This window comes from Lissotriton vulgaris, chromosome 3_1 (assembly GCF_964263255.1).
Source record: "Lissotriton vulgaris chromosome 3_1, aLisVul1.2, whole genome shotgun sequence".
In the NCBI taxonomy this organism is placed as follows: domain Eukaryota; kingdom Metazoa; phylum Chordata; class Amphibia; order Caudata; family Salamandridae; genus Lissotriton; species Lissotriton vulgaris.
In genome coordinates this window covers 493,534,277-494,687,709 of record NC_141689.1, presented here as the reverse complement: position 1 = coordinate 494,687,709, position 1,153,433 = coordinate 493,534,277, and the positions used below count along the sequence as shown (strand labels likewise).

Below are 1,153,433 nucleotides of genomic sequence, written 5' to 3'. Positions count from 1 at the left end.
GACTTTAAGCCGGATCCCAGAATGGTGCTACTGGGGTGGGATCTCTCAGTAGGCAAGACAGTGTGTCCATTGGTGGCAATAGGACTTCTCTTGGCTAAGCACCTGGTGGCATTGTGACGGATGGGCGGCCCACTGCCACTGATTATAGAATGCAATGCTGACATACTGTATTGTAACACGCACCCCCCCCCGCCAACTACGTTCTTCCAGCCAAGCCCTCGCCACTGTACCTCGCATCAACAAGACCACCATGGGAGGCAGATCCTTTTCATACCTGGCTGCTAAAACATGGAACTCACTCCCCGCTTCCTTCGCCTTACCCAGAACCACCTAGCATTCAGAAAGCAACTTAAAACATGGATATTTGACAAGTAATCCCCCTCCCCTTCCTAAGCGCCTTGAAACCCTATGGGTATGTAGTGCGCTATACAAATTCCATGACTTGACTTGACTTGACTAGGCTGATATATATATATATAACGAGTTGCTCCCTCCCAGAAGCCATTCTAGGAATTATTGGGGACCATACCAAACTAACCTCTTAAATAAAGCTGCGGATGCAAGCTCAGACCCACAGACTTTTACCATTGGGGCATCATCACAGGAGACGTAGGTATAGAAAAATCAGGAGTCCAGGGATAATTACACAATATTTTAGTCTGGACTAAGAAATAGGAAATGGGCCTTATGTAAGACACTGGCCAGTAGAGCAACAAAGGTAACCTGCGGTGGTTGGGACTATTCTTCATAGATGTTGTATAAACGGAATTTCTGAAGTGCCTGATTTATGCTTTTGAACATGTAATTCGGATATCTTATTTGTTGTAACTGTTTGTTTAATTGTATGTGTTATGTTTTATGACGAAACTAAGAAAAAAAGAAGAAAAATAAAGTTGTCAATACATCCAAACACTTCAACTTCCCTGCATCTGTCAAAGTCATTTGACGAGGTGAGGGAGTATCAGCACTCCGGCCTTGTGAGTCGACAGGTCGGATCTGGTCTGCTCTGCTCTTCCCCGATTTTCCCAGAATGACCCCCGCCCAAAGCAAAGAATTTAATGAGACCATGCACCTCATCTTTAGGTAGTGTAGCCCCTCTTGAGCGCCTTCGGGCCGAATGGGCATGGGAAGGGCCCATACTTGAACCACGCCAGTGCGTTCACCCTCCACGCCACTGGGGTCCAAAGGATCCCTCGCTGGATCCAGAGCCCTACAGCTGGTGAGACCAAGAACATCCTTGGTACCTGCTCCAGTGCTGATGCCTCTAGGCAGCGATATCCCCATCTTGATTCCCAACTTAGACACAGAACCTTGTGCGCATCGTCAGGACAGAAGTCACGCCCAGCGCCAACCAAAGACATCCTTCCCTGAGCTGACCCAGTGCCTTACCTGGTGGATAGGCCTGGTGAAGGAGATGTTTGGGAGGGGTCCATGGACCTTATGGAGAAGATCCAGTTAAGGAGGACAACTGGTGTGACAAACTGGGGAGGCCAGTGGGTTGGACACCTCACCTGACACTGGCCTGATTTCCTTGCCTACTGTGGCTACAGAGGAGGAAGCCTCTTTTTCTCTGGCAATAATGTGATAAATAAGTGATGTTCTATATACTTATGAAAGGGGTTATAGCGCCAGTTCTTCACGGAGCAGCCCAATATTCTATTTGGTAGGGGTGTCCTCTGTGATCGTGGATCTAATGGTAATGTCCTGTTATCTGAATCAGGATTCTTCCTATATACTGGTGGCGTATCTCTTTAATTACAGCGATTGTTATCTTTGCTCCCAATGATCAGCCTGTAAGAACGATTCTCAGTTCTTGTAAATAGGATATGGACTCTTGACTTCAGGATTGGAGCGATTCCATTCTTCAGTCGGCCCATCATCATTGGGAGCAAAGATAACGATCGCTGCTCCGTGAAGAACTGGCGCTCTAACCCCTTTCATAACCCCCGTCCTGAAGAAGACCCGCTAGTGACCCACAAATAAGGTGTCCACAAGGGTCGAAACGTCGACAGAACTATTGAAGGACCAGCTTACCATGCCCAACAATAATTAGCTAATATAGCATATTGTGCTTGAGTATCAATTAAATAAGAATTGGCCCTTTGTAAATCTATTTTTTCCTCAATGTTTGTTTCATTCACATGTATATAGAACATCACTTATTTATCACATTGTCACATTATTGTCACATTATGTCACCTTCACAGTGAGTTGAATTATTGCGCCGCATCTTGTATTTTGTAATGAGTTTTTAATGCATATATCAGAAGTGTCAGTTGAAAAGTCAATGAAAAATGAAAAATGATTGAATAATTAAATCAATCCTGACCCTGTTCCTTGTTTGGTTTTTGCACTTAATTAATTTTGCATAATAAGTAATGAGGTTATGCCCACGCTAATAATGAATCTGAAAGAGACACGTTAGTGATAGATTCCTTACCTTAGAATATCCCCAGGCGTCAGACTGGATCCGGAAATTTTTGCGTAGCAATACCCCTGCGCGCTGGTAGGCGTCGCCTGCGGCTCCGCGTCCGTCGTCGGCGTCGTGAGCGCCGGGATGACGTCATCGGAGTATATAGACGGCGCCCATGCGCGCTGACGTCAGTTCTTCTTTTTTCCGCGCCAGCTAGCGCAGATCCGGAAGAAGCTCTACCCCCAGTCACTTTTTGACTGAAAACTTTTTTGATCTTTTTGATCCTCTAGTTAGTCGATTCTCGACTATCGGTGCCAGGGATGCCCGGGTTCAAGCCTTGCTCGAAGTGCGGCCGACTCATGTCGGTCACGGACCCCCATCGCCGGTGCCTGAAGTGCTTAGGCCTCGACCACGACGATCGAACCTGCTCCGACTGCCGGGCCCTGACGTCGAAGGCTAGGCGGGAGCGGTCCCGCAAGCGTCTCGAGCTGAGGCAGTCGGCCCCGCGCCGCTCCAGGTCCCGGTCCCGGTCCCACGGGAGGTCGAGGGACAGGTCGCGAGGTCGGAGTCATCGACGTTCCGGGAGTGGACACCGATCGTCTGGTTCCAAGTCCTCAGGTAAGAGGCATGAGAGGTCGGAGCGACACCATCGGTCCTCCGACCCGCCCCGTCGCTCGCTCGATGCGACCGGGGATTCGGGCGACACCGCCCACGCGGCTCCGCGGGAGTCGCAAGCGTCGCCGCCTGCCCCACACCTTCGGGTCCCTGGGCACGGCGCGTCGCAGGAGGAGCTCGAGAGGTACCTCATGGCCATGAGGGCCCTCCCTCCTCAGTCGGTTCCCGTGGCGCCTTCGGGCCGATCGGCTCCGTCTGGAGGTCCTTCCGGGTCGGGCGCTTCGGCCCCGACGACGTCGGGTGCTTCGGCCCCGGCGCCGCTGGCGACTTCGGTCCCGGCGCCGCGCGACCTCGCTGGATCCGGCTCCGGATCCGGGACCTCGCCGGTCGACCTTACGACCTCGCCGGCGACGTCCCTTCAGGTGTCGTCCCCGGCAGCCGACGTGGTTGCCGACCCCAATGCTTCCTACGGTCCTGCTCAGGTGTCGGAGGGGCGCCGCTGGGCGCCGATTCCGTCGGCCTTCGGAGAGTTCTATCTCCACGAGGAGGCCCTGGCTGTTAATCCTGGTCTCCAGGAGCCGGGTGACGAGGAGCAATGGGAGGGGTCCGAGGACCCTCTGGCACGTGATTGCCAGTCTCATCAGGACTGGACATATGAGCTTGGGGAGGCCAGTGGTATTGACACCTCGCCAGACACTGGATTTACGTCGCCCCCGACTGTGGCTTCGGAGGCGGGTTCTGCTTACAGTGTAGTGTTGACGAAGGCAGCTAAGGCCCTAAACCTTGAGCTCCCCGTCGCGGCCGTGAGGACTAATCTCCTCACTGAGGTACTCAAACAGCAGTCCGGCTCCGCGGAGCCCCTTCTGCCGTTCAATGAGGCCTTGTGTGACGTTCTGCTGGGCACTTGGTCCAAGCCCGCCACAGGTCCCCCTGTGGATAGGAACGTGGCCAGACGCTACCGCCCGGCACCGGGCGACCCTTGCTTTTTGTCCACCCACCCCACCCCCGAGAGCCTGGTCATCCAGGCCTCCAACTCCCAGACCGCATTCCCGTCGGCCCCGCCCGACAGGGAATCCAAGAGATATGAGCAGTTCGGGAAGAAGGTCTTCTCGTCTGTGAGCCTTGGGCTCCGGTCAGTGAACACCAACTGTCTCTTGGGCCGCTACACCCACACTCTGTGGGACACGGTTGCGGAGGTGCTGCCACAATGCCCTGAGGAGGTCAGGGCTAAACTCAGCCAAACCCTTGCGGACGGCCGAGATGCGGCACGCTTTTCCATCCGGTGTGGGCTGGATACCACGGACTCACTGGGCAGGGCGATGGCAACGACGGTGGCGGTTCGACGCCACGCCTGGTTGAGGTCCGCCAATTTCTCGGCCGATGTCCAGGCCACTCTCCTGGACATGCCGTTTGATGGCCGTCGCCTCTTCGGCGACAAGGCAGACCATGCGCTGGAACGTTTTAAGGACTCCAGGGCCACGGCCAAGTCCTTGGGCCTTGCGGCCCCACGCCAGCAATCGGGTGCCTTTCGCTCCTTTCGTGGCCACGGAAGGGGCGCCCCACCACGGACCGTCAGCCACGCGCCGCAGAATGTTCAGCAACGCGGTGGCGGCCGTGGGAACCGCCGTGGCGGTGGTCGGGGCCAGCGGCGAGGCCAGTCCACACCTCCCTCAGCAGCCCCCGCCTCAAAACCTTCCTAGTCCGAGCTTTCAGGCCCATGTGACGCCTGTGGGAGGCAGGGTTCGCCATCACCTCTCCCACTGGCATACAGTCACTTCGGACAGGTGGGTGCTGCAAATTGTCCGAAGGGGTTTCTCCCTCCCCTTCGAGTCTTCCCCTCCATCCATGCCACCTCAATACCACCGTGTGTCGGGGGATCACTTGCAACTTCTGCAAGAGGAGGTTTCGGCCCTCTTGGCCAAGAGGGCCATCGAGCGCGTTCCTGGGCCAGAAGTAGGACGTGGCTGTTATTCCCACTACTTTCTGGTACCCAAGAAGGGCAAAGGGGGCCTACGCCCTATCTTGGATCTACGGAACGTCAACGGCTTCCTCCGGACGGAGAAGTTCAAGATGCTCACTTTGGCTCAGGTCCTGGCTGCCCTGGACCCAGGAGACTGGATGGTAGCGTTGGACTTGCAGGACGCCTATTTCCACATCCCCGTCCTGCCGGCCCACCGGCGTTACCTGCGGTTCACGGTAGGCCAAGAGCACTTTCAGTTTACCGTGCTCCCCTTCGGCCTTACCAGCGCCCCACTGGTGTTCACGAAGGTGATGGCGGTGGTCGCAGCCCATCTGCGCAGGCAAGGGGTATCAGTCTTCCCCTACCTCGACGACTGGTTGTTGAAGGCGGGCTCGCCCCAGACAGTCGTCAGCCACCTCCAGACTACGGCCGACCTCCTGCACTTGCTGGGGTTCTCCATCAATGTGCCGAAGTCACACCTGTGTCCCTCTCAGAAGCTCCTCTTCATCGGAGCGGTTCTCGACTCGGCGCAGTTTCGGGTTTACCCACCCGAGCAGCGGGTTCGGGATATTCAGGCTCTGATTCCTATCTTCGGGCCGTTATCCCGGGTCTCGGTCAGGTTGACGCTGCGGCTTCTGGGACTGATGGCCTCCTGCATCCTTCTGGTGCGTCACGCCAGGTGGCGGATGCGGGCTCTGCAGTGGGACCTGAAGTTTCAGTGGGCCCAGCATCAGGGCAACCTGTCCGATCATGTCCTGATCTCGGAGGGCACTGCGAAGCAACTGCAGTGGTGGCTCACGGACCGCGACTGGGTCAGTGGCAGACCCCTCTCTCTACCCCAGCCGGAGCACGTAGTTGTGACGGACGCGTCCCTCCAGGGCTGGGGAGGCCACATGGGAGAGGCGGAGATCAGAGGCCTCTGGTCTCCGGCGGAGTCCCGGCTCCACATCAACCTTCTGGAGCTGCGGGCGATTCGTCTTGCACTAAAGGCATTCCTCCCCTCTGTCAGGGGGAGCGTGGTGCAAGTGTTCACCGACAACACCACCGCCATGTGGTACTGCAACAAACAGGGCGGTGTGGGGTCGTGGACCCTTTGCCAGGAGGCTCTGCGCCTCTGGCAGTGGCTGGAACATCAGGGCGTGACTCTGGTGGTTCAACACCTGGCAGGTTCTCTGAATGCCAGGGCGGACGAACTCAGCCGCCGGTGCATGATGGATCACGAATGGCGTCTGAACTCGGACGTGGCGCAAGGTCTCTTTCGACAGTGGGGAGAGCCTTGGTTAGATCTATTCGCCACAGAAGAGAACGCGCAATGTCAGCAATTCTGCGCGTTGGAGTTTCCAAGGCGGCACTCGCTCGGAGACGCTTTTCGTCGCGAGTGGAGCTGCGGCCTGTTGTACGCCTTTCCGCCTATACCACTTCTGCCCAGAGTGCTGAAGAAGATCAGGCGCGACCGGGCCCAAGTTATCCTTGTGGCTCCGGACTGGGCTCGAAGATACTGGTATCCCGAGCTACTCAGCATGTCAGTCGATCCCCCGATTCGTCTGCCTCTTCGGGAGGACCTTCTGTCGCAGCAGCAGGGGACGGTCCTGCACCCGAACCTGTCCAGTCTCCACCTACAAGCTTGTAGATTGAGCGGCGGCAGTTGAGGCCATTTGACTTGCCTCCCGAAGTCTGTGACATCATTCTGGCAGCCAGGCGTCCCTCCACAAAGTCGGTATACGCCTGCCGGTGGAATAGATTTGTGGCATGGTGCGCAGCAAAGGCTGTGGATCCCCTCTCTGCACCCCTTTCGGAAGTGCTGCTCTTTCTTCTCTCCCTTGCCCAGCAGGGCTCTGCTCTGGGCACTCTTAAAGGGTACCTTTCTGCTCTTTCAGCCTTCTTGAGGCTACCAGATCAGCCTTCTTTGTTCAAGTCCCCTATAGTGAGTAGATTTCTGAAGGGCATCACGCACATGTTCCCTCCTGTTCCCTTCGTGATGCCCCAGTGGGACTTGAATCTTGTTCTCACCTATCTGATGTGTGCTCCCTTTGAGCCACTTCATAACTGTCCTCTTCGTCTCCTTACGCTGAAGACGGCCTTCCTGGTTGCCATCACCTCTGCCAGGAGGGTGAGTGAGCTCCAGGCTCTTTCTTCTTCTCCGCCTTTCCTGTCTGTTCATCCTGATAAGGTGGTGTTGCGTACACGACCTTCCTTTCTGCCCAAGGTTGTCACGGCCTTCCACATCGGGCAGTCCATCACCTTACCCACCTTCTTTCCGCCTCCGCATCCCTCGAAAGAGGAGGAGAGGCTCCACCGTCTGGATCCAAAACGTGCGCTCTCCTACTACCTAGACCGCACTCGCCAATTCCGGGTGGATGACCAACTCTTCGTTGGTTACGTGGGCGCGAAGAAGGGAAAGGCTGTACACAAGAGGACCATCTCCAGGTGGATCATCTTGTGCATCCAAGCATGCTACTCCATGGCGAGGAAGGAGCCCCCGGCTGGATTGCGGGCTCACTCCACTCGGGCCACGGCAACGACAACTGCCCTGGGCCGCGGTGTCCCCCTGCAGGACATCTGTCAGGCAGCCACGTGGGCCTCGCTGCACACGTTCGCAAGACACTACTGCCTGGACAGTCAAGTCCGGAGGGATGGCTTCTTTGGCCGTTCCGTCCTCCAGGACTTTCTGGTGTGATATTGGTTCGCAGACCCACCGCCGGGGTTGGTATTGCTGGGGTATCTATTCTAAGGTAAGGAATCTATCACTAACGTGTCTCTTTCAGATGCACAAGTTACTACTTGTGTAACGATATATCTGTAAGAGACATTAGTTAGTGATAGATTCCTTACCGCCCTCCCATCCTCCCCGTTCTGCGAACCGATATTTAGGGTTAAGGTCATCCCCTTTCAGGGCCCTAGTTTCAATGGCACCAGTGTTAGTTCTATCATGGCTCTGCGTATCTGGCGCGGAAAAGCTGTGTTATCAGAACTGACGTCAGCGCGCATGGGCGCCGTCTATATACTCCGATGACGTCATCCCGGCGCTCACGACGCCGACGACGGACGCGGAGCCGCAGACGACGCCTACCAGCGCGCAGGGGTATTGCTACGCAAAAATTTCCGGATCCAGTCTGACGCCTGGGGATATTCTAAGGTAAGGAATCTATCACTAACTAATGTCTCTTACAGATATATCGTTACACAAGTAGTAACTTGTGCTTTAAAGCAATTTGTCTTTACCCGAAAGACTGGTTAGAGGCGGCAGACCCGAAAGCAGAGGACGGCCTGGGACCAGGGTTCAATCCCCGACGCGGCAGGGTCGTGAACAAGGGTCAGCGGACTCGATAATTCTCGCCTCGGTGCCTACTCTAACCAGGGATCACACTCGGCAACTCTGGGCATTAGCTTGCCTCATCTCCGCAACGGCCCCCCACAAACGCCGGGGATGCCTGGTTTCACCTTGGAGATACCCAGGAGGGAACATCTCACAGGGAAAGCCAGGACGGGTTCCCCAGCGGTCTATCGCGCCAGGACGCCTCAGGGTATCAGTGCGCTTTGCAAGACACACACATTTACATTTACAACACCACCTCCATGTGGTACTGCAACAAACAGGGTGGTGTGGAGTAATGGACCCTTTTGTCAAGAGGTTCTGCTGTTCTGAACATGGTTGGAACATCAGAGCATTTCCCTGGTGGTGCAGCATCTTGCGGGCTCTCCAGAACAGACAAACTCAGCCAAAGATGCCTAGCATATCACAAATGCTATCTCTAGCTGGAGGTGATGCAGGGTCTCTTTCAGCAGAGGGGAGAGCCTTGGTTAGATCTGTTCACCTCCGCTGAGAATGTACAATGTAAGCATTTCTGTGCACTGGAGTTTCCAAGGCAACTCTAACTTGAATGGAGCTTAGGCCTCCTTTCCACCAGTACTACTCCTGCCCAGAGTTCTCAAGATGATCAGGAACAGCCTGGCTTAAGTCATTCTTGAGACTCTGGATTGGGCACAGAGAGTCTGGCATCCTGAGCTGTTGAGCATGACCATAGCTCCTCGAGTCAGGCTGCCTCTTCTGGAGGATCTTCTATCACATCAACATGGCAGGGTTCTGCACCCGAATCTGTCACCATTCACTTGCATGTGTGGCGATTAAGTGACTACAGTTGACAGTTTCTGACCTCCCTCCTGAAGTATGTGATGTTATGCTTCAAACAGAACAGTGCAAGAGGAAACGGAGTTTGGGCTGACCTCTTCAACTTTCCTTGCGGGTCCTTGTTGCTGTAGACGCCACTGCTTGCCGCACCCGCTTCGCAGCTCCAGGTGGGGGCTGTCATCCAATCCTACCTGTGGACCGAGCACGAGTCGGGGAACCAACAGCCAACAGCAGCTACAGGGGTGGTGCGTGGCAGGGACTCTCTTGACCAGGAGTCCCTGCACTGCCTCAGTCTTCTCGGCCGCGCCCCCTCGTAGCCACGCCACCTGCTTGTGACGCTATCCCATATTAACGGCCAGTAGAACGCTCAGCGGGACGCCGGACGAAACCCGGACAAAGGGCGGACAGTCTGAGACAGTCCGAGACTGACTGTGACTGGACTGGGCTAGGATCCTTATCTGTTGTCGTCGTGGTCCATTTGTGGCATCCTCATCGTAAGATTTATTGTTGCCAATACTTTTGAGGATTGTTTGTGCTGCGTTCTATCGTCATTTGCTAATCTCTGTTTTCCCTTGAGCTTCCAGTGTAAGTGTGCTATCATCCCACTGTGTGCAATATGTCCAAACAAAAGTCTTCTTCCGTTTCTAACACTATGGACAACTACCTAGTGCAGGTAGTGAGCAAAATCAACAGCACGAGAAGGATATCATTGGGCTTGAGTTCTACACCCATTATCCCCACACAGAGCTCTCGGCCAGAACCTAACCTGGTAGAAGTCCTGATACAGGTTCATTGTAGTGATACCCCAGATATTGTGTTTCCTCCTGATGACAACCTCGACCAAACCATTCCTACTGTCGTTAATCTAGACAATGACTCCTTAGATCAGTCAAACATGATTGTAGATAATTCCCCCCCCCCCTTACCATGCCAGTAACTAGAGCAATGAGAGCATGTAGAAAGGGCCAGAGTAAACGTGGTGGGTTACGCTCTAGTAGGAAAAGGACTGCCTCTCCACCAAAAATTATGGCCACAAAAGAGGCAATAGGGGAGTATGGTGGGAAGGTGACACTGGAGGACGATCAAATTAAAAAACTAGTGAGCATGATTGACTCAAAGATCAAATGCATTATTAAACCGTTGGTAGCCAAAATTGACCAGCTAACAGCAGAGGTAAACAGGCTAGGGGAACTCATAAATAAGTCTGTGGAGGAAGTGGGCAATACACCAATTCCAGTTTCAAATAGAGCTGAACCTACAGTGAATATCCCAGGGGCCGGGATTGAGGGTAGGGATAAAGTGGTATCAAATCCTTCACCGACCCAGCACCCAGTACGCAACGACGATCAGGTAATAGTTAATGAAGTCCCCCCACTAAAATTCACTGGGATGGGCATTGAGAAAGGCCCGGTCCAACTCATTGTAGAGGCCTCCCCCTAGTCTTGTTCCCGGCCAATGTGCCTCCCTTTAAGCCGGGTCAAGTGGAATCTACATCTTCCCTGATCAGTAAAGCATTTCATTGGTTATCCAATAACATGATGATATCCCCTTGGGGTAAACAGCAGCTAGCTGAGGAAATTACTATGGCAAGAAGGGTGGATTGGATAGGGAATGGTGTGAAAAAATTTAAGAAGGGGATTGGTCTCACAGATGTTATTCCCTTGATCCCAGAGAAAAGGCTAGATGATGTAATTATTCTAAGTAATAGAAATGAGAACAAACACTCCGAGCCACAGTCGGTTTCCTCTATGTTAGTACCACGTCTTGCTCCTGGTCCAGTTGCATCTTCACCCGAACTTTCAGGTTACCATCATACTAATTCAGAACCAGAAACAGGGTTGGAGGATGAAACCCAAGGTATATTTATATCTCAGGCTCCGCTAGGCTTAGTAGTAGATGAAGCAGTTGAGACAGGGTTGTCCTTTCTTTCCTGGAATATCGCTGGAATCACTAACAAGTTGTTATCACCAGAATGGTGTAAATTTATAGACCAATTTGATATTCTACTGTTCCAGGAAACATGGTTAGTGACCCCTATACATCATCTAGGGTACTTTAATTTCCAAATCTCAGCTACAAAAAATCCTAAGGGTCGTCCATCAGGGGGCCTGATAATCTGGGTCCGCCAAACATTATGCTGTAGAATCCAGCAAAGGAGTTCCCCACTAGATGACATCTTGTCAGTTAACCTTACTTGGGCAAATGGACAGGGGGTGGCCATATTTAACATCTATGCCAAGGGAGTAGCAGGTGGTCAAACATCAGAAGTAATCACCGCTCTTGACCTTGAGCTCGAAGCTCTCCCAACACAGCTGTCTTTTATTGTTGGGGGTGATGTTAACACCACATTCGAACCGCTTGGCCAAGAAGACCAAACCCTAACAGAAGAGGAGGACAGCAAGTGGGGTGTCCCCCAGCTAGAACTACCCGTAGTTAGGTGGACAGCGGTGGCCATCCAACTGAAGGCCTTATGTCTAGCAAGAGGACTCAGAGCAGCTAATGGACGTACCCCTTCAGATCGACAGGGGAACAAAACATTTGATAATGGTAGGTTCTCCAGTCGAATAGACTACTTCCTAGTGGATATTAGAGAATGGCATAGGCTGATAGACATGGCTGTTAAAAACCGGATGAAGAGTGACCACAACCCTCTTTGTATGGTTTTCAAAGCAAATATGGGGTTAAGAGAATTAAATCACGGGGGTGGCAAAATCACTTTAGATATTGTAGCCTCGAACAACCAGCGCCATATAAAATGGGGTAGATTAACTGAGAGGTTGGAGGAGCTTAAAAAAGTGGTTGTCGAAGAAGTGGGTAAGATAAATTCATATGTTACAAATCAAAATTTCCCTGAAATCATGCTTGATGCTCATATGAATTTTTTTACCAAGCTCCAGGAGTTTTTCAAGAAGCCGACGAAACTAGAAAACGTCCACAAAAAATTACCCAAAATGGGATGGTATGATAAGTCCTGTAGAATAGCCCACCAGAACCTCAGCACTGAACTTAGAAATAAGAATATTTTAGGTGTGAGAAAAGCGAGGGATATTTATAGGAAGGTACAAAAAGAGGCCAGGAAAAAGTGGGACGAGGCTCATTGGCGTGATCTTAAATCCGCCTGTGATGCAAAGAATCAAAGCCAATTCTTGTGGTTCTGAAATTTTGGACCCTGCTGTAATATGGTACCGAGGCCCAACACTCGTGTCACAAAATATCATCGTACCATGACGAATTTGGTATCGGCAGACCGGTAATGATTAGGACATTATCCCTATGCATTTGAGTCGTGATAGAGCGATGCTAACTCCCTTAAATCATGGTTTCCATCTTATGGCTTGCCCTCATATAAGTCAATCGATTAAGGCCGAGTTTGATCTGAAAGGACACGTCCACCTTAGCTGACTTCCCCATGACCTGGCCAAACTGACTCCCCTGCCTCCAGCCAAACCTGTTTGGGCAGCTCCTCGCCCAGTGGCCGAATAAGATAGCATCAATGCATAACATGCCATAAACCATTCACTACATACAGACCATGTTTTCTACACACATACACCTGTCCATGTTCCTTGTTTATGGCCAGTTTTACAACGAGGAGGTGCCCGATTTTATTGGGGTTTCATCGATATCTGATGGGAGTTCTGGGCCTGGATGGGTAATCCATCACAAACTGGACATCTAAAATATGGGTTGGCCGACATGACTGTGCTTTTCGCTTTATTATGAAAATATGTATATGACCGTATTGTAAACAGACGGGGGCGTGGCTTGGACGCCGATAGGGATGGCGGCGTGAGCTTGCAGCTCCGCGCAGGGTCCCGCTAATTCTCCTGAAATCAGCACCCGGAGCGACCCCTGGTCGGTCTAACTGGCCTACGAAGAAGTGGGGAGCCACTGGGGAGTTGCGAAAAGCACTTTTGGGGTTCGCTGGCCCCGTGGAGACATCGTAAGACGACGGCCGAGGTGTTGCCCGGAGTGTGAATAAAATGGCGGCGGCACGGACCGCTGGCCTCGGAAACCGAAACTGAACGGAATTGGCTTCGACTGGCGGGGTGGCCCGCTTCTACGAGATCGGAGTTGTGGGAGCTGAAGATGCGGTCCTGAAGGCGGGGAGTTTGGTGCTCTGCATTTGTTCGGGGCAACTGGGGGCGACCACTCGTCTCTACTCCTTCTCCCCCTCCCCCACCCACCGGACCTGGCGGCAGTGAGGTGAGCGGTGCCGGTCCTCCAGCTCCCTGGAGTTGCGTGCATTGTGGTGGCACTCTGTCGAGATCATTGCTGAGACGCACGTCCCAGTGGACGGAGGTAGTGGGGACTTGGCGAGGCCCTCTGCCCGGGCAGAAACAACGGAGCAACCTAAGATGGCGGCTGCTGGGGGAGCGACTACCAAAGAGCAGGGCCAGGAGGAGATGGCCGCACTAACCCAGGTCGGCGAGGGCCCCCCGCCAATGTTGGAGCAGGAGCAGAGGCTGCACCGACGCTTGGATGCTATACTGGATGCTATCACCTCGACCAAGGAGGCATTGCAGCAGGACATTGCGCAGGTCGCTACGGGACTGGGGCTCCTGCGAGCGGATCACGCCAAGTTGGCGGATAAGGTGAAGGACCATGAACAGCTCTTATTGGACCTGAAACCGGCGGTGGTGACTGCGGAACATAAGATAACAGATATCCTGACCCGGCTGGACATGCTGGAACGACGGGCGGAGGATGCCGAAAGCCGCAACAGACGGAACAACGTGCGGGTCGTAGGCCTGCCGGAACGGATTGAGGGGGAGGATGCGGTGGCCTACATGGAGGAATGGTTCCGGACTGTGGTGGCGCCGGAGGGTCTTACTTCCTTCTTTACATTGGAACGAGCTCACAGGGTGCCGGCTCGCCCGCCAGCGCTTGGCCGCCCCCCCCGACCGATGGTGGTGAGGCTCCTTCATTATAAGGACCGGGACCTCCTGATCCAGAGAGCTCGGGCTTCGGGCCCATATGACGTGGAAAACAGCAGGGTCACGATCTTTCCGGACTACACTCAGGCGGTCCAGAAGAATAGGGCATCATTTCTGGCAGTGAAAAAGGAACTGAGGGAGGAGGGCATTCAGTACTCCTTGCTCTTCCCGGCCAAGCTGCGGATAATCCTGGATGGGGCCACGCACTTTTTTCAGACTCCGGATGAAGCATGGCTGTGGTTGGAATCATACAGAGCAGGCACGGACAGGAGTCACAAAAGTCGGCGAGATCAGCCTAAACCGCCTCGGGTCCGGCAGTCCCAAAGGATCCGCTCCCGCAATAGGCGCCAGCGAGAGAAGCGGGAGGCCCAAATGGCTGCAGACAAGAGAGAAGCGCTGGCAGCGACGGCGGCCATTACAAGATCGCAGCCGGAGAGTGAGCTGGCAGCGACGGACTCTGGCGACGACGGCAGCAGGACCGGTGAGGAACTTTCGGAGGCGGAAAGCTTGAAGGGGCCGGTGGTCACCCCCCAGACATCTGATGGGATTTTTCATGGCTGATTTTTTATTGGGACTTGGACATGATTTTTGGGAGGGTGGTAATCCTGTTGGATCTGGGTGGGTTGCAGGCAGGGTGCTGCGTGGGCATGGCGGGATGGAGAGCGCGGGGCGCGGGCTCCGCTAGCCGGGGTCGGCGATAACTCACCCCCCCTGGGCCCTTAAGGCCTTCTGTGGTGGCGACCACAGGTTAGTCAGATGTGTGTTTGGTTTCAGGTTTGGATCGGGGCTTACACCGGGTTTGTGGGCTCTGTCCTGGGGAGTGGGGTTCGGGGAGTTTTCTTTTCAATAGTTTGTTCTGGGGGGGGGGGGGCAACTGCTATGGTGTGGACATTGACCGGCTGCATTTGAACTGGATCGCTCTATGCTGGTATGGGGACGTTACCTAATTTGAAATGCCTGACGTGGAATGTCCGAGGGCTGCGAACTATGATCAAACGCCGCAAAGTGCATGCGTATTTGGTGAGGAGGGGGGTACAGGTTGCCATGCTGCAGGAGACTCATTTAACGAAACAGGAATGCACCGCACTACAGAAGAGATGGCGGGGTCAGGTTTTTGGCACCACTTACTCAGCGTTCGCTAGAGGGGTACTGATCTGGGTGAGGGCGGAGATACCGTTTCAGGTGCTGAATCAAGTGGTGGATCCCGAGGGCAGATATGTGGCAGTGGAGGGGAGGTTATATGGTCGGGATGTGGTTCTCAGCTGTGTATATGCTCCAAATGTTGATCAGGCCCGCTTTTTCGATGGTTTGTCCGGGTCCATGGCCTCCTTCCTAGCGGGCCCTGTGATATTGGGGGGGGACTTTAATTCGGTCACGGATGTGGCCTTAGATAGATCTCACCCTCCCTTGGTTGACTCCCCGGTACGCAAGCTAGCCATGCATAGGAAGGACTGGCAGGATAGGTGGGGGCTGTTGGATGTGTGGCGGGAACAACACAGGGATGTTAGGGACTACTCCTTTTTCTCAGCACTCCATGCTCTACATGTTAGAATTGATTCGAGGTTGTGTAGCGGGTCCTTAGCCCCATTGGTCTCTCATACGGAGTATCTGTCCAGGACCATTTCGGACCATAATCCTCTGCTGGTGCATGTACAATGGCAGCGGGAGCGCTCTGCGATCCCAACATGGCGGCTCAGGCCCGACACGCTGGAGGACTCGGTGTTCAGTGACGCAGTCCAACAGGGCGTTGATCAGTATTTCAGCGAGAATGAGGGCACAGCTACATGCAGGTCCACTGAATGGGATGCGATGAAAGTGGTGGTGAGAGGTGTATGCTTGGGTAGGTTTTCAAATGCTCGATTGTCGGTGCTGAATGCGCTTGCCAGTGCGGAAGAGAAACTGAGGGAACTGGAGCGGCGAAGGCCGTCCCGACCGGAATTGCAGGCCCGGTTGATGGAGGCGAAGGAGGTGGTAGCCACCGAAACGGAACGGCTCCAGAGCTATGACTACAGGCAATATGCCATTAGGGCACATGATGAGAGGGATAAGGTGGGTACGCTCCTGGCCAGACTTGCTAATCCCGAACTCAGAGGCTGCCCGGTCCTAAGCATCAAAAATGCGCAGGGGGAAACGGTGTATTCCCAATCGGCGGTGCTGGAGTGCTTTCGGGCCTATTATGCGGAGCTGTACGAGAGTCAGCTGGGAGTAGAGGCCCACGAAATCGCGGCATATCTGGAGCCAGGGCAGCTTCCGGTCCTGGACGATGACGATGCAAAAAACTTAGGTGTGCCTATCACGCTGACCGAGATCAGGGCGGCCATTAAGCACATGGCGCGGAATAAAACGCCTGGTGTGGATGGCCTACCTATAGAGTTCTATCAGAAGTACGTTGATAGTTTGGCGCCCAGACTGTTGGTGGTGTACGCGGAGGCTTACAGGTTGGGGGGTCTGCCCAGGTCAATGAGGGACGCACTGATAGTGCCGTTGCTGAAGCCCGGCAGGGAAGCGACTGATGTGAGGTCCTACAGGCCATTGTCCATGCTGACGGTGGACTACAAGATATTGAGCCGGATCTTAGCCACCAGGTTGGCCCCACACATGACTGGCCTGGTGCACAGGGACCAGGCGGGGTTTATCCCCACGAGAAGCACAGCGTTAAATATTCGTCGCCTGGTCGGGATATTGGATGATACAGTGGACACGGATGGTGCCCGGGCGGTGTTGTCTGTAGACATTGAGAAGGCTTTCGATAGTTTGGAATGGGTCTATCTGGATGAAGTGCTAGTGAGGTTTGGTATGGGTGAAGGGTTCCGCAGGTGGACGGAGGTGCTGTATTCCTCGGCAACGGCGCGAGTACGCCTGGGCAATTTGGTGTCCGCGTCTTATCCAGTAGGTAGGGGTACGCGACAGGGGTGCTCCCTTTCCCCTCTTTTGTTCGCACTGGCGATGGAACCCTTGGCGGTGCGTGCCAGGTCGGGAGATAGGTATGCAGGGATTGCAAGCGGTGGGCGGCTGCACCACATTTCGCTGTACGCGGATGACCTGCTGCTATATCTGGAAGACACGGAACGGGCTCTGGAAGGGGCGATGGGAATGCTGTCTGAGTTTGGCCGGTTGTCGGGCCTCAGGGTTAACTGGGCGAAGACCTGTGTCTTTCCGCTCCGAGCAGACACACCTTGCCCCGCGCGTGACTTGGGGGTGGTCTGGGAGCCATCTTGCTTTACTTATTTGGGAGTCCGTATCTATCACGAGGCCGCGGACCTATTAGAGGGCAATATTGGACGGTGCATACGGGCGCTGAGAGGTTGTATGTCCTTTTGGACATCCCTCCCCCTGACGGTGTTAAGTAGGATTGCTCTGTTGAAAATGGTAGCGCTCCCACGACTCCTGTATTATTTTCGAACGCTGCCCGTTTGGATTCCTCAGAGGATCTTTCGGGACTTGCGGACGATGGTTATTGACTTCCTTTGGGGGCATGGCCGCCGTAGAGTGGCACTTAACACATTGCTTCGCCCCAAGATTGAGGGATGAATGGCCGTCCCCGATTTTGAGTTGTATTACCTGGCGGCGCAGCTTCAGGTTCTAACACAGCACGTGGCTAGGGTGTTCAGAGGGCCGGAGTGCGACCGAGAGTTGGGGATACAACGCCATGTCCTGGCCTATATCGTTATGCAGCAGAAATTGGAGCTGCGAGGCCTCACTATGGAGGAGCGGACACTCAGGTCGTGCTGGCAGAGGAGTCTGAGGAGGGCGAAGGCGGCCCGACCGTATGCACCGGAGATACCGATAGGCATGTTGACTGCACTGCCGCATGGGGGCGATTGGTCCCCACTGTCGGAATGGGAAGAGTTGGGACTGCAAGTGGTGGGGGACCTGTATGTAGACGGGACCTTGGTGCCCTTCGGGGTATTGCAGGAACAGTTTGGGTTGCCGGAGGGGAGCTTCCTCTTGCATGCGGCGGTGGTGGCGGCCATTCAGAAGCACTGGAAAGGGGGGCTCATTGAACCAGAAACGACTATGACATGCCAGTACGTAGTGATGGCCGCTGGCACCTTTAAGGCGGTGACCTGCCTACATAATAGGATGCTGCATGAGGGGCTGGAACCGCTCCTGGGGCTGAAAGCGAAATGGGAGGCGAGCGTAGGTAGGCCCATTCCGGACACGGTGTGGAGCCATATTCTTAGGCGCACGTGGAAGGGCACGAGGAACGCGCGCTTCCAGCAGGTGCACTTCTTTGTATTACATAGGGCCTACTTGACTCCGGAGAAGATCAAACGGTACTTCCAGGTGCAGGAAGCGCGGTGTCCGAGGTGTTTGGCGTCGGAGGCAGATATGGATCACCTGCTCTGGAGCTGCCCGAACCTAGAAGCTTACTGGGCGGAGGTAGGGGAACTTCTCAATGCAGTGACCGATAGGGAGGTGGAGTGTGATATGGCGGCGTGTTTGTTGCTCTGGTTCCCACACACCAAACACACTAAGGTGACAAGCAAGTTTATTGACCTAGGGCTAATACTGGCGCAGCGAGAGATTACTTGGCACTGGAAGTCCAGGGAGGGCCCGTCTGTGAGGAGGTGGACGAATGACTTGTTGAGGTGGTCCGAGTGCGAGAGTGTGCTCCGAATGAGGCAGGCTGTCAAGCTTGATAATGAAAAGACCTTAGAATCGGCGCGTGCATGGGAATTGATAGTGCAGGCCTTGCGTGATTCATTGGTGGAGGATGAGGACTGAATGGATAGGACGCAAGGACACCGCGAGGCTTACGGGTACGGAGGTATCAGCGGTTCTGTAGCGAGACCCAGGCAATAGTCAGGAACATGGCACACACCATTAGAGGTTGCAGGCGGGGGGGGGGGCTAGGGGTTGTTTAGGGGTTGTTGAGGGGTGGGCTAGGAGCCGGGAGGCAGATTGGATACGGCAACGATTCTGGATTGGGACTGCTCACTGGGTCTGTGGAGAGTGGGTGGATAGCGGGGGGCGGCAGGGGAGCATGAGACGGACATGACGAGGCCCTTGTAGGGAACGGGGAACGGGACTGCAGCGGATCCGTAGCACTGAACTGGTGGACTAGGATGGCTGATGTTGGGGATAGGTTAGGGGTTGGGGGGGTAAAATGCAGATACGTGAAGCGACCATTGTCCCTCAGGGACGCTCACCATGCTGTCTTGCTACTATCTGTGACGCTGTGCCGCCCGGCCTCCGGGATGCGGGCTGAATGGCTGTGTATGATCTAAGCTCTAATGATTGATGTGGGGAGGCACCATGGGTGTACTGGTTGAGCAATTGTATGCAATGGTTTCTAATTCTGCAATAAAAACATATTTAAAAAAAAAAAAAAAATGACCGTATTGTAAACTAAAGAATTCTTGCCTGCAGCTGTTATTTTTGTATAAAAGGAGAAGGCTGGTTCTGTAAAAACGAACAGTCTCCTGAGAACTTACGACCCGTGCTGTTGTCATTCTAGGACGCTTGTTACTTGGTTGCAGCCAATAAAACTCGATCTCTGACTTCACCTAGAAGACTCATGCTTTCTGTGGTCCGGAACAGGGAGAACTCAGAGGTCTTCGGGTGTTATCCCCTGGCACCACCGGGTTCCTAAAAACCCGGCACCTCAGTTGGCGCCCATCAAGCGGTAACGGTCCAAGCCAGATGTTCGTGAGGAGCTTCGTGTGAAAATTCCAGAGGACGGCCAGCCACTTCAGCGACCCCTGTATGTCGACGTGGTTCCGAAGGTCTTTGCTGCGAGGTTCCCCGCGTCCCGACGGCTACGATGGACTGCTGCCCTGACTATCGCCCTATTTTGGACCCAGTGATCCTTGGTAGAGCGAAACAATAGACGAGTCTTCTAGTGACGTCATCGATCTTCAATACTTCAGTTAAGTATAAGTGGAGCGTCTCCCAGTCCTTAGTTTGATTCTTAGTTTTGGTTTCCTTGAGATACACCTTGTTTGGAACTTGCAAGCGCCAAAACCGAGGGATTCGTGTATTCACGAAAATATCGTACTCGATAATCCCTTGAAGTTTGAAGCTAGACTAGTGAGCAAAGATGCCTGGTCTTAGCAGACTTGGAAACTTGTTTTGTCTTGGTTGTAGTAAGGACTTCCGTGTCCGGTTCCTCCGATTGGAACTCCAACATATGAGCTCTATATTAAGCACGGAGTAGGCCCTATCACATATAATGAGGTATGGATAAAATACACCAGAAAAGATGGTGTTTTAAAATGGCCCCAATATGGTAGTTTTGACGCAGAAATTTTAGATAACCTCGAGGTCAAACTCTTCTAGAAGAAAGCCCGGCCGGCGATGTTTGACTCTTTTTGCTTATGGCGCAAAGAAGCCAAACAGAAAGAAATGAAATTAGCTAAGAAAAATAGAAGAGGTATGTCAATGGTGCAAGCTGCCATTGCATACAGGGATAATGAGGAAGAGCAGGAAAGTGAACAAATGCTCAGAAGCAAGAAGTTAGCAGTAGATAAATGCTACCCGATATTGCCCCATGAAGGACAAGATTCAAAGGGAACATCCGAGAAAGATCCACTAATGTCCCATTTATTGAACTCACCACCCCCATATACATCGAGTATTGTTGGACCCCCAAAGCGTTTTGTTATACCGCTCCCCGGCGCACGAAATGCAGCTCTTGCACAAGCACCAGCTACTCTTCAGCTGGTTCTTACTTCTCCGGCGCTGCCCTCTCAAGGGCCGCCGCCTTTGCTACATACTCCATCTACTTCTTCTACAACTTTGCCTACTGCTCCAACTGTTTTTCATGATGTGCTACTTCTGCCACTGCCTCGACTTCCTCTGCTATTGCCTCGACTTCCTCTTTGCATCAGCCTGTCTTTTCTGGCGCATCTGCCTCTCCGCAAGCTTCTCCTTCTGTTCGACAGAGAGTGGCAAGTACTGTCACTGGTCTGTTCTCACCTTTCTTTGGGTCGCCTAAAACGACCCCTAAAACAGGACGTAGACAGTTGCGTAGTCAACTGCCTGATTATGAGGAAAGAGAAGTGCTGAATGAGTTAGCACGCAAATGGGTTACTGATACTGTTAGATACGATGTTCAGTCTGTTATGGAAGTCTTCCGACAATGGGATGCACCCACTCAGAGATATGTATTCGAAGAGATGTGTGTATATCTTTGTGAAGATTTGGAGACAAATGATCCAAAACGAAAAATGAAGGAATTATTCCGTATGCGATTCAAATTCTATGAAGGCATGATTGTAGGTGCCGATGTTGAAAAAGCAATAGACTTGTTATCTTATAGGAGTAAAGGAAACGTGTCTAGATCACTATTTGAGGATGACATGTCATGTAGGAAAAAGGCGCGACAGTACCCTATGAGAGAAGTTCCTCCAGTTTGGAGGGAAGGTGATGCGAATGCAAATCCAACCGTTCTACCGCATTTCCAGCGTGTATGGGTACATGTCCCCTGGAAAAGATCTGAAGTTTTAGCTCTCAAGCAGACATTACCTGATCCCCGTAAAAATCCTGCAGGGTATTATAAGGAGTTATCACAGACTGCCAGCTCATGTATAATGAATTTAGCGGATGTAGACATGTTGTTTGGGAATGTTGTTCCACAGCCCTTGTGGAGTAAGATTCGTCATGCAAATCATGATCAAGAACTAGGTGACACATGGGCTAATATTACTGCTGCTGATGCTAGACAAGTTGGTGGCTCTAAGCCTGAGCCTTTGGTAGCTGAACTTCCTGGTAGAATTATCACATATATGAAGACTTTAATGCCTGAATTGAGTGTAAATTGGGACAAGTTGTCTGCGTGCAAGCAGAAGAAAGATGAGAATGTGTCTGACTTTTTCACAAGATTTGAAGAAACTTTTGTCGACCACAGTGGTCAGGATATGGCTACCGAGGGTGGCCAAAGATTGTTTGTAGACAAATTCGTACATAATCTGCTTCCTGAACTATGTAACAAATTGAAAGATTCAGAGAGTGCTTGGGCTGTTTCCACGTCAGCGCAGATTTTAGCCACAGCCCAGTACTACGAAAATAGGCGCAAAGATGAGCTAGATAAGGCAGACAAAAAGACTAAAGATTTAAAAACTAAAGTCCTTCTCCAGCAAGCCTATCCGCCTCGCACTCCTAGTCAGCCCAATTATCAACAACCACAGCAGTATTCGAGAAACCCGCAAGGAAACGAGTTTTCTCATCAGCGTTTGCCGTATGGTCCGAATCAGTGTGCCTATTGCAAAGAAGAGGGTCATTTCAAAAATAATTGTCCAGCTCTGGCGCGACGTCTAAATGGTGTTTCTGGTGCAAGAGGTAGAGGTGTTCAACAGGCTCCTAGGGGTAGGGGCCGTGGAAATTTCCCCCAGAATACCACTTCTTTTCCACCTCAGAATTCTATGAATAGCTTTGATCAACAGAATAACGCGTCTTCTAGGTCAGCTCAGTACTATGCTGATGACTACTACGCAGAGAACGAGAATGAGGGTAATAATTGCTAGGACAGCCATGGACAAAGAGAGGGAGTTGTTTCAGTTCCAGTAGATCAGAATGGACCTTATGTTGAGGTGATTACATCAGGAGTGTCAGAACCTTTTCTGCTGGATACTGGTGCTACAAAAAGTTCGATTATGCACTCAAAACTTCCTGGCGCACCTTTGTCTGGCGAAATGAATGTTTCAGTAGGTTTTTCTGGCGCCCCGGTTAGAAACCCGATCTCTAGTCCTATGCCCCTTTCTGTTGGGCCATGTGAATTAGAAGCACCCCTCATTCTTACAACAGGTTGTGGCGAAAACTTGTTAGGTTTGGATTTGTTAAAGAGATTATATGCGACTTTGTACTGTTCTCCTTCGAGAGTACAACTCACCCTAGGTAAGAAAGTTATTTCCCCAATGTATTTGTCAAATGAAAATATTCCAACTGAATTGTCATCTCTTCCAGATATACTTTGGGCTACTGGTTCTAATGATGTAGGTCGTTTGGAGATAGCACCGTATGTCATAACATTGAAAGCCAATGTTAGGTTGCCACGTATTCCCCAATACAAGATCTCTAGCGAATGTGAAAAGGCGTTGTTAACGATTATTTACGATCTGATCGAGAAAGATGTCATTGAAGAGACAACAGGCAACATTTGTAGTTGTCCTATTTTGCCAGTCTTAAAGCGTACTGATCCTTCACATCCCCCTGTGTACAGATTTGTGATTGATCTCAGAGAAGTGAATACGATTGTTGTGCCACAGTTTCCAGTTGTCCCCGACATTACTGCCTTATTGACAATGGTTCCAGCTTCAGCCACTTGGTTTTCGGTGATTGACCTAAAGAACGCCTTCTTCAGCATCCCGATCGCTGAGGAGAGCAGAGATATTTTTGGCTTCAATTTAGGAGGACGTAGCTTCTGCTTCAAACGCGCTCCTCAGGGCTATTGTGAAAGTCCATCGATATTTAGTCAGGCTCTGAAAACACAACTTGACACGATTGTTCTACCTGATGGTGCGTCTCTGATTCAGTATGTAGACGATCTACTGATCGCTGCAGATACTGAAGAGATTTGCAAGCAAGCCACATTGTCGTCGTTGCGTCATTTATGTGATATGAAGCACAAAGTCTCTCTTTCGAAATTGCAATTTTGTCGAGAAGAAGTGACCTACTTAGGTCACATCTTATCGAAGGAGGGAAGGAGACTGACCCCAGAAAGAATACAGGCAATTGCAAGATTGAGTGTCCCAAGGACACAAAGAGAAGTGCGTGCTTTCTTGGGCATTAAATCGTACTGTAGACAATGGATACCGAATTTTTCACTATTGTCTAAACCTTTGCTGGCACTAATCTGTAAAGACACACCCGATCCTATGCCTTGGTCTGAAGATTGTCAGACAAGTTTCCATGAGTTGCGTGATGCATTGTGTTCGGCTCCTGTATTGGGCAACCCCGACTACAGTAAGCCTTTTACATTATATGTCCATGAGAAGGAAGTCGACTGTCCAGTTATGAGCTGACACTATTAGCGAGTCACATACACATAAAGAGGTGTGATACACTCAACCCCGCTACGTTATTGCCTATTCCGGCAGAGACAGATGAGGTCGAAAGACACGATTGCTGCTTTAGGACAGAAGAAGAGACAAAAGGGAGAGTAGACTTGCAGGACACTCCCCTTCCTGAATGTAATGATATCTTATGGGTTGATGGTTCATGCTTCAAGTTGCCAAATGGTGATACGACTGCAGCATATGCTGTAACAACATTGCACACAATTGTAGAGACTGCACGTATACCGCACAATTCTGCGCAAGCGGCAGAGTTGATTGCACTTACAAGAGCGTGTGTGTTGGCAAAAGGAAAGCGATTGAATGTGTATACTGATAGCCAATACGCCTTCGGTGTGGCTCACAGTTTTGGAAGATTGTGGCGTGAACGTGGATTCCTGACGTCACATGGTGCAAGAATCCAACATGGCCAGTTAGTTAACGAGCTTCTCGAGTCACTGACCTTGCCACTACAAGTTGCGATCGTGAAATGCAGTGCACACAGAAAGATTCAAGATGATGTTGGTCGTGGGAATGCATTTGCAGATGAAGTTGCGAAAGAGACTGCAAGGAACGCGATGAGTCGAATGTATGTTGTAGGTCCTGCGAGATGGATTGCTGATGTGGGTATGTGTGAGGACCCTATTGAAAGTGTGAAGTCTATGCAATCTGATGCCACTGAAAAAGAGGTGAATGAATGGAGAGAAAGCAAGGGTAGATTGGATGCGAATGGTTGTTGGGTCGAATTGTCAGAGCATCAACGATGGTTGTTACCCGATGCATATGTGCTTGCATTGGTGACAATGGCCCATGGAATGGCTCACATTAGTGCGAAAGGAATATGTAAGTTGTTGGCCCCAGTATGGCAGAATAGTGGTATCCCAAAATGCGCAGAGATTTTGGTCAGGAACTGTATGGTGTGTTTGAAGTACAATCCCGGTAGGGGAACCCCAACTCCAGCTGGTCATTTTGCGCCTCCAACGTATCCGTTCGAGGTTTTGCAGCTCGATTTCATCCACATGGAAAGATGCAACAATCTGAAATACGTGCTTGTTGTTGTTTGCGCCTTATCCAGGTGGGTGGAAGCGTATCCCCTTAAGGACAACACCGCCTTGTCAACTGCCAAAGCCCTGGTCAAAGAATTCTTCCCTAGATTTGGTATGCCTAGAATGGTTTGGAGTGATAATGGAAGTGAATTCGTGGGACGAGTGATGAAGAGAGTGTGTGAGTGTCTAGGCATACACCAGAAGTTTCACGCTGCAAATCACCCCCAATCAGCTGGTTTAGTAGAATGCTACAACGGCACCCTAAAACTCAAACTAGCCAAGATCCAAGCCAGCACAGGTCTTAAATGGCCTGATGCCCTGCCTTTAGCACTCCTGTCCACCAGAATGACTGTCCATTCCAGACTAGGACTTAGCCCTCACGAGATCGTGTTTGGCCGCCCAGCCAACATCTGGGGTGTGCCAAGGCCCAAGAAACTAAGCGAAATAGAGCACCCTGTACTGCTTGACTATTTGCACGAATTGACAACTAAATTGCATGTTTTACACCAACAGGTCCACAGCTCCTCTCCACCGGCGTCTGACGATCCAGGCCACGCCATTGAACCTGGCTCCTGGGTCCTAGTCCGGAACTTCAGGCGAACCAAGAACGAGGAGCCTCGCTGGACCGGACCTTTCCAGGTCCTGCTAACTACCCGCTCTGCAGTACGTGTCCACGGGAAAAAACATTGGGTGCACGGCGCCCACTGTAAACATGTCCCGCTGCCCCTTCCATATGACCGGTGGGTCCAGGAGGGAATTGCTGACTCTGAGACCGAGTCCGTACCACGCTTTGCACTCTTCAGCGATGCACGATTGAAAGGAACTGGTACCGAAAAGGAGAGTGATCGTATTTTGCAAGGATTTGTGCCACCGTCAATGCAGTTGGACACTACAGAACCTGAAACATTGTTTGAAGACCACACCGTACCTGGGAAACAACGGTATAATCTAAGGTCAAGACAATACGAACTAGTGAAAACAAACTAATAAGACCTTTCCCCCCAAGAACTATTTTTGATTTTAACAGCTCTCTCGCCCAGGGAACTTGCTCATTTTTGATTTTCGAACCGCCATCCGGTTCTGCTGCTTGGGTCGCGGTTGACAGTCTGGGGAGTGCAGCTGGGGACGTTTAGGTCAACGGTTCTCGTTGGTCTGAGGGAATTACCCCGGGCTGAACAGAAAGCACTCTTTGGCAGAATCAATCTCCCACCGCGGGCAGCAACTAGAGAATGGAGTTTCCTAGGGTAGAGAGACCTGCTAGACCCACGAACTTTAAAAAGAAAATACGCACTGTGATGGCCAGAAAAAGATTTTTGATAATATGTATTTTACTGTTGTGTAGCATAATGATGTTCTTGATTGGCTATACTTTATTCACATTTCAAGTTACCTTTGTAAATAACACTCAGCCCACACCTCCTCCTACCGTTCCTCCACACTCCTTTCACCCTCTACCTGAACACGAGTCTACCAGAAGACTAGAATTTGTAAATAACTCATTTATCCAACTCCTACACCAGCACCAGTCTATAATGAACACATCGAACTGTTGGATATGTGGACTTATGCCACACACGACCGATAAGGGCATCCCTTACTTCGTCCTGCCATTCAGTTACTATGGTTCTCTGTGGGCTTTCCAGACGATGTTCCTGTTTGCCATAGAACCATATCCCCCGCGTCCCACAGGGAGCAATTCCAGCAACAAGGCACTAGTGGCAGGAATAAGGAATATGAGCAGGGATATCGACACGTATCGAACGATTCCCAAAGATGTGTTTACCCCGTACAGTAGATGGAACATCACTAAGTATGAGTTCCTTGAGTGAGAGCCAGAAAACAAAGAAATCCTCCCCGGTTTGGATAGTGCCCCACCGAGGTCACCTATGTCTGCAAGGTATTGGCAGGGATCCCAAAGCACAGTTGGGGAAGAGCGTATGCACGGAAACGTATGTGTTTGCCTCCCGAACTTCCCCTCCATTCTTAGCGGCTAAGGGTACATACTTCATCTGCCATGACAAAGCATACTCATGGTTGCCCCCTGACTTCTCGGGCACATGTTTTATCTCGTTTCTGCTGCCACCCACCTACACGGCCGGGGCAGATTACCATCGGACAAGGACAGATAGGGGTGTTGTGAGTCAAGACGACACTGCGGGTCAAGAGTTTGGGGACTTCGCAAAGGGTTTTCTGCCGTTTTGGGGGCCTATGGTGAACAGCAGGAACATTCGCCAGTTAACGAGGGTAGTCGAATCCGCCGTGACCGAAACGGCCGGTGCCCTTAGTAACTTGACAGCTGAGCTTCAGTCGGACCGACTTATGACTCTTCAGAACAGGGTCGCCCTAGATGTCATACTTGCGGACCGTGGTGGTGTATGTAGGGTGATCCAATCCAGTTGCTGCATTTTCATCCCTGATAATGCTCCGACAGTGTACCAGGCCATCTCCAAACTGCACAAAATCTCTGATTCCCTTCACGTGGAAAAAGGGGATTGGTCCCTGCTAGGGTGGTTCTGGGAACTGATCTCTGCCTGGGGATGGAAAACTCTGATCTTCATTGGGATGATCTTAGCCATTCTGTTTATGTTCTGCCTGTTTGCGCAGTGCGCTCCTGCAATATGTGGCCTCTGTGCTACTTCATGTGTAAGGAAGCCTGTGTCGAGGGACAAATTGAGCAACAGAATGATGCTACAGCAGCATCTCCATGAATTCATTAATACAGATTTAGACTCAGATTAGTATGAGTTATTGCCTAATATGAGGGCAAAAGGAGGGTCTGTGGTTCTGAAATTTTGGACCCTGCTGTAATATGGTACCGAGGCCCAACACTCGTGTCACCAAATATCATCGTACCATGACGAATTTGGTATCGGCAGACCGTTAATGATTAGGACATTATCCCTATGCATTTGCGTCGTGATAGAGCGATGCTAACTCCCTTAAATCATGGTTTCTGTCCTGAACCCTCGGACTCCATTTTGTGAACGGCATCCATCTTATGGCTTGCCCTCATATAAGTCAATCGATTAAGGCCGAGTTTGATCTGAAAGGACAGGTCCACCTTAGCTGACTTCCCCATGACCTGGCCAAACTGACTCCCCTGCCTCCAGCCAAACCTGTTTGGGCAGCTCCTCGCCCAGTGGCCGAATAAGATAGCATCAATGCATAACATGCCATAAACCATTCACTACATACAGACCATGTTTTCTACACACATACACCTGTCCATGTTCCTTGTTTATGGCCAGTTTTACAACGAGGAGGTGCCCGATTTTATTGGGGTTTCATCGATATCTGATGGGAGTTCTGGGCCTGGCTGGGTAATCCATCACAAACTGGACATCTAAAATATGGGTTGGCCGACATGACTGTGCTTTTCGCTTTATTATGAAAATATTCATATGACCGTATTGTAAACTAAAGAATTCTTGCCTGCAGCTGTTATTTTTGTAAGAAAGGAGAAGGCTGGTTCTGTAAAAACGAACAGTCTCCTGAGAACTTACGACCCGTGCTGTTGTAATTCTAGGACGCTTGTTACTTGGTTGCAGCCAATAAAACTCGATCTCTGACTTCACCTAGAAGACTCATGGTTTCTGTGGTCCGGAACAGGGAGAACTCAGAGGTCGTCGGGTGTTATCCCCTGGCACCACCGGGTTCCTAAAAACCCGGCACCTCAGTCTGGACCTTGGTCAAGTGGGATAGAGGAGGGGTGGCACAACCCCCGCAAAATAACGTAGCTAAAAACCAATGGGTTGACTTCTTTAAACCACAATACGCTTGTGATCTAGCTGAAGGAGAGTGTACTTTACCTCCCACTGTTTTTTATCAATGTCAGTTATTCACCATAAAAGATGTCAGTATATCGCTAGATTGCGTGATAGGGGGTCGTGCCCCAGAAATGGATGCCATACCTGCTGATGTGTTCTTAAGCGATCGCCCATCCTGGTGTCAGTACTTTGAGTGGCTAGCCAATTCTGTGGCCAGGGGTGCACCAATACCGACCTCATGGAAGGGTGCAGAAATAATTCCAGTTTTTAAAAAGGGAAATAAATCATTACCTAGTAATTACAGAGCTATCAGTCTTATAGACTCTGCTCAAAAGTTAATAGGTCGATTAGTGCAAAACAAACTGCAAACTTGGATTGAAGAAAAAGATATTTTATCCCCTTATCCAGCTGGGTTTCGTCCTTGTACAAGTTCAGTTGACCAGGTATTTTTCTTCATAGCTCTCTACTGGAGGAACGTGAAGCTAACCAATGGGACTCTCTACTCTGTTTTTGTAGATTTTAAATCCGCTTTTGATTTAGTTCTCCGTTCTAAGCTCTGAAGGGTGCTTGCCGAAGCTGGGATGGCCCCGGAACTATTGACGCTACTCGTCCGCTTACATGAGAACAATTACGCTAGAATCAGGTGGGGGGCCCAGGGTGAGGTGACAGACACATTCCCCGTCGAACGTGGGGTTCGGCAGGGGTGTGTTCTGGCACCAACACTGTTTTCTATTTACATCAATGGCATTGTAGACCATCTAGGCCGTTCCCCCACCGATGCACCTGTTTTAGCTGGGGCACGCGTGCCTGTTCTCATGTTTGCAGACGACACGCTCATAGTTTCTCGCACACCGAGTGGGCTCCAGAAGGCAGTTAACGCTTTCGGTGAGTTCTGCTAAGCACGTGGACTTGAGATAAATACATCCAAAACCAAGTTCATGTGCCTGAACCAGCGGAATACTTTCAAGGGCTCAATTAATTTCAACGGTATTCCTCTAGAACAGGTTGAGGCTTTCACATATCTAGGTATAAACCTTCAGTGCAATATGAGCTGGAAAAACCATATCGACATGGCTGTCTTAAAATTCCACCAGTTGGCGGGTGTAGTGGCCCACAAACATAAAGCCTCATTGACTAAGCCTATTACCCCTGCCCTAGAAATTTATAATATGAAGGTGATCAGTGCCTCTCTATACGGTTCAGAACTTTGGGGTTTCTCCAATCTGAAACAACTAACGTTGGCGGAAAATAGGTTTTTTCGCCGTCTGATTGGGGCTCCCCAAAGTACTCCAACCGTAGCACTGGCATATGACCTTGGCAGGAAAAACATTGAGGACTTGGCACGGCTGCGACCCTTATTATACTGGAGACGCATCATGACTACTCCTGAACTTGTGCATTATGCCACCGCCCTAAAGGACATCATTAGGGCAGATCGCTTTCATTCGATCCCGTGGTTAAAGGAAATAAGAGGGTTGCTCACTAAGCTGGAACTAGACCACCTATGGAACTCTCCCAATGTTGAAAGCTTTCCACCAAAGGCAACACTAAAAAGTATGTATTGGGAAATGGTATGGTCGTCCGCTTATAGCACTGGTTCTGACTTAAATCTAACAGGACGTTTTTTGGATATCAAACCCGTACCCTTTTGTGAGCCATACTGGGACATTATTGAAAGGCCATTTGATAGAAAATTGTATTTCCAATTCAGAATCGGGATGCTTCCTACAAAGGCGTTTACCCGCAAATGGTCAGTAATTCAGGACGATAAATGTCCCCATTGTAAAGACTTGATAGAGAACATTGCTCATATACTGTTTGTTTGTCCCTGTGGCGCCTCGGGGTCGCCCTGACTGACTGGCATAGGTGTGAGCGAGGTTACAGTTCACCTCGAATAGACTTACAGACACCGGTATTCTGGGTAACGCAGGTTTTATTGATTTAAAGGTTCGTTTTCGTTGTATGGTTTTCCTGTAGTAGGGCAGTGGGGTTTCTGTATCTTCCGATAGTCTTTGTTGGCGTTTCTCAGTCGCTTTCCGCCGCTCATCCCGGTGTCTTCTGGGACTGGTGGTCCGTGCCTCTTCCTCCACGATGTCGTGGCGTCTCGTCCGTGCAGGGAAGAAAGACAAAGGCGTTTTAGATACTGTCCTGCCCAACAGCACAGGGGAGGGAGTGAGGGAACACACGTGCACAAGTATTCGACTAGGGTCCACAGTGCTGGGGTAGTGAGGGAGGGGAAGTGTACTGGATGCGAGTCAGGAACTTTTATGGGGGTTTAACCCACTTAAAACCCGCCCAGCCCGAAAGCCTTGATCGTACCTCTGGTAGCCACACTTCCCTTGATGAAGTGTGGCTGGGCGAAGCGCCTTCCTGTTGGCCTCCTGGCTTGTTGGATTCTGCTCCCCTGGACCCACGTTCAGCGCTCCTCTCTCCTTCCTCGTCTCTGACCGTCGCCTCGGTTCCCCGCAGTTCTCTCTCCTCCGGTCTCGTCTCCGCCTCCGTCCTCTGATGTTCTCTCTCCTCCGGTCTCGTCTCCGCCTCCGTCCTCCGATGTTCTCTCTCCTACGGTCTCGTCTCTGCCTCCGTCCTCCGTTGTTCTCTCTCCTCCGCCTCCTGACTCTGCTCCACTCCGCTCCGCCTTCGTCTTCTCTCCTCAGCTCCCGCCTCTCCTCCGCCTCCGTTCTCCAACTCCGCTCTCCTCTGCACTCGTCCTCCTCTTCACCTCGCCTGCCGTCTCTCTCACCTCCGTCGCCTCCGAGTGTAAAACACACCTGTGATGAGTCCTGGGAGGCCTTTACCTGGGACGAGGAGGTGTGCCCTGTGACGTTGTCCCGTTCCAACTCCGCCCACTTAAAGAAGCAGGGCTCGCCACTTTCTTCCGGATCCGTGTCGTCCAGGACATCTGTGTCTCTCCAGGCCCCTGTATGCTGGTTAAAGAGAGGTGAGACAGGTAAGTCTGGCAGACCCGAGTCCTCCCCGTTACAGTCCCCTTTATGTTAGCTAACGACGAAAATGGATAAAACCAGTGTGCCTAAATCTAGGTACGCGCAGGTGTATAGAGGCGCTAAGAAGGCTGGAATCTGACTGTACACCCTCCCTGGCGATTGCTGTCGCAAAATTTTTAGGTTGGTCATGGACTATACGCACCCGCACTTTACAACAGCTAGAAACTGCTCGAAGAATTAACTGACACCGTTTACTATAGATTAGTTTTAATAACACAGGTTTTATTGAACCATTTTATTCATTATGTATAAATTGTTTCTAAAATTGTAATATGACAGCACCATGTTTAATGAGTTTTAAAAAAATAATGATTTTAATATTGTTGTAGTATTTATTGTGTAGTGTAGGATGTAAAAATTGCTTTTATGACTTGCTGTCGAATAAAGCTTTGAAATTTGATTTGATGTTATTCTGACAGCCAGGTGTCCCTCTACTAAGTCAGTATACGCCTGCCAGTGGAGACATTTGTGTCATGGTGTGCTTCCCACAATGTTGACCCCCTATCTAAACCTCTCACAAGTTCTCTTGTTTGCATTGTCTTTGCGCCAGAAGGGATTTTCCTCGCCACTGTCCCTCCCTTCATCCACCTACAGAGGAAGTGACATCACTTAATTTACAATCATCCATCTGGACAGGAAATGACTACTGTTTTTCCCCACCAAAACCGCCTTTAGAAGAAGAAGCCAAGCAAGAGGACTTTATTTCACATCACCACAGGAAATAACATCACGGCTCCCTGGACTCATCCACCCTCCACGGACCTACTTAATAACAGCTGTCACCACCCAGGAATACTCTGCAGCACTCCTTAGGTCGCTAGACGCCAGATGCCATTGCCCCAACTGCTGCCAAGCTGCACCTCACTTAATGTAGGAGCTTTCACCTGTACCTATTGATGGTTCTGCAGCAATCACCCACCACCCACACCCCCACACAAATACTAACAGCCTCAACACCCCCTCCCAACACACACACACCACACAAGCACCAACGATGCCCACATTACTACTCGACACCACATGCCACAGCAAACCTGCTCGTCGACACCCACTCACATGTATGCTTCTCAATAATCGATCACTCTGCAAACACAACAGAAATATGAGACCTTATGAGCAGCGAAGCACCCACCATCCTCTTCATCACAGAGACCTGGCTGAACCCTCATCGACTCCTGGGATCGCTACGGCAATCCCAGAGGCCTACAAGCTAACTCAACAGGGTCGCTTTCACAAGCCAGGAGAAGTACTCTATCTTCTACATGAAAGCCATCAAATGCACATCTACAGAGACCGCCGCTTTATTCATGGAACACCTGCACTTCAAGAGGCAAACATTTGAAAAATTCACCCTTAACTGAACCCTTTCTTCCTGACCACCGGGAACCACGAGCCACCTTCACCAACCTCATCACAGACTTTTACACTCCGCTCATTATTGACTCCAAACCCTACATTCTCCTCTGTAACGTAAACTTTCACCTGGAAGACCGAAACGACCCATGTTGACCCATGTCGCGCACAAAACATTACTGCCTGTACAGTCCAGTCCTTCAGGACAGGCACTTTGATCATTCAGTCCTGCAGGACTATTTGGTGTAGTCCTGTTCGTAGACCCACCACCTCCAGGGAGGTATTGCTTGGGTTTCTATTCAAAGGTAAGGAGTCTGCAGCTAGAAGTCTATATCAGATGAAGAAGCTACTTCCCTTCAGTAAGCCTTATCTGGTAGACACTATCCAGCCACAGATTCCTTACCGACCCTCCCATCCTCCCCGCGCTGCCAAACGGTTTAGGTTGAAGGGACACACTTTTCAGGTGCCTCAGTCTTTTCCACACCAGTGGTCAGTTCTCATTGTGGCTCTGCACTCCTGCGTTGAAAGTCATAAAAGTAATGGCCTTCAGCGCACTGAGGTGGCGCCTATATTGGTACAGTGCTCATCACTTTTGGAGCAGACGATGCAGAACCGAATGACTCAACCTACCGGCAAGCAGGGCTACTGCTCGAAAATCTTCCGGATGCAGTCTGATGCCTGGAGATATTAAAAGATAAGGAATCTGCGACTAGATAGTGTCTACCAGATAAGGCATTAACGAAGGTTAGTAACTTGTTCTTTAAGCTGGTTGGCAGCATTACTTGTGCATGCATTCTCTCCAGACGGGATCTCACATGATGTACTGTAGCTCAGCATCTTAATGACAATATCTCTGAACATGGCATGTTTATCAGTAGTCCCCTTTGGCAAGGGGACAGGTTATACTAGGAGTTAATCCCGGCGCCTGATGCCAAGAGATACATTTATCAATTCTGCTTGAATATCTTCATTCTTTTATCATTGTGCTTCAGCTTCTTGATCAAATGATGCTGGTGTCTGCTCACTAATCCTGTTCATAGCTCTCGCTAGCTGCTTTCATCAGTTTTGTGTTGCAGACCAATGCAATTGTGAATCCACTGACTTGTTCAGAAGGACTTCTCTTCATATACCAGGCCAGAAACAGCACATCTGCTAGGCCTGTCTCTGAATTGCAACAACTGAGCCTAGAGGTTATATTTATACTATGATTTTAAAATCTCACTGCACAATTCAAAAATCACGTTGCACAGATGTCCCTGTTTGCATGCTAAAATTGGTTGTGGGTAGACTGTATTTTCAAGTTTGTTTTATCTACACATGCGCTGCCAGGCTTTGGACATTCAGGAGCTGACAGGACTACAAAATGTTAGATGAAAACCTGCTACTTGGGCTTTAGATTTTATTTAAAGTATCCGAAAAGTTCCTTACAAAGTTCTTGAAACACCACTAGTAAAGCAAGATTCTACTGCCAACATGATGTCTTCACAATGAAAGACAAGACAAACTATGGAATTGTCTTTTAAGGTGGTACTCCATTAATAGGTTACGGTTTGTATACTAAGCATTACTGATGAAATTATAGAAATCAACATCATTGGGTTTCCAGGCCTACCCAAAACATTTCAATCAGTTCAACCGCATGCTCAGACTAATGTAAACAAGGTAACAGCCATGTTAGGTCAGAGGCTCTTGCATAGGTCTGGAAAACCTCTACGTTCATAACCTTAGTTCAAACTACGACAGGAGCTGCTACTATAGCCGTCATTGGAGCGTACTGTCTGTAAGCAACCTTGGTGCTAGGTAACTCTTCCTCTACATTACTACATTTTCAGACTACTGTAGAGCCATATAACTCAATTTAGCACCACATTTCATATACAGATACTTGGCACTAATGTGTCTAATTGTTCAGATAACGTCCATATCCTTTGCAGTTCACCTGCTGCCTTATTGACCCACATGCACCCAAGACTCTGCTTACTATTTGTCCTCCGATTGATTTCACCTGAGAGGGCAGATGAAAAGTTAGTGTAATTTTGTGTGCAGTACCACCAATACCACGCCTTGAGAAATCTACTTGCCCACTCGCTATACCGAGTCAGATTTGATCAGAGCAAGACAACTTTAGGGCCTACTGGCCCGGTCTGGTAAGAGTGCTGAAACTGGCAAAGAACAGGTGCTCTGCTCATTCAGAAAGCGGATGAGCAATAAACATGCATTTCAATCTTGTGTTGATCTTGTCACATTTGCTGTGTGTAAGGAATTAGGTTACTGGCTAAGGGGAGTGAAACCCAACTCGGGTAGTAACCACAATCCTTGTCAGGGTGAAGTCAAATGCAAACCCCAGATTAACCTGTGCTCAGCCCTCTGTAAGCTTGGCACAGAGCAGTCAGGCTTAAATTAGAGGTAAATCAAATCAAATTGACTTTATTTCGGATATATTGCAATCCATAAAAGTACAATACATTATACATTTCATTTAAAAACATCACAAAATTACAAAATCAATATAAAATAAATACATAAGACATATAAGTTTCTTAACAGAGTGAGTAGACAAGATCAGTACAGATAAAGTGCAAGTTTGAGCCCATGTACAGAAAAAGTGCAGAAAGTGCTACGAGCTAAAAATCACAGTTATTTATCTAGGCATTTTCTTATTCTCACAGATAGTTTTAAGTATTCTAACACCTGGAGAACACAATCAGAATGCAATAGCTGTTAATATACAAGGGCGGGTCTGATTTGTTTAAAATGTAATTTCCTTAAAAGAGTGACAAGATACCGCCTACGAGGGTACTCATAAAATGTACATAAAAATATAAAATGCAGCATATCCTGTGGAGACTTCCCGTCGCAGCCACAGGGTGCTGCAGGTTTTTTAAAAATGCCCAACTTTTGTCTAATTAAAATATGATGAAAGATGTTGAACCTGAATCGTGTCAGCAGAAATTTATCATGAGAGGTAAAGGAGCATGTTAGGTACATTTCCATAGTGTAATATAAGTCACCCAATTTACATCACACATTTTCGCCGCAAGACCGGCAATATTCCAAGAAACAACATGATATCCTAGGTTAGTAGCCAGCGGGTTATCTGAATTAATGTTTGTAAGTTCACCTGTAGCCACAGTGTCCTGAGCCGCAGGTGCCATCCGTCAGTCGCACATCTCAAGCCCAGATAATGCTTCATACCTGTTCTGTGTAATTAGATCCGTACCATAACGATAATGGCCAACACTAGTACTCCTATTATAAACATCATTGGGTCCGCCTGACCTACAAGGATTTGTGATGTTATAAAAGAATTGGGTATCTTGAACAGGAGTATAAGGTTCGAACACCTGCCTGGTTAAACTCTGTTGTGGTGTAGGTTTACAGAGGTGCGCATAGAAATAACCCAAGGGGCGTACACAAATACTATTTTCATTATAGACCAGTGAAGAAGCTCTCAAGAGAACAGTTGCCACATGCTGAGGGTGTTTGAAATTGATGACTATACAATCTCCAGAGCCGGATTTTTTAGAAGGTCCCACCCAATTTACGCGTCTAACTGCCATTATCTGGTCAGAATATGCGATGGGAAAACCACAATTTTTGTTAAGCCACGCCACAGTCTTGTTTTTCAGGGAAATGTGGGATTCGTCATAGGGAGATGCAGGATGTGTGCCACAAGGAGGAACATTAGTCAGTACTGCCACAAATGGAGCACAATCAGGTAGTAAATTTAGATAACGGTTGTGCCTTGGGGGTCTCAGAGTTCTACTGTTTTGGGGTGTTACAGATGGTTGTGACTGCGGGGCAGATACCACTGGGGCATCCAGTATATTAGGTCTATCGGGCCCTGCTGGTGCCGCTACAACAGTATTCCCCCTACCCTTGTTCCGTGTGTCATTAACTTCAACAGTTTCTTTCCCTTTCACCCCACAGTGAACTGTACCACCAGATGTTGCAGTCTTATGTGATGATAACAGACCTCCCAACCTTGTAACTTCCTTTGCAAAGTTATCAATCTTATTGGTTAAGGGTTTAATAAGTTCTTCTATTTTTGTTGTTAAAGAAACTTCAAGGTTTTTTATGAATGAGGCAAGTAGATCAGAGTTTAGATTACCTCCATTACCATTAGTGCCTGTAAAGACAAAAGGGGTTATTGAAGCAGGGCCACTAGTCGTTTTACCATCCTTTTTTTTAGCCTTAGAGTTATGATGTTTACCATTATCCTTTTGGGATACTGTTCTACAGGGTCTCAGGGGCCTAGTTTCCGGTTGGGTCTCATTCAATACACCGGTATCATCAATTAACTGCACCAGTGGGTCAGAATAGACCTCAACACTCACTGAAATGGGCACTGGAGGGTCAATAGAAATGACATCATTGGTATTAGCATCAGAAACTGTGGGCGGAGTAATATCAGGGGGTGTTTCTAGTAAGTCCCCTGTCATAGAAGCCTTCCCCAGAGATGCACGTCTATCATTATTAATCTGGTTTACTTTCCTAACCAGGAAATTATCCATAGACGCAGGGCCTACCATCACCTTATCAGTTTTGGGTTTAGACATCATAAGCAATGAGGCTATCAACTTACACACAGATACTCTCTAGTCTACACACTCACAATCGGGTATTAATACAGAAATACTAACAATTTTAAAAGTAAAGTCTTACGTGCACACAGCACAGTAACAGTCAGGATGAGGCGATGCAGGGTCCCTGGCCCAGTCCAGTCTCCTCAGGCCTCTGAGGGCCACAGAGGGCCCGCCCTTTGCCCGAGCTTAGCCCCGGGCGCTCCCGTGCGCGTCCCGCGGGACGAGGAGGCGTGTTCTCCTTTATGTGCCTCCCGGCGCTTCCTTTTTGCGTGTGCGGCGTCCTGTAGCGCTGAGGCAGCTGGGGGTTGAAGTCAAAGCGTCCCCGGCGGAGCCAAGCCCGGCCGAGAACACCACGTTGCAGGGAAATAATGGCGGAGCCAAGCCCAGCCAGGAACACCACGGCGGAGCAAAGCCCGGCCGAGTGCAACAGCTGATGACAGAATTTCGCCTCCCAATGCTCTCAAAGGCGTGCTCTCCTTTATGCGCCTCCCGGCGCTTCCCTTTTGCGTGTGCGGCGTCCTGTAGCGCTGAGGCAGCTGGGGGTAGAAGTCAAAGCGTTCCCGGCGGAGCCAAGCCCGGCCGAGAACACCTCGTTGCAGGGAAATAATGGCGGAGCCAAGCCCGGCCAGGAACACCACGGCGGAGCAAAGCCCGGCCGAGTGCAACAGCTGATGACAGAATTTCGCCTCCCAATGCTCTCAAAGGCGTGCTCTCCTTTATGCGCCTCCCGGCGCTTCCCTTTTGCGTGTGCAGCGTCCTGTAGCGCTGAGGCAGCTGGGGGTTGAAGTCAAAGCGTCCCCCGGCAGAGCCAAGCCCGGCCGAGAACACCACGTTGCAGGGAAATAATGGCGGAGCCAAGCCCGGCCAGGAACACCACGGCGGTGCAAAGCCCGGCCGTGTGCAACAGCTGATGACAGAATTTCGCCTCCCAATGCTCTCAAAGGCGTGCTCTCCTTTATGCGCCTCCCGGCGCTTCCCTTTTGAGTGTGCGGCGTCCTGTAGCGCTGAGGCAGCTGGGGGTTGAAGTCAAAGCGTCCCCGGCGGAGCCAAGCCCGGCCGAGAACACCACGTTGCAGGGAAATAATGGCGGAGCCAAGCCCGGCCAGGAACACCACGGCGGAGCAAAGCCCGGCCGAGTGCAACAGCTGATGACAGAATTTCGCCTCCCAATGCTCACAAAGGCGTGCTCTCCTTTATGCGCCTCCCGGCGCTTCCCTTTTGCGTGTGCGGCGTCCTGTAGCGCTGAGGCAGCTGGGGGTTGAAGTCAAAGCGTCCCCCGGCAGAGCCAAGCCCGGCCGAGAACACCACGTTGCAGGGAAATAATGGCGGAGCCAAGCCCGGCCAGGAACACCACGGCGGTGCAAAGCCCGGCCGAGTGCAACAGCTGATGACAGAATTTTGCCTCCCAATGCTCTCAAAGGCGTGCTCTCCTTTATGCGCCTCCCGGCGCTTCCCTTTTGCGTGTGCGGCGTCCTGTAGCGCTGAGGCAGCTGGGGGTTGAAGTCAAAGCGTCCCCGGCGGAGCCAAGCCCGGCCGAGAACACCACGTTGCAGGGAAATAATGGCGGAGCCAAGCCCGGCCAGGAACACCACGGCGGAGCAAAGCCCGGCCGAGTGCAACAGCTGATGACAGAATTTCGCCTCCCAATGCTCTCAAAGGCGTGCTCTCCTTTATGCGCCTCCCGGCGCTTCCCTTTTGAGTGTGCAGCGTCCTGTAGCGCTGAGGCAGCTGGGGGTTGAAGTCAAAGCGTCCCCGGCGGAGCCAAGCCCGGCCGAGAACACCACGTTGCAGGGAAATAATGGCGGAGCCAAGCCCGGCCAGGAACACCACGGCGGAGCAAAGCCCGGCCGAGTGCAACAGCTGATGACAGAATTTCGCCTCCCAATGCTCACAAAGGCGTGCTCTCCTTTATGCGCCTCCCGGCGCTTCCCTTTTGCGTGTGCGGCGTCCTGTAGCGCTGAGGCAGCTGGGGGTTGAAGTCAAAGCGTCCCCCGGCAGAGCCAAGCCCGGCCGAGAACACCACGTTGCAGGGAAATAATGGCGGAGCCAAGCCCGGCCAGGAACACTGTGGTAAATATTTGATTTACCGTCCTAATTTCTATGCAGGTAAGTACTTAAACAAAAATAACTCAATCGGAAAGAAAGACGCAGAGTCCGTGGTGTTAGAGTTCTTAGGGGTTTTATTCCTTAAAAAGGAATGGTTCTGGTACCGAATATCGTGTTCCTGACACCACTGGGGTGCAGGAAGGGATAGAGCCTACTTTATTGACAAGACATAACTTTTATACTTAAACCATATAGTGAATACCAATACAGTAGGCGTAACAGCTGAGAGAAACAAGATAACAGCATACACGTGTTAGCAATACGTAATCAGAAGGCGTGAACTGGGCGTGAACATAGAGGTGTGCACTAGAAACGTCACATGTAAGCGTCACAGGTAGGTGGGTACATAGCAGAATCTTGCAATGTCAGAAGAAATCTGAGGCCTGGATGCGCGCGCAGCTGCATGACGTGCGATTGACGTGGAGCTGGAGGGTGCAGGGGACTTGACATTTACACTAGCGGAAAGAGACAGAAGTCTGGCATGTCAGATCAACTCGTACCTATATCATATCTGGTATCTGATGTTTGGGAACCATATTATCTAGAGGGAAAGGTCTCTTGGGCAGAGGCTATTCTATACTGACTGTGAATGCGTGTATAGGCGTCTACGTGTCTGCATGAGATGCGAGGGGGCATGGGCCTACCATGGTAACAGAAGCTATGAATTACTTGCACGGAGACAGTGAGGCCGGGCCCTTTGCTCTGCAGCTGGAAGGATGTTTACTTGAACTAGTAGGCAGGAATGTATGTTTGAGGAGCGGAGCAGATAATTCGAAGGTTGAATACAGTCTTGGCAGGCAGCAGGCTGAGCTAAGCGCCGTTAGCCGCACAGGGAGTAAGGCAGAGGTCACGGGTACAGAGGCAGCCCAGGCTGAGGCGTTCAGAGTCAGAAGGCAGGAAAAGGCTCGATGGCAGAATTCAGGGCCTACTTCGCCAGGGCTGAAAAACGTGTAAAGTACACTACAAAAAGACGTTGGCATGGCATACTTAGGAACGGAATATTCAACCCGTTCAGGGTGGATCTGAAAGAGGACATGTTAACGTTGGACGCAAATGTATTTGCGTCTTCATAGCTGGCACAGGAGGGAAGTTACATGCACTTTAAGCTTGTACATGGAGACGGTGGGGTACACGTTAGGGAACATTTCTTGACCATAAAATTTATATTTCCTCATTCCCTCCTTGTTCCCTACGGACCCTTCATGATATATCGATCCTCATAAATCGATCAGTCTGTTCTTGTAACATCATTTGCTCTTCTTTCTTCTTTTCGCGTTTTGAGTGAAAACTGGAATGTGGAATACATGAAGTGGCGCACAGACCACAAATCGCTGGCCCACACTGTAGGCACAGGCAGCAACTGAATACTATGACAAGGGCAATGCCTAGGAAGGATAGGATCTTCCATCCCCAAGCGGTCAACGTTGTCCAGAACCAACCGGACCAAGTCCAGGTGCCTGGATTCTGATGTATCAAACTTGCAATTTTATGAAGACGTGTGATAGCTTTATATACTGTTGGCGCGTTTTCTGGAATGAAAACACAGCAACTTGACCCGATGACCTTACAAGCTCCGCCCCTATCTGCTAGGATGACGTCAATAACAAGACGATTCTGGAGAACAACAACCCGCATGGCAGATTGCTCCTCTGTTAAGTTGCCTAGAGCGGAGGTAGTTTCATTCACTACTGCTTCGAGGGTTCTAGTTAATCTTCGTATCAGTTTACTATTAAAGACGGTACCTAAGTAGGGGAAGAAACCTTTATTGAAGTCTGTGTATTGCTCCCATGCCGTTTCAGTATAGTCGACAATCGGGAGATCTCTTCGGAGTCTATTCTTTACTAGATTTGTATTTCTATGGTAATCAGGAGGGGCTAGGAAAACAGGTGGCAGAAGGAATGCAATGTAACAGGTACCATCCCAATCTGGAGGTAAACGTATGTATGCGGTATGGCCACAAACAAAGTAGGAATGACGAGTAGCCCTAAAGGAAGACTTGCCTTGATCACTGAATTCGACCACAGTAGTACATTTACTATGACCTAAGTGTACTGAACCCTTCTTTCTGACACATAAGTCACCTGTGACTGGTAGTACTGACATAGCAGGGAGAACTGGTGCAGCTTCAGATTCAACAGTAAGAATCATAAGGTTAATTGTATAATTACCTAATCCATATACTTCATTTTCTAGATCAGTTCCTATTCTAGTGGGAAGTCCCTTCTTGTCAGGATAACAGGCGTTAAGCAGAACTAAGTTCAGGTTTCCCCAAACCCAATTTCCTTCGAAAACAGCAATATCAGGATCTAAGGAATTAATTATTCTAAACCATGCTCCACATGAGCCATTGTGAGTGAACGGGTACGGAAAGAGGGGCAGAACTCCCTTGTATTTCTGATAGGGAGGGAGTCGGCCACATATCCAACAGTTTGTAGCATTATTAGTCTGATGGGAGTGATGTAACATACTAATGAATGTGTTGTTGCGCAGCGCAAGTCTGTAAGATAATTCATGAGGGGGTAATTCGCTAAAAGAATGCTCGGCAGTGACATTGTAAGCAGATTGTTCACGCTTGAAGATAGGGTAGTATATAGGCAGCAATATACTTGCAACAATAATCAAAAGACTTAGGAAAAACATAACCAATAATGTCACTATACAGTGACTACGGAGTGATTTACAATATGCATGTTTCTTGAATTTTCTCTCTCTCTCTCTATCTCGGTCTAGGGGATACATGTCAGAAACTAATTTAACCGATTCACCTAGGGGAGGACTTAAACAATTAAACTGTCTGACTTGCTAGACCGTAGCTTCTTTTTGTACTCCTCTTGGGAAGTATTCTCTCTCTTGGGAACTTTAAAGTCACTAATAGCGAGGCAGTCCTTTGAGGGGGTGGACGAGTCAGTCTCTGGCAACAGTTCATTACATTTTTTAATATGACTCGTGTGGATCCACCCTTTTCGGCCTTCAACTTTAATTGCCGTCCTCGTGGTCAGAAGGACGATCTTCGGCTCTTTCCAGCGGGGCTCCAGCGGGCTTTTCCTGTCGAAGTTGCGAATCAGCACAGTATCCCCGGGGCGGACATCGTGTGGCTTTACATCAGTGTTGTCGGGAAAGGCTGCGGCAACCTGTGAACGACATGATTGGAGTGCAGACATCAAGGAGGCAAGGTAATCTGTCAGCATATTACAATCAACATCGGTTATTTTCTTAGGCATGGGTGTCCCCCACATATTTGTGGTCTGCCAAAGACCACCTCATACGGTGATAGTCCTGATCTCGAATGGGGGACCATTCTCATATAGAACAGTGCAACTGGCAGGGCGACTATCCAGTCGACCCCTTTTTCTTTACAGATTTTGGCTAGGCGTGTTTTCAGTGTCTGGTTATGCCTTTCTACAAGGCCAGCTGCCTCGGGATGTCGGACACAATGGAATTTCCACTGATATCCTAGCAGAAGTGAAACCTGCTTCATGAGCTCGGATGAGAATGGCTGTCCGTTATCTGAGTACACGATACGAGGCAAGCCGTACCGTGGGAAGAATTCTCGAACCAGCTGTCTGGCAGTGGTCGGGGCAGTGTAATCTGGGACTGGATATGCTTCGGTCCAACGGGAAAGTGCACAAACAACTACGAGGACATACTTGAATCCTCGACAGCGGTCCATCTGGATATAATCCATCTGGAGGACTTCAAAAGGGTGATCAGGAGGATGAAATCCACCTTGCTCTACAGGGACGCTTTTACCTGGATTGAACTGACAACAGATCATGCAAGTACGCACTTTCTGTTTTGCGGCTGCTCGTAAATGTTTGTTGTACCATAGATTCTGTAAACTGTCTAACATAGCTTTTTCTCCTAGCTGTGCTGGACTATGTGCTGTATTTATTATGACTTGAACCATAGAGTCGGGGAGAAACCATGTAGATTTTCCCTTCGTCATCCATCCTTAATCTGTCTGGATCCCTCCTAGTTCAGTCCATTTCTTGATTTCGTCTGGAGTAGCATGTGTCTGAATATCGATTACATCTAGTGTGGGATCCCTAACTGTCATATAATGTGTCGGCACTATTGTCTTTGTCACATCAGTTGTCTGGGTGTGAGTCAATGCTGTATGTTTTGCTGTTTGGTCTGCCAGGTCGTTACCCTGGGAAATGGAATCTGTAACTTTAGTATGTGCTTTACACTTCATGATGGATATGCCTGAAGGCAGATGTATTGCTTCTAATAGTGCTTGAATGAGGGGACCGTGTTGAATCTTGGCACCGTGAGAGGTCAGGAAACCTCGTTCTTGCCATAAAACTCCGAAGTCGTGTACGACTCCGAAAGCATAACGTGAATCTGTGTATATGTTAACATTTCTGTTCTTGGCTAGTATACAGGCTCGGGTCAGAGCGATGAGCTCTGCTGCTTGAGCGGACAGTGTATCACTACGATATGTTTCTTTGACTTCAGTTTCAGTGGTCACTGCATACGCGGCCACTAATTCTCCTGTGTTTGTTCTCATACATGAACCATCCACGTAAAGTGTCAGGTCTGGATTTGTCAGTGGAACATCTGTTAAGTCTCGTCGGGGTTTTGTTACTGCATTAATGATCTCTATACAATCATGCGGGGCTGAATTTGTCATAATTGAAGGTAACAATGTTGCAGGATTCAGAATGTTACAGCGTCTGATTTCTATGTGTGGCTGGAATAGCGTCAATTCATAACCTGTCAGTCGTGCTATAGTCAAGTGTTGAGTCTGGGTTCGGTTTAAAAGAACCTCTACAGAATGTGGAACTTGTACTGTTAATGGATGTCCTAATACAATTGAGTCGCTCTGTCTGATTGCTAAGGCTGTCGCTGCAACTGACTTTAAGCACGCAGGGAGCGCCTGGGCTACTGAATCCAATGTACTTGAAAAATAAGCACAAGGCTTATGTGAACCTGCTTGATCTTGAGTGAGGACAGACAACGCTGTACCATCACGTTCTGTAACAAAAAGTGTAAAAGGTTTGCTGTAACATGGTGTCGCTAAAACTGGTGCTCGACATAAAGCTTTCTTTAATTCCTCAAAGGCCTGTGTGTGTTCCTGAGTCCAAGGGAGGACAGTCGAAGTCGCTGCCTCCTGTGTTGTCAACTGAATGAGTGCTTTAGCTAGAAATGCATATTGAGGAATCCATTGTCTGCAGTACGAGGTGAGGCCTATAAAGGCCCGCACTTCCTTTTGTGTCTGGGGTTGTGGCATATTTATGATTAACTGGATGCGGTCAGGTGTGAGCTGTCTCCCCACTTTGGACAGCAAGTGACCCAAGTACACAACTTGCTGAACACAGAATTGTAGCTTCGAAGGAGACACCTTGTGTCCCTTGTCGGCCAGAAAATGTAAAACAGTTAGTGATGCTTGTTCACATTCGGGTTCACTTCGTGCGGTGATCAGCAGATCATTGACGTATTGTAGTAAGGCAGTGTTAACTGGCATTTGGATACAATCAAGTTGTCTTTTCAGTGCTTGACTATAGATGCTGGGGCTTTCTGTGAATCCTTGAGGTGCGCGTGAAAATTTGAAACTTCGTCCATTTAAACTGAATCCGAAGAGGTATTGGCTCTCTGGATCAATGGGTACACTGAAGGAGGCGTTCTTGAGGTCAATTACAGTAAAGAACGTTGCTTCTGAATCAATAGCAGTCAATAGGGATGAGATGTCGGGAACCACAGGGTACTGTGGAACAATGCATTTATTCAGTTCTCGTAAATCAATCACCAGTCGATATACTGGTGGTGCATTGGGATCAGTACGTTTAAGAATCGGAATGATAGGGGAATTACAGATATTGGAGTCGGTTTCTACGACCACTCCTTGGGCAATGAGCTCTTCAATGATTTCCAGTAAAGCCACTACAGCATCGGGTGGTAACTTGTATTGTCTGATTCGTGGCAAAACAACTCCTGGTCTGAGTGTAACACGGTATGGTGTAATGTGCATGCAACCTACATCAGTTGGGCCTTGTGCCCACAGGTGTTTCGGTACATTTTTCAATCTGACATCAAACTCTCGTAATACATAGTGACCCTTAAAGTCACGCAGAAAAAGTCTAACTCCTTCCGGAGAACAACATATCACAGCTCCTAGAGCCTTCAATGTTTTGATACCTAACAAGTTTTCTGGACATGATTTCGTGAGTAACAAGTCTGTAACGCGTGATAATGGACCCACAGCTAGGGGGACTGGTTTCGATACCTCATTTACAATAGGCTGTCCTGAAAAGCCAAGGGAAACATTCTGTGAGCCTGAGAGGGGTGCCCCTGGGACTTCATTATGGCTGATTGTTGTGCGGCTTGCCCCTGTGTCAATTAAAAACTTTCTGTCTTTTCCCAATACTTGACTGTGTACATAAGGACCCTCTTGATCTACAGGAATCTCAATAAGAGGCAAGCCAACCTCCCTCTCTAGGCTGTTTCATGTGTATCGCTGATAATCGGGATAATCAGATTGGGCATACTGGTTCATCTGTCGTGAAACTTGCTGTGTCGCGGCAATGGGCTGCGGCTGTGGCTGTGATACCGCTGCGGTCTGTGCTGTATGTGGTGGAGCATGCATAGGTTGGGAGTTCTGTGAAGTCTGTGGCTGACCCTGGTCTTGTCTAGGCGGATGCGGTCTTTCTTTAGTTTTACCTGTTGCTATATTGTGTTTCAGGACTGGACATTCATGTACGTAGTGACCTGGCTGCTTGCAATAGTTGCATGTCCCTTTAACGGGAGCTGCTGAATTACCTGTCTGGGTCGTACCCTTTCTCTGGCCGTCGGCTGGAACCGACTGGGCCACTAACATTTTCATTTTCGTGTCTTTCATACGTCTCTGTTCGTGATCCTGTTCTTCTCTAATTCTGTTCTGGTGGTATTGTAACATTTGTAACATCTGGGATGGCGTATTTGCTTGCCATGTACTTTCAACTTTATATACACGGTTCTTAACTGATGTCAAGGAATTCTCGACTAATTTTGTTACAAAAAGATGCGGGTACGACTCGCTACCTGGTTTTAGGCCACTATTAATAATGAAACATCTCTCGAATCTTGAATAGAAGTCACTGGTATCTTCATCGTGTTTCTGTTTGCAGGCTCAGATTGCCTCCCAGTCTTCCTTTTTAGTTGTCAATAATCTTGGCAAGACCTGTACTATTAAACCTGGTAATGCTTTAGCTTTGTCCCCAAGGCCTACCCCTGGGGTACGACCTTTTTCCTCGTCTTCTATTTCAGCCCATGTAATCTTTTTATCTCCCACCTCCCATTCCTTTTCCTTGAGTTTCTCGTAGATGCCAGTGGGCAGCAGTACTTTTAACAATTTCATAATATCCGTATACGTGTAATCTCCCATGAGTAACATGTCTTTAAGTTCTCTGTGAAAACCTGCAGGGTCTTTATCGTGACAGGGTACTAGTTTCTTCATTTCTAACAATTCTAACTTTGTTAAAGGTGTGTACACAAACACACGTTCCAAGGTGTTATTAGCACCCATGACTGGGTGTACTTCTCGTAAGGGATTCTGTCTGTCGAAATGCTCAAAGTGACACATTTTTCTTTCTGGAGGCGGAGCTGAAACATATTGTGGGCCTAAGAAAGCGTTCTATTTCCGTCGTTGTTCTAGAATTATTTGAATTAATCTGGTACTTAGGCCTCTCCATCTATTCATAAGTAGTACTTCTAATGTATCAGGTAAGGGACCTGGATCAGAATGTTGTTGTCTGTATAACGTGATGAGATGCTGAATCGTGTATATACCAGCTAATTTCTGCTCGTCTGGGGAAAGGTTCAGAAATGTCTGTGCTACTGTATCATCATTGTACGTGTTAGGATTGTCAGCCCATAGTACTGCTGACCGGGCTAGTTCTTGTTCATCCATAGAATTGAGTACATGGTACCCCATTTGTTCTTGAAGCATTTTATCGGTAACCTGAAACAGATGTTCGGGGGAACTTGGTTTTGATATGCCAGAGAGAAAAACTCTCTTGCTTTCCGGACGAATGCCTTTCCTAAGGTAACTTCCCTTACCTACATACGCTATCCTGTCTGTAGTCGTTTCTGGTTCTTCAGGTCCTTCCTCCTCGGAGGAGTCATTCCTGTCACTTTCTTTTTCTTTTTCGTGTATTTCTATTACTGTCTTTCTGATTTTCTTGTACATGCTTGTTATACAATTCAGTTTATCATGCTTTCCGTCGGCTATATTTTGACCCCACTTGTTTAGTGCTTCCATCTCTCCCTGGTCTGCCCCAGGCCTGTCTCGGTCTCTTATTAAGCAATTTATGAAAAAACGTAATACATATGCTTGAGTGTCAACTTTCTGGTGTGCCAGGGCCTCCTTAATACTTTCGGGATTTTCCCCAGTCTGGACAAAATGATATATTCTATCTAGGTCAGTCAGTCCCTGGGAATAACACTAGGTAATCTGTAGCTTGTCGCAAGCGTAGTGATGCTATCAACATTCTATCCTCTTTACCGGGTACTGGATCGTATCTGCAAATTGGAAGGGGTTCTTTGAGTATGTCGAGACGGGGTGATTGGGGTGTATGTTGCTTCAGTAGGTCCCTAAGGTGTAATCTGTGTGTTGCTGGCGGGGTCTGGAGACCCCCTGTCGCACCTCCTAAACCAGAGGCTTGAGCATTATTTCTCTGTGGAGTCTGTATGTGTACCTGAACTTGTCTCTTACTGGGATCAGGCACAATCGGATTCGGTATGTTAATCTTAGGTGCGGGAAGTGGTGGAGGTGGAGGAACAGGTGGAGCAGGCTGTCGAACGGGGGAACCTTGTTGCGGCAATGGCGGGATATTGTCTGGAGGCGGGTTGCCACCTCCGTCCCCGTCACCGTCAGTAGGCGGGACGCGGGCACGTGGATTGGTGTAAGCGGGTGCTACATCGTCTAGATAGGAGGCAAGGAATATGTCTTTGGTGGTCCTGTGATTTACTTTAGTAGGAACCAATGGTGGCGTCAGGTTTTTCGGTATTTCTGAAGTGGCTTCAGGCGAACCCTCGGCCACTAAGTACATGCCATTTACAAGATTATTTCGCATACGGTCTACTTGTTCTGCTTTTACTCGGATCCCTTCATTAACTAATTCGTTTTCTCGGACTCTATCCGACTCTTCTCTATGTCTGTCTTCTTTACGGAGTGCTCTTTCAGCACGTTTATGTGATTCTTTACGCCAAAATTTTATGGCGTCTTTCTGAGATTGTCTGGCTTTCTTTTTCCATAGCGCTTCTTCTACCTTTACGATGCACTCGGCATCCCATGTTCCTGTAACGGGCCATCTGTGTCTCTCGTCTAGGTGCTTGGTATAATCGGCCCATAAATCTAGATACAATATGGCATCTAAGCCATGCTTATGGTACATGAAATTTCCAGGAGTGTCCCTAGGGGGGATAGGAATTTCTTCCTCTAGCATCCCTTTCCTAGTTCCTATCTGTCTTAATTTATTGAAAAACGGCATCTTGTTACTTAGTACTGGATACTCGATACTGGTTACTTACTCTGAACACAGCTAGTTACACAAAAACACAATAATGTACATCAAACAGTCACTCATACCACGACATTAATCACATTAAAACATTTTGAACATATATCACTACCCTTGATACTAGATGTACTGCTAAACAGCACAGATACACTGTCGAGGACAGTGCAAGAACTTGTATGCTTGATATACTGCTAAACAGTACAGATACACTGTCTAAAACAGTGCAGACCGCGTTTGTGTACCCAAACACGTCTTTACCGGATACATAATAATGCACCCGTCTAGATACGTCCCAGCAATGGTACTCACCGGGAAGCACGGAACAGAAGGCCTCGGAAAACTCGACTGGACTGGACCGGACTGGACCGGACTGGACTCGACTCGACTCGACACGTGGATACTTCGGAAACTGGTGGGCCTCTTGACACCTCGGACCTTGCTTCTTTCGGCTAGGCTCTGGTCGGGATCCTCCGCACTCCTCACCGCCTCGTCTGGGTGCTGATCGCAGTCTCCGTCACCTCCGTGGGCCAGAGGGAGATACAGGAAATCCTGCGGGTACGCGTAATTGTCCGTCTTGACTTATGGCAGGGGGCAAAGGTTGCAACGCACCAACCGGCGCGTAAGGTGGGGGAGGGAGCCCTATTCGGGCGCCAAAATAATGTGATAAATATTTGATTTACCGTCCTAATTTCTATGCAGGTAAGTACTTAAACAAAAATAACTCAATCGGAAAGAAAGACGCAGAGTCCGTGGTGTTAGAGTTCTTAGGGGTTTTATTCCTTAAAAAGGAATGGTTCTGGTACCGGATATCGTGTTCCTGACACCACTGGGGTGCAGGAAGGGATAGAGCCTACTTTATTGACAAGACATAACTTTTATACTTAAACCATATAGTGAATACCAATACAGTAGGCGTAACAGCTGAGAGAAACAAGATAACAGCATACACGTGTTAGCAATACGTAATCAGAAGGCGTGAACTGGGCGTGAACATAGAGGTGTGCACTAGAAACGTCACATGTAAGCGTCACAGGTAGGTGGGTACATAGCAGAATCTTGCAATGTCAGCAGAAATCTGAGGCCTGGATGCGCGCGCAGCTGCATGACGTGCGATTGACGTGGAGCTGGAGGGTGCAGGGGACTTGACATTTACACTGGCGGAAAGAGACAGAAGTCTGGCATGTCAGATCAACTCGTACCTATATCATATCTGGTATCTGATGTTTGGGAACCATATTATCTAGAGGGAAAGGTCTCTTGGGCAGAAGCTATTCTATACTGACTGTGAATGCGTGTATAGGCGTCTACGTGTCTGCATGAGATGCGAGGGGGCATTGGCCTACCATGGTAACAGAAGCTATGAATTACTTGCACGGAGACAGTGAGGCCGGGCCCTTTGCTCTGCAGCTGGAAGGATGTTTACTTGAACTAGTAGGCAGGAATGTATGTTTGAGGAGCGGAGCAGATAATTTGAAGGTTGAATACAGTCTTGGCAGGCAGCAGGCTGAGCTAAGCGCCGTTAGCCGCACAGGGAGTAAGGCAGAGGTCACGGGTACAGAGGCAGCCCAGGCTGAGGCGTTCAGAGTCAGAAGGCAGGAAAAGGCTCGATGGCAGAATTCAGGGCCTACTTCGCCAGGGCTGAAAAACGTGTAAAGTACACTACAAAAAGACGTTGGCATGGCATACTTAGGAACGGAATATTCAACCCGTTCAGGGTGGATCTGAAAGAGGACATGTTAACGTTGGACGCAAATGTATTTGCGTCTTCATAGCTGGCACAGGAGGGAAGTTACATGCACTTTAAGCTTGTACATGGAGACGGTGGGGTACACGTTAGGGAACATTTCTTGACCATAAAATGTATATTTCCTCAACACCACGGCGGTGCAAACCCCGGCCGAGTGCAACAGCTGATGACAGAATTTCGCCTCCCAATGCTCTCAAAGGCGTGCTCTCCTTTATGCGCCTCCCGGCGCTTCCCTTTTGCGTGTGCGGCGTCCTGTAGCGCTGAGGCAGCTGGGGGTTGAAGTCAAAGCGTCCCCGGCGGAGCCAAGCCCGGCCGAGAACACCACGTTGCAGGGAAATAATGGCAGAGCCAAGCCCGGCCAGGAACACCACGGCGGAGCAAAGCCCGGCCGAGTGCAACAGCTGATGACAGAATTTCGCCTCCCAATGCTCACAAAGGCGTGCTCTCCTTTATGCGCCTCCCGGCGCTTCCCTTTTGCGTGTGCGGCGTCCTGTAGCGCTGAGGCAGCTGGGGGTTGAAGTCAAAGCGTCCCCGGCAGAGCCAAGCCCGGCCGAGAACACCACGTTGCAGGGAAATAATGGCAGAGCCAAGCCCGGCCAGGAACACCACGGCGGAGCAAAGCCCGGCCGAGTGCAACAGCTGATGACAGAATTTCGCCTCCCAATGCTCTCAAAGGCGTGCTCTCCTTTATGCGCCTCCCGGCGCTTCCCTTTTGCGTGTGCGGCGTCCTGTAGCGCTGAGGCAGCTGGGGGTTGAAGTCAAAGCGTCCCCGGCGGAGCCAAGCCCGGCCGAGAACACCACGTTGCAGGGAAATAATGGCGGAGCCAAGCCCGGCCAGGAACACCACGGCGGAGCAAAGCCCGGCCGAGTGCAACAGCTGATGACAGAATTTCGCCTCCCAATGCTCTCAAAGGCGTGCTCTCCTTTATGCGCCTCCCGGCGCTTCCCTTTTGCGTGTGCGGCGTCCTGTAGCGCTGAGGCAGCTGGGGGTTGAAGTCAAAGCGTCCCCGGCAGAGCCAAGCCCGGCCGAGAACACCACGTTGCAGGGAAATAATGGCAGAGCCAAGCCCGGCCAGGAACACCACGGCGGAGCAAAGCCCGGCCGAGTGCAACAGCTGATGACAGAATTTCGCCTCCCAATGCTCTCAAAGGCGTGCTCTCCTTTATGCGCGTCTTGGCGCTTCCCTTTTGCGTGTGCGGCGTCCTGTAGCGCTGAGGCAGCTGGGGGTTGAAGTCAAAGCGTCCCCGGCAGAGCCAAGCCCGGCCGAGAACACATCGTTGCAGGGAAATAATGGCGGAGCCAAGCCCGGCCAAGAACACCAGGGTAGAGCAAAGCCCGGCCGAGTGCAACAGCTGATGACAGAATTTCGCCTCCCAATGCTCTCAAAGGCGTGCTCTCCTTTATGTGCCTCCTGGCGCTTCCCTTTTGCGTGTGCGGCGTCCTGTAGCGCTGAGGCAGCTGGGGGTTGAAGTCAAAGCGTCCCCGGTGGAGCCAAGCCCAGCCGAGAACACCACGTTGCAGGGAAATAATGGCGGAGCCAAGCCCGGCCAGGAACACCACGGCGGAGCAAAGCCCGGCCGAGTGCAACAGCTGATGACAGAATTTCGCCTCCCCCTTAGAGGTAATTTGTAAAGTATTTATGCAGCACTTTAAACAGTAATAAAAGGAAAACACAGCACAAAAAAACTCCCACACTTACTTAGAAAAATAGAGTAGAATTTAAATAAATAATTTATCATAAAAATGAAAAGAATCCATTCAGTACAGCCGGAGATTATGGTAATTTTAAGATTTAAGTAAAAACAGTACCATAAAGAACAAAGAGCTACTCTTGGCCATCTGGTAGTATGAAACAGGGGGAAAGTGACAGGTTCAGACCGACTGCGATGGAATGTCAGCCAGATAGAGGGACCAGGTTAGTCCTGCTGAAAGACTTACCTTCAAAGTCCAGTGCTAAAAATTCTGTTCACGGTAAGGGGCTGTAAGGAGCAGGGAGAGTGTCGTGGATGATTGCCTGTGTAGCCCGATGAGCAAGCTGGGCTTCGCAGATGGTTGTCACTGTAGCTCTGAAGTTCCTGTCTAATTTGCAGACAGTCCTTGCTGGAGCTTTGCTTTGGTGGTTCCCTGTGACCGGTTGATGCTGTAGAGCCAAGTGCTGATCTTGACCTGCTGGGCGTCGTTGGATGTCACTGTAGTACAAAGAGTCACGTTTGTCAGAACTTCGCATTGGCCGGCAGCAAGATATTGGTGCAAATGGGCCGATTTGCATTTGCGAAGTACCCAAAAACTTCAATGGAGCTCCACTGAGGCCACACCAAGGGTCTAGGACCTGAGGGGCATCACTTCGGGGTCAGGAACTCACTCCAGCTGAAGCCAGCAGGGCCCAGGCAGGTCTAGCCAGCAGGTGAGCTGGGCAGTTGCAGGGAGCCTCTGGTCCCCCTTATGTCCTTGTAGCTCAGAACAGTTAGTCAGCTGGCTGACCCTTGGAGCCACTTCTGCTTGGGATGAAGGTTGAATCTTTTTTCTCAGCAAGTAGGGCAGCAGAGTCAGCAGTCCTCCTTCTGTAGTATCTACAGGTCCAGAGGTGTACTGAAGAGTTGGTGTCTGAGGTCCAATATTTATAACGGGTGACCTCTTTGAGGTGGGAGAAACTTCTGGATTCCCTTTCAAGTGCTTATGTGTCCTGCCTCCCTTGTCCTGGCTCCAGACTAACTACATGGGGTATGCAAACATTTGAGTGTAGGCAGGACTCAGCCTATTCAGGTGTAAGTGGAGCTGTGCCTAACTCTGCTCTCCCATCCTACCAGTGATGATCCATCCAGTCACACATATAACCTCTCTATTGTGTGTGGCCGTCTAGGTGGACACAAAGACCAACTACCAAATACACTCAGTGATGTGACACAGACAGGATGCAAGCACTAAATGGCTAGGGCAAGAAAATGGCAACTTCTGAATAGTAATATTTTCAACAGTTTCTGAATATAAGAGAAAATGGTGTTCTGTAGTAGGGATCTCTGTGTATAGTCATAATCATGTGAATAGTCCCGCCCATGTGCGTGGACCGCGGAGCAATCGAAATAGTCTCTTAAGTTGTCCTCTTCTGCAATCCTGCATAGACACTTAGGAGAAAATCAAAGACAAATAATGCAGCCTGAAAGTAACAAGGCTACGCTGGCCAGTCATTCATCCTGAAGTGAAAAAGATAGCGAAATAACACTGCAATTTAACCATTTTGCTAAGTTTCACTCATAGAGAAACTCCCCTTTACAAAGATCCTTTTTCATGATAGAGAGGCTGGCCAGACAAGCCCCATAGGCTGCCATTATGTGTCTGTAAATGGATACCGTGCCTTTAAGGAACCCTCCAGAGACCCTCTGTATCCCATGATGCACAGCCAAAGCCTAGTTACTTTAAGTAACTAGCAGGACCTTGAGCATTGAGCTCTACCTTTAGTGGTATGTCTTCAAATCTTTGAGCTTTTTTGATAGTTTGAGTGTTTCGCTCAACGTCTGAGGCCTTTACCTTCCTTTTGCTGTCTTTTTGGGGCAGTTAAGCCACTTTTTCCTTGTCAAAATGCCATCTTTATTTGACAAGTGCCCAGAATGTGGCAGGAAGAAGGCCAAGTCGGATTCTCACAGGATCTGTATACTCTGTCTTTCTTCATCTCATGTTCCTGCCTCCTGTGTCATCTGCAAGTCATTCTCCAGGAGGACCCTGTGTGACAGGGAGAAGATTTGTCTTCAAGGTCTGGAGCAGAGAAGATAACAGGCTGCAGGTGGGACATCTGGGCATGGAGAAAGCCTTCCCGCTTCCACAAGCCATGCGTCGGCCTCTGGGGGGCCCCCCAGTCGACAGAAGACAGAAGACACCGGTCGAAGGCGACGACGTTGACATCAAAACCAGGTATGACGACGATATGCTCCCTGTCGACCCAGGGCTCTAGGTCTAAACGACGTTGAAGATCAATGTCATGGGGAAGGATGTCGAGACCTCAGACGAGGTCGATGTCGAGGACATCACAGACGACGTCGACACACCATCGCCCTCGATCTGAGTCCAGGAGACATCGGTGCTCGCCGTCGAGGCGACACGCCGTTCACCATCGACACGCAGGTCGCCATCGACGAGAAGATCGATTCCGTCAAGAAGAAACTCGACGTCGAGAAGAAAGTTGACGTCGAGAAGCCATCGGAGATCGTCGTCGTCGAGAAGCCTGTCACCATCTGTGGTCAGCATCTCCACGTCTGAGAGTTCCAGGTCACGACGGCATCAACGTTCACCGTCAAGGGGCACTGCTTCCAGAGCTTCCTCTTCGAGGTCTGCCCGGAAGCGGAGGAGGCTGATTAATACCTTGGACTCGGAGTATTCTAGGACCTATATGACTCCTCCTCCTCCTCCTCCTCCTCCACGCCTACCAATGCCTCCATCTTCGCCACCACCGCCTCCTCCACCTCAGCAGCTTCCTCGGCCGCCGGTGGCTCCACCTGTGCCGTTGATCCCGGCGGTGCCAGGAAGGCCAAGATCTCGATCCACACAGAGACATCGCTCTGGCAGCAGGGACCGGTCGTCTACCAGATCTCGCCAGGAGGAAGATACTCGCCGACTCTGTTGGATTCCCCACCTCCAAGGGTGTCGCCTGTCGATGACATTACCATGTTTCAGGAGGTTCTGGTAAGGGGAGCGGCGAAACTGGGCATTGCACTGTCTGTGCCTGCTCCTAGGGGGGCTCACGATCGTGCACACTGCCTCGGGAGGCGCAGACGATCTGGAACTGGCTGCTGGCCAGGGACCTGATGATCACGGCGACTCATCTGTCAGGTGTGCAGCATGCTCAGGCAGACTCGCTCAGCAGGCTCGTTCAAGAAAATCACGGATGGGTCTTAAACGACAAGGTGTTACGAGACATCTTCGCAAGGTGGGGCACTCCAGAAATTGATCTGTTTGCCACTGCAGAAAACAGCAAATGCCGAGACTTCGCCTCCAGGTTTTACCAACCGGGGACGCTGGGGAATGCACTGTGGATCAACTGGTCGAACAGCTTTCTCTACTCATTTCCACCCATTCCCCTGACTCCGACAGTGTTGATCAAGCTGTCCCAGTCCCGGGCCAGGATGATCCTCATTGCTCCGGAATGGCCTCTGCAGTGGTGGTTCACCAACCTCGTACACTAGTCTCTCCTGCTGCATCTTCGACTTACGTGTCGGCCGGACCTTCTCACGAAGTTCGGAGGGCAGATGGTGCATCCCAACCTCTCATCGTTGAATTTGGCAGCATGGCTCCTGAGCTAGTGAAGTATGGACATTTAAATCTTCCTCAGAACTGCATGGAGATATTAAAAGAGGCAAAAAGACAGTCTACAAGGACTTCCTACGCATACAAATGGAAGAGATTTTGTATTTGGTGCGCTTCTAAGGATGCAGATCCTACATCCTTCAAGGGGGATGTCATTTTCTCCTGTACTTACTGCATTTGTCTCAATCTGGCCTTAATTTTCATTCCATTAAGATTCACCTAGCAGCTTTAACTGCTTATAGGAAATGCCTTGCACAAGCTTCCTTTTTCCAAATCCCAGTCATCAAAGATTTTCTGGAAGGTTTGAAGAAGGTGTTTTCTCCCATTAGGCGTCCTTCGCCTCTGTGGGAGCTTAATGTTGTGCTGTTCCGACTAATGAAGGAGCCTTTTGAGCCTATTCATAAGGCTTCTTTACAGCATCTATCCTGGAAGGCAGCTTTCCTTGTAGCTATAACATCGGCTCGCAGGGTGAGTGAGATCCAGGCTCTCTGTTCCCGAGAGCTCTATACTGTGTTTCATGCATCTAAGGTTGTTATGAGAACTCACCCAAAGTTTCTTCCTAAGGTGGTGTCAGATTTCCATGTGAATCAAACAATCACTTTGCCCACGTTTTTTCAGCAACCTTCCTCTCCGGCGGAGAAGTCTCTTCATTCCCTTGATGTGCGAAGGGTGTTGAAATTCTACTTAGATAAAACTAAGGAGATTCGTAGAACTGATCAATTATTTGTTAATTATGGGTCGGTCAGGACTGGTCTTGCTACCTCTAAGCAGTCCATATAGAGGTGGATTGTGTCCTGTATTCAACTGTGTTACCAGAAAGCTAACAAGACTCCAGGTGGGAAGCCTAAAGCTCACTCTACCAGAGGTAAAGCTGCTATAAGTGATGTTCCCATTGCTGACATCTGTAGGGCTGCCACTTGGAAGTCAGTCGATACCTTTCCTAAGCACTACTGCCTGGACTCTGATGCCAGGACAGATGCTCAGGCTGGGCAGGCTTCGCTGAGAAATGTATTTGCGCAGTAGTGGATCTGTCTGTTTCTTCCACCGCTGGGTTTGATTTGCTTGGGATGGGATTGCCATTCTATTCACATGATCATGACTATACACAGAGATCCCCTACTACAGAAGGAGTAGTTTCTTACCTGTAACGCCAGTTCTGTAGTAGGGGTATCTCCATTATAGTCATAAGCAATCCGCCCTCCTCCGTGGTGGATGAAACGATAATATCCTGAATGCACCAGGCCTGGCTATATTCACCTTCAAAAAGAACTAGGCTTTGGCTGTGCATCATGGAATACCGAGGGCCTCTGGAGGGTTCCTTAAAGGCTCGGTATCCATTTACAGACACATAATGGCAGCCTATGGGGCTTGTCTGTCCAACCCTTCCTCTATCATGAAAAATGATCTTTGTGAAGGGAAGTTTCTCTATGTGTGAAACTTAGCAAAATGGTTAAATTGCAGTGTTATTTGGCTATCTTTTTCACTTCAGGATAAAGTACTGGCCAGTGTAGCCTTGTTAATTTCAGGCTGCATTATTTGTCTTTGATTTTCTCTTAAGTGTCTATGCAGGATTGCAGAAGAGGACCACTTAAGAGACTATTCCGATTGCTCCGGGTCCACGCACATGGGCGGGACTATTCACATGATTATGACTATAACAGAGATACCCATTCTACAGAACTGGGGAGACAGGTAAGAAACTACTCCATCAACGTCATTTATATGTAATAACAAGTATTAGCAGTGTCAATTGGTCTGGCTTTAAATGAATGTCATATTGTAATGTGAAGCATTACAAGTAGATAGCATAGGAATAAATATGCATTTGTGTGGAAGCAAAGAACTGTAGAGTATTATTAGTGTCGGTTAAAAGGTCAGGCGAGAGGGGCGACAATTTGGGTCCGACACGGGACATCCTTTGTAGAGATAGGGAGGAAGGTAGATGATCAGGGGAGGTACATTATGGTGAAAGGCACACTGGATGGTACATTACTAGTTATCGGCAGTATATACGCCCGAATTTTGACCAAGATACATTTCTTTGTTAGGTGGGTCGGGCATTGTTGGACTGGGCGGATATCCCCTGGATCTTGGGCGGTGACTGGAACATGGTATTAGACATGGGCCTGGATAGATCGCATCCCCCTCTCCAGATGGCTGGGGTAACAAAATTGACTGAGATGTTTACGGCTTGGGCTGCAGGCTGGGGACTGGTTGATGCCTGGCGAGAGTTAAACTCGACTCACAAAGAGTATTCCTATTATTCCCCAGTACATAACCTACACACACGGATTGACAGATTTCTGTGTTCTAGATCCTTAGTGCCAAAGATTAGTAGCTCGGATTATTTAGCCAAAACTTTCTCCGATCATAGACCTCTGACACTTGACCTTGTCTGGAGCAGAGTGCCGTCCAGGGGCCCACCTGGAGACTTAACCCACTACTTTTGGAAGATGGCCCCTTTCGTACATCCCTGTCTGATACTTTAAATAATTACTTTCTCGAAAACTGGGACTCCGCAACATCCAACCTGGTGGTATGGGATGCCATGAAGGTGGTAATACGGGGTGCTGCCATTGGTCAGTTAGTTCATAAGAGACTCTGCAAAGTAGAGAACCAACTGAAATTACTGGAGAGGGAGGCAGGTATAGACCCAGAGAGGAAGGGTGAACTGCAGGCAGGGAACATTGACCATCAGAAATATTAGAAACACTGAGGACCATTGACCATAAAGAATATTTACACCCACCGTCAACATGCCAAAGCCGACAGATCAGGCACTTTACTGGCCCGCCTGGTGCAAGATCGTCCGGACCCCCCGGTGTTCACCCGGATCAGTGACAGGTCGGGCGGTATAGTCCACACGCAGTCCAAGATTAACAGAGCCCACTTGCGAGCGTTATATGCTCCTTTCCCCATAGAAGACCCAGGCCATTTGGCGGAGTTCCTCCATGATCTGCCTTTTCCGGTCCTGTCAAATGACATACAGAAGGAGGTTGGTGGCCCCATAACACAACAGGAAATTTGTGCTGCCATCCGATCCCTCAATCGAAATAAGACACCGGGCATGGACGGGCTCCCAGTAGAGTTTTACCAGACATACTCCGAAATCCTGGTGCCCATCCTAGAAAAGGTATATAAGGCGGCATTTGAGGAGGGTCACCTGCCCACATCAATGATGCAAGCCCTGGTCACACCCATACCCAAGCCGGGAAGGGATACGCTCAAACTGACTAATTATAGGCCCCTATCAATGCTCTCAACGGAGTACAAGATCCTCAGAAAGGCTATTGCTTTACGGATACAACCTCATCTTCCCGCTCTGGTACACCCGGACCAATGCGGTTTTCTCCCGGGAAGGAGTACATCCCAGAACATGCGGAGACTCCATGCCCTTATGACTGCCACACCACAGGAATACTCCCAGGCAGGCTGTATAGCACTGGCCCTCAAACCAGCGTTCAACTCTTTGTCATGGACGTTTATGTTTAAACCTTGAGGCGTTTTGGCTTTCCGGATTCCTTACTGAAATGGGTAAGACTACTCTACACGGATCCCTCGGCCCGAGCAAGTACAGGCCCGTACATTTCAGACAGCTACCCAGTATACAGAGGCCCCCGGCAGGGTTGCCCTCTATCGCCAATTTTGTTTGTAATAGCACTGGAGCCCCTAGCCATAACCCTTCGGGCTCATGGGGAACGGATGGGTATTTTGATTGGGGGAACACGCAACCTGATATCCATATACGCAGACAATATCTTATTGTACTTTCGTGACCTAGAAGAGGATCACTCGACTATATCTGACGTTTTTAGCCGGTTTGTAGAGGTGTCCGGCCTAGCCATTAACCCTGGAAAGTCAACTGTTTTTTTATTTTAGAGAATCGCCACACCCCCCTCTCCTCCAATTTGTGAGATACCAGATCCCGATAGCCCAGACTACGTTCAGATATCTGGGTATACAAGTATATAGACTGCCTGAGGACCAGATTGAGGGCATTGTCAGAAGAGCCGTTACTAGCCTCCGCAGCAGTGTGGGGTTATACACTTTCCTACCCCTATCCGTCATGGGTAGAATCTCCATTTCGAAGATGGTCATACTCCCCCGCATGCTATATTATTTTGTTAATTTGCCAGTCATTCTCCCACAACAGATATTTAATACATTGAATACGATCTTGATAAATCTCATCTGGGGTTCCGGACGGAGACGTCTTAGTCTCCGAAAACTTCAACTAGGGACTAGGTTAGGAGGCCTAGGGGTGCCTGGCCTTCGTGGGTATTACTATGCCAGTCAACTCCAGTGGCTTGCAGGATGGGTAGCGGGCAGGAATCTACACAAGATTGATTTCACGGCAGACCAGCTGGCACGGGGAGAACTGCACTCCCTGTTATTGTCCAGAAGCAAGCTCCCTCCGGATTGCCATCCTCTCCTGCTTATGGCCCTGATGTGTTGGAAGAAGGCACTAGCATATACATCAGCGACAGTGCCCTTCGCGGAGAACGTCCCCCTGTTAGACATTCCAACACCGCAGGGTAGACTCACACAGCGCAGACTATGGCCCTGGGCAGAATCTGGGGTGGAAGATGTGGGCACCTTTTTTGGGGAAGACACTTTGATGGATCATGACTCTTTTCTGCAGGTCACGGGTGCTCCCCAGAGGTTGTACCTGCTGCACGCTACAGTGTCCCACTATATAAGACATACCTGGGCTCCACAGAGACTTAAACCTACGCAACATGAATTGGTCCATTTGCTCTATTATATGGGAGAGGGCGGCCATTTGGTACGGTGGCTTTACACGGGGATCAGAGGACATGCAGCTATTCCACTCACTACACTTAGAGACATCTGGGTACAGGACACAGGAGAGGTACTGTCTGATAAGGCTTGGCAGATTGTTCTTGAGCATCCCAAGAAGGTGTTGAGGAACGTCAAATTTAAATTCATACAGGTTATGGTGCTCCATAGGGCGTACCTTACCCCCCAGAGGCTGAACAGAATGTTCCCAGACTCCCCCCCACTGTTGCCCACGTTGTAAAGAGGATGAGGCTGGCTTTCTCCACATGCTATGGGCATGTCCGCGACTGCGAAGTTATTGGGCAGGGATTTGCCAGATACTGCGTACAGATACTGCCCTGCCGGTGCCAGAGGACGCTCTGTATTGTTTAGTGGGGTCCCGTAAACGTTCTAAAAAACAAAAATCTAAATTGAAGTTCCTAGACTTGGCCCTGGTATTAGCAGTCAGGGCTTTAACGATGAGATGGAAGTCCCCCAGAACACCCAGAATATCTTTGTAGCAGTCTGACTTGATGAGGTGGGGCAGGGCGAAGGGTGCGGTGTTAAGACGGGAAGAGGAGAGAGGACAAAGAAAGCATCCCATAGCACAAGACTGGGAAATTATGATGTTAGAATTGGAAGAGATGGAATTGACACCATCGCAGGCGGATGGGATGTAAACTGAAGAAGAATGCATGGTGTGTCAGGGTGTGTAGTCTAGGAGAACAAGAGCCCACAAACGCACAGGTTTAGTTTTCTGTAACCCTTACAATGTATTTAGTTATCTCGACAACACCGTTAAGGAGTGCCACATTCTGGATTTTTTTATGACAAGGAGACGTACGGAGCAGGGGTGGGCGTTGTGGGGAGGGAGGGAAGGGTCGGGGTTTGATTTTTTTCTATTTTCGTTGGTTTTTGGGCTTGTTAATAACATGCTGTACTGAATAATGATGCTCATGCAAGTGCTATTATAGAATAGCATATCAAAAAAGTGTATGGTATATTATACATTCCTGTTTTCTTTTAGATACGGTACATACCATGATGTTACTGCAAATGGCCACATGTTTTGTTGGGGAGAAAAAGAGAAAATTAATGTACTGCATATTAAGTGAAAATGATATGATGTATTTACTATTGTGCAGTCGAGAATAAAGAGTTTAAAAAAAAAAAGTCAGGCGAAAATTGCAAGGTCAAGCAAGACCCAAAAATTAATTTAGGTTAATGATTGCCCCCCTTCCATCCGTACTGCTACCAGAGAAAAACACCATAAATGATCTAGTTATAGCAGCTGGATAAATAAGCAATTGTGTGACAGGCAAGCACTTTTTGGCGCACCTAGCTTCCACCCAATCAAAATATGTAATCCTGGCTCCCAATATGTGGGTGGAGCCAAAGCCCCTCTCTGGTGATGCTCGCGTAATTGTCTGATGACACAGGTGTGCTGTCAAGCCAGACCATAGAAACGAAAAGGGAACCAGAATACACCCTTGGCATTTAGATCTAATTTGTTAGGTACACTGGCCCTATGGACCGTAAAGGACATTAACAGAAGTTCCACAATGCAGACATCTTATCAAAGTGAGCAGTTCTTTCTCTACCTCCCTATGGGCCTAAAGTTTGAAGCAGTTGACCAGGTCAAAGGCACAGGAGTGGTCTATAGAAGCTAAATGTAAGGGACCTCCCCTGGCCTTGGCATATTTCCCGGCTAGAAATCAAAATACTGCTCCGATTCCAGGGTGGAAGTCATATTGTACTTCAGATATAATGTTCCTTTCTTCAGCTCATGTTTCTAGTCTTGATAGAAGAGCTCAGCCCACATTTTTTGGCCGTGGAGTCTAGTAAGGATATGGGGCAACAACAACTAGGGGAGCTCCTTTCTTCTTTCTTAAAAAATGGACACTATGGTTGCTATTCTCAATTAATCTGGTAGTTGGCCTGTCACCACAGCTCTCAAAACATTGTATTAATGGAGCCCATATTGGGGTGTTTGCTTTACAAATATCTCAGGGGCCTTTGTATTGCTGTGGACACTTCCTGAACTTCATTGGTGTTATAAAAAGCATATAGTTAATTAATGGGACATCGATATCTGGATGATAATAATTGAACATTTTGCAAAATGGTCCACCCACAACTCAGATGCTATTAGACATTTGACCTTTGGGGATATAAACTCTGTAAAAAAAAAAAATGTCAAACACACAAAAAAACGATTGATTTACTATTTGCCAGAATCTTGTGCTATCCTTAACGTTCCCTGACTCAATTATATCCTTCCTTGCCTTATGCCTAATCTGTTCTTTCCGTTGCTCATGGATGATTTTATATATCTGCTGCACATTTATCACTCATTGGGGGCATCTGGGGTGGTATTCAAGTGCTGCTTTCAATTGTTTATGTGCGGCTGAACAAGCTGCATTGAACCATTTACAAGGTTTCGCCTTAGAAAGTGTTGTTGAGAATGAACATACTTGAAATAGAAGAACATAGTATTTGGAACTTTTTTTTCAATAGAAAAACTATCAGCCTAGTAGGATAAGCAGGATAGGACGGCAGCCTCGTTTGTAGGTATTACTTTATGAATAAAGGAGTCTGGGTCTATCCTATCACATTTTTTCTCAAGCCCTCATTCATCGTAAACCTACCCCTGCTTGCCTTTCTTGATGGATCGTCTTTCTTCATGTCCAGGAGGCAACAATAGGATTGTGATCACTGATACAATGACTTATAACCTCACATTTGTTTACCAAGGAAAAGGGTTCTGTAGAAACCAGCATAAACTCATTAGCACTTCCATTTGATTGTCCATTAAAGGCAGGGATATGATTACCCTTCTTGGTGTCCAAATCGCTTGCAAAAACTAGTGAGTATGTCAAAATTATCTGGTTTAGTGTCCCTGCAGAGGTTGTGTGTCTAAAATGGATCGAAAACAAAAACTATCTGCGGTCTAGCGATCTATGTGATTCAGAAGTACAGTCTACGAACATGCACTTCTATGACCACTATCTACTATATGACAAGAAAGTGAAAAGGAAACACAATGATGCAGAAAACGAAAGTCGAAAGAAAAAAAGTGAACCGAAGCCACCTCTGGATATTTGGTATCCCATCATTGCACATATATGTGTGCCCAGTGTCATCATCTTGGTATTACCAAACAACTGTCTCTAGTTCTCCCTTGAACATTAGGGAAAAGAAGGAAGTTCATTTGTATCCTCTTGTGGATTCTCACAAGGAAAAAGTGCAAGAAAAGGAAATTTTATTTATTTTCCAAAATAATTATATTAAGAAAGGCAGTGCAAAAAGTGAAAATTGTGAAATAAAATTGGATAAACCCCAGAGATATACAGTACAACCATTCCTTTTTTTGTTTAATATGTTCATTGTTCCACAGTTGATGCATATGAGAAAGAGCGACATCATCTTTTTAAGTGGGAGGAAGGAAGAAAAGATTACAAAGCAAGAAAAATAAGAAACAAAATACAAATACTTCAAACATCAAAGCACCGTCTCCATATGCTCATGAATAGACCCCTAAATAAGCATACCCATTTTACGCTTTCTTGCCCCTTTAACAGAATAAAGACTCCATTCCAATTTGAACAAATTATACATTTTGGCCCGCCGAAATTCAAATGCTGGAGGCTCCGGTTGAAACCAGTCTGTTGCGATAGTTAGTGGAGAAGTGTGGCTCACTGGTTAGAGGAGGCAGACCTGGAAGCAGAGGTCAGCCCGGGACCAGGGTTCAATTCCCGGCTCGGCGGGGTCTTGAGTCCTAAAATGTCCATGGACTCGACAATTCTCGCTCCGGTGCCTACTTGATTCACGGGTTCAGACTCTGCGACTCTGGGCAATAGCTTGCTTAATCTCCACAACGGCCCCTCGCGGCGGGATGCCTGGCTTTCACCTTGCGGATACCCTGCCAGGGTTATCTCACAGTGGAATACCAGGACGGGTTCCCTAAGCAAGCGCTTAGAGACCGGTTGGTGATTTGCGCTATATAAATTCCTGTACTTATACACAAACGTGCGGCAGTCATTGCATCAGATAAAAAATCCCTATATTTATATAGGGGAGTCCCCTTTTTGACAGCTTGCCCAATCCCCAATAACATGAGGGCAGGAAAAATTCTAAGCGTAGTCCGTAATTTTCCTGATAAAAAGTTTTCAATACCACACAAAAAATGGGACAATTTGACTCAGCTGTAAAATATATGCAGACTATCTGCATTGTCGCTACCACATCGAAAGCATTTGCCGTCATATCGGGTTCCCCACTCAAGCATACGATCCGGAGTATAGTATAACCTGAATACAGTTTTAAAAAACTGGTCTTTTAAATTGGCCGAAAGAAAGACTTCTCTTGAGGTGGTAATAGCATTCTCTATTGACAGAACCAATATATATTATGTTTCTCAACGTCGTCTGGTATGAATGATAGTATTCTTTTATATAATCCACCAATTTTCTACTGACATCGAATCGCCTCAACCAGATCATTTGGTTCAAGGGTAATACGTTTTCGTTTCAGGAAGTCGTGAATCTGGAGATATTTAAAGAACTGGGTGTTGGGTAAATCATATTTCCTCACCATATATTCATAAGTCAAAATCAAACCCCCCGCTTCATAAAAATCCCTGATTTGCACAATACCCTTGTGCAACCAATCTCTAGCTGCCCTATCCCAAAATATGGAGGGAAGCAGTTAACTAGCGTTCATGGGTGTATGATATGCGAATCTCTTCAAGGCCATTATTTTACGTACCCTCCTCCACACTTTAAATGCTGCTTCCAAAACTTTAAACCGGGTTCTTTTATAATAGTTACCTTCAAGCTCTCTAAATAGACATCTGTTAGCCTGCGTCCCTAGGACTAACTGAAATATTGATGGGGCTTCCGCAATATTATCTATTGGTTCCCCAGACAATATTAAACGCATTCTCTGCAAAAAATAAACATAATAATACAGAATAAAATCTGGTATGGCTCGACCCCCTCTTTCAATAGGAAGTGTCATGAGTCTCATAGCCCGACGCGGTTTACTCGGAGTCCAGAGGAATTTTGAGCATAAAGATTGCAGCTGTTGCAGATACGTTAAGGGTATCTCCAGATCGATAGATCTAAATAAGTATAGTACTTTTGATAGAATACTCATCTTTATAATATTCCCTCTTCCTATTATTGTGAGCTGCAAACGTCCCTATCTATCAAAAGATTGTGGACGACCAGTTAACTTCTACTATGTCTGTCATTGACGTTTTAATTTTGATACCCAAATATGTAACTTCTGACACTGCTCTGGGATCCGAAATTAAAATATTATCTGTACAAAGAGCTTGTGTTTTTGAGACATTCAATTAATACCCAGAAACCTGACCGAACTCAGATGCCAGCCGCTCAATCTCCAAGAGGGCCGCCACTGGATCAACGAGATCACCGCTATATCATATGCATATGCAAAAACTGAATATGGAATGTTTTGAACAGAAAACGGTTTTATTAACTGACTGTTAGATAGCTTTTCTATAAAAGAATTTATATACAGTACTAAGAGTAGCGGAGAGCAAAGACATCCTTGCCTTGTTCCGCTTGTTAGTTTAATCATCTCAGATTTCATCCCCATGGCAGCAATTCTAGCATTTGGTAAGGCATACAGCACCTGAATTGCCTTCATGAAACCTTTCCCGAAACCTACCCGGTTCATAACTTCCCAAAGATAATGCCATTCCACACGATCAAACGCTTTCTCAGCGTCTAATACAATTAACCCAAGTTTCCGTTTATCTACTTGAGCGATGTCAAAAAGAGTAATAACTTTATTTATATGTGTAACAGTTCCTCTGTCAGGAATAAATCAGTGTTGATTTATTGAGACTAATGAAGTTATAACTTTTGAAATGCAATTGGCCAAAATTTTTGAATACATTTTACTGTCACAATTAAGTAGGGAAATCGGGCGATATGAACCGGGTAGCTCTGGAGGTTTACCCTTTTTGTTGAAAACCACAATAGTGGCTTCATCCCATGATTTGGGTGCGCCCCCAAGCTGCGCCGCCCTAAATGTTTCAAGCAATACATGTTTCAGCTGACCAAAGAAAAGTTTATAAACTTCTCCAGGAATAGGGTCGGGACCGGCCGCATCCCTGATGCTAAGCTTTTTACTGCATTTTCTAATTCTTCCATAGTGAGAGGACTGTCCAACCCCTCCTTCTCACTAGGGTCCAATTGATTAAAGCTCCCCGTGTAATATTGAATCAGCTGGCTCATCCCTCCTTTCCTGTGTGTATAACTCTGTGTAAAACTGATGCAAAATAGCAAAAATTTTCTCTGAGGCCTGGCAGAGTTCTCCGTTAGAATCTATTAGACCCACAATACGTCTAGAGGTTTCCTGCATCCGTAATCTTAAAGCAAGGCACCTCCTTGTTGCTTCCCCATACTTGTGACATTGCTTCTTATATGCCAAATATTTCCTTGCAGTCTTAATATTCCTAACCCCAGTAATGTTAGCACGACAGCGGGCAACTACATCCTCAAAGTCCGAGATATTCCCTTGGTTTGTTGTTTTTTGAATTTCTTTAGTTAACCTCTCCTCTGCTACTCTTAATGCCGTATAAAGAGCTCGCATTTCTGTCTTAAGTTTCTTTTGGAGAGAGATCCCATAGCTCAGGACTTTGCCTGTAAAACAAACCTTGAATGATTCCCATACAACATCAATGCGGGCAGAGTGTACATTAAAATAAAAAAATTCTGTTATCCACTTTGACATATGACTTTTAAATTGATCATCAGCACATAGTTTCCGATCAAAGGTGAAGCCTCTCCGTATATACTCAATCCTTAAAGCGGGTATTTCTAATACGACAGGTCCGTGATCAGAAGATATCCTATGGAATAGTTGCATACTCGTCCCGGTTAACAGAAATTATGGCATAAAGATGTAGCCCAATCGTGCCATTTTTTTGTGAGGGAAAGAATACAAAGTATAACCTGGGTTTGTGGGATATAAACTACTCCATACATCTACTAAGCCGAGATCTTCTAGGAGATTATGAAGAGCCTTAAAGACCCGTGGTTTGCTTCCTGTGTAATTTATGGGTCTCCCTAAAATCTCTTGAAGGGTTAGATTGATATTAATGATGCCAATTCTAAGTTCAAACCCTGTAAGGTCTCTGCCTCATCCAAATTGGACCCATTAATAGAACATAATGTAATTTGAGAGCCACCTATCCTTACTTCCGTTATAGCCCACCGCCCCCATTTATCTGTTAAACTTCAACCGGCTAAGCAAGCGTTTGATTTAATTAATATCATGACTCCTTGGGTCAACGATGTCTGTTGTGAGGCTGAAATTAAAGAATATCCTAAATCAGTCAGTAGATGTCTATTACTCCAAGACAGATGTGTCTCCTGGAGACATAAGACATCTGGTTGAATGTGTTGAAGTTCCACCGCTACCATCTTCCTTTTATTGACATTATTGAGACCCAAGACATTTAGAGAACATATTGTAATTCCCCGGAGCACCATAATAAATCATAATTAACATAGACAGTTGCAAATTGATTGACCTTTTACCATTGCCTTTCTGATAGTTTGGAAGCGTTTTATACATTTTGTCCATATTAACACTCTTTTCTTTGACTCCAACTGTGGTTTTTAACCCCTTTTCACCCCACCTCAGTGCCCCTACCCCCACCCCTGAACCCCCCTGATTCCCCCCCTTCCCCACTCTTTATCGAGGCTTTAGGACTTATGGTCCTATAGATGTAAAGCTTCCCATAGTCCCCTACCTTCCCTCACAAGAGTGCTAATTAAAAAAAAAAAATTATAAGATTGCAGCTAACAGATTCAAGAGAAGCATAAAGACTCTAAACAATACCCTCTAGCCATTCCATTGTAGCATAGTAAGCCTAAATTGAATGCAGAAACTCCTTCGCGGATACATCATTTGTAAAGAACCGAGTGCGATCCTGAAAAATGACTTTCAGCTTGGCAGGATTCATTAAATACGCTTGAGCCCGCTTGATCTGAAATTGAGCAATCATCTGACGGAGTTGCCAGCGGCTCTCCATTGTATTACGACAAAAATCAGGCGTAGCAAAAAACTCAAAACCCTCCCCTGCCCTTTTCTTATTTGGCCGTGCCATCAAAAAAATATCCTCCCTAGCTAAAAAACTATTGAAGGAAATCAAGAAAGGTCTAGGCTTAGCCTCCGCTTGCCCTGCTCGGAGGCGGATATTAAAAGGAAATCTATGCGCTCTTTCAATTTCCCTGTCCCAGTCCCATTTTGAAAGTTCAGGAAAGGCATTTTTGAATAGTTCTACAATAAATTTACGAGGATCCTGTCCCTCTTTCCCTTCTGGAATCTGCATCAGTCTCAAATTGTTGCGTCGGGCGCGATTTTCAAATTGTATATCTTCTTTATTATTACTTAGTGACTCCGTCACTACCTTCTGTTGCGCCAATTCATCTTCTAAGTTTGAAATCCTCGTCTCTGCCTCAGTAAACCTTGCAGCAAAATCTGCCTGGGATTTTACCATTCGTCGCACCGAGTTTTGCAGTTTGCAACATGAGTTCTGCACTCTTTGGCTCTCCTCTCGTGTTTCATCCCGATGGGACATAATAGACTGATAAATCATCGATAAAGTAATATTCTCATCAGTATACTCTTTTGACCCTTTATTAAAGGAGTGTAATTGATCCATTCTCCAAGACTGACTCGCCTTTTTTCCGCACTGGTAGAGGACTAACATCGATAAAATCACCAGAGTCCTCCAAATCAATGCTGCTGTGAGAACTATCACCTGCCATATTCATTTGCTTAGAGTACTGCAGCGCTAAATCTTCACAAGAAACGGAGTGTTCTGAGACAGAGTAAAAGTCCCCAGATTCACCATCAAATATGTGCGCCTGTGTTTGTACCTGTGCTTGCCCTTCCTTTTGCTGCGCCTGCACAGTTTGAAGATTAACATCTTGTGTCACTATATTTGTATTAATACCCTCAGCGTCGTTGTTCAAACACACACCATTCTCTGAACCCAGGGCAGCCACTGATACAGTTTCCTCAACAGATACAATAGTGTCTTTCCGCAATAACTCACTGCCTCCAATAGCATCCACTCCCTCCACATCTAAGCCTTCAGCCTCTACAGTACTGACACTCACTCCTGTTTGTTTAGCTTCCAGGGCTGCAAATATCTTTTTCCCCTTCCGTTTTTCTTTAGAAGCCGAAAAGATTGCGGTAATGGTTCTATTGTCCCCCACATTTGATTTACCTTTAGCCGTCTCGTCGGGGTTTTTCAAAGGGGGACTTGGGGGGGGCGGCCGACCACCGAGAGGCTCCCCCCCCCCCCGGGCTGTTTGGGAAGGGCGGGAGGGGAGGAGCTAGGGACCCCGACGGCCATTTTAAATTTGGGCTGCTTTCTGGCATAGCCCAAAAGCAGCCCAGCGCTTAAATGCGCTGGGCGCCTCTCCCGGCCACCATTTTGTCATTGGTGACCTGGTGGCCGGGAGCATAGTGAAGTAGTTCTTTGTCGTTTTGGCGGTTAGTTAGGCCGTCGGTCGGTTAGTTAGTTTTTGTAGGTCAGGGTAGGTTGTTGTGTCCCACAGGGTGTTTTTGTGCAGGTTTCCGCGTGTGTTACAGGGATGTCGGAGGACGACGTGAGGGTACTGGAGGCGATTCGCCTGCTCAGCGAGGCAGGCAGGCTTGACTTGGTGCTGGGGGACTTGCCCGGGCCATCGCGCCCGGCTCGGCTGGCATCGGCCGGAGTAGCCGCGGCAGTGGCGGCTTGCCTGTCGCCCAAACGTCCGAAGCTGGTGGCGGCTGTAGAGCGGGGCTGCCCGCGGGGCCGGAAGACGGCCCCCATACGGTGTAGTGCGGCGAGTCGTGGTGCGGCGTTCCCACCGCTTGAGTTCGTTGAGGTGAGTCGGGGGGAAAAGGGTTGGGGGTGCTGGAAGGGGGGGCGGGTGGTGGATGGATGCGGCGGATTTCGCTCCAGGCGAGAGGCGGGTGGACTCCGGGCTCGGGAGCAGAGGGCTGTGTCAGTGCCGGGGGAGGTGGGGAAGGCGGGCGGGGCCCGGGGAGGGAAGCGGCCAGCCCCGGCGGCGCGTACATCGTCTGCTATTTTTCCGGGTGGGGAAGGGGCGGGAGGGCCTTGCTGGCTGTCAGGGGCCCCAAAGTGCGAGGCGGGGGGCTGGCAGGGGCGGCAGGCGGAGGAGAGGCTTCATACAGTGGCGGGCCTGGGGCAGGGCGAAGCGCAGGGGGGGCCCGTTTTGTCGGCAGAGGCCCCAGCCTTGGAGGGTGTGGTTTGGCGGGGGGGAGGGGCCGGGGGCCGTGATCTCGGAGGAGGACTTGGAAGCGATTCGGCGGGTGGGCAGGAGAGAGAGTGGTGCCCTGGATGCTCCGGATGTGGTAGTGGTAGAGGGGGGGGCGGGGGATGGTGGTGCGTTCCAGGAGGGGGGGGAAAGGCCGCTGGAGCAGGAGGAAGAGGTGAGAGGGAACAGGCTGGTGGGGGAGGCGTTGGAGGGGAGGGGGGGGCCGGTGACCCCCCCGTTGTTTTCTTCTCCATCCCTGCATAGGCAACAGTGGGGGTCCTTGGGGGCAGTTCTCTGGGGGAAGGGGAGTGGGCCCAGATAGGGTAGAGGGGGGGGTTTCAGTCCCCAGTCAGGGCACAGGGGCAGGGTGTGTGCGTTTTGCCTGAGGGGGAGCTGGATCCAGCGGGGGGTGTGCAGGCATGGGAGGGTTTGGATGTGTTCCCAGCCTGGGCGGAGGGAGTGCGGGCAGTGGGGGGGAGGGAGCAGGGAGTGCAGACAGGGGGTGCGTGGGGCCCGGCCCGAGCTGCTGGGATGGGGGTGGGTGTGGTCGCGGGAGGGGGGCCTGGAAAAAAGTGGTGTGCGGGGGAGGTTGGAGGGGGGCGGTTGGCGGTCCTGTTAGGGCAGGTTGGGCAGGGGGGCGTGGGAATGGCAGGGGAGGGGTCCCCCTCCCCCCATTCCCAGCGCCGGGGCATGTGGTGTGCTTCGGGGGGGTAGATGAGGCCCCGGGGGCGGGGAGGGGGTGGGGTGCGAGGTGTTAGGGGCAGCAGGTCAGCTAGCGGTGGTCGGGGGTAAGGGACCTCAGGGGGCTGGGCCCAAAGGCTCCTACGCCGGTTAACCTGGCATCCTTGAGGGCTGCTTTGCGGGAATATGACGATCTGGGGGCAAAGCAGGTATTGTTGGAGGTGTTTGCAGAAGGTTTCCATCTGGGCTATGAGGGGCCTAGGGAGAGGAGGTCGGCCAAGAATTTGAAGTCAGCATTTGAACACAAGACAGTGGTTCAGGACAAATTGGATAAGGAAGTTCGTGAAGGCAGGATGGCGGGCCCATTTCAGGATTGGCCGTTGCAGGACTTGATTATCTCGCCAATTGGGGTGGTGCCCAAGAAGGAGGTCGGTCAGTACAGGCTCATTCAGCACCTATCGTGGCCGGAGGGGTTTTCTGTCAATGATTTCATTGATGGGGAAGCAGCCTCTGTGTCGTATTCCTCAGTTGACGTTGCAATGTCGCTAGTGGTGACTGCGGGCGCAACTGCAGAGATGGCGAAATGCGACATTAAATCCGCATTTCGCTTGCTTCCCGTACATCCGGACGACTGGTGTCTGTTGGGCATACAGTTTGAAGGCCGATGGTACGTGGATAAGGCTCTGCCGATGGGATGTTCAATGTCTTGTGCGTTGTTTGAGTGTTTCAGTACCTTTCTACAGTGGCATTTTACACATCAGACTGGTTTGGGGCTGATTACACACTACTTGGACGATTTCTTTTTTGTGGGTTCACCGGGCACGGTGGAATGTCAAGGGGCCTTGGCCAAATTTCAGGCGTTGATGCAGGAGTTGGGGGTGCCTTTAGCTCCGGAGAAGACGATGGGGCCTTGTACTACAATGTCATTTCTGGGCATTGAGCTGGATTCTGTCAGTATGCAGGCACGCTTGCCGCCGGACAAGAAAGAGGCCATGCTGCTGTTGTTGGGGGCTATGCTGGCTAAGGACAAAGTGACGGTGAGGGACATCCAGGTCTTGCTAGGACATCTTAATTTTGCTTGCCGGGTGGTTAGAGCAGGGAGGACTTTCTGCAGACGTCTGGGGAGGGCGCTGTCTGGGCACCGGTTGCCTCACCACCATGTACGTTTGTCGGTGGGTGTGAAGGAGGACTTGAGAATGTGGAGCACTTTCTTGCGCTCGTTCAATGGAATTCCGCTGGTCAGGGAGGAGGAGTTGCCATGGGACGTTCAGATTTTTTCAGATGCGGCAGGCAGCGATGGTTTTGGAGTCTACTGGCAGGGGAAGTGGTGCGCACAGAGCTAGCCGGTGCAGTGGAAGAATGGTGGCGGGAGCATCGCCTTTTTGGAGTTGTTTCCGGTTTTGGTGGCTTTGACTTTGTGGGGCAGGGAGCTGGCGCACAAGAGAGTGTTGTTTCGGATTGATAACATGGCGGTGGTGCAGATCATCAACAGGCAGTCGGCCAGGGACGAACAAGTGCTGAAGTTGCTGCGGGTGTTTGTGCTTGGTTGTTTGAGGCATGATGTGACTTTCAAGGCCCTGCATATTCCTGGTGTCGACAATGACATTGCGTATGCTTTGTCTCGTTCGCAGTGGGAGAGATTCCATGGGCTGGCCAAGGAGGCGGACAAGGCTTTGGCTTGGGGGGACTTTTTGGCGTCTGGCGCGCGCTGGAGGGTGGAGGGGTGGAGACGCTCGGAGGATGTGGTGCAGTTTTTGTTGGCATTGATGGACAAGGGCCTTTCGAAAGTGACGATTGCGGGAAAGTTGGCGGGTATCGCATTCATGGGCAAGTTGTTGTGGGGTTATGCCCCATCGGCGGGTGAACTGGGCAGAAGGATGTTGGAAGGTTGGGACAGTGAGCGGAGCAAGTTGGCTCTGGTGCACAGACCAGTGTCTTGGCAGTTGTTGGCGCGGTTGCTGGCGGTTCTCCCGGCGGTGGACAGGGACGGTTTTGAGGTTTGCCTGTTTTCCACACTTATGGTTTGGATGTTTTTTGGGGCGTTCAGGGTGTCGGAGCTGTTGGGTTCCAGGGCCAAGGAGGGTTTGCTGTGGCAGGATGTTTTCTTAGCGGAGCAAGGGGTTCACATTTGGCTGACAGGCGCAAAAAACGATCAGAGGGGTAGGAGCAAGGGGATTTGGTTGGAGGCACTTTCTGCGGGTTGCACGTGCCCCCTGTGGTGGGCCAGGCGCTGGAAGAGTGTGTCTGGAGGTATGGCAAGCGCCCGGGTGTTTTTGCACGCGGATGGGAGCGGGGTGACGGATTACCAGCTTCGGATGGTGTTGCGAAAAGCACTAGGGGAGTTGGGTTTGGATGGGGGTCAGTTTGGGACTCATTCTTTCCGGATTGGGGCGGCGACGGAAGCATGCAACCGCGGGTGGTCCAGGGGTGAGATTATGCGGCTGGGGCGATGGTCGTCAAACTGTTTCCAGCGCTACGTTCGGAGCAATGCAGATGACGCGCTTGCGACACCCTCCTCTCCATGATGGTCATAGTGTTTTTCTTGTTACAGGTTCGGTTGCAGGCCCCATTTCCCCGGCTCTGAACATATGGATTGTTGGGCATTCCTTTGTGAAGTGGGCTCAGGTGCAGGCTCGGGAGGGCCATTTCGGACAGATGTTAGGTTTCAATGCTCACTTTTTTAACATTGTGTGGAAGGGAAGGGGGGCATGTTGTGGAGGGACTTGGTGCAGTCATTGAATTCCTGGTTGGTTGGGGGGCAATGTCCGGATGTCTTGCTATTACACCTAGGCGAGAATGACTTATGTGGGGTAAAGGGGGTGGTGTTGCTGAGGGCCATGAAGAGGGACCTGGCTATGTTGAAGGAGCAGTGGGCGGGCTGCCACGTCTTGTGGACCAAGTTGGTCCCCCGGAGGGTTTGGAGGGGGGCGCGCAATCCTAGAGCGATTGATCGTGCGCGCAGGAAGGTCAACTTGGAGGTTTCTCGCTGTTGCAGGGAGCTGGGTTTTGGTAGGGTGTGTCACAGAGACATCAAATTTGAGGCGGTGGAATTCTTCAGGGGTGATGGGGTGCATCTGTCACGTTTGGGGATGGAGCTTTACTTGCTCGAGTTGAGAGAGGTGCTGTCATGGTGCTTGGTGGTGCGGGATCACAACAGAGTGGCCTGAGGTGTCCGGTTCCGGGTTTCCCTCTTTTGAGAGGCTACGGTTGTTGCTGTTTGGGGGCAGAAAGAGGGGGTTAGTTGCCTCCCCCCCGTCTTTCTGGGTGGCGGAGTTTGCGGAAGTTTGGCCAGGGTTGGCAGAGTTTTTTGATGGGATGGTTGTCAGGGGGTCTTTGACAGGGAGTTTTGAGCTGTTTTATGGTTGGGGCATTTACAGTGTTTGGGGGGGGTAGGAAATGATGAAAAGGCAGGCAGGGGTGTTTGCGTTAATTAAGAGGTTGGTTTTATAAGCAAATGTATTGTGTTGAATATGATATTGTATGTTGTAATGCGGGGGCCGGGCTAAAAAGACCAGTTAGGGGCGGGTGAGGGGGGGCGGGGTTAGTACGTTAAAGTTAGTGAGGCTTAGTTTTGTAAGGCATTTGCCAAGGTCTGTTTATTGTAATGTGCACCTGTACCAAATAAAGCGGTCTTTTTCACACTCAGAAGTCGTCGGTGGTCTTCTTCCCCCCACACCCCTCCCTCCCAAGGCGGGCTTGGGGGGGGGCGGGTGACCACCAGGAGGCTCCCCCCCCTGGCTGTTTGGGAGGGGTGGGGGGGAGGAGGTAGGGACCCCGACGGCCATTTTAAATTCAGGCTGCTTTCTGGCATAGCCCAAAAGCAGCCCAAAAGCAGCCTAGCGCTTAAATGCGCTGGGCGCCTCTCCCGGCCACCATTTTGTCATTGGTGACCTGGTGACCGGGAGTATAGTGAATTAGTTCTTTGTCCCCCCCCCTCCCTCCCCCTTTCTCCCCCCCCCTTTTTGGGGGTGTTTCCCCCCCCCCCTTTTCCTGTGGGCGGGGAGCTGCCACGGGTTGGTTATTAGGTGGGGGGGTTGGGGTCAGGGATGTTAGCTTTCTATTGCCCTCTTTTTCTTATGGGCTGTTTTGGTTAGTTCTGGTGCACAAGGGGCTTTTTATGTACTGTCGCTTGGAGCAGGTGCTTCGTTGTGGGTTATGCAGAGTTTGCGGAAGTTTGGCCAGGGTTGGCAGAGTTTTTTGATGGGATGGTTGTCAGGGGGTCTTTGACAGGGAGTTTTGAGCTGTTTTATGGTTGGGGCATTTACAGTGTTTGGGGGGGTAGGAAATGATGAAAAGGCAGGCAGGGGTGTTTGCGTTAATAAAGAGGTTGTTTTTATAAGCATATGTATTGTGTTGAATATGATATTGTATGTTGTTAATGTTGTAATGCTGGGGCGGGGGCGGGGCTAAAAAGACCACTTAGGGGCGGGGGAGGGGAGGGCAGGGTTAGTACGTTAAAGTTAGTGAAGCTTAGTTTTGTAAGGCATTTGCCAAGGTCTGTTTATTGTAATGTGCACCTGTTCCAAATAAAGCGGCCTTTTCACACTCAGAAGTCGTCGGTGGTCTTCTTCCCCCCACACCCCTCCCTCCCAAGTGCTGGCAGTGCTGACAGAGCCCTTTACAACTCTTTTAGTCTCTGTTTTGCCGTTCTCTGCCTCCTGACCGCGCGGTCTGCCTCGGGTTCCCTTAGGGGGCATAGCTGCTTTGACGCTCTTCTCCGCAGAGTAAACCCAGGTGGAGGCACTAGCGGGTTTCCACAATCGATCAACAGCAGCGGTCCCCGCCCACCAAGTGTGCCGGCACCTGGTGAATCCAAATACGAACGACGAGAATACCTCCAGCATCAGCCGCTGTTTTCCCTCCGTGAACAGAGAAGCTGCCTTCAGCACAGAGGGCGCTAGCCAGCTACTTTGAAAACGTCAGTGCTTTATCCGAAATATTTCAAATGTGATGTCTGGCAAGGTTCAATTTCCCTTTGAAGCAGTTTTGGCAATTTTAGCAGTGTAGCGTTCTTTGCCCATAAAAAAGCAGTCACAGACTGCACACCAATTTGCTCCATGTTTCAAAAAACTTTCATATTTTGCTCTGTTTAGCGTGCCAGCCCGGGACCGTGGACTGCCCAGCCACATTGTCACGTATCATTGTTCTGTCCACCCAACGAGTTGCACCCATGGATTAAGGGGTATCAACCATTAAAATGATTACGTCACATGCTGGACTATTTTTACATTCTGCTTCGATAGCGATCAGCACAGACTACTTTTTTAGAGCAAACAGTGGATGAATATTAGCTGGACTTATGGTTACATTTGAGCTATGAGATGTTTCTTTTTGTATATGCAACACAACTTATTTAGTGAAGATTTAATGCTTGGAGTGATCAACGATTGATGATGACATCAGCGGGAGGGCGGGGAATTTATATTTAAATGTCCAAGATTGTGTTTGAAACACATACGCTGTTTATGCCTTTCAGGAGCGGGGATATATCATACAAATGTAACAGGTGTTGATGGTTAATATACACAGACGTGACAATCTTGAAAAATATTAGGGTCCACATGAGGCTTTTTCAGAATAGCAACAGGGCAGTATGGGCTTTGTAGTTTCAGTAGTGAGTGGGCGGGAACTGAATGGACACGAGCAGGCGGGAGCACAAGACAGGTATCTGAAAGAGACACGTTAGTGATAGATTCCTTACCTTAGAATATCCCCAGGCGTCAGACTGGATCCGGAAACTTTTGCGTAGCAATACCCCTGCGGGCCGGTAGGCGTCGTCTGCGGCTCCGCGTCCGTCGTCGGCGTCGTGAGCGCCGGGATGACGTCGTCGGAGTACTTAGACGGCGCCCATGCGCGCTGACGTCAGTTCTTCTTTTTTCCGCGCCAGCAAGCGCAGAGCCGGAAGAAGCTCTACCCCCAGTCAATTTTTGACTGAAAATTTTTGATCCTTTTGATCTCGCTCTCTTTGTCGAATTCTCGACTATCGGTGCCAGGGATGCCCGGGTTCAAGCCTTGCTCGAAGTGCGGCCGTCTCATGTCGGTCACGGACCCCCATCGCCGGTGCCTGAAGTGCTTAGGCCTCGACCATGACGATCGATCCTGCTCCGACTGCCGGGCCCTGACGTCGAAGGCTAGGCGGGAGCGGTCCCGCAAGCGTCTCGAGCTGAGGCAGTCGGCCCAGCGCCGCTCCAGGTCCCGGTCCCGGTCCCACGGGAGGTCGAGGGACAGGTCGCGAGGTCGGAGTCATCGACGCTCCGGAAGTGGACACCGATCGTCTGGTTCCAAGTCCTCAGGTAAGAGGCATGAGAGGTCGGAGCGACGTCATTGATCCTCCGACCCGCCCCGACGCTCGCACGATGCGGACGGGGACTCGGGCGACACCGCCCACGCGGCTCCGCGGGAGTCGCAAGCGTCGCCGCCTGCCCCACACCTTCGGGTCCCTGGGCACGGCGCGACGCCGGAGGAGGTCGAGAGGTACCTCATGGCCATGAGGGCCCTCCCTCCTCAGTCGGTTCCCGTGGCGCCTTCGGGCCGATCGGTTCCGTCTGGAGGTCCTTCCGGGTCGGGCGCTTCGGCCCCGACGACGTCGGGTGCTTCGGCCCCGGCGCCGCTGGCGACTTCGGTCTCGGCGCCGCAAGACCTCGCTGGATCCGGCTCCGGATTCGGGACCTCGCCGGTCGACCTTACGACCTCGCCGGCGCCGTCCCTTCAGGTGTCGTCCCCGGCAGCCGATGTGGTTGCCGCCCCCAAATGCTTCCCACGGTCCTGCTGAGGCGTCGGGAGGTCACCGCTGGGCGCCGATTCCGTCGGCTTTTGGAGAATTTTATCTCCACGAGGAGGCCCTGGCTGCTAATCCTGGTCTCCAGGACACAGGTGACGAGGAGCATTGGGAGGGGTCCGAGGACCCTCTGGCACATGATTGCCAGTCACAGCAGGACTGGACATATGAGCTTGGGGAGGCCAGTGGTATTGACACCTCGCCAGACACTGGATTTACATCGCCCCCGACTGTGGCTTCGGAGGCGGGTTCTGCTTACAGCGTAGTGTTGACGAAGGCAGCTAAGGCCTTAAACCTTCAGCTCCCCGTCGCGGCCGTGAGGACTAATCTCCTCACTGAGGTCCTCAAACCGCAGTCAGGCTCCGCGGAGCCCCTCCTGCCGTTCAATGAGGCCTTGTGTGACGTTCTTCTGGGCACTTGGTCCAAGCCCGCCACAGGCCCCCCTGTGGATAGGAACGTGGCCAGATGCTACCGCCCGGCACCGGGCGACCCATGCTTTTTGTCCACCCATCCCACCCCCGAGAGTCTGGTCATCCAGGCCTCAAACTCCCAAACCGCATTCCCGTCTGCCCCGCCCGACAGGGAATCCAAGAGATATGAACAGTTCGGGAAGAAGGTTTTCTCGTCTGTAAGCTTAGGGCTGCGGTCTGTGAACACCGCCTGTCTCTTGGACCGCTACACCCACACCCTGTGGGACACGGTTGCAGAGGTGCTGCCTAGATGCCCGGAGGAGGTCCAGGCTAAACTCAGCCAAGCCCTTGCGGACGGCCGAGATGCAGCACGCTTTTCTATCCGGTGTGGGCTGGATACAACGGACTCACTGGGCAGGGCGATGGCAACGACGGTGGCGGTTCGACGCCACGCCTGGTTGAGGTCCGCCAACTTCTCGGCCGATGTCCAGGCCACCCTCCTGGACATGCCGTTTGATGGCCGTCGCCTCTTCGGCGACAAGGCAGACCATGCGCTGGAACGTTTCAAGGACTCCAGGGCTACGGCCAAGTCCTTGGGCCTTACGGCCCCACGCCAGCAAACGGGTGCCTTTCGCTCCTTTCGTGGCCACCCCACGTACCGCCAGCCACACGCCGCAAAATGTCCAGCAGCGAGGTGGCGGACGTGGGAACCGCCGTGGCGGTGGTCGGGGCCCGCGGCGAGGCCAGTCCACACCTCCCTCAGCAGCCCCAGCCTCAAAACCTTCCTAGTCCGAGTTTTCAGGCCCATGTGACGCCTGTGGGGGGCAGGGTTCGCCATCACCTCTCCCACTGGCATACAGTCACTTCGGACAGGTGGGTGCTGCAGATTGTCCGAAGGGGCTTCTCCCTCCCCTTCGAGGCATCCCCTCCATCCATGCCACCTCAATGCCACCGTGTGTCGGGGGATCACTTGCAACTTCTGCAAGAGGAGGTTTCGGCCCTCTTGGCCAAGAGGGCCATCGAGCGTGTTCCTGGGCCAGAAGTAGGACGTGGTTGTTACTCCCACTACTTTCTGGTGCCCAAGAAGGGCAAAGGGGGCCTACGCCCTATCTTGGACTTGCGGAACGTCAACGGCTTCCTCCGGACGGAGAAGTTCAAGATGCTCACTTTGGCCCAGGTCCTGGCTGCCCTGGACCCAGGAGACTGGATGGTAGCGTTGGACTTGCAGGACGCCTATTTCCACATCCCCGTCCTGCCGGCCCACCGGCGTTACCTGCGGTTCACGGTAGGCCAAGAGCACTTTCAGTTTACCGTGCTCCCCTTCGGCCTTACCAGCGCCCCACGGGTGTTCACGAAGGTGATGGCGGTGGTCGCAGCCCATCTGCGCAGGCAGGGGGTATCAGTCTTCCCCTACCTCGACGACTGGTTGTTGAAGGCGCGCTCGCCCCAGACAGTCGTCAGCCACCTCCAGACTACGGCCGACCTCCTGCACCTGCTGGGGTTCTCCATCAATGTGCCGAAGTCACACCTGTGTCCCTCTCAAAAGCTCCTCTTCATCGGAGCGGTTCTCGACTCGGCGCAGTTTCGGGTTTACCCACCCGAGCAGCGGGTTCGGGATATTCAGGCTCTGGTTCCCATCTTCCAGCCGTTATCCCGAGTCTCGGTCAGGTTGACGCTACGGCTTCTGGGACTGATGGCCTCCTGCATCCTTCTGGTGCGTCACGCCAGGTGGCGGATGCGGGCTCTGCAGTGGGACCTGAAGTTTCAGTGGGCCCAGCATCAGGGCAACCTGTCCGATCATGTCCTGATCTCAGAGGGCACTGCGAGACAACTGCAGTGGTGGCTCACGGACCGCGACTGGGTCAGTGGCAGACCCCTCTCCCTTCCCCAACCGGAGCACTTAGTTGTGACGGACGCGTCCCTCCAGGGCTGGGGGGGCCACATGGGAGAGGCGGAGATCAGAGGCCTCTGGTCTCCGGCGGAGTCCCAGCTCCATATCAACTTGCTGGAGCTGCGGGCGATTCGTCTAGCACTGAAAGCATTCCTCCCCTCTGTCCGGGGATGTGTAGTGCAAGTGTTCACCGACAACACCACCGCCATGTGATACTGCAACAAACAAGGCTGGGTGGGGTCGTGGACCCTCTGCCAGGAGGCTCTGCGCCTATGGCAATGGCTGGAACATCAGGGCGTGACCCTGGTGGTTCAACACCTGGCAGGCTCTCTGAATGCCAGGGCGGACGAACTCAGCCGTCGGTGCATGATGGATCACGAATGGCGTCTGAACTCGGACGTGGCGCAAGGTCTCTTTCAGTAGTGGGGAGAGCCTTGGTTAGATCTATTCGCCACAGAAGAGAACGCGCAATGTCATCAGTTCTGCGCGTTGGAATTTCCAAGGCGGCACTCGCTCGGAGACGCTTTTCGTCGCGAGTGGAGCTGCGGTCTGTTGTACGCCTTTCCGCCTATACCACTTCTGCCCAGAGTGCTGAAGAAGATCAGGCGCGACCGGGCCCAGGTTATCCTTGTGGCTCCGGACTGGGCACGAAGATACTGGTATCCCGAGCTACTCAGCATGTCAGTCGATCCCCCGATTCGTCTGCCTCTTCGGGAGGACCTTCTGTCGCAGCAGCAGGGGACGGTCCTGCACCCGAACCTGTCCAGTCTCCACCTACAAGCTTGGAGATTGAGCGGCGGCAGTTGAGGCCATTTGACTTGCCTCCCGAAGTCTGTGATATCATTCTGGCAGCCAGGCGTCCCTCCACAAAGTCGGTATACGCCTGCCGGTGGAACAGATTTGTGGCATGGTGCACAGCAAAGGCTGTGGATCCTCTCTCTGCACCCCTTTCGGAAGTGCTGCTCTTTCTTCTTTCCCTTGCCCAGCAGGGCTCTGCTCTGGGCACTCTTAAAGGGTACCTCTCTGCTCTATCTGCCTTCTTGAGGCTACCAGACCAGCCTTCTTTATTCAAGTCCCCTATTGTAAGTAGATTCCTGAAGGGCATCACTCACATGTTCCCTCCTGTTCCCTTCGTGATGCCCCAGTGGGACTTGAATCTTGTTCTCACCTATCTGATGTGTGCTCCCTTTGAGCCACTTCATAACTGTCCTCTTCGTCTCCTTACTCTAAAGACGGCATTCCTGGTTGCCATCACCTCTGCCAGGAGAATGAGTGAGCTCCAGGCTCTTTCTTCTTCTCCACCTTTCCTGTCTGTTCATCCTGACAAGGTGGTGTTACGTACATGACCTTCCTTTCTGCCCAAGGTTGTCACGGCCTTCCACATCGGGCAGTCCATCACTTTGCCCACCTTCGTTCCGCCTCCGCATCCCTCGAAAGAGGAGGAGAGGCTCCACCGTCTGGATCCAAAACGTGCTCTCTCCTACTACCTAGATCGCACACGCCAATTCCGGGTGGATGACCAACTCTTCGTTGGTTACGTGGGCGCGAAGAAGGGAAAGGCTGTGCACAAGAGGACCATCTCTAGGTGGATCATCTTGTGTATCCAAGCATGTTATTCCATGGCGAAGAAGGAGCCCCCAGCTGGATTGCGGGCTCACTCCACTCGGGCCACGGCAACGACAACTGCCCTGGGCCGAGGTGTCCCCCTGCAGGACATTTGCCAGGCAGCTACGTGGGCCTCGCTGCACACGTTCGCAAGACACTACTGCCTGGACAGTCAAGTCCGGAGGGATGGCTTCTTTGGCCGTTCCGTCCTCCAGGACTTTCTGGTGTGATATTGGTTCGCAGACCCACCACCGGGGTTGGTATTGCTGGGGTATCTATTCTAAGGTAAGGAATCTATCACTAACGTGTCTCTTTCAGATGCACAAGTTACTACTTGTGTAACGATATATCTGTAAGAGACATTAGTTAGTGATAGATTCCTTACCGACCCACCCATCCTCCCCGTTCTGCGAACCGATATCTAGGGTTAAGGTCATCCCCTTTCAGGGCCCTAGTTTCATGGCACCAGTGTTAGTTCTATCATGGCTCTGCGTATCTGGCGCGGAAAAGCTGTGTGTCAGAACTGACGTCAGCGCGCATGGGCGCCGTCTAAGTACTCCGACGACGTCATCCCGGCGCTAACGACGCCGACGACGGACGCGGAGCCGCAGACGACGCCTACCGGCGCGCAGGGGTATTGCTACTCAAAAGTTTCCGGATCCAGTCTGACGCCTGGGGATATTCTAAGGTAAGGAATCTATCACTAACTAATGTCTCTTACAGATATATTGTTACACAAGTAGTAACTTGTGCATTTATAATTGAAGGAGTGAGTGCGGCATTTACTATGTGTTTGAAAACGAGAGGAGGCAGGCATTGGAACACTCGAGGTACGGGCTTGTTTAATTGATTTTGAAGGGAGTGATCGTAGAGAAAGATAAGGTTGATTTCTCATTGAAAATGCATTTGATTAGTGGGAAAATAAGGGGGCAAGGGAGAAGGGGACATTTAACAAACAAAATTTATTATGCATGAATTCTGTGGGCGAAACGTTGATGACGGGGTGAGCTCAGTCTTAAGCATGTTTATTTGATATGGTGTATATTGGTTGCATAACTCAGTAGACACAAGTAGTCTCAAGTCATAACCTAATTGTTCTGTTTTAAATTTGTAGAGAACCCCTGACGAAGTGCCAGGAAAGGCACGAAATGCATTGGGTAATGGAAAGGATCGAATTGAGGAATATCTATGTTACATTCCGTGCTATAGAATAAGGCTCGTAAAGGCATGTCTACAGCTTTAAGGACTACATGTGAACATAGTGTGTCCACCTTGTGACTGAGTAAACTATGAAAAAACGCAATACATGGAATGGGTAAAAATGAAATAAACATTTGTGATGAATTTGATCATTTTTTGGCATCTTTGTCATGCATCAATATCGCAGTGCGTCTGGGGTGGGGTGAAATTTCGCCCCACTATTTTCAGTGATTTCACAATTACGTGGCTGGGCAGTCCACGATCCCGGGCTGGCACGCTAAACAGAGCAAAATATGAACGTTTTTTGAAACCTGGAGCAAATTGGTGTACACTCTGTCACTGCTTTTTTGTGATTTATCACAATTCCCATAATCCACCTAGGTAGATAGATTTGTTGCATTTGTGGCTTTGGCTCCTTACATCTATAACCTTTTTGGCTTTTTTTTCATTTGTTTTTCGCTGTTGAGGAAGTCGATCAGTGAGGCCTGTCTTCGAATTTCTCATATCAGGGGGGGAAGAGGAAGATTCCCCTGCTCGAGCTGCAGGTGTGGATCTCACAGTGGCTGAAGGTGGGAGATGGCATCACACATGCTGATATTGTAAACATGAAAGGCTTATTTCAGAGTGAAATAAATGCCTATAAACCCCTTTAGGTGAACCTCTCTGAATGTCTGGATTCCTAACTTTTCCATTAAGTCACAAGTATTTTTGCTTTTGCTTCAGGCCTAACAAGATGGTCTAGCATTGTCACTGCAGATGTGGTTATTGACTGTAAACTCAAAATGTTAACTCTCTTAATGGTTCTCTGTCCAGTTCCACACAAGCTCAGACGATAACCAGAGGGGCAGCTGTTTGCATTGTCGTGGGCTCTAAAGACACAAGCAAAGAGGGCTGAATGGTTTGTATTCGTGTATCAAACCTAGCTTTTGGTTGACCTTATTTCTGTTTCTGAATACAGTGACCAAAGGGAACTGTCTGTTGCTCACTCTTTCCAATTCTGGCCTCATTGAGAAGGGCCTATTGGTGGGAACTTTAACACCCCTGTTGACCGCACAATTGACTGCTCAGCATCCTAGAGTGGCAGTGAGGGGATCGGCCCCCTGCTGGAGTGGAGCAGTGGCGGGCCTTACATTAAGGATTGAGAGATTTCACCTTTTATTTGACTTCCCATGAGATACAGAGAATTGGTCTGGTACTGCTAAAAAGAAGTGCAAAGGGTCAAGTTGTTTAGGATAGACTCTCAGATCTTGTCCTACCATGCTCCGTCACCATCGAATTGGATTGCATTCACAAGATCCCACCTTGGTTTAGCTCACAGATGCCGCACAAAGTGGTGTACCGAGACCGGGAGTGAGACTAGAGCTGGAAGATACTGATCTCTATTTTGATGTGAATCCTGAGGGAGAGGTTTCTTTGGACATGTTATGAGATGTGGTGAAAGCTGTCATCCGAGGGCACATTCAAAACAGTTCACTGGTGTTTGTGTCAGCAGAGGGAAGATCTAGAGAAGAAGGTTATAGACCTTGAGATGAACATAAAAGAAACTGTTTACCGAGAATGTATTGGGTGCCCTGAGTGGTGAGGGGAGATCCCCAAGGTCTCAATGAAAGATGAAGCCCATACATTTCTTCTGTCAAGTATCAGTACTATTATGAAAACGGTGGTAAAGGTAAACACCTAACCTATAAACTTAAGAATATCTGTCACATACGATGACCTGAGGGTGACTTATTTGTCTATCAATAGCTCTCAGGGGGTTGAACCCCTGGCACAGGAGACATATTTGTCCAGGGTACCCTTCCCCAGCTTGGACCTCATTGAAATAGAATCCATTGAAGAGCAGATTAGTTGGCATGATAAGTGCATCACCTGGGAGCAAGAGACGAGCTCTGAATGTCTTTCTGCCCTCTTGTTTTTACAAGGCGACTAGATCTTTGTTGGCAATGTACTTTTAAAAGTCTTTAACTACTTCCTCATGTTTGGGGCATTCATTGCCTCTATGGTGTAGTCGATCGTGATGCTTATTTTGGAACTTAGCAAAGACCCAACTGAGTGTGTGTCTCATAGGCCCATAGACATCGTTAACTGTAACCACAGAGTCAAGTTCTTTGCTAAGAACTCGGGGTCCAGTATTATTATACTTTCATGCAACCCATCACAGTAAGATACCTTGCTGCGGTGGATGAAAGGGAGAGGCAGGACGGTGCCATATTTAACCATATATGGTTCAGTCCTGTCCTCTCCCTGGACTGACGCGCAATGCAGGCACCCTTGAGACATGGTGCAAGAGTGCTTGCGTTGTAGGTAGGAATGTTTTTGTGCAAGAATGGGCACTTTCCTGCACAATAACAATCCTTAGAGGCATTTTCCTCTTTTTAAGTGTGCTGAAGAATGCAAGACACATAGAAAGCAGAAATAACAAGGAGAAATACAGATATGTCCTCTCCTTGGAAGGCATAAGTTTAAGTTTAAGTTTAAAATATTTATTGAGCGCAACATACACCTGAACGGTTTCTTGGCGCTAAAGTAGAGGACAGCCCACTGAGCGGGGACAGTCACTGAGACAGGGCTGAAAAATAAACGATAGACTAGGGAAGAGCCTGAGGGAATAAAAAGGTCTTCAAAGCTTTGCGGAAGGCGGAATAATCAGTGAGGGACCTAAGATAAAAAGGGAGAGAATTCCAAAACATGGGGGCAAGAATGGAAAATTTTGAGCCACCCTGTTTTTTTTTCCGGTAACGGGGCACATCTAGGAGGAGTTGGGCCGAGGAACGGAGGTTTCTGCCAGGGACATAAGCCTTGATGGCCGATGATATAAATAGGGGGGCCAGGCCAGTCCTGGCCTGGAACACCATGCAGCCTAGTTTAAACAGGGCACGCTCCCGCACCGGGAGCCAATGAAGAGTTTTCAGGAGGGGGGAGGAGTGGTGGAATTTAGGGAGACCAAAGGCAAGACGAGCAGCCTGGTTTTGCACTAATTGCAATTTACGGAGGCTATACTGAGGGATGCCATTATACAGAATGTTCCCGTAGTCCAGGCGGGACAGGACCAGTGCGGACATAATTAGCTTGAGTGCAGGGAAGGAAAAGAAACGGGAGATAGAGCGAATAGTGCGAAGAGTAAGAAAGCAAGAAGAAACCACAGAGCCAATCTGGGAGTGCATAGTGAGTTGATTGTTGAGCTTAATACCAAGAGTCTTAACAGAGGAGACCGGAGTAGGAGGAGAACCAAAAGAGGGGGGCCAGAAAAGAGAATTCCAGGGACTGGAACAACCACCCGTCACCAAAAGTTCCGTTTTATCGGGATTGAGTTTCAGGTGGTTGAGGTTCATCCAGTCCCTGATGAAAGATAAAGTAGATTGGAAATTAGAGATAGAGTCAGGAGTAGAAGAAAGATTAAAGATGAGCTGGAGGTCATCGGCATAGTTAAATACCGAGACCTCCAGGTGCTGTAGAGAAAAGATGAGCGGAGCGATGTAAAGATTAAAGAGTAAAGGAGAGAGAGAAGAACCCTGAGGAACACCGCACTGGACCTGGCAGGGGGTAGCTGAAAACTCCCCAAGATGAACCGCCTGGGTCCGGTCCCTCAGAAAGGACGAGAGCCAAATGAGGGCTGATCCTCCTATGCCCGCCGCCTTGACACGGGAAAGCAAGATGGAATGATCCACCGTGTCAAAGGCGGCGGACAAGTCGAGAAGGACCAGCGCCTGAGATCTACCGGCGTCCATACCCTCTCTGAGGGTATCTGATACTGACACCACCACTGACTCAGTTGAATGCCTTGGCCGAAATCCCGCCTGACAAGGGGCCAACCTCCCGTTCTCCTCGGCGAAGGCGCTGAGTGCAGATGTCACATGCCGCTCCAGCACCTTCGCCAAAAAAGGGAGGAGGGAGATGGGGCGATAGTTAGCCATCACAGAAGGGTCGGCTCCCGGCTTCTTCAAAATGGGAACGATGGAAGCGGCTTTTAGCGATGGGGTAACAACCTAACAACCCCTCGGGCTAGTGAATCGTTAAGGAAGCCCAGAGGGGGCGACGAGCAGACAGTGTAAATCTGCCGTAGAATATGAGCCGGGCATATATCAGATGGAGAACCGGACTTGATTTTAGGGAGAAGGGACACAAAAAGTTCTTCCGAAAGTGGAGGAAAGGAATTAAAAGTAGCTGGGGACAGGTGAGGGACGGGGTCAACAAAAGAGGGAGAAGGGGGAGGGATGTTGGATTTAATTGTCGTGATTTTATCGACAAAATAAAAGTTCAATGAATCGCAAAGTTTCTGGGAGGGGGGGGGCTTAAGTGTGGTCCGGTCCGAGAACGCCAGATCATGGGTGATGGCAAAGATCTCCTTTGGTTGATTCTCGGCCGATAGGATTTTCGCCGAGAAATATGCTTTCTTGGCCTCAATGATTTTCTGCTTATAGGTCCCCAGGAGGTGAACGTAGCGGGTCCTGGTACTCGAGGAGTAATCCAGTCTCCACTTGCGTTCAGCCCTTCGAACAGTGAGCTTCAATTCCTTCAGCTCGGTGTTAAACCACCGATTGGCGTCTTTAGGGCGCCTAATCGAGGTACGTCGGAGAGGAGCTAAACGGTCGCTTCCCTCCGTGAGCCATGAATCAATGGCTGTGGCTTGGGCTGCGGAATCTAGTCCCGATAGGGGGGGGAGGGAGGCCAGGAGTGCGGTCGAGAGATCAGGCAGGTTAACCTTACCCCAGTTGCGGGCCCAGGAGTTTTTGATGTACATAGGGGTCTTAGCCACTAAGAGACTAAGGGAAAACGAAATAATAAAATGATCGGACCAGGTGCAGGGGGCGACAACCAGCGTGGAGAGGGTACAGTTAAGAGACCAGACCTGGTCAAGGATGTGCCCGTGAATATGAGTAGGGGAGTGGACAAAAGAAACAAAATTGAGGGAAAGAAGGGTTTCTGAAAATTCCTTAGATGACACACACTCCTTAGGGTCCGAAGGCCAATAATTAAAGTCCCCGAGGACTAAAGCCGAGGCATAATTGACCGACAGGGTGCCAAGTAGGTCTTGAAAGGCCGGGAGAAAAGAAGGAGTTAGTTGAGGAGGGCGATAAACGAGCACTATGGCTAGATGAGGGGAAAGGGAGGAAGAGCGGACCACCAAATAGTCGATTCCGACCAGGGAGGGAGAAGGGAGGACTTGAAACTGGAGATCAGAGCGGGCGATGAGAGCTACGCCTCCGCCCGTTTTCCCGCCAAGGCGGTCGGCGCGGATGGCATAATAAGTCGAGGGAAGGGTAGCCAGGAGGGAAGGGAGGGAGGCTTCAGTAAACCAAGTTTCTGTAAGCAGTAGAAGGTCGGGTTTGTCAGTATCTAAGAGAGTAAAAAGTTCATGGTGATGTTTAACAGCAGATCTAGTGTTGAGTAATATGATAGATAATGGGGGGGGATGTGAGTCACCGGTGATAAGTGGGGTGGGGGACGGAGATGGTGCGTGAGAGGGCGGGCAACCAGATGGACAGGCGTGACAGGGGGAGTTACAGCCCAGCAGTGCAATCCGATGGATAAGACAAGGATCCAGGGACCAATGGCCCCGCAATCGGAGCAAAGCCGCGGGTGAATATTGAATGCGAGAGCCAGGGGTGATGGCCCCTAGCCCCGGTCTGCCGCGGACGGGCGCAGACGAGCTTAACTCTGGCGCAACTCCGGCGCGCCTACGTCGCGTCCGCTGCGCTCGTCCGCTGCGCTGACGCATAAGGGGCGTCAATATAGGCAATGACGCGATGGGGGAGGAGTCAGGGGTCAGGGTGGGGTGAAGTTAAAAAAAGATTAAACACAAGATCGCCGTTCGCCGCTCCTAATCAGCGGGACGGTGAGGGGATAGCCAGGCAAGCTGCTAGCAGTCAGCAGAGTGAAAGTCTTAAAATAAAAGCCCAAGGGAAAATCCTGCGCTCGGCGCGATGCCTCCACCCTCTGCCACAGGGCTTAGACAACGCGCGGGGGGAGTGGGCGGAGCCTAAATAGGCAATGACGCGATGGGGGAGGAGTCAGGGGTCAGGGTGGGGTGAAGTTAAAAAAAGATTAAACACAAGATCGCCGTTCGCCGCTCCTAATCAGCGGGACGGTGAGGGGATAGCCAGGCAAGCTGCTAGCAGTCAGCAGAGTGAAAGTCTTAAAATAAAAGCCCAAGGGAAAATCCTGCGCTCGGCGCGATGCCTCCACCCTCTGCCACAGGGCTTAGACAACGCGCGGGGGGAGTGGGCGGAGCCTAAATAGGCAATGACGCGATGGGGGAGGAGTCAGGGGTCAGGGTGGGGTGAAGTTAAAAAAAGATTAAACACAAGCATAGCATTTTGACTCATTCCCAGGTTTTCCTGTCTTAGTAAATCTGGGAACGCGCCTGAATCCATGGATGGATGCATGGGAACACGCATGCTACACCCATAGATCGCCTTCCCAGGGCAGAGTAAGTAACTCGAGGCAGTGACTTGCACTGCCTTGCGTTACTCCAGATTTACCAAGCCTTGCAGAGCAATTCACGGTGGCCTTGCATGGCTTGATAAATCTCATTCTAGGTTTTGTGTCGCACTGCGTCACCTTGTGTGGCACGAGGGCAACACAAAACCTTGATTAATTTGGCCCATGGTGTTCAGATTACATTGGTGTTGGCTGTACCTAATATCACCATATCAATTGGGTTAATTAAAGATAGGAACACATAGGATAATGTCTGGTGTGCTGTTGCTTTACTTGATATTGCTGAGGATAATAATCTCCCAGGGGTGATCTTCTCTCATGATGCCGAAAAGACTTTTAAAATGGCAGAATGGAGATACCTGCTCCGAGTTCTGGATAGAACTGCACTGGGTCCAAATTTGTAAATCTGCATCAAATTGAATATTGTAAATCCCTAAACGAAGATTAAGGTCAGTCGTAAACTATCCCCAACTATGATACTAACTCCGACACTAGACAAAGATGCCCAGTGGCCCATTACTTTTTGGCCTGTCTTTAGAACCACTAATGCAAAAGATGAATGCTTCTGGTGAGACAGCTAAAACCTCCATATGTATGATACACACATGTAAGAAATTATGCTACTGGTTGAGGGGTGAAACCCTACTCAAGCAGAAACCACAATCCATCTCAGGGTGAAGATACAAGCAAACCCCAAATTAAACTGTGCTCAACACTCTGGTAGCTTGACACAGAGCAGGCAGCCTTAACTTAGAGGCAATGCGTAAAATATTTGCGTAGCACTATGAACAGTAATAAAGTGAAAACACAGCACAAGAAGAATTCCACACTAGAATAGAATAATAGAGTACTGTTTAATAATTAAAACAAGACCAAAACACAAAAAATCCAATCATTTGAAAAGGAGATGTGCAATTTTAAAGATTTAAGTGAAAATAGCGCCAAAAAGCACAAAGTGCCAACTATGGTTATCTGCTCATTCCAGACTGGGCCAAGTCACCAATTCAAGCTAACCTTGATGGAGCATGTGCCGGCTACAGGGACCCAGTTACACCTGCTGAACAAGAGTATCTTAAATCGTGGTTGCGGAGCATTGAGAGGTCCCGCCTTGAGGATGCGTGCCACAGCTGTGGGGATGCAAGGTCCAGGCCGGACATGCATTGCTCAGTGTCTGCGCCAAGGAGCATCGAGGCTGTGATGCTCCTTGGTCCTGCATCATCGTCGAGGAGGCCATGGACGAGGGGACTTGTGATAAGTACTCCTGTGTCGAGGATGTATCATGCACCGTCTAGTCCCGAAAAAGCTGCAGAGCTTGCGATGCGATATCCTGCATCACCGTTGAGGCTGCCATCGATGAGGAGCTTGCGATGTGAGGACCTGCATTGAAGATCTGCCGTACAGCGGCGGGTCTGATGAGGCTGTGGGCTGCTATGGAAATTCCTAGTGCCAGAAAGTTGACGTAGCAAAGACGATGCATCAGTTCTGCTGCTTCTACAGATGGGGTAGCAGAGCACCTTCAGCCCCACTTCCAAGGGTCCTGGACTAGGGCGGACCCACTTGGCAGGGTAGGTCTCATGGTTGCAGAGTGCAGGTGCTGGTTACAAGATACTAGGACTTGGAGTCACTCTGGTCGTCCTGCGTAGTGGTTGCAGGTCCAGTCCTTCTCACCAAGGCAGCAGGTTAGCACAGCAGTCAGCAGTGCTTCGGGGCAGCAGTCCAGTAGGGTGGTAGTCCTTTCAGCAGCACAACAGTCTTTCTTCCTGGTAGAGTCTTCCATAGGTTAAGAAGTGTACTGAGGAGTTAGTGTCTGAGGTCCAATATTTATACCAGGTGCCTTATTTGATAATTTTCTAGAGGATTCCCTTTGAAGTGCTTATGTTTCCTGCCTCCCCTGACTGGGTTGCAGAGTAACTGCAAGGGGTATGTAATCCTTTGTATGAAAGAAGGACACAGCATATTCAGGGATAAGGGGGGCTATGCCTAACGCCGCCTTTTCATCCTGCCAGTGAAGGCTCATCCAGGCATACCTGATGATCTCTAATGTGTGTGGCTGTTTGGGAAAAAACACACAAGGACCCACCGCCAAATGCACCTAGTCATGTGACCCAGAGACCGGTGCAAGCACTAAATGTCTAAGACAGGAAAATGCCAACTTTTTAAGTGTTTTTTAACAATTTTAATTTAAAATCTAATTTTACCATCAAAGAGGATTTTTCATTATAATTCAAAAATCACTAAACATGAGGTGTTTACCTTTTCCCAATTGGAAAATATCCTTATTAAATATAATAAGATAACTCCAATGTTATCCTATGGGAGAGGTAGTCCTTGCAATAGTGAAAAACGAATGTAATAATTTTCCACTATCAGGGCAAGTAAAACTTGAGGACATGCCCTACATTTTATATACATTGCACCCTGCCCTGTAGACCGTCTAGGGCCTACCTTATGGGTGACATATATGTATTAAAAAGGAAGGTTTAGGCCTGGAAAAATATTTATTTTACCAGGTCGAAATGGCAGTTTAAAACTTCACACACATGTTGCATTGGCAAGCCTGAGACAGGATTGCAAACCTACTTTAGTGGGTGGCACAACAAATTCAGCTGGTCCACTAGTACCATTTAATTTACAGGACCTGGGTACATGTAGTACCACTTTGCTAGGGACTTATGGGTAATTTAAATATGCCAATTGGGGATTATCTAACATCACCATGTTTTAAGGAGTGAGCACAAACACTTCAGCACTGGTTAGTAGTCCTAAGATCAACCAAAACAAGATCAGAAAAATATGGAGGAGTAACGCAAAACGTTTGGGTGAGGACCAACCCAAGGCTGACAGGTCTAACAACAAAGAAAACACTTCTATGTTTATCATGCATTGATATAATATTGAGGGTGATGAATGGTGGATCGGATGACTTTTGGAGGTGTGATGGACACAAAGGAATTATTGCATTATAATGCACATTTGTCCTCTGGTTCAGCCAATCTGGAGTTCAGATATTGTCATCACCAGTGAGATAACTCAATTGTCTATACCACTTGACTCCTTGATTTTACTGTTGGGATACACTGGAGACCCCAGGTACCTCCTGTTGTCACCATTGAGCCTTGGAGTGACATTTATATGTATCTAGGTGTGATGCTCACAACAACTGCCGAAGTCTCTGGATACTCCCTATATGTCCCTATGTCCAAGATGTGGCATATTAATACCATGGTGTAGTGTAGTTCCTATATCCCTGATAAGCTCTGCGCATTGGAATAATATACACTATAGTTTTGACATAGGACTACGGTCAGTATGTCTCTATCGAGTACATTAAACTTAATTACTTGTGTGTGCCAACTAACTCAGAGGTCACTAGAAACTTCTCGAATAAACAAGAAGGGATTAGTTTCTGACAACTGCATAAACATGTCAACTTTGTTTCCCTTTAGAATCAGAACACTCTCAGAATCGTGGAAACAACAGATAACAGTTTCACTCAGTCAATCGTGCATGCTTCATTTCTACAGAGGTTACACAGAAATAGATAGACGGGCGTTTCAATAAAAAGGGTTTTTTGAACAGTCTTATTTCTCGTGCAAGATGTATGAACTGCTACAATCGTAAGACAGAATGCGATGTACAATACGTACAGCGTTAGCAGTAAGATAAAATAATACTGCAATAGCATGGCTTATAGCTATGACATATATTCATAAAAATAAATACATAAATAACACAGGCTAAAATATACTCAACTGGTGCTTCTAGCTAGTTCTACCCCAGTGTACCTAACCTAAGTGTAGAAGAGGTGAGAAGTAGGTACTGTTTAGCTATAGTCTAGATTGGCTATAGTTTAGATTGGTGTTGCCAAGATTTGCCAAAAGCCCCTCTAGGTTCTAGTCCGTTTAATACCTTAGAATGAGCGAGGTTGGAATCTCTTTCCGGGTCTCGATCCCTAACACCCCGCAAGGGGAGTCAAACACTGGAGCTGGATTCTCGGCGAGGAGGATGACAGCGTCTGGTCAGTGCGTCAGGCGGGGACTCGATCTCCTTCCGAACCTATCGTGGCGAACCATGTCGTGAAAGTATGCAGCTGGACAGTACCGTACACCGTAGTTTGCCAGGGTAAGTGAAGGTATATTTATACCTTGAATGTGTTTTAGGAATGCCAGTATTGACGTAACAGTCGGGCATAGGAACTTCATGAATAAACCCCTAAGGAATAGATGTTCATGCATAATAAATAAACTCTTGGAGAAATCAATAATCCAAGCAACGGGAAGTCCTAAAGACTTAAGCGTCTGGTTTTCCAAGAACTCGTTTTGTCGTAGTTGGACGGATGTAGGCGACCATGCCTGTATTTGGTTCGCATGGATAATGCCTAAATAAGGGTTGGATTGCTATGCCTAAATAAGGGCAATGGGAATTGTGCCTATATAAGGACATTTACAGCGAATGCTAAATGAAGGAACATATATATATATATTGCACGCCGGGAGTGCGCACCCAGGTCACCTCGTGAAAAGTATCCCCTATGGGGAATTCCTACGTATCCGTAGGATATGCAGTTCTGAGGTTGACTTGGTTAAATGCCAAACTGAAGCGTTTCAAAGATTTGTTGCTGGAGGCTATCAAACCACTGCTCTTAGAGAGGCTTTAAATAAAGCAAATGAGCTGAACCGGGTTGAATATTTAAATTCTACTAAAGCCATCAGGATAAGACAAGAATCAAAGTCTGAAGTCCCTGAGAGAATAAACATGATCACTACCTTCAACAGTGAGGAAAGGAAATTGAGAGGCATTCTCAGAAAACACTGGCCCTTGTTAAAAACAGATATCAGTGTAGCCCCTTTACTACCTGAGGAACCAACTATAACCTTTAGAAGGGCACCCTCTATGCGGGATGCCCTGGTCAGATCTAGCCCTGAGGTTATTCCCAAGAAGGATTGGTTATCGGAGAAGCCAGGTTTTTATAAATGCATCTCGTGTAGAGCTTGTAAATTTGGTGTTTCCACCAAGGAATACAAATCTGCATTTGATCCATTTTTCATCTCGATAAAGGGGCATTACACTTGCCGGTCAGATTTTGTAGTTTATGTGCTCCAATGTACTTGCGGGCTCAAGTACGTTGGTAGCACTAAACTACAAGTCTTCAACCGCATCCTCCAGCATCTCAGGGCCATTGTCAACTCCGATGAAAAGTACCCGGTTGCGCGACATTTTGGCTTGGTCCATCAGAGGAATGTGAACGATTTAAGCTATTTTATTATTGACGGAGTCCCCAAAAGTATCAGAGGTGGTAATAGGGAAAAATCCCTCAGACAGTTGGAGAGCAAGTATATCTTGCTACTAGATACAAGGATCCCTAATGGGTTAAATACGGGAGAGGACCTTCATTGTTTCCTATAAAATCTATTCATTAAGTCTGGCCAGACAATTTTATGGGCCAGCCTTTCATCTGTAACTGATGTACAATCCTCTCCGAGCCTAGCTTCAATCCTGGTATAACCTTATGGAGGACTATCTAGTAACTCTGTAAATAGAGTGTTGGATTATTCTCCTGGGATCTTTTTCTGTGTTGAGTTATTTGCTTTACACGACCTCTGTCTGCATTCCATTTCCCATGTCTTGAGATCACCTACTGTCCTACACTAATAGGTATAGATTAATTCATAGTGAGGGTGTGATGGATCCGCTCTGGGTGTATCGTTCAGTTCAAATTTAGTATCCGAATTGGGTGATTATCAGGGCACTATGTCCTAATGTTGGTTCCCACATACACATTTGATTCGCAATATGAATCTAGGATACTTGTGTGTAAACCATTGTTTTTATAGTGTGTATATAGGGTTATAGGTAGTCGTCAATAATGGTTCCATAACATGTAAACCTCCTTAATGGTGTAACATGGTTGGGCTTGAGCTTTCCCCCTAACTTTCCCGTTTTCCTTTTTTTAATATTTCGGCCAGCCACATATGAGGTACTAGAGGGTCAGGTCCCTGACTCTCACTCTGGCTGAAATTGCACTTGGCACTTTAAATTTTGCACTAGGGTTTTTGCACTTTAGGGGCAAAATCAGTTAACACTAGCACTTTAGAGGGCGACATTGATGGTATAAGCTAATTTGCACTGTCATCCTGCAGACCAGGGATTCAAATATCGAATCACAAATGTATATTTGCTGTTTGTATAATAGTTATGAATTTTGCGGATTTGAAGCTTGTATATAGTGTACAGATGGGTTACTGAAATCATTAAGAAGTTGTAAATAATTTCGGTAATGTATTGCATTTATGCTTTGGTTATTTTCAAACTGCACACAACAATTTTTGCTTTGGTTATTTTTAAATTGTACAAAACAATTTTTAACCTTTGTAAATATGAGTCTGTTTTCTACCATGGATGAATTACAATTTATGTGTTTCTTCAGTTTCCATTAATGTGTACGCCCTGCTACTGTGTTAATTAGTCACCCTATAAATGCACTCTTATTGGTTCTATCTGGCATGTGATCAAGGTCACCGTGTAGTGACCAAAACGCGTCATGCTGGCGATTGCGTGTGAATAAACCACCTTGAATTCACCTTTTGCGCTGTGGAGTGGTCTGTACCTGTGGGTTCCGTTGGTGAGGATTGGATTTCTGTCCATTTTCTGAAGGAGCGGAGCAGGATTGTGAATCGTATATATATATATATATATATATATATATATATATATATATATATATATATATGTATATATATATGATGAAATGGCTCGTAAATTCAGAAGAAAAAGGGCCGAAATAGTTCTACTATAAGCAGATTACTGTGCCAAAAATGAAAAATACAAATTTGGAGAAAAAAAAATAATCATAGGAAAAATATTCAAAAGTTAGAAAAAAAAATGAAGGTCAAATTCATAGTATCTCAAAATACTGTGTGCCAAATCAAAAGTCAGTGTATGGGGATGGAGAAAACATGAAATCTTCTAATCCTGTAGACAAAAAGTTTTCTACTGTTGTAGGTGAAAGTTGGATTACCTCGTTTAGAAGACTAACCGCACATAGATGAGAAGCATTGCCTTCAGCACTGGTTGCATCAGCAATGTTCGTATCGGATGTTACCTGTGTGTCTGTTGTTTCCTCTTGCACCTCAACAGTAGCAATTTGCGTCTGTGAGATCTCAATGAATGCCGTCATCAGAATTGGTAGCCGCTGGGGACAACACAGAGCATGGGCCGTTACAGGGTCCAGCAGAGTATCAACATCCGTAGGCATGACTGATGGGAGTTTTAGACAGATGTCTAGCATGCATTCTTCACTGCAAGCGTAGAACAGGTAAGATGCGATCTTGCCAGATTGGTCTGAATGACAGAAACCATGTGGTATTGAATTCTCGTAGACGAGGTAAACCCAAAATTTGGACGATGCGCTCACAACACTTCATCTCCAGTAGAGCTCTCTCCACTGTGAATTGGGTGTCGCTGGTGATTTGGCTTGCCATATCGTAGCAGTAGGAATAAAAACAGGATCCCTGCAACAAGTGCTAAAAGGAGCGGCAGTCAGCTAAACACAGAGTGCACGAAGTTTGGAAAAAGTCAGAGGACTGCTTAAAAAGGTGCTAACAGTCCTGAATACACATTCTTAAATACATGTACAATACCGCTCGTACCGGACTGTTTAAAATACGTTTCAACATTTCTGAGAAATGTATAGGGCAGTTTGTATTCAAAAGGGCATGTATCTCAGCAGAAGACCTTGCGACTTGTAGATCATAGGTTTCTTTGGACGAGGTTAGTGGCACTGTTTGTTGCACAAGAATGGCTTTCTGTTTAACCTTCACTCACCAGAAGTCCAGGTCATTCAACTTGAGAGACGTGAAGAGAAATGTCAGCTCCCTTTTAGAACTTACTCCTGGTCCAACTGAATTTGTAAAGACAGTTGAACAGAAGCAAAATCCCAAGGTAAGGGGAAATAGGGACAAAATAATAAACAGAAAGAAACACTCTGAATTCTTGCTTCAGTAACAGGTGTTCTGGAGTACACGGGCTATGTAATAATCATAAAACAGAAATAAGAAAATATAAGCTTATGACTTAAACCTTGTATTTCTGTTACCTTTAAAGCATAACACCAATAAGAAATTCTGGACTTGTCTTCGCCAGAATATTATTCAACATGTTATAGCAGCTTTAATGCAATTACTTTCTGTAAAGAAATAAACACACTTGAAATACTATTAGCTACCACTTATTAACTAAAAAAATTCACAAAGGTTTCTTATTATAAACTTACTGGCTAAAAATTGCTTTGTTTAGTTCAAGGGAGTCTGTAAATTAATTATAATGTCTTTCTTTTGTTTTACAGGTTCATCTAGTTGTAAAACATCCACAAGAGGACTTCTTATGCAAGGTAAGTACCAAATGTCTGATTTGAGTGGTATTAATCCTAAATGTTTTATAAATCACCAACTCCTAGTAAAGTACAAGCAAGCAGGGTTTCACTTATAATCTGGAAATAAACTGTCCCTATGTTCCCAGAAAAAACGAGGTGTCAAGTAGTCTTTGCGCATTAATTCCTCATATAACTTTGCAATCAAACTGTCTTTCTTTTTTCCAAAATAACATGTGCCAAAAACATCTTATATATGTAGGAACTTACTTGTTCTCTGCGCGCGCATTTAAAAGACCTTACTTTCTTTCTATTGCAGGGCTCAAGATTCCTTTAAAGTTGGCCCGGAAAAAACCCCAAGCAGAGGTTTCCTTGAAGATGAGAGAAGAATTCTGCAGGCGGACCGGAAAGCAGATTGGAGTGTTAGTTTTATGGATACCGCTCTGCAACACAACGAAGCCTCGTCGAAGAATGCTGGATCCAGGAGAGGAAGGTTTGTAAATGAGCATAAGCGCTTATTTCTGCTCGTTCGGGACTTAAATAGGTACCGGGAGGGTGGGGTTTCTTGATTGTTTGGCAGAAACGTGCTGAAAACGGGCTGCTCATGTTTTGCAACTGCCTTTGACACCACGTGCATGCTTACAATTGAATTCTGGTGCACATGCTGCATCTGTCTTTGAGACATGTTTTAATAATGCAAGGAGCACAGGCATTAGTCAATCCTACAAATAAGAATTGGCAAAGGTACATACCTGGCCCTGAAAGCAAACAAACATTGACTAAATACAAAAAGAAACAAACAAGCATTGACAGGGAACAAAAGATATTTCTATTTAACCCAGGTCAGGGAATTACATGAAACTAGATGTTCCTGATTCAAAATGAGGTTGGGCATAGTTCTTTGCACAAATCCAAACACTTTCATTCTGCTTAGAGTATCATTTTGCATAGAAAAGATGTTCAGTGAAGGCCATAGATGCGACTCCCTGACTGTCTGTATTTGTGGAAACAAGACTTGCATACAGCAAGTGACCCTGGATGTAACTGTTACTAAATATGGGATACCTGGCTACATGTCACAGCAGCTGTGATCATTCAACATGAGGTAACTTCCATTCAAAAGTTGTCCAAAAATTGGATTAATCACTGAAGCCTCGCAGGTTAAAGGATAAGTTTGTAGTGGAACCATCACATGCCCCATGTAAGTTAATACCCTGACAAAGGAGAGAACCGCTTAGTGCGTTTTCACAGTTAGTACCGCTAAGTAACACTTCACGCCCCCCACTCCAACATGGGTGTGTGTAAGGTAAATCCCAGGATGTCTTGATGTATTCTTTACCCAACCTTTCATATTTTACAGGAAACAGAACAGAGGGCAGAGGCTGATAGAATCCGCACCCAACACGTGAATAGTGCCTTCTTGTTTAATTATAAGTGCACGAAACCAGGGAGTACTTCCCTCTATACTCCCCACAATATAGGAGCTAGTCCTACCCCCTTAATACTTCAACAACGGTTTCAGCACTCTATACACAATTAACAATGTTTCTTGTCACAATCCATAGTCAATACATTTCACTGATTTTGCACATAAGGAAAAAAGTATCCAAATTCAGCAGATGTTTTTCTTGTTCCAATGTTCTCTTTATTTATCGCTAACAGATTCTTCTTTCACAAATTGATTCATCATAGCCAACGCGTTTCGTCTCTTTGAGAGAGTTTTTCAGGGCTATTGAAAAAATATATAAATACATATTTAAAAAGATGGAGACTGACCCCTTTAACACACATTTGTATACAAAAGATCAAAAGTATATACAAAATCACATGAACAAAAACTCAAAACAATACACAATTAAGTATAAAAACTGTTAAAAGGATCAAAAATACATATCCAGACAACTTCCTATTATTATGAAGATTCAACATTTAACATTTGACTAACATTGGTGCATAAACATAAAAGGTGATGGCACTCAAGCCCTAAACATATGTACATGAAACCCAACACATCTATATAAACATCACAATAAAAACCATACCTGGCAGTGTATGGCATATAGTATATTCTTCAAGCAAAACACAGTATTTCAGAGGCAGTATGAATCAAGTACTCTGTGCAGTGTTCAAACAATCTAAAATAATAAATAAAAGAAAATTTCTTATTGTCCTTTATATAGGTTCCTAAGATGCAGAGATCGAGTTTTTCAATGCTCAGCACCATATAGTCTGCTCCCCTTTGTGCCAGTTTGATCTGTTTATCAGTGAGATTGAATTCTGAAAACAGTGACATAGTGTTGATTAAACGCCAAGGCACATAGTCTGAACGCAAGTTTTGTAGCTTCCAGCCTAATAGCATGATAGAATGTAGCTGAGAATGACCATGTTGCAACATGACCAAGTCTTGTTCCATGATGTCTATGGCAGAAGACACAATTCTGTCCAATGACTATATACTGGACGAAAGAGTCGTTAACCCATTGTCTACTACAGAGAGAGATTTCTCAAATTTAATATGATCAATTTCTCATATTCATTCAGCAATCTCTGCTTGGGTAATCTTCCATATTTCGTTATAAGCAGCGTAGATACACGCATATATGAAACATTTTTGATGTAATTTTCTTGATCTACGCCTTCTTTAAGTAAAGATAAGTGTTGTTTTACATCCTGTAGTTTAACTTTTTGTAGCCAATCAAGGCAAAGTTATCCTACACTGTATGTTGTTACTACCCCCGGATGCTGTCTTTGAACATATCTTGGGTCTGGCCTATTGATTTTGAAACCTTGTGTTTTGTTCAGGAATCGATCTTGATAGTTGTTTGTGTCTGTGGGCCAAAGCAACCATTTGTTCCAATCTGGATCTGATCTGTTGGGATGCAAAATAGTATGTACGTCGACCTCCTCCTGTGCAGTGTTATTACTTGCAGGTGCAGGTATGGATGGAGTGTTCATGTCTTTGATCTTGGCTAACCCAAGGCAAGACGTTTGTTGGACAGTGTCATTCAAAAACATAATTTGCTCAGGGGTGATACAGGCTCTAAACAAAGCTTCTACTCCCTGCACTTGCCAATGTTTTTACCCCAGACAGATTTTGTCTCAATGTTGTCTTTCCAAAAGTTGAAACCCTGTCTAGACAGTTGGGCAATAAAGGCTGCAGAATAAATCTGTTTTGTAATGGTCAACATATTTTTCGTTCCTGTTTTGTTCAGAAATTTTGAAATAAAATGTTTCTGGATTTGACAAGCTGAACCCTGAAAAATATGGAAACTTCATTGCAAAAGTTTTTCAGCAACCCTTTGGAGGTGTAGGACAATGTTCCCATTGGTTATACATAAATACATTTCTAGGTGTTGCAGTATATGCAAGAAATGATGACCTTAATGGTTAAGTCAATACATTTGTTCGTAGTATGATGAACCCTCTAAATATTCATGATTTGTGAATACTGCAGACATTTCTAGATCAGGCATCATATTATTAGCAGTCTCGAAGTCCCAATCATCAGAAAAGGTACTAAAGGTAATAAAGTCACTTAATGAAATAAGTGTGGAATCTTCAAAAGTTCGGACAGCCCAAAAATGTCATATTCAGTTCTGTCCCAAACTATACGATCTGGTATAGGAACGGCTGTGATGTTCACTGCTGATAAGTCTCTTGCTTCACGATGGGATGATTTGTGTGGTTGGAGAAGTAAGTTCAAACTTTTACTTGCTGTGCCCATTTGAATATATTTTCCATTTATTAGCATACCTACAGGTATTACCAGAGCTAACCAAAGTAGAAAGAAAAATATTCTCAAAACGATCCATAGTTCAATCCATGGTGAAACCAGATAAGTCTTTTTCAGGTGATGAAAAAAGTCTGTTGCTTGTTCTTTGAAAGTTCTTAGTGCTGGTGTCGTTTCAGGTTCGCCGGGATCCTCAGAAAACGTATCAAAGTTAATGAAATAGCTAGAGGCAGTTCTGTCAATGGTTGAAATTGCATCAGGATTTGTTGAAATCGCTGGAACCAGTTGATCACTTGTTACTTCATTGTAGACAGGTGTATCAGGACGAACTGTTATTTGGGTCTCAAGAGGTACGAGTTCCATAGCTTTGTTGCTTAGTCCTTCATTTCTCACTGTAGAATCTTTAAAGGTGATGAGTCTCTCAGTTTGAACCTCTTGGATTGTAGCTAGAGGAGTGTGTCTGCTACATTGTCAGAGTCCACTTGGCCTACTGCTTTGTATCAGCCACATAGTGTGTTTTGATCAGGTCGATGGACACAAATCTTTTCTCCTTTTTACCTGCAAAGGGCCGCAAAAGTACTGTTCTTGATCCGTGGATTGCTAGGACAGGTACTGGTTGTCTGTAGGAAGGCCCAAATTCCTTCTTGTCCGCGATCTTTTCTCTGACTAGATCCCCAAGCTTTGGGATCCAGTCAGGCCTTGCTGGGATGGCCGGATTTTCCCCAGTGGTGGTTGGCTTCGATCTTAGTTCATTTAAGTCCTGTAAAACAGCCAAACGATATTTGATATCAAATTTGTTATTTTCCACCACTGTCTCATGACAAACCAGGTCCGGTACCACATTCTAGTCCCAAATAGGACCTGATATGGAGTGACACTCCCTAGAGAACTTCTTGACAAATTGTTTAATGCATGTTGGACCCCATAAAGATGTTTGACCTACCCGTCACCCAAACCTAATACCCTAGCTGTTATTGACTACTTTATGTTCCGTTTTTTTCTTTCCACAACAGAATTTCCCTCAGGGTGGAATGGAGAAGAATACTGCAGTGTTACGCCCAAACTGGCCATGGCTTCTTTGTAAGCTCAAGAGCTAAACGCAGGACCTTGAGCAGAGTGTAGTGTGCCTATTGCATATGTGCCAATAAAGACTTGCAAATCCTTTATAACAGTTCGAGCGTCAGCGGAGCACTGAGGCCACATCGATAAGAACCTTGACTTAGTGCTTGTGGGACTGCCTTCGTCCATAGGGACTCCGGCAGGTAGATAGTCTAATGCTGTCAAACAATAGAGTCTGTACTGGGCTGGCTACCCTGTAGTCAGGTGTCTGGTGGCGTTCTGTACTGCGATCTCTATTGCAGTTTATGCAGTTAATGACGAAGATGTGAATATGTGCATTCATCCCTGGCCACCAGTACATCTCTTTTAATGTTAATATTGTTTAAGAGATCCCCTGATGTATCAGACCCTCTCCCAGATATGCTTCGTAAATCAAAGCTGTCCTACGTTCCATGTTTGGAATTACCCTATCCCCCACTCCAGGAATTCAAGCAAACAGAACGCTGTTCGCATCAATGATATATGGGTATTTGAGTGGAAATTGTTTAGGTAACACTGCACCGCTGCCATTGCTCGAAGCATTGACAGACAGTATTATTTCACTGTCTATTTTTGTTTTTGAACGAGTGATTGCAGCTGCGGAAGCCATTTGCACAGCCCTTTTCGTGGCTTCATCAGCCAATTAATTCCCTTCAACGTGAACGCCATCACGCTGATGACTCAGTGTGTGTATCACGTGAGTGTTTTGTAGTCCGTTTCGCAACTGAACTACTTGTTCCCAAAGCGTTTTATGCTTGATTGTGCCACCTTTTGCATCTGTGAAACCGTTTTGAAGCCAATTCTGTAAATATTCATCATTGAACACAGTAAAAAGAACCACACACTATGACTGTGGGGAATTTGCGATCCATATTTTCAAGTGCCATGATGAATGCTTGTAGTTCAGCTCAGTGAGCTGTACAATCTCCTAGAGATTGAGTTTTTGTGACCATAGGTCTGAATTTGCCATCGCGCATATGACCTTTAACGATCACGCATGCTGCACTATAAGCTTGTTTACCCACCCGGAGCGGGTTGTGCAGATCCGTCAGTATGAATTATAAATTCATACTGGTCAAGAGGGAGAATTTCAGTAAGCAGAGGACATTCATGTTTGTATTGCAGGAATGCTTATGTTTTCAAGTAAGGATCAAAAACATATTCAACATCAGTTGCAGCAAGAGAATTACCCATTGTATCCATCTCGGATGTAAAGCTTTTGCATTTGGAAAGCTCGCTTTTGTAACTTCCTCTTTGGCCGGTACAGGTATCACAACTATAATTCGTTTCCCCTGTGCTAGGGCTCTTTCTTTTGCTACAGTGGTTTGAACTGCTGTCAGAATTATTCTGTTGATGTAAATCTAATTTCTGCTTGTGTGAACAAATGTGATTTGTATGCAATTGGTACTTTTTCACCTTCGTTAAAAGTTAAGTAGGTGAATTAACATCTTAGATAACACCCAACATGGCTTCCACACAAACCATTCTACAGAAACAGCTCTGCTTATGGCAGTAGAAGAAACACGTAAGGTCATGGATTCGGGGGGGGAAGGCCTATTCTGGTCCTGCTAGACTTAACAGCAGCCTTTGATACTGTGAATCATCTGGTGTTAATCCAAAGGCTTCAGGACATTGTCATTTTGGGCACAGCTCTAGCCCTACTGTCCTTGTTTCTGTCATCCAGAAAACAAATTATCCATTGGGAAGGACTTCAGTCGGAGGAATTCTTGCTACCGGGAGGCGTCCTTCAGGGCTCTGCATTATCCCCCACTCTTTTCAACATCTATGTTGCCCCACAGGCAAAATTAATAAAGAGTCTTGGCTTCTCGCTGGTGTCATACGCCGATGACACCCTGCTGATAGTATCGGTACCCCATGCAGAGGATGTCATGGCAGTGAAATTCTCAAACTGCATCTTGGCTTTGATGACCTGGATGAACGCTAACTTTCTAAAATTGTACACCAAGAAAACTGAAGTCTTAGAGTTTAGTCATAAAGCCGTCATTTGGGGTCAGCACTGGTGGCCATCTTCAGCAGGGGCTTGCCCAGTGCCAGTAAACAAAGCCAGAAATCTTGGCTTTATGTTTGATAAAGAACTGGACTGGGCTGCCCAGATCAACCAATTACCATCAGCCTGCTTTTTTATGCTTAAACGTCTGAAAAAGATCCTTCCGTTTATTCCTCTTGTTTTGAGTAAAACTGTGATAATTGCCACAATTCTTTCGAGAATTGACTATGACAATGCTTTGTATTTGGGAGCTGGTGTAAGACAACTGGCCAAACTGCAATCTATTCAAAATGCGGCAGCCAGAGTTCTACTTAATTTACCCAAACATCATCCTACCTCACTCCCCTTAAAACAACTTCACTGGCTCCCTGTACGACAGCACATTGAGTTTAAATCACTCTGCCTGGCTCATAAAGCCCTGTTTGGCTGTGGAGCAGAGGATGTGCAGTCCTTGTTCTCCCGGTACACACCTATGCGTGATTTAAGAACGGCCACGCTTGGGTTTGTCAAACTCCCCAAGATAAAGAAAGCAAGATGGGGAGAAAAACGTTTTTCCCTTCTCGCGTCTAGATTATGGAATTCAATTCCTGGTCATTTGAGAAAAGAAGCGAATAGCATGCTGTTCCGGAAGGCAATTAAAACCTGGCTTTTTACTCAACAATAATCCCTTGATTACATTGTGGTCTGTTCATTTTCTCTAGCGCCAAGACGCCTCTGCAGTAGTGCGCTCTATAAATATTTTCATTCATTCATTCATTCATTCAATCCGCATTGACCCGGAATGATTCGGATCACTAAGTTGCGTATGTTTACGCATGTTTGTAAGTGATTTGTTGCTAACATGTCAGCTTGAATTGAATGCAAGATCTCTGTGTGTTCTTGCTTCGTAAACAAAACCCTCGGAGTGCCCCGGGATGCCTGTGGCATAATCTGAAGCAGTCATGGTGGCCTCTGTCCCGCGCCCTCCACCCGAACGGACCGAGGAAGGGAGCGACGTGGGGCACGAGAAAATGGTGTCTGTGCGGCGAGCGGCCTGAGCGCTCTGTTTTAGTGAGGCCTCCTGCTTGGCTGCGGTGCCGAGTCTGCATCAGAGAGTTTTGGCGGACTGCGGCTGTCGGCCCTGGTGTCGGTGCCGGTTCATCGCTGCGGATTGGTGGAAGGTAGCGGTCCGGCTGAAGTGGTGGGCCCGGTCGGGAGTGGAGTACGGCCTCACCCCGCTGGAGATCTACGGCCTGCGCTGCTGTGCGTGAGACCGATCGACTGCGTCCGAAGAAGAGTGGCTGCCCTGTTAAAGCTACCGATTGCTGTGGACAGATGGAACGACGACGAGCCCTGCATCGGAGGCGCTGGTGCGGTGAGTGAAGCGCCGGGGAAGGTCGGGCCTAGCGGGCCGGGTGGCACGGGCCTCACGGGGTGTCCCGCACTCCGGTGGGGCGGCGCCTTTACGGAGTCTGCGCTGCGGGGTTGTGTGGGCCGCAACTAGAGCGATGCTGCTCATGGTGGACTAGCTGGGTGCCGTGCTGTCTCTTGAGGCCGGGGGGGTCGCTAACTGCTGGCCACCTTGACTCGCTGTCGGGCCGATTAGGCTCCGAGTGGCTGAGGGGCTCCGGGGGGGACCCTGAGGTAGTACGGGGCAGTGGCGGTGCCTGAGCTGGTCTGCGGTTTGCCTGTCCTGAGAGCCCCACGGCTGGAGGAACAGTCGTCTGAGACCTAGCTGTGTGGAGCGGTGGTGCTAAGTAGAGAGACGCTTAAGGGGTGCAGGTGAAGGACTAGGCCTACGCGAGAATGCCGCGCGACGGGGCCTGGCTACCGGTGTAACAGGACTCTATTGCTACCTCTTTCCCAGCTGGCTTGCTGGCTGTGTAGAGGACTGTCATGGGCAAGTTGGAGCCTAAGCAAGTGAAGCTGACCTTTGAAAACAAGCGATCGACGCGCACGACCGACGGCCTGAGTGAGCAAGGGGATTCGCGAGGTGCCTCGGGTCTGTCGGATGACACAGAAGATGACACTAGGACCATACTGCTACATGCAGGGATTAAATCCATGGACAGCAAAATCGATGCCTTGGCGACATGATTGGACGTTGTTAAAAAGAAGGTAGACAAGCATAAACACCACTTGGATGACATTGAAAATCGGGTGTCTGACGGTCATGATGAACGGGCTAAGGCACGCACACAGATCCTACAAATGGAAAAGATTCTTGAGGTGATCAGTGCAAAGAATGAGGACTTAGAAGCACGTTCCAGGCGCAATAACATATGCATTTTCGGTCTATTGGAAACCACGCCCATATCCAAAATGGAGCCCTTCATCGATGGTATGTTGCGGGAACTTTTCGGGCCTGTCCTCTCTGTCATGATAGTGGAAAGAGCGCACAGATCACTGGGGCCGAGGCCTAAGCCGGGGACGGCTCCGCACCCGATAATTGCACGCCTACTTAACTATGCAGACAGAGACGCTATCCTGAGGGAGGCACAGGCAAAGGAACCGGTGGTGTTTAAGGGCGACCCACTATCCTTCTTTCCAGACTACACCCCGGCTGTGCAGTCTGCACAACGAGAGTTTGTGCCGGTGAAGAAGTTGTTGAGGGAGGAGGCTGTGCCCTACGCCATGTTATATCCGGCGAAGCTGAAGATAACCCGCGAAGAGCAGTCCCACTTCTTCACAGATGCGAAATCTGCGTTAAAGTTCACGAAACATATTTGTAAGACAAAGCCTCAGCGGAAACAGTTGGAAGATGAGCAGACTGTGTCGGGACTTGATGATGCGGACTAATAACTTGGTACTATGTGGCCCACTGGGTACTTATTCTGAAGTTGCCTCTGCTGATCTAGCGTAAGATGTCAGGTCCTATGTTGGGTGCTCCTGGGGGGGGCGCGGGGGTCCTCGATCTACTGGGTGTTCTCTCGGGTGCCTCAGGGGGGTGCTACAATATATTAATCCTTCTACTCTTTGTTCGCTGCATGGCGGGTACAGTATTGTTATGGCTCCGGCGGCTGCACTTTGGTGCATGTATACATTGCCGAGCCTCTTCCCCAAGAGGGTATCACCCACATGGCTGTTATTTTGAGGGAGGTAGGGGGGGACTGGTCTCGACCTGATTGGGTGGTTGGAGTGGGAGGTGGGGAGGGGAGGTGTGGGGTTGTGAAGTTTTTGTAGGTTTTTTTTTTCTGTATCGTAATCAGTCAATTGTGTGAGCTGCGTTGTGATGTTACAGAAGTGCTGGTATTGTGTAGTAGCTGCTTATGCCGTGCCCCTCTTGGTCCTCTGTTACAGCCTCTAGCCAGTAAGATCTTTGTTGATTGATGGCGGATAAATGTAAGATGTTAACCTGGAATGTCCGGGGCTTTAATTCCCCTAAGAAAGTGAGGCAAGTGCTTGCATATCTAAATAGACATGAGATACAACTAGCGTTGTTGCAGGAAACGCATCTGACCCCGTCGACAGCGCGCAGAGTTATGGGTAGGTGGGCTGGCTTCCGATTGGCCGCTTCGTATTCTTCATATGCGAGAGGTGTGATGATATTGTTTAAGAAAGGTGTGGATTTCCAGGCGTTACACTCATATACGGGAGGTGTGCAATGGTGTGTGGGAAATTGAGAGGCGCACTGGTCATAATTATAAATATGTCTAGGCCAATAGCAGATGACCCGGTATGTTTTGATCGCATCTGTGGAAAGTTGAGAGAGTGGCCGACTGCCCAAGGTTATCTGGGGTGGGGAACTGAACCCCTACTTAAATGTGCAACTAGACAAGTCAAGCCCTGTGTCGCACCGCACCCCTAGAGTTGCAGAGAGAGTGTTACGTGCTATGGAAGAATTTGGGTTGTGTGATGTCTGGAGAGTTTGGAACCCGCAGAGACGTGAGGGCATGCATGCGACTCCTATGCATGGAAGTTGGTCCAGGCTTGATTATTAGTTGATTGGTGATGAGCTGATGGAATGGATTGAGGAGGTGGAGCCGCTTGCTCGCACGTTGTCTGATCACAATCCGGTGAGACTGGTTCTCTGGAATCCGAAGGGGGTGCACCGTCCGTTCACATGGAGGTTCCGCTCAGAGGCGCTCCTCATCCCTGTATATGAAAAGGCAATACATGAGGCTATGGTCCAATACTTCGCATTGAATAAGGGAACGGTTGATCAAGTAGCGACACTTTAGGAGGCCTTCAAGGTCACTATTAGAGGTGTGTGCATCGGAACTGCTGCGGGCATTCTCCGCGATATCCCGACACAGCTCCAGAGGATTGAAACCGAATTGCGAGGTTTGGAACGGGACTACGCGAGCAATCCTGACTTGGCCAAGCTGGCTCGGATACAGGAATTGTTAGGGGAAACTGAGATTAAGTATTTATCCCGCAGACATACAGCTAGACGATATGGTGAGGCGGGTAGGCCGGGCCGCACGCTGGCATTCAAGATTAGGGACCGTCTTGAGCAGCAACGCGCGGACAGGATAGTCGATGATGCGGGTGTCGAGCATTACACCTCGGAGGCAATCACGGAGCAGTTCCGCGACTTCTACGCGGACTTGTACAGCACGAGGGGCACGCCACTGACTGCAGATTTTGATAGATACTTGGAGGGTATAGCCTGCGCCTGGCTCTCTGACGTGCAGCGTAAATATCTCTGTCTGCCCATTGATAAACAGGACATCAAGATTGCAATAGCGGCGCTGCCTAATGGTAAGGCACCCGGCCTGGATGGGCTCACGGCAGAGTTTTATAAGAAATACGCAGACCTGCTTGCGCTGCATCTCCTGGAAGTAAATGCGGAAGCGCATGATGTCGGTATACTGCCCCCGTCGCTGCGTGAGGCACTGATCGTCACTTTGCTTAACCAAGACAAACCGGCGGACCGCTGCGAATCATATCGCCCGCTATCACTGATCAATATAGACGCCAAGATCTTAGCGAAGATCCTTGCCACCAAACTACAGCCTCTGCTACAAGGCCTGATATTGCCTGATCAGTCGGGGTTTGTGCCGGAGAGATCCACCTCACATAACCTCCGGACACTCTTCTCTATGTTCCATGTCTAAGAACCTACACTGGAGGCAGCAGCGGTGTTACTAGATGCCGCCAAGGCGTTTGACTCGGTTGAATGGCCTTATATGTATCAGGCGCTGCGGCGTATGGGGTTTCCACCAATGTTTATCCAATGGATAACAGTACTCTACACGGCTCCATCGGCAAGAATACGAGTGGGGGGGCTGACATCAGATTCGTTTTGTATTCAAAGGGGCACTCGGCAGGGCTGCTCTCTCTCGCCATTGCTGTTTGCAATTCTTTTGGAGCCTCTGGCTTGTGTCATCCGTCAGCGTCACAGGGAAACTGCACTAAATTTCAGCTATAGGCCGGTGTCGCTATTGCTGTACGCTGACGACATGGTGCTTTTCGTGCGTGAGCCGTCCAGGTATCTGTCCGGCTATTACAAGAGTACGTTAGATTTGAACTCCTTTCCGGCCTCCACATCAACTGGGAGAAATCATACATTATCCCGCTAACAGCTGGAACTACGCAGCCAGGTCTGGAATTCCTGCTGGTGTGGTCTGCGGACCCAGTTAAATATCTTGCAGTCTGGGTGCAGCGTGATCCCTCAGTGGTGATCAAGGAAAACTGCGGCAGGGCCTACGCGAAACTAGACCTATGGTTGATACCTGGCTTTTACTACCACTATCACTGGCGGACCGCATCGCCCTTATCAAAATGGTTGTCCTTCCCAGATTTCTTTATCTGTTTGTTAATGTGCCGATTGGACTCAACATAGAGTTTTTTAAGACTCTCCGTAGTCAACTGCTTAGACTGGTGTGGGGGGGTAAAACCGCGGGCTTGCAGTGTTCGGTCCTCACCAAAGGATATGAGAAAGGGGGTTTCGCAGTGCCGGATTTTTATGCATATTATCTCAGTGCGCAGGCTCAATATTTATATTATTGGTATAGACCCCATGCCTTCACGCCGCACGTTGCTGTGGAAGAGGGAGACGCGGCACCCATTCCCCTGCACAGCGTGGTTACTCACCACGCGCGGGGCACGCTGAAATCGGGGATTAATGTGATAGATGCCACGGTCTCGGCCTGGCGGAGGATCGGGCAACTGGCACAGAAATTGACGCTGTACGCCCCAGATATGCGCCTCGAGTACCATGCATGCCTGTCGGTTACTCGAGAGGCTCCATCTATGAGGGTGCTGAGGGAGGCCGGCATCACTCATATGCGTGATATTTATCCAACCAGCACGTTTGCCACGCAAGAGCACTTACAACATGTTACTAACCAGACGCTTCTCTTTCAATTTGCGATACACAGGTTGAGGCATGCGACCCGGGCACATTACGCCACATTTCCGGCTGAGCCTCCTGCTCTGCTGTCACTTCAATTCGCTCTTACTACACCCACTAACAGGAGGCTGATCTCTAAATTATATAAGCTTATACAGGATGAAACGGTGGATGCGGTTGACAAGAGCTGGATCAAATGGAATGAATGCCTGCCTGAAGCTATCTCGGAAAATGATTGGAAGCATGTGTGTGGTCTAACCGGGAAACTATGTATGAAGGGTAATTTTAAGATTATCCATTTTAAATACATACACTAAGTGTATCAAACCCCGGCTCGTTTGTATAGATATGGGTTGCGCGAGTCTGCATGTTGTGACAGGTGTGGACGGGATGCTGCTGACTTTATGCATCTGGCGTGGAATTGTGAGAAAGTGGCAGAATTTTGGATTGCGGTGGTGGCTTGCTTGAAAGATATGCTGGATGTGGACCTCCCATTTACTCCTCTGGTGTCCCTCCTGAGCTGTGTGCCGCATGCGAGAGGGATGACGGGCACTTTCGCACGTCTGGCGTTATTGATGGCAGCGCGAAGGGTGGCTATCACGTGGGGAACGAAGCGCCGGCCGGTAGTTAAGGCGTGGCTGACTGATCTGGTGTATTGCTGAGACAACCTTACCACTTATGCAGAGGAACTGCCCATAAGCTCAAGACCCAGGGACATCTGGGAGCCGTTACGAGTATACCTGATCAACAAAGCCGAGTGAGAAACAGAACAGCGTGGAGCATGGGGGGGGGCGCGGTGTGCGTTGAAAGTGACTGCGGGGATTCTACGAATGGAAGGGAAAGAACAACAGCATTGTCGGCTCACACGATGACGGTGCTTTGTAGTTGGCATTGAATAATGATGGTCAATGTATTTTCTTTTTCTTGATTTTATTTAGTATTCCGTCTTTTGGGTCTTTGTTTGTGGATTGATTTGGTTGATTTCTTTATTGTTTGAAAGAATCTCGCCGTGGATTATGTTGTTGCTGTACAACCTATGCGAAGGAAGTAGATGATGTTATTCCCATTATTGTATCATATACATGTATTAGCAACAATGCGGATGATGACGTCTTTTTGTTGTTTTGTGAAAATGAATACAAAAAAAAGATCTGTGTTCTTGTGTCCAATGTATGATTTTAAAATCAGGTTTGAATAATTCGTAGAGAGGTTTAACCCTTTCTACGTAGTTTAAAATGTATGTTCTTCCAAAATTCAGGAAACCTAGTATCAACTGTAAGTTTTTCAGCGTTTTTGGAGGTTTGAGCAGCGCACACTTTTCTAAGAAGCTGGCTGTCAGGCTTTTGCCTTCACTTGATAGCTCATGTCCTAGAAAAAAGGACGTTGAGATGGGCAATTTTTTATTTTTTTAAATTGAATTTATAACCCTCAGAGGCAAAGCCCAGTATAATGGTTTTCACCCTGTTCAAGTACCTGTCCAGGTCATTGTCTGTCAGATAGACCCTTGCTGAGAATAGCCCTGGGCTATTTTTGAATCCCTGTGGGAGTCGACAAAATTGACGCTGGGTCCCCATTACTGAGAAAGCTGTCAAACACCTACTTTCAGGTGCAATGTTTTGACAAAAGAAACAGTTAGAAATATCTAATGTGGTTTTATATTTTTTACGCACAATGTTATTCATTAATGCTGTACTATGTGCATTTTGCACTGCAAATGTTTTACAACAAGTGTTTAGGTGTCGGTAATCCAAAACTAGACAATATGTATTCAAGTTGATCTAAGATCTCCCTGACCTGTTTTTTTAGCTTCCTGCTTAATTGGATACTGCCTTTGTGCAGTTGGTTGATTTTTTAAATGGATCTTGTGGTGAGGTGAGTCCTCATCCAAATCTACACAATTGTTATATGATACTGGAGCTTGGGCAACTGCCTATTTCCTGCCATAAGTATATTTTGAATGTACTGGAATATGGTTGAAGAAGGCTGGCATAATGATGTCTTCACCATGTGCACACTCTCTGACAAATTCTGGTGGCCAGTCCTGTTCTGCTAGAAGTATATCATAACCCTTTGAAAGTCGCTCCCACTGCTTTCACTTTTCTCTGTATGTCTCCCTCCATCTGGAGTGTCATTACATATAACCTATGTGGCAGTGGCGGCTCCTCTATAGGGGCGTTTGGGTGCTGTCCCCCTGCTTTTTCGCTGTGCGAGAAGGCAGAAACATAAATGGTAATAACTACCATTTGTTTCTGCCTTCTCGCACGGCGAGAAAGCAGAAGTTCCTGATTGGGGTGGGTGGTCCTGCTCGAGGGCAGGGGGAAGTGGCTTGCCCACTGTTGTTCATACTGACTGTTTGGACAGCCTGAGACCACCCAAACACTCAGTATGAACAACAGTGGGCAAGCCACTCCCCACTGCCCTCGAGCAAAACCGCCGACTCTCCCTGTTCTCTATGTATGCTGCAGCATACATAGAGAAAATGACCCGGGTGGGGCGCGGCCTCACCAATCACAACGCTACCATTGCAGCGTTGTGATTGGTGGAGGGGAGAGAGGCTGCTTTCCTGATGACGAGCACTGCAGCCAGGAATTCAAAACGCAGGACGGCGGGAGACGGGAGTCTCGGGACGGTAAGTGTTACTTTTTTTTAATATATTTTTTTCCATTAAACCCCTTCCGCCACCCCATCCCATCCGCGGCGCAATGACCCCATTTCCACCCCCACACCCGCCCATAATGCCGGCCGCGACTGCTATGTGGAGAGCTAACCCTGGTGTCTGCAGTCTCAACTTGAATGTCTTTATTCAAGTCCACTGTCTCCAGAAGTCCCTTCAGGTTCTGGCGAGCTATTGTTACTTCTTCTACACTGTCCATCATTGTCTGAGCCCATTCTCCATTCTTGAGTTGTGTTCTCAGAATCCTCTGCATATCTGATCTTCATACCTGCTACCTCCTTTTTTGTGAATTGAGGTTTTGGTTTGCTTTTCTGAATATGCTGATAGTCTTTGGACTTCACGTGTTCTTCCTTGTGGTCTGACTGTCCTCTTCTTTCAGATGTCTGTGACGATATCTGAAAGGTACGAGAGGAACGTGTATCTTGATACCTGTCAGGTTTTCTCAAATTATCCCTATTCCTTAGTGTTGATTCTAAATGCAAATAAAAAATAAAAGCATTTAAAAAAAATTATCCCTATTCCTGAGGTTGTACCTCCTTTCTGAGGGCTCCTTTTGAGGTGACTTACCTCGGGATTGAGAATGTTTCTCTTTTGAATGTTGTTTGTTATTATTTTCTCACTTCTTTTTAGAAGAGGTAGGGTTGTGTTTAATAGAGTCCTTCTCAGGACTTCCAGACAGTTGTGGTTTAACAGGTTTCCCACCCAAACTGTCTCTGAGTAATTCTTCATAGGATTTTTCAATAATTCTGGCTAGTGCTTGTTGTTGTTTTGTTGCATCAAATTCCCTTAATTTCTGGTGGATCGCCACTGATGCTGCTTCTCCTTTAATATTAGATAATAATATTGCTGAGACCTGGTCGAAATCTTTCAGTAACTTCATACCTAAATTTAGAGCAGGCTCTGCCCCGTATTCATTTTGAATCTGTTTCAGGACATCAGGTATTACCGCCATAGATGTAACACCATGTGTTTTAGTGTAGATTGCAGCAAAGACTGTACCCCAAGTGGTGCAATCTTCCAGATGTGGTGTGATCCCCATTGTTAAACAGATCGTTAGGATTCTGTGTTCCTCATACGGGCTAGTATCAGGAAATACTGCTTCGATTTGAGTAATTTTTTGAGCTACCCAGAATGGAATCTGTTCAAGTTTTGCTGGCAATTTACCCATGACTGTGTGTAAAGTCTGTGGCGTGATTTTTAGTGTATTCCCCTGGTGAGAGATTTGTTTTGGAATAACTATTGGAGTTCGGACTCTGAAAGTCCTCATAACATATTAGACCAATTGTCTATAGATTTTGATTAACTCTTTGAGTTGAGCAAGTAATTCTACGGCTGTCATGTCATCAATTTCAGGATGAGGTGTGTAACCTGCTAAAACCGGCCATGTTGCTCCTGGTCTACCTAGTGGACCAAGCCTGGTAATGTGATTTAAATGTTTTAGGCCGCCTTTAAACCAGAGCTCATGCTCCTGGTATGTGAGTGGAATTTCAATATCCTTGAACGGAATATATTCCACAGGTGGATCTTCTTCTTTGTAGAAGTGAAACATTTTAGTTACTGGATTTGATTCAGGGAACACTTTCCACGAGTAGAACACCTCTGTCTGGTTGAGATTCATGTGCCTCTATTACAAAAACTGCTCTACCACCTCTTGGTGTTGGACGTTGTCTTATTAGTTTTAGAGTGATGGCTCTCCTTAAATTTTGAGGAATGATTATAGCATTCTCATCAGTTTCATTAAAACCTGTGTAGTTTAAAGCTGCTTCGTCTAGATCAGCCGCAGCTTCACCGGTTTCGTTGTTCTTGTCGTTATTCGACATTGTGAAATGAAAAACGCAGAGCAAGTTTCAAGGGAACAAAGATAAGGTGCACAATATTTTGGAACACTGTATCCATCAACGTTGAACAAACAAAAAGCTAATACATAGGATTTTCTTCCTACTCAGCTATGGCGGATATTATCTCTACCCACTCTAGACATCCTATGGAGTGTTATGAGTAGAGGGTTTCTGAGAAAAGCACGACTGAGTTACTTGAGTATCTAGCGTTAAATCAGTGCCTTACCAAATCGTTCAGCACCATGTAGTGTAGTTCCTATATCCCTGATAGGCGTTGCGCATTGGAATAATATACACTATAGTTTTGACATAGGACTACGGTCAGTATGTCTCTACCGAGTACATTAAACTTAATTACTTTTGTGTGCCAGCTAACTCAGAGGTCACTAGAAAGTTCTCCAATATTTAATAAGGGATTTGTTTCTGACAACCGCATAAACATGACAACTTTGTTTCCCTTTAAAACCGGAACAGTCTCAGAATCGTGGAGACAATAGATAACAGTTTCAGTCAATCGTGCATGCTTAGTTTCTACAGAGGTTACACAGAAATAGATAGACGGGTGTTTCAATAAAAAGGGTTTATTGAAAAGTCTTATTTCTCGTGCAAGAGATATGAATGCAAAGAGTAATACGTACAGCACTAGCAGTATGATAGAATAATACTGCAATAGCATGGCTTGCAGCTATAACCTATATCCATAAAAATACATACATAAATAACACAGGCTAAAATATAAATACTCAACTGGTGCTTCTAGATAGTTCTACCCCAGTGTACTTAACCTAAGTGTAGTACGAGGTGAGAAGTAGGTGCTGTTTAGCTATAGTCTAGATTGGCTATAGTTTAGATTGGTGTTGCCAAGATTTGCCAAAAGTCCCTCTAGGTTCTAGTCCGATCCATACCTTAGAATGAAAGAGGTTGGAATCTCTTTCATGGTCTCGATCCCTAACACCCCGCAAGGGGAGTCAGAAACACTGGAACTGGATTCTCTGCGAGGAGGATGACAGCGTCTGTCAGTGCGTCAGGCGGGGACTCGAACTCCTTCAAAACTTGCTGTGGCGAACCGCATCATGCAAGTATGCAGCTGAACCGTACCGTGCATCGTACTTTGCCAGGGCAAGTGAAGGTATATTTATACCTTGAAGGTGTTTTAGGAATGCCAGTATTGACGTAAAAGTCGGGCATAGGAACGTCATGAATGAACCCCTAAGGAATAGATGCTCATGCATAATAAATGAGTTCTTGGAGAAATCAATAATTCAAGCAAGGGGAAGTCCTAAAGGCTTAAGAGTCTGGTTTTCCAAGAACTCATGACGTAGTTGGACGGATGTAGGTGACCATGCCTGTATTTGGTTCGCATGAATAATGCCTAAAAAAGGGATGGATTGCTATGCCTAAATAAGGGCAATGGGAATTGTGTCTATATAACGACATACATCGGGAAACCTATATACAGTATCTAAATCCACACACAACAATGGGAGAGCTGTCAAAATTAGTTCATGATGTATCTTAATATGATCAGATATGATCCCGATGTAGGGCTTACACACATCACAGCTATCAACAGGCCCACCCTTTTCAGCTAGATGTGATGAGAAAGGCAAGATAATACAGATCTGTTTCCTTAGGTGACTTCACCTGGTCCTCACTTTTGTTTCTAGCTGCTTACTATGCTCTGCATGCTCTGCATGACTGGTTACACTGACTCCGTCCTTCCCTGGGTTTTCCCCACCAGATTCATTGAAATATGTATCTTGTCCTTTGTGTGCTTATATGCTATTGACTAGTATTTTCCATATGCTGTATGTTGGAAAATAAGGCAGTAGCTGTGAAGCCTGCACAAATAACATGTCACATTTGTCCTTCACTGGGAACCAAACACCCTATTATAGCGTCTGACTCTCAGAGGGTAGCGTTGCAGAGCAGTCTAAGGCTTACTCAAGGGAGGTGGTGTAGGCTAGTAATCGCCATTTACCAGTACGCAGAAATAACACATAATAATTGATTGTCCAGTCTGTACTTTACTTTATAAAAGAAAGAGTACATTTATTAAACATACACAACACTCAATACTATGCAACAATTTACAAATATACACAAGCAGTTGGAATAACTTTGTGACATTGCATACCATCTCCACCCCTCCCACGGGGGGGTCAAGTACCACCACTCCCATGTATGCACATCATCTTGCCCCCTAATGCAGTGGGTTGACACAACCTGGAGCGAGGGCATTGCCAACTGGCACCATCACTGTGACCCACCCCATCATCTCAACAAGCATTAAAATTAGGTACAGCTGCCCTTGGGACACATAACCCTCACTGAGCATCTTGTATTGACCATACAGTATACACCTCTACATCTTAGTGGCTAGCAGTCTAGGTTGTTCTTCACCTAACGCAGTAGCAAGAATACATGTTTGGGCATCACTTTAAATGAGGTCATCAAAATATGCTTTATTCGGTATGCTGTGCAAAACCATATAAGCAGTTACAATTAAAAAACATTTAAAAATCATCCCAGATCCGGTTGCGTTACTAACATTAAAAAGTGAAATTTGCTGACGAATTACAAAAATAACGGGTTGTTCCTGATGGAAAATGATTTGTGCAGATTACGCGTTAAAGTGCAATTCTTCACTACAATTCACAATGTGCAAATTACGCTAATGATCAACTTCGGAAAGAGGTTATGAACTTTCCGGGTTGTACAAGAACAAACGGGAATGGCAGACTTTACAGGGGTTGTTTGCTGAGGAGTGCAAGAGTTACTCTAGAATATCAAAGTGTACAGTTAATTGCATACCTACTCAAGAGGTCGATAAAGTACAAAATAGAGCGTCCCCTCCGGAAAATTGACCGATGATAATATGACAGTAAAATGGTAATCGTCACAAACCAGGATACATTGCTAACATTAGTAAAGTAGAATTAGCTGGCAAATTTCAGAAATAACAGATTGTTCTTGTTGAAAAACATCTTGTGCAAATTACGCATTTAAAGTGCAATGTTTCTTTAAATTTTACAGTATGAAGATTATGCTAATAGTCACCTAGGAAAAGAGGTTTAATAGAGTAGGACTTTTTTTAACAGGACACTGCGGGCATTGCAGGACCTACTTGGGGGATATTTGTTTCACGCTGTTGGTTGCCCTGTGGTCTCCCCCTGCCACCGCAGCGCTTCAACACCTGAGCGCGGCCACAGCGAGGGAAAGGACTACGAACCCCAAGTGCCCTCGTGGCAGGAAGCCGCCACCGCGAATCCCGCGCCAGGAGGCGCTTTAAATCACGATCAACCCCCGCGTCACGTGACGCGCGCGGGTGTGCGCCGGGCTAAGCCCGGGCAAAGGTCGGGCCATCTGTGGCCATCAGGGGCCAGAAGAGGCAGGGCCGGGCGACCCCCCTACCATTTGTAAGGACAATCGCGAAGAGTGGAAAATTACGTAAAGGTACTGTTATCCGGAACTACCACTCATTGCCACCTTTCCACTCTATCCCCCTTGCTATTATCGAGAGGGAGCATTGGGTATACAAGGATTAGCCCCCCCCCGCCACTGTGAAAATGATGAGCGATAAGGGCAAAAACCAAAAGTCTGTTGCTACTCGCCCCTTGACTAGGCATCAAGCTGCGATAACACAACCACTTCCCAGCCTAACGGCTATTGACAAGATGCTCCAGAAAACTATTGGGGTAGTGGCAACGGCAATAGAAAACACAGACAGGAGATTATCAATTACTCCTGCTGTCCCTCCGCTACAGCAAGTGGGGGACTACTCAATAGTTACTATTAACCCCCCTGACTCCAGTTCCTTTCTTATATCATCTTTTGCTGAGTTGCCCTGTGCCCAGGTCCCTATAGATGTAAATGTTAGTCTCCATGCTTCTAGATCTCCCCCTCGCTCCAGAACCAAGAAAACTAAATTCCCAAAAAAATTAGTTAAAAGGACCACGTCCAAATCTGATTCTGTACTAGTCACTACTGGCCCTCCTTAGTCTTCTGTGGGCGCACCAGTTTGGGCTACCAACCTTGTTGCCGATTTCCAGGCTCTTATCGAACAGGCTATTGGGACATATATTAAACCCATGGTATCCAGGCTCGACAGACTAGTTTCTACCCTTAATAATATGGGCCTAGGGAGAACACAGTCTACCAGTCCATCGGGAGGGCATGCTTCTAGAGAGGCTGGTGGTATTCTAAAGCCTACTTCCCGTGGCAGGACCACTCTCCCCAACAATAGTGCTACTGGGAACCCAGGCACGCGATTAGTCCCGAGCACTACAGTCTATTTCTGACTCGGTTAGTCTCCCATCTAGCAAGAATATTCCTCCTGAAATCCCTCAGATAACTAGTAATCCTACCCCTATATCTACCAATACACAATCTATGTTTAGGGATGGAAAAATGGGAACTGAAAACAACAAAATGGGGAGGGGAGTCCCTGACTCGGCGAGAAGCCACTCTGTCCAACCAAATCTAACTAGTGGAACTGCACCACTTAAGGGTTCCCCATTGGAGTTGCCGTCCATCGATCTCCCCCCAGAATCTCTACCTTATGTTGTAGTGTTAGCGGGGGTACCTCCACTGAGTCAGGGAAAAAGCGAAGATCACACTGACCTAAAAAGTAAATGCATACAGTGGCTTAATGCCAACAGGCCTTCACCCCCAAATGCGTATGTGGAAATACTTTCTGTTAGAAGAATAGAATGGATCGGGAGGGGACCCAAAACCATCACAGGAAACTGTGTAGTAATAAACTTTAGGCATACTAGCGCAGTAGAACACATCTGTAGTACATCTTCGACCTGCTCAAACACTCAAATTCTTCCCCTCCATTTGTCATACTTCTACCCTACCCCTCATTTGAAGTCTGGTCTAAGTAAAAGTGTCCATTACGGTGGGGGCAATAGTAGCCATTTATCTAGAATCCAGCAGGGGATAACTACTTGGGAGGACCCTCACTTTTATATTCCTCCACTTTCACTGTTTCCTCAAAGAAATAGGTTTAGTGTGCTGGAACAGGTAGATTGACGCCTTGAGAATGAGAACTCCCTACCAAACACTGCCAGTGGATTAGCCACAGTAGTAATGGCACCAGAGGGAAATGACATATCCACTACCCCCTGAAATGTAAAAGTTCACCGACTCCTGTCTGGGGAGGGTAGGAGAGAAAAGGGGGAAAAGGTGCATCAGTTGGGAGCTTCTACCCCCATTGTGGTAGTAAATTGGAAGGGAAAACCCAGCTAGGGACCATCACCAGCGATAGTGGCCCCGCTATAGGAAAAGGGAAATTAATAGCCAAAGCTGGGGCAGTCAATGGAAGTATAAAAATCCTCTCTTGGAACGTAGCCGGGTTAAAAAATAAATTGCTTACGCCTGAGTGGGGTTCCTTCATGGCATTACATGATATCTGCCTGATGCAGGAAACTTGGGCACTAGGAGGAGAGTTCAACTCTAGGCTATGCAACCTTTGACATCTTGGCAACAACTAGGGGTAGAGGAAGACCATCGGTGGCTTATCGATCTGGGTGGGTATGCATCTGGGCGTTCAGGCAGTCCAAATACCGACTAACTCCCCAGATGTTCAATGTGTGTTATTGACCCCCCAAATCACGCCCCAAGTAGCCATAATAAATGTTTATTCCGGGCCAGCTAGGAACGGGCAGGAATCGGACACAATTAATGCATTACATCATTTCATCCAGGCACTCAACCCCTCGATCGTTATAGTCCTTGGTGGTGACTTCAACTGTCAGTTCGAGCCACCTGTTAGTCCAGAGTCGGGTAAACAGGATGATGAGGACCTGTTTTGGCGTATCCCCGATCCTAACATCCCCTCTGTCAGGGCATGGACTCCGTTGGTGTTGCAAATTAAATCACTCTCCCTTGCAACATCTTTGCAGGCGTTCAATGGGAGGATGGATACGGATCGACCGAGGTCTGCCACGTTTAATAGGGCAGAGCAAACTTCCATCATTGATTATATAATGATGGAAGCAAAACACTGGGATAGATTGATGGAATTTAGGGTCCTACCGAGGCAAGATAGTGACCACAATGCCCTTGTTTTAACACTCAAGCCAGGGAGCTTCGGGTTGACAAACCCTGATCTGGAACCTAACGCAGATCTTTTGCCCCTCATGGCAGCCAATAATAGGCGTAGGGTTAAATGGCCTCATTTTCAGGACTCCCCTAGTAGGCTCGCTGAAATATACCAGATTGCTGTACCTCTGATTATTGAGATGGGAGATTTGGGCACCCTTGGTCAAGCCGTGGAAATCCATAGGCAGTTGGCTCTCGCACTGGGGGATGTGTTTTGTCCGAAAGGTGGGAAAAAACGCATCGGGCTAAGACACACCCCTGGTATGATGATACCTGCAGGAACGCAAAAAAGACCTTCTCTTGGCAATTAAAACTAAAGACAGTGTAGGAATTAGGTTATCCCGACTGCTCTATAAAAAGGCACTTGTCAGGAGAAAGAGGGATTGGGAGGAAATGAGGTGGGAGGACTTAAGATCTGCGCTTCTTTGTAAGAATGCTAAGTCATTTTGGGCCATTGTTAGCGCAGGTGTGAATGGGGAAGGTGAGGCCGTTGCCCCGAATATTGCGCATACAGTGTGGGAGGCACACTTTGCAGCGTTATACACAAACCCGGACCGAGGCGATTTGTCCCGCCTCGGTTCCAAATCCTCCTCAGAGCATAGTATGCCAGGGATGATGGATCTGTCCCTGGATGGAGCTGTGGTGCCCATTACGTCCACTGACCCAGACCCCCGCCATGAGTATCGACTGGTGAGGGTCTCAGCCGTGGAAAGCGGGTTGGATCATCGGGTTGCTCTGCATGAGTGTCATTCTGCAGTATTAGAGACTGTTACTCTGAGGGAGATAGAGTCAGCCAGAGTTGGGGTGACGGAGTCAGCCAGAGTTGGGGTGACAGATTTGTCACCGGGTGAGGCAATGGTGTACCCTCTGCTGACCGCCCCAAGCCCCCACCATGAGTATCGATTGGTGGGGGCTTTGGGCGTTGGACGATGCTTGGACCACCGGGGTGTGCCGGACGGGGGCCACTCTGTAATTCCGGAGGCAACGGCGCCTCCTCCCCCCGCGGGCCGTGACCCCCGCCATGAGCTTCGATTGGTGGGGGCCTCGGGTGCGGGGTGTTGGTGGGACCATCAGGATGCTCGGGATGGGTATCTTTTAGTAATGACAGAGACCATTACCCTGAAGGAGGTAGAGTCTGCCATTGCAAGGCTCCTCGCAAATAAAGCCCCAGGCCTTGATAAATTGCCTGGGGACTTATTTCGTTCCCAACCTAAAATATGGGTACCATATCTGGTTATCCTGTTTAATGCGGTCCTTAAGGGGTTTGATCCACCAGACACCTGGTTTGGAGCTGAGATCGTCCCCATTTATAAGAAGGGCTGTCCTTTAACCCGATCAAACTATAGTCCCATTAGTCTTATAGACACGACGCAAAAACTAATGGGTAGGATCATACTAGACAGGATCAAAGGGTGGATGGAGGAACACGCAATTTTGACTACACTTCAGGCCGGGTTTAGGTCAGGCATCTCTACCCTGGATCAAATATTTCGGCTCCAGGTCCTATTCTGGAAAACGGCAAGAGTGGAGGGTGGCAGTCACTACATTGTCTTTGTAAATGTAGAAGTGGACCTATGGGCCGCTTTCGATCTTGTCCCCAGGGGAAAATTGTGGGAAGTATTGGCAGAGCTGGGTCTCCTGCCCTACCTATTGAACATCTTGACTAGATTGCATGTGGGCAATTATGCTCAAGTTAGGTGTGGGAGACATGGGGATCTCTCAGCTCGCTTCCCTGTCTCCAAGGGTGTGCGACAGGGGTGCGTCCTGGCCCCCACGTTATTTTGCCTTTATATCAATGGCCTTGTGGATGCCCTAAATGGTGTAAAAGGCAATGATGCTCCTTGGTTGGCCACTGGGCGGGTGCCCGCTCTGATGTTTGCGGATGACACTCTGTTGTTATCCCAAACATCATCGGGCATCCAGCGTACTTTGGACAGGTTTGCAACATTTTGTGCCTCGCGTGGATTGGAGATCAACTTGGACAAAACCAAGTATATGATCTTTAATCCCTCGAGGCAGACCCGCTCAAATCCCGTCCTGAATAGTATTCCCCTGGAACGGGTCAAAACGTTTGTCTATCTTGGTATCACCTTGACGGAAGATTTTGACTGGGGCCACCAAATTACTAAATCTGCTCTTAGACTATCGCAAATAGTAGGGAGTATTAGCAAGCTCCATAGAACATCAGATTTTAAACAGGCTGCTCCGGTTCTTGAACTCTATGGACTCCAGGCAAGGACAGCCGCGGTGTATGGCGCTGAGCTCTGGGGACACAAGAACACATCCACCCTCCTGAGGGTCGAACAGTCCTTTATGAGAAATTTGGTGGGCTTACCCCAGAGCACACCACTCATCCCCTTGCGACTGGATCTGGGCTGGAGTCCATAGAGGAACTGGTAGCAGTTCGACCCTTGCTCTATTGGAAGAGGTTCTGGTCAGTACCGGAGCGGGCCCCCTATAGAGCAGAATTTTTGGAGGTTTGGGGACAAATAAAAAACAAAAATAATATCCCTTGGTTATCTTACATCAAGGCCCTCACCAACCACATAGGCTTGCCCCAGTTATGGGAGACCCCTGAGTTGAGTTGTCCGAGGATGCCCAGGTATGAGTTGCTAACCCTGGTGAGGCGACAAAACTTACTTGCCCTACAGCAATCAACAACCCAGGGCAGGCTGTCTGCAGAGTTCCTCGTAGTAAAATCTGAACTATGATTAGAGGAATTACTAGATGTGATTTAACCCCTTCTTGCGAGGAAATTATATACACAACTGAGGCATGGTGGCCTGCCACTTAGGGCATTTACTTCGAAATGGGCTAAAACAGAAAACGGAACCTGCCAGGCATGTAATCATATGCGAGAAGACATTACACATGTTATGTTCTTCTGCCCAGCGTATGTAACAATAAGAAAATGCTAGTTGATTCCGTTATGTAGGAACTTGGACTTCAGACATTGCATGCAGGCGTGTAGAGTTTTAATGTATGATACCTCGCCTCCCATTGTCTTTGCTGTATCTCATTTCCTGCATGGTATGTGGCGCAGAAGGAAAGCCTATGTTTAATACTAATGTTAATACCTCTGATCAATTTTCTAATCCTTACGCTCATGATAACTTCCCAGTTTGATCTATTTTTACCACTAAAATCTGCTGTTAATTATTTATTGTTTTAATCAACTGTGCTCTGTATGTATTTTACCTACACTTTTATGGTCTCTGACCGAAATAAAGTTATCATTGACTTGAGTAGGACTTTATGCAATTTATATACAGGAGAGTAAAAAAGCCCGCCAAAGAGAACAAAGTACACAGTTCATTGCATGCCTTCTGAAGTAGTCAGTAAAATGCAAAGTGGATTGTCCCCTTTTTGGGACTGTTAAAATTACATGTAGACCTGATCTACAAGTTCGTTCTATGCTTAATACAAAATTTTAAGAACCTCACAATGTTAATAGCAATGCCGTTTGATTCCAGAAGCTGGAGGGTCATAAGAGCAGGGCGACACTGACGAAGGCCCAGGAATTTTAAGATCGGAATCAGCCATAGCTTTCTGGGTTCTGTGTAGAATTTGCAGAAGAAGGTCACGTGGAGAAGTGATTGTAAAGAGGAATCATCACACGGACAGCGGATTAACTGCTTAGACCAATCATTTTGTGTTGGAAAAGTTACAAGTCGGTGAAAGATGTTAAGTCTAAATCGGGTCAACAGGAAAGTGTCAAAACTTGTTAACTTAAGAGTTAGATAATGCTGGATCGAATAGGTGGTCTGGACTAGTAGTGAGTGCTGAACCGAAGTTTTATTTGCATCAGCTGTCAAACGGAGATCGGCTAGATGCGCTAAACATAGATTCTTTAGAAACTTTCTTGAAATCCTAGTCAGATCGTGGGGATTATGAAAGTAACTCTCCATTTCCACATCTCTGAAAAACTTCCTGACAAATTCCAGCCATCGGATCTTAGTGACCTGGTCTGATTTAAGACAATCTGTCACAATGGCTTGGGTTAAAGTTAGTTTGTTAGACCTCCAGAGACGATGCCATAGCAGGACTGTTTGCACCCGGATGATGTCTGAGATGTAGGGTACGCCCAGTTCTAAATGACAACTAAATGTTGAGGTACTTGAGGGTACAGCTAGTAGGAATCTAAGGAAGTTGTTTTCTACCTTTTGAATGGAATCTGCGTGGACATGTCCCCAGACCCCTGCACCGTATATAGCTGTGCTAACGCATTTAGCATGATCGATATGTAACATCTCTTGGGCAGGTCTTTTCCCGAGCCTCTGGTTGAATTCTACTAAAGCCATGGTAGCTTTTAAGAACTGGAGTTTTCTGATCTCAACTGCCCTTTTCCATGTACCCTTCTCATCTATTACTACACCCAGATAGGGATAGGTGGGAGTATGGTCAATCCTGGAATTATTTAAGAAAATACTGTTTCCCTTACTCAGTTTCTTGCCAGATGTCATGATGAAAGTCTTTTGTACATTGATTTTTAGGTCCAAGTTTGACATGAAGTCATTGTAACGGGTTAGGGAGCGCTGCAGTTCCTGAGGAGTGCGGGCAATAATGACCGCATCATCCGCGTATAATAGTGCGGGAATGGGGCGATTTTTGACGAAGGGTAGGTCCTGGCTCCCTTCCAACATCGCCAGTTCGAGGCCATTGCTGTATAGTGTGAAAAGTAAAGGAGCCAGGACACAGCCCTGTCTGACTCCCCACTCCACCTTAAAAGATGCAGATAGCTGGCCCCCCTGTCCGTATCTCACTCTAGCTTTTGCATTTGAGCAGATTTCTCGTAGGTAATTGACAAGACGGGGGTCAATCCCCATTTGCATCAAGATGTCCCATAGTTTTACGTGGCTCACACAGTCAAACGCCGCTGATAAATCTACATTTGCCATGTGTAGTCTACCACCCTTCATGTCAACGTATTTACCTCTGAGTAGAGAGAGATTTAGGACCTGCTCGACTGTACCAAAACCATCTCTGAAACCGTACTGAAGATCGGATATGACTTTGGGTTCCTCCGTCCAACACTGCAAGCGATCAAGCAAGATTCGGCCCACCACCTTTCCCAGTGAATCTAGCAGGGAGATGGGACGATAGCATGTTGGACTGTTGCGGTCTTCCTTTTTAAAGGTCGGGACCAAAATAGATTCCGACCAAGAGTCCAGGAGACCCACCTTGCCAGTAGCTTCCAGTTCCCTCAGTAACACCGGGGCCCAGAGATCAATGTTGAATTTATAGAAATCCACAGGCACCCCGTCCGGGCCTGGCACCTTTCCTCCTTTGCTTGCAAGCAGAGCTAGGGCTACTTCGGCCAAAGTAAAATCCAGAGCTTTGGGGTTGCAGTTGAAATTCCAGGTCCGGATATACCTGGGTTTCTAGTTGTATCCACTGTTAGAGCAAACATCTGCGAGAAGTAGTTTATCCAGTCGGTTTCAGTGATTGCAACTTCAATTTAACTGCACTCTCTGGGACCCGACAGGAATGTAGAATTAATAACTTCCCAAAAAGCAGTGCTGTTTTTGGTTTCGCAAGCACTGTGTAAAGCGGCCCAGTGTTCCGCCCTTAAGTCGTTCTTCCTTTGTCGGAGCGATGAATTATAGATTTTCCTTAATTGGGAAACCTCAGCCCTATCTCTAGGATCTCTTTTTAAGGGCTGTTTTCAGGGCAGAGTACGCTTTAGAGCAGGAAGAGTTAAACCAACCAGACTTGAGGTTCTTTTTGGCTTTGAGGGAAATGGTCAAGGCCTCTTTTACACAATTAGTTATTGTTTTAAAATTGTCTACGATCTCCTGCGGAGATTAATTTTCCGCCAAACAAATGTTAATTGCTGTCAAAGAGGTACTGACTACCTTCTTGGTTACTTTTTCGGGGTCAGAGCGGGCCCAATTTATTACATAGCCATTTGGTCTGTTCATTCTGAGATGACAATCCTGGTACAGAGTCATTGGCTTTTGGATGCCTTCTACCAGTTGCATCGAGATGGAATTCGGAAAATGGTTGCTAAATGCACAATCGTGCGTTAAGAAGTTAGTAATCCAGTTAGAAGCGCCAAGAGCCATAAAAATAAAATCAATGCACCTAGAGGCTCCTCTACCATTGTATGTTGAGCTAAAATTGACAGGAGGGACTAGTAGTTTGTTTGCAAAAGCCAGTTGGAGAAGGGGAATTATCTCTTTCATGCATTCCCCTTTGGTGGTATGAGAAAAATGAGTGATGTTATTTTCTAGGATCACTGAAATATTATCGACGGTCACATTATCGACTTGCTAAAATATCGTTGAAAAATTATCGACGACAAAAATATCGACTTTCTATACTTATTACACCAACTACAAAAATATCGAGTCAAAAATATCGACTATTTAGAATATCGAGTACATAAATATCGCCTTAATAAATATCGACTACAAATATATCGTTTATCATGAAATTACCCCTAACACTACAAAAATATCGACTACGAAAATATAGAGTACTAAAATATCGTTTCCAAAAAAATATCGAGTTCATTTTTGTACCCTTTCATGTCTAAAATACCATATTAATCGTCAATAAAAGTCATTGCTCTATACAAAATACATTTTACATATAATACCTGTTACTTTTATAACATTCCTATTTATCTACATTTGCTATACATTCTATTAAATGCGTTCTATCATTTTAAAAATATTCTTTACATTTAACTAACATTTTCATTTTTTTTTTTAACTTACACATCTATTTTATTTAACAACTAACCTGCTTTAATGCGGAAATCACCACATACCACCATTCTCGCATCAACAAACACTACAATTACCCCAAAAAAATTCAAACTAGCCTATACAATGCTTCATTTCATCCTACAACCAATCAAATCAAAGCACACAAAATACAGATACTATAAAAGGGATACATGCATTCTACCATTTGTTGCTGCTAACTCTATAGAAAGAAGATGCCAACACTCTGAAGATTTTGTTCCTGAACAAACATCTTTAAAGATCCAGCTCACTAGCTAATTATTCTAGTAAGTTATAGTGCATTATTTAGAAATCTAAATTAGTAGTCTACTATTTTACTTATATCTCCTAACTCTTGCACTTATTTATTTTTTATCTCCTCCTACATTTCTGATAGAAACTACTCCAAATAAATTCCTAATACATGCTCCTATTTCTTCACCTGGAAAATCAGATAGTAAGTATATATTAATGCTCTGTTATACACCAACTGCTGCTTTGAAACACTATTTCACAAGATTCATTCTTTACTTTAAACCTTTTATTCACAGATATTCTGAGAATTTCCTATTTCAACACTACAAATGTATAAAACTACACTAATTAAACATGTAAGTATATATGTTTTTGTTATTAAACACCCAATATTAAAAATGCTATTTTCTAAACAACATATCTTGCATATTACATCTTCCCTACAGATCCAATAAAAAAATCCAACATCAACTATACCAAAAGACAAGACTACCCTTGTAAAAAATGTAAGTATACTTGTAATTTGTCTAAAACTTCCGAAAAAAACGAAAACTATGTTCTTAACACCGTGTTATATATTTTATATTTCCTCTACAGATATTCTGAATACATCATACATCTATTCTACCTAAAGCAAACAAAACTACTTATTTAGAAGTTAGTATACTTTTAAATATTTCCCATTTCCCAACGGTTCCAAATATTATTTATAATAATTTAAATTTATTTATTCTATCTTCTCTACAGATCTGAACTTTACTACCTTGATGTACTCCACCAAATACTACAACTCAACTATTTAAACAAGTAAGTATATATAATGTGTACATCAAATGTACTACTAAGCAAAATAGAAAACTGCATTTTCCTAGGAAAAACGTTTGTTATGTGTAAACATTAACTTAGCATTTCTATATTTTCATACCAACAGTAAATAAAGAAATACATACAAGAAAATCCTTCAAAATACAGTTCTGCATTTGTGATTACTACTTTTAGTAACTGTAAGTATAAATAAATCATTAATTATGTTTGCACCACAAAGGAAATATATGTTTTTTGATTTTGTTTCTTTCTACTCTTTCCTAGAACAAGTAAAACAAAATGACAGAAGGTGCAGAATTTGTTATGTCCCAGAAAAATAAATTACTGTTATGTTATATGGGTTATGTCTATAATCAGGAAAGACAAAGTGGTAGAAAAGTTTTCAGGAAATGTACCAAATATTACTCCTACAAATGTTATGGGAGGGCTACTACTGAGGAAACTAATGTGTTATTTACCAGGGAACACAATCATCCCCCCAATGTCACAGAAATTGAAATTAGAGATGCTTTAGAAAGTATAAAAACTGCTAGCACACAAAGTGATAAACCAACAACACAAATACTTAAAGAAGAACTGTTAAAAGTCCCAGCCCATGCTTCAGGTCAACTACCCTCTATTAACTCCCTTAAACGCACAATTGCACGCACTAAAAGACTCACTACCACAACCCAACCCTACTACTTTTGAGGAAATTATTATTTCACCAGAAATGTGCATCACACACAATAAAGACAAATTTATCCTTTTTGACAATGAAAGCAGTACAAACAGAATCATAATGTTTGCAACTGCAAGTAATTTAAGAAAAATCCAACAGTGTCCCCAATGGATGATGGATGGAACATTTAAACCATGCCCAAAACCTTTTTTTCAACTATATTCCATCCACGGTTTATACCATAACTATAACATCCCTTTCATTTACTGTTTGCTACCAAACAAACAGCAAAACACTCATACAGAAATATTAAATGTTCTCAAAAATGAAATCAATAATTATTTTCCACAAAAAATAATTATTGATTTCGAATTAGCTATGATTAATAGCATTTTGAAAACATTTCCCCACACAGCAATCCAGGGTTGCTACTACCATTTCAATCAGAGCATATGGAGACATCTCCAGAAATCAACTTTAAGTATTCTATACTCAAAAGATCTTGGAGACTCACGTCACCCGCTGCCTGAGCTCTTTTATAGAGAAATCGTCCTTCTTAGACCCTCAACAAGCGGGATTCAGACCCCTCCACTCCACCGAGGCGGTCATTGTAGCAGTCATGGACAGCCTTAGGAAGGGCGCTGACAAAAACATCCCTCAAGCCCTCGTCCTACTGGATCTCTCGGCGGCGTTCGACACGGTCGATCATACCATCTTGATCGACCGTGTCCATAACGCCGGCATTCAGGGATTAGCCCTTGACTGGCTCAGATCTTTCCTTCACCAGCGCTCGCAGTCCGTTCACCTTTCCACCTTCTCCGCACCCTTCACCTCCCTCCCCTGTGGTGTACCTCAGGGCTCTGCACTCTCCCCTCTTCTTTTTAATTTGTACCTTCAACCCTTGTTAGCCTCCCTTCACAATTCCCCAGTCAAGATTTTCAACTATGCGGATGATCTCCAGTTAATCTTTCCTATCGACTCCCTCCCTTCCTCCCGTCTGAATTTCCAGTCCACCATGCTGACCATCGCGGAGTGGATGTACCACAGCCACTTAAAGCTGAACCCTACCAAAACTGAGCTCGTCTTGGTAGGAGGCCCCAATCATCCGTGGAACTCCACCTTCTGGCCGACATCCCTGGGGACAGCACCCACTCCCGTGAGATCAGTCAAAAGCCTGGGGGTGATCATTTCAGAAGATCTATCCATGAGACCGCAAATCAACGCGGTCACCTCGGCCTGTTTTTTCCATCTCAGGCGGATCCGCAAGATCAGCAGGTTTCTCACCAAAGAAGCCCTGATCCAAGTTGTTATTGCGCTGATCACCTCTAGGCTCGACTATGCCAACACTCTGTATGCAGGAATCCCTGCATGTCACCTCCACCGACTACAGCTGGTGCAAAATCAGGCCGCCCGCCTGATCTTCCGCCAGCCTAAACACCAGCACGTCACTCCTCTCCTCCGTAGTCTACATTGGCTCCCTGTCTCTAAACGCTGCACCTTCAAATTGGCATGCACTACCTATAAGGCCCTCTCGGATGCAGCCCCTGCGTTTATCTCTTCGGTCCTATCCCGTCACCTCCCTTCTAGAGCCCTTCGCTCAGCTTCCCAAAATCTCCTCGTCGTTCCTAAATTTAAAAGGAAAAAGCATGGTGGCCTGAGTTTCTCTGTTCTGGCTCCTACCACCTGGAACTCAATACCACTCTCCCTCCGTCTCTGCCAAAATTATGACTGTTTCCGCAGATTGTTGAAAACTCTGCTCTTTCAATCCGCATATGAATAAACCCTCTCACTCTGGATCACGCTATTTGTCATTGAGCGCCAAGAAACCTACGGTGATAGTGCGCGTTACAAATATTTTTAACGTAACGTAACGTAACGTAACGTAACGTAACGTAACAACAGATAGCACCTTTGCCTGTCAAATTAAAAAATTGATCGCACTGGCCTACGTTCCTGTTACCGATGTAGCGGAACACTACAATTTATTAATTGACAGCACATATTACAAGAGGAATGAAGATAAACTAACCCCATTACTGGACTATTTCGAAGATACTTGGGTGGGAAGGTTGCACAGATCTGGACATCGACGCCAACCCAAATTCCAAATCCCTTGGTGGAATGTCTATCTTAGTACTTTAAACCAAGAGGCTAAAACAAACAACAGTGTAGAAGGGTGGCATAATGCTTTCCAAGCTACCACAAGCAGAGCCAAACCCACATTCCATAACCTACTAAAAGCTTTGAAAAAAGAACAAAGCTATCAAGAACTAAGAATGGAACAATCTGTGACCCAAATTGGTCCAAAACTAACTAAACAAACTAAACAAATGTTCCGACTACTGCAAAGTCAAGTCACACTATATCCTACAACTAGAGGATTAGAATACCTGTCAATAATAGCTAAAAGCCTACTATAAAAATGTCTACAAAATATACTAATGTCTTCTTACAATAATGGTAAATATAAAAATCATAAACATTTCTAAACAATTATAAATAATACATATTTGTTTAACAAACTTATCAAAATTTGGGACATTATTTCTGAACAAATATGCAATATTTAAAATTACATCACACATACACATTACATAAAGATCGACATTTCCCACCCAATAAAAAAAGTACTTTAAATACTTAAAATTTTTGTAGATGAAAAAGACGTAATCAAGCAAAATACAATCCATACAATCCATTCCAATGTAGGACAATTCCAATATGGGAAACCGTCAAAAACCCGAAAATTAAGTAAAAATGCAATAAACGCTCCAGGAAAACCCGAAAACAGTAGTGTGGACACTTTAGTATTTAAAGTGATATACACACAACTTTTAAAAAACGGTCACGCATATCAATGTATCAATCCAAGACGAAACCCTCAAAAAACCCAAAAAATGTTTAAAATGTTTTAAATCCGCTCCTGGCAAACAGGAAAAATAGGAGATACATGTCAAAATATAACCATAATAAGTCATATATTAGTTTCTCCGGAAAAAAACACGCTTCCTTCCATGTAGTTTTCATGCGAGGAACCGGAATCTGTAAAAAAACATACATAACGAAACCCACCCACAAATAGCCCATAACATTTGTAAATACACTCACAATTAACATTAACCATGTAAGAAGACATTTCCTAACACTTAAAATAACACTAGAACTAAAACATACACGACGCATCTATAACGACGACATTTCACCTAAACGCTACATAAACAATTCATACCTACACACAAAAACACTACACAGTTCGAATATACCCTCAAACATTACCACTCAGTTATAAATAGTATGTAAAATTAACCTTACCTCTCTCCACGCGAAGCAACTCCCAACCGCGAGCTTCTCCAGTCCTGAATGAAGCGCAATAACCTTACGCGGTAAAGTAGTCCCCTTAAACCATTTTTGAAAAGGTATCATAGAAAATACAATGTTATAGTAAAAAAATAGAATACATACACATTGTTATTTTAACAAATTATTACACTAGACTCATTATAATTTAAACTGTTTAACAAATATAAATATATTTAATATTAATTAATATATAGTAATTATTATATATTAATAATATTAAAAAATGATGTAACACTTGAAATAATATATGTAAATAATTTCTTATTGTGTACATTTATTGGAATAACTTTGTGTTTGTTTTTAACTAAACATTATAATTGTTTATGGTAATAATTAATAATAATAAATAATATAACTTATTTATTGTTATTGATATAAAAATTATAACCATTTAATATATAAAAAATGCCCTGAAATAATGTATTTTCATTTGTCTGAATGTATGTTTTTCTGAAAATAAGAGATAAATGATTATGTTTATTAATTAATAATAATAATAATAAATATATTATTATTTTTATTAATTATTACAAAATGTTTTATAATAATGTCTAAGTATTATAAAAGTATATAATTGCATAAATAATCTTTTGCACTACCAGATATTATTATTAAACATATTCTTCCCCTATACTGTTATAAAGTTTACAACATAATATATTTATATGTTTCATTTAAAAACAACATTGTCTGAAATATGTACCAAAAAATGTCTTATTTTGTATTTCCATATCTTGAGCAAATATAATAATTGTCATGTTACTTTATAAAAATGTAAATTTAAAAAATATCTATTTAATAATATTAATATATAATATTAACATTATTAAATATAAATGGAAGAAGCTGAAAAAAACTGTTTTTTATTTAATTCAATATAAATACTTGTTACTCAAAGTTAATGATGAAAAAAAATTTTATTCACAGAAGAAATGTTGTTAAATAATTTTGTGTGATAATTTACAACATGTACATAAATGATAATGTGTTATTCTGCGAATACTACATTTCAAAATAATGTTATGTTATTTTTGATTGTGATTGTATTGTAGTACACATAAAAAAATAAAAAATGTTTCATAAAGTTTTGTGAAAACATCCATTTTGCATTATTTTGTGATATAATAACACAGTAATGTACAATTATATGCAAATGTGCTGGACACTGACCAATTAATATTTACTATTGCTACTCCAGTCAAGCTAATATCATGGAAGGTGCTGGACACTGACCAATAATTATTTACTATTCCTACTCCAGTCAAGCTAATATCAGGGAAGATGCTGGACACTGACCAATGATTAATTACTTTTCCAACTCCAGTCTAGCTAATATCAGGGAAGGTGCTGGACACTAACCAATTAATAATTACTATTCCAACTCCAGTCTAGCAAAAAAAAACCTGAAAACTGACCCTGAACCCAAAAAATACCCCTTTACCCAAAAACTGAAAACTGACCTTGAACCCTAAAAATACCCCTTTACCCAAAAACTGAAAACTGACCCTGAGCCCTAAAAATACCCCTTTACCCAAAAACTGAAAACTGACCCAGAACCCTAAAAATACCCCTTTACCCAAAAACTGAAAACTGACCCTGAACCCTAAAAATACCCCTTTACCCAAAAACTGAAAACTGACCCTGAACCCTAAAAATACCCCTTTATCCAAAAACTGAAAACTGACCCTAAACCCTAAAAATACCCCTTGACCCAAAAACTGAAAACTGACCCTGAACCCTAAAAATACCCCTTTACCCAAAAACTGAAAACTGACCCTGAACCCTAAAAATACCCCTTTACCCAAGAACTGAAAACTGACCCAGAACCCTAAAAATACCTTTACCCAAAAACTGAAAACTGACCCTGAACCCATAAAAATACCCCTTTACCCAAAAACTGAAAACTGACCCTGAACCCTAAAAATACCCCTTTACCCAAGAACTGAAAACTGACCCTGAACCCTAAAAATACCCCTTTACCCAAAAACCCCAAACTGACCCTGAACTCTAAAAATACTCCTTTACCCAAAATTAATTAATATTATTTAATTACCAATTAATTATTAATTAACAATAACAATAAAGTAAATATATTAGCACATTAGCTGTAATTAATTTTATTTAATAATTAATAATATTTTTCCCAATTAATTAACAATATCAAAAAATTATATATATTAAAAAATTACTCTAATTAATGTAATTAACTAATTAATATTAATTAATTACCAATTAATTACTAATAAAAAATATGTACAAAATTATATTATTTCTTTAACTAATGAATATTAATTAATTACCAATTAATTACTAATTAAAAATATTTACAAACATATATTAATTAATTAATTATTATTAAATTACTCCCCACCCTTATCCCCTATAAACCCAACATCCCGCTCCTAAACATTAACTACAATTTATATTACTAATAATAATATATTTATTTTTTACCTTTTTTCTACATATTATCGATATTTTTTACTTTGACTATTTATCGATATTTTGTCTTGTCGATTTTTTTGAGTCGATATTTTTGTACTCGATATTTTTTTATCATTATTTTATTCGATATTTTGACCAACGATATTTTTTTTATCGATATTTTATTATTGTCGATTTTTTTAACTCGATATTTTGTCCATTCGATATTGTGGAGTCGATATTATGTCTAGTTACCTATTTTCTTGTGTGCCACACGTAATGGTGTTATTTCTCTCGCACAATGCGAGGTTAAAGTCGCCACCCCAAATAATTATGGGTTTTTTCTCGCGGGTTTTGTTTTTGTATTCCGAAAGGAAGTCCAGTATTTCCTTTAAGGTCTCCACTATTTTAGAACCCTGTAAGTTATTGTAGAAATTAACGATCACTATGGGCTCGATTCCGATCCGGTAAAAAAAATCCCCCGTACGATTCGTATCCGGACCCGTTTCCGTACGAATCGTAAACACACCGTACGACCCGGCGAGTACGATCCGGACCGGGTGATCAGGACGCTATTCGTACGGTTCGCGTCAGGTAAGGGCGATCAGTACGGAAAAGCGCTCAATCACATACACACCGTACGCCGCGTACCCCACATGATCGCCGGGGTACGCGCCGTACCCCTGCGATCATGTGGGGTACGCGCCGTACACCCAGCGTACATGGGGTGCGCACCGTACACCCACCGTACATGGGGTACGGTGCGTACCCCATGTACGCTGGGTGTACGGCGCGTACCCCACATGATCGCAGGGATACGCGCCGTACCCCGGCGATCATGTGGGGTACGCGGCCTCCCCGGGGGGGGCGTTCTGTACTTGTTTCAGCGCGAACTATGCGTTTACGGCTGTTTCCAGCTCCCGTAAAAAAAAGGCTTGTACGTTGCGTACCCAACACGAATCGTACTTGCTGGGTCGTAAAAACCTGCCGCGACCCGTAGCGATGTCACGTACAGCGGGTTCCGAGTGAGACTCGTACGGATATTTTAGTCGTACGGAGTCCTGTACGACTCGTACGGTCTTTGGCTCCTGGTATGGATCGTACTTCGTCGTACGTACGGGGACGTGTACGGGTACGATTCGTACGGGGAAAATTGCTCCGTACGACGATTCGGAGCGTATTTTACCGGATCGGAATCGAGCCCCATGTGTTTTGGTTTATTCAAAGTGACTGAAAGGATCTGATAGTTTTCCCGTTTTTTTAGGGACATTAATTATTTGCCCTTCATTATTTTTGAAATATAAATTTTCAAACCACGTTTTTCTCGCCCCGAAGGTGAAGTAAGTGCCGGGGAAAAAAAGTCTTATATCCATTTAAATGGTTTGGTGATAACGCCCATGTCTCCTGGAAACACAGGATGTCATGACACCGCACAAATGTCAGCCATCCCTTGTGATTGATCTTAGAGCGGAGACCGGCGATATTCCAAAACATTATGCTAGTCGATGCCCCTCTTTTGTTGTCAACAGCAAGGAGAGGTGAGTTTGAAGATCCTCTTTCTCTGTTTATGCTGCTAGCTGTAGTAGAAACCTTAGTTAGCTCTATGGGGTTTGTTATTTTAGATTTTGATTGAACACTCCTCTGATCGTAGTTTGGTGGAACAATTTCCTGGACCTGTTCTTCATTGGTCAAGGCAAGATTGTAAGACTGAGTCAGTGGTTTTGCTAGAAGTGAAGGATCTAAAGAAGAATGACAGCCTAGGGTCCGGTAGTCAGTAGCTCTTTCACACTTCAGGTTGGTAGGTCTTATCAGCAAGATTGATTGTCAGTCTACCTCCTCTAGTACTGACAGAAGGTCAAATCCGTTTTGCGTTAGAATGGAACCATGTGGTTTCAAAATAGAATTGGAAGCCGGCCTATAAAAGAAGCCAAGTGGAACAGACTGGATTGCTGTAGGGATTCGGGCGGTTTCCTCCTTGTAGACTAATAATGAGCGAACCAATTTCGGAGAGTTAAAATTGATGATGATACAATCACCCTGAGTGGTTTTTTGTGATGTGCCTTCCCAGCCTACTCTACGCACCATAAGAATTTGGTTTGTGTTCCTGGGATGGAAATGTTTGTATTTTGCTAACCAGTCCACCACTTTGTTCCTAAGGGACAGCCAGGACTCTGTCACTCCTTGCTTTAGCGGTGGAACGCCTATTAAGGCCAGGACATAGGGACAGGATGCGGGCGGCAAGTTTAGACAATCAGTGTTTGGTTGGGACGTACTACTAACCGGAGTGGGGTTCGCCATTTTTTGCCCATGGTTACTCATGTTCTCCCTGCTACCGATTGCCTTCAGTGGGATGTCTTCTTTTGTGAGCGATTGATTCACTTGATGGGGTACCTTAGGGATCGCAGACTGGACCTCTTTTCTCGGATGGTTGGGGTAGTTCCTGGCCAATGTTTCGATGTTAGTGCCACTGGGGCTCATATTGGGAGTTTCTATTCGAGCTCTAATTGCATCGACATCCCTTTCATTAGTGTCAGCTTATTCTCTATAAAGGTAACTTTTTCTTCGAAGAGGGAAGATAGGAGGGTAGTCATCTCACCAATTTTTTGTTCTAAGATTTTTTTTATGAGGCCTTCCATTTGTTTCTCCAGATTTTGTGAGATTACTCCAGGCTTCTCATTAGGAGCGCCTACCTGGGCTACAGAATTAGATTGAGTTTCTGCTAATTGGGTTCCTGTTGTTCTTTTCCCAGCCCTGGTCGTCACTTTTCCCTCTTTGGCCAGCTTGCCTCCCTTCTGCTTTGTACCCACTTCGTGGCCTTTCGTTTTATTGGTTTGCCCTCGGGTCTGGGGGCCTTTCAAACATGCATTGGTGATAGAAGCCTCCCTGCCGCGTAGATCGGGTGATTTTAGTAGGGTATCTGTATCCGGTGAGGAGAATATTAAGGAGGGTGTGTTGTGCAGTTGTGAGGGACTATTAAAATCCTCATTTCTAGACGGAGAGGGTTGCGATGGGTCAAGAGAAAATCTGCGCTCTGCTAGGTGGATTTCTTGATTAATTAGGGATTCAGCTCTTAACAGGTAGGCATCTAAAGTACCCGTGGTACTCTTACGTTTATCCATTACTGACAATTCACTATACACAATTTGTTGAACAATACTCGTTAAGGTAAAAATTATGGATTAAAATATGGATATTAAGCCAATTGCAATACAATACAACAGAAAGTATTTATTAAAAAGAGTCTTTACATAACTCAAAGAATTTGGGAGACCGCTTTTGAGTCCACCTCAGGTTGTGTTCTTACCGCGGTTCTTAGGAACGCCGCTAGTAGGAAACCGCCAGGGATCCGGGCCCTGCCCTACCTTGGCTTGCCCCGGACGGCCACAGACAGCCCGCCCTTTGCCCGGGCTTAGCCCGGCGCCTGCCCGCTCTCGTCCCGCGCCGGGGGAGGTGGCAGGTGCTTAAGTGCTTCCGCTATGAAGGGGTTCAAAGGCTCCGCAACACAGGGGGAAGGGCGAGGTGTCAAGCGCTGCCCCCACTAGCTCCTGGACAGTGTAGTCCGCTTGTTTGCCCCCAGAGACCGGCAACAGTACCGGTGACGTGTCTCCCGCGAAGCGGGAGGCGCAAAAGGTCTTTAAGGCTCCGCAACACAGGGGGGGGGCAAGGTGTCAAGCGCTGGCTCCTGTACGGTGTAGTCCGCTCGTTTGCCCCCAGAGATCGGCAACCGCATCGTGCCGCGTCTCCCACGAAGCGGGAGGCGTGAGAGGTCTTTAAGGCTCCACAACACAGGGGGAGGGGCGAGGTGTCAAGCGCTGCCCCCACTAGCTCGTGGACGGTGTAGTCCGCTCGTTTGCCCCCAGAGACCGGCAACAGCACCGGTGATGCGTCTCCCGCGAAGCGGGAGGCGCGAGGTCTTTAAGGCTCCGCAACACAGGGGGAGGGGTGAGGTGTCAAGCGCTGCCCCAATGGCTCCTGGACGGTGTAGTCCGCTCGTTTGCCTCCAGAGACCGGCAACAGCACCGGTGACGCTTCTCCTGTGAAGCTGTAGGCGCAATAGGTCTTTACGGCTCCGCAACACAGGGGGAGAGGCGAGGTGTCAAGCGCTGCCCCCCCCCTGGCTCCTGGACGGTGTAGTCCGCTCGTTTGCCCCCAGAGAAGGGCAACAGCACCGGCGACAAGTCTCCCACGAAGCGGGAGGCGCAAGAGGTCTTTAAGGCTCCGCAACACAGGAGGAGAGGCGAGGTGTCAAGAATTGCCCCCACTGGCTGCTGGACGGTGTAGTCTGCTCGTTTGCCCCCAGAGACCGGCAACAGCCCCGGCGAAGCGTCTTCCACGAAGTGGGAGGCGCAAGAGGTCTTTAAGGCTCCGCAACACAGGGGGGGGGGCAAGGTGTCAAGCGCTGGCTCCTGTACGGTGTAGTCCGCTCGTTTGCCCCCAGAGATCGGCAACAGCATCGTGCCGCGTCTCCCGCGAAGCGGGAGGCGCGAGAGGTCTTTAAGGCTCCGCAACACAGGGGGAGGGGCGAGGTGTCAAGCGCTGCCCCCACTAGCTCCTGGACGGTGTAGTCCGCTCGTTTGCCCCCAGAGACCGGCAACAGCACCGGTGACGCGTCTCCCGCGAAGCGGGAGGCGCGAGAGGTCTTTAAGGCTCCGCAACACAGGGGGAGGGGTGAGGTGTCAAACGCTGCCCCCACTGGCTCCTGGACGGTGTAGTCCACTCGTTTGCCCCCAGAGACCGGCAACAGCACCGGTGATGCTTCTCCCGTGAAGCTGTAGGCGCAATAGGTCTTTAAGGCTCCGCAACAAAGGGGGAGGGGCAAGGTGTCAAGCGCTGCCCCCCCCTGGCTCCTGGACGGTGTAGTCCGCTCGATTGCCCCCAGAGACGGGCAACAGCACCGGCGACAAGTCTCCCACGAAGCGGGAGGCGCGAGAGGTCTTTAAGGCTCCGCAACACAGGAGGAGAGGCCAGGTGTCAAGAATTGCCCCCACTGGCTGCTGGACGGTGTAGTCCGCTCGTTTGCCCCCAGAGACCGGCAACAGCACCGGCGAAGCGTCTCCCGCGAAGCGGGAGGACCGAGAAGTTTTTAAGGCTCCGCAACACAGGGGGAGGGGCGAGGTGTCAAGTGCTGCCCCCCACTGGCTCCTTGACGGTGTAGTCCACTCGTTTGCCCCCAGAGACCGGCAACAGCACCGGTGACGCATCTTAAATGAGGTACTCAGCATAGCTGATAACAGTTGTAATGCATTTGAAATTAAAGCCCCTAAAAGGCATCACAGTTAAAATCACAGGATTAATCATATACAGCCAGACACCCTAGCAGGAATATCTGGCAACATAACCCCACTTGGCTCATGGTAGAAAGGAACTTTATTTGATTAAAAATATAATCATAACAGCAGAACATACATACCATACGTATACAAAACTGAGAATTTAAAATGACCAAAATATGATAGAACTGCGTATTTTAAAACCACATGGCAGCAGACTATCATTAAAAACAATTAATAAAAGAAAAAGAAACTGAATGTTGCTGCTAAACATTAGAAGTAAGACACTGAGTTGCATAGAGACCCAAATGATAAGAACAGTTCAGTGAAGCAGCTATCAGTTGTCTAGAGTCAGTATCAAGTCGTCTGGATCACATTCCATAGTGTTGCAGGGGCAGAGAACACAGGTTTTATACAAAGTCACCTGTGCACTTCCTCAAGATTGTTACTGGTCCTGCAAGTTGCTGGTAAAATTTGCGATATGCACAGTGAATATTAATTGTGATGCTTATATTTAAAGCAGTGTTCTCTGGGTTCAATGCCGCAATAATTGCCTGCCTATAGGACTGTACTCCCAATCTGTTCCACTCTGGCCTCAGTTTTAGTCTGCGCTGGGCAAACTATGCAGTTCAGAGGCATACAACATGCTCCAAGGACTCCACCAAATCCCCTCAATCCTTGGACTGTTGCTCATCTGATATGCGACGCCAAAGAGGTAAATGTTTCAAAAAATGTCACACCCCCAATCAAAGTGCCATAAACCCAATTTTAAGTATATGGGATATGTGCAGGGAGGGTATGATGGAAGAGAAGCCAGCTGGTAAGAGTTAATTACTGCCCATGCATGCTTGCGTTTGGCAAAAAGAACTTTGTTGGTATTATGAGACCACATATGGATACGCTTCTTAATACTTGTTTTAAAGACTATCAGCCACATGCATCATTGTAGGAATTTGCGATTCCTAAATTGCGAAAATTAAGGAATGGCAATTTAGGAATCGTAAATTCCTATGCATCAAGAAATCGCAAAAGTTTTAGTGATTTCTTAATGTTCCTTATTTGCAATTCCTTAATTGCGAATCGCAAATAAGGAAACGCTTTACATTGATTCCTATGGGCCTAGAGGCCCATAGGAATCAATGGGAAGGCATTCTCATTTTGCGAATTCGCAATTAAGGAATCGCAAAATGAGAATGCAATTGCAAGGGTGCAGGGGGGGGGGGTCCTCTGGACCCCCCCTGCACCCCTGGAATGTCATGTAAGTACATTTTACTCACACACATGTCCCAAGGGCATGTGTGTGTGTAACATGTAAGTTTCAAAAATGCATTTATTTGAATTTTTGAAACTTTTCGGAAATTAACCTGCAGGTTTACTACATGGTAATTTTTCCATTCAAAATTACGAATTCACAAATTTAAATTAATCATGCATAGCATTTAAGGAATCGCAAAATTTGCGATTCCTTAAATGCTATCGCAATTTGAGAAATCGCAAAAAATTGCGAATTCTTAAATTGCGATACATGAGAAATAAATGATGCATCCCAAAAAGGGATTTTGGAATCGCAAACGGCCGAATTTTGCAATTCGCACCGGTTGCGAATCCAAAATTGCTTGATGCATGTGCCTGTACGTTACTAGGGTTAAGATTCCAGAGCTCACTTGCAGATAATTGCTGTACACATTCATGGAAGAACTGACTATAGGACCCACCTGGGTTATTAAGGGTAATTCTGACCACAACAATGACTCCAGGGACTCAGCTCCAGCCTGCCTTAACTTATGGCACAATTTTAAATAAGCACGGCCCTTATGATTTCGTAATTTAAAAGGCCCAGTTCTATTCGTATCTGTGCAGCAGAAGCCGATTTTGGCATGTGAAAGACTCTTTTATGGATCTTAGTTACGTGTTGATTCAATATTGCGCTCAGTTTGTCCCGGGAAATTTCAATGCCATATGACAACATGGGGCCAATTTTGGCTTTCATTACTTCCAACATTGGAGATAGGCTCAGCCCTGTCAGCTTTTTTGAGAGTTTGGCTTATGGTATCACCTTACACAGGTACATTCAGTCCCACCTCTTCACCTCCAGGGGATGCCATTCTCCATACATCCCCAGCACAGCCCTCCTTACTTTGAAGCAGTCCTTAATGCACCCCAATCTGTAGACCAAAGTTACAGCCCCAGGATGCTCTGACTGTGGGCTGAGCACTGGATGAGTTATTCCTTTGAAGTCCCCAGAGACTGAGGGGGGTGTGGGGGGACTTTACCTTGTTATGCTGGGGGAGACTGTGTTTCTCCTGCAGCTCCCCCTGCACCTTGGCATATATCTGGTGGTGACTCCGTACTCCTGGGGCCACCACACGTCGAGGACTATCCGCTTTTCCTTGTAGGCCGGTCCAGCCCTGCAAGGCATTATGGGGCGATTTGCTTTTCCTTGCATATTATAGCAGCGACTCCCCCACTGCTTCGGGGAGAGCCGCGCTGCTCCGCTGCCGGCCTCGCGTCGCATCATTTCTCGGTGGGGGACCCAGTCCCACCTGGACCCCTAGGTGAGTTATGCAGCTCGAGGAGCCCGCCCCCGGCTGCTCCGTCTTCTATTCGGGGTCCAGGTCCCACCCAGGCCCCTCACAACTCCTCCTTTCCCAAGCGTTGGATAGCCACCTTGGGAGCCCACCCCCGGTGTCTCCTGCCGGCTCCCCACTCCCTGACGGAGATCCATTTCAGAGTCCAGCTCCGGCAGGCAGACATGGAGGCGGCCTCCTTCCTTGCGGGTCTTCAGAGGAGTGCAACAGCACTCTCTCGTTGCCACATGGGAATGCAATAGCACTCACCCCTCCTCCTTGCTCACGTCGGGGCCTGGAGATGGGGTCCCGGGCCCCTGGGCCACTTCACGGGGAGCGCAACCGTGCTCCTCTGCTTGACTTTCTCAGCCCTCATGTCGGGCCCGGGGATGGGGTCCGGGCCCCTGGGCCCTCTTCACAGGGAGCGCAATGGCACTGCCTGACTTAGCTTCGGTGGCGCGGGGCCAGGAGTTGGGATCCCGGGCCCCAGGAAATCTTTGTGGGGGCCGCAACAGCGCTCCTCAGCTCCCAGTGTTGACGGGGGCAAGGTTGAGCTCCTGGCCCTACTGTGGGGCCTCTTCACGGGGAGTGCAACGGCTCTCCCCGACTTTACTTCTTCTCGGGGCAGCCCCAGGGACCTGACCCACCCCGGGGGAGCATCTAAGACTGGCGGCAGAGCCCCACGTGCTTCATCATCGCTCCCAGTGGAGGTTAAAGCTCACCTACCTTCTGGGGAGCATATCTCTGCCCCCAGGGTACCGATCTGCACCACTTTGCCTCTTCTTGCCTCTGGTGGCACTCCCCAGCCACTGGGACCACTTTCCTTCACCCTCTTGGTCTCCAGGAGGGTGAATTCAGCAGGGAGCGGTCTTCACTGGCTCCTTGCGCCAACCTTTCTCTTCCTGGACCTCTCATCTCCTTGCCCAGAGGCCCAGTCATCCGCTCCCTGGTCCTGGTCTTCCCTTGTGGTGGAAGTCAGGGTCCTTGGCCAGTCTGGAGATTCTTCCTTCGAACTGCCCATGGTGCCAGGCTCCATGGGTGCCAGTCTCGTTCTCAGCAGACCACACCCCAGAGAGATCTCCTCTTCCTGTGCAAACTCTTTTTAAAAAATTCGGATGAGACTGGCAGAAAGTCTGTTTGCCCTATCAAACAGCGACACATCACCTCTCTGCCCCTGCTCCCTCCTTCCGGCCCAGGCCTTTGGGTTTGTACAAAATGGTGCCGTTCAGGGGTCTCATGCCACAAGGTGTCTGAAAAGCCCCTTCCCCCCTTTCTTGCCTTCTCTCCAGAGCAGCTTGGTGCCTGGCACCAGGTGACAGTTGCTGATGGATTAACCTGTAGCTCCACCCATCTTCTCTTCTTGGAGAGGAGGCCTTTGCCCTTGGAATGCTTGTCATAAAGGGCTAGGCCTCTGATGCTACACCTTGGGGAGGAAGGTCATTAGTCCAGCCTGGCAGGGTCAGCCCTGCCAGGCTCTCTTTTTTTTTATGAGCTGACTCAGAGGACTATGACATTTCTGGATGACCCAAAAGCAGTACAGATATGACTTTGGACTCTGCAGAATATTTCTTCTAACTTAAGTTACAGTGGACTATATTGCATGTCTGGAATTTGTAGGCCCTAGGGAAGCGAAACCATCCCAAATGGTCCCCATCTTCATAAGGGAATAATGACGTGGTCTTTCAGTGCAAACAGTAAAGCACACTGACTTTCCCTTACATGTTTCTTCCCATTGTATAAAGCCTATTAGAACATTGGAATATTGGGAGCTCCATTGAAGACAATGGAGTGCTCCCTGCTTCTACGGGCCAGTAAAGCGTTCGGCTCGGGCCATAACACGGGAGCGGGCCATTAATAGCCGGTATAGCCCGCTACATTCAATGTCACCACACAGCTCTGCATAATTCCTGCCACACCATTCAATTTGTAACTGCTCCGAGCTCCGCAAGCCAGGAAGCCCTTACACTTGTGCACATGCATGTACACATGTGTCTGCATGCAACCAGCCCAGTGCCCCTTACAGCACAGTTCAGTGGCCTAGTCTCACCAGTGGGACACCGGTAAAATCCACTTGCAGTCTCTTTCATCCTGAGTTCACTGTGGGTGAGTCCCAACTAATGAGTCTTTCCCTTAGTAAAAGCTCAACAATTAGGTGTTCAAAAAGCGAAAACTCCGGGTAGCTCAGATGGTCAGAATCACCTTCTAACACAGTACTTTCAAAATAGGCTATTGTAGAACCTTTTGCCTATCACAGCAACATTGATACAATAGATGAATTCTTCACACACTTCTTCATTCTCCACTTACCTTGCTGCAACTGCCTTCACCACCTATCTTCCTCTTATAATCTGTATGTATGGCATGCTTTTGTAACAAGCAAGTATCTTTATGGTTTTACAAGCCAGTTTGTGCTGTTTACAATTATTGTAACTAGCACCTGTTTGTAACTTTGTATCTCTTATAATAAAGCCAGTTCTATTGTAAATAGCTTTAACACGTTTGGGTAATGTCTGTGCTATAAATTAAACCACTTAATTAAATACTCATACGACATGCAACTGATTTTCCAACTTTAAGTTGGTCCCTGCTCGCCAATTCAGTCAGCTTTACATTATACAATATACAGGTACAATATATAGGTACAGTATACCTATAAAAAGATCTAATCTTCAATGAAAGTTTTTAGGCTCAGTTTAATCAAAGTAAAACTGAGTATCTTTGTGTGCCAAGCCACACAAATGATCAACTAAATAAAAGTGGTATTCATCAATCTTGGTTCATCAAACTTCCATACAAACCGCAGCAAAGGTGAAAAATGTAGACATTTAGGGGAAGATTTACAAGAATCTGATGCATCTTTAGAGATGCGTCAGTATTCCTGCGCCAGCCTGTGATACTCTCACGCCACCATGGGTGCGCCTTATTTACAATACAACGCACCATGGCGCAAGGATTAACAGATGCATCGGAAATTCTGCAGCATCTGTTCGCTCAAACGTCACGCATTGCTGGAGTTGTGTCGCAAGCACCACGCAACTACAGCAATTCATGTTGAGGCCCATACTTATTGTATTGTGTCACTCCTTGTATCCGCTTTAAATAGGCGTAAGGTTTTGACGCAGTGGCATCCTAGAAATGGAGCAATGAAATCTTGTAGATTTCACTGCATCATTTCTACAAGGCTTTCCTGCGTGGGAACGCCCACCCAGCATACATTATACCTGACGCAGGTATAATGTGAAGCAGGGCTTACAACGTAACACATATCCCTAGATGCGTCACATTGTATATTGGCTGGTAACTAGTTATAATATCGAATAAAAAATATCGAATGGACAAAATATCGAGTTTTTAATATCGAGTGGACAGGATATCGACTTGCAAAAATATAGTGGTTAAGAATATCGACCTGCAGGTAAGAAATATCGATTTTAACAATATTGAAGTTAGTAATATCGATTGTCAAAATATTGTTGTTAATAATATCGATTTTGTTTGTGTGTTTTGTATGTTAGTATTTGTGTTAAAAGTATGTATATATTTTGTAATGTGTGTTTGAATTTTTTTAAAGTATGAATTTTATGTTAATTAATCTTTCGTAATTTAATTCTGTAGCGGGTTGTGGGTTTATAGGGAAATAGTGTGGGAAGTAATTTAATTATAATATATTTCTTAAGAATTATTTAGAATTAATTAGTAATATGTTAATTTGTTTTTGCGTAATTTAATTCTGTAGCGTGTTGTGGGTTTATAGGGGAATAGGGTGGGAAGTACTTAAATTGAAATTAATTAATTAATGATTTTAATCATTAATAATTTAGTATTTAATAATGTATATTGTTAATTAAGTTAATTAATGTATTTATTAATTATAATTTGGTCAATAACAATTAGTAATTAATTGGTAATTATGTTAATTGTGTTAAGGTATTTTATTAATTATTAAATAATTAGATATTAGTAATTAATAATTAAGGCGTGAATATATTCATTGTGTACTTTTTTATGAGTGGGTTGAGGGTTGATAGGGGAGTAGGGTGGGAAGTAAGTTAAATGTTAATGGAACTGTATTATTTTTATGTAATATTTATTAAAAGTCATTTTATGTGTTAATTGTGTGAATTAATAAAATGTGATGATTATTAATTTTATTAATTGTTATTAGTTAATTAATTGTTAATTAAATATGTTTATTAATATTTTATAAAATTGTAGGTGACGTTCATGCGGAAAATGGTGGGAGGTAAATTAATTTTTCCTACTGTTGCATTTGCTGGAGTGGGAATAGTAGTTTTACCCTCCCGCTATCCAACACTTTCCCTACTGTTGCACTCACTGGAGTGGGAATAGTAATTTTTACCCACCCGCTATCCAACACTTTCCCTATGTTGCACTCACTGGAGTAGGAATAATAATTTGTATCCTTCTGCTATCCAACACATTCCCTACTGTTGCACTCACTGGAGTGGGAATAGTAATTTTTACCCACCCGCTATCCAACACTTTCCCTACTGTTGCACTCACTAGAGTGGGAATAGTAATTTTTACCCTCTTGCTATCCAACACTTTCCCTACTGTTGCACTCCCTGGAGTGGAAATAGTAATTTTTATCCACCGGATATCCAACACTTTCCCTACTGTTGCACTTCCTGGAGTGGGAATAGTAATTTTGACCCACCCGTTATCCAACACTTTCCCTACTGTTGCACTTGCTGGAGTGGGGATAGTAATTTTTAACCACCCGCTATCCAACACTTTCCCTACTGTTGCACTCACTAGAGTGGGAATAGTAATTTTTACCCTTTTGCTATCCAACACTTTCCCTACTGTTGCATTTCCTGGAGTGGAAATAGTAATTTTTATCCACCGGATATCCAACACTTTCCCTACTGTTGCACGTCCTGGAGTGGGAATAGTAATTTTTAACCTCCTGCTATTCAACACTTTCCCTACTGTTGCACTCGCTGGAGTGGGAATAGTAATTTTTACCCACCCGCTATCCAACACTTTCCCTACTGTACCACTAGCTGGAGTGGGAATAGTAATTTTATCCCCTACGCTATGCAACGTTTTCAGTATTGTTATATTTAATGTAGTGTAAATTAATGTTTTTTTAAAACATTTATTTTAATGTTTTAACTTATAATATATAATTTATTTTTTTATTTATAGTATAGGCTTATTTATATATATATGTAATTATATTGTAAATTATTTTTTATATTTTATAATTAAAAAGACTGATTATTTTGTAATATTATTAAGTTAATATTGATACAAAAATTAAATATACATTTTTTCATTACATTTATTATTTATTAATTTGCATCTTTTTAATTATTTTTAAGTATGTTTTACTCAATTATATTTATTATTGCATTAATTTTATATTACTTTTAAGATATTTAAAAAAGTAAATATTTCAGCAAACTATATTATTAACAACAATATTTAGGATTCAAAATTGTTGTACTTACCTAGATGTAGATAGGAAGCCGATATTCTGTCACTCGATATTTTTTCCTAGAAATTGTGGCAGGTCCATATTCTTCTCCTTGATATTATGTCAGTGATCCATATTGGCTGCATTATTTACGTAATGGTAAATCCACCTGAAAATATCTGTCTTTAAAGCATAAAGTCAGGTTTTGAGTGCTTTCCTGAAAGGCAGCAACTGAGGGATAGCCTCCGGGCCCTGGAAGCTGAGCACCAAATACATCTGTTAGCACTTGACTGCCCGATAAGCGGTGTGAGTAGCCCAAGGCTTACTCCGGGAGGTTGTGTAAGGCGCGAAACTCAAAACTCCCTAGCTCAGAAAATAGCCTAATACAGCGATTGTTCAAATGAAACTGCTTAGTAGGTGGTTCTATAGGGTGTTGGTGCTCCTAAGCAATATGCAGGTAAGTACTTTAGTACTGAGTGAGGCTTGCGGTGTATAAGGTTAGGGAGAGCCACCCTCCTCCCCAGCGTGTGGATATCCACTGGTAAAACAGAACAACAGCCCTTTGCACACACTAACAGTATATTAATGATATCAATAACTGTGTGCCAAAAGCTTGAGTCTTTGCTGGAACATGCGCTTCAGTTTATTCACAACAGCCTTACCCAACACGTGTTTCATCGCGCTTACGGTTGTGCGCAGCAACTTCTTCAGGGCTAAGAAACAAACAATAGTACAGATTTGGGAACTAAAGGTGTGCAACAATAGCATCCAATGTCAGTTTCCCATTGTGACAGGCTAACCTTGAAGGATCGGCTCATGTTCCCTACTCAAGCCTGTGGAAACCCATGCTGTCTTAAATGTGCCACCTCCGTTGTTTAGTGACAAACTAGTGTATTTTAAGAAAAATTATAATGACACTCCTAGATAAAATAAACTGGTCCGGGGTTAAGGCATGCTTGTTCCTCGTGAGTCTCGTTGTGACATATGAACCTAAACAGTCAACAGTGACTTTGCTAAAGTGAATTTAACAAAATGACACCCTCTTAATGTTGACTGGTACCCGAAGGTATGACATAAAAAACAAAATACCTATACTCCATATGTGAAGATCCTAGGGGAAAAGAGACAGGTAGAAAATAAAGTAAAATAATGCTGTATACAGGCCCTATAAGAGCAAGTTTATTGTGCTAAGGTCACCAATTCTGACCTGGAAACCAACCTTAAATCCGGTTGTATTTCCGTCCCTAATGGGATTCAATAGGGTCCTAAGTTAGACACACAGTTAAAACTGCACATATATTGTGTCCAGAAATAGTCCCACGTATTCACAGTATATGTATCCATGTATCCAGGATGTATTTCCCAATGAGGAGTCCATAAGGATGGGTACATAAAGGAACATGACCTAATTATATAAGAATACACCCAAGGGATAAATGGCAGGGGCATATTCTATATGTTATGTTATGTTAATTTGACTTGATATAGCGCACAAATCACCCTAGGGCATCTCGGCGCTGTTGCAGAGCAAAAACAAGAGTCGATGAGGGTGATTAAAATAAGTGGGCTTTAAGTTGTTTCCTAAATTTACAGTATTTTGGACATGAACGAACATGAAGAGGAAGCTTGTTCCAGTAAACGGGCGAGATAGGAACAAGCCTTTCCACCGCTGCGCATTAAACAAATGTGGGGGACCCACAACAGGGCTTTTGAGCCAGATCTTAGATTGCGGCAGGGATCATACTCTTTTATTCTATTCTGAATGTGAAGTTGGCCTTTGCCCTTCAAGGCATTATATGTGAGACAGCAGATTATAAAATAAGAGCGTTTCTTCAGGAGAAACTAGAGTAGTTCTTTCAGCAAAGGCACAGAGGAAGTGCCAGAAGGGCAGTTAAGCACAAGCCTGGCTGCCGTATTTTCAACAACCTGAAGTTTAGAGATCAGCGGTTCACTGACGTATGCCGGCAGGGCGTTGCCATAATCCAGTCTGCTTATTACGATGGTCTGAACCAAAGTTCTCCGGGCAGAAATAGGGAGGTAAGGGAAAATTCTGTGCAGTTAACATAGGTTGTGGTAACATGAGCTAGTGGTGGCCAGAATGTGTTCTCTCATAGTTAAGGCCTAGTCCAGTTTTATCCCAAGATTCTTTACTGCTTGATTGGGCACAGGAGTGGCACCCAGTTGATGAGGCTTTACCAAACTGCATGATCTCGGTCTTATCTACATTCAGCAGGAGATAGTTCTCATTCATCCAGTCTGAAATGGCTAACATGCCTGAGAAGAAATTTTCTTTTTCCGCCACCCGATCATGACCCGGCATAAACATAAACTGGGTATCGTCTGCGTATGAGATTATATCAAAGCCCAAGTGCTCTTCGATCCCAGCCAAAGGAGCCATGTAGATATTAAACAAGGTGGGGCTCAGACATGAGCCCTGCGGCACACCCTTATCTAAGATTATTTTACGTGAAGTTTAGGGACCCAAGATGACAGTTTGATGTCTGTCAGTCAGAAAATGTTTGAGCCATTTTCGTGCCAAGCCCTGAATGCCAATTTTTTGTAGCCTTTCCATCAGCCTCATGGGGGAAATGGTATTAAAGGCTGAGGAGAGGTATAATAATATAAGTATCACTGGATTTCCTGCATCCACTGCCAGGCGCAGAGAATCACTTACTGCCAAGAGCGCCTTCTCTGTGCTATGACCTGGGTGGAAGCCAAATTGTGGGGGTCAAGGACATGAATAAAGTCAAGATAAGAACTGAGTTGCTTATTAATAAGACCTTCAAGCTGTTTACCCAAAAGGGGCAATATGGATATAGGGCGATAGTTACTTAACGATTTTTGGTCAAATGTAGGTTTCTTTAGAATATAATCGTACTCAGGCCGTCTTCCACTCTGGCGGAATAGTACCCATTTTGATTGAACAGTTAAAAATCTCTAATATTCCTGGGGCACAAAGAGTGGCCAACAGAGACATTGTTTTGGGTGGACAGGTATCCAACGGGGACCAGACTTCACTGATACCAAAGAGCTATGAATTTCTTGCACTATAAAAGGATCAAAACTATTGAGAGTGTGAGAAGTAGTTGTTGACTGCTGAGGCTGAAAGGTAGAGATCCCTGAATCTTGATGGGGAACAATGTGAAATTTTGAATAAATATGGGAAATTCTATCCTGAACGAAATTGGCCAACGAATTGCAGAAATTCTGGGAGTCAGAAAAAGACTGGGAGCATGCCAGAGAAGTAATAAAGTCATGGACTATAATAAAAAGAGCTTTAGATGAGTTACCTGCCCGGGCAATTTGATTGATAATAAAACTACGCCTGGCTGTTTTAATGTTACGGTGGTAGCAGGACAACGCTTGTTTGTACAAATCCTTATCTTGGGGTCCTTTGCTTTTACGCCAGCGCCGCTCTAGATTCTTGCATATTGATTTTTCTGTTTTTAACTCTGGTGAGAACCAGAGGGCTGAGGGTCTGTGATGGGTAGAACAGTAGTTTTTATGGGGGACAGTTAAATCCATTGCTGCAGTTAGAGCAGAGTTAAAAGACTCCAACAGCTCAGAGACCTTTTGATTATTTTGGGCAAACTCAGAGGAAAGCTTCCTGAAAGGCTTCAACAGTGAGTTTATGCCATGGTCTGTAGGTATCACCTGACAGTCTGCTATTCCTAGTTTTAGACAGGGGATAAGAGGACTGAACATCAAAAGGGATTAGATTAGACCTAAGCCATATCGTATATTTGTATCGTCTGCATTATGGTACAGCATACTCCCATTCGCCACCGGACCCCCGGGTTATCGGCTAAACGGCTGTGTTATCCTGATAATACTACCAAGACTGAATTGCTATTGCGGCCGGCCCAGGAGGTTGTAGGCCCTATATTGTGTCATACTGAAAATGTACAATAAAGGTCTTTAAAAAAAAGGGATTAGATGATGATCTGTCCATGTGAGAGCTAGTAGAGTCTTACAATCCAAACAATCAATGTTGGTGAATAACAGATCAAGTGAGTGGCCAGCTATATGTGTGGTACCTGTAATTCTATATACTATATACTTTAAGAATGTGGTAATGTGGTCCTACATACCTTAAATGAGGATTTAGTAGTAGTGCAAGTTATTTCAGGCATGAATAAATAAAATCCATGGTGCATTGCACTCACTCGATGCAGGTTGTGTTAAACAAAATAACCGGCAGCCATATGCTTGCTGGTGTTCGTACAAGACCTTGCCTAATAAAAAGGAACAAAGGAAAGTGCGTCAGAACAAGTGGGTAGTCAGACACAGCGGTGAGTATTTAAAAAGATGCCCCCAGACGCATATGCTCGAATCTAGCGTAATTGGCACTGTATCGCCAAATGCAGGAGAGCATTCAGTTAGTTATGGGCGCTTACCTCTGTGATGAACAGAGCTCCCTCCGGCGTGTACGCTGGATACCTAATGTCCTGCAGGAGAACACACAGGGTAAAAGTGGGTAATTCATTAGCCCCAAGTTGTGTTGATGTAGAGCTCAAGGGTCGTGGGGTATTGAACAGCATTATGCTTGATGGGCTAATGCATAGAGGTAAAACAAATACCGTTGGCCATCTTGGAGTATCTAATCTCCACCCGGCTTATCAACGGAGATAGTGATGAGCATATAAGCGGCCCGAGAAGGAGTAAAGAACATGTCAAATTAAAACGATTGTAGCGGTGTGCATGCAATAAGGATCTGAAAATGTAATTTGGATTATCGCTGTGTGCATACAAAAAAAAGGTTTGTTTAAGGTAAACCATGCTGATGCCCCCATGTAATGGTGTGTCCACAGCAAGTTTAGGAATGTAAAGAAGAAATATTTAATAAACGGAACGTGGGTGACAATTCCTAGGGTAATGAATCCATCTGGCTATAAGTTACCTGAAACAATATGTTTTTTTTATTTGGATCCAATAAAAAGGGGGTCTCTAGTAGTAGAATCCTAAACCAACATTAAAGGAGAGTCAAGGGAAAGAGATTCCAGAGTTCAGTGGGTGCTGCAATCGTCTAAGTAGAACGGTACAGAATAGTAGTTATCATAAATCTAAATAACACATATTGTGTGCCCACGGGATCTACATACACAATCCTGTGGGTCACGTTAAAATAGTTAAACATACACAGTAAGTACATTGGTGCCAGAGTAAGCATACCGGTTCCAGAGTAAAGAAAAGAGGTTGTGACTGTGGATCCCTAAATTCTAAGGGATAGGAGAACAGGTATACGGATCATGATAGAGTGTTAATGAACAAATGAGCTCCTCAGATGACCGCTTATTCGGCTGAGGAAATCAAAAACATGTTAGGACGTGTAGTCCTAGGTAAGCTTGCACGTAAGTGTATGGAAGCAGGCCCCAAAACTTCAGTTCAAACTGAACAGTAGTAGTAAGATAGAGATCACATCACAAACAAGTCAGAAGACCACATGGAGAATTGTGATAAGGAGTAAATAGATACTGTTTCAACTTGGTAACGTTACGCCTCATGTGGGGACCGTGAAACGCTAGTCCCCTAAAAAGTAGTGTAATTCGTGGTCTGTGTTTAGGCTCATTTCCACACTTCATCGCATGATCCAAGTCGCCTCCCTTCTCATCGTTAGTTCCCTATTGCCACCTCTCACGTCTCTGGGTATGGTGTCAAAGCCGTAAAAGGAGAACGTTTTGTGGCTACCATGAGCAGGACATTCCAATATGTGCATGGCTATGGGCTACCTGGTGTCAGCCTGTTTAACCGCCCTGGTGTTTTCTAAGATGCGGTCTTTCAGAGATCTGATTGTGCTGCCAATGTAGCTACGTTAATAAGTGAACGAACACGCACAAATATTTTTTGCCAAAAGATTGTTTCAATATTTCAGTTTGTAGCGTGCTGAAAAAGGGTCTCACTCTCTGATCAAAGAGTGTATTCATAAACTAAAATGTTGCTTCCGCTGATCCCCTCTAGCATGGGGCCAAGCAGTGCTAGAGGGGATGGACCCTACCAGGGGATGCAACATTTTAATGCAGCTACGTTGACGTTTGCATACAACTGCGTAGACACATAGTTGGTCTGACAGTTGATGTTAGTATTTATTTTGTAAGACTGTCCATTCGGCCAGAAAATTCTTTCTTTTTGTCAGTAGCCCATCTGCACGCACTGCACCATCCACATTTGAAAAAACCAAGGGGCATATGTACAAGCCCCTATCGCCACAGGAACCTCACTTTTTGTGACGTTAGCGTGGCGATAGGGGTCTTGAGTTAAGTACAAGGCAGCGTTAAGCCACTTAACGTGGCTTAACGCAGCCTTGTACATAAGGCACCCTTTCACGCTATGTTTAGCGTGAAAGGGGTGTGCAGTTGTTGTTGTGGTGGGCGTTCCACCGCAACACCCATTGTATTTGACGCTGCCTCCTATGTACAAGGGTGGCCTACATAGGAGGCAGCGGCAAAATTAAGTTGGCGAAATGAGGAGAAATGCATTATTTCTCCTCGTTTTTGCTTTTTTCATGTGTGCTTCCTTCAGCACACATGCATAAAGCATAATGCCATGATTTGTTTATGTACAAAAAGGTGTCCCTTCCTGTACATAAACAAACCTTTTAAAAAAATTCAATTTGGTAACTTTCATGTTCATGAAGCAGTACACATGAAAGTTACACAGTGGTATTTGAGGATTGTTTATGTGCAGGAAGGGACACCTTCCTACTCATATACAATCCTCCCCAGCACGCCGGCACACTTGCACTCAGGTGCACGGGTGCCTGCGTTGTCGCTAAGTTGTTAAACTTAGCACCATCGTAGGGGGAAACGCAAGGCTCCACCTCATTCTTGTAAATATGGTGCAGCCTTGCGTTTCCGAAGTGGCTGAGCATGTCGTTAAGCCCAGGAGGGTAACGACACGCTCCGCCATTTCATTGTACATACACCGCCAAGTATGTGACTCGAGAAAGAATGTACCTGATTGCCCATCCTAGAATAACTAGTTCTAAGTAAGTTTTTAAGGCTCTTCCCCTTGCAGAAAGTATTTTCTGGTCTGGAAGAAATGAAAGGTTTCAACGTCTTATCAGCACGTAGCACAAATTACTTCTTGTGTAACTATATATCTGTAAGAGACATTAGTTAGTGATAGATTCCTTACCTTAGAATATCCCCAGGCGTCAGACTGGATCTGGAAATTTTTGCGTAGCAGTACCCTTGCGCGTCGGTAGGCGCCGTCTGCGGCTCCGCGTCCGTCATCGGCGTCGTTGGCGCCGTGATGACGTCGTCGGAGTACTTAGACGCTGCCTCCGCGTGCTGACGTCAGTTCTTAGACACAGCTTTTCCGCGCCAAAAAATGCAGAGCCATGTCAAAAACCAACACTGGTGCCAATCGAAACTAGGGCCCTGAAAGAGGATGACCTTAACCCTAGATATCGGTTCGCAGACTGGGAGGATGGGTGGGTCGGTAAGGAATCTATCACTAACTAATGTCTCTTACAGATATATCGTTACACAAGTAGTAACTTGTGCATCTGTAAGAGACACGTTAGTGATAGATTCCTTACCTTAGAATAGATACCCCAGCAATACCAACCCCGGTGGTGGGTCTTCGAACCAATAATCACACCAGAAAGTCCTGGAGGACGGAACGGCCAAAGAAGCCATCCCTCCGGACTTGGCTGCCCAGGCAGTAGTGACTTGCAAACGTGTTCAGCGGGGCCCACGTAGCTGCCTGACAAATGTCCTGCAAGGAGACTCCTCGGCCCAGGGCAGTAGTAGTCGCCGTGGTCCGAGTGGAATGGGCCCTCAGCCCAGCAGGACGTTCCTTTTTAGCCATAGAGTAGCACGCTTGGATGCACAACACGATCCACCGAGAGATGATCCGTTTGTGCACCGCCCGTCCTTTCTTAGCGCCCACGTCACCAACAAAGAGTTGGTCATCCACACGGAACTAGCGTGTGCGATCCAGATAGTATGAGAGCGCACGTTTTGGGTCCAGACGGTGGAGCCTCTCTTCCTCTTTCGAGGGATGCGAGGCGGAAAGAAGGTGGGCAAGGTGATGGACTGCCTGATGTGGAAGGCTGTGACTACCTTGGGCAGGAAACAGGGTTTTGTCTGCAACACAACCTTGTCCGGATGGACAGAAAGGAAAGGAGGTTTAGAGGATAGAGCCTGGAGCTCACTCACCCTTCTGGCAGAGGTGATGGCAACCAGGAAAGCAGTCTTCACAGTAAGAAGGCGGATAGGACAGTTGTGAAGTGGCTCGAAGAGAGCGCACATCAGAAAAGTAAGAACCAGGTTCAAGTCCCACTGAGGCATCACAAAGGGAACAGGTGGAAACGTGTGTGTGATGCCCTTCAGAAAACGATTTACAATAGGGGACTTGAACAAAGATGGTTGATCAGGCAGCCTTAGAAAGGCTGAAAGGGCAGAAAGGTAGCCCTTGGTAGTGCCCAGAGCACTGCCCTGCTGGGCAAGAGAAAGAAGGAAGAGAAGAACCTCAGAAAGAGGGGCAGAGAGAGGATCCACAGCCTTTGCTGTGCACCATGCCACAAATCTGTTCCACCTGCAGTCGTATACCGACTTAGTGGAGGGCCGCCTGGCCGCCAGAATGATATTACAGACTTCAGGAGGCAAGTTAAATGGCCTCAACTGTCGCCGCTCAATCTCCAAGCATGGAGGTGGAGACTGGACAGGTTCGGGTGGAGGACCGTCCCCTACTGCTGCGACAGAAGGTCCTCCTGAAGAGGCAGACGAACCGGGGGATCGACTGACATACTGAGTAGCTCGGGATACCAGTACATTTGTGCCCAGTCCGGAGCCACAAGGATAACTTGGGCCTGGTCGCTTTTGATCTTCTTCAACACTCTGGGCAAAAGTGGTATAGGCGGAAGGCGTACAACAGACCGCAACTCCACTCGCGACATAAAGCGTCTCCGAGCGAGTGACGCCTTGGAAATTCCAACGCGCAGAACTGATGACATTGCGCATTCTCTTCTGTGGCAAATAGATCTAACCAAGGCTCTCCCCACTGCTGAAAGAGGCCTTGCGCCACGTCCGAGTTCAGACGCCATTCGTGATCCATCATGCACCGACGGCTAAGTTCGCCCGCCCTGGCGTTCAGAGAACCTGCTAGGTGTTGAACCACCAGGGTCACACCCTGATGTCCCAGCCATTGCTAGAGGTGCAGAGCCTCCTGGCATAGGGTCCACGACCCCACCTCGCCCTGTTTGTTGCAGTATCACATGGCGGTGGTGTTGTCCGTGAACACTTGCACTACACTCCCTCGGACAGAGGGGAGGAATGCCTTAAGTGCAAGACGAATCGCCCGCAGCTCCAAAAGGTTGATATGGAGCCGGGACTTCGCCGGAGACCAGAGGCCTCTTCTCTCCGCCTCTCCCATGTGGCCTCCCCAGCCCTGGAGGGACGCGTCCGTCACAACTACATGCTCCGCTTGTGGAAGAGAGAGGGATCTGCCGCTGACCCAATCACGGTCCGTGAGCCACCACTGCAGCTGTCTCGCAGTGCCCTCCGAGATCCGGACATGGTCGGACAGGTTGCCCTGATGCTGGGCCCACTAAAACTTCAGGTCCCACTGCAGAGCCCGCATCCGCCAACGGGCGTGATGCACCAGAAGGATGCAGGAAGCCATCAGCCCCAGAAGCCGCAACGTCAAACTGACCGAGACTCGAGATAAAGGCTGAAAGATCGTAATCAGAGCCTGAATATCCCGAACCCGCTGCTCGGGGGGATAAACCCGAAACTGCGCCAAGTCGAGAACCGCTCCGATGAAGAGGAGCTTTTGAGAAGGAAACAGGTGTGACTTCGGCACGTTGATGGAGAACCCCAGCAGGTGCAGGAGATCCGCCGTCGTCTGGAGGTGGCTGACGACTGTCTGGGGCGAGCCCGCTTCCAACAACCAGTCGTCGAGGTAGGGGAAGACTGAAACTCCTAACCTGCACAGATGAGCTGCGACCACCGCCATCACCTTCGTGAACACCCGTGGGGTGCTGGTAAGGGCGAAGGGGAGCACAGTAAACTGAAAGTGCTCGTGGCCTACCGTGAACCGCAGGTAGCGCCGGTGGGCCGGCAGGACGGGGATGTGGAAATAAGCGTCCTGCAAGTCCAACATACCATCCAGTCTCCTGGGTCCAGGGCAGCTAAGACTTGAGCCAGTGTCAGCATTTTGAAGTTCTCCTTCCGGAGGAAGCCGTTGACGTTCCGTAGATCCAAGATAGGGCGTAGGCCCCCTGTGCCCTTCTTGGGTACCAGAAAGTAGTGGGAGTAGCAACCACACCCTACTTCTGGCCCAGGAATGCGCTTGATGGCCCTCTTGGCCAAGAGGGCCGTAACTTCCTCCTGCAGAAGCCGCAAATGATCCCCCGATATGCTGTGGTATTGCGGTGGCATGGCTTGAGGGGTCATCTCGAAGGGGAGGGAGTAGCCCCTTCGGACGATTTGCAGCACCCACCTGTCCGATGTGACAGTGCACCAGTGGGAGTGGTGATGGCGAACCCTGCCCCCCCCCCCACTGGCTTCACATGGGCCTGAAAGCATGGACTAGGAGGGTTTGAGGCAGATGCTGCGGGGGAAGGTGTAGACTGACCTTGCCGTTGTCCCCGACCGCCTCCACGGCGATTTCCACAGCCGCCACGGCGTTGTATGTTAGTCTTCGGTGCATGGCTGGAAGCATGTGTGGGGGCGCCCCTTCCTTGGCCACGAAAGGAGCGAAAGGCACCCGTTTGCTGGCGCGGGCCGAAAGGCCCAAGGACTTGACCGTAGCACTGGAGTCCTTAAAGCGCTTAAGCGCATGGTCTGCCTTGTCGCCAAAGAGGTGACGGCCATCAAACGGCATGTCCATCAGTGTATTCTGGACATCCGCTGAAAAGTTGGCGGACCTCAACCAGGCGTGGTGACAAATCGCCACCGTTGTTGCCATCGCTCTGCCCAGTGAGTCGGTGGTATCAAGCCCACACTGGATGGAGAAACATGGCGCATCTCGACCCTACGCAAGGGCTTGGGCGAGTTTAGCCTTAACCTCCGCCGGGCATTGTGGCAGCACAGGGAGTGGGTGTAACGGCCCAAGAGGCATGCAGTGTTGAAAGAGCGCAGTCCCAAACTTAGGGAGGAGAATATTTTCTTTCCATAATTCTCATACCTCTTGGATTCCCGATCAGGCGGAGCCAACGGTAATGCGGTCTGGGAATTAGAGGCCTGGATGACCAGGCTCTCAGGGGTGGGGTGGGTGCACAGGAAACAAGGGTCGCCCAGAGCCGGGCGGTGGCGTCTGGCCACGTTCCTATCTACAGGCTGACCTGTAGCGGGCCAGGACCAAGTGACCAAAAGAACGTCACTTAAGGCCTCATTAAATGGCAGCAGAGGCTCGGTTGAGCTTGACTGCGGTTTAAGGACCTCAGTGAGGAGATTAGTCCTCACAGCCGCGACGGGGAGCTCAAGGTCCAAGGCCTTGGCTGCCTGCGTCAACACCACACTGAAGGTTGCCCCCTCCTCCGTAGCCACGCTAGGAGGCGAGACAAAACCAGTGTCTGGCGAGGTGTCCAGACCACTGGCATCCCCAAGTCCACCTGTCCTGTTCTCCTGAGACTGACACTCACGTGTCAGAGGGTCCTCAGACCCCTCCCAATACTCCTCCTTATCACCCATCTCCTGGTACTCAGGGTTGACAAATGATGGGGCAGGTTTATTGAAGTAGAACTTCCCAAGCGGCGTCGAGAGCGGTGCCCAGCGGCGCCGCTCCGGCGCCAAAACAGGGTGGAACCGGCGCCGGTGAGGTCGTCAGGTCGACCAGCGACGATCCGGATCCTGAAGCGGATCCAGTGGGGCACTGCAGCGCCGGGCCCGAAGGCACCTGCGCCGTCAGGGCCGAGGCTCCCGCCAGCGTCGGGGCCAAAGCACCCGACCTGCTAGGCCCCCAGATGGGTCCGCTGGGCCCGAAGGCGCCGCGGAACCCACTGGAGGAGTGAGGGACCTCATGGCCACGAGGAAGCCCTCGATCTCCTCCGGCGTTGCTTGCTGCCCAGGGATCGAAGGGTCTGAGGCAGGTTGCGACGCCCGCAACTCCGAAGGAGCCGCGTGGGCGGTGTCACCCGAACCCTCGGCAGCATCGCGTGAGCTTTGGGGGGAGTCGGAAGAGCGATGACGCCTCTTCGACTTCTTGTGCTTACCTGACGACGACTTAGAACCTGAGGAGTGATGTCGACTCACGGAGCTGAGATGGCTCCGCCCCCGCGACCGGTCCCTCGACCTCTGTCCGGACCGGGACCTCTCACGGCGCGGGGCCGACTGCCGGAGCTCGAGCCGCTTGCGGGACCGCTCCCGCCTAGCCTTCAAGGTTAAGGCCCGACAGTCGGAGCAGGCCTTGTCGTCGTGATCGACGCCGAGACAGTGGAGGCACCGATGGTGAGGGTCGGTGACCGACATCAGTCGGTCGCAGTTCCCACAAGGCTTGAAACCTGGCATCAATCGCACCAATCGGAGTCGAAGACTCTGAGAATGATCAAAAAGATCTCAAAAAAGTTTAGTCAAAAAGTGACTAGGGTACCACTTTTTCCGGATCTGCGCTGCTGGCGCGGGAAAAAGAAGAACTGACGTCAGCACGTGGAGACGGCGTCTAAGTACTCCGACGACGTCATCACGACGCCGACGACGGACGCGGAGCCGCAGACGACGCCTACCGACGCGCAAGGGTACTGCTACGCAAAATTTCCGGATCCAGTCTGACGCCTGGGGATATTCTAAGGTAAGGAATCTATCACTAACGTGTCTCTTTCAGATGTAAGTGCCAATGTTTCCTCATACTTATTGTGAGTGCCATCAATATCTCTGTTAATAAGCCGGATACGGAGATTAGACACTCCAAGATGGCCGACGGTATTTGTTTTACTACTATGCATTTGCCCATCTAGCATATTGCTGATCAATACCCCACGACCCTTGAGCTCTACATCAACACACCTCGGGGCTGATGAATTACCCACTTTTAACCTCTATTGATATGCGGGGTACTGAATTAACTGTTCCAAGATGGCAGACGTCTATGGAGCGGGTACAGTCCTACAACTGTTACAGCTCCCAGGCCTATATGAAAGGGTGTTCTCCTGCGAGTCATTAGGTTTCCAGCGTACACACCGGAAGGAGCTCTGTTCATCACATTGGTAAGCGCCCATAACTAACTAAATGTTCTGCAATTAGCGGTACAGTGCCAATTACGCTAGATACAAGCATCCACATTTGGGGGCATCTTTTAAATACTCACTGCGGTGTCTGTCTACCCGCTTGGTCTGACACACTTTCCTTTGATCCTTTTTATTAGGGCAAAGGTCTCGTATTAATACCGGCAAGGATATGGCTGCCAGAGTTTTTTTTTTAACACAACCTGCATCGAGTGTGTGCAATGCACCATGGATTTTATTTATTCGTGCCTTAATAAACTTGCACTACTACTAAATCCTCATTTAAGGATTGTGGGACTGCCATATCACATTCTTAAAGTATATGGAATATGTCCCAGCCATTTTTCCCTTGGGTGTCTTATTATATATAATTAGGTCATTTTCCTTTATTTACCCATCTTCTGGGACTCCTCATTGGGAGCACATCCTAGATACATATACTGTGAATAGGAGGTACGTTGTAAAAGGAAGATCCATAGACCAAGTGTACAAACAAGGTTACTTTATTCAAGTTTGGTTCAGGTAGAAGAGTAGGAGAAGATGAGTAGATAAAGCTTAGCTCCACCAGGAGCAGCCTCCCTGCTGCTGGTTAGGCTTCAAGCCTCCTGCATAGTTTCCTGGAGTCCTAAGGAGAATTGAAGGGCTTGCTTTATAGTAAATGCACACTTATGAGCAAGTCCCTAACCACTCTAACAGAGTTGGAGTTTATCTACAATCCCTTCTTTTAAATAGTCTGACGCGCCGAAGAGCCGTGCTTGGCTTTCGGTTTCCTGAAACTGACTCCACGCCCTCTTCCTTCCGGATCCAGCGTTTGTTTCTCCTAGCTGCTTGTGATACCGGTATTCCCTGTATTTTGCCACTGACATCAGGCTGCTGAAATCACTTTAGTGTAGACATTACCTGTTTTTGCACACTTTATCCTTGACTCGCGACCGCGTCCTTTAACTCTCTGTGTGTGGTTGTGTGGTTGCTTTCTGAAATCTCGCTGGCTGGTCTTCCCTTCTAGTGCCCGCCGCCGCGCCCTTTTCCCAAACTCAGAAGTGGCCGCGTTTATCTTTAATGTGACACTTGTGAGATACTTTGAATCCTTTCTTTTACGCTTAGTGAGTTTGTTGGCATGTTTTGTACACGCGCGGTGCACGTTTAACTTTCCTTTTACACTGGTTTTAAGCCGTGTGGTGAATGCGGAAAAATGATGTCCATCACAGATCCGCATGACGAGTGTTTATGGTGCCTGAGGTCAGATCACGACGTCCAAGGTTGTCGATCCTGTTTGAAAATGAATCCGAAGGCTCTTTGTGAACGTGAGGCAAAACTCCTGGTTGCCAAATTAAAAGGTAAAGGGGCCAGGAAGAGTTCAAGATCGAGGCGCTCGAAGTCGAGGTCGAGGTCCCGGTCGAGGTCGGCTTCGAAGTCGACTTCGGGACATGCTTCCAGGTCATCGAAGAAAAAACATAAGAAGAGGAAGCATGGATCAAGGGTACCATTCGGGAAAGAAGAGGAATTCGAGGGCGAAGTAGTCTGGTTGAAGACATCGTAAGGACATGGTATCTCCTTCTCCAGAGCAGAATCCGGAAGGTGAGGCTTTACCGTTGGAGTCACCGGAGCATTCACCGGCTCCGGTATCGAATCCTTCTCTGGCTCCATCTCAGTCTTCAGAACATGAAGAGGAAGAGGTTCCTGTTCTTAAGGGCTCGTCGACTCCGGTTCACCAACCCGAGGAACAAGAGGAACAAGAGGAGTCAATTCCGGTGCAGCCTCCCCAGGAGCAGCCGGTGGGTTCGTATTCTCCTTTTCTGGGTCCAGGACAGGATCCTTCGCATTTTTCAAACACCATGTACAGTGTTTATGCGAGAGCCATGTACCCCTCTGGAGCACCGGCTGGTCCCATGGGTCCGTTGGCATACAATTTGGGAGTTCCCCAAGCTTATGCTCCGGCACCTTTCATGCCGTTCATGCCGGTGCCGGCTCCACCTTGGCATCTCTCGGCGTCGCCGAGGTCATCGACGCCATTTACGGCTTCACCGGCTCCGGACTGACCTCGAGATCTTCCAACTCGAAGTTCGACGCCGGTTCAGGCTCTGCGTTCGCCGCCGGCTCCGGCCCCTTCGGAGTCGATTCCGGATCCGACGACGTTGTTTCGGAAGGAGAGGTCGAGGTGTGAAGCCCAGCGCCTTTTCGAGGAGCGGAGTCATAGGGAAGCTGAGTTTGAAGAGGGTGAGCTTTAGGAACCGGAGGATTATTTCGATGATTTAAGAGAGGCAATTGGTCTTGAACTGTCCCCTGATTGGGAGTTAGCCTCGGTGTCGGATGCACCGTCTAAAGATGTTGCACCCTATCATGTTGTTATTAAAAAGGCAGCAGGTTTTCTCAATTTGACTTTGCCCACTGCTGAGTATAAATCGAACATTCTGACTGAAGTCCTCCATTCACCTTCATCTGTTGTTGAGCCTATACTTCCATTTACTGATGCTCTGACTGATCCTATCCTAGAGGTGTGGAGTAGACCTCTTAATGCTCCTGCAGTTTCTAAGGCTGTTGCAAGGCTTTAGAGTGCCTCCTTGTGACCCTGACTTTTTGTCCACTCATCCCTTGCCGGAGAGTTTGGTTGTGCAAGCTGCCTGCTCTAAAAAATCTGCAGGTGCTTTTCCCCAGGTACCTGGTGATAAGGATTCCAAAAAGCAGGAACAATCTGCAAAAAAAGTATTTTCTTCAGGTAGCATGGCCCTTAAATCTACAAACACTTGCTCACTGGGTCGTTATAGCCATGCGTTGATGGATACTGTTAAGCAATTGTCTCCTAAACTTCCTGAAGAGGATAGAAAGAATTTTAATGAGGTGGTTGCTGACACGCAGGCTGCTGTTCGGCAGGTCATACAAAGCGGTATGGACACAGCGGATTCAGTGGCTAGGGTCATAGGGTCTTCAATTGCCACCAGAAGTGCTGCCTAGCTGAAGACTTCTGAGTTCTCAATGGATGTTCAGGCTGCTTTAATGGATTTGCCCTTTGACGGCACAGGCCTTTTAGGAAAGAAAGCTGATGCTGCATTGGAAAGGTTCAAAGTCAGCAGGGCAACAGCCAGGTCTTTGGGATTGCAAATTAGAGGTTCTGTGAACAGAAGGTACAGGGGCTTCGGAAGATCTTCTTTTTGTCCATATAAGCAGACACAGCAGCAACAGCAGCAGAAAACCCCATTGTATAAATCATACAGGCGCAGACAAAGAGCTCGTCCTCGTGGACGTCAGGCCTCCTCCTCCTCCTCTTCCTCTTCTTCTACCCACCATGGGCTCCATCCACAGGAACAAAGAGAATTTCCACACACTCCTAAAGCCTGTCTATGGATGAGAGCATTCAAGACACTCACACCTTCCAGACTGACTATTGGAGTTGTGGGGATCAGAAGCCAGGACAATATACTTCTAATCCCCCAGCCGATTTCTGCAGGTTGATCTGAGAACAGGAGAGGTGAAACCTATAGGGGAACAATAAATAAACAATGAGAAATGTCCTCCCCTCCCGTTGACAATAATAATAATATTAGTGCTTGCTTTACAGAAAACACCCAGTCCCTTACCGGCTGGACATCTCCAGAGATAAAAGGAAAATTCTCAGCATTCAGCAGTGCAGGTAAAACGTCTTCTTATGTCCTCAATAGGCAGAAGAAATGTCCTTAATCAGGGTAATCAATAATGTCAGTGTTCAGACAACAACACAAAGAATGACAGCAAAAGTTCTGTCAATGAACTTCAACCGAAGTTCTCAATAAAGCGCAATACCCAAAACCAGCAGGAAAAAACAATGAACGGCAAGCGCACCATAGGACAAGTATAGTCGATAAATGCCTCACTGGTTCGGTTAAAGTTAATTGACAGAACTTTTGCTGTCATTCTTTGTGTTGTTGTCTGAACACTGCCACTGTCAGTATTTTGACAACAGCACCTCCAGATGGACAAGTGGGCAGCTCGTGGTCAAAGACTAACACTGCACCTCTAAAGAGATAGCCTTCCGTCCTCCCAGACTGCCTGGCAACCTGTTGGAGTTGACACCTGAAGCAAACAAAAGAGCAGGCCTGGACCTGAAACAAACAAAACGGCTGGCCTGGACCTGCAGCAAACTAATCGGCAGGCCTGGACCTGCAGCAAACTAATCGGCAGGCCTGGACCTGCAGCAAACTGATCGGCAGGCCTGGACCTGCAGCAAACTGATCGGCGGGCCTGGACCTGCAGCAAACTGATCGGCAGGCCTGGACCTGCAGCAAACTAATCAGCAGGCCTGGACCTGATGCAAACAAAACAGCAGGCCTGGACTTGATGAAAACAAAACAGCAGGTCCTGGACCTGAAGCAAACAAAAGAGCAGGCCTGAACCTGAAGCAAACAAAAGAGCAGGCCTAGACCTGAAGCAAACAAAAGAGCAGGCCTGGACCTGAAGCAAACAAAAGAACAGGCCTGGACCTGAAGCAAACAAAAGAGCAGGTCCTGGACCTGAAGCAAACAAAAGAGCAGGCCTGAACCTGAAGCAAACAAAACAGCGGGCCTGGACCTGATGCAAAGAAAAGAGCAGGTCCTGGACCTGATGCAAACAAAAGAGCAGGTCCTGGACCTAAAGCAAACAAAAGAGCAGGCCTGAACCTGAAGCAAACAAAACAGCAGGCCTGGACCTGATGCAAACAAAAGAGCAGGTCCTGGACCTGAAGCAAACAAAAGAGCAGGCCTGAACCTGAAGCAAACAAAAGAGCAGGCCTGGACCTGAAGCAAACAAAAGAGCACAAAAGAGCAGGCCTGGACCTGAAGCAAACAAAAGAGCAGGCTTGGACCTGAAGCAAACAAAAGAGCAGGCCTGGACCTGAAGGAAACAAAAGAACAGGCCTGGACCTGAAGCAAACAAAATGGCTGGCCTGGACCTGCAGCAAACAAAACAGCAGGCCTGGACATGAAGCAAACAAAACAGTAGGCCTTGCAAAATGCCACCTTTGGGCCTCTAAAGATACCAGGAGCTCCAGTTATTCCAAACACTGTAGTCGGGAGACCCCATATACACTTCATGAATGTCAGCAATGAACAGCGCTTGTCTGGAAGGCTGCCTTTAACCTCCATTCTGTACTCCATACTTCACTGTTATGTTATGTTATGTTAGTAGTTTTTATAAGGCGCGCAGCTGCCCCAGCCAAGGGGTGTCCCGGCGCCTGATCAGGTACCACAACACAACAAATCGATGCTGGGAAGGAGAAGAAGGAATCAGTCAGCGATTGGGAACAAAAAAGTTTTTATGGCGCGCCTAAAGGAAGTAAGGCTATTCAAGGCTCGAATATGGACAGGGAGAGAATTCCATAATCCTGCCGCTAATACTCGAAAGGAGCGACCTCCCATCCTACTCAGTCTAAACCGTGTATTGACCGCCAGATGGAGAAATTCCGATCTAAGAGACCGCGTAGGAACATAGGAGGAAACAAGCTTAGCGAGGGCTGGAGGAGAGGAAAGCTTCAAGATTTTAAATGTCAGGCAGAGAGCCTTAAATGTAATTCTCTGTCCGACCGGCAGCCAGTGGAGAGAGGTCAAAACTGCAGAGACAGAGCACTGTCTAGGAAGGCCAACGATGGCTCGCGCCGCGGCATTCTGAACCCTTTGCAATCTAGTAGCCTCCGCCTGATTCACTCTGAGCAGCAGCGCACTCCCATAGTCCAGCCGAGAAAGAATGGAGGCTTGGACCACCAGTTGCCGAGTAGGGGGGTCGAAGAATTTGAGGACCGGTCTCAGCCCTCGCAGAATACCATAACAGGTAGCTGCAACCTTCTTCGTGTGGCTGGTGAAGGAGAGTGTAGGATCCAGCCAGACCCCCAAGTTCTTAACTTCGGCAGCTGGGATGGGAGTCACCCCCAATTCTGGAGGCCACCACTGGTCTCCCCAGAGCTCCGCCTGCTTTCCTAAGATCAGGACCTCAGTTTTTTTGGCATTTAACTGCAGACAGTTAGTTCGCATCCAATTTGCCACGGCTATGAGTCCTGCACGGAATCTGGGAGCGTTCACCTCGGGATCACCGCTGAGTGTCACCGCCAGCTGCGTGTCGTCGGCATACGATGTCATGGTTAGGCCACATTGTCTGACGACTGCAGCCAGCGGTTTCACATATAGGTTGAACAAAGTGGGGCTCAACGCAGAGCCCTGCCGAACCCCCAGCCCCAGTGGATGGAAAGAGGACTGACAAGGTGGAATAGCCACTTTAAAAAACCGGTCCGAGAGGAAAGAGCGAAACCATTGGAGAGCAGTCCCCTCAATTCCTAGGATCTGGAATGCACTCCCGCCAGAAATCAGGCTTATCCCGTCCACTATACTCTTCAAGAAAGAGGTGAAGGCCATCCTTATGGCTAAATACACCTGAACACTATTGATATTGGAACAATGACAGTATTTGGCTCCCTTATTATCAGCGGTCTGAATACTTACCTTTGTACACTAGGACTTGAGTGCCTCAACATCCTGCAACGCACCCACTACTGACTATTGCTTTACTGTCAACATTGTGCGTACTCACCCTCTGGGGGGCTATAATCTTATCCGTATAGACATTGTATTGCTTCCATATTATTATTTCTTGATTGTTATTACTCTGTATACTCTTGTATGATTGATACCCTATTCTTGCAACGCACTGTCTACGGAATCTCATATTGATGTAAGAGTCTCGCTTATCCGACCTACTGTTTCTGTAAAGCGCTCTGATATCTGCAAAGATCTTGTTCGCGCTATATAAAACTTTAAAAATAAATAAATAAAATAAATTCCCACTCCCTCCAAGCGCCGGATCAGAATGTCGTGAGACACCGTGTCAAACGCGGCACTCAAATCTAACAGGAGGAGCGCCGCTGTCTGCCCAGCATCCAGCACCGTTCGCAAGTGCTCGGTCATAAAGAGCAGTGCAGTTTCGGTGCTGTGTTGTGCACGAAAACCATTCTGGCTCTGGTCTAGAATGTTATTTCGAGAAAGGTGGGCGGACAAGATGGAGTTCACGTGTGCCTCAGTGACCTTGGCGGTCCAGGGCAGGAGGGAGATGGGACGGTAGTTTTCTGGTAGTAGGGGTCAAGGTTAGGCTTCTTTAAAATTGGGCTGACCACTGCCTGCTTCCAGGAAGAAGGGACCACACCCGATGTGAGCGATAGATTGATCAGATCCAGTATAGGCTCACGACATAGGGGAGGGAGAAGTCTGAATAACTCTGGCTTCAGCGGATCTAATGGAGAACCGGATTTAATTTTGAGGCTCAGAGTATCGAAGACCTCGTCAGACATTACTGGCAGGGAGGACAGAGTTTCATGAACCGTAGCTATCACACCAGTTTGCTCAGCATCGGGCACAGATGACGTAAATCCTCGGTAGATCGCCTGCACTTTCTCCACGAAAAAGGATGCCAGACTTTCACAGTGAGAGTCCGTGCAGATTTCCACCGAGGTGGCCCGTTTCCCCATAAGGTCTTTGAGAACCTTAAAGATTAATTTAGACGGATTGGGGCTATTCTGAAACTCGAAAGCATAGTGTGCGGCCCGGGTTTGACAGATTGCCCTGTGATAGATCTTAAGCTGGGCAAAATACAAAGATTTCAAGGTGGGATCAAAGGATTTCCTCCACGCCCTCTCAGCTTGCCGGCACGTTCTCTTAAGCTCGGCAAGAGTATCATTATACCATGGGCTGGGAACTTTAGCATGGCATTTCGACCAGCGCATCGGTATAAGAGAGTCAAGGGCGGCTAGGACCCAGTTACGAAACTGCTCGTATCCTTGTTCCACATTCAGCAGATTGCCCAGGGGCTGCGCCTCCAAGATCTTATAAAACTCCTCCAGTTTGAGCTTATGCCAATTTCTTTTAAGGATCAGTCTGTCCACAGGTTTAAATTGTGGGTCATCTATAGGACATGAAACTTTAACCAGCAGATGATCAGTCCAGCCTACCACCATCGGGTCAGAGACCCTAGCCCGCTCCAGTGTGGTAAAGAAGGGGTCAAGGATATGACCTCCTGTGTGGGTAGAGGAGGTAACTAGTTGGACCATTTGCATGGCTTCAAGGTCCGCTAGCAAGGTATTAATAGGTGCTAATGACCCCTGATCAAAATGGGTATTGAGATCGCCTACGATGTTAAAATTAGCACATCTCGGAGCTAAAGAGCTGACCATGTCAGCAAGAGCGACCTTGAAGACAGTGTCGTTCCCTGGCGGGCGGTAGATAAGCATACCGCTAAGTGTAAACTGATGACTGAAGGCTACCTTAAAAGAGGCGCTCTCACATGCTGGTAAGTCGAGATCTTTCCATTCAGCCGGGAAGCAGGATTTTATCACCATAGCTATGCCACCCCCTCTAGAAGTGCGGTTAAGAGTGAACACTGTGTAGTTGGAAGGGAATGCCAGATTGATTATTGCAGTGTCCGCATCCTGAAGCCAAGTCTCAGTGAGGAAGATGAGGTCAGGAGATTCCTTTTAGATCATGTCACGTAAGGACTGATGGTGCTTGACCAATGATCTCACGTTCAGACTCCAGATGCTAAGTACACGCTCAGAGATATTAGTACGTGTATTAGGGGCATTCCTTTCCACAGAGCGCACCCCAGACGGGGTATCAAGTGACAAACTGCCACAGGCACAGTCATAAGGACCCGACAACGGGTGCACAGGATCATGAACACACACCGTGAGCCTCTCTCTAATAGAAAGCAGAGCGGCGCGATTGTACCTGAGCGTCAAGGTATTCTGCATGATGGTATGATGACTAAATGCCAGAGTCCAGGCCCGCTCACGCTTCCTCGACGCGGACGAGCGCAGACGGGCAGGACTCTGGCACGACTCCGGCTAAGCGACGGCGTCCCACTGCGCGGTCCTGCTGCGCGGGAGAGGACGACTTTAAGTAGGCGTCGCAATGAAGAGCTCGAGCGTTGGGACGCTCCAAGATGGCGCCCGCCTAAATTTCCACTAACCCAAGCCAAGATGGCGCCCACAAGAGTCCAACCCCGGGACCCGGACCCGCCAAACGGCGGTGCGCTTTCCAGAAATTAAGTGCAGGTAAGGGGACGAGTACCCAGGCAGAATAGTAGTAAAAACAAGGGAGATCCACGCAAAATAACGAAAATACAAAACTGGTATTTTTAAAAACACAGCGCACTGGCAGCGCGACCTGCGCTAATGCAGCACCTAATCTGAGTGAAAGACAAGCGAGTCCGCCTTAAGTAGGCGTCGCAATGAAGAGCTCGAGCGTCGGGACGCTCCAAGATGGCGCCCGCCTAAATTTCCACTAACCCAAGCCAAGATGGCGCCCACAAGAGTCCAACCCCGGGACCCGGACCCGCCAAACGGCGGTGCGCTTTCCAGAAATTAAGTGCAGGTAAGGGGACGAGTACCCAGGCAGAATAGTAGTAAAAACAAGGGAGAATCCACGCAAAATAACGAAAATACAAAACTGGTATTTTTAAAAACACAGCGCACTGGCAGCGTGACCTGCGCTAATGCAGCACCTAATCTGAGTGAAAGACAAGCGAGTCCGCCTTAAGTAGGCGTCGCAATGAAGAGCCCGAGCGTCGGGACGCTCCAAGATGGCACCCGCCTAAATTTCCACTAACCCAAGCCAAGATGGCGCCCACAAGAGTCCAACCCCGGGACCCGGACCCGCCAAACGGCGGTGCGCTTTCCAGAAATTAAGTGCAGGTAAGGGGACGAGTACCCAGGCAGAATAGTAGTAAAAACAAGGGAGATCCACGCAAAATAACGAAAATACAAAACTGGTATTTTTAAAAACACGGCGCACTGGCAGCGCGACCTGCGCTAATGCAGCACCTAATCTGAGTAAAAGACAAGCGAGTCCGCCTTAAGTAGGCGTCGCAATGAAGAGCTCAAGCGTCGGGACGCTCCAAGATGGCGCCCGCCTAAATTTCCACTAACCCAAGCCAAGATGGCGCCCACAAGGGTCCAACCCCGGGACCCGGACCCGCCAAACGGCGGTGCGCTTTCCAGAAATTAAGTGCAGGTAAGGGGACGAGTACCCAGGCAGAATAGTAGTAAAAACAAGGGAGAATCCACGCAAAATAACGAAAATACAAAACTGGAAATCTGAATTCGAATGGGAAGAGCAATCTTGTTTGTAATGATTTCTCTGCTGAATTTCCTATATGTTTTGTACATTTATGAAAGGCTGAAGCCATTTAACTCACTTTGTTTTGAGGACCCAACTCCCGAAGGATATTTATGATTAAGGTATGTTTATCAGTATATTGAGGGCATTACCTTTCCATATCTGGGAGGTCACTATTGGGCAGTGCTTTTGGCTTACTGCCCTTGGGCAGAATTATCTGTTCTCTTTGACAGATTACCTATGAGAAAAACTGAACTGTATTTCCTAAATTTAACCAGGGGTACTTAGCCACAGGTGACAGATGCTAGGGCATGGTTGATGGCTTTGAAAGCAGTTAGTTCTCTTTGGTAACGCCTTACCTGGTAGACTATCTTTCCACTGATTCCTTACCTTAGAATATTCCCCAGGTATCAGATTTGATCTAGAAAACCTTGAGCAGTACCTCTGTGCGCCAGTAGGTGTGAAGTGGCAGATGTGACCTACGCAGTGCCTATATAGGTGCCACCCTAAAGCACTGACTATAGTTTCTATGTGACTGTTTCTGTGCCAGGAGTACAGAGCTATACCACGGTGTTGTGACTAATGTACCAGATCTTTGGGCCAACAAGGACTTTTGAAGACAGGGAAGTTCATAGAACATGGAGAATGGGAGAGTCAGTAATAAATCCGGGGCTAGCTAGAGTCTCTACCAGATAAGGCGTTACTGAAGGTGAGTAACTTGTTCATCTCATAGAGACTTCTAGCCAGAAATCAGGGAAGCAAGATGGCGGCCGCCTAGGAGGCCGGTAGCAGCACTGGTGACATACTGGCTGAATCGGCATAAGAAACCCCTAGGGTTCATGGAAATAAACATCGTTTAAAGACCTGTTGAAAGACCAGCCAATGAAGAGAGCCCAGAGCTGTTGCTGAAGTGCCTGGGCTATAACATAAAATAGCATGCGCAGATAGAAGCGTGTTTGCAGGCAGACTTGAGATGGGACCAAAAGCGGCAGCGAGTACCGGAGCCCCCAGAGCAGGAGGAAATAGCAGACGCGAGGAGAAAACACTGCGGAGCATGACTCACCGAGCCAGTCGGACCAGGCAGCTGGACACGGGCGGCGCTTGCAGGCGCAGACCTCCAGCAGTGAGCTCCCAGCAGAGAAGAACGGAAGGGGCGGGGGAGCAGGGAAACCACGTCTTGCTGGCCCCTCCATGGCTGAGCTGTTCCAGCGAACGAGGGAGGCTGAGCCAGGAGCAAGTAGCGGGGAAAAATGCAAACAAGCACTGTAGGAGAACCGGAGTGAGAGTCTGGTCGTCCTCCCGGTGCAGCTAGCAGGTACTGTTTTACCCAAGGCGCTTAATGTTGATAAGCACCCTCAAACCTCAGGAAGTGACACCTCCTTATTAGCTGGGGTTGGCAGTAATAAAATAAAACTTGGGGAGTTTCTGGAGCAAGGTGAAGAATTGGGAAGAGAAGGTGAACTATCAGAACTACTAGAATCTCAAGGTATTGGGAATTCTAATCCAGAGCACTGTGATTCCCAACTTAATTAAACAGATTTATGTCTGGAGGTACGGGAGTGCGCCGAGGATGTGACTCACAAGAATGGCACCAGGGTGCCTGAACCTCGGTATAACCTAGTAGTTGGTTTGGGAAAGGGGGATAAGAACAACAAGGGGGAGAAGGGCAGAGAGCCAAGTGACTGCTTTTTCTCAGTCTCGGATGGAGCTGAATGGTCTGAAGATGGCTTCAGTACATCATCTGAGGCAAGCAATATGGACTCAGATCCCGAAAAAAGTGAGAAAGCTCAGCTCCTAACAGCAAAAAAAACAAGTCAACGCTTAAGTGTTCAACGCCGGGATAGAAAAGATCTTAAATGGGATTACACATCCGCAACTCAGCTGGCTGGCTCCTCAACCGGGGCGATCCCCACTGATGCCAGGTTGATCCCTCCAACAATGGAATGTTTTTACCAGGCAATATTGTTGCACAGGGAGGAGATTCGCCAGGAAATTAGGAAAGCCCAGTCAGCAATGCGAAAAATGCAAGGGTTTGTTAGAAAACTGTCTAAATCCTGTGTCAATATAGGGGAAAGAATGACAGACCTTGAGGCAATAATCATCATCATAGAGGCAGATGTGTCGGGTGCAGCAATTTTGACCGAAGAGCACGGATCACAAATCAAAGACCTCCAGTGGAAGCTGGAGGACTTTGAAAACCAACAGAGGAGAAATAATCTGAGGGTACTGGGGATACCAGAGGGGGTGGAAAGATCCGACCCCAGGGCATACATAGTTGGGCTGCTAAAGTCCTCGTTCCCAGAACTATCGGGATGGAACTGGGCAGTGGAAGTACAAAGAGCCCATTGCACTCCCTTCAAACCTAGACAAAAGAAGGAGGTAAGCCACGTCCAATCCTTGTGTATTTTGGCAACTTTTTGCTGCGCCAAATAATCTCGGAGAAGGCAAGACTCGAATCCAGAAGATCAAGCGTAGAGGTGTTGTTTTTTGTCCACCCGGATTTTGTCACACCACTGTGGAAAGACAGTGGAGACTAAGGCAGATGATAAAGCCCTTTCAGGACAAAAACATTCAAATGTATCCGATTAATCCAGCACAGCTCAAGGTGATCCATGATGGCCAGATGCGCTACTTCACGTCAGAAATCAAAGCAAAGGAATTTCTTGATGGCATGGATAAAAAAAGATAAAATTAGTCTGATTCAATGTACACGTTGACATAGGATATGTCAAAGAAAGAAAATTATCTAAATGGGGAATCAGGAATAGTTAAACAGGCACGTAACACTGTTGCAAGGAAACAAAGTTTAGACATGTTTAGCTCCTTGAAGAAGTAACAGGGCCTCACGGGGAAACCGTCCCTAATGATAGGAACAATATCAGCTTTTTCATATTAGCTGCGCACAACCTATGCTTATACCTAGTTCCGAGCGCTTCACCGGGGTGATGGTGGGGGAGGACAGTTGGGAGGGGGGAGGGGTTGTTGGGAGGGAGAGGGGCAGGGAAGGGGGAGAAGGTGGGTGGAAGGGGGTCACAGGGAGAAAATTAATACTCTGAACCATTAAAGAAGTCAGGAAAAATGTTTGCAAATAGGATCACTAAAATGCTATAGTGGAAGCAGAGGCAACAAGGAAACTAAACAAAATGGGGAAATTTAATATATGTACAATAAATGTAGGGGGTTTGAATGATTGGAAGAAAAGGCAGCGGCTGGGGGAATTTGTAAGGATGAACCATTTTCATCTGGTATGTTTACAAGAGATGCATATTCCATGGGGAAAAGAAACCTCCTAAACTTGAGAGGGTTTGATCTGCTGGCATGCTCATCCCAAACCTCCACCATTCGGGGTGTGGCGATTTTTGGGAAATCGGCACATGGTGGGGTTAATCGCAAAATAATAGATGTCTTAGGCCGGTGGTGGAACTAGGAATTGGGTTTACTATATATACAATATATGGCTCAAATCAAGACGATCCCAAATTTTTTTAACACTTGGAAGCTGAACTCGCAACATGGCCTAGTCCGTTGATTGTATGCGGCGATTTTAATATAGCAGCTGATTTATGTAATAAGAATAGTTATATGGGGCGGAAGCCCAAAGTATACCAAGCCCTGATCTCCCTTATCGCTAGCCATGGGCTGGTGGACGTTTGGGGAAACAAGGAGCCAAACAAGGCAGGCTATACGTACTTCTCCTGCCCACACACAAAATATACACAACTTGATTATTTTTTAACATCAGCTACATTGATTAGTAAAGTGGGGGTTGACAAACTTCCAAAAGTGATCTCTGACCATAATCCATTAGTATTACATATTGAGGTTGATACTCCCAAAAAGATTTACTCTAAATGGACTTTTGATAGGAAGATACTGGTCAATAAGGCATATATAGAGCACTTAAAGAAATGGCCCCAGGGTTTTTTTAGATATCAACCGATATAGTGCCAGCCGAAACTCAATATGGGATGCATTCAAAGCCACCCTTAGAGGGGAAATGATTAGCTTTATTGCTAGGCTAAGGAAAGAGGCCCGGATAGAAAATTACAGGTTATTAAGGGAATTAATAAATGCAGAAGAACAGCCTACAACAGCTATATCTCAGGGGGAGGAGATGGTAGAAGCACCGCATAGGATCTTGGCCATAAAATCTGAGCTAAATAAATGGTTAGCACAAAAAGCAGCAGATGAATACCAAGCACAACGGGGTAAATACTATGAAATGGGGGAGCAAGCCGGGAAACCTTTAGTGCTCTGAATCAGGCAGGAAAGTGTCAGAAACCTGATTACAGATATCCGGCAGAACGATTAAGTATATACAGAGTCCAATGATATACTCAGGGTTTTCAAGGAATATTATCAGCTGCTATATCAAGAAGAGTATTACTCAGAACCGCCCAGGCTGGAGGAGGAGGGATTAGGCCCCCAGTTAGATAGCCAGGAAAAATAGGAACTTGAGAGGGATTTCTCACTAGAGGAAGTAATCGAAGCTTTACAGGAACTACTACCAGGGAAGGCAGCGGGCCCTGACAGTATCCCTGTGGAAGTTTATAGGTGTATTCAAACCGTAATTGCCCCAATATTGTTAGATTTATTTACTGGAATACAACAGAATGGTATAATACCAGAAACCTGGACAGGAACTAACATCATAGTGTTCCATAAAAAAGGCAAACCAACAGATAACCCTGCATCTTACAGACCAATATCCATTATAAATACGGATACCAAATTATATTTAAAATTGTTAACTAAGAGGGTCATTGGCGGTCTTGTCTCACCGTGGCAGCATGGGTTTATCCCAGGTCGCGGGACGACCGAACATATAAGACGGACCATAACGCTGTTCGATATACAGGCTTCCACAGGGGCTGGATGGCCATGATCCTCCTCGACGTGGAAAAAGTATTTGATCGTGTGGGATGGATATATTTACTGGAGATATTGTAGTTAAAAGGGTTTGGGCCCAGAATTATCAGGGCAATAAAATCAATGTACTCAGACCCAAGGGCACAAATACAACTGATGGGGGGTAGTTTGGATAATATCCATATTTCCAAAGGGACGAGACAAGGCTGTCCTTGCTCACCAATAGTGTTTGCCCTATATATAGATCTTGTGATAGAAAGACTGCTGGGGTGTCAAGACATCAAGCCTATCAATACCAATGGCTTTGAGACTAAATTGCTAGCCTATGCAGATGATCTGGCTATCTTAACTACAGACCCGATTAGCGCTATCAGCGCAGCAACATTGATTGCCAGGGAATTTGGGCAGAAATCAGGATATCTCCAGAATGAAAGTAAGACTTTAATAGTATGCACAGATAACATCAATATGAACGACCCTAGGTACCGTCTTTCTTGGGGTGTGTATTAGTTCAGTAGTGAATACAATAGTAAAGCTTAATTTTGACCCTGTGGTGAAGACAATCTCCTCAGATCTCAAAAGGATTGATGGTGTGCATCTATCTATTATTGGGAGGGGAAATGTTCTAAAAAATGACCATGCTGCCTAAAATGTTGTATTTATTTCGGTCTATCCCTCTCTTGATTGATGAATATACTATGAAAACAATAAAGGCCACATTTACAAATTTCCTATGGCAGTATAGGAAAGTAAGGCGTTCTTTGAAGTATCTGTCTCTCCCTCAGGCAAGGGGAGGGCTGGCGCTTCTGAATATTAAGATTTTATCAATGGGCATGCCTACTGTGCCAGATGGCGGTATTACCTGTCCCGGTTAGTAGGGAAGCTGACAAGGAGGTAGGTTTTGACACCCTCCCGTCGATCTTTGAGCTTATGTTGGGTAGAGAGGCAAGAGGGTTGCTGCTACGAAAAAATAGATGGGTGCTACTATAAAAAGGTGCGATTGAAGGTAATGTTTGGTGCCTGGGAGGTATGGAAGAAAGTACAAAAAGCTATGCTAATTCCGAAAAAAAACTATTATACACCACTGTGGAGTTCACATGCTTTACCACATGCATTCTACGATATGATGGGTAGGATAGGCGACATATTTGAAGATCGGATACTCCCACTTGGCTCTATACAACAGAAGAATGGGATTCCAGCTGGTCATGGTTTTAAATATGTACAAAATCCAGAAGAATCTAGCAGGTCGTAGGCCATTGGTTCACCCCAGGGGTAAAATTAATCTGTTAGAGAAAATTTCAGGGAGTGGCAGAAGGATCAAGAACATCTATGGTACCCTGTTACAAAGCATGCAGGATGATTTGGAGAAAACTGAATCCGTATGGGAATTAAAATTAAATAATCCAGATGCTGATGTGTATAAGGCGCTGCAACTAGCAGACAACATTTTTCGTCCCACCAACCTAAAAGCACAACATTATAAAACCTTATTTAACGTCTATTTTACTATGCCAAATTGTTCAAGTGGGGTAAAAGAGAGGATGATAAGTGCCAAAGGTGCGGCGAAGGTCCAGCCACCCTGATTCACATGTTCTATGACTGAGAGAGGTTACGATCAATTAAAAAAGAGATGGCAGTGTTATGGGATGGGCTGCTAGGGCACAAGATCCCCTACCCTGATGATACTGGGTCACAATAATTGTTTGGGTTTAGGAAAGGAGGAAGAATATTTTGTATTCTTATGTGTAGCAGTCCTCAGGATACTCTTAACATTGGGGTGAATGATGCCGTACCTCCCACTTTCCAAATGTGGCTAGCCCGCCTCCTAGGGGTTCATTACCATGAGTCTACACTCTACATGAGTTGAGGAAGGGAGGCGAGGAAGCTTGGGCTGACAATCTGGACACCCTTAGCTTGGCATTCAGCCACCAGCGGGAGGGAGGGAGTGGGATAGATGCTTAGGTGGAACTGGTATAGGATCTGAAATTTGCTATGTATTGGAGTCCACAATATTCGGCAGCATCCCCGAATTGACAACCTGTTGTATATACCTTTTCCCTGTAAAATGTTGATATCTTTTTTGTATTTTGCCTTTTTATGGATCTTAAGGTTGTATGAATTTCCACAAATGTTTAGTGATTCCATCACATTCAGATAACTGCACTATATTATGTATTCGTAAGGTCTTATAAGGTGCAATCTATATTTTTTATGGAATGTAATGAATTGAATTATGAAATGTGAAGTATTATTGAATATCGGTTCCTGGGTATTTAAAATAATAAATATATTTTTTTTTTAAATAGACTTCTAGCCACAGATTCCTTACCTTAGATAGATACCAATGCAATCCCTCCCCAGATGTGGGTCTGTGAACTGACTTGGACCAGTGCATAGCAGATTTTAATACAGAGCCCAATTCATCTGGAGATGGTCCACTTCAGTACTGCTTTCCCTTTCTTTGTAGCAGTGAACCCCACATAGAGCATATCGTCTACCCAAAGTTCTTAAGCAGAATCGCAATAGTACAACTATCTTTTCAGGTCCAGATAGTGGATTCTCTCCTACTCCTTGAGGAACTGTGGTTGAACAAAGAATGGCTGCAGTGTGACGCTTTGGCCGACAACAAAAGGTGGCACCACCTTTGGAAAGAAAGATGGCAAAGGTACGGAGAACCAGTTTATCTGGGAAGAAGCTGGTGTATGGATGTTGAGCAGAGAGAACCTGCAACTCACTAGTCCTACTACCTGATGTGATGGCGACCAAGAAAACTGTCTTGAATGTCAGAAGTGGGTGAGGGCAACTATGCATGGGAGAACACATCAGGTAGGTCAAAACCATATTAAGGTCCCACTGGGGCCTAATTAAAGGCTTGGGAGGGAACATGTATTGAAGACCTTTCATGAAGTGTGCCACAACAGGTGACTTGAACAGGGAGGATTGATTCGGCAACAGCAAAAAAGCAGATATGGCTGAAAAGTAGCCCAAAACTGTGCCCAGAGCAATGCCTTGCGCATACTATGGATTTCTGGATACCATATTCCCCTTGCCCATTCCAGAGCCACCAGTTTCACTTGGGCCAAGTCAGTTCAGATCTTCTTGAGAACTCGGTGTAGGAGAGGTATCGACGGAAAGACATATAGGAGTCCCATACTCCAGTTTCGTGGGAATGCACCTCCAAGCGAGACCCACTTTGGAAAATCCAATACACAGAAGTGCTGACACTGCTCATTCTTGGTGGTGGCAAATGGATATAGCCAAGATTCTCCCCAGTCTAGGAAGAGACATAAAGCCATCTCCAGAAGCAGCCACAATTTGTTGCCACAAGGCATCGCCAGCTGGGTCTATCCGCACTGGTGTTTTGAGAATCCTCCTGGTGCTTCAGAACAAGGAAAATATCCCGATGGTTTGGCCATGTCCAGAGGCACAGAGCCTACTGGCACAGCAGCCACAATCCAACTCTGCCCTGCTTGTTGCAGTACCACATGGCAGTAGTGTTTGTGAACACCTGGACCAAATTCCCTTTTGTTAAAGGGCAGGAAAACTTTCAATGCCAAGTAAATCGCCCTCAGCTCCAGAAGATTGCAATGCCCTCTGATCTCCGCCTCTGAGCTCCCTGTCTCCCAGATGGCGGCCCCAGCCAAGAAGCAATGCATCGGTCACCACTGTCAGCTCTGGGTGGGAAGGGGAGAGAGGTCTGCTGTTGACCCAATTGTGGTCCTGTAACCACCACTGTAGATCTTTTGTAGTCTTCCCTCGAAATCTGGACCAAGTTAGAGAGATTACTCTGATGCTAGGCCCACTAGAACTTCAGATCACACAGCAGAGCCTGTATATGCAATCCACCCTACTTCACCAGCAGAATTTGGGAGGTCAAACATCCAGCAGACTCAGAGTCAGTCACACCAACATCCAGTACTGTTGTTTAAACATCCGGATCATAGGCCGAATGTCTTGGACTCTTCGCTCTAGAGAGGAGGTACATAACTGTACTGTGTCCAGAATGGCTCCAATGAAAGAGAGAATCTGAGAAGGAGTCAGGTGTGACTTCTGCATGTTGATAGTGAACCCCAGTGAATGCACAAGGTCCACCCTAGTCTAGAGATAGGTGACGACTGCCTAGGCTGAACCCTCGTTCAGCAGCCAGTCGTCGAAGTAGGGGAAGACTGGGACCCCTGACCTTTGCAGATGTGCTGTAACTACAGCCATCACCTTGGTGGAACACTGAGGGGCACTGGGGAGACCAAAGGGCAGCACAGAGAATTGGAAAAGCTGCTGGCCCACCATGGACCCCAGGCAGCGCCAATGGACCTGCAGGACGGGGATGAAAAAGTAGGTGTCTACCGGTCCAGCTCTACCAACCAGGCTCCAGGGTTGAGCGCAAAGAGGAGCTGAGCAAGCGTAAGCATCTTAAATTTTTCTTTCCTCAGGAAGGCATTGAGAGGGCGCAGATCAGGATAGAGTAGACGCCTCCAGCCTTCTTGGGCACCACAGCAACCACAGCTTACTTCTGATGGAGGCACCCTCTCAGTAGCTCCTCAGGCCAAAAGAGCCTGCATTTCTTGGCACAATAGGGCGAGGTGATCATCCTTCAACGGATCCGATGACCGTGGCAGGGACGGTGAGGTTTCCATAAATGGGAGGGTGAAACTCCACAAAACAACCGGAAGAACCCACTTGCCCTTAGTTATGACATGCCATTGTGGGAGGTGGTGCCTGACCCTGCCGCCAACAGGGTGCCCATGTTGGTGTGAGGCCATACAAAAGAGGTTGGGAAGCAGAGGTTGCTGGGGAGAAGATGGTGGACTGGACAAAACTCTAGCTCTGAATCCTTCAGGATTTGTGTGTGCCGCTTCCATGGCCACTAAAAAGGCTGGGAAGCCTGCTGGCCATAGTGGCTGGGTTGCCCCTTCCTTCGCCACGGAAAAAGCAAAAAGAAGAGTGCGGCTGGCATAGTGGGCTCCAAAAATCTACTCTCCTTATAGTGCCTGAACGCCAAATCGGCCTTGTTGCTAAAAGGCGAGTATCATCAAAGGGCATGACCATATGGATGGCTGGACATGCCCTGAGAAGCCAGTTGATCTGAACCAGGAATGGTGGCATCTCTTGGCACACCTACCCACGGATACCCTATATATTCATTTTGATTGCTCTTGTCATTCATTTGTTGCTACGGTATCTTGAACATGTAAATAGTGGTTTTATCTCACTTGCTGTTGCGCCCATCACTCTCACTGTTTATACCATGTCACGTGTCACTTGTGCCGTCACTACACTTCACGAGCACTTGTGCACTGTATTTTGTTGGTTACATGCCATTGAATGTAACGCAGTGCAACTGACCCATGTGCTTGAACATATGAAGTGAATATGTCCAACATGTCTACTATATGAAATACAGTTAGCATTTACATGACTTGTTTTCCCTGTTTTTTCTTTTCCGTGTTGCGATTAAATCCCTTTTAAGTAGTTGTGTCATTAAACATATATGTATAATTGCCCCTTGAAACGATACCCTTGCGAAATTGTTTGATAAAGAAGTATGGTTAGACCTACACAAATAACACAGCGGAGAGTACAAGGCCAGTAGAGGAAACGGAACAAGATATAAGGAAAGTGAAGAAAAAAACATTGAAGGTGAAGGAACTAACATTAGAATTATATAACCAAGAAAGTTGTGCTAAAACATTGTTCAGGTACGGACACTGTTCATGCTGCCCCAGAAAGGCTGCCCTTATGGTCTTGCTGTCTGACTGGCCTGACTTTCCCTCGGCCCTCAAAACCCTCCTTCTACTCAGCCCATTCTGCCAGAGACCGGTTCTCACTTTTTCCAGGTCCTTTGCTGCCTTTGAGCAAGCCTTAACATTGCGAGATGTTTATTCCAACCCTCAGAGCTTTGGTTGTTGAATCCTGACACCGAATGAGCTATGCGGGTTAATCGATCGAAAACGTTTCCCAGAAAGATTGAAAAATGGATGTAAAGTCACACTCTCCCTGAGAGAGAGATTCTTAAGTACACCATTGTTTAAATGCTCCCAAATGTTAAGTATATGATTCCAGTGTATGAATATATGATTTGTTAGGGGGGGGGGGTCTTTTTATTAAACCCGCTCATTAGAGTATATGATTTTTTAACAGCTTCAAGTAATAGCAATTTACTAGACTTGTAAAGCGCCTGATAACTTTGATCCCAGCACTAGGGTCCTGTCCGGAGAAGCACTAGCAGATACAGAAGTAGATGTAGATAAGCCAGGCTTTATGATGTTGTCTGAAGATTTCTCTAGTAGACCTCCTTTGAAGGTGGATGCTCAGGTTGTTCCAGATTGTGGGGGCTAAATATCTGAAGGGGCGCCAGCTCTGTATGGCTTTGCTGTTTCGAGGAACCATGTCCAGCAGAGAGTCAAATAAACGAAGAGTTTTTGCAGGAATGTCGGGTATGATCAAAATCGGACGAAAAAGCCCCGTAGGCAAATAACAAGGCCTTACATTGGACTCCCATGCCAATTGGCAGGCAGTGCATATCTCTGAGACAGGCCATAATAGGAACGTGCCTGGGAATGTTCAAAAGTAGACAGGCTGCAGAGTTTGGGCTTTTCTGCAAGCGTCTTAGAAGCTCTGGAAGAGACCTAGATAAAGAACATCGCTAGAGACCAGGTGAGAGGTGAAAATAGCCTGGACCACAGTTTTCTAAGCAGAAGGGTTAGGAATCCGAGACCGTTCTTCAGCATCGGAAAATCCTGAAGCATAAAAATAACAGCGTCTTAAGTGTCAAAAGTAAGGTTTGGCTTAGCCAGACACCTATTTCCCCCACCTAGCCTTTGGAGAGGGAAAAAGAGTGCCGGGAATCAGGCCATCCGGCAGTGGACCGGGCGTTTGATTGATTCCCCAGTCTTTTCTCCACTGAGCTTGAGGCAATAAAGGCTCATCCACATCCACACAGCGACCGAAAACAGGCAGCCTTGCAGCTGAGAAGCACGAGTCTTGGGAGAGGGATAACCAGCTGCCTGGCATCGGCATATGAATGATTCTATCACATCTGCTAGTGTCTTGGCTGGTGTGACCCGAGGACGGTACTGTCATGGGAGCCTGAGGTGTGGTTACTGGGGAGTGAGTCTAGGGTAAGCAAGTAGGAATGAAGAGGCTCCAGATTTTCTTTGGTCTGGCATGGTGGGGCTGTCAAGTGGAGGAGACCTCGCTTGTTAAGTTGCAATATGTAATGCTTCGCAGCTAGGCCTTGATGGTATGACGTACAGCATTGCGCTAGTGAATTGCAATCTCTCTTTTCTTTTCGCTAACAATAAAGCAATGGCGGTAAATCTGCAATATGTTATGGGGATGGGTGAAACATTGCTCAGCAGTGCTAATGAAGGTAAGGGGTCGAAGGTTAGGGAGTTCATTTGAGAGAGGGTACTGAATACTACTTCAGTCCAGTATGTGGCAATTGCTGGACCAGTCCAAGTTAAGTGTGGGAAGTCCGCCCCAGGGAAAAAACACTTAGAGCATAGGGATGACCAGGAGGGGTTAATCTTGGCTAGTCAAACAGGAGTGGTGTTGAATCTAAGTAAGAAACGAAAATGTAGAAATTTGTGGCAGTGGTTGGAATATACTAGTTTAATTTGAGCACAAAAGAAGGCCCAATCTTTGTCGGTTATGGGGCGACCCAGGTCCTCCGCCCAGCATTGACGCACCCCCTCCGTCCCCCTCATCGTAAGTGTGTTTTAAAGCCATGCAAGCACGGTAGAGCTTGGTGACTAGGTGTGACCCATCTGGGTCTACTATCAAAAGAGTGAGTGGGGGGAAAGCGTCCGGGGCAGGGGGATAGGAAAGCACGTGGGATCGTAGAGCAGGGTGTAATCTATTAAAGAATTATCTATTCATGAATGCAATGACAGTATGTGTGTCATCAGCGGTGTGCGATATCATCTGGGAACAGATCCCCAAAGGCATGAAGGTTGGCCTAGTCAAGGTTCGTCTTACTAGCTTTTCAGCTGTTAGTGATAGCCAGGGATCGAAGAGAGGGGCAGTTTGGGAGAATATTAAAAGTTGAAGCCCAGTGTACCACTAACCTTTCGCCATATGTAGCAGGTGGTAGATAAAGTCTGTGGGGGCAGATTTACAAGAAACAAACACGGCACTGTGCAGGAAGTAATTTTGCTGCACCGCCCTGCGTTAGTTTCGAAGCACAGGGATGCAACATATTTACAATAATATGTTGCATCTCTGTGCTTCCCCGTGCGCTGGTGGACAAACTGCTGCCATGCGCCCGGCGCTGGCACCCTACCACCATGGGGTAAGGATGCCTGCATCGTGGGGAGGTTGTTTTTGTGCAGGAAGGGGAACCCTCCTGCACAAAAACAATACTTTGAGGTGATTTCCTCTTCAAATGTGTGCTGCCGAATGCAGGGGTACCCTCACACTTATAACCATGCACTCTGCCCTCAGGACTGAAGAGCCTGCCATAGGGGTGACTTATAGGCTTTAAGTGCAGTGACCTCAGATATAAGGAAACTTATATAAGTCATGAGAGGTGCAAGCACAAACTCACACAGGCTGCGATGGCAGGCATGTAATCACAGTTTAAGTGGACTCTCATGGGTGGCACAATACATGCTGCAGCTCATGGGAAGCCCCAGGGGTCCCTATACCCTGGGTTCCTTAGTACCATAAACAAGGGTACACCAGTAGCAAATTGTGGATGTACAAATATACTTACCATGGTCAATTTAGCAGAGAAAGCACAGGGATATGGCAAAAGACTCCAAAATGGAGCCATTGATATGGATACGAGCTGTAGGATTTGAATACAGTAATGAAATGAGAGCAGTGATTCCGTCAGGAATGCCAAGTTTTCGTAATGTCATGTGGAGGAAAGGCCATTCTAGAGAGTCACATGCCTTCTCTGCATCCAAAAGGGCGATCACCGCAAGAATGTTCGGACATATCCTACTCATAACGGAGAAGACGGCACGAAGGTTAATTGAGGTGGATCTGTGGGTATGAATCCCGCCAGCACAAGAGATATCAGCTGTTCAAGCAACAACGATAATCTGATAGCAATTGCTTTGGCGAGGATTTTATTGTCGAAGTTGAGTAATGAGAGTGGTCTGTAAGATGAACAGTGAGTAGGGTCTTTTCCTGGTTTGAGTAGCAGGGAGATCGCTGCCTCTCGCACGGTAGAGGGAGGGGGGGCGGGGGGCAGTACCCCGTTTGAGGTTCTTCAGCATAGACCTTCGGCAAGTGAGGGATCAAATGTTTTTATACGTTTTTTTTAAAGCACCAGTAAGGCCATCACTGCCAGGGTCCTTCCTTCCATCCAAGGAATCAATTGCCTGTGCAGTTTCCTCAGCAGAAACATGCTCACTCAGGAACTGGGATTGGCCATTAGTAAGCCAGACCACCTTTAGATAGGACTGATGCACGCAGACTCAGACTACAGGCGAGAAGTATACGAAGATTTGCAGTATGAGACTATTTAGAGGATTATACCCTCATTGGTGAAAAATCAGGTGCCATTGTCATAGGCAAGTTCCGCACTGGCACAAATGTTAACGTCTGGGGGAGGAGGTGGTGCAGGTTGAGGAGGTGCTGCCAGGGCCCAGCCGTTTGCAGGCAGCATCGACATTGGCCAGGGTGTCGAAAAAACTTGGTTTACCTTCTATCACCATTCGGAATCTAGCTGTGTATAGCATGCCGTATTTTAACCCATGCTTCCTGAGCTGTGCTTTTGCATCAGTGAATTTCCACCTCACCTCCTGCACAGCAAGGGTGAAGTCTGGATAAATCGAAATTGTGTCTTCCTAGTACAGTGAAGGAGACCTCTTTCGGGCCAGTCGAAGTACAGTATATCGATCTCTGTAATTCAAGAGGTATGCCACAATGGGACGAAGAGGTGCCCTTGGTGGTGGATGTGGGCCCAAGGATCTGCGGGCTCTCTCTACTATGAAAGTGGAGGAGAAGTGCTGGACGCCAAATAATTTAGTAAGCAGAGTTTCTACAGATTGTTCAAGGCATCCTATATTGGTCACTTCAGCCAGGCCAACAATGAGTATATTGTTCTGGCGACAGCGTGCCTCCAAATCTTCATTTTTTATGGCTATGGACTTCAAGAGGTGCTCCCTCTTCTCCAGCTTACTAGTCAATAAAGCTGCAGTGTTCTCCAGGGTGGAGACACTCTCCTCCACACAGTCAAGCCGGGACGTGAGGGTGTCAAAGCGTGCATCGATGGCACAGAAGTCGGCCCGCAGCTCCACCAGGTTTAATGCCCTACCCTGGGCATGGAGATGGTGCTTGACCAGCTGAGTTATGGTCGTCATCGACATCCGACGAGGGGCAGCATCAGTAATTGAGCAGGCAGGGTAAGGCTGTCACCACTGGCAGCGGATTATGGAAGTTTTGTGGAGCAGCAGGGTACTGGCAATGAGAGCGGTCCACACCCTTGGGCAGTACGGGACGAGCAGCAGGAAACAAATTTGGATGCGGGCAGGGGAAGCAGTGGAAGTAAGTACTCCCTGACGGCAGTAGTGGGGTGACCAGGTGTTCCAGCCATAGGCCTCCGGCATTGGTGCTTTAGGAGGGTAGCAAGGCAGTGCAGGCCTGCACATGGTAATTAGCCTTTCACTGTGCATCAGGCCTCCCATGCAGGGAGATGTCGGCCGTGGCAGGCAAGGACATAGACTGAGCCCTGCCCCTGCGATCGAGTGTGTGGACGAGTTTTGTCAGGCTCCCGCAGGTCCCAGAAGCTGTCGGCATTGTAGGTCAGAAAGCAGACCACGGCGGATCAGGTGAGGAGAGTGCAGGCAGGTCTGCGAAAGCCTACGGCCCAGCAGGGGAGCTCAGCAGGATGCTGCTGACTCCGCCTCAGGTGGACCCGCGACCCCTGTTGCTGCGGGGCCTCCAAGGTGGGTTGGGATAGGCCCCCCTCAAGCTGAGCCGCTGCAGTCTGTGTTGCCGGCCTGAAGGTGTTGTAGGATGGTGGGGAGGGGCCTAGCGAGGCTTTGCAGCCCCGGCCTCAGGCACGCCCTTTGCCCCCGTCACAGCAGGGCCTCCTAGGTGGGCTGTGCCACGCTCCCACTGCAGCAAAATTAGGTGGCTGGAGAGGGCATTGTTCTTTGAAGAAAGGATCACTGCATTCCCTGGGCTGTGTCGGCTCAAAGTATTCCCAATATTAGTTGTTTGAAGCTAGGATGGAAGCTGTAACCCTTAGGATAAGGGCTGTTGGTTCAAAAGCTTCATTGTCATGCGGCCATGACATTCAACAGCTCGGCCACACCCCAGCATTAAATATTTTTTTGTACTATAGCACATCACCGTCTCAAGCACTGTGCGGTGATGTCTCACCCCCCCTCCTGTGATATATTCTGTTTTTGAATACAGATTTATTCTCTACTTGAAAATTGGCGTGCTCTTTTCTTTTTTCCTTATTTGGGTACAAAGAATACCATTTCTGGCCTCTTTTCCAGTAATAATTCACTGTACAGAATAACTTCCCAGCAGGATCAATGCACAAGTTACTTACTTACTTACTTGTGTAACGATATATCCGCAAGAGACATTAGGTAATGATAGATTCCTTACCTTAGAATATCCCCAGGCGTCAGGCTGGAACCGGAAATAAAATTCTGCTTAGCAGTACCTCTGTGCGCCAGTAGGTGGCGTCCTGCGGCTCCACGTCGGTCACTGGCATCGTAGGCGCCGAGATGAGGTCACGGAGAGTACTTAGTACCCATGCGCGCTGACGTCGGTTCTGTACACAACTATTCCGCGCCGAAACACAGAGCCATGCAAGAGACTGACAATTGGTGCATAAAACTAGGGCCCTAAAAGGGGGATGACCTTAACCCTATTAACTAGTTCGCAGAACGGGGAGGATGAGCGGGCGGTAAGGAATCTATCACTAACTAATGTCTCTCACAGATATATCGTTGCACAAGTAAGTAACTTGTGCATCTGAAAGAGACACATTAGTGATAGATTCCTTACCTTAGAATAGATACCCCAGCAATACCAACACGGGTGGTGGGTCTGCGAACAGGATTAGACCAGAAAGTCACAGAGCACATAACTGCTAAAGAAGTAGTCTCGCCGGACCGGACTGTCAAGGCAGTAGTGCTTGGTAAAAGCGTGTACAGCAAGGCACACATAGCTGCCGACAAATATCCTGCAGGGGGACACCACGTCCCAAGGCAGTAGTGGCTGCTGTTGCCCTGGTCGAATGGGCAGGCAGCCCCATAGGAGGCTCCTTTTTGGCCAAGGAGTAACATGCTTTGATGCACAGACGACCCACCGGGAGAGAGTCCGTTTGTGCACCGCCCAACCTTTTTTGGCGCCCACATAGCCAACAAAGAGTTGATCATCCACCCCGAATTGCTGTGTACCCTGCAGATAGAATGCGAGTGCACGTTTTGGGTCCAGACGGTGGAGCCTCTACTCTTCCCTTGAAGGATGCGGAGGCGAAAAGAAGGTGGGCAATGTGATCTGCCCGATGTGGAAGGGCGTGACAACCTTTGGAAAGAAAGAAGGAATGGTCCCTAGGTAGGTGAAAGTCTCCACCTGCTCTAGGGGTGTGTTCAGAAAAATTCTACCACCTTGTCCGGATGAACAGAAAGGAAAGGAGGTATGGAAGAAAGAGCCTGAAGCTCACTCACTCTCCTGGCAGAGGTGATAGCTACCAAGAAAGCCGTCTTGAGAGTAAGAAGATGTAAGGGACCGTTATGAAGGGGCTTAAAGGGAGCGCACATCAGAAAGGTCAAGACAGGATTCAAGTCCCACGGAGGCATTATGAAGGGTACTGGTGGAAACGTATGTGTAATGCCTTTAAGAAAACGGTTAACAACCGGGGACTTACAAAGAGATGGCTGATCTGGATGCCGTAGAAAGGCAGAGCTGGCCGAAAGATAACCTTTGATGGTGCCCAGAGCAGAGCAATGCTGGGCCAAAGAGAAGGAACAGAAGAACCTCAGAAAGCGGGGCAGAAAGGGGATACACAGCCTTGGCTGTGCACCATGCCACAAATCTGTTCCACCTGCAGGCGTACTCCTTTTTAGTGGAGGGAACGCCTGGCTGCCAGAATGACATCACAAGTTCGGGAGGAAGATCAAAAGGTGTAAACTGTCGCCTCTCAATCTCCAAGCATGGAGGTGGAGGCTGGACAGGTTCGGGTGGAGGACCGTTCCCTGCTGCTGCAACAGAAGTTCCTTCCGAAGAGGCAGACGGATCAGGGGGGTCGATGCTCATACTGAGTAGCTCTGGATACCAAACTCTTCGAGCCCAGTCCGGAGCCACAAGAATGACTTGGGCCCGGTTGCACCTGATCTTCTTCAGCACTCTGGGCAGAAGTGATATAGGCAGAAACGCGTACAATAGACCGCAGATCCACTAGCAGCAAAAAGCGTCGCCGAGCGAGTGCCGCCTTGGAAATTCCAACATGCAGAACCGGTGACATTGCGCGTTCTCTTCAGTGGCGAATAGATCTAACCAAGGCTCTCCCCACTGCAGAAAGAGACCTTGCGCCACTTCCGAGTTCGTCCGCCATGGTGTTCAGAGAACCTGCCAGGTGTTGAACCACCAAGGTAAGCCTTGATGTTCCAGCCATGTCCAGAGGCGCAGAGCCTCCTGACGTAGGGTCCACGACCCCACCCGCCCTGTTTGTTGCAATACCACATGGGGTGGTGGTGTCCGTGAACAACTGCACTACACTTCCCTGGACAGAGGGAAGGAATGCTTTCAGTGCAAGCCGGATCGCCCGCAGCTCTAAAAGGGTGATATGGAGTCGGGACTCCGCCAGAGACCAAAAGCCTCTGATCTCTGCCTCTTCCATGTGGCCTCCCCATTCCAGGAGGGACGCATCCGTCACCACCGTGTGCTCCGGTTGGGGAAGGGAGAGGGATCTGCCACTGACCCAATCGCGATTTGTGAGCCACCACTGCAACTGATGTGCAGTGCCCTCCGAGATCTAGACGTGATCTGACAGGTTGCCTTGAGGCTGTGCCCACTGGAACTTCAGGTCCCACTGCAGAGCCCGCATATGCCACCTTGCATGTGCCACCAGCAAGATGCAAGAGACCATCAAGCCCAGAAGCCGAAGGGTCATCCTGACTGAAACCCGGGATAGAGGCTGAAAGAGGGGAATCATAGCCTGAATATCCCGAACTCGCTGCTCGGGAGTATAGACCCGAAACAGTGTTGAATCCAGTACTGCTCCAATGAAGGGGAGCTTCTGAGAGGGACTCAGGTGCAACTTCGGCACATTGATGGAGAACCCCAGCAAGTGCAGGATGTCTGCCGTAGTCTGGAGGTGGGTGATGACTGCCTGAGGCGAGCCCGCCTTCAACAGCCAGTCGTCGAGGTAGGGGAAGACTGACTCCCCTGACATGCGCAGATGAGCTGCGACCACCGCCATCACCTCCGTGAACTCCTGAGGGGCACTGGTAAGGCAGAAGGGGAGCACGGTGAACTGCAGGTGGCGCAGGTGGGTCGGCAGGAAAGGGATGTGGAAATAGGTGTCCTGCAAGTTCAACGCCACCATCCAGTCTCCAGGGTCAAGGGCAGCCAGGACCTGAGCCAGAGTTAGCATCTTGAACTTCTCCTTCAGGAGGAAGCGATTGACGTCCTGGAGGTCCAAGATGGGACATATGCCCCCCTTGGGGACCAGGAAGTAGTGGGAATAACAACCACTCCCTACTTCCTGACCGGGAACGCGTTCGATGACCCCCTTGGCCAAGAGGGCTGTGACTTCCTGATGGAGAAGAGCCAAATTATCCCCCGACATGCGGTAGTACCGAGGTGGCATGGCCGGAGGGGAGGACAGAAAGGGGAGCGAGTAACCTTGACAGATTATCTGCAGCACCCATTTGTCCGAGGTAATTTTGCACCAGTGGTGGAGGTGTTGACCGACCTACCCTGCCACCCACCGGCGTGGGGTGCTCCCTGAAGCTCGGATTAGGAAGGCTTAGAGGCGGAAGCAGCGGGGATTCTAGGTGGACTGAGCTCTCGCTGGTTATCAGACCTTCCCTGCGGAAGCCACGGCCACGCTGGGGCTGGTGCTGCACAGGCTTAGTGGAGGAGCGTGCTTGGGTTCCCTTACCCTGGCCACGAAAGGAACGAAACCCAGACGTGGCAGGGGCCTTCGTGGAAAGCCCAAAGACTTGGCCATGGAGCGCAAGTCTTTAATTTCAAAAAAGCTTTATTCGATAGTGTGTCATAAAAGCATGCACAGTACATATATCACAAGACAGAATAAATAGTATATAACCATACAAAAAATAAAAAGTTATTCAATTCCAATGATTACTGTCGATTAAAAATGAAGGTAAAATTCATATACAATCCAATAAAAATTATTCATAATAAAAAAACAGCATTAATAGCATCATTCATCGTGCTAGCAAGCGGCGGGTGGCAGTAAGGAACGAGTACAAATAATCCAGGCCCTCCTTAAAAATTTGGCTACAGCAACAACTATGCAAGGGGTACAGTCCGACTAATATCCTTAAGGCTTCTATATGCCTCCGAGTGCCCAGGTTTAAGCAAGTGGGTTTCAGCCATTTACGTCAAGAGCCAACATACAGGGGGCATACAAAGAATATGCGGGCTGTTGTCTCAACCATGTCTAAACACTTTTGTCATCAGGGGGATGAGCCCATTTGTAGGTGAAAGCTTTAACTGGAAGTGATCCTACCCTAAACTGAAAAAACAGTTTACGATCTAGCAGACTCTCAATAATATCCCAATAAGCTTCACAAAAAGGCAGTGATTTATAGTTTAGAAAGCGGCCAGTTAGGTTAGTGTTCATGCACGCTCTATGGGATGAAGTCAGGGCCATTTCCCAATATATGACTTCAATAGTTTTTTTGAGGGGAAGGTTGATGTGTCCGGATCATCCCATTAACGGGTTAGATCTAACTTTATCAAAAGCTTCCTGAGCTCTTTGAGCCAGTGGATTTTGTGATAACGATCTACCGAGATCACATCCTTCAAGGCCTGGGCATAATGTGTGAGTTCGGGGGTGGTCCATATTTGCCTCCAGTATAAAAATGGGCGTAACCTCGCTATATCTACAACATTTTTCCTGTCTAAGTCAAGTAAAAGCGGAACGGTAGGGGTGCTTTGAGGAACACCGACTAAACTACGTAAAGTTTTATTCTCTGCTTTTGCTAGTAGACTCAGGTTGGTTAAACCCCATAACTCTGATCCATACAGGGTAGCACTTAACACTTTTATGTTGTATATCTCCAAAGCTGGTGTGATTGGCTTTGTGAGAGAGGATTTGTGTTTAGACAGTAGGGCACCTGCAAGCTGGTGGAATTTTAAAGTGGCCATGTCCGTGTGACGTTTCCAATGCATGTTACTCTGGAGTAGGATACCTAGGTAGGTGAAAGTCTCCACCTGCTCTAGGGGTGTGTTCAGAAAAATTCTACCTTTAAAAGATTTGTGCTGGTTGAGGGACATGAACTTGGTTTTTGTTGTATTAATCTCAAGTCTACGCAGTTGGCAAAAGTCCCCGAAGGCGTTGACAACCTTCTGCAGCCCGCTCGGAGTCTGTGAGATAATCAACGTGTCGTCCGCGAACATGAGGACAGGAACGTGAACCCCAGCTATTACAGGGGCATCGGTGGGGGAGCTACAAAGATGGTCAACTATTCTGTTAATGTATAACTAAAACAGGGTGGGGGCCAAGACACAACCGTGCCGAACACCACGCAAGTCTTTAAAGCGCTCCAGGGCACTGTCCGCCTTGTCGCCAAAGAGACGGGAGCCATCCAATGGCATGTCCATGAGCGAGTCTGGACATCGGGTGAGAACCCAGTGGAACGCAACCAGGCGTGGCACCGCAACGCCGTCGGGGAAATCGCCCTGCCCAATGAATCAGCGGTGTCCAAACCACACCTGATTGCAAACTTTGCCGCATCCTTGCCCTCCGCAATCGCTTGGGAAAGGGCAGCGTGGACCTCCTCAGAGCCCACCGAATCCCACACTGCGTGAGAGTAACGGCCCAATAAGCAGGCAGTATTCACCGACCGCAACCCCAAACTGGCAGAGGAGAACAACCTCTTGCCATATTGGTCCAGACTCTTAGAGTCCTTATCCGGCGGAGCCGATGATGTAGACGCAGTCTGGAGCACCTCCGTAAGGAGGTTGGTCTAAAGGGCCACCGTAGGGATGTCGAGATGGAGAGCCTCCGCGGCTCGACACAGCACCATAGTATAGGAAGCGCCTTCCTCCATAGTAGACGGAGGTGAGGCAAATCCGGGTCAGAAGACACATCAAGTTCACCCGCATCTTGAAGGTAATCCACCCAATCCTGCTCTGAGTCACACTGCCGCGCAAGTGGGTCCTTGGAGCCGTCCCAGTCCTTGTCCGGCTCTGGGGTGGAAGGCGGCCGCGGCGGCAGGCCGGAGCCGGAGAGGGGGTCAGTGGCACCGGAAGAGGCGCCGGCAGCGGCAACAGTCGGGGCCGTGCTGGAGCTGCATCCCAGCGTGGATCCCAGGCCGGAACAAAATGGTCTGGGGGCAGGGGTGGAATAAACGGCACCCAGAGCGGGTCCTGTGGCGGCGCTGGGGCCAGAGCCAAGGGTGGTGCCGGGGCCAGAGCCAAGGGTGGTGCCAGGGCCAGAGCCAGCGGTGCTGCACCTTGTGGCACCAGAGCACAGGGCGCTTGATCCAGTGGCTCCGGGGCTAGCGCCAGCGGCGGTGCAGCGGGCCAAAAGGATGTGGACACGGGACTGCGGGGCCCGCAGGTGCGCCGGCGGAAGCCCGAGGCCTAAACAGGTGGTCCATGGCAGCAAGAAACTCTTGCACCTGTTCGGGAGTTGCCGGTAGCGGGTATAGCGGGTAGGCTGCGGGACTCCCAGGTTCCGGAGGAGCTGTAGGGGCAGAGCCCCTGTCCCCCACGTCTACCTACGGGGAGCGATGGGGGGACGTCAGAGAGCGAACACGCTTCTTTGACTTCTTTTTATGGCGTCGCTTACCGGAATCTGAAGATGAAGACTTAGAGCCCGAGGAGCGACGGCTCCGGTCCCGCGAACGGCCCCATAACCCACAGCGGCAGTGAGAGGAGTGCGGGACCTCCAGCAACTTCCGGCGCCGCTCCCGTAATGTCTTCTGGGCCATAGCACAGCAGTCCCAACAATCCCGGGAGTCATGGTCATGCTCCAGGCAGTAGAAGCAGACATCATGGCGGTGCCACCGACATATTACGGTGGCACGACCCACAAGGAGACAAGAATAGGAGACAAAAAGTCTAAAAAAAGTGGTCAAAAAATGACCGAGGTACGTGCTCAATCCGGATCTGCGCTTTCGGCGTGGAAAAAATAACTGACGTCAGCGCGCACGGGTAGCGCCTAAGTACTCTCTGTGACGTCATCTTGGCCCCTACGATGCCAGTGACGGACGTGGAGCCACAGGACACCACCTACTGGCACGCAGAGGTACTGCTGAGCAGAAAAACTTTTCCGGATCCAACCTGACGCCTGGGGATATTCTAAGGTAAGGAATCTATCACTAACGTGTCTCTTTCAGATATAAGGAATAACATTTAACCTTGGAGTAGGAGAACAGGGACTGGGATCCTGACCCACTGTTCATTTGGCAAGGGAAAAATAGCACTCTCCCATAGATTGAGGCACTGCATGAGTGAGCAAGGGAAATCGTCTCAGTATAAAAAACACACAAAAGGTGAAGGTAGGAATGCTTGCAATAAGTCTAACCACTGGAAATCGCGCAGGGTAGCATTCCAGCACCTCATTCTTTTGCCCACCGAAAACGGCCCTAAGTTGCCAAGGATATACAAAATCTTTTACAACGCAGGGCTTTACAATGCAATCCATTACAACGCATTGTCCATGACAACGCAATTTACTATTCCGACTCCACCGGGGCATTGTAATGGGGAATGCGTTGTAATGGTTTGCGGTGTAAAGCCCTGCGTTATAAAAGATTTAGCGGAGTAAAAAATGTGGGGTAACAGCAGGGGTTGTAACGCAGTCATTGTAAAGGATGTTTACCATATAGCCACCCTCGTCTTACATTTTTGGAGGACTTGATTAGTACCGGACAAAAAAGTATATCAGTCAAATTGGATTTAAAGTATGTTATCTTTAATGCCTAGATCCAAGGTATGGACTCTCAGCCAGTCACATACTGTGCATAGTAATGTTCTCTGCAATACCTTCTGTGAAGTTAAGTTAGGTTCCTAACTCCAGCCATCAATAAGAATCCTGGAAATATTTATGAGGACGAAGATTAATAAAGGTGGTGTTCTCATCCTATTTGGGAATAGCATAACTAACCATTTGCACTGGTCAAGTGCAAACTCTGCATATTGGTGCACTTTTTTTGAGAAGCATTAAGAATTTCCTAGCAATCAATTTCTTAACTGAGCACCTTTTGGCTGTTTGTCACATTACTGTGGGTCCAATATATTTAATTAAGTGCTGCTCCATTTTATTATTTTTTGGCAACACAGTAGATGTTTGACAGCCCCCTCTAATGGACTTAAAGTGAGGTTAATTTTTTATCATTTGAAGATCTCTACATTTTCTTATTTTGTTAGAGCTTGGTGTATCCTTCAGAGTTAAGGCTTTCATCCATAAAATGTTGACCTAAATCTTTCGAGATCTTAGTATGCTTGTCTACATGTAAGAATGTCATTGGTGTAAAGTAGGTCAGAAAAAGTGTTATGCATCACTTACGGTCAAGCTATATTATTCCCTGTAGAGTTACATCAGTAGATTTTCACAATTATCAGATTTACTAACTGAATTGACTCTAGCAAATTGTCTAGATGTTTTAACATCTGGGAGAATGGCTCAGTGAACCAAACGTTCGCCCCTGAAAAATACAGTGTTCTGGAAATCATGAATTTAAATTCTGGCATGGTAGGCTCCGCCTTCCTTCCTTCTTATGTCAGTATTACAAAGCTTATGGTACGCAATTTACTAATACCTGCTGATTAGTAGTATCATATGAAGAACTATATAAAAAGAAGTTATTATTATGAAAAGAAAAAATCTGTTTCTACTTTTAAATGTAGTGCTCAAACCTTAATGTCGAAGATTTGGGAGATAGAAACTTTAGATCAAAAGTTTGCAGAACGGCCACCAAAGAACCTTCAAGATGAACCATAGCATTGCACTGGAATTTAAATACTCCTAAAGCCACTGGACCTTGCCGGACTTATCTATATATAGATAAGACTGGGTAACAAATATTAAGGCTTTGATTCTGGTACCAACAGTCAACCTCGAAGAAAGCACATGTTGATGATTCAGAATGAACCTCCGCAAAGAGTGAGTACAGATTCAAACACTTCGGTACCAAAACAGTTTGCAACAATTTGCACTAAGGCTCTTCATGGGTGGAGGAGTCATGCCGGCTGCTCTCTAGGTGGTCGCTAGTACGCCGAGACGCTCGCCACCGTGCTGACCATGAATTGATTGCCGCAAAACTTGAAGAGCTATGACCTCCCTACTCTTACCGTCGCACTTCTGCAGGAGATGTGCCTGGCTCGCACCGTGCCAGACTCAGTGCTTCAGGGGCAGCTCCAGCACGTAATAACGCTAGAGCAGATACACAGATGATACTTGGAGCTAGCGGACCTGGGAGAAGGTACCGGAGGTAGGCTGGGATAGCAGGGACAGAACAAGCCTTCTGGTCGGGGACAAAACAAGTCATCACCAGTGGGATAATAAACAATAGTGTGGGGGGGGGGTAAGACTTAGGCTCCCTTTTTCTCTCAATGGTCCTTACAGGAACTTGAGGGGGCAAACCCCCAAGCACCTTATAGAGAAAAGTGAAAGGACGATCTATCAGAGCGGTTAAGGGGAAAAAGAACGTTGAAGACTGTAAATTAAGAATTACCCCTCACTAAGGTAATTCTTCTAGGTGCAGCTCATTGTGGTTGATATTAGACAGCAGGCAGAGGAGCTAACAAAGCGGACATCTGGCAAGTCGACAACTAAACAAATGGTTGTGGAAGGGGTTTTACCCTTATTAGAGCCCGTGAGCAGCCAGGAGCAGGCTCAAATAAACCTGAATGGAGAGCAGGTTGCGCTAGAGGTTAGAGCAACAACTTCTTGGGGGGATAAAACTCTGAATTTGAATCAGACTGAGCCGAGAGCATTTACCAAGGAAAAGGATGTCACTCCTGAAAATCCACCTGGGTCTTTGGATAGAGGAAAATAAGAAAGGGTTTGCAGTCTCAGAAGCAAACCAGGGTGAGATAAGGAGCTTTTGTGAATCTCTGGAGAACAAAAAAGACCTCTTGAATGTTAGGACACAGACTTTAGAAATTTCGGTAAGGGAGCTGAAAGAAAAACTGAGCAGTACGAAAGCAGATATCTTGGCCTTAAAATGTGAGGAGCAGGATGTTATAGAAAAATTGGAGCAGCTGGAAAATAATTCAATGAAGAATAATGTAGGCTCTGTGAAGGGTTTGTGGGGGAGCAGGACAGTGGCGCTCAAGCAGGTAATTGAAAATAATGTGGTGGTAGGTTGAAGAACAAACTTGTTTAGGGTGCTGCCAGAGCAGGGGAGGACCCTGAACCCATGTGTGAGTTAAGGGCAAAAACCCCTAACACTGCAAAACATACAGGTACTGGGCACACGCATTGACTAAACAGTTCAGATACAGCGATGTTGTTTTTAAGAAAGTCGACACCGGTAGTTCAATGAAAGTTGTTTTATGTAGATGATATTTCTTAGAAGGAAAACAACGCCAGCAGACATGTGTTTCGTCATGAGGTTCCGTGACGATTTGAACCCGTGTTTTCGACATCGTCGTAAACCCATAATTTCGGTACCAGTGAACCGCAAATGATCCATTTAGTATATCCTGGTGTTTTCGCGATGCTACGAGCAAGAGCACTCTTGTTATAAACACATTTCCGATACACCGATGGCATCCATTTTGTATTATGGCATCCATCTTGTATTCTTGCCCTCACATAGTCAATGGACACACAGTGACCTCTGATACTTAAGGACACGTAGGCTTTAGCCGGCGATTCACCTTGCTAGTGACACGTGCACCTTAGGACAGAAACGCTGTGGCCGCATGACTCGGCAAAAGCTGCCTCCTCTGCCTGAGGCCAGTCCTGCTATACTGGTTCTCGGGCTCGTTGGCCTGATCATGATTAGGCGGCTGAAGCTGGTAGCCTTGCCCATTTACGACCCACAAACATCTCTTATCCTGTTTTTCTATCTTCTGCACCTGGCTCTACTCCTTTCCTTCTGGGCCTTTATTAGGGGGAGGTAACGAAATTTACGATGAGGCGGTCCGGCTCTTGAATGAAAAGTTAACATGGGATTATGATCGAACAGTGGGAACCTCTTATTCGTAATGTTTTGACATCAGAAATTGTTGACGATTCCTGTTTAACGCCAAATATTTATTGTTCAGGACATAAAGTTTAAGAAACGCACTAGTATGTGAAGAATGTTGCCCCCAGCTAAAAAACTTGTATTTAAGGAGCAACCAACTTAGTGCAAATCGAACAGGCTCCTAGAATCTGCCCGTGTGTAGTTTCTGTGACTTCTGTGTCCCTGCAGTAATAAACCTTTGGTCTTTGACGCCACCATCGAGAAGCCCGTGTTTCTGTTTATTTGTGCACCGAGACAGGTAGAACTCAGGGGTCTTCGGGTGTTGTCCCTGACACCTCTGGACCTTAATTAAAAGTCCAGAACTCCAGTCACTAGGTCATTACCTGTGACTCTTCAGGGCTGCAAAATAGATGCCGCGGTGGGGCAGTCTTGATGAAGTCGAAATGACACGGGCCGGTGCACCGGTTTCATGTAGGGCCTCGAGTTGCAGTGTCCTGTCAGTGCTCGTCTCGCCTCGGAGAATGAGAGCAATTCCTCCCACACACCAGCCCAGCCCGTGTCAGTTCGACTTCAAGACTGCCCCACCCATGGCATCTATTTTACCGGTACACAGGGTCGAAATTATTACCGGTGCATTGATATAACACACTCCGCCATGGCAGCCCTGAAGAGTCACAGGTAATGACCTGGTGACGAAACACGTGTCGGCTGGCGTTGTTTTCCTTCTAAGAAATATCATCTACATAAAACAACTTTCATTGAACTACCGGCGCAACTTTCTTAAAAACAACATTGCTGTATCTGACCTGTTTAGTCTATATGTGTGCCCAGTATTTGTTGAATGAAGAATAATATTTGTATCTTGAACGTCCCGGAGGATAAAGAAGGAGAGGATTTAAGAGCTTTTATTGTCACACTGTTAAAGGAAGGGGTACAGAGTGACAAAGAGTAAAGCAAGGATATCCAAAGGGTGCATAGAGACCCCTTTAAAAGGAACCCAAATAAGGTTAAGCCTTGCAAGATTCTGATAAATGTTCACACTTATGCACTAAAATAATTTTTTTTGACCAAAACCATGAAATTGAAGTCGCCAAGAGTGAAAGATTTTTCATTTGAAGTTAGATCTGACCTTTTCCGAGCAACTCTGGACAGGCGATGCGAGCTGGGGAAACGATTAGATGAATTCAAAAAGTTGGAGGTCGTAGCACAGCTCAAATTCCTGGCTTCTTTAAGAGTGAAGGACAGTAATAAAATGCACAATATAAGATGGAGGAGTGAGGTGGACGACCTGCTGGAGAGTATAAACAAGCAGTGGCATAGCCAATAGGCCTCGCCTTTGGGACCTTATGTGTTTAGCCATGCAACAGTTGATGTTGTTGCACCAAGGATATTGTGATGGATAACTAAACACTTATAAGGTCCCAAAAGCGAGACCTATTGGCTATGCCAATGCTTGTTATACTATGTCAAATTAACCTGTGATCTGTATTTATATAACAGTATACTATATATCTGACAGAATTATACAAAAAAAAATTGTCCTCAGGTGTTAAAGGGGATTAAAACAAGAAATCAATCTAGTCAATGTCCTATATGCACTACATCTAACCATGAAACTGGAGTCCATATCCCAGCTTTCCTGCATGACTAAACTGTGTGATCTAAGTCAAATCAATTTACTTCGTGTGTTGATTTGCTTGATAGTGACACACACTTGACAGCACTTTTAAGTAATTCAGTTCAACATGGGTCCTGTACAAAATCCTCACTTGTTAATGCTTTAATGGCCTCTGATGTTCCACGTTCCATAACAATAATATTGGCCATGAAGCAAGAGACACCAGATAATTGCTTGGCTTTTTTTTTTTACTCATGGCGTTGGAAGGAGGGTGGTTAATAAATATTTTAAAGTTCGTATTTAGAAACTTTTACTTCAAATGATTAGCTATGCAATGCTGATATATAATGTACTAAATTGAAACACTTCCACGTATTAAAGAATAACTTTCCACATTTTAAAGAGTTTATCATATTTATAACATTGTGTTTGTTGTGCAATTTGCGTCCCATATATTGTGAGGTTTATCCATGCTTCTCAGCACTTGGGGATAAGCCAGATCATTGCGTCTACCATGGCTCGACTGCCAAGCCACTTAAATGAATGGACAGAGTGTTTATGGCCCAGGGCACAGCCTTTCAAGGGGCGAAGCCCCTGCTCACCTTCCACAAGCATGCCCAAGGACCATTTACCAGCAGAGTGCTGCTGTTCAACCAGTTAACAGTACCCATATTGTTTCTGGCCTCTCTGCTGAGACTACTCTCCCGGCATGTAATACATTAAATACTCATGCTGGGCCCATCTTTTATGATTTTAGGAATTGTCTCGCTTCGTGCTACTCTTGCTTCCTACTATGGACCCTCTGATTCAGTTGCTGCGGATTTCCAAGCTGATCCCAACCTCATCCCGCTTATTAATTCGGTGTGTCTGGTGGTTCGGGCTCCTAGTTCTGAGATCAATGTAGAGTCCATGACGCACACTCTAATGTCAGGGGTGCTGTGAGACCACAGACTAGTTGTAGGTACCTTGGATCCTAATATCAGGTGTGAGACTGCCGCCCACATTACTTTTGCCTCATTAATCATTTTAGGCTTGACATCTAGTGGAATGTGAGGTGAGCCAGATGTTTTTTTTTCAACGTGTTTAAATTAGCAGAAGGTGAAAAAGACATGTGCCGTAATGTTTCTCCAACTCTCAGCAATGGGTCTTAAAATCTTTAGAAACAAACAAAATGTTGCTGTTTATTTCTCTCAAATAAAAATTTGGTAGATGTGGTGCTCAAGTGCAAGAATTTACTTTTAATCAAGGACAACACGAAGCTGAATGTTGCATACCTATAGGCATTCACATGAAAAGCACACTGAATAAATGGAGCACTAGAAAAAAACCTGTAAATAAATGTGTTGATAAAGTAGTGAGGTACGGCCTCTCCTTGAATGTGTCGTTAAATGTGATACTCTGTCCTGAATTTTGACCCTTTGTCCTGATTTTTTTTCAGCCCTGCACTGAATTTGCCTCCATGCTGCGTGGCCACCATACAGCCGCTTGACCCCAGAGAGACTCTGAGGTGGCCCGCCTGCTCTGTCATTCTCCTTGCCCCCCCACACCACCCACCAGCCCACTTGAAACTGGATATCCACCTTACAGGAAACAGCACAGCCCCATGAACTCACCTAATGTCTGATCACCATAAGGGCCAAGAAGAGTCATAGATGTCAATAGGGCAGCAGGTGCAGTTGCACCGGGGCACAGGGAATACATCTGAGTTTTAAAGGATTTACATGAGCTATGTGGTTATCTGGTGCTCCGATATGACCACTGGGGTATGCATTGCAGTATAAAACCTTGAAATGTGCACATAAACTGCATGGTAAAATGCAAAAGACCCTTTTTTTCTCTAATTCCAAGAGCTGACACGACTCACCCTGACCTACACCGCTTCAAACGGGCTACAGAGTCACGTGTAGACACACCTGTTGGCACCTACACCTGACCCTACCTAACTGGACATCATTATAACCAAAGACAACACTTGTCTTGAAACAAAAACATATCACAAACCTACTGCCAAAAATAACCTGTTGCGATTTGAAAGCTTAAGGAAAAATATCCCTTACGGCCAATACTTGAGACTCCGCCGCAACTGCAGCAAGACCACAGACTATCACAGACAAGCAGCTGAACTGACTGAGAAACTTGCTGCGAGAGGCTATCCTAACAAGATAATCAAAAAATTGCAAAAAAGAGCTAGAAACCAGCACAGAGAAGCACTTTTGGAAGAGAAAGTGACTACGAACAACAACATACCGTTGACATTTGTCACAACTTTCAATGCAATATCCAATCAAGTGAGTAAGTCTGTGAATAAATTTAGGTCAATACTGAACACAGGTAACTTGCATTGGGAAAAACCCTTGTTCTCTTTTAAGAAATCTCGTAGCTTAAAAGATACTCTGGTGAACACCAGACCTAAGATCGCCGACCATAACGGGGAACATTCAATCACCAGAGTCTGGGGACTTCCAGAGATCAGTGGGCACTTTCGCTGCAGCAATTGCAGTGTATGCCACTTGACTAATAATACGAAAACACTAGATATGGAGGAGGGGAACATTTGGAAACAACTGTCCCACACCAATTGCTACAGCACTAATGTGGTTTACCTAATCAAATGTACATGCGACAAATCATACATCGGAATGACAACAAGAAAAGTCAAATACCGGATCTGTGAACATCGAAGTACCATCCGATGCAGAAAAAGTGCTACAAGACTGACAGATCACTTCTTGGAAGCTAACCACACTCCAAATGACATGAAGTGGTCCGTGATTAAGCAGGTCAAGGCTGGGCCCAATTTACAAAAATGCCTGTTTGAAAAGGAACAGCGATGGATCTACAGATTATCCACGCATATATCAGCATTGAACGATAACATCCCTTGGGGCTCTGTGCTTCAGAAGTAACCCTGTTACTTTCTGTATATCTCTGACAAAGTGATTCATTTTATTTGATTGTCCTACTTGACTATCATCCCAATTTTGAATTTATGCTCTCACCTCCTTTAATTGAGTTTCTAGGACTGATGTGAGCTCCACCAGTCAACTAATGACAATCTGCCCCTTTTTTCCGTAGCCCCCACTGTCTACCTTATATTAAGACCAGTCACCTCTGTTAGACATTGCTTCCTTGCTTATTCTAAGTTTTAATATCTGTTTCTCACACATTGTTACTTTAACGATGTTCATACATTAAGCTGGTCTACTTGGCTGCTCTTTTAGACATTGTTTCCATGCTTATTCTAAGTTCCAATAACTGTTTCCCACACATTGTTACTTTAACGATGTTCATACATTGAGCGGGTCTACCTGCCTGCTCTTTTCCACTTTCTTAAGCGCATTCCCATTTACGGAGACATTTTGGCAACGTCGGACCACCATACCTATGTTCCGAACGGTTGCCAAGCGACGCAGGCAGCGCGAGCCTGACGCAGCCCCGCCCACACCCGAAAGCCACAGCTAGATAGTCTCCATGCCGGCGGCCTCACAATGCTGCGGGGACACCAGAGAGACGCGTAGGTACTCTGACCACGAAGTTCATCGAAACTGTAAGTTTTCCTTTAACCTCTGATGACGCTTACCGTCCTGCTCATAGACTGATACAATTTCGCCGGCAATGAGCATTACCGCATCGGTTACATCACCGACACGCTCGTATTGAGCCTCTTATGTGTGTGTGTGTGTGTGCTTTTCATTCATGCCCAAGATGTGATCTCTGACCTATCTGTTCATACACTACAGAATAGGTTTCTTCTAAAACAAGCCTTCCCTCTGCCCCCATGAAGCAATCGAGACCCACAACAGGAGTAAGATTTCTCCCCTTGACAGCGGTCTTATTATTTTGGATACAATTATATATGCATGCATTTATGTACAACTCACTCAAATCTGTGTGAGTTTTGATAGTCACCTTACCAAAAAAACTTTTTGTGTGTGAGTGACGCCATTTAATAATATTTTAAAGCCACCACTTACACTATTATTGATCAGTGTGACTGAGTGAGCTCGTGTTGATGACTATAATATAGCACCACTTGACAACGATATACGGCCAGCTAGCACTGTTCAGCCAGATACAAGCATGTGTTCACGCTAGTACTCACGTCACTGGCACGATATTTGTCTTCAATTCATTCTGAATGGGATTCGCATGAAGCATGCACATATCTGAGAACCTACACTACGTTACAGGCACGTATAGTGTTTGTTTGTGACTGTCTTTATTTTCCTCCAACAGGTTTCTCTTTTTCTCTCGCCTATTTTAGGTTTTTGAGGTTGCCTACTGTAGATTTTTGCAGTACGGTCTTAGGAATCTAGGACTGGATACACTTTAGAGTGTGTAGACCACCCATTTTCCTTTTCTGGTCCTGACGAAAACCTGGGATTTACCACTTACTGGTTGAAACATGTAGACCCTTTTAAATAAAAATCACATAGATACTCATGGTCATTATAACCTATTAGTATCCGCACTCTGTTTTTAATATTGTCCAGTAGCTTATGAATAAAGTTTTTTCAACAAGTTATATCAGGACAATTTTTAACATCACTTTTTTTGCACTTCACATACACACACAAAAAAACAACAAAAAAAACAGCTCCACTGTAGTCAGGTGTCGCAGCACACCCGGATGGCACTCGGCCAGGTGAAGGACCCCGATGATGAAGCATGTCACCAACCAGGATGGTGAGTGAGGGGTTTCTAAACAAAAGGGAATTATCCTTTTGTTTTCTTTTCTGACATCCCATTTAGAACCTTTGCTAGGTCCTTTTGGTGATACTCCTTTTTTTGTTACTCCTACCTAACCAGGTCCATCACAGGCTGCCTACCCTCACTGGACCACTTATCCTCGAATACTCCTGCTCACCCCACCGCACACCATGTGATTGTAGGCATGGACCTCAGTGCGGTGAAGTGAAGAGCTTGCACAGCACTGCCTTTCACACGAAGGGCCGCCCTGGCACAACACATCGCTAACTCTGAAACAAGACTCTGTGTCCTCTGCGAGGACCGCCACGTAGAGCTGGGCTCCCAGCCCAGGGCCACAAGGCCCTGTCGCCGACTCACGTCCCACTCAACCAACACTTCACAGGCAAGCGACGGTCTTGATTTTCAAATATGTAATCCAAAACTAGAGAGGGGTGGAAGACAACCCTAATTCAAAGTAAAAAACAAATAAACATGCCCCGTCTGCATTAAAGACATGCACGCTCTGCTTAGTGCAGTCTGCTGTGGTGAACACACACTAATGCCTAGCATGTCTCTGAACGGCTGGCCTGGCTTGATTGTCTCTGCCCCGGCCCCACCACCCCGACGGGACATGCGACTAGGTGCCCTAGCTGACCGTCTGACATGTAAAGGAGTCTGCCGGAGTCTGTCAGAAGGCGCCGGAAGTGACTATCTCCGCCCCGCCGCGCTGACGGGGCATCAGTCCATAATGTTTATGGGGGGATCTGAGCACCTAGCATGGTAACTGGTGCTCGTGGAAAGCACAACGAAAATTAAACAAAAATTATGCACAGTGAGATGCTGCTCCTGTGTGGATGTAGGCAAACAAAGGGAGACTCCAACACGGTTTCCCAGAGCGAGAGAAGATGGCGCAGCAGTTACCGCTACGGACTTTGGAGCTGGGAATCGGTGTTCGAGCCCCGGATCAACAAAAGATAAAATAAACTTCCTCTTGGACCGGCTACCAATTGATAACATGGAGCGAGCTGCTCACTCCCGCGATCCAATCGCTAAACATGCACACGTTGCCTTTGAAGGCAATGGAACGTGTGCATGTTATTGTGCGAAAAAGTTAACCCATAGCTATAGATCTCATTCCTACCCAGCTCATGCGCGCTGAGTAGGTCGAGACCTAAAAAGGGAACTGCTAGCCCCACATCTGCAGTAGCAGAACAGGATTGCATGTATAAATGCAATTTTCTCTTTTTATTTCCTTTTTGTGATGTATCACAATGGGTGAAAGGGGTAGAGGGGGTGATCTGTGAAGTAAGCCAAAAAGTCCATGCGGCTTTAGATACTCTGTGATAGATCGGAAACAGTGGTGGGTTGCCTCGAGGCATAGTAATCAGGACTAACATCAAGTCCAGGGAGATGTTGTAGTGGGTTCTCCAGGGTGGTGGGCAGTGCAGGGGCATGAGGGGGGGGGGGGGGGGGTACACAGGGTGGAGAGCATAAGGGGAAAAAAGAAACAAAATCCACCTCAGTTAGATCGGTTATGACAGATAAGGATACAGAGGTCCAGACAGTGTGCCGCAAGTATGAGGGATAAGATGACTATTCAGATTTTTACTTGGAATGCTAAAGGTCTACGTATAAAAGGAAGTAGGGCAAAAATCCTGCAATATCTTAGGAACTCTCCGGCGCAAATAATCGTTCCACAAGAGACCCACTTGGTAAAGAGCGAGTGTATGTTGATTTTCAAAAATTTAAAGTGGGTTAAACAAATGGTTTGCACTGACCAAAGTGCTAATATAAGAGGAGCCGCTATACTAATTCAAAGGCAAGCGAAGGCACATACAATTGATTCTGTAGTGGATAAGTCTGGTAGGTGGATCATTGCTAAAACTAAACTGCTAGATAATTTAGGAACTTTGGTGGGTTATTATGGTCCACTTGCAATGATCCAGAGCCACTGAAAACAGTCTTCACCAATTTGCTGGATTTTCCAGTTCCTATAATTATGGCTGGTGATTTTAATATAGTACAGGGTCTAAAACTGGATAAATCTAAAAACAGTAGAGCAGGGGCATCCACCAAAGCACGTATTTATTTTCAGATGATGACGCATACCAGGCTCTGTGATGTCTGGAGAGATAGGTCAAGCCTTTTGCCAGGCGCTTCTTATCACAATAAGAAGTATGAGCATAGATCTAGAATTTATTATTTATTGGTCAGCTTAAGCTTGAGAGAGGTAATACGGTATACTGATTATCTGACTGCCCACCTGTCTGATCACTCGGGGGTCACTATGAAACTGGAATTAAAAAGTAAGCAGTCTAGAAGTAGGACGCTAGACCGGACTTTACTCTCTGATACAGATGAAATTAACTATCTGTGCAAGGAGAAAGAATAATTCCTGATTTACAACATTGGGTCTGCCTCCACTTGGGTATATCAAAGCCGACCTAAGAGGGAAAATCACAAGCAGACTTTGTTTTAGAAACAGGCGATATAGAGAGGAGGTGAGCCGGCTAGAAACCAAAATGAAGGCTTTGGAAGCAGGCATAATTGGTAATAGGGATGAGACTAAGCGTAGGGATGTGGAAAAGTTAGGGATCCTGAAAGAGCAGTTAAACACTATTCTGCAGACAGGGATTTTAAAATGGTGGGTGGGCAGTAAGTTGGTGAATTTTGAATATGGGGAAGGAGCTGGAAGGTAAAAGCAGATAAAAACCAAAACCTTATAAAGTAAATAGGAGGATGGACTAAATAAGGCTACACTAACCACTGAATCAGAAATAGAGGGAGCGTTCTATTAGTATTTCCAGAAGTTGTACACTGAAGAGAGGGTAATCACGGAGGAGGAAATAGTGAAGTGGTTGGGCTCGGCTAGAACGAAATCACTTAATGCAATACAACAGAAACTTTTAGATCAGGAAATTACTCAGCAGGAGGTCAAGAAAGTCTTGAAGTCAAGTAAAAGTGGGAATTTGGGTGAAGCATTGATCCCTTTCATGACTCGGTTGTTCAATGAGATCTTAAACACCGCTTCACAACTGCCTGGGTACTGGGGCGAGGCGACTATCACACTGATACTAAAACCAGGGAAAAAACCCGGCTAGTTGTGAGTCGTATAGGCCAATATCATTGATAAACACAGACTATAAGATCTTTGCAAAAGTCTTAGCAGACAGGTTGTACAAAGAAGCAGGAGTTATGTTACACAGTGACCAGAAGGGTTTTGTAAAGGGCAGGTATTTACATGAACTTACATATTGCCTTATAGGCGCGATTGACCTGGCCTCGGCGCACTCACTCCCCCTAGCAGTCACGATTCTAGATGTCACTAAAGCATTTGATAGAGTTAATTGGATGTACCTGGAGGTTATTTTGGAAAAGTACAACTTGGGGAAGAACCTCCGTAAGGTTATCCAGTTAATATATCAGGATCCAACAGCCAAAATGTTAGTAAACGGCAATCTGACTAAGTCATTCAAAATATCCAGAAGCACTAGACAGGGCTGCCCTTTGTCTCCTCTCCTTTTTAACCTCTATATGGAGCATTTTGCACAGAAACTTAGAGACTCCAAGAATATTCCATGTTTTGGGTATGAGGGGTGGGACAGAAAGGTAGCACCCTATGCAAAGATTTAATGGTGTTCTCATCGGACCTCGCCACCGTCCTGCCAGTCGCTTTTCATCAGGCAGTTGAGTTTGGAAAGATGTCAGGGTATAAAGTGAACACAGAGAAGACATAAATAATGACATGGAATTTAGAAGAGGGAAACTCCGATTAAAAAGAAAGGAGATATCTGGGGTTGAAGATTGTACTGGAATTGGACAATATTCCAGATGTTAAACTAAATAATGTTATAGGGGAATGTACTCGGCTAATGTCCCTCCGTCAATCTTTGGGAGGGTGAATCTGGTTAAAATGATCATACTGCCAAAAATCACCTTTCTGTTCAATACAATGCCTTTACAATTTTAAAAGTCATCTATTGATAAACTTCAGCAGGCCATCAATTCATATATATGGGCCTACAAAGGCATTAGAATTTCCTGGAAAATGCTGCGGTGCAAAAGGAAGAAACGGGGTCTATCCCTCCCGGATTTTCAATACTACGCATGGGCTTTTCAACTGTCTCATTCCAGAATGCTGTTAAAATCTCCATACTGCTCCGATGTGGGATCCATGTTCTCAGCAATGCTGAAGGGGGCCAACTTACAAACAGATCGTTTCATATTCAAGTTTGGGGACTCTAAATATTTCAAAAAGATTAGACTAAAGGTCCTACAAGCAATGGCTAAAACTTGGGCCAGTGTTAGACAGTTGAGTGGTTTAGGCTACTACTCTAACTTGGCTCCTATAGGCAGCCAGGAACACCTGACTGCCTAAAAGACAAACTGGCTATCCCATTAAGGAAAGCGGGACTATGGTGCTGGGGAGACCTTGTCTAGGATGGCAATCTCTTATCATGGGCAGAGTTAAGTAGCAATCAGGAGGGGAACATTTAAAAATTCAAGTACATTCAATTAAGAAGTTGGGCACAGAATCAGAGGTCCCCGATCGGTATCGGTAATTATCTAGAAGAGCAACTGGTGATGAAACCTCCTGGAAGGAAGGAAGTATCAACATGGTACTGAGCGATTCAAGAAGCCATAGATGGAGGTTTCATGTTGGCAGAAGAGCTATGGGGAGAGTGCTTACCGGGTGAGCTGTGGCAGCATATTTGGCAAGTATCGATGAGCACTTTATTTTTAATTGTTAAGCCTGCTTGGTTAAGGAGGACCCATCTTTTTTCTCTCCATAGGGCCTACTTAACTACACAAAAGCTGTCAAAAATGACAAAAGGAAGTCCTGCCAAATGTATGAAATGCGGGTTGGAGAAAGCATCAGACAATTATATGTTCTAACAATGTCTGGCTAGTCTCATATTCTGGGAGGAAGTGAGTAAGATCATTTCAAGTATACTGAGGCTGCAAGTTAAGCTAAGCCTTTCATTAACTATTTTTGGAGTTACAGTTAACATTACAGGCCTGGGCAGATATTTCTTATTTTAAGCTATACTTCCAGCGAGAAGGCAAATATGTCGTAAGTGGGTAGGAGGATCCTCCTCTCAAACACTCGGAATGGCTGGAATCCTTATGTTACACATCTAAGTTAGATTTAAGGGGAGACCATCCAATAGGAAGAAGGCTTTTTGGAACTTCCTATTAAGATGGCCTGGAGAAAGGGTAGGGGTTGATTGTTAGGAGATGAATCAACACAACTCTCTCCTATATGATTACACCTTTTGAAAAGGGGGGCCCTCAGCCCGCCCGCATGGCGGTGCGGCGATCCCCTCTCCCCTTGCCTCCCGGTGGTGGGGGGGCGTGACCTCCCGGCGTCCAATGATTACGCGGGCGGTGTGCGCCGCACCACCGGTTGGCTGGCGCCCGATCCCTGACCCGGAAGGCGTTGTGCCGACTTCCGGGTCAGAGGGGCGGGCGGCTGGGGGCGGAGGGAGGGGGCGTGCCGCCCCCTCCCCGCGCCCCCGGGAATAAAGGAGGGGGGGAGTGCTCAGGTGGCCCTTCTTGTCGCCTGGACGCTCCCCCACACTGGTCGTGCCCCGCGCTCGGGGCCTCCTAATTTTCTGTTCTTATTTTTCAGGTCAAGGACTGCCGCTGGTGTGTCTGGGAGCGCGACATTGGGAAGCAGACAGCGTGGACCGTACATTCCGGAACATTCAGCTGACAATCCGGCAATCCGGCAATCAGTGAACGCTAAGTGGGTGATTGGAGTATGGGACGTTGAACACGCAGGACGTCGACGGTAAGAGGAGAGCGGGGGGCTCGCATTTCATTGCTTCTAGTGGCCGCCGGGTGGGTCTACGTTAGAGTTTGGTCACCCCTAACATTCGGACAAGCCGGTGTGTTGCGGTCGCTGTTGCGTGGTGCTCACAGCCCGCTGCGTATCCTCTGTCTGTTGAAGGTACAAGTGTGCACGGGTTGCGAATCCGGGCAGTAAGAGTGTTGGACAGTGGGCAGCAAAAATGCCAGGAGCTAAAGGGGCTAAGGGGACGAAAATGGAGATGATGATGCAAGCCATGATGCGTAGAATGAATGTCATTGATAAGAGATTGGGTAAGGTTGATGGTCTAGAGGCTCGCATGATGGGAGAGGATTGATGATATTACGGGCCCACAAGGTAGGCCCAAACGGCAGATCACAGCGCCTTTGCCAAAGGGGGATTCCGACACCTCACCTAAAAGGAGCAAGGCCAAGAGATCTAGGCGCAGCGCACCCGCTCCTGCACCTACGGCTGTTCCCACTACCCCCGAGCCAGTAGTCCTGGCTCCCACGGCACCGGCTCCTGCTTTGCCATCGGGGCCCCTCCTGTGGGGCCTGCCCCTGTTGGGCCGCTTCCGACGGCCCCCGTGCCAGCTCCCATTGCCCCCCCCCTGCCACCGGCCGCCCCTTTACCTAGTCCAGCAGCGCCGTCGGGCGTACCTCCGGGGGGGCCGGTGGTGCCGGCAATAGTGCTGGATTCTGAAGCTCCAATCCCGCCCGAACTAACAGCTCAGATAGCGGCTATACTGCCTTGGCTGCAGAAGGGGGGTGTGTTGCCCTCAACTTTGGATCATACAGCAGAAGCGGCTAGGATGGTTGAAAAAATTAGGGCAGCCACAGCTGCTGGTAGTGCTGCGGGCCCTCTTGATGGTGGCATTGATGGTCTGGCCGACGCACCTATGCAATCAATCTGTGGTGTTCTGGTCGGATAACATGAGCGTGGTGGAATGCATTAACCAGCAGGCGGCACGGTGTCCATTCATACTGCGCTTGGTAAAGGAGATTGTGCTACAATGCTTGAAATGGAATGTAGTTTTCAGAGCCAAACATGTGCCAGGCGTCCTCAATAATGCAGCTGATGCCCTTTCTCGCTTTAAAATGCAGGTATTCAGGGAACAGCTTCCTGCAGCAGATTCCTCGCCAGCACCTTTCCCGGCTGCTCTCTGGCAGATTGGTGCCCCAGACTACCACACCTCGTGGCATCTAGCTTAGCCCCCAGGACCAAGACAGCATACGAAGGAGCGTTCTTGTCTTACTGTACTTTCTTGGGGCACGGGTGGGAGGTTAGCTGGGCGCAAGAGGGCAGCTTTGTAGCGTATTTAGAAATGATTCACAAGGAAGGGCGCTCAGTGGCAGCTGCAAATAGGCACAGGGCGGCGGTTTCCTTCTTCGCACAGGCCAAAGGCATGAGGGATCCTACGAACATTTTTGTGGTGCACAAGCCTTTGAGGGGTTGGCGCCGCATACAGGGACACTCGACCGATACGAGAAAGCCGATCGGTCTGGTAAGGCTCACAGCCCTATTGTCGGCACTTCATGGTGTCTGTAGCTCAACATGGGAGGTGCTGCTGTTCAAAGCTGCGTTCGCACTAGCGTTCTATGGAGCTCTAAGGATAGGCGAGTTGGTAGCGACGTCAAAAGGTGATAAACAGGGCGGCCTTCAAGTGGCCTACGTTGTGATCAGAGAAGATACAATGTGGATGACAATTCAAAGATCAAAAACCGACCAGGAGGGACGGGGGGATACCATAGTGCTCCACCGGGCTCGGACCAACCCTTGCTGCCCGGTCTCGCATGTAGAGGCTTTTAGAAGGCAGCGGGAGGGTACGGCAGGGGGGCACTATTGTGTCACACTGACGGTACACCACTGACCAGGTATCAGTTTAGGAGAGTCCTGGAGTTGGCTGTCGCAATAGCAGGCTTGGATCCCACAGAATTTGGTACCCATTCTTTCAGAATTGTGCCAGCAACTGAGGCAGTTGTAAGGGGACTCTCAGTAGAAAAGGTTAAGAGGATTGGAAGATGGTCGTCTGAATGTTACAAACTATATGTACGGATTGACATGTTATAACATGGCAAGGTGACTCACGCTTGATATTTTTCTGGTTTTGCAGTTTCTCAAACCTGTCACGCGGCGGCAAGGAACGACAGCAGCTCAACACAAGCAACAAGAAGATCAACGGACATTGGTGACTTGGATTGTGGGCCACTCTTATGTGCAGCGCGCTAAACCTGTGTTTCTTTCAGGTGAAAGGAAGAGAAGGGCGGAGGAAAAGGGGTTTTCTGTTTCCTTCTTTGGGAGGGGAGGCTTATGCATCAGACAGTTCAGAGATTACTTTCAGGAACTCCTATCTCAGCAACCCGCCCCCCGTCAGTGGTGATACTTCACCTGGGGGAGAACGATTTGGCCAAACTGGGGAGGCGCATCCTTATAGAAGAAATCATCTCCACTGCAGGGTGGGTGTCCAGGACATGCCCGGGTTGCACGGTAGTTTGGTCGCAACTTATTCCTCGGTGGCAGTGGCGGGGGGGAGGGGGGGCTGGTGGTGGAGGGGGGAGGAGGGGAGACTCGGTCAAGGCGTTGAATCTCGGTAAAGAGGATCAACACACAGTTGGACAAATTATTTCGAGCCCCCCCGGTTGCAGACGATTCCCCATGGGTGTATTTGGGGGGAGCATTTCTACCTGCGGGACGGGGTACACTTGACTGAGGCCGGGAACGTCCTGTGGTCAAATAACATATTGGCATGGCTAGAGGGATTTGTGAGGTGAGTATGACCTTTCTTAGGAGTAGGAAGAGGGGAGGCCAGATCGTCGGGTAACAATGCTGGCCTGTGGCGGTAAGGTCATGACCGGTGAGCAGCTATTTTAAGGTCTGAGGGGGCGGCATCATCCTTTGGAGGTGTCCGCCCAGGGGGAGGAGGTGTCACTGGCCCCTCCTAGAACTTCAGGGGCAGGTATAACTGGTGCTGCAAAGAGGCGCGGGTAGGGGAGTCACGCTGTCCTTAGGCTGGTAGCCACCCCGCGCGTACTCATGACGTCAGCGTATGACCGAGTAAGGGCACTCCTTCGGTGGTTAAATGGAGTTCACAGGGTGGACCGAGTAATTACCGGGCTCGGCTGCACGGGTGGACCGAGTAATTAACGGGCTCGGCTGCACGGGTGGACCGAGTAATTAACGGGCTCGGCTGCGCATGCGCACCTGCGGTAAGGGCGCAGCTTGTAAGACCTGACACCGGTTAGCGACCTTGCCATATGGCCATAAATGTTAGTATGCAAACAATTTTCAGATGAGGATGTTAGATTTGGTTAGGAAACAAGCTGTATTAGAATCTTGTTAAGGTTAGCCGATCATACTTGTCGATATGATTGTATCTAATGTTCCTGAATATTTTTGCATAAAAATTGTATATTTTGTTTAACAATTTTATTATTTTGTATCTTAATAAATACGGCCGGGGGGTCTTGCGATCCCCCGCCTTCCGAAGACAAATCATGTTCCGTGTCAATGTGTTCTGGGTTGATGTGGGTACACAGGGAGGGGGGCGGTAGCCGTCACTGACCATGTAATATCTCCCAAGGCTTCGATGGACCCCCCATGCCCCCCACTTCTACATGCAGCAGCCAGTTTTCCAGATCAAGTTTGAGAGAGTCTTTACCACTTGGGACAGTGCCCTTCCGTGCACATGAATACCCACAGTTGGGTTGTTCTTCCACCTGTTTTCATGGTTCCAGGGTACGGGCAACTGGAGTGGATATTGTGGTCAGAGGTGAATGAGGGAACAAAAAGAATTAAAAAAAACACTTTGCACTTAGACTGCTACGCATGTCGGCTTTGTGTCATTCTTGAATGAGTTGAAGCACATTTTGTGCTAGTCCAATAATTTCCTGTGGCATTCAGAGACACATCAATCTAGAAAAGAGCATTTGAAGTAATCAAACCACCAGGTCTTAGGACACAAACCAACCTAAGTATGTGGGAGTGAGAAGCTTCCCCACACAAATCAAACACAGAAGAAACGAACATTTGCAAGAAAAGTGCTGACAAATTAGGTCTTTGTCTCTAGAAACAGAAAAAGAACAGGAAGTGAGATATTTACGGCTGAGGGGGTCAGAGGGACTCCTAAGGTGGTGTGCTCTAGAGTTGAGAGCGATGTGCATTCAAAAGGCGCATGTTCAGATTCAAAGTCACAGCATCTTTTCTGAAAGAGCACAGTCTGTCGTTGCTTTTCTGTGCATTAGATCTCTGAACATGTCGAAATCCATCCATTGCTTTTTTTTAACAAATGTTCTGTCATACACCACTGGCCCTAACTTTAGAACAACTACCATAACAGCAAAGCTCTCCCAAATCATAAAACCTTAACAGAGAAAAGTTATTTCCTCTCAGGTACAAGTGTTAGTAGTTCGCTCCAAATGGAGCAAGAATTACTATGCAGGTTAGGAACCAAATCTTATATAAATGTTTCTTCAATATGCAAGAATTAGTTGTAGGTCTATATTGAGAAATGTACACTTGAAAATAAAGTGGATGTAACCGTTCAAAACTAGGCACTTTTTCGTAACTCTATATGTAATATAAATACTAACTATACATGTTTAAAGTTATTATAAAACATTTGGCTATTGCCAAACACTATTTTTTTTTAAGAACCCCCCACCCACCCCATAACATTTAGATTATATCGCAAGACTAAGCATGCATTCTTATTTCATTCAGGAGGAAAGAGACATATGACACTTGGCTTACCGTTTAAAGATTTTTCTTAAAATAAATATATTATATAAACAAATGTATGTTTGCCAAAATTCTGTTAAAATTACATCAAAAGAACTTTAAAATCTGGTCATAGAAGTTAGTAACTGACTCAGTTCAAATCAGTTTTGTTAACACAGTTCTGAATATTGCCTGATGTGGTTTTTGACAATGGTGTGATGTACAGAATTATCCAAGAGAAAGCAAAATTGACATTACTATGAGATCACGTAGTTCCCAGAAACAGTCCTCTTGAGTTGCAAGTTTCAGTGTAACACCTACTAAATAGCTCTATATTTGTTGTGTTGATAAAAACAGATTTTACTATCCTTCCCTACACACACACTGTAATGCAGTGATCAATCGGAAATCATTTCTTCGAACAATTCTAGCATTCGTTTTCAAAACATAATTGTATGAAGTTAAATTAACAATAACATATAATAAATAATTGCCTTTTGAGCCTATCTTTGTACATCAAACTGTAAATGCAATGATCAGTCCTTTATTTTAGGAACTCAGCTGCCTTCAAAGGTCGACTCTAAAATGGGTAATAAAAGGAGACAATATCTCAATATTATAAATAAATAGAATTAATTTGGAAAAGGTAAACCATACACTGGACAATATTATAGAACACCAGAGTGAACTTCATACAGAAATATCTTCCAGTGTAAAAAAGGAAGAACTCTATACAAGCATAAAGATTACCTATGATTCAATTAAAGATGCATTCCCTCTCACATCTGGCAAGAATTACTTGGTAATGGCACCGTTTCAACAGTGCAAAAATATCCTGAGAAAATATTAAGATTACAACAAAAAGCACAGGGTTATCATCACTTAGTTTCTGCACAAAACACAGCAAATAGAGTTTTAAATTAATGTAAAAAGCAGGTAAAACTACACATTTTGTCTAACACAAAAAGGAAATGTAACTCAGAACACTGCTAGTTGTCTCCAGTTGCAAATAATCAGAAAAGGATTGCATCAAATTACTGTTTATATATTTCAAGTTAACTATGGCCAATATTATACAAGGAGGTAATTTGTAGTTCAAGTTTTTTCATATTTTTCAGCTAGCTACACTGAAATCTACATGTTACACTAAACTATCCTACTTAAATTTGCAAATAGGCCCTCCAAAAGGAGCATTTTCTAAAGTTTGTGCAACTTTGATGCAGAGCCCAACATAGTCCCATATGAAGAGAGACATTGCATCTTTAAGATGATTGGCACTGAGATCTCATTTTGTTTAGCTGCATTCGATCAACTTGGACAGGTTGTCTCGCAATTCTGTGAGTTCAAAGATTTTCCCATCAAGAATTTCTAAAAGTGTCTTCAAGTTATTGCGAAAGGCTTCTTGTTCGTTCTGACTTTTCTCCAGTCGCTGCTCCAGATCAGTAAGTTGCCCTTCCAAGTCTTTGTTCCGAGTTTCTACCTCCTTGAAAAAACAAACATAACAACAAATTAACCATTTATAGAGTTGTATTTTTTTGCATAGGTGTGTGATGTATGGTTGATCATGGTGCCAATAAGTACCCGCTGAATACATTTTCCTTAAGTACCTCTCTGTTGGGAAATATGTAACAGTTTTTCAGCAGTGATCATAGGGCCTGATTTACAAAGAAAAAAAATCAGATTTCAGACTGACCAAAACTGTATCTTGGCGGTTAGCCAAAGGCTAAAACAATGTAGGTAATTCATGAGTCTCACTTCCGACTAAATTTGGCACTAAGCCATACACCCTCAAGATTGCAGAAAACTTCCTTCACATCCTTGACAATGGTAAGGCCTGATTCTTGTCCTAGCAGCCTTAGACACAGCAGTTCAGACAACTCCTCATTACACACTGACACATCACATGTATAGATAGCACTCTTTATACTAAGCCACTGAGTTCAATATTTGGTAACATTCATCAACAGCAGACAATATTTAATTTCATACTAGGAGAAGGAGGTGTATTTATATGACTGTATTTCTTTAATTGCATACTCCCAGAAACAATCCACATCCAAAGGGAAGCTTTATGATGTTACTGCAACCCCTGCTCTTCTACCTCAGTTTTTACTATATGTGAGCCTTACACTCCCGATTTGGCATCTTGCTTGCTCCAGTGTAAGCCCTGCTAAAGTGCACATGACTCAAGTGTCTTGGAAATGTTTCCTAAGTTCCACATTCGGTACCCTGTTTGTTCCCCACTGGGCTAATATTGCTTGTTTAGCTTCACATAGTAGCAGGGCTATTATCCTTTCTCTTGGAGATTTTAGAGGATAGGAGAGTATCAGTTATGCCAATGATTATACATGGTACACATTAAGCCTATATCCTCCAAAAGGTCACACCTATATCTTTAGGGTTTGGGACAAAGCCTTAGCAAGTGTAGGAGCTTTATCCCAAGTATATACTTGTAAGTGTAGTACCAATAGGTTATTTTTCTCAGTGCATCTTTGTTAACTGCACTAGACTCAGTCACCCCCGCTCTACAGTGCACATCTCCACTGTTTGGTGGCTAGTGGCCTACGTATTTCTGTTTCTTCCCTTTTCTGGCCTGCAGTCTTAACAGGACATACGGTGAAGGGCAGGAATATATATATATATATATATATATATATATATATATATATATATATATATACATATATACATCAGATATTATTCCTGCATCATCTGATTTTGTGATCTGCAGTTTCTCATGTATGGTGTTAGTGATCTGCTTACCAGTAGTCCAATCTAGTTATATGTAATCCAATGCCTAATTTGAAGATATCTTATCATCTAGGATTCTGACACTCCATAAACTAATTTGTTCAAAGGATTTCAGGGCTGCATGTTTGTAGAATCACCAATCCTTTAGCCACTGGCCTCCGCCAGACTACAACTTCATTTTCACTAATGCCGATGTTAACTCAGGATTACTGATAAAAGGTGCGATTGGAGATGGTGCAGTAGAGAGCCCCTTTGCCATCATCACTGCGTCCCATAATTTAGCCTCTGTCACTTTGGCAGAGTAAAAGCCCCATGATCTCTGTTTCTTTAGCAACCACAGTACTTTCCATATGTGCTCCCCTACTAAGGTTTGCTATCAAAGCACCAATATTTTTCCCTTTCGGTATTCCAAGATTCAAATCGCAAAATAATTTTCATCCTGGACATCTTTGTCAACATTTTCTCTCAAGTAAATGGCTCAGTTCGCCAGTCATTACCTGTGCAAGTCGCTTGTCACACCTATAATATTTCCACTAACATTTTAATGCCCTAGGACCATATTGGAGGAAAGAAACTGGGCCCCCATAGGTGGATACCAACCTGGTCTTCTCCTTGCTTCGTTAAGGCCAAGAGCATCAACCACACCCTCAAATGCTGCCATGATCATGCCCCTGATGTGGCCGGCCATCAAGACAGGTTAGATATGTTTGACCATGGGGTTTGCTTTTTTGAGGGGTTGACCTCACTACCCTCCGAGAATGGAAGCCAATCTCACCCCAGTACTGCATCTAGAAAATCTATCCTTATGTGATTCAACCCTATTTAATGACATGGGCAATGATCCACACTATTACTTTCATATTTGGTGATTCTTTCACTTCTTCCCTAGTGACGTAGAGTGTTAAGCTTGCCAATCCTTGATAACATGTTGTTTATATAATTTTGTTGCAAGTGTTTCTACTTCCGGTTATACTTTGCCAGCTAGGTCTACTGATGTTGGTTACGTGCTGGACGACAGCAGAAGTGAAAGAGTGGGTGCCTGCAAAATCCATGGTAGGGGATCAGTCACCCCTCGTCAATTCCTCTGGGCAACCAGTGCATTAGTCAGGGGGCTCGTGGTCAGTGACTCAAGGGGCTATTGCAAGTATTTGCAGCTCCGTCAGTTGCCTTTTCCTAGGTTGAATATCCTTTAAGTTATTGGTGATCAGCAAGCAAAGACTTCACTAGTGAACACTATGGTTCAGGAACAGCATTAGGATTTCACTTTGTCCAGCGGGGCTCTCAACAACTCCAATAAGTGGTCAGAGGCTCAGTGGACACTGCTCCCCTGTTAAGCTGTCTGAACCACCACAGCCATCTACGCAACCAACTCTGTCACACACTGCATCCAATGAAGGAAAATAATTAAGACACAAGACCAAATAAAGTTAAAGAGAGCCATATTGGAGATAGTTTGATAAAACATCATCATGCTCACTAAAATGAGTGGAATGTGAGCGTTGGACTTGAGTTTGTTCCCCAACATGAGCATTTACCTTCTGGGGTAGACTATGCCACAGCAACATGTTCAGTGTTTGCTGCAGATTATAAAGATTAAAGTTGTTTTTTAAAGTCGTTACAATTTAGCTGTCTGGGTTTCATGATGTATTTTCACTTTGCAGAGAATTTGCAGGGAACAGAGATGATTTGGTGGGGATTGTTTTGGAATAGCTCTGTAGTCTTTACAACAATATTTTTTATAAGTAGCCCTTTGGGTGCTACAAGGATTCACTTCAAGTTGATCTTTCCCACTAGTACTGATGCTTCCTCTCCCTGGATATCTAAAAAAGCGATGTTCTAGATCTGACCTATTGCTTGAATCAAGGCATGACACCCAGAACTGTTTATATTACATGCAATTATGTGCTCATCGCCTCACAGCATGATGCAATTTTCCTTGATCATTAGTAGGCATGCACTTTGCAAGCACTACTTCCTTGCACCCTCACTATGTTTAAACATACTACACAGTATATGATGACACTCGCCACAGGTGAAGCATACTGTGATGGAGAATATCTCCAGAGTACTCAGAACCTCAGGGTTCAGGCACTCTTCTCTTTATCAACATCAATTTGCTTGATTCGTTTGATGTCTGTGGCAGCCATATCCTTCCTCAACGTCTTGGCTCTTTACAGCTACAGGAGCCTTGGTACTTCTCATAAATGCATCCTTTCTCTAGATCTCCCTCTCCAGGAGTCCCTTGAGGTGGTGAAGTGGCCCCTCTGCAGCCCTTTCAGATATTCTTGAAGCAATGTCTTGACACCTTTGCTAGTCCTCTTGGAGGGGCTGTGCATCCAGATCTTTGAAAGGTTCATTCTTTGGGCAAATGAGAATCCCAAAACCAAACTATGCAGACATCGTGGTGGTTTGTTTTTGCTAAAACAAGGCCACTTTAGGCACTCGACAATAGGCTCCAATCTTGATTTATTGCTGTAATAACATGAAAAGATGTGTGCCTCCCCTACATGATTCGGTCTTTTGACCTTGATCACGTGTACAATTGGCAGTCCTTCATCTCTGTTTAGAGGGTAACAGGGAGTTTGCCATTTAGCACATATTGGCCCTCAAGTGACCCTCCCCTTTGGGAACAATGTTTGAGGCATTCTGGTCCCAGCAGTCAGTAGTTGAATTCCCTTTAACCCTCCAGTGGGTGTGGGACAATCATACTGCATTCCATAATTAGAACGCATATTTCCCGTATTCAGCCCTACTTTCAAAGGCTAGATGAGCCCCCCAAATGCAGGGAGTCTGTAATGCAGTCTACAATTCCTCACAGGAGGTACAGCGCTCTTTTGACACGGTAGTACAGTCTTATGTTAAATATGTCACAACTTCTTTTACCTAGAAAGAAAGGAGATCCACTCGACAATAGGCTCCAATCTTTATTATTGCTCTCCAACCTACCCACCAGCATTCCCTGCTCCTCTGCGCTCCCCCTATGTTGGTCGGACCATTTTATCACCAAGCTCAATCTGGTACCCCTGACAACTCTGTATTCACTACTCCAACCTTAAGGACATTAACAAGAGACTGGAAAAAACTTTAGACTTGACTGTCCTAAACATAATCTTGTGCTCTAACATGCCCATCACCAAACATAGGGTGAATCTGCTTTCTGTGCAAAAATGACACCTCGATGCCATAGACACCCGTTTTCCTCTGTCTAAAAAAGGGTCAACAAGCATCGCCCCCCCAGCGCCCTGGTTTACTGACACTCTTAAAAATAGAGAAAGCCAAATGTAAAGCGCTGGAACACAGATGGAGAAGGAATTATGCTCCAAAGTCTAAAACTATTTATAAAAAGGCCAAAAAAGTTTACCACAATCTCTGAAACGCAGCCTGTGCTGAGTTTGCTTCAACAACTATCTCTGATGCCCTGAACTGCTCAAAAACACTTTTTGGTATGGTAAAGGAGCTCGCTGGTATTGCCATCCTAGCGGGGCTCCCCCCCACCCCCCACTCAATATACGACAATGTGAGGATCTAGCATCCTTCTTCGTCCAGAAAGTCGAAAAAAAATACTTGGATATTGCAAGCACATGGTGCGACAACCCCCTCCTTTGCAACCTTCTAGCTTCCCACAAACCGCATCTGCACTACCCGTAGCGGACTCTTCTCATCATGACCAGGACGGGGTGTCTTGCGCCCACTTAAACAACCTGGACACTTGGCCCCTACTAAATGCAGCCTCCTTTAAAAGACTCCTAGATAGTGTCAAATCTGGATCACCCAAGGACCCCCTACCTACCTCTGTGCTCAAGCAGCTTGAGTCACCATCTCTACTTGCCATTATGAACCTTTTAAATGCCTCCCTACAGGAAGCCACAGTTCCACCAGAGTGGAAGTACACAATGGTGATCCCTCTCCTAAAAAAGGCCAACGCCGACCCTGATGTACCCTCCAATTATTGGCCTATCTCCTTACTACCAGCTTTTTCTAAACTCTTGGAGAAACACATCCACTCTCAGCTCTCGAATTTTGTTGAAGCCAATAAGCTCCTTCACCCATCACAATCTGGCTTTAGAGCTGGTTTCTCTACAGAAACAACTTTACTGGGGGTAATGGGAAGGCTGCAGCGTCATCTGGTCGCTGGTGATACGGTCGCCCTCAATTTATTAGACCTGAGCGTGCCATTCGACACGGTATCCCACGCCATACTAGTAAAAACGTTAAGATCTCTAGGCATTAGCGCCTTAGCCTTTCTCACCAACCGTACTTTTCAAATCTTTTCCCAAACATCCATCTCCAACATCCATCCCTCACCCTACGGGGTACCTCAGGGCTCCATCCTTAGCCCTCTACTCTTCAACCTATACGTGAGACCCTTAGCAGACGACGCGGAAGAGGCAGACCTGTCCCTGTTTTCCTATGCAGACTATTCCCAGATAATTTTTTCTCTCTCCATGGAGAGTGCGGCCGGGCCATCCCCCTTCAGCTTGGGAAAAAACAAAGATCTCTGGGGCCCACAACACTGGCCCAGTGAAATAGGAGCACCTGAGCAATCCATTGTATTGCATGCTGGGAATTATAGTTATTGTCAGAGCCAAACAATATTCCCTAATTGGAGAATGGATTGCACTATGCACACACCCTCTGAACAAAGATATTAGAGTGAAGCAATGTGCTCTATTTTTCAGCTGCATCCTTCATGAAATAAAAAGTAAATACCTCCGTGTGTGGGCTTCCCTACATCAGGTAAACTCGTTGGTTTGGATGTAAAGTGACCCGCCTGAGCCGCAGGAGATGCCCCCCTGCACTCACGTGTAGCCCTGCGCAGCGTCAACCGACGAGGTGGTATATGGACATGGATGCTAGCAAAGCGATAAACGAAAGCGGCCAAACAGTCCCCATATGCATCACAACCCACAGGGGTAAAACTGATCTGGAATAAACTGAAGACGGCACGGAACCCACTGCGGTAAGAGTGAAGCACCACACGTTCCAAGATGCCGTGCTAGCCATGCCCATTGAGGCGGGGAATGAACACTGAATGGTAGCTTCAAAAAAGTGATGTGCCGTTTTTTCAGGTAATGACTGTGGCCCATGAGGAAGTGCTCATCAACTCATCAAGTCTGAAATGCGTCGGGCTGAACAAAGATATTAGAGTGAAGCAATGTGCTCGGTTTTTCCGCTGCATCCTTTGTGAAATAAAAAGCAAATACTTACTCCGTGTGCGTGCTTCCGTGCTTCCCTACAACAGGCAATATATATATATATCCATCAGATTGTCGGCCACGCTTGAAGACACACTCCGCAACTGTTCGTTCAACTGAATTTTATATGGCAAGCCAGCATTACGTCCCCAGATGATAAAAATGCCTAACGGGTACCGCCTCTGACTGATGGCGCCCTTGGCTTCGTGAGCGACCCGTGCAACACGCCTGGCGAGTCTGACTACAGCCCGCGGTGAACGCGATCGCCCCCGCCTCGTTTCTGATTAAACTCCTGCCGCCGATTGTTGCTGCTCTTGGATCTTTAAGCGGCCCGCACTAACATCTTGGCGTGACTCACTGAAGCCCGCGGTGAATATTCCCGCTTTTGATCCGTTTTTGAAATCAAACCTGGGCCGCATGCAACCCTTCCTTTGTGACAGAAATTCCAACAATTACGATGCACATCAGTTAAAACTCGAACGAGCACCACAAGTCTTCCTGGACCCACGCCTGCATTTATAGCGCATGCAGACTTCCTCTACTGTCTGCATTGCAATTATCCTCACACTCAGATTTGACGATCTGGTCCGGATGAGAATCGGACACAGGGTCCGATTCGAAACGCGTCGACCTTATCATTTTTGTATCTTATGTTTGCTCTTGGGTCTAAATAATTGCATTTTTGGTATAATTGTTTGATATTCAGTATCTGTAACAATACTTGTGTTTTTAACATTGTGATTGGTTCTGCACTTTGCTATTGACCCACCTTCTATTTCTTTGGTTGTTGTCTTGTACCATATGTTTTTTCGTTTTATGGAGTTGAAGGAGTGTGAATGTGTATGAAGAACGGTTGTGTCTTGATTGAAATGTGTTCATTTTTTGTCTAATGTCTAAAAATGGTGTTTGGTTTCTTGTAAATTTCTTTCTGTCACACATGTATATATAAAACAAGGTTTGTAAATGGTTTGTTGTGTTTCCTAAAAATAATTTTCTACCAAAACTAAAATAAATAATGATGGATTAATTCCAGTCATCGGCTGATAATTCAATATTTATTGGCTTTGGATACAATTGTAATTTTGTAATAAGACTCAGTACTAGCACTTTTTTTGTTCATTCTAACGGGTTTCAGAGCTGCCTCGCTCCTTCACAGGCTGAGCGTGCACATTGCAGGAAAGGGAAAATATTTTTTTCATCCTTCAATTTATTGCCCTCCAGTGGGCTTTTCAGGTAAGTTCACTCCTAATGCAGGCTGGTCCCTGTAGTTTCCCTTTTCAATTATTGCCCTCCAGTGGGTTATGCTACGTGCTGTGATTGTTCTCTTCAATCACCCATCAGTGGGTTTCTGGAATACTTGTGCCGGTTTATTAAAAGGGAACAGTTACCCCGCAATCAGAGGCAGCGGAAGTCCTGAGCCTCTGCGGTCTCCTCAGCTTTCGGAGTTGTGCAATCTTCGCGACTCGGACCAGCTGGTAGAAATCCATCAGATCGTTGCCCACGCTTGAAGACGCACTCCGCAACTGTTTATTCAACTGAATTTTATTTGGCAAACCAGCATTTCGTCCCCAGATGATAAAAATGGCTAATGCATTTTGGAGCTGCCTCACATGTGTGGGCGACAATCTGATGGGTGGCATGCAACGGTTTATGTTACTGCAGCAATATTGATGAGTGCGTCTTGTTTCTCTCTGGGTAAAAGCATAAGTTGTGACTGTGTGTGTGTATATATATATATATATATATATATATATATATATATATATATATATATATATATATATATATATATATATATATATATATATATATATATATATTCACTGAAAAAACCATAGGTTTCACACCAGTTATAGTTAGGAATTAGCATTTTAAAAACCTTTGAAATTCACTGAAAAAAACATAGGTTTCACACCAGTTATAGTTAGGAATTAGCAGTTAAAAAACCTATTAAATTCACTGAAAAAACCATAGGTTTGACACCAGTTCTAGTTAGCTCGAAATTTTACTGACATAAAACCATTGAAATTCCCACATTATAGTTAGTCGGACTCACTATAACTTGCACGCCTGCAATGCACTGCTGATGACGTCACATATTACATCACTCATGACATGGTCAGTGACATCATTCATGACATCACTGATGACATCATCCTTGTGACAGAGTGACAGACCTCCTTTCAGTGTAATGTAACCCTTGAAACACATATTCAAAAATAGAAACTAACATTTTCAAAAAAATGAATATACCCATACCAGTTACAGCAACCAATTCAGTAATTCCACCATCTAACTATAACGTGGGAATTTAAATGGTTTTATGTCAGTAACATTTCCAGCTAACTATAACTGGTGTCAAACCTATGGTTTTTTCAGTGAATTTAATAGGTTTTTTAAATGCTAATTCCTAACTATAACTGGTGTGAAACCTATGTTTTTTCAGTGAATTTCAAAGGTTTTTAAAATGCTAATTCCTAACTATAACTGGTGTGAAACCTATGGTTTTTTCAGTGAATTTTATAGGTTTTTTAAATGCTAATTCCTAACCATATATAGGGCCTCCAACCTCTGAAATGTAATATTTTTTATAATGAATCCTATATTATATATATATATATATTTTTTAAATATTTTTTTTTGCCCTGGAGCGCTCCCGGTGCACGCCCCGGTGTGCACACCTGAAAGCGTAGTTTTACGTCGCGCCCCGGGGCGCGCACCGGTGAGCGTCCCGTTCACGCTATTTCCGCGAACGAAAACATCATCGTGACGTATCCCGTAGCCGCGTCCGCGTGATACGCACGGCGTAAGCGCACCCGGAAGCACTCGAGCGAATACGATCGCGGAACGTAAACATCCGAAGCGCTTACGCGACGCGACCCGGGGCGCGACCCCGGGTGCGCCCGGGGGCGCGTCGCGTAAGCGCGTCGGGTCAGGTGACCTGAAAATAACACTTTTTATTGGTTCAGGATAGTTTTGGTTTCCAAATGATGAAAGCCCGGGTCATGTGACCTGAAAATAACACTTTTCATTGGTTCAGGACAGGTTTTTTTTCCAAATGATGAAAGACCCCATCTTTTTTCATTATTATGACTTTGTCCTTTGACTGAGGAAGACCTAATGTAATAAGGGGCGTGGTCTCTTTACACATCTCTGCAAGGCGGCCCCCTGGCGCATACTGGAGGTTCCTGGTGGGCTAGCTGGCCTCCAAGGACCCCCAGTATTCAAGGGGAATTAGTTCCCCCACTGCAAACGTGCCAGGGGGTGCGTTTGCAGAGTTGTGCAATCCGTCACCTCAAGCCCTGCCCCCTCCCTGCACCACTCTGCAAACGCGCCCCCTGGCGCATTTGCAGAGGGGGAAGTAATTTCCCTTGAAAACTGCGGGTCCCTGGGGGCCAACTAGCTCACCAGGTACCTCCAGTAAGTGCCACTGAGCAGATTGCAGAGTGTTGTAAAAAGGGGCGTGGCCTCATTACATCTCTCTGCAATGCAGCACCCTGGCGCAAACTGGAGGTTTGTGGTGGGCTAGTTGGTCCCCAGGGACCCCCAATATGCAAGGGGAATTAGTTCCCCCTCTGTAAATGCGACAGGGGTCTGCGATGCAGAGTGGTGTAAAAAGGGGCGTGGCCTCAGAACACCTCTCTGCAACGCAGCCCCTTGGCGCATACTGGAGGTTCCTGCTGGGCTAGTTGACCCCCAGGGTCCACCAGTATGCAAGGGGAATTAGTTCCCCCTCTTCAAACGTGGCAGGGGGCTTCGTTGCAGAGAGGTGTAAAAAGGGGCGTGGCCTCAGAACACCGCTCTGCAACGCAGCCCCCTGGCGCATACCGGAGGTTCCTGGTAGTCTAGTTGGAACCCAGGGACCATCAGTATGCAAGGAGAATAAGTTCCCCCTCTGCAAACGCGCCAGGGGGCTGCGTTGTAGAGAGGTGTAAAAAGGGGCGGGCCTCATTACACCTCTCTGCAACGCAGCCCCCTGGCGCATACTGGAGGTTCCTGGTGGGCTAGTTGGCCCCCAGGGACCCCCAGTATGCAAGGGGAACTAGTTCCCCCTCTGCAAACACGCCAGGGGGCTGCCTTGCAGAGAGGTGTAAAAAGGGGCGGGCCTGATTACACCTCTGTGCAACACAGCCCCCTGGCGCATACTGGAGGTTCCTGATGGGCTAGTTGGCCCCCAGGGACCCCCAGTATGCAAGGGGAATTAGTTACCCCTCTGCAAACGCGCCAGAGGGCTGCGTTGCAGAGAGGTGTAATGAGACCACGCCCCTTTTTACACCTCTCTGCAACGCAGCCCCCTGGCAAATACTGGAGGTTCCTGGTGGGCTAGTTGGCCTCCAGGGACCCCCGGTATGCAAGGGGACTTAATCCCCCAACTTAGAACGCGCTACGGGGTGCGTTTGCACAATGGTAAAGGTAGGGGGCGGGGCTTAAGGTGATATGTGTGCAAACATGCCTTGTGGTGCGTTTTAAGTTGGGGAATTAATTCCTCTTCAATCCAGAGGTCTCCTTGGGACTAACTAGTCTAACGTGTACATCCATTAAGCGCCACGGAGCTGATTTGCAGAGTGTTGTAAAAAGGGGGCGTGCCCTCTGAACACCTCTCTGCAACACAGCTCCCTGGCGCATACTGAAGGTACCTGGTGGGCTAGTTGGCTCACAGGGGACCTCACGATTGAAGAGGAATTAATTCCCCAATCTAAAACGCGCCACAGGGCGTGTTTGCACACATGTCACCTCAGGCCCGTCCCTTCCTTCACTATTGAGCACAATATCCCTCTAAAATCAGCGGTACTACGAATTCAGATTTACTCACCTGTTATCACGAGAGACTTCAGTGCTGCATCTTTGAGCCCAGTACGGACCCTGAAAAGTAAATCTAAGCGTACTTACCAGTAACTTGTATTTCCTTCCATAGGAATCTATTGTGTGGTTTTCACCAGAAAAGTTTCTAAGTGTCTATTTTTTTTTTTTTAAAACCTTTATTGCAGCATTCAAGAAAATAAAAGCATGAGCACTAGATACAAGCATACAATAAAAGTCCGAATAAGTCGTAGCTATACTGATCCTTAAGAAAGAAAGAGAAGGAAAAGAAAGGCCATAGAAAATAAAAAAGGCAAAATAAAAAAAAACCCGTCCAGCCCCCCACCCTGCACCCCTGCAGATGGCTACAGCCTAACCCCACTAGCAGCGTGCCTGTCGCCCCTAATAACTAAAACCCTAAAAGAAGGAAAAAAGAATGTAGGAGGGCATAGACATTCGGGCTCCCAGCCCCTTTAGACCCCCCGCCAAATACAGTCACCCCCTATCAATAAAAGAACACTTATGACAACACTATAGAAGAAAGTAGAGGGTACCAGAAAACACCACCCAGCCTCTTAGAGCAAGCAGTTACAGGTCGAACACTTGTGAAATCCACTCCAACCCTTCCCGACCTAGTCAATCCTAACCTTGGCCTTTCCAAACAAGAACACGGGCCCCTCCCATCGAGACCCAAAGGCACACAAAGAGATAATAAAGGAAAAAAGAGTCATCAAAAATCAATCCATGGCGACTCGCAGACAGTAGGTCAACTGGAACTTTAGACGCTGAAGACCTCTCCCTCCTGGATGAACAGTCCCAATGTATCCTGCACGGGAGTCGTAAAGTCACCAAGAAAGGAGAAGACGACCACAAAGGGAAAGGAAAGTCACAAACAAAAGTCTCCGGGAGGGGAACGCCTTTTGATATCTCCAGAGCCGGTAGTGGCGGAAGGTTCGGTGATACCATGACATCCTCGGGAAACCTGTCTCCCAGGGCACCATCCGATGGTTCCAATGCTTGTTTCCTCACGGGGCTCTCGCACGAGGTCAAAATGGCCACGGTTTGAATGGCTGCAGATTACTGTTTCGACCGTAAGGCCAAGTCCGGGTCTACCAGGAGCATCTCAGATAGGCGCGAGTACAATTTGCTCAATAAGTTATCCACCTGTGATCAAAACACCCAGATTTCCGCCAGTACTGACCTCAGCGATGGCTCATGCATCGTTCGATCCACGGTCTCATGCCCGATATCAATCCCAATTACCTCCCCGGGTGAATCCGCCATCCTCGGGGGGGGGGGGGGGGGGGGGGGACAAACAGGATCGCAAACGTGCAGATGCGGAGGGTGACCAGTCTTTGTTCGCAGCCACGGTCCACACCGTTAAGGCCGCAGGCCAGAGGTCCCAACCACGAACCCCGGCGTCCCCGATACCGGGTCCGCGGGACGGGAACCCCCACTCACAGCAAGCAATAAGCAGAATCACTCCTCCATCGATAATGAGCAATAGAAACGATCATCGCCAAATTTGGGCTTAAACAAAGCCTCCACTCCGGTTGACCGGACCCAACCTGGTTCTTCTGGCCGGTGTTGTTGCACTGCAGCCCGGCTGTAAAAGTACTCGAGGCCCCGGCTTCACCGCTGGAGCAGGCCGCAAACTTCAACACAACAGAACTTCTTCCAACAAGCCGATAAAAGTTTACGGATTTCACCATCGGAGTGCGGAACAGTTCATGCACACAGAGACCAGGCGTAAAGTCAGGATAATGTACAGGATATCGCGGCGGGTTACGGAGGTCGGCGGAGCCGGGAGCCTAAGCAGCCATCTTGTTTGGTGACGTAGCTCCTCCCCGCCCGGGCTAAGTGTCTATTTTTGAAACGTACAAATATTCCTCTAAAATCAGCCGAACTACGAATTCCGATTTGCTCACCTGTTATCAGAAGAGACCTTAGTGCTGCATCTTTCAGCCCACTACTTATCCTGAAAAGTAATTCTAACCATACTTACAGTAACTTGAATTTCCTTCCATAGGCTAACATTGACTGATTTCACTTGGAAATTTTTCTAAGTGTGCAGTTTTGGAACTTTAAAAAATTCCTCAAAAATCAGCCGAACTACGAATTCCAATTTACTCACCTGTTATCAGGAGAGACCTCAGTGCTGCATCTTTCAGCCCACTACTGATCCTGAAAAGTAACTCTAATCGTAGTTACAGTAACTTGAATTTCCTTCCATAGGTTAACATTGACTGGTTTCACTTGGAAATTCTTCTAAGTGTGGTGTTTTGGAACTTAAAAAAATTCCTCTAAGATCAGCCGAACTACGAATCCCGATTTACTCACCTGTTATCAGGAGAGACCTCAGTACTGCATCTTTCAGCCCACTACTGATCCTGAAAAGTAAATCTAACCATACTCACAGTAACTCTAACCCTCTGGCTCCTTCCCATCTCAAACAAGACCTCATTAACAATTCCAACTGGATGAACAATAACCAGCTAAAACTAAACGGTGAAAAGACCGAGGTTCTCATCTTGGGTAAACAGAAAGACCTTTGGAAGCTCTCCCACTGGCCTACTCAAATGGGTAATCTCCCTGAACCTACCAGCCACGTTCTGAACCTGGGCGTCATTGTGGACAACACATTGCCCATGCATCAACAAACCGTCAAGGTAGCTGCACTATGTTTCACCATTCTAAAATGGCTCAAGAAAATCCTATGGATGTTGCCTGTTTCCACCCAAAAGACCGTTGTCCACGCCCTTATTACATCAAGACTGGACTACGGCATCATTCTTTATCTTGGGTCAAACAAACCTGTGGTCCGTAGACTGCAGCTAATCCAGAATTCTGCTGCCAGGTTGCTTTGTAGGATTTTAAAGACCTGTAGCATTTCAGGATATCTACGTGACATACATTGGCTCAGGGTGGAGAACCGCATTAAGTTCAAAGCCCTGATCTATATGTATAGGATAAAAGCAGGTACAGCTCCCCAATATCTCCAAGCACTAGTACGCCCTTACGTGCCTTCCCGCCATTTAAGATATGAAACCTTGGGCAACTTTTGTGTGCCCAGGGTTAAACTTTCCAGAATGGGAGGGAGATCATTCTCCTATCTGGGCCCCTCCATCTGGAATACTCTTCCCATTTTCATCCGTAAAGAAACTAATTACATGCGTTTTCGAAAAAACCTTAAAACCTGGTTGTTTGATCAGTAATGTCTACTGAAGGACCCGCTTGCTGCCTATGTCTGTCCTGGCGCCGGGAAACCCTTTTTGGGTAGCTGAGCCCCTTACAAATTCAACAAATAAATAAAATAAATAAACTTGAATTTCCTTCCATAGGCTAACATTGACTGGTTTCATTTGGAAATTCTTCGAAGTGTGGAGTTTTGGAACTTTAAAAATTCCTCTAAAAGCAGCCGAACTACGAATTCTGATTTACTCACCTGTTATCAGGAGAGACCTGAGTGCTGCATCTTTGAGCCCAGTACTGATCCTGAAAAGTAATTCCAACCATACTTACCAGTAACTTGAATTTCCTCCCATAGGAATCCATTGTCTGGTTTTCACCAGAAAAGTTTGTGTCTATTTTCACAAACTAAAAATATTCCTAAAAAATCACCTGTATGACTTAAACACATTCTTTCAACTGTTTACAGGAGATGCACCAGTGCTGGAACCAGGATCCACCACTGAGTAAGAAAAAGTAATGATAACACTACTTACCTGCTAAGTGAATTTCCTCCCATAGGATAACATTGGTGATTCTATGTGAAAACATTTCTAAGTGTCAACTTTTAAAATACAATAATATTCCTTAAAAATCACAACTGTAACTAAAACACTTTTAGTCCATCATTTACAGGAGATGTCCAAGGACTGAATCTAGGATCCAATCCTGTGGTTAGAAAAGTAATCAATAAAGTAACCTACTGCATTGAGCTAGAAAAACACATTGAGGTCAATGTTGCATTGTGTTTGAAATTGTGTTGCCCATTGCAACAACTGTAACTACTGTACTTAAAAGTCTATTGCCTATTTGCAAAGTATTTAAACTAAAGTAATTAATTCCGAGAAAGTATATTTTGTAATGTAATGTATAATGTAATTACTATGTAATTTAAAAAATAAAATATCTAAAAATAAATAGTTTAAAAAATGTAGTAAATCGGTATAAAAAAATATAACAATTAATACATTTAAAAATTGTCATTTACAAAACCTTTGAAATTCACTGAAAAAACCAAAGGTTTCAGGCCTGATATAGTTAGGAATTAGCATTTAAAAAACCTTTGAAATTCACTGAAAAAAACATAGGTTTCAGGCCTGATATAGTTAGGAATTAGCATTTAAAAAATATTTGAAATTCACTAAAAAAACATAGGTTTCAGGCCTGATATAGTTAGGAATTAGCATTTAAAAAACCTTAGAAATTCACTTGAAAAACTGTAGGTTTTAGGGGTGTTCTAGTTATCTGGACATTTCACTCGTACAAAACCATTGAAATTCCTCCAATATAGTTGTACTAACTATATCTTGCGCGTCCACAATCCACTGCTGATGATGTCACATATTACATCATTCATGACATGATCAGTGACATCACTGATGACATCCCAAATGACATCACTGATGACATCATCCACGTGATGATACACCTCATCATACACTAGTATAACCTTTCATCACTCACAGTAAAATACAGAGTACCATATTTGAATCCATAGACACACCAATACAAGTTTCTAAAAACCCACTCAGTGATTCCTAGATCTATACACACATCTAATCACTTACCTACAGATTCACTCATACATGCAGTCAATGATCAATAGAACACTATCAAATGTACTTATACACCTATATCGACATTACACACCAGCACACATCCTATTCACTTATAAAGTCATCTTATTCACTTATGCAAACAATGGATCATACTTACATTTACTTAGCTATACACTTATACAAACACCCCAAATTATACTTAGGGTGTTATAAAATCACTATTACAAGTATACAGTTATCCATACAGTCACGCATACAATCACTGAGTCTTATGTATACTTATTTATAAACAACAACTGACACATACATTGCCTTTCATTTTTCTACTTTGTTGGACATGTACCATTAAGAGAGATATTTGCTCATCACCACGCCCTTAAAGATATTCACTCACCCAAACAACTGTTATAACATGATGTCTTAACGTCATATACCTACTAAATCAACTATTCACACATCTTTGGGCAGTCACACACCTCCCACAGAACCACATACACATTCACTCTCCCATACAAATACTCAGTTAATTAATCAATAACTAATATAGACTTTCAAATAGCTAGTAACCAACTGGAGAAGTAGTTTTTACAACAACTGACAAACTGATACAGATGTTCACACAGTTTAGTCACTATCCAATATATTTAGAGAGACACTTTAAATTAGTCAAGTAAACAGTCAATCACACTGCTACTAAATCCTCCATCCAGATATTTATATTTATATATCTACTCATTATTCAATGCAAATTGCTATATATATATATATAATACATATTTAAATAACGAAGCAAACCACATTCACTGGATGATGTCATCAGTGATGTCATCTGTGATGTCATTTGAGATGTCATCAGTGATTGTCACTGACCATGTAATGAATGATGTAATATGTGACATCATCAGCAGTGGATTGCGGGCGCGCAAGATATAGTTGGTACAACTAACTATATTGGAGGAATTTCAATGGTTTTGTACGAGTGAAATGTCTAGCTAACTATAACACGCCTAAAACCCAGTTTTTTCAGTGAATTTCTAAGGTTTTTTAAATGCTACTTCTTAACTATATCAGGCCTGAAACCTATGTTTTTTTCAGTGAATTTCAAAGGTTTTTTAAATGCTAATCCCTAACTATATCAGGCCTGAAACCTATGTTTTTTCAGTAAATATATATTGCTGCTGAGAAATTCTGTATGCCTGCCTTTACGTGCCGGTGCCAGCGGTGGCGGTAGAAGCCTCCCAATATAATCACAAAGAATCCAGTCCAAAACGACAAGGAAAGCGGCACATCAAATCCATCCATAAGTGTTTATTTGTTCAAAACAACGTGTTTGGCCGGAATGGCCTTTGTCAAGTTTGGCCGAAATGTGTTGTTTTGCACAAATGGGTAGAATTTGTGTGCCACTTTCCTTGTCGTTTTGACGGAATTCTTTGTGAATAAATATATTATATATATATATATATATATCTATATCTATCTATATATATATATTACCTACTGGCGGTCGCCAGTAGGTATATATAGTTAGGACCTAGTTACCATAGGAAATCCCCAACTTTCTATTGGGAATAACTTTGGCGCCGATTGAGGAATCTGCGTGCAATTTTCCTTAAATTTGCTCATCTACACTGCGCTCCTTCCCTGAAAGTTTCTGGGGGATTCGTCAAGCGGGGGCCGAGAAAAAAGGGGGGGTCCCAAAACGTGTTTTCCCCATGTTAATTTCCATAGGGACCTTTAGACATGGCTACAGCCCGAACGGCTTAATGGAATTACACAAAACTTGGCAAAATGGTAGGGCCTGGTATGCACATGTGCCTTTGCTATGTTTGGTGAAAATCCTTCCAGTAGTTCTTGAGAAAATTGAATTTGAAATTTTTCAAATGGCATTTTCTATGTGACCTTTAGACATGGCTACAGCCTAAATGGTTGAACGGAATTACACCAAACTTGGCAAAATGGTAGGGACAGGTATGCAGTAGTGCCTTTTCTATATTTGGTGAAAATCCCTCCAGTAGTTGTTGAGAAAATTGAATTTGAGCAAATTATATATCTATATGCTCTCACCGTACGCGCACCGTACGCGTACGTGCGCGTACCCTTAAGTGCACGAGCGAGTTTCTGATTGGCTGGCAGTCGACTGTCAACATTCCAAACTGTCCAAACCAGGAAGTGTTGGCCACCATCTTGTTTTTCAGGAGAACTGAGGCACAAGAGAGCCCAAAACAAGAGTGGAAAACACGAAAAGGGGGCAGGGTAGAGACCCCGCAACTCTCTAGCCCTTCTCAGGGAGTCCCAGAAGGACCCCCAAGGGTAAAAATCGAGGGGTACGCACACGATTCTGGGACCCCCTGAGAAGGGCTAGGGGGTCAGGGGTCTCTACCCTGCCCCCTTTTCGCGTTTTCCACTCTTGTTTTGTACTCACTTGTGCCTCACTTCTCCTGAGAAACAAGATGGCTGCTCAGGTGGTCCCAGAAGGATAATAACATATATAAACGTTATCCGCTAATAGAATTAGCATTTACAAAAGCTTTGAAATTTATTGAAAAAAAATATAGGTTTCACGCCAGATATAGTTAGGAATTAGCATTTAAAAAACCTTGCAAATTCACTGAAAAAAACATAGGTTTCAGGCCTTATATAGATAGGAATTAGCATTTTAAAAACCTTGCAAATTCACTTAAAAAACCATAGGTTTCAGGCCTTATATAGTTAGGAATTAGCATTTAAAAAACCACTGAAATTGCTCCTATATAGTTAGGTGTACTAACTATATTTCGCGCACCCGCAATCCACTGCTGATGATGTCACACATTACATCATTCATGACATGGTCAGTGACATCACTGATGACATCACTGATGACATCAAAAATGACATCACTGATGACGTCACTGATGACATCTCATTTGATATCACTGATCACATCACTGATGATATCATTCATGTGATAATACGATGCACCTCCTCACACTCTAATATAACCTTTGATACACCCAGTGTTAAATTACAGACTACCATTCTTGAAACCACTGACACACCAATACCGGTTACCTCATACGCACTCACTGATTCCTAGGTCTACACACACATTCACTCTTTCACCCATAGAATCACTCATACATACAGTCACTCATCAATACAACACTATCATATGCACTCATACACCTATACAGACACTCGCACACTGCCACTCATCCATGGAGTTACTCACACACCTAGTCAGGCATGCAAAGAATCAATCACACTTCCATTTCCTCAACTATACAGTTATACACACAACACCTTACTTATTCAAACATATACTAACACATACTTACTCTCTTATACAATCACTGATACAAGTACACAATGATCCATACAGCCACTCGCACATTCACTGGCTCTCATGTATAGTCATTTATATATGCCAACTCTCACATGCACTGTGTTTTACATATGTACTTACTTGGACATGTAGCACTGAGATATTCATTCACTCACCAACACACCCATGCACACAGTCAACCGCCCATATAGCTGTTTCCACATGCACTCTTGAACTCATACACCTAGTGAATCAACTGCTCACACATCAATGCACAGAGTCACACACCTCCCAGCCACCCACACACACACACACTCAGTCTCCCATTCAAATACTTGGGCAACCAATCAATAACCCATATAGCCACTCATATAGCTACTGATCAACACATGCAGCAGCTTACACAACAACAGACATACTGATGCACACATTCAGACAGTTTAGTCACTAACCCATGCATTTAGTAAGACACATTTAATCACTCACTCATACAGTCAGTCACGCACCTACTAAATCCTTCATCCAGACACTTATACATCCACTCATTCTTCAATATGTAAAACATATTTAAACTTTACAGAAACACACAGTCACTGGATGATGTCATCAGTGATGTCATCAGTGATGTCAAATGAGATGTCATTTGAGATGTCATCAGTGATGTCATCAGTGATGTCACTGACCATGTCATGAATGATGTAATATGTGACATCATCAGCAGTGGATTGCGGGTGCGCGAAATATAGTTAGTACAACTAACTATATAGGAGCAATTTCATTTCAAAAGTTTTTATTGGACGTTTCAGGGTTATATATCATACAAATCATAAATTGCAATGTACATACAATAGATACTTGTAATTACACATCATTAAGCATAGAAATGCATTATGACCCATGGTGGTGATCATTCGGGATGATCTTGAAGACAATGTAGAAAACCACCATGCAACCTTCCTGGGCTGGGTTCCTGAGGGGATACAAACAAATGAATTGGAGATGGAAAGGAAAGGAACGAAGTAGATAAGAGGAAGAGGGAGAAAATGGAAATAGAGAATAAAGGTTAGAGGTGAGATGTAAGAGGTAAGAAGCTAGATGTAAGATGTAAGAAGTTGGATGTTAGATGTCCACCACGATGCGGCTTAGCAGTCCAGGTTACGAGTGACTGGTTATTTAAGCTGTGCGTAAGTATAAGCGGCCCCCCTGGAGCTGTAGGAAAAAAAGGGGAGCATGAAGATTCACGGTGGTTTGTGGGTTTTGAAGTAGATATCTAGTGAGTTCCAAAGTTTCCTTTGTGAAGTTCGCCCCGGTGTGTTTTGTAAAGTGATATTATCAGCTCCTCGGAGGTTAATCACCCAGTTTAGCCAGCAGGCATAGCTTGCCTTTTTGGTGTCTTTCCAATTGTTTAAAACGACTTTCACAGCTGCCGTAAAGAGGAGGTCAAGGAGTGCCCTGTCTATTTCTGGGAGTTGGGTCTCTTTAGTAAATCCGAAAATAAGATAGGGGAGTTCCTTGGCAGGTGAGATATTAAATACTTTGTGTACGAAGTCAAATACCCTGTCCCAAAACAGTGAAACACACAGTCGCATTGGAGTATAAGGTGTTCTAGATCTCCTTCTGCACGCTTGCAGTTCCAGCAGAATGCGTCAGGGCTGAGTTTATGTGCATATAGGCGAGCCGGCGTCCAGAAGACTTTATGCATGAGCCAGAACTTGGCTTGTGATAATGTAGGGCTTATTTTATGGCTTGTGCAAGATCTCCACGCCGTGGACCACTCCAGCTCTGAGATGGAGAAGGAGGCGACTAACGACCAGTACTGCATTGTTTTGGTATTCAATGTTGATGATTGCGGGCTCAATAATTTGTATAACCTTGAGACCTAGTGGCCTATTTTATTTAGGGAGGAGAGGAGTGAGGGAAGAGCTGGGTGTTTGGATGTCAGTCCCGCTTTTGTAATGGCAGTTTTAACGTTGAGGAATATGTAGAAGTTGGAACTATCAATCCCAAAGTTCGATAGGATTTTCGTAAAGTGTAGAGGGTAGCCATTGTCATAGAGTTGGTGGGGGAAGAAGATTCCCTTCTTGATCCAGGTTGGTTGAATAGTGGTTTACCTTTGTAGGTGATTGAGGAGTTTTTCCAGATTGCTTCCCACCTAGATTTTCTTATCGTTGAGTCTAACAGTTTATCTACTCTGAGTAGGGCTATTTTGGTGTTGGTAAATATGGGTTTAGAACATGGGATCTGATTCGCTTTCATTGAAAGGATCGAGATGGGAGGCATGCCTTCCAGAAGCGCTTTTTCGACATCCAACCACTCCGGCGAGTAGTCCATTGTGGGGGGGGGGGGGGGGGGGGGGGGGGGGGAAGACGGGGGGGGGACAGCCAATAGGATCCTTGTTTCGCTAAAAAGGCAATTTGATATCTTTTAAAGTCAGGGAGGTTGACTCCGCCCATGGATTTATCTAGTTTCAATTTTTGCAGGCTGATACGTGCTTTTTTCCCTTTCCAGATGAAATTGTTAATAGTTTTATCTAATTTATTATGAAATTCTTGGGACAGCATTAAGGGGAGCATGGTAATTAGGTAGTTTACTAGCGGTGTAATCATCATCTTGATGGTCTCCAGCCTACCCCACCAAGTGATGAAGCGGGGTGACCATCCGTCTAGTTGAGTTTTTATTTTTTCGAGATTGAGTTTCTCATTATGTAGTAGGGTTTCTATGATGGAGCTTCCAAATTCTATACCCAGGTATTTGATGTAGTTGTTTTGCCAGACTAGACCTGATAAACCTAAAGATTCTTTATTAGTGAATATGTTGAGGGGTTTAACTTCAGATTTATCCCGATTCAGTTTGTAGCCTGAATGTTTAGAGTATGATTCTATAGAATCCATCAGTGCGGCTATAGAGGTATCAGGGTTTTCAGTGACTATCAGAATATCGTCTGCGTAAGCAGCAAGTTTTACAGTCTTATCCCCGAAGTTGATGCCACTAACATCTGCGTTCTGTTGTATGTCGCGGAGGAGAGGTTCCATTGCCAGAAGGAATAGAGAGGGAGATAATGGGCAACCCTGTCTAGTTCCTTGTTCGAGAAGGAATGGTTCTGATAACAAACTGTTGATGGCAATTCTAACCGAAGGGGAGGCGTACAATGACATGACCATATTAATAAAAGTCTCACCCATGTTGAGTATGTGCATGCATTGGCGGAGGAAGAGCCACGACACTCTATCAAACGCCTTCTCCGCGTTCAGGGTGATTGCTACAGCGGGGGCATTCGAGATTTTCGATTTCTCCAGTACATGACATAGGAGTCTCGTATTGTCGTTAGAAAGGCGATGTTTCAGGAACCCCACCTGTGAGTTATTTATTAGGGCGAGTAAAACTTCATTTAGTCTGCATGCTAGAGCCTTCGCGTAAATCTTGCAGTCCAAATTTATGAGGGATATCGGCCTATAATTCTTAGGAAGTAGCGGGTCTTTCCCATCTTTGGGGATCACTATAATTGTCGCTTCACTCATCGTGGGGGTAATTCTGTTTGACAATGAAAATGAATGGAACAGTTTAAGGAGTCTTGGGTTAAGTTGTTCTTCAAAAGTTTTATAAAAATTGGCCGTGAAGCTGTCAGGCCCCGGAGGTTTATTGTTCTTTAGTGTTTTGACTGCGGAAGAGATTTCTGCTATAGTCCGTGGGGTCCCTGGTCTGATTTTGTCAGGTTCGGTTAACCGTGGGAGTCGGATTGAGTTTAGATATTTGTTACATTCTTCCATGTTGAATGGGTTATTTTTATAGAGCTCCTCATAAAAGGACTGAAATGTGTGAAGAATGTCTTTCTGTTTGGTTTTGGTGTTATTGGATTGGTCTCTAATCGATGTAATATGGAATTGCTTCCTTTTGTGTTTAAGATAGGAAGCAAGGAGTTTCCCTGCTTTGTTACCCTCACAAAGTCTTAATGCCTTGAATTTGTTAATCCATACTCCTGCTCTTTTACTAAGGATGGCGTTGTATTTATATTTCAGGTTCGTCAATTGGTCGAAGGTAACTTTATTGTTCAGATCACGGGAGTGTTGCAACTCTAGTTGCCTGATTGTTTTCTCTAGAGAGTCTAGTTCGGAGTTTAATTCTTTATTCATACGGGCCCTGATACCTATCAGTTTACCTCTTAATGTGTCCTTGAACGCGTCCCATACTAAGGCGGGGTCTGTTTCTGGTTGTGAGTTTATCTGGAAAAATTCTTGTATGCATTGTTCTATGCTTAATTTGTTCTCTGGCACTGAAAGTATCTCATCGTTGAATCTCCATCGTCTGGGGGGGGGATAAGAGAATGGGAGCATTTCATATGGATACCCGCATGGTCCGACACCAATATGGGGGCTATATCAGTTTCGTCGATGAGGTGTGTATGAGAGTCGGATATCAAAAGGTAATCAATTCTTGAATAAGAATTGTGAGGAGGGGAGTAGAAAGTATAGTCACGGCCATCTGGGTGTTGGAGGTGCCATGAGTCATGTAGGTGGGATTTGGCACACATTCGTTTCAATGCCTCGTGGGCGCGTGGGGGGTGGTATGTACTTTTGGATTGCCTGTCTAACAAGGGATCTAATGGTAGGTTAAGGTCTCCCCTGATCACTAGTAGTTCATCTTGTGGAATATTTTCAAGTTCTTTCGACACATATTCCCAAAATTCAGGCATGTCTGTATTAGGGCTGTATATATTTGCCACACAGATATGGTCCTCGTCTCTTTGAAAGTGTGCAATACTCAGTCTACCCTCGGAGTCTATCGAGTGTGATATCAGGGATAAGTTTGCCTTTTTAGCAACCAGGGTGATCACCCCTCTTTTCTTTTGATTCGCGGGGGAGCAAAGTGTCAGTGAGATCCAGTTTTGTTTAAGATTATCAGCATCAATCTGGGATAATTTGGTTTCCTGTATGAGCATTATGTCTCCTCTAGTTTTGGCTAAGTAATTTAAGATTTTTTTGCGCTTTACTGGGTGATTAAGCCCCTTAACGTTTAGCGGAACAATATGTAGAGAGGCTGCTAAGTTCTTATCTGAAGCCATGGATATTTGTTCGGATTACTGTGGTGATGGGCCGCCACGAGATTTTGTGTGGATATAGTCTTACTGTAACGTGGAATTCCGCACACCTAGGTAGTCAGTGTTCTATGGAAGCTCCAATAGATAGCGCTGCAAGCCTAGTAAGGCCTTGGGACGCATTGCACACATCGCGGTGGTAGAGAATAATTAGTAAGTAAGAGGAAGGAGTGAAAGTGCAAGTAGATAAAGAAAAGAAAGAAAGAAGAGTAAAGAGTAGATGAAGAGTAGTACATAGCAGAAATACACCTGAAACAACCGTTTTTTCAACCCTAGAGCCCCCCCCCAACTGAGTCAACCCCTCCTTGCACCCCTCGTCCCTACCACCCCAGCCAACCCTCCCCAAAACTCGAACTGAAGAGCTGCGACAGCAGTGCGGTCGGCGCCCGCACAGGGACATATGTAATAAAGATGATAGATGACCCATAGTGCGGTATCCTTCTGATATGTTTTGTGTTCAAACATCTTGGTAAAATTCTGATAACATTAAGAGATAAAGCAACTTAAGTACATTCAACTTTTATCATTTAACCATTTGACTTAGTACTTCGGGCACTCCGAAGGATGTCTGAAGTAACACCATATTTGCAGAAATTTACAAAGTAACTGTAGAACTTCTTACTCAGAGAGCCCCTCTTTTTTTGCATATGATAGCTAGAATTATTGCTAACAGTTTCGGTTACATTATAAAGTAAGGCTAAGTGTAAACAATCAAGCGTGTGTCGCTTGCTTAAAGGTAAGTAAAGCAACTACCTGGTAAATCAACGCACAAGTTACTACTTGTGTGACGATATATCTGTAAGAGACATTAGTTAGTGATAGATTCCTTACCTTAGAATATCCCCAGGCGTCAGACTGGATCCGGAAATGTTTGCGTAGCAATACCCCTGAGCGTCGGTAGGCGTCGACTGTGGCTCCGCGTCCGTCGTTGGCGTCGTTAGCGCCGGAATGACGTCGTCGGAGTACTTAGACGCCGCCCATGCGCGCTGATGTCAATTCTGATACACAGCTTTTCAGCGCCAGATACGCAGAGCCATGATAGAACCAACACTGGTGCCATGAAACTAGGGCCCTGAAAGGGGATGACCTTAACCCTAGATATCGGTTCGCAGAACGGGGAGGATGGGTGTGTCGGTAAGGAATCTATCACTAACTAATGTCTCTTACAGATATATCGTTACACAAGTAGTAACTTGTGCATCTGAAAGAGACACGTTAGTGATAGATTCCTTACCTTAGAATAGATACCCCAGCAATACCAACCCCGGTGGTGGGTCTGCGAACCAATATCACACCAGAAAGTCATTGAGTACGGAACGGCCAAAGAAGCCATCCCTCCGGACTTGACTGTCCAGGCAGTAGTGTCTTGCGAACGTGTGCAGCGAGGCCCACGTCGCTGCCTGGCAAATGTCCTGTAAGGGGACTCCTCGGCCCAGGGCAGTTGTTTTTGCCGTTGCACGAGTGGAATGAGTCCGCATTCCAGCAGGGTGCTCCTTTCTCGTCATGGAGTAACATGCCTGAATACATAAGATGATCCACCGCGAAATGGTCCTCTTGTGTAATGCCTTTCCCTTCTTCGCGCCCACGTAACCAACAAAGAGTTGGTCATCCACCCGGAATTGGCGTGTGCGATCTAGGTAATAGGAGAGCGCACGTTTTGGATCCAGACGGTGGAGCCTCTCTTCCTCTTTCGAGGGATGCGGAGGCGGAAAGAAGGTGGGCAAAGTAATGGACTGCCCGATGTGGAAGGCCGTGACAACCTTGGGCAGAAAGGAAGGTCGTGTACGCAACACCACCTTGTCTGGGTGAACAGATAAGAAAGGTGGAGTAGAAGAAAGAGCCTGGAGCTCACTCACCCTCCTGGCAGAGGTGATGGCGACCAGGAAAGCAGTCTTTAATGTGAGAAGACGCGGAGGACAGTTATGGAGCGGCTCAAAGGGAGCACACATCAGATAAGTGAGAACAAGATTCAAGTCCCACTGGGGCATCACAAAGGGAACAGGAGGGAACATGTGTGTGATGCCCTTCAGAAACCTATTTACAATGGGGGACTTGAATAAGGAAGGCTGATCTGGTAGCCTTAAGAAGGCGGAAAGAGCAGAAAGGTACCCTTTAAGAGTGCCCAGAGCAGAGCCCTGCTGGGCAAGAGAAAGAAGGAAAAGAAGAACCTCGGAAAGAGGGGCAGAGAGAGGATCCACAGCCTTTGCTGTGCACCATGCCACAAATCTGTTCCACCTGCAGGCGTATACCGCCTTTGTGGAGGGACGCCTGGCTGCCAGAATGATATCACAGACTTCAGGAGGCAAGTCAAATGGCCTCAACTGTCGCCGCTCAATCTCCAAGCTTGTAGGTGGAGACTGGACAGGTTCGGGTGCAGCACCGTCCCCTGCTGCTGCGACAGAAGGTCCTCCCGAAGAGGCAGACGAATCGGGGGATAGACTGACATGCTGAGTAGCTCGGGATACCAGTATCTTCGTGCCCAGTCCGGAGCCACAAGGATAACCTGGGCCCGGTCGCGCCTGATCTTCTTCAGCACTCTGGGCAGAAGTGGTATAGGCGGAAAGGCGTACAATAGACCGCAACTCCACTCGCGACGAAAAGCGTCTCCGAGCGAGTGCCGCCTTGGAAATTCCAACGGGCAGAACTGATGACATTGCGCGTTCTCTTCTGTGGCGAATAGATCTAACCAAGGCTCTCCCCATTGCTGAAAGAGACCTTGCGCCACGTCCGAGTTCAGACGCCATTCGTGATCCATCATGCACCGTCGGCTGAGTTCGTCCGCCCTGGCATTCAGAGAGCCTGCCAGGTGTTGAACCACCAGGGTCACGCCCTGATGTTTCAGCCATTGCCAGAGGCGCAGAGCCTCCTGGCATAGGGTCCACGACCCCACTCCGCCTTGTTTGTTGCAGTACCACATGGCGGTGGTGTTGTCGTGAACACTTGCACTACACTCCCCCGGACAGAGGGGAGGAATGCCTTCAGTGCTACACAAATCGCCCGCAGCTCCAACATGTTGATATGGAGCCGGGACTCCGCCGGAGACCAGAGGCCTCTGATCTCCACCTCTCCCATATGGCCCCCCCAGCCCTGGAGGGACGCGTCCGTCACAGCCACGTGCTCCGGGTGGGGTAGGGAGAGGGATCTGCCACTGACCCAGTCGCGGTCCGTGAGCCACCACTGCAGTTGTCTCGCAGTGCCCTCCGAGATCAAGACATGATCGGACATGTTGCCCTGATGCTGGGCCCACTGAAACTTCAGGTCCCACTGCAGAGCCCGCATCCGCCACCTGGCGTGATGCACCAGAAGGATGCAGGAGGCCATCAGCCCCAGAAGCCGCAGCGTCAACCTGACCGAGACTCGGGATAACGGCTGAAAGATGGGAATCAGAGCCTGTATATCCCGAACCCGCTGTTCTGGCGGGTAAACCCGAAACTGCGCCGAGTCGAGAACCGCTCCGATGAAGAGGAGCTTCTGAGAGGGGCACAGGTGTGACTTTGGCACATTGATGGAGAACCCCAGCAAGTGCAGGAGGTCGGCCGTAGTCTGGAGGTGGCTGATGACTGTCAGGGGCGAGCCCGCCTTCAACAACCAGTCGTCGAGGTAGGGGAAGACTGACACCCCTTGCCTGCGCAGATGAGCCGCGACCACCGCCATCACCTTCGTGAACACCAGTGGGGCACTGGTAAGGCCGAAGGGGAGCACGGTAAACTGAAAGTGCTCTTGGCCTACCGTGAACCGCAGGTAACGCCGGTGGGCAGGCAGGACGGGGATGTGGAAATAAGCATCCTGCAGGTCCAACGCTACCATCCAGTCTTGCGGGTCCAGGGCAGCCAGGACCTGAGCCAAAGTCAGCATCTTGAACTTCTCCTTCCGGAGGAAGCCGTTGACGTTCCGCAGGTCCAAGATAGGGCGTAGGCCCCCTTTGCCCTTCTTGGGTACCAGGAAGTTGTGGGAGTAACATCCACACCCTACTTCTGGCCCAGGAACGAGCTCGATGGCCCCCTTGGCCAAGAGGGCAGTGACTTCCTCTTGCAGAAGTTGCAAGTGATCCCCCGACACGCGGTGGCATTGCGGTGGCATGGATGGAGGGGACGCCTCGAAGGGGAGGGAGTAGCCCCTTCGGACGATTTGCAGCACCCACCTGTCCGAAGTGACTGTGCACCAGTGGGAGAGGTCATGGCGAACCCTGCCTCCGACAGGCGTCACATGGGCCTGAAAACTCGGACTAGGAAGGTTTCGAGGCGGGTGCTGCTGAGGGAGGTGTGGACTGGCCTCGCCGTGGTCCCCGACCGCCGCCACGGCGGTTTACCACGTCCGCCACCGCGCTGTTGAACATTCGGCGGCGCGTGGCTGGCAGTACGTGGGGGGGCGCCCCTTCCGTGGCCACGAAAGGAGCAAAAGGCACCCGATTGCTGGCGTGTGGCCGTGAGGCCCAAGGACTTGGCCGTAGCCCTGGAGTCCTTAAAACGTTCCAGCGCATGGTCTGCCTTGTCGCCGAAGAGTCGACGGCCATCAAACGGCATATCCAGTAGTGTGGCCTGGACATCGGCCGAGAAGTTGGCGGACCTCAACCAGGCGTGGCGTTGAACTGCCACTGTCGTTGCCATCGCCCTGCCTAGTAAGTCCGTTGTATCCAGCCCACACCGGATAGAAAAACGTGCTGCATCTCCGCCCTCCGCAAGGGCTTGGCCGAGTTTAGCCTGGACCTCCTCCGGGCATTGTGGCAGCACCTCCGCGACCGTGTCCCACAGAGTGTGGGTGTAGCGGCCCAAGAGACAGGCGGTATTCACAGACCGCAGCCCTAAGCTAACAGACGAGAACACCTTTTTCCCGAACTGTTCGTATCTCTTGGATTCCCTTTCGGTCGCGGCCGACGGGAATGCGGTCTGGGAGTTGAGGCCTGGATGACCAGGCTCTCGGGGGTGGGGTGGGTGGACAAAAAGCATGGGTCGCCCAGGGCCGGGCGGTAGCGTCTGGCCACGTTCCTATCCACAGCTGGCCACGTTCCTATCCACAGGCGGACCTGTGGCGGGCTTGGACCAAGTGCCCACAAGAACGTCACACAAGGCCTCATTGAACGGCAGCAGAGGCTCATTGGAGCTTTGACTGCGGTTTGAGGACCTCTGCGAGGAGGTTAGTCCTCACGGCTGCGACGGGGAGCTTAAGGTTTAAGGCCTTAGCTGCCTTCGTCAACACTACGATATATGTAGAGCCCGCCTCCGAAGCCACAGTCGGAGGGGAGCTAAATCCAGTGTCTGGCGAAGTGTCAAGACCACTGGCCTCCCCAAGCTCATATGTCCAGTCCTGTTGAGACTGGCAATCCAGTGCCAGAGGGTCCTCGGACCCCTCCCAATCTTCCTCGTCACCTGTGTCCTGTAAACCAGGATTAGTAGACAGGGCCTCCTAGTGGAGATAAAAATCCCAAAAGGCCGACCGAGTCGGACCGCAGGAAGTATTGGGGGTGGCAACCACAGTGGGCGCCGGGGGCGACACCCGTGGGGACGGCGCCAGTGAGGTCGTAAGGTCGACCGGCGATGTCCCAGATCCGGAGCCGGATTCGGTGAGGTCCTGCGGCGCCGAGACCGAAGTAGCCGGCGGTGTCGGGCCGAAGCACCCGGCGGCGTCGGAGTCGAAGCACCCGACCCGCTAGGACCTCCGGTCGGGGCCGAGGAACCCGAAGGCGCCATGGAACCCGACTGAGGAGGGAGGGACCTCATGGCCATGAGGTACCGCTCGATCTCCTCCGGCGTCGCGTCGTGCCCCGGGACCCGAAGGTATGGGGCAGGCGGTGACGCTTGCGACTCCCGCGGAGCCGCGTGGGCGGTGTTGCCCGAGCCCCCGGCCGCATCGTGCGAGCGTCGGAGGATCGATGACGTCGCTCCGACCTCTCATGCCTCTTACCTGAGGACTTGGAACCTGACAACCGGTGTCCACTCCCGGAGCTTCGATGACTCCAACCTCGCGACCTGTCCCTCGACCTCTCGTGGGACCGGGACCTGGAGTGGCGCGGGGCTGACTGCCTCAGCTCGAGTCGCTTGCGGGACCGCTTCCGCCTAGCCTTCGACGTCAGGGCCCGGCAGTCGGAGCAGGTTCGATCGTCATGGTCGAGGCCTGAGCACTTCAGGCACCGGCGATGGGGGTCCGTGACCGACATCAGTCGATCGCACTTCGAGCAGGGCTTGAACCCGGGCATCCCTACCGGCACCGATAGAGTCGAAGACTCGAAAAAAAAGAGAGATCAAAAGATCAAAAAAGTTCAGTCAAAAATTTACTGGGGGTAGAGCTTCTCCGGATCTGCGCTAGCTGGCGCGGAAAAAAGAAGAACTGACGTCAGCGCGCATGGGCGGCGTCTAAGTACTCCGACGACGTCATTCCGGCGCTAACGACGCCGACGAAGGACGCGGAGCCGCAGATAACGCCTACCGACGTGCAGTGGTATTGCTACGCAAAAATTTCCGGATCCAGTCAGACGCCTGGGGATATTCTAAGGTAAGGAATCTATCACTAACGTGTCTCTTTCAGATCTCGTATTACAATCGGCTCACATCAGGTTATCGGTGATAGTTAACGTACAATAATACTCTCATTGACTTATAGGCAGCCATAGTGTTAAGAGGCACAAGACAGTTGAGCACTGTAAGTAGTGCAGTGTAGTGCTGGAGCCCTCTCATCCTTCATCTCCCAGCGTTCAGACATACCTGTCTCTATATGACTGTATGTAGACAATATATCTTAAGTCGCTTGTTTAGACCCACAGCAGAATGTCAACAGGCTATCAGTAGTAGCTGATGGTCATAGGAACTCTAGTTAATGATTGCTAATGTGGGGCGCAACTCAGTTAAGCACTGCACGTAGAGAAGACCATATTTACAGATTACAGAGTACGATCAGTGAGGCTAAGTTTCGTCTATGGAAGACAATGAGAGTCTAGGGCATGCCGTTAAAGGCCGTTAAAGCTGGACTGGCAGGCCGCCTGTATTCACATTTCAACATTCGGACATACCTGTCAATAAGATCATTGAAGACGAGGGCTAGAGATAGTCCTAACTGCCTTTTTCTTGGGCATCTGTTTTTCTTTTGTTGGTTTGACCCCCAAACGTGTCCATTTCTTGCTGAGGTTTGTTGCTTAGGTAGCATGCTAAGTTGTGAGGATTGGTGAATAGATGGGAGCGGCCATGGTCTGAGATCTTGAATTTCGCTGGGCCTGCAAAAGAGAACTGAATATCTTTCGCCCTTAATTTCTCAGTTTCCCTTGAATAATCCTGGGTAAATGTGATTCTGTTACCTTCCCAGCTGATGTTGTGGTTTGTTCTAGCATACCTTAGAATGGCTTCCGCGTGCTGGAACCTCAGTGGTTTGCATATGAGAGGTCGAGGGCCTCTCATTGTGCGGTGTGGGAAGGTCGGCACTCTGTGGGCTCTGTCTAGCTCCAATCCGTGCTGGAACTGTATCCCCGTAACAGAGGGAATCCACGCTTCCAGAAAGGCTATGTACGAGTCAGCGTCCTTTTCTGCATTTTCTCGGATCCCGAAGATTCGCACATTTCCTCTTCTGTTGCGATCTTCCAATTCCGAGGTTTGGCGTCTGAGACCGTTGGTGGTTGTTTGGAGATGCTGCGTAATTTTAGCGCCTGTCGTGGACTTGTCTTCGATATCTCTAATTCTTTGCTCTGCTTCGTCTTGGCGTAGAGATAAGGAGTTCATGTCTGCCCTGATCGCGGTTAGTTCAAGCTGCATCGCGTCGGTGTTGCATTTCGTCGATTTGGCTAGCTCATGCACGTCCGCCAGCTTCCTCAAAATCATGTCTAGTGTGCTAGCAACGTCACCCCTGTTTTTGATAGGTGAGTCTGAGATGGATGTTTCTGGTCGTACCTTCTTCCCTGTCCGCCATTTTCGGTATTTACTAGGTGTCCAATCACCACGGCCGACTGCAAAATCAGAGTCAAGCTTATGTATTCAATGGCAGGGAGTGCCCCTCTTGTAGTATTGCTTCCTTGGCCCACTATTTTCATGCACTAGTAACACTGCACAGTAGGCTGGTTGCAGTTGTTATAGTGTGAGTTCAGTGCGACCTTCTCTCGGTTGCTGGACAGCGTTGATTGGTGTAGCTTGTATCTACTGCTGGGCGTTATTAGGGCTGAAGAGCAGTTATGGGCTAGAGCTGGCCGCTTTTATGATGGCTGAACACTGATGAAATGGCGCTGGAGCGATGTTCCTTTCAGTTACTGGACGGCTGGCTTCAGTTGTTATAATATGGGCTCAGTGTGTCTTCCTCTCAATAGCTGGATGGTGTACCTACTGCTAGCGATATTGGGGCAGAGGAGCAGTTATGGGCTAAAGCTGGCCGATTTTGTGAGGCTGAACGTTAATATGACTTGCCAGAGGAAAAAATCGCCGTCTCGAAATGTGTGTAGGTCCGCCATCTTGAGGTCAGGCGCGGCGTGCTGGGCGATGGCCTGGGAGCCCCTTTTAGCGTGTGGGTTGGTGGATGTTAGAAGGCGCGGCAGACATAGTACAGTATGGGGACATTTAGACAGTCCCGAGAAGCCTCGAACAGGATCGCATGTCGAGGAGGCAGGTTGCATTCAATGCAGGGTCTTATAAGGGCGCCATTTTGTAGTCAGGCAACATTGGCGCGTGTCCGGTTAATTTGCCTCCCGTTGCCGTGGCAAGTCATCGGGGCCAACCGTGCATTGGAAAATCAAGCGCTTACCTCCGTTGTAGAGACCGCACTCTATCTAGGATTTGCGAGCACCTCCGGGTCAGGAGCGGAGAAAACGATCGCGATCACAAGATGGCGGCTGGTTATCGGGTCCCCAGACTGTCAGCCCGATCGGTTATAAACTCCTTTCATTGTTCGTAGCGGGCCGCAAATCACATTTCCTCGTGCACCAAATCAAGCGGCTGCAGAAGTCATCTATTTGAGTGGCACTCGGGCTCTGGGTCGCACTGCAATAGGATCCGATTCTGTCCCTGTGCGGAGCGGAGACAGATTAGGCGGCCATTCTCACCGCCGTCCAAGCCACGCCCCCTATATAGGAGCAATTTCAATGGTTTTTTAAATGCTAATTCCTAACTATATGAGGCCTGAAACCTATGGTTTTTTTAAGTGAATATATATATATATTTATATATACATATACATATACACACACACACATATACATACATACATACAGTGGCAGTTGCCACTAGGTGGTTATTATTAGGTCTGTGGTTCCAATTGGCAGTTGCCACTAGGTGGTTATTGTTAGGTCTGTGGTTCCAATGTCCTACTTGGTTACCTAACAACTTTGGGGGCTTTTTTTGGGGGGGGGGTACAGTTTTATATAGCGCATACTCGACCCAAAGGTATTGAAGCACTTTCTATGAGCACCAATTACATTACATGAGGACACATTACTTTTTGAAGGAACCGGGAGATTAAGCGATCTGCCAATAATCACAGGATGTTGGGCAGTTACCAAGACTCAAACCTGTTTCCCCAGTTTCAAAGTCAGCAGCTTTGGTCGTTAAGCCACGTCAGTTTGACAAAAATGCTTGAAACTTTCTAAAAGGATTCTGTTTTTTGATAAGTTTCTTCATGGAAAGTTTTGTGTTGATTCATCAAGTGGGGGAGGGGTGTCCCAAAACTTAAAATCCCCATGCATTTTCCACAGACTTTAGGACACGATCCCGCAAAAACTGCTAAACAAAATTACACCAAATTTGGCAGGAAGCTAGACCTTAGTCCAGAAAGCGTGCTTTTTGTGATTTGGTGTAAATCTGTTCAGTAGTTCTTGAGAAATAAAGGTTGAAAAATAATTGTTTTTCTGGATGGTTGGGTTCTAGGGCCTCTCGCGAGAGTCCTTCAAACCCAATTAAAAAAAATAGAGCATTCTGATTGGCCATAGGCACCTTTTTCCATTGGGCCTAATTGCTCCTGCAGGATTAAGGCTTCCACGGGAGCGAGCACTCTGGTTGGCGACAACATGAGAGAAAATGTTACTGACAGTCATTACAGGGTTTGGGTACTATCAGGCACATGCATCAATAAAATCTTTTGCGAGTCCTAAATTGCGATGATTAAGGAATCGTAATTAAGGACTCTCAGAAGCCTATGCATGTAGGAATCGCTATTAAAAGTGATTCCTAGACATTCCTTAATTGTGACTCGCAAAATGCGAGTCGCAATGAAGGAATGGCTACCAATTCATTCCTATGGAATGAATAGGAAATTGCATGCGCAATTTGCGAGTACCAATAGGTACTCGCAAATTGAGCATGCAATTTCAAGGGTGCAGAGGTGTCAAAATGACACCCTGTTGTACCCCTGAAATTGTGATGTGCACCCATGTTGCGCCCTAAGGGCATGTATTGTATTGTATTGTATTGTATCTGAGCTTGTATAGCGCTCTGCCACCCTACTGGTATCCTGGGGCTTCAGATATCAGAGCACTTGATCAGCATGATGGCAAGCAAAGAGATAAAACATACGTATCAGAATTTCGGAAACAGCCAAGTTTTCATGCTCTTTCTGAATTCAGTTAGAGAATCAATCTGTCTGATCCTTTGTGGAAGCTCATTCCACAACTGGGCCCCTACCACACTGAAAGCCCCCCCCCCCCCAATCCGGGAGCGTTTAAATCTTGTGTTTGCCAGTAGGCTGGCACCAGAGGACCGGAGCAGTCTCTGAGAAAGGTACCAGGAGAACCTTTCCTGTAAAGGGATTGGGCCCATCCCATGTGATGCTCTGAACACCTGGCAGAGTGATTTAAAGAGAACCCTTTCCTTGATTGGTAGCCAATGAAGCTCTCTTAGTGCAGAGGTAGAAGATAAATTACGCTGCAAATTTAGCACCAGTTTTGCTGCTGCAGACTGGACTCTTTGCAGCCCCTGAAAGATTTACTGAGGGGCCCTAAATACAAAGAGTTACAATAGTCCAGTCTGCTCATCACTGTGCTGCTTACTACCAAAGAGCGCAAATCTTTTGGTAGGATCGTAAGTATCCGGCGTAGCAAGCGTAGCAGATCAAAGCAGACACTAGCTGTCTTAGTTGCCTGTGACTCCATCTGGAGGTTCTTATCTATTAGGACCCCCAGATTGCGTACCGTGCTGGCCGGTATCAGTGGCTCCTCCTCCGGGGTAAGCCTGAACTCCATCTGAGTATACGTAGACACCCTCACCGGAGACCAATATAGCACCTCGGTCTTTCCACCATTGAACTGCAACGAGTTCCTCCGCAGCCAGTCTGCGGTCTGACGCATGCACTCTTGGAAATGGTCCAAGGAGACTGCCTGTTTTCCCTCCAAAGAGAATGCCAGCTGCGTATAGTCCGCATAGTTGACCAAGTCAACCCCGAACGATTTAATGATAGGAAAGAGCGGCTGCAAATACGCATGTGTGTGTGCATATCCTGAACCCTTGAAAAATGCACTTTAGTGCATTTTTCAAGGTTTTCGCAAAACACAGACCAGATTTATTTCTCTACATTTTGCGGCCCAAATAGCGAATTCGCTATTTCTAAATGCTAAATGCTTCTTGCATTGCTTTTAAGGAATCGCAAATTGCAAATTGCGATCATTACATGACAAGCTCAATAATATCATTGATAACATCACTGTAACATTGGAAATTACATCATTGATGACAAAACTGTGGTTGGCAAGGGCGCAAATTGGTGACTTTCGGTGATTTTTTTTAGTTTAAAACATTAAGTTATAACTGAAATTTTCACCTGACTACAACATTACTTTTCAGTCGCCACTGTGTAGCTATAGTGGAAACTAATTACCACAGGAAGAGGTTTTTTTGGTTTGCTAATATTTGGCGCCATTTGACAAATCTTCACAAAATTTTCCAAAAATGTCTTCTACCTCAGCTACTCCCTAGAAAGTTTCGGTGTGATATGTCAAGTGGGAGCAGAAAATAACGGGTGGTCCCAACGCAATATCCCCATGTAATTTTCCATCTGAAAATTCAACAGTGACACAGGGAAAATGACTTACAGAATTACACCAATTTGGAAGAAAGCTAGATCTTGGTCCAGAAAACATGCATTTTGTGATTTGTTGTAAATCCAATTAGTACATTAAGGTACAAAAATGTATATATGGACGGTTGGGTTTGCGGGAGCATGCAAGAGCTGCGCATTCACGCAACTTCAAATAATAGAGCAATCTGATTAGCCAAAGAGGCTTTTTTCCCTGTCAACTGCCTGGCTGCCGCATACTCCTTTTGGAGCTTGCTCTCTGATTGGCTGGCCGCAACTTGAACAGAAGTGTTGTGGCTGGCTTTTCAGGCCATAGGACCTCACTTCTCTTGTCCTGAAAAAAAGAAAGAAAAAAAGGAATACAGGGTTATGGGCGCCATGGGCCAAATAAAATGAAAAAAAGGTTTGTATTATCCTGCGGGAGCCAGCGGGGCCTTCTGGACTCCTGCCTGGCACCCACAAGATCATAAGAAGAAAAAAGGGGGCATGGAATTAGTGTCTGCTGTGGGTTTCCATGAACAGGCAAAGGCTGTGGGGTCCTGTAGGCAGGCCCTGCACACATCCCCTCGCCACGCACAGCCAAAGGGTTGGGTGCACGCGGGGGTCTTTGGAACATACAAAAAGGCTACCAGGGGCTACACGTTTCTCATTCAGATGCAACCAGTTAAGTAAAACTTCCTTTCGTCCTACCACTTGACCAGTTTTTAGCTTCAGAATTCCAAAACAAGCACTGGGACTTGCCACGTCATATTTTTAAAACATCAACTTAAGATAAAATACATTCCAAAATGAATTACCTGCAGTTTTATTGTCAAAGAGTCTCTCTGTGCCTGAAGCTCTCTGGCATGTTCTATCTCTTCTTTTAACCGTTCGATTTCCTAGGAAAACAAAAACATGCAAAATGTTTCAAGATAAACAAGACTTTGTATTTCAGATGATCTGACAACAGGCTTAAACAATGATTAAGAAAACAGTCAGGACATTATACAGCTGTATCTGCTACCCACATTCAGCAGCACTGGAAATATCCTGCTGGGAAACAGCTGCCTGCCGGTAGAAGTGACACTTTCTTGCCTGTGTAATTGTTTTCCACTCCAAATTACCAATTTTTACCCACTCCAAAGTACAATGACAAATTGCTATAAAACTGCACTAGAGTATCTATGAAGTTACAACCTTCACTCCTCTGACAAAAGTCTACACAGAAATTGGGGCTATAATCTTTGTTTCTGTTAGCTTGAACATGGAGCCCCCTGATAAGATGCAATGCTCTTTCTGGTGGATACTATAGCTACAGATTCCTCACTTTATGAATTCCAGAAATTTTATCGCAATTGTTCTGATGATAGGTAGTCATTAGTTGACAATTTTATACTGGAATCTTGGGATTATTTTTTAAGTGTTTAGTTACAAAACGTTGAAGTGATTCTTCTAATGTGAAAGATGAATTCTTTGTTTGAGTTGCCTCTGTCCACGAGTAGACAACTTTATTTGTACTCTGCAATGGATTTCGGCTTTCCACTAAGTGGATATATTCTTTCCACCAGCACAGTTTCCTTGATTGGAGACAGTAAGGGAAACTTTACTTCTCCATTTCTCAAAAGATGGTTTAGTAGTATTTCATAAAAAACATAAGAATCCCACACGACTTCCCAAGATTTACAGAGCACTTGTCTTGCCTTCATTCTCCTCTGCCTGAAACAAATATCTCAGCTAGTATCCGGGTGGCCCACTTCCCCTAAGGCGTGTCACACATCCAAATACTAGGATACAGTGGAGTAGGATCAGCATCACACCTCGGAGGCTGTACCAGAGACCTATGAAGTGTAGAGTAGGGGCAAACTGTCATGTGCTCCAACCATCAGAACTAAGCTTAACCGGGCCAGGTTCCCGCAAGCTGCACTGTGCACCCAGACTCACAGTAGTACTTTCATCACCGCCTGGGCAACATCTTACCATCAAGACAACATGCCTAACCCACCTGTCTGCCCCAAATAGCCACAAATCAAGACCAATTCACTTCCTGAGTTCTTGAGAGGGGAAACAGTATAAAATGAGCTCACTGCCATCACCACCAGGGACCCAAGTTCACACGAGACTATTATAAAGCAAAATGATGCCTTGGACTCAACTAGCACAGTATTAATTCAAGAATGGGACCACTTAATTATCTCATCCTATACCCACTATGTAGTAATTGGGTGAATCAAATTCTTATATTTCATTTCTTCTGGTTACCCAACCCTATATAGAGAACAACAAAAACGTTTTTTTTATATATGTTTTTGATTTTGAATTTAATTATAACATAACCTAGAATTAGACTTCTTATTCATTTGAGTCTATTTTTGCCACATTAAGACAAACAAACATATATATACACATCACTTATTACATAAAAATATATATACAATACATACAAACACTGATAGATTAGTATTGTCGTATATTCTGATAGCCCAATTATTTCGCAGGATGCTAGCTCTTAGTACAGCCTCTGCATTCCTTAAGTAGTAAGCTCCTCCAGACCTATTTACAGAGTATATCAGATCGTTTTTTAATTTTTAGATCTGTTCAATGTCCTTTTTACTCCTTGTGAAACCTATTGTTGCATTTGTAGTTTCCAATATTTTTTAGGCTGGGGTCTTCTCTCAAACAAAGGTGTCGACGCGTTTCAGCCCTCTTATTGTGGGCCTCATCAGGACTTGGGCTAATACAATAGTCGGTCTACAAAATCATACAAAAAAGTACCAATTACTGTATGTATTCATTGCTATATGCATTCTTAGTCAGGGTTCCATATACACTATATACAACTATATACATCTTTCAACTATTTTCCAAGGCCTTGGAGTGGTCAGGTTAATAAAGTATATCACCCCTCTAATTCACTATCCAACTTTACCATATGTGTCTATGTCACAAGGGAAAACCTATCTATCTGATTCTTTAGTACAAGCCTCTAAGTACACCAAGTGCTCAAAACACGGAAGGAAAGAGAAAGAACACCCTATATGTTATAAAGGTGCTCACCGATAAGTTTAATCCCAAAGAGTGCTGTAGAGATAGCCAAAGACGTGATTGAAGTGAATATCCTTGCCCAAATACTTACAATCTATTGATATTTCACAACTTTCCTACATTTATTCGCGAGGGTAATAGCCCTTTCCAAAGCAAATCCGGCGTCCCAGCAAATCCAGGAACCTACATGGATAACAATAATGTGGCAGCGTGTTAAAGTAAACTCGACTACCACTGTCCGATATAATGAACTGCCTCTCCTCGTAAAATCTAGTTTAATGCCACCTGCACTTACTTTCCGTAGAAGTCTTCTATTTTAGACTCGTTTCTCCAAATGAGGGGCAGCTACTGCGTCTCTCTTTACTCCCGGCAGCTGGTCTAGTAAACCGAAACTCGATTCCCATCCACTCACGTGATATCTCCTACAATTATTCGCGTGGGTGGTACCCCTTTCCAAGACAAATCAGGCGTCCCAGCAAATCCAGGAACCTACATAGATAACAATACGGCAGCGTGTTAAAATCGACTCCAGCTGTCCGAAGTAATGACCTGCCTCTCATAATCTAATCTAGTTTAGCACCATCTATACTTACTTCCTGCTGAAGTCTTCTGTTTAGACTAGCCTATCCCAGCGCGGGGCAGCTACTGTGTCCCTCTTATCTCCCGACAGCCGGTCTAGCAAACCGGAACACGATTCTGAGCCGCTCACGTGATACAGCCACTAAGTACGTATCGGACACTAAAAAAGGACTGACAAACCCGTTCCCATGATAGAAAGGGAAGAAATTGACTGGAAGAACGATGTAAATAAAAAAATATACTATGCTATCCTTAGTGATTTAATAGAAGTATAAATCTGGATGAAAAAAATCGGCAAAATTATGAATCGACGGGGGACAAATTTAGAAAAGAAAATTCTTGTATTTCAAGAGGAAGGTATAACTCGTGAGACCTAGTTATAGTTCCAACCCTCTGTTCAAGGGTGGAGGTGATATAGTCCATAATCTGCCACTCCGCACAATCTTTCCACTTATATTACTATATACATCCTTCACCTATATACAATTTCATATATTTTAACAATATTACATTACAGCTAGTAAAAAATAGTAGTAAAAAGTACTTTCAACACATATTCTATAGACCTTATGTCTCCTTGTTATGTAAAGTTCAACCTATTTTTAATATACAGACCAATAACGGTCAGAAGTATTGCAAGTCATATTTACACAATTCAAATATTCCAGTGAGTGATCCAGTTAACACACTTTCTTTAAATCAAATTAATGCCCAGATTTCATCTCTATCGTTTAGCCCAGTGATGGCCGTCTTGTATTTTTCAATTAACCTTGCCTCAAGTCTGTCCAACCTCATCTTTGTGTCATCTCGTTTCCCTTTTCTTAGCACACATAGAACTGTCCAAATAATGTCATTTTCCGTGTGTTGGTGTGTTTCATAATGGTGTACCAATGGAGCTCCCTGTACTTTGCATTTGCATTGCATTCACACGAGGCATCAGCAGATATGCATAGGAAGAAATGGCAGAAATGGGTTTATATGCTAGCTATTATTTACAGCCCATGGGGCCAGGGATGCAGACTCCAGCAGAGCCCTCTTGCTTTGGCATCTGCTCCTGTCTTCCAGAGTTGGCCGTCAGCGGTGAAGCCAGAGGGCAGAAGTACAAGCACATCCATCAGCATGAGCGGTATTCTAATATCTAGCAATCACTTCCTTCTAAACAGCAAAAGTCCATGGATCAAACAGAATATTTGAGTTTATGAAAGATCCAGTGCTGGAGAAGGATGTTTTTCACATATATAGAGACAAGAGGAATCTATGCTCAGGGAGGCTTACTAGCTTTATAGAATGGTGTTGGTATAGAACATGTGCTTGTGGCTCTATCATTATTGTAAATAAAATCCAAAGAGAGAGGACAACTCTTTCTTGTGCCCCAGGATATAGAGATAAACAGGGGAGCATACACCATTAAGTCTCAGTCGGGCTGTTGGTTGTATGTACAATAACTTGATCTTCTAAGTAATACATTCTCCTCCCATCCCCATGAGCTCCAGAGCAACCATGATGGAGGGCCACTTGGAGTCAGATGTTTTTGCAGTATCTACATATACCACCAACGCCTCTAGTTAAGGCCGTATTTAACAGAACATAGCAAAAAAGGTGCACAGGCAATAGGACACTGATCAGCTAGGTATGAAGGCAGACTGATCAGGCCTGTAAATCACAGGCAGCAGTGGCAATAACCACCAGACTAGAATGCTCACCATAATGTTATTATCTAAAATGAAAAAGACAGCGGGTGGTTAGATTCACAGAGCAGGCTTATTATGAGAGCCTCATGCACCAATGCTAACAGGAATGATGTGCAGCTCACCTCTTAGAACATTTAAATAAAAAAACAGGCTCAAAATATCAAGGTAATCTTTATAAAGTTCCGCCCACAGGCTCTGCAACCCTGCATTCCATAATCTTGGCACAGACATCAGCTAGAGTCGGTGTTTGTTCTCCAGCAAAGTCAACACAATCTTGTCAAAATAGGTTAAAAGAAATGGTTACTGTCTAGTAGTCCTCTTTTTGCATTGTAGGCATTTCCATTGAAGCAATAAGGGTTTGAATTATTTCTCACAGCGTGCGGGGACCCTGGAACACATTGCATACAATATATTGTGAAAGGGTCTAAAGTCAAACATGTCCAGTTGCAGAGGATCACCCTCAAAAAACCTATCCAGGATAACTTTTCCACATTTTTAAAACTCTTTAATCAACAAACAAATAAATCCCTCTCAAAACGACACCACGTATAGTACAACCTGCTGCCTAATATGTCAAAATAAGAAGGAATAGAGCAGTTTGATAGGCTTTCATCAGAAACGTTAAAAAAAGACCTACGAGTTCAGGGTTTACTTAATCCCACAATGCCTTACACTGGTAGTTGCCTCATTGTCACTTCTTTTTTTCACAGCTTGTGTGAGTGGCATCCTGGAACACCCGGGGAGGTTTGTCAGGTGATTTTGTGAGCATTTTTCGTTTTCAATTTTTTTTACTTCATTCAACATTTTTTCATGTGTTTTTCTTTTTCCACATTAGATTTTTTTGCGGTACTATGCCTTGACTGTTGGTGAAGTACCTTCTGATGTGGAAAGAAGGTCTGCGTGGTCTGTTTCAAAGCCCCACATTCTGCCAGAGGAAAATTCTGCACCGAGGAAGCTGGAAGAGTTCAGGATCAAGGAAAAGAAGAACAGCAACAAGTCCTTGGGAAGTTCAGCTTCCACTGTGCTTTCCTCTACTAAGATCCTCATATAAGGAGAACCAGAAAATCAAGAACAGAAGGTAAAAAACATTGTCACTGTCACAGACATTCTTCTTCGATGTCGAAGGGAACAGCATCAACTCCCTCACATTGAAGGACAGAGTCAATAGTGACAGCACAACATCACCACCATACTCCCTTAGGAAAGCTTATGACAATGAAGCATTCATGATCAACACCGCTCACACATTCACCTTGTTTGCATTGCCCAAACTATCGACAGAACAAATTAGAAGTTGAAGAACTATCTGATGTCGGGACACCAATCAACGTTGATGCACCATTTGATATCGCATAGTGCGAGGTTGAGATTTTCAATGTTGAGTGATTTTACTGAACATACATCCACGAAGAGACTTAAGTTTTCACCATCATTGGCTCATTCGCCAGATCTGCTGAGACCTTCTTGTTTCATTACTCCTGTTAATGCAGGAGCATTTGCAACCTCCAGTCTTGCTGCTTCTTCCTGCACTAAAACCCGGACATAGGATACAAGGCACACTTCTGTATACCATATAATCCCTATAAATCTGGGCCGGAGTCTGTGTCCTGGTGCATTGTGGGATTCTTGGCAAGTTTCATGTGTCATCCGAAACCAGACCTCCTTCATCTAAGAAAAATAACTAGTAACGCTCCAAGTCCTAGGCTATAAGAGAGGGTTATTTAGACCCTTAATATTCCAGTTGAGAAGTGTACCAGAACATGTTACTTACCTTCGGTAACACCTTTTTTTCTGCACCTTTAGAAAATCCCAGGGTCCAGACTGAGTCTAGAAAGTTTAAACAGCAGTACGTACCTCTGCGCATTGGCAAGTGGCTTATTGCGGCACTGCTTTGGCTTTGTACCTCCCCAGAAGTGACAGTGTGGAGTCAGTTTCTTGTTCCTTTCCTTTAATGCGCCATCAGACACAGAGCATGGAACAATTGATGGTCCCAATATCTAACCTGGGACCTTTTAGATATTAAGGAGGTCACTCAACAGAACAGGGAGGTAAGGGGACAGTGAGAAATCTGCAGTTAGACAGAGTATACACCAGAAAGAGTTTTACAAAGGATAAGTAACTTATTATTCTGATCGATACTTCTAGCTGCAGATTCCTTATCTTTGAAACAGATACCAAAGCGTACCTCCCGAAGGTGGAGGATCTGACGAGGGGGCTTAGACCAAAAGTGTTAAAGGCTGAGTGACCAAATTGACAATCCCATCAGACCTGGCTGTCAGGACAGTAGGTGCTTTATGAACGTATCTATGTATGACTATGTTGTAGTCAGACTGATACAAGAACAGGCACTCCTTGTGCCATTGCAGTTTTTGCAGCCTTGGTATTAGTGGAGTTGGCTCTCTGCCCTTTGGTGGATTGCTTTTTCACCAGGGTGTAGCGGACCTTAATGCAGAGTTTTATCTTCCTTGTGAGGGTCATCTTTTACATCAACCTGCCCCTTCTTTGCTCTATGGAAGCCAACAAAGAGCTGATAGTCAACCCAATAAACTTTCGTCTGGTAGATGTAAAAGTTCAATGCCCTATTTGGATGATACCTCTCCTCATCTTTTAAGGGGTGGGGTGGAATGAAGAATTCAGGCCAACGTGATTGATTGGCCAACATGAAAAAGTCATTTGGTCCTTAGGGAGAAAAGCCACCTGGGTACTTGAACAGAATCGGGAAAGCAGCCCTGATGCTAAGCCCCCCCCCGCATCTGTCACAACTATGGGCACTTGGCCTGCGGCAGTTCAAATTGGCTTGTGACAGCCACCACTGTAGATCCTGAGCCTTCTCCCTTGAGACTTAAATGGTGTAGGTAAGGCATCCCTGATACTGAGCCCACTGCGATTTGAGGTTCTGTTGCAGGGTTTGTGTGTGCCACCTAGCACTGTGGACATGAAAGGCGATATTTAATGCCACCATATCCAGATTGCTCCAATGAATGGCTCTGTGTGAGGCTCAGGTGGGGCTTTAGCTTGTTGATTATGAAGTCCAATGATGTCAAGAGTTTGGTCGTCAGACGAAAATAGCTGCGTGGGAAACATAAGGGACGTGGCAGTCGCGTGCAAGGAGATGTGTCTCTTATAAGAGGCAAATGTCAGCTTTGGTGCTTTCTAAATATGATAGAATCTTCGTACGTTTTATCGGATTATTGAGACACCTCACTTTCAGAGTAAGGATCTTGAGATCAGTGGGATGCATCTGAGAAGTCGGGGGCAGGATTTATAGCGGAAGGTCTGAGGCTAAGCCGTCTCACTTGTTCTTTGTCGTCGTTCCTAGAGAACACGTGGCTCGTTGTAAAACCACCTAGTGCAATGGTACAGTGAATGAGGAATCCCCCCCAAAAAAACTTGAACTAACAAAACATGCATGCAATTAAACAGTAGTATTTCCAAGAATAGTCCGTAAGCCATATGTGACTGGTAGGAAGACTTTATGGGGTCCTTAGTGTAGGCAAGTGCTGGGTCTCCGCCCCGCCTGCCTGCCGCCCACCCTTGCACTATGAAAAAGGAATAAATGCTCAAACTGCGTGCTCACAAAACCTGTGTCTTTGCCAGGGCCGCCGGGATAGACTCCAATGCATCTTGTTGCCCTTTCGTGATCTCTGCTTGGTCAGGTCTTTCCGAATGCCGCCTGCAGTCTTGGTGCCGCCATCATGGAAGTTGATCGCCAGCGCCAGGTGTATGGCTCTTCCTTTCTTCGCACTCTTCAGGGAGTTCTACGCCCAACAACCGACTTGCCTCAGAAAGCGATCTCAGCTGGTGGAGTTTACCATCCAGTCGGTAGATGAGCCGGAACGGGTGGCCCCAAAACAATGGAATGGCTTGCTGGCGAAGGTGTGCAGTAATTGGTCGGAAGTCCCTTCGCTTTTGTAGTGTGAGCATGGCGAGATCCTGGTACAGTACCGGTGTATGATCCCTGAAAGTGATAGGGTGCATGGACCTGGCTTTACCAAGGATCTCTTCTTTTGTTTGGCAGCCCTGTACAAATACTAATATGTCTGCTGGCGGGGCTTTGTCAGAGCGATGCCGCCCACCCTGTGCGCCCTGTCTTACCCGAGTTCAGTGTTGGGAGGGTTACCGAGGATGTGATTAAACAAGTCACTTGCAAAGTTGAAGATGTCGCTTCCTTCTGCGTTAGTTTTCACCCCCCTGATCCGAATGTTTTGTCTGCGGGAATGGTTTTTCGAGGTCCTCAAGGTGTGCCTGTAGGTCTATGTGTTGATCATGGAGACGGATTACCTCTTGCTGTAGGGCCGCCAGTTCTGTGTCTCGGTTGTCTCCTTTATCCTCTAGCGAGGCCACACATTCGCCAAACGCATTCACATCCCACCAAATGTCTTTCATTTCGGACGTTAGGTCGCGCTTGACCGTCTGTAGATCTTCGCGGAGCACAGTAAACAACAACTCCAGAAATGCGCGTGCCACTAGTTCCTCCTTTGTGCACTCTGCCAGAAATGTAGTTGCTTCACCTACGCCCGGGTGTTCCATTGTGCTGCCTCCTTGGGGACGCGTAAACAATTTTTTAAGTGTCTTTCTTCCCTCGAGTGGAGGTCATAGTCCCGCTCTGACATAGGCAGCCGTGGTCGTTCGAGGATTGATTCAGGGCAGTGCCGGCGTGTTGTTAATCCCAGCTGGTCTAGGTATGCGCTTGTCCCACCTCCGCTGCGTGTTGTGGCCTGATATTGGCACTCCTCACAGGCTCTCTCACCAGGCGAGTTCGGCCCTCCTTGTGTCGTGGGGCTGTCCACGTATAGGGCATGAGAACACTGGTCATGACTTCAAAGCGCGCCTCCACTTCTATTTCTGCGGACACCTGTGGTCCTTGCTATTGTTGCCCTCCTCGGTGACTCCCTCCCAAGGAGTAGTACGCCACTGCCTGCGCTCTCTAAGCTAAATTCACCCGCTGGGAAGCTGCGAGGGAGGTCAGTAATCCCGCAGATTTGGGGGTACCGCCTTGAAGTCTGTAGGTACTATAAGTCGCGCTCGGGCCCTCAGGGTACATCCAGGGAGCTTCTATCATCTTCTGTGCCGCTAGTGAACCTGGGCTTCACCTACATCTGGCTCCCAAGGTTCATGCTTCTATTTGATCCCTGCTATGGAGGCCCAGGACCGGCCATAACTGCGTGATGGAGGGGGCCCAGATTAGTACTGTCCCTGGGTCCGCCCCTGACGCACAATGCCGGGTGTTCTTTCTCCTTGGCCGCTCAGGGGGCCTCAACTATTATGGAGGGATCGCGGACATTTGACTCTTCCAGTCATCAAACTACCGTGGGATCTTGCCAGCCCAACAGTTCGGGCCCCCGCCATGCTTGGCTCGCGCCGCTCAACTTGTCGGCGCCGGGATGGGCTGTTAGCTCTCCAGTGTCTCCTAGTCTGCGCACTGGGCCGGCAGGCCACTCTCTCTCCCCTTGTGGCCCTCGTCAGTGTCTATGCCGCTTTCCCTCAGGCATTCTCTTTGCTACCTCCCCAGCAGTGGGGTCGCTCAGTTCGCCTCGGGCCTTTCAGGGGGTAACGTACAGCAGTGCTCTCTCCCTTGCGCTAGGTGGATACGATTGTGTGGTGCACCCGGGACAGCCACCGGCTCTCCGACGTTAGTGTAGGCCGCGAGTTATTCGGGCTCCACAAGTCCATGGCCACGCCCGCTCCAGCAAAGGCGTTCGTCGGAGACCACACCGCTTCTCAGCGGCCGCTCTGTTTTACTGCCGCTGCCACACCAATATTGCCCAAACTGTTCTGGACCTTTCTAGGGATGACATTTGGCAGAATTCTTCCCTTTGTGCGATGCATGCACTGTGGGAATCTCGTTGTTGGGCCGGTGAGAGTAAAGGAAACCAGCATTCTACCTCGCTGCCATCTTGGCCACGCCCCCTTTCTAATATCTTTAGACTTATCAATAAATAATAATGCAGCACCTAACATCTAGAAAGTCTAGGGTGCCCTCTGCTGGTGTAGATGGGTTAAGAAAGAGTAGGATGCATAACAGACTGAATAGTGTGTAAATCAAATACTACTTTGAGTAAAAATGGGAAGTCAGTCCTTAAGACTACCCTGTTGATATGGAAAATAGTGAAAGGCTCTTTTTCTGAAAGAGTTTGCAACTCACTTACCTTCTCGCTGATGTCACTGCTTCTAAAAAGTAGTTTTCCATGATCTCTTTTTATATGCAATGAGGATTGATAAACAAGATTTTTTTCCATGGTGATGAATTTGTGTATGAATCATAGATCTACAATCGGTCGCTATTGTTTTAGTTGGCTTTTCCTCAGTTGAAGGACATATCTGGAGTAGACTCCTCTGTTTTGCTGGTTTGATAGAACCCTTTACATCAGCTGCTTTTGGAGTTAGAGACTTGATCCGTCTTATAGATGGGAGACAGATGACATTTCGATTATGAATTTGGTGGAACAGGTGGTGGAATACCCCTCAATAGGATGGAGTAATCCTTTTGAACGGTGTTCAACATCAATCTGACAGTAGGTATAAGTTTAAATGTTTTCGCCGCTACCCCTACAGGAGTGGGTAACTCAAGTGGGGGTGTTGGGCCATCATGGTATCTTGCGTAACAAGTTTCTTCCTCTTCACTGAGATGCTTTAGGGGGTGTTTGTTTGTTTTTGGTAACTTCTTTGATACTGCCTTTGGTGTTGCTGAGGTTGATAAGGACATCTCGGGGTTTTAATCCTTGAAAAGAATACCTTTTGTCTTTTAGTCTCTACTGGTGGTTGAAAACCTTCTTTTGCTCTTCCAGACCCACCACGTTTTAAGTCTCTTCCTCATATTTCACTCGTGTCTTAGCATCACTTCTAACATGTGGTGGCAAAATAGTGCTGATCCTGAGAATGGCAAGTTTGCAAGCTTCAGTAGCACCTTAGACACCCATGATAGATGAAGCCATGAAGATATTCTGGGAGAGATTTGGTGACAACAGGAAATTGCCGAAAGTTCATGCTGAGTCCATTGCAGTGCTTAGAACTTGGTTCGACGCCATAGAACATTCAGCATCTCCATGAAATCTTGCATTCTATGAGTAGGCTATCCCGTTTGCAGTGTTATTTTGTTTTGGATTCCAGTGGTTATTTTACAGTGTTTTCTCAAATTCTGACAATGAGTGGTTATCAGTGTTTACATTGTGATGCTACAAAAATAGCGCAAGACTGCATTTTTCCAGCATTTAGAAAATAGTTTCATATAAGTTATATGTAGGGCCACTACAATTATGCAATCTTGGCTGCTGTGTTTTCTGCTTAATTATGGATTTTCCTCAGTTGCCAAATATTTCATATTCTACTGCATAACAAAAAAGTGTTTCTACCATACGTGGGTCAAACGTTATTAAAAAACGCTGCCAAACATGTTGCCTTTCATTAGGAGGCACTTTGGAAGGTATTACGAGCCACTGTTAAGCTGCTCATTGCTGCATTTTGGTGTTAAACTGATATTAATGAGGTGGAACCTTTGCCTAGACAGATGACTTGTGAAAAAGGACAAAAAAAGGAAATAACTATTTTATTCCATGTCATTGCACGCATTCTGCAAAGCACACAATTGCATGGCTTTGGGGGTGAGGGAGAGTGTCCTTTAAAACAAGAAATCCTGGAGACCCACCCGCCCTGCAGGGGGCTGCTGGGGTCTCCGTTACACACCTGCGGTATCTACTCAGGAGTGCTGTTGTACTGGCGTTTTTTTAATAGGTGGAGGCTGTCATCCTTCCTGTTGCATCCAACCTTTTCCCTTCTCTCCCTGGGGAGAAGCTTTAGCGTGTTTCCTTATGACCACTGTGGTGATTGAGTCGGTATGGGATCTATTTTAAGGAACTCAAGAGTCTTACAATGGAGGCATATATTTTTTCAGAAGGCGATGGGGTGGCACTATAACAGGTGTAGGGGCAAGGGATTTTTCCTCTGCAATACAAAATTGGACAGAGTATAGAGGTCAAAGTTGCCTTGGAGCAGCTCTTGTTTGAAGCGTTTCTTATATAACAAAGTATTGCTTATGAAGTTTTCAATTGGATCTTAAATTTCGCTGCTCCTCTTGTCAGAACATCTTGAAATGTTAGGATGTCATCTACCAGAAATACTCTAGAAGGAGAAAGTGCTGGAGAAATAAGCTTGTTGGATGAGTGAGACATATCTGTAAAAAATGATCTAGGGGGCGCCGTGGCCAAGCGGTCCAACATGGCAGACGGTGGACGGGATAACGGAGGCAGAAACACGGATTTCAACCACGGAAGACAGTTGCATTCCTCCACAAAAAGGTGTCTGCTCTAGAATCCATCACCACGGGTCTGGTGCTTAGGGCAGAGGATGCCAAAGGCAGAGACCAGGGGAATAATCTCCGCTTTCTAAGCTTCCCTGAGGGCTGAGAAGACAATAATGTGGAACAATTCTTTACCACGTGTATTATGGGCTGGATCCCTCAGACGTCTCTATCTTAAGTGTTTTATTACTGTTGGTGCGCACCATGCCTTGATGCAAAAACCTCTGCCAGGGGCCAGGCCTCGGACCGTTATAGCTCGGTTTCTAAACTTCCATGACCGGGATACTATCCTCACACAGGCCAGATTGGTGGGCAAACTCCAATATGACTCCCATCACATTCTAATCTTTCCTGACTACACGAGACTAATGCAGCAACGTCGACAATCGTTTACGGCTGCTAAATCTCCAACTCAAATTCCAATATGCACTGCTCTTTCCGGCCTAGCTGAGAGTCATTTACAACTCATGTACACTCCTGAGGAACTTTTTGCCTGGGCAGACAAAAGACAAACTAAAAGCACAAACCTCGCCTCGCTTTGACTCGGAGTTGTCCTCTGGGGAAACTGTGCAACAGCTTCCCAAGCCTAAAGGTGAACTAAACCGAAGATCACGCTTGTGGCGCTGCTCACACGCTCAAGGTGCTTCCAGGTCCCGGATAGACAGAGGTCCACAAAATTCATCACCGTCGCTTCATGGAGACTGAGGGCCAAAGACGATGTCCGTATGTGGACCACATGGGCTGGTGAACTCTGACTCACTTTCCTTGTTTTCTTCACCTCTCTTGACTATATGATATTGGTGTTGGGGCCTGAGAGCTGGGACTTGTTTATTCACTATGCTGATGTCACTATGCATGGGCCTACGTGAAGCCTTACCCCATCCCTTTTTTCTCAGCATTTGAGGCATATACTATTTGTTTGGGGGACAGTTCTATGGGGAACCGTTGGTATGGGGCTGTGCCTTGCCCCCGTTGGGGCGGCGGTACGACACTCACCGCGACAGATACTTCTGCTATTTTGAAGAATTGGCTTGGGTGGGTGGTTGAGGGGTTGTGTTTTTTTAACTGTTTAATGTTATTTATCATTGCCACTAATTCCTCCGTCATATGTGCTCCTGGGATTGCTAATGTCACTCACTTTGTTAGTTTCCTGTGTACATGTCACTACAGTCTATGCCGCAGAATTTAGCAGGGACCGCGAGTACAGAGCTCTGAGTCCTTAGTATGAATGTCAACGGTCTACTCGATAAGATTAAACGGTGGGCTGTGCTGCGCCAAGCAAAGGGACACAGGGCAGATGTCCTCCTCCTACAGAAGACCCACTTGGCAGGCACTAAAACATCTTGCTTGGGACGTTTTGGATTTGCTCACACGTATCATGCTGGCTTCACTAGAGGCTCCCGGGGAGTTGCAATCCTCATACATCACAGCGTCCCCTTTGTTCACAGTTGTACGTGGTCAGACCCACAGGGTAGATTCATTGTGATATACGGGACTCTGTATGGAGAACCTATCATTCTAGGTAGTGTATATGCCCCCTCGTGGTCCCTAGTTGAAAAATTGACGCTACTCTGGACTAACCTTCCATCGGGGTAGACTATAGCTGGAGGGGACTGGAATGATGTTATGTTACCATTGCAAGATAAGTGACGCGCCACGCCCCCTAGCTGAAGAGCCTCCAAATTGTTGCCTCTGGTTCAAGGCCTGGGGTGGGCTGACTCGTGTTGAATCATACACCCTGACATGCGTGCTTACACATATTTCTCTGAGCCCATTCATCGTTCTCTCGTTTAGATTACATTTTCCCTTCGGGGGCGCACACCCATCAGTTAATCTAGGCTGTAATTCTCCCCAGAGGGCTCTCTGACCATTCGCCGGTGTCCGTTCTCCTGTCCCTAGATCCCAGGCGTTCCCAATTTCAGTGGCGTTTGTCTCTGTGGTTGCTGCAAGATGATGACTACAGGGCGCATATCCATAAATCCTTGGCGGACTATCTATTACTTAACACAGACAGAGGTGGAGTCTCTGGTCACCCTGTGGGAGGCAATGAAACCCACTCTCAGGGGAGCAGACATCGCCTTCTGGACCGCACGGCGCAGACAGCGACGTGATAAACTCTTAAACGAGTTGTTGTAGACGAGACCGGACTATGGCAAGTAAACCAGATAGCAAATAATGTCCCGCAATGCCAGATTTAGCAAGTCCAGCTTGGGGTTGCAGTAGTGGACAACTCTCTTCCACTTTGCAGCATAACAGCCTCCAATGGTGGGTCTGCAAGACTCCCAAGCAGGTAGCTGAACTTTGGGACCTCTGGTACCAGATAGTTAAATTTAGCAGTTTGGAGTCTGGATGTCTGATTTGGCCCAGGCTCCTAGTGAGAAGGTCTGACTTGTTGGGGGACTTCTAGTGGGGGCTTATAGACATCTTGAGTAGTCTTGAATACCAGGGCTATCTGACCTAGGTGGTGGCTACTAAAATGAAAGTCTGAGAATGTGTTCCATTTTCCAAACCATGAATAAAAGGTGTAAGAGGGACAGAAAAGCATAAGCAAAGATCCCTGACCAGTTCATGCACAGTGCATTGCACGTGGATTGTGGGTAACTGAAGGTAAATTTAGGGTATTTTACCTTTTTGGGCTTGGCGAATAAGTCTATGAGTGGTGTGCCCCAATGTTGGAAGTAGTGGAGCAGTACCTGTGGATGGAGTACCCACTAGTGGGCTTGTTGGCGCATCCTGCTGAGCAGGTCCACCAGGTTGTTTTCAACCCTCAGAAGGTTCTTTGCCAAGAGGGGAATGAGGTGATAGAGTGCCCACTACCACATCTTTTTCTGCTAGCCGAGGGAGTGCCTAAGTGCTGCCAAGTTTCTGGAGGTAGTGCATAGCTGTCATGTTGTCAACTTTGATTAGAACTTCCTTTACTTGGATGAGTGGAAGGAAGGCTTTCAGTGTGATGTATATGGAAAGGAGTGTTGTGGTGCCCCTGGTGACGCCGAGCCCATTTAGCTTGTATGGTCCTGTGTTGCAGATGAACCCACTGTTGTTGCTGCCTTTTAACACTGAGAGGAACTTGAAGGTTCTCTCCGATTTCAAAAGCGCTTCTACAAGGAAATTGTCCTACTTCAGGAGGATGTGCATATTCTCCACGTGGAACGTAGCCAGCTGTTGGATCACCTCATGGTATGCCGCTGTACAGTCTTGAGGAGTTGCACTAGCAGGGTAATAGTTCAGATTTGTATCTCACTGGGGAATCGACATCGTAGTTGCCCAGAGCTACATCTGTGCACTTGGTAGTAGGGGATGTCCTCGCCATAAGAGGAGTAAGGAGATCCTTTCGGTGTGTGTTGAATCATGGGGGCAAAGGGGTGGAAGGAGGTGTGGTGGTAGCGGTGGGAGAGAAGGAGGAACATAGGGAAGAGGGTTGGTACCCTTGTCTTTGTGTCTCTCCGTCTCAGGACATGGAGTGGGCTCCAAAGCCAGCTGCTTCTTAAATGTCAATTTCCTCTTCCAGGGCAATGTCTCCAAAGATGTAGTGGAAAGGAGTTTAGATGAGATTTTTTCTGTCTAAGCGTGGATGAACAGTCAATTTATCATGCATCCAGTGTCTCTTGAAGTCTCTCTAGGATTAGCTGCTAAGAGTTTTTGGAGTCCACCAGGGATTAATTTGTAAAAATAATTAATTCCAGTCCCCAAAGGGCTGCTTAGAAACCTGTGGCTGGCGCTATTAAATGTCAGTGTGCCGAATACCAAGGCAGCGTAGCCCAGAATCCACCTCATGTCCTTTTAATCCACTGCCAGACACTGTCTAACCCTTTATCTCAGTCTTGTAGGTTCCTGCTTTTTCCCTTTGTGATGGTTTCACGCCTTTCTCTTCCTTCTTTTGTTTCCAATTTGTGTGTTTTTCCATCTCTTGCTGTTGGGAAATGTCTGGTGAGGAAAAATATGTGCAGGTCCCAAAAGATGAGTGCCGGTGGCCCCTACTGGCAACTACCGGCTCAAATTAAGCACTGGAGTCTGCTATTGACTGAATCCTTGGTTCTGATGCTGATTTTGATGCTGATAGCGGCCTCAGAGTCTAAGGAGGCCTGAGAATCGAGGTTGGCCTCTGTGCCAGTGCTGAGGGTATCTTCATAAGTCCTCAAGGTTTGTGAAGGATCTTGGGGGTCAAGGATCAAGGAGGGTTGATGCTCGGAGCCAAGAGTGTTATGGCCTCCAAAGCTTTTGTTCAATGCCGACCGAAGGCGGCAGAGGCCCTCGGGGCGATGCTCTGCATGTATAGATACCCACCATTCTTATGACTCTTGTGAACGTCTTTATTCAAGTGCCAGAGGCTGTTGAGGCAGGAGGGAAATCTTGTTTGTCTTCTACCTGGTCTGAGTTGGAGAAAAACACAGGCTCTGGACTGGGCGATGGCTGGTGGGGTGAAATTCCAGACGGTCAAGAATCCTTACCTTCTTCCAAATCCAGCCAGGATCTTCTCCAAAGTGTCAGGGTGTCATCCGAGGCGTGCAGCTGCATCTTTTGGTGACTACACAAAATGGGAGTCTAGAGGGAAAGACAAACCGAACTAGGACGCCCTCCACTCAGAAAGCTAGTCAACAACAACAGTCCTAGTTCTCATGGCAATTTTCCATTATAACATTGTAAAACATCTCTGGCCCACGTGCCAAGTCAAAAGGGGTTTCTTTACTCTTAAGAAAAATCCTGAGATGTTTCAAAGTATTGCCCTTTAAAACAACAACCTCTCTGATTGAGACAAACAGGACAGCACAAACAAAAAATGTGTGAAGAAGCGAGATGGCACCTCACGGGCGCACCACCAATGGGGCCCCTGATTGGTACTCACCAGGATGGCCCTGTTCTCATCATTGGTGCCATCAAGCTAAAACCAAAAAAACCGTGTCTCGAACCTCAAAAGTAAAAAGACAGTGAATGGTGCAGTGGACACAACTTATATGTGACAAAACTAACAACATTTAACATATAAATCACTGTGGCATTCAAAATATTTTTGCCCTGAAGAAATTGCCTGATAGAAACCAAGGCAATGAAACATGTTGGCTGTGAGTAGAGAGTAAATCGATAGGTAGTATTTACTCTCTTCCTTTTTAGTATATGTGTGTTCATTGGTTTGCAACAGAGAAGGGAATGAAAGTAAAGTTTATGGTCCCAGTTGCACAGTGATTTATATGTTAAATGTTGTTAGTTTTGTCACATATAAGTTGTGTCCACTGCACCATTCACTGTCTTTTTACTTTTGAGGTTCGAGACACGGTTTTTTTGGTTTTAGCTTGATGGCACCAATGATGAGAACAGGGCCATCCTGGTGAGTACCAATCAGGGGCCCCATTGGTGGTGCGCCCGTGAGGTGCCATCTCGCTTCTTCACACATTTTTTGTTTGTGCTGTCCTGTTTGTCTCAATCAGAGAGGTTGTTGTTTTAAAGGGCAATACTTTGAAACATCTCAGGATTTTTCTTAAGAGTAAAGAAACCCCTTTTGACTTGGCACGTGGGCCAGAGATGTTTTACAATGTTATAATGGAAAATTGCCATGAGAACTAGGACTGTTGTTGTTGACTAGCATCTTTTGGTGAGCCTACCTTCTTTCCTGTTGATACCTGAGAGTTTTTCTCAAGCGGAATTTGCGGCAAGCCTGTTTTGTTCAAAGAAAACGTTTGAATCCAACTCTAGATGGCATGAGTATACAGAGTATGTATATCTGCAACAACAGATACTACGAACAAAATAGTTTACTTAACACTAGAGATGAAAAGATGTTGAGGGAAATTGGTAAAAATGTTTTCCTGACAAAACAAATAAAGATTTTTGCAGAGAAGGAAACCTCACGAGTGTTCAGAGATTCTGCTGAACCTAGCAGGAAAAAAAAGCTTGTTCTGGTGGCAGATTAAGTAAAATGCATTGTGGAAAGGGGTGCCTCCCAAGTTCTTAAAGGCGCAAGAATTATTTTCCTCTACACTTAATGTATGCCTGTCAGGCTGCATTTTTACCTTTACATACACAATGTTGGAAAGGGTTCTACATGATAGATGATGTAACTTAATTATTCAAGTATTTCTTCAGAAATGTACTGACCTGTGATCTTAGTTCTCCAACATGGACATTCATTATGAATTTAAAGAACTGTCAATCCTACTGGACTAAGTCATAGCCCTGAATAGTGATTTTCGTAGGTACTTTCTCAATCCAATTCACAAAAATGAACTACTTCCAGAGTTCTTAAAGTGGCATGGACGTCTTCTCAATTTTGCAGTGTAGTTAAACAGTTAAAAGCTGTCTTATCAGTTAAATGTATGCCATTCTGAGTGTGTAAATGGATTATGGTTAAAAAGACAGAAAATCTTTACTCTTATAGTCAGGCTTTCTGGTCAATTTGAACCCTGGATTTAAAAAAAAAAATCCAGGGTCCTGCATACGCACACAAATTTTCACCTGTTTATGAAATCCAAAAGAATACCCATGATAGAAAACTGGGATTACAAATTATTACTTTTTTTCTTGTCACCACTTTACTTGATGAAGGGCATCCCATTAGTCTGAATACGAAGGGGTGCGGGAGGTATCGTATCTTGTACTTTTTAAAATAATTTAACATTAATCAATAAGTTATGATGATGCTGCTTCTGCAGCGATCTTGTGCACCTCCCTTTAAAAAGGCACCGTTTTCATGTGACCAGGGCTCTCAAGTGCTATTCAATATTATTCAAACGGCCACTTTACCATGAGGGGAAAGATAGGTCACAGAACCAAGGAGGGGTTGGTCATCATGGGAAACTTAGGAATGTCCTAAGGGCCACCCATGAAAGAATCTCACGTTTGAGATAACTCTTGAGATTGGGAAGTAGGTAGAAAGGAATAAAACAGAGGTTTCCAATGCAGCACTAATGTGTCCCTGAGAAGGAAAAAAACATCTGTGCATCCAGGATGCAAGATGCTTGCATTTTTAATTCTGTCAAAACAATACCCATCAGTAGGTAGCAATCCCTACCAATACCTGGTGGGAGCTGCTAGATTAGGAAGGTGCTCCTCTGCAAAGCCTGTAGCTGAGTAACAAGAAATGTGACTGGCTTTAAGGATGTATGCGCACTTACCTCTTCTTTCCTTTTCAATGTAGACTCTAGTTCCTGTATCGTTTGGTTCAGTTCCGTTTTGTGAGTATGCACTGCATTTGCTTGGCTACTTACACACTCTAGCTCAGTCACCTGAAGAAATAAAAACAAGTTAACCATTAATATTGTACTGGACAACAGTGATAAGCCAAACAAATACATGAAATGACGTTTTAGTTTTCAACAATGTAATCAGTTCATTGCATATTTTCTGCCAAATATGAGTAGGAGAAATAAAGGATTCAATTTAGTCTAAAGAACTCTCATCTGTACTAGTGTGCTATCGCTATCAGTGTTAACATGCAACTGGTTGAGATAATCCTTCGAAGAGAGAAAATCAGAAGTTTACCACAAGAACTGAATTCATGGTACCATAGGCTACCATCGATAGCGTCATGTACCTGCCAGAGACAACGACACTCTGCCATACAAAAACTCAACGGAATTATTTATTTTATTTAATTAAGTATTTTTGTATAGTGCTACAAACTACTGCTAGTAGGCACAGGGCACGATGGGTTTGATATATCAGTATGTGAAACAATTATTGAAGCTTACAGATGACAACAGAATATACAGAGTGCACTAAATAAGATGTAAAAGCTGTAGAGAGTTGTAAAGGAGTCAGAGTACAGATCTCGGTAGTGATGAGTAGTTATAAGCATCTTACCCAATTTCAATTTCGTCTTCATTCGATCTTATTCAATCATAAAAGGCACATATAGACAATACAATGTGATAAAAAGACATAAAACGACTTAAAAAAGTTTTAAAAGGCATGTCATAATGAAATTCCATTAAGACTTTAAAAAAGCATACCAATACTATAAAAAAAGTAGTTATGTCTCAAAAGGGGAAAATTCATAGCAAGAAAAGATTTAAATCCATAATAAAACAAGCTATAGTTGGACTCTTCATTATTTTGAGCAAATTAGCTTAGAGGAGAATAAGAAAACAACAACACACAGTGTAATCAGGTTACATAATACCGTGCAAATTATTCCTTCAAGTCCAACTCAAGAATTTAGCCATAGCAATAATTACGGCTTCAGTAGTATCCGTTTTTAAAATACGCAAAGCCGTTTGGCAAGATCTTGTTCCGATTTATTTGGAAACCGGCTTGAGCCATTTATGACGAGGGCCCTTATATGCAGGGTACACAAACAGGACATGCGGTAAGGGCTCTTCCTGACATGGTCAAGTGTGACATTTTGTATCTCGATCGTCCCCCCACTTTTTCATAAATAATTTTAGGGGGAGTGTGCCCACTCTAAATTGGTGAAAGAGTTTTCTATCACCAGGGGCACGTGATAATGTCCTAATAGGACTCCAACCTATGTTCGCTCTTATGGTCTAAAAAGAGGCCTGTTAGGGAAGCACTATTCACCAAAGAAAGAGACTTTTGACAAACAATGTTCCTATATAAGGCTTTGAAATGTTTTTTGATGGGAAAGAGTTCCCTTCTGGGTCCTCCCACAAATGGATGAGGCCCATATCTGATAGTGTAGCCTTAATCTTTAGTAACCATTTGATTTTATTGGATTTATCAACTTCTCTAATATACTCAACAGCTTTTGCATAAGGTGCTAACTCCGGGGTAGTCCAAAGTCTTCGCCAATAAGCAAGCAGTCTAAAACCTGCAGCCTCCTCAAAAGAAATACAACCTAGATCTAAAAGTAAGGGTCTAAGAGGTGATGATTGAGGAAGGCCGGTGAGTGCCCTCAGAAACTTGTTCTGGGCTAGGACTAATGGAGCTGAATTTTCAAAACCCCATAGTTTCACCCCATAAATTATTGAAGCTCTAACCTTCCGTTGATAAATAGTTAGGGCAGGTTCAACTGGTTTGGTTTGGGATAACCGGTGTTCTTTTAAAAGGGCCCCTGCTAATCGGTTGTGCCTTAAGACTAATAAATCTATCTGTGGCTTCCAATTCATCCTTTTGCCCATAGTAACGCCCAAACATGTGAAGGAGTCAGTTTGTTCCAAAGATGCATTATTCATTTCTACTCTGGCTTTCAATATTTTATGTTTGTGAAAGACCATGAACTTCGTCTTGTCAACATTGACTCCTAGATCATGGTCACTGCAAAATAAACGAAATCTATCGAGGGCTTGTTGCAAACCAGATTGTGTCTTAGACAAAATTAAAGTGTCGTCTGCAAACATTAAAAGCGGAACCCTCGGAGGAGGAGCCAAGCTCGACAGCGTGATGGCCGCACGGTAGCTCGGCTCCGCCGGCCTCCCTGCCCAAACTCATTTATCCTGCCGCCCATCCTACCCCAAAACGACAACATTTTATAGATGAAGGTCTGCTGATACTTACCACCCGTCCTGGTGGCCCCAGCGTTCAGTGGGTCCGCAGCGGCGTCCTCCCAGGAAGTGCGGCCTCCGGGGGGTGGAGACCGGGGCCTTGCCTTCAGCGAGTAGCCGGCGAGACAGTGTCGGTGGCGGCCTCGGGTGGAGGATGGAGGCCGGCCGGAAGAGGCCGTTGTGCGAAAAAGCCGGAGGCAACTGAACGCGCCTGGGACTACCGTCCGGTGGTCCAGAGGTGAGGTGCGGCAAGTTGTGTGTGGGGGACGCCATGTTGGTGGCTCCCCCCCTTGTTGCCTTGCCCGGCCATTCCGAACTTCATCGCTCAGTGGCAGAAAGCGGCTCCAGCGGAGCGGTGGCGCCGGCGGGTCCCCATCTTTTGGTGGCCCTCATTTCTGCATCGAGGTTGCAGTTTGGATGCTTGAGGGAGATCCCGCGGGGGCCCTGCTTGTGAGCCCGCCCCAGGAGTTGGTTCAGAAAAGACAGCGCTGTACTCACAAAATGGCGGCTGATGCCGTATGCTGTGGAACGCCCCGGGATGTCGATGCTGTGCCTCTGTACTGTGATGGGGCCTGCACTGGGGAGCGTGAACCCACGATTGGCGACGTCCTACGAGCGCTGAAGATTTGGCAAGGTACCTTGGCCCGGGATTCTTGTGTGCAAGACAATGTGGTGACCGCCATTGCTCCCGGGCCGTCCCTCAGAGATGCGGATGGGCCCGAGGTGGTTGCTGTTTGTTTCCCGCATTTTGGTGGGGGTAACGATGTCCTGGTTCGCATGTGGGAAGATTTGCTGGTGACCATTGACACTGATGTACATGACTGCCGTACACAGCTTTTGCATTACCGTCGGCGGAGGAGATCCCATGGATTGCTTTCATTGGCCGTTCAGCGGCTGTTCCACGGCCTTTTCTCTCCGCTTTGTTCTATGCCCGCTACTTCGACATACATTGTGGCGATGGCTAAGAAAGGACTAGGGTGAGCCCGGTTCTTAATCCGGAGGACTGCTGCTCGGTGTACGGAGTTATGGACTGCCCCAAATTGTGATAATTTGTCGAATTCTTAATAAGTATGGCTACCTGAAACCATGCCAGTTTCGTTTTGGGCTGCATTAATTGTTTGTATGGGCGGGGGGTGGGGGCCGTGCGCCTTGTTACATGGTATCCTCCCCCCTGGCTTTCCTTTTTCTCTTTTTATCTGTTTTCTTTCTTTTTCCTTACATTATCTCTTTCTATATTTCGGGTTCATGTTTAGAGCGACAGGCACGCTGCTGGGAGGGGTAGGCCATAGCCTTCTGCAGGGGTGCAGGGTGGGGCGGGTGGGTTGGGGTCTATTAGATAGTTACTTGTTTCTATGGCTCTTTTGTGTCCTTTTCTTGGGTCTCCATGACTGTGCATGATTCCCGCGGGGTGAGTGCCTGGGGGGGGGGGGGGGGGGGGGGAGGATTGGGTATTCCTATGTAATATGGTACTTTCAGGTTCTGTTTATCCTGATTTAGCCGCCCCGCCCCTAAGAATGTTAACTGTCTGGATTGTTGATCGCCATTATTGCCGTGGGGCGGGTACAATAACGTGGAGTCCCCTTTTCCTTTTTTCTAGTATTTTCGTTTTTTTTTTTTACTCTCCGGGTTGGGCTGTATAATGATTGCAACTTTATCCGTCTCACTGATAATTTGATTATCATTAGAGTGATGTTCTGCTTGTCTTTGGGCACATGAGGTTGCGGGTGGACACTGGCCGAAGAAGAATTGCAAGGGCATCTATGGCTTGAACTCTTTGGACTATTCTGATGACAGATCTATGGGTTCCCTATTATAATGTTGTTGGTTCTGTTCCCCGCCATGTACACCAGGACACTTATTATACAACCGATCCTTTATTCTTTAACATAAAATTAACCTTCTGTGATCCTGTGCCGGGGGGGTTACACTCAGTTAGCATTATGGACTCGCAGCATTGTGTAGTATTACGTAACCACTCGGTACCTTTTATTGATATTGGTGCTTTCCAGTTTGTTTTGTGGCCGGCCTCTGGGTTGTAGGCCCGTATTTGTATGCAACCATCTACACAAATAAAGGTTTTCAAAAACTTAAAAAAAAAAAAAAAAGCGGAACCCTCGATCCAGCGAGAGTAGGGGCGTCCGTAGGATATTCAGTATAGTATGAAATAACATTATTTATGAACAATGAGAAGAGGGTAGAGGCCAAAACACAGCCCTGCCATACTCCCTTGTTCACAGGGAAACGTTCTGTTAACTCACCCTGTTGACCCCATCGGACTTGGGCATATGTAGACTCATGTCATTTTATAATAAATGATAAGATCTCAGCGGGCATCCCTGCTTCGAAAAGTGTGTGCTACATCTTAAGGCAGGGCACTAAATCAAATGCAGATTTAACGTCTATGAATGCTGCATTGAGTGTCCCCCTGTTAAGACCACTGTATTCCAGTATATCATCATGAATCTAAAAACTTGGTCGATAGTGCTAACGTGGGAACGAAATCCTGCTTGGTAGGTGGATAGGATTTTGTTATCATATATCCACCTATTTACCCTACTTAGCACTAATCTAGTCACAATTTTGTGTAACGTGTCTATAAGGCTTATGGGCCGGTAATTAGTTAGGCAGGCACGATCCCCCTTTTTATAAATGGGGATGATTTCAGCCCCACCCCAGGATTCCGCAATGGGTGCACCTCTAGCCTGACCATTGGCAAGGATAAGAATATATTTAAGCCAATTTTCCCGGTCAGATTTAAATATATTCGCCTGGATACAATCTGGGCCCGGGGCCCTGCCTGCGGCAACACCATCCAGAGTCCTCTCAATTTCCACTAGGGTAAAGGTTAGGACTGAATGCGACACTACACATGGCTGATACCTAGTGCTATCTTTGGATGATGAAAATTGGGTCTGATAATGTGCGACCCAGGCTTCTGGGGGGACATTATTAACTGCTACTGGGCTGGCATTACCACTACCCCATTTGATTAATTGCCAGAACCGACAACAATTTTTCCCATTGCTTGCATCCAGCAAGTCCCTCCATCATGCCTTCTTCGCCCTTTGTTGGGTTACCTTATATTCAGACCTTAATTTCCTAACCTCCTGCGTGGATCCCACCCTTATGGCTTGAGACAAATGCCTGTAGGCTATCCTACATGCCCCGTCATACCATTTTGCTCATTTATGGATGGGATGCATATTGGATCATTTATGTTTTTTGTAAAGTAGCTTTTCAACTTGGCAAACAGGGCCTCATGAGCCACTGTAAGAGCTGTGAGACTTGCCTCATTATAGTCAAGATGAGAGAGGGCTAAAAGGGAATCTTCAAAGGTTGACTTTATCTGGACCATAGTGCCCTCATCCTCAGAGACCCCTGCCCATTTTAGTCTTCGGCAGTCGTGAGACGTAATTACGTCAGCTGTTACAATATCCGTACTACCCCTTGACAGTGAGCGACCCTTTACCTCTAACATCAGTATCAGGGGTTTGTGATCACTCTCTGGTCTTTTCAGAACCTCCATATCCTTTAATCTTAACCAGAATTCTAAATTAATAAAAAAGTAGTCAATCCTACTACTCCTTAGACCGTTATTAAAAGCGAGGTTGCCTTTGCTATCTGATTTAGATCTTTCATTAACAGCCCGGAGCCCCCTCTCCAGTGTTAAGCTTTTTAATTGTAGGACTGCCTCTGTCTATTTATTAATTGGGGGGAGCATTAGGGATGGAACACCCCAAATCACGTCCTCGTCACTAGAAAGGCTTCCGTCTTCTAAGCCGAGTGGCTCGAACGTGCAGTTGAAGTCCCTCGCAATAGCCCGGTTACTTGTCCCTTTTAATGATTTATTATAGGAGTACAGGCTAGAGATGGTGGTGAGGCTTCAGGCTAGAGATGGTTGGTGAGGCTTTCCCACCCACCATCCCTCTTGCATAGACATTGATAAATATAAACTCGGGCTCGTATTCAGAGTTTATTTTTTTAGCCTGATTATCTGGGTTATCAATCCCTAGTTCTTCTACCTGATAACCCGCCTGCTGTCTGACCCAAATGGTTAATCCTCCCGAGGGTCAATCAATCAATCAATCAGTGACACTTATAAAGCGCGCTACATACCCGTGGGGTCTCAAGGCGCTGGGGGGGGGGGGGGAGCCGCTACTGCTCGAACAGCCAGGTCTTCAGCTTCTTCCTGAAGGAGAGGTGGTCTTGGGTCAGGCGCAGGTCGGTCGGGAGGGAGTTCCAGGTCTTGGCGGCCAGGTGGGAGAAGGACCTTCCTCCTGTAGTCGCTCTTCGGATGCGGGGGACGGCGGCGAGGGCGTGGTTGGCTGATCGGAGGTGGCGTTTGGGAGCGTAGAAGTTGACTCGGTTGTTGAGGTAGCTCGGGCCTTGGTCGTGTAGGGCTTTGTGTGCGTGGGTGAGGAGGCGGAAGGTGATTCTTTTGTTGACGGGGAGCCAGTGAAGGTCTCGCAGATGTCCGGAGATGTGGCTGGTTCGTGGGATGTCGAGGATGAGTCTGGCTGAGGCGTTCTGGATCCGCTGGAGTCTCTTCTGGAGCTTGGCGGTGGTCCCGGCGTAGAGGGCGTTGCCGTAGTCCAGTCGGCTGGTGACGAGGGCCTGGGTGACGGTCTTCCTGGTCTCGGTGGGGATCCACCAGAAGATCTTCCGTAGCATGCGTAGGATGTTGAAGCATGCCGAGGAGACGTTGTTGACTTGCCTGGTCATGGAGAGGGAGGAGTCCAGGATGAAGCCCAGGTTGCGTGCATGGTCTGTCGGTTTGGGTGCGGTGCCCAGGGCGGGAGGCCACCAGGAGTCGTCCCAGGCGGAGGGAGAGGAGCCCAGGATGAGGACCTCCGTCTTGTCCGAGTTCAGTTTCAGGCGGCTGGTCGTCATCCACTCGGCTACCTCTTTCATCCCTTCGTGCAGGTTGGCTCTGGCGGCGGCGGGGTCGTTGGTCAGGGAGAGGATCAGCTGGGTGTCGTCGGCGTAGGAGATTATGCTGAGGTTGTGTTTGCGTACGATGGCCGCGAGGGGGCTCATGTAGACGTTGAAGAGGGTGGGGCTCAGAGATGATCCTTGGGGGACGCCGCAGATGACTTCGGTGGCCTCTGACTTGTACGGTGGTAGGCGGACTCTCTGTGTTCTCCCGTCGAGGAAGGAGGTGATCCACTCCAGCGCCTTGTCCTGGATTCCGACGTTGCTGAGGCGCCGTACTAGGGTGCGGTGGCAGACCGTGTCGAATGCCGCGGAGAGGTCTAGGAGGATGAGGGCCGCTGTTTCTCCATTGTCCATCAGGGCTCGGATGTCGTCGGTGGCGGCGATGAGGGCGGTCTCGGTGCTGTGGTTGGCTCGGAAGCCGGACTGTGAGGGGTCGAGGGATCCGTTCGTCTCGAGGAAAGCGGCCATCTGCTTGTTGACGGTCTTCTCGATGACTTTGGCTGGAAACGGGAGGAGCGAGATGGGGCGGTAATTCTTGAGGTCGGTGGGGTCCGCTGTTGGTTTCTTGAGTAGGGCGCTGAGTTCGGCGTGTTTCCAGCTCTCGGGGAAGATGGTGGTGTCGAGGGATGTGTTGATGATGTCTCGCAGGTGGGGTGCGATGACAGCGTCGGCTTTGTTGAAGACGTGGTGAGGGCAGGGGTCGGTCGGTGATCCGGAGTGGATGGAGTTCATCGTGCGGATGGTGTCTTCGGTGCTGATCGGGGTCCAGGCGCGGAGGGTGGTGGTGGGGGGTGGTTGTTCGGTCATGGTGTGCGTTGGTTGGTTGTTGAAGCTGTTGTGTATGTCCGCGATCTTGTTGTGGAAGTATGAAGCCAGGGAGTTGCAGAGGTCTTGCGATGGGGTGATGTCGTTGTTTCCTGCGCTGGGGTTGGAAAGCTCTTTGACGATGTTGAAGAGTTCCTTGCAGTTGTGTGCGTTGTTGTCCAACCGGTCCTTGAATGCTGTTTTCTTGGCGGCGCGGATCAGCTGGTGGTGTTTCCGGGTGGCAAGTTTGAAGGAGGTCCTGTTGTCCGGTGTCGGTTCCCTTCTCCAGACTTTCTCGAGGGCTCGGCAGTTCTTCTTGGAGCTCTTGAGTTCGTCGGTGAACCATGGGGCTTTCTTGCTGCCGGGTCTGCTGGGCGGGGTCCTCAGTGGGGCGAGTTCGTCCGCGCAGTTGCTGATCCACTTCGTGAGGTTGTCGGCGGCCTGGCTGGGGTTCGCTGAGCTGGCAGGAGGGTGCTGGCTCAGGGAGGTGGCGAGCTGGTCTGCTGTGATCTTGTTCCAGCTTCTGCGGGCGGTCTGTTGCTGGTGGTGGTGGGTCGTTGTTTTCTTGAAGGTGAAGTGGACGCAGCTGTGGTCCGTCCATTGAAGCTCTGTGGTGTGGCTGAAGTTGATGTCCTTGCTGGATGAGAAGACAGCGTCGAGTGTGTGTCCGGCGAGGTGGGTGGGGGTGGACACCAGTTGCTTGAGTCCCAGGTTGGTGAGGTTGTCGAGCAGGGTGCTGGTGTTGCGGTCGTTGTTGTTCTCCAGATGGAAGTTGAGGTCTCCCAGGAGGATGTAGTCAGCGGAGGGGAGGGCATGTGGGCTGACGAAGTCGGCGATGTCCTCGCTGAATTGTGTGCGTGGTCCAGGGGGTCGGTAGATCAGGGTGCCTCTGAGGGTGGTGTTCGGGTTGGTGTGGATCTGGAAATGCAGGTGTTCGGCGGTGGTCAGGGAGTTGTCGGTGCTGGTCGTGAGACGGATGGTGCTCCTGTGGATGATGGCGATGCCTCCTCCCATCTGGTTGGCGTTTCGGTCCCTCCGGACGATCTTGTAGCCCTCTGGGATGGCGATGGCGATGTCGGGAGCTGAAGAGGCGTTCATCCAGGTCTCCGTGAGGAAGGCAACGTCTGGAGCTGTGGTGTCGAGGAGGTTCCAGAGTTCGATGGCATGTCTGTGGATGGAGCGGGTGTTGAGCAGGATGCACTTGAGGTGGGTACTGCTGGTGTTCGGCTTGGTGGGTGCTGGTGCGAGGCAGGTCCGGATGCAGGTGAACTTGCAGGCGTGGCAGCTGAAGGGTCCGTGGGTACGTCGTGGAGAGGCTTGATGGCATTCTGGGAGTCGGCCGGTGTTGAGAGCGGTGAGGGTGGCGGCGGAGTACGTCAGGCGGGTCGGTCGGGGTCTTCGTGGGCCAGGGGTCCTGGCGCTGGTCGCGATCCGGTCGCGGACGGGCGTAGACGGGCTTACCTTTGGCGCGCCTTCGGCGCACAACCGGCGCGCCCGCTGCGCGTGACCGCTGCGCGTCCGCACGGTCGCCATTTAAGGCGAAGTGCGCGGGTGGGCGGAGCAGCTGGGAGGCGGGAGCGGGGAGGGAACAGAAGAGAAAAAGGGGCGGGGCCAATGTCGGTGGCGGGAAGCGAGAGCGGAGGGCGGCGAGGTAGGCGGCCAATCAGGAAGGAAACTGGACACGGCACAGGGGATACAAAGAAATTAACAGGCACAAATTTAGGGCAAAACAAATAAAAACGGCAAAATACGCGAGCAGACGGCAGAAACAGACAAGCACAAATTACGGGCAAAACGAGGAAAAACAGCAAAATACGCGAGCAGACGGCAGAAACAGACAAGCACAAATTTAGGGCAAAACAACTGGGAAACCAGAGGGGAGCGACCACGGCGTCAGCGAGGCAGAAGGCAGGCAGAGGGGAACACACGCAGCAGCTGGTGGCCGTGCGGCGCGGGGGTGTCCCACAAGTGGGTCACACTCACCTGCGCTGCACGGTCGCCATTTAAGGCCAAGTGCGCGGGTGGGCGGAGCAGCTGGGAGGCGGGAGCGGGGAGGGAACAGAAGAGAAAAAGGGGCGGGGCCAATGTCGGTGGCGGGAAGCGAGAGCGGAGGGCGGCGAGGTAGGCGGCCAATCAGGAAGGAAACTGGACACGGCACAGGGGATACAAAGAAATTAACAGGCACAAATTTAGGGCAAAACAAATAAAAACGGCAAAATACGCGAGCAGACGGCAGAAACAGACAAGCACAAATTACGGGCAAAACGAGGAAAAACAGCAAAATACGCGAGCAGACGGCAGAAACAGACAAGCACAAATTTAGGGCAAAACAACTGGGAAACCAGAGGGGAGCGACCACGGCGTCAGCGAGGCAGAAGGCAGGCAGAGGGGAACACACGCAGCAGCTGGTGGCCGTGCGGCGCGGGGGTGTCCCACGCCCTTTAGAACTTGCAATTGCTGGTTTGCCAAAGGCCAGATATAGAGTGCACATCGACCCCCCCTCCCCCTAATGGGGAAATGTACCGGGTCTGTAGAAAAGCCCAAGAGGCAGGAGGGAGAATTTCCCAGAATGGTGCCCTTGATTTCTACTCCAATAGGAGTCTAACAACGCGCTCGTTGTTGAAATTGGCAACTACACAATCGCCCCACTCATCCTTCGTAGAGTGTCCAACCCACGATGCGCGTCTTGCCATTATCATTTGATTACAAATATCCCAGCCCCATTTCCCGACTTCCTTCAATTGTACATTGAGCCAGTGCATTGTTTTGGCCATTAACTGATTAGTAGATTCTATCTGCCCAGCTTGTAAGGTTGGTACATTCCTCAAGGGCACCACCAAAGGACCGGTGGCCGGTGAGAGATGTAAGAGTCTAGAACCAATTTCATGTGAGCTATGGACCAAACCATTAGGCACGGCTGAGGAGACTCGACCAGGAGGCCCATGGACAGAAATAGATTGATTACCTAAACCACGGTTAAAGTGGTTTTGTGTGATATTACTTACTGTCCTAACCCGAGGTCTACTGTAGAGTGTGGGGCTTAGCTACTATATTTGATTTAGGCGCCTTGACGCCCACTGGGCTAAGTTTGCGCAAGACAAGATCTGTTTCATTCATTCACTTCCCTCCCCCCTTGGGGTGCTTGGAATGAGCTGAACGAATTCACTAGACGTATTGTATTCCCTGTCTCACCCGCATAGCCACCCAAATGGTACTAAACCAACTTCATGATCTGTGCCCACCCCAGTCATTCCTGTTGGATGGTAAAAGCATTAAATTAGATGTTGAGGGAATGGTGGGTGGGTGTTTGGGGATTATAGGGTTACACAAGACATTTGTTAATGTTTCAGAAGGCTGGGTAATTTTTGCCAGAGTCCTCAATGGTACAGAGATTGGACACAACATGCAGTTCAAAATTAGTTAATCTTTCCTCGATCAGTGTCAGTCTATCGAGGGTTGGGGATAAGAATGCCAAAATTAAAGCCTCCACTTTAACCAGTTAAGACCTCGTAAGCTTCGGGCGGGGGAGCACCCAGTGAGTCTGGATTTTAAGCACCAGAGGTAGAAGTAGCGGACTGAAGCTCTGTTATCAATGGAGATGTTAAAGTTGCGGTCCCACCATTCCTATTAGTCTTTTGCACTTTTTTGTCTTTGGGGAGCCCCTCCCCTCTTCCTCTTTGTTGATGGCTCCAGAGATGGGTCCATAGTTTAAGCTTTGGGTTTGGGCACAGACCTTGAAGTAATGTGTGGAAATATACCACAAGCTGTGCCCTCTTTGACCAGCTCAACAGGCAGAGGACTGATTGAAACATCCGCTATTGTACAAATGTCCAGAGGCAGATGCGGGGACTGGCTAACACCTCCTGCCAGGTCATGGGGATCAGTGCCTGCAGCCAAACAGCGTTCAGGTGTGCGTGCAGACGTCAAACCACCCAGTGATGATCGTTTGGTTTTCAAGGGATCTAAAGATAGGTGTCACTCAGTCAATGCAATCTCGGGGGCTAGGACCGAGCTGGCTCTGATTAAAAATTGGTCCAGAGTCCCTACCACGCTTCCGCCAGTTAATGCGGTTCTACCCTTTCCCTCATGAGTATTCATTTTACTCTGGGCATGATAGCAACAAGAAACCCAGGATATTAGTGTCCTCAAGGAGACATCAATGGGTAGATACGGACTAACCTGAGGAACGGCTGAGTTTAGAGGGGGGGCCCGGCCTCGTCATGTCTCTAACGGGCTCAAACGGGTCGCCCTTGACCCAGGCTTTGCCTGGCACGCGCGTCCCGCGAAGCGGGTGCTGTGATGTGTTAAATAGCAGGCAGGCAGAGGTGAGTCAGGTGCGGCAAATACCAGCGAGGCTCTTGGGACCTGGAGTCCCGTGAAAGGTGTAGAGTGTCCAACCTCCTCAATGCGGCGAAGTGGCTCCTACAAAGCGGTTGTCGCGAGGTGTTAAAAAGCAGGCAGGCAGAGGTGACTCAGGTGCGGCAAATACCAGCGAGGCTCCTGGAACCTGGAGTCCCGTGAAAGGTACTGAGTGTCCAACCTCCTCACTGTGCATTCTTCTCCAGTATCCCGGTGTGTATCTGATTCCAGGCCCGGCTGTGACTCTACAGTTTTTGATCGTAGCTTCCGGCAGCTCTAGCCTTCTGAGTGACATCTAACCAGAAGTCCGCTCCGGAGAGTCTTGTTTCCAAGTGCAATAGTCTCACGGAAGCGTGGTAGGGGTATATTATGATGTATATTATGCTTCACATAAAATCCTCTGCAATTGGTCCTGATGGCCCTATGCGTTTTATTCTATGTATTTCACACTCCTGGCCCCACAGCTCCAGTTAGCAAGATGGTACAGACATTCTCCTCTAAAGGTCCAACTTTATCTGGTATGGCTACAAGCATCTGTCTACCCTGTTGTGATAAGGAATTTAGTTATGTTTTTGATAGGAAATGTTTTACCTATGACAGTGGTTCTGATCATAGGATCGATTCGGGACCAGGTGAACAAATACGTTTCGGTCGAAGGTATACTGATCGCAGAAACCTACTAACATCAGGTACAGCACTAATTACTACACAACTTGGATGAACCTTGAGATTTTCTGACTGATTTCATGATAAATTACAGACAAAGCCTTAAGAATGCTCTATCATGACAACTGGCAGGTAAAAAGAGTTTTGGATCCACCCTTAATTTTGTCCTCAAAACGTTTGTGGTCATAGTCATTCCATGACCTTAATTAATTTGGATTAATTTCTGACAAAATTGTGTACAGAAATTAAATCCGTAGATGAAAAGATCTGGTGAAAGGAACAATATAATACACAAGAAAGAGATAGAATGCTATTTTAAGTAAGCTATATATTTACCATCAGTTCAGTTAATTGGCTTCATGATTCAAAGACGGCTCGACATCCTGAAATGGCTACAACTTTGGAAGTTATGTACAAACATGTTCAATATGTGCCCAAATTAAGAGATCACACTAAAGCAATGGGTTTATTGATGCCTTTATCTGTTACACCCAGACCTTGACACACAGTGTCAATGGTTTTTATTGTACACTTTCCCAAAAGTCACGTTTACACAGTAACTCTAGTGGTTGGGGACCATTTGACTATGATGGGCCATTTCTTCTCCCGGTCTAAGTTGTCCACCTCTAAAGACTTCTGTAGTTTTTTTATTACACGGGAAACTTAGTAATCGCCAAGGTCCTGGGCAATTGTTAGAATAATGAACAGAGGTGCCTAGTTGAAGGAATATTCAGAAATTATGTGTAGTCAAATGACAACGTTAATTAATCAAACAATAAAAGTTACAAAAGCTGAGCAGTGTGTGCCAGTGCAGAACATCCTCAGTGCTCCTTCATTAGCAATAATAATAAAATAAAATGTATTGAGTGTGCGAATACCCGGAGGTGTCTTGGCGTTAGGACAGTAGTAAGCCCAGTGAGAAGGATCGAATTCTGAAATAACCATGTTTTGACACCCTTTCTGAAAGAGGTCAGTGAGCTAGCATTTCTGATTTAAATTGAAAGCGTATTCCATAGTTTTGCTGTGCCCTACGAGATGCTTCGGCCTCCCCAGCATGAGGTTTGGATCCTTAGAACCTTCATAAGTCTGGCGCCAGTAGTGCATTGCTGTCTGACCGGTTGGTACCAAGAAAAGAGATTTTTGAGAAACATTGGTCTGGTGTTGTTCAGGGCCTTGCAAGCCAAGCTTAACACCTTAAACTTAACACGATGCACTACCGGAAGCAAGTGGAGTCTTTGCATTTCCTTAGCTACTGATTCGTATTTAGGGATGTTCAGTAGTAGTCTTGTAGCAGCGTTTTGTATCATCTGAAGTTTTTGGACGTATTGTTGATTTTACCCTGTCCATGAAGGCACAAATCCAGTCAGTCGCAGGATCCCGTTTAGGCCTCCTGTGAAGGCTTAAGAAATGTTTCCTCCTACTGCCATCCACCCATAAGAAGACTGTGGTTCAAGCCCTCATTATCTCTAGGCTTCTAGGCTGGACTATGCCAATGTCTTATACCTTGGCCTTCCAGAGTACCTTCTGAACAGACTTCAGGTGGTCCAAAACACAGCGCCAGGGCAGAGAGCCCAGATCTCACTCCACCGGAGCGGCTAAATTGGCTTCCCGTCCAAAAAAGAATCTGTTTTAAAGCCCTGGTTTCAGCCTTCAAGACATTACAAGGTACGGGCGCACTCTATCTCAGAAGGAGAGTTACACATTATGTCCACTGCAGAGCTCGGAGGTCATCCTTCCGGAATCAGGTGGCTGTCCCTAAGTTCGCCCTCACCCGAACTGGAGGTCGTTCTTTCCAAGTTCAGCTGGCCCGGGTTTGGAACATCCTACCAGTGACTCTTAAACGGGTGCCTGAGGTACTCACTTTTAGAAAGATGTTGAAAACCTGGCTGTTCCAGCAACAACCTTAAAGATTCTCTCTCCCCTTTACAGGGACCGCAACAGCTTTAGCTCCAAGGTTCTCAAGCGTCAGGACACTCTTTCTGAGTAGCTGTGCACTCTACAAATATTATATATCATATCATTGTTTCTGTATATTCAGGTAGAGTCAGTTGAAGTAATCTAACTTAGACTGCACAAGTGCGGTCACTACCATCCTTTTGGAGTCAACAGGAATATATAAGGTAAAATCTCCATCTTCTTGATAAGGAAATGGGAGGTGGACACAATAGCATTGGTCTGCTAAGCCAAGGTGAGTTTATTATCAATCAGTACCCCCAGATTTTTCTCCATATGAACTGGTTTTGGCAGTTCCCCCATTTGCCCCGGCCACCAAAGTTCATCCCAAATGGGTTGCATATTCCCAAAGATCAACACTTCGGTTTTCTCAGAGTTTAACTTGAAACAATGGTTTCCCATCCACCTGTTTATATCCATCATGCAGTTTTGAAACTGCAAAGATGGGGAGGCTTTATCTTTATATGCTGCCACCACAATCTGGGTGTTATCAGCGTATGACAAGAGACTAAAGCCGAAGACTTGGATCAAAGGGGCAAGTTCTGATACATAAACGTTAAAAAGTGCTGGATTGAGTGACGAGACTTGCGGGACTCCGCAAGGAAGGACATAAGGTGTTGATTTAAACTGTCCCAGTGTCACTGTTTGTCTTCTATCCTTCAGAAAGGAGGATAGCAAGGCCAGTGCCATACCCTTGACCCCTAACCTTTCCAGACGCAGTTGCAGTAGGTTGTGCTCCACAGTGTCAAAAGCTGCCGACAGATCGAGGAGGATGAGGTGACATTTCTATGTGATAAATGTGCCCCAGCCGTGGAAACCTATCAACCACAGACATTTTTAAAAGTAGACAACCAGGAGATTCTAGAGTTGTCTGCCTTGCATGGACACCACAAGGTTTTCTTACACACAATGCCCTGCAAACCTCATTTTACTTACATTTCTCTGATGGAAACTTCCAGTAATATGCAGAAATGCACAAAATTTCAACCACCCAGTATTACCCCACTTGTGCCGATAAAATCGCTGATCCACTTGTGTAGATGGCCTTAGTGCCCAAGCCAGGAACAGATCAAACTGAGGTCAATGAAAAGGCCCCTCGCAAGGGCTCCAATTGATCTTGGTTTGATCGGTTCCTGTTGTGAACACCCATCCACACAAGTGGCACAGCATTTTTATTGGCACAAGGGGGCAAACGCAAGGTGGTAGAAAATGTGTAGATTTGTACAGATTCAGGAATTTTCCATCACAGAAATTTTGAAAAAATGCGTCATTTCAGGCAAAGTTTGAGGTGTGCATGGCATTGCAGGTAAGAAACCTCGTGGGATCCACACAAACCACAGCACCCTGGAATCTCCTGATTGTCCAATTTTCAAAAATATATCTGGTTTGTAAGTTTGAATGGGTGGCACCGCAGCACGGCCCCAAATACCACAGCTAATCTTCAATGTAGCGCTTTAGCGCCTTTTGTGTGGTCGTCTCTTGGCCCACCCACACAAGTGGGGCATTGTTATTATCGGGGAACATGTGGGAATTTAGAATAGTCAGATATTTGTGGCTCCCTTCAGATTCCAGAACTTCCCATCGCAAAAATATGAGGAAAATGTGTGTTATTTTTTTATTGTAATTTATTTTTTACCAAAGTTTGACATTTGCAAGGGCTTCTGGGTAAAATAAATCTGGTGAGAGGCATGCATGTCACCCCATCCAATATTCCCCAAGGTATCTAGTTTTATATTTTTTTTACAGGGTTGATAGGTTTCCCTAGGTGCTGGCTGAGCTACAGCCCAAAATCCACAGTTACACTTTTGCAAAAAAGGGGTCAGCTTTCAGTGAAAAATGTAATGTCTCCATGTTGAGTTATGGACCATTTCCTGTTATAGGCACTAGGCCTATGCAATCGACAGGTGTGGCTCCCCACAGATTCCAGAACTTTCCATCACAAAAAAGTTTGGTACATGTTTTTTTTGTTGTCAGACTGAGGTTTGCAAGGGATTCTGAGTAAAACGCACAAGTTACCACTTGTGTAACGATATATCTGTAAGAGACATTAGTTAGTGATAGATTCCTTACCTTAGAATATCCCCAGGCGTCAGACTGGATCCGGAAATTTTTGCGTAGCAATACCCCTGCGCGCTGGTAGGCGTCGTCTGCGGCTCCGCGTCCGTCGTCGGCGTCGTGAGCGCCGGGATGACGTCGTCGGAGTATATAGACGGCGCCCATGCGCGCTGACGTCAGTTCTGATAACACAGCTTTTCCGCGCCAGATACGCAGAGCCATGATAGAACTAACACTGGTGCCATGAAACTAGGGCCCTGAAAGGGGATGACCTTAACCCTAAATATCGGTTCGCAGAACGGGGAGGATGGGAGGGCGGTAAGGAATCTATCACTAACTAATGTCTCTTACAGATATATCGTTACACAAGTGGTAACTTGTGCATCTGAAAGAGACACGTTAGTGATAGATTCCTTACCTTAGAATAGATACCCCAGCAATACCAACCCCGGTGGTGGGTCTGCGAACCAATATCACACCAGAAAGTCCTGGAGGACGGAACGGCCAAAGAAGCCATCCCTCCGGACTTGACTGTCCAGGCAGTAGTGCCTTGCGAACGTGTGCAGCGAGGCCCACGTGGCTGCCTGACAGATGTCCTGCAGGGGGACACCGCGGCCCAGGGCAGTTGTCGTTGCCGTGGCCCGAGTGGAGTGAGCCCGCAATCCAGCCGGGGGCTCCTTCCTCGCCATGGAGTAGCATGCTTGGATGCACAAGATGATCCACCTTGAGATGGTCCTCTTGTGTACAGCCTTTCCCTTCTTCGCGCCCACGTAACCAACGAAGAGTTGGTCATCCACCCGGAATTGGCGAGTGCGGTCTAGGTAGTAGGAGAGCGCACGTTTTGGATCCAGACGGTGGAGCCTCTCCTCCTCTTTCGAGGGATGCGGAGGCGGAAAGAAGGTGGGCAAGGTGATGGACTGCCCGATGTGGAAGGCCGTGACAACCTTGGGCAGAAAGGAAGGACGTGTACGTAACACCACCTTATCAGGATGAACAGACAGGAAAGGTGGAGAAGAAGAAAGAGCCTGGAGCTCACTCACCCTCCTGGCAGAGGTGATGGCAACCAGGAAGGCCGTCTTTAGAGTAAGGAGACGAAGAGGACAGTTATGAAGTGGCTCAAAGGGAGCACATATCAGATAGGTGAGAACCAGATTCAAGTCCCACTGGGGCATCACGAAGGGAACAGGAGGGAACATGTGTGTGATGCCCTTCAGAAATCTACTCACAATAGGGGACTTGAATAAAGAGGGTTGATCTGGTAGCCGTAAGAAGGCGGAAAGAGCAGAAAGGTACCCCTTAAGAGTGCCCAGAGCAGAGCCCTGCTGGGCAAGGGAAAGAAGGAATAGAAGAACCTCAGAGAGAGGGGCATTGAGGGGATCCACAGCCTTTGCTGTGCACCATGCCACAAATCTGTTCCACCGGCAGGCGTATACCGACTTTGTGGAGGGACGCCTGGCTGCCAGAATGATATCACAGACTTCGGGAGGCAAGTCAAATGGCCTCAACTGCCGCCGCTCAATCTCCAAGCTTGTAGGTGGAGACTGGACAGGTTCGGGTGCAGGACCGTCCCCTGCTGCTGCGACAGAAGGTCCTCCCGAAGAGGCAGACGAATCGGGGGATCGACTGACATGCTGAGTAGCTCGGGATACCAGTATCTTCGTGCCCAGTCCGGAGCCACAAGGACGACCTGGGCCCGGTCGCGCCTGATCTTCTTCAGCACTCTGGGCAGAAGTGGTATAGGCGGAAAGGCGTACAACAGACCGCAGCTCCACTCGCGACGAAAAGCGTCTCCGAGCGAGTGCCGCCTTGGAAATTCCAACGCGCAGAACTGCTGACATTGCGCGTTCTCTTCTGTGGCGAATAGATCTAACCAAGGCTCTCCCCACTGTCGAAAGAGACCTTGCGCCACGTCCGAGTTCAGACGCCATTCGTGATCCATCATGCACCAGCGGCTGAGTTCGTCCGCCCTGGCATTCAGAGAGCCTGCCAGGTGTTGAACCACCAGGGTCACGCCCTGATGTTCCAGCCACTGCCGGAGGCGCAGAGCCTCCTGGCAGAGGGTCCACGACCCCACACCGCCCTGTTTGTTGCAGTACCACATGGCGGTGGTGTTGTCGGTGAACACTTGCACTACGCTCCCCTTGACAGAGGGGAGGAATGCCTTCAGTGCAAGACGAATCGCCCGCAGCTCCAGAAGGTTGATGTGGAGCCGGGACTCCGCCGGAGACCAGAGGCCTCTGATCTCCGCCTCTCCCATGTGGCCTCCCCAGCCCTGGAGGGACGCGTCCGTCACAACTACGTGCTCCGGCTGGGGTAGGGAGAGGGGTCTGCCACTGACCCAGTCGCGGTCCGTGAGCCACCACTGCAGTTGCTTCGCAGTGCCCTCTGAGATCAGGACATGATCGGACAGGTTGCCCTGATGCTGGGCCCACTGAAACTTCAGGTCCCACTGCAGAGCCCGCATCCGCCACCTGGCGTGACGCACCAGAAGGATGCAGGAGGCCATCAGCCCCAGAAGCCACAGCGTCAACCTGACCGAGACCCGGGATAACGGCCTGAAGACAGGAAGCAGAGCCTGAATATCCCGAACCCGCTGTTCGGGTGGGTAAACCCGAAACTGCGCCGAGTCGAGAACCGCTCCGATGAAGAGGAGCTTTTGAGAGGGACACAGGTGTGACTTCGGCACATTGATGGAGAACCCCAGCAAGTGCAGGAGGTCGGCCGTAGTCTGGAGGTGGCGGACGACTGACTGGGGCGAGCCCGCCTTCAACAACCAGTCGTCGAGGTAGGGGAAGACTGAAATCCCCTGCCTGCGCAGATGGGCTGCGACCACCGCCATCACCTTCGTGAACACCCGTGGGGCGCTGGCAAGGCCGAAGGGGAGCACGGTAAACTGAAAGTGCTCTTGGCCTACCATGAACCGTAGGTAACGCCGGTGGGCCGGCAGGACGGGGATGTGGAAATAGGCGTCCTGCAAGTCCAACGCTACCATCCAGTCTCCTGGGTCCAGGGCAGCCAGGACCTGAGCCAAAGTGAGCATCTTGAACTTCTCCGTCCGGAGGAAGCCGTTGACGTTCCGCAGATCCAAGATAGGGCGTAGGCCCCCTTTGCCCTTCTTGGGTACCAGAAAGTAGTGGGAGTAACAGCCATGTCCTACTTCTGGCCCAGGAACGCGCTCGATGGCCCTCTTGGCCAAGAGGGCCGAAACTTCCTCTTGCAGAAGTTGCAAGTGATCCCCCGACACGCGGTGGTATTGAGGTGGCATGGATGGAGGGGAAGACTCGAAGGGGAGGGAGAAACCCTTCGGACAATTTGCAGCACCCACCTGTCCGAAGTGACTGTATGCCAGTGGGAGAGGTGATGGCGAACCCTGCCTCCCACAGGCGTCACATGGGCCTGAAAACTCGGACTAGGAAGGTTTTGAGGCGGGGGCTGCTGAGGGAGGTGTGGACTGGCCTCGCCGCTGACCCCGACCACCGCCGCAGCGGTTCCCACGTCCGCCACCGCGCTGCTGGACATTTTGCGGCGTGTGGCTGGCGGTCCGTGGTGGGGCGCCCCTTCCGTGGCCACGAAAGGAGCGAAAGGCACCCGATTGCTGGCGTGGGGCCGTAAGGCCCAAGGACTTGGCCGTGGCCCTGGAGTCCTTGAAACGTTCCAGCGCATGGTTCTGCCTTGTCGCCGAAGAGGCGACGGCCATCAAACGGCATGTCCAGGAGGGTGGCCTGGACATCGGCCGAGAAGTTGGCGGACCTCAACCAGGCGTGGCGTCGAACCGCCACCGTCGTTGCCATCGCCCTGCCCAGTGAGTCCGTGGTATCCAGCCCACACCGGATAGAAAAACGTGCCGCATCTCGGCCGTCCGCAAGGGTTTGGCTGAGTTTAGCCCTGACCTCCTCAGGGCATTGTGGCAGCACCTCCGCAACCGTGTCCCACAGAGTGTGGGTGTAGCGGCCCAAGAGACAGTTGGTGTTCACTGACCGTAGCCCTAGGCTCACAGACGAGAAGACCTTCTTCCCGAACTGCTCATATCTCTTGGATTCCCTGTCGGGCGGGGCCGACGGGAATGCGGACTGGGAGTTGGAGGCCTGGATGACCAGACTCTCGGGGGTGGGGTGGGTGGACAAAAAGCAAGGGTCGCCCGGTGCCGGGCGGTAGCGTCTGGCCACGTTCCTGTCCACAGGGGGGCCCGTGGCGGGCTTGGACCAAGTGCCCAGAAGAACGTCACACAAGGCCTCGTTGAACGGCAGGAGGGGCTCCGCGGAGCCGGACTGCTGTTTGAGGACCTCAGTGAGGAGATTAGTCCTCACGGCCGCGACGGGGAGCTGAAGGTTTAAGGCCTTAGCTGCCTTCGTCAACACTACACTGTAAGCAGAACCCGCCTCCGAAGCCACAGTCGGGGGCGACGTAAATCCAGTGTCTGGCGAGGTGTCAATACCACTGGCCTCCCCAAGCTCATATGTCCAGTCCTGATTCGACTGGCAATCTCGTGCCAGAGGGTCCTCGGACCCCTCCCATTGCTCCTCGTCACCTAGCTCCTGGAGACCAGGATGAACAGCCAGGGCCCCCTCGTGGAGATAGAACTCTCCGAAGGCCGACGGAATCGGCGCCCAGCGGCGCCCCTCCGACTCCTGAGGAGGACCGTAGGAAACATTGGGGGCGGCAACCACATCGGCTGCCGGGGACGACACCTGAAGGGACGGCGCCGGCGAGGTCGTAGGGTCGACCGGCGAGGTCCCGGATCCGGAGCCGGATCCAGCGAGGTCGTGCGGCGCCGGGACCGAAGTCGCCAGCGGCGCCGGGCCCGAAGTACCCGACGTCGTCGGGGCCGAAGCGCCCGACCCGGAAGGACCTCCAGACGGAGCCGATCGGCCCGAAGGCGCCACGGGAACCGACTGAGGAGGGAGGGCCCTCATGGCCATGAGGTACCTCTCGACCTCCTCCTGCGACGCGCCGTGCCCAGGGACCCGAAGGTGTGGGGCAGGCGGCGACGCTTGCGACTCCCGCGGAGCCGCGTGGGCGGTGTCGCCCGAGTCCCCGGTCGCATCGTGCGAGCGACGGGGCGGGTCGGAGGATCGATGGTGTCGCTCCGACCGCTCATGCCTCTTACCTGAGGACTTGGAACCAGACGATCGGTGTCCACTCCCGGAACGTCGATGACTCCGACCTCGCGACCTGTCCCTCGACCTCCCGTGGGACCGGGACCGGGACCTGGAGCGGCGCGGGGCCGACTGCCTCAGCTCGAGACGCTTGCGGGACCGCTCCCGCCTAGCCTTCGACGTCAGGGCCCGGCAGTCGGAGCAGGTTCGATCGTCGTGGTCGAGGCCTAAGCACTTCAGGCACCGGCGATGGGGGTCCGTGACCGACATGAGTCGGCCGCACTTCGAGCAAGGCTTGAACCCGGGCATCCCTGGCACCGATAGTCGAGAATCGACTAAATAGAGGATCAAAAAGATCAAAAAAGTTTTCAGTCAAAAAGTGACTGGGGGTAGAGCTTCTTCCGGATCTGCGCTAGCTGGCGCGGAAAAAAGAAGAACTGACGTCAGCGCGCATGGGCGCCGTCTATATACTCCGACGACGTCATCCCGGCGCTCACGACGCCGACGACGGACGCGGAGCCGCAGACAACGCCTACCAGCGCGCAGGGGTATTGCTACGCAAAAATTTCCGGATCCAGTCTGACGCCTGGGGATATTCTAAGGTAAGGAATCTATCACTAACGTGTCTCTTTCAGATAAACCTAGTGAAAGCCACGCAAGTCACCCCTTCCTGGATTCCTCCAGGTGTCTAGTTTTCAAAAATGTGCACATTTGTTAGATTTTCCTATGTGCCAGCTGAGCTAGGGCCCAGAATCTACAGCTACACGCTACAAAAAGGGGTGACTTGAGTGGAAAAATGTGAAGGCTCCATGTTGTGGTTTGGGCCATTTCCCTGGCGGGCACTAGCCCTACCCACACAAGTGAGGCTTATCGGAAGACATGTAGGAAAATAGAATAGTAGAACATGTTAATACCAATTGGAATTAGTTGCATTTGCGTCTTCCAAATGTAAGTCCCCGTGTAAGAAAGAAGACATTTTGGAAAATGTCCTCTGAATTACATGCCCACAAATTCAGAGATAGACACTATAATTAGTCTGCAATTTCCCCTGCGTGAGTTACCCAAGCAGGATGGGAAGACTTACATATGTATACCATGGTCGGATTATGACCTTAGCCACCTTGCCAAGCAGTTTCCAGATATTAGAGAAAGCCTGGAGAAATTCATGCAGGAACTGAGGCAGCTGTTGGACAGTTATAGAGTTGCATGGAATTGTGGTACTGGAAGGAGGTCGAAGATTTTGCACCCGATATATGGGTGGAAGCCAAAGAGACTGCAAGGTGGAGCTAGGCAGAGCCTGAGCGGGAGAACAATAGTAATTGTTCTGAAACCTACAAGCAGAAGAGATATATGCTGGTAGAAGAAAAAGGAAAACTGTGTCCGAAAAAGATTGATAGGGTAAAAACACATGCATGTAAACAAGAAAAGATTATGATGTTACAACCCATTTGTAGACTGAGCAATATTCTGCCATTAAAAATGCTGCAAGGACAGCCCAAGTTGCCTGCTATGTGACTGGTCTGCAACAAAAGGTAAGAGATCTTCTTTAGAACATGTGAATGAGTTGGCAAAGTGAAGCGCTTCCAAAGGTACTAGAGCTTGAAAATTCTTGTGCATAAGTTAAAGGAAGGGAGAATGAGAAAGCAGCAACTAAGTTGGTGACTTTACAAGTGCAAAGTTTGCAAGCCCAAACATTGTCGCAATGCAACATTTGCATTCCCAGGTACAACATAGCTGGGTAGAGGACAAGACATTGGATTTAAAAATACAGGTAGAGGAAGGAGGCGAAAGATTGGAGGATGTGGCGGAGGAAGAAGACTCACCTCCACGCATCTGAGTGAGTGCCATAATTCTAGTTTAGTGGGGCACTGTAAAAACAAATGTTCTGCAGGGACTGGCAATCCTGGACAGGTTCTCTTCCATCCCCAGCCTTTGGCATACAATCCAAAGGAAATAAAATTTCAGGTGCTGGTTTTCATTGTCACATCCAGTAACTCCTCTCCTGTGCTCCAGCCAACTAACCAGTCACTGTATTTTAATCAACAAGGAGGGGTTCCCCCAAAACAAGACAGCTCAAAGGGAACATAAGACTATGGGGGACATTAGGATCGCGGACGGACTTGAGTCCGTCCGCGACCCCAGAGCATGAGGGAACGTCCGCATGGGCTGCGGCGTTCCCTCTGTGCAGATTAGGATGTGACCGCAAGGGTTGCGGTCACATCCTCTATTTTTAACATTGCTGCGGGTGGAGCTTCAGGCTGCACCCGCAGCAATGTTAAAAATGCATGCACAGCATTTGCGTGCACAAAGCGGCAGGCACCGCGCGGTGCCTGCTGCATTGTGCACGCAAATGCAGGGGGGTACCATAGGTACCCCCCATGTGCACCCCCACCCCCCACTACACCTAGGGGGCCCGCAATGGGCCCCTGCAGTGCAGTTACACATGCTTTTCCTCGGCGGAAAAGCCGCCGCGGAAAAGCATGTTCCCAAGCACATCCTAATCTGGCTGACGGTGTCTAAGAGACACCTTCACCATTTTAGTGCTTTTCCGCCGCGGTTGTAAGCCAGCCGCGGCGGAAAAGCTGCGGACCTAAACCATGACCCACCAGCCATCCTAATGTGGCGGTGGGTCCTGGTGGGTCCGCAGAGGATTTTCCGCATCCTCTGGGCCGGCGGTGGCTTCCGCCGGCCCGGAGGATGCGGAAAATCCTCCATCCTAATGACCCCCTAAATGCGAGCTTCACTAGTTTCTGTAAGCCAAAAGGGCCCATTTGTAAAAGCTGCTGTGTGGGGGAAAGGAGGTTAAGCACTCCACGTGGCCGGCCAATGGTACTGCAACACCCTCCCATAGAAAATAATGCAGATAGGGACTTAAAATAAAATCCCATAGGAACTAATATTACAAATGGTAAATTAATAAAATGGTTTAAAATAATTAAAAATAGAAATAAATATAGATAAATGTTAACAAATATATAACAGTACTTATTTATTATTTAATAGTAATGAATGTCAATAACCTATTTTGAATTAAAAAAAATAACAATAAATGTTATTTAAAATAACTACATTAATTTTAATTATTTCAATACATCACTTTTAATATTTATTAATGCACATAAACAAAAATAAATCTTTAGGTGGGGATTTCTTTTGTAATGTTTTAATTCAAAATCCATTTTATAGTGCTGAAGTATTTTTTATATTTTGTTCTACATTTAAAGTATATATATTAAATGAATTTACATTACTATTCAACATAAATATATTTTAATGTTTATTTTAGAGTCAAATAAACTTTTTTACATTTTTCTCTATATTTTACCATGCGGAGATCTTCAGCCCAACTGTGGTGTCTCCCTATGGTAAAGCACATTTACATCACTAAGTTCTATGGCAGGGTGTTGCAGCGCCAGAGGTTGGATGTGTGTGGGGCTGGACTTACTTATTCTTCTGTCTTATCACAACATAGCAAATGGACTGTTGCTCAAGAAGGGAGGATCAGGCACACAGTGGCCCTCGACAGAACAAAGTTGAAGGTTTAAAAAGATTGCCTCAAATAACAATTCAAAGAACAGCAGTTAAACGTTTTGATTCCCTCTTTTCAAGAATTTTAATTTGTCAGTCCTCTCGTCTAGAACATGTGTTTAGGCATAGAAAAAGAAAAAGCTATTTACACAGATGAACAATATGCCTTTGTAGTTGTCCATAACTTTGGGCAGCTCTGGGCTTATAGAGGTTACATCAGCTGGGGCACGTATTAGAAATGGAAAAAGTGTATCCCAGTTGCCATCTGAATTGGCTGTGGTCAAACTTGCTGCCCATCAAAAAGTCATGAATGATATCATTAGACTTAAAGATTGCGCAGATGGGGCAGCAAAGTCAGTTCAGCAGTCCTTGGTATCATCATCTCAAAATGCAGAACAAAATCTTCAATTGAACCTTCTTTGCCTTCCTGTCTCTCGGTTACCCAGAGAGTCTCTGTTGACACTTCAAGATGACTGTCCTGAAGATGAAAAGGATGAGTAGGTCATTCTTGGCTGCATTAAGGGTTCAGATGACTTATGGATATCTCCTAGAGGCTGGGTGGTGGCACTATCCTCTATATAAACCCATCTTGCTTGCATGTCCCTCGGACTGGGAAACACAAGCAAAGGAGGGATGGCGTCCCGTTTTCAACTATATATTGTTTTCAGCATGTTTTCAACCCTGGCAACACAGTATTTATCATTCCTATGCCATCTGCCAAGCATTTAAGTTAGGAAAGACAGAACAGAACAGAACATGGAGCACAACCCCACTGTAGGGGCTTTTTTGTGCAGAATCACATTGATTTCATACAAATGCATAGATCCTAAAGATATGCATATGTACTAGTTGTTCGCTGTTTGTTTTCGAGACACATAGAAGTTTATCCTCATGCCAATGCAGATACAAGGACAGTAGTGAAATGCCTGCTGGAAGAATGTATTCCACGTTATTGATTTCCAATGAAAATTGACTCGAACAGAGGAAGTCACTTCCTGGAGGAAACTATCCAAGCAGTATTTAAAGCCCTTGACATTAAGCAAACGTTACACAGTCCCTACCACCCACAATCCTTCAGGCCTGTAAAACGCTGGAATGGAATGTTTAAGAATATAGTAGCATAAATCTGTGCAGGCAAAAGTCTGAAGTGGCCATATGCTTTGACCGTTGCTCTTACGAGTATGGAAAGCACACTAAATAGAAAGACAAGACTAAGCCCATATGAAGTGACATTGGGAATACTTGTCAACTCCTGTTTTTACAAATATAAAGTTGACTGATGATGTGATCTCCGACTATTGCCGAATATTGATCAAAACTTTCAGAGCCTTCCATTCACAGGTGTCTGCAGCTCTGCCCCAACCACCAACCGCCTGTCACAACATGCAACCTGGAGATTGGGTACACATTTAGGTGCACATCTCTTCAACCTTGCTGGAAAGGTTCTTACCAGGTGCTGTTGAGGTCTAACACTGAGGTGAAATGTCAAAGCTATAATACTTGGGTGCATGCCAGTCACTGCCAAAGGACCTCTGAGCCTATCGAAAGACAGCTGGTGGTAAGAACTCGGGTGCTAAAAACTTCTAAATTTGCCCACCTTAGAAGTAGACAAAAATGAAGAATCAGCGCTTCAAGATAGCACCCATAATGTCAAACACAACACTTATGATCTCCACCCAAGGAAGGAAATCTGAGGTAGAGGAAAAACTGAGACACTGTATGAAGTGCTGAAAAAAGGATGCCAGAATACGAAAGAACCTGTATTATCATTTTTGGTACCATGATGTGGTTTGCACTACTGGGCGTTGATATAAGGTGATGGTTTTATGGGTATCGGATTCATCCTCACATGTGCATCTCAACAATGCAGCAAAGAGAGGTTCAACCTAGGCTGCTATTACACTACAACGTTTTGTACACATTGTAATGGGTTATCAAAAATTGTTTAACATGACTAACTGCTGGATCTGTGCACATGCTCCTGGAAGTAGTAATAGTGGTTTGCCTATAATGTTCACTTCTATTTCACTTTGTGCATCAACATCCTTGTATAAACATTTATGAAGAATGGTTATAGAACCAGAATTAGAATATAATATGAATGTGATGGTTGTCTCCTTACCCAAAAACGTTTTGACTCACACAACTGTTAGGAGGCTGAGCATGCATGTCAAATAGGAAGACTGGAGAAATGACTGTAATTAGAGAAACAGTGATTCACAGTAGGGGGGCACTACATTACATATTTGCCAGCAAGGGAGGAGTTTGAAAAACACTTTTTTGCAATTTCAATCCTGATATTGCTGGGAATATACATAAGGTAGTAGATAACCTCAAGAAGGAAGTAGGAACATTTCATGAGTTGATAACACCAGGGTTATGGGAAAAAGTTATTGATTGGTTTGGCAACAGGGAATCTTACTTTTTAGAGATAGCGCTTGCAGTCATCTGAGAAATTATAGCTATGGTAATGATTGTTCAGCTGCTTATGCGTCATATAAAGTGTTGCATCAATAGAACAGAAACGGAAATGGAGACAGAAGTCCAGTCATGTCCGAAACAGGGATGAAAAGAGGCTTCTGAGTTAACAGAAAAGGCCATTTACTAGAAGCACGCTTAAATCAATGAGGAGCTTGTAAAGCACATCTACTCACCCGTGAGGGTCTCAAGGCGCGTGGTAGGGGCTGATGGTCCCTCTGGGTGTAAGATCATTCGAAGAGCCTGGTCTAGAGGTTCTTGAATTGTCTCTGTGACGCAGATTGCCTGAGGTGGAGGGGCAGGGTGTTCCAGGTCTTGGCGGCGAGGCTGGAGAATGAACTTCCACTGGTTCTGGTCTTGTGGATTCTGGGGGTGGAGGGAATGCTAGGCAGTGGTGCAGCTATGCTGGTCCTTCGTCATGGAGAGCTTTGTAGGTGTGTGTGAGGAGCTTATGACCTAGGACATGGAGTCAGGTAGGACTTACTCTAGGCCAGTAGGATCACAAGCATGTAACGTACAAATTGATCCCGAAATTTTGAAAGGATATGTTGTTGCCATGCTAGTGTAAAATGCGGTTTCCTTTTTGCACCAATGATAATCAATATAACGCTTGACCAGTGACTGTTATAGTAAATGCTTACCTCACAAAAATAATACTGCGCGGCTTCCACTGATTGGTTGTGCGATGATCACAGGTATTCTGCTGGTCTATAGAAATAAATCATTTGCTTAACCGAGAGAGCTTCATTGAACATTGTTACCGGGGCTTCCAGGAATCATTGCTGGTTCTCTTTCCCAATGGTTTATGCTGATACCAGATGTTTCCCGAAATGTAATCAGAAACAGAAGACTGATTTATTTAGGCATGAATTACAACTGTCTGAATACGCTGGTCTTGCTGTCAAATAACTTATTGCATTAGATTGTTCGTTCTGAACCACCACTCTACAGAAACTGCCTTGCTTACTGTGACAAACTGAACTTGTCATCCGGGTTGTTGTACTTCTAAGCCTAGTTATCCTTTAAGTAGTGCTGTAATGGTGTTGTGTAGTCTTCTATTTGGTACAAACATGGACAATGCATGAAGCCATTGAGCCCAAGAGGGATGGTACCTGACAGGCTGTTGGATTGTGAGCTTCCTGAGAAAGTGGACTCTTTTCCCAGATGGATAATCCAGTGTCCTCTGAAGGAAGCACGCTCCCTTGTCTTGTATCTAGGGGCACCCCCAAACACTCAGGTTTTGCACCCGAGTTAGTTGACTTCTGGAAAATGATATGAAGGCTGCATTGCTCAAGTAGGGAGATTGTCAGGAGATGTTCTTTTAGTTTAAAATGATTTGCTGGCTATGACTAGCCAATCGGTAGGCGTGGATGCTCTGGCGACGCAAGTGTGCAGCTGCCACTCCCATGCATTTGGAGAAGCAGATGGAATATACAAATATATAATACCATCTGAAGCAAACAGAGAATCTGGAAATCTGGAGGAGGTACCGGCACCTAGAAATGTTGGGAGTGTGTGGGTGCTTCAATCAATCAATAAAAGGTTTGGTAAATGAGACCACTCACCCGTAAGGGTCTCAAGGCGGTAGGGGTGGGGTGGGGGTGGGGGTGCAGGATGCATTCCATCAAGGAGGGGTCTGTCAAGAGCCAGGTTTTGAGGTTTCTTGCGAAGATGGGGAGCGAAGTTGTCTGTCTGAGGTGGAGCGGAAGGGTGCTCCAGGCTTTGGCCTCAAGGAAGGAGAAGGAGCGTCCTCCGGATCTGGTCTTTCTGGTGCAGGGGATCACGGCGTAGAAGAGTTGGGCTGATTGTAGGGTCCTTTGGGGTGCGTGGAATTTCAGTCGGCTGTTCAGGTATGCTGGTCTGGTGCCATGGAGGGCCTTGTGTGCATGGGTGAGTATCTTGAAGGTGATTCGCGCCTCGACGAGGAGCCAGTGGAGAGTGCGCAGGTGCTGGGAGATGTGGCAGTGTTTGGGCAGGTTGAGGACCAGTTTTGCGGCGGCGTTCTGGATGTTCTGTAGCTTGCGGGTGAGGTTTTTGCTTATTCCGGCGTAGAGTGCGAGGTTGTAGTCGAGTCTGCTGGTGACCAGGGCGTGAGTGACAGTCTTTCTGTGTTCGAGGGGGATCCATTTGAAGGCCTTATGAAGGAGGCCAAGGGTGTTGAAGCAGGAAGAAGAGACGGAGTTGATCTGGTGGTCCACTTTGAGCTCGGAGTCAAGGAAGATCCCCAGGTTGCGTGCGTGGTCCGTGGAAGTTGGCGGGTTTCCGAGGGTGGGGGGCCACCAGGTGTCATTCCAGGCGTTGGGGTTTGGGCCCATGATGAGTACTTCTGTTATGGAGGTGTTTAGTTGTAGGCAGCGGTTTTTCATCCATTTGGCGACGGCTTCCATGCCTTCTCGAAAGTTGTGTCTGGTGGTGTTAGGTTCGTTGGATAGGGAGAGGATGAGTTGGGTGCCGTCTGCGTATGATACAATGTTGAGTCCGTATGTTCTGACGATAGAGGCGAGTGTAGCCATGTAGACATTGAAGAGCGTCAGGCTGAGGGAGGAGCCCTAGGGGACTCCGCAGATGGTAGGTGTAGGGTCCAAGAGGAAAGGGGGAAGTCTGACCCGCTGAGTTCTGCCGGAGAGGAAGGAGCGGATCCAGTCGAGGGCCTTGTCCTGGATTCCTGCGTCATGGAGTCTGCGTATTAGGGTGCGGTGAGAGACTGTGTCGAACGCCGCTGAGAGGTCGAGGAAGATGAGAGCTACTGTTTCTCCTTTGTCCAGTAGGGTGCAGATGTCGTCTGTTGCGGCGAGGAGGGCGGTTTCCGTGCTGTGGTTTTTTCTGAAGCCGGATTGGGAGGAGTTGAGGATGTTGTGATCTTCAGTGAAGGTGGCGAGTTGATTGTTGATGGCTTTTGCTGGGAACGGGAGCAGTCAGATGGGTCTGTAGTTTTTGAGGTCGTGGGGTCGGCCGAGGGTTTTTTTAGGAGGTGGTTGACCTCAGCATGTTTCCAGTTGTCGGAGAACGAGGCGGTCGCCAGGGAGCGGTTGATGGTTTGGTGGAGCATGGGTGCAATGGTGTCGGCGGCTCTGTTGAAGATGTGGTGGGGGCAGGGGTGTGTGGGGGCCCCTGAGTGGATTGCCTTCATTGTCTTCATTGTGTCTTAAGTGGTGAGGGCTGTCCAGTTGTCGATCGCTGGTTCCTGGGTGTTGGGGTTGTTGGTAAGGGTTCGGTGTGTTGGTTGTCTTCATCGAAGTTGTCGTAGATGCTCTTGATTTTGAGGTGGAAAAAGGTGCTGAGTTTGTCGCAGAGGTCTTGTGAGGGAGGAATGTCAGTAGACTCTCTGGTGGGTTAGACGAACTCCTTGATGAGGTTGAAGAGTTCCTTGCTGTTGTGCGCGTGGGTGGAGATTCTGTATTCAATAACTTTCTTCCTCGTTTCTCTGATGAGTTGGTGGTGGGCGTTAATGGCGGTTCTGAAGTTGTTGGGGGCTTCTGTGGATTTGGTGTTCCTCTAGGCCTTTGAGGCAGCGGCAAGTGCGTTTGTACTCTCGAATTTTGGTGGTAAACCATCTGGCTTTCTTGGCGCGGGTGTGGTTGGTTTTCTTGGGGGTGCTATGGTATTGGCGCTGTCCGAGATCCATCTATGCAGGGTTCGGGCTGCTGTGTTGAGGTCGTTGTTTTCCGAGATAGTTGGGGTGGAATTGTTGAGTGCAGAGGTGAACTGGTCGTCTGTGATTTTGGTCCAGTTTCTTTGTGGGAGAAGTTGCTGGTGTCTGTGGATGGTGGATGTTCTGAAGGTGAAGTGGACGGATCGGTGGTCTGTCCATGGAAATTTGGTGGTGTGGCTGAAAGTGATGGAGTTTCCTGTAGTGAAGAGGGGGTCGAGGGTGTGTCCTGCTGAGTTTGTGGGATCGGTCATGATCTGGCAAAGTCCAACGTTTTGGAGGTTGTCCAGGAGGGATGCGGTGTTAGGGTCCAGATGGTTATCGAGGTGGAAGTTGAGGTCTCCCAGTAGGGTGTAGTTGGTGGATGCGATGGCCTGCGGAAAGGATGATGTCCGTGATGGAGTTGGCGACGGGTCCACGGGTCCAGGGGGTTGGTAGATGAGGGTTCCTGGGAGAGTGGCAGTGGGGCTGGCCATAATCTTGAAGTGAAGGTGTTCCATCAGGTCGGGGAGTGTGCTCAGGCGGTGGGTGGATTTGTGGACGATGGCGATTCCTCGTCCTGGGCGGGTGGGGTGGTCCTCCCTGGAGATCTTATATCTATGGGGGATGGTGAAAGCGATGTCCGGTTCCAAAGTGGTGTTGGTCCAGGTTTCGGTGAAGGCCGGGGAGGGCTGGACGGCTGGGAGGCGGGAGCGTAAGGGGAGCTGGATTGGGCCGGTCGCGCTGGGAGGAGGGGCCGTGAGGCAGCAGCGGCGGGGAAAACAGGCGGGAAGGAGGAATAAGGGATAAAGAAAAGAGGGATAATCAGAAATCAAAAAACAGCAGAAAGCAGATAAGTGCAGAAAGAAAGATTAAAAAGAGGGTGAAAAACGGACAGGAGAGCGGAGCGAGAGAAAGAAGACAGAGGTCCTCTGAACCACCAGGGATGAGGCGCAGGAAAAAAACCTGCGGGTGGAGGAGGACCTCGAAAACCAACACTCAAGAGTGCAGGGGTTTGGGGGAAGGCCTCACTTAATGGTGGAGCTGCGTGGGAGGATAGAACAATTTTACTGACAATTAGTCAGTGGTATGAATAAAAGAGGAACTCGTCAATGGCTCCAGTGAAGCTGTCTCGGGTGTGAGGACTAACGTACTGAAAACTGTGCACTTTCACTTCTCAGGGATACCTATAGTTTGAGGTGCTGAACAGCTTGTCATTGAACTCCAAATCATTTCTGTCTCCAGTAGAGGTCCTTCTTGGAAAAGACAACCTGTAGAGCACTAATGCATATGATTTTGATACAACATGTAAGGAGGGGCCTGTGTACACCCCTGAGGAATGTTAATTTATATTTACAAAAATGAAATAAATTATATATATTTTTTGGAAAGAATGTAAGTCATTTTTGAGCCTTTGTCACCAATACTGGATTATAATCTGAAATATCATTGTACTAAAATCATGTGGTAGGTAAGGGAAATTTGTTCTCTTTGTCATGTCACCCCTGAGTCTGCACACCTTTATGACCCACTGACAAGGCACTGTGAAACTCGCAATGCCTTCAGCCTCAGCTCTGGAGCACTTTGTTGTATTCCTTCAGGGACACCCACGACAACTTGATTTCGCACAGACGTCCAGTAACAACGCTATTCATAGCATGCACCATACAAGAGTCATATGGTGCATGAAAAATCTACAGAAACACATCTGGTAAACGGAAATACTCTAAGGGAATGCAAGATGAGGGAAAGCACAAGACAAGTTTCAAAACTTTATTCGACAGCTGTCATAAAAGCAATCTTACAATATTCCCTACACATTAAATACTACAAAAAAATTAAGAACATTTCACATTTTCTTAAAAGCTCATTAACCCCTTGGACGCTCATGACGAGCTCAGCTCGTCATGGTGTACACCTCCATACATGACGAGCTGAGCTCGTCATGAACAATGGGAATCCAGAAAAGTCAGCATCCAGGAGAATTAGCTGTAGCATTCAAGGTGTTAAACACAATGCTGTCATTGAAAAGATTGACTACATAAAATCATACAATCAGCCATATCAATAATTTCATCAAGCAATATCTAGCTGTTGTAAAGTGCGGGTGCGTAGGGTCCACGACCAACCTAGGAATTTTGTCACAGCAATTGCCAGAAAGGGGGTACAATCAGATTCTAATATTCTTAGCGCCTCTAAACAACTGCGTGTTCCTAAATTTTTGCAGGCTGGTTTTATCCATTTGCGTCGGGGATTGACGTACAGGGGACAGACATACAATATATGGGCCATGGTCTCTAACAGATCTTTACAGAAGGGACATTTGTCATCCTGGATTATCGACGAATTTCAGGTGAACGCCTTTGTAGGTAGCGTCCCGATTCTAAACTGGAAATACAGTTTTCTATCGAATGGTTTTTCGATCATGTCCCAATAGAGCTCACAAGATGGTACAGATTTAATATTTAAATAGCGTCCTGTTAAGTTTTTGTTAGAGCCTTTACATTGGGTGGACATCCATACCATTTCCCAGTACATGGTCTTCAATGTGTCCTTTGAAGGAAAGCTATCAACATTGGATGAGTTCCACAAATGGCCTTTTATTTCCTTCAACCACACAATTAGATGAAAACGGTCTGCCTTAATGATATCCTTTAGGGCAGTTGCAAAATGCACAAGTTCAGGGGTGGTCATAAGGCGTCTCCAGTAGAGTAACGGTCGTAGGCGTGCCAGGTCCTTGATGTGTTTCCTACCTTAATCATATGCCAATGCCACAGTAGAGGTACTTTGCGGGACCCCAATCAACCTTCGAAAGAAACTATTTTCTGCTAGTGTTAATTGCTTTAGATTGGAGAAACCCCAAAGTTCTGATCCATATAAGGTGGCACTAATCACTTTCATGTTATATATTTCAAGGGCAGGGGTAATGGGCTTAGTCTGTGAGGCTTTATATTTGTGAGCCACCACTCCTGCCAGTTGGTGAAACTTTAGGGCAGCCGTATCGATATGGTTTTTCCAACTCAAATTACATTGGAGATGTATTCCTAGGTATGTGAATGCCTCGACTTGTTCTAGGGGAGTACCATTAAAATGTATTGAGCCCCTAAAGGTGTTCCGTTGATTTAAGCACATGAACTTGGTTTTGGATGTATTTATCTCAAGTCCAAGTGCTTTGCAGAACTCTCCGAAGGCGTTTACTGCTTTCTGGAGCCCACTAGGTGTACGGGACACTATGAGCGTGTCGTCCGCAAACATGAGAACAGGCACACGCTCTCCCGCTAGAATAGGTGCATCAGTGGGCGTGCGTCTTAGATGTTTTACAATACCGTTAATATAGATGGAAAACAGTGTTGGTGCCAGGACACACCCTTGCCGCACCCCACGTTCAACTGGGAATGTGTCCGTCACCTCACCCTGGGCACCCCACCTGATTCTAGCGTAGTTGTTCTCATGTAAACGGACGAGTAGCGTCAATAGTTCCGGAGCCAGCCCGGCTTCAGCAAGTACCCCCAAAGCTTGGAACGGGGAACTAGGTCAAAAGCTGATTTTAGATCTACAAATACAGCGTAGAGGGTTCCTTTAGTAAGCATCACATTCCTCCAGTAAAGGGCTATAAGAAAGAAAACCTGGTCTACTGAACTTGTACATGGGCGAAACCCTGCTTGGTATGGGGATAGGATATCATTTTCATCCATCCAAGTTTGTAGTTTATTTTGTATCATACGACCAATTATTTTTTGTGCAGAATCTATAAGACTAATTGGTCTGTAATTACTGGGTAATGATTTATTTCCCTTTTTGTAAACTGGGATGATTTCTGCTCCTTTCCAAGAGGTCGGTATGGGGGCACCTCTGGCCACAGAGTTTGCTAGCCACTCAAAATATTGTCACCAAGTAGGACGGTCACTTAGGAACACATCTGCAGGTATGGCGTCCATTCCTGGAGCACGGCCCCTAGTCACGCAATCCAGCGCTAAACTAACGTCTTTTAAGGTAAAAAGCTGGCTTTGGTAAAAAACTGTTGGGGGTAAGGAATAATCCCTATCAGTTAGTACACACGCATATTGAGGCCTGAAAAATTCTACCCATTGATTTTGGGCTACGTTATTTTGTGGGGGTTGGGCCACCCCTCCTCTATCCCATTTGACCAGAGCCCAAAATTGCCTCTGGTTTTTTGCATCACATGCGGATTTCAGGTTCCGCCAGAGAGCCTCGTCCCAGTTTTTCTTAGCCTCTTTTTGGGCTTTCCTATAGGTGTCCCTCGCTTTTCTCACCCCTAGGATATTCTTATTTTTAAGTTCCATGCTAAGATTCTGGCGGGCTTCTCTACAAGACTTATCATACCATCCTAGTTTTGGGATTTTATTTTGAGAATTTCCTGGTTTCTTCTCCTTCTTAAAGAACTCCTGAAGCTTAGTAAAAAGAGTAGTGTGGGCTTCAAGGTTAGCGTGTCGATTAATCTCAGCTATTTCTTCGAACACAACTTTTTTAAGCTCCCCTAGTCTCTCTACGTTCTCTATTAATCTGCACCATTTAATGTGACGCTGATTATTCGAAGTTACAACATCTAGTGTGGTTTTAGTTCCCCCTTGATTTATTTTTCTTGAACCTACGGGATCTTTGAAGCCCATACAGAGAGGATTATGGTCACTCTCCATTCGAGTTTTTACTTCCATGTCTAACAACATGTGCCATAATCTAACATCCACTAGGATGCAATCTATTCGACTACAGGATCTACCATTATCAAACGTTTTGTTTCCCTGTCGATCTGCTGGGGTTCGCCCATTTGTTGCTCTGAGTCCTCTAGCTAGGCATAGGGCCTTCATTTGGACAGCCACCGCTGTCCATCTTGTAATTGCAGGAAGCTCTAGCTGCGGGATACCCCACTTACTGTCCTCTTCTTCAGTTAAAATTTGGTCTTCTGGGCCAAGCGGTTCAAAGGTGGTATTAACATCGCCCCCAATGATGAGGAGCAGATGATTTGGGAGAGCTTCAAACTCATGATCCAAGGCGGTTATAACTTCTGATGTTTTGCCACCTGCTACACCCCTGGCATAGATATTAAATATGGTCATCTCATGACCATTGGCCCAAGTAAGGGTAATTGACATTATATCATCTATTAGAGAGCTCCTTTGTTGGATACTGCAACATAAATTTTGGCGGACCCAGAATTTTAGGCCCCCTACCGGTCGACACTTTGGGTTTTTTATGGCTGGGATGTAAAAATTAAGGTAGCCTAGATGGTATATTGGGGTCACAGACCATGTTTCCTGGAACAGTAGGATATCAAACTGGTCTATAAATGTACACCATTCTGGTGATGTCAACTTATTTGAGATCCCTGCAATGTTCCAGGAGAGAAAAGACAACCCTGGCTCTACTAATCCCTCTACTTCTAGGGAGGCATAAGGTAGAAGAGGGCTTTGTAAGTCATCCCCTAGCCCTATATCTAAATCAATATTGGTGTTATAATGGGATGTAAGTTGGAACTCAGATATAACTAGATCAGGAACGGGGCTTAGTTCAACCCTTGGGGTATTTGGCTGTGTCTCCAGATGTCTGTTCTTAATACTACTATTTAGAGTAGATGTTTCCACTGTCATTTTCCCAGGAAATAAGGGGATAGCATGTATCAGACAAAGGTCCTTCTCTATAAGAGTGTCTACATTTCTTAACTCAGCTGGTTCGTTAGACACAACTCTGTCAAGCTGTTTGAGTCAATCACACTCATTTAAGTTTGACAGTGCCCCAAACCGATTTTCAAGATTGATTTCCCATTCACTAGTTTGGGGGACTCTACCCCACTTGTGGGACACCAGATTCCATTTAGTCTTTAAAATGTTTGGATTCCCTATTTTACTACGATGATAAGAAAATCCAAAGTTAATGGAACTATGTCTGTGCTCCTACGTTGTGGGGGAAGAATATTCCTCAAAACCTCGGGAAGAACTTCTGGGTTTAGGAAATGCAGAACTACACAGTCACCCTTAAATTTTTTAACGCCAGTTCCTATCCATTCTACCCTTCTTGCCATGGTGATTTCCTCGGCTAATTGTTGTTTGCCCCAAGGGGATATCACCATGTTGTTAGATAAAAGGCTTTGCTAATCAGGGAGGCTGTAGATTCCTCTTGACCCGGTTTTAGGAGGGGTACATTGGCCAAAACTAGAACTAGGGGAGAAGCCTCTACGTATCTGTGTTCATGAGTTTGGGTGGGGGAGCTTCGATAGTAATTCCCTGATTAGTATTAGGTTTGAGATGATGGGGCGTTTGTACAATAGGGGAAGTTTTTTCCCTGCCCTCTGTCTCTGCATTTAATATGCTAGCTATGGGGTCGGGTCTACTTGAGGCTGAGGTTGGTATATTAACAGACTTTTCCTTCATCTGGTTTATGATGCCCCCGAGCCGGTTTACCTCTGTTGTTAGATGGTCAATATTAGCTAGCAATGGTTTAACAGCGTTCCTAATCTTAGATTCAGTCATATTCACAAGTATATTGATTTGGTCATCCTCCAGTGACACCTTCCTACCTAACTCCCCAGTTGTCTCATTTGTGGGTATGGGTTCAGGAGGGGAAACAATCCTTTTCCTGCTAGAACGTAACCCACCACGTTTATTCTGGCCCCTTCTACATGTTCTTACTGGTCTAGTTACAGGGGGAGGCACAGGGGAGGGGGGGAGGGATTTTACTGGAGTCGTGTTAGAATCTTCTAGAGACTCGTTAACCAAATAGATAGCAGTTGCGGTGGATTGGTCAAAATTATCTTCCTGGGTAAAGACATTATCAGGTAGGTCACCGCAATGTACCTGTATCGGAACTTCAACCATATTTGAATCTAGTGAGGAATTCATAGTAGGGAGTAAGGGAGTGGAGCTCAACCCCAGGGATATCCTTCTCGAACTATTTATTTTGCTGACTACTTGTACTAGGTAGTTATCCATAGTTTTAGGGGCTGCAGATGTCTTCTGTTTAGACATATTACACTCAATAGAAAAATGCCACAGTTACACAGAATACTCAGAAAAGCCAATAAGTAGTAGATAAAAAGTTCGGCCAACAAATTCGATACTTGGGGGGGGGGGGGTTAGAAACAAAATTTCTTACTAACAAGGCTCCATGGGAGAAGAACTCGGGAAATGAAATAAGTAATCTGGCCCAGTCCAGTCACGGTCAGTCTCGGACTGTCTCAGACTGTCCGCCCTTTGTCCGGGCTTCGTCCGGCGTCCCGATCGCGTCCCGCTAAGCGTTGGAGGCGTAACTACATAGGAGGAGTAGGGGGCGGGAAGAGACACCAGGTGCGCTGCGTTGGTCGTGCGCGGAACCCTGGGTCTCGCTGTCCCGGCCCCTGTGCAGAAAGCGGCAGTAAATCCAAAGCGATTATTTCCCCTGACAAGAGCTGGCTCCCAAAGGGTCAAAGGCACAGGAACAAAGTCACGGTTCCAAAGTTACAGCTACGAGCGGCAAGGATGTGAAAGGTAAACATGATGGACCTCACAGCTATCTTGGGTTACCATAAAGGTGATGGCAGACATTGTTGAATCGATCAGTGTCTTTGCCCGTAAGTGAAGGACATGATTATAGGGCCCCATTGAGACTCCTTTCAAAGTTAGTTTTAGGTCGAGCAGTCAAGACCTCTTGTATATACTTTAGTGTATACTTATATGTGTATGTACTTTGTGGGCTCTGGAGATCACCCCTAGGACTTGTCTGCTTCCACTTAGGGACTTTCTTCTGTTCAACTGCCTCTATTTAACTGTCTTGATGGAAAACGACCAGCAGAGGTCAGTAAAATACCAGAATTGCTTTCTGCCTGATCAGCTGCCTCTATTTACTCTGTCTTGAGAGAAAATGACCAGTAGAGTTCAGTAAAATACCAGAATTGATTTCTGCTGAGGGGCTTTCTTTTTTAAAAAAATTCTGGCAATTACCTCTATTTAACTTTCTTGATAGAAAACGACCAGCAGAGGTCAGTTAAATACCAGAATCACGTTAGCATTCTTTAGACTCCAGTCCATAGAAATTGTCTTCAAGAAGCACCCGTAGACAATAATATTTTTTTCAAACCTTGTATTTTCAGTGATAGGACCACTAAAGGCCCTGATTTTATATTAAAAACATAGCTTTGTAGGGGCGTGGCTTGGATGCCGCGCAAGATGGCCGGCTAGGTACGGAGCTCCGCCGCATCGATCACCTCACGGCGTGATTTCCCGATGTAACCGGGACCGCTCCTGCACCCAGTTGCTGGATTTCTCCTGCGGAAGGCTAGCGGAGTCGGCGGAGCGGCTTTACAATGCTTGTGGTGCCGTTTTCGCTCTTCTCTGCGATGTTTTCCCAGTCCCTCACGGAACCGCCATTTTGAGACTCTCCCGAATCTCGGAGCCTCGGCTGCCAGGATTACCGCCACACGAAGTGTCACCAGACACCAACGACCTTCACGACGCTGATTCCATTTCAGGGGTGAGCAGTACCTATTATATAAGAGACTCTTTTGCTGCGTTTTTCTCTCTTCTTATTCTAACTTGGAGCACACGACAAATACGCACTCTTCACGATGCTTCACCCCTGACAACTGTTTTTTTTCATGATCGAACATGGTCAAAGTCCTACAATACTTTTTCTCCTACATGTCCCTCCTCATGGCGCTATACTGACAATTTCTCTGAGAACTTTCTGTTCATTTTTTCTGCGCCTCAGTTCTCTCAAGATGCCCTTCAGCATGTTACCATTTTAGTCACATTCTCTTTTGTGCTCACTGAATAATTTGCTCTACTTCCCTGACGCTCTCTCACATCACTCACTTTGGTGCTTCACCCACTCTTCGGAGATATTTCCGGAACATTCCAAACGCACCTTTAGCTGCCTCTCAGGGAATTGAGCCTATCTAGCGGCAAGACCACTCACTTCTATGGTCAGATTACGTAAACCGCAATTTGTCTTTATACCATCGGTGAACACATCGGGGGCTTCTTCTTCATCTGGTACACATAAAGCCAATTCTTCTATAAAAATGACCTCTCAAAAATCATCTTTGGCTCATACCAATACCAGTAAATCTTCCCCACCTGCTCCAGCGGGCAAACGCCTCAAGCAAAACTCTCCTACACCAGAAGACAATCCTTCAACTTCTCCTACGGATCAAATTCTGGAAGAGCTGCGAGCATTGCGTCCATTCATTGAAAAAACAAGTACAGACATGCAGCTTCTAAAGGATAAGTGGGAAAACATGGATGCCCGACTTTCTACTGTTGAACAGCAATTCCCTGACATTCAGTCCAACACTCAACGTATAGACGCCTTAGAAAAAACTGTCCTCTCACTTCAAAAGCACACAGAAGATTTGGAAAATCGCAATAGGAGGAACAACCTCCGTATTTACAATTTGACGGAAAATCTTGAGGGGGACAATCCGGTGTCTTTCTTTACCACCTTCCTGCCGAAACTTCTGGACCTCCCACCTTCTACTTCCATTAGCATTCAACGTGCTCATAGACTAGGGGCCAGAACGGATTCTTCCTCGAAACCTCGTGGAGTTATCATACTCTTTCTGAAATACACGGATCTCCTCTTGATTCTCTCAGCTGCGAGGAATAAAAAACAAGTCAATTGGCAAGGTCGACGAGTGTATTTATCTCAGGATCTTTCTAACGCCACTGCATCCAGACGTAAAGAATTTCTGGCTATGCGTCCCTCTCTGCGCTCCTTGGGAGCAAGATATGGCTTGTTTCACCCTTGTACTTTCAGAGTCACCTATCGGAACAAGACTTGGTCATTTCAGGAACCTGGAGAATTAAGAAACTTTCTTCTTCTTCATAGTGAAGAAGGGATGGATGCCTCCTCTTCTGCTTCGAACAGTGGCTGAAATTGAGCTTTTACTGTCTATATGATTGTTCTTCTACTAGTTTGTCTTTGACTTCATGTACTTCTCAATTTTTCTTCTCTCAATTTCCCACATTCTCACTTTGCATATCTTTTCTCTGATATCTTTCTCTTGCGTCTTCTATGTATCTCTCCTTTCTTTTTTCTCACCTCTGAACCTATACCTTTACGTCACATGTTCTCTATGTTAACAATATTTCCTTTTTTCCCCAGACGGATATGTATCGGATACTCCTTCCACCATTTTGTCCCATCCCATTTTCCTTTTGTGCGGTCTCGATGTGGTCCTGCTCCTGCTCCTGGTCCGTCCGTCTTGTAACGCATCACCACCTCCCCACCTTCCCTTTGTGTATACTTCCCCTTCCAGGTATGTTCAATACAGTCATCCTCTTGGATTTGTACTGTCTTCTATGCCTTCTCTCTTTTCTTCCTTCTTCCTTCCCTACTGATCATCTTTACCTATTCCTTCCCCTCTCCCTCTCCCTTTTTTCTTTTCTCCTTCATTCTCTACCTGCTCTTCCTTCTACCTTTTTGACGAGTTTTATGGTTATTATCTCTCTACAGTTTGCATTATTATCTATACAGTATGTTTTTGAATATTTCGCTTTTGATCAATTTAATAAGTTTTCACCTTCAAAGTTGTTTCATGGAATGTGAAAGGATTTAATCACCCTATCAAAAGGCAAAGAGTACTCTCCCACCTCTCCTCATACAATCCTGATATTGTTCTTATTCAAGAAACTCACCTCTCAGATATTGAATCTTTGAAACTGAAGCGATTATGGGTTGGAACTGTTTTATTTTCTCCCGCTTCTCAAAAAAAGAATGGAGTAGCCATTTTGATTCATAAACGCCTTCAGTGTAAAGTAATTCTAGAAGAAAAGGATGACGAGGGGCGATGGGTTTTAGCTAAACTACGAATTAATAATATCCCAATTACCGTATTCAATGTTTATGGCCCTACATGTTTTGACTCCTCTTTTTGGCCCTCCATTACAGCAAAATGTATTCAATATAAAGATGACTCTTTCCTATTAGGTGGAGATTGTAACCAGATCATTGACCCATTTTTAGACCGTAGATCCTCGGTTCGTTTTTCCCCTCACAAACCACATAAACAATTCCTTGACACCATCACTCAAACTCATCTTGTGGACTCATGGAGACTCACACACCCAGATGTTATGGATTTCTCCTTTTTCTCTCCTCCTCATGCTTCTTTCTCCCGTTTGGACTACATTTTTCTCTCTTCATCCCTCTCTCAACACCTTATTTCCTCCTCAATTGAGCCTATAGTTATTTCTGATCATGCCCCTATTGTTACTGTTTTTGACCTCCTTCCTCCTACTCCTAAATCTTCTCGCTGGCGTTTTAACCCTTCTCTTCTTACTGATCCTCTTTTTTCCTCCTCTTTTCGTTCTTTTGTCTCTGAATTTTTTCATCTCAACCATACTCCTGATACCCCCCCTCATGTTCTCTGGGACTCTTTCAAGGCCACAGCTCGAGGTTTCATTATTGATTTTGTCTCCAGAAAAAAGAAAAAATTCCTTCAAAAACGTAAAATTACCCTTGCACATATTAAATCTCTGGAACATCAATTCTATACTTCCTCTACTAAGATTATGTCTCCTGAATTACTTAAAGCTAAGATTGCTTTTAATAAGCTCACTACGGACTCTGCTTCCTCTTTTCTCCTTCGGAGCAGTGCCCGTTACTACGGAGGTCGCAATAAATCTGGCAAATTATTAGCTAATTATTTAAAGTCCCGTAAAGAACGAACTAACATTGATTCAATTTACTCTCCCTCTAATACTCTTCTTCATACCGACGCGGAAATTTTAGACCAATTTCATTCCTTTTATAAGACTTTATACACTCCGGAAAATCCTCCCACTCCAGAACTAATTCATTCTTATTTTGACAATTTACCTCATCCAGATACTTCCCACCTTGATTTTTCGACGGTTGATTCTGATCTCACTCTTTCGGAGCTTTCCTCTGCCCTATCCTCCCTTACTAAAGGCAAGACTCCAGGACCCGATGGTTTTCCAGTTGAATTTTATTTACACTTCTCAGATCTCCTCTTACCTAAACTTCTATCTCTCTTTCAATCTTTTTGTTCTACTGGATCAGCCCAAGGTTCATTTCAGGACGCTACCATATGCCTTATCCCTAAAGATGGCAGAGACCCTAAGTTCTGTAAAAATTATCGACCTATATCTCTAGTCAATGTGGACTATAAAATTTTTGCAAAATTGCTAGCTCTTCGCCTTGACCCGCTCCTCCCACATCTTATAGGGAAAGAACAATGTGGCTTCGTTAAGGGCCGTTTAACATCGGATAACTCTAAGCTCTTCCTTAATGTCTTAAGTAAAGCCCCTTCCCTATCAATCCCCCTTGCAGCCATTTCAGTAGACGCTGAGAAAGCCTTTGATCGGGTTGACTGGTCCTTTCTCATGGCTTCTCTAAAATGGCATGGCTTTAATCCTAAATTTATATCTTTCATTTCCTTGATTTATTCTATGCCCAAAGCCTCTGTTCTCGTTAATGGTCAACTCACTTCCCCATTCATACTCTAACGTGGAGTCCGTCAGGGCTGTCCTTTATCACCTCTTTTATTTATTTTGGCACTTGAACCCTTCCTCACTTCTATACATAATAACCCATCCATCTCTGGTTTCCCATATGGTACACAACATCTTAAATTGTCTGCATATGCTGATGATATTCTTTTGTTTATTTCAGATCCGACCACCTCTGTCCCCTCTTTATTAAATGAATTCGAGAAATTTTCTTTGGTCTCAGGTTACAAAATAAATTCTGACAAAACAGAGATCCTTTCCTTAACTAAATTCTGCCTTCCCCACTTCTTCGCGACCACTGGCTTCGCTTGGAATTCCACAAAAATTAAATATCTGGGTGTTCTTTTCTCCCCCTCTATTTCTTCCTCTATTCAACTCAATATGAATGCAGTTATATCCAGAATTGACTCCTTACTCACTTCTTGGAACCCACTATTTCTCTCCTGGTGGGGCCGTCTTGACTCCATCAGGATGATGATTGCCCCCATTTTGATCTACTTATTATCCATGCTTCCCATTCGCATCCCATTCTCCTATTTCCGTCGCATTGACTCGGTGTTGTCCAAATTTCTCTGGAAACAGAAAAAAGCTCGCATATCTCTTTTACACTTGCGTAAATCTAAACTTAATGGTGGAACCAACTTTCCAGACTTTCGCCTTTATCATAAATCCTTCTCACTTCGACAGGCCTCCCGCTGGTTATCTCAGGAACCCTCCCCTTTTTCTCCCCTCTGGCTCACTGTAGAACAGGAATTATTGCTTCCATATTCTCTACAAGAGGTAATTCACTTCACTTCCAAAGCCCCATGCCTTAATCCCCTGTTATTCAAGCATACTTCCTCTCTTCTCCGTCCTTTAGTCTCCCCTACCTCGATGACACAAGAATCCTTCCTTCTATCGCCTATATGGTACAACTCATATATTAATAAATAACAGACCTATTGCTTGGCCTTCATGGAGAGCAAAAGGTATCATTTGGGTATATCATCTTTTTGATGGTTCATCCCCTTGCTCCTTTCCTAAACTCCGTTCTCAATTCCAGTGCCCTCCTTCTTTTGCAAAGAAATTCCTTATCCTCATGGAAACGATTCTAGATCGATATTATTCTCTTCCTTCTGACGGCCTCGCAGCTTCGTCTTCCTCTTTACTCGCCGTTCTTTCTACTGTTCCTAAAGCTTCCATCATTTACCGGTACTTCTCAGCCCCCAATCCGGATCGTCTCAAATCGAAATTGGAATTGTCCTGGGAAACAGACTTACGTTCTTCTTGGTCGACTTCTCTCTGGGACAAAATATGGGCCAGATCCTTGAAGGTTTCCCGTACTGCCTCTCTTACTCAATCCCTATTTTTCTTTTACCACAGACTATACCTCTCTCCTCTTTCTATTTCTCGCTTTCAACCCAATGCTGTATCTAATTGTTGGACCTGTAATGCCCCTTCTGCAGATCTTTTACACCTCTTCTTTTTCTGTCCTTCAACTCGTATTTTTTGGTCTCAGATATTCTCTCGTCTCTCTCGTATTTTTAACATTTCTATTCACTTTTCTGCCCCTTTAGTATTTCTTGGTAGCCTCTCAGAAGATTTAGATCTCCCAACACATTCCCACGGTCTTTTTGATCTTATGCTAGCTCTTGCATTACAACATATTGTCTCTAATTGGAAATCCTTGAACAAATTGTCCCTAAATTGCTGGTGGAATTTTGTATGTCAAGCACACAGACTTGATGTTGCCTTTGCTTCCTCTTGCAAACCCTTCCGAAATGTTGACCTTTACTGGTTACCTCTTACTCTATATTTAGACCAATCTGCCAAAAAGACTTATTCTCCACTTTCTTCGGATAATTTCAAACCTCCCTGAATGCATATACTCTTGCCTGTAGTTTTTATGATGTTTTTTATGATACTTTCAATTTTGCTATTGTGTTTTTAGCTTTATATTGATCTCCGATATTACTTGCTCTTCATTCCAGTAATTGCTAAATATGATGTTTTTCTACTGTACTTTTTTGTTGATATCCATTGTATTTTTTATCTTTTTATTTATCCATCCTCAGTGATAATAACATGTTTCCTCTCCCTTCCCCCCCACCCCCCCTCCACCCCACATAATTCAAAATGCTTTGTTTTTTATTGTGATATTGGCTGCTTATGTTTAATTTATCCCATCATATACTCCTTTCTCCTATTTTGCTGATATCACCTTCTTGTAATATTTGTTTTTCTTTAATAAAGCTTTCAAACATAAAAAAAAAAACATAGCTTTGTACTATACCATTTACTGCTGAAATGTAATATTTCTCTACATGTGTTTCAATACCTGGCGTGTCACGCAGTTTGGTGCTTACTTTACCTCCATGTTAAAGATAGTAGACGTTTCAGCACCCAGGATAATGTGCTGCATAGCTAAATACATACAAGGTCCCAAAGGCGAGACCGATTGCATTGCAAATGCTTGTTAATTACTGTCTGCACTGAGACTTGGCAGGACCCAGCCCCAGTAAAAGTCCGGGGTAAATGCAACAACAATCAATAAAAGTACCTAAATGGTATAGTTTGCAACTGTGTTAAGGAAATTGAACAATATAGTTTCTGCACCTAAATTAGACAAAACATACAATGTAATCAACTTTACAGCACGGCTATTGATTACATTATGAAGGATATTTCTTCATTAAGGTAAACTTCGGAAACTTGAGCCGCAGCGCCACCTAGGGTTAAGAAGTGTGAATATTTTCTAGTAGACTAGCTCCTAACTCAATAACATGTAAGAAGCACAAATTAGTCAGCAAACGACTCGCATGAAGGCGCAAGACTTATTACTGTTTTCGCTTTATATCTAGGACTGTGGTAACAAAATGTATAACTTTTGTTTAGTACTGCTAATCGGGCAAATATTCTTGTTATGAATCGAGAGCAGTGATCTGCAGTGCTCTGTCAAATCTTTTTAATTGTGATTACATTTATAGAACCCACCCCTCTCTGTAATGTTTAACACTCACCCTTCTACACACACTCTCGGGTTACCTGGCATGACTCTTGCACACTGGGCCCCACACTTTTTCAGCATCAACTTGTGTAAAATGGAGGCTGTTGTATTGAAGTTGAACATATTAGAAACAGTATTAAACAGAACAGAGCGAAGCACGTGTCTGGGGAATGAACTGCAGTATAGTTTTCTCTGCGTCTGTCTGCGAGTCTACCGACTGAAGTTTGCGGTTTTACCCAGATTGTTTCTCTCTACAAGCGCCAGTTCTCACCCGTTTGTGCAGCCGCTCTGCTTCCTCCTGATAGGCTGCGAGCTGCTGCTTCCATTGTTTCACGTTGGCAGTGGACTCCAGCAGTGCTGCGGTCAGCTTGGCGTTGTTCCCCTTCAGCGTGGCCAGTTCTGCCTCCCAGTGCTTGCTGATTGCAGAACTGGAAATATAAAATCGAAGCCATGTCACAGTGATGTAAAACATTCTGGATTTTTGTAATCTCTTTGCAGTGTCTTCGCGGTCAGGAAAATCAAGCAAACAAAGAGTCAACTATTTAAAAGCACGGAATCTTACCCCTAAAACACAGAGCTTTACATTTCAGATGTAAAACGTTACAGGTGACTATAGCTGGAGTAAAACACACATTTTACACAAGAGGACATAAAAAAAAATCGTCTATGAATATGGCTGACGTTTTCAGGTATTGGTTTGTCCTACTTACATATACAATCTCTGGGAATGGCAAACGTTTGTGGTTTGTGTCTGAAGGTTTTTTATTTTTGTGGGTGGGTTCAGTAGTATTTTTGAATGGGACAACAGAGACCATTTCACAGCACAATTTCCATAACTTGCTGCCTCTAGAAAGCAGTAGGTGGACAACTCGTACTCATACTATTCCTGTGAGTGATGGCTCCGACGCAGCTCCAACAAGCATCAATCACTGCGCTGTGCCTGTGAGAACACGGTGCTGTTTCTTTTCAGCTGCTTTCAAAGCTGTGGAGGCCCCTTTCCCCACCCAACCCGGAGGGCCACCTGCGAACCTGGCAGGCAGGCACGGACACTGGTAAAGCGGTCTCCCTCATGATAGAAGTGGACAAACAGATGTGGCCATGAAGCTGAGATGGTACAGACGCCGGTGGCACGAGTTGGGAGATCGAAACAGGGAGAACAGAACAATATTTCTGTTGGGTCGTCTACACCTAGCACTGTGGGCTCCTTCCCACACTGGTGTGGGGTCTTGTACCTACTACAGCGTGTTACCAGCCTATTCCTATGGTAGTGACTATCCACACCTAGCCTCGGCTGGATACATGCACCACTTTTAGTGGTAGGATAGTTACTACCTACACCTGTGAGAATCTCATATTCTTAGTACAGTGCGCACAGAGGTAGCAAATTCCCACACTTGGATTAGGTCAAATACCTCTACTATTAAGGACACAAGGCAGCAGCTTTCTTCCAACCTGGATTGGGTAGCATAAACCTACTACGCAGGCACCAAGGTAGCAAATTCCTGCACCTGCATTGGGCAGAATGCACTTAGTACTTTGGGGATTAAGGCGCCAGCTTCCCACACAAAGGTAACGTCACATACATCTACTATGGTGGTCACCAAGGCAGTGACTTCCCTTGGTTAAGTTGCATACACCTACTACTGAGGGCACTAAGATAGCAACTTCATACAACTGGATTAGGTTGCATACATCTAGTACTTTGGACATTAAGGTAGTCACTTTCCACACCAGGGTAAGGTCACACACACCAAACAGTACTGTGGGTACTAAGGTATCAACTTCCAACACCTGGGTTGGGTTTCAAATGCCTACTACTGTGTGCAACTAGCCTAATCCCTTTTGTTGTAAACTGTTTTATTGAATTTTTTCCAGGGTACAACTTATAAAACATTAAATGGCAGACTCCAAGACTCGTTGAGCGAGGAGAGACTGTGGCGGCTCCGCTGCAGGGGAAAATCGAGGAAGCTGAAAGCGCCTGACTGACCAGCATCACTCCGACGTGCGAGGCGCAAGGAAAGACCATCACAGGCACCACAGAAGCACTAAGCTGCTGACACCACCCCTGGTCCCGGTCAGCCTGCCGCACACTGAGCTGAGAGCAGAGCTGAGAGCAGAGCTGAGAGCAGAGCGGGGCCGAAGCGAAGCCGAGAGTGAGAACAGAGTAGTAGGATGGGATACCATTCACATCAAGCTCTGGCCGGAAAAGTGACAGGTCTGGCGGCAAACGTCTGGCCGGAAATTTGACAGGTCTAGTCTTAAGTTTGACAGGTCTGGCAGCAAACTCTGGCCTTAAATTTGACAGGTCTAGTCTTAAATTTGACAGGTCTGGCAGCAAACTCTGGCCTTAAATTTGACAGGTCTGGCAGCAACTTGCTGGCCTTAAATTTGACAGGCCTGGTCGCAGACTGCTGGCCGCAAACACTCTGGTTTTAAAATGGGTGACATGTAGGGTTAGTCCCAAAAGTGCAGGTTTGGCTGCAAAACATGGGGTAATTGTGTATGTGTTTAAAAAGTGCATAGAAAAAGTGTGTGCATGTAGTAGGGAAATGCCTGGGCATGTTTAAAACTGGGGGTTGCAGACAGTTGTTGGCTGAACAGCTGCGGAGCAGTCCTGAGTCCCCCAGCCCAGGGCCTGGGAGGAAGACTGTGGCATGTAGGTGTCAAAGTGGTAAAGGGTCCTCACAAACCTGCCTATGGTAATTCTCTCAAAAAAATAGGTTAATACAAACCCCTTATAAAATAATAAACCCCAGCAACCCCTGAGCTTTGAGATACGAAAAAAAGACAGGTGGCATGTTGAGCCAAAGCTTCCCATGAGACCCTGAAACAGGGTGCCAGCTGTTAGGATGTAATAAACACATCGCAAACCCCCTGGTCCCAAATTTGACATGCCTGGCAGGAAAATTGACAGGCTAGTCCCAAACTTGACAGGCCTGGCAGGAAAAACTCTGGCCTTTAAAATAAAAAAAATGACAAGTGATGGGGTTTAGGATTGGCTCTGGATCGGGGGCGTGGCCAACAGCATGGCTTGCTAGGACGTGCCTCTCTGGAGCTCCCGGCGAGCTGCCTCCAAATCCGTCTTTCTTTATAGCCCCACACCACCAGAACACTGAGAAGGAAGCAGTGTAACCGCTAGACTCCGCGGACACTACTTACATGCGGCTCACATGTCCGAAAACCAGCAAAAGCCGATTTTGTACCACCGCCTTGGAAGTCCTGCCGGCGACAAGATGGCGGCTGCGGTGACCGAGCATCGGCGGCGGCGCTGAAATCCAGCCGGCAGGTCCTGTGGCTTTCTACCACTGTTGGGGTCTGCTTGTGAGAGTCCTCGTGTAGCGCACCGCCGATAACAGGAACCCCGACGCGGGGGTCTGGACTCCTCAGCGACATTACGACCCTTACCAAGATAGCGACTGGAGCAGAGTCGCGCGGATAAGGCGAGCCCGGGGATCATCCCGCCACTGACCGGAGGTCTGAGAGGGGAGAGCGGGAGTGACACTTGGCGAAACCTGAGCGGTGGTGCGGACCTGGGAGGCTGCCCTCACTGAAACGCCGAGGCCCCCCCCCAACACCAGACACTTCACCAAGATGGCGGCCGGAGCCGCGAAACAGAGCTCGAGTGGGCTGCGATCCGGTCCCTGACCCAGCGCTCTGTGGCCCAACAGGCTTCACACTGCCACCCACCGGATGCTGTGATCTGACTTCCCGGGCCCTACATTGCCCCAGATTTGGCGGGAGGTCTCCCCGTGGTGGCCCCGCTGCTGTGCACCCAACTGGGAAGCCCTTGCCCCTCCGGAGGTAGCCCTTGGCACCGTCGGAGGCCCGGAACGTGGGGGATCTCTCTATTCTAGGCCCCCCGGTCCCCCGTGACGGAGCGGCGACCCTGGGTGGCGAAAGAGGCATTCGGCTCGGCGAGCATCTCCGAGACGTGGCCAACGTAGGAGAGCCGCCTGGGACGGACACTCAATAGCACGCACACACGAACCAAGCCCCACGGAGTGCGAAACGAAGAAGCACGTGGCCCCCGGGGACTGCGGTGGGGGAAGATCAGACTCCCAACTCCCGGGGGGGACTACGGAGACCGCTACCCCCCCCCCCCTCCCCCCCCCCCCAGCTGCAGCCAGTGTGTCAGGGTTGGGGAGAATCACAAGTTGCCCTGCGAGATCGACGTTACGGCACTGCCAGCCATGGGGAAGAAGGACACACTCCCCAAACCTCCTAAACAGGGACCCATGGACAATTTCGTCGTGCCGAAACAGTCGGCGGAGGTCCTCCCCGCCGCCTCTGGTGTGCGCTCCAACACTGACCTGCTAACGGGAGCCATCCAGGCGTCACGGACCGATATCCAGGAGTCCCGAGCGGCCCTAGAAGTCAAAATCGGCGAGGTGGGTTTTGAGGTGACACTGCTGAGGCAAGACTTACGAAACTTATCAGACAGGGTGACTACAACTGAGACACGGATAGGCGAAGCCGAGGATTCGATCTCCACCCTAAGAAAAGACATGGCCGAACTCAAGGCAAAGCCGCCGGAAGGTGCGAGACCTAGACCGGTCATTGCGCGTTTTCTCAACTTCGCGGACAGGGACCTGATCCTGCGAGAGGCTAGGAAACTGGGGGAGATCCGACTGGAAAACACGAACATTATGATATTCCCGGACTACAGCCAGGAGGTGCAGAAACAACGCCACTCCTTCGATGCAGTGAAGGCGAAACTCAGAGTAAATATCTCCTACATGCTCCTCTTCCCTGCGAAGCTCAAGGTAATCTACAAGGAAAAGTCAATCTTCTTTAATCATCCAGAGGATGCCTGGCAGTGACTGGAGGAACGCCCAATACTCCATAGCAGAGAGACCGTTGGACGCGAAATGATGGACAGGTCATTGCTGCAAGGGCCCCAGTGGGAACTACCAAAGACGCAGAGGATGAAGTCCCGAAGGGCAAAGAGACAAACCCCGGCGACACCTTACCGGGGACATGGCTCAGGAGGCACACGGAAAGGACGATCGGCCTCCACGAGAGGCAGTGCCGGGGCGGGGTCTAGATTCAACGGTCTACGAAGTCATGCTCGCTCAGAGGGAGACGACGAGGAAGAGCTTGAGAGCCGCACCTCTGGAGGAGAAGAAGAGGGGGGACATCACTCTGTCCACCCGTTGGTAGAGGCAATCCGAGACTTGGAACACGACACGTCGGGGCGGAACAGCGTTCCCGAAACAGACACTCAGGACTCCCACTCATGAACGATGGTGGAACTGGTTATTGAGATTGCAGCTCGTTGATGGGGAGCACACAAGTTGACACGCCCTCTTGTATTTACGTTTATTGTTCTTTTGGTTTTTGTTCTTGATCACACACCCTTTCCTACTTTGGAGGGGTGCGTTAGGACAGACTAAAGGGAGGGATGCACGGGAGGGCGACAGGCCTTCTCCTACGGACAGTTCTGTCTTGTGATGGGATGGGACTGGAAGGGGAGGGAGGTGAGGTGGGGTGAGGGGTAGGGGGGGTTTCACGTTAACTCAGGTTGGGGACCGGGAGGGAAGAGTTGGGGTGAGGGGGTAGCAGTCGGGAAGATGCAGTTGTACACTTTGATGCTTCACACCACATATCCACATCAGAGACCAACCTCATTAAAGTATCCCATTCTCGAATGGCAAGTACCTTAGCGACACCGCAAGTGGGTGACAGGGGAGTTAGCATCCTGACATGGAATGTGAACGGACTGGGCTCTAAAGTTAAAAGAGGTCTTGTGAACTCCTACCTTAAAAGATTAGACCCGGATATTACCCTACTGCAGGAAACCCATCTTAAAGGATCACACTGTGCCTTCATAGCCAGGGGCCACCATAGAGTTCTGGCTCATGCAGGCTACACGTCCGATTCCAGAGGGGTTGCTGTCATTATCAAAAAAACCTCCCCATTCTGCACCACACGCACCTGGATAGATCCACTGGGGACATATGCTAGAGTTCAAGGGACATGGAATAGACGTACATACACGATAATCTCGGTCTATGCACCGCCCAAGCTACAGGCACGCACGCTCAAAGCTCTCGCAAACATTCTCCTAGACACAGCTGACACTATCCAAGTCATGGGAAGTGATTTTAACGACATTATGGATATAGAACAGGACCGATCTGGGGCTGCAGGTAGAGGGGGGAACCGGACCACCCTGTCCCACCAGATTGCTAATATAGGACTCACAGATATTTGGAGATGGCTGCACCCTACTCAGATAGCCTACTCATACTACTCAGGGGCCCATAAGGTATTCTCGAGGTTAGACTACATATTTATGTCTAGACAGTACTTGAAGGTGGACGACACTGCAGAATATAAGGCCAGAGGTATATCTGACCATTCGCCATTGTTAGTAAAGGTGGGACACAACCGGGGCGCTATGGGAGACACTTGGCGCCTTGCGGCCTGGGACCTTCAAAATGCAACTATTCTGCGTGGCCTAAGAGCGGACATCAAGGTCTATGTTGCCGAAAACGAGGGAACAGTAGAGTCGAATGTCACCTTCTGGGAAGCCCTGAAACCTGTATTACGGGATAGAATACAAAGTATACTGGGTTAGGAACGACGTAAACTCCAAGCCGAGGTTACGGCCCTGGAACAGACTATCCTAGGTTTGGAGAGGGACTACCAGAGCCTGAATAATACTGAGACTCTTAGAAGATTGCTAGATGCCCAGAGACAATACAGAGAGCTGGTTACTAATGAGGCGAAAACTCAATCCCTTGCCACCCTTCACCGTCTTTACGAAGTGGGGGATAAGTCAGGCAAACTCCTAGAGTGGCTATGTAAGAAGGGGCGAGCGGCTAGATGGGTGAATAGCATCAGGAACGCAGACGGGATGCTTGTCAGCTCCGATGCGACAATAGCTGACACACACTACGAACTTTTCTACGCAGCCAGGGATCTGGGGACGTGTGAGGATGCTATACAGTACATGACACAGACAGACCTACCCACGCTGTCTCCTGAGGCTCTTCTGGTCTTGGAGGCGGACATTACAGTAGACGACATATCGGAAACTATAGCCAAACTGAGACCGGGTAAAACTCCAGGGCCAAATGGTTTCTTGGCAGAGTTTTTTAAGCGTACGGCGGACCTCTTGGCCCGCCATCTAAAGGGTCTCTTTACCGGGGCTAACCAGGAGGGGAGGCTCCCCCCAGACCTCTCCTTGGCTACGATCATCCCGATACACAAGGAGGGCAATCCACAAGAGGAATGTGCATCCTACCGCCCCATCTCCCTCCTTAACACGGAAGTGAAACTTTTAGCGACTATCTTGGCGCTCCGCCTGAAGTCAGTTATCCCGGACCTTATACATCTGGACCAATCAGGTTTTTTACCGGACAGAGCAACCAAACTAAATCTTAGGCGTACCCATAACTGGCTACAGGAAGTGAGGGGAAGGAGCGATCCACACTGGTTTCTCTCCCTTGACGCCGAAAAAGCCTTCGACGCGGTCCACTGGCCATTTCTCAACGCTGTGCTCCACAAATTTGGTTTTGGCCCTAAATTCCAGAGGTGGGTCCAGCTCCTCTACACTACACCAAGAGCTAGGGTGAGGGTGAATGGAAGGCTATCTTGTGAATTCCGGATCCAGAGGGGGACCCGTCAGGACTGCCCTCTATTTCCCCTCTTCTTTACACTTACCATTGAGGTACTTGCAGCCAGGATCCGACAAAATGAGGGCATCTCCGGTTTCAAAAGAATTGACACTGACCCCGCACAAGAAAAAATATCACTCTATGCGGATGATGTCCTTCCGTATATTACAAAACCAGAGACCACTGTCCCGGAGTTATTCCGGGAATTAGAACACTATGGTAGACAGGCAGGATACACCATAAATTGGCACAAATCTATCCTCTACGACCCTGGGGGACGGGACCGATGGGGAAGGCTACCAGAGCAACTATTGACGACTACCGAAGGCTTCCAGTATCTCAGGATATACATCACCTTAGATAAGACTATCGTTCCGAAAGAATCTGGAACGGATTATATTGAACTCGGTGGAGGATATGGACCGCTGGAAACAGCTCCCACTCACACTCCTAGGTCGAGCGGCCATGTAATAGATGATCATTCTACCTAAATTTCTCTATGCCCTACAAAACGAATATTACCTTTCTTTGGTTAGGCAAGCAACCTAGGGCGGCCCTGACTACGCTCCAAATACATCAATATAGTGGGGGATCTCCCTCCCTAACCTAGAGGCCTACTATTGGGCGGAACACATGGCACCGATTAATGATTGGCTGCAGGCCCCCCGGCGGATCACCCGACCTATGCCCTAGAGAGGCTTAAATTGTCGTAAAAAAAAACACTGTACTATCTCTACGGGGGCACTAGACGGGCACCGCTCCTCCCAGCAACTATCCTCACGCTAAATGTGTGGACCAAGGCTACAAGGCGCATGGGATGGGAGAAGAAGCCCACCCGGCAGACACCGTTATGGCACTGTCAGTGGTTAACAGAACTCAATAAGCTACGCGGCTTCCGAAGATGGGACGACATAGGTATTTCCACTATAGGGAATGTGATCGCCAAAGGGGAGCTGAAATCCTTTCAGGTCCTCAAGACCGACTTTGGGCTTCACCACTCACAGCTCTTCAAATACACACAGCTGCGACATGCGTGGCGGGCCCAGAACATCCTGCTAAACGATATCCCAGAATATGCGCCTTTGGAGGGACGGCTCCTCCAAGAGCGGATCCTAGGGAAGGCGGTCTCCCTCACTTACAAAACCTTAAATAACAATATGTTAGGTGACCTGGCGAAGCTTAGACGTACGTGGGAGGTGGAGGTGGGAGACATGGAGGACTGGGAGATAGTGTTAATGCATCCCCGGGAGGTGGCAATCAAATCAAGACTACGCCTTATTCAATTCAATGTGCTCCACAGAACCTATTACGACAGAATGCGACTCCATAGAATGGGGAAAGTAGAAGACTCACACTGTCTTAGATGCCGTCAGCACGACAGAGACTTTTATCACACCATCTGGGCATGCGACAAGATACAAACTTACTGGACGCACATGTTCATAGAACTGGGGAAGGTTTTGGAGGTCCCGCTCCAACGAGAACCCAAGCTGGCACTACTGGGTATGACTAATGAGGTAGACCTGCCGCGCCTACTCCTCACCTCCCTAGTTCTCGCACTAGTAGTAGCTAAAAGGGATATTGCAAAGTACTGGGGGTCACATGAGCCGCCAGGACTAGAGGAATGGAGAAGAGGGTTGGACCTTTATGTAGCGATTCTGAACAGCTGGCATACGGCGGGGTGTCAAAAACGCTACAAAACTACAACTCCCAGAACGCCCTGGGCTCTCGCAGTCCGGAACCGGCGAAGGGGGGAGTGGTATATAAGCGCCTCCCAGGAAGTGTGAGGTGCTTGTCAATCGTACCGGATTCCGAGCCTGAACCCGACCTCCCAAGTCGTTGATGTCAACCAGCTGAGACCGCGGACGCTTGCCTTCCCGCTATCTTGGACCCAGCCAGCTGAGACCGCGGACGCTTGCCTTCCCGCTATCTTGGACCCAGCCAGCTGAGACCGCGGACGCTTGCCTTCCCGCTATCTTGGACCCAGCCAGCTGAGACCGCGGACGCTTGCCTTCCCGCTATCCTGAGGAGGTAATACCTAGTCCAGCACGGCCGTGCTAAAACTATTTAAGTTTATTAGATTCCTTTTGCCCGTGATTGTTTATAAGCACCGGTGTACTTTTCCGGTCTATCAACCCCGTCTGGCAAGAAACTATTCGGCACTGAGAAGCTCTCTGAAGCACAGTGACGCCTTGCCTAATTCCGAACAACCGACCAGTCCTTTGGGTTCTGTGCTGTAACAGCCAGAGGAGCTTTGCTGGTGTTTCCGACCTTTCCACCAAAGAAACCGCATCGAACGCTGAGGGGCATCCAGTGAGTGTTTCCATAAGTACCCTTATACGAGTTTGTTTAACCTCATATTCCATGCAGAGTAACGGTGTCCTTTGTTTTCCTAGCTGCGCTGAGCCACGCTAGACCAGACCAAGAGGGTGCCCCAGAGACAGCATCTTCCTTACCCTGTACCCTTCCCTTTTCCCCCGGAGTGCTATCTATCTTTAGTGTGTCTACCACATTGGGAGGGGTGGCATTTAAGGGAATTGGGAGGTCTCTCTTCAGACTGTGGTCCCCGCGGGCAAGAAGAGACAAGTTAGTGGCACTCCGTACTTGTGGGGGTTCCTACCTGTCTGTTTCGTGACAGATTGACAAGCCCACAACAGTTGCCCAGCCCGGACCATGGATACCGGCGCAGTACTGGCCTCATTACTTGAAAGTTTTAACGCTCTACAGCAAGAGGTGCACGCCCCCAGAGCAGAAAACCAAGAGATGAAAAGAGACATGAACACCATGCGCAGAAAATTCGCAGGACTAGCGCGCAAAGGCCCTGGAGCAGGGTCCTACATTCGGGAGGCCACGCTCCCTCCACCTGGGCACCCAACACCCCCTCCCTCTTCCCCGAGTGTACCAGGAGGGGGGTTCTTTGCTTCCACCGCAGGTCCCTCGACCTCAACGGACCAAACCCCGACGGTCCATGTCATACAAAACCAGGACATCCCGCTAGCCCCTCCTGAACGGTTTTATGGGGATCCTGAGAAGTTCGAGACTTTCCTTAACCAGTGTAGGCTCCATTTCCTTTGTAAACCCACTGTGTTTAGGGACGATGCGACTAAAACCGCTTTTATGATGTCCTATATGGGTGGGAATGCGGCCAGCTGGACCATACCCCTGATGGAAAGAAACAATTCTGTGTTACACCAATTCTCCGACTTTTGTACAGCCTTGAGAAAACTGTTTGATCGCAAGTCCCACATGTTGACCTTGGATAAGGAACTGCTTACACTGCGACAAGGATCGCAGGACCTGTTATCCTATATCACTTCCTTCAATCGTCTCGTGGTTGAAACAGATTGGCCACAGGAAAAAAGAACCTCTTTGTTCTACCAAGGCCTAAGAGGAGAACTGAAAGACGTGCTTTCCCAAGTGGTCCAGCTACCAGCCACCTGTGAGGAGTTGATCGATCTTACGGTACAGTTGGACCATTGGGTGGTGGAAAGACGAGGGGATCGGAATAAGGGTGAGATAAGAGGTTGGTATCCCAAATCGAAAACCCTTACGGACGAAAACCCCAAGCCTACCGACGGAACCGAGCCGATGCAGATCGGGGGTATTCGAGGCCCCCTTACTACGGAAGAACGTGAACGTAGGAGGAAGTTGAAGCTATGTTTATACTGCGGCAAGAGTGGTCATTTCATAAGAGAGTGCAAAGCAAGGGCCCAACAACCAGACAGAAATCCGGCTCCGCGCAGAACCGCTGCTCTGGGACCGAAAGAGGCATCAGAAAACTGAAGAGTCCGAACCAGAATGAGATCACTGGGTTGGACGCAAGACACACACCGATCTCATTACTTGCTAATACGTTGATGCCAGCTGTGGCCCACCTCAACTTACCCGTATCGTTGTGGGTTACTGCAGAGGAAGCCACCAAGGTGGATGCCCTCTTGGATTCAGGGGCTACCGGTAACTATATGGATATCGAGTATGCACGCTCCTTGGGGATCGCATGGGAAAAGAAAGAGGAACCTGAGTATGTGAAAGCAGTGGACGGCTCCGCATTAACCTCTGGACCCTGAGTAAGGCATACTCTGCCTCTTCGAATGCACATCCAAACAGAACATACTGAGTACATCCAGTTTGACCTGATCGCTGCTCCGCAATTTCGTCTTATCCTCGGGTATGCCATGGCTGACCTTACATAACCCCACGGTAAGCTGGACGGCTCGCACGGTATCCCTGGACTCCGCTTATTGTAAGGAACATTGCAGTCATCCTCTCCCCTTCTCATCAGAGGCAAAGGAAGAAGAAACCTCCTGTGCACATTTCCTGGCCGCAGCATGCGCAACAGAACAAACGTGTAGCGCCACCACCCTGCCAGATGACTATGCGGAGTTCCGACCTCTGTTTAATAAACAGAAAGCCACTCGGTTGCCACCTCATCGGGTCTATGACTGCTGCATAGAACTACTACCTGGTGCGGCCATTCCTTGCAGTAGAGTCTATGCCCTCACGGAAAAAGAAAACATATACTTGAAAAACTACATAGACGACAACTTGGCCTCTTGTTTCATTCGTCACTCCACGTCCCCTGCTTCTTCGCCCCTGTTTTTCATTCCGAAGAAGGATTGTGCTGAACTAAGAACGTGTATTGACTACAGGGCCCTGAATAACATCACAGTGAAAAACAGGTACCCCCTTCCTTTGATCTCGGTGCTGATGGGCCAGTTACATGGGGCACGCTACTTCACGAAGCTGGATTTAAGAGGGGCCTACCATTTAGTCAGGGTCAAAAGAGGAGATGAATGGAAGACGGCCTTCCGGACTAAGTTCGGCCTTTTTGAGTACAGAGTCATGCCGTTTGGGCTTTGCAACGCCCCGGCAGCCTTCCAGTATTTTATGGACGAGGTGTTGAGAGGATTGCTAGATACCATCTGCATGGTTTATATCGACGATATCCTCGTCTACTCTCGTACTTTACAGGAACATGTAGAACACGTCAGAGAGGTCCTGGGTCGACTGCAACAGCATGACTTGTATGCCAAACTAGAGAAATGCCTCTTTCATACACAAGAAGTGTCCTTTCTGGGATACGTGATTAACGCTAACGGTTTTCAGATGGAGGATGGGAAGGTGGAAGCCATCACAAAATGGAAGACCCCTCAGTGTGTCAAATCCATACAAAGCTTTCTGGGATTTGCGAATTATTATCGGCGGTTCATCAAAGACTTCTCCAAGATAATCCATCCCTTGTCCAGACTGTTGAGAAAGAACGTTCCCTTTCACTGGGGTGAGGAAGCCGAACAGTCGTTCCGGTACTTAAAAGAAAGATTCACCCAGGCGCCGATTTTGCGACATCCTGATGCTCAACTCCCCTATATCCTGGAAACTGATGCGTCCCAATACGCTTTGGGAGGAGTCCTGTCTCAAAGACACCCTACGACAGGACAGATCCACCCAGTGGCGTTCTACTCGAAAAAACTTAGCCCTAGCGAACTCAATTACTCGATCACTGACAAAGAGCTATTGGCTATAAAGAGGGGCTGCGAAGAGTGGAGACATTACTTGTTGGGAGCCCGTCACCCTTTCGAAATCTACACGGACCATGGAAACCTACTGTTCCTCAGAACAGCCAAGGCGCTGACACCTCGACAGCTCCGCTGAACTCTTTTTCTCGTACTATGATTTTGTCATCAGGTACCGCCCAGGTCCACAAAATGGGAAGGCCAACGCTCTCTCCCGGAATCAGGACATCCAACCACAACAGACAGGTGAAGACGATGAGCCTCCATCCATCTTGCCCGAAAAAGCCTTTCCCGACCAAACGATAGCCATACTCACGACCTCTGATTTCCTCGAGGATCTCAAGGTTTCGGTGGCAGAGATTGACGACAAAACCTGGCTCCAAGAAGAACCCCAGTGGCGATCCGTGAAAGAAGGACTCCTGTACTATCGTCATGCCATGTATGTACCTGACCCAGGGTTGCAGATCCAAGTCCTGAACTGGACTCATGACTCCGTGTTAGGAGGCCACTGGGGTGTGTACAAAACCATCGCCACCATAGAACGCTCCTTCTGGTGGCCATCCGTGAGAGACGACACAAAGAAATACATCAGGAACTGTTCGGTGTGTGCCCAGGGTAAGGCACGACACAGTAGGCCGACGGGGCTCCTCCTTCCCATACCCATTCCACCTAAACCATGGCACACTGTCTCCATGGACTTCATAGTAGAAATGCCCTTGTGTCAAGGAAAAACAGTGATCCTGGTCGTAGTAGACCACTTGACCAAAATGGGCCATTTCGTACCGTTAACCAAGGTCCCAACATCAGCAGATCTGGCAATGGTGCTACTACAACATCTAGTCAGGGCCCATGGGGTACCGAGTGTCTTCATAACCGACAGGGGGGCGCAATTCACTTCTCGTTTCTGGAAGGCCCTCTGCGAGACTATGCATGTCGACGCTAGGCTCTCAACGAGTTACCAAACACAAACAGACGGCAAAACAGAACGTCTAAATCAGACGCTGGAGCAGTACCTGCGTTGTTTTTCCTTACAAAACTCTACAGATTGGGTCACGCCTCTTGTGGTTGGCTGAGTTCACTTAAAATAACTCTGACCATTCGACTCTGGGTTGTTCACTGTTCTTCTGCCTCTTGGGCTACCATCCTAACATCCTTCCCTTCGAATGGCCTGTTACCTCCAATCTTCCCAGCATTCAGGAACATCATGCTCACCTACAGGCGGTCAGACTCGATGCACAACGCCATTTATCCGATGCTCAAGAGTCACTGAAACGTTTCGCAGACAAGAAACGCAGTCCGAAACCAGAATACCAAGTGGGAGACAAGGTGTTGTTGTCAACCAGAAACATTAACCTGAAAGGTATCAACAAACTAAAGCCTAAATACATCGGCCCATATAGCGTGGTGGAAATCATCAATCCTGTAGCTCTGAGACTTGCTATCCCCCGCTCGTGGCACGTCCATCCTGTTTTCCATGTGTCTCTGCTCCAACCTTGTCCCTTAGACACTAGACTGCCCATCCATCCACCACCTGTGCTGGTGGAGGGCTTAGAGGAGTACGAAGTGCAGGAATTGTTGGATTCTAGAATACATCGGGGTAGGGTCCAATACCTAGTGAGTTGGAAGGGGTTCAGAGCCGAGGACAGGTCTTGGGAGCCGGAGCAGAATCTCCATTGCCCTGAGTTGTTGGCTCGTTACCATCAGGCCCATCCGGGCAAACCTGGTCGACCGCTGAGTCGGCAGTCCTTGAGAGGGGGCTCTGTAGCGATTCTGAACAGCAGGCATACGGCGGGGTGTCAAAAACGCTACAAAACTACAACTCCCAGAACGCCCTGAGCTCTCGCAGTCCGGAACCGGCGAAGGGGGGAGTGGTATATAAGCGCCTCCCAGGAAGTGTGAGGTGCTTGTCAATCGTACCGGATTCCGAGCCTGAACCCGACCTCCCACGTCGTTGATGTCAACCAGCTGAGACCGCGGACGCTTGCCTTCCCGCTATCTTGGACCCAGCCAGCTGAGACCGCGGATGCTTGCCTTCCCGCTATCTTGGACCCAGCCAGCTGAGACCGCGGATGCTTGCCTTCCCGCTATCTTGGACCCAGCCAGCTGAGACCGCGGACGCTTGCCTTCCCGCTATCCTGAGGAGGTAATAGCTAGTCTAGCACGGCCGTGCTAAAACTATTTAAGTTAATTAGATTCCTTTTGCCCGTGATTGTTTATAAGCACCGGTGTACTTTTCCGGTCTATCAACCCCGCCTGGCAAGAAACTATTCGGCACTGAGGAGCTCTCTGAAGCACAGTGACGCCTTGCCTAATTCCGAACAACCGACCAGTCCTTTGGGTTCTGTGCTGTAACAGCCAGAGGAGCTTCGCTGATGTTTCCGACCTTTCCACCAAAGAACTCGCATCGAACGCTGAGGGGCATCCAGTGAGTGTTTCCATAAGTACCCTTATATGAGTTTGTTTAACCTCATATTCTGTGCAGAGTAACGGTGTCCTTTGTTTTCCTAGCTGCGCTGAGCCACGCTAGACCAGACCAAGAGGGTGCCCCAGAGACAGCATCTTCCTTACCCTGTCCCCTTCCCTTTTCCCCCGGAGTGCTATCTATCTTCAGTGTGTCTACCACATTTGGAGGGGTGGCATTTAAGGGAATTGGGAGGTCTCTCTTCAGACTGTGGTCCCCGCGGGCAAGAAGACACAGGTTAGTGGCACTCCGTACTTGTGGGGGTTCCTACCTGTCTGTTTCGTGACACTTTACATGGCAGCCGAGAGAGTGACTTATGAGGCAAGGGGGTGCCCGAAAAATTTTCGAAGGGTCTGGACCAAATGGCGGCACTACGATGGGTTGGACGGGGGGTTGTGAGGGATGGGAACTCTGGGACTTGGCCATCCCATTGCAAGAGCACTGACAAGAGTACTTCGGATGGGAAGCAATATGATAATCACACCTTGTGTCCGTGGACACTGAATTTGAGATGTTTCGCACTGTGACAGAACTTTTTGGCTTTGAGGTGGGTGGGGGTGGGAGTAGAAGTGTATGTGCTGCTGATTTCACAACTGTATTGTTGAGTTCTGATAAAATGCAAATAAAAATATTTTTTTTTTTAAAAAGGATTTGCTCTGGATCCTGGTCCCGGGATCCAACCTTCCTAGGAGAAGGACCAAACAGCTTTAACACCTGCGCCCCATTATAAAAAAGTGACAAGAAGGTGTAGAGAGTTTTGCAATTGCCACCCAAGCACCGGTGACTAACCCTACGCTTCCCAAGATAGGCCATGAGTTTGAGTTTTGTTTTTTTTGCAGATAAATACTGACATTCTCAAAACACGTTCAAAACAAAACCATAGTTAACACCTTAGCAGCAATGGAACGTCCAGCTTCAGTGCTGGACGTTCCATTGCGCAGGTGCAGTTGGAACGTTCAACGGCCGACGGCAGCACTCCCGAGGTAGTGGTGCCGTCGGCCGCCGAACGTTCGAAGCACTTAAGGGGTTAAAGTAAAGGACCAATAAAAAAATAAACCACATATCGAGCAACTGTAACTTAACAGACTGTGAAAGGTTTAAAAATAACTGGCCCTTACTGTGCAGCTTATTTATTTCAGCTACTCTCTGTCTACTCTAGTACCTTACACAGCAAAGATCATGGATTTACCTATCTTACTTTATTTGGATACATTGCATCAAGAATATATAGCTATATAATTTAGCCAGTAAACATTCCCTTCTTCTTCCAGGGGCAAAATTTAGCCCAATATCTGAAAATCCACAATCCACATCTGAACGCAGTAGGAACCCTTTACAGATGACCACATGATTTTTCCACAAGTTGCCCTTTGCAGTGCTGTCTCTTGATTTCATCATCATAGAAGGTAGCAGCAGTGTTTGCATGAGTGTGATGGTGTGCCCTAAGCTAAAATGCCAGGATTCCTGTAAGTTACATATGTTTGATTGTGGATTTTATAGACTAACATGAGAGAAACAAATACTGTTTCTGAGAGTAAGTGCAGAATCTCACCCATCCAGCAAATGTACCATGATTTTCCAAATACCCTTTGCAAATAAAATGTGCGTTATTTATATTTTTCTTTCCCTGCTATGTTAATGCAGATCTTGCCAAAGCTCTGCAACCGATCTCGGTGTTTGTTGTTGCTGACAAAGAACCACGTGGAATTTGTGGATTTAAACATTTCAATCACCAAACTGCCCTTTGGACTTGATACTGAGCTGTAAACTAATGGCTTCTGTCTGAGGTATGGGCCTGGCTTTAAAATACATCTGAGTTGAACATACACATTCATATGGCCTGGTTAACGGATGCAAGGATATCACCAAAGATGGCCTTGCACATGTAAATCTGTGTACTTAAAGCCAGATGGGTGCTCTGGAGATGGGGGATTGCTGGAGGATGCCACTGGCTCCCATGTTTGTGGAAAGGGGCTTTTTTCTCATCCTAAGACACAAACTCGGGCTAACAACGAGAAAGGCTGAAAAGGGAGGAAAGAAACGGTAGGTAAATGGTGACACACAAAGAAAACAAACAGCGACAAAAAATCCCACAAGAGTGACACAAAGAGACAGGAAACGTGGGGTGTTGGAAGGAAGAGGCCTGGCAAGGAATCTTGGTGTTCACAACTCCAGTATTTAGCAGCACAAGAAGCGAGCTTCTAAGAAAATATTAAAATCTTGAGTTCTTGCATTTTTGTATACATTAGGCACTACATCTGCTCGTTTAATATTTGCCCACCAATATGTAGTACTTTTCAGGAGTAAATCTATGGAGATTTGCAGAGCGTCCCAAGGCAGAGACTACCTGGAAACTTTGGAATCACTTGAGTTTTGAATACTAGCAAACTTTTTTCCGACCCGTTTTTACCATGGAAATGATAAGAGGTTTACCCCTGCCAAGAGCAGAGATAAATCCCTCTCAGGGTTGGACCTGGAATATAATAACAGCAAATGTGGTTTATCTTGTAGTTTACTAGGTTTTGCCACTTGAAAAATATATCATGTGTGGCAAAAAAATATATAAAACGTGCCACTGCACAAAATCGATGCCATTTTCTTTTGCACAGTTTTGCATAATGTGGAAGTTTGCATAGTTCAAAGAGTAAATTATTCACAGATGTTACTCGGGCGTACTCCTGTAAACTAGAGACTGCTGATGGTTTTCAAGCGCACTACTTGAAACTTTTGTGTATTCCCAAAACATAAATCTTAATCCATGCGAGATCGTCCTAAACATGCAGGGTCAGATTTCCGATGTTTTCCCGCGTTGCTGCCACCGCAGTTCACTATACCCTTGGCCTTACATGGGGTAGTACAGTCATGAAGGTGTGCTTTGTTTATGTTGTGTCTGTAACCTAATACACCCCAGTTAGCGCCCTTCGCGTGCGTGTGGTGCATGAATCTCAATATTTCAGATTGCCATGTGACTTTGGCGAGTGATAAATTCAACAGAATGGCCTGTGAAAATGAAAAATACGGTTTCTGCGAGGGAGCGCCGTAAGAAAAGTAGATTTTTGATTTTACCCATACTTTTTCCATGTTTTTAATTAAAGAAAAAAAAATTTGTGAAAGGAGCATCGTCATACAACCAACACAAAATATATTATAAAGTAACATAAAAAGAATCAAATCGAAGGAACAGCTGTGTAAGGTACTAGACAGAGAGTAGCTGAGATAAATAAGCTGCACAATAAGGGCCAGTTATTTTTAAACCTTTCACAGTCTGTTAAGTTACAGTTGCTCGATATGTGGTTTATTTTTTTATTGGTCTTTTACTTTAACTATGGTTTTGTTTTGAACGTGTTTTGAGAATGTCAGTATTTATCTGCAAAAAAAAAAAAAAACTCAAACTCATGGCCTATCTTGGGAAGCGTAGGGTTAGTCACCAGTGCTTGGGTGGCAATCGCAAAACTCTCTACACCTTCTTGTCACTTTTTTATAATGGGGCTCAGGTGTTAAAGCGGTTTGGTCCTTCTCCTAGGAAGGTGGGATCCCGGGACCAGGATCCAGAGCCAATCCTAAACCCCATCACCTGTCATTTTTTTTTTTTAAAGGCCAGAGTTTTTCCTGCCAAGCCTGTCAAGTTTGGGACTAGCCTGTCAATGTTCCTGCCAGGCCTGTCAAATTTGGGACCAGGGGTTTTGCGATGTGTTTATTACATCCTAACAGCTGGCACCCTGTTTCAGGATCTCATGGGAAGCTTTGGCTCAACATGCCACCTGTCTTTTTCGCATCTCAAAGCTCAGGGGTTGCTGGGGTTTACTATTTTATAAGGGGTTTGTATTAACCTATTTTTTTGAGAGAATTACCATAGGCAGGTTTGTGAGGACCCTTTACCACTTTGACACCTACATGCCACAGTCTTCCTCCCAGACCCTCAGCTCCGCAGCTGTTCAGCCAACAACTGTCTGCAACCCCCAGTTTTAAACATGCCCAGGCATTTCCCTACTACATGCACACACTTTTTCTATGCACTTTTTAAACACATACACAATTACCCCATGTTTTGCAGCCAAACCTGTCACTTTTGGGACTAACCCTACATGTCAACCATTTTAAAACCAGAGTGTTTGAGGCCAGCAGTCTGCGACCAGGCCTGTCAAATTTAAGGCCAGCAAGTTGCTGCCAGAACTGTCAAATTTAAGGCCAGAGTTTGCTACCAGACCTGCCAAATTTAAGACTAGACCTGTCAAATTTAAGGCCAGAGTTTGCTGCCAGACCTGTCACTTTTCCGGCCAGAGCTTGATGTGAATGGTATCCCATCCTACTACTGACCAGCTGAGAACGCCGCAGAGCGCCGAGAGCAACCGACTGCCACTGACCCGCAGGGGGCCGGACCCCGGGGCGGCTTGGCCGCCGGGCAGTTTCATTACAGCGGGAGTCGCTGGGCGGTCTTGGGTCCGGTGGGAGCCGCCGTGTCCCTCGCGGCATCTAGTCGGCCCCCCCTCCAAGGGGCCAGAACCGCTCGGTCAAGGTGAGCGGGGTTGGGGCAGCTAATTGTCCCGAGGTGCGGCGAGGGAGCTGCGGGGCGTTTCCTCCGTGCCCGGACACAGTGGGGGCAACTCCCGAGGCTGGTGCCGCAGTCCAATCCCTGGAGGGCTAGGGGGGGCGTCGGTCATCCCTGGGCAAGGCGGGGGAGCGGCGGGCCCGTTCCCTCAGCAGGCCAACGTAGGCGAGCACTCTTTTTCACGGCAAGAGCCGCCAGGCGGAACAGGGTGCTGCCGGAGCAACGCCGGAGCAGCCAAACACTATTTGGAGAGGTGAGGAGCAGTAAACCATTACTCTTAGCCCTCACAGTTCTTGGGATAAATTCAATCTCGATCAGAGCTGCTGACCTTTCTCTGTGGCGGCGAGGAGCCGCTGGGCATCTCCTCACCGTGGCCGGTCCAGCAGGGCATTTACCTCACCGCCAGAGTCGCCAAGCGGGGTTGGGAGCGGCAGGCACTGTCAGATACCTCTAGGGGTAGCCGGGTCCTTACCACAACAGCATTACCCACAGAAATTGTATCTATCAGTAACTGGAGGAAGTGAGAGGTCTAAGGCTAGGAGCGAGAGCTTTTGAAAGTCGTCTGAGGTCCTTCCCTCTTCTATCGGCAATCAAACCTATTGCCGAGCGAAAAAGATACACTCACTCGGTCTATCGCAGTATCGCATACAAAAAGGTGAGATCACGTACAATATTCATGAAAAGATTAGGAACTGACCAAGCGATAAGGAGGAGTGCCGGAAAAATGGTCCGTCCTCTTAACACCAAACCTCTTACCGGAATAACTAAATACTTTTCAAAACAGACTACTAAGGACCCTGAGCAACTTCAAACTAACCGAACAAAAGAAGAAGAAGAAGAAAAAAAGGTAAACGCGGAGATTATTAGCAGAATAGAACAAGAAGTACCAGAGCAAACTACTCAAATAAAAGAAGAAGAAAAAAAAGAAAAACCGGAGGTGTTCAACAGTACAAGGCAAGAAGAATCATTAAACAATCAAACCTCGGTGCAATCAAATACTAAAACCTTAACTACAAAACCAGAAAAAGCAGATGATCAACAAAACCAGGAACATTTTGAATTTGATATCACTTGCCCCGACATAAATTTCAAAGATCTGGTGTTTAACATGGCACACCATAAGGAAAAATCCAAAATACAGAACAGTACCCCATTAAAACAGTTAGATTCTGAGGAATCTCTCTCACAAGCCCAGGATTTCCTTACGTTAAAATCCATTGATCCTACCAGCGAACAAACTTCAGTATCTAAAGCCCTGGTGACACTGGAAAGAATCTTAGAATCAGTTCTCTCTCATTTAGGGAACATCTTGGAAAATACAGACCAGATGTTAGACACCCAAATAGGAATGTTAAAACATCTGGTAGAGAAAAAAAGGAACAAACAACAATCAAAATTACCACAAGATGGGGAAGGTGATATACGACCAATAGGGGGCAAATTGGCCACTACACAAGCGCTAACCCTAACAACAGCAGACTCTTCATCAAAGGCCGACACGGCTTCTCAAACTGGTCGATGTAAACAGAAAAATAAAATGAAAAGAACAAATATAATCAAACCTATTCACTACGAAATCTCTTTAAGGATCCAAAAGAGTTCAATACAATAGCGCAGACCATAGTATACTACCCACTCTTTAACAGAAAAAAGACAAAAAGCTAATTAAAAGGGCCAAATACAACAAAACAAAAAACGATAGAAACCTCAACAACTATGTCACCAGTTCCCTCTCCGCATCGAGCAACAGTAAAAACAAGGAGAACAAATGTTAACTGTCGCAAGCAGGCAAAGAAAAGAAAAAACAGAAGGCCCGAAAAACAAGATTCCCAGAATCGCCACCACTTAACCAAATGATCTCAGAAAATAAGGACGATCAAACATGTAACAACATGGCGGAACAAAGCTTTCAACCCTCAACCTCTAAGACGCAAGTGGCACTTTCCCTACCTTTAAATCCCATCACCCCAAGTTTTGTACCTAGGAATGTAGATCGAGAACTAAGGACACAAAAGGAAAGCCAACAACAAACCCCATCGATGAGGAACGTGTCTATTCAATCACAGATAAACCTCACTTGCAGAGTGGAAATTATAGATCTTTACCCCTCAGGCGAAGACCCCTTAAATCGTGAAAGAATAACAAATCTGCTCCAAAGGATACAATCTCTACAGGCGCTAGCAACAAATGATATCAAACTAGTAATTTTCCCAGATAAAAACAAAACGACATCAGCAATTGCAGAATTCTGGTCGCTAGTTATTCCAGCAATTATACTCAAAGAAAAAGAGACCCTTCATAAATACGGATTTGACGTGGCCCCAGCAAAAGGGGTTATAGGTCCGACATCAGATTCCCATATAACCCAACAACACCATCCAGTAGCAACCCAGCGCAGCAACAACAACCGGTCAAATCCTTACAAAGAATACATTTTAGTCTCAATTACTAACAGAATAAGGCGAAGCTGGACCAAAAATAGTCTGACTCAGGAAAAAATACCCACAGATAACTCATGGGCATGGATCGCAGAGAACCTAAATAACAACAAACTGGGACCTGAAATCCAGCGCCCTTTCTAGCCACGGTCTAACCATCTATTCCTAGAACATTGCAGGGAAAACCCAAGAAAAACTAGCAACAATCCCCCACGATCGTCCAGGGATAGTGGCTTTACAAGAAACCTGGGCAATTACAAACTTCAACTTCCCTGACTATTTCGTGTACGATACTCCAGCAGAACCGGTCAAGCATGGGCACGCAAAAGGAGAGATTGCAATTCTTCTTTCCGAAGATTTTTATTGGGACCACGAGATCATACCTACACATTCTAAGTATTTTCATTGTTTAAAGATCAAAGTAAGGACCGACAGGACCAAAAGCTTGAACAAAATGCTTATCTTTAACATCTACATTCCCCCCGGGAACAAAAATGGACGCATTATCCCTAAACATATTTGAGGACATCGAAAAGGTGGTGGAAGAACAGAATTTCCCACTAACATTCCTAACAGGAGACTTAAACAGATACATTTATAATGATCTATTAGAAAAACAGGAGTCAGGAGAAAAAAATGAGGCCCAGGCAATACCCGTTCCACAATTTCCCTTAGGAAGCAAATCCAACAAGAGAGGGAAAATCATGTTATCATCACTCGCTTCCCTCAATGGAGTACTACTAAACGGCAACATCGAAGGTGATATTCCAGCTTCCTTCACAAGAAAAGGAGGTCTCAATGCATCAATCCTTGATTATATGATCTGCAGTCCAGGCCTCTTTGGTTTAGCCCATTAACTTAATATAAAGTTTGAGAAAGGAAGTTTTCTTCAATTAACAACTGGTCTAAAATTGAAACAAACATCTCCAGTACATATAATGGAATTGCACAGAACAGCGTTGATAAATCCAGTCCAAGGCCGGGTAGCATGGAATTCCAGATCTTTCGAAAAAATCAGTCTAACAATTGAGAACTCAAATTTACTAGCAACTAACCACAATATAAATCCAATAACAAACTTTGAGGTAGTGGCCAAGAGTCTTGTCCAACTATTACAGGAAAGTGGAAAACGAAGAATGACAAAAACACAAAGTAAAAAAAGATGGATTACAGATCCCAAGGCAACAGAATTAAACAAATTATTTAGGGCACAATTTCTGCACTTCTCCGATACCAGAAAACTGGAAATTAAACTAAAAAAAATATTGCACAAGACAAAAATTAAAAGAAAAACAAAAGCTACAGGATAAAAAATGGATAGACTCACAGATAGCAGCGAAAAGACAGGACAAACGTGCCTATTGGATCATAATAGCGCAAGAAACGGGAACCAAAAAACCGCTAAAACCAAACTCTGTACCACCTTCAGTATGGGAAACATACATAACCAATCTTTACAAAACAAACCAGATCTGCAATTGCGACACAGTAAGGCAAGACAATACAGGACAGGAAAAAGGCATACACATCGAGGCCCCATCACCATCTCTAATAGAATATTACATAAAAAAGGCAAGACCTTTGGCTGCAATGGGTCCAGACCAAAATCCTATATTGGTCCTAAAGAACAATACAAAGGAGTGGAGTAAGCTTTTAGCACGCCTGTTTAATCACATAATCAGAACAGGGAAAACTCCAAGGTCCTGGAAGGGAAGTATTCTCATTCCAATTCATAAGAAAGGCTCCAGACTGCTCCCCGGTAATTACCGCCAGATTGCTCTCCTGGATGCAACAGGGAAGAGTTTTGCAGCCGCTGTCCTAGACCACCTAAAAGACTGGGCATTCTCAACCGGTTCCATTCCACTCTATCAAGCTGGATTCAGATCCAAACACTCGGTCACAGATAATATTGCAGTACTCCAAACAATACTAGAAAAATATGTGATCAAAACATCTCAGGTAGTATATGCAGTATTTGTAGACTTTACCACTGGCTTCGATAGGGTTGACCGAGACAAGCTTTGGACCAAACTCCAGAAAATGGGAATCCCACAAAACCTTCTTCATCTAATAACATCACTCTACTCTGGGATATGGTGCCAAGTCCAAATGGGGAGGGAGAAGGGTCTTACCGCCCCAATATCAACTCAAAATGGCCTGTGTCCAGGGTGTCTCTTAGCTCACTTATTGTGTTCTTTATATTTCAGTAACCTACCGGAAAATCTTAACCAGGTCAATAACTTTCCGCTGAAGATTGCCACTACTAAAATCCATTGTTTGATGTATGCAGACGATGTAGTAATCCTAGACTTGACCCCATTTGGCCTCCAAAGAAATCTGTTGGCACTTACCAGATACACTGAAGAAAATTATTTAATTCCAAATGTCACCAAAACAAACATTTTACCATTCACAAGAAAGAAGACCTATTACAAATATAATTGGCTATTAGGGGGAAAACCATTGGAAATTGTAAAAGAATACATATATCTCGGGAGAACTTTCACTCATTCTTTGCACAATCAGCCTCAATTGCAAAAAATGGGTCAAAATGTAGATGTCCATTCAGGGGCCCTGCAAAGACTTTATTCATCCACTGGTCTAAGACACTTCTCTTCCTTGCTCCAGGTTTATAGTTCAAAAATCCCAGCCGTTTTATCATACGCAATAGAACATATTCCAACAAAAGAATGGAAACAAATTGACATCAAAGAAGGGAAAATCCTGTGGAAATTAACCAGGATGCCGCAAGCAGTTCCGGTTCAAGCTCTTAGATTAGAACTATAGTTAGTCAGCTCCTAGGCCAGAGGGATCACAAACATAATTAGATGGGGTATAACCTGGCTCATGCTGATAAAGGAACCCTAAGAGCACTGTTAAAAATAGAGACACTTGAGCAAGACTCTCAGAAGTATGTATTCGGTAAAAACCTAAGCACCGCCTTCAAACTAACATCAGTTTCCTTAGAAATGTTAAAATCTTGGTCACCGGCACAACTGAAACTTTGCTTGAAGCACCTAACCCCAAGGCTAAGCATGGAACTTGACATTCAACACTGCTCCAGGCTCTCAACGTACAAGCAGTACGCGGACACAATAGTTTTTAAAAAACGCAACCATATATCTTTTTTAACTTAAATCACGGAGTTTGGAGAAGCATTATACAAGTACGGCTCTGGATCTTACCCCTGAAATCACACACTTCCAAGTGGTCATCAAAAGAAGGAGGGACTAATCTCTGCGACTTATGCAAAGTTGGAGTGCAAGACCTAGAACACGTTCTGTTCGTTTGCCCACATGAAACTGTTGAAGCAGCCAGTAACAGATACATTACTCCGATCAAAACAAAATGTAATATAAATTCGGTCCAGAAGTTGATTTCCCTCTCCCAAGCTCCACCCAATGAATTTGTGTGTATTAACATGTATAACTTTTTAAAGTCTTTTTTAAAATTATATTAATGCGATAACTTTATCAGCAAAAACTGTACATTTTATTGTGTAAAAATGTGTTGTTCTCGTAAGAGAACTGAATCAAATAAATTATTTCATTTCATTTAATTGAATGTCACTGTGTTATACTTTCTCAATTTACATATGCATCACATATTATTACACCTGTCATTCCTCCATGAGTGTTAAATATCAAACCAACTTTACTTGAACATTTCAGAAGCCTATAATGCCCTCTAAGCTATTGGGTGCTGTGGGGTATCTCGTGGTGTGTCTGTGGTTATGTAACGGTTCTGTAAATGGGGTCTGTGGGGGGAGAGGGAGTCATCTGTCCCATCCGCTTGCTTTTTCTTTTCTGGTACTCTTGAGTAACTAGACCACCCATAAGGTAACAACTCGCCAAACATGGACTGAGTCTCCGACATCTTCTACTATGAATTACCAACCTATCCCTAAGGCGGCAACTTCTTCCACCTACATCGAGCTTCACATAGAATAAGGAAGGGCTCTCGACTTGATCCTATGGGAGTTAACTAATCCTACGGGAGCTCTGATCTTAACCCACCACTGCTTTATTCTTTGCACCATAACCTGACCTAAGACAGTAGCACAATGTAGGCTGACACACTAGACTCCCCCTCAAGAACCATGCCCCATGCCTATACAGCATGGGATAGAGCAACAACCCACATAGGCTGGAAGGGTTCGGTCACTCTTAAGACGCCCCTGTGAGAGGGAAACAGGCTGAAGGAGGCGAGCAAGCTACACCTGCTGGAACTTGTTCTGTAGGTCTACTGTCAGGGCATAATAGAGAATAAGACCATCAAAACCTTTGAAAACCTACAGGAAGTAAACGAGATGTCACTCTATATACAAATGAACTCAACTTAAACATGCCTTAAAACTCAGAGGTTATGGACTGGGCAGCCATACCTAAATATGCTCCATTAGAATGCCATGTACTGAAGGGTCCATTAGGGAAAGAGGGTATATCATTCATATATGAAATATATATTAAAATATTCAGCCAGACCACATGCTGTGCAACATCTTATCACACCCTACAGAGCATCAAAAGCACTAAGATCGAACAATATCTCCCTTCTCGCAGTGCCCAAAATCGAGAGGGCGAGAGCAGGATGTCGCTCATTTTGATACCTCACGGCCAAATTATGCATTCCCTTCCCGAACAACTTGGGTCCAACAATAATTTGCTAAATTTCAGGAAACAACTCATAACTCATCTTTTTAGAGAATGCTTCAGCTCATTCTACATACTCTGTTACCTCTTCCTGTTAGCGCTGGGAAGCCCGTTTTGGGGTATCTGTTGCGCTTTACAAAATCAGGTAACATAACATAAATTGATACATGAGCCTGAGCAGGGTAGGAGGGTAGGTCACATGTGAATCTATAAAATATACTAACACTGGAGAATTACAGTTACAGGTAATGTTTTCTTCTCAAATATTGGATCCTTTAATATTGTATGATATTATATGCAGAATGACCTTACAAATGTATAGTCCAGTGTAGCAGACTTTTGTAGCAATTAAAGTCCCAGACTCTTGTTATATATAGGTCCAAGCTAAAGGCGAACACTTCTAATAGAAGATGGGTCTTTAATTCCCACTGTAGCCTGTTCTGGTAGATTATAAGCATATAGTAACATTTATATGCATCTCTTGATAATTGCCTCTCACAAAGAGTGCGGTCACTATTTTTGCTGACACTACTTATCCCCCCAGGCTGAGTCCAGCAGGACTCCTGCAGCAGGGGCATAACGGAGGCCCCAGCAGTCCCTGTCGTATGGGGGCCCACACCATTCCCCTCAAAGGGAGCCCCCTTGGGCTGGCCCACTACGAGCAAATAAAACACTCAGAAGGAGCAAGTCAGTTAGGGAATGGGTAATGGGGGCCATCCTCAACTTACCTTGCAGGATCCACCCTGAACCACTGTCCTGTAGGAACCGAACCAAGAGCAAAACCCTATGTAGGACTCTTTCATTGGTTCTATGGAGTACCGCAGCAATTTATGAGTAGTCAAAAAAAAACATACAAATTAAAAAGCAGCTATTTTATTGTCTACTCAGAAGACACTATTAAAAAAGACCACATTTTTTAGAAACGATTTCAGATGATTTTGATAACCATCATTACTGGACTGGTATTTACCAGACACATTTTATAGGAATTCAAATCAAAACCATCATGGCCATTGAAGATGGTGACATCAGTGGTTTTACAAGCACTTCTGCAGGACCACAAGAAGCAAGACTAACGAAGGAATCACTGGTGCGGCAGTTTTTTAGGTTTTGCCTAGCCAATGCGTACGAAGTACGCATGTGCTAGGAAAAATCTAATGAGTATAGTATATGTGGCTTGGAATACGCCCCCGTCTTTCATTGGCTAGCTCCATAAATGGAGGCTAGCCATTGGAAGACACGTTTGTCCGTCAATGCAGGACCAGATTCGGGGGCGTTCCAAAGAATTTTTGGCTTTTGGCGACGTCAGCCGAAAGCCAGTTGTCGGGAACGCCCCCGAATCTGTTCTAGCATAGACGGCACTCGGCGCCCCTACCACGAGTCCTAGGCTGCAGCTTAGGCCACCTCTTCCTGCGTCCCGCCGCCGTGGGGCCCTGCAGCATGCTGGTTGTGTTTTCTTCCGTGATCCGCGAGGGAGCCCACTCCTCGGGAAACTTCGCCGCCCGCCTGCTTGAGCTAGAGACGGGCCGCCGCGCTGCCCGCAGCGACCCGGAAGTGACTAGCCGGCCGGCCAACCATAGCGCGGCCGGCCGGAAGTGCTCATGTAAAGCGCTCCCAATACATTCGGGTCGAGGTCGCGCTATATAAATCTGCACTAAAAAAAAAACAAAAACGATTTAAGGTTCTGAGAATAACACTCATGCCCGAGCACACAAGTGGCCTGTTTTGAAGCCAGTGTTTACAGTAATTCCATGGTCTAATGAACCCTGAAGCTGACCGGCCTCTGACCTTTTAACCTTCCTGTACCCATTTGCGCCTCTGACTTGCTTCTGCTCCTTGTTGTGCCTTCCACACCTCCATGTTTGCTGGCCTTTATCTGATGCCTCCACCGCCCCCTTCCCCTGGTTCCTCGGTGTTCCATTGATCTGTAACTAGGTGAGCGCTATTCAAATTGTACATAATCGACTTTTAAAAATGCAGTGGTCAGCGACTTTAAAAATGCGGTGTTTGGTGACGCTCAACCATCCGTGAATAGAAAAAAAAAACTAAAACCACCCTACAAAGGCACGAGTTCAAAAATGAATCGCAGGTAGCAGTTTTCTAATGTAACTTTAGAAAAATCGTGTTACAAAAACACCGATCGCTGAACATGAACTTTAACAAGCATGAACTCTGTTTACTATGGGTCTCTTTGAATGTATAACTACAGAAGGCGGATTAGATGGGATCTGTTTGTCCTGCTCTATTTGCGCTGTTTTTTTCGATACATGAAAACCTGGCGGCGTTGTTTGGTGCCTGACCCCCCCCCACAAACCAGGCTGACCAACTGATGGTGATCTGCCCATTCAAGAGCCAGTATCTGTTTTGTTCATCTCCCGGAGTTGGTTACATTCGGAGATCCAGGTTATAAAAACATGTAGTCTGTTGCCTTGGCCGTTTTGACATCTAATGCTGTGGTTTTTTGGGGGACGGAGGGGGCGCATTTCGGGGTGGAAGGGTGAACTTGTTTCCTCCAGGTAGGATGACTACCACTTTACAAACAATCTGACCTGAAGGCTTGTATCCTAGAGTGTATGGAATGCTTTTTTAACTTGAACATAATTTCCTTGTGCATTACATAAGAGGGAAACTAGGGCAAGGCAAAATTTGAGATCTTTCCATCTTGGTAAAACAATAATGCCATGTAGCAAAAGCCACATTGGTTGGTTTGGGGCCTGCTCTGAGCAGAGGTAGTCTCCATAGATCTGCGCTACAGTACAATCCTCAACTAATTATCAGCTCCACCTGTTCCTAATTCGCATCTACTTAATGTGAATAACTATAACGTTTGTTAATTCATGCACCTTCTTTTAGACCAGTGCCAAGATTCTGAAACTCGCCAGTTCTACCAAATTGGTGACTCTTGGGAGAAGCATGTCCAAGGAGTGCGCTACCAGTGCTACTGCTATGGCCGGGGAATTGGGGAGTTGCACTGCCAGCCTCTGCAGACCTACCCAGGTGAGACATATGGGGTGGTTGGTGAGGTGGGGTGGGTGCGGAGGGCCACCCTTTTGTGGGAGCCATGCTTCAAAACCTATGTGCTCATAATATTTGCTGAAGTGGCCCATCTGGTTAATGCTCCTGCTGAATACATATTTAATTTTAAGGTCTTTCGTTCGAATCGTGTTGAGACAAAATCTACCTTTCGTCTATCAGATTTTAACAATTTAACATATCCAGAAGTGGGCCAGGGAGAGAATTATGACTTTTTAAATTTTATTTCAAAGGTCGCTTCTTCGGGCAGCATGTCTCTTGTTAACAGAACTATTGTATACAGTAAACGTACTGAACTTTGGATCAGCCTATTCCTCAGGATTGCCTTTCTTCCCTCATTTGCTTGCTTCTTACTCTTTTTGAGATTGCCAATCCTTATGAGCCTAGCTGTTCTACTGTGTTTATGCTTCAAATAGTTGTATCCTTCAATTGTATACATTCAGAACTGCTTTTCAGGTCTCCTATGAACAGCTTTTAGCAAACTTCCGAAGACCTTTTGTGTGAATACTAGAGGTGGGCGAGCCAATTAATAACGGAGAGCCGAGCTAGAGCCAACCCTGGAAATATTTTCCATGTAAGCAATTAGATAAAAATCACTTCAAAATTAGGGGGGAAAACACATTTCTTTCACATGCTGCAGCTTTGACTTGAAGTCATGGTAAATGTTCGGGGCCGTAATGAAGAAAGGGAATTGGTGAAACAAAATGTGCATAAAATCAGTTTTGGTTAAGTGGGGAAGCTGGGATTAACCTCCGGTTTTCTGAGTTCACTTTTTAAAATAAGGCTCTAAATGGGTATTTTTCTCTCCTTTGTACCTCCAATGTTCATGCTCAGCTTTTTAGGTTTTGCCTAGCCAATGGGTACGAAGTACGCATGTGCTAGGAAAAATCTAATGAGTATAGTATATGTGGCTTGGAATACGCCCCCGTCTTTCATTGGCTAGCTCCATAAATGGAGGCTAGCCATTGGAAGACACGTTTGTCCGTCAATGCAGGACCAGATTCGGGGGTGTTCCCGAGAATTTTTCGCTTTTGGCGACGTCAGCCGAAAGCCAGTTCTCGGGAACGCCCCCGAATCTGTTCAAGCATAGACGGCACTCGGCGCCCCTACCACGAGTCCTAGGCTGCAGCTCAGCCCACCTCTTCCTGCGTCCCGCCGCCGTGGGGCCCTGCAGCATGCTTGTTGTGTTTTCTTCCGTGATCCGCGAGGGAGCCCACTCCTCGGGAAACTTCGCTGCCCGCCTGCCTGAGCTAGAGACGGGCCGCTGCGCTGCCCGCGGCGACCCGGAAGTGACTAGCCGGCCGGCCAATCCTAGCGCGGCCGGCCGGAAGTGCCCGCCCCCCCGCAGCCCGGGGGAAGAAGGAAGACGGCAGCCCAGGAGAAGTATGGCGGCCCACGCGGGGCTCCCGTGGCCTGGAGGGAGCCCCGGGAGAAGCGGAGGACGTTGCTGGTCTCCCATGCCGAAGAGGGAGACCGGAGATTGCCGCCGTCGCAAGGAGCCCCCGCCAGAGTGCGCCTCACCACTGTTTATGTAACAGGATACTGTAACAATCAGAACTCAGTATGCCTCCGAAGCCTCTGGGGCCCGGTCACACTGCACCTTTGATAGCTACGCCCCTGCCCACAATGCTGCCCGGGACAGAGTGGTACTGGGCATCTCTCAAGAGGGGCTGCGATTCTTCCACACCTTGTTGGGCTGGCTTCCAGACGCTATCAAATAAACGATAGCGCTTCTTTGGCACGATGTGGGATGTAAGTGTTACTAAAGTCAAGCACTTCTCTCGAGTACACATCAACTCGGCATACTTAAAGATGGGTTTCGTCTGCAAGTTTGTCGTTGGCCAGCTGTGTTCTGTGCCCGTCTCCCTGCCGATTCTCTTCTTTTCTCTCTCGCTGACACTCCCCTCTCTCTCACCCTGCAGGTCCCAACTTTCATCCATCCCTTTCTCAGCATCACTGACTCTCCCCAACGCTTGCTAAGCATATTCTGTTTACTGTCCCTCCTTTAAACTCTCTCAGTCTCTCCTGCTTTCTCAGTCGCCTTCTGTTTTCTTTCTCTGCCCCGCTGCCTGCTTGTGCCTTCGTGTGCCCCTGTTGCCTGCTTGTGCCTCCGTGTGCCCCTGTTGCCTGCTTGTGCCTCCGTGTGCCCCTGTTGCCTGCTTGTGCCTCCGTGTGCCCCTGTTGCCTGCTTATGCCTCCGTGTGCCCCTGTTGCCTGCTTGTGCTGTGTGAGTGTGTGTGGAAGGCTCTGTGTGGGTGTGTGGAGGGCTGTGTGTGGGGGGAGCTTTGTGTGGCTGTGTGTGTTCAGCCCCGTCTAAATTACAATTCCTGCTTGTGACCCTTTTGCCTGCTTGTGCTTGTTTTCGTGACCCTGTTGCCTGCTTGTGCCTCCGTGTGCCCCTGTTGCCTGCTTGTGCCTCCGTGTGCCCCCTGTTGCCTGCTTGTGCCTCCGTGTGCCCCTGTTGCCTGCTTGTGCCTCCGTGTGCCCCTGTCGCCTGCTTGTGCCTCAGTTTTCGTGCCCCTGTTGCCTGCTTGTGCCTCCGTGTGCCCCTGTTGCCTGCTTGTGCCTCCGTGTGCCCCTGTTGCCTGCTTGTGCCTCCGTGTGCCCCTGTTGCCTGCTTGTGCCTCCGGGTGCCCCTGTTGCCTGCTTGTGCCTCCGGGTGCCCCTGTTGCCTGCTTGTGCCTCCGGGTGCCCCTGTTGCCTGCTTGTACCTCCGTGTGCCCCTGTTGCCTGCTTGTGCCTTCGTGTGCCCCTGTTGCCTGCTTGTGCCTCCGTGTGCCCCTGTTGCCTGCTTGTGCTGTGTGGGTGAGTGTGGAAGGCTCTGTGTGGGTGTGTGGAGGGCTTTGTGTGGCTGTGTGTGGGGGGAGCTTTGTGTGGCTGTGTGTGGGGGGAGCTTTGTGTGGCTGTGTGTGTGGGGGGCTCTGTGTGGCTGTTTGTGTGGGGGGCTCTGTGTGGCTGTGTGTGTGGGGGGCTCAGTGTGGGTGTGTGTGTGGGGGGGCTCTGTGTGTTTGTGTGTGTCATTTGCGAGAGATAAAGCTAGTGGCATTGTAAATGACAATGCCATTTATTTATGTTAAAAAAAACATAAATAAAAATAATGTCAAGAGCAATGCCAATAGCTCTAACTTTAACAAAGGCAAAACCATTGCATTGTAAATGCTTGTTTTTATTTAGGCGCCGGGAAACCCTTTTTGGGTAGCTGTTGTGCCATATAAGTTGATAAAATAAAATAAAATAATAAATAAATATTCTAGCAAGTGAAAAAAAATGGCAAGAGCAGGTTACAAATACTTTTTGCCAGGAGGTGCTGCACGGAGGAAAGACTGGACGGTATTCAATGGGAACCACTGGAATGTGGAAGTACCTGATGGCTATGTACCCAAACACCATAGTGCGAGCAGAGATACAGAAGAAGCAAGCAGTAGAAAGAGAACAGATGATTCCATTGGAAGTGCTGAAACATTTAGAGCAAGAACGTCGACCCATTTCGAAATATATTGTAGACAAAGTAATAAAGTTGTGGCAAGTGGTGAAGTTAATGGAAGAATATGTAGAAGGTGACGGCTGATACTTGTACTGTGGAACCAGGGTACCATGTAAAATGACTTGGGTGGGAGGTAGTTGGGGACTGGTTATTAAGCAATGTATTGTTGCAATATTGTGTAAGTACGAACTCTCTGGAGTCATCATAACTTTTCAGTCTTGCGAAAACCAATGAAGTTTTTAAAAAGAATATGTAGAAGGGCCATTATACAGTATCTGCAACAGAACACAAACGTAGTAAAAATAAATCAAATTTTTTAAAGTTTCAAACAATATAAAACACATTTACAAAAGCTGAAGTTAGCAACTGTTAAAAAATGTAAAAAACAAAAACAATAAAAATAAAACAATATACGAGAAGTTTAGAAAAACAGTAGTTGAAAACTGCAAAAAAAAAGTGAAATATAAAACAAAAAAAGAATCCTCTCTCTTCCACGCATAGGGAGGGACGCCTGTGGAGGGGTTGGGCAAAAGCCATGGCCAATGAAGTCAAGGATGTCATTTGAGGGTCATTAGTGATGTAGTATGTGAGGTCATAAGCAACTCATGGTGGGAACACAAGTTATAATTAGCTTAGTAATATAACTGGTGAATTTCAGTGTTTCTTTATTTTTTAAACATTTTCCAACTTATTTTAATACCTAACTATAAGATCACTTTAACCTTTGTTTTTTTTCCTCAGAAGATACTGCGGAGCCGACAGACAAATCTAAAGGTTAGATCTGAATGGCTACCACCACATCAATAAAGATGTGGCGGTAGCCATTTTACGACTCAGTCCCTCGTCCTCTGAAACAATTAGGGAAAAAATACATATAGGGGGGCAAAGTATGGATTCATAAATGTATTTATTTAGTTATTTAAAAAGATTATAAAGTGCACAGCTACCCAACAGGGTTTCCCGGCGCTAGGCAGGACAAGGGCAAAGTTTGTTGGGGATGAGGAATTAAACCTGACTATAAAGAAAAGTCTTCCGTTTTTTTTACGAAAGACTGAGAGAGACCAACAGATCCTGAGCTCCAACGGAAGCGAATTCCACAATTTAGGTCCAAGGTAGGAGAACGAGCGACCTCCCATACGGGTCCGCCGCACTCTTGGAGACAAGAGAAAGGCTAGCCGATCTCAGTTTGCGGGTTGGCTGGTAAGGCTTGACAAGGCTTTGTATGTACAAGGGGGCCAAGCCATGGGCCTTGAACTCAATACGTTTGTTTACATTGAGCCAATGAAGTTGATAGGCCCCCTGGGGTTGGCCAGGGACTATGAGGTAAGGGTGGAGGCGAAGGGGGAGTCCAATCAGTGTGTGTGTGGGGGGAGGGGTGTTGGTGCAGCCCTCTTCCCTGAGCCTTTACGAGGTCCCAGGGATCCAATCCCCCGGGCCAATATTTGGCTATAGGCTGTTCAAAAGAGACACTCATGATCTGATTCTTATGTATTCAGAAGGCGCTGAAGAGGGTATGAACATTCTTACTTGGACATGTATGTTTAGGCACTAGTAGAATTGGAATGCCTTTTTGAGGGATTGGCGTGATCCTGCAAGCTTTTGATGTCGTCAATGGTGATTTCGTTCTTGGTGTCATCATCAAGATGGTTGACGATGGTGTTGTAGTTGTAAACGGGGTCATCGTTAACAATCATGGTTGCAGTGGCGAGCATCGGTGTCTGTGTTGTCACCAGTGACAAAACGCCCACTTTCTTTGTTGACAGTGGACTTGTCGACTGTTCTCGGCAAAGGTCGTATCAACAGTACAGATGCTGTCTATTTGTGAATTGGAATTAATTACAAAGCCAGCTTTTGCATTGGAATTGCAAGTTGAAAGGTAGGCGTTCCAGCTGAGGATTTAAAAAATATCATCAAAGTCAAAACCACTACCTCAAAAGCAAGACTTTGGTGTCTGACTGTTCTCTTGTGTATTTTTCTAGGAGGAACCTTAGAAGTGGAAGGTGTATCCTCAGACGTTGCTCCAGAAGAGTGTTCCTGGTCAGAACAAATCCTTTTTGGGGCTTCTCTTGACACTCCTGAGGAACCTTCAGATACATCTCCAATGGAGGTGATGTCTTTTGACTTTGATTTCTGAAGCCATAGTAGTAATCTATCCTCACTGTCTAAGAGGGGTTTCGTAGAAACAGTGTGGCAGATATTACAGTCCTTCGCCTTGTAGTTGGGCTCTGAGCAATAAATACAATCCTTGTGGGGGTCCTCTGAGTGAAGCCTCTTTGTGCCACAGATCTGAATATACCTTGTTTCATAGTAATCAAACATGGTCTCTTCAGTGAGAATTAGCGTTCTTAGAGTAAAACTATGGAAAAACTGAAATTGGGAAACAACTCCAACTTGAAGAACACTAAGCAGAACTCACGGGACTCCCTTCACACACAACAAGCAAAAGCTCCTTTTACAGACTATGTAAGACTTTCGATAGACATATTCTAGAAACTTCTCGGCAATAAGGTAATTGAGTTTACTGCTGTCAATAAACCGATTCCCCCCATGACTAAGAGCTCTTCGACTTAGTAACTCCCACTAAATCTTCTAAATGTAGACTACAGTACAAGAAAGTGACCTGGCTTATGCAAAATAGAAACACACAAAAAAGAAAAATCAAGATGCTAGAATGGTAATGGGGAAAAACACACAACCAAGAACAAATCATGATACAGAGCCAATACAGAATTTACAAGGCAACAATTCTCAAAGCCAAGAAATATCATTACTCGCAATAGAAGTTGAATGCCTTCAATGTGATAAAAAAAATGACCTTCGAATTCGGATAACCAGACTGCCTAGTACGTTATTCCATTTGCTCTGAAAATATCTGCAACTTTTGACGAATAGGCTCTTGTGACCTAATTTCTAACTAATACAATGACTTGAAACCACAATCTTAGCAATATAAACCAAGTGATGTTTGTTTAACCAACTACCTATAAATGAAACAAACAACCTTAATATATGCATGAGCTTGGCAGGTATCCTACTGACATGTGCAAGAAGCGATACATTAAAGATCATCCTGAAAACTACTTCTGTGTCTATATTGGCCAAAGAGCTTAATGAATCACTTATCGATGGACGAAATAAATGGAGATCCTGAAGATCCATCAAACTTTTATTCCATCTCAAACAGACCATTTGTGAGATAAATGAATGAAAAAGAAGACTTCCTTCCAATTTCAGAATTCTTACAGAGAAGCAAAATGCTCTCCAACCAACAGACAGGATTCAGACCTGGAGATGCACTGGATCAGACTGCCAACTGAGATGGCCTCAATGACATTACAGACTTTAACTTAGTTGCTTCATTACTTCTACGGAACCTATCAGCAGCATTTGACCATGTGAACAAGAAACTCACAAGACAATGATAATGGAATACAGGCCACTGCACTAAGTCAGCGGGAACACTAGCTGTATTGCTACTCGCATTCTTATTTTCATTTTCACAAATTATAGGTGTCCCCAAGGCTCAACAATTTTACCTCTACTATACAATATATACCTAATCTCACTCACTGGACGTATAAACTCATTAAAGCTGACCTGCTACAACTACGCCAATGGCGCTAAAAGTATTGTTAAATTGGAAAAACCATCACAAAGAAAAATAGCAAGATTCACTGAATGCCTAAAAACCATCTGAACCTAAATCTGTCTCCAACAGGAATACTAATCATTGGCTCATGAGAAAACTACAACCCAACTGCATTCTGGCATAAGAAAATGGGATCCCTTCCAGAAGTAGAAATACTTAGATGTCAAGGTGGATTCCAAACTCTCACTTAAAAGTTAAGTAGACAAGGTGACAAAAAAGCACCACATTAAACACAATGATAACTTTTTTTTATTATTTATTTTTTATTGGGTTTTCTTATAAACGTGCATAACAGTCATCATATCGAGGACAGCCTCTTCAGGGACATTGCAGTATAAAGTACTTCCAATCAAATTTTGCAATAACACACAGTTAAGCATTCTACATCACTGTAACATCACATTTACAAAGCAATAGTTAAATCAACGGCTGGCTTGGAGTAAGTCCGGGTGATCACGCAGGTATGCTGTAAGTGGCTCCCAAATGTCTGATGGTTTCGACGCGGTCGGCAGTTCCTCTGCATATATCAAAAAATTGTCTCTACAATATACAGCATCTTGTATCCAGTTGGATAGAGTGGGGGTTTGATTACTGTCCCAGTGCATCTCCACCCTGCGTTTTGCCAGGAGTAACAATATGGCAATTAATTTCTTTTTCATCGATTTCAGAGGTATATGCAATCCTAATAGACATACTTGTGGTGTGCAAGCTAATGTACATGAGATCAATTTACCCAAATGATGGGTCACTATTTACCAATATTGTTTAATCTTGGCACAGGTCCATGCCAGATGTGCAAAGTCTGTGTGATCAGCACCGCATCTCTTACATCGCGCAGTGTCCCGTAACCCACATTTATGTAATTTGGCTAGAGTATAATAAGATTGATGGATATACTTGTAATAAATGATGCGGAGATGGCATTAGGTGTGAGTAGAGTGATAAGTGCACAGCATGACGTCCAGTCATCTTCTGTCAGGAGGGTATCCAAAAGTTTGTTCCAATTGTCAAGGGCTTTATGTGTATGCGTCCCAATTTCGGCTTGAGCTAGTATGTATTTATTTTATGTATTTATTTATTTATAGTGTTTTATATAGCGCGTACAAGACCCGTAGGTATCAGAGCGCTTAACAAGAAAGAATAACAAATAGACATTATAGTAGCAATAATCATAATAACATATATATGAGGTAGAAGGCAATATAATGAATGGACGTGATTAGATATATAAGTTCTTAACGTCTGTGCAATTAGTGAGTTCCATATTCTGGGGGCAGCTCCAGAGAATGCTCTGTTGTAAGTTTTTTTCTTGTGGAAAAAGGCTGGTCGCAGCAGCAGCTCTTTTGTGCTTCTAGTTGTTCTGTTACCTCCTGATATCTTAAGTTTCCTGGTTAGGTATCTAGGCGTGTTGTAGTGAACCGCTTTATGTGTAATACAGGCCATCTTCATTTGAATTCTGGCTTCGTAGGGTAGCCAGTTTAGTGCTTTCAGGTGAGGAGATATATGATCAAATTTCTTCGTTCCCGTGATGAGTCTTGCCGCTGCGTTGAGGCAGGCTTTTAGTGGTGCTGTGGATGTTTTCGGTAGGCCAGCTAGTGTGGTGCAGCCGTATTCGATCCTCGAGATAACTAGTGATTGGATAGCCAGTTTTAGATCGGACTCTGAGATAAAGGGTTTCAGTTTTCTTAAGTAATTTAAGTGGAAGCGGGCGCTCTTGGCCATTGAGTTAATATGGTTTTTCATATCCAGGTTTTCGTCTAAGGTGATTCCTAGTGATTTGGCTGAGTTAACTAGGGTCGGGGCGCAATTTAGCGCCGTCACCAATTTAGTCCATTCCTTAACATCCGGTTGGCTCCTTGTCGGTGAAATTAGCAGGAATTCTGTTTTCTGGGCATTTAGTTTCAGATGGTTCATTGTTAACCTCATAGATGCTATTAAATATTCCTCCCCAGTGCTGCGCTGTCCATTGGAACTAGTGCTGAATGGACGTCCAATGGTCGTGCGCAGCACTGGGGAGGTAGTGCTGCCGTCGGCCAATGCACCGAGGCAGCACTTAAGGGGTTAACCATTGCAGTGCTCTCTTTAGTGTCTTGTTCATTAGGTCGATGTCCTCGAGGGAGGCGATCTTTATGTATAATTGCGTGTCGTCAGCATACATGTGATAGGATATCTGTGATTGTTGAAGAATCTCCGTGAGAGGTTCTACATACAAGTTGAATAGATCTGGGGATAACGTTGAGCCTTGTGGGACCCCGATTTCATTGGGGCTTGGGGAAGAGATTGCTTGATTCACTAAGAATCGTTGAGTCCAATTTTGTAGGAAGGAGTTGAACCATTTCAACACGTTTCCGGACAATCCCATCCTGTTTTGTAGCCTAGTCATTAGCACTTCGTGGTTTACCGTGTCAAATGCTGATGACAGGTCTAGGAGGATTAGTAGGCATGTTTGATTTCGGTCTAAGGCTTGAAGTGCGTCATCGACAATATGCAGGATCGCAGTCTCAGTGCTGTGTCCTGTTCTGAATCCAGATTGGCAATCGTCTAGTAGTGAGAATTTAGCTATATGTTGACTCAGTTGGCCCTGTACGCATTTCTCAATGAGTTTGGCCAGTAGAGGGATGTTGGTCACTGGTCGATAGTTGTTAGGGTCTGTTGCATCAGCCGTCGGCTTTTTAATGATGGGCACTACCAGCCCTGTTTTTAGGCAGTCCGGGAGGGTTCCTTGTGCAAGTGAGGCATTTATTATCTCAGTCCATATCGGAACTAGAGTGTGGCTGATTTTTCTTACACATTTTCCCGGTAGAGGATCTTGATAGTGGTTGTTCGGTCTGAGTTCCGCCAGCGTTTTGGCGATCTTTCTCTGATCATATAATTCAAATGTATCCCATTTTGCCATATTTTTTGTTTGTAGGTCTTCTGTTGCGGCATTGGCCTCATTTTTCGGTGGAGGAAGGGTCGAGAGGTTAGTTGCTGCATTTGAGAGTTCCACCTCTAGTAATTTGGATTTTTCCGTGAAAAATGAGGAGAATTCCTCGCAGCTTATGGGAGTTTTTGTATTCTCTTGAACCGTTTTGGCTAGTTTGTTTGACTGCTGTTTTAAAATCTCGAAGAGTTTTCGCGGTCTGTTTGTGGCTCTGTCCAATTCCGATCGGATAAATTCTTTTTTGGAGTTGATTATCTTTTTATTGTATTCATTTCTAGTTTTTCTGAGGGCTTTCAGCTCCGGGGAGGAGGGATGTTGTCTCCATTTCCTTTCGGCCATTATGTTAGTATGAGTAGGAGTTGTTATTATCGTCTGCAATGGCTGTAGCGTCGGTGGCTCAGCTGGGAAAGAGGAGTACAGCTCCTTAATGGCTGCCCGTGATCTGTGGTAGATAAATCTGAATAGTAGTGCTTGGTTGCTGATGTAGGACAGATCGTCTAATGTGATGAATGTACAGTCTGGATATAAATCCCCCATTTGTGTGATGCCTATTTGTTCTAGGATCCTCATGCATTTTGTTCTTGCGTGACTGACAGCGCGGGATGGTGAGAGAGTGGCAGGCTTGGGGCATATATCAGGATTTTGCCTGCCTTTAGACTAAGCTGTGCCAAGCTTCTGATGTTGTCCGAATCGTGTTTATCTCTCGTGGCATTAACTGATGTCGAGTATGCTTGAGTACAATTGATAATGGTATGGGAGCTGCATCATCATCTTCCACTGCTAAATGCGGCAGATACCTCACCGGGTGGTACCAGTAGTACACGTATTGTGCCTGTGTGATAATATAAGGGTATTTCCGGGACTGCAAAACCACCCGAGGCATATGGAATTGACATGGTTTGAAGGCTTATTCAGGCTTGTTTCCCAGCCCATATCAACCTGCTGAAATTAGAGCTTATCCGTTTAAAAATTGGAGCTGGAGGCTTTATTGTTATATTAATAAAAAGATATAGCAGTTTGGGCAATAGGGATATTTTATCAGCCAGTGACAAGGGCAGTGTAATCCATCTGGATATTTGCATTTCTTTTTTTTTTTATTAACTTTATACTTTATTGCATATACAATTGGTACACAGCTTATACAGCCTACAACCCTGAGGCCGGCAGCAGTCCACACCATCACAGCACGTCAACCCCCGGAAATTGTACACAGCCTGCATGCCAGCATCCCGGGGGCCTGGCGGTGTTAAGGGCTAAGAGCATGAATGCATTACACCTTTATGTCCAAAGGTGGACCACAACCATCCTTCCCTGGTGTCACATAGTGTGTCCCTGATGTGCATGCCACCACCGGTCTCTCCGATGCTGGAGCTCAGATACGATGGAAGCTTCGAGCGTGTAGGCCAGGAGTTAGTGTACCTTAAAGAAACCTGTACTAGAAAAGAACCCCCCCTTAACCAAACACCCGCTCCCTCCCCAGTAGACCACCCCACCCAAAGTGTGCCAGACTCCTCAGTGTGTGTCGCGATGGACGAGTCGTCCGTGCACCTGCTGTACCAGTCCTTGTGGACCACCCATCAGAATGAGCTCAGAGTAGGACCCAGGCTTCAGTATACACCACCCCCTCTCGACGTCATGCCCCCGGGCATGTACAGGCCAGGCTCCCCCTATGCAGCACCTGGCCCCCGGTAGGACGGACCCCCCCTATACACCCGTTGTCTCCTCAATCAAGCGCGCTAGCGCATTCCAGGTGCCCAGTCTCCTCTTCCCGAGCATCACAGTCCTCTACGTCTTCTGGGTCAGATTCCGGGTCGGAATCATCTTTCGCGTCTAGATAGGCCCTATACAGCCCCCAGAAGTTCTTGGGGCGACTCTTGGGGGGAAGTAGTTCGCTATAAGCCATCGACTGCGTATTGCAGTACAGAAGATCAGATTCCCACCTCCTCTTAGTCGGAAGGGGCCCTCTCATCCAGCACATGGCTACCGTACGTTTGGCAGTCAGCAGGGCAATATCTGCCAATCTACGCATCGCCACCGGTAGATTTTTGGAATAACCCAGCTATGCAATGGCGGGCTCAGGCTGAAGGTCGATGCCTAGGATCAGGCCTAATTCCGCGAATACCTCCGTCCAGAACCTGTGGATACCGGGGCAAGACCAAGCCATGTGTATGAAGTCCGCGGAACCCCTCAAGCCATATCTATGCAGCCTATCCGGGGCTGTAATAGACCCGCTGCAAGTATTTAAAATGTATCAATCTATGTCTATTGATCAGAGATATTTTCCTGGTGTTGGAACAGCAATAGCCCCACATCTCATCAGAGATTTGCATCTGGAGATCAGTCTGCCAGGCCTCCCTAGCCGGAGAGTGTGGACAAGCCCTATGTTTGTCCCCCATTTTTTTAAGCCTGGACACTAGTTTACTGGTTGCGGGGTTATTAATAACATAGGTAAGTTCCGGCATCTCCTGAGGTTCCGCCAGCTCCGGGCAAAGCAGTCCCTGCAGGGCACTGCGCACCCTATGGTATTGGAAGCTGTGGAGGAGCGACTTCCCAGTCTGCGACTGGAGAATCTGGGGGAGTGTCTTCAGGGTGCCGTCTAAGAACAGGTCCCCTAACTTTGCGATTCCGAGGTCCTGCAGTGCCCTCACCACCCCTTTGTCCGCTAGCGGGGGGATCCACACCGCCCATTCCACCAGCATGAGGGGGGAGTACAGCCTAACACCATCCTGCCTTTTCAGTAATTCATGCCATGCATGGTTCGTAACCGTAATGGAATCCAAGACCCCCGTCCTGCGGTCCACCGGTTGACATACCGTGGCCGGAAGAGGAACCGGTTCCGCAAACAGCCGCTCCAGTTTAACATGTGGAATGTCAGGAGCTCCGTGGATCCACGTGTGCAGATGCGACGCCTGCGCGATCCAATAATACTGTTCTAGGTCCGGTGCTCCCAGGCCCCCCGTTCATAGGGAAGTAGAAGTGTCTTCCATTGAACTCTCGGCTATTTGCCACCCCACGCCAGCCTAATAAGGGTCTGCGTGAGCCGTCGAAAGAAGGATTTGGGGAGAACCACAGGTATGTTGGTAAAGAGGAACAGGAACCGAGGCAGCACCACCATTTTCATTATCTCTATTCTCCCCATCAGGGACAGCGGTAATATATTCCAAGTCTCCACGTCGTCTTCAAGTTTGCTGTATGCCCTCCCATAGTTCTCAAGGACCAATAGCTCGGGGTCAGTGTGTAGACGGATCCCCAGATACAGTATGGGATCCGAAGTCCACTGTAGCGGATACTCCATCGTGAACGGGGCAGTGACTGGAGTGAGCGGTAAAGCCACCGATTTGTCCCAGTTCACCCGCAAACCGGAAAGCGCTCCAAATTTCACCACCTCCCGCAGAACTGAAGCAAGATTAGCCTCCGGTTCCCTGACAGAGCAATGTATCATCCGCATACGTGGATATACCGATCTTATATGTAGGGAAGTTGATTCCCTCGTGTTTGTGGTATTCCCTGATCGCGCATGCCAGGGGCTCCGCCACTAGTGCGTACAGCAGCGGTGACAGGGGACAGCCTTGTCTGGTGCCTCTGCTGATTTCGATTGGGTCAGTGACTGTATCTCCCAGTTTTAACCGTGCCGAGGGTTTGTAGTAAAGGGCACCTAGCATTTGTAAGAAGGGTTCCCCCAGCCCGTACTTCCGTAATACCCGTAACATGAAGGGCCACTCCACGGAGTCGAAGGCCTTCTCCATGTCCAGGAAAATTGCCAGAGCCTTGGTGTCTTGCCGCACATGCTGAATGGTGCCTAGAACTGTGCAGAGATTATACGTTAGGTTCCTAGCAGGCACAAAGCCCGCCTGTTCCGGGGCAACCATTTCCGGGACAATTATAGCCAATCTCGCCGCTAGTACTTTCGCATACAACTTGGCGTCCACATTCAGGAGAGAAAGTGTCCTGTAGGAACCGCATTCCCTAGGGGACTTCCCTGGTTTGGGGATCGTGACAAGAAGGGCCTCACGCATGGACTTTGACATACTACCCTGTTGACATATATCATCAAAGAGGGACATTAAGTGCGGTATGAGAGTATCTTTAAAGGCCTTATAAAAAGCTACTGTGAGACCATCAGCGCCTGGCGCACTGGATGACCTCATTCCTTCCAGCGCTTCTAGTATCTCATCTCGCTGGATGGGCATCATGAGGAATTCTCTTTGGAAGTTTTCCAGGAAGGGCATCCTGATATAACTCAGGTAGTCGTCAATTTCATCCTCCATTTGCCCAGCTCTAGAGCTGTAAAGTGTAGAGTAATAGTCCTTAAACTCCGCAACTATGTCAGCCTCCTCCGTGACTACCCCACCCGAGGATGTAATCAGCTCCTCGACCACAAGGTGGGGCCTGCCATTCCGCATCAACCTGGCTAACAAAGCACCCGGGCGATCCCTCTCACCATATGCTCGGGCTGTGGCATACTTCCCCATATGTTTGACCTCCCTATCCGCTTCCTCATTGAATTCCTTAAGTAGGGTCTTAATCTGTTCTTCCGTGTCCCTGTCCGACGTGAGCCTATGCTGCTTCTCCAAGTCTGCCAATTGCGTTTCAAGCTGTTTGAGCCTATGTCTTATAGAACGGAGTACCCCAGAGTGTTTTGCTATCGTCATCCCGTGGATATAGACCTTAAAGGTGTCCCACACCGTCTGAAAGCTGTCCACTGATCCCAAGTTGGTTGCAAAGAACGTGTCTATGTCCTCAGCTAACTCCCCTCTGAATACCCCGTCCAATAAAGAATACGGGGGAAACCGCCATGTGAATGGGGGAATTTTCCTAGCTGGTGTACAGAGGGACAAAAGCAGTGGTGAGTGGTCTGATAACGTGCGGGGAAGAATCGTGCAATTCGTCACAGATCTCAACAGCGGGGTCGAGACAAACCAATAGTCAATCCTAGTGTGTATGTCATGGTAGGCTGAGTAATGTGTGTACCCACCCTTCCCTGGATGCCTGTGCCTCCATACATCCACCAAGCCCAACTTGATTAGTTCCGAGTGCATGAGAGCAGCAGCCGCCGCCGCAGGACTGCGGGCTGACCCCGTGGAACGATCCAGACCTGGGTGCATCACAAAATTGAAATCTCCCCCCACATCATTCTGGAACCAACATGCATTCTGCACAAATCCGCCAGCGCTGAGTAGAAAGCAGGATTGTCATAATTCGGACCATAAACATTTACCAACAGCAAATCCTGACCTTTACCCCTACACCGGGCAATTAGGTACCTGCCCTCCGGGTCTGCAGATAGGGGAGTCAGCTTTAGGTTCGATCTGGGGTTAACCCATGTCACCACCCCCCGCGAGTGAGTAGTGAAAGCAGCTGCTACACTGCAGCCACCTAGACCTCTAGCAGCCAGCATTTTACTGGAGAGTGGAGGTGTGTTTCCTGAAGTAGGGCAACATCTATGCAGTGCCTATGTAGATAGCTCATAACTTTCCGCAACTTCCTATAGTCGTTCAACCCCCTCACATTCCATGACAGCACCCTCAAAAGACCCGGGTCACCACTCACCCCTAGGACTTCAGTGTCCTCCATTTATGTTCCGTACTGGTAGATAATTATACTTAAGCAATCTAGAACTCTCGGGTTCCGTAGTCCGGACCATAGAGCTTGCCACATCACATCTGACACCTGGCACATCCCCCCTTGAAACAGAGTCCCCAAACCCATCAAAAAGAACAGCCCCAACCGAATCATACAAGAATCCCCCTCCCCCCGCCCACAGCCGACCACCCCCAACCTGGTCAGACAGATCTCAATACCACCCGCCATCGCCCCGGGAATCCAACCAAATAAGTCCCTGAAATGACTCTCTCCGGAGCCAGTAAGCCAAAAGCACAGGGGCAGACGTTGCCAGCAAAGCAAGTGGAAATCTGTCCAAAACCACCTTTCTGCTTCACTCCAGTGCCATGCCCCTCGCAAACGTTCTGTGCCAACATGAGGTTTAGTCTGTGAAACGCTTAGTGTCACTCCCCTCCGTCACCGGCAAGGCAGCTCCCCCCAGTGTACCAACTGCTGCATGGCCCCAGCACTCAGAGAGTTAGGACTGTGTTGTGGCCCTGCCACTTCAACAAAGGAACCCCCCCGGATCCCCACATTGCAGAAACAAATCAGTAAGATCTCACCCAGCCGGAGATTCCAAGTTCAAAGCCAGGGGCTCCATCCGTGTTGATGGCATACAACACCATCATCACTCTGTATGTTGCACGACGCTGGGCAGCATCTACCCAACGGTGTAGCGGCAATCACAGCAAGGCCGCGACCGAACCAAACAAATGCAGAGCGCTCAATCCTGCTCCTCCAGCAGCGAAGAGGAAGCAAGGTACTCTTGGTCTTTACTAGGGCTATTCCTGCGCTCCCTGGACCACGCCTTCAGTGACTTCTGCAGCTCCCTAGTATCAGTGAAGAAATGCGAGTGCCCTTGTCTGTTAATCCGAAGCTTCGCCGGATATAGCATCGCGTAGTCCAATCCAAGATCACGCAGCTGTTGCTTGTAAGGTGCAAATTGCCTCCTCTCCTCCTGGACCTTTGCGGTGAAGTCCGGATAGAGCGAGATGTCCATCCCTTCGTATTGCAGCTTACCCTTGTCTCTAGCTAAGCGGAGTGCGGTGTCTCTGTCCCGGTAGTTCAGGAGCTTCGCTATGAAGGGTCTCGGATTTGCGCCCGGCTTCGGCTTGGGACCGAGAGAGCGGTGGGCCCTCTCCACAATGAACATGGGGGAAAAGGCCTCATCCCCGAGCAGGACCTTGAGGAGTTTCTCCACAAAGAGCTCCATCTTGCCGGTTTGTGTAGTCTCTGCCACGCCTGTGATACGGATGTTGGATCTCCGTGACCTCGCCTCCAAATCCTCCGATTTGTCTTGGATCACCTGCAGGAGCCTTCCAAATTGCTTGCGGTCCTTGTCCCACTCCGACTGGGCCTCCTCCGCCTCCGTCAGCCGGCGCTCCGCCATGTCGAGGCGCTCGGCGTGTTTATCCACTCGTTCCGACATGCGATCCATGCGGTAGGACAGGGCATCAATTTTAGTCCCAACCAATGCTATACTGTCCTGTATCCCTTTCTCCATAGCAACAAGCATGTCGCGGATATCCGAGTTTATGGGACCCAATGAGGTCGCCCCTTTGGGGGACGCTTCCGGAGCCGGCACCTCGGACCCCTTGACTCGCCGTTGCTCAAAAGTGAGTTTAGACTGTGTTCTATCGTTTTTGCCCATGTTCAGTCTGGTAGACATGCAAGCGAGCTATACCCCTGATGTTCTAGTGATCTTCTCAGTGGCGGTGCAGACTCCAATCCCCAGGTATCAGTGCTACGCTTCCTCGCAATACAAGGATTATTGGAGTGCACTACAGTAGTGCGACCCCCCCATACAGTTCAAGTGTGGCCCACTCCGAGTCCTTGCCAGTAAGCTCACTGCAGCGTTCCCCTCTGCCGTGTTGTGCGCCTCGTTTAGGGAGCAGAGCAGATCCCGGGCTAGGTGTTCTCGCAGCCTCACACCGTCTTAGGCCCCGAGCGTTGGCAGATGCTCCCCCACTCTAATCACTCCCTCCACGTCTGACCGTGCCGGTCCACACCACCTCCGCGTGGGTAGTCCTGCAATGCAGCCAAAGTGAAGCCTTAACGCTGCAGGAAATGGCTGCCTCAGAATCAGACCCGGCTTCAAAATGGCGGCCGTCACTTGCCCCAGAGTATGTCATCCTGTCACCCGCATGGCGCCCCCCAACTCTGTGATCGGTAGGGCTGCCGCCCCTATCGAGGTTCGGGGGTCGCAGTGACCTGGATTAGAGTCGGTCGGGGGGCAAGGCTCCACTTCCACGCCGCAGGGCCCAGCGAGACCCCCAGGGGTCCCAATCGGCGATCGCCGGTTTCTCAGGACCAGGCAGCAGTCTATCACAGGCAAAACAGATCGTTGCAGGGGCCGAGCACTCAGCTATGTGCACCGGCGGTCATAGGCCACTCACGGCTGGTTCAGGCAGTAGGAGCGGCACACAAGGGGGGATCAAGGCAGCGGCACCCGGTAGCAGCTTCCCCCGGAGCCCTGCAGCCGCCCCCCAGCAATCACCTGTCGAAGTCCGGTCCGCTTCACTGTAGGTTCCTGCCGCCGTTGCGTCTCTCAGTGAGGAGCGCAGAGTGCTCGGGGAAGTGGACACTCCTCCTCCGACCGCGGGTCCTCCTGTCCGGGACGCACAAGGTCGCTCAGACCGCACGCAGAGTGACGTCGTCGGAGCGCTCCCGCAGGAAAGGCCGCAGTGTCAGGCCTGGTCCGCCACCGGTTGGGTCCTCTTCCGTGGTGCTGCTTACGGCTGCCGAGTCGCCCAATTTTGGTCCTCCCGGACGCACAGTGGGGAGTAGGAAAGCCCTCCACCACATAGAAGGCAGTAAAGGCACTTTTAGGATAGTTCTGTAGGATTATATCGGGGCTACAGCGAGGAGCTCAACGCTCACACGTCCGGCATGGACACCAGCAAGCTCCGCCCCCCCAGATATTTGCATTTCTATGCGGTCTATTGTGGTTCCATAATTACATCTCAACACCAGTTCCGCATCCGGATGCATCCAGATTCCCAGGTACTTGACTGGATCTTCGTGCCACACAAGTGAAAATTACATTTGTGGTGCGTTGGTGCATGCTGTTAGTGGTATGACAGCCGACTTACTACAGTTAATTTGAAGTCCCGAGACACGCCCATATTTCATATACTCGCGCAGTAGCGAAGAAAGTGTTTCTTCCGGGTCTCAAAGGTAGAGAACCATATCATCCGCATAAAATGATATGATGATAGGTCTCGGGCTGAATTGCAGTGCCGCATACGCATAGGTCTGCCGGATCGTACACGCTAGTGGCTCCAGAGCAATGGCGAATAGTATTGGAGAGAGCGGGCAACCCTGCCTGGTGCCACGCTGTATTCCTATTTTGTCCGATATGTGTCTATTGACCTTGATATGGGCGGTGGGTTGAGTATAAAATAGGGCAATCCAATTAATGAACATGGTTGGTAAACCCATCGCTTGTAGTATTGTAAACAGATAAGGCCATTCAAAAGAGTCGAAGGCCTTGGCGGCATCTAACAGCACAGCCACGACCTGCAGGTCCGAATTCAGCTGATGTAGCAGGACAAATATGGTGCGTAGGTTGTGCGCTGTCGACCGAGCCGGAATAAAGCCGGATTGGTCCGGCAGAACCATCGTGGGCATAAGTGGCTGCAGTCTTGTAGCCAGTATCGTGGCTAGTATCTTAGCATCAGTGTTTATCAGCAATAAAGGTCTATAAGATTCTGCCTTGTCCGGTCTCTTATCTGGCTTCAATAGAGCCACTATAAGGGCTTTGCGAAGCTTCGAGGGTAGTATTTTGTTATTATAAGCTTCATCGTACATTTCAAACAATGGTGGAATGAGTAAATCCGAATATGCTTTATAAAATTCGGCAGTGTACCTGTCGGGGCCTGGTGATTTACCATTTGGTAGCGATTTGATTGCTGTTAGTAGCTCTTCCTCCGAGATAGGTTGTGCTAGATATACACGATGTGTGTCAGACAGCCACACCAAGGCTATATCTTTGATGTAATCTAAAATTTCGGACTCATGTGCTGTGTGCTGCGACCTATAAAATGTACTGTATGTTTCCACAAAAGAGTGAAGTATGCCTGGGGTATCATAGTGTAGGTTCCCACTATCATCCTCTACTTGAGTCACCTTGTGCTGCTTGTGTTCTATGCGCACCTTTTGAGCTAGTGATCTGCCTGGTCTACCTCCCTCTCCCAATCTGCGCGCTACCTGGCGTCGGGAGATGTATTTGACATCATCCTCTGCTACCGCATTATATCTGTTCAGCTCTTCACGCAATTCACTAAGGGTGAGTGCACTATGAGATGTGTCCTACTCTGCTTCTAGGCGTCGTATGCAATCTTCACAGTTCTTCAGTTGAGCTCTGATATCTTTCAAGATACCTGCCATCGTGCTTATACAAACCCCCTCAGTGTGGCTTTAAAAGCTTCCAACAAGGTGCCTACACTGTCAACGGATTTGGTATTGTTAACAAAATAATCTTCTATCGCCGGAGCGCGGACGGAAGGGGGCCGCCTCCATCGCCCTTAGTGCAATGCATGTTCGTGGGGCACCCGGTGCTAAATCATTCATAGACGACGCAGAGGCGTTGAATCGCCACATGAATGGCGGGGGTATGTATGTCGAAATCGTTAACGCCAGGAGGACTGGCTTATGGTCAGAGAGTGTTTTGAGGAGGTGTGTGGCGTCATTAACCCATGTGAAGGTTTAACTCGTGAGGAGCCAGTAATCCAGTCTCCACCAGCTGTTACTTGCAGTTGATGAGTGTGTGCTCTCCTGAGTTGCCGGGTTGCGTGTGCGCCATACATCAATCATGTGAATTCCGTCATGCATTGAGAATGATGGAGGCAGCATGTGTGTGCCGTTCTGTAGTATTCTGGGATCTGTCTAACGTGTTGTCCAGCGCTACATTTATGTCTCCCCCATATCAATTCCATATCTGGCAATGCTCGTATTTGCGTCCAGATGTGCGTGAAGAAGACAGGATCATCAGTGTTCGGACCATATACATTAATAATGCCTATTCTTGTGCCTCTTAAGACACCTGTGACAATTACATATCTGCCCTGCTTAAGTAAATGCGTTCCTGAAGGAGCGCAATATCAACGAGGTGTCTGTCAAGGTAGGCAAAAACTTGTCTGATCTTTTTAGGATTGTTAAGGCCTCTTACATTCCACGTTAGAGCTTGTAAGGGCGTGTTCTTAGCGTTCTTTAGCGTTCGAATACGTACTTGCCAATACCAGCGGTTTCTGTTAGAGCTAGCATTGCATGCTTTGACCATAGTCAGCGTACATTTGTGTGCATGATCCTGGAGTAGGCGATTTGATGGTGTGCACAATTGTGACGTCTTGGTATGTATGTGACCGTCAGTGTAACAAAAAACCCCACCCCATACCTCCCCCCACCCGCTCCGCCATCCCAAACATGGCAAAGACATAATCCCGTACCTGTTAACAATTTAACCCTTCCCGCAAATCTTACCCCAGATAAACAATAGTAGTGGTATACACAGGGGGGGGGCGGCGGTCGCCGGTCAACTACTCCACCCGAAAAAAGAGTGGGGGACCACGCCCGAACCACTTAGCAATTTCAACATCTAGAGGCATCATTTCACAACCAAGATACAGAAATTAAGTAATTATGTCACAGAGGTTTTGGAAATAAAGTAGTTAAACAATAGAGTGCGTTATGAGCGATTACGTGTACTAAGCTTACATGTTCCATGGTATATCAAAGTGCATAGAGTAAGTTACAGAGAGTCTATGAGTACTGCGAGTTCACTGTTACCACCACTGGATAATGTACATCATGTTCGTGAAGGTCTCTGCTCTTATTCCACATCAGAAGTGGGATCCTGGTCAGCATTCTGTCCTCTCTGAGATTTATGATGAAGGGCCTGTGGGTGTTTCAGCTGTAAGTATTTGAGAACTTCTTTAGGGTCATTGCAAATTGTGTTTTTTGCCGTCTTCCGGGATCTTCAGACGCGCAGGACACAACATCGCATAGGGAACGTTAATATCTCTCAATTTTTTCTTCACTTCAAGGAATTTCTTTTGCGCTTCTTGCACTTGTGATGTGAAGTCCGGTTATATGGAAATGTTCATTCCTGCATGTTGTAGTGTGCCAATCTCCCGGGCTTTACAAAGGGCTGCATCTCTGTCTCTGTGATTAAGTAGCTTGGCAATTATGCGATGCTGCCGTGCTCCAGGTATCGGTGGTGGTGCAAGGGTTCTGTGAGCACACTCTACAATGAAAACATCTGAGAAAGTTTCCCTGCCAAGTAGGTTGACCAAGAGCATTTCAACGTACCGGTCCATGTTCCCTGTCCGTGTCGATTCCGCGCCACTCCCATTACCCATAGGTTGCATCGGCGCGAACGGGCCTACAAGTCTTCAGTTTCGCTAGGAGAGATTGAATAGTTTTATCAGTTTTTGTTTGTTTCAGCTCGATTTATCATTACGAGTCTTCTGCTTTTGATAGTAGGCGTTCCGCCATGTCAATGCGTTCTGTGTGCTTGTCCATTCTTGCTGACATGCGTCAACACGAAAGGTCAAGGAGCCCATTGATGTTAGTGAGAGTTGACTGTATTGTGGCGAACATTGCTTGGAAGTCCACTGTAGATTCAGGTCCTGGCATCATGTTCCCTTGTTTCTGCTCCGGCGCCTCAGCTTCTGTGTCTCCTGTCTTCTTGTGTTGTTCGGAGTGCAGCTTTGGCTGATTTTGATCCAGTTTCCCCATTTTCGTGGCACTTCCCAAGTAATGTAGTACTATTAGAGCAAGACAGGTTACAGCACAAGTATTAGCCAACTAAGACGCAATGTGGCGTGGTGGCAAAGAGGCTCCGCCACACGCTCAACGCAGCAGCAATAGGGATCGTGAGGTGTTCTGCAATTTGTATCAGAAGTGTCACAACATGCTCGGCTGGTTTGATGCAGGCAAAGAGTCTCCGGGGACATCAATCAGAAGCTCACCAGCAATGACCTCTCCACAGTCCCAGAGTGAACAGCGACTGGGGCACAAGCGGTCACATTCACTGGAGGATAAGTGTATCGCCACTCATAAGGAGTCTTGTAAGTACAAGTCGCAGAGAGCACCAGCTGCGTGAGCTATTAGCGGAATTACTATAGTTTGTGGTCACACTGCAACCTTCTATAGCTCTTCTATGTGTCTCTACTCCACGCGTCGTTGGTGCACAATTGATGACGAGTGGTCCAGCAGGTGTAGGCCATGCACCATGTCACATCCCCCCTGTTAGTTTCACCAGCCACACTGCCCAGATGGTCACTCCTGCATGCATTGCCCCATGTCGCTATAGCCTGTGCCTGCTGCCCCAGGTGGTCGTTATCTCGTCTTGCCCACATCCTCTCCTGCATGCAGATGGGTATTTATGTAGCGCTACGCGGTGGTGCGAGGTGCACTGTCTCACTGCGCCAATGTCTGCACGGACTACGCCCCTCACCTCCAGAGCAGCGCCAGTGGGGCGTCACCGGGTCAGCGCGGTCTCTCAAGGCAGTAAACAGCCGCCAGCGACCCCCGGGCACCACAGCGCGATGGCACGCGCACTGCACAGGCTGAATATGGCACAGGGCACGCTTGCCGGCCTCCCCCACACAGCAGAGCCCTGGGCTTGTGTGCCGGGAAAGTCACCACGCAGGCAACCAAGAGTACATAGTCACCGCCCAGCCGGGCTGCCAGCCTCGCTCCGCTATGATTTGGGGCCCGCCGATCATTTTAGAGTGCCCAGTCACATCGCAGGTGATCTCCGTCGCTCAGCTCGTCCGTTTTTAGTGCTAAGTCTTTGTTTGATGCCCAGGATAATTAAAGGATCGTGTGGTCGGGAGAGCTCGCCAACGGCGTGGCCATTTCCATCCATAGCTAGCTCCGACCCTCCCCCCCCCCCCCCCAACACCCAACATAATGATAACTTTAGGATGGATCTTTCCCTACTTGGGCTAACCCCATATAGTACAAGCCTCAACAGCATTAGTGCTGCCAAGATTAGACTACACCAACAGACTCTAGACTGGTCTTAAAAATGCTGAATCAACAAACTCCAATGAGTCCAGAACGCAGCCACCAGACAGGTTCTAAGCCTGCACATACACAACTATCCTTCACATCCGTATGCATCGTTGATAAAGCAATCCATTGCACTGGACCAATATTCCTACAAACCAAAGGCATTAACAAGTTCTTAGTACAAACTTGCCTACTATGAACATCTCCTTGAAAAGTATATGGACAATCAAAATGAAATTAAATGTTATTCAAATGTTCGCTCTTTTAAAGCCATTACACCACAACACATTTTATATGCATAAAGCGTCCTAATAAAAATCATCGATTGAAGGTTAAAACAATGAAGCGTTAATTTGCATTTAGTAAACCTAAGTTCATTTTCTATTGTCCGTAAAGTGCTTTAACCTTAAAAATCATTAAATTTCTATTGTCCGTCAAGTGCTTCAACCTTAAAAATCATCCTCATAATAAATACAATTTATAAAACTATGGTCTGTATTTAACAGTGATAAAATATTACTGCTGGTTGTCTCTATGACATTTTTAAATTTCCATTAATTCTAAAAATCTGCTTGAATTTCCACTGGAATTTTACATAATTCTTTTACATACAGATTTAACATTTTTACTACCCTACAAACTAAGGGGATAGAGGTCCCTCCTAGCCAGGCTTCTCTGTATGTTCGAATTGCAAATGCTACTTACCAGTATGCATCTGTTCTTGGCATGTAGGGCTGCTGACATTCATATCTGTGCATAGATCGCCGCCTAGTGTTGGGTCCGGATGATTGCACATTGTTGTCCTGGAAGAGTCTTCGAAGTATCACGAGATAGGTGGCTCCTCCCCTGGACTACAGTGCGCATGGGCATCGCCTCCATCCCCAGATTGTTTTTAGCCATTGGCAGAGATGGAGTGAACTATGTGAGTGATGACCATGCTATGAGCATATATATATATATATAAATACTGCAGCTGCTACAGGCGCCGGGGAGGAGGGCGGGCGATATGAATGTCAGCAGCCCTACATGCCAAGAACAGATGCATACTGGTAAGTAGCATTTGCAGTTCGAGGCATGTGGGCTGCTGAATTCATATCTGTGCATAGAATACATAGCAGTCCCCCTCTTATTGGCGGCCGCCCGTGCCAGCTGCAGCAGTTTGAAAAAGTGTTCTGAGAACAGCCTGACCAACAGCTGCCTGCTGTTTAGAGTGCACGTCTACACAGTAATGTTTAGTAAAAGTGTGTGTGGTAGACCATGTGGCTGCCCTACAAATATCCTCTAAGGGAATATTTCCAAGGAATGCCATAGAGGCCCCCAACTTTCTGGTGGAGTGGGCTCTTGGTGGAATAGTGAGAGTGCGTTTAGCCTTAGCGTAACAGATCTGAATACATTTCACGATCCACCTAGCGATACCAGCTTTGGAAATAGCATTACCCTTGTGGTGTGAGGCAAATGCAACGAAAAGTTGCTTGGTCTTTCGAAAATCCTTTGTCCTGTCAATGTAGTACATTAAGGCTCTTTTAACATCAAGGGTGTGGATCATCCGCTCCGCCAGCGACTCAGGGTTTTGAAAAAACACTGGCAACTCAATTGTTTGGTTTATGTGGAATTGAGATACAACCTTGGGTAGAAATTTAGGGTTAGTGCGGAGCACTACCCTGTTAGCATGCACTTGGAAAAATGGTTCTTGGATGGTGAGTGCCTGCAACTCCCTAACCCTCCGTAGCGATGTAATTGCTACTAAGAAAGCCACCTTCCAAGTTAGAAACTGAAGCTCACAAGAGTGCAGTGGCTCAAAAGGAGGACCCATCAGCCTTGTAAGAACCACATTGAGGTTCCACTCAGGTGCTGGTGGTGTCCGTGGTGGAATGGCCCTTTTGAGTCCTTCCAGAAATGCCTTGATAGCAGGAACCTTGAAAAGTGAAAGGTGTTGCCTATTCTGGAGGTATGCGGCCATAGCAGACAGGTGAATGCGGATGGAAGAATACGCCAAATTACACTGGTACAGATGGAACAGGTAACATATGATGTTCTGAATGGAAGCATCCAGCGGGTTAATGTCGTGGCCTGCACAATAAATGACAAACCGCTTCCATTTAGCCGCATAACATGCTCTAGTAGTGGGCTTTCTTGCCTCCCGAATGATGTCCATGCAATCGGGGGGAAGATTGAGGTAGCCAAACTCTAGGACTTCAGGAGCCAGATCGCCAGGTTGAGCTGTTGCGGATCTGGGTGCTGAATGCCGCCATGGCTCTGCGTCAGAAGGCTGGGTGTGAGATGAAGCCTTTGATGCGGTACCACGGAAAGTTTCAGAAACGTGGTGTACCATGGTTGGCGAGCCCACGTTGGAGCAACCAGGATGAGAGTCATCGAGTGCTGCCTGAGCTTGCGTGCCACCAGCGGTATCAGAGGTGCTGGGGGAAAAGCATACGCAAATCTGCCTGACCAGTTCATCCACATCGCATTGCCCTGCGATTGCGGGTGTGGGAACCTGGCGGAGAAGCTTTGGCATTTTGCGTTCTCCCTTGTGGCGAACAGGTCTATCTCTGGATGACCCCACCGTTGGAAGTACGGTTGGAGAACAGATGGATGTATCTCCCACTCGTGCATTTGGTGGCTGTGCCTGCTGAGCAGGTCCGCCATTTGATTGTTTTTGCCCGGGAGATGCTCCGCCATGAGGAAGATGTTCCTCAGAATGGCCCACTTCCACATGCTCTGAGCCAGATGAGACAGCTGCGGAGAGTGTGTGCCTCCCTGCTTCTGGATGTAGTACATGGCCGTCATGTTGTCCGTCCGGATCAACACGACTTTGTTCTACAGATGTACGTTGAATGCCTTTAAGGCCAGGAAGATCGCCATCAGTTCCAACACATTGATGTGCATCTTCCTCTGCTGTGATGTCCATAGTCCCTGCACTGTGTAGTGGAGTACATGTGCTCCCCAACCCTGGAGAGAAGCGTCCGTCGTCAGGATAACCTGTGGCACAGGCTCTTGGAACGGTCGGCCCTTGCAAAGGTTTTGTGGATTCCACCAATGCAGAGAGTTGTACGCTCGACCGCTCACCAACACTAGGTCTGTTAGTTGTCCATGAGCCTGAGTCCACTGACGTGCTAAGCACTCCTGGAGCGGACGCATATGTAACCTCGCGTGCGGGACGATGGAGATGCAGGAGGCCATCATGCCTATCAACTGCATGAACACCTTCGCTGGAAGCGAGTGCTGAGGTCTGAATCTTTGGATCAGCGTCTGGATACTGGCGATTCTCACTGAAGATGGCTGCGCAGTGGCTGCCAGAGTGTCGATTGTTGCGCCCAGATACTGCCGTATATGGGCGGGTTGGAGATGGGATTTTGGGTAATTCAGCGAGAATCCCAGATCGTGCAGGAGATGAATGGTGCGGGACACGTGGTCTGCGCACGGTTGTTCTGACTTTGCCTGGATGAGCCAGTCGTCTAGATAGGGATAGACGTGGATGTGCTGGCGTCGTAGATGCGCCGCCACAGTCGCCAGGCACTTTGTAAAAACCCTTGGCGCTGTGGTGACCCCGAAAGGCAGAACCCTGAACTGGTAGTGCTGGTCCTGAATCGTCAATCTGAGGTACTTCTTGTGTGAAGGATGCAGGGGAATGTGAAAGTATGCATCCTTGAGATCCAGCGTAGCCAGGAAGTCCCCTCGCTGAAGCAGAGGGAGAACCTGCTGCAAGGTGAGCATATGGAAGTGCTCCGACAGAATGTACTAGTTGAGGGGCCTGAGGTCCAGGATGGGCCTGAGGTCCAGGATGGGCCTGAGGGATCCGTCCTTCTTGGGGATAAGAAAGTACAGAGAGTACACCCCTGTACCCCTTTCCTGCAGTGGAACGAGCTCTATTGCTCCTTTTTGCAGCATGACTTGGACTTCCTGCTGCAACAAGTGCAAGTGCTCGCCGGACATAGGACGGTGTCTTGGAGGTATGTTTGGAGGAGTGGAAGTGAGTTCCAGACAGTAACCGTACTGGATAAGAGATTTGACCCACCTGTCCGTGGTGATGGTTTTCCACGCTGGCAGGAACTGCTGGAGTCTCCCCCCGACCGGTGTTGTGTGGTCGGGGGGCAGTGACAAGGCGTCACTGTTTGTTGGCGGTGGTGGACCTGGAGCTGTTGTTTCCACGTCCCCTGCCTTTGACGTTGTTGCCCCTGTAACCACCTCTACCCTTGTTGGTGTATGAGGTCTGGGTGTTGCTTTTATAGTATTGTGTGGATTGCGATGCTTGACCCCTTGAGGTGCCCCTGTTATTGGAGCGGCGAAAGGAACCACCCCGAAACTGCTGGGACTGGAGAGCCCCCATAGACTTGGCAGTGTCCGTGTCTTTTTTCATCTTTTCAAGGGTTGCATCCACTTCAGGGCCAAACAGGTGGTCTGGATTAACTGTTTGATTTAAGATGGTTGTCTGAACGTCTGGTTTGAAGCCTGATATTCGAAGCCATGCATGCCTACGCAGTAACACGCTAGTGTTTACAGCCCTGGAGGCGGTATCAGCCACGTCCAGCGCACACTTAATGGAAGCATTAGTGATTAGCTTTCCCTCCTGAATTAACATTTCTGCTGCCTCTTTGTACTGATCAGGTAAGTGCTGTAGAAGTGTTTCTAAGGTGTCATAATGTGCCCTATCGTAGCGTGCGAGTAGGGCTTGCGTGTTTGAAATGCGCCAAATATTAGCTGCCTGCGCAGCAATACGTTTCCCTGAGGCTTCAAAGATTTTGATTCTTTGTCTGGGGGAGGAGCATCACCCGTGGTCTGCGAGTTTGCCCGCTTGCGTGCGTTGGATACAACCAAAGAATCCAGTGGTAAGTGTCCCTTGATGTACGTTGGATCAGTGGGCGCTGCCCTGTATTTTTTGTCAATCCGAGGATTGATGACTCGCGCCCGAGTGGGCTCCCTGAAGACCTCCGGCGCGTGCTTTAGCACTCCCTTGAGCATGGGCAATGTCTTGATTGACTTTTCAGCCACCGAGAAAGTGTCAAACAAAAAGTCGACATCCACTGGATCGGCATGGAGGTCGACATCATGATTGGCCGCAGCTCTCTCAATTAGGGCGTTAAAGGCTGCAGAGTCCTCTGTAGGTGAAGTTTTTGTAGCAAAGAGCTGCGGCTCAGGGCCAGACTGAGGGTCCTCAGGGTCGCCTCCAGCAGACCATGGCTCATTGACCTCCTCTGGATCAGAGTACGCTGGATAATTGTACTCGTCCTCCTCGTCTATATCACCTTCCCCAGCGTTGGAATGAGTTGGTGAGAGTCCCAGATTTTGTGGGGATGCAGGCTCTATAGGGGCAGCAGTACCCGCAGAGTCCAACTTCTTCTTGAGTGGAATACGATAATGTTCCAACACCGGCTCCGGTGTAATTTTTCTCTTCAGGAGAGAGAGTTTGCCCGTGTTGGCGTCGATGACAACCTCTCGACGCTCCTCGGCCGCGAGTGGCTGGAGCCGAGGCTTTGGCACAACCAAGGACGCTTTTGGCGTCGACACCACCTTCGAGGGCGCCCCGAGCCCTGGTTTTGGAGCGAAAGCCTTCGGTGTCGTCTTCGGAAGCAGCATGAAATGGATCTGCGTCTGCGCCTTTGCCGGTTTCTGTGGAGGCTTCGGCACCACATCCTTTGGTCCGGGAGCCAAGGTGTCCTTCCGAATACGTTGAAGGGACTCCGTGACCTTCTTGGTCAAGGACGGTGAGGGCTGGACCGGCTCATGCGATTCCCCCGAGTCCGGAGTCGGGTCGGCGATCAAAGGCACAGTCTTCGGAGCCGACACATCACCACCCTTGGTCTTGTCGACCGGAATCGGCACAGCCAGAGCTTCGGGGTCGTCTTGACGAGTCTTCGAGGCTCTCTTTGGGTCGTCGACCTTCTTCGGCCGCGTCGGTCGTCTTCGCCTTCGGCTTCGACACCGGGGTCTTCGGGTCGGCCATCTTAGCACGGCTCTTGATGTCGGCGGCCATTTTGGACGTATTAGGCGCCGAGGCCTTTGGAGCCTTTAGTTTCACCAGTGCGACTTTCACTTTCGGTTTCGGCACTGCTGGTGTGGACCCTGATGGTTTCACTTTCGGTTTCTGTACCGGGAGTGGCGCATCACCAATGTCCGTGGCCGGGCCCGTAGGCGGGGCCGTGGGACGCGTAGTAAGGTCTTGGGTAAGGCCCGAAGGCGATCCCTCGACCTGGGCCGTATAATGGGGATTGACCCCTGAATCAGTCTGAGGATGCTCCTCCTCCGAGCTATCCTCCACGGTGGCAATGGCCCCGTCGTCGTCCCCTACCTCACCGACGACTTCCTCAAATTCCTCGTCCCCCGCGTCGTAGTTGTCATCCTCCGACGCCGGGCTGGAGTCCGAAACTTGTAGGACGGTGTCGTCATCAACGTCTTCTTCAAAGATGTTGTCCGGCGGGGGTGCCGATAACTGGGCCTGGAGCCTAGCGGCTCTACGAAGCTTGAGAGTTTTCTTGCACCGGAACTTGGAGCAGGCCATACACCTGGCCTCATCGTGGTCCGGCGACAAACATTTGTTGCACACTGGGTGCACGTCGAGGTGTGAATATTTTGAGGTGCACACCGGGCACCTTTTAAATGGAGTACGTTCCATGTTGAGTAGTCTGGAGCCGACAGCACGCGGAAGGGCAGCAAGTGTTCGGAGCCGATGAATAAACAAACCCGAACGAATGACAATACCGACGCGAATCCTAAAGACCTTTTGGTCTCAAGTCAGAAAAGTTAAACAACTATCGATTCCGACAGAGGGAACCGAAACACATCCGAACCCAATGGCGGAAAAAAACAATCTGGGGATGGAGGCGATGCCCATGCGCACTGTAGTCCAGGGGAGGAGCCACCTATCTCGTGATACTTCGAAGCCTCTTCCAGGACAACAACGTGCAATCCTCCGGACCCAACACTAGGCGGCGATCTATGCACAGATATGAATTCAGCAGCCCACATGCCTCGAACATTCATATTAATACATATTCCATTTAATAAAATTTTTCTTTCTTGTAATAACTTTGGACATGCACAGACAATGTGTTGTAGAGATTCATGTGTATAATCACATAGTCTACAATCTTGGTTTTGATTCTTGTCTTTTCAGGAAGGGAGGAGAACCTTTGTTTCCCACATGCCAAAGCGTAGTTTCATAAATTGGTGTTTTAAAGCCGTTGAAAAAAAATTTGCTGGCAAATATTCCTGAGGCTTCCTTGTACCATATGATTTAAACACCGTCCAAGCGTGACGTCTTTGTAGTAGAATGTTCTCGTCTGTTGAGTAAGATAGTAGTTTTGTTGTTAAATTAATTGCTTTGTTGAAGATCTCTTACCCGATGCTGGAATTCCTGATGTCTTGTGCGCCAAGGTCCTCTATAACCTGGATTAGATAGCGTCCCCAGGAACCTTATGTATTATTCTCTTTTTGTGCACCAATTTCTTTCAAGCACAGGTTTTCAATGGAACCAGTTTCGGACGATCAGAGCCTCCCACAGTTTGATAAATGTGCCTTTGCCACTGAATATTTGATTGGATAAGCCAAACTCAACTCAAACTTGAGCCGGTGATGCCAATTGCTGAATGTGGAAGACGTTTTTAAAAACTTTTGTTTGAATTTTATTTAAAGTTGGAATTTCACAACCACTCTGTTTTTGTTCCGTTAGTCACGGATAATCAAACCTATCTAGTTTGGGAGAAGCTAATACCACTTTTAATCACACAGACCAAAACCCAAAGGTCAGATCTCAGTTCCAAAGAAGCTTCCTTTGAACAGCAGACATGAAAGAACTACAGATAGCCAATGGTCTTACCGTCCAAGGCCCATGATTCACCATGAAGCATGGATCAATAAATGGTTCAACCTATGGAACATACAAACTAATCAGCAACATCACGCTTGGGCGCCATGAAGGTCATGCTACACTTCTACCTTATCTACAACCCACATGCACCCACACAATCATTTCATTTAGATCTAACTGCAAACAACACCCTTTTCAATCATGCACACAAAGGGTGTCCATGTACCTGCTGAAAGTTAGGGCACTACACTAAACTCAGGGGGTCAAATAGTGCTATGTAAATAATATATACAGATTGGCTGCTCACTCAATCCGGAGAGCATTTTAGGCCTTGAAAAAGATATGGAAAGTGCTACCTAAATAAATACACTAGGGTTAGCCTATCAGTACTCATGGTCTATGTCTGCATAGCTTAATTTTAGCAGAAAATGACCCTAATTGTTATTTCTGCCCTCTCAAAGGTGAACAAGAGACGTGCAGTTGCTTTGCTCCAATGCTAAATCACTGCTCAGAATTTTCGAACGCTTGCACTTGGTGATGTCTGTAGCATATTAGAGGGGCAGGAATTTCTAGATTTGTTTACATGCAAACCTTTGCTGTTACGGTACATGATGGGTGAAGCGAACACTAGAAATGTCTTAAAAACGTAAAAACAAATATTTCCGAGCCCAACAGCTTCATTTTTCATCCAAAAATTATCGATTTTTTTCCACAAACTTCCAAAGTATGCTATTGCATCCAACACATTTCAATAAAAAGTAATACCTCAATCAGTAGTGCAACATTACCTATCATGTTCGGCATCCTCATCTTCATGTTTCAGTGCTTTGCTGATCAACATTCTGGATGGAGATGACACAAAAAGAACAGAACAGGATTTTAAAAAAACACAATGACTTAGACCAAACATCACAAGATTTCACATTTGGGTGTGTATACAATTTGCTTTGCAGATAATGTATTTGTTTCTTGTTTTTGCATCAACATTTATGTTCTAAGATCAACCGGGTCAACTTCATACAAAATATCTGCTCAAATCTATATTGCACATCAAAACAGGCTTTAAAAGATATTTCATAATTCGGTATTTTTAAGGTTAAAAAAAGTTCAACCTGTGCATGCATATTATAAAGAAAATCTGTAGCTATTTTAAGACCTTCAAACAATCACAAAGAATTTAATAAAATGGTAAAATGTAAATGCTTCTATCCCCCACACACAACATTTTCATTATTTAGTGTCAATTTATTATGGGTGGATAATTATTTATGAAGTTCATCATTCATTTCTTCAAAACATTAAATACATTTAATTACCTTTAACAATAGGTACGTTTTTGGGTGGTGCCAGAGAGCCGTGAAGAAAGAAGGCGGTGTAATCACGGCGCGCCACCTGCCTGGCATTTAAACAGCAGCTGTACTGCGAGGCGGTGGAGCAGGCAGGCTTACCTCTGGACACACAGTGTGCCACACTCCCAGCTTCACTGGGTGCTGGTGGGGCGTGCTAGTTGTCAGCCCGCGGCTCCCTGTGGCGAGGTCAGGCACTGTGCTGGTAGTGTTCTGGGAGCCACACGGACTCGTGGTCATCGTGCGTCGGGGCAGAGCCCCGGCTGGTGGTCCCGCTCCACCACTCTTCATGCTGCCAGTCTGAATGGGCCCTTGGACACTGAGGTGGCATTTCACCAGCTGCCACACTACCCCTGTGTCTGTAAGCCTGTTTGGGTCATAAGCTGCTGTCGGGTGGGTACCTGCCGTGATGTGTGGACTTGGAAGGATGGACCCTTCCCTATCAGACAGTGTGGTAGTTCAAGAGTGGGACGGCTCTCCATTATACACTGGTGGCGATCACACTCATTAGAGGAATGGCCCCACCATCCCTCAGCAGTATTATAACATGGTCTACCTGTCTGTTGGAGCTGGCATCCTTTGCGATTGCACTGCCTACCAGCCATGAAGCATTGTTCGCCTGATTTGCCTTAGCATAGTCCGAGGGTCCCATCCTTGAACTTCTTTAAATCTACCAGGCAGATTACTCGTCTTTATGCAGCGTCCAGGGGCCCATAACTTATGCTTTTGTGGTCCCCGCACCTACACTGCAACAGGAACTTTTCCCATCTCTCTGAGTCAACAGCTTGATTAAGCAAAAGTGTACACATGCAACCTGGGGAAATCGGATCACAAGCAAGCCAAGCTGCCATTCGATAAAAAGCTATCAGCTGGACACATGGTTGGAATGCCCGTGGAGCCGGGCCAGTGGAAGGCAACAAAGTGACACTCCTGTGTGACATGAACGAGAGCCCCCCTCCCCCTCCTCTATAGATAGTAAAATAGATATGTGAAGACACAGATAGATCACTTTCAAGATAGAGTGGACAGACAAGATGCTGGACTTTTTCAGGCAGATACTCTGATCTCGGACACTGAGGATTCCCATGGTCAGACCTCAGTTTCGCTTGTGGCTCTTAGGAGAGACCTCAGTGCAATAAAGGCAAAGAACATACATCTGGAAGGCAGCTTGCAGCGCAACAAAGTGCTAATTATTGGCGTAGCAGAATCAATCAATGGCACCAACATGTAGAGCTCCGTGGAGAACATGCTGATCTCCCTGTTCAGTCGGGAAGCCTTTTGTAGTGTATTCATCGTGGAGAAAGCTCACCATTCGGTGGCGTCCAGGCCTTGGCAAATTTTAAGCTTAGTATGGCTCACTAACTCAATTATAGAGGCTGCAGCCAGATCCTGCGCCTTAAGAGCACAGCCGGACTTGCACTATGCTGGGGCTCTCATTGCCTTTTATCCAGACTTCTCCCCTTCCTTCAGGAGGCTAGAAGGTCTTTCACTACGGTGAAGAAAGTACTATGTGCCACAGCACTCAAGCATTCCATGTGTTATCCTGCCAACCTTCGAGTAGAGTACAAAGGAAAAGGCACACTTCTTCATCCACTCACGTGCGCCAAGGGACTTTATAGAGACTTTTGTTCAACACGGGGAAAGCAAGAGTCCAGCAGACAGAAACACTGCTTCACTGATGCGGGGTTCACTAAGGGGTCCGCCAATCTCAGCGATAATGACTGAGACTGATGGCTGCAACAATTTAATACAAGACTCTCCTCCTCGACCCTCTGCTCCCTGCCCTTGGGCATTTATTTAACTATACACTACATTGAGTATGATACCGGATAACAATATCCAGCTGCCATACTGGTGAGTGCTCTTTGGCAATGCTGGATGGTCCGGGGGAGCCCGTGAGGAGGCTGCATGCTATACCAATAGCTGGGGACGCAGATTATTATCGGTCGAAATTAAAATTAAGTGACAGAACATTATGAGTTCGACATTAAATTTGATGGGTGCTTGCGCCCTAAAATGGACTGTGCTCCATGGTGTCCCCACGTGTTGAGTGCAGTCACAGTGACCGCCATAATACTGCTGCTGCCACCTTTACGTTGTTTTTCTCTTTGTTGGGAGGAGTTCAAACTGACGAGTTGGGCTGGTGTGTGGGGAAGGGGTTGGGACTTGTATTTGGGGATGTTTCTTTGCATTTGCTAGAGAAAGGATTGGGCTTAACTGCGATGAGTGAGCACGGGCCTGCTGGGACGTTCCAGGATCTCTTACAGATTCAACATGGTAGTTTAGTAATTGGTTCTATGGTGTGATTACTTAGCTGGAATGTCCAAGGCATTAATAATGCTCGCAAAGCCCGATAGTTGTTGGCCTATTTAGATATGCACAAAATTGATGTAGCCTATTTTGCCTTAGTCCCATATATCACCTATGGGCGAATCCTTCTTATTCTAAATACTCACATAAGTGTTGTAACACTTATAACAAAAACAATTAATTTTACACTCCAGGAGGTTCTCACTGATGCAGGTGGGCGACTGGTGATGGTGGCAGGAGTAGTTTAAACCCAAATGCTGGTGTTGGTGAATAAATACGCCCCCAACACCAATGACCCCATTTCTTTGAAGATGTAATGCTGAAATATTGGGGGTACAGAGATTAGTCCATCATATGGGGGGGGGGGGGCAACTTTAATTTGACTATTTCGGATGAGGCAGAATGATTACCAGGAACCCAGAGGCAAGCCACCAAAGTATCTGCAGCTCCCCAGTAGATAATGCAGATGCACAGGTTGGTAAATATATCAAGTGCTTTTTAAAAATAAACACTATTTATTATTTTCAGATAACAAGAGAAGGCCGTACAATACAGAATTCAATATACCAGCATTAATAATACTAGCATGTCTTAAAATATATCAAAACAATACGCATCAAAAGGCATTATGGTGGACTCAGCTTCATACAAATTCGAAAAGAAATAATCTTCAAAGAAGCAATGGCAGCTGGAGTGGGACCATGAGGGGGGGGGGGGGGTATCTCAGTCGACCGTGTCTTGGCTAGTGGGACAGAGGTAAGTGGTGTTGGTAGGTGATTGAGGGGATGTATTTGAAAGGTCTGATTCTAAATTCAGTAAATAGTTGCACAGGGGGTGCCAAACGTCTTTGTGTCTGGAGGGAGAGGGTGTTAATGTGGCATAAACTGTGCTGGTAAAATCCCAGAAAGTTATTTTCGAGAGCCAGGCTATAGTAGTGGGGCGAGAGGCATTGCCCTAACGCAGTGCAATCTCTCTCTCTTTTCACCAATAGCAAAGCAATGGCTGAGAACCAGCGAAGATTTTAGGAAGAGATGAAACATTATCTAGGAGTGTCAGGAGGGCTCAAGGGTCAGTGAAGTCATTTGTGATAGAATCTTGAAGACCCCTATGTGGAGATGATGGGAAAAGTCCATGTCATATGTACAAAATCAGCATCGGGTATTTTGGCCAGGCCAGCAAGTGTAGTGTATGTTCTGTGCAGGCATCGGAAGTGGAGAAATTTGTGACGGTGATTGGAAGATATACATTTAGTTTGCATACAGCATTCAGTCCAATCTACGTTGGTGAGAGGGAGGCTGAGGTCTTGCTCCTAGCGTTGTCGGGCCCTGCCATCCTTGGCATGTTTTAGAACAATACTCATGCGATAAAGCTTAGAGACTAAACGTCTCCCATCGGGATCAGTAAATTAGTAATTTAAGAGGTGCAAAGTTCTCAGGTACCAGTGGATAAGAGGGGAATCAAGAATACATTGTACCAACTACTCGGTGGAAGACTAATTGATCCATATATGGCGAGGGATATTACATGACTATCTGGGTATAAAGTACAGAATGTGGCGAGATCATGCTTGGTCAGTGTGAGCTGCACTAGTTTTTCAAGAGTTAATTGTAGCCAGGGGTTGGGGAAAAGTAGGAGTGCTGGAGAATATAGAAGGTGCAATTCCAACATCCCCCTTAGTTTTCGAAGCGCCCAGCATGTTGAAGATAGGGTCTGTATATCTGTGGCATCCAGTTTGAGGCCTTGTGGTAATAAGGCAGCAAAAGGAATGGGGGCTCGCTAGGTCGCGTTTGGGTTTAGCATATGGCAAATGGGTATCAAGGTGATATCAATAGTGGGCAAACAGACTGTGCGACTAGAAAATAGACTTGAAAATCGGGGACAGCAAAACAACCACGTTCAGACGGGAGTGCAAAGGTGTCCCGAGCGACTCGGTGTAAACAGCCGGCCCAGATCAGGTGAGTTAATACCCTGCGTTGGGATGCAAAAAAAAAGGAGGATGTCAAAGGTATAGGTATATTTTGGGGGAAAAACAGGGAAGGACTACCATTTTAATAATGGCAATCCAGCCTGCCACAGATAAGGGAAGTTGTATCCAGCGTTCTATCTGTTCGGTTAATTTGTCAATGGAAGGGCAGTAATTGAGACAAAGAACCTGTTCCATGTGTCTGTGTTGGACTATGCCCAGATATTTAGTGGACCATGTGATTAGGTAATTGCAGCAGAGGGGGGCTAGAAATGATGGTAACAGGGAACAATTCAGATTTTGTCTACCAAAACAGATAATCACACGAATGAGAGGGGCCAAGTATTCTGGGCTTTTCTTGACAAACACTAGGATGTCGTCTGCATACACTGAAATAAGGAGCGGGCCTAGCTTAAAATGAAGACCCCGGTGTAGGTGTTTCTCTTGTAAATGGCAAACCGGAGGGTCCAAAGCAACGATGAACAATAAAGATGGGAGAGGGCATCCTTGCCTGGTTGCTCGTGTTACTATAAAGGGGTCAGATAAAGAGGTATTGAACCATGCTGCGGGCAGTGGGTGCAGAACATAAAAGGGAGGCCAAGGCAATGAATTGCGGAAGGATGCCAAGTCTCCATAAAGTAGCATGGAGGAAAGGCCACTCCAAAGAATGAAAGGACTTCTCTGCCATCGATAAGGGCAACCACGGCCGGTATAGCCGGGGAAATTTTATTTAAAATGGAAAAAACAGTACACAAGTTAAACGAGGTGGCTCTGTAGGGGTTCAAACCCAGTTTGGATAGGGGATATGATTTGTTCCAGCAACAATCAGAACCTATTAGCTTTTGCTTTAGCTAAGATTTTGTTGTCAAAATTAAGTAAAGATAAAGGCCTATCAGAGGTGCACTTAGTCGGGTCTTTGTTGGGTTTAAGGAGCAGGGAGATCACGGCTTCTCTTATTGTGGGAAAAAGAGATCCTTTAGCTAGAGCCTCAGCTTGGACCTCTAGGAGGTGGGGTATGAGGATGCCTTTGCGCGTTTTATAAAAGGCCCCAGTGAGGCCACATAGGCCAGGGGATTTGGACACACTTAACGAGTCAACAGCTGTGGTGATTTCTTCAGAGGTGAAGGGCTCGGCCAGAAATTGAGATTGACCAGTGGTCAGCCAGACCAGTTATTTCCTCAAAACAAGCCAGTTGTGTCACGTGGTATATAACGATTTATAGTAGAACAAGCTCTCAAATAATATCTTCATTCACTGTGACCTGGGTGCCATCATCAGGGCATAGTTTAGTAATGCTAACGAGAGGGACGTAGGAGGGGAGCTAGTGAGCGGCCGTGGCAATCACCCTCGCCGTAACAGCGGGCTGTCACGTATTTCCCAAGGTATGTGGAATCTCCCTCCACAAGGGCCTGAAACTCTGTCAATAATAATGTTTGTCTAAGTAGGTAGGGTCGGGTTGTGGTAGTTTTTCCTATCAAGGTTTACAAGGTAGACCTCCACTCGAACCAGGACGTTGCATATGGCCCGCAGGACTCCAGCATGTTTTGAGATGCAGCCCCACGAATATAAGCTTTGAAAGTGTCCCATAACATGGCCTGGGTTTTGACTGAGTCGGAATTCAGTCTGAAATATTCAAGGATCGCTTCACTCAGTTCTGAATGAAATACAGCTCCAGAAAAGCCGTTGTGGAGAAGGACCATCTACGTTCTTAAGCCCCTCTATAAGGTAGTGTGAGAGACAATCTAATTAGGGCGGGATCTGATAATGTGCGTGGTAGTATCTGTATAGCCAGTATCCAAGGGCTAGCATTTTCAGAGATGTACCAATTGTCCACTGGGGTCATACCGCCTGAGGGCAGAGTACAATGTGTACCCAGGCGTGTTGGTTGATGAATGCACCAGGCATCCCTAAGACCATGAGCATCTATTATGTCAAGGAGGGCGCACGGAGAGCTGGGTTTGCCACTGAGGCATAGGCTGGTTATGTCTAGCAAAGGGTCAATTGCTAAATTTAGATTGCCTCCCAGTATTGTAATATCAGTGTCAAAACGGTCAAGGAGAGCCAATGATTTCTGAAAAAAGGAGGGATCGTCCACATTAGGGGCATATGCATTCAGCAGTAGAACTCTCCTCCCCAGTAGAGTGCCTGTCACTAATATGTAACAGCCCTGAATGTCGGTAATAATAGTGTGGTGATGGAAATTAAGGCTCCTATGAAAAGTATGCACTCACTGCAGGAATTTGGAGACGTATCTGTGGGTTCCCCATGAGGCAGCAAAGGAGGGAGAGGGTAGGGGGTAAATATGCCTTTCTGTCAGAAAAGCCACTGTTATTCCACGTCGATTCAGATATGGTAACACCTGCTTACCCTTGCGAGGGTTATTGAGACCTCGAATAGTACATGTGAGGAGAGCAAGATCCACTTGCTGTTTGTCACCACCCATCATTCATGGGACAAAAGAGTACATGCATGTCAAAGTCCACACATAAAAAAATAGTTAGTCCTCTCCAGCCCAGTGAAAACAATAAAGGTAAAGAAAGAGAACAAAGAACACAAACTAAATAAACCCATGTTACCTACCCCCCCTCCCATACAGTACATAAAGGAACCAGCAAATCCCGAAAAATACAAAAAAGCCTGAAAAGAACCCAACATGAGGTCTGGAGTACTCCTTAGGGGGCGAGTCAATGCCTGCTTTGAAACATACACTTTGAGATTTAGTCTAATAGAATTAGGGTACATAACAGGGATATGCAATGAGGGAATGGAATGTATGGAGAAACAAAGGCTGCCGCTAAGGTTGCTGCAAAGGACTAAGTTATGACATAAATGCGGAACAGGTAGGTGAGCAGGGATTGAACACGTCAGCACTGGAAGACATGTTTGATTCTGGTGAGGAGCGCCCTGGGGAAGCATGAGATGAGGAAGGTTTACCAGGTCCCAGCAGCTTGCAGAGGATAGAACTTCAGCCGGGGATTTGAAAAATGTGGCTCTGTTATCTACCATCACCTGGAGGCTGTCAGGGTAGAGCATGCCGTATTTGAAGCCACGATTGTAGAGCAGTGCCTTGGCATTGTTGAATATCCGTCTCTCCTTCTGAACAGCCAGTGTGAAATCGGGGTAAATAGAGATCATGGCATTCTGATATTGTAAGGGTGACGGTTCATAGGCCAAGCAAGGGGGGGGATATCGGTCCTTATAATTTGGATGTATGTCGTTACAACGCATGTTTTTTCCACGCATGCCTTTACAACGCAGGTTTTACAATGCAAGTCGTTACAACGACTTGCGTTGGGGGGCGCTGGATAGTGAATAGTTTAATTTACTATTCCAACTACAGTCCTTGTGGATAGTAGGGAATGTTTTGGATAGTAAATTAAACTATTCCCTATCCTACAGCGCCCTCCAGCGCACGTCGTTGTAACGACTTACGTTGTAATGCCTGCGTTGTAAAGGTACTGCGTGGAAAAAGTTTTGTTGTAAAGGATGTTCCCTTTATAATTTAGAAGCCTTACCAAAATAGAGCGAGGGGGATCCCCCACAGAGGGTCGATGGTACAGAGACCTATGTGTTATTTCAATAATGGATGTAGTGGATAAACTGTTCATAGCCAAATAGCTCGCTGAGGAGAGATTCTACAAACTGTTCTGGGAGTCTCATATTCGTTGTTTTGGCAATAGCGGTTATTCGAATGCTGTTTCAAATGCAATTGGGCCTCTAAATCCTCGTTCTTGATGGCTACTGCTTTTAGGAGGTGCCCCATCTTCTCCAGGGGCGCACCACCCTCGTCGTGCTATCCTCAAACCCAGAGACGCGCTCTTCCACGGCATCTAGTTGGTGACTGTGCCGTTCCAAATGTTCTCCCATGCGGCCCGCCAGGAGACAAGACTGTCCAGGCAGGCATCCATGGCACCAAAACCAGCTCTCAGCTCCGCCACTATCGCTGCAGCGCCCTCCAGAGGATCAGGGGGTCGAGTGGCATCACTACTATCCTCTGCATCCAAGAAGGACTCTGATCTGCCAGTGGTCTTTTTGGCAGGTTCAAAAGGGAGTTCCCATTGTTTGGGGTCTCCCCGACCCATGGTGGGCACGTAATGGGATATGTGGATGGGTCACAAAGTTAATAGAGGCAGCAGGAGAGGTGGTCAGCATATTTCGTTGAGTGCGCTTAAAGGGGTGTCATCCACCTGGTAGCAAGGCGGGACCCAATCGCAGGCATGATAAGGAGGGCGCTCAATGGAGGCATGGCAAAGCGGTGGGAGACTAGCCTGTCCACCTGCATAGCAAAGCTTATTAAAAAAAATAAAAGCAAATGCCCTACCTGGAGAAGTCAACCAAGAAGAAGCCGCACAGGAGCTGCTTTCAAAGGGGTAATCTCCAGCAGGCAACCAGGGAGATCAAGGAATGGCCTTCACAGCTGGTCTCCTACTTAATGTAGCCCAAGAGCAGGAATACACAGAGTGAGTGGTCGTGGTTCTTCCGCCACAGCCAGATAGTAGTCAGGCAACGTCCAAAAATGTCTGGGCAAGCCTTTGTAGCCCAGAAGCCAGCGTTGTCCAGCTGGCCCTGCACCCCCTCGGGCCAGAGAAAGGCAGGTACGTGGCCGTCAGAAAGGAAAGATACGAAATGGCGGCTCCCGTAACACCATGGCAGGGCCGCCCGAACAGTGCAGACACCACGTCCAGTCGCTGAGTTAGGCCAGCACTACAGGACCTGCTCCAGTGGACTGCAGGCAGGCTATAGGGCTGGTGTGGTGTGGTGTGCCGTCAATGGAGGACCAGTAGAGGGAGCAGAGTGGGGACCAGACTGCGTACCGCAATCCTGGATTCAGGCTCCCCCGCAGCCCCTTTCTTCACGGGACCTCTGAGTCGAGCTGGGCCGCACTCACCCTGTCCAGCTGCAGCAGTCAGGAGGTCCGAGTTGGCGGCTCCCAGCAGGTACTATTTTCGCTGGGAATTGTTGGGCGGGCAAGCTCTAATCCCGATATTTAAGTCACAGGAAGATTACTGCTGCGTAACCAACAGGATTGGGGCAAAGGGCCCTGGAGCTTCACAGCAGAGTGGCAATTATGATCGACGGCTTAGCCACTCCCCTTATATATGGAGTGTTTAACTCCTCTAAGCTTAACTACACATGCTATTCTTCTGTGCACGACTCGCATTGACATATGGATAGGCTCTCGATAAGTGATGACTTTGGTTCGGGACCCAACATTTACTCCAGAACACCATCAGATCACTCCCTGATTACCCTTATGCTTGAATACCCCTCTCCCCTCCCACTTTTTTTAGCAGGCACCTGAAGGGAATAGAACTTTGGGACACAGTGTTACACTCCAAGGTCAAAATAGCCATGGAGGAATATTTTAAGCTGAATTAAGAGATGGTGGCAAAAGTTACCACCCTGTGGGAAGCCTTTAAAATTTACATAAGGGGAAATTATATCTTCATGGGGATGGGCATCCTTAAATCCCTATGCGATACTCTAGAGGGGCTGGAAGGGGAAATTAAAATGTTGGAAACTGATGATTCATGAACAAAAGACCTACCAACACTCAATACACTTTGGAAGCGGGTGAAGATATAGCGAAGTTGCAGATCGTGAGGTTCTCCATCTTGGGAAAACAAACAATGGCTTGTGTCTTTGGAAAGGGGGATAGGCCAGGTATGACTCTGGCGTGGGTACTAAAAGCCAATTGGCACAATCAATATATTGCTGCCATTGTTGGTAATACCGGGAAGGTCACCTCTGTCCCCAGTGATATATTAAAGGAGTTCCAGAACTATTATGTGAAGTTACATAATTTCAATATTGCAGTGAATGTACCGGCCACAGCCACCCTCCTTGATCCCGTTGCTTTGGGTTAGATCAAGGGGGAAGCGAGGGAGTTATTGAATTCTTCACTGACTCTAGAAAATGTTAAAAATGCTGTAATGAGTATCGCAAAGAGCAAGGCCCTAGGGGGGAGACGACCTTCCTATTAAATTATATAAGGAGTACTTAGATTTTTTGGCTCCTAGGCTACTCAATGTTTATCAGGATGCTGTATCTAAGTGGCACCTGCTACTCTCAAAAAAGAAGCAGTACTACTGATAGCGGGCAAGGACCATACATTGTGTTCCTCCTAGAGGCCACTGTCACTCCTGAATTTTGATACCAAAGTACTAGCTAAGCTACTCGCTTAGTGAAAATAACCGGGGTTCTTTTAAAATTGACCAAAAAGGCAGGATTTATTCCCCAGAAATCAACAACCTTTAATTTACGTACACCTATGGCAGTGCTGCATCGTGTAGATCCACAATTACTGGCAGTGGCGTTGTAGCTGCACACCGAAAAGTTGTTTGATGCACTTGAATGGTCGTTCATGTTTGAAACACTGTGGCACATGGGGCTAGACACCCAATTCATATGACATATTTTTCTTTTGTATGGTACACCATCTGCCAGAGTTTGGGTTTATGGCTTACATTCTTGGACTGTTTCCATTTTCAGGGGTACACGTCAGTGTTACCCACTATTCGCACACTCTCGATCAAGCCCCTGGCATGTTTCATGCACAGGTTTCACACCATGTGAGGTTTATATTTTAGCAGAAGCCCACTTGTGGTTTCCTTATATGAAGATGATATTATACCATACATACAAAGAACGGAGAACAGTTTGGCAGTGGTCATACGAGAGGTGGTTCGGTTGCTATTCAGGCCTACATACCAACTGTAACAAATCAGAGGTTTTTCCTTTAACTCTAAAATACTGGGGTACTCACATAACACAAGACCCCTCGGAATGTCTTCATAGAAACTTTGGAGTGGCATTCGAGACGCTTAAAACAAGGTTCTGAAATGTCCCATGCAGTCCAGTAGTCTTTCTGGCCCAGATTTTTATCTCTACTACTTTGTGGCACAAGCACACTATATTAAATACTGGACTACTACAGCAGCACTACTGATTCACGCCAGAATCCAACTTACTATGGCATGTCCAAAATCCCTTATAGCAATGGTGTATCAACAGCCGCTGTACGCCTAGACGACGTGGACGTGAATGGTAGGACATGTCGGGCATGGTGGTTATTGGGAATTGTTTTTGTTTTTCGTTGACAATGTTTTGGGGGAAGAATTAACTATACTGCAATATCGCCCTGTTAATAATGTGGATATATGTAGTATTGGGGTGAGTGTAACAACTATGGGGGAAGGACAAGGATTTTTCAGACAGACCAAATAGGGGTCACCGTAACAAACAAGTAAGATGGTTTTATTGAAAGTGCTAACATGGAACATAAGGGGGCTCAATAGCATGGAAAAAAGGAGACAGCGTACAAGTATACCTTAAGCATTGGGGAGACAAGTGGTAATCCTGCAAGAAATACATCTGACTAAAACTAACGAACAGACCCTACTAAGGTGATGGAGAGTGGAATTATATTATGCACAATATTCAACATTTAGTAGAAGAGTGCTACCCTGGATCAGTCAAGGGTTTCCCTAGAAACTGATTAAGGCACTTACAGACCCAGAGGGGAGGTACCTGATACTGTGCTTTGGGCTAGAGGGAAATAAACATAGTGCCAATTAACCCCTTCGCTGCTGATGACGAGCTCAGCTCGTCATCAGCCACGGGTGGCGTGTGCTGATGACGAGCTGAGCTCGTCATGTAACGCGGTATTTTTAAAAATGCCGCACAGCGCAAAAATCACCGCAGCAGCGATGCGGTTAATGTGTATGCTCCAAATAATAACAAACCTGAATATTGGGAAGAACTTTCAAAACATATTACACATTTAGCTCATTACCCATAAGTAACTGGAGGGAATTTTAAATGAATCACAGATATACACCTTGACAGGTCTCATGCCCAGATAACAGCCTCAAATATGTTTTGACTGCCAAGGTCTTACAAAGCTGAATGGAGCAGTGGAATCTCGTCGACTCCTGGTGCATCATGACCTTGGAGTGAGAGATTTCTCATTCAACTCGGGCATGCACAATTTACATGTCCATCTTGACAGGTTTTTGTGCTGCACGAGCGCACATGCAATAGTGATGCAATGCATGCATAATCTTTTCCCAGGAACTAATCAGACCATAACCTTTTAATAGTGAACTTGAACTGGAGTAGGAAGAGGGCTGCAGCCCTGGCATGCAGATGAAAGTAGAAATCAATACCAAGTCTTTAAGGACACAATCCTGGGAGATACACAGATTTACTCCAAGAAAAGCCAGAGTTTAACCTTGTCTAGATTAGTGTAGGGGGAGGCTTTTAAAGCTGTGATTTTGGGTTGATGCATCCACACCTTAACAGGAATTTGGCCTGTTTTGTTTAGGGAAGTTGTAAATTGGAACAGATTATTCTGGCCCTAGAGAAGGTACATTGGGAACTCACAGACACTTTACTTGAAGTAAGGGACAAATATGTGTGTGGCATTGAGGGGCTCCAGGGATTCAATTATGAAGAATACTTAATACGGGCCCAGTGTGAGCAGGTTAGGGCAGGCTATTGGCCTGGTTGACCAGTCATAACAATTGAGAAACTCCCACACTGGAAATCTGCAACGCTGCCAGGGCACAGGTATTCATACAAATTGAGACCAATGAAGCCTTCTTTAGGTGGTATTAAACGTTATATAAGGCTCTAAAGGGGAACGATAGGCAGGCAATCCAATATTATCTTCACAATTTCATTCTTTTCCCCATCACTGCCATTGTGAAGAGTACCCCCTCTCCTTCTTCCAATGTCCATTTAACGGGTTTAGCACAGCCTTTGTTTTTTTTATCATCACTGCTCCCTCTGCCCTTAGGCGTGCTTTATCTTCACCTATACACCCACAACTCTCCTGCATTGTGGCAGGCATGTCTGCAGATGTTCACAACAGAGAAAAGGGTATTAAGTATACGGGAAGTAAGGGCTCTCAGACAATATTAGCGTGACTTATTGTAATGCAATAGTAACTGGTGCTAGCAGGGAGGGGGGACCCCAAGAACCTCTCAATTTAAATGTGACAATTTCACACCTAAGACTTAAACACAAAGTCCTGCGCACACAGATTCAATATAACAAGTAGAGTGCTACTGTATGTGATTAACAAAAACAATTGTCCAATGTTGGTTCCTGGAGTTTTGGATGTATATCTCCTTTTATTAGATCATCACACCATGGTAATTTACAGCCAGCCGACACGTGTCTGCAGATGTTGGTGACAACCACCATTCCTTAGGCCTACTTTCTTCATCCTCTTAGTCCTTCGTCAGTGTTGATGTTTTTTTGCATCTTTGTGTTATCCTCTCCCTAACTGTGCTCCTTCCTCTCTTTCTAGGTGCCAGCATCGTCCAGCAACGGTCCTCCTAGGATCCCCAACCTGACCTACCAAGTAAGTGTTGTTTCATGTCCCTGTCCTCCTCACATTCATTTTTGCACTTCATGCTATCAATATTGTTCTCTACTTGACAAATGCAGAACATCATCTGTGTCAATGTACAGAGGGACTTGGCAGCTAGTTAGTCTGCTTCATTAATTATTTTCGAAGCAGTCTGAGGAGAAATTCAAGTGCCCATATAGGGGGAATTCAGGATGCAGGCTACTAAGCTCAACATACTTTCTGCCTTGTACTCTAGTCAGATCAACTGAGCAGTCTCTTATAACATTGTCTCAACAGTTGAAGAGTATCTGTCAACCAGCACCAGTGTGGCCCATCAGGGACTATTAGAATCCTTTTGGCATGCTTGAACTGCAAGATCACTTTCACTAGCAATGGGATTGGTGGAAAGACTTTGGACCTGATTGCGAGTTTTGTGGACAGGTTGAATCCGTCACAAACATGATGATATCCCATCTGCCAAATTACAATTCCATTATATCCTAAAGAACTTGAAATACAGTGGATGGGATATCCGTCACGTTTGTAAAGGAGTATCCCATCCGCAAAACTCATAATCAGGCCTTATGATATGTATTCTGGTCTGACAACTGAATCTATGTGGGATTTTTTTTACGCAGTTGAAAGCATGAAACAGTGCTTCATCTGCAATAACCCACTTGTGATTCTGATATATATCTGCATGAACAATTGCTCTTCTTATTATGTACTATCAGCAGGTGAACTGCTGTAAAACTGATGGTTCCTTACTGTCAGCCAATACCAATGGACTAAGCTTCCCTGAAGGTTATCCCTGACTTGTTTCGGAAGTACATAATTTTGATTTTTTCTATCTGAATCAAGAAGTGACTGCTTTTCAATACCACTCTGAAGGATTTCAATGCAGGCTATAGTGACTCAAGCTGTGTCCAGTCAATATGATAGACTGTTATTCCGTAACCACATCCCTTGGACCTGCAGATCCCATAAATGTACTCTTCATCCAAGAAAAGGAGCATCTCTTGCTGTTTTGTGGAAAAAATGTGTTGCTAACATCAGACCCTTTCATCATGCTCTCAGTTTGCGACTTAAGTAAAAAACTTCCTCATGCAGCTTAAATTTGTGTTGATAATTTCCTGGGTGCAGAATTAATTGTCCCTCCCTGCAATACATTTAGAAGTGTGTAATTCTCGGGCCATGGAGACGATAAATATGCAAGGCACCATTGAACCTAGCAGAAAAGAGACATGTTGAGCCACTGTACAAGATTTTGTGTAGAGGAGATGATTCATTTTGGAAGGAGTGCAGTCTCTTCTATGATGGCTTCACTTTGCTGGTTCTGTGTATATTAGAGGACTAAAGTAATAATTTGTTTTTAGGAAAGGCTGTGGTTTTAGTAAAGTTAAAGGTAATCCCAGCATTTGTATGCCCTTTACTGCTGTTTGGCTGTCTTATTTTAAATTTCTTTCCAATGGACATCAAGAAATGCATAGTCTAGAAGGGTGATAGAAAAATACCAATCTTTGTTAGATGGGAAGCTTCCACTGCCTTTTACTTGGAAAGGATTTTGGGTCTATTTTAGGCAAAATAGCAGTATTTAAATTGAAAATATAGTTTTTTATATTTGAAACTTAAAACCCCTCACACTTACATCCGGTACTACACAGATTTGTTTAGACCTTGTTAAAGGATGGCAGGATGCAATGGCTTAAGTCTCTAAGTGAATCCACCATCGACAATATAAAGCATAATTTATTTATTTATTTTTTTACACTTTCACAGCTATGTTGGTTGCAGTTTTCCTGAAGAGGCATCATTTATTTGCACTATTCTCCTTGCAGGTTTTCTGTGGTGAAACTGGGGTCTTTCATTTTATGCTGCTGCTGTTGTGCTGATTGTTGGCAGGAAGACTGCGGTAGCACAATTAAACAAACTCTAGTGATTGGAATATTAATGTTTTCCAATTCTAGTCTTCAGTGTAGGAGCCTCTGCAGATTAATCTGCATATTTCTTCGCCAGCATGAGAGCTGTACAGGATAGTGGCTTAAAATGGCACACAGTAAATCTTTTGCTGCACTTCAGTCCTGTTAAGCATAGCCACGATGTAAGTCTCATGCAATCAGTGAGGCAACATCCATCTACAGTCAAGTCACAGGCATCAGCTGAAACGCCTGTAACTTAGTTTGACAGAAAGTCTTCATACATGACAAACATGTAATTTTTTGTTGTTGCAGCAAATCATCTCTGAATGTTCCTACTGTTTCCAACAATGAGCAATGCAATTGAACTTTTCAGGGTCTTAAGAATGATGTTGGCAACTTTGGGATTCACGGAGGCAGTCTTTCAGTTCTTTCGCTTTGGAAGATCTGTTTTAAAGAATGTGGATTGTCACTACGGTACTTTGTACTTCTTTAGTTTGGTTTTATTGCACCTGAAGTTAGTAATACGCCAATAGTATATTCCATAGAACCTGGAAACGTGGGGTACTAATGATCTCAAAGATGAACCAAAGTGGCATCACCTCCACGTTCTTGGGTTTAGGGGGAGCAGGGGCCACATTACATACAGTGCACTTGGGGAACAATGGGCGTGTGTGACCACTTTTTACACTTCCAGGGCATTGTAGAATTACAAAAGAGGCAGATGCTTGTGCAGGCCATTCTGTAATAGAAATAAATGCTGGCGCACATAGAGCACCAGCGACATCGTCAGAGGGCATTCCCTCATTTACAATCAGCTGCTCCATCTTTCACTAATGCGCTGTTTAATTACCTTGGGATACAAAAATATCAAATCAAGGAACCAAAAACAAATGAAACAAAAACACTAGAAAATCACAGATCTGTATTAAGAGGTTAGCGATTAGAGTTACCCAAAGCAAACAATTTAAAATAAAAGTAGGAATTAGAAATTGAATGGCACAGGACAAGGAGGACCTCTGCCATTAGCTAAATCAATGTATTTAAATTATAAATAAAAAAGGAAATGGATAGGGTTTAACTATTTATAAAGCAAGCAGGATAAAAGGTGTAACCAGTAAAAGAGGTAAGATTAAGGAGGGGAGAGGGTAGCTGGTGTAGCCTCTGTATAGAAATTCAAAAAATATTTTTTTTAAAGGAAATTCCAAGAATAAGCTCTGAAATCTCAGACATAATGGTCTTATGTTAATGAAAAAATAGAACAAAAACTGTACTCCAACATTCATCTATCTGAGGTTAATCACATCAGATTAATCTCAAAGTGGTTAATTGGTAAAGTCTTTGATAGTCTCAGACAGAGCTGAGTGAATAACTGTATCTAAGCTTGCCATCCTTCACCGGCCCACCTGACACAAACTCTGAGAAGACTCTGGTACACTCCTACAATCTCAGGCACATTTCTTGTTAATCCAGCCATGCCTAATGGGCATTTCCTGGCACATGCATCACTTTTCTGCTGTGTGAGAACCCAGAAGGCAAAGCGTTTGTCAGTGCTTCTCTGACTTTTCACAGTCACACAAATTGTACTTCATGAATAGTGACTTCAACAGATGTTGAATGAAGCCAAACTCAGTGAAAATCTGACTAAAATTAAATGTTGTACAGTGAAAAATGGAATACGTTCAGTGTTCAGGGATCATGTCTTTGAGTAGCAAACTGCAAGAGGAATAGGAAGGACACAGGGCTACAATTTCCATGGATATGCTGTTGAGATAAGGAAATTGAGCAGTAGAATTGCTGATATCATGTAAATCTGGACGAAATGCTGAGCGGTGTAGTGATTAAACAGATCATTGGAATTTCACAGATCCAGCAGACAGGAATGGGATGCAATCTGCTTAATGGGGCACTCATAGCTTGGAAAAGGACAATGTCTGTAATGTCCCTTTTGATTCATATAATTATTCCTGAAGATTACTTTCTAGATCGCAATCCATACCAAGCTTCAGAGTGGGTCCAGAAAATTTAGAAACAGCATTTACTACCACTGGCATCACTGAATTCAGCAAGCACCATCATCAGTGACTCAGGACTCAGAAAGAGACATGCTGACATTATATAGGGTGCCACATCTGCCAACGACATCAGTTCCATCTATTTTTATGCAACCAACATCTGAAGCATTTAAAAAGTCAGAACACAAAAATGAACCAATACCAATGACCTCATAGGAAGAGGATGGGAGGGCATAAGTAATCTGCTGGAGTAATGGTAGTTATCAGAAAGAACGTTAACAAAAAGTATGTAGCTTGTCTAATGAATATTAAATATGGCAAATAACTTACTTGAACACTCCCAAAGGGATACCCCCTAAGCAACAAGAGGAAGAATGAAGACATAGACAAAAGTAGATGAAAAATGACTTCAACAATGCTCTACTAATTGTTATGGAATACAACTTCCCATTTCACTGCAAAAGTGATTTGAGAATGAAGAGAAAACTAGGAAGCAGCATTACAAATAGGCTTCACTAGAACACTTCTTAAAAGAGTTGAGCTCGCAGTCACATGCCTCGTACAATGATCCTAAAATCTTTCCGGATGAGATTTGCCAGCAAGGTTATGACAATGATCCCTGCTGGCAAAATCCAGTGAGAAGGCATCTGCTTTCTAACTGCAGGTTCTATCTTATGTCCCTGAAAAGAACCAGACTGTCATCCTTTCAGAACCCAGAGACCCTCTGCATACAAAAACTCAAAGCCATTTTAAGGCTGAGCCTACATTACATCTCCTCCTCTTCTTCTTACGGATGATGAGTGGAAAAGAAAGGGGGTAATGAAATAAAAGGTTTAACCTGCAAAAGTGCCCTACTGTTCTGCCACACAGTAAAGAGGGAAGAAGCAGATAAAGCCTGCAATCTACTAACCCTTCTAGTTGAAATAGTTGCAACTAAGAAAGCAAATTTCAAGGAAAGATTTAAGATCACATGGATGAAATGCTTCCTCCATTGTGCTGCTGAAGCAGCAGTTGACGGGCCACCACCTTGTCTTTCATATTGACAAAATGTTGATTCTGCAGGCTATGTTATGTTACAGCATATTTATAAAGTGCATGTACACCAAAAAGGATTCAAGTCACTAAAGTCTACATGCAGAAGAGACCCACAACTTAGACATAAGCCTGTCTAAAGAGGCAGGTTTTTAACAGAGTCCTGAAGCTTGCAAAAGAAGTAGTGACTTTAATGTGAGGGGGAATGGAATTCCAAACCTCTGGAACAATCACAGCAAAGCTAGACCCACTCATTCTCTTCCTGTGAAATTTTGGGGCCTCAAATTAATTTTGGTGGGCTGATCTAAAGTTACGTTTAGGAATGTAGGTCCGAATGAAAAATTTCCTAGCTAACGTAACAGAAAGTTTCAATTCCATTAAGGACTCAGAGGCGAGGATTATTCTAGGGGTCACAAAAGTTGAGCTTTTGCCATTTTGAAATATACCCAGTTTTAAACAGAGTCTTCTGAGCAACCGGAAGCCAGTGTAGTTTTACCATCAGAGGTTTAATATGGCAGCCTAATTGCCTGATTTTGAACCAGCTGCAGCCTCCGACCCTGTCTCTTTCGAAGTCAGAGAAAGAGAGAGTTAGCATAATCAATCCAGGACATGACCAGGGCAATTATACTCTGAATGATAGCCTAGAGAGTGAAGTATGTACGATTTTTTTTCTAGAGCTGAAAAAAGCAAGATGAGGTCACTGTGCCTATATGAGACTTCATGTACAGGTCTTCGAATCCCTAGTCTTTTGACTGCTTTTTTAAGAGTGGAAGGAGCAACCGCCTCCAAAGGCCAAAAGGAAGGGTTTCAACTATGCAGTTTATTTTTAATCATCACGATTTCAGTTTTGTCAGAGTTCAGCTTCAACTGATGAAGTTTCATCCAGTCACGGATGAATAACATAGTACTTTAAAAATAAATGTGAGCCTTACCTTAGATGAGCAAAAAGATGTAAGACTGACCAACTGGGTACGGTTTGCCAAGAAAGATTTCATCCAATCTAATACAGATTCTTGCAGACCCTCAGCCTTAACACACCTGATTAGAATATCTTGATCTACTGTGTCAAATGCCACAGACAAGTGCAAAAGCACTAATGCCTGGGCCGATCCTTTGTCTGCTGCTTCTCTCACATCATCAACTAAGCAAAGTATTACATTTTCCACAGAATGGACGGGACGGAAATCTGCCTGGTGGGGGTCAAGAACAGAGGAGTCCTCTAAGAAGGAACAAAGAAATTGGGCAAGAAGTGCCTTGAGTTTGATAGCTAAATAAGGAATTAAAGAGAAGGGGCGGTACGTCTTCAAAACACCTTTTTTAGCAGTGAGTTGTCTACCACCTTCTTCAAAGTGTGAAGAGCAATGCCCTAACTCAAACATTAGTTGAGCAGGAAAATCACTGGGTCAGGAAAGTGAGAAAAATATTTTGGGATCCGAGGGCAGCAGATATCTTCAGGGGACTGCTCTCTTCCTGGCCGGCATCCAGAAGTTTCGCAACGCAGTGAGGGCACTGAGAGGTAGGTGCTTGTTTTTCTCTCTCGGCTTCTTCTATCCCCAAATCTAGCTCCTGTATTCTTTTAACCACTTAATGTCATTACTCAACCCCTCTATGTTGCAGTCCTTTGCTGTGCATGTTCTGTCACCTTTATCCATCTCTTTCTTTCTCAGCTGTGTACATCTTCTATATCCCTTTCCATTGATCTTCACGTTACACCTCTTCCGTTGTCGGTGTCTTCGCTCAGCTCCTTGTGAGGTGGCTCAATTTGTAAACCAAAATACTGGACATTTAAAAATGTTTAATGTTTGTCTTACCGACACAATGATATTTGGATATTTTGTTAACTCTTAGATGGTCACACTGTGTTGCATTAAGATGTTGCATGCATCTCTTCCTGTCCAGAGAACCGTCTGTCTTTTTCTTCTCAGGGGCCTAAGCAAGCTGTAGAAGGGGGGCCCACAACCCCCCTTCTACTCAAGGGTATGAGTAGCTGTGGATATGGGGGGCGGGGGCGCTCGCAACATTCTGCAGGGGTGGACCATCATGTTTCGTTAAGATACTGTTTGTTCTGTTCTCCGATTTTATAAGTTGCTCTCTCTTACTCTTCTATCACTCATCTTTTAATAGTTTATTCCGCCCCCTTCGGCGCGTGCTTTTAGTGTTGTATTTGTGTGCTCATCAGGCACCGTGTAAACCACCAACTGATGGGACGATCTCCTTTACAATAATGAGATAACGTGGAGATAAGTCTATGTTGTTACTTTTCAAAAATGTCGACGACGCAAATTTTAATGGAAGGGATATGGATATACTAACAAAATGTATTTCCCCCCCCCAAATTTGAACTTTGAGTCAGAGGAAGACTTTTATTTTTGGCATAAGGTGGGCCGTTTGACACTCAAGTTCTATTATTTTAAATAATTATTTTTCACTTCCTGTTTAGCCTTACAAATATTGTGGGCCATAGCATTTTATTTTGTGGATTTAAATAGTGCATTCCAAATCATTGCCAACGTTAAGGCGCTTTACAAAATGAAGATCAAATTAAATACATTGCTGTCATACATTGTTACGTGAAGGTGATGATTATTTTTATATTGTTAAAGCCTAATTACAGGAAGATGAGAACTACTTCCTAATGACCAAAAGATGCTTGTTGTAATTGTAATATTTGCAATGGAGGTAAGGAAATGATAATGAAGACTGTCTTTTACAGTGTAAAATTTAGCAGAATGGCCTGATAACTTCATGTAGGGCATTGGGAGGATCGCAGTATGACTCACCGGTTTGAGTTTCGCCGAGTGGTTTTAGAAGATCACACAGGCAAGTTAAGGATACCACTTCGCAAAGTGAGGCCATTGCTAGAGTAATTGAGATGGACTTTGTTTAGAATTTCTTCAGCTCTCTCCTCAAAGAAGTGTATGAATAAGCTATCCTAAGTTACGGATGCTCCTTATTTTAGGCCCTGCACCAAAGTTGCACATAATGGTTGAACTGTTTCCTAGTGGGGCAGTTTGTGACTGTCAGCCTACGATGGGATATCTATCGACTGTTTTTACTGACTTGAGTGTAATTTTTCATTTCTCACTTTAGCAACTCAAGCATAACTCTGCTAAGTCTATTTCAACGTTGCAAAGTTGGTTATGGCCTGTTATTGATTTGGTCCTAATAGCTGACCCTCTGACATCCTTCCACCGACCCTTTTGGAAATCCAGTCACATGAGATACAGGCACCCCAGCGCCGTTGCTGAATATAACAAAAATGAGTAAAATTATAGAAGGCATGCAATTTGAACATTCTTGAGCTGTACAAATGGGAGATTTACTTGCCCATTTTCCTAAAAAAAATTGGAATTTTATCAGACATTAAAGCTTTGGAGAGAAATATTTTTTCCCCCAACTAAAGTGCTTCGGGAGACGATGTGCTAGGCTTTTTAATTGTTCTTCTTTCCATGAAGGAGCAAACTGCTGCTTGAAAGATGCCTCGCCTCTTAGCATTTTGACTGTTGCTTTATATTTTATCTAGTGTCGTAAGAAGTGTATTACTTAAACATTCTGAATGCTTATGCTTTTGTACTGCCTGCGGCGAGTGTATTATTTCGTACTTGCAGTTGTTCTACAAGATACAGCTTTGACTGGGGAGTATTTATTTTGTTCCAAACGGAAACATTACTGGCTGGGATCCATAAATAATGATGTAATGCAGTCTTTTGCGTGCCAGGCTTGTCCAGTTTAGAAGTGTCATTACTGACTGTGACGACGCAAATGCGGTATATCTGGCACTTAGTTGGCCATCTCTGCCCTGTCTGTATGCATGTATTGGCGTTCAACTTAATTTGTGTAATATTCAGTAACACAGTTCATGTAAATTCTCTAAAATCGGTGGATAGCATTTAAGTAACCCCAGGAGAGACTGAGATATTCGTCCACTTCCTACTTTTGACCATCATTTAATCAAGCAAGAACTCTATATTTTCTAATTTAGAGATAGTTGCTGATGTTGAGAGTAAACGCTCATTACTTTTCATTGTCCTTATATACTATTCTAGTAAGTTTTTTACAGGGACATCTTAAGGATTTTGAGGGCCCTGGGCCCAATGAATTTTGGGGACCCCTTTTTAGGTCTCGGCTAGTAACGCGCGAAGCGCGTTCTCACCAGAGAACTATAGCTGTCGTCTCAGCCGACAACGAGCTGGAATGTGGCTACAAGACCTGGGCGCGCAAGCAGCGTTCTCTATGGCAGCGTCGGATTACGACGCGCGCTTTCGGATTAGGTCGCGCACGTGAGCTTGTAACGTAGACAGCTCACGCTCGCGACCCAATCCCAAGGCGCGCGTCGGAATCTTCCTCTGCCATGATAGGCTTTAAGTTTCGGTTTTGGTCAGCGTGCGTGTGAAGGGCAGCCGGGAGCAGGGGGAGTCTGCAGAGGGGCGCGCTGCGCCGATAAGCAGGCAGTCGTTGAAAATAGCTCGTAGCGAGAGGTACACTGTGATTTCACCGGAATGAAAAGGTTGAAAAGCACATCTGACTGAGACCGGGGTTTGTGTCTGCCTACATGTTAGTTATATTGAGTGCTGCATTTAATTGTTATTCCTGCTTCCGCTCATTCTGCTCTCTCGCCCTGGCGTTGCATATGTGGTATGGCTGTTTTCACAATAGCGATCGCTTTTTTCATGTTTATTTATTTAATGCGATTGTATATAGCGCGAACTTTACCCGAAGGTGTTGCTCTCTTTAAATGCTGCTGGAAGCCTGAATCATTTTGACATTGACATGTAGGGCCTCTTTCTCCCTCTTCAGTCTTATCAGCATCAATGGCTCCGCATTCCCCAAGTTAACACTCTGTTCCATCAGTTGCACTATTTACATAACCTCAAAGCTTCCCCAAAACACATCAAGGCCTGGGTCACATTGACTGAACAACACCGGGTGCTTTGTCATCTGCTATGGTTGACCTGCCAAGCCACCAAGCACAGAGAAACAGCTCATATGACGATGGCAGCATCAACACCAGGTGCTCATTTACGGGCAGTTATCTCTAGCTGCCCTGAAGTACCACCAGGCACACTTCGCAGTCAGGACAAATAAATGACAAATTTTGCCTCAGCATCTAAGCTCTCAGGAATGGTCTTTAAAGACCCAGATATAACTAGCTGTCAGGATTACAGGGCCTTCGTCTGTGCTGGATCTGCCTGGCTCCTTTGTGTGTCGCTGTGAAGTATGAGATCTTAGGTCTTGCTGCTTAACCTTCTTTTAGTATAGCTAAACCATTTTTGTAATATAATAAGAGCCACTTATGTCCAATATAAATATTCTTGAGCTACTAATATTTCTAGTGTTATAATAGTGACCATATATAGCAAGATTGCACAAGTGACCACCCCATGTAATATTATCAGCAGTTATCACTTCAGTTTGTCAGGCACGTTTGCCAGCAGTGGTATAAACAAGCATTTGCAATGCAACAGGTCTCGCATTTACGCGAGTTGGAGCTATTGACATTGTAAATGACAATGCCTTTTATTTATGTTTCGGTTTTTGAAGCATAAATAAAACACATTGTCATTTACAATGCCAATAGCTCAAACTCGCGTAAATGCTGAGACCTATTGCATTGCAAATGCTTGTTGTCATATGTATATGTTTTCTGCCATTTTTGATCAGACTGGCGTAACAAGCTTTGCTATCTTTAAATCTTCGGTATACCATTTTGTTGTTTTGTGGCGGTGGATTGACTTTGTTTTACGCTTAGGGGTGTGCACATTACTGGCTTCTCTGAGCCAGTCTGTTATTGCCTCTTCCAGATCGTCTATATTCTCACTGTGAGTAGGTATAGACACTGCCAGAGAATCACAGAAGCTATTGAGATTAACAAGATTCCAGTTTTGCAATGCCAAGACAGATAGAGGATTTCCTGGAAGTTATATCATCTACGTCAAATTTGATTAAGGGCCTTCTTATGAGTATGGCGGATCTCAGGACCGCTGTACTCACTGTGGCGGTTCGACCACCGCCATCACTGCAGGTCCGCCTGCAGTATTCGAAGTGTGGTAGTCGGACCCCTACAGGACCGCCACCTCCACCAGGATCCAGTATCCTGACTTTCATTTCCACTGCTGCTTTTCCCAGGGCCCTGTGCCGCTACTGGGCCTGGGGGTGTAGGCAGGGGGGCATATGGTGTAACCTACTGGAACTGCACCCCCATTCCTGCACAGTATGGCATGCACGACGTGGTGTATGCCACACCGTGCAGGATCGTGCTGCAGACACTGACACAGTGACGGTCTGCTGTTGAGGCTCTCCTATGAGCCTTAAACAGCTGCTGCTGTGATACTGCCGCAGCAACACCCGGATTAAAGTAAAGGGCAGGAGCACAATGGGCTTGGTGGTCCTTCTGTCAGCGCAGCGGTGGGGGCCCGACAGGAGGATCACCAAATGTGGAACAAGTTCCTAATTGATTATCCGACTAGGTACATGGGGAGACCTTAGGGTTGAGTATAGTTAGATTTTGCGACCAGACCTGATCTAAGACATTGCCTTTGGGATGTGTGGCTGTAAACATCTATTGATCAAAATTCAGACTATTAAAGGAGTCCTTGAGGTCTGAGGAGCTGTGGCCAACATTTTCCTCATCGCCCAAAAATTTAAATCTCCAAGGAGTGGTATTTTTGCATAGTCTATAACTAATATAGATAAAGAATATGCTAAGAGGAGGGAGAACTGAGGCATGCACCCCAGGGGTCTGTACATGATGAAAAATATTAAGGGAGATATTGGTGAGTCCAATTTTATCACAATGTTCTGTGCTCAGGGTTGGTAGGGGGGTACGTTTAGTCAAAACAAAATGCTTTTTGATGATTGCAGCCACCCCTCTGCCTTTTCTCCCCAGTGGTCTATTGAAATGGAATTTGGAAGGAATTTGGAATTTGGAAGTGGATTTGTAGAGCGCATAGCTACCCTTGGGCATCCCAGCGCTAAGAGGACCTAGTTTATTCCAAAAGGGGTCAGTGCAGGAAGATGTTTAGGGAAAGAGCCAGGTTTTTAATTTTTTTCGAAAGGATAGTAGATTCTGATCACTCCTCATGGCTAGTGGGAGGGAGTTCCAGTGCTTAGGCGCGTTATAGGCGAACCTGCGGCCGCCAGATCTTGCCTTTTTTATTCTAGGGATGGAGGCCAGGGCAAGTGAATCAGATCTTAAGTGTCTGTTAGATTTGTGTGGTTTCATCAGGGATCTGAGTATTGGGGGGCCCTTATCATGCAAGATTTTGTGCGCTATGCAGAGCGTCTTGAATGTGATGCGCTCTTTCACTGGGAGCCAGTGTAGGCTTTTGAGGGCAGGTTTCGCCGAGCTCCGTGCTTTGGTTCCGGTGAGGACTCTAGCTGCGGCGTTTTGGGCCACCTGAAGTTTTTGAATGACTGATGCAGGGGCTCCCAGGTACAGGATGTTACCGTAATCAAGTCTTGAGTTGACCAGTCCCTGCATCAGTAACTTCCTGGAATGGAAAGGGATCAGGTGGAGGATCTTACGGGCCATACGGATTAGGCCGAAGCAGGTCCCTGATGTTTTCCTGGCCTGGGTTTTGAAATTTAGGTCCTGGTCAAGCCAGATACCTAGACTTTTAACTTCTGTTTTGGGAGTAGGGTAGGTGCCCATGCAGGGTGGCCAAGAAAGGTTTGCGGGTAGTTTGTTTTGATTGCCCAGGAGGAGGATCTCGGATTTATCGCCATTAAGCTTAAGTCTAGAGTCCGACATCCATTGTGAGATCCCTTCTAGACAACTGGCGAGGTTTCCTAAGCTAGAGTCTGAGTGGTTGATGGACACCACCAGCTGGGTGTCATCAGCGTACATCACTGTCTTGACACCAAAGGGAGTGATAATGTCTTCGAGGGGAGACATATAAACATTAAAAAGTGTGGGGCTGAGGGAGGAGCCCTGGGGGACCCCACACTGCATGGTCAGGGGTTTTGACGTGGAAAAGCCGTCTGATACCTGGAATGATCTTCCCTCGAGGAAGGATTTAATCCATGCGAGGGCTGAGTCGGTGATTCCCACTTGACTCAGCCGGTGGACCAAGATGGAGTGGTCCACCGTTTCAAAGGCGGCACTAAGATCGAGGAGGATCACTGCCACTGATCCTCCTGCGTCTATGATGGCTCTCGCCTCTTCGACAACTGCAAGCAGGGCGGTGTCGGTGCCTTGGCCCGGTCTGAAGCCGGTCTGGGAGTCGCGTAGTAAGTGATTGGACTCCAAAAAGAAGGATAGCTGTTGGTTAGCTATTCGTTCAGCCACTTTACTGATCCCTGGTAGGAGTGAAATCGGCCTGAAGTTGGAGGGGTCTGATGGGTCCAGGTGAGGTTTCTTCAGGAGGGCTTTGACAGTAGCCTTTTTCCAGTTGGCTGGAATGGCGCCGTTCCTAAAGGAGGCGTTTATTAGATTGGTGAAAGGTTGAGCTATAATAGGGGCGACCAGTTTCAGCTTGCTGATGGGAGCAGGATCAGCTGGTGAGCCACTTTTTACAGCTTGCAGGGTGTCTAAAAATGTCTCCGTGGAGATCTGGTCAAAGGCTCGCAAGTGCGGAGCCTCCGGATGAAGGGGAGGTGAAATGGAATGGAGAGAAGCGGAGGGTGCGGGGAGTGAGGTAAGTATTTTATCAATTTTTGCGGAGAAGAAGTTGGCCATTTGATTGCATCTCACGCCTTCGGGGTTTGGGGGCGGGAAGGGGTCCTGGATTTTGGTGAGGAGCCGTACTATGCGGTATGTTTCCTTCGCGGAGTTAGCCGCTGCAGCAATCTTTCCTTCAAAGAAGGTGGCCTGGGTAGATTTAATTGCGTTTTTGTAGAGCTTGATAGCGGTCCTGTATTCATTTTTGGAGGCTGTAGACCAGGTTTTCCTCCAGGCGCGTTCTAGTTTTTTACAGCTCTTTTTTAGGGTGCGGAGTTCCTGGGTGAACCAGGGAGATTTGGTCGATTTGTTCCTGCTAGGCAGTTGTTTGAGTGGCAGAATGGTTTCTAAGGATTGATGGATCCAATCCTGTAGCTGAGTTTCTGCTATGGAAGGGTCTTCGTCCAGGAGGGGGGAGGTGAAGGATAGAGCCTGAGCCCAGGCGTTGTTGTCCAGTTTTTTCCACGGGCGATCAGGGGGTTGGGGGGGAGGTTTACCCAGAGGCTTGGTGGATAGCAGTAGCTCGAAGGGGACCAAGAAATGGTCTGACCAGGGAATGGGGATGGGGGGCTTAGCTGTGAGACGCGGGAGGTTGGAGAACACGGGATCCAACAGATGCCCTTTGATGTGAGTGGGAAGGTTGTTAAGCAATTCGAGGCTGAGTGAGCCAAGTTCGGCTTTGAAGTCCATCGCCGGTTTGCTGGAGGGGTCGTCGAGATGGAGATTTAAATATCCCAATATCGTAAAATTCGGTGTTGTACAGGCTAGGGAAGAGACAGAGTCAATGAGTGACTCGCTAAAGTGACGAATTGGTCCAGGGGGACAATAAACTAACAGTCCCGAAAGTGTGAGCGATGGTGGGCGACTCACTGAGAAGAAGATATTTTCGCAGTCCAGTATAGGACTATCTCTGAATTGACATGAGAGGTAGTCTCTGTAAACGACAGCGATTCCTCCGCCTATGCCTATAATAATGCTACAGGAGCACCGCTAAAATGTCTGGCATGGATTCCTCTATTAACCTAGTTCCATTAAGAAAAGTATATCAGGGAATTCAGAATCCAGGAAGTAAAATATCTTTAGTTGGTGATTGACCAGCGAGAGTATATTAAGATAGGCGATAGTTGAAGCTTTTGCTATAGGATTGGGTGTTTCCAAAGTTCCTTTTCCCTGATTATTTTGGATGACTGTAAACTCTCAGTCTGTAAGATATACGGCTGTTTGTGTCCTAGAATGTTGACCCCTGGCCCCGGACAGGCTAAGACAGGCTTATCCTTGGTACGTCAGCTGCCCGTCTGCGCTGTCACCAGCTTTATTTGGGCTCGGAGGTCTCACAGACTCCACCCACCTGCAGCCCGATTGGTTCCCCACTAGCCAATAAAGTTCTGGTCAGCGCGTCTGAAAGGCGCAAAGAACAGCCATTCTAAAAATTCCAATTTTCCCTGATTTAGCAGCAAAATGTATGCATTTATTAAAGTAATTGCAGATTCAGATTAAAACAAATTAAGACAACTAAAAAGTCTGCGCCTTTATTGCAAGCTCGTCTGCCCAACTGCCAGCATTATGTGGGCTCAGAGGTCTCACAGACTCCGCCCACCTACAGCCCAAATGTTTCCCTAATAGCCAATAAGTTTGTGGGGTATGCATCTGAAAAGCAGGAAGAACAACCAGTCAAAAATCTACAATTTCCCCACATTTGGCAGCGAAATGTGCAAATTTAGCAAAATAAGTGCAGAGACAGATTAAAACAAGCTAATACAGCTAAACAAATCTGTGCCTTTAGTGTAGTTGTGCAGTATCGACTGAATGGTTTCCATCTGTATATGTATGTGAGGAATCAAAAATTGACCAGAAGTCATCAGACCCAACAGTCGCAGCAATTACCGGACAAGATGAGACAGGTTATCTTTGAACAGAATAAACCGATCTCTTAATGCTAAAATCTTCTCTGAGGGAAGAACCCGTCCATGACATGGGTGTTCAAACTCACCTACACACACCAAATCAACCGGAATTAAGTTAGACTTTTTCCTGCTGAATGTAGTGAATGGGTTAGGCCTATGACAGCAGACCCCCACAGACGGAAGGACCCCTCCAATTGTTACAGTTGTAATGCTTTTTACATCTACTATATGATCTGGATAGTTGATACTATGCACCAGTACTGCCAAGGTATATCACATATAACTGATGTAGCTATGTTATTACTTTAAGTTGTATTATCTGCAGTAAACTAGTATATAAAAATACGAAAACAAGATTGATATTTTTTCCAATAGTCTCAAAGCAAAAAATCTTGCAAAAGAGTGGCTGTATGCAACAGACTTTTGGATATCTGAGCAGGTGTGCTGGCTTTTATGGACCAGTCATCTATTTATGGATAATTTTACATAAAACATCGCCTCAGACGTGCCACTAACCACCGCCCTCGACCTTTGTAAAGACCACTGGTGCCGACAATAGGCCTAAAGCGAGCAGATAGCATATTGTCAACCAATTGTACGTTTGTGGAGAGCCAAATATTTTAAGAATTCTCCACTTTAAATCATAAGTGGAAACAACTCTTTTCTATTCTTTTTATTATATATCAGCATCTTTTATTCTTTTTCCAAAATTACACAAATAGTTCGTATAAACCTCAATTCTTTATATAAATATAGACAGTCCATGACTCAGCTTGCTCTATGCCAAACCCATTGTGAATTACAACAGAATTTCTTATCATTTAAATTACATAGTCCTCAGCAGAGATCACAACCTAAACGGTCATGAATATGACCAAGGCACCATAGACACAAAGGGTGGGGATTAGTAAATGACATCAGACTACTACACTTTTTATGGGATTTAAGCCCTGAAGACCTCAGAGATGCTAAAATGTAAATAAAAAACAATTCAAAATAATGCTTAAAATGTTGAAAAATGCTCTGGAGCCGTGCCCATTGGCGAAATTGGAAAAAGGAACTGACTTATTTGGTGCTTTATGTGGCCTCCAGCAAACCACGAGACATTGATGACAACATTATGCCGACTACAGTGACGCCAGTGATGATAAGTGCTGTGAAGAACTTTTCCTGATCAAGTCTGCCGTGGAGAGTGGTCCAAGTTAAGTTAAATGCATAAGTTAATATTCTTAAATTGTGATACACATTATGCTTGCATACATGTCAACATTTGTAAACATGAAAGATGGAGATTTTGAAAAAAAGAAAAGGTGGAATTTATTTTCTCAATTGATTTTTATTTAAGAGGAGGACCTTTTAGGTGGGAGAAAGTTCAAATAAAGCCACTTTTGGCTTTAAAAAAATGGATTCTCAATCCTGAATCGGGTCTGGTGACAGGTCTGTGCTGTTCATTGGTTTATGAGGTAAACTGGATGCACTCTATTCTGAACACTGTACAGCTGCACTGATGTACCGAGCAATGCCCACATGAGAGACAGGAATTTGCCCTGTGATCACTAGATACTGCCATGGCAAAAAGGCGCTATCACTGATATGAAGAAACAGAGCAAGATGATGCACATACTGAGAATTCTATTGTATGTTGGGACTAGCGGCAAGGATTATGCATTTCTTTCTCCATTGTGCTCGCCATCAGCAACTTATAACAAGCAGATAAACCCTAACAGTATTTTCCAGATCCCCTAGGAAAGTAAACAATCAGTCCAGCCAATTCCGTGTCTGTTAACCTTTGAAGATGTGAATGCCTTGGCTGTTACTCCACTTTCTTTGCTGCTCCAGCAACAGATAAGTACCTCCTAATTCACTGCTCTTTCAATTGAGGTATTTGCATTGACCTTGAAATTGTCTAACTGTTTGCTGGGATGCTTATTCTGCCATTGTGCTGTGTTGAAGTGATACTGCCATTGATAACATGGACTATTCCTTCCACAGCATTTCTGAAGTGCAGGATATTTCTTCGACTCTATGTGTGTTTCCAGTCAGGCACAGAGGGGCCACGTACATGCAAGGTGTGGTCCTCCAACAGCTAGAGGGCGCACGTTCTTCGCCTCCCGGGTCCGCTCTCTCGTCGGCACCTTGATGCAGAGCCTGACCAGCTTATTGCATGGGTGTCTCGTGTCCAACTAACAGCAAGTTCCATCATTTTAAGCAATTCTTTCTACTGCAATTAGTTCTGCAGGACCCAAAACTTTAGGCCTGGAGCCCCCCTGGGGCCGGAACTGGCTGTTACCTGCCCTAGTCGTAATTGAAGTATAGCTCAGACTCAGTCCATGCAATTATAATGAAATGAAAAGGGGTGACCCTGTGTCCCTCAGAACCTGGGTAAATATTTCAATTAGGCAAAAAGTGGTTCTGTCGGGTTTAAAAAAAACGTTTTAAACAATGCTATAAATGCGATCTTAGATTCAAAGCCTCTGACACAAAGACAACAAGCTTAATAAACAAAGCATGTAGAATTCAATTATTTCAATTTACTTAATAAGTAAGACATGCTTGGAACAAAATTGCATTAGTCAAATATTTTATCCCAGAATTACTTCATTCATTGGTACATACAGTATCTTAATACGGACTGTCAATAACAATACAAAATGAGAAGTGACATGAGTGCAGGGAATTCAGGTGGTGAACATTATATACAGTGCAAACATACACATATGTACAAGTGGTGCAATAAAAATAGGCCAGAAACTTTTTACACAAACAAGAATTGCTATCTGTCTAAGTATAGAGTCTTGTAGATGCTGGACCTAATATAGAGAGATGACGTTTCGACCCTAGGGTGCCCCAGTTGGAGGTCACGGCGGGTCTTTCTCAAGACAGGCGAAGGGGATGACAGTCCTGCTGAAGGCGGGTTAATTAGCCAGGGCGGGATGAAAGGGGCGAAGGGCCAGAAATCTTACGGAGTTGGAGTGAATCCGTGGAACAGCTAGGAGGGCAAACGTCCCATCCCAGACCTACTCTGACGCTCTATACACGCCATGCAATTATAAGGCAGCTCATATATCCCACTTTGCACTCAAGTGCTTTGGTACAAATTACACTATACCAGTCTGCTTTTTCCACTCACCGGGAGCTCTTGGATCTCAGTCCTAAATTGATTGGGCCTCTCTGGTGGTGATAGACCATAGAGAATACAAAGGGGTGACTCCTTGTTACTCCAGGAGGGGATATAATTCATCCCGTGGGAGGACCACTTGCTGAAACATCGAATGCATCTGTTACAAAGGCAGTTAATACTGCCTTGGCACCTGCGACAAAGAAACTACTCCAACTGGTGGTTAACCACCCAGAACCCTGCCCTTAGAGGGAAGACCAAGTAGGCCCTTTGGGTTACTATAACTTCTGAGGTGTCCCTGCAGAATAACAAAGACCAAGCGCCCCAGGGATACCACACCCACTGGGAATACTTTTGAATGACTCAAGAAGGGTTTCTTGTCAAGGAACTGGTTTCCCAGAAAGGGACCCCCTTCAGGGGCACAGTCTCTCAGGCCACCTCTGGGGTGACACCCCACACGTTTCCTTTAGCAGAAGAGCCCCACTCCCCTGTGTACGGCCCAGAAAATGGATTCAGATAGCAAGAAGGACTCCAAACTGTCCTTACACCGTAGAGCTCAACCTCGCGATCCCAGTTCAGATGAAGATTCCCCAAAGGATACTCTCTCAGACATGCTTGACCCCGAGTGTATCTACCATTCTCACGCCACAGGACAAGGTGGCATTGTACATGGAAGGCCACCTCTGCAAACCACTAGACAAGGAGATGAATGACCACACCCCTCTCTGGAGGGAAAAGTCTCTCTCACCCTGGAAATTGATGCCAAATATATTAAAGATACCAAAAAGGGCATCAATCGATCCTAGCGCTCCTGCCAGGACAAAGTGCTTGACATGGAGGTGGCACTAGACAAACATTTTGGATCCAGTGGGGGAAATGGATATAAGGGGAATATATTTTTCTTTAAGGAACTCACAGAATTTTATACAGTGACATGCTTCATCATTAAGTTCTTCCTGACACTCTTAGGGTCGGTTGGGCATGTTGCAACCTTTTTCCTTTTAAGAGAGCACTTTTTTTTAAGGAAAAAGGGTGTGGGATCTATAGGAGCAAATCTTTATAATTGCCTAGGAGATGCCCAAATCAGCATGTATTCACTGGTTTGTCTGACAAGGTTAAAAACTAGGGAAAACAGTCTAGTTGGAGTTACTATCACTCCTTGCCCTTAAGTGGTATCAACTTGTTTCTTCATGTACCCTAATTCAGGGGCCCTCCTCAGGTTCAGTATGTCCCTATTAATATCCTTTGGGAAAGGGTAGCTGGTGGCACGGAAGACAGCGTCCTCCAACATCTGTGGCCATAACTTCCAGGTGAGAACTGGTGTAGGGACTCTCTCCCATGACAACGTGACCACCAGCAGGTTGTGATCCGAAAAGGTCTTTCCCAGGTATGTGGCGTGGGTAAATTGCGTTGTGATGGAGAGGGAACAGAGTATTCTGTCTAGTATGGTGTGAAGCAGAAGGGGAGGTGAATAGAATGGGTTCTTGAGGTGCCAAACATCTCCCAGCGACCAACCTCTGCCCACCCACGGAGGGTGTCAGACTGACTGATAGAGACTCCTCCCTGAAGAGGGGGGTGAGAGCGGTCCAGTTGCACATCCAAGACAGCTTTATAGCTCCCCCCCTGGTACCCACGGGTACCCCACCCAGTCTGCAAGCAAGGTGTTGAGATTTGTTACGAATTTATCCTGATCATAATTCGGGGCGTATATACTGCCTATGACTATGTGTGTGCCATCTAGTGTGCCATGGATTATGACATACCTGCCATTTACATTTGTGCATTGCTCCTAGATCAGACACGGAACCCCATTTCCGACCCATATAGCTGCTCCCCTCGCAAAGGCGGAATATGATGTGTTAAACACTTGGCCTTTCCACTTCTTACGGAGTTTGGTAGCCTCAGAGTCGGTGAGGTGTGTCTCCTGCATCACGGCAAACTGCGCCCTCTGCCTGTTTAGCTGGGTGTGTATCCTATGTCGATTGTGCACTGACCCCAACCCTCTAACATTCCAAGTGCCTATAGTGTACGTTCTCAATGTGGCGTAGTTGTGTGTACTATGCTCTGAGTCTTGCCATAATGTGGGGACAGAGTGGTGTGTCCTGTGTGGTGGGGGGTAAGCCAAGAATCCAAAAACCCTTATCAAACACCCAATACGAGGTCCAACCCCAAAACAAAGCTGGACTAAACAAGAAACTCAACTTCGTGCACATTCATCTGAGTTCGCTTTGCATTCGCTGTGGGGGAGGCAGCTCCTGTGCCTTGCAGAATACTCTGGATTGTGTGCTACATTATTAGTGTTTCTAACAAAGAGAGGGTCAAAGAGGACTGTTTAACGGGGTCCAGCGTACGTGCCCGACTACAGTAAACAAAAACAAAAAAAAGGGGGGGGGAGGGGGGGGGGGTACGCAGTTTCCCCGTGGAAAAAGGGCAGATGAACTAAAGTGAGTGGAGGCACAAAGGAGGGAATCCTCCTTGTTGGAACTAAAGTCCTTAGCCACCCAGCAAGCTAGGTGTCATGCTTCATCATATGGGCTCGCTCCTCGTCAGGTTGGCGGTGCAATACCGATGGGCACCCATAAAGGGGCTCTTTAGCAGAGATCTTCTGTTCCTGCCGTATGGTGCCGTGGGTGTGAGGGCCCTAGGGGAGGGAGTGTGTAGATATATGCAAGTGGTTTAAAAAAGGTTGTGATGTCCACAAGGAAACTTTAATAGAGTGGTAACCCACCTTATTAAAAAACAAAAGAGAGGCTGCTCTCTGGCTCAAGGGTCCATAGGAGCAAAGCTCTAATCTACTTCAATGGTCGACATGTTACAGTATGTTCTAAGCGATACAGTGCATTTCATCAGGACCAAAAACTATCTACACTAAGTGGTCTGGAGGAAACGTTCCTACCTACCACTAAACTAGTGTGCGAGCATGTAGTCCCGCCAAAGCTAGTGGAACCTAAACAAGGATGACATAAAAACAGACAAAGCCAAAGTGGTCAGTTAAGTCATCATGATTGTCCCACAGTGTGCAGTTCATCTAACAAGAGCAAAAAGGTCAAAGGTGCGTGCTCTAGACTGCAAGTGTATGCAAAAAGGAAAAGTTAACATGTTAAAAACTAAGTGCCTGGAGGAATACCAGAATAAATTACAAGAGAAACAAATGGCATAAAATGTCTCACCCAACTAGCTGGAAGCGCTTGCTTCAGCGGTCTCCCCGGCAAAATACACCTCAGTATGTTTGTCCTATAGTTGGAGAAAAAGGGTAAATGGGGGGTGGTGGGGGGGCAAAAGAAGAAATGGAGCCCACTTTGTGTAGAGGGCTGCAGTGCCAATCGCGTCCGTGTCTGGGTCTGTGGAGGCCCTACTCAAGGAGGCAGCCTGTGGGTGGTCGATCATCCACCCGGGTGCCCTCATTAAATGGCCTTCTGATGTTGTTTAGGGTAGAAGCCCACAGGGTGATGTCGGAAGGAAAGCGGGAGGAAAGCGTGTCGCGCCATCCGGCCAAAGCCAGTGGTGCACGTCACGCCGACTCCCACAGCCAATACCAACAACAATGGGGGCCCCCTGTCACTGACTCCGTAGGTCATAAGTCGGAACCCGGCGGACAGTCAATCTACCTACTCTGCTGTGCTGCGAGAAGTCAGGGCACACAGAGAGAATGCATAGCTTAAGGAGTATTGTCCTGAACACTCCAGCACATCCACCAGTCCACGCCCAAGCACTCACCTGTCCAGGTTCGGACGAACGTCGGTAAACTACCCCTGCACTGTAGCCAGGAAGCCGGAGCGGTGTCTGGTCAGAACTGCAGTGAATAAATACAACAAAGTAGTATTCACGCGATATCCGGAGGAATGACGCCTGCATAGTCAGACTTGGGTCACGTGGTGCCCGAAGCTAGGACAACGTGTGCGTGAGGTGGCAGCCCCGCTAAAATAACGGTCATCTTAGAGTGTTAGACACTGTGGTAAAACAATGCCAGAGAATAGTGGAGACGAAAAATACGGTCTCTGGGATGGGGCCCGTTGGAGCCTGGAGGACTGGCAACGGAGGGGGTTCTGTGTTGGGTTAGCAGGCGGATGGTTAAAATACCTCCGTAAAAACACCTCAACTACATAGTGTAGCGCCAACTATAGGCGGACGTTAAATAGTGGAACTTAAAAAATTGAACCATGCAGTAGAGACTCGGGGTTGCTTAAAACCCCTGTGGAATAGTGGCTAACAACACCTAGTTAAGCGGGTCTCAAAGGGGAACCAAAGCCGTAGGTGCGGATGGTAGAGTCCAGTACTATCAAGGAGTGGCTGGTGTAGTCATGGAGGAGCTTGTGTGGTAAGAGCTCTGGGGAGAACTCCAGGTAACATGATATCAGGTAAAAGAAGGATGACAAAGGGGACAGTAGTAGGATATAATCAGTGTTCATCTGTATAGCATCAAGTGCAAGAGACTATTAGTCAAGGTAGCCCAGGGTATACTGTCATTGAGACGGCTAATGTCGGTAGCCAGGCGGTGGACCCATCTCTGTTCAAGTCTCAGTGCTTGGTGTGTGTGATTCTAAGGTGTGATTCAAGCACCATCCATTTGAGGCTTTCTGCTTTGTGGTGGAGCTCCTTGCAGTGTGTGTAAAGTTTGTTAGTAGTCTTCATGCATCGAACATTGCTCTAATGTTCAGTAATCCGTAATTTGACCTGTCTCATTGTCATTCCTATATACGTTTTGTCTCTGGGACAAGTTAGGAGATAGATGCCCCTGGCTGTGTTGCAGTTTGTGTGCCTCTTGAGGTGCCAGGTGAAAGTGTCAGAAAGTTGGACCTCCTTAAAGATACTAGTCTGGTTACAGAGTGAGCAACCTCCGCACGGGTAGTGGCCGGTGACTGGCGGTAAGTCCCAGAGTGTCCTCTGGACAACTGGTTCCTTGGTCCAAGGTCTGGTATGCACTAGGGCGTCCTTGAGGTTGGGGGTACGTTTGAAAGTAAACCTGGGATTCGGAATGTTCAAGTCCTCTGTGTTCACTATACCCCAGTGTTTGTTTATCGTTTTCTTAATGAGTGTCGAGTTATGTGTGAAAGAGGTGACACAGGTGAGCGTGTCAGTGGCGTCTTTGACTGTACCCTGTAGCAACGACTCTCTCTGGTTATTCATAACTCTTTTATAAAATTGCCTGATCTGTAGAGCTGGATAACCCCTATCAAGTAGGTTGTGTTGCAAGTGTTGGGCCTCTGACCTGTAGTCTGCCAAAGTGTAACAGTTTCTGGCCAAAGGGCAGATTATTACTGAGTGACTTGGGGTGATGACTGTTGTATAGGAGGAGGCTATTCCTGCCAGTCGCCTTTTTATACAGGATGGTTTGGAGACCTGTATCTGTAAGCCAAATCCGTAAATCCAGAAAGGGGATGTCCCTGCTGGATATAGTGCTGGTGAATTTCAAAAATAAGTTCTGTGTATTAATCCAATTGCAGAAGGCCTCACACGTTATTGTGTCCCCTTTCCACAATATAAGGATATTGTCTATGTATCGCCTCCGCAACATGAGGTTATCTCTGTATGGATTGTTAGGGTTCATGATCACCTCTTACTCAAAGGTCGCCATGTAAAGGCAGGCCACACTAAGGGCGAAGGTACCCCCATGGAAGTACCTTGGGTCTAATGGAATAAATGTGTGATGTATTCAAAGTAATTCTCTGTGAGGGCCAAAGTGGCACAGCTCATGATAAAAGGGATCAGAGTAGGTGATATCCAGTCCTCATTCAGGAGGCTAGACTCAATGGCCTCCAGGGTGAAGCGCTGAACACTCTGGATTGTTTACTACATTATTAGAGACCAGACCATGATCGCTTGCAGAACACTCTGGATTGTTTACTACATTATTAGTGACCAGAGCATGGTTGCTTACTAAGGCTATGTACAAGTTGGGGGGGATAATGGGGAAGCTACAGAGGGCTGTGGCCCGTATAATATTAGGTTACTTCTTGCTCTACTGGACGTCCGGGGGGTGGGGGGCTCAGCCTAGGTTGTCATTCTCAGTTTGTGGAGTGATAGAAGGAAACAAAGTGAGGCACAGAAGGGGTTTCCACTAATCATGCAAGGCGTGTCATGTGCTTTTGTTTACAAGAAATAGTTATTTCTACTGATTTTATCATGTACGTTTGTGACATAACACTGCACTTGTAACCTTTTTCTGTTGTGGTTTGAAAGTATATAAACTGCTGTTTTTGAACTGTGCGTTGGACATCAGATTCCAGTCTCTTACAAGCCTGGCTGATTTCCCCAGCGGAATTAATGCCTTAAAACTATGTTGCCTTGTCAACTTGTTTATCTTCCTGATTGTTCAACAGATTATCCCTCTAACGTGTTGGCGAGCCAGCTAGGAGTTCCACTTGTTCTCACGACTGACACATCCAGAATTACTGCCTGTCCCCTTGCAGTGACTGCACAATCTAAAAGAAAGTAAGGAAGACAATGATTCAAAGTCTTCTCATTTCTCTGGTGACGGGTAGGACTCTGAAGTTGTCATTGTTAAAGTGAGAACAGTGTGAACTATGTTCCTTTTATTTTACAAGTAACATTTTGACATTGGAATAGGTTATATGTCGATATTTACATGCATGACTGTTTATTGACACAATATCAAAGGATCCCGGTGGTAAGTCCAGATGATACAAGGGACTCAGCTAAATATCCAAAATTGGTCAGAGGCAGAGTAGGACTTAAGGCTGAGCAACCGGTGTATGTTCTGACGTTGTGGCAAAGGAATAGGTGGAAACCTGGTGTTTGCTGAATAAGGACAGAAAACTAGAGTCAGACTCCCCAAACTTTAAGTCTGGAAGTCACAGTTTGTAGTTGCAAGAACTGAAATGTTGTCCCCCTCTAGGAATCCAGAGGGAAGTGACTAGGAGTCAGGTTGCCTTAGTATGTAGTTTAGAGTAGATAAGTATGTATATGTAGACGTAAACAGAAATGCGGCCACAGATTAACGTCATGTTATAGTTTTATGATGTTTATGTTATCTAGTGTACAAACTTAGGATTTCCTATTTTATGAGAAAGATTGTAGAATGTTAGGAAAGGAAATATTAGTATTTGCTGAGTTAGACAAATGTCTCAAGGGTTCGCATGTAATCAATCACAACAGATTCACAAATTAATTTTCCATTTCCGGTTTGCCTGTTGCCCTCTCTAACAGCACGGACTCTAGTAGATCAGCAATACCATCTAATAAGCCTCTATTGGCAGACATTTATGAGAACCTAGGTATTGACAGCACATCACCTTTAGGTCCTAGGACAATATCCATTGATGTGACTACTGTCAGACAATTAAAAAGAACCCTCCAAAGAACTAGTACAAGGACAATGGCCTCCATACCAGAGTGTTAAGAGTAGTGTAGTAGCCTCATGAACCCCATAACAAATACTAATACTACCACCTAGCCCTCTCATGATCAAAGGATAGAGCCTCCAGATTGGAGACTAGAAGAACTGTCAAATAGTATAGACTGAGATATTTATAAATATTTTCAGTGTATTCGGACAATAGAAGAATTTTCAGGCAGTATAGACAAAAATGTAATTAACGACCTCTCAGGTAATTCCAAACAGGACTTTTGTATACTTAGAATAGTGGAGTTGATTTTAAAATCTACAAAACCTGTCACGGTCATTCAACCGATGGCAAGATATCCTTCAGAAGTTCCCCAAGGAATTTACTTATTTTTTCTATGAGTAGTGGGGAAAATGGCCTGAGGATAACATCATAATCACCAAAAACAGATACTTAAACATAGGCCACCAAGTACCCCAGAGAACTCCACATCAACAAATATAGACAAAGAAGAGACAATGAGAGAGAATAATATTTTTAGCTTAGTTGAAGTAAGGACTAAAAGACATTTGAAGTGGGGAATATTCTGCCTGACAATCAGGAAAGGACAAGCCCAAAGTAAATAGCTCTTTAAGTAGATATTTAGATTCATTGTTAAGGGGTGACACAGGTGCCACCTGATCGCCCTAACATAGTAACGGGCATATATCCAGTGTTAGATCTTTTACTGTATGCATTTATTAGGGACATCCCAGTGTGGAATTTAGGATATGAATAACAATAACCCACAGATTCCACAAATAGTTGTTTATTTTCAAGATAACGTAATTGTGATAGCGTCAGGTAATAATCCGCTTAGGCCACCTACAAATGTTCCAGCCCAAGACATATGCATGGATGAATTTCTGCAGAGATTAGGGATAAATATGTCCAATGTCCACCTCCATGGCCTGACGACAATTTATCCCATGAAGTAATTAAAGGTATACAATAGAAACTACAATAACATTTTGAATACACAATATCACTAGGAAGATTGAATATTTATAGTAGGAACAAGTTAGGACTAAATATAAGACTAAACAAGGCTCAGTGTGCCAGACAGATTCTGGGGATCCCTTTAGAACACACTGTGAAGGGGTTCCCCGGAGAAAAAAGGCGGGGATAGAGAAACACTGTAAAGACTGGCATAAAGCAATATTAAAACTTGCACATTCCTGGCCTGAAAAGAGCTAATTCGATAATAATAACGATAGAGCACATAGCCTTATTACAAAGCAGATACAAGAGAAATAAACTAGAGAAAAGAAGGGCTACTTAGATATGTGGAGGGTCTTCTGTGAAACAAATATAAGGGAGTCCGAGACAGTTTCAGACCCCTCACCTCCAATCCCATACCAAGATGTGCAATCAAGTCTAGACATCGCAACAGTACAGGGCATGTACATATGCAGCCTGGCACACCAAACCCTCTATTCACATCCTCACGTACCCCTGCTGTGGGATATGCAGACCCAGAGTACAGTTTCTCATCGGAATCTTCTTTCGAACATGGCGAACATGTCCCTATAACTCCACGCCCTCGAATAACCAGCACACCTCGAGAGATGTTGGGTGGGGACACTAATATCGTGTAGGAGCAGTAGATGCTACATTTACACTTTGGTTGGAGGATGAGATGACCCCTACTGGGAAAGATGAAGTTCAGGTCAGCACCCAAACAAAGGTTTAAAGACAAACAGAGAAGGGATAGTACTAGGAAAACGGACAGCTTTCTGAAAGATTCAAGTCGCAAGAATGAAAAGAAGAAAGGAAAGCTACACTTTAGACTAAAATTCCCTCCCACTGAGCACTGGAGGTTTATACCCCCAGGACCAGAGGTGGTTGTAATAGGCAAGTAGGTCAAGGTACAGGAGGATGGACTGATTACCCAAGAGCAACCTGAGAAAAGGAGGAAGTTCCCCTGTGGCATCAGAGGACCCTACATGGGTCACAAATGATTAAACAAAAAAGATCAGAGCACATGCTCCTTACACATACAGTTCTAGGTGAAGAATATATAAGGTCAGAAAATACTTATAATGGATCGGAAGGGGCATTAGAAGACATCACAGAGCATGTTAATAGCATGTCCATCATTGAGGACCATAACAGGGAATAGTCACAATATGCATGTAAGGGGGGGGACAGCAGTAAGGTAGAAAAGTCATCACAAAGGAGGAAGCGAGAGTTGGAAAGATTAAGATTTGATGGGGTGCATGCACGTCCATATGAAAGGAAGGGGACGTTTGACTTGGCAAGGAGAATGACACTGAGGGAAGATATGGCACACTTATTCCCGGTGCGCCCCGACAATGATCTGATGCCCAATGAAATAGTAGACCAGCATGAAAATAGTTGCTACAATGTTGTCCCTTTTTACTGACAACCTAGCAGGTTGGATAGAAGGGCTGGCATTACAGATGACACCATGGGCAAAGGAAGGTTCTGTTGAACACCGAGACATGGCAAATGCAGAGATGCACTCTTTTCAGGGTATTGGGGATCCTTATATGCAGGACAGCCTGTGCGCATGCAAAGGTACGCAAAAGAATATGATTCAAGCCACCCTACTGGCCACAAGAATAATGTGCTGTATCAACTGCCCTGAATATTTAAGGACCTGGGGCACCTTAATAATTACCATGGCCACAGATGGACAAAGAAAATCTTAAAAAACAGTTGCCACCGCTTGCCGAAAGGGCAGGGAAGGGGATAGAAGCTTTTGAAAAACAAACGGCAGGGTTAACTCTTGCAATAGGGGATATCAAATGTTTACTAAGTTACCTTATAGGAGATAAAACAGACACACTGTTCACAAAGGCAGGAGTAAAAGATATCACAAATCGACCAATCCAAAATGTGATGGGGTACCCTTTAACAGAGCACAGGAAATTGTTTAGAAGATAGATTCAACACAATCAAGGAGGAACTAAGTGCCCTTAGACTGATGATGATGCAGCACAGATACGTGCTGGACTTAAAGATGGCTTTGGAGGAGGGGGTGTGCAAGAAGATTGAGTAAGCTTGCTCTGATGACGCAGACAATGGTACAATGACTGAGGCCATTCGGACATTGCCTGATTTACACAAGAAAATGGTCAAAGAGGGTGGTGCTCCAGATGAGTGGTTCGAGGGTTGGTTCAAATGGGTGTCATTCTGGATGGCTGGGTTGTTCAAGGCTTTATTTTAGAGGAGTCTTATTTTTCAGGGCATAATAGCGTGCTGCAAAAGAATGACAGCTATTATAGGGTGAGCATTTATGGTTAGGAAATGTACTAAGGGTGTTGTAGGACAGAAAAGTGAGTATGAGGAGACCCCCATAGAAGATGGGAGATTACGCGAGGTAGTTGAAGAATAAATTAGAGGGGGGAATGATACAGGGAAAAATGGGATACATTATACAATAACGCACACAGGTCTGAGACTTCCATGCAAAGCTTTCAGGTTGGAGACAGTTTTAGGCCCCTGTAAGCAGGACCATGCATAGAAGCAGCAATGTTATGGAAAACAATATGTCTAGCACAAATAAATAGGTCACATTGTTCTTTGAAAGGTCAGGAAACATCTTGTGGTTACTAAGGTGAGCTACTGCAAGAAACTTAAATCAAATTTTCCTCCAGATTCTGGAAACCATTAGTGTAGAGGTTACAGAAATGGTCACCACAATCTCCATCTACTAGAAAGGTGCCAATCAGGTCATCACAATCTCCATCTACTAGAAATACAGGCTTATTAAGTGTGCCAATCACGTTAGGGCTGGTTTCCTTGGTAATTGTGCTGCTGCTACTGGCACATGCACTCATTGATTAAGTACGTACACCGAATGAACCAACCCAGGTAGGGAACATGGCGATGTAAATGCCCCGGGACATGGCGACGCAAATGCCCACTTTTGCTGAAAAACATATTTCATCATTGCATCAAGCAAGATATAATCACTCACTGTCCAGAAAGATAAATATATCAGTAGTGTTGTTAATATTGCTTACGTTTGGGAATAGAAAACCTGCAGAAGTGGTTTCTGCTAATCACGAAAAGGTGTGGGCCATGTGGCCCACACATGTGTTTTTGGTTCCAAGAAATTATTATATCTGCTGATTTTATCGTGTACCTTTTTTATGTAAACCCTGCACTTGTAACCTTTTTTCTTCTGTGGTTTGAAAGTATATAAACTGCTGTGTTTGAAATGTGTGTTGGACATCAGATTCCAGTCTTTCTACTGGAGATTGGTGAAGTATATGACTAAACACTTTAGCTAGGCAGGGGTTCAAAGAGCAACTGTGACATTCATGCTTCAGACCTGTTCCTTGGATGTGTTCATGGTTGGATAGTGGTTTATAGGAATGAAATGATGGTTGCACCCTGAAAACGATGGATTTAGGTCCAGATCTCTGTACTGGGGTGAATGTATGACATTTTTCTGCATTCTGCCCACCAATTTGTTCTTTTTACATTGACCATGACTTTACTCTGGAATTTTCATGAAAACATCACATGGGGGTCGTTGTTAGAAATTATTCTTCTAAAGAATGCATTATTTGGGCTTTAAACGTTGAAAATGTACAATGCTTCATGTACTTACAGTACGTGCTGTCTTTCTGTAAAATTAATGAGTTTTCTCTTTCGATAGTCTATAAACGTACCATTTCCAATTGAAAGTGCTTGCAAAAAACGCAGTCTCATCCAAATGTATGAGCTGGACTAACTGAAAGGCACATTTACAGAGTTAAGTGCTGTTAAGGTAGTAATGACAAATGGAGAACAGCTGAAGCCACAGAAATACAAATATAATAATCCCAAGCTGACAACAGCATTCTAAATAGAATACAACCTAGAGGTTGAAAGCCCACCATAGTCGAACTTACAGGCACGCATATACAAGTGCCTCATTTACATAAACAATGCAAACTGCTTAAAAAGATGGGTGGTGTAAATAGTTTAGCTGGGTATTACAAACTACAACGTTTATAAAACAAGTGTTGGCAAAGCTCAGAGGTCTGGAATTGGCTGTCAACATTTTTGGCTTTGTCAATGCCGGTTTAATTTTTTCATTTTCTGCAAACGTTGTTTGTAGGAAAAGCTGCCAGTCCGTCAATTTAGATAAAACAAATTGCCTAAAAGAAAAAAAATTGGTATCAAAAAGCACACAGTGCCTATGCATTGTGAAAGGGGAGAATGTTGTCACTCACAGTAAATCTAATGGCTGAAGTGGGCTGGCCCTCTCCCTTATGCTGTATGCGGTAGTGGGATGAAGAACAAGCATTGGCATAGCCAATAGGTCTCGCATTTGGTGTTGTTGCACCAATGATATTCTGCTGCATAACTAAATACTTATAAGGTCCAAAAAGTGGGACCTATTGGCTATGCCAATACTTGTTTGTTTTTTGTTGCAGTTTTGTTTAAGTTGCCAGATCTACAATAGCTGGACATGGTTTTTGTTAACAGTTCTTTGCATCAAATGAACTAGTTTTCATTGCTCTTAATGTTGTTTCCAATCTTGTTTATTGGAAGCAGTCATTCCCGGGGGTGTGGGGGCTGCCTAGCTGTACGCATGCGCCGAACTTTGCAAATGAGAAAAAGCCTGGTGCGGGCGCAATTTACAAGTGTGGAGTGAGTGAGCCCCAGGCAGCATGACTCACTCACACAGGAGTTCATGCACTGCACCTGCATACTCAGCATGGTTTAAGGAAACTCGGCCCACTTCCTCCCAGGCATCGAACACATATTTACCAAGAAACTCTGAGAAGAGCTTGCCTGCTGCACTGACGGCTGGTGGTGTGTGTGCCTGGTAAAAGCGTACACCGACAGGTGGTGTGTGCCTGGTGAAAGCGTGCAATGATGGCTGGTGGTGTGTGTCCCCGGTGAAAGCGTGCACTGACGGCTGGTGGTGTGTGTACCCGGTAGAAGCGTGCACTGACAGCTGGTTGTGTGTGTGCCTGGTGAAAGCGTGCAATGACGGCTGGTGGTGTGTGTGCCTGGCGGAACCGTGCACTGACGACTGGTGGTGTGTATGCCTGGTGGAAGCATGCACTGACGGCTGGTGGTGTGTGTTTTCCTGGTGGAAGCGTGCACTGACGGCTGGTGGTGTGTGTGCCGGGTGGAAGCGTGCACTGACGGCTGGTGGTGTGTGTGCCTGGTGGAAGCGTGCACTGACGGCTGGTGGTGTGTGCGCCTGGTGGAAACGTGCACTGACGGCTGGTGGTGTGTGCCTGGTGGAAGCAGGAGCATTCACAGTGATAGAAGACACAAATGAAAGTGACGAAGAGGAGGGGGAGAAGAGACGGGAGTGCGAGCAGAGGAGCATGATTCACAGCTAGAAGACACAAATGAAACTGACCAGGAGGGAGGGGGAAAAGGGAGGGGGGTAGTGCAAGTAAAGGAGCCTGATTACGGCAATAAAAACACAGATGGCCGCTGTGCACGTGCACGAGCTCGTGAACGCAAGCTGTAGGCCAGCAATAGCCTCTGGTTGCACTTTTAGAAGCTACTTACTAAATGTCTCGAAGAGACAGAGTGCGCTGTCTCAGGCGAGACCTAAAAATGTAAATGACACAATGACAGATCAACGGACCCAGAGGGCTGGATGAAAGCCCTTATAGTAAGTAAATTACACATATATACTTTAGCAAAATCAAAAGGGACACCAGATCACCAAAAAAGTTGAGAAAAACTTGAAGTGGTGTAGGCTCTTTAGTTCCTTTTCTCAGAGTGATTCTCTCCAATTCTCTGAGGCGGAAAGCCGGGTGCAATCTCTACCCTCCCCTTTTTACTTTATTTCGGGTGTTTCCCGCTTGTGCTGGGTGGCAACAGCACAGTGGGGGCGGACCTATCTTTCACTCCCATTCTTACAGTAGTCCGGCATACGAGGTGCCGCTTGGTATTGTGGGATAGAGCAGTGACCATCTTGAGAGGACTTTAGCACGCCGGTCGGTGGACCAGCGGTGCGGCTCTCCCTCCACTCCCCCTGCGCGACAATAAGTTTAGAGGCGTTTCCCTCCGCGCAGCGGACGCGCCTTGCGGACGCGCCCGTCCCGCGCCAAAGGAGCGCCTAAGGAAAGCCCGTCTGCGCCCGTCAGCGTCTCGGATGCGGACGGGTGCGGACGTGGGTCTTCCTACTGGTGGTCTCTCCTCTTTCTTTTCCACTATGCGCTCCTATACTTCTGTGGAGCTCCTTTCCCTTCGGGGTGAGGTGGCTACGTGCCGCTGCATTTTTCCTGGTAGGCGGGCTTTAAGAAAAGGCTGCCATGGTTGCAGATGGCGTTTGGTCGGCTCTCATGTTGCATCCCCTGCGACCCTGCCAACTTACAATCCTTGCTCTCTTCTTAATACCAGATCTCTCAGCAGGCATTCTTTGGACATCCACAATTTGTTGACGGAGTCCAAGCCGCCCTGTCTTTTTTTAACTGAGACCTGGCTGGGAGAAAGTTCTGGCCCTGACCTAGGGAATGCCATTCCTACTGATGTTATTATCAGAAAGGACAGGGCCTTAGGAAGAGGCGGCGGGATCGCTTTGGTAGTTGACAAGCGCTTCCCCTACGCCACTCTCCCCACTGATAATATTTCGGGCTGTGAGTCTCTTGGCTTTACCCTTTCTCTATCCCCACGCCAAGCCTGTGCTGGGCTTTTAATCTATAAACCTCTGGGTCCCATAGGCCTTTTTTTCGAGGAACTGCAGGCTGTCCTCTCTGTACTTTGTTTAAAATCCAATCATTGCATTTTATTGGGTGATTTTAATTTACACATGGATGATGGTAGTGATCTGGATGTTGTTAAGTTGTGGGACATTACAGCTCCTCTAGGGCTGTTACCGTATGTTTTTGTCCCCACACACAACAAAGGCCACATTTTAGACCGAATTTTTTCTACAGCTGCGATCTGCGCATCCCCCCCTGATCCCGGTCCTATGGTCCGACCACTTTTTAATACATTTTATTATTTCTCCTGTCATCACTACCTCCCCCAGACCGTTGGAAGGCCCTAGAGGGACTACTAGGGCTTTTCACCGGGTCTCCCCTGAAATGCTGGCATCTGCACTCTCCATGCACCCTTGTCAACTGTCTGGTAGTTTAGAGGAAGATCTGGATCTGCTACATAGGTGGCTAGTGGACAGATTTGAGGTGTTTGCTCCCATGTCTACTCCTAGAAAATCCTGCAACCGCGCCTCGGCACCGTGGTTCACTCCTTTTCTTGGTGAGCTGCGCCGAGAGTGTAAAAAAGCTGAAAGGGCCTGGCGCCGCATGTATGATCCCAGTGACAAAAATAAATATAGGGAACTCACGAAGCTCTATCACTGCCATATTATGGCTGGAGAAAAAGCTTATTATGACAAGAGAATTGAGGACGCGGCGAATAAGAGTAAAGACATTTTCCGCATTGTAGAAGATTTTATCTCCCCAACCTCGATATTGCCATCCCACTCCCACACGGAAGCCTGGGTCCATCAACTTGCAATCTTTTTCACCTCTAAAATTAAAGCTATTCAAGATACTTTTTCCCCTCTGAGTTCAGTATCTGTATCCGAGCACAGGCTCTCTCGGTTTCCATCCTTGGTAGTGGAAGGCCCCTCTCTTTCTGAGTTTCCCCCTCTGTCCCTACCTGCCTCTCTTGACCTTCTCACCCAGCTCAAGTCTTGCTCCCTGCAGGATCCCTGTCCCGCTAAATGCCTTGGAAAAGTAGCACCAGCCTTAAACTCCTTGTTTAACCCGGTGCTCAACATGTCTTTAAGCACAGGGGTGGTTCCTCTGGCCTGGAAGCATGCCTTGATCCTGCCGCTTGTCAAGAAGCCCAATTTGGACCATCTAATCCATGCTAACTATAGGCCGATCTCCCTTCTCTCGGCTCTGGCAAAGGTGGTTGAGAAGCATGTTCACATCTCCCTCTCTGACTACATTGAGAGTAACCACATCCTTCACGATACTCTGTTGGGTTTTCACACCAACATGAGTACGGAGACCGCTCTCCTTGAAGTTACTGATGCCATCCGGGAAGTTCTGGATTTAGGTGGAAAGGCCATATTAGTTATGCTGGATTTGTCGGCGGCCTTCGACACCGTTCCCCATGACGGTCTCCTTTTAAGACTCTGGGAGATCGGATTGCGTGGAGTGGTGTTGAAGTGGTTCGAGTCATCCTTGGCCGGCCGCCGGCAAACGGTCTGGGCGCCACCTTTCTCCGCCGACATGCCGCCATGCCGCCATTAGAGGTGGGGGTGCCTCAGGGCTCTATCTTGAGCCCCACCCTTTTTAATATCTACATGGCCCCTCTGGCGGCAGTGGCGGAGTCGTTCGGTGCCCAGATCGTATCCTACGCTGATGACACCCAGCTCCTTTTCACCTGCACTAAGGGCTCTGACTTTGATGGTATGCGGATCAGGGACTGTCTGGAAGCGGTCTTTGACTGGTTTAAACAGCACAGTCTGAAATGTAATTCCGATAAATCGGAATTGCTTTTCTTTGCCTGCTCTCCTGATCCGAGATGGAAGGCCTGGTGGCCTCCTGACATGTACCCTCCGGCAGATGCCTCTTCCAAGGCGAAGAATCTTGGCTTCCAGATTGATGATGGCCTTTCCTTTGGGCCTCAGATTTGCGAGCTCACAGGGAAATGCTTTGGCATTTTAAAAATGCTAAGGAAATTCCTTCCAATCTTGTCCCTGGAGCACAGAAAGACCACAGTACAGGCTTTGATAGGCTCCTGCCTATATTATGCGAATGTGCTCTATCTGGGATTGCCAAAATTTCTTCTTGCTCGCCTTCAGCTAGTGCAGAACTCCGCTGCAAGGGCCATTTTCGGCTTTCATCGAAGAGCGAGTGCATCGGAGCTGCTTAAAAGGCTTCACTGGCTCCCTGTCGTGAGACGGATTACTTTTAAGGCGCTGACTCTCGCCTTTAAGGCACTTCATCTTGCAGGGGCTAGATACATCAGAAGGAGTCTTGCCTTTTATCAGCCCTCCAGAACTCTGAGATCGGCCTCTTTGGCCATGGCTTCTGTTCATCCCATCAGACGGGCTAGAATTGGAGGCCGCTCTTTTCGATACTTGGCTCCACGATGCTGGAACTCCTTGCCCGTCTCCCTTAGGAAAATCAGCAATCTACTGGTTTTCAGGAAGGAACTGAAGACATGGCTTTTTACCCAGTAATTTTCTTCTGCTGCTCTGCATCTGCCCTGGATTGTCTCTCCTGCGGGTCTTTGTCAAAGTGCCGGGACACTCCATGGAGTAGCCGTGCGCTATAAAAAAAAAATTAAAAAAAAAAAAATTCTGTTCAAAATCAGGTTACCTGTTATTAACAGAGGTAGGAAAATTAGATGAATTACAACAATTCTAGAAAGCATTATGCTCAAAAGGCACCTACTCAATCCTAGAGTATAAAATATATATAGACACTGAACCTCCGATGCCTAACATGCAACTAAGTTATAGAGGCCACCTATACAAATGGGAAAAGTGTCAACAGGAATAAAAGCATAAAAAGGTATACAGCCCATGGCCCGGATGGGTTAACAGGTACACTTTATAAGGTCTTTGCTTCTAAACTGAGTTCAACGCTAAAAGACTTGTTCAGTCATTCTGTTGAAAATATAGCTACCTGTAGAACAACAGGGGGAGCCGTAATAATAGCTGTCTTGAAGCCAGGTAAGTATGTGAGATACTGCACATCTTAGAGGCCAACTGCTCTTCTCAATGTTGATGAGAAGTTGTTTACCAAACGACTTGTCACCCGACTGAATGCTGTTCTCTACTGCCTGGTCTACTCAGACCAGTGTCGATTTGTTCAACAGAAACAGGCCCAGGAAATGTGGTGGGAGGTTAACTTGGCGAAAAGGTGAATAAAAAAAATAGGTGCCAGCCACAGTGCTGTACTCTGAATTTTATCGAACGCTTCTAATTATATCACTGTTCAGTTAGGGACATTTCGAGAAATCCCAAGGTAAGCAGGACATTGTCAAAGTATAACTGGAATTCATGCGCGGTTGCTCCAAATTGTATTCTCCTAATATTTGGAGATTGTTTAATTCAGCAATTCAAAGGCCTCTCATCATCATTTGTCTGTCAAATGTACCCCTCTAAGTGGCAAGGGTATGTCCAAACTTGGGTCCCGTGCTCACTGTGCCACTGTTACTAAGCTACACCCACTTGACGAGCGGAAGTCACTGCATTACCAGTCTTGGGTTACACTTGTTCTGCTTCAGGGATGACCTGGTCTGGCAGTTCAGGCGGTGCTGTTCATAATGGAGCAGGGTCACGACTGATTTGCATGTGGCTAGGTCCAAACTGAGGTGGCATGGTGTGCAAAATAACGTTGGGTTAGAATGCTACTCTGCGTGATTGGCAGTGGTTACACTTAATTGTACGCAGCCTCCCATCCCCTTCTGTGTGTGACATGGTTTTAAATGACAGCTAATCAGAGGACTTATTTAAAGAGATCCCCGTGCGGAAATATAAGAGATACATTTTTCTCTGCACTCAGAGTTTATGAAATAGGACAGCACCAAATGCTACAGATTGTAAAGGAAGTTTAGGGTAGGGAGGGGTATCTATATTACAGTGGCATCTGATAAATCCTTTTAATCTAGCTATCAACAGGAACCACTTATGGAGCAGCTTCGTTATATTCACTCCATAGACAGCAATCACAAATCCTCAGTGTGATATGAAAATGAGCAGCGGTGTCAAGCCATCCTTTTAGCCTACTGACGCCATTAATTGAGCTGGTCTTATTCCGAGGATAACATTAGCAATAATAAATGTAAATCACCGTGGAGTGCTGCAGTTTTCTGTCCATCTGTGACCTGAATTCAGAGCCAAAGGCTATGCATGTAGATTATTTCACTGCAAAGTAGGTCACCCACAGAAATTAATCCAAACAGATTTAACACAGCCGAAGTCAGTATATTTCAGTAATGATTCCCTGTTAGGACGTCAGGAACGTCATCGGGGTCATGCAAGGGTAAAACTTGGCGACGTATCATTACACAGAGGAAGCGGATGTAACGTGTTTGGCAAACACCCGCTCTTATGGGGAAATAATTACCTAAAGACTGAGGTCGTGCGAGCTAGGAACATCTCGAGATTTCAGAAGTCATCTAGTTTATGTACAGAACGCAATGATTATTTTGAACTCACCCTGTCAACATTTAAGGGCGGTTCCATTGCGCAAACATACTTAATGATGCACACACCATGTGTTCTCCTCCAAACTTGCTGTGTAATGTTCCTCCCCCAGTGACCCTATTCTATTATCCTCCCTCCCAGAAGGCACCAGGCACACAGCAGACCCTTCTGCACGATCGCCTTCCCAGGGAGTCTCCTTCAGTCCTCCCATCATGGCCGACGCTCCTTCAATCGCGCAACCTGTTTCCAATGTCCACCAGGGTGCGCTTCCAGCACTCCTCCGTGTGTTATTTCTTTTCCCACATGTCTCTGAATGCATAAATGCACCTCTTCAGAATGTACCGCATCAACATGGGTGCCTCATAGTGGGCCGCAGAGCCCCACTATTCATCCTCATCCCCATCTATACCATATCAAATACTAACTTTTTTTTCTCCCCTTCAGATCACACAACAGACGCGGGTAGGAGAGTTTCACAGCCCCCCTCCCCCCTCAACTACCTCCTGCTTCTTATTTGTGTCCCAGCTTGTCAATCTTGTGTTTTCTCCTGCCACGACTATTACCTCTTTACATCTCTTCCCACTGGTTGCCTTCAATGCTTCTGGTGCTTGCTTTTCTATAAAAAAATGTTTGCTTCTGTGCTGAGCATCCCATGAGAGTACGAATGCTTTCGAACTGTCTACTTTGTGTACTTCTCCTCCCCTGCACTCCATGTTGCTCTGTTGCACGTCTGCTTCTCTCCATCCCCTGCAGTTTGTGCTCATGCACATTAGTTTCCTCTCTGTCCACAGTGCTTCATTGGGAGCTATCAATGGTGCGGCAGATGCAGCTGCACCAGGGTCCAGAGGCTTGAAGACTGACTTAACCCTATTTATTAACATCCTCCGCGCTCGTGACGGAACCGCGCCGTCATTAGGCACGGGTGGCGTGTGCTCATGACGGTGTGGTTCCGTCATGCGGCTGCCGATCCGCCCACGTGGCATTAATTCCCCGCCTGTTTGGGCGAATGAATGAGCGGGAGGGACCAGGACGGAACCATGCCGTCATGAGCACACGCTGCCCGTGGCTCATGAGGGCGTGGTTCCGTTACAAGCACGGAAGCGCAGCGATCACCCCTCATCCCCCCCATGCCGTGGCGAAATTTGTGCCGTGGCGAAGGGGTTAAAGCAGAGCACTTGTACACCTGGGGTCGTAATACAGATATGGTGCACTGCCACTGTTTGCACCACTTCTCACCCTTAAGAGAGTGTTCCATGCGCAAGCAGAGACAGTATGCCCTATTACAGATAATGTACTGCCCCTAGAACAAACACAATCTCACAGCTGCTCTGAGTGAAGGGCAGTATTAAAAGGTAGAGCAGCTGTTTTTCTCAGCTGCTCTGTCTTTTATAGAGCAGGCAGCACCCAGCCTGCACTTAACCCTTTCCCCGAGGGGGCTAATTCCCCCACGGTGTGGGGGGTAGGGGGCCCGCGCGCGGCACCGCGGTGCTCGTGACGAGCTCAGCTCGTTACGCTGCACAGCGGAGCTGTGCTCAGGACGAGCTGAGCTAGTCATGACTCCGCCCACTTAATGGAACGCCCCGCACATGAGGGGACGTTTCGCGGTGTTTATGACGAGCTCAGCTTGTCATGAGCACAGCTCCACTGTGCCTCATGACGAGCTGAGCTCGTCATGAGCACCGAAAGTGTTAAAGGGAATTCTGCGTCAACTGGGTAATAATGCACATTATTGTAAACTCCCTACCAATCCCACGAGGGAGATTCAAGATTTGATAATCAAAGTCACCACTGAAGGTCTCAACTCTGGATACCTCACTAAAAAGGAATTTGATTTATGAACATTAAATCACCAGGACGCCGGTAATAGATATACATTCCCAAAAGTCCATAAAAACATTGAAAATCCCCCGGGTAGGCCGATAGTTTCAGGCTGCGGGTCTGTTCTCGAGCCCTTAGGTCACTATTTAGACCATTTCATCAAGGGTTTTGTACCTAACACCCAATGCTACATAAGGGATAGCATGGGTATGAGTAACCTGATAGAGGATTATCCCTTTGATCCCATATCCGAGGTACTCTGTACCTTGGATGTGGAATCTCTCTATAATAATATTCCTCAAAGAGATTCCTTTTTGGTCATTGAAAAAATCCTAGACACCAGACCACTCCCTCAAGAAGTACCTACTGTTTTCATTCTGCAGCTATTGGAGATCTGTCTTAGCAAGAACTTCGTTACATTGGATGAACAGTTCTATGGGCAAGTGAGAGTCACGTCAATAGGAGAAATTTTTGCTCCCAACTTGGCGATTCTTTATATGGACCACTTGGAGTGCCATCGCATTCTTTCACCTATGAATCCCTTCCACAGTGGTATATCCCTGTGGAAGAGATACATAGATGATATTTTCCTGATATGGCGGGAATCTAATGATCTCCTTTTACAATTTCAACATTGGCTCAACAATAATTCCAATGGCCTTCAATTTACCTTATCCACTAGTAAACAAGAAATCCCCTTCCTAGATCTAAACATTATCCACAATGAGGGTAGATTGATCACAAGCCTCTACCGCAAGCCCACGGAACGTAACACTGTTAAGTTACCAAAGTCATCATCCCCGTGCCTTGCGTGATTCCCTCCCATTTTCGCAGTTCCTTCATCTGAGAAGGAATTGCTTTCACAAGGAAGACTACTTGAAGGAAGCAAACACCTTGACAAACAAACTGTCAGCTAGAGGTTACCCTAAGAAACTTATCCGACGATCTCTTAAAAGGGCTTGGTATTGTCCAAGGGAAACTTTACTTGAACCCAAAGAGAAAAAGACACAAAATCGCATTGTATGCGTTACTACATTTTCACCAATTTCAAATGTTCTCAAAAAAAGCATCAATAAACATTGGCATACTATCAATGCAGACGTACTCAATCTTGAACGCCCCCTATTTGCCTTTAAGAAGTCCAAAAACATCAAAGAGCACTTAGTAAGAGCAGCATTACCAGCAGTAAATGCTAAGAACACACTTGACGATTTGCTATGAGGACACTGTATGACTGGATTTTGTCCGATATAGGCTGATACGCATACCCCCAGAGTCCATGTACTCTTTGATTAATGTAAGACTCATGAACAATTGAACTCACCTCCATGCAGGCAACTCTGCATGCCTGCTTGTTCACAAAACTGTGTAAACATAACAACTGTATATTGCTTTGGCATGCTACCTATGTGCTTGCTTTGAACTAAGCACTAAGTCTTCATTGTCCTTTACTAGCCCGCTGTGTTTTGAAAATATTGCAAGTAAGTTTGACAATGTTTGGCATTATTGATCAAGAACTCACAGTATAATACTCAAATGTTATCGATTTGCAGGTCTATGTACCTTTTGTAACTCTCTCTCACTGTCACCTCTTCACTTTTCACTAATTCACCACTTAGACATGACCGCCCGTTTTATTCTTTACCATTCCCACAGCCCACATGCGGTTACCTTCATGCTATCAGAAGCTGCCCGAAGCATCCAACAGCTACTCCTCCGTTTTCGAAATTACATTGTTTAATTTCTTGCTGACATCGCCTTTAAATTATTAAATCGGAGTATCCACTCCGTTGTTCACACTATTTGCCCTCTTCAAGATGGCCGCTCGACACACTACTATTCTCTTCCTATTGATCGCACACTACACCGCCATCACATGACCACTGTCACATGACCGTGTTGCATAGCCTCCATTGCTTTTATTGAGCAAGTAGTATCTGCTTCTTACGGACCGAGTATCGACTCGCCCGCTGTTGTAGACTCCCATAGCGGAGGTCCATCGCTGTTCCATCGGTAAGCGTTTTGCCCGCTCTTTTTAAATTTGTTTCCGGTTTTCATAGCCAAACGTGCGCTACATTACAGGCCTTGTTCTTATCACGCAGGAACCATCCGTCCCCCCGACCGGTACCAGACCAGAATGCGGGTAAGCTTCTGTCCGTAAATCTCTCCCCTATTGATCCTCACTAATTTTGAGCCCTTTCCTGATAGCTCCTTTTACTTGTAGGACCGTTACCGCCCTTGATGTGTTCCCCCTCCCCCTGCGGAACGCTTCAGTGGTAAGTCTCATTTTCGGTTACCTCTCCGATCAGGCCAGCTTGAAGGACGGGTTTTAATGACCGTTTCTTCCCATCAGGTCACAGCACGCATAGGCTCTTGTGCCATGCAATAATAGACAACACTGTCTTTTTGCTCCACATCGAGGTATGTCTCTTGTGCTCACCGTTCTGACTACACACTTGGACGAATTCACATCACCACCCTGTTAATTCTCAATTTGGCCCACGTCTAAACACTGTTGGCCCCTCGGTACAGTATTCGAATTACAGTATTCTGCTTTTATCTCACTATATATTTCACTACTATATCTAGCAACTCACGTATTTTTCACCAGATAGCCAGCTTGGTCTCTGAACTCGCCGTTTGGTTTGCAATATCCACAAGCACTCAACTAGATCGCTGTTCTCACTCTGTCACCGCACCACTTTTTCTATATTCAATCTATCTATTAATGGCCCCGTAGCACTGCTCACGTTTTTCCACCCAAACCAGCTTTAATCGCCGGTGCCAGCACTGAGCAATGGTCCACTCCCTTGATTACTTGGTCACGTTACCGCGCCGCTAATTCTTCAGGCTCACTTGGGTTGTAAATTGTGTGTGTCTTGTAAAGCGCACTGCTACCCGCACCGCAGGCCTCGTAACGCTATAGACCGCTGGGGAACCCGTCCTGGCTTTCCCTGTGAGATAGTCCCTCCTGGGAGTCTCCAAGGTGAAACCAGGCATCCCCGGCGTTTGTGAGGGGCCGTTGTGGAGAGGAGGCAAGCTTAATGCCCAGAGTTGCCGAGTGTGATCCCTGATTAGAGTAGGCACAGAGGCGAGAATGATCAAGTCCGCTGATACTGGTCCAAGACCCTGCCGCGTCGGGAATCGAACCCTGGTCCCAAGCCGTTCTCTGCTCGCGGGTCTGCCGCCTCTAACCAGTGAGCCACACCACTCCACCACCAGTGAGCCACACCACTCCACTGTGCAGTTGTTCCACTATTTCACCCTGGAACTGAGTCAGACAAAAAACAAAAACTTTTTTTAAAACATAACAATAGTGTTTCTAATTCGTATGTATTTTCTTTTTCTCCCCCTACCCTCCCCGTTTATTTTCTTATGTTGTATATGTAATTTATATGTGTTTTTACATGTTTGGCAATTGTAAATATTATCTTAGGCATGAATCAATATGTCCTGATGATGATCCCATACTAATTAGGGATCGAAACGTCGTCGACAGTGTACACTTGATGATTTAAATGCTTTATTGAAAAATCACCCAAAGTGTACTTCAATACCAATTGTCTGTTTTAACTTTGAATAACTTGCAGACTGCCCCCCCTTGCCTCTCACTTATATGTACGTCATATGTTTTTACATATGTGGTAGTTGGACACAGGTTGTGTCCCGCTTGGAAACTGTTTAACAACCTGGTTAAATATAACTATACTTGTTATTAAAACCTGTCCGGCTGGACAGCAAATATAGATTTCAATCTCGGTCTATATTTATTTGGTTTCTTCCATCCTTGTTAAAGTTTGGGACCATTGTCTTTTGAAACAGTATTAAAAGGTAGAGCAGCTGTTGTTTCTCAGCTGCTCTGTCTTTTATAGAGCAGGCAGCACCCAGCCTGCACTTAACCCCTTCCCAGAGGGGTCTAATTCCCCTGCGGTGCGGGGGTAGGGGGCCCCCGCGCGGCACCGCGGTGGTCGTGATGAGCCCAGCTCATCATGACTCCGCCCACTCAATGGAACGCCCATGAGGGGAATTATCCCCGCGTGGGCGTTACGGGGTGGTTATGAAGAGCTGAGCTCGTCATGAGCACCGAAAGTATTAAAGGGGAAAAGAGAACCCCTTCCAAGATGATGCAGTAGCTGACCATGAAGCCCCTGTTTCCTCCTTGTTGGATCACGCTTGACAGGTAACCCCTGACTATGTACCACCTCTCTGTGGCAAACAATCAGTGCGCCTCCTGATAGACTCTGTGCCTTTGCGACAGCGAACATATTAGGGCACGGGTGCAGAGCTGAAGTGTTTCCCTCATTTGTAGGGGTCACGTCCCTGTGTAAATGAGAGATCATCCCTTTAGTACAGCGCTGGTGCTACATGTACACTGGCCCTATATCTATTACAGAAGAGCCATACAAGTGTCTGGGTCCACTTTCTGCAATCGAAGCAGAGGCCCTGTATACCAGCAGTTGTGAGTGAGAATCAGTGAGTGTGAAACAGTGAGTGTGTATAAGGGTGTTTTTTTGTTTAATTTTTTTTATTGATTTCAAAAACATGAGGAAAAATACATGTCCAGCAGAAGCTATATATATCGCAATATAGCCCGAAAATCGGACTATCTTGAACAACCAGATACAAAGAGAAGAAAAACAAAGAAACATCCCCCCTCCCCTCCACCCTCCTCCCCCCCTCCTACAACCTTCAGGCAAGACAAACCAAGGCAGAAGTTTTGCGGAACATCTATTACAGCAAGGTGTCGAACAAGAATACTTAGAGAGGCGTGTGACCGTCCAGCTGTCTAAGAGTGGGAGGATCTACAAGCCGCAAAACCCTCAAATATTTTGAGCAGGTAAGCTCTGTAAACTCAGCAGTTAATAATGTGAGAAAAGGTTGCCAAAGATCACAGAAAGAGACCCCTGATTCCGGAAGGTCCCAGTCTCCGAGGAAGTCAGAGAAGGACAGAGTCCCTGTTACGTCAAAGAAATGCCCTATGTAGCGCCGGCCCTCCTTGGTACAGTTTGTGAATCCCGCCGAATCCAACCCTGGAGTGAAATCTGAGATCTGCACGATAGGGGTAATCAGTGATGGAAAAGTTGTCAACCCCTAGGAAACGGCCACCCGGTCCCATGCCAACAAAATGGGAAGAATTGGCTTGGGAGTTTGGTCTGCCCTGTTCCCATGATGCACTGGGCCAGGGTCAGACTAATTTGCATATAGCCAAGTTCTGAGCTGGGATGGTGCAGTGAGCTAAAAAACGGTGATGGATCAAGCCCTGATCTTTGGACTGGGTAAGAGTGGTCTGCTTAATTCAGACACTCTGTTCATCACCACCCCCTTTTCTGAATCATTTTTGTCCACCATAAGCGTGGAAGGGTATACTCAGATGTGAGTCCCTTGCTCATTGCACCATCAGGATTCAAGCAAGCCGGGCCGAAGACGGCTGAAATGCCAGAAAACGGTCCCCGGAAGCTTGTTTCCTTCCCAGTACAAGAATTGGCTTGGTAGTTTGGTCTGCCCTGTTCCCATGATGCACTGGGCCAGGGTCAGACTAATTTGCATATAGCCAAGTTCTGAGCTGGGATGGTGCAGTGAGCTAAAAAACGGTGATGGATCAAGCCCTGATCTTTGGACTGGGTAAGAGTGGTCTGCTTAATTCAGACACTCTGTTCATCACCACCCCCTTTTCTGAATCCTTTTTGTCCACCATAAGCGTGGAAGGGTATACTCAGATGTGAGTCCCTTGCTCATTGCACCATCAGGATTCAAGCAAGCCGGGCCGAAGACGGCTGAAATGCCAGAAACCGGTCCACGGAAGATTGTTTCCTTCCCAGTACAAGAATTGGCTTGGTAGTTTGGTCTGCCCTGTTCCCATGATGCACTGGGCCAGGGTCAGACTAATTTGCATATAGCCAAGTTCTGAGCTGGGATGGTGCAGTGAGCTAAAAAACGGTGATGGATCAAGCCCTGATCTTTGGACTGGGTAAGAGTGGTCTGCTTAATTCAGACACTCTGTTCATCACCACCCCCTTTTCTGAATCAACAAAATGGGAAGAGTCACCTTGGATAGGTATAGGTTCCGGGGTCTGGCAGATCGAGCAAGGAAGGGAACATTCCACAATGGCTGTCTGGCCAAGGACCTATCCATAAACAGCCAATGTTTCTCAGATTCAGGTGCGGGACCATTCCACCAATGTGCACATCTGTACTGCCCACCAGTACACCTGTAAGTTGGGGACAACTAAACTCCCATCCGGAGGAGCCCTGTATCCCAATTCTCTGCGCCGCTTGGGTCGCTGGTCCCGCAAGATGAAGCGTTCTATGTCCTTTTGAAGGGAGAGAATGACTCCTGACGGAGGCGCCAATGAAAGCGCTTGGAACACATAGATGATCTCGGGGAGGATGGTAATTTTTTATGGCCGCGATGTGGCCCATCCATGAAAGCAAGTAGGGTCTCCATTTCCGGAGGCAGTCCGGCACATGTCGCAGGATCATAGTATAATTTGTGGTGTTAGTCATCTGGAGATTAGTGGAAAACTGCAGGCCTAAGTACGGAATTGTACCTGTTGCCCATTGAATACTATACAACTGCTGCAGAAGGGCCAAGGTCTCCGGGCGGAAGGACAAGTTAAGAGCCTGTGACTTATGCACATTGATCTTAAAACCCGACGCCAATGGGAACCAGTCAAATTCAGCCAGCAAAGCAGGGAGAGAGTCCCGGGGTTCTCCAACATGACCACCACATCGCCGGCATACAGACAGATCTTATGCCGGTCACCTCCGATTTGCACCCCAGTGATGAGGGGGATCATCCCTGACCCGTTGGGCCATAGGTTCCATATATAGGGCGAACAGAAGGGGTGACAGCTGGCAACCCTGCCGTGTTTCCCGCTGGATGGGAAATGCCAGCGAGAGGAGCCCGTTCACCGCACCAGTGCCGTAGGGGTAGAGTAACCGCTGAGTACCCATGTAATAAACCGCTGTGGGAAGCCAAAATGGGCTAGGGTCTCCACAAGATAGGGCCAATGCACTCTATCAAATGCCTTCTCAGCGTCAACGGAGAGAAACATCCGCTCGGCCGGAAAGTGTTGGGACCTATCAAGAAGGTGAGGCAAATGCTTCATGTTGTCAGGGCATTGGTGCCCAGCGACAAAGCCGGATTGGTCTGGGTCTTTGAGCCCGGGAAGTTGAGAGGAGAGACACTAAGCCAAGATCCCGGTCAAAATTTTGAGGTCTACATTCAAGAGGGAAATTGGGCGATAGGAAGCACACAGCTGTGTGTCCTTGCCCGGTTTGGTAATCACCGAGATGAGTGCTTCCAACATCGAGGGTGGGAGGGGGCTAGATGTCCAGATGGAGTTATACACCCTTGTCAACAGCTGGGCCAGAGTCGCACAAATGGTTTTAAAAAAGGCGGAAGAGAAGCCGTTCGGGCCTGGGGATTTATGATGTTTTAGTCCAGATATGGCCGATATGACCTCCTCTGCCCGTATAGGAGCGTCCAGCTCCAGAGCCGGACTCGGAACCAACTTAGCTGTGGCTACCCCCGCAAGATAGTGGGCCGGGTTATCCTCCGGGAGGTTCTGTGCCTTGTAGAGAGTCGCATAGAAGTGCCGGAGGGCGTCGGCTATCTCCTGATCTATGGACCGCTCCTGGCCAGAGTGGTCTACGACCCCGGTGATACGTGAGGCCTGCACGCAGCCTATTGGCCAAAAGCCTCCCACATCTGTCCCCTCCCACGTAAAAAGCATGTCGAAGTCGAAGCACGGCCAATTTTGCCCCATCAGTATCTAAGCCTGCCATTTGCGCTCTTGCTGACTTGAGCTACTTCCAAACCGTAGGAACCTCTGTTCTTTGGTGGATACGCTCTAGCTCAGTCACTGATGTTGAAAGCTGCGCCACCTTCTCCCTCTTGAGTCTATTATCTGCTGCAGAAATCCTAATCAGCTCTCCTCGAATAACTGATTTTAGGGCATCCCACAGGGTCACCACTGAGACGTCAGGGGTGTCATTAGTAGCTAAGTAATCTGTGATAGTCTTAGTGACCTGCTGGACCACAGAAAGGCGCTGTAGCATGGGCTCTCTAAGGCACCATAGGCAAAAAGGGGATTGGCTGTGGGGCAGAGTCAACGACGCCCACACTGCCGAGTAGTCAGACAGAGGGCAAGGGAGGATCTCTATGTTATGCGTCAATTGTGTGAGGGTGTTGGAGGTCACTATATAGTCGATCCTAGCGCAAGATTTGTGGGAATGTGAGTAAAAGGTGTATTCCTTAGACCCTGGGTGACGTGCCCTCCAGATATCCGTGAGCCCAACGTCCGCCACCAGTCCCCTCCCTCTGTCAATGATAGCCTCGGTCTGTCCCCCCATCACTGGGAGGACCTGTCCATAGCATTGTCAAGTACCAAATTAAAGTCCCCCCCCTATTAGTAGTAATCTATCAAGAAGGCTAGTCAGTTCCTGGACTGTCCCCTGTGTGAACCCCTCCTGCTTTCTTTGAATGGGTCAACATACTGAACCCTTACCTACATTTCACCATGGCCTCTTCACCAAATGAGATCTCCTTCCTCGACCTAACAATAGAACTGGAAGAAGGGTCCCTTAGTACCACCATGTACAGGAAACCCACAGGCCCTACGTACTAACCTACCATTCGGCCAATTTCTCCGAGTAAGGCGCAATTGCAGTGAGGTGTCCAACTACAAGAAGGAGTCCGCAGTCCTCTCCAGGAACCTACTTGATAGAGGCTACCCTAAAAGCGATGTCTTAAAAGCCAGAAAACGGGCCAGGAACAATAACCGAGAAGCTCTCCTTGAACGACAGGAAAGAGCCACGGTTGAGAATCAACCGATCACCTGTGTGACTACCTTCACCCCGTTGTCCAATAAAATCAAGAATACAATCAAACACCACTGGGGTATCCTTAACACAGGGGACATGGTTCTGGAACAACCGAGGTTTGCTTTCAAGAGATCACAAAACTTGAAAGATATCCTAATTAGCACCAGGCCCAAGAGTGTTAGGAAAGAAACCCAACAAACCTTATGGCATCTACCCTCCGTGACAGGCCATTACCCATGTGGCATGTGTGGGGTGTGCAGATACACCATGACTCTGAAGACCATACAGCTCTCCGAGACTTTTAAATGGGAGCTCAGACACCACACCAACTGTAACACAACACATTGTATAAACATGCTAATTTGCCCGTGTGGTCTACAGTACATCGGGATGACAACCAGCCCCATCAAAACTCGCAATATCGAACATCGCAGCAATTTCCGCTGCAAAAAGACCCATACAAAAAGGTGCAAACACTATGTAGACTCCAACCATAATGAAGACTCTTTGAAGTGGGTAGTTTTAGAATCCAGTCCGAACTGCCCCAAAAATGCCCTGTTCCGGAAGGAACAAAGATGGGTTCATCGACTCTCTTCCGATAGCCGGGGCCTCAATGAGGACATCCCCTGGCACTCACTTTAAATCAACTGTTCCATACATTGTACTAATATCATTCTTATCCCCTTGTTCCATCCTTGGCTAAGGCAAAGCCCCCACTGGTATTTTTAATATAATACTCAATTGACGGACTAATTACTGATAACACCTCCTTTGGTCATTGCCAAAACACTCATATACTTCCCCTGCCACAACACACCAGGGTCTGTATTACTGATACATTATAATATGGCCGATGCATTGCACACCCCATCCGAGGGCTGGCCACTGGCTGATACCGGCAGGCACTTTCTTAGCCAAGTCAAGTCAAGTCAAGTCAAGTCATACAATTTATATAGCGCACTACGTACCCAGAGTCAGTGTCAACATCACGGGTTTACATCACATGACCGTTTACGCCGGGCGGCAATTCCTATATGCACGCCGGTGTTCTGCGGTTACACCGCTTTACAAACAGGGTCCTTCCCTTTGTTATCCCCAAAGGTTTTGTGCACATAATAGAGCTCCCTAGCTTAATATGCCGGCTTTCACTAATCTATGTGGCCGGGATTACATTACTCACTGACCGTCACAACATGGCCGCCACAGTGCCTGTTTACATCACGTGACCTTAAACGACAGGCGGTGACGAGTTAGCGAACGCCGGTTCGTTTAAATAACACCAGCCGCCGAGCTCATTTATCTACTCGAGCTCGGCGGAGATGGGTAGGTGTTTCCACGCGGACACGGGCAGATTGAGGTGAGTGATATCTTCTTGAACACGAGAAAGGAGGTTACAGCGACTCGCATTAGACCATGACTTAACCTATGATATAACCTATGATTTAAACTCAGGGGCTATACTTATATCCTCCCTATAGCTACACCCAATAGACTCAACCCCGATGTACTGACCCGCCGACCCCTCATGTGGCAATTAGTCCCTGACCTTTAGGTGAGTAGGGAGCGTGTTTATTTTCACACCACCACTTGTCAAGCCACAGTGTGATATTGCCGGTGTCAAGCCACAGTGTGATATAGCCGGTGTCTTTCTTCTTTTTTACCAAAACTGCACAACAAACCTCATTGTGTGCCGATCATATCTCTCCTAAGACTGCTGCTTTTTAACCATTGTTTTTAAACCACCATTTTCCCAATCACTATTTTCCTCACGTATATAGTGTGTGTGTGTGTTCCCCACACTGCACGCTGCACGCTAAATACACTCAGGCATGCTCTGGTTGTGCTCAATGGTTTACAGTACCACCAGCATGCCACACCATGTTCATGCCCTGGCGTTGACTTGACCTTTCATTTGGTTTACAAGAAATGCTATAACCATTGTTTGTTTCTTTATTTTTCCTCTGTGTTTAGGCATAGGAGTATCCACAGAGGTAACTTACACCACACACATGACACGAGCATGTTGTTGATTTTCTTATTTTCACTTTTATGAGGTCCTGATGAATCGCGGGTGATTTTACCCTGAGCGAGAAACATGTCGACCAGTCTCACTTCTAGCCTCCTCTAGGGTCACTCGACCTAACCTGTTGATACCTAGCGAGCTAGTTCCACGTTTTAATTGCAGCCAGGGGACCCCCAGAATAAAGTGAATTCCGGTACCCCCTGCTACATTTTAATCACTTTACCAAGCAACTTACTATCCCGCCCACACACCCTCACTTCACCATAAGGCAGTTGGATAAAAAGATCTCCGCCAAAGAGCCCCTCTTTGAGGTGAGCCCGTCGGGGGTTGCACCGCCTCCCCGACGAGGAGCAAACACCTATGATGAAGCATGACACCCTTCTGGGTGTGTGAGGAAACTACATCCAACATAATGGATGCCCTAGGGTGTCATACAAACACCTTTGGTCACGCCAGTTAAACCTTCTTTTTGTCTGTCTACAGGAACAGTTCAGCAACCCCTCTATTGCGTTATCAGTACTTGATACGGACACATGCTGATACTGGACCTTCCACCATTTAGAGTGGTAATTGGTGTCCGTTGATCGAGAGATCATTTTTCTCCCTCCTCTTTGATAATTACTTTTGCACGGTGTCAACCGTGGGAGTTCCCTCTCGGTGGGTTAGATTATTCAGATCCCCCTACTAATTGATCCCACACCATCGTGGTGGGTCATATACGGTTCATACCCCACATTGGGTTTGGAACCTTTTTCCTCCTCGTTTCCTCTTTCTTCCCTACCTTCTGTGAAGGACCCCACCTCACCAGGACCACGTTCTTTTGACCTTACCACCATGGAGGGTCAGGGACAGAGTTTTGGTGAGGAGGATGCAGCAGCGATTATGAGGACACCTTCTCTTTTTGGCATTGACATAGAACCTGCCACGGGGAGTAATACAACCGAGTGGCAATCCCTGTCCGACCTCAAACGAGAGTGGATAAGAATAACAATACACGGGACTATGATGGCTGAGTATTTTAAAGCCAAAATTGCTCCTAATGGCTTGATCGTTAAGAACTTTCCCAGAATTTTCTGGGAGGACGGACAATTTAAAGTCAAATGGTCACAGGTTTCATGGAAGTGCACCCATGACCTCCTCATTCTCATCGTAAATACAGCTAAACGATTAGCAGATGCACTTCTAGTTCGGATCCAAGCAGCCGAGGCTGCCTTGAAGACTGCGGTACTCAACCCGGGCTTCAAAACGAAATTGGCTGAGATAAATAAAGAAATGGCGGAACATAAAGAGTACCTCATGAACCAAAAGGTAGCAAAACTACAAAAAGACATCAAAAGGTTTTCAAAGGAGAAAGTCTATCCCTATCTAAAGGATGACTACGTCCACCCAGGTACAAACTACAATTCAGATTCTAGCACGACTTCATCAAGAAGGGGGTCCAATAGTGGCTCTGACAGTAGCGGGGAAAATGATCCTGCACAGATGCCTCCTAGGGCAAAAAGAGGAAGGGGACGTGGACAACATAACTTTCCCAATTACCCTAACCAGGGACAACCAGTGGGTCCCCCTTTTTGGCAATACCCACAATTCCCCAATTTCCAACCACCTTTTGCCCCGCAATATCCTCCATTTTACCCCCCCCCCAAAACCCTACACACCCTCCTTTTTTAGGCAGAGGCTGGGGCAGAGGGCGAGGGCGAAAACGAGGGAACGCACCAGAAAAGAGAGTACAATGGGAGGACACACGCCCCCAAGGGATGGACACGAGGAGCACGAACCGATCAGGACCAAAATGAGTCTTGTGGTCAATTTATCTGACCGTCTCCTTACAGAGAGAGAGGAAGAGGTCCTTCAGAAAGGTTTGGGCTTTGTTCCCACCCCCAGGATCGACCTATTCCAACAAACCAGAGAAATCCAATCATTTTTCAGAAAAATAAGATTGAAAGCCTTCTTCGAAGGCAAGCCCTGTGAACCAACTGAAGACTCTGGTTTACATAATCCTTCAACATTCACACCTCATAACGGGATGGTCCCAAATGAAGTCTTGACTTTTGAACAAGCCGTACTAAAAGACATCAATAAACTAGACCGACAGACACTACACTCCAACATCTCTAGGAATGAGATGATTGTATTGAAATCACTGGCAGAAGACCCCTTTATTACTATTAAACAGGCGGACAAAGGGGGAGCCACGGTTTTAATGAATACTGTGGATTATGATTTGGAATGCACCAGACAACTCAATTATCAAAGATACTATACACCCATTCCAAGTGACCCAACCATGCGCCTACAGACCACAATAACAAGTTTGGTGTTAAGCGCGGAATGTGAACAATGGATCACCGAAAAAGAGGCAGATTTTCTTATAAAAAAGGACCCAAGGGTACCATATTTTTATATATTGCCCAAGATCCATAAAGCAACCAGGCCAGTACCAGGGAGACCGATTGTCTCAGGGATTGACTCCGTATTGGAGCCACTCTCACAATTTTGTGACCATTTCTTACAACCACTTGTGAAATGTATTCCCTCATATATCCAAGACACCACAGATGTCCTACGTATTTTGAATACCATCCAGGATATAGGACAAATTGATCTCTTGATTACCCTAGATGTAGAAGCCCTCTACACGAACATTCCTCAGAGGGCCACTCTTGAGGTAATAGAGGAAAGACTGGGCTTAGAAGCTTGGGACTCTAACACTCCGCAGACTTTCATTATGGAATGCGCCACCCTAGCCCTTACCGAAAATTATTTCGAGTACAGAGGAAAATACTATCACCAGACCCAAGGCACATCAATGGGCAGTACTTTTGCCCCTTCGGTGGCCTGTCTGTACATGGCGGAATTTGAAGGTAAACACATACACCATCAGTCGAATCCCTTTCGGGATAACATTAAAATGTGGAGACGCTTCATAGATGACATCTTAATCCTGTGGAGAGGCCCTCCGACTTCCCACGAGGCTTTCTTTGAATGGGTCAACACACTGAACCCTTACCTACATTTCACCATGGCCTCTTCACCAAATGAGATCTCCTTCCTCGACCTAACAATAAAACTGGAAGAAGGGTCCCTTAGTACCACCATGTACAGGAAACCCACAGACCGCAATAGCCTACTCCACTACAAGAGCCACCATCCTAGGGCCCTACGTACTAACCTACCATTCGGCCAATTTCTCCGAGTAAGGCGCAATTGCAGTGAGGTGTCCAACTACAAGAAGGAGTCCGCAGTCCTCTCCAGGAACCTACTTGATAGAGGCTACCCTAAAAGCGATGTCTTAAAAGCCAGAAAACGGGCCAGGAACAATAACCGAGAAGCTCTCCTTGAACGACAGGAAAGAGCCACGGTTGAGAATCAACCGATCACCTGTGTGACTACCTTCACCCCGTTGTCCAATAAAATCAAGAATACAATCAAACACCACTGGGGTATCCTTAACACAGGGGACATGGTTCTGGAACAACCGAGGTTTGCTTTCAAGAGATCACAAAACTTGAAAGATATCCTAATTAGCACCAGGCCCAAGAGTGTTAGGAAAGAAACCCAACAAACCTTATGGCATCTACCCCCCGTGACAGGCCATTACCCATGTGGCATGTGTGGGGTGTGCAGATACACCATGACTCTGAAGACCATACAGCTCTCCGAGACTTTTAAATGGGAGCTCAGACACCACACCAACTGTAACACAACACATTGTATATACATGCTAATTTGCCCGTGTGGTCTACAGTACATCGGGATGACAACCCGCCCCATCAAAACTCGCATTATCGAACATCGCAGCAATTTCCGCTGCAAAAAGACCCATACAAAAATGTGCAAACACTATGTAGACTCCAACCATAATGAAGACTCTTTGAAGTGGGTAGTTTTAGAATCCAGTCCGAACTGCCCCAAAAATGCCCTGTTCCGGAAGGAACAAAGATGGGTTCATCGACTCTCTTCCGATAGCCGGGGCCTCAATGAGGACATCCCCTGGCACTCACTTTAAATCAACTGTTCCATACATTGTACTAATATCATTCTTATCCCCTTGTTCCATCCTTGGCTAAGGCAAAGCCCCCACTGGTATTTGTAATATAATACTCAATTGACAGACTAATTACTGATAACACCTCCTTTGGTCATTGCCAAAACGCTCATATACTTCCCCTGCCACAACACACCAGGGTCTGTATTACTGATACATTATAATATGGCCGATGCATTGCACACCCCATCCGAGGGCTGGCCACTGGCTGATACCGGCAGGCACTTTCTTAGCCACCTACTCCTTGCCCACTACATCATGGCCGCAATAGTCAGTGTCAACATCACGGGTTTACATCACGTGACCGTTTACGCCGGGCGGCAATTCCTATATGCACGCCGGTGTTCTGCGGTTACACCGCTTTACAAACAGGGTCCTTCCCTTTGTTATCCCCAAAGGTTTTGTGCACATAATAGAGCTCCCTAGCTTAATATGCCGGCTTTCAGTAATCTATGTGGCCGGGATTACATTACTCACTGACCGTCACAACATGGCCGCCACAGTGCCTGTTTACATCACATGACCTTAAACGACAGGCGGTGACGAGTTAGCGAACGCCGGTTCGTTTAAATAACACCAGCCGCCGAGCTCATTTATCTACTCGAGCTCGGCGGAGATGGGTAGGTGTTTCCACGCGGACACGGGCAGATTGAGGTGAGTGATATCTTCTTGAACACGAGAAAGGAGGTTACAGCGACTCGCATTAGACCATGACTTAACCTATGATATAACCTATGATTTAAACTCAGGGGCTATACTTATATCCTCCCTATAGCTACACCCAATAGACTCAACCCCGATGTACTGACCCGCCGACCCCTCATGTGGCAATTAGTCCCTGACCTTTAGGTGAGTAGGGAGCGTGTTTATTTTCACACCACCACTTGTCAAGCCACAGTGTGATATTGCCGGTGTCAAGCCACAGTGTGATATAGCCGGTGTCTTTCTTCTTTTTTACCAAAACTGCACAACAAACCTCATTGTGTGCCGATCATATCTCTCCTAAGACTGCTGCTTTTTAACCATTGTTTTTAAACCACCATTTTCCCAATCACTATTTTCCTCACGTATATAGTGTGTGTGTGTGTGTTCCCCACACTGCACGCTGCACGCTAAATACACTCAGGCATGCTCTGGTTGTGCTCAATGGTTTACAGTACCACCAGCATGCCACACCATGTTCATGCCCTGGCGTTGACTTGACCTTTCATTTGGTTTACAAGAAATGCTATAACCATTGTTTGTTTCTTTATTTTTCCTCTGTGTTTAGGCATAGGAGTATCCACAGAGGTAACTTACACCACACACATGACACGAGCATGTTGTTGATTTTCTTATTTTCACTTTTATGAGGTCCTGATGAATCGCGGGTGATTTTACCCTGAGCGAGAAACATGTCGACCAGTCTCACTTCTAGCCTCCTCTAGGGTCACTCGACCTAACCTGTTGATACCTAGCGAGCTAGTTCCACGTTTTAATCGCAGCCGGGGGACCCCCAGAATAAAGTGAATTCCGGTACCCCCTGCTACATTTTAATCACTTTACCAAGCAACTTACTATCCCGCCCACACACCCTCACTTCACCATAAGGCAGTTGGATAAAAAGATCTCCGCCAAAGAGCCCCTCTTTGAGGTGAGCCCGTCGGGGGTTGCACCGCCTCCCCGACGAGGAGCAAACGCCTATGATGAAGCATGACACCCTTCTGGGTGTGTGAGGCAACTACATCCAACATAATGGATGCCCTTGGGTGTCATACAAACACCTTTGGTCACGCCAGTTAAACCTTCTTTTTGTCTGTCTACAGGAACAGTTCAGCAACCCCTCTATTGCGTTATCAACCCCTCCTGCTCCTCATTAGGGACAGAAACCGAGGCCACTGTAAAAACGGGAGGGCCTAGTGTGAAGGAGTAGGCTAAAGGTCGATCCTTGAGATCGGCCTGCATGAGTCCTATTTTAACCTGGAACCCGGCAGCTACCAAAATCGCCAACCGTGCTGTTTGATTGGACAGCGAGGAGACAAACAGATGGGGAAATTCCCTAGATCGCAATCTGGGAGTGTCCTGTGAGAGGAAATGGGTCTCCTGAAGCAGACAGATGTGGGCAGTGGAGTTTCCTAAGAAGGACAGAACAGCTCCCCTTTTAATAGGGTTGTTAAGGCTCTTGACATTGAGCGACAGGATTCTAACCTCAGTCATCATCGAGGGAAGGACAGAAAAGCACCTTGCATCCCGGGGCTCCAAGGATCTTCCCGGTTCACTACACACCGTACCAGGACCGGCTAAACGGCTCAAGGGATCAGCCCAACCGGCAGCCTGAACAAAATGTCTAAATCTGGAAGGCGGAGGAGAGGAACCCATTACTCCAAACAAGAAACAAACAATACAAAACTGGAAAAGTCCATAAATGTCCTGAGGTGTGGATCCCACGGTGTGGCGTGTATAAGGGTGTTTTTGCCTGAGAGTGAGAATCAGTGAATGAGAATATGTGTGTGGGTTACCAACAGTGAGGGGAGTGACTATGAGTCAGAATAAGTAATTGAGAGAGTGTTAGTGACTTGGAGTGAATGGGAGAAAGCGAATGGAATAGGAAATATGAGTGATAGAGTATGAGTGAGAGAATTTGGGAGAGTAGGAGTGTGTTTGCTAGAGTTTTGGGGTTATTATACTACTGATGGCCATGGCATACTTGAAATATTTCCTGGCTTCTGCCAGCATTCAAGGTAACATGCAAGTGGTGGAATAAGGCTATTATCAAACCTGAGACCACAGACATTGAATAGGAAGATAAAACTTATGAAAATCCAACAAGAACTGATGAATATAGGGCTTACGGGATCTGCGAGTTGCCAAGTGGGACTAAAGGTGGTACATCAGGGGAAGAAATAATCGGCTCGACTCTGCCAGAACCTTCCTAAACAATCTTCCTAAATAATCTGAATCGCTGACGGTCAAGCTGCCTTTACTAGGAACTGGTTAAATTGCGTTAGTCCTTAACTGAAGCGATTAGGGATCTTAAGGAGGAGGGTATTCTGATTTCCTCATGACTGGCTCTGCCTCGAATGGTGCTACTCCGGAGCAAAGTAGGAATCAATATGTAAACTTCTTGTGCTTTGACTGGTCTTGCTTCTTTTCCCATTCCCTATATTCTCCATTGTGTGCACTGAGTTAATGTGAAATTTCGCTTAACCGGAGGCTCCCACATAGGTAATATTGTGTTTCTAACTGGCTTCTTAGATTTTACAATGAACAGATTGCCACCAAATTAATATGGAGTGTAACTAAAAGTGTATTTAGCAAACAACGATTAGATAGTGAAAACATTCAGCCAAGAAGTTCTGGTTATAACAACATTTAACGCCTTAACCGCGGCGGCAATTCCGCCGCAGTGCGGGTGTTCTAAAAGTGTCTAGGGCTGTGACGGCCAACGGTTGTTCGCAGCACCAAGGAGGGAGTGCTACCGTCGGCCAGCACAGAAAGGGTTAAAAGCTGACATTCTAATGAAGAATTAAGAAAAGTGAGAGCTCTTTTGTAGACACACAACCCAGAACATGTTCAGACAAGGTTTGATTTACATTTTCTTAAATGAACAATGCTGAAGTAAAGTGTTCCCTTATGAACATAAATCTTGGATGAAGAGAAAAGAATGATATTCTAGGAGTAGAATCATATAGTAGGGAGGTCTGCTTTGTGTATATTCATAATCTGAATGTAGGTGATGGGACCTTTTTCCCAAAAATACGTCTATTTATGGATGGGGCTGCTTGCATATGAAGGTGATCTACACACTGTGACTGACCTCACGCTAGATTGGTTCTAAGCAATCCAGATGGAAAGATACAGAGCCACTGAATTGGTATGCCAAACAACGGTGCACGTGCTGTAGTTTTTTCTCAATGTGCAATTTTGGGTGACAAATAATTTTTGAAGACAAATGATTTTTATGATGAATATAGTAACTGATTAATTATTAAAGCTGCACTTGGAACAATTTTTATTAGGTGTGCAGAAGTGTGTTTATTAATGTAGTTTAGATCTGCCACATTTTTTATAGACACCATTTTATTAATATGGTGCTGTTTTGATGTTCTGTTCATCTTGCTCCTGCTCATTAACCTACCCAATCAATGACCCCCTGAGCGTATTCTCTCCCCACAGTCTTCATACTGCACAGAACACTATGACGTAATTGGTTATTTTCCTTAGAGGACATTTATTGTGAATGAAACTTTTTTTTGAGTGCGTAATGTATCCAATTGAAGGACTCTTCATCTGGAAGTTCCAATGTAGTCTTGATAGCATACAGTAGCGAATGGGTCTTTGTTTGAAAATGTTTGTGATTGTGTTACACAGCTCCAAACTGTGCTGTTGCTGTGGAAGCTGATGGAAGTTTTGTGTTTCCTTAGAAATGGGTTAGTGTTAAAAAGTTTGTTGTCATGATCTACATTCTATTTTCCTCAATATGTGTTATCACTTGTCATGTCATGCGGAATTTGCAGTTTTTGCTTATTACCCAGTCATAAAATGTGTATAGAAACCCTTGGTTTTGAAGGTGAGCCAGATGACTTTCATATTCCTTCTGAGACTCTGTCTGTTCCTCTATTGAGTTTTGTTTTTCATTGGGACTGTAATTCTGTATTCTGACCATGTACTCTGTACCTAAGCCTTCATTGCAAATATTCTCAATATCTTTGTATTCCATCTTTTTAGATTTTTGTAATAATAAACAAACTTTTCACTTATCTAGTACTCAGTTCAAGTCAAGTCAATTCACTTTATTCTGAAGGTTCTCCATTCATAAAAGTAACATGAAAATCACAACTGACATTTCAATGAATTTTGAAAACGTTTTTAAAAAGTTAAAATTACAAATAACATCAAGTTATAGTAAAATAGAGAACCACATGCTTTCTCTGCATATCAGTAAACATGCAGAATCTGCAAGCTTCATTTTCTAGTACTTAGTTGATGAGATGTACATAATTCAATATCAATTATCACAATAATAAAGTGTTACATGCCCTAACTGCATGTTTTAAAAATGTACTCAGTTATTGGGAGTCCCAGTCACCATTTTTATTACTCTGCTAAGTTGATTTGTGGGGCCTGTGTAATGCTACATGCACTCGTATGTATTAAGATCATGTGATGACCTTTGACTCTATGTTGTGCAATTACGATGTTGGGTGGAAAGCCTCCGACCAGTGATCAGAGACTTTTCAACCAACATCGTAGGTTTAAAGTCCGACCGCCGTATTAGGATGACGGCGGTCGGAGTATAAACCTAGCAGGGCCCCCATCCCTCCACGACCTTTGCATAAAGCTCAACATCCCTGCACCGTGTAGGAGGCACCAGGGATGTTTACAAACTTTCATTTCACAATGGAAGCTTTTACGGCGGGAGTTTTCCGCCCTCCGCACAAGCTTCCATTGAGAAATGGAAGTTTTCAATAGGCTTATGGGCGGTCGCATCATAATAGTGCAGTATGAACCGCTGATCTAAGGTCGGGCGGTTCCTTTCCGCAACCGTGCGTCTGACCGACATTGTAATTAGGGCCAATGTGTTTTAACTTACTCCATCTTTAATGTACAACATAATTTTGTGCTTTCTTCAGAGTAGGATTGTTTACTTTCCTCTCAGCACAGAGCAAAAGAGCCTTGCTGGCACAGAACGTGTAGGATGTGCGTTTGAAAGCATGAGAGGGTAATTTGTGGAATGTACTTCTCTGTCTCAGAGTTAAAACACGGATGTTCGGCCGGTTTCTGTCTTGACCTTGGAACAGAACGATACAGTCAGCTGTGGTTTTGCAATAGATGAAGGAAGGGGGAACTTCTAGAAGTCTCTCTTCATGTTAGTAAAGATATTAAAGACAAGATCTCTTGGTGTTAAATTTGAAGCTCAATCCTGGGATGGAAGCATCGTCACAAGAGTCTTGCTGTCCCATTGAGATTTCTGGTTATGTGTCAAGGGCTTCCTGATTCAGCTCACCAGAATGATGTGCTCTCAATAGGTGATGTACGAGTTACGAGTTTCATTACTCTATGATGTTTTCATGTTGTGTAGATTTGCTTTTTATATTGAAGTCTTTTGTGTGACAGTGCTTGTTTCTTGCATTGGACATCTATTATTATCTGCTTATGTTTTGCTCCCTTGTATCTTACTTGTGAATGTTCCAGTATTATTATTTGCTTGTGTTCCACTTCCCTATATTTGACTGGTGAATATTCCATTATTATTATCAGCTTCTCCAACATTATTTGACTTGTGAGTGTTTCATTATTATTATTTGCGTGTGTTTTACCATTATTATCTTCTAGTGTTTTATCTCATGCACTTGAACTTCTGAGTGTTTTATTATTATTTGCTTGTTCACATATATCTATACATTGGCATGTTGTTTAACCTGATTCATCGGACATCTGGGAAAGTCTTCCTGTTAGAGAGTGTTGGATTAATAAAATCCCATGCTTTAATTAGAAAATGTCTTTTTGATGTGCCTCATTTCATCAGTGAGGAGCCTCCTTCCCCGGTGCTTTCTTCTTGTTTTACCGAGTGCCTCTCCTTGTGAGTGCTGAATTTCTTTTATTTGTGAGTGTAAAGCAAGACAGGCTTGATGTCAAGGAGGGTGGTGACTGCAAGATAAAGGGTTCAGGAGCTGAGCTGTGAAAGGTACATTTTGGGGTGGTCAAAATATTGGGGTTCAGTAAAATATTGAGGTCCGGCTCCCACAAAAGCGAGAGCAGAGGATAGTTGCATAAGAGCACCCACATACATAGAGGTTTAGGAAGCATAGCTTCACAAAGTCTGCCCTCTCTGGGACCCCTCATATGGGATAAAAGTGCCCTCACCCACTGTTAGTGGCATGCTTCATCATTGGGGTGCTTGCTACTACAGACCCTATTTCACCATCAACATGTGTGAAGCAATATGTTCTTTTTATTATAATATTCTTAAGGGATCTCCTGATTAAAGTGCAGTCAAAACTATCTTAAGGACACGATATTCATTCTTAGTGCATTTACTCTGGGTTCCTTAGTTATGATTAAAAAACCAAGATCGGATAGTCTCAGAGTGTTAATACCCTCCCATCTCTCTAAATAATATTGTCAACATATTTCAGCCAATCCTGTGTCCACCACTAAGGGTCAATGGCCTTCTTCAGGACTGTGAGATCTCAATCTTATGTCACTGTCCCCGTGGCTCAGTCAGTCTACTTGGTGAGTAGTAAGTGATTACCAATAATACCATGCAGTGACCATAATTTTGTCACCTGTGTTTCTGACATTAGGAGTTTTCTCTGTAATACAAAAAAGCATTATCTACTTTATAATTAGAGATGGAAGTTGCATGCTTTTTTATGCCCATAAATGCACTGGGTAACACATTACAGATAACAATTAGGTGGTGCATGTACTTCATCCCTGTATTTAAAATGAAAACACAGCCAAATCGTGAGGCACCGCACAAACTCTTAATCCAGGTTGGGAGCATCGCACACTGTGTATGTACTGAATCAGTTATCCTTTATGCCTGGTCTCCAAATTAGTTAGTCACAAATATTAATAAAAACTGAGCCTGCAGCGTGAAAAGTATCTCCATGTATGCAGTACCTTCCCATAGTAGCCCAAGACTCACAAAGCCAGCCTCCTTATCAGTATATTTACTTAATCAAAGGACCAGTGCCTCCTGGGATGTTGCTTTTGACCCTCCAACAATAGCGGTAGTATCCCAGCGTCTCATTTTGTGCATGCCTTGCAAGGCGCGTCAACATACATCATGAAGTAGCATGAGTGGATCACGTGACTTGGCTACTAGTGCATCAACCCTACCAAAGAAATGCAGGAGTTGGCAATCCAGAGTCGCCGTATTCATAATAATGATTATATCAGAATGCTACTTTCCGGGAACTGATACGGGATGACAACGGGTATCTTTATGAAATGTTACAACGTCCCACCAGAGATAGGGGACTGGGAGTTCCGAACAAAGAAATGCCTATTTGGCTGCAAAGACTGTGGATGGTTTAAAAACCAGAATTATTATGTTTGGGTAAAAAAGTTTGCTATTCTTTGAATACGGTAATCATTATGGTATAGTTGTCATAATCTGTGGAGAGAGAAGACACGCTAGGGAAAATTGATTGGGTGAGGTAATGAGCAGGGGCAAGATAAACCAAACCCCAAAACAGCATCACAGAGTTGTCCTTTACCATTTTCATCTGGTTGTAGACATGATCCTTGAGACTCCCCAATTCCATCTCCATAAATCCTTTCCATTTCTTCAACCTACTTAAACTATTACTTTTACTTTTATATCTGCTAATCATACACTCAAAAACTTTTGGCAAAAGAAAGAGAATAATTGCACAAATCATTATGATTATTATAGGTGTGCATAAAGCCTGAAAATCATTTCTACCTGAAGTACCTAGCTGTTATCCAACCTTACCAAAACTCTTCCCTTACTCACTAAATCACGAAGTATAGCACCTACTACGTCCAAAACTACTGGCCCAAAACTACGCCTCACTCATCTTAAACTATGTTCATTATCTAATTCATCTAGATGATAAACTCTAGGAAACTCTAAATCTAAGTAACACAAACCTACCCAATTTCTTGGCAAATTTAAATAAGCAGTTTTCTCACAGACATACAAAATTCCTCTCAAAATAGGTTCTCCAGCAATCAAATAGTCTCCACTAACTTCATAAGTTCTATCACACACTCTCCTGCAAATTCTAACTTACCTCTCTTTGAAGAAATATGCATAACTCACCTCTTCTCTCCTGTTCCACTCTCAATCTTGGATGTAAACCGGACAATCTAAATTCCTCTTTCATCTATTCTAATGCAACCTTCTGTTCCTCCCAGTTTCTCACAACCTTAACTCCTCTATTATTATATTCTCTAATAAAATATGCTCTTCACTTCTCAAAAGACACATATAACCTCGAACAGTGTTAGTATCATACTTGTTTTGTGTCACCCTCAAATATTTATTATAATTTCTCTGTTTTCTTCCCTAATCTGCAAATTATCGAAAAATACATTAAAATCAGTCAAATTAGGAAACAGAACTCATCATGGTTAAAAACCACAACATATATATATTACACAACAGTGAGTATTAAATAGGAAACTGCACGGAAGTAGAACCCTCTCCAGCTGATGTGAGATACTAGCATTTGAAAACAATGCTGGTTGGATTTGAAATGGTTAGCACTTTGGTATATCTTGGCTTTTTAAAATCATAATTTGGGATAAACAAATGGTATTGACATCTTAATAATCGCAATCATGTATTAATTGAGCTTTTCATGCTGTTGAAAATTCTACAGCGGGAGGAAGTGCCCAATCCCAACAAAATATGGGAGGGCATTCAGACACACGGAATAGGGGACAAACACCCCCCAAAAAGCACATTTTCTACAAAGAAAGTGTGTTTTTCATGAAAATGGTGTTCACTTACCTCGTTCTGTATTCAGGAAACAACAGATTTTCTAATGAAAATTGCAATTTTCAGGAAGAGCAAGTTATTTACCTTCAGTAACACCTTATCTGGCATAGACCATATTTTGTCAAAGATTCCTTAACTTACAATTTCCCCAGGTGTCAGAATAGATGCAGAAGATTTTTTGTGAGCACTAACCCTGCGAGCTTTAGTAAGTGGCGTTGATCGGCTCAGCTTCCTTCGCCAGCCGCACCGGAAGTGATGGAGTACATATATATTTGCCACCCAGGTGCGCTCACATCAGTATCTATTCACGACTTTCCACGCCAGAAGCACAGAGCCATGAAGAACACTGTTGTGTCAAAAATAGGATCATAAAAAGGGGTCATCACTCTCCCTAGTAATCCATTTGCAGAGTGGGGAGAATGGGTGGGTTGGTAAATAATCTGCAGCTATATATACTTGCTCATCAGACTTCTAGCCTCAGATACCCTAGCTTTGAATGAATACCCAAGCAATAACATCCAAGTAGGAGGGTCTGTGAACTAATTTCAAACAAGAAAGTACTATAGGACCAAAGAGCTAAAAGCCATCCGTGTGGACCAGACTGTCCAGGCTGTAGTGCTTGGTAAATGAGTGCACGTAGGGCACGACACTACCTGGCAGATGCTGAGGAGAGGAACTCCGCAAGCTAACGCAGTGGTCACAGCTTTAGCTATGGTGGAAGGAGTTCGCAAGCCTTCAGGATGTTGCTTTTTGGCCAGGTCGTAGCAGATTTTGATGCAGAGCATGACCCTGTGAGAGATGGTTTGCTTCTGCACCGCCGCGACCCTTCTTCCAACAAACATACCCCACGAAGAGTTGGTTATCCACCTGGAACTCTTGTGTGCAGTCAACCCAGAATGACAACACTCTTTTTGGGTCCAGAAAGAGTTGCCTTCCTCTTTAGAGGGATGTGGGGAAGCAAAGAAGGTGGGCAGGGATATGGGCTTTCCTACATGAAAAGGGATGACTACTTTTGGTAGTTGCAGCAGTTACAAGGTCCAGGAGTAAGACTGATGATGACATTTTAGCAGCGATAGCAGCTATAGAGAAGGGAGATAATTACCCAAAAGGCTTCCATTCTAAATACTGTTATCATTTAAGTCCCGATAAAGTTCCTTATGTGAGAATAAATGACGTTGATGACAGGTTAATTCCCAACACGGACCGCAGACTTTCATTGATAATAGTCGCACATGAAGGAATGGCCTCGGCACTTGCAGGCGTTTCGGCGACTGTTTCTATCTTGCAGGAACGTTACTGGTGGTGTGGGTCGTATAAACAAACCCGTAAATATGTGCTTTCATGTGACATTTGTCAGCATATTAAACCTTTAACTGCTGCACACCCGCCACAAACACAGCTGTACATTTCTAATAAACCAGTTGTTTGCGTTTATTTAGATCACTGCAGTCCTTTTTCTGCAGATACTGCGTAAAAGTTTATCTTAGTTGCAGTTGCTTCGTACACACGCTTTCTATGGGTCTGGCCACAACGCAGTGCTGACGCACAAACTGTCATCTGGGATCTGCATGTCTTTGTGGGAATTTCTACTTGTGGCACCTTACATTCTGACCAGGGTCCTGCGTTCGCCTCTAAGGCGTACAAGGATGCTATGAGGTCTTTGGGGGTGCAAGTCAAATTTTAGTCTCCATAAAGGCCTGAGGGCAACTCAGTTGTGAAGAGAATGAACTGTGACTTAAAGCAATCCTTGACAGCTAGAGTTATAGGCACTGGCAAAAACTGGTTTGCCTATTTGTATAGCGTACAACGTGCACTTAATAATCTTCCTAGAAGATCTCTGGGTGGGCAGACCCCATACGAAATGCTCTTTGGCATAAAAATGTTTGTCCTGGACCTTGATGGTCTAGACATGGAGGCGACTGTCGCAGCCATTGACGTAGATAATCATTCTACTGTATTACAGAACCTACAAGAGACTTGTGACAGTCTTGCAAAGGAACATTTGCCCTCCGCCACTGAAGCTGCACTACAGAGTCCGGTAGTTGACTGGCTACCTAGAGTCGGAAACCTGGTCCCTGAGAAGGTGGAGAACAAGAAAGAGTTTAGCCCCTCTTATTGAGCACCGGTTCCAATGCTTGGTGTGAAGGGTACTCGTACAGTCATTTTACCACAACTTCCTGGTCGCAAGGATAACAGATACATCTCGGTGGACGATGTCAAACTACGCCGACGGGCTGATACTTCTTAGTATGACTCCAGCGGTTTCCTGTCCAGCGATGTTAAGGAATTCTGTCTTGGACGCAACGAACGACATCAGGCCTGACATTGCCTTAGAGATGACCACTGTTAGTAATCCATTGTTGAATCCTCCGGCTTGCTGTCCACATGAAGATACGGAGCATGCATATCCCACTGATGTGTCATTGTCTGGTTTGCAAACAGATGCAGTTAACCAGTCACATTTTTCTTTTGACACTGACTCCACAGCATCGAGTTCCCCCTCACAATTTTCTATTTTCGTCACCTGGTTTAAACAAAATGTTTTAGTTCCACCTTGGACTTACATCTGGTTGGTCCTCATTGCCATGTTTTTGTTCATGTCGATTGGATTAGTGACATTCTTTTTCCTTCTAATCAATGGTCACTACTTTACTGAACTCTCAGCTGTGAAGGTGATTGATGGAACGTTGGCACCGCACTCTTCTTTGCACATCATGAAACAAGACCAGACTTTTGTCAACATCTCTGCCTGGCCAGTGTTGGATGGAATTGTTTGGGATGCTGTAAAGTTCCAAATTCATGGCTCCACCGAGGTGGTTAATGTCCCGAATGTACTTCGTGTTTCTATGGGGGATGTAGTGAAACAAAACATACGATCTGATGATTGGGACATTCAAGCTATACAATCTTTTTTCTGATTTAAAGTATTATGCTGCATTTGATGCTGAAGATTTGTATTTGAATTCTGCAAATTATGGGATTTATTTTGCTACCAGCATTATGGCCATCATTTCCTGCATAAAGCTAATACATTTAGAAATGTGGTTAATTATGCACAATGGGAGGAGGAGCTACGCCAGCAAACAAGATGGCCCGTAAGCTCCTGGCTCCGCCGACCTCCGACTCCTGCCAGAAGATGAGTTTTCCACTGTGAAATAGGCATGTTTAAAGTGTTTGTTGCTCTGCAGAAGCACAGCTCCCATCTACACCTCGGGAGAGGGGGCCCTATTAACCGTAACCCCAAATCTTTGACTCTGAAGTGGATTCAGCGCTCCCCAATCTCCCCACTCGGTAGTGCAGGCAGACACCCACATATCACTGGCCTAATTCACATTTTGAAAGTATTTTTGTAAAATTGTATTTGTATAGTGCTTACTACCTCTGCCGAGGTGTCGAAGCGATTCTCATTTTAACTCATGGCAACCTTTAGTGGGATGGAGGGCACCGAGTGGGAGGATTGTATAGGGTTATGACGAGAGGCCCCCCTTGAGCTCAGGGGCTGCGGATGCTAATGTTTGCCACTGCTTTACACTGTTCCCACTAGATGGTGTCCAGCTGCTTCTAAGATTTTCACTTGTTATTGTGACCTAGAGAGTTTTGTGCAGTGGGTGCATAAAGCAAGCCATCGATCATTCTGCAGCATGGGGTTACTGCAAGACTGTCTGGGCATTCACTGTAATAAACCCCCTACCTATGCCAACTGCCCCCCCCCATACTTCATGTTTTCCCATGCCCCCCTGCCTCTCCAAAATGTTTGTGTTCCACTCCCCTCTTACCAAATGGCAAACTGGAACCTATTGCTACTAGGATTGAAACCTTTCACCTGCCGGACTTAAGATTATTTCTAACAAAGCCCACCCCTCATCGTCACTGTGACACATTCGTCTTCCACAGCAAAGGCACTAGTGCAAGATATGTTACCTGTGTGCATTAATTTACTGGGGCAAATGCTCAGAAGGGACATGCAAACTGCACCCCAGTGTCTATGAAAGCGTTTGGACAAAGCAATTGACAGCTCTTTACGTGTGCCAATCCTATTTTCCATAGACAGAATAGACTTTTCCAGAGGTAAGTAGCGAGAGCTCTGAGCAGCTGAGAGATGGCCTAGGTCTGTCCTCTCCCACAGGATCTTAGAATTGTTTTTAAAAGTCCTGAACCGCACCACAAATATGAAAAACGCTTGTTTCTAAAATTTGTAGAGAAACCCACAAAAATTCACAGGTCTTCTCCAAGATTATTTTAACGTGGCCTATTATTTAGAAATTATCACTACTATCTTCAGAATATTTAGAACAGGTGTTTAGAAATCCACTCTCCACCATCCCTGCATTTAAATAGTTTTACACTTTTCAACTTTATTAGACCATGAGAAAACTGTTTGAAGGAGCGCACTGAAGCAACTACGAGGATGAGTGATTCAATGTAATAAAATCACACTCCAGCAGCGCGCCCGGAGGCGCTTCAAGAGCACCGCTCTCCGCGAGTCTTGCGGGGGAGCCTGACAAAACTGGTCGTACCTTGCTGCCACACGACACAACCACCGGGGCAGCCAAACGCCGTGAGGGGAACGGCAGGTGGTCAGGGGAGCCGCAACGCCTTGAGGGAAACGGCTGTAGTTCCCATCGGGGGACTACACCTCCCAGCAACACCTGGGGGCCGGCGCACCTGACACGCCAGCAGCTCGCCCGGAGGCGCTTCAAGAGCACCGCTCTCCTCTCGCCCCGCGAGTCGCGCCCGGGTGAAGCCCGGGTCAAGGGCGGGCCGTCTGTGGCCGTCCGGGGTCGGCAGGGGACGGGACGGGCCACCCCACTGACATCTATCAGCGCCATGGGCAAAAGAAAAAAGGTATTTGCTTCTGATGACATTGGGACAAAAGCTAAACACCCTAGGAAATCGGAGTCCATAATTTCCTATCTAACATCTGCTGTGGGGGTCCTTTCAAAAGAGATTGCCAATGCCGAAAAAGAACTGGGCATTAATCCCACAGAACCAACTGACCCCATACAAAGTTTACCAATAGGCAATGACCGACCGATCCCTCTAGAGCCAAATGTGGTCATTGTGACCCGGGGCCCACTTCCTACCCAGACAATCCCACCCACTATTCAGGATACCCCCTCAGAGTCTGTAACCATATCGGAGGCGGCAACACACAAGCCTCCACCAAAATTTCGACGGAAAAGTACCGTTATGATGGGCAGAAGAAAGTCAACAAAGACTAAGTCAATGGGAATAGAACCTGCCCTTAAGGACTTAATCGGAAACATGGTGGAAGACCTATTTATTTAGCATTTGGAACCAGCCCTGGTGTCTATAGCAAAGGATATTGTTGATACCTTAAATTTATGTGTGTCTGGGCTTCTGAAAAAATGTGAAAATATTTATGAAATGCTTAAAAATAGGGGCAAAATGGGGGGGGGGGGGGGGACTACTCAGCCAACAGTATCCTGTGATAGCCAGACAATTGCTGATACCCAGAGAACAAGTGATGGCGAAAGGGAACTGCAAATGCAGTCAGGGATGTCTCAAGGGAAGGATGTGGTGGGGGATTCCTTACCCTGTCCAATTACGGGATTTAGGCAGTCACAAGCTATGAGTAAGGGTCAACAACACTGGCGGGGGCGCAATCTGGAATTACCCCCGGAGGCTGCACCACTGGTAGCTGTTTTCACAGGGGTACCTCCCATTAGAGGTGGCATCATTGAAACCACTGCCGAACTGATGACTAAAGCTAGGCAATGGTGCCATCAGTATAGCTCGGGTGGGGAGGAAGTTGCCCGTGCATTCACGACGGCAAGGAGGGTGCAGTGGGTGGGACATCGACCAAAAAGCATCCCCCGAGATTGTGTAGTGGTAAATTTTAGTAACATACATACCGCTCACAAGCTATTTTGGGATGGTTCTAGTATAAGCAACAAGGGAATCCGACCTCTCCCATTAGGGTTCTTTTATCCCCCAGCCGGGACTCATAATAACAATCCATACACACGATACACCCCACGTCCCATTAACATTCCTACAATATCCTATCAGACAAGGATGCGCAATCAGGGAAGCTTAACAAATGTACACCCCAGGGGTGGAGGGAACCTCGCCTCTGAAAGACCAATAGCAACATTCACACAATTAGCAGTACCAAATCAAACCACTCCATTAGGACCACTAGTCTCACCTTTACAACCAGATCCCCATCCACTTCCGCCTCAAAGGGATGAGATTGAGCTATACAACCCTTTCACTCCCCTATCGCAAATGGACCAAAATGATTGACTGGGAGGAGAAATAGGGGACCTCGAAAGTGGGACCACTGTGGTAACTGATGTAATTAATATAACACATAACCAGGTTGACACATGTAAAATGATTAGCTGGAATGTTGCAGGTATAAAAGCAAAATGCACAGATCCAATTTGGCTAACATTTTTGAAACAGTATGATATCTTGGCATTTCAAGAAACTTGGGATGTAGATTCAGGCTTTATATTAGACGGCTACCACAGTTTCGCAATCCCGGCTGTACAGGGATCAGCAGGGAGACCCAAGGGGGGTTTACTGTTCCTGACCTCCCTAGATCTGAAAGGTACATTTAAAAATCTTAATGGGGAATCTGAAAACCTTCTTATAATTGACTGGTTGAAAGGCGATCAACATTACCTTTTAATAAACTTATACAATGCCATAGGAAACTCTCTGCAAGAGGATCATTTTAATGTCTTAGATAGTTATTTGTCAGCATACAAGTCTAAAAACTCTTTTGATTTCGAGATAATTTTTATGGGAGATTTTAATTTACACCCCTGTCAATGGGATTGTTATGGTGAGGATATAATGGGCCTAACAAACGGGAGACTTCCCCATTTCGAACACACCAAAATGGGGGGTGTCTTAGAGGATCTACTATCCAAGCTAAATCTAACCGAACCTGACAATGAAGAGGGAGGAGATCAGGTGCCCACCTTTATGGGACGAGGTGCGGAGTCTGTGATCGACTACATTTTCGTTTCCCCGGGCATTAAGGCAAAAACTTGGTCGTATAAGGTTGTCGTTTCGACTTTTAGCGACCATAATCCGCTTGCACTAGAAGTCAAACTGAGATGTAAGGGCGTCACCACAGACTTAGGCAGGGCTGTTCTAATTCCCCTGTCTACAAAAGATCAAGGGAGATGTATTAAGTGGGAGGTGGTAGTCCCAGAAGCCTTTTTTAAGAACCTATCGACCCAAGTGGAGCCTGACCTTGGGATTTGCCTGGACGAGAACGCTGAGGGGTCAGATATCCTATCCTCCTTTGCAGTAATCTGCAATCAAATATCTGAAAATCTACGGAAGGAGAGTAGGTCCTATAACAGCAAGGCATATAGATGGTTTGATTCATCCTACTCTAAAGCACATGGGGCTCTCTTAAAAGCACTTAAATGCATTCCAAGGGATAGAATTCTGGTCTCATCCCTCCGTAAGGATTATAAACAGGCAATATTTATACGGAAACGTAAAATTAAAGAAGAAGCATGGGATAATTTGCAATCAATAGAAGTATTGAAAGACAGCAGGAAGTTTTGAGCCACCATAAATCAATCTTATTTCTCGAATATGGTTAACCCAGACACAGATTGTGTGATTCCTGATGATGCCTGGTTAAATCATTTTAAGAACATCTACAGTGACAGGGATCACCGGGAACCACACCTTAGCGATTCTACCCAGAGACCTCAAACACAGCCAGTGAAGTTTAGAACAGCGGATGTAGAAAAGGCTATACGTGACACTCTGAAACATAAGGCCCCAGGCCCAGACGGGGTGCCTGCTGACCTTTATATTTTATATCCCACTTTTTGGGCAAAGATCTTAACCAATGTTTTTAATGCAGCATCCACTATGGGTTTCCCCCCCTCTTGGGCTTCATCAGTAATAGTTCCCATATTCAAAAAAGGGAGGAAAGAGGACCCCGCCTGTTATAGACCAATCTCCCTCTTGGACTCAGCGGTCAAGATCATGGGCAGTCATTCTGCAGAGATTGGGGGATTGGTTGACTGACAGGGGGGTGCTCTCAAATCTACAGTATGGATTCAGACAACACAGAAGCACCATGGACCAATGCTTGAACCTATACCTTTTGATTAACAAATACACTGTTGCAAAGGAGGGTTTTTTATATCTTGGGTTCATGGACCTTTCGTCAGCTTTTGACTTGGTGAATCGCTCCAAATTGTGGAACATACTGTTGGATTTGGGCATTGAAGCATCTTTAGATTATTTTTTAAGTGATCTTCACCAGAACCTTACAGCAGCCGTGAGGGTCACTCAGGGGGGAAGGTGTACCAGCCCTTTTAATTCTAAGCGGGGCGTCAGACAAGGCTGTATTCTGGCACCACTGATATTTACTATATACATCAATGGCCTGGAAAATCTTTGAATGAGGCTGGGGCAGACATTCCGCGTGCGGGGGGAGTACACATACCGGTTCTCCTGTACGCGGATGATGCCGTTTTAATTGCTCGTACGGGGGTGGGCCTCCAGAGGTTGCTGGACAATTTCGGCAACTTTATGGAGTCACTAGACCTAAAAGTTAATAGCAGCAAATCACATGTAATGATTGTGGGACGTAAAAGGAAGATCAGTAAAGTACCCACTTTCAGATGCTTGGGCAATCATCTAACAAGGGTACCTGCTTTTAATTATTTAGGTGTCCTTTTTGATGAACGAGGAAACTGGCTTCCCCAAGAAAATATGAAAAGCAACGCTGTTTCAAGATCCACATCAGCTCTCCTTAATTTTGCTAAAAAACTGGGAGCCATGGAAGCAATGCTAAAAATATATAAATCCAAATGCTGCGCTATTGCATCCTATGGGGCATCTATCTGGGGTTATGCCTCTGTCAACAAAATCCAGCTTGTGGAAAACAGATTCCTCAGATCCCTGCTATCTGTTCCACAATCTACCCCAACTTTCTCCATACATTCAGAACTGGGCTTAGGTTACATTACAGATCACTTAAAGACTGCACCCCTAACATGTTGGGCATCAACGTGGCTTAATGAGGAAATCACACTAAACCATTTGATCCTAAAAGACTGCCTGAAACTGGAAAAGGCCGAGGGAATCCCCTGGCTGGCATACGTTAGAGCGGCGTGTGCCAGACTGGGCAGACCCGAACTTTACACGGCTCCTGAGAGCATTAAGAAGGAGGACGTGGCTTGGATCAAACAAAACTTTAGATCCTTGTTGGAGTGTGACAGAGAGGAAGAGGAGCTCAAAAAAAGGGTGTAAGAAGTATTTATCTTCTACAGTCATCTCCCTCACTTGAACCCTACCTAAGGATTGTCACAAAACCTTTCCACCGTTTTTTGCTGACAAGACTTAGGTTTAATTTAATACATTTTTCTTTGGGATCCTTTGAGCATTGGGCCAAACCGGAAGATTCTGCTCCATGCTCTTGCGACAACTTTTCACCTCAAGACACACTCCATCTAATAATGTTTTGTGAAAAGTACTCTGTGCCCCGCAAAAAAATTCTACTGCCCATATTGAGGAAAGCTGGCTTCTTGCAAGTGAGACCAGCTCTCTTGTATTTGCAGCTACTGGGTAGCATGCACACTATTTTTAGTGTAGCTAGCTTCTTGGTGGAAGCAGTCAGGATTAATAAAAGCTGTGGGAACATCTGTCCACTTCAAGATGTAGGAGAGTGATACTGGGGGTAGTCAGTCACTGTTATTAAGTACATAATTAGATGTGATATAAGAGCTCATTTTTGGATAAAATTGTTATTTGTAACTAAGTATGTATATTTGAATCTTGTATATCATCATACTTGCATCAAATATTTTGGGGGACTGTAAAATTTGCTCTTTGCACTTGTGGCACTCTTTGCACTTTCAAATTCGCTTTTTGCACATGTTTGTACATGGTATGTCCAGGTATGAACTGTATCTGTCTTGCATATGTCTTCAATAGCTGTTATTAGTAGTATTGCATTTATACAAAATTTGTTATTTGAACTTCTAAATTTTCAATTTGCACATATTATGCACAAGTCATGAATTGTATATACCATTGCATATGTCTTTGATAGTTGCAAAAACTAGTATCCCCATCCCTTTGTACATACCTTTTTAAAAAAAACTTTTTAACTTATCTGTACACTGTTGTTGATGCTGCTTTTATGATTTTAATTAATCGAAATAAAGACTTTTGAAATAAATAAAATCATAAATTATGTGTTGAATAAAACACATTACTTGCATCTAAGCGGCAAATGAAACTTATTTTCATTATATAGAAGCCCAAAACATTGCCTTTATCAATGCTTATTGAACTTTTCACCTACTCTACAGCCTTTTTACACTGCACGCTGGCAGAAAAGGTAATGCGTTCATACTGTCTGGCTCCAGTCCCAGCGGCTCGTAAAGACTTTTGTTTTCAGGTTATCTCCGACCTCAACTTAACCTGAATTGTCGTGACGCCATGTTCCAATCTGCCTCAGAGACAGAAAGAGAAGTGGGAAGGAGTCTAGTAAGGGGAGGGATGCAATCACGGCGTGGGGTAAAACAGAGAGGCGTGCGCAGCTCAGGACGCAGCCTCTTAATGTGTACAATCGTGTCAATGGGCAGGGCCCACTGACAAGAATGTACTTTAAATTTCTTTTCTGCAATCCCTAATGCCAGCCGCAGTAAGAAGCAGGCAGGTATTTACAGCTGTACGGCACCACGTAGAGACATGTGCACGTATAGCCAATAAGATGTATGCATTTTTTTTAATGCCTTCTGAAGACCTTTTTCGCGTCCGGAAAGGTAAAAATCGCGGTAATTGCGCTCCTCTGCCGATTTCGCGATTATTTTGCGAATCGCGAAATCGCGATAAGCTGGAGGGTCTGCTTAATGGTGCAATCCCGAGATTTCTACCAGTTTGGTAGACAAAGATACGTCGTGTGGCAGTTTGCGGCTTAGACCAGCCTGGAAGCCGGGGCCTCGAGTACTGGCCCTGCCGGGATTCAGTTGAACAACATCGGCTGTAGTTGTGTGACAGGGTCCGGTCTACCGAGGTAAAACATTTCTTCCTTGGACCGCAGTTGACGATGGCTGGCTGAATTGGTGTATATCGAAGGAGGGGGACGACGTACAATTGAAACGGCGGACGGGGGTCCCTGGCCCGTGGCCTGGTTAGGGCCCCGCCGGTGTTTGCTGGGTTGGGATCTCCACCGGCGGTGGCGGAGTTCGGATTGTTATAGTCCCCAACAATAAGTCCCCCTCTGAAGCCGTCCGTTCCGCATCCACCTATTCCCGGACCGGGCTCTCTGGGGACGCGAATATGACCAAAACGGAGCGAGACGTTGTGGAGCGGATTGAGAGTGACCCGTCACTACGAACGGTGTTGGCAGCCATAAGGTCACTTCATGTGTGCGTTGAAGCCCGCATCCATAAAATGATAGTGTTTTTGTCTGGAACTGGGCAGGTGGGACCGGACCCTGGTCCACTACAAGAAACAAAACGACTCGAGATACTCAAGATGGCCACTTCGATGGAGGAAGCAGACCCCATACTATGGGAGACGTTGGAGCCTTTGACCAGTTTGTTGGGTGCGGAGAGCAAGCTTGATGCCACAATTGGATTGTCAGGCCTACGATCGTTGACAACTTTGGAAGGACTACCTGATGCTCCCTTTCCGGAAACTTTTGATAGGAACTGTTGTTGGTTTGGAACTGCGTCACTCCCCTATACATCGGCACCGCTAAGGTGGCGGACGGAACAGCTTTGGGAATCCATGACGGTGTGGGGAGTCTTTGGACTTAGCGGAGTTCTCAACACTCTCTACTTCGGTTTGAACTTTGCTGCAGCTTTTCTGTGCATTGACTATCCTGCCGAAGCGACAGTTTGTCCGGAAGGGGCGCAAATGTTTGATCGGAAGGGTCAAGGATGAGACTGTGTGATTGAGTTTGCCATCGGGTATTACTGGACACGGGGTTTGCAAACACGATGCGTTCGGGAGGTGGGGCGGTGTTTGGAGTTTCCCCTGTTGCGCTACGTATTTGCAGCTTAATAGATTTCAAGACCTTAGTCTGGGGATTCTTGGCTTTAGCGGGGGAGCGGAGACCGGGGGCATGTATGAAGATGCCCTCCTCCATTTTTCTACTTTTAGTATTTAGTTAGTTGGGGCGACAGGCACACTGCTAGTTGGGGTTAGGTGACAGTCGCTCCCCTGCCTCTCCACCGTGTAGCGGTATCGTTAACCCACGCTGCTTCTGGCTTTATTTGTTATCGTTAACCCACGCTGCTTCTGGCTTTATTTAATTGAATTGTTGGACCCACGCAGATTGTGCATTTTATTTAATTATCTGACCCACGCTGATTGTGCCTTTTTATTTAATTATCTGACCCACGCTGATTGTGCCTTTCTATTTAATTATTTGACCCACGCTGCTTCTGGCTTTATTTAATTATTTGACCCACGCTGATTGCGCCTTGTAATTAACTGTTTTAAACGTCGCTGGCATATTTGCTTGCACTGCCATTCATTTACTTGTTGCAGGCTCGCTAGCCTACTCGCACTGCCATTTAACGTAATTAATTACCCTACCTCGCCGCTTGCCTGCCGGTTTCACTGTACTGAGCTGCATTGCTTCACTGTGCCTGCATTGTGTGATCCTCGCCTGCTCGCACCATCGTTTTCGTGCCAAAGCCATAGCGCAATACCCCCCAGCGCCCTGCTCGACTCCCCCCTCCATTTTGGAGCTGTTGTTGTTGTTGACCCGAGCCCGCCCCGCCCCCCAGCCGAGCCGCCCTCGCCCCTCCCCCTTCCCACCATCCATATATGACAGCAGCCCAAACGCGCAGCGTTAACGCGCAGCGACCGCGCCCAATCCGCGCCGAAGGTGCGCCAAAGGTAAGCCCGTCTACGCCCGTCCGCGCCCGGACCGCGCCCAGCGCCAGACCCCCTGGCCCTCGAGCTGCCCAGCCCTCCCGCATTACCTACGATGCCGCCACCCTCCTAGCCCTCAACCCTGGCCGTCCCCCCAACTGCGTCCAAGCCGCTCCTGGACACACCCATGGACCTTTCTCCTGCTACTCCTGCAAATTTTGCAGCACCTACAACATCTCCGCTACGACCACAACACAGATTCTCGACCCCAACCACCTACAATGCATCCTTCTCAACACCCGCTCGGTCCACAGGCACGCCATTGACCTTTGGAACCTACTAGACACCATCTCTCCTGACGTCGCCTTCCTAACAGAAACATGGATGAACGCTTCCTCCGCCCCCGACATCGCCATCGCTATCCCTGATGACTATAAGATCACACGCAAGGACCGCACCGACCATACAGGAGGTGGAATCACTATCGTCCATAAGAAATCAATCCGCATCTCAACCAGCTCGGACGCCAACCTCGCCAACTCCGAACACCTTCACTTCCAGATCCACATCGACCCCAAAACCACACTCAGAGGCACCCTCCTCTACAGACCACCAGGACCCCGCGCAAAATTCAGTGAAGACATCACGGACTTCATCACCCCACACGCACTCCCCTCCAAAGACTACATCCTCCTGGGAGACCTCAACTTCCACCTTGAAAAGATCAACGACCGCAACACCGCCACCCTCTTGGACAACCTAGCCAACCTCGGACTTAAACAACTGGTCACTTCCCCCACCCACATCGCAGGCCACACACTCGACCCCATCTTCACCTCCAGCAATCATGTCTCCTTCAGCCACACTACGAATCTCCTCTGGACTGACCACAGCTGCGTTCACTTCACCTACAACAAGCCGAAACCCATCATCCACCTCCAACCAACTCTACAAAGAAACTGGAACAAAATCACCACGGAGCAGATCTCCACATCGCTCCTTCAAACCTCCCCAGCCCTCTCTTCTAACGCCAACGAAGCCGCCTCCAACCTCACCCTCTGGTTATCCAACACCGCCGACACCTTAGCACCACTGAAAATACGTCAACACAAACTTGGCATCAAGAAGGCCTCATGGTTCAACGATGATCTCAAGAAGTCCAAGAAACTGTGCCGCTCCCTTGAAAAGGCCTGGAAAAAAGACCCATCCACCAGCAACAAGGACGCCTTCAAAAGCGCCATCCGTACTCACCACCAACTGATCCGAAAAACCAAGAAAACAGCATTCAAGGATCGACTGGACAACAACGCCCACAACAGCAAGGAACTTTTCAACATCGTCAAGGAATTTTCCAACCCCTCGGCCAACTCCAACGACATCACCCCCTCTCAAACCCTCTGCGACTCCCTAGCTTCGTTTTTCCACAACAAGATTGCTGACATCCACAACAGCTTCGACAACCAACCCGGAAGCCAACCCACCCTACCATCAGCTGACCATCTTCCCCCCGTTAACACCCTTAACGCCTGGAACCCAATCTCCACTGAGGACACCATCCGCCTGATGAATTCCATCCACTCTGGATCCCCCACAGACCCATGCCCTCACCACATCTTCAACAAAGCAGACTCCGTCATAGCTCCGCACCTCAGAGACGTCATCAACTGCTCCTTCAACTCCGCTACCTTCCCAGAAGACTGGAAACACGCTGAACTCACCGCCCTTCTGAAAAAACCAACAGCAGACCCCACCGAACTCAAAAACTACCGCCCCATCTCGCTTCTTCCATTCCCGGCCAAAGTCATCGAGAAAGCTGTCAACAACCAGCTCGCCGCCTTCCTCGAAGCCAACAAATCACTCGACCCCTCACAATCTGGCTTCCGAGCCAAACACAGCACTGAGACCGCCCTCATCGCAGCAACAGACGACATTCGAACTCTACTGGACAATGGAGACACAGTCGCCCTCATCCTCCTCGACCTCTCTGCAGCCTTCGACACAGTCTGCCACAGCACCCTTTTACAACGCCTCAGAAACATCGGAATCCAAGGAAAGGCACTGGAATGGATCACCTCGTTCCTCACCGGAAGAACCCAGAGAGTCCGCCTCCCACCATTCAAGTCCGAAGCCTCTGAAATCATCTGCGGCGTACCACAAGGATCCTCACTCAGTCCCACCCTCTTCAACGTATACATGAGCCCCCTTGCGGCCATCGCCCGCCAACACAACCTCAACATCATCTCTTACGCGGATGACACTCAACTGATCCTTTCTCTCACCAATGACCCCAGCACCGCCAAAACTAACCTACACGAAGGAATGAAAGAAGTCGCCGAATGGATGAAACAAAGCCGTCTGAAACTGAACTCAGACAAAACAGAAGTCCTCATCTTAGGTAAATCCCCCTCTGCATGGGACGACTCCTGGTGGCCGGAAGCCCTCGGAAATGCACCCATCCCGACAAACCACGCACGGAACCTTGGCGTCATCCTGGATTCTTCACTCTCAATGAACAGACAAGTCAGCGCCGTATCCTCTTCCTGCTTTAACATTCTTCGCATGCTCAGAAAAACATTTCGCTGGATCCCCACCGAAACAAGAAAAACAGTCACCCACGCTCTAGTCACGAGCCGACTGGACTACGGAAACACCCTCTACGCAGGCACCACTGCTAAACTCCAGAAGAAACTACAACGAATCCAAAACGCCTCAGCCAGAATCATATTAGACATCCCACGCAACGAACACATCTCTGGTCACCTTAAAGACCTCCACTGGCTACCCGTCAATAAGAGGATTACTTTCCGACTGCTTACCCACGCACACAAATCACTCTACGACATCGGACCACATTGCCTCAACTCTCGACTGTCCTTCTACACCCCCTCCCGCCAACTTCGCTCTTCCAGCCAAGCCTTCGCCACTGTACCTCGCATCAACAAGACCACCATGGGAGGCAGATCCTTCTCATACCTAGCTGCCAAAACATGGAACTCACTCCCCGCTTACCTTCGCCTCACCCAGAATCACCTAACGTTCAGAAAGCAGCTTAAAACGTGGATATTTGACAAGTAATCCTCCTCCCCCCCCTCCTTAGCGCCTTGAAACCCTCTGGGTATGTAGTGCGCTATATAAATTGTTTGACTTGACTTGACTTGACTAGGGGTGCAGGGTGGGGGGATGGGTTTATTGTTCTGTCTTCTTTATTGTTTTTATGGTTTCTTTTCCTCACACTCTCTTTCACTTTGATTTTATAAGTATAGTTGGTGGAACATCCGGACTTTGTTGGTATTCCCGAATCTGGTGTTTATTTTTCTCCTATTATCCTGATTTTATGAGTGGGCAGACTCTGGGAGCTTGCGCTTAATGTGAATTGTATATTGTACTGTGGCACATCCTGTTTCTCATACATTGGCGTAGGCTTCTCATCCATTTCCTCACTGCTTAGTATCCATACTGTATCTACATTGGTTCGCCGTTTTATTATGTCTGAATGTATGGCACCTGATATGTCTATTATTTTCTTTGTTTTGAAACTAATAAAAAGATTTATAAAACAAACAAAAAAAATTATGCACAATGGGAACATTGCCCAGCTCCCATTGAAGGCAGTTCAAAGACCCTTTTGAAAACATTTACATACTTCACTGATTTTAATAAATCCAATCCAGATTCATTTTATTTTAAAATGAATTCTACATCCAATACTATAGTCAGGCTCACCCACACAAAGTTACTGTATTCCAAATCTTGTATTGACCAGTTAGCTATAGGTGGCTATGAGCTATGGAAAGATACCGTTGATCTTAAATCTGTTTGGGGTTGTAGATCCTGACAGGTACAGGGCACGCTGGCTTTACATCAAGCGTGCCTTATCCCTAACCAAATCCTGTTTTTAAACAGTTCAATTTATCAAACAACCTGTTTTGGGATGGCCACTTCATAACAAATGAATGCCATAAAGATTCCTGATCTGTATGCATCTGATATCTGGAAAAATCATACAGATAAGTCCCTTGATGAGTTGCAATCATCGATTGCAAATGCGTCATTTAATTTCTCTACATTAGACCCCCTAGTTGTTTGGCAAACAAGTTCTGATTCCTGCCAACACCGTTTTCTGAGCAAGGGTCCTGCTTACATACAGGATAGACCTGATCCACGTTTTCCAAGCACCCATTTGGTAACAACCTATTCAGTAGGAAAATTATGTAAAAATTGGCTGAAACACTGTACCCTAACATCAGTTAAACATCATTTGTTCACACTTTACGAAATTTTATTTACTTTTACGTATACGTTGGAAGAAATTGATTATATCTTTTATGACCCACCGGGTCAGAATTATCACTCTTTTTTAGGTCTAAGGTACTACTAATTTTGCAACAGCCCTGAAGAAGTCAAGGGTTATGCCCTATAGACGAAATACGTGTTGGCTGGACTTTGGGTTTCATTTGAATAAAGACAAGAGAACACACCAAGAAAAATTACTCGCCTCGATCTTCTTGCCAACAACATTTTGAACTTTCACTTTACTTGTATGTGTGTGCACAGGAACTGGTTTCACACTTGGGGAGATGGCGGACAGACCAGAATGCTGGCCAGCTGACCCATGAGGTCTGTGGGTCCATTCACTCGGCCACGCAGAGACTGGGGAGCATGTGGGGAGTTGTGGCTGGGCAGGAATTGGTGCAGCTGGAAACTCCTTCCGTAGCCACAAAAGGTGCGGAAGGTAGATTGAGGTGGACATGGGGCTGCAGAGGCCTAAGGACCTGCCATAGCACGAGAATCCTTAAAGCATTCAAGCACTGTATCGGTCCTGTCTTGGGATGCAATCGAAGGGCATGTCCATAAGGGAAGCTAAGACACCGCCGAAAAGCCAGTCGTCCTCTGACAGGCGCCCTAGGGCCACTGTTGTGGAAACCACTCTGCCTAGCGAGTTAGTCATGTCAAGTCTGCATTGAATCGTGAATCGTGAACTTTGACTTGTCTCGCCTGTCGGCAACAGCTTGGAAGAGTACAGCCTGGGCCTCCTCCAGGACACTCAGCAGCACTTGCACAACTATATCCCACGAAATGTGGGAATAACCCCCCAAAGGGCATGCAGTGTTCACAGACCACAATGGCAGGGTGTGGAGGAAAACATTTTCTTCACAAATGAGCTCAGAATCTTGGATTCCCTATCCGGGGGAGTAGTAGGGAAAGCACCTTGGGAGGTGGAGGCTTCAACCACCAAGCTCTCGGGGGTAGAGTGTTGCGTGAGGAAGTTTGAATCCCCTGGCGCAGGGGGATGGCTAAGGTCAATCGTCCGATTCACAGGAGCCCAAGTGTTCGGTATGGACCGGGTACCCAAAGGACATCATTGAACGGGAGTAGGGGTTTAGATGTCGAGACTCCTGGTTGCAGCACCTTGGTCAAGAAATTCGTCTTGATTGTCACCAAGGGTAGCTGAAGGTCAGGGACCTCAGCCAGCCTCTGCACCACCATTGCATAGGATTTCTCCCTCCTCCGTAGCCATCGTAGGGGGAGAAAGCAGACCAGCATTTGGAGAAGTTTCCAAGCTGCTAGCCTCACTTAGTTCCTCACACCAGTCCATACTTGGTCTCTCTCATAGGGCTGGTATTCCAAAGGGCCCAGTGACCTCTCCCAGTCTTCCCCGTGGCCAAGCCTAAGAGAATAAGCCTCAGGCTCCGATCTAGTAGGCAAGGTTCCTGCAGGCGTCGGCTCATTTTCGGAATCGGGTGTGCTAATGGGGTTAGCGTCGGTGGCGTCGGTCTCCGGAATGGCACCACGAAAGCGGGGGACGCTCCGGCATTAGGAAATTGGGGAAGGGCAGAGTCGGCCCAGGTGCAAGTTCTAAGGAACGCAGAGGCTGCCTCGTCTCTTCGGCGGACACACAAGGAGAAGTTGAAGAGCGCTCTGACTTCTTGCTGTTCTTCTTCTGCCTCTTAGCAGAGTGTGCCGAGGACTTTGAATGGGACTTGGAGGACTTCAGCTAAGCGAACGATCCCCTGACCTTCCCCTCAACAGGGACCTCGAATTCAGTAGAGTCACGTGGCCCGGAAATCAGGACATGACTTGGAGTTGTGGTTGTGTACCAACCACTACAGACAGACAAGGTGCGGGTCCGTCACCGACATCGGTCAGCTGGCAGGCACAAAAAGAAAAGAACGGACGTCAGTGCGAATGGGTGGCACCTATAAAGGTACTGCAACATCAATTCCAGCGTGGACGATGCCACAGTCGGATGCAGAGCTGCTCGATGCCACCTACCAGCTAATAGGGGTACTGCTCACAAAATATCTGGAGCCAATCTGACGCATGGGGGAAATTCTAAGGTAAGGAATCTGCAGCTAAAAGTCTCTCAAATAATCAATGTTCTAAACCTAAAGAAAAAAGGTTACGTGAAAAGGCTCCACGCTGTGCAGTCAGATGTCATGGGCATCTTGGAAATGACACATGGCAGGTGAATGCAGTATACCATTAAAAAACTATCAAATAACTTAAAAAAACAATTATAATTGGCAAATTTCAGGGCTTCTATCAAATATCAGTTTTTGGGATATAAGAGTTTAAAGAGGGTCAGGTAGGCTTAAAGGGGTTAATACTTTCATATAGTCATTTTTGATTTATTTATAACTTTCGTACTGCTTGATGAAGATGCAGAAATTTGGCAGTCACTTAGAAAATACCAAGAGGTTACAATTTTGGGAATTTCAAATTTGGGCTGATCTGAAAAGGTGTTAATTTGCCATGAAATTTGGCACTGTGAGATCACTCTGTACACAATTTGGTGGAAGCTTGGGAAGATTATTTTTCTATTGGTATATCACATTTTGTGCCAATCCAGCAACACAGGGCACTGTGAAATGGATGGGAAGACAAAAATATTTTTATTTGCTTAGATCTTTGGTACTGCTTGATGAATATGCATGGAACATAGCAAGCAGTTAGCAAATTACACCCAGTGTAGGTATTTCAGATTTCTTGCAGATCCAATGGTGGGGTGGCGAAGCAAAGTTAAAAGGGAGGCAGGGTCAAAAATATTGCATTTAATAATAACTTGGGAGCCAATTGATTGATGGAGGTGCATGAAATTTCGCATATTTATCCTACTCTTGGTATTTTGAAATTCATCAAGATTCATCAAGTGGGTGGCTATTGGAAAGAAAGGAAGAGCAAAAATCTACATTTGCTAAGAACACTGGAACTGTGTAACAAATCTGCACAAAATATGGCAATGGCAGAAGTTTGGAAGGACTGGTTTTCTATTGGTATCTCAAGTTTTGTGGCTTATAATTTGTATTTATTACGTGTGTAAAGGAACAGGCACATTGTAAATCACAACGTTGTCACAATGTAACATATAGGAAGTATAATCGAGTAATTAATGGTGTGTATGTCCATAATGTTTGATATCTGGAGTCATGACCACTGATAGGGGGTACAACTGCTGATGCGGATTAAGAGAGCCTCAATCACCCGCTAATGGAAGGCAAAAAAGCAGATATATACAATTTTATTAAACGGATCTCAGTGGCCTTTTTTTTTTTTTTTTTAAAGAAGAAAGCCACTCTTTTGACTCCTAATCTCCTAAACATGTTTAATAACATCCTACAGACCGGTTCCCTTCCCAAGTGATCCTCAGAGCTCCTCTATTTTGTTTATGTAGAAGCTAGTGTGTGTACATGACCAATGTGCATCCCATAGCCTCATAACACAGAGTTGAACTTTCTTGCAAAGGTCCCTGCTAACAGACCCATTAAGGGTATTCTCAGAATCAGAACAGCTTTAGGGTGGGCCGTTGTGCATACCACCACCGCAGACACGTACAAATGGCTTTATCACTACATCTTGTTTCAGGGTCCTAGTGCCCTAATTTTGGGCAGTTCAGCAAAATGGCATTCAAGTCTTTGAAAAAACTAGTTACTTACCTTACACTATGGTTCTCCAGTATTATCTGTCATAGATTTACATGCTTGTATCTTCCTGGTCATAATGGTGGGAGTCTCGAGGTAACAGAATGACTATAGCAGTATCATAGAGTAAAACACTGCACAGAAAGTCCCATAGGGGACCATAATATTTGGTAGCCAAACCTCCTCATTATTTGGACCAAAACTCAGCCAATAAGCTGCCAACCCGGACATCACACTCCCCAGCAGAGCCATCATACCTCAGATTTCCAGCCCCTAGTGAGAGCCAGGGATATATCTAGAGATAAGAGGTCTACCTGAGTAACGGGGAGGTGGGAGGGCACATGTGAATCTATGAAAGATAATACTGGAGAATAATAGTGCACAGGTAAGTAACAAGTTTTTCTCCAGTATTGAATCTTTCATAGATTCACATGCTTGTATCAGAATAGCGAGCAGTACTTATTACAAGGAGCATTGCTCAGGATAGAACCTCACAGCCTTTGTGGGCTCTGCTCCTATTTTTCATATATTAACAATCAAAAGAATATAATATTTTAAATTTTTTACACAAAGCATGCCTTTTGACCAGACAGAATGTAAATAAAGCAAGAGCATGACCTTGAAATACATGCAAACATATATATATATATATATATATATATATATATATATATATATATATATATATATATATATATATATAATTAAATATATACTCTTGAACAATACCTTAATTAAATAAATGGCGTAGAACCACTTGTCCCACTGCTGCGTCATTTCGCCATGCTGTATCTAGACAATAGTGTCTAGTAAAAGTGTGCACATTCTTCCACGTTGCTACTCTGCAAATGTCTGGCAGTGACACTCCTGCAAATAGGGCCGTAGGTTGCCATTTCTGGTGGAATGTGCATGTACTCTGGATTGAAGAGTATTACCGGCTTTCTCATGGCACAGAGAGATAGCCGAAGAAATCCATCTAGAAATACTAGATCTGGATAGTGCCAAACCTTTCCTTGGACCTGAAGATGCTACAAAAAGTTGGTTTGATTTTCTGAACGACTTCGTTCTGTCAATGTAGAACTTTAGAAACCTTTGACGTCCAGAGAATGTAGAGATCTTTCCGCAGACGACGAAGGATCCATAAACAAATAGGTAACACCACAGGTTGGTTGAGATGAAATATGGAGGGAACCTTAGGAATGAACTTCGGATTTGTCCTCAAGATAACCTTGTCAGGTCGAAATTGGAGAAAAGGTTCAGAAATCGAGAAAGCTTGAATTTCGGTTCCTCTCCTTGCTGAAGTGAGAGTTAAAAGTAAGGCTGTCTTCCATGAAAGAAATTGTAAATCAGTTTTATGTATCGGTTCAAAAGGAGACTTCATGAGCTGTGCACCGTATTAAGCTGTCAAGAGACTGTTGGACGGTGAACTGGGGGAAGTGTCCTGAAAAGTCCCTTGAGAAATTCTTTAATCACTCTTAGAGACCAGAGAGATGGATGGTTAGGATCTCTTCTATATCTTGAGATAGCTTCCAAATGTACCTTTATAGAAGCAGGTGAAAGATTTGCTTTAGCCAAATGCAAAAGATAAGGCAGGATTTGATCTGAAGAGATTTTATAGAGATGAAGATTTTGAGAAGCGCACCATTGACAAAACCTCCTACACTTTGCCGTATAGGTCTTGTTTGTAGAGATTGCCCGTGATTTGGAGAGAAATATTCAAAGATTGCAACTCATGCTCGTTATGTTCTATGCCGATAAATTGAGCGCTTTCAAATTTGGATGGAGAATTTGACCTTTGTTCATGGAAATCAGGTTCTGAGAGAATGGGAACTGAATCCTGGGTGCCACTGACAGCCTGAGGAGATAGGAGAACCAATCTTTTCTCGGCCATGCTGGAGCTATTAGAATTAAGTGGCACGGCTCAGATTTCATTTTCCGAATCACTTTCGAAATTAGAGGGAATGCATATGCGAACATCCCTGTTCAGCACATTTGAAGTGCATTACCCGACGATCCTTTCTGATGGAATCTGCTTGCGAAGTGCTTGCATTTTGAGTTGTGAACTGTCGCAAAAAGATCCAGTGATGGGGTTCCCCATAGGCGAAAGACTCAGAGAAGTTGACCTTGATGTAATTCCCACTCATGAGAAACATCTGGAGATCTGCTCTTAAGTTGTCTACCCCCGGAGTGTGCTGAACTTGCAGCGAGATGTTGTGGAGTAGCAACCACCTCCAAATATCTTGCGCTTGTTTTGAGAGACGTTCCGACCTTGTACCCCCTTGTTTCAGTAGGTAAAACATGGTAGTCGTACTGTCGGTCCTGACCAGAACTGTGAAACCTCTGATCCTGGGTAGAAATGCCTGTAATCCCAAGAACACTGCCTTTAACTCTAGTAGGTTGATGTGAAGATGAGTTTCTCTTTCTGACCAATGACCTTGTATTTCTAATTCTTGGAGATGTGCCCCCCAACCTTGCAGAGATGCGTCATTACATAACTAACGCTGAGGTTCGAATAGCAGGCCTTTTGTTAAGTGTTTTCTGATTGTCCACCATGACAGGGCCTTTTTTACCTGAGGAGAGATAGACACCCGGTCTTCGAAGGATCCTTGAGATTGAATCCACTGTTTGACCAGAAGCTCTTGAAGAGGCCTCATATGCAGCCTGCAATTGGGAAGCAAGGGAATACAAGAAGACATCATCCCCAATAATGACTTGTAGATTATCACCAAAGTGAACTTTCTTGTTTGAAGATGAGAAGCCAGATTTATTATCTTCTGTACGCGTTCTTCTGATGGATAAGGTTTCGCTTCTCTTGTGCGGAGCATGGCTCCCAGAAACTGAAGAGATTGCGATGGGATAAGACATGACTTTTCCAGATTGACTTTTAGACCCAGACGACTGAAGAGATCCATGCAACACTGCAGAGAGAGCTGTTTCCTGAAGCGAAGCACCTTTTATGAGGCAGTCATCTAGATAGGGGAAGACTTGGAGGCCTTGAAGCCTTAAGTGAGCTGCCACTGGCGCCATACACTTCGTAAAAACCCTTGGGGCCGATTTCAGCCATCATGAAGCGTAGAAATCTTCTGTGTTTTATATGGATGGGGATGTGAAAATAAGTATCTAAGTGGTCCAGGGAAGCCAAGTAGTCTCCTTTGCAGAGAAGAAGGAGAATTTCCTGAAGGGATAACATGCGAAAAGATATCTTTTTGATGAATTTGTTCAAACTTCTCAGGTCCATTACCTGTCTCCATTTCCCCATATGTTTTTTCTTTATTAGAAAGAAATGCGAATAAAAGCCTTTCCCTCTTTGAAGACGTGGCACTTCTTCTATTGCCTCCTTCTGAAAGAGATAACATTTCCGCTTTGAGATAGATAATGCTGTTGCTTTCTGAGAATAGGAGGTGGATTTGGAGGCTTCTGTATAAATTCCAGGGTATGGCCCTGATGAATTATGTCCAAGACCCATTTGTCTGTTGTAACTGCCTTCCATTCTTAATAAAATGGAGCCAGATAATGGTTGCTGGAGCTTGAACAAGTGGCGGGCGCTGTGTTGAAGTCACTGTCTTCTATTAGGCTGTTGAAACTTGCCTCTTGCCGAAGATTTTACTTTTGACTGTTGCTGATACGAGGTACCTGAGGATCGAAACTGCTGTCCACTTGAAAACTGGTGATACCTCTGCTGATTGTAAGGCTGATATCTGCCAGATTGATATGTTGGTATTTGAGTATACTGTCCTCTCGACCCTCTCCTTCGAAAGGACTGAAACTTGCCCTGTTGCAGAGAGCCCAATGCACGCGCTGTGTCGGTGTCAGCCTTGATGCCTTGAAGGGCCTCATTGATGTGCTCTCCGAACAGATTTTCTCAGTCGAACGGCATGTCAATTATCTTCGCTTGAACTTCTGGTCTAAACGAAGTGGCTTTAAGTTATCCCTGTCTTCGCAGCGCCACCGCTGTTGCCATCTGATGAAATGAAAGGGAAGACATATCCATTGCTATATCTATAGACTCAGATGCCGCTCTGGAACCATCCTTGATTATGGCAGCTGCCTCTTCCTTTTTATCCTCTGGCAAATGTTACAACAATGGAGCTATATCTGACCACATTTGACGATTGTATCTACTGAGGAGGGCTAACGCATTTGCAGCTCTAACCGCTGCTGCCGCTAACACAGCAAAACGATTTCCTGCTCCATCCACACGTCTTCCCTCCTTGTCCAGAGGGGCTGCAGTTGTTGAGACTGGATTCTTTGATTTGTGTTGTGCTACCTGCATCTCCACTGACTCTGGCCGTGGATGCCCAATTAAACACACAGGAGAGGATTCTGGTGCCCTATACTTTTTATCTATCCTAGGCATCGAGGCTGCGACGGAAGCTGGATTTTTCATCAATTTCAAACATTCATTCCAAATGAAGTTTATAATTGGGATCGGGTAGATTTTCTAGAATCCTCTTTAAAATCATTAAGAAAACATTCCCCTTCTTGGACTGGAAGCGGAAGCTCAAATCTTTTTGAGGCCTTTTCCATTATATCATGGAATCCTCCAATATCCTGAGGAGGGAAATTTGCTGGAGACGGCGATGGAGACGGTGTAGTAGGGATAATATATTGATCCCATTCTATCCCAACTGGACTTCCCTGAAGAAGTTCCCCTTCTTCAGGTTGATCTCCGTCACTGTCCATTAAATCATCTCTAATTGTAATAACAGGGGGTGATCACATTTTTTGAATTCAAGGTGTAGGTGGAGGCGGGGGTTGAGCCACCTGAACTTGAGCTGGACTTGATACAGGCTGTGAAGCTGGAGCATTAGCCTTTGGGAATCGACGATAGTAGTCGTTAATCATATGGCGAAGATCGGATACAAGAGAAATTGGCATGGAAACAGTTTCCTCTCGCACCTCCTGCTGTACTTCCTCCTCCTCCTCATAATCATAAGACTGCTGAAATGACTCATATCTCTTTTCAGTCACTGGGTGGTCCTGAAAAGAAAACACTTCTTGGTACTCATCATCGTCGGTGTCCTGACTTTTTATTTGAAGCTGGGAAGGACGATAAGCCACTCCAGATTCCTCATCCTCTGACTGCATCTCCAGCAGATTTGATGGTGGCAGCGGTGAAATCTTAGTCCAGCTAGTAAAGTCCGCAGATTTCTTAGCCGTCGACGAGCCTGTGAGGGTTTGAGGTAAAGAAGATGAAGCTTCTTTTTCTTTGGTCTTTTGCTTTTTTTTAATCTATTTTTTCCTCAGGAGCAGAAGACTTCCTCTTCTTTGATGACTGAGAATCAACCTCTTCCTCAGAGTCTGAATCTGAAGTGACCTTCTTCTTTTGAAGCCATAGTAATAGACGTGCTTCCCTGTCTCTCAAGGTTTTAGCTGAGAAGGTTCTTCAGTGCTTGCAGTCCTTAGGGACATGTTTAGGGTGGAGGCAGTACAAACAGTGCTTATGTGGATCCTCAGAATATAATCTAGGTTTTCCACAGGATCTGCAGGGCCTGAAAAGCCTCTTTTTAGAGCTTTCAGCCATTGTAGGTAAAGTAAGTAACACAGTACCTTAATCCAGTAGAAAGAAACTTTCAGTTGAAAAGGTGAAAAGTTCACTGGAACAAAACTGAGCAGAGCTCAAGGAGACTCCTTCTCACACGATGGCGGTTGGAAATCTGAGGTGTGTTGGCTCTGCTGGGTAGTGTGATGTCAGGGCTGGCAGCTGATTGGCTACGTTTTGGTCCAAATAATGAGGAGGTTTGGCAACCAAATATTATGGTCCCCTATGGGACTTTCTATGCAATGTTTTACTCTATGATACTGCTATTGTCATTCTGTTACCGTGAGACTCCCATCATGACGACGGGGAAGATACAAGCATTTGAATCTATAAAAAAGATTCAATACTGGAGAAATGTGAGTTCCTCTATCAAATTCTTGAGAGCATGAACGTTGACCCAAGGTTCCTGTTCTAAGTTTGGGTCATGTGTAGTGACTCTGGACCTGTTTAGGACGAGCTTTATCTGATATATTCCTGACTGAGAGGAGTAGCAGATAGGGCTGTCCTCTTCCCTCCTGGCAATCATATCCTTTATTGTCTGGATACAAAAGGACATCCCAGTGCAAGACTTCCAAGGGGACGGTAGATTAAAGGCTGTGTGTAAGTCTAAGTGGGTGATATGCTAGTTTTCCCTTTCTACATGAGATCAACAGGCCCAAGATTAATGGACACACTGAATTTATATGGTGAGGCTTCTGGTTGTAAGTGTGCAAACCCGCAATTTCAAGTATTTGGGAGTGCAGGTTACTCTTGATCCAAAACTGTGCTTGGAACTTAAATACTCTGCATTGTTGGGGGGGCCTGCGTATGAGACTTTCGGCACAGGATAATCTCTCACTAATGGGGAGAGTCCCTCTATAATAAATAATGGCCTTTCCTAAACTTCTTTATTTGCCTAAAAAGTATGGAGTTTCTTCACTCTAGTCTAGTTCATACTTTATCCCTTGCATACTTGTGGACAGGCAAAAATCAAAGGATGTTCACAGACAAATGAATCAAGTCAGTATATAAGGGAAGACCAGGCACAGCAAATATCCCTCTATACTACTGGATTGCTCACTTACCGGTAGTGAATAACTGGCATTTGGTTCTAGAGGCAATTTCGCCCTTTGACTGAAACTTGATTTCTTCGAGGGGGCCACGCCGCTGGACTTTCTGTACAGCTCTTAAATTCCGGATTATCTCCCCCAGTAAAGAAGTCAAATTACACTTTTGATAAAGGACTTTGAGATGGGTTGAATTGGAGGGCAAACTAACTGAATTGACACCTTCGTTGCAGGGCACATGGCTTCCAGAATCTACTGACTTCAGGGCTTTACATCCTAGGATTGTATTGGTTGGGAGGTGTTGGGGGGAGGGTGTTTATCAGATCAAGTAATTTGAGAATCTTGTAGTGGAATTTAAGCTCTGTAAATGCCAGTTTTTCTGGTACCTGCAGTTGTGCCATGCCCTTGAATAATACAGTGCCCAATTGGTGACCCTTTGCAAGTTAATCACATTGAGACCATACTGGCCCCACCTCTCTCAGTAAACAGGGCATCTTGTGGGTCTATTGTCATTTGTGGTAAAAACCTTCAAGCACTTCTTAGAATTGTGATCCCACAGGGATAAACCTTCAAGCACTTCTTAGAATTGCGATCCCACAGGGAAAGTGATCTGGGACAACTTGATGTGGTGGAACAGTGGCAGGTCATGTTCTTCCAAGAGTTGGTGATTTCAGCCTAGTTTGTCATATCCAATTTAAATTCCTGAAAAGAACCAACTCTACCCCTAAATGTATGTGCAGACTGCTAAATTCCACTCCTTGACTTTCCAGAGATGCCATTCTGAAATACATTTATTCCACAAGGTCTGGTCCTGCCCAATAATACGGACATACTTGCAGAAGGTTAAAGATTTGCTCACTAAGAATTGGAGTTCTAGTGAACTTACTCCCAAGGTAGATGTTCTTGGCATCATGCAAGTATGGGAAGGCTCTGTGGGCAGACAGTCTGGCAGATTTGGGAATCCCATTTGCCAAATGAGAAATTTTTAGTATCATGGTTGGCAGGCATGGATTATTACTTTCAGAATCAAGAGTCGACCTATCAGGCTAAGGGATGCCCGGGCACCACCACAAGCACATGTGGCCCTTGGAGAGATTACTTTGGTGAAGCTCTAAAGGAAGACACGTAATGTAATTTATGCCCTCACCCTATACACAATGATCTTTCTTGCCAATGTTATTTTCTCCTCCGCAGTTGTAAGGCTATTTTGATGTGACACTGCTGCGTGGGTTAGTATAGATAAAAATTAATATGATTTGATTATTAAAAAGACATTTTGAGAGATAAGAGGTGAATCCCTTTCTTTTTATAACAAACAAAAATACAATGCAAAACGATTCACTGTTTTCAAAATTAAAACAGAAAGTGTATCCTACTATGGGCAATCTAAAAAAATATTTTCTTAGTACAATTACATCAGAGAACCGATGACAGAAGGGCGAGTCAGGGGCTACAACCATGGAGCTTGGGGCCGTCTGCCTTTGGTGTCCATCCTTCTTTGGCTCTGCACACTGGGCCAAGTACACCCTCTCAGTCCGTGATTAAGGGTAGCGAGGGTGAACAGTCAAAGGCTTGTCAGCGCAGTAGTATGTGGCAGAGAATCAGGACTCAAACAACAGACACAAAGTTTGTCTTAGTAAAAAGAAAGGACTTTAATTTCAGAACATAACAAAACATTAAAAACATTAATGGTTGGGAGGAGCTAAGCTTGCGACCGTGATGGCCGCAATGTAGCTCGGCTCCGCTAGCCTTCCTGCCTAACACACATATCCTGATACCCATCTTGTCCCGAGACGGCATACTCGGGAAGACTAGAAAAGACTAAGGAAAGCTCGTACTCACCAACTGTCCCGGGGGCTCCTGCGAGCAGCGGATCCGAAGTTACACCCCTGCTTGGTTAGGGGCCTCCGCGGCGTAGAGACCGGGGACTTGCCTGCAGGGCCGGACTGGGAACCAGAACCGGCCCTGGCAAAGTGCTCGGCCGGCCCCCTCTCCCCCTCCGGGAGGAGGGGGAGGTGTGACCGCTCTCTGTGCCAGGGCCGGTTTTCAGCCGTTTTTGTTACAGGGCCGTTTTTGCAGCATAACGGCCCTGTAACAAAAACGGCCCCCAGGGGGCCAAAACCGGCCCCCAACCTTGCGGCCCACCGGGGGATTGCCCGGTGTCCGCAACGGCCAGTCCGGGTCTGCTTGCCTGTGGAGGTCAGCCGGCGAGATGGTGTCGACGGCGGCCCCCGGTGGGGAGGAGAGGCCGGCTGGGAGAGGCCGTTGTGCGGTTATGCCGATGGCAAAGGATCTGGCCCGGTCCAGCGGCCGGAGGACCCCGTGGTGAGGCGCGGCACGCCGTGGACGGGGGAAGACCGTGTAGGAGGCTTCCCCCCTTTGTTGCCTTGTCCGGCCATCTTGAAGTCCTGCGCCCAGAGTCGGCGTGAGGCGCCGTGGGGCGGTGGAGCCTGCGGTCCCCCTTTTGGTGGCTCTCCTTTCTGCACCCAGATTGTTATTCCTGGGGCTCGGGGGGGCTCCTGTGGTGGCCTTGCTTAAGAGCCCGCTCCAGAAGTTGAGGCACACGGGGTCGCGGCTGGATCTGCAAGATGGCGACCGGCGCCCTGAGTCACGGACTGAACCAGGGCGGCAAATTTGTGTCGCTGAAGTGCACGGGGGTCTGGTCGTGTGAGCGGGAGCCCACGCTTGGTGATGTTCTTGACGCCTTGAGGACTTTGCACGCGACCCTGACCCTCGACGCCCCTGTGCTGGTTGGGAGTGCGGCCGCCATTTCTGTAGGGCTGTCCCTCATGGACGCGGATCGCCTCCAATTGTGTGCTGTTTCGTCCCCCTCTGTTGCCGTGAGGGGTGCTATCACTGTGCATCGGCAAGACTGTACACCAGCGGCCCCGGTTCCCGGGGTCGCCTTGATTGTGGCGGGCGCGGGTTTGGGCGCCGCATCGGAGCCAGTTCATGCTCGACTGATCGGGGAACAACGTGGACTGCCGACTTGCACTGCCCCGGCGAGACCTCGGAGTTATCCTGCGGGGATAACTCTATTGTCCTGGGCGGTGAGACTGTACCCACACTGTTTGTTGCTCCCGTTACCGCTGCTGAAACGTCTAGACTGCCGCAAAAAGTCCTTGCTTGGCCACTGTTTGCTGGAGTCCTCTGGTTTGCACACATGGTCTGTCCTGCTTCGACCTTACGGCCTCTCCAGCTTGATTTGTTTGCTGCCCACCACTCTACCACGCGCGGTGGCGATGGTTAGGACAGGGGTGAGCCAGTTCTGGACCCGGAGGACTAATGGTTAGCGGATGGAGATGAGGAATGCCCTTAATCATGATACTATGGTCGATTCCTTCGAAGGTTTATGATACCCGAGACTATGTCGATTTCGGTTCGATGTTGCATTAATCTGTGTGATGGCGGGGGGTAGGGGCCAAATGGTTCGATTGATGGCTCTCCTCTCCCCCTGATTCTTTTTCTTTTTTGTCTCCTTTGTTTCTTTTCTCTCTCTCTAACTTTTCCTATATTTCGTGTCTCATTTAGGGCGACAGGCACGCTGCTGGGGGGGGTAGGCCGTAGCCTTCTGCAGGGGTGCAGGGTAGGGTGGGTGGGTTGGGGTCTATTTCTGACCGTTTCTTCTCGTTTCTACGGCTCTTTTGTGTCCCTTTCTTAGGACGCCGTGGCTGTGCGTGTTTCTTACGGTGTGCTTGCTCGTGGGGGGGGGGGGGAGGTGCGGTATTCTTACTTTATATGATATTGATTGCACAGATATCCTCACCTGACCGCCCCACCCCCAATAACGTGGTCCCTAGTCACTTTGCTCGCCCTCATCGCTGTGGGGTCGCGTACAGCAGCGCAGCGTTCCTTCCTTTCTTCTATTTTGTGTTCCCCTTATTTCTTATCTTCTGGGTTAGTATAGTGAATGATTGTAACTCCTTTTGCCGTTCTGCTTACTCAGTTGTGTATAAGTGCAGTAATTTGGTGGTCTGTGTGTGCGTGGCGGGCTATGATGGGTATTAGTTGGAAATATGGCATCTATATTCTGCTTGCTGTAGACTATTGCCGATAACTGTTTTTCATTGACGCCTTAATGTTTTGCTGCTTGATTCGTGGCCCGCTACGGGCACTCAGATGATTAACTGCAACTGATCCTGCTATAATTTCTATTATAAAATTAACCTTCATTGATCCTACGTCCGGCGGACGCACGCAGCATTTCTACGATTTAAATACATGTTTGCAACATACTGGGTGACTGCCGTGAAACTTCTTTCTTGAATAATGTGCTTTTCAGATTGTTTCGTGGCCGGCCTAACTAGTTGTAGGCCCGTATTTGTATGCTACTATCCGCACAATAAAGGTTTTCAAAAAATTAAAAAAAAAACAAAAAAAAACATTAATGGTTGTTCAGCTACAGGGTTCTACAATCTCACCTATGGGCTTTAATCTAGCTCCACACCACCTATGGTGACCTTAAATTGACCTAAAGGGCCAGCTTCAAATCGTGGTGGAGAGGGAACTCCATCGCAACAGCTGCTTGATTTAATTTTGTGAAGACCATAGTTTGATGACGGCAGAGTCTACTCTGTCTCTGATGTGGTCAAACTCCTCTGACGACCCCATGGAGTAAGGGCTGTCGGAGGTTTGACTATATGTCCGCCTACCTAATTTAGATGGGCAGACACATTGCTGTTTTTCAATGTCTGTTGCCGCCTGGGAAAACCTGGCTATTAGGGGAACTGAAAAGTGCTCAATGCCCCCCTCACCATGGAAAAAAACTCCCATGGCAAAAAGGACTTTAAAAAAAATATTTTCAAAAAGAAAATTATGCTTTGGGATTTTCTTTTTGAAAATGATTTAAAAAAATGTAACTCTGAAATACGGATCTGTCTTGTTTGATGTAGCAGCAGTCTGGCATAGTTACAATGCGCTGGCAGGAACTGCCATGACGGCCGTTCATGTCAATGCTTGAAATGTCCGCTGGGCCTGTGCACATGTCATAATTGGGCATGCAGCTCCACTGTCAGTCCAATAGATTGATTTACTCTGTTTCCCTAGCGGAGGACGGACTGCCCACCAAATTATAAGTTGGGTCCTAAGCTTCTTAAGGTGCTCTCAATCTTTTTGTGATGTAGCCGTGGTACTGGTCATAGGCAGCGATTAGACACAGATGAAATATACTTATTTTCAGGCCGGAGATGTTGATCCACTGTCTAGAGACATGGTACAAGTTAGAGGTGGTTTCTTTTCAAATTTAATTTTCTCGTTGAAGTGCAGACACAGCCTTGGTGTAAGGTGGTTGCTTTCCCGGAAGGTAGTGATGACTGATGGTGACTCCAAGTAGAGGCACAATGAAGAGTGAACACTCTGCACTTGGCTGTCAGCTGCATTCCTGAATTAGTAACTATGGAAAGACAGAAGGGCAGGTCCTGCCAATAACCATCCTCACCATTAACAACAGAATCTGCTAACTCACACCCTCCTCTCCATCATCCTTTAAATGGTAATGGACAGGAAGGACTGTTAAGCCATACCCTGCTAAAACATCCTCCTAGAATTTCTGGGGGTATTCCTGGGTCCAGCCTTCTTCCCTATAAGTGTTTGCGTCTACCCTCCAGATTACAAAAATGCAGCAGTACCCTTCCATTGTCTATCAATTCTTCCACCTTGTAGCATGCTAAGCCAGTGATATTTCAGCTTGGGGCACCCCTTGAGGTCACAGACAGGGTTTGTGGACCTAAGATTCACCAGGGACAAGCCGAGGCCTCAGTGCACATGCCAGATTAATGTGACAACTGGCCAGCACAAAAGGTATAAGAAATATGAACACTGCAAATGTATATGTGAAGACTTGCTCCTCAAAGAGGAACACATAGGTTCCAAAATGCATTGAGAGATAGAAGGTGGAAAAAGATAGCCTTAAATTAACACGCTTACCTTATAGGTTTACAACCTTATTTTTTTTTGTAAATATCTTTTTATTGCAGCAAGGCAAGTGATACATACAGCATATTCAAGCCATTTCCGTTGGTGCTCAATTAATGTGCAACTTCCCCACACCCGTGTCACACAGTCATTCAGCTCACACCCCGGAGGTTGAGCGGCAATATCATGTGGAAAGAGCTGCGCTGGAGAATACTGTGTTGGTCCATAACTACCAGGTGTTTGGGAAATGGCAGTGCTGCTTTTCAGCCCTCACGCTCCCTCTTCCGTGCCCCAAGTCCAGTCGAACCAAAAGTCACTCTTTACCATTACTGAACAACCAGCCCCCCGCTCCCCCCAACTCTCCCATCCCCGCCTACCCCCCTTCCCTCGCCCAGAACCGCCCCCCCGTCCCCGCCCGCACCCCCACCCCCCCAGGCGTGCTAGAGTACCACTAAACCGAGTCCTCAACCCTCCCGGCTAAACCAGATCCGAGGTAAACCACCAGGATTTATCAACAACCATCAGTAAGTCATCACAATGGAATGGAAATAGGGGAGCAGCAGAGGGGGCCTAAGTCATCCCCACGTCAGGCGGGCGCTCCGCCGGAGCCAGGCTATGCGCTGGGGTGTCCTCCTCGTCCATGTCCAGGAGCGTGAGGTCCAGGACCAGCCCCTACCACGCCCTGGCCCTCTCCAGTGCCACGTCATTGCCTGCCCTGAGTGCGGCCTGCAGGTGAAGCGCTCCCTCACTCCGGGCCCATTTATGTAGCTCAGCCTTCCATCGCTCCACCGCGGGGCCCCTGGTCGCCTTCCATTGGGACGTAATGGCCCGCTTCGCCAGGAGGAGCCCCAGGTCCAGAAATTTGCTAGTAACCTTGTTTTTTTATGTGTGTGGGAACCAGTGTAGGATGCAGTGTGCCATGGTGAGTTGCAGGTCCCTCTCCGTTACCTCCCTCAGAACCTCCACTACCTCTCTCCAAAAGGAACCCAGCTCAGGACAGGACCAGAACATGTGTTGGAAATCGGCGAGATCTGCCGGGCAACGTGGGCAGGACGCCGGGTGGGCCGGGAAGTATTTATGTAGTTTGTCAGGGGTCAGGTAGGCCCTGTGTAGGACATAAAAGTGCACCAGCTGGAACCTTGCGTTGAGCGTCCCGTTACGGGCCCTTTCCAGTATGCCATTCCATGCCTCCTCAGGGATTTCAGTCGCCAAGTCAGCCTCCCATTTCGCCTTCAAGGCCAGCAGTGGGGCGACGGACTCCGAGACCATGCGTCGATACAGGCATGTGACAGCCTTGACCGTCCCCACCATCATCACTACGTACTGGCAGCCCAGAGACAGCGGCGGCTCCGACATGCCCATCCTCCAGTGTTTGCGGATTGCCGTAGTTAGCGCGGCGTGAAGGAGGAAGTCCCCTCCCGCCAATTCAAAGCGGTCCTTCAGGAGGTCGAAGGGCAACAGCACCCCGTTGTCGTAAAGGTCACCCATGGATGACAGCCCCTGCTGGTCCCAACCATCTAGCCCGCGCCATGAGCCTCAGTGCGGAAGTGCCCCGCAGAGTTTAAGTGGGATCTCGGGTGCGTACGGAACCGTAATACCGCCCCTTCGGCGATATCTGTTCCAGCATTTTCGGGCTGTTGCAAATTCCTGAGTGAGGTGGAAATCTCCCATCGGGAGTCCCAGGACAATCCGGGATAACACCTGGACCGGGCCCGCCGGTTCTCCTGACCCGTCCTCCCCTCTTCTGGCTCTTGCCACCCACTGCGTTAGCCATTGCAGTTGCGCCGATAGGTTGTAGAGCTCATAGTCTGGCACTGCCAATCCTCCATCCGCCCGAGGGCGGAGAAGTGTGTCATGCGCCACCCTGCGCCTGCCCGCTCCCCACAGAAAGCCAATGACCATCGTCCGCAGCCGCCGAAAGTAGCACGCAGGGATCCAGATCGGGAGGGTCCCGAAGAAGTAAAGCAGCCGCGGCAAGGTCACCATCTTGAGCAGCGCCACTCTCCCCATGAGTGACAATGGGAGCGTGCTCCAAAAGTCAAAGTTCCCTTTAGTGTGCCTGATTGCCGACCCGATATTTCCCTCAAGGATATCCGCCCTGTCATGGAAGATCGAGGTGCCAAGGTATCGCAGGCTCCTCTCCTCCCACGTCACACCCTCCATGGTTTGTGGGCATATTCTCCGTGGGCGGGCTGGGAATAGGTGGGACTTCGCCCAGTTCACTCGGAGGCCCGATACCCTGCTCAACGATTGTAGGAGGGTCTTAGCTCCACGCAGGGAGTCGGCCGAGTCCGCCAGGAACATCAGCAGATCATCTGCATACAATGCGATGTGGTGCACCTGTCCATAGACGTCCAGTCCCTGATAAGCCCGGCCCAGCCGGGCTCGCGCGGCAAGGGGTTCGACAGCCAGGGCGAAGCAGGGGGGAGAGAGGACATCCCTGGCGGGTGCCCCTGCCCACCATGCACATCTCAGAGATAACCCTCCCAGTTCTGACCCTCGTCGTCGCGTTCTGGTAGAGCAGCATCGTCTAATTCACGAAGCCCTCGCCGAGGCCCAGCGCGCGCAGAACGTGGAAGAGATAAGGCCATTCCAGGCTGTCAAAGGCCTTCTCCATATCGACAGCAAACACCACTGCCTCGTCGCCGTCATAGGTGTCAGCCTCCAGTACATGTAGGAGTCGCCGCACGTTAAGCGCCGTATTGCGGGTCGGGATGAAGCCCGACTGGTCCGCGTGAACCAGCATGGGCATGTGGGGGAGCAAACGCGTCACCAAGATCTTACTTAAAATCTTGTAGTCCAGGTTGAGCATGGACAGTGGGCGGTACGCTGTTCTGTCCCACGGTTGCTTGCCCGGTTTCAGCAGGGGGACGATCAGCGCCTTCCCCGTGGCCGCAGGTAGGCGACCCAGCCGCTTCGACTCATTGTATAGCCACGTCAGCCGGGGCGCAAGGAGATCAGCATAGGTGAGATGAAATTCCGCCGGGAATCCGTCGGTGCCCGGCGTCTTGTTCCTCGCCATGCTCTTGATGGCGACTCGCACCTCTCTCTCCTCGATCTTGTCCCCGAGCCGCTTCGCGTCCTCCTCTCCCAGTTCCGGCAGCTCAAGATCCTCCGTAAAGGCCTGGAATTCCTCCAGCAATGGGAGGATCCTGCTGCGGTAAAGCTCCGTGTAGTAATCATAGAATAACTCATTGGTCCCCTTTTGATCAAATCGTGCCGCCCCCGCGTGGTCCCTGAGCTCAAGGATGACCGAGCTCCGGCGAGCCGGATTGGCCAGCCAGGCCAGAAGAGCTCCTGACTTGTCGCGTTCCGAGTGCGCTCGTGTAAGGTAGGCCTTGTAGTCAAAGCACCGGAGGCGCTCCACCGTCGCCGCCACCGTCTCTCGCGCCTCCAGCAGGGCCTCATGAGTGTCCGGTCGTTCAGGCCTTGCCCTCTCCAGCCCCCGTAATTTCTCGTCCTCCCTCGCGATGTCCTCCAGTAACGTTCTCCGCACCCCCGATGACGTCGCAATGCATTGACCCCGCATCACAAATTTGAAGGCGTCCCATTTCGTCGCGACTGAGCCCGCCGTGCCCGCGTTTACCTGGAAGTACGCTTCGATGCCCGAGGCAATTGTGGTTCAGAAGAGCTGGTCGTCTAATGCCTCGGGCGGAGTTTCCAGGCTGGGATCCTCGGGCGGAATTGCGACCAGTGCATCCGCACGAGAAGCGGGTTATGGTCAGAGATCGAGCACGTGAGATACTCACTGAGGCACACCTCTGCGTGCACGTCCTGGGAACACAGGAAGGCATCTATATTGGTTTACAACCTTATGAAGAACTTTTTTTATTAACTTTCATTATCTTGAGGAATATGCACATATTAAGGTATTGTCTGGCAATATTTATGAATAAACATTTAAAAATAAACGCTATTTCTCTTCATCAACAATTATGGAATATTACAACTCCTTCCTATGAATCTGGGCATCCAGTTATCACGATAAAGCAAACGCAATCCTACACTCACTCTTTTTAAATCAATGAAAAAAGCTAAATATTTTATATTGTCAACTGTTGATGGACACTACTTGGTTTGGGCTTTCTTGTTTTTCTTGCTCTTTGAAAAATAGCCAAGAGCAAAACCTTTAGAACTTCGCTTAAAAAGTACGCATTCATAAAACGTACACCGTGAAATGACAATCAAGAAGGACAGTTGAGTACATGTAGAGAGTTGAGTTTCTAGAGAGGGGGTTTACTGCTTCAGGTAGGGTTTTACACTTGCGCATGACGACATTTCTATTTCATGCTTGAATAGATTGCAAAGTCAAGGAGAGGGTACAATTATTTAACAGGTGACATTGCATCTGTCTTCTACAGATAAGTGAGCATGAATTAAACAAACCACAGATGAGGCAGTGACCTAAAAATAGACCTAGTCAGATAAGTGCTCATTTAGTTGAGCATCACGTATTGGAATACAGTGTCCGTGAACAGTAAAACAGGGATAAATATGCAGCAAAGGCTTCATATTGCTTTATAGCATTCAGCTCCTAGGACAAGTCGAGGAACATATGTTTTAAAAAAAATAAGAAACACCTTTTATAATTAAAAAGAATCAGTATGTGCACTGCTGAGATAAAAATTACTTACTATGATTTTTTTTCCAAGTCTCTTTTTTATTTTAAGTTAGAGAAAGAAAACAAGGCTTAGTGACAGTATTTACGTAGTAAAAAACGTTTAATTTTGAACGAAAAAATATAGCACGCTGAGAGCATGAAGTCACTGCTATCCTGAGATGATTTAAGAAAAAAATTTCGCCTCAATTCTCTGCATTAATATATTGGTATAATACTCTAGCATGTATTGCTTTATAGCCAATTATACCCTTTTTTAAATAGACAAATAATAGATTTTCCCCGACGACTGAAATAGCAGAAAATTGCCAGTAAAACAGGGGCTACTTGAAAAAATGGCTATATTGTGTACCCTCACCCAATGGAGCTGAATTAGGTGTGAGGGGCAGAAGGAAGAACAGCTACTAACCAGAGGCAAGCCGAGTGGCCAAAACTAGGCAGAGGTATAATCTGCTAAATTGTTGTAGCAGTTCTTGCAACCAAATACTCCTTGACGAAAAGCTTCCATAATCTAGAGTTTCAGAAATAACAGATGCAAAGAAGCAGCAGTTTGTATTTTGTGACTGGTACAGCCTATCTCTCACTGTTACTAGCTGACCCGCACACTGAGAATTGTGTGAGAAGGAACCCCGGAGAACTGCAGGGTTTACAGGATTCAAGCAAACACAACACACAATAGTTTGAAGTCAAAACTCAGGGGTTCCTTAAATAAATACAGACTTGTAGTTGAAAATGGAACCCACCAAACACATTTTGTAAATATTATTTTTCAAGAATTCAAATCTGTATATCCAGTTCTATTGTACACGTGTTCAAAAGAGAACAAGCTATACAGAATTTACATCGGAAATGGAAGACAACACACCATCAAGACCAACAGCCTGATCCACAAATGGACACTGCTCCGTGCTGAATTAGGAACCATAAAGTGGCCAATGCGAAGACAATGAGGAAAACACCGGCAAAGGGAGAGGTTAAATCCAGAGAAAGTTTCTTGATTCACAAAAGTGAAGCAAATAGTTTTCCCCCAGTTTTCACTGGTTGCAAATCATCCCTACCACATGCAGCAACTTTAATAAGCAAAGTGGTCGAGAGTTACTAAACTCATATCATCTGGTTAGGAACAGAAGATAATCGTGAGGAACCTGCATGACAGCCTCCAAACAAACTGTAATTAACTAACAAAAGTGAAATTCATGCATTTACTTACCTACAACGAAAGTCATTGACTTATAGTGAATGCCATTTCTATATGCCGACTTACTATTTATAATGTCTCTTCCTAACCATGATCGAAGTGCCAAAGCTCAATTTTCATCAACCGCTGTACACAAAAGCGCACATTCTTGCGAAATCATAGCCATTTTCACCTGTACCTTATGCATTTTTGCTAACTGACATCAATATCTATAATGCTGCTTTTCAGTTCACGTAGGCCTCATGGTCTATGTTTGCTAAGCATTTTCCGAAATACTTTCCTTCCATCCCTATAAAATCTTTGTGATAAACCCATCTAGAGTCCCCAAGAATGACGATAAAAGAGTGGATGTAAACATCTTCAGAAAGTAGCAAACCGGAGCACCTCATATAATCTTAACCTAAGTAGAAATGTGTTAATCGCCAAAACAGTTAGTCGTGGAAGGAGGACTAGCTAAGCCTGGGTGCATAGTACAGATCTTCACAGGAAAATGAAGGAGGGACCTGGAGCCTAACACTACTGTAAAGGCTACAATCAAGGACGGCTCCTCAGTTTGAGCGGAGGAGCGTCGCCCCACTTAAGAATTCCCCCCACCAAAGCCCCGGAGATGAAAAATAAAATCGTATTTAATTACCAATTTATTTTTCATCCCCTGTACCGAGCCGAGCGTCACGTTGGGGGGTGTCACTGCTAAGTGACAGCAGCAGAGAGATGAGTGGGATGGCACTGAACTGCTTAAAGTGCACATGTCTTTTTGGCAGGACGTCTTGTGACCGCTAAGCCACACATACGCACTTTAAACATCTCTAACTCCGCTGTCTTAAGACAACTGGGTTAGAGCAAGCCAAAGCCTCCAGAGTACAGTGGAGCGCCGAGTGAAGCCGCTCCCACCAATTTAGCGCTGCTCTCACACTGGTGAACGATGGATGTAGGCCCAGATTTTTGTACTGGGGTGAATGTAAGACATTGTTCTGCATTCTGTCCATCAACTGTGTTTTTTGCAATTTTCACCCCGAGTGGGCTGGGTATGCTCAGACGTGAGTCCCAGGCTCTCCACATCACTGGAGTCAAGCTATCCAGGCTGAAGAAGGCTGATAGCCAGAAACCGGTCCTTGGATGCTTGATTCCGGTCTAGGAAAGACATGGCTTGGTAGTTCGGGCTGGACTGTTCCCATGAGGCACAGGGTCAAGGCTGATTTGCATATAGCCATTGTCTGACCTAGGGTGGTGTGGAGTGCAAAAAACGATGGATTTAGGCCCAGATCTTTGTACTGGGGTGAATGCAAGACATTGTTCTCCATTCTGTCCATCAACTGTGTTTTTTGCAGCAATCACAAGGAGGCATGAAGAACCATTCCCTCCGGCTTAAACAGGAGATACAGAGAATATGGAACTCAGGGGAGTTACTGCTGGGGCAGCTAATCAGGTCTGAAGCCCAATTTGCTTAGCCAGAACGAGGGTATGAGCACCATATCCAAATGGTTTGAATTTTGGACTTTATGGAGAGTCTTGTCAAACAGGGGAGCGGGTGCAAAGGCGGAGAACAATCCAGATGACGTGCATACCTTAGAAATGCTCTTCTGCACTTACATGAGACGATAAGGTAGTACTCTAGAGCTACAACACAGGAGGAGGAGAGGTGGCCTGCCTAATGGCCAGAGCTGCTGTGTTTTAAACTGGGTTACAATTTTGGACTGTGATTGTGGGCACTCACTTACTCGCCCTGTTTCTAAAAAAAAAGATGAATCTAATCTTGTGTAACGTAATCTGGTGCTCACATAGAGTGCTCTAATGCCCTTATGTCAAGTTTGCTCTATATTACACTGAAAAAAGCACTGGCATGGCTGAAGTAGTGGTGTGTTGGTGCTAAAGTGATGTTCAGGTGATGAGTGATACTGAGGTGGAGCGGAGTCATGCGATGTTGTTAAGTAATGCTGAGGTGGTGATGCTGCACTGGTGCTCATGTGGTACTAAGGTGGCGATGAGTGATGGTGAGTTTGTGCTGTGCTGAGGTGACACTGCGCTAATGCTGAAGTGCTGATGTGATGCTGCATTGGTGCTGAATTGCTGCAGAGGTGGTGCTGCACTGGTGGTGGTGCCCTGATGTGGAGTTGGTGCTGCGCTGATGCTGAAGTGGTGCTCCGCTAATGCTGACGTGGTGCTGCGCTAATCCTATGGTGGTGCTGAGTCTGTGCTGCGTTGGTGGTGCTGCATTGGTGGTGAAGTGATGCTGCACTGGTGCTGCACTAACCCTGAAGTGCTGCTGCGTTGGTGCTCAGTTGCGGTGGAGGTGGTGCTGCCTTGATACTGTTGTGGGGCTGCGCTGGTGCAGAGTTACTGCTGTGCTCTTGGTGGTGCACTGATGCAGAGGTAATGCTGTGCTGATGCGGAGGTAGTGCTGTGCTGAGCCTGAAGTTGTGCTGTGCTGGGGCTGATGTGGTGCAGAGTACTACTGAGGTGGTGGTGCAGCAGTGCTGAGTGATACTAAAATGGTGCTCAAGGGGATGCTGTGCCGGTGCTCATGAGATGCTAAGTGATGCGGAGTTGATGGGGGCATGGCTAAGCCGTGGACTGGGATGGCTACACAGAGCTGAAGCTCTCCCGACCGTAGTAACCATTTGGACATTTCCCGGACCCCGATGCGGCTCGTAACGCTGTGACGGACGAAGTAACAGTGCGGAGACATCCTGGCGTCAATGGTTGTTATCGGGCAGGCCTGGCAAAGGAGAATCAGGGGTAAATAGCGCTGTGTCCAGCAAGCACGCTCCCCAAGATAGCGGTGAGACAGAAGCGCCCGACTACAAGCTGTGCGGCGGATTGAAGAGTCGAACAGTGGTCTGAGCGGGGGCGGCAAGGTAGGTGGCGGTGTCCGCCTCGGGGTGTCCGGACCATGTTTGACTTGCAGCTAGCATCCCGCAATCTGGGGGGTCCGTTTGGCCTCCTGTGCGGTGTGCGCACTTTGCTCCGGGAGCCGCAAGTGCCGGAGGCTGCAGGGGAGGGGCCTGCGCACTGACTCTGGTGGAGGCCCCGACCGCGGCCTCGAGTGGTTAATCTATCCATTCCCTCCTGGGGCTCACCCGCTGCTGTAGTCCGGCACCTGGGGACGGGCTGAACTGCCTCCCGCTCTCTTGGCCTAGAAACGTGCACATGCCACTTGTGAACCCTCCTCCCCGCCTGGCTAACTCAACGTTCTCTGATGGGCGAAATAAACAAGCGCACATTACACCCAGCTGGTAACCTTTACAGTCTGGACCAGAAATCAGAATACACAATGCCTACCTCGATCACATAAATAACTGCCACCACATAGATGCTCTTGCCTTGCGCTGAACTGGCCACTGACTGCATCCGATTGACCGAGCAAGCTCCCTTAGACACGGTCCTGACCACGCAGTGGGGGAGCACATGACTAGTGCTGTAACAGACTAGCCTGCAAGTTGATCACTGTCAGGGGGCTCCCCGGTTCGTATCCCAGCAGTGGTCTACAATAGAGACTGCCCTCAGACTCAATCTTTACTTCCTCCAGTGCTATTGCGGCATGGGCCGCAAAGACCCCAAACAAAGCCTACTGCCCTTCAGAAAAAAATAGAGGAAACTACCAGTGGCAAGCCTAGCAACATGGCGGAGGTTGGGCATCCAATAACCGTACCGGTAGACGACGCCAACCTATTGAGTCCACTGTTGCTGGAAATGAGGGCAGGATTCAAAGCACTGGATGTTTGCTTTGATGCCTTGAACAAACACATGGCGGATCTGGGTGCAAAGATCCAGGTCCACGATCAGCGTCTCGATGTGGTAGAATCCCGCACATTAGCTCTGGAGAATGGAATGGCGCAGTCCTTGAAAAGAATCGATCGCATGGAGCGAATCCTGAAGGATGTTGCGATAAAAAAAATGAGGATTTGGAAGCGAGAAGTCACCCTAACAACATTCGCCTCGTGGGCGTGCCCGAATCCACAGCTACTGGATGCATGGACAACATGGTTGAAACGATCCTGACTGATCTGTTCGACAAAGAGGCGTTCACTCCTAGTTTCGTAGTGAAGCGCGCCCATAGGTCACTTGGCCCCAGACCTAAACCGGGATGCCCTCCTAGGCCCATCATTGCACGAATAATGAACTTCAGAGACAGGGATACTGGTCTGGGGCTGGCACTTGAACAAGGCGAGCTCTCCTGGTAGGGCTCCAAACTGTCTCTCTACCCCGATTTCACCTCCATGGTGCAAGATGCTAGAAGAAAGTACCTTGGAGTTAAGGCAACACTCAGAAACCTTGGGCTAAAGTATGGTATGTTGTATCCTGCCAGATTACGGGTGGAAGTCGACGGACGATCCCAAATCTTCGAGGACCCAACGGAAGTGCAGGAATTTTGCCACACTTACAAACTTAACAATAAACGCCCCTCAGAGACAGACTCCACTTCTCCCCCACACAGTGGTTCAGTTGCCAGTATAGACCTATTTTCGAACTCTGATAATGGCGAAATGCCTAATTTTCTTATATTTGCCGCACACTTGATTGTTTGTTGTAAACACTGCGATTTGACCTGTTAAATATCACATATTATGCAGGTTACTAGGCCGTAGGATAGTGTACGCCCCCCATGGTGTACACCTTGAGAATGTTTAGGTGAAGGTAGAATGTAACCTAATTGCTTGTTTTTGATCATATTGAGAGATCCACTGGTGCTGTGCGCTATTTTGGAGAAATTGGTATTGCCTCTCTGGTTGGGCGGGAAGGCTAGGTGAGGGGTGTTGGGGGTTGGTTGTTATTGCTTAGCACTGAGTTTCTGGTATATTTGTTCGCAGATGCGTTGGGTGGGTACAAATGTTGGTTATTCTTTGAACTTAAAAATAAGACACTGTTATGGCACAGTTAGGCCACAACCCTGGCCCTGTGGGCGTTACTCTCGCCAAGTGGAATTTTTGGGGTTTAAACAACACTCGCAAAAGGAGACAGGTGGTCCATTGGAGAAGTGAGGCTCAATGGTTAGAGCAGGCAGACCTCGATGCAGAGCTCTGGCCAGGGACCAGGGTTCGATTCCTGCCCCGGCGGGTCTCGGGCTCATTACTTCCCCTGACCGGATATTCTCACCTCAGTGCCTATTCTGATCATGGGTCCCACGCTGCAACTCTGGGCAATAGCTTGCTTAGTCTCCACAACGGCCCCCACAACGCGAGGGATGCCTGGTCTGCACCATGGAGGTGCCCAGGAGTGGACACTTCACAGGGAAAGCCAGGAAGGGTTCCTTGCGGTATTCGTACAAGCGCCGGGAAACCCACTGCGGGTAGCTGTGCACTATACAAGTACAAAAACATTTACATTTACATTTTTTGATCTGGCAAAGGTTTGATATTGCCTTCTTACATGAGATGCATCTCCCTATCAGTGATCAGGCCCAGTTCGCTTCTTCCTGGGGCCCCAACACATTTTTTTCAAACTATAGCAACTATGCTAGGGGCGTAGCCATTGTCATACACAAACGTCTCCCCTTCAAATGCCACTCTGTAACATGTGACGACGAAGGTAGATTTGTAATCGTGGTAGGCACATTGATAAGTCACAACGTAGCGTTGTTATGCATATACGGTCCCAACATTGATTCTCCTGATTTTTATCATGCACTACACTCTAGGTTGCTTCAGATTGGCTCACTGCCCCTGCTACTGGGGGCGATTTTAACATTATCCTCCATCCAACTACAGATAGCACTTCCACTGCCCCAGACCCTAAACCGAGAGCACGTAAAGCCTTGCAGGCTCTGCGCGGACACCATACTCTTCTGGACTTGGGCCGCGTTCGTTACCCGGACCACAATACATATACACACTATATCAGCACCCATGACACGTGGGCAAGGCTTGACTACTGGCTAACCTCCCCAGAAGTATCTTGTTGGTTTCATGAACTACAAACACTGCCCAGATCGTACTCCGATCACTCCCCGGTTCTATAGTCACTGAGGTCCCTCGCCCTGAAGGTTTTGAGAGACTGTGGAGGTTCCCAAGCTGGGCATTAGATGATGAGGTGTTCAGACAGGAAATCCAGGAAGCTATTGAAGACTACTTTGAAATAAACACTGGGACTGTAGACTCCGAGGCGATGTTATGGGAGGGCTTTAAGGCCTACATGAGGGGAGTATGCATATCTAACAGCTCTTTAGTGCTATGTGACCTGCGCAGCACACTTACCCGTTTGGAAAGGGAGCTTGGAACATTAGATGCTGGGCAGAGGGTGGCAGCGGACCAGAGTTACGACAAAAAGAGAGCAGCTCTGCTCTTGGAGTATAGAGAGGTGGCTGAAAGAGAAATCCTTTATATGGGGAAACATCACAACGCTAAGGTTTATGGGGAGGGGAACCGCACTGAACGAGTGTTGGCGAAAATGATCAGGCCCCCTTACACTAAAGCATACATCAAGAGTTGCGTTCTTTGTCAGGACACCCACTTACGGGCCCGGTGGAAATCCAGAAGGAGTTCATAACCTATTTTAAAACACTGTACACTACAAAATTTGGTCATGATCGAGCGGACCAGGAGTCTTACCTATCTGAGATTGCATTGGTATACCTAGAGAGATTTGTGCAAGACTTCCTGGCCGTACCCATTTCGGAAGATAGCATAGATGAAGCTATTACGACCCTAAACTCGTCTACCACCCCCGGACTAGATGGGTTCATAGGTGAATTTTACAAAGCCTATAAAGATTGATCCCTTCACTCTTGGACGTCTATGCTGAAGCCCTAGAGAAACAGATACTCCTGCCTACTCTCTGAGAGGCGGTTAACATCTTGCTCCCTAAACCGGGAAAGGACCCCCTACTGTGTGGCTCATATCGTCCCCGGTCACTCCTAAATTTGGATTACAAAATCCTCGCAAAGGCACTGGCATGCCGTCTCTCCCTGCTTATGGAATCTTTCCTTTCTCCGGCCCAATCAGGTTTTTTCTCGCATCGGTCCACTGCCTTCAATCGCCGCACCTTGTTTAACACCTTACACAGAATAAACCCGGAGACTCCTGCAGCAGCAATCCTTCTAGAAACCGAGAAGGCTTTTGACTCCCTGGAATGGAATGGAATTTTTATCCATAATGCAGCGTATGGGGATGCCGCAGGGATCCATTGCAACTACAGCTCTGCTATACAGTCAACCCATGGCTAGAGTCCGGCTTAATGGTACCCTGTCAGCGCCCTTTCCATTATCACGAGGTAAGGCTGCCCGCTATCACCTTTATTATTTATATTAGCAATGGACCCCTTGATAAGACATTTCCAGGAAAAACACCTGCGTAGAGGTTTACAATTCAACAGGGGCCCGTTACTGGTTTCTTTATATACAGACAACACGATCCTATATGTTCCTGATCCCCAAACAAACCTGGATCCACTTATCAGAGATATTCTCCGTTTTGGTACCTTCTCTGGTCTGGGGATGAATTGGCGTAAATCAGTTATTTTCTCCCTCACGGCTGGTACAGCCTAATGGGATCCGGAATTTCCTCTGTTATAGTGTACAGATTCAGTGAAGTATCTGGGGGTGCATATTCACCTCAATACGGACCAGATCATTCGCCGCAACTATGGAGTGGCGATCTTCAAACTTGAGGCGCAAATAGACTACTGGCTCAAACTTCCACTTTCCATGGCAAGGCGAGTAGCCCTTATTAAAATGATTGTTCTACCAACGTTTTTATATTTATTTCACAACATTCCAATACCACTTACGAATAAATTATTTGGCATTCTCTGCTCTCACTTAATCAGGCTGGTATGGGGCAATAAGACGCCCAGAGTGAGATGGCAGATAATGACGCTCCCCTGTGATAGAGGAGGGTATGGTGTTCCTGATCTCCAATTGTACTTTCTGGCAGCACAATGTAGATTTGCATAGACGTGGTATCACCCAGATGCCAGGATTACATTCTTGCGACCCAAATCAGACTTTGTTTTACCGCACACCCTGGCCACAGTATTGCCTTCAGGCATCCCTAGAGATGCCAAAGATGTTCAGCCGGTCTCCACTACCAGCTGGGCGTGGGCTAAACTAGGTTGTATTACAAACACCCAGACAGTGTATTCCTCCGCCCTCCCCAACGCCAAATGGTTACCCATAACTAGTGAAAAGTTGGTGCAAATGACTTGTACTAAATTTAATATTACCACAATGGGGGATCTGTTTCCGGCGGGCCACATTTTTTCGACCCAGATGATATATCCCAGTTTCCAAATGTTACATTTATGAACAGATTTGTTTTAGTTAGACTGCGTTCAGCTCTGCGGGCTAAGCTCTCAGACTATCCACTAGAGCCTCTGTTGTTTCCCCCCCTCGCAATGGTGATACGTAGCAGAAAAAGGGTCCATCTTAGATCTCAACTGTACAAGGCGTGTACCGATCTGGTCACAGTTAATGACAACAGGAATACGTAGCGCGTGGGAGTCAGACTTTGGCGACCCAATCACTGATGAGCAATGGGCGGCCTGCTGCAGAGTAACTAACAAAGTATCTCTTAATAGCCAACATAAACTGATTCATTTCAAGTTCCTACGCAGAATTTATGTCACACCAGCCCGAGCACACAAGATGGATCCCACTAGACCACACCAATGCCAGAGGTGCCAGTCCCCTCAGGCAGACTTCCGCACCTTGCCTGGACCTGCCCACGCATCCACACTTTTTGGGTAGAAGTACAAAAAACATTAAGCAAAATTATAAAAGTGCCGATGGAGCTCTTGCCCGAGATTGCTCTCTTGGAATAGGTCATTCAGTTCCCTCCTAAACTTCGCAGATTTGTGGCCATCTCTCTACTCGTGGCTAAAAGAGAAGTCATAATTCACTGGGGCGGCAAGAGGGCTCCGACAATACACAGCTGGATTCAAAGTTTAGCAACCTGCTCTCCGAGAAGTGACCTATATGCCAGCACTATCCCTCCTTTATCCAGACTTTTTTTTTTTTAAACCTTTATTGATAAACATGTAAACATGAAAATACAATAGCAGTCATATAGCCACTTCGGGTCGGCTGGCAACAATTCCAATATCATATCAGGATGAAAGAATACACAGCCCATCAGCCGACAACCCTAGGGCCCGGTGGCAATTAACCAATCATTTTATGTCATACTTCACTGTACAGGAGGAATAAGGTTTTGATTTTATATTTTGAAAAAACCAATCAACCAAAAAATAAGAAAATAACAGCAGAGGCTAAACGAAAGGCAGAAACATAAGTAATCCTTCTGGGGAGGGGAGACCACATCCACAACTGTACATAGTCAACAGCGAGAACAGCCGGGAGGGGGGGAAAGAGGATACAAGAGGTAGCCAGCAACACATAGGCAAAATCCAGACTAGAAGTAACGTCATGTTAAGGGGATTGTAACACCTCGGGTGGAGGCTCAAAAGGAGGGGTACAAATTTCACCACGATATTGGTTCCACTGACTCCATACCCTCCCCCATTTCCTGGGCCTGCCCCGAGCAATGTAAACAGTTTTTTCAAGGAACATGCACCAGTCCATGTTCCTAGACCAGGCCGACAGACTCGGTGCCCTAGCCGACCCCCACATTTGCGCAATGTCACGCTTGGCAATCATATTACCCAAAGTGGCCCACTGCGTCTGGGCCACATTATAATCATTGGGCTCCCACACATTTAAGAGACACCTTCGGGCCTCCTGCAAAAGCGAAACACCCGTCACCTCAGACATAACACCATGCACACGATTCCAAAAGGACGCAACCGCAGGACATTCCCACATAATATGAAGGAACGTACCCACCATACCACAGCCACGTTTACACAAATCATCTGAGACATACCCCATACGCAACAAGCGAGGACCCGTCCTGTACACTCGGTGTAGGATTTTCAACTGCACCAATCTCAAACGGGCCGAGATTGCCACCTCCTTCGGGGAGGATATCGCCGTCTGCCAGTCCTCATCATCAAGTTCCAGTCCATCTCCAGTCCAGGCCACGCGGAGCTGTAGAAGAAGGTCCGCTCGGTCGTTTATCAACTTTTTGTATATAAGGGAGATCGTACTGTCCGGGACGTGCCCATCGAGTACTCTGTCCTCCAGGGGTGAGGATTCTGGAACGGGCGTGCCAGCCAGTATAGCAGAGGAAAGGGCGTGTCTGACTTGTAGGTACCGAAAGTATTCACAAGGACCGAGTTTAAATTCTAGCTGCAACTCCTCAAAGGATTTTATCTAGTCCTTCCACCAAAGGTCTCCCACCTTACTAATCCCAATAAGGTCCCAGTTATCGAACCCTTTAGTAATCCACAAATTGCCCAACCTCTCGGCAGCGTAGAGTGGAGTCGCTCGAGTGAGAGTATCCGACCAGCCCATTGCAGCATTAGCGTTGTACCAGACCCGCACCGCAACTCTGGTAGGCCCAGTCAATGCCACATCTGACCGTTTTGAATAAAGCGCCATGTTATAATCTCCGCCCGGAAGCAGCCATTTATCCATAGCAAAAGCCGGGTTAGAAGCCGGACCATACGTCGCATGATTAACCGAGCTCAGTTGAGAGGCCCAGTAATATAGCCGTATATCCGGCAACGCAATACCGCCATTATACCAATGCAGCGTAAGCTTGGCTAAGGCAATCCAGGGACGTCCGGCCCACAGCAGTTTCCTTTGTAGGCACTCAATCTCTTGAAAATAGCTGGAAAGCACTAGATCTAAAGTATTCTGAAGGGCATACAAAAATCTGGGAAGGGACATCATTTTGAATAAGGCTGCCCTACCCACCAGGGATAGGGGCAGACTGCTCCAGGCTTTCACATCTGCTTTTAAGCGATTAAGTGGGGGGAGTAAGTTAAGCCGATGCCTGACAGCCGAATCACGCAAAATATGGATTCCTAAATATTTAAATCCGGTGGATGATATTTGTATAGGACAGTTACGCGGTACGAGTGGTGTATCGTCCGCGAGCGAGTACACACAAGACTTATCCAGACTTGAAGACATTTGGGGTCCCTTCAGAACATTCCTGTCGATACAACAGCAAGATCCCCCCACTCAACAGGAACAGGGTATTGTATAGACTGGGGTGGGCTAGGCTGATTACATCTACACATCAATGGTCTTTAGTATGTTACACCCACCCATCAAGGCTGTATCTCTTGGTTTTTCTGTTATATACCGTTGGGGAAGGGATGGGAATGTATCAATGGACCGGTAAATAGAAGTAATGCTTACAATGGGTCTTGTATATATCATATGTATTCTCTCTCACTTGTGCTCTAACTAATGTGCTTTGTGGAAACTGTTATCAGGAACGCATTATGATTGTACCCTGGATGTAATTTACAACTGAACTCAGTACTTTGCTCTGTCTTTAATAAAATGCTAAATAAAGTTTAAAAAAAGAGAAAAAAAGCGGAGGTAGTGCAACGCTACTGCTGAAGTGGTGCTGAGTTGATGCTGAGGTGGTGTTGCACTGATTCTGTGTTGGTGGTGGTGCACTGATACAAAGGTGGTGCTGTGCTGATGCTGAGGTGGTGCTGAGTGATGCTGATGAGATACTGAGTATTGCGGTACTGAGTGATGCTGTGGTGGCACTGAGTGATGCTGTGCTGATGCTCAGGTGCTGCTGCAGCACTGATGCTGAGGTAGTGCTGCACTGGAAGTGTGGAGGTGCTGCACTGGTGCTGCACTGGGGCTGAGGTGGTGCTGCACTAGGACTGAGTGATGCTGAGGTTTTGCTGTGCGGGTGCTCAGGTGCTGCTGAGCGATATTCAGGTGCTGCTGCAGTGGTGCTGCTGAAGTGGTGCTGAGTGACGCTGATTAGTGAGGAAGTGGTGCTGCCCTGATGCGGAGGTGGTGCTGAGGTGGTGCTGCACTGTCTTGTAGGATATATTGTTAAGTAACCTTAGAATACATGCCGTGTTTGGAGAGCACGAGGAGGCACCTGTTGATATTTGTTTTATTTCACCAACGAATGAAACCTAAAAGAAAGCATCAAAAGGAGAACGCTTGTCACATAAAGCTGCTTCCATTTTCATAAATGGAGCAATACAGAATGCTTACTTCTTTAATCGTATCCCCCAAAAAATGCTGTCAAAAGCACAATGTAAATAGGTTGATTCTCCGGTCTGCTGTCTCCTAAAATTCCACTTCCATTAAGTAAGTATATTATTTAAGGTTTGGACATTTGAGCTAATACAACCAAAAATGTTATATGATCAAAAACAACAGTCTCCGGCTAAAACAGCTTTTGTGAAACCAAAGACAGTGGAAAACAAGATAAGGACATGCTATGCAGCTCTTGGCTGAGAACGTTTGGAAAGCCAAACAAGCCGAGGCAAAAGAAAAACTGTGCGCCGAAACTGACATACATGGCCGATAGTGAAGTGATTCATGTAACAGGGCCAGTCTCCACTGAGTGACAAAAACAGCAAAAGGAGGGACAAATGTAAACTATTCACCAACGAAAACAAAGTCATTCCGAAAGGCGCATGAAGGAACAAATGAAGACAGATGGGCTGCTGAAAGCCCATCCAGTAGATACTGCATGTCTCTAGAGACAACACATGGCTGTCTAGACGAGACCTAAAAACTACTGATTGTCCTCTATTATACATCAATCTATTTCAGGGCATAACAATTTGACAAAAAAGGAAATAGAAGGAAAATACAAGTCATTTACCATTTGTGCACAGCAGAGTTCCGAATGCACATGGTTTTTGTTTGGAAACTGCTTTTATTCTTTAGATTAAAATCAAACAATGTTCCAAATCATCAAGTCCAAAAACTGAAAAGCCAGTTGAAACAGTGAATGCCAATTTGTTGTGCAGTGCTTGTTTAAACTGAATATTACATGATTTATGTGAAGTTCCTTCATATCCTGAGCTCACCACAATTTTGGAATTTGCAAGTCCTAACAGTGAGTGCTGCAGCCTTTCACTTGATTCTGCCACGCTTCAGAGTCCATATATAAGACTGAGAAATCTGCAGAAGTCGGGTTTTTTTTACCCTTTATCAAGGCTGGTGTGAGGACTGCCACTAAGCCAGAATGTGCCTAATTCTGCTTTCCTTACTGACATTTTAGATGATAGTTTCAAAACAGTTGGCCTAAAGGATATAGCCAAGTTTAGCATATGCCTGCTTTGTATGTTTCAAATGTGTGTTTTAGAAGCTTATAAATCCATATACACTTGCCTACAATCAGAGGCCGGCAAGGAGTTAGGCTTCCTTTTCTATAAACTGCCCCCTTCCCTTAATTGCACAACATCTATTTTCACATTTTTACAATTGCCGTTCTTCAGCAGTGTTGATATTTAGGTCACCTATGGTATGGCTCATATCTCGTACCTTAGTTCCCAGTCATTCAATTGGTGTTATCCTCCGTAATCTTGGATGTGGTGGGCATGTGAGCTCTCTCATCTCAGCTGAGAGGTGCATCATGACATTTTTTGTGGTGCTCTAATGCACCTTGTGACCGCTATCCTTCCTTTCCTAGAATCTTATGGAGTCTAAATACCTATCATCTTCAGTCAGGGAACTTGATATCGCCTCTCAGCGATAAGCAGCATCATCTCTTCCCTCTCGGAGTGGAATAGATATGTAGTGCATTGGCCAAGTCTAAGATCACATACGTCTGGAATCTTGGGATGTTAGTCTGAAATATTTTATCCACAGGACCTAGCACCTTGTTCCAATATGACTGCACTACAGTTTAGAACAACACAAAAAGACGATGGATGATATGCTGAAAATGGTCAAACCCAGTATAGAGATCTGGGCCTAACTAAATCCATTGTTTTTTTACACACCATGAAATTCCAGTTTAGACCCAGCCATATGCAAATCAGTCTTGACCTTGCTCCCCATGGGAATAGTCCAGCCCGAAATGCCAAGCCAGGTCCTCCATGGACCAGAAACAAGAGCTCAGATCCAAACTCTAAGGTGAAGCTTTGCAACTCTGTTCCCAGTGAAGATAAGGGTTGCAAGGATGCTGACAGATGGCTCCACAAAGTGGGAGAGCTAGTTCAAAAAAAGATCACTGATAAACAAGTATTTAGGCCATGTTGCAGATCGTCCTTTCCAATTCTTGAGGTAGAAGGTACCAGGGCGGTAATCCTGCTTCCAATGCCTGTTCAAAGAAAAAACGGGAAGGCATCTTTCGATCACATCAAAAATCATTATGTGGCAAATTCTATTCAAGAGAAGCTCCTTGACACCAAGATGCCTTAGTGATAGAACCACACATTTCTACTGTGAAGAAACTACCCAATGAAGAATACAGCGGTGCTGAGATCCTGAGTCCCATTCAGAGCAAGCTACGGTGCAGATGTACGACCATTCTATTTTGCGTGTCACAAATTGAAACGTTTTGCGACTCAATATGCAGCTCGCAAAATGGAATGTACAATAGCGTCTCAGACACGGTTTGCGATTCCTAATGGGATCGCAAATGACATGCATTATCAATATTCATGAGGTAGGTTGCAATGGGCGACCCAGTGGGAATAGCCAGCACTCGCAGAGATGGTGACCTGCTGGGGTCAGTAGACCACCATATCTGCGAATGCTTTTTCAATAAAGCAGTTTTTTTTTACCACAGCCTGTTTTATTTAAAGGAACACAGGATGCATTTAAAAAGAAAAATTAAACGTTTGATGCATTTTTTCAAGAGTAGGCAGTGGTGAGTAGGGCCACTGCCTGCTCTTACAAATTACTTTTGCATCCATTCACAAAGGAGAAGGGCTCCCGTGGGGACCCCTTCCCATTTGCGAATGGCTTACCACCTACTTGAGTGTTTTGCAACCGCACATACCATTCTGACTCAGAATGCTCTTGGCATGCACCTTCCTAATAGCGACTGGCAAACACTATTTTGCGAGTCATAGACTCGCAAAATTGCATTTGTACATTTCAACTCCCTTTTTTGCGGTCGCAAAAGGACTGAACAATGCAAACCACATTTAAAGTTATTGCCAATGGCTTTGAAAAACTCTCAAGACAAGTGTACACGATAAGTGCTATACTGTCATCAGCCCTTCATCTCCTAAAGGAAGAATTAAATCTTTTACAACATGGACATGCTCAGATACGAGCTTTTCTTCAGATAAACTGAGTGTTACAAACATTAAATACTGGTAAAGTGCAGTGGAAAGTTATAAATCGAAGTGCATGTTAGATCCTTATAATCTGACTTTCACCCAAACAAGGATGTCTGAGAAAGCAGCCACATACACCTTTATTACTTACATGGAAATAGAAATTACCCTGTTCTCTGTCGCAAACGACCGACATAATATATGGCTTCTACATGAAGTAATCTTGCCCATTACCGTCTTTCACTCCAACTACTATCAAAAATACAGGTCCTTAGGATTGTTTGAAAAAATACACAACACTATTCTTCATCATGCATGGGAGTTTCCATATGAATTTCTTTGTTACACTAAGGACAATCCCACATTCATAAGCGGAGCTGGATGTACGAATCCACAAGGTTATTTTCTTATCTTCGATTGCATTTCACTGCATGAAGCTTGTAACCCTTTATTAGCAGGTTTGAATTGAAGTTACTGTCTACACCTGTTCCGTTCCTCCGTTTATACCATTCTTAGTAACAGTTCTCATCTTAAAGAATAAATTAAACATGCCGCAATGTGACCACCCAGTTCTCCTACAGGTTAACTGTACTAAGAACTAATTAAGTTTTGTGGTATTACTTTACATCCTCCTCCACTGACGTTATTTGCAAATACTCCTTGGCCTGAAAAAGATATAGTTAATATAAGCTTTAATAAAGCAAACAAACTATTTGTGATATCACTCTGTGCAAGTTTGTTCCCCTTTGTCTCTGTTACATTACACTGTATGAATTGAATAATATAAAAAAAACGTGTTGCAATAATGAAGAAAGAGGTGTCCTTAACCTAAGAAGCAAAAACGTTTGACTTACAACCTGCCTGCTCTGCATCAGAGATTCTAAAACTTACATGCATAATGCACTTTTTCCAGGAGCATTCGATCTGACATGCGGTTAGTTTTAAGACAGTGTTTGGACTCATTCCTTCATTCATTAGTTAACCACTTTCCAATCTGCTAGTCAGATTTTTGACAACACTGCTGATCACTGGCTGTGCCATTTTAACCTTTCTTTTAGGAAAGAAATAAAGGATCGTCAGATCTACATCTTGAATCTTAATTATGCTGAATAGCTAACTAACTTGCTACTGCTTCTGACTGCTCATCGGCGCTTTTTGGGGGTAACGGACTTAGCCAACCAAGGTCACCCTTCCACATTGAGGGTTCAAGCAAACAAATCAACACAGCCTTTCAGGCTTTCTTCCGCTCTTGGTGAAGCACAACTGTGCGGACTCACATAGCTCGCTCGCTCCCAACCCCCCTGCTGCGTTGCCGCGTTGCCCCCCCCCCCCTGCTCCACGTTTCAATAGTATTCAAGTTACAAGCATGGCAGCGAGAGTTAGGGGCAAACAGGCTAAAATGGACACAGTAAGAGAGCTTCTAAAATCACCGACGGTGGCTTTACCCGCACTTGTGTCTAAAGGAGGGGAGGGGAAAAAGGCAGTAGAAAGGCGCAACAAAGAAATGCCCTAAAACTTAAAGGTATGGAAGCGGCGGGGAAGAATAGACAAAGCAAATACAACACCTCATTTAAATCTGTGAAGGAGGTGGACGAAGACTTGGGGGAAGAAGATGAGGATGCGGAGACACTATCCGAACTATCGGCAGAGTTGAGTCTGTTTGCGGTTGAAGACAAAAGTGAGGAGAACGGGAACGACAAGGGGGACAAAACGGGTAAAATTGGTAAGAGCACAACCAGAGGGACTGAGAGCCAAACGAGTCCCAAGCAGTACCCACTTTTCTCCAAACCGGTGGTCCAGCAGGGGCGATTCACGAGCACTCCGAATCTGGAGGAATCTAATCGGGAGGAGTGGAGGGGGGCTAGAGAGTGAGAAGATCGCAGAGAAGAAGGGGGTGTGATAAAAGCAGCACTTCCAGTGGCAGAGGCAGGGGCAGAGGAAATGACAGAGGCAGTGGCAGTGCCAAATACCACTTTCCCCCCCCCACACTACCTTATTACAGCTACCACAACTCCAGGCTCCTTCAACTCTCTCGCCTCAGGCTACACCTCAGCCCCACCCTCACCCCCAACTGCATTTTCATCTTCAGCACAGTCCTGATAAGATCATCAAGGCAGCTCAATATGCAGAAGAAGCTCCACTCGGGAATACTATCTCCTCGTTAACTATTCCATCTCTAATAGACCTGGCAGCTTCAGGTTCAGGTTTAAGCCTACAAAAGACACAAGAAGGTGCTGTAAGTACTCTCCCTGATACACTAAAAGTGAACTCGGTGGAGCAGATGTTGTTAAATATCCTTCGGGAAATAAGGGATCTTAAATTCTCTCAAGCTCAAGAGATATCACAACTTCATAGTAGGCTTACAAAAATGGAGGAGCACTTCGGAAATCTCCCCAGAAGGGTCTCGGAGGCTGAAGTTCGGGTCTCAACTCTGGAAGATACCTTAACCGCTATGCAGAAAGACCTCAAAGCAGCAAATAAAGATAAATCTCAAATGGAGGCAAAGCTGCAGGACTTAGAAAATTATAATAGACGGTCCAACCTACGCCTAGTGGGCATTTCCGAAGGCTCGGAAGGTACTGATGTGGTAAAATGGTCAATGTCCCTTTTTAAAAAAGCCATACAGGGGCTGCAAGGTGACCTAACAATTACAAGAGTGCACAGAGTCCCGGCCCATAAGCCTAATAATCTTAAATATCCACGTACTATATTATTGAATTTCTCGGAGTATAGGGTGAAAGAGAAAATCCTGAATACCGCCTTCTCAAGAAGAACTTTTAATGCCAATGAAGTAAAAAACTTTCAGATTTTCTCGGACATTTCAGCGGCATCCGCCCACAGACGTAGGGACTTTGTTAAGATGATCGACTCCTTCAAGGCGAAGGGCGCTCAAGCTATGATTGTTCAGCAGTCCAAGCTGAAGGTGTTAGCTAAAGGGAAATTTTTTATTTTTACAGATATACAAGAAGCTCAGTCATTCTTGGAGGGTCTCTCCGCATAGCCAGGCGTAAGATAATTAAAATTCAGTAGAACATTTTTGGAAGATTGTAGACCCCATGTATATATTTTTGAGAATTTCTATGAATTTGTGAAAATGGAAGTGGAGGCCGCGAGGCGTTTCTGGAAGGGCACAAGGATGCAATAAAATGCCATCCATAAAGAAGAAAAGGATACAGAGGGGGATGGAAGTGGGACACTGGGGGTTGCCGTCACCTCTAGGGGGGTCTGGGAGGGGGGTAGGTGAAGGGGGTGTAGCAGGGGGAAAAAAAAGAGTTCATATTTTAGAAAGTTATATGGTCAGTTGGCTGTACAGTTACGCTATGGGAGAGGTTAGTTGCAGTAGCTTGCTCTACGTTAAGGCACTTTTTTCTGCACTTAAAAGCACTTTGCAACTCAAGTTAGGGGTCTTATTACAGGTCCTAATCAGAAATATTCTGCACTTTACGCACTTTATGGTAGTTTACCTTCGTCAGATATTGGAAACTGTTGTAATTTGTATATGGTTGCTGAGTTTGCACAAGTACGCATCTCTGGGCAAAGGAAGGCGAATTTCCCAAAATGGTTTTATATTAATGATGTTTTTGCCCTTATTGTTGATTCCTTTTTTGAGCTCTGGCTTGCACATTTTGCACTTTGCGAAAGGCACAAGTCCAACGCCACTTGCAATTTGAGTGCAGACTTTGCACAATGTCTGGGTATAGGAAGTTATATTTTTATACTAAGGATGTTTTTATCTACTTTGCTGCCTCCAATTTTAGATTTCGGGTTTGCATATGCTGCACTTTACTCGCACTTTAAATGCTGACTTTGCATAACTTTTTGCTGTTTTTGCAATGGTGGTTTGAGTATTTTGCACAGAAGAAGGTTGTTTAAACCCTATGAGCTCTACACTTAATGTATTAATTTTGCACATATTCTTTGTGTTCGTTTTTTTACCTAAGTGTTTGCGTACTTTGCACATCGCTAGTTGTTTATTCTATACATGAATATCATTGATAAATAAGCTGAATTTTCTGTCTTTTAATACAAATGGTTTGAACAATGTTCGTAAAAAAAACGCTATTGAACGTTGGTTAAAAAGTTTCTGCCCAGATGTTATTTTCCTACAAGAAACTCATCACAGAGCCCTGCTCGATTCCGATGAAATCTTAAAGGGTTGGGCGGTTATAGAATCTCATCAGTAGCCGGCTGGCGCAGAGAGGGGTAAGCATCCTAGTAGGAAGGCATGTAGGTTTTCTTCCGGAAGGGTCACTCACAGACCATAGTGGTAGATGGGCATTTGTGTATGGTAAATTAAATCGGGTAAATACAATACTAGTTACAATATACGCACCCAATTTTGCAACTGAAACAAGCACTGACGGGGATACCTGGGCAAATATTAGGTGGGGGGGGGGGGATTTTAATTGTTTACAGAATCCTTTAATTGACTCATCCAAAAAAAGACCGGCGCCAGAATAAACTTCAAGTAGCCATTGCTTTACAAAGTTGTAAAACAGGCCTGGATGTCATTGATCACGGGCGCTCCCATAATCCATCTAAACATGAATACTCTTGCCACTCTGCAAAATTCAATTCAGCATCTAGGTTGGACTTCTTTTTAACATCTCATGGTCTAGAAGTTCGCAAATATGATCATCTCCCTAATGCATTTTTAGACCATGGATTACTTAAAATGGAGTTAATTATAGGAAATCAAGAAATAGAGGCACCTAGAAGATGGTATTTCAACAAATTGAACCTTGTAGAACCACAATGGTGTTCAGACATCGAGGAATTTTTTAAGTTGAATAGAGGGTCCGCTCCAATCAATGTGATCTGGGACGCGTTTAAGGCCACATGGAGGGGAATAATTACCTCCACAGAAATAACGAAACAAAGGGCAAAAAGAGAGGAGAAAATTAAGTTACAGACAAACCTAGTGTATGCGAACCAAGAACACTACAGAGTTAGATCTCAAGTCTCAGGGCAAAAGGTAGCAGAAGCAACAACAAAAAATGAGGGAATTCTATTACGATTTAGGTGACACAAATAGTAATCTCTACGCCCAGAAGCTCTATGAAGAGAGTGAATATACAGGCAGACTCCTAGCGTGGCAAGCCAAAGAAAATCAAGTTCGCAATAGGATAGAGCACCTCTTTCATCCAGTTACTAAAGTGCATGTGAAGACCACAGCATCTATAGGGGAGATGTTTTTAAAACACTACAAGGGAGTAAATCAGACTAGTGAAGGGGCTGCAAGAGAAACAATTTGTGAATTTTTAGGGGCGCTTCAAATTCCCAAATTAGGCAACGAGTATAAAAAAGTTTTAGTTGAGGAGTTCACAAAGGCAGAACTAGATGCGGTAATTAGCTCCCTCCCTAGCGACAAAGCCACTGGGGAGGATGGTCTTCCCGCAGAATTTAAAAAAAAATTCGATGGTACCCTTCGTAAAGAGTTTCTGCTACTAGCGAATTATTTGTTACAAGGAGGGTCCCCGCCGGACTCTTTTCGCACTGCAGTGGTAGTCAGTATTTAAAAAAAAAGGAAAAGACAAGGAAAACACGATCTCATACAGGCCTATAAGTCTTTTAAACACAGAGTACAAAATCTTTACGAAAGTTCTGGTGAACCGGCTGAATAAAATAGTAGGATCACTTATCGGTCCAGATCAGTGCGGTTTTATAGCAGGAAGACACCTCCATACCAACACAAATTTTTTACTAGAGGCAGTGGATTATTTAAAAATTAATGAAGTGGAAGCACAGATTTGGCTTTTAGATGCCGAAAAGGCTTTTGACCTTGTGTCATGGGACTGCCTTTTTGCGATTTTGCACAGTTTTGATTTCCCGATTCATTTAATTTCCATTCTGAAACAACTATATGAGAACTTTAGGGCACAGATTATTATTAATAATATAAATGTTGGGATATGTCAAATTAACAGAGGTGCGCGTCAAGGTTGCCCCCTAATGCCAATTTTATTAGTCTTATTTATTGAACCCTTGGCGATCGCAATCAGGGGGAAAATGGCCCGTAGTCGGAATGACGAATATAAAACTCTATGCTGATGACATTGTTCTTTTTCTAAATTCAAAGCCTACAAGTTTTCCAAAAGCTAGGAGGCTATAAGATAAATGTAAATTAAAAAGGAAATCATTTTATGCAATTGCACGGTAGACACTTTATTAATGGAATTTAGGCAGATATATAATACCCTTCCTAAGAAATATTTGGGAATATTTATCTCAGAAAATCTGGAAGATCTTTATCCACTAAATTATATACCTCTAATAAAAAGGGTCGGTTCACAATTAGATCGCTGGAACCAATTACGGTTATCAATAATGGGTCACTTTGCCCTAATTCGTATGTCCATTCAACCACTTTTTAATTTCCTCTTCAGTGCACCTCCTTGCGCAATTCAGGTTTCATTTTTTAAAAAAGTGAATGCTATGTTTTCTTCTTTTTTATGTGCAAATAAGACTCCGAGATTAGCACTCAGCACTTTGTACCTCCCGACCGCACAAGGTGGGTTGTCGCTTCAAAACATTAGAGAATATTAATATGCTACTTTTGCACATCATAGTTTTAGGTTTTGTTTCACAGAAGATCACAAAGCAGATAATTTTTTTATGAGGAAGATGTTTGAACTCAAAATCAATGATCCAGTAAGAATTACGAAATACCCAAAGAAGGTACGCTATAAGTCTATACAGTGGCTATTTAAGCTGAAAACCCAGCTCCTGAAATACTATGATATTTTTAGAACAAGTAGTTCAACTAGTTTAATGAATTTAAATATAGGAGCGAGGGGGAGCCAGGGGTACCCTGGATAAAAACACTGTGAGACTTTGGAAGGAGAACGGCTTTGAGAAAATTGAGGATTTTCTACTGGGGAATAGATGGAAATCTTGGGAGGAAATTGAGAGGGAGATCCAGTATTCGAATACAATCTTGAAATGGTCCTTTATCAGTCTACGCCGAACTTCGAGATTTAGATACAGGTAACTTATTTGATAAAACACCTATAACTGGTGCGTTAAATACTGCGACGCAAAGGAAAACTAGCACCTGGATAAAAAATCTCAATGAAGATAACTCAATTGTATTGATTAATAATGTTAGAGACAGGTGGAGAAAGAGGGAAGATATTGAGATTAATAAGTTAACGTGGGATAAAGTTAATACATTTAACAAATCCATTTTTCGAGGGGCTAATTTTAAGCGAATGCAATTCTTCAGCATATGGTTAATATATAGAACGCCCTCGTTTCTCCACAATATATATCCCCAAGTGGAGGATAAGTGTTTCCGTTGCGAAGAAAAGGGTACCTGGAAACATATAATTTGGGAGTGTACCAAAAGACAGGATTTCTGGAAGGACATAGGAAAATACCTTAGTAATATAATCAAAGTCAAAATCACATTTAATGAATTATTTTCAGTCCTTGGTTGTTCCCCTAGTTCCACTTCCTATGATGAGTCCTTGTTCTGGCACGCTCTATTTCAGCGGTGCTGGGCTTCTCACGCAAGCTAGGGGTGAAACCTCTGGAGGCAGTCTTAAAGGTTTATGCCGCTAAGTGTTTTGCAATCGCCATGTACGGTGCAGATTTATGGGGTTTTAGGCCAGTTAAAATGCTCCAGGTAACGGAAGATAACTTCCTTAAAACGATTCTCTCCCTGCCACGATCCACGTCCAGCTTCATAGTCCATCAGGAATGCGGCTTGGACTACTTGAAGGATCGAATCGCCATCGCTCCCCTACTCAAATGGATCTCAGTTTGGCTTAACTCGGAACTGGAAGTGAACCATGAAATATTTAAGGATTGCCTAACAGTAGATCATTGGGATAAGATCCCGTGGTTGAAATATGTACATCAACTATGTGTAAAGCTAGGCCGGCCTGAATTGTTCAGGTGACCTGAAGTGGGTTAAAAACACTTTTTTGTTGAACCGAGGGATGGACAGAGAAGGTGTGGAGCTGTTAAAGCCATCGGTCAGGATTCATCAATTGATCGTATCCACTGGACACACTCTGGAACTTTACTTAAAGGTTGTAAACAATTCAAATCATAGATTCCTTTTAACAAAGTTTCGGTTAGACAAATTTAATCTGTTAATTTCTGGCCGTCCTGGTTGGACTAAGCAACATGATCTGGAGTTATGTAATTGTGATGGCTATTCAATCATGGATACTGCACACTTCCTGTTTTTTTGCGATCATTTTAAAACTATCAGGAAAAGGTTTATTATACCCTTGTTGAAGGGGAAGGGGTTTAGGCAAGTTAAGCCAGCTATATTATATTTACAACTATTATCAAATATTTGGGAGATCTACAATGTAGCCAGTTTCCTAAGCATAGCGGTGAGACTTAGCAAAAAGATTAACTGGTCCTAGATGAATTACTGTAAATATTAATCCACGTAACCTGAATCAAATTGTAAACTAATTTTGTCATGTTTCTGTTTTTAAAACCTTACACCGTGTGTTAGCATTTTTCTAGTTTAACTGGGTACGTTTTATACTGAATTGTTATATTTAATTGTCATGCTGCATGGTGTACTGTGGACCATTTTGTGTGTTTTTGTACTTTTGTGGCTTTGAAAATTGAACCGAATAAAGTATTTCTTCAAACTTGAGTCCTTGTTCATAGCATCATTGGAAGCAAAATCGCTTATTTTTCAATGTTGAAAAATGGATAAAGTACCAACCCTAAATGCATGGAAGGCAAAAATATCTAGGATTCAGGGAAGGGAAAAAAATATGCACTGAGGTCAGGGGCCCTTAGAAAATATGATAAATACTGGAGTGTGTTTGAATGCTAGACTTTGTATGCTGGATTTCAACTTCTTCCCCTTTTTTATTTTTATTTTTAATAAAGGTATTGTTATTCTGTGTTATTGTCAATATATTGCACTATGCACATTGCACTTTACTAGCACTTTTTATTCTCTATGAATTTGAATATGAATTTCTATTTAAATGATATTTTGTCAGCTTGCCTATTTTTACATATAATGTATTCTTTACTTTATTAATTCTGCTGCTAAAAATGCCATGTAATGCTTATCTATTGTTTATGAACTCTCAATAAAATAAAAAAAAAGATCTACATCGGGATCATGGCTGTCTCATTGAGAAGCAGTGTCGAGACAGTATGGCATTATATGTTGGAGGGGAATGGCTAAAAGTCCTAGATGTATTTATGTATTTATTTTGAAAGTTTTATATAGCGCGAACAAGATCCATGCAGATATCAGAGGGCTTTACAAGTACATGGAATAAGAAAAAGGTGCGAGTGATTAACAGAGTTATTGTGCACGGAGTAGCTAGAGGTTATCAAATCAGACCAAATAAAACAGGGAAACAAGGAAACATAGTGGATCAGACAAAACATGTGATAAGAGGACAGGGGAAGGGTCTCAATAGATCCAAGGTAAATGTTCAGGTGAATTTGGCCATGAGGATCGCTTTTACTTCTTTTTTGAAGAATGCAGTGGAGGAGATAAGTCTGGTTTCTGGAGGGAGGGCATTCCAGATCCTGGGTGCCATTCCTGAGAAGGAGCATTTATACGTTTTTTCCTTCCGGGAATCTTTGAGGTTTCAGAAGAAGATTTTTAGGGCTTCTAGTGGCTCTTGAGCCCCCTGAGATTGTGAGCCTTTGGGTGAGGTAGCTAGGCGAATTGTGGTGTACAGCCCTGTGAGTCATGCAGGTGATTTTCAGATGGATTCTAGATTCGTAAGGCAGCCAGTTCAAGGATTTTAAGTCAGGGGAAATGTGCGAGCGTTTTTTTGATCCAGTGATAAGTCTCACTGCAGCGTTCATAGAGGCTCTTAGTGGTGCGGTAGCTGAAAGGGGGAGACCACAGAGGGAGACGCTTCCATAGTCTAACCGAGGAATGACTAGCGCTTGTACTGCGGTTTGGAAGTCCTTGGCTGGGAGGAAGGGTTTAAGCTTCCTCAGAGTATTGAGTTGGAAATTAGCTCCCTTAGTTGCCTTGCTGATATGATGTTGCATATTGAGATTGGCGTCAAGGGTTACGCCTAAAGATATCGCTGAATCCATGATGGTAGGTTGGACGTTGAGTGCAGTTAGGTGTTTAAGCCAAGTCTGGGTGATAGAGGTTTTGGCGGGAGGTGAAATAAGAAGGAATTCCGTTTTTAGAGCGTTAAGTTTGAGGTGATTCTCGGCCAGTCTTCTTAAGCGTTGAGTTGAGTAGTTTGATGTCCTCAAGGGATTGTATTTTGAGGTAGAGTTGGGTGTCGTCAGCGTACATGTGAAATTGTACATTAGATGCTTGCAGCAAAGTGGTGAGTGGCTCCTTGACTAGGTTGAACAATGTTGGGGATAAGGAGGATCCTTGTGGGACGCCTAGTGTTACGGGAACGGGTGAGGACAGCGAGTTGTTGATATTGAATTTCTGGGACCGGTTGTGCAGAAAGGAGGTAAACTACTTTAGTACAGTCCCTGATAGACCCATTCTTATATTCAACAGCTCGAGTAAGTTCTCGTGTTTGACGGTGGCAAAGGCTGATGAGAGATCAAGTAGGATGAGTAGGCAGGTATCGTTCTGATCTAAGATTTGGAGGGCATCATCAATTATGTGTGTCATGGCAGTTTCCGTGCTGTGTCCTGCTCGGAAGCCTGATTGATGAGAGTTAAGGAGGTCAAACTGATTAATGTGTTTTGTCAATTGGAGTTGGACGCATTTTTCTAACAGTTTGGCCAGGGTAGGGATATTGGAGATAGGACCGTAATTGTACTGCATTGGACTGTCATTTCACATGCTAAGTGCACTAGAAGTCAAGTCAAGTCAAGATTTATATAGCGCGCTACATACCCATAGGGTCTCAAGGCGCTTGAGGAAGGGTGGGGAATTACTTGTCGAAAATCCAGGTTTTAAGATGCTTTCTGAATGCTAGGTGGTTCTGAGTAAGGCGAAGGTGAGTGGGAAGTGAGTTCCAGGTCTTAGCTGCCAGGCAGGAGAAGGATCTACCTCCCATGGTGGTTTTGTTGATGCGAGGTACAGTGGCAAGGGCTTGGTTGGAGGATCGTAGCTGACGGGAGGGGGTGTAGAAGGACAGTCGTGTGTTGAGGCATTCGGGTCCAAGTTCGTAAAGTGCTTTGTGTGCGTGGGTTAGGAGGCGGAAAGTAATCCTCTTATTTACGGGGAGCCAGTGGATAAGTCCTCTGTTGCATAAACTGGTGTCACTAAAAACACACTGGGTCTCATTCAGGGGTTGATAGCGCAGGAGGAACACTATAAAGCGGTGATCTACCTGCCTGCCAAACGCAGGGTTACTCCCCGTTTAGATGAGGGAAAAACACGGAGTCACTGTCAGCAGAGCCACAGTTGGCTCCTGCAACAGTAAACCATGAGTTGGCAGTCGTCTGCCACTGGACCACTAGGTCATAGAGATAGTCAACCCCCTACATCACAGATTTTCCCGCCGCTAGTGTTCGCCGTGTATTGAATCGGAGCCCCAGGGAAAATGTAAAACGGCTGGCAAGCACAGGGAGTTTGCCTGCACCTGGTTCAGGGGCCATGGCATTGAGATCAAAATTACCCCAATTGTGCTTGGCCCCAACAAAATGAAGCAAACAGCAATTTAATATATTACGTTTCCAGTGTACCAAAAGAAAATGTCAATACACTTTGAAGTAGTTAATTTACTGCTACTATGTATATAAAAATAAGATTGCTTTATTATAACTCAAGTACCAACTTGAGTGCTGCCAGTCTGTGCACGTTTTTTGTATAGCGAGGACTCTACATGGAGAGGCACTTGGCCATGGATAACGCAGAAGGGCAGTCAAGAGGGCTAAGATAAATAATCTAGATCAGGAGTTTCCAGTGCAACGAAGAATGAATGATGCGGAGGTAAACTAAACCTAATGTCAAGGTTTATGTAGCAAGAGCTGTGGCAGAGCTGCGGAAGGGAGAGGTGGTGGGGTGAAAAAGGTGCTGCGAGGGCTTTTCAGAGATAGTCGTGCATGCATCCTGTTGATTAATGTATGCTACGGCTGTCCAAATAGTTTAATTATTAATTTAATCATGGTTACTCGAAGCAAAGGCAAAATATTTTCAGAGAAAAACATCCTTTCAGCTATTAGACGCTACCAGAAAATACATCACTGTTCAAGATGACAACAAAGATGCACTTATTTCACTTTAATCAAGACGTCTGAATTTAGCTTGTACCTGTGGGAAAATGGTATTGCATTCTGGGTAGGTTCAGCCCTTGGTTCGGAGTTTTGTGTCACTTCTGGGGTAGTTCTTTCATCGTCTGTACCATTGATGCTTTCTGGTGTCAACGGTGATTGGATGTCACCTCCAGCAGATTCCTTTAAAACAAAGTAGTCAAGTTTTTTTTACATACATGAACAAAACGTGAAAATTATAATCTAAGCCTACAGGGTGCAACTGCACAACTAGTAGAACAAATCTCAATAAATCACTTTTTCAAAACTAGGTTAAATATAAACTAAAACAAGCAGTGTCGCACACATATGCTATCTTCTCACAAATGTACCTGGAGTTGACCTATGCAGGTCTTATGCACCAATGTAGGCAGCAAGCCATTTCTCCATCTTCTCCTGTCACAAGGTGGTTGCAACAGACCATAAACATAAATTACAAAGCACAAATCATTTACAATTTTAAAAAAAGATTACATCGAAAACACTGGAAACTACGCTTTTAAAACTGTTTGCAATCTTATAGGTTTTCTTGTTTTCGTACTTAGTTTTCTTGTTTTCGACATTTTATCCCACCCTTTTGAAGGGGGACATGTCAAGGAGGTCGCCCCATCACGAAATACAGCAGGAGGTGATTAGAAAAACAGATTCCCATCCCAAATGTCAGACATTTTCACAAATATCAGTACCACGCTAATCCATGACAGTATCAAAATACAGTGTCTCTCATAAGAGCGGGGATTGAGGCCCTCTCACATGGATATCCATAATAGCAGTCCAGGCTGAGAAACTGGTACCATATTTGATTCTGATAGCAACCCATGGCTGACACAGGTCTGGGTTCCTTCGGGACGTTGCATGTTTATGATCTTCTCTCATTTGTAAAATCACAGGAATATTCAACATCTACATAGAACGAACATTTACGGCTCATTGGTCACAACATCTCTTCATAACCAAAGCTTTTGGCCCACAACTATTGTCAAGAATTATGAATTAGCATAAGCTTTTCTTTGATGGCCTGCATGATCAAATGAAGCAGATTTCAATAATGTTTCAAATCCAATTATAGGCCATTTACTATCAGTAAATCAATTTTTTAAAATTTACTTATAGGCGATTTACTATTAGTAAATAATTTTTCAAATTCACTTATAGGCGACTTACTATTAGTAAATTATTTTTTTAAGGTAGTATTAAAAACATCATCAAAAGATTCGGATATACTTAAAGTGACTTGTGTTTGTTGGCAGATTAGGGTCAGCTTCCCCTTATAGGTGTTTTAGAAAAACGAATTATTTTGTTTCGCATTTTTCTTCAGAAGGGTGTAATGGGTGTGAAGTTTCTACATTTACCTGACAGTGCTTTGTTCCAGATGGAGGTTTTTATCCCCCCAAATATGTTTTAAGGAAGATTCTGCTGGATACAAGATAGCTCGAGCTACAAAACTCCAAGCTGACTATCATGTGAGCCTTCTTTGACACTTTGGGATTATTGATTTTACCATAAAGCCAACTGCAGAATTTGACAAATACCACCCGATAGCAGAATGAGAAGCAGAATGGTGTGAGAAATGAGAGAGCTGGAGAAGGCAGAGCGTATCCACATATACCTTAACATCTTCAAAAACAGGTCAGGTCTAATAGCCAACATTGTTTGCACCAGCTCCGCCGGCAGTCACTTTATATCTATAGTAATTTTGCATTTTCTAGCTATTTCAACGAACCCGCACCATTGCCAAGAGTGCTTATCTAGAGATGAAAGAGAGCAGCTTAGACAAAGAAGGCTCAAAGTCCTAGAACTAAAATGGCAACAGGGGCCTAGGTCTAGTGAGCTGCTGGGTTACTACTGCATGCTGGCTTTGGAGGACCGCGTGGGAGGTGACATGATGGCAGACTAAGACCTGTGCACTATTGCCAGCACCACAGGCGAGTCTGGAAAAAACAGAATGAGACACTCAGCTCTTCAGTGGATACATAAGGCAGCTGCCTGTCTTTGGAAGTTTTTGAGGCCGTCTGGCCAACCAGGAAAGGAGAACGTAGTCTGGAACCTCTCCATCTGCAGCGCAGGTGGAGACAAAAAGGCCTAGCCAAGACCTGGAGGTCAGGATGTACCCACACTGAAAACAAAGGGAGCAACTATCAAAGCCGAACAGCCCACATGATTTACCGGCGCTCTGATCACGCAAGGGCATAGGAAAGTTGGTGCATGAAAGTGGAAGATACTCATGGACGGTGGAAAGTGAAGTGGGCATAAATAGTTTAGATCTGAGGAGTGCTCCTGTTTTCCCTCCTGCTCCCCCATCACCTTTAGTCTTGAAATGAATTGTCAGGAAGAGCACAATCATATGTGGACATCACGAAAACAATAAGCACATTCTTTGGACTATAGAAACTGATTTTTAAATGGTGGGAATTAAGAATGTTAAACCTTGAATGTCGAACCAAATGTTTATTTATTTATTTTTTATTTATTGGGAGTCAAACCAAATGTTAGATGGGGGTAATCACACTTCAGCTGAACCTTTTCGGTCTTCCTCCTTCTGCATCCCCCTCCTCCATACATAATGCAGGTATTAATTCTGCCTGCTATGAAGAACCTCAGATCTATGAAGCAATGAATTGGGCACACTGTTAAATACCCACACAAGAACATTTGCCTGCCTTTGTCATGAACACTTAAGAATGACGTTCTTTCCCAGTGATCACTCATACCTCACTGTGTCTGAGAGAACCCAACAGAAGAAGAAATCAATCTAAACAGATTTGCCTTTATCTCAGGCAGAGAATGCACAACATGTCATTCAATCTAAAATCTCTGCACTGATCATGACCACCAGTACTAGCTATCAAAGACCATAGAAATATCTTATAAACGAAAAACTGTCACATTAGCTATCGGCCACCTGCAAGCCAGCTGTACGGGTCACCTAAACATAATCTCAACTATCCACAATGACTGCCAACATAAAGTATATGAAGATTCATATTAAGGTCATGCAAGAGAGGACCAGGTACTCAAGATACCAATCGAAATATGCTAAAGGGCGCTTTCACTGCAACAACGTAGGAATAGTAGGCTTGCTCAAGATTATAGAGAGCCAGATCATGAGGATTGCTTTATCTCCACAGTTGCTCCTACGGGCGTATAAAACAACTTCATGGTACTGTGGGTGCAAAGGGTTCCCACAACATTGCCATTGCAGAAAAGTCTGCAGGGGTCACTGGTGGTATAATCGCATAACTAAAGAGGTTGAGATTTGTTTCTGCAGCATTTATGAAACTTTTGTAATAGAAAATGGCACATACCTTTGTTCAAAGCGAAATTGACGGTGTTGGATGACAGCAAGGCAGTCTTTTTCAATGACCTGAAGAACAATTTATTTACCTTTGGTAATGCTCTTCCTAGTGGATAGGCTTATCATTGCATACTCCTCACCTTGAGAATACCCCTAGGTGCCAGACTGGATCTAGAGAATTTTCTCCGAAATTCCCTCATGTGTAGGTAGGTGGTGTCATGCAGCTCTGCGAAAGATCCCTCCCACCTCGAAAGTTAGGGTGGGACCCCTACATAGCTGCCACCTCCAGTTGATAACATCAGTTTCTTTCTTATATCTTTCTTATATCTGTCCTCGCCTTCAGATTTGGAGCATTAATAATCAGTGTGCAGCTCTCTTAAGATGAAATCTTATTAATAGGGCCTAGGAGAGTCCATTCCACAGAACAGCGTGGTGGGAGGGTCAGTGAGGATACTGAGGTTAGATACAGTATCCACCAGAAAGTGTTACAGAATGTTAGTAAGTTGTTCTTCTGATGGGTAGTTCTAAACCATGAGAACAGATACCAGAGTAGTACCTACCCAGGTGGTAGGACTCTGAAAAGGTTCAAATCAGGAAATCAGGAAAACAGAATTGTCAAAATGTCCTCCCCACCGGACCTGGCTATCCATGCAGTAGTGCTTCATGAATATGTGAACTACCGTCCATGTAGAAGCCTGGACGCTGTCTAAGGCAGAAGTGAGAAGGCGTACATGAGTCCAAAGCTCCAATCCAGGCAAAAGATGCCTCTGTGTGAGAGTCACCTTAGGAACTCCAAGGCGCGAAAGCTTGGACACTGCTGTTCTCTGCGGCACTGAAAAGATCGAGCTGGGGTTCTCCCCATTGCTGGAAGATGCCCTGTGCCACCTCCAAGTGAAGCCATTATTTGTGATCAGCTAAGCAATTCCGACTGAGTTTGTCCACCCTGGAGTTGAAAGATCTTGCCAGGTGCTGCATGACTAGGGAGATGCCCTGATGGTTCAGCCAGTTCCAGAGGCGCAGCGCCTCCTGGCCAGGACCCACAACTCCACTCCGCCTTGCTTGTTGCAGTACCACATGGCGGTGTTGTTGTCTGTAAGACCATGCACCTGTTCACACTTGAAGAATGGGAGGAAGATTTTCAGTGTGAAACAAATCTGCAACTACAAAATGATGATGTGGAAGTGAGCTTCTGCCGTAGACTAGATTCCTCCAATTTCCACCTCTTCTAGATGACATCCCAATCTATCACAATTGTTAGCTCTGGATGGGTTAGGGAGAGGGATCTGCAACTGGTCTAATTATGATCCAACAGTAACCACTGCAGATCGTTCGCAGTCTCCTACGATACCTGGATGGCTCCCTTGGTGCTGAGCCCACTGAAACTTCAAATCCCATTGCAGAACCTGCATGTGCCACCTGGTGTGGTCCACAAGCAAGATACAGGATGCCAAGAAGCCAAGATGTTTTAGAGCCGCTCTCACAAGACCCAGGTCGTGGGATGAAACACTGGGGTTATAGCCCGAATGTCCTTGACTTACAGAGATGAAGGAAAGGCTCGAACAGCACGTGCCCAAGGTGGCTCCAATAAAAAGGAGCCTTTGTAAGGCAGTCAGGTGGGACTCTGGCATGTTGATGGAAAGTCCCTAAGATGTCAACAGGTTGGCGGTCACCTGGAGATGATTCACGACCATCTGAGCCAAGCATACCTTCAGCAACCAGATGTAGAGGTATGGGAAGACTAGTATTCCCAACCTCTGAAGTTATGCAGCGACCACCACTATCACTTTCGTGAACACCTGAGGCCTGGTAATGCCAAAGGTGATCACTGAAAGCTAAAAGTGCTTGTGACCTACCTGAAACCACAAATAGTGTAGCAGTAAACTGCAGGACGAGGATGTGGAAATAGGCATCCTGATATCTAATGCGACCATCCAGTCTCCTGTATCCAGGGCAGGCAGAACTTGGGTCAGAGAGAACATTTTGAACTTGTCTTTCCAGAGGAAGAAGTTCAGTGGGCAAAAATCGATGATGGGACGGAGACCTCTTCACTTTTTTCGGCACCAGAAAATAAAAGGATCTCTGACGCTGGCACCCTCTCTATGGTTGAGTTGTCCAAGATAGCCTGAACCGCAGCTCGCACAAATGACAAGTGGTTTCTGGGAGTCGTCATGGTGTAGGAGGTATGTTCAGAAGGGTGAAGATTAAAGATGGGTGTAACCATTTTTAACAATTTTGAGTACCCATTCATGCAAAGTGATACTCTACCCCCTGTGGAGATAATAGGTGACCCAAACGCCTACTGGGCAACTGTGACCCTCAGCGGGTCACATTTGCCCAGTGGGGGGTTGTCCAGTTGCACAGTAACATTAAGGCATTTACTGACAGTTTCTTCAGTAATGGAATGAAACAGGTTTTTTCAATCCACTAGGAATGGACACAGAATTAAATGTGGGGTTGTCTAAATTACAAAGCTGGAGAGTTATCCTAGCAGTAGCAAACTTTATTATGGTTGCTGGATAATGATCATGCGAAGATCCCGATTTAACTGAGTTTATCAACACACTGGTTACACCAGAAACGTACACTTAGTCTATAGAACTCCCTGCTTCTCCCTTCCCTTTTGTCCTTGTTCCTGTTGTATAGGCCGAAGATGGGACGATTTAGTAGACATAGATTGGGGGATTGGCTTGGGCACACTGACAGGGGGGGAGGGGGTAGAGAGGGAGGAGGGTCAATTTAGTAGGTAGAAGTTGATGTTCATGGATGTCACATAGTATACACCAGGATTGGTGGACCATCTGCGTAATGGTCATACAAGAGATAACTGAATGATGGGGGTCTGAGGTTTTGGAAACAATAAAAGTTCTTTAAAAAAACACACACACTGGTTGGTTCGGATGCCAAAGGACATAATTCAATAACAGAGTTACCCAATACTAATGGAGTTTCTGTACCACCTCTAAGCAGGCAGAGCAGGTAAACACCCACAGTCTGAATATCCTCCATTAAGCAGAAAACCAGGATTCACACATAGATCTGTTAAATGAAACTATGTCCAGTTTGGACCTAGTCATGTTAAACTAAAAATTAACCCCTTAACTGGGAAACTGGACCCAACCTACCTCCGCAGGGGCTGTGAAACAACTATTGATTATATCCTCATCACAGCGACCCTAGTAAATAGGACCACAAACTTCAAAGTTAAAATTAATACGTTGAGCGACCACTCAGCCCTAGCCTTTGAACTAATCTTGGAACAAGGCCAGCCACTAGTCCAGACTATAATGTACACCCTTACCCAGAACAACATACAGCTCACAAAAACAAATGGCTACACTTTGGGGTGGGGAAAGATTGATCCTAATGAGCTGACAAATAAGGTTGTAACTGAAGCAAAACCTGCAATATTGAACTGTTTAGACCTTGAGGCCAGTGAAGAGAAAGTTATAACCCATTTTAAACTAATATTAGTTAAAGTAAATGAATGCCTTACCAGGAATCAGAAAGGGTTTAAGGAAAGAAAAAAAGGTTGGTTTAACCCAGATTGTACCGCTGCCCATAGAAACTTAAAGAGAGCATTATCTAAAACAACAAGAAACCAGGAGGAGATTAGGAATTTGAGGAAACAATACAGGCTTGTGTGTAAAGCGCGAAAAGAAGAGCTAAAAAAGGCCCTATGGGATCAGCTGCATGAAAGTTCACTCAATAAAGACAGCGATCTGTTTTGGAAGGTGGTAAAAGCACCTTTCCTGACGGACGTAGATGACCACCCTAGCATAGAAGTGGCTATTGAGGGCCAAACCTGGGTCAATCACTTTGCTAAGATCTTTGGACAAACCCCGGCAGTAGCCCACACAGGTAGAAGTTTTAGCCTAAATCAGGATAAATCATTCCCAATTCCACTGGCAATTGAATTACACGAGGTAATTGCGGCAGTTAACGCTAGCAAGAGTGGAAAAGCCCCAGGCCCGGATGGGGTACCGGTTGATTTTTTCAAATTTAAATTAGACCTGTGGGCCCCTATTATAACCAGGGTGCTCAACGCAACAATGAAGTGTGGCCTACATACCCCATGGACACAATCAATACTGGTACCCATTTTCAAAAAGGGCAATAGAGAGGAGGTGACTTGTTATAGACCTATTTCCCTCCTCGATTCTTTGGGGAAAGTACTGGGTAGAGTGGTACTCCAGCGTTTGCAGGACTGGGCAGACGATACCAGGACCCTCTTGGATATCCAGTATGGCTTCCGAGAGGGACTTAGAACAACGGAACAAGCCTTGAGCTTGGCCCTTTTGTTGGGAAAATACGTGTCGGCAAAACGCGGGAAGGTCTACATGGTTTATGTCGACCTTTCCGCGGCTTTTGACTGCGTTTCCCATGCAAAATTATGGTCGGTGCTGTCCAATATGGGATTAGATGAGGCTCTCGTGACTTTTCTAAGAGAACTTTACTCCAACGCCTCTTCTAGGGTGCGTTTTGGAGTACGAGGTGAACTGTCGGAATCTTTTTCCGTAGAGCGTGGGGTCAGGCAGGGGTGCGTCCTTGCCCCCTTCCTCTTCTCCCTCTACACCAACGGTCTCGAGGTGGAAATGCTGAGGGGGGGTTTGGACCTGCCCCGTGTGAATAATAGACTGGTGCCCGCGGTCTTGTACGCGGACGACGCGGTGCTCTTAGCACGCACCCCACGTGAGCTCCAAAAGTCCCTTAACAGCTATGCTAAATTCATGAACGACCTAGATCTCCATATAAACATAACAAAAAACTATGTTATGGTTGCTGGCCAAGTCAGGAAACAAGGAAAAGCCATTTTCCTCAACAATGAAAAGCTGGAAACCACCCCCCAGTACCCTTATTTAGGGATTATGATAGACGAGAAGCTCAACTGGAGAGCAGCCATAGAAGCGCGTAAACACCAACTTCTCCGCTCTACTGCTGCTCTTATGAAATTCGCCCAAAAGTTGGGGAAAAAGCCTCCGGTTGAATTACTCCAGATCTATAGAGCTAAGTGCCACTCCATCGCACTCTATGGGGCGGGACTATGGGGACATAAAAACACAACTGCCCTCCAGGTAGCAGAAAATATCTTCACGAGATTCTTGCTTGCGGTTCCAAAAAGAGTCTCTACTTTCGCCTGTCATGCAGAATTGGGACTACCACACATCGAAGATTTGGCTAAAATCGAACCCGTACTTCTTTGGCGCCGAATATGGGTCTCAACAAAAAACACCCTCACCAAAGCCATTATTACGGACTGCATGACTTTAGACAGTGCTGAAAAAATAGACTGGCTCATATACGTAAAAAAACTTTTCACAGTCCTAGGAATGGCGGAGTATTACCATAATCCCGAAACCATTGCCGAAATAACAAAAAAAGAACTAAAGGCAAAGGCGTTGAGCCATTTCGAAGAGTTACGTATTACAGTGGAGATTAAGAAACCATCCGTACAGCACTCCATAGCAGCCAAGACCACCCTGGAAATGGAACCATACCTAACCTATGTAAACTCACAGTTTGAACGTTTCCTACTTACGAGATTCAGGTTGAACATCTTCCACAGGGTGGTAGCATTCCCTAAAAGAAACAGTTGGGAAGAATGTTTAACTGCCTGCCCATGTGATGACCTATCAGAGCAGTCAACAATGCAAACTGTACTGTTTTGCAAATTTTACTCTGCACACCGTAAACTTTGGCTAATCCCTTTGCTCCGATCTTTTCATCTTAGAAGATGCCGTCCTGCTATGCTTCGGATACAATTTTTAAACTCTGCATACGTTTGTAAAATTGTTAGTACCTTTTTAAAATGCATTTTTAAGCACAGGCTAAACCTTCAAAATAATAATTCCTAACCTTTCTGATAAAGTAATGATGATATCCATTAGCAATGTTAAATTTTATGAAATGTTTGTACACTTTTATGGTTTTCTTTGTAATAATGAAACCGAATAAAGATTTTACTACTACTACTACTACTACTAATGGAGTTTCTGTACCACCTCTAAGCAGGCAGAGCAGGTAAACACCCACAGTCTGAATATCCTCCATTAAGCAGAAAACCAGGATTCACACATAGAAAAGAAAACGAAACGTTATCTTAAGCTCTTTTTCAACCTTGAAAATATTATATGGCAATTTGTTAGTTTCAGCTACATGAGATGACTAAAAAGAGAAGCGTGCATTCTTTAGTTCTTTTTTCTACCCTTTAAATATCAGTGCTTATGGAACATAGGCATCTGAGAAGCAATTTAGTTTGCCATCCGGTGTACCCAGCGGCAGGATGCTTAGAGCGCTGAGTAGATAGATATTTAAGTGAAATCAATTCATTTGGATCCTGGGTGACCCTGGAGTTAAAGATAACAAAGGTTGTTCAGCAAAATACTACACTGGTTGCAAAAATACTGGTCGCAAATTGTGACCAGTATTTTATGATCAGTGTTTTGTACATCTGGCCCTGGGTGTGGTTTCCAGCAATGACATCAAAGACAACATTATTCACCTAAGCATTATCCCCTAGTAATATCTTCCAAAGAGTTTACTTGCATACATGTAAATGTAAATGTGGAAGAGAACTATTGTTTTGTAATAGGCTTGCTATTCTGCATTCAAAGCAGAATAGCACAGTGTTCTGACCATGTGACCGGAAATAAAGCGATCACACCCGGATGTGGGTGCATGTCTGTTTATACCAAAAAATCCTATAAAACAGAGTACGCAAAGTTTCCAACATTTCGCACTTCGGAATTCAATCAATTGTTTAGCAAAGTGTTAAGTCGCAGCCTGACAGATATCAGTCATAAGTACACGTCTCGTCAGTGTAGAGGTAGAAGATATAGGAGGATGAATACCTTCTGGAGGTTCTTTGTGAGCCATGGCATAGCACGTTTTGGTGCACGGTATGATCCTTCTGGAGAGAGTCAGTTTATGGACTGCCCTGCCATTCATCTTTTCAATATACTCTAAGAAGGGCTGACCTTCCAATCTGATTTCACATGTTATATCCACGCAGAAGCTTACAGCTCTTTTGGGTTTTGAGACAGTGAAGTCTTTCTTCCTCTTTAGCACAATATTGAGGGGAATAACACGTTGAAAGACTGACCTAAGTGGAATGTGGTGACCGCTTCTGGCAGGAAGGCAGCCCTTGTTTTCAACACAAACTTGTCAAGAAAGAAAGATGTGAATGGAGGTTTCACGCTTAAGGCAAGAATTTGAGTAACCTGCCTTGCAGATGTGATTGCCACTAAGCAAATTATTTTAAACATTAGTAGTTGTAAAGGACAACGGTGGAGGGGTTTATACATGGAATACATGAGATATGTAAGAAATAAATAAGATAACAATGGGGCATAACAAAGAGTGGAAGGAAATTTGTTTCTATGTCCCTTAATGAATTTCAAAGCGATAGGAGATTTGAACAGAGATGATTGTCGGGGGAAACATATAGAAGCCAAAAGGGCTAAGAAGTATCCTTTAAATCCTTTAACTCTAGCAACCGCACAGCCTTGCTGGTCTACTAAAAAAGCAAAAAGAAGATTATCAGGCAGATGAGTTTTAAGAGGATCTAAGGAATTGTCCGCACACCGTTTTGCAAAGTTCAGCCATCTACCAGCATAAATTGATTTTTTGGAGTGTATTCAGAAAGATAAAATAAGGTCTGCCACTTTTTTTTGGGGGGGGGGGGGGGGGGGGGGGAGTAAAAAGAAACTCTGGTTGCCCCATTCAATTTCCAGACATGTAGTTGGAGGCTCTGGAGGTAGGGGTGTAGGACCTGTCACTGCATCTATGAGAGGAGGTCTGCCCTTTAAAAGAGAGGCGAATGAGGTCTGAATTCCACATCATTAATGGCAGTCCGGGGCTATTAAGATTACTAGGACCTTGTAGAGGCAAATCTTCAACACCCTAAAAATCAAGGGCTGAGAAGGAAACATGTAAAGGAGCTGAAAGCTCCAGCTCAGCCAAAATGCATTGCCCCAAAGTTCCCTGCATCGGAAACTGGAGGTTACAAAATGTTGGGCAGTGTGCATTCTCCTGAGTGACAAAGAGGTCTATCTGAGGAGTAATACCGAGTGTTCTGATATTATGCACCTCCATCGATGTGGAAAGTGGGATATCCGTTCTCCCATCAGTAGAATGTGTTCCAAGAAGGGGAGACTAGGGCTGATTTCTTACACTGCCTAGGATTAAGAGGAAGCGGAGTGAGGAAGTGGTATGGCTCACTGTCTTCCTCTGGCACGCAATCCTGAACTCTTGTAAAAGGGGGTCTGACTGGCTGTTGTTGTTGTGTTTGTGTTGTATATTGTTGGTGGCATCTAAACGAAAAACACCTGCTGCAGCATCAAAATCTTTCAAACTGCCCAGAGTCTTTGGTCTGCGATTGAAGGGCAAGTAAACAGGCTATTACTTTACTTTCTTTAAAATGTTCTAGTGCGGAATCTGCTTTTGCTCCAAAAAGTTAGGAGCGCCAAATAGCAAGTCTATGAGGGTGTTTTGTAGCTCATCTCTGGGACCATGGCAAAGTCGGCACCACGGAAGACTCTGAGGATTCCTCCTCTGATGGAACTCTGCAACATATCGGCTGAGTGCATCGTCCACCCTGCTTACCCCTGTCACGCCGCAGATGGCTGACAACTTGCTTTAATTATGGGTCTTTTTTTCTTGCTTGTTTGCTGGTAGCTGCTGAGGAGGGTGTCCCAGACTACCTGTCTCCTAGATCACAGAGTCTCTGGACCAATGCTGCCAATGCTGGGACCCTTTTGTCTCCGCCTGGATAGTACACCAAGAATACTTCACAATGCTTACACCTCCAACTTCAGATACCCTGCGACCAATGAATTGCTGCGTTGTAAGGCCTATGAACTTGCAGGGTCATGAAGTTGGAGATTACATTTTGTCATATAAACTGAGCCTCTCGTCGTTCTTTCATTGCAGCACACTTGGTGAATCGCAGTCAGGATGGCTGGTGCACTTTCCTTCTCAATTTGTTTACTGTATGGCTAAACTACTTTTTCTTACTTGGAATGTCCAGGGACTTGGAGCGGGAGAAGTTGCCAGATGTCCCTCGGTCCAACAGAGCCTCTAAAGATGTAGGACACTATTATATTTCCTCTTACACATTTTGTAGTTGACATTTCCCATTTAAATATATTTTCTTTTCCTTTAGCGTTTCCCTTTTAAGAAGTGTATACTTTTAGTTTGTGCACATGCAGATCTGTTAGGTGTTCTATTTGGAATTGTTGATCTCTGAAACATACTAGGATCATTATTCCGTTTGGACATCTGGAGTTGGAGTACTGTGCTGTTTTCCAATAAACCTACTTCTATATATCTTGGATTTATACCTTATTTACTACAAATTTGGCGACTGGGATGGGAGAAAGAAAAATGTATTTCTTCATTGTTTGGGTTCAGAAGGGCAAGCTATATTCAGGACTTTACCTCCAATATCAGGGGATTTAGGTACATTTGATTAAGCGATGTTACGTGTTGAAAAACGATTTAAACCTACTACTAGTTTAGCCCTTAACCGTTAAAGTGATAAAATGTGTAAATGTGACCCTGCTCCATTGATACCAATAAAATGGCCAGATCAACCATGGCAGAAGTTGGGTATTGATATTGCTGGTCCGTTTAATTTTCTTCCTCAAGAATGTAGATTTGCTATTGTAGCTGTGGATTATCACTCCAAGCCCGAAGTTAAGTTGATACCTCACCCAAATACTGGAAGTGTGATTTTGTTTTTGAGAGAGATTTTTTCATGTGAAGGTTATCCTGAGATTATTGTTACAGACAATGGGGTACAGTTCAAGTCGTTGGAGATGTTAAAGTCCTTGAAAGCACAATCACTACAGCTTTGTATGAACCACAAAGGAATGGACAGGTTGAGAGGTATAACAGAGTTCTCAAACAAGATATTTTGTGGGCTCGCAATTTTGGGAGTTAGTGGAAAGAGAAGTTGAGAGAAAAACTTTGGTTGTACCGGATAACGCCTCATGCCACCACTGAAGTGTCACCTTTTCATTTACTGAGAGGTAGAGATCCAGTGTCTAATTTGTGTCCTTGGTGGTTCAAAAAGTCTAAAGAAATTCACAAAACTGAAATGAATATTTATGATGTTGCTCGTAAAAATTGAGATCAAACAAAACAAGAGGAAGATGGGGGCGCTAGAGGGCGCACTGCTGCATGGCCGCACTTGCGTGAGGCTCCAGCAGCCTGACATCTTTATCCGCAAATTTATCCTTTTCTACTGCACACACCCGCGTGAAAATCCCCACGGAGGGGCAGCTAGCCACTATTCACACTCGGTGAAAGTTTGGCGGCGCTGCCCCCAGGAACCCCGGAGTTGTGCTGAGCGGAACCCCACTGGCTGAACTGACCCTGCGGCGGCGGTGCCCGCTATCGGCCCCTTGGACTAGGCGAACCCGGGGATCGACATGAGGCAGGTAGGCCTCCTGCACTTCATGAGTGGCGGGCCTGGGGCTGACACTGCAGCGGACGGCAGGCATGGGCTGCAGGTACGGGCGCCAAGCACTAACTGAAGCGCGGGGGCTGTGAAGGCTGGACGCTCCAGCTGGTCTCCCCATACGGCCAAACCACTTATTTGCATTAATCGGCGAGGCTTCTTGGCGCCATAACGAACTGGCAGAGGGGTACCAGGGAGAGGCCTGTGAAGTCCGGTAACCTGCCTTACAGTCACAATACACAGCCTCGGAAACTGACTATTGCCGGTGCCCCAGCAAGTGGACGGCTCGGATTACCTGGCTTTCATGTTCCTGGCCTCTGGGCGCTGCATCCTTTAGCTGCCATTCCCGCGCCTCTTATATGGGGCCTGCCTGCTCCTGCATTGTGATCCTTCTCATTGGGACCCACCCCGCGAACGATAGCTAAGCTTCCCCCGGTGCTGGGCACGTCAGCTGCGAAAAGAACAGTGCTGCACAGCACTACATAAGGCGTGATCGCTATATCTTCTGACAACCTCCCCCCAACAGTGGTGCAAACGGCACACAGACGCAGACAATTCACACTTATCTTACCGCCATGGGGAAGCCGGACAGTCGCCAACCCAAATTGCAGTTTGACGCTGCGGTGCAAAAAAAAGGCACACTGGAGACGTGGTGCCACCCCGAAGCCCGGCTACGGAGGCCTCAACATCGACCCAGCTGACCCCAGATATGGCTGCCATCCTGCAAGAAATGCGGCAGGGCTTTGCGACGGTGGTCGACAAAGTAGATAGACTCACATCTAGGATGGACGGCATAGCCCAGAAGCTGGACGTCCATGAAGAACGCATATCGGAGGCAGAACGCAGGATATCGGCACATGATGACACGACCGCGACTCATGACACTCGCCTTGCCAGGATGGACAACGTCCTGAGGGTAATCGCTGCCAAGAACGAGGAATTGGAAGCCAGAAGCCGGCGAAATAACATCCGAGTCACGGGCGTTCCGGAATCGACCAACACGGGGAGGATGGAGCTATATGTCGAGAAACTGCTGTCAGCAACAGTGGGGGCAGAAGCTCTGTCGGCTCACTTTATTGTGGAACGTGCACATCGCTCCCTTGGGCCCAGACCCCAACCGGGAGCCCCACCGCGACCCATAATTGCACGCCTACTAAACTACCGAGATCGGGATGCGGCGCTGAGAGCGGCCAGAGCGAATCAGAATCTGACGTATGATGGCGTACCCTTCTCGATATACCCTGACTTTACCCCGGTGGTCCAAGAACAGCGACGGAAATTCCTTGCTGTTAAGAGGAAGCTTCGTGATTTGAACATTGACTATGCCCTCCTATACCCGGCTAAGCTGCGAGTCACGCACCAGGGTACGCAACACTTTTTTCTCAACCCACAACAGGTCGAAGACTACATTAAATCCTTGCCTAAAAGGTCCAGACGACCTGAGGACGCTGAAGATTTAAATGCATCTGGTCCTGAGTAGATAACGGCTGGCTCTCTGCAGTTACTTCTTCTGCGAGTGGTGGATCCGTCCTAACTCCCCTCGATGCTGGGGGGAAAGTCATCCGACTTGAAGTGGACTTGAAGTGGACTGCAGCTGCCCCTGGGGTGCCATGGACGGGTGTTGAACTGCAGTTGGTAATGTATGCCAGGCCCCACCCCCCTCATCCCTCTCTGCTCCACGGGTGACCCCAGGAATGGACATGCGCGGAGTGGGATGGCTGGGGGTGGTAGACCGTGCGCCTCTGATGACCCCTGATGGGTGTTCCCCAATGACATTGACTTGGTTACTTGCTTGTTGGTTGCTATTTAGCACTGTTTTGGTTCAAGGGCGGGGGGCGGGACTGGGACACTGGCGAGTTGGGGTGGCTTCAGTGGGTGGGGGGTGGTGGACTAACTATCAGGTGGACCGGGCTAGCACTGGGCGATGTGGAGCTTCCGTTAACAATGCTGGCCTGCTTAGTTACTTATGGTCACGTGCTGGGACCTGTTGGTCCTCTTTCCAACTAGGTCTGCTGCCTGGAGTTATCGGGGGTGGTATGGGGGGAGGGATCTGCTGGGGTTTCTGTTGGGATTCAAGTTTTGACATGTGCATGTTGTGTTCTGAACTCATCTATTTGCCCTTCAGAGGGCTCCGTGATTATGGCCGGGGGGTCTGGGGGCGAGATGGGTGTACTTTGCGTTACTTATGGCAGGGCCTTGGCAGAGAGGTTGGAGGCAATCCCTCTCTGCTTCTATTTCCACTCTCGATTAAGGGCATAGGACTGGTCCGACTGTGTGATGTTTTATTTGTTGATGAGGTGGGCTTGGCAGCCTTCCATGCTTTGTTCCTGCAGTTATGGTATTACAAGTCTACATGGGTAGCACACGCCTGAATGTGATTACTTGGAATGTGAGAGGGCTGGGTGATCATAGGAAGAGGAGGCACATATTGAGCTACCTGGATCGCCACAATGTCCACATTGCTTTCCTACAGGAAACACATTTTGCACCCCACAAATCGCAAGCCTTTGGGAGCAGGTGGGCTTCTCACTCGCTCTTCTCTAACTACTCCTCCTATGCACGGGGTACAGCCATACTGGTTAAGAGATCCACACCTTTTCGGCTAGCTGGTTCCAAGGTAGACCCCCAGGGGAGGTACTGCATACTATGGGGTAGGCTGGGACACATGTCAGTGACACTTGTCTGTTGTTATGGGCCCAACACGGATGACCCGCACTTCTTTTCCTCTCTGTGGGCAGAGATAATTGAGACAGGGCCCCAACACCTCATATGGGGAGGAGATTTCAACACGACCCTGCACCCCCCCCTGGATAGATCACACCCTGCCCCACACCACTATACTAATGGGCGCGAAGTCCTTAGAGCGACTATTGCTAGTGGCAATCTTATTGACGCCTGGCGGTCACACTGCGGGACTAGAGAGGAGGGTACACACTTTACAGCGCAAGCTAGGTCATGGGCGAGACTTGACTATTTCCTCCTAACCTCGCAACTATACACAGCACTGATACATGCGTCTCATCTCCCCAGGACATACTCCGATCACTCCCCCGTCTTAATCACATTGGTTGGTTCTGAGCTTGGCCCCCCAGTGACGGCGTGGCGCATGCAGCCTGCTATGTTGTTGGATGCGGAATTCCAGGAAGAACTCCGGGAGGAGTGCCTGGATTTCTTTAAACGCAATAAGGACTCCGTCCGGGATGTAGAGACTGTATGGGATGCCTTTAAGGCCACACTCCGAGGCTTATGCATATCGAAGGGCTCGGGAGTGCTCAAGAGCATACTCACTCGATTACGCAGCATAGAAGCTGACTTACGCAGTGCTGAAAGCCGTCTTAGGACACATCCTGACAATACGACCCTCGCTACCATCCGCGACAAATTGTCAGAATTCTCTGAGGAAGCTGCTCGTGAGGTGAAGTTTAGGAACAAATACTGGGTGGCCAGGAGGTATGGAGAGGGAGAGAGGCCTGGGAAGGCTCTAGCGGCGACGGTCAAACTGATGCGATCGCCTACGATAATATTAGAACTTGAAACGGCGGAGGGGCTGGTACTTAGAGACACCACCCAAATCCTTAACGAATTTGTGCGGCATTATAGTACACTATACTCCACCAGCAGACATAGTGAACTCACGTTAGATGACTATTTGGCTGATGTCTCCTTAGGTTGGTTGAGTGATGCGCAAAGAAACTTCTTGAACGCCCCTTTTGAGTTGGATGAAGTCAGGGAGGCTATCATGGGCATGAAGTCGGGTAAGGCCACTGGTTTAGATGGCATACCTATAGAATTCTACAAAACGTTCATCGACTTCATGGCTCCGGTGTTGCGGGAGGTCTTTGAGGACGAATTGGAGGTGGGGCATCTCCCTGCCTCCATGAGAGCTGCTCTCATTACTTCGCTGCTTAAACCAGGAAAACCCGCCTCAAGCTGCGACTCTTATAGGCCTTTGTCCCTATTAAATTGCGACGTTAAAATTCTCGCGAAACTAATTGCGACGCGCATAGCCCTCCTCCTTCCTGCTCTTATCCTTCCGGACCAGTCCGGATTTGTCCCTGGTAGGGCGACATCGCATAATCTCCGTACTTTTTTTTCGGTATACGACTCAGTCCACGAGGATCTCCCAATGGCAGCTGTTTTTTTAGACGCCACCAAGGCGTTTGACTCGCTCGAATGGGACTATGTGTTTCAGGTTCTTAAGCGCATGGGTTTCCCACCTCTATTTATTTCTTGGATTAAATTACTGTATACGCATCCGACTGCCAGGGTACTCATCAATGGAAAACTGTCGTCTGCCTTCCCGATTACCAGGGGGACAAGACAGGGGTGCCCTCTGTCCCCCCTTCTTTTTGCCATAGCCACCGAACCCCTGGCGGCTAAATTACGACAGCACCATCAGGACAAGGCGTTGCGCTGCTTTCAGAGGCAGTTACTCGTCTCTATGTATGCTGATGACATCACCCTCTATGTTCGCCACCCCAGTGATAATCTTCATCCTATACTACGTGAGTTCACTCGGTTTGGTGCCCTTTCGGGGGTTCAGATCAACTGGACGAAATCATGCATCTTCCCCCTCACTGCCGCGACGAATCCATTTCCGCTGGAGTTCCCACTTGCCTGGAGCACAGGGGATTTTAAGTACCTAGGTATATATGTGGAAAAGAATAGGGAGGAACTGATTCGCGCGAACTATGGCACTGTGATGGACAAGATGAGAGACAATATATCTAGATGGATAACGCTCCCTCTATCTATGGCGGGACGTGCCTCATTGGTCAAGATGGTCATACTCCCTCAACTTCTGTACCTATTCTTGAACATTCCTTATCACCCCGGATCTCATTTTTTTCGACTGTTACGCTCGGAATTGATCCGACTAGTGTGGGGTGGTAAATCGCCCAGACTCAAATGGGAGATATTGATCCGGCCCTTCTCACAAGGGGGATTTGATATCCCTGATGTTGAGCTCTATTACCGAGCTGCTCAGGCCCACTATGCATACTTTTGGGTGCGCCAGCAGAGGTATATGCCTCAACTTGCAGCTGAACACTGGTTGGCACACCCGATCCCTATCGAAGGCGCGCTCTACTCCCAGGTTGAAGGTAGGGACAAGACCCCCTCCACTGTGTCAAGCACGGTGACAGCGTGGCGTTCTATTGTGTCTAAGCTGGACTTGCACTTCCTATACGCACCGAGATTGCCGCTGGCCTATCACCCACAATTACCGCTCCTCCAGGAGGCTGGTTTTCGGAAGTTATTTAAAAAAATTAATGTCGCTACGTGGGGGGACCTATATCTAAATGGCGTCTTCCGGACTAGGGAACATTTCTATGAGAACATCCATCCAACCGCTCTAGACTTGTTTTATTATGTTAGGCTCAGACACGGACTGCAGGCTATCACGCCTGGGTTCCCCTGCGAGCCCCAGGTACTTTCTCCTTTACAAACCATGCTGCTTCGAGACCAGCCTGTTAAGCTGGTGTCTACACTCTATAAATCTGTACGGGCTAACACGACATACACCGCTCTGCCCGCTAAGCAGAAATGGGAACAGGATCTGGACATGACATTCACGGACACACAGTGGGAGTTTTGCTTACAGCAAACTGAGCGCATATCAGCTAACAGCCGTTTTAGGATAATCCACTATAAATTCCTGCATAGGCTGTATCACACTCCGGCGCGCTTACACAGATTCCACCTTCGACCTACAGATAACTGTGACAGGTGTGGGGCACCAGGGGCTGATTTCCTTCATCTTGCGTGGGGATGTCCTGAAGTGACCACATACTGGACACAAGTATTCCAGGCCCTCTCCAAAATGATACACATGACGGTAGATCCATCCCCATTAGTGGCCCTTCTGGGATATGTTGCTCCTCTCCAAGCGGCTCACCGCAAATATGTGGCACTGGCTATGCTTCTGGCTAAACGCAGGGTGGCCTGTAGATGGGGGAGGGGAAGAGCACCCAAATTTAAGGACTGGATGAGTGACATGGTGTACTGCCAGGAACAATTGCATACCTATTCCGAACTCTTGCCGCTTGCTTCTAGGCCTACTGATATCTGGGCCCCGTTGCATTGTTATTTGATAACTGATCCGCCCGAGGATGACAGCAATTGAGGTTGGGGTATAGAGACCATTTGATGATGTTTATTGATCTTGCAGTGCACCACCTGGCTGTTGTATATGGCATGATATGTTTGCTGATTCCACCCCCCCCCCCCCCCATTCACGCCAGAGATTGAGGACACTTGAAGTGGGGAAGTTGAAATCCGGGGATGATAATTTGTTGGACTTACACTACGGTTACATGACCAATGTGTAGGACATGGTATGTCAGCTGCTTCCTCCCCTCCTCCCCCCCCCCCATTCCCCCCCCCTCTTTACCCCCCTCCCGCCCCCCCCCCACATCAGGACCCTCGGTGAGGAACCCCATCGTCCGAGACATCGCCCAAGTGCCTGGCAGCCCGCTACTTACCGTACTGTGACTCACCCTTCCACCTGTTATGGTCTCATAACTCTGCTGCTCTACCGGTCATGTGCCTCCCGAGATCAGATATGCCCGCCTGGATGCCCATGTGCCCCCCCCCCCCCCACCTAGTATTTCTGAGTTGTATAGACACTGCACATGTTAATGGTTATATAAAAACTTTAAAATTCGGGACTCATTTATTTAGCTGTGAAGACGCTGCATTTGTCAAATGTATGGTACTGTTGGCGGAACTGTTTTAGCACACGTACTTGTCTAACTGTTGTGTATTTCTATATGCACTGATAGCGGCCGGCCTCCGGGTTGTTGGCGAGACGCTGTGTATTCCTGGCAATGCTCAATAAATGTCTTGAACCAAAAAAAAAAAAAAAAAAAAAAAAAACCAAAACAAGAGGAAATGTAATTATGATCTTCGTATGAAAGTTAAAGTGCCATCATTTATTGTGGGTGAGTGGGTAAGAATTTGTAAACCAGATTATGTTTCTAAAGGTGAAATTAAATTTGGTAAGCCAATCAAAATTGTGAAGGTGAATCGCAACAGCGTTGTCACCCAAGATGGTACGGTATGGAATGTTAGACGAATCTCTAAGTGTGTTAATAATATTGCTTAGTTTTCTTAGGAGGAAAATGTGTTATATTTCCTCTTACACATTTTGTAGTTGACATTTCCCATTTAAATATATTTTCTTTTCCTTTTGTGTTTCCCTTTTAAGAAGTGTATACTTTTAGTATGTGCACATGCAGATCTGTTAGGTGTTCTATTTGGAATTGTTGATCTCTGAAATGTACTAGGATCATTATTCCATTTGGACATTTGGAGTTGGAGTACTGTGCTGTTTTCAAATAAACCTACTTCTATATATCTTGGATTTATACCTTATTTACTACAAACACATGTGGCCTTTTTACAGGAAACTCACCTGGCAAGGAAAGAAGACCTTCGACTTCAGAAATGCTAGAGGAGGAATTGTTCTGCACAGCCTGTTTGGGATATGCTAGGGAAGCCTTGAAATGGATACGACAAGGGGCGCTCTTTCCAGACACAGTGGTGGAGGCAGACCCAGAGGGCCGCCAAGTATTTGTGGTGCAGAGTTCGGGGGTGGGGGGTTAGGGGTGTTGTCAGGGAATCTGTATTTGCCAAATGTTGCCAGGTGGGTTTTCTTGTGCGCATATCCTCACTGCTGACTAAGGTCCCATTTTCTTTGGTTGCGTGTGGTGATTTTAATTGTGTTCACAACCCTGCCCTAGATAGATCCTACCCTCCTCTTCCCCAGTCTTCTACTACGCGTGCCGCGGCCCACCTGTCATAGTGGCCTGCACACTGGTCTTTAGTGCCCCCCCCCCCTCCTCCGAGCAGCTTAAGATCACATTAGTTTAATGCTTGGGGAAGACCATATCAGATCACGACCAAACGCTCTGGTAGATTGCATGGGGGACCCTATCCCATTTGTACCCATATGATGCTTGCAACCCAAGGCGCTGGAGGACGTGTGTTCTGTGACTCAGTCCGAGGCACAGTGGACAACTATATCACAGAGAACAGTAGCACAGCCTTCACACGGTTGGTAGAATGGGATACGTAAAAAACTGGGGCATTACATACATGCTGTTATAGGTGCGCAGGAGATGCTCCCTCATCTAGGTAGAAACCTCATTGCGGGGACTTCTAGGATCACACTAACTGATGCTAGGACTTGACATGGCCCAACTACTGGAGTTATTGAGGTGCCTGGATTACAGGGTGCATCAAGCCAGCGTCCATGCGAAGGGGCTACATCAAGACACCTGTTGGCATGGTTGCTAGGGAGTGCATCTGATACTGTACATGTGTTCGCCATCCGCATCTCCACAGAACCAATGGCCACCACCTAGGAAGTGATCCATAATGCATTCTGTGTGAAATACCAGCCTTTCTATGACGCAGCTGCCCATTTGCGAATGATCCCAGACAATTTATCTGAGGTAGCACTGCCAGTGGTCCCTGTGGGGCATGGGGAGGCCATGAGTGGCCTTATAACTGAGCAGGAAATTAGGGGTGATAAATGAGACTCCCCTATCTGTAAAACCCCAGGTCTCAACGGCTGGCCAGTTCAATTCTAGAAGACCTTTGAAGCCTTATTGGCCTCCAAATTGGAGAAATTATACACTGACGCCCTCGCAGCAAGCATCTACCCCATCTATGATGGAGACCCTTCTGGTGTTCCTTCTCAAGCAGGGGCGGGACCCCTTGGAGGTCTCCTCCTATAGGCTGCTGACAGTGATTGGTACAGATTGTAGATTATAAGGTGCTGGCGGCGCGGCTTTTGAAACACATGCCAGCACTGGTTCACTCCGATCAGAACGGATTTATCCTGGGCAGATTCACAGCTCAATCTCCATCAACTACACTGAATAATGGAAGGTGCTCTATCAAACTGGCCCTGTTCCGCTTGCCTGGTACTAGACCTCAAGAAAGCTTTTGACACCCTTGATTGGAGCTATTTACAGTCTTACAACACATGGGCATCAGGGTAGGTTTTTGGGTTTATCAAGCTTCTTTATACGGAGCCGTCGGCTAGGGTGAAAGTAGGTCATAGGAAATCTAGCCAGTTTCCCATTGGTAGGGGTATGTTTCAGGGTTGACCCCGATCCCCTTTGCCTTAGCAATGAAGCCCCTAGCACTGCATCTTTGGCAATCTGGCACTGACTGGGTTATCCCGGTAAGCAGCAAAGTCCACATCATCTCCCTATATGCTGATGATGTCCTACTGTACATACAGATGCTCAGGACAGTATAGCTGGGGATCACCCGCATTTCGGATGATTTTAGCCACTTCGGCAATCAGAGTCAATTAAGCTAAATCGTGTCTGCTCCCAATTCATCTAAATTATCCTCCATTGCAGTTGACATGCATGCGGCTAGGTGGGAGCCTACCTCCTTTCGCTACCAAGGTATTAACATTAATCATGCTTCTCGTGATTTAGTTAAAGGCAACCTTATGAGGGCAATATCTTCCTTGCGGCCTCAGATTGCTTTTTGGTGTTCTCTCTCACTCATGATGCAGGGCCAGGTGGTTCCCTCTAAAGTGGTGATCTTGCTGTGCCTCCTATATTTCTTTATAAATTTGACACTCCGCATTCACTGGAGTACGTTTTGGATATTAAATGCAATACTGGGAGGACTCTTATAGAATAGAGAAAGGCGTAGGGTGGCTTTGCCCAAATTGCAACCACCGACACATAGTGGAGGACTGGGTGCCCTGCTGTTCGAGCACTATTATCTAGCTGACTAGCTCCAGTGTCCTACCCGTTGGTTGGCTGGGCACTTCTAGGAGGATGCAGGTTCAGGCTCGCAGCCTCGAACACTTAGTTTAGTGCAGATGTGATTTCTTCAGAATTATTTGTGTTCCTTAATAGCCTCCTGCCCATGTCATATGTATGCCACCACCGGGCAGTGTCGCTTGCATTGCATGCTTCCTTGTATGCTCTGAGATTCCCTTACGCTCTATCTGGACTTTTTGGGATGAGACTGGTCGGGATGTGGGGCGCGGTGGGACTCCGCAGGCGTGACAAATAACTCACTTATTTCAGGAGGGATGGGGCGCTCGTCCCATTCGACTTGCTGCCGGAGCAGATGGGTCTGCCTCCATGCCTGGTCCTCATCCATAGGTACCTTGCGGTTGCAATAGAGAGAATTTGGGGCATTACTGATACTGAGCCCACCCCGCACGCTCTGGCATAAGCACTGCACACTACAGGTGAGGGACAGTGATTGTTTTTTGGGCTTTCAAAAGCACTCTTACACGCGCCTCAAGACACACTGGCTCCTTTTAGACACATTTGGGAGCATGATTTAAGACATGGGCAGGCTCAGATGGAACGATGTAGGGTACCGACATACCCACACAAGGTTTTCCTCAACGCCTGCTTTCAGCTCATCCAATACCACATCTTACATAGGGCTTATCTTACCCCAGCCATATTACATAGAATATACTCTACGACAGTCACATTTCCTAATTGCCCATGCTGTTGCGCTCACATAGTTGGATATGATGCAAATGTTCTGGGCAAGCCTGAGGATTGGTGTGCTATGAGTAGACGTCTGTGTGGTCCTGACTCATGCTACTGGCCAATCAGATCTAGACAAGGGGACTAATTGTCTACTGGGCCTTTATAGGTGTCGACAAGTGGGAGGTGTATCTACAGGACTCATTGACTTGGTGCTGCTTATGGCACATCGATGTTAGCAATGAACTGGGAAGCCTTGCTGCTTCAGAGTATGGTTCAGTGGCAGGCTGCTACCATTAAATGGGGGGAGGTGGAGGCTTCCGCACTGCAGCGGGAGGAGGTGAGGGAGTGAAGAGAAGACTCATTGCAGCTGTTTGGAATACACTCCTCTCCAGTTTTTAGGGGACCCCAGACAGTGCCAATAGTTCTGCTTCACATGCCATAATGCGATTAGCAAAGTTGGTGACTTTTCTGGGCATGCCTGACCTGATCCCCCTGGCACCCTTACCTCTGGAAAGCAGGCTAAAACATATGTGCAGTGTTACTGTGATATTCGCTCTGCAGTTCTTTCCCAGTGTTGTGAGAATTCTATGTCAGGACCGGAGGCTTCAGATTATGCTATATCTTCCTTCGCTTTATTAACATAAAGTCTCCACAGCAGCTTAGGAAAAGATATATAATAATAACCAAAAATGCTTTAAACATAAAGCATTGACGGAATGTTCAACAAATCAAACAACAACTCCCAAGAGTCTCTTTGTATAATGATAGTCCATAGTCCTTCCACTCTGTCCATCACCACTATAAATCCGGACTTCTTATCTTCTTCCTCCTCTTTCTTCGCTGCTCCCGCAGCCAGATAAGTGCTTTTCATGTTTTTTCCCTTTTTCGATATTGCTGATTGTATTGTGTACGATCGTTGGGGGACTCACTGCATGGTTTATTCCCTTACAGAGTCCCCGGTCGCGGGAACGTTCTTCGTTCCTACGCGACCTTTTTCTTTCCCACTTGTGTGCGGTGCGTGAGTAGACCACCAGGGGGCGGCCTGTCGTCTCGCCGACCCTTCGGCGCGCCTCCGCAGTGCCAGGAGCCGCGCCGTGGAGTCTGCTTGCGCAGGAGCCAGCCCTCGCGTACCCCTCTGACACCTGGTGCCCCGGGTCTGTACTTTCCTGCTTCTGACGCCCCGTTGGGGTCTGTATTGCGGCTCTGACCGTGTGATCCGCCTTCGGGTGTCCTTTGTGCACCTCTTGATTCAAAGTGTGGCTTAGCGCGCTTGAGGGGTGCGAAGACCCGGTCCCGGCGAGGAGGCTCTGCGCGCTTGGGGGTTGGTGCAGCCCACCTGCCACGTCAGTTGGCCAAAAAAACGTGATCGCAGCCGGTTGGCCTGCCCATATCCCAGTTTTATCTCGACTGCCGCCCTACAGGGTGCCCCAGATTTGCCCTTGGTTCAAGGATGGAAGGGGAATAAGAGGAGGAACCTTACCCCTATCTGCAGGACGACGAATTCTACCAGGCGGTGGACAATTCGATTTACCGCTGCGTGATGGAGGTGGTAGGCCCCATGGAAGACCGCCTTTCTGCCCGCATCGTGGAAGAATGCGCGAAGCTGGCATTGGCGCATGTGCCCCCGATCCCCGATCTCCCGGGGACGTCCGGCGGGTTGCCACCCGCCCCGAAGAGGCCTTGTAAGGAGGGGCCGTCATCGGAGGCCCAAGGTGTGGACAGGGGCGCGTTTGAGCGTCTTCGGGACGCCTTCCTGGCAAAGGCAACGGCGGTGCCCCCTGCGCCCTTGGTAGACCCTAGCGCTTCGGGGGACGTGTCTACGGCCCCCGCCTCTCCAGTATACGACTCTCCGGACACCGACGACGACGGGGAGTCGACCAGATCTTGGCTTCCGGCACCCTCTGCCAAGGAGATGCCTCGAGATGAGTCGGGTATGCTGGACCCGGACGAGATCGTCCACCCCGCTCCGCGGCCTGGACACCGGGGGAGACGGTGGCGAAACTTGTAGCGGGCAGGCTGCGCAAGCCCCTGGAGAAGGAGGCGAGGGGTTGCCTGCGTGGGGAGTGCCCTCGGCCAACTTTGGAAGGGAAAGTGGCCATGACCCCGGAATTGGATCCCAAGATGGCCACCTTCCTGGCGAAATTTATGAAGGACCCCAGGAGGGGAATCGATCGGTCCTGGCGGGCCTGCCAGGACAAATTGTTAGATGCGGTTGGGCCCGCCACGAAGATCCTCGATATGGCGGAGGAGGCTAGGGCGAATGGCACCGTCATTTCCCCGTAGGTGCTTTCGAATTGGGCCCAGAGGGTGATGGTGTTCTTGGGCAACGCCAACTGTGCCCTGTCGACGGAGAGGCGGCGTTCGCTCCTGATCAAATTGGACCCAAAATTGGGGGACCTGGCCTCGTCGGAGGCGGGTGCTGTGGCCCAGGGGGGCCTCTTCGGCGAACCCTTCATCAGGGAACTGGGCAAGTTCGTGAACACGTTCACGTCGCTGGATAAGGCCCAGTCCAGCATTAAGAGGGTGTTTCACCAGCGTTTCTCCGGAGGGGCCGGTCGCGGTAGGGGCCGCGCGATCGGCCGTGGCCAGCAGACCAACAATAAAGGACAAGGCTCCGGAAGAGGTCAATACCAGACCTCTGCTAACTATACCAACTTCTACCCCACCAGAGGGCAACGCTTCGGCGGCAGAGGGTTCAAGAAGAACTCCGGACAGGGAAATGCCCCCGGTAAGTGTCCTTTGTTTGGATCAAGTTCCTATCGGGGGCGGCTGGCAAGCTTTTACGGGGAGTGGGAATTGCTCACTGCCGACGCTTGGGTCTTGCAAACTGTACGAGGGTTCCACATAGAATTTTACGACCAGCCCACGCAAGCGAGGCCCCCGCGCCCAATGATCTTTTCGGAGTCCGACGCGCAGTTGATAGACGGGGAGGTCTCGGACTTGCTGCGCAAGGGGGCCATCCGCCTATCAACGCGCCACCCACACGGTTTCCTCAGCAACGTCTTTTTAGTGGACAAGACGGATGGGGGCAAGCGACCTGTGATCAATCTCAAGGAATTCAATGGCTGGTTGGTCTATCGACATTTCAAAATGGAGGGTATCCACCTCCTTCGAGACGTACTCCTCCCTCGGGATTGGATGGTGAGACTGGATCTCAAGGATGCCTACTTGGTCGTCCCCATCCACCCCCCTCATCGTCGTTTCCTACAATTCCTGTGGGACGGCAAGGTGTTCGAGTTCACCACGCTGCCGTTCGGTCTTTCATCGGCCCCGTGGTGCTTCACAAAGGTTCTCCACCCGGTAGTGGAGTTTCTCAGAAGTCAGGGGGTCCGTATGTTAGTATACTTGGACGACATCCTCCTCATGGGGCAGTGCCCGGAGGTGTTGGCGGGCCAGCTGCGACAAGCTGTCGGTCTGCTCCAGAGACTGGGGTTTGTGGTCAACGGCTCCAAGTCGGTTTTGGTTCCCACTCAGAAGATCACGTTTTTAGGTTTCGTGGTGGACTCGGTGCAGGCGGTCTTGAGCCTGCCGGGTCGGAAGGTCACAAAGATACGACACCTGCTTCGGCAGACGATCGCGAGGGATCGTACGTCCCTGCGACATATCGCCAAGGTGGTGGGTCTTCTCTCGTCCTCCATCCAGGCGATTTTCCCAGGCCCACTGCACTACAGGGCTCTCCAACGTCTGAAGGCGCAACATCTGCGCCGTGGGATGAGTTACGATCAGTGGGTCCCCCTCACGGACGACGTGAAGGAGGAAATGTCATGGTGGCTGTCTCACATGGAGGCATGGAATGGTCGGGCGATCTTCGGTTCAGCTCCGGACCTGATCATAGAGTCCGACGCCAGCAGGTCGGGCTGGGGCGCCCGGTGCGGGGATTTCTCCACCGGCGGCGCCTGGTCTTCAGAAGAACAACGATTGCATATCAATTGTTTGGAGCTCCTGGCGGGCTCCTTCGCAGTTCGTTGTTGGACCAAGGATTCGGTCAAGGCCTGTGTCCTGTTACGGATGGACAATATTTCGGCGGTTCGTTATGTGAACCATCTAGGAGGCCCTCGTTCCCGCGCATTGGGGGACCTGGCGAAGGACTTCTGGGATTATTGCCTGTCTCGTCACATTGCGGTGACGGCGGAGTATCTGCCGGGTCAATCCAACCAGGTGGCGGATTGGCACTCCAGACATCTCAGGGACGCCAGCCAGTGGAAACTGGATCCGGAGGTCTTCCGGTGGCTGCAAGCTCTCTGGGGTCCCTTTTCGGTGGATCTCTTTGCGTCCCGTCTCGACCACCAGCTGCCGCGTTTTTTCAGCTGGAGGCCGGACCCTCTAGCGGAGGCCACGGACGCCTTTCTGCAGGATTGGAGTCGGGAACAGCCGTTTGCGTTTCCCCCGTTCTCCATGATCATGCCAGCGACGGCCCAAATACGCCGCCAGGGAGCGGAGCTGGTGTTGGTTACGCCACTCTGGAGGTCTCAAGTGTGGTTTCCGGTTCTTCTGGAACTTTCTTGGGATTTTCCAATCCTACTCCCCCTGTTTCCTCTGCTCCTGACAAATCCGGATCAGGAACCTCATCCCCTCGTCACACAGAACTCTCTCCGCCTCGTGGCGTGGAGACTCTCAGGAGACGCTGGACGCTCCCAGGCCTTTCGAGGTCGGCTGAGCACTTGCTCTCCAAAGCATGGGCCGATAGTACGACGAAGCGTTACAGATCCGCTTGGCTTAAGTGGATGCGTTGGTGTTTACGAAGGGGTTTGGATCCCTTGGTCGCAGGCCTCGTTCCCGTGCTGAATTTCCTGGCGCATTTAGCCGACAAGGGCTTGGCCTATAGAACGATCAATGCTATCCGATCGGCGATTTCGGCAGGCCACGACAACATCGATGGCCATCCAGTAGGGGAACACCCTTTTGTTTGTCGGCTTCTGCGGGCTATCCGCCTCGCGTTGCCTCCTGAACCCAGGTACTCCGTCCTTTGGGACGTCAATTTGGTTCTGAATTTGTTCTTGTCTTGGCCGGCCAATTCCTATCTGTCTCTTAAGGAGCTGTCGGCGAAGTTGGCCATGTTGTTATGTTTGGTTTCTTGTAGACGCGTCTCTGATGTGCGCGCGCTGGATGTCTCTGCACGCATTTTTTCCCCGGATGGGGTTACTTTTACCGTGGGCCGACGCACTAAAACGTCGTCGCGGTCCATTTCATATCCAGCTTTTCTTGACACTCCTAAGTTGTGTGTTGTGCAATGCCTCAAAGCATATGAGGACCTGACCTTGGAGTTACGCCCTCCGGGCGAGCGTCAGTTGTTGATTGCCCTGCGGAAGCCACACAAAGCTGTCTCCTCGCCCACTATTGCTCGGTGGGTGCGGTGGGTCATGCAAGAAGTGGGCATCAATACTTCTCTCTTTGGAGCACACTCCGCCAGGGGGGCCATGGCCTCTAAGGCATTCTCGGTGGGTGCTCGTTTGGAGGACCTGATGCGAGCAGCAGATTGGTCCTCGGATTCCACCTTTAAGAGGTTTTATTTTAAGCCGGTGGTGGATTTGGCCCAGTTGGTGGTAAGTAAGCTTTGAACTAGCATAATCTGAAGCCTCCGGTCCTGACATAGAATCGAAATTTGCCTAGCTTACGTAACGGTAAGTTTCAATTCTATTAAGGACACGGAGGCAAGGATTATCCCACCCAGGCTACAGTGGTGTCTCTTCCCACCCGTATGGCAGTAAGTAAAGCGTTTTCCTTTACGTTGTCGGTACTGTAACAGTCACTGATTGCTCCTCGCCTTGTTGTCGCATTCCTGGACCACCTCGCTGATGCTGTTTCTTTTTCGACAGGCAACGAGGGTGCTAAACAGGACCAATGAGGCTTAAGCGTGATCTGCGCGAAGAAAGAGGAGGAAGAAGATGAGAAGTCTGGATTTATAGTGGTGATGGACAGAGTGGAAGGACTATGGACTATCATTATACAAAGAGACTCTTGGGAGTTGTTGTTTGATTTGTTGAACATTCCGTCAATGCTTTATGTTTAAAGCATTTTTGGTTATTATTATATATCTTTTCCTAAGCTGCTGTGGAGACTTTATGTTAATAAAGCGAAGGAAGATATAGCATAATCCTCGCCTCCGTGTCCTTAATAGAATTGAAACTTACCGTTACGTAAGCTAGGCAAATTTCGATTCACCAGCCTCTTTCCCTACTCTTGGTTATGCGGAGCATATTTCTGTACCCAGCGTGGGTCTACCTTTAAGTAGATGGGATTTTTAGGCTCATAGTTTAAGTTCTGTTGACTTTGTTTAGAATTCTCACGCCACTGTATTCATAACTATGTATTTGTTTAACTGAAATGTCCCACACACATTTGTAATCGTCAATGTGGCAGCATTTGTGCTGCCAGAGTGAATATAAAACTTCAATAAAAGATGGCTTTAAAAAAATGAGGGTGTTTTGTACCTCCCATGAAAAGCCAGAGTTCCTCAGCAGTGCACAGTGGCAGACTGATACTGTACCGGCCATAGCTCTTGCGACTGAGTCAGCTGTATCACGCCCTGAGTGAATGACTTGTCAGGACGCTGCTTTGCCATCATAATGCAGTTCAGTGAGGTGAATTTGGTTATCTGAAGGTAACTTAGGGATGACATGTTGAGCTGAGTATAGCAGGGCATGAATTTATCTGCTTAGGAGATGGTTATTTTAGAGTCATGCTACCAGATTCAGATGTGAATATCTTTTTTGTTGTTCCATTTTCCTGGACTCTGTCTGAAGGAGCAGAGGGATCAGAGGTACATTTTGATGAACAACAGGCTTAGACCACCAATCTTTCTGGAGACTGATGTGAGCAAAGGAAGACTGGGCCTCCAGGTTCAGGCTTATAGCGCCTGGCTAAAGATTTGAAGACAGCTGTGGCAGGTTTGTCCCAAATATCTAGGAAGGACATCATCAAGGCTTCATTAAAAGGTAGCAGAGGTTCTGAGGTCTGCAAGGTAGAATGGAGAACCTCATCCAATACGTTAGACTTCAATTCAGTGGTTGGAATACTAAGTCTAACACTTCAGCTGCCTTGCACAACACTGAGTGATATGATGTCATCTCTGGAGGTGGAAGACTTGTAGGAGACAGAAGGGTGAATCCAGAGCACCTGCTTCTTGCAAACCCTCAATGTGCGGGTCAATTGAGAGCAATTACCCTCATCTCCTTCCTGAGAGTCATCTCCAAAGAATAAACGTTTTTTCTCCATCAATCTCTGCACTTCTCTCTGGGAACAATGAGGCATGGTAGTAATGGACCCATTGAAGACTATGGCACTAGTTGTTCTGCAGACGAAGGCATGGGTGCCGGTGGGGTCAACAGCAGCATCGGTGGAGAAGATCGCAGTGCTGGTGGCGCAGACGTTTTAAAGCATGGGCAAAGTGTGCACTGGCTCAGGGCCCCCGGCCTTTTAGGAGTCCCCTGGTAGAGCCAGCTCTGTTATGCAGAGAGTCTACCCCTGATGACGTTTCGTAATTTTTAAAATGATTGTTTTACTGAAATTTATTTCTAATGTGGGTGACACGTGGGAGTCCATTTTAGACATTTTGCAGAGAAATGGGTTGAAGTTGCATGCAACATACAAACAAAAATGTTCTTTGCGATCAAAACAGGGCCACACATATGATAAATGGGAGGGTGGTCACAGAGATTGTTTGCAACAACATTAGTGAGCTGCTGGTGTGTTACCATATTGAAAATACATTGCTACCTCTGAATATTAGTTTCAAACACATGTAGAATTTGGACCAGTGGGCCTGTGCACTATCAGTGTCAGGGCCAAACATGGGCATCAAAAAGCTGAATTTTGATCAGGTTTGGAACATGGGCCCCCAAAATACGTTTGGCCCAGGGCCCCCAAAAATCCTTAAGATGTCTTCAGCTGGATGCGTTAGCTGCGGTGCCAGTGAAATCACTATCTGGATGGGAGATCGAGTTGAGATGGCATTGTTTGTGGCGCTGGAGTTGTGGGAACCGGAATTTGCCAGTAAAACTAAGCCAGCGGAATAAACGGTAAAAATGTGCTAGCTGGTATGACGCAAAAACAATTCCCAAGCAGTAAGCCAGTGTACTCATGAGGTCAGCAATGCACCAGATGGTATCCTGGCTCTGTTGAATATGCTGAACATAGCGTTAAAAAATGGTCTCTGATCTGAACCAGTAGTGCTAGAGGCACTCTTGTGGTCTGACACCCTGTGATGACCTTTGACTTCCATTATTTTAATTGACTTTAGTGTGTTATTTTACCCTAGCCTGAATGTACAACGTCCTGCATATGCCTTGCTTCTCTTAAAAGTTTCTTTCTTGTATCCTTGCATTCTTTCAGTGGGAGCTGTCACGGAGTAGGACAGCCTAGCCAAGAACAGAAGGTGTGGGATGTGCTTTGAAAGTATGAGAGGGAGAGAGAGGTGTGGAATGTACTTTTTAGTCTCAAAGTGCAGAGATGCACAAATGTGCTCGGTGTTGTACATTGAGAGATGAAGTATGTGAATCTATAAGCAGTGTGTACACAAATGTGCATTGTGTTGTACATTGATACGAATTATGAAGTTCTTACTATTTATTGGCTTTGACATGGCTTCATGTCATCTTGTTTTCTGACTCTGCCTTGGCTTCAGCTTTTCTGCGTGTACAGCAGCGCTTGCAAGTTGTTTGGGTTAATCACGTTTAAGGATTGTTTTGTGAGAGATTGTTTAATGTACCCGGAAGGCTTTGTGAGCTTCATCAAGGTAAAGGCTGGAGCATGCAAGATTGGAGAGGGGGACGTGAGAACTCCTTCCTGCCAGGGAATGCTTGCTTGAAAGCTGGCCAGTTCTGGTAAGATTCCTCTGGCGCATGGGAGGTCTCTCTCGAACCTTCTAATGTGCTTTGAGATTATAAAGCTGAGAGCTGTTGACTTGGAACCCGGGAGTTTGGAATCCAAACGGGGACAGACGTGTCTACTTCGGAGCGTGGAACCCTGGTTGCTGAGCTCGTGACCACGGCTGTTTAATTCCCCCAGTCAGGAGTGGGCTAAGATGCAGTGTTTGCCCGAGGTGAAGTATTGAGTTTTGACTAGTGTCATTGTGATGCGTGGTTCCAGCGGCTGTGGTCATTTGAGGTGCTTGAGCTTTGATTATTACCATTGTGATGTTTGGCCAGTGGCTCTGATCATTTGAGGTGCTTTCGTTGTGATATGCGAGGGAGTTGAGTTGCACATCCAAAGTAATCATTTGATGTATATATATCTTTCTGATCTCTTGCAAGACGTCCAGTATATTTGCTTGAGTCTTATTTCATATTACTTGCTGCTTGATTATTATTATTGCTTGCATATAAACATATATCTCTTTGTGTATTTTAACCCCGTGTGTGCGTGTGGCGGCCGAGCCGTCACGGTGGGAGTGCGGAGATTGGACCCAGCCATCCGAATCCCGCCCACTCATTATTTCCCCAGCACCGCGGGGGAATTTGTGCCGCGGTCAAGGAGTTAATGTTGTGAATTTGGCATCTGTTATATAGCATTATGTAAAATAAACCCCAAACCTTATTCTAAAAGAGAGAGTCCTTGCATTTTGTAAAATAAAACCCCTTTTCTTAAAGGTGCTGTGTTATGTCTCCTGCTTTGCAGAGTGTTGAGCAACCGTGTGAGAGATGCATTATCTGAAAGGCGAAAGCAAGACAGTACCCAGAGCTGGGAATAGAGGATACATCTTATCATCCCCAGGTCAGGGAAACAATGCCACAGGAATTATTGGAACTGGTACTGGAGGTGGAGTGGTAGGCACTGAAGCCGAAGGCGGTGAGGGCCAAGGTGGGTACAGCGAAGTAGGCGCCTGGGTGACCGCTTCGTGATCTCAGACTGTGGTTGAGATGTCACCAACATTGGTGGCTTGTCTTTTGAAGAATGGTGACAGGATTCATGGGTTGCTGCTTATGTTTTTTTGTTGGATGGTTAGGACAAGTGCGTAGACCGTGATCTCAGTCTTGGGTGGGATTTCTGCCAACCTCTTTTTTCATCCTGCACTCGTGCCAGAAACATTTTGACTTCTCTTTCTTTTAAATACTTGGAGTTCATCTTCTGGTAGTATCTACAGGTGCCAATATCATGGTCAGATCAGGATTTATTTGAAGAAAACCTTGAAAAACAAGATCTCCTGAGGAGAGTTGAAGAGCTCCCGAATGTGTCAAAGGCATGGGAAAACTGACATCATTATGCCGAGGGGGATGCTTCATGGATCCAGTGACGTCACACGGTATCGCGTGTGGAGCGGTGATGGAGCCGGTGCCTCCTATTGGAGTGGGAGTGCTATCAAAAGGTTTTCTGTCCAAGCTGGCACACAGGGATATTCAAAAGATAAGGAATCTGCAGGTGCAAAAAGTACCACATGCATAAAGTCAGGAGTAATCTCTAGCATATAGACATACAACAAAAAACTTTCACTAAGCATTCTAGGAGTCTAAACATAAAAAGTAATTTCTCCATCAGTGTTGGATTTTTAACTTGCACATGTTGGTAATAATCTATGCCAAGCTATTTTTTTTTCATTTCTGCAGAGAGACATGATAGATTAGTTGGGCCTCTGGAGCCAGTATCGTCCTATCTGTAAATCCAGAAGGAGTAAGTCACACACTCAGCAACTGAGTGGACAGGTCATTTATTTCCTGTGTCTTTCGATTCTGTGACGAAATCGGAGTAAAAAAATCCCATAAAATTGCATAATGAGACTTATGTTGGCGTGTGTAGCACTGAAGCACAGAGACAAATTTAGATATTTAGGAATAAATATCTCCAACTCAGAGGCAGACTTCCTGACGCGAAATCTAAACCCACAGATGGCGAGACTGTCGAGAAGACATCGCCCACTGATGACAGCTTGCGATTTCATTAATGGGCGGGCCGTACTATTCAAGATGATGGCACTCCCCCGCCTCCTATATGTATTGCAAAATATGCCATATCAGATCCCCGACTCAACATTCAAAGATTGCTGAGGGACGAGGGGTTCCACGCACTGCACTGAGAAAATTACAACAAGGGATCTATGAGGGCCGTATTAAAAGTTACTACTTGGCATCCCAGTTGATAAATGTTAATGACTGGGCCTTCGCACCACTGAGGGAACCGCCCTATCGGGTGGACAGACATACCATTGGCAATGGGAACTTTCTCAGGGCCCTATACTGTAAGAAGGACTGGCAATTATATCCACCACATACACAGACGGTGGCACCTGCCTGGTTGGAGGCTACCGGAAAATTAGGGTGGAAGGCTAAGCTGACTGAACAGACCCCACTATGGGATAGTGATATGCTGAGGAAAGTTGGAAAATTACACGGATTCCAGAAATGGCGTTATAGGGGGGGAACGGCTGGGGGATATATGGAAAAGGGGTTCAATTATTACATTTGAGGAGCTGCAGGTAGAATATCAACTAACGAAGACGGAGAGGCTTCGATATTTCCAGCTGAGACATGCCCAGAGGAAATGCATAGCAGATGGGAATACATTACCGGAATACTCTACATTGGAGGATAGATTACTGTTAGATCCAATGATAGATAAAGCCGCATCACTCACCTACCAGAAGATTATGAACAATTCCCCAGATCCTTTGGTCTCCCTGAGGGAAGCATGGGAATCAGACCTATGGCTCCCGGAGGAAAAGGACAGGAGGAAAGCCATCCAAAGCCCTAGAGAGATTGCCATAAGATCAAGGTTTAGGCTGTTGCAACTTCGTATCCTGCATAGGTCCTACGCTCCTAGATACTACAGCATAGACTAGGACGGAGCGACTCAGACCACTGGGTAAGGGGGTGCGGAGAGAAAGGTTTCTTCTTTCACATAGTTTGGGCCTGTCCCACGATACAGCGATACAGGGAGTGACTCGGACAATGGCAAGGGTGCTGGGGAAGCAGGTTCCGACAGATGCAAGTTGGCACTTACTGGGAGTAACTGGCGAATTTAGATGGCCCGCAAACACCAAAACATGGCTGATGCTAGCGGCAGCAGTGGCAAAAAGAAATATTGCTTGAAATTGGGGAAAGGTGGTTCCTCCAAGAATTAAAAATTGGAAAAATTAGCTGGATTGGTGCCAACAGGTCGAAAAAACGATCTACCAGAGTAGAGGGTGCCCAGCAAAGTGGGAGAAGATATGGTCGGCGTGAGAAATGTATAGGGCAGACACTGGATAAATAACTCAAGGGGATCACAACAAGGGGAGACCACGTATAGTATGACAAGAGGTGTGCCTGACCTAAATGCATTGCGAATTGTAATATGGATCAGATTGCCAAATACCATGTATACTGATGTTTGTGACGGTGCACGGTTTACTTGTTTAATAAACAGAACTTTAAAAAAAATGCATAATGAGAAACTATTTCTGTGCTCTTTTTTTGCCTTTTTTTAACAAAGGTTTTGTGGGTGTGTGTCTGCATAAACTGAAGTAGATATACTTCTGTAGTAAAGAGGGAACACGCTGGAGTAATGAAGTCAACGTAGGTTTATTCCAGTGGTAAATAAACAGGTATAAAACTTCATCAACAAGTATATAAATCCATTTAATCAACAAGTGTAGATCTCTGTCATAAGTCCTACCGAGAGCAGCCTGCTAGCTGCTCAGCCCCATTCACCACCTGTCATCACTCAGGCCCAGTCACTCAAACATTCCACTCATGGCTCACACCAACATTCCACACAGAACATTCATACAGGCTGAGCAGCTAGGAGCAAGTTAACACAAGAGATAAATAGTAATACGAGAATACTACAAATTCATGTACATTTAAACAGTTCAATGAAAATAAAATAACCACATTTACTATATTATTCCCATAAATGTAAACATTTTACACACTACAGCAGAAGAGTTTTACTTTATGCTTTCATTGTTACTTTGTACTATTTTTGGCTCATATTTGTTACACTAGCTAAGTAAGCCTGCTAGAAGGAATCATTTTACATTGCTGTTAGTCTGCTGAGGCAAATCCGTGAGACAGATATCAAGCTGGTGTTCTATTTGTTATTCTTGTTAAGACACAGCCTTAGGTGTCTATTCTGCCAGCGTTCACGTTGTACCAAAAACACAAGAAAAGACAAAGCATTGGCAAAGTCAATAGGCCTAGCTTAAGTTCTAAGAGATATATTGATTGCAATGAAACATGCCACTTTGTGAACTCTTGAAAATCACTTCGATAAGTGAAACATGAAGAGAGACTGCAAGCAAAAGTAATTAAAATATTTGTGTTAATAAGACACGTTGACTCTACAATGTCGAAATGTTTTTTATGTGCAGGAAATGGGGCTTGTTTGGGTCATCATCTTCAACACTGGCTCAGGCAACGGCACTATTGAATAGATTTCAAAGTTTCTGAATTGTTGTAGGCAACTGACAGAGTAGGCCTACAATGTGTGTCAATGCAATGTGAAAAAAAGTAGATTAAAATGTGCACTAGAAAACAAAACGACCCACAACCATATAACCTCATAACACAGAAAACACACAGAAATAATACTGGACAAGTTACACAAACATGGCAAATTAGTGGGGTAAGGTGTATCCGGACTATTTCTGAACATTAAGGTGCTTCTGTTGTAGAATGCGCTGGTACTACCAAGCAGGACGGAGCACAGTGAGGGGGCATTTCCGTACCCTGACATAGACTGTGTGGGAGCCTCTGAGCCGCAGGAGAGGGGACGGTATATTAAACACCACCTATGTGCATGAGGTACAACAGGAGGGGCAGAGGTCGACACTTGGAGAGTGATCAGAGCCTCATCTCTGCAAGGGACAAAAGCCTAGCAGCAGGTCCACCATGAGTACTTCCCGACCAAAGAAGAAGCCTGGTGTTCACTACCTGACCAGCACACAGGCTACTGTCTGAGGGCATGGGGATAATGCGAGTGGGCGTTATATGTGGGTTATGGTGCGCGTTATGGTTTGCATAAATATGATGGCAACAACGTGCCTACATTGCCCCCTGCAAGATGCTCAAGAAATCACAGATGCTGTGATTGACCTTGCCAGACTTTGGTTAGGAGGAAACATCTTGTTCTCAGGCTTTCAATCTGGAAAGGGTCACATAGGTAGGTGGGAACATCTTTTTCTCAGGCCTTCAATTTGGAATAGGTCAACAAAGGATACCTATCCTAAAGACAAGCTTGAAAATGACCCCCAACACAAATATTAAAAGGGGTTTGCTGCATTGAAAAACAAAAACAAAAAATGATTGATTTCTGTATACAATGTATGTATGAAACAAAATTACAGTGTTATCATTTAGAGCAGGGGTACTCATAGTACGGCCCGCGGGCCAGTGGCGGCCCGGCAAGCCTTCCCTGGCGGCCCGCGGACCTTGCAGACAATTTACCCATGGTTAAAATAAAAAAATAAATAAGAGTGTCTGCAAACAGTGCGTGCAGAGACTCTGCTGCTCTGTGGGGGCCGGGCATTCCAGTGATAGTCCGAGCGGAGCTGCAGGGGCGCCAAGAGGTGGAACAAGAAAAAAGCCTCATTAACATAGGAATGGTCTTTTAACGACCTGTGAAGTTCTCGGGTGCGGCTCTGATGAAACCCGATTGACAGTTACAGCTGGGCACTGCAGGGCTTAAACCTAAAGCCCTTGGGCTGCCTACAAGGCTGATGCCGGAGTGCGTCACAAATGGGGTGGGGGTCTAGGTGTGTGAGACCCCTGAGGCCAGGGCTGGGACTTTGCTTAATTCTGCCGATCTCTGAAGTGCTCCGTCGAAATACTTTCAGCTTTCTAAGTGACTCAAATCGAGTTAAAAGTGAAATCGAAAATCATACTGCCATTGTGCGGCGTTGTGACAAGAGTCTTTTCAGTTAATCATATACCCTTAACGGAGCATCCCTAATGCACTCTATCATCAGTGCGCGCGCTCTGCATTCTCAATGCCTTGTTGTAAAAGTGCATAAACAAGGCCTCCGTTTAATCCCGACTGTGGGTGTCCCTGCTGATCCAGATCTCGTGTGACATCCCTGGGTAACAGGGGGTTAAAACAGAGGCCGTTTGTGGCAGAGAGCCTCTCCAGCTCTTGCCTGAGCGCCACGACAGAGTGATGTGCACTTTTCACAAGTGCATCTCTACGGTGACCCCGTTCCCCAGCAACAGCATCCCCACATGACCTGCCAGGTAATCTTGTACATGGCATCCGCGTGCAGCCAGGGAGGGAGGGAAAGGAGGGAGGTAGTTAAAGGGAGGCAGACAGAGGGAGAGCGAGGGAGGGAGGAAAAGGGAGACAGAGAGAGAAAGACAGAGAAAGGGAGACAGAGAAAGGGAGAGGGAGACGTACAGAGGGAGGGAGAAAGACGGAGACAGACAGAGGGAGGGAGCAAGACAGACAGATGGAGGGAGGAGGGAGTGGGAGGGTGACAGAGGGAGGAGGGTGACAGAGTGAGGAGGGAGGCAGAGAGGGAAAGAGAGAGAGGGAGACGGAGAGGTAGAGGTAAGGAGAGAGAGAGACAGACTGAGTGAGAGAGGGAGACAGAGAAAGAGGGAAACAGAAAGAGAGAGAGGGGGATAGAGGGACTGAGACAGTCGGAGTGAGTGAGACAGGTAATCAGGGAGACAAAGAGAGGGGGAGTTAGAGGGAGTGAGACAGTCTGAGGGAGAGGGAGACAGGTAGGGAGACAGACAGAGGGAGGGATACCAACAGAGGGAGACAAACAGAGGGAGGGAGACAGATAGATGGAAACAGACAGAGGTTGACAGACAGACAGACAGACAGACAGAATGAGGAGGGAAGCAGAGGGAGGAGAGGGACAGAGGAAGGGAGACAAAGAGAGGGAGACATAGAGAGCGAGAGGGAAGGAGACAGAGAAAGGTAGAGGGAGGAAGACAAAGAGGGGAGAGGGTGGTAGGGAGGGAGACAGAGAAAGGGAGAGGGAGGGTGACAGAGAAAGGGAGAGGACGACAGAGAAAGGGAGACGGAGGGTGACAGAGAAAGGGAGAGGAAGACAGAGAAAGGGAGACAGAGGGTGACAGAGAAAGGGAGAGGAAGACAGAGAAAGGGAGACAGAGGGTGACAGAGAAAGGGAGAGGACGACAGAGAAAGGGAGACAGAGAAAGGAAGAGGAAGACAGAGGAAGGGAGACAGAGGGTGACAGAGAAAGGGAGAGGAAGACAGAGAAAGGGAGAGGAAGACAGAGAAAGGGAGACAGAGGGGGAGAGGTTAGGAGAGACAGAGAGAGAGAGAGGGAGACAGAGAGAGAGAGAGGGAGACAGAGAGAGAGAGAGAGAGAGAGAGAGAGAGAGAGAGAGAGAGAGAGCGAGCCAGTCAGAGTGAGTGAGACAGAGGGAATCAGGAAGAGAGAGACGGAGTGAGACAGTCTGAGTGAGAGGAAGGGAGAGGGAGAGGGAGAGAGGAAGAGAGAGGGAGGGAGAGAGGGGGAGAGAGAGGGAGAGGGAAAGAGAGGGAGAGAGAGAGAGAGAGAGAGAGAGGGAGAGAGAGGGAGAGAGGGAGGGGGAGAGATGAGGGGGAGAGATGGAGGGGGAGAGATGGAGGGGGAGAGAGGGAGGGGGAGAGAGGGAGGGGGAGAGAGAGGGAGAGGTAGGGAGAGAGAGGGAGAGGGAGAGAGGGAGAGAAGGAGGGGGAGGGGGAGGGGGAGGGGTAGGGGGAGGGGGAAGGGAGAGGTATGTGTGTATGCGGGGTCTGGTGGCTCAGTGGATGAAGCCGTCCGCAGCAGGGACCTGTGTTCAACCTCATGGTCACATGTTTTTTTTGTTGCTCTAGCCCCGCCCCCTCCCCAATGACCCCGCCCCCCACTGGTGCGGCCCTCGGACACAACCCACACTGTAAATTTGGCCCCCGAGAGAAAGTTTGTGAGTACCCATGATTTAGAGCATCTTTTCAGTTGTAAAATTGTTTCTCATCCACTGCAATGCAAAGACTCCATACAAAGCATAATGATACACCAAACAGCCAAGAGCATGACGTGCAAAAGAGAGAAAAATAATGCTCTGGGCAAAGCCCTTGCTAAATCTGTGTATATTTTGAAGAAATAGTAACAATAGACCGCCCTAGCGGATGCTCTGTCAAGCCAGAAATAAAAGAAGTATGGAGTGAGTGGCTTGGCCCTGCCCTTGGTTGATCATTCTTTTACATAAGCCCAGTATTTGATTGGTCAGTAGTTGTGTAATAGCGGGCATAGGGAAAGGTGGATCTTTGTGGTTAGCCTTTGGTTTTAGGAAATACAGATATCTCCCTACAGCTATAACTTTGCTTGAGTGTCAGTCACATGTTCTTTACATGTTAGATAAGCTAAGCTATTGATAGAGGGTTGCTGCCTCACAACAAAGTAACTGCGTCTATCAACAAATTGGAGGCAAATGGGAAACACTGATTGGATGAGGAAATAAACCTCCTAAGCCAAGGTGGCGGTGTTATGGTGATGCACAGTTACGTTCGAACAAGCAGGCATAGGAAGAATCTAAAAAGTGCTTTGTCCGATGGTCACTTTATTATCAGAGGGTGGAGAGGGCGGCTAGTGGTTGAGGTGGGATTGCCAGATATTGTGTGCTTGCGGGAACAAGCCTTCTCAGCATCGCCATTGGGCGGGTGCGTGACAACTGCTGATAAAAAGCAAGCAGTTAAGCTGTGTCGGGAAGACATGGTTACTTACTTGTAGTCCTGGTTCAGCATAGCAGGCATCTTCATTGAAGTTCTAAAAGTTAGAATAATTTCCCACAGGGTGCAAGGACCACAGAAAATGGATATTCAAAATATATAGATGTGAGAGGGTGAGTAAGTAATCATAACGAAAAGCAGTAGATCAACTCCATAAAGCCTATTCAGGTAAAAAAAAAAAAGAGTCCAAACAATCTAACTGCATAATAGGTCATTAAACCAGCGATGACCTTTTTAACATTACAGCACCTAGGAAGAGGGAACGCTGCCTACAATGACTAGAATGCTGCCTACAATGACTAAATATAGCGGACAAGAGCAGTCTGACATGCTTGCTTACATGAGAAGAGTTAAATAAACACACTTTATCTATAAGAAATCTTAGGGCTTCCATGCACATTCATGCCTGTAGTGGCAGCTTCCTTAAAGAGGAGGTTCAATTTGACTAATACATGAAGAAGAGAATAGTACCCTCTGAAAAACGGACTAAAACAAAAAGCAGGGAAAAGGGCAGGGAACTCATGACTATGACCAAAAACCCTGACTAAGAACAGGTTACAATGTCTTCTGTATCGTAGGATCTTCATTGATAGTCCTAAACTTCAAAATCGAGTAGCAAGCTTAAACAACCTTCTCCTTAACAGCTCTTGTCCATACAGCGCATTAAAAACATTTTCAGAAGTCATAAAGCATACTGTATCATCATCTGAAAAGGTCTTTGACACAGCTCGATTGGCCATAGCATCACCGTTAACAAAGTGTGGATTGACTTGCAGGTGCCCGCCATCCATATCAGTTAAATACATATTTCACAGCAACCCTGTGCTTTACCGCTAGTTGAACCAGCTGTGTTTTCCCACACGGAAATAAAATAGCGCTGAAACAGCCAGCCCAGTGCACATCGGTCCATTGTTAACAGATAATTGATTGGATTTCTATAATCTATGTTTTTGTCCAAGTAAGTGCATTAAAACTGTCCGGCATCAAGCAAATGTGAAGAACTCTCAGATGGGGTTACTAGGACTGCTAAAGAAAACTGGTAGTTATAGGGCCGATTTAGAGTTTGTCGCACAGGTGGTCTGTCACAAATATGACGGATTACCCAACCAACGTATTACAAGTACATTATATCATAATAATAAGGACAATAAGGCAGAGGGAAATTCGATTATTTTTGTGGCAGAGTACCTGTCTGCCAGACTCTAAATCAACCCTATAATCTGGTGGACATGAAAAACAGAGGTTACTTTTGAAACCAATGAAGGATGGATCCTCATGACTACCCAGGACTACCCTTTAAAGAGTGGAATGCATATAATGCTCTCTAAATCTCACCCTACATGCTGTAGTGATTGCACCAAAAAAGCTGTCTTCCAGGACAGAGGCTGCACAGAAGTGCTGTTAATCGGTTCAAAATTAGAGCCCCTTCGCTTTTATAACAACTTTGATAACACTAAATTAAGATCCCATGGAGGTGAAGGAATCTTTGTAGGAGAATAACGTTTTTCAGGCCTTCAAGAAACTCTTTAATTATAGGAATATTGGAAAAGGATACCTAAATAGGGCCTTATAGCATGGCTTGAGCCAAATGTAATAAATTGGGTGGAATCAGAGGCACAGCCCACACTCATTTTATTTGACATCTGTGCTGCTTTCGACACAGTCTCCTATTCAGTTTTGTGTCAGAGATGAGCTGAATTTGGCATTCAGGATTCAGCCCTGTCCTGGTTGACTTCTTTCTACAAGCTCATTCGTTTGAGGTGTTTTTTAAGCCAATAGGTCTTCAGTGTTACATCTTCCATGAGATGTGGTGTGTCTAAGGGTATCTCCCTGAGCCCTACATTGTTCAATATCTATGTTCCGTCTTTGGCCCACCTAGTAGAGGCCCATGGACAGTCCCTATTCATGTATGCTGATAACACTCAGATTATGGAGTCACTAAGTGGGCAAGATGATGCCTGGCCTTTGCCTTGATGAAGTGGTCGGGTGAATTAGGAAAACTTACCTCACACTGAATGGCGACAAGAAGGAGGTGATAGTGGTGGACAATCAATCAAACCTTTGGGGCTCTTAATGGTGGCCAGATAACCATGGGCCGCTGCCCACTCCAAATAAGGTAGATAAGAACTTGGTTGTTTGGTTCTATTCCGGGCTCTCCATGGATCATTAAATAAATAAGATTACTGCCGGTTGTTTCGGGATACTTAAATGTCTCAGAAAAATTCTTTGGCTTCTTCCTCTCACTGCACAAAGAACTGTTGTACATTCTTTGATCACTTCTAGGCTAGACTACGGACAAGTGCGAAACCTAAGTGTTTAAAAAATTTGTTAAAGAGGCTGCAGACTGTGCAAAATGCAGCAGCTGGTCTGCTTTGTCATGTAGCAAGATCTTCATTGGTTTCTTGACAGCTACGCGTTCTTCGTTAGCTAGTAACTGAAAAGCTTGTTCAATTTAAAACCTTGTGCTATGTCACTAGGCCTTAAGTGGATGTGGTCTCATTTATCCCAGCAAGCTGGTGCATTTTTACTCTCCAAAGTGCACAGTTCACTCTAAGAGCCAGCATCTGGGTAAAATTCCTCATTTTAAATTATCTAGGCAAGGTGACAGATCTTTTGCTTTTTTCAATGAAAATATTTCTTTTAAAACTCCATGCCTGCACTTCTTATCTGGAGTTTCGTAGATTGCTAAATACTTGATTATTTTAAGGTGATTGATTTTCAACTACTTTACAGCAGCTCCTTGAAACCCCATTGGGGTAGCCAAGTGTTTTATAACTCAACATATAAATATAATCACTTCTTCTTAGCAAGTTATAGAATCAGGAACATATGTTGACACAGAAACAATCTTTTCCATTAGAGGAAATAAGGGGTGCTTGTACATGGTCTTTTCAACTTCCTTAAGATCTCCAAACACGTTAAGGCAAGTTCAGATGGCAATATTTTCGGATCTCAGAAACCATGCTGCCAAATTCATTGATGTTTAGTTCCGATGGAATCGTTGACCTTGTACCTTGATCAGGAAGTTTGTTTCTTGGAAGCTGTATTGAAAAGACCAATGGAAGCAAGTACTAGTCTGATTTTCTTTGGTTACCAAATGACTATCATACGAATGCACCTGTGTTTAACTTCATATTTTACGTGATTATTCTTGCAAGCAGAGAAATTTGTAGGGTTTGGAAATCAGAATACCCCCCAACTTTCGCTGAATGTTTGAAGAATATTATTTATGTGCGCGAATCAGAAATGGCCTGCGATCAAAAAAGTAAAATAAAGACCTGGGCAGCTTTGTTCATTTGGAGGGAAAAGGAATCCGTGTCCAATGATTAAGCCAATGCACCGTCGGACCTGGCCTCCTAAGTAACATCAAAGGGGGCCGCCGGACAAGTGAACAGGAGTGGGAGAAGGTAACGGTGTCATCTTGGAGGGAAAGCTCTCTCTGTCTCCACTTGCCTCTTCCAAGGGCCGGTAAAGGTAGGCATGGAGTGATTGGAGGTATCCTATATAGAGTTTTGGCAGTATGAGGACAAAAAAGGAAAAGAAAAAAAAGGAAGTTAGTTTACACAGCAGACTGTTTGGTTTTACTAACATCTGTAGACAACCGTAGTCCATTCAGAAGCAATCAGGATTATTGTTGCCTGGGAGGCACAACGCTTCAATATGACCACAGGGATCCGTGGTATTGGTGGAAAAAAACGTATATAAACATCTCTGACATGTAGTTTATCAAAAGGGTGTTGCTTAAAGAGGCTGGTTCACACCTTCTGGACACAAAGATTTGGCATTTTCTGTTCAGGGAAGTTGTACAAGTTGGCTACACCCATCCTGCAAAGATTCTGTGTGGGACTGCCTTGTTTAAAACCCACTTGTCGTTATATCAGAGAAAAAAATAATGTGATCCGTGTCCGGAAAGAAACCAAGCAAAGCTGTTTCTTAAAGGTGTGGAAATGTTTCCAAGTATAAAAAAACTGAAAGCTCAGTGCTTCAGTATTCTGTAAGCAGAAGCCAGAAAAACGAAGTGGGTCAACTACTACACACTGAGATGATGGGATACTGGTGCCTTTAAAGGAGCAGTAACAGTTTTCACAGCCTCTTTAACTTCAGCCTATTAGGCTACTTTGCCAATTTTCTTCTAACCCTTCCTTTTTAAAATGGTTTCTGAAAGAGTATTGTTATCATATGGGATTTTTAGCGACTAGATTTTGCATTTAAAATTGGCTTCTTTTTTAAAGAAAAGGGGCACAACATTGGAAAATATAGACTTTCTGTGGGTTGTTAAAAACATATTTTTTATAAATTAAAATTGGCTTTACTAAAGGGAAAGTGTAACTGTATCTTGCAAAAAAATGCTCCAAGACACATGCTTATGACTAATAATGAAGATCCACTGGAGGAGGATAATGTGTTTAGATTATGTCGAAGGCAGGTCAAGAATGAGGCTTAGGAAAGCTAAAACAGGAATAACGCAAGCCACAAAAATACAAGTATTTGCCATTGAAATACTTTATTCGAAACAAAATTTCATAAAAGTACATATACAATATCCATAATAAATCCATAATAGACTGTACATAAAACAAATCATAAAACAATTCAGACAGTAGGTACGAGTTTTGACCTAATGAGCCAAGCATTCGCCACATATTTAGCCACCCCACAGACCATATGCATTGAAGAGACATCCGTTAAAAAAATACGCATAGCTAATCTATGGTCCTTCACCCCTAGGTTCCTACAGACAGGTTTCAACCACCTTCCTCTAGGTTTTTTATATGCTACACATGCAAATAGGAAGTGGCCCAAGGATTCTTTTGGGCAGGAACAACCTGGGCATTTGTCCTCTGTTCCTCTATGTCCCTTCCAACATGCCTTGAATGAGTTAAGGGGTAGAATACCATATCGGAGTTTCAGAAACAATGTTCTATCACGAGGGACCTGGATAAAATCCAAAAAGGGCTCTAACTTCCTAAGGGGCTTGTGATCAAGGAAGGTACTAGTTAAATGACCCCAGTTTGGATTCCTGTGTTCTTTGGCAACAACCCAATCCCAATAGAGTTTTTTGACAATTGCTTTTGGGGGTGGCAGTTGCGAGATCCAACTCTCCTCCAGACCTATTGATTTTACAAGTCTCTTTAAATTGTTCAGCCATTTAATTTTATTTGCTACATTTAAACTAATAAGCTCATCCAGAACCTGAGCATAATTATAAAGTTCTGGGGTCCTTCTAAGACGAACCCAGAATAACAAGGGGCGAATTTGCACTAGATCCACAACCGATTTTTTACCCATGTCCAAAAAAAGAGGTTTCAAAGGGGACGATAAGGGTAGCGAGACCATATCTCTAATAAACTTATTCTCGGCCACCGCTAAAACTTTTGTATTTTCCGCCCCCCAAAGTTCTGAGCCATAAACTGCCGCTGCCAAAGCTTTCCCTTCATAAATTGCCAGGGTGGGGGCTATGGGACGACTGAAAGATCGACGCTGGTTCTTAAGAATTACTCCTGCAACCCTTTTGAGATTTAAAACCATTTTGGCGATATGGGCTGACCAGCTCAAGTTATTACAAAGTCTCACCCCGAGGTAATCAAATTCCTCTACCACCTCCAACGGGGTGTCATTCAGCCTGAGGTTTACCTTCCTAAGTTTCTTTTTATTAGATAACACCATCAGCTTTGTTTTTGAAGTGTTTATTGACAACCCCCTATCTATACAAAAACTGCAAAAACGATTGAGTAGTTTTTGCAAACCCATGGGGGATTTTGACATGAGCAAGGTATCGTCGGCAAAGAGGAGAGTGGGTGTTTTCTCTCCAGCAAGGACGGGGGCATCAGCCGGATCCTCCCTCAAATGGGCAACGACCCCATTAATAAAGAGGGAGAACAAGGTTGGGGCCATCACACATCCTTGCCTCACTCCCCTATTCACCGGGATCTTCTCTGTCAGTTGACCCTGGGATCCCCATCGAATCCTGGCATAATTCCCCTCATGGAGTTTGATAATAAATTGTAGGAGGTAACTAGGAAAACCCATATCGGATAGGACCGACCAGAGCTTATTCCGTGGAATCACATCAAATGCTGTCTTCAAGTCTATGAAAGCCAGGTATAGACTTCCCTTAGTAATTAACACTGACTTCCAACAGACTGCACAGAATCTAAATACCTGGTCTATTGCACCTATATTGCTTCTAAACCCGGCCTGGAAATGGGACAAAATACTCTTATCCACAAGCCATACTTCTGTACGGTTTATAATTACCCTTCCACCCACCTTCTGAATAGTATCTATCAAGTATTTGATTTTTATGAAATTATGAAAAGAGAACACTCCTGGACCAACAATGGCCACAGATGATAAGTATCGTTGTGTCACACAGCAGCACATACGCGATTGACATCAGGACAGCATATGCTTAAAGGCTTTTGATATTTACAAAACATCGAAAATGGAAGCAAAATGGGGATATAAAGGTCACCTTCATGTACAATTAGTACAAATAGAAAGGAGTTCACACTCTTTTCCCTTTTAGTTTTAGGGAGTTCGACATTTTGGGCTTTATCACAATGTTAGGTAAGAATACGTATAAGAGTACTACTGCAGCACTAATTCAAAGACTCTTAACTGATATTGTGAATCAGCCCCACAGTGTCTGCTGTTTACAATATTTTTAGGGGTTGTATATTCAGAGTCGTCTCTTTACCTCAACAAGTCGCTAAATTAAACAGCATCACTGCGGGAAAAACACACAGAGGAGTAACTTTTCGAATGTGTGGCCAGGCCATTTGGGCAAGGAGGAAAACACTGCTAACAACCACAAAATATGGAACACCGTACTGAAAAAAAATATATAGAGGCTGTATCAGGTTAGTAAGGCAGCGAAGCCAAAGTGAGTAGATGAGGCATAAAAACGATCAGAGAAAAAGACAAAAACTGAAGGTTACCTGTTGACAGGGCAAGATAAAATTGCTCTTTTAAAAAAAGAGTTTAAAGAGCGAGGTGCTTGTGAACCCTAACAGTGGAAAATACAGAGGTACCATCAGGTTCCTAGATCGTAGTAGTGAGCCAGCACAGTGCAGCTAAGACATAAGTTATTAGACCCACATGTAAAATATAGAATATAAGGCAAATGTTTCTAATTAACTCTGTGAAGTTGATATGACTCAGGTTCTGAAACCAATGACAAATCTCTTATTTACAGAAGACAAAATCAGTAACATTCTCCAGCTACAGCTTCCCGTTCACCCTCCCGCTAGAGGAACGTCCATGTTTGTCCCCGTTGCGTTCCATACAATGCAGTCCCTATATTATTTCCTGTCAAATCGACCGCTTCCTGACCCTTACCCTCATGGCATTCAGCTCAAGGCCCTCAATGGTTTCCACCCTCACCCTGCTGAGTCTGCCCCACCCCAAGTTAAGGTTTATTCTTGTCCTCTACGCTCATTAGCCCGACCACCATCCTGGCAGGGGCTGCCTTCTAGATTTGTCTCTCCAGGCGGTAAGTGTCTTCCTCTGTCTAGAGGCAGAGGATGAAGGGAAGAGAGCAGAGTGCGCTCTTACATTCCCCATCCAGGACGGAATGTTAATACCTCCACCCTTCTCAATCATGGGCACATTCTTCTTGATGGCCTTTAGAGTCCACTGCTCTCCAGTGCTCTTTAGGAGACATTTGCCAGCTTTATAAAGTTAACACTGGTTTTCAATGGTTTGGGGAGGTGAGATAGGGTTAGGAAAGGTCTATAGCCAAGTGACAAAATGGATGAAACAAATTATTTTCCTATTCTCTAAAGTGGAACCGAAGGTATTATATACCACATATATATATGATGTATAAAGTCCAACTGTATACAAAGCCAATAAGCATTAGATATTTCTGATATAACTTTATTATTCTTTTTATATATAAATATAGACTTTTATGTACTTTTTTCCTTTGTTGTCTTGTTTTGTTTTTTTGGGTTATTATTTTTTGTTATATAATATTCAGTTAAAATTACATAAGAAAAGATACAAAATCAATAGACATGAAACTCGTGTAGAATGTTGAAGGCAAAGTGGTAGACACCACTACGCGCGTTTCGGCTCTTGAGCCTGCTTCAGGTGACCGTCTATTGTTCTATAAGTAGTAGAAAAACATACATAAATAAGTTTACAAAGACAAACATACTATATACAGTGGATTAGAAACAAATATACAAATTATTTACATTTTTAGCATTGCATTTTAGGGCAGCAAAGTTAGATCTTTGTATCAATGAGTGTCAGTTTTACATACATATGTATTTCATCACATTTTTATAAATTGCAGGAACATGAAAAATAGAAAGAAAAAGATTATGCATAGCAGGTATTAACACTCTCTTTCATATTGGTCATATTTATAACCAACCTATAACTTTCTATCCTTGATATGTTTATTAACATCAAAAGACATATTTTTTGGTTTTGAATTCTTAATTGACTTTAATACAACATGGCCATTTTGACATTTTCTGAACCTTTTTTGTATGTTGAGAGCAGAGAAAACATTCTTTGATTGTTGCAGGACTTTGAAAAACAAACCACTTACTTCATGTGGAGTATCCTGATGTTAAAAAATGGTATGGACTTTTAATGTACTTATAGAAGGACAGTAAGAATATATAACTTTGGTAATAAAATAACATAACAGCTGTTTTGAGTATGATGTAATTAAGTTAAATATCTCCAAATTGATACAGTATAGGAGCAGATGATGTAACTGAATCGGATGATAACAATTTAATTGAGTGATTCCCAAATTGATACTTCAAGTAGGAAATAAGACACAGACTTACTGGGAAATCCCTCTAGTGCGTTTGAATACATATAAGTATATGTGTTTTAAATAATTTACAGACATTTGCCCCAAATAATTTGTAGACATTGTAACATTACTACATTTCACAATATGTGACACAATTTTTGTGTTTTATTTTATCGTGTACGGCTCTATTATGCACGTTATAAACATAACATACTCGCCTATGGTAACATACATCAAAAACCTGCAATGCGATAATTTGCTCAATTTCCGAGTGCATCATTAGAAAATATCTTTGCACCAAGAGGAGTCATGCCACATCAACCCTGTGAACATACCGCCTACTTTAATGAAGTCACACGTTGGGTATAGACGCTTTCGGCCGCAATGTGTAGATTTGTTCATCCCTCTAGTGCGTTATTCTATAAACGTTTGGTATATTCGTTTTCAGTCGTAACGTGTAGAACTGTTCATCTCTTTAGTGCGTTACTCTAACATATTGATGATACACTATATCTGTCATTTATATCTCATTTACAGATAAGAATATGGTCATAGTCTGACCTTTACAGACTCTGGCTCCTGGGAAATTATTTTCAGCTTACTCTTAGGTAATTTTTAACTAACACTCATGTCGAATTAAAGTCTTTCATGCTCCATTAAATATATGAATGATACATCCTTATTTATAATCTATTCCCAGATCATCAACCATTTTTTTGGATTTACCATCCGTTATCATTTTCCATTACCGGTTACAAATTCGACAGATGGAGGTAAATACATAGTGCCATCAGGAATTTTTCCATTAGGTGCAATATACTCTAAGCTATATACTCATTGGCCCCCTCTTTTCTTCTTCTAGATAGTTAACCATTTCCAGTAACATTTCCACCGCCATTTTGTCCTCTGCTTGAAGTGAAACATAAGAGTAGAGGTAACTACATACTGAAATGTATCCATCTGAGATTTAATTAGTCCAAAAATTGGACATATACTAGCTTTTTGATTGCTTATCTTCACTATTTTTGCTTTAACAGATACCATTATAAACTTCAATCTAAATTAGAATCACTTCAATTACCTTTCTGGGACCAAAATATCACAAGAAACCCTATAGGATTATATTTCGTCAATTTTGAGGTAACTAGATCACATTCTCTATTTGTCTTTGTCTTTATTCTTTTAAGATAACTATTATTGGTAAGATTTGTCTAGTTCTAGAAAGACCATAACTTTCTCCCTATACAGTTGTAACTACTATAATCTCTATAAAATTTACATCTATCAATTTTTTGAAAAATATATTCGCACACTACAAATTTCACTATCTGTACAGATTAAGTTTATCTATACAGAACTTCAATTCTGTTAGCTCAGTGCTAAGAAAGACTACCTGAACTATTACCAAAAACCGTGTTATATTTATATTCATAGATTTCAAGAAGCCATTTTTCCGACTGACTTATCAAACCCGCCACATTCAAACTTGAGTTACTTACTCTTTGAAATTATGTAAGTATGTCCCAGTAAGTCTATGTATTATTTCTTACTTGAAGTATCAATTTGGGAATCACTCAATTAAATTGTTATCATCCGATTCAGTTACATCATCTGCTCCTATACTGTATCAATTTGGAGATATTTAACTTAATTACATCATACTCAAAACAGCTGGTATGTTATTTTATTACCAAAGTTATATATTCTTACTGTCCTTCTATAAGTACGTTAAAAGTCCATACCATTTTTTAACATCAGGATACTCCACATGAAGTAAGTGGTTTGTTTTTCAAAGTCCTGCAACAATCAAAGAATGTTTTCTCTGCTCTCAATATATAAAAAAGGTTCAGAAAATGTCAAAATGGCCATGTTGTATTAAAGTCAATTAAGAATTCAAAACCAAAAAATATGTCTTTTGATGTTAATAAACATATCAAGGATAGAAAGTTATATGTTGGTTATAAATATGACCAATATGAAAGAGAGTGTTAATACCTGTTATGCATAATCTTTTTCTTTCTATTTTTCATGTTCCTGCAATTTATAAAAATGTGATGAAATACATATGTATGTAAAACTGACACTCATTGATACAAAGATCTAACTTTGCTGCCCTAAAATGCAATGCTAAAAATGTAAATAATTTGTATATTTGTTTCTAGTCCACTGTATATAGTATGTTTGTCTTTGTAAACTTATTTATGTATGTTTTTCTACTACTTATAGAACAATAGACGGTCACCTGAAGAAGGCTCAAGAGCCGAAACGCGCGTAGTGGTGTCTACCGCTTTGCCTTCAACATTCTACACGAGTTTCATGTCTATTGATTTTGTATCTTTTCTTATGTAATTTTAACTGAATATTATATAACAAAAAATAATAACCCAACAAAACAAGACAACAAAGAAAAAAAGTACATAAAAGTCTATATTTATATATAAAAAGAATAATAAAGTTATATCAGAAATATCTAATGCTTATTGGCTTTGTATACAGTTGGACTTTATACATCATATATATATGTGGTATATAATACCTTCGGTTCCACTTTAGAGAATAGGAAAATCATTTGTTTCATCCATTTTGTCACTTGGCTATAGACCTTTCCTAACCCTACTTTTTCCCTATGTATAGCAAGTGCAACAGTACTATATAGGGGTCCCCTTTTTCCAAATATTTGGGGAGGTGAGATGCCAGTCATTTTGTGACAGGGTTTTTTCATAGTCTCCTCCTCTCCCCAGTAGATTCTGGTACATGGAGCCTACCTTTTTTTAGAGGGAAGGCAATTAGGGCGAGTGTAATGTGGTAGCATGCAAAGAGAAGCCTTTCCAAATGTTGTATGCATGCATTAGCACTAGAAAGCCAGACATCCTAGCTGTGCAAATGCTTGTTTTTCCTTTCATCCAGGAAGGGGGTTGCTGCTATCGGCCTCTCTTTTCTTCAAAGACAATTCTTATCCAGAGGTTTTACATGTCATATTTCTTTTTTTGAAACATGTTACAGGGAGAGTAAAACCAATGCAATTTAGAACAAAAACTGTAAAAGCATAGAGGGGAGGGCAAGGCCAAGCAGAGGCCAAGTCAGCACATCATAGGATCTCCGTGAGCAGGACCTAGCCCCTCTCCCAGTTTGACTGACAACGTCCTGTAGAGGCCTAACAAATATGTTGTGTAGAAGCATAGCCTTGAAAAGGTTGACTCGGCTATGATCACGGTTGGAACAATCTCAGAGGTCCTGCACACAGCTCGATTCAGTCTAGTGGCATATGTGTGTGCAGCATGCAGTCCGGTGTCCTATATGCTGGCTAGAGGCAACCCTGTTATGTGGCAGCTGGGACAGAGAGATCCAAGAAATGAGTGGAGTCTGGTAGAGGTAGGATTCTTAAAAGCTGGGACCGTGGCTCAACCAGGGCAACGGTGAAAGGGGAAGATGTCAGTGATGGCTAACGGGGGATGGTTCTTACCAGAGGAGACTAATCTTTGAGCCCAGAGGATCATTTATTGACTAAAGTCAAGGAACCCTGTGCGATGCACGGAGGCCTGGGTCCCTGCCAGATTTCCCATCAGTAAAGGACAGGCTGAGGAACTTCTGAATGAAGAGGGTGGAGTGTGCTAGCAGTTTGTGTACTACTTTCAAATTTATTAACTGAGATTGAGCACCTCCTTAGTGACATAGCGGACAAGCTGAGACACAAACAGACTTTTCGCCATAGAGTATAGGGTAAAAATAAAGGGAGCACATGATAATGGCATCATGGATGAAGGGGAACTTGCAACTGTAGAGCAAGCCCTATTGACATCCATCAGACAATTGAGAAGCAACTTGCCTGAGAAGACACTGAAAAGACATAAGAGCCATCATCGACAAGTTTTGAGGGTTGACAAATAAAGTGGCTAGTACTGAGAGGAATCAGGAGAACTATGCTACAAGACTCTAGTCATTGGAGAAACAGTTTGAGGCTTAAGGGTCAAGATACTGAACCGGGTGTCCTTTAAACAGAAGGCGATATAGGGTTTCGATCCGATGAAGTCCAAAATGGAAAAGCTAGAAAATCTGTGTTGAGGGTCACAGAAGAGAGCTTAGAGGCACTCGGCAAATACCACCCAAGTCTCTACTGGAGGAGATGCAAGCAACACTGGGAAACCTGTTGATTATGAATGAGATGTGCCAAGTAGTATGTGAATCATTCTTGTTGCCACGGAAGGCATAGACTGATTATCAACGGCAATGTGTTGGCCCCAGACTCCTCCTCAGCTCAACACCACCTTGCCTAGGTTAGGGAAGGAAAGGTGACACTGGCTGGTGCCTTGAGCCCTGGCTGCTGGAACTGGGCCTCTCAAGCAAAAGCTGTGGCTTTACCTTCCTCTCATTAGGGATTACTGAAAATGTTGACCATGAGGACTCCTCCCGTGCCCGACCTCACCATCCCCTGGGATCTGACAAGTGGCTGGGTATTCGCGGGTCCCGTTTTTGCTCCACACAAGTCCTTCCCAATCTGCAGCCAATCTTCCCTGGTATGGACTGTCACCCAGTCCACTGGCTAAAGATGCCCCAGGTGGGTGCCTTCCACCTTCCTGGTGCCCGAGCCTGGGGAGCTAAGAAGGACTAAGCCCCTAAACAACACCCTATCTCCTTGGGCCTGCCCGGTAAGTTGTTTTTCCTCGACTATTAAGCCCCCTCAATGTGGGGTTTACAGAACCCAGGGTGAGACAAGTCACAGTTAGCTGTGCCGGGCGGCCTTCTGATCAGCCAGGCACCAACTGTTCATCTGGTAGGCAAGGCTGACCCGAGGACTTCTCTAAGCCACCCAATCAGCAGTAGCAACAGTTGGTGTGTACTAAGGACAGGGACTTAATCAACAGAAGATTATGACTTGTTGTGAATGTATCTAGGACCCTAATTAAATATTCCTGATTCATGCCTTCATGCGGTTATGATAAACCATGTCCTAATGAAGACATACAAATCTTGCCCCTATTCAGTAATAGCCCACGCAGCCCAAATACGGCAAGGCTACTTCCTTAGATTCCTAGAGAGCACAACGAGTTCTTTCGACACACCAAACCTTCAGCAACCTGAGAATTCCCCATGTCTTTGTTTTGATTTGTCATTGAACTCCTGCGAGCACTAAAGGAACAGTCAGTTCTTAGTGACATCTTTTATTGACGTCTTATGTCCAACCTTACGTCAAACATGGCACCTTCCAGGTATAAATATACCAACACTTGCCTTAAGCAACACACGGTGGTGTGGAGCAGAGCGGCTATCTACTTATCCGAAGCCCAGCCGATACGAGAGCCGAAGGAAGCCGCCCCTCCCCTTTGACACACTGGAGAACTGCCTTTTCTCACGCCGAGAAATCCAGCTCCGGTGTTTTCCAGTCACCCTTGCGGGTCACTGGGAGATCGAGTCCTGAGACACGAGATACAAGACCTCCTTCATTCTATAACCAAGGTACGGAGCTGATTCAAACCTTAGAGAGAATTCTTGATTCAGATTCTTGGCAAAAAACTTAACTTAACTTAAAGCTGCAACTTACTTACTCCTTCCCACGTATTAGGCTTAGGTCAGGTACACTGGGGTAGGCGTATCTTAGAAGCACCAGTTGAGTTCGTTAGTCAATGTTTTTATGTATATAAATATTTTATCCATTTTAAAGTATCTTATGGTTAAGAAACCATATCAATCCTTTTACAGTATTATTTTATAATACTCCTTTTACTGTACGCACTTTACTTCATAATAAGTATTGCAATTGTGGCAATTCATTTCTCTTGCATGAGAAAGAAGACTGCTCAATAAAATAACACCTTTTATTGAAAACGCCAGTCTTTCTATTTCTCTGCACTCTGGTGAAATTAAGCATGCACGATTGACTGAGTGAAATAGCCGTCTATTGTTTTCACACGACTCTGGAGATACACTCCTTATTCTGGGGGAGCAAAGTTGTCATGTTATATGGTTGTCAGAAGCTAATCCCTTCTTGTCTAAATCAGGGATGTTAAACCCTCCCTATTCATTCGAGAAAGTTTCTAGTGACCTCTGAGCTAGCTGGCAAAAACTAATTAAGTCTAACATTGTCAGTAGAGACCTAGGTGACCTCAGTCCTACGTCTACACTGCTGTTTATGTTATTCCAATGCGCAGAGCCTATTGGGAATATAGAAACTACACTACATGGCACCCAACGTTTGGTAAGGCGATAATCTAACGCAAGATATTAGAGTAACTCAGTCGTGCTTTTCACACAGACCCCTTTCTCCCGTAAAAACTCCAATAGACGTCTGGAGCGGGTGAAAGGTTAATATCCGCCGAAACTTAGTAGGATGAGAATCCTATGTATTAGTTTACGGTATAGTCAACGTTGAAGGATACAGTGTTCCAAAATATTGTGCACCTAATCTTTCTTTCCTCAAAACTTGCTCTGCAAGAAACTTTAATTAAACAATGTCAAATCACGGTAACAATACAGACACCGATGAAGCCGCAGTAAATGCGAATCAACCGGGTGTAGACCTTACAGGGTTTAATGAAGATAACGACCCGGATGCAATACTCATCCCGGCCAATATAAGAAAAACCATAACTATAAAACTTATAGAAAATGGGGTATCACCAAGAGGTGGTACAGTTGTATTCGTGGTAGGGGCATATGAGTATCGGCAGACAGAGGCATTCTATAACTGGATAACTTTTCCAGCAGCACATACTGTGACACGTGAGTTCCACTACTATAAAGTAGCGGAAACTCCAGCGCAGCGGAATACTCTCCTTTCGAGGAAATTGAAATTCCACTAACATACCAAGAGCACCTGCTCTTATTTAATGGCGCCCTAAAACATCAAAATCACATTACCAGGCTTGGTCCACTAGGTAGACCAGGAGCCACGCGGCCGGTTCTAGCCAGCTACACACCACACCCAGACATTGAAGAAATGTCAGACGGAGAACTTTTGGTTCAGCTGAAACAATTAATTAAAATGCATAGACAATTGGTCCAATATGTCATGCGGACTTCAACAGTCCAACCTGCAATTAAAAATCCTCAAAACACCCCTCATCAGGGGAATACAAATAAAATCACACCACAGAATATTCAATCATGTTTTGGAAAAACACCTGCAAAAAGGGAACAAATTCCTTTCTGGTTAGCTCAAAAAATCACTCAGATAGAGGCAGTATTTCCTGATACTACCCCTCACGAAAAACACAGAATTCTGACTATCTGTCTCCCAATGGGGATCGCACCACATGTGGAGGACTGTGACACTTGGGGCACGGTCTTTGCTTCCATCTACACAAAAACACATGGTGTTCCGTCAATGGCAGTTATACCAGATGTACTAAGACAGATTCAAAATGAATACGGTCCAGAACCTGCTTTAACTCTGGGTATGAAGTTACTGAAAGACTTCAAGCAGGTCTCGGCTATATTATTAGCCAACATAAAAGGAGAAGCAGCATGTGTGGGAATCCGCCAAAAATTGAAGGAAACAGATATAACGGACCAACCTTTTGAGCTTGCTAAAATAATAGAAAAATGCTATGAAGCATTAGGCAGAGATAGTTTGGGTGGTAAACCATTAAAACCCCAACTAATTGAAAATCCTGAAAAAACGTTTATTAAAAACAATCTCAATTCTCAAAAGAAGAAATGGGAGGGTAATAAACAAACTACTCCCAGAGAAAAACAATTTCAGTCCAGAGGAAGGTCTCCCCAATGGAGAAATAAATCTCCAGGAGGAGGGGACAAGTCTCCCCAAAGGAGCCCTCTGAAAAAAGATATAACCTTAGAGATAGGGATAAATTAAGAAAACCTGACAGATAAAGATATTGATACACGTCCCTCTCGATCTTTTCAGACTTCCTCACAGAAATCGGAAAGAAGAGGACGGTCAGAACACAAGGAAGAGCACGTCAAGTCCAAAGACAAAGAACCTGCTCATTAAAGTAAAAAATCACAATTTCTCAGAAAGAAGGTAGCAAGTATCTGTAAAGATGTCTTTATTTAGATATAAAACAATATCTTTAAAAGTTTTTCCCCAAGTCACATTATGTACAATTTTGTATAAAAATTAATTAAAATCAAAGAACCCATGCAGGCACACAAAAGGACATAAAAAAGATAAAAATGTAAACTGTTTTGTATAACATGACCTAGCGTCTCTCATACGGCTCCCATTATATTCAAATGATAAAGTCAAACCATAAGCATAACCGCCACAGAATTTCAGTTTGGGTTGCGACCCTCATAATCGTCAAAAAAGACTTATCATATGTCATTTGATCTAAGTAATGGATGGCAAAGCCAAGACAGTTTTCTTTGTGTTAAAATTACGATACGCTTGCTGGATAAATTTAGCAAATTTTAGGTTTAAAACAGTATTATCCGTGAACAGGGCGGCAATGATAGCATGCCTACAGGTCCGAACTCCCAGCCTATTCCATTCTGACCTAAGCATGCACCTGCGTTAAAAGTTGAAGGTGGGGCAAATGCAAACCACATGCATGATTGTTTCTTTTGCTAACCCACACCCTCTGCAGGATGTGACCTCCTCCGTGCGGCGCCAAATGGATAGATTTTGAAGGAAGCGCCAGTCCCCCAGTCTTAAGGCTATAAAACTGCGCTTTAAATAGAGTGAAAAAGTGGTGGAAAAATACATAGCGGGGGATAGCTGTTTGTAAGAGTTGACTACTTCCCAAGAATGGCTGCGTTTCGTAAGGAGAGCTGTGTCAGTGGCGAGAGATGTCGATCTCACACATTTTTTAATTGCCTTTTTAAAGGCTGACTGACTAGGATTAAGGGCCCAGAGGTCAGCAGCTGACATTTGGTGGATGTAGTCCTGAAAGAGACAGCCAAATGATCCTCTTGGGTTGCTGTCTTTGATTTCTTTCCAGACTAGGGATTCTAGTGTGCCTGGTTCAGCCTGTCTTAATTTGTGGCAAAGCTTAAGGTATGTGCCAACGTTAGAGGCTTCGTAATTAGTCAACCCCAACTCTAATCTGATCTGTGCAGGGGATGCAGGACTTGGCAGGTGGAGTACCTTTTTGTATATTTTAGTTGTATGTTTATTTAAAACAGTGTTCATTTTACCTTTAAAGATCTCTATGCCGTATGATAGAGTGGGGCCGATCTTTGCTCTTAAAACTTCCACTAGGGGAGAGAGGGTTAGACCAGAGAGTTTCTTCGACAACTTAGACAGTGATACCACAAGTGCCGTAGCTTTGGCTGTGATCACATTACTCTGCTTTATATAGTTGCCTCTGTGATCCAAACAAACACCTAAATATTTGTATGATTGGCCGATGGAAAGGCTTGTTTTGCTAAATGACCTGCCACCACCACCACCGTAACGTTTCTTACCAAACGGGACTATCAGGGTCTTTTTCATGTTAACTACTAGTTGGTTGCTAGTCGCGTATTGCCTTAATGAGTCAAGCAGCCTTTGTAACCCTACCCTTGTAAGGCTAAACAGGGCCAAATCATCGGCATATAAAAGATTACATATTGCTGTTCCTCCTACTTTGGGCGGGTGACTGTTTACAGTGTTTAGGGTACTTGACATGTCTGCAATGAAGGTAGCAAGTATTAAAATTAAACATGCCGAGAATCGTGAGGACACAACTGAAAAACGGAGAGTGGGCCCAGACAATGCTAGACAGCGCAGCAGAAGTGACCATAGCTCGCAAGATCCTGATGAATCTTCTGGAGACAGTGGACACGAATGAATACATTCAGGTGGAAACTGCAGACACGCGAGTTAGCGTGCCCCATAAACTATATGAAATAACATTACGTATAGAGGGAGATAAAACTAGGAAAATAAAAGGTCTCTTTTGGGAGAATCTTTCTAAAGGCTATGATATCCTGTTAGCTGAAAAAGACTGGCCACCAGAGTTTGTCAGGGAGTGCCCTCATGGCGAAGAAATGAGTATGCCTGCCTTCTCAAATCATATCCAGATTCATAAAAAATACACATTTGCAAGAAAATGGGCAGTGGCCCAAGCTCCTGCTTTATATAAAAATCATGTAGGATGGGATGAGGACTCTCCTCACCACAAAATCCAGTTGAAAAATCAACCTACTGCACAAAGACAGTACCCAGTGAAACAAGAAGCTAAAAAGCAAGTCAGGGAGATCTTAGATCAACTTGAATATCAAAGGGTGATTGAAACATGCACCTCACAAATGAACAATCCTTTGTTTCCTGTCTCCAAGCCAGACGATTCATATTGTCTAGTTTTGGACTACAGAAATTTAAACTCCTGCTGTAAAACTTTTGAAGGACAAAACTCTCACAGTGCAGCACTAATAACATCGTGCGCAAAAAATATAAAACAACATTAGATATCGCTAATGGATTCTTCTGTCAAAACATTGCACCTGAAAGCAGGTATTTGACCGCTTTCTCAATAATGGGGTCGCAAACCAATTTTGCCGACTCCCACAGGAATTCAAGAATAGCCGAGGATTATTCTCAGCAAGGGTAACAGAATTACTACAAATGTATGATGATGAGGCATTATCCTATGTCGATGACATCTATCTTACAGACGATGACCCGGAGACTCACTTGAAAAGAGTGAACACCATAATACTTGGGTTCCCATCGGAAGGTTACAAATTCAACTTTAAAAAGTCAAGAATAGCCCATCTAACTGTCCTATTTTTAGGATATGAATTATCAAGTGAAGGCAAAAGCCTTGCAGACAATTTGTTAGAGAAATGTGCAGTACTCCAAGCACCTAAAACGCTGAAGAATTTACAATCAATACTAGGTTTCCTGAATTTCGGAAGAAAATACATTCTAAATCATGCAGAGAGGGTTAAACTTCTCTACGAATTAATAAAACCTGATTTCAAACCAAATAATTGGACTCAAAAACACACAGAAATTTTGAGATCATTACAGACAGACATGTTAACTAAAACAAAACTGCAAACACGCGCAAAGGAACGCAATCTGGTAATCAGAGTCATCCCAGGAAGATGCGGATTCACATACCTGACCTCTAATGAGGGAGAAACGGTACCAATAGCTTACAAATCACATTTGTACACAGAAGCTGAAATGAAATTTAGTTCTACAGAAAAAATTCTGCCAGCGGTTCAAACTGCTGTAGCAAGAGAAAGAGCCCTAGCCCAAGGCAAGAGAATAACTGTTTATACATCAGAATCAGCCATTGAGAAGCCCACGCAATCTACAGGCAGTGGCATTAGATCCGAAATGGATACAATGGGAAAATTCTCTTGCTGCAGAAGACGTGAAACACTATTTTGATCCGAATATGAAAAAACTAGAAAATCTGGAATACGAATATCCTCTGCCGACCGAAATCCTGCCTCTAGAACAATACACCTGTGTAATCTACACAGACAGATTTGCACTACATTTTATTGTGGAAAAACAAATTTACAACAACGCGTGCGCGATTGTTAAAGGTCGTTGTCGCTTAGGTAAATTCAGAGCAATGGTCACTAAAACATAATCATTCAGAAACTGTACAGCTCAGCGAGCTGAAATAATATCCCTAAAGATGGCGCTTGAAAATGCGGATCGCGAATTCCCCACACTAATTGTGTGCGATTGTCATTACTGCGTCCAGTCTTACAATAAGAGCCTGCAGACTTGGATTCAAAATGGTTACAAAGATGACACAGGTGCCACAATAAAGCATAAAAAACTTTGGGAACAAGTAGTTCTTTTACAGAAAGAACTACAAAAGACTCACGTGATACATACACTAAGTCATCGAAGTGATGGCGTTCACGTTGCAGGGAATTCATTGGCTGATAAAGCCACAGCGGCGGCTGGTCAACCGGCTTCCGTATCCACTAAAAAGCGTTCAGATAAACAAATAGATGGAGAAACCATGCTGGCAGTAAAAGCCTCATTAAAAGGCGACTATGCGGCATTACCTCTCAACTATCTACTCAATATTACATACATAATTGATGCAAACTCCGTTCCGTTTGCTTGAATCCCTGGAGTGGGGGATAGAGTAATTCTAAACACGAACCGGAGAATCTTCTTGATACAAGAAGCACACATGGGATTGGGTCTGAGGCACCAAGAGATCCTGAAATCTCTGATAGAATTACAATCAGAATAATGGTGGCCTGGAATGAGCGTAGAAATTTACAATTTTGCAATAAATTGTGAAGATTGCAAAAGAGATCGCAGTTGTGAACGGGACCAAGCACCAGCCCAGACACCACTATTAGAAAGCATCAGGCTATCTATGCGCAGACATCCGACCGGACAAATGCGGTCCCATAATTATTAAGACTCACTAAAGATGTGGCACCAGCGCTCGGCTGACGCCAGAACTATTATAAAAGACTTGCGAGTCTTTATCGGCACATACGCAATTGGCATGCTACATTCTGATCAGGGTCCTGCGTTTAGCTCTCGAGCTTACAAAGAGGCCATGAACAGCATGGGCATTGCATTACGGTACTCTTCTCCCTTCCATCCTGAGGGAAATGCGGTTGTGGAAAGAAAAAACCGTGACATAAAGCAATCTATAACGGCGAGGGTATTAGGTTCGGGTGATGGGTGGGTCAAACATCTAACAAGTGTCCAACGTAGTCTTAACAATCTGCCAAGAAATTCTCTAAAAGGTTTCACTCCATACAAACTATTGTTCGGCACTAGAATGAGAATTCAGGACTTAGATAGTCATACTTCAGTGGTAGAAGAAAAAACCTTTGATATCAAAGATCGTTTGGCTGTTTTACAGGACTTGAATGAAACAAGAAAAAGTCTAAGTAACAAAGTCTAAGCCAACAACCACTGAAGAACCACCTGCCCCAGCAAGACTTGTCTGGATTCCAAAGACTGGGGATCTGGTCAGAGAAAAGATCGCGGTGAAGAAGGAATTTGGGCCTTCTTACAGAAAAGCAGTACCTGTCTTAGCTGTCAGCGGAACAAGATCAGTAGTACTACCGCCACTTGCTGGTAAAAAGGAAAACAGAGTTGTTTACATCGACCTGGTGAAACCACAATCAGGTGGCCAATAATAAGTAGTTGGCCCAGTGGACTACCAAGAAATAGAAGAAGACCAAATCTTGCTACAATTCAAGAGGTTCAAACTGAAAGACTAATCACTTTCGATAAACCATCAGTGAATAAAAAAAGAACTATGCAACATAGCAATGGAACTTGTGCCTCTTGAAACCCAAATTGCAACAGTTCAAGAAACACCAGTCTACAACGATGTAGCCTCGGACTATACAAATGTAACAAAAGAAAACGCAAAGATCAATGGAAATCCGGAAGCAATCCCACCAATTGACAGAACTGCATCTGGCTACTTTATCAACTTTGATGACTTTTCCGATGATCCGAGTGAACATGGAGCCAAGCCAGCAACAAAAACTTTCAAAATGAAAATTAAAGAACTTTTTCATCAACTCAAAGAAACATATCTGATTTCACCTTGGATTGAACTATGGATTGTGTTAGCTGCACTTACCCTTCTACTGTGGCAGATCCTAGTTTTAATTTTGGGTAAATTTATTGATGGAAAATACAGTACAATGGACACAGCAAGTCATAAAATCAACTTGGTCCTGAAACCACACAAATCCTCTCACATAGAGAGAAAAGAGAACTATCACCAGTGAACATCACAGCAAAGCCTATACCTGCTGGTATAGCATGGGACAGAACTGAGTATGAAATCTATGGCCCGGTAGAGCTCTTGAAGTATCCACATCAATTCAAGATTTCATTAAGTGACTTTGTGACACCAAGTTCTTTTTCTGATGATTGGGACTTTGAAAATATTAATAATATGATGTCAGATTTAGAAATGTCAGCAAAATTTACAGAACACGATTATTTACAGGGCTCATCGAATTATGAAGAGATGTACTGTTATAACCACTATGGTCCTCATTATCTGCATAAGTCTGCGAATCCTAGAAATGTATTTACTTATAATCAGTGGGAACATTGTCCAACTCCGCCAATAGGCAGTTCAAAAACGTTTTATGAAAAATTCCCATACTTTTCAGAGTTTAAATCACACTGATCCAGAAATGTTTTATGTCAAGATGTTAAATAAGACAGGAATGAAAAACATGCTGAAAAATACTAAATTGATTTATTCTGAAAAATGTTATGACAAAATGTCAACATTTGGTTTTGAGTTTTGGAAAAACAACATTGAAACAAAAACCATCTGGGGAACAAAAGAGCGGCAGGTACAATGTCTAGAAGCATTATTCAGAGCCTGCATGATCCCAGAACAAATTATGTTCCTGAATGACACAATTCAGCAAACAACCTGTCTTGGCTTAGCTAAGATAAAAGATTTAAATAACCAGTCTATACCAAAACCAATGCCTGATAGAAATGCCACTACAGATGAGGGGTTAGACGTGTCCTATATTTTAAAACAAAACAGAACAAATCCTGATTGGAAAAAATGGCTGATCTGGCCCATAGACACAAATAACTGTCAAAATAGATTCCTGAACAAAATACAGGGGTTCAAACAGAACAGGCCAGACCCTAGATATTCCCAGAGACAACATCCAGGGATAGTAACAACATATAGTGTAGGAAAACTATGCCTTGAGTGGCTACAGAAATCCACACTCCCCGAAATAAAGCAACACTTAACTTTACTTCAAGAAGGTGATGACTTGCGAGATTTCATAATGGGACCTCGCAAACAGTGTCAAAAACGTTTCATATACGCCGGTATATATGCAGCTTACAATGAAGCTTGGAAATTGAAACAGATTGAAACTGCAGAAAAAATACGGGAAATTGACCGTATCAATTTGGAGAAATCCTTTTCTGTAGTAGACAATGGGTTAACGACTCTGTCCTCCAGAATCTATTCACTGGACAGTATCGTATCATCTGCCATTGATATAATAGAGCAGGACATGCTAATGTTACAACATGGCCAGTCCCAATTACGTTCTATTGTACAGCTAGGCTGGACGTTGCAAAACCTGCATTCAGGCTATGTGCTATGGCGTTTAATCAACACAACGTCATTGTTTTCTATCTTTAACTTTACTGATAAACAAATCAGTTTGGCACAAAAAGGAGCCGACTATACGATACTGCGCATTGAAAAACTTGAGAGATTACCATTGACAATGTCAGAAAGACCTGTCATTGAATGGATAATACATGGCACCATTACAATCCCGATTACGACATTTCAGTTTCAATACTGCCAAAAATATATACCAGCAGGCCTGTATGAAAGGTTGGGTAAAGGATACATCAACTCGATCTGGAATTTACCTTACACACACAAATGTTACAGTGAAGGGAAAAAAAGAGGTATTTCTTAGTGGTAATGATTGTAAAAAATCACTAAGCAGTACACTCCTGTGCCAAGGTATTAACTTGCATGGGGCCTGTGAAGGTTCTTCGAACAACCTTTCATGTCATCTTCAGGGCACCCCTACTACACATATAGAGCCATTTTTCAGACAGCTTTCCAACGGTAGCTACGTTTTAATAAGCGATTACAGCTGCTGTGGCATGGTGCCAGGAAAACCCTATCTCGTAACTGTGACTTCCAGGGTCATTTGCCGTATGCAAGTATTATATCCAAACAGCAATCCAGACATGGAGGCAGCAATATGGCCTTATGTGAATATCTCTTCTATTCGAATTGATACTTTTAGCAGAATTAAGTCTATTCTTTAACAAACAACTGTGCCTTTAACCTCGTCCAAAGAGACATATGACCTGCAAGTTGCAAGAACAGCGGCAGAGATACATACCCTATTATCGACAAATTGTCCGGTGCATTTCGTAGAAATGTTAAGCCAAATCTTAAACATGTCAGATACCAGTGGCATTGCACATGTATTAAAGACAATTTTTTCGGGACTGCTAACACCCTTCAAAGCAGTTCTTGGCATCTTCCCGAATTTTGTGCATTCGCTCTTCGGTGGCCTGCCTCTTATTTTGGGACTCGTAGCAGGAATTTTATTTTTGTTCCTTCTGCTCCGATATGGCAAGCCAAGTCACAGACAAACCTCTGGCAACGATGGAAGAAACTATCCTAGCAATACGATATCGAGACCATATCACTAAGGTCCTCGGATTGGGCCGGCTAAGAGATCTGAATACTACCTGGTTTCTTTCATTCAGACCAATTTGGCAAAATTGCATCTTACCTGTGCTTCGTTGTCTGCTATGCGGAGAAGAATGCGTGTTGGATGTTTGTCTTACACTACCATCAGCAGTACCAATGGATATCGACGCTTTGCTTTGTCCTGTAACGACTCATGCAACGTGTTGTCCCCAGCGGCTACCTATTCTGATGACGGCATTCGTTGAGACTTCACCATAACGATTAAGTGGCGGTGAGGTACGAGATGAAAGCGGCACCACACAGGTACAACCTTCTGTGAACATTGCTGATCCTGACATCGATGATGGCAATGCATCGCACATTTGCACTATTTCCACAATTTCGGAGTTGGCCCAACTTTCACCTACTGTTGTAGACAAATTTTTTACCGGCCTATCAGAAGTAATGTTCTCCCTTAACAACGAGAATAATATTTGAAAAAACGAGCTCACAGCGTTCCCTGAACTCTGAATTCGGCCTTCAGTTTTTGATAAACAGAACTCCAAAAAGACAGTGACACTAATTTTTTTCTCCCTTCCCGAGAACGAAATTATTTTCCCCTAATTTCCAAAATATTTACCATTTTTTTGGCACATGGTACTCTGCTTAAAGTAGAACTATTCTTAGAGAACAGAGCTTCTATTTTTAGAGACTCTAGAGACAATATTTTGAATCAGCCTCTAGCATATGTACAATGTTATATAACTTTGTGATGGAATGGTCTCTACCTTTTTTCTGTATTCAGAGCCATTTCATAAAATGTAATTTTTGCAATTCATTCAGCCTATATTCATATTTGCATTTCCTGAATGATAACTCTGCTTGAAAGCGTACAGTATAATACTCATTTCGTGTATGTATACCATTTCAAATGCATTTCATTGTATTTTGGGGTGGGTTGGAAAACACATGCATACCTATATGTTTATATATTGCGTAGTATTTAGTAATGATGGACATTAAACGTGGAGTGGGTGTTGTGAATGTATCTAGGACCCTAATTAAATATTCCTGATTCATGCCTTCATGCGGTTATGATAAACCATGTCCTAATGAAGACATACGAATCTTGCCCATATTCAGTAATAGCTCACGCAGCCCAAATACGGCAAGGCTACTTCCTTAGATTCGTAGAGAGCACAACGAGTTCTTTCGACACACCAAACCTTCAGCAACCTGGGAATTCCCCATGTTTTTGTTTTGATTTGTCATTGAACTCCAGCGATCACTAAAGGAACAGTCAGTTCTTAGTGACATCTTTTATTGACGTCTTATGTCCAACCTTACGTCAAACACAGCACCTTCCAGGTATAAATATACCAACACTTGCCTTAGGCAAACACGCGGTGGTGTGGAGCAGAGCGACTATCTACTTATCCGAAGCCCAGCTGATGCGAGAGCCGAAGGAAGCCGCCCCTCCCCTTTGACACACTGGAGAAGCTGCCTTTTCTCACGCCGAGAAATCCAGCTCCGGTGTTTTCCAGTCACCCTTGCGGGTTACTGGGAGATCGAGTCCTGAGACACGAGATACAAGACCTCCTTCATTCTATAACCAAGGTACGGAGCTGATTCAAACCTTAGAGAGAATTCTTGATTCAGATTCTTGGCAAAAAAACGTAACTTAAGTTAAAGCTGCAACTTACTTACTCCTTCCCACGTATTAGGCTTATCAGGTACACTGGGGTAGGCGTATCTTAGAAGTACCAGTTGAGTTCGTTAGTCAATGATTTTATGTATGTAAATATTTTATCCATTTTAAAGTATCTTATGGCTAAGAAACCATATCAATGCTTTTACAGTATTATTTTATAATACTCCTTTTAATGTACGCACTTTACTTCATAATAAGTATTGCAATTGTGGCAATTCATTTCTCTTGCATGAGAAAGAAGACTGCTCAATAAAATAACACCTTTTATTGAAAACGCCCGTCTTTCTATTTCTCTGCACCCTGGTGAAATTAATCATGCACGATTGACTGAGTGAAATAGCTGTCTATTGTTTTCACACGACTCTGGAGATACACTCCTTATTCTGGGAGAGTAAAGTTGTCAGAAGCTAATCCCTTCTTGTCTAAATCAGGGAAGTTAAATCCTCCCTATTCATTCGAGAAAGTTTCTAGTGACCTCTGAGCTAGCTGTTAAAAACTAATTAAGTCTAACATAGCCAGTAGAGACCTAGATGACCTCAGTCCTACGTCTACACTGCTGTTTATGTTATTCCAATGCGCAGAGCCTATTGGGAATATACGAACTACACTACAGACATCCCCTTAGCCCTCTGAAATTACAGAGGCTGCTAGTAAAAGACTTGCTCTCCAATGGATCCTCTGTCAGGGATTTAAAGTGTACTCATTTGAACGACTAGGCCACGAAAGATCATTGTATTGTTATTTATCGTCACTTCCTCCGGATTCAGGAGTGGGTGATTTGAGCACATGCTCCTTTTCTCAAGTGTGGTTTGGTTTCTCAGGCTACCTCTGCAGAATCGGACCCTGATTCCCCATTACATGTGGTGTCCAAGGTAGGCACAGATAATATCCTCAAAAGTTAATAGGGCAGACATACTGATGTATCGCTGCTGTCACGGTGACGTGCCATCAGCCTGAGATTATCTAAAGTCACCAAAGCCGCCAGGCAAGCCCAGATTTGTCTTGGTCTGATAAATGCATGGATTTCGGGAGGTCAATGTTCTAGGATTACCACTTATAAAAGTAAAAGATGGAGTGACCAAACTAACTAGATCATGTTCAATAAACCATGCATTAGCTCTAGGATTACCAGTTATAGAAGTCATAAATGTAGTGACCAAACTAACTATAACTTATTTAATAAACCATTTGCAGTTTCATGGTATCAGACACATGTACTTACAAGAGCATGCCTTATTCTTTGGAGACAAGACAGACAGACAGATTTGCTACTGGCAGGATCAACTAGGTAGCTGCACGTGCTATATAGAAAGAGGAGCTGTGTGCCCGTCCCAGACCGACCTACACACCCTCGGGAGCCTGATGCAGGAGCCCCTGTCTCTTTGCAGGGGCCTAAGGGTACAGGGTAGTCACAGAGGCACCAGTCGACCTCAGAGACACCAGAAGGGAGCGGCAAGCCGAGGCTCAGCCTAAGCGAGACACAAGGGTGCTGGCCTATGCGGCCGGGACAATGCATGGAAAGTTTATCCTGATGTGCCTTGTGGAGAAGGGTATCCGAAAGGTGTGTGGGTCCCAGACCTCTAGGTGGCACCGGGGACTAGCACCACCCGACCCCATCCAATAGAGGGGCACAGGCTGCCAGTCTGCCTAAACAGACCCTGTGTTTCTAATGAATGAGAGTAAAGTGCTGACAAAACAGTCCCTCAGCAGGCTTCCCTGAACGGGGATGTCTACATCATACCCATGCCTGCTCTCCAGGTGTAATACTATTGCTGTGGAAGTCCAGGGCCAAAATCCCCCGTAGGGAACATTTTTTGTTATTAATTTTTTTTCTAGCCCAGGACCCTCAGTTGCTGGGTTGCGCCTTTTGTTCTGGAGAACTGCTCTCCAGGAAGGAAGGCCCAGCGGAAAGGTTCATCAGCTTGTCTAGAAGGTAGGTAGCTGTGGACATGGGTCCCCAGCGGCCCAGGCCGGGCCAGCCTAGGCCCATGCGGCATCTGGGAAAAAATGATAAGACAACAAGGGTATCCCTAGTACTTTGTTCCTACTAATCAAGAGGAAGGCTACCTGCCTTACTTGTAATTTGTGCACATCGAGTGACAGAGGAGGACATTCGAGAAAATGTATCCAACCTCCTGGAGCGCTGGCTTTGCTTGAAGCGTTAAATGAGCCTTCATCAGGACTTCAAGGACAGCCTGGCTATCTGGGCGTGCCATTCATTCCTACTGTATGCATGATCAGATGGCCGGGCTGAGTGATTAGATGGCTGATCTATGAGTGACCAAGATGGACGGTCTAGCACTAAGTTTTTTGTTCAAAATGGCATAAGTTTAGCTTCGCTCTGTCTGCACTGGTTTTCACACAGTAGTTACCTGAAGAACAGTTGACTGTTTAGGATATGCAGTTGTGTGGGCTAAGAGCGACCAGATGGACGGGCTGAGAGCGACTTGTTCGCCGGGCATGAAAGACGGCCTTCTGGTCGTACCTTTTCTCATGAATCAATTTCCTCTCACCCTTGGAGGGGTCAGGTTCTCAAAGCCTAGGCTGGGCTGGACCTCAGACATTGGGCTGTGGGGAAGCCTCACACAACTCTGACCAAGAGCCGGTCAGAGATTTTTCTCCCAATCAAGGAGTGGAGCCCTGTTAAGGCCTGCGGTACCTCGTTCCGGGATCTAGGAGACACAGCAGATTGGGCAAAGGAGCCCAAAGTCAGGGGCTACAACCCCCAGACTAGCTGGAGCTCTGACCCGGGGCCAGGTCAGACCTTCTTGGTCCAGACAAGTATGGGAGATTCCCCATACCTATTGGACTCCGTCCCGGGCACTTTGGGACATCAGGGTCTAGAGAAAGGATCCCAGGGCTGGTGAGTTCCATCCTCCCAAGCCTTCCCAGGCCTGTGGGATCTCTGTTTGGGGTGACACAGCAGGTCGGTGAAGGGAGCCCAGGGCTGGGATCTATCACTCCAAGGCCCACTGGAGCTCTGACCCAGAGCCTGGTTAGAGCTTCTTAACTCAAACAAGCAGGGGAGACATTCCTGAGCCTGCAGGACCACCTTGTGGGCTCCAAGTGACACAGTGGGCTGGGGAAGGGAACCCAGGGCCACGGTCCCCCCACGCCAGTGCTCTAACCTAGGGGCCAGGTCAGATATGTTTCACCCAGCCAGGCAGAAGAGCCCTGGGGGTCCCGGTCCTGGGCTCCAACTGACACTGGGGGCTAGAGAATGGAGTCTAGGGCTGAGGGGTCCCACGCCTTAGCCAGCTGGACTTTTGGCTCGGACCCCGTTAGAGCTTCATAACTCAACTAAGCAGGGGAACACTTCTCAGACCTGTGGGACCTCGGCCCGGGCACTTTGGGACACAGCAATCTAGACAATGGAGCCAGAAGGTTCCACCCCAAATCCTGCTGGAGCTCTGACCCAGGATCTGGTCAAAGTTTCTTAACTGGGGCAGGCCTTACCCGCCCTGTGGAACCCCGTCACAGGTACATGCCAGGTCAGAGAATGGAGTTCAAGGATTGGGGAAAAAGTCAAAGCTTCCTATCCCAGGCTAGCAGAGAAGATCCTGCCGGCCCGCGGGACCCCATGCTGGACACTTTGCAACACAGCAGCCTGGAGAATGGAGCTAAGGATGGGGGTTTCCACCCCAGGGCCAATCAGTGCAGAGACCCAGGGCCCGGTCAGAGCTTCATCACACAACCAAGCAGGACAGCACTTCACAGGCTTGTGGGACCTCGTTCTGGGTACTTAGCGACATGGCATGCCAGGGCACCGACCCCTGGTCCATGGGTCCTCACCCATCACCCACCAGAGCACTACTCTTTCCCCACTGTGCTTGAAACTACAAATGAGGCCTCATTGGGACTTTCAGAGTAGCTCGGAATTCTGAACACAGAGTCATGTGAAATAAATGACATGTTTTATTTTAAGAACAAAACCTCTCCAGTGACGTTGGCATAGCACATTTTACACCAGTTGGACTCAAAAAGGGCTGTTCTTGAAAGTTTACCAACACACACACACACACTGGATTAAGATACAGAAATTGTTGGAGTAACTACTTTTCTAGATTACAGTACGGAGGAGTTGGTAGGACTGCTTATTAACAAAGACTTCTTCTAGGGGGGGTTGGAATAGTGGACAAGACAAATGGTATATGTTGAGTGTTGCAATTTTATTTGCTTTCATTGCCTTGTCTCTTATCTGCTCCTTCACCTTTCTTGGGCCTTCATGGGCTAAAATAGTGATATATTGGGTTAAGGGCGGAGTTTAGATTATTTGTAAATCTTTCCGATACAGCCAGAGGTTTTAAATCTGGGGAACCCACTGATTTAGAAATGTACTGGTTTTCAATAAAAACGATTTAAACCTACAAATACAGATAACACACTACAAATTAAATAAAAAAGTTAACTATCAAGGCAATCACATGCACTCACCTGTGAAGGAGTACTTGTTAGCTCCATCTTTTCTTGGGATTTCTCTTTCGCTATTCGTGCAGCTTCTTTGAATTCCTGAAATTTTTCTGCAAACTGAAAGTTTAAATACAAAAATATGAATCAGAAAAAACAAAAGAGACAATTTGCCTTCAGCTTATACCACAACAAAGGGGGCACATGTAATAAACCATATTGTTTTGGGTTTTTAACAAAAATAAAAGCCAGTCTCGTAAGCACTAAGTTTAGAATAAAGTAATCTTCATCTTTGCCTCAGTGAGAGTAGTCACCAAGCAAATAAAAATTACTTCAAAAAGTGGCAATACAAAGCACTTTTATTGAAAAGCTAGGTGATGAATGTACATTATTTTCTCCAGTACACCAATTTTGCAAATGTCATCATATAAAGCTACAACGGTGTATTTCATAAATGCTTTATACTTGACACCTTAAAAACAGGTTCTCTTGAACACTGTACTAAGCCATTAAAATATTTGATTAGTAGACATATTTTGTTTAGGTATGGCGTAATGGCACTTTACCCAATTTCAAACCTCTTCCTATTTCTGGGACCAGGAGTGTGAAATTGTGGGGACATGTTAACACGGCAGCCCAGCCGTAGAAGGATTGCACCACATGTCGAGATAACAGTACAGGACTGCGGGTTTGGGAAATTGTCCCGAGCCGAATGGCAGCACAGAGCACTCAGAAATTAAAACAGGTACTGAATTTCTAAAGCCCACTGGAGGGTTTAAAATGCCATAACGAAATGGAAGTATGAATTAGCCTGACAAGATGACGGACCCCACCATGGGGATTTAATGGACACTACAACTACCGGCACGCTGCTCACCTGGGAGCACATGTAAAAGCGGCAAATACCGGTTGGGTGCTTTCCGTTCTTGCAAGCCTTCCCCCTATGAGGAAGGAGCACGTTTGCTCCGAAACGCGTCAGAGAAAAAGGAAAAGAAGTTATTTGAAGATGTCAGCATCGGTTTTAAATAAAGGATTTTGTTAAATCGTCCTCTGTGGAGTAGCATCCTTGGAGCTCAGGGCACCCTTGGGGATATATATATATATATATATATATATATCTAAATATGTGAAATGCAAATCCAGAACAAAGATCCACACAAGCCCACTCGGTCAGTTCAGCAGGTTTATTTTTGGTATATATATATATATTTATAAATCTCTACACACTTACTTAGATATATATAGAAGTCTATACACACTTAATTATAGGGGCGTACAACCAGCCCTCTTCATTCACTGCGCTGTTATTTTGTCATTCACATTTTCCCAAGTCCCACTACAGGACATAACATGAGGCAAGAAGTCAGCCATTTGGCAAATCCATACAAAAAGCAGCTCCCATCAGTGTCAGGGACAACTATGGCAAGATGTGCATTATCACATCAGATACATTTATCTGCTTTTATATCCGATAGCTACCCAAACAATAACATTTTACAAAAACCATGATAACACAAAAGAAGCTTAGACAAAAGCAAATGGGTGGCAGCCAACTCCAGACGTATTAGCTTTGTCAAGGCTTGTTAGATTTTGCCACACTGAAACCATAGTTGTGCCGTTATGCATTTGTAAAAGATTGGGAATAACTGGTGTTTTCTACAGTTTCAGTTCATTGTGATTTTCAGTGAGTCAGTCAAAATAAGTTACGTTCGGGTATGGCCCATAAATCCATATAAGACAATTGAAACATTAAGATGTTAAGACGCAAATAAAAGAGCATTTTCAAACCTATCATTCAACAGCCACAATCGGGCATTATAAAGTTTGAGTTATCAAGTATAAATAAACATTACATATATTAAAAGCTACTATGATATGACAGCATGTTGTCTACTCAGCCAAGCAGCTGGTAAGAGAGGTGCAATGGTAAGCATTGCTTTTATCAACATAGTATATCAGATGACAAAGTCACTTTTTCTTTGTTATGACATATAAAAGACACTCGCGTATATGGTGGTAATCAATCTGAAGTTGATCTAAACTGTTTTGGAAAAACCTGCCTTCTCGGAGGAAGTACTACATTTTTACAAATTATTAAAGGGTAAGTTACCAACAAAATTTAATATACTAAGTTTTTGTTAATAAAGGTTCAACTTCATTGAAAAAGCTTCAAATTTGCCCATGGACTTCCTTGCTCAGAATACATGGGTTAGCGTGCCCTCCCGTACTTTACAATGCATATCTTCAACTACACAGGACTAATAGATTGTTTAGCTTTGGCTCCCATAGAGTATGAAATAAAAGAAGGATAAGCGAGGCATCTTCCTGCACCTACATCCCACATGGTCCAAGCGACAATCTCTCAGGTCCTATCAAAACTAGATTACGCTAATAGTCAATATCACAGCTTACTTTTATCAACCATGAGAACATTACAGAGAATTCAGAAATTTGCTGACAGATGATTCCTACATGTAAATCCACAAGTACATTTCTTCCCTGCCTGGAGGGCCCTACACTAAATATCACTTGCTGGAAGACCTTCCTTCAAACTGCTTTGTATAATCCACAATGCAATTCAAGGCATTAGACAACTTTTCATCAGGAAAAAAATCATAAAATACATTCAACAAAGGAACCTATGCTCTAGACTGGCACGGTGTTTAGAAATCCAAGAATATAGGAAAAAACAAATATGTGGGGTGGATGACTTTTCACTGTGCAAGCAACCAAACTATAGAATTGGTTACCCTGAAACATAAGAGTTATGTACAACCGTCTCAGCTTCTGAAGACTAGTAGAGAGCTGGCTCTTCCCTACAAGATCACAGTATTTACAATCTCAAAGATGTTGAAACTATGCAAACTATCAAATCCCAACATGTGGCAGCACTTCGCGGAGGTAAAATTGTAATGACTTTGTTTCAGTGTCCCACAAACTCTTATCCAATGCTTTGGGGCCTTACGTTGGAAAGCTGAAACAGAAATCAGGCCTACGTCTACCACTAGCAGGATGGTAGATGCACTTGGAGGCAAATGTAAAAGTTGTTTTAAAAAGCAATTCACACTTACTGATAACGTTGAGGCATTTTGATTACCCCAAACTCAGCATAATATGGATGCATTTTGGCAGTGGTTTTTGTGTACTTCTTTGGCTGGAGAAACCATTCACCTACCATGAGTTCTTGCAAAAGCTAATAGTTGACACGCATTGCTGGCCTGATTAGTTGCTGCTTTCCTTTTAGGTCGCATTCAAATTTGAACTCCAGGTTTTCAAATTCTGACTCTTTCAGTGTACAAACCTTTCGACCAGAAGTTATTCCTAAATCCCTTATGGGGTTTAAAGTATATCATCTTAGTTTTCGAAGTGTTGATGGCTAGATCCCTTAGACCACAGAATTCCACACATGTATTGCAGGGGCCAAGCCAAGGCGCATCGTTAAGACCAACAATAAGTAATGAACAAAGAGTAAAATAGAGATTACTGACGACCCATTGAGGGTGCATCATGACCTACATTGCTCACAATATACAATGAAAATACACCTGGTTCAATTATAAAAAAGAAGAGCAATAGTGTCAGTGAACACCCTGGCATACCCCTTCGTTCAGAGGAAAAGTCTATAGGCTTTCACCACCAGCCACCACTCCACAGGGTCATACATTTTATGGTGTAATCTCATCAGAATATTTAAAAGATCTGGTGGTACGCCTGCTTCCTATAGGAATTTCCAAAGGAAGAGTCTAGGGATATTATTATAGACACAGCAAAAAAAAACTATAGCACATATAAACTTGTCAGCTTGAGTGTTATGTATTTTTCTAACAGTGAGCAGAATTTAAGTGCTTGATCCACAGTACTAACATTTTTCCTAAATCCCACTTAGCAATGGGAAAAGGAATTGGTTTGCTCAAACCACAATTTCAGTTTTGCTACAACGAACCCTGGAAATGTTTTCTCAAAGTTGTTGATGTGATTACATCCCTTACACACCCGGACCAGGCATGGTTTATTCGACACAGAGGTACAAGGCTCAATCTAAGACGATTGTTTGGGGTCCTACATATTACAACCACAGATGATTTGCACCCGGCAGCCTGGCTGTCCCTAGAAGCCAAAATGGCATTTGATAACATAGAATGGAAATTCCAGTTTGCAGTGCTGGTCCACTTGGGCTTCGGACCTAATTTTATCCAATGGGTGAAGCTCCTAGACTGTCAGCCTCTTGCGGGAGTGAGGGTTAATTCAACGGTATCCTGAGGATTTACATTGCAGAAGGGAACTAGATAGGGGTGTCCCCTGTCCCCACTCCTTTTTGCCCTGGCCTGAACTTCTTGCGGCATGTGTTTGTTGCGGTCCATTGATTTGGGGGGATACCAATCAGGGAAGAGTGGGATGAAAGCATATCATTATTTGCGGACGATGTCCTACTATATGCATGGAAACCCAGGCAGTTGATAGATCGGATACTCCAAATCCTACATATATTTGGCGATCATGTCGGATATCGCATCTATTAGGATAAGTCTCTGCTCTTTCCCCTGGCGGGCGGCATCCCGACACTCAGAAGCAGATGTGCGATTCCAATAAAAACGGAAGGATTTAAATACCTGGGAATCCATATTACCAGAAGCCCACACGATTTTTATCGGAGAAATATCGAACTGCCGCTGACCCGCTTCAAGGCAGACGCCGATCATTGTAAAAAACTGCCCCTCACCCTGATGTGCCGGGTGGCACTATTCAAAATGTTGACACTCCCACAACTACAGTGCGCCATGCAAACTACCCCTGAGATTCCGGACCCACTCTTTGCTCAAGTTGAGGCTGAATTGAGAGCACTAATCTGGAATGGAGGCCTGCCGCAAATAGCTCTGAGGAAACTGCAGAAAGGGGTATATGACGGGGGATTAGCGGTGCCAAATATCAGTTTGTATTATTGAGCCTTGCAGTTAGTATTTGTTAATGATTGGGCGTTTGGGGACAGGATGGACCCGGCCTACCATTATGATACAGACGCCTCCTTTATAATTCAGGGGAAGCCAAAGACCTGTTGCCACCCACACTCACAGTTATAAAGGCATGGAACGCGACCCAAAGGTACTTAGGGTGGAAAGGGGAACTAATGGAGAGGACACCACTCTGGGAAAGCAAACAACTTGAGAGGTTAGACAGCCTACATAGCTTCCAGAAATAGAGGTTGATGGGCTTAGAAAGACTGGGGTATGTGTGAAGAGATAAAGCCTACATAACATTTGCAGATTTGCAAAAAGATTACGAACTATGACAGGGAGAGTGGCTGAGATATCTCCAGCTGGAACATGCCCTAAAAGCCCATCTACAGGAAGGGACGCCTTGCCAGAGTCGTCCCCATTGGAAGACCGGCTGCTGACAGATCCACTGACCTATAAAGCCATAAAGTGTATATATAGAAAACTCAATAATAATTCACTGGACCCTCTGATGACACTGAAAGCTCAATGGGAGGATCATCTAGGGCAGATAAATGAGGAGGAATGGATGGAGCTGACACAGGGACCATGAGAGGTAGCGATCCGTGCTCTATTCCATCTCATCAAATTAAAAATTCTGCATAGGGTGTACTACTCCAGCACGGCTATACACCATGTGGGACATGCAGAGAATGATCAGTGCCAGAGGCGCTGCGGGCAAAAGGGCTCCTTTATCCACATGCTGTGGGATTGCCCAGTGTACAAACCTACTGGCAAAAAGTTGGGAACATTATGACAGAAGTGGTGGGGTCGGAGGTCTTATTAGATCCCAGATGGTTCCTACTGCTTACATCAAATGAACAGTCATGGCCAAGCTACACAAAAAAATTGTTAAAATTAGCAACAGTGGTTGCTAAACTGAATATTGCTAAACACGGGGGGTGGTGGCCCCACCAGAGGTATCACAGTGGATTGCAGACCACAATTGGTGTCAGCAAGCAGAACATGCCATCTAACAGAGCGGGGGGTGCCCGAAGAAACGGGAGAAAATAGGAGAGCCTTGGCGTGCATATTGAGGCAGGTGACGACTGGCATATGCAACAGAAAATGTTGCAGAGACTTATGAAGCAGTAATTTGCTAGATTATTCAAGCATTTTTTTCATACTGTAGTACTATTTCCGCGTCTAGCCATGATTCTGCTATCAGAGATTTATTCATTTAATTTTATTTAGAAAGTTTTGTACAGCGTGAACATAACCCTAGAGGGTATCAGAATGCTTTACATTGGGATGCAACACATATGGGAAGGGGCAATCATGGCACAATCATAGCAATAGACAAAAATAGCATAGTTACGTGATGACATGATAGACAAAAATAGCAATAGTGGGGGCGTGGCCAAGATGGCGGGGTGAGCGGACGCTTCCTCCCGTAGCTCCTCCAGCCCGGCTCAGCTCGAGCCCCGATTCCTGCGCCTCTCTCCCCCCGCGGCCGCACTGCGGGCGAGGGTGTTGTGCCGGAGTTCCTGGGGCACATTTTGGTGCCACTTTGACTTCTGAAGCCCCGGGGGAAGTTCCCGAAAAGTTTATTCGGAGATCGCTCCGAGGATTAGAGCCAGGGTCGCCCCGAGGAGAGGAGCCTGGAGGCGGAGTGTAGCGCGGCGCTGTCCGCGCGCCTTGGCTGGCCCGAGTGCTGAACAGCGGAACGCCGGAGATCCCGAAGGAGCGGACTAGACGGACTCCGCGGAGCGAGGTGGCTTCCTGGCGGTGCCCTGGTGGCAAGCACCATTGCTGGGAGACGGACCTTAGCCTGTACCGGCGATCCCCCCACTATCCGGGGTCTCGAGGGGCGACGCCTTGCGAACTCCGCGCCCGGAGGCGCTGGATGGCGGAGTCCGAGCAGTGCCCGTCCCGGGCAATCGACTGGTGATCAGGGGAGGCACCGGGTTCGCACTTTCCGGACCCGTTATCATTTGAGAGTTGCCCACGGACTTGCTGGCCCGGGCTGCCTTCCTGGGTCCCACCCTCCCGCCATCTTGTCTTTGTGTGGCCGAGCCCGGTGGCCCCTGCCCGCGCCCTTCTCACACGGGAGCCTTGACTCGTTCTGGTGCCAGCTCATCTACTGCCCTCCCTGGGAACACGAAACGGGAGGCCTACTCTTCGGACATTGCTACCTGCCCTGCTGGCCCGAGAGCCGTCTTGCCCGTGCCCGGACCGCCATTTTGTCGCCTGTGACGCACTACTCTTGTCCTCGGCGAAGGCCTCACATCTGGTGCCCGCGAGCGGTGGCGCTCGCCTACAACAACTGATTCTGGGCTTTGCCGGGCCCCAAGATGACTGGAAGACGTGGCGCGGCACGGGGTGATCGCACCTTGCCGGAAATGCTCGGCGGGTCCCAGCAACTACGCGACAGGACGCAGCCGTCCCCGGGGGCCTCCCGGGCATCAACGGACGCAACTACGGGCGAGCCGCCGGTCACGCGGTCCTTCATGGAGGACTTATTCACCTCCCTCAAGGAGGAATTTCAGACTCTTAAGACCGAAGTGGCTGGAGAGGTCCGGGAGGTGCGCAGGGAAGTTGAGGGCCTGGGCGAACGGGTCGAGACTGTGGAGACGGCGGCTCAACGCCGCGATGAGGAGATAACCCATCTCCAACAGGACGTCCTCCGCCTCCGGGAGCAATGTGTCGAGCTCCAGGCCCACTCGGAGGACCTCGAGAACAGGTCCAGGAGGAACAACATCCGGGTCCGAGGTGTTCCATCCGCTGATGAGGGTGCGGACCTGGTGGCGTATCTGCAGGACCTGTTCCGTGACATCTTGGAGGAGGGCGAGGATTTCCCCATCCGCATTGACAGAGCACACAGGGTGGGCCGCCAGCACCAGTCATCGGCACCCCCGCCTGATATCCTGGCATTCTTGCCGGATTTCCCTCTAAAGGAGCGCATCATGGCTGAGGCCCATAGGAAGCAACCATTGACCTTCCGCGACAGACCTGTGGCGCTCTATCAGGACCTGTCTGCCATCACACTGCAAAAGCGCAGGTCTTTCCGCATCGCTACGGACTTCCTGCGAGAGCACGAGACAGCCTACTCCTGGGGTCACCCCTTCCGTCTTATCTTTCGATGGAATGGGGTGTTGCATCAGCTGCGCCCCTTACAAGATGTCTGCGGGGTGCTGGGTCTTACTGCTACGGAGGAGGACGGGGCTACACCCGCATGGAGGCGCCCTGAGCGGTGGGGCCGACGGAGGTCGAGAAGGCGCCCATCGTCAGCGCCGGTGAGTCGCCCGGACTCGCCCACCATCAGGGCTGACATGGCGGAGGCCCTGAGGACTGCGGCCAGGAACTTGCCTGAATCTACTGGCGTGGCCTTGACGGCCTAATTTTCTCCGGGGGGAGAGACTCTTAGCTTTCACGATGCTGGGCTGGGGGCTGGGGGGCGGGGGGGTGGTGTGTGGCTGGACGTCCACTTGATTGTTTTCTGCAGACTCGCCCATCTGGGCTAGACTGAGACTATGGGGTGTTGTTTTTTGCTTTTTGTTTTGGCTGGTTGCCATCAATGGGTTTTGGGGGGGTTTCATTGTTGGTTTGTCGTGGGGGGGGGTCCCGTCCGAAGTTGTCCGAATGAGTACGATGCCGCCTCTGGCCTTCCCTGCGCCCCTACCCCGCGCACCCCCTCCGCTGATCCCCCGCCTGCTGCATAGCGCGCTGTTTCCCTGGAGGCGATGCCACCCTTGAAGGTAGTGACCCTTAATGTCAAGGGTCTGAATAACCCCGTAAAGCGTAGGGCGATCCTCTCCCTATTGGAGGGGTCGCAGGCGGATATTTGCCTCCTGCAGGAGACCCATTTACTCTCCAGAGATTGCCATAGGTTGCGCTCTGCCAAGTTCCCCACGCAACTTTTTTCCTCTGCTGCGACTAAGACCGCTGGGGTGGCCATTCTCCTAGCCAGTTCCTTTAGGGGGGAGGTGCTGTATAAACATGCCGAGCAGAAGGGGAGGCTCTTAGTGTATCGCATGCGCTTAGGAGGTGTTACCTTTACGGTTGGTTCGGTCTACAGCCCAAACGATCACCAGGATCGTTTCCTGGACTCGGTGTTGGTGGACGTTACTGCCTCGCCCGACCGCCATGTCATCTTGGGGGGAGACCTGAATATGGTCTTCGACTCCACTCTTGATAGGTCTGCCCAGCGTTTTCCGCAGACAGGGGAGCTTTCTAAAGCGGTGCGGGACCAGATTGCAGAGATGGACCTGCATGATCTCTGGCGCACCATGCATCCCACCGTTAGGGACTACTCCTACTTTTCCCACGCACACCGCACTTATTCGCGGTTGGATTATCTTTTGGTGAGCGGCCCACTTCGCTCGGCCGCTACGGCGGCGGACATCGGGGTCTTGTCTCTGTCCGATCATGCGCCGGTCTCCGGAGTTTTTGCGTGGCCGGCGCCCCCCCCCTCGAGAGGGATGTGGCGGCTTCGGGACACGCTTCTTCATAAGAAGTCGGTGGTGAAGCGAGTGGAGGAGGTCATCCAGGACTACCTGACCCACAATAGCAACTCTGACACGTCCCTGGCTACACAGTGGGCGGCTTTGAAAACGGTCGTCAGGGGAGAGTTTATCTCCATTTCCTCTGCGGAAAATAAGGAACGCCAGCGCAAGAGGGAAGAACTGACGGCGCAGGTTAGGGAGCTTGAGCAGGTCCACCGCCGGACCGGGGCACCTCGGGTTTGGAAGCAACTGAAGGCGGCACGGAAACTCCTCTCTGCGCTGGATCTGGATCGGGCGGAATACGCAGCGCTGCGCCTGAAACATGCCTTTTACACCGGCGGAGACAGGTGCGGTAAGCTCCTGGCCCATAGGCTTAGGGTTGCGCAGCAACGCAATGTGGTGAAGGAGCTGGTGGGTGTGGATGGGATCCCGGTTTCTGGTGACGCGGAGGTGGCGGATACCTTTCGATCCTTTTACGAGGCACTGTACGCTTCAGAATCTTCCCCACCGGGAGAGGCTGAGGCCTATCTGGAATCCGTGACCCTCCCGGCCTTGGACCCCTCCCAGGCGGACCATCTAGAGAGGGACATTCACGTGGAGGAGGTCATCTCCGCGATCGCACGGCTGAAGCATGGCAAGGCCCCGGGCCCGGATGGTTACACGGCCTTGTTCTACAAGACCTTCTGTCCCACTATCGCCCCTCTCCTGGCTCGCTTGTTCAACTCCTTCTCCGAACCGGGCGCCATCCCACCGGACCTCCTCTCGGCGACTGTGTCGGTTATCCCCAAACCGGGGAAGGACCGGACCTTGTGCGGCTCGTACCGGCCCATTTCACTCCTAAATGTGGACCTCAAGCTTTATACCGGAATCTTGGCGGCCAGATTGGGTCTACACTTACCAGGTTTGGTGGAGGCAGATCAGGCCGGTTTTGTACCCGGTAGGCAGACGGTCGACAACACGAAGAGAGTGACGCATGTCCTGGAAAAGGCCTCACGCGTTCCGGGGGAGCAGATGCTGCTATCAGTCGACGCGGAGAAGGCCTTTGATAGAGTTCATTGGCCATACCTCGAGCTGGTCCTTGGGAAACTGGGGATCGGCGAGAAGTTCCGCACTATGGTCTTTAACTGCTACAGGAGACCGTCGGCGTCAGTGCGGGTCAATGGACACAGCTCCAGCAGCTTCACCATTGAGCGCGGCACGAGACAGGGTTGCCCTCTCTCGCCGCTCCTCTTTGCCCTTTATATGGAGCCGTTTGCGCAGAGGATCCGCGACAACCCGGACGCTATTGGGGTGAAGATGGGGCAATACACACACACTGTCAGCTTATACGCGGACGATGTCTTGTTGACCCTAGATGACCCCAGGCGGTCGCTCCCTGCCTGCGTCCAAGAGTTGAACGCTTTTGCCCGCGTTGCGGGCTTTAAAATGAACATGACCAAGTCGGCTGCACTGGATGTGTCGCTCTCTGCCGACACCAGACGGGACCTTCAAAGTCTCTTCCCTTTGCAGTGGTCCTCCTCCACGGTGCCTTACTTGGGCATTTTGCTTGCTCCCACCCTGCCTGCCATGGTCGCAGCTAACTATTCCTCTCTAGGCACAAAGATAAAGGAGGAACTCGGCCGTTGGAACAAGGGCCTGCTTTCGTGGCTGGGCCGTATTGCGGCGGTGAAGATGACGATACTGCCCCAGATCCTGTATCTTTTCCGCGCTCTACCTCTTCAGCCCCCCGTGGGCTGGATACGGCAGGCGCAGGCAGACATCTCCCGCTTTGTGTGGCAAGGCCGTAAGCCTCGGATGAAGCGGGTCCTCTCCATGCTTGCCCCAGAGGCGGGAGGTCTCGGGGTCCCGGACCTCCGGAAGTACTTTCAGGCGGCGCAGCTCCGGTACCTGGTGGAGTGGAGCCGGTGGGAATCGGACAAACACTGGCTCTTTCAAGACCAGGCAGTTGCGGGCCGTACCCTCCAGGAGGTCCCGTTCCTACGGCGCGCTCACCGCCCGCCTAATCTCTACGCTTCCTTTATCACCCGGGTCCCGCTAAGAGTGTGGGACGCGGTGTGTGAGCTGCGGGAGCTCACCACTTTTCCGTCGCCGTTCTCTCCCATTGCTGACAACCCGGACTTCACTCCAGGCCTGGAGCCGGGGGCCTTTTCCCACTGGGTGAGTGCGGGATGTAGAGCGCTCTTCCAGATCTACGGGCCGGAGGGCGTGCTCCCCTTCCAGCAGCTCCGACAGGAGTTTGGCCTGACGGAGGGGGACAGACTGCGTTACATGCAGGTCCGCCACTGGGCTCTTCAACCCTCAGTGCGTGACGTCGCCGCCCGTACGATTACACCCTATGAGCGATGGTTGGTGACCCGGGCCTCGGACGCCAAACTCATCACTGATTTGTATAAATTTCTCCAACCCCCGCCGTTTCACTACCATAACCCGGGGAGGGAACGCTGGCACAGGGAACTGGGAAGGACCCTGAGCCACAAGGAGTGGGACAAGATTGCGTATCGGGCGAGGCACTCTGCGTACCACACTGGGCTGACGGAAACCTTCACTAAGGTGTCCACCTATTGGTACTACACCCCGGAGCGGCTCTACGAGATGCGCAAACTAGGCGATAAGGGTTGCTGGCGCGGCTGCGGACAGGAGGGCACCCTCACGCACATTCTCTGGGAGTGCCCGGTGCTGTCGGCCTACTGGAAGGAAGTCTTAGATGAGGTGGATAGGAATTTTGAGATTGAGCTCCCGCGCTTCCCCGCGTATGTTTTGCTTGGCCTCCCCAATGACTTGATGTACCCGCTGAAATCCCGCAGGGGCAGGCAGATTGCGATTGCGCTCGGCTCAGCCGTTCAGAACATACTTGTCCTCTGGCGCACCCCCACTGCCCCCTCTATCACTGGTTGGTTGCATAGGCTCTGGCAGGTACTGGGTATGGAGAAGATATCACTAACGGTGGCTGGGAATGTTGACCAGTTCGAGGAGCTCTGGCATCCCTTTTTGGCACTGCTGTCCACGGAATTTCGCGAGCTGACGTGCCCACGGTACTTGCGCCTCCTTAGGCTGACTCCACCGGCGCCTGCGGCGGAGTGATTGTGCGGATTGGGGACCGGGGGCTGGGGGAGGGGAGTGGGGCTATATACTTCTAATGCTGCTTTTCGGACGGGGATGTTGGGGTGTTGTTTTCCTTCCTTTCCTCCTTGCTTTTCTTTCTTCTCCTTTTCTGGGGTCGAGGGGCTGGTGGTGTGGTATGCTTCTTTTTTGCTGTGCCGCAGAGTGTTATTCTGACTTGGCCTTACTTAGGGAGTGGGGGCCTATGGGGGGTTGTTTACAGTGCCTTACTGCCTCATGTTTTTTGCCTTGTTACCCTCTGGGCACCCTGCCTCCCTCTTCTTCTTCTGACTCGCTGCAACGTTTCGCTTTTTGTAATGTATGTTTGCCTGACCCCCTGCTCCCCTCCCCGTGTTTTTTATGCCTTAATAAAATACTTTAAACCTAAAAATAGCAATAGTTACATGACAACATGATGGACAAAAATAGCAATAATTATGTGGAAACTCCAGAAATTATTGTTAGCATAAGCTGAAGCCATTTTGTTTGTGGCATCCATTTTGGTCAGCCATGTGCTCGCCATGTGCTTCTCCCGTCTACACTGTTGCCTGCTCTTGTATTTCGCTTGAGTCATGAACTATAATTAACTCCTTCAGTACTGAGCCAGAGCCTTGCACATGCTCAGAAAGACCGGTAGCTGCCAGAATGCATATGTCTTAGTGTGGAACTGTCAGGCTGTTTTACTAATGTAAGGATAAATGACTCCCCTTCCACTTTGCTGACTAAGGCATATTTGTATGCCCATGTTAGTCAATATCTATTCTTGTATGTGCCAGTACCTCCGATTGGTCTCATGCTGACAAAGCAACAAATGTATATAAAAGGCCCCTGGTTTATGTACTCCTTGTACTACCTCATACAGTGCCCCAGGGTGATGTATCGATGTAATCCCACTCATGAGTGAATATTAAATACCCTGTTTTTATATTCCAGCTTCCGTGACAATCTCTTCTTCGTTAGTTTAAGGACCGGTGCATCAGTGAGCCCCTAAAAAGGCGTTTTATTCCACAAATTGGCGCCCGAACAGGAACTCATCAGAGAGGCGGCCATCCGAGAGTGCGGTCGTGACGGAGGGCAGGAATTCACTGAGGAGGTACACTGCATGAGGAGACCCTTTGTCTTTGCAGACCAACGTGTTTCTCCGGTTTTCCCGATCTGAATTTTACACCTTATGTATATTTATTGCGATTCTTTGTTCCTGCTGCCTATGTATTCAATGTGGCCCAATGCTCTGTTCCCTATGTATTTCCACCTGCACTTCCTGTATACCAGTCAAACAATGTGCCAAAAGTAAATGCCCAAATAATAACAGATCAAGACATTAGCCAATTAATGTTAATTAATATGGAAGATCATTTTCATGTGTCCTCTATTGCATAGTGATGTCTTCTGCCAATGCTAAACGGACCGTCTGTGAAAACTGCAGAAATTATTGTTAGTATAAGCTGAAGCCATTTTGTTTGTGGCATCCATTTTGGTCAGCCATGTGCTTCTCCCGTCTTCACTGTTGCCTGCTCTTGTAATTTGCTTGAGTCATGAACTATAATTAACTCCTTTAGTACTGAGCCAGAGCCTTGCACATGCCCAGAAAGACATGTAGCTGCCAGAATGCAGCTTTCTTAGTGTGTAACTGTCAATCTGTTTTACTGATGTAAGGAGAAAAGACCCCCTCCCACCTTGCTGACTAGGACATATTTGTATGCCCATGTTAGTCAATATCTATTTGTGTATGTGCCAGTACCTCCCCTTGGTCTCATGCTTACAAGTAACACATGTATATAAAAGGCCCCTGGTTTCTGCACTACTTGTACTACCTCATACAGTGCCTGAGGGTGATGTATCAATGTAGTCCCACTCATGAGTGAATATTAAATACCCTGTTTTTATATTCCAGCTTCCGTGCCAGTCTCTTCTTTGTTGGTTTAAGGACCGATGACGTAATAGTGGGAAAAATAATTAGTCAGTAGGATACGGCGAGAAAGTCATCAGCGTGATAGTGTATGAGGTGACTCGGGACCCCTACTGGACTTTAGGGCAGGTAGGTATTCATCAGTAGCGCTTTCATTTCCTTTTTGAAAACATATTTTATTTTCAGACTGCACATACGATGCAGAGCCCTGTAACCCAGGGACAACTGCAGGTAACAAACATGACAGTATCCAAAAGGCAATCGAATTTTCACTTTACAAGCACAAATAAGCGAATGGTTAGCCAAGCAATCCTTTAGAAACCCCCCTCCCTCACTCCTCCCTCCTCCCTCCCCAAAGCCCCAGCCCCCCCAACTCCCCCCCGCCCCCACAACCTCCCCCAGAGTCGCACAACCACCTTCAGGCTCTACCCACACATAACGAGTATACAGACAAAAACATAAGAAATGTATATGCACACCCACCACTCTAGCCCCATGACCCTCAGCCCCGTACCACCAGCCCCATCATCCCTCCCCGGGAAGATCCTCCTGCTCCACCGGGGGTTCAAGCCACAGACCCCTATAATCTGCCCAGCGTTTCCAGATTTTATAATGTTTCCTCGGGCACACCCTGGCCACGAAAATCGGCTGCTCCAGCCCCATACAAATATCGAACCCCCTCTTCTAAACTGCCACCGATGGGGCCTGTGAATCCTTCCACCCTTTAGCAATGTCTCTTTTGGCCAGTGTAAAGCCAAGTAACATCACGTGCCTTTTGTAGAGGTTGCCCCCCACCCCATCCATTACATGCAGCAGAGCAAACTGTGGCATACGTGGGAGCACCCATCCCAATACTTCGGAGAGACAGGCCAAGATCCCCCGCCAGAACCGATCTAGGGATCCACAACTTCAGACTGTATGTATGAACGACCCTTCCTCCATGTTACAATGGAGGCAGTCCGGTGAGACAATCAGTCCCGCCCGCCAGAGCCGAACCCTGGTAAAGTATACTCTGTGTAAGTACAGTACTTAAATTGTATGTATGAGGAGACTCATTGCTATGGCCGCACTCCTGGGGGCGGCCATAGCTTCTCTCCAGTCCTCCTCCTCTAGCTCGCCTACATCCTCCTTCCATAGCTCCCGGAGCCTCTGCAGCGTGGGGGAACATTGTGTAACCAGTGACTGATAGATGCAGGATATTTTCTTCGTCTCCAAGTCCCCCATACATACTTTCGCCTCCAACAGGCTAAACTCGGGGAGGGACTCCAACCCCTCCAGGCTGGGGGATAGTGCATGACGGTATTGGAGGTATCTAAAAAAACTGGGACCGAGGCATACCGAATTCCTCCCGAAGGACCTGGAAGGAGTTAAAAGTCGTACCCCGCAGTACATCTTCCAGGGTCGAGATGCCTATATTGTCCCATCTTCTAAAGCCCTGCAACGTCGCCTGGCCGGGAAATCGCCCATTGTTTCACAGGGTGGTCTCTCCAGTCACAGTATTCCCCATCCGGCGCAAAGCCTGCCGCCAGATGAGAAACACCACCTGAATGGCCGCTGGCAGCGCACTTCGCAACGGCGCCGTGTAAAGAATGGTGTTTAGCACATGGGATCCCATCAGATAGCGTTCCATGGCATACGCCGGATCCCCCCTGTCACCATACCACCACTCGTTCAGGACCATAAGGTGGGAGGCCTGGTAGTAGGAAAGGATATGCGAGGTCGTCAACCCCCACATAAGTGGAGAGTAAGCATGTGCGTAATGCTGCGAATCCACATAAACCCCCCCCCCCCACACAAAAACTGCCCTAGGGCGGAGTTCACCTGCCAGAACCATCCGGGCGATATATGATACGGGTGATTTTGCAGTTGATATAGCAGGCGGGGGAGTGCCACCATTTAAAAAATTGCTGATCTTCCATAAATAGTAAGCGGCATACGTTGACCAGGTTTTGAGATCCGCCCGCACACGCTCCCACACCGGCGCCAGGTTCCGCTCCCAGGATACGGCCGGGACCTCCGACAGAAAAACCCCTAGTTACTTGAGACCCCCCCACCACTACCTGAAGTGAAGACGCCCAATTACCCACTCGCGTCCGCTCCCCCAGCACCCATTATGTGGACTTGCGAGGGTTCATGTACAGCCCTGATGACTCGCCGAAGATCTGCATAATCCGCAGGAGACGTGGGCCCGATCTATTGAGATCCGTAAGAAAAAAAGAGGACATCATCTGCGTACAATGCGATCCGGTCGGAAGGCCCCTGTGCCAACTCAAACCCGCTCAACTGCGCATCGATGCGTACCCACAATGCCAGAGGCTCCATAGCCAAGGCAAATAGATAAGGCGAGAGGGGGCATCCCTGCCGGGTGCCACGCCGAATGGGAAAACTGGATGAGATCGCTCCCGCCACTCGAACCGAAGCCGTCAGATCAGTGTAGAGAAGACGCAGATAGGACAAGAAACGAGGCCCAAAATTGAGCCGCAGCAGTAACGAGAACAGATAGCCCCCAGCTCAGTGAGTCAAACGCCCTGTCTATGTCAGCGAGGAGGAGCGTGGCCTGTTTCCTAGTGTGTCGGACCGCCTCCACCGGCACATGCGCCAGTTGAATATTATGTCTAGTCACCCTATGAGGCATAAAGCCGGCCTGATCCGGGTGGATAAGCTCTGAAGTATGAGGAAGGAGTCGGTTGGCCAATGCCTTGGCCAGAACTTTGGCTTCAACATTCAAAAGTGAAATCGGGGATAGGAGGCATGATGTTCTGGGGTTGGCCCGGCTTGTGAAATACCACAACTTCTGCATGTCTCCAGCCCGGGGGGAGTCTGCCCCGTCCCTGGCCTCCTCCAACGCTGCCCGATAGTGAGTGGCTAACTGTAAATGATATTTCCTGAAGAACTCACTGGGGAATTCATTCGGACCGGGGGCTTTCCCCAAGTTGAGCTCACCTAGGCCGGAGCCCAGCTCCTCATCCGTCAGGGGGAGCTCCAACCGATCCTGCACCTCGTCCGACACAGCTTTAGGGGGCAAGTCTGCTATAAACTTGTCCACCATATATTCCGGTAGGCACTCCTTCGGGCATATAACTCTGCATAGTACGCAGCGAAACTCTCCGCCAACTCCCCCGGGTCCATCAGTGGGGCACCCGCTCCATCAAGTATCCCTGGTAAAGTCTACTCGTGAAAGGTCCCTTGACAGAGCCGATGCAGCAGTTTGCCGGACTTATCCCCCCACTGACATATTCTGCTACGCTTAGCGAGCCAGACCTCTCGCGCCTCGTCCAGTAACAGAAGGAGCCGGCTCACCCCTGATTCCCACCTTCCGCGTGTCCCTGGCGCTCCAGCTCCTCAATTTCCGCCTCAGCGCGCACCAGGTCCGCCCGACGATGCTTTCGAGCCGCCGCACACCTGGCAATATCTACCCCCCGGAGTGTGGGTTTCAGTGCTTCCCATAGCGTCCCGGCATTAGAAACAGAGCATACATTCCAGACTAAATAATCGGCTATTGCCTCACGCATATTTCTCCCATAATCTTTCTGTTGCAAGTGCCACACTGAGAGGCGCCAACGAAATGGCCGTCTCCCCCTGCCCATCCGGAGATCAATGGAAATGGGCGAGAGATCTGAAATGCCACACGGGAGGATCGCCGCCGATTCCACTCTTTCCGCCTCTTCTCTGGGGACAAAGATATAATCCAACCTGGAAAAGGATTTGAGTACGGCAGAGAGAAATGTGTACTCCTGTTTATCCCCGTGAAGGCGCCGCCACGTGTCCACCCAGTCCAACCCCACTACCATATCCCGCAGCTTCATGGAGTGGCCTAAACTCGGACCTCACCCCGGCTTGTACCTATCCTTGGTAACATCTAGAACATCATTCCAATCTCCCCCCAGTGCTGAGAGCGTGTCCGGGATGTCCGGCCAGATCGTAAGCAGCTTCTCGACCAGCGACCACTGCAAGGGTGGCGGAGCATAGACGCAGCCCAACACTGGAGGGTCCTCCCCGACCATGCCCTTAAACAAATATCGCCTCTGCGTGTAAGCCCATTGTTTCGAATGAATGAATTCTACGATGCACCAGTATGGCCACTGCCCTGGAACCCCTCACAAAACCTGCATGAAAGACCTGCTGAAAGCCATAGCGTTGCAAGCACAGGGCCTTAGTACCTAGTAGATGAGTTTCTTGTAGCAAAAGTATGTCAGCCCCAGCTCTTTTCGCTTGGCGTAGCACCGCTCCCCTCTTGATTTTATCGAAGACTCCACGCACATTCCAGCTGAGAATACAGAGGGTATTGTGGGACCCTTAGACCTTATCTGAGCGATTCATCATCAGAAAGCGGGCATGATCACCGCACGAGCACCGAGCCGTGCAGGCACAAAACAAGTGTAGGGAACCCCTCGTGTCTGTACGACTCACACCCAACAAAAACAAACCCCCTCCCAAACAACTGACCCCCCACCCCATACCTCAAAACCGTTGAAGTACCTGTCGCGGCAAGGTTGGCCCCCGAACCCTAACAGGGGCCCAAAGTCTCCCACGCCAATGGTTCCCCACCCTACAACCCATAACTCCCAGGCCCACCCCCCACAAGTACCAGACTGAAGGGGAATCAGCCGGTATCACAACTCTCTCCCTCCAATGATAGCAGACATAACTATCGGTCACCTAGTAGGAACAACCTGACATCATTTAAACCTGTAGGAAACAAGAGTCAAGATTCTGCCGTTTGCTGCCCAGGAGCCGGGGACCCCCGGAACGAGGCCCCGCAGGATTCAGAGCGCCGCCAGGATCTGGATCGCCAGTTCCCCACCTGCTGAGATCCCCTGGAGGATTTAGCCTGTGCTTCACTCATTGAGGAGTCAGAGTCCAGCCCGGGCGGTGTGTGCATCCACGCCTTCACCGTCTCATCAGTCCACTTGAAGACTTCCTCCGGAGTATCGAAGAAGTGAGTGCGTGACTGAAACACCACTCGGAGGCGGGCCGGGAACAGCAAGGCATACGGTCCCTGAGACGGGCTCTGGCAGCCAAGAGCGACTGACGCTGCTGCTGGAGACCAAAAGATCATGATGCGATGGTTCTCATACAGCAGGGGTTTCTTGACTCTGACCTGTTTCAGTATGGCATCGCGCTCATGATAATTCAAAAGTTTTGCAATCACAGGCCGCGGACGGGCCCCTACCGAAGGTTTCTGAATAAGAGCTCTGTGGGCCCGCTCTATAACGAAACACCGGGACATTGCATCAGGGGGGAGCCAGATTTCCAGCCACTGAGTCAAGAAACTCTCCCTATTGCCTTTCTCGCAGCCCTGCGGAATACCAACAAAGCGCAGGTTATTTCGCCGCGCCGCCTCTCCGTATCTTCATCCCGCAGCACTAGGCCATTCTGGGTGCTTTCCATACTGGCAACCTGACTCTTCAGGGCCGCAACGTCGTCCCCCACCCCGAGATCCTAGTCTTGGTCTAAGTAATGCGGGATACGGCATTTCGTAGCTCCTGCCGCAGTAGCATGACATCCGAGCCCACTGCCCAAATCTTGGCATGTCCCGGGACTGAGTGATTGCCGCCATCAATGCCGCATTGTTCGGCCCGGGTTCCTGCTGCCCCCCAGCTGCTCCAGCCCGACCGCCGGGTCCGGTAAATGTATCAATAGGCCCATGAGTTGTGGGGCCACCCTTGCCCCTCGTCATGTCCACCTGCAGCAGGCCACCCACTGGTTCAAGTCCGGTATGCTGTCTCCACCGGATCTCGCTCCACGTATGCACCCTAAAGGTCAACGCTGACCGCTGTCCAACGGTAGGCCCCCTCGATAAAGGTCCTCTTGTCGTGTGCCAGTACTCCCAGTATCTCTGCCAGGCACAATGCACTCACCCGACCCTCCGCTAGGATGTCCCCGGCGCCGGTATGGGGCTGCAGGACACCACACTAGCCCCTCTGCCACTCTTCTCACCTGTGTGGCCCGATCCAGTCACCGCAGGACTTGCTCCAGTCCAGCCCCGCCTGCAAGGCCTTCTTGCAGCCTCCACCAGGTCCGTTGATCACTGTCCCTAAACCTCCAGGTCCCACGGGTACCCCGCTGGCCCAGCCAACCAGTCAGGCCACTGTCACCAAAGCCATCGAGTTCACCGGGCTCTGCCACTCAATCACCAATGCCCACTGCAGCAGACACCGCCAGGCTCAGCACCCAGGAGACGCCTAGTCCTCCCCGCGTGGCGAACCCCCGCCGCCGATCTGCGGGGAGAGCACAAACCCAGGAGAGGGGGCCTTTCCCTCCGGAGCCGCTGACAGGAAAGACCTCTGCAGCTACGTCCCTGAGGCCACGATCTCCGCCGCCGCCTTCCTATCGCACCCAGGCCGCAGGATTAGGCCGCGTGACTAGGCCCCGTACTCCGCTCCGGCCTCACTACAGGATCCCCCGGGGCCTGACCTATCCCGGGACTCCGGCCCCCAAGGCAGCTGTCTCGGGTACTCACAGGGCGGAGACTGGTCCCAAAGGCGTTGGCCCTCCGCACACACGGGACGCTCCAAAATTTTGTCCCCGGCTTCCTTGCTCCGCACCGGGCCTCACACTTTGACGGCCAGGTGTCTGATAAGTCGTCGGATCCAGCTGCAGGTGCACCTCTGTCCCCCATGGGGAGCTGCAGAGACGCAGAGGGTACCCCAGAGAAACTTCTGTACAGGGAACAATGCGAGCCGGCTGAGCCCGCCACCACAGGCCTACGTCTCCACTACCGTCATCCGATCCGCCCCAGGCAGCGGGACCGGCCGCCGTGTCCGCCTCTGGCCACTCCAGTCCACTCCAGAATTATCGCCAGAGACCCCCGGGAGCCGATATGCCCCCGACCTCCATCCGCCAGGCCCACCTCCGCAGGGGACTCACCAGGCAGAGCATCTGTCGCCGATCTGCCTGCCCAGCGCGGCCACAGGAGTCGCCAAACTCGATGTCCCGGCTCCACTGCTCACTGCCAGGCCCCTTCTCGCGGGGGTCCCCAGCTCCGACCCCCGGTCCTTCCAGGCACTGAAACCACAGACAAATCGGTGCAGCGGTCTACAGGTATACCAATATTACCCCCGGGGCTACAAACATGTAGAGGGAGTCAGGATAATAGCAGGATGATTGTCGGGCTGGACGGAGCACAGCTAACACGTCCGTCATGCTGGCTCGTCTAGCCACGCCCCCTTCATTTCCTTTTTGAAGTACACTGTTGATCTAATCAGTTTTATTTCCGTTGGAAGGGCGTTCTAGATTCTTGGGGCGATTCCTGAGAAGAAACAGTTATAGGTTTTTGTTTTTGTGAATTTCTTTGGTTTAAGTAGGAGGGTGCTAGAGCTCCTGGACAGCTCAAATTTTTTTGCGAGGTAGAGAGGTGTGTTGAAGTGAAGGGCTTTGTGGGTCATGCAGGCAAGTTTAAGGTGTATCCTTGCTTCGAACGGTAGCCACTTGAGTCTTTTCAGGTCCGGGGAGATGTCATTGTACTTCTTAGAGCCTGTGACGAGCCTGGTGGCTGCATTCAATGAGGCTCTGATGGGGGCCAGTCTGTACTTAGGCAGACCGCAGAGTGTGGAAATGACATATTCCGATTGTGAGATGACTAATGCTTGTACTGCGTACTTGAGGGAAAGGAAAGGTTTTAGATTCCTTAGGATGCTCAGATTGCAGTTCGCTCCTTTGGTTGAAGCACTAATGTGGTCCTGCATGCTCAAGTTTCTATCCAGCACTATACCCAAGGATTTCGTAGAGTCTATGATATGGGGTGTGCAGTTGAGAGCAGACAGATTTTTCATGTATTCCTCAATGATGGGTGCTTGCTTGGGTGGGGAAATAAGGAGAAATTCCGATTTGAGGGCGTTTAATTTGAGATGGTTGAAGGTAAGTCACTTGAGGGTTTTGTGTAAGGTTCCGTTGAGTGACTTGATGTCGTCTGGAAAGGAGATTTTCATGTACAGCTGGTTGTCGTCTGCATACATATGGTATTGGATGTTAGATGCTTTGAGGATTTCGGTGAGGGCTTCAATGAATAGGTTAAAAAGAGTGTGTGATAGTGAGGAGCCTTGGGGCACTCCCAGGGTGCAGGGACTGGGATGGGAAAGGGATTGGTTGCATTTAATTCTCTGTGTTCTATTGTGGCGAAAGGAGGCAAACAATTTTAGTACTGCGCCAGACAGCCCGATTCTATGTTCCATAAGGCTCAGGTGGTTGTCATGTTTGACCGTATCGAAGGCTGATGAGAGGGTAGAGTAGGATTAATAGGCAGGATTTGATTTGGTCAAGTAGGGTAAGCGCGTCATCATCTATGTGAGTGATGGCTGTTTCGGTGCTATGGCTTTGACGGAAGCCCGATTGAAATTGATCTAGAAGATGGAATTCCTCAATGTGGTTACATAGTTGTACCTGTACACATTTTTCAATGAGGTTTGTCAGAGTAAGGGGTGTTAGTGATTGGTTGGAAGTTATTTAGATCCTCAGGGTCTGCTGAAGGCTTCTTGAGGAAGGGTGAGAACTAGCCCAGACTTGGCGCAGTCAGGGAGCTCACCTTGAAGTAGGGATTCAATCCGAATGGTGTAGTGGTTGGGGATGATTAGATCGAGGGTTGCGCCCAAGTTGTGTGTTGGGCTGTCGCAGAATTGAGTTAAGTTGATGTCAAGTAGGAATTTTTTAAGACTGTTCACAGCTAGGTCATTCGGGTCATTCCAATGTTGATTGCAGTCTCCCAAGAAAATTAGGAGCAATGGAGACCTATATTGGATGAGATGGTTTGTTCAATCATAAGTAGGTTATCTCCAGGTGGATGGTAAAAGATGTGTAGGTTACAAAGGGGTCTTTGTTTGCTGAGGTATTCACAAGATGAGAGAGGAGCGGACAGAGATTGTTTTGCTGAGAGACGGTTATGGTAAATACAGGCGACGCCTCCCCCGTACTCTTAGTTCTGTCAAGTCTGATAATGTTGTAAGTAGGAGGAACTAGGATGTCCAGGACAGGACCCGAGGATACATTGAGCCAAGTTTCACTAAGAATCAGGAGGTCAAGGATGAGATCAACAATATCCTCGGCATATTTCACTGTAGATCTGCAGTTAAGAAGGGTGCATTTCAGGTCAGTTTTGGAGTCAGTGGGATTAGACTGCGCAATGTGAACTTGCATGAGGTGTGTGGTAGTTAAATGTGGGGGTTCTATGCAGGTTTAGTGTGATGGTTTGAATGGTCTCCGAGGGTGCCTATCAGATTACTAGGATCTTTAGAAGGAGGTAGCGGCATTACTAGGATAGGTATGGATGTGACTGGGATATCAGGTTGAGTGTGTTGTAAGTTAGGAGAAGGGAGTAGATGTCTGGGCTTGAGAGGTGGTTCTTAAATCTAGTGGGTCTGGACATGCTTTTGGGTAGGGGATAGTGTTCCAGGACCGGAAGAGGGATGTATGCTTAGGGTCACTCCTCGTCTCAGCAGGAGGAGTGGGAATCTTAGGGTAGTGGTTGGGCATTTGCAGGTATGACTGACGGACCTTGTTGGGCGATAAGTTTGAGGTCAGCTCTGAGGTGATGGTTATGAGCTTTTGTATGTCATTCCTTTAGTCTGGAGGCCGCATAAGGCTGAGTGTCAGTGAGCGTGGGGGTTGCGACAGAGGGGTAAGTCCCGGGTGCGGTAGTAGCAGGGGAAAAATGTGAGGATGATAAGGAGAGGAGACGATCCCGGAAGGGGAGGTCTGACGTTGGCGAGGTGGGAGAGTAGGGGGGGTAGAGGTTTTGTTGTAGTTTTGAGGCTTGGGAGGCAGAGGGGTTCGGTACAGGGGGTGTGAGCTGTTCAAGGTAACAAGAGAAGTCATTAAATCACATCCTATTACAATGGAAAAGGTGTAATAATTTCCGTTAGCATAAGCTGAAGCCATCTTGTTTATGGCATCCATTTTGTTAGCTATGTAATTCTTCTGTCTTCACTGTTGCTTGCCTTTCTATTCTGCTTGTGTCATCAACTTTAATTTACTCCTTCTGTACTGAGCTAAAGAAATGTACGTGCTGAGAAAAGGCCTGTAGCTGCTGGAATGCAGAATTTAAAGATTCATTATTGATTCATGAGAGATTAACACAATTGTGGTGCCCAAATACCCGGTAGTCTATGACATCACAACACTTCTTACTACGGTTCCTCCTACTGCCACTACATTTAGTGTAATTGATTTGAAAAAAGCATTTTTTTCAATACCTATTAACCCTGACAGCCGTTATTTGTTTGGCTTCACTTTCAATAATAGATCATACAAATCCTGTACAGCTTGATGCTTTTCCTGTACCAAAAGGGATGCCTCTTATTCAATATGTCAATGACATCTTGTTGGCTGCCGATACCCCTGAACGGTGTAAAGAAAGAACACTGTCCTTGTTATCATTTATTGGCTCATATCATCACAAAGTCTCTCGGAAGAAATTGTAATATTGTAGACAGCAGGTTACCTATTAAGGTCACCATCTGTCTAAGGAGGGACGCGCACTCACACCAGATAGCATTCAGACCATTTTAGACACTCCTGTGCCCCGTACTCAGAAGGACGTCCGTGCATTGATTGGCCTTACTTCCTTTTGTAGGCAGTATATCCCTAGCTTTTCACATATTATTAAACCCTTGTTGGCCCTTTTGACTAAAGACACTGCAATGCCTCTCCCATGGACTACTGAATGCCAGAATGCCTTCCAACAGCTAAGTCAAGCTCTTTGTTCTACACCAGTATTAGGAACTCCAGACTACACTAAGACTTTTACACTTTATGTACACGACAGGGAAGTTTGTGCCCTCTCGGTTTTAACACACACACACGGTGATAAACAACATCCTTGTGCATATTTTTCAGCTGTCCTTGATCCAGTTGCCCACGCACTGCCTGGTTGTTTTCGAGCGGCAGCGTCTCTGTCCATACGTCAGAGTAATTGCTTGTGTTGACAGGATATGAATTGACACTTTTGGCCCCTCATATCAAGTTAAAAAGATGTTTGACCCTGAATCCTGCTACATTATTGCCACTTCCAGCTACTCAGTCTCAGTCACAAGAAGTACATGATTGTATATCCCTTACTGAAGAACACACAGAGGGTTGTGTTGACCTACAAGGTACATCTTTTTCTAGTGTTGATGGCGAATTATTGGTCGATGGATCTTGCCTAAAGTTGCATGATGGCACTACATCTGCTGCTTATGCAATTACAACACTTCAGACAGTAGTTGAGACAGCTCTATACCACAGAAGTCAGCTCAAGCAGCTGAGTTGATAGCATTGACAAGAGAATGTGAGCTTAGTACAGATTTGCTTGTTAACATTTACACAATACGCCTTTGGCGTGGGTCATAGCTTTGGCCAGAAAGAGGCTTTCTCACTTCACATGGGACACAAAGGGACACAAATAGTGCATTGGGAATTAGTACATATTCTCCTTACTGCCTTGACCTATCCTAAGAAAGTGGCAATTGTTAAATGTAGCGCACACAAGAAAGTGACCGATAAGATAGGAGCAGGTCATGCCTTTGCAGATTGCACAGCTCGGCTGGCTGCAATGCAGTGAAGTACCACATCTATTTATGTAGTTAAATCACAAATTGAACGTTGGCATGATGCCAGGCAAGAAGTGCTGGACATGCAACAATCTACCTATGGCGATGAATTAGACCAATGGTCCAAGGAGGGAGCATTGGACGATGAAGGCTGTTAGAGGAATAATGAAATGACAAAATGGAAGTTAGCCACGGCCTATTTACACCCTATGATTCATATGGCACATGGGCCGGCACATGTTAGAGCATCCTCAATAGCAAAGCAACTTATGCAAGTTTGGGATCATCCAGATATTGTTGGTACGGCTAAGAAAATAGCCCAGTCCTGTCTGATCTGTCTCCAGTCTAATCCTGGAAAGGGAACACAAACTCCAACAGGAGGGTTTGCAATACCTACTGCACCTTTTGAGGTCTTGCAAATTGACTACATACAGTTTGAGCTTTGTAAGAACCTAAAGTATATTCCGGTAGTGGTTTGTGCCTTTAGTAAATGGGTGGAGGCATACGCTACGAAAGATAATACAGCTCTTATTACAGCAAAGGTGCTCCTAAAGGAGTTTTCCCAGATTTGGCATTTGGCGAGTTTTGTGGAGTGACAACGGATGCCATTTTATTGGGCAAGTTGTTGAATATCTCATGAAAGGATGGGAACCTAAGCAGACGTTTCATGCTATTTTTCAGCCACAATCAGCAGGGCTAGTGGAGCATTACAACTCTACCCTAAAATTGAAATTGGCTAAAATACAGGTATCCACATTTTTTAAATGGCCTGATGGACTGCCTTTAGCATTACTGTCCATTAGATCGATACCACATACACGATCTGGCCTCACACCGTTTGAGGTGGTTTGTAGAAGGCCAATGAATATTTGGTTGATCCTAGGCCACGCCCTATACATGGTGTACCCTATACAGTGATGAATGGTTATTTGTCTCAGTTGACGGACAGTTTGTCTTCTATTTATCAACAAGTTTGGGAGACTCTTCCAGAAAGGTCGCAAGGGGAGGGCCCCTGTATGCGCCCTGGTGACTTTGTGGTTATAAAGTCCTTCCAGAGAGCCAGCTCCCTAGCACCGAGATAGCGAGGCCTTGAGCAAGTGCTGCCGGCTACCAGGACTGGAGTTCGAGGGACGAAACGGAAGAACTGGGTCAATGCGACACACTGCCGGAAGGTGTTGCAAGACCTAGTGAGCCCAGCTGCGTTGGCAGATCACCGCGACATCTTGGTCACAGAGAAAGGACAAGCTGTGTCACCTGAAGGATCTGAGGAAGTCTTACCAGACCACACAATTCCTGGTACATCACAACATCAGCTGCGACCCAGGAAGAAAGACACTTCATCATTGAAAAAGACTGTTTGAGCCACTGTCCTGGGTGGTTAAAGCCTGACTACAAAGGGGGTAGCCTTTTAGTGACTGCTCATCTCAACCTCAGTGAAGAAAGCAATGTCTGCCCAGGACCTTAGGGCACCATCTGTTTTATTGTTTGTCAACGAAATGAACATGCCTAAGGAGAAAAAAACAACTGCTGCAAGAGTTTGTAGCAAAAGAACAATTATTGTTACTGGACTCACTTTGACTGTTGTTATTGTTGCTACAATGACATGGATTGTAGAGGAAGTAGCCCCTGTCCAAAATCTACTAACTGCTACTACTCCTGTCCGCATTGAACACCATTACTTCACTCTTCCTTATCATAACCAGAAGCACAGAATGTTCTACCTCAATAACTATTTCATTCAGATGTTGCATCATACACAAAATGCTACAAATGTTACGGACTGCTGGATATGTGGAATGATGCCAGCTCATCAGAAAAAGGGAGGAACGCCTTTTATTCCCTTGCTGTTTTCACCTAACGGCTCCTGCAGAGCCTGGTTTGCATTGTTGTGGGCTTCTGAAGTTGCTAACATTACTTATGCTGATGTAGGAAGACTAAACGATCAGTTAAATAAGGTTTGTAACTCTGATGAGGAAGGAGATCCACAAGCTAATGGAACTGTATGGGAAATGGAGAAGTATCTTCGAGGAAATTCCTCTGCGCGCTATGTTTTCCCTATCACTCGAACAACCAATGGAAATGGGCCTCCTGTTATTGCTGTCAGTAGAGCTCGAGCGGATCTCTGTGTGAGCAGTATTGGCAGTATACCCGTGGGAAAAAGTGACTGTACTTTAGTGTTGAATATTACTGGAATGAACAATAGTAGCTTTTTGTCCTCACATAATACCTATTTCATTTGCGGAAGTAAAGGTTATTATCACCTACCTGTTGGGTGGTCAGGTAGCTGCTAAGTGTCCTTTTTGCTTCCACCTGTGTTTTTGGGACCAGCATCCTACAATAAAGACTATAAACTATATAATGACATTTCTAAGAGCCGTTTCAAGAGGACAATAAATAATGATGAGGTGGATCAAACTGATACTTCACTGCAGCAGTATATTGACTGTAACTTGGGACTATTATTCTTTGTTGGTGCAGCTTTAAACAGCAGAAAAATAAGACGTTTGACACGTGTTGTAGAGGCTGTAACCAATCAAACAGCAATGGCGCTTGGAAATATCACAGAAGAACTTCAAATTGTGAGAATTGTGATGCTTCAAAATAGAATGGTCCTCGACGTCATCCTGGCTGACCGTGGCTGACCGTAGTGGAGCATGTCGCATCATCGGGAGTAGCTGTTGCATTTACATCCCTGAACATGCCCCTTCTGTTTTTGATGCAATTTCCAAGATGCATAAAATAGCCACTGAAATCCACCAGGATTCAGGGACATGGACTTTGTATCCAATGCGGCTGGATGCTTTGTTCCCTTTGTGTTTCTACTTGCACCTCATGTATACCAACTAAAGAAAATACTAAGAATCTAAATGCCTGAATAGCAAGTGATCAAGAAATCAATTAAATGTTGCAGATTGACATACATGATATTTTTTGTATTCCTTCGAAAGTATAGGAACTTGTCTTCAGCATATGCTAAAAGGGCCGTCAGTGGAAACGTGTAATATTTCCGTAGGCATAAGCTGAAGCCATCTTCATGTGGCATCCATTTTGTTAGCCATGTAATTCTTCTGTCTTCACTGTTGCTTGCCTTTCTATTCTGCTTGTGTCATCAACTTTAGTTAACTCTTTCTGTGCTGAGCCAAAGCAATGTACGTGCTGAGAAAAGGCCTGTAGCTGCTGGAATGCACCTGGTCCAAGATGCAACTGCAACTATTTGTGCCTGCTGTAAGCAGTTCTGTTCCCCCTCCCACTTTGCTGACTAAGATATCTCCCATCTGCCAATGTTTGTCGGTAGTTATTCTTGTGTATGCTTGTACCTTTTATTTGTAACTACATGCTTACTCTGCAGTAAACTCTGTATATAGGCACCATGGTCTGTGTATTCAATGTACTACCGCCTGGAACACTTGAGGGTGTTGTATGGTTGTAGTCCTACTCATGAGTGATTATTAAACTAGTTATTTGAATTCCAGCTTCAGTGCCAATCTCTATTTTGTTGGTCAACGGACCCGTGGACAGAGAAGGGTGACCCCTGCACCGGTGTGCTCATTAAAAGGTACATGTCCACACTACAATGACAGGCAACCCCGTGTTGTAGCAACTTTTCCCGAAGATCCAGGAGCATAGCTTTGAAAATACTTAAGGTTCGTGTAAGAACGGGATGCTATGCATTTCTATTATATAGAAATATATATATATATTTATAGTTGAATGAAAATGACACGTGTGGATTATTAAATAAAAGAATACTTTATTGCATATGCCCGTGAGTGCGTCTCCATTTTTCTCGTGTGAGAAGGTTCGAAGGAATATAAAACGGCTTGTCTCCGCTGTGGAGATTTGCACCGCAAGTGAAGCGCCAAGGCTCCGGCGCCATTGAGCCACGAACGAAAGGATATATTTATATATATCTATATATATATATATTTATATATAGTTTTTAATGCTAGAGACGATTGTTGCATATCCTAAGTTCTGCAGTGAAGTTATTTAAAACAACAATTCAGATCAATTCAAACCCATATGGTGCCTGCGGAACACCTCTAGACTCCTTGCTTGATGGCAAATTAAAAGCTGTATATCCAGTCAAACGGACCAAATTAGGCGCCCATATTTCTTGGAATGTGGAATAAGCAAATTGTATGATTGACAACTAATTGGGGCCCATATTGGGGGGGGCACATTGTTTGGAAAATTAAGCAACATTTGAGTTAAGGATTGGATCCATTCTTATGCTGCACACAACTGCTGGGTGCATCGCTGAGCGAACCTTGGGAGAGAAGATTTACCCATTTAATAGTGCAAAGGCTATTCTCCTACCATAGCATTTTTTATACAACTTTGGTATCCAAAATGCATTCACAAGTGACGTTTAAGTCAAAGCCTCTACCCATAAAGTTTTATCCAGTCATTTTGTGAGGGGTAATGCTGTATACTCATCTTTCATCATTTTACTATTGTTGAAGCTGTCATATGGGCCCCTCGAGGAATAGGGGTGTGTGAGGTTCAATTGTTCTTGGTTTTTTTATTATGGTGGCTCCTCAATATTCTATTTTAATTTGGGGGAGGGCAGGATTGCTACCTTCTTCTATTCATGCTGGGGAAAAAGGTTTTGCTTAAGCATTTAATACCACTGTCGAAAGTTCAGTTAAATACTGCCCCCCTAGGCGTTCCATGAGTGGAGAGTCAGGGTGATCAATATGAGCAGTGTTGAATAAACACACCTCTATAACATCTGATTTGAGTATGTAGGATTTAATCGCAGGGACCCCCCCTCTAGGCTAGCTTTGCAGGGCTCAAGATTTCAAATCTCAGATCTTCTTGAAAACAGTTGGTCTACTGGTTTGTTCCTTGATGGCAAGATGATCTCCTTAGGCTGGTCTCTGGATTACTCAAGTTTTTTTCCCCCCACAATTTTCCTATTTTACTGTTACTTCAAAAAAGGCTAACTCTAGCATTACCATTGGACCTGCCCATATTTCCAGCTGGATGTTCGTTGTCCGGTTCCAGGAATGGCCATTATTTGGGCCTCCTGTGCACTGACCTACTACCAATGATAATGTAGAAAGGCGCTCTTCACATGAATCTTGACCAGGTCCTGAACTCCACATACTATTATTCATATCCTTAGAAGCAAGGTCAAGGTTAGCTGCTTTTAAATTTGAAGGATCTCTTTCCACTGAGTAATGACTTGCAAGTGCCGCCGTAGTGGTCCGTTTCAATTTCCCTTCTAGGTCTAGGTCCCACTTTCAGTTCTTATTCACCCTGCATACAACTTACCAATTTTATTAACAGTTATTTCCTTTCTGTCTAAAGTATAAGCAATTCTTTTAAACTCTGATGCTTGCATGGATATCTTTAGTTCCTGAGCCAGCAATATAGTAAATGGAGTCTAACGTTCTTGGCAGTGCATAGACAGCCTTGAGTATAAGATGCGCTGATAAAGAGTCCTCCATGGCTTGATTAGCTTTATTAGTTGCATTAGTTGATGGGAGAAGAACCCTGGCTGCAATGATTGAGGCTTGATATCGTTTTCTAAGTTGTCAAGTTCACATTCCTTTAGGTCTGCCAGTGTTTCCTTCCGATTAAGTTCTATGTGTTCAATGTCTACCGGAGCTTTGAGTACTTATTGGAAATTGAGATATGCCCTGTGGCAACTACTCAGCTTAACTCATTGCCATTCCAGTTCTCATCAGGCACACAGAAATCCAAATTGCTGTTATGCAGGGGGCTCTGTTAAGGCGATTCCTGGGCTAGTCAATTTGGAAAGAAAAAAGTATTCTGGACCGTTGAGTCTTAAAAGGAGTTATTGATCTTTTGGGCCATTAGATTGACACGTTTGTTTAAGGCCACCTCTGAACACATGAATTTGGGCTGCGACCATTACTGATCCGTCTGTCTTCTTTGTAGACTGAGCTGCATGTAAATATGTGCTTGTGGTGTATGCCTCAAAAATAGTAGGTGGTATTTGTGTCCAGAATGGCATAGGTACCTTCAGGATCATTCATAGCTCCTTTTTTTGCTGTAGTCATGTATCATTATCTATTATTTTTGTTGATGCTTTTAGCTGTGTATGTATTGCTGGGTGGTTATTTAAATAGTACTATTACTTTAGCTATAACAGAAAACTGTACTTTAAATCATTGTGATTACTCCAAACTGCTGACAGTGGAATGATAAAATAAGGTACAATTTTCATAATCAAAAACAATAGCACTTACTTTTCTCTGTTGCAAACGTGGGTAGAAAAGTCAATATCATCCACACGCCCTCCGAACTAGCAAAGAGACAAACATTTCTGTTTGCGACCGAAAAATAACAGCTCAGTCCGCATTGAAGCAGAGAGCAACCGAGCTAGATGAAGTTTGCAAGCTGGTCAGGCAGGGTGATAAAGGAGTGGCAACATGGTATTCGCAGTAAAAAATAAATAAAAAACTAGACACGTTGCCTGCAACACCCTGGGGCAAGGACAATGTGGCTTTAGCACCTTGACCCCCCCAACCTCCGCAAAACACCCCTTCCCATCCTCTGCCATAGCCTGGGCTGTGCACATTCAGCTTCAATAAAACTTGCAGTGCTCGAATTGTTGTGGGCCGTACCGGGCTTGAGCTGAAGTCTCAAGACTCATTTAAAATATTCAGAGGTCTTCATAAGACCATTTTACATTTAAGGAGTGCTCAAATGTTTCCACTGCTTCCTATGACCCCGCCAGGAGCACAATGCCCACTAGTTAAAAGGGCTATAGATCCCTGCCCCCGCAGCCTCTCCTGTGTCCTAGCCCGGGCCGCTACAGCTCCCATGACATAATAAAAAACCTGTAAGCCAAATAATTTATATAGGATGAATATTCAAATCATTGCAAAACCACTACAAATTCAAAAACGTTTTTCCACCTTATTTCATTACTTCTTTAAGTTTCATTCAAAATGTATAACCATACAGTAAGTATATTCAATTGATTTATACATTCAATATGATCATGTCCTCTGAATAATATTCCATCATGAGAATTTCATCAATCTACAGAAAAAGTAAAACAGACCTACATACCCCCAAACAACCACTCACTCACTCTCTCAATGACACATACTCCTTACACAACTCTCTAAACCCCACCCTCCCGAAGTTCTCAAAAAGACATAAGTATGGGAACCCAGTCCACCTCTTCCATCAATATGCCTTGGCCAACGGAGTCAACACACGGTCAATGCACGTTTCGGTGATTTAAATGAATTGTAGCCACCTTCTTTAGGGCCTCATTATTGATATTTTCAGATTTTTAAACATATGGGGTTCGTGCAAATTCTCTAGTCATCATACTCAAGAGCTTGTTGATGTTCCTAGTGCTAGCTATATCTCATCCTCCAAGACATAAGTGGGTAAATATGTACCACTCTTGAGTTACAAGTAGAGAGACTCCTGGACTGTCAACTCATCGCTTTACAATTCTCTGTGGCATATAAAGATGTCCATAGCCATGCTGTGTTCAGATGCCTAAATGACGGTTGGCATGTATAGTTCTTTGTATCTGTAATCCTTCTGAGTCACAGCAAACTGACTAAAAAGCAATTTGCTATGATATTAATAAATATTTTGCAACAAAAAATCAGATCACAAAACATTGAAAAGTTACCAGTTCCAGAGTTGGAGAGATAACCCTTTTGCAAATGTAAAAAATAAAATGTGTGAGGCAGTGGTCCAAGGGAGCACTGGCAACTCTCAAACTTCACCAAAACCGCCCCACCCCCCCTTTAAAAAGAAATGCAATCACAGCGATGGTGATCTGCTGACCCCAGCAGGCTATCATCAATCCCTGTGATGGCATCCATACATACTTGCGATTTGCAGCCAACTGCACCCCAGTTAGAAGACTTGTTTCTTCTTTTGTTGTCTGCCTCTACTTTGGCTTTATACAACAGACCCCCACCCCCTACCTTTTCTGCCAGAGGCACCAGAAAGTCAGCATTATTCATTCTGGAATGGTTGTTGTTTCTTTTCTTTTTTTAAGTATGCCAACTGTTCTTGTAAAAATGTAAAGGTAGTGTCTTAATAGATCCTGCCACAGAGGTAATCCAAAAGCTATTTACAGATAGAGGGGACTGTTCATTTTTTCATTGCTTCTCGTGCTTCATGGTCTAACACTCTACCTGCATAATCAGCCCCCTTGCAAGGTGGCCATGGGCCCGACCGGTCATTGCGTGGAGCGGAATTCCATACCGCGCAATTACAAGTCCAGTATTCCTGCAAACCAGATTTTGGCAGCCAGAAAACTCAGCAGCCAAATCAACGTAACCTTTACTCACACTCATTTTTTCTTCAAGTTCATGCAGAGGCATAACAACAAAATGTTTTAAGAGCATAACTCTTGTACTGACATATGACAAACTATATATAGGCCACATGACAAACATGTACTGTTCCATCTACGGCACTCCACAGATCAGTGAGCTACTCGTGTACAAATTTGCTTTGGCGCCTCGTTAGGAGTATGAAGTACTGTATATAAAGAAGTAAAATAAAATATAACATACTCAAACACTAAAGCACTGTGCGTCACAACTAATTGAAGTACTGAGCTAGGCAAAGTACAATCGATATAACCTATCCCTGATTTTTATAAACATACGTATTTTACTTAGACCCAGGCACAGATTATTGGTTGCACAAAGGTCGGAATCAATTACCACATTCTGCAATTTTGTCCTGACAGATTTACTCTTTTTCTAGGGAACTCTAGCAGGAAACATAAATGCAAACAATGAATAAATCGGGGTGGGAAACACAGTTTCCACTTGTCAGGCTTCACTGTGAAGTGGGTAACTCAGGAGATGTTAAATATGCAACCCATTACATTTCCCATATCAGGGTAGCAGTAATTACCATGTGCGCTAATTATAGATCAAATGCTATACAAATTGAAATAATGGCTTTAAGTCTCCAAATGTGTGCATGTGCTTCTAACATGATATCTATATAGGTGCATAGAATCCATTATGACTCTCCTTTGCCCATAGAGCCCAGTATGAAACAATCTCCATGCTAATTATGTGTTGGCTTCCAAGTCTCAAAGATTCCTTCATTGTGGCTCTTCCGTCCGGCTTTGTGTTCGTCAATGTAGAAAGGCTAGGTGTGGGTAGAAGGGGGGCTCTTTCTCTTTTGTTGCTTCCTCTGTTTAGAATGTCCTCTGTCTTGTCCTGTGGAAAATAGAGGGCCATTTTATGCTTAGGGAACTCTCAAAATGAATATGTTTGATTGATTATCTTTAAACCGTGTCTGATGTTAGTCAGTTCAGCACCAAACTGCCTGGGGAGCTTGTTGCACTTTCTAGGTAACGTCTCAACTATTATCTTGCATGTGTGGGCTTTCGACACATTTAATGGATGCCCTAAGCCTCTAAACACAGGGTCAACAGCAACTTTAAAAGAAACTGGGCACAAATGATGGGTGTGGCTCTTGTCTTTTAGTGAGAGAGCATTGTCACCTGAGACAAGCAAAGGTGTCTGTCGCCTGACCTATAGCTAGACTTCAGAGATAGCTCAACTAGGCAAAGACTGAACTTATAATTTATATCTAACCACAAGCATATCTCTTCCTCCTAAAGTACCTCTATGATCAAGTTCTCGGAGTGCATTGCAAGATAGATGCAGAATTTGCTTTAATGTATGCCTTGCATGTTTTTTCGCCGGATGTTTATGAAGGCTTTGTACAGTAGCACTTCCCTTGTGTAGGCATTGCATTGCTGATTCAAACTAGTGCATTTTGTCAGCAAAATGTTTGCAAAACATTCTTTTGTGCAAGTTAGGCTGGGTCTGTTAAAAACAGAATAATTCTGATATAAAAAAGTGTAACCACGTTGTCTGTATGGTGTCTCTTCTGCCCCATTCAAGGTTTCCCTTTCTCTACTCAGGCCAGGCTAAGTGCTATAATTAGTATAGGCATTTATGAACAACCACTATAGAAACTATGGTCATTCTTCACAAAGGAATTTGTAACAAATGTTGCATTTTATAATGCACATTGTACCTGCAGGATAAAAAAAAACATTTATATTTAGTGGGCTTCACTCTTTGTCCTGCCAGTTCTCAGGGCTTGGTGGCTTCCTGCATGGATGCAGCTCACGCGAAAACAGCTCAATGTGGGGTGCTAACAATATTTAATTTTTTTGATTGAGAATAGCACTGATTCCTGTAAGTGTAAATAAAAGGCAGTAATATTGCCAACTAATTGGCATTCACTTATTCAATCTCAAGAGGAATAGAAGATGCATTAGGAATTGATCAATCGATTACACCTTTATCCGGATTATACACAGAATCCATAAAAGAGTAAGAAAAAATGAACATCAAATACATTAATAACAATTCTCTCGTGCAGGACCAACATAAAATGATTAGATCGAATGTTCAGTGCAAATTGGTATACGGAAATTACAAAGATATGGTTAATACTTAGTCTGATGAAGTAATCTATGTAAAGTGCAGGTATGATAAAAACACGATAGACGTCATAATTCTTTAATAGCATCTCTCTCATACGAAACGTCATCATACATAAATAAATAAAAAATATAAATGCAAAAGTTGCATGCAAAAATACATCAGACACATCATTTATAATACTTTTGATCTAAGGGTAATTTGTTTAAAGTGAAGGAAGTCACAAGAGATAAAATTAAAGACACAAGTATAAAAAAATAACAACATAAAAACCATTCTACAGAGATATCTTACGTGCAATAGGACGCAGGGGTAATAATCCACATCTTAAACTAGTCTTCCTCATTGTGTAATATTTATAAATAGGTATTTGGCTTCTGACTCCTAATTGCAGACTTAGGGCCCCATTAGGATGACGGGCGGTTTGCCTCCGCCAGGCTGGCGGTGGCCACCGCCGGCCTGGCGGAGGCAAACCGCCCGACATTGCAAGCTCAAATCCCCCCGCCATATTAGGATGGCGGAGGGGAAGGTGGCGGTGCAAAATACCGCCCGCCTGTTTTCCGCCCCGGTCGCCTAGCGGCCGGGGCGGAAAACGAGTAACATGCAGGCGGTGTCTGTTAGACACCGCTCGCAATATTACCATGGGCATTTTTAGATGGCTTTCCGCGGCGGCGCTGCCGCCACGGAAAGGCATGCGGTCTTCACTCTGGGGGCCCCCTGCGGGCCCCCAGAGTGAAGTACAGGTGGGGGGTGCACATGGGGGGTACCTGTGGTACCCCTCTTCATTCTCATTTGCAAAGCGGCAGGCACCGCGCGGTGCCTGCCGCTTTGCAAATGAAAATGTGAAAGTGCATTTTCTGCATTGTGGCGGGCGGTGCAGAGTGCACCGCCCGCCACAATGCTGAAAATACAGGATGTGCCCGCCACTGTGGGGGGCACATCCTAATGGTGTGTGCGGGACCCCCGCCCTTAGGGCGGGCGGTCCCGATTTCCGACAGGATGGCGGGCGGGCAAAGCCCGCCCGCCATCCTAATGGGGCCCTTAATGTATATCAAGGTTGCACAACAGATGTAAACATCATTCAAGTTACATAGAAATTTAAAAACCTCTTGATAGTAAATGAGCTTCTTCAATAAAAAATAATGGACGCTATATATGCAATCTAATGTCTTTGTAAAATATACAAAACAACATAAAATGTAAAGTGCATTGACTAGCTTCTCCGTCTCACGGAGACTTAGGTAATTTTTCTAACCATGCTTCTGATTTTAGGAATGTGACTAAATAATGAAGCTTCAATCAGCGCAGTCTAGGTAAATAAAATCTGTTTTGAGCATTTGTTACTTTAGTCAGGCATACTTGTATCCCGTCGCAAGGGTCTTAGGCAGTATCTATCTAAGAATCACTCTTTGGCACAATTCTGTGTCAGCCTCCCTTTTTGCCATATAGATGGTTCTTAGTTCTTTTTTGCTATATTGCAGGAAAATGGCAGGGGCTGTGATACTAATATTATTGTCAATTCCCGGCAATAAATTGTTCACATACTAGAACCAAAGGGATTTTTTTGTAATGATCGAGTTGTAGGCGATACCTTATTATATCCCTAGTAAACCTAGTGCCAGTCTTACTCTAGATACTATGCCATTTGGCCACTGTGCTAAAGTCTTCTATGTGAAATTTGCCCAGTTCTTTATGAGTGATTTAGGTTGGGTCGAACGTGGGATTGCCGAAAGCCGATAAAGAAAGGAATTCGCCTGAATCTGCAATGTATTACTATCAGTCATACTCCAAAATGATGACTTATAAGTTGCGGCTGGTATGCACTTGCTCTTATATAGTTTCAGAATTTCTCTTGATAGGTTCTGTACCTAGTTTTTGAGCAAATGTAAAGACCTCTTCAGAGATTCTTATGAATTTGTAGTTTGCATTTTCAAGGTGCAGTCCCCAATGTCCTCTTTCTGAGAATAATATACCCAGGTAGCTAAAGGTGTTTACTTGTTCTAATTTCTGCCTTGCTCCGTAATGCGATTTCCCCCTCTTTCTCCACCTTCTACAGACCATAGTATAAGTTTTTTTGAGGTTAAGTTTAAAATCTTTATCCTCCATATAGGCCAAAAAGTGGTTAATCAAATGTTGTATGTCGCTTGCCATCCTGGACAGCAACACCACATCGTCTGCGTAAAGTAAGATAGGGGTAGGGTGTATGCAAACTCTGGGTTCCAGGTGATCATCCACTTCAGTTTCCCATAGCGTATATGGGCTGTAAGGGATACATACATCTATGAGAGGTTACAAACTATATCAGCCGGGGGTCCCATCTCTACCAATGCCAACCACAGTTTGCATGTGCTGCGTAAATCTGCAAAGGAAAGATGAATATACCCTTGTCATGCCATGCCATGGTTTATTAATGATTATCAGGTTTAAGTCACTGCACTTGTGTACATGCGCTCAGACAGGAGTCTGGAAAAGTGAGTAGCGACATCTGTTCCCAGGTCATAATTGTGTGCTTATATAGCGCAGGACTCACTCCCGAAGGGGTACCTCCGCGCTTTGACCGCTGCGAAACCCTTCCTGGCTTCCCTGAGAGATGGTCCCTTAATGGGTATCTCCAGGGTGAGACCAGGCATCCCCGGCGGTCTGGTGGGGCCGTTAGTGAAGATGAGGCAAGCTAGTGCCCAGAGTTGCCGAGTGTGATCGCTGATCACAGTGGGCACCGAGGCGAGAGAATTATCGAGTCCGCTGACCCTGGTCCGGAAACCTGCCGCGTCGGGAATCGAACCCTGGTCCCGGGCCGTCCTCTGCTCTCTGGTCTGCCGCCTCTAACCAGTGAGCCACACTACTTCACTGGATGAGCAGCTGAAAGGAAAGAAGACTTCACTTTCCTAGTCGCAGAGTCACTGCCAAAAGAAGACAATAAGTTTTATTTCGCTCTACAAACATAGGTCTGGCTGGTATCAGTTTGTTTTCGTTGCTGCAAAGATCGACTTTTCATGTCCTTCCGATGTGACAATGTACTGTGAGTAATGGTGTTGTCAAACTACATATCTCAGAAAGAAAAAGCATGATTTAAATTTTTATGACAGTTACGTGTGTTGAAAGGCCTTTGTTTCTCTCCAAAGGTGATATATCTGGGTGTTTTAAATAGTGTTTTACTGAGATGCCATTGTAATTTATTGAGAGTAGATTCTAAATCTTCGCCCCTAGACTCTGGCATTCTGTTGTGGATGCCAAACGCAGCATATTACACTTGTTCAATAGATTTACAATCCTTCTCGACTGTGTTCTTAAGGTGTCTTACAAATGCATGCCAACCATGCACCTGCCTTTAATACCTCCAAGAGCGTTAGTGGGTTGTATTAAGAGAGGTCCTTGCAGACAAGGGGTGTAATAGTGGGAGACCCTAACCAGGGCTTGAGATGGGCCACACGGTCAGCTGTGGCCGAGGATCAAGAACAAAAGTCAATAATAATGGAGTCCGTTTGACAAAATGAAATGGACACATTAGTTGCACGTTTAATTACTTTAAGTACTCGCCCGATGGCCATCTCTTTTCATGTTGTAAGAGTGGCATCTATCTTGGAAAGCCGTTGCCCAATAGATGATGACCAACCCCCCATTGAACATCAGCTGAATATTCAGGGAATACGTGATCGTCTTTTCCAAAACAATTATCTGGCTTTCTGTGGAAATATTCTGATGTGCTTTACTCAAATATTTACCTATGTATTTCTGAAGACACTCAAATACCAACACATTTTACTTACTTAGTGTAAAAGAACTGAGTGTTTGAAAGATGGAGGTGAGATTCTAGCCCTACTGCAAAAATACCGGGAGAAGAACCTCGTGATCAAAGACAAGACCCGGTCATGAATTTACTAGCGGTGTGGCAGAGCAGCTGTACTGATAATGTCACACCGTACCAATTACGGTGAAGACACTCCGACATTTGTGAAATGGCATGTTCATCCTAACTCTGCCGCCAGAACCAACTTTTAACTCACATTCATCGTGCTGACACGTGACCTACAGATCCACTTCTTCTTTTAGTCCTTGCGTAGAACTGCACTCGGGACATCTTTCACTTCATCAACTTGACTACCACAGGATGCAGCAGAACCTGTTGAGTTTCCTTATCCCCATTGATAAAGCTGCTTTAAGGCTGCTACGTTGCAGTGATGCATCATACGATAAGAGATAACCAGTGTACATAATGTAAAACTACTTTTACAGCTTGGAAGAGTGGAAAAAGTAGTTAAGAACTATCACTACATGAAAATAAGAACTGAAATGTGAAAACGTCATAAGAAAGTCAATTTTGCCATGGCAAAGCAACTCACAACAGCAAACCATCATTTCACTGTGAACATGGCGAAAACAACTTAGACAAAAATACCAAGGTATATGCGACTGAGATACTACTCAAAACTGTGAAACATGTTCAGGACAAAACCTAAACGGTGCTTTGTGTCGAATCAAGGGCGCCTAAAGTAAAAATGTGTGCCATTTGAATTTTTGAAACTAATTTCCGATTCAGAATCTTGCTGCAAGTGAATAATTTTTCCTTTTCATGTTTTCTGAGGTCCTGACTTCCCTCGTAAAACAACAGGAGTATCATGCAAACTATCAGAGATTTAGAGGCAGTTTTTGCTAGATAAATATTGAAATATATAGGAGAGAGTTTTGTGTTGAAAATATTTTATTAGAGTTTTTGATAATGACATACATAAAAGAGCATCGAAAAGTAACAGCCAATACTTCAAAAATACAATATGGAAAAAGATAACCATTCTTATTTATAAATAAGTTAAACAAGATTATAATATAAAGTACCTAAGAATCAAAATGATATCACCGCAATGAAAATTAAAAAAAGACAATAGCATAGATTTATAATAAATAGCTACAAAGCTAAAAGTAAAAACTTAATTAGATTTATCTAAACTGGTACATACTAGGGATTCAACATTGAATAGTCATCAATTGGTTTCCAAACATTTAAATATTTTGAATTATTAGGTTTACTACCAGATAAAGTAAAATTAGCACCCTTTCTCGTGAAAAATAATCCAAGCCCAACAAAAATATTTAACTTTTTATATAGTATTGACACTGTATGGGAGGAAAACGCAATTGTTTGAAGGTACATTTCTAAATCAGATGAAACAATGGAAGGAAAGCCATTAGGGATGGAATCAAGAATAGAATTACAGAGCAATTCATATTTTACAATATCAGATGATTGCAAATGAAATCTTTGTTTTAAGTCATCAAAACTAACAAAGACATTATTATAATAAATATACTTAAAATACAAAATGCCTGCTCTTATCTATAAGTTCCCAAAATTTGTGTGACAAACTAATTTTACTGCTGGGTTATACCAAAGTGATAGGCTCAATGTATTAGAAATAGAACTTTGGAAAACAGAATCCGAATTGTGTAAAATGAATTTAGTAGATTTCAACAATATTGATTTCTTTAAAAACATAGAAGAATTGGACATTGTAAGTACAGCAGCTAAAGGAAAAGGTGATACTAAATATTGTTCAATGCGAAGCCATACAGGTATAAAACACTGCTGTTCATACAACAATGGATGGGTTGTAATCATCTGAAACTTAACCCGGGCAAGACAGAGCTTGTCTTGACCGGGGACAGTGGTAATTTCTGGGGCCCTCGCTACTGGCCTACGGAGCTTGGTCCATCTCCTTCTCCTTCCAGCCCAGCAAAAACGCTGGGAGTTTCCCTTGATAAGGAACTAACACTGAAATCCCAGGTGGGCAGTGTGATCTCTAAGTGCTTCTTTCAGATGCGTAAGATCAGGAAAATCCACCGTTTCTTTACTCTGGACGCTCAGGTCCGGATCTTAATGGCCACAGTTATATCGCACCTGGACTATGCGAACTCTGTATATTTAGGGATGCCACAATATTTATTTAAGCGATTGCAGTTGGTTCAAAACCAAGCAGCCAGGCTGGTTATGCGTCAACCCAGATGGCAACCTATTAGTCCAGGGCTTCAGAAACTCCATTGGCTCCCCATCTCTCAGCGCTGTGCTTTTAAAACAGGCTGCACAGTGTTTAAGGCCCTGCATGCTAAAAGCCCCGTTTTTTATCACTAATCGGTTACCCAGATATGTGCCAAACCGGACCCTTCGCTCAACCCATCTCTCCTTGCTTTCTGTACCAAAGTTTAAACGTATGCGCCAGGGGGGCCGCCGTTTTGTGGTCTTGGCGCCTAAGCTTTGGAATTCGTTTCCTCTAGATATTCGATCTTGTACCAATATTATGCAGTTTAGGAGGCTCCTCAAGACATGGTTGTTTCGGCTAGCTTATAATCTGGGATAGTTGACAGCTGTGGTCTGCTCAGTCCGCCTTTAGTTCCCTTCTGTTCTTTGGTCAGCGCCATGAAGCCACCCGGTGTAAGTGCGCTTAATAAATACCCACTAACATTAACATTAACATTAACATACAGGTGATTTATTAAGAACCAAGGGGCCCATTATGATGTCGGATGGATCAACACAGCCCGACCAGCGGTGGCGATCCGCCCAACATCTTTCCCTGCCCTCATGCCATTTACCCCCGCCATATTACAATGGCGGAGGGTAGAGCGGAGGACAGAAAGACCGTCCAACGCTTTTCCCCCTATTGGATTGCAGGCCGGGCGGAAAATGCACACAATATGGTGGTGGTGCCTTGTAGGCACCGCCATCCATATTATGATGCCTGCAGTGGGTATGTCTTTCCATGGCGGAGACTCCGCCATGGAAAGGCATTCGGTAAATAGGACCCAGGGGCGGCTGCACTTGCATGCACAAGGTGGCAGGCACCGCCCGGTGCCTGTCACATTGTACATGCCAATACTCAAAATGCACATCTTACATTGCGGCAGGTGCTGCTTACAGCACTGCCCGCCGCAATGTAAAAGATGTGGGATGCGACTGCCAGGGTGGCGGTCGCATCCTAATTGGCCCCGCGAGACCTCTGCACCTCTGGCGGTCAGTCCCGTTTTCCGTTACGGTGACATCGTAATGGGGCCCTAAATGTTAAAACCACAAAATACTGTGTTTTAAAATGAAGGCTTTATGATATTTCAGAAAATCGGGTAAACCAAACCCTCCATTGATTTTGGCCAATTTCAGCTTTTTATTACTTAACCAAGGCGATTTATTATTCCAAATAAACCTTGACAAAAGTGAATCTATAGTCGTATAACATTCAAGATGGAGTTGAACAGGTATTATTGACAAAACATAAAACAGTTTAGGAGTCAAGATCATTTTGACTGGGTCCATTCTTCCACACCACGATAAACATAAGGAGGACCACTTTTAAATTTTAAACTTAATATACGCCAAAGTGCATTCAAAATTTAGGGTCAAAGTTTGTTTTATGTTGTTGGCGAATAATATTCCCAAATATTTAAGTTGATCTTTTTGTCAAACATTATCCTTATTAGAAAGCATATCAGGTGAACAGTGAATATTTAACAGAAGAAATTCTGTTTTGTTAGTGTTAAATTTATAACATAACATTTTAGAGTAGACATCAATTAGTTTCAACAATGGAGGAATGGAAGATTCAGAATTAGCACTATATAAAAGAATATCATCTGCATAAGCTGACGTTTTAATAGGGACGTTGGACAGTTGAAGGCCTTCATTTTCAGTACAATTCCTAGTAGCAAATAAAAGGGGTTCAATAGCAATAGGAAAAAGTAATGGGGATAGAGGGCAACCTTGTCTGGTCTCGCTAAAAAGGCAAAACTACTGGGAGAATCTGCCATTAATAAAAAAGTTTGACAGAAGGACTAGAATAGAGTGCTGAAATTATACGGATAAACAAGGGGCCAAAAATGAAAAGCAGACAGTGTGCGGGAAAAGGTATTGCCAATGAATTTTAACGAAAGCCTTTTCTGCATCTAATGCTAGAACACCAGCAGGAAAAGGCAATATTGCTCCAGCATCAATAGCATGAAATAATACCCTAATATTATTTGACGAATGTCTCTTTTTCATAAAGCCAGACTGATCCACAGGAATAATAGAAGAAAGTATACCAGATAACCTAGTAGCAATAATTTTAGCATACAGTTAACTGTCTGGATTTATTATAGATCTTGGACGGTAATTGGTAATCAGTGAAGGATTCTTGCCTGGTTTTGAGAGGACAATAATAAAAGCTTCAGTAAATGAGCCAGAAATCAACCCTGTATTTCTAAAGTGTGTAAACAAAGAAAGCAGGTATGATGAGACACAAGTTGAAATTTCTTTATAAAATTTCGCAAGAATACCATAGAGACTTGGAGATTTCATCAACTTTAGTGATTTAATAGCTGAAAGTAATTTCTCAACCCTAATAGGTAGTTCCAATTTAATTTTATTGGCTTGTGATATTTTAGGTACCCACAACCTTCCAAAAAATTGTCAATAAGAGGTGTATCCAAAGAAGGTGGTTTATTATATAGGTCCGAATAGTATGTCATGAACGCCTTAATTATATCCTCATGGGATAAAGCTATAAAGTCATTTGGAAATTGAATAGTATTGATTTGAGTTTTATCATTTTTTATACGGAGATAGTTAGCTAAGAGCCTACCAGACCTATTAGCGCTAAAACAAAATTTTGCTTTATTGTTAAGAGATTTGTAATCCAGCTCTATTGCTTAAAATAGAATTCAGTTCATATTGTAATTTTTGTAATTTAACCTTATATTGGAGGTTAGATGTAATTATATATATATATATATATATATATATATATATATATATATATATATATTATATATATATATATATATATATATATATATAAAGAAACCAAACGCCCCTCCGGTAGGAAAGGAGAAGAGGCCACACAGGGGAACTTCAGGAGCCGTTTAATGAAATCTCTCATTACCAAGCCCTCTTCTAACTTAGAAAAAGGGTCTGACACAGCCAAGGCAAGTCCACACTGCTTTATTCTTCCCCAACCAAAGTGCAATGTCCTTAAAAAGCGAAACTTCAGGCAGACGCGTTTCAGCGTTACCGCTTTCCTCAGTGCGCTGCTGTCCCCTGCTTTTCGGAAAAACTCGCTGGTTCCAATTAGGGCGCCAATTCAGTAATTGGCGAGCCCGACACACAGTGGTGTCTCAACACAGGTCAGCCAGTTCACAGCACTTTATGCACAGCAGGGTTTCGTCGATGTAATCCACACAGTGAGTTATGGGGAGGTGCCTAAACCTCCCTCCCCTTAGCAAACATTGTTTTACACAGTGGTGTTAGGCAGCCAGGCGGGGCTCCGCGTTATGCACTTTTATGCTACACCAAAGCTTTCGCTGATCCAACACGGTGCACCAGATCAGGAGGGGGTGTCAGTAGAACGGTGTCAGCATACCGTTCGTAACATCAATATCAAGCCCTCTTGCAACTTAGAAAAAGGGTCTGACACAGCCAAGGCAAGTCCACACTGCTTTATTCTTCACAAACCAAAGCGCAATGTCCTTGATAGTTAGCTAAGAGCCTACCAGACCTATTAGCGCTAAAACAAAATTTCGCTTTATTGTTAGAGATTTGTAATCCAGCTCTATTGCTTAAAATAGAATTCAGGTCATATTGTAATTTTTGTAATTTAACCTTATATTGGAGGTTAGATGTTATATATATATATATATATACTCAAATTTTGCTATCTGCTTTCCCAATTCTTCAATTCTAGTGTTAAATAATTTCCTTTCATGTGCCATAATGGAAATAGTCTCACCTTAATAAATAGTTTAAAAGCGTTTCATCGGTTAGTAATAGACATGGAGTCTTCAGTGTTGAATTAAAAACAATCTGGAATAGCTGATAAAAGTCTAGGTTTGTTATTGTCTTTAAGAACAATATTGGTGTTCATACGTGAGCGACTATGACTATTTTGATTGGAATCATTAGATAAAATGCAGGAAATTAAAGCATGGTCAGAAATATCTATATTATGAATGCCATGATTTCAGATTGAGGAAATTAATTTAGGAGAAAATTTTAAAAAACTCAAACCTAAAATAGAGTTATGAGGATTAGAAAAAAAGTAAACTGCTTGTCAGTTGGATTATGGAGAAGCCAAATATCAACCATGTTTGCAGTATTAAAAAAGGATTTTAGACAAAAAAACGCTTTTGGGGCAACATTTGGCTTGTGATATTCTATCCAGTAATGGGTCAGATATAACATTAAAATCTCCTCCAATAATCAGAGGCACATTACTCAATTTTAGAACTGGTGAAGTAAATCTTGACCAAAACTCTGGGTCATCATTAGTAGGTCCATACACATTAATTAGGTGGAAACCCTTATTGTCAATTTTGATATTAGCTATAATGAACGGACCTTCTAAATCAGAATGTTTATGCAAAATTTCCACATGTTATTTTTTTGCACAAAGAATTCCTACCCCATTTTTCCTATTGAGAGCCGGAGAAGAAATAACATCCCCTACCCATTTTTTATTCAAATAGGATAAAAAGTTATCATCTACATGAGTTTCTTGAATTAAACATATATCTGCTTTATGTCTAGCTAAATAATCTAAAACCTTAGTACGCTTAACAGGGTGCTGTAAAACCTTAACATTAAATGAAACTATTTTAATACCATTACCACTTGACATTTTGAAAAAGGAGAAAAGATAGAAAACAAGATAGATTAGAAAGAAAGAATGGAAAACTAATAGTAGCTCGAGTATCACTATAAAGAGGACACAAAAGACACAAACGAACATTAAAAATAAAAACTATACAGCATATAAACATATATAGAACTTCTGAATTGCATACACGCATGTCAAGAAAAACCTACTCTACATACCATAAAAACATACTGCTGGCAATAAACTCCATCAATAATAAAGTCATGTAGTAGTCTCATTTGTTTCCATATATGACTGAGACTGTAAATCCAGAAAGCGGTAAAGCTGGATCAAACAAACCGGATGTATAACCAGCATTCCTCAGCCTGGGGTGAAGATTTGTGAATTCCTTACGAATAATGACGTGTCTTTAGCAAAGTCTTGATGAATAAGATTTTTATTCCCATTGACCATTTAAATAAGGGATATCTCTGGCAGCCTTTCATATTAAAATTAGATGATGATGACGTAACACCTTGAAAAGCATTTGACAAGGCTTATTTTGTTTTGGGTTGCGATGAGAAAGGAATCTGTGCGCCTTATCAATTTCAAATTTTCAGTAAATTTAATGCACATACGACCAGGAAGTAGGTATTCCAAATAACCCCTGCAATCATTAGCTTCCACATTTCCTGGTAGGTTAAATACTTGCAGGTTATATTGCCTGTTGCGATTTTTCAATTCTAATAATAGTTTATTCATTGGTTCAACTTTGGCTGCAATAGGCAAAAGATGGTCAATGTTAGCTTTATTGTCCTGAAGTTTAATAACATTGTCAGAAACCTTCATAGAAAGACCAGCCATGTCTTTACGTAAATTTTTAATTTCCGCCGCAATATTGTATGTATTTGACCGTACGTCTTGTAACTAAGTCTTCCAGTAAAGTGGATAATGAAGGCTCATTAATATCCACTAATTTAGATTTAACTGGTGGAGCAAAGATATTTTGTTTTCGTTTGGTAGACATATTGTAAGACTGTTTGCCTTCCATAAGTACAAGAAAATAAATGCAGCAATAAAAAAGGAGCAGTCTAGAGCAAGATTTCAATGAATAATAGCAATAGAAGAGAAATGCTGCCAAAGTAAGCAGAGTGCAGCAGCTATAACCAACAGTGGGAGTCGCAGAAGTCTCAGCCATGCCCTTTCCTAATCTTCTCTCCGCCCCTCTGACAGCAATTCCTGGATTAGAGGCACCCGACACACCGGAGAGGAGCTTACCTCCAATAACTGCAGCCACACGTGAGGAAAATGCACAAAATGGTAGTGTGCAGTCCGCTTTTCTCGTCGTCGTCTTTGTTTAAATACCAATGCCAGCCTTAAAAAATCCTCCTTAATTTGGCTTTATCGGGCAGAAATTGCCGCTGCTTAGCGGGAGGCAGCCATTTTGCACAGCGTGCTCACGCGACCCATTGGAGGGAGTTTTGATTCAACCTGTGCTTTATTTTTAAACTTTAGGTTTAATTTTGCTTTCACGCGGTTAGAGAAAGTACTCGAATTTCATTCATTCATATGCTTCTCGAAAAAAAGGTAAAATACTGCTATTTATCCACGTAAGAAAAATTCCTTGGTAGTAGGTTGACGCTTAGAAGCATGGAACACATGACTTAAATGTAAAATTAATCTATGATTTCAGGATAGTGCTTTTTCTGTTTCAAGCAGTGTTAATGAATTTTTTCTTACAAACATATCCATAAATGTGAAGCCAACAGAACAGTACAGAGCGTCTGCATGAGGGATGCAAGAGTCAATCAGATACACAGCAGGTAACCGACCTAACAAGAAGTGGGATCCCAATGAAGGGCTTACCGCTTTTGCAATTCTAGCCTAGTTAAGACTTGCAGGTACCTAGGACTGAGCAACATGATGGCTAGGGATCGGACATGTCCAGGACTAACTCAGAATATCAAGGTTAAATTTGCAGGAGTCATTGTAGATTTGGAAAAATGTCAAAGCTCAATTTGCCAGTTGAGGCTGCCGGTATTGGTGGAAACTGGAAGTGATGTCAGGCAGCATCACCAAGACCAAAAATAACTCGCTCTGATGCAACAACATCAGTTTCCATACCTTTTTCCAAGCCTTCCTCAATCTAACAGTGCAGTTACAAAAGATATAATTTGGGATCTTATTACGTTTTCCTATAACTCATTCATCAAGTGGGGAGTGGGGCAGATTGGTCAGGAATCTGCAGGTAGCAGAGTATCCACCAGAAAGATAGTTACCAAACGTACGTAACTTTTTCTTCTGTTGTGTACTTCTACCTAAAGATTCCTCACCTGTCGAACAACAATCTAGCTAGGAGGAGAGCAGATGCATTGTTAGACAAGGAAATCTTGCAGAATGGATCTAGCAAACTGTTTGCCCCTGTGCACCTTGCAGTCCAGGCAGTAGTGTTTGGAGAAGGTGTGCAAGGACCCCCATGTTGCCGCATTACAGATTTCTGCAATAGGAATCCCCCAGTCAAGGGCAGAAGTAGTAAACTTATCCCTAGTAGAATGCGCCTTCATCACATCTGGAGGTTATTTCTTGGCAAAGATATAGTAGTAGATCTTTATGCAGAGGATGGTCCTCATTTGCACTGCCTTACCTTTTTTGGCACCACAATAACAAACAAAGAGCTTGTCACCCAATCGAAATTCCTTAGTGAGGTCCAGGTAGTAATTAACTGCTCGTCTAGAATCCAACCAATGAGGCTGTTTGTTCTCTTTAGTGGGATTCGAGGGTGGAGGGAACACAAAGGTTGAAAGGGTGATGAACTGGCCTAGATGGGAAGGGGTCACCTCTTTAGGAAGGAAAACAGCCCTGGTTGGTTAAACCAACATATCAGGATAGAAAGAAGTGAATGGAAAAGGGATGGCTGGTCCAGCTGACAGAGGAATGCAGACAAAAGGCAATTGCACACCCCCTCCGAGCAAGGGAAAGCTAATTTTTCAGAACTTGTAATAGCTTGGGCCGTGAGTGATCCACATTACTGTCTGCACACCAAGCAACAAAGCTGCCCAAGTAAGCAGACTTAGTGGAGGGGCAAGGTGAAGACATGCGCACGCAAACCACCTCTAGTGGCAGCAGAACGATACTTCATTGTCCCCACTCAATCTCCAACATGTAGGTGGAAGTCTTGGAGCCTGGGGTGCAGAACCATTCCAACAGACTTGGAGAGGAGATCCGAAAGTGAATGGGGCAAAGCGGGGGACCTGTGGAGAAGCGCAAAAGGTCCACCTACCACAAGCTTCTCTGCTAATCCGGGGCGATGAGAATGACTTGGGCCCAGCCATGATGAATCTTCCAGAGAGCTTGGAAAATCCAGGATATGGAAAGAATTGTGTAATGCAGCAGAAAGTTCCACCTCAACTTAAAAAAGCTCTCCAAAGCTCCCCTCCACGAATACTGGAAAATGCAGAACTGTAGACATTGAGCATTTTCTGAGAAGACGAACAAATCCACCTGTAGAGTGCCCTGCTGGGCAAAGATGTCCTGGGTTATTGCCGGTTCATGACGCCACTCATGATTGGCAAGATAATGCCGGCTCAGGCTGTGCACTCGGACGTTCAGAGACCCTGCTAGGGGATTGGCGGTGATCCAGATCCCTTGACTGTGTGCCAAAATCAAAGACCAAATGTTTCCAGGCATAGGAGATGAGAACATACTCCCTTGTGTTTGTTTACGTACCCCATCACAGTCATGTTGTCTCTCAAGACCTGGATGAACCAACCTTGGATGGAGGGGAAGAAGGCCTTTTGCACCAGTCAAATTGCCCGCAGTTCCAGCAGGTTGATGTCAATAACCTGCTCATCTGTAGACTAGATGATTCAGAAAAGGGGGTGGTGATGAACAGAGTGTCTGAATTAAGCAGACCACTCTTACCCAGTCCAAAGATCAGGGCTTGATCCATCACCATTTTTTAGCTCACTGCACCATCCCAGCTCAGAACCTGGCTACATGCAAATTAGTCTGTTCCTGTCCCAGTGCATGATGGGAACAGGGCAAACCAAACTACCAAGCCAATTCTTATACTGGGAAGGAAACAAGCTTCCGGGGACCGGTTTCTGGCATTTCAGCCGTCGTGGGCCCGGCTTGCTTGAATCCTGATGGTGCAATGAGCAAGGGACTCACAAGAGCCCGATCGTGTCCACTAGGGGTTCCCTACATGAACCTGTGGGGAAGTCCCTTGACAAGTACCTTATTTATTTATTTATTTATTTATATTCTTATATAGCGCAGGACTCGACCACCGAAGGGGTATCTCCACGCATGCGCTTTTAGTTAAGAGTTGCCCAGTTGGTCCATGGTCTATAGGATGATTGATAATGTATAGTTTTTAGGAAGTCGAGAATAAGTACGTTTTTAATGATTTCCTGAAGGATGAATAATTAGTGGTTTGTTTCAGAATGGGGGGTAATGAATTCCAGGGGATAGGGCCCTTGTAGGAGAGGGCTCGTCCTCCATGCCTAGATCTCCTAATCCTGGGTATCTGAAGTAGCTGTAGCTTACTGGAACGCAAAGCACGTCCTGGAGTATAGGAGTTAAATTTTCCAATCAAATATTTAGGGCCGTCGCCAAACAAGCATCTGTGTATAGTGCAGCAGATTTTAAATTTAATGTGTTGCCGCACCGGCAACCAATGGAGTTTATCCAGAAGGGGGCGTGAGGAAGTCCTGGGCTGGACATTAAGGACAAGTCTCGCCGCAGTGTTTTGGACTATCTATTGAGTTGTTTCTCATTGGCCGAGAACAGCAGGCCATTACAGTAGTCCAATCTACTGATCACCAAAGTCTGGACAAGTGTTTTCCTGTGGCTATCAGGCAGGAAAGGAAAAACCCGTCGTAGTAGTCCGATGACACGTAAGCAAGATCCGGCAACTTGACCTACATGTTCTTTAAGTAGTAGTGCCTGATCTAATTGCACTCCCAGGTTTTTCACAGTCTGTTTAGGGCTCGGTGCTGGTCCTAGGTTCAGAGGCCACCATTCAGGGGACCACAAAAGCGTGGCCTCCCCGAGCAGCATAACCTCTGTTTTGCCTACATTGCACTGGAGGTAATTTAAAGCCATCCAATCTGATACTGCCCTCATTCCGTCCGCAAAGTATTTTAGTGCGGGCGTAAGAGTCTTAAAAGGGAACAGAAGTTGAGTGTCGTCGGCATACGACACCGTGGTGAACCCATAAGTTCTTACAATGTCCGCCAAGGGGGCCACATACACGTTGAACAGTGTGGGGCTTAGGCATGAGCCCTGTGGCACTCCCTTGGTGAGCTCCCTAGAGATGGAATGATGGGAGCCCAGTCTGACTTCTTGTGAGCGGCCTGAGAGAAAACTCTCCAACCAGGACAGCGCCGTACCTCCTAAGCCCCCTTCCCTTAGACGACCGAGAAGTACCTCATGTGACACCGTATCGAAGGCAGCGGATAAATCTAACAGCACCAGAATCATAGAGCCCCCTCCATCCAGTTGCATACTGATGTTATCGGTCACTGAAAGGAGAGCTGATTTGGTGCTGTGATTAGGTCTGAACCCAGATAGAGAATTGTCCAGACCTTCCGCTGTTTCAATATATTTAGATAGAAGGGTGTTCACATGCTTCTCGTCATCTTACTGAGGTATGGCAGGAGGGAGATGGGCCGGAGATTAGAGAGGTCTGTCCATGGGAGTGCCGCATTCTTTCGGATAGGGTTCACCACCGCTTTCTTCCATTCCGAGGGCACTTGTCCCTTCCTAAGCGAAAGATTTATTACTGATTGGATCAAAGGTCCAAGCAGGGTGCTCAGGGGTGCAACCATTTTGGCAGACAAAAAATCATCAGGAGACCCCGATTTTATATGACTGATAAGGGGAGGAAGGTCTAGGGCACAAATTGCTGGAAAGGACATTAATGAGTTCTCTCTGCAAGCAGGCAGATTGGAAGGGGGAGGGATATTATTCCTTTTACTGGAGGCCACCATGATTTTATCATAAATCAAATTTATCTCATTTTCAAAAAAACATGAAATATCATCGCAAAGAGATTGAGGTCTCTCACAGGCTACCGGTTTTACGAAAGCCAGTAAAATTTTAAACAACTCCCTCGATGAATTGCCTGCCTCTGCCAGTTGCTGAGTGAGACTGTTCTTCCTGGCCAGTTTTATGTTTTTATAATAGTTAGACTGAGCCTCTTGATGTGCTTTCTTGCTCTCCTAAGTTCTAGTTTTCCTCCATATTTTTTCTACCTTCCTACATCCCTGCTTCTCTATTCTAAGTAGTTCAGTATACCAGGCTTCTTGTTTGGAGGGGGGATGTTGCTTATGTAGCTTCAGAGGGGCCAGTGTATCAGCAGCTTCTATAAGTGAGTTTTTGAATTTGGACAGTGCGGATTCCACACTGTACTTATCTGTAAGGATAGGTTGTTTCCATATTTTCTGCAGCTCCTCCAAGGATACCTTATGCCACTGTTGATGCCAAATTGGCAGAGAAGGGCCATTAGTAAAACAAATGAAAAGCTATGTGAAAGACACCACTGAATTTCTAGTTAAACTTTCTGAAGTCACCCTACAAGAAGGAGAGAACCTAATTCTCTGTACAGCAGACGTAAAATCTCTATATACGTCGATCCCCCATGGGGGGGGTATTGACGCAATTGAGAAGGTCATTTTGAACAGTCAAATCAACAGCTCAATGCAACAATTTCTTATGGAACTCATGATGTTCACTTTATATCCCAGCTATTTTGAATATGATAAAGTATGGTACATGCAACTATCCGGGATGTCCATGGGCAATTGCGCAGCTCCCACATACGCGAATATCTTCATGAAATAATTCGAAAAAAATTACATCTATGAAAATCCGAACTGGTCTAACAACCTGAAATTATTCGTCAGACATATTGACGACTTATTTTTCAACCGGAAGGACACAAAAGAACATTTACAACAACTGTTAAGAGAACTGAATACTAAAGATGACAGAATCCAACTCACTTGGGAGATAAGTGAGGAGGCTATTACATTTTTGGACGTACTCATTTCTAAAACCACTACAGGTTTTGAAACAGACTTATTTCGCAAAAAAACAGATCGCAATAATACACTGCATTTCTCTAGCTTCCATCAGGTTTCTTTGAAACGTCACCTACCGTACTCCCAGATGTTACGTGCAAAACGTATTACATTCAACGCCGAGTTAAGGGAAAAACGTATCAAAGAAATGGGTTCCAGGTTCATGGAAAGGGGCTACCCCAGGACATCATCAAACAAGCTGAAAATCGAGTAGCAATGATATCAAGAGAAAAAGCACTCACAAGAACAACTAATCCCAAAGACACCAGGATGGTACTTGTATCGAAATTTTCCACACTTAGTGCTACATACAAAAAAATAATTTTGAAACATTGGCCTATCCTAACATCAGAACCTGATTTTAAAAACTTGTTCAAATCTCCGCCTATTGTTGCATACACACGTAACAACAATATTAAGGAGATATTGTCTAAAGAACCACCCAAACGAGGAGAATCTAAAGGCACCCGCCCTTGCATGAACTGCAACAGTTGTTATAATGTCATTAAAGGTAACTCCATCACTCACCCTATGAAGGGTCACAGTATCAAGCTCAATGTCAACGCTACATGTGATTCATCTAATTTGATATACCTACTAAAGTGTCCGTGTGGAAAAATCTACATTGGAAAAACTGAAAGGAAAATAAAAGTTCGACTTAATGAACATAAATCAAACATCTGGACCAGGAACGAAAAATCGAACATTGCTGCTCATTTTATGGAACAATCACATAATATTGGCCAATTGAAATATATGGTACTTGAGATCATTGAAAAAAAAGAGGGCAAAGACAATAACAAAAGCCTACTACAACGTGAAATATCATGGAGTTACCGCCTTCAAGCTATGAAGCCGTTTGGGCTCAATGACAGGACTGAATTTAGCTGTTTTATTTAGATCACCATTTTTGGTGATCTTCTGATGCCAGATCCTTTTGATGTTGCCTGTGTTATATACATATCATTACTGAGTTTACTTTCATGTTTGTGTTTTTTAACATAACTTTATAGTTAACTTTTCACTCGCACATTTCCCCAGTGCCAACATGACCGCTGTTTAACTTCAGCCCGTTTTAGTCCGTTTTTTAGTTTCACTCGCCACGGGATTCCATTGGGCCAATTCACCTCTCACTACATCACATGATTTATACCTGCGATTACGTTTTTGAAATCCAGTCGCCATAACACGGTCGCCATAACACGGTCCTGCACATCGTTGAAACGAGGACCTGTACCTATCTACCTATAAAGTAAGTTGGTTCTTATAACGCTATGTCAGGGTTCGTTCCCACATCTATGAGACACCACCTTGAGATGAACGCTAAACTAATTAACCGCGTTCCATCTTTTTACTTTTAGTTGGCATTGAACTTCCTGATATCAACATACGTAAGTGTAGCGTCACTACTCATTTTATCATCGCTATATCCGTTTATCGGTCACATTTCCGTGCACTTTTTTCACTTTTGGGCACTTCGGTTTTTTCCATATTTCACTCGTAAACGTTGGCATGTGTCCACTTCACCATGGTCTGATCATTATTTTGTTTTGCTTATTGATGTGTTTACTTGGATACTATGGCCATTGGCTATATCTCATTTGATTTATAGAGCTCCTGGAAAAAGGGCTAAGGAGCCCGAAATGCATCGGAGCGTTTAAAGAATATCATGGATTTTACTATGCAATAATACTGTGATGATATGATGTGAATTATCTATACGAACAATTGAAAAATGAATAAATGATACCAGTGATTAATCTTTACAAGGAGTCTCGTGTAAAGAACCCAAGGTGTGCCCTAAACCCAGGGATGCAGTCATAATTCATGTTTGCACGTGTGTATCATTAAGTGAATTGCCTACATTAAAAAAAGATTTTGGCACTTGTTCAATTTATTTGGTTAATTGGTTAACATTAAGATTCTGGAAAAATGTTGTTTCAGGATATCACACATGGGTATGTTTTTAATGTATTTCGGAGGGAAATGCCATTGGAAGCTTCCTATGATCCATGTGCTGTTGGTTTTGATATTATTACTCCAGACGGAGTTTGAAACCATATCTACAGGATTACATATATTCACTGTTGTGTCCCTCACTAATAGATTTTAGTACAAAATGTCCTTGGATAGCATCAATTAGAAATAAATGTTATGCTACATGTCTTTATACTGTTCATACTGCACAGCAGCTCTATGGCCGGAGATGAAATGGTTATATTTTAACTCAACCCAATTGCATTCCCCAAAAATTCACACTTCATACTAAAATATTTCGTTAGTGCCTCAACTCAATTACGATTCCATATCGTCTCACAGCACATATGAATCACTGACAGATTATCGATTTCCAAAAAATCGACCTACTATAACATCGAGTCTCTAATATCGATAGCACTAATATCGACACCCTATACTTAACATGTAAACTACAAAAATATCGAGCAAACTATATCGATGCACAAAAATATCGTCTACAGAAATATCGTTAGCATTATTTTCGATTACCATAATATCGACACTCAATACTACATATACCACACTACAATAATATCGAATACAAAAATTTCGATAGCACTATTTTCGTCAATATCAAAATATCGATAGCTAAATTATACTCCTTTTTTTATTTATAACACCAATAAATCTATTCTCTAAGTAATACACACATTTCTAATGACTTCACTAATGTATTTTCAAATTATTAAGTAACATTTAGTGTACAATATTATGTTTTCGCTAACAAACGCAATTTGTATATAAACTCTTTGTAAACATACTTATTTAATACTTAGTACTCATTTTACATAAACTTTATTTATAACAAGACTTTTATTTTACATAAATATATCATTTTAATTCCTTAACATAAACTATATAAGAAGATATATCTTAAATGTTTTACTTAAAAAAAATTCAAACTAACCAATAGTAACTCGTCTTTACATATCTGACCAATCAGATGGCAAACATAATTACACATAGACTATATAAACCAATCACAAACAGCCATACAAGTTGCAGGAAATATTCTTCGTGACCACATACTGCCAATTTTGGGAGCACCATCTATATTCTTCTCTTCAAGAAAATTCGTCCTAAAACTACAAGTAAGTAATCATATAACTCTGTTAATAAATTCTAAATTTTTTGTCTATTAATTATAGACCAAAATTTGTAACCTAATTTGTTATTTCTTTATGTACTTTACCTTTAAACAGACTCTACAAACAAATCAAGTTATACTTCAACTTCAAGATACAGGACACTTTACATTTAAAAAAGGTATCTACATATGTTTAACATTTACTTAGCGTTCTTAGCCAACTATTGGCCTAATTTAAAACTCTATACTTTGTTTCTCAGCCTGTAAATCTTAATACATATTGTGCTGGCAGAATTTTTTGAAGAAAAAAATTTACAATGCTGTGTAAAAAATATTTTCTTCCTGTTCTTAAATATGTTTTAATGTGCTTTTACTCATAATACATGAGTCATCCTCGGTTCTTTTTAGCAATTAAGTAACAATGCTTTATAACAAATGTGTATTATTTATATAACATATAAACGCATTAGTAATTTTCATCAACTTTCTCTCTAAACAGAACACATAGGTACAGAAAACAGATAATTCACACCAAAGAACAAACATTCTGCTACTACTATAATTCTCTTGGTAAGATCATAAATAAAACATAACTAGTCTTTATAAACTCTATGAAATGTACTAGAAATAAAATGCCTCTTGTTATGCATCTGTTAGTATAATCTTCCTGTTCTTAAATATGTTTTTTGTGCTTTTACTCATAATGCATGTATCATCCCCGATTCATTTTAGCAATTAAGTAACAATGCTTTATAACAAATGTGTATTATTTATATTACATATAAACGCATTAGTAATTTTCATCATCTTTCTCTCTAAACAGAACTCAAAGGTACAGAAAACAGATAATTCACATCAAAGAACAAACATTCTGCTACTACTATAATTCTCTTGGTAAGTTCATAAATAAAACATAACTAGTCTTTATAAACTCTATAGAATGTACTAGAAATAAAAATGACTCTTTTTATGCATCTGTTAGTATAATCTTGGAAATTTCTCTTTTTACATTCAATAAACAAAACTATTTTTAGAGACATTATAACGTAAAAAATAAGTTACCAAGCAGAAAAGTGGTAACTTTTCCTATAACATACTTAATTATTTCTCAACAGACCGTGGCAATACAAGAACAACATCTAACTGAACAAGCATCTACTTTCGATAAATAGAACATTACTGTTGGTAAGTAAATTACTAGAAGAATACTAGCTTTATTTAAAATCTTTTATACATTTCATATTGTATTAATATTTGTATATTAACTTTTCTAGATACCAGAAGTAAAGAATGACTGATGATGCAAGATTTATTACTTCTCAGAAAGGGAAATTTTTGTTATGCTATATGGGCTACATTTATACTCAAGAGAAACAAAAAGACCTTAAAGTGAATTGGAAGTGTACAAAATATTACTCCAATAAATGCTATGGCCGTGCTACAACAAGGGAAACTAGTGTTATAAATACCACTGAACATAATCACCCACCAAACATCTCCGAAATAGAAGTGAGATCCACTCTTGAAAATATCAAGGAATTAAGTACCAGATCAGAATTACCTACCAACGTAATTCTGAAAGAATTACTACCTAAAGTTCCCAAAGAAGCAAGAGGTCAGCTACCATCTATTGCTACCATTAAAAGAACAATAGCAAGAACCAAAAAAGCAAGTAGACCCAATATACCAACTCCAAAAACTTTTGAAGAAGTCATAATTCCGCCAGAGCTTGTAATTACTCATAATGAGGAGCCATTTATATTTTATGACAATCATAGCAAGGACAAAAGAATAATCATGTTTGCAACTAATAACAATATAAAAAAATTAACTGAAAGTACTACTTGGATGATGGATGGTACTTTTTCTATATGCCCAAAACCTTTCTACCAGTTATACACAATTCATGGGCATTATCATAATACCTGTATCCCCTTCATATATTGTTTTTTACCAAACAAACAAGCCACTACTTACTCTGAAATCTTACAAAAAATAAAGGAACAAAGTTCTGACTACTTCCCAATGAAAATCATCATAGACTTCGAGCAAGCTATGATTAATTCTATTTTGAAAACGTACCCACACACATCCATTCAAGGATGTTATTTTCATTTCAATCAATGTCTCTGGAGACATTTACAAAAATCTGCCCTTAGTGTTGAGTATGCAACAAATATAAATTTTGCATACCAGATCAAACATCTCATTGCTCTGGCATATGTACCAGTAACTGATGTGGCCGAACATTACAATTTGTTAATTGAAAGTCCTTTCTACACCCAAAATGAGCAAAGACTTGCCCCACTTTTAGATTACTTTGAGGACAACTGGGTAGGAAGACTACATAGGTCAGGCCACAGACGCCAGCCAAAATTTGCAATTCCCTGGTGGAATGTCTATCTACCAACACTCAACCAAGAAGCAAAAACGAACAATGCTGTTGAAGGTTGGCACAATGCCTTCCTCTCTTCTACTGGACGTACAACACCCACATTACACAAGCTAGTCTCAGCTATACAAAAAGAGCAAAGCTTTCAGGAACTACGTATGCAGCAATCAGTCATACAACTGAAACCAAAACTCTCTAGACAAACTGCTCAAATGTATCTATATCTACAACAGCAAGTCCAACTATATCCTACAACAAGAGGACTGGAATATTTAAAAATGATAGCCAAAACATTGAACTAATTGCTATAACTAAATTAATTGATAGAGATCAAACAATATCCTTAATTTAAAAAAACACCTATTTTAATATAATAAAAAATATTTATTTAGTCTAATTTATTTTTTAACACTATTCTAAAAAGACTAAATAAATATATTATTATATCACAATATTTGTTTTTAAAAACTGCTTCCATCCAAATAAAAACATAAATTTATAACTTACCTTTAAATAGAACATCATAAAGATAATCCTTTATCCGACAATACAATGTGTAAATATCAAACACTTAATCCAATGATTCATTAATTATGTTTTCTTTAACTCTGCAAAAACTATCCATCATCCAAATTAAACGACTATTTAAATGCCATTTACAATAACGACTGTTATCTTAAAGTGTGATAAATATATCACCGAACTCAAAATATAAAGGCAGAATGTAAATCATCTCCGTTCTAACAACTGAAACACACTTTCTTTCCCTTAAAAAAAAATTATCGGAAACGGAAATAGCTGTTTCAAAATACGAGAAAAAAAAACAGCTAAACAATCCCACCGACATAACACTAACGAATATCCCAGAATATTTAAAGATAATATTCCTATTAATTTATAATTTCATTAAATTATACCACATACTCATTTACTCCAACTATTTTAAATGGCTCAAAAATGCGTGACCGAAAATACGTATTGATTCCACTCCATTATATGTAAATAGTCATACTTTAATTCTCAACCCCAAAATACCAAAATATAACCTTTAATTATAATTTACAATACTTTAACAATATAAAAGTAGATTCGTACCTACTCAAAAGTGAATCTGTTTCCAACCGCGACTTTCCATTTACCAAAATAACGCAAAAAGACAAAGAGTGGTTACAAAAGAAACAATCCAAATTATATGTAACTGTGAAAAGAACTACAATAAATGTCGATTATTGTTATAAATATGGCTCGAAATTATGTGTAATGTTAAAAAAATCGTATAGTATATTGTGAATATAAAATGTATTTGCCTGTATATTAATTATATATTACATACTTTTAATATTTATTACATTAAGTACAAAAAAATAAAAATATTTAATGTAATATTTATTAAAATTATTATATAACTAAATGTGTAATATTGTTTTTGTTTATCAGATTTAAATGTTTACAATATGACTAATATGTGAAAATTGTTATTATTAAAACGTATTTATTAATAATAATAATCATACATAAGAATATTGTAATGTTAAAAGAATCATTGATGATGATGTCCATGTCCTAATTAGGATATTTATATTATATTATAATTTTAAAAGTGTTCATATGTTAATATCATCATCAGTATATCACTATATGTATTAAAAATTAGTGACTTATGTTTTTCATTACACATGTTGATGTTTTATTAAGAAACAATAATAGTATTATGTATGTATAATATCATACATTACATTATGTGAACTAACCATTTTTTCTCTACAAATTAAAAGTACTTGTCAAGAAAATTACTATAAAATGTGATTAATAAAAAGACATTGTCCTCCATTTTTTTTTATATGTATACCAAACATAGCTTAATAAAATGTATATATGTTCGTATATTTCAAGTGTTGAATAAAAAAATTTACTGGAAAGAAAACTGGTGTCATTATTTTGTATTACCTATGACAACATCATTTTTATGAATTTTTGCAAATGTATTATAAGTGTAATGTTATATCTATTTCTATATACCACATGTAAATAAATAACATACTATACACTGAAGTTATAAAAATTATTATTCATACACCCATATACATATAATATCAATTTTTGAAATACACATAATTAAATGTTTAAATATTCCGACTCCAATAACCATTTACTTTCGGTAATTTCTTCTCAAAAACAGTAATTAATTTACAATTAGAAATGCAATCACCATTTAATTAGAGTAAGTGCAGAACACAGAACATATTAAATTTACTCTTCCAACACCAATTAACAATTAATTAAAGTAACTGCAGGACATTAAATATTAATTAATTACTATAAAAAATAAAATGTTTCAAAATTAATAATGTAATCGCATTAAAATTAATTTAATATAATAATTTTAATTTAAAAATAATCTTAATTTATGTTTTCCCTGTATCCCTATAATAATAAACTGACCCTGAAACCTAAAAATACCCCTTTACCCACAAACTGAAAACTGACTCTGAAACCTCACAAAACTCCTTTACCAACAAACTAAAAACTGACCCTGAAACGTTACAAAACACCTTTACCCACAAACTAAAAACTGACCCTGAAACCTAAAAATACCCCTTTACCCACAAACTAAAAACTGACCCTGAAACCTTACAAAACACCTTTACCCACAAACTAAAAACTGACCCTGAAACCTAAAAATACCCCTTTACCCACAAACTAAAAACTGACCCTGAAACCTGACAAAACACCTTAACCAACAAACTAAAAACTAACCCTGAAACCTATAAATACCCCTTTACCCACAAACTAAAAACTGACCCTGAAACCTAACATAACCCCTTCACCAACAAACTAAAAACTGACCCAGAAACCTAAAAATACCCCTTTACCCACAAACTGAAAACTGACTCTGAAAACTCACAAAACACCTTTACCCACAAACTAAAAACTGACCCTGAAACCTAAAAATACCCCTTTACCCACAAACTAAAAACTGACCCTGAAACCTGACAAAACCCCTTCACCAACAAACTAAAAACTGACCCTGAAACCTAAAAATCCCCCTTTACCCACAAACTAAAAACTGACCCTGAAACCTAAAAATACCCCTTTACCCACAAACTAAAAACTGACCCTGAAACCAGACAAAACCCCTTCACCAACAAACTAAAAACTGACCCAGAAACCAAAAAATACCCCTTTAACCACAAACTGAAAACTGACTCTGAAGCCTCACAAAACTCCTTTACCCACAAACTAAAAACTGACCCTGAAACCTAAAAATACCCCTTTACCCACAAACTGAAAACTGACTCTGAAACCTCACAAAACTCCTTTACCCACAAACCAAAAACTGACCCAGAAATCTAAAAATACCCCTTTACCCACAAACTGAAAACTGACTCTGAAACCTCACAAAACTCCTTTACCAACAAACTAAAAACTGACCCTGAAACGTTACAAAACACCTTTACCCACAAACTAAAAACTGACCCTGAAACCTAAAAATACCCCTTTACCCACAAACTAAAAACTGACCCTGAAACCTTACAAAACACCTTTACCCACAAACTAAAAACTGACCCTGAAACCTATAAATACCCCTTTACCCACAAACTAAAAACTGACCCTGAAACCTGACAAAACACCTTAACCAACAAACTAAAAACTGACCCTGAAACCTATAAATACCCCTTTACCCACAAACTAAAAACTGACCCTGAAACCTAACATAACCCCTTCACCAACAAACTAAAAACTGACCCAGAAACCTAAAACTACCCCTTTACCCACAAACTGAAAACTGACTCTGAAACCTCACAAAACACCTTTACCCACAAACTAAAAACTGAGCCTGAAACCTAAAACTACCCCTTTACACACAAACCAAAAACTGACCCTGAACAGTTAAAATACCCCTTCGCACATACACAAAAACAAGACCCTAAACGCACAAAATGTACCTTTGATAAAACTAGCCACCCTGACCTACTATAAACTCTACATCCCACTCCTAAAAATATGATACATTTATTTATTTAATATCTACAACATTATATATTTTTGATTCTTTTTACTACATACACAAAATACCTCAAATTAGAACAACAACATAATAGTGTTCATAATTTCGTATTTTAATAATATTTATATAAAATTTCGATTCGAAACTAAAATGAAATACAAGGCGAAATTTTTAATTCTATAATTAGAGTATACTTTGTTTATACACTACCCACCCTTATCCCCTTGAAAATATACATCCCACTCATAACATAATTAGTCAAATATTTTCAGAAAATATATGAAAATAGTATAATTACAAATATATTTTAGTACATAAACAACAGCAAACTTAAAAAATAAATACTATATTCGAATAAAATCGATATCATTTCGCAAATATCGAAATATTAATTTTAATTTTTTAAATTTCGCAAATTTATATGAAATTGCGAAATTTAAATTTATATAATTACCCTATATATTTTTAAAACACTACCCACCCTTATCCCCTATAAACTCTACATCCCGCTCCTAAATTTATAGTAAAAATAATATAAATATGTAATGTAATATTTTATTATTTAATAATCTTTTTTGTACATACACAAAAATTATTCATAATGTTTAATGTACTCCCTAAATTTCGTTCAAATTTCGACTACTCCCAAACAATTTTTATAAATATCGAAATTTTGAAATCTAAAGTAAATGCGAAATTTAAAATTTTACAATTTCACTATACTTTTTTAAAACACTACCCACCCTTATCCCCTATAAACTCTACATCCCGCTCCTAACATTAATATACAATTATTTAGTAAAAAAATAAATATTTAGATATATTTACACAATTTATTAATATATATCCAAAATCAAAGAACAAATAATTTAACAATACTCAATAATTTTATATAAAATTTCGCATTTATAAATATTTTGATTAAAATTTCGCAAATTTATAAATTTACTTCAAATGCGAAATTTATTATTCCATATTTACACTATACTTTTTTAATACACTACCCACCCTTATCCCCTATAAACTCTACATCCCGCTCCTAGACTTCTTACTAAAAATAATAAAATTATATATAAAAATGATCTTATATATAAACAACATATAAATAAATCATTACGTAACATACTTTAAAACATCACTTTAACATATCGATATTTTTGACAATCGATATTTTCACCATCGATATTATTGATTTCGACATTCATGTCTTCGATATTTTTAACACACACATAAATCGATATTTTCTACGACGATATTTTTGTTTTCGACATTTCGTACCATCGATATTTTGGACTCGATATTATGGTACATCGACATTAACAACTCGATATTTTGACTGTCTACCAGCACATATATCTGACCAAGAGCGACAATTAAGGGGCTAGCCCACTAATTCCTCCTACACACTGCCAGTATCTAGATGCATATTAAGACACAGTTTAAAAAAATCTAACTGCAGTCAAAATCTCTTATGATACAGACACCACAGTTGGTTGTGCTCAATGATTTTAAATTATATTTACGTCACTTGCAGAATGTGAGGCTATGTAATATTTACTTATTAAGTTGTTCCATAGTGCCATTCTTTCACATGTCTCTTTTCTCTGGAATTGTTGTCTATCGTAGAAAATGCGTTACTGCCGACTGTCCCATTGTGTATTTCAATTGCCATATTCTAGCCACTTTTTGTACGGTTAATAGCATGATTTAGAATGTGCTTAAACTGTAAGTCTCACTTACATAAAATCAATGTATGCTGTATCTGTATAACGCAAAACTTGCCAAAAGGCAGAGGTGCTTTGTACAGAATACAGGCGAGGATACAGTTAATGGGTGATTGAAAGGGAAGGGGGGGGGAGGGAAGGTTCTACGACAGATGGTAGGCTGTTGCATTGTCATGATGTAGTGTTCTTTAACCCCTTTACTGCTAAGGCTATTTTCTTTCTTTTCATTGAATTTCCATTGAAATCAATGGAAAGTCCATGACGAGTTACCCTTGTCATTAGCGGCGAAGAGGTTAAAGGGGTTTTTATTTAGATGTTTCCTAAATTTGAGCAGGGTTTGGATGGGCCTGATGGATACAGATGTGGCGATCTAGATCTGTGAGGCATAAATGGGGGTCTGTTACCTGTTTTTTCATTATTGCACTCTTCCAATGTGTTGGTGTACTGGCTCAGCATGCTCAGAGACACCAGATGTGGTGATCTGGCAAGTGAGCTATGTGGGATTCTGGTTTGTGGTGGTCGTGTAGAAGATGCAGCTGATTTTGAAGAAGGTACAGGTTGGCAGTGGGGCCGGTGGAGTTCCACCAGGGAGGGGGTAATATGGTCATATTTGTTCAGTCTCTTGTTGAGGTGTGCTGCATGGTATAGGACGCCCAAGGGTGGGATGGTGTTAGTGTAGAGTCTGAGAGGCTATAAAGCAGGGTGCTGCTATCATTCAGAGTACCAGGGGCTTAAATAGCAGGTTGGAATAGTTTCATTATCTTTAGTGACAGCTGGTAACAGGCTGCCTTGGAGATGTGTTTAACCCCTTCGATGTGGATGACAAAGCCAGCTCGTCATGGGCGTTACCTTCGCTGCACGCATGACGAGCTGGCTTTGTCACGAAAGCAGCGATTTTGAAATTTCAGCGCGCAGCAGGAAAACCCGCTAGCGCACATGCGGTTAAGGGTGTCCAGGATAAAATCAGGCGACCTGGAAGTGGGTAAAAGTTGCTGTTGAAATCTGTCCTGGTTCATGTCCTTCAGCCAGGTTTGTGCCAGCTGCAGCTGCCTATTTTTGGCAAGTGGCCTGTTTGAAATGCACACAGTGTCTAAGGTGCATGATAACTAGAGCAGAGGTGTTTTTTGTCAGAATAGTGCTGAAAATGTGATGCTGTTATCGGCGAGCATGGTCCCAAGAGGTTTGGAGTAAAAACCACAGCTTCGAGGCATTGAGCAGAATTTATTTTAGGACTGTGTTGAGACCTAAGTAGGGTGTGTTTGTTAAGTTGGTATGGTTACCCCTTCTCAGATTAAGAGCCCAGGTTTTTACAAGTTCCTTTGGAGCAATGGTGTCAAATACAAATAGGAAGGCATTACTATTTGTATAGGCAATCAACTGCAAAGACTTCACAGTATCATGTGTTCTATACATGGCCCACTGTAATTTTCTGTATGTTAACCTAACTGTGCACAGCACAGGCTGCATTAGCTTTGCACGTTACTATATAAACACGTTTGCTTCTGTGCCACATTAAATTTTAACACTGAACCTTCAGTTGTTTTCTCCTTCTGTTCTTTCCTAGAATTTACTCTGAACAGCAGACAAGGCCACCTACAATGTCCTTTGTCATTTTGTTCTAGTCAGGCACTTTCACCTAGACACAACACAGAACTGCAGCTGTTGTTTATGAATATGTAAACCTTTTCATGTAGGTATGCACAGCAATGTAACACACAGAGGCAGACTTTGCCAGGGAGAAAATCACGGCTATATCCGAGATGTAGAACGTCCATCTGTTGCTAAGGTACGGGGTCTGCTACTAAACCCAGAGATCTTTGCTGTATAATCAGTTTGCGTCTGTATAATATGACAGGACTTTTCATAATATACAATTTATTGACAATGCTGATGGTATTTTTGGTAGGCAGTTGTTTTCTGATTGTGGCATGTATACTGCATTCTAGAGCGTGATAGTTTAAATAAACATTTCAAGCTTTCTTTGGGTTTCTGTCATATCTTATTGCGGACGAGTACGAGTGCGTGAGCGCAAGGGGTGTTCTGTAACTGTGCTCCATTAGAGGGTTGGGAGTGTTGTGTTCTGGGGTGTCAATTCACTTGTCTCTCTGGATATGAGTAGGAGGGAAAGTGAGACACTATAGCTAGTCGGACTCAAGCTCATGGTTCTGAGGTGGTATGGGGACTCAGTACCTATCTACTAATGTTCTATGGTCCGAGCATTGCTCTGTTACTGAGCAGAATCCCTGCAAAAACAGATGTAACAATAGTACTCATCAACTGCACTATTAATAGTGTACACTTTAGGGCCACTGCAAGTGACCCAAATTTGATTATTTTCAGGTTTACTTTTGAACAGTGCAACATTTACTGGGTTAAACTAGGTTTGGGGCACCAAACATTGAGAGAGGTGTGATAATCATTGACTAAATCCCTTGTAAATACTGAATCAAAAATTGCTGTGTTCACTCTACTTTGCCTATAACATAACCTATGTCGCGTATGTAAATTCAAAATTTCACAACAACAAAATCACAACAAACTAAAGGTATTACATCATTACATACTTAACATTGTATGTATTTTACAAAACTGGCCACCCATCCCTTGGCACTGAAAACAGACAATTGAGATAACCATTAACTGGTACATGGTTTTCTTCAATTCATTTTTAATCATTTAAGTCTCTAAAGAAGGATGAAATTAAAGTGATGAGAATTTAATATGAGGCCCCAAAAAGTCAAGAGTGTTAAGTTTTTAGGGAGAGACATGATTTAACAAATCCACATATGCAGTTATCTTGTAAGAATACATTTTACTTTTAATAAGTTTTTGGTTGACATGAATTACAGTGAAGCATGACTATGGCTTGAATTAGAATAATTTTGTATTTTATTTTCAAACTGAAAGTTGTCTAGCAATGTTGGTTTTCTACTCATTTTACCAATTTGCATGTAAGACCCTGCAGATCATCGAAAATGCCTTGTTTCAAATGGGTCAGCTGTTTTCAATCTATTGTTTGAAGGGTTCATCAAATACTAATATTTTAAATATAACACTTCTGCAATATTCAAATTTTGCAAATTGCATTGGAATGTTTTGCCTTTATTTTAGTATTTCTTTAGCTACTAGGAGTCCACAAAACCTGAGCATTCACAACACCAGGTTTTACTGAAAAAAGGATGCTGAATATCTCTGTAAATCTTCAGTCTAAAAAGGCTATTTTTGCGTATATGTGCACACATGCGCATTTCTAAAAATGTCTTAGTACTGATGATGAAAACACATCAGTGTTCACATATATGAAAAAATATCTAAGATTGTTGTCATCACCAATACTTTATTTATAGCCTTTTTATTTAAATGTATAGCTCTGCTCGCCAAGCGTTGTTAGTCGCTATTGGACTGCAAATACGTGTTCACCTTCAGAAAGATGACAAGATTGACCATACGATGCACGCTGCTACTCTCAATAAAAATAGAACTAGACAAATGTAAAGAACACAGCACATGTGACAGGAGACTAAGCACTCGTCCATAGAAGAAAGTTACCTGTAAGAAATGACATTCTGCAACAGACATCGCTGCTCTTTCTGTGTTTGTCTCCTCACTAATTATTCCCGGTTTGTGTAATAATCTCCCAATTTCAATCAGTTCTGCCTAAACCTTTTTTTACGGACTAGAGAAGGAATATCTGCCGAGTTTAGCCGAGTGAGTGTATCCTTTTTGTACCTGTGTAGATTCTACGATTCCTCGATGTTACGCATAGCTCGGATGTTCACTTTGTAATGAACCTTGGATAAGAAATAAAGACATAACAACCTATAAACCGTACTAATAAATGAAAACCAATGTCACAGAATACTTTTTAATAAATGTATCAATAATTGGATCTCAAACTGGAAACACAAGACATATATAGTAATTTGCAGATGTGATTCACATACTATATAACAAAAGTATATTTGTCATAATGGTAGTTATTTTCAGAGCTCGAAATGTGCCTTCCACACACAAGTAAAAGGAATAAAACATCATATGTTTATTAATAGAATACCATGTAATTATCTACTGAAATACCATTGCTTGAGCGTGGCATGCTGTTGAAGGTTTAAAATGTAGGTTCCTATTTCATACAAAAGAGTCAAAATGAAGAGTTGCCTGCAATTAAGTATTCGCAACATTACCAAAATATGCCAGATGCCCTATTTCCAAATCTGAGTATCCTCCTCCAGATATTTGTTAAATCAATCATCTATAGTCTACATTGCAATGTCTCACTCATCGAGTCTCAAGGAGTCACACTAAACACAGAACCTCTACTAGTTAAAAATACCTTGCTTCCGCACTAAACTGGATATTCTTTAATCAAACTACTTGTGCTATTTGACTGCTAAGGTCTGTACAGATTGCTCAAATGTCAGCGTTATTAGCAAAGTCTTTTGAATGGAAAGTGAGACAACTACAGAGTTATTGTCAATGTACCACTGTAGCACATATCTAAATATGCCAAGTACCATATATTGTTTATTGCCAGTGTTGAATGTGGGGAGGGCAGCAAGATACAAGAGGTGAAAATGCTAATAAATGCACTCCGCAGATCCACATGTAAGTTGATGCCATGCTTCCACCAAGGACAGGAGCAGCACATGGGAGCCATCTCTTTCAGAAGCAGGTGATAAAATCTGGGTTTACATATCTAGATGGACCTAGAACGCCGTCATGCATGGTGTGGGCATAGGGGAAAACACTCAAGTCAGTGTTTTCCAGTGAGATGTGGAAGAGAAGATATCCACCAGCGCATACAAAACCTGTCTCATAATATCTATAGCTATCCAGAGGACCCAATGATCAGCTGTGATCGTATCCAAGGGGGAAGGTCATCTAGCACTCACAAAGACACTCCATACACGCATCCTGAAAAAAAGATCATTAAAGCGGTGCACCCGAGGAGACAGTCATATCTTTACACACCAACACTTGGAAATTAGGAGACTTTCTGCCAATCACAAACTACCTTCAGCATCCAAACGTTGCTCCAGTTACCCGTAGAAATTAAAACAAAACCTGAGAGAGCAACACCTCACTTTAAAATGGCATCTTTCTAGAGACATTAACAACGTTTAACATTACTCTAATACTATAAAAACCTTTTGTATATCCTAAATTGGTCTCTAACTTCAGACCAGTCACATAACCAATCAAGATTCCGTATGAGACACAGTACAGAAACTGTCACATTAAAAAAACTTTAAAAAAAAAGTTTTATTGAAGTTTTTAACAGAAAAAGAAATAAACATGCAGAAAAAATTAGAACACAAATATGATGCAAAGAATCCATATTTACACAAAGGGATACATTATAAACAATCAAATTACAAAAGGATAACAATGGTGGGGAGAGGGAGATACGAGAAGAGGGGCTCCTGTATTTTGTGACACTAGTAGAGGAGTGTTCTGATTACCATCTCCGGGACTCACAGTAAGTATCATCTGGAGTAGGGACCGCTAAAAGGAACAGAATAAGAGGGCGGTATCTATGTCTGGATAGTGGCCGGCGCGACAGGGGCTTGTCGTTCCGGGGACGAGGCATGGGAGGTGAGTTGAACCTGTTGCAAGCAAGTACGTGCAAAAGACACCATATGTCCCTTGGTCTTGAGGTTGGAGGCTGGAGTGTGGCATATATTTCAGTCTGCAGGTTACAATAGGTCATGCTACGCATCCATGATGCTTTAGTAGGGCAGTGTTTGGCCCCAAAGTGGATCGCTATTTACCTTTTCGCTAGCAGTAGTGTGATGGCTACAAACCTGCGATGACATGGTTTGATATGATTAACCAGCTCCAGCAGGCCTAGCCTTGGAGAGGGAGTGAGAGGTGCGGCGATTATTTTAGCTAGTAGTTGAAAAACCTCGCCCATCAAGCCGTGAGAAGGGGACATTACCGGGTCCTTTAAGTAAAATCGGCGTCCAATGCACTACATTTGGAGCAACATGCCAACTTGGTAAGGTCAAATTAAGCCAATTGGCGCTGGGTGATGTAAACTCTGTGAATGAATTTGAAGTGACGGAGTTTGTGCCTGTGATCGGGGGAGATTTTCTGTATCTGATCAAGGCAGAAAAACTGTCTTTATCAGTCAGTGGGTGTCCAAAATCCTCCTCCCAGCGTTGTCTTACCCCAGTGTTGCGGGCCTGTCTGAGTGCCAAACAAGCCTTGTAAATCTTGTGAATTCCTTCCAGGGCGGGACTGGCCATAGTGGGCACCAAATGTTTCCCCGGTGGGCCGCTAGGGTGGGGGCCAGGTTAGGGCCCCTTGGAGGTTTGATTTTTGTTACCGGGGGTCAGCAATATTGCCCCCCGTAACAAAATCGGCCGAAGCCAGCCCTTGCAAACTGCTCAGCTGCACTCCCCCTCATCCCAGGGGGGGGCTGGCTGAGCAGTGTGCCAGGGCCGGTTTCTGTTCCCAGTCGATCCCTGTTCCTTCCTTATCAGATATAAGCATAGTAAGGGGGGGTGAAGTCAGCTGGCGGGGATGGGAAGGAGGAGGCCGTTGAACGAAGTGTGCCTAGTAACCTGGCGACTATGAAGTTGTCCATATATAGTGTGTAGCCATTTCCGTTAGTGTACGTGCCCGGCCTTCCGGGAATCGGGAATCAAGAGTATCCAAGCCCATTTTGGTAAGAGTGTGTTGTACCACCCATTCGGAGTTGAGAGGTAGGAACGAGTTGTTGGGTGGAGGGATGACTGGGGAAGAAAGAGGGCCATCGCCTAGTTTGTTAAGCTTATGCCACGCCCAACAAGTAGCTGCTAGCCTAGCGGTTGGATGTCATGTGGGTCAAGTAGAATCCCCTTTGGCAGTAGGGCTGCCAATGGTGTGGGAGCTGCCAGTTATTGCTCAGGCTTCGGGTATGGTAAGAGAGCATCTGGGTGGAACCAGTGATGAGCAAATTGTGCCTGGGCTACGAGGAAATAAAGTTGTGGATCCGGAACCGCAAAACCACCTCGGTTATATGGGAGTGTGAACATTTCCCAAGAGACTCTCGGTCTGCGTCCCGCCCACACTAGTCGTATGAGTAATCCCGCAGTTGGCGGAAGAATGCTTTGGTAAGCGGAACGGGAATTGTGCTAAATAAATATAAAAATATGGGCAACACTTTCATTTGATAAGAGCGATTCGACCGGCCATAGACGAGGGCAATTGAAACCACTGTGCAACCTGCGTAGTAAGCTTGTCAATTGCAGGAATCATAGTTTAAATGAATAACTTGCTCCTTATCCCTGTACAGGTCTACACCAAGGTACTAGGTGGTCGCCAGCCTTACGCAAGGGAAACTAGGTCACATTCGCCAAAGCTGCAGCTGTAATAGGAAATGCACATTTAAAAAATACTTGATGATGCTCACTCCATCCCTGACAAAGGTGGTCTACATACTCATTCTCCTCGATTTGTCTATTCATTCTATTTGATTTGTCAGCTGCCTTTGATACCACATACCACTCAAAAAATGCACACGAACATCAAATTAACAGTTCTTATATCTCAGATGAAAAACACCTAGGGCCGCATTATACTTGCAGCACATTTTCCTTCATTGCACTGGGCGCACCTTTAGAAAGGTGCGCCGAGTGCAATGAAGGAATATGCGCTTTATTATGATGAATGCACTGCCCTCGGGGCTGCTGCAAACTCGAGCTGCCCTAGGGGTAGCACATTCTTGTGAAAAACTGAACTGCTGCTTTAAAGCTGCTCCTTGTTTTCACAGTGCAGGCTGAAACCTGCCAGCACTTCGAAGGGGGATTACAGATCCCCTTGCAGGAAAGGTGTAGTCAGTGACTGCACCCACCTGCGATGGGATGTCTGGGGGTCCATAGGACCCATTTTTCCCCTCCAAAGGGCGGCTCTCAGGGGGCGCACTGACAGTGAGCCACCTTTTAGGTTAGTGTACCTTCTGAGAAGCTTCTTTGCCTCTGAGCCCGTGTCTGTAATACCCATTACAAATTAATGGGGTAACCCAATATTTGCCACAAGACTTGGGTACAATGCGGTAATGAAACAAGTGGTCTGTGACTGCTTTCTGAGAAGAATACATTATAGTTTATCATGTGTGTGTAGCTTAGATAAGTCAAACACTGGTAGAAAAATACCAAAAATGAACACAACAACATACCCTGCTGTCTAAGATGGCATTGTTCAGAACGTACAGTTAATGTAAAACACGAAAGCGCCAAATAATTGTTTAAGTTCAGTATATTTTATTTCATATACTTGAACCAGATCAAAATTTATTTGAGAAAAGGAAGGTACAAAGGTTGCTCAAGGGAGGGGAGAAGAATGGGTGTGCTCGTAATGGGCAGGGAAAGGTGAATAGTCACAAACATTCAGAGTTTATACATTTTTAATACTTTGGCAATGGACTGGTAAAGAGATAAGTACAGAAAGGCCTTTCCCAAACAGATTATTTATAACATTTTTTTATAAATGCATAAATGCAACATCAAGCAAAGGCATGGGATGTGATACAGGCCGTTGGTGGGTGGGGTGCGTCACCCTCTATGCTTGTGCATAGAGGGTGACTTATACCTCCACAGCGAGTCTTCTTCAGGACGTAGGGGGGCGGGGGCAAACTAATCCTGGTGCCACACGGGCATCTCAGGTATAAAACTGGAGGGTGAGTACTTGATGGCTCTGTCAGGGTTTTCCAATAATAGTGAGCTGAAATCCACTTGTGAGGGTCCACCTTGTGTAGTCCTCACTGGTATTTAAAACTGTGAATTAATTATGAGCTGGGGTCGCATAACTAGTTAGCATGGAGGAGTCTCGTTCGTTAGCTCATAATTAATTCAAATGTTAAAGCCTTTTTTCCAACCTTTGGACTTCAGACAAATTGTTCAAGATCTTGCCATTTTCAAACTGATAATGGAAGCTCAACTGTGAGTGCCATAATTCAACCTTGAGCTCTTAAGAAGGCATTCTCCACTCGGCAGCTTGACTGGTGTCTGGTGTCAAAAAAGACATTTGACAATATTAACCTTGTAAGTTATAACAATAAAGTTATCATCTTGAAGAGCCAGGGCCGTTAGGCGGATCTAGTCCATGACAACTGAGGATACAGCCGTTTTCCTGTTAGTTCGAAGAATTTTACAAGACGGAAATTAAGCTGTACTAAAGTTGGATTAAAGCACAGCATCACCGCCTGTCTACAAGACCTAACACTATGCAGATTAAAGAATGGTTTCAGAAAGGAGATCAGTATGTCCTTTAAGTTCTTGCAGATACATATAATGTGAATAAGACTCGCCGTGCCGCAAGTGCACAGACCGCAAGACTGATCGTCTCCTTTTCTTTCCCAAGGCGGTAGAAATGGATTAATCAGGCCAACTCCCAGCCGAAGTCTTAAAAACCTTTCCTTGGTGGCAATCTGTGTATGTGCCATAAGGTAGGGTTGGAGTTTAAGTACATCATAATTATTGAGCACAGCCCAACCGTGAGCACGTTTGGACAATGTATTCTTGTCCTCTATTGATGATATTAATCTTGTTGTCTTTGTTACTAGTTTTTTAAACTCCAAGTGACCGATTGAGATGTTCCAGGCGTCTGTCAAGCCTAGGGTTTTAATGGATTCTTGGAGATACATGTAAGCTGGCAATTTTACGGTGCGGTGCAGCTCTACCCAAGGATGATTATTTAAGGACCCTATTTCAGCAGCTCCCTTCCTTTCTACTGCCTGTTTTTGAAGGCCAAATTCCAGCCTAATTTGAGCTGGTGACCCGTAATTGGGAAGGTGGAAAATTGCTCTATAGGAGGATACCATTATGCTGTCAAGTGTTGCATCATCTCTACCGGTCATAGATTCACTTCTGTAGGTGATTGCAGGTTTCAGTTTGGCTCGGAGGACTTTTAGAAAAGGGTCGAGAGTTAGGTCCGGAAGCAACTTCTTCAGGGGTTTCAGCGCTAAATAAATCGTGACTCCCTTCCTTCGCAAGGATATCAGTTGCGGCTTAAATGAGTTGTTGTGATCTAACAACACGCCCAGGTACTTGTAGATTGTTGCTAGGTCTAGATGTTTGCCGGCCAGATACCAACTATGATTTGCCTACTTGTGATGGTTTACTGCCATGGTTTTGTTTTTTGGGAAATTTATATTTAGGCTATTCTGTTGCGAGAACTTGTGAGTTGCATCTAGGAGGCGCTGAAGTCCGATAGGGATCCGGCTGATCAGGACCAGATCATCGGCGTATAACAGATTTGTTAATGTTATGCCGCCTAATTTCGGAGCGTGGGAAGAGCAGCTGTTGAGCTGGTCTGGTAGATTCGCCAGGAAAATACTGAATAACAGGGGGGCCGAAACGCATCCTTGCTTTAGACCCTTTGTTGTAGTAATTTAAGTTGAAAGATGGGTCCCAGCACCTAACTTAATTCTTATCCACGTATTAGTATGCAGTTTAATGAGATGGTCTTAAAGGGGTGCTGGTATACCCCATCTGTCCAGCTTATGCCAGAGCTTCTTATGATCAACGTGATCAAGGGCCGCTGAATAGTCTATGAAGCAGAGGTATAGAGGATATTTGCCCTGCTTCGCAGCATCCATAAGCATAGTTAAGGCCATAATTTTAGTGGTGGTGCCGTGCCCTTGGCGGAAACCTGTTTGAGTTATGGGTATGATGTTGTTCGCAGAGGACCAGCTAGCCAGATCGTTTAAGATGATTTCTGCATAGTATTTGGCCTCAGGGTCTATGAGGGCTATCAATTGATAATTGTTTGGAGCAGTATTTGACCCCTGCTTATGTATTGGGCTAATGATTGAGCCTCTCCATGACTCTGGAAATACAGAGGTTCTTAAAGCATGTCCTATCACTGGGGCTAGTGCTTTACTCCAAAATTCAGGGTCCTGTTTGTACAGCATTGGAGGTATGCCGTTTGGGCCAGGTGCACCGGCCCTTCTACCTCTGGCCATTTGTTTCCTTATTGCCAAAGCCAGGAGGTCATTTTGCTCGTCTAATACACTGAATTGATTGTGCTGATCTGGTTGCAGTGCTATCTCCTGCTGCGCGGGCTCTAATTGTATGCTGTCACCATTATTTGAATGCTGATGGATTACTACTGCCCCTATTGAATTGTCGGCATTGACGTTTCCAGGATTAACCAGAGGGGTGACAAGGACTGGTTCAAGGTCATTAAAGTGTTGGGAGAGTTCATCAGCCCAGGTTGCCTCTGTAATGTTGGATTCTATGCCACAGTGATTAGGCCGCTGTAATTAGTTTACTGATTCCCAGAATTTAGCACTATTTCACTGTTTTGCGTCATGAAGAAGTTGGGCTCATAGTACGTTTTACTTTGCTCTTTTGTTCACCCATCTCCGCTGTTTAAGCGATGTCCTTAGTTCCCGGAGAGTGCCTTGCAGGCCCCGGTTGTTTGAAAATTTCCGTTGTTGCTTTAAAGTTCGGTTTATAGATTGCTTTAATTTTTTAGAAGCAGGGCTCTTTCCAGCTTTGATAGTGGTTCAGAGGGATTTCCTCTGATTCGGGCCTTGCCTTGGTGCAAATTCACCTCTTAAAGATTTAAAAAAGTATACCCAACTTCCCAATGGCTGCACCAAATTTGCTCCTACCTGGTTGAATAGAGCTTTAGCTGTTGTTGTTATTTTGTCTATGCTACTAGTGTTACACCTTATTCTTTTAAGATTAATGCTCTCGTATTGCACAATTGGTCGTCTAATTTCCGGTGGATTGCATGATATTGTTTGAAGAAAAAGTTCTTGTGGGAGATGGTCGCTGAATTCATTGTTGCCGATCTTAAAAGTTGCAATTTTATTGAACAGAGTCAGAGTCATGAAGGTATAGTCTAGATGAGTTGATGCTATGATGAATGATACGTTGCAGCTGGGGGGATATCCTACTTAAACCGGCCGTTTAAAGCTCTCCTATTTAGGTGCTCCAAATCCTGGAGCAAGATCTTCGCTGTTCTTGAGGCCTTTCTGGTCTCTAATTGACATTGTGTTGGAATTTCCCAAGCATCCGAAAGGGCCTGTGTTATATCATTGGCCTGGGTGGACTCTAGAAGCTGCATGTTGAAATCTCCGGCCAGGATAAGGAGTTCTGTTGTCTCCTCATCCATTATTCTCTTCAGCTCCATTATCAACTCCTTTGCTGCCTTTGATTTTTGTTTGGGATGTACATAAACGTTCATTATTATTATGTCCTTGTTGAGCTGGTTAATCTTAAGTGTAACTTGAATACAGCTTGGAGGTGGTTAAGTGAGTTGTGATAGGAAGAAAGTCCCCAATTTCTGTTATTGAAGCTAGGAACAGTAACCCCCCTGAGCGACAGCCATAGTCAGATCCCTTGATTGCAGGTAGTGTTATGTTATGTTATGTTATGTTATTAATTGGTCTTATATAGCGCAACGGCTACTCCAAAGGAGTGTCCCGGCGCTTTGAGCTCCAGACCCAGAAAAGATACTAAGGAAAAACATAACAACCAACAAAAAAACAAAGGAGAAAGGGAACAGAACTCTACCTAGCGAAAAACCAAAGTCTTCAGACCCTTCCTAAAGGCTAACAGAATTGGCTGTGGAACGTAAGGACAATGGTAGGGAGTTCCAATAGCTCTACTTAGCGAATAACCAAGTCTTCAGACCCTTCCTAAAGGCTAACAGATTGGATGTGGAACGTAAGGACAATGGTAGGGAGTTCCATAACTGAGGGGCCAAAAATCTGAAAGATCGCCCTCCCAGCCGTGCCCTCTTTATACGGGGAACTGCAGCAAGTGCTAGAGACTCCGATCTTAAGGATCGAGTCGGCGATAGAATTCCAGCCTCTTCTGAAGGTATTTTGCACCCGTGGCATGCAGTGCTTTGTGGGCTAATGTCAAGGCCTTGAACATTATCCTCTTCCATATGGGGAGCCAATGGAGGGATTGCAGCAGGTTTGAGGCACTGGCTCGACGGTGCAGGCCAAAAATAGCTCGCGCAGCAGCATTCTGGGTCACCTGCATACGCTGTAAAAGGTATTCTGGGAGACCCAGATATAGAATATTGGCATGGTCTAATCTGGATCCGATGAGAGCCTGAACAGTTATTCTCCGATGCTCCTCGGACAACAGAGGGAAAAACTTTCGGAGCATCCTGAGAATCCCGAAGCAAGTCCCAGTCAAGGTTGCCACCTGGGATTTGAGCGAAAGCCCGTTGTCGATTTTAATTCCCAGGTTCTTAGCCCATTTAGAAGACTGGGCGGGAGGGAACTTGTCAGCAGGCCACCAACCATGCCAGTCCGGTTCCACAGGGCATCCAAAGAAAAGTATCTCGGATTTATCAGAGTTACACTTGAGGCTGTTCAGATGAAACCAGTTAAAAACAGCCCCAAGGCACTCACGGATACTTTCGCCATCGAATTCTTCGCTCTTACGGCAGGTGAAAAGAAGCTGGGTGTCGTCAGCATATGAGACGATCCGGGCCCCGTAGGACTCCACCAAATCCGCCAGAGGGGTCATGAGGATGTTAAATAAAGTAGGGCTCAAAACTGAGCCCTGAGGAACTCCGACTCCCAATGGCGGCATTTCGGCAGATCCAGGCGAGGCCCAGACCATTTGTCGGCGGTTGGCTAAGAAGGAACGAAACCAGTTGAGCACCGTCCCCCCTAGAACAATGTCATGTAGTCTTATGAGGAGATCCTCATGGGGAACGGTGTCGAAAGCCGCCGACAAATCTAACATGACTAACATCACCCTGCCTCCATCATCCAGCACCTCCTTCACAATCTCTGAGACTTCCAAAAGTGCCGTCTCGGTGCTTAGGTTGGATCGAAAGCCCGATTGAGACGCATGGAGAAGCTCATTCGACTCCAGGAAGTTGGAGAGCACGCTATGAACGTGCTTCTCGAGGATTTTGGTAAGTGCAGGAAAGAGCGAAATTGGTCGATAGTTGGATGGGGCTTCCGGGGCAAGGTTGGGCTTTTTAAGGAGAGGGATCACCATGGCCTGTTTCCAGGATGGAGGCAGCACCCCCTGACTCAAGGAGAGATTGAGAATAGGGTTAGCTAGGGGGTTCACAACATCTGCCATTCTAGCTAAGAATTTTGCCGGGCAGGGATCACAGTGCGAGCCAGATTTGAGATTCCTCATCAATGCTAAAGATGAGGAAATCGTGAGAGGCGGAAAGTTCAACAGAACCGGACCAGAGATGGGCTAATGGACTATCTCACTAGACAATATGCAAGGAGCAACTGTCGGTCTCGGAAGAAAGGATTCCTGAATCTGTCTAATTTTGGTCGTGAAAAAATTAGCAATAGTGTCAGCCCAGGTCTCATCCGGAATCTCCTGATCTATGCTCGAGCGAGGGGTAGTAAATTCTCGCACAATCAAAAAGATCTCCTTACAGGAGTAGTGAGTAGTAGTGAGTAGGAGGTATAGCCTTGCAGATCGTAAGGCTTATCTTCCCAGGTTTCCTGAAGTAAAATCATATCAAAAGATTTCAGGTAGATTCCCTGAGCTGGACTTATTTATTTACGCTGCTGCCTCGGCTTAACCTAGGGCCCCACTTTTTGTCCTATTTGAGACTCTTGTATAAGGATCTGACGGCTTCGGTCAGGGTGGCAGGGGCCATATCATCCAAATTTTCCATTGCACGTGGTACGCGCCAGGGGTGCCCCCTTTCCCCGTATCTGTTTGTCCTGGCGATGGAGCTGCTGGCGGCTTGGGTGCGGCTGGATGCGCAGCTTCATGGTTTTATGTGGGAGCGAGACCTGTCCGACAAGATTGCCCTTTATGCCGACGATGTCCTGTTCTTTCTCACGCAGCTTGATAGGTCGGGACTGCGCCTATTAGAAATTATGCAGATATTCGGCGAGACCTCAGGTCTCTACTTAAACCTTCGTAAAATCGGTCATCTGGGTACTGGGGGATGGCCCAAATATCGGGGAGTGGGCTTCCACGCTGCAAACGGCGGTGGGAGGTATTAAGTATTTAGGGGTGTTTATCTCCGCGAGTCCCGCGCTCTCCTGGGAGCGCAACTTGATGCCGGTTTGGGATAGAGTGCGCCTGGAGATGAAGACGTGGTCTCGAATGCCCCTTACTATATATGGCAGATCAGTCATCTTTAAGATGGTGGCTCTCCCCCGATTGCTCTATCAACTGCAAAATCACCCTTACCCGATCTCGCCCCAATGGTTCAGACATGTAAATTCAGCATTGGGACAGTATTTGTGGGCCGGGGGAATGGTGCGGGTAGCGCTGCGCACCTGTTTCCTATCCACCTATGATTGGGGTCTGGTAACCTCCGACATATTGTCATACTATCAAGCCTCTCAACTTTTAGTTCTAAATGAATGGTGGTATGGATATAGGGGGGATCCGGCATATGCTCTGGAGAGACATCTTATGGGATCCACTACGCTTAATACGGACCTCTATGCGCCGCGGCTACGGAGGGGACTGCCCCCGGCCACCCAGGTAGTTTTTCAAATTTGGAGACAGGCTCTACGTCGTATGGGATGGTGGGATAAGCTGACGCAAGAGACCCCGCTGTGGCGCAACGGCCGTCTGCCTGCTCTGGCGTCCCTCCAAGGCTTTGGAGGCTGGGATGCCATTGGTATCTCGTCTTTGGGAGACGTGATGTCAGGGACGACACTCAAATCCTTCCAGGATTTGTGAGAGGAGTATGATATGCCCCAGTCCCAGTTCTTTAGGTACCTACAGTTCTGCCATGCCATCAGGCCGAGTCTTGAGGGTCTGGATTCCCTACCGGAGTTTAGCCCACTGGATGTCAAAGTCTTTATGGAGGATCTAGTGGACAAAAAGATCTCCCGGATTTATCGCACGCTGGTAATACATTGTTCGACGACGCTTCAGAAGCTTCGGGAGTCGTGGGAGCGTGATGTAGGGGCGCTTGAAGAGGAGGATTGGAGGGAGGCGCTGGAGGCCCCAAGAGGCGCGGCAATAACGATCAGATTGCGATTTATCCAATTTAAATACCTGCACAGAGTGTACTTTACAAGGGAAAGATTGTGGCGGGCTGGCCTCATTGCATACCCAGACTGTCTCAGGTGTGGTAAAGAGAAGGGGACATTGATACATACGGTTTGGAGCTGTGGTGCACTGGTTGGATTCTGGACTAGGGTGTGGAACTGTATGGCCGAGGTGTTGGGGTGGGAACTTCCTCGCACACCACATTTAGGATTACTACACGTCCTGGAAGGGGTGGGGGGGTAACATATATAAGAGGCATCTACTGCTGTTGGGCCTTACCCTCGCCAAAAGGGATATAGCCAAGGCGTGGAAGGACCCCCGCCCTCCCTCAGTTTCGGTGTGGAAGAAGGGCCTTGATTTCTGTATGGGGCTGGAACAGCCAATCTTTGTGGCCCGATGGTGCCCACGAAAACATTCTAAGATATGGAAGCGGTGGGCAGAGTATCAGGGCCTCTGGCTGGAGCCCCCGATGGACCGGGAGATGGATCAGGCGAAGGGATAGGCGGGTCAGGAGGAAGGGGTACACCTGATTTTGGTTGGTGATTGTGTTGGAGAAACCGGGAGGTGCTGTTGTGCGATCGGGGTGGGTGGGTTCCGGGTAGGGTGTGCTGGGGGGGGTCTGGGGGAGAGGGAAGGGGGGATGCTTGGTCAGTTTGATGAAACTTTGAACTTTAAAATGTTGTATAGATTGCCAATTTCGTGATGCTCTGTATTGATGTGCAGTTAACTTTGGTGAGCGAGGTGCTGCCTTTACTGTGCGATCTATCAATAAAATCTGTTTAAAAAAAAAAAGATTTCAGGTAGTCTAGAATCTCTTGGTCGCTCGTTTTAGAAGCCCAGCCATTAATGTTCCAGATGCAAATTGACGTGCCATATTTTGCTGTACGAGTTACCAGTAGGTTGCAGACACCTTCAGAGTAGCTCACAGACTTGAGCTCATTTTTAAATAAGCACTGGGTCCATTTTTCCTTTTAAAGTTAAAGAAAGGCTGAGTTTATGTTACATTATTATTATGAGACTGCATAAAGCAGGGTCTGATAACGGCAGTGCTCAGTCAGATTTACGACTAAGGCTGGGACACAGAGGGCAAGACCTATAGTACTGAGGTATTAAACTCTTAAATAAAAGTCTGTCAAATCAATATTAGAATGTGAAAACAAAACAATGTTTCTGAATGCGTATAAATGGGAAAAACTTAAACTGGAATATTCCCTTAGTAACTCTTCATTTCAAATTGCTCCCATTTCAAAGTGTCTCAGTTAACCCGTTCAGCGCTGGCGCAAATTCCTGCGCTGTGCTGAACGTTCCATTGGGCCTATGGAACCATGACGGAACGGTTCCGTCATGAGCACAGGCCAACCGACGCTCATGACGGAACCGTTCCGTCATGAGCATGGAAGGGGTTAAAAGCAGAAGGCCTGTTGCTGCCAGCGGCCAGTAGACACTGTGCCATATTTATAAATGAATTTTTTTTTTTTAAATGGGAGAAATTTAAAGTCAAGGAAAACATTTCTATGAAACAATAGGTCTTAATGTTTTTCTCTAGTTTCAATTACGTTTTAATGTTTTAAGCAGCATATTTTTTCACTTTAAATTCCTCCCATTTAAACAAATGGCTGTATTTTTCTGTTATAAATATGGCACCGTGTCTACAGGCCATTGGAAGCAAGGTGCCTACTGTTTGTAAATGTGATACTTGGAAATGAGAGACTGGAGCATGGCCATAGCTCTGCTATTCTTGAAGAGCTACAGCGCTAAGTCTGCCTTCTCACCAAAAAAAGACATCTAAAAGGGCATGTCCATGAACAAGGCTTGAACATCCCCCAAGAAGCCAGCGGTTCTCAGTCAGGCATGTCACCTAAGGGTCACCGACTATGAAATCGTCTGCCCCGTGAGTCTGTAGGTCCAGTACACACCAGATGGTGAACTTTGATGCTCTCCCATTAGCAATAGCCTGAGAGAGTATTGCCCAGACCTCATCCAAGACCATCGGCAGTACTTATGCAACCGAATCCCAGAGTGTTTGTGTTTATCAGCCCAAGAGGCACATGGTGTTTACTGACTGCAGTGGTAGGATGGCAGAAGAGGATCTCCTCTTTCTGATGAAGTCTAGTCTCTTGAATTCCTTATTCGGAGTGGTAGGGAACGCGCCAGGATTGACGCAGGCAGTGGAGGCTTGGACCACCAAGCTCTCCGACGTGGGGTACTGTGTGAGAAAATTGGGGTCCCCAGGAGCGAGATGATGGTGGCGGGTAATTGTCCTGTGCATAGGAACCCCTACGCCCTGTGCAGGGCTTGGACCAGGCCCAAAGGAGGACTTCATTAAATGGGAGTAAAAAGTAGGTGGGGGCCCCTGCTGGCTGAAGAACCTCTGTCAAGACGTACGTCTTGACTGACACTCATGGTAGCATAAGGTCCTAGACCTCAGCTGTCCTACACACAATCAGTGCAAATGAGGTAGCCTCCTCCATAGTCCAAGTCAGTGTTTGGTGTACGGTTTCAACTACTGGCATCTGCCAGTTCCTCATACCAGATGTCTGCTGTGTCATCTAGGGAATGTTGTATCCATGGGATCCATAAGGGTCATAGAACCCCTCACATTCGTCACAGAGTCCAGGGTTGTCAAATTAAAAAAGGTGCTGACTTCATCTCAGAGGGCATGGCACCGGCCGGTGCCAGCTGAAGGTGATGCCTGTCCGGCTCCATGCCGGAGTCGGTTATAACAATAGGGATGGTGCCGCTGTGGGCATCTGCAGCAGTGGGAGTATCACTACAGGAGCGGACAACAAGGAGGTTGCGGTCTCGTGGACGGCCCAGCTCGAGCTCCAGCACCAGATCCAAGGGGCCCAAATGGCGCTGAGGGCAAACCCGCCGGTGGGAATCCAGTGTGAGCCCCTCCTACATCTAAGGGGCCCAAAGGCGCTCCAGAGGGGTCACGCTGCGCTAAGATGAGGTACATGGCCTCAAAAAGTCTTTAAAGTTGGGTGGGTGTTGCTCTGGCTCCAGGAAAATCAGGGAGGTGCAGAGCGGACCATGCAGTGGGCTCAAGGATGAGTGAGGCTAGAGTATCAACGCTTCTTTGCCTCGTCCAAGGACTTGGACGAGTGTGGAGAAGTCAAAGACCTCTTTGACTTCTTAGTCTTCTTCTTGCTGTGGGACTTACCCAACAACTTTGATCTGGATGACGACTGTCAGGAGTGGCTCAGTGAGCAATCCCAGGACCTTTGTTGTGACTGATATTGTGAGCGTTGCAGAGTCATCGGGTGGCGAGGAGCTTGAGGGAACACTCCCTTAGCACTTTCAGGTGCATGGCATGGCAGACCTTGCAGGTCTTGAAGTCGTGGTCCCGCTCCAAGCAACAAAGTCAAACAAAGTGTGTGTCTGTCAAAGACATCTGCCTGTGACAGGCACTACATGGCTTGAAACAAGCTGGTTTCCTTAGCGACATCCCAAGCATACCAGGAGAAGAAATACTCAAATAAGTATTGGCAGAAAGTTGGGGAAAAGGTCAGGTAAAAATTGACTGGATGTAGCTCTTCAAGGATCTGTGCTAACTGATGCGGAAAGAAAAAAACTGACTTCAGCGTGCTGCAGCGGCACCTATATGAGCACTACTCACATTACTTGCGGCATGGACAGTGCAGACATGGAGCCAAACTACACCTCCTACCGGCGCACAGAGATACAGATCCAGTCTGATGCCTGGGAATTGTTCTAAGGTAAGGAATCTGTGGCTAGACATCTCCATCAGATATAGAGAAGAGGTAGACCTACCGATGCATAGCTCATACGTTAAAGCAGAAGTAAAGCTCAGAATCACCCCAGACACACACCTCAAATCGTTGCATTTATACTGCACTTTCTGTACTCCTTGCATCAAATGTCGGTGCAGTCCCCCGTATCCTCTTTTTCCACCCCTATACCACACACACACACTGAATGAGTCACTTATATGCTACAGGAGCATCCACCCGATGTACCATCCCAATTCTTACCTTCTCTTATGCCCACATTCACCTCCTTGACTTAACTGGTTGTCCAATGTAATACCCAGATACCCTTTCTTGCTGTGTTCTCTCACTAGGTCCATCCACTCTCCCGAGAACTGCACAGCTGATTATACTGCAACCACATCCTTGTGAAATCTCCTACAAATAAATCATATCGACTCCACAGATGGTCCTGAAGTCCCTCATAATTCTGTTACAGATTATTAATGGCCTTACCACTGTCATTAAATGAAAAAAGGTCTCTTACCTGGTAACCAGATCCCCATGTATTGTTTGCTTCCTTCATGAGACTCGCCTTTCTACTAAGAAATCAGACACACCATCAATAGGCTGCTCCAGCTACGGGAAGAGTGGAACGCCCTCCTATTTCATAAATCTTTTTTTATATAAATCTTTACGTACCGAGAACTTGGATGGATTCTGCAGTTCAAATCACAAGAATCTAACATATTGGGGGGGACATCAAATGTTATACTGTTAATGGTGGAATGTCTATATTTTTCACCACATTTCACCACATTCAAGAGGCTTCTCACCGAATTTGACAGTTCAAAAGGTCTCATGTTAGGCATCTAAAATATTACAAATGATCCTATTCCCGATATGTCCAAGAGGCTTGACACCAATGGGGGTAGACACAGAGGATTTCTTACTGAGTTGAAGTCAGACTGTGCTTTAATGGACTCATGGAGATTATTTGACCTAAAATAGGAAAACATAATTCCCTCAAGAGTACCTGTGACAAGCAGAAGAACCGTCTTCTGACTTCCGACTTGTTCATCCCTATCATTTCAGAATGTTCCAGCAGGGAAGACCTCCTTGTGGTGCTTGCCAATGAAGGCCTCTGAAATATAAATCAAAACTCTCACAATGCAATATTACCTACCCTGGCAATGGTATCCTCTTTGCTCTAATTAAAGCAAACTTAATTCACTATTTTGCTCCAGGGCAGAGTACACACTATCCATGCTTAAATTGTGGAATTATGATTAGGAAGAAAATGTGGGTCACTTATGGGCAGTCCAAATAAAACAAAGAGCCTATGGTTATGGTGCCAGCTTCTCAGAGTAGGTGATAAGCACCCACTAACTCAACTTCTTAATATTACCAGGGAGTTTGCTTCCTTCTATGCAAACTTGAATAAGTGTGAATCACATGATCTCTGATCAAGGGAAATTGAGTTTCCAGATGGTCCAGCAGCACCCTCCCTCTACCCCAAAATGCAGGTTGGTGACATCACAGAGGAAGATATTAAAAAGGTGATTAACTCCTTGCCAATTAGCAAAGTAGAAAAGCTGTATATAGAAATGAATGCCACTTGGTTTCCACCTCTACTCCATAAAGTCTTCAAGGATGCAAGAGAGACATAGGAGATACACCCAAGTTTAAGAGGCCTGGAGGCGCTAGGGGGAGCACAGCGGGATGGTTGCCTGAGAAGACAGCTCCGCCGGGCAGACCTCGATCCAGCGGGGTTTATGCCGTAAATCAGACACCAAATCGTGCCAAAAGGGTACAAACGGACGTAGGAATGTGGAGGGCAGAGAAGGAATACTAAGGCTGAATTGTTGGTAAACGAATCACGGAGATATCGGCTGTCAAGCGGAGAGACGGTGGAGACGCAACATGACGGCAATGTGCGAACCGGGCGCTTGAGGAAGGTAGCGCGACATAGCGGAAGCAGCTCCTGAAGCAGCGAGGCTCAGCAGTGGCAAGGTGCGAAATAACGAAGCATGGAGAGCTGACGGGACCCTAGAAAAACTTATGATGACGTCCATATGAGGGTGGCAAAGCTCACACACGACCCGACTGGAAGACCCAAAATGGCGGCGCCCATAGCTTACTGAAGCCCGAACCTCCAGACACGGTTGGAGTTCATGCCTGCTACTCCCTGACTAGAGATTAGCTCCTACTACATGTGGCTAACTCGGAAGCTCTGGAGGGGATAGCGCCTGCTTAATCTTTGGCGCCGCAGATGGCAAGATCGAGGGTAATGGGGCAGTGGAGGTGATTCCAACACGCACAACAGCGGGAAACAACTAAAATGGCGGGCTGTAGGCCTCTGCTGAGGTGTGTTGTGAGAACCTGAGCTGTGCAGAAAGCGGGTCAGTGACATAGAGGCACTCTAGATGTGGCGGCGGACTTTCTGATGATGTGGTCAGATACAAAAGGCATGCTCAGTCCCCTAGCACGCTACATGTTGAAATGTGACCTTGCCTCTAAATAGCTACAAACACTATCAGCGCATCGTAGCACCTTCAACCAAACAGTAAGCCCGTTACTAACGGCCATCTCCTGGATCCTGATATTGACCGCCTACACAGGACAAGGGGTTGATTGGGGCTCAAAAGACTGCACCCAGGCTAAGGAACTGGACAATACTGCTGTCCCCACAAATATTGAAATGCAACCCAGGCATAGGGAACTGTGCACGCCTGTTACACATGGGAGGAAGCGGTGCCACTGGGAAACCCGGAGTTGGACTGCATATCCCACGCCCTATGTAACGCCACGGATTTACTAGCACGCTACTTGACCTGGGTGACGTTCTATGTACATAAGACCCTGGAACAGATATCGTTACATCCAAGAAGACATTTGCAACCGGAACAGACGCCTTATACAGATAGACAGAATATTGAAAGCCTGGAGTGACAGGGCAGATTAACCGCCTACTGGAAACTGACGCAAAGAGTGCCAAGTCACGCCGCAATGGGTAAACCGGACAAACAGCAACCGAAACTGAACTTTGAGTCCCGAAGTACGACAAGGGGACCGACAGCCCATTCGGACACAGAAACTGAGGCGGACATGGCGGCGGAAACTAATATGGCGACTATCCTGAAGGCGATACAAACTAACTTACAAAGACATCAACGGTAAGCTTGGCCACCTCACATGCCGGGTACACAAAAAAATGGCTAAATTGGACAAGCAAGGGGAGCGGCTGGATGCAGCGGAAAATCGCATATCAGTGGTGGAGGATGGGGCACATGTCACTGCAGGTAAATCTGGGGGTATGGAAAAGGTATTGGAGGTGATCAAAGTAAAGGCGGAGGAGTTGGAAGCCAGATCATGACAAAACAACGTGCGGATCGCAGGGGTCCCGGAGACAACAAACACAGGCCGCATTGAGACGTATGTAGAAGATCTATGCAGAGATTTATTTGGGGTAGAACTACTATCATCGTTCTTCATAGTTGAAAGAGCGCACCGCTCGATCGTGCCCAAGCCACCACCGGGAGCTGCACCGCGGCCAATTGTGGCCCGAGTGCTGAATTACCGTGATCGCGACAACATACTGCGACTGGCACGTGAAAAAGGGCAAGTGAACTACCAAGGAAATAAACTAGAATTTTACCCGGACTATACTATTGCGGTGCAACAAGCACAAAAAGAGTTTGCGACTGCCAAGGCGAAATTGAGGATTACGCTATGTTATATCCAGCGCATCTGAAGGTCACATGGGAAGGCAAATTAACAGTCCTCCCCACTCCTAAAGCAGCCAAGAATTCATCAAAAGAATAACAAGTACGCGAAAAGAGCAGAAACAAGCGGACCAGCAGCGTGACTCAGAATAGATGGCCCACCACGGGAGGACACTATGTTAAAGGGGAAGGGACTGCAACGGTCGGTAGACCCAGAATCACTATTGTGACTGCCTTAGGTAAGACCGCCATGATGGATGCCGACCGCACCCAGGATGGTAAGTGTTTTGAGTACTGATTCTTGGCTGCAAACTGAACAGCATAGTATAAGGGTTGAAAGGTCTAGAGGTTACATTATGGAAGAGACGTGCAGAGGGCCAATACATGGGACATAAAGTTGCACAAAGGTTATGCCGACATGGAACTACCACACCAATCCAGAGACAATGGATGAATGGGTATATTTACTAGATGGTACAATACCAAAGACTAGAGATCTGACTTTCAATATTGAACTATATGGCCTCACGCCCTCAACTCAACCTCATCCGCTGTACTGGTTGCTACTTTCGTAAACAGGGGGGAGAAGTGGGACAGTGATATAACATGTGGAACATAGGGGCAAGGATGTGATGTAGGTTATGAACGGGATTGTTGGGTAACATGCCGTTGGCAAACTAAGGGATCATCAGTACCATGTATTACCGTAATGGGGACGTTACGAGCATTAATCTATTGTACCGGTTCCTCTGAGATGGAACCCTACTAATCTTTGTGATATTAACAGGTTGCGACCGATCGCACCAAATGCGGTGAGAGGATACTTGTCTAGAACTACATGTCTTTAGATGTATGTCACACTGAACCAGGATGGAACACTGAGCTGATTCCTAATTGGATGCATGTTTCATTACTGTGTCGAGACACAATATGTCAACTGCATTTTGTCTGTATTAAAATTAAGGTCTGCCCCCATCCATTCAGTTGTGTAGTGTAGTGTGCCCTAGGCGGACCTCCAAATGGGTGTTCCCCCTACAGTTCATGGGATGTAGGGATGTTAAATTAAGGGCATGGCTTCGGCAGATTTGGGGTGCTGAAGTCGGTGGGGGGAGGGGAAGTTGGGGTTTTGTTCAAGTTCACAGACCAGAGCATTTCTGAGATTCATGATGTATGTAATATGTATCGGAAAAATGATATACTAGATAGCTGTAGATATAGTAATATGGGAGACACGGTATATGCACGCTTGCTAAATCATCATTATAATGATGCTTGACTCTGACACAAAAGTGGGCAGATTACACTTAAATCTCATCACATGGAACATCCGGGGGTTCACAAACCCCAAATAAATTTGACAAGTATTTGTATGTTTGGACAGATGGAATATTGATATCGCATTATTGCAAGAGACCTACATTGCCCCACAACGCATGCATCCACATATTCTTCCTATTCGAGAGGAGTCATGATCCTAGTGAGGAAATAGAAAATTTTACGTGGCCAGTGTGTCCCCCACTCGCACCCTATCCATGTACCTATGCCCCATGTATGTCCATGTTATCATGTAATTCCCTTCCTATGACTGTAATAATAATGCCTCTGCATTTCCGTCCAATATTAGCATGTCAGTTGTTAGGCCTTCCATGAATGAAACGTTAATTCTGCATTGAGGCCTATGTGGCCAACGCATTTACATGGTGCGTGTTTATAAAGTCGAGATGCACACGTTTTTGTGGCACAGCCAAGCCAGGTCCCAAATTCGGACTCTGAAAGCTGCAGTTTAGTTATGTATCCCTGACCTCTCCCTTACTTCCTGCTCAGCCGAGAGGTGCCCAGCCTGGCCTGCCAAGACGGTCTTTTGCCTACAGTTATCTGCTCAGCTCCGCAAAAACACATTCCAGACCAGTGAAAGGGGTAAACATATTCTGTCTGCAGAACATAGGGCCTAACCTTCCTGTCTCCATTCAAGTGATTTACTGAACCCGTTGCCATAGAAGGCCCATGGCCCCCACGTAATGCACGAAGAAATATATGCACACACTAGCATTTAGTGATGAACAGCTTTTGCTCGAGAGACCTTTACTTCAGACAATACATCCTCCAAACACAAGATATCAGATATGCCAAAGGTGCAGGTCGTTCTGACATTCCAGACTCCCCTACTAGTGCTAAAGTCAGCTCCCCCCAGCTCTCCCCAGTTACACGTCAATTTCACGTCATGACTAGTTTTGCGCGCACAAGTAGGGTAAAGGTTCCTGCTGACCCTGCAGACCTCCCCTATGCATCCACCCACCTATAACACACCTATGACTCGTCAAGTGAACACCCACGTGTACGCCTCCTTACACGCCTTCTTTCACGCCCATGTGTTCTTATCTCTCTCTTTCACTTACTCCGCCTGGAGCGCTCCGCCTCCTCTATTCAATGCAATTGTATGGTTTAACTATATATAATGTGTTATGTGAATAAAGATCCAGATGACGACCCTTCCTGAACCTTAGTGGTGATGGAACCCGATTCTCCAGTAGCTCGAGCTATTGAATTAAAGCCCTTTTGAATCGGACACCACGGACTCTGCCTCTCATTTTATGAGCAATCCTTATTAATGTATAGAAATTATGACAGGGTAATACTGTATTTACCACATTAATCTGGCGCCCGAACAAGGACGAGTCCCCTTCCCCACGCGCCGGCGATGTAGGTGCAGCCCCCTGCCCCTTCTATAGCCGTGATGGACTTCAAGTGTACACGATAGCGGGACTTCCTGCCAACTCTCTCAGGCCCACGGAGGAGACGGAGACTGCGACCAGGCATCCACACGAGGCGGTGAGGATTGAGAGAGCAAAGTCCGAGGTATCCAGAGGCCCACCTGTTCCGAGGCGCATGCGCAGCACCAGCAGCACCAGAAACTGTAGCAGTCCAGTCCAGTCCAGTATCAAGTTTCCGAGGCCTTCAGTTTTGCTTCCCGGTGAGTACCGTTCATTTATTTGAGCCCGGTAAAGACGGGTCTGAGTACACAGATCCGGTAAAGACGTGTCCATTTAGGTGGATGCGGTAAAGACGTGTCTCTTTACGAGACCGGTATGGCTGTACTGTCTTGCAGTACATAAAGTAAACAAGTATTTCAGGATTGTGCTTTTTTCTATGTACTAGTTAGGATGTATCAGTTTTTAATGTTTTTAATGTCGTAGTATGAATGATTGTTTCCAGTCTATCCTTGTGTTTATTGTGTTTTCGTTCAAGTTAGTTCAAACATGCCACTGTTTCCGAAAGTACGCCAGATAGGGACCAGGAAAGGGATACTCGAAGAAGCAGTTCCCGTCCCGCCTAGGGACACTCCTGGCCATTTTATGTACCAGAAACACGGGCTAGATGCCATACTGTTTTTAGACTTATGGGTAGATTACACGAAGGATCTGGAGGAGAAATATAGATGGCCTGCCTCAGGGACATGGGATGCTGATTGCATCATGAGAGTAGAGGAAGCGCTGTGGAAAAAGAAAGCTAGACAATCCCAGAAAGATGCCATAGAGTTGTGGCGTAAAGAAGCGCATAGGAGAACAGAGAAAGAAATCCACAAAGCAGAGAGAAGTAGAGAAGCATCAGAAAAAGCCAAAGAGAAAGAGCTAAAGTAAGAAAGTGAACGGGTTAAGGCAGAACAAGTAAATAGACAAAGAAATGCCCTTATTAAAGGCATGTATCCCGTCCTCGCCGAAGGGCTACCTAAAGTGACCCCGGAAGTACCCAGTAACTTGCCGCCACCACCGATCCCGACAAAAGTCCATAGTCATAAACAGACAGCAGCGGACATTTTTCTTTCCTCCTATTTAGAAGACGCTGCTCCAGACTATGTTAATGCAGATCCTCCTCCTCCTGTCAACAAACCTAGCAATCCTTTTCGCCAACCGCCCGTAGCACAAGATCAACCCGCATCAGTAGTGACACTGACAGTGAAAGACGATGCAAGCCAAGGCGATTCCAGTCAAGAGGCATCGGGAGGGGGGCCCACTAGAGACATACTGCACACACCACCACCATCACGAACACTACGAGAATTGGCACTACAACGAACGCCAAAACCGACAACAACATCTCTTAGACAAACTGTAACGGTTTCCAATTGTATATATGATCCAGTACCAGGTGTGGGCTCAATGCTCATATACTCAGTACGTTTAAGACGCGTTGCAGACTATTTGATCACTTTACCAGACATGAAGGAACATTTAGACAGAATATACCACTTCATTAGAACGGGGGAGGGACCCGAAAGTATACATGAGGCCATGGCACATAGAAAGGCGGAGATTCAAGGCATGCTTTTACGATTTTTGATTAATTGTTTGATCAGGGAACAAGATCAGCCAAATAAAGAAGTAACCAAAGGTATGATCAATTGGAGTGACAACATAGCTGTCGGTAAACATGATACATTGTCAAGGATAGAATGTATGTACAGGAAAATCCGTAAAGAAATTCTGAACATACACAAGAAAGAACAAGCCGAGAAAGAGGACGAGGTAGTCACAGATGAGGAAGAGACAGAAACAGAGGAAATGGATAAAATGAATTACGTAGGCAGGGCAAGACAGTTTGACAGGCCTAAAGGCCTAGATTACAGTAAACATTCCCTCCCTCCCATACCAGAGAGATATTCCCTCGAACACCTATTCCAAGCTACTAAAAATGCACTGAAAAAACGAGTAGGGGGCAGTGAACTTTGTACTATGCATGAACAGGAACTAGCCCGGTCAGCGGTTCAATGGGCTTGTAATTCTAACATATATAATGATGACATAGTAGCGCAAACATTGTTAAGCCTTCCTCCGGAAGAACAGCGTTTAGCTGGTATTTACATGGTTCAACGTCTGATCACATTGTACGAGAATCAACATTCTGATCCAGGTCCCTTGTATAAATTACTGGACGATTTACTCCTAGCGAGATGGAGAGGCCTAGGTACCGAGTTAATCAATGTTATTCTAGATCAACGACATAAGTACTTGACTTTTCTGACCACGCACTTGATTCCTGCCCCACACCGCGTCAGAAAGACTTTCCACATTGACAGACAGAACCCCCTACGAGAGGTTCATCCCGTTAGAACTGCAGGGGGTGAGCTTCAACGAGTATACGTTTACACACCCTTGACGAAAATAGAAATACTGGAAATGAAAAAATTACTGCCTTGTCATGATAAAGACCCGGGGAGGTTCCACCGTGAATTAAAAGACATTCTCCGCATAGGGGATTACAAATACGCTGACATCATTAAATTATTGAAAGTACTGTTACCAGCAGGCATTTATGAAAAGCTTAAAGAAAAAGACTGGGAGGTGGGAGAGAAAAAGATCAGCTGGACAGAATTGGAAGATGAGGATAAACTTCGAGGCCCTGGTGTTGGTCTTGGGGAAAAAGCCAAGGCACTACCTGAACTATTGATACAGGTCTTGCCGAGATTATTGATTACTAAAAAGGAAGATTGGGATGCTATCTCAGCCTGTAAACAGAAACCAGATGAAGACACTAGTGATTTTTATTCGAGATTCGAAAAATGTTTTATTATTAATAGTGGCTTGAAGACAAATAGTGAATCATACCCACATCTTTTTGTGAGCAAATTAGTAGAGAATTCCTTACCCCCGATCAAAAATAGAGTACTGAAGGTCGAGAGTACCTGGCAAGCAAATAGCCCTTCCCAAATGTTGCAAATGTTACAGTACCACCAGAACCGAATTAAAGAGGAACAGGAACACGAAAAGAGACGCATGAAGGATACGAAAATGAAAGTACTAGTTGCACAATCAGTACCAGCTGATGGACATAAAAAGGGCGCGACACCTGTCAAAGGGAACTGTAATTACTGCAAACAACCAGGTCACTATGTAAATGAATGTGCTGTCCTGAAACACAATATAGCTACAGGCAAGACGAAAGAAAGACTGCGTCCTCCTAGACAGGATAACGTCCCGCAGAACACGCAAACGCCACAGAACGCGCAACAGACAGTAGCTGTACCCCAGCCCATTGCTGCCACGCAACATGTTACGCAACAAATGTACCAGTATGCACAGTCAGACTACCCAGACTATCAACAGTACTCATGAAATAGCCTAGAGAGGGAGGTTGGCTTGCCCCTTATTGAGGTTCCTGTAGATCAAGAGGGTCCCTATGTACATAGTCGTGTATTGGGAAAAGACAGAAAGTTTTTAATTGACACAGGGGCGAGCAGAACTACCATCAGTCATGACGAGGTTCCAGGGGCACCCCTCTCAGGCTCACCGAATATTTCCCTGGGATTTTCAGGAAAGCCTATTGTTAACGAAGTGTCAAAGCCAGTTTCCCTAGGAGTCGGTCCATTGTCCCGTACTACAGACCTGTTGCTTACTAGGTCATGTCCTGAAAACTTGCTTGGTATAAAGACATTGAAAGAACTAGGAGCAGTGATTTGTTGTTCTCCGGAAGGAGTGAGATTGTTTTTACGTTATTTTAAAGGACATTATATGTTGAGAGATTTTGATCCCAGACTCCAGAATGTACCACAGCATTTATGGGCGCAAGATCCAACTGATGTGTCACTCTCAAACAAGGAGTAGTACTGCCACGAATCCGACAGTACAAGTTACCACCTGATGCTGTAGTAGCATTACTGAAAATTGTTGATGAACTCATTGCACAGGGAGTGGTTGTAGAGACTGACTCCAATGTATGTAATTCTCCTATCATTCCGATTCTTAAACGAACTGACCCAAATGCATCACCGGTTTACAGACTAGTGATTGATCTCCGAGAACTGAACAAATGCATTATACCCCAGTACCCAGTAGTCCCAGACATTTCTTCACTATTGACTGCAATTGATTCCGAAGCGACGTTCTTTACTGTAATAGATCTCAAGAACGCCTTCTTTAGTGTCCCAATTCATCCAGAGAGCCAATACCTCTTAGGATTCTGTTTAAATGGACGCAGCTTTAAATTTACGAGGGCTCCTCAAGGGTTCACAGAAAGTCCTAGTATTTACAGTCAAGCATTGAAAAGACAACTAGATAGCATTCACATGCCTACTGACACTGCACTGCTCCAATATGTTGACGATCTTTTGATCACAGCACGAACAGAACAAGACTGTGAACGTGCATCACTGACAGTCTTATACTTCCTGGCAGGAAAGGGGCACAAAGTGTCCCCTTCAAAGTTACAATTCTGTGCACAGCAAGTGGTGTACCTTGGACACTTGCTGTCCAAGAGGGGTAGGCAGCTGACACCAGACCGCATTCAGTTAATCGCACATCTTCCACGGCCCAAGACACAAAAGGAGGTACGGGCCTTCATTGGCCTGACTTCTTACTGCAGACAATGGATTCCTCAGTACGCATATCTAGCCAAACCACTCATACAGTTGACAACACAGAAGGCAGCGACTTCGACTGTCCTCCCTTGGACTCAAGAACATACACTCGCATTTGACGAACTGAAAAAAGCACTATGTCAAGCACCAGTGTTAGCGACTCCATGTTACAGCAAGCCTTTTACGCTTTTTGTCACTGAACGCGAAGGTACGGCATTATCTGTTCTTACACAAGATCAAGCAGGAAAACACAAGCCTTGTGCTTACTTTTCTAGTACATTGGATTCAGTGGCCCAGGCTTTGCCTGCATGCCTGAAATCAGTTGCAGCAACAGCTCTAGCTATAAGACAAAGCGACTCGATTGTATTAGGCCATCCTCTGACAGTACAGGTACCACATGCAGTGGAAGTTCTCTTGAACAGGACACAGACACAACACTTGACTATAGCAAGACTGACAGGATATGAACTGACATTGTTCCAGCCACACATAGAGATCAGACGATGCAATATACTGAACCTTGCGACACTCTTGCCCTCAAGCACAACAGACACTGCACCGCATGACTGTGTGGAAGTTATTAACACAGTGACGAAGCCAAGACAGGACTTGACAGACATTGCATTGCCAGACCCAGACCTGACACTTTATGTAGATGGTTCATGCATGAGAACAAACAGAGGAGAGTTAGTGGCCGCATATGCGGTGACCACTGATACTGAAGTCATAGAGACACATCGAATTGACACCCTGTCTGCCCAAGCAGCAGAACTCATCGCTCTGACCCAAGCCTGTATACGAGCCAAGAACATGAAAGTAAACATATACACAGATTCACAGTATGCCTTCGGAGTCGTTCACGACTTTGGAGTCCTCTGGCAGGAGAGAGGTTTTTTGACCTCTCATGGGGCCAAAATTCAGCATGGTCCCCTCATTCAGGCTCTGTTAGACGCAATACACTTGCCTACAGCCATAGCTATCATGAAGTGCAAAGCACATACTAAGGTCACAGACACCATTTCCCAGGGTAATGACCTGGCAGATCGAACAGCTAAACTTACAGCCCAGACTCCCACAGACATTCCAACCGACACGACAAAGACAGAAGCACCATCACTGACAAATTGCATGACAGTCAGGGATCCCTCACAAGATGTACTCGACATTCAGACACATGCCACTCCAGACGAAATCAAGAAATGGACTGAACAAGGAGGGGTCCAGACAGACATGATTGCCCCTCATTTAGTTGCAATGTACGGTAATGCCTTTGAACAGAATATACTCCAACCAATGCCGCGAGAAGCAATGGTTATAATGCTCCTGAAGCCGACCAAGGATCCCGAATTATGCGACTCATATAGGCCTTTATCATTAATTAATGTGGACTCTAAAATATTGGCCAAACTACTTGCCATTAGACTGAAGCCCCTTATGACCAACCTGGTCCTGCCAGACCAATCTGGTTTTATACCGTCCAGAGCTACAACACACAACACTAGGACCTTGTTTGCCCTTTCGCACTATATGACACCTAACACCAAAGCAGTAGCGGATGCTGGATGCCGCTACGACTTTCGAATCTATTGAGTGGTCATATCTTCTCACGATGTTACGGAGGATGGGTTTCCCACCGATGTTTATCCAGTGAGTGAAACTAATATACATGGAACCGGTAGCCAGGATACGGGTAAATGGATATATCTCTGAGCTGATCCATATTGCCCGCAGGACAAGGCAGGGATGTCCCCTATCCCCTCTATTATTTGCATTAGCCCTGGAACCCCTAGCATGTAAAGTTCAACAACTCCATCACAACTCAGCTTTGCAGTTCCCATCAAGACCTCTCCACATCTCGCTTTATGCAGATGATATGCTCCTTTATGTACGAGACCCCGAGCAGAATTTGGCCCCACTGTTAAGGGAGTATATTAAATTTGGCAGACAATCCAGGCTCCAAATTAATTGGACGAACTCCTCTATCATTCCGCTGACTGATACTACCCTGCAACAAACTACTGAATTCCCACTGGAACGGCAATCAGACCCGGTTAGATACTTAGGTGTCACAGAGATCCGGAGATTGTCATCTGTACCAATTATGGAAGGGTCTTCTCAGTACTAGATGAGAAAGTAACACGATGGATACGGCTTCCGCTATCTCTGGCAGATCGTATTGCGACTGTCAAAATGAAGATATAGCCCAAATTACTTTAGCTATTCAATAACATCCCTATCCATCCCCCTAGAGAAGTGTTCAAGCGTATCACCTCACTAATGCTTAAATTAATCTGGGCAGGTAAACAGGCAAGAATTGGGCTACACACACTAACGCTGCCCTACTCCAGAGGAGGCTTCTGTGTACCCGACTTTTTCTTATATTATCTATGTGCGCAGGTGCAATATGCAGCTTACTGGTACCATACGATCCAGTACTTGACACATACAGCAGTAGAGGAAGGAGATGTGGTACCAATACCGCTAACAGCAATTATAATACACATAGGCGACCACCGCTGCACGCTAAAGACATTAACACCATCGATACCACGAATGCGGCTTGGCAACACCTAGGACTATTGGCGCACAAGCTACCCCTTTATGCCCCGTCACTCCCATTACATAATCACCCGGAACTGTCCGTAACCAGAGAAAAGGTGGGAAAGGACTTGCTCCAGCAGGTGGGAATATGCACGTTCGGGGACCTATATAATGAAGGGGTGTTTCAGTCCTTGCAATACTTGTCCTATATTACTGTTCATATTCAATTATTATAGGCTCCAAGAAGCGATCAAAAAGCTGTATCCTACTTTTCCCACCGAACCTCCACAATTGGACACACTACAGCTAGTGTTGACATCATCAAACACCACGCATTTAGTATCCCGGCTATACACTATAGCGCAGACTGAAATTCCCTATCACACTGACAAAGCCATGGAAAGATGGAATCAAGTACTAAACGTGCCCCTTACAGAAGTGGAGTGGCAAACAACTTGTGCTTTAACTCAAATGCTGACTTCTACCGGAAGTTTACGAATATTGCAATTTAAGTATTTACATCAAGCATACTACTCGCCTGCAAAACTCTCTAAGTGCGGACTTAGACAGGTCGCAAGCTGCAAACGCTGTGGTTCTAACATGGCGGATTTCCTCCACCTGGCATGGGGCTGTCCGAAGGTGCACGATTATTGGGAGGAGGTGGTTACATTACTAGCGAAAATGACAGGAACCGTGCTTGATTGTACCATAAAAACCTGTTTATTGGAGCTAAATGTAAATGCACGAGCTGGGAAGCAGAAATTCTGTGTGGTGGCACTCTTATTGGCTAAACGTAGGATATCTATGTGCTGGAAAAATAAAGCTGCACCAACTATTAAGCAATGGATGGGTGATGGAACCTATTGTCGTCATACTTTGCATACATATGAAGAAGAACTACCAATCCGTTCTAGACCTTAAGACTTTTGGAAGTATTTTACTGATTATATAAGTGCCAACCCTGCATATTGAGTTGCATTAATTGAATGTATCTCTCCGCAATTATCGACGGCCGTGTAATAATACAGAATCTCTGGCAACGTATATGGATTACACATGAACGTTGAATGCAGTAGTGTAATGGTCTGTTCAGTTTTCTTTTGTTTGTGATCTACTGTAACACATGAAAATTCAATAAAAAGATTAAAAAAATCAAATTAAAATAAAAAGTTTAAGAGGGCCAACCTCAATCTGCTACCAAAATCGGGCAAAAATCCATTGTTGTACATCAACTACACAGCTGTCCGTTTAATTCAGACATGAAGATCTTGGCTATGGTGCTTGCCTTAAGAGTAAGAAATTTCCAGCTTACAAGTGTATTTTAACCTGGGTAGGTCGTCCAAAAACTACTTTCAAAAAATCTCTAAACTAAAATCTAAAACAAAAAGACGACATACTAATGCTTCTGTTGGATATGGAGAAAGCATTTGAAAAAGTTGGAGAGGGATGCCTGTTGGAACTATAGACAAAGCTGTAAACTTATTGTGATGGAGAGAATTAAGGTCTCTCATTATGGGGAAAAGTACTGACTGTCCATATGGTTGTGGAGTCCAGGTTCATTAACCAATTTGGTATTGTACCTATGTTATGTTATGTTATGTTAATATTATTTTTATAGCGCACAGATGCCCCAGCAAAGGGGCGTCCTGGCGCTTAGACAGGTACTATAACATAACACACAAGATGAGAAAAGAAAAGGGGGGGGCGGCTACTCAGAGACAGGGAACAAGAAAGTTTTAATAGCACGCCTGAAGGTGGACAGGTCATTCAGAGCTCGGATGTGCACCGGGAGCGAGTTCCAAAGCCCCGCAGCAAGCACCCGGTAGGAGCGGCCACCCATTCTGCTGAGTTTAAAACGGGGGCAGACTGCCAGGTGAAGAGCCTCTGATATTAAAGATCTCAAAGGGATGTAAGGGATAATCAAATTGGCAAGAGCTGGCGGCGAAGAAAGTTTCATGATTTTAAAGGCCAGACAGAGCGCTTTAAACTTGATTCTCTGTCTGACCGGTAACCAATGGAGGGCCGAGATGGTGCCTGAGACAGAACAATGTCTGGGAAGGCCAACAATGGCCCGCGCCGCGGCATTTTGAACCCTTTGAAGCCTGGATGCCTCAGCCTGGTTTACCCCTAACATCAGCGCACTTCCGTAGTCCAGCCGGGACAAAACCGAAGCTTGGACCACGAGCTGCCGGGTGGGAGGGTCGAAATATTTCAAAACCGGCCTTATGCCACGCAAGATACCGTAGCAGGTGGCTGCAACCTTCTTCGTGTGGCCTGTGAAAGTGAGCGCGGGATCCAGCCAAATTCCTAAGTTTTTCACTTCGGAGGCTGGGATAGGAGTAATACCCAGCTCTGGAGGCCACCACTGGTCTCCCCATAGCTCAACATGTTTCCCCAAGACCAACACTTCAGTTTTGGTGGCATTCAACTGTAAGCAATTGGTACGAAGCCAACTTGCTACTGCCACAAGTCCAGCTCGGAATCTGGGGGCCTCCACTTCAGGGTCTCCACTCAGTGTCACCGCCAGCTGCGTATCGTCAGCATATGAGGTCATCGTCAAACCCCACTGTTTGACGACTGCAGCTAGCGGTTTCACGTAGAGGTTGAACAAGGTGGGGCTCAACGAGGAGCCCTGTGGGACCCCCAGGCCCAAGGGATGAATAGTGGATTGGCAGGGTGGTATTGCCACTTTAAAGGTTCGATCTGAAAGGAAGGATCGAAACCACTGAAGAGCGGTACCTGCTACTCCAGCTTCCTCTAGGCGCTGAATCAGTATATGGTGGGACACAGTATCGAAAGCAGCGCTCAGATCTAATAGCAGGAGCGCTGCCGTACGTCCCGAGTCAAGAACCAGGCGTAGATGCTCGATAATATGGAGCAGGGCGGTCTCGGTACTGTGTCCTGGCCGGAAGCCATTTTAGCTGGAGTCCAATATCTGATTACGGGCAAGGTGATCAGACAAGATCGAGTTAACATGGGCTTCGGTAACTTTAGCAGTCCAAGGCAGAAGAGATATAGGGCGGTAGTTCTCAGGCAACAAGGGGTCAGAATTAGCCTTTTTCAAAATTGGGGTAACTACCGCCTGCTTCCACGCGGAAGGGACCGTCCCAGTTGACAACGAAAGGTTGATTAAAGTGCGTATAGGAGCTCGACACAGCGGGGAAAGCGTACTAATAAGAGCTGGTTTCAGCGGATCCAAAGGAGAGCCTGATTTAACGCTGATCAAAATTCAAAGCTCTTTTTCACAGAAAACATACAAACTTGCAGATTTGTGAGATAGCAATAACCGGACACTAGGCATTCAAACTACATGCAAACAAAACTGGGTTGTTATACTACCGGGAACATCACCTTCCATACACTGCATACAGGTCTTACTATACCTGTTAAATGCTATTCTAAGTCAAAACTGAGAAAGATTTGCTGAGCTGGATTTCCATGGCTTTAGCACAAATGTTATGTTATGCCAGGAGTGGGTGTGGAGGAAAAACTACGAGGTGCAGGAAAGTTCTGCTTACAAGATATTGATTAGAGAATAATATGCAGCCCTTAAGGAAGAAAAATCTAGCTATTGCACAAACAGAATTAAGGTTACAAATTCATCAAAAGAGCTTTGTAAAATCGTTCAGCAGCTAACCGCAATCCCGACCTCTCCAGAAACCGTAGGCTCACAAGAACTATACAACCAGCTAGCTGAGTTCTTTCAATCAAAAATGGCAAACACTTACAAAGAGCTTGAAGCTTCAGAGCCAGTAGCTGAAAACCTGACACCCTTAAGCAGAGAGCTGCAGTCAGAATCAGAATCTCCTAAATCTTTAGAACCTAAAGAGAAAACCGTAAATGTGCTTACAGTGTTTTATTTCCTTACACCAGCATTGGTTGATATGCACCTACTTAACACCAAGTCGGGCTCTCCCCTTGAACCATGTGCACCAAAAACACTGCATATAGTGGACGGCCTAGTAGCGCGCCCATTCTCATCCATGATGAACAAAGCCATCTCTTCTGGGTGCTACCCCCGGTAGTGGAAAGAAGCAGGCGTGAAGCCACTTCTCAAGAAGCCCAATTCGGACCCCAATGACCTTAAAAACTACAGCCGTATCTCACTACTTGCAGTCCCAGCTAAGATCTTGGAGAAACTTCTCAATTGCCACTTGATGGCGTTTGCGGAAGAACAGGGTTTGTTGGTTAGGTCACAATTCGTATTCTGGGGGACAACACAGAACCAAAACAGCGTTGGTGTCTACTACGGACTGTATTAGGCAGCTAGTGGATAAAGGGCAGGGCGCGGCTCTGATTCTGTTGGATCTATCCACGGCTTTTGACACCATCTTCCTATCCGTGCTGATTGAACACCTACAGGAATTGGGTGTCACAAACCAGTCTCTGAAACTAATGCTTTTCTTCCGTAAGAGTAGAATCCAAAGGATGACAGCGAAACAATTTAAATTGGATGCGTATTGCCTGACGTGGGGTGCCACTGGGCTCATCTTTGAGCCTGACGCTCGTTAATCTGTACGTTTTCCCACATGCCAGGATCATAAGTTTCTTTGGGCTACAAGCAGTCTTATGCCGACGACACCCAGATTATCGTGTCGATTTAGAAAGATATGGCAGCCACCAAAGCTAACTTTAACCATTGTATGACAGTAGTAGCAGGGTGGATAAAAATAAAGTACCTGAATATCAATGGGGAAAAGTCTGAGGTGTTGCTTTTATGGAATACAAGCCTCTATCTGGGATGATAACTTGTGGCCTGAGACACTAGGTGCCTTATCCATGCCAAAAGAAAAGGACAAGAATTTAGGGGTGACCCTGGACTGCGAGCTCTCACTGGATCGGCCAACCGCACTGCCAAACTCACTCGGCCCAGAAACAAGTGGCTCTGGTGTTGGTCATGTCAAAAATGGACTACTGTAAAGCGCTTTACTTAGGCACCAACTATAGCACCCAAGCCAAATTACACTTAGTGCAGAATGGGCTGGCTAGAGCTTTCTAGGTCATGGCAGCAAGACTGTGGAACTCGCTTCCTAATTATCTAACTTGTATCAAATTACATTCTCCCTTTTGGAAAGCCATAAAGACGTGGCTTTTTAGTCTATAGGTAGATCCTCCAGCTCGTTTTGTAACTTTGCAAAACTGCTTTTTGGCAAAATTGGACCACTGAGACTAGTTTTTTTTTTATTTAAACACATTTATTTTTTTTCCATCCAGCCAAACAAAACAAAAAAAACGGGGGGGGGGGCGGTCTAGTTACATACCCCAGACAGTTAGCAATGTCACAGTGTATAATCAGGTTATCTGAGGCACCAGACAGGCACCCTAGAATGTCCTTGGCAACCTTTCGGACACATTAACAAACACTCCAATAATCCTTCTCATCCATTGTGAATTTCCTACCCCAACTAACCCCCCTCCCTTCCGCCGTCACCTCTCCCCACGCGTGTCACTTAGATACGGGCTGCAAGAGGTCAGTAGGACTGCTATCTCAGTGGTTCAACATATCTGAGTGGGGGGTAGCTTCAGCTGGGTGTTGTCCGGTTTGCTTGTCTAGAGCCTCCTCTGGACGCGTGGCTGGAGCACCTGACTGTCATAGAGCTACCCAAGTGTTAGCCTTTTGCCGCTGCAGGGTCATCTATAGAGGCATCATCTGCATCCTCTTCGGGGGATTTGAGTGCTACAACGAGTGCTTTCCAAGTTCTCACCCTTTCCAGGGCCTTTTCATTCCCCGTACGAGGCACCAGTTGTAACCTTCCAATGCGTGGTAATGTTTCTCTTAGCCAGTATCAGACCCAAATCTAAGAATGTACTAGTGATTTTATTCTTTGACATGTGGGGGAACCAGTGTAAGGGTCGGTTCGAGCTCTCTATCAGTAAGGTCTGATAGTATTGTCGCCAACTCTTCCCAATAACTGTCGAGGAGCGGGGATTCCCAGAGCATGTGCTTAAAATCTGCGCTTTCTGCATTACATCTCGGGCAGGCTGCTGATTGTGTTGGACCACTGAGACCATAGCGCCTTGATGCATATAGGCATTTGCTCTGCTCTATAAATCTTGCTTAAATTAAGTCATGTACAGCATGCCACAGCCAACAGTGGAAATAGACAACCCAATACGTAATGTAATGTTACACAGATGAAAGACTGCCCGTATGGCACTAAAGACTAAAATCCTCTTATACCTTAACACTCCACTGGGGTTAACTTCTGAATGATGGTCATCCTTTACAGTGATCAAAATCACACTAAGGATCGAAGAGAGAAACCCCGGAGGAGAGCGTACCACTCCCTATCAATGTCTTTAAATCACAAAAAGATATGTTCTCAGCCAACTAAGGGGGAGGGGGGTTGATTAAAAGAATATTTTTTCTTTAAGGACAAGAACCCTTACTCACCTGAAAGTGACATGCTTCATCATGGGCTCCCTCCTCACACCAGGCCCGCAAGTTCCCAGATGTGGCTAAAACTCTCCACCGAAAGGTAATTACTGGAGAGGAGCCGAGGTGTTTTCAATGGGGGAGGCCATTGAGATGAGCGAGTAAGGGGTAGAGTGCATAAGAAATAGGTGAAATGTTGAAAACTGTCTCAAGAGACCCAATAACTTTATTCAATGATACCCTTTGGCAGGAAGAAAATAGTACTAGGGGTTAAGAACAAATATACCCGTTGTAGAGGTCAACATGGTTCCGCCCTCACTCAACTCCAGCCAGAGTTCATGGGCATTCCTCAGGACCAATAAACAAAACAAGACACTCTGCATTTAATAGTACAACACATCAGATTATACTGGCTGTTAATGTTCAGAGCAGTGATAAAAGGCGGGTGATTAGTACACCATCTCCATCTGAAAAAAAGAAAAATTACAATACCCTTAGAAGTCAATTGTCCACAGGGTATTTGTAGAGCACAATCCAATTTAACCCCCAAACAGTGTAACAAAAGAAAATTAGAACCAAAACAAAGGTTACCGGATGGAGAGATACAGTTTACCTCTCTACAGGCATAAGGTCCCCCACAGCAGTCTCGGCTACTACAATTATAAAAAGAAGGAAAACAAATGGCAGTGATGTGGGTGCGATTGACTAATTCAGTCTCATCTAGTAAGTATCGCATGGAACAAGGAAGCATCGAATGGATAATGTGGATCCCATACAAGTGTGTAGGAAAGAAGGAGGGTTAGTCTCAAAGAGGAAGAGTGTGTCCAGCTTCTCTCACACAGAAAGTCTTTAGTCAATAATAAACATATCCGTCTCATTCACACATAACAAATGCTCACCTACCCAAGTGAGAGGAGTACACCCAGTCTATGATTGGCGAATATCTTGTGGAACATATGATTCAACCCAAAAGATACGGGGCCCTGATCCCCAAAAAAAGGAACAGTAGAGTTATCAAGACGTTAAGCGTTCAGAACTCATTGTTTAAAAGTAATTACGAGTTATGGAATCACGGATAAATGCAAGTACTTTGCCGCCGTATTTAGAAATAGCCCCCAAGCTGGTCATGGTTCGGACTAGCTCCCTTAATATTAGTACCGGATCGAGTATCAAGTCATAGATGATCACTCACCCGTTTCTCAGTCCAAGATCACCTCACTCTGGCAGGGTCCTGGCAAATGGCTGAAACAAAGAAACCGGGAGCTTGAAGAAGGGGAGACGGGCGGAAGTGACGTCAAGCGTTATGAACATCATCTTCGCTAAGGGTCATGGGAGTATTGTAGTTTCTAATCCACACAAGTATCGGTACAGGTCCCTGATTAACAAAACAACGAGCAGGAAAGTTGCATAAATCAGTATATATGCAGATCCCAAAAGAGGAACAATTTGATTGTATTGATTTGTATAGAGCTGAATCATCCCGAGTGGTATCTCTGCGCTTAGGACGGAAGGTTTCAGCCAGAGCGAAGGGCTCAGAAAAGGTGGGTTTTCAGAAGCTTCCTGAACTGAGAAAGGTTCTGACAGTTACGGAGCTGAAGGGGTAGCTCATTCCAAAAGGCAGGAGCAAGGTAAGAGAAAGCTTTGCCGCCGCTGCGCGCCTTTTAAATTCTAGGGGAGCATAATAAAAGTTTAGAGCCTGATCTAAGAGGACGTGAAGGGGTGTAGTTGATCAGTTTGTTAGAAAGATAGAAAGGACCTTGTTCATTAAGGGCCTTAAAGATGGTTCAGCCTATTTTTTATTTTACCCGCTTTCTCACAGGGAGCCAATGGAGTTTATTGAGATGGGGAACAGAGGGTGTTCTGGATGGGGTGTCTGCTACGAGACGGGCGGCCTTGTTTTGCACCACTTGTAACTTATTAAGGGAGGCTTTGTTTGCTGGAAATAGAGCGTTACAATAATCTAGTCTACTTAGTACCAGGCCTTGCATCAATGTTTTTTTGGTGTAAGAGGGTAGAAGGGTCAAGATCCTTCTAAGTAGAAGCAAGTGCCAGCAGTGGTGTTGGCATGGGAGTCAAGAGTGATGTTTTGATTGATCCTGATGCCTAGGTTCTTGACCACTTAACATAACATAACATGTGTATTTGTAAAGCGCACGTTCACCCAGCGGTTTCTTGGCGCTGAATAACAGATGTTTATTGTTACCCAACTCAATGGTACTCATTTTATCGACCTCAGATGGATGAAAGGCTGAGTGGACCCGCCGGGATTTGAACCTGTGACCATGAGGTCGAACACAGGCCCCTGCAGTGGACGCATTAGTCCACTGAGCCACCAGACCACTTCCTTGGGGGACGGTAGTATACCGGTGCATTTACCATGTATTAAAAGGCTGTCATGACCACAAATACCAAACCAACCAAAGTAAGCATCTTACTAATTTACACCCATGCGTGTTATGACAGAAATGAGATTGTATGAAGGGATAGTAGATGAATCATCTGCCCAAACTGGTTCAGGGAATGTCATCATTCAGTCCCTGTGTGTCACAACAAAGTCTGTAGATCCATCTCCGTTCCCTGTGGATCAGGAAAGTTTCACGGGTACCCATCTCTTTAACATAGTTAGGTTTGTCAATAATCATCCAGTGAATATCATCTTCTGTATGTCCTGCACTGAGGAAGTGTAGTGGAAGTTTAGTGTTGTCGTTCTTGGATCTGATGCAACTATGATGCTCACCTATCCTCAATTTCACCTTACTTGTAGTCATGCCTACGTACAGTAGATTACCTGGGCAGCGCAAGAGATCGATCACCCCTTCTGTATTGCAATTTGTCAAGGAATGTAGTACCCACGAGTTAGTGTGGCCCAAATCTACAGATAGTATTCTCGATGTAAAGGAACAGACGGAACATGAGCGACAGAGATAATGTCCCTTTGCTCGTGTAGTTGATCATAATATGTTATGTCTAACCGGAGTGAGTGCACTCCGTTGACATGTGTGCACTATCATGTCTTTGATGTTTCTGCTCCGCTTTAAAGCAACTTGAGGTTCCGGCAATTGTTTGGATCCATTGTTTAGAATGTGCCAACTCCTATTGATTGATTTCTTCACCACATTTGTCGGATGGATGCAAGTACTGACACACACTGGGCGATCCATCGTGATCTTTGTGACAGTGTAGGGCTTCCTGATTATTATTTCTTGCTCTTTTACAGGCTTTCTGTACAACTTTGGTTGGGTAGGCACGTTGTTTCAGATGGGAGCTGAGCATATGTGCATGTTATTTAAATCTTTGTACTTCTGTACAGTTATGTCGTAACCTCAGAAATTGCCCCACTGGGAGATTATTTCTAAGCGAATGGGGACGGAAACTAGTGTAGTTCAGAAGTGAGTTGCGAGCCATAGGTTTGGTATATAGTTCTGTGTAGATCCCTCCATCTTTTGGATACAGTAGAAGGTCCAGAAATGGTAAAGAGGTTTTACTTAACTCATAGGTGAAGCTTAGGTGGGGGTTTCTTGAATTCAACCAACTTGCAAACATGTCTAGGGAAGCCACTGAATCTTCCCATACCACCAGTATATCGTTGATATACCTCTTCCAAACCTTCAGGTTGGAAGAGTATGGGTTTTCCACAGGATAGATATACTGGGTCTCACAATTATGCACATACAGACTCGCCATACATGGGGCAAATGTACTGCCCATAGATGTCCCAGTGATCTGTAGGTACAGATGTTCCCCATACTGAAAAAAGTTTTCCTTCATGGCAAGAGTGGTACATTGAAGCATAAAAGAAGTGGGTGTCAGATCCTCTAGTTCTCATTTGTTCAGCAGAGATCTTATAGTGTTAAAAGATTCATCCTGTGGAATATTAGTGTAGAGGGACTTTACATCAAAGGATGCTAGGACATGAATCCCTGGAGCGAAAGACATCTCTGTCAACGTATTGAGTACATACTTAGTATCTTGCAGATACTAAGGCATCTCTGTAACAGGTGGAAGTAGGAAACAGTCCACGAACTGTGAGAGAGGTTCGAGTACAGACCCTATTCCGGACACAATTGGTCTCCCCAGTGGTGGTCTAGTAGGTTTGTGGACCTTAGGTAAAACATAGAAGTAAGGTATCTTGGGTTGTTTTTGAACGAAGAATTCCGCTTCACTCTTTGTTATCTAGTTTGAATTCAAGGCATTGTCTACCATGCTTTTGATGTTGGTCAACAATATTGGGGTAGGGTCTAGGTTCAGTCGATGATAATATTTTTTGTCACTGAGTTTTCGAAGATATTCAGATTGTTAAACATCCAGGTCCATGATAACCGTGGCCCCACCTTTATCCATTGGTTTGATCATAATCTTAGGATCAGAACCTAGTGTCTGGAGACAGCGTAGTTACTCCTTGGAAAAAAATTAAAAAAGGGGTTCTAGCTGAAGGCCTTAATCTGACAAATTATTTTATCACAGCTTTCTCAAATGTGACCACTTCAGATGGAACCAGGTGGAGTGAAAGTGGACTTAAGTTTTAGAGCTGTATAAATCTCTTGGTTGGGGACCTCGTTCATCTCGTCTTCATGGAAGATGAAAGTCAGTCGTCATTTTCTAAAAAATTGAGCTTGCACCATTCGTGTGACAAAATCATCTCATAAATGAGTGGGTACAAATCCTAAGCCTTTATTCATGTTTCTGAAGGAGTCAACATTTTGGAACTATGGTTAATAATCAAGTCCTCAAAGTGTTTGTTGATGGAGACGGGTCCCTCGTCATGCTCCATGTGACCAGCTGTTCGATCGAGGGATCACATTGCACCCTCTGCGTTTGTTGGTTGCTTGACCTGGATCCCCTTCTCCTGATGAAAGACTGCCCTCATAGCACTGAAGACTAAAATCCTCTTATACCTTAACACTCCACTGGGGATTAAAGTCTGAATGATGGTCATCCTTTCCAGTGCCCAGACTGGCAGGCATCTCCTCAATAGGCTTGATTTTGCATGGGGGCATTCTTAAATGATAGGGTACACAAAATAGATACTCAGTAATTTAACTATCTCCAGATGTCACACTTTCACGCTGCCCATCGGTCGCCTAAAAAAAAAAAAAAAAAAAAAAAGAATATACCTAAAGGACTCACGTATCTCTAACTTGTTTAAAATCATGGGGTGGTGTGAATGGTTTAATGTCAGATATTTATAGCTCTCTCATTCGGACCCTCTACTCTGAAAATGTGGAGGCGCTGATGAACACTGAGGGGCAAGATAGCCAATAAATGCAATACTCTGATGAAGACTGGTTGAAGCAGGTTGTACCACATGGCAGAGATCTAAGAGAAACTTACCTGAAGTTGAATGTGAGCATGAAACCATGATACTTGGTCTACCTCCCATTTACAGAAGGCAAGCCTTAGTCAGCACTCTCAATGCTGGTGGAGCAAGCAAAATGGTTGTGAGATCCTACACATCCTTTGGTTGTGTGCCTCGTAGAACAAGTACTGCGAACATTTTTGTAAAGGGATTAATATTTTGGATGACCCCTACGCCACACTATTGACCCCACCCCCCTGCAATGCCCCATGATATGTACAACATTTTAGTCATCACTAACCATTGAATACAGAGGTTGAACACCTTGATGGTTGCTGCAAAATATGTACTCGTGGGAAGTAGACACCCAACGGGCTTGTCCATATATTGTGAACGCTCTCTTAAATTATGGTAGTGGCTTTCCATGACAGGTTAACTCACAAACTGAATACCCGGTCAAAGATATAATTGATGACATCAGGGGAGAAGTTTTGTCAGAATATTAACTTTGGAAAATTCACAACCGTGTGCATGCTTGGACATCGGCCAAGAAGATGGATATCAACTGACATAGCTTGTTGTTTGGTCTGGGTGAGAGGATGCATTACTATTAAACTGAACTTAGAGCATTGTGATTTGGTTATGCTGTTTGATATAATCTCCACACACATCATTTACTAGCTGTCACTTACTATTCTATTCAAGTGTTTATAGTAGGAGACCTTTTTTTGCTGTCACTTTGCAGTTATGAGTTTGCTAATGTATAGTATCTCTTCCTCTGATAGTTATAACCAGTGGCGTCACTAGGGGGGTGCGGGGGGTGCGGGCCGCACCGGGTGTCACCCCATCTGGGGTGACACCAATGTAGTTAGTTAGTTGCCACTGTGTGCGCTCACTGTGCGCAGTTGCGCACCTTCTTACAAAAAAATAAAATACTGGTGCTACTACTGTACTCCATGCAGTCAGTGCAGTGAGTGTGTCTGTGCACTCACTGCAGCAGCACGTCGCCACGCACGCAGGGACCAGTGCATGTGATGATCGGCAGTTTGTGAGTGGGTCCCAGGGCCGTCAATGTTTAGCGCTACCAATGACGGCCCTGGGACAGCCCCCGCGCGCAGCTGTGCGCTCCTGCTCTGACGTGAGGGAGGAGACGAGAGTGCGTGCGTCGTAGAATAAAAAAGAATTAATATCCGAATGTGACCGACTTCACTCACGCGACCCGTCCTGCACTGCAGGAGGAAGAAGTGAGGTCGCTAGACAAGCGGCGGGGCCCGGGGGAAACCTAGTCGACTCGAGTCAAGTAGCTCTGCCTCAACCAGGTAGCCTGCTGCGCATAGTTAATTAATTATACACACACTACTCCCAGTCGCAGCGTTGTTGGGACATCGACCGCAATTTACGGAGTGACTCTCAGCTTGATCATGGCCTAGGGCGCGCTGCATCAGAGGCATCGCTGGCGCTGCAGGGAGTCTGCCAGAGTGGCAAGTCGGCCGGGCCTGGGCCCCACGTGGTAAAGATAGCAGACTGGAGTCCAAACTGATGCTCTGCAGCATGCTAATAATTGATTGCCAGAAACGGGGACATGGAGGTGTGGTGGTGAGGAGTTGACATAATGTGCCGGAGGTAGGATGATTTTTTGTTAATAGTTGTTCTTCCGGCCGTCCAACAACAGAGGTGGTGAAGAACAAAGTTCTTCAACACACAAGCATAATTACCCTTGTAACATCCACGAGCCGTGTTTGCATTCTAGGCTGCATCTATATATTGTTAAAATAATCAAGGTTACAGCTAGTCCATTTGCAGTGACAGATTTATATAGCCAATCTTTAAAAAAATCTACATTTAAAAAAAAAGGAATTGTTTTCTCTTTTGAAAGGGCTCAGTACGTAAATGACCAGAACGTGTCATATATCAAAACATTCTTTCTTTAAATATGTGCAAAACCAGTATAATATAATGTCCAACGGTTTTTAGGACTTTGCTTTACACCTTAGTGCAAATAAATGTATAAATACAAATTGCACTAAAGCACATTTAGAGCAAAACAGCTCCAGGTTTTGCGCTGGCACTCCGAGCATTTTTTTTTTACTTTATTGCATTTGCAAACAATAATGCCAGAGACAGAGTGATGGTATAAGCTCCTAGTTGCACTTGCTATGCTATAAACGTTGCTTTTTTTAGGCTAGTGCAGGTCCTGAATGAGCAGATCAATGCGATCATCTTCTTAGCAGCTTCTGTGCCTGCCTGCCCTCTGATGCGGAGTCTGTGTTCCTGATTAGTCCCCTTCCATTTCTGGTGTTTTACAGAAATTTTAGGATCTTCTTAGGGTTTCTCGTTGTTCAAATGGTGGTAATTTCTGATATTTAAATGTTTTCCTTGGCTTCATTGCTTGATTTTGCTCGCGAGAAAGTGTCGCTCATAGTTGTTGTAATGTCACTCATTAATTACTAAAAATTTGACAATGTCACACATAGCAATCCGAAACCTTGGCAGCTATGATCATGAACTAAGTAAGTTAAAAAAAATGTGGCAGTGCAGTGGCACACAAATGAATTGATTCAGTAGTACATGCTTTTTTTTTTTCTTGGGCACACAGGCACATTCGCACAAACGAAAACACGGCCCTCTTCGGGCGGGTCTACTAGTGCAGTCAGTGCACCAGGCCCGCTAAACAAAGCTTTCTTCCTTCTTGGGCAGTCACAATAGGCCTGCCCTTGGGACTACGGTAATGGCATTTTGTTTGCTTTTTGATACTTGCACAAGTGCCACCATTACCATTGCCTACGTAACGTTTATTCTTGTGCTTTAGTGTCTACCATATATTGCAGTATTATACCTCTTCTAATTGTACTTTGTTTTCTCTCGAGCAGACTTCACTTTAAAATAGATTATTGGGATTAGACACCTGGTGCAGAGATCTTTGTGTACCCAACAAATTACAAAGCAGTGTAAGATACATTTGGTGGTGAATACACTTGCTGGCGAGATCTGTGTGCAGGCTAGTTACAGGCCTGCGCCTGACTCATACAAAGTATAAAGAGTTAATGTCCCAGCTGCAAAGTAAAGCATGCACCCTGCAGGTCACAGATTTGTATTTTACGTAGGAAGCTCAGCGAGTTACTGCTTTCATTGCAGACATTCTTGAGTGAGATAGGTCTCAGGTTACTATCCTTGTAATATACCTTAATGAATTATGAACCATCTTTAAGGAATTGCATGCTAACTGCAAGGTATAAGTTTAGAAACAGTGCTTTTTGCTCAGTATTTCATTATTAACATTTTTCACAAAAGTGTTCCTTTAATAATAAAGATGCATTAGTAATTGCTTTTATACACTATTATTAGTTTAATTACTCGTGTAGATAATGCATCTGGCATTCAGACAGTGGATGTGAAGCTCTTAAATTCAGGGATTGGAAAATTCAAAACCTGCCTTCAGTCATAGTATTTCTTTTAAGCACTTGTAACCTGCACACATGTCACTTTTTCCTCCTGTAATGCACCATTTGCAACTTCATGTGTTTTGTTTGCTCACAATTGTCACTTTTGCCTCTTGTAACTTAACGTTTGCTTTTGTAATTTGTTCACTTGTAATTTTCTCCTCATGTTTCATTACTATTCCTATTGTGAAGCGCTCTGACGCCTTTGGGTAAAATTGCGCTATATAAAAACGCATAAATAAATAGAAGACCCTGTCCGGCCCCACCCTTCCAGCCTCCTAGGCTAATCCTGACCCAGGCGGTGCATTGTGCTTGCAGTTGCACACGGCCGACTGCATGATTCATTGCTCAAGGCAGGGAGCAGGCCAGGCCTTTCCTTGAACTCGTCACTTCACTTGCAGGTGGTTCACTTTGGCCTTTTTAAATATAGGAACTAAATTTACAAACGTTACTAAGGATTCTGTATGGTCCCGTCATCTGTGTCCACTGGCGGACTCGGAGCGGAGGAGGTCCATGCGGTAAGTCGTGAGGGGGTGACACCATGAGTAACCCGCACCGGGTGACACCAACCCTAGTGACGCCACTGGTTATAACTGTTTGCTATCTCCGGCCTATCTGCAGTAACTCTCTAACCGGGGCCACAATGTCTGAATGTTTTACATCCTTGTCCCTCGCTTAATTATTACCCTGTAATCTCTATATGTGGCCATGTACAGCTTTCAAAGGGGTATCGACCTGAAAACTTCGATCTTACTACTTTTTTCTATTATACAGCAAGATTGCTCTGTACCACCTTTGCATTATGCACGGCTGCATTTGTGTTGGTCCTGTGCTACATCACAGAATCTCCTTGCACATGATCCACTTTACAAAAGCTGCTGACAGACAAATGGTCAGTGATATGCGGCTGGATCTCTCCTATACTTACTAAAGGAATGTGGTTCACCTGTTATCAACATGTCAATAATTTATAATCCCATACCTATCACCCATTTTCCTTTCATCTCACTCCCTTTTATCTTATTACTTGCCTCTATGCTTCTCTATCATGGTGTGAATGGCCTTTATTAGTTTGCTTGTCTGCAGTTCGCTTATCCCCAATCCTTCCAGCCGCCAGATTCACATTGTTGACATTTAAATTTTATTTTGCCAGCTGCTTTTCTCTTTCTGATTACATTTGTTGAAACTTTGTTGTTTATTGACCTGTTATGTATCCAAGATTAAACTAAAAATAGATTTTAAAAAACAGCAAGTATTATTTAAACACATCTTCAAAAAGAAATACAGGGGGCGTGGCCGAGACAGCGATGTAATCAGACGCATCTCGAGTGAGCTCCGTCGCCCCGCTGTCTCAAAAGCCTGTTTCAGCGACATCCGGGGGTCTCTTCTACCTGGGGGCCCCCTGATTGCTTCCAGCCCACTCGGCGACACCTTCCGAGGGCGAGTCCTCCTTGCTGAGACCCCGCTGCAGCCGCCCGGAGCCCCGGGACCTCTACTGCCGGCCTCCGGCCGCCATCTTGCCTCGGGCTTTGCCGGGGAGTCCACTGGTCCGACTCCCCCGGAGCGGGGCCGATCTCGGGGGCTGGCGAGGTGCTGGTGCCATCCTGGACCCCCCGCGAGGCGAGCCTTCCCCTGGGGCACCGACGGTGCCTGGGCACACCTGCAGGACGGCTGGCGCTGGACTTCCCCCCGGCGGGAGGAGCTGAGTCCGCCGGAGCGCGGAGACTACGCGAGGCCCCGGCTTTTGGCGGGAAGGAGAGGCCGGGCCCCGAGTGCACGCCGGAGGCTCTCCCCATCCGAGCCCCGGCCCCAGACCACGCATCCGCCGAGGGACTAGAGCGGTGAGCCACAGCTTCTGCGTCGCCCCTTCCCCCTGGCGGTTCCTGAGGAGGTCAGACCAGCCTGAGCTCCGTGATTGCGGGAGGCCCCGGCCTGGGCGGGAAGGCGAGACCGGACCTGGACTGCACGCCGGAGGCCCTCTGCACATGACCCCCAGCTCCTGCTCGATCACCCGTCGCAGGACCACCACGGTGAGCTGCAGCTTCCACGCCGCCCCCCCCCCCCCTCCTGGCTGTCCTAGGTGGGGTCTGGCGCTGGGAGGGCCCTGACTCACCCCCGACCTCTATCTTGACTCTCTGGGGGCGGCTGGAGGGGCTGCATCTGGAGGCGGGTGGCCGGCCCGCATGCCCACAGGACCCCCTGCTACCGACCACCCTGCAGATTTGGCGAGCCTCGACTGGGGGCGGTGGGGCCACCCGGGCTCCGCTCTCGGGGACAGCCCTGGTTCACGCGGGGGCGGGAGACTGAGCTTTGCCGCATCCATTGGAGGCCCCCGGCCTGTGGGACCCGAACCTTGGCCTCAGAGGGGTATCTGACAACGAGAATCCTCCTCCACCCCCCCTGCCTCCTCGCAGCCTTGCCAACCCGCGGGGACGTCTCCCTCGCCCACGCGGCCCTCCTACGAGTCAGCCCTCTACTGCTCTGGTGTTCTTCACGGGCTAACGCCAGGCCAGCCCGGCCCCGGGATGGCGAAGCCCTTACTACACCCTGCCATCTCCTGCCTCGGGGCCTGGAGACCCTGATCACGATCCCTGGATTGCCGGCCCACCGGGACGCCTGTGGACCTCCCTTGGGCTCTCCTCTACAGCGGACCGGGGGTTACACGCGAAAACTTGCCTTTTTCCCCCCACACCATTATCCGACGCCCAGAGTGGACCATGACGCGTGGCAAGGGGAACAAGCCGGACCCCCCGCCGGCGGCGACCAGAGGTGCGTCGGTGGCCTCCATGTGGGGAAAAGCAGGCTCGCCGCCGTCTTCTGGAGGCCCACCAGCCGCAGGGGCGAAACCTCAGCAGTCCGCCGATTCCCCCCCGGTGACCCAGGCCTTCATGTCATCCTTCATGGCGGACTTAAAATCCGAAATCGGATCCCTCAGAACGGAGGTCCACACATGCGTCAGGGAGTTGCGCAAAGAAGTTACTGACCTCGGCGACCGGGTTGACGGCCTGGAGAAGACAGTGGACTCCCGCACCGAAGACCTGGAGCAGATCTGGCAGAGGGTGGCGACCTTGGAAGAACAGCATATCCAGCTCCAGATCAAGCAGGAGGACCTGGAAAACAGGGGGCGACGCAACAACCTCTGCATACGGGGCGTGCCACTCGGAGAAGAGGGGACTAATACCATGGCATACGTAGCCCTACTCCTGCAGGAGGTGCGGGGCGAGGAGGATGCCCCTCCGCCGCGCCTTGATCGCGCACATCGTGTCTTTGGGGCAGGGAGCAAGACGGGCCTCCTGCCCGACATTGTCACCAGGCTCCACTACTTCACGGAGAAGGAGGCCATACTGAAGGCGGCTAGAGACCACCCAGATCTACGGTACGAAGGCCACAAGATCCAGATCTTCCAAGACTTGGCTCCCACCACGCTCCACAGGAGGAAGGTCTTCCGCCCGATCACGGAGAGACTCCGGGCCCTCAATATCTCCTATCAATGGGGTCACCCCTTTGCCCTCATCTTTCGATGGGAAGGTAAGAGGCGGTCACTTCGCTCCTACCGAGAAGCGGCGCAATTGCTCGATATGCCGGGATCCCCGGATCACAGCCCCTCCCGCTCTCACCACTCGGAGAGGGACCCTCCGCGCCCAGACTGGTCCACTGTGCGCAGGCGCCGCCGGACCCCCCCGGTGGACAGCCTCTCCACCTCACAGACCAAGCAGGACATTATAGCCCACATCCGCTCTCTCGAGGGCGACCGCGAGGAACAGGCCTCCCAGCTCCTTGTCTCCGGCACTGAAGGGGGGGATCGCCCCTCAACTCTAGACACCAACTGAACTTGCTTAAAGAGATCCCGGCTGCCCTGAGCGTGACCTCATCACCTTGCCGCTTGGCCCTGACTTACCACGCTTCTGCGGCACACCCTCGCCACCCCTGGAGCTGCGACCCCCCTCCTATCTGAAGGGCTGCCCCCATGGCTCTCTCCCCCCTGTGGGGGACGGAAAGGAAAGGCAATGGGTCCTACCCCTGTTGGGCCCTACTCCACGACAGCGTGCTCCAGCACCTTCTCGGCGATTGCTTCGGACCTAAGGTTCACCTGGCTCGGCGCACCCCCGGGGTAGACGAGCCACGAGACGACCGGACTTCATTTCCCCACTTCGGCCCTCGCTCCCTCGCTTTGTCCCGTAGGAAGTGACATTCCTGTGTACATCCGAACCCTCGGGTAGAGGATGTCCGGTACCTGGGACAATGTGCATTGGCCCTGTTGGCCTGTTTTGGTTGTGATTCTTCTATTCACCCTTTATCTTCCTTCTCCCTCTTTCCTTCCTACTTTTCTCTCACGCTACCTTCTCTTCCTACTCTCTCCCCGCGCTCGCGGAAGGGTGGTACGGTGGGACCTGCGGGGGCTGACATGCTGGAGGCGAGGCAGGGCAGCTGCTGCTCAACATGCGGGGGGATTTGTCTCCTTGGTCCCTGCGCGGCGCCGTTCCCCCAAAGTGCGATGACTGCGAACATCCCTGCGCCCTTGAAGGTCCTCTCACTCAATGTCAAAGGGCTCAACTCCCCCAACAAGCGACACCAGATTTGGCGCTACCTCTTGCATCACTCCCCTGACATTATCCTCCTTCAGGAGACGCACCTTCTGCAGGGAGACACCAGGCGTATGGCACACCCTAGATACCCCACGCAGTTCTGGGCTTCCTCCGACACCAAGACGGCGGGGGTGGCAATCCTCTGCAGGGCGGGATTCAGACGGGGACCCACGAAACCCTTCAAGAGTGCTGACGGGCGTTTCCTCCGAGCCACGGTACAGATGGGGCGAACGCAACTCACCCTGGGATGTGTGTACGCGCCCAACCAGTCGCAGGACAAATACCTCCAGGCGCTCCTGCGGGATCAGTTCCCAACGGGCGACCCTAACGTGATCCTGGGCGGGGACTTCAACTTGGTGTGGGATCCTGAGCTGGATCGGGCGGGAGCCTCCTTCAATGGCATGGGGGCGATGTCCTCTACCCTTAAAACGCAGCTTACAGACTTGGGACTCGTGGACGTGTGGCGCTACCACAACCCGGGGACCAGGGACTTCTCCTTCTACTCACACTCCCATAGGACATACTCCCGTATCGACTACCTCTTCACCTCCCTTGAATTGGCCCGAGACTCCTTAACTGCCGCCATATCTGACATTTCCCTATCGGACCACGCCCATGTAGAACTCTTGCTGCAGGACCCCATGACCCGTACACCTCGTGAGCGCAGGTGGGTGCTCCCGCCGGCTGTCCTTCGGGATCCAGAGGACGTTGCCAGCATTCGTGACGCCATAGACTCGTACTTCGCGCTCAACGACACCCCCGACATGCCCTTCCATACGGTCTGGGACGCCTTCAAGGCCACCATTCGGGGCCATATTACCTCCCTGGCGGTGGCACGGAGGAGGGAGGCTTTCAAAGTGGAAACTGACCTGGCCAGTGAAATCAAACTTGCAGAGCCTCAGGACCGGGACTCCCCTTCGCTGGCGTCTAAGAGAACACTTGCCAATCTCAGGGGGCAACTCCGCACTCTGCGCACCAACAAAGCAGAACATTCCCTGCTGGCGCTCAAACAACGCTATTACGAGGGCGGGGACAAAGTTGGACGCCTTCTGGCTGGCAGACTGCGAGCGCGTGTGGCCAGGGCCAACATCGCCAGCGTCAAGAAGCAGGATGGCACTTGCGCCACCTCTGAGAAAGCTAAGCAGGACGCCTTCGTCGCCTACTACTCTTCCCTATATGCGGAGGAGCCCACTTCCGCGGAAGCACGGGAGGCTGTTCTCGCGGATTTTGAGGGGTCTCCACTGTCCCCGGCATGTGCAGCCACGCTAGAGGGGCCCCTACAGGAGGAGGAAATAACAGAGGCTGTCAAGGACCTCCCCACTGGGAAAACCCCGGGACCAGACGGCCTACCGCTGACCTTCTATCGCCTATTCTTGACCCAGCTCCGCCCGCACTTACTGCGGCTATATGGCTCCTTCTCGGACACCACTGGACCGTCACCCGATATGGGCCTGGCGGAGATCGCCCTGATCCCCAAACCTGGGAAAGACCCCGACTTGTGTGCCTCTTATCGCCCCATAGCCCTCCTGAATACTGATCTCAAGATCTACACCACGATCCTGGCTAAACGGCTGGACCCGTACATGCCGGGCCTAGTCGACCCGGACCAGGTGGGCTTTATTCGGGACCGTCAGGGGGCCGACAACGTTCGCAGACTGGCACACCTAGTGGGGAAGGTAAGGCATTGGGATATCCCGGCTTGCCTCCTCTCGCTGGACGCAGAAAAGGCCTTCGACCGGGTCGACTGGACCTTCTTGCGGGCGGTCCTCCATAAACTAAGTCTTGGCCCCAACATGATCTCTAGGTGCATGGCCCCCTATCTCGGACCGCTAGCCAGAATCCGGGTCAACGGGCAACTGACAGCGCCACTCTCGATCCACAGGGGCACAAGGCAGGGTTGCCCGCTCTCGCCGCTCCTATTCGCCCTAGCGGTGGAGCCGCTGGCGGAGCTGATTAGGCGTACTCCCGACATCCATGGAATCCCTCACGGGGGACGCACCAACAACGTAGCGCTGTTTGCGGACGGCCTGATCCTTACTCTTACGCGCCCTAGGGACTCCCTTCCGGCGGTGCATGGAGCTCTCGCACTGTTTGAACAAGCGTCAGGCCTAAAGATTAACCATACCAAATCCTGGGTGCTCAACCTCACCGTCCCCGAAGAAGAAGTCGCCTCCCTTAAAGGGGTTACACCCTACCGCTGGGCGGAGGGCCACATTAACTACCTGGGCCTGGACCTAACGCCCCATCTGGATTCGTGGTCCGCACGGAACTGGGCAGCTTGCCGCAGGGAAGTCCTGGCGGACCTGCGGAAATGGAAGCCCTTGATGATCTCCTGGCTAGGGCGGCTCAACGCGGTCAAGATGTCGATCCTCCCCCGTATACTCTATGTTTTTCAGTGCCTACCCACCCCGATCCCGCTCCACTGCATTAGAAGTCTCCAACGCGACCTCACGTCCTTCATCTGGGGGGGCAAGCGGCCCCGCTTCTCGCAGAAAGTCCTGATGGAACCAAGAGACAGGGGCGGCTTCGCCTGCCCGAATCTCCTCCACTACTACTGGGCGGCGCACCTTCGATTCGTAATAGAGTGGGGGGCACGCGAAAGCGACAAACACTGGTTCCACATGGATCGGGTGGTCACAGGACGCACCATATGGGACCTGCCTTGGTTACCGCGTGTGGCGCGCTCCAGAAGTGCGTACATGGCGGTCCCAACGAGAACAGTCCTTGACATATGGGATAGAGTGGCAGTGTCAAAGGGCCTAACCACGTTCCCCTCTCCACACACCCCCATTGCAGGTAACCCACACTTCCCCCCTGCGGCCCGAACCCGAGCTTTTGAGAGGTGGACACAAGGGGACTGCAGAGTTATAGGGGACCTCTTCCTTGGAGGGGCGCCTAAATCGTGGACAGACTGCAGAGATGAATTTGACCTTCCCCCGACCGCCAGCCTACAGTATGCCCAACTGCGCCATTGGACTATGGGAGATGATATGTACCAGGCTGCCACCAGGGCATACACGCCATTCGAGAAACTGGCGCGCTCCCTCGGGGGGCTGAAACGGCTCATCTCCCAGATCTACAACATCCTGCAACATCCCACCACCCCGCCTACGCACCCCTACCAGAGGCAATGGCAGTCGGTGGCCGGCGCCGTTATCACTCCTTCTCAGTGGGCCCGACTATGGGCAGACATCCCTAAAACCTATCGTAGTATCCCGCAGAGAGAAAACGCATACAAGATGCTGACGCAATGGTACTATACCCCCCTACGGCTCAGCAAAATGTTCCCTACTTCCTCGCCGCTATGCTGGAGGTGTGGTACTGCGACTGGCGACTTCGTGCACATCTGGTGGGCCTGCCCTACCCTAACTGTCTTTTGGAAGGAGGTCCTCAGTCACATCAAAACGGTGTTGGGTTTCCCCCTACCTGAAGAGGTTTGCACGCTCCTCCTGGGCATTCGACCCCCTGCACTTAGGGCCCTCACGCGCAGCGACTGGATCCTCACACTCCACATGCTAGGCGCTGCTAAGCAACTCATTGCACTGTATTGGAAGCGGACTGAAGCACCGCCGATAGCCTCCTGGTTTGTGCGCCTCTGGCAGGTCCTGACATTGGAGCTGCTTACGGCCCGAGTACAATCGAGGGGGGTACGCTTCAAGGCAGTGTGGGAACCCCTTGTGCGCCACCTGTGCTCCATTAGGTATGCCCGCCACATGCCCCCCCGGCTGCGCGCTCTGCAGTTATTTGAGGATGCCCTCGTCCCCGCTGACCCATGCAGATTAGACCCTTAGCTGTTTCCCCCACCGCGGACGCTGTTGCGTTCTAACACTCAGCTCACCAGTTCGCGCACCATGGCCCCCGGCCGGCGACTGCAGCCCTCCTCCCCAGACTCCACTCTTCCTCTCGCTACTGCTCTCTCTCCCTCAGACTTTTTCTCCCTTCCTACTTGCCGCCTTGGCCTCCGCCCCTCTATGGGGTAGTTTGAGCCCCGTTGGGCCTTTGGAAAACGTGACACTTCTGACTTTATTCCTACACGCGCCTCCCCCACACAACGTAACAACATCAGCGTGTGACTGCCTTCGACCATCGTTACCCCTAAGCCACGCGGCCGGCCCCTCCTGGGGTTGTAGGCTGGGCGCTGTGTTAATATCTCGTCCTCCCCTGGTTACTTATGCCTATCCAAATTTTTTTACTGCGCGGCCGGCCCCCCGCACGGGGTTGTAGGCTTATTGCTGTGTTCACAATAAAAACAGATTTGAACAAAAAGAAATACAATGAATCACATTTTAAAGTCGGATTGTACCAAGATGCATGAAAACTAACACTTTGCACCTTATAAAATTTGTCATCAGTGAGCTCATTTGACATTAGTCAGCCTAGCAGATATATTCAACGACAAGCGCACAACTCCTGCAATACTGCTTGAAGGACAGAGTTGTGGAATAAATGAGCACTGGCCTTTGTCCAACAGAGGACAGAAAGAATCTTGTTTTTATACAATCATACTATCCAAAATATTCTAAAACACCGAGAGGGAGGTCTATAACTTATGTCAGTTAAATGGCATCCATGTACATTTTTCAGGTACTCTTTAATTCTATAGCACAGATGACACTAAATTGGTAACTTAGCATTGGCTTGTAAACCAAGTTAGGGAAACTGCTGCCTGTGATCTCGCACTTTTCACACTAAGTAGAATGGGTATGCCACTGGATTCAAGCTAGCCTGGTTGATGAGGGGTGATGTCCCGAAACCTGTCCCAGGATGCTTGTTTCTGGTCCAGGGAGAACCCAGCTTGGCAGTTAGGGCTGGACTGTTCACATGATGAGCAGGGTCAAGACTGATTTGCATATAGCGGAGTCCAAACCAGCGTGGCGTAGCAAGCAGAAGAACAATGGATTTAACCCAGATCTCTTGACTGGGGGTGCATGTAAGAATTATTCAGCTTCTGTTCATCATTTGTTGCTGCAACAGATCTCACTAGGTGCATGAATTTAAGGATGATTCAGTCCTTCGTCTTACTGAGATTTAGTTGACTAATAGTAACATCAGTACAAACTGCAATTTTGTGGTATGGTGGACAAGTAAGTATTATTGTCACAATTCTTATTGCTTGGCTATAGAAGTTAATAAAGCATTTTTGTTCACCTTTTTCCACGCAGCATCCAAAACATCTGTTTGCTATTACATCACGCAACACAGGATTGCAATTATACCTTAATGTACCATACACATGAATTGTACCTAAAGGAGTTACTTACTTTTGTGAGGTGGTGTTCTGAAGAGAATCCGAGGCCATAGACAGTATTTGCTCTACTGTCTGCCCACTGGCCAAACTTCTGTGATGTTTTAGTGAATGTCATGTTGGGCGAGATGGTGCTATTTATTATTGCCTGGAAATAAAAAAAATAAAAAGACATAAATGACTTTACGTTGGTCAATAACGGCCACACATGCTTTTAGAGCCCCTGACAAAGATGAGTCAATCAAAAGAGAAGACAGTACAATGTTTTGAACCAATAAACAGCTACATTTTTATGAGGCCCTTTGAATTGAATCCATAATGTAGCACAGGCTTAAAGTATATTCAAGTTTTTGAATAAAGAATAATTACAACTTCACAAGCTGCTGGCATTGGTGCAAATAAAGTTAATTCAAAAGATGCCACATAAGGAAGAGGAGAATGATAAAGTAACATTCATTGTGCTACAGTTATCCTTATACACTAGGCTTTTTCCCCATTAGCAACCTCGTGGGAACTCTTTCTTTTTGGCAGGTCTGGAAATTGATTCTAAAGCTGGTGACACAGGGCACTATGCTCCAGTACCGCACACTTAAGCATGCATCATACGCAGCACACCCCCATCCCAATGCCCACGCGTACTCTTGCATTTCCCATCGTTTAAAAAACAAAAAAACAATCGCTGAGTGTTTTGGCAGCTGAAGATCAGTGGGAGGTTACTGATGATAGGACAGAACCTATGTACTCAAGGCCTCAAGAAAGCATCTGGTCATCTCGATGGCGACGGTAACAGGAGTTACTGTCCCCGTCAAGATTACAAGTTACATGGCGTTTCACATAGAGATTTTGGCTGTTCAAAGGAGCTGAAATCTCGATGTGAAACATCAGCAAAAAAAGTTAGGGATTATTGCCTAGATGCATCAACCTTTTTAGGAAGTGCAAACGGTGCGAATCGCAAAAATCGGCCGTTTGCACTTCCTAAATTGGTTTCTGGGATGCATCAAGCATTTTTGGAAATTCGCTATTTTTTGCGAGTTCCAAAAATGCGATTGCTTTTAAGGAATCGCAAATTTGCGATTCCTTAAATGCAATGCATCATCCTCACAACATTTGCGATTTTACAAATTGCAAATGCAAATTACCACGAAGTTGAACTTCGTGGTAATTTGCAAAAATGTGTAAAAACGCATAAAAATGCATTTTTTAAACATCTACGTTACACACACACATGTCCTTAGGACATGTGTGTATGTAACTCACATGTAAAAGTGCATTTCATGGGTGCAGGGGGGGTCCTTTGGACCCCCCTCTCCACCCTTGAAAGGCTTTGTTGCATTCCGATTTCAAATTGCGAATTCGCAATTCCCATTCATTCCTATGGGCATTTCAGCCCATAGGAATGAATGGGAATTGCGAATTCGCTATTTGAAACTCGCAATTTTATTGGGATTCGGTAAAAATTGCGATTTTTACCGAATCTCAATAAATTAGCGAAATTATTGATGCATTGCCATTTGCGATTCCTTATTTGCGATTCCTTATTTTTCGCAAATAAGGAATCGCAAATGACAACTTTGATGCATCTAGGGGTATGTGCGGAAACACAAATTCATGCATGTTATTCTCCACTGAATTGTCATTCTGTTTATTTCCTGCCCTGGGAATTTCAGGAAACCCTGGCAACCGAATTCCAGGTGTGGGATAATAACCGGTATTAATCCTGGCAACTCGTAATGAGACCTTTAGAGGGACAGTATCCCTTTCTCTTACATTCTGGCTCTTTCCCAGTCTAAACCGGTGTGTAAATTCCACAGCAAATTAGGACTTAGAGAAGGGGAGCAACAGGCAGCTTAAGGCTCAGTAAACATGTCACAAAGCCATCCTGCTCAAATGTTGCATGGCTCTGGGAGGAAGCCTTGACAGCACAGTGTTGGAAGAATGCTTGAGGGGTAGGTCATGTTACTACTAGATGTATGTCTCTGAGAGCGAACATGAACATAGAACGCCACAAATAGTGTTCGCCGTAGAGGCATATGCTCTGACACCAGAGATGGGTTCGGCTCCATAGAAACGGTCTGTAAAGTGGAGGAAAGAGGACACTAACCCTCTGGTACCAGTAAAGGACTTAAATGAAAATGAGATTTTTAAAGCGCACTACTACCAGTAGGTGTCTAGGAGCTGACTCCGAGTCAGTTGGAAAGAGATGTAGGTAAAAGCCACACGAACGTGTAGTAGACCATACGGAAGATCAATTAGAGATCAGTAACAGCCATGTTTTAAGAGCCTTACGAAAGTTAAGCAGGGTTTTTGTAGTTTTTAGGTTGAGAGGCATCGAGTTCCAAAGGTTGGCAGTGACCACTGCAAAACTCTTGCCTCCCCAAGTGGCCTTCTTAACTTTGGGTACAACCAGATTGGCCTAGGAGGCAGATCTTAAAGTCTGGGAGGGGTGAATCATTGAAAGAGCCGTCCGATGGATTCTGGGCCATCATGATGAAGGGCCTTAAATGCTAAGCACAGAGACTTAAACATTACCTGCTTTCTCACCAGGAGCCAGTAAAGTAATGGGAGAGATTGGGAGACCGACAGAGTTTTGGTAACCCTACAAGCATTTAAAAGCTTCTAAAAGCCGCTGCATTTTGGACCATTTGGAGCTTATGCGGGGCTTTTTTTGTGGGCCGTCAGAAAAACCCATTACAATAGTTATTTCTTTTTTAATACTAGTGTGGTGATCACTGCCTTGCTAAGGTCAAAAGGAATTAAGGGAAACCCCTTCCTAAGTGATTTGAACATAAAGAAACATGACGAGGTGATGGCTTTGGCATGTCCCACAGAGGAAAGCTTTCCATCAAATTGGACTCCCACATTTTTCACTTTAGGAACAGGAATTGGGATTTAATTTATTTTTGGAGTTTTATATAGCGCTGGCTAGACCCAGAGGTATCAGAGCGCTTTACATAGGTGAGAACGTGAATAGACGCATAGTTAACATAAAAGTAGATACACACATCAGTGTCCAACATTTGAGAAATGCAGCGGTGCAAGGGATAAACACAGGCAAACGCAGCAAGGCGCAGAGGGGAATCTCTAGTCTGACGACAGGCTGCAACAATTAAGATTCCCTTCTTTTAGTTCGCTGGCTAGGTACTTACAGTACTTTCACACTTGGTTATCTCTACCACAATGAATACATTCTACTGAAAGACCAGAAAATTACAGCAACAAGACCAGATGGACAAGAAGTATAGATGGAACTAGAGTGAGTAACTGGTGCTTACTCATATTCCCTCAACACAACCGATAAAGTTACTTGGACCAAGAATCGCTTCTGGTGATGGACGTGTTAATACTTATTATTATTATTATTTAGAAGTTTTCTATAGCGCTAACAAGACCCGAAGGTATCAGAGCGCTTCACAGTAGTGGGCATGAAAAAGAGAACAACATGAAACAAACCCAATAAAAGCAATCGGCGACAGACAATTTGGAAAGAAGAAAAGTTCGGACAGCAGGGCTTCTCAGTACTGGATTCAACAATACCGCATGGATTCTGAGACGTTTGCAGCTCCAAGTTATCCATAACCAAGGGAGCGGATCAGGCACAAGGATTTAAGTTGGCTCTTGAATTCTGCATAGGACGGTAGAGTTCTGATGTGCGGGGGGATGGCGTTCCATATTTTGGGGGCATTTCCTGAGAAAGAGCAGTCCGCAGTTCTCTTCCTTCTGGTTTTTGGTAGGATGAGCAGTAGGGAATTAGAGCTTCTCAAATTTCTGGCTTGGCCTGCTTTTTGAGCTTGTTAGCCAGGTATTCCGGTTTGCCGGTGTGGAGGGCCTTGTGGGTTAGGCAGGCCGTTCTGAAGGTACTTCGCATTTCCACAGGGAGCCATTCGAGTTCTTTGAGTGCCGGGGAGATGTGGTCGTATTTTTTGCAGCCTGTGATCATTCTTGCTGCCGCGTGAAGTGTTGTTTTTAGTGGAGCCAGGTGGGATTTGGGGATGCCTGTTAGGATTGAGTTCCCATAGTCCAGTCTTGATAGAACTAGAGATTGCGTGGCTAGTTTGAGGTCCTTGTTGGGAATGTAAGGTTTAATTTTGTTCAAAAGTCTGAGGTTGAAGAATGCGCTTTTCGCCGAGTTCTTAATGTGATTTGTCAGGGTTAGTTTAGGGTCTAAGGTGAAGCCCAGGGATTTAACGGAGTCGGCTAGCGTGAGGTTACCCTTGAGAGCATCGATCGACTTTAGCCACTCGGTGATTTGAGGGTTATCTTCTTTGTTTGAGATGAGGAGTGTTTCTGTCTTATCGGGGTTGAGTTTCAGGTGATTCTTTGTCAGCCAGTCTTGAACTTCATTTAGGATATCGTTGAGTCTCTGGATGTCTTTAAGAGAGGAGATTTCCAGGTAAATCTGCGTGTCGTCCGCGTAGAGGTGGAAGTTGATGTTGGCGTTCCTGAGTAACTTAGCGAGTGGCTCCATGTAGATGTTAAAGAGCTGGGGGGAGAGCACCGATCCTTGAGGGACACCCTTGTTGACTTGCTGGGTATCGGAGGTGAAGTTCTTGATTTTTATTAGTTGCGAACGGTTGTGTAAAAAGGAGGAAAACCACTTGAGAACTACCTCGCCAAGGCCGGCTCTTTCTTGGAGAGTCGTGATGAGGAGCTTGTGGTCCACTGTGTCGAACGCTGCTGAGAGATCAAGGAGTATGAGGAGGCAGCACTTGTCAGCGTCAAGAGATCCATGGATGTCATCTATGATGTTCAACATCGCGGTTTCAGTGCTGCGGCCTTGTCTGAAGCCAGATTGGAGGGGGTCCAGGAGATTGATGTTGTCCAGGTGTTGCGTCAGTTGCAGGAGTACACAGCGTTCAAGTGTTTGAGAGTAAAGGGAGGTTAGATATTGGTCTGAAATTGTTCAGGTCAGTTGAGTCGAGACCGGGTTTTTTCAGGAGGGGAGTGACTTGTCCCATTTTTAGACAATCGGGGACCACACCGCTTTGTAAGGAGCTGTTTATGATTCTTCCCCAGATAGGCGCTAAGGTAAGCTTCATTTGTTTGATTAAAGATGGGGGGATGGGGTCTGAGATGTGTGCTGAAGGTTTGGAGGTCGAGATCAGCGCGATTATCTCAGTTTCCTGGACAGGGCGAAAGCTTAGCCAGGGGGAGGGAAAGGAGTCGGATGGGAGTGCCACTGGGGAGGTCGAGTAGCTCTTCTGGAGGTGTGGGTTGTTGATGTCTAGAGATAGTTCGATTTTTTGGACTTTGACGTTGAAGAAGTTGGCAAAGTTGTCACAGAGTTCTTTGGAAGCCTGTAGGGTTGAGGGCAGGGGCTTTGTTGTTTGTTGTCTGATTATGTTGTAGAGTTCTTTGGGTCTGTTTTTGGATTTGACCAATGCCTCACGGAAGAAGCTGGATTTCTTGTTTTTGATATGGTTGTTGTACTTCCTACGGGCTGATTTTAGTTGAAGGCGGAGAATGGCGGTTGGGTTGTTTCTCCACTTTCTTTCTTTGGTTCTCAGGTTTCTTCTTTCTGCGTTGAGGTCCGCAGTGAACCAGGTTCTGGATGGAGTGGCTCGGCTTCTTTTGAGTTTAAGAGGAGCTAGATTGTCAAGTATGGCGACTACCCCCGAGTTATAGTGGTCGACGAGGTCGTTGGTCGAGAGGTGCATAGTGTTATTTGAAAGAAGAACGCTTAGTTGACCTTCCAAGATGTCTTGGGGTACTTGGGAGAGGTTTCTCGACCATTTAGGCGGGTCTTGCGGAGGTTTAAGCGAGAAGATGGGGTGATTGATGTGGAATAAGATCATGTGGTGATCTGACCAGTCAACTGGTAGTATGTGGTTGACCGTGATAGAATTCTTTTGGGCAATGATGGCGTCCAGTGTGGCTCCTTTGTAGTGAGTCTCCTCAGTACAATGTTGGGTGAGGTTGTTCTCATCAAGGAGGCTAGATAGCGATTTGATTAGAGGGTTGTGGGTCTCATTCCACCGGATGTTCAGGTCGCCAAGAATTAAGTTTTTGGAGTCGCCCAGTGTGTCTTGTGCAATCAGGTTTGATAATTGGTCTCCGAACTCGTTATTTCTGCCCGGGGGGTGATAGAGTAGGTGGCACAGTAGAGAGTCATTGTCTTTTGTCTTGATGACAGTGGAGTACATTTTGTCAACATTCTGGTAGGTGGAAGTGCTCTGGCCAGGCACAAAATGGCCCAGAGCCTCCCATGGATAAAATAAACATGAGGACACATGGGTGAACAACTCTAATCACATAATTCGGAGTTGGAATGGGTTTTCATGTGAATATTGTGTTGTTATATGTGAGGGGAACCACTATAGTGCATGACTACCCATTCAATCAATCATATATTTTAGGTAGAACCCCGCAGGAAACTGATTATAAAGAAAACACAATTCAATTTGATAATAAAATACATAAAACAAAGGTGAAAAACACAAAGTGAAATAAACACTGAAAAAAGCCCTCACAGTGCAAAAAAACACGGCATAACAATAAACAATTCCACACAGCTGATCATTATACATATACATATGAGCAGAAAAGAGGGATGAAACAGCCCCATGACCAACCATTTCTAGGACTCCTGAGAGATAAGTGGCACAGAAGGACGGGCTAGCCCTCATCCACACAGCAAAGGAGTCTGTGCCGCAGCAGGCATTATCTCAACTACAATTGATTGAAACTATTTTGAGAATCAATGTATGGCCAGTTAAAAGCCAATGATTTTGTTTTGACCGGCAACAGTTTTGTGTAACATTTTTGCAACCTCATGAAGATTGATCTGGATTTGCTAAGATGAAACATTGTACCAATTCCCTGAGAGCATTGGCTTGAATGAGGTTTCAAAGGAGGTGGGTCAGGCAACAGCCATGCCATTAACAATAAGGATATGTTGAACCACTGGAAAGTGAACCACCAGGAGATGGGGCCTAGAGGTAAAGAGTCTTCAAATGAAATTAAATACCAGATGTCATCAGTGAAACTTTGCAATCCCAAAACAAACTAAGTGAAAGGGCAAAGGAAAAGGATCTCAACAGTGTTTCAAGGCTAGAATGTTTTTTAAATGATCACTGGTGGTCTTATTTTATCATTTAAATTAACGGGTTTGGGCTTTGGCTGCAAGGAAACAACTTCCGCTAAGCTTGAGATGGTCAAGAGGATGCGTGAGTTCAGCTTGCACTATTTTTCACGTTTCACAATGATGCACTTAGCATCATTCATTACTTGGGAAGAGCGGGGCCAGAATTTTGACTACGATAATGACATAGTATAATCAAAGAAATGACCAAGAAGAGTTCAAAAGAAAACGTAAGTGTTATGTATTTATTATCCTCTTCCAGTGACTTACATTGATTCTTTCCACTGGTCTCAAAATCCTTACAAGCACATTTCCTGAGGCCACCATTTGTGAGACCGTGAAAGCAAGTGGCCTTAGCAGCCGTCCACCTACCATCATTGCCTACCATCATTGCCCTCAAAGGCCACATAAAAGTCAGTCAGAAGAGTACAGATTCCTGGTTTGCCTCAACGGAGGCGGAAAGCACACCGTACACTGTGGCATCCTATTCAGCTTTTTAAAGCACGGCATCGTTTCAGACCTCTTGATGACAGCCATAGTGAGAAAGCCCGCCTGGGAATCAACATCATGAACAATCCTAGACCCATCTCATTGCTCCCATATATGGGCAACAGTCTGGAAAATGTAGCCATGCTCCATCTTCAGGACTTTACAGAATTTACTGACCTACTGGGGCTATTGTCCAAGCAATAGCACCGAGCTGGAGTCTTACTGGCCCTCCATGATCTTCACCAGTCCACTGATAACAGAAATCCAGCATGCTAGTCCTCTTAGAGTTGTCAGCTTAAATTGCCAACATTGACCACAAAATCCTGTTCAAGAACCTGGGAGAAGCGGGTTTACCAGTGTGGTTCTCAAATATATAAGATCTTGTATTTCAGGGAGAGTGCAAGTGGTCACACTCCCCTTGTACTTTTTAAATATAGACTGCAAAGTCATGCAAAGTCAATAACCTTTTCTATTTAATATGTATATAAGTCCCTTTGCCCAATTGTTTCACCAAGCTGAAGTACACTTTTACAAGTATACTGATGATACTAGACTTATCTTTAACCTATTTAGTGCACAAGAGCATCCTAATCAAAAGAGAACACCTTTAATTGAGACCTTTAGCATCAACAAGAGATACCAAAAATCAATTGGGGGAGAATGGACCACTTGTAACTACGTAGCCAGGGTTTCTTATGGTACTGAATGACCTTAATAGAAACACCCTCATACACGCACGTAGATGGTATAGCGGTATATCTTGATTCTCCGCTGTTTACGTTGCGTTAGTGCCTCCTCATGGGGTTTTTGTTTTGTTGTATGCTAACCTCCACCCGGAGGTAACCTCTGGATTCGTAGTAGTGTCCAGAGAAAATCTAGTGCTAAAAAATAGTGAGTTAAAATTCTTTGAATCATCTTTGAGATGCAAATTTTTATTAAGAAGAAGAAAGTTGATTCAAGAAATTAAAAGAATCGGTGTGCATTCTTGGATCATGTTACTGGATCCTCTGCACAGCATTAAAAAACTTAGGTCGACATGTTTCAGCTCCACTGTGCCCAGCCGGGTCTATGGGGCTTTCTTCAAACAAAAAGAAAAAGAAATATATAGAAACATCTTATTCAATTTCTATATATTTTTTACCCCATTATTAAGCATCAATTGTATTGTGCTGAACTTTTTTCCAGAGTGTGCAATTTGCGCTCATATAAAATTTGTTAAGTTGCAATACTGCCAAAACGAAACGGCAGGAAAATATGGCTTTATTAATTTCACTGAAAACTTGTGGTCATTAGAAGGATCAAGTCGTGACTTTTTGGTGCGTTAAAACAGACACATTAAAAAAGACATGTTTGTAGTATCTAGAAAAAGTTAAAAGGATATTTGGTGTCATGATAGTTTTATTAATTTATAGGTATGGCAATTCAAATAGTGGGTTTACGAATGTATTAAGTATAGTAAGTCTTGCACCATTAGCCTGTTTAAAGTTGTTCATGCAATCTATTCAAAGGCGTTTCACCGTGCATTGGACATGCATTTAGTTACCTTCGCTTGAAAAGTTGTTTGTCTCCTCGGGGAACCGGAGAAAATGTCCCGGTTATTTTGTAACAAAGAGCTCAATGTTAATATAAAGATCTTACTTGAAACGCGGTTGGAGGTTCCCCTCGTTTATCTTTCCTTACCGTCACGTTGGTATTCCCTGCTTGTGCTTATTCTGCCCCCGGAAGTCGGAGGTTTGTATGGGAACATCCATTTTCTATCTTCACCGTAACGAAGACAGACAGAAGTGGTGTTCTTGTCATGAAATAACGAGTTTAAATTCTCGTACAGTGTTGTGTATTAATAAAGTGCCTATAACAAATATGGTGCCTATGAAAATGCCAATAAATATAATATATAAAATAAATTAAGTATAAAAAAGGTAGTTGTTTGTGTTTATTGTGCAATTAACTAGAGTATTACTTTTGTGAGTTTTCCTTTAATCACATGTTGTACATAGTTGGCATTTTCATTAGTGGTAAGTGAATTCAATGGAAAGGACCGGTGAGTAGATTTATTTTCAAATTAATTAAAAAAGGGGCTTCTTTATTTAAAAAGTCACGATGTTGACTTCTAATGATCCCTATTTTGTGTTGATTACAAAGGTTACAGGCTTGCTGCTCTTTGGGCCTCAGGCACTTCAGGTATCTCACGCGGACATTAATAGGTCCTCTTTTTTTTACAAATTTTGAACTTTTCAACAGAAGCTTGATTTTTCAGTTTTCAGATGTCTAAAGAGGTCTTGGCAAATATCCGGATTCCAGATGTTTAGTATCTCATGTCCCATTCTATAGTCATTTTCAAAGCACAGATATGATCAATAAAGTTGATGTCAAGGTACATCGTCATTGAGTCCCTGTATGTTCGTTTTCAATCGATCAACCCATCTTTGTTCTTTTTCAAATAAAATCCGCTCTGCGTTGTTTTTCATTAATAACATTTCAATGATTGTCCATTTTATGTCTTCTACTGTGTGGTTAAAGTCAATGAAATGTTTACTCATTTTAGTGGTCACTTGTTTGGTCTTAATGTTACTCTTGTGTTCACCAATTCTCAATTTGGCTTTGCGACAGGTCATTCCAATATATTTCAACCCACATGGACACGTGATCACGTGAGCTGAATTACAGTTGGTATGTTGGCGTTGTGTCCAGATCAAATTTTCAGACAATGTCAATGTTTTAGAGGCCAAGGTGAGTTTGCACACTGCACAAGATCCACATGAGTAATGTCCTGTAACTGGATTCATGTTCCAGGTTGTCATGATGTTTTCGGTTACCAATCTTTGTTGTAGTCGTGTATGTACCAATAGATCTTTAACATTTTTTGTTCTTTGGTTTGCAAATCTTTGTTTCGTCCAGTCCAGTTTCCCGGATGTAATGATTTTCCAATTTTTGTTAATTATCTTTTTCACTGCGTTAGTAGCTGTATTGTAAGTTGTTACCCAGGTGATTCGATTTTCTGTTGGCTCTTCTGGTGTTGTGTCTAAAAGGCATTCCCTCGGTTGATGTCTGGCTCTTTTATGACACTTGCGGATTGTCTTGATTGGGTAATCTCTTCTCACCAATTTTTCGGTAAGATCATTTGCTTGTATTTTGTAATCTTGGAGTTTACTGCAGTTCCGTTTGAGTCGCAGGAATTGACTATAAGGCAAATTGTCCCTTAATGGTCTTGGATGGAAACTCTTGTATGACAGTAAGCTATTTTGGGCAGTAGGCTTGTAATACGTTTTTGTCTGGATCCTGTTGTCTTCTACGTATAAACTTATATCCAGGAAATCTAGTTTTTTGTCTGCCGTAAGGGTGAATTTTAAACATTCATCTCGTGTTCAACCATTTGATGAACTCTTGTAGGTTGTCACTGTTGTCTTTCCAAATGACGATTATGTCGTCTATTAAACGTTTCTAAAACAATACTTTGGAAAAGAAGGGATTGTTGTTGTTCAAGACATGCTTGTTCTCAAAATAACTCACTTAGAGTCATGCTACTGATGGCGCGAAGGCACTTCCCATGGAAGGGCCACGGCATTTCCCAAACAGTGTTCCATTATATTCAAATAAATTCTCTGTCAATGATAGTCTGCAGCATTCTAAGTGTCTAGGTGTTCTGTATTGCCACTGTTCAGAGAAATAGATGGTTTCCAGGGTCTCAAGAGTATCTTGTTGTGGAAGGCTGGTGTAGAAACTTTCTACATCCAAACCTATGAAATACCTTTCTTCTTCATTGTAAGGCATACATAGAAGTTGGATTAACAGGTCTCTGGTGTCTTTTAGATAAGTAGGTGTTTTTTAAACAAATGGTTTTAAAAACTGGTCTGAAAATTGAGACAAAGGTTCAAGAATGGAGCCTATTCCAGAGACGATTGGTCGTCTGGCGGTGGTAATCTGTCTTTGTGAGTCTTGGGTAGTGAATAGAAGTACGTGTCCTCGGTTTTTGTGCAATTAAAAAGTCAGCTTCATGTTTGGTAATCCAAGCGTTTGTTTCTGCTTCATTCACCATTATTTTTTGATAAACAAATTTTATTGATTTTAAAAATAAAGAAGAGCAAATCAGCTAAAGCATGGACATCACAGATATAAATACAGTCAGTTCATCGTTATACCCCCCAATCAAGATCCCTTTAAAACCCTAGTAAAAATTGGATTCCAGTCAATCGGGACCTACCACAGCCCCCAACCACTTCCCCCACACTCTACGTTATTTCTAGGCACCCCCCTTCGCTGTATACATGGCTTTCTCTTGGGCAGCACACCAGTCCACCCCTTTTCGCCACTTCTCCAGGGTGGGAGGATTAGGGATTATCCGGGCCGCCGCAATGTCCCCCTTGGCCACCATCATAGCTGTGTTGTAAAACAACTGGTCAGACCTGGACCCATCCAGCCCATCAGTGATTCTCAACAAGGTGTGACGTGGATCATGGGGGACCTCCCAGCCTAGCACCTCTGTTAGTTCCCCCTCGATGGAACCCCAGAATGCCCCAAGCGGGGGCATGACCAAACCATGTGGAGAAAATCGGCTGTGGCATGCTGGCATCGTGTGCAGGACGCATCGGGCGCAACCCTGCTCGGTGTAAGCGCATGGGGGGTGAGGTACGCTGCATATAGGTAGTAGAGATGGCCGAGACAGTCACTATTCTGGGGGCCATAAGGGCATCGCGCCAGTCCACATCATCAAGAGGGCCCACCCATTCCACCCATTGATCCCTCAACTGTCTAGTGATGTGGATGTTATTGACTAGAGTACGGTAAATTTGGGAGATCCCTTCCCCCCTTCCCAAGTCACCCATCAGCGTCTGAGTATTAGGGGGCTGTATTCGGGGAGCCTCGTGTCACCTGTAATGTGTGTGAGGAGGGCGTGTCTCAACTGTAGATATTTATAGTGTTGAGAGGAATGTAGGGAGTAGCGGGTTTGGAACACTTGGAAGGACAACATCTAGCCTCTTTCCAAAACGTCCCCTAATTGGGAGATACCAATAAGATCCCAAGATTTAAAACCCTGCAGCCCGCTGACTTCCCGAAGCCAGGCTCCATGCCACAGGGAGTGCACTGGGTCAACTTCTCCAACCACCCCGTGTGGCGGAGCGAGGCCCGTCATGCCAAAAGCACTGAGCGCATCACTACAGGAAGTCTGGAAGGAATGGGTTCTCCATATAGCATGGCTTGAACGCCCGTTATCCCCATTTCACTCAGCTCAAGCCTGTATGCCGGGTCCGACCAGCCCCCATTAAACCAATCATGTATCACTAGTAGACGTACAGCTAGAAAATACAGATATAGGTGTGTCATTCCCATGCCCCCAGAACTTTGTAATTAGACTGTCCAACTCCTTGAACCAGACCTTGGAATACCAGAAGGGTGTGTTCTGGAGGACGTAGAGGAACCTGGGAGGATCATCCTTTTGAATAAAGCAACCCTCCCCAGGGGATTCAGAGGCAGCGCCCTCTATTTAAGGAGATACTCTTTAGCCCTCTTAACCAAGGGGGCCACGTTGAGGGACCAGCCCAGTTCAGGGAGAAGGGTGATCCAGATCCCCAGATACTTAAAGGACAGCCTCCGTAGCCGTGTGGTGGACTGCCACTCGAAGCACTCCCTAGAGAAATGCATGGGGACTAGCACAGACTTTCCGGGGTTCAGCCGTAGCCCTGTGGCCCGCTCGAAATCAGATTCAGAGGCACTGTGGCCCGGAGAAGGCGGGGTTGGACAGGAAGACAAGTACATCGTCCGCGTACAGTGCAATCTTGTCTCGCCACCCCCCCAGCAGCCCTCCCTTCTGGGGTGGTGAAGCGGTCTATTTTGGTCTGGGTGGCTGGGACCTTCGTGGCCTTGTCCGTTCTGCCCATGATCTGACCCCAGGGAGGACCGGGCTCCCAGTGGTCCTCAGGCCGGGCCTCTCTCCGGACCTGCCTAATGTATGCTTGGCAAGTGGAAGGTCCAAGCGTGTTGTGCCAGATGACCCCTGGTGTGCACCTTCGCGCAGCGTCCGGCTCAGCCCGGTCAGATCACCTCAGATTCAGAACGTAGATAGGGCGCCAGGAGTGTGGGAGAGGAGAGGAGATGGGGCAATCAAAGGAAGCCGCAGCGACTAGGGCCATCCCAGACACCCGCCTGCCGCCTGACCGACGGCCGAGTCTTTCACCCCAACCCGGCACCTCAGCGCCCCACTCCTTACCTCCACTTCTGGACATCGGAGCTCGTCGTAGACCTTCCACCATCCGCCGGCGGGATCCCGCAGTGGCCACTCTCGCTCAAAGTCCAACTAGGCGGACAGCGATCAAGCCGGCATCGTCTTGTGTCCACCACGGGTGCACTACATCCAATCACGGGGGTCCCGCAGTGTTGGCCCGTCTCCGCCCGGAGGTCTAGTTCCAGTCAAGGAAGCGGGGGGCCGCACCGGCAAGAGGCCGCAGGTCAAGCCGCCCTCTCGGAGTGAAGCATCAACCTCGATCTCCCAGCACCCTAGTCTCTCAGTCAATGTGGTGGCCGACCGAGCGGAAGCCCCGAAGTCCGCCGCATGGATGATCTTCCGCCCAGAAGGGCCGCCACTCAGAGTCCCGGGATACTGAAGGCAGGAGCCACCATTTTGCGTACGGCTCCACTGGCAATCGGCCACTGGACGGCCAAACCAGGACAATCGGTGTCAAGAAGGACCTGGAAACATTGGGGCAGGCTGCCAGAGAGTTCCAGGCACAACACTGGAGGTAAGAAATTCCCTGATGTCAGGCGGATTGTGGCACGGATGACGGAGGGGTCCAGAGCACTCCTAAAGTCAAGCCACGCCCCTCCATTCACCATTATTTTAATGGTATTTTGTAGTCTCAATGTAGGGTCACTTGTGATCTTTTTGTAACATTTCGTATCAGAGAGGAGTGATAGGCATTGTTGGTTGTATCCTTCCTCATCTAAGAGAATGATGCCTCCCCCCTTAAAGGCGGGTTTGATTACTATATTTTCGTGCTTCCTTAGTTGATCTAGTGCTTATTGTTCATGTTTCTTGATGTTAAAGAAGGGGTTTTTGATTGTGCGTTCAACGTTTTCCGCCTCTTTCATGATAGCTTGTTCGAATGTTTGTATTTCAATTGGTACCATGGTGTTGGGGGAATTAAAAGTTGATTTCCTCCTGAGATTGGTGTCACTTTCTTGTATCGGGGTTTCTTTCTCGTTGAAAAAGGCCTTGAGTTTCAGCTTTCTGCAGAACTCTGCTAATTCACATCATAATTTGAACGTGTCCAAAGTTGGGGTTTGGGACAAACCCCAAACCTTTGTTCAAAACCTGTACCTGATTATCTGTGAGCACCGTATTAGTAAGGTTTACTATGAGTGACTCATTGAGCTCGGTCCTGGTTTCTCTTTCGACATACTACGTGTCAGTACTTGACGTTGTTGTTCGTGCCATGTTACTCCTTTTCTTCCGCCTCTTTGTGGAGCTTGACCTCTTCCTGAAAAAAGCGGTTGTTGCATGTTTTGTGGTCTCATCATCTGTGGAGGAGGTGGCATTCTCTCGATTTATTTCTTCCAATCTTTTTTTGCACACCAAGATGTGTACTGTTTTGAGTTTTGCTTCACTTATTTGTAACTTCACAGTCAAGGCCTCTGATAACCTGGTTGCAGTTTTTATAATTAAAACCAAATAGTCACGAGTACATTTCCAGGAGATTGAGGACCAGTCCTTTCTAAAAGTTAGATCATGGAGGAAAATGCGAGGTGCATTATGTAAACACAGTCCCCTTGCGGCAACATTCGCTCTGAGATATTCCGTCATTATTAAGCCATGGATGGCTGTTCTCTTTTTGTTTCAGTTACCCCTTCCAATCATTCGCCTGAGCCAATGTTTGTGTTAGTTCAGTTGAACCTCCAACAGCGTTTTCAAGTAAGATCTTTATATGAACAATGAGCTCTTTGTCACAGAATAACCGGGACATTTTCTCCGGTTCCCCGATGAGACAAACAACTTTTTCAAGCGAAGGTTACTAAATGCATGTCCAACGCACGGTGAAACGCCTTTGAATAGATTGCTTGAACAACTTTAAACGGGCTAATGGCGCAAGACTTCCTATACTTAATAAATTCGTAAACCCGCTATTTGAATTACCATACCTATAAATGAATAAAACTATCATGACACTGAATATCCTAAGAACTTTTTCTAGATACTACAAATGTGTCTTTTTTTAATGTGTCTGTTTTAACGCACCAAAAAGTCATGACTCGATCCTTCTAATGACCACAAGTTTTCAGTGTTATTAATGAAGCCATATTTTCCTGAGGTTTCGTTTTGTCAATATTGAGACTTAACAAATTTTATATGAGCGCAAATTGTACACTCTAGAAAAAAGTTCAGCACAATACAATTGATGATTAATAATGAGGTACAATATATGTAGAAATTGGATAAGATGTTTCTATATATTTCTTTTTCTTTTTGTTTTCTGCTTTCTCGACAACAGGTACTATTGACCTTTGTCTATTTAGAGTGGAACATAGAACCACTTCCAATTGCTGCACAAATTGTGTAAGTACTTTCTTTCAATTGGTCTTGAATGCCCCATAGACCCGGATGGGCACAGTGGGGCTGAAACATGTTGACCCAAGTTTTAATGCTGTGCAGAGGATCCAGTAACATGATCCACAAATGCACACCGATTCTTTTAATTTCTTGTATCACCTTTCTTTTTCTTAATAAAAATTTGCACTTCAAAGATGATCCAAAGAATGTTAACTCACTATTTGTGAGCACTAGATTTTCTCTAGACACTACTATGAATCCAGTGGTTACCTCTGGGTGGAGGTTAGCATACAAACAAAATCCCTATGATGATGCACTAACGTAACGTAAACAGCGGAGAATCAAGATATACCGCTATACCATCTACGTGCGTGTATGAGGGTTTTTTATTAAGGTCATTGAGTTCCATAAGAAAGCCTGGCTACGTAGTTACAAGTGGTCCATTCTCCCCCAATGGATTTTTGGTACAAGCCTGGAAGCTGAATGGACTTCGACTTCGCTCTCCCTCCCTCCCCCTCTTTGATTGAATCAACAAGAGATAGCCAACAATTTCTGCAAGCAGAACCTGGTCAAAAGAGAAACCCCTTCCTCGCACAACCCCCCTACCCATCCCCTGTGCCCGATCCTTCGACAGTAGTGCAGAATTTAGGAGGTCGTTGCACAGCACTCAATCCCTGGAAGATTAGCCCATGAAAGTGGCCCACGTAAGTTTCACCCATCTTCAACTTAAAAAATATTCTTACCTTCATTGATCATTTTTTGCATAGGTAAGCAAATAACACTATTATTCTGTCACATCTTGTCGATGGTAAATCAATCTACGTTAAATCGCCAGAAACAATCTTACATCTACAGCAACTTCCTCACAATTCTGCAGCATGAGTGCTTACAAAACCTTCCAGAAGATAACATATGCTGCAAGTTTAGCTAGCTCCATGCTGGCCATCCAGCTAATCGCCAGTTGCCTTTAAGACCCTAACAATTCTCCAAAAGCCATCCCTATGACCATAACAGACACTTATGGAGAACGTGCTTTTGGTGCAGCAGCAGTTAAACTGTGGACCATTCTCCATTTGATATTGTGGGCAGTAACGCTCTTTTCTGCGATCGGGGTGAGTGCCAGGTCCAGGTAAATTACATCCCAGGCTCCCCCGCATTGCTGACGTTGTTCATCACGTCTGGAGGCGCTTAGTCGACCCGCGAGCTTCCGCTGCCCAGGACGCTCTTTACTGCCATCATTGGTGAGAGCCAGGTCCAGGGACTTCACATCCCAGGCTCCCCCGCATTGTGGATGCTGTTCCTTGCACCCAGAGGCGCATAAATCAATCCGCAAGCTCCCGCTGCGTGGGACGCGCGCGAGCCGTGCCGGAGCGAAGGACGGGCCCATCCCTGCCCGTCATCATCAGGACGAGGAAGGGCAGTACCACCCCCCTTTCTGTGCTGTTGGATGATACTCGCTCCCCGAGGTACTGAGTTTACTTCCCTCATTTAGTTACTTCAGACTGCCTGCTAAAGTTGCCTGGCTGCCTGCTAAGACAGGAAGAAGGAATCGGTCACTAAGGTACAAGGGCTAGTGCTCAATGGAGGACCACCCCTGGGTATCCAATTTGTTGGATATAATGGCCTCACACACCCTTGCGAGTGTCATGCTTCATCATCGGCAATGCTCCTCGTTGGGCAGGTGGTGCAATGCCCAACGGGCTCACCTCAAAGAGAGGCTCTTTATCGGAGATCTTTTATCCAACTGCCTATGGGTGAAGTGTGGATAAGGGGCCAGAACAGAGTAGATGGTGTGGGTGAGGATAAAATGTGGCCCACGGTACCGGAAAACAATTTTATTCTGGTGGTCCTCTGCCGCAAGTAAAATCAAGAATAGCCTGTAATCGCTGGAACTAAGGTTTCCAAGGTAGGAACAGGACTAAAGTGCAAATGGTGTGGTCAGTGCAAATGGTGTGGTTAACATGTTTCTCGCTTCTAGTGCATTGACTGCGATTCTTCAGGACCTAATAAAAAAGACTACTATCTACAAAAACATGACCTATAGTATTATCAGTTTGTATACAGCACATAAGTTGTACTACCTGTTTGACACTGCTCTTGCCTGCCCACCTATCATTCCAGCAATGTTTCTAAAAACATCTCTCAAAGGGCCCCCCCACCCAACCAAGCGGTACTACCAGACACTGCGAGGGCCGGCCTACCCTCCACTTCCCCCCTCAATGCCTCTAGTAATAATACCTCGCAGCCAGGACGCACTATCCTTTGTACAAACAGGTTTACTCCCTTATTGGAATTGTCTGATGACTCTAAGGAAGTCACACTCCCGTCTTCTCCTGTGCCCACCACAGTGATCACATTAGCTCCTAACCCAGAACCTGAGGGTACCCACCAACTCAGAGTAGAAAAGAAATAAGGATCATGAGATCTATGATCGAAGGCCTCCCCATCCTAGTTCGATCACTATTGCAGAATAGCTTGTCTCATCAGCAGAACGGCACACTTCTGCCAGAAACTCACTTGCAGGCCCTCATAATCATCACACGACTTGCGAGGCAGCCACCCATGCTAGGGGAACTATCTCTCATGGCCATACCCAGCCCCACTCTGCTACTCAAGCCCTTAATCAAGTCTCACTCGAATCTACTAACAACTGAAACAACAATTTTAATAACCTTCAAAACATTCCCTACAACAGAGTGGCTGTGCAGGAATCCCCTAACACTTGATTCCTCTTCTTACCCCAGGGTCAGCAACCGCCTTCCCGCGGCCGTCATCAGTCGACCCACCCAGTCATTACACACTCACCACACTCATCACATGGTCAACGTTCCTAAACTTGATGGAAAGAAGGGCTATGAGGGCGAAAATTCTTTGATCAACAAGACAATCCATTGGGTCCGCCAAGTCAGGGGCTGTCACTCAGTAATCCGAGACGACATTTCCAGGGCTCAGAGGTGCACTTCTCCCGCTCAATCACTTAACTGTGTTGAACTCACTCTTAGAGGGGCTGATCTGGCAGGAAACCTCCTTGACCTGGAATTTCGAACCAGTCCCCCTGAAACCTCTTTCATCCAGTTCAGGCGCTTTCCAACTTGCGACCAGGGTAGACATTCTGCCCCCCCAACTACTTACTCATCTAGCCGTTGGCTCCTCAAGGAGACACATCTGATCTTATTAGGTGGGATGCTATGAAAAGTACAATACGGGGAGTATGTATCAAGATTAGGTCTGCCATGAATAAAAATTATAACGCGAAATTGGATTCCCTTGAAAGTGAAATTGGAGATCTAGAAAGTAAGCATCTAAGATTAAGAGACAATATGACTCTTTATGCTCTGGCAAATAAAAAATATGAATACAATAAGTTAATAAGTGAAAGGGCGGGAATCTGGCTAGACAAAGGCAGGAGGTTTAAGATTTGTGAATCCAACAAAGCGGGTAAGAGTCTTGCTTCATATTTGAAATTTAAAGTACAAAAGAACTGTATTAACATACTTAAGGACGCCTCAGGGAACTCGCATTCTGAGCCAGACAAGATAGCTGAGGTGTTTAGGGTGTTCTATGAGGATCTGTACGCGAAAAATACAAAGGTGGAGGAAGATAAAATTAGGAATTATTTGGATGAGTGTGATCTTCCAAGGTTGACTGCTGAAGATCAGGTGGGTCTAAATGGTCCGATCAGTGCTGTAGAAGTGGAAAGTGCTATTAAAAAATTGAAATCAGGGAAGGCACCAGGCCCGGATGGCTTTACAGCAAAATTCTATAAAACATTCCCAACTATGTTGACAAGGCCCTTGCTAAACCTATTCCAAGAAATAAATAGCTCTGGGGAGGTAAAGGGCACTCTGGCGGAGGCAATAATTGCAGTACTCCCTAAGGATGGGAAAGACCCTTCGCTCCCAAAAAACTACAGGCCAATTTCACTAATCAATATGGACTGTAAGATCTTAGCAATGATACTTTCTGCACGTCTCCAAAAGGTGCTCCCGCAACTAGTTCATCCATCTCAAGCGGGCTTTCTAAAGCATAGGTTGTCCAGTGATAACACACGAATTTTGGCGCATGTCCTGGAGAAAGCTAAGCTTTTGGAAACCCCTACAGTGGCAATAACGTTAGATGCAGAAAAAGCCTTCGATAAGGTTGATTGGGCCTTTCTCGAAGCAGTCCTCAATAAATTTAACTTGGGGGATACATTTACACGGTTAGTGATGTCCCTTTATTGCTGCCCCTCGGCACGAGTCAGAGCGGGAGGATCGTTTTCGTCCTCCTTTTGCTTGAAACAAGGTACGAGACAAGGGTGCCCCCTATCACCATCGTTGTTTTTATTGGCAATCGAACCGTTCCTACACCATATAAGAAAAGATCCTAAAATCACAGGTATACCGTTTGGAGACTGCACGATCAAGTTGACCACATATGCGGATGATGTGCTTGTCCTATCTGAAAGGGCGGATGAGGCAGTGTCTGCACTCATGTCGGACATTGAAGATTTTTCGAAGGTATCGGGTTACAAGCTAAATAAAGACAAGACGGAGGTTAAACTGCTGAACAATATAGGGGATAAGGGGATCCTGGGGGATTCTGGTCTTACATGGCAGCCCAAATGCTTTAAGTACCTGGGGTTGAACTTTGATAAGGATTTAGTCTCCACTCTAAAAATAAATGAAGAATCGACTCTGAAAAAAATATCCACCCTTCTAGAAAGTTGGTCCCCAAAATTTCTGTCATGGTGGGGCAGGGCTGAGACTCTCAAAATGATGTCGACACCTTTAGTTAACTACCTGGCCAGTATGCTCCCCATGACGTTCTCTAATAATTTTGTCCTGAAAATAGACCAGCTATTTGGTAACTTCCTGTGGCGGGGCAAGAAAGCCAGGATATCTCTAAAGAAACTGCAACTGGCAAAAGATAAAGGTGGCCTGGGTCTGCCATCGTTCAGGAACTACCAGACAGCCTTTCTTTGTAAACAAGGTGCTCAATGGCTGATAAAATCGCCAACTTACACTCCTGTGTGGATTGACATCGAGAAGTCATTAGTTGGCAATGCCCCACTTGAATCTTTACTCACCATGGATCTATCCCACCTGCCTCACTCCAGATATATAATGTTAAATACCAGAAGGGCCCTACTCAGACTTGACCAATTCCATAAAACCACATTGACATTCTCTAAATCATCATGTATGTCATTATGGAGAAACCCCTATCTTAAACACGTGGGCGTGGAACTCTTCTGGGAGTCATGGTCCGGGAAAGGTATTAATCTCGCAGGAGATTTGTATGACAATAGCGAACCAATCCCGTTCTCAAGCTTACAGACGAAATTTGACCTGTCCCCGATAGACTTCTATAACTTTCTAAAAGTCAAGGCGACACTTACCAGCCGTAACTTCAAACCCTACACTCCGTGGCTGACAACACATCTCCCACGCATTATGCACACAGGTCACTTCGTTTCCAAGGTGTATAAACTGTTGCTACCGATGCCTAGCAAATCTCACAGAATTGTGGAGGCGAAATGGGAAGCGGAACCTAACTCCACAGGAATAGAGTTGGATTGGGAACTGATTCATAAGTCAGCACTTGCCCACAAAATATCACCCATCCTTTTCCAGACAAAGTATATGCTCATAAATAGGTCCTTCTGGACTCCCGAAAAGCTATTTAAATGTAAATTACGTGACTCTCCGGAGTGCTGGAACTGCCAGTCAGGGACTGGTGATCTCCCTCACATGCTATTCAAATGCCCCATACTGAGTGAATACTGGGAGAAAATATTTGTATGCATTCATCATGTATTTAAGATAAAGCCAATGAAGGAATTTATATATGTCATTCTAGGGGGGCTGGAACCGCGATTAACAGATGTGCATGACCGCCAGCTTTTGGATTTAATGTTGACATTGGCTTGTAAAGTTGTTTTATGCAAGTGGAAATGTGCTAAGGAAGTAAATTTCAAGATTTGGCAGGAATGGCTGTCTTTCCTAAGAGGTGCCACGAATCAGGCGCTACAGTCCTCTACGTGGTGTCCATCCAATAAGAAGTTGTGGAAGTCACTAGACAATTCATCCCTTCATTTTGAGCCGCCTTGAAGTGATATGACCTTGTAATAGTACCTTGGATGTATGGGTGTGAACCTAGTCCGTATGTTAAGCTATTCCCATTACATCCACACGTCGAGTGTTTAACAACTTAATCAACAACCATGTGGCAAGCAAGGGTGTTCCTTCTCTTTATCTTTATTATTTGTAGTTTCTGTACTGGTCTGACAACATCTGTATCAATTCACTTTTGATGGAAGATTTAATGTAATGTCTTTTGCTTTTGTTTTTTTACTTCAATAAAAACGATTTGAAATAAAAAAAATAAAAAAAAAAGAGTGAAGTTCTGAGGCATCCTGGACCACGCATTACCTCCCCTAACTGTACGACCGGTTTCACCAGCATTTTGGCCCTGCAGACCGCACTCCAACCAAAGAAAGACAGCTCCCAGGGGGAAGTGGCAACAAGCAGCCCCTTATCTGTATCGGTGAGGGGGTGGGAGATGTCCATATTCCCAATAACCTGTACAGGCCCTATCAAGGCTACCGCACTCCTGCCCGAAAGGCTGATGGCGCTGCATCTCATCAACAGCTGTGGATAATATCGTGGAATGTGGCTGGGCTAAGCAGCAAAATGTCAATCACGCATCGGAATGACCTAATTGAGGTTTTTGACATTTGTATTTTTCAGGAGACCTGGAGCTTGGCCCCCCTATACAAACCAGGCTTTGTCTGCTTTTGCTCACCCGCAACAACCGCTGGAAGAGGGCGTCTGTCAGGGGGACTGATCATCTGGGTGAACATCGCCCTGGGCTGTCCAACAACCAATCTCACAAGCTCCGGCCCTGATATTCTGGGGATTATTATTAGGGGGCCTGGGTGGGTGGGTGTGGGGGGGAGGGGGTGAGAGTCATAATCAATCTGTTTAATGTCTATGCGAGGGGGACCAAAGGGGGCAGACCCTCACCTACAATTTTAGCATTGGAAGAAAGTTTAGCTACTTCTTCACCTCAAGCCAGAGCAGTGGTAGCAGGAGATTTTAACGGCACCTTCGAGCCGCTGGACAAAGAAGATCTGCTAGGAATCAAGGAAGAAAACACTTAATGCGCTGTCTCTCTACTAAATCTCCCCCAGTTAAAGGATGGACGCAGACAGCGTTCCAACTTAACGCTCTCACTGTAGAGTTTGGTCTGAAGGCAGTCAACGGTAGAACGCCATCGGACAGACAGGATGCAAATACATATAATAGAGCTAGCTGCCCGCCCCGCATCGACTATATTCTGCTTGATGTGAGGCTCCGGGGGAGTGTACACAGACTAAATATCGATTCCTAATTGTCGACCTACAGAAATATTGAGTTGGAAATATCGAAGGTGCAGAATATCGATGTCAAGAATATCGTTGGACAGAATATCGACCCTAAGGTAAGCAATATCGATTTTTATAATCGATGTAATATCGAAGTTAGTAATATCGATAGCATATATATCGATGTAACTAATTTCGATGTTACTAATATCGATATTTGTATTATTTTTATGTATTTTATTATGTATGTGTAATATGTTTTTGTGAAGTGTTTCAATTGTTTTAAATTATATGTATACTATTTTTATATATTATTAATGTTATTTTTAAGTAAATGTTATGTTTTAGTACTGGAGCGGGTTGTGGGTTTATAGGCGAATAGAGTGGGAAGTAATTTAAATATACTAAATTAATGATTAATTTTTAGGAATTATAAATTAATTTAAATTAATTTTTGTTTTTATTTCTGTAGCGGGTTGTGGGTTTATAGGGGAATTGGGTGGGAAGTAATTTAATTGTAATTAATTAATGATGTATATATTGCTTTGTAATGGATAATTATTTTATATATAATTAGTTATTAATTGGCAATTAATTAGTTTAATTGATATTTTTTTTGATTTGGTAATTGTTTTTAATTAACTTATTTTTTTAATTGGTAATTAATTTTTTAATTGGTAAATAATGTTGTTAATTGGCAATTATTATTTTTAATTGGTAATAATTGTTTATTAATTGGAAAATATTTTTAATTAATTGGTAATCAATGTTTCATAAAAAGTATTATTTGGTATGAAAAATAATGTTATTGTTTAATCATTTTTAATTGTGAATTAATTTTAAATTCATATTTTTTTGTAATGAAAAATATGTTATTGTTTAATATTTATGATTTGGTGAGTATTATTTATTAATTAAGATTTATTGGTATTTGTTGTTAATTTATTGTTAATTAATTATTCAATTGTAATTGCTTTCAGTTATTATTGTTTGTAAATGACGTAGATTTATTTAAAAATTTAATTATACAGTATTTTAAATATAAAACTTATTTATAAGTATGTTATATTTACATTCTACGCTATCCAACGCGTTCCCTACTGTTGCACCCTCTGGAGTTGGAATAGTAATTTTTACCCCTATGCTATTCAACGCTTTCCCTACTGTTGCACCTTCTGGAGTTGAAATAGTAATTTTTACCCCTACGCTACCCAACACTTTCCCTACTGTTGCACCCTCTGGAGTTGAAATAGTAATTTTTACCCCTACGCTACCCAGCGCTTTCCCTACTGTTGCGCCCTCTGGAGTTGGAATAGTAATATTTACCCCTACGCTATCCAACGCTTTCCCTACTGTTGCACTCACTGGAGTGGGAATAGTAATTTTTACCCACCCGCTATCCAAAGATTTCCCTACTGTTGCACTCTCTGGAGTGGGAATAGTCATTTTTACCCCTACGCTATCCAACGCTTTCCCTGCTTTTGCACCCTCTGGAGTTGGAATAGTAATTTTTACCCCTACGCTAGCCAACGCTTTCCCTACTGTTGCACCATCTGGAGTTGGAATAGTAATTCTTACCCCTACGCTATCCAACGCTTTCCCTACTGTTGCACTAACTGGAGTGGGAATAGTAATTTTTACCCACCCGCTATCCAAAGCTTTCCCTACTGTTGTACTTCCTGAAGTGGAAATAGTAATTTTTACCCCTAAGCTATCCAACAATGTCCCTACTGTTGCACTCTCTGGAGTGGAAATAGTAATTTTTACCCCTACGCTATCCAACGATTTCTCTACTGTTGCACTCTCTGGAGTTGGAATATTAATTTTTACCCCTACGCTATCCAACGCTTTCCCTACTGTTGCACCCTCTGGAGTGGGAATAGTAATTTTTACCTACCCGCTATCCAACGCTTTCCCTACTGTTGAACTCTCTGGAGTGGGAAGAGTAATTTTTACCCCCTACGCTAGCCAACGCTTTCCCTACTGTTGCACTCTCTGGAGTGGGAATAGTAATTTTTACCCATCCGCTATCCAACACTTTCCCTACTGTTGCACTCTCTGGAGTGGGAATAGTAATTTTTACCCTTACGCTATCCAACATTTCCCTACTGTTGCACTCTCTGGAGTGGGAATAGTAATGTTTACCCCTACGCTATTTAACGCTTTCCCTACTGATGAATCTTCTGGAGAAGGAATAGTAATTTTACGTTCTACGCTATCCAATGTTTTCATTACTGTCGTTTTTTTTGGACTTTAAATAGTAGTTTTAATTATTTATGTATTTAATATTTTTGTATTATTTTACACAATGTTGTATTTCATTAATTTTAAAAATATTGAAAGTATATTGAATTTTTTTATTTTTATTAAATATAATTATTTATTTTTATTTATGTTATTATTTTATGTGTGTAGATGTATTTGTGATTTATAGTATTTTTTAATAATGTATAAGTAATAAAAAATAATTATTAAAAATTACTATTAAGTATATATTATATATATTATGTTTCTTTTAATTAAAGTTTTATTATTAAATATGTATTATTTATTAATTTTAAACATTATTAAATATGTTTTTTTATTTATAAGTATGATGGACTTTTTTTTTTAACAGAAAAAAACGATATTTTTAATTACGATATTTTTAACATCAATATTTTGGTGTCTATATTTTTGTACTTACCATGCCTTCGATATTCCAGCGTCGATGTTTTGTAGGTCGATATTCTGTCCGTCGATATTCTGTCAGAGATTCCTGGGGGTGACCTGATCGACCTGAGTGTGAGCATCACTACTGAAATTGATCATAACCCCCTCTGTCTAACTATGAACCCTCTATGGGAAGCCGCCAATTATCTAGTGAGCACCCTACCCTCGACCATTACCAGAGAGATTGTCCCTCGAATTGTAATACATTTTTTAAACGGCGGAAGGTAGCCCTGCAAGAATCTAAGATAGCTTGTATACAACACGACCTGGCTGCAGGCACCCTTGAGCTTCAGGCCGCAGCCTCTAGGCCAAAGTGGGTTGGCTGATGTACCTATGGTCCATTCTCGAACTGTTGATCCACTTAATGCACATTTTCTAGCTCCAAAATCGGGCAACAAGCCCAGTATGCCAGCAAAAGGGCCCCACTCGTGGTATATCAAAGATTGCAGACGCTAACGATTACTTTTAGCAGCAGCAATCAAACACAAGAATTGCCCAATTGCCCCTTGATTAAAGCTGCCAGGAAATCCTACAGAGCTGCCTTGCATCAGGCAAGGATAGCTTGGGAGGAATCTCGCTGGCAGCAACTCAAGGAAGCAAGCTCGTCTACGGATGTTAAGTTATTCTGGACCCAAATTACTTGGGGTAGCAAGTTAGGTGCACGCTCACCCCCCAATTACATCACAGGCCAGGAATGGCATGACCACTTTTACTCAACAACAGAGGCCATCCCCCCTGCAGAGCTTGACGATGCCTATGGGCATCACAACAATGACGAGTTTTTTGATCTGGCCGATATTGAAGCTGCAAAAGGCAGAGTAGTGCCCTCCAAAGCAGCAGGACCAGACAGCTTACTAGGCAATCTATTTCTTGCAGACACCCCGCATTGGGCACGCTACATTCTTCTTGTGGCAAATGCCATAGCCCGTGGGGCTCCAGTTCCTGGTAGGGCGCAGAGGTGGTCTTGATCTATAAAAAAGGATCCAAAGATGAACCCTCACACTACAGGCTCATTAGCCTGATTGATGCTCAGCAGAAGGCCTTTTGCAGAGTCCTCCTGCAGAGGATCCAGCTATGGGCAGATGACCATGCCATCCTTTCACAGTACCACGCTAGCTTTAGGCCAAGAACAGGAACAATCAATCAGGTGTTTAGGTTGCTACTTATCTACCGGAAAGTAGTGGTGATCAGCAAGGACAGTTTATCTTGCATTTATTGATCTAAAGACTGCCTTTGACCTTGTTCCTAGGAGCAGATTATGGCTGACACTCAAAGATATGGGTATCCCCTCACTTATCCTCAGTGTGCTGGTCCGGCTCCATGAAAGAAACTATGCCCAGGTGTTCTGACATGGTTTTTGGCTCTATTTCGGAGTGATGATGACTTTAAGCTTGCTAACATCTATAATCTGTATTCTTACCTTGTGTTGGTCCTTTTAAGCCCTTTTTTCCAGACCTAGAAGAGGATAGCTGCTTTATATGATGATAGATCCCTTATTCATGACTCTAATCCATCTATTGCCTATTGGCTTTGACATAATTATGTGTTCTTTGTAGTCCTGACTTTATATTACATATTGGTATGGTTTGTGTAGGTACTCTGACAGAGCTAAGGGTTATTTCATCCTTCTCAGGCCTACAAGGCCCAGAACTAGAGAGACCCCATTTTGCTTTCTATCCCTGCAGAGCTGAGATGCTTGTAGGGGAAAGGTAATATTTTAGTTTTGAGCTGTTGTTCGTCCTAAGCGAACCGGAGAGAACCGGCCAGAGCTGAATCTAATCAAGAAGTGTCCCTGGGCTCAGGTCTCTAGACGAAACAAGCAGTTGATCACTGTGGGAGCGTCTAGAGCAAGGAGCCTGGTGCATGGACCTGGTGGGAGGAGGCTGATGGCTGGAACTTTCCATGAGGAAACAGCATTCCATATTAGTGAAGTGCAGAGGCGGAGTTAGTGAGTTGAGCTGGAGTTGCAGTGAGTTGAGCTGGAGTTGCAGTGAGTTGAGCTGGAGTTGCAGTGAGTTGAGTTGGAGGAGCAGAAAGAGTTCGAGCTGGAAAGAGTTTGAGCTGGAAGCAGTTGAGTTGGATTGAAGCAGAGGAGAGGAGTGGAGTTGCAGAAGGAGTGGAGAATCAGAAAGAGTTTGAGTTGAATTGGAGCAGAGGAGAGGAGTGCAGTTGCAGGAGGAGAAGAGACAGAAGATGCTTGGAACAGAGAGAAGACAGACAGACAGTCAGTGATCTGGAACTGAAGGAAGCAGTCAGAAGCAGTTACTTATCAGGAGGAGTTGTGAATAGCTGGAGTCTGAAGTAATGCTTTTTAGAAGAGACTGAAGTTATATTGTGGATTAATCTGTGGGAGCAGCTGGAGTGAATTGGACATTGGCATAGAGACAATCAGATAGAGTGAAGAAGCTAGTGGAGCGAACGGTTATCAGAGCGGCAGAAACAATTAGACTGAAGTTGGAAGGTGGAGAGAGTTCGTGGGGGAGAGGAATCCAGTGCAGGGTGATCAGCGCAGATGTGTGTCCAAGAGTGCAGGAGAGGATCTAAGACGAGCTAAGGCACAGACGAGAGAGGAGCCCAGATGACAGCTAGAGCAAGACCTCACACCCCTCAGGTGATACCCTTCCATATTTTCAAACATTAACCTTGTCCTTATACTGTATGTCTAATCCTTTTTCTTTCAGCGGTGTGTTACAGTTCCTGTTAGTTACAGAGACCCCGCAGATCTGTGTATGTGTCTATTCCCATTTTATTGTTATTGTAATAAAGATACCCCAGTTCTTAGGGAACCAGTGTGCATGTGTTGTTCTTATGATAGAGCTAACCTTTCTTCTAACCAGATGCTTTAGCAACTGATGGATCAAAAGGAAATAGGAGTGTTTAAATCAGGGAATAACTCTTGCATACAGTGTGTGTCTCTTGTTCTTAAAGCGCAGGTAACCTTTCCTTCTAGTCAGGTGTTACAACCAGAACAGATGCTGCCCCTGATCAGGTAAGTAGCCACTGAATAATTAGGGAGAGAGAGGAGCCCATGAGCTAGGGAATAGGTTATACACTAAGTAATTCGGCCATTCCATAATATTATTGTAGTAGTGAACCTCTAGTGAATAGTGAGAGAAACTTCCCAACAAATAGAGAGAGAGAGCTGAATGTATTCATAGGAGAGTGATCGTCGTTGGTAAGCGGCGTTAATGAGAACACCATGTGGGAGACTGGTGCTTAGATCCGCCGGATTGCGGATCGGGCTGTGAGTTAGAGAACACTGGGGGGGACACCAGTGCCTAGGTCCGCCGGATTGTGGACCGGGCTGTGAGGAAGAGAGCACTAGGGCTGCAGACCAGTGTGTAGGCACGCAGGATTGCGGAGGTGCCGAGTGAGCACTGACTGTGGTCAGTGTGTAATGGTAAATAATCAGAACTGCCCCAGGGTAGATTAGTCTGGACCCATGTGGTCGCAAGACTATGAGGTATGAGTGTGGTGTAGGGCATGGACGTCATTAGTAATCAGTGAGTATTCCAAGTAATCCCTGTAGATTTAGTGGTGTTTCTGATGATATGAGCTTGTATATTGCGAGTTCCCCATCCTCAGGTAGGTACCCAGGTGCCTGGATAGATGGGTCCTGAGGAGGGAGGTGGTTACGTTTTGGCCGGGTTGGTGGTGCTCTGATGAGCTGGTCCTATCTGGTCTGAGAATCCGGTCATAACACCAGGTTAGATGGGGGGTGCAAGGACAACTGACAGAGCACATCTCAGTCAACAGGGGAGTCTGACAGGGTTGTGTCCTGGCGCCTACCCTATTCTCTCTCTACATGAACGGGGTGGTCAGCTTTCTCCAAGAAGATCCAGCAGATGCACCAAACCTGGGGGGTGACAAGGTACCGACCCTCCTGTTTGCCGATGATACCTTGCTGGTGTCTAAGACCCCAGCATGGTTGCAGCCACTACTCAACAGGCTCCATCCATGGGATGACCAGGGGTTGGTTATTAACACTCTAAAAACGAAATTCATGGCTTTCAACCCCCATAAGTCTTACAAAAGTAAACCTCTACTTGGTGAGATACCCCTGGAAAGAGTGGGCACCTTTGACTACCTTGGTGTGCAACTCTCTGACAAACTGTCAACAAATATGTTGATAGGGCACAAACGAGTAGTTGGAGCTATTGGGAGGGAGCATTGCTTCTCACACAGCAGACCTGTAGCCCCAGGTCTCCAAGTTTAAGATGCCAAAGCGGTTAGTTCAGCACTTTACAGAGCAGGGCTATGGGGATTTGATAAGGCTCATGATCTCTGCGGATCAAGTTTCTCAGGGACCTGCTGATGTTGCCCCAAAACGTCCCCCTTACATGATACGAATAGATACTGACTGTAAAATAGGCTGAGTCTCCAACGTCAGGAAAATTATGGCAGCTTTGGGGCTCCAAGCGTATTGGGACAGGCAGGAACCACCAAGGAAAGAAGAGCTTAAACGTCTGTATTGGGAATGGGTGGATCATCAAGAAATCTGCAAACCGAATCTGTGTAGGTTAACAGCAGAATTTCACCTTCACAAACAGACCAGATACCTGGAGCCCTTCTTAGATATTATTCAGGCCCCACTGGACAGGATGTTATACATCCACTTCAGGTCCGGGACACTGCCTGTCTGCGAGACAACAGCAAAATGGCACTTACGCAATCAAACACCAAAGGACTGCCCATGCTGCAGGGCCCCGATAGAAGTGTTGCCCACGTTCTATTTGCTTGCACAGCATACAATACCCAGAGGGCCAAGTGGCTAAACCCATTGTGCCGGCACCTGGGCACACAGGATTATCGTGTTGCCGTGCGCATCCTTAAGTCTGATCCCAGGCCCTTCTTGGCATGTTGAGTGGCAAAGTCCAGTAGTCATGCATGGCTGATTAGATGGAAGTTCTTGGCAGGAATAGCACAGCACTCTGCAGAAGTACGTTGATACGCAACCACTGAAGGGCTCAAAGGCTGCACTTTATGTCCTTATTTTTAACCTCATGTGCTGGTTTCTTAAGGAGTGATGGAACATGTTACTAGGTCTGCTGGTGGCTTCAACCTGAGCCTACCCAAGAATAATTATTACGCACCTCCTCCCTTGTTATTTTTACTGTATTTAATGTATGGGTTTACTGTTACGATGTTTATTAACTTTTCAATTAGCTGATCCCGGTTATTACACTTAACAACGAGGGCATAGCAGTGCACCAGGTTGGATCGCCTGTATATATTATTTTAGTTTTTAGTATGCTGCTGTTTGATATACTTATATTGTATTTCTCTCACAATACGTCTTTTATGCTTTCATGACACTAGGGGCCTCATTAGGATGGCGGGCACATCCTGTATTCTCAGCATTGTGGCGGGCGGTGCTCTCTGCACCGCCTGCCACAATGCTGACAATACATCACAGCATTTTCATTTGCAAAGCGGCAGGCACCACGCAGTGCCTGCCGCTTTGGAAATGAAAAGAAGGGGGGTACCACAGGTAGCCCCCCGTGTGCAGCCCCCAGAGTGAAGACTGCCTGCCATTGCACTCTTGCCATCGTAATATGGCTGTCGGTGTCTAATAGACACCGCCACCATATTAAACATTTTCCGCCCCGGCCGCAAGGCGACCGGGGCGGAAAAGTGGTGGGCGGTATTTTCTACCACCGTGGTCCCCCCCCCCCCCCCGCAATACTAATATGGCGGAATACAGGGAAGGATGGCGGGCGGATTGCCGAAATAAAGCTTTTACAACAACAGAAACAAATCAAATGTATTAGATGCGAGCTATAAACCTCGCTTTTTATCAATTAAATATCTTCAGCCTTTTTCACCGTCGATGTTACATTTTTCAGGTTGTGTCTTCCTAAAGCACCAAGAAGCATCTGCATACAATAGCTATACAAATAAATTATAGCCTAACATACAAGACAACATTTTATTTTAGTGAAAACATTGATGCGTGATGAAGAATATCATGAGAACAATCTATGTGGAACTGTGTGAAATGTTTCCGAGGTGCAAATATTCACTTTCGTGACTGGCCAAGCTTGTGGCCACCAAAAAGGAAGTATTACACAAAGGAAATGGTAACAGAAGGCAAACCTCTCAAAGTTTCGTACATCAACCTGGCCAGAACTAGATTCTTGTTGCCAGAGGGCATAGGTATCGTAATCCGGAGAAAGAAATGCACTGGGCTCATCTGGTCTCTACTGAAAAGTTTTCTATTCATGGAGGTCTCCCCTGGCTGTGCTGGTAGGCTCCAAGTGCACAACGCCTAGTACTGCAAGTGTTAACCTTCACCTCAGTCTCAGCCAAGTGATATAGGAACATGCATTGTGGGGCTATTTGGTAGTACCCTATTGCCAATAAAACGCCCGGTATTCATGCAATTTTCTAACACCAACAACATAACATAACCCCAGGAGCACTACTAAGGATCTAGCATCAATAGTCTGCTACAATTACAGATAGGACATAAAAAAAACTCTTCAAAGCGCTGTAAATTTGATGATCTATCAACAGCATTTGTATAGCGCACTTCTTCCGTTTCTGCAGCCTCAAAGCACTCTCGGGATTATAAGTGCCCCGTCAGCATGTCGGTGGCTTTTCCCTTTAACTGAAGCATTTGTGGCGTGATGTCATTGTATCTGGTGAGTCACAAGCACTGGTAGACATTTTTAACCATAAGAAGCAACATACAGACTAAAGCACAACTGTGCACAACAGCAGTGCTTCTGGCTACTTAAACGTGGTGCACGTTATCTCGTTGCCTGTACGAGGGTATCTCGTGCCTTTGTAACTGGTACACGGTTTTTAAAGGTATATAATGCAATCTGTTTTTGGGACAAAATGGAACTATAGCAAACTTGGAGGGAGGTGAGGAACAGAAAAATATTCCCTTTGACAGTTAATTATCATCTAATTCTCTTTGTAAAAATCGAACCCCTCCCTGTCTATCATTTGGCGAGACCAGGAGACCTAAAAAGGGGGGTTGCAGGTAGTTCCACACCAGATGAATAAAGTATCTTGTGTATGAAAGTTGTCTGCATCCACCTCCCAGATTAGAATAGAATACTTTAATTTGTACATGATTGGGGTATACTCTGTGGAAAAGATTAACGTTTTATACATCTACACTTACTGTTAAAGAATATATATTTTCTCATTCAGCTGACAGTAGAATTGTTATTGATCATCAGTGATTATGTACCCCTGTTTCTGGTCCAGCTGAGTCTTGGACCTGCCTACATTGAAACACTTTCCTGCTGTGCTTCTAATAAAAATATGATGCAAAGTGCATTGTTCCTTCCCATTGGAACAGTTTAGTTAAAGGTTCAAATTCTTTCAGGGCCATAGGAAAAGAGTTACATTGAGATTTAAGCGGATACCTAAGCCTACAGTACATACATAGGCGATGGTGAACACATCCCATTTCTCTTAAATACATCAAAGGGCAAAAGATGTCTTCCTCCCTCTCCAGGTAGAAAGTCCCTTATCGTCTGCAAGTAGTGCCTCAAAAGCAGCTCCCAGGAAGTAGTTTCCAAAAATAAGTTAAACCACCAGATTGTTTGAAAGGGAATGCATAGGACTATACGCCTGATACAGCCATGCACACACTGCCTATATTCTCCATTCAAAACTCTCAGAAGTGTCTTCATTGATCTGGCAGGCCTTGGCCAATCAGTAGGCTCCCAACTGATTTTAATTAATAAATTTCAATATAAAGAAATCAAGATAAGGAAATGAAAGATCTGCCTCATAGTATGGCAGTGAGACCCTCAGACTGTGAAATGCTGTTTTTTCTATACTGAAAAAAACAGATTCGGATATGATGATCATGAAGAACTACTAATCGAAATCTAGAAGACCACTTTGTCGAATAACTATGCAATCACATGTAATCTATAGAGATATTAGGATGCTGGGTTTGTAGGAGTTTTTGAATCTTTGACGCAGAATGGGCTGTCTGTAAGTCAAATGATTCTGCCGCTGAGATAAAGGAGAACTCTTTCTGCATTAATAGCTAAACAAGTTTGATAAATTTATCAAGGCACATGTTATCCATACTATTGTGGACCAAGGGATATTTTTAAACAGTCTTTAAGGAAGAGGATATAAGGTTACCACACAGCAATTTATGACTTCTGATACAGTTAAAAGATATAAATGAACGTGGGTCAATCTGCAACACATCATTTGTAATTATTAAATAAGACCCATTATCCAAGAGTGTGTGGAAGGCTGCAATGGAAGAAACAGTTATAGCTACGAATTTACAGCTTAATCCTGTCATAAACATGTTACAAGGTCCGTGCAGAGAGATGGAATCGCAAAGCAGTGAGAGACCCAAAGGTCTGCAACATCCACCTGTACTTATGAGTGCAGGAAAGTCTTGTGTGTAGCAGTAGACCTCAAACGGTAACTCACACATATGGAGCAAAGAGTTGTGCATTTGTTCATACCAACCAAAGGCTTACATAGTTGCCCCTCATGAAAGTGGCAGATGGGCCAATGCTGTAAAAAAAACTCCATGTACACGCCGCCACATGATGAGAGAATCTTCTGCTAAAATGGGGCAGCTTTCATTTTTTCTATACTTAAGATGTGGGTGGCTTCTTTTGTAGCCATGATTCGTTGTATAGAGGTCAAATTATATGTTTCTAATAGAACACTCCTGGCAATGAGATGCAAGGCACAGTATTGGATTTTAATGTTTGTAAACACCCAATTTAGGTGTGCAATACCTCGCAAATGAGTATGCCCACGTTGCAAAAGGTTTAAGTCTTTCTTGAGAAGATCGAGGCCTGATTACATTATAGTGCTTATACAATATACTAGTTGAGATACTGTTTGCATACCATTATCAATAACTTTATATGTGGCTTGCATAATTTCTCTGTTGAATTCTTTCAGCAGCCTCTTTTTCTGAATATCTTTGAATTTTATTATAGATTGCACAACCTGCTGCCAATAAGAAACAGTCAACTTTAGCTGGGTAAGGACACAGGAGGAAGTCATTAAATCCATATTTTTACTAATTGTGAATCCACGTTCATTCACAGCCATAAGGCTGAAATGTGCTAACCAGATAACTCGCACTGTAGGTGGTGATAGTTACAGGTGTTAATTTACCTGGGGCCTTGACGATTACCTAAAGGACGAGGAGTTTTGGAAAGAATAATGTGTCAATATTGATTGGCCATAAGGTTATCTCTTCTGGGTGTAACAGATCTATTTATGAGTACTATTTCAGATCACAACATTCAATTCAGACACTGTAATACTTTCTTTCCTTCGCCAATTTGTGGACTGTAACGCATTGCACAGCAAGATTTTTAACAAATCTAGGAGACCATACCATCTTGTGATTAGTAAGCAGGTTCTTTTGAGTTTTTTCTTCTTTCTGTAGATAATAGAAGGCTGCTGGGTCTGATTTGTCAATACTGTAGAAATTAGGGAAATTCTTCAGAAAATGTGGAAGTCTAATTATGGGTGGAATTCCACAATGCACCCACTCTGTATGATTCTATAATTCGCAGGAAGTGTTTTTTCCGTGTATGTAGTGGTGTCTAAAGGGGTGAAAGTAATGCATTTCTTTATGACAGTAAGCATTTAAATAGGTATCATCATTGTCTAAGGTAGTATATGCCTGTAAATCGTTCAACATTCTTTTAGCACTCTTCAGATCGGAAGAGGAACCAGGCATTAATATGTAATCAAGAGTAATTGCCAAAGCATAGGGGAGCTGTAACAGTTTCGTAGGTCCCATGATCTGATCAGGAAACCTTTTCTCAAACTCCACTGTCTAGCATAGGCTATGCAGTGATGTTCACATTATGATGATCCAGACGTGCTCTATGATATGAATGCGGTTGAAGTTCTTGAACTACAGTTAACAGATCAATTTTATTAGGAATGTAACGTCCATTTATTAACAACAACATTGTGATCAGCATGATGATCCATGTTAAGAGGAAAAACACTCCAGCAGAAATCCAGAAATAGGACCACATTGGTATGAGATATTGGTCACAAAACCAGTAGTAAACAGAGAGCCTTTTGGGAGATGGGTAAGAGCATGGGTTGGAAGTAGAAGCCAGACACTGTGTTCAAACTCTGTCTTTGGGGGTTTTTAGGTCTACTGTTTCTTTGCGAATGTCACTCAGAATGCTTAGGGAAACGGTTTTAAATTTGCCATTTATTTAATTCCTAAATCTAGAGCCAGTGCAGCAGCATGCTCGTTTTGTAACACCACCAAAGAGGGTGTGTCATGCATAGTAATATAGATATAAGAAAATACACCTCCTCTGGTGTTGCACTCTTCTAGAAGTAGCACCATCCCAAGGGGAAGACGCACAGTCAGAATTGTATGCTTGTCTTGGGGAGTTGAATGAAGATGGACTGCCTCCATTTGGTTGGCCTTGCAATCAATCCAGTAGTGAAATGCATCGCATTTGTACAGACACTTTGCCCATAATGGCATTTACAGTCTGCAGACTGGTTGCCTACATGGCAGCCCGAGTGGTGCACAATTGTGCCTGCCAAGGTCTGCAGTATGTATTGTCTGAGACTCCTATATATGGAAACTGTTATTTAATATACCTGCTACTTCCCAAAATTATAGGTACTGTGGATTAGGAAAAGCTGTATACTCGGCCAATACAGACCAGGTGGTCTCATCATTACTTAGGGGAGAGTGAGTGTGTGAGTGCCTGTCTGTCTGTCTACCAATCTAGTTTTTGCTTCCTTGGTTGTTCAAAGGGACCTCCAAGTCATGACATGGTTAGTATCGAGCAGGAATAGCTGCAGATTTGTGTGTATGAAAAGCCCAGTGTTTGTATCTATAGGATCAAACTCCACCCATGAGTAAAACATTTCAAAGGCATATGCATATACCACAAAAGTTACCGTACCCACACATTGTCGACACCTCTGTTTTTGATGTGTAACAGCTGCCCTGTAATTTACTCCTATTGCAATAGGAGCTACCATTTTTAATTAGCAAAATTGACATGAGATCCAAAATGCAGAAACCACAGATGGAGAACTACCCTTTTAAGAGCCCGAACTTAACAAACCTACAATTTACGGAGATTTCCTAATTAACCTGAAGAAGGAAACCTATGTTACAATGGACATCTCCATCTGTTTGTAAGAATTTTTTGTTTGAGTGTATCTTAAAAAAAAAAAGAATTCAGATAATCCAAGCATCACACATTGGGCGTTAAATGTCACGATCTGGTCAAACCCAGAACTGCCAAGCCGCCTCAGGAATCAGATTTCAAATTCCCGGTACACGGGCTTTGTTCAGTGCACCAATATGAATTAGAATTTCAGTCTGCAACCAATGCACAACCCACTGAGCAATATGGTGCAAGCGATGTGTTCTGGTCACGATCAGTCCCACTAGATGAGTTAAGCGACACAGTTGAACTCCAAACTCTCGTTCATAAATGAACACACTCGATAAACATTAAAATGATTATTCTAAAACCCACGTCTAGTGCATAAAATATAAATAGTAACCACAGAAAGATTAAATAAAAGCAGAAATTGAGAATATGGCCAGCAAAAACAATATAAATATTCATAACATGGTTTCTAGTATCATAACACTCTATCGCTACATCTAAGCATTATGCTAAATTTTAGCAGGAGAAGAAAACAGTAAGCCTATAAATAGAGCTTATTAAGATGGACAGCACAGCATACCTTCTTCTCAGTACTAAATAACTGTTTCGCTATTCTCTATCACACTCTATGCCCACGGATATTCAGCACTACAAGGCTGACATCCACTTCTCTATACTGCTCCCAAAGCAGCCTCCAACCGAAGCTGGTTGTCCCTGAAAACCAGTTTGACTTCTGGCTTGAATAGTCCTAATGCGAAGACCCTGCAAATGGTTAGATACCTGGCTTTTTATAGCATCTGATTAACAAGTTTATCTCATGTTCCTAAAATAAATTAATACTTGCAGACACTATTTTCTGTGGTCTAGTGTATTGATAGTAATGTAGTATTAAACCCAGGGATAGGCAGATCCCCATGTTACAGATGAACGGACTCAGCTGTGCCTGCTATCCAAAACATCACAGCAGATCATCATTTGCTGGATATATGGAGGTCCTGCAAGCAGCCACAAAAAGTGGGCACATACACACCCACGGTTCATAAAATGTGGTCTAGGCTGCACGACTGGATATCATCTGAAAATGTAAGCATCAACGTAATAGATGTGCATCATCTAGACAAAGCCCTACTTACGCTACGTGCCCCGGACGAAACTATGTCCTCTGCGATGTGGGTACTGGCACCCGATGAGTTGAGGATAGAGTGTTTCAGGAGGGGGTAAGCCTAGAAATCCAGGAATCTTTTAAGGTAAATATATATTTGGTGCCAGGATGATCATGGTATGGGAACCATTTAAATTGATGATTGATGGGGTATGTATCTCCAAGCATAAGTGGCATGCTGCCCTCACTTAGAAACCATGTCTACACTTTAGCGCAATATTAAAGACCTTGTACAGGTTAGATGAGCTACCTCCCTCATACTAGAACATAAAAGGGGGAGGAACACAATACAATTAAGTGGCGACACCTGAGGTGCAGCTACTGGCAAATATGCCACAGCGCACAGATATGGTGTGGGTGAACGTCCAGGAAACGAACTTTAATGAAATTACTGCAGAAGCCTCAGGCTGCTAACAAGGTCACATGTATGCAGGATGGTGACTGCATCATTGAGTTGGATGTCAACACAATTCTGGGGAGTGTTCATTCTTAATTCACCAATCTCTATGCATCCAGAATCTACCCAAGTACATAATCTTTAGTATTAAATCTCTTTACTGACAGATTATAGCACATGAATGCATGAATGAGATATGACCACATGGCCCCAAACCCTCATAACAGTGCAGGGTCGAAAGCTCAAGCAAGAAAAGAGACAGGGCCATGCCACGCTATTGAATGAATTCCAGTAATGAGCATACTGTAGATGCAAACAATCTGCATTAAGTATAAGAAAAACCAAAGACAACCAAAACCCCCAAACTCCCACCCAAACCCCCCAGCCCACCCTCCTCCCACGTTCCAAGTTCACCACTCCTATCTTTCAAGAACCCATTCCCATTAACCCTGTCCCGGCTGTTCCACATCAGACAAACGCAATAAGCGCAGCTAGCGAGGACAGGTCACTTCCCGAAACTCTGAGGCCAGCACGGACAGAAAGGGCTGTCACAGCTCCGAGTACTTAGTACCCTTCCCTGCCAGCGTCAAAGAAAGCTTCTCCATGCCCAACACCTGCCACAAACGATGGAGCCAACCCTGAAATGCGGGGACATGGGCAGTGCTCCAATGGGAGAGAATATTCTGAATGGCAGAATCCAGAGCAATAGCTTATCAATCGGCCCCTACGGGAGCGCAGCGGATAAGTGACTGGGTTTGGCAGACCTAACAATACATTGGAAGGGAATTGTGGAATCTGCGTGTCAAAGTGTGCATCGACCTCGTCAAGGATTTGTTTCCAATACTCTTGGAGATGGACAGAGTCCCAAAGCAGGTGTACCAATGTGCCTGTCTCCCCACACCCTCGCCAGCACGTCGCCTCCCTAGAGTGATCCATCTCATGTAACCGCTCAGGCGTGTAGTACCAGTACGTTGCAACTTTAGTGAGTGTGTCTGTAAGCCCCATGTGATATGCTGAATGCCGCGCCCTGTAATAGATGCCCTCCCATTCCCTGAGTGTCCGTCCCAGCTCCCTCTCCCAGATAGTCTTCCCAGTATTATATGTGTGCATATACTTGGCCTGTAGCATTCTGTATAAGTCCGAAATGAGTTTATCGGATTTGTGTGTGATCAACCAGTAAACGTATGGCAGTAGGCGTTTGTCAGCCGTAGGGCGTACCAGGTCGCTGAGTGCCCAGTGACGAGCCTGGAGATATCTAAGTCTCTCCGATTCCGGCAGACGAAATTCCTGTCGAAAGGTAGAGAATGATAAAACACCCCCTTCCGCGTACAGGTGGAATAGGAACCGACACTCAGCCGGCCGCCATTTTGCGAAAGCCACGGAGTCCTGTCCCGGGGTAAAGTCAAGGTTATCCATCAGAGGCGTGAGAGGTGATGGGAATGAGGTGAGTTCATGTTTGACATTGGTGCTATCCCAGACTTCCATAGGAACTCTGGTAATGTACGAGGCGTGCAAGTTAGGGGTCTGTGCTGCCTGCAAAGAAAGGGAATCTTCTAAAGCGGGCGGCCCGCCACCGCTTGATCCTGAAAAAGCCAATGCTTCTCAGACTCCCATCTGCTGCACTCCAAAAGATAACGCAGCTGAGCAGCCTGAAAATAGAGTAGCAAATCTGGGAGGCCGAGCCCCCCTTTTTCGGGGGGAAGAGTCGCGAGTCATAGTTTTAACCGAGGTTTCTTACCATTCCAAATAAACTGAGCCAGCTCGGACTGAGTCTGTTCAATCCAGCCCACAGGGGGCCGCAACGGGATGGTGCGGAATAAGTATAGAATCTGGGGAAGAATCTTCATCTTAACTGCTGCCACTGTCCCCAACCAGGACAAAGTATAAGGTCTCCACCTCCCCAGCTCTTGCCTAATTTTCTGACACAACCGAGTGTAATTAATGCAAACCGTGTCCATGAGTGTAGGAGCCAGCTGAATTCCCAAATATGGGATCGCTTCAATCGTCCACTGGAAAGGGAATGAACCCCGCAAAAACTCCTGTGTGGGCCCTTCCAATGACAGGTCCAGGGCAATGGACTTGCTCATGTTTAACTTTAAGCCTGCCGCCTGTGCAAAAGCTTCTAGGTCCTCAAGACATGCTGGCAGCGACTCTCTCGGATTGGAGAAAGAGATTAGCACACCATCGGCGTAAAGGCTTATGGTGTGCACATACCCGCCAAATTTGATTCCATGCAGGTTTGGATTAAGCCGCAACCTCTGCACCAACGGTTCCATGTATAGGGCGAAGAGCAGGGGCGACAACGGGCACCCCTGCCTCGTTCCCTGCTCAATAGCAAACCAGGGGCAAGTGCAGCCATTAACTTGGACCGTCGCTGTTGGAAATTCATAGCAATTTTGGAAAAGGTGATGGACGGAGTTTCTGAATGATGCAGAATACTCCTACCCAGTCAAGAGATCAGGGCTTGATCCATCACCGTTTTTTTAGCTCACTGCACCATCCCAGCTCAGAACCTGGCTACATGCAAATTAGTCTGTTCCTGTCCCAGTGCATGATGGGAACAGGGCAGACCAAACTACCAAGCCAATTCTTCACCGGAAAGGAGACAAGCTACCGGGGACCGGTTTCTGGCATTTCAGCCGTCATCGGCCCGGCTTGCTTGAATCCTGATGGTGCAATGAGCTAGGGACTCACGTCTGAGTATACCCTCCCACACTTAGTGTGGATAAAATCAATTTTGGAAAAGGTGATGGACAGAGTTTCTGAATGATGCAGAATACTCCTACCCAGTCAAGAGATCAGGGCTTGATCCATCACCGTTTTTTAGCTCACTGCACCATCCCAGCTCAGAACCTGGCTGCATGCAAATTAGTCTGTTCCTGTCCCAGTGCATGATGGGAACAGGGCAGACCAAACTACCAAGCCAATTCTTCACCAGAAAGGAGACAAGCTACCGGGGACCGGTTTCTGGCATTTCAGCCGTCATCGGCCCGGCTTGCTTGAATCCTGATGGTGCAATGAGCTAGGGACTCACGTCTGAGTATACCCTCCCACACTTAGTGTGGATAAAATCAATTTTGGAAAAGGTGATGGACAGAGTTTCTGAATGATGCAGAATACTCCTACCCAGTCAAGAGATCAGGGCTTGATCCAGCACCGTTTTTTTAGCTCACTGCACCATCCCAGCTCAGAACCTGGCTACATGCAAATTAGTCTGTTCCTGTCCCAGTGCATGATGGGAACAGGGCAGACCAAACTACCAAGCCAATTCTTCACCGGAAAGGAGACAAGCTACCGGGGACCGGTTTCTGGCATTTCAGCCGTCATCGGCCCGGCTTGCTTGAATCCTGATGGTGCAATGAGCTAGGGACTCACGTCTGAGTATACCCTCCCACACTTAGTGTGGATAAAATCAATTTTGGAAAAGGTGATGGACAGAGTTTCTGAATGATGCAGAATACTCCTACCCAGTCAAGAGATCAGGGCTTGATCCATCACCGTTTTTTAGCTCACTGCACCATCCCAGCTCAGAACCTGGCTGCATGCAAATTAGTCTGTTCCTGTCCCAGTGCATGATGGGAACAGGGCAGACCAAACTACCAAGCCAATTCTTCACCAGAAAGGAGACAAGCTACCGGGGACCGGTTTCTGGCATTTCAGCCGTCATCGGCCCGGCTTGCTTGAATCCTGATGGTGCAATGAGCTAGGGACTCACGTCTGAGTATACCCTCCCACACTTAGTGTGGATAAAATAAATTTTGGAAAAGGTGATGGACAGAGTTTCTGAATGATGCAGAATACTCCTACCCAGTCAAGAGATCAGGGCTTGATCCATTACCGTTTTTTAGCTCACTGCACCATCCCAGCTCAGAACCTGGCTACATGCAAATTAGTCTGTTCCTGTCCCAGTGCATGATGGGAACAGGGCAGACCAAACTACCAAGCCAATTCTTCACCGGAAAGGAGACAAGCTACCGGGGACCGGTTTCTGGCATTTCAGCCGTCATCGGCCCGGCTTGCTTGAATCCTGATGGTGCAATGAGCTAGGGACTCACGTCTGAGTATACCCTCCCACACTTAGTGTGGATAAAATCAATTTTGGAAAAGGTGATGGACAGAGTTTCTGAATGATGCAGAATACTCCTACCCAGTCAAGAGATCAGGGCTTGATCCATCACCGTTTTTTAGCTCACTGCACCATCCCAGCTCAGAACCTGGCTACATGCAAATTAGTCTGTTCCTGTCCCAGTGCATGATGGGAACAGGGCAGACCAAACTACCAAGCCAATTCTTCACCAGAAAGGAGACAAGCTACCGGGGACCGGTTTCTGGCATTTCAGCCGTCATCGGCCCGGCTTGCTTGAATCCTGATGGTGCAATGAGCTAGGGACTCACGTCTGAGTATACCCTCCCACACTTAGTGTGGATAAAATCAATTTTGTCTCCCAGTATAAGAATTGGCTTGGTAGTTTGGTTTGCCCTGTTCCCATCATGCACTGGGACAGGAACAGACTAATTTGCATATAGCCAGGTTCTGAGCTGGGATGGTGCAGTGAGCTAAAAAAACGGTGCTGGATCAAGCCCTGATCTCTTGACTGGGTAGGAGTATTCTGCATCATTCAGAAACTCTGTCCATCACCTTTTCCAAAATTGATTTTATCCACACTAAGTGTGGGAGGGTATACTCAGACGTGAGTCCCTAGCTCATTGCACCATCAGGATTCAAGCAAGCCGGGCCGACGACGGCTGAAATGCCAGAAACCGGTCCCCGGAAGCTTGTCTCCTTCCCAGTATAAGAATTGGCTTGGTAGTTTGGTTTGCCCTGTTCCCATCATGCACTGGGACAGGAACAGACTAATTTGCATATAGCCAGGTTCTGAGCTGGGATGGTGCAGTGAGCTAAAAAAACGGTGCTGGATCAAGCCCTGATCTCTTGACTGGGTAGGAGTATTCTGCATCATTCAGAAACTCTGTCCATCACCTTTTCCAAAATTGATTTTATCCACACTAAGTGTGGGAGGGTATACTCAGACGTGAGTCCCTAGCTCATTGCACCATCAGGATTCAAGCAAGCCGGGCCGACGACGGCTGAAATGCCAGAAACCGGTCCCCGGAAGCTTGTCTCCTTCCCAGTATAAGAATTGGCTTGGTAGTTTGGTTTGCCCTGTTCCCATCATGCACTGGGACAGGAACAGACTAATTTGCATATAGCCAGGTTCTGAGCTGGGATGGTGTAGTGAGCTAAAAAACGGTGATGGGTCAAGCCCTGATCTCTTGACTGGGTAGGAGTATTCTGCATCATTCAGAAACTCTGTCCATCACCTTTTCCAAAATTGATTTTATCCACACTAAGTGTGGGAGGGTATACTCAGACGTGAGTCCCTAGCTCATTGCACCATCAGGATTCAAGCAAGCTGGGCCGACGACGGCTGAAATGCCAGAAACCGGTCCCCGGAAGCTTGTCTCCTTCCCAGTATAAGAATTGGCTTGGTAGTTTGGTTTGCCCTGTTCCCATCATGCACTGGGACAGGAACAGACTAATTTGCATATAGCCAGGTTCTGAGCTGGGATGGTGCAGTGAGCTAAAAAACGGTGATGGATTAAGCCCTGATCTCTTGACTGGGTAGGAGTATTCTGCATCATTCAGAAACTCTGTCCATCACCTTTTCCAAAATTGATTTTATCCACACTAAGGGCCAGATGTAGGTCGGTCGGTAACGGCCGAAAATCAGTATTTTCGGCCGTTACCGACCGGTATACATGAGTTGGCATGTAGGTGCAATATTTTACAGAATCGGTAACTTTACCAATTCGGTAAAGTTACCGATTCTGTAAAATACCGAATCAGTAATTTTACCGATTCGGAGCCACCCATATGTAGGTGGGACTCTTTAGAGTCCCAGGAGCCTTAACGAATCGGTATTTTACCATCAAATCCAATTTGATGGTAAAATACCGATTTCAGGTGTGCATGCACATGTGTACATGCACACCTAGCCATGTGACAGGCAGACCTGCCCTTAGGGCATGTATGCCTGCCACATGTCACCCAAGCCTGTTTTGGGGGTGCCAGGGGGTGTCAAAGTGACACCCCCTGCACCCTTGTGAATTCGGTATTTACCGATTCGGTAAATACCGATTCGGTAATGCCCATTCATTCCTATGGGCTTCACAGCCCATAGGAATGAATGGGCATTACCGATTCGGTATTTACCGAATCGGTAAATACCGAATTCATCCGATTCGGTATTCCAGCACATCTGGAATACCTACATGTCGGACCCATTGATTTACCGATTTTAAATTACCGAATCGGTAAAATTCGGTAATTTAAAATCGGTAAATCAATTTTACCTACATCGGGCCCTTAGTGTGGGAGGGTATACTCAGACGTGAGTCCCTAGCTCATTGCACCATCAGGATTCAAGCAAGCCGGGCCGACGACGGCTGAAATGCCAGAAACCGGTCCCCGGAAGCTTGTCTCCTTCCCAGTATAAGAATTGGCTTGGTAGTTTGGTTTGCCCTGTTCCCATCATGCACTGGGACAGGAACAGACTAATTTGCATATAGCCAGGTTCTGAGCTGGGATGGTGCAGTGAGCTAAAAAACGGTAATGGATCAAGCCCTGATCTCTTGACTGGGTAGGAGTATTCTGCATCATTCAGAAACTCTGTCCATCACCTTTTCCAAAATGGAAATTCATAGCAATTCATAACATAGGTATGGAACTTCTCCCCCATTCCCGCCCTTTCCAGAACCTGCTCCAAATAGGGCCAGTGGACCCGATCGAATGCCTTTTCGGCATCAATTGCTAACAACATAAATTCCCCAGTCGTACGTGTGGCTTTCTCCACTAAGTGCAGGGCACTCTTGGTATTGTCAGAGGTTTGACGTTCTGGGATAAACCCGGCTTGATCTGGGTCTATCAGGCCACTCATAAAAGGCGCGAGCCGTGTCGCTAGAATCCCCGTATAGAGTTTGAGATCAACATTAAGACGAGATATAGGGTGGTATGACCCACATTGTGCAGGTATTTCTCTGGCTTGGGAATAACAGTAATAGTAGCGTCCAGAAGGTCCCTAGGGATCGCGCCCGGTTCTGAGAAAGAGTTAAAGAGGGCCGTGAGAAGGAGGGCCACCTGCACACAAAACGTCTTATAGAAGCTTGCGGGGAAGCCATCAGGCCCAGGTGCTTTCGCCAGCTTAAGACGGGAAATAGCTGTTATGACTTCCTCTGGCCTAATGTCACGCTCTAAGAGGTCTGCTTGCTCTTTCGTGAGAGTGGGAAGGGGGACGGAGGCAAGGAAAGATTCCCCAGCGGACGTCTCAATAGTGGACCCAGCATAGAGGTTAGCGTAAAAATCGCTAAAGGCAGCTGCGATATCAGCATCCTCTGGGACACACCCACCCCCCTGTGGACGAATCTCTTACACCGTCTGACGCTGTCGTGCCTTGCGCAATTTGTGATCTAGCAGGCTCCCACACCAATCCCCACCAGTGTAATATGCATGTTTCAGCCGTATGGCCGCGTATTCTGCCCGGTCCTGATCCAGTGCCGCCAACTGTTGCCGCGCGGCCTTAAGTTATCTCAAAACCCGAGGGGCCCTTGTTCGTTGGTGCATTTGCTCCAGTTCCCGCGTCTGCTGTGTGAGTTCCTCCCTCTTGCACTCTCGCTCAACATTGTCAGCTGCAGAGATTGCAATAAGCTCACCCCATAATACTGCTTTTAATGCTGCACATTGTGTCGCCAGCGCAGTGTCTGTGTTACTATTGTGTGTAGGATAGTGGGTTATAACCCGTTGGAATCGTGCAACCACTTCTCTACGGTGTAGCAGCGTTTCCTGCAATCGCCAGTGCTGCGTCACGCGCGAAACAGGGGGAATAGAAAACACAAAGGTCACAGGTGCATGAGCCGAAAGAGATGCAGTCCCTATGTCCACAGCAGTCGTGAGTGCCTGAAGTGAGGGGGAGGAAAGCAAATAATCCAAGCGTGCATATGTTTTATGTGCATTTGAGTAGTAGGAGTATTCCCTGCTGCCGGGGCGAAAACTACGCCACAGATCCACTAAACCCACCTCTTGCAAGCGGGCTAACCCTTCCGTGGTGAGAGCCCCGGATTGGGAGGTACGCTGACATGACCTGTCCAAAGTGTTGTCAAAAACGAAGTTGAAATCCCCTCCCAACAAGACATGGTGGTCTATCATAATTAGAAGCTTCACTAATTGCAAGATGGAAACATTTCGCCTGACCCTCATTAGGAGCGTATACAGAGCCTCCCCTTTATCTCTGCCCCCTTATGCAACACCTTACCCCGAAATCTCTGTGCCACCAAGATTGCGACCCCCGCGGTTTTCGTGGCAGCTGAGGAGAAAAACTGGAATGGGAAACTACGGGATCTGAGGCGGTGGCAATCCTTCTGTAATAAGTGTGTCTAATGCAGCAGGCAGACATCCGCCTTAGAATGCTCTAGTAAAGAAAGGACCGCCTTGCGTTTCACCGGATTGTTTAACCCCCTCACATTTAACGTAAGGACTTTAAGTTTGGCGTCTGGCATCTACATACTTGGGATCACAAAATGCTCATGGGACAGACCTGTCCGTGAATGAGGCGGGCAGGGCATACCTCGCTCTTCTAAGGCAGGCGCGCACAAGGCTCTGGGCAACCCCGGAAGTACTCTGTGGACTTGGAACAACCAGACCCTCCCCTCAATTACCCCACCCCAAAAAAAAAAAAAAAACAAGAAACACATGTCCAAATTGTCCTTCACCCCCAGATGATCTGAAAAATGGTAGATCGGGGTATTCCATTACAATTCCAAAGGTCCCCCTCCCTCCGACGACCCAAACAGTAAGAAAAGCAGGCAGCAGTTTAGGCAGTTCACCGATATCAGCCGGTCTGGGCGGGACACCATCCAGGGCCACCGCTTCCACTGCAGCTCGTTGGCCCTCCGCCATCGCGGCTGCTGGGTGCTTCTTCACTCGTCGACGCCGACACTGCAAATGCCACCGAGGCTTAGAATCATCCACGTCAGCAACCTGGCTCGCTATCTCACACACCTCGGTGGGTGGGTCGATGCCCAGCAATTGGCAGGCCTCCAAGGCTGATCGCAGCTCGCAGCTGGTACACTTTGTTGTCTATTTTAAAAACCAGGCAGAATGGGTGACCCCAACTATAGCAAATATTCCGCACCTGTAGGTGGGTCGTGACAGGCTTGAAAAGTCTACGCTTCTGTAAGGTGAGAGCTGAGGGATCCTGAAACCGGACCGGTGACTGACCTTGAAACGCTAGTGCATGCATCTGTCTGGCCTTCTGTAGGATCTCTTTGTGCGAAAGTTCTGTACACAGACCAGGATGTCGGGGGGGAGCAGAGGAAGCCCGCAGGGCCCCGACGCGGTGTGCCCTATCTAGACGCAGCTCCGACTCAAGTGGACGCCCCAAAATATGATTGAAAAGTTCAGTCACAAAGCGGAACAGGTCCTTTGTTTCGTCGGTTAGGGACACATTGCAAATTCTAATATTATGCCGCCGTGAGCGATTCTCCAAATCCTCCAAATGAGTCTGTAGATCGACCTGCTGGTCGTGGAGCCGCACAATTTCTTGCTGCAAAGTTTCGAGTTCAGTGTCCTTATTATCACTCCTGGCCTCCAGCTCAGCAACCCTTTCCCCAATTCAATCCATATCCCTGCGAACCTCTCCTATTTCACTTGTAAACTCCTTCGTCAGGGTATGGATATCTTCAAGGAAATGAACAAGGACTCCAGAAAGGCCTTAGTGATAGGTTCCGAGCTGGCCACGAGCTCCGACGGCGCCTGTTATGAAGCAGATGCCATGGCGCCACGCTGCTGGCTCTCCTGGACCTTGGCAAAGAGATCTTTCACCTTTTTGTCTCTGCACCCTCTGTAAGTGGACATCGCCCACCTCCAGCGTCACCGTGCCCCACAGGCCAGAGCCCTACACACACTGCACCAGTCCAACATGCTCACCGCTATAGCCCCCAATAGGACTTCCAGGCCTCTGGCTCATGAACCAGCTCGTAGCAGATGCACCAGGCCGGGCCGTCTGCCCAATTACTCTCACGGCGGCAAGCGTGTACACCCGCTCTCCTAGCGGTCTCCCGGCAATGCCAGCGGTGGAAATCGTAGGAGCCCCCCACAGACCCACAAAGCCTCCTCAAGCGCACTTCTTCTGAGCGGCAATACGAGAGCCAAAGCTACACTACAATCCCCTTGTGCAGCACGCTAGCCGCGTCGTGTCTTACCTCCAAGCGTGTTCCACTCACCATCTAGGGACCGCTACTGGCCTCGGCCATGTGCGTGCTCCCGCCCCCAGGACTCGTGGGTTCCGTCGCTAGCATGCACACTCCAAGGCCCACGGCACCTCACCTCCACTCTGCAGGCCCACCATCACTAGCCGCAGAAGCAACACCATCCAATTCTATGCCTAGGGGTTCTCACTCCGGGGTCCCCAGGCCTGTGCTCCCCAGGGAGCACCTCTGGCCGGTTGCGGTCTTCCACACGTCTCAAAGGGGCCCCAGGCGTCCACCAATCGCTCCAGCGCCGCCACCACACAGCAGGCTCCCCCAGTCTACGCGGCGCAGAAGGGCCTACCAGGCCCAGGTGCTTGGTCCCCGCTGAGATCCCCAGGCACGCGATACTGTCGCGGGTCCAGCCGGGGGCCCCCTCTCAACCGCCTACCTGCCACCGGGACGCAGCCTTTCCAGCAAACGGGGCTCCGCCGATGTCACAAAGTGGGCCTTTCTCTGAGTCCACTCCTGCAGAGGGAAAGGTCTTGGCCAACGCACTCCTCTGACGCTGCAGACCGCAAACAACGACTTCCCCAAGAAGGCGGCTCTAGCGCCGCTCCACACTCAGAGGCCCAGCGGCCGTACACCAGCCGACTACGACCTGCCCGGCTACCGCAGCCAGCACCGGGCCACGGGCAATCTCCTCTCCGCCTCTGGGCCAACCAGCCGCCTCAGGGGTCCTCCAGTCCGGAAGCAACACAGCACCCGATGCCCGCAATAAGGCCTCGGGCCGGACACTCCCAGATATCTGGCGCCGAGCCGGGTCACAGCAACTACTGCCGCCTCCTCTGGATGCCCAGGTGTCCTCCAGACCAGAACGCCACCACTACTGCAGCCGATGCAAGCTTTAGCGGCCCGAAAGCCGGTGCTATGAAGGCCGTCGGCTGGATGGATGACCCTAAACACGAATATCTGAGCCATCCCATCACTGTGGAGGAAACCACTGTGGTAATAGAGAGCCTCCAATCATGTAGAGCGCCTGATGGCCTGCCCACTAAATTTTACAGGGAGTATGCAGATCTCCTGGCCCATCATTTATTAAAAGTTATAAGAAGAGTCATATGTAAAACACTGACTCTGCCCAGCCCAAACTACGCAAGAGGCCATGCTGGTTGCATTACTCAAGCCAGGACAACTTCCAGAAAATCGTGAGTCATATCGAAATCAGTCCTGTATTAATTGTGATGCCAAGATACTGGCTAAGCCACTGGCAAACAATATTTTTCCACTGCTACCCGAGCAAGCCCTGATGGATGATCAATGCAAAATAACATATGTATGTTATTTGCATTATTGCATCAGATTGGCCCAGAATCTCACACTGCAGCTGTGCTATTGAATACAACAAAGGTTTTTGACTCTGTCAAGTGGTTATATCTGTTCCATATCCTGAAAGCTTTGGGGTGCACCCCAGTTTTAATCAACTCAGTCGAAATCCTTTACTTCAACCTTCAACTTAAATATGGCAATATCAGATCCTTTATAGATAAGTCAAGGATGCCCGCTGTCCCACTCCTTTGTTCTTATGCTAGACCCTGTAGCTTCTAAACTAGGACAGCAATGCTCACACTGTGCCATAAGATATATGTCACAACCAGTATTGATAGCCCTGAATGCAGATAATTTCACATTATATATCCATGCTCCTAGGGCAACCCCACCCTAAGGCAAATTATGCAATTCGAAAACGTTATTTTGGTTACATATAAAAGTACATTACTAAAAATTCAATAAAAGAAGAAAAATAATCACGGTGCAATCCATTAAACAAATACATCGCAGGAGCAAGAATAGTAAATGCTACGAAAAAGTGACAGTGCATTAGTACTACAAGATAATTAATAATCAAAAGTCACACCTCTAAAACCATTCCAATAAACAAAATGCATCATGAAAAACAATTATATTATTTAATAAAAAAATAGCTAAAATAACATCGTTTTCCTTTTGGCGGTACCACATTCTAACGAGGATTGGCATAGCCAATAGGTCTCGCCTTTTGGATGTGAATGCATACCTATTAGTTTTGCAATTTTTTTTGGGACAATATTGTTGAGTGTTCACAAATGGGGTCTCTAGTTGGCAGAAGCTCAAAAAATGTCTAAGTAGAGACCCTCACTCTAGTTAGGGTAAGGTACATGCTAAGAGTAACCTGTGCTCAGCCCTTCGTAGCTTGGCAAGAGCAGCCAGGCTTACCCCCACACACAATGTGTAAAGTATTTGCACATGCACGCAATAACACAGTGAGAAGACCACAAAAGTACTTCACACCAGTTTAGAAAAATAGCCAATAGTTATCTGAGTAAAACAAGACCAAAACAACAAAAATATTCCAACATACACAACTCAAAATAAGAGTCTTCCATTACTTATAGAAACACAATAGCTCCAATAGGGCTATCTGGCCGAGCTTGGCGTTGACAACTCCACAAAGTCAGACCGGTATCAGGGGTCAAGACACAAGATTTTGGGCATACTGTGTTGCGGTGAATCACTGTGCCACAGTTGTGGCACCGGAGTCGGAGTGGTGCGTCACGGATGTCGATGGTGCAGTGCTTGAGACTCCCCTAGTGGCTATTCTTCGGAGGCGGTGCATCGCTGTTGGAGACTGCATTCTAAGACACGGTTGTTGTGTCTTGTGGGGACCATGGCTTCAGTGCAGGCAAGGTGTCAAAGTTGTAGAAAGGCCCTTTCCGAAGTCGCTCTACATCAGCTTCTTCTGGTAGCACAGCCACTCACTTCCAAGGGCCCAAGAACTGGATTTGGCACCACTTGGCAAGTCGGGCTCCCACCAGAGGAGTTCAGGTGCTACCAGTAAAGTATTTAATGGCCCGAGACTTCCACCAGGGGGCAAGCTCAACTCAAGCCCTTGGAGAACCTTTAGAAAGAAGGATGTAGGGAGCAAAGTTCAGTCCTCTCACTCCCAGGAGGTAGGAAGCCAATACACTAAAGCAAGCAGCAAAGTGGCAGTCCTTCCTGGCAGCACAACAGCTCTTCTTTCTGGCAGAATGTCCTCAGTCCAGAAGTGTTCTGAGTGTATGGTGTCAGTGGTCCAGTACTTATACCCAATTTGGCCCAAGTAGGAAGATTTTAAAGAAAGATATTTGTCAGGTACACGACTCTGCCCTTTCTTCCCTTGGCTCCACACACTAAATGGGGTGGCAATTTCTTTGTTTGAGGACAGGCAAAGCCCTAGTCAGGTGCAAGTGTCAGCTCCTCCCCCCACTCTAGCTTAGGAAGGCTTATCAATATGGTGATAGGTCATCAGGATATGAAGAGCACACCTCAGCTCACTGTGTGGGTGACTGTCTAGATTAAATTCACAAAGCCCAACTGTCATCCAACCCCAACATGTATTCTAGGGGCGGGCAGAGGCACCTACTGGTTAAGTAAGAAAATGCCAACTTTCTAAAAGTGGCATTTTCAGACCTGCAATTTGAAAACCAACTTCACAAAAAAATGTGCTCTTAAATTGTGAGTCCAAAGACACTAAACTCCAATTTTCTATTTGCTCCCGATTGACAGATATGTTTGTTCACTTTCAGGACACGTAAAACCCATGCATACATGTCCTACCTTTTAAATACAATGCACCCTGCCCATAGGACTACTGTGGGCCTACCGCAGGGGTGCCTTACATGTAATAATAGGGAAGGTTTAGGCCTGGGAAGTAGGTGTGCTTGCCAGGTAGACATTGCAGTTTAAATCGGCTGACACAGGCTCTGCGGTGGCAGGCCTGAGACATGTTCGAAGGTCTACTCATGTGGGTGGCACAATCCATGCTGAGGCCCACTAGTAGCATTTGGGTTACAGGCCCTGGGCACACGTAGTGCACTGCACTAGGGACTTACTAGTAAATCAAATACGCCAATCATGGAGAAACCAAATGCCATTCTGTTTTAAGCACAGACCACATAAACTTTAGCACCGGTCAACATGGGAAAGTGCCCAGAGTCCTAAAACCAGCAAAACCAAGTTCAGCACACACTCAAAAACAGGAGGTAAAAAGCAAAAAGAACAGGGGAACCACACTAAAAGATGCCAGGTCTAACAATGAACATCAGCAGAAAAAAAGTAAAAAAGTGCGATGATGTGCATGGTTGCACATATAATTTTAAGCTTTACTTTCTATGAGCGTTAAAACATGAAATATTATAATATTTGTGTTTTGCTCTCAGATTTGATATAGGACTATGCACAGGTGGAATTATTTATTTTTTGCTTCACGATCTCAGGGCTACGGCATTTTACCAGTCGTAGGAACAAAGGATGACGTTGCATGCCTTTGGAACAAGATATCGACGGTCGCTCTACCACGTGATCTTTCTGCCTTTGGAACATCAGGTCTGCTTTTGGAAGTTAAAATTGCTGGCTAAAAGGAGCGTGAACCTGAAGCAATGTACAGGAACTTTTGTGGAGCAAAAGTTTGACTTTTGAGGCACAGAACGGAACAAAGCAGGGTCACAATCTACACGCTTGTTGAGGGAAGCTGGGGCGAGCAGCCTATGGTGTCTTACACACAGAGGCATTCTGCAGCTTTTGCGACTGTAGTGCTTGTCGGCATGTGTCTTTTAAGGTAGACGTGGAGGAGCTGATGGTGCGTCAAACGTTGGTTGTGGTAAGCAACAGTAATTAAAACAAGCAGCGATGAGGGAGTGGGGGCTGACTCATACAGCGAAGTGGGAGGGGTTTGGGGGCAGGCAAGCCACATTGTGAAATCCTCTCACTTAGAAGTCAGACAAAGTAACTAGATAAGTAAAAGAGATTTACAGGACTGCTTAACTGAGCTTTCGGAGCGAGTGAGTAATCATGAACGCTCCTGTCAAGGGTTGGTCAAACACTAGCAGGAAATAAATAAAAACACAGCCCCCTCAATACGGACATATAAACACAGAAGTCAAGATACAAGTAACTGGGCAGTGCTCTGTGAGGGGAAACAAAACACAAAAAGGAGGGACAAAGACAAAGGATTAACCACTAGCAAGCAAGCATTTTTGAAGGACAATCGAAGGGACGAATAAAAGGGCAATGGGCAGGATGTAAGCCCACAGAGTGGATACAGCATGTCTTCTAGATACAGCATGTCTCGTAGAGACAGCGTATGCGTTGCCTATGCTCGACCTAAAAAGGAACAGATATTTACACATACAAAGGGAGAATTTAGCTGTTGTGAAAAGATCAAGGCAACACCACTTCTTCTGATGCCAATCTCCCTTAAAAAGGTTATTAAGAAACTTTGTTGAAGGCCAAGTAATGCTGACAAAATAAAATGCAGCAAAATCTAAGGAGAAAATTTGTTGTATGGGCATATTAGAACCTTGGATGTATCAAATTGGCCAAGGAGGAAACCGAGATGCCATCTAATAAAACCCAGCCATAATCTTGTTAAGAGCAATCTGTCCCAGGTATGATCTACCGCTTCAGGATATGGCTCGAGGGCTGGTGTGGTTTGGAGCTTCACGTACTCCATAACAGTAGGTTTTAATAGTTTGGTTTCTTTCCTCTGGCAGAGCCTTTAAGCTTTAAACGTTTTCTTGACACAGGCCACATTGGTTTTGGTCAGGGAAGCAGAGCTGAAAAAAGGCGAAGGCCTACCCAAGGTCACTAATTCCAACCGAATGTATTTTATACAGGGGACATTAATTTCAGGGTCACACAACAGACAGTCTAGGATAATCTCCCTATTTAATGAAATGAGAGATTTGTCCAGACCGTTCGCCACAGGTCAAGAGGGGCCATTTGATAATATCCTCTACGTACTCAGTCCCCAGCTCATGATGGACAATGGAGGTTGAACAGGCAGGTGGAACTCCCAGGAGTCACCTAAAATCCCTATTTTGTTGGCCCTGCATGGACTTAATTTTGGAGTATCCCCAACTCCGACATCCTGGCCCATGTTAAAACACGTTCAAGGACAACTTTCCCTGCAATCTTCATGGTGGAGTCCAACAATGATATTGGCAGGTAGCAGGGATCACCTCTTTTTTAAATGGGGACTATAATGGCAGTATGCCAAGATGCTGGAAGACCCTCTCCGACGAAAGCTTTAATGCAATTACACAGAAAAGGGGTCCTCAACCTTATGTTGTTTATCGCCACCCAAAAGACCATAGTGTCTTTCAGTTTGCATGCGGACAACCAGCTTCCCCCAAGATTCATTTTAAATCTTCTTGGAACAATGTTGCTGTGCCAATTTATAAGCTGCTCTGAGCTATTGATTTTACACGTATCCGTTGGCTTCTCCCTCAATGCCTTACGTAGATTTGCCAAGGTCTTCCTACAAGATTCATCAAACCATTTGGCTCATGTTTCCCTGGTCTGTTTGGCTTCATAAGAAAACTGATTACTAACTGTCCCAACAGGGCAAATTGATTGACCAAACCCAGATATTTATCATAAGTTGTGAGACAGTTGAAAACCGTAACGAGATGATTGACACACAGATGAGTCATGAGGGCATTTAGATCAGCATTTCTCCATGTCAACCGAAGACCCTGTGTCTTGACAGCTAAGGAGGATGAGGCCAAACCCTTCACACCGCTACCTCCCAGGCAAGCACATACACTGACACTCAGAGGGCTATGATAGCTATATATTTTTCCTATAACCACACCCTCTGTGGCCCAGAACATTAGATACAAATATATAATTGATGCCACAATCTCCCCTTACAACGGTCACTTTGGTGGGGTTCAAGGGAGTACAGGAATTCACAAGCATTAACAAGATTGAATAAATTAATAAAGTGAGTGAGTGCTTAGGCCTTCTGGTCCTTCCCCATATCTGTACCCCCTGAACTGATAGTGCCTAACAAGGTGTGAGCACTAGTCTCCTGGTTAGTCCCCAATTTTGTATTAAAAGCACTTTCTAGGATGATCTAATACCCTTTGTGCAAGGAGAGAAATTTGCTGTCCAGGCCTAGGATAAAAATCAAAGGGCAATTTGATATTAGCACTAGAATAAGATCTGGTATTCCCATTACAAAAAAATATAAAACGTACAATCAAACCATTGGACAAGTGGATAAAAAAGCTTGGATTAAAGTGCTACCAGCACAAATTGTACATATTTTATATACTACAGTGTAGTTAAGCCCACCCTCTCCCTACAAGATGGAGATGGGATCGCTGAAACAGAGTATGAAACATGACCATCGAAGCTAAAATCATCTGTACACCAGGTTTCTTGAAAAATATGATGTCATAATTATTTATAAAAGTAACCCAATTCTCATAACCCATTTTGCTGGTGATGCTCGCAATATTCCAAAAGAGTATTTTGACCTTCTGCATGTTTTCGGTCATATTAGTTCAAATCTCTGCTCCCTTATCTGGACTGGTAACACTGGAGTTAGTCAATATAGGGCAGTCTCCATTAGGTATTTCAATTATGGCGCTCAGATCACAAACCAAGGTGACATGTTCTACAGCTGGCTTCCAGGTCTAGGCACTGCTCAGACGCCTGTCAAGTGGTGTGACAATCTTTGTCAGAATATCTCCCAGTATCTCAAAGCTCTTCTGAACAGGGATGTTATAGGGTGATGGCTAGGATAGCATGAGGCCATAAATGGTTCTCTCTAATTTGAAGGTATCTAGCCACTTCTCTATAAAAATAGCCAAGGTCAAATATCTTAATAATGCCTGCTGCACGTTGGCCTTGAAGGGAAGCCCTAATGCGGTCCTCTGGTTTCTGAAAGTTATAATGTCACAATCACTCCCAAGTTCCCCAAGTTCTTTATGTATGCTCCCCACCCATCACACCCTTCTTGCCATAAGGGCTATGTAAAATGTTTTACCATGGCACCTCAAATTTGTGTGGATCCAATGCGTGGACTTGCTATTTAGATCCACTGTGGATTTGCAGGCATCCAGGCGTAAGATTGGCACATTAGCTAGAACAATCACAAATGGACAAGCGGCCAGCGGGAGATCACATCTGGAGGTGGAAGCGGAGGCCAAACCCATCTCCCTACATGTTGTTTGGGAAATACACAGAGCCCTCGGGCCCCAGGATCTGAGCCAGATACATCAAGGGCCCGCCGAATATGAGTGATTACTGGGTCAGACCCACTTAGTCCTTTTGTTAAACCAGGGCCCAATTGCCTCTGCCCTTGCGCCCCTCCCCCCAGTGGACTAGCCTCTTACACAGGGTTGAAAGAGGCAATTCCAGCTATCAGGGCACCATAGTTTGCTGAGTTACGAGTCAGTTTAGCATCCAGGACACACAGTTTCTTCGCAATGTTCCCCGGGCGATCGTACACATCCTACAGTTTAGATGCCAGGAGTGATCCAATTTCCATCCTAAGCTGGGCAAACAAAGCACCGATGGCCTCTTTGACTGGATCAATAACGGCAGGAAATGAAAATGTGAGGGGACTGGAATGACTTGTGGTAACAGTGAGCTTGCAGATGCTCTAAACACATTTAAAACATAAGGGAGAGGAGGAGGTAAGCCACTGTATGCCCTCCTATAAAGACCCAATCACCACAAAAAGTATAGCAACTATAGGCAGAATGTACGATCCACCATTACTACCCGAAACAAACATCAAGAGGTCCCACTGTGACTGTCACAGGATTACTGTGTGAGTGCTAAGGAAGGGGTGGTCATCCTAATGGAACAGGAAGCCTCACACACATCATTGTGTCATGCTTCATCGTCTACACTCTCTCCACTCAGCGCAGGAGGGAGTTCTTAAATAAAAACTACTGGATAAAAGAGGGATCCAGATCAGCGGATTCAAAATACCTTAAAGTCCAGGAATAATTGCTATCATTTGTAGGAACAATAGGTAAGATTAAAAACAGGTGGGATTGTAGTTTGAGTACAATGGCTCACACCGCCACAGAAGCTAGGCCAACATGTTTCTTCCCACATTAGAACCCCATACGGATCTAGTGCATTCTTTAAGGCCAGGGATCCTTAACTACCTTCTGAAGGCCTCTATACCCCCACAGCCGATGGGTACTAAAGCACCTAACAGCCTCCTTTCAACAGTAAGAATTTCCTTGCTGATAGCGCCTACTGCTTCTTCAATTAATCCATCAAGAATATTAACCTTGTTTTTGGCCGTGGCCACATCCGAATTGAGGTCAAGTTTATGTTTAACCATCCTCGCAAACTGATGGGGCGGTGCTTGTGAGGGAGTGATTTGGACAGTAGCAGGCATGGAACACATTCAAAGAACAAACAGCTTGGGGTGAATAACAAAGAGTTCGCAGTACCTTGAACTGCAAAACCAAGAGAGTAGGCCTAGTCTCCTCTGGGCTCTTACGGGAGCAGACGGGCCTGCCATTGGCCCAGTCTTCGCCCAGGTAATCCCACGCTGCGGAAGTGATCGCGGTCTCAAAAGCCATCTGCCTGTTGATAAATGGCTGAGCACAGCTCCTGCCGCTGTGAAAACAAATCTCCCTGTGATGCGGCTTTCTCTGCTGGCTTTTATCCACGCTATTTGGCTGATAACTGCCTGGGAAATTATATGATTTGGGAGTCTATCCGGGATAGCTATAAATGTGTTCCAAAATCAGTGATTTTCCCTTTGACAGGCAGTACCCCAAAGTCTGTGCCAGATTTGCCATTGAAATGGCGCAATTCCTCAGTTAAATATTTAGGCACATTGATCAAAAGCTTTCCTTATCTATGGCTGATTGCATAGCATTTTGAAAAGTTATAATCTTTCCTCAATTTCTTATTAGCAACCTCTTTTTTTCAACGCAGCTCTCAACGCTGGTGCTACTGGTCTCCGAGAACAAACAACCAAAAATTAAGACGGGAAATACTGACTTTGCCATATAACAGGGAGGGTTTGCAGCCCCGGACATGAAGTTATACTATCATATTGCAGAAGCGGACTAAGCTTTTTATTAGTACCATCAACAACCATAACTGGTACATCTTGCAGTAGAAAAGGGCAACAAGGGCTCGAATCCCTTGAGCGCTGTAACATGCTAATCTCCACATAGATGTGCATCAGAAATACATACAACGATTTGTACTGTACTTGTTTGGTATGATTTAATTTGCAGAAAGGTCCTGGAACCGACATATTCGCCCTCTATACCATTACAAAAACACCCTTTACTGCCCAAATCAAACCAAAAGAAATGGCACAGCTAAATAAAAACCACATCTCAATGTGGGGCGACTTATACCTAGTCCCGCAGGGCTCATCTTTGAGCCCTACCTTATTTAATATTTATATGACTCCGCTTGAAAGAGTGGTCGCCCCTTCAGGAGTGAAGATCATCAGCTATGCTGATGACACTCAGCTGGTGGTAGGGCTCACCCAGTTGGTAGAACAACCTGAAGTCTTTCATGACTTCCTTGCCAATGTCCATCGTTGGATGTCCCACTCTGCCCTCAAGCTAAATGGGGAGAAAACGGAGCTGATGCTCCTGGGAAAATCCAGTCCCTCTATCATTGCCAGCTGCTGGCCTCGGTCTCTGGGTGACCCTCCATCCCCCAAGAAGGAGATCAAGACCTTGGGAGTGTGGTTGGAGGAAGATCTGTCCCAGAAGACATTCAGCTGCCCCGGCCCTTACATCGCATCACTGGCTCCCCGTTAGGGAACGGGTGAAATTTAAAGCGCTGTGCACGGCCCATAAAATTTTGCATGGTAAGGGCCCACCGATCCTTGCCCCCATGGCACGCCCCTATAAGCCCACACGCCTACTGCGTTCGGACCAAAGACATCTCCTGCAGTCAACCAGAGTAAAGAGAGCTCGCTCTGGGGGCAGGCGTTTCTCAGTGCAAGTGGCGGCACTGTGGAACTCCCTTCCCTTTAAGATCCGTTCAGAGCCTAAGATCCTACTCTTTAGGAAACTTCTGAAGACCCATCTGTTTCCAGTTTAGTGATTGATCGGTGCTTCCTTCTTGTTCTGTACTGCGCCGGGATGCCCCTGGGTAACTGAGCGCATTATAAATTTTATATAATAATAATAATACCAAGAGGGTATGCGCACACATCTAAATGAATTTACAATATCCCCTGACTGTACACCATAAGATATATTTTTATATAATTGCTTATGGGTTACATTCAGAATGAACACGACCTGCTTCCCGCAGGAACCACCAACTTTGTACTGAATGGCCTCCCACTGCTTCAAGATAATCCAGCTAAGGCAGATTTACTTTGGCTTGTTGAAAACACAAAACTATTGCTGGTTACATCTTTTTTCGATACATGTTCCCCAGAATCCATTATTGCTGTTTCACCTGTTGGTACACTTTAAGTATAAAAAAAACTCCTGATCTTCATAAACACCATTCCGATTGCAGCAATAACATTAACACCCAAGAGGTCAACTCTTTTCTTTCAATCCAAACCCTCATAAATGTGTTGTCCATTAATTACCTTTAGTGTTGCGGGTTTCTCCTTGCACATCTGTGCGTCCTCTGCACCTTGCTCCCTATTAAAAAAAGAATAGCCCGTAGCTTTCCTATTTGCACCCTGTTGCAACTTCCAGGCACCACTCACATCTACCGCTCCAGACACAGTGTAGTCTGGCTCAAGTCACTATACACATTCCTTGCACAGATCAAACTTGGCCTCATTGCAGTCAAGTCTGATCTGAAATGTTTCACTGCCTCACTGATCGGCCAACCTTACCCCCCCCCCCCCTTCCTGGTGTCTATCATCTCAGGATTCAGCCTCTGTAACCTCCTAGCGCACTGTCAGTGCAAAGTCCTGTCCTTTGAGTTCAGAGCACCAATAACTCTGTGCACTTTCAGAAAAAACCTCCAAAAAACACCTGCACCAACTAAGAGCAGTTCGTATCTCCAACAACACCAACTGATAATTCATCAGTAACTTTTTCCCACCCAAGTACTGCACGGACTTATATGAACACGCTTCAATTAGTCATTAACTTATCTGCCTCACATTCCATCCTATCCCCTACCTGCTTCTTTTGATATATGCAACTGGGTTGTACTGCTCCATCTGCTGCTAGTTTTGTGCTGTGTTCCTATGTAAAGAATGTGGATTCAAAAGCTTGAGCATATTTTTCAAAATGTACTGTACGCCTCTTAACTAAATGTACTTTTCCCTAGTTTCTCTAATAATGTACTTATATTATGTTACTGTATACACTGACAACATAGAATATCAAACACTATTGCATTGTTTTAACATGTGTTCCCTTTTCATAGTAACAGTGTGTCACCACCTGAATTTGTCTAATGGTATATGACCGCTTTCTAACAACGATTTGATATGTAGTGAGTGAACCACTATTGTGTAGCGCATTGTCCAGTGTGTGGGATTTAGAAGCATTACTTCGAAACCTACCAAAGGACAAGCTACGTCAGCTCGCCCTAAAAAATGAATACCATACAGGGAACTGTGGCCCAGGCTACCATCAGAAAATGTACATTCACAATGCACCGGACAAGACTATCTGTTCAGTAAAGAGGCAAAGCATCCGCCAATAGAAGCCCATGCAACAGAAACACAGGGGAATAATGCTGGCCATACATTGCTCAAACAAGTATTGAACATCAAACACCATATCTGAAAGTTGGGAGTCAGTACATTCGCCAAGAAGCTAATTTACCTCACCCAAAGAAGGTCTCCAGAAAACATTTGAAGCCATTGCAATCTCCACCACCATCTACCATATCCATAGACGCATGCACAGTCTGCTTTACAGCAATCTTGCCATCTTTCAACACACCTTGGAAAGGATTTGAGACATATACTTCTGGAGATTGTAAACAGCCAAAGATCCCATCTCCCTCAAAGCCTGTGACTACGTGTCCACACAATTGGTATTATATGACCTAAATCTCAGGCTTCCTATTACAAAAACATTTTGCCAAATGAATGGAGCTGAGTCAACAAGAAAGTAAGGTCAGATGAGAAAATATATTTTTCTTTGCTTTCTAGTATCAAACAGCAACACAGCTGCTATTGTCTGAGACGTCTCCCACACTACGTTATAGTATCAGCTGAAACTACTTAAATGGCAAATATTACTCAGTAGATTTTGTCCAAATGTTGAAAATATTTAACTTCCGCAGTATCTACCTGAATGTTGAACATTTCAGAAGCCTTCCTTTATGGAAAAATTAAAAGTAAATTTTCTGCAACTAAGTACACTTTTGGAACGAAGTACTCTCATTTAGGTGACGTAGGGTTGTCACTTGTCTTTTTTAAATCTAACAATAGGCCCAAACCTGAGTCTTTTGGTAGAAGTAAATTCATTATTACCCTCTGACCATCATCATCATCCATGTAGCAGTTCTACAACTCTACCACATCAGACCCAAATTAATCTACAAATATTTTAAAAGATCCTTTAGTGCAGGGGTCTCCAAACCGGTCCTGGAGGGCCGGATCCAGGCCAGATTTTTTGGATATCCCCATTGAGATACATGTAGTTATTTTAAAAATCTGGCATGGATCCGGCCCTCCAGGACCGGTTTGGAGACCCCTGCTTTAGTGATTACCTTCCTCATCAAAGCAATCTCGTTCTCCTCAAGATAACATACAGCCTTCTTCCTGGCTGCCTCAAAGGGATATCAGTCTTCAAACGTCTGAATGATTCTACTTCCCAGTGCCATAAACAGGGTCAAGAATGAGACCTCTACCAGCATCACATTCTTTAACTTCTTACCAATGATTCCAAACAAGTTGGAGAAGGAAACAATACGAAGGCAAGGTCGAAGTCATCAGTAATGTATTACGGTGGGTTGGCATCAAGGGTATTGCTTCAACCACAACAGCTTCATGGTACTGGTGCTTTACCACAATAATACAGTGGAGGACCTGAATATGCTCTGTGACTCCAACCGGTGAATGGAAAACGGTTGCCATCAGATAAGCCCAGCTCTCACTCAGCTGCTTGATGATCCTTCCATAGGCACCAAAGACACTTGCTAATAGTGTCTACATTAAAGATATGAATCTGAGATTTGCCACAGTGTAGAAACCATATAATCTGCAGGAAACAAATAGCTCTAATCAAGCTCCAGGGGAATCACTCTAACCTGCTTTAGATTTCAGAGACTGCAAAAGATCTGCAGTGGAGTCTGATGAACTGCGATTGGGTCAGTTGTAGACACTTGTCCCCTTCCCCACCCGGAGCGGGAGTGACAAATGCACCACTTTTAGGTTGGGGAGGCTATCTGGGAGAGGGGGAGATCAGAAGACTCTGGTCTCTGGCAGGCTCCCTTTCATGTCGGTCCGAACATTACACTGCCAACAGTTTCCACCCCATCTCAACCTTCTAATGAGGATGAGAGACTTTACTGTATCAACCCAGAGAGAGCTCTCTCTTTCTACAGCAATTGCACCAAAGAGCAAAAAGCAGCCTCCTGAGGGCTTGCGGGCCCATTCCACCAGGCACAAGGCCACTACTACTACTACTACTACTACTACTACTACTACGTTATTGATTAGGGTACCTGTCTTGGACATTTGCCACAATGCCACATAGACATCACCCCACATGTTCACAAAGCACTACTGCTTGGACAGTCAGGTCTGTCAAGACTGACATTGCACCCTTTCAGTCCTCCAGGACTTTTTGGTTTTAGCTAGCTTGCAGACACACGTCCCGGGAAGTATTGCTTTGGTATTTACTGTGAGAGGAGTAATCTGCGATTAGCAGTCTCTATCAGAAGAACATGCTAGTTACCTTTGATAACATATTAGCACTGAAATAGTCACAAAGAAACTAATGTCAGTGCGCCGGAGTATGGGTACCGCAACGTCACATCCGCCACAGATGACATTGACGTGGAGCCAACGGGCATTACCTACCTGAGTGCACAGATATTTTGCTCAAGATTTTCCATATCCAGTCTTACACCTGGGGAGTATTCTAAGGTGAGGAATATGCAGTTATAAGTCTCGTTCAGAAATTACAAAATTAGGGAAAACTGTTTTTGTAATACTTTGTATTGAATCTGTACCATTATAAATCTAAGAGACTTGGAGTGCTAGTAAGGAAGTTGTATGAACCAATCTGGTGCCTGGTAAAGGGGTTCATTAATAAATTTGCTGATATGAATATCCATTTGAATGAAGCCAATCCAACTAGAGAAATAACATAGATAATACAAATGGATCGTTCTGTTTCCCCATACTACCCAACCTAAGTATTGCACTCTACTGATGCGATCATACCAACTTCTAGTATCCCACCCTTAATTAAGCCTCTTCTTCTCCCATACTTACGAAAGCATGAGTAAAGGTCGGCTGAAGTAGCTTCAAGAAGACCTCTTTGGTGATGTGTAAAACTCTGTAGGTGAACACATAAAAAAACTTCACTTTAACTTCAAACTGTGAGAAGCAAAGCCTTTCACCGTGAACTGAAGCAGCTTCCTGTTTAAAACATGTGGCTTACAGTGAGGTGGACCACCACTTCCGGGTTTTTGCAAAATACAAAACCGTCTGTAATTGGGGGATAGATTTGGTTTTATTTCCACATAATTTGTTTCTGACAGGGCCGTGATATTTTTGAGTACAGCTTTCCTTTTACTGTGCTAGTACATCTTTTATAAACAACCATGCCAACTTTAACAACTGAAATTATCGCTAGAAATTCTTGAAAACCACATGAAAATATACTAACGCTCTCAAGATGTACATCAATGAAAAAGCAACATGTCTGATAACGCAGAAGCAACAAACACTTCGTTATCAAAAGCTCCGACATGAATATTACTTAGAAAAAAATAAAAACATTCTCAAGTGAGTTCAACAAACAGAAAGGAAAATCTATACATATGCATGTATATTATTTTGCACGTGAACAGACAGGACTTCCATGATTTCAGACATGCGGAGATGTATCATTCCCATATGTGTTCAGAGACCTCTTAGTTCAATTGAATTATCAGCCATATAAGGGTCAGGCTGGGAGGACCTACCTTCGATCCATCCAGACTAATGATCCTATAGACAGTCCTTGTGCTATCGTAGAAGTAGGATACAGTAACTGCATGCTTGCTGGTGGGGACCCAGTTCTTCTTGGTGTTCGGGTCAATCTGGAAGACATGGGCGCGGGTGCTGTAAATGGGTTGCTCCCTATAAGAAAGAAGGTAGAAAGAAGTGTTGGCTCTCCTTTGTATCAGCAGAAAATCAGGCAAAATTAACCACATTTGAAACATACAATTCACCTCTCTGGATAACATCCGCCACGTTTTATAAATGAGTTGTCTGAACGGTCAAAAGGTCAGAAAAAGGTCAGTTCCCTAAATATACAAGAAACATCAGTAATATGCTACATAACGCCAGCTTGAATGCGTCTTCCGTGACGTCACGTGGTCTATTATCAGGAATACCCGTACAATCTCGTCACTGGCTGCAAACGACAGAAGCATTTAATGACAGTCTGCCCTGTGAGGGCTGTATCGTACTTACATGTTTAGAACTTTCTGAACGCATCGCAGAGCTCACAACATCGTAGTTTCAGCGCCCACAGGGGTTGTCGGGAGTCTCACACCAGCGGCAGTTTGCTCACGCTACGTCGCCATGCATGGAATGTACGTATCTAAAAATACTTGACTTTGCTTGTATGTGGACACTCGCAGTTTTAAGATAGCCCTTGAGTGCGTCACATCATTGCTTCTGCTCACGGAACAGCCTAACTGCAAATGAAGAGCTCGACAATTTGTAGCTTTTTTTAAACTCTTTGTGCAAAATCATATCCCAAACAATGAGGGCAATTACTTTCTAAAAGGTTACGGATTACCAGACCAGTACAGCGGAAATGAATACTACTTGAAGCCCTAATTTACTGTTTGTGTAAATCTTGTTAACAACCTTTCAAAATGAAAGGGCAGGAGGGCTTTTTGTAATTGTTCTCTATGCGAGTTTTCACCAGCAACAACTGCAGAAACTTTATATCCATGCATCGCTTAGACGAACGGTTGATAACTTTCAAACAGATACCAATCAAGATTGATCACGTCTGATCATCCCACGTCTTATGGGAGGCAGCTCTCGAACAATAGTCCAAAAGTAAACATTGAACTACTAGGACGACTCATGTCTACAACATGCAGCATACCCCTTGCGCCCCCCCCTCCCCCACCCCCCCGCGCCTAGGGCCATATAATATTCCACGTGTGCTTTATATTCTCAGCAACTTTCCATTACAGAGAGTCCAGGTACTGCACTATTCCACTAGGGCCGGCCCAAGGCATGTGCAAACTGTGCACCTGCACAGGGCCGCCAAACCCGAGGGGCCGCCACGACGAGGGGCCGCCACGACGACCGACCGAGCCGAGGATCGGATTCGGATCTATCACTGTGGCGGCCCCCTGGCAGGATTTGGCGGCCTTCGATCGAGCACTCCGATGAACTTTGGTGGCTCCTGCAGCACGTGGGGCCAACTCGTGATGGCTCTCGTTAGCTGCCTCGTGGTGAATATACATTTTGCAGTGGCAGGACAGAGCCTGCCTGCCTGAAAAACGTGGGTGTCGGATTTGTGCCAAACAGCTCCAGCTGCAAGTTGCAACCTCTTGTGCCGGCAATGTGAGCAGGGTACTAAAATACATAGATATTCTGTGAACCTTCTAAAATGAAAAAGGAAAGGAATAATGCATTTGACATAACCCCCGCATATGTTCCGGTTACGCTTAGAATTGCCGGTACTCTCTCTTTCAAAATACCGGACAGTACCGGGCCATTTAAGCACTGACTGATGGTGAAAAAATGTTCAAGACTTTACACACAATGGTTACTTGGTGGTAGCTTTAGGTTGTGACTAATACATTTTTACATTCAATGTATTATAATTTCTTGTATTTTATGTATTTGAAACACAATGTTTCATCACATTTTAGGACTAAAGGCTAAGATCCTTATTGGAGACATTTTAAATGGAAGGGCCGAATTTTATCTTAAGACACTCTGGTCCCAAGTCACAAAAATGACGCAGGACGTTTGCCGGGAGGGTTAGGGTGTAATGTGTTCTCTACTGCTCATCCATTTCAAGAGTGACTGGCGCGCGGGTTCTGCAGTCCTGAATTTAATTTCTGCCCCGTCCGGACCCCCTCTTCCGGGGCCCCCACCTACACTCCCTGCACAGGGCCACCATGAGCCTAGAGCCGGCCCTGATTCCACCCCCACCAGGTCCACTTTATCTGGCGTTGGTATGCTGTGTTTCATTCCTGCATTCCCTCCCCTCCCCCCTCCGCCTCAACAATTGCAGAGGACCTGACCCACAAAGGCACTTTGTGGAAGTTCACTCTTTTTCAGTATTCACAAACTACGATTGAATAGTACATTTACAACCGTGGCGATTCGGCAGTTGGGGCAGAGAACTCTGCACATACTAAGATAAGCCTGCCTCATTCTGCGTGCCTTGGACACATGGAGGAGGCAGAACCCTGTTCGTTTTGCTCTGCGGTTACATGAGGCAGTTTGTAAGGTTGTTTTTACTGAAAGATTGTTTTAAATCCGAGGGGTTCTTAATAGTGTCTTCTGTTGGGCTACAGATGTCGCCTGAAGAGAAAAAGAAGAACCTCGCATCAAACATTCCCACCTGGCTTTCAACTTTGAAATTAACCTATAATTAATATCCAGAGCAGAATATGCTTCAATTTCACCTGTGTAAATGTATAATCTATTCAACTGTTTTGACAAATCTTCACCTCATGCCCCTTCTATACCCTCTTTAAGTATCCTCTCTATTCAAGTATTGTGTCATTATTGTAAAGAGAAGTACCTTCTCTGGGGCCGTTACTTTGTAAAGCACATCAACACACATTGTAAGTAGAGGAGACCTAAATAAATTAATGACATAAACAGTAGTGCCTGTATGAATCCTTAGACCCTATGCAGAGCTCATACACATGATCTGTTCAAAACAGCAGAAATGCCTTTATTTTTACTAATAGTGGACACATAAGTATTTCGTTTTAGACTCGAAGGAGCGTCAGAATATACTGGCATGTGCAAAACGTGTTTTGAACATGTCAACTTCACTGAAGCACTAGCCGTCACATTGGGAGGAGAATGTTAATGCACAATAAAAGATGAGCAATTTGAAAGAAGTCAAAGATCTGTAGAACCACCAATTGAAGTGCTCCAAACAAAAACTCATAGCTGAGTAAATGAAATAAAAAGTCCGTGCAAGGTTTTCCCAGATCTCGTTTCCTTTCACCCCTTGCTCTTCCCACACCCTGCCACTAGATTACATTTCACATTTTCATCTGAACTTCTGTTTCAGGTGATACTTTTCCCTGAACCCCACCTTCGTCTTCCCACTGCTGTTTTCCATCCCATATTCCTACCTCCTGCTCTGGTTTATCTGGAGGGACAAATCCATACTTCTACCATCCAACCATGACTAAAATGATTCCCGCTATCGGAAGCTATTGTAAATCTGGGTTGTAGGATGGCAATAAGGGTCATTGTCCAGAAATGGGGTTCTGGCATTCCCCCTAGGCACCAGGACTGTGAGTTCGGAATGGAATATTATAGAATGATGGAAAAGGAAGTCTACAAAGGAAGAGGGTGCCAATGGAAATTTGATAAACTATGGGGAGAATGGGCAGCAGATGTGGGTTTAAGAGAGGGGCAGAGCTAGGTACAAAAGTCCATATATAGGTCGGGAGCGTGGAGATCACTTGATCAAGCAGCCTTTATAAGGATTCAGGACCATGGGAGGAACAGTGATTCTGTGGTTATACAGAGCTCGGACTCTGGGGCGATCGGGGTGTTCAAGGGTTGTTGTGATTTGTGTGTTAATGTACTTGTAATGCAGAAAACAATATAAATGCTTTAAAAAATTATTAAAATGTGTATATTGTCTCATTCCCTTTGGCTCTTCGGTTTTTCCATTTCTTATTTTTTTTTTAGAGGACTGCATCCATACCTCACTATACTCATTAATCCTTTGCCTACTCAGTCTTCCTCTAAATTAATTTACTTCTTTTTTTCTCCTTTCATTTTACAGCTGTTACCCATGTATGATTTACTATGGGATCAACAATTAAGCTTTCATTTAAATACAGGAAATTAATAATACAGGACCTGATTAGGATGGCAGGGGTATTCACGTCTGGCCGCCACCCTAAAGGATATGGGGACCGCCCGACTTCGTGTCGGGGGTCCCAATGGCCATATTACAATGTGACCGCCACGGTGACAGTTCCATTGTACGTTTTCCATTGTGGCGGGTGCTGCTGGCTGCAGCTACCGCCGTAATGGAAAAAAATAATGTTTTACATATCCCTGTACTACGTCACAGGCATCATGCCGTGCCTGTCACTTGGTACAGGAATATGTAGGGGGGCACCATAGGTGCCCACCACCTTACAAAGGAAATGAGCCAGGGGTGAAGGGGTGCCCGCTTCGGGCCTCCAATGTCCCCCCCACCAGCCTTTCCATGGCAGGTGAACCGCCATGGAAAGGCTTGCGGTTAAGGACCATCCTAATCCATACGGCAGTGCCTGGCAGGCACTGGCACCATTGTAGGGTTCAGAGTGCCCTCCGAAGGGCCGACGGGCTCCTTGATGGTCCACCCCTCTGCCCGCCATCCAAATGTGCAGGGTGGTAAAGCTGCTCCGACCATGGCTCTTCGCCATCCTAATCAGCCCCATAATGTTTATGTGTTCTTGGAGTTCATTTCTATTGATTGTGATGACACTATATTTCTCTTAATTTGCATTTTAACTAAAAGTGTTTTCTATTATTTAGTTTCTCAGAAATGAGTTCTATTATTTGGTTTTTATTTACAAACTACATCAGGGATGACCTTCTTGAAGATAATTGTCCCAGGAATAATAAATACAAGACACCAGGGGAGCACAAGAAAGTTATCCGAACAAGAAAAGGCATCAGAATGCAAGGAAATGCAATGAATAGAGTTTGCTCTATTGTGAGACAAAGATTAGATTCCCAGGAATACCACAGAGGAGAAATACAAAACATTTAAATTAAAGGGTGGCTTAAGTTCTATAGCAGAGCCACACAGAAGGACATGAAACTGCTCAAGGAAGATCCGCTCTAAGTTTGTCATGAGAACAACTAGATGACCTCAGAGACTAATCCCTTAAGACAAAGATGATCAATTTGCACAATAGTTTAGCAAAGCATTTTTTTCAACTTGCAATTTTTTTTGTGGACATTTTATTTTGAAATTTTGAAAGTAGTCAATCCTCAAACTTGTATATATATATATATGTGTATATATATATATGTATATATATATATATATATATATATATATATATATATATATATATATATATATATATATATATATATATATAAAAATATAATATCCCCGCCCAGGAAATAGGGTGGGTCTATTTGTCAAAAGGACAAAATAAACAAGTAAACGTGTTTTCCTTGATCCTAAAGAATACATCTCGAGCGTCTGGCGCAGCCCTGTACTAGTAAGGCATTATCATATTGCTCCATCGTCATCCAAGACACTTGACCTAATTGATTGAAATGCTATTTGTTTCTATCACATCCAATCGCTATTAACCACAAACACTAACTGTAACCTCTTGCTGATAACTTTGTCAAGTTTGACTACTCTAGATTGCCACAACACGAGCACAATTCCAACAGCTTTCAACTCCGGTTTTGCCCTTATGTCATCATCTACTTAACTTTATTCACCTCCTTCTCTGTGACATCTTAATCAGGTTAATTCTGAAATCCAATTCACAAAACCTCATATGACCTTCTGATCCCTCAAACCTTAAATTATAAACATCAGGTCATCTATTCATGCATCCTTACTTCTCTCTCCTGTCCATTTAACTTGTCATGTCATTAAAGGAAAGAAACTATCCACAATGTGTTGATTCCTGTTGGACTACCACTTTTGAACAATCAACAGCCAACAATAACTTCTGCTCCAAAAACAAAACCTTCCGTCAAACGGTCTTTCTTTTTGAAAACTCTACAATACCTGGTATTCAAGACAGTTTCGTTCTAATCATTTACTAAGAAACTACTTAACCTTCTCCAGTCTGGATCCAAGCTCATCACTTGCCCAAGATTTCTCTTTCTGGTTCAACTTTAACATCTTTAACATCTCATCAAACTCTTACCTTTTAACAGGTCTATGTATCCTCCTTGATCAATCTGCCACTTTTGACTACAGAACACCTTGACCTTGCTGACATTAAACGGTTTCTCCTACCACTCTAACTGCTCATTTCCCATATGATAGTGATCACTAAAGTGTACACTTTTTTTCAGTGAGTATTCACCAATGCTGTATGCTAACACTTCCATTTGCACCGTAGACCTCTTTTCATGTGGATATTATAACCTCATGTTTTTTACTACAACTTCAATGCTGATATACACATATTTTTCTCTTTCCCCTCCAGTGTGCCAACTAGACAGCCAGATGAACACTGGTCCCATACTGGAAGCACCAGCTGGATCTATGACCCCTTGTGCTCAATTCAATAAAAAAAGAAATCATCCATTTACATCCCTTTGTTTACTAATTTCACTGATGACTCTCTTTTCCACCTGAAGTCCTTATTGTGTACAGTAGGTGTTCTTAACCTTTTATGGATTAAATCTTGCTATGAGTTATAAACAGGTACAATTTACACTAACCTACATCCACAGGCCGATGAGCTGCATAACTGGGTGGAAGGACGATAAAGTAAGAAAGTAGAGTTAGACTCCCTAACTGGAGAGGGGATTCAAGGGGGGATAGCTGCAGTGGGATAAAAACCGTGGAACATGGAGAGTCTTTTCTGAATCGGAAATACATCGCCAGGCATAGGGGTCAGTGAGATGGGCAATGTAGAACGTCAAAATCAGACTGGGCCCTCTCCATTTCATTGAGTGGGGTTGAGCTCCTGCTTTTTTTTTAACACAAAGTTTATTGCTTTTGGTTATAACACAAACAAGTATTAGTACAGGAGGATAGTGTCTAGCTTGGTAACATATTGTATAGCGAAGTCTGAGACATATTAACAAGGTCTAAACATTTGTCTATATCTGAACATAAGTCGGAATATAAGTCTAGTAATAACCCAGGACAAAAGGTCAGTTTCATTGATATAGAACCCCCCACCCAGATCCCAATCCAAACTAGAACCATTGTGTGTTTAATATCGATAATGGACGATAGGCAGTCAACTCGCGTGGGGATTTCTAGGGTTTCAACAGGGATGTTACCAGGGCTTCCCTAGTGGTGGAAGGCAATAGACCTGCATCTAGGGATGTATTGCACAGTTTTTCCAACTGGGAGACTAGCTGAGTCAAGTAGTTAGTGGAAGATTCCACCGGGAGTCCGGCGTCTTGTTACGAGCCAATTCCTTGAGGGCACCCTTGATTTAATTCGCCATAATAGGACAGACAGATCTTCCCTATCTGCTGCCTGCACCCTAGGTGGACGTGCCTTCGGTAGGAACTCCAGGAGCTCTGAGGGGCTGGGGGCAGGGTGTGCAGAATTTCATTCTGTGTAGTAGTCATAGAATGCAGTATTAATATTGAGCTGTGTGACCACTTCTCCTGTCAGGGTATTCACTGCTAGGATCAGATTGGTAAGGGGTCTGGACATATCATGCGCACCAATTGTGTGCCTGAACAGTCCGCCCCTCTACATGCACCATCTGCGTGTACTGACGATAATTCATAACCCCGAGAAATTCTAATACCTCCGCATGCAGAACCCTGGTCTCCAGCAATAGAGATGCTGCATCTGTGTTGGTCAACGTCAATCTCTCTAGGAGTCCCAGTGAGTCCTCTGAAGTTCCAGGAGACCCACCCTCCTGGCTCCTACCACAGAGTTAACAACAGTGCTGAGAATGACTACCTCTAATGTCTCCCATTCTATAATGGGTGAGGTAGCAGTGTCAGTGTTAGTTGTAAAGTATGCATCTATCGCAGATGACAGTTACTTGTGGAAGACGGCATCATTCAACAAGATAGGCTACAGACGCCATGTAGGAATTGGAGCGGGTACCTGGCCCCATGCCAGCAAAACCTCGAGGAGATTATGGTCTGATATAATCTTGCCTAGGTAAGTGGCATGGGTGATATGCGGCTGAAGGTCCATTGGGCAGAGGAAGTAGTCTAACCTTGTATGTAGATGTGAATAGAAAGAATATTGTCTTATACCTTTGTTTCGCCATCGCCATACATCAGTCAGTTCCCAACCATTCACTCACTGTTTCAACATACGGGCTTGACGGGCCGGAGTGGTCTCGGGCAGAGGGGAGTGTGATCTATCCAGTATAATATCCAATACTGCATTAAAATCCCCCCTTGCACCCAAGGGAATGGTGCCCATACTGCTAAAACCGCTGACAAGTGTGTACAAAAGGTGCCCCGGTCTGTATTGGGTGCATAAATGCATCCACAGACTATCTTGTCTTCAACTAGGGTGGCCCTTACCAATACATATCGACCCTGCTTGTTCATCCTTGAGCACAAGTTGCAACCCGGCTCGTAACCAAATTGCAGCCCCACTGGAATAGGAAGAAAAGGAAATATTAAATAGTTGGCCTCGCCAACAGTTATGTAATTTGGAGGCTTCTGTGGCAACTAGAAGTGTTTCTTGGAGAAAGGTAATATGGCCTGGCACTGGTGTAGTTCGGCTAATATCCTTTGCCTTTTTTGTATGGATTCCATACCCCGTACATTCTGGGTTAATACGTTGTATTGTTTGGTCACTGATGTCATCTGTGTAACTGTGACTCCTATCTTTGGACACATTATGCTTACTGACTCCCAATACTCTGCCAAGAGATTGTGGGTGGTTCGACCAAACCTGTAAAAATAAGGATAACCATACAAAAATTGAGACACCTGTGCACCTGCTATAGGGGTACAGGTAGCCAAACCAATAAATAGGGCCCCACGAGCTGCAGGCTCCCCGTCTCTTCGTCCCCCTATGCCTTTCCTTCGATGGTGCCCTCTTCAATCGCTCACTACCCCGGGAATCAGGGAAGTGTTGATCCAGCCAGTCCAGGATCAGTTCAGGGGTGTCAAAAAAGTGCACCTGTTGGTCAAATAGCACTCTGAGATTGGCCAGGAAGAGGAGGGCATAGGTGAGGCCCGCATTTCAAAGCTGCCCCTTTGCGTCCTGAAAGCAAACCCGGCCTGCTGGACAACAATTGTATAATCTGGGAACAGAGAGATCCTCATGTTGTCCACCAGAATGGTTGCTCAGTCTCTGGCTGCCTGCAACAGGGTATCATGATCACGATAATTAAGGGTCTTGGCTACAATCGGCCTCTGAGGAGCCCCAGGAATTGGCTTCTTATTAGGGAACACGTGGGCTCCCCTGACTACAAACATGTACGAGAGCCCATAAGGAGCCACTGCTGGACTACGCCACTCCACCATGAACTGGGTCACCATCGTTCCCTCCGCGGCCACTGTAAATCCTATAATGCGAATGTTATTGAGGCAAGCTCTTCCCTCCACACAATCCTGGAGAAGATCCACTTGGCGTTGAAGCTGGGCTACCTGCGTAGTAAGTTATTCTTGACCTGGAGATAATGACGAGAGGGCTACTTCCTTTGCATTGACCATGTTTTTCAACTTGCAGTGGTAATCCTTTAACAGGCGCACATTGGTAGTATTGAACCCCAGTCGCTGTTCCATTACCTGAAGCGATTCCTTAATTTCCTGCAGGATACGGTCGACTTTATCTAAGGGAGGTGACGTTGCAGAAGGGGGCATGTCTGTGTCCTGAATCTTGGTTGGAGAGCCCTCCAGAGGAGGTGACTGAGAGCGAGCCGGTAAAACTGGCTTGTCTGTTTTGGTCCTAGTGTGCCCCATGTTCTAAAACTACAGGTCACTGCAGTCAGGGGCACGGTGAGAAAGTCCCTCATTAGTAGGAGCGAAAATCCCCAGTGGAAAGGGCAAGGATAGACTCCTACAGCCCAGAGGGGACATTTCAGTTTGACATATAGCTGCCGGGTAGTCCACAAACCTCCAGGGGACCAAAAGAGCTGCAGCACCAAATACGACTGACGGGTCATATCCACAGCATGCCAGTCTGTCAAAATACATAAATACGGGTGGGATTACCCCTCCTCCTGCGTTTGTCAGCTGCACGCTGCTGAACGGGTCTCGTCCTTGTGTCCACCCACTGACCATGTCCAGCTGGGTTCCCTCTTACACTGTTGTCTCCTGGGCCCGCTTGGTGAACCAATGTCTTGTCACCACCACAGTGCGGACCAGGGGCTCACACAGAGGGTCTCTCCAAGTTCATGCACCCCCGCTTCACATCTAGCCTCAGATGGAGGGAGATGGGGCAGATTCGTGAAGGCTCTTTCTGGAGGAGTATCAGGGTCTGCGCACCAAGTAAGCACCCTTGAACGGAGACCTCAGGTCCCTCTATTTCCAGCATTGGGCCTCCTTGAGAGTCAATGCTCCAATGATTATCGCAGTCAAGCCCCCTTCTTGAGCCCACAATCACAGTTTTCTGTAGCCTCACCAATGCTCCCCGCACCCTGCCACATGCACAGTAATTAGTGTGGGAAGGATCTCAGGCTGTGAGGAAGGGTGAAGAGTGTAGTGGTGATGAACCGGGGTGCACGTCAGGGAACACTATGAGCAGTTTCTTTCACGAATATGTACTCATAGGGGCTCTTTATCTCGCCCCACAGGCCGCCGCAGGAGTCAAGCTCCGCAGTCACAAAAGCAAGCAGCAACAACTTGTCCATTAGCACCAGTCCATTGTGGAGCACCCTCTCAAGACGCCCGACTGAGGGCCCAGGGGGTTAGAAACGCTCTGCAAGGGTCACTTACTGGCATCAGCCTCCCGCCTGGATACATTGTCTGCGATCATGACCTCTTTACACGGCAGGCGGCTCAACAGCCAACAGTATTTCTTGCACGCAAGCTGCCAGGCACATGGGCTTGCTCAGGTCCCCAGCCAGGCCTCTGTCAGCAGCAGAGGACCTAGCGGTTTCAGAGTTCACTTCTGAGCACCGGCCGACACAGACCAGCAGAGGAAGGTGCAGCACGCCATCTTGGCTGCGCAGGGTGGCCACCAGCCGTCCCATCCCGGGGAATGTAGTCACACACCTCGTCCCTTCTGTGGGGTGTCACCATGCAGCTGTACAGCCCCGGATGTCCTTACCACAGGCGGGTCACCAAAGTCCGCAGCCCGGTAAGAGAGAGCTGCTGACGCATACTAACTAGGTCAGACACCACCCGCCATGATGGCAGTGTGGTGCGGGCGCCGACACGCCCCTCATCCCTTCAGCGGGAAGTCACTGCAGAGTCACATGATCCTGGGTGTCCGCACCACGGGCTGGGTCGTCGATGGAATCAGAATTGAAGGAATAGGGACAGATTACGAGGACCGGGTGCAAGACCCTCTTAGCTATGCGTCCACCGTTCTTGGGTGTTGGCCACCCTACCTTCAGCAATGAACTCCTGTTACGCAAACCTGAGGAACCTCAGATAGGTCTATTAGGACTATTCTTGAAAGTCTTGTGAGAGAAAGTGGAGACATGGTCCCCACATTTAATCAAACTGTGGCAGTGTGTTCTCGAATGATGCAGTAAGTTTTTCTATGCCTACAACATCCCAAAGGCGATGTAACCAGCCTCTGTGAGTAGGTGTAAAAATAGGGCCCCATTTGGAAGTGACGTCTTGTTTGGCTGCACGCAGTGCCATTTTGACAGCCTTCCCATTGCGAGAGTACAGTGTTGTAAATAAAACAGCGGTAATGTTAAGCATTAGTTGAAGACATGGTATCGTGATCTGTTTATCTGTTTTCCCGCTCCTATTCCAACTTCGGCCAGACTCCATTTTGTTTTCTGGCCTCCATCTTGTCTGTTACATATTCCCATGTGCCCGACATGTGGCGAGTCCTGCCTCTCCGCTAGTCACCCTTGAAGTTTGCCTAGCAACAAGCTATAAATAGTCCTTTGTGTGTCTTTGATTAGCGTAGATAGGAATGTGCATTTCCACGTGTCTAAAGAACCGTTAACCCCACCCATGTATAGATCATGTTCAAGAAATGTCTATAAATGACCATATATGGTTGTAAATCATGTCTTGAGTTGTATCCGCCTACTTATGAGCCCCTTCATTGTGTATAAAAGGGGACTGTGTGCTCGAGTTCTTTGTGCGACCTTGTACAATACTGTAGAGTTTTGTGTGGGTTGTAGTACACCTTTAAAGCTTTATTAAACTATGTCTTTGTATTTTCAGTTTCCGTGCCAAATTCTTTGTGTAGTCTGAGGACTTTGTGCACAGAAGGGCGAACCCTTTGCACTCGTAGGCCTTGCTGAGGCCTGTAATCATCAATTGGCGCCCGACACGTGGGGCTCATCGGCGACTCGAATGCTCGAAGGATTGGTCGTGACGAAAGATTGGAACCTTGCCGGGGACGTGATCACTGCCAGCGGCTCCTTTAGTCCTGGCATCCAGAGGTGTTCTTCTTTCCCTTCCGATCTGACCATCTGGGTGGCGTCGGTCCTCGACTAAGACCTCTTCTGTCGGTTTGCCGTGCAGTGGCCGTTTGGGGGAATTTGGAACTGGACAGTTGGAATCTGGACGCTCTTGATTGGTAAGAACCGTTGTACGGTACTTGCTGCGAGCCTTTTGTAGTCTGGGTTGGCAAGGCAGTTTTAGGATACGGTTGCTGTGACTAATTTGTTTGAAGTGACTAGTCATATTTTGTTTGGATTTGGGATATATGCGTTGCAACACATATAGGCAGGCAATGTGGAGATATTTCTCCTGACCTTTGGATTTGAGCGGTGCAACGTTTTAAGTGCCATTTTAAATATATTATTGCATATTTTGCACTATTTCTGACATGCCTGTTTTTGGCGCACTCCGTAAGTGGTGCTGCTGTTTTGGAAGTGATCGGTTAAGATTCGAGGAATCCCAGCCGGCTCCCCCGGAACGGACGCCGAATAGGGTATATGTATGTGAAATTTGGTCTTTCCCCTATAATGTACAGCACATTATGGAGGAAATATACGAAAAAGGATCCTGAGTTGCGTTGGCCTCTGTATGGATCGTTTGATTTGCGAAAAATTGAGTATGTGGAGCAGTGTATGTGTAAGCGACGAGCGAGGCAAGATATGTTTGAATGTGTGCGTATGTGGGTGAAAGAAGTGCGTGAGCGCGAGAAACGTGAGCAAGCGCTGCTTGAGAAGGAACAGCGAAATAGTGAGCGGGAGAAAGCGCAAGAGTCGAGAAAGCGTGAAGCAAAGGAATTAGAAGAAAAGCAGGAAAAGGAACGTCGGTTACAGATATCTGGCCAGTACGCTGTTCGACAGCCTCTTTATCCTGTCCTTAATAAACATGATGATGATTTTTCGTTATTAGATCGCTCTCCGCCCCCGTACGCTGGTCCATCCGCTCCGAGAGGAGGAGGTCAGGATTCTGGAACACCCCCAGAGACGGTGGATACGCGGTCTATGTTAACGAACGATCGTATGGCTGACCTCCGAAAGATTGCTTATCGAGTTAACAAGGCTACTGTTTCTCTCCCTGAGTTAATGCAGGATCTTGAAAGATGGCAGCATAGGGAGAAATTATACTTTGCTGGGACCTTTTCTGATGAAGTTGTTACATCTTTTCGTAAGTATTCTGATGTTCTTGAACCCGATGATGTGGTAGCTGATTCTAAAGAATTACGTAAAGGTCTTCTTCCTTCTCAGGTGCCTGATGCGGTTCGACGGCTGTTTGCGTTACGGGACGAGATGTTCCGGCTACGGGATGAAGCGCAAAAAAGAAAGGCGGAGGAGGAGAAAACGAATCCGAGCGGCGGCGTGAAGCAGTCATCCATCTTTCATTCAGATAAGCTCGACCTAGTGCATGTTAAGCCGATGCGAGAGGCAGCGCCTTTGTACGTTCCTCCTAAAGGAGCGGGTACTAGTTCGGATAAGGGTTCGGATAAGGGTTCTCCTGATGCAAAAGGGTATTTTATTTATAATTGGGTCTATACTCCTTGGAATAGAGCAGATGTTATGGCATTGTTATGTTATTTATTCTTTTGTATAGCGCTACGGTTACTCAAAAAGAGTGTCCCGGCGCTTTAGGTAAGGAGAACAGATTTCAGAATAACACAACACAGTTAAAAGAGGTTAAAAAGCAAACAGAACAAAAAAGAGGAACTACTAGCAAACCTATTGGGAAAACAGCCAGGTTTTGAGACCTCTTCTAAAATCAAGGAGAGTAGTCGCCCCCCGCAAAGGGAGCGGTAATGAGTTCCACATCTGTGGGGCCAACAGACTGAAAGAGCGGCCCCCGAGGCGAGCCCTCTTCACACGCGGAACAGCCGCCAAAAGTAGAGATTGCGACCTCAGCGAGCGAGCCGGGTGGTAAAAGGTCAGTCTCTTTTGGAGATGTTTTGCTCCCACAGCATGGAGCGCCTTGTAGGCCAAAGTCAGAGCCTTAAAGGCGATCCGTTTGCGGATGGGTAGCCAGTGTAACGTCACCAACAACCCAGAGACGCTGGTGCGTCTACTTAGGCCAAAGATGGCCCTGGCCGCCGCGTTCTGTGCAACTTGAAGCCTCTGCAGCAGATACTCTGGCAGGCCCAGGTAAAGAATGTTGGCATAATCCAACCTGGAGCCTATCAGAGCCTGCACAGTCAGCCTCCTGTGCTCCTCGGACAAAAGAGGCAGAAACCTCCGCAACATTTTTAAAAGGCCGAAGCAGGTACCGGTCACCCCCAGGATTTGGGCTTTCATCGTCAGCCCCTTGTCCATCTTAACCACCAAGTTTTTAGCCATGGGAGAAGAGCCGGACGGAGGGAACATGTCGATGGGCCACCAGGCCTGTCAGCTAGGCTCCGTATCGCACCCGAAGAAGAGTACCTCCGATTTGTCGGAATTGCACTTGAGGCTGTTCCGTTGGAACCATGAGAACACAGCCCCAAGGCAATTCTGGATACTTTCCCCGTCAAAGTCAGCCCCTCTCTCGCAAGAGAAGAGGAGCTGGGTGTTGTCGGCATACGACACGATCCGGGCACCAAATGACTCCGCCACCGCCGCCAAAGGGGTCATAAAGATGTTAAAAAGGGTCGGGCTCAGTATAGAGCCCTGAGGGACCCCGACTCCCAAAGGCGGCATTACAGCTGTGTCAGATGATGTCCAGATCGTTTGCCGGCGGCCGGCCAAAAAAGATGAAAACCATTTGAGCACCGTCCCCCGCAGACCAATCTCAGAGAGTCTTGCGAGCAGGCCCTCATGGGGGACGGTGTCAAAAGCCGCCGACAAATCCAACAACACCAGCATGACTTTGCCCCCGGTATCCAACACCCCTTTAATGGTTTCAGAAACCTCAAGGAGCGCGGTCTCGGTGCTGCGATTTGAACGGAAGCCCGACTGGGAGTCATGTAAGAGCTCATGGGACTCCAAAAAATTGGAGAGCACCGACTGAACGTGCTTCTCCAAGATTTTTACAAGAGCCGGCAGCAGCGAAATTGGCCTGTAATTGGCTGGAGCTTTCGGGTCAAGTCCCGGCTTTTTAAGCAACGGGATGACCATTGCCTGCTTCCACACTGGCGGCACCACTCCCAGACTCAACGAAAGGTTGAGAAGAGGGTGCGCCAGCGGATTAACCACCTCCGCCAATTTACCCAGGAGCTTGGCAGGGCAGGGGTCAAGCGGAGACCCAGATTTTAAATTGCCCATAAGCGCTAGGGAGGCGGAGGCTGGCAGAGATGGAAACTCAGCCAATATGGCGCCCTGCATAACTGGGGGAGGCGTACCCGCCTCGGGCATCGGCAATGTAACCGGTCAACCAGATAGAAAGGAGTCCTGGATGAGTTTGATCTTGCCTGTAAAAAAACAAGCAAGATCCGCCGCCCAGGATTCTATGGGCCCCTCTTCCGAAGCGGTAGTCCGCGGTGAGATGAATTCTCGAACAATGGTAAAGATCTCCTTACTGGAGTTCGAAGCTGCTTCAATTCTCCCCGCAAGATAGGCTTTCTTTTCGAGGCGGATGTCTCGGTGGTAAGCTTTAACCACGGCCTTATAGGCAGACCTGTCCTTGCTGTCATAGTGTGCCCGCCAGGCCCTTTCGGCTACCTTGCACTGCTGCCGCGTAGCCCACAGAGCAGTGGTAAACCAAGGGGCCGAGACCCGCTTAGATGTCAGGCGGGGGGGCAGAATTGGGGCCAGGTCATTAAGCCTCTCCGTCAGCCATTCTTGCAAGGACTCCAAGTCTCTCTCTAGCTCCCCAGACAGAGGACAAGGGTGAGTCGCAGCAGCCTGAGCCAGCATCTCAGGGGTCACCCTGCTAAATGCTCTAAAGGCTCGTCCCTGTTGCTGTGGGACCGGGATAGGCGCCCTGACATTGCCGCTGATTACAAATTTGGCAAGCCAGTGATCCGACCACAAGACCGGGAGAATCTCTTTCACCACCAAAGGAGAGGTCGAGAAGACCTGGTCCAGAGTATGCCCCTTATCGTGGGTCGGACCCTGCAAATGCGGGGTAAGACCCAGCGGAGTCATGGCCTCCAAAAGCTTAATAGCAGCGGGGTCCGACGGATCATCCATCCGGATGTTAAAGTCCCCCGCCACTAAGCAGTGTTCTGCTCTCAGAGCTAGACCCACCAGCACCGAATCAAGGTCAGCAAAGAACGTCCCAAGCGGACCAGGGGGGCGGTAGACCAACAGTCCCTTCACTGATTGATGCGGCGCTAGCAAGATTGAAAAAGCCAGCGATTCCGAGCCGCGGATATCCTCAGTAGGCAAGATGGTGCAGGAAGTGCCCTTCTTTACCACCAATGCGACCCCGCCGCCCCTGCCCTTTGCTCTGTCCTTCCTGAAGATGTCAAAATCAGGCGGAATGGCCATAGCCACATCAGGATTAGAAGCTTCACCCCACCAAGTCTTCGTCAACATTAGACAGAGTGGCTTCTCTGTCTCGAGGAGCTCAAAGATGTATTGCGCATGACTGCGCGCTGATCTGGTGTTTAGCAGCATGCAGGGATACTCTGCGCCAGCTATGTCAATAGGCGGGGCTGATGCCAAAACCCGGGTAGGATGCCAGCCACAGCCCGGGCATCGCGACTTACCCCTATGGTGGCCCGGGAAGACAGAACAACAGCAGCTCTCCCTATGATTCAAAGAGCGCAACTCCATAGAGGAGTACCGCACCAAATGGGCGCACAAATTACTCATTCTAGGTAACCAGCGCCCCGCCCGCCACCGAGACGCCTCCGGGACGCGGACGGGCGCAGACGGGCAGGACTCTGGCTTGACTTAGGCGCGAGTCAGGCGCCTCCGCTGCGCGTCACCGCTGCGCGGGAGGAGCGAGCTTTAAATACAGCCTCCTCGTTCTCCCCACCGGAGAACTAGAGCGCTGAGTAAGGTGGCGCGCTGCAAGGCAGCAGCCCCAATATGGCGGCCCAACTTCCTGCCCCAAACAATCCTACCAGGTGACAGCGCTCCGCTTCTGCAAGCGGTGGGGGGCCCAATTATGGTGCAAGAATGAGGGCACTACCGCGCAGCGAACAAAACAAGTAAGAAAAGAAAAATTATCCTAAAAATACAGACACGAGTAAAATGCAGTGAAATACTGTTTTTAAAAAGCGCAGCGCGCCTACTGCAGCCTCAGTATAAAGGCTCCCAAGCGAGAAGAGTTTCCTCCTTACCGTAAGGACGAGCAGCTCCCACCAGCTCGCCTTAAATACAGCCTCCTCGTTCTCCCCACCGGAGAACTAGAGCGCTGAGTAAGGTGGCGCGCTGCAAGGCAGCAGCCCCAATATGGCGGCCCAACTTCCTGCCCCAAACAATCCTACCAGGTGACAGCGCTCCGCTTCTGCAAGCGGTGGGGGGCCCAATTATGGTGCAAGAATGAGGGCACTACCGCGCAGCGAACAAAACAAGTAAGAAAAGAAAAATTATCCTAAAAATACAGACACAAGTAAAATGCAGTGAAATGCTGTTTTTAAAAAGCGCAGCGCGCCTACTGCAGCCTCAGTATAAAGGCTCCCAAGCGAGAAGAGTTTCCTCCTTACCGTAAGGACGAGCAGCTCCCACCAGCTCGCCTTAAATACAGCCTCCTCGTTCTCCCCACCGGAGAACTAGAGCGCTGAGTAAGGTGGCGCGCTGCAAGGCAGCAGCCCCAATATGGCGGCCCAACTTCCTGCCCCAAACAATCCTACCAGGTGACAGCGCTCCGCTTCTGCAAGCGGTGGGGGGCCCAATTATGGTGCAAGAATGAGGGCACTACCGCGCAGCGAACAAAACAAGTAAGAAAAGAAAAATTATCCTAAAAATACAGACACGAGTAAAATGCAGTGAAATGCTGTTTTTAAAAAGCGCAGCGCGCCTACTGCAGCCTCAGTATAAAGGCTCCCAAGCGGGAAGAGTTTCCTCCTTACCGTAAGGACGAGCAGCTCCCACCAGCTCGCCTTAAATACAGCCTCCTCGTTCTCCCCACCGGAGAACTAGAGCGCTGAGTAAGGTGGCGCGCTGCAAGGCAGCAACCCCAATATGGCGGCCCAACTTCCTGCCCCAAACAATCCTACCAGGTGACAGCGCTCCGCTTCTGCAAGCGGTGGGGGGCCCAATTATGGTGCAAGAATGAGGGCACTACCGCGCAGCGAACAAAACAAGTAAGAAAAGAAAAATTATCCTAAAAATACAGACACGAGTAAAATGCAGTGAAATGCTGTTTTTAAAAAGCGCAGCGCGCCTACTGCAGCCTCAGTATAAAGGCTCCCAAGCGAGAAGAGTTTCCTCCTTACCGTAAGCATTAAAAGCTGCATTACCCGATCCACGAAAGAATCCTGCTGCCTTTTATGAGGAAGTTGAGGGGGCCCTAAATTCTTGTACTATGACCTTAGCTGATATTGATCTATTCTTTGGGCTTATATTACCCCCCGATATGTGGAGATCTGTGCAGAAAGTAGATCTCGTAATCTTTAAGGCAAAATGGGCGGATCTTGAGGATGAGGATAGAGGCAGGAAGCCTGCGAAAAAACCACCCCAGTCGATTTTAGAACTCCCTGCTGCCATTTTGAGCTAAAAACGATTATCACCCCTACAAAGATTGATTGGACCATGTTAGCATCGTGTAAACAAAAAGGTAGATGAATCGGTTTCAGATTTTTTACGCGATTCAAGGAGACTTTTCATGATTTTAGCGGTCAGTCGCTTACGGACGACACGGGCCAACACCTTTTTGTTGATAAGTGTGTTTCGAATTTATTACCAGGAGTGGCAGCTCGGTTGAAAGAGTGAAAGCTCTTGGACGACTTCGTCTCCGGCATCCCTCCTGACGATGGCTCAGTATTACGAGCGTCAGGAACTAGAAGCGAAGGGAAATGAAGAGAAGAAGTCTAAGGATTTGAAAATGAAGGTTATGCTAGCGCAAGTGTACGGACCGCCCCGCAGAGGTGCTGATAGGGGTGGTCGAGATTCTTCTGGTTCTTCTTTTGGCCGTTCGGATTTGGCCAGGGATCAATGTGCATATTGCAGGCAGAGAGGCTATTGGGCGAAAGAGTGTCCATTGCTGCGCGCACCACGGCAAGAGCGCGGTCAAGGATCAATGAGAAATAGAGGAGGCTTGTCAGGTCCCAGGAACGAGCGTGCTAGGTTTGACTCTAGTATGCGACTGCAAGAAGGGCCTAACGTTTTGATCGGCAGAATCTCGGCGGAATCAATGTCAAATGTCTGAGTATGCACGTCCTGAATGTCATGATTCACAGTATGCATAGGATTGCGTGGGATGGGGTAAGGAATCAGTTGAAGTGCCAGTAGATCAGAGGGGTCCTTATGTTACAGCACATGTTTTGGGTTCTACTGATCGGTTCCTGGTTGATACAGGAGCTACTCGGAGGGCTTTGTCTAAAGAATTGGTTCCGAGGGCTCCCCTGTCTGGCTTAACAATTACATCTATAGGGTTCGATGGAACGCCTTCTCTTAGCCCACTATCACAACCTCTTGCACTTCATGTAGATAAGTTTGTTGCACCATGTCCATTTTTGCTCTCCCCAAACACGCCTGATAACATTGTGGGTTTGGATATGCTCAAACATTTTTGGGCCACAATACGATGCTCCCCTGAAGGAGTACGTGTTATTCTGAATGACAACTATCCGACAATGGAGAGGGTGTGTACGATTAAAGAAGATACTGCATTGGCCTCTTTATCTCATACCTTGCGGGCCACTTCGGATACTGATGTGGGACAGATGATCATCCCCCCGGTACACATTAGTGTAAAGGAGGGAGCTGTGTTACCACGCCTACCTCAGTATCGAATCTCACAGGAGGGGGAGGAGGCGCTTACACAGATTGTGCAGGATCTTATTAAAGTAGGGGTTGTAGAAGAAGTTCCATACAATGTGTGTAACAGTCCTCCTATACTACCGATTTTGAAGAAAGACACTGACACTAGGATCTATCGATTTATTATCGATTTACGGGAGGTGGATAAGATAGTGATACCTCAATACCCAGTGGTTTCCGACATTACGACACTTCTTACTCTGGTTCTGCCAACTGCAACAACGTTCTCTGTTATAGATTTGAAGAACGCTTTCTTTTCGATCCCTATTCATCCTGACAGCCGATATCTTTTCGGATTCACTTTGAATAATCGATTGTATAGATTTTGTAGAGTTCCTCAAGGCTATACTGAGAGTCCCAGCATTTATAGCCAAGTGCTGAAATGACAATTGGATTCTTTCATTTTACCAGAAGATGTGGCGCTTATACAATATGTTGATGACATCTTGTTGGCGGCCGATACTCCTGAACAATGTGAGGAGTGTACATTGTCCTTGCTTGCTTTCCTGGCATCGCACAATCACAAAGTATCAAGGAAGAAATTGCAATTTTGTAGACCAAAAGGTAACCTACTTAGGTCACCTTTTGTCTAAGGAGGGGCGTGCACTCACACCAGATCGTAGTTAAGCAATTTTGGACACGCAGAAAGATGTTCGAGCTTTCTTGGGTCTCACTTCCTTTTGTAGACAGTGGATACTGGGTTTTTCACACATAGTCAAACCACTGTTAGCGCTTTTGACAAAAGATACTCCAGTCCCCCTTCCCTGGACAAATGAGTGTGAGAACGCTTTCCAACAATTACGACAGGCTCTTTGTTCAGCACCAGTGTTAGGTACCCCTGATTACACGAAGCCTTTTACATTGTACGTGCATGAGAGAGATAGATGCGCATTATCAGTGTTAGTGCAGATGCACGGTGATAAACAACGCCCTTGTGCATACTTCTCGGCAGTACTTGATCCTGTTGCTCGAACGTTGCCTGGTTGTTTTCGCTCGGTTGCAGCGACAGCTGTGTCAATACGTCAGAGTAAGGGGATTGTGTTCTCATAGGCTGTTGGTGTTGGTCCCCCATGCTGTTGATGCTCTTTTGAATCAGACAAAGATGCAGCATTTAACTAGTGCTCGTCTAACAGGATACGAGCCAACGCTGTTGGCTCCTCATATTACATTGAAGAGATGTGCAACACTAAACCCAGCCACATTGTTGCCCTTTCCGGTGACTCAGCCTGAGGCGCAAGAAACACATGATTGTGTCTTTGTGACTGAGGAACAGACAAAGGGTCGTATTGATTTGCAAGATACGCCCTTTACAGATGTGGATGGAGAGCTGTGGGTGGATGGGTCTTGCTTGAAGTTACCAGATGGGACTACCTCAGCAGCATATGCAATTACTACGCTACACACAATAGTGGAGACAGCACGCATACCGCAGAAATCCGCTCAAGCAGCAGAACTGATAGCGTTGACACGAGCATGTGAGCTTAGTGCAGGATTATGTGTGAATGTTTACACGGACAGCCGCTATGCTTTCGGTGTAGCAAACAATTTCGGTCTGCTCTGGAAGGAAAGGGGCTTTTTGACATCACATGGAGCACAGATAATGTACGGAGAGTTAGTGCATAACCTCTTGACTGCATTGACCTATCCAAAGAAGATAGCTATAGTGAAATGTAGCGCGCACAAGAAGGTGATCGATAAAGTGGGACAAGGAAATGCTTGTGTAGATCGAGTAGCACGTAAAACCGCGATGCAGCATGACTCCGCTCCGATGTATGTTGTGAAGTCACAAGCTGAGCGGTGGCACGATGCTAGGAAAGAGGTGCTAGAGATACAAAGGACCGCTTCCGACAAAGAACAGGAGCAATGGTCCGAGGATGGAGAGTTGGATGATGAAGGTTGTTGGAGGAATAAGCAGATGGATAAGTGGAAGTTACCCACAGCCTTTGTACAACCTATGGTCCAGATGGCACATGGGCTAGCACATGTTGGAGCTTTGGCAATTGTGAAATTGCTCACACAAGGTTGGGAGCATCCAGAGATTGCTAGCACAGCTAGAAGAGTAGTACAGACCTACATGATTTGTCTTAAGTACAATCCTGGAAAAGGGACGCGAACTCCAGCAGGAGAATTTGCAACCCCTACTGCACCTTTTGAAGTATTGCAAATGGATTATATCCAGCTGGAACGCTGTAATAATCTGAAATATGTCCTGGTTGTGGTTTGTGCATTCAGTAAATGGATTGAAGCATACCCTACGAAGGACAATACTGCAATGACCACGGCAAAGGTGTTATTGAAGGAATTCTTTCCTCGATACGATGTTTTCAGATTGTTGTGGAGTGACAACGGGCCTCATTTTATAGCGGACTTTGTTAAGTATGTCCTGAAAGGATTAGGAATACAACAAAAATGTCATTCAGTGTTCCACCCGCAATCAGCAGGATTGGTGGAAAAGTATAATGGTACACTGAAACTTAAATTAGCGAAAATGCAGACTTCTACCTCTTTGACTTGGCCAGATGCTTTGCCTTTGGCATTATTGTCTATCAGATCAGTACCGCATTCTCGGACAGGCCTTACGCCCTACGAGATCGTTTTCGGGCATCCCATGAACATATGGGGAGTGCCCAGGCCAAGCTCAGTGTATGATGTACCTTGTGTTTCAATGAATGACTATTTGGCACAATTAACTGATAGTTTGGTTTCAATTCACCAACAGGTTCGAGAAGCACTCCCGGGCCGGTCCACATGAGAAGGCCATAATCTCCGGCCTGGCGACTTCGTCCTCATCAAGTCCTTTGAGAGGTCGAGTAGTCTGGAGCAGAGGTGGTGCGGTCCCGAGCAGGTTTTCCTTGCCACAAGAACAGCTGTCCGAGTCACCAACCGGAGAAACTGGATTCATTCTGTTCATTGCCGGAAGGTGCAACCTGGCCTGGTGGAGCCTGCTGTATTGACCGACCATCGAGAAATCCTGACCGCGGAGAAAGGCCGTGCTGTGGTACCTGACGAATCTGAGGAGTTCTTCCCGGACCAGACAGTCCCTGGAGCGAGAAGATATAATCTGCGACCAAGGAAAGAGCCTGCAATTGTTTGAGAAGTTGTCAGAACGGCCCCTAGGTCAGTGAAACTGAGAGCCGATGAGGCAAGGGGGGGGGCAGGGGGGGATCTGCCCTGCATTAGTGTAGCGACACCCGTCTTGGCCCGCTGGTGAAGAAATCAACAGCTGCCTAGGGGGAAGAGTTCTGACAACACTTTAGTTTCAGGAAGATACTGTTTGCACATTTGTTCGAATGGATAAGAAGAACATTTTTTGTTCTGTAGGGTTCATTGCTGCTGTAGCAGTTGTTGCTACCATCACGTGGTTCGTTGAGGATAAAATTCCTGCTCGTGAGCTGTATGTTGTTTCCACTCCAGTCCCAGATGAGCATTTCTTTTATACACTCCCATATCAAGAGTTGAAGCATCGACAGTCGTATTTGAATAACACTTTCATTCAGATGCTGCACCATACCCACGTTGCTACTAATGCCACGAATTGTTGGATATGTGGGATGATGCCGGCACACCAAAAGAAAGGGGGAACACCGTTCATACCTCTCCCTTTCTCTCATAATGGCTCTTGTAGAGCATGGTACACTTTGCTTTTTGCTACGAGAAAGCCTACATTGGGTAGATTGCTTTTCAGACTGAATAAAGAATGCCACCAGGACAAAGAAGGCAATCCACACGCCAATGGAACTATATGGGAGTGGGAAGAATATCGACCGGACAATGATTCAACACCTTATATTTTTATGAACACTAGAGACACTGTTGGTAATGAGAAATTTGTGATTTCAGTAGCCCAGGCACAAGCAGATTTATGTGTGTTGGCCATATTTCTGTTGGTGTTAGTGATTGTATTGTTGTATTGAATATTGATGGTCTAAATAACAGCACATTCCTTGCCTCTCATAACACTTACTTTGTATGTGGAAATAGGGGTTATTATCGATTACCAGCTGGATGGTCTGGAGTATGTTATGTATCATTTTTACTACCACCTGTATTTTTGGCACCTGCACCATATCACAAAGACTTGAAATTACTGAATAATGTGACTGTAAACAGATATAAACGAACTTTGTCCGTTGATGATGTGAAACAGACAGACACTAGTCTGCAGCAATATATAGATTTCAATTTAGGATTGTTTTTCTTTGTTGGAGCTGCTCTGAATACTAGAAAGATACGGCGATTAACAAGAATAGTAGAAGCTGTAACCAATCAAACTGCCGCAAATTACTAGGATTGTGCATTACAAAACCGAATGGTTTTGGATGTGATGTTAGCAGATAGAGGCGGTGCTTGTAGAATTATTGGGAGTAGCTGTTGCGTGTTTATCCCCAATCATACTCCTTCCGTGTATAAAGCCATCAATAAATTACATAAGATTGCAGCTGATATACATGTCGAAAATGGGACTTGGACATTCTCGAACTGGTTCTGGACTCTGATCTCCACATGGGGTTGGAAAGTTCTCACTTGGCTTTGTTGTATATTTATTGCAATTATTTTTACATGTTGTGTATATATCCAATGCAGTCCCATGATATGTTCTGTGTGTGTTTCATTTTGTGTGCCTAATAAAAGAACTGTTGCTGAGGTTGTCCACCAGAAAAATATAACTAGAGAGATAGCTGATATGATGAGCATCGATATTAACGATGAGTATCTAGATTATCCTAGAAAATTGAATGTCTTCAGCTAATGCTGAAACGATCGTCTGTTGTAAATAAAACAGCGGTAATGTTAAGCATTAGTTGAAGACATGGTATCGTGATCTGTTTATCTGTTTTCCCGCTCCTATTCCAACTTCGGCCAGACTCCATTTTGTTTTCTGGCCTCCATCTTGTCTGTTACATATTGCCATGTGCCCGACATGTGGAGAGTCCTACCTCTCCGCTAGTCACCCTTGAAGTTTGCCCAGCAACAAGCTATAAATAGTCCTTTGTGCGTTTAGCGCATGCCCAGTAGGAGTCACATCTGTCTTTGATTAGCGTAGATAGGAATGTGCAGGGTCTCAAGAACCGTTAACCCCACCCATGTATTGATCATGTTCAAGAAATGTCCATATATGGTTGTAAATCATGTCTTGAGTTGTATCCGCCTACTTATAAGCCCCTTCATTGTGTATAAAAGGGGACTGTGTGCTCGAGTTCTTTGTGCTACCTTGTACAATACTGTAGAGTGTTGTGTGGGTTGTAGTACCACCTTTAAAGGTTTATTAAAGTATGTCTTTGTATTTTCAGTTTCCGTGACAAATTCTTTGTGTAGTCTGAGGACTTCGGGCACAGAAGGGCGAACCCTTTGCACTCGCAGGCCTTGCTGAGGCCTGTACTCATCAACAGAGGTTATGTGAGCGCATTTGGGGGAACTAGGAAAAGCCGGGATACCGGTCCCAAAAATCACGTTGTCATCTCTCAAGACCTCGTCCCAGTATCACCCAAGTTTAGGGCAGTGCCAGAGCAGGTGCATTAGAGTGCCCATGCGACCATAATCACACCAGCATATGTCACTGCTATCGAGCCTCCACTACGCCACCCTCGCAGGGGTGCTGTATTAATAATGAGTGACCTTGGGCAACGCCTCTGTGCTAACTGCACTGATGGAGGCGATCCATGCCCTATGCAACATGTCAGACCATTCTTTGGAAGGAAAGGAGCATTCTAATTCGCCCATCCACATTCTCTGTGCAGGTGATTTAGTGGTGTCCACTGGTTGGTTCATGAACTTGTAGACATCAGGGAGGAGGCTTTGGTATCTTGTTTCCATGATAAGCCACCTTCTGAACATGGTGAGGGGTCTGCTGTCTGCGACACGGATGGAGGGCTGAGTAATCCAGTGCTTGACTGCCACATAGCGCCAAACCTCCTCAGCGGCGTCCCACCTGCCAAGCCTGGTAGGCTTAACCTGATCTAGCTTGGGGGAACTCCGGATTACCAAATAAGGGAGTGAGGGGGGAGATGGATGGTGATCCCAGGCTTCCACTGTGGTATGCAGAACGATGGAGATATGCACTCCGGGAAAACGGTGTTGCTTAAGCAGCCAGGGCACTTTCCACATGTGGATTCCAACAATACTTTGGTACATAAAGCACCAGTGTTTCTCAGTGAACAATACCCAACCACAGATCATAATTGGGCTGCTATGTAACAGTGGATGGGATGTGGAATTCCCAGCCGTGGCCTCGCTGAGTTTTATGCCCCCTCCCATATATACGTTTTTCTCCTATGTTATACTTGGCTCCTGTAACTGATGTAATTTTGTGACTTGTAACTCTCTGATCCTCATGTAATGCGCTCTGATACCTCCAGGTCTAGCCAGCGCTATATAAAACTCTGCAAATAAATAAATACGACTATTGTATATTGTAGCTCGCAAAGGAGGAGGCTCCAGGGGGAGTGTTTGCGTAACATAGAGAATGTTAGGCAGAAGAGACAATTTCACAGCAGCAATCATACCCAGCCATGAAAGAGCATCTTTTCCATTTTTGAAAGTCATGACATGCCGTTCCCAGCAGGTCTGCATAGTTGGATGCGGCTGTCTTTTCCAGATGGGGCACATTTTTAGGCAATATAGGACACACAGTGTTTCACCCAAGGAAAGTAGAACTGACCCTCTAAGTGGAGATGACCCTCCAACTGGAACCTGTCTTGGTGGGGTACTGTGAGTCTTAGAATGTGAAATTTCTGGATATTAACCTTAAAGTTTGACATATGGCCGAACTGGTCCAGATCGTCCATGAAGGTGGGAAGGATGCATGAGCGCTAACATGACGTCATCAGCATAGAGTGCTATTGTATTTTCCTGATGTCTAAAAGAAATGCCTATGAACTGCTCACTTCTTGGCATCAGTTCTGCAAAGGTCTCCATAGATAGGGCGAACAGATGGTGAGAGAGGGGGACAGCATTGCCAAGAGCCCCTAAAGATCGTAAAAGCCTGTCGGGTAAGACCACTGACTCGCATCCGAGGGACTGGCCTGGAGTAGCTACATCACACCTATTCACATAAGCATTTCCCAAGACCTGTTGAGGCCAAGACATGCCAAAGAAAGGGCCAGTTGACTATCAATTTTCACACTAATGGTTTGAAGGTATACAGGAAGGGGATGCCTTATCTAGGAGGTGCAGGAGACGCTTGGTGTTGTCACTACATTCCCACTCTGGGATGCAGCTCGATTGGTCTGGATCTATAAGGCCTTGCATATACTGGCTGAGGTGTGCGGCCAAGAGGCCTGTGAATAATTTAGCATCTATATTGAGGGGAGAAACCAAGCAATATGATGATCTTTTTTGAGGGTCTTTCACAGGCTTGGGTATCACAGTGATAACCGCCTCTTTCAAAGAATCTGTGAAGGAGCCAATGCCTCCAAGATAATTATAGAGACGGGTAAGGACGGGGGCCATTTGGGTCTGAAAGAACTTATAGAAGCTGGGGGTATACCCATCTAGCCCAGGTGCGTTACTGAGTTTGAGGTGTTGTATGGCCGCGAGGACTTCCTCTAGGCAGAAGTCCATTTCCAGGTTCTCCCTCCTCAATTGATTGAGGAGTGACGAAATGTACCACACAGGTACGCTTTCAAAGTCTCCCACAGTAGTGAGATAGGAGTGCCCGGGATGTCATTGTCAGAGGGCCTCTCGGATTTCTTTCACTGTGGTGTCGTATGTGAGAATTTTTTTATTAAGGTGCCAGAGACAGGGCAGGCCAGTCAATCCCAGGATCTGGAAGGGGATAGCCATGGGAGAGTGGTCCTAAAGTGCCAAGACACCAATTTCCACCTGCGCGTTGGCAGTTATAAATTGATGGGAGACCAGGAAGTAAGCAATATAGGCATATGTCTGATGTGCTGTGGAGAAAAAGCCTGTCAGTGAGGTGCTGTGAACACCATGCGGCAAGAAACCCTGCTTTGGATATCCAGTGTAGCCCCTCTTGCGTGAAGGACCCAGTTTGTTTTACTCTATGAGCCGATCTATCCAGGTTGGTATGGGTCACAAGATTAAAATCTCCCCCCACAACCAACTTATCCAGGGCAAGGCCACAAGGCCCAAGGCAAGGAGTATAAAGTGCTCTTGCCCGTCGTTTGGTGCATGGAAAGTGGCTAATGTGAAAGTGTAGGAAGGTAGGGCGATATGTACCGTGGGAAGTATCCCGGGTATCTCCGCTTGTGTTCAGGTGACGAGGCCTTGGAATTTATTAGCCAGCAGGATCGCCAATCCTGCTCTCTTGCTTGGACCTGAAGAGAAGTATTGGCGGTCTAACCAACAAGATTTCTCCCGTCCCCAGTCCTTCAGAAGATGTGTCTCCTATAGGAGATAAATCTTGCATTCAGAGGCACAGCAGAGCAAGATGCTTCGATGGTGTGTAAGGCCTGTATGTTGACGCTAACTATTCTAAGCATGTACCCTGTGGTGTATGGTGTTCTATGGCAGCACCTGTGAGTTTTTTTCAGAGTGAAGTTTAGGAGAATGTTTTGGGGGTATTAGTTGGGAGGTTTTAACAGTGGGCTGCAATATAACTGTGTGGAAAGTTTTGGGAAATGTATTTGTTTATCACTTTGGGATATGAGAATGGTAGGGTTTAATGTATTCTGTTGTTGTTTAAATAGCACTCTTGTTTTTGCCAAATGTGTACATCTGATATCATTGTATTTTACAGAAACCCCTGATGAAGAGCCTTCGGCTCGAAATGCATTGGGTTGCACGAACTGTGTTTACCTTGAAGTTTATTCAATTACACGTGCTGGAATTTCGTTATCTCCATGGTTTCTAAGAAGAGAAGCTGGATGAAACTTGTGATTATACTGTCAAAGTTTTGACTAAATACTGAGGAAATGATATATTGGAAAGGGAAAAGGTCCCAATTAAAAGCAGTGCATCAGTTTAGGCGCATCTGTCACGTGCCTTCGCTTTCTCATTTTCAAAATACGTGACCGGGGACAGGTCACGCACAACGGTTTGCACGCTATTCTAGAAAATGCCGGATTACTTGGATTCTACATAAGGGAAGGAGTGCACCCTGACTTCAACTTTGTTACTCACAATATTACTGTCTCAAAGATGGGTGCACCCCAAAGCGATAAGATTGTGTTTAAAGTTAAAAATACGAACAATGGAGACATCGGAAGGCTTTACATTGAAGAAAGACCTGATAACGCATTGATATCACAGCTTGTACAATGTGGGACTGATGTACTTAAATTGCCTAGTTTTGTTTTGTGTAAACTGGTTACCAATTGGTGCATGTTCTTTTATCGTTTCACTAAGGGGAATCAGTGAGGTTACACAGTAGCGTTTATTTATTTAGGGGGATGCAGTACGGTAACACGAGTAGGTTTTAAGACACACTTATGGGTGAGAGCACTCGTCAGGGAAACAAGGGATCTTTAAGGCGTGCACAGGGTATGGATGACGTGCAGTGGGTGTGATTTGGGTGTGAAACGTGATAATAGAGGAGGGATGAAGCGAGCATGTAGTTTTGATGTAAGTTTCGGAATATGCTACTTACCAGTATGCATCTGTTCTTGGCATGTAGGGCTGCTGACATTCATATCTGTGCATAGATCGCCGCCTAGTGTTGGGTCTGGATGATTGCACATTGTTGTCCTGGAAGAGTCTTCGAAGTATCACGAGATAGGTGGTTCCTCCCCTGGACTACAGTGCGCATGGGCATCCTCTCCATCCCCAGATTGTTTTTCGCCATTGTGGCAGAGATGGAGTGTAATACTGAAAGTGATGACCATGCCTGAAAATGATTCTGAGTGCTACAGCTGCGACAGGCACCGGGGAGGAGGGTGGTCGATATGAATGTCAGCAGCCCTACATACCAAGAACAGATGCATACTGGTAAGTAGCATATTCCGTTCAAGGCATGTGGGCTGCTGAATTCATATCTGTGCATAGAATAAATAGCAGTTACCTCCTTAGCAGCGGTTGCCCGTGCCAGCTGCAGCAGTCTGTAAGAGAGTTCTGAGAACAGCCTGTCCTACAGCAGCTTGCTGTTTGGAGTGTACATCTACGCAGTGGTGTTTGGTAAATGTATGTATGGTGGTCCATGTGGCTACTCTACATAGATCCTCTAGAGGAATGTTACCTAGGAAAGCCATGGATGCCCCTAGCTTGCGTGTGGAATGCGCTCTTGGGGGAACTGTTAAAGTGCGTTTAGCCTTTTGATAACAGATTTGTATGCATTTAACAATCCATCTGGCTATACCGGATTTGGAAATAGGGTTGCCTTTATGTTGTGGAGAGAAGGCAACAAATAGTTGTTTAGTCTTTCTAAAGTCTTTTGTCCTGTTGATGTAATACAGGAGAGCTCTTTTAACATCTAAGGTGTGCAGTGCTCTGTCTGCCACTGAATCTGGGTTTGGAAAGAAAACTGGCAGTTCTGTGTTTTGATTAATGTGGAACTGCGAGATTACCTTTGGCATGAACTTGGGGTTGGTGCGCAGCACTACCCTATTAGCATGAATTTGTAGGTAGGGCTCTTGAATTGTCAGGGCTTGAAGCTCACTGACTCTTCGTAGCGATGTGATGGCTATCAGACAAGCCACTTTCCATGTAAGAAACTGTATCTCACAAGAATGAAGAGGCTCAAAGGGGGGCCCCATGAGCCTGGTGAGAACAATGTTTAGATTCCAGACAGGCGAAGGAGGGTGTCTGGGAGGGATTACTCTTTTAAGGCCTTCCAAGAAGGCTTTAATGGCAGGCACTCTGAAGAGGGAAAGGTGCTGCCTGTTTTGAAGATAACCGGCCATGGCAGCCAAATGTATCCTAATGGAGCTATACGCTAGATTGCATTGATATAGATGCAGAAAGTAACATATGATGTTTTGCGTGGACGCATCTAGCGGATTAATGTCATTGTTGGAACAGTATATGACAAAACGTTTCCATTTGGCTGCATAGCACGCCCTAGTTGTAGGTCGCCTTGCCTCTTTGATGAGGTGCATACACTCAGGGGGCAAGTTGAGGTAGCCAAACTCTATGACCTCAGGAGCCAAATCGCTAGGCTCAACTGTTGCGGATCTGGTGCTGAATGTCTCCATGGCTCTGAGTGAGGAGGCTGGGAGTGAGGCGCAGCCGTTGGTGAGGCACCACTGAAAGTTCCAGGAACGTGGTGTACCAAGCTTGCCGTGCCCACGTCGGAGCAACCAGAATGAGCGTCATGGAGTGCTGCCGCAGTTTGCGTGCCACCAGCGGTATGAGTGGGGCTGGGGGAAAAGCGTACGCAAATCTGCCTGACCAGTTCATCCATATCGCATTGCCCTGAGACTGCGGGTGTGGGAACCTGGCGGCGAAGCTTTGGCATTTTGCGTTCTCTTTTGTGGCGAAGAGGTCGATCTCTGGATGACCCCACTGCTGGAAATATGACTGGAGCACTGAGGGGTGAATCTCCCACTCGTGCATCTGATGACTGTGCCTGCTGAGCAGGTCCGCCATCTGGTTGTCTTTGCCCGGGAGATGTTCCGCCATGAGGAAGATGTTCCTCTGAATGGCCCACTTCCACATGCTCTGGGCTAGGTGAGACAGCTGCGGGGAGTGTGTGCCTCCGTGTTTCTGGATGTAATACATGGCAGTCATGTTGTCCGTCCGGATCAACACGACTTTGTTGCACAGGTGTAACTTGAACGCTTTCAGTGCCATGAAGATCGCCATCAGCTCCAAAAGATTGATATGCATCTTTTGCTGCTGCGCCGTCCATAGTCCCTGCACAGTGTAATGGAGGACATGCGCTCCCCAACCCTGGAGAGATGCGTCCGTCGTCAGCACTATCTGTGGGACAGGCTCTTGGAACGGTCATCCCCTGCAAAGGTTTTGTGGATTCCACCAATGCAGAGAGTTGTATGCACGACCGGTTACCAACACTAGGTCTTTTAGATGCCCATGAGCCTGGTTCCACTGTTGTGCTAAGCATTCTTGAAGGGGACGCATGTGCAGCCTCGCGTGCGGGACTATGAATATGCAGGACGCCATCATACCGATCAGCTGCATGAAAACCTGCGCTGGGAGCGATTGTTGAGGCTTGAACCTCTGAATGAGCAGCTGCATGCTGTTGACTCTGGCAGAATTCGGCTGCGCTGTTGCTGTCAGAGTGTTCAATGTTGCCCCTAGGTACTGTTGCACATGGGCGGGCTGAAGGTGCGACTTTGTGTAGTTCAGTGAGAACCCGAGACTGTGAAGGAGGTGAATTGTACGTGACATGTGGCTGGCACACTGCTGGGCTGACTTTGCTTGAACAAGCCAGTCGTCCAGGTAGGGATATACATGAATGTGTTGTCTCTGAAGATGCGCAGCCACAGTCGCTAAGCACTTGGTGAACACTCTGGGGGCAGTGGTGACACCAAAAGGCAGGACCTTGAATTGGTAATGCTGATTGTTGATGGTGAACCTGAGATATTTCTTGTGACTTGGGTGAATAGGAATGTGGAAATATGCATCCTTGAGGTCTGGGTTGCCAGGAAGTCGTCCTGACTGAGCAACGGCAGGACCTGCTTTAAGGTTAACATATGAAAGTGTTCTGACAGTATGTATTGGTTGAGGGGTCTGAGGTCTAGAATGGGCCGCAGGGAACCGTCCTTTTTTGGGATTAAGAAGTACAGAGAGTACACTCCTGTACCTTGTTCTTCTGCAGGCATGAGCTCTATTGCCCCTTTTTGCAGCATGGAGAGTACTTCTTGCTGCAATAAGTGCATGTGCTCTGCGGGCATAGGACGGTGCCTTGGGGGTAGGTTGGGGGGGTGGAGGTTAGTTCTAGACAATAGCCGTATTTGATAAGTTGTCTCACCCAACTGTCCGTGGTAATGCCTTCCCAGACTGGCAGGAACTGCTGGAGTCTTCCCCCGACAGGTGTTAGATGGTCGGGGGGCAGTGACAAGGCGTCACTGTTTGTTGGGAGCGGAGGATCTGGCATTGTTATTGCCACGTCCTCTGCCCTTGTTGCTGTTTCCACGGTATCCACCCCTGGTATTCTTTGTATAGGTGGATTGTCTGCTCCCTTTGCTGTACTGGGCCTGCTGTAAAGCCTGTCCTCTAGAGGCTCCCCTATTACCGGAGCGACGAAAGGAACTGCCCCAAAACTGCTGTGACTGCAAAGCCCCCATGGGTTTTGCTGTCTCAGTGTCCTTTTTAATTTTTTCGAGGGTTGTGTCTACCTCGGGACCAAAAAGTAAGTCTGGGTTAACCGGCTGGTTGAGCAAAGTTGTCTGAATCTCGGATTTAAACCCAGAGATGCGGAGCCATGCGTGACGTCTCAACATTACACTAGTGTTAATGGCCCTAGCTGCCATGTTTGCCGCATCCAGTGCGCATTTGTTGGATGCATTAGAAATTAACTTCCCCTCCTGTATGATCATTTCTGCTCCCTCTTTGTAAACATCAGGCAGGTGTTGCAACAACTGTTCTAGTGTGTCGTAGTGAGCCCTATCGTATCTAGCCAATAGGGCCTGTGTATTTGAAATCCTCCAAATATTATCAGCCTGTGCTGCCACTCACTTTCCTGACGCCTCCAAGATCTTTGATTCTTTGTCCGGAGGAGGAGCGTCACCACTAGTTTGCGAGTTGGCCCTCTTGCGAGCATTGGCCACTACGAGGGAGTCCAATGGGAGCTGGCCTTTGATGTAGGTGGGGTCCACTGGAGCAGGCCTATATTTTTTTTCAATCCTTGGGTTGATAACCCTTGCTTTCGTGGGCTCTTTGAAAATGTCCGCAGCATGCTTGAGGACCCCTTTGAGCATAGGCAACGTCTTTGTCGATCTTTCAGAGGTGGGGAAAGTATCAAATAATAAATCTTCTTCCACAGGTTCTGCGTGCATTTCCACGTCGTGGTTGAGGGCTGCCCTCCTATCAAATCGTTAAACGCCGCCGTGTCTTCAGTAGTCGAGGTTTTGACATTGTAGGAATGAGTGTCCGGTGCAGCTTGTGGATCATCAGGATCTACAGTTTGATCTACAGCTTCAGACCATTGCTGAGGTTCAGTGTCAGCGTGATAAGTGAAGGCCGCCTGACCGTATTCATCACTCATGTCCTCCTCGCTTTGTGCTGGAGAATATGCCATCTGTTGTGAATAGCTCTCAATGTGTTCAAAGAGAACTGGTGAGGTGGTCGAGTCTTTCTTCCGTTTAAGAGGGATTTTATAAGCCTCCAAGGGATGTTCAGGTGCAATCTTCCGTTTATCGATGGTCAGCCTGCCCGATTCCGAGTCGATGAAGAGTTTCGACTGGTTGTCGTACGAGGGTTCTTGGAACACAACCCCTTCAGGGGTGGGCTTCGAAGGCGCGGACATCGTTTTGGATGGGTCGGTGCCTTTGTGGTGTTCGAGATGCTTGGCTCGAGCCGTCGGTGGCAGACCGAATTTGAATGGACGGGCCGACCATTTTTGAGCTTGCCGTAGTGGTCGATCCGAGCTGCTTCGGCGACTCACTAGTATGTTTGCTTGATTGCGTCGACTCGAGCTCCCGGTGCGTAGCATGCACGGCCTTGGGCGTCGATGCCATCTGCTGTTTCGGGTCGGCTTTGGCCTTCGACTCGAGTTGTTTGCTTAGTAGCGGTTTGAGCGCTGAAATCTTCGGCTCAACAGCCTTTTTGGTCTGGAGGCCTTTGGTCTTGTCGCAATGTTTGTGTGCCGACGTCGACTGCGTCGAGGTGATGTGCTTGACGGTAGAGCTTGGCTTCGACGCCCCAGTCTTCGAGGTGACGGCTCCCTTCGACACTGAAGGGTCGCCGATAGTTTTTGACTTGACTGGCGTCGACGTCGATCCGACGACCACTTTAAGTAGTTTCAGTTTCGATTTTGGCTCTGTAGGTTTCGGTTTCGATTTTGAAAGATCGACCGATGGCTCCTTCGAAGTATTCTTAGCCTGGCTTGGACGCGGGGCTATAGAATGTGGCGAAAGATCTCGGCTAAGGCCTTTCGGCGATGCCTCGACCTGAGCCGTAGCGAGCGTATTGTCAGTAGTAGGCCCGCTACTGCGGTTGGGCCTGGCTCATCACTGGAGTCGTCATCGTCGTCCCCTACCTCGACGACGTCTTCCTCGTGGACGTATTCCTCATCTTGCTCGTCCACATCGAAGTTGGAGTCATGCTCTGAAGCTGGGTCCGACTGCTCGTCAGGATCTTCATCGGCGCCTTCTTCGTCACCGGCCTCGAAGATGTTGACCGGCTCGGGCGCCGACTTCTGCGCTGACTGTCTTGCTGCGCGTCGAACTCGAAGCGTCTTCTTGGAGCAGAACTTGGAGCAGGCCATACAGCTGGCCTCGTCGTGCTCCGGGGATAAACATTTATTGCACACTGGGTGCACATCAATGTGAGGGTATTTCGAATTGCAGACGGGGCATCGTTTGAACGGGCTCCGATCCATCGTCGTCGTAGTTTGGGCCTTTGGTGTCGAAAGTGAAAAACAGCTTTCGACGTCCGGTTCGAAGAACTGGAAAAGAAACAGGCACCGAACGAGACAATACCAACGCCCCGAAGGCCTTTTGGCCTTAGTAAAGAATTAATACAAAGTTTCCGAACTGGAGTCGAGAAAGTACATCCGAATCCAATGGCGGAAAAAAACAATCTGGGGATGGAGAGGATGCCCATGCGCACTGTAGTCCAGGGGAGGAGCCACCTATCTTGTGATACTTCAAAGACTCTTCCAGGACAATAATGTGCAATCATCCGGGCCCAACACTAGGCGGCGATCTATGCACAGATATGAATTCAGCAGCCCACATGCCTCGAACACTAGTGTATGCATGAAATTCGGGTTGGGGAGGTTTGATTTGGTAGGAGGATTTTTTTCAGGCTAAAGTATTGCATTATGGATGTTGCAGTTTGCGAGTGTTGTGGGAGTGTCTCTTGTAGCGGGATGGCTCAGGGTACTTGAAAACATGTGAGTGAGAGCATGATGGTTTAAAAAGGGTGCGTCTAGTAGGGTGATTGAGAGAGAAGGTTACGGGAGAGTTAGAGAGGAGAGCGCTTGTTTCCAGGTAAACAAAGGGCACTGATGTAAGAATTTGTTCGCTGCACTAGTACAGAGTTTCGATTTTAGATAAATAGTGGGCACAGATTAGGGAGTTTTTTTTCAGAGTGAAGTTTAGGAGAATTTTTTGGGGGGTATTAGTTGGGAGGTTTTAACAGTGGGTTGCAATATAACAGTGTGTGGAAAGTTTTGGGAAATGTATTTGTTTATCATTTTGGGATGGGAGAATGGTAGGGTTTAATGTATTCTGTTGTTGTTTAAATAGCACTCTTGTTTTTGCGAAATTTGTAAATCTGATTTCATTGTATTTTACAGAAACCCCTAATGAAGAGCCTTCGTCTCGAAATGTATTGGGTTGTATGAACTGCGTTTACCTTGAAGTTTATTCAATTACACGTGCTGTTGTTCAAAAGCTTGGATTGGCAAGCAGCAGCATTTGAAAATGTTTAATAAACATCTAAATGGAATTTCGTTGTCTCCATGGTTTCTAAGAAGAGAAGCTGGATGAAACTTGTGATTATACTGTCAAAGTTTTGACTAAATACTGAGGAAATTATATATTGGAAAGGGAAGAGGTCCCAATTAAAAGCAGTGCATCAGTTTAGGCGCGTCTGTCACGTGCCTTCGCTTTCTCAGCACCTGTGAGAAGCCATGTGAGATGACGACTTACTCCAAGGCTGAGTTGAAGTACATTTACATCTGTGTTGACACCTTTGTGGCTGTAGTGACATGTCCTTCCCTGAAAACCTAAAGTTCCCTAAAACCCCATCCATTTAGTAGTAAGTACTCCAGTCTTTGCCAGCCAGTCACCTTTGTCTCTCCCACAATTACTACAAAAATGTACTTTTGTGGCAGTCTCTGTACAGAAATGATAGGAGAGGCTGAGGTAGAGATTTACATCTATAGATTTGTGACTATATATAGTATATAGTATATAAGTAGTACCACTGTACTCGGCAGACCTCACCCTCGCAGAGATCAGCAGAGCAGGAGTAAGAGCTTTCTCCTACGTCACAGCCAAATCATGGAACAAGCTCCCAGTGAACATCAGACGCTCCCCCACCCTCCACAACTTCAGGAAGAACCTCAAGACCTGGCTCTTCGACTGAACTGGAGCTGTTGAACCCCCCCCCCGCATTTCCCCAGCGTTTTGAGACCCTCACGGGTGAGTAGCACGCTTCATATAAACCCCGTGATTGATTGATTGATTGTACTTAATTTTGCAAAATGCGGTTTGTGAATCGAGCCCAGAGTTCTCTCTCCCCAGATGGCCAGCAGTTGTTGGTCCTCATGGATGCCTGCTTCTACATAGAATGCCGATGAACAAAACTGGAAGAAATATTTGCAGCCCATGGCCTTCCTGTATAGTTAGTAAGAGACAACTGGCCGGCATTTCAATACATTGATTAAAAACACAACACAATTTATTGCTCAAATTTGGATTAATTGCTGCTTATACACCAATTATGAAGCGTTTTGTACAAACACCCAAATAGACAATGAAAATTGGGGTGGAGCAGAATGTTGTTCCAGAATAGTGTCAACGACCATAAACCTAACTTGATGGTCTTTCAATCCAGCATTGAGGATGACATTATGGCCTTTTATGTAAGAAGTGGCGAGGCTTCATGGGAAGATCATGTGCAATACAACCTTCATCTCAATCCTTGTCTTTTATCAAAAACTGGAGGGACTATGAGTTTAAATTATCCTCTTCTTGGCAAATGTATACTACTTCTTGTCTCTCTAATTTGTCTTTTTTAATGAAAGATGCTGAATACTGGGTCACTGCACTCACATCATTATACGGGCTCAGCAGGTGGCAGAAATGAAGCAACTGGACTGACAGTGTGTGGGGGAGAAGAGGGTAACGGAAGGGAAGGATAATTGGGAAAGGAAATGGGAAAGCGAATGGGAGGTGTAGGAGGTTGGTAGGGGAATGAAAGTGAATGCGAAGGGAACAGAGGAGAAAGGGCAGGGGAGATACATGGAAAAGACCAGTCATTGAAGGGATGTGGAAGGGTACATAAGGGAATCGATTGGTTGGGAAGGTGATGGGGCCAGGGTTGAGCTTGGAAGGGATGGAAAGGGACAAATGAAGAGCTATTACAGTAGAACAATGGGCATGGCAGAAGGAGATGGATAGAATGAAAGATGAAATGAGGAAAGGGAGGAAAGGAAGGAAATTATGAGATAAAGATAGGGAGGTTGTAGGGGTACATAAGGGAAGGTCAGGAAAAGGAGTGGATATGGTAAGGAAAGTGCTGGGTATGGAAGGGAATGCTGGTGGGAAGAGAGGAATTAACTAATTGGGTATTGAAAGGCTGCAAGTAATGGGATGGGATAAAGGAGAAATGGAAGGAAATCAAAGTCAAATGAAAGGAGGGAAGTGGTAGGAAAGAAACTTGAGAGTGGGAGAGGGAAAATAAGTGGATGGAAGGGGCAAGAAATGGGTAAAGAGAGAAAGGGATTGATTTAGAAATGTGAAATATAATGTTTTGGAAGGTAAGCTTGGGGTAGTAGGGGGCAATGATCTTCAAGAATAGTGTGAAAAAATTAGGGTGAAGAAGTGAAGGCTTAAGGTAAATTGGAATTTCAAGTCAGTTTCGAGTTAGTTTTCAGTTTGGTTGATTAGTTTCGAGTTCGTTTTCAGTTTGGTTTATTTTTCAGTTCAGGTTCCGTTAGGTTTATTCACTCACTTTGTCCCCTTAGACTCTTTCCTGCCCCTTCCTTTGTGGAGACGGTCGGCCCCTGCAGGTTCGGCATATCACTGCAACCAGCTCCAGCCGGTAGCGGTGGTCCTGTTCAGGGTCCTTTAGTGCAATGCTGCAGCTGCCTGGTTACCAGCCTTTTATATCAATGGCACGTCACAATGGAGACTTTTTAACGTAGCATCATTCATCACCACTTGTGGGTGAAGCCATGTGTTTCAATTCAAAAGGGGGAGCAGGCAAGCCACAGATAGTGTTAAGTTTCCCGAGTCAAATCAAGCTATTTAGGTGGATCCTGCGAATAATCTACCTGTCATACTTCCCCAACAATGGTCTGCTGTGGTGGGGACCTCCCCTCGGCACATACATACCCTGGGCCTCGTGGCAAACAATGGCTAACCTGTCGTATCAGAAGTCTTTATTCACAGGATTCTGCTTCTGGTGCTGCTGGCAAGGTACGGACGTTTCACGTGAATTTTAGAATGTAGGATTTTTTTTTTTGTCTTCATTTTAAAATAAATATCTTAATCAAAAGGCTCATTATCCCAACTTACTTGCACAGCGCACTTTCGAAATACATATTACATTATTGTTACTGGGCCATATCCACAATTCTGTGTCTTCCCTGCTCCTCCTCTCGAGTATTGTCCAGTAATTTTTATTTATTTATTTTTATTTGAAAGGTTTTATATAGTGCTGGCTAAACCCATGGGTATCAGAGCGCTTTACATGAGCAGAAGCAGTCCAAGAAAAAAAACCTGTTGTTCTGGGTAAACACACACAAGCAAATACAATAAAATATTGATTTAAAAAAAGAGCAAAAAAAAGCCATTTACATGAGAAGAGGCAATCAAGAAGAGCAAAATTACAAGGTTACAAAAAACACGCAGCTGGAGCTCAACAGTTAAATTAAGGGGGGGTAAAAATTCTGGGCAGATTAGCGGGATAAAAACAACTAAGTAATATAAATGGGAGAGACAATTTAGGGCATACAAGAGTATCAGCGGAGAAAGAATGAAGGTCGAGATGGGGGTAATGGTAGGAGACAGGGGTGGAGAAAAGGGGGTAGGGTCAGAGTAATAACGGAAATATGTTAAAAGGGGAGAGCGAGGTGGGTGTTAGAAAGAAAAACAAAAGGAAAAACAATTCAATGGATGCAGAGAGCAAGGTTAGAGGGGAGGCTATGGACCCCAATGTTTGTTGAGAAGGTGATATTTTAGGTCTTTGTTATAGCTGAGGTAGGAGGGGTTACAGCAAAGGTCACTAGGGAGTGAATTTCAAATGTTCGGGGCATTCCCGGAGAAGGAGCGAGATTGTGTGTTTTTCTTTTTTAGCAGCGGGGGGACGAGGAGGAGAGCATTGGTGCTTCTCATCAGCCGAGAACACCCTGCTTTGTTAAGTTTGTTTGTAAGGTACAACAGGGTTTGTTGGTGAAGAGCTTTGTGCGTAATGCATGCAGTCTTGTAGAGGCATCTTCCTTCGACGGGTAGCCAATTAATCTCCCTCACTTCTTTAAAGAAGTGCTTAATTGGAATGAAAACTGTAAGATTTATTAAATTGTGATTATTTAATCCAATGAACTGAGTTGGTGAGTCTTTGTAGGCCTGTAGTTTGAACTCTGTGCAGTGGACATATATTCTATGTCATGACCGGAGGCTCTGATTATGCTTCTCATTTCTTTACTACTTTTCAAGCAGCCAACCAAAAACAAAGTTTCAGTTATACTACAATACCCATGATACCACCATATCACATGACCAACCATAGAGTATAGCATTATACAAGTCCCAACTATTGTCTGTGTTCTCTTTCTTTGCTGCTCACCAGCCAGCTAAGTGCTCTTTGATTATATCTCTATTTGTGAGAATTTGCAGGTGTACGAGTATTACTGCAAGTTATGCCGCATTTGTGCGGTTTCATTAGGCATTATTATTCACTGCTAATGGTTGTATTACTGCTTTGTACTGTTTTATCAGGCTTGCTTTAAATTTGCATCGTTATTTCAGCATGCGTGTCTTCAGAGTTAGAACGGCACTCGTTATTTATCCCTGGCTTTAGAAGCGCATTGCTTCCCGTCGGGGTGCTCTGCGCCAGCGTCTAATCACCGGTGAAGTTGGAGACCGGAGCGAGGACACACGTCTGCCTGACACTCAGTCCTCTTTCTGCTTTTGACGAGCGGCTCCGGGCATGTGCGGCAGCCTGTTTCAGTGCCTCCCAGTGTCAGTGTCGGGGAGGCTTAAGTTGAACGCGGGAGCAGCGTTTAACTGCTCATACATCTGTGACCCGTGTGACTGCTCCCACTGACGCCCTGCCTGTTTAGCTGCAGCAGGGTAGTATACATTTGACATAGGCTCTGCCTAGAGTGGTTTTGGCAAGCCCTCCCTCCACCTTTAAATCAGTTCTGCATTGCAATTAGTGATTGGCTTGCCTGGGGTAGCTCCACTTCCCCTATATTGCTCCTGAAGCGGGGTGCTAGTCCCCACCTCCCCAAGTTTTGTTTATTGTTCCTCACTTAATGGGATATCATCTCTACTTTGCAGACTCTTACCATGGCAGAATTATATGAAGAAGAGTATTTTGAGGAGGAACTCTCTGGGTCATTGGAGCAGGAATTGGTTAATGCACTTGACGCAGGGGTGCAACATTCCGTTAACAGGGCCCTAGTCCGAGCCATAGAGCCCTTGAAACGCCACCTTTGTGGCTATGCTCAACAACAAGGCTGGCTCCCTGCTCCTTCATTGCTGACCAAACCCAGTGCGAAAGACCCCTAAGGCCCCCACTTCGCCATGCTTGCCAGGACCTTGGCCAATGAACAGGACTACAATGTTCCTCCGGAGTCAGCGAAGGCGGAATCGGTTATAGAGGAAGTCGGGGACTCCTCGTCCAGCCATACCTCTGACCAGGAGGACGCACCCAGACCTAGTAAACGATCGCTTAAGGCGTGCCATATGATCCCCCAGCTCAACCTAAATTGCTTACGTTTGAACAATCAGAAATCATACACCCCAGTTCTACAACCTGGTTACCCCTTCAAGAGGGGGTAGATTACGTTCGAACTCACCTGCGTCAGGCTTTTGACAAAGACGTCTGGGCGAGATTGCGATCAGAGTGCCCGAGACCAGAACTCCGGGTAAGGTAGCTGATACCCCAGAAGTACACCCTAACATGGTGACTTACCTAAAGAAGAACTCCAAGGATCCCAAGAAAGTGATAGACAGGGCCTGGCGCTCTTGCCAGGGCAAGCTCCTCGATATGACTGGCCCCTTGACCAAGATGTTAGACTTAAGCTATCGGGCAAAAGAATTAGCCATGGCGATAGATCTGGAGGAACTTGTAGGTTGGGCTCAATGGGCCATATGCCAGCTGGGGAATGTGAACTGCGCCATGTCCAGCGATAGACGGTACTCTAACCTGTTAAAATTAGACCCCAAACTCTCGGAACTCGCCACGTCCGAAGCCGGTCGACTAGCATGAGACCTTGTTTTTAGACTGTCCTTTCTTAAAGAACTAACTAACTTTGTGGCTACCTTTAGTGGCCTTCACAAAGCTCAAGGGTCCCTTTGCACAGCTTTCAGACCGGTTTTCGGTAGGGGCGGGTGATTTAGAGGGCGCTCGTTCGGCCGATGTTACCAACAAAGCTCCCAAAGTGGTCAATTCCCCCAGCAAAGCGGGGGTTATCAAGACCCTAACAGCCCCTCGTTCTACACAACCCAACGTTCCAGAAACTGCTATAGAATGGGGAGATACGGAGGAAACCAGGTGTAAAGGTTTCCAGACTGGTTCCGAAGGAGCGTCAGGAACTTGGAGAGTAGTCCTCAGTCGTCCCCCGCGTGCCTTCCGACTCCAATAGATTCTAGAGTATCAGTTGGTACGCCAGGGGAAAACAGGGAAACAAAACAAGGAAAGGTAGGGGGAAAAGATAGTAGATCCTGAAAGTGGCACCTCCGTGTGGACTCTGGATGAGGAGACAGGCTGTAAGGAAAGAATAAGGTTACAACCTATACTCTGCTATATGTTTGTATATATCTCAAATGCATATCTAACACCTACCACAGTAATAGTCTGAGTTTTGGAATGTCAAAGGTGGGTAAAGCTGGTGTTGACTCACTGTGCAAAGAAAAAGGCAAAGATTATGACATTCGTCCTGGAACATAGGCTAGTATGTGTAAGAATATCTCTGTAAATCTCACCACGTGAATTTTGAGGAACACTTGGCTAGGACCTCACCCTATTCCAATGTATATACACAGCGTACCTGCCAATAGTATCACAACCTCGTCACATCCATCAATCACCACTGATAGGAATATAAGAGAGGCAGCGCTACGCGCGGTTACCGTGATTCTGGTAGCTGAGAAGCACAACACACCAAACACTGGCCCACGCAATCCAATGTATATATATACACAGCGTACCTGCCAATAGTATCACAACCTTGTCACATCCATCAATCACCACTGATAGGAATATAAGAGAGGCAGCGCTACGCGCTGTTACCGTGATTCTGGTAGCTGAGAAGCACAACACACCAAACACTGGCCCACGCAAGTGCCCCGAAGGAAGGATTACAGCAAACGGCCAAAGGGAAGGCTAAATAGGGAGGTTCACTAAGCGGGAGGCAGCTCAGGCCAGTGAACCTAATTCGAATGTGCAGCAGGCAGTACTCTGCCAGGTGATGGGGTAAGACCCAGCCGTCGGGCGGAGCAGCAAGGCAAAAGGGTATGGAGAAGGCAGCACCAGGTCGGACTACGGAGTGAGACCCGGCAGTCAGGCAGAGCACCAGGATAGGGGAGAGTGGATGAAGCAGCACCCAGCCGGGCTACGGAGTGAGACCCGGCAGCCAGGTGGAGCACCAGGGCAGAGGGGAAAAAACAGGAGAAAACAATAGTGCAACGAACACGAATTACAGCAAACGTGTTCCGAGAAATCCCTCGAGGGAAGCACAAAAAAGGCCCCACACAAAACACAGTAAATAGAACCGCCAGGGATAGAACGGGCTTCGGAAGGATGGGACGCTTAGGGCCGGAAACACCACACACACACAACCGGAAGTCAGTCAACCGCTATGGGGACGGAAGAACAGGAAAGGAGCTCATAGCTAGAACGTAAAGCGGCGTCTGGTGCATCGATGCTCCTTAAATAGAAGCCAAGGCCATTAGCAGGTAAAGGAACACCTGGCGCCTCGATGGGGACCTCGGGGCATGACACCAGGGAGGAAAGCATAACTCAGGAAATACAGGCGAGACTTATTCTATGTTCAGAAGTTTAGTTGGGTGACAGGATTCTATCCTTCCTTCATGTCTGGCAATCAATCTCGCAGGATGCATGGGTACTAGAGACTGTGCAGGGGTACAGACTGGAAATGTACAACTCTCCCAGGCAAGTATCTCTTGCCCAAGTGATGTCTTTTTCCCGTCAAGATCAGTTTTTCATCTCCTCCGAAGCTCAATCTCTTCTGAAAAAAGAGGCCATTGTAGTCACGGATCCGCACCCCAGAGGGTTTATCAGCAGTATCTTTCAGGTGGAAAAGAAAGGGAGAGGATCTCGTCTAGTTTTAAATCTAAAAGTTGCAATAGTTATGTGATCTATCAACACTTTAAGATGGAAGGTATACATCTTCTGCGCGATCTCCTCCAAGAAGGGGACTGGATGGTCCGGTTGGATCCAAAAGACGCGTACTTATCCATTCCTTCCTTCGCACCACATCGACGTTGTCTTTAGTTCCTGTGGCAAGGAGTCTATTACAAATACAGAGTCCTTCCCTTCTGTCTCTCATCGGCACCATGGTGCTTCACGAAGCTCCTTTGGCCAGTAGTAGAATCTTAGAGAGCTCGGGGTGCGACTAATTATTTGCCCGGACAATATAATAATAATGACACGCTCCGCCCAGCTAGTAGTCACGCATCTCAAATGGTCCGTCACGGTCCTTCAGAATTTAGGATTTATTGTGAATCCTCAGAAATCTATTCTGATCCTGACCCAAACAATAGAATGTCTGGGTTTCCAGATTAATTCCCTTCAATGTCAACTGATTTTACCGACACAAAAGGTCAGGACTATCAAGAGAGAATTGAGATGGATTTTGAACAGGGAGACTGTGTCATTGAGATCAGTAGCCCGTGTGGTGGGCTGCTGGCCTCTTCGATACGATCGATTTTTCCGGGCCCCCTTCACTATCAGGAACTTCAGAGACTCAAAATTCAGCACCCCGGAAAGGCCTTGATTATGCAGATTCTCCTCTCAGAGGAATAGACGTTGGAGATGTTGTGGTGGCTGGATCACATGGAGGCCTGGAATGGCAGGGACATTTTTGGTTCCATTCCAGAGGTAGTTCTCAAGTTGGATGCCAGCCAGTGGAGTTGAGGGGCCTGATACAGTCTGATTTCGTCCCGGGGTCGCTGGTCACAGGACGAACTGTAATTACATATCAACTGCCTGGAGCTCCTGGCGGCCTCCTTTGCGATTCTCAGTTTCTCAGCACGGAGGATGGACTGTTGCATTTTACTCCGCATGGACAATATCTCAGCTGTTCACTAAATGAACAAGCTGGGGAGGACGAGGTCCCAAGTTTTAGTGGAAATCAACAAGGATTTTTGGCACTTCTGCCTCCAACACAGGATATCTGTAGTAGAGGAATATCTACCAGGCCACAACAACAAGGTGGCGGATTGGCAATCCCGGCATCTGCAAGACCTCAGTGACTGGAGGCTCCATCCTCGGATTTTCCATGTGTTGTCAACTGTGGGGCCCATTCCGGTTAGACCTGTTTGCATCTCGCCTCAACAGGCAGCTTCCAATCTTCTTCAGTTGGCGCCAAAACCCGGAGTCATTGGCCACAGACGCCTTTCTCCAGGAATGGTCATCCGCCATGTGTTATGCATTCCCTCCATCTTAATAATCCCCAGAGTATTGGCACAGAAGTGCCGTCACCAAGTGGAACTGGTACATATTACTCCACTCTGGAGAGTGCAAGCATGGTTCCCAGTTCTTCTGGAGATGTCATGTGCATCCCTAATTCTCCTTCCACATCGTTGGGAGGGCGCCCCACTTCCAATGATATCATTAGGGTAACTCCATCGGATAGCCTGGCAAGTTTCCGGGACAGATGGAGTGTCCCTGGCCTTTCGAAAGAAGCTGACAGCTTTATCAGTGAGGCCTGGTCAGACAATACCCACAAAAGGTATTCCTCAGCCTGGAAACAATGGTGTAGCTGGTGCACTGAACGGGACGCCAATCCCGCTAATGCACATTAGTGATCAATTTTTTATCTTCTATCATTTCGTCAGGAATGGCCTACAGAACTGTAAATACTTTTCGGTCAACCATCTCTGCAGGTCACGATCCGGTTGACGGTAAACCAGTGGGAGAACATCCTTTGGTGTGCAAACTTTTGAGGGGTATTCGGATGGTCTGCCCCCATGCCCAAAATATTCTATCTCATGGGATGTGTCCATTATTTTACAATTCTTAGAGCCATGGCCATCCAATAAATATTTATCAAGAAAACAACTATCAACCAAACTGACCAGGTTACTTCGCCTTGTTTCATGTAAAAGAGTGTCAGATGTCCGCACTTTGGATTTAGCGGGACTTATATTTTCCCAGGAATGGGCTACTTTTTCCATTTCCAGACGAACTAAATGCAGAACCTCGTCGGTTTCTTATCCAGCTTTCACAGATAACCCAGATGGGTGGTACAATGCTTAAAAGCGTATGAGGAGAGTACTGTTGAATTTCGTACAGATATGAAGGGTCAACTGTTGATCGCATTGCAGAAACCTTTCCACCCAGTGGCTCCAGCCACCCTAGCAAGATGGGTTCATTGGCTTATGGGTGAAGCAGGCATTGATGTTTCCAAACTTGGAGCCCACTCGGCTTGAGGGGCTATGGCCTCAAAATCGTTGGCATTGGGGGTCAGCCCTATTGATATCTTGAATTCAGCTGATTGGTTATCAGAGACCACTTTCAAGACTTTGTTATAAACCGATTATGGATGTGGCTTCTGCAGTGGTGGCTAAGCTTTAAACAAGCATAATCAGAGCCTCCAGTCCGGACACAGAATAAAAAAATTGCAAGCATACGTGACAAGAATTTTCAATTCTTTTAAGGACACGGAGGCGAGGATTATCCCACCCATAAGTTATTTACATTGTGTCAAATGTAATGTACCTGATTTCATAATGTCTCATTCCCTCTTATTTTCATTGCTTTGTGACATATTAGAGGAGATTAGTGTTACGGTGTTTTGCCTGTACACTTCCAGGTGAGGATGTCAAATAAACTGCTATGGAAAGGTAGTTTCCTGTGCAAGCAAACCGGGGTTTGGTGAGGAAACAGAACATCTTTGACCTGGCAGTGGTCGGATTTTCGTTATCGCCGGATGCGAAGCCCTGAGTTGAGCTCCTGTTGGGCCCGTTGGAGTTTGCTAGAGAAGATTCTCCGGATGGAGTGGAATCTACATTTTTTTCCAAGTTACATTTTTCCAAGTTACATGGTTGGAACTTTCTTAACTATTTTGGATTTATTCAAAGAAAGAGGACACAACCATAGAGTGTAGCACTATATAAGTCCCAACCAATGTCTGTCATGTGATATGGTGGTATCATGGGTATTGTAGCATTACGGAAACTTGTTTTTGATTGGCTGCTGGAAAAGTAGTAAAGAAGTGAGATGCATAATCCTCGCCTCCGTGTCCTTAATAGAATTGAAAATTCTTGTCAAGTATGTTTGCAAATTTTTAATTGTGACCTCGAGGCCACCAATCTGGGTCTGAAACAATGGTGATCTGTAACTTTTCAATGCTGCTCGCAAGCAGAGGGAAACCCCCATAATGCCTTGCATTCCACGTGACCTGCAAAGAATGTTGGCATTGTGGGTAGCAAAGACATTAGAGACTTGCGGTATCACTTTGCTGGTTTGAACTTTGGTTTTTATCAGTCACCAAGCCTGCCAAAACAGTCTTGCTATGTAGACAAAAGTTTGAATACACTGCGATAGCCATTTGTAAATTGTACATGATGGACTTGCTCTTGTGCTGCGATATCAGTTGTAGACTGTGGAGAAATTACCTATTTTCATTCTCCAAGTTCCTGGAAAAATATTTATAATTTTCACTTACTATAATGTCAAATTCGTTGTGCAGAAATGTAAGGAGATTGAATAAAAGACATTCCAAGCATAAAAATAAACTGAAGAACTTACTCTCCCTTTTCCCATCCCTGCACACAAATACGCTGATTCTCCCTCATCCTCAGGCATGGAACACCTCTAAATACCCCTCAATCCAAGAGATCCAGTCAGGACTTCCATCTAAGCCCTTCCCACTGATGCCCAGCTTGCTCAGACATGTCCCGGTTCACAAACCTAAGACAGGACACCTCCATCCTTACCTCCTAGGAATGCAACCTAATTCCCAGTACATATTTAACAGTAGAGTGTCAAGTACTGCTCGGAAAGCCCTATTACACTTTAGATGATTGGAGTTATTTCAGTCATGTTATTATTTATGATTCGAAGGAACATAATCTGTAGAAAAACAAGCATTGGCAAAATGATTGGAAAGTATGTATGGTTTAAATGGTTGAGGTGATGAATGCGAGAATGGTCGGACAGATGACCTATTGCACGGATGGAAGAATGAATCTGAGTGGCTAATGTAGGAATATATGTCACAATAGGTGTAGGGAGGGATGGATAAAGGAGCGAGTTAGACAAATGAGTACATCAACAAATATTTTGGGAGAGAAAGGGAGGATCTACTAGCAACAATTTATTTAATAGTCTAAAATGCTCTGATGCTAGCGCCAACGCTTGTTAAATGAATCCTTGTGCCCTGGGCACTCACTTCAAAATCCTACCCTCGCATTCAACCGATCGGTGCATTCTGGAGCGGTTTCTGTAGAAATGGACAGATAAACAGAAATAAAAGTGTGGTTCTGGAAAGGCCTAGCACTGGATAAATTGTTTCTGGTCAGAGTCTTATATCAATTATTCCCCATCCCTACTTTGCTGTGTCCATCGCATTACATAATAAAATTCACAAGGTCGTAAAAAACTTCAGGAGTGTAGTGAATTCTGCTGTATGGCAGAAATTGTGTGCCCTCTTCCTCTGATTCTATTACAATTATTGGTATATCATGTTCTGGAGGACTCTGACAAAATGCGCTTCTCATTCAAATCCTACTGAAGAAAAGATTCAAAGTACATAGCTTGCAACTTGTGTCCCTGAATTTCTGTGCTTGGCTACAGGGCAGCAGCAAACAGTTCTGCTGCCAAAGGCGGGGGCAACATGGTGCTTCCACTCCATGGGGTCTTGGATGACCCTCTGGCTGTGTTAAAGTTTCACCGAAAGCAAAGGGGTCCACTCATGTCAGCACCTGGAAGATTTAGGCATATAGCACTTCAGCATGAGAACAGGCAGTGACTCTCTCACCGTAAAGGCTGAGTGGAAAAAGAAGAGTATGGCAGTGATCATTACCCTGGTCTCTTTTCTTCTGACACTCAGCATTCACATTTGTGTGATGCCAACCTTGCTCACAGAATCATGGTGATGTGGACAGGAGTGGAGAGCGATGTAGGGGAGGCAGGGGAATCCCAAAGGGCAGAACGGGACATAAAGCACAACAGAAGACAGACAGGGGGATAGGGCCACAGGCACTGTCGTTTTTTAGAGGTGGCCAGATTAGGCCTCTGCCCAGCACCATTTCTCCTGCTATCTATTTGGTCTAGGTGTAGGTTTGTGGCAGAGATTCTGCTCAGGAACAGAACTATGCTTGAGATCACAGAGCATCGGCGTGTAGGGACTGAGTCCCCATACCGCCTCAGTACCCATCAGCCTGAGTCCGACTAGCTATAGTGCCTCACTTGCCCTCCTAACCTTACCAGAGAAACAAGTCAATTGGCACCCCAGAACATAACACTCTCAATCCTTTCAGGGATCGCGCTAACAAGACGCAACCTTTTGCTTTCTTACCGGTCCACAATAAAATTAACAAAAGACACGAAGGAAGTTTAGAATATTTATTCAAACTATTGTGTCCTAAAATGCAGTATAGGTGCCAACATTAGAAAACAAGTCCACACTAAAAACACTGTTAGCATGATCAAAAAACCATATATCCTAAAAAGCCCTGTCATGTTATAAGAGAGAATATCCTAAACTTCCCTCCCTTCTACTGAAGCTAGATGATTATATGTCAAAGATCTCTGGGATTAGTGGCAGACCCCGTACATTAGCCTACACAGATGGACGTTCTACATTTCAGCTTGTCTCAGAACCCTCGCTCAGTGTGTGTACTTAAACTTCTGTGCTCAGTTCTATGACAAGACATGTGCCCATAAACAGCACCTGCATTCTCGTGTTAGGTCTAGGTGCTAGTGACTGACCAGAGAGAATGGCAAGGGGCATTGCTGCTTGACCTGGTCTGTGGTGTTCAGACTAAATCCCAGGAAAAGAACACAACATGAAAACATATGCAAGTTCCGTGTGAAAGTACAATGTAGCACAAAAGCAAGTGTGTTTATGTAGTAACATGTGCAAAAGAAAATACAGCTTACTACATTCACAATTAGGCTAACATACGGAAAACTACAATGGGCCATGCAGGAAACACATGACAGGTTGTTGTTACATTCCTGGATGAAAAACCTATAGCAAGCTGTCAAATTAATTGGATGATGTCATCAGTGATGTAATGAGTGATGTCATTTTCAATACTTTCTGTTATGTCATCAATGATGTAATTTAACGTCATGACTGATTTATAGGTGCGGCTATAATTAGTGCATAGCAGGGGCGCAAGTTATAATTAGCTCACCAAACTATAACAGGTGAATTTCAGTGTTTTGGGGGGGTTTAAGTGTTATTTTTTAACTCTATTTTTAACACCTAACTTTAAGGAGATGGAAACAGATAGCTGCATACATTTAAAAAAAATTGCAGTCTTAAAATAGTGGTGTGCAGAGTATACCAGATACCCTAAATGGACATGATACTCTTTTACTGACTACTGGCACTAAAGAGGTATGTAGTGGAACAGTAATTGGGTGAATTTTGGGATCATAATTTAACATACAGTAGAAAGGAGATGCCACATTTGCTGCATGATTAGTACTAGTATGAATGATATCAGCCAACTACATACTTCCTCCTGCTGGAAAGTGAGAGCAGGTAAATAATATGCTAAATATTGATTCAAACGCTTAATAGTGCCATCTCTCTAAGTATGATAAATAGTGGATAACCAAGCATCAATATCTAATACATGACAAGAAGTTACCTTAAACCTGTATACATTTAAACATTCTTTGTTTCTTTCTTCAAACATCACCAATACTGTATTCACATGTATAATGCAATGTTTAATAATAGTGACTATTATGCAAATGTTTCATGAAGGTATCCTTACAAAAAAGAAATCAACATGGGTGTGAGTCTTTCTTTTTAACATTGTTTATATGATTGCATTTTGTGGGCTGAAAAATGTTAAAAGAAAGACTCAGGGCCTTATTTAGATCTTGGTGGATAGAATACTCTGTCACAAAGGTAACAGATATCACGTGTGCCGTATTACGATCTCCATAGGATATAATGGGATCATAATACAGCGGACGGGATATCATCCCCCAACTAGTAGTGCACAAGGAGGTGTACTTGCAGGGTGGTGGAGAAAGGGGGCGTGGCCACCGAAAACCTATCAGCAAACCCACTGTGTGGGACTTACTGAAGGTAACAGGAGGACTTGTTGGCCCCCAAGGACCCTCTGGAGCCAAATAGACTTCATCCCCCAACTAGTAGTGTGCCAGGAGGCGTGTTTGCAGAGTGGTGGAGAAAGGGGGCATTGCCTCTGACACCTTCTCAGCAATCCTGCTGTGTGGGACTTACTGGAGATAACGGGAGGGGTAGTTGGCCCACAAGGACATCATTTGGGGCCAACTAGTCCTCCTGTTCTTATTATTAATTAACAACTCACCTGACAATCCAGTACATTAACAGGAACAATGGGCACAGAACCTGGGGTCTTGAGGATGACGAGTGGCTGAAGGACCTGGCATGCCCAATGGAGGTGGCCATTAGTTTGAGATTCCTTCTTGTGCAATTATCAACTTCTACATAGATCCTACTATGCTCGCTTTGCCATGCACATAATAGGTAGGCAGCAAACGCACTGTGTCTCAGGCAGTGGGGTCAAACAGCTACATTCCATGACACACTACGTGGTGCTGCCTTGAGATACTACAGTACTGGGAATCAGTGGTGGCCTATATGAAAAACCTCTGTGGGAGCAATATGGGTGCCTCGTAGTAGTGGAGTCTCCTAAATGTCTGGGATGAAGCAGATCTTGCCTGTGTGGACCGGACTTGGATGCCCCTGGGACTGATAGTGGTGAAATGGAACACTGCACGCTTACAGAGGGGTTGTGCAAGCACAGCGACTGGGGGAATGGAAGCGAGACATGGATTGGTGCATGCTGGCCGAAAAAGTGGTATATAAGGGCCGGGATTGTCTCCAGAAATGGATGAAGATATGGGGTAAATGGAATGAAAAAGAATATTATCCCGGTGCACTCCTTTTTAGATATGTTTCGACACAGTTAATTGACTCTTAAGGCGGTGCTCAAGTCGTCACACGAAGTCTGAACGTGCCTTTCAAATGTCAACGAATGTTGAGGGTAGAACCCACTATCCTCGAGGCTGAGCACTCTTTTTACAAAGAAAACAAGTTTCTACTCCAAGTTTTTCTTTTCAAGTTCATCTGTTTTATTTGCATGATTCAAATTATGGTCGTTGATACGTTGTATATTTATAAGCCAAAATTCATAGCGAACATAAACCCATTCTTATGTCGTCATAAACTGATTCTCAAAGATGTTTCCATTCACCCAATGCATTTCGGGTCCACAACAACATGACCCTTCGTCAGGGGTCTGAAAATTAAGCGCAAACAGGACCAAATTAGTCACTTTTACGGTATAATACAACATTAAAAATTACACTTTGTCACAACGTGATATCGAGAACTCAACAAGTGATAAATCCATGAAGCCATGAATCACAAACTTTTGAAGTTGACTGGCGGCTACATAAAACTCTAAAAACTGAAACTAAAAAAGTTACATCTTCAAAACTCTAAATCAAACTCTTTCTCACTTACAAGTAACGGGACGCAGCAGCGTCTTCACGGTTGGGATTCAAATTCCGCGTGTGTGAACGGAAGTTCTGGTCACGAGATTTAAATCACCTGATCGGGCCCGCGGCCAATGGCAGCCCAGTGACACCGATCATGTGAGAAACCTTTTCCGTTTTACGAGTCATAAGTTGAAAGAAAGTTCAGAATTTGAATCTTAAAACTTTATCTATATCACATTGTGTTATGCTAGACGAATAACTGAAATACTTGCTATAATAAACAGACAATTCAATCATCGAGATACTGGAAAAATGTACGGGGATCAGAAAATGTCAAAAGTCTACGCTAAAGTTCCAAATCATAAAAAACATGCATGTTCAATCCGGTCATTTAGCCCAAATGGCTGGGTCGAATTCAGTTTTTTTATCCAATAAAATTCTGCCCTTAGTCTCTGTTTCACAGGATCCATGTCTGGGCGTTTCTGGATGCCCTCGATAACCATGAATTTTAATTGAGAAAGTTGGTGACCCATTTCTTTCCGATGGTTTGCCAATGCTGATTTCACGTTGCTCAATCTGATATTGCTTTTATGCTCCGTGATGCGGACCTTGATCTTACGTTCTGTTTGGCCAATATAAATGTTTCCGCATGGGCATCTAATTAGGTAAATACAGTTGGCAGTATCACATGTACTGGAATGATGCAAATTGATTGGGAAACCCTTTGTCGGATGACTGATTGTCCTTCCAGTAATAACATTATTGCAATGAATGCAGTTGAAACATTTAGACATGCCTTTCCAAGCTGTTTTGGGTTTGGTCGGAGTGTTCAACAGTTCTTTCAGGTTTTTAGATCTTTGAAAGGCAAACGTGATTTTCTTGTCGAACAAGTTATTGAGATCCGGTTCAGTTTGGATCAAATGCCAATGTTTGTTTAGAATGTTTTGAATTTTTCGAGAATCTGAGGAATATTTTAAAACACAAATAGTTTTCCGTTGTTGTTGTTTGATCTTGGTAACCAATAGATCACTTCTCTTCATTTTCTCAACTTTAGTTGATGCTTTATCCAAAATATCAACAGGATAACCTCTCACCTTGTACTTTTCTGTTTGTTTCTGTATTGCCATCTTTGATTCCTGTTCATCTGAATTGATTCTTTTCAATCTGATGTATTGGGAGGTGGGCAGATGTTTCTTTGAGGGTTCAGGATGAAAGCTCGTAAATAGCAAACTGGCGTTTCTGTCTGTGGATTTATGATAGACTTTGGTACTGATGACATTGTTATTTAAAGTGATTTGAACATCCAGAAATGCTATGGTTGCGTTTGAAATTGTGTGGGTGAACTTAATCCTTTCATTGTAAGTATTGAGTTTGATGATGTTTGACTCAAGAGATTCTTTAGCCCCATGCCATATCAAAAAGATATCGTCGATGAAGCGCTTGAATAAAATCAAGCCATCTGTCCAGGTTTGATTGCTCAGAATGTGGTCTTTCTCGAATTTTTGCATGAAAATGTTTGCATAGGAGGGTGCTCCCCCAAAACCCATCGAGGTTCCGTTTGATTGATTGAAAAATTGACCATTCCACTCGAAATAGCTGTGATATAATGCAAATTGCATCAATTGCAAGATCAAAATTTGTTGGTGCTCTTCTAGATCGCTATTGAGCAAAGTCCACTCCAAGGCTTCAATGCCATCTTTATGTGGGATAGAGGTGTATAACGCAACCACGTCTATGGTGCATAACAGATAAGTTTCTTCAAAGTTCAGTTTGACTTGGTTGAGCATGTTTAAGAAAGCCGTTGTGTCTTTAATGTAAGTCTCACCCTGTTGAACTCGAGGTTGCAGAAATTTGTCTACAAATTTCCCTAGAGGTTCCGAGATTGACCCGCAGGCCGAGACAATGGGTCTAAATGGCGGTTTAACAGGATCCTTATGTATCTTAGGCAACATATACAGTTTTGGCCTTCTAGGGTATTGCAATTGGAAAAACGCATATGTTTTTTGACTGATCCATTTCATGGTAAGTGCATGTTCCAAGATTTGTTGTAGCACTTTTTGATACTCTTGAGTTGGATCTCCAGCTAGTGGTAAATAAATGTCTTGATTGTGAACGTGATTATCAAGACTCGTTTGGTAAAATTCTCTATCCATCACGATAAGGGCGCCGCCCTTATCAGCTTTTTGAAAAACAAGGCTTTTGTCTTGAGAGAGATTTTTCAGTGTGTTCCATTCTTTGGTGGTCAAATTGTTTTTTTTAGGTTTGGCAAAAACGAGTTTCTGTATGTCAGATGATACAGCCCTTTTGAATGCTTCAATGGTTTTGTGAGTTGTTGGCGCGCAATATACACTGGGCAGTTTAAACTCATGATCCCATGGTTCTGGTGTTTGACTCGGTTCAGAATCTTTGAAAAAATGCCGCAGTTTCAGGTTGCGAAAAAATTTGAAAAGTGATATTTCTGTTTCACCTGCGTTTGTTCTGTATGTTGGTACGAACGTGGTTGCTTTGTTCAACACTGATATTTGCATCTTGGTTAGCTGTTTTGATGATATGTTGATTACTAGGTTGCTTTCTGTAATTTACTCCGTGTCCTCCTGGCGACTTCCTCCTCTGTTTCTTTTTCTTTTTGACCTTCTTGTGCGTGGCTTGTCGTCGGAGGTGCATTTGCTGCCGGACTTGCGTCTACAAAAGACTGCTGTTGAACATTAGTTAAACTAGTGGAAGGTTTGGCTGCTTGTTTAGCTGCTTTGGTGATTGGTGGTCGATTTTGTGAGATATCTGAATCAGAAACAACACTTTCTTGCGACGATGCAGTGTCAGACTTTTTTTGAGGTTGAGACTGCAATTTCTTTTGGTTATATATTTCAGCCCACGTGTACACTTCCTCAAGCTTGTAATCCAAAGTATCACGTCGATATTTTCAAATTTTTCTCTCATTGACTTCTTTTGCGTAGCGATCTAGTTTCTGATTAACCTCTACCAAAGTTTTTTCTAAATCAGGAATTTTGTTAAGTTCATCTTTGATTGTTTTTATTTCTTCTTCGAGTTCCACCAAAACTTTTGACAGTTCTTCCACAATCAATAAAATGAGATCCAAAGAACATTTAAATAAAATCTGATACCATTTCTCAAGGAATGTTTTACTGTTTTTGCATAGCATTGGCTTGAGGGCTATTCTGAGTCCCCGGGGAATCCTTTGATTTTTGTGGTAATGTATTAATGTGGTTGCGTGCAACCGTTGGTTTATTTCCTTTTTACTGATATATTCAAATTGTCTGAGTATTTGAGCAGTTGTCGTTTTTTGAGGAGTGATGCGTCTGGTCTCCTGTATGAGCCCATAGATTTCTTCAGCGGCTTCCTCCGTGAATACTAAGGTCTCTGCTCTATTGGCGGTTGAAAGTGCGATTTCATCCATTTGCCTGTATTTTGTGGTGCTCCTGGGATTGGGTAGACTGGACTGTTTGAATTCAAAAAGAATATTATCCCGGTGCACTCGTTTTTAGATATGTTTCGACACAGTTAATTGACTCTTAAGGCGGTGCTCAAGTCGTCACACGTAGTCTGAACGTGCCTTTCAAATGTCAACGAATGTTGAGGGTAGAACCCACTATCCTCGAGGCTGAGCACTCTTTTTACAAAGAAAACAAGTTTCTACTCCAAGTTTTTCTTTTCAAGTTCATCTGTTTTATTTGCATGATTCAAATTATGGTCGTTGATACGTTGTATATTTATAAGCCAAAATTCATAGCGAAACATAATAAAAACAATCAAAGATGAACTTAACAAAATTCCTGATTTAGAAAAAACTTTGGAAGAGGTTAATCAGAAACTAGATCGCTACGCAAAAGAAGTCAATGAGAGAAAAATTCGAAAATATCGACGTGATACTTTGGATTACAAGCTCGAGGAAGTGTACACGTGGGCTGAAATATATAACCAAAAGAAATGGCAGTCTCAACCTCAAAAAAAGTCTGACACTGCATCGTCGCAAGAAAGTGTTGTTTCTGATTCAGATATCTCACAAAATCGACCACCAATCACCAAAGCAGCGAAACAAGCAGCCAAACCTTCCACTAGTTTAACTAATGTTCAACAGCAGTCTTTTTTAGACACAAGTCCGGCAGCAAATGCACCTCCGACGACAAGCCACGCACAAGAAGGTCAAAAAGAAAAAGAAACAGAGGAGGAAGTCGCCAGGAGGACACGGAGTCAATTACAGAAAACAACCTAGTAATCAACATATCATCACAACAGCTAACCAAGATGCAAATATCAGTGTTGAACAAAGGAACCACGTTCATACCAACATACAGAACAAACGCAGGTGAAACAGAAATATCACTTTTCAAATTTTTTCGCAACCTGAAACTGCGGCATTTTTTCAAAGATTCTGAACCGAGTCAAACACCAGAACCATGGGATCATGAGTTTAAACCGCCCAGTGTATTTTGCGCGCCAACAACTCACAAAACCATTGAAGCATTCGAAAGGGCTGTATCATCTGACATACAGAAACTCGTTTTTGCCAAACCTAAAAAAAACAATTTGACCACCAAAGAATGGAACACACTGAAAAATCTCTCTCAAGACAAAAGCCTTGTTTTTCAAAAAGCTGATAAGGGCGGCGCCCTTATCGTGATGGATAGAGAATTTTACCAAACGAGTGTTGATAATCACGTTCACAATCAAGACATTTATTTACCACTAGCTGGAGATCCAACTCAAGAGTATCAAAAAGTGCTACAACAAATCTTGGAACATGCACTTACCATGAAATGGATCAGTCAAAAAACATATGCGTTTTTCCAATTGCAATACCCTAGAAGGCCAAAACTGTATATGTTGCCTAAGATACATAAGGATCCTGTTAAACCGCCATTTAGACCCATTGTCTTGGCCTGCGGGTCAATCTCGGAACCTCTAGGGAAATTTGTAGACAAATTTCTGCAACCTCGAGTTCAACAGGGGGAGACTTACATTAAAGACACAACGGCTTTCTTAAACATGCTCAACCAAGTCAAACTGAACTTTGAAGAAACTTATCTGTTATGCACCATAGACGTGGTTGCGTTATACACCTCTATCCCACATAAAGATGGCATTGAAGCCTTGGAGTGGAGTTTGCTCAATAGCGATCTAGAAGAGCACCAACAAATTTTGATCTTGCAATTGATGCAATTTGCATTATATCACAGCTATTTCGAGTGGAATGGTCAATTTTTCAATCAAACGGAACCTCGATGGGTTTTGGGGGAGCACCCTCCTATGCAAACATTTTCATGCTAAAATTCGAGAAAGACCACATTCTGAGCAATCAAACCTGGACAGATGGCTTGATTTTATTCAAGCGCTTCATCGACGATATCTTTTTGATATGGCATGAGTCTAAAGAATCTCTTGAGCCAAACATCATCAAACTCAATACTTACAATGAAAGGATTAGCGCCGTGTTGTTGCACTCTCACCACCCTCCTAAGACCACCCCTGTCTCAGCGACCCCAGCGCCGCTGCAGGGCAACGCCCACACCGCCAGCGCGGTCAGAAGGCAGAAGCCACGCCCTCTGCGAGGCCACGCCCACACCATCGACCACAAATGTGCCGGCCATACCAGCGCAGCGGACGAGCGCAGCGGGAGCGCCGTTTGCGTGCCGAAGGCGCGCCTAAGGTAAGCCCGTCTGCGCCCGTCCGCGCACGACCGGGCCTAGGGCCAGACTCTATGCCTGTCCCAGCCGCCACTAAGGTAAGCTACTCCCGTAGAGAGCTTCTCAGCCTAAGACCCACTAAAAACAGCTCCTGTCTTGCATTACACGACCCTACTGTCCCTTTCCTCCGCTGTGACAAATGCAAACCAGGCAATCTCTCCCTTCCGAAACCCCTGGCCCCACCCCCTGTCCTTAAAATCTCGACTCTTAACTGCAGATCACTTCCTAAACATGCCCTGCTTATCAACCATCTCATTGTCGACCTTAATCTGAACATACTTTTCCTCACAGAAACCTGGATTACGGAGCATTCCTACGCAGACATTGTCCTAGCCCTTCCCCCGGGCTTCCTTATCATGTCTCAACCACGCCCCCTAGGTAGAGGAGGTGGATTAGCCATTATCCACAGGGACCACTTTACCTGTCGAACCAAAGACTGCGCGATTCAAGACTCAGAGAGCTGCCTCTTTACGATTCAGCTGTCCTCGACTAACTCCTTGTCAGGCCTCCTGGTGTATCGGCCGCCCGGCCACTCTGGCCCCTTCACAGCCGCCCTTCTGGAAACCGTCTCCTCCGCGGCACACCTGACACCCAACTTCCTTATAACAGGCGACCTTAACATCCATCTCGAGGATCCCCTTGACACTGGGGCAGCCGACCTCATTGATGATCTAGCGGCCTTGGGTCTGCTTCTCGCCAACTCTGACCCAACACACACGAAAGGACACCTTCTCGACCCGGTGTTTTCCAACATCCCCTCCCTCCTTTTCATCAATTCCCAACCCCTCCCGTGGACGGACCACTTTCTGGTCACGACCCATCTCCCTGGAGCTTTCAAAAGGCCTCAAAAACCCCCCACCTTCACCAGAGACAGAGCGTGGGCCAGACTCTCGGTGGAGGATTGGTCCACAGCCCTGGACGCTTCGACCCCCAGTCTTTCTGAGGACCCCTCCACCGCCGACTCCCAAGTCAGAGACTGGATATCCTCCACTCTCGACAATATCATCCCCATAAAAAAACGGGAGATCAAAAACAGGATAAAGGGCCAGGCCCCCTGGTACACTTCTGACCTCAGGGACCTACGCAAAGAGTGCAAAAAGGCCGAGAGGCAGTGGAGAAGGGACTGGCTCCACAGTAACAAAGACCTCTACAATAGTGCAGTAAGACGCTACAAATCAGCTCTCAAACTTGCCAAGGCAGGATTCTTTGACAACAGAATTCAAAATGCCACCAATTCCGCAAAAGAAGCTTACCTGATTGTCAAAGAACTCCTCAACATTCCATCGGCATCTACCGTTTCCCATGCCCCCCCAGACAGAAGTAATGACCTTGCTTCCTTCTTCGACTCTAAAATCTCGCGAATACTGGACTCTCTCCCCATCATCACCCCCCACAACTCCACTGATACTGAGGTCTGCACTAACAGCCCGCGGCTGTCCTCCTTTAGAGCAACCTCCCTCATTGAGGTCACCTCCACGTTAGCCAAAATGAAAAGCGGCTCACCTCTTGACCCGGCCCCGGCCAGATTATTAAAAGCTGTTGCCCCCAGCATAGCCACTACCATCAGGGATCTCATTAACATCTCCCTACGCCAAGGCACAGTGCCGCCCAACTGGAAAAACGCGGTCGTCAAAGCCCTGCTAAAAAAACCCCATCTGAATCCTGCGACATGTCTAACTATAGACCTATATCACTCCTTCCCTGCATCAGCAAGATGGCGGAGAAACTAGTTAATTCTCAACTCTCACAATTCCTTGAGACCAACAAAATTCTGCGCCCATCTCAAACCGGCTTTCGGCCCGGCCAGGGCACGGACACAGCCCTCCTCTCCGTCATTGAGGAATCAAGGTGCATTCTGGATTCAGGAGGTTCAGTGGCGGTGATCCTCCTGGACCTCAGTGCCGCCTTTGATACGGTGGATCACCGTGTCCTTTTACATCGCCTGGCCAGGGCAGGAATTGTGGGTTCAGCACATGCTTGGATTAACTCCTTCCTATCAGGCCGTTCATTTCAGGTGTGGGACGGCAACTCTCGCTCAGACCCCCTTCCACTCACATGTGGAGTCCCGCAGGGGTCCTCGCTTAGTCCCACCCTGTTTAATGTTTACATGGCCCCCCTGGAAGACGTCGTGACCCCCTATGGGATAAAAATTGTCAACTACGCTGATGACACCCAACTTGTCGTCTCCCTCTCCCAGCTGGACAAACATCCTGACAGCTTGCGGAACTGTCTCCAGGACATCTACTCATGGATGTGCGAATCCTCCCTGAAATTGAACAGTGCTAAAACCGAAATTATGCTCCTGGGCAACAAATGGTCCTCAATCCCCGCCGCGGTGTGGCCGGACACCTTTGGCGAGATACCCACTTCAAAGACAGAAGTCAAAACGCTAGGCGTTTGGCTGGAACCAAGCCTCACCATGAAGACCCAGGCAACCAAGACCGCTGGAACATGCTTTGGCCTCCTGCGGTCAACCCGAAAAATTCTCCCTCTCCTCCCTCCACTCTCCAGGAAACTGCTGGTTCAAGGGCTCATCCTAGCCAGACTTGACTATAGCAACGCCGTCTACCTCGGCGCACCGGAGTTTACCTTAGCCAAACTCCAACGGGCACAAAATGCCGCGGCAAGGCTCATAATGGACCTCCCCCCTAGAGCCTCGGCCAAACCAGCCCTCAAGGCCCTGCACTGGCTCCCTGTCCGCCAGCGAATTGAGTTTAAAGCAATGTGCACCAGTCACAAACTCATTAATGGTGCAGGCCCGGCCGCCCTGAAAGACCTTGTCGCCCCTTACAAAGCCCCAAGATCACTGCGCTCGGACGACGAACATCTGGCCATCGTCCCTAAATTTAAGAAGGTTCGCACCGGTGGCCGTCGTTTCTCGGTCAAAGCCTCCTCAGGCTGGAACGCACTGCCCCGCTACTTGCGTCTGGAACCCTGTCACGCCCTCTTCCGGAAAAAACTAAAAAATTTTTTATTCCCCAAATAGTCTTCCGGTTCCCCCTCCTCCTGGATATTACAACTCTATAGCGCGGGGATGCCTACGGGTCACCAGGCGCTTTATAAATTTATAAATAAATAATAAATAAATAAATTAAGTTCACCCACACAATTTCAAACGCAACCATAGCATTTCTGGATGTTCAAATCACTTTAAATAACAATGTCATCAGTACCAAAGTCTATCATAAATCCACAGACAGAAACGCCAGTTTGCTATTTACGAGCTTTCATCCTGAACCCTTAAAGAAACATCTGCCCACCTCCCAATACATCAGATTGAAAAGAATCAATTCAGATGAACAGGAATCAAAGATGGCAATACAGAAACAAACAGAAAAGTACAAGCTGAGAGGTTATCCTGTTGATATTTTGGATAAAGCATCAACTAAAGTTGAGAAAATGAAGAGAAGTGATCTATTGGTTACCAAGATCAAACAACAACGGAAAACTATTTGTGTTTTAAAATATTCCTCAGATTCCCGAAAAATTCAAAACATTCCAAACAAACATTGGCATTTGATCCAAACTGAACCGGATCTCAATAACTTGTTCGACAAGAAAATCACGTTTGCCTTTCAAAGATCTAAAAACCTGAAAGAACTGTTGAACACTCCGACCAAACCCAAAACAGCTTGGAAAGGCATGTCTAAATGTTTCAACTGCATTCATTGCAATAATGTTATTACTGGAAGGACAATCAGTCATCCGACAAAGGGTTTTCCAATCAATATGCACCATTCCATTACATGTGATACCGCCAACTGTATTTACCCAATTAGATGCCCATGCGGAAAAATTTATATTGGCCAAACAGAACGTGAGATCAAGGTCCGCATCACGGAGCATAAAAGCAATATCAGATTGAGCAACGTGAAATCAGCATTGGCAAGCCATTGGAAAGAAATGGGTCACCAAATTTCTCAATTAAAATTCATGGTTATCGAGAGCATCCAGCAGCGCCCAGACATGGATCCTGTGAAACAGAGACTAAGGGCAGAATTTTATTGGATAAAAAAACTGAATTCGACCCAGCCATTTGGGCTAAATGACCGGATTGAACATGCATGTTTTTTATGATTTGGAACTTTAGCGTTGACTTTTGACATTTTCTGATCCCCGTACATTTTTCCAGTATCTCGATGATTGAATTGTCTGTTTATTATAGCAAGTATTTTAGTTATTCGTCTAGCATAACACAATGTGATATAGATAAAGTTTTGAGATTCAAATTCTGAACTTTCTTTCAACTTATGACTCGTAAAACGGAAAAGGTTTCTCACATGATCGGTGTCACTGGGCTGCCATTGGCCGCGGGCCCGATCAGGTGATTTAAATCTCGTGACCAGAACTTCCGTTCACACACGCGGAATTTGAATCCCAACCGTGAAGACGCTGCTGCGTCCCGTTACTTGTAAGTGATAAAGAGTTTGATTTAGAGTTTTGAAGATGTAACTTTTAGTTTCAGTTTTTAGAGTTTTATGCAGCCGCCAGTCAACTTCAAAAGTTTGTGATTCATGGTTTAAACTTCATGGATTTATCACTTGTTGAGTTCTCGATATCACGTTGTGACAAAGTGTAATGTTTAATGTTGTATTATACCGTAAGAGTGACTAATTTGGTCCTGTTTGCGCTTAATTTTCAGACCCCTGACGAAGGGTCATGTTGTGGACCCGAAATGCATTGGGTGAATGGAAACATCTTTGAGAATCAGTTTATGACGACATAAGAATGGAATTATATTCGCTATGAATTTTGGCTTATAAATATACAACGTATCAACGACCATAATTTGAATCATCCAAATAAAACAGATGAACTTGAAAAGAAAAACTTGGAGTAGAAACTTGTTTTCTTTGTAAAAAGAGTACTCAGCCTCGAGGATAGTGGGTTCTACCCTCAACATTCGTTGGTAAATGGAATGAACACAGGGGAAATCCCTGCACTCCCCTCCTCGAAGCAGGCTCTGAAGTCATATATGCTAAACACAAAGAATCAAATGCCACGGTTTGTAATATTCTGGGAGTGAGGCGCTAAGGGGTTATCAGTAGTTGCGAAGATGTCTGCTTTCATCAACTGTACTGTACTCTTTTACACCAGTGTTTTTTTTCAAATTCGTTGTGCTCTGTCATTCTTTCAATAAAAATATATTTCTTTAAGACTTTCTTGAACGTATGCATGCAGTGGTTTTAAAGCTTGTACTTCATAGAAAATAGGTCTAATTATTTCGCATAATTCACAGTACTGAATTTGTTTGCAAGATATCTGTCTTCCCTGAGCAAACTAAAAAGTTAAACACAGCATTTTGTCTTTCTTTCAGAGCTGGTAAAAAAAAAATGCTTTCACAATGACAGTGTTGCTCTTAAACCTTTAGTCAGCATACGGGATAAGCTTGCCTTTGCATGTCCGTCCTTGGAGCAAGCATCTACTGCAGAGTTCCAGGGTGTTAACATAGTGAACACAGAACACAGTCAGCAAAAAGTAGTCAACATTGCACTATTTTTATTTTATTTATATAGGTCTTCTTAAATGTACTCTGTAAATCAATGTACTACAACACAACGGCAATCTTCAGAACGCACGTTTTTGATTTCCTTACAATGCACTTTGCAATTAAAAATTTGATTTAAAATAATACACATTGTAGCATGAAAAACATTTTAAATTAGTACATTATCCCCAGCAAGAAAACACGCCTCAAAAAACACTAAACAGACATATCTGCAATCTCAGGCAAACAAGGAGTATTAAAAAGATGGCATTCAAAGGCTCTAAATCGTTCTATCTTAAAATAAATACATCATGTAATATACAAATTACATAATAAGCAACATGAGTAATATGGGTCCATACACTGCCAGAGTAAAACATCATTTGAATTTAATTCTAAAGTGATTCATCAATTTGAAGAAAGTTAATCCACTTCTGACTTCACGGGTGGGTGCCATATTAATTGAGAGGTCTTTCAGAAATACCATACTCTGATGCACAAACTACTCCAAAAGTCCAAATTATCCAAAAATAAAAAAGTTTATAAATGAAGGCCACCTCAAAAATATTATCTTCTACTATATAAAAACATGCAATGAATAAACACACACCCACATATTTTAGCCAAGATCAATAATAGGTAGCTCCAAATTGCCAATGAAAGTGCCTGTGCTGGAATGCTAAGGCTAAGATCACATAAATATCAATCCACTGTCCATTTTTTAGATATTATCGCTAGCTTTGGACTAAAACAAATTGTATGCGATCCTACGCATACAGCAGGTCAGACGCTGGAGGACGGACTTTGTACCAGCAATTATTGGATGGAAGTGAACAGGGTCGCTCCCCTCCCTTGGACTGATCATGCAGCGGTCCATTTCACTGTAAATCTGAAAATAGGTATTAGCCAGTGGAGAACTAGACCATCAATGATCAAATATAGAGCCTGGAAGACAGTAAACAAACCTGACCTACTGTCTGCACTGGACTCGTAGCCTTTGATCTCACTCGACGCAAATCATGCAGCTCTGGAATTTCATAGTTGGCTTAATAAGGCATCCACTAAGATAGCCCCTGAAAAAACCCCAAAAATACAACCGAAAAAGGTCTCGTCCCCATGGTACTCCGTGGACCTTAAAGAAGTAAAAAATTAAATGCCGGCAAAAAGAGCGTGCTTGGAGAACAAAATATGATGCCGCTCAGAAGCAGGTTTACTGTGCGGCGCTTGATGAATATAAGAAAGCTATTATCCAGGCCAAAACCACTTTCTGTACTCTTAAAATTCAAGAGGCGGCTAATGTCCCTAAGGAGCTATTTCAAACGGTCACATCACTACTGAAATGTCCTTGGGATGCAACTTTTATCCCGGACCAAGATTTTGTACACAAATTAGCCTTATTTTTTCAGAATAAGGTTCAGAAGGTATACAATGAATTTTCCAGCGTAGCTGAAGATTCTAATGGAAAGGATCCAGTGCAGTCTACACTCAGGATCAGGGCACAATGCTTATCCCAATTTTCAACTCTGGCAGAAGAGAAAGTAGCCCATATGTTGCCTCAAAATAAATCTGGCTCCCCTCTGGACCCAGGTCCACCGTCCATAATACATCTGGCCTCAGAAGAAATTAGTTCTGTCCTGACCCCTGTGCTAAACACCAGTCTTTCCTCAGGAGTTCATCCTTCGCAGTGGAAAAAGGCCTGTATTCATCCCCTTCTAAAGAAACCCAAACTCGACCTTCTGGACGAAAAAAAACTATCGTCCCATCTCCTGTCTACCATTCCCTGCCAAAGTGTTAGAGAAGGCCATGAATGTGGAGATAACATCTTTCTTAGAATCTTATAACATCCTTGACAACACCCAGCATGGCTTCTGCTCGAACCATTCTACAGAAACAGCTCTGCTTACGGCAGCTGAAGAAACAAGTAAGGTCATGGATTTGGGGGGTAGGGCTATTCTGGTCCTGCTAGACTTAACAGCAGCCTTAGGTAATACCTGTGCCGTCCCCTGGGCTCTGGCCCACCCCAGGGGGTTTGTTTTGGAAATGCGCAGGAGCTTGTGCTTTAAAAAAAAAAATTGCCCCGGATCTTCCGCAAATTAGCAGCAAAAAGAAAACCAAACACAAGTTTTTGACCCAAGGTGGGGTTCCTCTGGGACACCACCACTAGGCCTAGGGGGCCAGGGTATCCCTTTTTTTTAATGCTTCAGGACTGAGTCTAGAGTCTGAAGATAGCTGCTACCACTTCCTGGTTATTGTAGTGGCAGCCAATCAGTTCTCAGCAGATCTGCCGGCTGCACAGGTCCTCTGTGGCATGATATAAACAAACAATCTACACCAAGTCACTAAAAGCACTCTTTCTGGACCAAGATCTAGATTTCTGCCATATTTGGTGTGAATCCATTCAGCGGGTTGGGCTGTAGCTGTGTTTAAAGTCCTACGGAAAAATGAATGGGGGAAACAAGTTTTGGGACAGCCCTCTTTTTTCCCCTTTGGCCCCGCTTGATCGATCGGCCTGAAAGTTTCGATACGCAAATAAGTCAGAAAGCATATATATTATAATCTCATTAACAAAACCCCGGAAGTCCGGCGGTCCTGGACAGGTTCTGGACACCTTATGTCAGCAGCAGACTCTTCGAAAGATGCGAAAAGAATTCCCGGAGTGCTAATCCAAGATTTAATGGGCAAGGTGACGCCTCACCAAAGCGTTTCGCTTTTCAGCTTTATCACGGTATGGCGATTTTTTAATAGTCCCCCTATTTACATACAACTTTGTTCAATGACACAAAGGAAGGACTTTAAAGGTGCATACAAATACCTGGATTAACATGAGCGCCATTTTAAGAGGTCTTCCCTGAGTGGGAGTATTTCAAATGCTATTGTGATCGGCAACATTTGAGACATACAGATTAAATGTATATGTCAAATAAGCATGCCGCCTCATACAACATATGTATATCAAAATATAAAATATACAATGAATATATACATAAACATATTATGCGCATATAGAATGTTAGCCAGAAAAAGACGTAAAGCCCAAGTGGGCAGTTGTACTGCCAGTGATAACCGGCTTTGTAAGCAAAGGCACAATATTATATTCATACGAATACATGCATAAAAGAAAATAATTAAGCATATATGATTCTATATCAGGACTGGAGGCTTCGGATTATGCTAACACTTTCTATGCTTTATTGCACAGCAGCCATTTTAAAACCTAACTTAAACCACATTTCCCAAACATCCTTGGGAAAAATGGTCGACAAACAAAACAAAGAAGGGACAACATATCCCTCAGTCCATAATGTCCAATCATAGCTCAGGAACCCTCTCCTAGCCAGTCCTTGCTGACCTGCTCCTCCTCTTTCTTTGCTGCTCAGCAGCCTCGGATGTGTGTTTTCATATTTCACTGCCTATTTAGTGAATTGTGTACATTTGTAAGGCGGCCGCGGGATGGTTCAAAGTTCCGCGCATGTCTTGTGCTTGCGCATGATTGTTTGGTATATTTAGTATTTGTTTATTTTGGTATAGTGTGCTTTCGCACGGTCTAGCACGTTGTGGCGTCTTACCTCCGGTTCGCTTTCAGGCCGGTTGGAGTGAGCGCTTCACTGCGCTGCCGCAGCCCCAATCACTGCAAGTTTACTCTGCGTGAGGTATGTGACGCTCTGAGCTCCGACTCGTTTGTTTTTGTCATTGAGGGCCAGCGGGTCCAGTTTCGGGCTTATGCGGCCCCGCTCCCTCGTGGGCTTGTAAGGCGCGGTTTGTAGCCCTGACCGCCTGGGATGCTGCCGCGTGATTTCACTGGGGTGGTTCCTCTTGCTGGCAACGGCATGCGTGGAATTCTTCTCGTACACTCCTGTCATTCCGCCACCGTTGCCTGCCTGCCTGCCTTCACGTCCCCTGGAAACTGACGCCCTCCCAGAGGGTCTGTAGAGCTTGGCTCGCGCCTGCTGGACACTCGTTTTTGAGTCAGTGAGTGTGTGGTTTTGCGGTGACGCCCTCAGGGTGTATTCTTGGCATTTGAAAATTCAGGTATTTTATTTTCCAGGCTGAACTGGGGCCTGGTGGGGCACATCCCAGGGCTGATAGTGCAGGTTTCTCCCAGCACCCACGCTTGTATGTCTCTAAGGCTCTTTAGGGGCCTTCAACATCTAATTTGGTTCTACCCTGTGAATTGCGCTTGTTCCCAGCAATTAAATCTCCAGTCTTTAGACTGTAGGTGGTGCCACTGGTTTTTTTCTTGGTCTCTTTCAGTGGTTGTTTGGACGTCTTAGTATGTCCCAACAGGGAGACAATAACTGGGGGGAGGATTCCATTTCTCAATTGCCTTGTCATGACGATTTATACGACGCAGTGGATTCCTCTATCCAACACGCCGTAGAACAGGTCATGGGCCCCATGGAGGAGTGCCTTTGCAAAAAGCTGGAGCAATTCTGTGCTCATTGGACTCCGCTGGCGCCTTCTACCCAGCAGGCGGTCCCTGATAGCGACCCGGCTCCTGTGAACCACCCCAGGGTGGACGGTGTTAATCAGGATGCTTTTGAGCGCTTGCATGAGGCCTTCATGGCCCAAAAAGCTCACCAGCCTCCTCTGATAATGCCTTCTCCCCCTGCAGCGACCACTGCTCCTCCCAGCCCCGATCAGGACAGGGGCGGTGATAACTCTAGGAATACAGATAATGAGCCTGGGCCTTCAAGGCTGTGACGTCCCTCCGCATCGCCACCCCCCTCGGACACTCAGCCTCCTTCGGGGGGTCCGGACATGTTAGACCCCGAACACCTGATGCATCCTCGGTGTGGACGCCTTCTGTTAAGGTAGCCAGTTATGTGGCCAGTAGGGTCCGAACCCCAATGGGCAAGGAGGCGGGCAAGGAGGCGGGCAAGGAGGCGCGCAGTCACCTGCGGTCCGAATGCCCTCGCCCCTCCCTTGAAGAGTAAATTGCGCAAACGCCTGAACTCGACCCAAGAATGGCGACTTTTCTCGCAAAGTTTATCAAGGACCCCAAGAAAGGGATAGACCGTTCCTGGAGGGCGTGCCAGGATAAGCTCCTGGATGCCCTCGGCCCCATGAAAATGATATTAGATATGGCTGAGGATGCCAAAACTTCGGGATCCCCGATTTCGCCTGAGGCCCTCTCTGGGTGGGAGCAGAGGACTATAGTTTTCTTAGGAAATGCAAATTGTGCACTTTCCACAGAACGCAGGAGGTCATTTTTGATTAAGATGGACCTGAAGTAGGGAGATTTAGAAGATTCAGAGGAGGGGAGCGGTTGCTCAAGGGTGTTTCCACGGGGAACCGTTCATCAAGGAATTAGGTAACTTTGTTAATACTTACACGTCCTTAGATCTGGCCCAGTCTTCTATCAAAAAGGTTTTCCTTGGGGCCAGTCGATGAAGGTGCGGCTCGACCGTCCGGGTCCCCAATTCCAGGGGACAAGGCTCTAGACAGGAGCCGTACCAAACGCAGGCACGCTACTCCAATTTTTACCCGTCCCGCGGCAGAAGTTCCAGGGGCAGAGGTTTTGTGGCGGGGACAAAGCCACTAATCCCGGTAAGTCTCTCTTCTCTTTCCGTGGTGAGAGTGGGGGGTCGCCTGGCCTGCTTTCAGAGTGTGTGGAGGTCGATCACGTCTGATGCTTGGGTCCTCCAGACTGTGCTGGGGTTTCGGATAGAGTTCTGCGGCGAACCCAGACAGTCCTTCTTTCCCAACCCCATTCGGTTTTCCCGGCCAGAAGAGGTCTTGATAGACGCGGAAATCTCTGTTCTCTTAGACAAAGGGTTTCCTCAGCAAGATGTCGACAAGGCGGATGGAGGGCAACGTCCAGTTCTCAATCTGCGCGAGTTCAACGAATGGGTGGTTTACCGCCACTTCAAGATGGAAGGTATTCACCTCCTTCAGGATGTGCTCCGAGCAGCGGATTGGATGTCCCGGTTGGATTTAAAGATGCTTACTTAGCCATCCCTATTTTCCCTCCTCACAGGAAATTTCTGCAATTCCTCTGGCGGGGTCAGGTGTTCCATTTCACCACCCTTCCTTTCGGACTCGCCTCCACCCCTTGGTGCTTCACCAAGGTTCTCAAACCGGTGGTGGAGTACCTCAGGGCGAGAGGCACGCGCCTCATCGTTTACCTGGACGATATGCTCTTGCTATTCAGGATCCAGGAACGCTTCGGGACCAGTTACAGCAAACCATGACTCTTTTGGAGAGCTTAGGCTTCACTATAAACGCCAAAAAGTCCCTCTTAGTACCAGCTCAACGAGTTACATTTTTGGGCTTCGTGGTCGATTCCACGGAGGCAAACCCTCAGCCTTTCCTCACGGAAGGTGGCAAAAATTCGACACTAACTCAGACGAACTTTGGTCAGGAGCTCCGTTCCCCTGCGGCAAATAATAAGCATTGTGTGGTTGTTGTCAGCCTCGATCCAGGCGATCTTTCCGGTGCCCCTTCACTATCGGGACTTGCAGCGGCTCAAGACCAAGTGCTTATGGAAAGGGCTTCCTTACTCCCCATCCAGCCTCCCTTTCGGGGAAGGCCGTTGAAGAGATTCGTTGGTGGCACTCCCACATGGAAGCATGGAACGGGAAAGCGATCTTTGGTTCCGCTCCGGATCTGGTCATAGAGTCCGACGCGAGCAGGTCAGGCTGGGAAGCCAGGTGCGGGGATCTCTCCACAGGCGGTTCGTGGTCACCGCAGGAACAAGAGCTTCATATCAACTACCTAGAGCTGTTGGCAGGTTCTTTCGCCATGCGTTGCTGGACCAAGGAAAGGTTCCAGTCTTGCGTCCTTTTGAAGATGGACAACGTTTCGGCGGTCAGGTATATAAATCACCTCGGAGGAATTCGCTCAAAGGTACTTTTGGACTTGGCAGCAAATCTCTGGCAGTTTTGCCTCGACAATCGGATCTCACTAACTGAGTATCTCCTGGGTCAGGAGAATCTGGTGGCCGACTGGCGTCGCGCCATTTCAGAAATTCCAGTCTATGGAAGTTGAATCCAGACGTTTTTTCTCGGCTACAGGACCTTTGGGGTCTTTTTTCTGTTGATCTTTTTTCTTCCAGGTTGGATCACCAGCTGCCTCGTTTCTTCAGCTGGCGGCCGGACCCTCTGGCGCCAGCCACGGATGCGTTCCTGCAGGATTGGACACAGGAAGAACCGTATGGGTTCCCTCCTTTTGCCATGATCACAAATGTCTCAGCCCAGATCCAGCGAAAGTGGGCCCGCATGGTTCTCATTATGCCCATTTGGAGGTCTCAAGTGTGGTTTCCGGTTCTTCTGGAACTTTCTTGGGATTCTCTAATCCCACTTCCCCGCTTTCCAGAGCTTCTCCTCAATCCAGACGGAGTTCCTATTCAGATGGTTCTCAACGGCTCTCTCCACCTCATGGCGTGGAGGATTACAAGGGACAATGGCCGATCCAAGGCATTTCGCAGTTTGCTGAGAGCCTCTTGTCTAGGGCCTGGTCAGATAGTACCATCAAGCGTTATCGCTCATCCTGGACAAGATGGTGTCTTTGGTGTGTGCGACGCGGTTGTGATCCTGTGGGTCGGAGGTGGTCCACATTTTGAATTTTTCGGCACACTTGGCTCAGCGAGGTCTCGCTTATCAGTCAATTAACACCTTCCGTTCAGCAATCTCTGTGGGACATTCCCCACTGGATGGTAAGCCGGTGGGAGAACATCTCTTTGTTTGCAGGCTCTTGAGAGGTCTCAGTTTATTGCTTCCACCAGAACCTAGGTACCCGGAGCTCTGGGATGTCAACAGAGTGCTTCATCTTTTCCTTCGATAGCAGCATAACACATTTCTTTCCCGCAAGGAACTATCTGCGAAGTTAACTTTGCTTATTTGTTTGATTTCATGCCGAAGAGTTTTGGACGTGCGAGCTCTGGACATCACAGGCAGAATTTTTTCTCCTTCGGCGGTTTCTTTCACTGTTAGTCACAGGACTAAGACGCATACACTCACTATTGAGTACCCAGCGTTCCCAGACTCTCCTAAGCTTTGTGTGGTGTGTTTTCTGAAGGCGTATGAGGAGATGTCTGAGGAACGTCGCCCTCCTGGAGAGTGTCAACTCTAATTGCGCTTAAAAAGCCACACAAGGCAGTTTCATCGCCCACTATAGCGCGTTGGGTGCGTTGGGTTATGCAGGAGGAGGGCAATAGTCTATGACACTTTGGGGCTCACTCAGCAAGAGGTGCTATGGCCTATCTTCTTGATATGGAGAGGCGATGAAGTATCGGCTAATCTGTTCATAGAGTCCCTGAACGTTAATGACAAGAACTTGCAATTTACTTCTCAAATAAGTTAGTCCAATATTGTGTTTTTGGACGTAGAGATACAAGTACAAAACAGAACATTAGTTACCAAGCGACATAAAAAGAAATCAGCTGGGAACAGCCTTTTTTTTTTTTTTTTTTAAGTTTTTGGAAAACCTTTATTGTGCATTTGCAGAAGTACATATACGGGCCTACAACCCACGGGCCGGCCACGAAAGAAACTGTAGCAGCACTGTCGCAAACGTTACAATGACACGGTAGCACATAACGAGCACAATCTGACATCAAAAAGGTACACCATTGAGTAACGTGCTATCGCGTCGCAGGAGCTGTAAGGTTAATTTTAAAAGGTTTTTTTGTACGCAGCAATTAACGTCCAACATTTCTGTCTCAATAGAAAATACAAGATAAAGTAAAGAAATAAAAAGGCAAGGCCCGTGCAGGAGGAAACGCAACGGTGGCAACAAGGCCACCAAACTGATAATGACATACAATCCAAGGTTCCGCAGGCAGCATAGGGGTCAAGTACAGCCAACAGGGATATCAGGATCAACAAACCATCTAGTATGCACCCCCGGCCACCCGCCCACAGTCCCGACACAGGCCCAAGGCAGGAAAAAAGGGGAAAAAAAAACATAAAAAGAAAAAACAAGGCACCATAGAAACCGAAAATAAGAAAACCCATCCCCCAACCCACCACCCTACACGCATGCAGAGGCTACGGCCTACCCCCCCCCAGCAGTGTGTCTGTCGCCCAATAAACCCGAAATTTAGAGGAAGAAAGAAAAGGAAGAGAAAAAGGAAACACGATAGTGACTGAAGTATGAGAGTAAGAGAAGAAAATCCAGTCCCACTCCCATATTACAGAAGCCCGGAGGAGGGCCAAAAACATTATTACCCAGGCTCCCAGCCCACACCTAATCTCCCTCCCGACAACCACGACCATACCAGATGCAGTAAAATACAAGCAACTCTGTAGCCTCCCCATACAGCAAAGAATGACACAATCCAAAGTGCGACCAATCAAACTAAGAAAACCGCCGCAGGGTCCCCCCCTTTCAGCACGGACACCAGGCCCGCCCGCCGAACCCCCATATTACAAGCAAAAATCAGCGGCTGCGCCCACCCAGTACATCCCATATTGGTCAACACGATGCACCCTCAAAAAGTCCCAAACTAGCTCGAGGTCCCGATATCTGGCAGCCAGGCCAACAAAGTCAGCACAAAGATATATCACCCCTGGCCTGAGCGTTGCAGTCCGTCCGAGAATGGCCACCGCAGGAACCATTCCGAAGGCAGGGGAACAGCCTTTTTAACACTCACAGTGCTCACCCTTCAAGCTTGTTCCAAAGTATCCTGTATGGCGAGCTAATAAGCGCTAAACAGAATTGTAGCATACCACAAGAATATGAGGAAGAAAACCTAGTAATGAGTGAGAGATTTAGACAACGTGGCTACAGCCATAAAACCATTAAACAAGCAATGTGCAAAGCAGATGCGTTAGCAAGGGCATACCTATTACAACCTAAACCGTTAACAGTAGAACAAATTGATCATGTAAGATTTAGAACTACCTTTTAAAATAGAACTTTTAAAATTAGAAAAATGTTTAACAAAAACTGACACATTTTAAGAAGCGATTATATTTTGAAGAGATATCTAAATGATTCACCACAAATTACTTTTCGCAGAAGTACCGGTAGATCGCTAAAGGATGATCTATGCAATAATGCAATATCTGCTTCAGACATTGGTGGTTCCAGGTGCTACACAGGTTTTAAAAGATGCAAACATTGCAAAGCGTGTGCTAATAGTACTGATTGCAAGATATTGAGAATACACAATACAAAAGAGTTTGTTAGTAAGGGTAATTTTACGTGTGAAACTGACTATTGTATTTACTGTCTAATCTTCCCATGTGGGAAATTCTACATAGGCAGTACGGTTCATCGAGCCAAGTAAAGAGTTCTTTAACATCGTGCAATTAGACGACGTGATGTACAGTACCCAGTAGCTGGTCACTTTTTTAAGATGCACAATCAACATGAAAAACGACTATCTTATGTGATTCTATATGCAATCACACAAAACAAGAGAGGGAGGCGACAGAACGCCAGTTAAGGTGTATGGAGTTAAGATTCTTAATTGATTTCCATACCCTGACACACAAAGGACTGAACTCTAGTGAGGAGGAGTACAACAGAATATACCCACTATTCGGGCCAACATAACACCTGGACGAGGATTGACTATTGGTTGCTCTCCCCTGACATTTATGGTTGGTGTGCGGCAGTGGGCACTCTACCTAGGACCTATTCTGATCACTCCCCGGTGCTGTTACACCTTAAAGTCCCTCGCCCAGAAGGCTTTGGGCGACAGTGGTGATTCCCCAGCCGCACTTTACAGGACAAAGTGTTTAAAGAAGAGTTAAGAGAAGCTATAGAGGAGTACTTCACCATGCTGGGGTCCTCAGAGACCTCCATAACACACTGGCTCGACTAGAGCGGGACCTCCATCACTGGATGTGGCTTCCACAAGCCACATACAATCCACATACGAGAGCAGATGACTGGTATTATTGGAGGACTTCAGGGAGACAGCTGATCGAGAGATCCTATACTTAGGGAAATATCAGACAGCCCGGCGATACAGCAAGGGTGAAAGACAGGTAAGAGTACTTTCCTAACTCCTGCACCCCCGTATCACAAGACCTACATCACTGAAATCCATTCCCACGATGCACATGTGTACACCTCCATGGCGAACATTCAAACACAATTCTTGGAATATTTTACCACCCTATATTCCATCCACTATAAGGAGTAATCAGGAAGCCCAGGAGGGTTATTTAGACGAGATAGACCTAGTGTATCTTGAGAAATACATGAAGGACTTTTTGGCCGAACCCATTACAGTCGCAGATGTGCTATTAGCTATTGAGACTATTAGGGGTTCTTCCGCGCCCGGACTGGATGGATTCCGCTGAGATTTTTACAAGGAATATAAAGAGCTGCTAGCTCCGAAACCCATTGAGGTGTACGCGGAGGCATTAGAGATACAAATATTGCCCCCCCCTTTCAGAGAGGCGGTTATAATCCTCCTCCCCAACCCTCGCAAAGACCCCACTCAATGTGGTTCGTATCGGCCACTTTCCCTCCTTAACCTAGACTATAAAATATTGGCCAAAGTCATTGCCAATACGTTGTCCCAATTAATGGAATTCATTATCTCTCTGGCCCAATTCAGTTTTGTGCCGCACTGCTCCACCTCCCTTAACCTCTGCACACTTTTTTCGGTTATTCACAGGATAAACCCAGACACCCCGGCAGCAGCTATCCTTCTAGACACGGAGAAAGCCTTTGATTTGTTAGAATGGCCCTTTTTTCTTTGTCATGAGACGCATGGGCATGCTCATGGGTCTCATCACCACGACAACATTATTGTATAATAAACTTACGGCCCGGTTAAGCCTCAATGGTACACTCTCGGCTCCCTTTCAGCTATCCCATGGAACCAGACAGGGATGCCCACTGTCCCCATTGTTATTCATTCTGGCCATGTACCCTCCAATACAGCATTTTCAAGAACGACATTTACACAGGGGCCTGCAGTTCAACACTGGCCCCCTTTTGGTCTCTCTATATGCAGACGATACAATACTCTATGTAAGGCACCCTCAGGATAACTCACACAAATTAATTAGGGAAATATTACGGTGTGGTCGCTTCTCGCGTTTGGGCACAAATCAGTCATATTCCCATTGACAGCCAAAACAAAACAGTGGGACTGCGAATTCCTCTTGGAATGGTGCCCAGACTCTGAAATATTTAGGAATCCATATTTATTTAGACACTGCCCAAATCCGAAGTCTTAATTTCGGACGGACCGTCGACACACTAACAACTCATATAGAGAAATGGCTACGGCTGCCTCTATCGCTGGCTGGCCATGCAGCAATTCTGAAAATGGTGGTACTTCCTACATTTTTTATATCTTTTTAATAACATACCTGTCCCTCTTACCAATATTTTTTTCGCACACTTTGCACCCTTTTGACTCTTTTGATTTGGGGTGGAAAACAGGCACGTGTACGATGGGCAATTCTTCTGTTACAGTACAAGAAAGGGGGTTATAATGTTCCAGATTTTCAATTGTACTACTTGGTGGCACAATGCAGCTATGCTTATTTGTGGTATCATCCCGACGCCCGGATTCCATATCTCCGACCGGAAGCTGACCTCGTTCTTCCTGAAAACCCCGTGACTATCCTGCTCGCTGGCCTCCCCAGAGACCTATCACATATCCAAACCGTTTCTACCACGAGCTGGGCATGGAAGAAACCAAGCTGAATCACCCTTACAGAAGTTCCATATTCTTCTGCTTTGCCCATCGTAAACCCCTTTTGATACCAATCACGGGAGAACAATTGGTGCAACGATCCCTTACAACATTTGAACTCTTGCGAATGGGTGACCTATAGCCAAACGGTCACGTTTTTTCTTTGACGGAAGACGCCCGTTTCCAGAACTGGACCATTATGGATAGGTTTGTTATGGGCCGAATCAGTTTGTAAAATATTGGTTTTAGGACATGGATTATAACGTGAACTAAAAGTGCATTCATTTCATATAATAGACCTACAAACGTCGTTCAACTCAAATACAGCTCCGCCTTCAGGAGAAAAGCTTCTTTGCTGCTAAGTTTGTTTAAGTCAGCAACGAACGGTGTCATTTAGGCAACTCTTTTTTTTCTTGAACAACGCTGGAAGAAGAAACTTGTCCACGAATTTACTTATCTGTTTATAACATGTAGCTGATAAACCACACAACTAGAAGGTCTTTTGACTGATACTCAAATCTTATCTGATGAGATGCAACTCTGAACTGACACCCAGCTGATACGAGGAATTTCCACTGCTAAGCAATTTTGTATGAAGTCACGTAAGCTCTGCTTTGAGTTGTGTATATATATGCAGAACAAACGTTGATCCTTGCTCATTCTACAACTCGACTTTGTGCGAGTTGTAGGTTGTTCCCGCTAGCGTAATAAATGACTTAAAAAGTCTGCCTCCAGCTCCGTGCACTTTTATTTGTTACTAAAAGCGTTAATATTTAGTTTTCTCAAATGGCGACTCCGCCGGGACCTCTAAGTGGGACATCCAACAGCTCTTGAGTCTGTGGCTGAGGTGACCAATCTGAGACTGAAAGATTGCGGGGGGCCCAATAAACAAGAGACCAGTTTCTCACAGCTGCCATCTGACGTTTAAAACCAGCATCCCTTAGCAACAGGATTTCCCTGGCAGAGGTCCTGAACCTGGTTGATTGCAGACTGACACATTTGTCAAAAGTCCGGAGAGACAGACGCCCCCACATTAACTTGGTGAGGTTGTTCTAAATGCATGCTTGCACAATTGATTGAATTGAAGAGACAATTGTCATTTTGGAAGTTTGGGATTATTAGTTGTCTCATTTATTGAGAATCTCCAATTTTAGGGGACAATGAGTAAACTAAGGAAATGCATTTCTCATTGTTATTGTTTTGGAAGTCCATATTTGGACAAATTGCTCCACTCCCCACCCCAAATTGGAGGATGTAGGTGATATTTGGGGTGAATCTTTGGAATAGTTTTTTTTTGGTACAAAATATACAAAAGGAGAATAAAGATTTGAGAGGGCTGCTGGACAGCTCCTTAGATTTAAACAAAAATACAGTATTTAGAACAATGTTTTTTAAGGAAAAAAAGAAGGTAGAAATAGAAAAAAAAATGAGACAGGCAATATGGGAAAACTTTCAAAAATGGGAAAAGCATGCACCACATTAGTAGGGTTTGAAAAAAGTCCAATCGCAATGTCGAGCAAAATTTAATTTGGACGAGCTATTTTAGGGATTACCATAGTAAGTTGACAACGGGTGTTCTGCTTACTCAGCAAACTGAATAAGAAATAACAATGCTTTTAAACATTGTTATCTTGCAACATTTGCTCAGCTTTCAGAAACAGAGGTCAAAAGTCAGTTTGCTTTCGGAGACTGAAGTTAAAGGATTTTGTAAAGTGAACTGCGACAATCGCACTGTGCAAAGCATGTGAAATGAAAGGCTGTAAGATGCCAAGTTTCTTTCCTTTTCTCGAACACAGCACTGAAACAGCTAATAAGTGAACGGTTCAAACATTTCAAATATGCTTCAATAATTATGAAGACACACTTTTGGAAATTTGTGGTGAGAGAATTTTTTTTTTTTTAGGATCAGAACAAATTAGAATGGTCAGGGACACACAGGCGCTCATATCAGGAACTTCAAGCCACATATGCACTGTGCCACACACAGTTTTACAAATACCTTCAATTAAGACACACTCTTCAGTCACATCCCCGAGTTCAATCCACTGGAGGCTAAGCTTTTGATCAGCGACTTGGGCAAGGGTAGAGTCTCCAAAATGTACTGTACCTTGTTAATACTCCGGGCACCCTAGATTCTCTCATAGCCCGATGGGAAAATTGGTTGAGACCTCTTGAGGATGATTATTGGCATCACGCACTGACACCGAGGGTGATCACAACCTCCTACAGATTACAACTGATCCAAACATATTACCTTTATTATGCCGATTTCTCCCCAGTTAGGCTCCAGCCAGTGGGATTGCTTCCCACGCCTACCTGTTTTTGATGGAGCAGCCATCCTGTCGATTTTTTCCATGTAGTTTGGCTGTGTCCCACAATTCAATCATTTGGACCATGGTGGTGGGTGAGTTGTCCGAGGTGCTTGGTAGGGAGGTCCCCTTTTTCTGTTGGGTGTCCTCGAATGCATGGGGATCACGAGGGCTGACCGGTCATTTCTCGAGATACCCTTTAAGGCTGCCAAACACAACATCGCCACCTGAGGGAAGCCCCCTTCTCCTCCCACTCTTTCTCAATGATACCAGGGAGTGAATGGGTGCACACAGCAGGAAAAACTGGCCTATGAGGCATTGTGCTGCCCCCATAAACACAGGCTAGTATGGGGGAAATGGTTGGGCCAGTAAACCTATGTTACCGACTGAGGGCGGGAGTGCTGCTTTTGTTGCTGCTTTGCGATATTGTATACAAAAATATATAATGTACAATCTTTGTAATGAAGTATTGTTTCAACTAAATGCCAAAACCTTGAGAACCAAGTGTGCGTCTCAATGTTCTTAATGCTTTCTTCATAAAATTCAATAAAATCGGTTTATAAAAAAAATGAAAATAATAATGAGTGGGCAGAATCAATATTCATGAGGCGGATAGCGCTTATATGCTAAGTCAATATGGTGTTTCATAAAGCTGTGCTCTAATTTGCTTAGAGTATATGATTTTCAACTAACTGAAAATTTCCTGTGCAAGTAAATTGTATACAAACCATCAATTTTGGGGGTGAGCCAGAAGACATTCGGATGCATCTGGGGATGCTTTCCATTTCTTATTGATTTTGCTGCTCGTTTGGGATTTGCATTTATGATCTCTGTACAGCACCTTTACAATTTTTGTAATAAATCCTTAAAATGTATATTTCCCGCTCTGTAACTTAATTATTTAGTCCATCCTTTCTTAGTTTACTGTATTGTAACATGTTGTAAAGGTGCCGTATCTCAGAGACGCATTTCCTCGTGAAACTGAGGTTTGTTATGGTCTCCGATTCATCCACCCATGAGAGCATTGTTGAGGTAATATTCTGGGGTGTGAAATTTTAGTTGTTTCCCAGCACTGACAAAACTTTGGTAGCAGAGGATTGGCTTCTTTAGGGATTTTCTTTTTGTCCTGTCCTTAGTTCAGTGGATTTTCCAATGAGGATTTTCCTGGTGGATTACTTGCTGGGTTTCTGACTTGCAATGCAGCACCTCAGCAAAAAGGATTGTAAGTATAAGCAGGGTGGAATGATTCTTGTGGTAGAGAATATTCTAGTGGGTTATTGAGGTATTGTGGTGTGTGTTGTGTGATAGACTTTTCTGCTGCATGTGAGGTTTTTGCTTATGAAATGTTCATTCTGAGTTTCAATGAATGGTCTGATGACAGTGGAATTTATGCACTTCGTTTTGATTTGAATCCCAGAAGTTTTAGCTTTATAATTTATTGGTTTGGTAATCTGATTGGTCGAAATTTCAAGATCGAGATATTATTGCTGAACTTGAATGCATAAAAGGTAGTGTTTTTTCCGAGGCACCACATTCACACAGATAGAGATTTAGCTAATAATGAGTTTCCGTTCCAGGGCTTGCGTGCCTAATTAGGCTGGTGTTATTTGCTCTGTGGTGCACAGGAGTAAATACAGTAGCCAAAGGTTGATTGCAGCTGGATGGGAGTCTGCTTAATGTGAGTGGAGTGTGACAAGTGCCGTGGAGGTACTTGTCTTGTTTCTACTGCTTGAGAGATTCTTGTCTTTTACGGATTTTCTCCTATTTTAGGTTGAGGAGACAATACTTTTTGTTTGTTTGTATGCATCAATTAAGAAATGTTATGCAATTGTTTTCTCATTAATGGAGAAGCTGGGCTGCAATTGTTTGATTGGCTGAGAAGTCGCACTGGAATTGGTGAGAGGCACCACAGAATCACGCTTTCTTGGATTGGCTGCAGTCAAAGTCGCGTAGTGATGGGTTAACCTTAGGCAAAGCCGCGGCAAAATCGGTTGTTATTCACTTGCTTGTTTTGTGTGGTTTTTAGATTATTTTGAGAGCATAATGGGTGCTGTGTTAAAAAAAGCCTAAAGCCCCTAGCATACCTCCTATAAAGCAACAGAAACTACCTACAGAAAGTCAGCCGGAGTATGAGATGTTGACAAATGTTGGGTTCTATAGGTGTACTTGGCTTGGGATGAATATGCTTCTGGTGACAAGGACTTGTAGTTTCCTTCAAAGGGTACTTGTAACATTAGAAAGCTAGATTTCTTAAGGCAGACCATGAATGACAGAAAGCTCTTACATAGATCTACACAGTTTGAGGCATTGAATAAACGGATCGGATGGCCACAGGGAAGGAGAGGAAGAAAATGAGGAAGCAGGTTAATGGTTATTTGACAATGATTAGAAAACAAGTGGTACAATCAGGACAGATACTAGAGAGACTATTTGTAATAAGGAGTGACAGTTTTCCCTGTCATTTTCAAAGAAACAGCAGACAAGCCGGAGAGAATCAGAGCCAAGAACAGGATTCGGATAAGGAGGATAATTTTCTAAATGATCTTTTGAATTCCAGGTCTCCTCCATATATGGATGGTATGCAGAGAGAGGAGTAGATCACCAGAGTACCGGATATGGGTGGAGTAGAAGAGGGTACGAGTGTATAGGCACAAAGATCGCAGACCTCGCAGTGTAGGTACATCAGCGAGTTCATCATCTGAGAATACTTTGATAACTTTATCAAGTACTAGCAGAGATACTAATGCTATCTCTCCAGTTGGTAATGACAAGTCTTTTACTGTTCCTCCTGAGCCTCCTTAAGAAAGGGAAAATAATATTGGGCTTTTAATGATTGAATTTATTGAATGTTTGAGGTGGGCAGTTGATTTAAACAGACTTATAATGTGGATGAAATTAGATATTTGGTCATGGAAGCAGCAAGATGTGCAATAGAAGCACATGATATACTGGAAGAATTATCTAAAGAATGCAACATGGACATCAACAGAATGAGAAATGTACAGAGCCATTATAAAATGGTTTTGACTAAAGAGGAAAATAAATTGTGTTAAAGGACGTGACAACCTCACATTAAGGATCTGACTTGAAGACTGGAGAGATTTCAAGAAATATTGAGAAAAGTGGGAAAAAAATTACACTGTAAAAGAAACATACATAGTCAGGAAAAACAAAGGGGTCTGTTAGTGATTCAGAACTACAGACAGTGAATGAATTTACTTTGAAAGAAGTACATGGAGAGAATTACGTGCATGTACCTTGGACTATAGATCTATATGCATATACGGCATATTTTCCAAAATTGCAAGAGGGGGTTCATAGATTAGTGACAATTTCTAAAATGCTAAAAAGGATTTGGGTACATTATTTGAGACCACTGCTCCTAGTGATCTATGGACTGAGTGTAAGACAGCTGTTGCCTGGTCGACTTAGGAACAGGCTAGAGTTGCACCTAACAATGCTTCATCAAAAGTGGTAGCTGTCAAATCTAGAACATTGATAGATCATTTGAAAAAAGAACGTGCCAGAGAAGGAAGTGAATTAGGCAAAAATCTTGAGCGCTCCACCAGAGCCGAAGGAGTTTGTGCATGCCTGCTAGGAGAGGCTCAAGCAGATATATAGAAAACACAGCAGATCCTGAGATAGAAGGTGTTAGCAATTTTTAATTGGCATTGGTTATAGTTTGCGTCCTGAACTTAGTTTCCATATTCAGCATAGTGTGATATGTTGGCAGACTAAGGGAATCAATGAAATCTTGAAGGATGGCAAGTACTTCAGAGACTGGAAAGAGACGCTACTTGCACAGACAAAACAGATTCTGGCAAGAATCAAATTATGATTTCTGATTTTGATTTTGTGCTGCATGTTAATCAAGGTGTGATAATGGGCAATGAGATGGTGCAGATGCCAGGTCGTGGTAGAGGAGTTGTGATTAATTCTGGAGCGATTGCCAATATTAATCTGCTGGAGAGTAATTCTTGTCATTTCCTCACTAAAATCGGGCATTGGAATCGAGAATGCAGGCAAAATCAAATCAAGAATGATTTTGTTCTCCAGATGCAGAAAAACGCAAACCAGATGCAGACCCAGTCAGTGACCACAGTCCTATCAACTTCTGTACAGATGGTGTAAAATCAAGGATAGTTCCATATCAATATACCCTTAGCGCCAGTAATGCAGCAACACATGAGAAATATGATGCACTACAGCTCAGGGCACCAGCAGACTCAATTGATTCTGAATAATGATTTGCCTCAGTTTTCATCAGACACGAATTCCCAATCTCGATGCTTAGAAGGACTGCATGCTTGGTGCAGTTCTGGGGGTAGACCAGAGAGGGCCAAATTTAGATAGTGAGGTGACTGGCCACCTCATATCATTCCTGACACTGGTACTACCCGCTCTACGGTTAGATCTTGTTGAGTAGTTCCTATAAATCCATACAGAATCTGCATGTTTAGACAACATAAACTGTGGGATTGTTGTCCAGCCTGTTTCCAGACACCCCCACCAGGTATGTTCGCCTGCATGCCAGCTAGCTCACAGTGCCACTATGAACTCCTCTAACCAAGGAGAGAATAGTTCTTGGCCACCATCGAACATGACAACCCTGTCCCATCAGGGATCGTGGAAACAGTACATTTCGCTCAGTACTCGTGCTCACTTTGTCTCGGAGAGATACACAGAATAAACGGTGGGGACGTTTTCAATGAGCAATTTATTGAACCAGCGCCATTCTAGTGTAAAATATGTGTGCTGAAGCAACCATAAGACAGAAGCAGATATAAACGATTATAAGCACCAACAGAGTAAATGATGGGTAGATTTCTACCATAGTGATAAAACAATGAATATATGCAAGCTTATAAATACATGGCAGTAATAATGCATACTCCTATGAAGACTGTCACATTTCATAAAATAAAGATGTATCCGTGGTGTCTGTGTCCGAGGGGTAGATTTATTGATTAAATAAAATTACAAAGTGGACAGGTACAGCATGTAATAACTAGATGTACATAAATGTACCTATCATGTATGTATGTTTACAGCCAAGAATCCCCCTAGGATAAAACTAACCCCAATACCTGGTGTGAGAGAATGAAGGACCCAGTCTTGGTCTCAAGATGGATACCCCGGAAGGGATGTCAGACCACTGTGTGCTGAGTGTCTTTGTGCAGGAACCTCTGTGTCTTGCGCTAGTGTGTCAGCATGGAAGTCTTTCTCCTCTGCCCATCCCAGCAAAGATATGGCGTTTATATACCCAAAGGTACCCTCAGGGGGTCTACCTTGCTGTGTCATGTTGACCGAGGATGACGAAAGGGATGACCTTTATAGATCGTTATTGCAGAAGATGGTAATCCCACTGGGATTCTGAGAATCTTCATACATAATAAAGGAGGCTAGTTTTCTGGGAGAAACACACAACTTTCTATGAAGCACCTAACTAGGTAGAAGGTCAATACCCAAAAACGTTATGTAGTACAATGGCAGGGAAAATGTAGGTGAAAGGTTAGGTGACTACCCAGGTCTATATTGGGGTAAATGATCAAACAGAGCAATCTGTGGAGGTTGAGGTTGTAGGCACTAGCAATTAAAAGTTTGTTAAGTAGGTTAAAGCAGATGTTCCAGATAAAAAAGGATCAATGGAGACAAATTATCAGCTCATATTGTGTAAATCAGATTCAAGTTCTGTTAATCCATTGAGCAGCATAAGAAATTGGATTATTGGTTGAGGAGGGTGGAAGACCCACTAAGACAACAACCACAATCCTTATCATGGTGAACCACAAAAGTCAATAAATTAAACTGTTCTTAACCCTCTGGTAGCTTTGCATAAAACAGTTAGGTTTAATCTAGAGGCAACGTGTAAACTATTTATGCATCACACAAATAGTAATCAAGTGAAAATACAACACAAGTAAAAACCCAAACCAATTTATATAGTAAAGTATATTTTAATAAAGAAAAAGATACCAGAATGACAAAAATCTAATCAGTAGATCCAAAGATAATCAATTGAATGAATGAATTGGATCTTGTAACGCGCAAACTTAGCCCAATGGGCGTCAAGGCGCCTATACCAAAAAGGAACTAGCCAGGTCAAGCAACAGTATCTCATTGATAAGCTCTGATGAAGCACCAGGTTTGGAGGGCCTTTTTAAACAGATCGATGTAGGGTAGAGTTTTGATCTCCACCGGGAGGGAGTTCCAGAGCTGAGGGGCGGCAACAGAAAAAGCTCTCGCTCCCCATCTGGACCTCCTAGCACGAGGCACTACTAATTGGTGTAGCCCGGCCGATCGTAGGCATCTAGTGGGTGCATAGCGGGTAAGCAGAGCACCAAGGGCATCCGCCGGACCAGCCGCAGGTGCTCTATATGTAAGACATAGGAGCTTAAAGGAGATTCTGAGTTGAATGGGGAGCCAGTGGAGATTTCTCCTAGCAGTGGTGGCAGAAGATGCTATGGGAAGGGCCAGAACAAAGCGCGCTGCAGCGTTCTGTACGGTCTGCAGTCGATGAATGAGTCCTTTGTTGGACTCCACATAGAGAGAGTTACAATAATCAAGCCTGGAGCCAACAAGAGCAATCGCAATCTGCTTGCGCGCCTGGAAGGTGAGATAGTGGAGTATTCTTTTTAAGATCTTGATAACACCCCAGCATGTGGCCACGGTCCTATTCACTTGGAGAGTAATGGCGAGTGAAGTGTCAAAGATGACGCCGAGATTTCTGGCCGATTGGGAGGGAGTGGGGCAGGTGCCAAGAGAAGAAGGCCACCAATCACTCGACCAGGCGTGTTGGTCTTTACCGAAGACCAAGACCTCTGTCTTGTCGCCATTCAGCTTTAGGGAGTTTAGGATCATCCACTCTGCCAGATGTTGCATGCATGACCTAAAGCTGAATGCGGATGTACTGACAGAGTGGGCCAGCGACACCATGATCTGGGTGTCGTCGGAGTAAGACACCACCTCCATCCCCTGCGATCTTACTAATCTAGCAAGGGGGGCCACGTAGATGTTGAATAGGGTCGGGCTAAGGGCGACCCCTGTGGCACCCCACATTGCAATGACTTGGCAGGGGAGAGGAAATCTCCGAGCATGACTCTCTGTTCTCTGTCATGGAGAAAGGAGTTGAGAAGGCTCAGGGCTGGTCCAGTAACCGGTCTTATTGCAATGTAACTGAAGCCATTTTTTCCACTATAAGATGTGTGGACACTTCTGGCCACTGTTATCGCATCAACAGTGAAAATAATGGGCACGTGAACCACTAACACCCGCTCTTAAGCTTGGCCTTTGCACCATTGCCATGTCCTTTGAAACACCACAAAGGCTAATGCAATTTGAAGATGGAATATGGTGCACTGGTGGGTTTCCGGAATCTCTTTTTTGGAAGTAAACCACACAGGATTTTTCAAAAAGCTGTTCTTTGCAATATTTTCATTCAATCTACCTAAACATGTTCATTATATGTAGTTGGCGAGACTTGGCAGATTGTTTTAAAGTGGCGGGAGACAGAGTATCGAACGCAGCCGTGAGGTCTAATAGGACCAGCACTGTAGTTTGGCCGAGGTCAACCTTGCGGTGAATGTTATCCACCACGACAGTGAGTGCGGATTCAGTGCTATGGTGTTTTCTGAATCCATGCTGCGAGCTATCAAGATACTCACTAGAATCCAGTAAGGTGGAAAGATGAGTATTCAGGTGCGCTTCTAACATCTTTGCCGGGGCTGGAAGTAGAGAAACCGGTCTGAAATTCTTCAGAAGGCCCGGGTCCAGAGACGGTTTTTTGAGGAGAGGTTTCACTATCGCCTTCTTCCAGACCGGCGGAAAGGAACCCTGGTCGATAGCCCCGTTCATAATTTCAAGCAGAGGCGGAAGAATGCTAATTCTACATTCCTTTAGCTTTTTCAGCGGTATAGGATCCAATGGGGCGGAGGATTTGGTCCTGTCAAGCAGGAGATTAAGACCTTCCAATGTGAGTGCTGGAAAATGGGTAAAGGATTTGGGATGGCCTCCAACCACAGTTTCAAGATTGGAAATGGTGAGAGGAACATCATCATCCAAGGAATTACGTTGAGCTTCTAAGGAGATGTAGATATCCGCAATTTTACTATAAAAGAAATCCGAGATGTTGTTGCAGAGATCTGCTTTTCGTGAAATTAGTACATAAAAGTACATAACGCCAACTGAGGCTATTTGGTCGCACTAGGTCAGGACTATGGGCTGTATGTACGAACACATTTTCCCATAGACACAGAAAAGGTAAAACTCTTTGATACATCTGGTTAAAAGTCACAAGTTCCGGCGGACGGCAATGGGGCACAGGTCGGGCACCGGAGTCAAGTCTGACCTACTGGGAGTTGTACCTTATGTCCTTGGTGTGAGGTCTGCGCGGCATTGCTTTGATCACTCCGCGTTGTTCCCGATAAAGCATTCATCTGTGCAGTGAGGCTTTGCAGAGCACAGCAAAGGTTCTGATGAAGCTTTGAGGTGTACTGCAAGGCTTTGCGTTGCTCATGACTGGTTCCAATGAAGGTCTCAGCTCTGTAGCGAGACTTTGTGGGGCTTCACACCAGATTTGATGGGATATTCAGTTAGGCAAGGAGGAGTTCTCTCTGATGTCAGTCAAGGGTCCAGGAACTAGGGATGCCCCTCTTGGGTATCAGGGACTCACTCCAGCAGCATGCTCAGGCAAGTCCAGATGCAGGTTGAATTGCAGTACATCAGCTGGGCAGTTGCAGGGAGGCCTCTGTAGCTTATTGTGTCCCTGTAACACACACAGGGGGTCAGCCAACTGATCCTTGGAGTCAATAAGAGTAGCCTTGGGTGAAGGTACGCAGGTCCAGTCATCTTTCTCATACAGCAAGACAGTCCCCAAGCAGCAGGGTAGTCCTTCTGAAACATCTACAGGTCCAGGAGTGTGCTGAAGAGTGGCTCTGGAGGTCCAGTATTTAAACTTGATGGAGGCCTTTGTGTAGGGGAATTCCCTGCCCTTCCCAACTGGTTCTGGAATGATCTTCCCCTTCCAAGGCCCAAAACTGTCCCGTGTGACAAAAGGCAGGGCAGGCCTGGTGTCAGAATCCTTTGTGTAAGCAATGTAAGTTAGGCTAGGTGTAGCCCCTCTCCTGTCATCCTGCCTGGATGGCCCATCCTGTCCACACCTAAGCCCCCTTTGGAGTCCTGTCTGGAAGTAATACACAAACCCCAACAGCAGTGCCATTCACAGGCATGTGGCAGAAGGCACAAATGGTTGGGACAAGAAAATGCAAATTTTCTGGAAGTCCAAAGTATACAAAAAAAGAGATGGATGGAATGCTTTAATTATTTGATGGATTGGTATGTGGCCCGAGTAGTTTTAAGTGGCTGAGATTAATTCAAACATTCCATTCATCACTGTTTTGTATACTTTTTGTGTCATCCTCAGTTGGACAAGTATGCCCATAGGTGGTTCCCGTGCACACTGTCACTGGAACCAAGCTGTACCCAGCTGATGATCCCATAACTAGGGCGAAACCGGTCCTGGATTGCTTGTGTTCCGGTTCAGGAAGGACATGGCTTGGCAGTTCAGGCTGGACTGTTCCTATTGGAGCAGGGTCAAGACTGATTTGCATATAGCGGAGTCCAAAGAGGTGGCAAGGTGGTCAAAATAACAATGCTTGGGATGCAGCGCAAGTGATTACCAGTGGCTGAGATTAATTAAAGCATTCCATCCACCACTGTTTTGTATACTAAAGTGCACTATAATGCTGGAGTCATAGGCCTGAGAGGTTTTAAGAGGCTATTTTAGTGAGCGGCACAAAGAATGTTGCTACCCACTAGTAGCATTTATTTTACAGGTCCTGGATACCAGTAGTACCATATACTAGGGACTTGCAAGTAAATTAAGTGTACCAAATAGTGTAGGTCAATTTGACCATGTTTTAGGGAGAAAGCAAACGCATCTTAGTACTTGTAGCAGTGGTAAAGTACACAAAGTCCTAAATGCCAACCAAAATGGGTTGAGCAAAGGAAGGGAATGAACGCAAAAAGTTTGGGGTAACCCTGCAGAAAGGGCCAGATCTAACAGGAAGTGTCTAGCTTTGCAAGATGAACTGCAAGATTTTTTTGCACACTGAATGGGGTTGCAAACAAAACTCAAGTTAAAAACTCAGGTTTTAAAATCGAAATACAAGATTCAATAGATCAGTTGTTCCCAGTTCTTTTTAAACATGGCTGGACTCTAGATTTAAGACATACGATCAAAGAAAAGTTGTGGGATTTCACAGGTGAAGAAACAGGTTTGATAAAAAGTGCAAGACCTGTCAGGATTAATGTCAAACCAAGTCTTTCCAAAAATAAGGCAATATAGACTCAAAGAAACATCAAGAGGGAATGAAGCCCGTTATTAAACAAATCATACACAGGGCTCGAAAATTCCACTCGACCGCTTGCATAGTCGAGCTAAATTTAACAAGGTCAAGCTGGTTTTAGGTCCTACTCGCCCTTTCTGGAGAGTAGGAAATGACCAACTTTTGTCCTCTGTCTGTGAAAACGGAGCAAATGTGACAAGATAACAAGATTTAAAGGCATTTTTATTGCTCACAAAGTTAATAAGCAATAAAGATGCCTTTAAATCTTGTTATCTTGTCACATTTGCTCCACTTTCAGAGACGGAGGTCAAGTAGAGTGCAGTTAGGTCGAGGACATTTTTTAAGGTACTAGTCCTGCAGGACCAGTACAATTCTTTGGATTTTTCGAGCCCTGATACAACAAGCTATTCTGCAAGAGGTATTTGCAACTCTCCAATAATGGGCATTATAAAACTGAGGGGTAAATGGAGAATTGTGAAAGATTGCAGGAAAATATAGAAAAAATTATCACATTGTTAGAGAGGAAATTAAATATGAAGAAGTCGTGCTACCGCAGATATCCGAGAGAGTGTTACAGAGTTATACATGGTGAAAGAGCAGTGCAAGCTTAAAATCCACAATGATGCAAGACAGGTCCACAATGATGCAAGACAGGTGAAGAGTTCACTAGGAAACACAGTACATGATCAGCAAGGGCTTAGTTAAAGGAAAAGCAGTGTTTGCAAGCCTAAAGGAATTTATAGTCACAGCACAACAAGTACGTATTCTGTTTTCTCAATGATTGAAAATGTGACTTGAAGAGTAGGAGCAAGAGCTAGAGTTAGCCAAGAGTACACAGAATTTGATAGGTCTTGAGAGCGGAACAAAAAAAAGACACAAGTACACTCATGCATACAAAATAAATGGTTTGTTAAGTGCTGTTAGACTAACAGTAAAGAATGTGTAGGGAAAAAAAGGAGCTCGAAAACACAGGTGATGTGATGTTTTTGTAACAAATATGAGATTACTGAGTAACCTTTTACTTGACCTTTTTTGTAAGACACATTGTTCTTGTGACTATTTAAGTGGCAGCCTGCAAGCAGCCATTTGAGACTAGCTGTTTACCTGTGTAGAGATAGCTACTCTCCCTACCACAAATGTACATCTGCTTTTGCCTTGCCAGCAGGAGTCTTGTCTTTTTTATTACAATTTCCTCTCAACAGTTGTCGAGCCAGAAGTCCCATTAGTCCTCAACTGACGGCTGCCACCAGAATATTGCCTACCCTCTAGTGCATGGATCATTGCACATCTTTGATGAGGTAAGCCGTTATTCCCAACGCTCTGCCTATTCACGTGGCAGGTAGGACCCTGGGTTTACATTCTTTAAGGTGAGGACAATGCGGACTTTGTTCCATGTTTTGTATATTGTATGACTTGTCTCTTTGGCAATGGTAACTGTAGATGTCATGTAAATAAGGCTGTCACATGCAAGATTGTGTGCAAGTGTTGCACAATATTAAGTTAAGGCGATGCATAGTCAGTAGAGTGTTTATCCCAATATAAAGTTGGAAGATGTCAATTTGGGTGATTTGAAGTTGGGAGTCCAATATGTGTGCCAACAGTTTGACATAGCGGGATGGCTGAAATGCCGATGTCACTAAACCTTACCTCCAAGTATGATCTGAACACTTAAATTGCTGTCCTGGACCTAATGTCAAGAAGTCATTCAATGGTCTATAAGACGCAGAGTTCGATGGTTATCCTCTCTTGAGCGTGGAGGGAAGTGACAAGTTGCTACTAATTTAGTTTACAGTTTAGAGTCAAACAATTGTGATTAATATTTAGAAGTAGTTGAAGTGTTCATATTTTAAAATAAGTTGATGATGATGATGATGATGATGATGTGTATGCATGTAAATAGAAATGTGGCCACAGATCGATGTTATTGTATAAAGTTGCGGTATATTGCTCCAGCATATGACCGAAAAAATAAATTGACGAACTTCTTATTTGTGAGGACTATAAAGAAATACTGAGTACACCGATGAAAGATTACATTATAAAATTGTAAGGAATATTGGGGACTATTGAGACTCCCTTAGGACATATGCAAAAGATAATTCCACAGGAGGTGTGCATTCCTCACATTAGGGGGGCAACCCGATCTTGCATTAGAGAGGGAGACCTTCCAATTCCTAATAAATTGATTGTCACACAAGGATTCTATGGGGGGAATTGAGGGCTGAGTTTACTAAACCAGTTGAGATGTACATAGGAGGGAGGTATATGGATGACTGTTCACAGAATTATGTACCAAACTAGAACAAGACATCAAACAAATTCTTCTTGAGATGGTCGATCTGATTTTGATTGTAGATGTTTGTCTGAAATTATTGAAGCATCATACCTGCCTAATGTAACTTCAGCACAGGTGGCAGAGTCAATTGCACTGAGAAGAGCATGTTGCCTTGCAAATAAATTGACAGTGATAATGTTTACAGACACCTAGTGTGGTTTTGGAGTGGTGCATGATTTCCAACAGTTGGCATGGTTCACATATACTCGATATATTGGAAGCAATACAATAGTCAAAAGAAATTGCAATTGTCAAATGTGCAGCTCATAAGGCTGGAAATGATTTAGTTAAGGCTGGAAAACAAGTATGCAGACTAACTGATGAAACATTGAGCACCTGAAAATTAAACTGTGAAATCAAATAAGCAGATTGAAATGCAAGAAACAGACCAAAATGAATCAGTTGAGAATTTTGTTGAAAGTGCAGAAAAAGTACATCGTTTCTTGTTGAACCCAATACCAACTTCATTAAGTTAAGGGATCTCCAGGAGGAGGTACCAGAGGGAGAGACAGGAGTGCAAGCAGGCAGGTTATAAAAGAAAACATCATTATGTTTGAAAGTCTCCTGAATACAAATATGTTCTTCCAGACAGAATACGATATTCAATGTCCAGCTATTCACATGGCCAGACTCCTGTAGAAAAGGATTTGATTGCCAGGATTTTCTGAAAATGCTGGTCCAATACAACAATTTGAAATGTTGATGAAGATCTGTATTACACATATGTTATTTGCCACATAAATAACAGGAAAAACGACTGGTGCTTATGTGTCACACTGGCAATTCAGAGGGCCCATTTACGCAACTCCAGGCAGACTTCATTGAGATGCCAGTTTACAATGGCCTTAAATATATTTACACAATTGTCTGCTTGTTATCTAAATTGGTTGAGGTCTACCCTACCCGGAGATCTGACAGTATAACTGTTGCCAAACTGTTTTAATTTATATCACGGTTTGGCTTGCAAACCTCTACCGAGACAGATTGGGGGCCCAGTTTAAAAATTAGATTCTTAAACTAATCAATACAGCTCTCCAGATTAATCAATGGTTCCACTGCAGCTATCTTCCACAATTATCTTGTGTAGAGGGAAGACAATGGAACCATCAAAAACAAACTGCCTAAAGAATGTGCATCCACTAGTCAAAAATGGCTAGAAGCTCCTCCTGTTAAAAGAAGTATTGGAAATACCCCAGACAAAAAGACTGGTCTCTTGCCTCATGAAGTGCTAATGGGCAGAGGTATGAGATTGGCCTACATACCGTCAGCAACACTTGTATCAATAACTACTGATGTACTAGATTACTGCTAAAGTCTGGCGATGCAGTGAAATCTGCCTCTCATCAGGTGAATTTGGCATAGGCACCAACAAAAGAAACTGTATCATCTACTGAAACCGGGAGCCTGAATTCTAGTGAAGAAACATGCATACAAACGCTGCCTTGAAGATTGTTGGAAAGCTCCTTACTAGGTTGTGCTTGTGACTAACACCTCTGAGAAGTGTTCTATAATCCTATAGTGGATCCGCGCCAATCACATGAGGAGAGTGAAAGTAGTGGATGAAGAAGTGGCAACAACAACTACTGAATCACAGAGTCAACCTCAAGTTTGAAGCATGGTTCCAAAGGGGGTGGAGAAACTTGATGCTAATGAAGTTGGTGATGAAAGTGAAGGTGAAGGAGAAGATTCTGGCAAAGGTACCAGTGGCCAGTTTCACTTTGAGGATCAGAGTGAAGAGCTTTTGCAAAGTTACAAGCAGTAGCAAGAAGAAATAGTCTCTGATCCATGCAGTGAAAGACTGCAGTTAAAAATGTGAAAATCTTTAACCCCCCAGAAGGAGAAAACAGATCACAGCAAGTCAAGTTGCTGGTGCTGATCCAAGCTTGAGCTCAGCAGTAAATGAAGACTCCAAAGTAGTCACAAGTGAAGATTTAAGAGTGTTAACATCCACAGCAGTTAAATGAACTTGCAAATGAAAGCACTGGGAAAATAAAAAGTTAGAATTGATTAAAGAAGAACCAGACGTAGGTGAAATCAATTCAGAGAATAGTGAATCGCCTGTTGCTAAAAGACCAACACAAAAGAGAATTCTAATCAGAAAGCATGCCTCACCTGAATGGGCGTATCTTGCGACAGTGGCTGAAGAGCCAGATACTGAGATCTACAGTTCGATAAACAGTTGCCAATTCCTTTTTGAAAATAATCAATAAGAAGAGCCACATTGAACTTTTTTTATCTGATTTTTTTTAATTTAGGTTTTTGAACTCAGTAGTGGAATCCAGATGAAGAATTGAGCCAATGAACTGAGAAAAATGAATATTTTGAAAACAAAACAAAAATATTTATTATTGTTTAAAAAATAAATCAGAAGATTCATTTTAGCATTTCGCTGAAGAAAAGATGCTGGGAATAGGATAATGTATGGTAAATATTTCAATACAGTTGCACAAACGAATCATACTATTAAAAAGACTAATGGGAGAACGTGTGCAGTATGAATAAAGAAGAGAGAGTATTTGTTAAGGAATATAATGATAGGAGAGTAAAATTTGGAGAGATTGGAAAGATGAGAAGAAAATCAGAGATCAGATTAAGACTAAGGAAGAATTAAGGTTTGCAAATTTGCATCAGAGATTGAGAACGGAACATGGAAGAACGGGTGAATTGTGTATGGTACATCATGAACCTATAGGAGATGGTTTTATAGAAAATGTGGGTGAGCGTGTGAAAGAAGTTATGTTGTTAGTGGTCATTTTCTGATTGATGAAGTACCGATTTTGAGAGGAATTTGTTAATGTGTGTGCCAAGACTGCCTTTTTCAACCTACCTTATAACTGGGTGGGTTCTTGTTGCTGGACTTTAGTATTTCCTAAAAAGGCTGTTATGTGAGTGGGATGAACGATGCTGTTGGTTTAAAGAAAGTGAAGCATGGTTTTGGACAGATAGTATTAGATGTATTAGGATCCATGATTCAATCAATTGGTGTGGATATGAAGGATGTGAAAGTTCAAACATTATCTATAATTGTTGATAAGCTTGCTTCTACTACTGCCGGAGCACAAACGAAGATTAATTCTAATCTAATTGTTATGCGTGCAATGGTAATACAAACACGCTTAGTGTTAGATATCCTTCTTGAAGAAACGTGGAGGCAGCACCAGTTAGAAAGTAATTTGCAGCGGCATCTAGTTGTATCAAAATTTCTTTTATTGTTCTTTTTTCTGAAGTGCACAAGACAGCCAACGCGTTTCGCTCCCACCCCGGGAGCTTCATCAGGGCAGAGTAACAATAAGGGTCTGGATAGAATGTTCCAGAGACTGCAAAACATGTAGAACTTGGATTTACTGACAGATGTACATATGTGCACACTGGCATGGTATTTTTGCATTTTAAATACATTTCCGTTGACTTGTAGAAATGTGCTTTTCTGGTTAATGCAACTAGGCCTCACTGCTCATGTAGCACACAGTCAAGCAGAGTCATGTTTGTTCATTTCCTTTGACGTTCGATAAAAACTTTCCTTATTATTGTTTCGTTTCCCAAAACCCTTCAGCCAGCTTACTGTACTTCATTCAATCACAGTAGTTTTCTCCTTTTCATGTAACTAGCTTGTTCTTCCATTCCAGGATGACATTAGCATATAGTGGGCAGAATCAATATTGATGTAAAGGGATAGTGCTTAGATGCTAAAACTGTGCTGATTTTCTAAGAATATAATTCTTTTTCGAACACTAAGATGATTTTTTACAAAGTGACAATTTCCTATTCAAGAAACTGTATATAAACCCTTGATTTTGGGGTGAGTCAGGAGACTTTCTGATGGTATTAAGGATACAGTCCGTTTTCTTATTGATTCTGTTGCTCACTTAGGATTTTGAACTTTTCTGATTTTGTATTTTATGCTGTATTGCTTTATTGGTTAAGATCCTTTATGGCAATGACTTTATAATCTCTGCCCAGCACCTAATACATTTTTGAATAAATCCTTAATATGTATATTTCCTGCTCTAGAACTCAATTATTGAGTTAATCCTTACTTAATTGACCTTATTTTAGCATGCTGTAATGTGCCTTATCTCAGAGACACGTTGACTCATGGAATTGAGGTTTAACACCGTCTCCGATTCATCCACTCATGGGTGTGTTGTTGAGGTAATATTTAGGGGTGTAAACTTTTAGGTGTTCCCTATGCCTACATTGGAGTACTTATAATGTACTATAAAGTACAAAGTGACTTCAGGAATAAGGACATAATCATATTACAAATGCATTGTGTTTTTAATTTAATGTTTTTAATTATATTTCACTTATTTGATTCCATGGCACACTATAAGGACAGAGTATTTTGTTTAGGTTTATTGTAATCAAATCATGTGTGCACTTTAAAAAAAAAAAGCGCTTTCAACATAGCACCTTGGTATGATCAAGGCAGAATTAAGCGGCCGAAGTGCATCATGATGGACGTTTGCTGTAAATAAATAGACTGTGTAAACTTCTGACCATCTGCGCCCGTTTACAGTGGAGAACAGAAGGCATACATATTGTATGGAGTAGGCTGATGCCTCGAGGCAGACGCCCCCTTTATTCTGTAGCACGACAACAGCCAATTACAGCGTTAAACTCTCTCTCTCTATATATATATATATATATATATATAGATAAACATTTTTACAATTGGACTATCTGGGGAGAAGCTGCATATTTATTAAATAAAAAGGTTGCTCACCAAACTGCAAAGGAGTGCAGCCTTGTATCTGAGCACCTTGGGATTATGTTTAATCACGGCGGCAACCTTGAATGAAATGAGGACCCTGTGAGGGAACCAAATTCCCTCGGCATTGGCGCTGCAGTTGAAAAAGTAAAAAATATGGAAACTCTCCCCTGGGCCCCACTGGAGGGCTTGAAAATGAGAATTCTGCCTGTATTGTACATGCAGTTAGAAACCCACCGGAGGGAAGAAAAATGCCAAAAATGAACTACATCACCCAGCAGGCATTGGGGAATATCAGTGAAATCATCGAGCACACCAGAGGCTCATTGAAATGTTAAAAGCTGGTCAGTGTTGATGTAGCGGCGATAAATCTCTTGCTGCAAGTATGGCCTCTGATGAGAAGGACAAAACCTTCAAAAAGCGTAAGGCCTGAGGATTTAATGACCGGGGGAGAAGCTGCATAATTATTAAATAAATAAGTTGCTCACAAAACTGTAACGGAGTGCGGCCTTGTATCTGAGCACCTTGAGATTATATTTATATTGATGACATTTCAAAATGTATTGCAATGTAAAAAGCACTTCAGAATGTGTATTTAAACAGGAAAGTATTTCTTCCATGTCGATTGTAGTAATGATGCACTTTAAAAATGGAGCTGGTCAGAACGCACGATCAGGTGATCAAGGACGCTTAGGCGGCCGAAACGCGTCCTGACATGTATAGGAAAATAAAAATAATACTAGCACAAGAAGTTCGCCCAAGCTTGTGATTCCGTGTTCAGGCGGTGTTTCTTTGTTGCGAGGTGTTGCATATTATACCGGCATTGGATTGCTGCCGGTTCGTGGACCCCCTCCCAGGAAGAAGGCTTCGCTGCAAGCATTCTGTTTTGCACCTGTGGTCTCTGTCGGCGCCACTGCAGGCGTGTGGTGGTGCGTTGGCGGGGACCCTGGGGGCACTGTTGGAGTTCGGTAAAGGAAATGGGCGAGGCCCCCCGGAGACAGCCAAACCATTGGAGGAGCATTGTGGTGACCAGCGCGGCGGAGCGGAGTAGTAGCGGGAGGATTGCCTGATGTTGGGAAATCGCTTGGTGAAGCAGATGTAGGATCGAGGCGGCAACCGGGAAAACCCGCAAACGCGGTAAGAGCGCTGGATTGAAAAGACTGTGGCTGCACGGGTAGGAGGTGTGCGCATAGTATATAAGTGAAAAAATTGTTGGGCTTACCGTTTTTCTGACCAGGGGTCAAATTCTGGATAATAAGCACACAAAAACGGCTAATACTGTGTTAAAAACGGCATATTTTAAATTTTTCCTTAACAATGTCAGACGACGTGCGTAGAGCCCGTGAGCTCGCAGGTGAAGAGATGTTCTCTGATTCTTGGAGAACCAAGTGACTACAAATAAGGAAGTCAACATTGAGGTTGGAGCAGATTCTGCTTGTTTAAAGGATTCCTTCAAGCTGCTAGAAAAATATAAGAGACAAGAACAGAGGCGCGCTCTTTGAAGAGATACCTTTGAAGTAGGGAGAATCCCTAGGGGGCTGCATATCATGTTAGCCCCCAGCTAGGAGGCGCCTAACCCCCTAATGATGGCGGAATGGGGTGAATGTAACCTCGAATCCTCACGACGTTTGGTTCAAATTTTGGTAAAGCATGCCGAAATTGATGGGGCAGATCTTCAAACGAAAATAGATGCTCTGGAGGAGAGTATAAAACAATTAGTGGGAGGAGATTCACGCCAGGAAACAAAAATGAGGGAAGACATGACAAGCAGATTGGCGAAAGAAGAAGAAAAAATAAAGACACGCAAAATATACAAGCTTAAAAGAGATCGGGATGATTATGCCAATGGGCAGATCTTCAAGTTCGCACGCCGCTATGACACCTTGAGGGCAGCCAACGCAAGTTATTGAAATGAAGGCACCAAGGGGGTAGAAAAACACCCAATAGAGCTTTCCTCAATATCCAGCTAGGCACCTGAAAGTGAGTCAGATAATGAAGGTACTAGGAAAACTTCAGGCATCAGGCTGACGTTGGGGGAAGAATTGAACATTTTAAAGCAAAGCAGGAGAGACACGTTGAGACCACGGTTTCAAGGTACAGTGGTAAAACAAAAATGCAAGAGGAGAAGGAGAAGCCAGGCCCGCAAACAATGGAGAACCAAAGAGGCGGGGCCGAGGGCGTGCCTGGAAAAAACAGTAATCGCAAATAAAAATGAGTTCGCTCTGGGAAGTGTGCTTGAAACCCAGGAAACAAAATCTATAATCAACCTGGGTACCCTTGATCTATCAGCAGCCGAGAAACAACTGTTGAGTTTGGGTTTAAGTTTTTGTCCGGAGTCTAGTTTTAACTATACTAGGACAAGGGCTGATATTTATCAATTTATTCGGAAGTTGAAACTAAAGAAAATACACCTTCAAAAATCAGCGCCAGAACATGTATTGGACTCAGTATCAGGAGATGAATTGACAGGACTTCGGGTCTCGGATCTAAATTTGTATCAAGATCTGTGTCAATTAGCGAGTGTTGATGAAGGGGTCTCACAAGGATTAACAACTGTGAGTGGGCAGAAGAAACCAGTAACCCCATTCAAATTAAAGTTGAAATTTGTCCCTCTCGCAGCCCATGATGGCTTGGATACCTTCAGCGAACATGTAGTGGCACAAATCCAAAAAGCTGACGCACACAAACAATAGAACGAGGAAAAAATATACCAACCAGGAAAGAAAATACAATCAATTGATTGCTAGACTGCAGAAGGAAGATTTGATCATTCGAAACTCTGATAAGGGCGGAAACATCGTCCTATGGCCATTAATAGACTATTTAAAGGAAGCATATAACCAATTGAATAACATCCAATGTTACAGAAAGAGTATTCCAATAAAATACAAGACAATGCTGGATACACTGTTTAAAAGTCTGTTAGGATGGAAAGGTTTGAGTCTCCTGAGCGGGGATGAATATAAATTCATCAAAAATCAACATCCGTTGGTACCTTATATTTACTTTACACCCAAGGTCCATAAGAGTTTAACTACACCACAGGGTAGACCCATTATTGCAGCATGTGATGGGCCGCTGGAAAACCTTTCCAAATACATTGATTATTTTTTACAGACTCACATGAAGAAACTGGGTCCTATGTCCAAGATACGAGTGACTTTCTTGGTAAAATCAAGGACATTGCATGGAGCTCGGATTTATTGTTGGTAACATTGGATGTGAGTTCTCTGTATACGAGTATAAAGCACAGAGACTGTCTACGGGCAGTTGAATATTTTCTCATTACTAGACCAATGGAGTTTGCACATCCCACGAAAATGTTATTGGGTATGTTGTCCTTTTTGTTTAGAGAATAATTATTTTCTTTTTAATGGTCAATTTTTCCAGCAGGTGCAAGGCGTGGCCATGGGGGCCAGTTTCTCCCCCAGTTATGCCTATCTTTTTATGATATGGTGGGAGGAACTGGTCCTCAGGCGTGACTTTGAACACACTTGCACCCACAATATAGTTTCCTGGTTGAGATTTATTGATGACCTTTTTATTGTTTGGCGTGGTACTGAGGAGAGTGTGTTGAAATTTATAGATGAAATCAATGTTAATGATTTTAACTTAAATTTTACATTTAATATCAGCAAACACTTGGTGACATTTTTAGATGTGCAGGTTTTTATAAAAAATAACATCTTAATAACTACCCTTTTTAGAAAACCAACAGCGGGCAACACATTGCTCCATGCAACAAGTGCTCATCCCCCACACTTGATAAAAAGTATACCATATGGGGAGATGCTTCGCATCAGACGTATATGTAGTGATCCTATTGATGTGAAGGAAAAGCAATTGGAGAGCCTAGCCAGATTCCTAGACAGAGGTTATAGCCATAGAGTGGTAAAGGCCGCTATGAGGAAATCGAAAGCGAAGCCTAGAGAGGAACTCCTTGAATACAAATTCAAGATCCAACAGGGAAGTGAAAAAGACAAATCTGAGCCTGTTCGACTGATTTTAACATACTCGAAACAAGAACGGGAATTTAGGAGCATTATTAGACACAATTGGCACTTTATCCAGGATGACCCTGTGATTGGAGGCCCAATGCCCTCAAACCCGGCAATAGCTTGGGTAACATGCTAGCAAAAAACAGTCAAGAAAGTTTCAAGAAAGACAGTTGGCTACCATCTAGAAGGGGTTTCTATAGATGTTTAACACGCAAGGCCTGTCAGTTTGGTACCAACACAGAAACCTATATAACAGCATTTTCTGGGACTAGAAGAGAAATTAAACATCTGACTTGTAAAACTGAATATTGTGTCTATGTCCTGGAATGCGATTGTCATCTAAAATATATAGACAGCACCAGGTGCACAAACTAATCTTACAACATCTAAGGGCAATCACGAACCAGGATCAGAATTATCCCATTGCAAGACATTTTCAGGCAGTTCATAACAGTAACCCCAAATGTCTTAGATATTATGCAATAGAATCTATCCCCCTGACAAAGCGAGGAGGTGACAGGGAAACCTGCCTCAGACGAACAGAGACGAAATACACACTAGAGTTCTACTCCAAGTGGCCAGGGGGACAAAATGCAAAAGAGGACCTTTTTATGATAGATCTAATATTTTGAACTTTATTCAGAATTGTTTTTATCAATGATTCTGTATTTGTAGAAATTGGTTTGTACAGATGAATGTGAGGCCTCTGAAAATGAATCCAATACCACTCCCAGTTGTTATAAGGATGAGTTAACATACGAAATTAACAGATTGGGATCTCCTGTCAGGGTTGTTTTTAATGATTGATTTTAAGACATTTTGGGTAGTTTTTATCTATTTGTCTTTTTATCAATTGTTTTAGGCATGTCGCAGAGTGATATTTTTTGTGGTTTTAGTGGATGTTTGCAAATTTGCACACTCAGTACCATATTTTATATCCAACATCAGCATATCAATTTAAACTTATGTCTTTGTTCATTTTTTCTTCTTTGAAATTATTATCATGTTTGCACTTTAATGATAAGTCACTTTAATCGTTGGCACTGAGGCACAGGTCACTTTTTGTCTATAGTACTGTAGCACCATGGCACTTTTCTCAATTAGAGACTGACGAATTGAAAAGGCCTTTAATATTAGGGCCGGTTTCTATTGAATTTATAAAATTTATGAAAATATGATTGTAGAGGTAAGGGATTAGAATTACCTAGTAACATCTTGGTGTGATGCAGTTAAATAGAATTACAGGATAATTGTTGGAAAAAAGAAAAACAATTAAGTGAATGCAGAGAACTTTTCTTTTTTTATATTTTTTTGTTTATCATTTTTGTTTAATTCATAACACATTTAGGTGAGCACTTAGAAGTAAACATTTGTATAACAGCATCGTATTAGTTGGACATGGATGATAAACACATTTGTAGGCTTTTATGCATTTTCACATCAAAAAAATGAACCAACATGTTTTTTGCAGTTTAAGGAATTGTTTGAAATATATGCATTTATGCTGCTATATAAAAAAATTATATTGATGACATTTCAAAATGTATTGCAATGTAAAAAGCACTTCAGAATGTGTATTGAAACAGGAAAGTATTTCTTCCATGTGATTGTAAAAATGATGCACTTGCACTTTAAAAATGGGGCTGGTCAGAACTCACATCAGGTGATCAAGGCCGCTTGGACCGCCGAAACGCGTCCTGACATGTAAAGGAAAATAAAAATAATGCTAGCACAAGAAGTTGGTCCACGCTCGTGATACCGCGTTCAGGTGGCGTTTTTGTTGTGAGGTGTTGTGTGTATGTATGTATATATATATATATATATATATATATATATATATATATATATATATATATATATATATATATATATCAAATGTAATCCTCTTCCAGCGCACATCCAAGGAAACAGCCGCACCAACGCAGTATTATCGTTAATGGGTATTTATTGGCAAATAGACACAGGACGCATTTCGATCATGCAATATTATATATATATATATATATATATATATATATATATATATATATATATATATGTGTGTGTATATATATATATTCCAAATGTGATCAAGGCTCTGGCGAGCCGAAACGCATAATGGCGACGAGTGAAGAACAATAAAGAAATCTTCTGCACGAAAATTGGGTCCGTGTCAGTGTTTTAGGAGAGGCGATTTCCAACGGAGAAGTGTGATTATATATATATATATATATATATATATATATATATATATATATATATATATATATATATATACACACACACACACACACACACACACACAAGTACACATAATGAAATAAAGAAAACTGACTGCATCAGGCTTATAATTTAATAATAAATCACACAAGATGAAAAGAACTCCTAACCACCATTGGGATATCGTGATAACCGACAACATAATTGGAGGTGATGTTCCTCCTCATGCCTCCATCACTTAACATAGGCCCAAATTTGTAAAATAACTTCTTGCACACAGTTATCTAACAGAACAGAAGCACCAAAATTGGCACCAACACATTACCTTTGTTTACAAGTGTAGCAAATATAAAGCCTGGAAAAAATAGAGTCCGGAACTAAACAAACATATCACACTGGTCGCTGGTTTTTGTGTGTACATAGTATGCCAACATACACTGCAATAGGTAGGCCGCATGTTTTTCCCTATACACAAAGCTATTTTATAAAATATGCAGGCAGTCACGAATGATAACTACAAGAATGTATAAGACATTTTACAGATCGACATAAGAGGATAGTGTTTCTTTGACATTGACAGGGTTGTGTTGGACAACTGTGGCGATGATTGTGAGAAAATGAACAAGTAGTTGAAGTCTAAATCTTGCTTTGAACTCCATATTGACACACCTTAAACATGAACGGTTAGCACTACACATTTGGTAAGTTCATTAATGTTATTGATATTCCAAATTCTCAGGATTTGTTTCATACTAACTTATTTCAATGTATAATAAGCCTGTTGAATGGCTTCAATAAAAGAATCCCAGCTTGTTTTAGTAATACACTGACCTTATCAAGTAACTTCAACCTTTTTGAAATGCCCATTTATTAGTTACATAGCAATTTCAGTAAGAGCCAGGATAATTTTCTACTGGTACATCTATTGATTATAGCCCACTAGGGCCTGATAAACACCCCCCCCCCCCCTCGCGATTTCCTGCGAAAAACAGATGAAATTACAAATCCTGTAAATCATTTTACAGATTATCCATACTGATTTAGAAGAAACACCTATGAATATGGGATTATCCATGGTTTTGAATAGGTGATTATTTTAATTGTATTTTGCTTGTAGTTGTTGTTATTTATTTTTATCACTATTATGAGTTTATAAGCATTCTATTTAATTTGCAATGCCTAGGAGTTATCGTTTGCATGGCTGTTAAGAGTTATGAATCATGTTCCTAACCATAAGTTGCAAAATTTCAGCAGTTTATGAGTTTTAGGACATAGCCGTCACTTGAATGTGGTCTTTTGGGTGAATTTCAGAGGTTTGTTAAACCATATGTTGAGATGCTCTAATAAAGCTAATCATAACTTAACTTTAACCGTAATTGTTGCCAGTGAGTTTTTATTTGGTTCATTTTTTATCACATACTGCATCCAAAAGCACCATTTGCCCCACTCTCAACCAGCGGTCAACCATACATTGTGCATGGACTACTGGTGTGAACAGCAGGGATTGGGCACATGACCTGGCCAATGGCCAGGTCTTGCACCTATCCCTCCTCTGCTAGCCTGACCAACTTCTGTGCATGGCTTCAGCCATAGACAGCGGGTTTCCTGGCCCCCACATTATGGGCATGCACTAAAATTACCATAAAGCATTCAACGTGAATTCATGTTTTTGTGGAATGTTTCGTGCAGATTTGTTGAACGGCATCAAAGTTATTAATGAAAAAGAGCATAAAATGTCTCTCCTATCAAAACTCTGACCTAAACCATAACTACACTGGCGGTACTACTGTCAGTGCAGCATAAGACACATACATACTTATATGATTCATATTTACAAATCTTTATCTGTCTAGTAACGTCACTTGCAACACACAACATATTAGCAGCAACACTGTAGTGACTCCCAAAGTAGTAATGCATGGTAATGGTCATGCATGGTAGTTGATGCATTTTAATGGGGAAGAACCTACTCAGATAGTTATATCTCAAGGCACCATGAAAGATGGTCGATTTGGGGAAACCCATCTTTCCTGTCCTTTTTGTCACTGTATTTCAAGAGAACTATTTTAAACCAATCGGGGAATATTTCCCATAATGAAGGCCAGCTAATTGGTTAGTTTACCCTGAATCTCCATATGCCGTACTTTCAAATGTCAAATCAATAAGAATCAATGAGGTTTATGATTTATTAATTGAAAAACATACCAAATTGCGCAATAAAAGGGTAAAAATTGTTAGGCACTTCAGACACAAAGAGGTTAATAAAAGAATTAGAAGATTGATGCATCAGGGCTCTTATTAATAAATGTAAGTCCCAGCACGACAGTACAGTGTTTGATTTCTATGTAACAAGGTTTAGGATCTCTGTCTGGCAAAAAAAGGAGGAGTTAGGGATGTGGTGTCCCATAAATGGGATTAAGTATTAGATCACGTCCATTAAGTGTGTGTTATGCTCAAACCTGGCAGAGTATTGTAACAGAATACTGGAACAGAGTATTTCCTAGGTTACAGAGCCCTTGGCCATGGGGAATGCTTGAAAATGGTAAATACATATTCAGTCCCTACTTTGGTAGGATTAGCGGACAAATGTTAGCATGAAGGACTCCTCCCTGCTGTGATGGTGGGAAGGTTTATTACTGACTGGCACTGGATAGACTAACACCCATAACTCTCATGAATGATGCAAGGAGATCTTAGATATGTATTACAGTGAGAACAAAAATGAATTAAGCCCTTCCATTATAAAAATGATATGGAGAATATAGGCACGTTTTGATGCTATTAGTTCAAGGTTTTGAAAGGACTGTGACCTTGAATTAGAAAGTGTAAGGCAATGAAACAAGCTTGGTTACTTACATTTATTTATTTTTGTGGCATAACTTGGTTCTTATCTTCTCTTAATTTATTTTATACATTTGTTACGTGACATACACCACTGGAGGAAAAGCTATTTCAGGCATAAAACTACATATTAAGTGTAAGACTTTGAACAACCTCAGCCCAATCTTTTACTCAGTTATCTACTTCCTTACGTATCCACACTATAAAAAAAGTTGAGCAGTACAACCACAGGATCACAACGGTCTTTGAGTACCTTATCCTGCTTAAGTCCTCTTCTCAATCACTTAGCCTCATAGTTGAACTGGCTCAATCAGACCTGAATTAAAATGTCAGCAAATAAATAAAATGATCCTGAAAAGACAGTGGAAGAAATTAAACAATAATAATATATTGCACTCGCCACTGTGAATTTATAAAGCCACTATCAAAGGTCTGCAGACTACCAAACATGATGCTGTTGTTGACACTATCTCATTTATCTGATAACAGAGATAAAGCGCCCATGCAGGATGGTCTTAAACCTCAAACGAGTTCACAAATGTCTTCATAATTTTTGCAAACTAAGTACAATCAGTGGCCGGTTTACAATGTCCGTTAATATCCATAAAGCACAATAAACTTTTAAATATAATATGAAAGGAGATATATAATTTCCTTATGGCGGTATTGCATCACAAGATAAATTCTCAATACCTTTTTGTCATTTTGTAAAAATCCATCTTTATTAGTAATTTTTCAAAGAAAACAGTGAGCAAACGTGTTTTGAGGGAACAAACCCTCTTCTTCAGGGATGAAAATAAGAGTAAGTAACATAAAATAAATTAAAGCCGCAAAACTTTGAGGAGGTGGTTTTGAACAGAGGACTACATTTTGTTCCCACTACACAATCTGATCAACTAAAGATTAAGGCAAACCTCGACGTTTACTAGGAAACTGAAACTAAAACATATTTGAGAAAGTTCTAGAAAAGAAGCATGTAGTAATAACAAATGGTTCCCAGCCCAATGACCGTTAAGGACCGGACAGACATTTCTACAGTATGGAGTCTGGAGGAAGGGACATATGTAGACACTGAGGATCTGGCACAACAGTTGGGTATCATGGAGATTACACAAGAATATTCTGATCTTAAAATGAAATTAACATTTATTGGGAATTAGACAAGTGACAATGTGATTGATGAGTTTTATAATTAGGTTATCAGTGATTTTGACTCTTCCTAGATGGAAGACTACATTTAATTTGAATAAAGATGATCTGAATGTAATCAATACCTTGAGTGGTGATACTTCTATAATTATAAAAGGAGCTGATGAAAGGAGGAAATGTCATTTTAAAATTATGAAGATTAGGACATTGAAGCAAGACGACATTTTTAATATTACTGATAATTACAAACGTGTACAAATGAGTTGCTCTATTCTAATATGATTCTAAAAGACCGTTGAAGAATACATTGAAAATTTATTTTGACAAAAATCTGCTGACAGTGGAAGAGTATAGGTATTTGAATGCTGGGGCTTCCTGAATGCCAGTTATCTATTTTTTGCTGAAGATTCATAAAGGGGCAAGATCCAACCTGGAAGACCTATTATTTCGAGGTTAGGGGTCACATACAGAGAGAGTTTCAGAATATATTGACATCTTTTTGGCTCCCATTGTTTCCACTTTATCCTATTTTATTAAAGATACTTAGGACCTCCTAATTTAGATCTTAGATGTACCTTGGGAAAAAGGATTAGTTCCTTCTAACAATGGATATATCTAGCTTATATATCATAATAGATCAGTTTAAGGGGTTGGAAACACTTAGATTTTTTCATGTATATGAAATATTCTAGCTATAATCAGCAGTTAAGGAGGATATTGGATTTGACAATTTTTGCTTGAGAATAACTTTTTCTTATATCAGGACAAATGGTACAATGTGGAATGCAGGACAGCAATAGGTTGCAGGTTTGCTCCCACTTATGCCAATTTATTCATGGGTTTGTATGAGAGGGAGCATACCTAGAGTAGTGATGTATACAGGCCCAACAAAGTAATATTTTGGGGCAGATATATTGATGATATTTGAATGATATGAAAGGGGGTAAAGGATGAACCTAAAAGATATCATCAGTATCTTAAAGACAATAACTTTAATGTAACCCATTGTCTGGAATATCAGTAAAGGAATTTAGTTTTTTGGGATGTAGAACTGTATGTAGAAAATTATGTGTTACTATCACGAATCTTCCGCAAGCCAAAAGCTGTGAACCCATTGTTGCCCACTAGTAGGCTCGCAGGAATTGCAGTTCTGATGAGGAATATAGTAAGGAGGAGGTGAAGATTAGGAAGAAGTTTCTAGAGAGAGGGGTAGCAGAAGAAGTTGTATTGAAAGTTCAGAAAATAACTAAATGCATATCTATCAGCAAACCGGGCCGAAGACGGCTGTAATGCCAGAAACCGGTCCCCGGGAGCTTGTTTCCTTCCCAGTGTAAGAATTGGCTTTTGTAGTTTGGTTTGCCCTGTTCCCATCATGCACTGGGACAGGAACAGACTAATTTGCATACAGCCAGGTTCTGAAACTGGGATGGTGCAGTGAGCTAAAAAACGGTGTTGGATCTAGCCCTGATCTCTTGACTGGGTGAGAGCTTTCTGCTTAATTCAGAGACTCTGTCCCTCACCACCCCTTGTTGTAAATATTTTTGTCCACCCTAAGCGTGGAAGGGTATTCTCAGATGTGAGACCCTTGCTCATTGCACCATCAGGATTCAAGCAAACCGGGCCGAAGACGGCTGTAATGCCAGAAACCGGTCCCCGGGAGCTTGTTTCCTTCCCAGTGTAAGAATTGGCTTTTGTAGTTTGGTTTGCCCTGTTCCCATCATGCACTGGGACAGGAACAGACTAATTTGCATACAGCCAGGTTCTGAAACTGGGATGGTGCAGTGAGCTAAAAAACGGTGTTGGATCTAGCCCTGATCTCTTGACTGGGTGAGAGCTTTCTGCTTAATTCAGAGACTCTGTCCCTCACCACCCCTTGTTGTAAATATTTTTGTCCACCCTAAGCGTGGAAGGGTATTCTCAGATGTGAGACCCTTGCTCATTGCACCATCAGGATTCAAGCAAACCGGGCCGAAGACGGCTGTAATGCCAGAAACCGGTCCCCGGGAGCTTGTTTCCTTCCCAGTGTAAGAATTGGCTTTTGTAGTTTGGTTTGCCCTGTTCCCATCATGCACTGGGACAGGAACAGACTAATTTGCATACAGCCAGGTTCTGAAACTGGGATGGTGCAGTGAGCTAAAAAACGGTGTTGGATCTAGCCCTGATCTCTTGGCTGGGTGAGAGCTTTCTGCTTAATTCAGAGACTCTGTCCCTCACCACCCCTTGTTGTAAATATTTTTGTCCACCCTAAGCGTGGAAGGGTATTCTCAGATGTGAGACCCTTGCTCATTGCACCATCAGGATTCAAGCAAACCGGGCCGAAGACGGCTGTAATGCCAGAAACCGGTCCCCGGGAGCTTGTTTCCTTCCCAGTGTAAGAATTGGCTTTTGTAGTTTGGTTTGCCCTGTTCCCATCATGCACTGGGACAGGAACAGACTAATTTGCATACAGCCAGGTTCTGAAACTGGGATGGTGCAGTGAGCTAAAAAACGGTGTTGGATCTAGCCCTGATCTCTTGACTGGGTGAGAGCTTTCTGCTTAATTCAGAGACTCTGTCCCTCACCACCCCTTGTTGTAAATATTTTTGTCCACCCTAAGCGTGGAAGGGTATTCTCAGATGTGAGACCCTTGCTCATTGCACCATCAGGATTCAAGCAAACCGGGCCGAAGACGGCTGTAATGCCAGAAACCGGTCCCCGGGAGCTTGTTTCCTTCCCAGTGTAAGAATTGGCTTTTGTAGTTTGGTTTGCCCTGTTCCCATCATGCACTGGGACAGGAACAGACTAATTTGCATACAGCCAGGTTCTGAAACTGGGATGGTGCAGTGAGCTAAAAAACGGTGTTGGATCTAGCCCTGATCTCTTGACTGGGTGAGAGCTTTCTGCTTAATTCAGAGACTCTGTCCCTCACCACCCCTTGTTGTAAATATTTTTGTCCACCCTAAGCGTGGAAGGGTATTCTCAGATGTGAGACCCCTGCTCATTGCACCATCAGGATTCAAGCAAACCGGGCCGAAGACGGCTGTAATGCCAGAAACCGGTCCCCGGGAGCTTGTTTCCTTCCCAGTGTAAGAATTGGCTTTTGTAGTTTGGTTTGCCCTGTTCCCATCATGCACTGGGACAGGAACAGACTAATTTGCATACAGCCAGGTTCTGAAACTGGGATGGTGCAGTGAGCTAAAAAACGGTGTTGGATCTAGCCCTGATCTTTTGACTGGGTGAGAGCTTTCTGCTTAATTCAGAGACTCTGTCCCTCACCACCCCTTGTTGTAAATATGCATATCTATCAGTGGCGGATTCTCCTCAAGGGCGTTGGGGCTCCGCCCCCTTTACTTTCACCTCCAGGGCAGGACAAAATAAAATAATTTTGATTTTTCATACATAACGTTTTTTAAAGTAAATAAAATATGCACATACTTTTTGCAAATTGCTGACGCACCCTGCCACCCACCTCGCTGCTTCCATGGCAGACCGATATGCATTCTTTAAATCACTGGGGGTACCGAAGTCTAGAGTATTTGCCGGGCTGATGCTCTCAAAGCCCTGAGGCCTATGAGGTCATATTCTCGGCAAACAAGTATTGTTGTGAACCAGTCTCCACCCCCTGATGCTCCGTGGATGACAATAGCCCCGGGCGTTTTACACTGAAGCCCTGTATTTCTAGGGCTTCCTGTCCATCAGGCAGTGGATACTGGAGAGCTGATTACCCCATACCCCACCCTTTCCCAGCTCGTCACAGGGTGGGGTGGGCCTCACCCTGTGATGAGTTAGGAAAGTGTTAAGGTAAGGAAGCCGGGAAGTTAAAAAAATCGAGTCTGCGCAGTTTGTCTTCTTGAATTTTGAAGACACACTTTGCAGAGTCTGCTTCCCGCGCTGCATGTATTTCAGGATGGCATTACCCTCGAAATAATTTTCCTCGCTTGAAGCTTCGCTCCTATGAGTGGACCAGCAGCTAAAGCTAAACAGAAAAAAAACGTTGCAGCTGCCAGCTGGGTAAATGAGTATATGACTTGCTCGGGCCTGGCCTATTTGATAGAGGTAAAGCAAGCATTCGAGCAACGCTCGCTGCTGCATGGTATCATGAAAATGTATATTTGTATTGGATTTGGGTCATTTGGCTGTTGAGCACATGGGTTTCATGCTTTCTTTTTAATATAGGGGGGGTGAGGAGGAGCTCAGAGCAGCTACATGTACATGTAGAAAAAAAGTAAAAACGTTTTCTCTGTGCTCTCCATATCCCTATTGAACTGTTAATCTTCAGCTGCAATGGTTGGTGCTAGCTGCATCTTGGTTATAACTTCATGCTTGTTTTTTTCCCTGAATATTATATGTGTTTAATGTGATAGAGGAACATCTACATACTTTTTCTAAATTAATTTCAATTCCTTTGCACAAGAACGTTTTTCATCTTGTCTGCATACAATGACAGTGCTCAGGCATTAAATAAAGTGAAGAACTTGAAAAGCAGAACTATTCCTTGAACCTGCAAGCATCCTCGACCCCACAAACACACATTGTGATGAGAGCTCCAGCTAAGTGGGGCAGTCAACAGGCGTTTATGATGCTCGGCTTCTTTGTCTGTCTGCGTGCCAAATTAACCGCTCACTGGCCTCTCTCTATATGTCAGCCGGACTGTCCCCTCACTCCCTTGACTGCCTGTCTCACTGTCCCTTAATTTGTTAAATTGCCTGTCTGCCAGTCACTCGGTCATCCTTCTTATGGGGCGGCCTGTTTCGCTGCTTGCTTGGCTGTTTGATTATTGGTCTCTCTGCTTGACTACATGTCAGTGTACCCGTCACTCTGTCTATAAGTCTGCTTTTCTACTGGTAGGTAAATCCATACACCTGAGTGTCAATCAACTTGTCAATACATTTGTCAGCCTGTACGACTTCATTCTAGCCAGTCAGCGTCTTTCAGCATCTGCCCACTAGAGCAGCCTATAGTACAGGGAGAGAGGTGGGAGCAACAGCTGCATTCAGTTTCGGAGTGGGAAGGTGAGGCCCCTAATCCCGGCCGTGGTGCCTCCTGCTCATTTAAAATGACATGCATTTCAACAAGGTGGGTGCAGCAAATGTTAATGGAGGCTTTTTCATCCCCATGTTAAAATAAGATTTCAGCCTACAGAAATATATCAGAAAAACAACAGCACTACTTGTATTCAAGTTCCTTTATTTGACCCTGAAAGTACCAAGATACAATCAACTACACTTGTTAGTATAACATTCAAACCTCAGAGACATTTGCTTCCTCTTGGTGAGTGCCTTGCCTTCTCAACCTAGTCAATGCACTGTCCTCCGCTCTCATTGTGACTCAGCAGTACATACGAACCCACCATCTGTACAAAATATACTTAATAATGGCAGATGTCCACCCCGCCTCATCACACCAGCATCAACCGTGTCCTCATGGGTGGTGAATGGCAGTCTCGCCCCAAAACTAGGTGGTTGAGCAGACAGTGAAGGCACAAGCAGGCCCGAAATTGGCACAAGCAGCAGACAGGGGTTTGGCAGTGACATTGCATGGACCTCAATCAACAAGCTTTACACAGAGGCCATAGTGCAGTGGCTTCAGATGGACAGCAGAGCAACAAAGAGTCAGACCTCAAGCATTGGGCGTTCTGAAACATATAGACTCATGCAAATTAAGCACTCCTTGGAAAGTACCACTGCACCTCTCATTTATTATAATTAAAGTTGGATTCTTGGGAGTATGTGACCTATTTAGCAGACCAAAGTAAGCATTTTTAAACATCTATTTTATTGATTGTGTTTAGCAAACACAAACAATTGGATAACTATGAAGTACATATGCTCGCTCACTCGCTCGCCACAGTGCACTTCACACATCTTTTACGCCCCACCACTTTCAAAAGTCACCAGCCACCACTGATATCTATCACGGTTGAGCTTACTAAAATCTGATTTGTCCCTGTGTTTAGTATTGATTTAGGATATTTTGACTAAACATTGGCATGTTCGGACTTTGGATGATGACATTAGGAACTACATCGCTCATAAACCTTTAATAACATACAAAAGGGCCCCTTCACTCAAAAATACCTTACGTCCGAGTGACACCATGAAAAGTAAACAAAACAAGCATTGGCAAAGCTAATAGGATTCGCCTATGCAAACTATTGGCTTTGTGAATGTTTTAGCCATGTTGGTCAGCAGCGCAGATGGCCACATCATAGGACTATTTTTAAAATGCTGGTGGGAAGGCAGGCCTGGAGGCATCTCTGAGGGAGGGCGTGCAACACACACTGTGTTATTCTACACATTTCAACTTGAGCAATGACCGTGGGACGAAACCTCCATTCCAAGAGTCGCAATAAGTATCACAGAGAGTATTTTGTTTTTTTCTTCACACTGTACTTGGTGGCACTTTCCTCTTTGATCAATTACCAATATCATTATTTTTTAATCTAATTTAATACCGAAACACAAAAACATCTGGAAAATTCTGATGCAAACCGTCTACCTGCCTTAATGGTACCACATAAAGAAAATACGCAGATACAGTTTAAGCAAACTAATTGCCAATAGACAAAAGAAAATCAGGCCGCTTGTGTTTCAGTAAGGTGAGACAAAAACAAGCAGGTGGGTTTGGAAAAAAGAAAAACGCTCTAACTGTTTCTTCTGCAGAATACCAACAGAAAAAGTGTTTATTTGACAGGATTTTCTTAAGCACGCCTTCCTCTTTTGCTTATTTAAATACCACTTCAGCATTCTTCAACTTCCCGTTTGTGGGAAAGGGAAGGCGTGAAAGGGTTTTTACCACACATGTGAAGCTTCGTGACTCTGCTATTAGAAAGATTAGGAAATGTGAGTAGCCGTGGGTTGCTGCTTTCAGCCAGGATTCTCCAGTCAGGAGAAGGAAGGCTTCTGTCACATTTGTGCCCCAGAGGAATATTCTACCCCTTACTTGGCTTCAGAGTCTTCTGCGTTTAAACAAACATTTGATCAAAGTGCTCAGGTGGAGATAGTCGAGGAGCCAGCTGAAGGGTCCTTTACTGAAGTACGGGACTTCCTTCAACCCCTCCTGCCCCCACTCATAGCACCAGATTAGGTATGCTGTAGTAATGTAGTAACGAGACTGCAAAGGGAGGCAAAGAACTGGAAAAGAATGCTCATGGGAAATGAGAAGGATAGAATGTAAAAGGGTCAAAGTCCCACCCCAGAAATATTTTCCTGGAGTGGCGAAGACAAGGCAGTACATCCAGAGCTGCCAACTTTGGATCTGAGGATCCAGGTTCAAGTCTTGGCGTCGACTCAACATCCTGTGATTAAGGGAAAAAATAATTTAATCTTCCCGTACCTATGACAAAAGGACACAAGGGAGGAGGGTGGGGAAAACAAGGGATGGCTTTTGAGGTGGCTGTAGCAGCTGAAAAGGGGTAGAGGAGGAGGAGGCGCAGGTGGTTGGTTAAAAGCAGTGGGGGAAGGGGGGTGGTTAAAAACAACAGTGGTGGCGGGGAAAAAAACTGCTAATGGATGTGGAATTTTTTTTAAAGAAATAGTACCTGCTGGAGTGTGTGGCCAGTGGAAGGACACTGGCCACAGGAAGGAGTACTGAGTCCAAGCTTTACTGCAGGACAAAGACTTGAAGCCCAGGAGGAAGCTGGAGGCGCTGACCAATAGGAAGCAAGGAAACAAGAGAGACATGGGAGTCAATAATGGTAAGTAAAGGTAAGTAATGGCCAGACTCGAAGCCCTTTTAAGATTTTTTTATTTATTTAAAAGAGCTTTCGTAAGCACAGCGCAAGTGCTGTGTAGGCGATACCTAAAAAAATATAAATCTACCATTTGTATTGATTGGCATCCATCTTGTCCTACGAGGTGCTACAAATATGGTATGTGCAATTGTTGTAGATATGTTCTGGACTGGGCTACGGATTTCGAGACATGGGACAAAGATTGAGAGCTAAGGAAACGTCCTGGATAGACCGATTGTAAACTGTCTCTAAAGGTTTCAATGCCGATAGGGATCTCTTTACCCTTCTTTAGAATTGCAACATGATGGTAAACGGTAGAGATTATTTGATAGCTAGAATACAAGAATTTAATGATAGCCGTGTATGGAGAGTCTGTCTTGTTCCATTCTAATTTGGTATTGAGAATGCTTGATTTTATTAGGACTGGCATGATGTGGTTTTTGGCCCATAGAAGGAGGAGGTCAAGAGACCAGAATAGTGTAGAGGAACCGGTCCAGTGTGTATTGACTTTGATATGCCTCAGTTCAAATACAGGGAGTGTTAAATATTTTTGAAACAGGTGAAGGTGTGTTGGTTTGAATAGCTGGTTATTGTCCTTTAAGCTAGGAAGAAAGAATTCAGCTATTGCATCTAATGGAGAGTTTGCCTCTTTCCTAACGAATTAAATAGTGAGATGGATTGACACTGTCAGAGTCCTATTTGGACCAGAAAAGGTGAAAGGCGATAAGAGGCCGGAATGGCATACAGTAATCAGTTAGGTATGTTTAGACCGTGACATCCTTTAGTTCCAATACTGGGAAATATTTTCTAAGAAAAATTTTAAGAATATTGTTTTTTGGGTTGAAATTAATTTTGTTTTCGAGAGAGATTATTATGTCAGATATTTAATAATTAACAGCGAAGGATTTCTCAATAAGGTTGTAGAAATGTAGATAATGTTATAGATAGACATCAGGTTGTTATGTTCTATGCTGCAACATCGACATCAGAGAGCACTTCTTCACATTTTATGCGTAGGAAATGTTGGGAAAGCACTTCTTAGTTAGAACAAGTGCCAATGGTTTTGCGGGAAATTGTAGTGGCTATAAAAGGGTGTAAGGGTTTTGTATTGGGAGGTATAGAACAAAGCAGAGGTAGGAGGCGTCCTACCTCGGTCGTTTCTTATACAAGGGAATCAGATTAATCAAAAGACACCAATCTCAAGGGTTTTTTTGACTGTACTTGAGGCTCTTCCTCCTGGTCTTCTTCAGGAAATGGTGCTCCTCATACGTGGTGACAAAAGAAAAAACAAAAGGGATCCAAAAATAAATAATGAGTTATGTGTTTCCCATTAAAAGAAGGTTCACCTGCTACTATAACCAAATAGGGTGCGCATGTAGGGTTAAATAGGGAGAGTTGTGCAGAGTGACATGATCTTTCCTATACAATTCTCACAAGTCATCTACCACCAGAGTGCTCCCTATGTTGCGGTCCCCCATCAACCCCACCAAAAGCACAGTTTAGGTGGTGGTACTTGCCTTGGACCACGATCCGCCTCCTGGGTCGTGGTGAGTGGGACTGTGGCAGTGTTCTCACTCTTGGTTTCACCGGTACCGCAGGTAATGTTGTGGGTCAGCCCCTTCTTGGGATCCTCTGCTCTGGTCCTGCCCGCAAGCCAAGCCGTCCCTTCTTCCGAATCTTTCGCTCGTGCTGGAGGTCCTTGGTCGTCTGCTCTCCTCGTCTTCTGGTTCGCGTCCTTGCTCCTGCTGCTCTGTTCCGGCAATTCCTCTATGCTTGCGTTCTCTCTCCCGCTACTCTAGCCCGACAATTCCTCCGTGAAAAAGGGGAGTGGTCGCTCACACGCCACATTCCGTAGGAAAGCTAGAACGCTTTGTGCTTTCGCGATCGGGGTTGGGACGTCGGCCATGCTTGACCACTGTTCGTCTTCACAAAGGGCTAACTAATATGGCGGGGCATTGGCGTGCAAGTGGTTAAACTGAGGAGAACTCATTGATAGCGCCTCATTGCTGGAAAGATAACAGGGTAAGCTTATCTGTGTATTAGGAGTAAAAAAAACTGTAAAACATTCAACTCTGATAGATGTTTTAAAACTTTGCCATACAGACTGAAAGGACTACGAGACTAGTAGTGGGACAATACTCGTAGGAACCGATAATGATACAAGGACAACATTATCGTTTATAATTTACAAATATAGGAATGATTTTTAATGCAGTGGATTTAATGTTATCTACTGTGGGGAGAAAAAATAAAACAAGTTGCATCTAAGTGTTAAAATTTCTAGATATGGTGTCAGTAGTGTTTTTTAAATTGCTAGGAAAAGACATTAATGTCACTAGGTGTAATACTTATAATAAGGGATTCTCTTTTTGGCACTAATGTGGTATATAACTCGAACATTAGTACTGTTGTTTTGAGGTTACTGTGGCTGGAAATGAAACGGTCTCTTTGAGTGATAACAATCGCAATTACTCTAATTGCTATTTAGTTTAAAAACTAAAACAAAATATCACAAGTTTGGAGAGAGGAAATGATTGTGATCAAGGATCTGGAATTAGATTTTCTTTATGGTGTTCCTAAAAAGGGAGGTGCCATTTATTGTTATTTGAGATAAATTTCAAATTGTATTTTTTTTTTTTACAAATACTGGTATGGGGTATTTTATGGATATGAAAATTGGAACCGCTTATTTGTTGTAGAATCTGGAATAGGGCAATGAAAAAATATACAAACTGAAGATAAACATCTGAGATAAGAAAATAATAATGATTTAATCACGCTATTTATATGAACTATCATGCATGATTTCATACATTAATGATATAGGATTACGATATTTTGGTATGCTAGAGTCTGGCAATTGAAACGTATTTGACTACAGAATGTTAAACTTATCATTTGCATTCCAAAATTGCTTAAGATTTATGTATAAAGACATGGGTACATTCCTCCACATCATTTGCCATTGCCCCAAAATACAGCGCTACTGGGTAGGAGTCACGGGAGTGATGTCAACAATGCTGGGCATCCAAATACAACCAGATGCACGCTGGCACCTGGTGGGGGTCACGGGGGAAGATAGGTAGCCCACACACATTAAAACTTGCCTCAAATTGACCTCCGTGTTAACAAAACAAAATGTAATACGGCCACAGGACCCACCAAAACTAATTGGAAGGTGGACATGGATTAGTGCCGATTGGCAGAAAAAGTGGTATGCAAAAGCAGAGGATGCCTAAAGAAGTGGGGGGAAATCTGGAGTGTGGGAAATATACAGGTCACAATAGGGGGGATGGGGAAGGACACCTACGTGCAAGAGCAGGAGAGCGTAAGGCCCAATTGTAAGATGTATCATGTCTAATATTGATGAGCCCTCTTTCATGTATGTACACCGAATGCACTCCATATATATCGAAAGCTGTACAGAACATCTCTGGCTGAACACTCAAACTTGAATGAATGGATCGAGTCTAGTTAAATAAAAAATGATTAAATAAAAATAAATGTATAAAATGGCCTAAATACAAATTACAGAAGTAAATATGACTTATTTTGGATGAATATATATAGTTGGGATAATGATAAAATGTATGATAGCTCTATAATACATCGATGTATATATTGATAAAAATGAAGGAACTGGAATTTGTAAATTGGGTAACATTTGTTTTTAATTGTTAATGTTATTTTAATCTTTCTTGCTCCTGTTAATTTTTGCTCACTCTTTTTCTTATTTCTTCATTCCCTGTACTTAATTTCCCAATCTGTAATATTTGGAAAGGTCTGTTTATTGTGACTCCATTCTATCTCTTTTCCTTTTATTCTGGCATGGTCTTTTAAACTGTGTAGTTCCTCTTATTGTGGCAGGGATTCATTGTGCATGCCATTCCATTTGAAACCAATTTATATTATGTGTATAAATAAGTTGAAAGATGATGTGTAAATGCAATTTTAATTCTGCTATTTTAATGTATTATGTTAGAGTACTATTATTTGCAGCCCTGAAGAGGGTTTGTTCCTTTGAAACACGTGTTGGCTGGATGTTTCCATTTCAATAAAATTAATAAAGATGGATTTTTACAAAATGACAAAGTAACTTTACCTTGAGATGAAATACTGCCAAAAGGAAATCTATTGATTCAGAATTAAGGTGTATTATATACCTCTTTTGGTGATGTATTTAATTAAATGTGACTAGAGTGGCTGGTCTCGAAGGTGAACGCGCCAGCCAAACAACCCCATCGCCGCAATTCTTTTGATTTTCTGAAAAATAAATTAACATGGACTAGACTGCTTAATTCTTCAAAACATGTAATTGCAATTGAGAAAGGACGAATCAGAGTGCAGATTGTTGTGTCAGAGGGGCGGAGAGCGGTCACGGTCAAAGCAGCAGGCTGGTCCGGACGAGGCAGTGGCAAGCGAAGGCAGAAGGGGAAGCCCAACGAGTGGTTGACTTTGCTGTGCAGTTGGAATTACAGTGTGGTCATCCGTCTCCGGTCCTGCTTGGCCCTCGCCCCCTGCGCTAGCCCTGCTGCAGTGCGGAGGGAGAGAAACAGGCTGCAGCATACAAAAGAGTTTGGCAAGGGATGCCATAATTGAGGTGGAGAGTAGAGCAGGTATGCCAGCATTTCGGTAAGGCGAGGTGTTAGAGAGGCAGAGGCTCCTACGCACCTCGACAATCCTGTAGTTGCAAGCAGTCCACCTCCCAGCTTGCAGCCTTGGGCTCCTACTTTTGCTCCCAGCGTTTCCGGCCCGGGTCCCGAAATCTAAAGAACCTCGGGTATGATCCAAGTGGGGCACACTCAAGAATCAAGAGTTAAGGGCTGGGAGGAACAGATTAAAAGGGTGCTGGCGATGCCACAGGGGCCCGGTTCTTTTCCAGCAGGCTCGGAAGTGGGCGGCATTAGGCCAGTGCAGCTTGCGCCTCTCGGGGGAGGGCCTCACACCACCCCCACCTCCAGTTGCCACACCGCAGAATCAAAATATTACAGCAACACTGCTATAAATCCTACCCAGCTATTACCAGATTCTTCCAAAAGATGTCATGGATTGTACCCGAGATGATAGCAGTGACCCCTGATGAACTGGCCCCTACTTTTCATCTAGGAAGTCCCTCCGCCTCGGACTATGTAGGCCCACGGGGGGTGGGGGGGGGGGGTAATTCTATTTCTGGTGGATCAAGATTCAGTCAAATGAGGCCCCCTAGGATGGCCCAGTTCTACAATCTACTGCCGCTCTATCTCCTTTGGATTCGGATGTTCCATTCGTTCTTCAGGAACTGCTCAACAATTACCCAAATGGGCCAAATAAAGATTGTCCTCTCGCTGTTACGCCAATCCGGGGGGAAATTTTTAAGGGGTTAAACCAGGTCAGGGGCCTTGAGGGAACGTTGGAAGTGGAACCTAGTTCAGGTAGGAGAGCATAAAGAATAGATGTTTGTGGAAGATTTTACACTCCCAGATATTGAAGCCCAATAAGGGGGCTAGGTAGGCCCTCCTGACTATGTCCCTAAAAGCAATCCGCCACTGATTAGATCTAGTATTTTAAAGTTAAGTTCTTCTCCCCGGCGTTTCTCTATGCCCCTAGGTATTGTAGTTAAAGTAATTTAATTGGCTCTTCTATGGAATCTGTTCAAGATGTATTCTTGCCTTGTACACAGCCTAAGATTGGAAATCTCGGGGATGGTGTCCCCTCTGAATACCTTTTTTGTATTGAAAAGATTTTAAATTCCATTTTCGTCTCAATTAGAGAAATCGGTGTTATGGTCTGACCATTGACTGCAAATGATGTCAGTAATTTTGCTTGAAATACAGAATGTAAATAAGTCTGGCCCTGCTACATCTTCACTTATGATACATTTTCCTATGGAATTAGCGCCGAACCACAATCTCCCCCATATGCCTTGCCGGGAGGGCAGAGAGATGCCTCTGTTCAAGCAGGTATACATACCCCTTCATCTGTTATCTCCCTCAGAACTTGGGTGCGATTTTGAAAAGGAGGAACTTTGCCTAAATACATTATTTGGGGATTTAGAAACCTGTTCCCCCATGGGAAATCCAAAATTTAAATATTTCCCTTTCTTTAAAAAAAAGTCAAAAACAGGGCATTGGAAAAGTTGGGAAACCCAGTATACTTCTCTCAAAGCCAGGTAGGTAAGGGGAGGGAAAGCTATCATCTCCTATTACCCTCCTCACCCCGCATCTTAATTTGTCGGGGCATATGGTTTGAAGGAAGGGAAGGAGGGAAACCCCATAAGAAATCAAAAGGACAAGAATAAGAACAGGAAGCATAAAAAGGTCAGACCATTTCCCCAACGTAAAACTATAAAGTAACGCTTTCTGGAGGAATCTGTTTTGCAGTGTGACATACAGAAAATGAGGGAGGAGCAAATTATCCTGCTGAGGGGGGTTTTGAGGGCATCCCTCACTTCGCACATGGCTTCAGTAGGGAGGACTGGGGGCTTTGGAGTGGTGTTGTCCAGTTCGAACTTGAAGCCTCAATCCCCTAAACAAGCTCAATTCCTTTTACTCAATGATTTAGTCAGCCCCCTGGGAGGGAAAAGGGAGCAGGTTGTGGGTTCCCCTCGCCCGAACCAGTGATCGAGGTTAGAGCGGTCAGAAACTTAGAGGGATGGGTGCAACAAGGTCCATCCAGGGTGCAATCTACTGTCCAATATAAACCAGGAAGGCAGTACCCCGGACACTCTCGCCCGCACCTTAGCACAGCTTAAAGGGTGGGGGGGGGGGGGGGGGGGGGGCAAAAGCGTTTAGCTTCAGGGATAGGTTTCTCTTATGGATCCCCTAGAGGGAAGCTATAAAGAAAACCAGTAGGGTGCTGAATATTTTATCTTCCATCCTGGATTTTACTTGGTTATTTAACTATGAATCCTCTCCAGTAAACAGAGGTTTTATCTTTAGCTCCTTCTGTGAGATTGAGGCCTTAAGGTTGATATCCAGTAGGGACTTCTCAAATGTGAAAATCCACTTGTAATGGGTCCGATTTAGAGGTCTTACCGAGTAACCCCAAAGATACTGTGGATAAGGGGACGAACAATAAACATGGTAACGGGCCTGGCACCTGATTCTGAGGTTCCAGATTTGAAGGACGACTTAGCCCTGTGGAGCTGGGTGGTGAGAGCCTTGAATAATACCTGTTCACCATCAGAAAGGAGTCTTCCCTTGAGGTAGTTTGGGGAGTTACTCCTGTCATGGAACTTGTCTGACCTTGGTCATAACGAGGAAAAAGTAAATTTTTTGAAAACGCTGAACCCTCAAATTATATCTTTACAAGAAACTTGGGCCTGTAAAGCATTTCAATGGAGTGTTTTTTGTGTTTTCTAGCTATGCTAAGCTCTCTGAAAGAGGCCATGCTTGTGGGGGGTTGGCCATCCGGCTCAAGAATTCGATCAATTGGAACCAGATGACTTTTAGTCATTCCTCAAATCTGTGCTTGTGCCTGAAGTTAGCATGTTTGGGAGATGATGGTTGATCAAATATGTATATTCCCCCGGAAGACACTTTGATTATTTGGTGAGTGCACTTTTTTCATTTGCTTATGGTATAAACGCCAAAGTCTACAACTCGGCCGCTGAGAATTACGCCAACCCTGATAAAGAAGAAATCTGGTCTATACCCGAAATCCTATTCTAGGAAAACATAACGGACAAACGAGGGCTGCCCTTCCACAAGACCCTTAGTAGATTGGATTTGATTATTTTAAATGGGAGAGTACCTGCAGGTGAAGCTGCTTCCTTTACTTTTCATTCCCCCTTGACCCAGAATTTTCTAGACTATGTGGTTGTCTCATCCAATGTTTGGGGTCTGTTAAAATCTTTTTTTCCACCCTTCAGTATTTAGTGACCATAGGAAAGTGGGCATGACAGCTGCCTTTAATTTACCAGCATTGGATTCGGGGAACTCTTGCCTGGGTATGGTTGCCTTTAATAAATCAAATGGTTGCGGCTTTTGGACTTCAAAAACTGACTGCGGTCAATCTCAAAATTAAGAGGCTTGATGCAGATCAGCTGGGATGTGTGCCTGACAATCCTATTCAATGTTTTGAGGCCCAAATGGAAGAGATTCGCAACAAAGGCTCCAGTTGTGTTGTCCCTCGAAAGCCTAAACAGGGGATAGTCCCTCTGAAAATATTAAATCAAGATATATATAAATCAACTAATACGAAAACAGCATTTGCAGTTTTCTATAGTTCGCCGGCAGGAAATTAACCGTTTCAAACGAGTAAGAAGTCACCGCAATCTCTTTGAAAGGAGAAGGGATTGCGACTCGAAGTGGATCAGTTTGAGAGAAGATGCAAGGGCCAAAGATTCCATAAAGTACTGGCACCTGATTGCAGAATATTGTGATTCAAGGTAGAAAGCACTGCCTATCCCAATCTCCGAAAAGGACTGGGCGGATTATATCTCCCAATCATACGCAAAAAATAGATCAGTAGTTCCTGTAACAATTGGTGTGGACAAGGCCTCTCTTGGCATTTGGCTCCCCTTCAGGGAAGGAATTAGTGGGGTTTATAAAGAATGCTAGTACATCTGGTGCGCAGGGCCCTGACGAATTCCCACAGCAATAATCAAAAAGAAGGCTGTTGCCCAGGAGCCTTTCTTGCCCCGTTGTTTAATTTTAATTTTCGATCTGGGAAAATTCCCCCTTCTTGGACAGGTAGTGTTGTAGTCACTTTGTACAAGAAGGGTCCTAAAACCTCTCCATCTAGCTTCAGACAGATTACTTTGCTGGACGCCTCGGGCAAACTATTTGCTAAGAGTATCCTCTATAATTTACAACAATGGGTTCATGACCAGAACATTATATCCTCAGAACGGCCGGTTTCAGAAAGAAGCATAGTGCACTAGATAATATTGCGGTACTCCAGACCATTGTAGAGAAAAATATTTTCCTTCAGGACATGCCAGTTTACACTGCATTTATCGACTTCCCCACAACATTTGATAGAGTGGACCATCAAACGCTCTGAAGAAAGTTCCTTACACTGGGCGTCCCACATCATCTTTTGAGTCTCATTATGGAGGTACACTCAGATACCTAGGCCAAGTTTTAATGGGAGGGATTATCCAGTGGGATTAGAACACTTAATAGGCTTAAGCAGGGTTGCCATGTAGTGTAGTTCCTATTTTCCCAATAGGCCCTGCGCATTGGAATAACAAACAGTAGTATCGACGTAGAAGTGCGGATCTTCCAGGCCTCTACTGACTATGCTAAACTTAATTGGGTTTGTTACCAACTAGCTCAGAGGTCACTGGAAACTTTCTTGACTGAATAGGAAGTGATCAGCTTCCCTGGTACAGACAAGAAGGGATTCAGTTTTCCAACAACCGCATAAACATGACAACTTTGCTCCTCATATAAGAGTCAATCTCTAGAGTCGTGTGAAACAATAGACAGTTATTTTACTCAGTCAGTTTTGTGCAGATTACTTTCACCAATATGCAGACAATAGAGAGACGGGCTTTTTCAATAAAAAGGTATTATTTATTGAACAGTCTTTCTTCTCGTACAAGAGAAATGAATTGCCACAATTGCAAGACTAGTTAATATAAAAAGTGCGTACAGTAAAATGAGTATTGCGAAATAATACTGTAAAAGCATTGATATGGTTTCTTAGCCATAAAATGGTTTAAAAGGAATAAAACATATATACATTCATATATACATTAGGCTAACGTACTCAACTGGTGCTTCTAACTACGCCTACCCCAGTGTACCTGACCTAAGCCTAATACTTGGGAGGGAGTAAGTAAGTAGCAGTTTAAGTTAAGTTGGTTTTGCCACGGTTTGCTTCAAGAATTCTCTCTAAGGGTTTAGTCAACACCATACCTCTGAAATAGAATTTTGGAGGTCTGGTATCTCCTTCCAGGGACTCGATATCCCAGTCACTCGCAAGAGTAGGCTGGAAACGCCGGAGCTGGATTTCTCGGCATGAGAAAAGACAGCGTCTCTCTCAGCGCGTCGAGGAAGAGGAGGGGCAGCGTCCGCGGGCAGCTTGCATCTGCTGGGCTCTTGCAGGGGACAGCTGTTCTGCTCCTATGTGCACCACACCATTGTTCGCTCGTTAGCAGCGATAGCAGTAGCGATAGTAGCAGCCGTGTTGGGGTCAGCTGCATCAGCGATGGTATCATCAGCATTTGCTTAAGGCAACGTTGGTAATATTTATACCTGAGAGGTGCCTGGTTTGACATAAGTTTTTGGACATAAGACGTCAATAAAGATGTCACTAGGAAGTGATCGTCTCTCAGTGCTCATTAGAGTTCTATTACTAATCAAAACATAGCAAGCGGGGCTTTCCCAGGTTGCTGAGTTTTTATCTTGTTGAAGAACTCGGAGTGTAATCTAGGAATCTTAGATAGTAGCTTCTGCTGTGTCATTTGCACTAATGAGCTGCAAAGGATGTTGCAGAGGAAGCGATTCTGAAATGTGGCTCTGTTCGTGTGAGGCCAGAGACGAGTTTCTGAATATTGCATTTGATCGGTTATGCCAATATAGGGGTACATAGGGATTATAGCCGTATAGGGGCATAAGGTCACAGTATCGATCAGGGTCCTAGATTAGAACGCGACACCCACTCCACGAATTTATGTCCATCAATTTACTAAAACTATAGCAAAAGATGCATGTGTAACATTACCCACCCCAAAATACATATATGCATTTGAAATGGCGTATTCGTAATACGTGGTAATTTTGGTACTGTACGTCTATAAGCATAGAAATCATTCAAAATTATAGCATATGTAATCAATGAACGATTTTGCGAAAAAACTACACATGAAATATCTCTTAATAGAGAAAAGAAAGTGCGAGATAATTTCATCACATATAAATGCATTGCAGTAAAATGTGCTAGAGTCTGATGTAAAGTTATTATGTCTCTGGATTTATCTAAAAATACAAGTAGAAGCTTCTGTTCTTTATGAATAGGTCTACTTTAAGCAAAGAATTTTCGTGCCAGAAAAAGGTGAATATTTTTTTTTTTAAAGTGTTCAATTAGAAAAAATTGTTGTTTAACGGGGGAATAGAGTTCCAACGCTTTTTTGCAGTTTTTGTTGATCAAAACTGAAGGCCGAATTCAGAGTTCATGGGAACACTGTGTGTCGGAATGCTTTTCTAAAGTTATTGTTTCTGTTCAGGGGAGGACATCATATCAGACAGGCTCTCAAAGAATTGGTCTACAAAATCAGGTGACAGTTCGACCAAGTTCGATAGTGCTGTAACTTGGCAGGTGTGAGAATGATTGCTATCATCAAAGTCTGGATCAGCAATGCTCACAGATGGTCGTACCTGGGTGATGTGGCTTCCATTTTTCGCTCCACTGTCACCACCTAGTCGTAGCACAGGAGTCTCAACGAATGCCGTCATCAGGATTGGTAGCCGCTGGGGACAACACAATGCGTGAGCCGTTATCGGACTAAGCAAAGTATCGATATCCATTGGTACTGCTGATGGAAGTGCAAGACAGATGTCTAACACGCACTCATCTCCGCATAGCATACATCGAAGCACAGGTAAGATGCAAGATTGCCATATCGGTCTCAATGAAAGAAACCAGGTCATGTTTAGATCTCTCAGCCTGGCCAATCCAAGGACTCTAGTTATTCTGTCCTGGTAGCGGATTGCTAGGATCGTTTCTTCCATCCTTGTAGGAGTCATGTCTGAGCTTTGGCAGGAGGGTCAAAAATAAAATGCCTGCTACAAGTCCCAAAAATAGGGGTATGCGGCCAAAGACTGAATGGACAAAATTAGGAATGATTCCCAGAATTGCTTGAAATGGTGTTAGCAGTCCCGTAAAAATCGTCTTAAATATGCCTGGGATGCCTATGGCACTAGACATGTTAAGAATTTGGCTAAGCATTTCTACGAAATGCACGGGGCAATTTGTTGATAAAAGGTCACGAATCTCTGTAGCCGCCCTTGCAACTAGGAGATCATACGTCTCTTTTGATGACGTGATGGGCACGGTTGTCTGCAAAAGCACAGACTTCATTCTGCTTAAAGTATCAATTCGTATAGAAGAGAAATTCAAACGAGGCCAGATGGGAGTCTCAGTGTCTCCAGGGCCGCTCGGGAACAATGCTTGCATACAGCATTTGACCATGGATGTTACGCTTACGAGATGGGCTTTTCCTGGCAAAAGGCCACAACATCTGTGATCCGTTCTTAGAATGTAACTCCCATTTGCGAGTTGCATAAAGAAAGGCTCTATCTGCGTTGCAGGTGTGACATGCTGGTGGCATGAAAGGTTGTTAGAATTACCTTCACAGGCTCCGTGTAAATTAATACCCTGGCACAAAAGTATACCGCTTAGTGAATGTTTACAGTTTTCACCACTAAGAAATACATTTTTGTTGCTGTCACTATAGCATGTGTGTGTGTATGGTAATTTCCATGTTGACTTAATGTACCCTTTACCCAATCGTTCATACTGGCCAGTAGGTATGTATTCAAGGCAATTTTTAATTCGGAAAGTTGTTATCGGAATAGTGATAATTCCGTGTATTATCCATTCAATGACAGGACTTTCTGACATTGTCAAAGGTAATCTCTCAAGTTTTTCGATGCTCAGGATTGTATAGTCTGCTCCTTTCTGTGCCAAGCTGATTTGTTTATCAGTAAGGTTAAAGATGGAAAACAATGATGTTGTGTTGATTAAACGCCAAGGCACATAGCCTGAACGAAGATTTTGCAGCGTCTAGCCCAACTGTACAATAGAACGCAATTGCGACTGGCCATGCTGTAACATTAGCAAGTCTTTGTCTATTATATCTATGGCAGATGATACAATATTGTCCAACGAATATATTCTGGAGGACAGAGTCATTAACCCATTGTCCACTACAGAAAGTGATTTTTCCAAATTAATACGATCAATTTCTCGTATTTTCTCAGCTGTTTCAATTTGTGTGACTTTCCAAGCCTCGTTGTATGCAGCATAGATACTGGTCGCTATGAAACGCTTTTGACGCTGTTTGCGTGGTCCCATAATAAAATCGCGCAAATCAGCACCATCCTTAAGTAAAGACAAGTGTTGCTTAATTTCAGCCAGTGTGGATGATTTTAGCCATTCAAGGCACAGCTTCCCTACAATGTATGTTGTTACTATCCCTGGATGTTGTCTCAGGGAGTATCTAGGGTCTTGTCTGGACATTGTCAACCCCTGTGTTTTATTCAGGAATCTATCTGGACAGTTGTTTGAGTCAGTAGGCCAGATTAACCACTTTTTTCAATCAGGATGTGTTCTGTTTAAATGTAAAAATTTTGATACGTCCATCTCAATATCTGTAGTTGCATTATCAGGTATTGGCTTTGGAATAGACTGTTTGTTAAGGTCTTTGATTTTAGCTAGGCCAAGACAAGTTGTTTGATGAATTGTTTCATTTAAAAACATTATTTGTTCTAGGATCATGCAGGCTCGAAAAAGTGCTTCTAGGCCTTGTACCTGCCACTCTTTTGTACCCCAGATTGTTTTTGTTTCAATGTTATTTTTCCAATAATCAAAAACAAATGTCATCATTTTTTCATAAAATGCTTCTGAATATATCAATTTAGTATTTGTCAGCATTGTTTTCAATCCTGTTTTATCTAACAGTTTGTAATAAAACGTTTCTGCATCACTGGTGTTAAACCCTGAGAAGTACTTGAATTTCTCATAGAATGTTTTAGAACTGCTTTTAGGTGGTGTAGCACAATGTTCCCATTGTTATACTTAAAAACATTTCTAGGCTGTGCAGATTTATGCAAGTAATGGTCACCATAGTGTGTGAAGCAGAACATCTGTTCATAACTAGACGAACCTTGTAAATAATCATGATCTGTGAATCTAGCTGACATTACTTAATCAGACATCATATTATTAATACTTTCAAAGTCCCAATCATCAGAGAATGAACTAGGTTTTACAAAGTCACTTAAGGAAACCTTGAATTGATGAGGATACTTCAGGATCTCGACCGGACCATATATTTCATAGTCATTTTTCTCCCATACTACCCCACCGGGTATTGGAATGGCTGTGACATTTACTGTTGACAGTTCTCTTTTCCTTACGTGGGATCTGTGTGGTTTGAGGACTAAGTTGATGTTCTGACTTGCTGTGTCCATTGTACTATATTTTCCCTCAATGAATTTTCCCAAACAAAGTACCATGATGAGCCAAAGCAGGAGGAAAAATATACCTAGACCAAACCAGAACTCTAACCATGGAGAAATAAGGTAAATTTCCTTGAGTTGATGAAAGAGTTCTGTTGCTTTTTCTTTAAAAGTCTTTTTTTTTTTCTGGCATCACTTCGGGGTTGCTTTGATCCTCAGAAAAGTTGTCGAAGTTGATGAAATAGCCAGAGGCTATTGTTGGGATTGTTCTTTCAATTTGTCTTTCGGTAGCACATTCAGATGCCACATCATTGTAGACTGGTGGTTCATAAACTATTTTCCGACGGAAACTTAAAACTTCCTTATAGCTTACTTATTGCCCTTTTTGCCTCGCACGGTCCTCCCCCCCTTAATGAGTTTTTCTCCTCTCTCTTTTAGCGCGGGGACACGCCGAGATGGCGTACTTTATCCATGCGCTCTATAAATGTCTTTATTATTATTTGACGAACCGTTTCAATCTGTGTCTCAAGAGGCACGAGTTCCATGGCATTATTGCATAGTCTCTCTCTGTGTACTGCAGGCTGATCGAATGTGATTAGTCTTTCAGTTTGAACTTCTTGGATTGTTGCAAGTTTGGGCATTCTGTTGTTTCTCGGGAGTCCACTGGGCCTACTGTTGATTATAGGCCACATGCTTGTGGTTTTACCAGGTCGATTGATACAACTCTGTTCTCCTTTTTACCAGTTGATTGCTAAGACAGGTACTGCTTTTCTGTAAGAAGGCCCAAATTCCTTCTTCACCGCTATTTTTTCTCTGACTAGATCCCCAATCTTTGGAATCCAGACAGGCCTTGCTGGGGCTGGTGGTGCCTCATCAGTGGTAGCTGGCTGTTGCTTTAACTTTATGTTGCTTAAGGATTTTCTTGTTTCATTCAAGTCCTGTAAAACAGCCAAACGATCTTTGATGTCAAAGTCTGTTTTCTTATCTTGTACCGCTGATACCGGACTATCTAAGTCCTGAATTCGCATTCTAGTTCCGAACAATAGTTCGTATGGGCTGAAACCTTTTAGAGAATTTCTTGGCAAGTTATTTAGGCTTAATTGGACAGTTATTAAATGTTTGACCCACCCTGCACCTGAACCTAATACCTTCGCTGTTATAGATTGCTTTATGTCCCGGTTTTTTCTTTCTACTACACTGTTCCCTTCGGGGTGTGACGGACAAGAATACCGCAATCCAACTCCCATGCTGGCCATGGCATCCTTATAAGCTCGAGAGCTGAAAGCAGGACCCTGGTCAGAATGGAACATGGCAATTGCGTATGTGCCGATAAAGACTCGCAGATCTTTTATAACCGTTCTGGCGTCAGCCGAGCGCTGGGGCCACATTTTTTAAGTGGATTTAGCCCTGATAATTAATAGGACGCTGGATGGCAGGTAGACAGCATTATGCCTACCATGGCATTAATGCGCTTGACTCATTGCTGCGATCCCTGTCGCAGTCCGGGCAGTTCTTTACATATTTGTAGTGGTGTAGGCTCATTCCTGGCCACCAGTACACCGATTGTAATTCTTTCAGAGATTCTCTCATTGCATTGTGCCTTGGACCTTCACCCATGTGTGCGTCTTGTAATAGGAATCTTCTCCTGTTCATGTTTGGAATTACCCTATCCCCCACTCCAGGGATTCGAGCAAAAGGAACGGAGTTTGCATCAATTACGTATGCATAATTGAGTGGATAGTTCACGGGTAGTGCTGCACAGTCGCCCTTTACGGACGTTTTTACTGCCAGCATAGTTTCCCCGTCTATGTATTTTTCTGAACGCTTTTTTGTGGCTACGGAAGCTGGTTTAGTTGCTTCCGCTGTGGCTGTATTAGCCAATGAATTCCCTGCAACGTGAACGCCATCACGTTGATGACTCAGAGTGTGATTCACGTGAGTCTTTTGTAGTTCTTTCTGTAAAAGAGCTACTTATTTCCAGAGCAATTTATGCTTCATTGTGGCACCTGTGTCACCTTTGTAATCGTTTCCAATCCAGCTCTGCAACTTATTAATGTAAGAGTTGACGCAAAAATGAGAATCGCACACGATTAGTGTCGGGAATTCACGTTCTGCATTTTCAAGCGCCATCTTTAAAGATCTGATTTCAGCTAGCTGAGCCTAACAGTACCTCACTGATTAAGTTTTTGTTATTTTCGGTCTGAATTTACCGCACAGCCAGCGACTTTAACAATCGCGTATGCTGCATCGTAGGATTTGCTCTCTACGTTGAAATGCTGTACAAATCTATCTTGTTCTCTTTATTTATAGTGGATCTCCCTGGCGCCCTAACTTCTGTGAGGGGAGACCCCCCTAGAATTGATAGAATGTAAGTTGGCTCTCTGTGCCCATCCTTGATTTGACACAGATAGGCTTGCAACGTCGTTAGGAAACCTTGACAAAATATTCACAAGGTCAACAAAAAGGAGGGAGAGTGGGGATCGTTATGATCCAGAGGGCTTAAAATTACCACTCGAACGGTGAGCGGAAGGTCCAGCCACAGGCGGAGCCCAAGGTAATTAAGCAAGCAAAAGGAGACTGGGCTGTTCCTAAGAGGGTCAGAAGGTCACTAGGGTGCAGGGGGGGGGAGAGAGAGAGGGGGAGTACTCAGTGGAGAACTACGCCAGGGTATCCATTGTGTTGGATATACTGGCCTCACACACCCTTGTGAGTGTCATGCTTCATCATAGGCAATGTTCCTCGTTGGGTAGGCGGTGCAATTCCCAACGGGCAACACCTCTAAGAGGGGCTCTTTGGCGGAGATCTTTTTATCCAACTGCCTATGGGTGAAGTGAGGGTGTGAGGCCAGGAAAGTGTAGACGGTGTAAGTGAGATTAAAATTAAGCATGAGGTACCAGAAAACAACTTTATTCAGGTGGTCCTTTGCCTCAAGTAAAAATAAGGTTAGTCTGTACTCGCTGAAACTTAGGTTTCCACAAACGAGACAGTACTAAAGTGTAAGGGAGGTGGTCGACATGTTTCTCGCTATTTGTTCATTGACATGCGATTCTTCAGGACCTAAAACTAAGCAGTACTACTGTCTACAAAACATGACCTAAATAAGTGTCTGTTTACCAAAGCACAAAAATTATACTACCTGTTGAACACCTGTTCTTGCCTGAAATGGGAGACAAAAGGGGCCGTTACTACAGGTAAGTGACAAATTGCATTCATCAAAAAGTGACAGTGAGTTACATAGTACAGGGTAGTATACTCCTAAATGTGTGGCTAGTATGTGCTTAAGACCAACAGTGGATACTCATGGCATCCAGCGAGTACAGACTAACCTTATTTTTAATTGAGGCAAAGGACCACCTGAATAAAGTTGTTTTCTGGTACCTTTTGCTTCATTTTAATCTCACTTACACCGTCTACACTTTACTGGCCCCACACCCTCACTTCACCCATAGGCAGTTGGATAAAAAGATCTCCGCCAAAGAGCCCCTCTTAGAGGTGTTGCCCGTTGGGAATTGCACCGCGTACCCAACGAGGAGCATTGCCTATGATGAAGCATGACACTCGCAAGGGTGTGTGAGGCCAGTATATCCAACACAATGGATACCCTAGGGTAGTTCTCCACTGAGTACTCCCCCTCTCTCTCTCCCCCCCCTGCACCCTAATGGCCTTCTGACCTTCTTAGGAACAGCCCAGTCTCCTTTTGCTTGCTTCAAAATATTTAGAAGCCCATTTCCTGAAAATCAACATCAAAAGTAAGATCTTGTTCTTCAGTAAGAAAGGGCTTAGTATAAAGAGGCGTTTCCAGTGGCTGCTGGGTTCCGAAAAACTTGAACTGGTCGATTCTTATTTAGATCTTGGAAAGGCCTTTTCAAAAACTGGGTGGGATAGAGAACACATTAAGCTCTGTGTAAGCAGGGCTCTTTCCCAGGCTAATGCATTGAACAGATTCTACGAAATCTGTGTGAAACGCCATTTTGGGCATGTTTTATCAGTATTTAGGGTCAAAATTCCTCCTTCCTATGCAGCTGAGATGCTGGATATGAGCTACTGGCTTCCCTATGACAAGTCTGATGGACGAATCTTGTATCAAATCTGCAACTGAAACTCTCTGGCTGCCCCCCATGCTTTTCGTCTTGAATTTGTCTTAGTCTTCTCATATATCTCCTCCTCAGCAGGGGTTATAAGGTGGGGCAATTCCTTCCTTCTGGTGAATGATGAAACACCTAGGGCTGCCCTGAGAGACGATATTTTTAGTAGGGTGAAACAACAATCCACATTCTTTTGGTCCTTTGAGCGACCAAACTATTTATTCAGGCTTAGCCTGAATACCGATTCCCCCATGCTAACATCAGTGTTGAAGTCGTGTATAAAGAACTTTGTGTCCCCCATTACCTTGGCCAATATATCGCCTTAAGTCAGCCCAAGTCGCACAATGAGGCAATATGTTGTCGTAAATATTTTAATTTACCATCTTAATTTCTATGCAGGTAAGTACTTAATCAATAATAACTCAATCGGAAAGAAAGACACAGAGTCCGTGGTGTTAGAGTTCTTAGGGGTTTTATTCCTTAAAAAGGAATCGTTCCGGAACTGGATATCAGGTTCCTGCAACAACAAGGGGTTCAGGAAGGGATAGAGCGATATTTTATTGACAATACATAGCTTATATACTTAATTTACACCATAGAAACCAATATAGGAGGCGTAACAGCTGAGAGAAGACAAGATAACAGCATCCACGTGTTACTAGTACGTAATCAGAAGGCGTGGACTAGGCGTGAACTAGAGGTGTGCGCTAGAAACGTCACAGGTAGGTGTCATCTGTGGGTGGCACTAAACAGAAATGTTGCAATGTCAGCAGAAATCGGAGGCTTGGATGCGCACGCAGCTGCATGACGTGTGATTGACGTGAAACTGGAGGGTGCAGGGGGCTTGACATTTACACTGACGGAAAGAGACAGAAGTCTGGCATGTCAGATCAGCTTGTACTTCTATCATATCTGATATCTGATGTTTGGGAACCATATTATCTGAACGGAAAAGGTCTCTGGGGCAGAAGCTATTCTATACTGACTGTGAGTGCGTGTATAAGCGCCTAAGTGTCTGCATGAGAAGCGTGGGGGCATGGGCCTTCCATGGGAGCATGGTAACAGAGGCTATGAATTACTTGCACGGAGACAGGCCGGCCCTTCTGCTCTGCAGCTGGGGGGATGTTTACTTAAACTAGTAGGCAGGAATGTATTTTCGAGGAGCGGAACAGATAATTTGAAGGTTGTAGTCAGTCTTGGCAGGCAGCAGGCTGAACTAAGCGCGGTGGGCCGCGCTGGAAGTAAGTCAGAGTTCACGGGTACAGAGACAGCCTGGGCTGAGGCTTTCAGAGTCAGAAGCCAGAAAAGGCTCGATGGCAGAAATTCAGGGCCTACTCTGCCAGAGCTGAAAAACATGTAAAGTACACTACAAAAAGACGTTGGCATAGCATACTTAGGAACGGACTATTCAACCCATTCAGGGTGGGTCTGAAAGAGGACATGTTAACGTTGGACGCAAATGTATTTGCGTCTTCATAGCTGGCACAGGAGGGAAGTTACATGCACTTTAAGCTGGTACATGGAGACGGTGGGGTACACGCTAGGGAACACAACTTGACCATAAAATTTATATTTCATCATTCCCTCCTTGTTCCCTACGGACCCTTCATGATATATCGATCCTCATGAATCGATCAGTTTGTTCTTGTAACATCATTTGCTCTTCTTTCTTTCTTTCACGTCTTGAAAGAAAACTGGAATGTTCAATGCATGATGTGGCACACAGTCCACAAATCGCTGGACCACACTGTAGGCACAGGCAGCAACTGAATACTAGGACTAGGCCAATGCCTAGGAAGGATAGGATCTTCCATCCCCAAGCGGTTAACGTTGTCCAGAACCAACCGGACCAAGTCCAGGTGCCTGGATTCTGATGTATCAGATTAGCAATTTTATGAAGACGTGTAATAGCTTTGTATACAGATGGTGCGTTTTCTGGAATGAAAACACAGCAACTTGACCCGATGACCTTACAGGCTCCACCTCTATCTGCCAAGATGACGTCAATAACAAGACGATTCTGAAGGACAACAACCCGCATGGCGGACTGTTCTTCGGTTAAGTTACCTAGGGCGGAGGCAGTTTCATTCACTACTGCTTCAAGTGTTCTAGTTAATCTGCGTATTAGTTTACTATTTTGGACGGGGCCTAAAAAGAAAAAGAATCCTTTATTAAAATCGGTGTATTGTTCCCATGCCGTTTCAGTGTAGTCGACAAGCGGGAGATCTCTTCGGAGTCTATTCTTTACTAGATTTGTGTTTCTGTGATAATCAGGAGGGGCTAGAAAAACAGGTGGCAGAAGGAATGCAATATAACAGGTACCATCCCAATCTGGAGGTAAACGTATGTATGCGGTATGACCACAAACAAAATAAGAATGACGGGTAGCTTTAAAGGACGATTTACCATGATCACTGAATTCGACCACAGTAGTACATTTACTATGACCTAAGTGTACTGAACCTCTCTTCCTGACACATAATTCACCAGTGACTGGTAATACTGACATAGCGGGCAGAACTGGTGCAGCTTCGGATTCAACAGTAAGAATCATAAGGTTAATTGTGTGTCAGGAAGAGAGGTTCAGTACACTTAGGTCATAGTAAATGTACTACTGTGGTCGAATTCAGTGATCATGGTAAATCGTCCTTTAAAGCTACCCGTCATTCTTATTTTGTTTGTGGTCATACCGCATACATACGTTTACCTCCAGATTGGGATGGTACCTGTTATATTGCATTCCTTCTGCCACCTGTTTTTCTAGCCCCTCCTGATTATCACAGAAACACAAATCTAGTAAAGAATAGACTCCGAAGAGATCTCCCGCTTGTCGACTACACTGAAACGGCATGGGAACAATACACCGATTTTAATAAAGGATTCTTTTTCTTTTTAGGCCCCGTCCAAAATAGTAAACTAATACGCAGATTAACTAGAACACTTGAAGCAGTAGTGAATGAAACTGCCTCCGCCCTAGGTAACTTAACCGAAGAACAGTCCGCCATGCGGGTTGTTGTCCTTCAGAATCGTCTTGTTATTGACGTCATCTTGGCAGATAGAGGTGGAGCCTGTAAGGTCATCGGGTCAAGTTGCTGTGTTTTCATTCCAGAAAACGCACCATCTGTATACAAAGCTATTACACGTCTTCATAAAATTGCTAATCTGATACATCAGAATCCAGGCACCTGGACTTGGTCCGGTTGGTTCTGGACAACGTTAACCGCTAGGGGATGGAAGATCCTATCCTTCCTAGGCATTGGCCTAGTCCTAGTATTCAGTTGCTGCCTGTGCCTACAGTGTGGTCCAGCGATTTGTGGACTGTGTGCCACATCATGCATTGAACATTCCAGTTTTCTTTCAAGACGTGAAAGAAAGAAAGAAGAGCAAATGATGTTACAAGAACAAACTGATCGATTCATGAGGATCGATATATCATGAAGGGTCCGTAGGGAACAAGGAGGGAATGATGAAATATAAATTTTATGGTCAAGTTGTGTTCCCTAGCGTGTACCCCACCGTCTCCATGTACCAGCTTAAAGTGCATGTAACTTCCCTCCTGTGCCAGCTATGAAGACGCAAATACATTTGCGTCCAACGTTAACATGTCCTCTTTCAGACCCACCCTGAATGGGTTGAATAGTCCGTTCCTAAGTATGCTATGCCAACGTCTTTTTGTAGTGTACTTTACATGTTTTTCAGCTCTGGCAGAGTAGGCCCTGAATTTCTGCCATCGAGCCTTTTCTGGCTTCTGACTCTGAAAGCCTCAGCCCAGGCTGTCTCTGTACCCGTGAACTCTGACTTACTTCCAGCGCGGCCCACCGCGCTTAGTTCAGCCTGCTGCCTGCCAAGACTGACTACAACCTTCAAATTATCTGTTCCGCTCCTCGAAAATACATTCCTGCCTACTAGTTTAAGTAAACATCCCCCCAGCTGCAGAGCAGAAGGGCCGGCCTGTCTCCGTGCAAGTAATTCATAGCCTCTGTTACCATGCTCCCATGGAAGGCCCATGCCCCCACGCTTCTCATGCAGACACTTAGGCGCTTATACACGCACTCACAGTCAGTATAGAATAGCTTCTGCCCCAGAGACCTTTTCCGTTCAGATAACATGGTTCCCAAACATCAGATATCAGATATGATAGAAGTACAAGCTGATCTGACATGCCAGACTTCTGTCTCTTTCCGTCAGTGTAAATGTCAAGCCCCCTGCACCCTCCAGTTTCACGTCAATCACACGTCATGCAGCTGCGTGCGCATCCAAGCCTCCGATTTCTGCTGACATTGCAACATTTCTGTTTAGTGCCACCCACATATGACACCTACCTGTGACGTTTCTAGCGCACACCTCTAGTTCACGCCTAGTCCACGCCTTCTGATTACGTACTAGTAACACGTGGATGCTGTTATCTTGTCTTCTCTCAGCTGTTACGCCTCCTATATTGGTTTCTATGGTGTAAATTAAGTATATAAGCTATGTATTGTCAATAAAATATCGCTCTATCCCTTCCTGAACCAATTCATTTTCTTGGGCTTTATCTGATTCTTTAAGTCTGTCTTCTCTACGTAGTGCTTTCTCAGTACGCTTATGTGATTCCTTACGCCAAAACTCTATGGCGTCTTTCTGAGATTGTCTGGCTTTCTTTTTCCATAATGCTTCCTCTACCTTCATGATGCACTCGGCATCCCATGTTCCAGTAACTGGCCATCTGTGTCTCTCGTCTAGATGCTTAGTATAATCGGCCCATAAATCTAGATATAATATGGCATCTATGCCATGCTTATGGTACATAAAATTTCCAGGAGTGTCCCTAGGGGGGATAGGAATTTCTTCCTCTAGTATCCCTTTCCTAGTTCCTATCTGCTTTAACTTGTTGAAAAACGGCATCTTGTTTACTTAGTACTGAATGCTCAATCCTTGCTACTTAATACTGAATACAGCTAGTCATATAAGAACACAATAATGCACATAAAAAAAACAGTCACACTCATACCACGACATTAATCACATAAAAAGACATTTGAGACATATATGACTACCCCCCTATACTGGATGTACTGCTAAACAGCACAGATACACTGCTAAGAACAGTGCAAAAACTTGAAATAACGGATGTACTGCTAAACAGTACAGATACACTGTCTAAAAACAGTGCAAAAACTTGAAATAACGGATGTACTGCTAAACAGTACAGATACACTGTCTAAAAACAGTGCAGACCGGACTTGTGTACCCAAACCCGTCTAGATACGTCCCAGCAATGGTACTCACCGGGAAGCACGGAAAACAGAAGGCCTCGGAAAACTCGACTGGACTGGACCGGACTCGACTCGACACGTGGATACTTCGGAAAACTGGTGGGCCTCTTGACACCTCGGACCTTGCTTCTTTCGGCTAGGCTCTGGTCGGGATCCTCTGCACTCCTCACCGCCTCGTCTGGGTGCTGATCGCAATCTTCGTCACCTCCGTGGGCCAGAGGGAGATACAGGAAATCCTGCCGGTACGCGTAGTTTCCTTCTAACTGATGGCAGAGGACAGAGCTTGCAACGCACCTACCGGCGCGTGAGGTGGGGGAGGGGTCCCTATTCGGGCGCCAAAATGTCGTAAATATTTTAATTTACCATCTTAATTTCTATGCAGGTAAGTACTTAATCAATAATAACTCAATCGGAAAGAAAGACACAGAGTCCGTGGTGTTAGAGTTCTTAGGGGTTTTATTCCTTAAAAAGGAATCGTTCCGGAACTGGATATCAGGTTCCTGCAACCACAAGGGGTTCAGGAAGGGATAGAGCGATATTTTATTGACAATACATAGCTTATATACTTAATTTACACCATAGAAACCAATATAGGAGGCGTAACAGCTGAGAGAAGACAAGATAACAGCATCCACGTGTTACTAGTACGTAATCAGAAGGCGTGGACTAGGCGTGAACTAGAGGTGTGCGCTAGAAACGTCACAGGTAGGTGTCATATGTGGGTGGCACTAAACAGAAATGTTGCAATGTCAGCAGAAATCGGAGGCTTGGATGCGCACGCAGCTGCATGACGTGTGATTGACGTGAAACTGGAGGGTGCAGGGGGCTTGACATTTACACTGACGGAAAGAGACAGAAGTCTGGCATGTCAGATCAGCTTGTACTTCTATCATATCTGATATCTGATGTTTGGGAACCATATTATCTGAACGGAAAAGGTCTCTGGGGCAGAAGCTATTCTATACTGACTGTGAGTGCGTGTATAAGCGCCTAAGTGTCTGCATGAGAAGCGTGGGGGCATGGGCCTTCCATGGGAGCATGGTAACAGAGGCTATGAATTACTTGCACGGAGACAGGCCGGCCCTTCTGCTCTGCAGCTGGGGGGGATGTTTACTCAAACTAGTAGGCAGGAATGTATTTTCGAGGAGCGGAACAGATAATTTGAAGGTTGTAGTCAGTCTTGGCAGGCAGCAGGCTGAACTAAGCGCGGTGGGCCGCGCTGGAAGTAAGTCAGAGTTCACGGGTACAGAGACAGCCTGGGCTGAGGCTTTCAGAGTCAGAAGCCAGAAAAGGCTCGATGGCAGAAATTCAGGGCCTACTCTGCCAGAGCTGAAAAACATGTAAAGTACACTACAAAAAGACGTTGGCATAGCATACTTAGGAACGGACTATTCAACCCATTCAGGGTGGGTCTGAAAAAGGACATGTTAACGTTGGACGCAAATGTATTTGCTTCTTCATAGCTGGCACAGGAGGGAAGTTACATGCACTTTAAGCTGGTACATGGAGACGGTGGGGTACACGCTAGGGAACACAACTTGACCATAAAATTTATATTTCCTCAATGTGGGAGCGCTTTGGGGAACAAACCACAGCCCTACTTAACTTGGAACCTACCCCATGGGATCCAAAGGCTGATGCTCTTCTTGAGACTGCATTTGCTGCCCTTAAGAGAAATTACTGACATTTGGGACAAAATACCAAAAAACGAGAGTATCTGTGAGATGTGTCATCTACAAGCCCAAGATATCAATCATGTGTTATTTGTGAGTCTGAAATTGCAAAAGGCTAGGCGATATTTTTTACTGCCTTTTTTCCTCAAATTCAACATTCCCTCTGCCATCGAGGCCCGTTTATTTATTTTGTGTGTGTCTCTTCTCTCCCCCCCGCCCCCCCCCCCAATGAAATGGTTTGTTGTATGGCCAATTTCCGCCTAATTTTAAAGAACTCTTGTGGCCTCCGGAGTTTCCCCAGCCAAGCTCAGTCACCATCCCTGCAAAGAATTTGGGAGTATGGTTTGGGGAGGATCTGAGGTTTGAGGCACACAAAGAAACTTACAGGGGTGTGCTTCGGATCTCTCAAGGCTATGAGAAAGTTCTTTCCATATCTCCCTTCTTCGGCAAGAGAATCGGTCGCGAGGGCTTTAATACTATCACGGCTCGACTATGCCAACTCTCTTCTTAGTGGAACCCCAGCCTTTCTAGTCGCCAGATTACAGATCATCCAAAATGCGACGGCGAGACTTCTCTGCAATGTGCCCAGTAGAGAGAGTGTACGAATCCATTTGAAAGAACTACATTGGCTACCAGTAACACAAAGGATTACTTTTAAAATCCTGACACTAGCATTTAAAGCAGTCAATGACCTTGGGCCTTCGTATCTGAAGAAAAAATTTAGCTGCTACACCCCCACTCGACCTCTACGCTCAGCTGATCGTAATTTGCTGAGCGTACCCCGCTTTCGGCGAGTGCGCCTTGGAGGCCAGTCAATTGTTGTCCTTGCGGCTTCGGCCTGGAATACTCTGCCTTTGTTTCCAAGATCAATTCAGAATTTTGTACCTTTTTAAGAAGGCACTGAAAACTCATCTTTTTAGATTTGCTTATTAGACTATTTTAAATTTTAAATGTTTTCCTTTGGCCACCTGCTTGTTTTCTTCTTTTGCGCCAGGATACTCTGGTAGTAACAGAGCGCGTTATAAAAACAGCTAAAAATAAAATTAAAATAATTGGATTTCTCTATTTTTTTAAACTATTCTGAAGATTTATTAGGAATTCTTTTATATGACTTCTTACATTGTAAAATTGTTTATTGCTCCTCACTTAGGTGTACGTGCATTGCAATAGGTTAGAAAAGATTTAATGTAGGAAATGTATTCTTTGTTTTACCTTTACTGTATAATTATGTGGCCCCCAGTAGGGGTTCCGGATCATAAAAAATAAACTAGATGTAATCTTTTATTACGCAACTGTGTAACTTCAGATAGAACAATGATTGGAGTTCCAGTAAAGTTACTACATGACTCCATGTCATAATAAACACCATTCTAGTCCAGGTATTTTGCCTCTGGCAAAATCATTTTTCTCTAGATCTTTAGTCTGATTGTTTTGAATGAAGTGAAGGAGGACTGCAACTCACAAAGTACAGTGGGTTATTCCGTGGACTGAATGCCAATGATTATAAAAACGCCTTTGATGACACGGAGTCATCTGGTGATATAAGCTCTAGGTCTAGGGGCAGTTATAGAAGGCAGATGTGAGAAGGCAAATGCAGACTTCTGACTGTCAGGCAGAGCAATGATTATGACAAGTGATGCAACGGAGTGGGGTGTGTGCCTTGTGGCCTGGACTTAGCATAGCTATCAACAGGTTGAGAAACAATGATGTGGCACTCGAGTAGAGAGGTCCCGTTAGCAGCAATGGTGCACCACAACCTGTGGCACCATTCCTACCAAGTCAGCCTATTGTTTTTTTTAAACATTTATATGATTTTCCTTTTCTAATTAGTATGTTTTCTTTGGGGCAGCAAAAATGATGGCAGGTGGAGTAAGTTAATAGAAATCTCATTGCAGTACAGAAACAACGAAATCCGTGATTGCCATATGTGAGAGCAAAGCTGAATAGGTCAGTATGATGACTCCATTTCAAAACCAATGAGAACCAAAATTCCATTTACATTGTTGAGATACATTTAAATGTTTTATTTTCAATTACAAGAGCTCTGACAAATAGTTAAATCAACACAGCAAACAAACAAAATAGAAAGAAAATGGATTTTAAATGTGATCCTTGCTTACGCAAGTAAGCCAAAGTGAGGTTTAAATACACATTACAAAACGGTTAATGTTTACCTCCTAACAGTCTTGCGTCATTTTGTAAATCTGCTCGGGCACCTATATTTAAAAGCAACATTCTGACTAACAAATTTATGATGGGGCCCACATAGTAGCACAGTATTCAGGAATAACTGGGCATCACTGAATCAACTGGAGTGGTTAATATCTGGTGCTATTATTGGTGGTACTAGTCGACCACAAACTGGATAACCAAGTACTCCTCTTTAGCACCGACACTCTAAGGGTAGGGAGACAGAGCAGTAGGGTTACTTAAGGAGGTGATGTGGATTAGACACACAGAATACAGTTTACTCGAAAATATCAGCGAATAAGATTGATTTCCAGTCAGTGTTCAACCTTCTCCGAAATAAGAGTTACCTCTGATCAGAAAAAAGCATTCGAATCTACTAACAAATATTATCACAGTTACAATGGTGACCACATCCAATAAAATCACACTAGTGACCACCCCAACGCACCAGGCAGGGTTACCAAGAGGAGGAATGTGAGGAAAAGCTTAATCGATACAAAATACACTCGCATGACTACGGAAATTACAGCCAAAGCAGCAGGTGACCAGAGACACAAAGGAAACAACGTCTACCCAACTCAGTTGCCCTTCAAATAGGTTTTGGAAATGCAACCATTTTGTTTTAAAATATCATGTCAGTTTTTGAAAAAAACATACTTTTCTATCAACCAACCATAATTCGCCAAAGAAAAAAAAATTCTGTTAACACTGCATATCTAAGTATTACTACCAACAAATACCAGTGGTGGCCCACAGGTCAAGGATGTCTATAATATGTTAAGAATGACTGCATTTATACCAGTAAATTGTACTGACATTATTACGCCGGAGGCAGCTATCATTTTGACGAGGATGCCACAATTAGGCAGATGATGCTCAGAGCATGGCGATGTTGCTCCGAGTATGCCGAAGATGCTCAGAGCATGCCGATGATGCCCAGAATATGCCACGGTTAACCATCAGTATGCCAGTCACTATTATGCCAGGAATAAGCTACTGTGCCAAAGGGGCAACCCATTATGCAAGGGGGTCACCAGATTCTTCTGATTGAGCTCTGAGAATAGACCAGGCAGGGTCACAAGCACAACTATACACAATAATGTGTTCCACTGCACACCATGCACCACACCCATTCCTCTTGAAACAAGTGAGGCTCTCAACTATCTCCACTCTCTTTCAATCAGCTACTCGCATACACAGCTCACAGAGTTCCAAAATGGCTACTGCAATCCTGCATTCAAGGCCTTCATTATGGCTATACTCCGAGGTACCCTCAGGGGTAGCCTGCAGGGCAAACATGTGGATGAGGTTACTCACGACTGACCAGGATAAGCAAGGGTAAAGCTGGTGACCTTGGATAGGACCCCAGTTTCAAATGTTAAGTGCATCGATAGGTGGTGTCCACAGATTTCCCACAGGACAGGGGAGAGGTCAAGGGTGAAGCAGCATCACTCTGAGATGTTGGGACAAGGAGGAACTTTCCATTTCTCTTGATGTTGACGTACAGAAACTCATTTCATTACAAAGCAGTCCCGGTTCTCCTTGTGCTTCGAAGCAATTATACTCCCACGGCTGACTCCCAAAGGCGTTTGCAGACAGCAGGTTCCCTGTTTGACTGCTGCAAGCTCCTTTACCCTTAATGTGCTGATGCCCAGCTACATCAGCTTAATCTGAAAGTTCTTTTCACACGAAAATCAGTTACAGGAACATGTTCTCAAGCCCAAAGACACTTTCTGGTCGGGCACAGTAGTGGTCATCTGTGGGGATTCCAGTCTCCGATCTCAGTCTCCTTAATCACACAGTGTGACCCTTCTCATAAGTCAACGACGTCACTAAACAGTTCACTGAATTATAAGGGCAGCCTTATATCACCATTCCATTCTTAATAGGCTCCAAGGGGTCTGCTACTTTAGATATTTTGGGTGCACCTCAAGTCCTGGGCCATGTTTCCGCCATATTCCCTGTGTCACTGCTTCTTGGAGAAATACCTGCTGTTCGCCACCTTTTTCGTTTAGTATCTGTGTGCACTGTCCTCAAAGAAGAATGTTCATTGACTACAGGTGAAGGGACATGGCAACAGGATGTGGCCTGTGCCCAAGGGGGGTGAAGGGTTGTCCCACTAAGGGTGGGAGAAAAAGATAAGAGCAGGTTACTTTTCCAGCCCACCAGGAAAGTCATTTTTTTCCCAAACGTCAGTTTATGAGGTCCTAAATACATAGTTTGTTGTCTCGAATGCACACGTTTTGATATGCATATATTATTTTAACCAAACAAACGCTTTAATGTATTAGGCTGAGCGGCACACAGGACAGCTACCTACAGGTATCTGGAGAGCTACCAGTAGCTCACAAGCTCCTCGTTGGAGAAGCCATGCATAAAACACTTAAGCTCACCAATCAATACACCTTGAGTGAACACACTCCCTCTTCACACACAATACCAGTCGCATTCATGTGTGTCCCAGACATGATGATGGCTAATGGCCACAGTTAGGGAGTCTGCACAAACGTTACAAGGAGAGAGCCTGTAGTCAACTCCTTCAAAGGGCTACAGATAAAAAGGCCCACTCCAAGCTATAGATTAATTCTGCTATCACTGCCAGCCTGCCACAGCTGCTTAATTGGGCCAATGTATGTAAAATAGGAGTGCGCTCTGCATGTTTCAATCCCTGCAAGTAGAGAGGCGCACCACAAATATATGAAACTGTTGGGTTAACCGAGATAAAAATCAAAACCTTATGGTTCTACACTGCCAGAAATCAACATATAAAAGCACGGCAAGCTCTCCAGAGCCATGCAAGGGACTTTCTGTCTAACATTTATTAATCGGGGCGGTTTTTAGATTGTATTCAAAAAGCACTGCTGAGTGAGTGCTCACGTATGCAGAGTGGACAAACCCAAAACTAACAGTACCTTCAGACTACTAAAGCAAGCTTTTCCAACTATTAGCTCTCTCTGCTCCTTTAAGTAGCTCTTCTATGTGCAACCCAACAGACTAAATTAGCTTTTGCCTGGCTGCAATAATATATGTATACCAAAATTAAAATATGTATATTCAAGACGAAAATATATGTATTTTCAGAACTCATAACCTTATGCTTATTGAGAACTTGAACTTGAGAAGTGGTTAAAATTTCAAAATATATTTAAAACGAATATTTGGGTGCTCAGTCATGCAGCATTGCAGTTACTTATTACTAATAATATTTCCCTGGTGCCAGAGGCATTGCAAATATGGCTGTTATGCATTACCCATACAGAGGCACTCCAAATTCTCAAAGACATTTTACGTTACTGCTGGCACCCCTCCCTGCCTGATGAACTAACGCGACCACTACTTGCAATCTTGCATGTGCTGGCCATTAATCGTGGCCACAGTTACAACACTAATATTATTGGTTGCTCTGGCTGTTTTTCATTGTCTTTAAGTTGCTTTTATTACAGAAAAGGTGGGTGCCCATGTGCTAAAAAATGAGCTATATATGGTAACTGGAGAAGATAAAAAATTGATGCTGTTTTGGTTGTTGGTGAGAATACCAGATCAAAAAGAAAGGGGACATGTCTGTTCCAGCGCCAAGAGAGAGTGTAGTTCAAATGAAACATGAAATAGAAATTCACTATAATGAACTTGACAACCAAAATTTGGATTGAAACTTTTACAAAACGCAAATGAAATAGCAATGTGGCATGAGAAATCTATTTTAGATCGCAATAACTTTGCAATTACCAGTAGAAATGCAAGCTACTGCAAGTAATGTTGCAAATGCCTGTAGCGGGTTCAGTAACAGGATAGCACTACAGTCTACAAAATCTTTACCATAATACATGAAGCTAAAATATGGACACATCTTTCAAAATCAGAAATACTCAATTTAACACCACCACTAGAAGATGATCAGCAACTTGGGTCATCCACCACAATCAAACCAGAGCTCTTCTTCAACTAAGTCACTCAACTCCGCTATTCTCTCATTAGAAACCTCTAATGCGGTCATGCCATACTACAGGAGTTGTGGCTACTTGAGTGGTTTAATTCACCTTTATCCCACATCCTGCCTCCCCTTATCTCTCTACACTCTAACCCACAATTCTCACCTGACACATTCTAAAATATCTGAGATATGAAGACAGCGAAGTAGTAGGGTGCTAAGCACTCTTGAGGAAAGGTCCATTAAAAAGCTTTATCCATTAGAAGAAAGACTACGCCTTCCAGAACAGGGGAGACTCCACTTATTCCAACTTTGCCACTGAGTTATGCATCCAATAAACTACATTAGAGCATTAGAGGTTTCTAACAGGAGAAAGGTGGAGTTGGGTGACGAGCTCTGGTTAAGTTGTTGGAAAAATTATCCAAAAGGCTGTCAAGTACTCCAATACAAGAAAGATTATTACAAAATGCTCACTTATCTCTAGATAAACCCATATTTGCAAATCATGAAGGTAATGGCTGGTGCTATACAAAGGATGCAACAACCTTCCTAAATATATGGTTGGCCTGTCCAAAGATTCAGGTTTTTGGAACAGTGATTGTGATTGTCATTTGCCTTGCATCACAAAGAATATAAGTTTCTATTGGTCTAAAGTTTGCTACTCAGCTATTTTGCGAAGATGGACTTGGCACTAACACGCCTCCAAAGGCTACGACCTTCCATTACAACTTCTTAAACTGCATTCTTTCCAGAAACTCCTACATGATAGCATCTGGGAGGGAGGATTATATGTGAAATATATCAGGGAAGGCCTGTGGAGGAGGGGCTGATGTTGGGATGCATAATTCTCAGATTATCTATTAAATGGTGGCCTGCTGGCTACTGTATTAATGGTAATACTGGCTGTACTCACATCTCAGTGCTCAAACAGTGATAAAATAACACATTGTTCAATAAGCATTTACCCTTTTCGCACCCTCCTTCGCTTTCCCTAGTCTATTTTCCACATCCTGGTCTGCTTTTTCTTCTTACAGGGGGCGCCCATCGAACCCTATTTTTACATCCTAACCTCATCAACGCGGCGCAAATTCGTGCGCTGAACGTTCTATTGGGCTTATGGACTCATGACGGAACCGTTCCGTCATGAGCATCGAAGGGGCTAAATTGACACTTGCTTGTTTTTATACCCTTTCCTTTAGAAACCGTTCTTTATATTCTACTCTAGAGTAATTATTTTCCCAAAACAACTTCTTACTATTCTTCAATGGAAAACATACTACCGTATTCCACTGCATGTGAAACAACCCTTCACCGGCACAGAAGGTAAAAATAAAAAAATAAAAAACAAAAAGAACAATTTACACAACTAGACATTTTGCGAGAGGAAAAAAACAGCTGCACCCTCTCTAAAAAAAGGAAAAAAATCCTTCTGGAGGAGCTTCTCTGACTGACCCGAGCCAAGAGAGCCAACACCTGATGGTTCCCTCTCCCTAGCTACCAGCAACAGAGCATGGCCCCCTTACTACAATCCCACCCATCCCTTCCCCCCTCCCGCCAGACCTCCCCTAACCTACCCTATAATGTGGGTTTTTTTGTGGGGGGAGGGCAGTATGCCCTACCATCCCAGAGTTTCGGGCGGGTGGTATGGACGAGGGGCTCAAGGATTGGCCTTGGGACGTGGGGCGTGGCTTACCATGACATGTTAGAGCCAAGTCAGTAGGATTAGGGTGCCATTTTAGATTTGGGTACACATCGGCTGGAAGGAACTGTCCGTAGTTTTCCCCACCCTCTCGCTCTCATATTATTTAACGAGGCAGGTGCGGTTCTTCTTTGGTCGGTTAAGGGGTGATTTTGTCGCTATGAGTAGGTGCTTAGCACACAACTTTAAACATTATTGAAGGAAACGTTGGGCATGTTCAAACCCAGTTGATGTTGGGGGGATGGGCATGGGGGTGAAGTTTATGAATGGAATGAGATGGCAACATTGATGTACACACAAGATTTGGATGCAGAAAGTTTGAGTGAGGAGAGCTGTGATTGGATTTTTGTAGGCCCCGTGGGGAAGGGTTTGCTTAGGGGAGCAGGAGGGGCAGTGTGGATAGTTATGAAGACGTATAGTGAGGCCACAGTTAGTTTGTAAGGCTTAGAGACAAAGTTTAAGCACCTGTTTCATTAAGGCAGCCTTTTCCACACACGACTGGTCAACTTCTGTAAATTCTTGTGCATTCATGAAATGCGTAAATCTGCAGTAATGTAAAGACATATACTATGGGTACACTTTTGTGACTTTCTTTAAGAATTGAACCCCTAATTAGGTCTGCGTTAGCCAATATCTTTTGTTTTTTATTAAAATTCTCTCTCTCTCTATCTATCTATCCATCCACCCATCTATGGGCTGTCTTCATAGTGAACTATCCCAATCTACTCTTTCACAAGGAGCATATCAGCACACAAAGTAGTTTTGTTCAGTGCCAGGAACTACTATGGCAATGTGGGCTTTTTGAGACCAAAAGATATTTTTTCTTTTTGACAATGTTTGTTACAAGAATAAGGTTTTACAAAAGCCATGTCAAAACAAGGCACACATTGACAAAACCAAAAGACTGACCACCAATTTTGACTCAGTGTTGCCAATGCTTGTTTATTTTCGTGTTTCCCATAATCTTGTTGAAACTGTTCGCACTAACTTTCCATTATGAATATTTTTTGTAAAAACTATCATACATCTACACATTTTATTAAATGATGCTTCAAAGAAATGGTACCTACAATTTCACAATAGTTTAGTAAAACGTTTTTTCCTAGTTGCATTTTTTTGTGAATATTCTATTTTGAAAGCAAAGAATCATCAATCTTGCTTTCAAGCTTCTGCAAATATTTTCATCTTATCAGAGAGCATTCTGGAAGCATTATACATAGCCCCATATTGCTAAACTTTTCAAATGTGGATATACATTTTTCTAGTGGAACCGCTTTCAGTAGTGCAATCCGAGCTTACCACATTTATTTAAAAGTTGTATTTATTTATTTATTTTAAAGTTTTGTATAACGCAAACATGAGCCAAGTGGGCATCAGAGCGCTTTACATACAGTTGATGAAGACATAGGAAAACAGCTAAAGGAGAAAAATCAAGGTTAAAGTAGGCCAATAAGCAACAAGAGCTAAAACGACATCTATGATGGACATAGGAAGAAGGCTGGGGGAGAAAGAAAAGTAGGGCACTATACATCAAGAGCAAAAATGACGTGGGCATGGCCTGGCGCCAACAAAGATGGCCGCCTAGAGAGCGAGCTCCGCTACACCCACCTCTGTCCCCTGTGAAATCCGGCTTCCATCCGACCCGAGACGCGTAAATTCTGGCGCCCCTGCCACCGGTGCCTAAGCGCTTCAGGACCGTGTCTTCGTCGGGCCCGACTCCTCTCCGGGCCGAAGATACAGCTCCCGGGCCTCCGCGCCACACCTGGTGGCATCAGACTGGAGCCCAGAGCTGGGGAGGTGAAACTGCTGTGGGCCCCGGTTTGCGGCCTAGTCGCCGGAGAAGAAGGTGCCGCGGCCCCTACAGATTGGCGAATGCGGAGCCCCGCGAGGTGGCGGGGGGGGGGGCGCTGCGGAGTGTGTGCCCGCCGCCCGCCTCGTGGTCACTGAGAGGCGAGGACTTGCCCCCCCCGCGTCTCTTAATTATCGGAGGCCCGGTCTGGGCCTAAGCAGAGGGGCGCTGGCATAATAGTGGAGCCACCTCACTGGGAACACCACACCCGGTACAGCCTGCGCAGTGCCTGCCCCGGAGACGCCCAAAATCAACAGGACCGAGACTGTCTGGGCCCCTGTAACGGCGAGTCTCCATAACGCTTCATGGTAAAGGCAGGGGGGACCCGGCGACTGTGGTACCCCGGGGGCACCTCCCTGGCGAGGGATTGAAGGCCAGACACAAAACTCACGTGGCTTGGCTCACAGAGGAGGCACCATATTGGGCAGGCCCATTAACGTCCTGGACACAAGTTGAGGCGCGATTCATCGGGGAGGGGCACTCTACTGTTTCGCCACTGCCCCTAAACACTGGTACAAAGCCCGGGGTGGCCCGAGAAACTTGAAAGGCGTGGGTTGACCCGAGGAGGAGCGGTCGGTGCTCACTGGGCACAGCAGCGGACGAGCGAAAAAACAGGAAACCTGTGACTCCGGGGTGAAACCTCAGTACGGTTTAAGGACGCCAAGTGTTTCAGCTGGAGGCCTCATCACCCCGCCACTATGAGGCCGAAAGGGAACGCCACCACCCAAACCAACAAGCTGGACAAATATGCGGTGCCTCTGGTGCAGAGCCAGACGGGCAATGCTTCTGAAGACCAGGCTGCCCAAAAGGAGCTTTCCCTGACCTCGATAATGGCGGCGATACAGACACTGGGTACCAACCTGGAGACCAAGATGGACAAAATCTCCATAGAAGTGAACCTCCTCCGCACGGACCTTGGCAAGACCAGAGAGAGATCCAAGAACAACAAATCGGATATCAAGGTGCTTCAATCCTCATCTAAAATGCTGGAACAAAGAGTAAGCGAACTGGTACACCAGCACCGGCAAATGGCTATGAGGCTTGAGGATCAGGAAGGGAGGGCCCGTCGAAGCAACATCCGGGTGGTGGGTGTCCCGGAGGGAACGGAGGGGCCCAGCGTGGAGCTATTTCTTGAGGACCTCATCCTCGCCCACCTAAAGCCAAAGCGCCTGTCATCATTTTTTACGGTGGAACGAGCTCACCGTGCGCCGGTCCCTAAACCCAAACCGGGGGCGCCGCCCAGGACAATAATCGCAAAAATTCTTAATTATAGGGACCGGGACGCCAACTTTCAGGCGGCAAGGCAAAAGGGCGACTTGCACTACGATGGGGCCACAATCCGATTTTTCCCTGACTTCACACTGCAGGTTCAGCGGGAAAGGCGCTCTTTCGTTGGAGTGAAGGCGGCAGTTCGTGAACGAGGATTCAAGTACATGATGTTTTTCCCAGTTAAGCAGAAGGTCAACGTGGGAAGTAAATCCCTATTTTTCACGTCACCGTCGGAGGCCCAGAACTGGTTGGACAGCGACTCGCCAAACAAACATGCAGAACTGGAGGGGGGAACATGGAGAGACACCCAGCCCGCCTCTCCAGGATCGACAGCTGGGAGATCAGAGGTGGACGTCCAGAGTCAGCGTTCATGGCGGTCCAGATCGGCCAGCCCCAAGTGGGGATCTAACCGGGACAATGAAGGTCGCTGAGGGCGATGAACTCGAAGGGCGGACCCTGCTGAACTGTAACGTATAACTTGTTTGTTGGGGGACTATTATCACACACTGCTGTTGGAGGACATAACACTCTTTGCCTTCTATTCCAGTGCATGTTAGACTGTGTCTTGGAAACAGTAGCTCAATGTAAAAGGGGGGCAGACGGGGGTGGCGGCAGGAGTTGGGGCAGGCGCACTCTTCCCCTACAGGAGTTCTAGCGGGAGGGGGCGTTCTCCTCACTCCCGGGTTGGGGTTGGGCAAAAGGCGCTCTGCTAATTGGGGTTGTGGGTAGTTTGAAGTCTACGGAGCAGGGAAGCAGGTTGGGGGGAGTTGTGGTAGGGGGAGGGTAAGTTTTGCTGAGACCGGGAAACTGAGGGGTTTGTTATCTGGGATGAGTGGGGTAGGAGGAGTGGGAGGTGGGGTGGGGGGGGGGAGGTATGGGGGGGGGGGAGAGGGAGTTTGGAATGGTCACACCAGAACTGCGTGGATATATGTGTGTAAGATGTCGGGAGTCACGGGCGGGTGTTTCAATTAGAAGTGCGCACTGTCATGAAGTGGGATAAGAGTATTAAGCTGATGAGCTGGAATGTCAACGGACTGGGGGACAAGCTTAAAAGAACTATTGTGTTGCAATTTGTTAAGAGACACCTCCCAGACGTATTACTACTGCAGGAAACTCACCTACTGGGTAATACATGCCATGCACTTAACAGGTGGGGATACTCCTTGGCGGTACACGCCGGCTTCACCTCCGGGTCCCGAGGGGTGGGTATACCGCTACGTCGTACATTTCCCTTGGTTATTGACCATGTAGACACTGACCCTTTGGGACGCTATGCGGCCATTACAGGGCGCTGGGAGGGACGCAGGATAAACTTGGTCACGACCTATATCCCACCCGGTCTCCAAACCCAATCATACCGGGACTTGGGCAAGTTGCTCCTTTCTCTTACTGAGGGGCTCCTTCTGGTGAAGGGGCGACTTTAACGCTGTGCTCTCGGGAACCTTTGATAGGCATCCCCCCGGAATACGCCCACGGGACATAAGTGGCTGTCTAACTTCCTGGAGGCCTTTGGTCTTACCGACCTTTGGCGTCTTCGCCACCCGACGGACACGCAGTACACTTTCTTCTCTGGCCCACACTGTTCATTTTCCCACATAGATTACATATTGGCACCTCTGCAACCAGACATAACGGACCGTGAAACTACACATCTAGCGAGAGGGATATCTGATCACTCACACTGCTTACCCACCTATCCGTCGGTGACGAACAAGGAGGGTTGTATAGCGCCGATTAACGCTTGGCACCTCCGTAGCGAAGACATGAGGAAGAAGCACTCTTTCGATTGAACGATATTTCGAAGACAATGAGGGCACGGTGGACTCATCAGTGGTACTCTGGGAGGCCTTTAAGACCGTGTTGAGAGGGGAGGCCCTGTCTACAATTGCTGGTCGCCGCAGGGAATGAGAGGAGCAAATAGTCAATATGGAGAGAGATCTCCTCGAGCTTGAAACAGCGGCTCAAACCGGGGGAGACCCGGGGACAATCCACCTGATGTAACTCAAGGCGGCAGAGTACAAGGCCCTGGCCACTGATGTGGCTAGGACAATGGCTAGTTATAGGGATCGTAGTGGTACTGTAAATTGGAAGCCAAAGGGTTTGTGCCAAGGACAAAATAAACTTGAAAACTTGCTGTCCTTGACCTCAAAGAATATGTCCTGGGCATTGGATATAGGAAATCCACACCACTACATTCGCAACAATTTTTGCAATACTTATTCTCAGGACGGTGACAACCCATACTATATGATTAACATTGATGGTATTTTAAGATAAGGATGATGGTCATAAAAAGCAGCATGTGTCCATGTGCAGCAGACATGAATGTGAAAGATATATAAAAAGTTGCATCAAGAATGTATTATTAACTGAAACGTAAAATCTGGGATTTCATAACAAAAGGTGTTTTCGTTTTTTTCGTGATCAGGGAAAGCATTTGGCTAGGTACATTGATTTTACTTATCTAAAACGAAAACATTGCATTTAATAACAAAGTGTGACTGTTTTCAGAAACTGGCCAGCTGGTATTTAGTCAAAAAATGAATGCCTTTCCAAAATATTATTAATGACAGGTGAGTGACATGTAATGCTCAGCCACAGGTCGCCTACTCCATTGGACGTTTATTTCGTGATTTAAATGGAAGCACTTCATTATCTACATTGATAAAATATGTCAACATATTTTCATAATATTATGGCTACTGCAGTGTGAGGCCTAAGAATGTAAAGATGGTGTGAAGAAAATTGGTATACACATTTTGAAAATGACAAGCCGTGTGAAAATGCATACCATTTTATAACTGTCTGTAATACCTTTGGCTCTTTAGTTATCAGGGAAATTTGGGCTAACAGGCGCATGGCTTTACTAACAGTTTTGTAAAGTTTTTGGGAGAGTGAATCCAACATTCCTAAGGAGGTGTAACTGGGTGGAGGGTGTCGCTACAGATACAGACTGGTGGACCCCTGACCGTAATCACACCCCTTCTCTACTACAGAGCTCATGGGGGTCAGAAACCTAAGAATGGTGGAACAAGCAAGAGGACAGTAAGGATGACTATACCTTTAACTTGGACGAGGAAGGCCGGGAAGACACGCCCCCCTGTGACGTGCTTGTAAGCTTCAACCAGTACAGCAGGGGACAGGCAGTCACGCCTTCTCGTGACGTGTGGCCAGGAGGAGCAAACAAATACCAGGAAGAGGAGGAATCTGTGTGTTCTGACACCGTGGAGACGGAGAAGAGAGGAGAGCGAGGAAGGAACGAAGAGGACGAACGAGGAGCGTTAACGGAGGGAGAAGCAGAGAAGAGACCAGGAGGAGCGGCGCCAGGAGGCCCGCGATACCATGCTGCGCCCAGTCACACTCCAGGAGGAGGAGGAGTGTGACTCACACAGGTGCGTGAACGTGTGGCAGGCTGGTGGGGAAAGCGGGGAGCCGCCGTGTAATATAGCGTCTCGTACCTATCCAACCCCTTAGTGTTTATCCTACCTAGCTACCCTGACCTTCTAACCTTCACTAGTACCCTTCACTCGTCCGGCACTGTACATAATTGTGCACACTCACCGGTGTCCTCATTACCCCGGGTCTCCCCACGGGAATACATACATTGAGAACAGATCCCTAAGAGCCTATCTCTTTTCTCCTCTGCATGTGGCAGTGGAATCCAACTCGGGAAAGAGACTTGGAAGAGGAAGACGGAAGGTCAAGTCCCCGAAGATCCAGAGACCTCGCTGCTACATTAGATCCCGCCACTCTAGCAAGGGAAAGACGGTCCCAGCGCAAGAAAAAGACATTCATAAAAATAAAACCCCATTTACATCAAACTGGTGTCAGTGTCCCTCCATCTGAACGGCAACAACTGGTGTCAGAAGTGTGATCAGAACCCTCCATCCCGGTAATAGAGATGGACCAGCTCATCCAGCATTTAATCAAGGGTCAGGAGAAATTGGAATGGGCAGTCGAACGCCAGATGACGTCGGCTCAGGCGGACCGCGAGACCTTCCAATCAGCAATGACCGCTCAGATAGAGGGACTGCACAAGGCACTAAAAGAACCAGGCAGTGCACCTTTGACAGAAAGAAGAGCCCCAGTACCGCTTCCATCCGGGGTGTCCCTACAAAAATTCCACCCTGGAGAAGACCCTGACGCCTTCCTAACAAATTTTGAAAGGGCGGCCCGAGCTTGCGGTTGGGCAGAAGAAAAGTGGCCATTTTTTCTAGCCCCGTTGTTATCTGGGGAGGCACAGGCTGCTTATCAAGTAGCGAATGCTACAGGGGTGACTCATTACCGCGAGATTAAAACCATAATATTGGATCAGTTAGGCATGGACACTGAAGCCTACCATGTCCGGTTTCGAAAGGAGAAAGGAGCATCAGGCGAAACCCCCAAAACTCTATTCTTCCGGTTAAAGACTGCAGCAGATAAGTGGATCAGACCTGAGGAGAAAACAAAAGAGGAAATAATGGACTGTATCTTTCTTAAGAGCAATTTATGGAAGCTTTGTCCTACGGGACACAGAGGTGGTTAAGGCAACATGCGGGACGGACCTCACAGCAGGCTATCGAAATGGCCTCCACATATACCAGGGCACAACCCAAGGCATACCCCTGGGAAGGTGAGAAGATGAAAACTTCAGCAACAAATAAATTGGAGAAGAAAACGAAAACCACCCTGGAAACACCAAGGCCAAAACCTCCCAAGCTTGAATACCTGGTGATGAGGGCCCCAGTGTTTCGACTGTGGGGAGTGGGGCCACATAGCCCGTATGTGCCCAAGAAAGAAACCTACTGAGGAACCCATGGAAGTCGGCTACGCCCCTAGAGCTGTTATGTATATGGCCGAAATTAGACCCTCTTTCTACGCAAGGGTAATGGTTAACAAGAAGTGGGTGAGGGCCTTGCTAGATTCTGGGAGCCGTCAGTCAGCCATGCAAAAATCCCTTATTCGATCCCATCAACTCATTAATGGATCCCAGGTTTTTATAAGGTGCGTCCATGGGGATGTAAAACCCTATGCTTTAGCTGAGGTAGTGATACACCCGGTAGGTAGAACCCCTTGTAAGGCCAAGGTCGGAGCGGTAGATACGCTCCCCGAAGATTTGATTCTGGGTGTCGACAACCCTGACTTCCTAGCCATGTTCAGGACACACCCCCAGATATCAAAAGGAAAAACTAGCGACGCTCTCATCACAGCTGATCCTTGGACCCTAGACCGTAACTTCCGGTTTGCACAGGCAAACAACTCCACTCTCTTCAATGCCTGGGAGTCGGCACATGCAAACCAAGGGGCAGCAAACACACCTTACCCCAGGTTCATCATAAAAGATGGATTACTGTACCGGGAGGGTAAGGCAGGGGACCCCAAGCAGCTCCTGGTACCCAAGGATTTCAGAGAACAGGTGTTATATTATGCACATGCACATTTAACAGCAGGGCACATTGGGGCGGAGAAAACAGTCCAGAATATCACAAAGTGGTTCTTTTGTACAAGGAGGCCTACCACCTATTGTAGAACATGTGAGATATGCCAGCCGAGGAACACACAAAGGCCTCCGGCTGTGCTGTTACAGCCTATGCCCATTATCAGACAGCCATTTGAGAGGGTGGGTATGGACATCATAGGACCTTTACCACGCTAGTCTAAGGGGAACACCTATGCATTGGTAATAGTGGACTACGCCACCCGCTTCCCAGAAGCATTCGCTCTTAAATCCCCCACCACAAAGAACATAGCGGAGAAATTTCTGGAGCTATTTTCTCGGGTAGGTTTCCCTAAAGAGATAGTTACCGACCAAGGGACCCCGTTTGTGTCCAAACTCATGAAGGAGGTAACGAAATCCTTGAATGTCCAACAAATACGCACTTCGGCCTATCACCCCCAGACAGATGGACTGGTAGAAAGATACAACTGTTCCCTCAAGGCCACCCTACGGAAAATACTCTCTTTAGAGAAACAAGACTGGGACAGACTTCTTCCCTCGGCTCTTTATGTATTCCGAGCACAAGTACAAAGCTCAACGGGCTTCTCAGCATTTGAATTACTCTATGGAAGGCCGCCTAGGTCTCTTCTAGAGATAACCCAGGAAGCCTGGGAAAGGGAAGAACAAGAAGAGTCAAGGTTACTCCTCGATATACCCAGCTCCTACGTAGTAAATTGGGGAAATTGAGGGATCTTGCCTACTCCAACTTAGAACAGAGTCAGGTACGACAGGAAAAAACCTATGATGGAGGGAAGAGGTGGAGAACACTGAATGTGAGGGACTGGGCCCTGGTGCTTCAGCCCACTTCAACGCAGAAGTTCTATAGAGAGTGGAAGGGACCTTATAAGGTTAAAGAAACCATTGGAAAGACCACCTACCATTTGCAGATATCCCCGCACAGAAAACAATGTTTTCATATCAATATACTCAAGAAATGGCTGGGATCACCACCCCGCAACGCTCAGTTCAGTCTACCTACGGCTACCGAAACCTCAACCCTAGAGGCTCTTCCCATAAACCAAGAACTTGAGACCAACAAGAAGCAGGAACTTGAGGCCACCCTCAGGCCATTTTCCAATCTGTTTTCCGATCAACCTGGTTGTACCAGTCTCATCGAGCATAGAATAGAGACTGAGCCCGGGAAGCAGGTGAAGCTACGACCGTATAGGATACCCGCGGCCAGACGTGAAGCCGTGAGGAAGGAGGTACAAAAGATGTTGCGCCTGGGTGTCATTAGACCGTCTCGCAGCAAATGGCCATTACCTATCGTTATGGTTCCGAAACCGGACGGGTCCACAAGGTTCTGTATGGGCTTTAGGGCCCTAAACTCCATTTCCAAATTTGATGCCTACCCTATTCCAAGGGTCGACGAATTGATTGAACGCATAGGGGAGGCCCGATACATAACGACACTAGACCTCATGAAGGGGTATTGGTAAGTGCCTCTCCCTGAGGAGGACAGACACAAACCGGCTTTTTCTACTGATGAGGGACTGTTTGAATTTAACGTCTTACCGTTCGGACTGCACGGAGCACCGGCTACCTTTCAAAGGCTTATGCATGGGATCTTACTTCCCTTCGGAGCCTTTTGCTCCGTATACCTGGACGATATCGTCATCTTTAGCGGTTCTTGGGCAGAACACTTAGAACACCTACGGATCATTTTGTTTGCCCTCAGGGAGGCCGGGTTACATGTTAACGCAAAACAAATTCGAGCAGCTTACACCAAAGTGAAATATCTGGGTTATATGCTTGGGGAGGGGGCAATAGCACCACAAAAAGAGAAGGTCAGGGCAATCAAGGATACCCCTTTTCCTCACAATAAAAAAGACCTGCGAGCCTTTCTTGGTCTCATAGGGTATTACAGAAGATTCATTGCTAACTATGCGGATGCAGCGAGCCCACTGACCAATCTCCTCCAGAAAGGGGTAAGCCCTAAACGGTTTCAGAACCCCTCCATGGAAGAACGACAAGCCTTCGAGGCTTTGAAGGACGCCATTACCACCAGTCCCGTCCTGATACCACCCGATTTCAACAAACCCTTCTTTGTGGCCACAGATGCCTCTGACACGGGCATTGGGGCTGTCCTCTCACAGTTGGGGAGGGATGGGCTAGAGCACCCCAGGGAAAGGAAATATCCTACCATAGAAAGGGAATGTTTGGCAATACGATGGGCAATTGAAAAACTGAAATATTATCTTGAGGGGAAGCAGTTTACCTTGTTTACGGACCATGCCCCTTTCCAATGGATGTACCGGCAGAAATCACAAAATCAAAGAGTTCTGAGATGGTACCTCTTTCTACAGCCTTTTTCATTTAGGATACAGCATAGAAGGGGTAGGGACCATGGCAACGCAGACTTCCTGTCTAGACTACAGCCCCTCCCCGATCGGGAGAAACCAAGGGGGGGATGAGTGTAACGGGGTGGAGGGTGTTGCTACAGATACAGACTGGTGGACCCCTGACAGTAATCACACCCCTTCTCTACTACAGAACTCATGGGGATCAGAAACCGAAGAATGGTGGAACAAGCAAGAGGACAGTACGGATGACAATACCTTTAACTTGGACGAGGAAGGACGGGAAGACACGCCCCCCTGTGACGTGCTCGTAAGCTTCAACCAGTACAGCAGGGGACAGGCAGTCACGCCTTCTTGTGACGTGTGGCCAGGAGGAGCAAACAAATACCAGGAAGAGGAGGAATCGGTGTGTTCTAACACCGCGGAGACAGAGAAGAGAGGAGAGCGAGGAAGGAACGAAGAGGACGGACGAGGAGCGTTAACGGAGGGAGAAGTAGAGAAGAGACCAGGAGGAGCGGCGCCAGGAGACCCGCGATACCACGCTGCGCCCAGCCACACTCCAGGAGGAGGAGGAGTGTGGCTCACACAGGTGCGTGAACGTGTGGCAGGCTGGTGGGGAAGGCAGTGAGCCGCCGTGTAATATAGCGTCTCGTACCTATCCAACCCCTTTGTGTTTATCCTACCTACCCTGACCTTCTAACCTTCACTAGTACCCTTCACTCGTCCGGCACTGTACATAATTGTGCACGCTCACCGGTGTCCTCACTACCCCGGGTCTCCCCACGGGAATACATACATTGAGAACAGATCCCTAAGAGCCTATCTCTTTTCTCCTCTGCATGTGGCGGTGGAATCCAACTCGGGAAAGAGACTCGGAAGAGGGACGGAAGGTCAAGTCCCCGTAGATCCAGAGACCTCGCTGCTACATTGGATCCCGCCACTCTAGCAAGAGAAAGACGGTCCCAGCGCAAGAAAAAGACATTCATACAAAATAAAACCCCATTTACCTCAAACTGGTGTCAGTGTCCCTCCATCTGAACGGCAACAGGAGGGTAAGTCATAAGAAGTACACTATGAAACAAATGGGCTTTTTCATATGGGCCCCTTTATAATCTATGAGTTTTAGCCAATTTATGAGAAAACAATTAAAACAATTTAAGTCCATTTTCTTCCATATTTTCATAGGACTAGGAGAACTCTGCTTCCCCGATTTCCCAAACTCTATTGGACCAAGTGACTCGTTTGCTCTGTTAAGTTCGAGGCAGGTGTTATGCCCTCTTACCATGTTGACAGTTCAACGGTGTCCAGTGCTCTGTAAGCTGCTTTATTATCCCTATGTTCGGAGGAAATTTAAGCAACAGTCCATACTTTCCTGGAACAAGCACTGGCAAAGCTAACAGCTCTCCTTTGGGACCTCTTGCCTTTGCCAATGCTTTTAGCCATGTGACACAATAGCATTGAATATTTGCAGCAAGGCTAAAGAATGGTTAAAAAAAAAGGCTTTTCAAGCAGCTGGCCACTTCATTTGGTAAGCATGTGCACCACGCATGTTCGCACCTACAAAATGACGCAGCCAGGGAGGTTTTCTTTTTAGTTAACGATTCAAGTTGGATTGATAACTTAAAAGAAAAAAAATGCATGAATGTGTTTTGTTATTTTAACTGGTTGGGGAAAGCTGCATGGGGCACAAGTTTAGGGAGGAAGCAACATGATATACGAAGGGCAGAAACAACACCAAGGCACAGGTGAATGGGCCGGTTTTTTAAAGCAGGTGGAGGAATCAACACGGGGCAAAAGCAGCACAGGTGAGGGGATCAAATGGGAAAAAGAGAGCAACATGGAGCTTGCAGGAAAAAAGCACACAGGTGAGAAATCAATGCAAAGGGAGTGTGGGAGAAGCACGCTTGAGCACTTCAGAGGTAGCACAGCACAAAAGGGAGACAGCGGGAAAACACATGCGCTCTTGTAGAATCCTAAACAGATAGGGAAAAAAAGTAGGTTCTGAAAAAGTGAGCAGTGGAAGAACATAGTAATGCATCCATGTTCCAGGGGCAGGACAAGCAAAAGAAGAGGGAAGACAGCTCACACAGCTAACAAATGATACACAAGCAAATGAGACTGACAGTGAATCCAACCAATGGTAATAAATGAGCAAGCTCTAAGACCACTTTAAGATATGTCTTGTAACAGACAGCACATGCGTGGTCTTAGGCAAGACCTGAAAAAAGGGAGCCTTGCCAAACTTTGCTTGTAGATTTAGAAGGAAATACCAAAAAAACTACTTCAAGAAAACTCTGAAAAGGTTGGATTAAGACTACACCATAAATAACTTGCTATTCATTAAATATATTTTCATAGCCCAAGAGGTAAGAGCAAACTTTTGAAGCTACAAAGTTTTCAAACATTTAAAATGTGTGACATTTTAAATCATATTTCTATTGAAATGTATGAATTTGAAAGTGCAACACTAGACGTTATTCGGGTACATGGGAGATGTTAAAACAACTATGGAATACAGCTAAAAAGGGCTTAATAAATGATGCTCACAGGCAAGACACCCAGTACCCAGATCAATTTCAATGCCTGCATGACTGAAATAGCCCACTGACGACCAACTGTCTAAAGCTGAACTTCGACAAGACCGAAATAGTCATATTTGGGAAAAGTACATCACTGTGGGACTACACCTGGTTGCCAACAGAGCTAGGACTGACATACACCTGTAGTGTAGTTCCTATATTCCCAATAGGCTCTGCGCATTGGAATAACATAAACGACAGTGTAGACGTAGGACTGAGGTCGACTAGGTCTCTATTGAATATGTTAGACTTAATTATGTAATGCCAGCTAGCTCAGAGGTCACTAGAAACTTTCGAGTAAACAAGAAGGTGTTAACTTTCCTGTTTAGACAAGAAGGGATTAGTTTCTGACAACCGCATAAACATGACAACTTTGCTCCCCCAGAATAAGGAGTATATCTCCAGAGTCCCAGAAACAATAGATAGCTATTTCACTCAGTTAATCGTGCATGCTTAGTTTCACCAGAAGTGCAGAGAAATAGAGAGACAGGCGTTTTCAATGAAAATGATATTTATTGAGCAGTCTACTTTCTCATGCAAGAGAAGTGAATTGCCACAATTGCAATACTTGTCATAAAGTAAAGTGCGTACAGTAAAATGAGTATTATGAAATAATACTGTGAAAGCATTTATATGGTTTCTAAGCCATAAGATACTTAAAATGGATAAAATACATACAATGATAAAATAATGACTAAACGTACTCAACTGGTGTTTCTAAGATACGCCTACCCCGGTGTACCTAACCTAAGCCTAGTACAGGAAAGGAGTAGATGAGTTACAGTTTTTGCCAAGAATCTGAATCAAGAATTCTCTATGGGTCTAATCCGCTCCGTACCTTGGTTATAGAATGAAGGAGGTCTTGTATCTCTTTCTCAGGACTCGATCTCCCAGTAACCCGCAAGGGTGACAGGGAAACACTGTAGCTGGATTTCTCTGCAGGAGAAAAGACAGCGTCTCTCTCAGTGCGTCAGTAGGGAGGGTCGGCTTCCTTCGGCACTCGCATCAGCAGGGCGTCGGGCAAGCAGATAGCCGATCTGCTCCAAACCACCGTGTGTTGCTTAAGGCAGATGCTGGTATATTTATACCTGGAAGGTGCCGAGCTTGACGTAAGGTTGGATATAAGATGTCACTAAGAACTCGCAGTTCTTTCAGGACTCCAGGAGTTCTAGGACAAATCAATACAGAAGCAGGGGGAATTCCCGGGATGCTGGAGGCTTGGTTTGTTTAAGAACACGTTGTGCTTTCTAGGAGTCTATGGGGGTAGCCTTGCCGTATTTGGACTGCATTGGCTATGTCTTAATATGGGTATGATTCTTATGCCTATATAAGGGTATGATTTGATATAACCACATAATGGCATGAAATCGGGAATATTTACTAGAGTCCTAGAATCATCTACCACACCCACTCCACGTATAATGTCCATCATTACTAAATACTAAGCAATGTTCAAGCACATCCAAGCATGTGTTTCCCATCCCACCCCAAAATACATAAAATGCAGTTGAAATGGTATTTACACGAAAATGAGTATTATACTGTACGTTTTTGCAAGCAGTGGTGTCATTCAGATAATGCATATATTGTACATTTAGAATGTTGACTGAATCACAAAATTTACATTTATGAAATGGCTCTTAATACAGAAGAGAAGGTCGAGACCATTTCATCACATATTTATACAAGACTGTACATGTACTAGATACTAAGCAAATATTGTCTCTAGAGTTTCTAAAAATAGAAATCTTGTTCTCTAAGAATAGTTCTAATTTAAGCAGAGTATCATGTGCCAAAAAGGTAAATATTTTGGGAACTGAAAAAAAATCAATTTCGTTCTCTGGGGAAAAAATAGTTCCAAAGTTTTTTTGCTTCTGTTTACCAAAAATTAAGCCGAATTCAGATTTCAGGGAACGCCATGTGCTTGTTTTTTCAACAGTTATTCTCGTTGTTAGGGGAGAACATCAACTCAGGCTGGCAAAATATTTGTCTACAACAGTAGGTGAAAGTTGGGCCATTTCCGAAAAAGTGGAAATGGGACATATGTGAGATGCATTACCGTCAGCGTTATCTGGATCAGCAATGTTCACAGAAGGTTGTACCTGTGTGCCGCTTTCATCTCGTACCTCACCGCCACCTAATCGTAATGGTAAGGTCTCAACGAATGCAGTCATCAGAATAGTTAGCCGCTGGGGACAACACGTTGCATGAGCTGTTACCGAACCAAGCAAAGTATCGATATATATAGGTACTGCTGATGGAAGTGTGAGACAGACTTCTAACACGCATTCTTCTCCGCATAGCAGGCATCGTAGAACAGGTAAGATGCAATCTTACCAGATTGGTCTGAATGAAAGAAACCAGGTAGTATTCAGATCTCTTAGCCGAGCCAAGCCGAGGACTTTAGTAATTCGCTCTCGGTACTGCATTGCTAGGATTGTGTCTTCCATTGTAGCCTGAGTTTGTCTGTGACTTGACTTGCCATATCCGAGCAGAAGGAACAAAAATAAGATTCCTGCTACGAGTCCCAAGATGAGAGGCAGGCCGCCGAACACAGAGTGCATAAAATTCTGGAAGATGCTCAGGACTGCTTCAAAGGGTGCTAATAGTCCCGAAAAAAATTGTCTTAAATACATGTGCGATGCCACAGGTATCAGACATGTTCAAGATTTGGCTTAACGTTTCTACGAAATGTACGGGGCAATTTGTCGATAATAATGTATGTATCTCTGCTGCTGTCCTTGCAACTTGCAGGTCATACTTTTCTCTAGACCAGGTTAAAGGCACAGTTGTTTGTAAAAGAATAGACTTCATTCTGCTTAAAGTATCAATTCGAATAGAAGAGATATTCAAAGAAGGCCATATTGCCGCCTCCATGTCTAGCTTGTTGTTTGGATACAATACTTGCATACAACAAGTGACCCTGGAAGTAACGCTCATGAGATAGGCCGTTCCTGGCACCATGCCACAACAGCTGTGGTCACTTATTAGAACGTAGCTGCCATTGGAAAGCTGTCTGAAAAAAGGCTCTATCTGTGTAGCAGGGGTGCCGTGCAGGTGGCATGAAAGGTTATTTGATGAACCTTCGCAGGCTCCGTGTAAGTTAATTCCTTGACACAGAAGTGTACCGCTTAGTGAATTTTTACAGTTGTTACCACTAAGGAATACCTCTTTCTTGCCCCCACTCCAACATCTATGTGTGTAAGGTAAATTCCAGGTTGACTTGATGTACCCTTTACCCAACCTTTCATACAGGCCTGGTGGTATATACTTTTGGCAATATTGAAACTGAAAAGTTGTTTTCGGAATTGTAATGGTGCCATGTATTATCAATTCAATGACAGGTCTTTCGGAGACTGTCAATGGTAATCTTTCTAGTTTTTCAGCACTGTATAGTCTGCCCCTCTTTGTGCCAAAGAGATTTGTTTATCAGTAAGGTTATAGATAGAAAATAATGACGTTGTGTTTATCAGACGCCATGGCACGTAACCTGAACGCAGATTTTGTAACGTCCAGCCTAACTGTACAATAGAACCTAATTGGGACTGGCCATGTTGTAACATTAGCATATCCTGTTCTATTATATCTATAGCAGATGATACAATACTGTCCAGTGAATAAATTCTGGAGGTACTGCATTGTTAGGATTGTGTCTTCCATTGTAGCCTGAGTTTGCCTGTGACTTGACTTGCCATATCCGAGCAGAAGGAACAAAAATAAGATTCCTGCTACGAGTCCCAAGATGAGAGGCAGGCCGCCGAACACAGAGTGCATGAAATTCAGGAAGATGCTCAGGACTGCTTCAAAGGGTGCTAATAGTCCCAAAAAAATTGTCTTAAATACATGTGCGATGCCACTGGTATCAGACATGTTTAAGATTTGGCTTAACGTTTCTACGAAATGTATGGGGCAATTTGTCGATAATAATGTATGTATCTCTGCTGCTGTCCTTGCAACTTTCAGGTCATACTTTTCTCTAGACCAGGTTAAAGGCACAGTCGTTTGTAAAAGAATAGACTTCATTCTGCTTAAAGTATCAATTCGAATAGAAGAGATATTCAAAGAAGGCCATATTGCCGCCTCCATGTCTAGCTTGTTGTTTGGATACAATACTTGCATACAACAAGTGACCCATTGTCCACTACAGAGAGTGATTTTTCCAAATTAATACGATCAATTTCTCGTATTTTTTCTGCAGTTTCAATTTGTGTTATTTTCCAAGCTTCATTGTAAGCTGAAACGTTTTTGATGCGGTTTGCGAGGTCCCAGTAAGAAATCTCGCAAGTCAGCACCTTCTTTAAGTAAAGTCAAGTGTTGCTTAATTTCAGGTAGTGTGGATTTCTGTAGCCATTCGAGGCATAGTTTTCCTACACTGTAGGTTGTTAATATCCCTGGATGTTGTCTCTGGGAATATCTTGGGTCTGGCCTATTCTGTTTGAACCCCTGTATTTTGTTCAGGAATCTATCTTGACAGTTATTAGTGTCTGTGGGCAAGATCAACCATTTTTTCCAATTAGGAAGTGTTCTGTTATGTTTTAAAATATGGGATACGTTTATCTCCACTTCTGTAGTGCTATTACTATCAGGTATGGGTTTTGGTATAGACGGTTTGTTTAAGTCTTTTATCTTGTCTAGGCCAAGACAGGTCGTTTGTTGAATGGTGTCATTCAGGAACATTATTTGTTCTGGGATCATGCAGGCTCTAAACAATGATTCTAGACCTTGTACCTGCCACTCTTTTGTACCCCAGACTGTTTTTGTCTCAATGTTGTTTTTCCAAAATTCAAAACCAAACAGACATTTTTCATAAAAATTTTCAGAATAAATCAGTTTAGTATTTGTCAACATGTTTTTCTTTCCTGTCTTATTCATAATTTTAAAATAAAACGTTTCTAGATCAGTGATATTAAACCCTGAAAAGTATGGGAATTTCTCATAAAATGTTTTTGAGCTGCCTTTTGGCTGAGTTGGACAATGTTCCCATTGATTATACATAAAAACATTTCGAGGATTTGCTGATTTATGCAAATAGTGATGCCCATAATGATTATAGCAATACATTTCCTCATAATTTGATGAACCTTGTAAACAATCATGTTCTGTATATTTAGCTGACATTTCTAAATCTGACATCATATTGTTAATATTTTCAAAGTCCCAATCATCAGAGAAAGTACTCGGTGAAACAAAGTCACTTAAAGAAATCTTGAACTGATGTGGATATTTCAATAGTTCAACCGGGCCATAAATGTCGTAATCAGTAGTGTCCCACGCTACACCACCAGGTATAGGAATGGCTGTGATATTCACCGATGATAGTTCTCTTTTTTCAATGTGAGATGATCTGTGTGGTTTTAGAACCAAGTTGATGTTCTGACTTGCTGTGTCCATTGTACTGTATTTTCCATCAATCATCCTTCCCAAGCTTAGAAACAAAATGAGCCAGAGCAGGAGAAAAAATACACCTAACACAATCCACAATTCAATCCATGGTGAAATCAGATATGTTTCCCCAAGTTGATGAAAGAGTTCTGTAATTTTGTCTTTGAAAGTTTTGTTTGCTGGCTTGTCTTCATGTTCACTTGGATCATCAGAAAAGTCATCGAAATTGATGAAGTAGCCAGATGCAGTTCTGTCAATTGTTTGAATTGCATCAGGATTGTTATCAATCTTTATATTTGCTTCTTCCTTTTTCATATTTGTATAGTCCGAGGCTACATCATTGTAGTCAGGTGTTTGACTAACTGTTGCAATTTGGGTTTCAAGAGGCACAAGTTCCATGGCTTTGTTGCATAGTCCTTTTTAATTCACTGCAGGTTTATCGAATGTGATTAGTCTCTCAGTTTGAACCTCTTGGATTGTAGCAAGGTTTGGTCTTCTGCTACTTCTTGGGAGTCCACTGGGCCTACTACTTATTATTGGCCACATGGTTGTGGTTATACCAGGTCGATTGATACAACTCTGTTTCCCTTTTTACCAGCAAGGGGCGGTAGTACAACGATCTTGTTCCGTTGATTGCTAAGACAGGTACTGCTTTTCTGTAAGAAGGCCCAAATTCCTTCTTTACCGCGATTTTTTGTCTGACCAGATCCCCAATCTTTGGAATCCAGACAGGTCTTGCTGGGACAGGTGGTTTCTCTTCAGTGGCCGTTGGCTTTAGCTTTGTGTTACTTAGACTTCTTCTTGTTTCATTCAAGTCCTGTAAAACAGCCAAACGATCTTTGATATCAAAAGCTTTTTGTTCCACCACTGAAGTCTGACAATCGAGATCTTCGATTATCATTCTTGTACCAAATAAAAGTTCATACGGAGTGATTCCACCCAGAGAATTTCTTGGCAGATTATTAAGACGTTGGACACTTATTAGATGTTTGACCCACCCATCACCCGAACCTAATACCCTTGCTGTTATAGATTACTTTATGTCACGGTTTTTTTCTTTCCACTACCGCATTTCCCTCAGGATGGAATGGACTAGAGTACCGCAATGCAATGCCCAAGCTGGTCATGGCCTCCTTGGAAGCTCGAGAGATAAACGCAGGACCCTGGTCAGAATGTAGCGTGCCAATTGCGTATGTGCCGATAAAGACTCGCAAATCTTTTATAACTGTTCTGGCGTCAGCCGAGCGCTGGGGCCACATCCAAATGAATCTCGTCTTAATATTTATGGGATCGCATTTGTCTGGTCGGACGCTTGCGTATAGATAGTCTAATGCTGTCTAATAGAGGTGTCTGGGCTGGTCTTACTGTGCTAGAGTTAGATATCTGGTCCGGTTCATAACTGCGATCTCTATTGCAGTCCTGGCAATCCATTGCAAAGTTATAAACTTGCACGCTCATTCCCGGCCACCAGTATCTTGATTGCAATTCTATTAGAGATTTCAGGATCTCTTGGTGCCTCAGACCCATTCCCATGTGTGCTTCTTGAATCAAGAAGACCCTCCGGTTCGTGTTTGGAATTACTCTATCCCCCACTCCAGGGATTTGAGCAAAAGGAACGGAGTTCGCATCAATTATGTATGTATTTCCGAGTGGATAATTCAGAGGTAACGCCGCATAATTGCCTTCCATTGAGGCTTTTACTGCAAGTAGCGTTTCACCATCTATTTGTTTTTTAGAACGCTTTTTTGTAGCTACGGAAGCCGGGTGACCAGCTGCCGCTGTGGCTTTATTAGCCAATTAATTCCCTGCAACATGAACGCCATCACGTTGAAGACTCTGCGTATGTATCACGTGAGTCTTTCGTAGTTCTTTCTTTAAAAGAACTACTTGTTACCAAAGCTTTTTATGCTTTATTGTGCCACCTCTTTCATCTTTGTAACCGTTTTCAATCCAGGTCTGCATGGAATTATTGTAAGATTCGACGCAGTAATGTGAATCGCACACTATTAGTGTGGGGAATTCGCGATCTGCATTTTCAAGCGCCATCTTAAAAGCATGTAGTTCAGCTCTCTCAGCTGTACAGTTTGAGCGATTCAGTTTTAGTGATTAACGGTCTAAATTTACCTATGCGCCAGCGACCTTTTACAATCGCACATGCCGCATTATAAACTTTTTTATCCTCAACGTAGTGTTGTGCAAATCGGTCTGTGTAGATTACACAGGTGTACTGTTCCGGAGGTAGAATTTCAATTGGCAGAGGACATTCGTATTCGTATTGGAGAAATTCTTGTGTTTTTAAGTTAGGATCAAATTCGTATACTACGTCTGATGCAGCAAGAGAATTAACCCATTGTATCCATCTCGGATGTAAGGTATTAGCATTCGGAATGCTTGCTCTGGTTACTGCTTCTAGGGCAGGTATTGGTGTAACGATTATTATGAGTTTACCTTGTGCCAGGGCTCTCTCTTTTGCTACAGCAGTTAGAATATTTTCAGTGGAACTGAATTTCATTTGAGCTTGTGTGTACAAGTGTGATTTGTAAGCTATTGGTACCGTTTCTCCCTCATTAGAGGTTAGGTATGTAAATCCGTATCTTCCTGGGATGACTCGGATTACAAGGTTGCGTTCGTTCGCGCGTGTTTGCAGTTTTGTTTTAGTTAGCATGTCTGTTTGTAATGATCGTAAAATTTCTGTGTGTTTCTAAGTCCAATTAATTGCTTTGAAATCAGGTTTTATTAATTCGTAGAGCGGTTTAACCCTCTCTGCATTATTTAGAATGTAAGTTCTTCCGAAATTCAGGAAACCTAGAATTGATTGTACGTTTTTCAGCCTTTTTGGGGCTTGGAGTACTGCACACTTCTCTAAGAAGTTGTCTGCTAGGCTTTTGCCTTCACTTGATAACTCATATCCTAAAAATAGGACAGTGAGGTGGGCAATTCGTGACTTTTTACAGTTAAATTTGTACCCTTCAGAAGTGTACCCAAGTATTATGGTGTTCATTCTTTTCAAGTGTGTCTCCAGGTCATCGTCTGTTAGATAGATATCGTCGACATATGATAATGCCTCATCATCATACATTTGAGGTAATTCTGTTACTCTGGCTGAAAATAATCCTGGGCTATTCTTGAATCCCTGTGGGAGACGACAAAATTGCTTTTGGGCCCCCATACTGGAGAAAGCGGTCAAATACCTACTTTCTGGTGCTATGTTTTGACAGAAGAAACTATTTGAAATATCTAATGTCATTTTATATTTTTTGCGCACGATGTTATTCATCAGTGCTGCACTGTGTGAATTTTGTACTGCAAATCTTTTGCAACAGGAGTTTAAGTGTCTGTAGTCCAATACCAGACGATATGAATTGTCTGGTTTGGATACAGGAAACAAAGGATTGTTCATTTGTGAGGTGCATGTTTCAATCACCCCCTGGTACTCAAGTTGATCTAAGATCTCCAGGACTTGTTTTTAGGTCAAGCCTAGACGAAAGCAAAAGCGAAGCTTTTGCTGTCTAGGTCGACAACTTATATTATCACTCTGGGGGAATGTGGACAGCAGACTGACACGCGCTTCTCCTGCCGGAGATTTTACCTCGTGGGCGCGCACGGCGCCGTGCCCCTCTCGTGCACTCACACAGCCACACTCACGCATGCGCACATACACAGCCACACGCATACACAGACACACACACTGCATACACACACGCACCCCCCTTAAACAGACCCACGAGCACACAGACAGACACACGCAAAGACACACTCGAACACAAACAGACACACGTGCGTACACTACCCCCCACTCCCTCCCCCCACCACTCACCGGGCTCTTTCGGCGTGTTCCGTGTCTCCTCCGCAGCGCTGGTCTTCACCCGGGTCCCCTCCTGCGACCCGGGACTTCAGATGCTGCACTCCGCTTTGGCGCCGGGGCTCGGAGCGCGCATGCGTGGGCAGCCCCCGCCCTCTCACTCAGCCCGGGCTGCTTTCTGTTTTTGTACTTGGAATTTCTGGGAAAGTGTCCGCCGGTCTCTGGTAGAGGTGCAAGCACAGTCACCCCGTTCAAAGGCAGTTTGGGGATTTGAGTGAGAAAAGTTCTTGGCGTAAAGGCTTCCGGCGCGAACACCCATTTCATGTGCACGGCTGGTAACAAAGACGAAAAATGGTCAAATAAGGTTTTATATGAATTTATTGAGGTTATAAACGGTGTCTGCAGCGCTCTGCAGGACGAACTCTGAGAAAATAATTATCTGTAGACCGTAATGACTGCTGGATGAGGCACGGAGCCTGGGCCCCGTGCCAGCAGAGCAGGCATAGTAACTGGCACAGGGGCAGAAAGGGTGCTCGTGCCTTGGGCCGTGTAGGCAAGCTTAGTGACTGGGCAGCAGTGGCGCAACATAAGTCAGCGGTTCGAGGCGGGGCGAACTCCAGGCCCCCCTCAGCAAAAGTATTTGTTGGTGGGTCAGGGCAGGACGGCGACCTCCATGCACTTTTCAGAGGGGGTTGCTCCAGTTTCGTTACGTCACTTGTCAGGTGCATGGGTGTGGGTACAGTGGCTGCACCTTGGGTCTCGTCAATACTCCTGGTGACAGAGCTTGCCACTGTGCCAATTCGGGAGGAATATTGACAAAGCGCTCGGCACGGATGCAGCCAGAGTAACCAGGCCAGGGGTTCACTCGAGCAGACACCACGACTGGGCGACTGTGCCCTGTGTCTGCGGAGCAGGCAGGGTGACTGGGCGTTTCGTTGAGCCTCTTAAGGTTGCATGGTGACTGCCCTGTGCCTCTGGAGCAGGCTCAACGATTGGGTACTGTGCACTGATACATGCACGGTGATTGGGCGTTGGGCCTCTTGAACAGGCACTGCGACTCTCCCCTCTGCTATTGGAACAGCTACACTCTGGCAGGCTCCGATAATGGACCTTACACCACTTACATAGGCATGGTGACTAATCAGTCTATTGGATCAGTCAGAGTGACACTACAGTGAACCAGCCCAGTGACTGGACTCTGCACCACTGCGGCAGGCAGAGCAGAGAGCTAGTGTTGGACCACAGTTGTAGCATTTATATAGCGCCAACCAGGGCTTTAAGTGATCTGAAACAAGCATTTTTTCTTTCTATGTCTGCCACCCTATCTGACTCTTATCTCCATTTGTCCGCTGCCCGATAAGACCACTTCAAATGCTTACATTTTTCAGACATGTAAATTAAATATTTCATTCAAGCCACCTCACAGGGGTGAGAAAAAAAGACAGTGTGTGCATGTATATGTTTGCGTGCATGCCTGCATGCATGCATGTGTGTAAGCATGCGTAGATATGTAGGAGTGTCTGTGTGCGTGCTTGCATATCAGTGCATGTGTGTGTTAGCGTGTAAATATGGCTCCTCTTGGTAATACTGTATATGTATGGATGCTTGCTTATTTGCATGTCTATGTGTGTGTGTCTGCTTGAGTATGTGTGCATGAGCGTGTTTATGTATGCTTATATGGTTGAATCCATCTATGTATGGGGCCACAGATTACTGTTTCCAAATTAGTGCATGTATATATGTTTGTTTGTGTCTGTGTTTGCACGTTTACGTGTCTGTGTGCATTTATGTTTATTTTGAAGGTTTTTTTAATGCACATAAAAGGCCCAAGGGGTGGGTGAGAGCACTTTACTAAAAACAATACATGTGACAAGAACTACTGGCTGCGGTAAATATTAACCTCAATAGCACCTCTTTCGTACTGGTTTTCCAGAGGAACACGGTCAAATGAATGGGAATAGCGGTATGCAAATATCATAACTCCACTACATACAGAAAACAAACGTAAAAAATATTGCCATTTTTAACACCAAGAGCTCTAGCTTTCACAAATGCGAGACCTATTGCATTGCACATGCTTGTTTAGCTTCTTGCTTAACAGGATACTGCCTTTGTGCAGTAGGTTGATTTTTTAACTGGATTTATGGTGAGGAGAATCCTCATCCCATCCTACATGATTTTTATATAATGCAGGAGCTTGGGCCACTGCCCATTTTCTAGCATATGTGTATTTTTTATGAATTGGAATGTAATTTGAGAAGGCAGGCATAATCATTTCTTCCCCATGTGGGCACTCCCTGACAAACTCTGGTGGCCAGTCCTTTTCTGCTAGAAGGATATCATAACCTTTAGATAGGTTCTCCCAGAAGAGACCTCTTATTTTCCTAGTTATGTTTCCCTCTATATGTAATGTTATTTCATATAATTTATGGGGCGCACTGACTCTGGTGTCTAGAGTTTCCAGTTCAATATGTATTCATTCGTGTCCACTGTCTCCAGAAGATTCATCAGGATCTTCGAGCTATGGTCACTTCTGATGCGCTGTCTAGCATTCTCTGGGCCCATTCTCCGTTCTTGAGTTGTGTCCTCAGAATCCTCGGCATGTTTTACTTTAATACTGGATACCTTCTTTTTGGGAAACTGTAATTTTTTACTTTGATGAGCAGGTTCTTTGCCTTTGGACTTGACGCGCTCCTCTTTATGTGTCTGACTGTCCTCTTCTTACCGATTTCTGTGAGGAAGTCTGAAAAGATCGAGAGGGACGTGTATCAATATCTTGATATCTGTCAGGTTCTCAAATTTTCCCTATTTCTAAGGATATATCTTTTCTCAGAGGGCTCCCGTTGGGGAGACCTACCCCCCCCCCCCCCCCCCCCCGTTCTGGAGATCTATCTCTCCGTTGGGGAGACCTTCCTCTGGTCTGAAACTGTTTTTCTCTGGGAGTGGTTTGCTTATTACCCTCCCACTTCTTTTTAGGAGTTTAAGTTATTTTTAATTAAAGTCTTTTCAGGATTTTCCGTTAGTTGTGGTTTTAGTGGTTTCCCACCCAAACTGTCTCTACCTAATTCTTCATAGGATTTTTCAATTATTCTGGCAAGTTCAAAAGGTTGTTCTACTATATCTGTTTCTTTTAATTTCTGGCGGATCACCACGGATGCTGCTTCTCCTTTTATGTTGGGTAGTAGTATAGCAGAGACTTGCTTAAAGTCTTTCAGTAATTTCATACCTAGATTTAAAGCAGGCTCTGGACCGTATTCATTTTGAATCGGTCTTAGTACGTCTTGTATAACCGTCATAGACGGAGCACCATGTGTTTTTGTGTAGATTGAAGCAAAGACTGTTCCCCAGGTGTCACAGTCCTCCACATGTGGTGCAATCCCCATTGGTAGGCAGATTGTCAGAATTCTGAGTTTTTTGTGAGGGGTAGTATCAGGAAATACTGCCTCTATTTGAGTAATTTTTTGAGCTAACCAGAACGGAATTTGTTCCCGTTTTGCGGTTAATTACCAATGACTGATTGTATAGTCTGTGGTGTAATTTTATTAGTGTTCCCCTGGTGAGGGGTGTGCTGTGGAATTTTTATAGCAGGTTGGACTGTTAAAGTCTGCATGACATATTGTACCAATTGTCTATGTATTTTAATTAGTTGTTTTAGCGGAGCTAAAAGTTCTCTGTCTGACATTGTTTCAATGTCAGGATGTGGTGTATAGCTGGCTAGAACCGGCCAGGTGGCTCCTGGTCTACCTAGTGGACCGAGCCTAGTAATGTGATTTTGATGTTTTAGGGCGCCATTGAACCAGAGCTCATGCTCTGAGTAAGTTAGTGGAATTTCAACATCCTCGAAAGGGGTGTATTCTTCTGGAGGTTCCCCTGCTTTGTAGTAGTGGAACTCGCGTGTCACAGCATTTGCTGCTGGAAAATTTATCCAAGAATAGAATACCTCTGTTTGTCGACATTCATGTGCCTCTACCACAAATATGACTGTACCACCTCGCGAGGATACACCATTTTCTATAGGTTTTATAGTTACACTTTTCCTTACATTGACCGGGATGAGTATTGTATTCGGTTCATTTTGTTGGGGACTTGTGTCTTCCGCCAAAAGTTGAGTTGCTAGTCTAGCTCTCTCCCTTTCGTCTTCACTTTCCGTCATTTTGCTGAGAGTTTTCAGATCAAGTTTCAAGGAAACAAAGATTAGGAGCACAATATTTTGGAACACTGTATCCTTCAACGTTGAATAAACCAAAAACTAATACATAGGAATCTCTTCCTACTAAGTTTTGGAGGATATTAGCTTTTTAACCCATTCCAGACGTCTATTGGAGTTTTTACGGAAAAAGGGTTCTGTGTGAAAAGCACGACTGAGTTACTCTATTAGCTAGCGTTAAATTATCGCCTTACCAAACGTTGGGCGCCATGTAGTGTAGTTCCTATATTCCCAATAGGCTCTATGCATTGGAATAACATAAACGACAGTGTAGACGTAGGACTGAGGTCGACTAGGTCTCTATTGAATATGTTAGACTTAATTATGAAATGCCAGCTAGCTCAGAGGTCACTAGAAACTTCCTCGAGTAAACAAGAAGGTGTTAACTTTCCTGTTTAGACAAGAAGGGATTAGTTTCTGACAACTGCATAAACATGACAACTTTGCTCCCCCAGAATAAGGAGTATATCTCCGGAGTCCCGGAAACAATAGATAGCTATTTCACTCAGTTAATCGTGCATGCTTAGTTTCACCAGGAGTGCAGAGAAATAGAGAGACGGGAGTTTTCAATAAAAAGGTTATTTATTAAGCAGTCTACTTTCTCATGCAAGAGAAGTGAATTGCCACAATTGCAATACTTGTCATAAAGTAAAGTGCGTACAGTAAAATGAGTATTATGAAATTATACTGTAAAAGCATTTATATGGTTTCTAAGCCATAAGATACTTAAAATGGATAAAATACATACAATGATAAAATAATGACTAAACATACTCAACTAGTGTTTCTAAGATACGCCCACCCCGGTGTACCTAACCTAAGCCTAGTACAGGGAAGGAGTAGATGGGTTACAGTTTTTGCCAAGAACCTGAATCAAGAATTCTCTATGGGTCTAATCAGCTCCGTACCTTGGTTATAGAATGAAGGAGGTCTTGTATCTCTTTCTCAGGACTCGATCTCCCAATAACCCGCAAGGGTGACCGGGAAACACTGGAGCTGGATTTCTAGGCAGGAGAAAAGACAGCATCTCTCTCAGTGCGTCAGTAGGGAGGGTCGGCTTCCTTCGGCACTCACATCAGCAGGGCGTTGGGCAAGTAGATAGCCGATCTGCTCCAAACCACTGTGTGTTGCGTAAGGCAGATGCTGGTATATTTATACCTGGAAGGTGCCGAGCATGACGTAAGGTTGGACATAAGACGTCACTAAGAACTCGCAGTTCTTTCAGGACTCCAGGAGTTCTAGGACAAATCAATACAGAAGCAGGGGGAATTCCCGGGCTGCTGGAGGCTTGGTTTGTTTAAGAACACGTTGTGCTTTCTAGGAGTCTATGGGAGTAGCCTTGCCGTATTTAGACTGCATTGGCGATGTCTTAATATGGGTATGATTCTTATGCCTATATAAGGGTATGATTTGATATAACAACATAAGGGCATGAAATCAGGAGTATTTACTAGAGTCCTAGAATCATCTACAACACACCCCCGCCACCCACGCCAAAAACCATGAGATCATCATTGACAGGTAACTCTACATAACCGTCCAAATCAATGTTGTCACCGTCTTAGGCTTCCATACCCTGAAGATGCTGAGGAAGATTTTCAAATAGCTCTCAATCATCACTGGAAAACCATCATGCCCAGCCTGGTCACAAGCAAACTAGACTACGTGAACACCCTCTATGCCTGGATCAACAAAAAAAACTCACCAGAAGGCTGCAGACCATTCAGAACTCGGCAGCTAGAATCATTCTCCACCTTCCACACCACACTCACATCATACCATGCCTGAATGAACGCCACTGGCTTCCCATTCACAAACAAACACAAGTCAAACTTCTAACCCACACTTTCAAGACGCTACATTAACACTTGCCCAGCATACCTTAACTATTGCATCTGATTTAACAAACCTTCCACATACCTCCGCTGGACTCCTATTTTCATAAAACCCACACATACAGAAAAACAGATCCAATGGTTGAGCCTTCTCCTACATCACTCCTAAAGCGTGGAATGACCTGCTGCAACATATTAGAGCCTCCTCCTCACTTCTTGAATTCTGCAGGACATGAAGACCTTGCTATTCGACTAGTCCCACTAGGCCTCCGTTGTTTCTAGACTCACACCTGCTCAGCACCAGGATACCCTCCCAGGTAATAGTACACACTGCAAATCTGGGAAAACTTTCTAAAATATTGGCTAAATCGTCGCTGGAGCAGTCATAAGTGTATAACTAGCAGAAATGTACTTGTGTTTGGGAACTCACACAAGTGACACTGAATGGCAAGGAAAACTTTAACTTCCAAAGTTTCAGTGAACAATACCACTATGAAGGTCTACTGACTGCGAAGAGCAGAAAACTGGTGGCTCGTTTTTAGCATTATTTTAAATATTAAAAAGTGAGTTTTTGGAACTATTTTATTGTCAACTTTTTAACACCATATTTAAGTGCTCTGTTGCTGTACATCTTGACATGTGCAGGGGATGGCGCAAAAACACATTTCCATGATGAGAATTTACTACCCTCCCCTCCACACCGCAAATGAATTCGCCTTTTCTAATCCTAACTACGTCACCCGCACCTTCTTTATGTGTGCAATTATTTTTGGGAGATGCACTACAAACGTTAGTGACTATTTACAAAGCTAAGACCCTCCAAAAAGCACTGCCCTGGCACTTCCCGGAGGGGAGAGAGAATCGCCAGTGTTCTTTTCCAGGACTCACCCACACTTGTGAAAGTGAGACCATTATCTCCATCTGGGTGATTTTCCGTTATCTTAACTGGAAGTTACTCTGTAGATTTGCACACGTCCGAATTATCTGAATCAGATTCGAACATCTAGGAGTGCACGTGCAACTTTCTGTTTTCAATGTTTAATCGGGCACAAACAAAACGTTATTTGAAACATTCACACAATGTGTCTAGTATTATGCAGATTTTGCCAACCCAAGTGATTTCAATGCACTTCTTGACATGAAAAACTTCAAAAACGAAAATTCTCGGCTGATTGGAACAACCGACATTTCTCTACATCGTATGAATCATTAAGTTACTATTCTAGTGTAGAAGTCTTAGTGTGTTTTTATCCTCCTCAAGCTAAAGTTAAACTTGTAGCACAAGGAGTACCAGTTTCATATTTTAAAAAACCGTTGTCAAATTATAAACACCTACTACCGTTTCAGAAAATTGCATAAAAAAAGCTATGTAAAAGTTTCCATTAAGACATTTGCAAAATGTACACTCCGCTATTAAACAAATTTCATAATCGGGTTTATTACTCTATACAAGTAGTGTTTCTGTAACACTTTCCTGCCATCAGAATATTTATGCTCAGTATTTTTCTCTCGTTCAAATATGTAGTTAGGTATTGTGAATGGCCATAGGAACTATGACCTTGTCATTACGGTATTGAAGTATACTGGATACACACATCAGTCTAACGTACATCCTCGAGCATAGAGACAACAATGACCAGTCAGCAGCCTACCATGCCTAAGTAGGGCGCAGTATCCGACTTTTTCTTTTAAAGCAAACTGTTCTTTTTAGCCACAAGTAAGACTGACTGTTGCCTTTGCTTGCTATTTGTAGGCGCGTGCAATGTAAAAGGTATTTCACTCCTCCTTACTTGAAGAGGTGAGCGAGAAATACGAATACAATGTAACGTTCTCTACTGCAACCAAATGAGTGCAATTTAACACAAAGTGCATTCAACACCACTAAATGTTAAATTATTTTATCTAAACTAGCAACATTTCCTCTACTCCTTTCAAAACAAACCCGTCCAACAAGAATAACAATCAAAAAACTCCAGCTCACTGCAGCAATCGCAACTTTTCAAGCGTGGCAGCAAAGCACTCTGTGCACAGTATAACTCCCGGGCTCTGCTTGTTTGGGATAATTTGAGCGCCGCCATTGTGCTTTCTTTGTGACTTCCTTTCAACAAGCCTACTCCCTGTGTACCAAGTGGTGAGTCATGCAAACCTCCAGAGAGCCTGCTTAAAATAAATGACGTTAAATTGTTCAGCTCCCATGTCCCTTCTCCGCCTCCGATACCCAACTGTTTAAGAATAAAGGCAAAAAGCTCAGCTAATCACACAATTTTGAGAAAATTGATCTGCTTTTGAAGTACCTTCGGCTGCTACTGGGCCTCAAAACACATCCGTTGATTTTAGGAAGTATTTGATATCCAAAACTATGTCCGAAACAAAGAAATGATAAGTAGGGCACAATTGACCATAACAACTAGGAGCATATACTCTGCTCTGCTGACCTGGCTTGCTGTCTCTTCAGCTCCTGGAGATGCAGGCGGCTCGGCGAAGTAAGAGCCAGACGGAATGCAAACACTCTGTGAGAATGTGGTGCTGAAGGGACAGCGTCCTCCAGAGAAACATGCATTGAGCTGGACTGTATAAGCAGCTTCGCGACCTGTGGGCATGGCCACGAAAGGGCATCGCGCAAAGTGGCCAGATGACTCGAGGTCACCTGGGCTCCAGGGTGCGGCTTTTCATTTTGTGACCAAATGCATTGTGTGCCCTGTGGTTTTGGTTGATTTCAAGTGAATCAATGCGACTAACCCGTAAAAGGAACGGAAGACTGCAATATGAGAATAGTTTTTTCTGCTACCACTGAGCCACACGGTCACTTAACCACATCCAGATATGTGGCAGTCAAACTATGATTAACTTATCCATGTTAAGGGAACGTGCAGCGCGAGACAAGTCTTGACACTCTCCTTTAAACTCAAGCAACAACTCTCGCCGCCGTCACAGGCGATTGTTGTCAATGCTCCACCAGTTCGATGTGTATGTCAGTAGAACATATTATCTTTCCCGTTAAAGAGAGTTGTGTATTTCAGCTCAATCTGAGGTGTTATGCAATGATAGAGGGCAATGGGGACTCGCGGGAAAGGATGGATTGCAAGATTATCTATCAGATGCTAGGGTCGAGAGAGCTAAACTAAGATATTCAGAAAATGATTATAAACATACAACTCATTCTGAAATTAAATACAATAATGGACCCGCCATCAGAGTATATGCAACACAGGTGCGATCAAAATTGCATAATGGTGAAATTAAGGGCATGTTGTCCTCCACGCTGTTCGTGCTATTTAAATTCAAATCAAAAGCATGCACACAGATGCATCTAAACGAATCGATAGGCACCAACATTAAAAAAATCTTCATTTGCCGCGGTGATACTCCACTAATAGAAAGCTCACGCCTTGAAAAGGAACTTACATTAGGGAATAGAGCTGCCATCAAGACGGGAGAACATGGCATGCCTTCAGCCATGCATGTGACTTTCCAGGAATAGCTGTCAGAGCAGGCATGCAATGAGCCCCTAGTGCTTCTAGGAACTGCAGTTTTTAGTGCAAATGCATGCTTACCCCATTTTACCAAGATGAAGAGATGCTTCAGAGCGGTGTGTGCTGGGACCAGGCGTGCTCCTGCTCCGTGCTTGGTGTCCGGTGGCCGTACCCAGGGGTACTCGGGAACGGTGGTTCCCTGGGGGCGAATGGCAGTGCTGGAATTCGTAGAACCGGGCGCCCTACAGGAGGGTTTCCATGAGTCCAGGGGCCGCAGTCAGGCGGCGCTAGGCAGCCCGGCTCCTTGGCCCATCGTGTCCCAATACCGCGCGATCCGCTGCCCACGCTTCTCGTGCCAACGCCAGAGCCGGCGAGCCGCCCCCGTGCTCGCACCGGGCACCGAGCTCCCCACAGGACCGGCGGAGACTGCAGCGGGGGCTGAGCGCGCCACCGGTGCGGAGAGATGTCTTCAGACCTCCGCTGAGCCGCCCACGGGCTTCTGAGGCAAGGCTGGCAGGGCATGTAGCGCGCCCCCGGCAGCAACACCACCATTACCGGCGGTACAGGAAGCCATGTCAGCGCGCGCTAGCTTGGACGTCAGTCTAAAAAAACCCTGAATAAACCGCAATTTGAGACTGAATTCCGGTGCCGTTATTTGAGCCTTTGACAGACGTCTTTTGTCCAGTAATTACGGTAATTATGGCAAGCAGGGCTAGAGCTGTAGAACCAAAGTGCTTACAGCCAATCAGCTATGCGAGAACATATCTATTTCTGCTTGGGGAAAGTGCAGCTGCTCAGGATTGGGTTGAAAAAAAAGCATTTTTCACTGGATTGGTTGGGGAAGCTCTTTAAATTGCTTATTGGTTGGGGGCCTCAGCAATGGGAGGGTGGACTAAGATTGGCCGTGAAAATAGTTGTTCAAATGTTTATTGGCTGTGAAAACATCGAACGAACACTACAACACAATTGGTTGGGGAACGTTTGTTTAGTTGTCCATTGGTTGCGATCCTCAGTAATTGTATATACCCCAGTCACAGACTTTACTTTTAGCGGCTGATATCCCACTACCCTTTCCTGTCAGAACAGTTCGATTACTCTCGTTGAGTGTCGGAATCTGTAAGGCAGTCTGCAGGTCGGAGTTTAGAATCCGAGACACTCCGACTTTGGGACATGTTCTAGACTCGACGTCGGCTCAATATCCTGTGATTTTGAGAAAAACGTGTACTCTCCCTGTGTCCTTGTGTAATGTAACTTCGCTGCTCATGTAAAGTACTCCAGTACCTATTTAAATAGGAGAGGGGTGGGCGCACACTGCCTCACACTCCAGCACTCAGTTTGAACTGCATGTACCAGAATGCGAAGGGGCGACCCGGCTGAGAGGTCAGGAGTGTGCTCCCTCCCTGTTTCCTACTCCAGTACCTTCAAGTCGCGTTCGCACTATGTAAAACTGCCAAAAAGAACAAGCATTTGCAATGCAATAGGTCTTGCATTTGCGCACGTTTGAGCTATTGGCATTGTAAATAAAAATGCCTTATATTTATGTTTTGGTTTTTAAAACATAAATAAAAGACATTGTCATTTACCATGCCAATTGCTTCAACTCCCGTAAACGAGAGACCTATTGCATTGCAAATGCTTGTTTCATCCCGGCTACTTGGCCCTGCCCTGCATGGGAATTCCTACCTGGAGAATGACAATGCTGATATAATAACAAAATCGATGGTGGTGGGATGCTAGGGAAATATTTTTAAAGACCAGCAAGGAGAGCTTCCCCACTACATAAATGTGTAACACTATACTACCTCGGGTCTGTTTATCAAGCACGTGAGATTGTGTGTGGAAAAGACCTCTCTCTTATACTAAAGTGTTAAATTATATCTAAAAAGAAGAAGAGGACGGGGGAATCCATCCCTTGCGGACTAGAACCCTCACTCACCCTTGGGTGACATGCTTCATCATATGGGTTCCCCCTCCCAGCAGGAAAACCTGGTCCTGCTGAGGGCTACAACCTCCTCACTGTGAGGAGGAAGCTCAGGGATGTTTCATCAAGATATGGTCTAGTGGTACTAGGATCCTAAAATCCCATATGTGAAGATGTAGTGTAGTGAGGGTGCAGCGCAACAAACAAATATAATAAATGGGTCTAAACATGAGTTTAAAACTGCCTAGGAAGATGAAAGATTGTTATCTTTATTAAGTTGCTCTCACTGGCAGGATTAAAAAGCAGTGAGTAGAGCAGTATAGATTTAAAACTGCTCTTTACAAGCGGTCAATGTAGGAAGGTGGATACCTGACTATGGTTACCCCAGATTTTCTGCCTAGTGTTTAGCTGGTTTTCGACTTAGTTGGCCTGGGATCCTGCTAATCAGGGCCCCAGGCTATCTGCTCTCTCTGTGCAATGGACTCTATGTACTTTAGGTACATCTCCAATTGGGTATTGGGTCACCTTATGAGCCCCTGTACAGTGTACTATAGGTACCCAGGGCATAGGTGCATCCAAGGCCTACCAGTGGCTGCAGTATGTATTATGCCACCCCTGGCTGGCCACTCACATTGACACAACTGGCTGATCACTCAGCTGGGGCAAGGTCGTGCAATCACCCCTTGCTTAGATATAGTATTCCTATATCTAACCTTATATATAGACACATATGTACCTTAACAATCCTGGAGGCAGAGTGCTTGGTTTTATGTGAGATGGTTCTGTAGCATGAGCTGAGCCTGTCTCCAGCTTTCGGAACCATCTCCTTATAGCTGTTCTAGGATATAGCCATACCATGTACTCTTAAGTGCATTATGAACCTCGCGGTTAAATGCTAACTCTGGTTTGGCTTTATCAAAACATGTCATGTAAGGTGTCATAGGCTTTGGAATACTACACCCTCGCCAGTTCTGGCGACGGGGGTAGCATTCCACCCTTCTAGAGGGAGAAGACATGTTATTCCTACTAATCCCAGTTAAAGTTAACCAGAGCCTCAGCATCACAAAATGGATGCTGCTGCCACAGACACAAGTCTGACCTTTTTCTGCTGGGAGTCCTTCCAGCGAGGGTGGCTTGGACAATAGGTTTCCTGTCTTGGGAGGTGCTAACACCACCCCAGACAGGCTATAGTGAATTGGGGCAGGGAGGGCTGAAAGAAATGAGACACTGCCTGGGGCACACAAGGTGTCCCATGCATAGTCCTGTTCAAACCGATGCTGGGGCACTCCAGCCCCAGCTCTACCGTGAAACTGGACAAAGGGAAAGGGGTGTAACCACCCCCTTCCCTGGTCCCACCCATAGGAGGGACCTAGCAGGTAATCCAGCCCCTAGATTTGGTATATAGGTAGGAGCTGAGTCCCAAGATTTTAGATTTATCCTGACTGCAACTTGAAACGAAACTCTGGACCTTCGACATTCTACCTGAAGATAGAAGACTGAAGAATCTCCCTTGTGGTCAAGGAGTGACCACCCTGCACAAGCAGGCACCATCCAGCGATCAATGGCTTGCCTTGTCGACGCTCCTGCTGGAGCCCGAGCACAGAGCCTGACAAGACTCGGACTTCCAGACTTCCTTCAGCCCGATTCGCAGCCCCAGCAAAGCTGAGACCCGTGGAGGCGACGCAAGACGTGGGACCGGCCATCTTGGAAAGTCAGAGAATTGCTTTCTGTGCAGCTTCTGAGGCATCCTCGAAGCGGTGCATTGAGGATTGAGAAGCCCCAGCCCCGAGCAACATCTGCACCAAAGATCAGCCCTCCACACTCCACGAGTTCTCTATGGGGCCCTTCTGCATTTTCCTGCTCGACCTGTGAAAAATAAATACAAACTTGGTGAACATTATCGGCGCCATCTTGCCCCTTTCCAGGCCCATTCGTGCGCGTAAGCGACAGCCATTTTGAGCACCATGGCCCCCCTGCCCTTCGCTGATAGCCAGCGCGTCTCTCTCTCTCTCTTAACCTCGCAAGCATTCCCCCGCACGCTGACAACCCCCGCTCTCTCATGCCTTGGGTCATAAACCCCTCTTCAGCGCAGCTTCACCACGGACTCCCATCCTGTTCCCAGCGCGACACCTCCCCTCATTCCTTTCATGGCCTCAGATCCTTCTGATACAAACCCCCTTTTTCCTGTGCCCCCGTTTGTCTTCCTTGTTCCCAAGCCGCCACCTGGCCCTGCGGATACTGTTTATTACCCGTACAGTAGGAAGCTTCCCCTCCCCATCAAAAGATCCCCGAACCGATCAAAGCCCCCACCCCATGAGATCCGATCAAACCCCATGCATTCCATGAATCGGCGGAATGCCCTGCTGTGCGACAACCATCACCTGTTGTGACCGGGGTGGGGAATCCAACTGTAAATGTGTGTGGGAACGGGTCTGAAGGGGAGATTCTGAGGATGTTCTTTCAAGTTCTAAAGTATTGCGAGAATGTGTTATGTGCAATAAAGGTCGTAAACCCTAGTATAAGAGGCCAGGCCTCAGAGATGTGGTTAGAGCACCTCGTGACGATACTTGCTGTCTGAATTGATGTGTTCTCCTCCGGAGCGAATAAAATCCTCGTTTCCCGCCTTCCAGTCTCCAGCGCCTGCTTCTTCATTGATTAATATTGGTGGGTCATAGAGGCGATACCGCCGGGCAACATAAAAGGGTTTTTGGTTACCGGTTGTCTTTGGAACCCTTTTTAACAATTGGCGTCCCAAACGTGGGGCCCATCAGCGACTCGTGGATCCAGTGGGAGAGGTCCCGACGACAGAGTGAACGACTGCAACGATCGGAAGGTACCCTGTCCGATAGACCCTCGTCTGACAGCCGATCATCCGAACTTCACTGGTTCCGAACAGACCTCTCTCGAGTGATCTGCGGTCCTGACTGGGAACCATCAGGAGTGCCACGTGAAGTACGAAGAGAAGAGGACGATCGGGCGCTGGATTCGGAAGACGAGAAACTGTCCATACGGTCCGGGTAAGGTCGTGTAAACACGACGAATAGCGAAAGTGATAGATAATCGAAAGTGATTGATAATTGTTGAGAAAATACTAGTATTACTTTTTGTTAATTTATTGGAGATTCACTGTCTACAAACGGAGAAACAACAGGCTCTCCCTTTATAAACAGCGAAGGATAGGTACGCACCCGTCGGACCTATCTTTCTCCCCCACTGAACAATTGCCCCTTCCCCCTATTGATTAACTGTTATAGATTGTTTTCTGGAGATTCTCTGTCTGCAAACAGGGAAAAATAGGTCCCCTCTTTGCAGATAGTGAAAGGGTAGGTGACGCGAACTTTGCGAGCCTACTTATTCTCCCCATTGACCATATTGATTTTTTATTTTTGACCTAACATTGATTGATTGCTCAGAATTGGTTTATGAGGTATTCACTACGTGCAAACAACGTAGAATAGAAATATTCTGTCTAGTCTTTGCGCGCAGTGATAAGATAGGTAGTGCTGACTATTATCCCATTGTGATCCGTCATGCCTGTCTTCTCCCCACTGGTTAGTAGCCTGTTTTACCCGGACCGCTTATTAGAGATGAACCATCCGGCTCCGCTGGAAGGCACCCCTAATAAGGACATGTTCATGAAGCATGGATTAATTGCTATAGCCTATAGTGAGCTGTGGCATAAATATACGAAAAGGGATCGAGAAAGACAGTGGCCACTGAGAGGATCCTTTGATCTCGACAAAATAGAAACAGTAGAAATAGCCCTTCGTAGGAATGAAACAACACCTATTATGCTCGATAGTCTCGGTATGTGGCGCAAAGAAGCCACGCAACGAAGGGAAGGCGACGAATTTAGAAAAGGTGAAGGGACACGACGGACAACCCTCCAAACGTCTAGTAGGCAAAGGGAAGGGCCAGCGATGGCACAGCCCCGAGGAGTAGACATGAAAAGCGAATGGTGTAAAGGGATGTGCCGACAAGCCAACCCCGGAACACAACGACCCGAAGGTAATCCCCCGACATTACGCACAGGACGGTCAGATTTAAAACAAAACCAATGTGCTTTCTGTAAATGTCTTGGACACTGGAAAGCCCAATGCCCGACTCTGCAAAGCATAGGTAAGAATGGAGGGTTGACAGAAAGGACGGACCGACAGAAAGGAAAAAGACGTGAGATAAAAACCAATCAGACTAGTGCAGACAGAACAGACAGGACCACCCCGTTCGATTATGCTCGGTGGCACAGATTTCGTCAGACCAATTTTAACGACATGTTAGAGTTCTGGGACTGATTGCTCTCTGTTGCTCCCCCACTCTGAAAAACAAACACAACTGCAGGTCAGTGTAAACAACCCCCCCCCGTTAGAGAAAAGATTCAAGAAAGCCAAGCGTCTATTATATAACTTAGGATTTAATTACGGTAAAACACACAACCAACAGTAAATAGAATAACTAGTAGAACTCTCTAAAAAGCAAACTTGACTAATAGGAAAAATACAAAACATGTTATGCTCACTCCGGAAGTCCTCGAAATGTAACAGTTCGATGGTCCCGCCCATCCGAAACACATAGCACGTGTGAGGCGGGGCCTGCCAGCAACCATGGGCCAAAAAGAGATCGCTGGCGAGAAGGTACTGGAGACTCCACCAAGCAGGCAATGAAATGGTCTTCCCATACTGCCCTTCCAGGGATGGCGTCCCCCGGGCCGCGAGTAGGGAGGGGGCAGATGAAAATGACCCCCCCCCTCGTATCTCCTGGTCCGGCCATCACGAATTCCTCCATCGAACGGATGCAGGGTGGGCAGGGAGGAAGAGGCGACGCGGACGAGCCTCTTCCACCTCCACAGGTAGGAGGCTTCCCTGCCCTGGCCCGACGCCGATGTCCTCCAGCCGGGCGACGGCCATATACCTACGCTGCACAGGAAATATAATGCCCGACTGGTATATTTTCTCAGCACAGGACATACAAGACCCGGCTGGTATACTTGCGTAGTACAGGACATACAATGTCCGACGGGCATATTTACGGAGCACCGGATGTACAGTGGTCCCCCAAGAGTCGGAATCAGGGGTGTAGGGTGGTCATCATGTGCGCCCCTGATTCCAAGAGACGGCGTAGGATGCACCGGGAGAGGAAGACGGCACGGTGAGCCTCCCTCACCTCCCCAGATGAAGGCTCCACTGCTGCACCCTGGCGCCCCGAACCAAAATGTCCTGCTCCAGCAACAGGATGCTCCGTCTTTCGCCATCACAAGAAGTTTCTTCCTCTCCTGATAGATACGACGAAGGACGGTTGCTGCAGGGCCTCAAAATGGCGTCTGGGCCCTCGAAAGGCGGGTCTAGGCCGCTGGAGTAACTTTGTCCGAAATTGCAACTCGGGCGCTTGCCCACCTGGGCGCAAGCCCCCACCATCGACAAACATCCCCTCGACTTTGAAGATTCTACCAAAGTCCCAAGAGCCCTCGGCCCCTTCAGGCTTCCGGTGAGGAACAGTTGCATTGATCTCAAATGAAATAACCACGGCACAGCAACAAGATGGCGGTGCTCTCGTGTCTGCATCAGCTTCCGTCTGAACCACCCAGGAACATTATGGGCTAACGAACTCGAGCAAGTTCCGGCTGAACATCAACATGACCCGGTAAGAGAGACTTTACCCCCTCCCTCTCTTGATTGACGGTCCACACCACCAGCCCCTTTGTTAGCACAGTTTTCTTTTGGACTACCGAAAGGGACTCTGGTCCAACCGCCAATTGGCGGGGATATTTTGCCCCTGATGCTACTTCCGGACTAAACCGGCCTCGCCCAAAATGGCGCTGGTATCAATGGTAACTAACGGATGCCTCGTGGTATTCCTTAGCTAATGAAACTGGATGTACTAAGATATATATATATATATATACGAACCATTGCGCACTCGATGTTAAAGGGAGGAGGGTTCACTTGGCGAACATTTAAGAAGGGTTCCGTAAAAATGTTGATTTCAATGAACAATTTATTTTTGATATTTGTTGTAACTGATACATAACGTCGCTCATGATGCACGCCCGCGGTTTGCATTTAGGAAATGTGATTACGATGAGCTTGACTGTGTTTCCATCTATGAACTGAAATGCCCCTGATTCCTTCGTCACGCAATGAAATGTTTTTGGTTACTTACAAATAATTAATTAGACTTTTTTTACATGTTCTTGTACTGCAAAATAACCCCCTACTGTATGTGCTTCCATCGACGACATGTCAGGCCAAAATATGAATTGCGCTCTCACATTTTACGTACTGAATAATTCTACAAATAAAAGTCTTAAAAAGCTATGGATAGGCATCGCGTACTTTTGTAAATACGGGTATCGGTGGGAGGGTTTTTCTGTGCGCAACTGTTCTGCTCTCTTTTTAAGGTTATCCGAGAAATGGTTGTTCGGCCCTGGGTTGATGGTCAAATCGAAGGTATGATACGCTGCCTCCAAGATATGCGACTAAGCTCAGGAACTGACGTATGAAGAAGGACCTCGACTTCAGAGAATGGGTAAAGTAAAATGGTGTCATTGATAAATTGTTATAAGGATATGGTGGTCGAAGGTACTAAGGTACAGGGTTGAACGAAGAACTGGTATGCCTTAAGAACATCACAGCTTTGGGAATGATTTAAGGATCCCGATGACCGGATACATCTACGAAACCGGGTACCTCGCGCTAGGCACCTCTGATTCCTCTTTTTAGCGTTTTTCACTACACACGATCCTTAATGCCATCCTCGAACCTCCCCATGAACCACCTATCACATTGCCTGCCCCCATGACTTTAAGAAACCAGAACCCTAAGGGATTATATCCCGAAGAGATAAGTACGAGTATGTGGTAAGTAAAGGATTTTCGTGCCCTTACATTTGATGTGTTCGAATGTTGTCCCCCTACCTCCCCTTTTTCTCCCCCTTTTTCCTCTGCAGGTTACATTAGAATCCCGATTAGAGTATCATAAGGGATCTGGAACCACGTCACGCCCGATGCATGAAGACGGACTAGCGCTACAAAATGGCACAACAAGGACGCTCTCACGACCTTTTTACCAAATCTAACGCTTTTCTGTCCCAAAACTGCATGCTTCCTACCTCCTAACACAGACCCGAAACGTCTAACGTTGGGTAACGCACTGAATAGCCCAAACAATACACGGTCATTCTCTATGTCACACGTGTACTGTTCGGCCTATTGTCTCTCTCTCTCTCTCTCTCTCTCTCTCTCTCTCTCTCTCTTACTCTCTCTCTCTCTCTCTCTCTCTCTCTCTCTCTCTCTCTCTCACTCACTCTTCCACCCCTCCACACTTTCCCTCTTCCTAGCAACTGGCACCTAATTGGCGAACCTGGTGCACCTCCTGATTGGCCCCAAATACCACAAGTATTTGCACAAATTTGTCCTAAATAAAATTGTATCGGTACCACGTTACTACCTCCCCTTTTCTACTAAAATATGGATGAAATTTAAATTGGCCGATAGGAAAGGGACAGGTAAGACGACTAAGGTTCCCTAAATTTGACCCACTCTCAGGGAACTATTTGTCAGTGGCTTCTATGATAAAATGCGTCTGTGGTAATGCGACCATCCCCATTGAAAATTGTCTCCGTACCCCAAGCTGTAAGAAATGATCGAGACACCCCCATCTACCCAAAATGCCCCCAGTTTGGTATCCATAAGATCCCTCCTTCCCCGAGGATAAGTTTAATAATTATTGCAAACCACCCCTCCCGAGTTTTTGTAGTAACCAGGTTGCGAGGATTTATATAGAAAGTTAGAAGGATGTGTGCAAAGTTGAAAATTAGATTGAAAAACGAAAGAACTTGTTGCAGTAAGCCTGGTCGAAAATAAGATGTTTTTATGTAATGCAGACTTGTTTAGCCTATGTTCATCCCTCAGAAGGATGCCTATCAGACTATGGTGAATAGCACGTTGCACTTTTTGTAAAATACAAGGCCCTGAAGACCAGCCTAGCCTTTCAAGACTTGTATTAGGGAAATGGGTCTCTGCCAGAAGAACTGACATCTACTATACTAGACATATGACAAATGAACGAAATAATCATCAAAGCGCCAAAGAATTAGCCAGCGAAAGGAAATTGTAAGGAATCCAGCAAACCCATCATCAATTGTTTATACGTTAGCCGCAAGAATCTCCAATGTAGCGAGTGCTTACCCCAGTTGCTTGGTGTTGGGAGAGAAATAGACTTATGTAATTACCTTTTTCTGCAAAATCTCTAAAGACTGTCTTTTCAAAACTCATTTAAGGGTATCACTGTCGGAGGAGAAAGAGACCGGATGTGGGAGCACGCGGCCCGACTGCGGATTGTGGAACATCAGCGACGGAGGCCGAGGCGAGACCACAGCAGTAAGGAGACGCCGGACGAGGCACTGTTTCAAACAAAGCTAAGGAAAGGGCTGACCTGAAGCCCCTGCTCTATGATCAACGTGTGCCAAAGAGCCCCCGCTCTCTGAACATGGTTACGGACTCGCCTGTCGCAAACTCTCCGCCTCCCCCTGATCTGTTCCCGACTTGGCCTTGCTCCATCCCCTCCTCCTCCGACCTACCATAAGGACTGTTCACACCCGCACCTTTCCATCCGAACTCCCAAGTTCCTCCAAAACCTACTGAGCTACCCAGAGAAGAGTACTCCCTGCGTCAGAAGGGGGGGGAAGCTCCGACTAAGTAGACCACGAACTATGTTAAATCCCAGAACGGTGACCTAGAACTCCACCAAGGGTCGCCCCCGAAGAAAAGATAAACAAAGTCTGTGGTTCTGCCCGCTACCAAGCACCCTGAAGATGATGGAAGCAACAGGAAGTGCCCACCACAGAGACTCAAGGAACGAACAGATCTCACAGTTCTGGAACAAATTGCATTTTCCATTGCAAAATCTATGCTCTGCATTACGGAAGAAGATGCACCTGCCCCAAAACCGTAACGCATTGCTCCTATGAGGCCTGGCGAAACAAGACAAAATGTACCCCTGCCCGCAGACCTCCAACGACTCAATCCACATGAACATTCCTGTTGACGGACCGAATTGTAATCCAGGTGCTTAACAGTGCCAACAGAAGATGACAAAAGACAACGAGAACTCTGATATTTTTACTGTCTCTCCTTTCTCTCCCAAGCACCATTGGACTGACTATGCACTCGCCGTATACAAAAAGGACTTACTTATATGATAACTTACCAGTTCTTATTCTATGATCGGTACCCAACGCCCTCGCTACGTAATTCTAGTCTGATATTGCATTACGATGACTTTTCCTGCAACCAACTTAACGATGAACCCGCCTACTAACTGATGAGATTTTTCAATATGATGTTTATAATGTGATGTTTACGTACAGTTCTTTCACCTAAGTCCCCTCTCCCTTACTTATGATCACTGCATATAGGGGTAGATAGGAAATAGGCCAGCAAGATGTCTTGGAAATGTTAAAGGGAGGACTGTGAAAAATAAATACAAACTTGGTGAACATTATCGGCGCCATCTTGCCCCTTTCCAGGCCCATTCGTGCGCGTAAGCGACAGCCATTTTGAGCACCATGGCCCCCCTGCCCTTCGCTGATAGCCAGCGCGTCTCTCTCTCTCTCTTAACCTCGCAAGCATTCCCCCGCACGCTGACAACCCCCGCTCTCTCATGCCTTGGGTCATAAACCCCTCTTCAGCGCAGCTTCACCACGGACTCCCATCCTGTTCCCAGCGCGACACCTCCCCTCATTCCTTTCATGGCCTCAGATCCTTCTGATACAAACCCCCTTTTTCCTGTGCCCCCGTTTGTCTTCCTTGTTCCCAAGCCGCCACCTGGCCCTGCGGATACTGTTTATTACCCGTACAGTAGGAAGCTTCCCCTCCCCATCAAAAGATCCCCGAACCGATCAAAGCCCCCACCCCATGAGATCCGATCAAACCCCATGCATTCCATGAATCGGCGGAATGCCCTGCTGTGCGACAACCATCACCTGTTGTGACCGGGGTGGGGAATCCAACTGTAAATGTGTGTGGGAACGGGTCTGAAGGGGAGATTCCGAGGATGTTCTTTCAAGTTCTAAAGTATTGCGAGAATGTGTTATGTGCAATAAAGGTCGTAAACCCTAGTATAAGAGGCCAGGCCTCAGAGATGTGGTTAGAGCACCTCGTGACGATACTTGCTGTCTGAATTGATGTGTTCTCCTCCGGAGCGAATAAAATCCTCGTTTCCCGCCTTCCAGTCTCCAGCGCCTGCTTCTTCATTGATTAATATTGGTGGGTCATAGAGGCGATACCGCCGGGCAACATAAAAGGGTTTTTGGTTACCGGTTGTCTTTGGAACCCTTTTTAACAGACGCGTCTGTCCGGTCACTTGCCCGTTGGCTAGTGGCCATCTTGACAACGAAACTTTGAATGTACACCACTGGTCTGGTTGCTCCAGACTGGCCCTTGCTTCCCTGAAAAGAAGAAGCCCATCAGACCTTGCTGGTCTGATTAAGAAGCCAACTTCGATTCCTGCGTGGGTTGCCTTTGCCAAAGCTTGTTGACTCCAATCTGGAAGCCACACCGCCGACAGCGAGAACCTTCGTGGGACAGTCCGTGCCTGACTCCTGGTCATCGTCGACTCCTCCTGGTCCACGTGGCTGCAGAGACAAGCTTCACGACATCACCTGATTGCTTCGCGACATCGCCTGGTTCCTTCCCGGTTCCTTCCTGGTCACTGGCTAGTGATCCAGACTCTGTCCCCTCTGCTTTCAGGTACTCTTCATCCTTGATCCGCCCTTGGATCCAACCGGACACTTCTTTCCTGGTCGCTTGCAGCATCTTTCTTCAAGGCTCCATAGGATTCAACGACGAAACCCGACACACTTTGACACCTATGCACCCGCTTCCTGTGGGTGAGGTAACGCGAGTACTCCGGTGCTCCTGTGAGTATTGTCTATCCTAGTGTCTAGGTTTCAAGTAACTTTCATCGAGTCCAGTCAGAAGTGCCCTAAAAGAACTAGTTTCCAATTCTTTCGTTCCCATTCGAACTCTATGGTAACTTGCGTGTGAGTAAAGACTCTGCACACGCCTCCCGTGGGCCTCCTACTTCCTATCCTTTGGTAGTACAGTGTAGCCCCAGCGATTCCCTAGGCCCTAGGCCTATCCTTTGTTTGTGACGTGGTTCTTATACCACTATTTTAGTATATGGTTTAGCGTGCCCCTAGGGCCCTACTGTATTTTGTGCAACTTATTGTATGATAATTAAGTACCTTGTTATGTGCTTGTGCCTCTGACCTTATAAATAGTTCAGAGGGGTTGTTTGGAAATAAATACATATATATTTTATATATATCCTGTGTGGTGTCCTTTCATTTGGTATTAAAGGGGTTACATATGGTAAAACAGCTGGCTTCACATGCCCTCTGGAGTTTAGCCTAAGACTGCTTTGTCCGTGCTACTACTAGGATAGCTGGTCTATAAGGTTGACTTTACAACCATCACCATAAGGGTTGTTTGGACTGGTGCAAGGTGCTCACTAGAATAGTGAACATCATATACCAGGCCAACTTCTCACAGTCAACATGTTTCAGCCTAGTGATCAAGAATAGAGTATCAGTGGCTTTCTTCAGGACCAGAATAGAATGATAATATTCACTGCTGCAAATATAGAGTGCTCAAATTATAGAAAAAAAATAAACTTATAAATACAAAACCATTAATCCTTTGGAGTTGATTCAGGATTTACTGGAATAATCTGTGAAAAAAGTGAGAGAAAAGATACACACACACAATCAGAATAACATGCTTAACTCTTGTCATCATGTGATACATATTATCATCAGTATGACCATATAAATTATTATTACTATTTTTTTTATTGTCTGTAGATCAACTTACCCTCTTATGTAGGATAAGTTAACTCACCTCCACCTGGTGACAGCTCTGGGGATGAGGCCCGCTCTGTTGGGGAATAAGGATCCCTCCTGTTATTGCTTTCAGAGTGAAACAGGTATGTAAAAAGTGGTACTCTAAATGCATTTCAAAAGGCTGTGAGGTAGCGTAACAACAACCCTCACAGTGAGACTTTCAACAAACCCCAAAACCGTGGGTAGTTTATAGTAGTCAAGCTTAACAATGGACTAACTATTACATCTATGTTCCTTGTTATTTTTATATTTAGCATGGAGGGAAGCAAACTCTAAATGTCCATGAGCCCATAGATCGTGCTAGAAACAGTTTAACACTCATGTAAAGTAAAAACTCCCCACTTGCTACTTTTAGTAAAACAATTAAGGAAATCTGAAGAGCTCCTTACCTGTCCGTCGGTACCTCAGCGCTGAACAGAACCGCTCCGGGAGGTACCGATCAGACTCGGAGGCTCTGTTTAAATCGGATAGCTAATTGACAAAATTATTTTCAGATGTCAATGGTAGTGGTCTAGTATATCTGCCTGAAGGACCCTACATAGTTTTATACACTGCGCATGTGCAAATAGATGCCTACTATTCCCTAACGAGTATGCGCGGCGAGGTATAACGCGATATACATGCAACGCAGCTTAATATCGTAATTCCGACTTTCCTAAATTCCCGTGTTTAGCAATGTTAGACCTGGCACCTTGGCGTGAGTCTCCCTTCCACTTTTTGCTGATGTGCCTCAGATGTTTTGCTGGTGTTCGATGCTCAGGGCACTGCGCCACGGCCAATCCGTGCCGCCGTGCAAGTGCTCCCAATGTAAAGTGTATGTGTAATTGATATCCACGATTGGATTATTTGGTTTACTGTTATTCCCCAGTAAAGTGCACGAGGCGTGCCGGGGCTTGTAGATACAAATGTTGCTAGTGGGCCTGCAGCGCTGGTTGAGCAACCCACAGAAGCGGCCTCGTAAGATATGTCTCGGGTCCGCCATTGCTGACCCCGCGTACAGTCCCGTACTGTCACGCTGGCTGTGCAAGTGCCCACACTTGCCAGTCCCAGAACCTTCCCTCACCTTCATATCAGTCACCCCTATGGTAGGCCTATGGGCAGGGTGCATTGTAAGCGTAAGGTAGGACAAGCCTAGAGTGTGGCCTGTCCTAGTAGTGAATTACCGCCCTTTCTCGTTCTTCACTATTGAAGGGCTACCTGTTCTCTTAGGCCAGATGAGCTGACGGAGCTATTACACGCTATAGTACCGGCAGGCTCAGGGAACACGGTAGCAGGTCGAGTTTAGTATGCCTGAACTCAGAATAATAAAATACTTCCTTTAGTAAGGTTTATTTTAATATCCTGTGTTTGCAAACGCTACTTTTAGAAAGTTAGCCTTTGCTCGCCTAACTGTTCAGCCCGCCTCTGCCTGGATGTGTATCTGCTGTCTGGGTTTTGTGTGAGTGACAGGGCTGGGAGATTTCCGGCGGATAGTCGGGTGCTCACGGTGGTGAATGAGATGCTTACACAAGGATGGGTGGGCGGAGTAGTCCTTGACTCTGAATAGGGTTGTGCTCCACCACCACAATGCTGGCTACACTTCCTGCGGAGCGTCTGATGTCTCTACCCTGCACGCTGAAAGAACACGGCAGCGTCCTGTCAACAAAGTACTTCAGAACCGGGTTGAACCAGGCTCAGGCCCCCTGGCCTGCAAAGACAAAAGAAATGCAGTATAAATATAGGAGCTCCGCTCCTTACAAATTATATCCAGTTTTGACCACGACGAACCTCTGCCTGACTAGAAGGACCAAGAAAAGCTGAAGGACGGAAACCAGTCTGTATCCTGTAAGACTGGCCTGCAGTGGTGCCTTGCTGAGAACGGAGAGGAAAGGACCAGAGAGGACTTTGTAGACTTGTGCCTGATACGATCTCCAAGGGCTTGATCGAGAGCTTGCCCCCTGAACGGAACCCCAGGACCATTGAGTTCTATCTGCTTGTGCCCGTTTGCTGTTGGGCCTCAGTTCTTATTCCCTCGCCAGAGTTGTGACTCGGGTGCCTTCGCCCTCTCCCAGGTCGTGACAGCTCGGAGCTTGGTCGCCCCGCCGTAGAGAGCCCCGCTCATCCCTGAGCCGCTCTCCACTTCAGTGCCGGGCCGCCTGCTCTCCTGTCACCTCGCCGCTTACGGAGCGAGCTTCGCACCTCTCATCTTCTCCAGCCGGAATCTGCACGGAGAGCATCTCATAGCCTCGGACGGTCCGTACGTCGTAACGTACCCGACTGTCTCGCTTTGCACTCCTGCATACCAAGGCTCGTGCCGCACCTCAAGAAAGGCCTCCCCGTACCATGGTACCGGAAGCCTGGTGCTGCACTCATCTTCCCGAGAACTCGACGCCCTCAACAGATCCATGAGTCAGACCCGGCGTGCTAAGAAGTAGTATGCCCGCAGGCCTGAACGGCGCCTCACCCCGTGAGCTGCACCGATCCCGGATCGCCGCAACCCTCCACAGTCTTGCTCCTTCACCTCGCTCCTCGAGGGGGATTGAGCCGGAGAGATCCTCTGGAAAACCGTCAGCCTCGTTCGGGGTCTGCCCTCACAAGTAGCCGTGCCTGAAACGCCTCGGACTTTCACCAGCAAGGTACACTTGGACTCCGTCTCGAGGTCATATCGGATCCAGGGTCCGCAACGTTCTTATTTCCCTGTCATCGTACCTTGCTAAATAACGAACATTGAAAGACTAAGTTTGCCTATTGTGATCTGGTGAACTCAATTTACTAAACGTTATTCTGGTCTTGTGATAATCCTGCTTGAATCTATCTTTTATATAAAGGATACGTATTTTTGATACAATCATACGACTGGTGTCCATTTGTGGTGGGTCAGTGGGTTTACTGTGTGTGATCATGAATGCTTAACTTACAATCGCCCTGAGGATTAGTCTTGTCTGCTCGCGCCACACTACCTAGAGGGTGAGCATGGGTTATTCAAAGGAGTAGTTCCTTGCCCTGGTGTGGAGCTGAGGGTCCTTGCTTGTCACAAGTGCATACCTGTGCCAACCAGAGACCTCCGGTTCTAACAAGCAAATATTATGTTTTACCGCTCACAAGGACAAAAACCCTTTATTAAAGGATGCCGTAGGCAGCAGTGAAAAACGGAGCAAAAAGCGCATGTGTTCAAGTGGGAACACTTATCAATGAGTTACTGAGCATGCGCGTGATGGAACCACTGTGATATACTCATTGCCAAATCCTAAAACACTACTTCCTTGATGTTACACTCTAAAAGAGAGGTATCGCATGGGTAGTGATTAGGAGATTTAAAGAGCCCTGTTAATCGCTACATAGGTAGTTCTAATTCATTGATGAAGAAATTGGATTTCTTATTATTGGCAAAGGACCCCTTCCAAATACGGAAGTGCTCATAAGTATACACATGGACTGCTGATTGCAAACAAACTTTGGGCCAGCAGTATTAAGACTACCAGGCATTACTCACGTAGTGTATTTTAGCAATACCCCATTGCATGCATAAAAGGGGAATACCATGGGTCTATGAATGACAACAGGCTATACATAAAGTTTCGAAAAAATTTATTTAGAGAAAGGAGATGTGTGGCTATGGACAGTAACAACCAACAGCTGTAAATGTAAATCCACGATAATCCTATCATGATATATCTGATGATAACTGGTCAATGATAACTGTCATAGATTTGAATTTGAAAAGTAACAAATATATGTCTTGTCGAGATAACCATTAGTGTACAGATAACCAGGGTATCTCGTCTTTTAACCCATTCATGTCAGTTCTTTGTTTAAGAACCCAACGTTGTTCACGATTGAACAAAAATCGGGAGACATCTGCAATGTGTGATGGTACCCATGGTTGTTCTAATACAACCCATCTAAGATCTGTCTCTGAATGGTTGTGATCAAGGAAATGATTAGTCAATTTTGTGGACCGTTTTTTACATCTGATGGTGCTCTTGGGGTCCTTCAGGCAGATATACTAGACCACTACCATCGACATCTGCAAATAATTTTGTCAATTAGCTATCCTATTTAAACAGAGCCTCCGAGTCTGATCGGTACCTCCCGGAGCGGTTCTGTTCCGCGCCGAGGTACCGACGGACAGGTAAGGAGCTCTACAGATTTCCTTAATTTTTTTACTAAAAGTAGCAAGTGGGGAGTTTTTACTTTACATGAGTGTTAGACTGCCTTTTGAAATGCATTTCGAGTACCACTTTTTACATAGCAGTTTCACTCTTAAAGCAATAACAGGAGTGATCCTTATTCCCCAACAGAGCGGGGCCTCATCCCCTGAGCTGTCGCCAGGTGGAGGTGAGGTAACCTATCCTACATATGAGGGTAAGTTGATCTACAGACAATAAAAAATTTGTAATAATAATTTATATGGTCATACTGAAGATAATATGTATCACATGATGACAATAATTAAGCATGTTATTCTGATTGTGTGTGTGTATCTTTTTTCACAGATTATTCCAGTAAATCCTGAATCAACTCCAAAGAATTACTGGTTTTGTATTTATAAGTTTATTCTTTTCTATAATTTGAGCATTCTATATTTGCAGCAGCGAATATTATCATTCTATTCTGGTCCTGAAGAAAGCCACTGATACTCCATTCTTGATCACTATGCTGAAACATGTTGACCGCTTGTAAAGAGCAGTTTTAAATCTATACTGCTCTACTCACTGCTTTTTAATCCTGCCAGTGAGAGCAACTTAATAAAGATAACAATCTTGCATCTTCCTAGGCAGTTTTTGAACTCACGTTTAGACCCATTTATTATATTGGTTTGTTGCGCTGCACCCTCACTACACTACATCTTCACATATGGGATTTTAGGATCCTAGTACCACTAGACAACATCTTGATAAACCATCCCTGAGCTCCCTCCTCATAGTGAGTATGTTGTAGCCCTCAGCAGGACCAGGTTTTCCTGCTGGGAGGAGGAACCCCTCTGATGAAGCATGTCACCCAAGGGTGAGTGAGGGTTCTAGTCCTCAAGGGATGGATTCCCTCGTCCTCTTCTTCTTATTTTTAGATATAATTTAACACTTTAGTATAAGAGAGAGGTTTTTTCCACACACAATCTCACATGCTTGATAAACAGAACCGAGGTAGTATAGTGTTACACAGAATGACAATGCTGTCCAGAACTGATCATTCCTTCCTGACTTCAGTGACCTTGCATGGCCTCCAATTACTTTATCAGTACCACAGAATCAGTACTTCAAAGTTATTTTTTGCCCAAATATTCTTATGGGGGACAGTCAGGGCTCGAGTTGGGGTACCACGCGGGTGGGAGGCGTCCCCCCACTTATTTTACCGGGAGCTCAATAACTATAAACTGCAACTGAGTGCACGCTACCTTTCATGACGTCACTTCCTGTTGTGGCGTCAGCGTCCCCCCCACTTCTTTTTTTAGGACTTGTGCCCTAGGGACAGTTCCATGGATTGACAACTCAGTCAGTAAATCAAGGCCATTACACTACAAGTCTTTGCAAATAGGCAGGACCACTGGAATAACGCAATATTGTGGCAGCGCGTTCTCTGAGCATTTACATATTTTTCACACTTGCCGCATGATTCAGATCTTCTGTATCAGTTGCAAACAAAAGAGGCTTTAAACAGCATCAGCCGTGGTCCCCCGGGGGGACAGATGCGTTGCAAAGATTAACTGTCACCATTTCGTTGCTGATGGCTGTATTCAAGTGTTCAGTACTACTGTGTTGTAAAATGACAAAATAGCAAAATATTGTGACAGAATGTGCCATATTACGTTGCATCAGTGCACATCTTCTGTGTCTGATTACGTTTGTACCTCTCCAGTCTCTGCAGCACCTGAGACCTGGGTCTCAGGCTCTGCAACAGCTATGCAGACCTGGTTCTCTGGCTCTACAGCAGCTTTGCTGACCTGGTTCTCTTGCTCTACAGCAGCTCTGCTGACCTGGTTCTTAGGCTCTAGAGCGGCTCTGCTGACCTGGTTTCTGGCTCTACAGCAGCTTTGTTGACCTGGTTCTGTTGCTCTACAGCAGCTCTGCTGACCTGGTTCTCTGGCTCTACAGCAGCTCTGCTGACCTGGTTCTCTGGCTCTACAGCAGCTCTGCTGACCTGGTTCTCAGGCTCTACATCAGCTCTGCTGACCTGGTTCTCTTGCTCTACAGCAGCTCTGCTGACCTGGTTCTTAGGCTCTAGAGCGGATCTGCTGACCTGGTTTTCTGGCTCTACAGCAGCTTTGTTGACCTGGTTCTCTTGCTCTGCAGCAGCTCTGCTGACCTGGTTCTCTGGCTCTACAGCAGCTCTGCTGACCTGGTTCTCTGGCTCTACAGCAGCTATGCTGACCTGGTTCTCAGGTTCTACATCAGCTCTGCTGACCTGGTTCTCTGGCTCTACAGCAGCTTTCTGATGTGGTTCTCTGGCTCTAGATTGGCTCTACTGGCCTGGTTCTCTGCCTCTAGAGCGGCTCTGCTGACCTGGTTCTCTGACTTTACAGCGGCTCTGCTGACCTGGTTCTCTGGCTTTAGAGAGGCTCGGCTGACCTGGTTCTCTGGCTTAACAGCAGCTCTGCTGACCTGGGTCTCAGGCTCTACAACAGCTCTGCTGACCTGGGTCTCTGGCTCTACAGCAGGGCTGCTGACCTGGTTCTCTGGCTCTAGAGCAGCTCTGCTGACCTGGTTCTCTGGCTCTAGAGCGGCATTTCTGACCCGGTTCTCAGGCTCTAGAGTATCTTTGCTGGACTGGTTCTCTGGCTCTAGAGCGTGTCTGCTGACCTGGTTCTATGGCTCTACCGCAACGCTGCTCACCTGGTTCTTTGGCTCAACAACGGCTCTGCTGACCTGTTTTATGGCTCTAGATCAGCTCTTCTGACCTGGTTCTCTGGCTATAGAGCGGCTCTGCTGACCTGGTTCTCTGGCTCTACAGCAGCTCTGCTGACCTGGGTCTCAGGCTCTACAATGGCTCTGCTGATCTGTTCTCTGGCTCTATAGCAGCTTGCTGACCTAGTTCTCAGCTCTAGAGCAGCTCTGCTGACCTGGGTTTCAGGCTCTAGATCGGCTTTGCTGAACTGGTTCTCTGACTCTAGAGCGTGTCTGCTGACCTGGTTCTATGGCTTACAGCAACTTTGCTGACCTGGTTCTATGGCTCTAGAACTGCTCTGCTGACCTGGTTCTCTGGCTCTACAGCAGCTCTGTTGACCTGGGTCTAAGGCTCTACAACGGCTCTGCTGACCTGGTTCTTTGGTTCTACAATAGCTCTGCTGACCTGGTTCTCTGAATCTACAGCAGCTCTGCAGACCTGGTTCTCTGGCTCTACAACACCTTTGTTGACCCGGTTCTCTGGCCCAGTTCTCTGGCCAGAGAGCAGCTCTAGTGACCTCGTTCTCTGGCTCTACAGCAGCTCTGCTGTCCTGGTTCTCAGGCTCTACAACAACTCTACTGACCTGGTTCTCAGGCTCTAGAGCAGCTCTGGTGACCTGGTTCTCTGGCTCTAGAGCAGCTCTGCTTACCTGGTTCTCTGGCTCTAGAGCGGCTCTTCTGACCGAGTTCTCTGGCTCTAGGGCGGCTCTGCTGACCAGGTTCTGTGGCTCTACAACGGCTCTGCTGACCTGGTTGTCAGCCTCATGCCAAAACTGGGACACTAAAATCTCATGCTCAGGACTGAACCTGATGTCCTACTTGGCTAGTTCATTGTTTGTTATTGTGCAGTGTTGTGTACTATTAACTACTGTATCTCTCCTTATATGTTTATTACGTTCCTGTTTCACTGGATTTGCTCCCGACCATGTTAAGCACTCTGACACCTCCGGGTCTAGCTAGCGCTATATAAAACTTATATAAATAAATAAATAATAATAAAAAAACTTCTAATACAAATACCAGACAAGCTGTCGACATTGTGAAACAAATATAGTGCTTACCGACTAATGAAGGAGACAGTGTAACGCTGCAAGTAAAAGAACCACTCCTGATGGGCGGTTACAAAAGGAGACAGGGCGGTAACAAGGGGGGACTAAGGGGCCTCATTATCAATCAGAAGCCAGCATTTACCATGGATGATGTCACCAGCCAATTAAAAATATGGGCGGAGCTTCCACACCACTTCTAAAACATACCCTAACACAGCATGCTTCGCAAAGCGAGCAGCAGATCAATCAATCAATCAATCAATAAATGTATAGAGCGCGCTACTCACCCGTGAGGGTCTCAAGGCGCTGGAGGGGGAGGGGGGCGGGTGTCGCTATTGTTTGAAGAGCCAGGTCTTGAGGTGTTTCCTGAAGGTGATATGGTCCTCGGTCAGTCGTAGGTGTGTGGGGAGGGAGTTCCATGTTTTGGCTGCCAGGTAGAACGATCTTCCTCCGGTGGTGGTTCTGCGGATCCATGGGACGGTGACGAGGGCAAGGCTGGCAGAGCATAGCTGGCGGGTGGGAGTGTAGAACGAGAGGCAGTTGTTGAGGTATTCGGGGCCATTATCGTGGAGTGCTTTGTGTGCGTGGGTGAGGAGCCTGAACGTGATCCTCTTGCTGATGGGGAGCCAGTGCAGGTTTCTTAGGTGGGCGGATATGTGGCTGTGGTGGGGGATGTCGAGGATGAGTCGTGCGGAGGCGTTCTGTATGCGCTGGAGTCATCTGAAGTTTGGCTGTGGTTCCTGCATATAGGGCGTTTCCGTAGTCCAGTCGGCTGGTGACGAGGGCCTGGGTGACGGTTTTTCTGGTTTCGGTGGGGATCCACCAAAAGATCTTACGGAGCATGCGCAGAGTGTTGAAGCAAGATGGCGAGATGGCGTTGACTTGCTTGGCCATTGTGAGGGAGGAGTCCAGGATGAATCCTAGGTTGCGTGCGTGGTCCGTGGGTTTTGGTGCACGCCCAGCGCTGTGGGCCGCCAGGAGTCGTCCCAAGCGGAAGGGGATTGTCCGAGGATGAGGACCTCCGTCTTGTCTGAGTTCAACTTCAGGCGACTGAGTTTCATCCATTCTGTGACATTTTTCATTCCTTCCTGGATGTTGGTTTTGGCAGTGGCTGGGTCTTTGGTGAGGGAGAGTATCAGTTGGGTGTCGTCGGCGTAGGAGATGATGTTGATGTTGTGTTTGCGTGCGATGGCGGCGAGGGGGCTCATGTAGATGTTGAAGAGGGTTGGGCTGAGCGAGGAGCCTTGGGGTACGCCGCAGATGATCTCGGTGGCTGCTGAGCGGAAAGGAGGTAGGCGGACTCTCTGGGTTCTGTCGGAGAGGAACGAGGTGATCCAGTTCAGGGCCTTTCCTTGGATCCCTGTGTTGAAGAGGCGGGTTATCATGGTGCGGTGGCAAACGGTGTTGAAGGCAGCCGAGAGGTCTAGGAGGATGAGAGCGGTTGTTTCTCCGTTGTCCATCAGGGTCCTGATGTCGTCGGTGGCTGCGATGAGGGCGGTCTTGGTGCTGTGGTTGGCTCGAAATCCGGACTGGGATGGGTCGAGCGAGGTGTTTGCCGTGAGGAAAGCAGTCAGCTGTTTATTGACGGTCTTCTCGATGACTTCAGCTGGGAAGGGAAGAAGAGAGATGGGGCGGAAGTTCTTGAGGTCTTTGGGGTCCGCTGTGGGTTTCTTCAGAAGGGCGTTGATTTCTGTGTGCTTCCAGCTCTCAGGGAAGGTGGCTGACATGAAGGAGTTGTTTATGATGTTCCGGAGGTGGGGTGCGATGATGATGTCGGCTTTGTTGAAGATGTAATGGGGGCAAGGGTCAGAGGGGGAGCCAGAGTGGATGGTGTTCATGATGTGGGTGGTGTCTTCAGTGCTGATGGGGGTCCAGGTGCTGAGGATGGTGGTGGGGGTCGGTGGTTCGGTGACTGGGAGCGGTGTCTGGGGTCCGAAGCTGTTGTGTATGTCTGCGATTTTGCGGTGGAAGAACGTGGCGAGGGAGTTGCAGAGATCTTGTGATGGTGTGATGTCGTTGTTGCTGGCGCTGGGGTTGGAGAGCTCTTTGACGATACTGAAGAGTTCCTTGCTGTTGTGGGTGTTGATATCTAGCCGCTCTTTGAACGATGCCCTTTTTGTGGTGCAGATCAGCTGGTGGTGACCACGAGTGACGTTCTTGAGGGCAGTCATGTTTTCAGTAGTCTGATTGTGGCGCCAGGTTTTTTCGAGGGTTCGGCAGGATTTCTTTGAGTTTTTGAGGGCGTCGGTGAACCATGAGGATTTCCTGTTGCGGGACTCGCCTGGGGGGTTCTTCAGTGGAGCGAGGTCGTCGGCGCAATTGGTGATCCACTGTGCGAGGTTGTGGGCTGCATTGTTGGTGTCCGCGGATCCGGCTGGCGGGTTCTGGCTCAGTGATGAGAGGAGCTGGTCTGTGGTGATTCTGCTCCAGCATCTGCGGGGGATTTGTTGCGTGCGGAGGTGGGATGTGGTCTTTTTAAAGGTGAAGTGGATGCATCTGTGGTCGGTCCAGTGTAGCCCGGTGGAGTGGCTGAAGGAGACGTGGTTGCTGGCGAAGAAGATGGGACCTAGCAACGCTAGGCTCGACCTAAAAATGATGGAGGAATGTGTAGTAATGGGCTATTTCAGTTACCTTATGTAGAACAAGAGGATTGTACATTCTCTGTGATGTCACTATGGGATGTACTAGCATGCTGAGCTTCAGTTGCGGCGCAGCTCTGGAGCAGAAAGTCAGGCTTGAATTTCACTTTCCTTCATGGTGAATGGGGCTGTTATTAAATTAACTTATTCCTATTTTCAGAGTGAAAATCGTTCTTACAGAGTGAGAGTTCAGACTTTAGACGGACTAGAGCATAACGGCATAGGAACACAGGACACTGAGGTGAAAACACAGCAAGTTTATTAATCTTATTTCTGTTCTCTCATACATCGAATACCTCTCCTCTGATTTAACCGTCACCTCCTTTCCCCAACCTCTATGCTGAGACCATTATTCACTTACATTGGGGTGTACACTCGACATCAGGAGAACAAACATTAGAATGCCCTGCTACAGTATAATGGTACAATCAAAGTTTAGCATGAGATATAGGATATAACAATCTTAACTTGTGTGAATGAGGGTTGTACTTATTAGAAGACTGACCCATCACTAGAGGAAGTGATGTATGAATCCTACATGCATCTTTATGGGAGATACCTGACCTCTTTCGGGGAAAGGCATTTACAGCTGGTCTCACTAGGCTGGCCAACAGGTTCATACCCACCTTAGTTTAGGGTTGCAAGTTGGTATTCATGGATAATTAGTAAGAAGCTTTGTGGGGATTAGAAGGTTATAACAGAAACAATGTCATGAACGTGTTGAAAAGCGACTACATGTGGTGTCAGGCGGGGATGAGCTCACCAGTAAATTGAGACACGCAAGCAGCTTTTCGGAGTGTCACCCCTAGGTAGGAACTGCTTTTCCCACTTTATTTCCTCTCCATTTAGGTGGATCTGTGGATGCTCTTTGATCTTTCTGGTGAGCAATGTTGTTGTGGTTTTGCTTGTGTGTTGAGGTTTATCTGACAATTTATGTACCATCCAGCGATTTTGCTGATGGATGTTTCAAGGTTCATAGCCACTTCATATTCACTGAAAGACTGTAAAAATGATGATGAAATAATCGGAGTAAAGTTTGAGGTCCATCCTCTTTAAGTCTATGGGAATGACATAGGTAAAATGATTGAAGAGAAATGAACCAAGAATTGATTCCCTGAAGCACGCCAACAAGGATAGGACACAATGCTGAACATTCTTCTCTCAAAAGGTGTATTCTTCCAGATAGCTAGTCAGCAGGTTTACTAGGTAGCTTTGGAAACTTGAGCTTAATGAGACACTGTAGGATAAGCACTATATGCCATACTCGGTTGAATACTTTAGCTACATCCAGAAAGGCTACTCCAGTTGAACTGTTGGTGTTAAACCCATGGGTCATAAAGTCCACCACTCTGAACAGTTGATTTGTTGAATGTTCGTAGCAGAACCCAAATTGCTCTTCTGAGAGAACATTTTCACTGGATGCAAAATTCCTGAGACAAGCAAGAATGGTCTTTTCCTGAGCCCTGTGCCTCGGAATCAGACCCTTCTGTTCATTCTGTGACATCATGATCTACACCAACAACTCCCCAAGCAGCATGGCTATCGTATTAGACCACATGTAGTGATATCACTATGAGGTTTCACACGCAATAGTATATTCCTCCAATAATATAAAAAGTTAAACCACATAATTCATACACAGATGCACTTCCTATTCCAGGTCACAGTTATTGTTCACTATCGCGATATCTTATTGAAGGGGCAGGGCGAGGAGGGGGAACATACCGGTAATGGTCCTTCCAGGGCAATGCAACTGGAGACCCCACATCTTTCAGAGAGGTCGACCCATCTGGCTGGCAGGGGACCACTTGTGGCCTTGCCTCTTTAGCATGCCTGGATGGTCCTACCAAGGCAGTGTCACTGCCCCCGGAGGGAAAACAACCAGCTATAACTGATAGGCTGCACCCCAGTTCTACCTCAGCGGTGTGCCACTGTTCCCACTTTCTAAAGCTCTTGAAGAACAATATGTTCCGAAAACTAAAAGTAAGATGGCGGGCTAAGCCTGTCACAGTGAGCAAGTACTAGTGACCACATTTCGCCCACAGCCTCTTACTCTCCTTTCTCTCAGTCCATGTCTGGTGCAGTTCCCCGCAAAGGAGTCTTTGGGTACTGCAGGGATCCAGCTGTGGTGCCCCTGATGCAGTGGCTGCTTTCCTTGTCCCTGGACGACATCTTCTGGCGGGCACATGTGGCTCAGTGGCAGAGTTGGCTGCACTGAAGGGAGGGTGGGGAGGCCCTACTCCAGCGGCAGCAACCACGGCAGTGATCCATGAGCCGGCCAACAGAGCATCAATGAAAGCCACAGTGTCAGCTACAGCAAGTACTGTGGAGGCAGCTGGATGATTAGCATGCTGTCAATCCAGCAAGGAAAAAGAGAAAGTAACTAATTCAAAGGTCGTCGACCCATACTCAAATTTTTACAGTCTGGCAGTGCAACTGGGCTACTACAAGCCTGCAGCGAGGATGGAGCAGACTCCATGATAGCAGATGCATTATTAAGCACATCACAGGGCGCTGAGGGACCTCCAGGAGTAGAATCTTTCAGTGCAGTGAACATCACAGAAGGTCTGGCTGAGTACAAGGTAATAGTCTTAACCAGACTGACTTACTTAAGGCAAAACCAGATAATACGGATAAGGAACTTTATGGAAATGCTCAGTCATACCCACAGGAGCTTCCACCTTCTATGCTAAACCCGGTACTGCTTTTACCAGGGGGCCTTGACTCTGTAGGTTCTGGGCTCCATGCTCCGACCTAAAAGGAGCTTGCAATATTGAAATTATCGAGCAAGTAAAAGGGAAAGCAGAAGAACTAGGGGACACTGATTAAAATACCTGCTTGCATAATGACCTACCGGATGAAGAAGTAGTTATTATACAGTCTGAGGGCTCTCTGGTTGCACCTTGAATGTCACTGCCGATGGAACTGCAGTTAAAGAACGAGATCCCACCGGTCATCTTATGTGCTGGTGTCAATGCTGTGGGGAAACAGGCAAATATAGATGAAAAACATACGAAGACCACGAATGGCCATGGTGGATTAAAGAAAGCACAAAGCTGCTACCCTAATGAGCAAACCACCACCACGGGCACAATAAGATCTACAGGTGGGTCTAAGAATAGCCCTCTCCGAAAATGGGTCACCTCCAAAGGGGAGGTCAAGACCTTGATCTCACGGCTTTCAAATAAGGATCCTGCCTTGTATCTCACTTGCAAACCGCAGGGGATAATATCTAGTACTCAAGTATCAGCAGCCCCAATGAGAATACCTTTTTGACCTCAGAGCCTGGTAATGGCTCAGACAGAGATACAGACTCGCCCACTAATCCATCTACCTGGATGACCGCAGACGCCACCGATAACTCGGACACTAATCCCTCGGATCAGAATCGACACCCTGATGTACTAGGCAAAGAGCCTTCACTGACCACAGTCCTTCAGTTCTTGCAGATTCAACTGTCAGAAGCGCTTGGGCATTATGCGCAAGTTAGGGCAGACAACCTAGTAAGACATCAAGCTCTAGCGGAAGTTACCAGCAAGGATGTCTCGCTATCGTCTGAAGTCACTGAGCTCCAGCAACGAGTAGAGAGGACAGAGGAAGTCGAAACCTCAGCGGTCAAGACAATCAAGGAGCAAAGGAGTCTCTTGGCCTCTGTTAAGAGTAAAATTGAGAACTTGGAGAACCAACAAAGGCGTAACAACCTAAGGCTTTTTGGCATACCGGAGGGAAAGGAAGGAAGTGATTCTAGAGCTTTTGCGGTCAGCCTGTTCCAGAAAGTATTTCCAGAACTATCAGCGTGGGATATGGACTCTCAGATCCAGCAAGCTCAAAGACTGCCTATAGTTGTAAGTCAATCTACTCTGGCCAAATACCAGCATCCTCGGCCCCTCCTCATTTATGTTGGAAACTTTTTGTTGAGACAGGCCATATATCACAAAGCCGGCCCTGCAGCACCGGTAAAGGTGGACTCTATGTCTATCTCTATGTGATCAAATTTATGTAAGGGTACAATGGACAAACGCTGGAAGCTTCATCAGCTATTCGACCCGTTAAAGGCCATCGGGGTCCAGGTGTTCCTGCAAGAACCGGCAAAACTTAAGGGTATAAAGGATGGAAGGTCACCTTTATTTTATTCTGAGGCAGAAGTCTATCTTGCCTTGAATCAGTGGTGCCAATAGACTTTGTCTACAGCACTGGCATGTCTCAATAGTGACTTACATCACCGAGCCTATGTCAAGATGGGCAAGATGGAAAGTGAGCAGCAGAATACACACTTAGGTAGGTGGGGTGTAGGGTGTAGGGATGGGGGTTGTCACATGGTGTGCTCACACGGGCCTGTCAAACCAGCTGACAGCAAACGGGGGTGGATGATTCTTTTCTAGGTATGGGGAAGAGGGTGGTTTTTTTAGGTACGGGAGACCTTACCAACCTTTATTTTGGATAGAGTCAGGGGTGGGTCAAACAAGCAAGAGTGTGTGAAAACTGTGTATAGGTTACAGCACGGATTTAGAGAAAGGGAAGCATTTTATAGTAAGGATAGGGAAGGTACTGATGGTTGTATGGAACCAGGATGGTCAGTTTGAGAGCTATGTATTGGAATGCCGCCCGGATAAACCAAGCCAGAAAGCGGCATTTACTGCGGGAGGAATTCATTAATTACAAACCACATATGTTGGGAATAACTGAGATGCACTTGGCATATAAAGATAGGCAAATCTTAAAGCAGACAGTATATGAAACTATCATTTGTACATCACATTCAATTTCTATACATGGGGTGGCCATAATGAAAGCCAGAAACTTGGTAGTTAAAAATATTAAGTCTATTGCAGACGGCAGGGAGAGGTGGGCTATTACCCACGCAATAATCAGTGGCCAGAAATATTCGATATGTGTGATTTACCATCCTAATACTGAATACCCAGTCATTTTTGATTATTTAACTTTGGAATTGCTAGACTGGCCAGTAGATTTGTTATGGGGGATTTTATCTGTGTACTGGATTACAACATTGACTCTACTAATCCCCAGACAAGAGCATGGATGATTAAAACTCGAGCTTCAATTAAGGAATTAATGAGGTTGCATGGGTTAGTGGATGCATGGAGTACACTATTTCCCGCAATTCCAGGATATACCTACTATTCTCCCCACAGGTAGTACTCCCGATTTTACTTGATACTTGTCAAGCAACTGTTAGAAGGGGCGAAATTGGAGACATACCCTTAAGTTACTTCTGATCATAATGCCGTCATGTTGTTCATGGAAAATCAGTAAGAAGTGGGGGAAAGGTGTAGTTCGTTTACATTCCCACAATATCTGCTTGTGGATCTGGAATACCGGGGTTACTTAAAACATTTATTGACAGAATTTATACGACTGAATAAGGGTACTGCTACTGCAGCTATCGTGTGGGACTGTATAAAGGCATACAAAAAGGGGGGGACACTGCAGTTCATTATTAAACAAAACAAACATAGGCAACTTGAAATGGCCCAACTTTGGAAGAGTTATATGAACTTAGAGCTACAGTACTGTCAGAACTACCCAAACTCAAACCAGAAGAAAACACTGTTTGTGCGCAATAGGAGCTGTAAACTTACCTTGGAACCGCCGTTGGAGTTCTCTAACTCGCATGCGGAATTCCAAGATGGCCGCTGACGCGGAAAATGAGTCGGTGGTCTAGTTGTTGTAAGCCGGCAAACCCTGACAGCTGGAGAAGCTCGAGCGCTAACGAAGATGCGCACTTCACCAGAGTTTCTGAGAAAAAAGTAACGTTTTTGTCTTGTTCCATTCCCTTGCCCAAAGCGTCGCGTTTTTCCCCTTTTTCAGGTTAATTTGTTCTGACACTTCTTGCCCTTCCCCTTTTTTGCCCCTTCCTCACCCCCCCTTCGTAGTTATTTCCAAGTCATCCAGGAGATTAGGAGGAGAGGTACCAGAGTCCGATATTCAGTCCTTGTCGTATCAGAGTCCATGGAGAATATCCCCAGTTGGAGTCAGCGCATCATTTCCTGAAGAAAAAGATAAGAAGACACACAGATAAGTGACAAGAGACTTGATAATAGAAAGAAGGCACAGTTATACGCTGTATAAGACATGACAATTAACAGTAAATTAATAGAGTATTAGAGAACCATTTACCGCTAAGTTGTGAAATACATTATAGGAAGAGTACTTACCACAGGATAGGTTTTCCCTCAGCAAACCTGCAAAAGAAAAAGAAGAGTATTAAGACGTATCATTTACTAAGAGACGTATATGGATAAGAATAGAACTAGCCTCAAATCTCTATAGAAGGTAAGAGTAAGACTAGTAAGGAAATAAGGTAGATACTGCAGAAAGTGAATGTAAAGCTAAACCATGGTATAATTATTTTGCAGATTAAATTCTTAGAGACACGAAAAAACAAGAAAAGACAGAAGAGTAGCAAAAGTTCTGGAATGTTAGGTAAGAGTTAGAAGGAAATAGATCATAGACTAATGGAAAGGAAAGGAAAGGGTTTTCTGATGTGTTTTCTTTCAATGCATTAGGATACCCAGATATTCGTTGAACAGTAGACGAGATCAAGGAAGCCAAACAAGAACATTCCGGACCAGTCTCTTCTTTGTTTGTTATTTTCACCAATTGCCCCTTCCCCCTTCCAGGTCCTTGTGAGCCAAGTTATATACAACGGGCTCTCAGTGTCTTGGAGGTGGAGTCGGGAAAAAGGCAACTACTTGTTCCTGTGCAAGTCGTGGTAAGAGGTCACTATAGTCCTTGACAGAGTGAAGTGCCCACGTTTATCTATTGCACCTGAACAGGATGACTGATGGAATAAATATGCATAACTTAGGTCCAGTTCGAGAAGCTATTCAAAAGGAACTAATAGCTGTTAGGGAGGAGAACCAAAACCTCAAATTAGAGGTAGTTAAATCAAGAAAAGAAACAGCAGACTTAGCGCAAAGGATGGGACAGTCTTTCAGTGCTAGTAGGGAGGTATTAGGAGCTTCATCAGAGAGTTCAAGTAGATTAACAACACAAGTCATTCATTCCGTGTCCCCAGTAATTCCACTGGCCCCTCCCGAGCGATTTAGTGGGGACCCTCAAAAGGCACAAATCTTCCTTACACAATGTTCGCTCCATTTTATGTGCCGCCCCTCTATTTTCCCAGATGCACAGTCGCAGATTGCGTTTGCTCTTTCACACTTGAGTGGTGATGCAGCAGCATGGTCGATGCCTTTAGTCACTAGAGATGACCCAATCCTACAGAATTATGATGAATTTAAGAAAGAATTTCTCAGAATCTTTGACAGATGAAGAATTTCGCAAGCTGTAGATAACGAATTGTTAGAATTGCGACAAGGCAACCGGGACTTGGTTGCGTACTTAACCCAATTCAATAAGTTAGTCGTGGAGACTGATTGGCCAGAGAGCAAGAGGGCTGCAGTGGATTGAGTGAGGAATTGAAGGACGTACTGGCACAGATACCGAACCGACCTACAGAAATCTCTGCCTTAGTAGATCTAGTGTTGGAGCTAGACTTTCGTCAGGGAGAACATAAGGGTGAAAGAAGAAAAGACCAAAGACCCATTGTGCCCCGATTTGATCGAGCCCGGTCAGATTTTAATCGAACAGTTGAAGGATCAACGAACCCAGAAACCATGCAAATTGGAACTATAAGGGGTCCATTGACTAAAGAAGAGAAGGAGAAAAGGAGAGTTGGAAATGTATGTATGTACTGTGGCTAAAATGGACACTTTGTGAAAGGTTGCCCGAAAAAAACAAAAACCTTGTTTAAGCCAAAGGAAAACTTGCAGCACCACCTGTAGAGGGAGTTGTACCGGTGGATGCGAATCAAGAATCAACTTCGAAGGAACACCAGTTGGCGAATACACTTCAGTCTTCTTCACCTCACCTGGTTCTGTCCATGATAAAAAAAAATTTGACAAATAACCCTTACAGACGTATCAGTGATGGCGGATTCCTGAGCCACAGGAAACTTTTGTGACCTAAAGTTTGCAGAAAGTGTAGGGTTGAAGGCCATACAAAAGCTTAAAAGTGAGTCAGTGCGAGCTGTAGACGGCACAAACCTTTCGTCTGGACCGATAGTAAGTCATACTGAACCAGTTTTGATGAGATCAAATGACGAACAAGAAGAAGTTATTCAATTTAATTTAATTGATGTTCCTCAGTTTCAACTTATATTAGGTTTGCCGTGGTTGTCTGAACACAATCCTACCATCGATTGGAGCGCCAGAACAATAACAATGGAGTCGAAGTATTGTAAGGAGAATTGTTTCGGAAGAAAAGAGGAAAACTATGAGTCTAACCATGCTCATTCGTTATGTATGATGGGAGGATCAGTGTGTGTTACTAACTCCCAAGAAATGCCTCCAGAATATCAAGATTTCGAAGATATTTTCAGCGAGAAAGAGGCGGAACAATTACCTCCACATCGAACATACGACTGTACAATTGAACTGGAGCCTGGTGCGAATTTACTTTGCAGTAGAGTCTATGCCCTCACAGAAAAGGAACATCAACATTTAAAGGAATATTTGGACAAGTATTTGGCAAACAGCTTCATTCGACCGTCCAAATCACCAGTATCCTCGCCCTTGTTTTTCGTACCGAAGAAGGAGCCCGATTTAAGGCCATGCATAGACTATCGTGCAATAAACAATATTACGAAGAAGAATCGTTACCCTCTTCCACTCATTTCGGTCTTATTAGATCAAGCAAAGAATGCAAAAATCTATACCAAGTTAGATCTTCGGGGTGCTTACCATTTGATCAGAATGAAAGAAGGTGACGAGTGGAAGACGGCATTCAGGACCAGGTTTGGGTTATTTGAATATCAGGTCATGCCATATGGCCTGTGTAACGCCCCGGCAGCCTTCCAACATTTTATCAATGACATTGTCAGGATTTCGTAGCCGCGCCTACCTAAAACATTAAACTACAAGTCCCATGAGCCCGTTCTGGGTTCCCTGTATTTAAGGAAGGGCGGGACCAAGAGACCTTGTGCGTGATTTTGGTTTTGTGAGTCATCGACAGTCTCCACCCTTGTTTGTTTCCTGAGAATTTCCTGCTTGGTGATATTCTACTTGACGTCTGCTGTTGTTCGGGGAAGCCCTGGTTAAGCGCTGTATTCGCTCAGGTCCTTCGAGCGTTGTGCTTGCCGAGTGCCTTTCCTCAGGTCAATTGCTCTTCCAGGTCCTGTCTCTGACTCGCGGTTTAGCTGGCGAGTTTAGCGGGTTCCTTGCTGCTGAACTTGCAAGCCGAGGAGTCTTCCTGTTTATACCTGAGTGAGTACTCGCCTTTCCGCCTTGCTCAGCCTCTAGAGGCTTTGTGAGATTTTTCTTACCTGTTTAGACTGAACTTTCTTTTATTATTTCCTTGCCAGGAGTGGAGCGCTGTGGCAGCGCTACGCACTACCGTTGCGAAGACCAACATTTCTTAAATGGATTTATGAGGATACTTGTTTCAAGTGCCAAAGCGGAAAGTAGTGGGCAATTGCCTACACTTTGCCGTTTTTGGAGTTTGGTGTTGTGAACCTTTTGTATTTGGAAAAAGACATTACTGAAGCCCTGTGGGAAGAAACGGAAGATAGTAGCAGGAGGCTACATCTTACCGTTTAAACAGTCTGCTTCTCTTATTATTCTTTCAGTTGGGTGAAGGAACCCTTTTGGAAGACTTTGGATTGTGTATTTCGTTTTGGATCTAAGGAGAGGTTTTCTCCATACACTGGGAACGATTTAAAGGGAGCATTCCTTACTGTATGGAATTCAATACTTGGGGGTGCGTTTGCATACTGATATGTTGCTACTGTAGTATTTCGCCAAGGTGTGGGGGTCTGTCGAGTAACCTGTCTTTTCTCTCTGTAGGGATCAGGAACATATTAAGTTCACAATATCATTCCAGAATTGAGGAAAGCATTTTGGAGAAGCTAAGCCAGGTGAATAGAGGGGCATTAGCGAGAATGAAATGAGAGTAGTATTTTCCTGTGTAGATTATAATGTTGGTGTGTTTTCTCGTTCAGCTATCCCTTCCCAGCTGTTCCCTTCCGTCCCTCCCTTTTCTCTTTTTTTTTAATCCCTCGCCCAATCACTCGAACACCCTGTGTAGTCATAGATCAGGGTGTTGGTGAGGTCAGGAGGTGGAGCCTGTATTGCTACGATTGGACCCTGCTGAGTGCGTCCTGACAGACATATTGAGAGAATTCATAGACCAATGTGCAATTGTTTACATTGACAACATCCTAATCTACTCAGATGATACTCAAAGGCACAAGGAGCAAGTAAGAGCGATTTTACAAAGGTTATGAGAGAATCGGCTATTTGTAAAACTGGAAAAATGCGCCTTTGGTGTTTCAAAAGTGGAATTTTTGGGATTTGTTCTCTCGCCAACCGGAATGAACATGGATGAACGTAAGATACAAGCAGTGGTCGATCGGAAGTCTCCTGCCAGCGTAAAAGAGGTGCAGAGCTTTATTGGCTTTGCAAACTTTTATAGGAGATTCATTGAAGAATTCTCTAAGAAAATCCTGCCTCTCACCAAATTATTGCGAAAGGGCGTTAAATTCAAATGGACAAAAGAAGCTGAAGAAGCCTTCAAATTGTTGAAGGGGAGTTTTACTTCGGCTCCAGTGCTGCTTCATGCTGACCCATCTGAGCCATTCTATGTGGAAACTGATGCTTCCGATCAGGCTATAGGAGGAGCTCTATCCCGACGACACAGAGAAACTGGCCAATTGCACCCAATCGCTTACAGGTCAAGAAAACTGACACCAGCTGAACAAAATTACACAATTACAGAAAAAGAGCTCCTAGCGATAAAGGATGCCTTCAAGGAGTGGCAACATTTTTTAATGGGAGCCAGACATCAAGTGACTGTCTTTACGGATCACAGAAATCTCAAGTTTTTGAAGTCTGCCAAAACTCTAATGCCGAGACAGTTGAGATGGTCGCTATATTTTGCAGAATATGATTTTGTAATCACTTACAGACCAGGAGTGCAAAATGGAAAGGCGGATGCCTTGTCTCGAATTGGTATGGAGGAGAAGAAATGTTTGAAAGAAAGTCAAACCATTATACCAACCTCAGGAATAGTAGGTGCCACTTCGTTACTTACCTTTGGAGAACAGATCTCGCGAATCATGAGTCCAGAGACATACAAAAATGGGTAAATAAGCTACCTTATCCCCAGGGAGCCTTGTACATACCCACTAAAGAACTACAGAAAGAAGTTTTACACAAGTGTCATGATAGTCCCTTGGCTGGTCATAAAGGAGAAGAAAAACCAAAGAATTGGTTAGAAGACACTATTGGTGGCCACATATGAATGCTGATATCGAGAACTATGTGAAGACTTGCAAAATCTGTGCACAGGGAAAATCTGAACGGCAAGCACAAAAAGGGTTGTTACAACCAATCCCCACCCCTCTGAGTTCTTGGCACACCATTACTATGGATCTGATAGTGGATTTACCCTCTAGTCAGGGCTATAATACTATCTGGGTGGTGGTGGACGCATTTACCAAGATGGCCCACTTCTTAGCCTTAAAGGGAGTTCCAACATCAAAACAATTAGCAAGTCATTTTAGCACACACATAGTCAGAATTCATGGAATCCCCAATATTATAATAACAGACCGAGGTTCACAGTTCATGTCTCATTTCTGGAAGGCCTTTTTAAATGGGTTAGGAATAGAGGCTAGGTATTCAATTAGTTTTCATCCAGAGACAGACGGGCAGACCGAAAGGGTTAATCAGGAACTAGAGCAATATTTGAGGCTATTCCTACTGAAGCAAGGAGGAGAGTGGAAAGATTATTTGTGGGCAGCTGAATTTGCACACAACAATGCAAAGAATGTGTCAACAGGCTACTCTCCATTTTATTTGAATTACGGTAGACACCCACATTTTACTGTAAAGAATTCTGAACTTACTGTTCCTGCTGTTAAGGACCTGGTTGTTCACTTAAAGAAGGTTCAGCACAATGCTTCCCAGAATTTAGAGCTAGCTAGAATGAAATCTAAAACTCATGCTGATGAAAGGAGGAGAGAAGGTCAAGATCTGAAAGAAGGAGATGAAGTGTGGCTAAATACAAAAAATTTGAGATTGAAGGGAAACAGAAAGTTTTTACCCAGATTTATAGGACCCTATCTAATTGAAAATCAGATTAATCCTGTGACCTACCAATTGAAACTGCCAGTTCAAATGAAAATTCATCCAGTCTTTCACGTTTCCTTATTAAAGAAAGCTTCCCCAGAGTTACGGAAAGAATAACCACCTAAACCTATTTTGTTAGAGTCAGGATTAGAATATGAAGTGAAGGAAATCCTAGATTCAAAGCTATCAAATGGAAAATTATATTACTTGGTGGACTGGAAAGGCTATGGCCCAGAAGAAAGATCATGGGAAGTGGCCTCTAATGTCCTTGCACCTCGTTTAGTGCGATCTTTCCCCAAGAGATTTCCAACAAAGCCAAAGGAGAAAGGACCTCCCTTGTTGGGGGGTACTGTCAGAACTACCCGAACTCAAACCAGAAGAAAACACTGTTTGTGCGCAATATTAGCTGTAAACTTACCTTGGAACCGCCGTTGGAGTTCTCTAACTCGCGCGCGGAATTCCAAGATGGCCGCCGACACGGAAAACGAGTCGGCGGTCTAGTTGTTGTAATCCGGCAAACCCTGACAGCTGGTGAAGCGCGAGCGCTAACGAAGATGCGCTCTTCACCAGTTTCTGAGGAGAAAGTAGCGTTTTTGTCTGGTTCAATTCCCTTGCCCAAAGCGTCGCGTTTTTTCCCCTTTTTCAGGTCAGTTTGTTCTGACCTTCCTTGACCTTCCCCTTTTTTGCCCCTTCCTTTCCCCTCTTCGTAGTTAATTCCAAGTCGTCCAGGATATTAGGAGGAGACTTACCAGAGTCCGATATTCAGTCCTCGTCGTATCAGAGTCCATGGAGAATATCGCCAGTTGGAGTCAGCGCATCATTTCCTGAAGAAAAAGATAAGAAGACACACAGATAAGTGACAAGAGACTTGATAATAGAAAGAAGGCACAGTTATACGCTGTATAAGACATGACAATTAACAGTAAATTAATAGAGTATTAGAGAACCATTTACCGCTAAGTTGTGAAATACATTATAGGAAGAGTACTTACCACAGGATAGGTTTTCCCTCAGCAAACCTGCAAAAGAAAAAAAAGTGTATTAAGACGTATCATTTACTAAGAGACGTATATGGATAAGAATAGAACTAGCCTCAAATCTCTATAGAAGGTAAGAGTAAGACTAGTAAGGAAATAAGGTAGATACTGCAGAAAGTGAATGTAGAGCTAAACCAAGATATCATTATTTTGCAGATGAAATTCTTAGAGACACGAAAAAACAAGAAAAGACAGAAGAGTAGCAATAGTTCTGGAATGTTAGGTAAGAGTTAGAAGGAAATAGTTCATAGACTAATGGAAAGGAAAGGAAAAGGTTTTTTGATGTGTTTTCTTTTAATGCATTAGGATACCCAGATATTCGTCAAACAGTAGACGAGATCAAGGAAGCCAAACAAGAACATTCCGGGCCAGTCTCTTCTTTGTTTGTTATTTTCACCAATTCCCCCTTTCCCCTTCGAGGTCCTTGTGAGCCAAGTTATATACAACGGGCTCTCAGTGTCTTGGAGGTGGATTCGGGAAAAAGGCAACTACCTGTTCCTGTGCAAGTCGTGGTAAGAGTTCACTATAGTCCTTGACAAGTACACGCAGGCAATCATATTTGCAAACAATCAGGCACAAACCTGACTTCTGAGGTTGAATGAGATACAGCACATTTTTAACAGAGGGGTAACAGAGAACTTGGCGGCCAGCTATCAGAAACATTGGCCAACATGCGTCAATATCCGATTTTGCGATTCCTAATTTGCGATTTTTACCGAATCGCAAATAAGGAATCGCAAAACGGGATGCATGATTGCAAGTGCATAATATTTGCGATTCGGTAAAAATCGCATTTTTTACCGAATCGCAAATATGCGAATTGCAATATGGGCCGGGATGCCCGCCACCCCTCTCAACACCAATTCCCCATGGGAGGAGACAGACATAGATTTGAACTTTTGGAAGGCGGGGGGGCCTCACGACCCCCCCGGCCGTATTTATTAAAATATGAAACAAAATTTAAAACTTTAAATTAAAAACGTTTCATGAATCATGTACAAATTCAACTTTAATTACATCTAGATGAAGACAGGTTTTCCAGGCTAACCTTAACAAATCTCTAATACAAAGATTTCCTAGCCGAGTCTAGCATCCTGATAAATACATTACATTTTTGAATTTGTACAACCTAACATTAAGAGACAACTTTAAGGTCTTAACCGGTGTCAGATCCCTATCACCAACTTCCCGCCCTCACGGTGTGAGTGGCGCATGCGCAGAGGACTTTACCCTCGCAGCCAACTGTAACTTCCCTTGTCGTGGGGGCCCCCTTTCACTCGACGCCATCTTAAGGTCGTCTGAGTTTGTGTGCGAGGTATCCGTAAGAAGGACAGCGTGGACTACCCCCTTCCCCACACTCTCTTCCGCCGGAGCGGATATCCGGCCCCCGGGAAATTTGTGGGAGGGGCATATAGCCGACTCCCCCTGGGAGGGGCCTATGGCCGTCTCCCCCTGGGTGACCCATCCGTAGTGGTTGCCGCCCACCATGGGAGGGGCCAATGGACACCTCCCCTCGGGCGCTCCCATCCATAATGGGTGGCGCCCCCCCTAGGGACCTTGAAATCACTGCTCACCGATCATGACCTTACCGCCACAGGCCAGATAGTTGACCGACTATCTGTCCCCCCCATACCTCCTACAGGTCATGTCTCCTCAAACCCACTAGCCAAGCTACGAAGTCTCCTATCAGTAAGTCATTCCCAGCCCTGGACAGATGCACCCCATCATTCAAATAACAGTGATCGCCCCTGATACACCCATGCGAAATGCTTTGGAGATGAGCTGAGCAAAACAGTTTCTCTATTTTGTTGTTGACCCTCTTTACCGAGTGGTTCAACGCTGTCATAGACAAACCCCCCCGCCATATCCTCCCGGGAATCATGTGGGACCAGGCTATCGTACACCCCGGGAGCCTTTTGGCTAACCAGCTAACTACAGACAGTATGTACTCAACTAACACCCGTCTTCCCAGTCTCACCAAATCATTGCCCCCCACGTGCACTATGACTACAGATGGCGGTGACCTGTGCCGCCCTAAGAGTTCCTCCACAAAATTTTGCAATCGGTCAATACAGAGGCCGCCTTTCCCATGGAAGGTCACTCTGAACCCATATTCCTCAGATGTGTGGATCGCATCACCTGCTTTGAATATGTCCCCGGCACGCCTCGCGTATGAGTGGCCCACGACCCAGACCACTTGATCTCCAGTCGATGATCCCTTCCCGCCGGTCAGCTGATGCTGGGCCGGTCCCAATTTCCGCCCCGCGTCACAGGCTCGCGAAACTGTAATCCAAACAAAAGACAACAAGCGTGAGCGCATTTCTTCATCAGTCTTTTACAACATGTGCAGTCGCACATATCTCTTGAAACAATTCGAGGACCAACGGCCTAATTGTTTCACCTCGTCCGCCTGCAGACTCCGAGCCGTAGCTTCCGTAGCGGCCCCTATTCTAAATGAATGGGTCCCAAAATCACACGGGTTCAAGCCCGCTGCGGCAATCGTACTTGCCAGCACCCTCTGAAATTGAAATCTAGTCATAGGGGTGCCGTCCATATGTCTAAGCAGGGCCCCCCCCATGTTGTCAACCTCTGCTTCAGGTAGGCCTCCAAATGCCTCACTGGACAACCGGGATTCCCCCGAGCGCGCTGCAACACTACACTATTCCCCATGGCCTCCTGGTCCGTTTTTGACCTGGCTATCGAGATCAGCAGAGAATCCCCCCTTACTTGGACGTGATCCCTGCGTAGACCTCCTTCCACATCTTTCCTACTTCTTGCCACCAGTTCACTCACCCGCAGGGCCTCATCGAATGCCAATGCGAAAGCTGCTCGGAATAGTATTACCTCGCTGGGCGAGGAGCATGTCTCGTCCAGTTTCGCCAGTATGGTGGTCAATCTATCAAACCCAATCGGGTGCCTGTTATCCTGTTTGCGACCCTCCAGGCGCCGCCAGCCGCGGAGGGCTTTCCTGACTAAGAAGGAGTCCGTCGGGTCCCTTAACCCGTGGAGCTGTGCCATGAATGATATGGCGGCCTTGTACCTATTGGCGGTTGCCGCCGACCGGCCTTCCTTCTGAAGTGCCACCAAAAACTGGAGCAAGGACTCCTCCCGCCCCCATCTGTGCTCCCCTACCGGCCCCAGAAAGGCGCAGTACTAACGGAACGCCCCTTCATAAGCTTTCCTCGTCCTGGGTGCTAAACTGGCTGCCACGAGGTTTTGTAGTCCGGGGCACCGATCTGCCATAGTGCTTCGGGGAAAGGTGCCGCCACTAGCTCCGCTGTGGGTAGATAATGCCTGAAGGCCTGCATTTTTGAACGAGAGAGTGCATCAGCTGCATTATTCAGTACACCCGGCACATGTTTTGCCCTGAACTGTACGTTCAACCTCATGCATCGCAATACAATCTCTTTTAACAGTCGTAAGATTCCTTTGCAGCGTGCTGCCTGCTGATTAAAGCATTCGACCACTGTCATGTTATCTGACCAAAACACTACTGAGCGGTCCCTAAAGTCTTCTGGCCATGCCACCAAAGCCACCCAGATGGGGAACAATTCCAAGAAACCAATGTTACCTGTTAGGCCGCTTGTTCGCCCCCAGCCGGCCATGTTTGTGCCGACCACCGGTTTCCGAAGATCGCGCCAAACCCCACGCTCCCTGCCGAGTCGGTCCATAAGCCGAGTTCCACCGACGAGGCTGGGGGTTTGCTCCATACCACTCGACCATTGAAGTCCGCCAGAAATGCCAGCCAAATGAGCATATCCTGGCGAACCTCTGCCGACAGTCTTGTGCAGTGGTGCCCTTCCCTAAGGCCCACCATGGATTGCGCTATGGATCGAGAGAAAGGGCGAGCCATCGGTATCACTCTCAATGCAAAGTTCAGCTGACCCACTGTCCGTTGCAACTGGTGCAGGGTCACTTTCTCCGTTCGGAGACACAGTAACAAGGAAGCCCTAAACTTGGCAACCTTTTCCAATGGTGAACGGAAACACCCTTCTTCCAAGTCTAGTTCTATACCCAGAAACTCGATTGAGGTAGCCGGCCCTACCGTCTTACCCGGTGCCAACGGGACCCCGAAACCCCGCATGAGCACGCAGAAGTCCTGCAATGCCCGCGCGCAGTCCCGAGTGCCCGGTGGGCCAAGAAAGAGGAAATCATCCAGATAATGCATCACGTGCTTGTGCCCTGTGGCCTTCATGAACACCCACTCCAAAAATGAGCTAAACATTTCAAAATAAGCAGATGAAATCGAACACCCCATAGGCATGCACATATCCATGTAATATTTCCCCTGAAACGTGAAACCCAGCAGGCGCTGGTCTTGAGGATGTACTGGGAGCAATCTGAATGCAGATTCAATGTCTGACTTAGCTAACAGTGCACCGGGGCCCAGGCGATTCAACATTACCACAGCGTCATCGAACGATGCATACCTCACTGAGCATATTTCGGGGTCAATCGCCTCATTCACCGAAGCCCCCCTCGGGGCCGACAGATTGTGAATGAGCCTATACTCCCCCGGGTCCTCCTTCGGGACCACTCCCAATGGGGAACACACAGAATCAGCCATTGGTGGGTCGCTAAATGGTCCTGCCACCCGCCCCAAGCCAACCTCTTTTGCGATCTTTTTGGCGGCAACTGTTGGGTTGTGTTGCATCGACAACTGATTTCTACAGGAAGAGCTCCCCCGAAAATTGCCCGCCGGGATCCTGAAGCCATATGAGAAGCCATTCCTCAGAGTCCCGATTCAGAAAAGGGGGTGGTGATGAACAGAGTGTCTGAATTAAGCAGACCACTCTTACCCAGTCCAAAGATCAGGGCTTGATCCATCACCGTTATTTATCTCACTGCACCATCCCAGCTCAGAACCTGGCTATATGCAAATCAGTCTGTCCCTGGCCCAGTGCATCATGGGAACAGGGCAGACTAAACTACCAAGCCAATTCTTCACCAGAAAGGAGACAAGCTACCGGGGACCGGTTTCGGGCATTTCAGCCGTCTTCGGCCCAGCTTGCTTGAATCCTGATGGTGCAGTGAGAAAGGGACTCATGTCTGAGTATACCCTGCCACACCTATAGTGGCCAAAAACGATTCAGAAAAGGGGGTGGTGATGAACAGAGTGTCTGAATTAAGCAGACCACTCTTACCCAGTCCAAAGATCAGGGCTTGATCCATCACCGTTATTTATCTCACTGCACCATCCCAGCTCAGAACCTGGCTATATGCAAATCAGTCTGTCCCTGGCCCAGTGCATCATGGGCACAGGGCAGACTAAACTACCAAGCCAATTCTTCACCAGAAAGGAGACAAGCTACCGGGGACCAGTTTCTGGCATTTCAGCCGTCTTCGGCCCAGCTTGCTTGAATCCTGATGGTGCAGTGAGAAAGGGACTCATGTCTGAGTATACCCTGCCACACCTATAGTGGCCAAAAACGATTCAGAAAAGGGGGTGGTGATGAACAGAGTGTCTGAATTAAGCAGACCACTCTTACCCAGTCCAAAGATCAGGGCTTGATCCATCACCGTTATTTATCTCACTGCACCATCCCAGCTCAGAACCTGGCTATATGCAAATCAGTCTGTCCCTGGCCCAGTGCATCATGGGAACAGGGCAGACTAAACTACCAAGCCAATTCTTCACCAGAAAGGAGACAAGCTACCGGGGACCGGTTTCTGGCATTTCAGCCGTCTTCGGCCCAGCTTGCTTGAATCCTGATGGTGCAGTGAGAAAGGGACTCATGTCTGAGTATACCCTGCCACACCTATAGTGGCCAAAAACGATTCAGAAAAGGGGGTGGTGATGAACAGAGTGTCTGAATTAAGCAGACCACTCTTACCCAGTCCAAAGATCAGGGCTTGATCCATCACCGTTATTTATCTCACTGCACCATCCCAGCTCAGAACCTGGCTATATGCAAATCAGTCTGTCCCTGGCCCAGTGCATCATGGGAACAGGGCAGACTAAACTACCAAGCCAATTCTTTACCAGAAAGGAGACAAGCTACCGGGGACCGGTTTCTGGCATTCAGAGTCCCGGCGGACGCTTGATCAGGGTATTCGTTTAGCCAGGGGGTCAAAGCCAAGATATCTATGGGCGAAGATGTTTGCTTCCGAGGCAACACATCAATCCTGCTTGGGACCCCCTTTTCCTCCTGCGCCATTGGCCTTTGATCGGCAACTGGTTTCCGGGTGAGAGGAATTCCCACAGCCCGCGCACGCATGCCGGAACCTACACGTTCCATGGGGCCTGCTACAAGTTCCTTTGTTAAAGCCCCAACACACCCCTTGCTTGCTTCCGTTCCCGCCCAACTTAGGTTGGGCCCCCCCCCAGAGTTCGCCCGAAAGGGCTGTGACTGCCTCTGAGGGAAAACCCCTGAGCTGCTCGCGCTGGCCCCTGTAGCACTCGCCGGTCCCGGTAAGAGCTGCGCATGCCAGGACACTGTATCTAAACAATCCCATGTCAAGGCCGCATTAAATTCCTTCGCCTTTCTAAAGGCAATATCATAGCCTTTCCATTCATCACCCCCATACTTCGCATGGAAACTCGTTATTCTACTCTGATAACATGCCAAATCAGTCAACACCTCTGGTGTTCGCTCTCCTATAATCGATACAAAGATGGAGAAGGCCCTGATCCAGTTCATCATCGTCTCATCGACCCTGAATTCCGCCATCTTGGCCCGCCATACACTGGGGTGCCACAAATCTTTCTGGGTCTTTGCATACTCTAATTCACGATGATCAGTCAACAGTGAAAACATGTTAACATACTTATTTGCCCACACCATCTCTTTCGTAGCCGTGGGAACATGTTGGGCTAAACTTTCCCGCCTTGAGGGTACTGCACCCTCCCCCACCATCGGTAACGATCCCTTACCAGCTTCTGCCGCGCTTCCAGCCGAGTCCTTTGTTTTCTCCTGGTTGTCCGCCGCAACCTCCTTCGCAACCTGTGGGGAAATAGAAGGTACATTCGCTGTCCCGGCATCCCTTGCCTGCCGCAACTGCTCGATAATTATTCTGGCTTCTTCGGCCGGGTCTCCCGCAGCCGCTGATCCCCCTGCTCCCTTCTTTAGCCATTGTAACACCGCTGCTAACTGAAGAGCTAATTCCGGGGGCATCTGGTCATCCCCCAGTGGCGTGATAACCACCGGAATAGGCAACCCCACCTCCGGTCCCGGTACCGGGCTGGCCGCTGGCGCGACTGGAATCGGTGGAGTTACTACTGGAGCTGGGGCCTCGCTAGGACCCGCCTTCCCCTTCCTCTTTTTATCCTTATCCCCTGGGGTGACGTTCGGCAAGGCCGGTCCTATGACCCTCTTAGGCCGCCCCCGAGGGGGCATCCTGGGCCTCCACCTGTTTCCTGATGGCCGCTAAGCCGCGATCTAGTCGGTCAACTTTACCCAATTTTCGGTCCATCACTGCCACTTTGTTCACCAACGTGCGCAGCATCCTTTCCATCTCGGAGCTCTTTCCGGATTTCTTGCCAGGCATGTCCTTGATCGATCCGTCCGACCTGATTTAAAAAGGTGACTCGATCTCCAACCACACCTTGATACCTGAAAGAGAAAGACAAAGATTACCACTTCTCAAAAAGTGCAGCTTGTTCCCTTGAGGGCTCAGGAGCGACGAGTGGTGCAGCCTTCAGAGCACAGGAACAAGAGGAAGCTTCGTTGGATTCCCGCACTATTCATCCAGCTGCGGGAGGGCGGGGCCCCGCCTCAAGCACGCCCATCAGTGCACGGACTTCCGGGCGGGTGTTTAGGACAACCCCTTTTGAGCGGGAGGAGCGTGTTCCGGCCACGCCGCTTCGGGCATACCAGCCGGGACACGCCCCCCGCCCACAATGGTTTCCCGGGGGATCGGGGCACCCATCCATACGTTCGGGGGGACCGAGTGGTCTCCCCTTTCCATTTGCGAAAAGGCCCATAGGAATCAATGGGAATTGCGAATTTGCAAATTGGAATTCGCAAAATGTTAATGCATTCCATGGACCCCCCCCCTGCACCCCTGAAATGTATTTTTAAATGGATGTTTCACACACACATGTCCTAAGGACATGTGGGTCTGTAACATGACAGTGTTTAAAATGCTAATTTGAGCATTTTAAACCTTTTTTACCACGAGGTTCACCCTGGTGGTAATTTGCCCCCCCTAAATGCGAATTCGCTATTTTAAAATTAATAATGCATTGCTTTTAAGGAATCGCAAATTTGCGATTCCTTAAGAGCAATCGCATTTTTGGAAATCGTAAAAATAGCGATTTTTCCAAAAATGCTTGATGTATACTAAAAAGGTATTTAGGAATTGCAAACGGCCGATTTTACCGAATCGCACCGTTTGTGATTCCTAAACAGCTTGATGCATGTGGCCCATTCAGTTTTTCAGTATGAGTATGGTGAGAGAGTTGGCTGACTCCTGGCACATCAGATAGCTGACAAAAAAGCCAGCCGGACAATAAAGTGTATTTTGGGGGACCATGGGGTGGAATACTCTCACCCACAAGACGTAGCAGAACAATTCGCCTCCTTTTACCAAGGGGTATATAATGGCTCAAACAATATCAATAGACAGTTTTTTGCCACCTATCTTCGGGAGAGTGGGATGCCCAAACAAGACCCCCAACAGAGTCAGGGTTTCGAGGGTAACATTGATTCTGGGGAGATCGAACAAGCTATTAGTGTTCTACCATCTTGGAAAGCAGCAGAAGAAGATACAATTCCTCTGGAATTTTATAAAATGTTTAAGGGAACTTTAGTCCCAGAATCTAGAGACCCAGTAGCACATATCAGCAATGGGGGGGATGTCCCTGCCTCATGGGGGGTTACTAATATAGTGTTTTTTCCCAAAAAAGACAAACCACAAGAGGAAAGGAGCAATTACTGACCTATGTCTTTGATTAATGCAGCTACTAAGGTTTACTCCAAAATATTAGCAATGTGTCTTGCCCCCCCCTGGGGGAAAAACTAGTCTCAGAACAGCAGATCACAAAGGTAATGCTGGACGCAGAGAAAGCCTCTGATAGCCGCCGCCGAATACTTCCACTTCCAGATCCACACCGACCCCAAGACGACCCTCAGAGGCACCCTCATCTACAGACCCCCGGGACCGCGTTCACAGTTCTGCGATGACATCACGGACTTCATCAGCCCACACGCCCTCCCCTCCACCGACTACATCCTCCTCGGGGACATCAACTTCCACCTGGAGAACAACAACGACCGCAACATCACCACCCTGCTGGACAACCTCGCCAACCTCGGACTCAAGCAGCTGGTCAACACCCCCACCCACTACGCCGGCCACACGCTCAATCCTATCTTCTCCTCCAGCAAGCACGTCTCCTTCAGTCACTCCACCGTACTCAACTGGACAGACCACAGCTGCATCCATTTCAGCTTCGCTAAGAACACGGTCCACCACCACCCGAAGCAGGTTCCCCACAGGAACTGGAGCAAGATCACCGCCGACCAGCTCGCCACCTCCCTCAGCCAGAACCCACCCGTCAGAACAACGGACCCTAACACAGCAGCCTTCAACCTCACGCAGTGGCTGACCACAAGTGCTGACGACCTCGCCCCACTGAAGGACCCACTCACCAGACCCAGAAGCAAGAAGGCTCCCTGGTTCACAGACGAACTCAAGGACTCCAAGAAGGCCTGCCGCACCCTCGAGAAGACCTGGCTCCTCAACAAGACCACCGACAACATGACCGCCCTCAAACTCGCCACCCGCAGACATCACCAGCTCATCCGCACCACAAAGAAGAAATCTCTGAAGGAACGACTGGACAAGAACGCCCATGACAGCAAGGAGCTCTTCAACATCGTCAAGGAATTCTCCAACCCCAGCACCGGCAACAACGACATAACCCCCTCACAGGACCTTTGCGACTCCCTCGCCTCGTACTTCCACCGCAAGATCTCCGACATCCACAACAGTTTCAGCGCTCAACCCCCGCACCCACCGGTCGAACCTACGCACCCAGCCGCCATCCTCCAGACATGGACCGAGGTGACCCTCGAAGACACGACAAGCATGATGAACACCATCCACTCCGGATCGCCGACCGACCCGTGCCCCCACCACATCTTCAACAAAGCGGCCCCCACCATCACACCCCATCTCCGAGACATCATCAACGCCTCCTTCAACACAGCCACCTTCCCTGAGAGCTGGAAGCACGCCGAGCTCAGCGCACTACTGAAGAAACCAACAGCGGACCCGACCGACCTCAAGAACTTCCGCCCCATCTCGCTCCTTCCCTTTCCCGGCCAAAGTCATCGAAAAGGTCGTCAACAAGCAACTGGCCGCCTTCCTCGAGACGAACGGATCCCTCAACCCATCGCAGTCCGGATTCAGAGCCAATCACAGCATCGAGACCGCCCTCATCGCAGCCACTGACGACATCCGAGCCCTGCTCGACAACGGTGAAACAGCGGCACTCATCCTCCTAGACCTCTCCGCTGCATTCGATACTGTTTGCCACCGCACCCTAGTCCAACGACTCAACGACACCGGCATCCAGGGGAAGGCCCTGGACTGGATCACCTCGTTCCTCTCCGGAAGAACACAAAGGGTACGCCTCCCGCCGTTCCGCTCAGAGGCCACCGAAGTCATCTGCGGCGTCCTGCAAGGATCTTCGCTCAGCCCCACTCTCTTCAACATCTACATGAAACCACTAGCTGCCATCGCCCGCAACCACAACCTGAACATCATTTCCTACGCCGATGACACCCAGCTGATCCTCTCCCTCACCAAAGACCCCGACACCGCCAAAGCGAACCTTCACGAAGGGATGAAAGACGTCGCAGAATGGATGAACAGCAGCCGCCTAAAGCTGAACACGGACAAGACAGAAGTCCTCATCCTGGGAACATCCCCCTCCGCATGGGACGACTCCTGGTGGCCCCCAGCCCTACGCACCGCACCCAAGCCAACAGACCACGCACGCAACCTGGGCATCATCCTGGACTCCTCCCTATCGATGGCCAGGCAAGTCAACGCCGTCTCCTCATCTTGCTTCCACACACTCCGCATGCTCCACAAGATCTTCCAATGGATTCCCACCGAGACAAGGAAGACGGTCACCCAGGCCCTCATCACCAGCAGACTGGACTATGGAAACACCCTCTACGCCGGAACAACAGCCAAGCTTCAGAAGAGACTCCAGCGCATCCAGAATGCCTCCGCCCGACTCATCCTGGACGTCCCCCGACGCAGCCACATCTCGAGCCACCTGAGAGACCTACACTGGCTCCCTGTCAACAAGAGGATCACGTTCAGACTCCTCACCCACGCACACAAATCCCTCCACGACCTGGGCCCTAGGTACCTCAACGACCGCCTGACCTTCTACACGCCCACCCGCCAGCTGCGATCGGCGAACCTCGCCCTCGCGCCTCGCATCCAGAGAGCCACCGCTGGAGGAAGATCCTTCTCCTTCCTAGCGGCTAAGACATGGAACTCCCTGCCCGCCCACCTGCGACTGAACCAGGACCACCTCGCCTTCAGGAAACAGCTCAAGACCTGGCTGTTCGAGCAGTAGCAGACCCCCCTCCCCACGCGCCTTGAGACCCTTCCGGGTGAGTAGTGCGCGCTATAAATGCCATGATTGATTGATTGATTGATTGATAGGGTCACATGGGAATCATTATGGCTGACTAAGAATGCCCTGAGGATAGAGGGCATATCTACAGCAATGGTGCAGGCGTTATATAAAAATGCGACGGCAAAAGTGCTAACTTGGAGAAATCTGCGGCATCATTGTCAATACACAGGACATTTAACACTGAATAAGGGCATACAACCAGTAAAATTGAATGGCATTGAGCTGAAAATAACTGCATACGCCGACGATAGAGCAGTCTTCATTTCTAATCCAAGTGACTCCGTCAACCTTATAAGCAAGGAGGCTGGACGAAATTGGTGCATTTTCTGCCTAGAAATTGAATTTAAAGAAAACTCAAATAATTCTTAATTTTAGTCCATCAACACCGATAACTGGAGTCACCGATACTGTTACATATCTTGACATACAGTTGAAAAGTCAAGGTGACAAGATAATTAAGCAAAATTATGACCCCCTGTTAAAAACAGTTATAGCTAAAATGTGGCAATAGCATCGGCTCCCATTAAGTACTTTTGGGTGATCCAATATTTTTTAAATGAATATACTACCGAAGTTTCTTTATTTGTTCCGAGCCATACCACTTCGGGGCCCTAATTATTTTTTCAAGCGGCTTTAAGGGGCCATCAGCAGTTTCATATGGGGTTATAGGAAGGCTAGACGAGCTATCTACCTTATGAAATTACCTTATACACAGGGACTTAAGCTGCCTGATTTTGAGTTATATTTCTGGGCTTCATTTATTGGGAGGATTTAAAGCTTATTGGATAGGCATGAACAGGATTTAGAACGCAGTTTCCTATCAATTCGCATTAGGCCATGAAATTAGGTATTTGTTGCAGAAACTAGTGGGTAAGATTCAAGGTGGTCAGAGACATTGTTTGCATACGGAGTGAAGTATATGCCAAATTTTCTATACCACTGATACATTTTTATACTCCATTATGGGGCAATCCGCAACTACCAGATATTTTCCATGACAACAACGGGAAGCACTGGGGACATATGGGTCTGCATAATTTAGGACAATTGTATGATACATATGGGGTTCAGACTTTTTCTTCTCTCCAGGAGACATATGGGCTTCTGCAATGTCATTTCTTTAAGTAATTGCAGATTAGGGACTATCTTCTACATAGATGTGAATATAACAGTAATAGTGATATACCCGAGATTCTCACTCATCTGTATCAGCCAACCAGGGAGACAGCCTATACAAAGATAATCACAGTGTATCGGGTTAATGTATCATGTTACGGATGAAAGTGTGCAGCTGGCATCAAGGTGAACCCAGCAGCTCTCGACTACAGTTACAGCTGCCGAAATACAAAACGCCTTCTTAATACTAGACCAGTCAACAATCTCTGTCAATCTTAAACTACAGGACTTTGTGCATGCTCTATTATATGCCCGAGCGCATTTCTAAATGGACAGGGACGGGAACTTCTGAGAGGCCACCTATGAGCCGCAGACATTGTTAATATGTCTCTGACTGCCCTCTGCTCAATGAATTCTTGGACAGTATGTTTCATCTGGTATCGGCGCAGCCAGGGTTTGAAATTTGCTTTAATAGCAAGAAAATACTTTTGGGTCATAAGATAGGGTTGGATATCAATCTTAGCTCTCTGTTCCCAATTATAATCATCTGTGCATGATTATGTATAGCACAGGCATGGATTAATCCTTTACCACCTAATACAAAAGTTAAAAGGCAGTTGCGAAGACTAGAGAATATCGATCCTTAAAATAAGTGGGGAAAATTTGGTCCCATCTACACTGGTCTTAATGGGGTTACAATGACTGTGAACAACCTCAAGCAGGAAGCTTATAAGAACTAACCTAGGCCTGTTATAGACCAATGTAAGGCTATTTATTGTTGACCTCTTTTTCCTACAATTTTGGATTACTCTTTTGTTTTGCTTCCTGTATTAATTATTTACATGATAACGTTTTCTCTTTTAAGTGTATGGCAATACTGCAGAGTTATTGTATGATTGCCCTGACCTCCCGGGGATGGTGGGGGATGGGGGCGGGGGGGGATGGGTTAAACAAAAACCTAATATAAAGTAATAAAGAAAAAAAATAAGAATAATATGTTCCAGGTGACCTTCTCGCCACCCCGGGAGGTTACCATGGTGCCTTGCATCCGCACTGCCTTCCATGGTTTAAGCTTAGAGCGACAATCAAAACTTAACACGAGCATGATGATCCCTCACCAGAACCAGAGCTCCCACCTTTAGGTTAGTCACTCTCGCTTGTCAAAACCAGCTATCTGAACTGTTCTGTTTCCTCTGCCTCTGTAACGTCACATCATCATCAGGATAGGGACAGTCTAAGTCAGGTGATGAGGAATGGCATCTTCCACTATGCGAGCCATGCACTTTTGGCTGGGGCATTGTTCTATGGTCACATGTGGTGTCAAACGTTATTCATGAACAAAAGAATAAAGTGCCCACTGTAGGTGGTGGTGAGTGGCATCGTAATTCAGATCACTTTGGACAAGGCTCTCTTCAAGAATTGAATCTCCTAGTTGGCCAGAGATCTTCCAGTGCTTGATGTGCAGCAACTGCAGATAGTAATTTCTTGCCCCTGGAACTGAGGCCCATTACATGTCCTTAGTTCTTGCACCAGGGCATGAGTGCAGTGGCGGCTGCTCGGGGTCCGAAGCAGTGAAGTGGGTGGGGGGAGGGAAAATACAAAAAAACAAAAATAAAATATAAAACTTTACCCGTCGCTGTGTTGCGCCTCTCCCGTTCCTCGACTCCTGGGCCAGGTGGTACACACTGAAGTTGCTCTAATGCTGGGAATATTATTCCCAGTACGAGAGAAGAGCTGGGATTGGTCTGAGTGGGCTGGTTTCCTGCTCTGACAGTGCCTGTGAACCTGTGGCTTTTCTTCACCCAGCTGTATTACACAGCCGGGTGGAGAAACGCTATGTGCGCATGACAGTTTGGCTGTCCTAAGGCGGCGTGCCAAACTGTCATGCACACTTAATAATAATAAGGGAAATTTATAAAGCGCATGGTTACGCTAAGAAGCGTGTCCCCGCGCTAACTGAAAAACTCAGGAGCGGAAGTGAGGAGTGGACCCGGCTATCTTGAAAATAGGTGTGTTTTTAGTTTCCTCCAGAAGCTAGATTCAGAAGGATCCAGACGGAGATCAAGAGGTAGAGCATTCCAGCTCTTAGCCACCAGGTAGCGAAAGGATCTTCCTCCCATGCGGGCCCTTCTCACCCTAGGGACCTATAATATGCCTCCATGCGAGGAGCGCAAAGCGCGAGATGGTACATACCTGGTGACTAGGTTCTGGAGTGGTGCAGGCGCCTTCTCAGCAAGGATACGGTGACAGGTACAGAGGGATTTAAATTCAACTCTGCTCCTTACTGGCAACCAGTGGAGGGTCTGAAGGGCAGCTTTGGAGTCCGATCTTTTAGGAAGTTTTAATATGAGGCGGGCTGCAGCATTCTGTAGCACCTGACGGCAATTGATTGCCTTACAGGTTGCTCCCAGATAGAGCAGGTTGCCAAAGTCCAGACGCAATGTGACGAGGGCATGCACCAGCGTTCTACGGGCGGACGTGGGAAGGAGAACTAGGACCTTCCGTAGGCTTTTTAAAATGCTGAAACAGACGCCCGTCACCCTGTCTACCTGGGGCCCGAAAGACAGGTCTGCATCAAGCCAGACCCCAAGGTTTTTGACTTCTTGCCGGGGTGTTGGAGCCTCACCTAGGCATGGGGGCCACCACGCCGACGACCAGACAGATGGGTTCCCCCCCACCACGAGCACCTCGGTCTTGTTGCCATTTAATTTTAGGCAATTTGTGGACATCCAGGTTGCAAGATCTTGCATGCACGCCCTGAAGCTGTCCATAGCAAGGCCGGGTGCACGCGAGAGGGAGACAACCAGCTGCGTATCGTCCGCGTAAGATACAATTTGCAGTCCATGACCCACAGCAATCGGAGCCACTGGGGAGACATAAAGATTAAAAAGGGTTGGGCTCAGGGATGATCCCTGGGGAACGCCCTGACCCAATCCTATGTCTCTGGAGTAGTGATCACCTTGGCGGACCTGGAAACTTCTCCCAGTCAGGAAGGATTGGATCCATTGGAGTGCGGCTCCAGATATTCCTCCACTATTCAGACACTGTAGCAAGGTGGAATGAGCTACAGTGTCGAATGTCGCACTCAGGTCCAATAGGATGAGGGCCATAGTATGACCCTCATCCACCCCCTGCCGTAGGGTCTCCACCGCCATCAGGAGCGCCGATTCCGTTGAATGGCGAGGACGGAAGCCAAATTGGGTGTCGTGCAATAAGGCAGCTTTGTCCACGAAATCCATTAGTTGCAGATTAACCGTTTTTTCGGCCACTTTGGCCAAGTAGGGTAGGTGTGCTCATCACCCACTCCTCCTCACGGTTGTCATGCCTTGCATGGCCCTGCCCCGCCCAATGGCCTCGCTGCCCCCCTGCAGGTAATAAGAAAAATAAAATGATGATAACATTAGTTCATTATGATTTTTTTTCCATCTGTTTTGATCTGGTGCCACCTAGTGGGGTGACGCCCCTCCGCCAAAAAGGGGGAGCCGCCCCTGCATGAGTGGCTGTGATCTTTTCTAACTTTGTGATCACTTCAGCAGCAGATGTGCTGCTCACAGTTTTAACCTGTAAGTACTTAAAATAATCGTCTATGACCACTAAATATAACAACAATCAAGCAGACTTCCGAAGTCAGCACTGACACAAACTGACGGTGCTGGTGGGAGTTCTTCTGTGATAAACAGGTGTCAGGAGTTTCGGGCTTCCAGCAGCCTGCTCCATTGGACACACCTAGACAGTGCCCTCAATCACTTCTTCCACCTGCAGAAACCAGACTTTGCTTCTGATGCTACTTTTTGTCTTTAGCATTGGCTGGTGTCCTATGTGAGCGAGCCGAATCATCCACATGGTAAGACATCAAGGAATTATCAGTCGATGCCCTCATAGAAGGCATCCTTCTTGGGGTACAGCAAGTTCATTTCTTACGTTGTGAGAGAGTTCAAAACCTACTGCGCTTTCGTAGATCAGTCAGACACGTTTTGTTTTAAAGTAGTTCAGCTTCTAATTTGCACAACTTTCAGAACGATCTTGCAACAGTTGTCTCCAACAATTACCTTGATGATGTCAGTCAGTGTCAAGGGTAGGGGCCTTCATTTCATCCAGTACCATGAGTAGTGCCAGTGATTTCATCCAGTGCCATTGGTAGTGGCCAAGACCTCTCAACCACAAACCTCACATGTTCTTCTTTCTCGCAGACACTGTCCTCTTCCTCCAGAGTGGTGGCTCCGGGGTGTCAGACATATAGTCTGGGTTTCGGAAACCTGATTTGTTTTCTACCACAAACGAGTATTGCTGCAGGTGTAGGACCCACGTCACAATCCTGGGAGGGGGTTTCCACTCTGTTCCCTAGAGAAGAGGGATCAGAGGCTTGTGTTCCATGTGCACTGTGAAAGACTGCCCATGCAGGTGTAAATGAAAGTGCCAACACCCCCAGTGGATGGCAATGGCTGCCCTCTCTATGTCGGATTACTTGTGTTTAGTAGGGGTTAGCGCTCTGCTAACATATGCTAATGGGCCCCACTCTCCTCAGTACTGCTTTTTGTAACAGCACCATGCTCAGCAATGTGTGGCTGACGTATACAGAGAGCACTGTCTAACCGGCCAGATGAAATCATTCCAGGATAGGCTGAGCTGACAGCACCTCTTTGGTATGCTGAACGACAGTTATGGGATTTTTCCTATGACCACAAGGTTGATGCCTTCTCAAGCTTCCGGGAAAGAGCTGTGAGGGAATTCAAATTCCTTATGAAGCATCCACAATAAACAACCCTAAAAACTTCTCACTTCCATCACCGAAGATAGAGGGGCACTGACAAAGTCCATCACCTTGGCATGGTCAGGGGCCACTTCATCTGAAACGTTTAAGACATGTGTGGCTGCAGAAATTGACACTTTTCTTTATGGAGCGTGTGGCCACAGTCCCAGAGACTCTGTAGCACTTTGCAGAGTTGATCACAGTGTTCTTCCAGCAACTATACCATCACTTATATTAATTAATCTAGTCAGTTCCATCAATACTAACCATACAGTGTTTTGGAACACCTCTGCCGCACTCAGAATCTCATAATTCAGTCTCTCGTTGCTGCTTGTAGATGTCCTCCCTTGCAAGGTGTCGGAGCAGAGGTTGATTTTGGTTGTCTTCAACGACCATGATGGCGATTAAAGCTCAAGCCACTCCAAACGGAACTTTTTATTGGGGAGTTTTGCTGCCGGCCTTCATATGAGGCCTGGCATGGCTGAATGGAATGGCCACCAACTCTGCTGCCTCTTAATGATCTTTATTAAGCCGGTTCTGGGTCATCCTTGACCTGTGGGATCAGATAGTTTGAAGTGTGCATGGGTTTGGGCTGCTTGTTGCTCTTTCACTCACTGCCTTTCCTGCTGCCTGTATGCAGGACTCCATCTTTCTGTTCCTCCCCATTTTCAGTAGCAGTGCGGACCTGGCCTCCCTTCCAAGGTGGGACCACCCTTGGTTTCGGTGATCCTCTGACCTCTGTCACCGCTGTTAAAGTTCAAGTTCAGAAATTTATATAGCGCACTACTCACCCAGAGGGTCTCAAGGCGCTTGGGGAGGCGGGTGCTTTTACTTATCGAATATCCAAGTTTTTAGTTGCTTTCTGAAGAAGAGGTGGTTCTGAGTAAGGCGGAGGTGGGTGGGGAGAGAATTCCAGGTCTTGGCCGCTAAGTAGGAGAAGGATCTTCCCCCCATGGTGGATCTGTGGATGCGCGGAATTGCGGCGAGAGCTTGATTGGATGATCGTAGTTGGCGGGTGGGGGTGTAGAAGGACAGTCGCGTGTTGAGGCATTCGGGACCTAGGTCATAGAGGGCTTTGTGTGCGTGGGTGAGGAGACGAAACATTATTCTCTTGTTGACGGTGAGCCAGTGGAGATCTTTCAGGTGACCGGAAATGTAAGCTTGACGAGGGATGTCCAATATGAGTCTGGCTGAGGCGTTTTGGATGCGTTGAAGTTTTTTCTGTAGTTTGGCTGTGGTTCCGGCGTAAAGGGTGCTTCCGTAATCCAGTCAGCTGGTGACCAGTGCATGGGTGACCGTCTTTCTTGTTTCGGTGGGGATCCAACGGAAGACTTTTTTGAGCATGCGTAGGATGTTGAAGCAGGATGATGAGACGGCATTGGCTTGTCTGGTCATCGAGAGGGAGGAGCCCAGGATGAAGCCCAGGTTGCGTGCGTGATCCGTAGGTATGGGTGCGGTTCCCAGGGCTGGTGGCCACCAAGAGTCATCCCAGGCAGAGGGGGATGAGCCTAAGATGAGGACTTCCGTTTTGTCTGAGTTCAGTTTTAAACGGCTGTTCTTCATCCACTCGGCTACTTCTTTCATTCCTTCGTGTAGGTTGGTTTTGGCGGTGTTTGGGTCTTTGGTGAGAGAGAGGTTCAGCTGGGTGTCGTCTGCATAGGAGATGATGTTGAGGTTATGTTGGCGCGCAATGGATGCGAGGGGACTCATGTATATGTTGAAGAGGGTGGGACTGAGTGATGATCCTTGTGGTACGCCGCAGATGACTTCGGTGGCCTCTGATCTAAAAGGGGGGAGGCGGACTCTCTGGGTTCTTCCGGTGAGGAACGAGATGATCCAGTCCAATGCTTTTCCTTGTATTCCGACGTTGCGGAGGCGTTGTATGAGGGTGCTATGACAGACTGTGTCGAAGGCTGCGGAGAGGTCAAGTAGGATGAGGGCAACTGTTTCTCCGTTGTCTAGTAGTGTTAGAATGTCGTCTGTTGCTGCGATGAGGGCGGTTTTGGTGCTGTGTTTGGCTCAGAAGCCGGACTGTGAGGGGTCGAGGGATTTGTTGGATTCAAGGAAGGCGGCGAGTTGGCTGTTGACGGCTTTCTCAATGACTTGGGCAGGGAATGGGAGGAGCGAGATGGGGCGGTAGTTCTTAAGTTCAGTGGGGTCTGCTGTGGGTTTCTTCAGAAGGGCGCTGAGTTCGGCATGTTTCCAGCTTTCCGGGAAGGTAGCGGAGTTGAAGGAACAGTTGATGAGATCGCAGAGATGGGGTGCGATGATCGAGTCTGCTTTGTTGAAAATGTGGTGGGGACATGGGTCGGTTGGCGATCCTGAGTGGATGGAGTTCATCAGGCGGATGGTGTCTTCGGTGGTGATTGGGTTCCAGGCGTAAAGGTTGTCAGAGTGCCGTGTTGGTTCGGGGGTGGGTGGGGTGGGCTGGTCTTCGGACTGGTTTTTGAAGCTGTTATGTATGCCGGCGATTTTGTTGTGGAAGAATGAGGATAGAGAGTCGCAGATGTCTTGGGAGGGAGTGATGTCGTTGGTGCCGGCGGTGGGGTTGGTAAATTCTTTGACGATGTTGAATAGTTCCTTGCTGTTTTGGACGTTGTTGTCAAGTCGAGCCTTGAATGCTGATTTCTTGGTGGATCGGATGAATTGGTGGTGTTTGCGGGTGGCGTTTCTTGAAGGAGGCCAGATTGTCAGTGGTTGAGTTTTTTCTCCAGGCTTTCTCGAGGGTACGACAGAGCTTCTTGGATTTCTTAAGGTCGTCGTTAAACCATGGGGCTTTTTTGCTGCCTTGCTTGATTTGATGGTTTTTCAAGGGTGCTAGTTCGTCGGCGCTGTGGGTGATCCATTGTGTGATGTTGGTGGCTGCTTGGTTTGGGTCCGATGATTTGGTAGGAGGGTTTTGGTGGAGCGATGTGAAGAGCTGGTCGGTGGTAATTTTGTTCCAGTTTCTTTGGGGAATAGGTTGTGGGGGGTTGTGGGTCGTGGCCTTTTTGTAGTTGAAGTAAACGCAGCTGTGGTCCGTCCAATGGAGAGCTGTGGTGTGATCGAAGGAGATGTGTTTGCTGGAGGTGAAGATTGGGTCGAGCGTGTGTCCAGCAAGGTGGGTGGGGTGTCAAGAAGTTGTTTGAGTCCGAGATTGGCCAGGTTGTCCAGAAGGGTGGTGGTATTGCTGTCGTTTTTCTTTTCCAGGTGGAAGTTGAGGTCTCCCAGTAGGATGTAGTTCTCGGAGGGGAGGGCATGTGAGCTGATGAAGTCAGTGATGTCTTCGCTGAATTGTGTGCGGGGTCCTGGTGGCCTGTAGATGAGGGTGCCTCTGAGTATGGTCTTGGGGTCGGTGTGGATCTGGAAGTGAAGGTGTTCGGCGGTAGCAAGGAAGTCATCGGAATTGGTCGTGATGCGGATGGTGTTTTTATGGACGATGGCGATGCCTCTTCATGTTTGGTTGGTGCGGTCCTTTTGGATGATCTTGTAGCTGTCCGGGATGGCTATGGCTATGTCGGGTGCTGATGAGGCGTTCATCCAGGTTTCTGTAAGGAAGGCAACATCCGGAGATGTGGTGTCGAGTAGGTTCCAGAGTTCAATGGAGTTTCTGTGGACTGAACGGGTGTTGAGCAGGATGCAGTTTAGGTGGTTGGTGTTGGAGCTCAGTTTGCAGTTTGTGGATTTGGTGTGGGTTCTGATGCAGTCGAATTTGCAGGAGTGGCAGGTGAAGGGTCCATTGGTGTGTCCTGGGGCAGCTTGGTAGCATGGTGGTGTGCGGCCGGGGTTCAGGGCTGAGAGGGTTGCGGCGTCGTATGTTATGCGGGCGGAATGGATTTTGCGGGGGCCAGGGGGTCTGGCGCTGGGCGCGGTCCAGGCGCGGACGGGCGTAGACTGGCTTACCTTTGGCGCACCTTCGGCGCGCATAGGGCGCCACCGCTGCACGTGACCGCTGCGCGCAGAAGCATCTGTCATATGTGGATAGTGGAGGGGGCGGGGGCGAGGGAGGAGCAGCTGGGAGGCGGGAGCGGGGTGGAGAGCCGGGCAGGGAGGCACAACAACAATCAACAAAATGGCAGCAAGCCAAAATCCGAACAGGACGAGATTGGGGCAAAACTTAGGCAATGGCTATGAAATGGCAGTGGTACCAGCAGAATCAGGTACAAATGCGCAGTTCAGGCAAAGGCAGCAGAGCACAACCAAATGTCTAAGAAAGTGCACTTCAGCCACACAGCGCTACAATATAAATGCTATCAGTGCTACAATACAAATGCAATTGTTAATCAGGCACAAAAATGAGCAGGAGCAATGCGAGCACAACCAAATGTTTAAGAAAGCGCACCTCAGCAACACAGCGCTACGATATAAACGCTATCAGCGCTACGATATTAATGCAATTATTAATCAGGCACAATAAGCAGGAGCAAAGCGAGCAATGCGGGTAATGCGATATGGCTAAGTTGTAACGAGCTGTCTGGGGGTATAGCGCTACGATACCAATTGGAGCCTGGAGCAGCTTGGGGAGCAACCGCTTCTGATAGGTTCAGGACGGTCACAGCGTTTGCGAAGGTGGGTCGAGCCTAAACTTTCAGTGGGAGGGAGGAGCAGCTGGGAGGCGGGAGCAGGGTGGAGAGCTGGGCAGGGAGGCACAACAACAATCAACAAAATGGCAGCAAGCCAAAATCCGAACAGGACGAGATTGGGGCAAAACTTAGGTAATGGCTATGAAATGGCCAGTGGTACCGGCTGCAGCATTTCTGTCCACCATAAACCACCTCAGAGATGGACAGACTGTGTTCATGGTGCTGGTATCAGAGCATGGTGCTACTGGAAATGTGGGCAGCATCATGCCCTCTGGTGGTTCCAAATGAAAGGGCAATGAACACTTTGATGCGCCCTTCTGCCAAGTGGCTGAGCACTGCCATGCCCTTAAGTGTCTGTGGTTGCAGCTGGCTCCGCACCACTTCCTCATTCGAAAGCGGGAACAGAGATGGCCTGCTTGGCGAAATCCCCTGGCCCAAGACAAAGCTCTGCTCTGTGGCCGCATGGTGGGTGTCACTGTCGAGTGTGTGTGTGAGCCGTGGCTCTGCGTGAAGGCCCTTGCCCCATCAGTTGACACAGTGGGGACGAGTGCACCAGTAAATTGAGACACGCACATAATGAGTCCTATTTCTCGGGCTTCATTCCCTTTTATTGATTCCTTGACATTGCAGACTGCACCAACAAAAACCCAAACAGTGGGCATGGGGGGGTCACCTATTGGACCACACGTAATGGTACAATCCTGAAGTTGCACACTTAACACTAGACTACAGACACTATATACCTGAGTAACTATATAAGCTAAATAGTTACATTTATAGGCGCTCTTGCTACTAAATAGGCAAACAATCTATTTTAGGTTTATGTTTAGTGGTGTCTGCCTCGTTCATGTGAATTGATTATGAGACTGAAGCTGTGACAAATTGTAAAGATGAGAAGGTCCAGAAGGTAAGTAGGTTTTTTGAAGTTTTATTTCAGAGCAGCAAGGTACAACCAGGTAGATTAAAACAGTCTAACTAACTGCTGTTCAGTCATTCCAGAACGCTGAACAACAGGCATACAAAGGACGCTCTAAGAATTCTAAGATCGTGACACGAAGAACAACAGAAAGGCAAAAGCAAGAATGCAACATATCTTACCCTAATAACATTACAAGAAGGGAACTATGAGCAACTGTTGTATAAACACCAAAGATGTACAAGCTCACATCTATACCTTGCTGGCAAACACTTGGTTATATTGTTTACCTTAATTCTGGAAGCCACAGTCAGACCACTCCTGGAGTCTGAGCTGTTACCCAACAGAGTTTTACATTCACTGATCTTGGAATCTTTACTGCATCTGCATTTGACAACTCTTCTCACATTCCACACGTTGCCTTCCTGAGTAACCACACTATTCTTGCAAACCTTCATCACTTTAATGGGATGTCCAAATTTGGAATTTCCTTTGGTTTTTTGATTTTTAAAAAATCACCAATGGCGAAATCAGACACTCTCACCCTGCACTTCTCATCAAAAATCTCCTTGATTTTACTTTGCTTCTCATTCACTCTACCAGCAATGATATCCAACTCAACATTATCAACATTCTTGCTGGATTTCTTTATCCACTATGGACAAATATCAGACACAGGATCTCTTCCTTTCAAAAGTCTAAATGGACTCACCCCAGTAACAAAGTGAGGAGTGAATCGGTACATCCAAAACTTTCTCCTCAAAACATCTCTCTAAGGTTCACCGGACCTATTAAGCAACTCAATACCCTCCTTAATCACACGGTTGAATCTTTCAACCTGACCATTTTCCCTAGGTTCATAAAGAGCAGTAGTAACATGTCTGATACCACATTTACAGAAAAATTCCTCCATCTGTGAAGTGAGTTGCACACCTTTGTCCGTTATCAACACTTCTGGTCTTCCTTCTCTTCCTTGAAAAATGCAATAACCAATTAGTAACATAGGCCACAAACTTAACCTCTGGCCATTTAGAGTGGTAGTCTACTAAAACGAGAGCATAATGGTCATCAGATGGCAGGCACTTGTAGGGATCAGAAATATCAAAAGCCACTTTTTGACAGGGAGACTCAGACCAAGTCACTCGTTTATTAGGAGCAGAAAAACCCTAAGCATTTTGTCACTGTTAATGCACTCAAAACACTCCCTAACTGTTCTGTCAACCATTTTCTCAAGGCCAGCCACCAAACATAGGCCCTAATGATACGTTTCATAGAAGACATTCCCAAATGTCCCTTGTGAGGAACTTGTAAAATCTTATTTTGCATAGCCACAGGAGGAATAATCTTGCCTCCCTTAAACAGTAAGTCACCCTCTTCCTCAATCTCATCAGAAACTTGACAAAACTGCCCATCTCCGAATTACCACATTTCTCTTTGGGCCAACCCTCTCTCAAATACTTTATAATCAACTGACATTCAGCATCGTTACTCATTTCTTTCTTCCATTCAATTTCAGACACCCTCGAAAATTCTGTGTAGACAAAATCAGTATTTTCCAAGTCAATTGTCTAAAAGGTTCCATTTTAGTAGCAAAGTTCTGTATAAACCTACTATAGTATTCACAAACACCTGCAAAAGACAATAGCTTTTCCTTATTATCAGGTGACAGTGCTTTGACAATAGCATCAACCAAGGATTTTTTAGATACAACCCCATTACCTGACAGGGTATGTCAAAGATACTCAAAAGATTCACAAACAAATTTGCACTTCCCCTCCTTGAGTGTCAAACCATCTCCCGCCAACCTTTCACACACAATTTTGACATGACTTAGAGGTTTTTCATTGTTCTTTGGAAAAATAAGTATGTCATCCTGAAAACACTGTACAAAATCACTTACATCTTTAAATATATGGTTCGTTGCCCTGTGAAACACAGATGCCTCATAGGCTAAGCCAAGGGGCATCCGTTTAAATTGAAACAAACCATGTGGTGTTATGAACACAGTGAATTTCCTGGTATCTTCAATAAGTTAAATTTGATGATATGCCGAACGGTGATCCAAGGTAGTGAAAATACGAGCTCCTTTTAACATAAACACCATCTCATTGATGTTGGGTAGAGGATGACAATCAATCACTAATTTAGCATTCAGTGCCCTTAGGTCCACACAAAGTCTCAGACTTTTATCAGGTATACAGACTAAAACAATGGGAGAAACTCACTCTGATAATTCAACCTCTTCAATAATGCCCACCTGAATCATCTCATCCAACATAATTTTCAACTCTTCTCTCAAAATACTGGGAACCCCTCTAAGCTTTTGCTTGACAGATTCTTCCTTTACCTTAATCTTATGGTTGAAACCAACCAATTTACCAAGCTTCTCCGACAAGACATTGAGATAAAGTTTCGGAAAATCAGTATTGAGGGAACACTCAGCAACAATAGACACAGGCTCTTTATGCCTGGGACTCAAAATAGTACCTAGTTTGATCCCGCCAACCCAACACATTCACATCTTTAACAGCCACATACAACTTATGTTCTCTCTTTAAACTCAATTACTAGTTCTTTAAAGCCAAGATGTCAATTTTGGATGCATCAAAACTCTCTGCAAAAATATCATATTCTATTAGAGAATCTAAGGGCCAGATGCATCAAGCGAAATGCGCTCGCAAAAGGGCCAGATTCTCAGAATCTGGCCCTTTGCGAGTGCAATTTTTGCATTTGGGATGCATCATCCCAAATGCAAAAATCGCAAATAGAGAATTCGCTAAATTGCGATTGTTTGCATTTAAGGAATCTCAAATTGAGATTCCTTAAATGCAATGCATGAAAGTATCAAAAATAGCGAATTCGCTAATAGGGCACGCAAATTACCACGAAGTACAACTTCATGGTAATTTGCTAAAAGTTTGAAAAAAGCACTTTTGTGCATTTTTCAAAGTTTCATGTTGCGCACACACATGCCCTAAGGGCATGTGTGTGCGCAACATATGTGCACAGATCACATTCAGGGGTGTAACAGGGTGTCCTTTGGACACCCCTGCACCCTTGAACTCGCAATCTCAATTTGCGAATCGCTAATTGCGATTCGCAAATTGAGATTGTCTTCCCATTCATTCCTATGGGCCTCTAGGCCCATAGGAATGAATGGGGAGGTATTCATTAATTGCGACTCGCAATTTGCGAGTCGCAATTAAGGAATCGCTATTTTTTTTAGATTGGTTGATGCATTCCATTTTGCTATTCCTTATTAGCGATTCCTTAATTTTCGCTAATAAGGAATCGCAAAATGGATGCTTGATGCATCTGGCCCTAAGTCTACTAAATCACCAAAACATTGAATGCGATATTCCCTAGTGATGATGGTGCAAGGCAAACCAGAATCCGCCATCAACTCAAGTTCTCTACCCAATGTGTGCACCAGACATTTAGGAGGACCTATATTTTGTGCCAGTGAGTCATAGGGAACATCACAAATAGAAACAACTATACCTGTTTCCGGACTCCACTGCGTATCACCATCAACTTGAGACTCACCAGAAAAACAGGAAACCTTTCCTTTAGAGGAATTTACAGAAGAACCTTTCTTCACATCCTTACACATCTTGGAGAAGTGTCCCAAGCGTCCACACTTTCTGCACTCTTTCCCAATTGCAGGACAATGTGGAAACAAAGCAATATGACGTGGATTATACCACATCTAAAGCAATGAAAACTCCTGGTGTTATTATTCTTATAACCAGAAACATTTCCAGAGGTTCCAGGGGTAATACCATTCACATCTACAGAGCAGGGGTTTTAATATCCTTGTTGAGAGACTTCATCCACTTTTCTGACTGCTCTAAGGCTTTCGCAGTACTAACAGCAGCCTCCAAATTAGGGTCACCCATTATCCATAATTGCACTTGCACTTTTTTACTTTTAATGTGGACTATAATTTGATCTCTTATCATTTCATCTGTAATTATATCAAAATTGCAATTTATGGACAATGCGCTCAAAGCTGTAAGTAACTCATCAAAACGTTCTCCTTTCTCTTGAGCTCTAATATTGTAGTGTAGTTCCTATTTTCCCAATAGGCTCTGCGCATTGGAATAACATAAACAATAGTTTAGACGTAGGACTGAGGTCGACTAGGTCTCTATTGAATATGTTAGACTTACTTTAGGTTTGCCAGCTAGCTCAGAGGTCACTAGAAACTTTCTCGAATGAACAGGGAGGCGTGAACTTTCCTGATTAGACAAGAAGGGATTCAGCTTCCGACAACCGCATAAACATGACAACTTTGCCCCCCCAGAATAAGGAGTATATCTCCAGAGTCGTGTGAAAACAATAGATAGCTATTTCACTCAGTCAGTTGTGCATACTTAGTTTCACCAGAGTGCAGAGAAATAGAGAGATGGGCGTTTTCAATAAAAAGGTGTTATTTATTGAACAGTCTTCTTTCTCATGCAAGAGAAATTAATTGCTATGATTGCAATACTTGTTATAAAGTAAAGTGCGTACAGTAAAAGGAGTATTATGAAATAATACTGTAAAAGCATTGATATGGTTTCTGCGCCATATGATACTTAAAAGGTATAAAATATATATAGTTACATACAAAGATAAAAGCTTGACTAAACGTACTCAACTGGTGCTTCTAAATACGCCTACCCCGGTGTAGCTAACCTAAGCCTAGTACGTGGGAAGGAGTAGGTGGGCTGCAGTTTAAGTTAAGTTAGTTTTTTGCCAAGTATTGGACCCAGGAATTCTCTACGGATCTAATCAGCTCCGTACCTTGGTTTTTAGAATGGAGGAAGTCTTGTATCTCGCTCTCAGGACTCGATCTCCCAGTAACCCGCGAGGGTGACTGGAAACACCGGAGCTGGATTTTCTCGGCAGGAGAAAAAGACAGCGTCTTTCTCAGTGCGTCAAATGGGAGGGACGGCTTCCTTCGGCACTCGCATCAGCTGGGCTTCGGATAAGTAGATAGCCGCTCTGCTCCACACCACCGTGTGTTGCTTAAGGCAAACGCTGGTATATTTATACCTGGAAGGTGCCGTGTTTGACGTAAGGTTGGACATAAGACATCAATTAAAGATGTCACTAAGAACTGACGTTCTTTCAATGCGTGCAGGAGTTCTATGATAAATCAAAACAAAAGCATGGGGAATTCCCAGGTTGCTGGAGGTTTGGTATGTTGTAAGAACTCGTTGTGCTTTCTAGGAGTCTAAGGAAGTAGCCTTGCCGCATTTGGTTTGCATTGGCTATTACTAAATATGAAATATTTAATTAGGGTCCTAGATAAAACACAACACCCACTCCACGTATAATGTCCATCATTACTAAATACTAAGCAATATATAAACATATAGGTATGCATGTGTTTTTCCATCCCACCCCAAAATAGGTTCAATGCATTTGAAACGGTGTAGATACACGAAAATGAGTATTATACTGTACGCATTCAAGCAGTGGTATCATTCAGATAATTCAAACAAAACTATCAGCTGAATGAATTGCGAAAATTACATTTATAAAATGGCTCTTAATACAGAAGAGAAGGCCGAGACCATTTCATCACATATTTATACAAGATTGTAAGTGTGCTAGAGGCTGATTCAAAATATTGTCTCTAAAGTCTCTAGAAATAGAAGCTCTGTTCTCTAAGTATAGTTCTACTCTAAGCAGAGTACCTTGTGCCAAAACGGGTAAATATTTTGGAAGTTCTTGGAGAGAGAAAAAAATAATTTTCTTTTCAGGGCGAGAAAAATAGTTCCAAGTCTTTTCAGCAGTGATGTTTTTAAAAGTTGAAGGCCGAATTCAGAGTTCAGGGAATGCTGTGTGCTCGCTATTTCAATTGTTATCCTCGTTGTTAGGGGAGAACATTACCTCAGCTAGACCAGCAAAAAATTTGTCTACAACAGTAGGTGAAAGTTGTGTCAACGCTGAAAAATCAGAAATAGTGCATATATGCGATGCATTGCCAGCATCGGTGTTTAGATCAGCAATGTTCACAGAAGGTTGTACCTGTGTGCTGCCGTTTCCATCTCGTACTTCACCGCCACCTACTCGTAGTGGTGAAGTCTCAACGAATGCCGTCATCAGAATCGGCTAACTGCTGGGGACAACACGTTGCATGAGTCGTTACTGGACAAAGCAAAGCGTCGATATCCATTGGTACTATTGATGGTAGGGTAAGACAAAAGTCCAACACGCAATCTTCTCCGCATAACAGACATCGAAGAACAGGTAAGATGCAATTTTGCCAGATCGGTCTGAATGAAAGAAACCAGGTTGTATTCAGATCTCTTAGCCGGGCCAATCCGAGGACCTTAGTGATACGGTCTCGGTATCGTATTGCTAGGATTGTTTCTTCCATCGAAGCCTGAGTTTTGTTTGTGACTTGGCTTGCCATATCGGAGCAGAAGGAGCAAAAATAAAATTCCTGCTACGAGTCCCAAAATAAGTGGCAGGCCACCGAAAAGAGAGTGCACAAAATTCGGGAAGATGCCCACAACTGTCTCAAAGGGTGTTAACAGTCCCGAAAAAATTGTCTTAAATACATGTGTGATGCCTCTGGTATCTGACATGTTTAAAATTTGGCTTAACATTTCTAAGAAATGCACAGGGCAGTTTGTTGATAAAAGGGTTTGTATCTCTGCCACTGTCCTTGCAGCTTGCAGGTTGTACGTCTCTTTGGACGAGGTTAAAGGCACAGTTGTCTGCAAAAGAATAGACTTCATTCTACTTAAAGTATCAATTTGAATAGAAGAGATATTCACAGAAGGCCAAATTTCCGCCTCCATGTCTGGATTGCTTTTTGGATACAATACTTACATACAACAAATGACCCTGGAAGTGACGCTCACGAGATAAGGTTTTCCTGGCACCATGCCACAACAGCTGCGGTCACTTAATATAACGTAGCTACCGTTGGAAAGATGTCTGAAAAATGGCTCTATCTATGTAGCCGGGGATCCGTGCAGGTTACATGAAAGGTTATTTGATGAACCCTTGCAAGGTCCATGCAGGTTTATACCTTCGCATAGGAGTGTACCGCTCAGTGATGTTTTACAGTTACTGCCACTAAGAAATACCTTTCTCTATCCCCCTCTCCAACACCTGTGTGTAAATGGTAAATTCCAGGTTGATTTGATTTATCCTTTACCCAACCTTTCATACAGGCCTGCTGGTATATACTCTTGGCAGTATTGAAACTGAAAAGTCGTTATCAGGATTGTAATGGTGCCATGTCCATGTATTATCCATTCAATGACAGGTCTTTCTGACATTGTCAATGGTAATCTCTCAAGTTTTTCAATGCTTAGCACCGTATAGTCTGCTCCTTTCTGTGCCAAAGAGATTTGTCTATCAGTAAGGTTAAAGATAGAAAATAATGACGTTATGTTGATTAGACGCCATGGCACGTGACCTGAACGCAAATTTTGTAATGTCCAGCCTACCTGTACAATAGAACGCATTTGGGACTGACCATGTTGTAACATTATCATATCCTGTTCTATTATATCAATAGCAGATGATACAATTCTATCCAGTGAATAGATTCTGGAGGACAGAGTCGTTAACGCATTGTCCACCACAGAAAATGCTTTTCCCAAATTAATAAGATCAATTTCTCGTATTTTTTCAGCAGTTTCAATTTCATTTAATTTCCAAGCTTCATTGTATGCTGCGTATATATCGGCGTATATGAAACGTTTTTGACGCTGTGTGCGAGGTCCCATTATGAAATCTCGCAAGTCAGCACCTTCTTTAAGTAAAGTTAAGTGTTGTTTAATTTCTGGAAGTGTGGATTTCTGTAGCCATTCGAGGCATAGCTTTCCCACACTGTATGTTGTGATTATCCCTGGATGTTGTATTTGGGAATATCTTGTGTCTGGCCTGTTTTGTTTGAACCCCTGTATTTTCTTCAGGAATCTATCATGACAGTTATTAGTGTCCGTGGGCCAGATTAACCATTTTTTCCAATCAGGAAGTGTTCTGTTTTGTTTTAAAATATAGGCCACGTCTAACCCCTCATCTGCAGTGGTGTTTCCATCAGGTATTGGCTTTGGTATAGACGGGTTTTTAAAATCTTTTATCTTGGCTATACCAAGACAGGTTGTTTGCTGAACTGTATCATTCAGGAACATTATTTGTTCTGGGATCATGCAAGCTCTGAACAATGCTTTTACACCTTGTACCTGCCATTCTTTTGTTCCCCGAATGGTTTTTGTCTCTATGTTATTTTTCCAATATTCAAAACCAAATATAGACATTTTTTCATAACATTTTTCTGAATAAATCAGTTTAGTATTTGTCAACATATTTTTCACCCCTGTCTTATTTAACATTTTAAAATAGAATGTTTCCGGATCAGTGACATTAAACCCCGAGAAGTATGGGAATTTTTCAAAAAATGTCTTTGAGCTGCCTTTTGGCGGGGTTGGACAATGTTCCCATTGATTATAATCAAAAGTATTTCTAGGATTAGTGAACTTATGCAGATAATGATGCCCGTAATGGGTAAAGCAGTACATTTCCTCATAATTCGACGAACCCTGTAAATAATCATGTGCAGTAAATTTTGCTGACATTTCTAAATCTGACATCATATTATTAATATTTTCAAAGTCCCAGTCATCAGAGAATCTACTAGGTGAAACAAAGTCACTCAACGAAATCTTAAATTGGTGTGGCAATTTCAAGAGCTCAACCTAGCCATAAATTCATAGTCAGTTTTGTCCCATGCTATACCACCAGGTATGGGGATGGCTGTGATGTTTACTGATGACAGTTCTCTTTTTTTCGATTTGTGATGATCTGTGTGCTTTCAGGACCAAGTTGATGTTCTGACTTGCTGTGTCCATTGTACTATATTTTCCATCAATAAATCTACCCAAACTTAAAACCAAGATGAGCCACAGAAAGAGGAAAAGTACGCCTCACACAATCCACAATTTAATCCATTGAGGAGTTAGATATATTTCTTTGAGTTGATGACAGAGTTCTTTTACTTTTTCTTTGAATGTTTTCGTTGCTGGCTTGTCTCCATGTTCACTTGGATCATTGGAAAAATCATCAAAGTTGATAAAATAGCCAGATGCAGTTTTGTCAATTGGTTGATTGCTTCTGGATTTCCATTGATCTTTGCATTGTCTTTTGTTATATTTGTGTAGTCCGAAGCTACATCAGTGTAGACTGGTGTTTCTTGTTGAACTGTAGCAATTTGGGTCTCAAGAGGCATAAGTTTCATTGCTTTGTTACATAGTCCTTTCTTAATCACCGTAGGTTTATCAAATGTGATTAGTCTCTCAGTTTGAACCTCTTGGATTGTAGCAAGATGTGGTCTTCTGCTATTTCTTGGGAGTCCACTTTTCCTACTACTTATTATTGGCCAAATGGTTGTGGTTTCACCAGGTTGATTGATACAACTCGGTTCTCCTTTTTACCAGCAAGAGGCGGTAGCACTACTGATCTTGTTCCGCTGACAGCTAAGACAGGTACTGCTTTTCTGTAAGAAGGCCCAATTTCCTTCTTAACCGCAATCTTTTCTCGGTCCAGATCCCCAATCTTTGGAATCCAGACAGGTCTTGCTGGGACAGGTGGTTTTTCTTCAGTGGTAGTTGGCTTTAATTTTTCGTTACTCAGACTTTTTCTTGTTTCATTTAAGTCCTGTAAAACAGCCAAACGATCTTTGATATCAAAAGCTTTTTGTTGCACCACTGAAGTTTGACGATCTAAGTCCTGAATAAGCATTCTAGTTTCAAAAAAAATTTCATACGGGCTGACACCTCCTAGAGAATTTCTTGGCATATTATTTAGACTATGTTGGACACTTGTTAGATGTGTGACCCACCCATCACCCGAACCTAATACCATCGCTGTTATAGATTGCTTTATGTCCCGGTTTTTTCTTTCCACATCCGCATTTCCCTCAGGATGGAAGGGAGAAAAGTACCGCAATGCAATGCCCATGCCGGCCATGGCCTCCTTGTAAGCCCGAGAGCTAAACGCAGGACCCTGGTCAGAATGTAGCATTCCAATTGCGTATGTGCCGATAAAGACTCGCAAATCTCTTATAACAGTTCTGGCGTCAGCCGAGCGCTGGGGCCACATCCAAATGAATCCTGTCTTAATTTTTATGGGACCGCATTTGTCCGTCCGAACGTCTGCGCATAGATAGCCTGATGCTTTCTAATAGTGGTGTCTGGGCTGGTGTCTGGTCCGGTTCACAACTGCGATCTCTGTTGCAGTCCTCACAATTCATTGCAAATGTATAAAGCTCTACGCTCATCCCCGGCCACCGGTACTGAGATTGTAGTTTTATTAGAGATTTCATGATCTCTTCGTGCCTCAGACCCAATCGCATATGTGCTTCTTGTATCAAGAAGACTCTCCCGTACGTGTTTGGAATTACTCTATCCCCCACTCCAGGGATTTGAGCAAACGGAACGGAGTTTGCATCAATTATGTATGTATTACTGAGTGGATAGTTTAGAGGTAACGCCGCATAATTGCCTTCCATTGAGGCTTTTACTGCAAGTAGCGTTTCGCCATCTATTTGTGTTTTCGTACGCTTTGTTATAACTACGGAAGCCGAGTGATCAGCCGCCGCTGTGGCTTTGCCAGCCAATGAATTCCCTGCACCGTGAAGGCCATCACGCTGATGACTCTGCGTATGTATCAAGTGAGTCTTTTGTAGTTCTTTCTGCAAAAGAACTACTTGTTCCCATAGTTTTTTATGTTTTACTGTGGCACCTGTCTCATCTTTGTAACCGTTTTTTATCCAGGTATGCATTGAATTTTTGTAAGATCGGACGCAGTAATGCGAATTGCACACTATTAGTGTCGCGAATTCACAATCAGCATTTTCCAGTGCCATTTTTAAGGATCTTATTTCAGCTCGCTGAGCTGAACAGTTTCTGAGTGATTCAGTTTTAGTGACCATTGGTCTGAATTTATCTAAGCGCCAGCGACCTTTAACAATCGCGCATGCAGCATTGTAAATCTGTTTTTCCACAACGTAGTGTTGTGCAAATCTGTCCGTGTAGATAACACAGGTGTATTGTTCCAGAGGCAGAATTTCTATCGGCAGAGGACATTCATATTCAAGATTTTCTAGTTTTTTCATTTTCGGATCAAAATAGTGATTCACGTCTTCTGCAGTAAGAGAATTTTCCCATTGTATCCATTCTGGATCTAATGCCACAGCATTAAGATTGTGAGGGTCTATTAATGCTTCCATGGCTGATTTTGCTGTTAACACAGATATCCTTTTGCCTTGCGCTAGGGCTCTTTCTTTTGCTGCAGAAGTTTGAACCGCAGTTAGAATTTTTTCGGTTGAACTAAATTTCATTTCAGCTTGTGTGTACAAATGTGATTTGTAAGCTGTTGGTACCGTTTCTACCTCATTAGAGGTCAGGTACGTGAATCCGCATCTTCGTGGGATGATCCGGATTACAAGGTTGTGTTCATTCGCGCGTGTTTGCAGTTTTCTTTTAGTTAACATATCTGTCTGGAGTGATCTCAAAATTTCTGTGTGTTTTTGAGTCCAATTAATTGGTTTAAAATCTGGTTTTATTAGTTCGTAGAGAGGCTTAACCCTCTCTGCATAATTTAAAATGTATGTTCTTCCGAAATTCAGGAAACCTAGTATTGATTGCAGGTTTTTCAGTGTTTTTGGAGCTTGCAGTACAGCACACTTCTCTAAGAAGTTGTCTGCCAGGCTTTTGCCTTCAGTTGATAATTCGTATCCTAAAAATAGGACAGTTAAATGGGCAATTCTAGATTTTTTTAAATTAAATTTGTACCCTTCAGAAGTGAACCCAAGTATTATGGTGTTCACTCTTTTCAAGTGAGTCTCCAGGTCATCATCTGTAAGATAGATGTCATCTACATAAGATAATGCCTCATCATCATAAATTTGTAGTAACTCTGTTACCCTTGCTGAAAATAATCCTGGGCTGTTCTTGAATCCCTGTGGGAGACGACAAAATTGTTTTTGCAACCCCATTATTGAGAAAGAGGTCAAATACCTGCTTTCAGGTGCAATGTTTTGACAGAAGAATCCATTAGAGATATCTTAATGTCGTTTTATATTTTTTGCGCACAATGTTATTCATTAGTGCTGCACTGTGTGAGTTTTGGACTGCAAAAGTTTTACAGCAGGAGTTTAGATGTCTATAGTCCAAAACTAGACGATATAAATCGTCTGGCTTGGAGACAGGCAACAAAGGATTGTTCATTTGTGAGGTGCGTGTTTCAATCACCCCCTGATATTCAAGTTGATCTAAAATTTCTTTTACTTGTTTTTTAGCTTCTTGCTTAACCGGATACTGCCTCTGTGCAGTAGGATGATTTTTTACCTGGATTTTATGGTGAGGAGAATCCTCATCCCATCTTACATGATTTTTATATAATGCTGGGGCTTGGGCAACTGCCCATTTTCTAGCAAGTGTGTATTTTTTATGTATTGGAATGTGATTTGAGAAGGCAGGCATAATCATTTCTTCGCCATGTGGGCACTCCCTGACAAACTCTGGTGGCCAGTCTTTTTCTGCTAGAAGGATGTCATAGCCTTTAGATAGGTTCTCCCAAAAGAGACCTTTTATTTTCCTAGTTTTATCTCCCTCTATACGTAATGTTATTTCGTATAGTTTATGGGGCACGCTCACTCGGGTGTCTGCAGTTTCCAATTGAATATATTAATTCGTGTCCACTGTCTCCAGAAGATTCATCAGGATCTTGCGAGCTATGCTCACTTCTGCTGCACTGTCTAGCATTGTCTGGGCCCACTCTCCGTTTTTCAGTTGTGTCCTCAGGATTCTCGGCATGTTTTATTTTAATACTTGCTACCTTCTTTCTGGGAAAGTGTGATTTTTTTATTTTGATGAGCAGGTTTTTTGTCTTTGGACTTGACGTGCTCTTCCTTGTGTTATGACCGTCCTCTTCTTTCCGATTTCTTTGAGGAAGTCTGAAAAGATCGAGAGGAACGTGTATCAACATCCTGATATCTGTTAGGTTTTCTCAGATTGTCCCTATTTCTAAGGTTATATCTTTTCTCAGAGGGCTCCCTTTGGGGAGACTTGCCCCCCCTCTCTGGAGATCTATTTCTCCGTTGGGGAGACCTTCCCCTGGACTGAAGTTGTTTTTCTCTGGGAGTGGTTTGTTTGTTACCCTCCCAGTTCTTTTTTTGAGAATTGAGATTATTTTTAATAAAGGTTTTTTCAGGATTTTCAATTAGTTGGGGTTTTACTGGTTTACCACCCAAACTATCTCTGCCTAATTCTTCATATGATTTTTCAATTATTTTTGCGAGCTCAAACCTTGTAAGGTCTGCACCCGGTTGATTCGCATTTACTGCGGCTCCACCGGTTTCGTTGTTGTCGCCGTTAAGAGTCATTATTTAATGAAAAGTGTCTTGCAGAGCAAGTTTTTTTGAGGAAACAAAAGATTAGGTGCACAATATTTTGGAACACTGTATCCTTCAATGTTGGTTAAAGCGTAAACTAATACATAGGATTCTCATCCTACTAAGTTTCGGCGGATATTAACCTTTCACCCACTCCAGACGTCTATTGGAGTTTTTACGGGAAAAGGAGTCTGTGTGAAAAAGCAAGACTGAGTTACTTTAGTATCTTGCGTTAGATTATCGCCTTACCAAACGTTGGGCGCCATGTAGTGTAGTTCCTATTTTCCCAATAGGCTCTGCGCATTGGAATAACATAAACGATAGTTTAGACGTAGGACTGAGGTCGACTGGGTCTCTATTGAATATGTTAGACTTAATTTAGTTTTGCCAGCTAGCTCAGAGGTCACTTTCTCGAATGAACAGGGAGGAGTGAACTTCCCTGATTAGACAAGAAGGGATTCAGCTTCTGACAACCGCATAAACATGACAACTTTGCTCCCCCAGAATAAGGAGTATATCTCCAGAGTCGTGTGAAAACAATAGATAGCTATTTCACTCAGTCAGTTGTGCATACTTAGTTTCACCAGAGTGCAGAGAAATAGAGAGACTGGCGTTTTCAATAAAAAGGTGTTATTTATTGAACAGTCTATTTTCTCATGCAAGAGAAATGAAGTGCTATGATTGCAATACTTATAAAGTAAAGTGCGTACAGTAAAAGGAGTATTATGAAATAATACTGTAAAAGTATTGATATGGTTTCTGAGCCATATGATACTTAAAAGGTATAAAATATATACAATAAATACAAATAAAAAACCTTGACTAAACGTACTCAACTGGTGCTTCTAAATACGCCTACCCGGGTGTACCTAACCTAAGCCTAGTACGTTGGAAGGAGTAGATGGGCTGCAGTTTGAGTTAAGTTAGTTTTTTGCCAAGTATCGGACCCAAGAATTCTCTAAGGATCTAATCAGCTCCGTACCTTGGTTTTTAGAATGGAGTAGGTCTTGTATATCGCTCTCAGGACTCGATCTCCCAGTAACCCGCGAGGGTGACTGGAAACACCGGAGCTGGATTTTCTCGGCAGGAGAAAAAGACAGCGTCTTTCTCAGTGCGTCAAATGGGAGGGACGGCTTCCTTCGGCACTCGCATCAGCTGGGCTTCGGATAAGTAGATAGCCGCTCTGCTCCACACCACCGTGTGTTGCTTAAGGCAAACGCTGGTATATTTATACCTGGAAGGTGCCGTGTTTGACATAAGGTTGGACATAAGACGTCAATTAAAGATGTCACTAAGAACTGACCATTCTTTCAGTGCTTGCAGGAGTTCTAAGACAAATCAAAACAAAAGCACAGGGAATTCCCAGGTTGCTGGAGGTTTGGTATGTTGTAAGAACTCGTTGTGCTTTCTAGGAGTCTAAGGAAGTAGCCTTGCCGCATTTGGTTTGCATTGGCTATTACTAAATATGAAATATTTAATTAGGGTCCTAGATAAAACACAACAGTATAACATTTAAACCTATTAAGGGCAACACTGCTAGTGGGCTTAAAACGGTTCTCAATGCGCAATATGGCTTCATCGTAAGCATTGTAATCACCCCCAGATCTAACAGGAGGCAAAGTCCTATAGACAACTTGACCTTCTGAACCTAAACAATGCATACAAATATTTTTCTTCCTTTCCGCCGACATCCTTTTTTCATCGATTGCCTTTAGATAAGTGATAAACTCTTCTTTCCATCTGGTCCACGGAATAGGTGGATCCCTTTGTTTTGCAAGAACTTGTTGGGTGGGTCAAACTGCATAATGTTAGAGGTACGGTACCCAAACAATGTGATAAGAAAGTACATTTATACTTAAATACGTTAAAAGATACAGGGGAAATGCTCAAATTTGTAATGTAAACAATGTGATAAAAGATACAAGATAAATACTCAAACTTGTAATATGGGCAATTGCACGTATAAAGTACATTAAATCTCACCAAATAATGTCACCCATGAGAAAATTACACCCATGCTAAATTGGTTGACTAAATCAATGCCAACACTCCCAAAAGAACACAAAGTGGAGGAAAAATATCAAATATGTACCATAGTCAAGGTGTGCCTGTAACCGTGAAGCTACAGGCCAGGTGGTGCAAAATATCAAGGTGTGCCTGTCACCGTAAGTGAAACAATAGGCCTGATGGTGCAAAACAGTCAGGGTGTGCCTGTCAGTGCAATCAACAGGGTTATGCAAAGTGACAGAGGACCGCGACCAACAGGCTTATCCTACCTGGATGTGGAGATGAATCCTTTAGGTGTGCCCATCACAGTAGACGTCTCAGTAGGCATCACAGGCATCGAAGAATTACACATATGGAAAGCGTTCAATAAATATACTGCACACGTAGAATTAGACGAAATCCAGATCCAAAAGGGCCGCAAGCGCTGCACGATGATGTCACGCCGTATGACGTGAAGTGAAAGGTTAAGCTTTACAGGTAGAAGAGTCTCGTTGCTAAGGAGCGTAGTTAGGGAGCATCGGTAGAGCAAAAGTCATCGGGAGAAGCGTCGTCACAATAGCAACAGGAGCTGCACATAGAAAATCCTCACCAGAAATAACTGCAAATGAGGATGGCCAAAAGTACATAAAATTCTGCCAAACAGTCAGAAAAATGCAGAGAGAAACCGGATCTTGGACAAACAGTACAGGAAGAAGAGGCAGAGATTCGACAGAGCTCGAAAGATAGCTCAGATCATGGTAACCACGAAAATCGTCAAGCAGGGTCGAGAAGACATCACCGCACCTGTGCTGCAAAATAGGAAGTAGTAGAGTGTCTTCACCACTCATCGCCACTTGTAAAGACGAGAAGGCCCAGAAGGTAATTAGGTTTTGTGAAGTTGTATTTCAGAGTAGCACAGTACAACCAGGTAGGTTAAAACAGGCCAACTAACTGCCATCCAGTGATTCCAGAACACTGAACAACAGGCATACAAGGCACACACTAAGAATTCCAAGAGCATGACATGAAGAACAACAGGAAGGCAAAAACAAGAATGCAACACAAATGTTATTAAGGCCTGTACTTTTTTGGACTTGAGACAGACCAAGAAGCAGTTGTTCTTTCTGATTAGTTTGGTATGTATGTAACTTAAGTTGTGTATCCAGAAGAATTAGGGTGCCTAATAAATGCACTCTTTGGAACAAAGTGGTTCCAGAATGTATAATAATATTTTTCAGATTATGGCATACCAACTGTGACACATTTGTTTCATAACTTCAGTACCTAAAAGGCCGGCTCACATCTTTGTTTTGTCATTTGTTTTATATCTTCTAAGCTTTTAATGTAAAGGAGTCTTTCATCTATTGTTTCTTTATTTCGAATATAAGTTAATTTTTGTATGGAAATGAAAGAATCAATACCAAATCTTACAAATGCAGCATGTAAGAGGACCTGACCCACTGGGAGCTGGAATTCGGCTAGTAGTTCCTCAATGGTTAAGAGGGTGCCATCTCAATATAGGACACCATAGCTGTGGAGGCCTACTTTGTGGCAGAGCTTTAGTTCCCTGAGGGAAGTTGTTATAAGTCCCTGTGGTATACCAAGTAAGGAAGTGCAGGAGTGTAAGGTGTAATGGAGCGGGTAATAAATAGGGTCCCACTAAAGCATTTACATGCAACTCAAAGGAGAGGAGCACCATGTAGGGTAACTTTGGTCATGGGTTGGAAAATGTTGAGTAGACTTTCCAGTTCCGATTGGGGTAGAAGTGTTGCTGTATCCTCTAAATTACAACCAGAAAATCAGCATGCCACCTATTGCACCAGTGAAGCCAGATAATACTGTTTGAAGTTAGGGACACTGAGCCTGACGCAATCTACCGGTATATAGAGCTTTGTGAGTGCTACTCTGCGACCTGTGTTGTGCCATATACATTTGCCTCTTAAGCGGTCCAAGGAGCAAAATAAAGGCCTGTCGATATAGAAGGGAAGGCTAGCGAAGTAGTACAGCAGCCTCGCAAGGGCCTCTCTTTTCGCTACAGATGAAATTGCACTTGTAGAGCGCATAGCTACCGGGCGGTATCCCACATCTAAGCGGGAAAATAAAGCATCAAGAACCACTTGGGAAAGAGCCATGTTTTCAACAGCTTACGGAAGGCCACATGATTAGGTACCTTACGTAGGCCACATGATTAGGTTCCTTACATAGCTGAAGAGGGAGGGAATTCCAAAGTTTGTCAGCATTGCATGAGAAAAGCTGGCCACCGGTTCTGGCCCTCTTAATTCTGGGGACAGTGGCCAGAAATTGCTTGTCTGAATGCAGTCGCCTATTAGATTGGTATGGCTGGACCATAGAGGAAATAATTGATGGTCCTTTCCCTCCTATCATCTTGTGGGTGATACACAAGGCCTTGAATTGGACTCTTTACCGGACCGGGAGCCAGTGGAGAGCTGTCAAGGCAGGTTTTGCAGACTGCCAGCTCAGAATCTCCACAGGAATCCTTGCATCGCAGTTCTGCACTGTTTGCAGTCTAGCAAGGACCGAGCTTGGGGAACCAAGGTAAAGGGCATTCCCTTAGTCCAGGCGGGTCCAAAGAAGCACCTGGACCATGAGTTTTCTCGCCTGGAAGGGGAGCAGCGGGAGTACTTTACGGAGCATCCTTTAGATGCCAAAGCATGAAGCCATGTCCTTCCAAGCTTGGGCTTTAAAGCTGAGGTCTGTATCAAGACAAATGCCCAGGCTCTTTATCTCTGGCTCAGGGACAGGTCCGGGCCCCTACAGGCTGGTCATATAGTGTCTGCCTTAAAAAGAAGGGGATTACCAAGGAGCAAAAGCTTGGTCTTATCGCCATTCAATTTTAGATGTGAGATTTTCAACCATTTGGCTACTACTCAAGACAGTGCTAAAATGATTTCGATCCTATCCATCTGACAAAATATAACTCATCATGTTATGATTCCCAATGTACCCCAATATAGGCTTGGGTAGTCTCCTAACCTTTCACCTACATTTACCCAGCCATTATACTACAAAATGGTTTTGGTGCGGACGTTTTACCTAGTTAGGTGCTGCATAAATGTCGTGTGGTTTTGTCTGCGAACTAGCATCATTTAATATGCATGGGGATTATCAGAATCGCAGCAGGATTACCATTTTCTGCATAATAACTGTGTATAAGGTTCATCATCATGGTCATCCTCAGCCGCCGTGACACAGGAAGATAGAACCCCTGAGGATACCTTTAGGGGATATAAACACCACATCTTCACTGAGCCAGGCAGAGGAGAAAGACTTACATGCTGACACTCTTACACGAGACGCTGAAGTCCCTGCACGCAGACACTCCAGCACGGAGTGGTCAGACATCCCTCGTGGGGTGTCCAACTCGAGACCAAGACGGGGTCCTTCTTTTTCTCACTTCAGGTAATGCTAGGTACATATAGGTACATCTAGTTGGGGTTAGTGTCGAAGGAGTATGCATTATTACTGTCATGTACTTATATGCCTGCATATTTTCATTGTTTTAGCACTATGATAGATTTCTACTATCTATTTACTCTCTTGGTGCTCTTACGGCTGTGGCAGCACATGTATTTGACACTAGAATGACGCTGGTTCAATAAATGCTTATTGAAAACGTCCCCATCGTTTATCCTGCTTATCCCTCTGAGACAACGTGAGCACAAGTGACTGAGCGAAAAGTACTGTACTGTTCCCACGATCCCTGGGGGGTCAGAGTTGTCATGTTCGATAGTTGCCAGAAACTTTTTGCTCCTTGGTAAGAGGGGTTCATAGTGGCACTGTGAGCTAGCTGGTATACAGGCGAACGTATCCGGTGGAGGTGTCTGGAATCAGTCTGGACAGTTTGTTATCTAAACATGCAGATCCTATATAGATTTATAGGAACTACACGTCATGGCGCCGCCAATGTTTGTTTGCTTCGTATTTAATGGTCAACCCTGAGTAGTTCAGTCATGCTGTTCTCAGAGCCCTACTCCCATACCCAGAGACGTCTGGAGTGGGAAGGGAAAAATCCACCACAGCTGAGTTGGCATATCCTATGTATTGGCTGTAGGTTTATTTAAGCTTGAAGGATTATAGTTCTCTATTGTGCATAAGACCTTTTCTAATTTTCCTTGAAACTCTTTCAACAATGTCTGTTGAAGAGAACGCTGCGCCAGCAATACATGTGAATGCAGCGGGGGATGGAGAGTAACCCTGGGCAGTGAACTACGCTATGCTCGCGGAGTTTGCGTATTTTTGGCAACTTGTCGGTTCACGTAGACCGCGAAGTTACCAAACAATAAGCAATCTGCAACGTAGCGTAGTTGTTTTTCTTCTTTGCGCGCTCAATATGCGTTCTTGCGCGCGTGGTAACGACTTACCGGGATTCTGCGTTTGCCGAGGAGATTTCCTATTCGTTCGTGTGCGCCACAAGATTTGGTATCTGGCCGCACGATCCCGCGAGTCTCCAACTTTCTGTTCCTGTCCAACAGGCTCCTCCCAGTGCTTTGTCCATGTGCTGTTCACTTTCATTTGGATTTGGAGCTGGAAGGATCACTTTTTGTGTCTGTCTGCTGCATCATATCATTGGATTGGATTTGAGGACTTTTGGATTTGAGATTTACAAGTAAGTTGGAGAATTGATGTACTTGTTTGCTTTTTATTTGGGGCATTTTCTGGGGATTTTCATTTTTTTAAAAAGTTATTGTTGTGGATGGCCTGTAGTTTTAATAGGGGCCTAGTTGTTTTCTTTGATGGTAATTTCAGCCAGTAGGCCCAGAGGTACTCATGGGTGCATGTTTCTGTGATGTCTTTTGAATTTAAACATCATTTAGGGCATGGATGGCATTGAATTGAATTGCTAAATGTGGGTTGGGGTGTTTTTCACTTTTTGGATGTGTGTTAATAAATAAATACCTTTGTTGGATGTGTGTGTGTGCTTGTTGTATAACGTTTGCATTTTTTTATTAAAGCTGTGCAGTTTAGCAGAGCAGGCCTCCTTTGTCTGGCCATATATGGGCCTGCTTGAGTTCATTGTTTTCCATGGCCGGTTGTGACTGAGAGTGACCATGTGGCTGGTGGCAATTTTGTGGTTGTAGTTTAGTAGTGTGCTGCTTTTTCCATATAGGACTGCATGTCTTTCCTTTGTTCCCCTTGGCTTATGCTTCTTCTTGTTGTGGCCTGGCCATGTGGGTGGTGGCCATTTTGTGAAGGCAGGCAGTGTGTTTTTGCCATAAGCTTGCCTCGTCTGTCTTCCATTTCTTTTTGCTGTGGGTGGCTAGCAGCCATTTTGTGGAGCCATCCAGGCAGTGTTCATTCGCCATAGGCCTTCATGGTCTGTCTTTAGTTTCTTGTTATTGTGGGTGGCCTGGCCATGGTGGTGGCCATTTTGTGGGACCAGCCACTGTGCTTTGCCATAGGCCTACAAGCTTATGGCCTAGTCTGCCAGTAGGCCCAGACTCCCAGAGGTACTCATTGGTGCATGATGATGAAACAACTGTTTCTATGTTGTCTGTTGAATTTAAACATCATTTAGGGATGGGTGGCATTGGATTGATTTGCAAAATGTTGTTTTTGGTTTGGTATTTCAGTTTTTTGTTGTGTGTTAAATAAATAGGCCTTTTCAAGCAGTAGGTAACCCTGGGCTTTCAGCTCGCGGACTTCTGGCAACTCTGCACTGCGCGACAATGCGGACTTACACTTTTTATCTTCTTCGCGTGCTCAATATGTGTTGTCGCGCGCGCAGTCACGACTTTTTGTGAAGATCGCGATGCTGAACACACAGACTTTGCAATCTGGCGAAGAATATCTCTTGAGCAGCATAAAACCTTCTTGAAAATGATGATTTTAGTCATTTTGCTCAAAAGATTCCTCAGGTTGTCATTTGCCTGGAGTTTTTGAGCAGGGAGTCATTTTTCTTTTTTTACAATTTTTTTTAAAGAGGAAGGAAGTTTCCCAGAGTCCCCAACTTCCTTTTCCCGTCTTTTGTCTTCCCTTTCTTGTTATTGTAGGTGGCCTGGCCATGTGGGTGGCGGCCATTTTGTTAAGCCAGGCATGGTGCTTTTGCCATAGGCATGCATTGTCTGTCTTTTCTTCCTTTTCTGGTTGTTGTGGGTGGCTTGGCCATGGGGTAGTGGCCATTTTATGGGACCAGCCACTGGGCCTTGCCAAAGGCCTCCAAGCTTGTGGCCTAGTCTGCCAGTAGGCCCAGAGGTACTCCTCATCGGTGCATGAAGCAACTGTTTCTATGGTGTCTGTTTAATTTAAACATCATTTATGGCATGGATGGCATTGGATTGAATTGCAACATGTGTTTTTTGGGGTGTAGTTCACTTTTGGGTGCGTGTTAAATAAATGCCTTTGTTGCATGTGTATGTGTTGTTGTTGTGGTTGTTATATAACTTTTCAACCTTTTTAGCCATGTGGATTTTTGTTTTTGCATTAAAGCTCTGGTGTTTATCAGGCATCCTTTGTCTGGGCATATAGTGATATAGGCCTGCTTGAGTTAATTGTTTTCCGGGCCTTGTGCCTGTGATGAGTGACCATGTGGCTTGGGGCCATTTTGTGGTGGTAGCTAGTAGTAGTGCGCTGTTTTTGTCACATAGGCCTGCGTGTCTTTCCATTGTTTCTCTTGGCTTACTGCTTCCATCCCCATTGCCAGCTGCAAGTCCCTGATGCTGCATCCATCGCACATGATGCACAAATTAAGGCCAAACAGGTTCCAATACATTTGTATTTTTGTTTTTGTTCTTTGCTATGCTTATTCTTCTTGAATGTACACAGTACACTAGTAGTTAATCTAAGCACAACAAATTCCACGTTTGACTGATGTTCTTCTGGCTTTTTTGCTTTTAGGTGCACAAAAGACTGAGGAGGTGGTGTCCGTCATCATCGCCCGTTGTACTGCCAGACAGACGTCCAACTGTTGTACACGACGTGACGTGTGACCTGACCAGGAATCTCTGCAACCTGTGCAACTGAGTGCTGCTGACATCTGAATAAGATGGGCCCAAAGAAAGAGGGTACCAGGTCTTTCAAGACCAAGAAAGTTGCTGAGAAGTGTCACTTAAGTCTGGTGTTCCGCCCAACACCTTTTTTGGGAAAACAAAAATCTAGATGCCACTTGGGAGCCACAACCCTAGCAGGAGAGGGAGACACGACCCAAGAACAGGCTAGGAAAAAGGACGGTTCCAGAAAGCCTTAAACTTATGGAGGTCGATCTAGAACAGTAAGATGACGATGAGCTAGTCATCATGGACCTTACTCCCGCCCCAGTGCAGATTGACATTACAATATCCCAAATTGCTGTGAGGGATGTGGCATGGATAACACCAACACAGGTAACACCAACTCCACCTACAGCTTCCATATTTGCATTAGCAAAGGCCCGGCAGCGACTTACATCCAGCACAACCACCACCTCAGTTGAAGTAGATAGTGATACTCGTACTGCTCAGAGTCAAATTCAACACACACCCTCCAGTTCATCCGGCATTGGAAGTAGCACCTACAGCAGGGGACAAAAGTTAATCTCCCCCGAATCTTTACAGTTAGCGAAAAGGCGGACAACATTGTTATATGCTTCATTTGTAATACCTCTGTTAGTTGTGGTAAGCTTGGTACAAACTATGGTACCGGAGGCCAAATAACCCATCTGAAATAACACCACTTGATCAACTGGGAGGACCACCTTTGCAGCATAAAAAGTGCAACCATTGCTGTTGGTGGGGATAAATGTGTAGAAGATCCAATCATGGTGGAAGAGGAAGAAGAGGGAGACATTGTCTCGGGTAGTGGTACACAAACTAGCCCTTTCCCCAGCAGTGCAGTGATACCGCCCACATCCTCAGCAACATCTCAGTGGCACAAGAGTAAGAGTCAGCCCGAGACACCAAGGAGTACCGGAATTAAAAAAAGTGTGTCGTTGAGACTAACTGCAAGGAAAACCATGCAGCCTACCATTCTCAGCATGTTTAGTAGGGCGGAGGGGCAGTATGAACGCAACCACCCAATTGCATGTTTGTACAATGTGAAGCTGGCTAAAATGTTACCATTGGACCTTCTCCCTTTTTCTTTTGTTGAAGGGGTGGGTTTTCTGGTATTTGTGACAGCCATCTGCCCAAAATGACAGTTTCCCAGCCGCTACTAGTTCCCCAGAGTTGCTGTTCCAGCACTACATCATGATGTGCTGGAATTGCGTGGAAAAGCCTTGAAGCAGAGCGCTGTTCAGAGTATCCACCTGACAACAGACATGTGGACCAGTTGCCCAGCCACTGATTACATGTGCATCACTGAACACTGGATCTCTTTTGTGGTGGTTAGAGAGCAGATATCTGCTGGTGTTGACCCTGCTGAGATTTTTCATGCCACTCGCAAACATGCAACTGTAGCCATGCTTGTCATGGAGAAATCTCATACTGCTGCAAACATTTTGGAGGAGTTTAACAGCAAGGTCTTTGAGTGGCTGCGCCAAAGAGGGCTTAACATTTTTTTGTTGCCAAGGACATTGCTAGTAATGTAGTTAGGGCCATGAAAGATGGTGGCTATTTCAGAGCCCCGTGTTTGGCACACTACATTAACATTGTTGTTCATGACTTTCTGAAAAATTAATCTAGAGTCAGCAACTAACTGGCCACCTGCAAAAGAATATGCACACATTTCAGCCTTTCTTGTTAAGCCCGGAAGCAGCTGAGGGTCATTCAACGTGAGCATAAAATGCCAGTCAAAGCACTCATCCAGGAGGTGCCAACATGTTGGAACTCAACTTATTACATGCTTGATCGTCTGTTTGAGCAGTACATACCACTCAATGCTTATGTCATGAAAAGATTAAGGGATCCTATTGTGAGAGGCAAGAACGTTGAGATGGGCCAATGGGACCTCATTAAATGCATGACAGAAATGCTACTTCCTTTTGATGTCTTCACACGCGAAGTCAACAGGGAGGACTGTACTATGGGCCAAGCTATCCCATTGTTGCACATGCTAGAGCAATAGCTGAAGGAGGTGTCTGAAACATACACATGTGTGGATGACAAACAAGATACATATTATTTTGCTTATCTGAAAATACAAGGATTCAAAATAACATTGTGTCACATCCACATTACATTACTGCTACAATTTTGGATCCACGGTACAAAGTATTTCTGAACAGTAAGGCAGTAATTCCTTTTTCAGAAGTGGATGTTGCCAAGTACAACACTTTGATAGCTGAGCAAGCCATTGACTTTGAAAATGAATGGCTGGTAAATAGAGGCCCCCACCCCAGGTCAGAACAAGTACCACAGGGCATCCAGAGTCAAGTTCTACTTCAGAGCCTGAGGGCAGTGCGTTTGCCTCCCAGCAGTCATCGACACCAACACTACCAATAACATCAACAATAGCAAGAACAGGATCATCCACAGTACAATCGGCAACTGATTGGTTTCTACGGCAGGGGTATGGTAAGTCCAGACCTGATGTAAAGGCAAAAGAGGCCGAGCACATCAGAGCACCCCTGAGCATTGAGCGGATAGTCCAGGCCTATCTGGATGACCCAACAGAGTTCTTCATGGATCGAAACCCATTGGTGTATTGGTATGGGAAAATAAGCCAATGGACAGTGCTCAGCAGGCTGGCGATAAGGTATCTGGCTTCCTCTGTTTCAAGTGTCTCTTCTGAGTGGGTTTTCAGTGCTGCTGGTGCCATTGTAACTTTGAAAAGGACCAGTCTCTCACCCAAAAGCGTGGAGAGGTTAACCATGATCAAAATGATTCAGCACTTTATACCACCGGAGTACAAAATACCTGAATCACAGCAGGAAGAAGAGAGCGACTTCATGACTGAAGTAGTGGGTTAGATGACCTACTTCTGTTCGAACCACCAGAGTTTGAGGACGAGCTCCTCTTCCCTGACAACTAGGCTTTCGAATTGTTATTTTCTTCCTCCCTTTATTTATGCGTGTATCTGTCTTTCTGGTTAAAATCAAATCACAACAAATCCATCACCACTGTCTTTGTATTTCCCTATTGGAGTTGAACGTCTGTGCATTTAACTGTTCGCTCCTCAGAGTCCTGCTCCATCTTCCTGACTCGCCCTAAATACATTTCCATCAAGCCAGACATTGGATAGAGAATAGTACAAGAAATGTTGCCTCTAACAGTCCCTCCAGAAGAAGTGAAACATGACTATAGCTATCCTCCTTTTGTTTCCGAGCCGAAACTCATCACTGTCAGAATTAGGCTTCCGCCTCGGCAGGCATCAAAAGCTCCTCAATGTCAGAAGAAGAGAAGGTACTTGGCAGAAAAAGACAAGACTCTTTGAAGAAACTTGCTAACTTGTCACATTTCTGCAAACTCAATTGACTAATGACCGCTACCCATGTCGCTGCCCCTCTCACAGTGCTGACCATGTGAACCACCTTCAACTGCGACAAAGTGCCACAGATGAATAAGAAAACTGAAACAGCGACTAACACTCAAAATGAATGTGGAGTAATAATGAGGCCACTGCCTCTGTAAAAAAAACACACCTGTCAGAACTAGGCATCTGACAGCCACAGAGAAGAGCAAGACAGGTAATGATGGAATGCGTTGGTTACAGACTCAAAGTGATTGCTGTTTTTTGTGTTGATGACGTTGTCCATGAAGTCGAACTAGTAATTGATCTACCAACTAAAAAGTGACTCAAGTGACATTCAATATTTCCCTTCTTGTTGTTTAATAACCAAATTGTACTCCTACTACTGCAGGCCAATATCCGTTGCATTGTTTAATATGGAATATGGACTTAGTCGGTTGGAGTTGGAGTTGGACAACACGTACAACACCATGATGATGACCATACTATCTGTGCAGTCAGTCAGTTGGAGCGGAGATGATGGATGAAATAACTCGGGGCATTTCAAGTGGCATAAAAGGTAAATAAGTCAACAACCACAGCAGACCTTCATGTCTGTGTAGTGGTGGAGTTGAGTAGTCATGAGTGTAGTAGTGGAGGTATGACTGACGGATGTGTGTTGATTTAGTTACTTTCTTTGGAAAATGCTATGTCGCTGTACATGTGTCCTCCTGTAACTGTTTCTGGTTAACCCCTTCGCTGCTTCTGACGGCCAACGGCTCTCGCGTGCACTCCCTCCGAAGTGCTGCGAACGTCCATTGGCCGTCTCGGCCCTGCCCACTGCACTAAACTGCCGCACCACAGCGGAATTGCCCCTGCGGTTAAGTGGTTAATGTTGTAAACAGACTTGTTGTTTAATACCGAAATTATACTTCTACAGGGTGATCCATTGGATATTTGAACATGGACTCTGGACTCACTCGGTACACTACAGACTGAGTTGGACACCATGATCATGATGGCCGCATACATACTCTTCGTAGTTAGTCAGTACTTAGTATCAGAGATGATTGATGGAATCATTGCGTTTCATGAAGTGGCATAAAAGGTAAACACAAGTCAACAAGAACCACAGCAGACCTACATGTCTGTGTAGTGGTGAAGTCGAGTGCAGTGGTATGACTGACAGTGGTGCATTGATTTAGTCACGTAATTTTGAAAATGCTAGGTTGCTGTATATGTGCTTTGTCTAGGTCTGTCAAAATTTAAGCTAAATAGAGGTTTGGTTGCTCACGGCCCTGTGCAGTGGGCCTGCTCTGTCTTGTTGTTGTTGTAACTTAAAATACTGTAAACAGAGTAGGCATGATGTATCCATGTGCCTCAGTCTTGAAAGTGCTCTCTTCTCTTGTTGCATTCCACCATAATTGATGCATTTTTTTATTCATTGATTTTTCAATATCCCATTTGTTTTTCCATTTACACTTACAGGCCGGCTTTTACCCTGTGCTATACTTGGAAAAACAACGCACACATACCTTACAAATGAATCTACATCTGCCAGCCAGGCAGGCAGTGGCGTCACCCAAGATTGATGGACGGAGCATCCATGGAAGGGACCGAGGACCAAGAGGATGCCAAGATGCAACTCCCCATTTTGACCAGGATAACACAGTAACAGTTTCAACTTTCATCATCTTTTAAATAATTTGATAAATTATTTTGTCTTCGATCATTACTACAATGAGTTGTTGTTATTATTAATTATGTTTGCTCTTTGCTTAGTTATAATTCATCCCTACAGCTATTTTTAAATTTTCTTTGCTATCTTTAAATGTAAGCCTGGTACAACAGAACAGAACACAAACTGTATGTAATCCGTGTCTCTATGAGGGCAGACAGGCAAGATAAATTGCATAATATTAATATACTGATGCCCTGTACTGTCTAATTGTCTAGTAGTAGTTAGTAAGTTCTACTTATCATTAACCATCAAGTTATCATCATCATGCACACATTTCCTTTTTCACTCTTAACAGATTTATAGATATTGTAGTCTACAAAGATTGTGTTTTCTTTTGTTGTTTGTCCAATGCGTACTGTTTTTCTTTGTCAAACCTTTCCCCAAACCCCTCTTCCCAACCACTCATCAAAACCTAACCCTCTTCCCCCGGGCTGTGTGATTTATTGAGGTGTGACTAAATTGAATGTACACCAATAATTGATCAAGTGCTTGCTGGGGTGGATGTGGCAAAAGCAACACTAATTCAATATCAAGGCAGGGGGAGGATCTTCTTCTGCTTGCCCACCCATGATCAGTATATTTGCGAGGTAACTTTTTTAACAAAGGAACATAATCCAGCATCATTACTTGCCAGCATCGATTGTCATCCCATTACACACAGCACTAAAGGTTACGCTTGTGTCGAGTATAGGCCTAGTTGAGTGACTCGACACAACTACAGTTTGTAACTTTGTAACTTGTTATACTAGGCTATCCCCTCCACCATTATGTTTTATTTACTTTGCTCTACTACTCCTACCAAAGTCTCTCTCAGGCACCTGACTGTTTCATTTTCTTTTTTTGTAAATGTTAATGCCAGTGTCTACTACTACCACCACAACCATGGCATCTCCATTCTCTTCAGAAACCCAACCTACATCTTCATGCAGCCATCGCTGTGCCTAAGTTAAACATCAATCACAGGTAAGAAAAAGATGTTTGGGGGAGGTAATGGACTCGGAGGAGAGAATGACAGTACCAGTAGGACAAGTCACTCAGTGAGGGGTACTGGATTTATCTGTTTGGGTCTTACAAAGTCAGCCAATTATTTAAATCAAACACTGGCTGTGGCCCTGCAGCAGCAAGGAAACAGTGTGACGTAAAACAGTAACCCCACCCACAAAACATTAACCACATTGTATGTAAAGTATAAATATACCTAATTTAATCCCCTAACAAAAATAAACTATGTAAAAAATCCCACAACAACACCTGACCCACCCCTCTCACTAACCCCAACCAATGTCCGAAATGAAAAAGTCCAAAAAATCCAATGTCCAATTGTCCATAAAAACCCAAAGCCCGATTCCCACCCACCAAAAGAACCTATAAAAAAGGGGCGATTAAACAGGGTCTTTAGTGGCGGGCTCTTCGGATGTCGATCTCCAGGACCTTGACCCTCTTTTTGAGCTCCTCTACCTCCTCCGCCAGACGCGCATTCCGGAGGAGCATGTGGCACGCATATGCCCTGCAGTTGCATCCAAGGGGTGCAGCAGTGCTGGATGTTATTGCTGTGCGGTGGTGTGTGGCTGCCTGACTGCGGTGCCGTGCCACTGGAGGGGCCTGGCTGGGGCCCGGGGTATTGGAAGAGGCAGCAGCTGCTTCAGCCTCCTCCTCCTCCTCCGCCAGAACCACCAGCCACCGGTACTCTGTTCTGATGGCCTGGCGCCGGGCTATAAATGCCAACTCCTTCCTAGTTGGTTTTGGAGGAGCTATATCAAGAAAGAACAAAAGACTATTACTAATACTCTTAGCAAAACAGTGACACAAAATTAATTTAACACATAGTGGCATAGTAGCTGTAGCACTAGCAAGCACAGTGCATAACATTTGTGGTATGTAACTGTCCTCCCACTTCCTCGGCCTCTAACATTTGTAGGAGTTTTAGGCTTTATACTAACACTATGAACTACAGTGCACCAGTCTTCTTTTTATCTCTAGTGTAGCGAAATTACATAAACTTGTTGTAGCCTGCATGCCAGTTAAGTCAGCTTGTGCCCAAGACAAACATACTTGAGTCATGACTCATGACGCAGACTCACGTTAGTTTTATTTACTACTGTCTGCAGGTGGGGAAGCTCGTATTTTTCTATTACGGGTGGCACTCTCTCTGTTACATCAAGGGCAATTGCTCAATTTCACTTTCACCCTGCCCTGACTACTACAAAAAGGCAGATAATACATCTGATCCAATGAACACTGCTTATATATGGGACAACTTCAGGTACTTTGTTTTGATTGATTGTGTAACCAACAGATAGGTCACCCCAATGGCAGGCTGGCTGACACACTCGAAAATAAATTATCATAGGTAGGGAGTGCTCCTCGGAGTAGGAGGAAGGCGCTTGATAACTACATACATACACAAAATATATATATTATGGGCTTGCAAACTGCTCTGAGTCAAGGGAGTATTCTGAAAATACAACTTATATTCCCCTCGGCTTGGCTAAAGTGGCGTGGTTTCTTTTACATTCTCTTCAAACTAAGACTCTGGTCTGCATCCAGTGACAGTTTCCACCTATGCTATCTATGATGAATACATCCAGGCATCCATCAATTCAAAGTATACGTCTATCGTTCTTAATCTCTCAACAAACCTTAGTTTGTTTCACCAACAACCTTCCATGCGTGCCTTGACTTTCAGTTTGACCCAAACACCGCTAACGATTCTTGCTATCCTATCCACCCATATGGTGTCGCCCACCCAGGCAGGCATCTTTTCTTTCACCTTCCACCCATCCTTCAACAACCCATGCATCTGATTCCTATCAGCCACCTATGCATGCTTCCAATGTATCCTTCTCTGCCAGTCATATTACATCTTGCCCATCCTTCCTCCTTCCACCCTTCTTTCCCTTTTTGTTCAACACATCCATCAAGGTCATCTGATCTGACTTTTAGTCTTCTCCATAAAACTTTCAAAGCTGAGTTGGAGTCAGATAGAAGAGGGCATTGGTTACTCAACTCACGCTGACTTCACCTAATGAGAAAGTGCTCAAAGCCAGTGACTCGGTGTTAAGACACACCCAACTGTGTTTTCTAACCTTTAGTTTCTAAAAGGGTAAAGGTTTAAGATACATGTAATTCCTTTCGTAGCATATTCTAAATGCAGGTGTCTGAGTGTTAAAGCAAGCCCCACTCTGTACACAAACTCTCCTTTGGAGGAGTAAAAGCTTACGCAACGAGTACTCCCTATCCTAACAACCTGTTGTCTCAAGACATAGCAATAGCCTGTACGTCCTGAAAGGACGAAAAAACGAAGTACGGCTATCTGGCGGGAAATGAGCTGCAAAGCTTAGCAATGAAATTATTGAAGTGTACGAAAATGTCGCAAATACGTTAGGGATCACAGTATATTAAATAGGCATACATAACTTTGGATCACGATGTATGCCTATTTAATATATGACTTTCAAAAGGCAATAGAATTAGCTATTACACCAATTTCATTCCCAAAGACAGTTTGGGTTACTTATGAGGTTTGGGCATTTGTCTAATACTCACATTATTAAAACCACCATTGAAGATGCCTTATGTGAAATATACTATATAAGGTGCCGATAAACATGTGAATATGCTTGGTTCCCCACTGTGATCCCCAACGTATTGTGACGTTTTCGTACACTTCAATAATTTAATAAATGGTTGGTTTGGGATTCCATGAATAAGGGTCTATACAAACATATTTGTACACTATTGTGTCCGCACTGTTGGTCTTGTTAACACAACTTTATTAAATCAATGAAGAACTACAAATCCCATCGGGCTTATTACACCCGAGTAGATCTCAGTAGGACGTTATCGACACGCGTCAGATGTGCGTCGTCGAAAACTCCCGTTTTGAAGATATAATGGCGGCTCGGAGAACGCTCGCCATCTCCATTCCTGCCAAGTACCCGACTGGGGGTTACCGATGGACAGGTAGGCTGGGGCTTTCTGCTGCCATGCGTCAAGCGATCGCTAAGCTTTGCAGCTCGTTTCCCGCAAGATAGCCGTACTACGTTTTTTCGTCCTCTCGGGACGTACAGGCTATTGCTATGTCTTGAGAGAACAGGTTGTTAGGATAGGGAGCATAAGCTTTTACTCCTCCAAAAGAGAGTTTGTGTACAGAGTGTGGCTTGCTTTAACACTCAGACACCTGCATTTAGAATATGCTACGAGAGGAATTACATGTAGCTTAAACCTTTACACTTTTAGAAACTAAAGGTTAAAAACAGAGTCGGTGTGTCTTAACACAGAGTCACCGGCTTTGAGCACTTTCTCATTAAGTAAAGTCGGTGGGTATAAACCATAGATCGTTAACCCTTGGCTACTTTTATTATCAACAAGGATGAACTTGCCTAAAATTTAAAGATTCATTTAAGCCTGGTATTTGTCTATTAGTACTGCACAAAGACCCACACTATGTGTCCTACATGAATACACTGTGAATGGGCACGTAAGAAGACACGCTGGTTCATGAACCCATAAAGTATCCACTGTTGTATATGGCTAGACTTGCCTTGGTGATTCTGGATACATGGACCTCTATCTTGGGTCAGCGAACCTGTAGTTGGAAAGGCCATCTAGTGGTGGTCATTTGATGTCCTCAATTTTTGGGACAGCAGAACAACAACCTACTGAAATATACCACAAGTAGATGCAAGGTACACACTATTTTTCTTGTAGTGGTGGCTGGACTTTTAACGGTATACGTAATTTTGCTTTAGTTATTTTTTGATTTTCTTGTTGTTTGATGATCAAAAGACATCAATGATGCTCCCACAAACAAGTGTTTTTTCTTCCTTCTAGAGCGGGGCCTCTAATTAACATTTGAGGTGGTGCCGAGTTACCCCTTGGTCAGCAATGGTAAGCTTTGTATGCTAAAAATAATAAAATAAATTCATTAGTACAGTAAATAACATGTAGATGCTATCACTTTAGAAAGCATTGGTAGACATAGAGGTGTGATTTTCACCCACTGTTTTTTCCTTAGATGCTGCTCAATCATCATGCTACCATCAAGGGTCAGACCAAAACACAACAGCAACATTACTGTATGTATGACGTTTTTCCTGTTTTATAGTAATTGCAGTGACAGAAAAAATATTTGTACGTCCTGAAGAAAGCCAGGAAGACTATTTCCATGTGGCTGAAACATGTCGACCATGGGAACAGTGACTAATCCTTAACTGTTCCATTTCTATTTTTTCACTTCTCACATCGATTGTAATAGGAAAACATATGAGACACTGCAAAGAAGGGTAGAACACCGTCTCTATGGTTTATCCCTTTTTAAGAACACTTTTTCACAATTTGTTTGCACTGCTTAGAAAAATATTATCTCAAATCATCCACCCTCTTTTGACACAATCTCACTTGCTTTTCCTTTGGTAAAGAGTCACACAGCAGGATACAACTCTTTGTATATCCTTTCTGATTACCACACGAGGTGGTTATGGGTTTTTATGGATCCCAGATGATGACACTGGTGATTCTGGGTTTTCTTTTCTTGTCTTATATACACCTCCCCCTATTTATTCTTTTTCACTAGCAAGATTAGAAAAAAAAGTTAATACATACAATCATATACAACATACATCACTAGTCCAAATCGTGTACTAGAGTAGAGTAGACACTAGTTGTGTTATGGTCCTTAGGGTCATTCTAGTCTACTATACTCTTTGCAAAGTTAGCCTGAGCCATGCAACCATTTTAGTTTCATTGATTATTTTATCGAACGGCAAGAGGGGTTCTTTGCGCTTATAGTGTTATTATTCAGTGAATATTAATCAAACTTAGTATTGCTCAAAGGCTGAGATACAGTCCCTGCCACAACTGTAAGAATAGACAAATAAATCTGTCTATATAATAAACATAGCACAATTCTCTTTCTGAGCAGTTACTAAAGCATTATCTTAGAATTAATCCACAAAAAGCATCAAAATAATATATCTGAACAAATCAGAAGAAATGAATCCAGTATATTTAAAAAAACTTCTTCTTTATTTACTTCTTTCCAGTCACTCAGTACTTTTCCTTCTTTTTTGCTTTGCCAACACGTGTTTCGTCCTAACTTTATACAGTTTATGGACTTCGTCAGGGCTAAAAGCAAATTAAACAATTATAAGATTACTAAAATTCATAAAAGTTTACATAATACAGTATCATAAATACAATACTATAACAGAAAATCAACAAGATGATCAATTTTGCGTTGTGATTAGAAGTCTTTCATGATGGAACGTTCTCCTATCAGCCGCAACATAGACAATTAATAGTTCAATTATAAAGCTCCACTTGGAGCCAATACTTTTGAAGCGAATATCTATATAAAAAGGTTTTTTTACAAAAGGACCTTATTTACAGTTTATATCATCATAAATCCTTTTCCATATTTACAAACTAAAAAGTCATGATTTCATAGGAAGATCTTCAGAAAGGTACTCAAAACAGGGGAATTGATGTTAATATACATATCTCATTCTGCATTCCTCATGGTGCACACTGACTTTATTTGGCTACAAATTGGGCAATCTCAAATTGAACTCTTTATAAACATATATTTGATGCTAGACTCACCGAATAAATATCTTTTCTCTGAGATATTGGCGAAACCCAGGATAATCAAACCTTGAAATTTTCCTAAAGAATATATATAATAATTTTCAGTACTAAGCATATACATCCATATACTTTGAGTTGCTTCAGCTAACACACCCGTATTAGGCGGATTCCAGCACAGAGAAACCAGGATTTCAAAACAGAGAAACCAGGATATCTATGTATTAGCATGGAACCGCACTTTTAGGTAACAGGGGCTGCTTAGAGTAACTTCAACTAACACACCTGTTATAAACAGATTTCAGAAAATATTACATAATTAAAAGTATATATTTTATATCTCATGCCCCATGCACAATGACATTAAAGTTGTAGCTATAGGGAGCAAGTTTAGAATACTTCCGTTTTATAAGAAATCCACAAAGTTCCACATTCTCTCATGTTCCAATATCACGAAGTCGAATTATCACCTTTCCTTATATTTTCTACGAAGAGAAGTTCAAATTAGAACTAAAGTAATATTAAATACCTAATAAAAAAAGTAGATAAATTCTCCTCCATAGTCTTACCGGATAAATCGCGAGAAACCTCGGTATATGGGAATCTTAGCGTTCTCGGCGTCTAGCGTCGTCGCCATCTTTGTTAGGGTTATTTATACTATGGCACTGTTACGAAAGGGAGAAGGGGACTAGCTATTTTTATAAATCAAAGTATTAAACGCTATAATACAATGGAACTATTTCTCCAAATAATCTTTAGTTTCTTTAAATATTGCCAGTCAAAATCATATATTTAATATTATATATAGTATAGAGTATACAATTGCGATTATTGACACCCATTTTATATATGTATTATCTTAATACATAAGACAAAGAGAAATACGTTTAGTTAAGGTGTATAATTCACCTCAATCAATTTCAACATCATTCAGATCTTTATAATATATTTGGAGCTCCGATCAAATCGTGTCTATTATGGGCGCCATCTTAACGTGGCTATGCGTGTCAAAGAATTACATTATATGTCATTTGAAATTGTCTAAATGTCTTCTTATCTGAGCTTCCAATTTCATATATTTTCGAAGAATAACTAATATTAGTAGTCGATTATAATAAATCTCAAAAAAATGTATATATCTTTTCTTAAAAATTATCGATCTGTTCCCTATTAAAACTCTTAGTAATCTCTATTATATATACTAACTATTATCTTATTAATCATTATTAATATTATATCATTTCGTCATCCTGTAGAGTTATAAGACAGAGTGATCCAGTATGTGAATATCACATAAACTCTATTATTAACACCTATATATAATCAGATGTAATATAATGTATCCCATCATTCAACAATAACAATTAAATTCCTAAGGAATGAACCATTCACTAGATTTCATGGGTGACATCTCTCGATAATCAATAGCAATAAATTAACAATTATCATTTTCATTGTTCTTTATACTATATTCTATATAAATTTTCACAGTCTCTATAAAAAATATTACATTTCTCTCCCCACTCGATATTGCAAAAAATCATATATGTATTTATTCCCTCTAGTCAGACTAGTTACAGTCTAATATCAATATTGTTTTGAGATTGCGTAGATATGTACCCAGGAGGAATTACATTTACAATAATTGACAGTATAAGGATGTGGTAAGGGGATACTATCTCTGAATCCTGTTAACTCATTCATTCCTCGTTGGTGTATCTCATATTAACCCATTCATTCCTCATTGGGTTATCTCATCACCCCAAGAAATATTGCATTTCATCATCAATGTTGATCCCGTGTGTAACTGCCCGCAATCTAATAATCCAACGTACTTCAGCCTGTCTCACTTTAAGTTCTCTATTTCCTCCTCTTATATTAGATGGGATACTCTCCAATCCATGAAATGAGAAACTTTTATTGGGACAATTTAATGCATGCAGTCCTATGGGGTATTTCTGGTCCATATTTTTAAACGCTCTATAATGTTCCGCTATACGTTCTTTCATACTTCTTATAGTGCTCCCTATATAAATCTGCTTGCATTTGCATACTATTATATATACTACATATTTTGTTGTACAGTCTATATGTTGTCTTATATAGTATTTTTTGGATCCATTATATGCAAATTCTTTCTTATCTGTAAATGCCATTCTGCACAGGCTGCAATTATTGCATTTAAATGAACCAATGTTATGTATGTGTAGCCAGGTTTGTTTTGATGTCTTATCTCTTAGGAAACTAGGGCTAGTAATATTGCCCAAAGTTCTACCTTTCCTGTATGTTATACCAGGATTTTTAGATATATACTTCTGTAATAATGTATTAGAAGTTAGAAGGTGCCAGTGACGTTTCAGGATACCATATATTTTATTGGATCACGGGTGATATGCCGTAATGAGTTTAACAGGTATTATTTTATTTGGATCCTTAATCCTAGTTTGTAAAGTATCTAACCTCCTCAACTTTTTTACTCGATTTTTAGCTTTTCCAAGTACTTGTGAATTATAACCTCTGAATAGAAATCTCTTTTCCATATCATTCAATGTGTCCAAAAAGTCAGTATCTTTAGCACAATTCCTCCTTGCTCTATAGAATTCACCGTAGGGGATTGCATTTATTTGTGTTCTAGGGTGAGCACTTTCCGCATGTAACAAAGAGTTACATGAGGTCTCCTTTCTATGCATTTTACTCAATAACTTATCACCCTCAACAAATAGTTCCACGTCCAAGAAGACCAAAGTTTTTGCATTATACTCCATGGTAAATGTGATATTAAAGGTATTATTGTTTAGGAAGTCAAAAAACTCTTTTAGTTTGTCCACTCCTCCTGTCCATATCAAAAGACAATTGTCTATATATCTGCCATAATACATAATGTATTCTTGCCAAATCGCTCCCGGTTGGCCCCAGATATGCACCGCCTCAAAACGTCCCATGAAGAGACAGGCCAAGGACGGCGCAAACCTGGAGCTCATTGCCGAGCCACATATTTGCTGATACCAATCTTTTTTAAACATGAACACATTTTGTTCCAGAATGATCCTCGCCAAATCCACCAACACCTTAACTAAACGTATTTCCCTTTGTCTTATGTGTTAAGATAATACATATATAAAATGGGTGTCAATAATCGCAATTGTATACTCTATACTATATATAATATTAAATATATGATTTTGACTGGCAATATTTAAAGAAACTAAAGATTATTTGGAGAAATAGTTCCATTGTATTATAGCGTTTAATACTTTGATTTATAAAAATAGCTAGTCCAATTCTCCCTTTCGTAACAGTGCCATAGTATAAATAACCCTAACAAAGATGGCGACGACGCTAGACGCCGAGAACGCTAAGATTCCCATATACCGAGGTTTCTCACGATTTATCCGGTAAGACTATGGAGGAGAATGTATCTACTTTTTTTATTAGGTATTTAATATTACTTTAGTTCTAATTTGAACTTCTCTTCGTAGAAAATATAAGGAAAGGTGACAATTCGACTTCGTGATATTGAAACATGAGAGAATGTGTAACTTTGTGGATTTCTTATAAAATGGAGGTATTCTAAACTTGCTCCCTACAGCTACAACTTTAATGTCATTGTGCATGGGGCAGGAGATATAAAATCTATACTTTTAATTATGTAATATTTTCTGAAATCCATTTATAACGGGTGTGTTAGTTGAAGTTACTCTAAGCAGCCCCTGTTACCTAAAAGTGCGGTTCCATGCTAATGCATAGATATCCTGGTTTCTAGGTTTTGAAATCCTGGTTTCTCTGTGCTTAAATCCGCCTAATACGGGTATGTTAGCTGAAGCAACTCAAAGCAGCCCTTTACTAAAAAGTGTGGTCCTATGCTAATACTGAGATATCCTGGTTCATAGATACAACTCTAGATGGCCATCTGAACGGTTTTTTGACTGCAAGATACTTAAGAAATAAAATGAGGTATATGGAAAGCAGCCCCTGTTACTTAAAAGTGCGGTCCTATGCTAATACATAGATATCCTGGTTTCTCTGTTTTGAAATCCTGGCTTCTCTGTGCTGGAATCCGCCTAATACGGGTGTGTTAGCTGAAGCAACTCAAAGTATATGGATGTATATGCTTAGTACTGAAAATTATTATATATATTCTTTAGGAAAATTTCAAGGTTTGATTATCCTGGGTTTCGCCAATATCTCAGAGAAAAGATATTTATTCGGTGAGTCTAGCATCAAATATATGTTTATAAAGAGTTCAATTTGAGATTGCCCAATTTGTAGCCAAATAAAGTCAATGTGCACCATGAGAAATGCAGAATGAGATATATATATTAACATCATTTCCCCTGTTTTGAGTACCTTTCTGAAGATCTTCCTATGAAATCATGACTTTTTAGTTTGTAAATATGGAAAAGGATTTATGATGATATAAACTGTAAATAAGGTCCTTTTGTAAAAAAAACCTTTGTATATAGATATTCGCTTCAAAAGTATTGGCTCCAAGTAGAGCTTTATAATTGAACTATTAATTGTCTATGTTGCGGCTGATAGGAGAACGTTCCATCATGAAAGACTTCTAATCACAACGCAAAATTGATCATCTTGTAGATTTTCTGTTATAATATTGTATTTATGATACTGTATTATGTAAACTTTTATGAATTTTAGTAATTTTATAATTGTTTAATTTGCTTTTAGCCCTGACGAAGTCCATAAACTGTATAAAGTTAAGTCGAAACACGTGTTGGCAAAGCAAAAAAGAAGGAAAAGTACTGAGTGACTGGAAAGAAGAAAATAAAGAAGTTTTTTTTAAAATATACTGGATTCATTTCTTCTGATTTGTTCAGATATATTATTTTGATGCTTTTTGTGGATTAATTCTAAGATAATGCTTTAGTAACTGCTCAGGAAGAGAATTGTGCTACATTTTAGTTTCATGTCTTTTGTGCACATGAAGTTACCTCACAGCTTGTTGTTTAAGAGTGACACCTTTGAACCCACATAAGCTCATATAAGCCGATTTGTTATGGAGTTCTGGTCAGTCTGTATTGCTTAGCCATAACATGCTACACTTTTTGGCATGACTGAGAAATGCTTGCATTATACTATCTAATGCGCACCTTTTTCTCATAACAGGCGGAAGATTCCCTTCTACGAACCAGAGGTTTGCAGAGCTTATGATTAGGCCTCCCGGTTTTCAGTTTTTACGGATTTTTACATATAGATACAGATGGAAATCTAGATTTCCTTTGTCTGTATTTATATTTAGAAACGGTAAAATACTAGAAAATGTTGCCGCGTTGGAATCCAGAGTTCTCGCCTTGCCCCCTTCCTGCTGCTTGAAATTCCTTCCCGGGCACACACACACACACAGTCGCACCAGAGTACTTCACATGTCTTTTCAAAGACCATTTACTTGTTAATGAGGCTTTATTGTTCTGTCAACACATGCCGTAGCTTCTCCCAACGCCCCTAACTCCCTGTCCCAGACCCCATACAGTGCACGTTTTTTCGCTGTACAAGAAATAAAGTACGTTGGTCATTTAGAATGGAAACCTAGCATCTCACTCAATTTGCGAGACAAAGGAGAGTGCTGAATTCCTGTGCATGCCTGACTCCCTGAACATAACTCGCTCATTGGCACGACTGTACATGCTTGGCTGTTCCGCCCCAATTGGAACACCTGAATGGGGAAGCATATGCGGCCACAAGCACCCCTCAGTGGTCCTTACAGCAAGTCCACACTTTGTAAGTGACGTATTGAAGCATTTTATTTTTGTCACATAGGCACATAGTCAGGTCTCACCTTATCAACCTCGCGCATTCCTTTAATTTTACCTCCGTCCTCTGGGTAGCGTTACCGACAGAAGAAAAACAGGAAACTAGGGAGGCGACAGGTGCCTTTAGTAACACATTACGGATGGTGTAGATATAAGAGATGGATTATGTACTGTGGGTCAAAGGCAGAGGAAGCATCCTTCTGCTATGACTAGAACATGGAGGACTGCATGGGGGTGGGGGGCGTAATTCTTAATTACCAAACATCCGTCTCTGACCTATGTTAAGCCTTAGTGCAGAGGTACTTCAACTGAGAAGCATAAGAGAAACAAGAGGCAACTTAGAATTAATAACTTTTTTCCTGCCACACAAACAACCTTAGTATTGCCATTTCATAGCATTTTAGAAAGAAGGGTTACTACTACCAAATGTAGAAGTAGGACATTTATCGACCATGGAAGAGTGAATTGCAGAGTGGACCCTGCAAGGTTTCAAATTCCCAAGCGCTTAAAAGAGAAACATGTCCAGTTAATCATTGTTACAAAATAGTTCTATAGCGACTCGTTGCATGTTGGTTCCCAATTACACTGTTTTAGTGCATAGATATGTATATATTTAGGGCGAAAAAGGTTCGTATATTTGCAGAATACTGGCTTTTTGATTGATACAGTGGTTTAACGCACTGCAACGTTTCAGGGGCACTGTAAAAGGAGAACAACCAAACGGGGGAGGAGACAGCTTTTGCATTTTATGACATTACACCAAATTCCCCCTTCAGAAAGGCAGCACTATGCATCAAGCACCTGCCTTCAAAGCACACGTGAGTGATGCCTCCGATTCCCCTCACCTTAGCCAGGCTTCACTAAGAAGATGCAACCAGAATAAGTTTCTAGCAACTTGACAACAAGAGTTTCCATGTTGCAAATAGTGAGTGGAAGTAAATTGCAAACAGCTGGGGGAGGCATTTTAATAAGAGTACCTGAGAAAGGCAGTGGGGCGAACAAGCACCTAGCTGTCAGGATGGCTCAGCGAACTAAAGACTCACCGCTCACAAATGTGGTGCCTTAGGAGTCAAGAGTTTGAATTCGCCCTAAAAGCCAGATTCGTCCTTCCGGTTATGTTAAATTGAAGTACAACAAAACTCTTTACAGCGCTTAAAAACTGTATGCTACATTTGGCGCTATATCTAACCGAATTGTTGCTGTATCGCTGGCTGGGGTACAATCCTTGTCTGTATAATGTGCTAATGACGTGCAATTAGAGCACACAGTGTGAGGAAGAAGCACAAGCGGAAGGGGGTCTGTGGTGCATTAGGGTGAGGTCTGACTCCTATTACTGTGCCCTCTTACTGATGGTCCCCATTTACACCGGTGTGAGCTGTGTGATACGCTGCATGTCTGGGTACCATTGCGACAAGAGACACGAAGTGACAGGACAATAAAAGTGCACGTGTACAGCACTGGGTTTTTACTGTGCACACTTTTAATCCATGTTTGTTTTAGGATGGCATCCTTCCTAGAGGAGAGGGTGCGGTTCCTCTGAAGGGGGTAGAGTTAAGTGCCTGTGACAGGTGGCTTTAGATGGAAATACAGAAGCGCTGGCACATGTTTGCTCCTGATGAGTGCTTGTACTCTATCCTAAAGTGTTTTTATAGCAGAACTGAGAAGCACATGTACTCTCCTTTTCAAATTACTCAGTACTGGACCATTTAAAGCACTGCTAAAGCCACAACAAATCGCTAGTTTAAGTGAGCGCATGTGTGCATTGTCAATTTAAATAAATGTGGAAAAATACTAGCTGTAGCATCGCCTTTTATTTGTGGGGAAAAAAATGTGGATAAATACAGAAAAAATGCCCCAAAAATAAATATGGATAAATACAGACGGAAATGGCAAAAAAATAAATACCATAAAACCGGGAGCCCTACTTATGATGTAACCAGTACTTCTACGTCCTAAGGTGAGGGGTCCTCCAGAATTTGCACAGAGATCGTTTGTCTTCGATGGACTTGTAACAATGTTTATTGTTTTAATCCATGCATTTTGCTGTTGGAGCTGGCTCGTATAGTATACTTACTGAATTGAATTGTAGAACAACGTACAGAGCTTGTTAGTTGAAAATAAACCTTTTGAACTTACATATAAACTCTGTGGTATTTGGTTTGGTGGACTTACACGAGTGAGTGAGCGAGCGAAAGGGTGTTATTATGTTCTGCGTTTTCCAATCATGGGTATCTTCGGGGGGTGTTCGGGGACCTAATGAGAGAGGATAGCTAGTCGGTCAGGGGATTGTGGGTTCTGACTGAGGTGTGAGGAAGGTCCAACCTCCCATCACCAACATCCTATTTTCTTGTGCGTAGTTCGGTATGTGGCTGTGCAGAATCCCCACAACAGTAGTAGTATATCCTATCAGAAAGTACGCCTAGTCAAATATCTGGTTGGGCATTTTGTTGGTGGGAATTGTCGAAAAGCCTCAATGAAGATAAAAGAAGACCAGAAGAGGACAATCCAAGGACTGGACTCCATGGCCAGAGCTATCTGAGATTTATTTAAAACCTTTTAAATAAAGAGTGGCCAACTGGGCAAGCTTAGCTACAGACAGCCACATCCCGGGCAGGGCGTGCCACCGGGCGGTAACGTGGGGAGGGGAGGGGCAGGGTGGGGGGGTTGTAAAATGGGGGAAACGGACGATTTCAGGTAAGAACCGAAAAAAGAAATGTAAAAAATGGTGTTGCGTGCGCTGCATCACATTTGGCGATGCAGCACGCGCAACGAAATTAGTTTTTTTCCCGGTACTTATCTGAAATCGTTCGTTTCCCGCATTTTACAACCCCCCACCCTGCCCCTCCCCCGCCCCACGTCACCGCCCGGTGGCACGCCCTACACAGGCCGTGGCTGGCTACAGACTAATAGTAGTAGTACAGAGAGTCATAGGCTCATAGCAGAGGCAGTTAGAGGCAGGGATAACAAGAAGAATTTAGAAACAGTTTAGATCGAAGAAGATTTGGAAAAAAATAGAATTAGGAAATAGAAATAATAGTTCAGAAAAAATAAGGTGTAGTAAAAGTTAGGGAAATATAATTATTAATATTAACCACTGGAGGACTTACTGGGGCCAGCAGCAGAGCCCTCGGTAGAGGAGTGGTTCTAGCCCTGGGAGGCATCTTGATATTCATCTTGTCCTGCCGTCTGTGGCTGTGACCCCATCTTCCAGCCCCTGGGTGCTGATCATGTAAGATATAATAAAGAAAGAGACAACCATTAATGATTGGTGTACTATGAATCAAATAAAATATTTTTAAGAACATTCAAAAAAACATTTTAGGAAACAACAATTGCAATAAAATTGACCTATCTCATCAGATCGACTAGTAGTAATATTGCGGGATTCACGGACCGTCTCCTTATTATTTATGAACACTAATCCATTGTTCCATTGTGATTCCAGAATACTAACTAAGCCTATGTACCACCTGACCTAGCCCACATATTCCAGACGGGCCAATTGTTCAATAAGTCTGTATTTCAATTTTAGCCCTCAAAAATGCATAGGTGGAGGACACATGCATACATTTGTGCATACACAAAATTGTTGGTTGGTTGCATCTGATGTTCTGCTAGTGACACTGCTAAGCCTTACCACTCACTAAACAAACTACAAAAGGTTCTACTAAGGAATGGGGTAAGCAACACTCAGTGACGGACAGGATGCGTCACGCAGACCTCTAAAAAATTACCAGCTAATACTAACTAAAACTATCAATCCATCGACCACTATCTCTCCTTAGTGACAGGAGGACAAAGGAAGGACTAGAGTCTCTCTAGCAAAAGCATTACCTACCAAAAGTTCTCTAAGTAAACTCTTACATAATCAGCCCAAGCGAGCGCAAAGTTGCAAACAAGAGTAGCGCTGAGCACCTGTGTCCTACAATCACAGAAGATTTTGAAACGTAATTTACCTGCAATGTAAGCAGCATTATTCTTGCTATTCAGCAAAAAATTATACACAGCGCTTATATTCTACTTAGCTACTCACCAAGCCCCACGACCTCGACACCTAGCAGGTCCTGCTCCCGGTCCAAGATGTCTGACCACCAGTGGGCCAGCTGGTTATGGGTGTGCCGGACCCCTGATTGACGAAACACTGCCCGGCTCACCTTCGTCCACCAGTGGTGACGCTCCTGAGTCGGGTACCGGGAGCCAGACCTGCCGCCTGCTGCCAAGGTGAAGGGGAGGTGTCGCTGCACAAAAAAAACAAGGGCGGCCACCTCCCCCACTCCAAAAAGCCCCCAGGCCTGCACCCCTGCACGGCGTAGTCTGTCACAATGCAGGCGGCTCTTGGGCACAGGCGCCTTGCCCATGGAGCGCCCGTCAGTACCCTTAGGCATGGTTCTGGGGTGAGCGGGAGGCGGAAAAGAAAATTTACAAGGGACAAATAAAGTTAGGGGAAGAAGTAGGAGCTTAAAGAAGGAAGTAATATAAAACAGTAGAAAAGTGAAAAAAATGCAGTAAAAGTAGAAATAAAATGCAAAATATAGACTTAGGGACAAAGACGGATAGATAATAAATAAAAAAGATCAGAAAAACAGTGCAAAAACCTAAGGATGGCAAAGATAGAGGGAGGATAGAAAAGCAGGCACCAGAACCATAGCATAGAGTGAAAAAACAAGATGGCCGCACACATCACGACTGTGTGGGTAAGTTTGAGTGCTATTTCCCAGCGAGCACACAAAAAGCGTCGCAAACACGTAAAACGCGTTCCCGAACATGAAATGCACATCGGGAACACGCTTTGCGCAACCTGGGACAGTAAATAAGGCATCACAAACAGGCGGGACAAGTGAAAAACAACATGGCCGCTCCCATAGGCGACCGCATGGGTAAGTTCGCAAGATACTATCCCCCGAGCACGCAAACAGGCTCCCGAACATGCAATACGCGTTCACAAGCAAAAAAAAAGAATCCCGAAAGGGCGGGACAAGCAACTACTCATGCTTGCATGCTTGCGTAGCTCACAAATCGCGTTCACCAATTCGCGTAGCTACGCATAGCGCAACTATGCATACTACGCCCAGGGTTAATGGAGAGCAGGAAGGTGCTATCAAGATTTCAGAAAATGTCAGGAATGCACTTACTTTAAATCTAGCAGACTATGGAGTCCATGCATTAGGTGGGACTGTAACATTCGCAATTGAGTCACACGTGTCATTCAGGATGGAGGTATTCTATTCATGGGTCAAATTCCCACCTGCAGACGCACGCACAAAAACATTTAATTCTTACACCCCGGATGAAACACCGGAAGAATACTGTTCGTACGAGGACATTGAAGTTCCGCTCAGTTACCAGGAGCATATAAACTGGCTAAAGGCACCCTCCCACACGCCACAGATAAAGTAAGACTCGTCCACACAGCAGAGACGGAGTGACTTGGCCAGTTCTAGCTGCGTACACATTGCATCCAGAAATGTACACAAAGCCAATAGCAGACTTATGTCCACTTCACAAAGAAATAATAAAACTTTACAGAAACTTGACACAGTTTGTTATGAGAACACTCATACTTCAACCCACAAGGATTACACCAGCAGATCAACTTCAAGGGACTGCAACTAAGATCAATCCACAAATGCTGTACGCGGGTATGGGAAGAATGTCCACTAAAATAATAAAGAAAATCCCATCTAAATGTCCTAATTTTGGGATATGAATTGTCAAGTGAAGGAAAAAGCCTAGCACCTAACTTGTTAGAAAGCGTGCACTGCTCCAACCTTCAAAAATGTACAGTCTTCTTTTGGGATTCCTAAATTTTGGCAGAATGTACGTATTAGATTACACAGAATAGGTGAAACCTTTCCACAACTTTATTAGACCTGATTTCTCAGTTAATCATTGGACACAGGAACACACAGAGATACTTTGTTACCTACAAGCAGATATGATAGCGCCCAAGCACTTACACACACATTTAAACAATACGATGTTGGTGATCCGTGTAATAGCGGGTCAATCAGGGTACACATATCTGACCTTCAAAGAAGGCAAAACAGTATCAATTGCATACAAATCTCATCTATACACATATGCTGAGATACACTTTGCATCCACTGAAAAGATCCTAACAGTGAAAGAAAGAGCCCTGGCACAGAGGAAATGAATAATTGTCATGATCCCAGTACCGGCCTTAGAAGCTGTTACAAAAGCTAGCATTCCAAACGGAAAAGCAATGCATCCATGATGGATACCATGGGCTAATTCTCTCACTGCAACAGATGTAGACTACAAATTTGATTCTACATTAAAAACTGATTTCTACAGTATGAACAAAAATATCCTCTCCCGAATGAAATAATGCCGCTAGATCAGTATGTATACATTATTTACACTGACAAATCTGCTCAGCCTGCCGAGGGAAGTAAACAGCAATACAGCGCAGAGTATGCTATTGTACAAGGACGTATGTGGGACGGCAAGTTCCGTCCCAGCAATATGCAGGTGCAGTCTCTAGGAGATTGCATGGATCAGCAGGCAAAACAAAAAGCCCTAATACTGGCACTAGAAAATATGGCTTGGGAATTCCCCACACATATTGGGTGTGATTCATTTTACTGTGTCCAGTCATACAATGAATTTCTTCACTACTGAGGTTAGAATAGTTTTAAAGACTCAAAATGTTTCGGAATAAAGCATAAGTTGCTTTGGTGGCAAGTGGCAGAGCTGAAAAAAGGCTTGCTGCGGGCTCACGTGATTCACACGCTGAGTCATCAACGTGTTTGGCGCACGTTGAAGGGAATTCATTGGCTGATGAAGCCGCCAAGGCAACAGTGCGAACTGCTGCAGTAACTGCAATCACTTGTTCTTGCACGGAAGAAGACGGCGATATAATGGTAGCTGTTATTGCTTCACGCAAAAAAAGCTCAGCCGTGCCAAAAAGCTTACCACTCAAGTACTCCTACAAGTTAGATGCGCAAAATATTCCGTATGCTCAAATTCCAGGAGTGGGGAAGAGTAATACCAAACATGAATTGCAGATTAGGTTTAATTGTAACTGCACACGAGGGCCTGGGTTCAGTACACTCAGGGACTACTGCGACAGTTTCACTACAGAAACAACGCTATTATTGGCCAGGTTTAACGAAACAGACAAAAGCATTTGTCCTGAAGTGCGACATCTGTCAGCAGATGAAGTGTTCCAACGTAGCACGTCCATCGCAAACATCAATACTGATATAAGAAAGACCTCTCGCTTATGTCTATTTGGACCATTGTGACCCCTTACAATCTGATGGGGGATACAAGTATATCTTGGTGGCAGTGGATTCATGCTCTAAATTCCTGTGGGCTTTGCCTCAGCTCTCGGCTGACGCCCAAAATGGTATAAAGGATTTGCGAGTCTTTATAGGGACATATGCAATTGGCTCATTACATTCTGAGTGCGGCTCCGTGTTAAGCTCTTGGGCTTACAAGGAAGCCATGGAAAGTTTGGGTGTTGCATTGCCGTACTCATCTCCGTATCATCCTGAGGGAAATGCGATTGTGGAGAGGAAAACCAGGACTTAAAGAAATCCTTGACTGCAAGGGAATTATGCTCTGATGTTAGTTGTGTCAATCACCTATATGGGGTCCAGAGGGCACTTAATAACATGCCAAGAAGTTCTCTAGGAGGCCGCACTCTATATGAGGTCCTATTTGGGGTGAGAATGTGGGTACCTGACCTCGATTGTGGCAACAAAGTGGCGGATGAAAAATCATTTGACATCCATAACCGAAAGTGAATTCTGGGCACTACAAAGCAACGTCCAAGTAAAACGCACTGCCACTGGGGAAGTAAAATCAGTTATGGCAAGACCTGCCTTGGTCCCAAAAGTCGGGGATCTGGTCAGAGAAAAGATTGTGGACAAGAAAGAATTGGGGCCATCTTACAGAACGTCTATACCTGTCCTGGCTGTCGAAGGAACAAGAACTGTACTTCTTCCACCTCTTGCCTGTAAAAAAGAAAAGAGATTTGTCTCCATTTATCTGATCAAACCATTCTGTGTGGCTGATATTAAATAGCAGGCCGTATGGGCTCCTGGGTAGCCAGCGAGCTTCTTTTGCTACGTTCAGACAGAAAGACTAATAACATTTGAAGAGTCTTCTATACGTAGTAATGGAGTTACCTATAATGAAATGGAACTCATTCCTGTTGAACTTGAACAGTAACAAAACAGAAATGAAACACAGACATCAATTTTGCCTACCACCAACATCTACATCAATATACCTCTACAGGAGACCTCTGGAAGTTCAACAAAACCTGCTGAGTTACCAAATATAGATTGAACTGCATCTGGCTAATTCATCGATTTTGGCACCTTCTCTCTGGGTCCAAGTAAACCTGAGTCGCAGCCAGCTCCAGTTTCCCGCAAAAAACAACATCAGGATTTCTACCTTTGGCTGAAAAAGACTTACCTTATTTCACCCTGGTTATAGGTCTGGATAGCAATTGTTATACTATTCCTAGTCCTCTGGATGGTTTACTGACTGTCTTTTTCTTACTACTGAATGGACATTATCTTCCAGAATGCTCTGCAGTACCACTTGTGAACTTAGTCCTAAAACTACATACGTCATCTCATCGTGAAAAGAGAGACCTGTCCTTTGTGAACATTACAGCAATTCCCGTTCCTAAAGTAATAGTTAAGGATAGGGTTTCATAGGATGTATTTGGTCTAACTGAACTTTTAAAAATACAGCATGTATTTAAAATGTTTTTGAAAGATATCATCACCCCTAGTATATTCTCTGACAATTGGGATTTTGAAACTTTAAATAGTATGCTGTCTGATTTAGAACAATCTACTGCATTCTCGAAAAATGAAATGTATGAGGATATATCTGATTTTGACACCATGAATTGTTACCAACATTATGGTCATCATTTTTTGCATGAAGCAACTACCCCACATAATGTTTTCACATACCACCAATGGGAACATTGGCCAACACCACCAAAAGGTAGTTCGCAAACGTTTGAACAAAGGTTTTGCTTATTTTTCTGAGTTTAATACATCAGATCCACGCTCATATTATTATAAGCTTGCACCTACATCTAAAAAATATGCTTACTAACATGAAACAGATATACTCTGCATGAGGACATCGCCCGAACCCTGGTATAGGGCTGGAGTTGCTCACCGAGTCAGGGCAAGGAAGCAGCGGTAGACAGGGGTCATAATAGTCGCTTATTGGGGCAGGCAGGCTAGTGTGCGCACTAGGATAAGCAGCCACTAAGATCAAACGTGAGAGTGATGACTATACGTCCTGCCCCACAGTTACAATTGTAATGTATGTTAACCTGTCTAGAATTATAAATATGACCTACATCACAATATTGTTTTTGCAAATAATGTATAGTGCACATGTTTAAAAAAAAACATAAATGTTAATAAAAATATGTTTAAAAAAAAAACAGATATACTCTGCATCTTTTACTTTCCAACTGTCTGTACAGGGTTTCGGCTTACGAAAGGACACTAGGACACTATAGACATGTCTGGGGGACTAAGGAATGGCAGGTTCAGAGAACTAAGGCATTATTCAGAGCACGCCTAATACCACAGCAGATTATTTTCCTGAGCGAAACTGTGCAACAGACTTCCTGTCTTGGGTTAGCAAAGATCAAGGACTTGAACACATCTTGTATTCCCTCGCTTTCACAATTTGAAGGATGGCAAAACTATACAGTATGAGACGAGGGTACGCTAGATGACATCCTGCATGACGTTTCATACATTCATCAGACTCAAATTGGAAGGATGGTTAGTTTGGCCTATCGACACAAATAGGTGTCAGTCAAGAGTCAAGGGTACCACCAAAGGGTTTAGTATCCATAAGCCTGACATTCGCTATGTACAACGAGAACATCCAGGTGTGAGGGCATCACATAGTGTAGGGAAGTTATTCCTACATTGGCTAAGAATCTCAACACTGTCACAGGTGAAACAACACTTGTCCTTACTCTCAGATGACATGGATTTAAGGGATTATTTGCTAGGTCCCCGGAAACCACGTTATAAACTCTTCTTAAGCGAAATTTGGAAAATCTTTCAACAGGGATCTGCAGAGAGATTGCTTGAAATTGATAGAGTGAACTGGATCTGTCCATCGTACAACAAGGGCAATCACAGTTGAGATCCATTCTATTATTAAGCTGGACGCTCAATCACTGCACTCTGGTTATGTGCCCTGGCAATATAATAATAGTATGTCTCTATTCTCTGCATATAATCTATCAGAAAGGCAGACGAGAAGGGCACAAAGAGATGCAAAATATACAATGCTGCATGTTGAAAAATTAGACCAATTACCTTTCACTGTGGCAGAGTCACTGTCCTCAGAATGGTTAATCCATGGCCATATAACATTGCCAAAAACAACTTTCCAATACCAATATTGCCTGGAATACCACCTGGTAGGCAGATATGAAGCATTAGGTAAGGACTTCATCCATGAATCTTGGGAATATCCGTATAGATTTAGTTGCAGGAATGGGGACACTGAAGTGTTTCTTAGTGATAGACTGCGAGACTTCATTAAGTTGGTATCTCATTTGCCAGGATATTATGCTTCACGGGCCCTGTAGTAGTTCAGTTGCAAACGCATCCTGTCATTTAAAGGGATCCACAGCTACCGTGGTTAATCCAGTGTTTAGGCTGCTCTCAAATGGAAGTTACTCAATGCTGACTGATCAAGGTTGTTGTGGGATGCTTCAGGCATCGCATATCTAGTGTGAAAATAAGAATTGTGCTGTTCCTGAACGTTTTAGAATGTAGCAATATACAAAAGACAGTAAGCTACTGAGTCAAAGAGATGGGAATACATTTCTTTAGAATATAATGCCCTCACACACCCAGTTGGGTGTCAAGCTTCATCATCGGTCTGCTCCTCATCTGGCCGGCGCTGCAATGCCTGACGGGCTGCCGATGAGGTGCACTTTGGCAGAGATCTTTTTCCAAATAGCCGTTTGGTGCCGTGGGTGTGAGAGACTAGTAAGTGTAGATAAATGAGTGGTGTGAGTTAAAATAGGGCTGGAATAACTTTCAGCAAGGATAAGTGTTCCTTTCTCACTCAGTGTTGAATATTTGATTCATACACTTTCATCCGAAGGTGTCAAACCCAAACTTAGCCTTCGTTGAACAATTGAACAAGCCCCAAGACCCATTGACAAAGATCAACTGAGATCCTTTATGGGTCTTATTGAATACTACGTTAAGTTTGTCAAGTCCTTGCTCGCAAGACTAGGAGTCTCAAAGCTCTTTTAAGGAGAGGGCAAAGTTTTGTCTGGGGAACCGAACAACAAGAATGCTTTGATGGCATTAAGAAAGAGATTTGCAATGCAGGCATTTTATCGCCTTTTGATGTCAAACTAAAGACAATAATAACTGTTGATGCAAGTGTGACAGGTTTGGGTGCTGTCCTCTCTCAAAAACATTGTGGAACTGAGAGGACAGTTGTTCATATACATTTCAATAGATATCAGAACACAACAGTTACAACTCCAATGATTTCAATATTATTTTATTTTATCAAAAGCATTATTTTTTTACATTTTTTAAAACATAAGCTCATTGTTATTTTCTTTTGTCAAAGACTCATCTTTTTTTGAATACTTGCTCTATATTTTTCGGTAAAAACACATTTATACATTATTCATCTTGGTTTATGAAATCACAAATACATTTCTTTTAAGCAGTGATTCTTAACATGTATAAAGCAAGACCACATTTTTGGGAAAAAATATACACAAGCAAAAATAAACAACCCTGGAGAAGATTAAAAAAATACAATCACACTTCAATCACACCAACTCATTCACGTTCACACCAACTACCAACATACAGTATCTGTACACAGTTGAGTAATCTGTGACAAAAGAAAGCCTTTGCCACAAACGGAATCACAGTGCCGGGCAAAAGGCTCAACACAAGGTCGACGCGCGTTTCGGTGGGATCAAGATGTTAGAACCACCTTCCTCAGGACCTTTCCAGATAACTAGCTTTCACTTCTCAGGGGACATAAGAACAGTAAGTATTAGTTTGAAATGTAATTGAAATATATATCAACTTGGGTTCCAAAAACGGAGTCCAGCTGGATCTCCAGATAGGTATCTCTCAGTAGATCAAAAGTTCTAAGAAGACAGTCACTAGTTTTTCTAAGTAGAAAGTAGCTTCTCAAGTGGCCTATGGCGAGTAGATGTACCGGTAAACAATCTCGTGTGAACAGCTATATTCCCGATTTTGCTTCCATTTATTCAGGTAAGATTCTTAGTCTTCAACACCAGAGCGTTTCATGTCTTAATACCTTATCGTTTTCTGAACGACGCTTCTGTGTCGGCCGCCCAATGACACTATTGCGAAGAAACGTTACAGTTACAGTTTCTACGTAATAGTGTCATTGGGTGGCCGACACGGAAGCAAGATTCTGTAGCTTCGGTGGAGGATGTGTTCTGTGAAGGAGAAGGGGTGTTTTCCCAGGAGGGGAATGCTGAAATGTCTAGAGATGATACTCTTGGTGAAGTAATGCGTCTAGTGTGTTCTGGTAGAAGGAGAGTGTAAGAAAGTGGCTCTGTATATACTGCACCAAAGTAAGGTTCAGTGTCCACAGTCCACAGAGGTATGGCAGAGGCTAGAGTTAGATATAAACTTACTCTCAAAAGTGGTAGCTAGGTCGAGCAGTAAGGCAGTATCAGAGGACAGTGTAAAGCATTTGTTGTACACACTCAGTCAGCAAATGGACTAACATACTCAAGAACTGAACTCTAGGCCAATTGTTTTGTATATAAAAATATATAGTTGTTTATTTTAGAACCAAAAATAGGTATCATAAATACTTTCTCAGAATAAGATGTTGCAATTAAATACTTTAAAATAGCAGTAGACTTTTAAATAAAATCGATACAGTTGTTGCAATATGCAACACAAGTTAAACACAAAATAACATTGAGCTCATTGGTAAGTTTTAAGTAAATGAAATAACATCACTTTACAAATGCTTTTCTTACTCAGGGCTGGATCCTGGATTCAGCCCTGGTGCATTTCCTGTAAACAGTTGAAAGAAATAGTTTTTTTTACACAGGCGATTTTTAAGGAATATTTGTAAGTTTTGAAAATCAACACTTAAAAGAAATGTTGGTGAAAACTAAGCTATGTAATCCTATGGAGGAAAATCAAGTTAACGGTAAGTTACAGTTATAATTACTTTTTAGGGTCAGTGCTGGGCACAAAGATCCAGCGCTGGAATCTCTCCTGGTCACAGGTGAGTAATTTTGTTTCCGTTGTTCGGATGATTTTTTATAGAATATTTAAAAGTTTCAAAACTCGACACTTAGAAGGACTTCTGAGTGAAACCCAGCCAATGTTACCCTATGGAAAAAATCAAGTTATTGGTCTTTGGATAAGTACCCGGCTGGCAGAGATAAAGGTTCTGGGGGTAGACTGAAGTGAGGTAATATGAATTTTTATGGTCAATTGTGTCCCCTATCGTAGACCCCACCGGCTCCATGTACGTGCTTCTAGTACATGTAAGTTCCCTCCACAACCAGCTATGAAGACGCAAATACATTTGCGTCCAACGTTAACATGTCCTCTTTCAGATCCACCATGAATGGGTCGGATATTTAGTTCCTAAGTGTGCCTTGCCAACGTCTTTACATGGTGCACTTTTACGTTTTTCTAGCTCTGGCGAGTTAGGCCCTGATTCCTGCCATTCAAGCCTTTTTCTGCCTTCCGCTGCTGGAAGCTGCAGCCTGGACCTGCATCTGTATCCATGGACTTTTACTTACTCCCTGCGTGGCTAGCGGTGCCTGGCTCAGCCTGCTCGCCTGCCAAGACTGTATTCAGCCTTCAAGTTATCTGCTCCGCTCCTCGAAAATACATTCCTGTCTCGTAGTTTAGGTAAACATCCTTCCCAGCTGCAGAGCAAAGGGCCCGGCCTTTCTGTCTCCATGCAAGTAATTCATAGTTTCCGTTACCATGGTAGGCCCATGGCTCCCTTGCTTTACACGTAGACACGCAGTCGCATATGCACGCACTAGCAGTCAGTATAGAATAGCCTCTGCCCGAGAGACCTTTCCTTCTAGATAATACAGTTCCTCAAACACCATATATTAGATATGATTTGGGATTAGGTTGTCCTGACACCCCAGACTTCTGTCTCCACATGTAGGGCTAAAATGTCAAGTCCCCTTCACCCTCCAGTTGCACGTCAGTCATACCTCATGCTGCTGCGCGTGCATCTCTGCCTCATGTTTCTGCTGACTCTGCAGGATTCTTCTAGGGATCCACCCACATGTGACACCTCTATGTGACGTTTCTAGCACACACCTCCGTGTACGCCCTCGTGCACGCCTTCTGTTACGCATGTATGTTCTTATATCTTTTTCCTCAGCTGTTACGCCTTCTGAACCCATCACCACTGTAATATATCGACTATATATATGATGTACTGTTAATAAAGCATTGTAATTCCCTTCCTGAACCTTCGTGGTGATGGAACATGAATGAACCTGGTTCGAACCAATTCCTTTGTAAGGAATAAAACCCCTTTTAAACCTCAGATGCCACGGACTCTGCCTCTTCATTTTGACTGAGTTATTCTTATTGAACTTTACCGCATAAATTCCGTATAGGTAATTAAAATTTACCACATAATTGGCGCCCGAACAGGGACCCCTCCCCCACCCCACGCGCCGGAGGTGCGTTGCAGGCCCGGTCCCCTGCCACAGCGCTGACGGACAACTACGCGTACCCGCAGGATTTCCTGTATCTCCCTCAGGCCAACGGAGGTGACTGAGGCTGCGATCGACACCCAGACGAGGTGGTGAGGAGTGCGGAGGATCCCGACCAGAGCCTAGCTGAGAGAGCAAAGTCCGAGGTATCCGGAGGCCCACCAGTTCCGAAGTTCCGAAGTGCTTACGTCACGAGTCGAGTCCAGTCCAGTCCGGTCCAGTCCAGTCCAGTCCGGTCCAGTCCAGTCCAGTATCGAGTTTCCGAGGCCTTCTGTTCCGTGCTTCCCGGTGAGTACCGTTGCTGGGGACGCATCTAGACGAGCGCATTAATTTGTGCCGGTCAAGACGGGTTTGGGTACACAGACCCGGTCTGCACTGTTTAGCGGTGTATCTGTACTGTTTAGCAGTATATCCAGTATGCAATTAGCTAGTTTTATTCTAATCATTATTGTTCGTTCTGAAATGTTTTAGTATGTTTTAAATGTCGTGGTATGAGTGATTGTTCGATCTACATTAATGTGTTTACTGTATTAGTTGTGTCCAAGCCCGAGTAAGTATCAAGTACCAAGTAGCACGGCTGAGACATGCCGCTGTTCTCCAAACTAAGACAGATAGGAACTCGAAAAGGGATTCTAGAAGAAGCAGTGCCCGTTCCACCTAGGGACACTCCAGGGCACTTTATGTACCACAAACACGGCCTAGATGCTGTATTATATCTCGATTTGTGGGTAGACTATACCAAAGATTTAGCAGAAAATCAGAGATGGCCCGCTGCTGGGACATGGGATGCCGAGTGCATAATGAGAGTAGAAGAAGCATTATGGAAAAAGAAAGCCAGACAGTCACAGAAAGATGCCATTGAACTATGGTGTAAAGAATCACACAGACGGACAGAGAAAGCACTCAGAAAAGCAGAGAAAAGTAGAGAGGATTCAGACAAAGCTCGTGAAAATGTATTAGTTGAGGAGGGGATACGAGTAAAAGCAGAACAAGTAGACCGACAACGAAACACTCTTATGAATGGTATGTATCCTCTTCTGGCCGAGGGTTTACCTAAGGCCACTCCGGAAATGCCAAAAGATCTGCCTCCTCCATTGCTCCCGACTAAAGTACGTCACAAGACCTCAAAAGACATTTTCCTTTCTTCCTATTTAGACGATGTAGCCCCCGAATATGTTAATACTCCGCCGCCACGCACACCACCTGCTGACGGCACTCCACCCCGAGATAATCACCCACTTCCGCAACAACAAACTCCTCCTCCCGTTCCACATCCTGCACCTGTTCTCCCAACTCTTCCTGCACCTATTTTTCCTATCATGCATCCACAAAATCCTTTTGGACCTGGCACCTCGGGAGGGGCAGCAGGAGGTTTTCAAACACCGCCACAAGCACACCGATTGACTTATAGGGATTTAGCACAACAACGTACACCTCAATCAGCGAATTACGACATACTTAAGGAGCCCCTTACAGACTGTAGATATGATCCAGTACCCGGTAAAGACGATAGAATGATGCTATCATCAGTACGTCTACGACGAGTTGCAAACTATTTAATGTTGTTACCAGGAATGATTGATCATCTAGACAGAATATATCATTTTGTTCAAACTCGGGAAGGTCCCGAAAGTATTGGCGATGCCATGGCATACCAGAAAGTTGACACTCAGAAAATGATATTACGATTCTTCATAAACTGTTTGATAAGAAACCAGGATAGGCCTGGTGCAGACCAGGAAGAGATGAAAGCACTTAACAAATGGGGTCAGAATATAGCAGACGGAAAGCATGATAAACAGAGTTGTGTAGAAAATATGTATCGAAGGATCCGAAAAGCAGTAGAACAGATACACGAAAGAAGACAGCCTGAACCAGAAATAGATTCAGATAAGAATGAATTCTCGGAGGAGGAACAACCAGAAACGGCAGCAGGACAATTACAATTACCAGCTAGAGAAATGATAGCATATGTAGGTAAGGGAAGACCTTTTAATAATTCAATGCGTCCGGTATGTCCGGAAAGTAAGAGACTTTTTCAAGCTGCCATGTCAAACCCAAAGACCCCTGAACATCTATTTCAGGCTACTGATAAAATACTTCAAGAACGCATGGGGTACCATGTACTCAATACCATGGATGAACAAGAATTGGCTAGGTCAGCAGTACAATGGGCTGACAATCCTGATAAATATAGTGATGACGGTTTAGCGCAGACCTTTTTGAACCTTTCCCCTGACGAACAGAAATTAGCTGGAGTATATATGATTCAACATCTCATTATATTGTTCAAAGGCCAACATTCTGATCCAGGTCCCCTACCTGATATTTTAATAGAACTACTCTTGAATAGATGGAGAGGCCTAGGTACCAATTTAATTAAAGTAATTTTAGAACATCGACACAGGTATAATGCTTTTCTGAATACACAGTTTGTTCCAGCTCCACCTCCAGAAAGAAAAATGTATTACATGGATAGACAGAATCCCTTGCGAGAAGTACATCCAGTTAGGAATGATGATAATACTTTTAGACGCGTGTTTGTGTACACGCCCATAACTAAAATGGAACTGTTAGAAATGAAGAAATTAGTGCCCAGTCATGACAAAGACCCAGCAGGTTTCCACCGTGAAATCAAAGACATTTGATATTTGATATTTGATATTTATGGAATTTTGTAAAGCGCGGCTATCGCTCCGGGAGGAGCATCTTGGCGCTGAGCATGCAGAAGATAGTGGGAACGAGGAAGTAAAATAGATCATATAGTTGCTAGGACTGAGGTATCAGATTGCTGGAACACCCAGGTTTTCAGAAGTTTCCTGAAATGGGGTTCAGTTTCAACTTGCCTGAGGTTAACAGGGAGGCTGTTCCAGGCTCTGGCAGCCAGGAAGGAAAAGGTTTTTCCCCCCTTGGTTTTTAACTTGAATCTTGGAATTGTAACAAGATTGGTTCCTGAGGATCTTAAACAGCGTGAGGGATTGTAGTAAGTGAAACGCTTGGAGAAGTAGAGGGGACCTGTTTTCCTGGTAGCTTTGAATACAGTCAGTAAAAGTTTGAACAAGATTCTTTTGTGGAGTGGTAGCCAATGAAGGACGTTGAGGGCTGCTGAGGCAGAGGACCTTCTGGGAAGTCTGAGCACAAGTCTGGCAGCGGCGTGTTGGATGCTTTGAAGTTTTCTAAGGGTGGACTTCTTCACTCCTGCCATCAATCCATTACAATAATCGAGTCGGGAGAGAATTAAAGCAACCACGACTGATTTTCTGGCTGTAATGGGGAGGAAGTCGAAGAATTTCTTCAATGATCTAATAAGACTAAAACAGCATCCAGCAGTGATACGAACATGATCATCAAAAGAAAGGGATGTATCAAATTGAATGCCAAGGTTGCGTGCCGAAGAGACAGCGCTCGGAGGGGCTTCTGAATTTTTAGGCCACCAGTCTTTTGGGCAGAAGGATACATCTTTTCCTAGAGGTATTATTTCAGTCTTTGCACTGTTGCATCTGAGATGATTTTTGTTCAGCCATAAAAAGACCTCTGAGAGGCAATTCTGAAATCTAAGTTCAGCATCAGGACATTTCCTATCAATAGTGACGACCAATTGAGTGTCGTCAGCATACGATGTGACGAGGATTCCATGAGATTCGATCACTGCAAGGAGGGGGGCCATGTAAATATTAAAAAAAAGAGGACTGAGTATGGACCCCTGGGGAACTCCTGATGTGATAGATCTTTCGCTGGATTGATAGGGGCCTAATGCAATCGTTTGAGATCTGTTGGATAAGAACGAAACTATCCATGCCAGCACAGTGTCTGCCACACCGATCTCCCGCATTCTATTGATAAGAATGGCGTGCGAGATGGTGTCGAATGCGGCTGTTAGGTCAAGCAGGATGAGTACAACCTGTCTCCCCTCATCCTGCAAGAACTTAATAGAGTCTGATAATTCCATCAAGGCAGTCTCGGTGGAGTGGCCAGGGCGGAAGCCTGATTGTTGTGGGTGCAGAACATGGTTGTTTTCTACATAGGTTTTTAACTCCCCGTACACTAGTTGCTCAGCAATTTTACCTAAGGCGGGTAATAACGAGATCGGACGCATATTAGTGAGATCAGTGGGGGATTTGTTCTGCTTCTTCATTAAGGGTTTTACAATGGCCTTTTTCCAGTCATCAGGTACAATGCCTGAGGTGAAAGATTCATTAACGATGGCATTAATTGTGGGGTTTACAGCTTCAATGAGATGATGAAGAATACTAGGGGGACATGAGTCTGTAGGAGCTCCAGATTTGCAGGCGAGGATTGCCTTCTGAGTTTGTTGAAGAGAAATTTGTGGAAAATTGGCCAAGGTGAATGAATTTGTGGCAGCTTCATGGGTCCTTCTGAATATTGGTAATTTTATCTGTAAAAAAGTCAGCAATTTGATTGCATAAAGTTTGGGATGGGGGAATTTCGGGTACAAGGGCTTTAGGATGGGTAAAGGACTTAACTATGGAAAAGATGGTTTGCTGTTTTTGTTGGGCATCCTCTATGGCTTTGGTGAAGTATTCTTTTTTAGCAGCCTTGATGTTAGAGAGATATAATTTCCTCTGCTGTATGTAAAGTAGTCTAGAGGCTTCATCATATGTTTTTCTCCATTTCCTTTCTTGGATTCTGCAAAGGAGATGGGCTTCCGTGAGGGACTGGGTGTACCAAGGAGCATTGGGCTTTCTTTGGCGGCGGTCTGGATGATGGGCGTTTGGACCCAAGTTGTCAGAGACAATTTGGTCAATCCAGATATGGAAATTACGAGAGTCAGACGTTACATCTCCGACTAATATGGGGGCCGGTTCCAAGGGTTGGGGATCTGACTTGATGCGTTCGATCACTTTCTTCCAATTGGTGGAGAAAGAAGGGGGGGAGTGCTTGGCGTAGGAGGACGTGGAGGATTTTTCCATTATGAAAAAAGGGATAAAATAATGATCGGTCCAGATTTGAGGAATCGGGGGGGACGTAGTTAAAGTTGTCAGATTGGAGCAAATACCATCTAACATATGGCCAGCCAGGTGTGTTGGGGAAGAAACAAGTTGGGAGAGACCAAAAATGCTTAGCGACTGTTGAAAACTAATGTTGTGGGGGTCCGTACAGGATTCCAAGTAGAGATTCAGGTCGCCAAGGAGAGTAAAAGTGGGATAATGAGTCATGGATGACCCGAGGGCCTCGTCAAGAGAGTCAAGGAAAGGGGTAGCGTTACCTGGAGGGCGGTAAATAAGTCCTCCTGAGAAGGAGGTGGAGGCATTAATTCTAATCGAGAAACCCAGGCCCTCACTGTCCTTAAGATAACCCAGATCAAAGGTATGACAGGCAAAAGATTTTTTAATAACGAAAGCAACTCCTCCTCCTCCCATGTTACTCATGGGTGATTATACCTATCCTGACATTATGAAAATATTGAAAGTCTTACTACCTACCGGTATTTACGAGAAACTGAAAGAAAAAGAATGGGAGGTGGGAGAGCAAAAGATTGAGTGGGCTGCATTAGAAAACGAAGAAAATACTCGAACCCCAGGAACAGGGCTTGGGGACAAATCTAAAGCATTACCAGGATTATTAGTACAAGTATTACCACGTTTATTAGCAACTAAAAAGGAGGACTGGGATCCAATCTCAGCCTGTAAACAGAAACCCGATGAAGATACTAGTGATTTTTATTCCCGATTCGAGAAATGTTTTGGTATTAATAGCGGCCTGAAAGCAAGTAGCGAGTCATATCCACATCTTTTTGTAACCAAGCTAGTCAAGAATTCCCTGCCCCAAGTTAAGAATCGTGTACAGAAAGTCGAGAGCACATGGCAAGCAAATACGCCTTCACAAATGTTACAAATGTTACAGTACCACCAGAACAGAATCAGGGAAGAACATGATCACGAACAAAGACGTATGAAAGACACGAAAATGAAAATGTTAGTTGCTCAGTCAGTTCCAGCTGACGGTCAGAAAAAGGGCACGACACAGTCCAATAACTCAGCAGCTCCTGTTAAAGGGACATGCAACTATTGTAAACAGCCAGGTCACTATATAAACGATTGTGCAGTTTTGAAACATAATATACTTACTGGAAAAACTAAGGAGAGACCGCGTCCTCCTAGACAGGACCAGGTCCAACAACAAGTACCACAGAATGTCCAGCCTATGCAAGCTTCACAACAGACAGTAGCGGTACCACAGCCACAACCGATTGCCGCAACACAACATGCATCTCAGCAGATGTACCAGTATGCCCAGACTGATTATCCCGACTATCAGCGATACACATGAAACAGCCTAGAGAGGGAAGTTGGCTTGCCTCTTATTGAGGTTCCTGTAGATCAAGAGGGTCCTTATGTACACAGTCAAGTATTAGGGAAAGACAGAAAGTTCTTAATTGATACAGGGGCAAGCAGGACAACTATCAGTCACGACGAGGTTCCAGGGGCACCCCTCTCAGGCTCACAGAATGTTTCCCTTGGTTTTTCAGGCAAACCTATTATTAATGAAGTATCGCAACCACTTCCCCTTGCAGTTGGTCCATTGACACGTACTACAGATTTATTACTCACAAAGTCATGTCCAGAAAACTTGTTAGGTATCAAGACACTTAAAGCTCTAGGAGCTGTTATTTGCTGTTCTCCGGAAGGAGTAAGATTGTTTCTACGCGACTTTAAAGGTCACTATGTGTTGAGAGATATTGATCCCAGATTACAGAATGTTCCTGCACACTTATGGGCACAAGGCCCCACTGATGTAGGTTGTATGCACATTACACCATATCGAGTCACACTTAAACCAGGAGTTGTTTTACCACGATTCGACAGTACAAGCTACCCCCAGATGCTGTAGTGGCTTTACTGAAAATCATTGACGAGCTCATTGCACAAGGAGTGGTTGTAGAAACCAACTCGAATTTATGTAACTCCCCTATCATTCCAATTCTTAAACGCACTGATCCGAATGCACCACCAGTTTATCGATTAGTTATCGATTTGCGCGAATTGAATAAATGCATTGTACCACAGTACCCTGTGGTCCCAGATATCTCATCTCTATTGACAGCTATTGATTCTGAGGCAACGTTCTTTACTGTAATCGATCTGAAGAACGCCTTCTTTAGTGTCCCTATTGATCCGGAAAGCCAATACCTTTTCAAATTCTGTTTAAATGGACGAAGCTTCAAATTTGCACGCGCACCTCAAGGATTCACAGAAAGCCCCAGCATCTATAGCCAAGCATTGAAAAGACAACTCGACAGTATTCACATGCCTGACAACACTGCCCTACTCCAGTATGTCGATGATCTATTGATCACCGCCCGTAGTGAACCCGAATGTGAACTAGCGTCACTGACGGTTTTACATTTCCTGGCTGACAAGGGACACAAGGTGTCCCCTTCTAAGTTGCAATTCTGTGTTCAGCAAGTGGTGTACCTTGGGCACTTGCTGTCCAAATGGGGGAGACAGCTAACACCTGACCGCATCCAGGTAATTGCAAACATGTTACCACCCAGGACACAAAAGGAGGTGCGAGCTTTTATAGGCCTCACTTCTTACTGCAGACAATGGATTCCTCAGTATGCATTTCTAGCAAAGCCACTCATACAGTTGACAACACAGGAGGCAGCGGCTTCGACTGTCCTCCCTTGGACTCAGGAACATACACAAGCTTTTGACGACTTAAAGAAAGCCTTATGTCAAGCACCAGTTTTAGCGACACCATGTTACAGTAAGCCTTTTACACTTTTTGTCACAGAACGTGAAGGTACTGCATTGTCGGTACTCACGCAGGATCAAGCAGGGTCACACAAACTGTGTGCTTACTTTTCTAGTACATTGGATCCAGTAGCCCAGGCTTTGCCTGCGTGCTTAAAATCAGTAGCAGCAACAGCTCTAGCAATTAGACAAAGTGATTCCATAGTGTTAGGACATCAATTGACAGTACAGGTTCCACACTCCGTGGAAGTTCTTTTAAACCGAACACAGACTCAACACTTGACTATAGCAAGATTGACAGGTTATGAATTGACATTGTTTCAGCCACACATAGAAATTAGACGTTGTAATACATTGAACCCTGCTACACTTTTGCCATTAACTGAAACAGACCCATTGGCACATGATTGTATTGAAGTCATTACCATCACGACGAAACCCAGACAAGACTTGACAGACACCGCATTACCAGATCCAGACCTGACACTTTATGTGGATGGTTCATGCATGAGAACAAGTACAGGAGAATTAGTGGCCGCCTACGCAGTCACGACAGAAACTGAAGTCATTGAAACGAATTGTATTGACACCCTGTCAGCCCAAGCAGCAGAGCTCATCGCCCTGACACAAGCCTGTATTCAAGCCAAAAACAAGAGACAATATACACAGATTCCCGTTATGCATTCGGAGTCGTACACGACTTCGGTGTCCTCTGGCGAGAGAGAGGTTTTTTGACGCAATACATCTGCCTACAGCTATATCCATCATGAAGTGCAAGGCACATACAAGGGTTACAGATACTATTTCCCAGGGTAACGACCTGGCAGACCGAACCGCAAAGCATACAGCTCAAAATCAGACTCACACCACTGACCTGACAAAGACAATAGTCGCGACACCGACACATTGCATGACAGTTAAGGATCCCGCCCTAGATGTAATTGACATACAGACACATGCTACACCAGACGAAATCAAGAAATGGGCTGAACTAGGAGGGGTCCAGACAGAACAGGGATGGATGACGAAGGGAAAATCTACATGGTTTCTCCCCGACTCTATGGTTCAAGTTCTCATTAACACAGTACACAGTCCAGCACATTTAGGAGAAAAAGCCATGTTAGACAGTATTCAACATCTCTGGTTCAATAAACATTTACGAGCAGCAGCCAAACAGAAAGTGCGTACTTGCATGATTTGTTGTCAGTTCAATCCAGGTAAAAGCATTCCCGTAGAGCAAGGTGGATTTCATCCTCCCGATCACCCTTTTGAAGTCCTCCAGATGGATTATATTCAGATGGAACGTTGTCGAGGTTTCAAATATGTCCTCGTAGTTGTATGTGCACTCTCCCGTTGGACAGAAGCATATCCAGTCCCAGATTACACTGCTCCGACCACTGCCAAGCAGCTGGTTCGTGAATTCTTCCCCAGATATGGTTTGCCCCGCATCGTATACTCTGATAACGGTCAGCCATTCTCATCCGAGCTTATGAAGCAGGTATCACTCCTGCTAGGCTACCAGTGGAAGTTCCACTGTGTCCGACATCCCGAAGCAGCAGGTCTCGTAGAGAGACACAATCAGACTCTGAAAATTCGTCTTGCTAAAATCTGTAGAGAGAAAGGTGTCGACTGGATAGTAGCTTTGCCAGTCGCTCTCTTCTATATGAGAATGGTCGCACACTCCAGAACAGGGCTATCCCCGTACGAGGTGGTCTTTGGTAGGCCACCAAATATGTGGGGGACGCCTTTGCCTAGAAAAATAACCGATGTCGATTGTAATATGCTGACAGATTACCTTGCCTCCTTGATGTCTGCACTACAATCATGTCGTTCACAGGTCGCTGCAGCCTTTCCCGACAACACCGAGGTGAAACCGCATGACGTTGTTCCGGGAGATATCGTCCTAGTGAGGAACTTCAACAGGAAAAGTCCGCTGGAGCCCCGTTGGCAGGCGCCGAAGTTGGTACTTCTTACAACCAGGACCGCAGTGAAGGTGGAGGGCCGCAAGGGATGGCTTCATTCGAGTCACGTGAAGAAATTTCATGCATTACTGCCAGAGACTGACTCCCCCTCCCCCTCTAAGGACTGTCCAGATTCCAGTGACTCTAAACTTCCCCTGATAGAGAAAACTCCACAGCAGGAGTATAAAGAAAAATTGAGGTCTAGCAAGTCAGACAGTTTAATTGTTTAAGTCCTCCCCTAGGTGAATCGGTTAGACGTGTTTTCTGACATGTATCCCCTAGACCCCAACAGAGAGAGAGATAGACAGAAACAGCTCAAGAAACGTGAATATTGCAAATCTCTTCGCAGCCACTGCATTGTGACACTATTGATTATGTTTTTTCTGAGCCTTATGATTATTGCTGCAAGTGTGCTGCTACATGTGTATTACCCTATTTTCAAGCGTGCAAATTCTTCCTTCAATGTTACTGCCGAGCATTCTTTCAGTGAACTGCCCCCGCATGAATTGTCTTACAGACTTGCGCTGCGCAACAACACATTCATTAGTATGTTACATCATTCCCATCAGACCAGCAACGCTACAAATTGTTGGATATGTGGCCGACTCCCTCCCTATCAGAAATACAAGGGAGTTCTGCCCCTTTTTCCGTACCCGTTCACACACAATGGATCCTGTGGTGCATGGTTTAGTTTGATTAATTCCTTAGATTCTGATTCCGTAGTTTACCAGGGCAACTGGGTATGGGGAAACCTGAACACTGTTTTGCATAAAGTATGTTTCCCTGACAAGGAGGGTCTTCCCAAAAGAACAGGTACTGATCTAGAAAATGAAGTATATGGATTAGGTAACTTTACACTTAACCTCATGATTCTGAGTGTTGAATCCGAAACAGAACCAGTCTTGCCCGCCATGTCCGTATTACCAGTCAAAGGTGAATTATGTGTCAGAAAGAATGGTTCAGTACACCTGGGTCATAGTAAATGTACTACTGTGATCGAATTCAGTGATAAGGGCAAGTCTACATTCAAAGCTTCCCGTCATTCCTACTTCGTTTGTGGTCATACCGCATATATACGTTTACCTCTAGACTGGGATGGCACCTGTTACATTGCATTCCTTCTGCCACCTGTTTTCCTAGACCCTCCTGATTATCATAGGAATACCCATCTAGTACACAATAGACCGCAGAGAGATCTCCCGATTGTCGACTACACTGAATCGGCATGGGAGCAATACACAGACTTCAATAAAGGTTTCTTCCCCTATTTAGGTGCTGTCTTTAATAGTAAGCTGATATGAAAATTAACCAGAACTCTCGAAGCAGTAGTGAATGAAACTACTTCCGCCCTGGGTAACTTAACAGAGGAGCAGTCTGCTATGCGGATTGTTGTTCTTCAAAATCGTCTCGTCCTTGACGTCATCCTGGCCGATAGGGGCGGAGCCTGTAGAGTCATCGGATCGAGCTGCTGTGTTTTCATTCCAGAAAACGCGCCATCAGTATATAGAGCCATTACCCGTCTTCACAAGATTGCAAGTCTGATACATCAGAATCCAGGCACCTGGACTTGGTCCGGTTGGTTCTGGACCACGTTGTCAGCCTGGGGATGGAAAGTCCTATCCTTCCTAGGTATAGCCCTTCTTATAGTATTCAGTTGTTGCCTATGTCTGCAATGTGGGCCAGCAATTTGCGGCTTGTGCGCCACATCATGTATTCCTCATTCAAGTCCTCACTCAAAACGCCATAAGAAGAAAGAAGAGCAAATGATGTTACATGAACAGATTGATAGATTAATGAGGATTGATATATCATGAAGGGTCCGTAGGGGACAAGGAGGGAATGAGGTAATATGATTTTTTATGGTCAATTGTGTCCCCTATCGTAGCACCCCAACGGCTCCATGTACGTGCTTCTAGTACATGTAAGTTCCCTCCACAACCAGCTATGAAGACGCAAATACATTTGCGTCCAACGTTAACATGTCCTCTTTCAGATCCACCATGAATGGGTCGGATATTTAGTTCCTAAGTGTGCCTTGCCAACGTCTTTACATGGTGCACTTTTACGTTTTTCTAGCTCTGGCGAGTTAGGCCCTGATTCCTGCCATTCAAGCCTTTTTCTGCCTTCCGCTGCTGGAAGCTGCAGCCTGGACCTGCATCTGTATCCATGACCTTTTACTTACTCCCTGCGTGGCTAGCGGTGCCTGGCTCGGCCTGCTCGCCTGCCAAGACTGTATTCAGCCTTCAAGTTATCTGCTCCGCGAAAATACATTCCTGTCTCGTAGTTTAGGTAAACATCCTTCCCAGCTGCAGAGCAAAGGGCCCGGCCTTTCTGTCTCCATGCAAGTAATTCATAGCTTCCGTTACCATGGTAGGCCCATGGCTCCCTTGCTTTACACGTAGACACGCAGTCGCATATGCACGCACTAGCAGTCAGTATAGAATAGCCTCTGCCGAGAGACCTTTCCTTCTAGATAATACAGTTCCTCAAACACCAGATATTAGATATGATTTGGGATTAGGTTGTCCTGACACCTCAGACTTCTGTCTCCACATGTAGGGCTAAAATGTCAAGTCCCCTTCACCCTCCAGTTGCACGTCAGTCATACGTCATGCTGCTGCGCGCGCATCTCTGCCTCATGTTTCTGCTGACTCTGCAGGATTCTTCTAGGGATCCACCCACATGTGACACCTCTATGTGACGTTTCTAGCACACACCTCCGTGTACGCCCTCGTGCACGCCTTCTGTTACGCATGTATGTTCTTATCTCTTTTTCCTCAGCTGTTACGTCTTCTGAACCCATCACCACTGTAATATATCGACTATATATATGATGTACTGTTAATAAAGCATTGTAATTCCCTTCCTGAACCTTCGTGGTGATGGAACATGAATGAACCTGGTTCGAACCAATTCCTTTGTAAGGAATAAAACCCCTTTTCATTTTGACTGAGTTATTCTTATTGAACTTTACCGCATAAATTCCGTATAGGTAATTAAAATTTACCACAGAAGGGTCCCCCACGGCCAGGGGCACAGGGGCAGCCGGGTGCAGAGTGAGTAGGCCCAATGTTATCCTATGAAGGATAGGGGGCCTTCGGTTGGTGGCTGCTTGCAAGCAGGCCACGCGGAGGGGGAGCTGAACTCCTGGTCACTTACTCAGGGCAAGTGGGGAAGTAGGATAGGACAGATGCTACGCTTCCAATGGCACTCGGGCGGCTGGGTGCAGGGTACTTTTGGGCCGTCGGGCACCCAATGTATTTCAATGGGAAAGCTGGTTGTTGAACAAAGGCTGCAGACTCGGAGACGGAGATTCTTCAGGGGCGACCACCACTTTGAGAGGTAAGTTGGGAAGCTGTAGGTTAGGTAGCCACCCAGGAGTTGGGCACAGAGGGGGCCGTTGGCGCCGGGTGCAGGGGTGTATTTAGGTGTCGGGAAATCGTACCCTCAGCTGGTCGCAGTTGGGGGGGGGTCCCTTGTTGTGAGGCTGCAGGCATCATCAGGAACATCGAAGACGGGTCCTTGGGAACTGGATTTCAGGTCACAATCGCCGGGGGGACGTCCTCATGATCTTTGTTCACTCAGGTACAGGCCGGGCTCGGCGGGTGCAGAGTGTGCTGGATTTGCGGTTCCAGGCTGGCACCAGGGTTGTTGCTGTTTGAGCAGAACCACTACTCGTGGAAGTCCCAGTCTTTAGATGAGCAAGGCAGCCAGGTCCTCCGGGTTTTCTGAGATTGCTGACCACTGGAGACGCCGGAGTTTTAGCAGGAGCAGGGTTCAAAAATCAACAGGCCGGTAGGGCTGGGGCCAAGTCAGTTGGTGTTGTCCTCTTGTTAGCAGCTGCACGGCAGATCTTCTTTCTTCTTGTTCTTCTTTCTTGTTTTGGAATTGGGATCTGTGGGAGGAAGGTTCAGGGTGCCCCTAAATACTAAATGTAGGGGCATTACAGGTAGGGCAAGGGCAGGGACCAATGGGTCCCTGTCCTGGGGTGAGTAGACCCCCTATCCTGCTCCTGTCCTGTGGGAGAGGGCAGGAGCCTATCTCCAATTGGGTAGGGCTCCCCATCCTCAAGATGGCGGGAGCCTGGAGTAATGCTTCACCTCACCTCTCCCACCTGAGGGGTGGAGTTGGCAGAGGTTGGCACACCCCCTTTCCTCACTTAGTGTTTCCCAGCTGTCTTCCCGCCTCTCGGGGCCAGTTGCTGAGTACAGCAATTGGCCTGGAGAAGCTCACAAAACGCAGCATGCCTTTGAAGCTTCCCTTGCAAATCCTGGGAGAGGAGGCTTGGCACCTCGTCCCAGGATGTGCATTGTTTCAGGCCCCCGGGAGCGGCAAGCTCTCGACCCAAGGGTCCAGAAACATGTCTGGTGGTGACAGCCTCAGTAGCCACGCAGTCAGGACACTGGGAGTTGGTTAGGTTTCAGGGGCATTTCTAAGATTCCCTCTGTAGTGTATTTTACATTAAATCCCACACTGGCATCAGTGTGGATTTAATATGCTGAGTCGTTTGATACCAAACTTCTCAGTCTTCAGTGTAGCCATTACGGTGCTGTGGAATTCGTAATGACAACCTCCCAGCACCATATACTCTTAATGGCATTACTGCACTTACAGAGCCCAGGAATGTCTCTGGGTACTGTAGGGGCACAGGGCTCATGCACCTGTACCCACACCACTGGCATAGTCCACCCAGCTGGAGGGGTGATTGAGGTATGCCAGGGCAGTGTGTTTGTGGGCATGGCACACATGGATGTGTGCCATGTCGACTCTCTGTTTAGCTCTGCATCAAGACACTCAGCCTGCAAAGGCAATGTGTGTGTGTGTCAGGGTACAGGGCCTCCAAGGGTGGCACAATAAGTGCTGCATCCCTTAGGGGCCTTCACTGGTCACTGTGCCCTGAGTACCTAGGGTACCATTTACCAGGGGCTTACTTGTGGTCAGAGATGCCAATTGTGTTTAGGTTTCAATACAGTTTTAGGGAAGGAACACAGGCCCTGGGTACCTGATTGGCAGGAGTCCAGGGCACACTCAGTCAAAGTACATCAGCAATTCAGCAAAAAGTGGGGGCATACCATGCAAGAAAGATGGCACTTTTTCACACAACCCACCCTCAAACAAAAGGTGGATTTACTACTGCCCCGGACCAGACGTCATTATGCGACACCAGACTTGGGTTGCCGCGGCGGTTGTTCCGGTGTGTAGCTTCCCCAAACTTCTCCCCGTTGAAGCACCCCACCTCCTCGCTGATACTGGCCAAAAACTGTGGTGCTGGGGGACACTGTAAGGACAGTTTGGCCGGAGGAAGGAGCCCGGAGTAGGGAGCCTCACAAAGACACGTCCGTCTAGGTCGCCATCTTGGCCACACCCCCATGTTTAAACATTTTAAAATATTTTTAACTATATTTATTTTAATTATATGTATTATTTACTTTATTTTAGATTATTTTTGTAACTAAAAAAAACGATATTTTTAACAACGATATGTTGGACACCAATATTTATTTCTCAATATTTTTGTACTTGTAATGTAGATAGGATGTCGATATTCTTGACTTCGATATTTTTGCTGCGATATTTTCGCAGGTCGATATTTTGACTTTCGATATTCTGTCAGTGGTTCTTTTATTTTATGTGGTCCTTGGCTATCCTTGGACTTGTGGCAGTTCAACCGCTGCTTTAAGTTTAAAAAGAAATGTAGCACGAGTCAAGTAGTGCACGCGCCTACCTGTCTCCAGCTTGATTGTCCTGTGCAATCCATTCAGCGATGTGCCCTACGTCCCTCTCGAGACTTTCAGTGTGACGTCCATGGTTTCTTCAACTCTGGTGATGCTTTGAGGCGTTTTGGAAAACAACAGTTGATGGACAGAATCCAAAACAATGTCATACATTCACCCCAGTACAGAGATCTGGGCCTAAATCCATCGTTTTTTTGCACTCCACACCACCCCAGTTCAGAAATGGTCATATGCAAATCAGCCTTGACCCTGTGCCTCATTGGAACAGTCCAGCCCGAACTGCCAAGCCATGTCTTTCCTGGACCGGAATCAAGCATCCTAGGACCGGTTTCTGGCTATCAGCCGTCTTCAGCCAGGATAGCTTGACTCCAGTGGTGTGGAGAGCATGGGACTCACGTCTGAGCATACCCAACCCACTCGGGGTGACAAAATGCAAATCAACAGTTGATGGACAGAATGCAGAACAATGTCATACATTCACCCCAGTACAGAGATCTGGGCCTAAATCCATAGTTTTTTTGCACTCCACACCACCCCAGTTCAGACAAGGCCATATGCAAATCAGCCTTGACCCTGTGCCTCATGGGAACAGTCCAGCCCGAACTGCCAAGCCATGTCTTTCCTGGACCGGAATCAAGCATCTTAGGACCGGTTTCTGTCTATCAGCCGTCTTCAGCCAGGATAGCTTGACTCCAGTGGTGTGGAGAGCATGGGACTCACATCTGAGCATACCCATCCCACTCGGGGTGACAAAATACAAAACAACATAGTATTATTGCTGCGATGTTTTCGTAGGTCGATATTTTGACTTTCGATATTCTGTCAGTGGTTCTTTTATTTTATGTGGTCCTTGGCTATTTTTGGACTTGTGGCAGTTCAACTACTGCTTTAAGTTTAAAAAGAAATGTAGCGCAAGTCAAGTACTGCACACGCCTACCTGTCTCCAGCTTGATTGTCCTTTGCAATCCATTCAGCGATGTGCCCTACGTCCCTCTCGAGACTTTCAGTGTGATGTCCATGGTTTCTTCAACTGGTGATGCTTTGAGGCGTTTTGGAGCGCGCTGTTGCAGGGAGCCATCCGGCGCGATGTAATGGTGCGTGCCGCCATTTTAGGTTTGGTGCATTACAGCAAGCTCGTCATCTACATGGTTGCCTACTTTGCCAACCACGTTGTTCACTCTGCATTCTATTAGCATTCAACCTAACTTTTGTCAACGTCCCAGAGTGAAGATCGGCTCCGCTCAGCTTATCCTCCATCTCTTCTGGTTTGTCTGCAGTTAGCTTTGGTATGTACAAGAAGGTATAGGTACATTTATATTTTGGGGACTTATCTACGTCGGAACGCTTGTACAGTCAAGGGCTACTACAAACTTCTCCTGGAGACACACAACCCGATGACTTGTACAATGCCTTATGTTGCTTTTGCTGAAGGAATTGTTTTGGCAGTAATCTTTCAATGCACATTTTGGTTTATGCACATTTTGGTTTATGCTGCACCACTGGTGTGCTTGATTTATCTTCTCGTGTGGTACCTACGTTGGGCCTGTTACACTTTTAGGTTGTTTCAGTATCAATCCTCGACCCTCTTGTCTGTTATGGTTTTATTTCATTGGTGACTCTCACATCAACAATGTTTTTGGTGTGTTACAAGGTGGCACAACCTGTTGAGTCTACATCCGTTAGGTGTCGTATTTCGTCTCTCTCATGGGACTTTTGTTACTTTAACTTAACATGTTTCTTATGGGGACAATATTCTAGTGTCTGTTCATTGCAGTGCAACTCGGGTGAGATTTCGCTCATCAGCCTGTGTCAATTTTTCAATGTTACTCATATTGTTTTGCTTGCACATATTTCAATATTTATTTTACTGCAAATGTTAGTTCAAGCCTTTTTCTATATGCTTCTGTGTTTGGGCTTGTTGTACATTTTATGATGTTACTGTTTTCTCTAGTTTTATCCTTACGCAAGGGATGTTCTAGTCAAATACTTCTCGGGTGAGAGGTCACTCACCGGAGATGTTTTTTAAGTCACAGTTTTTCTCAAGTTTTATCCTTCACAGGATTGTAGGTTGTTTTACTTTGATGTAGCTCAACAGGGTACGTTTATAGACCCTAGGTACACTCCGCCAAGTGTTCAATTATTCGATTATCTCTATTTACATGCATGCTTGCAGTTTTCCCTACAGACCCCAACTGACCCCTTCCCTCACCCAGAACCGATGAAAGAAGCATCAACAACTCTCCTTCCTTAGCACGTATTGCACTAACACACTCACCTGTCTGGCCAGTGGGTGTGCCTGGAGGTAAGGATCGGTGCTTTCTGTTCTTTCTTTGTTTCTATCTCTTTTGTTTTGTTGTAGAAGAAAGGGAGATATGTAGTATCCTAGCTTTCTGTCCATGCATACTCGGCTAGTGAAATATTACAGCATGATGATGTATTACGAAATGTTGGGTGTCTCTCAAGAAAAGCCACAGTTATGATGGGGCTGAGCAGCATGCTGGCTGCTCCTGGTGGGGCTCATCTAGATATCTACAATAAATCATCCTGAACTCAACAATCTATCTGGACTTCATCACTACAGAGTTGTTTCGTACAAGGTGTGGTGTGGTACACAAGAGGGTGTCCAACTATCACCCACAGAACGTCATTAAAAAGTCCATTCAATTAGCCATTAAGAGTGGTTTCTAGTTGAGGAAAGCATTAAGAGCAACTTTGTTGACTAATCGTACGTCACCTAATTTGGTCACAGGTTTGTCTCCTTTCGTGGCAGAAGAGTTGAATCTAAACTCATGCCTTGGTGGTTGAAAAATAAATATTCTTATTCACTGTTTTGTATTTTGCTAAGGTCAGGGAGCGTTTAAAGACATATCAGGAAAAGATGAAGGGATTTAGCCAAAAGAATCAGCATATGGAGTTTAAATTGAAAGTTGGTGACATGGTACTCGTCAAATTTGGTGGGTTATCAAGCAGGAGATTGTCTAAGTGGTCTGATCCCGTGGAGAGCATTGAAGCTTTTAGTAAAGCTGTGAGAGTAGATGTGGTAAGATATGGAACTTCAGACGTATTTAGGTGTGTAAACCTCAGGTTAAAGTGATGACTAAAATGAGTACGAGTGATGATTGCACTGGAGTTTCTAAGGAAAAGGTAATACCTTGCTCAGATTTTTCCTACAGTAATCTCAATGAAGATTGTGATTGGTTTACCAGTCCTTGTGAGTTGAATTATGGTCAAAATGTTGACCAGAATGTTCAGGTTTCCAGTGATTTTTGCGCTAATAATAACAACACACCTATCTCCACTACAGACCTAGGTAATCAGGAGGTACAGTGTAATAATCAATCTAGAGGTGATAAACATGGGGTGGAGGTGAGAAGAAGTTCACGTGTTAAGAATTTGCCCGCTAGACTGAAAAATTTTGTTCAGTTTTGAATTGTACTATTGTTTATTGATTGCATAGCACATTTTTTTTCTCGCTCACTATCATTTGTGTATATAGTTCTTTTTGTTTACATTGTTTTTTTTTCTAGAGGGGTAAGGTGTGTAGTGTTCCACTTGTCTAGGTGGAATCCTCATGCGGAATGTGGCATGTGGATTCCGTGGAGTAGATTCTATTTGCGACCGTTTTGTTTGGCTGTATGCTCTCCTGTGGTGGTTGTTAAGCTGCCTCTTTATATACGAATAAACAAGTGTTCTACTTACCCTACGTCTGGACCGGTTCTTCACTACATATATGAATTTACGTTTTCTCCAATTTGCTGTATCCTCTTGAAAAACCTGTGTACGATGACAACTAACCTTGGCTGAATATCGAACCTCAATGCAAGATTTGTCACATTTTCTTAATATTCATCCAGATCGTCACCTTCTACTACTACTAAATCAGGCAAATGTTTAAGGAAAGCTCTTCTTTCTGAACATAGCAGGTCATTAGGATGGCGGACGGACTTTGTCCGTCCGTCATCCCGTCGTAGGAAGGGACCGTCCGCCACAGGGGCGGAGGTCCCGCGCGACGAATTAGGATTCACCCGCCACAGTGGCGGGTGCATCCCGCATTTTTAACATTGCGGTGGGCGGTGCTGAAAGCACCGTCCGCCGCAATGCTAAAAATGCATGTTGTGCGTTTCAAAGCACAACATGACAGGCACCGCGTGGTGCCTGCCATGTTTTACTTTGAAACACAGGGGGGGTACCATAGGTACCTACCATGTGCTCCCCCCACCCCTCCTTCACCCTAGGGGCCCGCAACGGGCCCCCAAAGCAAAGACCGTATGCCTTTCCACAGCGGCAATGCCGCCGTGGAAATGCATAGGACCGCCGGCATCTTAATATGGTTGGCGGTGTCTCACAGACACCGCCACCATATGTAAGTACATATGTAAGGTCTTGCTGTCCGCCGCGGACTCCCCCGCCATCCTAATGTGGCGGGGGTCATTTCTGTGAGGATGGCGGACGGATTGCCCCCGCCGGGCCGGCGGTGGATACCGCCAGCCCGATGGGGGCAATCCGTCTGCCATCCTAATCGGCCCCATAAAGGGTGAAGTAACAAATATTTCTTCCTCCCAGACGAAAAGGTAAAGCACCAATTGCTCCTAAATAGGTTTCAAAAATAGCAAACCATTATTTCCAGGGTATCGGAGAATCACCTGTTGTTTGTAAAAATTGTGGTGGTGGATTAACAGATTACATATTTGATAACAGAAAAGTAAAAATGCATCAATTATAAAAAGGCTAAACATGCAGAAGGAAGAATAAGAGCTTTGCTCCATAACCAAATAAATACACTTATAAAAATGTAACCTGTCCTAAAGAGTTAATCACGAATCAAGAAAAAACAGAAACTTTCCCAAAACACCTAATATGTTAAAACAGGAAAGGTAACTTAGTAATGGTGTACTAATTTGATTAAAGAAATGCAAAAACGTAACTGCCATAAAGATTTTGGGTGTGCATATCTCTGCGGGTACACTCAGCTAAGTATTGTGCAATAGTATTTAAGTATCATGCATATGTTGTCATAGGTGTGCTCATCACGAGTGACTCAGCAAATGCATCCACGTTTGTGATACAGGCAACACTTTGTTCAAGTTTTAATAGCAGAAAATATGGATGTCCTACCACTACAGTCATGAACAAAACGGACACTACTATTGGTGGGAAACTCTTTTTGGCACCATGTTAGAGCGCGGCACAATGAATAGGTAGAATGCCAAGTTCATCCAATGAAGCGGCATCGACCGCACCTTCGTAAGATACAGGATAGGTTAAAGACAATGCAGTGCTGTTACGTTCTACACTCACTTCAACGGTAAACGCAATCTCCTGATTGTCTGGACCACTTCCCTCACATTAAAGGAAAGACCCTAAAGAGCTGCAGCATCTGCATTCCATGCCCACATCAGAGCTGGAACACACGTAAACCACCATCGCAACAGTGCTTCAGCCCTAACAAAGGAAACGGGGAGAACATCAACTTCAAAACTTTCAATGATCTACCTCCCTTGTCTTCCATGGCCTGCCTAGGTCTGTGTGAACAGCTCCACTCGTCGCCAGTATTGTGTTGTAGTTGTATAGAAGAATCAACGTGGGAAAAGACTTATGAAGGTAGGTTCATTGAGTTCCTGTCTTGAGCTGCTGGTGGCACACATCAGCTGAAAGACAACTATCGTTGCTGCACAAACCTAGTGTTCTAAATGAAATATTCTAGCATGGCAACATAATACAAAACACAGCATTCTATCAAATGTTTGCCATAATGGATACTACAATGGGCCTTTGGAGCATCTGGTTTCACCTGAGGAAGACATATTTGTATCATTTACCCAATCACTATACCAGCTTGGCCCTTACCTGTGGAGCTATGCAAAGTTTTTTGGAAGGTTCTTTGGGAAACATTGTGTAATGTCGTCTTATTAAGATCTTGGAAGCCTTTGCTTTTTTTTTTTTTCACAACAAGTTTATTGATGAAGATGAGCATATGTAATAGGATGGACCCCCACAATCAGGATGGCACCATCAAGCATTCCGGTACAATCAGGAAAATAGAATTGAGTATTCAGTCGAGAATCATTACAACACAAGGATACAAGAAAAGATCATCTCCGTCTTTATCATCAAATTACCCACTCTCCCCAACTCCCGGAGCCCTCCCCTGGATCCCACCCTAAACCTATGCATGTGTGTATATACGGTGTCGATGAAACTTCCTAAAGTGGCAAGTGTATGTGTGGGGGGACGGGGCCGTCCGGCCACAAGGAGTTAAAGATCTTCCTCTGGTTCTGCCGGGGGGTCTAGTGACAAGCCCCTGTAGTCCGCCCATCTCTTCCATATCTTAAAGTGCTTACGGGGGCACCCCCGGGCTTCAAAGATCGGCAGTTCCAGACCCATGCAGAAGTCTATGCCAGCCTTCCACGCACTCAGGGGGGGGTCTCACATCCTTCCATACTCGGGCTAGGTCTCTCTTGGCCACCACCAGCCCCAGGAGGAGCAGGTGTCTCTTGTAGATATTGCCACCAACCCCCTCTAGAATATGCAGCAGACCCAGACGGTGAGTACGAGGGAGGGTCCAGCCCAGCACCTCCGACAGGCAGTCCCACACACCCCTCCAGAAGCCAACCAGCCTAGGACACGACCACAGTGTGTGGAGCAACGTATCCATCTCCACCCCACATCGCAGACAGTCTGGGGACTCTATCAGTCCCGCCTTCCACAGACGCTCACGAGTATAGTAGGCCCTGTGTAGAATTTTAAATTGTATGAGTCGAAATCTGATGGCGATGGCCGCGCCCCTCGGGGATTCCAAGGCCTCTCGCCAATCATCTTCATCCAGCTGACCAATGTCTACCTCCCAGGCCGCCTTCAGTGGGAGGAGGGTGGAGGAGCAATGGATGACCATTGTCTGGTAAATGCGTGAAACTTTTTTATCTCCAAGATCGCCCATGAAAACCTTAGCTTCAATCGGGCTGAAGTCAGGGAGTGAGTCAACGTTGGTAAGACTGGGCAGCAGCGCATGCCGGAATTGCAAATATCGAAAAAATTGAGATTGGGGCATATCAAACTCGGTGCGAAGGGCCTGAAAAGATTTGAGGGTCGTGCCGGACAGTACATGGCCTAATTGCGAGATACCAATTGCGTCCCAGCCATCGAAGCCCGATAGCCTAGACAGCTCTGGTAGCATGCCGTTACGCCACAAGGGCGTCTCCGCGGTCAGTCTGCCCCACCAGCCCATGCGACGCAGAGCCTGCCGCCACACCGCAAAAACGAGTTGTGTAACCCTCGGCAACGAGCGACGCAACCGGGGTGAGTAGAGGATGGTGTGGAGCGAATTGTCGCCCATCAAAGCACGTTCCAGGGCATAGGCTGGGTCTCCACCATTGCCATACCACCAGTCGTTCAGAATGAGGAGGTGTGCGGCTTGATAGTAGGACTGCAAGTCCGACGTGGCCAAACCCCCACAGTAAGTGGACAAAAAGCACGTACGTAGCGCAACCCTGGCGGCACCCCCGGCCCACAGGAAGCGGCCCAGCAGAGAGTTGACCTGTCTAAACCATTGAGGTGGGATAGAATATGGGTGGTTCTGCAACTGGTACAATAGGCGTGGTAGCGCCACCATCTTAAAAATGGCGGAGCGGCCAAAGATTGATAGGGGCATCCGAGACCAAGTCTTAATGTCCGACTGTACCCGCTCCCAGACTGGTATGAGATTATGGTCCCAAGCAGTGTCTGCCGAGGCCGAGAGAAAGACGCCTAGATATTTCAGCCCGGTCGTAGCCACCCGCAGCCCTGAGGCCCAGGGGTCCGCCAAGGCGCCTCCTTCTAGCACCCACAATGTGGATTTATGAAGGATCAGATATAGGCCCGAAGCCTCCCCAAACTGTTGCATCACCTCCAGGACACGTGGGCCCGAGCGCTGCAAGTCAGTAAGGAAGAAGAGGACGTCGTCCGCATACAACGCTATTTTGTCTGACAGGGTGGCAGTCCATTGAAAGCCCCGTATCAGCGCATCCTGGCGCACTCTGGCAGCTAGGGGCTCCATGGCCAGTGCGAATAAATAGGGGGAAAGAGGGCATCCCTGTCTGGTCCCGCGGCCGATCTGGAACATTTCGGACACAGCCCCGGCGACCCGCACCGAGGCCGTGATGTCTGTATAGAGGAGCCGGACGTATGATAGAAAGACCGGGCCCAGGTTGAGACAGCGCAGCAAGGCAAACAGGTACGACCAGCTGACAGAGTCAAAGGCCTTGTTAATGTCGGCCAGCAGCAGCGCTGCCTGGTCCCCCAGAGTCCCAACAGCGTCAATCGCCGCCTGAGCGGGACGGATATTATGCCGCGTTGCCCTGTGTGGCATAAAACCTGCCTGATCAGGATGGACCAGGTCGGTGATATAAGGAGCTAGGCGGTTGCTTTTTTAATATCTGTCTTGATGGTGGACATCATGGAGCCATCCCATTTGATTGGAGCAATAAAGGGTTTAATTTTATGTGATTCAGACCTTGGTACCAATGCAAATTTGTACCAGTTGTCACAAATAAATGGCCGATCATTGTTATTCTTCAGTGACCCTGGGATACTCCATGCGGCTAACATAGCTTCAAGGACTGGCAATGCAGCCGCAGTTGATGACATGGGAACATTCAGAATATTCATTACAGAGTCGACTACTGTGACTCTGTAGTTATGGTCGTCAAACTGTCCATTGACAATTCATCATTTTGGATTGCTAGTAAATTGTTGCTGTTTGATTAATCGGCATCCAATTTTCCACACCCCTAGCAAAAGTAACTCCAGTACAACATGCCAAGTTTCATTCAGGTCCTTCCAGAAGAAAAATGTTGTAGGAGTAGTTAGTCCAAAAAGCTGCATTTCCCATTAACGCTGTGATAAAAAAGCATTGCTCTTGGCAACAGTGAAAAAGGTTCATGGAATTACGCCATACTAGGCCTGAAACTTCACTAACAAATTGTGTTTTTAAAAAATTGGTTTAAATCTGTTCAGTACTTTTTGAAATACTGGCTTTTAAAAAATGTGCAATGGGCAACGGAGAGTTACAATTTAGAGATATCTACACTTGAGAGCTATGAACTGCTGGGTCTGGAAATCATATTAGAATTTTTCAAGCATTAGAATTTTTCATTCACCCTCATCCACCTCACGCAGCGCATCTCGGGACCTTACTACTATCCCCACCGCCCCTTCTTCTTCTGAAGAAAACTGACCCCTTCCCTCGCCCAGAACCGATGAAAGAAGCATCAACAACTCTCTTTTCTTAGCACGCATTGCACTAACACCCTCATCTAGAACTACCATGAGAACCAACAACAGTACGACTCCCTCAACACCCAACATCCTGTCTCCCCCTCCACATCAGCAGATTGAACAACACTCACTCAAAACCCAGTCATACCTCACCTCCAGGAACCTACAAAACGTTAGCCTAGAAATCAGAACCATTCTACAACTTGCTGAAACATCTCTTGCTAAACTTAAGCATCTTCAAAACTCTCTAGAGACAAATGACAATGTGACAAAAACTATCCCCCTGCCTCTAACCAATCGTCACTTATGCACACGCAAACTCTCCAACTACATAACAGACCAGGAAATACAAACACTGCTACTGCTATGAGAAAATCCTTCCTGCTCTATCATAGACAAAGAGGAATACGCTATTCTCCCAGTCTCCATCAACCCATGCAGAACATCCCATCCAATCCATAGAGGAATAAACCAGAATAATCTTCTCTATATAACCCCGAACTACGATAATCAGGAGACTACTTTAAAGAATTTCTCAAACCAGATTTCTTGCCTTCTACTAAACTGCCGTTCAGCCCCTAAACACTCCTCTGACATTGTCGACCTCGTCCTAAATATGAAAATGGATATAGTCATCCTCACAGAAGCTTGGCTCAAGGAATCATCCTCACCATGCCTAGACCTTCTTGTCCCTCCAGACCACAACATCATTAGATTAAACAGACCACACAAAATAGGCGGAGGCTTAGCCTGCATACATCGTTCTGACATCACCATCTCAAAGTTTTACTCGGAACCCCTGGACTTCTGTGAATACCTTGGGATTTCTGTGATATCATCAAGTAACCACTCCCTCAAACTACATATACTCGACCATCCTCCTGGTTTGAACACAATTTTCACAGAACAACTTATGGAAATCATTACTGCAAACTCTTCCCCTCATTCCCTTGACATATTCCTTGACGATTTCAATCTCCACTGGAAGAACACACTGGATAAGCAGGTTAACGATCTCAAAACCTTCCTTGCAGACCATTCCCTGATCCAAGCGATCTCAAAGCCTATTCACACAAAGGGTGCTACTCTCGACTGGCTCATTTCTAAACAAAATACAATTGAATCGATCTTGATTATCCCTTGTGACTGGTCAGATCATCACATTATCACCTTCCAAATCACATCCGCTAACAAAAAAACTTTCTTGCAACAAATGAAGCAGAAACAATGGATAAGAGACACAAAGAACATCAACTGGAACAACCTTGCCTCCCAAAGTGAGAAGGCTCCCCCCCAATATCATGGCAGACGTCAATGCCCTCACTGCTCACTATAACTCCACGATGTCCAATGTTTTCGAACAAGCCGCTCCACCTAAACTCAAAAGAATTCCGGACAAAGATAAAAACTCATGATTCAGCAGAGCCATGAATGATGAGAGACACAAACTCAGATAAACTGAACGGAAATGGAGCCAACATCCCTCCCCCTCCATCTTAAACTGCTCCGGAAGGCCGGAAAATCATATCATAAAAGCCCTGAAGTGGTTGGGGGCATTTAATCTTACACAGATGTCGCCACCGCTGCTGACCTACTGCCCAGAGCACCGGGGACACTAACGCTGTTTCTGTGGCACCCGGACTACAAGTCCCGGCGAGACCTGTGGCCTGACGCCGCATACGCTGACCCTGCGCCCGTTGACGCATAATAACCACGGACGGCTCCGGCGGGACGCGCCCGGGGAGCGCTGGGAGAAGGCCAGGACAAGGGTGGGGCCGTCCGCGGCCATCAGAGGCCGAAAGAGGCTGGGCTGGGCCACCCCCTTGGCTATTGCACTCCAAATAACCATCAAACGTATCGGGTATGTTACACCTGAAATAACTCACGCTGCCATTGTTCCTAACCATTCATTGACAGGTCTGTTCTTTATTGATATCGGGTTGTGTCCAATTAAAGAGGGGAAAAAAAGCATATTGAATGTTGGTGCTCTTATTGGATGATCTGCAAACCATCTTACTAGTTAAATATCGGGGGCGAAGGGAAGGGAGCATCTCCATTCTTAATATTGGTTATTAATGTTGTTGTTGAGTTGTGATATTTTAACTGCCAAACAGGCAACGGCCTACTCTATCACAGCGTGTGTAAGGTTAACTCTGGTTGGTCAAAGTTAGCGTGAAAAGCTACTAAGGTATTCTTACATCATTGCCTAAATATAGTATACTGTCATGAGTAAGCAGAAATGCCTAGCGGGGACTCTCCACAACTTTATTTTAAGAGCAGAATCACTCATAACCCATGAAATTGCTCTTGCAGAAGGAAGATTATCTTTAGATCCGTCTAAGCTAACAACATACAACGAATCTGGCCAATTACCCCTAATAGACCCATTGCAAAAACCAACGAGAAATTGTATTGCATCCCTCGCACACACTCTAGGGAGCTCTGTGGCGGATCATACTATAAATAATAATGATCAGCCAGACCTAGAAGTGTCTCCAACTTTATCGATGGCAACTAGGCATCGAGGGGTAAGGCAAGGGGGGCTGGAGAAAAATAAACCAAAGAACACATTACAAGGGAAACAGAACACCAGTAAAAAGGGAGGAGTGGGCCGGCCCGGATGCCAGTTAAAAACCAGCCGGAATTAGTTGAACAAATGAGGTCTGAAGGTAGATCATTCGGAACTCAAACTGAGATTGATTACTCCCCATACTCTAATAGAACAGATAGCACGGCGGAGACGTTAGAACATATTGTTGCAGATATTTTTAAGACCACTCTAGATTCTTTCCAGGCGCAAATAAATGATCTTATGGGCGTTAGACTGAAGGATCTAGATGATAAAATTGCCCAGATAAATCAGGCTATAGCTAAACTAGACATTATGTTTAAAAAGGGGAGAGATAATACTGAAGAAGGAGCCAAATTACTCGCAGAATATAGGTTAAGTTACCAAAAAAATAAAGAAGCGATTCCTGATAGGAACATCTCAGTTCAACCAGGAATAGTTACCCTGAAAAGAACTGGAACTGCGGGAGAAAGAGTACAATCACTAAGAAACAAGGAACCCCAAAGCAATGTTACTGGCCTAGGAGAAAGAAGAATTGATCAAATCATAGAGAGATCAGATTACTCCTGCAGCAGTAATGTAAGGGCACCAGTATCTAGTTCTGACGAAATTAATGTGATCCCCAATTGCTACAACTTAAGCCTACTCCCAGCCGCATGCCCGTATGTTTTAATACTAACTAGCGTACCGGCTTTAAGGAGGGATCAAACCGAAACATGGCTTAATCTTAGGAATAAGGTCGTAAATTGGCTCCAACAGTATAAAGGATTCAGCCCGAAAAAATGAATGAAATCATAATTGTGCGCAGGGTGGGGTGGGTGGGGGATCAGAGGAAAAATATTGATGGCGACTGTATAGTTGTAAATTTTAAACGCCCCCACATAGTCTGTAATTTATTAAGAACATGCGAGGAGACCCAGAAAGAGAATACTAACATCCATGCTCTCCCCTTGGGGTATTTTTAATAGATTCCAAGACTTATCTTCCTTTGAAGCGGTTGATTGACTGCATCCAGTAACAACCCAAGGAGAAGGAATAGTGGTTACACCAATAGAAATAGAGACAAAAGAGACAAATGTCCCATTAGTCACTGTACGACGGATATATGTCCCGGTGCCGGAAAAGGAAGACATGGGAGGAGGGGGTCCTAGTGAAACAAAAACTCTCACTGATCTCGGGTGGAGAAACAGTACTGCCAGGAGCAAATACATGTACAAGTGATACTATGTTAGATGGTCCTCTTTTAGCTAGGAGTGACTGTAACTCCCCAAGTTTAAAACTAATTTCATAGAATATAGCGGGGCTTAGGAAAAATGTTAGCGACCCAGAGTGGTGTAGCTACATTGAAACAAGTGACATCTGTCTCCTGCAGGAAACTTGGGCGCTAAATACCCCGCATAGAGTTGGATTAGAACATACAACGTTGATGCAGTTCCCTCTGCTAGAGGCAAGCCCTCTGGGGGCTTTTAATATGAGTAAAAGTAACACTTGAGATCCGAATAACAATATTAAACATTGACTCAATGGATATTCTTGGATTAAAAATAATCACGAAAGAAGGTAGGGTGTTACATTTATTTAATGTTTATAACAGACCATGCCGTTCATCATAAGAGTCAGTGATACTGAAAAAGTTGGAATCCTTCTTAAACTGTATGGAGGAGAAACCAAGCCTAATATTAGGTGGTTATTTGAACTGCAATTACGAGCCAATTATAGGTCTTGGAGATATTTTTGATGAGAAGGACAGGGCTAATAATATTCCCTTATTACATAATATTGATTCGTCCCAATGTACTGTATTGGCAGTCCAAATTATGAGGCTGACAGCGACGCATGGATTGAGAGCGTGCAATGGCCGACTTCCATCAGACCCACTAAAGGCCCGACCTTTATAAGGAATAATTCCCAAAGTAAAATTGAATATGTCATGGTTTCCCTTGATATTTGGCCTTATGTAATTGATCTAGAGATCATGCCCAGGATTGAGAGTGACCATCGTCCACTCCAATTGCTATTTTCCCCCAGTTTGTTGCTCAGTGTAACCCCAAAAAATGAGGTACCCAATTTAGTAAATACAACCAATGATGCTATATTAGTTAGTAATAATCATCGTTCACTAAAATGGGCCCATATATTGGAGCATGGAGAAGTGTTAGCAGAAATCTATAGATTACTAGATGACACGTTTGCCAGATATTTGAGCATACCACCAGAGGGCAGTACCCTTGTTGACCTACATATCGGGTTCTTTAAATCATTAATACCATTGGTAACCAAAATGCAAAAAAAACCCAATCAAAATATAAATAATACACTAAGTAGGAAACCCTGGTACGGCAAGGATTGCCGTAATGGCAAGGCTAGACTCCTAGAAGCGATAAAAAGTCTCCTGAGGAGATCAAGGAGGCCAGGAAAGAATATAAGAAGATTCAAGAGAAGGCAAGAACAAATTGGGATGAGGAAAGTTGGTCCGAATTGCTAACGGCAGCCAAGATTAAGGACCAAGTGGGGTTTTGGAGATTAGTGGCGAATGGGAACCACAGAGGAAGAGTGGTTAAGGACGTGTTTCTTGATGAAATGACTTGGGTCGAACATTTTTCACAGTTATACAGGGCTCCAGAACATATTGGGGTATTGGAAAAGGGTACATTATGGTCCAGCCCCAGTGTAATTAGAGTTTGAAATAGAGGACACAGTGCTAGCAATTAATGCAGTTAAAAATGGAAAGGCGCCAGGATTGGATAAAATCCCGGGCGATTTATATAAGCATGAAATTAACGTCTGGGCGCCTTATATTAATTTTTTGTGCGATGCTTTAGCAGCAGGTGCAGATTTTCCTGATAGCTGGAGGGATGCGGAAATCGTTCTTATTTTTAAAAAGGGGGATAAGAATGAGCCAGCTAACTATCGCCCCATTAGTTTAATGGCTATTTTACAAAAAATCTATGCAAGGCATATTTTAACACATGTGAATATATGGATGGAGGAAAGTTCTGTACTCACTAAATTCCAATCGGCTTTAGGCCCAGAATAAGTACTATTGATCAAGTTTTCAGATTTTGTTGTTTATGTTGGAAATATGTTCATATAAGGAAAGGGCATCTTTACGTTTCATTTGTAGACCTCAGGGCTACCTTTGATCTCATCTCACGTGATCTTTTATGGGAGTCTTTACATTCTCAAGGGCTTCCGGTCTGTCTTCTCCAACAGATCATAAGGTTGCATGAAAATAATTATGCTAGAGTAAGATGGGGGCCAAATGGCGAACTAACAAAAGCCATCCCAATTAAGTGAGGAGTCCGCCAAGGATGTGTGCTAGCTCCCACATTATTTTCAATGTTTGTCAATGACATCCCATCTTACTTATAGGGCTGCAATAATGATTCATCAAAATTGAATGGAGAAAGGGTTCCAGCCCTTTTATTTGCAGACAATACTATATTGATTTCTCAAATACCCAGAGGTCTGCAATCCCTTTTAAATTCATTTCAAACATATTGCAACAGGAAAGGCCTAGAGATTAATACTAATAAGACCAAATATATGGCTATAAACCCTCAAAAAACTTTTAGGGGGAATCTGTTTCTAAATGACCAAAAACTAGAATCTGTACAGAATTTTACTTACTTGGAAGTTTCATTAGATTCAAAACTTTCGTGGAAAACCCAAGTAGAAAAAAGCAAAATGATACTTACACAGAATACTCTGTCTATTGTAAAAAAACACGGGGCGAGCCTTAGCAAGGCAGTTTCCCCGGCACTTGAAGTTTTTAAGTTTAAGGCCCATTCCACAGCGTCATATGGGGCAGAAATATGGGGGCCAATATGTAGAAATGTTTTCATGAATAGCGAAAACAAATTTTATAGGACTATCCTGAAGTTGCCAAAAAGTACACCATTAATACCCTTAACGCTAGATTTAAACATGAAGCGCATGGATTATTATGCCATCCTGAGACCATTATCACTATGGGTGAGACTCTGGTGTACACCAGAGCTAGTAGATTACAGAAATGGACTCCAAGAAATAATGAGACTAGATTTGAATAATTCAAATATTTGGTTAAAACATGTGCGCACATGGTTACATAGAATTGGGTAGCCACAGTTTTGGTAAGATCCTTTTAGCTTGACGCAAAATTCAAAACAACTGCTGAAAACGACCTTTTGGGTATATATGGTTCATAGCTTGTCAAATGACCATGTAGGTGGAACCTTGATATGTAATTTTCTTGTTTTTAAGGATATTCCTTGTTTTGAACAATTCTTAGATGAGGTTCAACCCCCTCTGGCCAAAACCTTATATATGAAATGTAGGTATGGAATGTTGAAAACTAACACGACCATAGTCAGGTGGACAAGCACCTGTGAAATAAAGACTAGTGAGCTATGTACTTTGTGCCAAAGTAATACAAAAGAAGATGAGTCGCACATTCTCTTTTTTTGCCCAGCTTAGGAGGCGGCTCGAAAAAGATGGAATAAGCCTCTCTGCCTTACCCTAGGAGTGCGCTCATACAAGGAAGCGAACAGGATTATTAAGACTGACACTAGGCAGGTGATTTTTTTTGGTGTTAGTAGATTTCTATTTGAAATAAGCTTTGTACGCAATAAGGTGGGCCTGAAGCTATAAATGGAACTGTGATGTAAACTCCTTTTTGTATTTGAACTTAATGTTGCTGCCATTTTGTGCTCTTTAACCTGCCTATATATATTCACAAATTTTAAAGCTATCAGCAATTTTGAAACTGGTGAGAATAATGAAAGTAATGTTTCTATGTGCTTTTTACAAAACTGATGCCTTTTTAACTAATTTATAAAGACTTTATTGTATTGATTTCCTAACCGTATCCACGCTATCTCTAAAATCACCCTTTCCTTTATGCAGACTCTGTATTATGAAATTATTGTTTTTATGTATCTTTTATGGCTCTATTATGCCAAAATAAAGATTATAAATGAAAAAAAATATCGTAAAAGTATTCTACAATCAAAAAAAGACTTCTTCAAATCAGAAAAAGAGAATGGCAAAAATAGAATAAAAAAACTCTTCGAATTTTGAAACAACAATCAAACAAATTGCCCAAATCCTCACTCTTAACATCGACTTCACAGCTGAGTAGTGAAGAATTTTCCTCATTCTTCACAGCAAAAACAAATTCCCTCAAACTCGAACTTAGTACGGCAGACCATTCATGCCACTAACCCGGTACAACATAAGCTAACTCTGCCCAAAAATAACTCTCACTGGTCTACTTTCAAACTTTACGATCTCAATGACATCACCAAAATTCTAGCGACTAACAAACTCAACAACCACTTCAATAACCCCGACCCAGCAAATTGCCTACCCCACATCTATCATATCACTCCCCTTTCTGGACCTAAATCATTAATGCCTAATAGCCTTAATAACACAAGGTCACATCCCGGACTGCCTAAAAACTGGCCAAGTCACTCCATCCTAAACAAACTGACTGCTAACACCTCCGACTCCAACAACTTCCGACCAATAACCAACATTCCCATGCTAGCAAAGGTCTTGGAAAAACGTGTTCAGCAAAAATTGAATTAACAGATCACAAACTTCAATTTATTGAACATCCACCAATGGGGTTTCAGACCTGGCCATAGCACAGAAACAGCCATCCTGCATATAGTAGACGACGCCTTCTTAGCTCTTGACCACAATGAAACCTGTCTACTAGTCCTGCTCGACCTCTCATCAGCCTTCGATACGGTCAATCGCAACAAACTTCTAAGAAGACTAGAAAACAGTATGGGCTTATCTGGTACAGTCCTTCTATGGTTCAAATCCTTTCTGGAAAATAGAACACAATCGTTCATGATCAACAAGATTCTTTCTCTCTCCTCACCTAACCAACTAGGAGTACCACAAGGCTCTACCCTATCCCCCACACTATTCAACTTATATGTCGAACCACTTACCGATCTACTACATCAGGCGAACATCTCCTACCACATGTATGCGGACGACACTCAACTCTACATTAAGATCACCTCCATTGACTAGATAAAGATAATGAATCTAGCTCTCGGAAAAAAATTCAATGGTTAGCAACCAACTTCCTCAAGCTAAATTCACAAAAAAACTGAATTTCTTTTAATCTCCCTCCCCCCCCCCCCCAATAACTCCCGGGAAATAAAGGAAAGGACCAAAATAATCACTGCTCTGAACTGCACGCCAATGTTGGTGGACTCTACAATATAAGTTGGAATCACACTGGATAAGAACCTTAACATGCAAGCTCACATTAACTTGATGGCTAAAAATGCCCGCTTTCACCTCAGCTATCTCAGAAAAATGAAGCCATTCATCGAGAACCCGGACCTCAAAACTGCAGTTCAGTCCTTAGTCATATCGAGGCTGGAGTACGGATGTTCTACCCTCTCAGGGCTTCCTAAAATCTCTATCCCCGCCTCTAAAAGCCTGTCTTAACACTGCAGCAAGACTCATAACAGGATCTAGGAAATGTAACCACATATTGTCACACCTAAAGGCACTCAACTGGCTACCCTATGAAGCTTGTGTTAACTTTACCCTATGAAGCTTGTATTAACTTAAAGATGGCTTGCATCATTCACAAGGTATTACACCACAACACCTCCAGTACCTAGCCAAAAACGCACACTATCTGTCATATCATTGAAAAAAATTGTACAGAAAAGTGGAGACCTAATGACTAATTCAAGACCACATAGGGGAGTAGACAGGTAGCCAGAATTGTGAAAAATGAAAACAATGCAGTAGGAGGACAGTATATTTGCAAATTCATAAATATTCATGAGAATGTGACCATCACTTTGTCATCAGAAAAGAGGCAATTTTTTCATGCTCATGCAAGAATTTCTGTGAAAAAATAAAGTAAATATTTATCAAAGGCTCTGTTATTTGCTTTGCTTTATTTCTGCTTCAAAGACCCCTCATAAGGTATAATTGGTGTTTGCTATTTCATTTATATATATTCACAATATAACACTGTTTCCTATTGTTTATAGTGTGTGTTTAGTTCATATGCTACATAAACATTTAACCTCTTCGCTGCGGATGACGAGCTCAGCTCGTCATCAGCCATGGTGGTCGTGTGCTGATGACGAGCTGAGCTTGTCATGTAACACGGCTCTTTGAATTTTGCCGTACACAGCGGGAAAAGCCTCCGCAGCGATGCGGTTAAAGAAAACCACAATAGTTTTAGATGAATGAGCAAAGAAACTCATGCGTTTCTATCCATATACCACATCATACATCACAGGGTTTGTTTTTCTCAAAATAATGTTGAAAATATTATATAAAGTCTGTTCAAGAGCTTCTCTATGAGGTAGGAACTTCAGACATTCCAGAAGGAGCATCTACGACAGTTTGCCAAAGTCACATTCCTTCACTACTATCTGGCTCACTTAAGAATAGTGTCAAAACAGAGAGGAAGAATGGCCTTGCCTATGGGCAGGCAACAGACTGGAAGAATAAGAGTATCATGAGCAGGTATGCAGGTGTGCCACTAAGAAAGCATCTATTTTTGGCAGGACTTTGGTGCAAATGTAGACAACTGCTGTCATGCCCACCAACTATATTCGTTCACTTCATACGTTTAAGTAAGTGGCCTTCCTGTCTAATTAGCTAATACCTAGAGTTTAATCATATTTCACTTAACTGAAAGCATAATGTTTGAAAGCTTGGAGATGGAGATCTTTTCTAATATCTAAAACAAGTTATACACAGTGTTTATGATATCTAAAGAAATAGCATTTTGGGTATACTAATGCATTGAACTTGGATGCCAGTTCACTCTGGGTTTTTATTGTAAGGTTCTGGAAGCTGCTGTTTTGGTCATATCAGATTTCAGAAATCTCAGCAGCCATTTTGATTCACAGGGGTATAAATATCCCCTCTAGTGTGGGGCATCCCTTGCTAGATAATCGAGGTACAGAGAGAAACTTACCTGAGCAATCTTGATGGGTGACTGAGGCACTCTAAAGAACTCGACTCTGTATTAGCTCCCTTGCCTGGGCTGCATTGTGTCTGAAAGAAAGAAATAGGTGATCAATGTTTCTGGAAAATTACAAGCTAATAACACTGCACTTGAATCAAAACTCGATAAAAGTAGTGCAAATTGTTAAAAAGAGACAGTTCAAAGGAATTGCGTCCTTTTGTTTTGAAAAGGAAAACGTCTGAACAAAAATTTACAAACATCTGCAAAGATATTTGCAGCTTGTAAAAACTCAGTGACAAGTTAAATTAGAACAGACACAGAAAAGAGCATGTAATAATTGTTTAATTGAGGTCAGAGTTTAGGGATTTCAGGACCAGTTGTGATTTCAAGGACAGAGCCTATACCCGATTTAACACAAGTTATGAGTACCAGTCTCGAAGAATGTAAAAGTTATCACATTTGAAGAAGTTGAGTACAAGAAGTGATTGAGAGTGAATAAGGTAAACAGTGTTTTTAAAGTAAACATAGTCATAAATGATAGCATTATACTATGTTGGTTGTGATTACTGAATAAGGTTATCCATTTGGCAGAATGATGTATGATTAGAGAAAAATGCTATAAGAAAAAATTGTAATAATTCCAAAAGGTGAGAATGAGTCCAAATAAGACAATAGCATTTGAGTCTCTCTCTCCCTATATCCTTTTCTCTCACTCTCTCTCTTTCTTGATTCCCCTTCCTCTCCTATGGAAACTAGGCTTGAGTGCCCTCCCTAAACAACAATTGAGCCAGCAGACGGAGAAGGGCAAAGGTGAGTATCTATCGCTCCTGTTGGGCTGCCCATGGCCAGGTTGGTCAATCTTGTTGAAATATAATTTGCTAAAACTATTTCTAACAGATTGTCTAGTCCATCATTTATACCCAGTTTGAGCAATGGGACTTGACAGAGTGTTAGCCACCATTTTAGAGACCCTTACTTCGATAGAGCAAGAGGTTCATTCTTCATGCACTGAAAATTATGCTCTAAGAATTGAATCTGTGCGGTTCAAAAAGAAATACCAGAAATAACTGGTTTGGAAAAAGCAGTACAGCCACAGGGTCCCTTCGCCCAAATGAGTTGTTCAAGGATAAAACCTTGGACTTTTCTCCTCTGCAGCATGTAAAACTAGAGCAGCGCCACACTCTGGCAAGTCATCACCCACAAAGTGTATTGTAAATTGTAAATAAAAATTGATACTTGTATAGCGCACTACTCACCCGCAAGGGTCTCAAGGCGCATGTACGAACACCACTGTGGAACCCATCCTGGCTTTCCCTGTGAGGCGTCCACTCCTGGGCACCCCCAAGGTGGAGGCCAGGCAACCTTAGCGTTGTGGGGGCCGTTGTGGAGATTAAGCAAGCTATTGCCCAGAGTTGCAGAGTGGGACTCTATGATTGGAATAGGCACCGAGGCGAGAATTATCAGGACCGTGGAATTTTGTGCCCAAGACCCGCCGAGGCGGGGAATTGAACCCTGGTCCCGGGCTAGACCTCTGCATCAGGGTCTGCCGCTCTAATCATTGAGCCACACTTTTCCACAGTGTATTCAGGTGCAAGTGTTGTTCCACCAAATCCACAGTCAGTAACTGTAAACCCAATTCCCCAGAATCAGGTATGTCAATGTAGGTTGCATTTCTTGTGCATGCCAACCACCATCCCCGATAAGCAAGCCAAGACGACCTTTCTATTTCCATATTTAGGGAGAAATGCAGCAAATTTGTCAATACCTCTTACAAAGACAGTCCTATTTTACATAATTTTGGGGCATTTTTGTAGAGAACTGTTAGACATACTCATAGTTTATGATTAGATAAAGAGATGTTGACTTTTAGACTTACGACAACATTTAACAGATTGGTGATAGAAACTGAGTGATTAGATGAAAAGAGGGGATCCCATTTTTATCAGGGTTAGAGAAGCAACTGGCCAAGTGGTTAAGTTATCAGACTAGTGTAACGCTGTTAATCAAGCTTACCGTTTAACTAGGCCACAGAATTCAGGAATGCATGTTGGACAAGACAAAAAGAGAAAGTAAGGTGCTCACCGTGCTCACAAACAAGACACGTTCAGAAGAAAGAAACAAATAGTGGCCAGGGAGGCCATTTTGTGAAATAATCTAGGGCAAACAATAGGATGATCAACAAAACGGAAACTGTAGTAACAGCTGGTTGAAAGGACAGTGTACAATGGAAAACTAAAGCTACAGCTTGTACTTTACCGTGATACATACTTGAATATACTAATGCAGTTAGAGTTACCAAAGGAATAATCTTTTGAGATATTAGCCTTATTAAACTCAGGAGCTGTTGGAAATGTTATTGCTCAGTGTAGGAAATCGAGTTATTAGTAAAAGGGGGTGACTACCCACCTTAAGTAATAAATACAATCTTTGTCTGAGTGAATCAGAAAAGTCACTAAATTAACTTGAGCTCAATGCCCTAGTAGCTAGGGCACACAGCAGACCGACTTAACTTAGAAGCAATGTGTAAAGTATTTATGCAGCACTAAAGCATAATAAAGTTAAAAGACAACACAACAGAAAATCCCAGACCAATTTAGAAAAAAGAGATAGGGCCTACACTTTTTTTCTGCAGCCCATCAAACATAAGCTCGCGTGGATCTCGTCCTGACTGCCCCGCGATTGTCTGCTGCAGTGGTTGGAGCTGACCTGGGAACTGCTGCTTTATTTGAACACTCTCCTAGATTCATAATCATACGCACCTCACACCACCCAACTCAGTCTAGTGCCTGGTGCCTATACTCTAAACTTTTACAGCATATGTCGGTCACAGCTGTGATAACCACAGAAATGCACACATTTCTAGCTGTCAATGACACCCTAGACACGCCCATCGCATTATTATGGGATCAATCAATCAATCACAGTATTTGTAAAGCTCACTACTTACCCGTGAGGGTCTCAAGGCGCTGGGGGTGAGGGGGTGCTGCTACTGCTCGAAGAGCCAGGTCTTGAGGAGTCTTCTGAATGTGAGTAGGTCTTGGGTCTGCCGTAGGTGGGTGGGGAGGGTGTTCCAGGTCTTGGTGGTGAGGAAAGAGAAGGATCTGCCACCGGAGGTCGCTCGTTGGATGCAGGGGACAGCGGCGAGGCCGGCGGAGCGGAGCTGGTGGGTGGGGGTGTAGAAGGTGAGTCATCTGTTGATCTATGTTGGTCCGGTGTTGTGGAGTGCCTTGTGTGCGTGTTTGAGGAGTTTGAAGGTGATCCTCTTGTTAAAGGGAAGCCAGTGCAGGTGTCTCAGGTGGGGAATGATGTGGCAGCGGCGCGGGGTGTTAAGAATCAGACGTGCAGCGGCGTTCTAAATGCGTTGAAGCCGCCTCAAGAGTTTGGCTGGAATTCCTGCGTAGAGTGCGTTTCCGTAGTCCAACCTGCTACTGACGAGGGCCTGGGTGACCATTCTTCTCGTTTCGGCGGGGATCCACTTGTAGATCCTACGGAGCATGTAGAGCGTGTTGAAGCAGGAGGAGGAGACGGCGTTGACCTGTTTAGTCATGGAGAGGGTGGAGTCGAGTATGATTCCTAGGTTGCGTGCGTGGTCGGTGGGTGTTGGTGCTGTTCCCAGTGTGGGCAGCCACCAGGTGTCATCCCAGGCTGAGGGGGTGTATCCGAGGATGAGGACCTCCATCTTGTCCGAGTTCAGCTTCAGTCGGCGGTTCCTCATCCATTCTGAGACGGCCTTCATTCCTTCGTGGAGGTTGGTCTTGGCAGTCTGAGGTGAGGGAGAGGATCAGCTGGGTGTCGTCAGTGTAGGAGATGATGTTGTGGTCGTGTTGTCGGGCAACGTGGGCGAGAGGAGCCATGTAGATGTTGAACAGCGTCGGGCTGAGGGATGAACCCTGGGGTACGCCGCAGATGATCTTGGTGGCTTCGGAGCGGAAGGGGAGGAGGCGGACGCTCTGAGTTCTGCCGGAGAGGAAGGAAGTAGTCCAGTCCAGGGCCTTCTCTTGAATACCGGCTTCGTGGAGTCGTGTTTGTAGTGTGCGGTGGCAGACCGCGTCAAAGGCGGCTGATAGGTCCAGGAGGATGAGGGCTGCTGTTTCTCCATTGTCTAGCAGGTTCCTGGTGTCGTCGGTGGTGGCGATGAGAGCGGTCTCGGTGCTGTGGTTGCTTCGGAGCCCGATTGGGACGGGTCCAGGATGTTGTTCTCCTCGAGGTAGTGGGTCAGTGGTTTGTTGATGATTTTCTCGATGACCATCGCCGGGAGCAGGGAGATGGGCCGGAAGTTCTTGAGGTCCTTGGGTTCAGCCTTGGGTTTCCTGAGCAGGGCGTTGATCTCGGCTTGCTTCCAGCTGTCCGGGAAGGTTGCTGTTTCGAGGGAGATGTTGATTACTTTCCGGAGTTGGGGTGCAATGGCTGTGTCGGCTTTGTTGAAGATGTGGTGAGGGCATGGGTCTGATGGTGATCCTAGGTGGATGGAGTTCATGATCTTGCAGGTGTCGTTGTCGCTGTTGTTGGTCCAGGAAAGCAGGCGGTTGGTGCGGGTGGTGGACGCTGGGGAGAAGGAATCTGTTGGTGTCCGGGTGGTCGTAACGTTGAAGCTGTCGTGGATGTCGGCGATCTTGTGGTGGAAGAAAGTGGCCAGCGAGTCGCACAGGTCTTGTGAGAGTGGGATGTAGTTGGTGTTGGAGCTGGGGTTGGAGAGTTCCTTCACAATGTTGAAGAGCTCTTTGCTATTGCGTGCATTGTTGTCTAGGCAGACTTTGAATGAGGACCTTTTGGTGGATCTGATGAGGTGGTGGTGTCAGCGGGTGGCGGTCTTGCGGGTCGTGTAGCTGTCCGGTGTTCGTTCGCGGAGCCATTTCTTCTCCAGTTTCAGGCATGCTTGTTTGGAGGCCTGGAGTTCTTCGGTGAAACAGTTGGCTTTCTTGCTGGTAAGGCTGTTGGAGGGTTTCTTGAGCGGGGCGAGGGTGTTGGCGCAGTCGTCGATCCATTGTCTGAGGCTGCGTGCGGCGGTGTCGGGGGCGGTGGGGTCGGTGGGCAGGTTCTGTGCAAGGGTGGTGGTTAGCTGGTCTTTGGTGACTTTGCTCCAGCAGCGGTGGGGCATCTGTTTGGTGGGGGGTGCGTGATGGGCTTCCTGTAGGTGAAGTGGATGCAGCGGTGGTCAGTCCAGTGGAGTTCGATGGTGTGGTCAAAGGAGACGTGGGGGCTTGCAGAGAAGATGGGGTCAAGCATGTGGCCGGCAGCGTTGGTGGGTGCAGAGACGAGTTGTCTGAGGCCAAGGTTGGCGAGGTTGTCGATCATCAGGGTGGCGGAGTTGGCGTTGTTGTTCTCAAGGTGGAAGTTCAGGAGTATGCAGGGGAGCTGGTTGAGTCCGGTTCTTGTTGGTAGTTTGGGGGCTCTGTAGCATGTGAAGCTGCATTTGTGGAGTGAGAAAGGACCATGGGTGCGTTTCGGGATGGCCTGGAAGCAGCTGTGGTCTCGACCGGTGTTGAGTGCGTGGAGGGTGCTGGCGTCGTAGCAGAGTCTGGCGTTGTGGTGGCCTCTGGCAAAGACACACTCAGAAAATCATGCACAATTGGTATTACACACCGGAGATACTTGCCAAGTGGAAACCGGGAGGGGATCATAAGTGTTGGAGGCAATGTGGCCAAATTAGATCACTGACACATACTCTGGCACTGCCCTAAACTGCAGCATTACTGATCAGAGTTCTTAGAGGATATAGATGAAATGTATGACACCTCTATCCCGAGCTTTCCGGGCTACATTCTGTTGGGACTCCCTAATGCACTCACCTACCCTTTAAAGTCCTCGAAAGGGAGGGCAATCACTCTTGCGCAGCTAAACAAACAATATTGGATAGGTGAGGTACAGAAACCATCCTATAAAACTAGATTGTTTATTAGGCTGTGGAGTCTACTGGACATGGAGTAACTAACTGCAGTAGTTGTGCAGTAATTCGATAAAACATGGAGCCTATGGGGCGTGTCCAGGATGGCGGCGTGATCGGACGCAGGTCTCCGGAGCTCCCTGCCCGATCCCGCCATTACACCGTGAAAATCGCCCAAATCTCCCGAAATCTGAGGCAACGTTAGGGGACAGCTGCCTGACTGCGGAGCCCTTGAGGTGCGGCCGATACCCCGGGGATTGCAGCAATAGAGCCGCAACAGGACTGGGGCTCGGCGCTCTGTGGCGGCAACCGCACCGGCCGGTGCGCAACTCCTGAGCGGCTGCCCCACCGGGGTCCGCCGCCGCCACTGGGCCTGCGGAGTTCCGGGGGAGCCACCCGCCCCGCCAACACCTTTGCCCGGGAGGGAGAACCTCGCTGGCCGGCAGCCGCGAAACTCGAGGCCCCGGCTTCGGGCCTATCGGCGGTGCGCCGGTACCATCCCCCGCAGCACACCAGAGTGGCAAAGCGTGGACCGAGCTACCCTACCGGCGGGGTGGTATGCTGTGTACCCCCCCCCCACCCCCTGCCAGTAGGACTGTTGGAACGAGCAGCGACTGCCGACCGGACAGCCCAGCAGATGCCTGGAGGGCCCAGCCGGCGGTCGTGAAAATCGAGGCCCCGACTTCGGGCCTAATCTCCGCCCACCTCGAGCTCCTTGGCAGAAAGGACCGGCCCGAGCATCTGAGGGGGCCTGGTACCAGCGGAGCCCCCGACATTACTCCCCCACGACCTTTGGAGGCCCCCAATAGCCCGGAACACACTGAGCAGGATGAACACTGGGGGGCCCAGTGGGCCGCATTCCCGAAGCTAGAGCTGCCTGGTGAGCCGTGACCCCTGAGCGCGCTGCATTCACACAGGTGAGGAGAGTGGAGGAGGGTGCGGGAGGAAACTCGGGGGGAACGATCGAGCCCCCGGCGAAAGACTGGCTGTGAGGGCCGACACTGCACTGTAAAAGAGACTGGCGCATTCAGTGGGGTGGTGGAGCCACACTCCCTGAACCCCGATATATCACCCTGCATAGTGCCTGACGATCTGGGAGGGCGCCGTCTCTCTGCTCCCCCGGTTGGAGGGTGAATGGCTTACTGCACCGGCCCTGACCCCAAGTAACACGAGGGGTGGCCACCTGGACGCTTGTACACTCTCCGCTCACTTAACGCTACATCGTTGTCCCCCCACCTCGGCCCAAGCTCCATAGACCTACCGCCTGTTGGGGCCCCACGCCCTCCCACACCATGGCAGGACAGAGGAGTAAGAAGGGGTTGCAGACACTCCCTGAATTACTGGCTAAATCGCAGTCCAGGCCTGGCAAGGACCCGCCGTCCCCAGGGACGGGGAAGACACCGCCTACGGCCGTGGATGACCAGGTGCTCATCACCAAATCTTTTTTGGAAACGCTATTCAATTCGCTCCGCGAAGACTTCAAATCCCTAAAGCAGGAGGTTGCAGGAGAAGTCAAAGAACTCCGACGTGATGTAGAGGACCTCGGTGAACGAGTGGTCGCTGTCGAGGAAGCTGACCAAACTAGGAGTGCCGAAATTGAACAGCTCCAACAGGAAGTCCTGCGGCTCACCGACCAACAGTTAGACCTCCAAGCCCACGCTGAGGACCTTGAAAATCGTTCCCGTCAAGTCAGGTCAAGTCAAGTCAGAGGATTTATATAGCGCACTACATACCCAGAGGGTCTCAAGGCGCTTAAGGAGGGGTGGGGAATTACTTGTCAAATAACCACGTTTTAAGTTGCTTTCTGAATGCTAGGTGGTTCTGGGTGAGGCAAAGGTAAGTGGGAAGTGAGTTCCAGGTTTTAGCTGCCAGGTAGGAGAAGGATCTATCTCCCATGGTGGTCTTGTTGATGCGAGGTACAGTGGCAAGGGCTTGGTTGGAAGATCGAAGCTGGCGGGAGGGGGTGTAGAAGGACAATCGTGTGTTGAGGCATTTTGGTCCGATTTCGTAAAGTGCTTTGTGTGCGTGGGTTAGGAGCCGGAAAGTGATCCTCTTGTTGACGGGGAGCCAGTGGAGGTTTTTCAGGTGACCAGAGATATGTTCTTTACGCGGGATGTCTAATATGAGTCTGGCTGAGGCGTTTTGGATTCGTTGGAGTTTTTTCTGGAGTTTAGCGGTAGTCCCGGCGTAGAGGGTGTTTCCATAGTCCAGTCGGCTTGTGATCAGAGCATGGGTGACCGTTTTCCTAGTTTCGGTGGGGATCCAACGAAATGTTTTTTTGAGCATGCGAAGAATGTTGAAGCAGGATGAGGAGACGGCGTTGACTTGTCTGTTCATTGAAAGTGAGGAATCCAGGATGACGCCCAGGTTCCGTGCGTGGTCTGTCGGGATGGGTGCTTTTCCAAGGGCTTCAGGCCACCAAGAGTCGTCCCATGCAGAGGGGGAGGTACCTAAGATGAGGACTTCTGTTTTATCTGAGTTCAGTTTCAGACGGCTGTGTTTCATCCATTCGGCTACTTCTTTCATTCCTTCGTGTAGGTTAGTTTTGGCGGTGCTAGGGTCATTGGTGAGTGATAGGATCAGTTGAGTGTCATCCGCGTAGGAGATGATGTTGAGGTTGTGTTGGCGGGCGATGGCCGCGAGGGGGCTCATGTATACGTTGAAGAGGGTGGGGCTGAGTGAAGATCCTTGTGGTACGCCACAGATGACTTCAGTGGCCTCCGACTTGAATGGTGGGAGGCGGACTTTCTGTGTTCTTCCGGTGAGGAACGAGGTGATCCATTCCAGTGCTTTTCCTTGTATTCCGATGTTTCTGAGGCGTTGTAGAAGGGTGCTGTGACAGACTGTGTCGCAACAACATACGAGTCCGGGGGGTCCCTCAGAAAGAAGAAGGGACTGATGTTACCGCATACCTGCAGGCCCTATTCAGGAACATCTTGGGGGAAGCGGAGGACTTTACCATCAGCATAGACAGGGCGCACAGGGTGGGATTGCTCGTAGAGCCCCGGCCCCACCACCTGACATCCTGGCTTTCCTCCCGGACTTTCCGTTGAAGGAACGGATCCTCCGTGAAGCCCGGCGCGCCCAACCCATTCAATTTCAGGGTCATTCCATTGCCCTCTACCAAGATCTCTCCTCCATCACTCTCCAAAAAAGGAAAGAATTCAGACCAGTGACAGACTTTTTATGGCAGAAAGAGGTTCCGTACTCCTGGGGACACCCATTTCGGATAATATTCAAATGGAACGGACGACTACAGCAGCAGATGCGGTCTCTCAAAGACACATGTGACCTCCTGCGTCTGGACCAAGTCGACACTGAACCTGTATTCAGAGGCTCGCAGGGATCATCCAGGGGGGGCTGGCAAACTGTGCATTATAAACGGTCCCCATACCGGCGCCTTAGACCGGATGCCTCTGTCATCTCCCGGGAGCGTGAGACGGCGGTGGCGGAGGTGGCCAAAGAAACTTCTTCCCCGGAGTAATAGACGCTTCTACTAGGGAGACTCTGCATCGCACATGTTCCGCCCACACAGTGGGTGGGTCGGGTGGGGAGGCCGGAGAGGCCGCCGTCGGAGATGACCCCTTCAATGTTTTCTACCACGATCCTGTGCGACTCGGCAGGATTGGGACTACAGGATTCAGGGGAGTTGGGACTGGGAGGGGGGAGGCGGTGTTGAGGGGTTAGTTACAGAGCCGCCGCTCACAACCACTCTTGCCTACGTATACAGCACTGCAAATTATGGTGGCTCTGGATTGTTTTGGGGGGGTTTGTTGGGCTAGGGGGGGTTCCAGGGTGGGGACCAGTGTGCCAGACTAGATTTATCATTGGGCCGGGGGATACCTCGCTGATGTGCCGATGCCGAGATGGGTCGCCTGTCTACATACAAGGTCCAGGACTAGGCCCACAGGAATACTGGTTAACGCACAGCCTACTACATACCACCACACATTACTGTAACGCGACAGCTGTCCACTCTGCGCTGCGCCACATGTCTCCTGCACAATGACGGACACTACTCTTAAGGTTATAACACTTAACGTGAAAGGGCTAAACAACCCGATTAAGAGGAGGGCTGTTCTCTCCTACTTGGAGAACTCTGGAGCGGATATTTGCCTAATACAAGAGACCCATCTCCTGCAAAAGGATTGGCATAGGATGCGCTCACGAGCCTTCCCGCATCAATTTTTCTCCTCCCTTCCAACGAAAACAGCGGGGTTGCGATTTTGATATCTAGATCTTTCCGGGGGAGGGTGGGCAACAGGGTGGGGGAGATCAGGGGCCGCCTCTTGGTGCACACATTTCAATTGGGTGAAACGACACTCACGATTGTCTCCCTCTATGCCCCAAACACAGGACAGGAGACCTTCCTGAAAGGCGCCATTTCTGAAGCACTCCAGACCCCGCATGCACCTCTACTCCTGGGCGGGGACCTTAATATTGTTATGGACACACACGCTGATCGATCCGGGCACCGCTATGGGGGGACTGGGGCTCTGTCATCCAGCGGTCGTGAATGGCTCTCAGATAGGGACTTAATAGATCTCTGGAGGACCCAACACCCAAACGCCTCGCAATTCACATTCTACTCACATGTGCATTATATTTACGCCAGACTCAACCACTTCCTGGGCTCCTCGGACCTTCTTAAGATTCTTGAGGAGGTCACCATAGTACCAGCGGCCATTTCTGACCATGATGCGGTGGAGCTCTCCCTCACTCTTCGAGCGACCCGCCGTCCCCGTGGCCCATGGCGCCTTCGCGAAACCTTGCTACAACGGCCTGATGTCGCTAAACGAATTAGTGAATGCATCAATAACTACCTGACCACCAACGACACACCCGACGTCTCGGTGACAGCCCTCTGGGGAGCCCTGAAGTCGGTTGTACGTGGTGAACTCATAGCCATTGCGGCGGCAGAGGCCAAAGACCGCAAAAGTAAACGGGACGACCTCACGGCAAGCGTCGCGGAGCTGGAGCGGGTTCATAGTCCCACCAGCGCCCCTCGCGTGTGGAAACAGTTAAAGGCGGCTCGGGCCCAATTAGCCAGTCTAGATATTGATAGGGCAGAATTCGCAGCTCTCCGCCTACGACATACTTATTATGTCGGATGGAATAAAACGGGCCGTTTACTGGCCAGCGCTCTAAAGGCCAAGACCCAGCGGGCTAAGATCAATACTCTCGTGGGTACCGACGGCGAGGTGCTCACTGACGACGTCCAGGTAGCCGAGGCATTTCGCTCCTACTATGCTTCCCTATATGGGGAGGAAGAGACCTCTTCAGGGGACATCGAGGCTTATCTGGCCACGACGGCCATCACCGCGATCCCCAAGACTACTGCGGAGGCTCTGGACGCCCCTATTCGCCAAGATGAGGTCTTAGCAGCCATATCCCGATTGCACCCGCTCAAATGCCCGGGGCCGGATGGCTTTTCGGCGGGCTTTTACAAGCTCTTTAATCCGCAGCTGGCCCCGGTGCTTGCCCGCCTTTTCAATTCCTTTGAGGGAGTGGGAGCTATACCTCCGAACATGTTGGCCGCTGAGGTGGTGGTGCTGCCAAAACCCGGGAAGAAACCCATGCACTGCTCTGCATTTCGTCCTATTTCACTGTTAAACCTTGACTTGAAGCTCTTTACGGGTATCCTCGCCGCGCGTCTTGGCCCGTGCCTCCCCGGAATTTTTGAACCCGATCAGTCTGGCTTTGTCCCCAACCGCCACTGTAGCGATAACACTAAACGGGTGCTCCACCTTATTGATAAATCGCATTTTCAGGCCTCGGACTCGGCGCTGCTCGCTATCGAAGCAGAAAAAGCATTCGATCGCGTGAACTGGAATTACTTACAACATGTACTCCGTTGATTCGGCCTTAGCGACCGCTTCTGCTCTCGCATAGTGAGCTGTTACCATCATCCACAGGCCAAAGTCCGCTTGGGTAGTTAGCACTCACGACCGTTCGAGATCCAGCGAGGCACCAGGCAGGGGTGTCCCCTCTCCCCCCTCCTTTTTGCGATGTATATAGAGCCGTTAGCACAGAGGGTCCAGGACAATCCAAGGATTGAGGGCGTCGACTTCGAACGCGAACCCCATACTATCAGTCTGTATGCGGACAACGTCATAGCTGCCCTGAACCAACCTGATTCCTCTATACCCGCTTTTATGGAGGAACTTGCCTCATTCGGAACAGTCTCTGGCTTACGCATCAATATTGACAAATCCTTAATTTTACCCTTAGGCAAACATGCATGTTCACGGGCCCCAGTTATAGGTCACGGGAGCGGCCTTCAACTAGCCACCCAAATACCATACTTGGGGATTACCTTAACTTCCTCGACAGACCTCACGGTCTCCACTAATTATACCACTCTCACCGCCCAGATCCGGACGGACCTGGCGAGATGGTCCAAGCAACCTCTTTCCCTGCTGGAGAGGGTGGGGGCAGTGAAAATGTCAATTCTGCTGCGGATTCTGTATCTGTTCCAAACAATCCCAGTTATGCCCCCAGCAGGTACTTTGAAAACCCTACAGGATACCCTGTCTACCTTTGTCTGGGAAGGGAAGCGAGCACGAATCCACAAACTACTGACGTATAAGAGCATGGATGAAGGCCGTCTCGGTGTCCCGAACCTTTTGCGATACTTCCAAGCATCTCAACTTCGGTACCTAGTAGAATGGTACCGACCCGAGTCAGAGAAGAGATGGCTCTTCCAGGACAGGGCCATGGCGCGAATGCCACTTTGGAGAGTTCCATTTCTGGCTAGGCAACATAGGCCGAGGTACATGTTGCAATCCCCTATCACACGCACGACTCTACAGATATGGGACAGGGTGGCACACAAACATGGGTTGACCACTTTTCCCTCCCCATTTACTCCCATATTAGATAACCCTGACTTCCCTCCGGGTGACGGCGCAGGCACATTCCCTCAATGGCGAGGCACGGCATGTCGAGCTGCAGGTGACCTTTTTGACTTGCAGGGATTTCTCCCTTTCGCGGACATCAAACAAGGATATGGCATAGAAAACCCTCATTTCTTCCAATACCTTCAACTTCGACACTGGCTCACTGATCCCGAAATCACTGCATTGGTGAGCCGCCCCATGTCGACCTTTGAAAAATGGCTGCTTACTAAAGATACGGACAAACACCTCATTTCCGAACTCTATAAAATGCTCACACCACCATCCGCCCCGGCTAAAACACTGAGCCAAAAGTGCTGGGAGGCTGAACTGGGTAGGGCTTTGTCATCCAAAGAATGGGGGTACGTATACTACAGAGCCTCACATACCACACGCAACACCAAGGCGAGGGAGACGGCAGTAAAGCTGGCCATGTACTGGCACCTCACCCCAGTCCGGCTACACAAGGGAAACCCGGCGTGCAGCGAGCTTTGCTGGAGGAAGTGTGGGGAAAAGGGTACTCTGACCCACATCCTTTGGGAATGCCCGGGACTGGGAGACTTTTGGAAAATGGTCCTGGACGATATCGATTCCACCTTTGAGACTGAAGTCCCGATGTTCCCTGCATACGCTCTGTTGGGTCTGCCTAAGGCACTAACATTCCCCTTAAAGTCACTGCGAGGTCGGCAGATGGGCATCGCCATGCAGGCGGCCACGCAGCACATATTATCACTATGGGGGTCCACGACTAGGCCTACACACACGGGATGGCTCCATAAACTTTGGTTCACCCTTGGGATGGAGCGCATTCACGCCACACTCACCAACTCAACCGAAGCCTTTCGGAAGACGTGGCTCCCTTTACTGACTCCTCCTGTCCAAGGAGTTCAATGAAATCACATGCCCTAAATACCTTCGGGTCCTACGTCTTACCAATACCACCGATGACTCTCGGTGACTTCCAGATCGGCCACACCAAAACCTCCGTGGCACATTGCTGGTCACATTGGCACTCCAGAGCACACTGGTCGGGGTGGGGGGGGACGGGGAGTTCTTGGTTCTTGTTGTTCTTCTCATGTCACTTGATTGCTATACAGCTCTTTCACACTCACGATGTCGTACTGCTTCTTTGGCATATGTACCTTGCTTGTTCCGTCACACTAGGGAAGACATGCTTGTCTGTCCCACCCGCTATCTATGCCTCTTGCTTGTACCTCTTGCTGAGACGTCTCAATATATGCTTGCTGAAATCTTCAATAAAAATACCTTTGAAACTAAAACATGGGGCCTAAACATACATTTCCTCTCCAGGGAATTTCGAGAACTGCCATGCCCACGATACCTAGGCATACCCTGCCTCGCACAGGGGGAGCAGAGTTGCACGGATGAGACAAGCGCAAACGCTGAACTACCTTGACATAGTTACTGAACTCTAAACGCTACAATATTAGATGTGAAGAGCTGTCGCCAACACTTGCCCTCTATTTCCTCATGCAACTATCTCCCTAATTTGTCCTTCACTTTCCCCCCTCCCTATTCTCCTATTTATACCTTTATCGTGATTTTGTACCCCGCCGGCTTGTGGATATAGGTGGAAAGGTTTGTACTGTTGATATTCCTCTGTAAAATATTAATAAAGCAGGCTCCAGTCTTGTATGGAATCCTGAGCGGGATGGGACAAAGACTCAGTTTCACTAGTCATTCAATTAAGGAGTGAGCTCCATATGCTGATTCGATATTCTCTGAAGCCACTTGCAAAACACAACATAAAAGCTATTTAAGAACAGCTTCTACATCAAGGCTAATACTAGAGCCTTGTACTTTCACAATGAACACCCCTCTTTTCTCCAGTTTAAAAACCTTGCAGATCATGTAGAATAGTTATAGATTATAAGAATTTTAATTTACATATAAGTACTTATTCTGTACAAAATGCTCACAGCACTGATGAGCAAGGGACCCACGTCTGGGCATACCCTGCCAACTTAGGGCGAACAAAGCAAAACCAATGGGGTGGCAGAGTGAGCTAATTAATGATGATGGATTAAACCCAGATCAGTTGACTGGGTGTGAGTGCTTGCAATGTTCAACACTCCGTACATCATCCCCTTTGGTTTTGCTTTGTTCACCATAAGTTGGCAGGGTATGCCCAGATGTGAGTCCCTTGCTCACTTTGCCACTGGATTCAAGCTAGCCTGGCTGATGACGGCTGATTAGCCAAGAACTGGTCCCAGGATGCTTGTTTTCGGTCCAGGGAAGACATGGCTCGGCAGTGTGGGCTGGACTGTTTCCATGAGACACAGGGTCAGACTGATTTGCATATGGCCATGTCTGAACTGGGGTGGCGGAGTGAGCTAAAGAATTATGATGGATTAAACCCAGATCAGTTGACTGGGGGTGAGTGCTTGCAATGTTCAACACTTCGTCCATCATCCCCTTTGGTTTTGCTTTGTTCAATTTAAGTTGGCAGGGTATGCCCAGACGTGGGTCCCTTGCTCACTTTGCCACTTGATTCAAGCTAGCCTGGCTGATGACCACTGATTAGCCAGAAACCGGTCCCAGGATGCTTGTTTCCGGTTCAGGGAAGACATGGCTAGGCAGTTCGGGCTGGACTGTTCCCATGAGGCACAGGGCCAGACTAATTTGCATATGGCCATGTCTGAACTGGGGTGGCGGAGTGAGCTAAAGAATGATGATGGATTAAACCCAGATCAGTTCACTGGGGGTGAGTGTTTGCAATGTTCAACACTTCGTCCATCACCCCCTTTGGTTTTGCTTTGTTCAATTTAAGTTGGCAGGGTATGCCCAGACGTGGGTCCCTTGCTCACTTGGACTACTCATCGCTTGGTTCAGAAACTACAACTGTAGACTTGAGTTGTGACAGATTGCCGAGCCCCAAAACCAGTCAGAATGATGGATACATCACCATTTTAGCCCCTATCCTGGATACAATCACAGAATTACAGGCAGAGATTCATGCATCAAGAATTGAAAGTAAGGAACTTGGGAAAGAAATGAGTTCAGTTCGTAGAGAAGTAGCTGGGTTAGCTTGCAAAAGAAAGAGCAATACAGGCAAGGGTGTTCTATTGAAACCATGTACCTCGCCACCAGGGTCAGGCAGTTCTAACAATCATTCCACCAACATCAGGTGCCTCTAACATTCCTGGGAGTACTGCTGCCCCAGCTTACTCTATGACTCCTTCAGTTAACCCCTTGCCTGCAGTCCAGGTAGTCCAACCTCCTCAAATAGCATTGGCTCCTCCTGAATGGTATTACGGAGACCCTAAAAAAGTCAAGATTTTTATTAATCAATGCAAATTACTCTTTCTCTGTAAGCCAGCAGCCTTTCCTGATGGGCAGTTAAAAATGGCCTTTGTATTATCCTACTTGGGCGGCAGTACTGCCACATGGTCCATCCCTTTGCTAGAAAAGAATGATCCTATACTACACAATTTTGGAACCTTCTACACTGAGTTGTGGAAATTATTTGACAGAATATCTCATGCCTTATCCTTAGACAAAGAACTTTTTACATTGAAACAAGGGTCACAAGATTTATTTGCATACATTATGACCTTTAATAGGTTACTTGCAGAAACTGAATGTCCTGAGGAAAAAAAGGGCGTCCCTATTTTAACAAGTACTCTGGGGACGAACTAAAAGATGTCTTGGTACAAGTAGTATATCTACAGACTAGCTGTGAGAAGTTAATTGAGCTAACAGCGAAATTGGACCACCGTCTTTCAGAATGATGGTATAAAAAGTCATGGAATGAGTCTGGAGTTATCATAGTCATGTCAAGTGAGCTCCTAGCAGAAGATGTAGGTAAAATTAATGGGGGGAACCTATCCAAGTGAATGAAATTCGTGGGCCACTATCGTCAGAAGAATGAGACATGATGAAGTTAAAGCTGCGTATGTACTGTGGCCACAGTAGACATTTCATAAAAGACTGTAAAAGCAAGGGAAAAACTATGGAACTAAGGGTCAGATGTACAAAAGGTTTAGCATTTCTTAATTGATCAAATTGCTATTTTGGGCCGTTAAGAAATACAAAACTGGTATTCAGTATGTGCGAATGTCAAAAATGCAGTTGCAAAATGCGATTTCTACCATGTAGAAATCACATATTGGAAATTGGAGAAATAGGAAATCGCAAATAGCGATTTCTTATTTGTGAATAGCAACCGCATGTACAAAGGATTTCCTAATTTCAACTATTCGCAAAATAGCCTTATAAGAAACACAATTACCACTGACTTAGTACAGGTAGTAACCATTTGCAAACTATTTAAAGAAAATGCATCAGGCTCTTTCATAATGTGGACATTATACATTTTGGCACGAAGGATAAAGATTCTGACTGTGAGGGACCAGAGGAGGAGGAGACACGAGAGGATATTTAGTGTGAGGGCCATCCTCTTTAACCTGACAGAGGAGGAGATCATAGACCGGTACAAACTGAGTAGTCAGGTCATACTTGATTTGATAGCTGAACTACAACCCCAGTTGCAGGCCCCAATAATTAGTAGCTATACCTCTTCATATGCAGGTATTGTGTTGACTACACCTCCTAGCATCAGGGAGTTACCAGTGAGTCATAGCAGTGGCAGGTTGGTTGTCACAAAGTGCCTTTTCCAGGTTCTTCCACAAGTTCCTGTACATAATGTTTGGAAAGCTAAACCAATACATATATTTCCCCACTACTTTTGGCAGGAGAGGAAGGAACAATGCCTGCAATTTATTTTCTAGAGAAGCTCAGTTGATATGGATATGGAAATTTTAGCCACTAAATACCTTCAGGGAGTAAATAAATCTCTGGTGGGCACACTTAGTTGCTACACAAGTTCAGCATGAATTCCATGACTGTGGAATACCAGAGATCTGTTTGTGAAATGTACTCTTTGCCTTCCGAAGGTAGTAAAATTAGTCTATACAGGAGGCCCTTTTGATCCTATGGTCCTGCAGGTATTTATGTACTTTTTACTCAGGTCCCACATACTCAGCAGGTGGTCAGCAAACTCACTTTATTGTCATAGCCTCATCTGGACCGGACCCATTAGCTACTCAGATCAACTACAAATTTCTCCAGCTTTGCACCAAGTTATTTTTCATCTTCACCACACCAATCGCAAGTAGAAATAGGCTTATAGCAGCCTTCATATTTCAGTTATTCCTTGGTCTGGAGGAATCTCTTTAGAAACATCTTTGTTTATGGCTTCAACAATAAAAAATAATCAAAGCATTGGTGAGAATATTTCTCACATTCAGGGACACCTTTTAGCATATTTGAACTGAGCGTAGTTCTCTGGAGGCTTGCAGCACACAACATTTAATTTCCATAGGGTAGCACAGCTCCCCAATGTCCTTGGCTGTGTCAATGGCACACATATTGCCATATGACACCCTTCAGCTGTTTAATTCATCTACAGGAAGAGCACACACTCACTGAATGTGCAGGTGGTGTGTGACGCGTCTTATGTCATCTCCAACCTTGTGGGCAGATACTCAGGAAGCACTCATGGCTTCTTCATGCTCCACCAAAGTGGAATACACAACTGACTGGCACAGGAGGAATTTGGCCATGAGTGTGTGTGTAATGTGACCTAACGGTTTCCACTCTCATGCTCTTAAGGTGGCGTGCATATGTGTTAAGGCCCTGGCTCCTCACACTTTATCTGACCCGAGGACACCAAGTGAGAGAGTGATACAACAGGGCACACAAGACAACACATTCACACATTGAACTGACATTTGTCATCCTAAAGACCCCCTTCCATGTCATCCAAAAGACCAGCTGAGCACTTCTCTACAAGCCGGACGCATGCTGCAAAATCATAGCGACTTGTACCATCCTGCATTGTGGAGGGGACTGCATGACATCGACATTGAGCCTGACTCTGACGATGACTCAAACAATGACCTACAGCCACTACAGAGCAGCAGGAGGAAACCTGTGTGGCTGAGGGTCGTGCACGACACGCAGAGATAACATCCAACTATTTCTGAGGTAAGGTATAACATGACATCATGGAAAAGAAACATCACACTTGGTTTAGTGCTTGATGTATAACGGAGTGACCACCCTTTATGGAGATTGCTAACACAAGTGAAGAAGCATAAATGTAACTGAGCAAAATATGAGTCAAAGAAATAAAGGCAACTCATAACACTGAGTTGTGAGGGAATCACTTTTTTCTTCCCCTTGGGTTGGGTTGTATTTTGTGCTGCACCGGGTCGTGGGACAGATGCCGTGTCAGACTCAGAGGGATGGGGGAGTGTACGCCTAGTTGTGCACAGCTCATGTATAAACACGCTGGATCATTCCTTGCTGTCACGCGGTGAGGGTAATTGTGGAGAGCCACAGGTTTTGTGTTAGAATTTTTTTGAGGTCAGTAGTCACCTGCACCAGCCCACGAGCAATGTCCTGGCATCAGTGGGACATGTCAGTCTGAATATTAACTATACACCTGGCCGGGCTTGCTGTGGCGTTTGACAGGCAGTTGATGGACCTGGTGAAGGTGTCTATATGGAAAATGTACTGCCTGGGGCGCATCCGCTGTGCCCGGAGCTCAAGCTCCGTAGCTGATTGCCAGCACTCTTGTCCCTTCTCCACTGTTGTGGAGTATTTCATGCTGGGATGTTTGCGATGTGGATTGGCTAACATCATTGTCTGGATGGTACATAAGGGGAGATGACTTAACATGGCTGGTGCCTGCTGGCATAGAAGTGTTAATTTCCCCAACTTTGGCAACACTCTCCAGTTCGAGGGTCCCCTCAATCAACGCCCCCATGGCAGTCAGTGGGGGGTGTTTTAATGTTATGTTATGTTATTAAGTCTTTTGTATCGCGCTCTATTACTACAAAGTATCCTGGCGCGGTGAGTTTTAGAAAAAGAGTGTCAGAACATAGCATAACCAACTCAACTAGAGAGGGGCATTAAACAGATGGGTTTTTAACCCCTTCTTAAAAACAGAGATGGTCGGAGAGGCTCTAAGGTACAGAGGAAGTGCATTCCAGGCTCTGGCGGCTTTAACTGCAATGGACTGGCCTCCCAGTCTGGCATATTTGTATCTAGGCAGGGCCAATTGACATTGGTTGGCAGAGCGCAGTGCACGGTTTGGGGTGTAAAATGAGAACCGTTTCTGCAGATAAACCGGTCCAAGACGATGGACCGCTCGAAATGCCAGAACCAGAACCTTAAAAAGAATTCGATGCGGCACTGGAAGCCAGTGAAGGCTTTGTATGTGGCTCCGCACACTGGATCTCCTAGGTAGCGAGAATAGTAGACGTACCGCCGCATTTTGGATCACCTGCAAGCGGTGTACCATGTAGTCAGGCAAGCCACTAAATAGTGCGTTTGCATAGCCGAGACAGAATCAGGGCTCGTAATACAGTCTCTTTGGCTACTCTAGGGAGAAGAGGGAAAAATCTTCTCAGAGTTTTAAGAGTGGCGAAGCAAATGCCAGTCAGTTTTTTGATGGTCCTCCTCCAGTCCCACATCCCTCTGCCATCCTGCTGGCCCCCTTCATCTTGATTCAGGAGCGCAGGTCATACCACCACTTACATATCTCGGGGATGGTCCTCAGTGCCATCCCCAGGGAGTTGACCTTCTCAAATATACCCTTCCAGATGGTGGTCTTCTGGTCCACAGGAACTGAGAAAGAGGCCTTTCCAAATAGCTAGTCCATGTTCCCCACGTACTCCTCTGTTAGGACCTCCATTCTCCTCTCTGAGACCTTAATTTTTCTCTTCCTGTTGCTCCCACCTCCTTCCTATCCGCTGCAGCCATGGTGTAATGTGCTGATGCTCTCCAGTGCTGGCAGCAATGTTTCAGGGCCATTTACTGATTTCAGAAGGTGTGTTAGTCCTATAGCTGGTGGCCACACCTTGTAATTATCCTCCCCCTAGGTTCTGACATGATCAAACTGCTTTCAGCCACATTTGGGCCTCCAGTTCTTAAATTACGATTTCCTATTAGGAAATCGCAATTTAGCGATTTTTTACATAGTGATTTCCTAATAGTAAATGTGAATTAATAGAAATCGCTATTAGGAAATAACAGGGTTCATTCATAACATACCAATTTGCGACTCTCAAACAAAGATTTCTACGGATTTGCTATTTGGGAGTCACAAATTAAGAATTTCGTGCATCTGGCCCTAAATCCAGTAACTAAGAATCAAGCAGTTGTACTAGCCAATAAACCAGAAGAGGCAGAGTGGGAAAACAAATTATTTTGGATTCATCAGAAGTTGTCCAGGACAAGAAACCTCTGTAACCTCAGTTTACTTAGCAAACACCCTGCAAAACACTGTGGTCCATATTCATGTAAAGGTTGTTCTTGCCTTGCCTACTGGGAGACAAATACAAGTCCCAACTTTATTAGATTCTGGAGCCACAGGAAATGTTATTGACCAATCGTTTACCATAGAATTACAAATACCATGTGTTAGAAAAAGTGTTTCAGAGCGTGTTAAGGCTGTTGATGGCTCAGCCCTCATTTCTGGTCCATTACGTTACCACACTGAAGAATTAGTTATGACCATACGTACGTTATACCAAGAAGGACAGATTGTGTTCAGAGAGCAGAAAGAGAAAGAGGGACCTGCAAAATTGCTAACTTATGGGAGCATAAATGCACAAATCGGTTACATAGCAAAGTTACCAGAGTGCTATCCAAACTCTAGAGGGAAGTTTGACAAACAGTAGCCAAGTGAGCTTCCCCCACACATAGATTATGACTGTCACATTGATTTGATGCCCTGGGCGGAAATCGTCTACAGTCAAATCTATGCATTAAGATAACCAGAGATGCAACATCTCAAAACTTATCCAGAGTAAAATGTAGCCTCTGGGTTTATTCGTACCCAAAAAAGGAGTGGAGATGCGGGACTGTATCAACTATCAGGCTATAAACAGGATAACCATGAAAAAAAATTATATTCCTTACCATTGATACCTTTGTTAGTGGATCAATTCAAGAAGGTAGTGATATTCACCAAGTTGGAACTCCAGGGCACATACCACCATGTTAGAGTCAGTAAGGACAAAGAAGGGAAGACCACATTTAGGACTACGTTTGGGCTCTTTGAGTAAAAGGTCATGCCCTTCGGACTCTACAAAAACCTGGCGATCTACCAATACTTTACGGACGATGCATTGAAAGGTTATTTGGATGACTTTTGCATCATCTATATTGAGGGTAACCTCATTTCCTCAAACATTTTGCAGGAGCATGTGAATCATGTAAAGGCAGTCCTAGAGCCGTTACAAGAGTCTCAACTGTTTTCCAAGTTAGATGATTGCCTATTCCATGTCTATAGAGATCTTAGGTTACATCATTAGCCCAAAAGGCGTTCAAATGGATGAGAATAAGGTTAAAGCGATCCTACAGTGGCCCTCACCTACCCCTCAAGACAGTTTCCTAGTATTTGTCAGCTTTTAAAGACGATTTATCAAACTCTTTTCATCATGGTCAATCCGATTACTAAAATTCTGGGTAAGGGAATACCTTTCAATTGGACTCCTGAGGATGAGGAAGGGTTTTCTTATCTGAAGAAGTGTTTTATTCAAGCCCCTCTTCAACATCACCCTGACGGGGCCTACTTTTTGTCCTTGAAGCTGATGTCTCTCCTTTCGCCAAGGCAGAAGTGCTATCACAGGGACACCCTGACACGAGCCAGCTCTACCCAGTGGCATTTTACTTTTGTTGTCAGGGCGTGCTTGCAATCTGTCGGCCGTGTTTGCAATCTATTGCGGGTTCTAGTAGAGAACTAGCCGGGTGATCAGTCAGAGGACTATCTGAGTGAGAATGGGACAAGACTGGATACTAGGTTTGTGTGTTGTCTCTTAAGGGAATACACACAAGAGAGTTCTAGAAGGCTGGAAGGAAAGTAGGACACAAACAGAGGGCTGAAGCAGGTTGGAAACAGGCTTTGACTAGGGCACTGGAAGTCTATTGGTCAAACACAAGAACACACAACATGAATATAAGCAAGGAAATAATAGACAATAATCATAAAGGATAGTTTGTCTGCTCCTCTGAAATGATCTCTCTGTGAGATGAAAAGATCTTACACAAAGGCAAGGAGCAGATTAATCTCACAGAGATCTAGGAGACATCCAGCAGCTCCTATGGAGAAAGTGCGCTGGGTGGGTCTCTGTCTCAAAGGCACAAGCCTTGGAATCTAACTGGCACCTGTGGAAGCAATGAAAATCCAGATAACAAAACAAGATAGAACAACAGGGAACAGAACAAGGAACCACAAAACAGTAACTGAGCTTAAGCAAAACAGGGCTGGAAACAGGGTCAAAAACAAGACTGGAAGTCTGAGAACAAGGCTACAAAAGCTCTGCACTCAAACAAGGCAAGACAGAAATGTGCAGACAAACAGGAACACAAAATACAAGGAAAGCAGTCTGTATATAACAGAGCAGATCAAGAAGAGTGCAGACAGGAGACTATGAACTATGTTTAAGACCGGAAAAGAGATGCCAGAAAACTAGAGGCAGAAACAAGAGACTATGAACTATGGCTAACACAGGAACAGAGATGCTGGGAAACTAGAGACAGGAACAGATATTATGTATAGGAAAAAAGGGAAAAGAACACAGGATCAAAGGGCCAGCCTGTAGTAACAGCAGCAGGAACACGGAGCACAAGGACATGCAACAGGAGTCAGTTGCAAAGCCGGCGCACTCTGCACTCACAGGACTGAAATAGCAGGAGGCTCAGGGGAGGAGCACAGGTGCAGGGAGAGAGACAGATGCAAGGAGTTAACCAAGTGCAGGGAATCAGGGAGCCACCAATGAAGGAAAGGCTGAACTGAGGTGTGTAGGAAGGAAGACCATGGAAACCAGGAGACACAAGACAGGGAGCAGGAAAACATTGAATGGGGTGTTAATCGAACCAAACATAGAAATGGGTCCAGAATACAAAGATAAAGGGTTCAAAATAGCCTTAGGATCCAGGAAGAGCAAACAAATAAAACACCATTAGAATGCAATCTAGGAAGGATCTGAAGGCCGAGGGAACTACAAGGACCATGATGCATCAGGACAATAGAGTGGAAGCCTGAACTGGAATGCAAAGTGTATTTTGCAAGGCATGGTGTAGAAGCATATTGCGTTCTATTAAGAGATAAAGGCCTTCAGGCGTGACACCTAGTGGCAGAGGGCCAGAATCCTGACACTTTTAAGTTATCTCCTAGTGAACTAAACTACAGCTTCTTTGACAAGGAGCTGTTGTCTATAAAAAGAGCTTTTGAGGAGTGGCATCACTACCGAATGGGAGCCAGACACACAATCGAAATCACCTTTGACCAGAGAAATCTTCAGTTTCTCAAATCTGCAAGAGCCTTGACAGCACGCCAGCTACGCTGTTCCCTATTTTTCTCGGACTCTGATTTCACCATTTCCTATTGGTCAGAGACTCAAGATGGTAAAGCAGACGCTTTCCCTAGATTGTATACCCCAACATACAAAATCCCTGCTATCAGTCCTCTCTTTATTTTATTATCAAGAGACATCTAAACATAATGTTACAGATGACCAAGTCATCTGCTTACTTTCAAAGAACCTGTTAACAGAACTAAAGACACGCCCATACCGATACAGACAAAACATTGCACTCAGAGTAGTTCTAATAGATATGAGAAGGATGGATTTCTCAGGATCACAACTTGTATATACCATTCTCAATCTTCAGAAACAAATAAGTCAGTGGTCTCACAACACTGATTTGGCAGGTCATTTAGGGGTATTGAAAAAACACATCCTTCATATTATGGTATTTTTGGTGGCCCACTGTCAGAACAGATGTAGAACGATATATAGCAATATGCTCAATTCGTGCACAAATCAAGGACAATCATATTAAACTAGCTGGCTTCTTACACAGTATTCCAGTACCGTCTTCACCATGGCACTTGTTTTCAATGGACTTTGTGGTTGAAATGCCCCTTAGTGATAGTCATACTTTAATTCTAGTAGTCATATTATCGTTTAACTAAAACTGGACACTTTCTCAAACTCTGACATCCAACAACAACAACAATGATGATAGAGGGGTGAACAAGAAGACAAGGTTAAACAGATTCTTGACTTCAATAGACAAGCATTTGCAATGCACTAGGTCTCGCATTAGGAAAGTGTGAGCTATTGGTATTGTAAATGACAATTTTTTTAAATATGTGTTGGCTTTGAAAATATATAAATTAATAGAATTGTTATTCACAAAGCCAATAGCTTACACTTTCCTAATGCGAGTCCTATTGGCTACGGCAATGCTTGTTGGTAGCAAGCAAGGACAGTGCTGTTGTGGTGCTGAGTGATGATGTGGTTGGGCTGAGTGATGTGGTGGTGTATTAGACTGATGTGGTGGTGTATTAGAGTGATGTGGTGGTGTCCCAGAGTGATGTGGTGGTGTCCCAGAGTGATGTGGTGGTGTCCCCGAGTGATGTGGTGGTGTCCCCGAGTGATGTGATGGTGTTCCTGAGTGATGTGGTGGTGTATTAGACTGATGTGGTGGTGTATTAGAGTGATGTGGTGGTGTCCCAGAGTGATGTGGTGGTGTCCCAGAGTGATGTGGTGGTGTCCCCGAGTGATGTGGTGGTGTCCCCGAGTGATGTGGTGGTGTCCCCGAGTGATGTGATGGTGTTCCTGAGTGATGTGGTGGTGTTCCCGAGTGATTTGGTGGTGTCCCTGAGTGATGTGATGGTGCCCCTGAGTGATGTGGTAGTGTTCCTGAGTGATTTGGTGGTGTCCCAGAGTGATGTGATGGTGTCCCCGAGTGATGTGGTGGTGTCCCCAAGTGATGTGGTGGTGTCCCTGAGTGATGTGGTGGTGTCCCCGAGTGATGTGGTGGTGTCCCTGAGTGATGTGGTGGTGTCCCAGAGTGATGTGGTGGTGTCCCAGAATGATGTGGTGGTTTCCCAGAGTGATGTGGTGGTGTCCCGAGTGATGTGGCGTTGTCCCGAGTGATTTGGTGGTGTCCCCAAGTGATGTGGTGGTCTACCTCAGTGATGGGTGGTGTCCCTGAGTGATGTGGTGGTGTTCCTGAGTGATGTGGTGGTGTTCCTGAGTGATTTGGTGGTGTCCCTGAGTGATGTGGTGGTGCCCCGGAGTGATGTGTGGTGTCCCCGAGTGATATGGTGGTGTCCCTGAGTGATGTGGTGTTGTCCCTGAGTGATGTGGTGGTGTCCCTGAGTGATGTGGTGGTGTCCTGGGTGATGTGGTGGTGTCCCCAAGTGATGTGGTGGTCTACCTGAGTGATGGGTGGTGTCCCCGAGTGACGTGGTGGTGTCCCTGAGTGATGTGGTGGTGTCCCTGAGTGATATGGTGGTGTCCCTGAGTGATGTGGTGTGGTGTTCCTGAGTGATGTGGTGGTATCCCTGAGTGAGTTGGTGGTGTCCCTGAGTGAGTTGGTGGTGTCCCTGAGTGGTGCCCCTGAGTGATGTGGTGGTGCCCCTGAGTGATGTGTGGTGTCCCCGAGTGATGTGGAGGTGTCCCTGAGTGATGTGGTGGTGTTCTTGAGTGATGCGGTGGTGTCCCTGAGTGATGTTGTGGTGTCCCCGAGTGATGTGGTGATGTCCCCGAGTAATGTGGTGGTGTCCCTGAGTGATGTGGTGGTGTCCCTGAGTGATGTGGTGGTGTCCCTGGGTGATGTGGTGTTGCCCCTGAGTGATGTGGTGGTCTCCCTGAGTGATGTGGTGGTGTTCCTGAGTTGGGCCCCTGAGTGATGTGGTGGTGTCCCTGAGTGATGTGGTGGTGGTCCTGAAGGGTGAGGGTGTGTGGGGGTGTGAGGGGGTGAGGGTGAGTAAGGGTGAGAGGGTTGTGAGGGTGAGGGTGAGTGAGTGTGTGTGAGGGTGGTTGAGGGTGAGTGAGGGTGTGTGAGGGTGTGGGGGGGTGTGTGAGGGTGTGTGAGGGTGAGGGTGTGTGAGGGTGAGGTAAGGTGATGGGTGGGGGTGATGGGGGTGAGGGTGTGTGAGGGTGAGGGTGTGTGAGGGTGAGAAGGTGTGAGGGTGAGGGTGTGTGAGGGTGAGGGTCCGAAGTAAATGGTGGCAGGGCAGACATCATAAGACAGAGAGAAGAGACTGCGTGATAACTGCGTTGGTCAGTTTCAGAATCAGGAGGGGCAGAGTCAGCACAGTCTGTGAGGGATCAACGTGTCTAGAGGCAAAGCATAGTGGATGTAGCATTGCAGCTAGCAAGTCGAGTGTTTTCAAGCTGAGTGTCCCTAGAGAGATGGCAACACAGCAACAGCATTTGAGGAGCAAGGCTACTGTAAACAAGCATGGTAGGCTTTCACTTTGGTCCAGAAACATGCTCTCGGCAGTACCTCAGTGAGTTGCAAAGTTTCATGAAACACACCCAACATAACTCACACTTCCGGGATGGCATATCTTGAGTGGAGGTACCGTCATAGCCCCCAGTAAGTTGACCAAGGCTTCTCCATCCCCCCTCCTATCTAGGTCATGTCTGGGTTTCCTCAGTGCGAGTTTGAAGGAAAGACAGAGTAGAGTAGAATATATGGGGAGTAAATGCAACAGAGCATTAGACACACAATTAGAGATTGATTACAGTTTGGTAATAACATGACATGGCATCACGCACACATTAGGATCTTGGAATCATGAACCCCTATCCAACAACTTGAATGCTTCGGAAGACCTGAAACTTTCTATTCAGGCCCCCTGAGATCTAGAAATCTTGGTAGCCATTGTGTTTGGCACAGTATAAAAGGTCACTCCGGAGCCTTTCTTAGCAATTGCAAAGCCACAGATGAAGACATACATTCTGGAGAGAACAATTACCTCAGTTTCTGGAGTCCAAGGAGGACCCCGGGCCCGATCCTTCTTCACCACTCCACTGCCGCAGTTTTTGAGCCACTCATGTAAACCTGAACGAAAAGAAAAGAAAAAGTTTAAGTAAGATTCTCGTTTCTATGCGACCTCACGCAATGCACAGCGCGTGCTGAAAACACAAGGTTGAGGACATTACTTGAACATTAAGTCAATTTATCAACAAAACGTGCAAAGTGCGCAATAGGAGACTTCTAGAAAAGGCACGCCTTCATAAAGAGAAGTGGAAAATAATACTGAAAAGACAAACTTCGCACAATCTTAAAAAAAATCTGGGGCATGCTAGTAAGAGCAAATCACTATGAAACTATTGTTGATCATAACACAAATCTCATCCAAAAGACATAGCAGATTATTTCAATTCTAAAGAGATGAAAGCCCCTTTGGTGACAGAAACAAGGGTTGAGTCCAAAACAGTTGCAAAAGTCTGAGCTCTGAAGACAAAGAGATTGGGTGAGTGAACCGGGTCTCTAGTTCATGGGTTAAGATGGCACATCGATACCCTATGGGGCATATTCTCAAAAAGCTGTGGCCGAGTTAATGGCACTTTACCGCAGCCAAAGTCATGATACATTTATTGCCCCATTCACAAGCTGGTGCTAACAGCCCATAGCACCAGTTTAACTGCGAGAGCAGCTTTAAAAAACATTGTCACAAATAACCCCTGCAACTAACGCTAATGAGATGCAGAGTAGGTGTTACCGAGCAAAATGCCGCAACAACACCACTCCCCAACATTCTCAATGACCAGCCAGATAGGCGATAAGATCACAAAACATGCGATAAAGCGCGTTAGCAGCAGGAAACGAACACCTGCTCTGACCTGGTGTAAAGTCGGACCACAGCCTGCACCACAAACGGGAGCCAAGGCCAGAGCCACACCTGAAGAAAAACAGATGCCATGGAGCCATTGATCGTGCAGCCCAGACACCCAAGAGGGCCACAACAGCCACCGCCACTACCACCAGGACCCTCCCTCTGCCCCCCCCGGACAAAGACATGCCACATCAACTACACGGAATCATGCACCAAATATTCCGCCTGATGTCGCACAATCACATCTGGTTACATGCATGTTCGACACAAAAATGAGCATCACACATTCACCTTCGAAGCAACAAATGAAAATGTATTAAAACAAACACAGAACAGAAATGAAGACACATGGCAGCACCCCTCGGGACACTCCATAGGTCACAGTCTGCAAGACAAAAAGCATGATGGGAAGGTGTGTCCTGCACACATCAAGGGACAGAGAGAGAGCAAAGGAGAGAGGGAGAGAGAGATAGATGGACAGAGAGGGGGAGAGACAGATGGGCGGACAGAGAGGGGGAGAGAGAGATGGACGGACAGAGAGGGGGAGAGAGAGATAGACGGACAAAGAGGGGGACAGAGACACAGAAAAGAAGATAGGTACAGGGAGAGAGAGTGCCGACACTGCGCACCTTGGCCACACTGCCCACCTGGTGCCACCGGTGTGTCTCCAACCACGTGCCGGCATGTAGTGCAGTTCACCAGGTCCCACATCTGAAACAGATCTGTCATCTGAAACAGAGTCCAGATACATGAATGGCAAGGTACATACCATTGCATGCGACATCATCGCTTGTCCGCACATGTGCACCCAGGCAGCTGCACCCCAGGCCCTCCTGCCACCCAGCAGTACATGCCCACCCCTGCTCACCCAGGCAGCTGCACCCAACCCCTTCTGCTGCCCAGCGGTGCATGGCCACCCCTGAGCACCCAGGCCTCACTGCTCACCTTCCGCCACTGGCGAGTAGAAAAGAGGGCCCACCACGTGCCACTGCAAGCCACAAGCCCGGGGCCCACGGACATGTCACCCTCCACATCATGCAGCCCACCAGGTCTCACATTTGGTGCTGGGTCTTGATTTCTCTATGGAAGAGGACATACCAGTGCACCCGGCATCATCGCAGGCTGCACACCCGCTCAGCCTCATAGGTGCCACTAACTATGTGATCCAGGAGGCGACGCCACGTGGCGGTAGGCCCGCGCTGCCTGCTGGCTCAGGCCTACACTGCGGTCCAGCAGGGCACACAAAACCTGAGCCCTCCAGACAGCCAGGACGGGGCATCATCACAGGTTGCACACCCGCTCAGCACTTAAGGTGCCCCTACCTCAATGTTCAGAAAGTCACCCTCCGGTGGCGGTGTGCCTGTACCGGCTGCAGTGCATCCAGTGCCACCAAGTCTGTGCCCCGCAAGTCATGAACCCTCTATGATTGGGTATCGTGGCGCGGACACCTTCAGGTCACCTCCGGGCCTGCGGAATGTGATGTCGCAGGCCCCAGGGTCCCCATGCCTACATGCACACCACACGAATACACCCTGAGAGAGGTTGGAAATGGCGTCGAGCGCATGCGCCTGGCCCTTTTGATTGGCAGGGTCACATGTGCTGTGACGCGCTTGCTGGATGGGTGTGGTGTGGGTGTATACCAGCCATGTTGTTTTATCAACAGCCCCATCTCAGATTGCGAAAATGTTCATTTTGCTATCCAATTCTCCCCCCTGAAGTCACTTTTTGGGATCCTCATCTACTGTCCCACGGGAACTCTAGGGCAATTTTGCAGTTCACTGCTGGAAACCTCCCTTTCCCTGGCCAGCACCTCACCCAACTTTACCATCTTAGGAGATCTGAACCTCCACTTTGACAATCCCGGAGACAAAGTGGCCAGTGAACTGGCACTCGACCTTGCAGCATACCAACTTCACCTTATAAACCGCCAACCCACTCATATGAAGGGTCATCTCCTAGACATCACTCCCGCCCCAGACCTGCTCCTAACACTCTCGAACGTCCTTGGTCAAAAATTGCTACGGAGTGAAGACAACTACTGGAACTCTCCCTTCCCCCACATCACGCCGACCCTTTAATAGCAGACATGAAGTTCTATGCGTGGATCGAAAACTCTCTCGACATAATCCTCCCTAGAACAATTGCTCTTAAAAGAGGCGGAAAGACTAATCTCCTTGGTTTACCAAGGAACTGCGCCTCCTAAAGAAACAATGTAAAAAATCTGAAAGAGCCTGGAGGAAAGAATAAGACACCCATAAAAAAAAGAATACAGGCACTCCATCTTAAACTACAAAATGGCCCTCAAAACCACTCAGGCCGCCTTCTTCGAAGAAAAAATCAGATCCTCTACCAGCTCACTCCACTGGCTCCCTATACAAGAAAGAGTACATTTTAAAATCCTGTGCACCACTCACAAAATCCTCCCTGGCAGCCCCCCCCCCTATCCTAAAATACATTAGCACACCCTACAAAGTCAATAAAAACCTTCGATCTACCTATCTTCATCTTGCCTCCATGCCCAGAATTAAGAGGGCTCGCACAGACGGCCGCCTCTTTTCTTACAACGCCCCCAAGCTCTGGAACTCCTTACCCCTGGCCATTCGTTCTGAACCCAACCTGCTATCCTTCCGTAAATGTCTGAAAACCTGGCTCTTCCCGTAACTCCATCCTTCTTGCCAGCACACACTCTAGCGCTGGGATGCTCCCGGGCAGCCATGCACTTTATAAATCATTTTCATTTCATTTCATTTCATTTCATGAGGGAGGGAGTGGCCGTGGCATGCTGACAACTAGACCTGTGAGCAGCAGATCACTATAGGGAAGTCCTGGAACAAGTAGAATCATTGTCCCCTCTGGTAGCGTAAGCGTAGTGGGGTGAACTGGCGTATGCCAGTCCAGTGTGAGGATTTGAACAATGACACTGGGGTTCTGAGCGTGGTTCCGTACGGGGCTGGACAAGGAAGTAACTAA

The 1,153,433-nt window shown here is 45.7% G+C and overlaps 1 protein-coding gene and 1 pseudogene across 1 annotated transcript; both read right to left on the bottom strand.

Annotated features, from left to right (window-relative positions):
• Nucleotides 1–164,606: 164,606 nt before the first annotated feature.
• Nucleotides 164,607–172,101, bottom strand: LOC147726673 (uncharacterized; annotated as a pseudogene).
• A 45,412-nt stretch (nucleotides 172,102–217,513) lies between these two features.
• HOMER1 (homer scaffold protein 1) lies at nucleotides 217,514–972,494 on the bottom strand. The gene is made up of 10 exons (XM_086960736.1): nucleotides 971,823–972,494; nucleotides 792,091–792,247; nucleotides 727,075–727,206; nucleotides 603,550–603,642; nucleotides 530,691–530,833; nucleotides 385,899–385,952; nucleotides 323,634–323,790; nucleotides 276,083–276,193; nucleotides 256,187–256,267; nucleotides 217,514–218,973 (listed from the first exon to the last, which is right to left on the bottom strand). Exons 1-10 carry the CDS (start codon nucleotides 971,825–971,827, stop codon nucleotides 218,785–218,787), a joined length of 1,122 nt encoding a protein of 373 aa, XP_086816862.1. The 5' UTR covers nucleotides 971,828–972,494; the 3' UTR covers nucleotides 217,514–218,784.
• Nucleotides 972,495–1,153,433: the final 180,939 nt, after the last annotated feature.

Bases quoted from the DNA above. Each gene is read 5' to 3' on its own strand.
- HOMER1 (XM_086960736.1), bottom strand. The intron at 603,643-727,074 runs GTAAGTAACTCC...TTAAACTTTCAG, and splicing joins CAGAACACCACCTCACAAAA to TTTGCAGAAAAATTTCAGGA. The intron at 385,953-530,690 runs GTACAAGCTAAA...ATCTCCATCCAG, and splicing joins GCAATACCATTTTCCCACAG to AATGTTGATCAGCAAAGCAC.